Source organism: Furipterus horrens, unplaced genomic scaffold (assembly GCF_987537825.1).
Source record: "Furipterus horrens unplaced genomic scaffold, mFurHor1.1.pri manual_scaffold_1, whole genome shotgun sequence".
In the NCBI taxonomy this organism is placed as follows: Eukaryota; Metazoa; Chordata; class Mammalia; order Chiroptera; family Furipteridae; genus Furipterus; species Furipterus horrens.
Genome location: NW_028327171.1, coordinates 25,383,612 through 26,452,439, shown reverse-complemented (window position 1 = coordinate 26,452,439; position 1,068,828 = coordinate 25,383,612). Strand labels below are relative to the sequence as shown.

The 1,068,828-nt window shown below is 40.3% G+C and overlaps 4 protein-coding genes, 1 non-coding gene and 3 pseudogenes across 10 annotated transcripts; 3 read left to right on the top strand and 5 right to left on the bottom strand.

Annotated features, from left to right (window-relative positions):
- Positions 1-16,561: 16,561 nt before the first annotated feature.
- CUNH3orf80 (chromosome unknown C3orf80 homolog) lies at positions 16,562-19,235 on the bottom strand. The gene has a single exon (XM_090272948.1). The coding sequence runs from the start codon at positions 18,408-18,410 to the stop codon at positions 17,679-17,681; it is 732 nt and encodes a 243-aa protein (XP_090129074.1). The 5' UTR covers positions 18,411-19,235; the 3' UTR covers positions 16,562-17,678.
- Positions 19,236-124,584: 105,349 nt separating this feature from the next.
- Positions 124,585-163,261, top strand: LOC150020796 (NACHT, LRR and PYD domains-containing protein 1a-like). 3 transcript variants are annotated; one of them, XM_090273325.1, is made up of 18 exons: positions 124,585-124,739; positions 133,645-133,681; positions 134,096-134,127; positions 136,480-136,524; positions 139,529-139,570; positions 139,889-139,918; positions 142,974-143,018; positions 143,394-143,441; positions 143,608-143,654; positions 143,750-143,799; positions 144,064-144,281; positions 144,383-144,633; positions 146,752-146,886; positions 154,483-154,621; positions 157,034-157,087; positions 157,586-157,666; positions 160,089-160,352; positions 161,834-163,261. In XM_090273325.1, the coding sequence occupies exons 2-18, from the start codon at positions 133,647-133,649 to the stop codon at positions 161,842-161,844; spliced, it is 1,527 nt and encodes a 508-aa protein (XP_090129451.1). In that variant the 5' UTR covers positions 124,585-124,739; positions 133,645-133,646; the 3' UTR covers positions 161,845-163,261. The 3 variants fall into 3 exon arrangements, with proteins under 3 accessions (XP_090129451.1, XP_090129467.1, XP_090129459.1); XM_090273341.1 differs by lacking the exon at positions 133,645-133,681; XM_090273333.1 differs by lacking the exon at positions 139,889-139,918.
- A 4,292-nt stretch (positions 163,262-167,553) lies between these two features.
- On the bottom strand, positions 167,554-174,108 carry IL12A (interleukin 12A). Its single transcript, XM_090272822.1, has 7 exons — positions 174,008-174,108; positions 173,149-173,312; positions 170,297-170,410; positions 169,936-169,976; positions 169,816-169,858; positions 169,581-169,724; positions 167,554-167,865 (listed from the first exon to the last, which is right to left on the bottom strand). Exons 1-7 carry the CDS (start codon positions 174,021-174,023, stop codon positions 167,710-167,712), a joined length of 678 nt encoding a protein of 225 aa, XP_090128948.1. The 5' UTR covers positions 174,024-174,108; the 3' UTR covers positions 167,554-167,709.
- A 70,929-nt stretch (positions 174,109-245,037) lies between these two features.
- LOC150020794 (glyceraldehyde-3-phosphate dehydrogenase pseudogene) lies at positions 245,038-246,115 on the top strand (annotated as a pseudogene).
- A 13,714-nt stretch (positions 246,116-259,829) lies between these two features.
- On the bottom strand, positions 259,830-930,236 carry SCHIP1 (schwannomin interacting protein 1). Of its 4 annotated transcripts, XM_090273287.1 has the most exons (11): positions 930,164-930,236; positions 785,039-785,103; positions 779,269-779,349; positions 767,504-767,639; positions 375,712-376,413; positions 286,374-286,492; positions 268,598-268,715; positions 267,475-267,672; positions 266,456-266,579; positions 263,533-263,626; positions 259,830-260,464 (listed from the first exon to the last, which is right to left on the bottom strand). In XM_090273287.1, exons 1-11 carry the CDS (start codon positions 930,170-930,172, stop codon positions 260,413-260,415), a joined length of 1,698 nt encoding a protein of 565 aa, XP_090129413.1. In that variant the 5' UTR covers positions 930,173-930,236; the 3' UTR covers positions 259,830-260,412. The 4 variants fall into 4 exon arrangements, with proteins under 4 accessions (XP_090129413.1, XP_090129438.1, XP_090129430.1 ...); XM_090273312.1 differs by lacking the exons at positions 767,504-767,639; positions 779,269-779,349; positions 785,039-785,103; positions 930,164-930,236 and having other exon boundaries at positions 286,370-286,492; positions 375,712-376,060; XM_090273304.1 differs by lacking the exons at positions 375,712-376,413; positions 767,504-767,639; positions 779,269-779,349; positions 785,039-785,103; positions 930,164-930,236 and adding an exon at positions 310,930-311,182.
- On the bottom strand, positions 355,383-355,513 carry LOC150020793 (small nucleolar RNA SNORA24). Its single transcript, XR_016513719.1, has one exon. It is a non-coding gene; the product is annotated as a small nucleolar RNA SNORA24 (small nucleolar RNA).
- LOC150020792 (large ribosomal subunit protein uL23 pseudogene) lies at positions 550,919-551,415 on the top strand (annotated as a pseudogene).
- On the bottom strand, positions 874,548-876,190 carry LOC150020791 (tubulin beta chain pseudogene; annotated as a pseudogene).
- Positions 930,237-1,068,828: the final 138,592 nt, after the last annotated feature.

The following is a 1,068,828-nucleotide window of genomic DNA, read 5'->3' as shown; positions in this document are numbered from 1 at the left end:
AACACAAGTACTTCTTAGAAAGTCTTCCTTGAAGTCATTTTTAGAAATGGTGTATTATAGAGTGGGAATATGCAAATGTATTTTAATTAATATATCTAGGTTTCTTTTATGAAGTGTTTCTGTCTTTTCAACATATTCCTTTTCTTTTCTGGAATGTTGGGATATCCTGTTCTTCATCCAAATGCTGGGTACAGGGGTATATTCAGTTTGTGAAATATGATCGAACAGTTTACTTATAAGTTGTACTTACAAGTTTATATATGTTTTCTACATTATATTTCAATAAAAAGTTTAAAAAAATGGTTAAAAGGGTAAATTAAAAATTTTCATTTTAAATTATACTTGACATACAATATTATATCAATGTCAGGTATAGAGCATAAGGATTCAACATTTATACACCTTACAAAGTGATCACCATATAAGTCTAGTAAACATCTGTCACCGTACAGTTATTATGATGTTATTGATTCTTTTCTCTATAACATACATTATATCCTGAAGGGTAAATTTTATATTTATTTTATTACAGTTTAAGACAAAAATATACCATGAAATATGTCCGTATTCTAACAGCAGTTCTCTGATACCAGCTAGGTGTTCTACAATTCAATTCAATTCTGACATTAACTTCCTGGAGTCAGTGTCAGGCCTCACAAGGTCAAGGATGAGATCCCCAATGAGATTGCCTTTATTTTAGTTCCCAGCTGCAAGTGGAGAGCCCAGGATACCCATACTTCTGTATGATGTGCCTGCAAATTTCGGGGCTCCCATCACTGTCCCTTGAGTGATCATTCACTAGAATAACTCACTGAAACACTCTCCTTTCCTTTGCAGTTTTATTATAAAGATTACAACTCAGAAACAGCCAAATGCAAGAGCTGCATAGAGCAAGGTCTAGGAGTAAGGAGAGGGCTGAGGGGGCAAGTGGGGAGACACAGAGCTCCCCTGCCCTCTCCTCATGGGGACCCGACACTCCAGGCACAGCCTTCTTCAGCACATCAATGTGCTCAACGACCAGGAGGCTCCCCCAGGCCTTGCTGTCCTGAGTTTTTACCAGGCTTTCCTTATGTAGGCATAATTGGTTAGGTCATTGGCCATGTGATTGAACTCAATCTCCAGACCCTCTCTCTCTTCTCCCAAAGGTCAGGTGGCTGAAAATGTTAACCCTCTACCCAGGTGTTTTTTTCTGATGACCAGCCCTTATCCTGAAGCTCTCTAATCGCTCCCCACCCCAAACACACACACACATTCTCCAACCATCCCCACCCCCATTGGCATAACAAGGATATCCTAACACTCGGGAAATTCAAAGGGCTTTTGGAAGCTCTGTGCCAGCCCTGCCTACCCCCCAACCAGATATAATTTTTATTATATTACAGTCTCTGATCATAGGATCTTTGACAGCAAAAGAAATGTACCTCACTGAGCATAACATACAGCAATATTTGGAGGAGTCAATCTGGAGTAAGGATAGGTAATTATTAAACTCAGTTTCCCAGTACATTGGACTTATCAGTATCGGTAACCTTTCCAACAATGCCAGTGTTATTGCATTTCACATTATTGTAGATATCACCTGAAAAATAAGAGTCAAAGATACTGGCACATTACTAGACTCACATCCAGTCTCTAATAACTAGGCCAACCCGTCATCATATCGTTTGCCCAGAATGTTTCTCAGGGCGAGGGCACTTCGGTTGGCAGCCTTCCATTTGATCTTGTGAGGTTCCGAAAGCAGAGTGGTCTTAGCAATATATGGCTTCACACTTGCAAGCATATGGTATAATTGAGCTAAGACACATTATCACCTTTTGTTCTGCACTTCTTACCAAGTATTAATATTGGAATTCTCTCATTCATAACCCACTTTTTCATTCCTTTACCCTTGGCTATTATTCCTCCTCTCCATTTACACCCAGCCCTTTTCGCCTTTGCAGAGATATTGAATTTGGCCACTGAGCTGGTCTAGATTGCAGGCAGCAGTACAAGTCTAGCTAGTGCCCCACCCCCCAGCCCACTCCTATTCATATAGGGTAGGTTTACTCAGGTGCAGGGCTTGTGTGCTGTTTCTACCAATAAGCATTAGAACGGGATTTATTGTTAGCCCCAAGGTTGTCAGATGGAGCAAAAGTACAACGCACCCCATCAGGCCCTTAGGAATTATGACATAAAGGCTTTAAAACAATTAAAGTTTGTTGTTTAGGAATCATTTCTGCTTTCAGCAATGTAGTTACAGCCATGGTCCAGGGACCACTGCATCAGGTAGGGAAAAGAAGTTACGATATTGTGGGAAAGAAAAAATGTAGTCGTCATGCCAACATCCTCCAGAGAAGAACTGCATACTGACACCAGCATCCTCACCAGCCCTGCTCCCCAGACTCAGAATAGCAGAGGCATTTATCCAGTGGGATCGCTCTGAGCCCCCTCAAGCTGAGTGTGAGCACACTCATGAAGGCGTGCCTTTTATAGTTATATCTTCCCCATTTTAAACAATCAGTTTACTCTGAGGAGAATCTCTCTCTGCCCATCGTTGGACATGGTGGCCAGTAAAGTATGTTTCTTAGTCTGAAGAAATGTGATCTGGTGGTCCAGATCGAGGCAACATCTTCTGTTCCTTCTATAGTACTCAGAGCATTTGCATCTACCACTGAGTAAGCAAAGCCCGGTCCAGAGCCAGTGTCTGTTTCTGTACCCACATGGGAGCCCCCAGGGCTGCTGGCACAGGTCTGACTTGCCAGCTCTTGTGTGGGGCATCCCCTCAGGGCACCTTCCCCCCAGCCATCTGTAGTTTCTGTCTCTCTGGATGGCAGACAAAACTGCTCTTGTTGGCATTTGATGCCTCTCTCAGAGGATGCAAAAGGAGTATGTCCAGCTTCAGCCCACCTCTGCCTTGCTAAGGTAGCTGCTCGTTGATTCTCACAACTGTCCAGCACTGAAGTGATGTTCTTCTGGTGGGCATCGACACGGCCCACTTTCCTGCACCTTCCATGTTCCCACAGTGATTTCCATGGGGCCGTGCCCTGTAAGGGTGTTCTTCTCAAGGCGTCTGAGGACAACTCTTCACAAAGGGAGACAGCTCCACCCTCTACCTTCCGATGGAGGTAGTTTCCTGGTTCTGCCCTTCACCACTGGAGCTTTAGAAGTGCTTTCTATTGTCCTGTCTGATTTTTCCCTTCGGGAACAGCTTTGAGGCTAGTGGCCATGGTCCTGAGCTTTGTTCAGAGTCAAGATCCACCCTGGCATTCTCTTTAAGTCTCATGTTAGCAACTACAGATAATAATAGGCAAAGGATTGTATGTTTAGTGTATTTCTTATTATTTTGAATTACCTTATGTATTCAATGAACCAATGAGTCTACCGCCTTTTCTAAATTCCACTGGTAACTTTCACCTTCAGTAACTGAATGCAGCTGCTGTTTCATACCCTGAGGGACTAGGTAACCATAGAGAAACCAAAGGTTTCCTTCTCTTTCTGAAGCATGTTTCCACGAGCCAGTGCCATTCTAGTGAATCCTATGCTTCTTGACACCAAATACATTCTAACAACAAGTCTCTGGTACGAACTGGGTGTCCTGTATAATTCAATCCAGTTATGACACTAACTACCTAAGGTTAGCATCAGATCCCTCAAGTTAAAGGGCAAGGTACCCAACAACACTTAGTTCAGATGCTAGCTGCAAAGGGATCCTCAGGCTACCCACACTGTAGTCCAAACGTGGCTACAAATTTGGAAGTTCCCATGACACCACCTTCAGTTTTGATGATTCACTGGAACAGCTCATTGAACTCACTGAAATGCTATATTTAAAGTTACAGTTTTATTATAAAGGACACAACTCAAGAAGAGTCAAAATGGAAGAAATGCCTAGGGCAAGGTCTGGGGGTAGGGGGCATCCAGAGCCTCTGCGCCCTCTCCTTGTGGGATCTGGGCCTGTCATTCTCCCCAGCCTCAATGTCCCAAGTTATTTTTTCATTTTTTTAAAAATCAGGGTTTCATTACATAGGTGTGCTTAATGAAATCATTGGCCATGTGCTTAAATTCAGTCTTCAGCCCCAGGCCTTCTCCTGGGAGGCCAGGTGGCCAAAACATCTAATCCTCATAAGTTCTGACAATCAGTCCCCAACCCTGAAGCAACCTAGAGACTCCTGGAGTCACTTCATTAGCATAACAAAGACACTCCTGTCGCTCAGGAAATTCCTATGGTTTTGGAAGCTCTGTGCCAGAAACCAGGGACAAAGGCCAGACTTATTCTTTATTATATCACAATATCAGTTCCCTAGTCATACCCAATGTGGGATTTTTTTTTTTTTTTTAATGCTTTAAAAAATATCTATTAACCTGAATGGTGTAGCTCCGTGGATACAGCATCATCCCACAAACCTAAGGGTTGCTGGTTGGACTTCCAGTCGGGGCACATACCTGTATGTTGGGCCAGGTCCCCTGTTGGGCGTGTGCAAGAGGCAAGCTAAATGGATGTTTCTTTCCCACATTAATGTTTCTCTCTCTCTCTTTCTCCCTTCCCCCTCCTCTCTAAAAATAAATAAATCTTTAAAAACAAAACAAAAAAACTAATATAGAAGGTTCTCGGTTAAACATTGATAATTTTATACATTTTGGGGGTAATGTGCTATAATTTTGTGCTTTTACGTGTATGTGTAAATCTTTTGTGTATCTCATAAATATACCAAATAGGGAAGATTGTTTATGCTTGGGACCTGGTCCTGTTACAGATTACGAATATTTCTAGGACATGATGATCCTCCCCCCAAAACATTTCAGCACCGAGGGTATATTATGTAAGATGAATTATAAGTTGTTATAAAAAATAAGCAAGTTTCAAAGCAAACGTTTTGGAAAATGGTTTACTCTAGTAAACAATTATCACGAGTATCAACTGAAGAATACCTTTAGATATCTGTCATTTTGTACATACAGAAAATGTATGCCTTTCTGAAAATGGCATATGCTACATAAATACTATTTAGATAAATACCTCAAACTCATTTTCCTTGTAAATTCATATACTGAAAAAAGTCAGAATTTACAATGTACACAGCATAAAAAGGTAATATGCAGTAATATATGGATTTTTATTTGTAGTGCAGATTTTATCTGTAGATTTGGTGATCTGCAGCTAGGATTGTGGCAAAATCACTTGTCAGGATTTCTTTAGACACCATCTTCAGAAACCAAAGAGAAGGTGATGAAGCAATTCTTTTGGGAAGACCTGTCAATTATTTCCTCCTTACCCACAGCTCATATATCTTCAGTATCTCCTACTCAGTGATCAATGACTTTTGGATCAGAAAAACATGTGAGGTTTTCACTTTCCTACATCACCTGTGATGATGTCATTTTTCATTCTGCCTGCTTTACTCTAAAGCTACTCTGTCCCTACAACTTGCCTGGAGCTGCTGGACATCACGGCTTGGCCATGCACTGTGCAGTTTCTAACTGTAGTGATTTCTAAAGTGGGCCATTTCAAAACAATTTAGAGCAATTCAACTTTTCAGATGCTTCCAGTTGTTGTAGCTTATCGAAAACTGATTTCTAATACTCTTCTACTGTAAAGCAATAAACATTAAATATATTAAATAAATATATTAAATTTTTTAATTGGTGAAACACTTTATAAATCTAAGGTAGTAAGGCAAGTATGAAGTGGCTGTAAGCTTATCTCTATGTGGGGAATATTATCACCAAAATAGAGAGTTTAAAATGACTCACTCTGGAAGCAACAAAACCTCTACCTAAAGAACATATTCTTATTCTGAAGTCAACTAGGACTGTACCAGAAGGTTCATTCATTTAACTTGTGACAAATAATGTTTACTTCTACAAGAAAATAATAAACTAGAGTATGCAAGTCAAGACACTCCATAGGTCAAGCACTAAATGCCAGAATGTAATCTCATAGAGATTAATATTTAAAATGTGCTAGAGGATGAAATTCTTGAAATAACAACATAGAGAGAGGAGGAGCAAATTGGTGGCTGCCACTTGTTGAGTAGTGGGAGGGACAGGGTAGATGTGGCTGTGAGGTTATGTAGGTTGGTGTGAGGAAACTGGTGATAGGACAGTTCTGTATCTTGATTGTGGTGGTGGTTACATAAAGCTACACATGTGACAAAATCGCATAGAAACAAAAGCTGTAGGTACAAAACTGTGTTACGTATATTTACTGTGATTACATCTATATGCAGTAAAAATATTAGAGAATATTCTAGAATGATACCACACAGTAGTTAACTCTCAAGTTGGATGAGTGGGCAGGGATTGAGGGTCAGGTGTTAGAGGGGATTTTTGTTGTAATGTGTTCTTTGTAAAAAAGGAAGCTGTATCTGATTACCTGAATAATTGAAAATTTAAGCAAAGAAATAATGAGAAGGTTCTGCACATTTGTTGGAGCATTTCAGTGTGGTAGCATAAAAGACGGATTTTAAAACTGAATTTTCTTGTGTGTATGTACATGTGTGGGTGTGTTTATGTTGTAATATGGATTTATTACTGGTTCTTTTCACCTAATGTCACATTAAATCATAACCATGTTTCCATATTAAGAGATGCTTTATCGTATTTAAAAGGCTGCAGAATCCCTCTTTGTATGGGTGGAGCAGAATTTAATCAATGTTCAACTATTGGGTAATTTAGTTAGTTTCAATACTTCAGCATTATAGCAGTGCTTCAGTAGGTTTCCTTGTGATCAAATTTTTGCATAGGATCTGATTATTTCCATGGGATAGATTTCCTGTTGGGAATCTTAACTGCTGAATCAAGGCTGTGGACATTTAAGGATTTTGATAACTCTTAGAGGTCTATTTCTGGCACATTCTGGAACTTAGGGGCTCCTCAGTTCTCAATGCTGAAAACTTTTTCATGGCTTTAAAGTCAGCATTGAGCCCTCCTCTCTTTCCAATCCATTTGCAGTGACAATGCCAACTACCTTATAATCTTTACTGGGTCCCAAACTCTTAAGAGCTTTACCCTCTGCTGTACTTCTTGTAGCTTCCTTTTCAGAAGAAGAAATTGAGGCACAGAGAGATTAGGCAATTCAGCTGTAATCCCCCAGCCCTAATAAGCAGTCAGTCTGGCTCATGAGCCTTGACAACCTGGCCCCAGAATCTATGCTGCCCACTGCTTTTTGGGAGTGCTTAAAAAAAAAAGATATAATTGACATGTAACATGTATTGGTTTTAGGTGTACAACATATGATTTGATATATGTATGTATTATGAAATGATCACCACAATAAGTCCAGTTAACATCCATCACCACACATAGTTACAAAAATAATTGTTTTTCTTATGATGAGAACTTTTAAGATTGACTCATAGTAATTTTCAAATGTACACGTCTTCCATTTCTTTGGTTAAATTTATTCCTACATATTTTATTATTTTGATGCAATTATAAATGGGATTGTTCTCTTAATTTCTCTGATATTAGTGTACAGAAATGCAATTGATGGTTATATATTGATTTTATGTCCTGAGACTTGAGTGCATTTGTTTATTCTGTATTTTTAAGGAATCTTTAGGGTCAGTGTGTGTTTAAATATCACTTTTGTCAATTATAAAAGCAAAAATAAATGGCTTTTAAAAAGCCTGAGAGAAATAAAATTTTAGGAGAATAATTTGAAAGTTATGTAGTCACTCATTCCTCTAGAATATAACCTGTTTGGAATTGGACCAAAGCCATCAGAGAGTTAAGAGTTCCTATACTACATTATTTAGACCCCTTGAAAAATTGTAGTAAGCTACAATTGTATGCCTTTGGCCTATACTGAGGATCTCAGTTTTAGAGGCCCTATGGAACATAGTTAGAATAAAGATGGTTGAATGTGTTATGCTTTATAAGAAGTGTGTTCTTTATGAGACCTCCCAGGAGAAGCTTCTCCCAGATCTCAGTCCCAGAAAGCTTTGTGCTTCTCTCAAGTAGCTGGTCTGGTTTTTATTTACAAACACTGAATCTTTTAGCTAATCGTTTTCTTTCTTTGTATTTCCTGCTAAAAAGCTCAGAACTGAGGTATTGCCTTCTTTTCCAACGTTTCTTTCCCTCTCTGCCTTGGTTTCTTCACTGACTTTTTGGTGGTCTTTTTTGTGTGTCCTTTGGTAAAACACCTTAAATCTGTGACGGTGTAAGTTAAAGAATGGCTGGATGGCTGCGTGAATAGGTGCATAAATAAGTGAGTGGAGCAGATGGGATAATTCATTGGTGTGTTTGTAGTATTTTCTTTAGACCTTTCTAAGTTGCATTTTTTGGAGCCCTATAACATAAAGTAAATTATATTTCTATAAGTTTGTTTTTTAAAAATTTAGCGACAGTTATTGTCCCTTGGCTGTCTCTCCTTTGGGTTAAAAATCGGAACTGTATATAAAAGCCTTTATATCAGATTCACCCACCACCGTCGAGGTGGGTTTCAACGTCTAATTGGGCCAGTGCATCTGCCCTCGTTGCTCGACTTGCCCTCCTCTCCCTCCTTAGCTTCTAATCCCCTAGCAACCTCTGCTCCTACAGCCCTGCTGTCTGTTCCCCAGGACCCACCTCTAAGGCTGCTGCTTCACCCTTGGCCTCACCCACAGCTTCTCTATCGGTGATGTTTCAAGATCCGGTATCCCAGTCTCCTCCCCCTATGGCCTATCTTTCTACCTCTTCTTACCTTTATTCCACTATACTTGACCCTCAAAATATCCTCACTCTCAGCCATTTCCATTTTATTTAGTCTGCCACTCCGAGGCCTTCCTTGCCTGCCCAAAACCGAATTTTCTTTTTCCGACCAGGCGTCCCCCACAGTGTGTCACTTCTACCAAAACCATTCATTGAGACCAACTGACTTTCTTTTAAAGTTAATTTTTGTTTTTCCTGACAGCGTTTCTATCCTTAATTGAAATCATTAATGACTATGATTAACTGGAAACGTTTTTGGATCCCTGCAAGTCTATTTGAATTTCACACCAAGAATCCAGTGTCAATCACTATGCATTTACTGGCATTTGAAGTACATTTTTACATCCCAGGCATAGTGTTAAGTACTTTCTATATATTACCTTAATATTCATTGGAATGAATACTTCATTCGAGGTAGGTACTCTTCCCATTTTAGAAACGAGAAAAACAGGCTTAGAGAAGGTAAGCAACTTGCTTATGATGACATAACTAGTAAATCTATAGAGTCCAGAGATCTGCCCAGGCTGCTCAACTCTAAACCGTATGTCATACTGTATGAAGTCTTAACACACAATCATCCTCTACCATAAGAATACAAATAGAATGCTAACTTAGGAAGCTGTTTTTGTCCTTGCTTCAATATTGGCTGGCACTGGGTGTTTAGTTAGAATGTTAGACTCTATGGTTCTCATTTTTATGCTAAGTATACAAAACCATTCTGTTTCATCTTTTTAAATATTGGACAAGATTTACCAGCTATTTTAAAGAAATGTGTTTCTCATTTTAAAAATTAATAAAGTCAGACCACAGTGCTAAGCAAACCAGTCATCAGATCAGCTGATATTTTTGTTTAAGACACAAGGAAAAGGCAGAACCAGTATAAGACCCAGCAGCACATTGTGGACCCAGAAGATAACACAATCAGCAAGAAACTTGGGACAGCGCCCAGGGAGAATTGTGAATCAGCCAAGTTGACAATTATTCATGAAACTTCTGAGAACTTGTGTGGAAAAGACTGAACCCATAGAAGACCCTACAGGCACCAACAGACAAAACACTTAAAGAAAAGGGAAGTCAAGTAGACTTGACAGGTGTCAAGAAGCTCGTGGGAACCCCAAAACTGATGTGACTCAACAGAAAATTCTACAGGTATGATGAAACTTAAGAAAATTCCTCAGGTACATCTAGGAGAAGCTCTGAAAAACATTACAATTACTTGTGGTAATGCCAAATTCTGAAAACTTATTCACAGGAAACCTTTAATGAGGATTCAGATGTATCAGAGAAATTACAAGAGAAATGTAAAATATCTGTAAAAAAAAAAAAAAGATGTGAAAGATACTACTCGAGAAAACAAAGTAATAATAAAATACTAGAATACACACAGTATACACATTTTTCAATTAAAAAAATGTAGAAGGCCGTACAAAACTTTTTTTTTAATACCAAAAGAAAACCTGAAGTCAACAGTTATCAATACTTTATTGAAACCATCAAGAAAAAAGAAAAATGCAATCAAAGACTTATTGGAATCCACCTATGGCAGAATACAAAAAAAAAAAAAAAAAAAAAAGGACACAATGTATGGATTGGAAGAAATGTTTGATTCAATAAACAAAATTAAGGATGGACCAGGATATCTCAGTCAAGAAAATTTCTCTTGTAATCCTTGTGAATATGAATCCAAAGCAAATGCCTCTGAAATGAAGAATGTGGCCAAATAACATTTAAGAATCTAAATGTTTGCCTAAACAGATATTGTGCAAACAGAGATGAAGGTAGAGAAATATGAGCTGAATTTTCAAGAAAAGCTGACTCAGGGAATGTCCCTACATCCCAGAGACATACAGAACTGATCAAGAACTAGTCTCAGTTGCTTACATCAACAGAAAAGAATCACATAAAGAAAGATGAAACCTGGAGCTAGAACTGTGAAATAAAAGACAGAAACTATTACATCAGGGGAAGAAGTAAAACTGGTATAAATCTATAGGAATCTTATAGCTTGGCTGGTTCAACAGGGGTCCTGCTCGTGGAGAAAGGCGACAAACTAATGTAGAGTTAGCAAGGAGAAAGTTATACAACTGAAGAGGAAGTACTTTTAAGACCCAGGAAAATAATGAAAGCTAATTTTGATCTGCTAACATCTTTGGTCAATACAGAAGAGGAAATTCACACAAACCAATAAAAATAGTAGTAAACCCAGAAGTTTCTAATTCTCTGTCTGACAGGACAAATATAGGCAACAAAGAAGCAGAAGATAAAACTGTTGTCAGTTCCTCAGATAAAATCTTAAACAACACAGTGGGGATTCTTCAAGATTATCTAGAAGCAGGAATGTAAAGTTAGAGTTATCTTCTAGTCTTCTCAGTAAAATAGAGATACCACATGCAGAGGAAGCTGAAGAGGAACCCATTTAAAGATGTCCCAGAGGTTCCTAAGCCTCTCCTCATTTTTTTCATTTGTTTGTTTATTTGTGTTTTTTGCATTCTTGTTTCTTGTTTATGTTCTGGTGGGATGTTTATTTCTTCCTTTAGTTCCAAATCATTGATTTGAATCCCAGCTTCCTTCTCTTCACTGTCGGTTCCCTGTATATTTTACTTTATTTCACTTTGTGTAAACTTCATTTCTTACTTTATTTTTTTGTCATACTTTATAAGTTTTCTGAGCATCCTTATCACCAGTGTTTCAAATTCTGCATCTGATAGGTTGGCTATCTCTGTTTTGTTTAGTTTTTTTTCTGCGGTTTTGTCCTGTTCTTTCATTTGGGCCTATTTCTTTATCTCCGCAATTTGGCAGCCTCCCTGTGTTTTTCTGTGTATTAGGTAGAGCTGCTTTTATTCCCATTCTTGGTAGCGTGGCCTCTATAGAAAAGGCACCTGTAAATTGTGTGTGGCAGAGCCTCAGGTAATTGCCATGGCAGCAACACCTGCTTCACCACTTTTTGGGCTCTGTTTGTGGTGGAGGTGCTCAGAGAGGGGATAATGCCACTGCCTGGCTTCTGCAATTTACCCGTCACTCATCCCATTTTCAGTCACTTCACCCACTTCCTGTATGGGATTGGCACCCCTCCAGTTGCTGCCCTGGGGGTTGCATAAGTTCTAAGACCATGTGGGCCCTTTAAGCAGTGAACATCTGGCAGTTTCTTCTGCTGACTCAACTCCCGCTTATTTTTACAGCCAGAGGTAATGGGGGCTCATCTTTCCAGTGCTGGAATCCAGGGCTGTGCTGTCTGGCCTGGGGTTGGGATTGCTCACTCCTAGGATATCCTTCCCAATTTTTATCCACCACACATGAATGTAGGACCATCCATTCCACCACTGCTTGTTTGAGCCACACTGCCTCTCTGCCTATCTCTGTGACTCTGCCCCTCCGACCTGTCTGGATGAATGGGGTTTCTTTAAATCCTTGGTTGTTGGACTTCTCTAAAGCTCTATTTTCTGATTGTTCTGTTTTGTTTTTTTTTTTGCTTGTTTTTTGTTTTTAGATCTAGTTGTAATTCTTTCTGTGGTTGCATGAGGAGGTGAAGAGTGTCTCCCTATGCCTCCATCTTGAGCAAAAGTCCAGAACTACAAGTTACTTTTTGCTATGACTCATAGGGGTGCCAGAAGGAGAAGAGGAAGAGCAAGAAATTGAAAACTTATGTGAAAAAATAATGAAGGAAAACTCCCTTAATTTGGCAAAGGAAGTAGCCATTTAAATCCAGGAAGCACAGCGAGTCCCAAACAAGTTGGACCCAAAGAGGACCACACCAAGACACATCATAATTAAAATGCCAAAGGTTAAAGAGAGACTCTTAAAAGCAGCAAGAGAAAAGCAGAGAGTTACCTACAAAGGAGTTCCCATAAGACTATTAGCTGATTTCTCAAAATAAATTTTCCAGGCAAGAAGGAGCTGGCAAGAAGTATTCAAAGTGATGAAAAGCAAGGACCTACAAACTAGATTACTCTAAGCAGCAAAGCTATCATTTAGAATGGAAGGGCAGATAAAGTGCTTCCCAGACCAGTTTAAGCTAAAGGAGTTCATCGTCACCAAGCCCTTACTAAATGAAATGTTAAAGAGACTAAGAAAAAGAAGATCAAAACTATGAAGAGTAAAATGAGAACAAACTCACGCTATTAACAGCTGAATCTAAAAAACAAAAATGAAAACAAACTAAGCAAACAACCAGAACAGGAACAGAATCATAAGAATGGAGGTCATTTGGAGGGTTATCAGCTGGGAGTGGGAAGAAGGAGAATGGGGGAGTAGTTGCAGGGATTAAGAATCATAATTGGTTGGTACAAAATAGACAGGGGGATGTTAAGAATACTTTAGGAAAGGGAGAAGCCAAAGAACTTACATGCACGACCATGGACATGAACTAAGGGGTGGGGATTGCTGGAGGGAAGGGGATACCAGGTCGAGGGGGGCAAAGGGGGAAAAATTGGGACAACTGTAACAGCATAATAAAATATGCTTTAAAAAAGAGAGTAACTTGGAGTTCTAAGAGACGTGTTTTGAAGGAGTTGAAGAAGAAAAAAGTGATAATATTTAGTTTGGTGGCAAGCATAAATATCCTCTACTGTATAGTTTTGCCATGAAATTAAAAGTGAATTCTATAAGTAAATGAAATAAAAAATTTGGTTCTATAGCTATGTAAAGTATACTCAAGGTATTGGTTTTATTTGAGATTTGATTATTTTATGAGCAAAATAAAAAATAAGGATTAAGACATCCTTTCCAGTCCTATGAAAGAAAGGGTGTCCTTTTTTTTTTTTTTTTTTTTTTTATTAGCTGATAGCCGATCCATTTTTTGGTTGATAAAATACCTTCCCTTGGCCTACTAGTTATTAGCCTTTTGCTGATGGATGAAAGGAGAATGAAAAAGTAAATTGTGAACTAGTGAGGTCAGATATCTCGTTGTTGGCAGCCGTCCGTCTCGAGAGACGATGGTGTAGCTTCTTAAGAGTCTATCTGCACCGCCGAGAATGGCTGTGCAGTCCAACTCGGGAGTGACACGGTATCTGTCTCCTCCCGTGTTGAATCGACATCTTGCGATGACGCTGGAGTGTCCTCTCCAGTGAAGCTGAAGCTACAGAGCCTGGGCAGGGTGATATGGAGGGTCTGCTGTTGCCCATGCAGCAGACCCCCCCTCTCTTCGCAGCTGAAGGGTCCAAGGGAAAGACGGAGTCAATACAGCTTGGCTTCAGGTGCGCCGCAGGAGTTGCCGGTGTTGACTACAACGTCGAACCGCCTTAGGGACTCCGGCTCCGGATTTTCTGTCGGGGTTTACTCCCTTAGCCTTTCCCCTGAAGAGGTATGCCGCAAGGCAGCGGAGGTTTTTTGGAGTCAGAGTTTTCCTTCTCTGATGTGCCCTGACTGGAAGATCGAACCAGCGACACTTAGCTCGCAGGCCGACGCTCAATCCACTGAGCCAAACCAGCCAGGGCCGAGGTCAGATATAAACTTGCCAAATACACTATTATTGATTGGTTGTCTGCAACTTACACTTTTGGAGAGATGGTTAGTTCTGGGTTGCTCAACATAAAACAACTCATTGCTGTTTCTCTCAGTCTGGAAATCCAAATAAATTATGATTCATGAGATTTTTACAGAAGCCATTGAAGAATATTGTATAAATCTGAATACCATACTCACGTTTATATCAGTTTCAGCTCTGAATTGTTTCCTTTATTAATTCCACTTGAGAGAAACTGTATACATTTAGGACAACATTAAGGTACTTAGCATATTGCTTTTTAAACTGTTGAGGCCATTTCCTTAATATTCCCTTTGGTCTTTACAATTGAATCTTGTTTTCCTTACATAGTATAGTACATCTCATACCCTTAGGCATAATTGCCAATGAATGCTATTTTCAATGTTTGAAGCAGCAGCAATTAATGGCTTCTTAAAGCTATCATCCTATCTCAAGAAGACATTTTCCCCTTGGTTATGATATTGAATGCCAATAACAAATTGCCTTTAAGCAACTGGTATATGTATATATATATATAAAATCATATATAATTGATATGTAATATCAGTCACGTTTTCTCACATTCCAGATGGATTCTTACCACATCCAGGACCATTATTTCCCTTCTCATGAGAAGTCAGTGAAAATAAAATGTGCTTGAAATGTTTTAGTCTGTGAATTACTTTGGTAATTGAAAACCAAGAGCAAAGGCTTAGTTAGTACTGAAGAACCTGCTATTCTCAGGTGGGTTTGGTTAAGATCTGTACATATGTAGAGGCAGCTTTGCAAAAATGATTAGTCATAGGTTATCTATCTATCCTCCACAGTATAATGTGTGTGTATGTATGAGAATAACTATTTTTTGCATTTCTGTTTTCTACTAGTTCTATGTAAGAAGTAACTTCCAGGTGAAATTTGTAAAACTGAACGAAATATGGCCCTGAGGGCTTTAAAAATGTTTCTATCCAGGTATTCTGGTACTGAGAACACATACATTCTGTATGTATTAACATCATGTTATACGTGTCTATTATATGAGACATGTCAGTAATATACTACTAAAAATAGTTTTTGAGATTCTCTTCCTACAAAATTATGCCTGAACAAATTGTGCCTGGTAAATCAATGAACTGCAAGCAAAAACCAAAATAGAATCATATTCATTTTTATTCAACTGAGAGTTGTGAATAGAATTTGTGTCATATATAGGTGGCAAAATGTAAAACTTGTAATTTTAAAACTCATGTGTCATATTATAGACATTCTGAATTTTTTTAGGGAAAGAAGTGTGTCAGTTCATATAGGGAAACATATTTGATCCATATTACAAGTGAATTTTTACAAGATTTTGTTGTAAAGTTCAAGATGTTAGTAGCAACAACATATTGGATACACTTTATATACTGGTACTTGAATACTTATGTTGATGTTTCAGCTATGGGTGAGTTTTAAAGTGTCTAAAATATAGTGTACTCTCAAAGGATAAATCATTTAAAAGAATGTGACAACTTTCCAATTTGAATGGTGGGTAATATTGAGGCACATGTAACCAAAATTTACAGTGTTTGAGAAATAAATATATGCGATTATTTAATATAATATTTCATTAAATCATGTATCATTCTCAACTGATATAATCTCAAGTTCTGATACTTTAATCAATTCACAGCTTAAAATTACTTTTAAATGACAAACACATTTCATATTTTAATACAATACCATATAGTCACACATTTGGTACAATTTGCACAGAAAGATTTTAATGGTTTTCTGTTTTAATACACTTCAATTGATATTAAGGACAGGGTCATTAGCTTTTAGAAGTTTAGAGTAAACCATCCTTTTTTATTACAATTGAGGCATTTTAAGATTTGTTAGAGCTATCAGACTTTTATAACAAGCTTTAACAAATTTAAAGCAATCAAATCATTTTCTTCTAAAACAAGTCAGATATTTTAAGATTTCTCAGGATTGTCAGACTTTTTCAATCCTAAGAACAACATTTCCAGATACATGTGTGAGGTCCATGTACAATATGTCATCTTTCTTAATGTTAACATCCTTCCTCAAGCAGAGAAACCTCTTTTGTTTTCCTTCTTTTCCTCTCATGATAATCATAAACTGTAATTATTATATAGTATACCAGTTATATACTGTATATAGACAATATGCATATGTACATTAACATAATGCATTTCAATATGTTTATATTACCATTTTCTTAAAGGACATTTCATAGAATGGCAGAACTGATAACAATGACACATTTTTTCCTTAGGACAGGTTGACTGAATCCTTCTGTAGTACATTACTGCACAATTGTGGCTTTAAATAAAGGTTACAAGCCTCAAGTTCTTATGTTTTGTATGTGGAATGTACTCCAAATGAAAAATGGAGGAAAAGTGCATGGCATCATGCTTCATGGCATGGCATCATGCTTCATGGCATGGCATATACGTAGTGATCATTTTTACATATAACTATGTGGTAAATGATACAGTTAAGATGTAGACTACATAATGTAGAGTTATAAAAAGTTATATATTATGTCACAGTACTAAAAATAAAATTTATTCTTCTCAAATAGTGAAAATAAGATATCCTTCGTGTTTTTGTCACGTATTCTCTTCGGATCTCGCCTCTTCCCCCTCCCCCATTGCAAATGAAATAATGTCCAACATTTTATTAAACAATAATGACAGTGTGGGCAATTTCCAGGCCGTTAAGGCATACAAAGGGTGATAAGACAACTATCTTGTCATTAATTGCCAAAATACCCTCTTGATACGTTCAATACATGGTAAAAAATATAAAAATAAAAGAAATATAAATATGTCCTCGGTTATTGAAAAATCAAAAGTCCGACTGTACCTTATTACGAATATGGTCTTGGATATACGTAATTCCTGTTTCTTGAATAGGTACAGCAACTAACAGGATATGACCGGTATCCCCCACCAAATTGTGAGCCATCAGCTGTAAATTTGCGTGGCCAGGAAGACATGGAAGGGTTTGGGGGGTTCTTCTCAAGGGAGGCATGTGGTCAAACCTACGTGCTGCTTTCCCAGACCCAAGCGCGTAAGCATCCAGTCGCGGCTCCCCGCCCCCTCCCATCCAGGCGACCGAGACCTGGAGAGAGGGAGCGGGGTGGAACTGCTCCCCTTCCCCACATCGCTAATGAATGTTGTCCTTCTCGCGACGCACGAAAGGGCTCACGCGTGCTCTTTGATTCAGGAAGCAGGCACTTACGAGTGAACACAATCTGAGGACGATGACCGTCCTTCAAAGTTGCGCTCTGGGCTCGTTCGCTGCTGTCGCCCCGCCGCGCGTGCCTAACGTTTCCTCGAACCGAATGAAACGTGGGGAAACTTAAGATCGCGGGGGAGAGCGTGACCCCAACTTAGTCGCCGGGCGATTGGGCGACCAGGCTGAGGTGGCAGGCAAGGTCTCAGGCAGCTGTTGGCGGCCATGGCCATCCCAGACGTTGCGTCCCCCCCGCAGCCCCCAGCCCAGTTCTGTCCGCGTGGTCCACGAGCGGTCCCGGCGCTCAGATGAGCGGGAAGCGGCCCTCGCCGCCGTCGGGCTCCCCGGTGCCGCCGCCTCGAGGGAGGCCCAGCACGGACACGGGCAGCAGGACCTCCCCGGGGCTGGGCTGCTGCAGCCGCATGGACTCCTCGTAGGTTGGCAGGTACTTGACCTCCTCGTAGCTGGGCAGCTGCAGGAAGGCCGGCGAGACTAACCGCAGCTCGTGCTCCGAGGCGCAGGAGGGGACCGAGAACCCGCCGCCTCGCCGGCCCCGGCCATCACTGCCACTGTCCAGCAGCGAGTCCTGAGAGCCAGCGGCCGCCTCGTCCCGCAGCAGCGCGGGCGAGTCGTCGTCATCGTCGGGCGGCCCCGCGGCTCCCGGCGTCCCGGCGTCCCCAGGCGGCCCCTGCCGCGCTTCCCCGCGCGGGTACCTGCGGGGGCTGGGGCAGATGATGCGCTGCAGGAAGTAGCCGATGGCGAAGAGGACGAGCAGGATGAGCAGCCCGGAGAGCTTGCGCACGAACCAGCCCACGTTGTCGAGGAAGGCATGCAGCGGCAGCTTGCAGCAGCGCACCGCGGTGGCGTTGGCCGCGTCGCAGCAGCGCTCCCGCTCGCCGCAGGCCAACTCCGCGCAGCCCCCGCCGCCCCGCGAGGGCGCCACTAGCGCCAGCGCCAGCAGCAGCAACAGGGGCAGCAGTGGTGGCGGGGCCGACGCCACCGACAGGCCCTCGGCCGTGACCCCAGCTCCCCACATGGCCGGCGCAGATAGTCGCTAAAGTCGGGGGCGGGGGATCGGGGGATCCGTCTGTCAGCGTAGCCGTCGGCCCCTCCCTGGGCTCTCCACTCTGGTCCCGCGCGCCGCCTCCCGCGCCTCCGCTACCTGCGGCCGGAGCCGTCCTCACTTGGCCACGCTTGAGCGGAAGGAGGAGCCGGAGGCGCGCGGAGGCTGCGGGAGGCGGCAGCTCCTCGCAGCCGGAGCAGCTTCCAGGGCTTCTGATCTTAACCCTGAGCGCCCGGCCGCCCCGGCCAGGCGCTGGCCGTCTGGAGCCGCCCAAAATGGCAGAGGCCGCCTGCGCGGGGCTGTCGCCGGCATGGTGGCCCCGGCCGGCTGCGCTCTTCCAACCCTCCCTTGTCACCCTCCGAGCCTGGAACGGTTAAGGCTCCGTGCCGAGCCCCGGAGCACCCAGATCTTGATTAATTCAGCCGTCGTGCTGTTCCCCTCCAGACGGGCGGGGGCTCTTGTTCGCGTAGGTGTCTCAGTTTTAAGTGATTGGATTTCCCCAAGAATGTTATTTAAATCGACTTGAGACTGGGATTCGCTTACCCATCCTTTTTGTTATCTTTCTTATTAAAAATGGATGATGGCCATTAATGACTAGCGCAGCCCCACAGCCTTCCCAGGGCTTGGGGGGAGCGCGGTGGGGAGGGTACCTCTGTATGGTTCTGCTTTCAGTCAAGTCCAAGGGGCTGGGAAGTCGGCACCCCCAGGAGACGTCCTGAACTGATAAGAGAATTCCCCGGAGAGGCTCGGGTCACAGGCACCGCAGAAGTATCCTCAGAGCTGTAGGGTAGCCCTCTGCCAAGGTGACCCGAGTTGACCAAGGAGAGGAGAGTGGACGCGTATTTCCCCAGTGGCTCACCCGACAACTCCGCCCCACCCCACCCATCCCCGAAGCACAGAGCAGGGATTTGGGCTAGGGGTAGAAGGAGGCCTCTTTTCCCGTGTAAAGAACAAATCTGTGAAATGTCAAAGGGGAGTTGTAAATGGTTGGCAACGTTCCTGACCATTGGTCTGCGTCTGAGGGGTCTTTTTCAAGGTTATTCTTATTTGCAAAGTTTGCCTTTAAAGGGAGTCTGTCCTCCCACTGAGCACGTGGGGCTGAGTACCTTTCCTTGAAGTCTCCACTCTCTGGGGAAGCCCCTTAGTGCCCAAGGGAGGAATGATAGTTACCCCCACCCTGACCCACAGGCGCATCTGCTGGGTGGTGGCCTTAAGTGGCCCCTTAGAGCCACACCATAGAGAAGCCAGGAGCTTACTTACACTGTTACTAAAGCGGACTGAGAATCTTTTTAGGGTTAGAATCTATTCATTCCCCTGTTCCCCTTAAACACTAGGACCCCTATAAAGAAACCAATCTGGAATTCCAGTCACTGAGAGAAAAAAGTAAAAAAGCAAAGGAAAAATATAGGTACAAGATTCAACTGTAGGTCAGATAAAAGTAAAGATTTCTCTTAGAGTTAGTCACACTGTATCTCTCTAATAGTCTTAAGGTCCAAGGTTAGGGGTGGTGGTTTGATTTAGACAGGCCATTGCCTCGCCTAGATGAAAACATTTAAAATATCTCTGCTGCTGGGAACCTTACTTTGCTTCACATCCCAGAACAATCTGTCTTCTTCATGGGGAAGCTCCTAAGTGTCTCAGACAAGATATTGTACTTGCACAGGTGCTTCTTTTCAAACTCCCCAAAGCCACAACATTTCTGTGCCATGGCCTATTTCTCTGTAGGGAGGCTTGAAAATTATTGTGCAATGCCTGATTAACAAGGGGTTTCTAATTGTAGTAAGGTTACAGGATGCAAGTGATTCATTTTAAAACAGCGAAAATTGTGTTATTTTTTCATTCACTCATTCTTTTGCCAAATTTACAGTGAACATTTTCTATTTAAGGAATTCTGCTAGATGCTTATCGTTATAGGGAAAGGTGACTTATCTGTCCCCAAAGTGGAATAAACGCAGGTTTGCACTTCCGGCTGCTACTAAATGGAGTCAAGGAGAGATTCCACAGAGAGAAACAAACAGCACTTTTCTGTCTGATCCTGACTTGTCCTTACTTTCCCAAAGGGGAAATAAAATTAATGAGTTTCAAACAACCTCAAGGATGAAGACGGTTCATAGCCTGAGACGGGCTTTAAGTAGAAAGTTGAAAAAAATATGAAGACCTCTTGGGCTTTTATTACGTGATCCTTTAAGATCTCTGCTAGTAGTACAATGGCAAAATAAAGGGGGAGTTGTGGGCTTGATGATACATAGGGAAAAGTGCCCTACTTACTGTTATTTTCAAATTACTAAACAGCATTTAAATTGTTTGATTTCTGTCTGCCTTTAAGGATTAGAATTTGTAGAATGTTAGAACATAGAATAACTTAGATCTTATATAAAATAAAACTTTGGCAGAGTTATATGAAAACAGGGAAAAAGGATGCAGTCTTAAAAATAAGTATGGAATGGATTTTTATTTGATTTTTTTCTTTCCAAATTGATAGCCCCAAAGCATCATCCGTTAAAGGCCTGATGCAGAAACTGGCGCCTCTTTATTTCTTCTCTGATTGCTCAGTCCCACTTAATTCATTTTTATTTGCAATGGAACTTATTGTGTACAATCTGTTGAAGGAAGGAAAAGAAACCTGATAGCTTGAAAAGCTCCAGAAAAGACATGGTCTTCATTACTCAGCATTCTTATTCTTTATATTTAACACACAAATGGGGTACACTTAGCTCCCAGAAAGTCATAAATTTAAGCTATTTAATGAGGAAGATGGAATTTTAATGATATGTTGCATAGAATAATTGAAAGATAAGGAAGATCACAATGTAACTTTTTTTTTTAATTGGCACCAAATAGCACTTAAATACGTATGTGCAAGAGAAAAAACAGATGGAAGGGACACGGGGACTGACTTTTATCAAAAAAACATGATGTCTTGGAGTATAGCTCAGTAAAAACTAGAAACATTAACTGCTTTATCTTGCTGCAGAGCTTGAATAATATTTTTTGAAAATTTTATCTTCCTCACGTCTTTACACTCATATGAATGAAGGCCCAATTAGCCACACTTCTCAACTTTTTAGAACAGAAGAAAATAAACAGAAAGTGACAAAACTGGCTGCTGTTTAGCCTGGGCTTCTGGGAGCTCTCTGATTGCTTGGCAAAGACTGTGTGGCCCTGTCATGCAACTTTTGGTTCTGTCACATGGTACCTGGTCCAGAGGGAATTTCTTTCTGAAGTCTCCCCCCCACCCCCCTACTATAAGTAAGCGCGTGCCTTCAAACCTGGGAAGCAGTAGCTCTGGCCTTTTCTTCAGAATGTCTAAACATGGGCCGTTGAGACCTCGTAACCAAACCCCTGAGTCCGTAAGAATCCCCTATTCGGGGTGTGCAGCATATTCCCCTACTAGTAACTTGGTGTAAAAATGGATTTATTAACCTCCTCATTTTATGGTTTCCTTTCATTTGCAGTATGTCCTCCCTGAGCAACAGTAAATTAAGGGTTTTATTGCAAATAGCATGTATTTGCATAACTGTGCCCACCTAGAAATGAGTTGTGATCTGAAATCATTTGAAAGTTTTAAAAGTTCTTTTCAGATTGTGTTTCTTTCCTCACTCATCTGATAAATATTTAACAAGGGCACACTATGAGCATTCTGCTCTCTTCTGGGGATACTATGAAATCAAAACGTTCCCCGTCCTCAGGGGGCTTATTGGAGGTGGGGAGAGAGAAAAACGGACACTAGTCAGTCATATTAATGAATCACTAATTCCAAACAATGCTTATATGGGAGAAGTTCAGAGTCCTCTGAGTTTTAACATTAAATATGATTTGGACAGGGACGAGATAGGGGTGTCAGCTGGAAAGACCTCCCGAAGAAAGTGCTGTGTACGAAAGGACAAGGTGAAGGGGAAGGTTCCAGGCAGAGGACACTTCATGGAGACAAGTCCCTGAGGTGGGAAGACCCTTCACGTGTCATCTCTTATGTTTGGGGCAAAAGCTATGTAATTTCTGCCTCAACAGTTGAGACTCTTTCCTAGCTTAGGTTTGGGTAGCGTCAAGCCACCCCTGCTGTTGCTCAATTTTAAACCAAACCGGGTTCTCTACAGGGGTCTGTCGCAGATTGTACATTATAGTTACCGCTGCAGTTCTGCTGAATTTCCCCTTGGAGACTAGGAATGTTTCAGAAGGTTTCCTGTTCTTTCCCCCTCCACACTCCTGACTTGGAGTGGGGTTCGGATTTCCTTTTAACGTTGTGCGTTGGCAGCTTGCTGACCAAAGGCTTCTTTAAGCCAAATGCTCGAACTAGAGGAAAGTCAAGTGAGATGGTTTGTGTCTTTTGTTCATATTAGGCACAAAAGGAAATTGAACTCTTTCTCCCGTGCTTGAAGTTAGAAACAAAAGGTTGAGAACTTTCAGTCTCCTATGAAAATAATATTTACATTTGTATTTGGACTTTCACAGCACTTATACATTCGTTGCTTTGTTTTCTCCTTACTACGTTCCTGTGAGATGAATTGAAGTTATTATTATTCCTTTCTCCAGTTGAAAAGTGGTTAAAACCCCCAAATCATGGAGCAAATTGGTGGCAGTGCTGAAACACGAGTCCAGCTGAGGATTGTGGATTCGAGTCCAGCTATGAAGGGTGAGCACGCACCTCACTTGCTCTCTGAGGGGGGCTGCGCCCAAGGGACCCCGCCAAGGGCGGAGCTTGTCTTCCCTCTGACAACTTCTGATGCATTAAGAGGCTCATTATAAGTAAAATGCCTGAAAGTCAAGCTGGACTCTGTTCTAGACCACGAATATGAGATTTTTCTGAGGAAATAAAGCTTACATTACTGTCACTTTGTGGCCACGGCCACTTTCAGTAACCCATTAATAATGGTTTATGTAATAACGTGACAGGCTAACTATTTTTGCATGCATTTCTGCAAACAAAAAATAAATCTTCCTTCTTTGTTACATTCCATTCTTTATGCATGAACTAAGCCATCTAATCTAATGTTCACCAATCACTAATGGTATAGGCTTGGGAAAATAAGGATATAGTGGGTTCTGAAACACAAAATGAATGTACAGTATTATTTATCAGTGACGTAACCTCCTATATTTGTGTTGTTTGTAACAATTTATCAGTTAATTTCTTATGGCAAACTTTCTCATTTTTTCTGCAGATATGAAAACGAAACAATATGTATTATGAGGCATATTTAGTGAGGCCAACAGGATCTGAAATCAGGATTCCAGTTATATCAGTTGAGTGAATTGTTTTCCTCACTCGTGCTTTTTAAATGGTCAGATTGTTGAAGTTAGAATGTATTTGTCACTAGGCTGATTGTACCAGCCAAATGCTCACATTGGCAGGAAAATCATATAGCTTGAAATCATTAAGGTGAAACATTTTTATGCTCTGTTATTTACTCTTGGAACTAATAATGTGCTCTTTTCCTCTCTTTCATTGCAAGGAAAAACTGATTGCTAATACCTTCTTCTGGATAGTTTCTGTGAACCTGGATGGAGTGTGAGCTGCCTGTTCTTGCTCAGCGTCTTGTGCACGACTTTATAGTTACAGGACAGCCGTGACTCGAATCCAGCCATTAGTCCCTGGGCAGGGCTGTGGTCCATTTACCCAGTATCCTACTTTTAACATTAAATGACATGGAATAACTGTCTTCCAAGACACTTGCCTTAAAACATTGTGAATATAGCCCAAAGGCCCCAAATTTCCCTTAACAATTTTCAATGTAGATTTATCCAAAGATGAATTTTAAAAGGGCCTTTTGGGTATAATCTTAATCTCCCTTTTCATCTTTACTTTCCACTCCTTTCTTTCCTGCACCCTGTGCTTCAATAAAGGACTACCTGATACTGCTACCAACCCCCCTGCTTTAGAGACACTGTGCCTTTCCTCCCCATCTTTATAGGTCAAAACCAAATAAGACACAGATCCAATGTCACCTTCTTTCCAAAACCTTATATTCTGCATCCCCAAGTCCACCTTCCCCAGAGAGAAGCCATCCCTTTCTCTCTTCTCGGAATGCCCTTAACACCATCTCCCACTGGTGGCAATTCTCATTTGCTCTCATATTTCAGGTAGTTATGTATGTCTTAATCTTAGGGTTTCTAGAAGTCAGCTCAGGGCAGTAGGCTTTGTTTCTGTGCTTCTGTAGGGCAGTGGTTCTCCATTGTTCTGTGTCCTGGCACCCTTCTGACTACTTTGGGAAGCTCACCTGAAGGGCTACCCACATTACATCCCCAGCCATTGCTGTGTCGTTTGAATGCAACTCTTCCCCGCCTGCCTGTGCTCTATTAGAAATTCATGAGGTAAAGTTCTCCAGTGTTCCTGTCAGCGGGCCATCTTTCTGTAGTCGTGTTTCGCTGTTGGTCACTCTACTTACCTCCTGCAGCGAGGTTTATGCTGCTGCACGTGAGTCACAGGACCCACTCCATGTATTGTTCCTTGGGACAGGCCTCACCATACACGTGAGGGGCTCAGCCGGGACACTGCTCAGAGTAGGGAGCGCACCACGGAGAGCTTACAGGTCTCCGGGATGCCATGGCCACACCGTGCAGGAACCTCTGCCTTGGCAAGTGTACAGAAGTGCCGTATGCATTTTTATGGAATTAACTCATCTAAGTTTATAAACCTGTTTGTATTTTCAACACGTACTGTTCTCGAGTAAAAATTCCATGGCTTTGCTACCTCAGAATGAGGCATTTTATCTATGTATTTTTTTTTCAAGCCTAAAGAGGACTTCCCCCTTGTTATAGAAACCAAGAATTTAGGGAACAATCCTTTATTTAGCCCGTGCCTTGCTTCCTGAGGCCCTGACGGTCTAGGTGCTGTAAGACAGAATTTTTACATTTATACTGTTAGTACCTAGGTCAGCCAGTCTTGAGTGTTTTTGCTTTTATTTTTTAATTTTTAAAATCCACACTTGAGGGTATGTTTATTAATTTTAGAGAGACAAAGAAGGGAGAGAGAAAGAGAGGGAGAAATATTAATTGGTTGCCTCTCATACATGCTCCAACCAGGGATCATAACCACAACCCAGGTACATGCCCTCACGGGGGCTTGAACCCACAACCTTTCAGTGTACAGGACAATGCTCCAACCAACTGAACCACCCTGCCAGGGTACGTTTTTAGCTTTCAGATCCATTCTTCAACCTTAACAGCTCTGCCCTGTATCGGGGAGGGCTGATCCCTAGAGGGTGCATCTCCCTGTTCTCAGCAGTGGGAGATTGGAGGTCTGCTGTGGGTAACCCCAGCCGCCAGGCTCCCATGAGAACACTTCCCCCCTTCCCACTTGCTAGTCTCCAGGCTCCTTCCCCACTCCTGGGGGTTCTTAGCTCTTCCTGTGTACTATTTCTTGTATTTAACTTAATCCTCTTTGTTTTAAATACTCAGAACGGGTTTTCTGGTTGGACCTTGACTGATACATTGCCCCTGAACCACCTGCTCCAGCTCTAGGGATACAAAGATAACAAATTATCTGATTCCTTGAATTCTATAGATGGAAGGGAGTAGTGTTCCCCTCTCTGTTGCCTAAGACTAGTCTCATTTCTCCCACCCATCCACATGGGAAAGTTGACTTCCATCGCTAGCGACAGTAAAGAGTGTTAGTACTGTCCTATGAACATGGAAACAATCTGGGTCTGTATGTCTTCATCTATAAAATAAAACCTATAATAATACCTACCTCACAGAATTGTTGTAAGCAGTAAATGAATGAACACATATACAGAGCTGAGAACACTGCTTGGCATAGAGTGAGTTCTAGATAAGTGTTAGCTATTATTATTTAACCAACAAGAGTGCATTATCTTTTCTTATTAGTTTGATTCTGAAAATGGTGAAGTACAAAGCTAATTTGTCTTAGGGTTATCATGACATTATTAGATTTGTAACGTGTCTTCCTGAATCAGCCAAAGACAAATGAAGCCCATTAACTTTGCAGAATTTAATATTTGGCCCTGAGCTTTATCATTGGCAATGCTATAAAAATAAGCCACATAAATTTGTTACTGCATTTGGAAAGTGGTCATAAGCATTATGTTTCCTATGAAATTCTCCCTTTTGAATGAATTCTATTAGAATTCAGTTTAAAAAAAAAAAAACTTGTTTGCCTTATGAACCATTAAAACTTTCTTATTTTTCATCATGATAACTATGTAAATGACCATGAATCCCTCTTTGTTTTGGTAGCTGGGGAGCTCAGAACTAAATTTAAAGTTAATTTTAAAGTTAATTATAATATGTGTGCCTGTCCCTCCAATAACCCCCATTTTTGTTTCTTCTTTGATATGGGCTTGGTTTTCTAATTTAATTTATTTTTGTTTAATCTTCTATTCATATTTTGTCATTTGTATTCATAAGTTATAGCACTTCGTGGAATAAGATGTGACATACATAAATAATACTAAATTTGTAATAGTATCAATTAAGAGCGTGTTGTGAGTTTTTCCATCATTATGTTACTCTGAGTCACCAAATATTTTTAGAAATTAATCTCAAGGTAAAAAAATCACAGTGTCGGGTAGCTATATTTCTCAGCATGAACTGTCTTGGGAAGTTGAAGTGGTTTGGTCACATGGCTCAGTCATTTTTATTTCAGAATCAATTATAATAACCTTTACCAAAGTCTTATAGAGCATGAAGTCTGTGGGACGTTATTGTTATTTGGAAAAAGGTTTTGTGGTCAAATGTTTGGGAAATGCCCCGTTACAGAAAATTTCCATTGCCATTTTTTTTTTCCCCTTAACTGAAATTCCAGTTCATATTTTGGGAAACTAGGGTTCTCCAATATAGGTAAATTTTTCACAGACTGGGTTTTGCCTACATAATAGAAGCAAGTGCCTTTTTTTTTTTTTTTAGAAGTCCACAAGAAAATCTGGAAGGGCTGTTCACCATCAATTAAAAGCATTTCTTAGAATCAGAAATCTTGAAGATTTCTTAATTTTAAAAAATTCATCTTTTATAATAAAAGTGTATTCTTTGAAAGTAAATGCATATTTTTAGTGCTGGGCCCTCACTGTTTTTGCTTAAAGTCTATTAGTCTGAACAGAAATGTAAAGTCAATGACTATGTCACTAATGTGACATGTAAGCTGTTCCATATCATGGAGGCACAGTTGAGTCTTAGACACAGTCAGATTAAAAATGGATCTAAGAATAGAGTTAAAGGGATCAAGCTGTGAATATAAAAAAAATTGTTTTTTAAATGACATGCTTAGGAAACAAAAGTAATTACTTTTGAGTGCTTTTCCATATATAAACCTCAAACATGAGGCATAATTTTATTAAGATTGACAAGCCTAATCTATAATTAAAGCAGTTCGGAAAGACATTTAACAGTGATTTACTTTTTCTTAAAGCTGAACAAAATGGATACTGCTAAGTGGAACCATCTAAAAATACAGCATTCTGGCTGCCTGATTTTGTTTGGTTCCAGGGAGTACAGTGTGCCAGCCACAGAATTCTAGATTCCATTGTTTATGTGGACATTTATTCCCAGCAAGTTGACATCCCTCTTTCATCACAGTTTTCCTATAATAACCAGAATCATAACAGCTAGCATTTGTTTTATGCTTAACATTTTCAAAATGCTTGCACATATATTATCTTGTTTGTTATAACAGCAAGGTGGGTCAGGTAAGTATCAGGAAGGGCAGTTATGCTGTGGTAGTTAGGAATTCAAGCCATGGAGTCGGATAGACTGGGGTTTAAATCTGGCTCTACCACAAGGTCTGTAACCTTGGGCAGGTCACTGAAGGGCTCCAGGCCTGTTTTCTCCTCTGTAATATGGGAGTAATAGTAAAATATAATTTGTAAGGTTATCTAAGAATTGACTAAAATAACCCATGCTTAATGAATAGTAAGTGGTCAATAAATACATTTTAAAAATGTAGAAGAAAGTGAGACTCAAGAAGAGTAAATTGTTCAAGGTTGCAGAAAAAGTAAGAGCTAGCATTTGAACTTTGATTTTTTTTTTTTTTTTTACAAGCAGAAGTTTATTTAGAAAGTCACAGAACTTTGATTTTAGATTTCCAGTAGTGAAACCGTAAGAGTCCTGGGTTCAGGGGTCGCTTCCTGACTGGTAGTGCCCCGGCCAACCCAGCTAAACAAGGCTCCAGCATGTGACCTACCATCAAAAGTCCATGAGCTTTAGAATTAGGCAGATATGAGTTCAAATCCAAGTGTTGCCACTTACTAGCTCTGCAGAACTGGGATAATGATACCTCTCTTCAGAATCATTGTGAGAATTCAATGAGATGCTGTATGTAAACTGGCCCATATGTGATAAATCCTCAGTAGATGTTGGTCGCTGTTGAGAAGCCACGTGATTGGAGGGCCTCAGTATCAATTTGGAAGGAACAGGGTTTGGAACGGCCCCAGTTCTCACCCAGTGGAGTGGAGACTTAGACTCATATTTTATTTTCCCTACCCAAAGAGAAAGAAAAAGATAGAATGTCTTTCTCGTCTCCATTATTTTTTAACAACCTTGTTTATAAACTTTATCTGCATAATCCAAATAAAATATTAAAGCTCCTTAATAGGCCCTTAGAAGTAACATTTTGGCAGGCTCTTCTGAGCATGTTTACTGCATCTCGGGTTTGCAGTTACAGTAAGTCAATATATAATTTTAGATATTATTTGGAGTTTACACTTAAATATTAAATGCTCAAAAGGACATCAGAGAATGGAATGCTGTAGTCTCCCCCCCTTATCTGCGGGGTACGTGTTCCAAGACCCCTGGTTAGATGCCTGAAACCACAGACGGTACTGAACCTGATATAGACTATGATTTTGCCTGTACATACATACCTCTGATAAAGTTTAATTTGTAAATTAGGTACAGTAAGAGATTAACAACAATAACTAACAATAAAGATAGAAACAATTTTAACAATATACTGTAATAAAAAGTATATGAATGTGGTCTCTCTTTCTCTCTTAGCAAACTAGCATGGATTTCTTTTTTCTTCTTTACAATGTCACAGAAAGGAGATTATCTCAGCAACCTCAGTGTACAATTTTTTTTCTTTCCTTATTAAATTGAGAACTTTTACCTTTTTACTTAAAGGAAGCACTTTACAGCTCCTTGTTGGCATGTCTGAATTGCCAGCACCACTGCTCCTGCACTTTGGGGTCATCTTTAAGTGAAATAAGGGTTCCTTGAACACAGCTCTGCATTGCTGCACAGTTGACCTGAAAACTGAGATGGCTTCTCAGTGAGGAACAGGAGGGTGGCGCATCCAGCATGACTGCGCTCAACAAAGGGAGGATTCATGGCCTGGGCCAAGCCATGCAGCAGTGCAGCCTTCAGAGGGGGTGCTAACAGTGATGCCAAATAAGCCTCTGAGAGGCTAGGAGGTGCTGGGAAGTCTGAGGACCTCCTCAATCCCACCTCTGCCACCACTAACTCTGAGACCCTCTTGGTTTCCATTTCTGTGAAAGGAGAGTGCTGGGTTTGGTCTGTGGCTCTTTACTTCTTTGGAGCCATGGTCCCCTTGGGAATCTCTGGATGTTAGGACTCCTCGCCTCAGAAGCCTGCACATGCACGTAGGCACCCCCTGGCCCACAGGCAGCCCTGGAATTATAGATGGTCTCTCCAAGTCATTCTATCCCTGGCGTCTTTGAATGTTCTGATGCTTCTGTGTGGAAAGGAAAAGTGCAGTATTTCAGTTCTGGAGAGATCATTAAGAAATTTTGCCATCCTTCATGACTCCGTGGCTGCTTAAGTTGAATGCTGTAAAGAGCACCTTTAATTTAATTTAATTAATCTAGCTAATTAAATAACCCTGATTTGGTAAGTGGTTAGTCTCAGGGTAGAATAATTAGCAACTCATTCTCAGTCTGTAGATGGAAAAAAAGTCAGAGAGTTCATGCTTTATTTATTAAGAAAAATAAAAGTTTTACATTTATTTGAGCATTCATTTTTAAAATTTTTGACAGTGTTAGACAGGAAGCAGCCAGTCAGAACTCAGGAGCTTTTGGGTAGTAATTATCCTTCATCTGTTAATTTCCAAGCAGGAAAAATATTAAAATGAGTTTCTGCACAGCTGTTGATTAGGCATAATGGCAAAGTAATCATCATAAAGTTAATAATCAGAGCAGAGCTAACATTTGGAAAGTTATTGTTTAGTAACTAGAAGGCTCTGAACACCAAAAACAACATGCAACTACCTAGAAGATCATGCCCCCACCTCATGTGTTTTTTTCTGCAATTCAACATCAATTAAACAGAGAAAACTAAATGCAGTTAATTACATCTATTTTGAGGTCAACTTTCAACAGCTCAAAACTCCATGACAAGCAAACCACAATATTGAAAGCTTTTCTGAAAAATCAATAAATAAATAGCCTTTATACTAGGAAAAGCTGCAGCACATTTAACAACACATCGATAAATCCTAAACAAGCCTTGCACTTTGATTAGGTCAAACCCCCTGTTGCCTGCCCTTGCTGCCCCCTAATACGCATTTTCATTCCATTGGGGCAAGTGTGCCTGTGACCTGGAGATCCTGCAATTGGACAGCTATTATAGACCTCTGCTGAGTAGGTTTTCGTAATTGTGCAGCTCCCCTTGGAACGCAGAGATTAATGAGTGCACAAATGGGACAGCACATAATTTCAGATCTTGGTGATGATAACAAAGAGCTATTTAAGATGCTTGATAACAGACTCACTTTTTTTTTACATTTTGTCATCCAGAAGTCTAAAGTCAGTAGTGTTAATGGAAAGTTGGGCTAATGTAGAGATACTCCAGACATAGGAAGAGCAAATGGGGTTCTTGGCAAGCATCTTTTATTGCAATCCTGATTGAAGACCCTTGGACAAGGTTGGTTAGGATTCTAACCACAACCTTTGGCAAATCATTGGAAGGGTGAAAAGAGATGAATGCGGGCTGGGGAGGGGCAGTGAGATGCCCTGGGGTAGGAACCATTGTGACCCAAGGGCATACATGTTTGAGGTCTCAACTTCCTTTATTGTTTTCTTTTTCCTTTTGCCTTCTCTTACTTTCTTTTTGTCTTTTTATATCAGCGGTTCTCAACCTGTGGGTCGCGACCCCTTTGGGGGTCGAACGACCCTTTCACAGGGTCGCCTAAGACCATTGGGAAACACATATATAATTACGTATTGTTTTTGTGATTAATCACTATGTTTTAATTATGTTCAATTTGTATCAATGAAAATACATCCTGCATATCAGATATTTACATTACCATTCATAACAGTAGCAAAATTACAGTTATGAAGTAGCAATGAAAATAATTTTATGGTTGGGGGTCACCACCACATGAGGAACTGTATTAAAGGGTCGCGGCACTAGGAAGGTTGAGAACCATTGTTTTATACATTGAAATTCCTTAGAACTCTCCCCTCCACCTTGGGTAAAAGAACTGGATTTCCTACCATATGAGTGAGCATATATACCAGGATGCCAGGTCACCCTAGGCAAAATTTCTCAACAAAACCTCCTTCTTTTTATTTTTTACTTTAAAAATAAATGTGCAATTTAAAAAGCCACTGAGCCTCATACTCTGGCCAACCACTGCTTTGAGACCATCCAGATGGTCTGACATGTGATTTTGTATTTTAATAGAAGAAGGCTGAATATGGATTGCAAAATTCTCTGTCCCCTTTCCCATCATAAAAACATGAAAACTCATTAATCTTAATTTCTCACTAAATAGTAGTCTTTTCATGTGGGTAAAATGCCAGAATGTTAAAGTCAGTGCTTTGCAAAGTATTTACCTCAAGACTCTACTTCTCTGAAACTCCAAATTACCAGTGCAAAGAGTGCTGGTCCCTTTGGCAGGAGAAGATGCATGGTCAAATATTTGAAACTTGTGTTGAGAATTAGGTATTATCTAGATTTTTCTCCTAGGATCATTTTGAGGAAAGAGTAAGATGTAGAAGCATAAAAGAAGATGAAAAGCTGATGATAATTATGGTGGGCACTGAATTAGCATGGGATGGGCATGGGGCTCTCTCACACAATATTGGTCAGTATTTTTCCTCAGTTCTTCATATAAGTTGTGAGCCTCTTAGTTTTCTCTTTGAGTTACAATTGAAACCAAGGATCATGGTTCCCCAGGACCAGATGGTGCTCATTCCCTCACCCCTGAAACTTGGTTCTAAGAAGGTGGTGCACAATTCCTATTAAGCAGGAGATGGCTCTGCTTTCCTACCTGGTGTGAGATTCCCAGCAGAGTGCCAGGATGTATTCCTGGAGAATTTTATGGGGTCTAAACAAGGGAAAAGGTTCACTCCCCATTCTCCATAGTTTATTCCCAACCTCCTACGCTCCTACCCCCATATTTTAGGACATTTCTCTTAATATCATTGTGTTGAATGGATGGAAGTTGACTAAGATAAAGTTGTAATAATTTGGGGATGTTAAGATGATTATTTCTGCTACAAGTCTTTTTGTTTTTAAGATTTTATTTATTTACTTTTAGAGAGAGGGGAGGGAGGGAGAAAGAGAGGAAGAGAAACATCAGTGTGGGAGAGATACATTGATTGGCTGCCTCTTGCACACCTGCAATGAGGGACTTGGTCCTCGACCCAGGCGTGTGACCTGATTGGGAATCAAACCAGTGACCTTTTGGTTTGCAGGTCGGCTCTCAATCCACTGAAAGACACCAGCCAGGACTCTACTACAAGTCTTATAGAGACCCTGGAGGCCTTGCCAAAGGATGTCCAGAGACCTCAGAACTATTTACTAAATTTTTGCTTCTCTCAGTCATCATACTTCAGGATCTGGATGGGTTCTTTTGACTTCACCGAATTTTCAAAATTTCACCTGCCATAGCCCAGTTTAAACTCTCTGCCCCTTCTTGCCTGCTGTCACCAGGAAACGGGTAGGAGGGGCAAAAATGCAGGAAGTTACTTTGATCTAGTATGAAAAAATTACTCCATGCCATTCACTGTGTGAGTTGGTATTAGCAATTAATCCAGTTTGATAGATTTATTGTATCTTATAACCTAGGCCAAGGAGTCCAAGGCCAATCATTATACCAGTCATCAAAAGCCTGCCAGCAGGCTGAGCTCCAGATGGTTCTGTCAAAGTGTAGGCCCTTTAAGGAGCCTCCTGCAGGCAATAAATCATTTCTTCTCCTGGTTTAAGAATAAAAGTTGTGTAGGGGTAATGGCCACTTTTAAACTAAGGACATTGTCTCTCACTCTGGGTCTCTGCTATGACACTGAAGAGACCTTGAGATGGTGAAAAACTTTTAAAATACCTTTCATGTTATATATCATGTGAGAATGGTGTTGGGCTGTGTATGAGAGGAAATGTGACCAGCAGTAGCTAATATTGGTAAGGAGATTATTTGTTTTATGCATCGAAGAGTTCTGGGGTAGGCAGCAGGAAGTAAAAAAAGAAAGCAAAAGGCAAGAGGCTGGAGGGCATGCTAGCCACATCAGTGACCTTGGAAAAGATTTCCTGGGATCTCCCACCTACATCTCAATGGTCAGAACTTGGGCCCATGGGCCTTTTAGCTATAAGGGAGTCTGCAGAGGATTTTAGTGTTCTAGCCTTTTTGTGAGAATGAAAGAGAAAACTGGGCTGTGAATGACTTTTGGGTAGTTAACAGTGTCTGCCACACTCCGGTGTAACTTTCTTCCTGAAGCCAGAGCTCTCAGCCTAGACGCACATTAGTATCCCTGGGGAGCTTTTAAAATTAAAACCAGAATACCCTCAGATCAATTAAATTAGAATCCCTAGGTTGGTCCCAACAGTGTTAAAGTTCCTCAGGTGATTCCAGTGGACAGCCAAGGTCTGGAACTACTGCCGCATTTCCCGTTACTAGTCCAAGGGCTTCCCCAACTGTGAATTTTGACCTGATGCTCATTGGAAACAACTAATAGGGTGTAAAGTGTTAGAGGTGGGCAGGACTTTAAAAATCGAGATTTGCTCAAGGTCAAATCTGTCAGCAGTGAAGTCTGGGGTGGGATTGCTAGATCCCCCCATCCCCCACCGAGGCAACTAGAAACAGCCCTCACTCAGGTTTCCCATTAGTACATTCAATCAAATGCAGGTGAAATAGGTGGCTGTTTGGGAGACTTTAACCTTGATCCAATTGTCACTGAAGGTTGAGGAGAGCAGGTACCGTAGGCCGCAGCTGTCTCTCCTCTGCTCCAGTGATGACGCTCAGCCTGAAATCCTGTTTGAGATGAGAGTGTAATTTCAATGTTCGTTTAATCCAGAGCCACTTCTCAGTTAAGAGGATGCTAGGGACTTGAATTACTAAGGCTCTCTCTCTTCAAGGTTCCCTTACTAATCTGCTTCCGGGACTGTTCACTGGGTGTGCAACTGCCAAACAGCCCAACGGTGAATGCCCCTCATTCATCTGGGGGTTCTGATTTCTGAAGCCAGAGCTGGTCTTTCTGAGCCCCTGGTGGTGTTGATTAACATGGGGTTTTCCTGACTGTTCTCACTGGAGACAGCTTCAAAAATCATCCATGCAAGCTGGAGTGACTGGCCCAGGTCACCCAATCTGTCAGTCTCAGCACTGAAACATTAACATCAGTCTTGAGGTCAAATTGATTGGATGTTGTTTATAGCAGAAACATAACAAACACGACCAAAGATACATTGGTGCCTAATTAGTACCTTCCAACTACTCAGCCCAAATCTTTAAATAATTCAGGACCCCAAACGAGCCCATCTTGCAGGAATAACTCAGCTTGCGGAGGGAAAAGCAAACGCGGATTTCTAGATGCATTTCCTGAATTGGCTGCTCATGCTGCTCAGGGGCATTGGAAGCCCCTGCCAGCACCAAGCCCAGGCCTAGCCCGCGTACATTCACTCGAGACGTCTGTTGATCTGAACTGATCCCTGCAAACCCCCCACTTTGCTACCCATTATTTAGGACACCTCTGCAGGACCACCTTAGTACTAGCTATTACATTTACAGCACAGCAACAAGAAATCAACTATCTTTGGGATTTATGTGAAAAGACTTGTAGTAGCTAGAAGGCATACCTAGACTGATGAGTGTTTTACGGTAATGCGCTCTCAAGTTCAATTTCTTAAGTTCTCTAGGTGACGCAAAATGATTGATTCTGAAAATGAATGCTGAAGAAATAAATTGATTCCTCTGAAGCAAGTGGACCATTAATTCTTGACCTGAAAATCTCTAAAATGTTTTAAAAGGAGATGACTTAGCAGGAACTGCATTTTATGGAATTAACTCTTTTCTTCTTTTGTTAATATATTATCTTACTGGGGCTTAGCCATAGGCTTCTTAGTTTCTAGACAAATAGAACGGAGATGGCTGTAGGCCACAGTTTTTCTTAATGCCTTACTTTAAACACACATGTAGTTAACGGTTGAAGGCGTAGTGAGCAGGAAAAATTAAATCCGTGGAAAAGCTCAAAGCCGCCTTCTAGGTCACCTTCGAAATGGCTGGGTGTTTTGGCTACAGTTCTGATTTGATCTCATTACAGAGGCTGATTCTACTCACCACGGCACAAGCCCCTCGCTTGGAAGGTATATCCAGGCAGACCGAAAGGGTCGGCTTTACTCTGTGGAAACTTCGCCCAGCTGCCACGGTGGAGGCTCTGATGTACGTCTTAAACTTTATTCATTTATTTGTTCATTCATTTATACATTTATTTAGCCAATGTTTAGTGGCTGTCTGCTACATGCTAACAGGCCTTCCTTAATATCTGTCAGGCTCTGGGTTAGATAGTAATTGGAGGCCCACATACCATATATCTAAATTTTAAGTTATAAATCAAATTAACAAATTGTTCAGTAATATACTTTCATAACCACCTGGGAGACCAGGTTCAAATGCACCATTCTAGGTAGGGTTCCTTGGAATCTGCATTAAAACTTGGTGGCATGGAGATACCCCCGCCAGCCCCAGGCCTCTAGCCCTCAACTGGAAACCCCCCTTTTCCCTACCATCCTGCTCCATCTGCTGAGGTTCTGAGGAGCCTCAGCTGCATATTCTGCCCCTTGGCCACCCCTGAGGCCTCAGGAAGATGAGACCCATGCAGGCCCTGGAAGTGGGTTAGGGCTGTGTGGCCAGGGAATTCCTGGCTCTGAGTACCCACAGCGTTGTCCAGAGAGACCATGGGTTCTGGGTGGGCACATCCCTTTGGCCCTGTGAGGTCATTACCCCATGGAGAGGGCACAGCTGCAGGGCCCAAGGCAGCCCCTCTGGGCATTAGTTCAGTGCCCAGTGCGAGGGTCTTAGCTGCCCGGGTCTGAGGGTGCCGCTGTGTGCCAAGTGCAGGGAGCCCACAGTGAACACGATTCCCGTGGCCCCTGCCTGAATAAGGGACACAAAGATAAAAAATAAAGATGACTGAGATAAGGGATGTGAAGGCATTGAGCCAAGTGTTGAGATACAGAGTGACTGGAGAATGCTTCTTTAGAGTAACTAGGAAAGGCCTCTTGAAGGCAGTGACACTGCCTGAGACCCAAAGATACAAAAGGGCTTTCCAAGCCGAGGGATCAGAGGGAGTGCAAGAGTCCAGTGGCAGGAAAGGGCCGATCTGTCTGAGCCGCAGGAAGGCGGCCAGGGGTGGCAGCAGCAGGAAGTGGGCAGCGTTTGTAGGTCAGCAGGGGCCATGCCATGCAGGGCCCGGAGGAAAGGGAGACAGCCTGAGACTTGGGAAAATGGCTTGAAGTGCAGGTTCTCCGCCTACCAACTGGCTGTCCCTGAGCAAAGCAGGACCCCTGCTCTCTGTGACATCACCTGTAAACTCAAGGTGCTTCCTAACTATCCTATCTCCCTCAGAGCGCCACAGGAGGTCCGGAGGGGATGCTGCTGCTCCAGGTGCTGGCGTGAAGCCACCCAGCAGTGATGAACAGCAACAAGTTCCATTGCACTCTCCCAGGCAGCGGCTGCTAGCAAGTGTTTAATCGTCACAGCGAGTGTCCTGTTCCAGCTTAAATGGGGGATTGTTATTCAGGCAGATTCAATGCCACCCCCTGCCCCACCTCCACTCCCAGGTGGGCTTTGAAGTCCATCCCACAGCCCTGTGTGCCCTGGGAGAGAGGGGGAGAGAGGAGGAGAGATGGAGGAATAAAGGGAATTGGCAAGAGGTGAGAGGTTAGGGGATGGTGCAAGGAGGCTGGGTCTCTGTTCGCAGATGCTCTGAGACAAGAATTTGGAGTGTGGAGGGAGAACTTGGACTTGGGGGACAGAGGGCAGAGAGAAAAGGCTGGCATGGGAGCAGGGTGAAGGGAACAGGGGGCAAAGGCCTGGAGCTAGGTGAGGGCCATGTGGGGTAGGTTAAGGATTATTAATTTAAGATGAACGAGGTGAAGCCAGAGTGCAGAGATGTGTTAACAGCAAAGCCCAAAAAGACAAAGCAGGTTTGAGGAGACTTGGAAGTCTCCATTGCTTTTTACCTCAACTCCTCCTCCCTGCAAGTGTCTGAAATTCCACAACTTTTTAATTTAAATTTTATTTTTCAATTGCAGTTGGCATTCAATATTGTGTTATGTTACTTTCAGGTGTTAAGCATAGTGATTACACAATCCTATACTTTACAAAGTGGTCCCCTGATATTTCCAGTAGTCACGTTGTTACAGAAGGGGGGTATCCAAAAGCCCCCAGCCTTTGCGGCTGGGGGATGGGGAGAAGGAAGCAGCTTTCAGGATGCCTTCACATGCCTGAGGCTGGGGGCTAGTGTCTTTGTTATGCAAATGGATTTAATACATCCAAGGCCCGGGAAGATGGGAGGGATCTTGGACCAGGGGATGGTATGGAAAAAGCACACAGAGCCTGCGTGAGGTTCTGTGAATGGTCAGAACTGGGGACCATGCCAACTGCATCACAGGACGCAGTCAGGGATTTAAAAATAAGCGGCAGGCATTTTAACGGGACTGACCATGCGGTTTTGAAAAGGAAGGTTCTCCATACGGTTTTGGTGAAGGGGTTCTCCATGCAGATTAGAAAGGAGAGTACACCATGCGGCTTGGAAAAGAGAGGTATCCCATGCTGCTTTGAATAGGAGAGAACATCTTGTGGCTTGAAGAAGGGGGAATACCTTTGCGGTTTTGGAAAGGAAAGGCTGGGAATCTACGCGGTTCTGGATTAAAAGCTGGTGGACACCATAACAAGACAAGGTCTCCCCAGTCAGAATTGAATGATTGGCAGCTACCGGTAAAACTGAACTGTGTCTAGGAAGTAGGGAAACAGTTTCTCTAACTTTTCTAAAACTAGCCTGGTTTGGTAGGGGGAGGCAGAAATATGTGTTTGTGGGTGTTTTAAGAACATAAGACTTAACGGCAGAAATCCGCAAATAATCTAAATCTATATAACTGTTAAATAAACAGTTCTTTTTCTTTTCACTAAACTCTGGTATTGAGAGTTATAATTCTGGCGGTGGGCTATTGGGCCCCTAACTAAACAGCCCGTGGGTGCTAGGTTTCAATTGGAGCAGCCCAGGGGTTCTGTAATAACCTGGCCCCATACATGGTTATGACAATATTATTGACTCTATTGCCTATGCTGTACTTCACATCCCCATGACTATTCTGTAACTATCAATTTGTACTTCTTAATTTTTTCACCTTTTTCACTCAGTCTTCCAACTCCCCTCCCTTTTGACAACCATCAGTCTGTTTTCTGTGTCTGAGTCTGTTTCTGTTTTCTGTTCATTAATTTTGTTCTTTAGATTCCACATATAAGTGAAATCATACGGTATTTGTTTTCTTCTATCTGAGTTACGAAATTCCATCATTAATCTCAATTGCTTTACCCTTCTCGTGAGTCCCTGTTGATATGCAGGAAATACTCCAGTCCTCCTAGGAGCGGGGGAGGGCTGCCAATATTGGAGGGATTGTGACTATGACTGGGGATTTGAGAATAGGCCCCATGGTGCTTGGAGAAGGCAGGTTGGCACTGGGTGAGAAAATGTAGGCTGGAGGGAAGCTGGAACAGAGAGGGAGGGGTAGGGCTCTGCTCCTATAGTATTCCCCCAGCGGCCCTTGATCGACAGCCACACTAATTGTGAATTACATTGCTGATACATTATCCATATGACTGAATTGATAATGTTTTGGCAGCAAAGTGTTTTATGACTAAAGACTCCCAAGATGAAGGCAACCAATTAGGAACCATGACAGAAAATCCTGGGGAAGCATACTTTATTGCTCTCTTTGTGGGCACAGCTGCGAGCTGTGTGTGGGTCACATGTCTGTCCTTGGCCACAGCTCTCAGCCCTGGCTGAGCCTCCTCCCAGCCCGCATCTCACTCCAGCTCTGACCTGCCCCTCCCTGTGGGTCTTTCATTGGAGTTCCTCTCCCTTCCTGCCCCCCCAAAGCCTTGTGCTCTCCTCTAAAACCTTTGCCAGACTGAAGAGGCTTTATTTACAATAAACCCTTTTTAACCCCAAATGTACACATTCCTGTGTTAGTGTCTGAAAACTAACTGTGGCACTAAAGTATCATTCATTCATTCACTCATTTATTCTAACAAATAGCATTCATTAAATGCCCGCTATGTCTACTAAAGCCAAGCATACACCTACCCCATAACCCATCAATTCCACTTCTGGGTATTTACTCAAGAGAGTTGAGTGTATATGTTTCCAAAAAACACATTATGTGAATATATATAGCAGCTTTATTCATAATTGCCAAAAATTGGAAGCAAACTCAAATGGCAACCAAGGTGAACAGATACACATATTGTAGTATATTCATACAATGGACTACCACTCAGGAATTAAAAGGAAGAAACTACTGATACATGCAACAACATGGATGAATCTCAGAGACATTATGTTGAGCAAAATAAATCAGATATTAAAGACCACATACAGTTAGATTCCATGTATAAACTTCTTATACATAGAAACAAGTGAAACAAATCTGCAGTGTTCAAAGTCAGAATGCGGGTAACCCCTGAGGGAAAAAGTTATTGACTGGCCAGGCGCTTTTAAAAATCTCGACTGGTTACATGGGTATATACATATGTCAAAATTCATCAAGCTGTACACTTAATGCTTTACTATAGATAAATTATACCTCTGTTTTTAAAAAGTGTCTGCTAGCAGGGCACTGTGCAGCTGCGCTGGACCTAGCTTTTCCAGGCTAACATTGCTGAGAAGACTCAGTGGCCTGAAAGGGGGTCTGGTGCTTCCTCTTTTGGAGGGTCCCTAAGGGACAGTCCTTGGGTGGCGGCACTAATTCAGAGGACTCAAGGGAAAAGTGGTTGAGGCAAAAAGAAGATGTGCCTGGTGGTCCTTGTTGAGGGGCCTGCAAGGAAAAGCAATCCAGTGTGAAATGGAGGGGGACCTGGGAGGACCTTGAGGCAGGGAAGAACCTCAGCTATCAGTGGCCAGTGACCCAGGGGCTGGGAGGATCTGTGTAGCCAGGGACAGGCAAGGAGGCCGTGCTCCAGGGAGCTGAGATGGTGGAGGTCTTACCAGGAGCAAACAGAGCAATAAGCAACTTTTAAAAAATTGTTGAAGGTATGTATATAGACATGATTTCATTGAAGCCTCATAACTGTGACAAGGCATATGTTAGCCCCACTTTACAAACAGGAACCTGAAAACTGAGAGACGCCATGTGATGTGCTGAAGGTCACCCTGCTGATAAGTGCAGCATTCAACCCAGGGCTGTGAGACCCAGGACCTGCACCCAACGTCAGCTAAGTGTGTAACCACTGTGATTACTGCTTATTCAACATGTGGGGGTGCATACATGAAATGGCTTCATTTTTCCAATATCTGTCCCCATCTGTGCTCCGCTGCTGGGTTGAAGCTTCCCTTCACATAATATATGACACAGTTATTAAAACTCAGTCCCGTTCATTTTAAAACTCCAACCTCATATTTGATTCAAACCTCTTTTGATTTCCTTAGTTCAGGCTAAACATACGGGGTGGGGCAGGTGGAGTGGTCTGCTCTCTTAGACACCCACCTCCTCTTCCTGTGCTTTTGCAGAGAAAGGAAAGCTGTCTCCTTAAACAAAAGCCTACACTGAGGTTTGGCCCAGTTGCATTGTCAGCAGCCCCTCGTAGTACCTGTGAGACAAAGCTGTCCCCATGCTCTTCAACTGTGCAGGCCTCTTTGCTCCAGGTTGAGCCAACTGGTAACTCCGCAGTCTCAATCTCCTCCTCCTTCCCTGGCCTCCAAAGCTGGGCCTGAGGACTTGGATCAGGTTCCCTCCCCCCCATCTACCATGCTGCCTCCCTGCAGCGCACCAGCCTAGTCTGCAAGCCCTTGGCAGTTCAAAAGCCCAGTGGCCAAGCGAAGAGCCAAACAGGGAACAAGGTGTCAGGCTCTCTTTCTAGAATAAGACCCACACTTGTTGAGCCAGCCTTTTGGGGACCTCCTTTTTAACTTCGTGTTACCTAGGAGTCCCTAAGGAACTGTAACAAAAGAGCACCCACTCCCTTTCTCTTCTAGGGTGGGGAGGAAAAATGGCTTACCCTCATGAATTAGTCTGTTTGGCAACTGCAGGTCAGGACCTGTGTTCTGTCATTTACTTCTTGGGATTTAGGGAGCAATTGTCAGCATTAGTACCCCAAACTTAATGGCCTAAAACAACAATTATTTTATTATGCTCAGAGATTCTGTAGGCCAAGAATGTAAAACAGGTGCAACGAGGAAAGATTTCCTCTGTTCCTCGTGTCTGGGGCCTGAGCTGGAAAGACTGCCAGGCTGGGGGTGATGTGACGCTCCCAGAGCTGGGAGCACCTGCAGACGCTATCTATGTCCCTCCTCTTTATTGGCTTGCATGTCCCCGCAGCGTGGCAGCCTCAGAGACGCTACACTTCTTCCATGGCAGATTTCAGCTTCAAATGGGTGTCGCTGGCCTTTCCAAGTCACTAGCCTTTGCAGATGTCAGGAAAGAATAATTTGAGATAGGAGCTAATGTCGTGGCCATTTTTGGAAAAACACAACCTGCCGATGAGGCCCATGGCCCCTCTCCAGCCTCCGGCATCTCAGATTCCAACAGGGCAGGTGAAAGAACTCTGCACCTCTCGACAAAGGCACATTCACTAAAAGCACTGAGGATGCAATCACTATACCATGGAACCATTACTTTATTCAGTGTTTGACTAATTTGAGGTGTTTGAGAGTGTTGGGAATTAAGAATTGTTAAGCCTGATTTTCCAGGGAGGACTTACCTGTTGCACTGCCTCTAAGCTCTACCTCAAGGATAAAGCCATCCTAGGGCCCAGAGCAAATTTCTATTTTTGTGACCCCCCTATTCAAAAGGGGAAAGAGCCCTCAGGACATTATTTTGAGTGTCTCCAGTGGGATGGCAAATGTCTGAGTCTCCTGGTCCTCTTGTGTGTTGATCAGGACGGGGCATCTATGAGAGTCCATGGACCCAGGGCTAGAACGTAGAGCATCTCCCTGTGAATCATGGAGTCGCCAAAACTAGAAGGTGAAATTGAGCCAGAGAAGAGATGAATCAAAGCAACGCGAGGGTTCTAGAGAAGAAAAGAGAACTATGCAACAAGGTTGTGGTTGAGGCTTCTGGGAGAAAATGGAATGGGTTTGGGAAGAAATGGAGGAAGTGTCTAGGTCTGTGCTCCCCAACCTGGTAGCCACTAGCCAGGTGTGGCTATTTAAATTTATATTAGTTGTAATAAAATTTAAAAATTCAGTCCCTCAGTTACACTTGTCACCTTGCAAGTGCTAAGCTATAGGGGACCACTTTGTGTGGAATTGGGAACTGTAGTGCCGCTGTGAGGTAGGCCTTGCAAAAGGCCTGTAAGTCTCAACCAGAAAACCAGGAAAGCTGGAGGCAGGCATGATCTGATAATTGCACCAGGGGTCTCTGTGGGTAATCAGGCTTAAAGAATGTATATTATGCTTTGAAGCTTGCTCTGCTCTCACCTGGTGATCCTTTGGCTCCAGAGAATCCAGTGGACCTTGACCTAAAGCAATCACTGTGCTCCTTTCATTGTTATCCGTAATCCCTAGAAGTTAATAGTAACTGAAGCATTTGGAGTTAATTGGTGATTTATGTATCCTGACTGTATACTCCTATACATATCCTTCTCAATAAAAGACATGAGGAAAGGGAGTTCAGGGCTTTTTTCCTCCAGAGAGAACTGCCACCTCTCTTCCTCCCAGACAGAAATCAGTGTCCAGGCTAACTCCTTTCTCCTCATCTGTGATCCCGAAACCTCTGCAGGACAGAGAGTTTCCACAGAGCTGGGGCATGCCTCCACACCAAATGGCCACTCGTGGCTAATGACTACTGTATTGGGGGTGGGGCACAGATTTTAGAACATTTACATCATCACAAAAAGTTCTACTGGACAGAACTAACTCTAGGACAACTGCCTACAACAGACAACCTGTTTCATGAATCAGTCTTATCATGATGCATGGGAGGGGGAAGATGGCAGGCCAAATGCAAAGGGCCAAGAGTGGATGTGATTTTCGAAAATAACCCAGAGTCATTTTGAATCAGGTCACACAGTAGATCTGGTGAACCCATGCCCAACATGTTCTTGTTGAATTAATGAGTAAGTGAGCTGGGAAGTACTGTTTGGTGGGGACAGAGGATGGGGAAGAAGAAGGCATCTACAAAATAGAAGAGCTACATTTCCTCCTGTAGGCAGCTAATTAACTAAATGAAAGAAATTCTAAAAGTTGAGTAGTGACAGCAACATTGTAAGGAATAAGTATAAAGCTGCTCAAGGTAATTGCTTTGAAAGGGGCCACTTTCAACCAGCTCATTGTGTGACCATGATTAGGAGCCCCATATCTACTTGGGGTCTCAGTTCCCACGGCAGTAAAATGAAGACTCAGGACTAAAGGCTGTATTCATTTTGGCCTTAAAGCTGGGGATGTCTGTTATTTCCAGATGAACACATTTGTAATACATCCCAGATCACACATCTGCCTTTCTAGGGGCAAATATAAACTGAATTTGCTACACATTCAGTACTCCTTTTTCTCATTCAACTTCCTACCATTGGGCAGGGGGTGTTCCCCTTCCCTTCTATGGGATTTAATTTATGATAGTCCCATTGCTGAAGCCCCAGAGACCTACTCCTTCATTCACAATACTCTGTGAATATTAAAAGCCTGGGTGGTGGAAGAAATGCTGGTCAGAATGTCAGAAGGTACAAGTTCCAGTCTCAGCACCTCCTTTCACTGTGTACTCAGGCAAGTCACTGGGCCACTCCAGACCTCAACTGCATGTTTGAGAAATGAAAGACTGAATTAGGAAATCTCCAAGTTCTTTATTAGTCTAACTCTTAAGGATACAAACATGTTTTTGTTTGTTTGTTTCAAACTGATGCCTGGTATCTGGCATATTTTGGCATCAATAAACTCTGATAAATACACATTGATGTAATCCACTCCTGTGGTGAAATCTAGCCCTTTCTTCAGGCTGAGGCAATGGTTTTTTAACAAGGAAAAACCAGAGATTCTTGAGGTGAGACAGTCTTGGATCAGACACAGGGCTCCATTCTCAGAACTGCTATCCCAACACACCTGTTTGCTCTGTTCTGCCCTGTGCCTGCCTGACACTTGACATTTAAGCTATCCTACAATCTGATTTGGGACCCTCCCTGGGTTTTGGATTTCTGCATACTGGATTTATCCTGTTCGCATCCCCTCAAATTCTTCTCCATTTCTTTTCCCATCTGATAACCCCTCCCCTTTCCTTGGAGTTCAACATTTCCCAATCGGAAGTCTGCAGGGTGAGCCTTCTCTTAGGGCAGGCCCCAGTCACAATGGTAAACAATGATATTGCCCATATATAGAGTCCAAGATGTGTGTAAGCGCTTCCTCATCTTCCCCTTCCATTCAGTGTTAGGAGCTTCAGTCCCCTCCTTGTTAATGAGCAAGTACTAGGGTGCTGGTAATGTCATCTTCCCTACCCAGGTTCTCAGAGGTGGCCAGCCACATGCAATCTGATCTGTGAAATAACTGCCTTGGAAACATGCAGCAGCCAAAAGAAAGTCCTTTCTAATTGTGCTGTGTGTGGACCTTGAACTTCAAATTTCATTAGATACATAAATGACCTCAGCAATATGATAGCGTTTCTTTTCTTTTAAACCTATTAATTTTTTTTAATTAATTAATTAATTTTTTAACAAGGTTACTTTACTTTATTTATCTGTTTTTAGAGAGAGGGGAAAGGAGAAAGAGAGGGAGAGAAACATCAATGTGCGGTTGCCTCTCCCGCGCCCCCAACTGGGGACCTGGCGTGCAACCCAGTCATGTGCCCTGACTGGGAATCGAACCAGTGACACTTGGTTCATAGGCCGATGCTCAATCCACTGAGCCACAGCAGCCAGGGCATGATAGCATTTCTATAGTAACCTCCTCATACTCATGGAGGTCAAACTCTCACACACCTTGGTTCCACCTCCAAGGCATGTGGTAGACTGCTTATCTCCTCACTTTTAAACACCTACCAGCTCTCCGTACCATGTTTCAATTTGCCCCTTTGCTACTAGACAAGAAGAAGGACTGAGTGTAGAAAATCATAGAACAGCTATAATGCATAACTCAGTTTACTCTTAACAAAATTCATTTAGGAGATCATAATCTTACATGGCAGACAAGGAGTCGCAGACTTGGAGTGAGAGATTTCCCATCTTTCTGGGGAGTGTATGGGAGACCTTGTCTCAGAACTGCATCCGTAGTCCCTGGTCGAGTTCCATAGGCCTTGGCTCCTACTTACCTTCCCTGGCTTTCAGACCTTTGTTACCCCACTTCACTTTAAACAACAGATGAACTATCTGGATTTCTGATGTCCTGGGTTACCTGGCCTTTAATAACAGCATCCTCTTTTATGCTTGTGTACTTTGATCTCTTCCGCTGCCTTGCGGCATACCTCTTCAGGGGAAAGGCTAAGGGAGTAAACCCCGACAGAAAATCCGGAGCCGGAGTCCCTAAGGCGGTTTGACGTTGTAGTCAACACCGGCAACTCCTGCGGCGCACCTGAACCCAAGCTGTATCGACTCCGTCTTTCCCTTGGACCCTTCAGCTGCGAAGAGAGGGGGTGTCTGCTGCATGGGCAACAGCAGACCCTCCATATTACCCTGCCCAGGCTCTGTAGCTTCAGCGTCATCACAAGATGTCGATTCAACACGGGAGGAGACAGATACCATGTCATTCCCGAGTCGGACTGCACAGCCATTCTCGGCGGTGCAGATAGACTCTTAAGAAGCTACACCATCGTCTCTCGAGACGGACGGCTGCCGACGACGACGACTTTGATCTCTGTTCTCTTGCATGGTGTGGCTCTGGTAATCTTTATTTTCATACTATTGCCTATTTTTTTCAGTACCAACAAGTAGCCTTGCTCACTATAGCCCATTACCCAGGATAAAAGCCATATACAATTATATATTACTATAAACATATATACATATATGTAAACATTCAATAACAGGCTAGTAAATATTCATCTCAGAGGTCGGTTAACATTGCAGAATGCAATGTAAAGTCTCCCATTAACTCAAACACAAGGTAATTAACTTTCCTTTACCTTAGATTAGCTAAATCAGTCTTGAAGAATAGAAAACAAAACCAGAAGTCCACTCACATTTTAATGGACCCACTTCAGCTGTCCTTTTACTCCCTTCCCAGGCATTCTCAGAACATCTGTATGGAAGAGGTGTGGTTATTAGAATAACTCCTGTGGAGTCCTCAAATGGAGGACTCCACTAAATATATTCCATTGAAACTTTAAAAAATTTTAGAATGCAGTTGCACAGTTGTCCCTGGAGGTTCAGCTCTAAACAGGCATGTATTCAAAAGCAAGGGGAGTTTCCTTCTGGCTTGGAAACTTTCCATCTCTGGCTCTGAAACCATTTTAGAAGCAAGATGACTCTGCAAGTTGGAACCAAATAAAAAGGGATGTGAAACATTCTGCTGTGAGCAAGCAGTTCCCTTTCAGCTATGAAGAAAGGCAATTTCAGCACGCAACGCAGAACTGTGATGCTTCCCCTTCCACAGAAGGTTATTCTGCTAACAAGTTAGATAATGTCCAAAAGCAAAGTAAATTACTTAACTTCATTAAATCCTGAAAAGTACTGCAACAAAATCACATAGTGCTGTGGATATTGTCAGAGCATAGTCTCGAGTATACTATTTAATGTCTTTATTAACATATGTGTAATAATAATGATGATGATAGTTTGAACCTAAGAATATTTTTTGTCATACAATAAATGGTTAGTGTTTAAAATAATAAGCACATCTCTGCTGCAAAAACTTGTGAAAAATCCACTTTGATCGAGAGCAACACATCTAATGATAGCCTGAGTTGTTTCTTCTAATACATGGTGCATATTAAAAATCGTATATCTTGAACCACTGAAATGTATAAAATCAATTATTACATATGTAAGCCTGGAAAGATCCAGATCAATGACCCGATGTAATAATAACAGTAAAAAAGCACTTATTTTGCAATGAACAGGTTTTCCAAACCAGAGTTTTAAACAGTCACATTTCTCAGTCAGCAGTAATGCTATTGCCATGGATTTTCCACAGAACATTTCACTTTGCGGTTATTTATAGCTTAGCTCAGCCTCTTTCTATTATTTATATTTAAATATAGAAAGAAATTTGTTCCCATTTCTCTTTCTTTGGATTTTTGTCTCCAACACCCACACAAACCCATGAGTCATAAATGAGACTGTGAAGATGAATGGCCCCATCACATAAGAATACTCTTTGGCTATGCAGGTGAATTTAGATATTATAATTGTCAAGATAAATTCAAACTGCAAATGAAACAATGTTTACATCAATTCCATTCAGAGAAAAACATATTATGAGATTGAAACATTGCCTTTATGTTCTACTATAACAAAATAAATTTTATAAGCAAACACACCCTTTTTTGATCTCTCACATACACACTGTAAAATATGTATAACTCATAGTGAGAACTCAGCTTCTAATCTGAGCTCTCTGCTTCCTGATTAGGTGATTTAACTATGACCATCTGTGAAACAGACATAATGTCTGTCTTGCCTCCCTCACGGGGTTATTAAGAGGGTTGAATGCGATAAAATATGTAGAAGCGTTCTGTGAACTATAATGTGCCACCATGATCTTAAAATGTTCATTAGTGTTTCTTGAACTAAATTAATTGTGTAAGCAGAACAACTAGGCAGAGGAATGAATTGACAGGCAGATTATGAATGTCTGCTGCTACAAACATATTTAATGGTAACTTAGTCCCCAAGGATCTGATAATGAATTTAGTCCTGCAGTACAAAAAGACATAATTGATCACAGTAAGTCAAACTCAATCCAACCCAAATGACCTAATGATGAGTATGTAAAAAATGTGCAGTACAGACAGATCTATTGCTTTTGCAACTGAACTCAGTTTACTTGTGTCCAAGGGTGAGCTGCCCCTCCAAAACTGCACCTCAACGATTCTGCATCTTACAAAACCTTACAAATGTTATTCCATCAAATCTTTATAATAGTATCTCTATTTTAGAGATGGAGAAATTGAAGTCTTTAGATACATTTTTAAATGAAACTATGTATTAAAATTTGATCAAAGTTCCTTTTAACATGACACTAGTATTATATCTGGACAAAAACTGTTAAGAGTATTTGAATTGCATTTTTAAAAACTTATTAACTGAGGTATGGTTTACCAAATGTAGGGGTAAAATGGTAAATCATAAAAACGATATTCAGTGGATGATAATATGCATGATAAACATTTCAACAGTTTTAAAATATACTAAGGTCTGTCCAGAAAAAGTCCAGCCATTCTTGGTATAATCAGAACAGTCTGAGAGACATTGATGTAACCTGGGAGCCAAGGAGAGTGGACTGGAACGTGCATGTGTGAACAATGACGACTTCACTATACTCGTCAGTGGGGTTGGTAGACACCATTGAGTGAGCCTGCGTACTGTGTAGCCATCACATTCAAAATGACTGAACAAGTTGAGCAATGAATCTACATCAGAGTTTGTGTTAAGCTTGAACATTCCTCTGCAGAAACTATCTGGATGATTCAGAAGGCCTCAGCTATGGGCAACTGGTAATTGGCAGCTTTTTCACCACAATGTGCTCTTTCATGCATCACATCTCGTGCAGAGTTTTTTGTGAAACACCAAATCCCCCAGGTGACTCAGCCCCCTTACAGCCCACATTTGGTGCCCTGTGACTTCTGGTTTTTCCGAAAACAAAAATGATCTTCTAAAGGGAAGAGATTTCAGACCATTGATGAGATTCAGGAAAATATGACGGGACAGCTGATGGTGATTGGGAGAACTGTGTGACATCCCAAGGTGCCTACTTTGAAGGGGACTGAGGATTCATTGTCCTATGTACAATGATTCATGTATCTTCTTCAATAAATGTCTCAATTTTTCATAGTATATGGCTGAATACTTTCTGGACAGACTTTGTATGTACTAAAGTTTTAGCATTCATATCACAGCAAACCTCCAAGTGCCCAATTACTCCCTTCCCTATGAGAACATACTCTAACAAGTCTAGTATATCTACACTTAGATACTTTAGCCTATACAGCATTTGTGTATATAGTCTTTTAAAAGCAAAATACAAAGGTAACATAATAAGCACATTGTTTCACATGTTTTTTACTTAACAATGTATCTTGGAAGTATTTCCACATCAATTCCTGTAAATTTTGTTCCATGTTTATAATAGATGCATAGTAATTTATTCCATGTTTGGATGTATAATAATTTATTTAACCAGTTCCCTATTTATGAACAATATGGTGCTGTTACCAACAAGGCTGAAATCCTTGTATGTACTCATCTACATAGTATTTTTAAAGGAAAGCATAAATTGGTATTTTCAGATTTCATGAAATACAAAGATTATAAGTACAATAGAAAACAGGATTATCAATAATTTTTTAAGACTTGATAAAACCTCTGAATTGCCTTTTGGTCAAATGAGAAAAACAGGATTGAATGTCATAGTTTAAGTAAATTTGACTTTATGCTGATTAATATTTGGATATCACATCTGACCACCAAAAGTAAATTATTCTGCAGCCAACTTCAAGTGAAACTTCATTGTTTAGACAACAGCAAACTTCCCATAAAAAGTAAACAAACCAAAGTCACCTTCAGTAAGCAGAGGGGAAGTATGTAAGAAGATGATAGCTTTGCTAACTGAAAGAAAAATTGGGGATTTTGCTATATACACTTGCTTTGGGGGATCTTATGTCTCAGGACATAGTGTAATTTTATAAAAATGAAGCTATGCATGTCATTTTCTCGGAAACGTGATGTTAAGTTTAACAACCCGAGACTTGCAGGCGACTCTGGCTTTTTTTTTTAAAGCAACTTTATTGAAATTAATTTACATACTATATAAATCACCTATTTTATGTGTACATTTTAATGACGTTACGTAAATTCAGCGAGTTGTGCGGCCGTCACCACAATACAGTTTTAGACAATTTCCATCATCACTCAGTGAGGTCTCTGGTGTCTGATTCGTGTGCATTCGCGTCCTGCCTCAGCCCCAGGCAGCCACAAATCTGCCTACTGTCTCTAGAGATTTATCTATTCTAGACATTTAATATAAATGAAATCATACCCAGTGTGATCTTTTGTGACTAGTTTCTTTCACTTAATGTTTTGAAGTTCATTCATGTTGTAGCAGTATCAGTATTCCGGTTCCTTTTGCTGACCTTAAAAAACAAAGGAGTCAGTTATTTTACCAGCAAAATGGGCTTATTCGCGACTTGTAGACAAATTGCAATTCGGGACAAGCAAACTCTGGCAAATCATAGGTGAGTCCGAAGAACAGAGGGGCTTGATTTTATAGGGGAGAAAGAGGAAGTAGGGAGGGGCTATGTCAAAGAGCAGTAATGGCTTCTCATTGGCTGGGCTAGAAACACGAGACCAAACCTGAAGGCATCCAGCTAAAGACGTGCAGGTGAGGTGATTCTCTGGGCAAGGAGGAATTCTGCCGTCCTCTTGCTGTGGTAGGTCTCTTCTGTTTGGGGGTCTGGGTGGTGGTAATTCATGAAAGCTCCCCCTTCAGAGCTTCCCGACTCCATTTTAAATGAGGTTTCCTTTATTATTTTTTTAACACTTTTTATTGCTCAGTAGTCTTCCGTCGTATAAAGGTACATTCACATTTGGTTGATCCACGGTTCTTGCACTATTAAAGGAATAATAATAGATTTTGCCTGTGGAGGAATTCAGTCCCCATTCATGAAGACAGTATATCTCAGTACCTCCGTTGTCAGGCTGTCCCCTTTGCTGGTGGAAAGAAAGTGTTAAGAAAACCTAGATTCACTAGATTCAAGATAATTTTATTCTTGTTTTCAAACCCCCTGTCCATTAATTAATTAAGCCTAATTAAGAATGTTGGAAATGGAGAGACCTTCCTCTATAAGGGGCTCACCAAGGACTGAGACAAAAAAAATTTTTTTTCTAATTTTTTAAACCTAAAGTTTTTAATCTATAATAAGGCATAAAAATTATTGGAACAATATTGTCTTAAACTATGATACCCAGCTATTTTAGAAACCACTTAAATCATCTTTTTCTCTACTTTATCAATCGATTTATTCCCTCCCCTTCTTTGGCTGAATAGAATAATGAATGGGGCTCAGTGTGGGAGCTAAAGGAAGAAGAGTGGTCAGCTAGAAAGGGAACAGCTGTGAAGGCAGTGCTTGTATATAAAATGAGAATTAAAGTAAGGTGTGGCCTGGTCTCAAGTTCAATTTCATCTCCATTTTGAGGTCTGGCATTGAAGCTGGAGTTGAGAAAAGGTGGGCTTTATTGTTGGTTCTTCATTCAATCATAATGATTTGCACAATAATTTTGCATTTTACTTTTTGTCTTTGTGAAACCAACATTAGCCATGCCAGAGGCCATGGCAGCAGCTTCTTGGCTTCCAGGGAGAAGGACGTAGCCCTCCACGTGAGACTGGCGGGGTAGGGAGTGCTTTCCCTTGTCCCCATTCTCCTTACTGCATGCCAGGTCCCCTTTGGTGGAGGCAAGGCTGACACACAAACAGAACTGAAAGGGGACCATTCTATGTGCCCGCAGGACCGAGACCCTCCAGACCACTGTCACCACACCCAAATTTACTCTGAACCACTCTCTGAGATTCGGGGAAAGCCAGGCTGTTTCCCTTCATCTGTGGCTTCATTTGTGGCAAGGTTTCCTCGTGTTTTTCCACATTGTTCACCTGCAGTCGGTCTTTTCTTTGATGGATGCGTTGTTCGTCTAGCGTTTCAGGAAGAGATATATTTGCCTAAAAATGAGTTGTATCCATTGTTATTCTGGTTAATTCTAGGATGACCCTGGGCACAAGACATCCTGGGTTCTAGATCTGCGGTCTCAGTAGTGGCCTCCTTTTCTCCAAAACCTGCTTCCCAGGATTTTTGCAAGGGGCAGACATACAATATGGTATAAAATGATGTGAAAGACTGAAATTTGTGGATCTCTGTAAAAATCTCAGCTATTCTGGTGACGATCTTATCTCTGCTGCTTTTATGGCTCTGTAGGTTTTGAGGCCTGATAGGAATGGAGTTCTCGAAAGATGAATTGCACTTAACATCCCTCGTTTTTTTCACTGCCAAACCAGGGTGATTTCATAATGATCCTAATTCCTTTCGTTAGCTTAATGGCCAAATTTCCTATCATGGATAGAGACTCAGGGGATGGATGTTTTTTATGGATTTTTCCCTTTGGCCATATTTCCAGGTTGTAATGCCTCTTACACTTTTGTTGGAGTTCTCTCAAGGAAGATTTCTAATGTCCTTGCTTGCCAATGTCCTGCTGGCAGGAGGATGTTTTGAGAGGCAGCCAGTCATAAAAGTCTGCTGCCAGGAAGCCAGGCAGCAGTTAACAGGAGTGGGGACTGGAGCCCCACTCCCACTACCTCCTTCCTGCTCTAGTTCTGCCCCTGCTGCCTACTTAAACAATGCATTGTTTGCATCTGATACCGAAAGCAAATAGATGCCTGTAAATGATTCGAACAGTCCAGAAATGTGTAATTTAGGCAGTCAAAATCATCTGTTATTTTACTTCTTTGTCAAAACTCCTGTGATAGGTCTATTGATTATTTCTCTAGATTTTTTTCTATTCATATACTACCATTTAACAAAATTTTTTATTTATTTATTTTTAGAGAGAGGAGAAGGGAGGGAGAAAGAGAGGGAGAGAAGCATCAATGTGTGGTTCCCTCTTACACACCCCTAACAGAGGACTTGGCCTGCAACCCAGGCATGTGCCCTGACTGGGAATCAAACCAGCGACTCTTTGGTTCACATGCCAGTGCTCAATCCACTGAGCCACACCAGCCAGCGCTATACTAACATTTGCATCAAAATAGATACACAGTTCTGCATCTTGGTTTTTCACTTAGGTTACATCGGAGAATTTTCCTTATTTTTAAATCTATCTCATTCTTGTTAAAAATTGCACAGTATTGAATGGATGTACTATGCTTTAATTAGACTCCTACAAAAGGATTTTTTTTGTAATATTTCTTAAAATTATTTTAAAAATCCTCATCCAACAATATATTTATTGATTTGAGAGAGAGAGAGACAGAGAGAGACAGAGAGAGACATCAATGTGAGAGAGAAGCATCCATTGGTTGCCTCCTGTAGTATGTGCCCCTACCAGGGACCAAACCTGCAACCTAGGTATGTGCCCTGACTGGGGATCTAAACTGCAACCTTTCTGTTACAGGATGACGTTCCAACCAACTGAACCACCCAGTCAGGGCTCTAATATTTCAATGTGATAACAAGTACTACAAAAATATTTTGCAAGGGCTTAGGTTGGATAAATTCCTAGACATTGCTGCCTACTCTTGAATAGCGGTGAATTTTAAGCTGTAAAATAAAACAAAGTAAGTTACATTTTATTTTTAGAGTAATAACTGACGAGTGAAAGAAATTTGGTCATACTAAAGTATGTCAATAAAATGTATGGGTCATTGTTCACACCTCTTGCTGGCTCCCATGGTTGTGGAGAACATAATTCCTAACTCCACTGGTTTACTTCCTAGATTCCTTGTTAGTGAGAGAGACGGATCTGAGATAATAGATGGATCTAGTCCTGGACCTGTGTGGTTCCATTTACTATTAGGAAGTCAGTGCGGCACAGTGGATGAAAGTCAGACTCTGGGGTCAGCCTGCCCCATCTCACAGCCTAGCTCCACTGCTCGCCTATTTTAGTACTCTTAGTACTCTCATTGGTGAAAGCGAAGGCAACTATAATGCCTCCTTTATAGGATGAGGTGGGGATTCAGTGCATTATACCTATTAGGTACATCATAAGTATTCAATACATGGAAACTTATCAATATTATTAGTACAAAAAATAGGTAACTATTTATTGAGCACATATTCCATTCCATACATGGAGTCAGCATAACACAGATACAGTCTACTTTAATTCTCACAGAACTCTACAAGCTAGGTATTGCCATCCCGACTTCACAGATGAGAAAATTGAGACTTTGAAAATAAATAATCTGCTAAGTTCTCTCCACCAGTCAATGGAAAAGCCATCGCTATTTGGTAGATGAGAGCATTCCCTGCATCTAGTGTGGTCAGTAAATCCAGCGCTTCCCTGTGGAAACAGCAAGAAGAGGGTTCCACACTAAATTCTCCAGGGCCAGCCAACAATCTGGTCAGAGATAAGAACAGAAACAATAGTCTTCCTCCAGTATTTGTTGATTAAAAGTGCTACCAACCAACTTTAGCTCCAAACATTTATAAGAAAACCCCTTTTTGTGTATGATGTTGGCAGAGTGAAAATAAACGTTTTATTGAGCAGTGGTGCAAATTTATCGCTCCCTGTTTTTGTTCGCGTTGTTTCCTCGGGCTGGAGTGATATCCTTTCTCTCGCTCAGAGTCCCTCACTCGCTTTTTGGTCTCTGATGGTCCAGCAGAGGCCACCTGCTCTGGGAAGCCTCCCCATTGAGAATGTGCTGCTTCTTCCTCAAAGTTCTTGCACTTTCGTGAAGCAGTTGTTCCTATGGCATTGTTAGTGCACTGGTGGTGCTCCTCTCATCTGCCTCCCGTCTTTGGGTCTGCTCACCTTGAGGAAAGAGTTCACTACTCACCATTTTTTTTTTTTTTATTTAGCACATTTTTAGTAAGCCTCTACTGAATGCTAAGTTATTTGTGCACTAGATCCTACCTCCTCCTGGTTGAAGACTTTGCTTATGCAATTGTCTTTTTTCTCTCCTGCCCCACTTATCTCCCGCTCTGTGCAGAAGCACTGCCATCAGCACCGAAACCTGATGTCATATCTCATGTTAAAAAAAGAGTTTCCTTTGCATCAAGGTTGCATGATGCCATAGCTCCATTTCTCTGCTCTGCTTTGTCAAAATGTCCCTCAGAAGAGACGTCTGTACTAATGTCACACTTCCTCATCTCCCACTCCTCCTTCAACCCACTCCCATCCCACTTAGTCGTAAATCCTCATCACCCTCTGAAATCATTCTGATCAAGATCACCAATGACTTCATCTTGGTCAGTTCTTCATCCTCATCTTCCTCGACCCCTCAGCCACACTGGACACAGTTGACCACTGTCTCCTTCTTGAAAGACTTCTCTGAATCTTAATAAGTCTCTCTGTTTTCTTACAGGACGTTTTTATTTTTATAAAAGTTATACATGTCAGGTCTTTTCATCATAATTCCTTGCCCTCCTACAGTTTATATCTATTCATTTCGGTCCTAGAACACAACATCTAGATGGTATTCTCTTTGGTCCTAGAGCACTATGTCTGGTATGAAGAAGGACTTATAAATTTATATGAAGTTATTTCATATATATATACAACTATATAAAGGTCTTTAAAAAAAACACAGATGGATTAGCCAGTACTTTTAAAAAATTGTTTAATCTAGGGTATAGGAGCACATGGAGTGGAGGAAAAAGAGATGGAAATAAGATTTGACTGAGTATACCTCTTTCTATAGATTCAATTTTTGAACTTCCTAAATGTTTTACATATTCAGAAAGAAACTTAAGGGTATAATAAACAAACCCTAAGATTAAATGTAAAAAAACAGCAACAAATGAATCCAACTGTTTATCAAATTGATAACTTGGGAAAGAAAATATAAATTCAAAAAACTTGAGCATAGCACTGTGACTGCATATCTTAGCGAGTTATATTCTAAGAACAAAAAGAATGGCAAAGGCATTTTGGAGTAGGTTTGTTTGTGATCAGTAGTGGTATTGATAATGTAATTCTGAAACAGTTTTGTGTGTATTATGGGATAGATCAAGTTAATGAACATACTAATGTTTTTGTGAACCAGAGTCTTCACTATGGATAGACAGGGGTACGAGTACAAACATGAAACTGGGGAAGGCTGGGGTGAACCCTGTGCTGTTGGAATTGAACTGGAGGTATTGAATAAATCTGTGTATATGTGTGTGTGTTTGTGTTTCCCTCTATACACTGAAAAGGCCACATACCTATAGAAATCAGCATATCTAGAGCCAAGATCTTGGTTTCTAAATACCATTCCCCACTAAATAGAAACAGAGTTCTTTGGGAAAATGGCTGACTCCATGTCAGGGGCAGAGAAAATATGAAGTAAGCCTGGAAAATTCTGTTGTGTCAGAAAGTGAGAACATGCTTAAAGACTAATAGGGTCATGTTTGCTGCTGATTGTCTCCTCTGGACAAGCCCCTAAGCAGAGAGATGGATGGACAGGGCCTAAGATGGTACATGCGGAGGAGCAGCCGACCCCACGGGGTCTTTGGGGGTGTCAGGCTGACACATGCTTGAGGTCTTTGGTTGTGAAGTTCCCAAACATTGTGGCTTTTGTCCCAATCCCAGCCTCTGCCAGGGATTATGGAAAATCTCTCTGCTCTGAGTCAACCATGCAAGATGACCAAGAATGAGAATATATTGGCTTAAGTTTCCAGAATATTATTCATCTTTTGGGTCCTTTCCCCTTCAGCTGTGAGTGTGTTGAAGTATAGGCACACACAGTCCAAAAAGGGTGAGCTGGGGTTCAGCCCCATGAGGATGGAATGACTTATTGCCTCAACTTGCAAAAGGCAGATACTTACATGGATATTAATTGTGAAAAAGCATTGTCTGAAGTCTCTGGAGAGATAGATGTCTAAAAGAATGAACATATACATTACCTGAGATTGTTCTTAATGGAGCAAGGTATTCATTTGGTCCAGTGGAGTTCTTAAAGTCAAAATGAAATTACGGCCAGACCACATTGACTGGCCTCTTTCCAAATCACACTTCAGGTAGGGATCCTGCTGTTCCGGAAGATGCCAAATTAGCTAAGGTCACATGCTTCAGTAGAAAGCAGGAAAAGGATGTGGTAGTGGCGTACAAGAACCTCATCTTATGAGGTTCGGGTTTAAATCCTTGATAGGAAAGGAAAAATATTTATTGTTCCTGCAGCTGTAACTGATTTTAAAAAGAAATAAATGGAAAGGGAATGGTTTGTCTGTTTATAGCTTGTGTAATGGACATCTGTTTTTATCCACCCACTCAGCTCCCACTCCCTCTTCTGGTAGCGTCGCCTTCATCTCTTCTTGGGACTCTCCTCCACCGGATGCCTCTTCAGAGAGACAGCTAAACAAAGTGCCCTGTTCTCCCAGCCAAGGGTGGGGATGAGGGGCAACGGCTCAGGCAGACTCTCCTTCATCCTTGCTGTAAAAAGTACAGCTAGGCAAGGAGTGGAGAGCGCTGGGTTGGAGTATGACTTAAAGTAGGGAGGTCAAAAATGACCTCACTAGGATTTAAGATTTACCTGAGATTTTCTCCCCCCAAAAAACTTCTCCATCTACCCACAGTCTTCCCTGTCAGGTGACGGCATCTCCGTCCTTTCAGTTGTACAGGCAAAAATCTCAACCAAACAAAAAGGAACAGCAATATAAAATGGTCTCTCTCATTCACTCACACCTCACATCCAATGAGTCGCCGTATCCTGTTTACCTTTGAAACATCCAGAATCAGACCGCATCTGCACAGCTGCAGACTGACCCATGCCGCGCGCACCTCTTCCCTGGATGAGTACAACAGCCTCCTAGATGGTCTCCTACCTCCCGTCATTGCCCCTGTAGTCTATTCTCAGCACCACAGCCCAAGCAACCTCTGCAGACGTAAGTCAGTTGATATTCCTCCTTCCTCAAAACCTTCTAATGGCTGCCTAGTTCACTCAGAGAAAAGGCCTATACCATGGCCTAGAAAACCCTAAATGACCTAGTTACCCATTTCCGTGGGCCCGTCTGTGATCGTATTCGCTTTTGCTCATTCTGCTCAGCTGCCTGGCCTTTTGTTATTCTTTAATGTCGTTGTGCATGCTCATGCCTTGCACCTTTGCATGTGATATTCTCTCTCCAGATATTATATGACTCACACACAGAACTCCTTGAAGTCTTGTGTGTTTTCTTGACTCATTCAGTCACGTGGCACAGGCAGAGAGGCAGGGTTGAGTTGAGATGGATCATGGAATTTAAACTGGGTAGAGAGAAAGGAGGGAAAGATGGGGTAGGAAGACAGTTAAAAGGTAATAGGAGAGCTGGATTATCAGTCCAGGTGAGGTGCCAGTAAAAGAGAGACAGAAAAATGGGGACAGGGCCAAGACTGATCAGGGAGGAGGGTTTGTGGTTGTTGGTAATGGCATGACTGGACTATGGCTCTGGATATGAGCAGCCAAGGCGGGTGGAGGACAGGATCCCTGGATGGGATGGAAGGAACGGAGAAGCCAGGGCTTTGGGCTGGTCCTCTGAGGGGATGTTGCAATGCGCAATCGCCGGGAATTAAGGCAGGAGAAGGGTTGGAGGGAGTGACGGTGGGCCAGGAGCTATGATCTTCAGTGTCCCAGAGCTGATCGATGATTACAACAAGGGGAGGTATGGGGGTCCCACCTGGTGACCTGAGATTTGAAGATGCAGACAATGAGGAAGGAGAGAGAGAAGAGAAACTGCTCCCCAAGTCCAGGGCAATGAGGTCTATGATGGAGGAGTGGCTGTCGCTAGAAAGGGCTGCTGGGCACAGTGTCCTTCTAGAGAGGAGGCCAGGGATAGAGGGGGTTTGGCTGATGACTGTGAGTTTCCCTAGGACCCGGGAAAAGCTTCAGGAGTTTGGGAATGGTGGGTCAGGGCCGTGTAGCTGTGTGAAATTTCAGAGTGGAGAAAAGGGAGGTGACCTGGAGTCTCGGGTTCTTTGGGGGAGGAACAGCATAAACAGGGATAAAAGTCATAATGACATGAGTAATGGTGGTAAAACCTAAATTCCTTCCACGAGCTGAAACTTGAGGAAAAGAATTTTTAAAATTCTGCAGCTGGAATGACTCAGCAAATCAACTAGTAGCCTGCTATTATAACAAATATAACTTTTTTAAAGTTGTTTTTTAAAAATATATAAAAGTAATACATGCTCGTGGTAAAAACAATAATTCAAGTAACTTAGAAGAGCATGAATAAAAAGTAAGACTCCACCACTCCCTCCCAGCCCTACCTCCTGCGGTAACTGCTATTAACAGCTTCTTGGGCATTCTTTCAGCTGTTTCTATTCGTGAACAAGCATATACAGTATGTAGTTTTAAAAAATTAATGGGAGCATTATTGCTCTATCGCTTGGTTTTACCCCTTAGCAGCATACTTGATATCCTTTCTTATATATACATAAGTTACCCCATTCTGCTCCATATTATATTATTATACGCAGTCTATTGAACTAAGTCCTCTACTGTTGGCCACCTAGGAGATTTCTGGGTTTTTCTGCCTAAAAACATTGCTTCCATGAACATCCCTGAGCATAAATTGTTTTACTTCCAGTTTTATTTGCAAGTACAGAACAGATATAATATTTAAATATGAGCACACTATTAGGATTAAATACATGTTGGTGTTTTACCATAGTTGCTTTAAATCTTTAAGTTTATGAGGAACCACCACCTTGCTCTTCAAAGCAGTGATACTAATTTATACTTCCACCTGCAATTACATATAAGCATTCCCATCACTGCTGCCCCTCCCTACAGTCTTTGATGACACATGGTATTGTCAGACTTTTGTTTTGCCATCTGTTGGGTATTGCATTGCTTTATTTTTATTTTCATGAGTTTTAAAACTTCAGATGTTTCTTGGCCTTTTGGTTTCCTTCTATATCAATAAATAACCTGCTGTTCAAATCTGTCCTGGTTCTTTTTGGCTCTCTGCTCTTCCAAAAGGATGTAGGATTAATTTGCCAAAGTTTCCAAAATCCTTTGTTGGGCTAATGAGCTATAGCTTTTTGCATTCTTTTTTTAGTGATTGCTCTAGATATTATAGAGCCTTCACTTCGCTCAGCTTTCCCAGATTTCATACTGTATCACTTCGTGTAGAATGTAAAAAAAATTGCAGTCATAGAGGTCTATTTGCTTCCCTTCATGCCTTTGTTCTAGTTGATATATGTATATATATCTATACTTATAAACCCTTATTATTATAGTAAACCTTGTAATTTTTGCTTTAAGTATTATTGTGTATTTTAAAGGAATTGAAGAGCTAAGAGAAAAGATGCTTTTCTATTTACCCACATATTTACTATTTCCAATGCTCTTTATTTTTTCCTGGAAATCATAGTTCCCATGTGGTACCATTTTCCTTTGGTCCAAAGAAATTCCTTTAGCGTTTCTTAGAGTGGTATAGCTGGTGACAAATTACCTTTTTTTTTTTCATTTTGTTTTAAACCTGAAACTATATTTTGACTTCATTGTGAAGAATATTTTTCTTGCATATAGAATTACAGATTTTGTGTTGTTTGCTTTCAGTACTCTCAGGTTCCATTGCCTCCTCTCCCTCATAATTGATGATTCTGTAGTCCGTGTTAGTCCATGCTGAAGGCCTGTTGCCTAGGCTACAGATGGAGGACTTTGTTTCTTATTTTGGGGGGAGGAAGGGTGGATGGAGGTGGAAGAGGGTATAGGGGGGCTAAATGGTAATGGAAAAAATAAAAATAAAATAAAATAAGTCATTAGAAACTGGAATGATTGTTCTCCTGTAATAAGCTACTTCTCTTTTGCTGCTTTTGTCTTTGGTTTCCAACAGCATCACTATAATGTGCTGAGGTAGAGTTTCTTTATATTTATCTTGTGTGAGGTTGACTGAAATTATTTAAGCTGTTAATTTATGTTTTCAACCAAATTTGAAAAACTTTTATTCATTATATTTTCAAATACTTTTTTCTGTCCCATTCGCTTCCTTTTTTCCTCAGGCTCCAAAGGCATGTTTGTTTGGCTTTTTCATATTGTCGCACAGGTCCCTAAGATTCTGTTAATTTTTGCAACTTTTTTCTGTTCTTTGCTTTGGATAATTTCTACCAAATTGTATCCAAGTTTTTGACTTTTCATTGATATCATTCCCCCTGCTATGAGTTTTTAATTTTAATATAAACTTTTATTTCTGCAAGACAGTTTTTTATATTAGACATTGTTGTTTGAGCTTCTAGAATTTCCACTGGTTCTTTTTTAAGTTTCTATTACTCTATTGGGATTTCTTATTTTTCCCTTCATTTGGAACATGCATTCCTTTATTTTGTCAAGTATAATTAACATAGCTTCTTTAAAATTCTTGTCTGCTATTCAACCCGTGGATAACACCAGCATTGGTCTCCATTGATTGTCTTTTCTCTTGACTCTGGATTGCATTTTTCTCACTCTTCGTATGTCAAAAAATCTTTTTTTTTAAAGACTTTATTTATTTATTTTTAGATAGAGGGGAGAGATGGAGAAAGAAAGGAAAGGAAACATCAATGTGTGAAAGAAACATCAACTGATTGCTTCTCACATGCCCCCAGACTGGGGTCCTGGCCCACAACTCAGGCATATGCCCTGACCAGGAATCGAACCAGTGACCTTTTGGTTCATATGCTGATACTCAGTCCACTGAGCTACACCAGCCAGGGCTGTCAAGTAGTCTTGGATTACATCTTGTACACTGTGATATGTTATATAGATTTTAATTTTTGTTATATCCTTCCAAGACTTTGATGTCTTTGGTTTTGGCGGTAATTAACTTGATTGGGCTCCAGCTGCAAACTCTGTTGGTTGGCAGTGTGAATCTCAGTTCAATACTCTGCTTTATGTGGGCTGTTAGAGTCTGCCCTATGTGTACATATAATTGGGTATAAGGTTTACTTAGAATTTGGGGCTTCACCCTCTAAGATTCTCTCCTTTCTAGGTCTCCCACTCATTTTCCAGTGTCTGTAATTGCTCTAAACTCTCCCTTGGTTCATCAACCCACAAAGACTGTGTTTTTATTCTATCAGAGTTTTAGACCCTGTGAAGCATTCACTTAAGCATGACTCAGGCTAAAAGCCGCAAAAACAGAGATTTTTTGTTATTTTCTTCTTCCAAGTTTTGACTTCCCTTCAGAATATATCAGCTTGTGTTCACTGTTCAGTGCCTTCAAATCAGTGTGTGTGTGTGTGTGTGTGTGTGTGTGTGTGTGGTGTTATTTTTTCCCAAGTTTATAATCGTCCAGAAAAAGCTTTGTTGCTTCCTTGGTCACACTGGAGGCAGAAACCCTCATTTTTCTTTAATTTGGTATTTTTCAATTAGAATATGGTGGAACATCTTATTTATTTATATTTGTATTATTTTCTAAATGAACTATTTGTGTCCTTTGTACATTTTCCCACTTTTTTCTTTTTATTTATAACAGCTCTTGTTAAGAATATTACCTCTTTCTGTCATACTTGTCACAAATATTTTTTCCAGATTATTTTCTTTGTTTATTTTTTTGCCCACAAGGAGGTCTAAATCTTGTGTGCAGTCAAACTGATCTGTCTTTCATGGCTTTGGGTTTTTGGGGTCATGCTTAGAAATCTCTTCTCTATCAAAGAAATATACATATCCTAGTATTTTTATAGCTATGTTTACATATTGTAAAACTCAACTATTTGATCTATTTATAATTTATCTTAGTGTAAGGATTTAGAAGGTGAATCAGCTTGTTTTTCTAACTATGTAATTAATTGTATCAATGTGATTTAGATATTTCATATTTTCTCACTGATTTTCTAATGCTAACTATATCACATTAATTTCTCATATTTTAACATCTTTTTTATATGCTCTGCTCTGTCTATTCCTGGGGTAGTATAAAAAGTAACTTAGCATTACAATACGTTACATGCTCTCAATACGACCAGACTCTTCATAACTTGGCTTTTTTATTTCTGAATATTTAAATCATCCCTTGATTTGCTGGATTTCATCATCAAATAGTTTTTTCTATAAGATCTCATGGGTAAATTTGTCTTGGGTTCTTTCATATTTGAGAATGTCTGTTTTTACCTCTTCTATGTGAATAACATATGCATTCTGTTTAAAATTCCTAGATCACATTTTCACTCACAATTCTGTAAACATCCTTTTATGTCGTCTGAGATTGCGCATTTCAGGACAGTGTGGAGAAGTCTGAGCCAGCTTGATTTATCCTCTTTTTGAATGACTTGGTTTTTCTGCCTAGATACATGTAGATTTCTTATTTTCCTTTAATTCAGATAATTTCTTGGTTATGTCTCTATTGCCTTCCTTCAAATTATTAATGTTCTCTTTAAATATTTTTCTGTGTTTTCAGCAGTGTTTATTCTACTCCTTTTTCCTTTAATATATCTTTCATTTTTGTAATGTTTATGTCTTTTTCTTTTATATTCCTAAGCTCTACAATCCCACTTTCCAATGAATTTTGTCATCATTTCAGATCTTATTTGAGTTTTATATTTTCCAGAGTTTAAAAAAATATATTTTATTTATCTATTTTTAGAGAGAGGGAAAAGGAGGGAGAAAGAGGGAAGAAAACAGCGATACGTGAGAGACATATCACTCGGTTGCTTCTCGCATGCCCCCAGCCTGGGACCAGGCCCACAAACCAGGGAATCAAACGGGCGACCTTTCGGTTTGTGAGACGACCTTCAACCCCCTGAGCCACACCAGCCAGAACTATTTCCCAGAGTTTTTATGTTCTCTAATTTATTTAAGAGCTTGGGGAAGTATTTGTCTGACATTTTGTTTGTTTCCTGAAGTGATTCTTCTGCTGTGAACCCTGAATGTGTATTTTGATATTATATTTCTTCCCCAGCCCCCACCAGGCTCAAGTCATATCTATTTGTTTGACATCAAATCCCAAGTTTCACTGAAGCAGGATTTAATAGACTGGGGGAGAGCACAGACTGGAGCCAAATAGACTGGGATGAAATCCCAACTCCACCACGTATCAGTCTGTGACCTTGGCCAACTAACCTAGTATATTATCTATGCTGGGGACTGTTGTAAGGATTAAAGAGCTTTATACATAGTACTCAGTAAATCTTGGAGAACAACAACTCTGGTTATTACTTCAGTAGGGGAGCAATAATCCTTATCTTGTTTCCTTTTGCTGTTAGCTAAGGAATATATAGGTTGAATGATACTATAATGATTTTTCTTTTTGGTTCATCCTAGAAAGTTAAAAAATAGGTGATTTGTGAGAGCGGTTATTATCTACCAATAAAGAACTATCCCCATCTGCTGGCCACACTCAGGAATTAAAAATAAAAGGCTGTCCAAATGTGGTCGTTGAAGAAACGTTCATTTTGTAGCTCCTGTGGTTTGTAGCAGGGAGCACCCCACTTTTCTCTCTCTTACACACTCACATACACTCTCAAACAAACTGGCATTCATCCTACAGTGCTGGCTAGTTGTTCACACACTTACTCAGGCAAACATTTCCTTTCAGTTTTGAATTTATATTTGTCTTCGATGCAGTCTAGACACGTTTTCCTCTTGCTGGCTTGGTTATGTCATAGACTTGGCCTTTTGAGTCTTGTATTTTTGTCTCAAGAAGGGGGGTGCACCTAATGTTTTTCTTTTTTCCTTTTTAAGACTCACTGAACTCACCTACATTGCGAATAGGCATGGTATGTAACTAACGCATACTGTATTCCATCAGTGTTAAAGAGGAAAGAAAATATCTCTTTGTTGGTTATTCTGGTTTTTAATTGGTCAAATATGTAAGAGTAGCTAATAAATGAGTGGTTGGGGAGAGCCCTAGTTAACTTCTGCCTGGAACTAAGACTGAACCCCAAAGGCCAAGTCAGGTCTTGAACCTTCTGGGATCAGTGTATTTAATGAGAGCTTTCTTTGGGGTCCAGGAAACCAGCATCCAGACTCTGCTCTTTGGGGAGCTCCCGGGGCTGTGGGCTGCAGGGGGCTGGGTTAGTGCGGTGGCTCAGGTCAGCCCAACAGGAGGAGCAAACAGCGGCAACAGCGGCTGATGCTCGGAAAGACCCGCGATCCCGCCTTTGCTCTTCTGCAGAATCCGTGTCAGCCTCTCTGCCCACCTCGGCCTTCTTGTTACCAAGTCAACAGTGGACCAATTCTGAGTTGGCTGAGAGGGCGCTACCCTCCTCTGCCTTCCAAGAAAATGCCATCTCCCGCCCTCACATTCACTTCGGCTTCACAGTGTGCCTGCTCCCAAGGGACTGCTTTCTGGGAAACTCTCTCATGTCCTCATTCCAAGGGATAAGCCCTTACTGGTCCACTTTCACTCCCCACCTCTATAGCCACAGTGCTCTCAGGCTAGCTGCCACCCCTCTCACCATCCGCCTCTCCTTCTCCCTAGTCCCTCTGCTGTTCCCTCGCCAGCTTGCTGCATGGCCTCCCTCTCTGCTCCACCTTCTCTGCTCCCCCTGATGGTTTTCATATTCACTCCTCTCCTTCCACAGGCTCCTTTCCCATGCTTCTGTAATGCCTTTAGGCTGCTTTTCTCCCATTTGACACACCTTAACTTTTTGTTACTTCTTTTTGTTCTATGTCCCCGCAACACTTCGCTCATGTTTCTGATATGGCTGACATTACGCATGCTGTTGTGTACGTGTCTGGGTCCTGCCAGCACAGACCGAGCATCACAGGTAGCAGGGACTGTCCTCCTCTCTGCATTCCCAGCTCCAAGCACAGCCCCTGGCATACAGTAGGCGCCCAGTTTGTTGAATGAATATTTGTTATTTCAAACCTTCATTTGTTGATCAAATTTGCTCTGATATTTCTTTTCCCCAATTTAATCTGTCTAAATTTTTTTTTTTTTAACTTTTCATTTGGAAGTACTCTCAGGCTTTCAAAAAAATTTTGTAAAAATAGTACCAAAAATTTCCATACACTCTTCAGAGTCTCCAAATGTTAACACCTTACATAACCACAATACAATGATCAAAACCAGGAAATGGACATTGATATAATTAATGTACAGATCTTATTCAGATTTTGTCAATTGTCCCATTAATGTCCCTTTTCTGAACCAGGATCCAAATTCAGGATCTCACATGATACTATGTTGCCATATCTTCTTAGTCTCCTTTACTCTGGGACAGCTACTCCATCTTTTCTTTTTTTTTTTTTTTGTACCTTCACATTTTTGAAAGGCACAGGCCAGCTATTTTGTAGGATGTTCTCCAAATTACGTTTGTGTGTAACATTTTGTTATGCTTATATTTAGGTTTTACTTTTCTGTGTGTGTGTGTGCCAAGAATGCCCTTCTCAGTGCATCATATCAGAGGGTACATGGTATCTACGACATGTGCCATTACTGACGGTGTTAACACTGATCACTCGGCTAAGGTAGCTCTGGCAGGTTTCTCCACTCCAAGGGTGTTGTTTTTCCTTTGTAATTAATATGCATCTCATATATGTAAATATGCTGGTTCTTATCATTCCTCTGTCCGCTGATTTGAGTATCCTTTAATGACTCTGGACTGCTATGGTTATTATTGTGGTGTTTTCCAAATGGTGGTTTTCCTGTTTCCCAGGGTTTAAATGGGGCTGGGGAAAGGGTTTGCCCGTGGTGAATCATCTAGGGCCCAAACCCAGGAATGAGTCTGCTGCATTCTTAGTGAGGCCTGAGCATCTCATGAACACCCTCAGTCACAGCTCTGTCTAAACTGTTTAAGTCTACGGACTGCTCTTTCCCTTTTTCTCCCTCTGCCCCCTAAATCTCCTATTTCTGGATACAAATAGGCTCTCCTGATGGGGGGTGGTGTTCCTGATGAGACACCAGGAAGGTCTATCACAAGTAAATTGATCACAACTTAATAATTAATTCATGCCCCTAAAGTACATACTGGGGAGATTAATGGTCCAAGCCGAAAGGTCCTTGGCTCACAGTTTTAGAACCACTGTCTTAAGATCAAAGTAGCATATAATACACCAAGACCTACTGTCTCTGGGGGAAACGCTTTCTAACCCTGAGCTGTGTCATGAAATTGATGACCTTGGGCCTCTTTTCTAAAGCATTCAGTTGGAGTTACTGAGCTTGGGGGAGGGGTTGGAGGTTGAGTGAAATTAAGAAATGCTAAAACTATGGATCCTTCACAGAACTTCTGTTAGGTTCCACTGGTCCCTGAAATATAGTGTTTTTTATTGAGAAAAGAAAATCTTTCTTTTGCCACATTTGCAATAATTAATTTTCAGTGTGAACAGATTTAAGTCAGTTATTCCAGGGTAGCACAAATCTGCATGCTTTTAGGGGACTGAAATGCAGGCCACCGGGATTCTTAGCTACATGGGGACTTCTTGGGATAAACGGGTAAATGGGCTTTGGGATTTACAGTCAGGATTGAGATAAAGAAAAAGAAATAATAGTTTTCTCTCTCTTTCTCTCTCTCCCTTCCTTTCTCTTTCTCTAAAATCAATCAATAAAAAAATTTTTAAAAGTGATGGTTGCCTTGGGCCCTGGGGTCATTAGACTAAGGGAAGTTAGAATGATATTGAAACAAGAGGCAATCAAAGCTAGGCCCTGTTTCCAGACTTTGTTTCAGTGTTAGAGAAGCAGCACCCTAACTAAACACTGCCTGTCCCCTGAAGCTGGGGAGTTACAAAGGCAAATAAACAAAACTTGCTGAAAGACATGCAACATTTGGGGGACCAGTCATTCCCCTGGCTTTCTCCTGTGTGGGGGTGCTGCTGGCAGCTGCTGTTGAGGGTGTGTGTCACTGGAACCCATGGGTGATGGGACAGGGGCTGGTGGTTGCCGTTGGGTGACAGTTTCAGAAGGAGGAAGAGCTAGAGTTCCAGGAACAGATGGGGAAAGGACTGGAAATCAGTCTCTGCTGGGATTATTTTTTTCTTTCAAATGTATTTTATTGATTATGCTATTATAGTTGTCCCAATTTTTCCCCTTTGCTCCCCCTCACCTGGTACCCCTCCAGCAATCCCCCTCCTTATTCATGTCCATAGGTTATACATACAGTTTCTTTGTCTACTCCATTACCTATACTGTTCTTAACTTCCTTCTCTCTATTTTGTACCAACCAATTTGTGCTTCTAAATCCCTGCACTTTTCCTCTCACTTTCTGCCTTTCCCCTCCCAATGGATAACCCTCCAAATGATCTTCATATCTATGATCCTGGTCCTGTTCTGCTTTTTTGCTTAATTTCTTATTTGGAATCAGTTATTGATAGTTGTGAATTTATTGCCATTTTAATGTTCATAGTTTCAATCTTCTTTTTCTTATATAATTCCCTTTAGCATTTCTTCTCCTTCTTCTCCTTCTTCTCATTCTTCTTGTTCTTGTTCTTGTTCTTGTTCTTCTTCTTCTTCTTCTTCTTCTTTCTGCTTCCTTCTCTTCTTCTCCTTCTCCTTCTTTCTTGTTTCTTCTTCTTCCTTCCCCTATGATTCAGATGTTGGTGCATTTAAAGATATCCTGGAGGTTTTTAAGCCTATCCTCATTTTTTTCTGAATTCTTTTTTCTTTCTGCTGTTATGATTGAATACTTTTTCCTTCCTTGTGTTCTAAATCATTGATTTGATTCTTGGCTTCATCCCCTCCACCGTTGAGTCCCTGTAGATTTTTCTTTATTTCACTTAATGCAATCTTTATCTCTGCTTGGGACTTTTTTATGCCATTGAAGTGCCTGAAGTTTCTGGAGCATCCTGATAACCAGAATTTTGAACTGTGCATTTGATAGGTTGCTTTTCTCCCTTTTATTTAATTATTTTTCTGGAGTTTCATTCTATTCTTTCATTTGGGCCATATTTCTTTGTCTCCTCATTTTGGCAGCCTCCCTGTGTTTGTTTCTGTGTATTAGGTAGAGCTGCTTTAACTCCCTACCTTAGCAATGTGGTGTATTGTAGAAAAGCACACCTGTTAAATTGTGTGGGGACAGAGCTTTAGGTAATTGCCAAAGTGGGGCAACCTGTGTTACCCCTCTGTTGCTCTGTGTAGGGGAGGGCTTGCAGAGGGGACAATTCCACTGCCTGGGCTCTGGAGTTTTCCCTGGGAGGAAGCTATCTCTTGGCGCTTACACTTCACTTTCTCTCTGTATGTACTAGTGCCCTTCCAGCTGTTGCCCTGGTTCTGAATCCCAGAGGGGGTGGGTCTGCATGAGTCCTAAGTCCATTGTGGGCCCTTTAAGAGGGGTCTCTTGAGAATCCCACATTTTCTTCCACTGCCCCAAACCTCACTTGTTTTTACAGCCAGAAGTTATGAGGACTTATCTTCCTGAGCTGGGTGACCTGGACTGTGGCTGGGATCCCTCACTCCCAAGGTATCCTCCTGTTTTTATCTACCACATGTGGATGCGGGATTGCCCATTCCTGACCCTGTGCCTCTCCATGTCTCCACCCCTCCTACTTGTCTGGATGAATACGGCTTCTTTATACCCTTGGTTGTTGGATTTCCACAAAGCTGGGTTTTCTCATAATTCTGGATGATAGTTGTCTAGTTGCATTTTTTTGCTATAGTTGTGTGTGGAGGCGAGGTGTGTTTACCTACACCTCCATCTTGATTGGAAGTCCATAATTTTATATTTGTGTATAAATTGGACCAGTACAATATTGTTGTTACCTAAGCAAAGCAGCTGCTCCCAGTGGTGACTGGCCAGGCAAAGTATCCACTCTGCTGGGATTAGAACCCAGTCTGTGATTTTCCTCCACAGCTGGTGTAGCCCAGGGAAACAAAGGATACAGTCATGAATAAATTAAAAGCAAGAACTATTTTTCCTGTTTGGGGGAAATCTTTATGTTGAAGTGGCAGTCCCAAGAGAATTTTTCAGAACCCTCAAAGAATGAACTGGCTAAATGCACTCTGCACAAAAGCTATTTGTTATGAGAAGTGTATTCTAAATAGAGGCCAACTTCAGAGCCATAGGAGCTGGGTAACTCATACATTCTTCTGGTCAGCAGTTGAAGATGCCCTTTCTCAGGGTAACTATGTCCACAGAGAGGGTACTGTCTAGGAATGAAAGCTTCCCCCCATCCCCCAGTAAGGCCTCTGGGGCAAAGGTCTCATTTCACAACTCTGAGCTTCAAGTTTACAGGGTCCCTTGAGGCTTGGCTTCAGCCAGCTGTGTTCTCTGAAAGAATGACAACAAGGGACAGTTGAACATAACATATCATGACTGGGCACAGTGAACTTGCAATAACCAGGGCACAGATGGGGGATTCTCGACTGGGCACATGTCATGGTGGAGGACAAAGAAAGTCCTGTTCTTGTCCATCACTAACCACTGTAGACCCAGAGGCATAGTGGCACACAAAGGGTGTGTTCTGGAGCATTTATTGGTGGGGATTCTCACAGTGCTGCAGGGAATGTTTGACTTAGGACCTGTGTGAGTTCTATCAGCTGATCTGTCTGCAGACCTGGCCTCACTCTGGAACTGCTTGATTTGGAAAAACACTTGCAGAGGCCTGAGAGACCTGAGCTGGAGGGAGGGGTAGTGACTGAGTCCCTGTCAGGACTGCCTTTATTTGTCATGTCAGTATTATCATTTCCTGTGTAGGAACCCTTAGTTACACAATCCAAAAATATCCATCCTCTTCTGGGATATCCTGGGAACATATCAAGAAGAGAAGATGAGGCAAAATGCCTTTCACTCTGTTCTTTAATGAATATGTATCAAATACTTATAAGTGGTGGCTCTGGGTCTCAGAAGTGATAGCAGTGAATAAGGCAGATGAGATCCCTACCCTTGGTGATTTTTTAATAAGGCACATCCTAGGTATTAACTTATAAGAGAAATAAGACAGGTTAACGTAATAGAAAGTGTTTGGGGTTGGGGAGGGCTGCCTTAGCTAGGGGAAGCCCTGATCAAAACAACAGGATGGAGTCCATCATGTGAAGACCTGCGGGAAGAGAATTCCAGGCAACGGGACCATCTCATGCAAAGGCCCTGTGGTAAAATTGTGTTTGAAGAACAGGCAGAAAACGAGAGGGCAGAGCTCAGAGAGCAGATGTGGGGTGGTCTGAGACAATGAAACAAGGTGAGATGAGAGAGGCAGAAAGAGGCCGGGTCTTGGAGGGCCTTGCAGGCCATGGCAGGGAGTTTGAATTTTAGTCTTCTGATGCCATCTGGCCAGTCTTTAAAAATCGCCTTCCCTAGAGGCCTCGGTTTCATGCAAAGTCCAAGAGAAGCAGCAGGGTAAGCGAGGCTCTGCACCCTCAGCCCACGTCCTCACGTCAAGCCAATATGCCTCCCCTTCTTCACCAGTTTTACACATTCACATTCTGTGTAAGATGCAGCTTCTTGGAGGCTTCAAACTTGTGACGGATGAAAGATGGCCAGGCATTTTTTCACTTCCCCATCAAGAGATGGAGTAATTTATTTACCCTCCTCTTAAATCTGGGCTGGTCCTGTGATTGCTTTGACCAAAGAATCAGCAGAAGTGATGCTATACCAGCCTGTAAGTAGACTGGCTGCTTCCACTTCCCCCTTGGCAACAGGACTCTTGGAGCCTCAGCTGCCATCCAAGAAGTCCTCCTGCTCTGCTGAAGAGAACATTTGCAGAGAGCCAAGGAACCAGCAGCAAGGAGACCTGAGGCCCCAGCGGATGCCCCAGGTTGGGCTGCTCCAGCCAGCCCGCAGCCCTCAGAGCAATGAACGTATGCAGACAACTGATGCAAATGCTGCTTCCTCGAAGGTCCCCCAAGCTTTGTCTGTGGGCCCTCCTTTGAGTTGTCACAGTCCAGAGAAGCTGGTTAACCCACCGAGTAGTACCATTCCCCTGCCACCACCGAGGCCCTTGCACACCACAGGGCCAGCCCAGACGGCCAGAGAGGACGACAGCTTCATGCTTAACACTCTAGCAAAGCTCTTGGCATTTAGGCGATGGCCTCTTGGTTTCTGAGCCTTTTTCAGATCCATGCTGGCCCACGAGCCACCGCGCCTGCCTCGGGACTCCTGCCCAGGCAGTTCTGTTGGCTCAGCTCTCTCTGACCTTCCCTGTCTGCAGTGCTTGCCTCCCTAATGTGCTCAGCACTTTTAGCTGTTCTGTGATAGTCTCAAAGGACTTGGAGATGAGAGCTTTGCTGAAAATGTGCGTGTTCTGCAGAAAAGGGCCACGGAACACTTAGAGAGGAAAAGGACAAAGAGATCAAAGTGGTTTTGGAACAGAAGAGAGAAGGAGGGACTATAAAATTTGAATGAAGTGCCTGGAAAAAAGAATCAGGAGAAGGGAGGTAGCTTTGTTCAGTAGTTAGATCTAAGAGAAGAAAAATGACAAGAAGAAAGATAGGTGCTCTTTAAATTATGGATTGCTTAACAACTGAAAATATTAGTGTCATTCTGGTCAAAGCATCAAAACCTACTACAGTGTTGATCTCAAGCAACGGGTGTGACTGTAGCAGTTTGTCAGTGTCTCGATGGCTGCTTTGTCCTCCCATGTTTCTGCTCTGGGTCTCCTCCTCAGTGAAGCCTTCCAGGATCACACCATCTAAAATAGTACTCCTCTCTGGCTCTGATCTACATTTTTCCTCAGCCCACTTACCACTACATGCAATTTTATTGGGTCATTTATTTACTATCATTCTCTCCTCATTAGGTAGTAACTCCATAAGGCAGGGCCTTTGCCTCTCACTTTGCACCCCCACCTCTCCAGGCACAGAGGAGCACCCAACCAGTAAATGTTGGGAGAATGAATTCAACCAATGAAGGTCTATGAAGTCCCTAATATGTGTGAAACAATACCAGGAACAAAAGATGAGTCAGATATGAATTTTGTCCTTGGGAAACTGTCTAATAACAATCAGTGCCAGTTTTAGAAGACTTACTATGTGCTGAGTAACTTATGCATATTGTGTTATTTCATCTTTGACAGCTAGGGGTGACATTAATGTAGACATTTTTAGCAGCAGGTATGGTAGGCACTGCCCTGGCACTATGAACTGGCACTCAGAGATATTAAATAACGCCTCCAAGGTCTGAGAACCAGGGAACGGGCAGAGGCAAAACTGGAATGAAGGTGTGGCTAACTCTGTGCACATTGTTCCAATACCACTGCAGGAGTACCTATTGCCCCACTTGTAATATGTACTGAGCACCTCTTTTTTGCACAGAAATAAAGTGATCTCCACCATCAGAGAACTATAGATCTCGTAGGGGGAGCTCAGGACTCGGGGTCCAGAGAGTCCCTGGCAGAGCCAGCCAGCCTCTTCTCCCTCCACTGTTTCTGCTCTAACAGGTGGTTAGGTCCAAAGTCCCTACAAACAGAAACAGGGAGAAGAGTACGGAGCGGGGAAGGCAGGGGAGAGCTGGGCAAACAGGCAGCTCGGAGGACATTTACAGAAGCTGAGGGAATACAACGAGAAAGCCTGGGTCCTTGGACAGATTGTTGCTCTCCATAGGGCCATCTCCCTTGTCACTCCCTCTAAGTGACCTCCATCCTGAGAAAGTCTGGCCCTTGGGGTGGTAGCAGGCTGAGTTCTCTAGTAGAGGATTTCACTGGCCCAGCAGCACATTTTGAATTTTCATTTCAGGCGACGGCTTATACAAACAATCTAGCCACAGTCAAAGGACAATTGGGAGCTGATCTCCTCACTACCTACAGTGCTGGGCCTGGGGAAGCGGCAGCTAGGTCATCCCAAATGTGCACGGGCCCTGTTTCCCAGTTAGCGGAAGAGATGTGCCACTTCTGGTCTTAACTCTGCTTGTGGTCTTAGAGTCACATTTCCCAAGTTCACAGTTACAGGGTCTCCCTAATGCACTCTGCCCTTCTTGCTGACTCTGGAATAATTGCTGTTGATAATAGTATCTGTCACACTTTTCCAGCATGAATGGTGTTGAACTTAAACTTGCATGGGCTTGGCTGTGGCACAATTTTATCTTGAAATTGCTTTGGAGAAAGTAATGATGATAATGAAGTCTGTGCTTCTGTCCCCTCAGTGATGTGACTCAAAAGTATTCAGTAGCTTCCTAACACATAACCTATAGATCCTAAGTACCTTCTGGGTAAGGAGATATTTCTGTATTTATCGTGCTAGGTAGATTGTTTTTCCCCCATGTCACAGAGGAGAATGAGACTCAAGAAGGTCAATTAACTTGCCTCATGGTTACTGAGCAGTGGAGCTGGGATTCTAACCCAGGGAACTCTGATTCCAAAGCTCATGCCTGAGTGTCCTGAGCTTTGAATGACAAGCTGCCTCTATTTAATTCATTGTGAGAGACACTTCACAAAATGAGAATACTCTGTTATTAACCTCAAGGAGAGTAGGGGCCAGACGAGAGCATTAGGCAAACTAAGGTGAAATAGTTAAAAAGGATAGTTTTAAAAAGCACCAGTGTGTTTTTAATGCAACAGATTTAAAATACTGCAGGCACCAGGATGGGGAGATATGGAGGCAGAGCAGCAAAGAGCACCAGGCTTCCCAAAGCTGAGAGTTGGGGGAGGCCACGGAAAATGGATAAGGTATGGGGCAAGAGGAGGAAGGAAGGCGCTCTACTCAAGAAGAAGAGATCCCTCCACGGCCTGGTGGGGGATCCAGCCTGGGGCATTCAGGGGGCAGAGAGGAACCACTCTGGCAAAAGCTGCGTGGAGCTGAATGGGGCGGAGGCCATGGGAGGCCTGGCTGCAGAGTCTGGACTTGACACTGGGCAGGGCAGAGCCATGGGGATGAAAAGGAAGGAATCGGTTGTTTGAGGAAGGTGTTGGACATGTCAAGTTTTCTTTCAAAATGGAATTCACCTGCAGGTAGTTAAAGGGCCAGTGATTTGACTCAGGAAAGATGAAGATCTAGAACAGCGGTTCTCAACCTGTGGGTCGCAACCCCTTTGGGGGTCAAACGACCCTTTCACAGGGGTCGCCTGAGACCATTGGAAAACACATATATAATTACATATTGTTTTTGTGATTAATCACTATGCTTTAATTATGTTCAATTTGTAACAATGAAAATACATCCTGCATATCAGATATTTACATTACAATACGTAACAGTAGCAAAATTACAGTTATGAAGTAGCAACGAAAAGAATTTTATGGTTGGGGGTCACCACAACATGAGGAACTGTATTAAAGGGTCACGGCATTAGGAAGGTTGAGAACCACTGGTCTAGAAGGTCGATTCGGAAGATTTCCTGTGGTTGCAGTTTGTTCTGCCTCCTGAGTAGTAGGCCGCCCCTTCAATAACTTTCCCTCTCCTGACTTTGAATGAGAAATGTATTCATGCACAGTTTAGGTTCTGTGGACAGCTGTTCCCTGGCCCTTTATCCCAAGTCACTTCCTCTCTCTGGCCTCATTTACTTTATCTGCAAAATAACGGTGTTGGACCAGGCAGTCTCTGGTAGTCAGCCACAGCGACCACGAGCTCTTAATTTCAGCGAACCCTGTCCTACTTTTCATGAAGCCATTCTGCTCCTTTTTTTCTTGTAGGATATCTTGGGATATGTGGTCAGGTTTCCTTTTTGGGGTCTATGGTTAGGAGGGAACATAAGCCTCCTGACCTACTTTTCATGGGGCCTGACCGCCTGTTTTTATATTTTGGCCACAGCCTCATGTCTAAGGGAATGCAGTTCTCTTCATAAATGTTCACAAATCACCTCTTTGAATACACACTGAAGTCACTGATGGACGAAATGACAGAATATCTGGGAGGTGGGTAAGGTATAGAGGAAACCAGATGGGCTACGACCTGATTATTGTTGAAGCTGTATGTGGGTTTCATTAAACTATCTGACAACTTTGGCACATGTTTAAATTTTTTCCATCCTAAAAAGTTAAAAAGAAATACACACAGGCACTGCTGAGGACCAGCAAAGCAGTTTCCCCAAGCAACTTGGAGACCCGGGAAAACAGTAACGCTGATACAACGAAATCATGTACTGTACGTGGGAGAGTCTCTCTGAGGACACTGGCCTTGGATGACTTGTTGACAAGAGCATCTCCCTTTGTTGTGAGCTGTTATTTTCCTGCCTGCTTGAAGACTCCGCCTCTACTTTTCCTTTCCCTTCCATTTGTTTGTAATTTTCTCCCATGGGCAGAGAGAGCTACTCTTTCAAGAACCATAAAGCGGATGACCGAACCCTCCAGAGCAGTGGTTTTCTTTTCTTTTCCTTTTTCTTTTTCTTTTCTACCCACAAAACTTAAAGTAAGAAATGCTCTTTTTATCATAAAATAATAGCCTTTACTCAGTAGGCTACATTCTGAATATTTTCTGTTCTGTTCTATTCTAGATTATTCTATTCCAATATTTTAAAAGGCTGTTGTGACCCACTGAAACGATTTCAGGGTTGCAACTCACAGTTTTAAAAAATGAAAAGATACACTGGGCAGGAAACTTAACATTTAAAACATCTGGTGTAGGGTTGAAGTCACAGGCAGCTGGATCTCATTTGTGTCTTAGAGTGAAAAAGGCCTCCGCACTTTCTTTAAGTGGGTGGAAGGTCAGATCTACGAGGCCAGCCAAGGATAGACTAAGGTATTACATTTCAGCAGATGTGTTAATCCCATCAACAGGGAATAATTGTGACTTTCAGGTTTAAGATAGGACTTCGGGGGAACTGGGCTCAGTCACAGGCCATCTCATAGTTTTATGATGGTAAAGAAGAGAGTGGCCCCGTTATCCACACCCAACTGTGGCTGCTGCTCAGAGGAGGCACCAGACAATGGCATAAGGCTTTCATGTCCTTTGGAACCAGATAGACCCGAATCGGAACCAGAAAGATCCATAAACTTCTAACTGTGTGACTTTAGACAGATCACTTAACCTCTCTGAATCTCACTTTATCTCATCAGAATGGAGATAATGATACTGTATTAAATGAGATTAAATATGAGTGTAGCATGTAGCCAAAATCTGACAGGAGGGCAGACCCTCAACAAATTTTGTTAATCTCTTCTTCTCCTAGCACAGAGGCTGCTCAGCCTAGTGCTCTGTGTGACAGATCTGCCATCCCTGCTTTACCTGGGGGGTTGCTGGAGGCGAAGGAAAGGCAGAACACTGGAACAGAAATAAGTATGAATTGCCAGCTAACCAAGAGAGAAGTCACATTTTCGGGCTAAGTGATCTAGGAAGCATCATTCACCAGCTTTAGGTCTCCAGTTTCTCAATCATGAAGTAAGATAGGGGAAATGCCATGTTTTTCCAAAACTCTTGGCTCATGTTTCTTAAAGACATTGAGCTTCCTGGGCACCAACTCAGATCCACTGAATTGCAATCTTCCCAATCCAGTGTCCAGTAGTTCACCAAGTCCTTTCGAGTCTGTTTCCTAACTACCTCTCCAAGCCTGTGCACCGTTTCCTCCTTGCTGCCTTACTTCTGTACCTGTTGCTGGACTCCTGGTTTCCAGTCTTGCTTATTCTCCATTCAGTCTCCGCTCTGTAGCCAGAGAGATGACATTACAATGCAAAAGTAATACAGAGACTGCTGGGCCTGACTTTCAGTGATTTTTCTATGCCCTTGGAACAAAGCCCAAATCCCTGCTGTGTCTGTCTGCCAGGCTCATCTTGACCTGCTCAGTGCCAACCTCAGCCCCTTCTTTTTAGATCCCCTACCCCAGGTCCTGGCCTGACCAGTTAGGGACAGCAAAGATGTCTTTCCTCCTACTGATGCTGGCCAATGCCCAGCATGTGGCCTGGTGCAAACCAGACACTGAACGAAAGAGCAGTTACTGAGCGCCAACTCAATCTTTTCCATAAAGTTATGGCAAGTGACCTATTTTCTGGACAAAATAACTTTCATGTCCCTGACAAAGAGTCTTTTAAAGCCCCTATTGTATTTTCTGCTGGTTGATTAGGGAATAAATTGATTGAAATTTTTTGGATTTTGGAGAACAAATCTAGTCTAGTTTTTCCCATAGTCCCCCAAATACTCTAAATGAATGCTACTCACTGCTCATGATTTCTAAAGCCTGGTCTTGCACAGACATAACGGCTGAAGACTTCACTCAGCCGGAAGAATGTCGTGCATTATGGTTTTCACTTCTATGTAACCCGATTAAGTATTTGTTTAAGTGCTCTGTGCTCTGATTAGAGGTGTCTGCATATGAAGTGCTCCTTGAACAAAAGTTATGAGTAGTCAAATCTAATTTAATTGGCTAATGTTCCATAATTAAGGCAAAACCACTTTACTTAAATAATTAGCTTGAAGTGGTTACAGTAGCAGAGTTAATAGATTTGCTTTTATTTCATTTGTGCTGCGGGTGTGAGCTAACAACAGAATGCTGGTGACATGCTGTTCTACAGAAGCTGGGGTTCAGCCATTTGGGGGTCTAGGCCGGGCTAGTGCTGCCCGCGGCCGTCTGAAGAAGGTGCAAAGAGCAGTAACCACTGGGTTGAATATTCTCCAATGGTTTTTTCAAATGACTGAACAAGCACTCAAAACAGAGCATTCTGGAGAGAATATGGGCCGTCTACTCAGGCATAGTGGTGCACACTGGAAGAGATCTCATTCACAGGTTTTTCTAGAATAGCAATTCCTAAATTACTACTGATTTAGGATGCTAGGTTGGCAGTTACAGTTCTGACCAGCCAATCCAGGATTTAGTGTAGGCCCAGAAACAGTTCGTTATTATTCTGTTCCCTAAGTAGGTAACAGAAAACCCAATTTATAGTGGCTTAAACAAAAATTTCCCCCATATAATGTAATATCCAGAAATAGGGGGTTATTTGTTTGCATTGGTTCAGCAGACCAAAGGTGTCATCTTTCTCGTCCGTTGCCTTCATATGTTGGTTCCCTCCTTGGACTCATCACCCCATAGTCACAGCTGCAGATCCAGCCAAGCTTCAAGCATTCCAGGTGACAAAAAGAGAGAGGAGGCAGGTAAGTTACTATGCTCCGCTTTATGAAGAGAACACAAGACTTTCCCACAGCCCTCTACCCAGCAGATGTCTGCTCATTAACTAGAACTAAGTCACACTCCCCTGCCTCCCCCAGCTGTGAGGAGGCTGGGACAGTGGGGAACAGGCCTCTCTTATTTGCCCTAGACTCAATCCTATCGCAACAAGTCCTTTTCTCCCTCCTTTTAGAAAAAAAATATTTTGTAATACTCCTTTACCCTGAAAGCCAATGAATAGATCATAAAACCATTCTATAATATATCCATCATGTCAAAAGAATGCCATAACTGTAACATCACAATAAGAAATCAGAGGAGAGTAATTGATTTAAAAATGTTAAGCATTACAATGCATAATTGCCTCAATATGACTTCGCTAGCGGACATAATGTCACAGGCAGAGATTGCACCTATTTACAAGGAATAGTTGAGAAGAAAGAAAGATCAGAAGACATGCCATACAAGAAGTACAGGGATATGAATGAGCAGAGGTTCAAGTGCACACTAGACTAAAAACCATTGTAAGTATAACTAGTAACAAACCAGACGTGTTTCCATATGATGAAAGAAAGAGGGAGAAAACCTTACTTATCCAGCCAAATTAGACTATTGAGGTGGAGGCAATGATGACAATGATATTCTTTCAAGTAGGCTGAGCCTTATTGCTAAATACAGTGTTAAAGCGAATTCTTTCTGTTATGGCAGAGAACTGGGGGCACACCACAAAAAGCCCATCTTCTATCTTGAACACTTAACACAGTCAAGACAGACACCAGCCTTAAGGACCTAAAAACAGCAATAATAACAACAACACAACCCTTGGAGGCCTTGTGCCTCAATGAACAGTGGAATAAATGTTCCAGTAACAAAAAAAAAAAAAAAATCATAATAAAAATAAAGTTGAAAAACATAGGCAACCTCCAAATAAATAAATGCCACTATTCTCACAACATAGATTTCTTATCATTATGATAAAAAAAAATTTTAAAATCTGGGAAGACATGAAAAAGCATAAAATTATTTTGAAAACAACTTTTATAATGAATTTAATTCATTCCTGTGTTTCATGCTTCTCTCCTTATTTAATAATACTTGATTTAAAGTCTGCTACCAGACTCAAATCCCCTCAGTTACATAATGACATGTGACAGCCACAGGGCTGGGGTGTGGCGCTGTCAATTCAAACACAAGAGTGGCGTCCAGGAGTGATGTAATTTTCTGTAATAGCAAACAGCTCTTGGTTGAGTGTCAAAACATAGCACAAACATAACACAGGATCGCACCACCTCTAAATTTATGCAACAGCAGCACTTCTGGAAAAGTTTAGTGTTTGTTAAAGCTATGAAACAAATACTTTGTGTTTACATATAAAGTGGAGTTCAAGTGTCAGGTGCAGGCAGTACCAACCGTTTTTGTGTCAACATGAATTTCCAGTGGGCATAGGGAGGATATGCAGGGCGGGCCTTTGTGCCACAAAATTCTCCCCCAGAATTGCAGGGTGTCCAGCACCCCTCCCCATGCTCTGGTACCCCTCAGTTGTGACATTTACTATTGCCCCACCTCCCTCCCCCACAAGTTTACAAAGCACCCTCTGGTGTGGTTAACAATCTTGCCAGAGAACTGGTAGCTTAGGTGAATAATGGACCAACTTGGGTTGCACATAATATTCTGGGGAACGAAATCAAGGAGGATGGAACACAGGCACTAGGCAGGCCAATAATGTCATGTTTGCCACAGGGAGTGAGTGGAAGGGAGCTCAAGCAAGCCCCCTCTGAAACGCCTTATTGTGGAGGAGGATGAGTTGGAGGGATGAGCGCCCAGGAGGAGGTTGAAAGGGGTGAAACCTCAATCCCACCCTGGTCAGAGCCCCGCCGTGGCACTCGTTCCAAGCTGCCAGCAGAAGCAGGTGGCCTCTCCAACTATGAAGCAGGTTTCCAATGAAGGCGGTGATGGCCGAGGAAGAAAAAGATGCCCCTTGCAACTTGGGTTACACGACAGACTCAGAAAAGGAACTTCTGAATGGGACAGGACTGCCGAAAATCTGCCTTCAGCCATCAGGCCCCACCTATGTCCCACTTGAAACCAAACCTCTAATCTGGAAAAGCAGAAATACAGAAAATTGAAAATTGTTTTCCTCACTTGGCCTGTGGGATTTGAATAGGGATCTACATGGCCGCTGCAAGGATCTATCTCATCTCCCAATACTGGACACATAGAGAAACCACTGGACAGACTAAAAGATCTTTTTAAAGACAAAAAAGGACCTAACCAGAGAAATCAGAGCAAAAATATTCCCTTTGAAAGTATTACTTCAAGCCATTAGGTCTTAAGCCATCTCTAATTTGTATCCTCAGAGTCAAAGCCACATTGCCCCCAAGACACAGGAGCAGGAAGGTAAGAACAGGTGAGCGTAGTGGGCAGGAGGGGGGTTGACAGATAGGACACAATTGCCACATTTGGAAATGCCATGGAAGCTGGTGGACATGGCTGGTACTAAATTAAAGTAAAAGGACAGATAAGACAAAAATGACACAGAGAAAAGCCATGGTGCACAAATCCATTTATTCAAACTTATGAAATAGAGATTCCAGAACGAGAAAACAGCAGGTGCAGTGATTCGATCTGAGTGGAACGTCCCTGTTCTTTCTTCCTGATACTTTTTGCTTTGTTTTCTTCTTCTAATTTTCATGGTATGGACTACCTATAAACTTAGAAAACCATAACCTACAAAAAGCACACTATTCAGATAAGAAAATCTGTTTAGAGGCCCTATTTTTTTCTTCTCCATCTGTTGGAAAAGAAAATCATATAGAACTAGTGGGACTCCCAGGCTGAAGGCCAGAAATGATCAAGTATAGCTATAGTTTTCAACTAAAGGTGAGCCTTGGCTCCAGGAGAAGTGTTTACCTGTTTGCTCCCAGCTTCCTGTCACATCTGGGGAAGGCAGAGCCGGTTTTGCTGCCCGTGGCCCTTCTTCTGAGCAGACTTTGACTCAGTCCATGCATTTCATTGATTGGGGCTCTCAGATGGGTCCCAGTCTTGTAATGCTTAATTCTAGAACCCTCTTGATTAACCACAGCCAGAGCCAGGAGTCTGGGGCTGTGAACTTAGGTAATTGAAGAGGAAATACTGGAGGTCTGATGCTTGGATGAGCTGTAACTTTTATGCAGTGAAAGCTCCAGATCTTCCATCCCAGGGAAGTCTTGGCTTCGTGGGTGGTCATCAGGTATTTTGATGGCAAGATGGCGGCTCAATGCAACTCTCACAACTGGAAAAACAGCTTGAATCACTTGCCCTGTCAATGGTGTGTAAGTCAAAGGAAGAGTCTTGTACTGCATGGCTTTCCAGTAGTTCACAGTTTCATTTCAGTAGAGTTAATGGGACATTTCATTTTCTCACAGCTCTCAGTGAAAACAGCATTACGCACATAAGTGTACCTCTCAAATGAGCATTTGCTCAATGGAAGATGGCCTCTTAGAGAAAGTGGAGGCATTGATATTTTCAAATGAATAACATGGATTGATGTTTTCATACTTGGCTATAAACTGAATAAAACATGTGGCTAACAATCATTTAGAATTTCAGTCTTTTTCTTCAGCATAAGCCTTAGGCATATCTTAACAGGGTTGAAGATACCAGCATGTTGCAAATTCTGGAAAAAGTCTTTATTGTGTCCTCAGGCTTCATGATAATTCAACTGGATGTAGAATTCTGCCCATCAACTGATAAGTGGATAGCCAAAATGTGGTATATCCATGAAATGGAATATTATTTGTCAATGAAAAGAAATAAAGTAGTGATATATGCTATAGTATTGGTTGAACCTTGAAAACACGCTAAATGAAAGAAGCCATTCACAAAGGACCACATATTGTATGTTCCCATTTATTTTAAGTGTCTAAAATACGCAAATCTGTAAAGACAGAAAGTACTTACTAGTGGCTTAGGGCTGAGGGTGTGGAGAGGAAACTGGCAGTGAGGCCAAGCGGCCCTGAGCCTTTAAGATGCAAAGTCACCTTACGGACAGAGTGGCTCCTGGGTAGCGCAGCTGCTGCTAACTTGACCAAATGTACTAATTATCTAAAGGAAAAGGCATCATTTAGAGGGGGTTGGTCAGCCATGGAAATTAGCAAAAAGAAAGTCACTGAAGCAAACATTACTGGTGCCTACTCAAACATCATTCAGGAAAAGAAGTGCCCAGCCAGCACGTAGGACGGGAATAGGTATTGTAGAAACGGTTCCGTGGGCCATGCAAACCTACTCTGATCCAGCTTTTGACTCATATAACTCTGCCTCTTGCTGTGATGCCATGCTGCCAGATATTTCCTCCCCCAACTGAGTTGGCATCCCTTGTCGCTGGGGACAAATGGGCTTCTCAGGTTGGCAGATATGTCTGGCCCACTTTCTCACTGGAAATTAATATATGAGCATGTGGCTTTGTACACTAGTTTCTTGTGACTGTGAGCCAGTCTTCAGTCAAATCTGGGACCTTATGAAGACTGAGTGTCTGACCCACGAAGGCCAAGGGCATGACCCTGGACCACTGTAAATGGCTGAGAAAAACAGCACCCTAACAGCTGAGTAAGAGACAAACCCACTTCCTCAAAACACCTAACTCTAACAACAAATGCTAGTTGGTTGGTTCATTTCCCTAGAACAGTGATTTTAAACCAGTATGCTGCAAGAATTTCTAGAACATGCAATACCTGACTATTTAGTCAGGGACACTGATCTCTTTTCTCTTAGATTGTCAAAAAAAAAAAAAAAAAAAAAGATAACAGCCAACACAATAGCCATCCAGTGTGAATGAATAAAAATTATACCTATATATTTTTTGTCAGATTGGCAAAACATATATAGTTCTGGTGTACTGCAGAATTTTAGTAATTAGTTTATGTGTGCCATGAGATGAAAAATGTTGAAAATCGCTTCCCTAGAAGGAGGACTTAGAGAAAAATCATTTTTCACCTTTGCCTGCCGGAGGCCTAAGGATCTCTGAATTTCATTGTTATTGATATTGCTGTCGTTTGGTAAAAGCACCTGAGCAAGGCTATTACCTTTCACAAGGGAAACCTGGGAAGGAAGCTAATTTGAACAAATATATATTTTCAGATATATTTAGATACAATCATATTTCAGTGAGAATGTCTTTAACTCAGTATTTGATCTTATTTTTAGAAGCTGACCTTCCTGAATTAATTTTAAAGCTCCAACTCCTGGAACTTCATCGAGAGGCCATCTGTAGACATAGGCTATCCTCAGAAGTCCATTTCGCTGGCATTTGGCTCATTGGCACTGGGATAAGGGAAAGTTGTTTTCTTTCTAAATGGGTTTTTTAAATGGTGCTCTATCTAAATTTTATTACTTATTTGACCTTGTATGTTTTATGAAAGTTCATTTAAACCGTGAAACCTATTTATGTGAAAAATAAATACCTATTCTAGTCAACGGATTCTGCCATAGGTCACCTTGAACAACACATTGGCCCTTTGAGGATAGGGCTCTGTGCATGAGCAGGAAGGTACAGTCTTGTGGCTGGAGTCTAATGATAAATAATGAGTTCCTTACATTAAGGTCTCTTCTTTTTTTAAAAAATATGCTTTATTGTTTAGGCTATTACAGTTGTCCCAATTTCTTTTCCCTTTGTTCCCCTCCACCCAGTGACCCCCCTCCCTACAGTTGCCCCCCCCTTAGTCCACGCCCTGTGATTGGTTGTTCATATAGTTCTTCTCAATATCTTCCTGTCTACTCCACTCCCTCCTACTCTGATTCTTAATTCCTGTACCATCTCCCTCCCTTCCTCCCTTCTCCCTCCCCACTGACCTCCCCCCAAAATGTTCCCCATACCTATAATTCTTTTCCCACTCTCGTTGCCTACTTAGTCTGCCTTTGTTTCAATTCCCTAGCTTCTTTTGTTGGTTGTTGTGATACAGTTTTCATTTTAATGTTCATAGTTTTGATCCTCTTTCTCCTAAACAAGTCCCTTTAACATTTCATATAACAGTGGTTTGGATCTAATGATCTCCTTCAGTTTTACTTTGTCCTGGAAGCACTTTATCTGCCCTTCTATTTTAAATGACAGCTTTGCTGGACAAAGTAATCATGGTTGTAGGTTCTTGCTTTTCATTACTTTGAATATTTCTTGCCAGCCCTTCTTGTCTGCAGAGTTTCTTTTGAGAAATCAGCTGATAGTCTTATTGGGACCCCTTTGTATGTAATTCTCTTCTTCTCTGTTGCTGCTTTTAAGATTCTCTCTTTATCCTTAATTTTTGACATTTTGATTATAATGTGTCTTGGTGTGGTTCTCACTGGGTCCAGGTTTTTTGGAACTCTCTGTGCTTCCTGGACCTGTAAGTCTATTTCCTCCCCCAAGTTAGGGAAGTTCTGCTTCATTATTTTTTCACCTAATTTTTCAATTTCTAGTTCTTCTTCACCTTCTTACAACCCTATGATTCGGATGTTGGCCTGCTTATAGCTGTCCCATAGGTTTCTGAGCCTCTCCTCATTTTCCTCACTTTTCATTTTCTCTTTCTGCACTGGTTGACTGTTTGTTCCTTCCCCATGTTCTGATTTGTTTATTTGATCCCTGGTTTTCTCTCTCTCACCACTTGTTTCTTTGAAATAACTGTAGGCTGAGAAAAGGGAATCAAAGTTGCAAAGACACGACCTGAGTTCTGCACGTCCCCTCACAGCATCCTTACTTGCTTCCAAGTACTTGTTTCGTGCAGCTGAATAGGGTGGTCCTGGTTGCAGGTTATATCTTTGTTTGCTGGACTTCCATGCACTTTGATTTTCTGGAACTTATGGTTGTTTCTAGTTTTGAGGTAATTGTATTCCTTCTTAGTTGTGGAGGGAGACGCTGCATGTCTGTCTATGCCTCCATCTTGGCCAGAAGTCCTCCTAGTGAATATTTTAATTGAATTATTATATTCTTCAATTCCTGAAGTTCTGTTTTTTAAGATATTTTCATTTTGTTCATGCATCATTTTCCTGATTTTCCTTAGTTGTCTGTTTTCTCTCGAAGTTCATTGAACTTATTTAAGATGGTCGTTTTTATTTTTGTCTCATAATTATTAGGTCTTCATTTCTTTAAGGTTGTTTCTGTGCCGGCTTAGGGGAGGGGCTCTCATGGGTGAAATAATTTTTTTAACCATTTTAATGTAGCTGGTTTTGGCTTTGCACTTTCCTGGGATATTATGACTTTTTAACTGGTTTCTGGAGTTCTCTTAAAGTGTTTTTAGACAGTATATTGTTAAGTTCACGTCTCTGTGGAAGAACAAAGTGTGGGGCTTCCTATTTTTCTAAAGGATTGGGCTGGCCTGGCAGAGGGTCCCTGGTTTATTCTTTGGGTGTTCTAGAGGGAACAGGCTATGAGGCAGAAGCCTGTCATTCTTCCAAAGTTGTGTAGTTTTTGTATTTTATGCTGTTTTAGTTTGTAACTAGCCCTATAGAAATAAGGTGATTAAAACAGGGGGAAATGATAGCAGGGCCCAGGTGTTAGAGTTTAGCCTTAATTGATAGGCTTAAGTAATTGAAGCTGTGACTGGATAGACTTTCTTTATCACCAAACCTTTGCTTCTGGAATTTTGCCTAGAGGGTGGCGGCAGGCAGCAGGACCCCAAATTGCTTTTCGGTAGCATAACTACTATTGAATCAAGATTAAAGCATTTCCATCTCCCTAAAAATTATCCTGTGTCTTGTTGTATCATCCTTTCCTCTAGCCCCATAGCCCAAGGCAACCAGTGATCTACTTTCTGTCTCTATAATTTTGCATTTTCTAGAACTTCATGTAGACTTTTATGCTTTGCTTCTTTCACTTAGCATAATGCTTTTTGAGATTCATTTGTGTTGTTTTGTGTATCAGTATTTTGATCTTTTTTATTGCTGTGGATGTCTGTGACGCGATATTCTAGCGTCCGCATCGTTTAGAGCTGCGACTCAGAACATGGCGCGTTCCTAGAAGCCGCTTTCGGCATCAGTGGGCGGCGGCGCGTGGACTTGCAAGCGTGGGGCGCGGGACCAACCGATGCCACTTCGTGTTGGACAGTGGAAGCTGGAGAGCCGGGCTATTCGGACTGAGCCAATTGGTTTCCATGGATCTCAATAGTGCCAGCACTGTTGTTCTTCAAGTCTTAACTCAGGCCACCAGTCAGGATACTGCTGTGTTAAAGCCAGCTGAGGAGCAGTTGAAACAGTGGGAAACACAGCCAGGTTTTTATTCAGTGTTGCTGGTAAGTTGCTTAAAAATAGTTATTATTTTTAATAAAATGAGACACTATTCTATTGTTTTAAAAACCTACTTGTGTTGGTGGTTTACTTAGTGAAACTGATCCAAATGTTTGGCTGCCATTGCACTGCCATTTACTAATTTGAGGCATGGCACTTGGAGGACATTTAAGAGATGTTTATTGTTGGGTGAGTATACCCAAGCAGGGTATTGGTAGTATCTGCTTAGAAGGTTACACTGCCAGTTTTCTATTTTAGCCTGTAAATGCTGCCCTCAAGACTGTAAAGGAGGAAAGAGGAAGGACATCTCTAAAATCAGAGAAGGAAAACTCTGACCCCAAAAAACCTCCGCTGCCTTGCGGCATACCTCTTCAGGGGAAAGGCTAAGGGAGTAAACCCCGACAGAAAATCCGGAGCCGGAGTCCCTAAGGCGGTTTGACATTGTAGTCAACACCGGCAACTCCTGCGGCGCACCTGAAGCCAAGCTGTATTGACTTTGTCTTTCCCTTGGACCCTTCAGCTGCGAAGAGAGGGGGGGTCTGCTGCATGGGCAACAGCAGACCCTCCATATCACCCTGCCCAGGCTCTGTAGCTTCAGTTTCACTTGAGAGGACACTCCAGCGTCATCGCAAGATGTCGACTCAACACGGGAGGAGACAGATACCGGTTATAAGCTCATCCGATTGGCGAAGGAAACGAGCGCCAGGGGTCTCCTCTGGCGGTGGGAGAGGTCATCGCACCTCACTGGACAGCTACCGTCTCGCCATGGCTCGCCTGCCCCACTGGGTGCGTGGGGATCAGAGAGGCGCCTCTCGAAAAGTGGGCCACAAAACACCCGCACCAGTTAATTCCAAGCAAACAACAAGAAAGAAGCCTCCGGCTCTTCGCCTCGCTAGCTGGAACATCAGGACCATGTGCCCCGGACTTACTGCAGACCTTCCGTGGATCAAGGGTGCCAGGAAAACCGCTGTCATCGATAGGGAACTGGCACGACTAAACATCGACATTGCGGCTCTACAGGAGACCCGGTTGGCCGACAACGGAACTATCAGAGAAACCAACTACACCTTCTACTGGCAAGGGAAGTCTCCGGACCAACCAAGACAGCACGGTGTTGGGTTCGCTGTGAAGAACACGCTTGTTAACTCCATAGAGCCACCCACAGGAGGCACAGAGAGATTACTTACCCTCCGATTGTCAACAACTTTCGGCCCAGTCAGCATTCTTAGCGCGTATGCCCCAACCCTCTGCGCCACCACCGAAGAGAAAGAACAGTTCTACCATGCACTGGACGAAGTGTTATCCAAGATTCCCAGAAGTAACGCTCTCTATCTCCTTGGAGACTTCAACGCAAGAGTAGGAGCCGACCACATGGCCTGGCCCACCTGCCTTGGAAACTTTGGGAGAGGAAAGATCAATGAGAATGGTCAGCGACTGCTTGAGCTTTTGTGTCACCACGGCCTGTGCGTGACAAACACATTCTTCAAGTGCAAAGAGATCCACCAGGTGTCATGGAGGCACCCCCGCTCCTGCCATTGGCACCAGCTTGACCTCGTCATCACCAGAAGAACGGATATTGGCAGCACCCTCCTCACCCGCAGCTACCACAGTGCAGACTGCGACACGGACCATGCCCTCGTGGTAAGCAAGGTGCGCATAATGCCGAAGAGGTTGCACCACTCCAAGATGAAGGGTCGCCCACGCATCAACACCAGTTGTGCCAGCAACCCAGTTAAGACCCAGCAATTCATCAACAAGATGGAAGATGCACTCGGCGAGGGAGTGGCGGCAGATGACATTATCGAATCCAATTGGCCACGTCTCCGCGACGCCATATACAACTCCGCCATTATTGCTTACGGGAAGAAAGAGCGGAAGAACGCTGACTGGTACGAGGCTCACTGGGAAGAAATGGAACCCGTGATCGAGGCTAAGAGGAAGGCCCTACTGGCTTACAAGGTCACGCCCACTCCCAGTACACTTCAAGCTCTACGGGCTGCCAGGAACAAAGTCCAGAAGACCGCCCGCCACTGTGCCAACACCTATTGGCTAAACCTGTGCAGAAGCATTCAGGAAGCCGCCGATATAGGCAACGCACGAGGAATGTATGAGGGTATCAAGAAGGCAACAGGCCCAATCCCCTCCAAGATCGCCCCCCTTAAGTCCAAGACAGGTGAGGTCATCACTGACCAGGAACAGCAAATGCGGCGGTGGACCGAGCACTACCTCGAGCTGTACGCAACGAAGAACACCGTAACAGACACTGCTCTTAACGCCATCCCAGACCTACCAGTCATGGAGGAGCTAGACACCCCACCTACTGCGGCAGAGCTCAGCAAAGCCATCGACCGCCTCGCTTGCGGGAAAGCACCAGGAAGCGACGGAATCCCTCCAGAAATCCTAAAGAGCGGGAAACCAGTCCTGCTACAGCTGCTCCACCATCTACTCTGTCTCTGCTGGAAGGAGGGTTACATCCCCCAGGATATGAGAGACGCCAACATTATCACCATGTACAAGAACAAAGGAGACCGCAGCGACTGCAACAACTACCGGGGCATCTCTCTCCTCAGCGTCGTCGGCAAAGTATTCGCCCGGGTCGCTCTTGCCCGCCTGCAGACCCTTGCTTCCCGCGTCTACCCAGAGTCCCAGTGTGGCTTCAGAGCTGGCCGCTCAACAGTGGACATGATCTTCTCCCTACGCCAGCTGCAGGAGAAGTGTCACGAGCAGCATAAACCACTCTACCTCGCCTTTATTGACCTCACGAAGGCATTTGATCTGGTCAGTCGAAGCGGACTCTTCAGCTTGCTACGGAAGATTGGCTGTCCACCACATCTGCTTGCTGTGGTCATGTCCTTTCACGACAACATGCACAGCACGGTGTCCTACAACGGCGCAACCTCTGAGGCCTTCCCAGTCAGCAGCGGAGTAAAGCAGGGCTGCATCCTCGCGCCTACGCTGTTCAGAATCTTCTTCTCCATGCTCCTCCAATACGCCTTTAAGGACTGCAGCGAGGGTGTCTTCATTCACACCAGATCCGATGGCAAGCTCTACAACCTGGCCCGTCTACGAGCCAAGACCAAAGTCAAAGAGGTGCTCATCCGTGAGATGCTCTTCACCGACGACGCAGCTTTGACATCACACTCCGAAGAGGGACTCCAGCAGCTAGTCACTTGCCTTTCCCACGCATGCAAGGAGTTCGGACTAGCCATCAGCCTGACGAAGACGAATGTTATGGCTCAAGGCACGGGGACTCCCCCATGCATCACCATCGACGGATACACCCTGGAGGTTGTCAACGACTTCACTTACCTCGGGTCCACCATCTCGAGCTCTCTGTCAGTCGACTTGGAGGTCAACCGGAGAATCACCAGGGCAGCCACAGTTATGGCCAGACTGAACCGGCGAGCGTGGAACAATTCCAGCCTCACTGAGAAAACCAGACTGCGCATCTACCAAGCCTGCGTACTCAGCACTCTCCTCTATGGCAGCGAGACGTGGACCACCTACGCAAGGCACGAAAGGAAACTCAACAGCTTCCACATGAGGTGCCTGCGACGCGTCCTGCATGTCGCCTGGCAGGATAAGGTCCCCAACACCGAGGTGCTGAAGTGAGCCAATATGAGCAGTTTGCATGCAGTTCTTAGCGAGAGATGCCTCAGGTGGTTCGGCCATGTCAAAAGAATGGATGCAGGCCATATCCCCAAAGACCTCCTCTACGGCGAGCTAGCAGAAGGCAAGAGGATGACAGGGCGCCCAAAACTGCGGTTCAAAGACATCTGCAAAAAGGACATGACACAATGCTCCATCAATCTCAACACATGGGAAGTTCAAGCAGACGACCGCCTAGCCTGGAGGCTCGCGGTCAGGCAAGGTACGTCACGCGCGGAGGCTGCGCGCAACGAGGAGGCGGTCCAGAAAAGATCGAGGCGGAAGCAGCGTCAGCAGCAGCAACAACAGCCATCTGCCTTCACCTGTAACAAGTGCGGCAGGGATTGTCACTCCCGAATCGGACTGCACAGCCATTCTCGGCGGTGCAGATAGACTCTCAAGAAGCTACACCATCGTCTCTCGAGACGGACGGCTGCCGACGACGACGACCACTTGTTTCATATGTGCTTTTGTTTGTTTCAGCAGGACTAGCCTTCATTCCTTCACCGTCTTGTTTAAGATCTGCTGTCAGGTTTGTAAGCATTCTTATAACCAAAGCTCTGAACTGAACCTCAGAAAGATTTCTTATCTGCTGCTTCATTAGATTAGATATTTGCTGTCTGGTCAGCTGCGTCACCGGGATCTCTATCATGCCATCCTGACAGTTTTGTGTTTACCTTTGCTTCCTGGGCAGGGCTGTCACACCTCCTACGCTATAGGGGGTGGAACCCCATGCACTCATCACAACTGGGCGACCTGTCTCACCACGCTGTGGCATTTTCTGCGGGGGTGGGAGTCCAAGATGGATTCCTGCTGTTTACTCTCCGCTGAGAGACCGGGAGCCTCCTCTGCCATCCCCACCCCCTCTGGGCCTCACAGTCCAAGGCAATGGAGGTCTGCCTTCCCTGGCTTTGGAATTGCAAGCTGATGGGTCTGGTCTGCAACTGAGGGTGGTCCCCAGGTGCCTCTTGCCTCCCCTTAAATAAGGGTGTCTGTGCTTACCGCTGTCCTGCCTCCGTTGCTGCTGCTGCTGCTGCAGACAGCACAGCTTGAACTCTCCTTCCCGGCTTCGCCCCTCCTACCTGTCTGGACGAGCACCACTTCTTTATAACTTCATACGTTGGACTTCCATTTATTTTCTGGAACTTCTGGTTATTTCTGGTTTTGCGGTAGTTGTATTTCTTCTTAGTTGTGGAGGGAGATGGAGCGTGTCAGTCTAGGCCTCCATCTTGGCCAGAAGTTTCCTGTGTTTGTTTGCTTCCGTGTCCCAGGTAGAGTTGTCACTCCTCCTACATTGTAAGGGGCGGAGCCTTAGGTATTCGTCAGTAACGGGTGACGTGTTTCACCACGTTGTGGTGCTGTATGCGGGGGAGGGATCTGAGAAGGAACAATGCCACTTGCCCAGCACTCGCCCCTTTTCCAGGCACTTCTCCCACTTCTGCACCAGACTGGCGCCCCTCTAGCTGCTGTCCTGGCCATTGTTCCCAGAGTGGGTGGGTCTGCGGACGTTATAGGTCCTGGGGGCCCTTTAAACAAGGGAACTCTGCTGAGAGACTGGCAGTTTCTGCCTCCGTCCCAACCCCCACTGGTTTGCACAGTCAAAAACAATGAGGCTTGACCTTCCCCGATGCTGGGACAGTGAGCTGCGCAGTCTGGTGAGGAGCTGGGAACACTCCACAGGTGTCCCTCCTGACTTTCCAAAACATCTGACTGCGCTTTCCGCTGGCCTGCCACTGCTGCCGCCACCACACCTTGTCCTCTCCACCCCAGCTCTGCCCCTCCCACCTGTCTGGATAAGTATTTCTTCTTTATATCTTTGTTTGCTGGACTTCCATGCACTTTGATATTCTGGAACTTCTGGTTGTTTCTACTTTTGAGGTAGTTGTATTCCTTCTTCGTTGTGGAGGGAGATGCAGCTTGTCTGTCTATGCCTCCATCTTGGTGGGAAGTCTCCATTAAGTTCTCTTTTAATTTAAGAAAGGAGAATCACATTTGGTAACACAGTCATACCGGGGTATCTGTGTTTTCAGGCCCAGACAAAACTGGAAAGAACAGTGAAGATTAAAAGCAAGTTGAGAATTTTTTGTACCATATACTGTGTTCTAGGAAGAAAAAAAAGTATCAGGTTGAGGTAAATTAACCTAATTCTGTTAGGTAGACCATGCTAGCTGGTAGACTTCCTTCCATTTGTTGACAAATCGAATATAAACCCCATTAAAGGGCATTGGATTCATTTTTCATTTGAATGAAAGGAGCTCAATTTCCTACCAGAACTGTCCTGCTGAGAACCTAACACACCACTCAGCGTGCTTAAAAATCGCAATGGAAAACCCAGGGTTGTCAAATTTCATGTGACAGATGTGTATGCTCACATACACATGCACACTCATACAATGAGTTGAATTTTAAAATATTTTCATTATGAAATAAAGTAGTTGTTAGGCCTTTGTAATTATCTTATTGTGAATTACAAACCCTCTGAACAAGAAAGTCTAATTTCAGAGTTTCCTTTTTCCCTCCTAGCAAGTAGCTTAGGACATGCTAAGAAAATAAACAGGCTGAGTGATGATTCTTAACTTTTAAGCATCTGCAGATATTTGGCAAAAAAAAAAAAAAAAAGAGAGAGAGAGAGAGAGAATTACAAAACATATGGTAACATAAAAGCTTGGATAGTTAGGATTTTCATTAGGAGTATATTTTAACAGGTAAAATCCTAGTATAAACATTAGTAAATTTGAATTTTAATCTGAAATCAAACCCTTATGAATTATACTATCACTTGCCACCCTATGTTATTTAATCTTTCATTTTTATGTAAGATTTATGTTATAGCAAAAGTAAACATAGAAATGGTTCCTCCATTCTCCCATGAAAGTTAAATGTATGTCTTTTCTTTAAAAAAAATCTTTCACAAAATGTCTAAGTGGGACACACAATTATCTAAGGCTCTTTCCCATGTAAAGTCCTCCCGGGTGCCCCCCTCCTCCAATCAAACAAATTAAAGGAGTTTCTACTCTACACTGCTTGCTGGGACCTCCTGTGGTCCCAGGCCTGTTCTTTATTTTGCTTCTGGGTAAGTTGTCCAAATCAGTATACTTGGGGTGAAGAATCTCTGGGTGTTGTATACAACAACTTGGTAGAGTCACAGAATTTGATTAGGTAGGATAATTCATCAATCTGAACTGTCTTACCCATTGTCCTAGCCCTAATCTATGGGGAAGCAGACCTTCTAACCTGTTGGTCATCTGTCCTGCTACGCCACCTGCACTGTGAGTCCGGAACTCCATTAGAACCATTTCTGTCTCTTTTGCCAAAGGTCAAGGAAAAGTTGACCTCTAGTATGATGCTCTAAAAGCCAGACCCTGGTGTCTACAAGCTTGCTCCACGCCTGACCTCCTGAGGAAAGTTTATTTTGCCATTTTCACTTCCGTTCAATGTGGGTATTCACTTTCATTCCCATAGGGCCATTGGGAAATGCTCTGTCTGCAGACCCCACATTCTCTGTGGATGAGGTCATGGAAGGCTGCAGGGTGGGGCCCATCACTTCATGCTTGCTGTTCCCACTGAGCCCCGGGCACAGACTCCCCTAGGAGTAAACAGTTCTGTTCTTCCATCTACAAAACACTTGCCCCCATGTTTGTGGGGCTGCTTCTGCAGCCCTGAAACTGCCAGGGCACACCAGCGACTCATCTGGGGGCACTCAGTCATGACAGCTCCTCGACCAGTTGTTGCCTCAGTGAGCAGGCAAATTTGTTTTACAGAAAGCTTAGCAGCATTTATGCTTCAGTTCCTTTAGATGTACATGTAACTACTCATCAGAGAAGGAAAACTCTGACTCCAAAAAACCTCCACTGCCTTGCGGCATACCTCTTCAGGGGAAAGGCTAAGGGAGTAAACCCCGACAGAAAATCCGGAGCCGGAGTCCCTAAGGCGGTTTGACGTTGTAGTCAACACCGGCAACTCCTGCGGCGCACCTGAAGCCAAGCTGTATTGATTCTGTCTTTCCCTTGGACCCTTCAGCTGCGAAGAGAGGGGGGGTCTGCTGCATGGGCAACAGCAGACCCTCCATATCACCCTGCCCAGGCTCTGTAGCTTCAGCTTCACTGGAGAGGACACTCCAGCGTCATCGCAAGATGTCGATTCAACACGGGAGGAGACAGATACCGTGTCACTCCCGAGTCGGACTGCACAACCATTCTCGGCGGTGCAGATAGACTCTTAAGAAGCTACACCATCGTCTCTCAAGACGGACGGCTGCCGACATGTAACTACTGAGGCACCAGAGATAGAATAGATACCACATCTCAACTGGCAAGTTTCCAAAGGATTTATCAGAAGAGTGCATACAGACTCTTGGGCTCTTCACACACATCAAGGGCATGTAAAGGATTGAAGGGAACAGAGACAACAGGGAGGTGGGAAAGTGAATTTCCAGAAAAGTGTTGCTGGTTCACTGAAAGTCTGATCCCAGCCAAGGGGCAAGGATCATTCCCTCCTTAAACCCAATGCAAAGGGCCTTGGGAAAGCTAGATAAAGTCTCACAGTTGGATCACAGTGGTCTGGGGTCAACTCTGGCCTGACAAGTGAACCTCAGCATTGAGGGCTGGGCTGGCCAACAAACAGCTTTGGTGGTGAGCAAAGGAACGGGGTGTGTGCTGCAACCAGATGCCACTCGCAGACTCTCAAGCTACAAACAGGTGTTTCCTGTATACCAAATGTAGGTCACAACATGGGTTCATCTTTGGTCCTACCCCGGTGTTCCACCAAAGGGCAAACAGAGCTGGCTGAATTCCTAGGGGCCAGTAGCCTAGGTCAGGTACCAGAGGAAGAGCTGAATTCACCCATGGCAACATAGTTCCAAGTTGGATAATCTAGGTTTTCTTTTGAGGGAAGGGGGAGCAGAGCTCTTCAAAGCACCCACAGGAGGAACCTATGACTTCAAATACCTGCCAGACTCAGGAAGCCTGGAACCAGCAGATGTCAGAACCAGTCAATTCAGAACATTCCTGTGACCTTTGGATCCTGGAGAGATCAGAAACCATGGCAGGCAGAACAGAGGAAGCAGAAGCCAGCAAGACAGAAACAAGAGAGAAGATAAAGCACACCCTCTTCCCAAACTGAGGCTTCCTGTCTGTAGCTGACCCTGGGCAACCACATATTCAAGAAGGACAGTTCAACTTCAAGTCATAATTGGAGTTTTGCATTTTATCTTGGCCTAGACATATTAAATAATGAATCTGAGACTGGGTTTGTGACTTAAGATGGACATATATGTCATAGGACCTGCCTGACTTTTTATATTGGGTTGACCAAAAAGTCCATTTAGTTTTTGCTGTAAAATAAAAGACACTTTTCATTTTCACCAACAACTTTATTGATTTGGATATTTTGAGTATGCTGGCTATCTCCCACGTGTTATAACATTGATTGCTCTCAATTAATGTCTTGATTTGATCGCTATCAACTTCAACTGGTCTACCCGACCACAGAGCATCGTTTAGTGAGAAATCTCCAACACGAAACTTTGCAAACCACTTTTGACACGTTTGATCAGTCACAGCTCCTTCTCCATGCACTGCACAAAATCTTTTTTCTTTTTCTTTTCCTTTTTTTTTTGCATTTTAGTTGCGTTTTTACCTTTCTTAAAATAACAAAGCATAATATGCTGAAAATGTTGCATATTTTCTTCCTTCTTCAGTATTAAAATGGCTACACGAAAACTCACCAATTTTGATAATTTTTTAAAAAATGCATGTTGGTATGACAGCTGTCACAATACAATCTAACAAAATTGTTTCAAATGAACTTAAAGATAACTAAGTGCTACTAGAGCTATCTTATGGAAAAAAACGGAATTTTTTTGGCCAACCCATATAAGGACACAGTATAACTAAGGTCACCAGGTAAATCTGTAGAGACACAAGTAAGCAAAGTAATGTTGCTGTATGAAAGCATTCCAGAAGTCCCGTTCCTTCAATGTGCCATAACTAACTGTTAGGGTTTGCTTCATATAGTCAGCATCCATTTAGTGAGTTATACCTAGAACAAAGGTGAAGTAACTGGTATCGCTGGCCCTGAGGAACTCACTCTTGTCAGAGAAGTGGACATCATCTCTTCAGTGCAATATAAAAATCTGAGTTACTTACAACTCTATTTGCTAAAGTTAGATAATAAAGATAGTCCATAATGGCAAATCAAACAGGAAACCTACTAAGCCTCCCTCTTGCTAAAGTTCTAGTCTGCAGCATGCTAACTCAGGAAGGGCCCACGAGGGACACACTCGGCTCATAACCTCCTAGGGCTGTGAAGCACTCTGGGCGACCCACCCTATGCGCTGTGTTCTGCTCTCTCAGTGGGAAGACACAGCCTCCAAGGTGAAGGGCAGGGATGCTGGTCACCGCCCACATTTGCTCATGGAATGCCAGGTCTTGAAAGCTGAGCAGCAGCAATACCTGGACATTGAGAGAGCCACACTTACTGCCTGGAGGGAGGTAGAAATTTATAAGGAAAAGGTTAATGCAGAGCCTCATTCCATAACAAAGAGGAAAGTAAAGAAGATCTAGGTGCAGATAAGAAGGCTGAGCAGAGGCAAGGTGTGTCAGGCCATGTCTTCAGAGACTGGCTGAGCTGGAGAGCTGAGCTGCCAGGTGTCAGATAAGGATTCAGTCAAGTCTAGTTACTTAGTTGCTTACTGCAATAGTATAAGCAATGGCATAAACCAGAGGAAAAGCACTGACTCCCCTGCGTTCCCTCCCTGACCCATGCAGCCCTGGAAGTCTATGGAACCCCAGGACGATCAGTTCAGGGTAAAGTGGATCAGTGTCAATGTGGAGGGTTAGAGGGTGCCCCCCAAAAGGCTGTGGCTGTTTTATGGAGCTGGGAGCAGGGAGTAAAAGTAGGGAAGAGATAGGAGTGGAAAAGTACTGAGTATTGAGTCAGAGTGGAGAAAAGTATCTTGAAGCTTCTCTGATAAGGAGACCTCCAAATGGAGGGACCTGGACAAGGAATGTAGACAGGCATAAGAACACAGCTGGCCAGAGAGGGCAGTTGCCCCCAGGAGGCCTGGCAGGTAAAGCAACTATAGAATTGCCTGTGACTGGGCCTGAAAAATCACACATAGGACATGGCTTGGGGCTGGAGTGTCAAGGCAATGCAGAACAATGTCTCTTAAACAGATGTTCATGGCAAAAAGGCTGTGGTGTCTGCAGAGGAGACACACACACACTCCTGAAGTGTGAGATCTTTAAACCTGAAATGCTTTCTTCCTGGGTGTCACTGCGATCAGCAGTCCACTCTTTGATCAGGCTTTTGTAGGAAGGTGTGGGCTGTCCCTTTGTGGGGACTCTGGCAGCCAGAAAGCATCTATGGAAGCATGTGTCCGCCTTCCTTTCACTAGTTCCTCTCTGAATTCATGGGGCCGAAATGCCAGCCATCTGGTGCTCCAGACTTCATGCCACCAGGTCTGGGTTACAGGGAGAATGCTGAAACCAAAGGGGTACCTTCACTGTAGTAAGGAAAGGTGGGGGTTGTTTTAACTGAACAGTTGTCTAATCCATGATTTCCATGGCAGGGAGTGGGGTGATTAAGAACATCAGCTCTGGAGTTAAAATGTCTGGTTTACAATTTAGTAGTGACGACCACTTATCAGCAATGTCTCTTGGGTTCACTACATAAATTCTCTGAACCTTATTGTCTCATCTGTATAATAGGCATCCCAACAGTATCTCCCCCATGTAGTTACGATAGTGAATTAAATGAGATAATGCATGTGAAATGCTGAGCCATAATGTAACCAACACCCTGGCTGGTTTAGCTCAGTGGATTGAGCGTCGGCCTGCGAGCTAAGTGTCGCTGGTTCGATCTTCCAGTCAGGGTACATCAGAGAAGGAAAACTCTGACTCCAAAAAACCTCCGCTGCCTTGCGGCATACCTCTTCAGGGAAAGGCTAAGGGAGTAAACCCCGACAGAAAATCCGGAGCCAGAGTCCCTAAGGCGGTTCGACGTTGTAGTCAACACCGGCAACTCCTGCGGCGCACCTGAACCCAAGCTGTATTGACTCCGTCTTTCCCTTGGATCCTTCAGCTGCGAAGAGAGGGGGGGTCTGCTGCATGGGCAACAGCTGGCCCTCCATATCACCCTGCCCAGGCTCTGTAGCTTCAGCGTCATCGCAAGATGTCGATTCAACACGGGAGGAGACAGATACCATGTCACTCCCGAGTCGGACTGCACAGCCATTCTCGGCCGTGCAGATAGACTCTTAAGAAGCTACACCATCGTCTCTCGAGACGGACGGCTGCCGACAAATGTAACCAAACCCAGGTCAAGGTGCTGCAATGAAAGGCAAACTCATGAGACAGGTGCTGGTGAAAAAGAAAGAGGGTTACGTTTTCAGTTGCCAGCCACCTGAGAAGGCAGGGGACTTTCGTCCCAAAGCCCATCTCCCCTCTCAGTAGAGGCAGAAATTTTTATAAGGAGAGAGAGGGAAAGCAGAACAAAGAGATCAAGGGAGAGGATTTAAAAGTTCTTTATGTGCAGGCCAGCACAGTCTACTCTGATAAGGCCACACTTCATTTATTCTCATTAATAGTAGCAAAAGCCTAAATTATTTAGGATTTCCTCAGAAGACACCTTCCTAGAAGAAAAATATTTTTTGCTTTTTGCAATAGTAATTGCTATTCTTCAAATTGGTCCATAATATTTTAAAGTCAACTTTATCTAAGTATAATTTGCATATAATAAAGTGTGTTTAAAGTTCAGTGAGTTTGACAAATCATACTCCTTGGAAACTACTACCACAATCATGATAAAAGAATATTTCCTCACCTCCAAAAGGTTTTCTATGCCCCTTAGCAGCCTATCTTCTCTCCATTCCTGTGTCCAGCAACCACTGTTTCACTGTCACTATAGATTAGTTTACATCAATTAGAATTTTATATAAATAGAATTATACACCATATACTCTTTTATGTCTGGCTTCTTTTTCTCAGCACAGTGATTGTGAGATTCGTCTTTGTTACATATATCAGTAGCTCACCCCTTTTTAGCTGACCCCTTGTATGGATATACCACATCTTGTTTATTCAGTCATCTGCTGATGGACATTTGGATTGGTTACAATTTGTGGCTATTATGAATGAACGTGCTAAGAACATTTGTGTAAGTCTTTGTGGACTTTTGCTTTTATTTCTCTTGATAAATATCTACAAGTTTAACAACTGGGTCCTATCAGAAGAGTAAGTTTCTTAAGAAGTTGCTAAACTTTTCCAAAGTAACTGTAGCATTTTTCATCTCCATTAGCAATGTGTCAGAGTTCCAGTTGCACTACATTTTTGTCAACACTTGCCATTGTCATTCGTTTTAATTTTAGCCATTCAAGTAGGTGTATAGTTGTATCTTGTTATAGTTGTTACTTTCATGTCCTGATTACTAATGATGTTGAACATTTTTTTTTCCCTTTTGGTCTTTAGTATATCTTCTTTTTTGAAGTATTTCCTTGCCCAATATTTAAAATAAAAAAATTATGCTTCAAAAAGTATTGTCCAAATATCAGTGACCACACAAAACAACAACTGAGAAATCCCTTCTACAAATCACAAATACAACTTGCCTGTTTATGCCACTTTTATCGACTCAACTTTACAGTGTCGCTAACATGGCTTCACCACTTCAAGTTCCATATATTTCACTGGTTACTCCTGATGACCCTTTCTTTATGCCTACAATGAATTAGCCTACCTTTTAATGAAATAATATTCTATTCAAATTTCACAGATGGGTTGCATACCTATTCTCTTCAAACTGAAAATTTGCACAAATGGAGGCTTTACAATTCATATTTCAGTGAGTATGTTTAAAGTAATGAGATTTCATAACCAGATTTTATTTTATTTTTGTCTTTAGGGAAGATGGTAATAGATGATCAGATGTTGAGAAAGGCAGGAAATGATTAGAGAAACATTTCCTCCATTTGAAATGGTAATTTTATGCTGAGAAGACCTCCTGTTAGATCTTGGCACTGCTTTTGCTAGAAGCTTGGGTGCAATTACTCATCACCATACTCTGGAGAAAAGTAAGCAGCCAAGGGATTGAGGGTAGCCAAGAAATGAGACACCCACAATCAAACAGGCTGCCCAACAGTGAACAAAAGCCAGGCTGGGTCCCTGATGAGTCCAGGATAGAGGGAGGAAAAATGAGGGAAACATTACCAGCAAGATGAAAGACAATGGAGGGCTTATGAAGAAGAATTATTATAAAGAAAAGTATCAGCTATGCAAGAAGTGGGAACTTGACAAATGTGGCTGAAGTCAGGTGACATTGCTCTGCTAATGATGATGTATAGCCAACCAAGTGTTGGCAAGATTATGCATTCTAAATAGTTACAGATCAACATTACAGAGGGGAAAGGAGTATTTATCACAAGTTCGTGTGAATAGATACAGGGCTGAGAAAATGAAGCATAAGAAAATGTGAGGAGAATATTATAAAGGAAGAAAAGAACTTTCCAAACCTGTTTGGCTCTGGACTAACCTTCAAAGGGTGTAGTGGGGATGACTCTGGAATCCAATGGTCCAGGAGTTACATGGCTTCGCCTTGTACCACCGGTGAGTGGGGACTATTATAATTGCCCTGGGCTGTCTCTGGTGACTTAGCAGAGCTGGTGGACCTGTAGTGTTTTGGCCAGCCCAGCATTCAGAATTTCCTTCAATTAAACATACCTCCTCCAAAACATACAGTCTTTGGGACTGTTATTCACGTCTCTTCACCTCTACCCCTACAGGTTAGCATGTGGGAGATCCTGCTTCTAGATCAGTTAGACTTCTTTCTAGTCCAGTTAGACTTCTAGTCACTCTCACTGAACACTTGCTATTTGCCAGGGCTTCACATGTATTCACTCATTTAATCCTCAGCACAACTCCACACGGCAGAAGATTTTACAGATGAATAAACTGAGGGAAAGAGAGTTAAATGACTTGCTTGAGCTCACATGGCCGGGAAGAGGCAAAGCCATATCTGAACTTGGGCAGTTGGGTTCTTGCTGGCTACAAGGAAGACAGGGAGAGAGCTTATTTCAGCTTTTCCAGCATCTAAAGTAAAGGCAGCAAGAAAAGAAGGGGTTAAGAGATGTTGAATGAGTCATCTACAGTGTCTGCCAAAGCTGCTCCGTTCTCTGTTATTAACTGTTTCCTCCTGCCTGTTGTGGCTTTGAGCAAGATTCAAACAGTTCTCCCATGTCAGACTCATTGTTTCACAAACCTACATCTTTCAGAAGCCTTGCAATTTCCTTTTGTAATTGATTTCATTGTAATCTACATAGTCATGGATGCCATCTGGAGATGGCAGATACATTTACAGTTTCTGACAGCCGATGAGATGCTGACTACAAGTCTGATTGACAGCTGATACAGATACTGGTGCGCTTAGGGAGGCGTGTTTGAAAAAGGGATGATTTAAATGGGCAATTCAAGAGGTATTTTTATATTATAAGATACTTGCTTTCCTGTAAAACCTGGTATCCCAGGTTCTTCTATAAAGACATATTTATAGACCAGAAATGCTGAAATGAATATGTAAATAGAAGCAAACTGATTTTTTTCACAAGGGTTAAGGAAATCAGTTGGACCTCTACCAGACTGGATGACATTTGGGTGTCCATGAGAACATTTTACATTACTATCTATTAGTTATAACTGAAAAGATTGTAAAAGAGCTCAAAGGCAATGGGAGGTTAGAATTAGATAACTTGAGGCCTGACCCCTGGACAATGCCTAGTTGTCCATTGAAACACAATTCCTTTCCTGCAAACCCCAGGGCACCCCTTTTCCTGGATACTGAGCAAGTCCTGGCCACCATTTACATTGGTGTAGTCTTAATGCCAATGTTTCTGGGATTAACACGAGTCCAACATTTTTTTCCTTGTTTCTTTCAGGGCCATTTGGTCCTTATGTAAACAGGGCTCTGGGAGGTCTGCCAGGGCCTGCCAGAGATCCAGCGTGGGACACAGAGGTCAGGCCTTCTCGGGGCCCTTGCTATAATGACAGATGCTTCATTTGTATTGCTGTGCTGGGCAGGGGCAGGGGTGGTTGAAGGAAGCTTGAGGATTGGTGGGGGAAGCTGCAGGAAATCAGGGCAGGATCAATTGTGAAATGCCTTCTGCACCATGCTAAGGATTTTAGTCTTGAATCCAAAGGCAACGGAGAACAACTGTAGTCTTTTGAATAGGTCAGTAAAGTGATTGGGGCTGGATTTTAATTAGATAATGAAGGTGACATGAAAGACACACCCCAATAAAGAAACTGAAGATGTTTTAAGAGGTGAGAGGGGTGAAGTAAAATGGAGAGATTCTTGGCTTGCAGAATTATCTTGAGAAAGACTTTTAGAGACTTTTCTGCCCATCACAAAGACACAGCTTTTATTCTTCTCTTCAAAATAGGTCCAGATTTGTCCTCCTCTTCCTTCCTGCCTTCTTAGAGGCTTCCCTTTCTCCAAAACCCTTCACTAGGGGAACATTCAGCTACCAATATCTGTGCAATGCTGTGACTTGGGCATGTCTGAAATGCTTAAAAGGGTTCATGCTTTGTGCAAGGACCCTATACAGTTTTCAGGAACCAGGGTGTTAAAGTCATACACACACACACACACACACACACACACACAACACAACCCACACACACAAAAATAAGACCTGAACAAGTAAGGAAATTGATTTTATTCAGTCTATTGCAATAGGAAGAGCCTCCCAGATGTCAAGATCAGTGTCTCTACAGGATGGTTTCAGCCTAGACTTTTATGGGTAGAAGTAGGCAAGAACCAGGTGGGGTGATCTTACAGCTAGGATTGCTTCTGTCATCAAGGATAGTCCTAATAAGTCAGTTGAACAAGAAATATTTATCTCTGAATTGAATTAATTTGGTTTTTGTGTGGGAGGGGTCAATTCAGCTAATTATTTTTGAGACAAAGAATAAGATTAAGAAATGCAAATTGATAATTACAGAATAGTCATGGGGATGTAAAGTATAGCATATGAAATAGAGTAAAAAATATTATAACTATGTATGGTGTTGATGGGTACTAGTTTTATTGGGGTGAATGCTTTATAAGTTACAAAAATGTCTAATCACTGTGTTATACACCTGAAACTAATATAACATTATACTTCAACTCTAACTGAAAAAAATATTAAAAAGAACAAGAATTGGGAAGATCTGTGCTTGGCCTTTTCATAGGTAAGCAAGAGGGTGTCTGCAAGTCTTATCAAAGTCCTATGGGGAAGGATTGTTTTTATAAAAGCCCTTTCTAGTAACTCTATAGGGTGGAGGATTTCAGAACACAAAAGGTTGGGAAGTTTAATCCTCCCTGTTTTCCAGACTCACAGGGCTCACGTTACGTTCAATACTGTCAACGATTATGAGTTTGCAGATAAATATGGAGCTCCAACGCCAGTGTAAAGAAAGGATACAGCATGGCCAGAAAGAAGTTGGAATGCAGATATCCTGACTCAAGTGTTGTAACTCACTCCTTTCCACAGGTTAAGAAATCAAAAGCCTGTCTGTGCCAGGCAGGTCTCATTAACACATGGATAGTGGTAGGCACCAGAGTAACCTGAGAGCATGTGCCCACTGCAGGGGTGTGGGGGATGCTCCCTGGCTCCCTATGTGGGAATGTGGGCCCAATGTTGAAGGGCCTTATTTTCTTCATTTCAACAAGACGATAATGATAATTTGCTTGTTTAGACATCTACAGATAAGTTTATTTATACAAAGTCTCTAAAAATCTGATGGCAAATCAGATGTTTAAGTGAAATCTAATTTAAAAATCAAAACTAAAATAAATTTTAGAAAAACACATCAGAAAATGACAGGCCACCAGTTTATAACCTCCCATGAAGAGGTCACCCAGTTATAAATTCACCTGATCTTACTTACCTCTTTGAAACCCCACAAGGGAACAGCAGCAATGATTGTGTTTTAGCGGGGAGAAACAGCGTTGAAGAGGGGTTGACCGAAAGCCAAGGGTAACCTAGCTGGTGAGTTGCCTAGGTTGAGTAGAAGCCACTCTCCATGACTATGCCTGCTCTTGCTGGGTACTACACAGCCTCCCTTGTAGTCTGGTCCCAAGTCTCTTCTATTAATACAAAAATGGGAGTGGGTAAATGTTATACGAGTAGTCATCCTTTTCTCTTTCCACTCTAAAATTCTGGGCAGCTTCTCTAATCCTATTTACAATTCCACAGAGGAATTTAGCAGGTTTGTAAGTTATATCCTAGCTCACTCATTTTAGAAAATGAATTTTTATATTTGCTCTCAAGCTGGTCATCTGTTTTTCTCAGAAGCTGCTATCTCCCAAGGTGCAGAATCTAAAATGACAATCAAGATCTTAAGGGAGATGAAAATGAAGAATAGACTAAAAAGGAACAATTGTTCTATTGGTCAGTTGGCCAAGAAGCAAGACAACAATCAATTATAAATAATTATGGCTTTTAACTCATTGAGTTAACTTTTATAATCAAGATAAAAGTCAAGTTAAAGATGACTACAGATAGGATAAATTTTAATTTCCGGAAAGATCCCTTCAGCCATCACACAGGTAACATATAGCTTCCCAGCTGGTTATCTCATTTATCTGGCTCTTAAAAATACCAGTTTCAATTAGAGATCCTCAGAAAGCCTCAGAAAAGATGACCTTCTAAAAAGCACATTTATTTCATCAAGTAGGAGCTTCTTGTGTTCTCTTGTATTCTTATCCTCTCTAGGTAGCCATTGAAACTTTTCTAGTTATCTGATGTGACAAGATAATGATACTAACTCATTAAATGGTTTCCATTTTCCCTTTTGCCTTGCTTTACTAAGGGAATTTTATTTTTCCATAGTGTGTGACTAAAAGACTAGAAGTTTGAGAATCTGGGAAGATAGCCAAGACATGTCAACCTCTGAAAAACAAAAACCACGGAAATAAAAAGGATGGCATTAACTGACTTCTGAGGAAATAACACATTTAAGTGATGATGGGTAAGTGGGAAGCATTAGACCGGAGCAACATTTCTCCAAATGAATTGCAAATAGAACCTACTAGAAAGAAAGAGTTTCATGGCCAGATAATATTTGCAGATACTGGATTAAAATAATGTTAAAACACATTCTTTATTAACTGACTTCCCAGAACTTTAATATATTAATGTGCACTGTGCACTTCTAAGAGAAGATAGAGCATGCAATATGTTCCAAATGATTTTTACCACAAAATCATTTTTTATAGAGAAACCTTGGCAAAATCCATACTAGAGTATATTCTTGTACTAGAGTATCTGCTTGTATATATTTCTATAAATGTATTTATACAGATAAGTTTATACAAAAATGTATTTACACAAATTAATGGAGACATGTCTCAGTATGTGTTACAATTACAGTTTAGGAGAGTTGAAAAAGAGAATTGGATAGTGGGAAGAATTTGTCCTAGGCTCTCTAGGCATTTTTTTTAGCATTGGGTTATTTTGCTCAGGCTGCCATACATAACAAAGTCCCACAGACAGGCTGGCTTAAACAACAGACATTTATTTTTCTCATGGTTCTGTAAGCTAGAAGTCCAAGATCAAGGTATCTGCAGGGTTGGTTTCTTCTGAGGCCTCTCTCTTTGACTTACAATGACCTCCTCTCTGTTTCACATAGTCTTCCCTCTGTGCTTGTTTGTGTCTTAATCTCTTATAAAGACACCAGTCATGCTGGAACAGAACCCATTGTAATGACTTCATTTTACCTTAATTACCTCTTTAAAGACCTCCCATTCCAATACAGTCACATTTTGAGATACTGAGGGTTAGGACTTCAACACATAAATTTTCAGAGGATACAGTTCCTCTCATAACAGTGGACTAAGAACATAAATAACCAGGAGCTGGCTTCACATTCCATTGAGACCATAATATTCTTTGTACTCTATCCCAGTCTTTCTTGATCAGGCTTCTGAGTCTGAGATGCTTGCCCAAGAGGATGTTCCAACTGAGGAGACCCAGCCTTACAGCCATACACAGTCTCTCTGACCATTAGATTTCCCAAGAAAGATTTGGGAGCTAATTTCTTGAAAATTTGGCTAAAATGATTCAGTTTCCCTGGTCCTGCTCATACTTAACTGGATGGATAAAATGGGGGTTTTACCCTAACAAAGCTGGGGTCCAGATATTGTCCCTGTGGTATCTCTACCCGGGGAGCCAAGGGAAAATAATGACATCTGATTAAGGGTCAGCTACATCGCAGGGAAGATGTACAATAACAGTTCACATGTCCTGAACTGTGTTTGGCATTTTACATCAGAATAATCTTATGTATTGTTTATAACATCTCTTTGAGATAAAGGTACTGTTATTACCTCCAGGTTACAGATGAGGAAACAGAACTCTAAAGAAGGTACTTAGATTACAGTCATACAATTAAGAAATAATTTGAAGCTTCTTATGCTCTTAGCTACAATCCCACATACGGTTTATATGATCTCACCTGACTTTGTTGGGGTCAATTGTTCTTCCTTTACCCTCTGAGGTTCTTTAAGTACAGCCTGTGATTTACACTGATAAGAGATTATCAGGGGAAAAGGCAGACAGATTTTATTAATGTACTTACATGCATGAGGGCTTCACTGAAAAGAAGCAAAAACCTAAAGAAGTGGTTAGATTTGGAGGCTTATATATCATTTTAACAAAGGGTAATAAATTGAGGAGAAGTGATTCAAGGACAAGAGGGTTGGGGCTCCTCTGGATGGTAAATTGGAGGAAGCTGACTAGGAAATGTGGGGTGGATAAGGGCTGTTTAGTAAGATTTGTTAGGCTGACTCCAACTGCAGGTGCCCCCTCCCAGTGATTAAACCAGTTCTCTTCCTGGTATGGGAGGGGCGAAACCTTTACAAATGGAAATTTATGTCACTTTAATGAAGGGAAATTTATGCCCTGCTTTTAGGCAGAAAGGGAAAAGACAGAGAGAGCGCTTTCTGTATCTGCTGCTTCTAAATTGCCCCTAGCTTAAAATAATCAAAATAATCCTTATGCCAAAGTGGCATATATACGGAATGACATATTTCAATCCCTTTCAGTTCCTACAGCACTTAGAGATGAAGCAAATGAAGGCAAGAGTTGTCCAGGATTACAAGGTTATTAAAAACTAGATTAGAAGCTGATCTCTATGACTTCAAAACCAATAGTATATGTACCATATAAATAGAATCTGTTAAAATAAACTTAATTTCAGAACAGTTTTAGGTTTACAGAAAAACCACAAAAATAGAGAGTTAGATACCCTGCACCCAGGTATCCCTATTATGAATGTCTTACATTAGCATGGTGTATGTGTTACAAATAATGAATTACTATTCATACATTATTATTAAAGTCTGTATTTTATTCAGTTTCCTTAGTGTTTATCTAATGTCTTTATTCTGTTCCAGGATTCCATCCAGGATGCCATATTACCTTTAGTTGTCATGTCTCCTTTGGCTCCTCTTGGCTGTGACAGTTCCCCAGACTTTCCTTGTTCTTCACGGCCTTGACAGTTTTGAGGAGAGCAGATCAGTTAGTTTGTAGAATGTCGCTCAATTGGGATTTGTCTGATTTTTTTTTTTTTTTTTTTTTGTCATGATTAGAATGAGTTGTGTGTTTCGGAGGGAAAACACCCACAGAAGGGAAGTGCCAATTTCATCACAGCATATCAGAAGTACATACCATCAACATGACTTATCACTGCTGATGCTTGTCAGGTTTCTCCACTGCAAATAAACAGGAGTTTTCTCTCCGCCTTCTTCTCCTGCATCTTATTTCATTCTCACATTTCTACATAGCACGGGTCTCCAAGCCAGTGTTTTTACAATAACTCCATTATTTCGAAGTGCTATGTAGTGACTGCTTGTCATTCTGCTATTTAGGTGAGGGATCCGCTCTTGCTTTTGTCCTTTGTGGGTGAATTTTGGGGCTTGTGTGCACACGTATGCCTGTGTGTAAAAGGCAGTTGGAGGCTATTGGCGGTTTGTTAATTTTAGCTAAGGATTCTGCTGACCAAAAACATTGCGTCTGAGAGAGCTCCAGACCGGCAGCAACAGAGGATCCTTAGCAAGTAACCAGGCCCGGGTTTTGAGGGGAGACAGGAAGTTCAGAAAAAACAACCCGAATCTCAGTCTTCTTGGGGATAAAATAATAAGATGAAGGAGTTGGATTCCTTGAGTCATGAGGTCCCTCCTCACTCTGAACCCAGGGATCTGGGGTCTTTGGGTAGGAAAATAAGGCAGGCTCCCCCCCCCCCCCATCAACATTATTTCTTTAGTAGTTCATTACAAGCTAAAGCATTGAAAAGATTCCTGATTGCTAGTCCCTGGAGGCTTTTCTTTGGCTGGAGCCTCTGACTTAATGAAGATATAAACATTTCTTGTGGAAACAGATCCCAGCTCGCTGCTTCGCCCACGCTTGCTCCAGGAAGACTCTGCCCCGCTTCTTCCGTGCTTCCTACATCCGTCTTGCTTTTTTAGCATCCAGCTGCAGTGAGACAGACTTGAACAGCTCATTGGTCATCCTCCAGGAGCATCTTTTTAAATCCAGGTGGGAATGTACCCACACATAACCCCCTTTTTGGCCAAAGCTGTCCCTATTTCTGCATCTATTTTAGGGTCAACGTCAGAGTCCGAAAATTTTCATTCTTGCTTTGGGAACTCGAGAAAAATCACGGTTTATTTTTGTGTGTGTGTCTTTGGTCCTTTGCCACAAAAAAACACTTTGTGAAATTCTTGCCTGCTGATACTTCTCGTTTTTCAAAGTTTCTTTAATTAGATCCCATATGTTAACTCAATCACAGTAAATATTTACTTTAGCCTGTTGCAATATTTCTTTTTTGACAAAGCACCCTAACTCTGTCCTGTGTAACAAGTAACTTTTGCAGGTTAGTGGCTTCCCCATTTGTAATAGGCACTGAATATGCTAATTATTGCCTCTGGGTGGGAAAGGAAAATATCATTATGCTTCAGTTTGTCTTGCACTCATTTCCCGTCCTTGGAAATGGAGAGTTAAGGTCATTCTTCCATCCGTTTTTCCTTGTTTTTCTGTGGCCCCAGTTAAGAAAAAAATTTTGATTTTGTGTGTTGTCAATTCCTCTGGGTTCACTTACATCAGTTGTTGGCTGGGTTGATGTTTAAAACATTTTCAGAGGATTAAATAATTTATTTGAAAGCTAGTGGAGAAAGACACTTTAAAAAATTAAACCAAGTGAGTGTATTTCAAGGAAAAGATGTTACTGGGAACCCAGATATATGGCTTAAAGAAGAGGGAGATAGCTTCATTTCAAAAACAAAAGTAAATGCCATTTAAGTGTTACCTTCGTATGTATTGTTTCCTGAATCTTGTTTGAGTTTGTCAATATGGATGTAAATATGTCTCAGTGAATGAAAAATATTTAAAAAATATTAGCATAAAGAAGTTCTCCTAAGTTTTGATACTATCTTGTGGCATGTTTATAGCTTATTAGGATTGTGAACAGCTTCAGTTGCTCTTTAAATAATTAAAAATCATTCATACCCAACTTGCACAGGTTCTCTGAGATTTTGAAAAACTACCATGGACTTTTCCTAATTTATTTTTATTCTAGACTTATCATATCTTATTCTACCCCAATAGTGTTTAGAACTGATTCCACTATTTTTAACAAAGTTTTCCAATTTCTAGAAACTTTCATTTAGGGGCGTATCATCAAAGTTTTTTCAAAAACATTCTTGTTGATTTGTCAGAAAAAGACTGAGGTCCTGAATGAATGATCTGTCCCAGCGCACTCAGAAGAGGATCCAGAAATAAAAACGAGGAGTTTTGGGGGGGCTTTTAGTGAGCAAGTGGCCTCCACAGAGCATCCTTCAGGCTTTCAGTAGGCACCGCTGGGGCTGGGAAACCAGAGCACTGGCTCTGCTTCTCATTTTAATGTCCTAGCCTCTGCATACATTATTTATTTGAAAAGAGTCCCAAAGACCAAAGCTGTTGCAAGGCAACTGAGTTTACTGTATTTCATAACTTGAGAGTCTGGGGAAGGGTAAAAGATGTGTGCGAGGTGGGAGAGTTGGTCTGTGGTGTCCTTTCCTCTCTGTGCCGCCCACAGGACTCACAGTGGCCTCCAGCAGGCCTTTTCCTCCCTCTGACCGACTGTGGCCAAATCTGTCCCGCCTCCCCAGACTCCATGGTGTCAGCAATTGATAGGGAGGTGCTTAATTTGTCCTGGTAGAACCCACCCGGGGAGCCTTTAAAAAATGCAGATTCGTGATGCCATCCTGGATGTTCTGAATTAAACCTTACTGGTGTGGGACCAGGCAACCTATATATTCTCAGGTGATTCTGATGTATGGTTTGGTTTGAGGACCAGTGTCCCAAGGGATATTGCATTTGGATGTCAAAGGGACAGAGCTGTTCTGGGAGGAGCAGAGAGGGGAGGTATTTGTGGGACATGTAGCAAGAACAAATTTCAGTGTGTAAAAGATTGCCAGTCATATGTATATATGATTGTAAATTAAACTGTTTTATAATAATATATCTGTGAGGAAGAAGCCTGCCATTTTGAAGCCCGCCATTCCAAACAAAAGCCCGCCATGAGGCAGCTCCCTGCCTCCCGCGCCCCCCCCCCCCCACCGCCCCAGCTGCCCTAAACGCAGGCGGCTATCAGGAGGTTGCAACTGGGCCAATTGCCAACCTGCTGGCTGTATAAAGGGGCAACTTAGGCTAGCCTGTGCTGTTTCTGCATTCCGAGCCTCGGAATTTCTTAAAACTCACTGCACCCTACCCTGGCGGCTGGCGGCTGACTCTAAGATCCCAGCCCACCCTGTCACATCCTCAATAAGCCATCTTGTTCAACATTTGGCTGCTGACCCCCTGAAATCTAACAATATTCACATACTAAAAAAATGTCAAAACATATTTAGATATAAAATGAAAAGTTAACTGCTGCACCCTGCTTTGGGAATGTATCTATTCTGTCCTGTACAGAAGTTCTCATTCCTTATTACAAACTTCAGAGATCTGACAAATACAGTAGTCCCTCTCTATATTGCGGTTCACTTATCGTGGCCTCACTGTATCGTGGGATTTTAAAAAATATTATATTTAATTATTTATCGTGGATTTTTCGCTATACTGTGGGGTTTTGCAATACTGTATATGTATGTTGTTAAAGTTACATAGATTTAAGAGTGTAGAATATGTTTAAGAACATAAGTAGTGTTTATAAAAGTGTGGAAAGTTTGATAAGGGAGTGGGAAAGGTTAATAAGGGACTGGGAATGGTTTGTAAGTGTGTGGGAAGGGTTTATAAAGCCTTAATATATATATAAATACTAAATAAATGTAAGGTTTTCATTTCATCCGCTTTGCGGATTTTCACCTGTTGTAGGGGGGTGGTCTAGAACGCAGTACCTGCTATAAATGAGGGAATACTGTACAGGTGTTTGGTTCCTTCCCCAGAGCTACTGAGCCACAATGCCTAGGAATCTGAACAGCTGTATTTTACAAATTCTATAGGTTATTCCATGTACAGCTAGATTTGAGATAAAATGGTTTATCTGTTCCTTTTATTTGTTACTTGTTTATAAAGTTATAAGGTGCTTGGGTTTTGCTGAGAGTCCTTATTTTTATTCCAAGATCCCTCAGAAATGCTGCGCTCTTATTTTGGTCTCTAGGGGAAATCCACAAAATTTGGGCAAGAACCTTCTTTCTCCACAACTGTTTTTGTACAACGTCAGATCTTCTTGGCTCTAGAGGAAACATCATGCAGGAAACATTTGTGAAATGTGGTTGTGAAATCATGGTAATAGTAGCAACATTAACATAAATTAGAAGAAAAGAAAAGAAAAATCCATAAGCCCTCCACCCACTGCAATAAATCAAACTACTTTCGTTTTTGCCCGTGACTTGTTCTGTCTGCCGAAGCATGGCTACACAAACAGCGGAAAAATTGAGGCAGCTCTCCAATGCACGTTTGCATCTCTCTGAGATTAGACCCAAATAACGAAAGAGTTGGGCTTTCCAGATGTTCAAGCAATTGCCCCAAATTATTTGGCTTTCAACTTCCTAAAGAAATAATAATACTTTTCAAGTCTCCTCTACCAGAAGCTAAATGTGACAATGTTTTATTCTCAACCCAGCTACTTAAAATTCCCAAAGAATGTATTTTAAAGTTCTTTCAAAGTATGCTTTCCAAAAGTTTCAAATCTATCTTTTTTTTTTCCTTTCTTTTGTCAGAAGCTGATGAGCTTCTAAACAATGATAACACATTGGAGGCTTTGTATAGCTCTGCGTTTGGATTTTTTTTTAGGCACTTACTTTCGAATATATACATTTCTTCAATTTACCTACATATGGGTCCTAAAAGATGAAAGTGACAATACTTATTTTAAAACCCAGAATTTAGTTATTTTTTTATTATTTGAAAGACTTAGTGTCCCTCATAGTTGAGTCTGTGCAGTGCAGTCGTGTTTCATTATCCTTAAACATGTGGCTGAGCAACTTCCTAAAACCCACAGAGCTTCTGAGTAATGTAAGCCTGGGTGATGCCCTTAGGTTCTTTTGGGCACCATCAATATTTCATTGTTTACCATTTGCTTTATGGTTCGAAAGCTTTCTGTCCTCCTCCCAACCCAATGCAACTCTGTAGTTTAAGTAGCAGCTTCAGGGAAAAGGGGGGCAAGGTTGATTGGGGTCTTCTGAAATCCAGGCCTGCAGGCACAGGCATCTGAACCTAGTTTGAAATGAACCTTTCAGACTCGTAGGCCCATGAAAGAGTACTTTGGGAGTTGGAGTTAAACTTTGATGAAAGAAATCTTGTCTGATTCATGTGGAACTTCAATGTTTCTGACCTAAAGCTGTGACCCTTAGAAAATCAAATATGTTTTAGAATTTATAAGAATGTTCTTGACACAGAACCTAAAAGCAATAAATAAGTTTAACTGGATACTGGTTTTATAAATTTATGGGGTACATTTGTTTGGCTACTTGCCCAACAGAAAGTGGGATTTTTATTCTGAAGTTGCCTTGGACATTCTATTAAAATGTCTTTATCAGTGACTTGGATGACTGTTGTCACTGATGTGGATGACTTAAGGCACATTTCATGCTAGTAATAAGAAAACTATTGTCCTCCTCTGAATACTGCTCCTCATTAAAAGCACATGCAGCTTGTCCCATGATGCATGAATGAACTGGTTGGTACCCATGTCCCCTAAGGCCCTTTTCCGTTTTGTGGGTCAGTGTTATTGAATCCACCACGCACGCTGTTGTGATGGTGTACCAATGGCCTAGGTGCAATCAGGATACATTTTGTTGTATCCCCCATTCTACGGTGAGATGAGTGGTAGTCACACCTACACATAGTTGAGTCTGAGTACACCATCAGGCCTCGCATAGCCTCTTCATCTCAGGGTGGGGCCATTCTCCAGAGGCACTCTACCGCATAATACTATTTTATTCCCGTCAGAAACTCTTTGCCTTTACCTATTCTGTTTAATAGCCCTACATCCACACAAACAAGGGGAATGTGTAATTGTGTACACTGTGACATACTGGGCATGCCTCTGTTGTATTTTGGCGATTATAACTGGAGACTTTTATAAGCATTTGATCATTAAAGTTTATTGCTACATGGTAATCAGTTGGCCAGAAGCTGTACACTACATGGTCTGAGAGCACAGTAGAAAGTATTTTCCATAAATTTCTAACTTAATGATATCCTTTATAGTAGATGTAATCCGAAAAATAAGAGACAAAAGATACTGGAACATTCCACACTGTCATTAACAATTGGTTTAGTTCATTATTATGTCATATGATTAAAATGTCTCCCAGAGCACTGCCACTAAAGTTTGCAGATTTCCACTTGACCTTGTCAGATTCCAAAAGCAGAAGTGGTTTTGGCAAACATATAAGTTTACCCCTTCAGGCTTCTTATATAAGAGACAATATCTTTCTGTTGCTCTGAGCCTCTCTAGAGGCATGTAATTGGATTTCTTCTCTTGCATAATTCATTTATTCATTCCTTTACCCTCAGGGACTATTTCTCCTCTCCATTTGTCATTGATTTTTACCCAAACTTTTCTACCTTTTGAAGGAATGGTAGGTTCAGTCACTGTGCTGGGCTAGGTTGCTGGTAGTAATGTCAGCCTACAAGTGCCTCTCAGTCCCCTTCCTGTGTAGTAGGGCTACACAGGTACAGAACTAGTGGGCTATCTTGACTGCTAGGCAGGACAGCCACATTCACTTGATTTTGCCAGATGAAGTAAAGGCACATGCAACCCGTTAGGTCCTTAGGAATTCTGACATGAAGATTTAAAGCTATAGTTAGAATTTCTTGCTTAGGGATCATCCCTGCTTTATCCTCCTTCCAGGACCCAGAGTTGCAGCCCTGATCCCAGAGCCACTGCATCAGTTAGGAAAAAGAAAGCTGAGATGACAAGGGAAATAATTGTATAGTAACACTAGCATTCCCCCGACTCCTTCTCCCACAACCCCCACCCTTCAGAAAAGCAGAGGAATCTATTGAGTGGGGCCCTCCTTGGGCCTCTCTGTGTTCAGTGTGAGCACACACTCATGATATGTGCAGGTCTTCATGCCTTTATCTCCCCCAGTTTTAGGTGGTAAATGTTTCAATTGCCCCTGCCAAGTATCTATCAAACCACTGCTCTGAGGTTGATAAGTGACATGATATGTCCATTTGATGTGATGTCCTCTTGTCCACTCTTAGACACTATGGACTATAAAGCATGTTTCTTACTCTGAATAAATGTAACTCAGTGGTCCAAATTAGTTACAGAATCTTCTTCTGAAGTCCTTTCACAGTGTTTTGAGCATTTGCATTACCAGTGATCATGCAAAGCCCTGTCCAAAGTAAGTGTCCGTTTCTGTCAGGACCCATTTATAGCCTCCTAGTGCTACTGGCAGCAGCCCCATATAAGCTACATGCCAACCCTGCATGGGGGTCTTCTCCCTGGCAATCTGCCCCACACCCATCTGCTGTCTCTATCTTTTTTTTGCCAGCATTTTGTGCCTCTGAAGGTACAAGAGGAACATGTCCACGATTAGCCCATTTCTGCATGGCTGCAGCTCCCCCAGATCTACTCGTTTCATGGACCAGTTGAACACCTTAAGTGAGTGCTCCCAGCTATGCCTTACTGGTTTCAATCACATTCCGGTCTAGGACAGATGTTCTTCGGATGCACATTGACATATCCTACTTAATGCACCCCTTAAGTTCACATAGTGATTCCCATAGGGCCATTCATAATAAGAAAATGGCCCTTAATAACCCATTTTCCATTGACTTTCTGCCTGACCATATGGCAAAGCTATTGACCACTGTCCAAGAGTCAGAATACACCTGACTTCGGGGCTCTGATTATTGTTCAATTCCTCCATCACTGCAAGGAAAACAGATACAATTCAGCCCACTGAGCCGATTTGTTCTCACCTTCTTCAGTTAGAGCTTTCCCATTGATTGGTCACAGTGAGCAGCCTTCCAAACAGGATGCTGCCTGTCCATGTCAGAACGGACTGACCGTTTGTCATTCCAGAGCAGTTCATAAGACACCACCCATGTGTCAGTCAGATCTGGCAGGTCCTAAGATGGAGGTGAGAGGAAATGAAGCTATCTGCTCATGATTATGATCAAAACCTTGTATTCCTCCAGTAGCATGTTCTTAAATAAACCATTTTCATTTTATTACAAAGCTCTTCTGGGCACTGGCTTCCTTATTGGAGTGTTTCTCCAACATCACCCAAGATATTATGCATATATCAGTTTTCAGATTATTTTTTGTCCTTCAGTCACAGAGGCAGTTTCAATTAATGTTACCTGTGGGAGCAGGGTCAGCCCTTTTTGAGTCTCCTCCCTTCCTACCAGTCTTGATATGGCTTCTTATGTAAATTCTTGATTATAAGACTTCTCTTGAGCTAGTCTTCAGTTGGTTATTCGGAAAGATTGTTCTATAATTTAGTTGTAATTCCAGTTTGGTCTCAGGAGGAGGTGAGTGTCGCTTCCACCTACCCTGCTGCCATCTTGGGTTTCCAATATTGAAATTAAAAAGTTCTTGTACAACAAAGGAAATCATCAACAAAACAAACAAATAAAAAACAACTTACTAAATGGAAGAAGATATTTTGATAAAGAATAATATCCATTTTGTATAAAGAACCCATACACCAAAAAAACAACAATAAATAATCCAATTAAAAATAGGCAGAAGACCTGAAGAGACATTTTTCCAAAGAGAACATAGAGGTGGCCAATAGACATGAAAAGATGCTCAACATCACTAATCAATAGAGAAATGTAAATTAAATCCACAATGAGAAATCAGCTTACACCTCTCAAAATAGCTATCATCACACAGCAATATTTTTGCCGATATACCTCCTAGGGCAAGGGAAATGAAGGAAAGAATAAACAAATAGGACTACATCAAACTAAAAAGCTTCTGCATGACTAAAGAAAATATCAGCAAGATGAAAGGGGAACCAACTTGGGAAAACATACTTGCCAATGATACCTTAGACAAGGGTTTGAGCTCCAAAATATATAAGAACTCATATGACTCAACACCAGAAGGGATCTGAAAGGGACATTTCAAGGACATGTTAACCGAGATGCACAAAAACAATGGACAGGGTTTGCTTATGGCAAATAGAAGACTTTTAGTAAAGGAGTCAAATGCTTGGGGCATGATTTCCCACGACCTGCCCAGTTAGGAACTGATGATCAGATCACCATACAAAGTTATTTTACATAGACACCCTCTCCCCATCCCCCCTGTTTCCTTATCTGTAAATTGGGAAGGATAACAGTAATTGCCTCATAAGGCAGGTGGAGGACCAAGCAATAGTGAAAGAGCTTAGCACTCTTGCCAATTGCATTGTAAAAAGCAGTAAAAATTATTATTTTTATGTTTATAATTAATCAAATGTATAATGTTGATAATACTGTTGATAGTACCAAAGAGGATTTAAAATAATATCTTCAAAATGCTTAGAATAGTCCTTTGGCTGTTATGACCAAGACATAATACTAAAAATAGAAAAGGATCCTTTTACCCACAAAGGCAAATAAATGAATATAAATAAATATATTTCAATTTAGATGGATGGTGATAATATTTATCATCAGATATTTGCAGAGCAGAGACTTTATAAAGTAAAAAGAGTGTAATAATCCTTTTTCCACTGCTTTAGCTGAGAACTTACTTCCTTGTGCAGGCTTTGCCAAAGACATTTGACAATTAAGACCTCACCCAATTAAAAACCCTGTTGAAAAGTCTTTCACTTGATGTAACATCAATAACAAAAAGAAAACTAGAGTTAGTGGAATTCATAACAGATGATAAAAAGAACCATAGGGCGTGACCTACTGTTAAAACGAGAAACAGAGAAAACTATTATGTCTTTCTGAAGAAAAAAAATAGAAAAGACTTATTATTTCAGAAATCCAAAGTAAACATTGACTTTGGAGAACAGCAGACCTGAATTCTGGGTCTTATCACTGTCCTGGTCCTACCTGCCTTTTAACCTCCTGTAACTGGATAGGACCTTGTAGAACACATAAAGTATGAAGATAAATAACAAATAATTGAAATGGTTGTCATTTTAGTTCTTCAAAATAGTTCAAAAGAAACATTTAAGATTTGCTTGGTTACTTTCTGCAGAAGTCTCTGAACAAGGAAATAATTTTAGTTTGATCAGTTCCTTCTACCTGGATTTCTGTGGCACTCCTCATTAATATGTACCTCACCACTGATGATGTTAATTATTAACTTTTCCTGGTAATAGGTTTACCATACCACAAGGAGAGAAGGGGGATTGCAGATTCTGGGATGACAGAATTGCTTTCTAGAACAAGGGCATTCAATTTTTCTTTTGTTTATAGTACTTGTCAGGGCAATTCAGTTAGAGGCGTATTTCAGGAGTGTTACTAGAGTAATAAGGACTGCCTTTTATTGGAATAACACATTACAGTTTTCAATTTACTTGCACATGAATGAGCTCATTTGACTGTGGTGACAGGGTTACAGTATGAGGAGCTTGAAAATGTGTGGTCTCAGCACTCTCAGGCAAGTCACTTTGTGCGTCTCTTTGCCAGACTGTTAGAGGGAGATAACACTATTTTCTCTATCACACAGAGCTGTCCTGTGATAAATGAAAACATATGTATGCAAGGAAATGCTTTGCAAACAGTAAAGCTCTGTGTAAATAGAAACCACCATTTAAAACAACATTAAAGATGAAGAAACAGAGGCTGTGAGATGTTCATGAACTTGTTAGAGGTAAGAATGGGCAGCAAATGGCAGAGCTGGACTCCGGCAGTCTTCCAGAAAGAAGTAGGAAGGGAGTGGAAGTCTGTCATTTTTTTTAATACATATATATTTTTTAAAGCTGGAGACAGAGATGTAGGGAGGGGAGAAAGGCAGGTTTGCTGAGTGCCCGCTCTGTATGGGCACCCCTGCCCTGGAGGAGCTCATGCAATGTGGAGAGAATGAATCCAGCAGAGACGTGACAGCAGTGTGGGCAGCGCCCCAATCAATTCATAAAGCAGGCTGCGGGCCATACAGAGGAGAGAACAACCAATCTGTAACGGGAGTGCATGAATGAAATCTGCAGAGAAGAGGTGAAGAGGTGGGAGAGGTCTGTCCTTCTCCGACCACCCAGCAGCTGAGCCCAGCTCTTGCCTGTTTTGAACACTCCCTTACCCCTTTGGAGGCACCTCCCTCCTCTCATTGCTTAAACTTATTAAACTGGAAATGCTAATTCCTTTCCTGGCCTCCCCTAAACTGGGGTGGGGAATGGGGGGCTATGACATGAGCCCCAGCAACCTCTGGCGTCTACCTCATGCCCTGGATTGGAAGCAAGAGAAATGGAGGGGCTGGGCCCACGTGGCTCTAGTGGCAAAGTCCGCTGCCCAAAGCTGCAGGCTGAGGTCCTTACTGAGGCCCTGTATGCAGTGATCCCGCTCTTGTCCCACACACCATCGTCCCAGACCTGGCTTTCTGGCCCTCCTGGAGAATCTGTGAACCACCAGTTATCTTTCAAACCAGTGCTTCCCAAATTATAAGGTACAAATGCCCAGGAGGTTGTTAAAATGTAGATTGGGACCAAGTAGGTCCAGGTGTGCCTGTGAGTTTGCATTTCTAACAAGCTCCCAGGTGATCCTAATGCTGTTGATCCATGATTACAATGGAGGTGTAAGGGCTGTAGGAGACTGGAATGATAACTTCCTGGCTAAATTTACTTTCCTGGAATCCATTTCTCGTACACTCCCTGTCTCTTGTAGTAAATGAAGCAGAGATAAATTCAAGCTAAGTAAGACAGAAGCAGAGTAGTCCTCCAGACACAGTAACATTTGTCAACAACAAAAGCCTAAATACTAGCATCTAAGTCACCTTGGGTAGCCATAACAAAATACATCACCTGGGTGGTCTAATCAACAATTATTCCTCACAGTTCTGCAGGGTGGGAGATCCAGGGGCTTGCTGGCAGATGCCATTCTTGGTGAAGACCCTCTTCCTTACTCGCAGACGGCTGCTGTCTTCTCATTATTTCCTCATGTGATGGGGAGGGAGTTCTGGTATCTTGCTCTTTTCTTATAAGGACACTAGTCACTTTTTGGGGGCCCCAACCTGACCTCCTGTAAAATCTAATCACCTCCCAAAGGCCCCACCTCTAATCCCGTCACAGCAGGGGTTAGAGTGTCAACATAAGAATTTTGGAGGGACAGTATTCAGTCCATTACAACTACAGAAAGATTTTTCTAGATAAATGATTTCATGTCAATGCTGGGAGTCTGTCAGTTCTGAGCAAAGGTCTCGGCTGTCAGTGGTGGTGTGCTTTGCTGTAATAAATGTATACCATGGTGAGCTCTACTGACAGCAGACCGGGGGCCACATGGTCCTTTCTCAGCAGAAGCTGGAGGACCACACGTTTCATCAGTTAGAGAAGCAGATGCAGAGTAAGCCCTAGCATGCCTTGACAAGTACTGTAAACAAAAAATTTGAATGCCCTTGTTCTAGAAAACAAACACTGCAAGTTCCAAGGTAGCTCAGAACCAGACAGTACAGTATATCAAAAGGTCTTTAGGAAGAAAACGAAGAGTTGCTTGAGTACATAATTAAGTATTTCCACTGACTAATATCAGCATCCAAAGAACTTCTTAATGTTGACTTCTTGAAAATTAGTGCATATATCATAAAGACTTTTAAAATCCTCACCCAAAGACATGTTTATTGATTTTAGAGAGAGGAAGGGAAGAGAGAGAGAGAGAGAGAGAAAAAAAGAGAGGGAGAGAGAGAAACATTGATCAGTTCCCTCCTGCATGGGTCCCCACCAGGGATTGAACCTGCAACCTAGGTATGTGCCCTGACCAGGGATCAAACACACAAGCTTTTTGGTGTATAGATGATGTTCCAACCAACTGAGCTACCTGGCCAGGGATATATCACATCATTTTTGAGGCAAACACACACAGAAACAATGTTTTCTATAATATAGAAAAACTCACAGAAAATGATCTGGAAGGGACATGCCCAACTGAGATGAGTCATCAGGGAAAGGATTAAACCACCACCACAGCACACAAATCCAGGCAACGGCTCCACCAACAGGTATTCCTAAGAACACGTGTGGACCACTCAGGTACCATGTACAAGCTCCGTCCACATCCCTTTAAACAGCTGCCCCTTGTCTCACCTTGGCCTGGTGTGTACACTGCAGTGGTATGTTCCAACCTTGGAAAGTTGAACCTGGGGAAAGGCCTATGCAGGCTCTGGAGATGGGCTCAGGACCAATTGGACAGAGAAGTTGGGGTCCCTCATTCCTGAGTTTGATCTAAAAGTGGGGTGCTGGGGGACACAGGCTCTGGAAGGGCACATACCTTGGGCCTCACTGACTCCTCCCCTTGTGGGAGGTGTGGCTGGTGAAGGGCCCTGGTGGAGCTCTCTGAAGCCCCGGCCTAGGTCTGGGGGAGCCCTGTGCTCAGGTCCTGATGAGCTAAGAAATCTCAAGGGTCATTTTGACCACACTATACGTAGAACCCCAGTCAGTGAATGAGCCTCATTCTTCCTGCTTTGTATTTGTGTTGGATATTTAAAAGTATGAGCTACACAGACAGCATCAGGACTCCCTCTTCAATGGGAGATGCCCAGGACTGGCACAGAGAACGACGGATGAAACCAGATCCACCTCTTTCATCGCCTCGTCTTGTTTCACTGTAAGAGCAGGCAGAATTGGAGACCCTGTGCAAATTGCTTTCTCTTCCTCTTTTGCACAGTATGGTAGAATTTACACAAGAGTACAAATGATGTGATTCCATTGCACTAACTACAGCATCTTGTTTCCTGTTTGTATATTTATTTATTGTTGCATAACAAATCATCCTCAAATTTAGCAGCTTAAAACAACAGACATTTATTATTTCATAGTTTGTGTGTGCCAGGAATCTGGAAGTGGCTTAGTTGGGTGTTTGCCCCTCAAGGTCTTCTATGAGATTGCAGCCAAGCTGTGCACCAAGGCTGAAGTCTACCAAGACTCACCTGGGCCTGAAGGATCCAATTCCAAGTTCACTTATATGGTTGTTTGGAGGTTTTAGTTCTTATAGGCTGTTAGACCAAGAGTCTCGGTTCTTTGTGGGTCTTAGTTGCTTGTCATACCAGGCAGGCCTCCTAGAAGCCAAAGGCGAACTCAGGAAGGAGAGAACGGTCAAGTGAGTCAGTGGCATATGGAAAAGGGTACCTCAGTCTAACAGCTGTAAGCTCACTGGAGAATGGGGAGTAGGTGAACCATGCCCCAAAATTGGTTGAGAAGCAAATGGGAGGGAGGGAAAGGGAGACAGGGCCAGTAGATCCCAAACCAGGGTCTGCAACAGGTGCTTGCATTGGGCTACCTGGGGAGCTTATAAGAAATATACGGTTCCTTAGAGTTAATAACACTGTATTGTATATTTGAAAGTTGCTAACAGATTTTGTTTGTTTTAAGGTTATTTATTTATTTTTAGAGAGAGGGGAATGGAGAGAGAAAGAGAGGGAGAGAAACATCACGGTGTGGTTGCCTCTCATGTGCCCCCAACTGGGGACCTGGCCACAACCCAGGCATGTGCCCTGACTGCAAATTAAACCGTGACCCTCTAGTTCACAGGCTGGTACTCAATCCACTGAGCCATACCAGTAGAGATCTTAAAAAGTTCTCATTACAAGGAAAGAAAAATTGTAACTGTGGTGATGGATGTTAACTAGACTCATTGTGGTGATCATTTCACAATATATATACGGAGTCATTATATTGTACAAGAGAAACTATGTTATATGTCAATTATATCTCTAATTTTAAAATACTAGTTTCTAGGACACACCATTTTTTTGGGGGGGGGCAAGGACGCTGAAGTTGAGAAAAGTTAAATTAGTTACTCAAATTTCCATAACTAGGAAAGGGCAGAGCTGGGGTTGGAACTCAGGCTCACCTGGAAGCCAAAGTTCCCTTGAGTGAGGGATATGGCTAGCCTGGCTCCCCACAAACCCATGCAGACATGGCTCTCCAGAGAGAGCAGGGTGGCCCTCCACAGACAAGCAATCATGCCGAAAAATTGGGTGAAAAACAGTGCACAGTGGGAGTCACGAAGAATCTAAGCAGAGGTTCAGGCACTTTTCTGCACATTGATGTCACCTGCAGATTATATTGGTCTAACATTCCAGGAATCCCAATTAAAAATAAAAATAAAAAAGAATTCCCTGGGTGATTTAATTTGCAGCAAAGTTTGAGAACCATTGGTTTAATCCATCCATCCTTACAGTTTAGGATGTGGGTGGGGGTCACACAACTCTAATCCAATGAAGGCTACGTTCTAGACATTCGTATTTAGATACAAAATGTGGCATAGAATTTCAAGGGGTTTACAGATCCTAAGAAGCGAAGCTGGGAACCTCTTTGCGCGGGGGGAGGGGGGGCACTTCGTGACCCTCAGTAAAAATCCCCAGACACAGGCGTATCCAACTCCAATCACTGTGACGTGAGCTCTCTGTCCCCTCCAGAATGGCACGAGCTTTCTTTCTCCTTCACTAGAAGCCTCGGCATTAGTGTCACCAAGCCGAGTTCCCACCGGGCGAGGGTTCGGACCAGCAGCTGCGGCAGTGTGCCCGTGCACGCGCGGTCCGCCGGCGAGCTTGCGTTTCCGTTACGGGAGCCGGGGCCGCCTCAGGCTGCGGCTGCAGATGCGCGCCCAGCCCCTCCCGCCCAGTCCCCTCCCCCGGCAGCTCTCGCTAGCCTCTCGCTTGCCCTCCTCCCTCCCACCCCCGGCAGCGTCGGCCGCCTAGGTTGCGCAGGGCAGCCCTCGGCACGCGAGCCCCTCCTGCAGCCTTGCCGAGCGAGCCGAGTGCCGAACCCCGGGCGTGCGTGGTGCTCCCTCCCGGCGGCCGAGCGACCATGAGCCGCGGTGCAGTGGCCCCAGAGAGCAGGTGAGCGCAGCCGCAGGGCTGGGGGGCGCCGGGAGGTGGTCGGAAAGAAAAGGCAGAGCGGGGTGGGGGTGGGGGATGCGGCTGGGCCTAATATCGCCGCGTGCCGAATAAGCTTTGCCTCTCTGTAGCACCCCGTCCCCGGGTTCTGCCCCTGCCCTTGGCCGTGCGGGGCCAGGGGCCCCACTGCCGCTCCGGCATCCCCGCTCCGGGCGCTCAAACAAAGAGCCCTTCGACGGCGGCACCTGCCCCGCGTGGGGTCAGAGCATGGGGAGGTGATGCGTCCCCTGCCCGGCTACGACCCCATATCCGCGGCCCAGGGGTCAGCGGTCGCACCTGGGTAGGGTAGGCGGCTCCGGGGTCGCGCGCAGGTGCCCGCGCGGGAGGCGGCGGCGCGCAGCTCAGGAGGCCCGGCAGTCCCGGCCCGGAGGCGGGGCCTACAGGCGGCGCTGCAGCCCCTGCAGCCGCGGCTTTCCCCACGCCTGCTACCCGGCCGCGCGGCGAAGGCCGCAGGTGAGCGCAATTTGTTCGCCTCCTGGGGCGGGCGGGAGCGAGGTGAGTGGGGTGGGGTGGGGTGGGGCGGGCCGAGGTGGGGTGAGGTGAGGTGAAGTGGGGCGGGACGGGGCGGGGCTAGTGGGGGAGGGTCGCAGTACAGGGTCTCCTTTGCTCTCCTTGGTGGACTCAAGCCCTTCCCGCCTTTGCGGGTGACTCCCTTCCCGGAGGCGCAGCTTCCGTCGTCTTCATCTTCCCGCAGCTATTGGGATTCAGATCTCCGTAGTCCTTGCGCCCTCTTTATCTGGAGAAGGACGTGGGACCCCAGGTGCTCGTTTTTTTTTTTTTTTTTTTTGAACACCGTTGGCACTTTGGTCACCGACTTTTAAATAGTTTGAGCAGAGGGTCGGATTAGTTCCTTTAACGCCCCCCTTTGCCCGTTCGTCGGGTACCACCCCCCCGTCAGCCCCTCACCCCCCAAGTGGCACTAAACTTTTTGCTCGAAGGATTTCTGCTATTACTGTAAAAGTGCCTCTGTCATCAGTGCCCCACAGATCTTTAAAAGCAGCTTTTTACATGGGAATGTTTATTAAGAACTATTTTGGAGAAGCTCTAACAGTGTTGTGGGCTGTCCCGTCTTCCGGAGTTACCCACTGTCATCCGCAAAAGCAGGCTTTTATTTTACCATTGGAAGTAGTGTTTCAGCCAAAGACACGTGACAGTGATGGGTGGTTTGTGAAAGATAATACCCTTTCAGTAATCCTCCCCTTGCAGCAATTGCTTGCAGGAAGTCGGCCCAAAGCAGTGCAGAAACGCTCAGCAAAGATTCAGTCTGCAGAGAATTTACTTTTGGGAGTCACAAGCTGCAAAACAAAGTTTCTATAGGAACAGCTAGAGGAAGAAGAGACTGCCAAAGTTAACAGTGTCCACACTTGAGTTTTTCGTAGATCATTAAACATTTGGCCCAGCTTCTCTCAGGGTGAAAGAAGTTTTATTTATTTATTTTTCTTGTCCTTTCTTTAAAACTGTTGCAATCAGGAGGACAGCCTATAAGTTGTCTTTTTTTTTTTTTTTTTTCCTTCTTGATGTTAGCTTGAATAAAACCACACGGGAACATGAACTGAGTTTACTTTGTATACCAAACACACTTCTGAGAGGTGTCACTCAACAGCAAGGCTTGTGAACTATTGTTAGAGAACTTCTCTAAAGTTTTTCCTTATAAAATGATAGAGAGAGGAAGTGTAAATTGAAATACAGTATGTGAAATTAGCACAGCTATTTACACAAACAGAGCTAACCAAACGCTCCAGGGAATTACCAGCTCTTCCTATTATTGCTCTTAAGAGGCGGACCCTTCCCACCCGTTTGCATCAAAACTTGTTAGTTCACCCTCTCATCTTTTGGCCTTTTCAGGGAGATTGTTGCTAATGTGCCATAACTGTAAAGCACTCTCCAGATGTTTGCTACTGTTGCTTGTTTGTTTTTTTTAAGATTTTATTTATTTTTAGAAGGAGAGGGAAGGAGGGAGAAAGAGGGAGAGAAACATCAGTGTGAGAGAGATACATTGATTGATTGCCTCTTGGATGCCCCCAAGTGGGGACCTGGCCTGCAACCCAGGCATGTGCCCTAATGGGAAATTGAATCCATGACCCTTTAGTTCTCAGGCCGGCACTTAGTCCACTGAGCCATACCAGCCAGGGCTGTTGCTTATAATTTTTGGTAGTTGTACAATATACCACCCTAATTAGCCATTCCCACATTTTTTTGGCAGTTAAGCTGTTATTACAGATTTCTTAAGTATTGAGGACTAGAGACTCTACCTTATATCTAACTTCCTACCATATCCGGTCATGTATTTGTACAATGAACTTCTTTTCAATGCAAACTATATGCCAAACAATGTGTTGCATGCTGGGGATGTGTAGTCCTTGGCTGCATGCGCACACCCACACACGTGTGCATGCACACATACGAAGCACAGCAGTGCAATAAAACTAAAACTTAATTCAGTTGTATATCAAATGTTGGCTCAAGGAGGAGAGTAGAGAAGGGATCCCTTCTACTGGGCTGGATAGGAATTCTGCATCCCCCGAACCCTGCCCAGGCAGCCCCTGCCCAGGTGAGAGTGCTCCTTGCCCACCCTGGGCACTTAGGAATTTTTCCTCTTCCTGCTTCCTCCTCCTCTTCCTCTCCTCCTTTTCCTCTCACTGCTGGTAATGTTCCTGCTGCCTCCCTCTTCCCTGGCAGCCTAGTTTCAGCCCTTTTCCTTCCTGGCCCCACTTGCTTTTGGAGTATGTTATGCAGAGATCTCATGGACAGTTACAGGAAGGAAGAAGGGACTAAGCCTACAACTACCCCTCCTAATTCCTGCTGACCCACTGCTGCCCTTAGGCCACATTCCCAATGCAATCAGCCTTTCACCTTGCCCAGCAACTGTCCAGGGGCATTCTCCTTTCAGAACCATGGTCCATAAAGCTAAAGCCCTAAATCCTTTTCCATTCCCAAGATGCTGAAAACCCTTCGTGTGTGTGTGTGTGTGTGTGTGTGTGTACACAATCATACAGAAAACATGAACATCTTAAGTTTACAACCCAGGCTGAAAAATAGAACATGGTGCCCTAGAAGCTCCCCTCATACTCCTTTTACTGTCACAACCTTCACGCCTAAAATAACCAGATACTAGTTTTGCTTGCTTGCTTGTGAGCTTTATCAATATAGAATCACACAGTGTATACCCCTTTGCATCTGGCTTCTTTTGTACAACATTGTGTGTGTGGGAGTGATACACCTGGTTGTGTGTAGCAGTTCTTCTGTGCTCATGGCCTACAGTATTCCATTATATGACTATCACGTTTTATTCATTCTATTCTCGATGAGCATGGTAGTTTCCAGCTTTTTGCCTTTCACAAATAATGATACAATGAGTCCTTTAGCCTTTTCATACCCAAAGAGCTACCAGTTTTACCTTGTTTGACTTAAAAAGGGAGGAAGAGGAGTAGTTGGAGGAGCCAGCCCGGAGAGCCAGCCCTGTGGATTTCCCATTTTTGCCAGAGCTAAGTACCTTCAGAAGCATCAAAAGCCATGCTTATAAATAGAACCAGAGGTGTGGAAACAAGGAACAGACTGACAGTGACCAGAGGGGAGTGGGGAGGGGGAGAAGGGCTGAAAGAAGGGGAAGGATATAGTCAAGGAACATGTATAAATGACCCATAGACAGGGACAACATGGTGGGGATTGAGTGTGGGAGTGGGGGTGGGCGGAGCAGGGGAGAGCAAAGTGAGGATTGGGACAGTGTAATAGAACAACAATTTAAATAAAAAGCTCTGCTGTTGTTCACAGAACCAGCTGTAGAAGAAAAAAGCCATAGAATGGCTTCTATCATGGGTGAGTTGATGGGAAGTGATGATCTTTGAGGTACTTAGGAAAAAACTGGGTGATGATGGGAAACCAGCCTGGCTTGGGAAGTGTCCCCTAAGGGGATCGTTGGCTGGGAGCTCAGGGCTCCTACATCTCTCCAACCTGCCCCTCCTGCCCCCAACCATCCCCTTGTGGGGTCCCTGATCCACCCCAGGGCCTGGTCCCAGAGGTTCAGCAATGAGGAAGCCCTTCTGTCCTGGCCAGAATAGAGGTGGCCTTGTTGTTGGCTTTCAGAGCTTGATTCTGAATGAGGGCTGTGTCCCTGACGTATACTTTCAAGTTACCTAGCCTCCTGAGAGGAATTTCTCATCTAGTCTATAACTTCTTGAGCAGGTAGGCTGGCATATGGGGCCTGGGAGAGTGAGGTTTTCTTCAGGGAAATGCTTGGGCCTTTGAGACTCACCCAGGCACTGTCTGAACCTGCAGGGGGTCGCACAGGGTCAGGCAGTCCCCGGGTGTCTCCATGCATGGTGTGGGAGATAGCAGGTTCTGGGACCCTGTGCTACTGACTTCCTCCTCTGCTCTCAAGTTGCAGTTGCTCCTGGAGAGGACCCAGCAGACTGGAGGGTTGAGGGTTGACACCAGTTTGGTCACACAGGAAGGGTTTTTCCACTTCCCTGTTCCCCCTCATTTCCTGCTTCTCTCCCCCTGAGCACTCTTGCTTTCCTCCTGTTCCTGAATCTTGTTTTTTCTAAAATTTTTTTTAAAGATTTTATTTTTAGAGAGATGGGAAGGGAGAGAGAGAGGGGGAGAGAAACAGTGGTGTGTGGTTGCCTCTCATGTGCCCTCAACTAGGGACTTGGCCTGCAACCCAGGCATGTGCCCTGACTAGGAATCGAACTGGCAACCCTTTGGTTCACAGGCCTGCTCTGAATCCACTGAGCCACACCAGCCAGGGCCTGTTCCTGGATCTTGCTTAGCGTCTTCCTGACTCAGACAGGATCCCACTCCTGTCTCCCCACCCCCACCCCCAGCAAGTCTTCCTCTGTACTATTCCTGCTTGTCCTCTGTGGCTCAGCTTAAATGTCACTTCCTCTCCCTAATTCCTCAGTCTTAACCTAGTTTTCTTGTCCTCTCTCAAAGCACTTTCTGTTTCAGATACAGGAAGAATATTCCCCATCAGGCTGATGTTTTTCTCTGTCGTTTTCTTGAAGGCACACACCAAGTTGCTTTGTTCACTGGTTCCTTGCACACAAGCCATACATGCTTGTTAAATGAATGAACTGATAACTTAAACCAAGAGGCTGAGATAAGTTGTAAGATTGTCTCTGCTTATAACTTGTGATGTGATCTTGGGTATTTATTCACTTGACCTCTCCTAGAGTCCCATCTCCCCCTCTGTAAAATTAACTACATCCTGGTAGGTTTCAGCTTTTTCTAACAGGATCCTGTTTCGGGTATGGTTGCACTCTAAGAATGCAAGATGGCCTTAGCATCATAGTTTAATTGGCATTGTAGTTAGTTATGTGCCTGTGTTCGTTTCTTTTCTGGGGCATATGGTTTAATTATGCTTGATAACTATGTTAGTTACAGTAATGTAACTATAGTTGAGAATTACCTTCACAGGGAGCAGGAGCCTTAGGAGGAGAGACTGCTAAGTATTTTGCTCATTTAAAACGTTCTGGCAGAAGCTTGGGCATAGCAATCAGATAGACCAGCATTTGTGGATACATTCCCCAAGGTTTTGGGGTCTTATTTCCCCCTCTGTAAAATGGGGATAGTACTGGTTTACTAGGGAGGTTATTGTGATGAGCTAATTGATACAAGCCAAGTCCTTGGCCTAGTTTCAGGCACATAGTAAACGTTAAATAAATACTGGCTATGATCATATTATGGTTTTGTTTTTTCTTTAAGCATTGTTATAAATCTTTAACTGGGCAATCGTTACTTATTGAGCCAGATTTGAGTGAACTCATTCTGACGCCTAATACCAACCTGTCTAGGCTGCACAAAGCTAAGTGGGGGTGCTGAGATGGGAGAAAAAGGTCCCCCAGAGATCAGAATTTCTGAAGTCTAGCTCCAGCTCCCTGCTTCCCCAGCTCGTGTGGGTTTGGCCAACGGATTTAACAGCTCTGAGATTCGGTGTCCTCATCTGCACGTGGGGTGGGGTGCTGGCCCTGCATTCCTGGCAGTTGCTGGGAGGAGCTGGTGCACCCTGTGGGTTTGGAAGCGCTAACACACTGTGTCCATGTGAGGTTCTGGTTTTGCTCTAGTTTTCATTTCGCTGCAGCCATGACTTGATTCCAACCATGATTTTTTTGTTTTGCTCATTTGCACCTATTTTAATATAATCCACATTTTTTGAACAAACATGCAGTAAATACCCTCATTTAATATAACCCCCCCCCGCCCCCCTTGAAGTCTTAAGCTCGTTCTTTAAATCCTATGGTGGTAGCTCAGAGACTTTACTATGCCAGGGTTCAGGGTTCCCACTTCTACTAAAGGAACGGTACAGTAAGGTGGGGTCTGGAAGCTGACAGGCATGAAGTTATACCTAGTAATAGTGATTGGGTCCTGATCAAAATTAAGGCGTTTTAAGTGCTGTTAAGTAAGTGTCTGTGTGCCTTCCCTACTGATCTCTAGTCCCTCAATTACACTGTGAGCATTTGGAATGGGTGCTATCTTCCCAGGGTTGCTGTGGTTTTTCCCTGTAACAATCCTCATAACAAAAGCAGAAAGGCAGAGAGCGTGGGGAACCAGCATCCATGGAGTCGCAAAGGCCCTGTGGGTCCTGCAGGGTCTGCGTCCTCCACCTGACTGTGCAGGCGGGCAGGGAGGCCACCTTGCAGGTAGGCTCCTCTTCATGGGGTCTGAGCCCATCCCCCTAAACCGTCAGGTGTTTTGAGCTGAGAGCTGGCCGTCTCCCTCGCAGCCTCACCAATATTGTTTTGTACACCACTTACTGTCGTCTACTTCATGGAGAAAGTACAGGTTTTATACAGAGGTTTCTGGGTTTTAGCAGAAGGTCTAATATCTAAGCAGATGTATACATGTCTGGAAATAGAGATAAGCAGCTGTAGAAAGGGGATTAATGCAACTGCCAGTTGAGAGAAAAATGCTCTTTTGTCATTGAGGACACAAATGAGTTTTAAGCAGACATATTTTGTAAAATAAGAATGGCTGACTCTCAATCCATGTTCTCATAATTATTCTAAAATTGAAAGGCCTGTAACTGCATTATGAAAGGTATGAGGCCAGATGTAATGGTTGGTTTGTTCTTTTATGCATTTCACTGGGAACCAATTTCAGCCTTTTTCTTAGTTTTGAAGCATTTCCCAATTTCAGGTTCACTGACCCCCTCTGGCTTTTTGAATAGGAGTTTAGGATTAAAAAACAAGGGTTTAAGTCTGAAAATGAGAATATATATATTTCCTAAAATCATGAAACTTGGGAAATACCGTATACTGGGGAAGTTTACCAGTATAATATTTTGAGTCAAGGAGGCTTGCAAAATCTGGGGGTTTCCTACCAACGTAGGTGAAGAAAGGAAAGAGTGAGCACTTTGTCTGCGACTTCTGATGTCTTCTTCATTTACTTTTACTAAACTGAGGAAGAAATTGGGATTCGGGGGTGAAGTGGTGGGGAATGAGGGAAGTGGTATCAGGCAAGCATGTGGACTTTGAAGTCATAATGGCTTAGAGTCAAGTTCATCCTTCTTCAGTTTATTAGCTGTATGACCTTGAGGAACTTAATTAACCTCTCTGAGCTTCAGTCTCTGCATTTGTAATAGCCTTGATAGGCTTACTGAGATGATTAAAATGAGAAAATAGAGATTTTCAACACCCATTAAGTGCAGATAATACCATTGTTGTTTTCTTCCTGCCTTTTCATTTATTCATCAAAGATTCTGATTCAGTAGGCCCAGAAAAACTATTTTTAGTGGGCATCCGATAATCGAGTTCTAATGGTCCTCAGACCACATCTTGTGAGAGAAATGTTGTTCTTAAAGGATGCATTGAGGTTTGGGCATCAACGGGGGAGGGCAGGGCTGTCACTTATGTGCACACACAACTCCAGAGGGTACCCCAACATCATAGTACATGTCCATGGAGCACCCAGTGTTGGGGTGCAGGACCTGTAAGGCTCCAGGCAGTGACCCTGGGAGGCTTTGCATAGAGTAGAGTGTGTGTGTGTCTGTGTGTGTGAGTGTGATATACAGGGTGTGTTTGGGACACGAAAGATCTTTCCCTCTGAGGGAGCAGGTTGGGAGGGACAAGGGAGGTCCTTGCATGCTGGGCCAAGGCACTGAGGCTTTAGCCAGGAAGCAGTGAGAAGCCACCGAAGGGTATAAGTACAGCTGTGATTATACCGTGCCAATGGTCACATGAAGGATGAGCCGAGAGAGAATGCGGGCAGGTACGATAATTAGGAGGAAATTATACTCAGCCAAGCAGGTGAGAGCCAGTGGGAGGGGAGAGGGAAAAGGAGAGAGAGAGCTTGAACTGAGGCAGGAACAGTGTGTTGAGGAGGGGACGGATATGAGAGGTGTGCAGGAAGAGGCTCAGGGACCCCCAGGTCCCAGGCACCTGGAACTTGGAGAAGAGGCCTAAGAAGGAGGTAGAGATCGGGGATCTGAAGCCTTGGCGCGAAGGTGAACACTGGGGCAGCGAGGAGCAATATGAGGAGGCTGCACGGTGTGATTCTGGGTCACGTCAGGCCCCCAGGAGGCTGGAGCCCATGGATGTAGGAGAAGGACCAGGCCTTGTGATGGGAGGCGGGAGCAGATGGGTGGAAGCCGTGGAGGAGCCTGCGTGAGAGAAGGAGGTCACAAGCGCATTGGGTCTGCTGGGCAGGAGTCATCGGTGGCTCTAGCTAGAGGAGTTTCGGTCACATGGGAGAGCAGAAGCCAGATGCTTGGAGTCTAGGAGAGAAGGGAGCGAGTTCTTCTCTGAGACTAAAGGGCAGGGAAGGTCCAGGCAGTGAGTGGTGAGGGTGGACGGTGGGCCAGGGGAGGGACCTCTCAGTTAAACGGGAGCTCTCTGACCCCTTCATTTCTCAGGCATGCTGATGCTGAGGGGAGAGGCCGGAGAAGCAGAGTAAGTAGCCCGGGAGAGGAGGGGGACCCCGGAGAGGCTCTCCGTGGAAGCCAGGTAGAGGGGCTGGAGGCCGGGGCAGGATGGGCAATTAGGATTGTGTTACAAGAGACAGGACCAAGGAAGGCCGATGGCTGGGCGCGGACCTGGGATTGTGATTGTGTGCTGGTGGCTCCTGGGGCTGTACCAGGACACGGAGTTCAAGGGCACGCTTGGTGAGCTTCCTGTGTCTGTGCGGTTTGGAGTCAGGCCGCGGAGACTGAGAGGGGCAGGAAGAGAACTGAGGGGTGGAGAGGATTTCTTTCGTCCACAGCATTTATGGAGAAACAGAATACAATGATTACTTTGAAGGTTTTCCTAATTATCATGTATAAAATGAGTATCAGTTTCTAAAACTGTTTTTCTTTTCTTGTCTAGTGATGATCACATTACCTCTTCAGGAGAAAAAGGTATGGTACTCTTAAGTCAGTGTTATTGAAAAACTATGAAACATTTGCAGTTTTAGAAAATGATTTCTTCATTCATTTAACCTATTGGTTGCAATTGCTTTGTTACATTCATGCATTCACTAACTTGTGGAATGTGTTAAAATAATCATTAGGTTAGGACGATGGGATATGACATTTTTTTAGAATTTTACGGTTATTTTTCAACAGATATTTTAAAAGGTGAAATTAAAGAATTTGGGCCTTTGTAACTTTTCACAACTTGATAATAGAATGTAAATGCTCTTATATGTCATTTCTTTTAAACGCTGGGTCTAATGTTGTTCTTAACTTTATTTTAAATTAATAATTAAGTTCAGTGAAGAGTTATTATCAACCAAATTCTATAAACTCATGCATAAAAACTAGCTGTTATCTTTAATACTTGAATGTGATCATCAGTTTCATATACTTCATGAAAGTGGCAACACAGTTCTCTCCCTGAATCTGGGTCACATAAAAAATCTCTTATTAAAGGAATAAACTGGGTCTGCATCTGGGTTTGGTGTGGGACCGCTGAGGGTCGAGTTCTCATTTTGAGTGGAGCTGCTTGTTTGGAAAGTCTATAAACCGTGCATAGGGCTGTATTTCTTGTTTTGGCCCATTCTCTATCCCATACTGCATGGCTGAGAGCCATTCTGGAGGGTGTTTCTGAGGTCACTTTAGGCAGCAATCTGTGTCACTTAACTGCAGACTAACTTGGAAACCTTAGCCCATTGTTGGGCCATCTTTTGCAGGTTCTGTTTCCCTCTCGTGGTTAATTTTTTCAGTGTAGAATAATAAGCTGCCTAATAAAAATATCCTGATTAAAATCTAATAAAGGATTCTGTAATGTTTGGCTGGCACGGGCAGGGTGTGGGGATGCCGCACGTCTCTCACGACAGTGGGTGGACCTGGTGGGCCTTGCTGCTGCACGGAGCTGACCTGAACCTCCGGCCGCAGTAAACGCATCCCTTGCTTTGCTTTTGCCCCTCTGTCTGTCTGCCTGAGATGCCTCTCCCTGCCCTCACATTTCACCTCCAGGACTTGCTGCAGCTCAGCCAGATTCATGAGCTTGTGCTGAAGCCCTCATCTTCAGTGACTGGTCTCAGCTTCTCTCTTGGACCAGCAAAATACTGGCCTAAATTCGTCTTGTATTGTGATTTCTTGTACTAATTTGTCTAGTGCACAGCTACTCCTTGCCCTCACAACTGCATTAACCCATATCTAGGTTTTCTCCTAATTTCTGCAGTGTGCCCTCACACAGTGGACACTAAGTCAGTGTTTATAAAATCGAGGGGACAGTAGTCTCTGCCCAAGCCCAGAGCAATGGGTCAACCAGTAATGCAGCCCCTGTCATCCACCAGCCCACTGTGGGTGGATGTTCCGGGTATGAGGGGAATGGGAGACGGCTAGGTCATGTTCTTTGGGGCAGTCTCATTGAGCGTGGCCTAAACAGAGACACAGGGCATGACAGCTAAGGAGCAGTCCTTCCCTGCACAGGAATGTTACTGCTTTATTTAACATTGGGGGTAAATTCTGCACCCGCTTCGTCTCCTTCATCTGTAATAGCTTCATTCCCATGCCTGCTTCCTCTGGCCTAGACTCTCTTCACTTCATATCTGGGTCTCTGCAGGGGCATTGTAATGTGAGGCTCTCTGGAGTCTAATCCGTCCTGAACACCAGTGCCTTCCAGTACCCACCAACATCTTGGGGACCACCGAGGCCCAATCCAGTTTGAAGCTCTTAGGTCCTCTATGTCTTCATGTCATTCCCTGTTGGAGAACCATCAGGGATGCCAGTTCTTCCTGATTGCATTTGAGGCCTTCCCTGGTCTGGTCTCAACATATCCTGCTGACTTCAGCGTCTTAGCTTCACCCTGTTTGTGTTTGCCTGGTATCGTCTGCCTTTCAGTTACAAAATCTTAAAACCAGGTGTTTTTTTTCTTTTTGGTGTCAAGTTACTTAATTGCCAGGGATGTTTTTAGGGTGCTGCTGAGCTGATCAAAGAAGCAGTATAGCTACTTTGGCACAAAATTCAGACTTTACCAAGGAACCAACCAAATGTAAATATAAATCTCAAGTTTGTTGGCTTTCTGGTCTTCCTCTATTGGAAAAGGCCTAAGGTTTCTTGGTCTAACCCCCCCCCCCCCAGACTAGGGTACATTTGCATTAGTTTGACATGTGGGCTGCTGTGATTCTAAAGAAGTGATTTAATTTATAGCAGAGAGTGCTTCTGTTATTGTTGGTTCGGTGGCTTTTACTAAAAAAGAACATAATGTTTTATTTTATGCTTGTTTTTACACTCTTAAACATTTCTTTCTTTCTGAACATTTAGATTGCCCTAGCTCCAATCTAGATACTTCAAAGGACTCTAAATCAGGTAAGGGATATGATTAATATTGGTAAGTGCCAAGTGAAATTTTTGTAAAATAACCCATGATAAATTAAAATTTATTTTTTTCTGATTTACTTCAAGCAATCTGAGTGAGAAGTAGGGACTTCTGTCTTTCTACCTGAAAGAGTTTACTAAATTTTAGTGTTTTATGATTACCTATTCTCGTGAAATTAATTACTTTAAAGTTTGGTGATAAAGCTGTACATAGTGAAACTAAAAATTTATCTGATGAGGCAATTAGATTATTTTTAGGCTGGCCATGCTAATCTAGTACAGGGTCCTCTGTGAGCACAGCCAGGTCGTGGACACTTGGCCGGGGTAGTCTGGGAAGCTTCCCAGAGGAGGTGACAAATTGGGCTAACAGGGCAGAAGTGGAGAAGGGTTGTCTTATTTCAGGAGACTCGGCAGGTCCAAAGGCCCTGATGTGGGAAAGTGTACAGAGCTGCTTCCAGAGTCTGAAGAAGGTCAGGCGACTGGAATCAAAGAACCAAGGTTCTGCCTCCAGAGCTCTCCCTTGCACAAATATGGGAAGGGTTTAGTACCTTGGAGTAACGGGGTTGGCCAGTGCCAGTCATAGAAATTTAGGAATGAGTGTGACCTATTAGTGAAAATAGCTAAAAAAGCACCCATTGTGTGCCAGGCCCTTTGGCTGGTCACTCTTTACAGATAGGTTATTTAGTTCTCAACTTAATGCTGTGAGGCAGAAAAATGGTCCTGGGGGGCTTCAGGGAGCAGAGATAGAGCTAGGAGTCCTAGGACCAGAACCAGTGGTTGGGTGAACTGAAAGAGTGGCCCCAGAGTCCCACGCCCCTCCGCCCAAGGACAGGCCATTTCCCAGACTTGGGGTAGAAGGTGGCCTCACCAGGGCCTTTGGTTTGGGCAGAATTACAGTCCTACGGTGTCATCACTCTTAAAGGGAACTGACAGAATAAAGAGGGTAAGGTCTGCTTGTTGCTTTAAAACTGGGGCAAGCGTTTGTTCATTTACATATGTGCTTACTCCTTGAGCAGCTGTGTGGGGAGTCAAAGTGGGAAGAGGGCCTCCGTCCTCCAGGGCTCGCAGACCAGCCGGCGAATGAGCAGCCACTGTTTGGCGGTGGGAGAAACGCCACAGGCTGGATCACAGACGCGTGGCTAATTTGGTGGGGTGGAGGGAGATTCTGCGCAGACATGACATTTGGGCTGGGTCTCCGTGGGTACCTAGGAGCTCTGCAGGTGAGGTCTGGGGAAAAGACTTCCTCTCTAAAGGTGTGGAGGAAGGAGTAGCAATCATCCCGGGTACGAGTTGGGGAACAGGGGTATGATTAAGATAGGTTGATTCTAATCCAGTGGTCCTCAACACTGGCTACATTGGAATCATCGGGGGCAGGGCGGGGGGGGGGGGTGCTTAAAAAAATCCTGCTGTGTAGGCCTTGGCCCAGACCAGCTAAATCAGAACCTCTGAGGAAGGCCAGAGTCCCAGCATGGGTGTGTTTAGAGAGCTCCCCAGGTGATTCCATCCTGCAGCCAGGGTTGAGAACCACAGCCCCGGGCTGCCAGCCCTGGAGGACAGGCCATGTCTTGTCACCTTGCTTTCCCACCACCGCTGCAACACAGTGCCTGCCTCCCACTCTCTCAGGCATCTGCTCAAACAGGAACGTCCTCCTCCTCGTCTCCCCTCACATCTGCCTAAGTAATAATAAGAATGCTTGTTTCAGTGTGACCACATGGTTAAGAATTGGAAGCTTGGGCCAGACTGCCTGAGTGGAAATCCTCGCTCTAGACTTCTGGAGGGGTGGGGGTAGTGGTGATTGTCGCGGTGTTGCAGCTTACCTCATTGGACAGTTCCGAGAACTGATGTGACAATATATGCAAAGCACTGTCACAAATATATGTAAAATATATAGATCTATATGTAAAATAAGTAAATACATGTAAATGATTAAATCTATGTACAGTGCCTGGCACGTAGTGAACACTGCAAACAAGCTTCAATTAGCTGCACTTATTCTTGTTCTCATGACTCAAATCTTTTCCTTCCTCCCTGTACCTGTTGCCGGTCCTTGGCCTGGTTGTCCATAGTTCTGTGTAGCACGGGAAGATTGGAGAAGAATGCTGATAGCTTTCCATGTGTTCACTCGTGGACTCCTGGTCCTGAGTGGAGGGTAGGCGGCAGAGCGGTTGAGGAGGGGGTGTGGAGGGGATGAGCTTGGCTGGGCGGGCAGAGTGCACCTGGGCACACTTCTGGGGTCGACTGGGAGAGGCCCAGGGTGGCCCTGGAGGTGGAGGCCACCAGATTTGGGTGCAGTGAGGGCGCTCAATGGGAAGGAGGCTGGAGTGGGGTGTGGGGCCAGGGCTGTTCGTAGTTGGGGGAGGGAGGTGGAGAGGAGCCTGGAAGCACGTGGAGGGCACTCAGCGGGGACGAGGGCCTGGGCAGGCTCCACTGGGGGGGCCATAAGGGCAGTGGGGAGGCCGTGTGAGCCTGGGGGTGAGCAGGCCTTTGGGGACAGCAGGCTAAGGATCCCGAACCAGCTGTCTGATTGCAGTGGGTGGAGGTGCTGGTCGGGGGTGAGGAAGTGAAGGGAGCACTCTTGGGAACCCCTCTTTTCAGTAGTAGCTGAACAAAGCAGACTCAGCTTGTCCTGTGCTTCAGAGAAATAGCATCTGTACTCCAGGATTCTGCACTGTTCTGTCATTGAATGTGCGCCTAGGAACCGTGTGCAAGTGCAGGGGCAGGATCGGGGCAAGTTGGGGCCAGGTGGGACTTGGGTGACACCCATATAAAATGTTTGCAGTGAGAGTGTGAGCCGAGGACATATTTAAATGGTTCACGTTAATTTTACCCATTTCTAAAGAAGAAAAGCCCCCTTTTATGTGCACCAGACTAGTTTCGGACTGAAGAATTGACTGAAAGAAGAAATCAGTTGAGTTTGGGTATTTTTTGTAACATGTATAATTTAGATAGTTCCTACTTTTAATTCCTTGCGTCCTTCTGGCATGTTGTTATCTAGGAGAGGACAGCAATTCCGAGAGCAGCTCTCAGAGCGACTCTGGTAAGTAGTATATGTATCTGTTTCTTCAGTTCAAGCAAAACATACCTTGATTTTTATTTTAGAGTAATGCACACATCACTTATTATTTGAGGACATATTAATTTCTAGCACGGTTTTGTAAAGTACTGATAAAAGTACTTACATGGGAATTAATTTTAGTTGGCAAGCAAAGTGGCAAAACAGGATGAGCTCAAGAAGAAAGACAGGAAATGGTTGCTATTGGTGAAAAGCAAACATTTTACCTATTCTCCCATTAGCCTGTGTTTTCTCTTAGTTGTCATGAATCTGACTTAGGCCCCTCCTCTTTTTCTTTTGTAGATAATGAGGAGCCAGAAACAGAAAAAACATGTGAGTGTGTCCTTCCTCTGAATTTTATCTTTTGTTGTTGAAAGGAAGAAAGAGAAGGTTAGCCTTTGGGCTTTTTAAGTTGCGAGTTGCTTGTTCATGGTCTTTTTCTGTGCAGAACCGAGTTAAACATGAGGCAGCTTCTAAGTGTTTTGAAAATTTGAACTCACTACACTTGGAGTGCAAGAGCTCTGTTCTCTGCACTGATGCCAAATCTCTGCGTGTGAGGTTCTGCTCTTAACAGTTTCCCAAAGGAGAGGAGGGTGAGAGACCAAATCCGATACGCAGTGCGGCCCCAAGCAGGGCTGCTTCCTTCCGTGGTGGTCACTGCTCGCAGATTCTCGCAGAGTAAACAGCCGGCTGCTGAAAATGTACCATTTGCGGTTTAAAGTTCCTGGCTTGCTATTCTGGCTATTTGTGAGCAACTTGAGTATGAAACCACTTTTAAGGACATAGATTCTAAATATAAAATATGGTTCGTGTCTACAGTTTTGTAAGTAGCTAAGCTTATATTTTAACTGATTTGATTATACTGCAGGATTTTGTCCCAGTTTTTAGACCATGATCTGCCCATGAGCACAAATACTATACAAGGCAGTTGGAGGGCTTCTTTGTAACACTTAGAATAAATGAAGTCTCTTCACTTATAAGTCCTTCTGTGTTTAATCTAATTCTCTCTGCAGTTTCCCAGTGAGAATCTCTGAAGGCTTAGTAAGCTCCTTGCAGTCATGTTATGTATTGATAAGACCCTGTAATTATCTCTCTACATGACTAGATGTCACATTTCTGATACCCAAAAGGAAAATATGTGAACCAGCCCTCCTACTCCCAATCCTCTTTATACATTAATGGATTATTTCATCCTCAAAATGTGGTCAAGACTCCAGCCTCCATTAATAGGATTAGGGTAGAAATTAAAGTAGAAAGTTGCATATTGGGATCACGTCTTTGCTGTCTCTGGCTACTAACTGGGTAAATGGCCCTGGGGACCCAGAGTCCAGAGGTAGAACTTTTACGGTCCAGAAGTCAGGTCTGGGCCATGGCAGGCAACCCCAGTAGAAGGCATTTGGAGTCAGCAAAGCTCAAGATAGGCTCAGAATTTGGTGGCAGGCTGGAGTCAGTGCGGTCAGACAGGGCATGTGTGGGGCAGGGTGCAGCTGGCCCCGGCCCTTGACTGGGTGAGACACCTGCATGTCCTTTGGCCGTGAAAGTGCTCCGACATCTCCTTTGGGTAGAGGATGCTTGTCCTTACAGCCCCAGGTTCATGCAAAGGGTCCTGCCTTCCCCCAGGGTTACTCTTTTTGTGAAAAGGCCGGTTATTCTCCAGCTGGTCAGATGGAGGAGGAGGCGGGCCATTCCTGGCATGCTTGCTCCTGTGTGGGCCGGCTGGCATGGTGGCCCACCCATCTTCCTCGTGGTTGGCTGTGGCCCTGCTCACAGGTCTGAGCTCTGAGATTGTCCTGAGTCAGACAGATTGAAGAGAAGCTGTGGTTTATAGGTTGGGGAGAATTACATCAACTTCTGTGCTTTGGCTGGGACAATCTAGTCAAAGACTGCGTTTGCTTGCTGCCTAGGTTTCTCTAACCTCTTTTCCTGTCTCTGCTCCCAAGACAAACAGCGAGACAGAAAAACATGGGCTGTGGATGAAATACAATGTCTCATAGATGTCATGCCATTAAATAATTTAGAATTTAATGATCTTTTAAAGGACAGTGGCTGAGGAACTCTGATTGGCGGGTTGTGTGGTTCAGAACATGGGTCAGTGTTTCAGAACCTTTTCATCTGGAGTATTCTGAGTCCAGGATCTGAATACGTGTAGTCTCCTTTTGCCTTTCATTTTAATGCTGTGTTCTGAAGTTGGTTCTCTCCTGCAACCTTGGTCCCTGGACACTGACTGCTCTGCTCGTCCAGGAGATCAGGCAGCTTGTGTGACAGGGCTGGAGCTCTACCCTGGAGGAGTGACTCCACCTTCTCGGCACTGGTGACTGATGGCATAGGACCTTACACATGTGCTGAGGAGTGCCTGTGTTACCCTGGGGTGACCTTCCCAAAGGTTTTCCAGACCTTTTAAATATAAAACCCAGCACTTGAACCCAGGTGACATGGTTGTTGTCTGCTTTAGAATTCTTTAATTTTTCAATGATTCCTACCCCTCACCATAGCAAATAATAGTTAATAACAGGTAATACACACACACACCAAGGGCTTGCTGAGTGCCAGGCACAGAGAGACGTAGTAACAGAACTGGGCAGCCCAAGGTGATGCAGCTAGCGGCCGGTGTAGATGACAGGAAAATTCCGTGTTGTCCCCTTTCATAGTGCACTTCTTGGATTATCTAATTCTGGTCATCCAGAAAAGAGTCATTGAGCATTACCGGGTCCTGGAGCTACAGTCCTCAGGAAGCTTACATTCCAGCCAGGAGAGAGCCAGGAAGCAGAAATGCTAAACTACAGAGTGCCCGTTGTGTGTGTGTGTGGTGGGCGGGTTGCTGAAGGGAAGTGAAGGGGGAAGAGTGAGTGTGTCAGCAGGCCCTGTTTCAGGGGGGCCGGCAGGAAAGCCTCTCAGATACGGCTTCAGCAGAGACCTCAGGATGTGAGGGAGTGAGCAACATGAGTATTTGAGGGAGGAGACAGAAAGCACGAAGGGCCTGAGTCGGGGGTGTGCTTTGGTGTGGAGTAATGGCCGGGAGTGATCGGAGGGCCGTCAGTGCGGGGAGCTGGGGACCCTGTCAGGCCTGGAGCCCCATGGGAGGAGCCTGCACGCTGAGTCAGAGAGTCTTACAAACTAGACCTCAATTCAGATTCCAGTTTATGCCTAAAATCAGATATCACTCCCTTTCTCACGTCCAAGCTAATCTCTCTCTGACTCTGTCATGGCCTGGAGGGCTGGTGCCAACCAAGCCTTATCTTGGGGACAGTGACTCCAGCTTAGTTCCTGACTCTGGATCAGCCTTCAGCAGGGCTGTGGCGCTCCAGTCGAGAAGCTGGCCTGGGTGAGGAGTAACTAATGAGAGATTGTTCACGGGTGCCTGTGCCCTAAGCCCTTCTTATCTCTGCAGATGGGGAACCGGGAGAGTCTTCGGCTGAGGGCGCCTCCACTCAAGGTAAGAGCGTGGCAGTATGTGTGGCCTCCTGTTCAGTCTGGTTCACCCCTCTCCTCATGCTGCGCTGTTAGAGGAGGATGTGAGGGTCAGGTTGAAGAATGATGAGAGCAGTGGCTACTGCATTAAAACATCAGATAAAGAATTATGGGTGTGTTGCAACTTGAGTCACATTCAAACTTACTTTCATGCATTAGACCTACAGCAGGATTCACAAATATGATAATGTGTCAAGGGCCATTGAATTGACTCACGGAGATGTTTAAATATAAGGGTAAAGTTCCTGTTTGTAGTGAAGCTGAAGGTGTGTGTTAGAGTAGCAGGTGATTTATTCTGTGATTGACTTGTGCCAACACACGTATTATGATATCTTTATAGCTGAAGAATGGGAGGATAAAGAATTGCCCACAGATCACTGTAATTCAGGTATGAACTTAGATTTTCCAAAACATTCTTTTAAATACCATTATTGCTGAAGGGCATATGCCTTTGGATTTTATAATCTAAGTATATCATCTGTATTTACTTTAAAATTTTTATTTGAAAATGCTAAGCACATTGATACAAGTAAAACTTTGTCTCTATTATTTAGAATTTATTAAAATCGAACCTCACTGTGAACACTGTAATGCTGAAAATGTGAGTATCTTTTAATTATAAAATATTCTCAAATTTGCTTTATTTAAGAACACATTTATTTATATATTACTTATATATATATACTTTTTCACCAGAAACGCAATGAACAAGTGACTCCCAGACTTCTTTCCAGGAGACAGTTTTTGTAAGTAGTTGTGAATACAGTAGGCTTAGTATCATCAGTAACTTAATTTTCTGCATAAATATAAACCCAATAACAACAAAACAGCATAGCTAATTTTACACGTTATATAATTACTTGGATTGGTTTCTTTGAAAATGATGCTTCTTCAAAATGCTATAGAGTTTCCTGAATGCTTTTGAATGAAACTGAAAACAAATGATTTTAAGAAGTCCTCTCCTAATCAAACATTAGGACTAAACAGGTGTTCTTATCTGTCCGATGCAGACTGAAGTTGGACTCGGAGGGAATTTACGAGTGCACAGAAACTGGTCTGATATTCGAGGTTAACAAAAAAGTTGACATCAAGTATTGCGTTTTGTCCTGGAGCAAATATGCAGACCTGATTGTTAAGCCTTGGGTTGTTGGGGGACCCTTGTTTGATGTTAAATGTGACCCAACCTGTCTTACCTCCATTGAGTTTCCGCATTTCCTCTGCTTGGGTCGTAAGTACTTGTCCGCTAATATTTTAATGGCTGTGTGCATGTGTGGATGTGTGCAACCCCGGGAACCCCTGGAACACTAATTTACCTTCCTGTTTTAACAGACCACGATGCCAGTATGACATTCAAAGTCTTACACATCCAGAGTTCTGGGGCCTCGTTAGAATGTACTGTGGATCATTCTGCAAGCCACGTCAAATGGCACGTGAGCTCTCTGTCTCCTGTGGGACCTGTTATTCAAAGTGAAGGAACGTTATACCACCACGGGGCTGTGATTCTGTACAAAGTTGTGGACCATAATCCATCCTTGTCTTTTCGCGTGTACGTGGTAACCAATAACAACTCCTTTGTCCAGGTAAAGCCAATAAAAATGAATAATGAATGTTGATTGCTTTGTGTTCAGACATTATACCACACTTAGGTGTGGGCCTTGTCTCTGGTAGTACCCCAGCCTCGGGTCTGATTGGGTACTTACCTACAGGGTTTGTAATGTCAATGCTAGGTGTGCCCTGAGTCCTCAGGTCCATGGAGTACAGTTGTCTCTGCATGTAAATAGCATCAAGAAGACCACAGATGGGGAAGCAGCTCTCCAGAGGTGGGGTTGGCCCAGGCAAGCAGGTCTGTCCTCAGAGGGGACTGCCTGATGGACAGCCGCGGCCAGCTGTTTTCTGTAGCATTGCTACTCAAAACGTGGGCTGGGAACTGGGGAACCAAGACCTTTGGCATCAACTGGCAGCTTGTTGAAATTTTAGCACATTCTCAGCCCTGCCCAAGACCTACGGAATCAGAGCCTGCAACTAGCAGGATTCCCAGGGCATTTGTGCATATTTTAGAGTGTGAGAAGCACCTGTTCCGGAATATACTGGGGAGACGTTTGAGTTCTTTGGGTCCAGTATAGGGCAACTTGAGATTTCTCCTTGGCCTAAAGGTCTCCTCAGATAAGATGGGCCTCCTAGGTTAACTCATTCCTTTCAGAGCAGTATTTTGGATAAAAATAAACCTATGGTTCATGGGGTCAACATTCTGGGTTCTATAACAGCAGAGATTCTTGAATCACCTATTGTCCTTGAGGGACGAGGAGGGTGTTTGGATATTCACAGTGGTTACTTTTCCTGAATGTAGACTAAGGCTGTGATATTTAGCCTGCCTTCTGAATTCCTGTATAGATTAGAAGAGAGGTGATTGAATTTCCTCTCATACTTTTCACCATTGTCGGTTTACTTGTAATGGCTTAGAGTTGGCTGGAGAACAAATAAACAAAGTGGACAGATAAAACATGACTCAAAATTGATTACACTTTCAGATTTTAGATTAGGGTTTGATGTAAGTTAAAAATATAAGCATTAGAAATACAAAAACCCAAAAATAAGCATTAGATTTATAATAAGGTGTGCTAAATGATGAGTTCTAGTTTGAGTTACAGAATTGACATCCAACTATCTACTCTCACTGTTTTAGGCTGTAGTATTTCCTCTTTAAAAATAAGTTGTTATAATTATCAATATATATGAAAGTTTAAACACTTTAGTAAGTAATAGGCTTTTAGTTTCTTCCTAAGAAGATAAAATCTGTTTCCTGTAATATCACTAAAGATAACATGTTCAGTTGGTAAGCTAGGCTTCAAAATGGTATAAAAACAAGCCCATCTAAAGTATAATTAGCGTAGCTTTGGAATAAGTACTACTATTTCATAACTTCATACTTTTAAAAGTAAATGCAGTTAATTCATTGCAAGGGCATCATCCATGCTTCCTGGGAAGCTGGGTGAGGAGCTTTGTTTCAGCAAATGTGGATGAGGATGCGGCCAGAACAATAGGGAGCACAGCCCATTTAAAGCAGGACGTCCTTCCAGGCGGATGTTTTATGCTTACATTCTTCTTGGGCTGATTTTCTTTTTCCCTATGTAGGAAAAAATTTTCTTGAACTTTGCCCTCAGGAAATGTACATTTTATTGTCAGCTGTCCAGCTGCTTTATGAAGAGAACCTGGGCCAAAGGTTGCTGTAGCCTCTTTGGGCCATTTGAACAATACCTACAAAATCCATGTCCCCTCTATGGCCAGGTCAGAGGGATAGTTGTGGAAATAAGGATGGAAACAAAGTGTTGGGTAGAAACCAACTGAGTAAACTGGAACTGAGCACAGAAAATTGTTGCTTTCTATTCCCATGGTGGGCACGTGATTAGTACAAATGCTAACTTAATTTTCTCAAATCCCTTGGAAGCAAATCGTTGGTGCCCTGCAGGCTACGTGTGTTGCTTTTAGCTGAAAGATGCTTGGAGACCTAGGAGCCTGTAGTGCATATCCAGGCGCCTTGGCCGCTGGCATTTCTTTCAAGAGCGCAGAGGAAATTCCTTTGTGCCGACACTTTGTAGGAGGAAATGCAGGCTGTGCAGCCTGGCACTGCATGACCTGGTCTCTGTCTCGTACAATTGCTGCTGATGCATTTCAAAACCAAAACCTATTTCCATCTCTAGGATATTTTCACATCCATAAAGCAGTCACCTAAGAAATTCATGAAAATCGACAAGCCTCCTGTTTGCCAGAAGCCATTGCAGAGTGGGAAGAAATACAGGCTGATCAGTGAACCAGAAGCCGATATCACCCCAGAGGTATATACTTTAAAAACTAACTTGGAGTAGCAGCAAGGATGTAGACTCGTATTTTTTTAGCTGTTGTATTTTGAAGGTTTCAAAAAAATCCATTTTGTTCTCGTTTTTGATTTCTTATTCGTAAGAAAACAGTTGTTTTGCAAATCTTGTAGCTTATTCCAAAGATGCTGTTGAATTTAAGGATTAGTCTGCAACCATTGCAAAGATGACTAGCCCATCACTTTCCCTTTTAAAAGAACCCTCAAGTTTAATTTTAAGTTACAGAGCATTAAAGGTTAATGGATAGGAATTGCTAAAAGGGATTTTGGGCATTTCTTACTGGAAGATATTTGGAAAATAGTTATGGGAACATATTGCCATTTAGCTTTAAACTTCACTGTACACACCATGGCATTTTTAAGTGATTTCAGTTTCTCATAAATGACTTGTTATTTTTAAAACTTATTTTCATTATATGCTCTGAATGTGTACCGTAGCTTATCTAGCCTAGACATCTGTGTAGAAATTCCTTTTATATACCTCTTTCTGTTTGTTTTATAGTATATGAAAACTTGAAAACATGTTTTGATTCTATTATACTGAAATATGAAGCAAGAGAGAGCTAATTGCAATGGTCTGTGTTGCATTATTTTATTGTATTATCAGGGGCCTAGCGCCCTTTGAAGCAACCAGGTTGATTAGTTTTCCACAACTTTTGAATGCAGACTGTCTTGTTCTGTTTCAAAGGATCTCTTTGCACCCAATGTCATTTGAGTTTCACAATAGTGCAGTTGTGGCGACTAATGTGTAAAGCAGGGAGGTGATTAGGTCACACACCTGGCAGCAGGAGAGCCTGCCCCTGATCCCCATCTGCCCTTGGCTCCTAATGCCACAGTGTTATCACTGAGAGATTGATTCTCAGCCCTTCCAAGCTGATCAAGCCCTAGCAGGTCATGAAGACAATCACAAGAAGCAAACTGCAGCCTTGTGGAGGAGGTGGAATTCAATTGGAAGGGTTTGCTTAGGATAGTGATTCCTGGCCTTGGCTGCATAGTGGAATTCCCTGAGAGACTTTATAAAGAAGTCTGTGGCCTGGGTCTCACAGAGATACTGACTTAATTGCTTTGGGAATGGCCCGGGCTTGTTAAAGCTCCAAAGGTGACTTTAATGTGCCGTCAAGGTTAAGAACCACTAAGAGAGGGAATAATACATAGTGAATGTGTGAGTCTGCCCAGAAAGAGACCGAGATGGCCCCAAGATTTTTGTTACAAAGATGGTGGTGGCTGGAGGACTTTAGTCTAGTTCTGTCACTCATTGTGTGCACTCTCTTAACCAAATTTCAGACATTTAAAATGGGGATAATCTCCCGGGATTGCTGAAAGGAGCACGTAAGCGATTTTAGGACACTCGGAAGTTTGTACAACTCTGTAAATCTAAGGTGTTCTTACTAGTTTTATACCATTAATGATTTGTTTAATGGACATTTATCCAAAGTGCCTATTAGCCAGTAGGCCTGAGATAAGAGCTAAGAATTAAAAAACCAGTAAGTCATGAGCTTTTCCCTCCAAAGATGCCAGTGTAAAGGGAGAAATACTGCATCCCTATAAAATATAATTTTCCCTAATGTGGTATTGCCACTGAGATAGGTACAAAGTGCAGTGGGTTTTCAGCAAGGTTGTTCCCTGTGTGGTGACATTTGTTCTGGGTTTGAAGGGGGAAGGAATCACTGGAAGAAATGCGCTCTGCTGGAAGAGGGAACAGCAGTGCTAAGTGAGGTGACAGGAATGTGCAGCCAGGCTGAGGCACTGGGATGGTTCCAGGGAAGCAGGAACGCAGAGGGCTTGGGGCAGAGTGGGGCCAAGGGAGGGCGTTATCTTGGCTTTATAGGCCCTGGTTACCCTTTGAAGGTTATGAAGATAATGCTAGTGATTTGGAATGGAAAGGGAGAGGGACCAGTTAAGACCATTGGTTTATGATGGCAATGCCCAAGGAGGTTTAGTGATAACACCGGGAAACTTTGGGGATACTCACCGTAAAGTGAATATCACAATAAGGCGAGTCACAAGTTTTTTGGTTTGTCAGTGCACATAAAAGTTATATTTATACTAGACTGTAGTCAATATTAAGTGTGTGATAGCCTTGTATCTAAAAAAAACAATGTAATACTTAATTAAAAATACTTTCATGCTAAAAAATGTTAACGATTAGTGAGTCAAAACCTTTTTGCTGGTGGGGAGTCTTGCCTCAATGTCATGGCTGCTGAATGGTCAGGGTGGTGGCTGCCAAAGGTCCGAGTGCCTGTGGCAATTAAATAAAACAACAGTGAAGTTCGCCTTGTAGATTGATTCTTCCTTTCATGAAGGATTTCTCTGTAACATGCAATGCTGTTCGATAGCATTTTACCCACAGTAAAACTTATTTTCAAAATTGGAGTCAATCCTCTCAAACCCTGTTGCTGCTTTATCAACTAAGTTTATGTAATAATTCTAAATCCTTCATCGTCATTTCAACAATCTTCATTCACAGCGTCTTCACTAGGAACAGATTCTATCTCAAGAAACCACTTTCTTTGCTCATCCTCATTTGTTAAAGTTTTACCATGAGATTGCCACAATTCAGTTATATTTTTAGGCTCCACTTTCAATTCTAGTTCTCTTGCTATTTCTACCCTAGCTTCAGTTACTTCCTCCACTGAAGTCTTGAACTCCTCATAGTCCTCAAAAAGGGTTGGAACCAACTTCCTCCAAACTCCTGGTAATCTTGATATTTTGGACCTCTTTCCATGAATCATGAATGCTCTTAATGGCATCTAGAATGGTGAATTCTCTCCAGAAGGTTTTTTATTTACTTTGCCCATATCCATCAGATGAATCACTGTCTATGGTAGCTATGACATTGTGAAATGTATTTCTTAAATAAGAAGACTTGAAAGTCAAAATTACTCCTTGGTCCATGGGGCTGCAGAATGGGTGTCATGTTAGCAGGCATGGATGGAAGCAACGTTAATCTCATGGTACATCTCCATCAAAGCTCTTGAGTGACCAGGTACATTGTTAATGAGCAATAATATTTTTAAAGGAATCCCCTTCCCCTTTTTTTGTGAGTAGTAGGCTTCAGCAGTGGGCTTAAAATTTTCAGTAAACCACATTGTAAATGGGTGTGCTGTCTTCCAGGCCTTAATGTTCCATTTTTAAAGCAAAGCAGATTTAGCATAATTCTTAAAGACCCTAGGATTTTTGGAATGGTAAATAAATATTGGCTTTGACTTAATGTCATGAGCTGCATTTGCCTCTAACAAGAAGGAGAGTCAGGCTGTCATTGGAATCTTTGAAGCCAGGCATAGACTTCTCTCTAGCCATGGAAGTCCTAGATGACATTTTCTTCCAACATAAAGCTGTTTTGTCTACATGAAAACCTGTTGTTTAGTTTAGCCATATTTATTAATTACACTGGGGAACACAATTTTCATTGAGTTAGAACTGACGCTTGTTTTTGACTAACTTTTGGCATCTCAGTCCAAAAATGACCCCAGTTTTTCACTATCACGTCAACTTTTTAAGGTACAGGATACCCTGCCTTTGTCCCAAAAATCATAGAAAATGTACATACAAAGGAAAATAAAGAAAAAGTTACCAGCTTATACTATATACTATGTATTTAGAGTTATTTTATTCATATAAAGGCTATATATAGTTACTGTAAGTCAAATTGTGTACAAGTAGTAAAGTTCTGCTACCAAACATACATATTAAGGTATTTTGTATTTTATCTTTTCAAACAACAGGCTAGCAAATGCCAAAATGAGATACTTGAAAACAGTCTCCTTCAGTTGGCAAAGCTTTAACAAATTGCTTCATGAGACCCAGTTTTATGTGCAGAGGTGGGAGTATAATGTTCTTTCTGTCAACGAGTGGCTCATGTAGAATGTTTGGATCACCAGGTTTGAGGTCAGATCTTGGAGGCCAATTGGATTCCACCCAATGCTCCTCATGAGCACTGCTGTCCCACATATACAGAAAACAGGGATACTTGATGTACCCGCGTTGCTGACCAAGAAGGAAGCAGCCCATTTTAAGGTCAACACAGATGATCCAATTGTGCTTGTGATATTGCAACAGATCAGTGACTCTTTATGTTTTCATATTCTTCATGAAAACAAGCTGAATGGCCAATTAGGACTGCACCAAATAAATTGCCATTGTGGAGGAAGACACACTTCAAGCTCTGCTTTGAGCTATTGATGAACAGTCGCCATTCAGTTGCGTTATTGATTGGAATTCCCAATTCCTCCATTAAACCGTGTATGTTATGGCAATACAGAAAGCCACTGTCACTTCAAAAGTACTGCAGAAATGCACTTTCTCTTGATCAAAAGTAGGATACCTCCGCTCCTTTTTCAAGCAAGTTTTTCTCGTGCAGTCTTGATGCTAGGAGTTCTGAAGCCTTTTTGGATAGTCCCAAATCTCGTGCCAAATCATTCAACTCATGCTGATCAAATCCCTTATGAACTGAGTCATCTTCGGTTTCAAAATCTTCATCATTACTGTCACTTAGTTCTTCACCATACTCCTGTTTTTCGAAAGAGGACATTGGCACTGGGATTTCAGCTGAATGAGGCTCTGGGTGTATAGCTGATGATAGACTAGGATACTTTATTTTACATTTATTTTCTTGTTATAGCCTGACGTTTTCACTATACAAAAGTAACAGTCACTTCAATGATCTCTGGGCTCTCGCCAAACCATAGGTATACCAAATGGCAATTTATCACGTGTTCCCTTCGTCCACATCTGTAAACTCTCCACACACTGTTTGCACACCTTGTGAGGGGCCTAAGACTTATCTTGATCACTAAGTTTTACTTTTAAAATATGCAAAATAGGCTTGCCTGACAAATGCACTGATGTTTGTCCTTTGGGAATGGTGAAACTGCCACAGATATAACAAAACGAATCAGGGTTGTTTGGGCACTTACGACGAGAAATAGCAGAGGCAGACATGATCTGAAGGAAAGGAAATAAGTACATATGTAAAAAAAAAAAAAAATCTGCTAACTCCTTGTGTACGGACAAGAGCTCGGACTACACTTTGGAATATGATTCACTATACAGAGTGGCACACAACCACTCACCACACTATCTCGTGTATCTGAACAACCTAGACAAGTATGAACCTGTCGCTGGTCTCCAAGGTCGTCTCCTCCCACCTCCCCACTCAAGGGAGGTTTGCTCTCAACCATTAGGAGAGCATTAGTGCTTCCCTCGATCCAGGCTCAATCCAGCCTAGAACAGTTGCATTAAGATAGCTGTGCAGGAAAAACTTGACGTGATAGAAGAAAACTAATTGCAGTTTTGACATTAGCATGCCTATTTAAATCTAAAACAGCTGAAAAATCGAACTCAACAGGAATTATGGTAAAAATTGTTCCCCTCTGTTATCTTATCTAGATCCGGATCACTTGCTGCAGCTTCTACATCGGCACTTGCTGCTTCACCTTGAACTTTTCTGTTATGGAGACAACCTCTTTCCTTAAATTTCATGAACCAACCACTGCTAGCTTCAAACGTTTCTTCCGCAGGTTCCTTACCTTCCTCAGCCTTCATAGAATAGAAGAAAGTTAGGGCCTTGCTCTGGATTAGGCTTTGGCTTAAGGAAATATTGTGGCTGGTTTTTGATCTTTTATCCAGACCACTTTCTCCATATCAGCAACAAGACTGTTTCACTTTCTTATCATTTGTGTGTTCACTGGAGTAGCATTTTAAATTTCCATCAGGAACTTTTCCTGTGCATTCACAACTTGGCTAACTGGCACAAGAAGCCTAGTTTTTGGCCTGTCCCAGTTTTTGACATGACTTTCTCGCTAAGTGTAATGTTTTCAGCTTTTGATGTAAAGTAAGAGATCTGTGTCCGAACCTTCCTTTCACTTGAACACTAAGTAGCCATTGAGCCATTGTCAGGTTGTTATTTTAAATTTTTTCCCCATTTTTAAAAAGATTTTATTTATTTATTTTTAGAGAAGGGGGAAGGGAGGGAGAAAGAGAGAGAGCAAGCCCCCAGGTGGGGACCTGGCCTGCAACCCAGGCATGTGTCCTGACAGGGAATCAAACTGGCGACCTTACTGTTCACAGGCCAGTGCTCAGTCCACTGAGCCACGCCAGCCAGCATCATTGTCAGGTTTGTAATTGGCCTATTTTTAGTATGGCTGCATCTCAGAGAATGAGGAGGCCCGAGGAGAGGGGGAAATATAAGAGAGTGGCTAGTCGGTGGAGCAGTCAAAACATGCATTGTTTATCGACTAAGTTTGGGATGCCTCAGAACAATTACAATAGTAAAACATCAAAGATCACTGATTGCAGATCACTACACCAAATATAATAATGAAAAAGTCTGAAATACTGTGAGAATTTCCAAAATGTGACACAGAGACATGAAGTGAGCAAATGCTTTTGGAAAAATGGCGCCAGTAGAGTTGCCATAACCTCCAACTTGTAAAGAGCATAACATCTTCAAAGTGCCATGAAACAAGGTCACGTGTACTGTGTGAAAAACGCTTTTCTCCCTCCAGACTTGCCAGGCAACCTGGAAAGGAACAGAAGGGGTGAAGGCAGGAAGCAGCCTGTGTAGGAGTAAGAGGTCACACATTGGAGTCAGCAGGTGTGGATTCACATTGAGTTCTACCACTTCCTAGATGAGAAGTTGGGCACGTTAATTTGCTTCTGAGATTCTTTATCCATAAAAGAGGAAAAGAGGATTTGGTCGGGGAAGGTGGTGTTCAGTGAGGGAGTGTAGATAAAGCACTCAGCATACGAGTGGATCAAAAAACTGTGGTGCGTTTACACAGTGGAGTAGTCCTACGCAGCAGAGAGAAGGAACTCCTACCTTTTACGACAGCATGAATGGAACTTGAGAGTTTGTGCTAAGGGACATGAGCCAGTCAGTGAAAGACGAATACCACATGTTCTCATCTGTAAGAGGAATTTAATGAACAAAATAAACTAACGAACAAAACAGAACAACAGCATGGAAACATTGATCAGACTGAAAGTGACCAGAGGGGCAGGGGAGGGGGATAATGGTGGGAAGAAGGGGAAGGGACTAGATAAAGAACATGTATGAATGACCCACATACATGGGGAGCGGGGTTGGGGGGGCATTGGGCAGAAGAGGGGAAAGGGGGAAAATTGGGGCAACTGTAAGAGAATAACAGTAAAAAATAATAAGAAGAAACACTGAGCATATTCTGTAAATGTTGGGTCTATTCCAGATTGTAGAATGATCTAAGCAAAAGATGATGAGGAAGTTTAAAAGCACTTACAAAAGGGCAGCTGATGGGTGAGCACACATTCTAGTTTGAGACCATGAAACATGAAATCAGGAAAGAGCTGAGAAGCTAAGCTTTAGCAAAATAAAGCAGAAAAGGAGGTTGGAGTAAGGGTGGCTAGAAGCAAGAGAATAAGAGGATGTGTGATTCAGGAGTGGGATTTCCAAGGTCAAGATCTCAGCATTCGAGCAAGCATTAACCCATTTAGTTGTCATCATTTGTTATTTGACATTTTATGTTGTCAATTAATGAACACAACTTTCCTATTTTAAAAAAATTACTTTTTTTTTTTAAAGGAAATTGAATTTATGGATGGGTCACTTTTAAAATTGAAAAGTTATATTGAAGTTTATTTGGAGCAACCAGCGGAGTTTAAATTACTGTTGGTCGAAGTGGACTCCGATGAGATTGTATGGAAAGCGAAACTGAGAGAATGTAAGTGTTTTGAATCTTTAAAGAAAAAATTTGTTTTTAAATCCTCACCCGTGGACATTTTTTCATTGCTTTTAGAGAGAGGAAGGGAGAGAGATGAAACATCGATGCGAGAGAGAAGCATCGATTAGTTGCCTCCTGTTCGCGCCCGGACCGGGAATCGTAAACGCCCGGACTGGGGAACGAACCCGCAATCTAGGTATGTGCCCTGACTGGGAATCGAACTCACAACCCTTTGGTTACGGGTTGATGCTCCAACCAACTGAGCCACATCAGCCAGGGCTGTAAGTGTTTTGTATTTTAAATTAGACCAGTTTGTGGGGTGGTGGGGTTGGGAAAGAAAATAGAGTAATTGTTTGACCCATCATAATAACATTTAAAAATCCGATGAAGAGAAAGGCCCTAGCTCGTGGCACAGAAGTGCAGGCTCTCAGGCACCCGTGTGCAGGCCCCTGGAGGTCAGTGGGTGGCTCAGCCAGTGTGCGGAGGCTTCAAACAGTGGGGGGGCTTGGCCGGTAGCGCTGTTTTATTTTTTTACCACTCCAAGGTTTGGATCTCAGGTATTTTAATGTGAGTTAGGGGTATTGTGACAAAGTGTCTTCCGCGACCTGAATCTAAATCTGCATTTGACTGATTACGGGTCTCATTTGCTGACTTTGCCTCTTTGGTCTTCAACTGATCACTTCCGATCTGTGCGATTCCAGCTCTGCTATGGGACTGCGTGCCCCCTGTTTAATATTCTGGTGCTGGGAAGCCTTCTGACAACCCCTGTCTTTAGCATCCTCTCCTGCTCTGGGAGGACTGGGAGAGGGTTGCAGTCCATAGGGACCCCTTCTGGAGAGGTGATTGTCAGGGGACACCCGATAGCTGTCCCCAGCCCCTTCTCAGGCAGATAAGAGCTTGACCTCTAATTCTGCTTGAAGAGAATTTTTGGAACAACAGATATGTGAGTAGTAATCACATTTTGGAGCCCAAAAGTAGAAGGCAGGAGCAGTGGGGCTGGGAGTGAGGTCATCTGGTCCCTAGTTCCAGTTCTAGCATTAACCAGCTCCGTGTGGGATTGTGGGCCAGACTCTCACCCACTTGTGGCAAATGGCGCTGAGGCCCCACTTGACAGTGCCACATGCTTGTAATAGAAATTACCTTTGCATCAATTGAAGTTTGGATTATGATACACCTTCACTGTTTCCCAGGATCCCGCATTGACTACAGTACACCATTCTGAAAAGCAGCGTGCAGCTGCACACAAGTAATGACATCAGGATCTGTGAGGTGTTCCATAAAACTCTTTATCATCTGAACATCACTGGAACCCTTTTTCAGCTTATTTCTTCTGTACCCATTGGGTTATATGTGGAGTTTCCTATCGGGTTTTTATACTCCAGAAATGAAACCTGATCTCGTTGTTTTTGGAATTCTCAGGCCTAAGCTTAAGTATGAGCCTTTTCTAGTAGGTGTGATTGATTCTTATTCTCAACACTGTACCCATAAGTTCGCCCTCTCATTTAAGCTAAAATTACTTCCCTGTCAAGAGTCTAGTTAGGACTCTGTGTTAGGATTGTATTGTTTTTCTCAGTTCAAGTATTAATGAATGAGTCTGAAAGATGTTACTTTTCCATCACCACAAATGATGTAGTAATAGAGGCATTTAAACTGGTAGCAACCTGGATAACAGATGTTCTTCTGGACTAACAATATGTTTCCTAGTGGTTTTAAAGACCACTTTATAAGACCTCTCATTATGTTTGACTTTTAGAAAACTTCTTTAATAATACTGAATGGTCACATGTTTCTGGTCTCTATTATTATTGTTCTGGCCTACACCAATGGTTATTGAAAGCAGTCATCTCTATTAAGGCATCTTCACTAAAGTGACCTATGGAAGGCCTGCATGAAACGTAGGTCCCTCACAGAGCAGGGGTTAAGTTTCTCACAAGGAAGGTGGTGGTGAATCAGTGCAGTGCCGAGAAGGAGCCCCAAGTACGGAGTTCTCCAAAGTACAGAGTGAAAACATGATATTGTTTTGGTGCAATACATGTAACTAAATTTAAATTAAATGTTTATTTTTATGGCTTCCTTTTCCATATGGCAAGTGTTCTGTTGACAGTAGTTATAGATTTAAAGAAATACTGAGCACATGACATTTCACATGGTAGAAATGATGACAGTGGTATGCAGATGGCTTGAGTTTGGGAAACACTTGCCCTACAAGACCTGTCGGAAGGAGTATTCATTATTTATCTCAAAATTTCCAGCCCAGTGCATTTGTATACATGCCAAGTTGAGCCTCAAACTCATGTGTGAACTTCAGAGAGATTGCCACAGCTCAGGAGCTTGACACACTTTCACAGATCGTTTTCCTTAATTCTAATTTCATACCACTTTTTCTAAGTGATGTTTCTTGTTCTTTAACAGGTGACTGGGTTCAAGATGACAAGAGTCAGAACATTTCAAAAAGCAGCACAAGAAGTAAGTGATAGTAGCTAGCTTTTAAATGAGTTTTACCCACATTTCTATCCCTTTCATCCTCTAGGATTTTTATTTTGCTGTGCAAAGGTGGTGACATTAAGGATCTGTTAAGTGCTCTGTAAAGTTTTTTAAAAATAGATTTTATTTACTTATTTTTAGAGAAGTGGGGAAGAAAAGAGAGTGAGAGAAACATCAATGTGTGGTTGCTTCTTGTGTGCCCCCAGCTGGGGACCTGGTCTGCTACCCAGTCATGTGCTCTGACTGGGAATTGAACCAGTGATCCTCTGGTGCTCAGGTTGGCACTCAGTCCACTGAGCTACACCAGCCAGGGTAGTGTAACTCTTAATTGTTTGAACAACCTTAAAACCCATTTTCATTGGTTTCTAACTGAATGATGATATTTAAAAAACATTCAGATTGATATTTAAAAAACATTATTCAAAAATAATAGACATAACGGGAAGCCAATTTGTTGATTTTTTTTTTTTTTTTTTTAAGGTAACAGGCGACGTAAAATGAATAGCACCCTACCTGAAGAGGGGGCCTATGATAAAAGGATGAAGCAGGTTGACACTTCAGGTTTGTAACAATGTCATCAGTGGCTATACATTATTTCCCTGGTCTCTTCTGTTGACGTTCATCCAACACATGCTCTTGGACCCATCTTTCTAGAGCCACGACCCAGTTGTGCGTGGTCTGGATCAGGGTGCTCCTTAGCCTGCCCCAGGCTGCTTCTCCAGCTTGATTCCCTACTCCTCCCCTTTACTCAGCAGAACTGCAAGGGGAGGGGGTCCCTTACAATCCTGAAAGGTAGGGTCATAGCCTGTCCATCTTTACATTTCCCATAGCACTGAGCATGGAGCCTTTATGCAGAAGTCAGTGAGCGTTGTTTGAATGAATGGAATTGTGAATGTCCGTGTGTGCGTTCCTTGGCTTCACAGATCTCAGCTACTTCGGGTGGAGCACCTCCAGCTCAATTATTCAAGGCAGGTCTCAACTTCATTTCTTTTCAATTAAATGGCAGAGACCAAGGCTCAATAATTGTGAAAATATAAAACAGAGACTTAAAACATTTAACAATACTTTGCGGAGCCAGAAGATGGAATTTGTAGCTCAAAATCCAAGTCCAGCGAGAATTCACAAATCCGAGTTTAAAAACCCAGACTCTCATAATATGACACAAGGTCTCAAGCATTTTGAGATGTCGTGTAACTCTTCAAATTAATCCTTCCATCAAAATGCCTTTTCTTTTACTATTATTGTAAGAGGGTACGAATCTCTAAAAGCAGACGAATACTCTGTAAAGATATTCTCCGTTTTGTAGGGCCAAAGGATATGAGTATGACATATGTGTGATTTTATTGCAGATCACTATACAATAAACACCAAAAATAAGTGAGGCTCTGAAATTATTTTTAAAACCTAACTAAATCGTGATATAATTTTTTTAGTACTATAGAGATATAGTTGACAGACAAAATTGTATATCCTTCAGGTGTACAAACATGATGATTTGGTATACGTATACATTGTGATATATTTACCAATCAAGTTAATTAACACATCCGTATCACTTAAGGTCTTACTCTCATAGCAAAATTTAAGTATAAAATACGATACAGTATTATTAGCTATAGTCACCAGGCTGTACATCAGACCCTCAGAAATTATTCATCTTATACCTGAGTGGGACATAGTTTTGTATTAAATTGATTTTCAGAACAAGTTTTTCTTTCATGCAATTATTTTGCTATTTAAAATTAGCTCCTGTACCAAGTAGCTAGAAATAGAATTAAAATGATCAAATATATCTAGAAAGATAAAGGATTTCCACCCTTTTTGGAGGTGACAATGTTGGATCTAAATAAACAAATTTAATTAGATTTTTTGTTTTTTCAGGTATTTCTGCATCATTCTTTGAGGAATCCAGTCACTAGCCTGATAGTTTCAGACTTTGTGTATCACTGTGTTGCTTTTTAAAATATGGTCAGCTCTCAACCTTAACGGAATCACTTTGAGATCCTTTAAAATTTAGGTTGAGAGTCTGATACAATGAGTTCTGGGGCGGTCTTGATAATTTCCACTTAAATAGGTTTCCTGTGCAGTAGTTTTCATTTGTTTTGAGATCTAGGAGCAATATGCCGTGTGTCGGGGAACCACTAGAGGGCGCAGGCCATCTTTAAAAAACCCATTCTTCCGTCTAGGGCGTTGGAGAGGAAACTGAAGTGGGAAAGGGTCCAAGTACAAATGTTAAATTCACATTAATAAACTGTTGTCTTTAGAGCAGAGGTGTTGCAGTCCTGGAGGAGGGGCAGGAAGTATTCCTCTTGGCTTTTGCCTTTTCCAGTATTTGTAATGCCCTGATGATCTTTTCTGGAAATGCTATAGCCCGTGAGCTTGGCTGCATCGTAACACAAAGTGATTGTCGAAAATCCAATTTAATGATAGGGCTGATATTTTTATGAGGCCAGTGGTTTGCACTGGCAAATATATGCCCTTCCAAGATTGTGACACTGTTTCTTGGAGATCAGCAGATATCGCAGATAGCATCCCGTGACTTCTCTGTGGCATGTGCAGTTCCCCTGATGCCGGGAGATGGCATAGTGGAGACTGCAGTTCAGGTCTCTTGCTAACATTTAGATAGAGACACAGAGGTAGACAAGGGCAAAGCTGGATATTTTTCTTTTTGAGCCACATAAATTATTTTTGGTGTCTGAATTTTTGAAATTCCAGCCTAATTTGTGCTGCTTTGTAGAAGTCTGATCCGTAATTATTATGAACATTATACCCCAGTTTAATGTTACTAATGAAAGAGTTCCCTTTAGTCCTTAAGATATTTTGGAAGGCAGGGAATTGTTTTTTTTCTTTGGCATTTAAATGTATTTTAAAAACAGTTGAAGGTACAAATATAGTGTCCTTTTTAATAGAATACATTCATTGTAAGTAGTTATAAATAATTGACATGTTGATAGGTTTTACCAGATTTCTCATCTGCTTTTAGGTGAAGGAAACACCCCTTTAACAGACGCTCAGTTGATCACCCTTGCTGGGAAGCTGGGGAAGGAGTGGATAAAAATTGCCATTGCCAACCTGGACTTGGATATTAGTGATATTGATGCCATCCGGGAGAAGAAAGAAGATGACACCATTAATAAGTTTAGGATGCTGAAGAGGTGGCAAGAAAAGGAGCAGAGCAATGCCACAGTCCAGAATTTATATAACTGCTTGAAGAATGTCTCAGCGGAAGTCCAAAATGTGCTGGAAGGTGAGCAGAAAAGTATCTCAAGCCATTTACTTGGAATCAAGCCCTGTCTTTGTGAATACCAAATTTCTGCTGTAGAATGTGTTTCTTGCTTATTTATAAGCTTGGGCTCACAGCAGCAAGCTCGTGGGCTGCCATGACCGAAGTAACGATGATTTGTGCATGGAGTCAGAGGAAGGGCTCAAATCCCAGCTCACATGCTAACTTTGTGACTAAGCAAATTCTTAGCCTGACTGGGAGCTTCTCTGTTCCCAACTGTCAGATAGATGCAAAAACTTCTATGTCCTGGTCTGTTGTGAGGACGAAAAGAAGTAATGCATATAAAGCTTCAAGCAGGTAGTACGGCTCAGTAAGGAGCAGTATGAATGTCATTTACCGTACTTGAGACATAACTGGTAGCATTGAGCCTGCTGGGCCTTCCCTGGTGCTGAATCAGTGCTTGGGGAGTCCACTGGGTGGCACCAGTGAGCCTCAAGCGCAGAGAGGGGAAGGGAAAAAGCAGAGAGGAGAGGCTAAAGCTAAAGGGAGTTGTTTCTTGTCTCCGAAACCGCAGGATTCCTTCCTTTGTTTATAAGTGCTTCTTTTTTGTGTGTGTGGTTTTGATTTTTTTATATCCCAGGTCAAACTAATTCCAAACTTTTATTATTATACATTGTTACCATATTTAAAAAAGGCAGTGCTACTTCACAGAACCCTCAATAAGTTAGAGAGAGATTTTTATTTGGAATGCTATTTAACTCTTTATTCAAAAAAGGATATAAAGGTGTGTAAACACCCTAAGAGTTTACATGACAGTAAAAGCATCAGTGATCTCTCAGGATGCTTTCAGAGGTGATGCGCAAGAGTTCCCACTCCCCTGGGAGACTTTGGATGCAGAAGCCTCAAGCACATAGCATGGCTAGTTTCAATATCAGGTTTTTCATTGTTATGCATGGACAGGTTGAAATTATGTAAATCACTGAGGCCCACATGTGGAAATCTGCTTATTTGCATGTAGGTGCTTCTGCCTATTGACAGTGGCTACAAGTGTGCCCTGATAACCAAGCGTCAGTGTCGTCTTGTTTGTCTTTACCTGCTCCTGACCTCCTGACACCTGACTTGCTGATACATTAGAAATACAAAAGGGTTTGTGACATTCTTTGTCAGTAAAGGGACTTAAAAAATTTATTACTCCAAGCCCCTCATAAATAGGAAAAAAATATTATGTGAGTTAAAAACAATCAATCAACCCCCCCACACACACACAATTTACCAATATTTTATGTCCTCCTGTAGCCAAAATACCTGGTTAATTGGAAGAATTTTATATTTTTATCAGAATGTTCTTGTTATCATAGCCTCTCAAGTTCAGGAAAAATCAGCAACTTCCAGGAGTTTCTTTTTTTTTTCAGGAGTTCCTTTTTAAAATAGACAAGTGATTTTATTTCAAAGCTTCTCCCCCATCTCCCAACAATGAATCTCTGAATTTACTTCTGTTTTGTCAGGTTTCTTATAGGCAATATAAAATTTGGAAGGTGAACTGAAAAAGGAAACCTCAGGAAGTTTTTATCTGCAAAATGCCATTTTAGCTGGTCATTGGGTATAGACTTGGAGACCTTGAACTTCACAGTCTCTGGAAGCAGCTTCTCCACAGCCAGCCGCTGAAGTTCACACTATCGAGGGCAAAGAGAATGTCAACTTTTGGAAAACTTGAGGAAGAAAACACTTCTGTAATATCAAGGTTTTCCCTTTTTTGGCACCTCCTCACATAATCCCACCTGCTCCCCCACCCAAACAGGTGTAATTACACAGGTGCTTAAAACAACTCAGCTCAGGCAGGTGAGAAATGTGGTGATTTCTTTTTGGAGTCTGTGCACTATGAAATTCGTATCAAGTATTTGAAACATTTTTAGCAATTAAATGATGGTGTACTTAAATTTGCACTACTACTTTAGTTTAGCTTTTATTGTATTGACATGGATAACGAAGAAACATTCCCATTCTTTTGCAGTAGATTCCACTCAGACACATGTACCTCTGGGTATGGTATATCTTTTTACGTGGGATGTAATTTCCGTATCCCATGGCTAACCCGTCTGGCTAGTGGTCTGTTATGCCGCTAAGCCAACAACGTTACCTGGACCTAGCGTGATTAGAAAGGAATGTCACTTGCTCCCATCACTGTGCTTATAAGCACGTTCAGGGCTGATCTCCTCACCTTACTGGGCACGTTCAGCTAGATTGCTGGTCAGAGTTGCTGCAGTTTTCATCAACCTTCCGAAATCACTGGGCCAAACACCACTACAATTCTTGACTTCCCCCTGGATCGTTTACTTTCTGGGAGGAAAAAAAAAACCCACTCAGAAATAACCTTAGCAGGACCAAGGGAAAACTGTCATCTCTTCTTGAAGAAGATGTGCCCAAGGGAATAATGGGTCACATTGGCTCTTTTTTTCTTTTTTTTTATATGTATAAATATTGTCACTCTCCCAGAATCATGCATGTGGTGATTAACATTTTGGATATGTTTTGTTAACTTATTTGAAGACACTATAAATTACCATTAGTCTTCTGTCTACATTAGTTGGAGAGTAAAATAAATCTCAATGAATTAATCAGAGAAACACACTTTTACTATTATTTTGCCTATGGAAAGCAAATTCACCTTATAGGGAATTTTTAATTGTCCGGGATCCTGTGGAATTCAAATCAGTGTCACTTTAATGAGTGTTTTTTTTTTTAATTGTACTATATTTTAGGAAACCTATGGAATTTTAACTTTCAGAAGTTTAAACTACTTTAAAGGACTTGAATTTTTAAATGCTTATTATTTTTTATAAGTTGTTTTTCAAAGAAAAGCATTATTGCAGAGGTGCTTTGTATATATGCTGGTTTCCTAACAGGTTTCAACCTTTTTCATACTGTGGACAAAAGGAAGAAAAATAAATCTGCATCTGTACAGTGCAAATGTGGCTTCTTTGTATTCTTATTTACTTACAAATTATTTCTTACAGCATCGTAATCCTCCATTGCCATTTGTTAGCTGGTTTTGTGCCCAGCATTCCAGTTCTTGAATGAGTACAATCCTGGGAAAACCAGTTCACCCGGAGTCTGCACAGGTTCAGGAGAACCCTTAGCCCATCTCCCGCCAGGAACGCTTTAGTTTTCTCTCCAACCCTGGTGATGGGAAGGCGTGTTTTTATTTTAAACCAGGTGAATTCATATTAGTTCCTTAGCTATGCAGCTTCCTAATGGGATTGTTTTTGCACATTTGGAACTCATTTTGTTATTTTATTGTATTGCTTTAGGGCAGAAGTTTCCTCCCCTGCCTTATCATGTGGAAGCACAGTTCCACTCCATTTTCTAAAGAGGCTACTGTATTTGCTGATTTTAACTGTCTTCTCAGGAGGGTGGTAGTTTCAACAGCTGCCTGAGGTCCTTGTGGGGGTGAAGTAGCATGCTGCTGGCTGAAGGGAACGATCCCAGCTGGGTAACCTGGGAGTTACTGCTGGGACTGTCTTTTCCAGCAGGACTTTAGTGTTGCTGATAATGGCTCTAGAGGCCGTGGGGTTGAATTTGGAGCCAGAGTTATGAAGTTCTTCCTGCTTCTCCACTGGGACCCCCAGCTCTGCCCTGGGACTCTCCCATGGATTGCCATCAAATGTGTCCCAGTCATGATGTAGTTTCCCAGTCAGACAGCCTGGAGTGCATCTGCCATCTCTCTTATGTGGGGGCCCATCCTTGCTGTTTGGTATAACCCCTGGCATGAATTTTATTTATGGAAAGGGGTACTGTTTCTGCATTGAAAGTAGGGTTTTATTTTCAAGCCAGTTTGAAAATGTAAAAGATGGTTTTGTTCCTTATAAAAACCTAATTGTGGGGAAGAGCTTGGACAAGTTCAGTGAGTGTTTCACTTTTCCTTAGCTGTAGAAGGCATTTGGGAAAGGGAGTCTCAACTGGAACCTGCATTGGCCAGGCTTTCAGAAGTGGTGCTGCTCTGGTCGGGGGTATTCTGGGGGCTACTGAGGGTTTCCTGAGGGTCCCTGCCAGTCCCCGCACCCACTCCTGTCAGGGACCGTGGGGAGACTGGTCGATGAGATGATTGCTAGGGTTTCTCAGACTATGGTCCACATGTTTGTTCCTAAGACATCTGCAACGAGAAGTAATCACTTTCCTGTTCAGCAGTGTGGTACGTTTGCATGTCGCTTCTGAAGGATGAGAATCACATAATCTCAAACTGTGGATGTGCAAATCCCCACATAAGTATCTATACTATGTGTGCATTTTACAATTTTTGACATTTTTGAGGTCAGGAATAATTTGATTTTTAAAGATATAAAGGCTTCATTTATTCCTAAATTAGAAAAAGAAATGAAAAGCAAGTGGGCACCCGTGAAGATTTGCCTTTCCCTCTCTCCCCCCCATTTTTGAGAGCCAGGATCTGAAAACACAAACACAAGTAAATGATGTTCCCTACACTTGACGTTCTCACTGCGTAGTGAGGGGGAGAGAAGATACATAGAAACTGTGATGACGTTTGTACAATGATGATGCTAGTGTCCCATGACTTAACTGTGATCTTAATAAGAGGCAAAAGGATGCAGCGGTTGCTTGCCCAGGCTGGAACCCTCTGGGTGTGCAGACAGCTGCTTTGTCACCGTGTCCCAGGGCTGCGGGTGGGTGTTTGGGGGGCAATCTGAGTACCTTCTGATAACGGGCACAGACCCCATCTCCAGGGCTCCATATTTATGACTTAAGTCACCTCCTGAAGTCGGTCACCATCTCCAAACACCACGGCTCTGGTGTCAGGGCTTCCATAAAGCCATTTTCCAGGGGACACAGATGTTCCGTCCATAGCAACACTGCAGTGAACTTTGCCTTAAACTAGGAAACTGACCAAATGCTTGGTCCTCAAACAAGGACAGCAACCAAATGGCCTCCTCTGCAGAGCTGGCCCACAGCAAGCTGGTGGTCTTCCCTTGGTGTCCCTGTGCTTTCCTTGCTCCCCAGGGTGTCTGAGGCCTTCGCGCATCTCTGGCGCTGCCCAATACTTGCCTTTGGATATCTGTCTTGATTGCTCAGTGGGACAGCTGTCAGCTGGTTCTCATGTTAATTTTCTGATTAAGTCAATCTCCTGTGTGAGAAACACTCCATTTACTTTGAAAAATAATTTACTCATCAAATGAATTCCTAATAGGCTAGGAGTGGAGAATATTTTTAGGGGACCTAGGTCCTACTAAGTTACTCTGCTCCCCACCCTTTGTCCTGTGAAGGCAGGGACTCTTCCTTTTTGCCCTGGTATCTTGTAGCAAATGGCCTATCAACGCCCACAATATGCTGAGTACCAAGGGGCGGGGCGGCGTCCTTGTCACGCAGATGTTTAAGCAAACTGGACGATTTAAAACAGTGGATGTTGAGCACTGACTAGAGGCCAGCACTGTACTGTGTCATTTAGTCCTCACAATAGTACTGGGAAATAGGGGCTACAGATGTTTGAATTTCACAGATAATAGTAGCAAAGAGATTTTAACCACTTTGGTCCAAAGACTAGTATGTCCTATTTTTCAGAAATTGTTCACGTGGACTGTGCACGCATTATGTGCCGGATCAGCACTCGTGCTTGGGGTGAGTTGTTCCATTTAACCCTCGTGCTGATCTTGGAGGCAGAGTCTAGTATGAGCTAACAAATTGGAAATGAGAAATCAACATGGTCAAGTTATACAACTTAAATATCACAGTCCCAGGCGTAGAGCAAAAAGTAGAAAATGACCATGTAATGAAGGGTGGAATCGGTCATGGTTTTGAAGCAGATGTCTTGGTAGTTTTTAGAAACGAAAGTAAATCCTGTCTGTGTGCCTCTATGTAAACCCAGTCCATGGGATGGACAATCTGCTTGCCTCTCCTTGTTCTGGGCACAGGCAGGAGACAAGTCGCTGTTGCATTGAGGAGTGGCAGCAACTCGACAGTCCCAGCCCCATCCAGCCGTCGAGCTCTGCTTCCCACCATCTAAGCTGCTGAGACCCCAAACCCGACGCTTGCAGGCAAGAAACTCCTGTCTGTGCATTGACTGTGGGTCATCCCGGCTTATGAGGGATCCCCGAGGAAGAGGAGACACGTGATGGGGTCTGGCTTCCAATGATTTCCATCAAGTGGGGTGAGAATCCGAAAACGGGTGAGTTTGCCACACAGCTGAGGACCTGGCATTGGGATCTGGTGGGGAGGGTTCACATGAGGACAGTGGGGGCACTCTAGTTTCTTTCTTAGGGGCCTTTTAAATTAAGGAGGACTATGATTACCACAGTACCAAAATTAGGTGTTGTTCCGTCAGGTGAATCTTTTAAGATTCACATGGTTTGGAGGATTTAAAAGATGAAATTTAATATTTGGGTCACTGAGAGCACATCTCTCAAGCCAACGCAAGGCCATTACCCAGGTGGTTCAGGCAGAAGTTCTAAAGCAAATGGAGACCTTCTCATTGTAATTTAGAAACAACTTCCCCTGAGGGCCCAAAGGGGCATGAAAATTAGAATAATTTAACTAAAAGGCCTCTTAATGATGTTTTTCCCAGTTGGAGTGTATTATTATATATTTGTCTAATGCACAGTATCTTACAGGACTTTGGGTAACAGGGAAAAACATTTTTATGTATCTTAGATTCAGATGTTGAACAAAAATAAAGTAACTCAGTTGAGGACCTCAGCACTAAAACATACCTAGTCTAACGAGGCTCCCTTTAAGTATGAGATTAAAGTAATTAGGAAATGGGTAAGAATATTACAGCAGTCTTTTCAAGGTAGTTTGTGGAGATTTCAGCAGTTTTCAGTTTTCCCACATGTGTGTTTTAACACTTAAATTATTCCAATCGAGAAACAGGAGAATCACTTTAATTCAATCATTTTATTTTTAGAACAATGTAAGCTATTTCTCAAATCCACTTGAAAATAAATATTTTAATAAATATAACAAATAAATATAAATTCACATGCCTTCATGAACACAAAATTATATAAATAAATATTTAAAAATAAGTTATATTTGAGTGTTTCAACAAACACTTTGATATAGAAATAGCTTATAAATTCTCGCTCTTCTATTACAAAGAAAACACATTCAGTAAGAAAATTTCCCTCCTTAGCAATTTGCTCATGAAAACTTTGAAACAACTCATCCATAGTACATGTGAAATATATGCGATAAAGGGAATCATTTATATATAATAGTCCCATGTTCAACTTTTGGGTGGTGATTAATGTAAACAACATGAAAATTACTAGCTTAAGTAGAATGAGGTCAAGCCACCACCTCCCCCACATCCTAAAAATATTTCTTTGGTTCTGATTTTTATGCAAATGACTTGAAGTTTGGGAGAGACCTCAGCTTTTTAGGAAGAGCTCAGATAGCTCATCACCCTGTCAATAGTCACTGCACGGATTCTGAAAGCGTGAAGAAGGACGCAGAGCTCCCGCTTCGTCTTAAAAATATCCAGTTGTTCAAGCAGGGGGCTGGGGGACACAGTCTCACTGTTGAAATTCAGGTCCTAGGAGAACAAATAATGAGCATGACATATATGGGATTCTGAAAGTTAAAACAGCCCCTAAAAATGGGGTAAGCCAACATATGTCTCCAAGCCTGCTGCCCACTCCCTCATTACATCTCCTGAACCCAACCCAGTCTCCTCCCAGCCAGATGGCTAGGCAGAACCCCAGAGAAGGAATTCTCATTATCCCAGCACATGTATCTTCAGTGAGCTCTGAAGAGGTCCTTAAAGCTGTGTAGGAAATCATCAGAAGAAGCAGCATTTTGCAAAGGAACAATTCTGTTAACATGACATCTGCTGCAACACCTAATTAATTCTTAAGTGTTACATTAGGAAGCTTAGTCCTTTTTAGAACAGGGAGGTGATGGATTGCTATTGATCAAAACTCTCTATCAGTAACAGACCTGTTTATTACAGAAACTCGATGGTGTCAGATAAATAAATCTGGCAATGACCCTCCCAATTTTAGCCCCTTGATTTGGTAACTCAGGGCAAGATCTTACATTTGCACAATGATCGATAATTCCACTATTCCTCTCAAAAAGCCTGAAGAAAGGTAGAATGAATAAATCCCTCCCATTTTACAGAGGAGCCAATGGCTTGGGCATAGTTGTCTGATTACTGGTAGAATTGATTCCAGTGCCTAAATAACCCGACTCTTTGTCCTGAAAATGAAGTTATTATCAACAATTGTGTATGTGGTAATATTCTTGGATACTTGCATGATGTTTCAGTGCCTTTCAAATAAGTATTTTGGCAAAAGAAAGAGAAAGAAAAAGAAAGATTCCTTTTTTTAGATGATTTCTGACACCATATTTTTATCCCATGCCCTGGCCACCAAAGCACTCACCCTGCTCATTCTTTTATGACTATTTCTGTGTTTTTTATTGATTGACATCGTGTGCTTGTGATGAGTTCTTGCCACTAAGGAACATTGTGGGTATCCCCAGGTGACATGTCATTCTTTTATTCACATTTTGGTGCAGAGTGGGTCATACCCAGGCACTAGTCCTGCTTGTTTGCAAGTGTGCATGCTGACCCCTCACATGCACATCCTGGAGCCTTCAGAAGTGGACAAGACGGGCCCTGGCTGGTGTGCTCAGTGGACTGAGCACCGGCCTGTGAATCAAAGGGTTGCCAGTTCGATACCCCATCAGGGCACATGCCTGGGTTGTGGGCCAGCTCCCCAGTTGGGGGTGCGTGAGAGGCAACCAAACACTGATATTTCTCTCCCTCTTTTTCTCCTTCCCTTCCCCTCTTTCTAAAAATAAATTTAAAAATCTTAAAAAAAAAAAAAAGTGAGCAAGATGTGTAGCGGAATCCATTTGATGGGGGTGGGGGGTAACTTATATCCTGGCTCTGCCACTTACAAGCTGTATGACCTTGGACAAGTGGCTAACTCTCTAAGATTCGGTTTTGCCCTTGATAGAGACCCCACAGGGTTGCTGTGGAGACAAGGTAAGAAAATGTATGGAAATGTTTGCAGAGAGCCAGATGCATACTACTCGCTCAACAAATGGGTGGCTACTTTTCTTAATGTGACCTGCTCATGTTTGCTCTTTCTCTAGAGGCCACACTCAAGACTATAGCTCTTCAGGAGGGACCTTAGGCCTCTCCCAATCTGGGAAGGGCTGACTGTATATGTCTTTATCAGGGACCCTGGCTGGCTGTCTCGGCGTGAAGAAGGTGCTCTCACCAACAGGTGAAGGCCTTACCTGCATCAGCTCATCAATAGCTGCCAGCATGTTTTGATCCACCATGATCTGCCTCTCAGGATCCATCAAAAGCTTGGCATTTATGGCCTTGAACTCCACTTGGTACATCTTCAGGTCCTCATAGATACTACTAAGGCACAGGGTCTGGGCGATATGACAAAATGGGGGAAGAGACCATTAAGATGTTCTAGAGACGTTTTCCTGCCCCCCCCCCCATTTGACTTTCGTGTCTTACCGTCATAAAAGAGGCCTTTCTGGAGGCCAAGCAAGTCCCATTCTAGAAGAGAAAAATAATCAGACATCAATGATATAAAATTAATAAAATGGGCTGAAACTTTTAATTTTATGACTTAAAGTTATGAAAGGGATCTCTCTGGAAACCAGGCAACTCTCATTCTAGAGGAAAAAATTACACATGAAAGATATTCTTAATATAAGATTTTCTGACATTTCTTCCCAAACATCTGTTTTTTATTGTGGTTAAAAAACGTAACAAAATTTACCATCTTAACTATTTTTCAGTGTGCGATTCAGTGCTATATATTGTGAAAAACCATATCAGTTTTTACAAATTTTTTCAAATCTAATTTTGAAGTGGAAGCTATCAGAGTTTCATGATGGTAGAGACCGGAAACATGCACATTTTTGTAAGAAGATGAAGTTTGATACACAGCTTTCACTTGAATTATGTGCTTTGGGAGGAATATCATCCATACCGTGGTTAATTCTTGTGGTAAGCAGGCCTCTACTGTGCTGGTTTTATCTTCTGTGATATCTTCATGATCAATGTCTTCAGAAGTGCAGGAGTAAAATTCTAGAGTTTGTACGGCCTATAAAAAAACATAAGGAGAAACCTAGTTTATAATATTATTAAGGTACCTGGCTCCCTACACCCTGGGGTGCCAGCAAAGCCAGAGCTGGCTGCCCTTGACCTCTATTCCTTTGACCTGTAGGAAATTCAGGCTCTTCAGAAGACAAAAGGAAACAGGTCCTTTACCTGATCTCTCCCTCCATCCTCTCTCTCCCTTTGCTTTTAGGACACGTTTCCCTGGATGACAAGTATTTCCATTGTGTAAACACTATAAATCATTTCAACAGGCCGTGCTAATCAGCATCTACACCACGCTGTGACACTTGCTTCTGGTGAAAATGTGTTTTTCTTTTGCCAAAGTGCCTGTGTTTTATGAATATCTTTTTCAATTATAACTTCTAAAGGGGAACTGTTAAGGTCACAACTTGATGGATATAACAAACATGCAACCCTAAAGACAAATTGAGATTGGATTTGTATCACACACACAGATATCATACAAGCACTTTGGAAAACACCTTATGAAATTTATCGTAAGAGGTTGGTGATTTTGGATTGAAGATCGAGATCATTTTCCCACTCAACAAGCCTGATGTGTGTCAGGCACTGTGCTCGGTGCTAAGGAGCCCAACAGAGAGGAGGACTATGTTATGCCCCCCAGGATTCCAAGTTCATCTGAGAAGACTGGCAAGTGACCAAATGACAGCAGGTGAGAAGAGCTGAGAAGGGTACGACGGTTCTGAGGAGGGGGTGCAAAGGGAAGGGAAGGCTTCACCGGAGATGGGACATCTGCAATAGGAGGATTAGAATGTTGACCAGCAGAGGAGAGGGAATTTCAGGCAGAGGCTCCTGCACGAGCCACGAATCAAAGCTTGAGAGTGCAGAACACGTTTGGGAACAGAGAGTAAAATCCCCATCCGTGGTCGGCAGAAAAATGCCCCCGACACACACCACCAAATAGATCCATCTCCCCATAACTGGAACTGGAGAATATGTTATGTTACATGGCAAAGGGGAATTAAGGATTCAGGTGAAATTAAGGTTAATCAGCTGACCTTAAAATACAGAGGCTATCTTGGATATCTGGGTGGGCCCAATGTAATCACCAAGTCTTTATAAGTGCAAGAGGAGAGGGAGGCAGAAGAGTCAAGGTCAGAGTGATACAGCATGAGAAAGACTCAACCGGCCATTGCTGGCTTTGAAGATGGAAAGGGACACATACCAAGGGATGTGGGCAGCTTCTAGAACTGGAAGAGGCAAGAAAACAGAATCTCCCCTAGTCTCCGGAAAGGGATACAGCTCTGCTGGCACCTTGATTTAACCCAGTGAGACCTATTTTAGATTTCTGACCTCCAGGGCTCTAAGATAATAAATGCGTGTTGTTTAAAGCCAGCTACTTTTTTGGTAACTTATTACAGCAGCAACAGAAAATGAATACAATGTTCCTGGAGGTGTTCAAGCAAACCTGGGCAGCCACTAGACTGAGCAGGTTATAAAAATTTAGGTTTGGAAATGTGGGTCCACTAGTTACAGTCCTTCAGATCTTTGCAAGAGAAGTTGGAAATTTGGGTTCTCTTAAGAAAGGTCCACTTTTGCAATGGCATCAAACGAAAAAATCAAAATAAAATATAAAAGACATGGGCCAACCTCTACAAATCTGTGTGCTGGATATGGTCTGTGAATGGTATGCATTGTCTCCTGTTTCTGCAGTAGCCAGCTATTTGTTTTGGCAAATTTGACACAGGAATGATCTAAAAAAACAACAGATTGAGTTCTGCAATCCCTTGACCTTAAGTGCTACATCTGGGAGCAAGAGTCAGCTTTTTCTTAGAAAGCATCTATTTAAATTGGAGCTCCTAAATTTTATCCATATTGAACCTTTCTTCAGGAATCAAAGCACTGATCTCTGCAGTTTTCCTTTGGTGAGCTGCCTTTTTAATTAAGATGGTTTGAACTGTAAGGAGCAATTGGCAGCACATTATGAACGATAAGGGAGATAAGGGGAAAAAGGATTTCTTTCAGAAGGCCTCGTGGCATGGAGTTTATTTTAAGGTACTCATAAAACAACAAGCTAAAAAATATTCAAGAAAGATTTACTAGAGATCAGAAAGGGAAAAGGACATTTTTTAAAACATCCATCTTTAGCCATGGCAGCAAAAGCTATAGCTACTGGGGAACTTTTAAAAGGAAAAAAAAAATTTTTTTTTGCATTAAAATATGAAACCTAAAAAATGAATGAAGCTATAAATAAAATTAGATAACTCTCTCCCTAGAAAATGAAGACTGGACGGGCACCATCACAGGCCCTCTGAAATGTGTTGTTCTGTCAATGGACTGAGTCACCAGGCTGGAAGCTGGTGGGCAGCGGGAGGGGGGAGTTTAATTCATCTTTGTCGCCCCTGGAGCACAGAGGCTGCGCCTAATAATGGCTTCCTGGATTGATAAATGCGCCAGAGAAACAGAGTGGGCCCGACACAGTCCCATCTCTGCTAGCAGGCTACGGGGAACAATGTAAATACCCCCTTTCCTCTGTGTAGACACAGCCCAAAGAAATGCCATTATAATTTATTATCACTCGTGCTCTCTCTGGAGACAATTTCATTGAGACTCTTTAGTTAATAGTTGGGCCATTTGTAAAGTGCCCTCTTTTTGTCCTGACAGCTCCTGATAAACTTCCACAATTTCCCTGCAGTCCCTTCAGGTGACCAGGGGTTCAGAGACGCTGCCAAATGGCACCAAAAACATTGAAAAGCTCACCTTGTGAAGAGTGTTGCTGACGGCCCTCAGCAGGTTCCGGGCGTGGCTGAGGCACTGCAACATTGCTGGGCCTGCCGTGGCTGTGGCCGTGGCAGTGGCAGTGGGGAGGTTCCTGGCCAGACTGAGGTGGTGCAGGAGGACCAGGGTGGCCAGGAGCAGGAGGCCTGGGAGGGGATGGAGGGGCTGGCTGAGGCTGTCCCCCTGATTTGGCCTGCCTCTGCCTTACATCTACTCTGGCTATCGCGACTCATCTACCTCCTCTGGGGGTCATCCTCTCTGTACCCTTTTAGTATCTTCATCCAACACCGGAGCCATGAATTGACTCCTTGGAAGGCAGGGCTCTATGCTGGGGTTAGAAACAGCTCGCTGCTAGGAACCCTCATGAGCTCAGACAAGGGTGTTGGACTCAAAGCGCAGCCAGGAAAAGTCGCCCTTTCACCTGTGGGAAACTGAGACCAGGTGGTGAAGTGATTGTCCCAGACTCACCACCCAGCGTTTTGGAAAGAGGTGGGTGACAAAGCCTCATTTTGAAGTCGGCTGGGATCTGGCCTTAACTTAGCAGTAGCTGCGGGATCCTGGGCCAAGAGGCACCCCGTGGGGCCTCGGTTTCCCACCTGTGAAGTGGGCATACTACTACTACTAAGCTCAAGGGAATGTTTCAAGATCAAAAGAGGCAATGTTCTTTTTAGAGCACGCAAAGCGAGCAATTAAATCTCCCGCCCCCGCCCTTCTTTCTCCTCCACTAGAAAATGCTGATTGTTTTCAGCCTCCCCTGCGCTGTACCAAGCCTCTGCCTCCGCTTCCCGGGCTGCCGCCGCTCCCCACCCGAGCCCCCGGCCGGGGCCGCCCGGCTACTCACTGCGCGGCGGACGCATGCTGAGCGGACTGCGCGGACACGGAGCTTGCGGCTGGACGCGGACCGCTGGATGCAGCAGGTGCGGGCGGTGGTTGGGAAGCCGAGTCAGGGGTCACATTTTTATAATCGCCCGGAGGCGCGGCAGGACTTTCCCCAGACTCGTCTCTTGCTTTCTTTCTCTATGTCTCTCTCTACATCAGCTTCTCGGTGACACGTGGAGTTCGCCCCGCCGGGCTTGGTGCGCTTTCGGCTTAATTCCCCCGGTGCCATTCGGGACGGCCCCGCCGCCTCCTGCCTGGCCCAAAGCGAAAGCGAGATTCGCTCAGAATCGCCGCACAGGGCCCCTGGGCACGCCCGACCCCCTGCCGGCCCCCTCAGTCCCTGACCTCAGTCGTGCCCTGCTCCCAACCCCCACTACCCAGCCCTCACCCCGCCTCCCTATAGCACCCCATCCCGACAGAGCGCTGAGTAGTGCCACCCAATTCCGTCTAGCATATCCAGGACGTGCACTCATCGGTGACCTCCCTAGTTCTGGATGGGGGTGGGCAATTTATTCATCCGGTAATTCGGTAGTTCATTCCTCCATCGGTCCGTCCGTCCGTCCATCCGGATGGTCTCCAATGTGCCAAGCGACATTGTGCCAATTGCGGGACACCCAACGGTGAACAGGTCCTTTTGGGGCACTCTCACACCAAATCTGACACAATGTGTTTTGCTCAAGGGAGCTATCTTAAACATGAAAGGGGATGAAACCAGACTGACTATATAGTAACTGCTGTTTTTGGAGAATCTAGTTCCTTAGTCCAGGAGAGAATCGTGGCAATTTAGTGGGATGGGTGCACAGGGGCCTGGGAGGAGAAGCCCAGAGAGAGGGTGCCTCAGCAGGAGCAGTGGAGATGAAGAAGCAACAAAGGCTTCCAGGAGCAGGGGCCGTGGACCTGAGTGTGGAAGGATGAGCAGGCATGAGACTGCTTCCAGTGGGTTGGGATGCAGGCTCTGGGGGGCGGGGGGGGGGGGCAGGGATGAGAAGCACAGTCAGTGAGGGTGGAGGAAAGTGGCTCTCTAGGGGTCCTGCTGTCGGGGTGTGAGATTGGGTAGGATAATGGGGGTGCTGTGAGGGTAGATGCCATGCTAAGGAGTGTACATTCTGCTGAGGGTAGTGGGGAGCCTTCTAGAGTTTCAGGCAGGAGATAAGGTTTGATTTGCATGATGTAAAGATTCTTCAGCAGCAATATGTGAAATGGACCCCAAGGGTCAGGAGTAGAGTGGAAGGAGCAGTTGGAGGGCGTGGCCGAGGCCCCATTTGGAATGGAGAACCAAGGGCGGCGGGAGGCATTCTCAGGACAGCGAGGCGCCAAGGCTTGGTAACTCCTCAGGTGTGAGAGCCAGACAGACACGAGAATAGTTGAACAGAGGTTGTTCCCATTCCTACACAGGGGTTACTGTCAGAGGGCAGTGAGTTTGGAGGAGACAGTGAGAAGTTCCAGTTTGGATGTGCTGGGTTTGAGGTTCCTGTGGGACTTTTCAGCTCATTCATTTCTACCACAACTATTAGTCACCCTGGGTGTCTCTGAAAGGGAGGGGTGTGTTTGGTCACCCACACAAAGCTTTGGAAGGGTCCTACTGCACTAAGGCCCCAGGACTTCACTATGGAGCTGTCAGCGTCCACCTTTACACAGATTCACCAGTCTTGGAAAGGGATGAGCCTTTGGAACACAGGAGAGGCGAGTGGGACCCCATGACGTGGGGCTAGATGAGATCACTGTAAGCCCTGAGGTGCCACCATAAACCCTTGGCTGGACCAACCTCTACTGAAGGTGTGGTGATGAAGCCAGTTAGGAGGAAGCTGTATTAGGCCCTGGTTTGATTCAAGCTCTCTCAGGTGCTGGCATCAGCCCCCCTAGACAGATCATTTGCTCAAAGATGATGAGGCACCCACCGTAGGGACTTTTAGAGAGCAACAGTTGACCCCTAAGGCTCCTTCCAATGCTACTGTCTCTGAATTCCCCCACGGGAATAGAGACCACTGGGTTGTCAGGAATAATTGCATCGAGCAGATTGTGTGAAGCAAACGACAGGTGCAGAGCGGTGTCATTGCCATAGGGGTTTAGGATGGAGTTGAATGTACTTAAAGCCAGAATGAAGTCAAGTTTATCACAATTGAGCTTTTTTCCCCCTTGAAGGTGGTCTCCTATGGAAAAGTAATTTCTGTGGCATAAACAAGCACAGGCCTCTGCTCAGAATGTATTCTTAGCCACCAGATGCAGTTTCTAACCGCTACTTTTGTGGAACAGTTCTCTGATGTGCTGCACATACTGTAGCCAAGATAAAATGAGACACTTCCTCTGGGATAACATTACTTTCCTACAAGAGGTATTGAACCATGATCACTGCTACATAGTGTCTGGCATTGTGCTGGAAGTCTTGGCCAATGCTGTGAGGAAAGAAAAAGAAATGAGAGGTTTACCAATTGGAAAGGAAAAAGCAAAATTGTCATTATTTACCACTGATGTATAGAAAAGCAGCAGAAACCATAGCGCAAATAGTAGAACTAATAAGAGAATTCAGCAACTTCGGCGGATACAAATATCAACTTATAAAAATTAACCAAGTTCTCTACACCTGCAGCAAACCAATTAGAAAATATAATAAAAATCATATACCAGATAATAAATAAATAAATAATAAAAATCAGATACTATTCACAGTAGCAGCTAAACTATATAAAGCAAATGCCTGTACATAGGCCATACAGTGGTTGAGTATGGACTGTAAACTATTTGAATCCAGGTTCTGTTACTTGTGTTGTTACTCTGTGTTCTTGGACAAGTTTCCTCACCTGGAAAACAATGATAATGAAAGAATCCTTATTTTGGGTTGTTGTGTTTATTACACAGGTTAGTATAAGTATAGAATAGTCTTTAGAGAAAAATGTAGAAGTCTAATCAAAGACAGAGAGTGATTTAATTGAAATGGAAATATATCCCATACCCTTGGGTGAGAAATGCTAATACATAAATAGCTCAATATATAGTCTCCTTTATGTATTCAATGTGCTCACAATACAAATTACAAATAATTTTTTCTGAGGAACTTAATAATAAACCTACTCTAAAAAATATAAGAATAAAACCTTATGAATACCTAAGCTAAACTTGTAAAGGAATCATAAAGATGGGTAAGTACCACTTCCAGATATAAAGACATAGTTCAAAGCAATAGTAAAAAAGATAGTTTTTGACAAAAGAACAGCCAAATGAATTACTGAAATGAAACAGAGACACCAGAACAGACTTGTATATATGGGTATTTAGTAAGAGATACAGATGGCATCCAGCTTAGTGAAGGAAGCATGGATATTTAGTGGAAGGTGCTCACTGTGTGGTGAAAAACAAACTGGACTCCAGCCTAAAACAAAATACAGAGGTGAAGCTGTTGGGAAGTGGAGTAAAGACTAAATGTGAAAAGTAAAATTATTACAGTGATAGAAGAAAATATAGGAGACTATTTTGTCACTGAAGAATGGGAAGGATTTTTTAAAAAAAACATCAAAGCCCCAAGCCATAAGGCAAAATACTGATAAATTTGATAACATAAAAATTAATAATTTATGTAGTATTATTTCCTGTTAACCAAGGACAAAGTTAACAGACAGCTGACAGATTAGAAGAAAATATTTTGCAATATCTAAAACCAATAGGGAAGTATACAAGGAAGTACTGTAAGTCAGAAAGAAAAAGACAGAAATCCCAGTAAAAGTGGGCGAATCTTATAAACAGAAGATTTATAGAGAGGAAACCCCAAAGGCTAACTAGCATCACGAGATGCTCAGATATATTATAATCAGAAAAATGCAAATGAAAACAAGAATGAGATATCATTTTCTAACTATAAGACTGGCAAAATGAATACATGGATACTGACAAGTGTTGGCAGAAATGTAGAATTCCAGCCCTGGCTGGTGTGGCCCTGTGGACTGAGTGCTGACCTGCAAACCAAAAGTTTGCCGGTTTGATTCCCAGTCAGGGCACATGCCTGGGTTGTGGGCCAGGTCCCCACTTGGGGATGTGTGAGAGGCAACCACATTGATGTTTCTCTCCCTCACTTTCTCCCTCCCTTCTCCTCTCTCTAAAAATAAAAATAAGAAGAAATATAGAATTCCAGGATCCTTTATCTAATGCAAATAGACATGTTGAGAGGCATTCGTTGGGAGGCATTCCAGCATGGCTTGGTCAGATTAAGCATATGCACACCTGATGGCCCAGTGTTCTACCTTGGGTGTATATCCCAAAGAGATTCTTATACGGACCCCTAAGGACACATGTGTGAGGATGTTCATTAAGTCCTTGTTTGTAGTGGTGGGGAGTTGGAGGCCATGTAGTTGCCCACCACTTGGGAGTGAGTAGGTAAAATGTATGATTTTCTGTTAACCATGGACAAAGCTAACCAACAGCTAACAGATTAGGGAAGACATTTTGTAATGTCTAAAACCATTTCATGCAGTATTCTGCAGCAGTTATAAGTAATGGACTGGATGTATTATACATGCAGCAACATGCATAGATCTTAAAAACGTAATACTGGGTACAGTATAAAGGTAAAAACAGAATAAGATCTGTAAACAATGCTAGAGGCAGATAAAAAGTAAACCCCTTGGAATCAGATTTGGTTTAGAATTTCAAAAGCTTGGATTTCAGAAAGGGAAGAGGCACCATCTCAGGAGTGAACACAATATTTCTGCAGCAAAATATAGGAGTGGCTACACTAAGTGGATAAAAAATGCAAATGACCTCCTGTTCCTTGCATTAGATTTTGCTGCTGAGTTTAAGAAAAAACTTTTGGTGTCCAGAGTTTTGTATATTTCCGAATTATGACTGATTGTGAACCTCTACTAACTTAAATAAAAGACATATTCGTGATGATACACATCACAAAGGACACTTAAAAACAAAGAGCCATATGTTAAATACATTAGGATAGACCCCACTGAGGTGTGAGGGGGATGAGAATGAGAAATGGGGATAAATAAAACACATAAATACCTTCATACAGACATGTAAGTGAAGGGAAAACTATTCATCTGAAGTCCTTATTCTGCCCAAAATGGAGATAAGTAAAGACATCCTTTGTAAGCAGTTAACTTGAGACAGTTGTTTGCAAACTTCAAGTGTAGTTTGGTACATTCAGATACTTTTTCTATTAGTTATTTCTTTCCCATTCACTTTGAGCAATGGGCCAATCTGGTATCTCACATAATAGTTTCATTGCTGGGAATCAAGTGTCATTTAAAGAATTTGGCCCTGGCTGGTGTGGCTTAGTGGATTGAATGCTGACTTGAGAACTGAAGGGTTGCTGGTTCAATTCCCAGTCAGGACACATGCCTGGGTTGTGGGCAGGTCCCTAGTTGATGTCATGCAAGAGGGAACCAATCAATGTATTTCTTGCACATTGATGTTTCTCTCCCTCTCTTTCTATCTCCCTTCTCCCCTCTCTAAAAAGTAAATAAATAAAATCTTGAAGAAAAAAAAAAAGAATTTGGCATGACATATTAAAGCCCTATATCAGGGGTTCTTGACTGGCAGTGATCTTGCTCCCCAATGTATGGACACAATTTTGGTGGCCATAATGGGGGAGTTGCTACTAGCATCTAGTGGGTAGAAGAATGATGTAGATGTTGCTCAATGTCATCCAGTACACAGGATAGTCCTGCCCCTCCCCTTCAACTGTCAATAGTGCCAGATTGAAAAACACTGGCTGATAGGAGGCCAAAAGGTAGCCCAAGACTCCTGCCTTCATTGTTATTCTTGATTGTGTAGACAGTTCATAGCCATAGGCCCTAAACAGAAGACTTTGGGCTGTGTCTTTAGTGCCATAATTTAGAGTGGCAGCCCATCTTTGGAAGAAGTGAGATCCCAAAGAGGCTTATGAAACTGTAATGTGAATCTGTAGGTAGGTACTATAAAAGTAGAGTCCTTTATAACATAGCAAGGACTCTACTGTCAGTTTGTCTGCAGTTCTATTCCATAGGTGTCACTGAATTTGAACACAAATCAGTTGGCACTTTCATGCCATCTGACAGTCGGGTCCAGTACAGCTCTAGTCCTGAAAGGCGGCCTGTCGGGGTAAGAAGCAGAACTTTATGTCCGTTGTTGCAGATCAGCCCCAAGCATGGCATGCTGATGAAGCTGATGGAGCAATTTCTTCTTTGGTGGTGAAATGTTTCAGCAGCAAGGAAAAAAATAGAGAGCTGAGCCAGAAAGACGGTGGTAGAGTAACTTTTGATCTATGGTCAAAGTTCTAGCCCTTTCTGCTACTTGGTAGGTGTATGAACTTGGACAAACCACTGCCTTTCCTAATGTTCATATCTGCAAAATGGAGGTGTCAGTCCCTGGTTGTCTAGCCTTGTATTGTGAATCAGATAATATAATGAACAGGAAAGAATTTTGTGAAGTGGTAGCACATCATCGCTCTGAGATATCACTGTACAATGAGAGGTGTAGTTCTTATTTTTGGATTAAGACACATGTACCAGCTTCTTCCACAACTGCCTCTTTGAAATGTTTAGTGGCAGTTTCCCAACGAGGGGAAGGCAAGTCCTAAATAGTCACAACACGGCTTCTATAGGCAACATCCATATGTTATCAGTACTACCTTGAAGAACCTCAAAAATATCAACACGTGGCTTCAAGAAAAAATTCCAGAAAAGGTGCCATTATTGCTTACTGATGTTCCAGTCAGGTAAAACATTTATTAGTATTGTTGTAAACTTTTCTACATCTTGAGACAGTATAACAAATTCTCTGAAAGTGATACAGCTCCTTCGCATTCAGCCTCATGAATGATAAGATCACCTGATGCTTAGGCATCATAAAGAGAAGTGATAAATTTGGCTATATAAAAATCAAACATTTCTGCAAAGAAGGGTACCACAGATAACATTTAAAGACACATGATAGCCTAGAAAAAGCACTTGCAACAGCATATGACAGATCAAGGGTTAATGTCCTTAGTATGAGAGTATGAATACCACCAAGCAAAAGGCCAACAATCCAATGCAAAAATGGGCAAAGGATATGAATAAACAGTTCAAAGAAAGGGAAACACAACTTACTTATAAACGTATAAAAAATATTCAGCTGCACTCAAAATTAAAGAAATGCAAATTAAAACCACTAGATATGATTTCTAACTTACAATATTCAAAATTAAAAAGTTTGATGATTTATAGATTGTGTGAGGGTGTGGAAGCAGGTTGCCATATTCTGTTGGAAGGAATGTAATCTAGTGCCGTCTCTTTGGAGGGTTAGCTGGCAATAGCTGTCAAAATAAAAAATGCACATAAACTTTTTCTCAGCAATTCCACTTCTGGGAATTTGTCCTATTAATTATTTGCACGTATACATAAAGGTCGCTTTTCATTAAAAGTATTATTTTAATGTCAAAAGACTTGAAACACTCTAAATGTCCATTAATAAGGGATTGTCTAAATAAAAGTTATTGACCGTTTTAATGAATTACTGTATACCTATGAAAAACAGATTTATATGTATGATAGGAATAATTTTCATTATGGGGAAAATATACTTCCATTTGTGCAAGGAAAAGTATACACATATATATACACATAGATATGGGTATAGTATAAATAAAGATCTACACCCGTAAGAGCATAGAAAGTTAATGACTATTATTTCTGGAGAATGAAATCAGATCTTTGAAGAACACCTAATGGCAGGTGACAATGAACTGCTAAAACAACTGCAGGGCCCATTCTGACAGTTTTTGAAAAAGAATTTCCTTAAATTGCAGCATTCTTGCTAGATTTATAGTACAGACATTGAACCTGTGAGCTGAGGCAGGGCTTTTTGCGTCTGACTCACTCCATCCATCCAGTTCATCCATCCATCTTCTCACTTTATTTTGAAGCATATTCTACATATATGCTGTGCACATTTAGAACCTCCCCTATAATTACTGTGTGCACTAACATTATTATTTCACTGGCTGGAACCTTTCTTGCCTGTGGCCTGGTAGAGTGAAGGGATCATGGTCTTTCCTGTCCTAGGTTAAAATCCAGCTCTCGTCAGTTTCTAACTGTGCAGTCTTGGGCAATTTCCTTAACTTTTCTGAACTCCTGGAAAGCAGAGAGAAAGACACCTACCTGGTGGGGTTGTTGGGACCATTTATTGAGAGAACGTATACACAGTGAGACAAGAGTCCTGTTTTACAGCAGCATTGCCCTTAGCAGGTTGCTGGTTTCCTTTTGTGACATTGACTTCTCAACAGTGACTGATGAGGTTTCAAATAATCCCTCAAAGGTCCATCACATGTCCTATTCTTCAGTGAGTAGAAGGGTCAGGGTTAGTATTACGAGGCTTATGAGCCCTAATGTGGAAGGAAACAATATTCCTAGTCAAGATCATTCTTTTTAGTTTCTTAAGAAACAATGAAAATTTCTCAATAGATGAGACCTGGCACTAGCTTTTTAGAGTCCCCAAATAGCCAATTTTTATTGTTTTATATAGTCATTATTCATTTATGGTTAGTTTACAGTGTTTTCCATTTCTCCACATTTATGTGTTCTTCTAGCAGAGATCATGTTCCTTCTGCCTGAAGAACCCCATTTAGTCTTTCTTTTTCAAGCACTAGTTTGCTGGCAGCAAATTCTTTCACCTTTTGTTTGTCTTAAATGTCTTTAATATACTTTTGCTTAGAGTTATTTTCTTTCAGCACTTTAAAGATATCATTTCAAAGTCTTTTGACTTCTATTGTTTCATATTAGAAGTTGCTGTCTTTTTAAAAATTTTTATTGTTGCTCCTTTAAAGGTAATTTGTTTGGGAAGACAGCCTGTTCTAGCATTTTCTAGCAATGTTCTAGCATTTTCTTTTTCTTCCGCCCCCCCCCCCCAACTCTGGAAATTTGGTTATGACATTTCTAGGTGTGTTTTTCTTTGTATTTATTGTTTGAAGTAAAAGCACTTCTTAAATCCATAACTTGATCCCTTTAAATTGATTTTGGAAAATTCTCAGTCTCTTCAAATATTGTTCCTATTGCTCCCAATTCAATCTACCTCTGGAACATTCTGCAACTCTTAATTACACATATGTTAGACCTTTTCTCAATGTCCTACATGTTTTTTACGCTATTTTCTGTGTTTTCCATTTTTCTTTTTAGTCGGGGTGTGGGGAGAGCTTCCATCTGGATAGTTTCTGGTGACCAATCTTCTAGTACATTACTGCTTTTGTCACTCGTGTTTAAAACTCTTGTTAAATTCATTTATTGAATTTTTAATTTCAGTTATTGTATTTTGCAGTTTTAGAATTTCTACTTAAAAATTCTCCATTTGTCATCTAATTTCTTAAACATGTTAGTCACAGTTATTTTACATCCTGTGTCTCATAAGTTCAGTATCTGGATCATCTGTGTGTCTGTTTCTATTGCATATTTTTTCTGTTGTCCCTGTCTCTTTGTATGCCTGGTAAGTTTTGACCAAATGCCAGATATTGCACTTGAGAAACTCTAGAGCCTCTCAATGATGTTATCTCTGGCAGGCAGTCAGATTAAAAGCAGAACACCTTAAGCCAGTCAAGGAATATGTTGATTTGAGGTTGGGTTTCAATCCTTATGAAGGTTGGTCTATATTTGCTTACCCTTATTTCTAGAATATAGCCCCATGAGTTCCACTCGAAAGCAGGAGGCATTTATGAAGGCCACTGTGCTCTGGTAGCTTTGAATGTTCATGTTTATTTACCTAGCACTATGGTACTGTCATTCATCTTGTTTAATGTTGCAGTCTCTTAATGGCCACATTTTGTTCTGCTTTTCTAACTCTTAGCCTGTTCTGCTTACTATTTGTCAAGTATGTAGTGGTACAAAGCAGCTCATTCTATTTCCATCACTTCTCTGCACTTTCTTTCACTCCAAGATCTTGGCATCTCAAGTCTTGGTTGCTTTGGTGGCCCTGAATGTCAATATTTGTTGCTCCACTGAGTCTGCCAAAACCTGTACTCACCTTCTCTGCTTTTTAACAGCCACTTTCTGCTCAGGTTCTCAGTCTTATATTCATTATGCTTATGAAATGACTCAATGGGGAGTATGGACAGTTAGACTTATCTCAGCGAGTTTTCCTTTTTTCAGCGATCTTGAACCTTCAATTTCTGGCTGCCTTGGTAGCTCTTCATTGTTTTCAGATATATAAATACATATAAATTTGAATTTTATTTGGCTCTTCTAGTTGTTCTCACAGGATGATTTTCCTTCTCCAAACTAGCCTATCATGGCTGGAAATAGAAACCAAATACCCATTTTAAAGCAGAGTCTGCACAGAGTTCTTAAGTTGAAACTCAGCTTCAGAGTGATTATGACAGCGGATGGTGTTCTCCCTTTTTAAGATACTGTACTCTCCTTGGTACTAGAAGAGCTATGATGGACATAGTATAATCATAATAACCTATAAGGTAGATATTACGATTACCATCCTTATTTTTACAGATGAGGAAACTGGGGAACAGGGCATCTAAGGCAGCCACTGAAAATCATATAGCTAGTGAGTAACAGTGCTGGGATTTGAATCCATGTGGTCTGACTCTTAAGGCCACTTGTAACAAAAGGGTAGACCTTCACACAAGTTCTTATTATTGAGAAAGTAATATTATAAGCAATCAGATATACAAAGAGGCCTTTACATCATCATTATCCTTCAGAAACTCATAGACCCCTTCTTCTCCATTTGTACCTCTACAGGCCCTGTCTGCATAGAGCTGGGCACATGCTGATTCACAAGACAAACATTTTGATTTCTGGACTAGAGCTGATGTCTGAAGTGATATTTTGTTGTCTGCCCCTGCTGCATTTCTTGTGTTCCTGAAGGATCTCAGCAATACACGTAGCACTTGTAAAGATGAAATTTAGGGTGCAGAGTATGATTATGAGGGCAATGAAGCCCTTTGGGGCAAAATCTAGCTCGTGCTTTGCTTGTGAAGCTGCAATCTTTACTGTAGCAGGAAGGAAGGGGTTTCTTTTTCTTACCAGGTTCTGGGCAACTCGAAGTTAGAATTTTTCCCTAATCCATCTCACAGGAGGAATTACCCATGTTTTCTGGCGAAAACAGTTGGACAGGAAGATGTCTAAAAACAACTGTTTGTTATCACACACCTCTGTTTACTAGGTGACTCACTACATGGGAAATTTACAGGTCTGATCACACTGATCTCAGAGTAAGTGGAAGGAAAATAGCACAGGAAAACACTGGGCATGTTTGTACTTCAGAAAGGGAAGAGTTCAACCAGTTTTCTGTTCCTAAATGCTACCTTTGGCGTCAGACCAAAGCCTTTCATTTAGTAGGTTTCCAGAAAAGAAACTCTAGGTGAAAGCAGCAGCAACAATTTCATTTCCTCTGTTGTTTTTACAGTGTGAAATGCCCTAGTGTTTCTCTCTTATGTAATGATGCAAATTTACCCTATGTCCAAGAACTCCAAAGAACTTTAGAATGCATTTTGTATATTTATCTCACTGGCAGAAATATCCTTTCAGACAATAGACGCAGAACAGTTTTAAGTGGTTTCTCTCTAGAAGGTGAATACTGATGTTCCCATACTTAATAAACATCTAGCTTTATAAAAAGATTAAGCAAATGTATTGTCATAAAGCAATCGAAAATGGTCTCTTTTGGATTTAAATAGAACGAAACTGATTTCATGGAACAGTTTGAGGGCACCCCTCTGCTGAAGAGCTTTCTACAAGAGATTTTGTTTATCTTGGGATCATGTCAACCAAATATTCTGGGGACAATCAAACCAAAAACTCACAGGTTCTACACAAAGTTCCAGCAGAACTTCCAAATTCATTGGAATGGCTTTTCCTTAGTTACGTTACTTAGGAACATAAAAATCATTTATTTATTTTGAGAAGCTATGGCCCAAATGTACTAGGTGCCTATAAGACCTATTTGTGATAATGAAGTACAAAGCTATTTATGTTCATTTCCTCCCTTTCTGGAAAAAGAATATTTTCCAAATTGGAGCCATTGCCTCTTAAATAGATGTTTCCCTTGAAATACTAAAGAACAATATGTCATTGTTTAAAACAATGTATAAAGGGCAGAAAAACACCTTTCAGAAGATCTTCTTTGCCTCCAGGTGGTAACCAAATAGGCTACTATTTTTAGAATACTGAGGCTTTGGGTGTGGATACAATAATTGAGTGAATTCAGTTATTTAATAGTTTTATTAAACAGGGAAACTTAGTACTTTTCTGGACTGTGTGTAGGGGATTTTGCACCCATATAACTCTGGCAAGCACAGGCCTGGGGAGGAGTGGTCTTGCCGGTTACTGGTAGCAGTTGCTAACATTCACTGACTACATGTGATGTGCCAGTGACTGTACTAGGCAATTTTATATTATCATTTCATTTAGTCCTCATAGCAACCCTATGAGCTAGATTCCATTAGTATCCCCATTTTACAGATGAGGAAACTGCATTTTAGTGAGTTTAAATAACTTTCCTAAAGTAGTAGAGCTGACATTTGAACCCAGCATGTCTTTGCTACTTTTAAAATATAATGGGGAGGGGGGCTGGTTCAGGGTAGTAGTGTTACTAGGGAGAGACCCAAGTCAGGGGCCCTCTTTCCCCTGAGCTTGTTCCTCGGTTCTTGTCTCATTTGTAAGAGACAAATTCAAGTGAGAGACAAACACATATAGTGGAAATGAGATAGCAAGTTTATTTATGAAACACATATAAGCACAAATCTGTCAACAGGCACCCAGCTAATCTAAATGCCCCACATATAAAGGAAATAAAGCTGTTAGGGAGTTTATTAGTAAGTTTGTTCTATACACTTGATCCAAGGCTACAAGTGGGCACTCAGCTAATCTGAGTGCACCTCCTTTTGGGGTTCAGGGGTTAATACCTGAGTCAGCTTTTGGGTTCCCCCTCCTTCTCCCACTTCTAAACCTTGGGAATGATGTACAGCTACAAAGGCTTTCTTTCTCAGTTGGTAAAGGCTATTTGTCTTAGTGAAATTGCTACAGAGGCTCCCTTTCCCAGCACAGTCTCAGGGACTCCTTTCCTGCTCTATCCGCGCTTGTGATGATCGGAACACCTGGCAATCTTATTGGACCAGACTCAGGACTGCCGAGTCAGCAGGTGAGACAGGTCTCCCTCCTCCTCCTTGCCTTAGTTTACTACCTGTCCTACCTACCAGTGTCAACAGTGGCTATCTCTGGATAATGGATTATGGGCAATTTTTATGTTCTACTTTAGGCTTTTCAGTATTTAAAATTTTTTCTGTAATGAGTATGAATTAGTTTTACAACCAAAAGGAAATATTATTAATTTTGTTTAAACTAAGGAGTAGGACATTAACCAATATTACAATTTCCATTGTCAACAAATCACCTTTTTTCCTGGGGTTAATTTTTTTAAATTTATTTTTCTCTTACTTAGTCTTATTGTTTTCTGTGCTACTTCTAAAATTTCACTGTAGAGGAAATTGTCATCTTAGGCAGATATCCTGTGGCAGAATGAAGCACTGTTTTTCCTCAGTCCTGCTCTCTAAACGCGGTCTGTAGGTGCTCTCATTTGGCACATTTAAATCCCCTGGACCCTCCCAGCAGATGGTAAGAAGACCGGGAAAGGCCCAGCTCAGGGGATTATACTCACAGAGCCTTGCAATTGGAGAACACAGTCAGAATGTAACCTCTGAAACTGACACTGAACGAATGAACAGGAGAGAGAACCTTCTAAGTAAAGGTACCCTGAGACAAAATTTGTGAATGCATTCTTTTGTTTACCCAGCAGATGTTTATAGAACACTTTCTATGGTAAAGACTGTGTTAGGTGGCTTGGGGAAAGTTTATGTATCAGCCATGATGAGCCCACGTTGCTGCCTGAGTTTTTATTAAGATACCAGTGGGTTTCCAACTAGGGGAGCAGAGAACCACAAGAGAAGCTTCCTTCCTTCCTTCCTTCCTTCCTTCCTTCCTTCCTTCCTTCGTTCCTTCCTTCCTTCCTTCCTTCCTCCTTTTTCTCTCTTTCTCTTTCTTTCTTTCGTTAATAAAGATTTTATTTATTTATTTTTAGAGAGACGGAAAGGAGGGAGAAAGAGAAGGAGAAACATTGATCTGTTGCCTTCCACATGCGCCCCAACTAGGTACCGAACCCACAGCCCAGGTGTGTGCCCCAACTGGAAATTGAACCGGTGACCTTTCACTTTGCAGGGTGACACCCAACCAACTGAGCCACACCAGTCAGGGCAGGAGAAACTTTCAAATCTGACTGCAGTTAGGGGATATAATAAACTCTCATAGTAACACCTGCAAGGAAATCTTAAGTCACCTCCCAGGTAGTCTCGCTTGTGTTACATCCTTGCCAGACCCCAGGTATAAGTGGGAAAGGGTGGGGAGGAGTACAGACATTCATTCGTTAGGCAGTATCTAATCAATAGAAGACTGAGATGTGGGGATTAAACAAATAAAAGCAGACCTGGTCCCATCTTTACCCTTTCTTTTGAATATTCTCAGACTAGAATCTCAGATTTCTTTGGTCAACATCATAGTGAATCCAAACACCTCTACAGATTGCCATGAAGCCCCTCATGGACATGCCTGCCTCTAATGTACATCCTCTGGTCTGACCTGGCTACCTCTCCACCTGCATTTCCCAGGACTTCCTCTTGTTTGAGTTTCCAGAGACACTGCTCTCTGGTCACAAAGAATCCCAGGCATAATCCTATGTCATAATATTTTGCATGTACTGTTCTTCTCTCTATACCACTATTCCCCTAGGTCATTCACGTGTCTTATCACACATCTCTTCCTCTTAGTCCCTTCTCCATCGCCTTGTGGAAAATACACTACTCCTTCCCCCTCCCCTGTGACTCTCTAGCCCCTACTTAGTTTTATTTTGCTTTCCTAGCACTTAACACTACTTCACAATGTATTATATGTTTAGTTGTTTATTATCTGTTGTCCTGCACTGGAACGTACACTCGCTAAGGTCAAGGACTTTGTTCATTTTATTCACTATTCCCAGCATATAGAACAGTATTTGGTACATAGTAGATGCTTGAGAAATAGTTATTGAGTAAATAAACGAATAGATGTACTTTTTTGGAGGATAGTTTGGAATATGTATGAAAACATAAAGTGATACATAACTTCGGTATCAAAATGTAAAATGATACATGACTTTGACCTAGCCAATTCAGATTTTTAAATTTGTACTAAAAAGATAATTATGCAGGGGAGAAATGATATGCTTAATAAAATTAAACATAGGATTATTTATGGTAATACACACAGAGAGAATCTAATACTATTAATGGAATGTTGTGATATGGGCAGACTAATTGATATTATGATATGTAGGTCAATACTTACCAATGAGAAAAAATGTTTAGAATATATTAGGGAGTGAAGAAAACTGATGCTGGAATAGCATATATGGAGTGACTGCATTTTACTAGGATTCTATTATACTTGGTATATATTTGTTCATACAAGGATGTGTGGAAAGGTATTCACCAAAAATAATAACAGTAATATTGGTGGATGGGAGGGGGCTCTGGGGATAATTTTTACTGTTTCTGTATGCTATTGTATATTTTTTAAAAATAAATAAACTTACTTTTCTGAAAAAAATTTAAACTAAACTAATAGAGCTATTTCATAAAGTAAAACTATTTTCTACTTTTGAATTTATTCTAACCCACCCTATGTTAATGCAGCCCATAGCTAACTGAGTTACTTCCTGCAATGCCAGCGAAAGGTATTGTGGGCTTACCTCCCAGCTCCTCCTCCATTGCCCTGCCTGCCATAATTTAGATGCTTATCTGGTCATGCTGACAAGAGAGCAGTTGCCTCCTCACTGGTCTTGCTGCCCCCTCCTGACCCTCCCCTTCTATGGCACGAAGCACAATGGCTGCCTGTGACCCACAAGAGAGGCCAAGCTCTTAACTGCCATCTCGGACCTCTCAGCCCCAGCTTCTTCTAACCTCATCCCCAACCACTCCCTTTCCTTCTGCCGTTTCCTCTGCCCACTGCCTTTGACTGTACCTTACATATTCATGCCCATCTTTCTGTTTCTCTGGAATTTCTTCCTGCCAGCCCCTTCTCTGAAGTTGCATCTCACCTTTGACTTTTTCAGTTAAATTCTAGAGTACTAAATTCTAGAACAGCTACAGTTCTTAACAATATGTACTAAACCTTTGCTTCTTAGAACACTGGGTTCTTTTAATTTATGTATTGTGTTGTATGACTGGTAAACTCTTTGAGGGCAGGAAATGTTTCTTATGCTCCTTGCATTATCCACAGAATTTACTTATCTAACAAATATTTGTTGAGCATCTGCTATGCACCAGACCCTGGGCAAGGTGCTTGAATAGAGCAATGCAAACACTAGCTTCTAGTCTAGGAAGCCACTGGGAAGGGCCTTACTCATTTGAGATCCAAACTGTCCATCTACTGGTAAAATTTTCCCTGTCCCTTTAGCAAACAAATTATTTGTAAGAAAGAGGGGCCAGTAACTAAGACTTGATTCTCTCTATTTGCAATATGGACTAGCAAGTCTTCGAAAGGAAATTATCTCTTCTTTTGGGCCTTTAAGCACTTCAAACTCTAGGCTCTATAGAAGGAGGCCTCCTGTAATTTCTTGATTAACAAAACCCATTGAACCAGGCAAACTTCCTGCTGAAGAGAGAGGATAGTTGCGTTCAGGTCAGCCCTATCATATTGAGTGCATAGTTCATGTCTGGGAACGCATACTCCACGCTGTAAGACAAATACAGCAGTGTGGGCTAGCTGAATACCCTGTCCAAAAAGGGAAGCCTCAGGGAATGCAAAAGTATCAAGGAGATCATGAGAGAGAAGAGCTCAGAAAGTAAACCCCATCGAGTTGTTTTTGAATCCTTGTGCTCAGCTTTGACCTGCCTATGTGTAGATCTGACCCTAAACAGATGACCAGGCTATGAGAACCATGCGCTGGGACGGAGGGCCATGCTGGTTCCACACTGGTTGCTGGATGACACACACAGGGCACAGACCCAAATAGCCCTGCAAAGACTTTGAAAACTAAACTGTCATTAGAACTGCAACCCACAGAACACTGGTTGGAACTTATGGCCTGAATCCAACCGGGTCAATTGCCTGCTAAAACAAAAATATCAAAATTCTCCCTAGGATTTAAACAAGACCCCAAGTCTCATTATGTAACATTCAGATTGTCAAAGTGCCACCCAAGATTACTCCTCATACAAAGAACCAGGAAAGTATCAACTCACATGAGAAAAGATATGGTGCAGATACTAATATTGAGATGACACAGATATTAGACTTATAACTTTTAAGTAGCTATTATAGAAATGCTCCAAGAAGTAAAGGCAAGCACACTTGAAATGAATGGAAAATAGAAGGTCTTAGCAAAGAAATGAAGATATAAAAAGAACGAAATGGAAACTTTAGAACTGAAAGATACAATAGCCAAATAAAAAGCTCTCTAGATGGGCTGAATAGCCAGACCAAAGATAAAAGAAGAGTCATTACAATGAAAGGCAGATCAATGGACATTACCCAGTCTGAACAGCAGAGAGAAAAAGATTTGGTGGGTGTAGGAACTGTAGAGCCCCCTCTTTCCTGTGGGAGAATGCCAAATAGTCTCACATTCGTGTTATCAGAGTCCCAGAAAGACAGCAGAAGGGACAAATGTCAGAAAAAAGTATTTGAAAGAATAATGACTGAAAGTTCCCCAAATTTTGATAACAAGCAACAGAGATACAGGATAAAACTAAAGAAAGGCAAACAAAATGTCATAGAATACAACCAAGGACTGAAAAGGTTTTGAATATATGAATGCCCAATACTGACTCTTACTTACTGTGTGATCTTGGGGAATTTTGCTTTTCCTTCTGAGTCTCCGTTTCTTCATCTGTAAAATGGGTAGAATAGGATCTACCTAAAATAAGGCTGTCATGAGGATTGAACACAAGAATCTAAACAAAGCACTTAGCACAATTCCCGACTCACAAGAAGTGCTAAATAAATAATAGTTTTTTTAAAAGGAGAGGGAGAGTGGTCAGCAAAGATGACAAGGATGATGAGAACTGGAAAGAGACCACAGGGTTTTGCAAGAAAGAGATAATTATCTGAGATGATTTAGGGCAGAGCAGGAGCTAGACTATTTTAGATTGAGGAGTAAATGAGGGCAGAGGAAGGAAAGGAAGTCATTGTAAACATTTTTTCACAAAGTTTGCTGATGAAAAGAAGGCGAGAGAGAAAATACTTGGTTGAGATGTAAAGTTCCTGGAATATTCCCTTCTTTTTTAAGATGGAGAATTGGACCCTATTTTTTAAGCTTAGGGCAAGAAGCCCAGGCGAGAAAGATCGTTTCAGGAGAGAAATGGGAGGGCTGAGAGCACATGGCCTTGGAAAAGACAGGAAGTAATTGGAGCTAACTCACTGTTTTTCTTTGTTTTTTTTTTTTTTTTTTTTTTTTTTTTAGGTTCTTGTTGATGCAGTGGCTTAAAGCAAAAATAAGAAGTCTGTTATAACAGAGGGTGCATGATTATCACGATTTGCAGATGTGTTTCCTGTTCTAAACCAGTGATTCTCAACTCTTCCACATTATGGCACATGAAGAAAATGATAGTATTTGTAAGATATATTGGTGTAGAACATAGGGGATTTGGAGGCAATTCTCTGTGGCTTGGTGACAAATTTAGTATATCTTTATATTACATGATAATACAAATAAAATGTAGGCTATTAGGGAAATTATTAAATGTTGAGTTTATCTAAAACTTCCATGTAAAATAGTCTCAAATTATTTACTTAGAAATTTAAGCTTACTTCTGTGGACATAACTTTAATAGAAGATCATATGCCTGAAAGGACTATAAACATTTCTTGGTGTTGACTTTTTAATGATCATCTCTTGCTAGTCAACATGAATGAGAAACTTTGTTCATGCAGGTTAATGATTTAAAATATTTACTAGTTGCCAAGAGAATCTAACAGCTCTTCCATTCTTTCCTAGACAAATGTGGTATTGAAATGTGTAGTGATGATGCAAACAGATATTTCTCAACAATGGAACTTCTTCATATCATGTACTTCAAAGTAGTGGTGAAGCTCAAATGTGAAGGGAAGGCAGGTGTTATCAGAGCAGTCACCTTGTAAGGAGTTTGAGTGACACTAAAGGAATCCATCAGCCCCAGAAAAGTGGCGGCATCCGCTGTGCGTCAGGACCAAGATTCCAAGTTGCCACCTGGTGAAGTGCCTGTGCTGAGCCCCTATGGAAGGGCACCGTGGACTCTGATCTGGGCACACTGGGCACGTGGAACCCACACTCCTCAGGCAGCTGCATGGACCCACGCCCACAAGGCAGAAATGTGCTCTGTAGCTGACGCTGGGGGAGCATCCTGGCCGGCGGGTGCCTCCTTGACTGGATTTAATGCATTGCCACCCATCAGCAGGGTGAGCCAAATGAGGCCAGCTGTGCTCATTGCTAATAGTGACCACACAGAGTCAGAGCTACTCTGCTTAGGGCACTCCCTCTCCCTCAAGCCTCCAAGGAGCTTCATGATTGTAGGTGACCAGCTACGAGTACCTGCAGCAGAACGTCCTCAACTGCTGGGGCAGTTGGTATCTGCCGGGGCAGTTGGTATCAGCCAGAGCACATGGAGTCTCTTCTTCTGCACACCAGCAGGCCACATGAAGCACACCAGCTGAGAAGCTCGGGTCTAGGAAGCCCAAGGGAGAAAGTATTGACATTAATAAAATAGTGAAAAGAATGACATTATATGAAAGATACACACACATATAAAGATAAATATCTGAAAAATTACTGTACTAACTATAACCAATAAGTAACATAATGGAAAAACATATTGCATTCTCAATAGTGACAAAGAGATGAAATACCTAGAATAACTTAACAAGAAATATGAAAGATTTATATGAATAAATGACAAGATTTTACTACAAGATGTAAAAGAAGGCTTCAATAAAACAAACCATACTATGTTCGTGGATGGGAGAACTGAATATTATAAAGATGTCAACTCCTACCAAATTAATTTAAAGCTGTAATATAACTCCAATCAAAATCCCAGGGTTTGTTTTTGAAATACGACAAAATCATTCTAAAGTGCATCTAGAGGACAACAGGCCATGGTAACTAATACATTTTGAGAAAAAAAGGGGGGTGGGCAGTGGAGGAGGATTGGTGGAGAAGAACTAGCTTTCCCAGAAAGTAAAGGACACCAGAAAAGAACAATAATGTTACCAATTTGTTTCTATTGCTAGGACAGTTCAGTGAAACAGAGACAGGCCAGAAATAGCCCATTGAATATATATGTGATGATAAATAAGGCATCACGAAACAGAACGGAAGTGAAGAAAAGTAGGGGCTGGGAGTGGCATTGGAGAAAGGAATGGAGAGATGCTGTTTTTCCTGCGTGTGTGTCTCTGTACAGGATCTTCAACTAGACGCACACTTGTCACTTCTCTCCCAAGCCCTCTCTTTCTCCCTCTGCCCTCTGCTCTGAGGGAGTTTCTGTTGCTGCCCTTCTGGGACTTGCTGGGAACCTGGCAAGGCCTGGGTTTGGGTGGCTGAGGCAGTTAAATTCAGGGGTGACTATTTTGGCTGTTTATCTAAAATCACATGTTCTAATCTAATTCTGAGCTTTTCTCAGAAATAAAGACACACTTGGCCCATATTGTGTTTTTATCTTTTAATGGTTTCTAACTTATGAAGGGGAAAGGCTGTTATTTGTTGGTGCAGCTGAAACTCCAAAACTCAAACAACAACTGGCTAGTTGGGGGAAATTTTTATATCGTAACACATGCCGATATATGGAGACTAACTTTTATAAATGTCATACTTTTAAAAACAAAGACTAGAAGACAATATCAAATTTCTCATTCAGGGAACACCCTCTAGAGTTAAAGATAAATGCAAAGATCCCAAAGGCAAAGATACATCACTCTAATAAGATTTAAAACCAGTGTGTATGTATAAAAAAGCAAAAATGAGTGAAAAGGCAATTATCAAACTGGAAAGAGTACACATAATTCTTACACTAAATTTATCAAGTACACAGACAAAATGGTCAAGGACATGGATACCTCAACAGGTGAACGGGGAAAAACATTAATAGGTGATTCACAAAAAGGAAAGTACAAAGAGCTAGTGAATTTTTGAAAAAATGTCATACACATGAGTGATCAAATAGATGCAGTTAAAATAAAACACCATTGTTAGTCTATCCAGTTTGGAAAAAACTGATAAAGCAAGAATACCTAGTTCTAGTGAAAATAAAAATTAATGATCACTGTGACTGGTAAGAACTAAGTCAGTACAACATTTCTGAAAAGAAATTTGGCAAAATTTATTATGAGTCTTGAAATGCTTTTACTCTTTGAGCTCAGTAAATCTAAGAATCTACCATAAGGAACTTCCAGAAATGCAAAAGAAAGATTTATGCTCCCAGGTTCTTATGATAATAAAACAAGTGGAAAAATATGTGTACATCCAATATTAGTAAAGTTTAAGTACATTATTTTACTTGTATAATGAAATATTATGCCATCATTAAAATTAAACAAGAAAGAACTTTTTAAAAAATTTTGTTTGTTTGTTTGTTTGTTTTTAGAGAGAGGTGAAAGGAGAAAGAGAGGGAAAGAAACATCACTGTGTGGTTGCCTCTCACTTGCGCCCCCAACTGGGGACCTGATGTGCAACCTACTTATGTGCCCTGGCTGGGAATCGAATCAGCAACACTTGGCTCGCAGGCTGACGCTCAATCCACTGAGCCACAGCAGCCAGGAGAAAGAACTTTTAAAAATCACCTAAGAACATTTAAAAAACCAACCAAACAAAAAAAACCATAAAAAAAAAAAAAGAAAAAACGCTCTTTGTTAAAGTGATTTAAGGCAGCTTGTGAGTGGATTTAAAATTCAGCAAGATTGCCTGAGTTAGAAGTAGTTGAGGGAAAGGAGCCAGTGAGAGTAGGGACAAAATAAGAGCTGGAAAGAACCTATTACAGAAATGAAAACTGTTGCTCAAGTCTGAACCCTGGCTGTGTGTAAGCTACAAATCTGACTCCATACAGATTCAAAAGGAAAGGTGTTTTATAACAGCACAGCATGGAACTTGCTAGGGAGACAACATGAGATAAATACAAAGATTGTGTTAGGCATGATTAAAGGCACAAATGAGGTTCGGCAATATGATTTTCTAGAGGATCCACTTGGCAGATATCTGTGCTTTTTTCCAGCAATACTCAGCTGCCTGAAAATAGAAGCCACAGCATCAGAGGCTGAGAAAATGAGTGTGGGGCAAATTCAAATTTAGAAATCGACACAATGAAGGTGAGAAAAAGTCAGGGTGATAGAGGCATGCTGAGTGATTCTTCGAGCATTCGTTTATTCATTCAACAGAAAGTTATTGAATATAACTAAGATCTCTAAATTTGGGGATGGGTTGGGGACGGAACATAATTGATAATAACTACAATAGATTTGTGCAATTAGGTACAAAAGAAACAATCAAGTAGGGTATAGGCTTGAGAGTGTGGACTGTGTATGAGTGTGTGTGTGTGTGTGTGTGAGTGTGTGTGATGCCGGTCAGTAAAGACTTAAAGGAGGTAAGGGAGTGAGTCACAAAGGCATCTTGGGGAAGAAGGGCAAGGGATGAGGGCTTCTGAATCACTGGGACCTAGAATGGGCAGGGAGAAAGGAAAGGTGAGTTGAGGACTTGTCTTAGGTGGAGAAACTGGAGAGGGTCTAGAGGCACTTCACAAGAGAAAGCAAGATACCTCTTTTCCCTTTAGACACTCTATTATCTGGTTGGGAAGTTATCAGAAAGCCATACAGCCTGAGGATAGAAATGATACACTAAGGATAGCTGAATGGAAAGACAGAACCTGGGTCTTTGGTGATTTAGCACTGAATTAACCAGTCCCGGAATCTACTACAGTTACTCGGTGTGAAAGGACCACAGTGATGAGGCTGTGAGTGTCTACGCTTTCCACATTCAAGTACTTTGCACTGCTATCCCTACAAGGTGTGCATCTTCTAGATAAGATTTTCTGTAAAACTCTGGAAGCAAAGAAAAAGTCAATGTTAAGGATAAGACACATCATTATTAAGCACTGACAATATGCCATGTCCTTTAGGCTGCCTGGAAATTGATAGCCCTTACAGACTATAAATTTTACTGCCTGTGGCCTTAAATCTTTGCATATACAGAATGATTGAAAGAAAAAAGACTTCACTTAAAATAGCCCCTAATATTTGTATAGAAGTTTATACTTTTAAAGAATAACTTCACACATAACAACTTACTATTCTACAGAAACACATTATTATATGCTAACTAGTTTGGAAATGCTAAACTAAAGAAATAAGTAAAGTCACGTAAATTTCTACAAGGGCTTTCAAATAGATAGAATTACCAAAAAATTTGTCTTTTACTTCACCAGATAAATAAATAAATATGAAGATAGGTGGAATTTCTTTTAAAAAATCATGAAATTCACCTTTATTTTTAAAATATTTTATTTATCCATTTTCAGAGAGAGGGGGAGGGAGAGAAACATCGATGTGTGAGAGAAACATCAATTGGTTGCCTCTTGCACGCCTCCAACTGGGGACCTGACCCGCAAACCAGGCATGTGCCCAGACCAGGATCGAACCAGTGACCTTTTGGTTTGTAGGCTGGCGCTCAATCCATTGAGCCACACCAGCCAGGGTGAAATTCACCTTTAAAATAAGCATATTATAATCACAAATATTGGAATTAATCTTACCAATATGGTTGCTGGTATTGATGGATATTCAAGGAAACTGGCCCAATCTCTGCTTATCTCATATAGCCAAAAAGAAATTCTCCTATAATCTAATATACCATAATGACAACAGCTTATAATTATTAAGTTCTTTGGATGTGTTAAGCACCATATTCAGCATTTTATGTGCTTTTTTTCACTTAATTTTTGTAATTACCTTAGAAAGTGGGTATTATTATTGCCCTCATTTGGCCTGGGAAAAATATAGTTCATGGAGTAGGATTTGAACCCAGATATGCTTGGTTCCAGAGTGAGTGCTTAACTATTATGCTATAGCTCCTTTATTAAATGTGAAGAAACCTGGTATCAAATACAAGAATGATACCTCAACCATTTTTGAATAGATTTTTATATTACATTTTCAGTGTGGGTATGTCAAGGTACGCCAAGTGTTCTCTGACTGCAGATACACATACCCAGTATTCATCTCAGCTTCCAATTTCTCTTTATGCTCAGATGTACGTGACCCCAGGCCAGATGTCCCATGTAAGTACTGCTTTCACATTCATTTGGGATTTTAGTATTCTGTCCACTTACTCACCGTATGGAGAGGTCTGGTTTTGATTGCATGCTCCCGTAGACCAAGGAATGTGTCTGTCTCACCCAGTTATTACAGAGTTCTGCCATGGTCCTGAGTTTGCCAATCATTCATGCAGACTGCAAGTAAGAAAAATGAATGAGCGGAGGGGCTCAGTCAGGACAGGAGGCAGTGACCAGACCCCACTCAGGCATGGAGGTTGGGAGCCGTGTAAACCAAGTGCACGGGGAGCACAGGCGCTCTCAGCACCAAACAGAGAATTCCAGGGTCTGAATTCTTGGATGTGGCCACCATTGTCCTGCCACACTCCAAACATATATTTCTTTTGCTTGCCAAGAAATTGGTACAAAATGGCTTGTGAACAATGTCCCAGCATGCTCCTGACAAACCCCGAAATGGAATTGGAAAGCATTAAATGGTACTGGATTGTCAATAAATAATATATAAAAACATCAACATAAAAAGCTTTTTATGTCCGTCTCAATTATTTAATCTCTGCCAGTTCAGATGTGTGTCTCCCCTGCCCTGGTATTAATAAACACTGACATCTGAAGTGAAGCGAGCTGTTTCCATATCCTTTGGAAATGGAAATAGAGGTGTCAAGGGAGCTCAGAGAAGAGCAATGGGGAAATGCTGCTGTTCATCATAATGGCCGCTAATTAAAAATGCACCAGGGCCATGAATTTGTGCAGCAGGTCTGGGTGATAGGAGTGTTTGTCAGATTAGGCCTTTCCGTTGATGGTGCCAACAGTCCAGCTGTGGAGGCTTTCTCTGTAGCTGTGTTTTGAGGCCTGATGTTTTCCCAGATTTCCTTTTTATGGCAGTTTCAGGACTATGGAAGTTCCATACTGGAAGGGATCTGAGAAACCTTGGAGTTCCATGCCTTTTGTTCTACACAGGAGAAAATATAACCCAAAGAGAAGAGGCAGCTTGCTAAGTTCAAAGTGATGGTTAGGTCAGGGTCCAGAACAGAACTCAGGCCTTCGGAGCTCCAAGCAATGCTCTTTCCTCTGCTCTGCAAAGCCTCCCCTCATGAAATACCTTGTTGTCTATTAACTCATTGACGAGGGACATCCTCACATGGTGCAGACAAGCACACGATTTAGTTGAGGGGACATGCTCATCCTGTGAAAGACAGGCCCAGTCTTTCTCTGGGACACCCACACTGCTGGGGGCAGACGTGCATAATCATGTTCTGTTATTCTAGAGGGTGGGACCTGGGGTGATTTTAATTTTCTTTTTGTCTCTTTTAAAAAAAAAAATCAATAGTATGTACACTGTTTCTCCTCCAGTGAGTCTGTATTGTTTTGGTGCTTTAGACACAATCTTTCTTAAAGAATTTTAGAATCCAAGATATGACCATGGAATGGGATCAGAGAAAGAGCTTTGTAACTGGGGATGAGGGTGGTATCGATAATTTAAGGCTGGGCTGTCAGCTGATTTGGCCATGTAGGTGCTGAAGTCACTCCTGATGATGGTGTAAGATGAGTCAGAGAGAAAGCTGGGAGTCAGGGGCCAATATCTTTTTGTGCAACACTGTGGAGAATTTTCCTGACCCACATTTCAGCTCCCTAGTTCTTCAGCTATGTCTAAACTCATCTGCTGAGTTTTTGTTATTTCATGTTCCTTTGATAGAGTTCTATTTGGTTGTTTTTCAAATATGTTATGTTGCTTCTTATGGTTTTCTGTTCCCTGTAGATATTTTCGAGCTTCCATTCATAATTTTAAATATCATAAACATAATTATTTTCTAGTCTTTGATAATTTCAATATCTGAAGTTGTGCATGTGAGTTTTCATTTATTTTATTGCTTACTGCTCTGGAGTTGTTAGCTGTGATTGTGTACGTGCCATTATATTTGAGAAAAAATTTATAATAATAATTCAAGGCCTGTGATAAAGTTTCAGGGTTTTTTTTTTCCCCTACTGCTTGGGTTCCAGGGCAACTGATAGTCTAGGATCACCTTGTCAAATTTAGGGGTTGAGGTTCCCAGGGCAAGCCAGCTCAGCCTCACTTGGGCTTACTATGGAGCATGTCTATGCTTACTGGGAGCAGTAACCCTCTTGTTCCCTTGTGCAGGTCTTGGGGTTGGTAAGTGTTCCCTTCACCCACAAGGCCATTAGGACCAAAGTTTAAACTTTTCAGAATGGACAAATGCTTTCAGTAGCTTTCCTGCTTATTTAACTCATTGGGTTATTTTGTCTAAGTTTTACCGTTCCTGGCTGCCATCTTAGCTCTTTGATGCTTTTAAGAAGACTTAAAACTAAATTCAGCTCTTTTCAGTTGTTTCCAGCAGAATGTTCTTCCAAATAACTCATGACATTAACCAAAAATAGGGGGGTTGGAAGTTTCTTTACATGGAGGAAGAATTCCAGAGAAAATGGTAACAAGTTTTCTTAGAAAGAATGTTAAGGGAGATGGAGAAAGAAGCTCTAAAGAATATAGAATTAAGACTATGTGAGATACCAGAAACCCAGAGAGGCTCACCTTTTGTTCTATGATTTAGGGATAAAAGGAATGATGAGATTGAATGGCCTCTATTTTCCAGAGAGTAAGGAAAAATACCCCAGTGATATCAGTCCAAGAACTGTTCAGACTTGCATACTAGGATGACAGGCACCAGCTTTTCAGGGAATACCATTGTTCTGGTGATCCTGGAGATTTCTCTTCTTAGAAGTTTGGGAAGGGAAATCTTTAGTTCTGAGAATGTTCACCTCTTAAAAACATTACTAGTGGTGCTTAGCAGCTTGGAAGCCTCAGTATCCTCACCTATTATTTGGGGTTCCTGTCTGTGGTAGAATTCCTACCACATGATACATTTCAAAAGACTAAGGATTCCTTTTATCATTGTACATGGTTACAGAAGTAGTTGCAGCTCTGTTTTATGCACATCATTTGTGGCCATTTCATTTAAGCATTTCATACAGCATGAACTCTCATGCCATGATGTGTGGAATGCTGAAACTCAGACCAGAAGACAATCCCAATCAGATCTTTTCCTGTGGGACAATAGGCCATGCTTCTTAATGTTGTATGACAGTTACAGGTATGTTCACAAATGTCTAGGGAAAAATATCCTCCAGGGAACACATTAAATATTGACAGGGGATTTTTAATTCTTTATTCAGACTTTTCTTTGTTTTCTAAAATGTATACAATAAGCATATATTATTTGTATAATCAAAAGATAACAGATCATTTTGGAGCAGAAACAAGGTGTTGTCTATGCCACAGCTGAATCAGAAAAATCCACAAATCCTCTGTCATAGGGGATGAAATTAACACCACAATTCAAGTCGTCGTCGGCAGCCGTCCGTCTCGAGAGACGATGGCGTAGCTTCTTGAGAGTCTATCTGCACCGCCAAGAATGGCTGTGCAGTCCGACTCGGGAGTGACAATCCCTGCCACACTTGTTACAGGTGAAGGCAGATGGCCGTTGTTGCTGCTGTTGACGCTGCTTCCGCCTCGATCTTTTCTGGACCACCTCCTCGTTGCGCGCAGCCTCTGCACGTGACATACCTTGCCTGACCGCGAGCCTCCAGGCTAGGCGGTCGTCTGCTTGAACTTCCCATGTGTTGAGATTGATGGAGCATTGTGTCATGTCCTTTTTGCAGATGTCTTTGAACCGCAGTTTTGGGCGCCCTGTCATCCTCTTGCCTTCTGCTAGCTCGCCGTAGAGGAGGTCTTTGGGAATACGGCCTGCATCCATTCTTTTGACATGGCCGAGCCACCTGAGGCGTCTCTCACTAAGAACTGCATGCAAACTGCTCATGTTGGCTCGCTTCAGCACCTCGGTGTTGGGGACTTTATCCTGCCAGGCGACATGCAGGACGTGTCGCAGGCACCTCATGTGGAAGCTGTTGAGTTTCCTTTCGTGCCTTGCGTAGGTGGTCCACGTCTCGCTGCCATAGAGGAGAGTGCTGAGTACGCAGGCTTGGTAGATGCGCAGTCTGGTTTTCTCAGTGAGGCTGGAATTGTTCCACGCTCGCCGGTTCAGTCTGGCCATAACTGTGGCTGCCCTGGCGATTCTCCGGTTGACCTCCAAGGCGACTGACAGAGAGCTCGAGATGGTGGACCCGAGGTAAGTGAAGTCGTTGACAACCTCCAGGGTGTACCCGTCGATGGTGATGCATGGGGGAGTCCCCGTGCCTTGAGCCATAACATTCGTCTTCGTCAGGCTGATGGCTAGTCCGAACTCCTTGCATGCGTGGGAAAGGCAAGTGACTAGCTGCTAGAGTCCCTCTTCGGAGTGTGATGTCAAAGCTGCGTCGTCGGCGAAGAGCATCTCACGGATGAGCACCTCTTTGACTTTGGTCTTGGCTCGTAGACGGGCCAGGTTGTAGAGCTTGCCATCGGATCTGGTGTGAATGAAGACACCCTCGCTGCAGTCCTTAAAGGCGTATTGGAGGAGCATGGAGAAGAAGATTCCGAACAGCGTAGGCGTGAGGACGCAGCCCTGCTTTACTCCGCTGCTGACTGGGAAGGCCTCAGAGGTTGCGCCGTTGTAGGACACCGTGCTGTGCATGTTGTCGTGAAAGGACATGACCACAGCAAGCAGATGTGGTGGACAGCCAATCTTCCGTAGCAAGCTGAAGAGACCGCTTCGACTGACCAGATCAAACGCCTTCGTAAGGTCGATAAAGGCGAGGTAGAGTGGTTTATGCTGCTCGTGACACTTCTCCTGCAGCTGGCGTAGGGAGAAGATCATGTCCACTGTTGATCGGCCAGCTCTGAAGCCACACTGGGACTCTGGGTAGACGCGGGAAGCAAGGGTCTGCAGGCGGGCAAGAGCGACCCGGGCGAATACTTTGCCGACGACGCTGAGGAGAGAGATGCCCCGGTAGTTGTTGCAGTCGCTGCGGTCTCCTTTGTTCTTGTACATGGTGATAATGTTGGCGTCTCTCATATTCTGGGGGATGTAACCCTCCTTCCAGCAGCGACAGAGTAGATGGTGGAGCGGCTGTAGCAGGACTGGTTTCCCGCTCTTTAGGATTTCTGGAGGGATTCCGTCGCTTCCTGGTGCTTTCCCGCAAGCGAGGCGGTCGATGGCTTTGCTGAGCTCTGCCGCAGTAGGTGGGGTGTCTAGCTCCTCCATGACTGGTAGGTCTGGGATGGCGTTAAGAGCAGTGTCTGTTACGGTGTTCTTCGTTGCGTACAGCTCGAGGTAGTGCTCGGTCCACCGCCGCATTTGCTGTTCCTGGTCAGTGATGACCTCACCTGTCTTGGACTTAAGGGGGGCGATCTTGGAGGGGATTGGGCCTGTTGCCTTCTTGATACCCTCATACATTCCTCGTGCGTTGCCTATATCGGCGGCTTCCTGAATGCTTCTGCACAGGTTTAGCCAATAGGTGTTGGCACAGTGGCGGGCGGTCTTCTGGACTTTGTTCCTGGCAGCCCGTAGAGCTTGAAGTGTACTGGGAGTGGGCGTGACCTTGTAAGCCAGTAGGGCCTTCCTCTTAGCCTCGATCACGGGTTCCATTTCTTCCCAGTGAGCCTCGTACCAGTCAGCGTTCTTCCGCTCTTTCTTCCCGTAAGCAATAATGGCGGAGTTGTATATGGCGTCGCGGAGACGTGGCCAATTGGATTCGATAATGTCATCTGCCGCCACTCCCTCGCCGAGTGCATCTTCCATCTTGTTGATGAATTGCTGGGTCTTAACTGGGTTGCTGGCACAACTGGTGTTGATGCGTGGGCGACCCTTCATCTTGGAGTGGTGCAACCTCTTCGGCGTTATGCGCACCTTGCTTACCACGAGGGCATGGTCCGTGTCGCAGTCTGCACTGTGGTAGCTGCGGGTGAGGAGGGTGCTGCCAATATCCGTTCTTCTGGTGATGACGAGGTCAAGCTGGTGCCAGTGGCGGGAGCGGGGGTGCCTCCATGACACCTGGTGGATCTCTTTGCACTTGAAAAATGTGTTTGTCACGCACAGGCCGTGGTGACACGAAAGCTCAAGCAGTCGCTGACCATTCTCATTGATCTTTCCTCTCCCAAAGTTTCCAAGGCAGGTGGGCCAGGCCATGTGGTCGGCTCCTAATCTTGCGTTGAAGTCTCCAAGGAGATAGAGAGCGTTACTACTGGGGATCTTGGATAACGCTTCGTCCAGTGCATGGTAGAACTGTTCTTTCTCTTCGATGGTGGCGCAGAGGGTTGGGGCGTACGCGCTAAACCACAATTCAAGTAGAACGTACTATTTATGGGGATAGATCTCTTCATTTCTCTGGTATGGGAAATAAGGTTGAAGGCTAGCAGCCCACAGAGAAGTGTGGCTGTTGTCTTGACTACAGGGAGTCTACTAGGAGTCACCCACTCTTTTGAAGCTATCCAGGGATCATTTTTGGGACCCTAATTCCCTCTGGAAGAGTTTCCAGACAAGAACCATGACCTTGTCTCAATCAGTATTGAAGAGAGAGATACAGAGACAGAGACAGACAGACAAACAGAGAGGGAGAGAGAGAGAGAGAATTTAACTAGCTTCTTGACTCAGTCTTGCTTTATAGCTGCACCTGATGGAAACATCTGTTTTCCAGGTAAAGGTTAAATATTTTAACTGCTCATGGGTTTAACTCTATTACCACTTTGGGTTTAGCTTCTGTAGATTAAAATTTCAAAGTCTCATTTGTAAAGTTAGAGGGTCCCATGACACTTTCCTCCAGCAATTCAGTGAACAACAGTTATGTCAGGAGTTTTGTTATGGGAAGACTTTTCTAGAATTTTGCCTTGACTTGACTTACCCCGTTGACTCTGAAAAAGTCACCTCTCCTGGTCTCTCCTTCTGACATCTGCTCTAAGAGCTCCATGCTCGATCTCTCCACGCATGTCATTACTTCCACTGTAATAGGTCCTATCAAGTGCGCGGTTGGTTATGTGGTCAGCAACAAGCCTGTTCCTGGTGGCCACCATGGGCTCAAGGGCAGGGGCACCTGCCTTTGATTTCTGTTTGCATAGCCTAGAAAGAAGGAGCTGGTGTGCAAAGAGAAGACCTGCTTCGGATTCAGTTCTGAAATTAGCCAGAGAAAATATTTTGTTTTTGCATTTTTATTCTGTTCTAACTGCAAACCATACACTGCCCATCATCACTGCATCATAGTAAGGTTCCTTGTTGGGTACTGTGAATCAACATAACTCAACAAGACTAATTTTTAAAAAAAGAAAATAATTAATGTTACTCTTTAAAATCCTTCCCAGAATTGTCATATAGTTGGTTCTTGTACTTTCAAGGGTCACCCAAAGGACTGTACATTTATCTTCAAGATCTTGAAGAAGTTGCTCCAATCATTTTGGGAAGAACTCTTTCTGCACTGTCTTTTAAGACACATGAGATACATCAGTCTCTACTCCACAGTCATTTGTTGGTTGAATCTCTGTGGACTTACGACAAAAGCAGGTTGCTTAGCTTGCTCATCCATGTAATTCACCAGACTTGAGTTCTTGGCATTCCATTTTGGTTGCATCTAATGTAACAAGTTAAAACTTTTTAGAATGGTACAAAGCTCTTTATAATCTAACCTCAGCCCATTGCTCTCCTATATCTCTCGCTACCTCCCAACTTGAACCATCTCCTGCATCCAGCTGCTGATACCCCATGTTCCAATTTCAAAAACTTGACTCTTCTCTAAATGCACCATGTTCTTTTGTGCCTTTGCTCCTCTGTCCACAATAACTTCCCATGAATTATTGGTCTCCTTGTTTTCCAAGGTATAAATCAAGTATCACCAGATCCCAGTTGTTACTCTCTCTAACCCCTTTCATCTCCCTGAAAGTATTTCTGCTTTAGTCTTTGTGCTCTAGGGGCATGACTTGTTCTAAACTAGTCTGGCTTCCCCACTAGAGTGTTTGCCCCTTTACGACAGGCTCCAGGGTTGTGTTGATATTCTCAGGGCTTAATGCTGAATTAGGCACAGGGTAGAGAAGAATGATCACAACATTAAGTCTCCTTCAAAGGATCAGACATGTTTTTAACCATCTGCTACAGACTCGGAAGGCATTAAGTAAGTGTGTATTACATGCGTATTACTTCAGGTGCTGGGTTTACTGTGGGGACTCAGGTGAAAAGGACCTAGTCTTTTACACCCAAAGAAGTACAGGCTAGAGGAGGAGAGACAGAGGAAGTAAGCAATCACTGCCAGGTGACAGTGGATATGTTGTGAAAGAGCTGAGGAGAAGGGTCGGTGTGACCATGGCACCTTGTGATGTGACTTCATTGATCACTCACGTGATTGGCACATACTGGCACTGCTGTTAAAACAGCAGTCTAACTACATGGGGCTTTTATTTTGGCCTCAGATAATGATCCCTCACTGTTTATCCTCCATTGCCTGATATTCCATCCCAAGATACCCTTTAGAGAAGAGCCTTATATGCTCCTGAGAGTTCTATTAAAATATGCATGTGTGTTGTTAAGATGAACTAACAGTACCTCAGCTCCTCCTGAGACCTCACCTCTAGGCCATCCTGACTCCTCCACTCCCCTCACCTCACACCTCAGATCACAGTCCTGGGGACTCTTCTTCCTTGTGTCTCTCACATCTGGTCCTTCTTTGGACTCTCCCTGCCACCGTTTAGTTCAGGGAACAGCCTCTGGCACCATCTCCTCATCTTTAGTCTCTCTTCACTATGTTTCATTCCATTGCCTGGTTAACCTACTGAAAACAGTATTTCCCTGTTCAAAAATCTTCAAAGGTCTGCCCATATTTTGAACTTAATATTTAGGGATCTTTGTGAGCAGATTCCAGCTGACTTTTCTAATTTACTGTGGCAGTTAATTAGTGAGGAGATAGATCAGGCAGCTGCAAGAAGACCCCAATTATGGTAACATAAACAAGATGGATGTTTATCTCTTTCTCATGCAAAAATCTAAGTAGAAGGTCCAGGCCAGATTAAGTTGCTTGATAGTGATAGGAACTGTAGGTAGGCTGCCTTCAAGATGACTCCCAACAATTTCTGCCTCCTCTCGTTCATACCATTGTGTAGTTCTCTCCCACCTGTATCAAAGTAAACAGGGAAAAGTATTTTTATTTACATTGTATATATACGAAACTGATACTCAAAGAAGTTATGTGACGTGATTGGTATAGTAGGCAAAAGGGACAAGAATCCGGTGTCCTGATGCCAGATCCAAGACTTTGTTCACCTTCTTATGATGCTGTTCCTTGGAAGGAGAGGAAATTGAATGAATGAAATTAAACATTTACATTCACTCAAATGGTTGTTCACAGGGTTAAGCAGCTCCCTCACACCTAGAGGTAATAATGCACAAATACATATTTACCCTTCGAAATTCTTTTAGTTAAATACATTAATAAATGATGAGTAACATCAAAAGGGATGTGGACTCCCCTCTTTCCTCCTCTGTCTTGTTAATTAATCAACCCACTCTCTTTTCTGTTGGCTCAGAGACAGAAATATTTGCATAATATCTGGGTTGCCATGGTTGATAACATGCTTTGTTAGTTAACTCTTAAAGGAGGAGTCATGTAAAAGCCTGTAAATGATCACATGAATTATGCATAAGGGACTCAACTCAAGTCATGCATATAAGATGGGCATTAAGAACACAAACTTGACTCTATTATTCTTTCACAAAGACCCCTACACAGGGCTAGCTAGCCTAGTCTGTAGCCCTCTTGTAGAATTAAATGGAATTTGATTTACTTGGTTTGAACACATTTACAAAATGGAGACCACTAATCAAGAAAATCAAGTTTTATAAACACAGTTGGCATCTGACAAATAATAATGATATGTCTTTTCAAGTTTCTGTATATCTTGTAGAACATTATATAATCTGTGCACACAGTGACTGATGAAATATAACCTTCCTTTGTCCACCCAGTCAAGAAGAACCTGTATTAGACTGATAAGTTATTTGCTGAAGAGCTCAAGAAATACCAGAAGAGATCCAAATCCCATCTCCTGTTCTCCAAATTTGTTGTCTATGATACTTTGAGGACAAAACTGAGTCTTGATGGGATAATCCTACACAGGAGGGACAGACCATTTCTAATTTAGGAAGATGGAGATGCAGGGAGACTCTGGTCTTCACCACCACAGCTGAGCTCCCTTTCAGCTTCAGCTGTTCAAGACCTTGTCCGGCTGGTTCAAACCCATCTTCTCACCAAAGTTCCAGGCTATTAAAGATTCAAGGACACCTCAAAGGGGAAGTAGGGTCTGTCATTTTGTTGAAGACTCTCAACTTTCCCATGACTTGAAAAAGAGCACTCCTTCAATGCCTGATAGAATCTTATTTGGGAGAATTTATTGTTGTTTTAAGCACATGTAACTGAAAGAACAGCTTGCTGATGCTGTCCCATTGTGATCATGGGGAAATCAAGATTTGGGTCAGCTGGCATGCATGCCCACTCCAAGCCATTGCCATCACTTGCCAGGCTACTGCGGTGGTCCCTGACGTGGCCCCCCTGTCTCCCCACTCACTCTGTTCAGCCCGTTTTCCATACAGCAGCTGGGATCACCAATAGCTTCTCATCACGCTTAGAACAAACTCCAAGCCCCTTACCTCTGCCCATGAGGCTTTCCATGACATGGCCCTCCTGAGCTTTCTTAACTAATGTACCACCCTCCTCCTTGCTCATCACTTTTCAGCCCTTGTTTTATTTTGGTTTCTTGAATGCATTAAGCTTGTTTCTACATTAGGTCCTTCAGAGTTTTTCCTTTTCCCTGGAGCAATCCCACCACCCTGTCTTCACCTTTCCAGCTCCTTCTTATCTTTTCCATTTCTTATTTTTTAAAATTATATTTTATTGATTATGCTATTACAGTTGTTCTGTTTTTTTTCCCCCTTTCCCACCTCCACCCAGCACCCCCCACTCTCCTTCAGGCAATTCCCACACCATTGTTCATGTCCATGGGTCATGCATATAAGTTCTTTGAGTACTCCATATACTATCCTGTACTTTACATCCCCATGGCTATTCTGTAACTACCTATTCGTACTTGTTATTCCCCTCACCTCTTCACCGATTCCCCTACATTCCCCTCCCATCTGGCAATGATCAAAACGCTCTCTGTACCAATGATTCTTACTCTGTTCTTATTTGCTTAGTTTGTTTTTTAGATTCAATTGTTGATAGACATGTATTTTTATGCCATTTTATTGTTCATTGTTTTGATTTTCATTTTCTTAAATAAGTCCCTTTAACATTTCATATAATCATAGTTTGGGGATTATAAACACCTTTAGTTTTTTCTTGTCTGGAAAGCTCTTGATATGTTCTTTGATTCTAAATGATAGCTTTGCTGGGTAGAGCAATCTTTGTTGTAGGTCTCTGCTTCACATGACTTTGAATATTTCTTGCCAATCCCTTCTAGCCTGCAATGTTCCTTTTGAGAAATCAGCTGACAGTCTTATGGAAACTCCCCTGTAGGTAACTAACTTCTTTTCTCTTGCTGCTTTTAAGATTCTCTCTTTATCTTTAACCTTTCGTATTTTAATTATGATCTGTCTTGGTGTGGGCCTCTTTGCATCCATCTTGTTTGGGACTCTCTGTGCTTTCTGGACTTGCATGTTTATTTCCCTCACAAAATTAGGAACGTTTTCTTTTACTATTTTTTAAAATAGATTTCTAATTTCTTGTTCTTTCTCTTCTTCTTCTGGCACCCCTTTGATGTGAATGTTAGACCTCTTGAAGTTGTCCTAGAGGTTGCTTATACCACCCCCCTTTTTTTGGATTCTTTTTTTCTGCCTGTTCTGATTGGATGTTTTTTGTGTCCTTATGTTACAAATTATTGATTTGATTCTTGGCTTCATACACTCTACTGTTTTTTCCCTATAAAAAGTTCTTTATTTTAGTTAGTATATTCTTTATTTCAGACTAGTTCTTTCTTATGTTGTTGAGGTCCTCACTAAGTTCTTTGAGCATCCTTGTAACCAGTGTTTTGAACTCTGTATCTGATAGGTTGCTTATCTCTGTTTTGTTTAGCTCTTTTTCTGGAGTTTTCATCTGTTCTTTCATTTGGGCCATGTTTCTTTGCCTCCTCATTTTGGCAGCTTCCCTGTGTTTGTTTCTATGTATTAGGTACAGCTTCTTTGACTCCGTGTCTTGGTAGTGTGGCCTAATGTAACAGATGTCCTTTAGGGTCCAGTGGTACACCCTTCCCTATCATGCACACTGGGTACTCGAACTGCACCATTTGCCTGGGCTGAGTACACCCTCCTATTGTAGTTCAGCCTTGGTTGCTGTTTGCAGGTCAATGGGAGGAATTTACCTAAGCCAGTCAGCTGCAAGAACTGTCTGTAACCACTGACCACTAACCTCTTCTCTCTGTGGAGGATTAGCTGTGCAAGGGCAGGGTGGTGGTGCTCTAACATGGTCTGTGTCTGTCCATTGGGTGTGCTGGCCCTGGGGTTTCCCAGGTGGTGCAGGCCAAGGTCAGCCCCTCCCTGTGTTTTGCCTAGGGTGTCTGCCTGAGTTATAAAGCAATCTGAGATGGCTGCTACTTGTGCTGGGCTTGGAAATTCCCAGGAGAAACCAAGTGGTGAATCTAAGCTGGCTGCTGCTAGTGCCGGCCTGGGACTCACTGAAGCCAGCTGTTGCTTGTTTGATATGATTTAGGAAGTTGTGAAGCTCGAGCCAAGGCCAGCCATTCATATGGAAAAGCAACTTGGGTGGGTCCGTAAGTTGGGTAGGTCAGAGACTCTGGGGATCTCCAAGGCAGGTCAAACAGAATTAGCCAAGTTGTTAAGAGTCTCAGATATGGCACCAACTTACCAGCTCTGTGGAGGGAAGGTTTAGCAAAGGGACAATGGCCTCTGCTTGCCTCAATGTGAGACACTTCAGTTTCTCCCTGTATAACACTGGTGCTTTTCAAGCTGCTACCCCAGTGCTGGAGCTCAGAGGGAGTGAGTATGAATAGGTGAGTCCATATGTGGGTTCTTTAAGGGAAACTACTTGGGGCTCCAGCAGTTTCTTCCACCAACGCAATCTCTACTGGTTTTTGAAGCCAGAAGTTGTGGGGATTTATCTTCCTGGCACCGAACCCTGGACTGGAGGGCCTGGTGTGGGGCTGGGACTCCTTGCTCCTGAGATACCCCTCCTGAATTTTTATCCACCACACATGGGTGAGGGACCAGCCCATTCAGCATCGGAGCCCCTCCTATTGTTATATAAACAGGGGAGTCCAAAAATCCCCAGAGTTTGCGGCTGGGGGATGGGGAGAAGGAAGCATCTTTTCAGAATGCCTCCACATGCCTGAGGCTGGTGGCTAGTGTCTTTCTTATGCAAAATGGCTTTAATACATCCAAAGCCTCAGGTAGATGGGAGGAGTCTTGAACCAGGGGACGGTATGGAAAAAGCACACAGAGCCTACGTAAGGTTCTGTGAATGGTCAGAACTGTTTGCAACACCCACTGCATCAGAGGACGCAGTCAGGGATATATAAGCAGCTGTGGACATTTTAGCTCTCTTGCTCTCTCGCTCTCTCGCCCCCTCCATGCGGCTTGGTGAAGGGGCCTTCTCCATGCGGAATAAAGAAGCTAAGTTCTCCATGTGGCTTGGAGAAGGGGTCTCCAGGCTGCTTTAAGAGGCTCTCGCCATGCAGTTTCGAGGAGAGGAGATCCATGAGGTTTGCAGGAAGAAGGCAGTTTGCAAGGAGGCTGAGAATCCAGGCGGTCCTGCATTGAGAGCTGGAGGGCACCACAGCACAGAAAGGACCTCCCCAATCAGAATTGAGTGATTGGCAGCTGCTGGTAAAGCTGAACTGTGTTTGGAAAGTAGGGAAACGGTTTCTCTAACTTTTCTAAAACTAGCCTGGTTTGGTAGGGGGGAGGCAAGGATATGTGTTTATGGGTGTTTTAAAGACACAATGCTCCATCAATCTCAACACATGGGAAGTTCAAGCAGACGACCGCCTAGCCTGGAGGCTCGCGGTCAGGCAAGGTACGTCACGCGCGGAGGCTGCGCGCAACGAGGAGGCGGTCCAGAAAAGATCGAGGCGGAAGCAGCGTCAGCAGCAGCAACAACAGCCATCTGCCTTCACCTGTACCAAGTGCGGCAGGGATTGTCACTCCCGAATCGGACTGCACAGCCATTCTCGGCGGTGCAGATAGACTCTCAAGAAGCTACGCCATCGTCTCTCGAGACGGACGGCTGCCGACGACGAAAGAACATAAGACTTAACAACAGAAATCCGCAAATAACTAAATCTATATAACTGTTAAATAAACAATTCATTTTTTTTTTCACTAAGCTCTGGTATTGAGAGTTATAATTTTGGCGGCAGGCAATCGGGCCCCTAACTAAAGAGCCCGTGGGTTTGTTTTCAATTGGAGGAGCCCAGGGCTTCTGTAACACTATCAGTCTGGGTGGATGTGGTTTCTTTAATTCCGTAGTTGTCAGACTTCCATCCAACTTGATTTCTGACAGTTCTGAGTGATGGTTGTTCTATATTTTAGTAGTAATTTTGATGTGGTTGTGTGAAGAGGCAAGCTATGTCTGCCTATGCCGCCATCTTGACCAGAAGTTCCATTTCTTATTAAATGTCACTTCTCTCAGAGATCCTTCTCTGACCACCCAATCTGAATTGGTAGTACTAGCACATGACTTGGTTTTATTTTCATCTGATTCTCGTCGTCGGCAGCCGTCCGTCTCGAGAGACGATGGTGTAGCTTCTTAAAAGTCTATCTGCACCGCCGAGAATGGCTGTGCAGTCCGACTCGGGAGTGACACGGTATCTGTCTCCTCCCGTGTTGAATCGACATCTTGCGATGACGCTGGAGTGTCCTCTCCAGTGAAGCTGAAGCTATAGAGCCTGGGCAGGGTGATATGGAGGGTCTGCTGTTGCCCATGCAGCAGACCCCCCCTCTCTTCGCAGCTGAAGGGTCCAAGGGAAAGGCGGAGTCAATACAGCTTGGCTTCAGGTGCGCCGCAGGAGTTGCCGGTGTTGACTACAACGTCAAACCGCCTTAGGGACTCCGGCTCCGGATTTTCTGTCGGGGTTTACTCCCTTAGCCTTTCCCCTGAAGAGGTATGCCGCAAGGCAGCGGAGGTTTTTTGGAATCAGAGATTTCCTTCTCTGATGTGCCCTGACTGGAAGATCGAACCAGCGACACTTAGCTCGCAGGCCGACGCTCAATCCACTGAGCCAAACCAGCCAGGGACATTTCATCTGATTACTTACTGATATTTCCTTATTTATTTTGATCTGTTTTATTGTTTGGCTTTCCCCTTCAAACTGTAAGCTCCAAAGGCATGAAACTTTGGTGTCTAATTCTCTATTGTGTCTCCAGGGCTGGAACACTTAGCTGGCACTAGGACACACTCAGTGTTTGTTAAATGAACAAATCAATGGATAAATGCTTTTATTTTAATTTTGATCAGCCATATCAGAAAAATATGTTGGTTCACTTCCATTTGAATTGATTCAGTCATTTCATAAAAACAAATCTTTCCCAGTTAATGTCAATTCATAGTTTAATTTAAAAAAATCAGTATGAAACCAGCTCATGCTGGTTAGTGTGCTATTCCTCACATAGTACAATTCAAATCCCTGACTCATCTGAGTTACAATTGCTGGTCATGAGATTGTCTTACTTTACCTCTTTACCTTCCTCTGGGCTCCAAGGACTCACACAAGTCCCATGGCCTCTGTAAGTTTCTTTGATCTCCCAACCCACAAAATTGTTCTCTTTCTTGGTTCTTCTTTTTTTTTTTCATTGCACTTAGTGTTTTAGTTGCTCATCAGGACATGGGTAGAGGTGGCTATTAGATAATCGCTTCTTTTGGGGGTGAATTTTCAGGTAGGCTGTTAACTCTTTGAAGGCAGGGTGAGAGTTGGTGTCCCTTTATTTCTCTTGGGCTCCTGTCTTAGATATTTTAGAACAGCATTTGTCCTATGGGTATTGTGTTGACCTGTAGACCCAACTCCAGTGACTTTTTCTCTAGGGCCCCAGCACAGTCTGGCCCTAATTTTGGCCAGAGTTAGTGGCAGTGGGCAGAGCACCATTCAAAGTGGGGCTCTTTCCAGGATGCCCGAAATGTGTAGGCACTTCCTCGTTTCCTTTCAGTTGAGATCATTCAGTGAAGTCATTCTTAATCAGAAATAAGTTGTAAAAAGGCAAAAACTAGATCCCTTTATCTCCCATAATAGCTTTCCACAAAAGAGGGAGCTCCTTCCAGCTGAGATAAAGACTCATTGTAGCTGATGCTACTGGGCAACCCATGATAATTCCTCCCTCCCATGGCCAGGAATCATTAGCGTCTCTTTACCAGATAAATGATAATGCATTAACAACAGACTCTGGACACCTTCTTCCCCTGTAAAGACATTTGAATCTTGGAGAAATAGTGTCCTTAGTATAAAAATACGGTAAAAATCTTACTTTTCCTAAGAGCAGACAAAGCTTTCCCTTTCCAAAGAGAAACCTGTTTCTATTAGGTGATTCTTTTGATAAGACTCTTGGAATGAGGGTGAGCATCTGAGCTATAGTCTTGGGTCCTGGGACTGCCTTATAAGGAAGGTGGATTTGGATGATTGAAAAGTGCAAGGAAATTCCTCCTCCCAAATCTCTTTCACTGGTAAGGAGATTAAGTCATTTTTTTTTCTTGAAAGTCTTTCTGCCTTTCAGAACTTTTATTAAAACATAACTCCCCAACACAGGTAAACTCTAAGCCATTCCTCAGGTGGTAGGTTACAGTCTAGACCCTTTGTACAACTCCATGGAGTCCTATAATAATATCATAATCTTATAGTATAGAATTTACTAAGTTGCTTTTTTTTTCATAGTTGTGACCCCACTAGGTGGATAGGAATGCTAGAGGGCAAACAATGTATCTTATCCATTTTTTCTCTACCGGGGCCTAGTATGGTGCCTGGCACGTGAAAGGCCCTTGAAAAATATTTCTGAATAAATGACCAATATTGCTAGATGCTTCCAAGTCTGGATGCCAGCTGAGCAGTAGACCACAGGTGCTGGCACAAGAATGGTTGTGGGGAGAGTGTCTCTGTTAAGAAAGGAAAGAGGATCCCTAGACTTCTGAATCTGTCACCCTTGGTCACACGAAACACAAGTGGTGACAAGGAGTGATGTTTCAGTGGGCAGAAAGTGAAAGTTCTCAGACGATGCCATGGATATGTTTCTAAACACTTTCTTTCTCCGTTCTCTGTGATGGTGACAACTCAGCGAAACCATTTCATCTGCTCACTAATCGGTAACATTCTCTCCTGGCTGAAGCATTTGGAGTGTAAATTCTGGAGATAACCCTGGGAACTGCCCCTTCAGGAAACCCAGGGAATTAATGCAGCCTGCAGGGTTGGCTGTGCCTATGACAGTGGCAGTTTGATTTTCTCTGGTCACATGGCCCCCTGAAAGGAGAAAGCAGTGGCTCCTGACTGACCGCCTGTTGGGGACTGTGAAGTGTGGCAGCTGTGGGATGGTCCCCACAGTGCATGTGGGCCCCAACCCCGGGCAGCCCCCCAGACTTTCCAGATAACGGAGCAGGACTGCAGGGGGTAGGACTGGGAGACTTGGCCAGCATGCACTACGCCCTAAAGCAGAGGACAGTCAGCTCAGCAGGATGTGTTTTGAAAGTTTTTGGCATGCTGTCAAGATGTGTAGTATTTGTCACGAAGTGCTGTGTGGGTTTCTCTGGCAGCTTTCTTTCTAGGAGCTGTTGCTGCTTCCGTCTGGGTTTGGAAACACCAGCAACGACTAATCCTCATTAAGCACCTACTTTCTGCTAAGTGTAGTTCTCAGCGATTATACACATGTGACTTCACCTAATCCTCACAACAACCAATGAGGCCAGTGCGATTATCACCCCCATTTTACAGGTAGGAACTTTGGAAAGAGGGGCACGGTTGAAGGGCTGCAGCTTAGCTGTCCTCTTCCCATCTCAGAGTGATGTTTTATAAAAAAGGTCTCAGGTTTTGAGTTTCCCATCCCAGACGGTCTCCATCTTGCTGGCTCTGTCTCCTCCCTCCTCATGGTCCTCTCACCTTGACCTCTCATTTCCATTGTATGTCTGGCCGTTGATTCTGACCTCCGTCTGTCTAAGTGTCTTGGCCAGCCCTGCCTCACCCCAGCACCCAGCTGGTCTCTACCTGGGGTCACATTCATGGTTCCACAGCTGCTAGGGGTCAGCAGTAGAGCTTACGGTTGGCAGAAACAGCACATCCTCTTATGAAAGCAGATACTGAGCATGAGGCAGGTCTCCATGTGTAGGTTTAAGAAGCACATTAATGTTCTATTTTCATCATCAGGAGCTCTCTCCATTTTCTGAGCCTGCAGAGTAAAATCAAATCCGTAGCTAGTGATTTCTTTGAACATCCGTGTTTAGTAGCCCTCCAAACATCACTCAGACTTCAGCTTCTCTAACATGACCTCTCTTGAATCCCCACCGAGATAGCCACTCCTCGTACCGATTCTGCACCGTTTCTCTTTTACCTTCTGCACCTTGTATTATGTAACCACCACTTCAGCTGATGCTTCTGGTATTCTTGGTCTTGCAGTCAATCCACACCTAACCTCACCACCACACATTCAACAATTCCTGTCATCTGCGGTTGAATTATTTGCTTTTGCTTACTGTCCTTGGTGTGTGTTCCTTAAGTAGATTGTAGATCTGGGGAGTCATCTATAACTTCTCTACTCCCAGGATCTAGTCCGAGGCTGGGCAGAAAACAAATAGCTCAGAAACAGTTTGCTATTAATGAGGAACCATGATGGCCCCTCAGTGCATGGGCATGAAGTATTCTGGGGCTGGATGTAGGTCCTCCTTAAAATCGTGGCCACCTCCAGTGCGATCTGCCCCTCTTCTATACAATTTATGAATCTGGACTAACTGTCTACATTTTTTAGAATTTCTATTTTAGGTTTTTATAGATTTTTTTAAAGAGCAGTTTTAGATTCACAGCAGAATAGAGTAGAAAGTACAGAGAGCTCCTGTATACCCCCTGTACCCACACACATGCCCCGTGTGCCCCACTGTCAGCATCCTGCACCAGAATGGTACATCTGTTACAGTCAATGAACCTACATCAACACATCATTATCACCCCAACTCCATAGTTTACATTAGGGCTCACTCTTGGTGTTGTTACATTCTTTTAGACAAATTCATAATAATACAATAACATGTCCATTATTACAGTATCATACAGAATATTGTCATGGCCCTAAAAATCCTATGCTCTATCTCTTCATCCCTCCCTTGCCCCTAACCCTTAGCACCACTGATCTTTTTATGGTCTCCCTAATTTTGGCTTCCCCAGAATGTCTAGAGTTGGTAGCCTTTTCAGATGCAATCTCATACTTTACATTTTTCAGTCACTTCTTTTGTCAGACCCTTTTCAAATCTAGAGTTTGGGTCCCTGGCTATCTTGGGTGATCACAGAGTGAGCATAGCCTGTAGGGTGTCCACATAGAGAGAAGGACAAGGGAATACTACAAGTGCAATTCTAGGGATCCCCGAGGGCCAGAAATTCCCCTCCCACTCTATCTAATGTTGCAACTGCCCTTTATGTTAAGATGTTGAAGTTTCCTGTTAAAATATAAATATAGTGTGTGGACGGGATGATACACATTTATTAAACATTAACATGCTGACTCAGATTAGATGAGCACAATAACTAAAGGATAATATGTATCTAGGGGAATAACATATACTAGAAGCCCCAAATGTAAGGCTTCTGGGAACTAAGGAACAGAATGAGGGGTTCCCTGGGTTGTATGTACTTACTCAGTCTGGACTCCTGAAAAAGTGGAGAAAATGTAGAAAAATGTGCTGTTGTGGAAAGTATATACAGAATGAAGGTATTAGTTATTTATTTCTGTGTATAAAATTATCCCCCAAATTTAGTGGTTTGAAACAATAAATATTTGTTAATCTCACAGTTTCTGTGTCAGAAATTTAAGACTGACCTAGCTTTGTAGTTCTGGTTCAGAGTCTCTCATGAGGTTGTGGTCAAGATGTTAGCTGAGACTGTAGCCATCTCAACCCCTGACTGGGGTTAGATGCCCTTCCAGGTGACTCACTCACAAGGCTGTTGGCAGGAGCCCTGTTCTTTGCTGGGTGTTGCAAGGGGCTGTAGTTCTCTCCGTGAGGCTGCTTGAGGGCCCTCCCAACATGGCTGCTGGCTTCCCCCAGAGTGAATGAATGATCCAAGGGAGAGCAGGGAGAAGTCCACATTTCCTTTTATGACCTGGTCACCCCATGGTCACTTCTACCATTTTCTATTTGTTAGAAGTGAGTCACTAAGTCCGGTCCATGCTGAAGGGAAGGCTCTATTTTTTTTTTTTAATGAAAAGAATTTGTGGGCATATTTTAAAACCACGATACCTATGCTGTATATACTTACACAGTCCGGACTCCTGGAAAGTAGAAGGAGAAGGAAGTGTGGTGTAGCAAAAAGAATAATCTGTTTGGCATCCAAGATCTGGCTTGAATGCTAGCTCTTCTACTCACCAACAGTGGCTCCTAGAAAATCTAAAGTGCGCAGAACCTTAGTTTCCATGATCAGAATTATATGGACAGTATGCCTTACCTACAAGCTGCACAGAGGGCAAAGGTGATGTGTGTGAAAATCTATTTGTATATCACAGGTGCTATGTAGACTCATGCTTTTCTATTGATGCTAATATTATATTTTTTATGTGTGTTCAAGGGAAACATCCATAGCAACATTTGTCCTCACACAGGCATTCCTGTTGTTATTTTAATGTTCATAATTTTTATCTTCTTTTTCTTAAGTAAGTCCCTTTGACAATTCATATAATAATGGCTTGGTGATGATGAACTCCTTTAGCTTTGCCTTGTCTGGGGAGCACTTTATCTGCCCTTCCACTCTAAATGATAGCTTTGCTGGATAGAGTACTCTTGGTTGTAAGTCCTTGCTTTTCATCACATTGAATTCTTCTTGCCAGTCCCTTCTTGCCTGCAAAGTTTCTTTTGAGAAATAAGCTGATAGTCTCATAGGCACCCTTTTATAGGTAACTCTCTGGTTTCCTCTTGCTGCTTTTAAGATTCTCTCTTTATCTTGAACCTTTGGCATTTTAATAATGATGTGTCTTGGTGTGGTAGTCTTTGGGTATGGCTTGTTTGGGACTCTCTGTGCTTCCTTGGACTTGTATGTCTATTTCCTTCACCAAATTTGGGAAGTTTTCCTTCATTATTTTTTCACAAAGGCTTTCAATTTCTTGCTCTTCCTCTTCTCCTTCTGGCATCCCATATGATTTGGATGTTGATACATTTAAAGTTGTCCCAGAGGTTCCTAAACCTCTCCTCATTTTTTTCAATTCTTGCTTCCTCATTTTGTACTGGTTGATTGTTTATTTCTGCCTTATGTTCCAAATCATTGATTTGAATCCTGGTTTCCTTCCCTTCACCATCGGTTTTGTGTGGATTTCCCTTTGTTTTATTAACATAGCCTTCACTTCTTCCCTTATGCGTTTGCCATACTTAAGCATATCTGTCAAACCTGTGAGCATTATTATCAATAGTGTTTTGAACTCCTCATCTGTTAGGTTGGTTATCTCCTCATCGCTTTGTTCTCCCACTGGAACCTTGATCTGTTCCCTCTTTTGGGCCATACCTCTCTGTCTCCTCATCTTGACAGATTCCTGTGTGTGTTTGCCTCTGTGTCTTAGGTAGAGCTGTCACACCTATTACGTTGTAAAGGGTGGAGCCTTAGGTATTTGTCAGTACAGGGCAACCCCTTTTACCACATTGTGGCACTGTGTGTAGGGAGTGGTCTGAGAGGGAACAGTGCCACTTGCTCAGCATCTGCTCCTTTTCCAGGCACTTCTCCCACTTCTGTATGGGACTGGCATCTCTCAAGCTGCTGCCTTGGCCGTCGTTCCCAGAGTGAGTGAGTCTGCAGATGTTCTAGGACCGTAGGGGCCCTTTAAACAAGCAGACTCTGCTGAGAGACTGACAGTTTCTTCTTCTGCCCCAACTCCCACTGGTTTGCACAGTAAGAAGCAATGAGGCTTTATTTTCTCTGGCGCTGGGACCATGTGATGTGTGGTCTGGTCTGGGGCTGGGAATGCTCCCCAAGTGTGCCTCCCAACTCTTAAAAATGAGTGACTATGCTTTTCGCTGGCCTGCTGCTGCCACTGCTGTCGCCACCACACTGCATCCTCTCCGCCCTGGCTCTGCCCCTCCTACCTCTCTGGATGAGTATTTCTTCTTTATATCTTTGTTTGTTGGACTTCCATGCAGCTCCATTTTCTGGAACTTCTGGTTGTCTCTAGTTTTGAAGTACTTGTATTCCTTCTTAGTTGTGGAGGGAGATGCAGCGTGTCTGTCCAGGCCTCCATCTTGGCCAGAAGTCCTAAAGAATTCTTTATGAATGAGTCATCCAGCACTGAAAAATGCATACCTTAGAGGCCTATAATGAGAAGTTCAAATGATGTGTTTGTTTGAGGGGCTCTGCAACCTTCACCTCTATCTACCAAAATGGTTACCATGTTGGGAAAGATCTCTGAAATGTAAAAGAGAGTAGACATTCAAATTTTAGAGAACAATCAGTGAAGTGCATTTCAGCAGTGTAGCTATCTGAGCAGGCACCATCTGAAATTTGAAAGAGTCTCTAGATATACACATAAGAGGGAAGAAAATACACCTTGCAAACTGGAAATGGGCTCCTGCCAAGTCCATTGTAACCTTTAGTTCTCAACCAGGAGAGAACGTCCAGCTGATCCTGTGTGGCTTTCAGTGCTGTGGCACCTGAACATGACACTGTCTTTCTAGGTCCTTGGTCTACGCAGCACTTCCACACATTTAGAGCATGATGGGCCATAGTGAATTGAGCACAGAATATCCTCAGGGCCAACCTCCCCTTGTGACACAGGCAAGGGATTCCTGTTGTCTCAGGAAATTAACTCAAAGCTCTTATAGTAAAATCAGTTTAAATATTCTAGAAAACATGTCATCATAGAGGATAAATTAAAAACAAAATAAAAACAAAAGTTTTGGGAAAGAAGAATAAATGAGGAATTAGCATGGCACCAAATTGGAAATCACTTATTTCCTGCTCAGTTCTCTTTCTTTTCTGTGGTGCAGATTGTTCTGATATCAGATCTTCTCTTCTTTTACACTCCAGAACTACAGGAATATGCCTCTAGTTTTTAGATGGCCACAAGGTCACCCAACATCTCTTGCAGTTAGATGCACAATGTGACTAAGTTCTGGACGTGGTGCGTTCAACAGAAATAGTGTCTACACCTTCCAGGAAGTGGTGCATGCCTTTCTCTTCTTTTCTTCTTCCTAATGACTGGAATACAGATGTGATGACTAGATTTGGAGCAGCCTTCTTGGGCCAGGAGATGATGTTGGAAATAGAAACCACACACAGTTGAGCCATAGGATAAAGGGGGTTTGGCTTAACACCATTAAGAATGATGCCAGCTCTGGCCCATCCATCAACTCCATTCATGCAACTGAAGGGTGGTCCAGCTGGCATCTTCATCGTACCATGTTGCTTCTTGGTGTTGTAGCCCCAGGAGCAGTGTCACCTGGAGGTTAAGAACGCTAGCTTTCAAAGTCAGGTGATTCGGGATTGAAATCCTGGCTTCACTGCTCACTAGCTGTATAACTAACCTTGGGTAACTTGTTTAACCTCCCTGCTAGATCATGTACTGCTGTGCAACAATTTTTTCCCCATTTTGCATATTCATACATTTCAAGGTCAGAAATGTAGACAGGGCACAGCAGTTTTACCTCTGCTCCCTGATGCTTGGGACCTTAGCTGGACAGGTAACTCAACAGCTGGAGGCTGAAAGCATTTGAAGGCTCATTCACTCACAGATCTGGCTGTTGATGCCAGCTATCAGCTGGGACCTCAAGCCAGACCTCAACTGTGACTGCCAACCAGAGCACCTACACATGTCCCCTGCATGAGGGCTTCTTCTACATGGTGTTTGTACAGAATTCCAACAGTGAATGTCCTGAGAGAGAACCAAGTGGAAAATGGATCGCCTTTGATAACCTAGCCCCAGAAGTTACACATTCTGTTCATTGAGACAGCCACACAGTCCCACCCAGGATCTAGCAGAGGGAGATAAAACCTCCCCTAGTCTTGACTGGAAAGTGTCAAAGTTTTTGAAGAGCATGCATAACTGTAAATATAATTGTAGCCAATTTTGGAAAAGAGAGACTGCCCTTGTTGCTAAAGCTTCCGGTTCTTCATCTGCAAATGAAGACGACCATATCCACCTCATAAGGCAGGGTGACATCAGGAATGTTTAACTACCTGAGTACGGCATGGGCACTGACCTAGTACAATAGTCCCTTGTAGTAACGCTTTAGTCCTGGATCATGGGACACTTGTGGGGGTCCCCAGAGGAGAGGACAGGGTACATGGGGTAGGGTACTATCACACTCAGTGGTCTCAGGGCAGTGAACAGACCACCAAGAAAGAAGCAGTTAAGTCATTTAACTTTTTTTTTTTTAAAACAATTCAGCATATTGGCTGAAAGTCAGCTCTGCTCATATAATTTTAAGGTTGAAATAAAACACTGCATATAAAGCACTTGGCACATGGTAAATACAGAATAAGCCACAGTTATTGGTATAGTTCTTTTCTGCACTTTTTCATTCTAACCTGCAGCATAGAAATGAAAATCTGAAAAACATAAGACCCCCTAATGTGATCTTTTTTTAACACGGGGACACACGTCTCTGCTTCCCCAAGAGCTGATAGACCATGAGAACATCTAAGGTCTTTAACAAAACAAGTGGATGACCTTTCAAATGGGTACATTATTCTTAAGAAATAAGGAATCTGTTTTTTCCCCCTCTTATTGGAAACCATGAGTCAATGACCGTATTGCTCTTTAAAAGTCTCTTCAGCAATTGTACAAAACTTGAAAATTTCCTAGATGTTGTGGTACACATTGCCAGTGAATTGGTCTGAAAAAGGAATAGAAACAGGAGTACTAGCCAGCTGTAATTTCAGAAGGGATTTCTGTGGCTTCAAAGAGAAGTGTGTTTTGCACTGTGGAGCTCTATACACTAAAATTAGAAGGGGCTGAAAGGCACAGAGTCTAGATCTATAGTTCCTCATGGAATAGGAACCTTCTTTAATAATGAAATTGTGTTCACAGGCCCTGACTCACTGGCACATTTCCTGGACATGAATGAGCCCCCCATGGCCTGGGCTGGCAGATATCTGAATTCTTTGGAAAAAGGCTGATTGATGTTGAAGAATTTTGCACAATGCTGGGTAGCCCTATTTTCTGCCAGACGACATAATCTGGGAAAGGTCAAAGGAAGCATTGGCTAGTAATGGTGACAGGAATGAACCCTAATGTTAGCTTTGAGCAGCTGCCCAACAATCTGGGCCAGGACACCCCTCAGGACTCTCCTTTCCTCTCTCTCTGAGTGGCTCTATTGTTCTCAGAGATGCCTTTTAGAGTGTTTCTGCTGTAGGTGCAGGCTTCACACTCTGGTTGTGCCAACAGGTTTGAGCAGGAGCTGCTGTGACTGGTCTCTCCACCGTGCGGACGGACCCAAGGCTAGCTGTGTGATGCTTTTGCTGTCTGGGGGTTCACTCTGTGTGCACTGAGGTAGGACACAGTCACTCCCCTAAGTTACATCACCTGGATTAGGTGTGGTCTGGCACTAAATTCCCTGAGGGCAAAGTTAGGGGACAGCTGAGAGGTGTTGTGTGGATGGAGCTCAGAAATGTCTCTCCTCACCAGCCTTCCCATGGTTTCCAGTATGGCACCCCACCTGCTTCTTTGGCCTCTGGGTGAGTTCCTGGCCCCCCTGGGTTCTCTCTGAGAGGCTGGACCAGCCATTGTCCCTCCTGTGTTGAGCAGTCTCCTTTCCAGACACAGAATCCTTTTTCCTTTTGCAGGTGTTTTCACCTTCTCAGGCACATGACTGGCCTCCTGGTCACTCTCATCAGGGGCCAGACAGGAAACATGTCTCCTAGATCCTTCACTGTAATTTGGAGACCTTCACTTGCCCCTGATAATCAGTGGAAGGTGAATTTTAATTGGGTTCAAAACCAGACATTTACTATGCAAGCAAATCTCATTAACCCCTTCGTTAATGAGAGCCCTAATACAGCTAAATGTGGTACTTCACCCAAATGATCTTAACTGATAACAAATTCACTTTGTTTTTTAATTTGCCAAAATTTATTAAGTGCCTACTGCATATGAGGCACTGAGTTGTGGGGACACAGTGATAGTAAGGTGTAAGGTGCTTATAAATTGTTGAGAGAGAAATGAAGAGACTGTGACAGGCAGAGGTGGGAGCCGCATGGAAGCCTCACTCAGTGTGGGCTTCCCAAGATTCTGCTTCCCAAACGTGCACCCAACCCAGAACATGGTCAGAAATTCAAGATAGGTTGGAGCCTTCTTAGGTAGTTAGGAAACAGAGTTCAGGAAATGGTCCCTCATGTGGTTTTTGCTTCTATGGATGGAGAATAGGGAGGAAATTTTGGAGATGCAATAAGCAAACCCAGAATGTTCTGGAACTTCTCCAGTGAGCTCAACAAGATTAGTAGGAAGCAAAACTTTGGAAGCATCTCCATTTAGCCCAGTATTTGTAGAAATTCAATTGTTTGTATTTTGAAGAAAATTTTTACTTCAAGTATCAAGGCCAGTGTTTCTCAAGTGTTTTTAGGCTATGATTTTTACATTATGTTCCAGTAAACACATGTATTTAAAAATGATTTCCAAACTGAAAAGTGTTTCACAAAACTACTGATCACACTATGTTGAATGCACTTTATTTCATCTCAATAGATAAAATATCTCTTATTCCCTTTCTCTCTTTTTCTCTCTTGCTGGTTACTACCCACTAAATTGATGTAACAGTTAACTAATGCGTTTAAAAAACATAGCTCTAGAACACTGAACACAAAACCCTGAATGCCAGTCATTCTTTGTCAGCAACTGAGTGACTCATAGTCAGATGTAATCTTCAGCCCTGTCCATCATGACTACAATAAAGGCAATCAGAGCCCAGTGGGATCGCTGGGTAAGTCAGAATTGCTCACCTAGAGCACCGTTCTGCTCTACCAGTTGGGTGCATTTATTTTTCTGCCTATGATTGGTGATGCCTTCAAATTGGCCATAGCTGCATCATATAATTTCTTTATTGTATGGTATGCACAGCTTTTCTGACAAATTAAAACTAAACACTTGGAAATTACTTCAAATTGTATCTGGAGCCATTTTATTTATTTTGTTTTTTAATTTTTTAATTTTTCAGTTATAATTCACATTCAATATTATATTAGTTTCAGGTGTACAGCATCTGCATAACTTAGTGGTCACCCTGGTAAGTGTAGTATCCACCTAACACCATACATAGTTATGAGTATTACAATATTATTAACTCTGTTCCCTATGTTGTACGTTATATTCCCCATGATTATTTTTGTAACTGGCAATTTGTACTTCTTAATTCCTTTATCATTTCACCCATCACCCGTGGAGCCATTTTCGAAAATCCAACTTAAGAATCACTTCATTTTCATAAGAATACTCAGCTCATGTTTAACATGTTTTTATTTCTTGGACTTGAGCCTCAGTTGTTGTCAGAAAAACCCATTCTGTGTGGTGTAGGGGTCGGGTTTATGATGGGAAGTCTGAGTCTCAGTTTGCTCCTCTATTAAATGGGGATAATACTAGTCCTGCTTTCATGGGAGTGTTGTGAGGATTAAATGATAGTGTGACTGTAATGAACTTGGCAGAGTGCCTGGCATATGGCGCAGTGGTGGTGGAGGGTTGCTGGTGTTACCATCCTGCACTGCTCCAGACTCGCTGCCTCCCCTGCCTCGCGCAGGTCAGCAGTCCCTGCTCATGGCTCTGGGAGACGGTTCTGCTGACTGTACTTATTGACATACTAAGACTTCCTTGTTTAGATCCCACTCAGTTCCTCCCTCGGTGACCTCCTTCACTTATTGAAAGACAGGAGAGAACTTTACAATAACAAGGAAGTGAAACTCCACTGCTTTCAGGAGGACATATAATCAAGGGTGCCACATTCGAACTTCCCATATCTTTATATCAAATACATATCTTTCTTAGAATTTTTGTGGAGATGTTCTCCATACAGGACCCCTAAGTGAGAGATACTGAGAGAAGAACCTAAATCTGCCTGAATTGGGGTTAAAATGTGACAATAATAATCTGTGGCTAGGGGAGGGGGAGAATGGGGAGAGACAGGATCCCATGAATTGCTGAAATCTTTAAAATATTCATTATAAAACATGTATTGTGTACCTCCTGTACACAGACTCAGACCTCCAGGAACTTACCACTTAATGGAGGGTTATAATATATTTATATGTTAACTTTAAAAATAACCCAAGAGAGCTCACGGGCCATTGGATAATGGCACCCTATGTCTTTTACTTGACACAATGTATTATGAATTCTAGACATTTTCCAGACAGAACCTGTGGAGACTGAAACTGGGGTAAACTCTAGATAAATACATATTTGTTGAATGAATAAAGAAGTGATTGGCCCTGACCAGTGTGACTCGCTTGAGCATCATCCTGCAAAGCAAAAGGTCACTGGTTAGATTCTCAGTAAGGGCACATGCCGGGGTTGCTGTTAGGGCGTATGTGAAAGGCAACCGACTGATGGTTCTCTTGCACATTGATGTTTGTCTCCCTCTTTGTTCTCCCTCCCTTCCCTTCTCTCTAAAAATAAATAAATAAAATCTCTTAAAAAATAAAGGAGTGATCAAAGAACATGTGCACAGGTAAAGAAGAGTGCGTACACTCATGGGGAACAGACAGTCCAGAGAGAGAGTTTTCATCATTTACAGTAAATTTGGTACACAGGGAAACACTGAAAAAGCTAGTCTTGACCTAAGATGCATTGTGTCTTCCCGAGGACTATGTTGGTTTCCACGCACACTGCCTGGGGGAGAGAACAAGTTAGATACTTTGGTGGACCCAACAACAGAGACATGAAAGGAACTGCAAAGTATAGGGTGCCCATGCTTGACACCAATACAGAACTCATGATTTCCTAGATCTCTATCTGTTTATCCACATCTTATATCTATATCATATATATATATATCTTATGTGTAAATACTTTTTTATAGGAGCAATACATGAAGCAATATCAAAGCTCCTTATCTTGCCCCATTCTTTCCAAGGTGGGTCATTTCCAGAGTTGAGAGATCAGCCAGACTTACAGGTAGAAAGTGGCTGTCCCAGGAAAGGATTCGTATCAACATGGCCAGGCTTGTAAGAATGAGTACACATCGCTTTCTTCTATTGCTATCATTTTATTCTACTTTCTCTCCTCAGAGTGTGGTTGCGGGGTGGGGAGCAGAGTTCTAGGACCACAAGGAGCAGAAAAGGACAGGTTGAGTCTCTCTCACATCGTGCTGCGGTTGGGGTAGGTCTTTCCTGCCTTTAAGGACTAGGCAGGCATGATCTTCAGGTGCTTCTTAGTGCTCTTTACGATCTTCTGACCATATTTACGATGGTGACTAGCTGGAATCTCCTCCCCATGGGTAATAATGCACCTTGTATTTTTATAGCTCCTCTCAAAGCACTAGCGTGCAAATTCTCTCATTTGAAACTGATAATAGCCCTTCTTCTGTGCTTTATGTTTACAGAGGGGACAAATGCAGCCCATATCATCAGATGGTAAAGGCCTCTGAGCTAAACCAGCCTGTTTGATTTGGTGAGGAATTCACTGATTCTCTCTGTAGAGGAAGACAAATATTCCTACACATATAGAAGTGGGCTGCTTTTTTTGTCATAAAGAAAACAGGTTTCATTTTTCCCTAGTGCCATAGAAACTAAAATGCTTAAGCATGTTTTTACATGTATCCCCATAGCAGAGAAAAATAAAGTCAATTCAAGAAGCAAATATGTCTACATATAAATATAGTTTATGGGACAAAGATGGCTATATAACTCATATTTTATAGGAATATCACAATTTATAGTGTTTACAAATTATAGAGCTGATCATATATAAATATATAAAGCTGAATTTATTTCTTTGTATGGCTAGTTCTTCAATAAAGATAATTTATTAAGTCTGCCACTAAACATGACACACAAGTTAAAAAATTCTTTGTCATCAGACTTAATGTCCTAATTTTTGTTTTAGAAAATGGAGTCATCACAATTAAAGGGAAAAAATCAGCTGTCAAATCAGTGTGTCCTAAGGTAAACAGGCCAAAACTGACTTCATAGGAGACTGTTTTGGTATAAAGCAGGGATATATCTCCAGAACATGGTGGAACTCAGGCAACTGGGACATTACTTGTCAGAGAAGAACTCGAAGACAAGTGTGATGCTGCGCCACCAAGGAACCAGCCCTGAGCTCCTTACCCTGCCTATCATTGCCAAGAGGATGGCTTCCAGAGTTGAGAAGGTAGCAGGACTTACAGGTGTACTGAGACGCAGCCCACGGCTATGAAGACAAAACGATGTGAGGATAAGGAGGTATGTGAAGCATTTCATAGGGCGATTCACCCATGACAAGTGAAGCACAGCTATGATAAGTTCTAATGGGGCGTTTGTGACTTTATGGTAGCAGTCCAGCCATACTGCTTGTGATCTTCTCCTAGATCTTCCTCAGGGAGCGGAATGGTGGTGTTGGAGCTGATAGGCAATGCTGGGCAGGATTTGCCCATAGGCTGTAAAATATGAAACTGAAGATGAGACAGTGAATGAACTAGGGTGAAACAAAAAACAAAACCCAAGATCCAGGACAATTGAGTCATCCGTCCAGAGGCTCTGTGGAGACTCCAGCTCTGGGGCAACAGAATGGCATTTTATGAAACCAGACTAGAGCGAGAGGACTTGAATCCAAATGTGATGTGAGAGAAGCCCAGAGAATTCTTGAAAGCTTTGAAGTGCATTTATTATCATTTTTTAGAAGGCATGAGTGACCTTGGCTCTGAGTAGCAAGAGGACTTTTAAGGACAGAAGTGATAGTTAAGATAATATGTTTACTCATAAAATTTTAATATATTTTTAATGGTTTTATATTTGTTAAACAGTGGTCAATAGTTTGATAGCTACAGAAAAAGAGCCATGAAATGAGTTGAGAATAGGTGGTCTTGAAACACACACAAACTTCAAGGTTCTCTAAGTAGCTTTGGGAGCAGAGGATGGTAGTTGGGGGAAGGGAGGGTGCAAAATGGGTTGGAGGACTGAGCAGCTAGGTAAGTGCATTATCTTATCTCTTTTTTCCTGTGGATTTAAAAAGGTGTTGCTCACCATCTTTCACATAACTTTTTGTACATCTGATGACCATCTTCTCCCCCAAAGACCTGCCAGCTTCCCCAGGCTTTTCTTCTTCAATCTGTTTCTCCAGAACAAAACACTTAACTCAATTTCTGTAGCCTTCCCACATAATGATCAATTTCCCAGCCCATTTATCATTTTCATTGACTACCAGAATAGTCCCTTGGCATATAAACTTACTTTAGAAGCTCGACTTCATCTGAGCTGGTCCATGCTAGTCCTTGAGAGTCTCACTTGCATCAAGTCTCCTCTCTTGAGCCCAGAGCCTTTAACACAAGGAACCTGGTCTCAAAAGACCTCTGACTCTGTTGCTGTTTTGGGGACCTCACAGTTGCTTTCAGGCCATCATTTGTCATGTATTTGAGTGGACCACTAAGCTGGGTACTTGAGTTGTGGCATTAGAGATGGGGCAATATGCTTCCGTGGGCAATAAACATCTGTAAAATAACTGCTAGTTGCTTTCATGAGAAGTGTTCATCATTCAAGACATGGTTAATTAGATTTGTCAAGTTTTCATCAGTCTTCCCCAAAAGGCCTTTCAAAGGGAAAGACACGCGGGAACTTTTGAGCATAAGGCTCTCATTTCTTCCTGAGGGCCTCTGAGTATGGAGCCGAGCACAGGCAGAAGCAGAGTTCTATGGCAATGAATTGTTGCTTTCTGTCTGGTTGGGAGACCTGCGTCATGAACCCCTCATTCCTAAACAGCAAGAGGAAATTCCATTCACTCTCGCTCCACCTAGAGACCCACAGTTCACATCTGTGGGATTTTTAGTTTCCCTCTTTGTGAGGTGACTAGCTTTCTTCCAACCAACTCTGTATTGATACCTCTTCTTTATTTTGGTTTCCAAAATGAGTGCCAAGTCCAGCGTTTACAAAGGCTGTGCCGGGCTTCCTGCCGCACTGTCCCCACCTGGGATGAGCTCATCGGTCTCCTCTTCTCTCACTTCTCTCAAGGTTATGCTAAGTCCTGCGGGGTTTTTAAACCATTAACTTGAGTAATGAGACTCTTATCAGGGTGGTTTATTTGTGAAAATAACCTTGTTTCTGGTGAAAAGGCTCAATGTACTGGTGTTGCTGTTCATACCTGCCCCAAGACCAAGAGAACATGAAAGTTCCTGTTTACCCTCTTATGGGAATGCCCACACTCTCCTCAGGCTTCTTCCTCAAAGGCCAGGCTTTGGTTCCCTCTGCTGTTTGCTAGCGCAAGGGGACCAGGCAGCCCCTGACCCTGTGGGACTGGTTTGAGTGAAGAGCCTCCACCTGCTGATTGGAAGCTGGAAGGTTTCAGTGTTTCCAAGAATGTGACTGATTGAGCCCTGTTGAATCCCCCGTTAGAACTGAGGGAAGGAAAAGACTCTTTTTTAAATGTATAGGGATTCAATTTTCTTTTTGTTGGCAGGGTTTAGCTGAGCCAGGATCCCATAACTTGTCAATCATGGCCTAAGTCAATCAAAATTTCCAACCTGCACTCAAATCAGAGCTCTGTCCCTCCTGCCCATATAAGCTAAGGTCTTCCTGAGAGGTGACATGAGCGGAAGACTCAGGTCTTACAGACTTGAATTATGGCCTGTGGTATGGGGAGGGGTGAGCCAGATACTCTCTCGCTTACATAAAACCCAGTCATGGTCTCTATTGTCTTCAGAAATCCAACTGCTACCTTAGTGTACAAGCCCTTGGTAATCTCTCCAGCCTTTCTCCACATTCCATTGCTAAGGCGGATGTGCCTCACACACCCTAGGCTCGGGTGGAAGTCACTCTGTCCAGCAGAGGCTTTGTGACCACAGTGGAACAAACTTTTACCCAGGACATTTCATTGTGTCTAGGGGAAGGAAGGTGACTGCTCTCTCTAGTGGAGAACAGCAATTAGACCTTCTTCCCTCATGCCTTTTATTGAGGAGGATACACATGAGAGATACAAGGTCAAGATTCATGAATCATCAATAGTTCGGAGGCGTTAGGGTTACAGTTGACAGCAACAGATTACATGTACCAGTACAGAGGGTACAGTGACCAGTCTGCGTCAGGGTCTATCAAACATCTTGACGCCACACTGGCATTAGGTGCAAGGTTTCATACATTCCTATCTAGAGACTGTTTATATTATACTACAAATAAAGAAAGCAAAACAAGTTCTAAAGCATGATAAGTATTTTTTAAATCCAATTCCCATGGGAACCCTCTAAGTGGCTTTCAGTTATGTCTCCCATGCAGCCTTATGTTGAGGCTTAAAGACAGGCACAACCAGAATGCTGGCGGCAGTCATGCTCAGGCCGGGGCTACAATTCCCTAAACCACAAGGAGCGGTTCCCTACACATTGCCACCCTACCCCTCATGCTTTTCATAATTTTCAGTCTTTGAAAGACAAGAATTTCTTCTTAGAATGGTCCCTCTCTCTACCTTGGATACTTTCCCACTCAGTTGCCCTTCCTTCTTTTAATTTCTGCTTGGTTAAACCCCACTAATCCTTCAGACCTCAGATTAGGTATCTTTCTCCAGGAAGGCTTTCTTGATCACCCAGACAAGGCTAGGTTTCCTGTCCCTGTGATTGTTAGTCCTTGCCCTGACTCCCTGTGTCCCCACTGGACTATAACTTCCTTATGAACAGGGATTATATTTGTCTTATTCACTACTTGATCTTGGGCACTGAGCACAATGCCTGGCACACAGGAGATGCTCAATAAATATGGGACAAATGATGGCCTATAAGCACCTGACAGGTCCCAAAAGCAGCAGCAGAGACAGGGTTTTTATACTCTAGGTTCCTTGTATGGCAGGAGTGTGACACAGCTTAACCTTGGAAACATCTGTGCAGAGGTGACCAGAGTCTGTTCTCCGGCATCAGGAAGAAGCTGCAGAAATGTACTGATGGGGAGAAGAGAGTGTTCCTGCAGCAAAGACTTAAGGCTACCAGGCTTAGGGCCTCTGTCCAGATTCCACAGGCCTGCCTTGCCCAGGGCTAGCTGGAGTGCTTTGCCTGGGAGTCCCCTGGAGGGGGCTTTTGACACTATATTTCATGAGCCCCCGAATCCCATCAGCAGATCTGCCTCAACCCATCTGTTGAGGTTCCTCTTACTCAAATGTCAGCCTAATCAGAGATTGATGATTTTTTCCCTAAAAATTAGGTAAAGGGCAAAGAAGCTGTAGGATGTGTGAGAGAAGAGTGGAGAGGGCTTAGCTGGATGGATGGGGGACTATTTTCTGGGTCCTTACTGTGTCTCAGGCTTTTCTGGGTGACTTGGGAGATATTGAGAAACCACTCCCTCAGGCAGACTGAAAGCCAGAAAAAGCAGGGGAGAATAGCTCCTCTCCTATTTGGTCCCTGGGTTGTCACTGACAGTGTCTCTGCTCTTTGGCTGGAAGATGGCTGGGGTGGGAGCATCCTGGCAGAGGAACTCAAGGCCTGCAGCTCCCAGTGGCACCCTGCACTTGACTCGTTAAGATGGACTGAGGGTATGAATGCCAAAGCCAGAATTTCTGTGTTTGAATCCCAGCTCCACAGTTTATGCCTGGCTATGTGATTTTAAGCAAGTTCCTTGCCTCCATTTTTTGCTTTGAACCTCTCACATGTTTTTTATCCTCATCGGAAGACATGCTTATTGATTTTAGAGAGAGAGGAAGGGAGGGAGAGAAAGAGGGAGAGAAACATGGACATGAAAGAGAAACATTCATCAGTTGCCTCTCTCATGCACCCTGACCAGGGAACAAACCCCCAACCCAGGTATGTGCCCTGACCAGTAATCGAACCAGTGACCTTTTGGTTTATGGGATGACATTCCAGCCAACTGAGCCACAGAGGCCAGAGCCTCTATCACATTTTAAAAGTTCTTAGAATACTGCCTGGCACCTAGCAAATACTGAGACAGCATTTTCGTTTGTAAAATGGGAGGATTGGACCCAGTGAACTCTGAGAACCCTTTCAATATGAAGTTCATGGCCTGCCTGGATTCAAATCCTGACCTCACCATTGACCAGCTGAAAGTTCTTAAGGTAAGGGATTGACCTCACCAGGGTCAACTCTGTACCCCCAAAGGATCTGACATAGTGCCTGCCAGGGTAGCAGGCACCCGGGAAATTTTGAAGGTGTGCACAAATTGCTTAGTGAGGATCCTCTGCGGAGGCGTGAAGACTTAAGAAGCAAAGAATGCTGCTTTCTTTCTGCTGCTAAAAGCTGGATCTTAGCCTGTAGGAACAGGGAGTGGCCTCCTCTCTTTTAACAGATGGATTTGTGGTCTTGAGGATAACCGAAGCCATGAAGGAAAGGGGACAACTGGGTTGGGGTGACCCAGAGCAGAGGAATATGTGAGGGAACACAGCAGACACTATGCCCTTGCCTCCTGAGCAAGCAGTCTGGCTCCCTGCTGACTTGAAACTTCGCCGCCCTGCAGAATGGAAAAACCGGCGGACTCCGAACCGGGAGCCCCGAGTTCGAATCCAGTCCTTCTTGCTCTATTGTGCGCCGTGGAGCAAAGCACATATTATGCCAGACAACCAATTTTTTAAAGTAGAGAATGAATTTTAAAGCACTTCTCCCAATATGGAGAGACTAAATAACTAGAAGCATCATTAAATACAGTGCTTTCTTTTCCTTCTCAGGAGGCCAGATTATATGACTTTTTCACGGAAAGTTTTAGTTTTCAAAGTACTGAACATATCTTCCCATACGCAGAGCCACCCTACAAGGCAGGAACAGTCCTTATGCCCATTTGGGAGGTTTGGTTCGGAGCGACTGCCGAGATCTCCTAACTAGCTGAACCTGGATTTGCAGAGCGCAACTCTCGGCCTATTTCCCGCTCTGCCTCCCAGTGTGCTGCGCAAATCTCCAGACGAACATGAGATCTTCCTATGCGTGGATGGTTGAATAAGGAAGAAACCTGGAAAACATATATGTAGTGTGCATGGGATAATGGCTGAAATTCTCAAGCTGGTGTCACCAATAGCAGGAACGAGACAGAGCCAAAGGACCCACGAGCTGGCTGGCCAGGTAGGAACACTGCCCGGTACCTAATGCGTGGGGAGGAGGCGCTTAGGAAGGCACGCGGATAACCTAGTTACTGAGACAAGGCAGGTGCCCAGCTCACAGTAGGGAAATTGTTCTAAAGAAGGGAAGCACTGGTTATTTGACCTTGATATTTAATGTATTAACACAAAAAATACCATGGAGAGCAGGCTGACAGCTTGGGAGGGAGGTGGTTTTGGAGGTGTTGAGTGAGGGGTGGAGGGACCAAACAAAAAAGAAAAAAAAGAGAAATAACTCATGGATATGGACGACAATGTGGTGACTGAGGGATGGAGTGTGTAGCGTGGAGGTGGGAGGGGGTATAGTGGAGATAAATGATAATGGAAAAATACAATAAAATAATAAAACATTAAAAAAAGAAAAAACACCAGATTACTATATCACAAATTTGTTTTTAGCGTATACTTCCTAATTGCATCTCAATATAGTTTCTTTTGTAATGCTATATATTTTATTTTGTGAATTTAAAAACCTAGAAGAGATCCATAGCTTTGATCCAGACTATCAAATGGCACAAAATAGATTAAAAATCCTTAAGTTAGAGGCAGATGTATGAGAAGCTAATGCAGTTTAAACTCGAGGTCCTTCACTTTAACCATGCCCTTCCACAATTCTGTTCTGAAATTTGTACTTATCATTTTATATTATTTTTTCTTAAAAGACTTCAGTATTTGTATACCATTGCACATTCCATAAGATAAAACTTAGACCGACCAAGACTTTTAGCTTGGTACTGGGCACATAGTAGGCTTTCAATAATTAATTTTTGGTTGAATGGTTCTGGGAAGTGTAAATGATCCTCAATGTGTATCTGGAAATTCTGCCGATCACCACTTGACCTTTCTCACTTGCTGAGGCGGGGACGGGGTGTTGGCTGTTGAGGTCAGGAAGGAAGGGCTGGCTTTGCAGAAGTGAGCTTGGAGGGCAGCGGGTTGAGGAAAAGAGTGCTAGGGGTGCACTGGAAGAAAATAAGTGCATTTGGTTCTTATTTGGAGCCTCAGCAATGCCTGATATATGTCTCTGGAGAGTATCCTCTCAGCTTATGGAGAAAATTTGAGGACTTGGTTTGGGGATTCTAAGCCTAGCATGAAAAGTAAACAAAGTCTTTTAGGCCTCTTCACAAGATCTTCATCAGGCAACATTCATGCACATTTTTTCATTGTAAATTTCCTGTGTATCTACTATGTGCCAAGCATTGTCGCAGGTACTTTGGGAGTATACTTATCCAGGGGCAGTCCTTGACCTTGAGGAACTCCTGGCTGCTGGGTGGTATAGTCAGGATTTGAACCCTGGCAGTTTGACTCCATGTTCTGTGTTCTAAATTAATAACATGATGTAGTCTCAGTTAGAAAACATACCCAACTCAGCCTGGAGCAATCAAGGAAGCCTTCTAAGAAGAGGTATAACTTCGGAGCTGAGTTGAGTTCAGCAAGTGAATGAAGAAGAAAGGATGTTTTCTTTCCCAGAACAAGAAATGTTCAAAGGCTAAAAGGTGTGAGGAGAGAAAAACATATTCAAGGAACTACACATTATATGACATTCATAATGATGTGTATAGGAAGAGGACAGATATGAGGCTGAAGAATAGAGTTGAGCCCAAACCATAATGCTCTTCAAACTCCATGCTAAATTGTATTTTGTCTCAATGGTACTGAAAAGTGATTGACATGTTTCAGGCAGGGCAGTAGCATGATCATCACTGTGACATAGGACATTGTGTTCAGGGGCTTCTTATAGGACAATGTTTCCCAAGCCCACACATTTATTTACTAATGCAACATTTTTGAACCCACACTTTCTCCAGCCTTCCCCACTGAAGGAAATGGTACCCACAAATGTCTCTGTCTCACATCAAATACCTAGGGATCATCTTAATTCCTCCCTTTCCTACACCTCCTATACCCCTCATTAGCATATTTTCTCTCTCCTGTGCCCCTAAGATGTATCCTGGTTCCATCCACTGTTCTCTGTGTCCATCGTCTCTGGCCTGGATGATTGTGTCTGTTTCCTAATCAGTTTCTCCTGCTTCCCTGCAATCCAATCTCCATATAGCAGCTGGAGTGATCTTTCAAAAAATCAGATCATGTCACCCCCACCCCTCACTTAAATCCCCTTAAAAACAGCTCCCATTGCCCTTGGAATGGAACCCAAACTCCTTATGATGGCCATTAGAGTCCTGGCTGCCTTTCCAGCTATCACAGACTCTGTGTGCTCATCCCCTTGTTAGCAGGCCTGGCCAACGGGCCCTCTCTGACAGTTTCTAGGACTTGTCAAGTTCCTTCTGACTTGATTCTTTGGACTTGCTGCTTACCGTTCCTAAAACACCCTTCTCTGTGAAGTTCCTGTGACCTGCTCCTCCTCCACTTCCAAGCTTAAATAAATACCATTTTCAAGGAGGCCACCTTAACATCTCCTGAAGTTATTCTTTTCACAACACATGGTGCCTTTCTTTCATAGCTTATTAACAAATATACACACACACACACACATATATATGTATATCATCTTTATACTCTAATTTTAGCTTATCATGCTCAGTTATTGGATGTCTGTCCTGTCCTGGGAGAAAATAAGCTTCCGGAGGGCAGGGGCCCTGGGCCTTCCCTGCAGTGCCCCAGCTTTGCACAGAGGCCTACAGATAATTCACTAAGAATTTGAATGAGTGGTTGAATAAATAAATGAGTGCAATTTACTTCTCTAGAGCAGGACTTTTTCTTAAGTTGTCTCTCTCATTTTAATAAGGGAAAGGATGCTGGAAAACAAAAACAAAAAAACCCAAACAGATTATTTCCTTTAGTCTGGTCATTCTTTCTTGCTGAACTTCACTCACTGGTTATGAAGAGGAATTTCTGACCGTTTTTCCTTCCTGATGCTCACTGTGAGTGCTGACTGGTTGAGGTGGCAGCTTTCCATCAAGTCATAGAGGTGTTGCTTGCTCCTGCCAGTCAGAAAACAGCACTGTGTCATAGCAGGGAAGCAGAAATGAATTCAGATCACCCCCCCACACACACACATCCCAGGGCAGAAGGGACTGGAGAGAGGTCTCAGGCTCACGACTTTGTTGTATAAATGAGGAAACTGAAGCCTCGTGCAGAGATCAAGGGAACCAAATCTAGTTCTGCTTTTCCTAACTCTCTGTCATCCCAACCCTGATCCCACGAAGAGCCTGATTCTGAGTTGATAGGTGACATCATCATGGACCTGTGAGCCCTTCCTCACCAAGGTCTGTTTTGATGGGGTCACCAAGGGCTTTGTTGTCAACAGCCTGCTTGTCCTTCTCGAGCACTTAGGAATGTGCCCAATGACCCCGGCTGTCCCCCGCTGCTCTAATTGTGGTTATGTTTCCCATGAATTTAGTGAGACTTTAGGGGAAGCTTATTTTTATTCTCAACCTAAATCATGCCCTAAGGGTTAATGAGCTTCCTAACTTTATGACTTCATATGTAGTAGTAAAACTTTACTTTTCTTCATTTATCATTTATTTGCTTCTTGCAAGGTCTAAGGTGGGGACCACAACAGGCAACTTGCGAGTCTCAGGTGGCTCGGGTGTCTCTCGGCTCTGCAGGTATGTGAGCTTTGTTGAATTCCCACTAATTTGAATTAATTGCCAACATTAAAACTGGGCAGCTTTTACCTAATTACCTGAGGTTGTGGCTTCCCTTGGAAAATAGAAATATCCACAATCCTTCATGGGAACAGTTGGCTGGACCTGGGTAGAGGTTGCTACATTTATTTTTTATTTTTTCCAGATTTTTAAATTTATTTTTTAAATTTAAATTATATTTTACTGTTTGTGCTATTACAGTGGTTCCATTTTCCCCCCTTTGCCTCCCGCCATCCATCCGCTCCCCACTCCCTCAGGCAATCTCCACACTGTTTCCGTGTCCATAGGTCATGCATATATATTCTTTTTAGACTGGGGAACACTGTCCTGATTAACACAGCCACCACCATTTTCAGTTCTCTTACTCCAACAGAACAACTGTGACATCTAAAGCAAAGTCAGTCCAGAGAGATTTGGAGGAGGGACGTAGGGGAAACTCAAGATCAGGGGTAACTATTTTAAGTCAGAACAGGGGCAACTAAAAGTTCAGAGAACCTAACATGTTTATTGCAATTGCGAATAGAAACTTTTGTTCATTGTCTTTCATTTAGTTTCTTCTGGTAGGTACTATGGGACTATGCATTAGTTTCCAATGGCGGCTATAACAAATTCTAAAAACTTGATGGCTTAAGGCCCTGGATGGGTAGCTCAGTTGGTAGGAACATCATCTGATACACCAAGGTCATGGGTTTGATTCCTGGTCAAGGCACATGCAGGAATCAACCAATGAATGCAAAAATAAGTGAAACAATAAATCAATGTTTCTCTCTCCCCCTTTCTCTCTCTCTTAAAATCAGTAAGTTAAAAAAACAAAACAAAAACTTGATGGTTTAAAACAACAGAAATTTATTCTCTCACTTTTCCCGAGGCCAAAGTGCAAAATCAGTACCACTCAGCCTAAATCAAGGTATACTCATTCTGGAGGTTCTAGAGCAGTGGTTCTCAGCCTTCCTAATGCCACGACCCTTTAATACAGTGCCTGATGTTGTGGTGACCCCCAACCATAAAATTATTTTCATTGCTACTTCATAACTGTAATTTTGCTACTGTTATGAATCGTAATGTAAATATCTGATATGTAGGATGTATGTTCATTGTTACAAATTGAACATAATTAAAGCACAGTGATTAATCACAAAAACAATATGTAATTATATATGTGTTTTCCAATGGTCTTAGGCGACCCCTCTGAAAGGGTCATTCAACCCCCAAAGGGGTCGCGACCCACAGGTTGAGAACCACTGTTCTAGAGGAAAATACCTTCCTTGCCTCTTCCAGCTTCTGGTGGTTGCCTGTGTTCCTTGGTCTGTGGCCACATCATTCCAATTTTCAAGGTCAGCCTTTAAATCTCTCTGTTCTGTCTTCATGTTGCCTTCTCGTGTGTGTGTGTGTGTGTGTGTGTGTGTGTATGTGTGTATGTGTGTGTGTGCGCGCGTGCATAATCTCCCTCTTATAATACATATGATTTCACTTAGAAGGTCTACCCGGATAATTCAGAATGATCTCCTCATCTCAAGATCCTCACATTAATCTGAAGAGTCAACTTCTCTATATAGATAGTTGAATCATAAACAAATAATAATTTGTGTCTACTTACTGAACAAAAGAACTTTTCCTTTTCATTCTCTTTCCCTCTTCCTCTGCACCTCCTTCTTTGCATCCTTCTTTTCTTTTTCTTGTTTTAAAAAATTTTTTGGTCTGTATTTATTATTTTTAAATAATTTGAGTAATTTTAAAACATTTTTTATGACAGCTTTATTAAGACATAATTCACATACCATACAGTTTCCCTGTTTAAATTGTAAAATTCAATGACTTTTAGTATATCTACAGGGTTATGCAACCATCACCACGATCAATTTTAGAACATTTTTATAGCTCCCTAAGAAACTGCATACCCCTTAGGCATCAATCCACCACCCTTCCCTCTCTCTTAACCCTAAGCAACTAATCTGCTTTAGGGCTCTATAAATTTTCTTATTCTGGAATTTTTATACAAATGAAATCATATATATTTATCCTCACCTGAGGAGATGTTTTTCATTGCTTTTTTTTTTTTTTTTTAGAGAAAGAGGAAGGGAGAAACATTGATGTGAAAGAGAAATGCTGATTGGTTGCCTCCCATATGTGTCCAGACCCAGGATCGTATGCACTGCGACCAGGGATCAAAACTGTAAACTTTTGGTTATGGGGTTACCAACTGAGCCCCACTGGCCAGAGCTTTTATATTTTTTAGATACAAGTGTCTTATCAGATATGTGATTTGCAAATTTTCTCTCCCATTCTGTGGGTTGTATTTCCGCTATCTTGATGGTGTTCTTTTTTCTGTGATAGTTGTATTGAATAAGAATAATCTGTTGAATGTTTGTTAAAATCTGCCTATGAAACCATATGGTATCATTTGTGAAAAGAAATAGGAAAACACTTTTCCCCTGCAACTTATTCAAGTTTTTAAATCGTATCGTATCGGCAGCCGTCCGTCTCGAAAGACGATGGTGTAGCTTCTTAAGAGTCTATCTGCACCGCCGAGAATGGTTGTGCAGTCCGACTCGGGAGTGACAGGGTATCTGTCTCCTCCCGTGTTGAATCGACATCTTGCGATGACGCTGGAGTGTCCTCTCCAGTGAAGCTGAAGCTACAGAGCCTCGAGAGACGATGGTGTAGCTTCTTAAGAGTCTATCTGCACCGCCGAGAATGGCTGTGCAGTCCGACTCGGGAGTGACACGGTATCTGTCTCCTCCCGTGTTGAATCGACATCTTGCGATGACGCTGGAGTGTCCTCTCCAGTGAAGCTGAAGCTACAGAGCCTGGGCAGGGTGATATGGAGGGTCTGCTGTTGCCCATGCAGCAGACGCCCCCTCTCTTCGCAGCTGAAGGGTCCAAGGGAAAGACGGAGTCAATACAGCTTGGCTTCAGGTGCGCCGCAGGAGTTGCCGGTGTTGACTACAACGTCAAACCGCCTTAGGGACTCCGGCTCCGGATTTTCTGTCGGGGTTTACTCCCTTAGCCTTTCACCTGAAGAGGTATGCCGCAAGGCAGCGGAGGTTTTTTGGAGTCAGAGTTTTCCTTCTCTGACGTGCCCTGACTAGAAGATCGAACCAGCAACACTTAGCTCGCAGGCTGACGCTCAATCCACTGATTTAAATAATTGTTGGTTAATTAAAGTCTTCTATTTCTCTTTAAATTTACTCTTTAATTTATATTATTCAAATTTATAATGTTCTCTTATAGTTTAAAATTTTTCTAGTGCATTTGTAATTATGTCTTCCTCTTTACTCCCAATGCTGTGCCTAATTTATGGCTTCTCTCTTTTTTCTTGGTCAGTATTTATTTATTGGTCATGATTCATTTGTCTTTTCAAAGAACTGGCTTTTAGTTGTATTGATGATTATTAATTTCTGCTTTTGTATTTACTTATTTTTTCCTGATTTCTTTGAGTTTGCTTTGAGTCAAAGGCTTCCTGAATTAGCTAATTTTTCTTAAAAAGTTCTAATAACTTTGTAGTGTATACTAATATCAAAGTATAATGCTGCAACCTGAAATTTTAAGGATAAATACCCATAAAAGCAAAAAAGGCCTCCTTATATATGTAATAAATACCTATGTAATTATTACCCAAATTTGAAAAATCAGATTATTTTTAATTTTTCTTATTTACTAAAGATTTATTTACTAATAAATACATTTAGACTACAAGTTTTCATATAAATGCAACATTTGTTGTATCTTACAATTCTAGATTTGTAGAGCTTTGGTTATTTTGAATGATATCTTTAAAATTTCAAATGTATTTTTTCCTATCTCCTCATGTTGATTTCTAATTTTATTGCTCTGTGACAGGAGCATGTTAAACCCATTCTTTTAGAAATTGGTATTTCTTTTATTGATTTGGAAAGAAGCTCATGACATATTGTTGAGAGATAACATAATGTTCAAAATTATTGCATTGGGAAGAAAAGGCATGTGCATGCCTGCAGGGAGAAAAGATGAAGAAGATACAAGTTGAAACATTTCTCTGCCAAATAATTATCCCCAAAGTGAAAGGCAATTACGGAAGTTTTTTTAAAAAATTCATTTTGCTTCTTGAATTTCCAGTAATTTCTTCAATGACCATATAGTCTCTTAAAAAATAAAAATTAGTTTACAAATTTAAAAAATTATCTTTCCATTTAAAAAATAATCAATATGTATTCAAAAAACTTAAAATATAGAAAGGTATGGTATAGAAATTTTTTACTTGACTCCTAAACCTAGAGCCTACAATTACTAATTTAAATTGGTAGAGGGAACTAAGAAATCATGTAATTCAGTATTTCTCAAAACCAGGCCACAGCCTCCCACTGAGTCCTGAAATCAATTTGGTGGGTCACACCCAGTATTATTTTATTCATTAAAATTGAAAAATTGAATAGGATATATGAAAACAGAGAGTATGAGAGAACATTGTACATAGAAAAGCTATGTATCTTATTAGTAAACTGTTTTGCAAAATGATTTATGTTTGCACATGTGTGTCTGTGTGTAGTGTATGTGCCTGTACATGTGTGTGGTCTGTATATGCACAAATGTGCTTTTTGTGTGTCCATTTTGGTATGTGTTGTGTGCTTATGCATGTGTGTGTGTGTTTTGTGGTTTAAATGTATTTCTTACTCTTGATTCTGGACTAAAGCATTTTAAATTCATTGTCCTGGTTCAGAATACCTGACTTTATGGGTAAGAAAATGGAAACTCAGACCGGCAAAGTGACTTGCACAAGATGAGTTGCAGACCTAGAATTCCTACTCAGGTGTCTGGACTTAGAAGCTTTATCCTATTTCATGGATGCTTCTGTTGCTGGAGTCACTGAAGGACGTTAAGGGCTGGAAAGGTGGGTATTGGATTTTTGTTTTTGAAAAACCATGAGAAACACTGTGGGGGATGCACTAAAGTGGGAGTTGGGACTCTAGTCAGAGGTTTTTACATCAGCCCTTGTGAAAATTGATGGCTCCAAGAAGGCATTGGCCCTAGGCCTGCCGAGGAGCAGAATGGTGTGACATTTATTTGAAGGCAGAAATGTCAGGACCTGGTGATGGCTAAATTTGAAATGGTACCGTAGAAGGAGTTAAGAATATGTCCCAAGCTACGGACAGGTGCCTGGAGATAGAATAGGGCTGTCTGCTGAACAAGATAAAATGTGTGGAGCGGTTTCAGGGACAGAGATAACAAGAATAGATTTGAGATGTCTTTGGGACTTTGTAGTATACAGAGACTTCCAGAAGGGGGTGAGAAGTCCAGCTCAAGGATAGAGCTGAGTCTCCAGGAGTCATCTGTAGAGGTTCAAGGACAGCTGTGAAATGAATTCTCCTTCTGGGTTCCTTTGTCCTCGCCCTGGAGCGTGGTTTCCAGGGTTTCTTATTCGAAGGCCATCAGCAGAAACTCCTCACAGCACATCACCTCAACCAAATGCCACAGAAATGCAAAGTGAAACCGCTGGGGGTTGACTCAGAAACCAAACCAACAGATTCTCCTCTCAGAGGCTCTTTATTTACTCATTTGGTTTCCATTTGTGCCAGTGTAATTAGACAGCGCTTTCTTTCTTTTACTTGGAACCTCTTTATTTGGCCATCAGGGACTTCCCTCTGGTAGGGGCAGCAGACACTCCAAGGACTTACCCCAGAGATCTCAGAACAGAAGCAGCTGCATTTCCACTTGAACTGTTATTTTTCTGCCTAAGGAATCTTCCTGGCCAATAATCCTGCTAACCATTTATGGGAAATTTGGCCTCTGGGCACCACAGATATTAAATTCACAGTGAAACTGTGGAAGACTCCCATTAAGTAAAAATTTCTTTCATACTCTCCAAGATGAAAACACAAAACCACATTTGGGGCTGTAAGCGTAGACACTCCAAATAACCCAACTGACCGACTGTTGCCTTTATGATATGTGGGTCCTGTGAATTCCAAGGGAATTCGTGGAATAGAGGGAGAAAGAAGCATTTTCTTATTTCACTTTTTATATAGATATGTAAAGCTTTGTTGGGAGGTTACGGAGGTTTGGGTCAGGGACATTTCTTAGTGGCAGCTATCAAACTGGGGCTGTATTAAAGGACACCGGAGGCAGAATTTGCCTGGATTGAAGGCATCTAAAAGTTTTCCACTGGCCACAAATACAGGATAGGTCACGGACTAGATTCATGATGTTGATAAGTCATGTCCCCTTCCCAGGCTTCATTTCTTTTTCTTTAAGAAAAGGAGAAATGGGACCAGGTGCTCCCTAAGTTTCTTTCTGGATCTAAAAATGCTATGGTTTTGTGATTGACTTTATAGTAGTCCTCATTTTCAAAAACCAATTGTACTGAACACTTTAGAAAGACAAATACAATTTTCTTTGACTTCCAACATCACTCAGGTAATTGGGCAAATATGTATGGACACCCTGTTATGTGCCTGGCATTCTGCTTGGTGCAGGGAAGACTGCAGACAGGGTCATAGTACCGTCCTTACACCTACAGGAGAGACAAGAAAGCCATATTCCAGAGTCAGCAATGGCCTGAGCTTTCTATGTCTGACTCTGTCATGTCCCAGTGTGTTCAATATAAAATAAAGTCTAATTCTGGTAATTTATGGTCTCTCTTGTCCACTAGTGTGAGAGGCAGGAATTTAGTTGCTTTCCCTTGTTGTTGTGTCTCTAGTACTTAGAAAAATGCCCAAGAGACTGTTGGTGATTGATGTTCAAGGTGTAACGATGGGACACAAATCTGAAGGACTTATTTAGAAGTGGTGGAATCAGTTCTCTGCTCCTCCAGTTCAACGGACTGCTGCGTTTTCCTGTGCAGTGCCAGCCTCAACCCTGAGACACGATGGTGAAGGTCGGAGTGAACAGATTTGGCCGTATTGGGCGCCTGGTCACCAGGGCTGCTTTTTACTCTGGCAAAGTGGATATTGTCGCCATCAATGACCCCTTCATTGACCTCAACTACATGGTCTACATGTTCCAGTATGATTCTACTCATGGCAAGTTCAAAGGCACAGTCAAGGCTGAGAACGGGAAGCTTGTTGTCAATGGAAAGTCCATCACCATCTTCCAGGAGCGAGATCCCACCAACATCAAATGGGGTGATGCTGGTGCTGAATATGTTGTGGAGTCCACTGGGGTCTTCACTACCATGGAGAAGGCTGGGGCTCACTTGAAGGGTAGAGCCAAGAGGGTCATCATCTCTGCCCCTTCTGCTGATGCCCCCATCTTTGTGATGGATGTGAACCAAGACAAGTATGACAACTCCATGAAGATTGTCAGCAATGCCTCCTGCACCACCAACTGCTTGGCCCCCCTGGCCAAGGTCATCCATGACAACTTTGGTATCGTGGAAGAGCTTATGACCACAGTCCATGCCATCACTGCCACCCAGAAGACCGTGGATGGCCCCTCTGGGAAGCTGTGGCGTGATGGCCAAGGGGCTGCCCAGAACATCATCCTTGCTTCTACTGGCACTGCCAAGGCTGTGGGCAAGGTCATCCCTGAGGTGAATGGGAAGCTCACTGGTATGGCTTTCCGTGTCTCCACCCCCAATGTGTCGGTTGTGGATCTGACCTGTCGCCTGGAGAAAGCTGCCAAATATGATGACATCAAGAAGGTAGTGAAGCAGGCATCAGAGGGCCTCCTCAAGGGTATCCTGGGCTATACTGAGGACCAGGTTGTCTCCTGCGACTTTAACAGTGACACCCACTCCTCCACCTTTGATGCTGGGGCTGGCATTGCCCTCAATGACCACTTTGTCAAGCTCATTTCCTGGTATGACAATGAATTTGGCTACAGCAACAGGGTGGTGGACCTTATGGTCCACATGGCCACCAAGGAGTAAGAGCCCCCAGGACCACCAGCCCCAGCGACAGGAAGAGAGACCCTCAGCTGCTGGGGAATCCTTGCCTCAAACTGATCCCCCAACATACTGAGAATCTCCTGACCTCTAGTTGCCATCCGAGACCCCCTAAAGAGGGGAGGGGCTTAGGGAGCCCTACCTTGTCATGCACCATCAATAAAGTTCACTGTACCGCCCCCCCCAAAATAAATAAATAAAGAATAAAAGTGGTGGAATCATTAGCTAATACAATTGTCTTCAAACTGGACTAACTTATCCCAAAAGAATCTACAAAGACTTTCCAAGGGGGTAGGTAGGCAGGGATAGCTTTAGGAGAATCAATTTCCAGATCCTCAACTTCAGTGCGAACCATTTCATGAAGCTGATCTACCTGAGAGCCACTAAGAAAGTTGTCCTGCTGGCTTCTTTCCCATACTCCCTTTTACACTCTTCTCTTACTTAGCAATGAATGGCTTTTCTCGCCAATCTCCCAGGTGGTAAAAAGCAGCTAAGAAGAAATGCATGACAGTATAGAGATGATGAAGGGCTCTAATGACTGGCTCATCAATGTTTGTAAGTCAAGTGGTTTCCAATTCCTTGCTGTTAACAAAATTTAAGTAGAATCTAATGGAGCTATCATGTGATAAATCACTAAAAATAATTTTTGATAGTAGATCGTAATTTGAATTTTTACATATCATTCAAAGGGAACTCAAGGAATTAATTAACATTGTTGTAATAAGACTCCTTCTGTTTCTGTCTACTTATTTATGAACAAGTTTCCTCAAGGTTTCCATCTATACAAATAATGGGAATAGAAAATGATGGTGAATTCTGTCTCATTCTGTCAATAAGTAATATTCATTGACAGGTGTATTATTGAATTCAAAAAGGAAACAATGCTCTCAATAAAACATGCATTTCCAATACAATTTACTTTTTATTTTATAATTGTTCATCAACATTTATGATATATTTATGTTATTTTAATCAATTTATTAATAGTATTTGTAACAGGAACTCAGTATAGAAGAACTTTATTACTTAGAACCTTATGGTCACAGGAAACTTGTAAAAATTTAAATTCATATTCATACGCTTTTTTTGTGGAAAAATGTTTGGTAGGGTGATCAATAAGGCATTTCTAAAGATGAAATAAAATTTCTTAAGGACTAAATTCTGAGGGGGAAGTGGAATGGAAATATAAGTTCAAGAATAAATGAATGATATAAAGTTTCCAAGAGTAAAAAAAGAGCTTGCTCATTTATTTTTTAAAAACTAGATGTGATAGTTAAATTGCTTTGATATTTAAATTGCATTGGCTACCAGGAAAAGATATGTTCAATTGGATATAGCAGATATGTTTTTAAATCTTTTTATTTAGAAAGTCTGGAAATGGTATTTTTTTGCAGTTCTTTAAAAATATAATCGACAAATTTTGATGTCAACTTAGAAATGTATGAGGAGTTTGTAGTTTTAACATTCTTCTGGGGATTCTGCAGGCACTGGGCTAATGATACAAGTGTGGCATTCTAATCCTGGCTGCAAGGTTGCTATCGAGCCTTGGGAAATGCCCTTCTTGATCCCTCTGTGCCCATTTCTCCTTCTGCAAAATAAAAAGCACGCCTGCCTTCTTTATCTTATTCTCAGGAAAATTCTGAGATCATACAAAATAATGAAACAATATGAAAGGTCTAGATTATTTGCTGGGGGTAAGTTGGACACCTCTGGGAAGTTTCAATAACTTTTTGAGGCTAACAGGATACTGGTTAGTTCCTCAGAAAGTATACATGAAAGGTATTTTTATTACTATCTCTACTTGACTATGGCCTCCCATTTCCCCCAGTTTTGATTCAGTCTTAGTTTCTGCATCTCTGCGTCACAGGGTTAGCAAAAGGGACCTAACTGTACTTCAGGTCTCTGTCCAAGGTTCTACTCTGATGGTCAGTGAGAGGAACCACAGAAATGTCTGTGAGAGCCCATTTGTCTGAACCCAGAGAATATTGACTGAACTTCTGAGTATTGTCACTGTTAACACCTGTTCAGGTAACTAAGGATGGTCAGGCCACACTGCATGTGTCCTTTCAGCTTGGTAGGTCATCTGACATATCTTGTATTCAATTCCTTTCCTCTTTATGATGCTTATAATTTTGTAAACAATTAATGGAATGATAGACCTGAGCCTCTCATCCCAATTCATAAAGCACATTAAGTTGTGATGTTGGGCAGGTTGAATGTGCCTCAGAATTGGCTTTCGCTTCACAGGCCTTATGGGTATATTGAATCTCAAGTGAGGACTTTTAAGACACCTGCAATTTTGAAAAGACATGGAGCTTTACGTTGTTGCATAGGTCTAGGAACTTGTGGGGAAATCAGGTGGTGAAGAACTGTATATAAAAAGAGAAATTAGGAGTAAGATTTCTCTATGAGATGGTACTGAACATTCACTCATTTAACATATATTTACTTAGCTCCCATTGAGTGCCATTTACTGAGCTAGGCATGAAGAAACACAGGTAAATGCTCTTCCCTATCCTCAAGGAGCTATACTCTGGTTGCAGAGGGATGAAAACAACGACAATGCTATAAAATTACCCAAATGAGGGTGCTGTAAGAGCAGAAGAGGAAAAAAGAGCAAATTCTATCTCAGGAAGCAAAGAAAGAATTTCTGGAAGAGATGGCATTTGAGCTCTAAGCTTGGGGAGGGTATTTCAGGAATATAATAAAGCCATGTACAAAGGCCTGGGGGCTGGGGAGAACTTGGGATCAGTAACGGGCTCAAATGTCACCTGCTCAAAGTCTGAGAGGGGAATGGCAAGAGGCCAGATAGGAAGACACAAAACAGCTTATAACATGTCTTAAATATCATTCAGAGAGTTTATATTTAAGCCTGTGGGTGATAGGATATTAGAACATTGAGCAGGGACATGTCAAGATCATATGTTTGTTAGAAACATTATAAGATCAGTTAGCTCTGTGGAGGGTGGATTGAGTGATAGGGCCAGGGCCACAAGGTTAGAGACACAAGTAGTAAGAGTACAGTGAGGACTCTTTCAATCTCACAGAAATCAGCTTAAGCTGGCATAAGCCAGATGGGACATAATTGGCTGTTGGAACAAACTGTGAGGGGGAGGCTCTGACTTCCGACTAAATCCGAGAATGTGTAGGATGTCACCAAGGGCTTTTCTCCTTTGCCCTGGCCCTCTCTCAGCTCTGCTGCCATTGTTAGCTTCTGATGCAAACTTTCTCTCCACATAGTAGATGAGATGGCTGCCAGGCTCTTATTGTCTCGAGTTAGCAATTCCAGTATTCATATACTAATTCAGGGAAGCTTCTGATTGGCTCTTCTGGGTCACATGCACATTAATTAACCAATTATTGATGGAGGGTAGGGGAATAGGTATTTCATTCTGGGTGACTGCCTGGGTCACTCCTGTGAAAGAAAGGGCAGGCACCAAGTCTGATAGTCGTAGCAGAACCACACTGAGAAAGAGATCCCCAAAGAAACCGGAAGAGTGGAACATCCACTGGGGATATAAAGACTGTAGATACTGCTGACCACAAGAGCAGAATCTGATTACATACGAGAGTGGAACTATGGAAAAGAAGACAGAAAAAAAGAGGGTAGGAGGTATAACTGACATCAGGACTTGGCTTTTATTCACTTGATCTTCTAAAACAAAATAGATTTCTGTCTTTGGCCAGTAACAAGATGCAGCTGCTAGAAGAAGATTCCAGGTGTCGGTAGCAAGAGAGGGCTAAGTAAATCTATAAAGATAACTATATAAATAGAAATAGATAAATAAATACAGAGATATTTATTTGCTTATGCTACTTTTCTTGGTTCTCCAAAAGAATTTGAAGCAACTTAAAGGGATAATACAGTAACCGAGGAATCACGTTACTCCAAGGTCTTATCCAGTCTGTCATATGTGGGCTGCAAATTTAGTTCTCTGCCTCTTGGGAGCCAGTGCAGAGGCAACATTATGAGTCAAAAAATATACAAGAGAAACTTGACTATTATTGGTATACCTGAAAGAAATCTCTCCCCATGCACACATAAGGTTGTCATTGTATAATGCTGTAGTGACATTATGCTGTCTGTAAATATAATGCATTTTGTGGGGCTCTTTCTTAGAGTGACTTTCAGTAGTGGCTGATGTCATATAGCTAAAACATTAGTCAGTAGAAGTAATGAACTTTGCAACAAATGCAGAATATTTTGAAATCTGAAAAAAGTCTTGCAGAGGCCAGGTCAGCCCGGCAGTTAGTTAGGTGAGTAGTTAGCATTTACTTAGCTGTGAATCCCTTTAGCCAGGGCATGTGCCACTTATTTTCTTACACCCAACTTATTTCTGTTACTTATATTACAAGTCTGGACCCTAAACGCATCTGCATACGTGACCTCTGGAAGAGGTGCACATTACCAGTGGTCCAACTTCTTTGCCCCACTCATCCCAACTGGCCTCTCAGCCTACTGCGGTGTCTTCGTTTCTCCATCCCAGCTGCCTCTGACATCAGCTTTATCAAATGCCTCTTCCATTCTCCTCCAGTCTTCTCTGGGCAAGTCCTCACATACTCTCCTCTCCTGCCTTGGGCTCTGGGGCCTGGAAGATAAAGCTACCTCCTTCCTAAAGACCCAGCACTCCTACTTGCAGTGTGGTGAGACTGGTCCATGTTTTCTCCTTTTTATTAAATTTATTGGGGTGACACTGGTTAACAAAATTATACAGGTTTCAGGTGCACAATTCTATAACATACCATATGTACACTGTATTGTGTGTTCACCACCCCAAATCGAGTCTCCATCTGTCACCATTTACCTCCCCATATCCTGCTCCACTTCCTCCCTCCGCCTCCCTGCAATCATCACATTGGTGTCTGTGTCCATGAGCTTTTCTTTTTTGCTCAATCCCTCTACCCACTCCCTCCAGCCCCCACCCCTGACAGTTGTCAGCTTGTCTATGAGTCTGTCATTATTTTGCTTGTTAGTTTATTTTGTTTATTAGATTCCACATATGAGTGAAATCATATGGTATTTGTCTTCCTCTGACTGGCTTATTTCACTGAGCATAATGCTCTCTAGATCCATTCTTGCTGTCGAGAAGGGTAAGATTTTTTTTTTCTTCTTCTTCTTCTTCTTTTTTTAAACAGCAGAATAGTATTCCATAGTGTGAATGTACTACAGATTTTTATCCACTCATCTACTGATGGGTACTTGGGCTACTTCCAAATCTTGGTGAGGCAAATAATGTTGCAGTGAACTCAGGAGTGCATGTATTCTTTTGAATTAGTGTTTTGGGTTTCTTTGGCTAAATTCCTAGAAGTGGAATTGCTGGGTCATAAGGTAGTTCCACTTTTAGTTTTTGAGATACTGCTTTCCACGGTGGCTGCATCAATCTGCATTCCCACCAACAGTACAAAAAGGGTCCCCCTTTCTCCACATCCTCACCAGCACTTGTTGATTTATTGATGATGGCCATTCTGACTGGTGTGAGATGGTATATCGTTGAGGTTTTAATTTACATTTCTGTGATGATTAGTGACATTGAGCATCTTTTCTATGGGCCATCTGCATGTCCTCTTTGCAGAAATGTCTATTCAGGTTTTTTGCCCATTTCTTAATTGGATTGTTTGTTTTTTGGTGTTAAGTTTTATAAGTTCTTTGTAAATTGTGGATATTAATCCCTTCTCAGACGTAATGGCGTTTTTGGATGGTTTGAATGATGGGCCTGAAAACTGAAACCAGGAATTCCCGATGAGGACACCTTCATCTTGAGCTGGGAAGCCTGGGCTGCCCTTGAGTTCTTAGTCTCAAAAAATGTGAAGTAGCCCCAAGACGTGGCTTTCACTTTCTGGTGTGATGTGGCAGCCGGTTAACTGGTGGCAGAAGAAGATCCATGCATGCCCCCGAAACGAGAGTCATTTTGATGTGCACTTCTTGCTTCCTTTATTCAAAATTTCTTTTTAAATTATAGTTTACATTCAATATTATTTTGTATTAGTTTCAGGTGTATAGCATAGTCTTGCTTCCTTTAAAATTCCAAATTCTAAGGGGGAGTGAGTGTATTTGGCCCCAGCTAATAAGTACAGAAGCTCCTAAGATAAGCAATTAGGGCAACTACATACTGTTTTAAAAGAGCAGTTAACTGTCTCAGATAAAAACTAACTCTGGGATACTTTTATAGTCCAAAATTCTTGACAATGAGTGTAATTTAGGAAGTGATACGCATGTGTGTACTTTTAAAAAGAGGAAATGGCATTTAGACTTTTTATTTTAGTGGGCTGGGGAGGGCATTCTTACTACTATATTGGCACACCAGCTATGCAAATCAGGGGATAGGGCTGATGTAAAAAAATAATGAGAGAGAGAGAATAAGCCTTGAAATACAATTTTGATATCAAAGCCATGATGATTTATCTAAGACTCTTGTAGGGAGCAAATGTACAATGCATTTCAAGTGTGGTCCAAAAAGGGCATAATTCTAAACTCTTACGTTTTTTTTTTTTACTCTTGGGTTTGCCCCTTGCATCTAAACCCCATTAATTTATATTTCCTGACTTTTGTTTGAGTGTTTGGGGAGAGGGAGCTCCAGAGCAGCTTGAGAAGTAGAGGAAACTCAAAAGAGGTTTCTTTCTTTCTTTTTTTTAGGTTGTACAATGTGACTAATATGTTAGGTTACTCGATGCTGCCCTGGACCTTTGCTGGAGGAGTTTCATAAATACTGTATAAGCACTGCATTACTCTTCTAAAACAGAGAAGGAAAACTCTGACTCCAAAAAACCTCCGCTGCCTTGCGGCATACCTCTTCAGGGGAAAGGCTAAGGGAGTAAACCCCGACAGAAAATCCGGAGCCGGAGTCCCTAAGGCGGTTTGACGTTGTAGTCATCACCGGCAACTCCTGCGGTGCACCTGAAGCCAAGCTGTATTGACTCCGTCTTTCCCTTGGACCCTTCAGCTGCGAAGAGAGGGGGGGTCTGCTGCATGGGCAACAGCAGACCCTCCATATCACCCTGCCCAGGCTCTGTAGCTTCAGCTTCACTGGAGAGGACACTCCAGCGTCATCGCAAGATGTCGATTCAACACGGGAGGAGACAGATACCGTGTCACTCCCGAGTTGGACTGCACAGCCATTCTCGGCGGTGCAGATAGACTCTTAAGAAGCTACACCATTGTCTCTCGAGACGGACAGCTGCCGACGACGACAATGTGACTTTGTGTGTGTGTGTGTGTGTGTGCGTGTTCTTTCCTTTCTTAAAAAAGTTATCATTGTTCAATTACAGTTGTCCCAATTCTTCCCCTGTTGCTACCTGCCCCCACTCCCACAGCCAGTCCCCACCCTGTTTTCCATGTCCACGTGTCCTTCATATTTGTTTCTTGACTAGACCCTTCCCCTTCTTTCCCCCATTACCTCCCTCCCCGCCTCCCATCTGGTTTCTGAGTGTTTACATACTGCCTACAAAATTCATAAAAACCTCAGTTATTCAGTCCCTTCATTGCTCCCCTCTAGGCCTCAGGCCTCCTGGGGGTAGGCCTGTCTCTGAGCTCCACGGGGTCCCACTGTGGTGACTGAAGAATGTTCTCACAGAAAAGCACAGGTCCCAATGAGGCATATGCCCTCACTACCTCCAGGCAGTTCTCTAGCTCCAACTGTCACCTGGGCAACCAACACGTGCAAGGTGACTGCCTTGGAGCATCAGGTGCTGTCCTGGTTCTCTGGGGCCACTTAGTGAAGGGCACTTCCTTCCATTCCCCTCAGTTCTCACACTCTCCTCAGCTCTTGGCCTCAGGTTCAGGAAGTGAGAGCAGCTGTCTCCATACAGACCTGGTGCCCCCACTTGCAGTGTGTGAGGCTGCTCTGGGAACTCCAAAAAGGCTCATATTCTGTTTCACTCCCACTCTTGATTTAGCCAGAACTGCAGAGAGATGGATTTATTAGTCCCATACAAAACATCCCCACACCTAATTCTTCTTCCCGGGGCCTTTATGACTTCCCTGAAAAAAAGTTTGCTCAACAGAGTTGCCTGGTGCTTGACTCTCAGTCTGATTTGCTTCGGAGACAATGACTCAAAACCACCAGCCTCTGAAGCGACAGAGACAAAAGTCCTTCACATCACTGGAAAGAGGAAAGGGATGTTTTGTGATGAATTAGTCAAGTCTTGTCTTCCCTTTGCTTGTAAGAGGACACACTTGGCACCTTTAACCCTCACTTCTAAATTGCTCCTAAGGTGAAGTGTGGGATCCTGCATCATTTCTAATCCGTGAGGATGCTCTGTGAGTTAAAAAGCCCCCTCACTAGGTGAGATGGCACGTCATTACTGACTGTCATTGCTACTGAGAACTAATGCACATCTGGGAGGAAGTAACTTTATGATCCAGAAAATTAAAGAACTCATTCCCAGCTTTGTCTGTGCTTTGCCAGAGCCAGGATCCATGCCACTGTTTTCTGCAAAGTCAAAAAGCAAATAAGGTATTGATTGAATACCATAAAAGAAAAGAGACCCTGGTAGTAAATAATCATCGAGAAAATTTTGATGCCTTGTCTGGAGGGTGAAAATAAAATAGTTTTTCCCGTAAGTATCTCTTTTCCACCCTGGGCTCTTGTATGTTGGTGCAAGGAAGTTCACGCAGTAGTTTTAGAACAAGGGCAGTGTTACAGCCACAGGCAGAGAATTGTTGTAGGACAGAACTGTATGAAGGCACACACACTACAGGAAATAATTTCTTATAAGCAATTAATTCAGTCTGGTAAATCGTTTCCACTAAACGAAAGACCTTTTGCATTCTCCCTCAGAAATTAGGAGGGTACTTTCATTTTGCATAGCCAGACCATTAATTCATAGTATTTAATATAATATTAATTTGTACTGACAATGGACTATAAGCCCCAATTAAAATATCCTGAAAAACTAATTACCCATCAACCTATCTCATAATGAATGTGTCATATCTTATTCAGAAAAAAAATAAATGAACATCAGTACAAAAGGTCATTGTTTTTTCTAAGCATCAGAATTCAGCTGGGGTGGTAATAAGCAAAGTGTGGTCTTGAGGATTGTAGAAAGCCAAGGATCTTCCAGATGGACACCAAAAAAGGTCTCCAGCAGTCATATGATAAATATTTGTTTCTAGCATCATAATAAAGTCTATATTCTTGCTTCTGGTGTGATTTGTTTGTTTGTGACAAATCTCATTCGGACCCAATGACTAGAGGGAAAGAGGATAACGGGAGGAAAGCAGGATTTAAACTAAACTGAAGAGGTCCATAAACTGAAAAAGGTTAAGTCACTGACCTAAAGATGTTTTTGAGGAAAGAGTTGGGATCTCTAGGGGCCGTGTTTCATGGTGGTTAAGAATACAGGGTTTGTCTTCAGAGACCTGGGTCTGTGTTCCAGCTTTTTTGTAAAGGACTGTGGCTTTCCTTGTTAAGGACTTGCCTCAGTTATGGTAATGCTGGCTGTTGTAACAAAAAGACTGGATGCAGTATAATGGCTCAAACATAATCATAGTTGATTTCTCACTCCCGTGACTGTCTGAGGTAAATCCTGTTGGATGGGAGATAGCCCTCCACATGCAGTGGACTCAAGGACCCAGGCTCCTTCCACACTGTGGCTCTGCCATCTCCTAAGTTCCCATGATTGACGTAAGAAGGAGGAGAAAGCGTGGAGAAGGCAAACCCCTTCTTTAAAGACTTGCCCGGAATTAAGACACACCACAGCCACTCACGTTCTATTGATGAAAACCAGTCATGGGTCACATCTATATGCAAGGGGGTGGTGGGAGAGAAAGGTAGTTCCTGTTTGGCCACTTCCCAGAGACAACTCTATACCTGTGAATATGGTGGGGATGCATGCATTTTGGCAGATGGCTATCTCATCTTCCATAGGCCTGTGTAATTAGAGACAACAGAGATTACATTCTGGGGAAGGAGAGTCTCTGCACTGTAGATCAAAACTTTGGAGAGAGGTTATCACAGAATAGAACAAGTAGATTAAGTGCAAGCATATTTATTGCATCACTGTGTTTAGTGGCAGAAATCTGGAAAGATCCTTAATGCCCATCATTAAAAGGAATAACTCAATATATAGTATGTTCCATGATATGGGGATGATTATGCAGCTGTTAAGAAAATTGAATTTGATCCATATGGACTCACCTGGAAGGTGTCCATGGACAAAGGAGGTTGCAAAACACTGTGTTTTATGTGATCTCGAACCTTTGTATAAACAAATTGAAAGACAAAAGCTATTTGTTGTATGTTTGTATACGCATGGAGAAGAGTGTATAACACATTCCAAGTTTTAATGTTGATATTTGGGAGTTATGGGGCTTGAGGATTGACATTATTTTTTCCTTGAGCATCTGTTTGGTAAATTAATGATTAATAAGCAAGATGAGAGGAGGCAATCCCTATGGGCCCTTCTGGGCAGCTGGGAGTCTCCACTCCCCTTCCTCCTCCATCCCCCTTTTCCCTTCCCCTTTTCCCCTTCCCTCTTTCCTCTTCCCTTGCTCCTGCAGACCCTCGAGTTGGACTGGGAGTTTCCCCCTGACCTCTAACCCCATCCCTTCCCTTCCCTCAATAAACCTGGGGTAAAAACCGAAATATATAAATAAATAAATGATGAAAAACCCCACAAGGATGTGTTAAATGTCAGAAACTGGTAAAATACAGAATGCCTCCTTCACCCAAATCCTGATCATTGACTTCTTTCAACAGTTATTTATTGAGGATCTACTGGGTGGCAGGTGCTTTCATGGACACTGTTTTACTTATTCTTTAGAATAATCCAAAGAGAGCTTATTTTCAGGTGATCAAATAAGATAAAATTGAGCAGCAGCAACTTCCTCAAGGTCAAATCACTAGGAAGATAGTGGAGACAGCTTTTGTGCCCAATTCCTTCTGGCTCCAGAACCCCAGCACTCTCACACCTTATCCTCTTAAAATCAGGAAGAGAGGCAGCCCTATTTTTTAGGTCAGGTAGTCTAGCCTTCTAAGCCTGGTTAAGGGTCCTAGTTTGTGTATGGAAGGGTGATCTAGTGCAGACGAGGAAATCCTGTTGGGAATAATCCCAGTCCTTGCTGAAACACGTAAGCAATAGGACCAGAGAGACCCAATTTGGAAAGAATCCCTTTGGAGGTGAGTCTCGTGGTGACATCTCTGCCAGGGGCAAAGAAGTGTGGAAGGGACATCAGACACTGAATGTAATCTCCTTTAAGGGTCTTGGGGTGTGGGAAGGTCTGCTCTACTTTTAGCTGGCTTTGACCCCGGAGGTGTTTCCAGAGGCCTTTGTGATGTAATCTCCCTTCCTTGTCAGGTTGGGGGCTCTCTAGTAACAACGATGGCCTTCAAACATCTGAAGGGTTCTGAAGCCATGGATTTCTTCAGAACACTTGTCTAGCCAAAGAGATTGCACTGCTTAAGACAAAGAGAAAACTCATTTTTCAATTTTTGTTGAAACTGACAATTCTGGCAAGGATTAAAAAAAATGAAGTCTTGGGCTGGGTTTTAGCATCAGGACGCCAGGTTGTGGATGTCAGGGAGGGAGGGTTTTAGCTCACACTGTTACTTGAGCACAGGCATTTTCTTTGTAGCACTCTTCCTAGATCGGCTCTCCCCAAAAGTCTAAATTAATCGTAACGCATTTTAATTAGGAAAATACTAGATACTAAACAAAGCTAACAAGGAAGAAAGTGTGAGGCAGTTGTTCTCAGCATTAGTATTACCTAGGGATCTTTAAAAAAATCACAACACCCAGGCCACACCCTGGACCAATGAAGTCAGTATCTGTGGGAGCGGATGAGGCTGAGCTGCCTCCAATGCCCGGCTCAGTTGGAAACTTCTCTGTCCAGCAGAGGTTTCAGGACCATGGCAGAACAAATTTATCCAGGACGCTGTATTTTGTCTGAGGGGAATGGGAGGTGGTTATTCCCTCTAATGGAGAAAACGCAAGATCTCCGTTCCCCATGCCTTTTATTGAAAAAGGTATGCATGGGAGATACAAGGTCAAAATTCATAAACCATCAATTAGCTTTTAGGCGCCTGGATTACAGTTGACAGTTACTGATTACAGATACCAATATAGAGGGCACAATCACCAGTCTGTCAGGGTCTATTAAACATCTTGATGCCACACTGGCATTAGGTGCAAGGTTTCATGTATTCCATGCTACAGATTGTTTATAGTTAACTAAGAGATAAGAAAAGCAGAGCAAGCTCTAAAGCATAATAAGCATTCTTTAAACCCAGTTCCCATGGGAACCCTCTGAGTGGCTTTTGGTCCTGTCTGCCGTACAGCCTTTTGGTTTTCCGCTGAGACTTAAAAGCCTTCCCGGAGGGGCCTGGCTCATGGCTTGGGCTACAATTCCTGAAACCACAAGGAGCGGTCCCCCACAGGTGGGACCCAGGCTCTGGGTTGGGGGTGGGGCAGCCCCGGTGGTTGCTAAATTGCCCAGGTGATTCCACTGTGCAGGTGAAGAGAATCACTGCTTACTGACCAATATTCTCACCCAGATGAAGCAGCAGAAGTCCAGGAGCTGGGCCTGCATTCTCGGCTGGGATCGGCCCAGATCGCTGACAGCTGGTACAGGGAGGGCTTCAGGCTCAATTAGAGATCTCTGGGCAGAGAGGCCTTGAGGTGCCACTTGTTAGCTCAATAGTGAGCAACCTGTCCAACTCACAGCATTGAAAATATATTTAAAGGCTGCTTTTTTTTCCAAATGAAAATAACTTGTCTGAGGCCCACAAAAACAGTGTTACAATTTAAGATTATAGAAGACTGTGTAAACTGGCAACACTTTATTACCATTACTTAAACTGTGTAGCTGGGTATTTTTAAGGAAAGAAAGTGTAGCCCTGGCTGGTGTGGCTCAGTGGATTGAGTGCCAGACTGCAAACCAAAGGGTCCCAGGTTTGATTCCCAGTCAGGGCACATGCCTGGGTTGTGGGCCACATCTCTCCCTTCCCCTTTCTAAAAATAACTAAAAATCTTAAAAAATAAAAGGAGAATATAGACAGTTGTCTTCTCTTTTCAGAGTACTATACCTCATGGACCTTAGCATGAAACCAGGTGGTCTGTGGGTGGTTCTGGGATATTGATTGCTCATCTCGGCCTTAGTTTATGCTTCCCTAACATCTGCAGGCACGTTAGCTAATTAAACTGATTTTATGAAGCTCTCTACTTACTGGGGAATAATACTTCTTTGAACTTGGCATTTTTCTTCATGAGACCAGTGGAAGTGGTTACAATTGGAAAAATGGCAACACCTGGCCTTGAGAAATACGTTAAGTGCAAGCAACAGGTGTTCATGTGGCAAATTTGATAAAAGGAGTTCTGATACAGTAATAGGCTCTAACAAGACCAGTAGCTAGAAAATGGTACAGGGCTAGACTTCCAGACTGGTAACTCTGAGCAGTAACAGAAGCGCCAGCTCAGGTGCTGCTGATGTTGTCTTCTTTGGATCACTCACGTACAGATGTACACACACTCTCTCACACATGCTCAGTCATATACACGGTCACTCACACAAACTCTCACACAGTTGTCCCCATCTTCTCGGCAAGTCACTGCATTGCTGGTCCTCTGGAGAGCACTTCGCTTTTTCTCTGATAAAATAACCCATCATCTACTTCTTTAGACTTGGCATGCTTCTTCATGAGACCAACAGAAGTGGTTAAAACAGAAAGAAATTCCTGGCGAGGAATGTAGTTGAGGAAGAGTGAAAAGGGAAGAAATATTGCCGGTGTAGGGCTTGCTCGTGAGCAAAAAGACATATCATATGAAACAAAATTTTAATTTTAATTTTACATATTTATACATAAAACTTTCAAGGAACCCTCTGAATCCAACAGAATATTAATAGCACATCTAAAAATGAACTTCAGGTAGTCAACATTCACAAAATGTTGAAAACTGATTAAAATATACATATTACGGGGAGCTACAACTTCACTACGAGGCAGGCATGTATGTTGTGACTTGTATAGCACCGTCATTTACAGTTCTTAAAACTACAGTGGAGGGTGGAAGGAGTCTGTGGGAAAATACTGCTCCAACTTAAAATGTCTAAACAAATAAAAATAAAATTAAAACTACCCTCTTTAATCAACCATGAGTTGTGATGGTGTAAGTACTGTACATTTTTGTAACAATATTTTATTAAAATGCCTGATATTTAGTGGCACAGTAAAAAAATTAAAATAAATTAAGAAGCAAAGGCCAATCACTGGACATTAAGCTTCAGACATTATCAATGACTAACACTGATATTTGCTTGTTTCTGCGCCACCTTTAGCAACAACATTTTTACAACCACAAAAGCATAATGAAGTCTAGCTTGTCCTCTGGTTGGATGGCTTCTTTTCACTTAGTGGGCATTTTCTCTGCCATGTGCTTCTGCTGACTTTCGGCATGTCTGTAAAAGTAATACAATTATTTAGTGCTGAGAAGAATGACCCAAGCTACTTTCCCACCAACAGCTAAAACATCCTCCAAACAGAGGTTCAGGGTTACTCAAGTGAAATCAGGAGAACCAAGGAACAGTTCTTAATTTTAATGGATTTGCCCTCTTCAATTTTTATATTCTATGCATGATTCCTTTTATTTAATAAGCCACTGGATTAACCTGAGCCTGGCTCAAGTGCTATGTTTAAAAATGAGGAGAGAAGTCTCTGCGACCATTTATTCCACGAATGTTCACTATGCATCAGGCGCTGGCGGCTCCTGATGCAGGGGGTTTGGGGGTGAGCAGACAATGAGGCCTTTGTTCTCACGGGGCATAGATGCCAATGGAGAGAGACCAGAAAGGAGCAAAGAGCAAACAAGGAGCCCGCAGATATGAAATAAGTGCTAAGCCAAGAGTCAAAACGAGGCAGTGTGACATTCACGGCTACTTTTCACTGAAAACATGCACATGTACACAGGCACATCTAAGTGTATTAGCAAGGCTCCAGAAAGAAGTCAGAGGTCAGTAATCTTATGCCATTCTTATAGGAGTTGATGTTCTCCTAGCAAATGGCAGGTTTTGGTGGATTTAAGGAATTTCCAAGTTTGCGTACATCCCCCCCCACCCCCCACCCCCCCAAACAGTCCTAAGGGCATGATCATGGCAGTGCGGGCAGGAGCAGGATGAGGTGAGTCTTCTTATTCATCCAGCTCTGTTCTGGCCTCTGAGCCCAAAGGCTGGCTGACCCAGCACCTGGCCAGCGGAGGCGGCGGGAGGAATGGCCAAGCTGCTTACGTCATTTGAATGGGCACTAACTACACATTTTCTCTGAGAATGGTAGGGTCTGAAGGCTGTAGAGACAAATGTTTTGAAGAAGGATATTAGGAAATTATAAATTTGGCAAGAGAAAACCCTCTACGTATGTGGTTTCCAGATGTATCCAAAGGATCAGGGGCTGCCCTGATTTGGGTAGTCTATGACGTCAAGTTTAACTCATTGGTTTTATGCAGAATGTCTCATATCTATAGTACAGAGAAGACAAACCGCAAATACCTTCTGAAATAAGGAAGTGACAATAGAGTCCTTGCCACATTCAACAGCCCACAAATAATTGGTGATATTCATTTAAAAATAAAGGAACTTAAAAAGAAAAACAAAAACTGTTCCTAAAACAAAAAAAGAAGTGCTCTTTTGCAGACCACCTCATGGCCCTGTTGATGTGTCAATACTTTATAAAGGGTCCCAGGGGTTCCACTGTACAGCCTAATCTGAGAACCACTGATCTGAACTGCCCTCTGGATGGTGGGAGTGGGGCAGGTGAGAAGCAGGGTTGAACGGGACTTCAGCAGCCCTACAGCCATGCTCTCAGCCCACTCAGATCTGGCTGGGAAGCTCGGTAGGGACATTTAAGTATCCTCAGTTTCCCTCAGGAGCCAAGTTATGTTTCTGCAGCCAGGAACAGACACAGAAACTTCTCCCTGCCTACACCAGTGGGGTTCTGCCCGCCTTGCTTCCCATGATCACACCATCTGAAAGGTATACGCAAAACATATACTACAGTCCTAGTAACAACATAATCCTTGGAGAGGAGGGAGGAGCCTCTCCATGTCCTCCTTGCAATGAGCAAGGCCAATGCTGCTTTGAGAGTCAGATTAAAAGTCTCTGCTCCTATGGGCACATCATAGATTTATCAAAGAGTTCACATATTTTTCAAAGATGCAGGTCCTGGGCGTATATTTCACTACAGCTTTCTCACAATCTTAAGGCCTGTATGCAAATTTCTTACACTGACAAAAAGTGATGCATCTTATAGTTGTTGGTGCTGTGCCAGGATATATCTGTAGATGGCAATGATATTATGTGAGTGTTATTTGAGATGCAGGCAAATACGCTAAGAAGGTAGAGGAAGGCCGTCTGGTTTTTTGATTTTGTCATTGCCTTTTTGTTAGGCGTGAGGCAGTCTAATATTCAAAGCATACAAAACAGTGCTGCTCACAGGTCCTTAAAAAAAAAAAAAAAAAAGCCTAAACATGGCTGCATTGCATTTATTTGGGTACCAAAACAATTTTTATAACATTACATTTAGAAAAATATTTCACCCAGTGTTACACACTGAGAAGGGGTCCTGAGAGTATTTTTACCACACATGTTTTCATGCTTCTCTTGGATGGTTCTGTATCATGTGGTTAATTCCTTATGTTATTCTGACAAGCAATGTTCTTTCTTTCCTTGGGGAGCCTTTTACTCTCTGAATACCATTCCTGGGATTAACAGTAACTGTTGCCTCCTGGTTTAAAAAGGCTTCAAATAACCTGTCTCAGAAAAGGTGCCAAAGTAAATATGAGATAGTAGGAATGCTGACAGTATTTTGTGTACTTTCTATAGTTAGGGTGACAGGCTTTTCTATGAGGAACACTAACAAATGCAAGGTCTTGACTAGCATTAGCCTAACTTCCTTATCTCCTAGGGAAGGAAGTGTTCTCTCTCTCTTTGCAGAGAGGCACTTGGAGCCAGGCCCAGCTAGATACTCCGGTCCTGGAGTTTTGCCCTGGGGAGAGCAATCTGGCAGCACTGGTCCTGTGGAAAGATGCCAGTGTCCCTGCCTTCTGGGCACAGTGCATGTGATCAAGAGTCAGGTCACATACTAGCCAGTGCCATTTTGTGGCTTCCACGACAGGGTTGCTCATACCCTGGAAACCTGCCAGCGTGGAAGGGCTTAGAGTTGACTCCCTGGGGCTGGTCCTCCAGGATCAAGTCCTTGGGGGCCAGAACTGCTGACCTGACCTGGGTGCGCCCGCACGTTCTTAGGCCCCGACAGCCATCACCAGGGAGGGATGGTTGTGAGAAGGAACATGTCTCGCAAGGAGCACTTTGGGCCACTTCTCCTCCATCCGAACAGCTGACACCAGCAGGGATTAGGTGAGCAACTCAAGAACGTAAGGGAGGCAGCTCTCTAGCGCTCACTCTGACCCTGATTCTGAAACTTTAGACCATCCTGGGCTTCTTTCTCTTTTTGGAAAGGGTGAAACCTCACAAACCTGGTCAAGTCTTCAATGTCCACCAGCATAGCATCTTGTTCTGTGTGCAGCTCATCTCGGATGAGAAGCAGCTGGACCAACTCTTCATTCAAGCCTGGAGCAAAGGAAGAGAGAATTTAAAAATAGGTAAGATTGCATCCAAGTCAGAAGGAGTGACTCTGTATGGGTACACGTGTCACAGATATCTACACACATGTTTTTTGTTAAAATTTAGAATTCCTATATTAGCTTCTCATAACCTCAGGGAAGCCATCAATTTGAAAACCTGACTAGTTTGCATAATTACAGGAGGGCTGGAAGAAAAGGAGTAAAGTACAAAGTATTTCCAAATACATTCACATTAAAGTGGGAAAAGAAATCGCTAATTACCTGGGAAACAGCTTGTTAGGAAACCAGGGTTTTGTTTTGAAAAAATGTGAGCAAGAAACTCTGGGGTTTATTAAGTTTTCCACCGTTCCTGCCACATGGAGGTTACATCAGCTGCCAGCTGAGGGGAGGGTGCCTCGGGGGTGCTCCAAGGCTTCTCGCGGCCTTGGGAAGGGGCAGCCCTACGTGCAGGCTGTTCTAGGGTAAAGTATTAGCTCAAGAGAGATGGGTAAGACCTGAAGAAATAACCCTCAAATCCCTGGACAACAGGTGCCAAGGCAAATATTCCTTAGAACTTCTATGGGAATGAAATAGATGGAAACATTTCTAATTCTCCTGAATCCATGCATTGGGTCAATATGGCTTCTGCCTTTGAAAAATACGAACAAGCAAGAGGCTCTCTCTTGCATTTCCCCTTCAGTTCAGCTAAGAATTAAAGCTTCTAAGTCTGGCTCTGGCCAGTGTAGCTCAGGTGGTTGGAGCACTGTCTCGTGGAACGAAAGGTCATAGGTTTGATCCCTGGCTGGGGCAACCAATCGACATTTCACCTCTCTCTCTTTCTCTCTCTCTCTCTCAAAGCAATGAAAAAAAATCCTTGGGTGAGGATTAAAAAAAAGAAAAAAAAGCTTCTAAGTCTGGATACATGGACATATGGGAGAGAACATTCATTTTAGCAAGAGATCTGGGCCCAGAAACCAAAGAAAGGAAGTGGGTATTCAGCCAGGCCCCCTTTGTAAATGTTCTTAGAGATCCGTACTTCAAATGACGCATTTGTCTGCCTTTAGTTCATACTAGTTTCCAATTTTAAAGAGAGGGGAAAAAAAAAATCACAAAAAATCACAAATAAAGAGGTCTAAAACTTCATCTACCCCTGAAAAGGACAAGATGACAATTTTATTATTTAAAAATCTAAGGAAGATGCTTTAGTGGTAAAACATTACTAGAAAAAATAAAATTCCTAGGAATTTATTCTCGACTCAAATAAAAATGTAGTAGAATATTAAAAATTCCAGCGAATCTATGGTTTCTTAATTAAAATAGTAAACTCATTTTCTTGATTTTAAAACGATACTGAGTGTATTAACTTGACACTGAATATGTCCAATTCTATTTTTTTCTGATGTGTTCTTGGGGTAGCTTTCTATACTAGTACTCAGTAGAGTGCCTATAGAGTGCATAGGAATTGTTTCTCCCCTTATGAAGTTTTAAACCTTTTATTATAGAAAATTTCAAACTGATACAAAAGCTAAGAGCATACTTTAAGACTGTCCCATGTGCTCAACTAGCCAATCTTGACTCATGTTATCCACCCTGCTCCTACAGGATTATTTTAAAACAAATCCCAGATATCATATTATTTCATCTGTCAGTGCTTCAGTACATATATATATATATATATATTTTTTTTTTTTTAATTTTATTTTTTGGTTATTCAATTACAGTTGTCCCATTTTCCCCCCATTGCTCCCCCCTCCCAGCCCACCCCTTCTCCCACAATCATATCCCTCCCCGTTGTCCATGTCCATGGGTCATTCATATACGTTCCTGGACTAGACCCTTCCCTTACTTATCCCCCTTCTCTCCCTCCCCCCTCCCCCCTACTGACTACTATTCTAGTCTTTGCCTATTTAGTTCGTTTGTTTGTGTTGCTCTTTAGTTTCCTGTATTGGGTGATATCATATGGTATTTTGCTTTCTTTGCCTGGCTTATTTCACTAAGCATAATTCTCTTAGTATATATTTCTAAAGATAGGGCTCTGTTAAAAAATTAACATAATCATAATATTGTTATTGTATCTGAATAAAAAAATAAATATTTAATAAAACATTTAGTCAGTGTTCAGATTTCCCCACTTGGCTCTTAAAACATGCTTTTTATAGTTGGTTTGTCTGAATGCATTTGGTTGATACATCTCTTAGGTGGCTTTCTCTGTAAGTCCAAATGATTTTAAGAAACCATATATTCAGAGGGCTCGTGAGTCCATCTGGCCTAACCACACTGCCCAAGTGAGCATGTCCTCTTTTTCATCGGGCAAAGCAATGGACCCTTCTGTAGTTCAATCAGCTACTCCTTTGCACTGCAGATGTTCTGGGGAAAACAGGTCCATAGTTTGTCAGCCTATAGTTTTCACATGTTGGTCATATATACTCTCACCACCTGGAGTACCACAAAATAAGTCGAATTTGATTTGATGACCTAAAATGAATGAAGGCACCAGTAAAGATGAGGGTATAATTATATAACAAATGACCTGTGACTATTAAATTGTATTCTAGAAACAGGTGGTGCAGGCCAAATAGATACCAAGCACTTGTTAGGAGCTGGTGATTTAAAATAAATAAGAAGGACCTAACCTTGAGCAATTCTTGAAGTTTCTGAATATTTCAAAGTAATGAAAGAGACAGGGAGAGGGAGAGAGGGTTTGATTCTCTTCCTTTCCTTGCAAGCACACAGGAGGAACCCAATGAAACGTACAAAGCAACTGAATCAAGGAAGGGGTGCCATCCCATTGTATTTTACGTTTATCATCCCACTTTAAAGCACATTTTACACTTACTTTCTATCTGCGAATGGAGATCATTGACTATCACTTGTAGCTGCCCAACAGTCATGCCTCTCAGGTCAGTGGGCTTTAGACTTCTTTTCATCAAGCATTCGCTTATATGAGGCATGTGTGGCAGCTGGAGATACAAGGGGAAGAAATGGAGATGTGAGCAGAGCAGCAAATATCCTGAACCCCAGACCCAGTTTCCTCCTAAAAGAACCCCCCGCTCACCCACTTTGATTCAAGTTCTGGGCTGAAAAGCTTTCCCAGTCTCACTTTCCCACTGTGAGGCCCCCTACACACCACATTGTCTAAAACATGATCAGCATCAAAATGCCAAAGCTTTCAGACTGATTCTTTACACAGGTGGTAACCACCTTGAGTCAATTATTAGATTCACAAATGAATGATCAGGGAACTCAAATAATATTAATGACATGGGTAAAATTAATAACATCAGCTATTTATTAATTTATGCCATGCTACAAGCACTGTTATGTGCTCTGAATGCTCTGCTCACTGAATTCTCACAATCATGATGACACAGGTGTTATTGTGATTCCCATTTCACAGATGAGAAAACTGAGACTTATGTAACCTGCACAGAGCCCCAGGGCAGGTTGGTGGCAGAGCTAGGGCTCTTATCTGCTCTGCCATACTGTCTTCACTCAGAAGTGGGAACAAGAGCTAGAGCAGTAGTGAGTTTGCCACAACCAACAGGTTCTTAAGCTGAGGTAGCTTTAAAGGAATGTAAGTATCAACATTCCCATGACAGCTAATATTGTCCCTCAGCAACACAGTATTTATGAATCAAGAGCAAAGTTTACTTCTGTGAAACCTGTTGCTTGTGTATCTTTCAGTGATACAGTAGAAAGGAAAAAGAAACAAACTTAAATATTTCTCAATGGCAGTACTTTTTACAAACTGCCTTGGAGAAACCCAAGTTTGCATAATTCTGGTCAAGGGCTGGGATAGTGTCAACCATTGGCAGCCACCAAACACTGGCTTGCGTTTCAGCCTTTGCTGCTTACGAGATCAGCGACGGGAGACTTTTTCCTGTTCTGTTTTTCCACTTCTACTTGCATTTTGGCCATGGGTTTGGCCATGGCGAGGGCCATTTTGGCTTCGGCTTGCAATTTCTTTTGCCTTGTGAGGAAATCCATATCGTCTAGGGATTCAGATTCCTCTTCAGTAGTGTCTCTATCAGAATAGGAAGAACTCTGTTTGCTCTGCGAAAAGAAAGAGCAGCGCTGAGCTCTGCATGCCAGGTACTCGCTTGGGAGAGGGGCAGGAGCATCCCTGAGCCCTCCCGAGACTCCCCGCCATCAGCTCAGCTCGCCACTTGATTTGATGTGTCCTAATCTCAAAAGGTAGTTTATTTCCCTAGTGTCGATAACAGATTATGATTTTAGCATAAAGAGTAGCATAATAAATAAATAATAGGAAGAATTAGATTTATGCCAGACTTGAATCAGTTTCTTTAATTCTTGGTCTCAAGAGGCTGGACACAGCAAACTATTTAAACTCAGAGGTAAGGCAGTGTGTAGCTCTCCGGAGTGGACAGGATCTCAGGTATCCAATGACCAACATGGTTTCCTTGGTAAGAAAACATGATTGGTTGGTGAGAAAAGTGATGCACAGACGTCACAGAGTGGCAAGAGCTCCAGCAATGAGCACTCGTGGCCAGGAAGCCATCTTTTATAATGTGAGTGCAAGGAGTGAGTAAGGAAGACTACACACACTTGCCAGTTTCTCTGAGCGACGCCTGTGCAGGAGCTTTCCCACCCTGCCCTGCCCTTCCCCATCTTTTTAGAATGTGTCCTGCTGCTACTCTGGGCTCATATTTCTAAACCCAGTGGGGAAGGATTGGTATTTAGCATCTTTTCCCTTAGAATTTTTTAGGGAACATGTGATTTCTCTTACGGTTTAATAGGAAACTAGTTACTAACTTTCACAGAGCTTATGCAACCTTGCTGCCTCCCAGTTTTGATTTTTCAATCCTTGCCGGATGTCAGGGCATGCCACATTGAGAAATGCAAAGTGACATTTCTCCATTTAAATCTCTGTGATGCTTGTTCCCGACTAACAATGGAAAAGAAGCTGAATGACCAGGGACGTACACACACCCAGCCCCAGGGGCAGCGCGGGACTCACCATGGGCGACAAGGGAGTGTCCAAGCTGGTTTCCGTCTTGCTGTCATCCGCATCGCTGTCCTTGTCACTGCCGCTGTCGTTGACAAAGCAGATCTGCAGGTTCATCCCACTCTGCAGCCTGGGCAGAAGTAAACAGGACACTAAGTCCACTCAGCATTTGTTACCTGGCTGCACCCAATGGGACTGCCTGGTTTTGCCAATAAAAAGCAGTTTTATGTGTTCTTCATGTGCAGAAGGGAGTGACCAACATTACTCTTAACTCGTAAGTAGTAACATACAAGAGGATAATAATAATGACCTGATAACTTTACAACTTGGTAAGTGATAAAATAATAAATTTTACCACTATTGTATTAGTTTTTCCACTCATTTCATGTGAAATAAAAAATATTTAACCCTTTGAGTGCCATGCATAATTGCTAAAATCACGTGAGAAATTCCAGGCTATTTTGCTGAGAAATGCAGAGTTTATGAAAAATGTCTGTAAAAATATTATTATTCATAATAATTTGCTGAAAACTTCATGACATGTAGTAAATACACTCTTCTTTTGTAAGCAGTGTTCTTTGATGCAGTTTAGCAAAAAATTTATTGCATTAAAATGATAATTATTTTAGAAAAAATAAAATTCTTTCCTTCAATATGGGTTTTGAAGTATAATATTTGGCATAATATAAAACCTATGATTATAATTTGAAAAAGCACATATCAACATGGATAACAAGAAGTATGCCAAATATTGCATAAATTTTTGAAAGAAAAAAAACAATGTATGAAATAAAGAACACAAATGGCATTCACACTAGAGACATATATCAATAGATATCAACAGTGACAGTTTATAAACAAAATGCTAACGCTATACCGTGAAGCAATGAAAATGTCCATTAGCAAAAGCTTCCTTATCATGCACACTGCATAGTTTCGACGATTATTGCAAAGATAAATGAAATTAAAAGGACTGTTTAACATGTAAGTAAAAATTATAACAGAATTAATATGTCAGTATTTGAACAAGAGTAAAAATTTGAAATTTGGATCAACATGAGAAAAAGTTATATCAATATATAACCCGAGGTACAAAAAAAGAGAACAAAACATAAAATATGAATTATTCCATTGTTATTTACATATATAGCCATTGTAAAAAGTGTTGCTGGGAGCGACACTGGCACTTTTGGGAAAATTTGTCAGCATTGCTCACAGTGACGTTGGCACTAAAAGGGTTAAGGCCACATATTATAGTGCCCAGCACAATATGAACACATAGTTGGTACCCTCCAAAATGTATTCAGTCATTGAGTTTATATCTCCGTCGGTGAAGATGAATGGGGTCCTCAGCCAAATAGAGCTGCGTGGTGTCATTAGTGTTCTGTCCCATGGGGACAATCCCAAGAGCTCTCAGAGCCAGCCTCCCAGGGCCACAGCTCTCTGAAGACTCCCCCCCCCCCCAATAGACAGAATAGGGTCATCTGAAGGCAAATTTTTATTTAAGGCAGTTGCCAAAAGCCAACCAAGGGAATTCCTTTATGTCATTAAGAAAAAACCACACCATAGGTTCACCCTAGAGAAACTTAAGGATACCCCAAACCCAGTGAGAAAGGCACAGCCTACGGAGGCAGCGATGCTGCAGGCTGCCTGCCTGTGTTCTCGGAGCTTGGAGGCGGAGCTTTCTCGGGAGCTTCTGTCTGAGGCAAATCCTGAAGCTCCAGGAGGGAAGCTGCGGGAATGTGGTCACCAAGGGTCACCCAGCTGTGCATCTGCTATATACTAGGCCAGACAAGGAGTCCAATTCCTTGTCCTAACCTTCTTCTGAAATTGAACACATTTTCCTGCTGTTTGGTGATGCGGAGTTCTTAAAGAAGTAATTTTCTTAGCATCCCCAGTGTGTAAGAGTAGAGAAAGAAAAGGCAAAAGCAGGCTCCTAACCAGCAAGGACCCTAAGGCTTGTCTAAACCTGGTTTAGGACAGTGGATACCAAACGGCTCAGCATTATCACAGCCACAGGGAGAAAGGCAAAGAACTACTCGTCTGGCAGTTGACACCTGAATTTGATTTTTTAAAAAATTCCAATGGGTAGGGATGCTTTGTACAAATCGCTCAAATGACTGATATAAAGTGCTTCTTAGAAAATGATACATAACCTAGAAAAGGAAATCTAATGATTTAACACAGGCACCACACTGTTACGTGTATGTACCGCCACCTATTGTTCGCTTCTGTAATGACTGGAAGTCCCACCTTATTTCCCCAGGAAGGAAATGCAGCCTTTCCCTCAGTAGACCCAGTTCGGTTCCCTTCCTGCCCTCACGGGTGGCAAAGAGAGCTGGGCCTAAGGCTGGCGCAGAAGCCAACAGGTGCTTTCTGATCAGCTCGGGGTGCCTGGGTTGATTCGGACTTGGGTTCTGAATCCTCACGTGTATTCCTAAACATGTTACTCTAGGGCTCTCGGTTTCCTCATCTGTCAAATGGGGTGAAAAATTCAGTGTTTTATAGGAAGAATGGGAAGGGTTATTAGCAGAGAGCTGGGTAGAAGGCAGGTGTTTTGTACATGTTAATCACCCCCCACCCCCTTTCTCTACTTTCTGAAAGCCTAGACAAAGAAACACAGAATTTTTAAAGCCATGTGACTTTGTAAAGGGACCTCTACCATCATTTACTGGAGTACCTCGCCTGGTCACAGCGGTTCCCAGATATGCACTCAGCTCTTACAGTGTGCGTGAGCTGTCTTTAACTCTGCTAGACAGTTTTACCTCTACGAAGCTGAAATTTGTCTCCTTCTTACTTCCTCTCACTGGATATTTTTCCCTGGAGAAAGCTAATACATTTAGGTTACCCTTTGATCACATACAAATTAGGCTTTAAAATTTATTATCTATAGTTGGTTAAAAGAAAACACCCCAATATCAACCTATTATAATAATAATAAAACTCAAGACTTATGGATTGGAAGATAATGGAAAATAAATTTGCAAATTAAAAAGACATTTTAAAGACGTATTTTAAAATAAAAGTCATTTTAAATTAAATATAATTAGAATCTAAGATTACATAGCATTTTCTATTTATTGAATAGCTCAAGTTTTGAAAAGAAGCATCTGGCCACTGGATACACAGATTATAAAAATATAAAATAACCTATGATATCATTACAAAATAAGATTTAAAATGTCCAAAGATAGATATTCTGAAGAAATTTTGATGGTAAATTCTATTGTTCAGTCTGCAAACTGAACTTTGTGTTAGGATCAACTCGGACCCAAATCAACCACCACATGTAGCATTTCTAATTCAGGAAAGGCAAAGAAAGAAAGTGGGGGAGGGGAAGGATTTAATAGCCAGAATGAAATGAAAAAACACCTCAGGTAGAAATTGAGAAAATCGCCTTAGTACCACATTATCACCGTGGGAAACTGAACAGAGCTTCTTACAGGATGAGACGTATAATTCCTCATAGCGGTAATCACCAAGAACGCTGCTCCCAGAAAAGAAACTTCTGTAACACAACAGCTGATGGTTCAGAGGGGATTTCTGTAGACATCTTAAAACGGATTCAAATTTCAAAAAGGATTTGTTTGCCTTTAGCCCTTAAGTAGGTTTTAAGATGAAGGTGGCTTTGGGTAAGCTCATCCACAGCTCCTAGGCAGGGATCTGACTGTGGGCTGAGCAGCCTCTGCCCCCCGCCCCACCCCCCCTCGCCTGTGCTGCTGGAGGCCTCTGTGTGCACGGTCAAGCTCGATAACCCCCACTCTGGCCCCCTCCAGCCTGGGGAGGCACAGCTGAACCGAGGCTCACACCTGGAACCTGGAGTCCTGGTCTCTGTCCCTCACACCAGAGGGCACCCAGTCTCACTTACAACCAGGCCGCACAGGATTGCAGAACCCAAGCTGCTAGGGGTCTAATTTGTCTGGATCTCTCAAGCACAGTCTGAGGTCAAAACAAAACACAACCTTCATCATGTTAATGAGGAATATAATTTAAGATATCCTAGTCAAGGTTACCTGGGGTTTCCAGGGACATTAGAAGAGCATTGCCCGCAAAAGGCTGCATGAGTGCTGTGCGCCTGTGGATTTTTGTTCTGAAAGGCCTGCATCCTGGTTCTGCCAGACTCCCCTCCTTATGTACCACGAGGCAATGGAAAACCACACTGCAGACCAAAGCTACTGACAGGAAGGCCAGGGGGTCTGGAAACAGGGAGTTCTGGATGGAGAATGTTCAGAAAGATGAAGAGATAAAGACTAAGTGTGTCTCCTGGACATCTCAGTGTGAGCAGAAGTGGCCGAGAGTGGCCAGGCAGTTAGTGGAGAGGCTGTTCAGTGCCCACGTCTGCTGGGCATTTACAGTGAGGAAGACTGTTACTTAGAAAATGTTGTGCTGGCTTCCAACTACCTTACCAGAGATATTACTAAAATACTCACTAAACTGAGAGGATGGTAGAAATAAAAAGTCCTTAACTACTAAGAGGATATCTCAAAAATTTAGCCAAGTGGTAACAGGAATTGGTATAAAGATAATACTGTTTTCAAAACACAAGGACAAGGCCAGTTTATTTCCTGAGACAGACAATGCAAGGATCCTCAAGTCTGCTGTGACTTCTAGTGGGGCAGTAGCCATTGTGATCGGGCCTAAGTCCTTGGCCTTGGGTGGTGACTGGGACTGGGCTAGTCTGTAGCCAGTTCTGAGCCCCAGAATTATTTGGTGTTTTCTGATGTGAGAAATAGGAATCTCCTAGTACCAGCTCGGACCACCAGCAACTTCCATAAATATTTAAAATTCTTTGTTTTTTTTCCCTTGCACTACCCTTAGTTAATTTTACTTGAAATGGTGCACTGAATTTGGGTTTAAAAGTATGTGCACTTACATTCTCTGCTTGGGCTGAACAACCAACCACCTGTGGCTTATAGGCAAGGTAATCGTTACTTAGAGAAGTCCAATGACTTGCCCCAGAACTGTGACAGCCTCATTATAAAAATGGTTCCAATCCTCACCCCCCCATTCCCCAGTATCTGCAATAAGACTTAGTTGCTTCTTCCATCAGGAGGTAAAGTCTACTTCCCTACTTCTGGGCTGGTGTCCTGACTTGTCCTGGTCAACAGAATGCAGAGGAAGTGCCTTCATTCCACTTCCAAGCCTCCCTCTCAGGGAACCCTTCCTGCCACAAGTCCAGGCTAGCCGCTGGCAGATGAGTGACTCTGCAGCACAGAGCTCAATCAGCAGCTGTCCCAACTGAAGCTGGGCACACATGACAGAGCTCAGCCAAGAGCGGTAGAAGCAACTCATCAGCCTGGAGCTGACCACAGATGCATGAGTAAGCCCATGAGAGTCCAGCCCTGATTAGCAGAACTGCTCAGCTGACCTACACCGGCTCCTAAGCCAATATTAGTGCTTATTGTTGTATGCCACTGGTGTGGGTGGTTTATCACTGCATTATCATTGTGGCAGCGGAGAACTGGGACAAGGTCACAAAGCAAGAGACTACAGGTGGGACCTCTGGTTTTGGAATCCTGTGGCCTTTTCCCCACTTAACCTTAGGTTTGGATTTATTAGATCATGCCCGTGATGGCAATATAATTTTAAAGGGCAGATACCTCCTGGAGTTGCTTATAATTTCAATTCAATTGTACAGTTTCCTTAAGAAACAGAATGAGAGGGAACTTCCCATATGCCTATGGATTTCAAACATGCCTTGCTCATGATTTGATCACAACCAGAGTGACTAAGAGCCACATGCCCTGCTGTGCCATTCGTTACTCAGTATCTCCAACTAGTTTGTGGACGAGCTGTTAAAATACATTATTTCCATTTATTTTAATGGATCTTTGATGCCTTATTCAAAAACTTTACACATAATGAATAATCACCCATAATTTTTATATCCTACTTTTTCCTGTTCTGTGAGAATTTCAAAGGAGAAGGAACATAAAATGTGGGCTGTAATTATCCAAGGGTAGCTGTAAACACATTTCATTTTCCCAAGGGTTTGTCGTGAAGAAAGAACATGAGAACAGCTGAGCTCTGGATAAGTTCTAGATGTAGCACAGGTGTGATGGTATCTCTTTGGGATGTGCTGAGGTAGGTTGGTAAGTTACAAACTACTGTTCCCATCCCCCAAACCTTGCATCTCCCTCTTCTTTTCCCTACTGACTGTTCCATATTGTCATTTATCATGAAAGTTAGAGAAATACCTATTACTATTGTTTTAAAAAAGGAAAAGGCAACGTTTTAGCTTCCTAATATTTGTTACTGTGAAAACACACTGCTATTTCTTATTTTACTTTAGTGGGATTGTATTGGTTCTCTTTGTTACAGGCTGTGTGATGCCGGGGATGATGATTTGACTTTTTAAAAAGGAGGGCTGAGAATATTGCTAGAACAATATGTATCATCACACACACACACACACAGGACCTATAAATTATTTTCATAACTGTATTAGAGAGAAAAGGGATGTTTAACTGCGCATCCATCCATTCATTTGATGACCAGGCAACAGCATCTCTGCAAACTCCATGTCACCAACAGGCTACAGCAGAGCAGCTGCTGGTCCCCTTTGTCCAGGGCACACACTTGCTAGTTTGCTGCAGTTCTTTCATGGGCTACTTGACTCGTTTATGTTTTTTGCTGGCCCCTGAAGACATTTTATAGTTCACGACCCCTATATTAAGTGGATGCATAGTAGTAGTTGAACCAAGAAGAATACCAGAAACCAGGTCTTCCTAACATGTACCAATGCTTGGATCATTAAATCACAATGCGCACACACACACACACACACACACCCTATTTTTTATATGAGAAAAGACTTATGCTTTAGTACCCCAGACACTGATCAAGAAAGTGTTAACCAAGAAAAGTGAAAGAGTAGGGAAATGCAAAAAAAGGAGGGCCTGGCTATTAGGGGTGGCGAACAGTGTAGGAGAAGGATGGGAAGCCAACCCTCCAGCAGTTCTGTGCCCAGAGACATTAAGGGTAGTTTCAAACTATGAGCTAAAGAGAGGAGTGGGGGAAAGGGGGCGTTATGTCTCTTTGCGGCCTGTTCTGGCCGCCCACCACTGACAGGACTCGGGCTTCCTCAGAAGAAGCCGAGAGGCAGCTATAAAGGTGCTAAAGCGCGAATGGCCCTCTCTGCGTTTCCTCCTCTTAATCCTGCACATACTCTCTTTTTCTGCTCCCTTTCCTAAGGTTAGTTCTAGATTCCTCTGTCTGCACACATTATCACAATGACTGGTAGGCTTCCAACCTCACAGAACCTTCTCTACCTAAGGGACTAACAGGAAAGGGAACTAGCAGCCAGCAGCTTTTCTTTGGCCAAGCCCCTGCGTCCTAACCCGAGTCTCTAGAGAGCTATAAATATATACTTGCATTCCTCAGACAGCTGCTGGATGTAATTCCACCTCTGTGTCCCATTCCTTCATTAATGACCACTTACATGTAATTAGATTTGGAATTACAGGATGGATCTTAATGTTGGAAAAATGCATTTTCCCCACAACTATTTTTCAGCATTCACTGAAGACCAGAATAAGGCTTCTTCTCCTAGGCACCAAATGTGGTTTACTCTCATCTTAATTGAAGCCTAATGATTTCTAAGTGATCTGCACCCTGAAATGAAAAAGAATTACCATTTTTTGAGCATCCATGACATGCTAGGCACTTTATAGTTACCTCTAATCTTTAGATATACATGAAGTAAGTATTCTGACCTCCATTCCACATGTGAGAAAATTAATTCTCAGAGGTTAAATTATACACGGTCACAAAACTGGTATTCTACTCTAGAACTCGGGTCTTTCTTGAGAGGCCAAGGGCAGTTTAAGAAGGATAGAATAAATTCATGAATGGAAGGAAAAAAAAGAAGACGAAAAAGAAAATAAAACTAAAACTAAACAGAAAACTGGAAACAATTCCAATGTCTGACAAGAAGAGATTGATTAACTATGTTTTGGTGAAATATATCATGGGCCATTATGCAGCTAGTAAAAATAGATATGATAGTAGAAAGTTATAAATATGGGCATATGTTCATGATATATTAAAAAGACAGCTGATAAAACAGTAGGTCTTGTATGATTTCAACTCTAACAAAAATGTGGAGATTCATGCACCAAATAGGAAATATACCTAAGTATTTTTTGGTGTAAGTAATTGAATTGACTTTGAATTGTTTTTTCTTTTGAGTGCTTCTGAGTTGCCACGTGTGGGCATTTAGCAGGAATTAAAAAAAGGACAAAGGAGAGAAAACGGGCGAGTTGATCAACGCTTATGTGTTGGAGAAAAGGTGAGTGGAGTGAAATGTTTGACAGCTGCAAGAGGATGGCCATGTGTGTGACTCAGACGGTGTCTATGCAGCGACCGTGACTCACATATGAGTCAGGCTGGGCTTTGTTTTTGGCTGGGTGCTGGGGTGATGGGAGACCGTCTCAGAGGACAGCGAGAAACATAATTTCTCATAAGTGACCATTTCTGTGGATGGGCTCTTCGATGCAAGCACTGACATCCTTCTAGCCCAGTCTCCATCCCAGACTCCTCCTGGGACCTACAGTAGATATCAGACTCTAAAATAATTGATATACACTTTACTGTCTGTATTTTTAAAGCCAGCTGGCCTATTTACTCCGCGCAGCCCAGACAGAGTTTAGACTTGCATCTGCCTGACCTGCTGCTAAATTTCAGTGGCTGGAGCTGAAGAAGTGCTCACTCCCTTCCAGACCTGTGATCCTGTTCATGTGGCTGGGGTCCAGTCACGGCCGTCGGAGAGCCAGTGCCTGGATTCTGTGAAAAGGGCAGTCTTTGAACCCGGTGAACACTGAATCACTGTTTTCACCACTATTTATGCTCATGTTTTAAAAAATGCTGGGGTTCTCATTTAGGCTGGGTTGCACAGTAAGCTTTCTCTCAAAGGCCTTCTCTTTCAAGATTTCATTAGTGGTCCTTTGATTTCCATACAGTCACTGAAAAGACTGAAGCAGACCTACTGATTCTAGGAAGCTTGGTTATGTACACTCTGCCACCTGTAAAATCAGGATGTGGCTCCCAACCTCAGTCACCCAGGCAGTTGGTGGCAGTTCTGTTCCACTGAACTGTCATCCCATCAACCAACAGACCAGTTAACAGCCACTGAGGGAAGAGGCTGGCCCTGGGAGTTGCCATGTCTTCTGATAAGAACAACAAAGCTCCAGCACCCAAACCTGCAGAACGGGGACAGTGGCTCAGAAGCTGATACACCGCCTCCTGGTGTCACACAGGGTGACAGTGTGAGGAAAAGCAAAGACCGACGACGGAGGGAAAGTGGTTCGTCCGGCAGAGAACTGGACTCCGAATGCGAAAGGGGGTTCGCACCACCTCAACCAACAAATTTCCCTTTTTTAATATGCACAAAAGACACATGTGATAAAAGTGTATATCCACATAACTCTAAAAGGACTCTTTCAGGAACTAAAATAAAAATTCTGAGTGACAGGAGACATGTGTCACCACTTAAATGGCAGGGGTTTTTCAAAATATCTTCCATGGGTTTTTAATGCATGTGATAATCTGAGTGAGCCTCATCCAGGGACACAGAACATTTTATACACTTGAACTGGGACTGTGTTCAACCTCCAGGTGACAGCTCACCCGACGTCAGCGAGGATGTTTTCTAGCAGCAGCGAATGCTTCTGTAAACTCTCAAAGGAGCCCGGACTTTGTATGCACTGCATGTGTTCAGATTCCCGTGGGGGAGCACCATGCAAGGGAGTGCACACTACAGTAATAAAGTCATGACAGATTGTCAAAGATGATGCACCAATGAAAAATCATTCCTAGAAGCTCTTTTAATTAAACATTCGGCTGTCCACTGGAGCCAATCTTAAATATAAAATGCAGCCCTGTGGCCTTTTTCTTCCTGCCTCCCACCCTTTCGCAATAGCTCTGACAATGAATTCTCACTGGTGATTAAAAAAAAAAAATCAGAAGACAGGGTACAGCTGGTTACGCCTCTAGCAAGATGTCAAATTTTGCTTGTGCAAAATTAATTGCACCTAATTAAACTGGGGTCATCGGCATTATTGTAAGGCGAGGCTATTTATTAGACAAAGAAAATTTCTCAAATACCAATTTGCTTTTCTTTCAGGTTTGTGGAAGAGAAGAATTGCTTACATAATTAAATTTGTTTTGCCATTTTAAGCTTATTCTCTTCAGAAGATCCACTTCAAATCTTGCTTCGCTTATAAAGTTGTGTAACATTTTAGAATACTAGAGGTAATCCTTGGAGGAAGACATTAAAAAAATGATAGGTTTTCTGTAGGTTACCCAATGACTTTTCAAATAATATTAAAAAAAGAATTTTTAAACTTCCATTTGCATTGATGCATATCTTGGAATTACTAATATACAAAAAAGGTTTCTAAGCAAATTATTAGTATACATGTCTGAGATTAATATGAAATTTAAAACATATGTTGAATGTTATAAATAGGTTGCTATAGTATGTATGCACCTATTACTGCAAGAAAGATGCCACAGACAGCAAATTTCATTGTGATAGAACAGGACAACCTCTTTCCTCACCCATGCTGGGTTTATATGACCATTTTGCTTGCTTCCTCTAGAAGTTATGCAAAAATTATTATTAGAGACAGAAGGATGATTCACTTTCCTGGCAAAATGATGCTGGTTCGAACTTTGATTCTGTGGCAGATTATATATGCAGATTCTTGGTTCCTCACAGTCAAAGGTCCTGCAAATCTAATTTCTTTAAAGGCTCTCTAGATCAATGTTATCTGTCCAGTTGATACACCTCCCTAGGCTATGGAGCACCCCTGTCCCCCAACCCAGATGCAAAAGGAGGTGGTGGGTACCTATTATCGGTCTTGGTTCAGCCATTCACCAATAAACCTATAAGAACAAGAAATCTAGGCATTTTGATTTGGGGATGTTGAAATGGTTGAGATGAGTAAACAGTAATCATTATTCAAACGAGCTGCTCAAAAGCTCTCTGGGGAATTTCTGTTTTCCATAATATTTGCAATTTTTGGTGAGAAGAGTATGACCTAATCTAGGTTCCACCATCCCATTGCATACTTTATGAGAAGGACTGTATTAAATTGTACTTATATTTATTTGCATGTAAATAAAATCCATCTTGGGCTAAGGCAAAAAGAGAGCTGAGAGTCAGGTAATGTTGCAGTTATGCTGAGAAAAGGAGAATGAAGATGGCAGAGAGAGTTTTCTGCACAATGTCGGATCAGGGTGTAACGTTTGAAAAATGAAAGATTTCCTAGATGTCCATCACTAAAGACCACTCTGCCTTGTGTTCTCATAACAGCCAAGCCAGGTTCCGTTCCTTTTTTGAGACTAAGCTATATAAACTCAGAATCCAAAATATCATGCTGACTTAAGATCAATTTGGTCAATAAAAATATTTTATAGAAAATTATTATACTCATAATAAAATACTTATTTTTTCAAGAACATGATTATGCCTAATATTTCTTAGAAACCTTATTTCAAAAATAGGTAATTTATTTTTAATCATTTCCTTTTAAGCTTTTAAAAGCTTTCTGTCGAAATATTTTTAAGTAGAAAAAAATGACAAAGGTCATACAGTCTCAATTTGAAAAGCTGATTATGTATGGATTAGCAAATTTTGGAGAAAAAAATAGGCACTTCTTATATATGCCACATTTCTGTATAAGTCAAATTTAATTAGTTATGAAGCAATATCAAAAATTCTTTTGCTACAGTATTAGGCATGAAATATCTTTATGGGATTATTGTAAGCCTAGCTTACATTTAACAACTTGTCACTCTTTTAAAAAGTGCTTTAGGAGATATCACCAATTAGAAAAATTCAGTGGGGACAACTGAGAAGGACTTATACTCACAGGAGCAGCTTCCCAGAAGGCCCTCATGCTACTTCATAATTTCTCAAATAATATGCATGAAATTCATTTTTACAGGTACATGTACATCCTTTAAAACACATGAACTGAACTCTATCATTTTGCCAAACAGAGACTGCATTTACTTGGGTCTCCTTAAAAGTAAGCTCAGCACCTCCAAATTCATTGCTTGGCCAATTAATTTTAAGTCCTCAGCCTCACTTAAAACTGAGTTCTGAGCTTCCAGAGTAGTACATGTAAGATTCACCTAGTTAGGATTATTTAACTAATTCTACACATGTGCTCTGGTACATGTTTGAGCACTGTGGGGACCTCAAAGATCCAATATCCCTCAAGTCCTTTGGTAAGAGGTGAAGTAGTTCTAGCTCAATGAAGAGTTTCTGGGATTGTAATACATGAGAACAAACTAATTCTGATAGGGATGGGGAATATGGGTTATACAAAGGCAACTCAACATTTTCTGGGGCCTTTCTCCTACATTATTACCAATGAGGGGAACGACAGTCTTTGCAGACTTGAAATTTACAGCAATAAAGAGATATTTCTTAGAAACATTAAGTGTCATTATTAATCATCATCTTAAGAAGAATCCAAAAAGTCATCATGTTCTCCCAGAGGATGATCTCATCCCAGCATGTGGAGATAAAAACATCTGAGAGAACAGGATATAAATAATCTTCCTTATGGCAAGTCAACAAGTATCACTTGTTCTAAGCTACTGTGAAGTACGTACATGTGTTTAGATATTTGTGACTCCAAAGGGGGCAGATGACTCAGTGATTTTCAAGCTGTGCTCTGCCAGAAGAGTTTCAGGTGGGCTCTGGAGGCTGGTAGGGGAAGGGTGGGGAGGGGCACTGGTGGGAAATGATGGGGGAGGCATTTTCTGGGCAGGGTTATCCCCATCCCTCTCCTGTCCTCCTGAACCAGAGAAGCACTGCTTTGTTTCGTATACAGGGTTTCTGCACAGGATTTGATTTCAGAAGACATTTCTTTTATTATTTCACTTATATGTGGAATCTAAAGAACAAAAGAACAAACAAAATAGAAAGAGACTCACAGATACAGAGAACAGACTGATGGTTGACAGAAGGAACTGGGTGAAAAAGGTGAAGGGATTAAGAAGTACAAACTGGTAGGTACAGAATAGTCACAGGCATGTAAAGTACAGCCTACGAAATACAGTCAATAATATCGCAGTAACTATGTATGGTGCCAGGTGGGTACTGGAAATATCAGGGAGACCACTCTGTAAATTACATGACTGACTAACCACTATGCTGTACACTTGTAACTAATACAGAATAACACTGAATGTAAATTGCAGTTGAAAAAAATAATAAAAACCTTCATGAGACTTCTATTGAAACATGGTATCCTGAACACAGCTATTTATCTAATCTCTTCTGAAATCCTATTAAAATAATATTAAAGGAAGGAAAAAGGTATAAACCTATACAAAGAAAACGAAAGAGAGGACAACAGCACAAAAGAGAGTTTAAAAAATTCGGAAGATAAAATGTAGATGATGGACGACAAGTAGTTTCCCTGATCACCTACGGCCCTCTGGTTGGCAGCATGAGGAAGGCCATTACCTTCAGACATTGAAGGGCCTTACTGACACAAGAGAATCAAGGGAAGTTCTACATGCTGAACCTTCAACCATTCCCTTGCTAGAGTCTTAGAACACTGGTAACCAGGCCTAAAACTCCTTTAGGATGAAGTTGTAGAGTTCTTCTCTGTGGCAACTTATGGCTCAAGAGAAAAGAGCTTTAGGTAGTTTTAACTGGACACAGCTTAATGAAATGGTTGTGTTTCTATCTGACCATTCTAAAGGGAAGTTCACCATTCATTAATGCAACAAATATTTAGTGACTGATTAACAAATACAGAAAAAAATGTAATTAAGTTAAATACCTATTCATGATAAAAATTATTTGTCAATTATAAATAGAAGGGAATATCACTAATCTCACAAAGAGAAACATTAAAGAAAACATAAATTTAACATCATTCTCAATGGGGAAACATTAGAAGCATTCTATTTAATGTGAGAAATAAGCTAAGGATTCCAATTAGTACCATTTTCAATCCTCACTGTATTAGTGCACCTATCCAGTGCAATAAAATGACCAGAAGAAAGAGAACTGTGAAGAAAGAAATAAAGCTGCTATTTTTTGTAGATGATATTGTTTAAAAATCTCAGAGAATGTACAGGCAACTTTATTGGAACTCCTATGAGAGCAGAGAAGTAACAGGAGTGATAATAACAAAGAAACTGGGTATAAGACTACTATTCAAAGTTAGCTGCATTTCTGCTCACTGGATGCAAACAAGAAAGCATTATCAAAGGGAATTTAAGATAAAACCAGAACATCAAATATCTAGAAATAAATATAAAAAAAGATATACATTATCTCTAGGTGGAAATCGCAAAACCTTAAGAAATATTTAATAAAGTGTAAATAAAGGAGAGATGGGCCATATTCATGGATCAAAAGATTAATACTGTGAAAATGTAATTCTCCTCTAAATTAATCTATAGCTTCAGTGCAAGTCCAGTCAAAAACCTAAGAGAATATTTTGCTGAACTTGATGATTTAAAATTTATATAAAAGAATAAAAACATATAGGAGGAAAAATGTAAAATAAAAAAAAGAACAGTTAGTGTGCTTCTGAAGAAAAAAAAGAGTAAGAACAGGGACTTGCCTGTTCAAATATCAGGATTTATTTTGAACTTTGTATAGACTGTTTGGTATTGATGCAGTAAGAGAAACACTAATCAATGAAATAGAATGTATTCCCATTAATGTCTGTTATATACAGAAGTGGTCAAATCAGTGAGTAAAAAGGGATTGTTTAATAAATATGATGAAAAAAATAATGTATATGGAAAAAGATAATGTTAAGATTTCTCCTCATACCATATCAAGAAACCAACTCCTGACTTATTACAGACTTTAAAAAAAAATAAAATTAACACTTTTAACTTGTAGGACACCTAGGTTAATGCCTTTTGGACCCTGGGGTAGAATATGATATTTTTTATGTATGACACAGAAGAGCACTGACTCTAAAAGAAAAGTCTGATAAAAATTTACTGTATTAAAATTAAGAACTTGTCATAAAAAACACATCGAAGAAGTGAAAAGACAAGCTACAACTGGGAGAAGATACTTACAAGACACACAGTGTATTAAAGGTTAGTATCATGACTACACAACTTTGATAAATCAATTTTAAAAAAAGCACAGAGACTCCAATAACCCAAATAGATATTTCACAGAAGAGGAAACAAGGATGACTAATAAACACAACGAAATACTGCACTATACCAGTTAATTAACAAAAGTTTAAAAGAAATTGGCAATATTTAGTGGTAGAAATGATCCACAGGATCTCTGAAACATTGCTCGTAGCACGAAACTTGTTGCAACCATTTTGGAAAACAGGTTGCCATTATTTTCTAAATATGAGCATTCATTTTTCTTCCCACTAATTCCACTCTTAGGTCTATATCAGAGAGAAACTTGCACAAAGACAGCAAAAGACATGTACATGCACATTTATAAGCAGCAATATTTACAAGAGCAAAGCCTTTGGAAAAACTCAAGGCATATCATCAGCAGAGTGGCAGAAGAAACTGAGATTCACATGGTGAAATATTACATAGCATTCAAAATCATAGACCAGCAAAAAGAAAAAATGGGGCAATTTAAAATTCAGGACAAAAACCTTATTTTCTCAAATAATCATAGTTTCTGACATGATTCAGTATGAATAATATATGTCATAAATAATGGAAACATCAAATAGTTATTTGCCCCCAAACTGTGAAGTAACTATGAAGAGAACAGGGTTTGGAATACATATAGATGTCTGTGAGATGATTATAAAAGAAAATTAAATTCCAATTTCTATAGTAGGTGGTCAAAAGATGGTAATTTAAAAGTAAATGCTAAGAAGATAAGCATTTTACTTAGAGATATGTAGGTAAATACCAGAAGAAACAGACAAGGAGTAAAAGTTTCTGGAGACGGGGACAAGAATAGGGATGGTACAGGAGACTGTTAAGTTGTATTTCATGTTACATATTATATACCTTGCAGTTATTATTCTCTTTCACTTTCACAGTCATACGTATGTATGTACCTGTGTGTATGTACTGTATTTATATCTATCTATCTAGCTAACTTTGACTTAAAAACAAAAATCTCCCATTTGGACCAGATATGACATTGCTGAGCAGAGAAATGGAATTTCTAGAAGAAAATTTTTTGTGCTTTGGGGAACATTAGAGAGCAGTAGCAGAAATCTGTAAGGCTATATGACTCAATCCCCTCCTTTTATGAAAACAAGGAAACTGAGGCATGATAAAACTATGTAAACTGTTCAAGTCTCAAAATCAGAAGCTCACTAGGACTAATCCTCAGGTCTCCAGGTGCCCAGGCCAAAACTCTTCCTGCCACATCCCACTGGGAGCACAAACAGGTGCTTCTGCAGCAAAGGGAAGGGCTGACCTTCCAGCTCTGGAATAACAATAAAAAGAGCGAGGGAACTGAGGAAGTGATGCCTAACTGCCTGGCCAAACGGCAGCGCCTGTCTTGACGAGCTAACTTACCTGCAGCGACCCTAAATATCCATATATGTGGGCGTGCGTGTACTTTCTGATTTTCGCTAATTTAGATGAATCTAAGCATCAGACTGAAGTACAGTACAAGGCTTACTGAAAGCCAGCTCGATATAAATAGATATTCAAGTGTCTAATTCCAGGCCTCGCATGAAGGCGAGAGTGGCGATCTGTTGGTTGAACGAATCCATAAGTGCTATCTTGTGTCTCCCACACCTGGCCTTACATGGTAAATATACCCGGTATTGACAGAGGGAGTATTTACTCATAGAGAGCCCAAAGGAAGATGCAGCCATTCACACCAGAAACAGACATTTGGGGAGGCATCAAGAGAATGCTGATGGGTCTTCAGCTACCACCATCCTTATTAAAACAAAGTTCTATGTGTTATAATCGCTTGGAATACCCATATTCATAACAGTTAATTTTTCAGATTGTCTATACTCTCACTAAGGAAAGTGTGACCTATGGACTGGACCCCAGACATCAGCTGGGAGCCTGTTTGAAATACAGAATCTTGAGCCCCCACCTATACGTAATGACTCAGCATGTTAACACAATGCCCAGGTGTTTCACAAGCATAATAAAGTTTGAGAAACTCTGGTCGACAGTCTTATTTTCTAGGTAAAATGATAATTTTAATATATATTAATTGGAATTGGAAGCTCTGCAAATAGCCAATGATATACTGAACAATAAAAAAAATGATATCTTGAAATAAATTAAGATAAAATAAAAACCACCTGGAGGACAGGTTAAGCTCTGTAATAAACAGCAAATAATCAAAGTGGGAACTGTATTGCTCAGTTGCCAGTATTCATTGCAATCAAATGTATGAGCGGGGGCGGGGGGCGACGCTGGGTGCTTTGGGAGTGCTTAATGGGAAATCTGGTGGTCTGCCACGCTTCTCTAGCATCAGCCAGCTTGCTTTGGAGTGTGCCTTGATTCCCTCATCACAGTGAAAAATAAGTACAGTGTGTAGAAAAACATGAAATATAGAAATCTGACCTCAAGTGGCTGGGCAACTGGGCAAAAAACCAACACCACCACCAACAACAACAAAAAACCATACCCCACATTAAGACCCCAAAACCAAACCCAACAGATGGAGAGAGTTCTGTCCAGAATCCAAACAAAGGTGATAGTCTTATGAAAAAAAAAAAAAAACAACTCAAGGATTTGAAAGATATCTTTTATTAAACATGTAGTCAGATGACAAAATCCATTAGGTACACATATCAGAAAATCAATTCAAAAGAACACTCACCGAGAGGAAAGGCTTGGCTTCCCACTTTTGCTACAGCTGGTATAAATTCCTGGGCCATCATCAAAGAAGCTCCCGAGTGCCAACTTCTGTCGGATAGATTCTCTCTCATTTTTCTGTGCCTAAAATTTCAGGAAAATAAAAAAGGCCGATAAGCGGGTAGAAAACATCACAACCACAGGCGTCCAACTGTTAAGTTTCTTAGTACTGTAACATTAGCCGAAAAATAAATACATGGGCCACAGTAAAGAGTATCTGAATTATTAAGAGCTGGAATTAAACCAGTCTCTTCTGGTTCCACCTCTGCAAGCAAAGGCAGCTCTTCAGACTCCTTTATGATCGTGAGTCTGGGAAATCATCTTTGTGGTGCTAAACGATCTTCACCAGGATAGAATGAGATTTCTTTGAGCTGTACTCTTTCTTCTCACATGCTAGATATGACAGAGTAAAGCTGCGGAGGGCAAGCATTTTGTCCTAAATCAAAGTGCTTTTACCCCAAATGGGGCCTTTCCCTGGATGCTGTCTTCTCTCTTTCTTACATTGTCCCTTCAGTCCACTTTCTCTATGGCAAGGACATTAATTCATTCAATCCACAGGCACTGAACCTCGATGAGACGGCAGGTGTCACACTATGACGCCGGAACAGAGCCCTGGACAGAGAGACATAGCCTTGCTGCCACCAGGCTCTCAGTCTTGATGGGGACCATTGTTTCTGTTCAAGAGTTATACCGGTGTCACCAGGTTTAGAATATGAGAAGCCCCAACATATTGTCTGGGATAGCTGGGGGATTCTAATTGAACCCATCTGTTTCATAGTTTGAAGGGAAGTCAAGTTGGTGTGCACAGGAAAGGATCTGGTAAACGACACTACTGAGATAATTTGGGTATGTTTACAACACTTGGCTTCCCATAAAAGTCCCATAAAAATTCACCATGCTGAACTTTTAAACCTTTTAAACAACAGGAGAGAAGATTATGAATAATTTCCTTAGTTAAAAATAAAACAACTACGAAAACAAACATCATGAGTTCAAAATCCTGGGGCGAGGAGATTTTGGTTTTCTGTTTTGTGGGAAGACGAAGGCTGTGAGAAGCATGGCTTTATGCTCTCAGCAGGGGGCCGAAGACTATGCTGAGCCGATGAGGTTACAGAACCCGACTCCCGTGACTGGGTGTGGCTCCAGAAGGCACGATGGCCCCTGGATCCTTCCAGTAGGAAGTTCTGGAGCCACATCTGCCGCCACCAGAACCCAGAAGTTACAGCGAAGGGTCTGAACCATCACCCGAGCTTCACTGTGTCAGAGCAACGGAACGCACCTGTCGGAAGGGTGGGCTGAACAAGGGCTTCCCTTCATCCCCAAGCGAAGTGCAGTAACTATAGGTTACAGCTGCTCTAACGTCATAGTTACTGGTCACGTGTGGCTCTTTGCATTCATATTAAAAAATAATTAAAATAAATTGTTATTTCCTCAGCCGCACCAGCTGCCTCTGAAGAGCTGCACAGGCACAGGCGGACAGCAGACTCAGCATGTGACACAGGAGGACCACAGAGCCGTGCGTTCCCAACTGCCAGCTTCGACAGGTTGCACCAGAATTTCCAGTACAGACTCTAAAGTACACATTCCCATTGCTGCTCAGCCTCTGGCTAAGATCATGTGTAAAATACACACCTCGAGGTTCTAGGGCAAGATATTTAATTTCAATAGGTTTGAGAACTTCTAATTCAAGGAAAGCTCATCCCTATTCTCCTTTTCTGTAACATTTTTTAATCATTGGACACTATATGCATTTTTTCAACTTTCATACTAAGATATCTATCCATCCATCCATCCCTTCATTTTGGGATATACTAATGGAACTGTGTCATTCTAAAAGATACGTGTATGTGTGTGACATTGTCATTTATAAGAATATGTTTGGTCATTCAGACTACCAAGATATTATTTTTCACATGTATGTGGTCTTTGTCCACAGTTCTTGACTTGGAGCTCCTAAAACTCTTGCAATTTCCTAAGTGGTGAGAAGGATACAGGTTGCCTATTATGTGAACGAGCACCTTAGGATGGGGGCTGGTTGCCAGGAGAACCGACTATGTGACCACAGGGTTGGAACTTTCAGTCTCACCCCCCAGCCCTGGGGGTAGGGTTTGGAGAGCTTCCAGGCTGATGATCACATGGAGGTACAGGGCAAGTGGGGCCCCCCCGGAGAGGGCGCTGAAGTTCTGGGCCCCTTCCCACATACCTTGCCCTTTGTCTCCCTTCATCTGGCTATTGCTGAGTCATATCCTTTTCCAGTAAACCAGTGTTCTAGTAAGTAGCATGTTTCTCTGTGTCTTGTGAGCCATTTTAGCAAATTAATTAAACCCAAGAAGGGGGTTGTGGGAACATTTGATTTATAGCCAGTTGGTCAACAACCTGGACTTGCAATTGGCATCCTGAGTTGGAGGGGTCATTGGAACCTTCAGTCTATAGCTGGCTGCTGAGAAGCACAGGTAAGGGACTGAACCCTTAACCTGTGGAATCTGATGCCATCTCTGGGCACACAGCGTCAGAATTGAGTTAAATTCTTGTACACCCTGCTGGTGTCCAGAATTGTCTGTTGGGGTGCCTCTGTGTGTGTGGGATTCTCCCATGTTGGAATCGGGTCTGGGAACCCTCATTTAGTGTAGAATGTAGTCACAAAGTTAAAGACCACTTTTACAGTTACAGACGTGATGCTGGTTTCATATTGTTTACTGGGCCCCGAGAAAACCATGAGGTTGTAAAGGGAAGCAAGAATGCCTTTAATGTCATTAAGCACTTGTAACTGCACTTTTGGGAGTCTTATTGTTACAGAAACAGGGGTGTTCCAAAAAACCCCAGAGTTTGCAGCTGGGGGATGGGGAGAAGGAAGCAGCTTTTCAGAATGCCTCCACATGCCTGAGGCCGGTGGCTAGTGTCTTTTTTATGCAAAATGGCTTTAATGCATCCAAAGCCTCAGGTAGATGGGAGGAGTCTTGAACCAGGGGATGGTATGGAGAAAGCACACAGAACCTGCCTAAGGTTCTGTGAATGGTCAGAACTGGTTACCGCACCCACTACATCAGAGGATGTAGTCAGGGATTTAAAAATAAGCGGCAGACATTTTAGGCAGACTGACTGTGCGGATTCAACTAAGGTTAAGGCGGACTGTGCGGATTACAAAAGGACTAACTATACAGTTTACAAGGAGGCTGAGAATCCACGAGGTTCTGGATTAAAAGCTGGTGGACCCCATAACACAGACGAGGTCTCCCCAATCAGGATTGAATGATTGGCAGCTACTGGTAAAGCTGAACTGTGTTTGGAAAGTAGGGAAAGGGTTTCTCTGACTTTTCTAAAACTAGCCTGGTTTGGTGGGGGGGAGGCAAGGATATGTGTTTATGGGTGTTTTAAAGAACATAAGACTTAACAACAGAAATCCGCAAATAATCTAAATCTATATAACTGTTAAATAAACTATTCTTTTTCTTTTCACTAAACTTTGGTATTGAGAGTTATAATTTTGGTGGCGGGCAATCGGGCCCCTAACTAAAGAGCCCGCGGGTTTGTTTTCAACTGGAGCAGCCCAGGGGTTCTGTAACATTATTGAAAGAAACCCACTCTTCCAAATAAGGCAAGGCTGGTACTTGTGATGGTTCTGCCAAAACAGAACCATGTCACTTGACATCCTTATTTAAAATAAATTCATTTTAAAATCCCAAAAATCTGCCACACAGATTGAATGTAGTTAGGGAACCTATTTCTCAATCCATATAACAGACAAAGAGAGTCTCACTCAGTGTCCTCTAGTCAGAAAATTGTTGAATGGAGCTGAATACCCAAATAGAAAACCAGTAGATAACAACAGGAGTGTTAATGACTCACGTTCAACAACACGCTGGTGTCTAACCTTCGCCTGGGGTCTGGAAGAGGTCTTATTTAAAGAAAACACCTATCCCAGGTGTGAATGTGTGATCATACCCTTGACTTCTTGTCTGTCTCTTGATTTACTTGGTACAATAGAACTCTAGATATGGAGAAGACCTTAAAAATAATTCTATACATTAATTACAAGTCTTTATGCCTAACTACTTCATTAACAGTTTAAAGAGGACTATTACATAATACACAACCTTTCCCCTTCTCTCTCTCTCCGGATCCCTTTGAACAAATCAAGAAAAGTGTAAAGAATATAAATGTCACCCACAACCCCACAACTTAGTCAGAGATCACTGCTAACATTTTGGTATATTTCTTTCTAGTTATGAATCCTGTGAATTTTTTCTTATTATAAAATTGAGATCATGTTGTTTATTATATTTTGAGAATTTACCTCATATCAGTTAGAATTCTTTAAAAAACAACCTTTAAGGGATGTCTATCATTCTATCCTATGTTAGCCATTTAGGCGGCATCCAATTAAAAACAACATAAGTTAGCATTTTTACATACATCCCTGCCCACGTGTCTGATTACTTCCTCAGGATAAGTTCCTGGCCGTGGAATTACCAGATGAGCTGGGTGTGAACATCTGTTGAGCTCCTGACACATTCTGTCACGTTGCTCTAGAGAAAGCTGTTCCAAATTCACATGCCCACCAGCGATGGAAAGGGCACTGCTTTCCCTACATCCTAACGCTGAACATTTTCACTTAAAAAACTGTTGTTTTAAATTTGATAGGCAAAAAGCAGTCTTCTCTTTATTTTAATTTGATTACTAGTGAGATTAAATATTTTTTAGTTACTGTACCTGCTTTTATCTGAATTTACCTGCTCCTAGCTTTGCTTGTTTTTCTATAAGGTCTGAGAGTTTCAAAAATTGTATATCAAGGGTATTAGCCCTTTTGAGGTTTAAATCAAACTATTATGTAGTTTAAGTCTATTGCTTGCTTCCTCAGTCCCGTCTTCAATGGCTTTGTGCTTGCTTGTGCTTGGAAAGCCCTTCCCAGTCCAGAGGTAAAGGATCTCACGTGACATTGGGGGATTAAATGAGAGGATTTATGTGAATTCCTTAACAGCAGTACCGGGCCCACTCTAATGTATCATACATCTACCATAAATGGTAACTATTAGGGTTCACCCTCCAACAATTCCTGCTTTGCAGGCGAGGAAATGGAGCATGAGAGGAGGCTACCCTACTGATACAGAAGAGCTAGGATTCAGGCCCATCTTTCTGCTGCTAGATCTTTCTGCTCTTTCACACTGATGAGTAAGGTCCAGGCTAATAATGCCGGACACCGTGTGGGACATATAATGTGAGACTTGAAGAGTTAGGGACCTACGTCTTTCCTGAGATGGATGCGATGCTTCCTCAGGACAGGAGACTGCCCTGTCCTGCAAAGCCTACGCCAGGGCCCAATCATAGCCACAGGTATTCACAGTGCAAATACCTTCTTGTCAGGGCCAGTCTCCTGGATGCCGCTGCTCTGTCTTCCTTTTGGAACAAATGTGATTCCCAGCGTTTCGAGCAGTTCTGATTCAATTGGCCTGTAAGTAGTTTTTCTTCTTAAAATTCACTGGGTGAAACCTCATTTCCTTTTGGTTGCCTGTATGTGTAAAGTAAGTGTGTGTGTGTGTGTGTGTGTGTGTGTGTCTGTCTGTTTTCAAAGTTCTTTTTTCTGATTTGGAAGGAAGTTCTGGGGTGGGGCTGAGAGAGTGCATTTGGAACCTGCAGGGCAATTATGTCCTTCAACCCCCAGAGCCCAAAGATGTCCCAGGGTGAGGAACAGTGACATGTACAGGAAAAGGGAGAGGCTGACTCAAAACTACACTGTTTGGTTGTGTTTATGACAAGTGGAGCCCCGTCCACTCCTAAAACAGCCTTGGGAAATACCCTCATAAAACAAAACATTTAAAATCGATATTGTCAGCAAAAGGGCCACTGAGGAAGAGTGTTTCATCACTACGCGACAGAAAAGCTATTCAAGACCAAGATGAGAGCACAAATCGCTTAGAAACTCACCACTGTCCAGCCAGCAGTTTTCTTCTGCACCTGTTGCTGAACTCCCTACCGCCACCCCCTGTGCCCAGGCAGATACATGCTTACAACGGCTTTCAAGGGCGCCTTGTGAACCACTGTGTCAGAACACAGACTGGGGGAGCACTTTCAGACCCGAACACAGGCGCTTGGCCTTTCCCATGCCATCTTTCTTCTGCTGCAATTCCCCAAACTTGACATGAACAGAGAGAAGTGTTAGGTAAAGAAATAAAGAAGCAAAAGGTTCTGTTTGGGTGGATATCATCCGTCTCCCAATCTAGTATGTCCCTAAGTCCTTTCCATACTTTTTTCAGGACGTGGTGTGTACCCATCCCTTACACAGTGATACGGTTCCCATGTCCCCTCCTCCTGTCCAGTTCACCTTGCTAGCAGCACTGTGGTGACTCTGGTCTGAGGCAGGGCCACCTAGTCTTCCACATGCTAATCAGCACATAAATTTATAGGTAGAATATTGAGTGTCTTCTGCATTCTCTAATTTAACTAACAAACTGTAATTCTGTGGGGACAGCTGCGGGGTCACTAGGGTTCTTAGGAACGTACTTCAGGAAATAACATCCTAGACCTAAACCAAAAGCCAGCTGGTGCGCAGGACACTGCCAACAGCTGCTTCCTTCCAGCTCCTGCATGGATGATGAAACCCATGCAGCCAGGAAGGGCCTGTCTGACCAAAAGAAGGGGGTCCTTAAACTCCCCAGCAGAGGAAGCTGTGAGAGGAAGCTTGGCCTAGAGAATCAGAGGACCCACGTGATGCACAGGGCACAGAAGTGCAGTGGACTACAGGCAGACATGAGCTTTGGAGCAACGTGGCTCTGGGCCTGCATGGGATTCATTGTGGGGAAGGGGAACAGGAGGAAGGAAACCGTTTCCTCCCAAATGTCCTCTTTTTCATCTCTTCCCTGGGTTAGTCTCCCCCTCCTCCCCAGCTCCATTTGCTTCTTACTTTCTTATCGGAGGGACTTGCTTTATAATGCTCACTGTCTCAGGTCCCAATTGACCACCAATCCTGGGAGACACCACTCCTAGCACTCCCCTTTCTGCCCTGCTAAACTGGTGCCTGGGCAGCGCTCCTCACACTGAATGACCAGGGGCAACACTTTGCACCAGTGCGGAACAGTGTGCCATTGAGGAAAATCTTCCTCAGGACTGGGGCTGCGTTATTCCAGGAGCTGATGAATGCCTTGGTCTCCCAAGGCCCATAAAGGAGCTCAGGGAGCCAGGAGGTTGCTGCGACACAGGTGTGCCACGTGGAGAACTGCACAGGTGGGCGCGCACACTATGCGGCTCTCTCTCTGTCACACATTTTTGATTATTCACTGGAGGGCTTGTACAAACATAAACTAGTTTTCTGATTTGGAAGGTCTGGGGGGCTGAGAGAGTGCATTTCAAACAAGGGCCCAGATGTTGCTGGTTCAGACACTTGGAGAACCATGGCTTTGACTAACTGAACAGATCAGGTAGCTGGAGGAAACAGAGTTGGTTCTTTAACTGAGCACGAATCTGTTCCATGTGGAATCGCCAGACTTTGCATCCAGGTGGATTTCATTTGCAGCCGTCTGGCCTCTGCCAAGGCTTTTGCCAGGATGCCTGTTTTGAAGCAATTAATGATCCCCAGGCTTCAGCACGATCTATTGCCTAGTGATACCTGGCACCATCGCCATTAGCAGCATCCACCGGGGGATGCAGCTGGGATTCCAAGCTCCCTGTGGAAAAGTACTCTTCCTCAGGAAAATGGTAGTCACTCTTACTTCTCTGCAGAGCTTGTAAGAAAGGCAGCTCTCCTCTCACATTTAAGAGGCAGCATTCCAGTGCGGAGGAGTCCTTTTAAACATTAGGAACCAGAAGTACAGAACTTATTTGATCATTAGGCAAATTTTCTTCATTTTTAAAAAAACAAAAACTCAAAAGGAATACCCAAATATACTAATGATACTTTCTAATTATTTTCTCAGTGAAACAACCATGGGTTTGTCACTAGATCAAAATATAAAAACAGCATTTTGTAAGAAAATACATCATATGCTTTTGAATGGCACATATACAATTATTTGCACTGTGCAGATTATTTCAAGTTCTTGTATCTTATTTTTATCTCCTGGGAAGATTTTTTAAAGATTTATTTTATTTTTATTTTTATTTATTTTTTTAGAGAGAGGGAACGAGAGGGAGAAAGAGAGGGAGAAAAACATCGACGTATGAGAGATACATCAAGATACATCAATTGGTTGACTCTCACACACTCCCAACTGGGGACTTGGCCCGTAACCCAGGCATGTGCCCTGATTGGGTATCAAACCCAAGACCTTTAGGTTCACAGGCCAGTGCTCAATCCACTAAGCCACACCAGCCAGGGCCCCTGGGGAGATTTTGATTACTAGTGGACACATAAGTTAAATAACCTAGAATCTTCCTATTTTATCACTGAGTGGATATTAAGTCTGGACACCTTTCCAGTTTGCATTTCTGATATTTTCCATTTCAGACACACTAAACAGTCCAGAAAGGTTTTCTGAAAGGCTGTTGAAACCTTTTAACTTTGAATCCTTGAACCACTGTGCCTAATCAAGTCCTCTGGGCTAAACGCTGGGCCGGACTGCTGGGCACTATTGACACCCGTGTTTGGCTTGCCCAGCATCAGTGCTCATGGGAGATGTGGCCTGGGACACCTAAAGTCCAGGACAAGCCCCCAAGAGAAAAGACTCTAGGACACGTTTTACTCGAGAACTTGCCAACATCAGAAGTGTTGGGATGCGAGTCCAGAGAATGGAGATGTTTGCTTATAATTATTAGTTACCCCTGAGGATGGTTTGCCTATTGCCTGCATTGCCTGTCCTCACGCTACAGGGACGACATAAACAGAGGCAAGCAGATAGAAGTGCTGTTGTTCAGAGTCCCTAAGATTTGAATACTCTAATTGTTAAGGACCAGAGCAAAAGGTATTTAACAAACATCTAATCTGGGGTTGAATTTTCAATAGCTACTTGCTGGCTGAATGGGAACTTGGTGAAGGTCGACGAGTCCAAGGCGAAACCCACAAAGATGACGACTATAGTGGAGGTGCTGCAACATTCAATCTGAAAGGCACACCGATGAAAACTACAGTTTTCCTTCCTTATGAGCGGCATGTCCCAAACATGAACTGCTGGGAGCATCTTGGGCTCTTTCTGGTTCTCAAATGACTGCCTAGGGAGACTTGTGTCTCACATAGCGCACTGTTCTCTGGGAGCTCTATTTTTAACAGGTGCCACTGTAGAGGTCTGTAAAACCATCACAGTCACTCAGTGTCACTGTCAGAACACAACAGTCTAAAATACCTACTGCACGGTTATGAAACAGCCAAACCTCAATCAGCTGCCAGAGCTGGTGTCCCCAATTTCCCACATCAGGGTGGACATAGGATCTGGGAGAGCTGGACACAGCCATGTGACCAGAAAGGAGAACGGGAGGCCAGAGCAGGGAAATTGGGGTCAGGAAGACACAAGTTCACAACCTGACTCTGATACTTCCTAGTGCAACTTACAGAAGCTCTTTTAGCCCCAGTTTCCTTTTCTGAAAAAGGGGATGATACTACCTATCTTTTAGGATGTATTAAGGATTAAATGAAATGTTATAGAGAAAATAGTTGGCATGGTACCTGGCCCAGAGAGAAACGTGTTAAATGGTGGCTGTTAATATTAAAGGGAGGGCTGAGGTAAGCTGGTGAGAAGAGTGGAGAAGGGACTAAAGAGGGCCAGAAATATCCAGAATGGGCAAATCCATCAAGACAGAAAACAGATTAATGATTGTATGGGGAGGGGGAACTGGGAGTAATTGCAGATAGATACACTGTTTCTTTGGGGGTGATAAAAATATTCTGGAATTAGATAGTGGTGGTTTGCACAACCTTATAGATATGCTAAAACCCAAAAATACTTGAAATGGTGAGCTTTATGGTATGTGAATTTTATCTCATGTATTACGGTATATAAATGATATCTCAATTGAAAAAGCACACACATTTTTTGCATGGGTGTGGTTTATTTTCTTTTATTGGGATGTAATTTACATACCATCTATTTAGAAAACCTAGTTGCCTGGAATGACTCATTCGTTGACCATGGTGGTGAACTGAGGTGCACCGACAGGGTGATAAGATGGGAAGGACCCTCAAGGAGGAGCCGAGGCTTCCTATTTCTATCATCTCAGACTAACCTGACCAATTCCTCCCTTGAAAGAAAAGGAGACCCTGGCCCAGAAAGCAGAAGAGATTGTCTCCAGGCGGCTGAAAGGGGCTAGGCTCCAGGGTTCGGTAACTTAACAGAGTCTTCCAGCGCATTCAGCCCTTGCAAGCAGGAAGACGTGAGGGTTAATGGAGGTCGACGGCTGCTTTTCCTCGGTAATTGAGGGGGGGGGTTGGGCTCTTGTCTGGAATGGCAGCTGGCATTCTGTGTTCCTGTTTATTGCAGTTTATCTCAAGCAGTCATTCCCGTTCACCTTTTAAAAAAAACATGAGGCGCAGCTGTGGCTTCACTTTAAATATTGTTCCTTCCAGCCTTTTAATTTTTTTTTTCACAAGCCCCTCCCTAATCTTTCACTGTAATTGGATGCATGGCACTGGAGACAGCACCTCGGAGGACAAGCGGCCGGCCTTCCCGTCCTCGCCCCCACACTGCCGGGCCGCAGCTCCTTTCTCTGCGAGGAGCAGCCTGGGAGCGCAGGGCAAGACCCGCTCCCCTGGGTTTGCTCCGCTCTGGGAGCCAGCCTTTTGCCAAATTCTACGTTGAATGTTCTTGATTTCCTTTCTCTCTCCACCAGTGAAATCCGGATCTTCCCAGGCTCTGAGAAGACACAGGCTGCATGTTTTCTGGCAGCATCATCCACATCAGCTTATTTGTCTGTGTCCCGCCACCCCCACTGCCCCCATTCAGACTGTAAGCTCCTTGAGGGAAAGCCCAGTCTCCGATCCGTGACTCTGACTCTGCACACAATGCCAGGGATATGGGGGGCTCTTAGTGAGTGATGGTTGGAGGGATCAGGACGTTGACTTGCTCAGTGCTGGGTCCTGAAGACAGTCAGGTGTGTGGGTCTTCACCAGAGGGTCAGACGTTGCTCAGAGCAAGGCAAGGCAATAATGAACTGAACACACACACTTTGGCTTCTGCTCAGGTTCAGGCTTTCCTTCCTGAATACTAAGATCGGTGTTGTGTTGAGTCCAGTTTTACTACTACTGAATTAACCAGAGGTCCTTAATGAGACATCTTTCTTACCATCAGGGCCTTCCCCAGGGAAAAGGAACAGATGCATATTCTTTTCTTTCCTCTGCCTGGGTGGAATCTAATTTTAGTTATTGGAAAGTGACCTTTCCCCCCAAGGCCATTTGCCTGACTTTATAACAACCTTGTAAAATAATCCCTATACACATGTGGTATTTATTAGTACAACTGGGATCGGAAATGCTGTCGTATCTGGGCAGGGGTACCATATACCAATTTTCCAATTGCTTTTGACAATTGACCTCATAGTCACAGGAGGTGAAATAATAAATTATTAAAACTCTTTGTATTTTAAACACTTATTTTAAAAAATTTCTGCGTATGTTTTATGCACACATAATATCTTTTTACAGTGATATGTACACGAAACTTATGAATAAAATATATGTATGTTAGAGGCATGGGCTCAAAGATGTTATACTGATGGGTACAAGGTCAAAAAAGCCTGCAGGGCACTGCTTTGTGGCATTTCATTTTATTTTCTACTTAGTCAACCCAACAGCAAAATCAAAACATTCAAGGAAAAAACTTAGAAGAAGATTCCAATTAGGAAATGTGATTTTTATCCTAGGTAATTTTTTTCCTGTCCTTTGTATTTTAAAGAAAGAATACGTAGCCCTGTCTCACTAGACGTTCTTAATGAAATTATGATGAGTATTTTTTTTTTTAGCATAATGAAGCATTCGTAGTAAACACAATATGCATAAATTTGAAAGCATTTGCCTGAGAAAGGGAGTTAAAAAGCTGAAATGACAAGAGAACCACTCTCATGTTTAGGGTCTAGGGCCATATAAACGGACTTCTGGCCTCCTAGTCATCTCAAGTCTCATCTAGTAGTTTTTGTACTGACCAATCAGACACTACGTCTCCTGAAATCACATTCCACAGCCCTGGTGAGATAATGGGTTACACAATGCAACTCTGTACTGTGGCTGTTGATGTTTTAAAGCCACTTGAGGCTTTCAAGTTCATGGCTTTAGTCAGTGCCCTATCGGGTTGCTGCATATCATCGCTCACTCCTTCCAGGCATCTGGGCTCTCTCAGGTTCTGAGTAGCCTGAAACTACAGTGGTCACTACTTCATTGTTATTGCCTGAGAAGTGGTATGTCTTTCATTTTTCCTGAGTGCAAACTGACCTGCACTTTTCTGTCTGAGAAATGGTGTGACCCGTCTTTTGGCACTGAACATGGCAGCGAGAACTATGGGCTTGTTCTTCTGAGTTGGGTAAATGACTGTGACTCTGATTGCACACCGACTTCCGGCAGGAGGGGACAGCTGAGAGGTGTCCGGGTTTCAGGGCTCTGTGCACTTATCACCTCGGGCACTCATTCCCTCTCTGGGGAATCACAAGGGATGAAACACACACAGGGCAACGTGGCAGGTCATTTAAATCTCTTTTACATGTTTAAGCTTCCGTTTCTGGAGAAAGAACATAAATTATTGTGGACTGTTCTGAGAAATAAAGTATAAACTTAAAACAGCCCTTACACGCACACACAATTATGCACGTAAGATACAAACTGCCATATTTTATGTTATTATATGTAAGAATCTATCATGACAGAAACTTCTTTCTGTATCTCACTCTGCGAGAAAATAGTGTGACATGTTTGATCAAATTAAAAATTTACCAGCATGTTTTAGTTTTGGGGGTCTGTAGTAACTAGTATTTGCCTCTGAAGCAAAAGAGGTTTTACTTTCCAGGTCCACAATATTTGGAAGGGCTCTTATTTTTCATCCTGTGCTATGTTGTGACCCACATTTGACTTATGGAAAATAATAAGGGGGAAGGACATAGTATGTGTTTAGCCTTCTGTGGACAAACATATACTTGTCATTTAATTTCATGACCTCACCCATGTAACTGAAGCTATTTTTACATGGTCCTCTTATTACCAGACAATTACCATATAAAACATTCCAAAAATATATTTACTGACTCTCAAAAGAAAAGGCAAGCAAAGAATTAGTAGATACTGTATCAATGTTTTAAAACTCCACACTTCTCTTAGTAAAACTTGGTATTTTCCATGGTTAAAAGTCAAAATTAGAAAGACAGGTTAAACACTCTAGTAATTTTTAATTGCAGGTGAACTGTTAACACATCAATCATTTAAAAAATTCTTCCTTTACACAGAAAGCCTGCTTAGCAGCTAAACATATAATAGAATTTTTCAACTTAAGAATAACAACATGTGTATTCCAGTTACTGCTAAAATATACTAATGAATACAAGCTGGGGAAAGCAGAAAGAGCTCTCCCAGCTTAATGTATTCAATTCTGTGCATTTCAGCTTTCCTGAATATATTATGGCAATGGCCACTGAGTGTGGAATTTGGCCACTTCTCAAGGGTGCTCTTTCTCCCAGTTAGAAAAATGGTCCAATTGTTCACAAACAAAAGAACTCTCCCCCCTTACCTTTTTATAATTCCCCTCCATATCCAATGGGGATTCTTGACTGATGATGTCATCCATTCCATCACTGTCCAAATTCATCCTTTAACTCTTTAGAATTTCACTTGAGAGAGAACCTCACATGAATTCTGATAGGCTGATGTGCCAATGGCTCAGTACCCTGATCACTGCTCATGCTGACGTGGACAGCCAGCTAAGAGTCTGGGCCCGGCTGTGCATGTCCTTGTCCTGCTCTGTCTCAGAGACACCGCCCTGCCTGGGCTCCCTGGTCTGTCCTGGGCTCTGGCACCAGGGCAGCTGCCGTTTTCCGAGGCTCACTGTGCACTGACACTCGGTTTGGTGAAAGCCCAGCCTCTCCACCATCTGCTGTCGCCTTCCCCTGAATGACCCTCCCTGGATTCCTCTCCACAGCACCTTCCTGTCCCCAGTCAAGGAAAAGCTGATCCAATTCGCCAGCTCCCCAGGTCAGGGCTGACTGAGGATAGGAGCTCTGTGAGGAAACCAGCAACCTTATTCTGAACTTGGGGTAGAGTGGATGGGATAAAAATAGATGCAAAAACCCAGTCTCACAGACCTCACCAGTGACTTAAAAGCCGGGTATCCCATGACAAAATAAAAACAGTATAATTTAAAGGCTAACCTGTAAGACAGATGTTTGCTTTTTTCTTTTTCCCATAACCTATCATGTCTTAGAATCAGATGTAAATGTCTGATCTTGTGGTAGAGGCCCAGCACAAGTTGAAATTTATTTTCAGCACAGAGAAGGACCCCTCCACCCAAGGATCAGTGCTTTGTTCTATTAATATAGTCAGGAAAAAAGATCCATCAAGTTTTCTTTAAAATTCAGCTAGTGGCGGGCTTTGCCACAAAAGACTATGTTCCTTTCTGTTACTCTCTTTACCCTTTTCCCAGAGCTTTTGGTTTCATTTACTGGCTTTACATACGGGAAGGCAAAGACACACAGCTGGAGGATGTTTGGGTGCAAGAAGCAGACAAACAACTCACAAACACACACTCATCATTACTGAATGACTGCCGCCATAAACTAAAAAATACACGCACTGTTGATTAAAAAAAAAAAAAGTTACTGTTTGCAGGAGAAGTGGGCCGGAGAACTCGGAGGGCCAGACTCTGTTTGACAACACCATCTCACACTCTGGGAAACGCTCAGACAGAAACAGCAATGAACCAGTTAATACGTTTTCCAGTAGGAATTCTTGACCAAGTTCAATGCTGTTAAGGACACACTAATAAGGCAAAAGTGCCATTCAAGGTAGCCTTTTGGCATCCGAACCTCTGCTGACATGCTAAAATTCTGTTGTCTACGTTTTTCCACAGTTTTTTTTAAAAGTCAGTTGGTTCAAGACTTGTGGCATGTGTCCCAACACAGTTGAGTGTAGCCCTACTTCTGTAAAGCAAATACTTTTCTTTGTGTCCTCTGACCCAAATCCAAATTCTCCCTGAATTCCACCCCCTGGCCCCTGCACCACCTCAGTTCCCAAGGGGAATGACTTGTACATTTGCCAGGCAGTATAATGACAAGTTGTATCTCATGAGCCACACCTGCATTTGGGCAGGGCTTCTCCTTAGCAGAGATATCCCTTGTCTTACTCTCTTTCAGACCCCAGAACCTTCATGCTAAACAAGGCGCCCACTATCTGCATGCAAGGGACCCCAAACACCTTCCTGGGCTGTGAGGCAATGATGGGTGCCACTCCCAATGAGGGTGTTTGTTCCCAACACCAGAGAATTAACAAGGCCAAGGCTCTCGGGTTAAAATGAAGTATTTCTACTGTAAAGGACTCTATTTATATTACTATTAAATCCTGCCAAAGGTGGTTACTTAAAATAAAGGAAGCATATATCTTATGCGCCAGGCACTTTACACATGGATCTTACATGTGTCTTTGATCCTCACAGAAACCTTTGGAGCAGATACCATTATCAATTGCATTTTATAGCTGAGTGAGAGCTCAGTGAGGTGAAGTAACTTGCCCACAGCGTGGCTGCTTGCAAACAGTCAGGCCAGAATTTGAACCTGGGCCAAGTTCAGGCTGGAATGTGAACCTGGACCCTGCTTCTGTGGCCCACACTCTATGGATACACAAGTGTGCCAGACCATCTCCCACTGGCTGCCTTGGTAAGAAAGAGTTGTGCACACTAAAATAATCAGGCACAGTTTTTAAAAATTAACACTTAATAGAGAATTCCAGTCACACTCATCTAATAATATCCCATAGAGAATTTAAATCACACATCTGGAACACCCAGCATGCATCACCACTGTCCCCTGCCAATTAGACCTCAGGAAATGACATGAGAGCTCCTTTGCCGATGATCACACCCTAACACGCTGCATAGTGAATCCTCTTCTGTAGTTTACCACGGTATTTTCAGTGCCTCTGTGGCTTCTTTCCTACAGCTGTATGGTTTCAAGGCTTTCTCTAAGGGGGCAAGAGTTTGTGTTTTTCATCTTGTTTTTCCTACAGCATCCAGACAATGCCTTACACACGTTAAGGGGATGGTGAAGAGCTGCTGAATAAATATATGACCACAGGAGAAATCAACGTGTTGCTTAAAATGTTTCCTCTAAATGCTGTCCATGGTAGGAAATCTTAAGAGCTCAGATTACTGCTTTTTAACCAAAATTTTCAGAGTTAAAAATGGGTCTGCTCTGGTTGAAAGAGAGGGAGGAACCATGAATTTTAGTCAATCAAGAGCTAACATAAATGAAATTATAAAAATTTAGAGATTACAAGCCTTAGTAAGATACATAACACAGGCCCTGGATGCTGTGGCCCAGTGGATTGAGCGTCGGCCTGCGAGCCAAGTGTCGCTGGTTCTATTCCCAGTCAGGGCACATGACTAGGTTGCACGTCAGGTCCCCAGTTGGGGGCGCAAGTGAGAGGCAACCACACAGTGATGTTTCTCTCTCTCTCTTTCTCTTTTCCCCTCTCTCTAAAAATAAATAAATAAACAAACAAACAAAATAATAATTAAAAAAGATACATAACACTATAAGCCTAATTACAAACGTTTTACTTTACTTTTAATATTTAAATTGACTGAACTCTCATTATTAACTATGTAAATAAACACACATATTTAAATTAATATATAGTGATAATATATTGATTGTATACATGCATATACATATACATATACATGCACCTCAGAATCCAAGACATTTCCCAGCCAAACAACAGCAACCAGGATTAGTACTGAGGAAGCGCTGAACATCATTCTAGCTCCTCTACCTGTTACGCCTTTTCTTGTCATAAGTGATTCTCTAATAAGCACTATATAGAGACAAGTGATAGAACACCCCCTCCTGAAACATGGATGCAAGAGCTTGCAGGGTGGTCATCAGTGGTGATGAATTTTCTCTGCAGCTCCCTAAAGAAGTGTTCAGCACACAGACAGGCTCATCGCCAAGACTCTTTCCATAAGGAGCTATACCTCTGCTATCTGGACGGCTTGTACCAGCTTAAAATACCCGATAATTCCCTATCATGTGGATTGATCTTTGACGTATAGTCTTGAGTTTTGCTACTCAAAGTGCACCCTGTGACAGGAGCATACACATTGTCTGGGAGTTTACTGGAAATGAAGACTCCGAGGTCCCACTCCAGACCTGCTGAATCAGAAAACGCATTTTTTAAAGAGCTCTAGGATTTTAAAATGCACCTTAAATTTTAGAAGCACAGCTGCTGACCTTGGAAAAAATTCATTATAAGCCATTATCCTTCTACTTTAGATCTTATTCCTGGGTTTGGTAGCAAGATCCTCACTTCAGATGTTTGGGATCAACACTGTAATTAATTTCACTTCCAAGAGGTCCAATGAATACATGACAGGAAAAACAAAACAGCGCACTGGACATGAGCTGAACTTAAGGCGTGGTGGTTCCCGCAGGAGCTACGCACACAAGAGGATTACAGCCATTCACGGCCTCTCTACAAAGTGTTTTCTCTGGTTCCTTCTCCACGGCCACCCTCTTCAAAATGAACTGTGCTGGCTTAACATGGGCCCAGAAACTAACGCTATCCCTAAGGAAATATACACATAGCCACTGACAATCTCTGAGGTTGAAATGGCCTCTTCTCACCCCACCCCCGCCCCACCCTGAAATTCAAGGATCAGAACTGCAAGCTTCAGTTTCCAGTCAAGCCATGACCTGAATTGCAAGGTGCATTGATCATGTGAGCTAACGCTTTTAAATGATCATTATCGAGCATTGGTGGAAATTATTGACTCTGAGAACACTGACCACATTACGGGAAATCACTTATGCATTGTCAAAAGGTTTTCCAGTTCACGGATGGGAACTCTAGTTCATCCTGGCTAACCCTTCAGCATCCCGCTGCCTTCGCTGCAGCCGTAACATTCAAATTCCACGTGCTATACAAATGGATACTTGAGTTATAATCTTTTTCCAAATTATTTCTTTTTCTTCTGTGCAAAGTTCATTTAAATGCTTTGCTTTTCATTTAAGGCACTCTGATGGTTAGATACACCATGAAAATACGCAGGCAATAACTAAATGAACTTTTCAGTGTATGTCAGAAAGTCAAAATAATGGCCTTGGGAGTGTGGGGTAAAAGTGTTGGGAGGAGACAGAATGCCAAACATTCACCCATACCAAAAATATTGAGGACCACAGACAAATCTTTCCGTCCAGCTGAAAGCCTGAATACAAGAAATTCAACAGTGGCAGAACTTCCGAATGGGACCAGTATTAATATCCCCATTACACTTCTCCATGTTCTTAGCATTCTTTCCCCATTACTGACTCTCTTATACTAATTGTCATTAGGCCTTTTTCATAGTTGTTTTCTTTTGAATTGAAGCAGTTTTGTCAAAGTTCTTTCTATTTCAGGAAGGGTGGTAATTTCTGATGCTTCCAGATAGTGCATAGAGGAATACTAAGTACCCCGAGATTTCAAATTTCCCCTTGGCATAGAGGATATAAATAAATAATAGGATAAGGTTGTATTAATATTGAGCTTCTTTCTTCACGTGAAATCGTGAAGACTGTGTGTGTGTGCGTGTGTGTGTGTGTGTGTGTGTGTGAATGCAGGATCCCTATTCTCCAAAGATCACAAATACACTGATAGGTACTAGAGATGTTTCTATTTCCTGTCCTCTCCCCATCACCATTCTCCTTTCAAGAGAAAAATACTAGATGTTTGGCTTAAAATGGGTGTTGCCTATTTATTTCTTAAAATCGCTTGGTGTCCGAAGCACTAAGTGCTACTTTCAATTCAAATATTTGTGCTTCTACTCAATTTCTATTTCAAACTAGGTCTGTAATGTAGCTCTATTGAGTTTTTTTTTTTATGCTTGTTTGTTTTCATTTGGGCACTTATCATTGTTCTCCCTTTGTATTAAAAGATATAAATTAGATTTTCAGATATCTTTCTTGGCTAAAAACAAGTGCAGAATTATATATCCAGAATTAGGTTCTTAATTTTTAAGGTGATAGATATGTTACTGTCCCCTCAGAAAAACACACTGTATCTTCACAAGGCAAAACACAACTATAACCAGGCAAAACAATAAAAATTATTCTTTAACAATATTAACTATGGGAAAAAATGTTTCCAACAAAAAAAATTTATAGATTGTCAGAAAATTGTTTCAATGAACTTAAATTTAAAAGCCTGTGACAAATAGTGCACTAAAACTCTTTGAAATTCCCTTTTCCATTAAGTCAGTATATTTTTCCCTGCTGTGGATGAAACCAGGCTTAAACTGGGTGGAATCTTAAATGAATTCAAATTTGATACCTTGTTTTCTCATTCACAGGAAGAAGAGGTTGGGAAAGGAACCCTCAGTTGGCCTGGTGTCAATAGGGATAGAATATATTTCCTTTCCTTTGTTAACCATTAAATAACCCACTAGAATCTGGACAAGAAGGCTGTTTACTACTTTCTACTTAAATTGATCTATTCCCTATCATTTCAGATCAATATAGGCCATCTTTTATTTCACGTGCTAGGTATGACACTTTCATTAGACTGAAACATTTTGCCTGAGAAAAAGCTGGCGTTTCTGGAAGCAGTCAAGTTATCCTCCACATGGTAAAAATATTTATTATAACTTTGCAAAATTTAATAGATTAAGAATGGCAGCTTGGATACAAGTGCTTGCCTCAACCTACCACAGGTATTTTGAAAAAGCGCTTGGGGATAAACCATGAGGTTCACCTTGGCAAAATTCATGGGTAAAGGATTAGTAGGTACGGAGTCATATTTTTAATCATTGCCTCTGGGAAGGCTGGAATGTCTGGGGCTGTCTGTCTTATTCATTCTATTCTTGCACTAAGCCCCTCCACCCCCATTTTGGCAGATAGGATGGTGTAAATGCTGGCAACTGGCCAAGTGGCTCACAAGCTAGGTACCCAGACTGCTGGGGTCAGATCCACCAATTCCTGTTGCAATGCACAGATCTGAGTATTACGATGGCAAATCCTGATCCTGGGAACTCAGAACATCATCAATTGCAGAAAATGCAATTCAGCCCAACAAATGTTTACTGACCACATAGTCCGTGTGTAGGAGATAAAAAGAAGGCTCTTGTCTTCAAGAAGCCTGTTGTCTAATGAGGGAGACAGATGTATATGTCCCTAACTACAAGTGAGTTCTAACAGAGGGAAAACCAAACAGCGCTGGGGAGAGCTTCTGACTGGGGACCACAGGGGAATGTTTCCTGATGAAGGTGATATTTGAACCTTGAAAGCTGCATCAGCCTGAAACAGGTGGAAGCTGGTGGAGTATGAGGACACATTCCAGGCTGAGGCACCAAAACGAAGAAAAAAAAGTGACGGTAACATGGGGCAGGAGTGTAGGATCCAGAGGGAGGGGTGTTTCTGCCCAGGGGTCAGGTCATGGGTACACCTTAAAGGCCAGGCAAAGGGGGTGGGATGTACCCTATGGAAATTGGGGACACATTTTAGATTTCCTACCGTGTTTCCTCAAGACCAGGTGTGTGTTTGAAGAAGAGTCTCTTAAAGCTCCCGAGGGAGAAAAGAGATGAGAGTCATTCACATATCGTTTTACTGTTTTTTCTTTCAAGTTTCCATTCCCACAGTAGCATAGAATGTGAGGGTGTGATCTATATCTGAGGTGGCCGTTAAGAGAATTGAAGCGATGGAATGAAAGGGATGAAAGCCTGTCATTGTTTTTGTACACATACGAATCCCCCAAAAACCAACTGCTGGGAAAGAGGAGAAAATATTTGGGAGCTTTGAAGCAAAATGGACCCTCTGACCTAAACTTGTGCTGTCAAGTTAACAATATCTTAAAACTTCCTATCAGAGGATAAGAATTTGGCCTCTCAAAGGCTGCCAGGCCTGAAGCTGTGGGCAAGATTCTTTCCTGAAGTGGTTGGCTTCCTCCCAAGTCTGGAAAATGGAGGTCGATAGCTCCAGCTTTTAACACGGCTACAACTGAAAACGACAATACATGCCTCAGTAACCTCTTCACTAATGTAAATCCTGAGAGAGAAAAGTACATGAAGATGATGACAATGTGAGACCCTTTAAAAACAAAACCACCCCAAAAAATTCTGCCCGAGACTCTCTCTGCTCACTCCTCCTTGGATTAAACTGTTCTTAGCACAGTGTGTGCAAGACACCTGCAACAGAGGTTCTCAGGCTCTCGGTCCTAGTGAAGCTCTTTTTCAAAACAATCATCTATTTGGAAAAGCAATTGCGTGGTGCTCCCAGGCTGCCTGAAAATCTTCACCCTGCTGGGCACCAGAAGGAGGAAGGAGCTCTTAATTCACGGTAACTGACTTGTTTTTGCAGAAAGGTGGCCTCCAGCAGGGGACCTGCCAACTTCTCATGCCAGGATGTTAACTAGGAAAAATCCCATTTCACAGACAAGAAAAGTAACAAGAAGACATAAGGGGATAATTTGGCCCACAGTGAAAACTTGCAGGTTAATGGTGGGTGTGTAGGGGGAGGGAGTCCAACTGTGAAAGTCATCCCAGTGGCTATCAAAACCTAAGAAACCATGATGCTTTAGTATTTTATTCATAGTAGGCACATCCATCCATATTACTTGATGTTTTTTTCCTAAGCACTGGGAAAGCTGATGGATACAAATATGAAAATCCTTGCCCTCCCAGAACTTATGTGGAGCGAGGGAGCCAGAAAATGCACAAATCACTATGTACTCTGACAGGCGGTAATGAATGCCAACTATAGAAATAAATTACGGAAGTGTAAGATAAATACTGGGCCAGAACTGGGGAGCTGGAAGTTGACATAGCAAGTCTAGAGAAGACCTCCCCAAGAAGGTAACATTTCAGTAAAGCCCTGAAGGTGGGAATAAGCTATGGGGGATACTGACAGGATGCCCAGGTGCGTGTGAGTTTCTTTTCTTAATTTCTTCTTTTATTGTTGTTCTGTTACAGTTGTCTCAATTTTTCCCCCGTTGCTCTCAACTGCTCCGCTCCACCCTCCAACATGTGAATTTCTGATAAGCAGTGAACAATTTTTTAGTATAAGCATGTCTCAAACACTGTAGATTATCTGCTAAATCTGGCAACCCTAGGTGGGGAAGCATATGCCAGGTAGAAGGGACAGGGCAGCTGGTGGGAAGGGGGGATGTGGCAGAGGACTCCAAGAGGAAAAAGGGCCAGGGAAGACCCAGACTTTTATTCTGAGGAGAATTTTGAGAGGGGTCGCATGCTCTGACTTAGGTTTTAAAAGATCGTTCAAGGGCAGGAGCAGCAAGACCAATCAGGAAGCTATTATTGCTGTAATGATGATGGCGGTGATAATTACATAATGATAACATACATCTAGACAGATGCACCAAAATGAGCCTGTAATTTTGGGGGGAATGGCCCCTGAAGCCCCATTCATGGACTCTCCATTAAGAAATGTTGGTATACATTAATGGGAGGAGAGAAATCTGTCCTGCAAATAAATTCAATCTACTCACTAACAATGCTAATACGCCCTCATTCAAAAAGAGGAAGTTTCTGAAAAACATTAGACTGTTGATATGATATCATGACTATGATGACATCAAGCCAAGGACTCAGAGAAACCGCCCTTTCGGAATCCAGTCTCATTGGGTGTCAGCTGGGTTCGAAACAAAGGTGTCTAAGTGGGATTGAGACTTTGTTTCCAGGTTAATGTTTTTGTTTTTCCTGAGCTATGGATAAAGAGAGAGATTTTAAAAAGAATATACAGATATAGGTAGTCCTACTACAAAATCCATAGAGATGCAGATTCTATTGACCATGATTATGTGCCTGATACACTTAATTTTATTGTGAAAATAAGCCACAAACACTTCAAAACTTTGAAACACACAATGACAGTGTTACATGCTGTAGTTTATATAAATTCAATTTGTCTTCCTTTGGAAAAGGTGGTAGGCTAACAAAATCCTGCCTCTACAGATGAAATTGCTGACATTTGACCAATTTTTGACCTATAAAAACAGTGATTTCATGTTCAACCTAATGAAAAAATATAGGAAATAATCTCACAGTTGCTTGATTTTCCAAAATTAAATTACATAGTTTCTCTGAAAAGAGAGAAGAAAAATTATCTTAATTATGATAGTCATTTAATCATTTGGAGCCATGCCAGGAGTAGGTTTGGCTCTGCAGAGATGCTGACATTCTTTACTCTCAAGCTCTGTATTGTGTGTGAGTGAGGATGTAGTTGTTTTCTCTGCATCTTGACCCCCTTTCTCTTGGGAAGAATTTCTGTGAGGCACAAATCTCGAAATTTAGGATCTACAGACCTAAATGTACTATAAAATGAAATACTATAAAACAAGTGTACAATTACAAAATTGCAATTATTAAGCAGAGAAAAGAGTTTATAAGTACATTATACAGGCACACTCTACTTACCTTAGAAACCAGTACCTTAAGTCTGGCGAAATGGACTATTCTGCCTGCATACATTCACCACTGTGAAATCTGACCTTAGAAGAAACACCTGCTTGTCTCAGGTAACCTACCTCACACAAGGAAGAGGCATTGTTAAGTCAGAGAATTGGTCTCTCAGAGCTTCTGAACTCGGTCAGTTGAGCGATACCCCAATGTTAACTACCCAGGACTTGGACTAGCCATGCCTGCTGCTGCAAGCAGCAATTTCCCTGAGAACATTCTGGCTCTCTGTTTACAATGAAGATACTTTCACTGTTGCCTCCACAGTTGAAATTGCAGGAAGGAGTTATTAAGACTCTAGAACTGGTCTTTTGAAATCGTCTCAGTGTTTAATTCAAAACTCCAGGCAGCAAATTAGCATATAGATGAATATGTATTACAGAACATTTTCTATTTGGAGTTTTTAATGCATGCTGGTTGGTACCTTAATTCTTATTTACTAACCACTTAAAGCAATATATTAGTAAAAATAAGTTTGGTAAGACATGAAAGTGCAACTTTAAACACCAAGTGGACGCTGGCTGGTTTTTGAAAATTTCTAAGATCATCAATTACTTCCTATTTACATAATTTCCTTAAAGACACGCCTAAAAGCTGGACGTGAAGCAACTTGCATGCAATAAGCAATTATCATATTCCTCGATGTGACATTCTGACCAGATTTTCCTCCTCTGAAGCCCCTTAATTTCAATTACAGTTCAAAAGAGTTCTCTTATTTGCACAGACATACAGAATATTCAAAGCTCTGATCACCTCAGAGGATTTCACATACGCGTTCAAGGCCAAGGAAGCAGGGTTTTCTACCCCATCAGTCCCCAGAAACCCTCATTACAATTCAGATACTGTATGCGATGCAGGCCGGGAGTGGAAGATGGCAAAATCCCTTGAAAATCCGGAAAGAGGCAACCTGCTGCTTTGGGAGAGGAAGGCCTTTCCTCCCAGAGGATGCCGGCCTCCCAATCAGGCTTTAAATCTTACCTGATACGAACAGTTGTCCTGATGTACCATCTCAGTGCATCCTAGGTCGCAGACCCCAAAGCAGGACTGCTCAGCGAGGAGGCTGCGGAGGGGAAGCGCGGCGCATCCGCGGGCGGAGAGAACGCCCTGGGAAGGCAGGGGCTCCCCGCAGATTAAAATGGATGCTGTTCCGCAGATCAACCTGCGCAGTGGCACTGCCTGTGCCGGGAAGCGCGCAGCGAGCCGAGCCGCTCTCCTCGGAAACCAGCAGTGAGGCTCACAAACATGGAGCTAGGACCGGGCTGGGGGAGGGGGGCGCGCTCATCACTGGCACAATCAGCCAATTATATTATAGGCACAAAGAAAAGGATCAGTCTGGGGCTGGTGTGACCTTCTGGTGCTTTATGAAGCCAGTTAACTGATGTGGAAACATTCTAGTCCTCATTAAAGGGAAAAAGGCCAGGGAGTGAGAGGGAGACAGACAGGCACAAATCAGTGTTGCAGGGGAACACTTCTGACCCCCATCATCATCCTTCCTGCCCGCAGATGCTGCTTGGATGGTGCTTATAAAAAAGAAGCCTTAAGGATCAGTTCAGAACTTTTAACGTGCGAAAGGGAAAATGACCCATTCTGGATACTGGCACGCAAAGGATGTCTTCTATGCTGAGTTTCTTAAGTGTTTGTCAACTTTATAACTAAAAGAAGGGTCTTCATGTTTTAAAATATATATATTTTGTCATTCTTTTGATTTCCCAGTGATTTTTGGTTCCTACCTGCTTTTTAAATCAAACAAAAATAAGGTGAAATAATTATTCCTATATTGTTTTGGGGGGACAAATCTTATTAAAGTCAGTATTTCATGAAAATAAAACTAAACTGTAATTTTTTAAAAAGTAAGGCTTTGTGTGTGTCTATCTATCTCTTTAATCTATATACCAATGCTGTGACTCGAATAGACACCCCCAACATAACACATATGATCTTAGAAACCAACCATTGTACTTAATGGACAGAATTTTGGTCTTGCAGATAGTAATCAAAGGAAATACAAGTTGGCCCATACATGTTCCTGGGGATAAAAGGATGCAATTTCTGAGCGGCTCAGGGCCTTGCTAGGGTTTTAGGATTTATAAAAAGGAACAACCAATGATGGAAAATTAGGAAAATAAACACAATAAAATAAAATTTCCTTATCTATTTTCCTCAGTTGCCACAATTTGTTTTGTTGTTTCTTAATAAACTGGCCTTGAGCACTTGATGGTACTCTATAAAAACATGACTGAATTTAAACCATCAATTTTTTAAAAAGTTCAATAGGGATATTATTTTTAAGCTATGTTAATATATCTATCAACTTATCTTCTCAAAAACTCTTATTAATAACCACACAATCTTCATTATGCTATTGAAAAAGCAAAACAAATACTTTTTGCCTGAGGAATGAAATCAACATGTTTGATAAGTTTTCGTATCAAGTACTATCTTAATGAGTGGTGAGAGTTTGTGTTAGGAATATTTGGTGATATATTTTTAATTGTATAACAATGTCTCTGTTGCTTGGAAAGAGAAAAACCTACTTTCATAAATATTCTTAATTGTTGCTATTTGAGATTCACACAGGAGGAAAGTTGGCTGCCTCAGCACAGAAGCCCAACCTAGGCCGGGAGTCTTCTTCAACACAGGATGAAGAGAAGAGGATAGAGACTTTCCAAGGAAAGGAAACGATACGCACCACATACATCCCCATCCCAACCTTCACCCTCCAGTGTTGAGTAATCCACATGGGACGGAGAGGGACAGAGACGTCTGTGTGGAGTGCCTTGTCACACAACCACTTGGATGAAGGTTCTGGAATCCTAAGTATGTGCAAGGAAAAGTGGGCCCACGTAAAAGCTTCTTTTGCAAGGTAGGAAATAAGATGAAATGGAAATCTTATGCCTAATGTAAAAGGCATAATCCCAACTTTCCAAGACAGAACAGCTCTAACTTCAAAGGCTGTTCAAGCTTTACTCAAGTTACTACTCTGACAATCTATGACCTTAAGACTCAGCAACATGCTTTCAAAAGCGGCACAAGGCCACTTCCTGGACTCTGTTCTCTTCTGAAAACTGAAGGCTCTGGGATATATTACATAAGCTCCTGAAGACATTTATCATGTGCTGTTAAAACAACAACAAAAAAAGCCTAAACATGATCCCACTCTTCACAGTTGCTGTTCCATAAATAGTGGAAGTGACTCAGAGGTGGCTCTGGGGAGAACAGATTTCTGACAATTGTATCCCAAATCCTGTCACAAAAATCTTCTCAAGTGGTATAAACAAGATTAAAAAAAAAAAGAAAAGCAAGCTTGCCTCTATGTCATTTATCAGAAAGGACTTTGTGTTAAGATTTAAACTATGATTTGCTAGTACAGAAAACTTTAGACAGAAACCAGCTGTTCCAAGAATATCGAAGCTAGAATAATTTGTCAAACTACAGTAATGTTTGTTATTTTTGAACTAAATAATATTGATGAACTGTTTAAGTGTAGGCTCCAGCACAGGGAGTCTTTTTTCTGCCCAAGCCCTCACAACTTCCCTTCCCATAAAAAGTATTGGCTCTCAGATTTAGGTGGGACCTCTAGAGATACACTGTTATTGTCCAAATATGGAAACCAAGGCCTAAAAGAGTGGTTCAAGAACATCAGTCCCCCTCCAACAATAAAAAGGCATCCAAGTAAGGGGGAAAAAAAAGCCCAGATTTTCTGATTCATACCTTGTGTGTTCATATGAAACAATGCTGAATAAGGGCCCAGTAGGATTTGAGAAATGAAGCCCCTTTGATTGAGTCAATGTAGATCAGCCTTGAAAAAAAAAAATCTATCATTAGGTAAAAGAGAGGTTGCAGCGCAGTTCTGCCTAAATCTGAACCCAAGGGATGTTTTAAAAAAGAAAAATAAAAACATTTCCTGATTAAGCTATTGTTCCCATTACCAAGCAAACCATTGTGTAATTAAATCCAGAAAAGTATTTTTTTTCAATCGTGGCAATTAATTGCAATAGAATGAGGGGTTTTTTTTGGACAGTAAAGATTGTGATAAAAAGCCACATCCACAGGTCATTTGAGCCTATACAGTTTCAGAAGTGAAATACTGGGGTCATGGTGTCACCTGGAGGGGCAGAGGGAACTTTCTGGCACAATCTGGATGACCTGATAAGGGCTTGGCTTACACAAGTACACAACTGTCAAAAACACATTGAAGAGTATATTTAAGATTTGTGCTTTTCATTGTATATAAAGTTTATCTAAAAAGAATAAAAAAGTTATGGTTAACAAATTTTGAACTCTAGTTAATGATATGCAAGCTAAAGTATTTAGGTGGAGGCTTACTGATGTCTGTAACTTACTTTGAAACTAATCAATTAGATGAACTGATGGATGGGTAGAGGGGTGGGTTGATGGAAAAGCTGTGACAAAGCAAGTTAAGTAAAACATTAGTTCTTCAGTCTGAATGGTGCAGGAACGGGCATTCACCTAAAAACTTTTCCCTTGAAAATATTCTTAATAAAATGTTGGGGAAAAATTAAGTTTAGGGGTAGGGAAGATGGACAAGGAAGTCATTGTCTTCAGGAATACCTTTTAAATTTTCCTTTGGAATTGTGGAAAAGTAGGAAGAAATTTTATTTAGCTTTAAGTTTGCTTCTTTACAGGGATGTGGAAGAAACGGAATTACAGGGGATATTAATCCAGTTCACATCAGGGAGAACTAGGTCCTTGAATGACCCACCCATTGAAGAACACAATTGGCATCACTTGTGACAACAAAGCTCAGAAAATGGCTTTGCGGTTTACAAAGTATTTTCCCCAACACCCCCCTTGATTCTTACAACCCCGTAGTTGAAACAAATTTCTATTATGTGCCACGTGAAGAAGTGTTTCTGCCCTCAAGGAGTTCGGCAAGAGAAATAAGGCAATACACAGAAATAACTGTATATAACGATGAGTGAATGAATTCAGCGCCTCCAAAGAGATTCGGGCAGGAGTAGAAGGGGAATAGCATGACGCTTCCAGAACGGACCAGGTTAGGACCAAGGCCCGCTCCCAACCAGAAGGCAGAGTCAGAATTTGGTGCCACAAAGCTTACACATAAAGTCCCAAGAACTACTAACCATGGCGCGCAACCTTCTTGCGAGTTGGCCCACGTCCTTTCAGATGGGTACTTTCGCTGCTTTCACAGTGGCTCCCCTGTGTTCTGGCCTCTTTTTCTCCACCTGATAAAACTCGCTTTCGTTCTCAGTCTGACTTGTTTTTGAAAGTTTTCCTGCACCAGTCAAGAGCCTGGAGGTTGCCTGATGCTGGAAAGGTCCAGACTGCGCTGGGGCAGGGCCAGCCCTTGGCCCAGAGCGGGTCCAGTAACACTAAGACCAGTTCTGATTCATGTGGAGGTGGGGGTTTTCCTCCACCACCAAGCAATTTGTGGACACTGGTTGGGTCTCCTACAATTCAACTCAGTTCTGACACTATCTACCTAGAGACAATGTCAGATTGCAGACTCCACAGCTAAGGGCTCAAGCCACAAGACTGGCCTCCCTCCCCATTTCAGATGCCAATTGCAATCCAGGTGGTCACCTGCGCTTCTATAACTCAGCAAAAGCCAGAGGTAGGAGATACACAGGGCAAGGTATGGGGAAAGGACAAGGAGTTCCTATGCTTTCTCTCCCAGCGTGCCACCTTTCTCAAATCTCCACATGTTCACCAACCCAAAAGCTCTCTGAATCCCGTCCTTTTTGGGAGAATTTTTTTTTTTTTGGAGACTTTTTATGGAGAGTTCATTTCATAGGCATGATTGATTAAATCACTGGTCACTGGAAATAGATGCAACCTCCAGGCCCTCCCCAATCCCCAGAGGTCTGGGGGATGGGAATGAAAGCTCCCACCCTCTGAGCGTGTGGTTAGTTTCCCTGGCAACCAGCCCCAAACTGAGGTGCCTTCCAAAAGCCTTCTCATTAACTTAACAAAAGACACTGTCACTTAGGAAATTCCAAGAGTTTTAGGAGCTTTGCACCAGAAATGGGGATGAAGACCAAATCAGAATATCACACCAAGTACATCAGATCATTCTGTCAATGATGTTTGGTATCAAAAAATTCTCACAACTTCTTCCTATGTACTCTGAGCCCCCAAAATGGGAAGTGAGAGCAGGATAAAAGACAAGTTGAAATATTTTATCCTTATAATTATAAATAAGAAACCTACCTGAGGGTCTTACAAATTGTAAATTCGTTTACTCAGAGTTTGGACTATTCTAACCCTGGTTATACTTGTGTTTATTAATTCAGATATTAAAAAAAATAGTTTCCTGAGCAAATTCTTATTGTGAATCAAGGGTTGTCATGCTTTTCTTTTTCTTTAAATATTAGAATCTGCTTTTAAAATAAAAACCGATGTGCAAAAATGTTTTAATCAAGATAAAAGTATTATTAGTTCAAATTTATATTATTTACTTATTATCTCCTTCAATGAAGACATGAGGCTGTTTTGTTAAACACAACCATTTGAAAACAGAACTTAAGTCAGTTACAGCCTTATTCCAACTGTATTTTTACATTTATTTCTTTATTTTGTTTGTGCCACATCAAGAGAATCCTGTTTCACACAAATAAATAGTTGGGAAAGGTAAGACTCCTTTTGAATAGTGTATGCTACAATCTCTGGATAGTCTACACTAAATATACTCAGAAGCTGGAAAACAAAGTAATAAGACATTTATTTTAAAATTGATTTATTAAAATCATATCAATTGCTTACATTTCTTATTGTAAGCAAGATAAGACAGAATACCCCAACCTACAATATAGGTCATCAGTCTAGAACCAGACTTTCTCATTTGATAGGTTGGGCATTTACTGGTCATTGCACGATGTACCTAAATTATTAGGCTTGATGAGAGAATTTGCCAAACAGATGCTCCCAACCCTACCTGGCATGGCATGGAGCTGGGTCTCTTGGACAACTCAGATAACTTTTCCTGCTTGGACATTCATATGTACGGATTTTCAGCAAGACCAGTACAGAATTCCTGGTCCATGACACATTGACAAGCTCAATTCTGAGGACTGTAAAAAATTTCTCAACCTGGCAGGACAGATTAATATGCTGATATCAAAAGGGGGGTGGTGGAGAAAAATACTTTGCATAGATATGAGGGAATAAATCACTATAAATTGGATTGAAACGGTATACTCTTGTTACCACAGCTTTATAGGACAATGTTTCTCCAAAAGCTCACAGTCTCATAGACCATCTCAATTATATCTATATTCTGAATTATTTTCACATTTCAGAATTCTTTAATTTCCAATGTGATTTTTGGGGGCGGGCCTGGGGCCAAGATGTTTAGCAGCTCACACAATAGGTGCAAATAAGCCTCTAAAAATACCTCCTGCAACCCTGGGTTTCAGCAGACACAGTCTGAAACCTGATGCATCAGCCAGTGTATAGCGGGCAGCCTCCCTCTCCCTCTAGAATAATGAGATGGTTTATATTTCAACAGAATCTGCCAAAGTGCTTGTTTATTGGACACCATCATAGTAATTTCTGGCCAATGCTGACTGAAATTCGCACACTGTACAAAAACAGTCACTGACTCGCAGATAAATTTGGGTGAGGTGTACATGGTTTCATCCCCAATTTATGTCAGTGTTTAAGGACCATTTCTTTTAGTCTCTGTTTAGTCTCTGACTTTGGAGTCAGGGAAAGCAGTGGCAGAAAAAATAAGGGAAGTGTAATCTGCCAGGGCTAACACAAGACTTTGCAAATAAAAATAAGTTCATATGTCAAGAGAGGCCAAGCCAGAACTAGCACAAAGTGTGTGTGTGTGTGTGTGTGTGTGTGTGTGTGTGTGTGTGAGCAGACCTGCCCCCCTGCCCCACCCCGCTTCATGCCTCCAGGTTTTGTAGTAGCTCAGAGAGCCTTACCTACCAATATAAGTGCATTCAGCTAAAAGCGATATTTGGAATCCCTGAGGACAAAAAAATATTACGTTCGTTTCTTTAAGGTGGTGATGGTTTATTTAAAATCAGATTCATAGAGTATTAGGAAAGGGGACTGACCCTTATCTTGAAGAAAGGTGACCTCTAGTGGACAACTGTGTTTTTCAACCAGTTTAAACTATGAATAGGATTAGGAAGCAAAAATATTGTTAGGAATAAGCTCCATTGTTTGACATTTCAATGATATTTTAAAAATGGCTGACTCGTAAATGACCATTTCCATGTGCTCCCCGCCCCCTTTTTCCAGGCTGTTTGTTTTTTAAAAAATTTAAATCAAGTTTATTTTGTATAAGGTTTCCAAATAAGCAACAACCAAAATGAAACAAAACCAAAAAATAGTTATTACATATTAGCATTGAGTGAGTCAGCAAAAAACTATTAGATTTCAACTTAAGGTCTTCCCTAGATAAATGTGATAAATGTAAAGGCACTGATATTTTCTTTTTTTTTTTTTACATTGACTGTGGAAACTAAACACACTATATCACTAGTTTATTATAAAATTTTATTTTATTATAAAGGAGCTACTATTCTCAAAAGATTTACTTCACAGAATAAAGCAAAATAATGATGAAAAGAAAGGAAACAATTTATGTAGTATATTTCTTTTGAAAACTATCTATCTGCTCATCAACTGATATATTTTCCTAGTTCATCACTGAACTCAGGACAAAAGTATAATAATTTATGATTAAACTCAACACGATCTCTAAGAAACTCTTAAAATTCTTTAGTGGTCCTCAAATCTTTTTTCTACCCTCAATATACGAGAAGTGACGAAATGCTAACAGGTATATTTTCTAACCAGCTTTTCTAGGGTCAGCTCAGCAGCAATCTGGAATGGTTTTATAATTATTCTCATTCTCAGCCCTCAAAAGAGGTGTTCAAATGATTTTAGTTGTAGGAGAGCATACACTGGTCTAAAAAATGCTTATAATAAAAATGCCAGAATGTCATTTAGTAATTCCATTAACTTCGTTAATCTTAAAGCTTTTGAGTTAAGACAACTTCTCATCTTTAAAAAAATAAATTCTTTCAGAATATAAGCCCTGGTTCGGAAATTCTATTACTCCATACAGGTGAACACGTTCTCAAGAGTGGAGGGTTAAAATCAGTCATGGATTATTCATAAGCAGTAAAATTAATCTGCAGATTAATATCAACTCTACTAAAACTCTGTCACAAACCAGTTTTTGTTTCTGAAGGGAAAAGACAGCCTCTCTGAGACACCTAAACTGAGCCAACAAAATGTTCATTTATTCGAAGTGCTTGGGTGTTTCATTATTTACTAAGGAAGCCAAGACAGACATCAGCATCCTTTCGAGGCCCAGTGCCTTGCACAATACCTAGCTGCTCCACGCCAGCACCTCTCCTCTCGCGTCACCTGAGATGATGCTAAGGGACAGTAGAGTTGGCGTGTTTTCATTCTTGACGTTCAAAATAAAAGAAAAAAACAGAAAAATAAACACGATCCATTTTGCCCAAGCGCCAATGCTTCCTCTCGGCCTCTCCCTGCTGCTGACTTTCAGCTTAACGAAGAGGCGCGCACCGGCTTTGCGGACTGCAGTGGAAACTTACACCAATAGTTTAAGCTACTTGTGTTGTGTTTTGAGGTTTTTAAAATCAAATTTCCAAAGGACAGAAGTGATTTTTTTCAGTAGAGCTGTCACTACAGCCTAGGCAATCAAACCTTAGATGCTAATTTTGGATGGCATAAATTTATCAAACATCATTTTAAAAGATGTTCAGCTTCATTCACTCACCCAGCTGCCCCTGATTCAAGAGTTTCGATACTTGCATGCTTCTTGATTTATTTCCCAAATTGTTGTAAAAACTTAAGCATTTGCAACCTTAGTTATTCATATGTCTACGAAAAACATAAATCAGATTATGTCACATCTTGGCTGAAAACTCCTTGCTAGTTTCCACAACACCCTAAATCCCTCCAGGCCTGATCTGCCCTCCAGGCGCTTTTTGAACCTCTTCCAATCTTGCTCATTTAGTCCTGAGCACATGGGCTTCCTTTCAGATTCCTAGAAAGACCAAGATTATTCCACCCCAGGGCCTTCATGAGTTGTTTCTCAATTTGAACATCCCTCCCTTTTCACCCCAGTAAATTCTCTTGCTTACAGGTGGAGGCCTTTCCTTAGCCCCGGTCTAAATAATGTCCTGCCTCAATTTCACTTAGTACACAGTTTTTTTTCTTCATTTAGCACAGTGCTGGGTATATAGTAGATGTTCAATAAATATTTGAATGAATGAGTGAAATTCATTAAGTTTTCTAACATCAGTCTTGGGATCCAGGGCAGGAGTGCCGACAACCAGCTGCCATTAGTTTAAGTCCCCACTGAGGGAAAGTTGGGCAACTTCTTCATCTCAGGATAGCGGAGAATCTTCACCTGGACAACTCAGTGGCTGACTGCAGGCTTCTGAGCCAAGCAGTGAGGCCTTTGGCTACACTTCCTTCCTCATTGTGAACCACTGTGGCTTTGGCAGGCTCAAAGGGGCCCCTCTCCTTGCAGATTGCCAGCTGGCCCTACAGGCAAAATAATCATTCACAGAGCCCCATGGAAGCTTAACACTTCCTAAACTAGACCACTGCCCCTGACTGCAAACAAAATTAGCTGAAAAGGAAAAACAAAAAACAATATATTGTTTACTTCCTCTTCTCAATGTGCTACCTTGTGTGATGGATTGTTGGTTCCTGGGGATAGCCTGGGAAAACAGCAAATAATTTGATATTGTCAATTTGTGCACCCCCCCCCAAAAAGAGGATATTAATAACTATAAAATGCCAGAATTCTTATATTTAAGGAACAACAAAGTGTTCCAACTTGTTTCCAGATCAAATAAATAGGATGCAAAATTCCCAGTAGGAAGGTGAACTGGGCTTGGGAGACATGCTTTTAAATTTGCCTGTCTACCATGGAGGTTTAGGTTAGAGGAAAACACACACACACACACACACACACACACACACACACACACACACACAAGGAAAAACTTAGCATGTTTGTTTTCTTAGGGAAAAATAAGCAAACAAAAATGACAACTAAAAACAAGCACTGAGCTACAATTTAGGCTGTGGCTTTTCAAAATGTAGTCTGTCTGAAGAAGAAATGCTGGATGTGGCTTGAGTCTCTACTTCAAATGCTCTCTCTGTAGAAACTAGTTACTGTTCCATACAATGGCATCTTCACTGACTGTGATTTCTACAGTAAGAGAATTACTGAAGTTTCAGTTCTCCAGGTCCTCACTTGCCCTGTTTCGGTGATTCATTAATCCTGAATCCGGGTCAAGAGCACAGGGTAGAGGTCTGGCACTGCTGAATCCAGGAAGCTCACAAGGCACTGTAATCTGGGTTCGATGGCTAAATCTGTGCAGGGGTTTTGCTCTTCCTAGATGATGAGTGGAATGAGGCAGGTGTGCCCCCAATCCCTGGATAAATGATTCTGTCCTGAATGCATTCCTGCCCTGTCGTGCCCGGGTGATCTCCTTTTCCACCCCGCACCTACTGCTCTTGGATGTACACACTATAGGGAATGGATGACTCCCGTAGAAACAGCAAAAGAGTTCCTACAAGCGGGTAGGAAATGCTCTCAAGGAAGGACTCAGTGCTTTGTTTGGCATGAATGATAGTCATGTTTCACTTACAATTAGAATAACTCTCAGATTTTCAACGTAGTCACACATGAGGGTGACGGCGAGAAATGGAGAATTCTGAAAGTGATGCTCATTCTTCAGGTTGAAAAAATGTGATTAAAAATTGGGAGTTCATAAAGTTTTAGATGCACTCAATTGCTTTCTTATTTACAAGTGACATGATTAAGGTGTTTTCATTATTTTCAAACTCCTTGTCTTCACTGGAATGTTGACTTGTCGATGGGGTGATACATCAAATGGCCTGATGCCTCCACGGTCATGTTTTACCTGTTATTTGCTTTTATAAGGGTTGCAATAAACACAGGGCCAGCGACATACTGTGGGGGCACTGTGCAAAATGAAAATGGGAACTCATCGTTAAAAAATTATTAAGAATTTCAGCATGGCGACAATAGAGCATAAAGTCAAGAGCTGGGTGCCCCTGAAGGCCAGGGCTACAGAGTGAAGGAGGTCCTGGGTGGCAGATCAGGGAGAAGGGAGACAGACCCACAGTCATTCCGTTTGAGAATTATGTGAGATCTCGGTTTGGGAAGAAAAAAATCTTTGATTTCTGGCATGTGGATACCGATGAAAAGATGTAACTTTCCTCAGTATGAGAGGAAATGAAATTTAAGAGGTTACTGAGGAGGAGAGGAGGAAAGGGGCCTTTCCCACACACCTATGATAGGCAAGCTGCTGGGTTCTGAGCTGACCCTGACATTGTCACTTTTCTTTCTTTCTCCTGCAGAGGATCAAGTCCATGCTATAGATGAAGAAGCTGAGGTCTATGATGAGTTGAAGTTTAGCTGCTTCAAGTTTAGAAAGAGCAGGTTGAGGACTGCAGATACTACAGGACACCTGGGGGTACCCTGTAATTCTGGATGAGATTTCTTTCCTGACCCACATCCTCCTAAGACCATGCATCCCTCACTGCTATTGGCCCAAAGGCCCCAGAGAGCTGCATACTCTAGGCAAGAACTCATCCCCTGCCTCCAGCACTAGCAGCCTTGCTTCTGCTTTCCATTTGGGAAACCATCCAGTATCACCTCATGGTCTTTTCTACTCCTAATTGCTCCCTCAACTTCCAGGCCAACCCGCATCCACCTGTGTGCCTTCCTATATGGCTCTAACATCCCCTCTCAGGCCCCAGAGCCTCCTCCACCGCCTTTCCAGTGGGCCCCCTTCTCGGAACATTTTCTCACCATCTTGCTCCAACACGAACCTGAAGGCCCTATCTTCCCTACAGCTCTTTCAAGGGCCTGTTGGATGGGTAGTTGTCTTCCTTGTTCCTCTCTTAATTCCAGACAAGTGTTGCTCCTCCCTAACTCCCAGCTCTGACTGTCCTTCCATCAGATTTCTGATACCACCCTTAGTTAGCCTTCCCAGTTGCAATCACCCATTCCTCCTCACGTTACTCTGCCTCATGCTTTGAAGAGTCACTTGCTGATGCGGGGGTTCTGTTAATAATTTCTGGGAATTTCGACATCAACTAGAATGATCCCTCCAATATCTCGACTCCCTTCTTCCATTCTATCTCCGTTGTACCCATGCCCAAGGTCATATCCTGACCTTGCCATCACCAACAACTTCACTGCTTCCAAAATTTCATCTTTGAGTCTCCTATTCTCCAACAATCTCACCTTATCATTCCAGCTAACTCTCTCCAGTATTCTAATTCCACTAATTTTTCTACTGCACTAGCCCCTACATCCCATATACTGCCCACCTTTCTACTTCACTCCCTTTCTCTCTCTATGCACCTTAGGTTCCATGGCTCATTGTTCTAATCAGCAACTCTCTCACTTCATGCTTGCTTGGTTAAATAACAAATGTGGATAAATTCAGCCCTTTGCTACTCTCTGCAGGCTGATAAATGTGGCTGGAGGAAAACACACAACCCTACTAACTGATCTCACTTTAAATTCATGACGACTAAGCCCAAGAGTGTCGTTGGCACTGCCTCGTCTCCTCTGTATCCCCCAATCCATTCACTCCCCCTCTCCTAGACAACCACGGCACATCCTGAAAGAGCTGTGTAGACTCTGTGTCTATAATTTCTCTCTGCCCTTTGTCCTCTTTTGAACACCCTCCAGTCAGGCTTTGTCTCTCACGTGCCACTGAAATGGCTACACTTTCCTCACTCCCAAGATCAATTACTCATTCTTCTTCATATTAGATCTATGAGCATACTCAACACAGGTAGCTTCTGAGACAAAATTCTCTCCTGGCTCTTTTTCTGCTTTATAGGCCTGTCCTCCACTGATCCCTCCCCATTGCTCCCACTTTTTCCTACTGGAGCTGAGCTGTCCAATATGATAGCTATTGCTACCCGTGGCTATTTAAGTTAAATAAAATTAAAAGTTCACTTCCTTAGTTGCACTAGTCAAGTTTTAGGTGCTCAGTAGCTACATGTGTCTAGTGGCTATCATACTGGACAGAGTGGGTACAGAACACCCCATCACCTCAGGAAGTTCTGGGACAGCACAGCACTCGAACATGCAAGGCCCAGTCCTCGGGCTTCTTCTCTATTTGAACTCACTTTCTTAGAAATGTCATCCAGTCTCTTGACTGGTGACTCCAAACTTCTACCTCTAGCCTGGACCATTCCCTGAATGCCAGATTCCTTTATCTGACTGCTTATTCACCATTTCCCCTTGCATGTTTCATAGGTATCCTAAATCCGTCATGCCTAAAATGAACTCCTATCTTTCTCAACCCTTGACTCCTACAAACTCTTCTATCCAGTCTTCCCCATTTCAGTAAATGATAGCTCCATGATTCTAGTTAACCAGGCCTAAATTCTGAGGGTCCCTATTGACTCTTCCCTTCCTGTCACCCCACAACCCACCAGCAAATCCTTTTTGGCTAAAGCTACAAATATATTTAGCACATGCCTACTTCTCAGCACTTCTACTGCTACCATACTGCTCTGAATCACCATCAACTCTCACCTAGAGTATTGCGAAGGTTTTCCACCCAGAATTCCTGCTTCTGGTTTTCCAACTTCCCCTACCTTGGCCTACCCTCAACAAAATAGCAGAGTCATTATTCTAAAAGGTAATCTGATTACATCACTTCTCAGGTCTGCTCAGAATCCTCTTGCAGCCTTCACCTCACTCAGAGTAAGAGCCAAAGCCTGACCAAGAGCCCACAGGAACCTGTACATCTGCTTCCTGGCACCCGCATGACCTGTTCTTCCTCACTCAGGTCCTGCCCTAAAACTCTTATCATCAGTCCTTGATCAAGCTAGGTACTCTCTTACCTCAGGACTTTGTACACTTGCTTCTTCTGCTTGAAATGCTCTTGCCCCAGATAGCCCATGCCTTGCTCCTATACTTTCTTCAGATCTCTTCTCAAATGTTATGTTGCCTTAGCAATGAGGCCTTCCCTGACCACCCCGTTTAAAGTTGTAACCCCTCCTCAATGCTTTTGCCTGCCCTCACTCCCTTCCCCTACCTATGCTTTATTTTCTTCCATAGCGCTTACCACGTTTAAAATACTATAAATGAAATATAACAAGATTAAAATCATACCAAGCATTTCCTCTGACCCCAATGGTATGAAACTAGAAATTGGTTATAAGAAAAAAAGCTGAAAAACACAAAAACAAATGGAGGCTAAATGACATTACTAAACAATGAATAGGTTAACAGTGTGATCAAGGAAGAAATCACAAGACATTTGAGACAAATACAAATGAAAATACAATAACCCCAAATCTATGGGTCATAGCAAAAGCAGTCCTAAGAAGGAAATTCATAGCAATGCTGGCCAACTCAAGAAAAAAGAAAAATCTCAAACAAAAAAAATCTAATCTTACACCTAAAGGAACTAGAAAAAGAATAACAAAGCCTGCTCCGGTCTGGTAGAGAGTGTCATCCCGATGCAACAAGGTTGTGGGTTCAATCCTGGCCAGGGCACATATAAGAGTCAACCAATGAACCAATGAACGCATACATTAAGTGGAACAACAAACTGATGTTTCTCCCCCAACGCTGCTCTCTAAAAATCAATAAAAAGCCAAAAACAAAAAAACCAATAACAAAGCCCAAAGTGAGTAGATGAAAGAAAATAATAAAATCAGAGTGAAAATAAACAAAACACAGTCTAAAACAATAATACAAAAGATCGATAAAACCAAGAGCTGGTTCTTTGAAAAGATAAACAAGATTGATAAACCTTTAACCAGACTCATCAAGAAAATGAAGAAAGATTACCTAAATAAATAAAAGCAGAAATGAGAGAGAAGTGACAACTGACACCACAGAAATACAAAGAATTATAAGAAAATACTATAAACAATTATATGCCAACAAATTGGACAATCTGGAAAAAATGGATAAATTCCTAGAAACATACAATTTTCTAAGAGAGAATTAAGAAAATAGAAAATCTGAACAGATTGATTACAACCAATGAAATAGAAGCAGTAATAAAAAAAACTCCCCCAAACTGGATGACTTCACAAGTGAATTTTATCAAACATTGAAAAGAAGAATTAACACCTATCCTTCTCAAACTATTCCAAAAAATTCAAGAGGAGGGAAGGCTCCCAAGCTCATTTTACAAGGCCTGCATTATCCTAATTTCAAACCAGGTAAAGACAGTACAAAGTAAGAAAATCATAGGCCAATATCCTTGATGAACATGGATGCAAAAATGCTGAACAAAATATTAGCAAACTGAATGCAGCAATACGGTTAAAAGATAATACAACATGACCAAATGGGATTTATTCCTGGGATGCAAGCTTGGTTCAATATCTGCAAATCAATTAACATGATACACCACATAAACAAAATGAAGGATACAAATCATTTGATGGTCCTGGCCTGTGTGGCTCAGTTGGTTGGAGCAACATCCTGTAACTGAAAAATTGTGGGTTCCATTTCCTGGTCAGGGTACATATCTAGGTTGTAGGATCGATCGCTGGTTGGGGTGTGTACGGTCCCAGTCCGGACACATATAAAAGTCAACCAATTGATGTGTCTCTCTCTCCCTTCCTCTCTCTCTAAAAGCAATGAAAAATGACCTTGAGTGAGGATATTAAAAAAACCAAAATCTGATCATATCAATAGATACAGAAAAACCGTTTGACAAAATATATGATAGCATCCATTTATTAAAAAGAAAACTCTCAGCAAAGAGGGAATTGAGGGAACATACCTCAATATAATAAAGGCCATATGTGACACATCCACAGCTAACATCACACTCAACAGGGAAGAACTAAAAGCATTTCCCTTAAGATCAGGAACAAGACAAGGATGTCTGCTTTCACCACTCTTATTCAACATAGTATTGGAAGTCCTAGCCATAGAAAGGAAAACAAGAAGAAATAAAAGGCAACTAAATTGAAAAGAAAGAAGTAAAACTATCATTATTTGCAGATGACATGATACTTTATAGAAAGAACCCTAAGATTCCACCAAAAACTACTAGAACTAATAAATAAATTCAGAAAAGTAGCACAGTACAAAATATTCAGAAATAGATTGCATTTTTTATACACCAGTAATGAACTATTAGAGAGAGAAATGAAGAAAATGATCCCATTTACAACTGCATCAAAAAATAAAATGCCTAGAAATAAATTTAACCAAGCAGGTAAAAGAGCTGTACTCAGAAAATTATAAGACATTAAAGAAAGAAATCAAAGAAGATACAAATAAATGGAAACATCTACTGTGTTGATGGATAGGAAGAATTAATATTGTTAAAATGTCCATACTACCCAAAACAACCTAATGATTCAAAGCAATTCCTATCAATATAGAACAGCATTTTACACAGAACTAGAACAAATAATCCCAACATTTATATGGAACACAAAAGACCCTGAACAGCCACAGTAGTTTTGAGTAAGAAGAACAAAGTTGAAGGTTTCACACTATCTGATATCAAACTACACTACAAGCTTATAGTAATGAGAACAGCATGGTATTGGCATAAAAATAGACACACAGATCAATGGAATAGAATAGAAAGCCCATAAAAAACCCCACACCTCTAAGGTCAGTTAATATATAACAAAAAAGGCAAGAACATGCAATGGGTAAAGACAGTCTATTCAATAAATGGTATTGGGGAAACTGGACAGATACTTGCAAAAAAAATAAAACTAGACCACCTTCTTATACCATGTACAAGAATAAACTCAGAATAGATTAATGACTTAAATGTAAGACTCAAAATCTTAAAACTCCTGAAAGATAATATAGGCAGTAAAATCTCTGACATTTCTCTTACCAATATTTTTTACGATATATCTCTTCGAGCAAGGGAAACAGAAAAAATAAACAAACGGGACTACATCAAACTAAAGTGTTTTTGCACAGCAAAGAAAACCACCCCCCCCCCAAAAAAAATGAAAAGACAACCTGCTGAATGGGAGAACATATTTGCGGATACATTTGATAAGAGGTTATTATCCAATTTTTAAATTTGTTAGGGTGACGTTGGCTAATAAGATTATATAGGTATCAAGTGTACACTTCTATGATACGTGATCTGTATATTGCATTGTGTGCCTGCCACCGAAAGTCATATCATCTTCTGTCGCCATATATTTGGGCCGCTTTACCCTCCACTGCTCCCCCACATCCCTAACATACAAATTTTATAAAGAACTTACACAACTCAACACCCTAAAAACAAATAATCTAAATTAAAAATGGGCAGAGGACCTGAATAGATACTTCTCCAAAGAGGACATATAGATGGCCAACAGACATATGGAAAGTTGCTCAACCTTACTGATCATCAAAGAAAAGCAAATTAAAACCACAGTGAGATATTAAATTACACTTGTTAGAAAGGCTAGCAATAAGTGAACAAACAACAAGTGCTGGCTAGGATGTAGAGAAAAGGGAACCCTAGTGCACTGTTGGTGGGAATGCAGACTGGGGCAGCCACTATGGTAAACAGAATGGAGATTCCTCAAAGAATTGAAAATGGAAGTGTCTTATGACACAGCAATTCCACTTCTGGATATATATCAAAAGAAACCCAAAACACGAATTGGAAAGGATGTATACATCCATCCCTATGTTCACTGCAGTGTTATTTACAATAGTCAAGATATGGAAGCAGCCCAAGTGCCCATCAATGAATGAGTGGATAAAAAAGCTGTGGTACATATATATACAGTGGAATATTACTTGGCCATAAAAAATAATGGCATCTTACCATTTGCAACAGCATGGATGAACTTAGGGGGTATTATGCTAAGTGAAAAAGTCAGACAGAGAAAGACAAATGCCATATGCTTTCACTTATATGTGGAATCTAATGAAAAAATAAAAACAGACTAATAGATACAGAAAACAGAGTGATGGTTACCAGAGGAGAGGGAGTTTGGGCAGCTGGGTGAAAAAGGTGAAGGGATTAAGAAGTACAAATTGGTAGTTACATAATAGTCACAGGATATAAAAGTATAGCATAGTGGCCCTGGATGGTGTGGCTCAGTGGATTGAGTGCTGGCCTGTGAACCAGAGGGTTACTGGTTTGATTCCTGGTCAGGGCACATACCTGGGTTGTGGGCCAGGTCCCCAGTTGGGGGTGCATGAGAGGGAACCACACATTGATGTTTCTCTCCTTCTCTTTCTCCCTCCCTTCCCCTCTCTCTCTCTAAATACATAAATAAATAAAAATCATTTAAAAAGTAAGAATATTTAATAAATAAATAAATAAATAAAACTTTAAAAAAGTATAGCATAGGGGATATAGTCAATAATATTATAATAACTATGTATGGTGCTGAGTGGGTACTAGAAATATTGGGGGGATCACTTTGTTAAGTATAGGATTGTCTAACCCTAATGCTGCAGCCACAGTGGGTTAGTCTGACTGAACCTCATGAGAGACCCTGAGCCAGACCACTCACCTAAGCAGCTCCCAGATTCCTGACCATCAGAAACTGAGATAATAAATGATTATTGTTTTAAGCTGTTAAATTACTTAGTAAGATGTTATAAAGTAATTGGTAACTAAGATAGATGGTAAGGGCCACGCAGTTAAACTTACTCATTTTAAATAAAACATGCAATTTTATTAATGAAAAAAAGTCCTAAGTTGCAAGAAAGAAAAAGGGCCTACTATGTTTCCACAGATCAGGGCAGAGTCTCTTCATGGCCACACCTATCCCTCACTCTGCCCCTGGGCAGGTTCCCTGGCTTCTCTGAGCCTCAGTGCCCCCTCATGGCATGGTTTCGGGGCAGCATGAGATCATGAGAGCCAAGCTCTAGGCTGTGCTCCTGGCACTGAGAAGGCTCAAGGCAGTGGCAGTGACTCCCCTATATCAGGCTGCTCTACAGGGAGCTACAAAAGCCCCGCGGTGCAACACTGCCCCTGGCTGGGAAGAGGCTATCAGCTTAGGTGATTGGGAAGTAAGAAGCAAGCTCACGACATGATGTTTAGGAGGTTTGTACGTGATCAGACGTGCTATGCTATTTGAACATTTTTTCCACTTCTGTTTTTGAATCTCAGACTGCTATCATCCCCCCTTGACTGTATTCCTAGCTACTGTTTATAGCTTTTCAACTGCCTTTTATTTCTAGAACTTAGCATTAAACACAGCGCTTTGACTGGGGATTTCAAGGTACGAGCACTGAAGGTACTGCCCTAGTATATGACGAGTGAAATTCCCACACAACTGCAGCTCACTCTTTTATGCACACTCCTGTCCTGCTTGACTGCAATAGATGTGGACTTTGCAAACACTTCTGCTGTTCACCACTGAGTGGGCCGTCTGACTTGAGGGTGTATGTCTAGGCTTTTCAACTACAGTTACTGAAGATCTCACCACTGGATGATTTTAAATTCGGGTTCTTAGATGGTAGCACAGTGTGGATGTTGTGTATAAAAAGGAAAATCAAAACAAGGAGGGCATTAGAGAGAGTCTGGAAGACTGTATTTCTGAGGACATTCAAAACCTGGCTGAAGTCCTGCACACAGTAAATACAAAGTGACAAAAGGCCAGTGAGGAATTTAACTGGAAGGCGACAGGTTACACCCAATCCCTCCTCTGTTGTCATAGAAAAGCTTTAAGTTGAAAAGATGTTATTAATCCAGTTGCTACTTTCCCATAGGGTCACATGGATTAACTTAAATCTGATCTAATCAGTAGTAAGAAGGTGTTCTTTTTATAGTAATCCATGAGGAAAACAAGCCAAATTGTAGGCATTTTGAAAAGTCAGGCACAGAGGCACAGATATGGGCAAACACCCAGAATGGCCACACAAAAGTGGGAAAATTACTTTACACCCAGCTAAGCACTTCTTAGAGTGATTTGCTTTCCCTAGAAACTAGATGTAATTCAGCATCCTTGTCGCTTTATATGACACTTCAGGTTTTGAGAGCCTGCTTGGTGCTGAGCTCACTGAAGACGCCCGTTGCTTGCTTTCCCTTCCAGACCTCACCTGCCAGGCATGGCAATCATTCTTAACCTGCAAAGAAAATTCTTTACCTGAGCATGAGCTATATTCCTGATGTCCCTGGGTTGCTGTCAGCCTAGTTTTATTCATCACAGATATTTAATTCCTTTACTTGGTCCACACATATCCATTGAATGCTTAAGATAAAGCAGGTGTATTAACAAGTGCAAGGAACAGGAATGAAATAAGACACATCCCCACTCTCAAGGTGCAGACAGGCATGTAAGCAGACAAATTAGACTACACATTACAGATTTTTACTATTAATACATAACACAATTATATTACTGGTTAGAGCACCTGACCATGTCTAGCGGAAAGAGGGGTCAGGAAAGATTTCCTGGAGCAGGTGATGGCTGAGCTGTTTCAGTGACAAGGAGGTATAACTGGACAGGTAAAGGACAGGAGTGGGCAAAGTGGAGAAAACATTTCAGGCAAAGGGTCCAGAAAAATCAAAGGCATGGAAACTAGAAACAGTGTGAATTAGGCATTTCAGCAGATTGGTTTTGCTAGAACACAGGGAATAGCAAGAAATGAGATCAGTGTTAAGTGGGACCCAGATGCCAAATTTAGGAGTTTAGGCTTTATCCCGAGGAAGTTATTAACGGGTTTGAAAAGGAGACCCACCTGAACGGGTAGATAGGCCAGCTGGGGGAAAGACTTAAAGGGTGCAGGATTGGAGACAGGAAGACCAGCTGAGGAAAGCTGTAGCGGTTCGGGTGAGAGTTCAAAGTACTTGTAGAATTGGGGTGGTAGCTATGATGGGGAGAGGAACGATCTGAGATGCAGTTGAAAGGTAAAATTAGCAAGACTTGGTGGCTGATGGGTTATAGGAAATGAAGACCAGGGAGGAGTGATGTATATCTTGGTGGAGCCCACTGCTATGATCTGAGATAAAGGTACTGGCATAGACTTAAGTTAGAGAAGATGGTGATTAGTTAGTTTTGAACATGCACTTGAGATGGTTTTGTAATTTATATAATTCACTTATTTGTTCTTCCTCTGTCTTCCAAAAATAAAAGAATATATAAGTTAAATTAAACTGTGGTTTAAAATAAAGGTAGCAAATGCTGTGTTAATGGACACCATTACTAATCTATGAGCACACCCTTGCTCACACAGCCCGGACACAGCTTCAGCATCGTTCTTAACACACTGCTCTGTCCCCACAAGGCAGCCACCTGATGTTTCCGCACAATGTGGTGGGCACCACCAGTCGAATGGCAAGTGCATGCATGTTTCCCCTTCATCTAAAGGCTTGAGAGAGTTTCATTCTTTATAAGACACATCATTATTTGAAGGTATCCTTGAAGTGAATTACACCTCACCAAATTTAAGTAAGCAAGCTCGCAGTGATCTTGAGTACCAGAGTCATTGGGAAGTCTTTAACACATTTCTGAGAGAGTCTCACCTTAGTTTAAGGTCAGGGCATAGCAGACCATAGTGATCAATAGAATCCAGTTTATCATCTATTAACTGCCTACTATGTGATAGGGCAGGGTTTCTCAATACAACTTCAGCAGGATAAGCCTATTAGATGCTCCCAGGAAGGTGTGGGGAGTGAGGAAATGTCTTCCTAGTGAGTTAAGATGATTTGATTACATCCCCCTCTCTGAGATCAAAGGCACAGCGGTGTATTAAAGACCATGAATCCTACAGTGTAGACATCCATTTAACTGAGTTCAGCCCAGTATTATCCAGTTATTTTGGCCATGGAATTCTCCTGTCACATGACACTAATGAAATGCCCCTGCAATTAGGAATATTTTAGTCTTCAAAACATACCCCCTTTTTAGATGAGGAACAGAAGCTCTAAAATCACACAGGTAGAAAGCTGGTGAGGGTGATCTTAAATTCGGATCTTCCCTTTCCAGCTTCAGGGCCCATTTCACAGGATCACTGATGGATGGGTCAGTAAGTGTTAAAGGTCAAGGCTAACATGTCTGGGTTATGCATTCTCTTTACCAACGAATGTCAGGGTCAGTGCCAATATTCTCACTGTGCACCAGCTACAGCATGTGGGCCAGCCAAGGCTGTCTGCGATGTTCTTTCAAGGCTGATACCTCATCCTGTCTTTCAAAGTCCTCTGCCATCAGCCCCCTTTTTCAAGGCATTTAAAACAACTGTATTTTGTTTATTCTCTGCCACACCCCTGGGAGAAATTCTGCTCTCTAGGCCTTTGCTCATGCTGTTTCTGCTGCTTGGAAACCTTAGAGATCATTTGGTGCAGGTTGGTCCCCCAGGAAACCAACGGAAAGGTGAAGTCACGAGCAGGAAACTTACTGAGAAGTGCTCTGGGGCTCAACACCTTTGAGGGGACGAAGGATATAATTGGGGGGCAGAGGGAGAAGCTGAATTCTGATGCTGCTGCAGCAAAGGCCTCACTGATCATGGAGGAAAGGTTTTCAGCTGGCTGGCCCTTCAGAGTTAACCCACGCTGGGAGAAAAGGGCCAGGTGAGACATTGGATATAGGCTGCCCCCAAGAAGGGGGCATGACTTTGGGCTACTCCCAGAGGGATCTCAGGTGAGAAATGTCAGCTGTCACCATTCCCAGCAGCTGGGGGGAATGAGTGGGGGAATCACTTCTGATGAGGGGCGGGGTGATACCATGGACCTGGGCTGCCTGATGGTGAGTGTCCTTCCTCTACGCTGTTTAGGTCAAACGTCCCACTCAGGTACTCAGGTCCATATACTGGTCTGCATTCTGCAGATGCCAACAGAACTTAGGATCTGTGCTGTGGGCACTATTACACTAACTTTACTTTGAGCATGTATCATGGGTTTTATCTCCCTACATAGATTGCAAAGCGCCCCAAAAGTTTTATATTTCTCTTGTATCCTTAACAGGGTGTAAGAAAGGGATCAATAATATATGTAGTGAAAAAAAGCAAGGGACTTGAAGCCTGAAACCCTAACTCTAAATCCCAGAATTACCACATATAAATGGGTAAAATTAATCACATCACTTAATTTCTGTAAATCTTAATTTTATTATCTATAATGTGGGGATAATAAAAACCCTTATTTTTACCCAAGCTCCAGAGTTGCTGTGAGAACAGTAAGCTGATAAACTAAAAATGCTTTGTAAATTAATAAACTGAAACCAATGTTTTCCAATGTTGAGTACTAGACATCCACTAAAGGGGAAAAATATTGGGCCAATAAATATAAAACTAGGTATAAATTCTTTATGCTAATAATACTTATAAAACACAAACAGAATTACAAATACATATAAACAAAAATAATATACAATTTCAATGAACAAAGACTGAGTTATTGTGATAGATGATGTTAATTTATTGGCTTTTGTGTATATGGTACTTAACTGTAAGGGAAAGTTTCATCGTCGTCGGCAGCCGTCCGTCTCGAGAGACGATGGTGTAGCTTCTTAAGAGTCTATCTGCACCGCCGAGAATGGCTGTGCAGTCCGACTCGGGAGTGACACGGTATCTGTCTCCTCCCGTGTTGAATCGACATCTTGCGATGACGCTGGAGTGTCCTCTCCAGTGAAGCTGAAGCTACAGAGCCTGGGCAGGGTGATATGGAGGGTCTGCTGTTGCCCATGCAGCAGACCCAAGGGAAAGTTTCATTTGGGTTGGATATGCCTATAATCCATGTGCCATGCAATAATAGTGTTTTCTTAACATTTGTCTCCATTTTCTCCATGGTAATTTATACAATGCACCATGACATCACTTGAACTTCACATAAAAATAGCACTTATGTATCTTAAATCCACTTTTATTCCTTTAATTTTCTATTTTATGTGTCAATTAGAACATATATCAGGATTTTAATTTAGCAGAAGAAAGTCCATAAAACAGTGACCTTAAAAATTAAGGAACAAAAGAAGTATATGACTTATACACTAAAAACTGTAAAAGATTGCTGAGAGAAATTAAATAAGACCTAAATAAATGGAGAGATATTCTATATTTATGGATTAGAACATTCAATGTTATTAAGATAAGCAATTCTCCTCAAACTGATCTACAGATTCAACACAATTCCTATCAAAAATCCATTGGTTGAAATTGACAAACTGATCCTAAATTTTATGTGGAACTGCAAAATACCCAGAAAAGCTAAAACAATCTGGAAAAAGAACAAAGTTGGAGAACTTACACTTCCTAATTTCAATGCATACTATAAAGATATGTTAATCAAGAGAGTGTGGTACTGGCATACAGATAGACATAGAGGTAAATGGAACAGAATTGATAATTCAGAAATAAACCCTTACGTTTATAATCCATTGATTTTTGACAAAGGTGCTAACATAATTCAATGGGAAAAGGATAGTCATTCCAACAAATAGTGCTGGGACAACTGGATATTTGCATTAAAAATATAAAATTTATATATTTAACTAGTATCATATACAAAAATGGACTCAAAATTGATCATAAACTAATGTATTGGGTTAAAACTATAAAAAATTCTAGAAGAAAATATAGAAGACCTTTTGTCATCTTGGGTCAGACAGTTATTGAATATAACATTAAAAGTATGATTCATAAAAGAAAGAAATTGAAAAAACAGACTTCATAAAAAAATCAAACCTTCTGTGCTTTAAAAATTACCAATAAATGAGACTTTTGGCCAAGATGGAGGCCTAGATGGACATGCTGCGTCTCCCTCCACAACTGAGAGGGAATACAACTACTTCAAAACTAGAGACAACCAGAAGTTCCAGAAAATCGAGCCACATGGAAGCCCAACAAACAAAGATATAAAGAAGAAATACTCATCCAGACAGGTAGAAAGGGTGGAAAGGATGCGGTGTGGTGGTGGCAGCTGTGGCAGCAGTGGCGGCAGTGGCAGGCAGCAGAAAGAGCAGTCAAATATTTTAAAAAGTTGAGAGGGACACCTGGGGAGCGCTCCTAGCACCCAATCAGACCGCAGAGCTCATGGTCTCAGCACCAGGGAAAATCAAGCCACATTGCTTCTGACTGTGCAAACCAGTGGGGTTGGGGCAGAGGAAGAAACTGCCGATCTCTCAGCAGAGTCCGCTTGTTTAAAGGGCCCTCACGGTCCTAGAACATCTACAGACTCACCCACTCTGGGAACAACAGCCGGGGCAACAGCTAGAGAGGCGCCAGGCCCATACAGAAGTGGGAGAAATGCCTGGAAAAGGAGCAAGTGCTGAGTAAGCAGCATTGTTCCCTCTCAGACCCTTCCCCCACATACAGCACCACAATGTGGTGAAATGGGTCGCCCTGTACTGACAAATACCTAAGGCTCCGCCCCTTACAACGTAACAGGAACAACAGCTCTACCTAAGACACAGAGGCAGACACAGGAGCCTGTCAAGATGAGGAGACAGAGAAGTACGGCCCAAAAGGGGGAACAGATCAAGGTTCCAGTGGGGAGAACTAAGTGATAAGGAGATAGCCAACCTAAAAGACAAGGAGACAGTCAATCTAAAAGATACAGAGTTCAAAACACTGGTGATAAAGATGGTCACAGACTTGACAGATATGCTTAAGTATGGCAAATGCATAAAGGAAGAAGTGAAGGCTATGCTAAATGAAACGAAGGAAATTCCAACAAAACCAACGGTGAAGAGAAGGAAACCAGGGTTCAAATCAATGATTTTGAACATAAGGAACAGTCAACCAATACAAAATGAGGAAACAAGAATTGAAAAAAATGAAGAGAGGCTTGAGAACCTTTGGGACAACTTTAAAAGTGCCAACATCTGTATCATAGCGGTGCCAGAAGGCAAAGAGGAAGAGCAATGAATGGAAAGTTTATGTGAAAAAATAATGAAGAAAAACTTCCCAAATTTGGCGAAGGAAATAAACACACAAGTCCAGGAAACACAGAGAGTCCCAAACAAGCTAGACCCAAAGAGGACCACTCCAAGACACATCATAATTAAAATGCCAAAGGCTCAAGATAAAGAGAGAATCTTAAAAGCAGCAAGAGAAAAGCAGAGTTACCTACAAAGGGGTGCCTATAAGACTCTCAGCTGATTTCTCAAAAGAAACTCTGCAGGCAAGAAGGGCTGGCAAGAAGTATTCAATGTGATGAAAAGCAAGGACCTACAACCAAGACTACTCTATCCAGCAAAGCTATCATTTAGAATGGAAGGGCAGATAAAGTACTTCCCAGACAAGATAAAGCCAAAGGAGTTCATCATCACCAAGCCATTATTATATGAAACGTCAAAGGGATTTACTTAAGAAAAAGAAGATCAACACTATGAACATTAAAATGACAACAAACTCACAACTATAAACAACTAAATCTAAAACGTAAAAACAAAAACAAACTAAGCAAACAACCAGAACAGGGACAGAATCATAGGTATGGGGATCATTTGGAGGTTTATCAGCTGGGAGGGGGAAGGGGGAGAAATGGGAAAATGGTGCAGGGATTAAGAAGCATAATAGGTTGGTACAAAATAGACAGGGGGAAGTTGAGAATAATATAGGAAAGGGTGAAGCCAAAGAACTTATATGCATGACCCATGGACATGAACTAAGGGAGGTGGGATTGCTGGAGGGAAGAGGGGTCCTAGGAAGAGGGGAGCAAAGGGAAAATAAATTGGGACTACTGTAACAACATAATCAATAAAATATACTTAAAAATTATCAATAATAAAATGGAAAGAAAAAACACAGCCTGGAAGAGAATATGTGTAAATATTATTTCTGATAATGGATTTATGTCCAGAATTTGTATAATGAGCTCTTACAAGTAAAATAAGAAGACAAACCAATTTTAAAATGGGATAATAAGGCCATCGAAAGATGTTCAGCATCATTAATCACTAAGGAAATGCAAATTAAAAGAACAATGAGATACCATTATTTATACTAGAATGGGTATAATCAAAAAGACAAAATAATTATTGGTGAAAATATGGAAAAACTGTTAACCTCACACATTGATGATGGGAAAGAAGGTGCAACCACTGAAAAACAGCTTGGCAGTTTCTTAGAAAAAAAAAACAACCAAACCTAAATTTACCATATGATCTTGCAACTCCACTCCAAAATACCCACAAGAAATGAAAACACATGTGTTATGAAGATGTATATGTGTTCATAGCAGAATTACTTATAATATCAAAAGAATGGAAATAATTCACATGTCCATCCCCTGGTGAATGGATAAACAAAATGAGAGATTCCCATAAAATGGAATAGTATTCAGAAATAAGGAGTGAACTATGGATACATGCTACTACCTGAGTGAAGCTCAAAAACAATAAGCCAAGTGAAGAACCCAGATGCAAAGCATTACCTATTGTATGATCCCACTTACGTGACATTCCCAGAAGAGCGAAACTTATAGGGGCAGAAAGTAGGTCAGTAGCTGCCTAGGTTGGGAGTGGGCCTGGGAATGGATGGTCAATGGGCAAGATCTTTTGAGGGTGATGAAAATTTCCTAAATTTGCATTGCAGTGATGTTTGTACAACTCTGAAAATTTACTAAAAATCATTGAACTGTACACTTAAAACGGGTGAGTTTTATGGTAGATAAATTATATCTCAATAAAGCTATTTTAAAAATATTTTATTTATTTTTCCAGAGAGGGGAAGGGAGGGGGAAAGAGAGGGGAAACATTGATGGATTGCCTCGTGTCCGTGCCCTGACCAGGGACCAAACCTGCAACCCAGGCATGTGTCCTGACTTGGAATTAAACTGACAATGTTTTGGTTTGCAGGATGATGTCCAACTGAGCCACACTGGTCGGGGCTAAAGCTATTTAAAAATTAGGGAACTTATTGTTCCCATATAATGAGCTGTTTATATAGATAGCCAAATCCAAGGCTTAGGATGTTCTTTATACTCATTAGAGACCCAGACTCTTTCTTTCTTCATTCATCCTGAGCATGTGTTCTTGCCTTCCTAGCTTTAACTAGACCTCCTTCCAGGCTAGAAAAGGAAGCACAGAGAGTACAAAAGGCATCAGCCTGCTAAGTTAACCTTTACAAATCTTTTTGTGAAGCCCCACCTAATAACTCTCTCATAAACCATTGGCTACAACATTGTCACATGACGGTTAACTTCAAGGGAGTCTGGGAAGTGTATGAATACTACTACCTGCAGTCAAATAAGCGCCCTGTTAATGAGGAAGAAAGGAAGAATGGGTATTGAGTAGAGCAGCTAGCAATCTCTGCGGTGGAGAAATACTTCTTGGTGTCACTGTAAATACAGATAGAACCAACATTGCTTAGATATCAGAGCAGTACTCAGTTATAAAGTGATAACCCAGATGATTTAGAGTATGCTTATTATTAATTGTTTCTTACTAAAATGAAAACTAAAACGATCAAATTCTCAATGAAACAAGGGTTCCAGAGAAACTGTCTGTTACTCTGATAAGAAATACTAAACTGAACAAATGTTCACTGCTGTTCGTATTTTTATTTCTAATACAAAACCTTGAGAGCTGAGCCATTTCATATAGTAGAAAGGGTCCTTCAGGTTGGAAATGCCTGGATTCAAAACTTGGTCACCCCCTTTAGTAACTATGCTTTAAACAAAATTCTTATCTAAGGCTCAATTTCCTCATCTGTACTAGGAGAAAAATACTACGCCAGGGACCTGCTTCAAAGGGTTATCCGGGGAGGACTTAAGACAGCAAGTGTAAAGCACTAACCCATACATTAGCTTCCCTCCTTCATCAATCACACTGTAGAGGGGCCCGCGGAGCCTCAGATACCCAACAAAGGAGGAGAAGTCCTATTGTTTTTTTGCCAAAATGAAGCAGCTGTCTCAGAGTTCTCAGGCCGTGGTTTCCCCCATTGCCCAGGCTGAGACCTTTTCTCAAGAGAGCTCCTAATTAGATATCATCTATTCAATGCACACACAATTTACAACGTGGGGTGGGAGTGGGAGGGAGGGAGCAAACAAAAGAATACACACTGAAAGGAAAAGTTCACCTGTGGAGAACAAAACTCTAAGAATACCTTTACTTTTTGTACCCAGGGTTGTAACCTTTCTAATAGATAATTCTTCTTTTACAGAATCAGGGAGGGCACTTAGAAACACATACCAACCAAATATATGTACTTGGCACGTTTGAAAAATGTGGGGCGGTGTCAAGAGCATGCGAAAGCAGGCGCGCAGGTGGGCCTGCTGGCCCGAACCCCAGGCCATCCATTACTTGCCCATTATTCATAAATCAGTTCGATGAAGCCACCGTGGGGCCTCTCTCCCAGCACTTGCTCCCTGAAGCACGAATACAGCTTAAAATAGGAGGCTCTTCAAACTGGCTGATTGGGATTGGTTTGCAACATTAGTAGCTTTTCAAGTCTGGGTTAAACCGACTGGATACAATCTGTATTTCTACAAAAACACGATGGATCTCAGAGGATAAGAATGAATCCAAAGCAGAATTGTGAAATTTGCCAACTGAAAGTTATGATAAATATTTAGCACCTACCTTCATTCTCTACAAAAAACCAAAACTGTATTAGTGATGATGGTAAACAGCATTTTACAATAAACAGGCAACTTACAGAAAATAAACATTTCCTTTACTGAACAGACAAAAGTAGGCTGGTCAAACTGATACAATACTTGAGGATACAATGATACAGTTGGTTTTTTTCTGGTCACTTTGTTATCAGTGAATTAACTTTTCACATCCCATGACCCCTCTGGCCAATATATTATGACACCTCTCTGCCCATTTTTCTTCTCCCTGTGAGAAGCGGAAGAGGAAGACTGTGTGGGACAACGTTCCCGGAGGAGGACTCACAGGCTGCTTGTCCCGAGAGGCTCTGGATGGAAGCGGCTCTCTTTCTTTGGCGCACAGCAGCTCAGCCTGCCAAACCGAACAGCTGTGGGGACTTCTACAGCTGTGGCTGTCACCTTTTCCCAGAACTCTTCCCCAGACAGACTGAGAAATCCTATCTGTCCTTCGATGCCCTCCACAAGCGAACGGCAGCTCACTTCTACTTATGGGTCTGTGCGTAATATCTCATCCTGCGACCTGCCACATTGACAACTGAAAAATTAGAAGTCAATTAAAAGCAAAAGAACACAAAAATCTTATTCTCTATTTTCTTGAGGGTCATTCTATATTATAATTATCGTGTTCCTCTCCAACCCAAAGCATGGAACACAGGAAGTGTCCTGTTACCCCAAATGCACAGACCAAAGAAAAGCCCCATTGAGCATAGGTTTGCCCAGAGCTCAAAGCAGAGCTTATAAGTACCAGGGCTGGTTGAGTGGGTTATAATAAAATACTCTGCCCAATGAGTGCCTTCTCTGCTGTCCCACCATGTGGTTGGGGGCTATTCCACATCACAAAACATATATTTTGGGTTGTTGAAATAATTTCATATTTATATGCACATATTCCAAACACAACAGTTGTGTTTTTCTTTTTTTACTTTGAGTACAGTTAGGCTGGTATATTTGATATTTATAAGTGAAAGCAGTGGCTAGGAAGGAGGGATGACTCGGCTCTTCATTTACTCATGCAAGTATTCACTAAGCATCCGGGTTCTCGGGTGTGAAGGGTTGGGGCTTTGCACACAGGCCACACCCTCAGAGAGCACACCCTCTGTCCATGGAGAAAGACACACTTTGGATGACTACTTACAGGCATGACAAAGGTTACAGAGGATGCTCTGAGGCTGACCTGCAAGGTCAGGGAAAGCCTGTGTACTGGGTCTCAAAAGGTCTTTGAAGGGTTTCTAAAATTAAACTTGTGTATTCACTAAAGCACTTCTAGAGGTTTTATTTTGTTCACACTCTCACTGTGTGTGAAGGGTTGGCACAGATCTTGTGATTTTCATTTCAAAAGTTAACCCAAATCTCTGGATTCTCCATTCAATGCTGTACTCCTAACACTAGGGGTCAGCAGCTTTCCAAAAGTCATGAGTCCATCTAAGAGCCCCAGTTCTGGGGTGCTGCTAGGAGCTGGTTGGGGCTGACACTCTCAATAGGGAGAGACTAACAGAAACTGTGGGTGCATCCCCCCCCAATATTCTTTCAGTAAGATCTCAACTTTTCTTCGGGTACCCTCAGCTGCTCTTGCAAACTCCAGTTGCCTGGGAGAGGTTGAACTGAGAATGGGATTTGTGGCTCAGCCTAAGTTAATTTGCATTCTCCCACCTCCTTGCTCCACGTATTGGTTCAGGGATAAACACATGATCTCAGCTGGACCAATAGAAATTGAGAAGAAATTTGCTGAGAATGACTGGGAAAGTAGTTTACTTGCTTTTCTCAGGGAGCTCTTTTAAATAACAATCAATATCTCTCCTCCTCTCTCCCTCTCTTTCCTTACCCCCTTCCCCATGAGGATGAAAAAACCCAAAGCCCTAGAGATAAAGACTGTCACCTGGCAACCACCAGGTATGGAGGGATAGCTGCAAAAAACAAAACAAAACAAAACAAAACACCCAGCAGAGTGGTGAAGAACAGCAAACTGGGGAGAGCAGGGCTTCAGCTCTTGGCCCCAGACCTCCTTCCCCTGCTCAGCCCTCAGCAGTCTGCATCCTCACAGCTCTGAAACCACTGCATTTTCCTGTGGTTCACTGTGTGGTTTCACCTCCAGTCCAGTACGGAGCCAGGGGAGGGTCAAGGGAGCCTTCACACAACTTCAGGGACCAGGAGAAGTTGACTCCACCTCTCTCCTTTGTTTCGGCGATTCCACAAAAAGCAACACTGAAGGGAATCCTTGTACCTTCACATATTTTTTACAGAGGAGAGGCTACGGTGATAGAGGGTATGAATTTTAGAGTCCCTCAGACCCAAGTTCAACTCTCAGCAACGGCCTTTACTAGTTACATGATTTTTGTCTCTGAGCTTCTCTGTAACATGAGAATGAATGACGGCTATCTATCTTTCACAGCTGCTCTGACGTTTGTGCGAAAACATAGGTAATGAGTTTGGCATTCAAACACGAGCTGTTAGGAGTATTTCAGTATTCCATGGGAGAAAAGAGCACCAAGACAGAAAAGCAGCCAGCCCCCAAAAAGCTCTTCCCAGGGTGTCCTTCTGCTTCCTCCCCATCACAACAAGGTTCCCTGGGCGTAAGTGTGCCGATGAGAGCGGATCCCAAGAACTTCGAAATCCATGTCCCTCGCACAGAGTCTTTATCTACGTCAGGTTGCTCAGGCCTTCCAAGGGAAGTGGCATGCTTCCCAAACTCATTCCTTAATGATGGGATTTCTCAGGGACGTCCTTTGTGCAGTGAGGCAGTGTGCAAAGGAACTACTGAAAAAAAAGGGTTATTACCATCTTTGCTTTAAAAAAAAAATACATGGGATCCTAAATATTTCTATTATTCATTCTCAAAGGCAGGTACTCAGAGTAAAAGTTGACATATCTGCACATGTGTCCCAGGATTCCCGTCCAAGGCAAAGGATACATAAAGTCTTCTAGAGTGGAGGCTGGGCAGGAGGCATCTTTCTCTGCCACATGCTTCTCTCTTTTACATTCTTCCCATGGCAGACTTTACCAGCCCCCCAATATCTGTTCTTTCCTTCTTCTTTATTGGCAGAATACCCTTCCACCCCCAGGCCCCAGAATAAGACCACATTTCCCGGCTCCCTCACAACCAGATGTGTGTGGTCACACCCGTGTGACTACCTTCTGGCTAGCTGGATATAAGCAAAATGGATATAAGCAAAGACGTCCCTGGGATGCATGTGTGCATCCTCCTTCCTACTGGCTGGATTACAATGTGATAGCAGGTGTTTAGGCAGCCAGCCTGGACCATAACGCAGAAAGCCATGTAGCAAGGATGATGGGACAGCACAACAGGAAAAACAAATTTTCAGCCATCTTAAAACTGCCTTATACTCCGGACCTCCACACTTCTTTTACATGCGTGACAATTAAAATTCTATCTCATTTGAGGCATCGGTATTTTGGTGGTGGTTTTGTTACTCACAGCTAAACCTAATCCAAACTGCTACTTTCCTATATCCATCATTCATGTTTTCTCCATTCATCTGTGATATCAGAACTATACTGTCGTTAATGCAACAGGCTGCTTAGGAAGGAGGTAGGGATCCATCAGTCATTCCCACCATAATCCTCAAGTCCCATTCGCATTCTATAGAATGAATTCTATCCATGGTATAACATCAGACATGGAGACCATTTCTTTAAAAACCAAGAACAAAACCTTATCTATTTAAGATGACTGCTTTCTTTTACTTTAGCTGGCAATTATATAAAAACGAAGACTATTTTCTTAGTGATACAGACTTTCAAATGCTTACTACCAGTTGAAAATAAAATATTTGTTCCTTGCAAGCATCAATTAGATACAGTGTATTGAGAGGCTATACTCTGTAAGAAGGTCAGCGGCCTTGGCTTCAAAACAATGAGCACATTTTGACATGGCCACTTACTTGCAATGTGACCTTGGTAAGTGATTTAACCCCTACTAGTTTCAGTTTCTTCATCTATGAAATGAAACCTCATATAGTACTTGCAGAAAAATCAAATGTGCAATGCACCTAGTATGGAAATAGGTGCTCTAATAACAAAGGGTTGCTTTTGTTTGTTTCTTTGCTTTTTATTATTATAAATGAAAGACTATTGAATTTATGTCTGTAGAACTATGTCTTAATAAGTTTAATGTACTAGTTTTATAATCATAGTGGACATCAGTTACTTAAAACTCAGTTTCTTCAACTGTCAGTCAAGCTTATAACAACACCAGTGATATTATTAATCATACAATAAGCAATTATTGACATGTTGCATGATTATCAAGTGTAGTCATTGCACTAAGTCTTTCATTTTCTTCCTCTCTTCTTTCTTCTCTCTCTCTCTCTCTCTCCTTTCCTTCTCTCTCTTCTTTTCGAGAGAAGGAAAGGGAGGGAGAAAGAAGGAAGAGAAATATTGAAACGAGAGAGAAACATTAAGTGGTTGCCTCTCTTGTATGTGCCCCGACCTGGGACCAAACCTCCACCAGCTACCTTTCACTTTGCTGGACAACTGAGCCACATTTCATTAAAAACTGTTTCTTCTTTCTCCCTTCTAGAGATGTTTTTAAGGATATAAATGAAAATGAGAAAGTGACTATAAGGATACGGTGTATAAGAGAAACTTACAAAACTGTAAGGTACAGACAAATATAGTAGCTATTATTGATCAAATAGAATACTTTTTTAGAAGAAAATATGCTGATTTTTAGAAAGCAAAAGATTTCAATCATAAATGAAGGTTTCTTCCTAAAACTTGCACTTAACTTAAACAGTAATCTAAAGCTATATAATGCCAAAATACAAGTACCTGTTTACCTACTTATGTAAATGCTTATCATAATATGATGACAAATATCCATGTAGAATATGTTTTCTTTTTCTCCCCCTTCCTTCCTTCTTTCTTTCCTTCCTTCCTTTAAATAGTCCTCATCATTTGATGCAGGAAAAAGTATCCGATAATTTCTAAGAAAAATATATAGGTACTGTGTGTAATACACATGTGAGACATTTGCATGTACTTTCTTTTATTTTTATAAAATAAATGTTTGTATTCCATAACATGTGTTTGTAAGTTGACTGGAATTCAGAAATTCCTCCCCTTAGAGAAACAATATTTACAATAGCATCTTACTTACAATAACCGCTACCACCCCCAACTGAAAAATTTTCCTTAGATAAAATCCTTGTGTATATGAAGTTACTTTTGTATATAACTTTTCTATAAATGCAAGAACATTTTGGCCTCCTATTGGACAGAAGGAGGGCTGAGGGACTCAGTGGGGAGTGGAAAGGGAGGAAAAGTAGATGCCAGAAGCAGGTTTTGCAGGACAGCCTTGAAAAAGATAAAGGAAGAATCCAGCCTACAAAAGATTACAAATGACACATTAAAAAAAAAAAAAAAAAGGAACTTAGTTGCCAAAACTAAAAAAATGGGAATTTCCACAAAAAAATCCCACGACCTGCATTTTGGCAAAGCCACAGTCAGCTGGCTACTCACAGTGCCATCTCGGTCTCCTTAGTTGAGGTTCCCACTCTTTCTCCCCTGGCAGCGGCTTCCCTATTTACAGATCTGCTGGCCTGTATTTAAGGCATATAGATTTGCACATGTGGTTTAAGGTGTCTGAGTCTGCACACAAACCTCTGACCCGTGTAGAAATAAAGGACCACACAACCGCAGTTCATGGGCCCAGAGAAACAAAAGGAAGCCCTGGATGGTCCAGTTCTCTTCCTGCCACTGACCCACAGGTGAGAACCATTGCCATACAGCCCACAGCAGCAGTCACTGTGGAGGTCACTGTCCCCAGAACAGGTGGTCTCTGCCAGCTTCACCTTCTAGCACCAGAGACTACCTGTGTAGCATTATTCTTAGGATAAAATCCAAAGTTTTTCCCGAGGCCCCAACCAATTCCTTCTGACCTCGCCAGTCACACTGAACTCCTCGGCCCCCACTCTGTCCTGCACACCCCCTCCTTCCAATCTCCCATCTCCTAACTCAGGGGTCCCCAACCATTTTGTCATGAGGGGCTGTTTTTTCCACAGATAGGGGTGGGATGGGGTTTGGAGGGTTGGGAGGGAGGGTCAGGAGATGGAGCTGAGGTTGAAGGTAGGATGATCAGGGAAGATTTGCCTGCTATCCCCGCCCCTCCCTGTCCTTCCCTGTCCTTCCCCGTTCACCTACTGCTGTGGAGGGCAGAGACAGGAGGTGGAGCTCAGTTGAGCTTCCCTCATGGCCTGGTTCCTAACAGGCCACAGACCTGTACTGGTCCACGGCCCGGGGGTTAGGGACCCCTGTCCTAACTCATCCATCAGGTCTCAGCTTGGGTCTTCCCTGTGTTCTCACCACTGCCCTTTATTTCTCATTGTGTTTACCGTGGACCTGTTACACTGTGTCTGCTGGCCCGTAAAAAACTGGCAGGCCTGTCTGCCTGGTCACCTTGATCACCTGTGTCCCTGGCCCTTGACAGGAGGAGGGGCTGGCACAAAGGAGGCAATGAGGACTCCTTCACTGGATAAACTTGTTCCATTTTGTGCCAGGTTCAGCAGCATCTTTGTCATCTTCCATTTCATGATCTCATACGTGAGAAAGCTGAGGTTCAGAGAGGTTAAGTAATTCACTTCGGGTTAGGGTTCAACTTCGAGTCAGCGCATCCCAGAGGCTGCTTCCTTCCCACGTTGGCATTGGGGTGGGGGGGTGCTCAGCCTTCCTTTCCCACAAGAGCAGCCCCGACGGCATACCTGTGTCGAGTGCCCTTGACCGGTGTTTGCATCTTGTTTGTGTCTCTTACTTCAGGAGGAAAGAATGCCCAAGGAGATGGAATTCTTGGTGGTTACTCAAGACTGCTCACACAGTGTGGATAAAGCCTCTTGAACACCAGAGGAAAGGAATGTAGGTCAAATCAATTGCCAGGGCCAGTGTCTCCCTCTATTATCCAACTTTTCTCATTGCATGTGTGAGGCCACAAGTGGAAGATAACTAAGTGGAAAATTCCAGGAGCTTTGTAACTATCACTAAAAACAAAAGCTCAAGAAGTAAGAGGAAGCCTTTTCAAATTGCTTTCTGTTTGAGCTCACAATCATTCTAACTTGAAAGTTCAGATTCATTAGTTTGTTAAGAGTCAACCAGGTATGGAAAACTGCAAGAGGTCTCTGGAAAAATAACCCTTGTTTGGCTGTTATAGAGTGGAGTAAAGGATGATGATGATGATAAATAAAAACAACATTAATTATGAGTCAGGTATACACATCACCATTTAATCCTCTAACAACCCTTTAAAGTAGGTACTATTAACACCCCCATTTTACAGATGTAGAAGTTGAAGCACAGAGAGGTCCAGTATTTTGTTCAAGGTCACCTAGCTGAAGAAACAGGAAGTAATAGAACCCAGCCAAGTTGGCTCCAAAACCTGCTCTTACCCACTATGCGATACAAGTTCCTAGTTTGTGTAATACCAATATAAATAATACTTTCTAATAGTTAGATATACGGGTTTTTAAGAAAAATGTAGTACAGAATTAGTCTAGCAACATTTCAGTACTAATTTGTATCTTACAAATGGATTGTCTACAATAAGAAACTTTGTAACATTGATATAATGCCTTTTCTTTTCTTTTTTATTTTTTACACTTTTAAGGTAAAAATGAAAGGGGGGAATAGTGAAAATCCATCATGGAAGAATTTGAAGGCAAGCCTTAGGAAATAAGTGATGTAGGACTTCCACATTTTAACCTAAGAGAAATTTAAGGACATCTAATGAAATCAAGTTTTGCAATGACCTGCTGAATACCTTATCAACTTATCAATACCATCCTGCAGGAAAGAGTGCTACAATTGCTTCCTATCAATTCTGAGGACTAAAAAAAATAGCCCTTCATGTCTTGAGGGGTCTGAGGTTGAACAAGTAGATACAGATCTCCTGAGCAGCAGAAGGCCAAGCACCAAACACAACAGGAAAACCCGGTTAGTCACAGAAAAATGGGTGATTCAGTAGTTGGTCATTTAAGTCCTTGTTCTAACTATATGACATCATTTTGAAGAAAAACAGTGTGGTGCTTGTCCCGAGTTTCATTCATTTTCCTTCCTGACATACAGAGGGCATGGTTTTAGTAGTTATCCCCCGTTCACAATGTTATGGTCCTGATACGCTCTCAGAGTGATAATTACTTCACTTCTCCATGGTCAGTGTAAGGTTTCTTTGTCACCAAAGCACTCTTTAGTACGATGACTCTCACCTTTGCATCACCACTTATGTCCCAAATCAAAACTGCAAATCTCCTTTTGCCATTATTGTCATTACCTAGCAAGTGTCACAGAAGAGGGAGGACCGTAGCTATGCAGATGGCTTTCTCCCTGTTACCTTCAGATGTTGTCACCAAATCCCGCTGTTAACTTCTCTGTGTTTCTCTCGGAACCTGGGAAGGATGGGCGCACAACCACTCCACCTGGCAGGTCTCTGTTGCAAGAAGTAGTACATCAAAGCCTTGCTGGATTCCCACAGTCACTGTGGCCAGCCGTACAACCCAGACTCCTCTCTGGCTCCCCCACTCACTCACCCCTGCCCCAGCCCATCTCACAGAAGGTTCTGATAATTCAACAGGCTTTATATGGCTTGTGTCTCTGCCTTTCTCTGTGCCACTGACTGACACGCTCAGCGCAGGAGAGTGTTCGCGTAGGACCATGATCTCCTTGCTGGAATGCGCTCTGATCGCCACTGGATGCCACCCGGTGCACGTTCTCTTTCTTCCATTTTTACACTGTTCAGAGGGATCCCTTTGAAAATCTTCCAAGTCCCAACACCTCAGATGACACACAAGATGCTCTGTAATCTACCATTTCCCTAAGCCCTCCTCTGCGATTCCCCAAACTTTAGTCTTCATATATTCATATGCTTTGCTTCATTTAAAATGCAGATCACCAGGTCTAACCTCAGTGATTTTGATTCATGATGTCTAGGGAGCGCTCCAGAATTTGCAAATCCAATGCTTCTAATATATATCTAATGGCGCACAACCCTGGAGAAACACTGTTCCACAGCCTTCCTCTTACAGGTGGCTTGGCTTCCCTGCATACATCCTCTCCATGGCCTGTGGTCCCCAACGCAGCCTCTTTTCATGGCTCTATGACTTTACGTGTGCTGTTCCCTCTGCCCGGAATGTCTTCTTCCATATCCTCCCCAGTTTGCCAGGAGGATTAATTATTTTTCAAGACCCAGCTCAAGATTCTCTTCATCTGACCTACTCAAATAAAGTGAATCCTTCCTTTGGACAACTATTGTGCTTAAGTGTATACTTTTACCATCTCTGTTACCCAATACCAAGACAGTTTTCATGTTAGGAATCTCTGGGAATCAAAGATATGGTTTCCAATCCCCTCTGCCTTCTTGTTAGCTGTTTTAGCCCACCTGGGCTACTATAGCAAGCTACCATAGAATGGGTGATTTAAACAGCAGACATTTATTTCTCACAATCTGGAGGTTGGGAAGGCCAAGGTCAAGGTGCCAGCAAATTTGGTGCTTAGTGAGAGCCTTCTTCCAGCTTAGAAATGGCCACTTTCTCCTATATTCTCATGTGGTGAAGAGAGGAGTGTGGCCTCTCTTCCTCTTCTTATAGGGGCACCACTCCCATCATTAGGGCTCCACTATCATGACCTCACTCCAAATTACCTCCCAAAGGCCCCACTTCCTAATAGCATCAAATGAGGATTAGGGCTTCAATGTCAGCATTTTGGGGGGACACAAACATTCAGGCTACAATATCTTGGACAAGTTACTTAATATCTCTGAGTCTCATCTATAAATGGAGCCAACAGAAGTACTTAATCCATTCAGCTCTTGATACTATCTTAAGAAGTACAATTATTAGTAAGGGAACTGAAGTGAAGACAGTAAATAAATTTTCAAAGATCACTTACCTAGCAAGCTAAATTGCTGGGATTGGCTCCCAAGTAGTCTGGCTCATGCTCATATTCTTAACTACCGAAAACTGGTCTTCCTACTAGGAAATCGGCTGGCTAAAGAAGCAACAGAAGTGTATTGAGTTAGCAAGTGTCTAAGTTTGGTTCCGTCCTGCTCAAAGGTCACAGCGGACTGTTTGGCTGAAGAACTGGGTGTGGGCAGGACGAGCTAGTGGACTTACTCCCCTGCCTTTGTCCTAACTCTATAGAATTAGTCACAACTCCTTTAACGAAGCCCTTGACCTCTGTCACATCTAGGTCTTCCCATTCTACTATACTTCTTCAAGACTGAACTCAATATCACTTCTTCTGTGACAGCTGTAGTGTCCTTCCTGAAACAATCAAATCAGAATCTCTGTCGGTGGGTTCCAGGCACAGGAATTCTGAAGGGGTACCATCCACCTTCTGCCCATCCTTCCAATAAGCAGCTAGACTTGGAAACCATTGCTGGGAGCTTCTGCCTCCCTTGGGCAGTTTTCTGCATCTTGTGATTATCTTTTTGGTGAGACCTACTGTTCTACTAGAATTCTGATTGTTGGCCTCTCATAGGAAATTTTTATGCCATGAGGACCTCTTTGGCACTCTGGTGAAGCCTATGAGCTCCTTTTCAGAACAGTGTTTTTATATGCACATAGTAAAAACATAAAATTACAAGGAAATCAGCAATACTAAAATATAAATATATTGACCACCAGGATTGAGTTTTTTGACCCTAACCTAGAGGTCAGGAATCCAGAATTTTTTTTTTTTCCCTAATCCTCACCCGAGGACATTTTTTCACTGCTTTTTAGAGAGAGAGAGGAAGGCAGAAAGGATAGGAGATGGAGAAACACCGATGTGAGAGAGGTACATTGATTGGTTTTCTCCTGTACAAGGCCACATTGGGGATTGTACATGCCCAGACTGGGGATCAAACCTACAACCTAGGTAAGTGCCCTGAACAGGAATTGAACCCATAAACTTTCAGTCACTAGATGACACTCCAACCAACTGAGCCACACCAGCCAGGACAGGAATCCAATACTCTTGCATCTAGTGGCCAAACACACACTTTGTGCTCACTAAATGCTTGCTGGAAGAACAAATTCAAGAATAAGCCACACCCTGTTGAGAATCACTGTTTTATAGTAGAAAAGTACACTACACAATGAGATTCTAAAGTTATGCAAACAATTTCTGAAACAAGTTCCTAAGGCAAAGGAAAATTTAAAAATTGATAGCCTTAAAAGAAATCAATAAAATCAAATCCTGAACATGTAATCACTTCCGGCCTTTCCTAATGTTCTTCTCTTGCTTGTCAGAAACAGTAGAAAAGAGAAACTGTGGCTATAACTCAAAGGTTTCTGTACTCAAATGAGAAAAATGGAGCATTTGAATATTTTTCCTTCTGTGGTAGGCAGACTAATGGCCTCTCCCAAATTTCTCCTTGTCTGAATCCCCAGAACCTATAATTATGTTTCTTTACATTTCAAAAGGGACTTTGTAGATGTAATTAAATGAAGGATTTGGGGATGAGATTATCCTAGATTATCCAGGTGGGCCCAATGTAATCACAAGGACTTTTAAAAGAGGGAGGCAGGTAGAGTCAGAGAGGGAGATGTGATGGCAGGAGCAGAGACAGGAATGTGGCGGCACAACTCCAGGTGTGCGAGTCGCCTCTAGAAGATGGAAAAGGCAAGGAAACTGCTTCTCCTCGAAAGCCTCCAGAAGGAATCAGCCCTGCCAGCATTTGATTCTAACCCTGGAAGACCATTTCAGACTCCTGGCCCCCAGAACTGTAAGATAATAAATATGTGTTGTTTTAAGCCACTAAATTTTGGGTAATTTGTTATAGCAGCAGTAGGAAACTCATACATCTGTCCCTATCCAATAAGCAACAAAGTGAACAACAGACACAATATGCAAGAAAAAACCAAGCATGCAGGTTGGCTTTAACCTTTATGCCAATGTTTTCAACCCCAGTTACATGTTAGGGCCATGGGGAAGATGATAGATGATAGATAGATAGATAGATAGATAGATAGATAGATAGATACAGAGACACCAAACACACACACACACACACACTCTAACACATACACACTAGGATTTCAACTGAATCAGAATCTTAGGGTGGGAGAGTGATTCCTTGGATCTGAATATGTTAAGGGCTCTCAAGGGTTACGGAACACAGGGAGGGCTAAGAACCCTGTGCCTTACCAACAAAAGTAGAATAAGGTAAAGATATAGTTGGTCCATAGCCCTTTTGTCCCAAAAGAAATATATTCTATTTATAAATATTCTCATTAAATCTTAAAAGACTATTATGAATCAAGGATACAGCAAACATAAAATGAAAATAAACAAAGAGAATCAAATTGTTTGCCTCTAGTTATGGACAAATCTGTGACACAGTTAAAAATAGAATCCAAGTTCTTTCCAAAACTTCAATTCAGTACTCTAGTCACTAGAACAGACTACCTCTCCCCACATAATCCCATATCAAATCTCCATTTTGAATAACAAACAGTCACCCTGAAAGTATGAAAACCAAAGGCCTGCAAAATATTGAAAGCACTGGAGTTATTTATTTTTAATGTCCTTATAAAAACTTTATAAGTGACAAGCCGGCCACCTCAAATCTTATTTGGAGGTAGGAAAGAGAGTTGTATAAATCTTAAACTAATACTTAAAAAAATAAAATTCTTTCCAGGCCAATGACAACTAAAATGCTGGTTAATTGTACAAATGAAACACAAATATCTAAGCAATGAAATCTTTACTATTAAATTTAATAATGTCTAACATTGAAGAAAGAAATTGAAGAAGACACAATTAAATGGAAGCATATACTATCCTCCTGGACAGGAAGAATTAACATCATTAAAATGTTCACACTAGCCAAAACAATCTATAGATTCCACAAAATTCCTATCAAAATACCAATGGAATATACACAGAACTAAAACAAATAATTGAAAAATTTATATGGAACTACAAAAGATCTCAAACAGCCAGAGTAACTTTGAGAAAGAAGAATAAGTTGAAGGTATCACACTACCTGACATCAAACTATACTACCAGGTTATAGTAATAAAAACAGCATGGTACTGGCATAAAAACAGGAACAGAGATCAATGGAACAGAATTAGAAAGCCCAGAATTAAACCCAGGTCTCTATGGTTAATTAATATTTGACAAAGGGGACAGAAGCATAAAATGGGGTAAAAATATCCTCTTCAACAAGTGGTGTTGGGAAAATTAGACAGATCAATGCAAAAAACATGAACAAGACCACCTTCTTACATCATCTACAAGAATAAATTCGAAATGGATTAAAAATTTAAATGTAATACTTGAAACCATAAAACTCCTAGAAGAAAACACAGGCAGTAAAATCTCTGATGTTTATCTTAGCAACATTTTTCTGATATATCTCCTTGGCCAAGAAAATACAATGGTAAACAAATGGAACTACATCAAACTAAAATGTTTTTATATCACAAAGGAAAAAGATAACCTACTGAATGGGAGAAGACATACGCCAATGATACATCTGATAAGGGGTTAATATCAGAAGTCTATAAAGAACTCACACAACTCAACACCAAAAAACCCCCCAAACAACCCAATTAAAAAGTGGGCAGAGGACTTGAATACACACTTCTCCAAAAAGGACATACAGATGGCCAATATACATATGAAAAGAGACTCAACATAACAATTCATCAGAGAAATGCAAATTAAAACCACAATGAGTTATCACCTCACACCTGTCAGAGTGGCTATCATCAATAAATCAACAGACAAGTGCTGGCAAGAATGTGGAGAAAAGGAACCCTTGTGCACTGTTGGTGGGAATACAGATTGGTGCAGCCACTGTGGAAAACAGTATGGAGGTTCCTCAAAAATTTAAAATGAAACTGCCTTATGACCAGCAATTCTACTTCAGGTGATTGATCTGAAAACAAACAAACAAAAAACCCAAACGATAATACATGCACCTCTATGTTTAATGCAGAATTACTTACAATAGCTAAAGTATGGAATGAACTCAAGTGCCCATCAATGGATGAGTGGATAAAAAGCTGTAGTACATACATAAACTATTACTCAGTCATAAGAGAGAATGAAATCTTACCATTTATGACAGCATAGATGAACCTAGTGGGTATTATGCTCAGTGAAGTAAGCCAGTCAGAGCAAGACAAATACCATATGATTTCATTTTTACAGGGAATATAATGAACAGATAAACCAAGAAACAAAAAAGAAACAGACTCATATATACAGAGAACAGACTGAAAGGTGCCAGTAGGAAGTGGGTTAGGGAGGGGGCTGGATGAAAAAGGTGAAGGGATAAGAAGTACAGACTAGTAGTTACAGAATAGTCACAGGGATGTAAAATAAGGCACAGGGAACAGAGTCAACAATATTGTCATAACTATGCATAGTGCTGGATGCCTACTGAAAATACTAGGGGAAACACTTTGTAAAGTAGGTGATTGTCGAGCCACTATGCTACACATCTGAAAACTAATACAAAATAGTGTTGCATGCAAACTATAATTGAAAAATAAAAATTTAAAAGTAGTGTGAGGACATAGATTATTACCAATCACACAGAGATAAAAAATCAATATGGAACTTGCAGAAAAATCTAAACCCACTAAAAGTTTTTCTTTTGAAATGAAAATTTGTACTTGTATTGATGGGATCCATTAATGTCTCCAAATTGTAAATTTGTTGAAAAAATAAAGAAAACATCTTAAAAAATTAATAATGTTTGAATAGTCTACTACAATTATAAATGATTATCAAAATAATAATAGCATGTTATCATTCATTTGTGGAGCACTTCCTATGTCCTAGACATGAAGACAAGTACTTTACCACATATAAGCCTTTAACAACCCTCTGGCACTAGTGTTTATTCTCATATCACAGATGAAGAAATTGAGCTCAAGGGGGTAAGAAGCTTTTTTATTTTTTTATTTTTTTTTTATTTTTATTTTTTGGAAATGTTACTTGTACAAGTCAGAATCTGATACCAATGAGATGGTGACAGCTTTGCCAATAAACAAGAATATGCTCTTCCATGGCTAGGAAGGGAGACTGCCACAGCCGACAGGTCCCAAAGACACATGGAAAAGAAGCTTTAATTGTGGAGGTGCGACGCAAAGCCAAGTCTGTCCTAGGCCAACACCATCCATTTGACGGGGCTGTTGATTTGAGCTGAATATGATACAAGGAAGGCATTATCATTACCAACACCATCACCCTTAGAAATGAACAAACAAAGGAATTGTTACAAAAAGTGATGCCCATGGAATTCTAATCTTTAGGGGAAAATGAGTCATTTTTTTTCTAGACACAAGATAGATACACACAGAGAAGAATGGTATTATAAGGATATACTTTCACACCCAAATGGGGACATGACTTCAAATAAAATCTCAAAAGTGAAATGAGAGTGTGCCACAGCATTCTGTTCTCTGGGAAACTTAAATGTGATATTAAAAAAAAAAGAAAAAGAACCCTGAGATTTTTGTTTCCTTCACTTATAATAATATAAAAGCATTTCCTAATAACTGGCAAACAGTCTGTAGGATAACCTAAAAAGATGAATAGATTCCCTCCCTTGTTCCTTACAAATAAGAGATCCCTTTATCACTAAGTCTGTTATAGAATAAATGTATGAAACTGATAGTAAAGGGAAGCAAAAAAATCCACAGGCCTCTGCTCTATGATGCTGAGGCTGAGACTCTGCAAACCCTATTTCCCAGGCTCCTTTGCCACCTGGCTCCCTGTTGGGTCCTGCCTGTGGGTGGCCCCAGTGGGAGCCTGTGCCATCCATGGCAGGATAGGAGGGATGTGCTTCACAAGGTCCAGAGCTTCCAGGGTATTCATTCCTACAGCAGCTGCAGACAGCATCAGTCCTGGGGCCACCCTTTTGTGATCTGTGACTGCCAGACGTCCCCAAGCACAGCCACGTTCCCCATCTCCCTACCCAGTACTAGCCATGTGAGGTAACAGCATCTCTTCTTCTCCTTTGCTGCCCCAGTCCTAGGTGTGGTGGCTCCTAGTTTCTGTGTTACCTGGGTGTCCCATTTTTTGCTCTTTCAGCCTTCCTTCACTCGCATAACAAATTCCCTGTATTGAATCTGCTCCCTGCAATTTGTAGAATGGTTTCTGTTTGTTGACTGAACCTTGGACTGATAGAATAAAACTGGAAGGTTAAATGCAAGAATACGCCTGCCTTGTGCCATGTCGCCTAGACCAGTTGTCTGGCTGTGGGTCTACTTACCTGCACTGAGGTCCACTTACAGCAACCCAAGGCCATTCTGGGGCCACCACTCCTCATGTGCTAAAGCCTATTTATTCCATTGTCTTTCACAAAAGTTCAAGGCAGGTAAGGTGTGGGTGGTTATGCAGGCTCAGCCCACTTTTCATGTTGGGAAAGACAGTTGTAGGATTCTAAAAAAAGATTACTAAAATAATATAAACATAACTTTTTTGCAATGCCATTTGGTTCAAAGGTCTTTATTAAGAAAGGAATCTCATGCTTAATGTAAAATCTAAAAATAGCATGATAGAAGCAGAATGCCCAAGCTCAGGGGAAAATGGCTTCTAAGTGGATGTGAGACATTCTGAAAATAAGAAATATATAAATGTTTTTTTCAAAGGCAAGTCCCCTTAATGTGCAAAGAAAGATAGAAATAGCCTTTTAAGGGGAGATTGTAACTTTATTCAAATTACAACCAAGAGAGGAAACCCAAGGTATAAAGGGCACACATTAACGAATTCTAATGCAGCCCAAGTTCCTCTTTGATAAAAACAGTATATGTTACATCTAATGAAAAGTTACTATAAAAAGTAAAATTTTAATGATTCATTAAAAGTAATTCCAACCTCTGTGGACTTTAAGCCCCACTGCTGAGTAGAGTTTGCAGTGCAGAGAAGCATTCTTTCACTGCAGTAAAAACTGAAGCTTCCCAATTAAAAGCATCCATTCCCCAAACAATGGCCCAGTCTCACTCCACATGCAAAGTCCAGGGACAGAGGGCCTTGGTCAGCAGACCCTGAGAACATGACCATCCTTGTGCTGGCATGGGTGCAGCAAACAGTCAATCACCCCTTTCTCCAGCTCTGGTTTCTCAGCTCCTTATACTTATTGCTCAGTGTTCCACAGAGCTGATACTGTTTTTCTGCTAATGGTGGTTGTTTAGTTCTTATTATGAATCCATAAATTAGCACTGATGTTTTATACATCAGCTTGGTAATCTTGATTTATTTGGAACCACCCTGAGAAACAAAATCACTTTTCTTATGATCACAAAACCTATTTGAGCCAGGAGGCTAAGGTAGGCAGACCCCGGACTGCCTAGACCTGTGGTTCTCAAAGTGGGGTTCCTGGATAAACAGCAGCAGCAGCATCACCTGGGACTTGTTAGACCTGCAAATTCTTGGGCCCAACCCTAGACCTTCCGAATCAGAGGAGTGGAGGCCAGCATTCTGTTTTAATGAGCATGCCGGTGGGGGGGGCGGTGTTGGATGCCTGCTCAGGTGGGAGAGCCACTAAATTGAAATGACAGAGTTGTTTGCCTGGGTGGGTGGGTGGACTGATGGCCACGTTTATGGCAACTTGGCTATGCTGTGCCCAGCCGTTTGGTCAAATGCCAGTCTAGATGCTGCTTTGAAGGTATGTTTTAGATGCAGTTAACATTTAAACCCACAGACTTTGGATAAAGCAGATTGCCTGCCACAATGTGAGTGGGCCTCCCGCAATCAGCTGAGAAAGCCTTCAGAGAAAAGATGGCGGTTCTCTGAAGAGGAAGGAACTCAGCCTCCAGATGGCCTTTGGACTCAGGACGGCAACATCAATGCTCTTCAAGATTTCTAGCCTGCCAGCCGCCCTCTAGATTTCAGACCAGCCCATCTCAACAAGAGCCAATTCTTAAAATAAATCCCCCTTTCTCTCTTTTGATAGACACACACAAACACACACACATACACACAAACCCTACTGTTTTGTTTCTGTGGAGAAGCCTGACTAATACCAGGTTCATAGGTCTAAAGTACGTGTCTACATTAGGACTAAAATTCTATTTGTTTTTTTCAAATACTATATTTTTAGTGCATGGCACATAATGGGCTCTCTCTGTACTTTTGATGAACGTATAAAACTCACTGCGAAAGGGAAGTAGATAATTTGGCCCAGAGAGGAGGGTCTTGGAAAACAGTCAACCCTGAGGACACCTCCACTAAATTCCTGTGAACAATAAACCTCACCTCAGGAATCTTCTAGAGTATACAGATAAGCCAACAGGAAATCACGTCCAGGAATTGTGTTTACTCTTTCTGAGTTAAATTTCTTACAAGTGAAAGAAGAGTCAGCTCTCAGTAGGCTATTCTTAAGGTTTTGTTCTGTCCACAGGACCCGCTATTTAAATACCGTGAGCGCAGAAACTGCTCCTTGTCATTTCTGTTAGGCCGGTACCTACAGCATGCTTTTAGAAAAGATTCTCATGAGTACACGGTTTTCCTGGAAAGCATGAAATTGAAAACTTAGTCTCAAACATCATCTGTTTTAGTGTCTGCCCCCAAACATTAGAGAATGTGCTCTGTTGAGTGATGGGAACAGAACTCAAGGACAAGGACACGCCCTTCCCTTCCACAGTGGACCCTTAGTGGGGGCAGCTGAGGAAGAACAAGGGCAGGGCTTAGTCTCCAGCCTGGAGGGACTGTCCTGGACACAGGTCAAAAGTCACCTTGATTAGACAATTTGAAACCTCTGGGATGGTAATTTTATCTACCACAGGGAGAAAAAGTAAACATTCCTCAGCTAACCTTCTCCATGCCCCCTACCAAAGTCCAAGTCAGGTCTCATCAAAACCATGCCAGATTTTCAGTGCTGGCTGACTGATTCAGGCTGGGCGGAGGGAGCTGGCCCAAAGCCATGGGCTGGCAAAGGTGGGCAGAAAGGGGGACTTAAGGCACCCATATTCCTCGTCAACACAGTAGTCATTTCTTAGGTGGAATTTCTGAAAGCCCATTAAAGCACAAAGGTGTTCTGGCGGAGGAGTACAACACCAAGAGTTAGGTTGTTGAATTTGTTCTCCATTCACCTGCCTCCCAATTTTCTTTTTTTGAGGCAAGGGATTCGTGATTTCACTATAAATCCAGTTGGCTCACTAAATGCTTAGCAAGGGACAGAATCTGGGGCAGGCCTGGTCAAGCTGATGGCCACTTATCTTTCGGCATCTGAACACACAGGCCTGAGCCCAGTGTGTGAAGGTGTGGGATACACAGGTGCTGGAGAGGCAGAGGAAGGTGCCTCAGCAACTGGTGGTGTTTACAAAACAATCCAAACCCCAAACAAACCAAACAAATAGGGCTAGAGGCTCAAGTACAATCAACCCAGACGGGAGCTACTTGGGAACAAATTCTGGGTATTTGACACAGAGTCTAAAGGTCTTAGAACAAAAACAATTAGATCTATAACGAACCTCACCTTATTGTTATTGTGGAAAAAAAATGGAACGAAACCTATTTCCTCTCAGAAACTAAGCAAAACGTCTCATTTTTCCCCCACCAAGGGAGAAAAACAACTAATTATGTATTTTAAATTGTCAGACGCTTTAAAACAACAACAAAAAGAAACATACACATACAACAGAACTATATAAGATGCCGTGAAACTTTCCAAGCAAATGCGTACCGCAGAAATGAACCTGATGATTTCCTACAATCACTGTGAGAAAACAAGTGGGTCCCATGACAGACAGCCCTTTTGTATCTCACGCAGTGGGGCCCTTGGATGTTTTGTTAAAACTTCTAACATCCTCTTTATTATTCAGCTTAATTAGGAAACTTTTTTTTTTTTCTGTTGACAGAGTTGGGTTGTCTTTTAAGAAATTTCTTGTTTCAAATAACAGTCTTCTATTGTAGCCCTCAAATTGGACACCTCATGTACAACCCACGACTTGCCCACTCCCCAACTTTTCAACAAAACGCCATGGCCCTTGGGGATGGCTGTGTATTTACATTCCGCCTCACACCTCAGCATTTACCAGGGAGAGGCCGCTGGCTGTCAACTCCTGGCTCTTTGTCAATATTTAATCACCGTGTAGTTACGTAGGGAGCAGGAAACATTCCATCTCCCAATAACATGGCTTTAATATAAAAAGAGCTTTCATTACATTTATGGAAGCATGGTTACGCTTCTGAGAAAAGCTATCCAATTGAGAAGCGACACAACTGTTGGGATAGAGCATTTTAAATGTATTGCCCTTGGTAGGTATATAAAATGAATAATACATAACCGTAATTTTTTTAAGTATTACAAACCTTTGGGTTCACCCTAAAGCCTTTTCCTTTTTTAAATGGAGAAGGGTGTTTAGAGAAAAACCGTGCAATACTTGTCTATTTTATAACATCCAGTCCTAGTTCAGTCTCTAGGTTAACAGAGCAAAGTAGCCATACTAAGGAGAAAATTCAGATTTTTCTTTTTAATCTTAAAAAAATTTTTTTCCCACAGTTTTGTTTTTGATAAGAGATTTAGAAATAATTTCCTCTGACCCAGCACAATGGTATGTGGCCATCTACTTTTCCGTTTCTTCTATAGGGTCATTAAAAGAACAGACTCCATCAGTCAAAAGAAAACAGCAATGAAAACTGATGGGAGATACCCACCTGACAGGGAGTCTTTAGGCTCCAACCTGACAAGAATATTTTGTGTTTCTTGATAGCAAATGGTTCTTCTAATGAGCTGATCCCCTGAGCTGGAGACAGTAAAGGAGATCTGCAATGCTTCACAGGAAAGGCTCTGGCGTTAAGTAGAGTCAAGAAAAAAGGAAGACCGCAGGGAACGTGAGTGCTGGCAAGCACAGCGGAGTAATGAGTACTGAAAACGCCTTAGCTCAAAGGCACACGGTTCTTCCCTCTCATTCCTCGTTCTAATCAACAACCAGGTGAACAGGTGCGGACTTGTTCCTCTGGATGACGTGTGGCAGGAAACATTTTTCGTTTCAAAGTTGCAAACCAGATTTGACATTCAACAGCTTTTCATTGTGGGTGGGTAGAGGAGAGAATAAACCTTTACCTCAGCCCAGTCACAGTCATGGGTCCTGCAATGACAGAGCAATTACCCTTTGGCTCCTAACCAAGACTCCTGGTCCACACTTGGGTAGATGGGGAAAGGGAGGCGTTTCTCTAAACTCCTCGGTCTTGCCTGCTACGTGTTGGGGTTTCCCAAAGGATGTCCCAGGATAGGGTGCATTAGAATGCCTGACTTTCTGTCCGCATTTCAACATCTCTGCCCCATCCTGGGTTAGTGAGCCTAAGGCTTCAGGTAAAGCACAAACAGCAATTCAGGGAAAAGGCTGGGGCCTCTGTTTTAACATATTCCCAGCCCAGAGCGCCCAGCAGACTCGGTCAGAAAACCTCGTGAGTCTCCAACTCCGTTAAACCAAAATACTCAAGAAGTTCCTGGAGCCTGGGAAACCTGGAGCCTGGGAAATTTAACATTACTTCACTACTGAATTCAAATAATTTCTTCCCACAGCACCCCAATTCTTGGGGTACAAGGAAATGGCATTTCAAGCAGTATGCCTATCATTAAATTCCTTGCAGCAATAAAAAATATTTTTAAATCACCTACAGGAAAATTACAAGGTTATTTTTATTTTGGAGCAATGGTCAAAGTTCCATAAGTGAACCCCGGCTCAGTTGGTTGGGCATTGTCCCACAAAGGGGAAGGTCGCTGGTTTGATTCCTGGTCAAGGCACATACATGCCTGGGTTGCAGGTTTGGTCCCTGTCAGGGCTTGTATGAGAGGCAGCCGAGTGATGTTTCTCTCTCACAGCAATGTTTCTCTTCCTCTCTTCCTCCCTCCCTCACCTTTTCTCTAAAAATAAATAAATAAAACCTTTAAAAAAAAGTTCCATTAAGTGCCTGGCAGTCAGGGCACATGACTAGGTTGCACGTCAGGTCCCCAGTTGGGGGCACAAGTGAGAGGCAACCACACAGTGATGTTTCTCTCCCTCTCTTTCTCCTTTCCCCTCTCTCTAAAAATAAATAAATAAACAAACTAACAAATAAATAAATTAAAAAAAAAAAAAAAAAGAAAGAAAGAAAGAAAAGACTCAGGTGCCTGGAGTGTGTTTGCCAGGAAAGAGAGTGATTTTGGTCAGGTTCTACCTGGCTCAATTTCCACAAGCCTTTCCAAACTCCCTCCTGCCCCAAGGCCCTTCTGCCTGGGCAGCTCTTGCCAATCCACCTCGAACCTGGCTGCCTCCTCTTCAGGCTCCACTCCGCGGAGCCTCCTAGACCCCTCCTTCATAGCCCTTACTTTGGATACTGAATAACTGGGCAAGTTGTTTAATGTTCATCACCATAACCCACTTGGGCAGAGAGCACAGCTCTCGCACCTCCCCATGTCTAGTGCCGCCTGGCTACTGAGGAAATGACTACTCAGAAGTACATGAATGGGGGCGGAGGCGGACCACAGAAGGTAGTGTGTTCAACTGCAGCTTGAGCTCCCTCTGCTTTATTTATCCCACTCAACCTGTCCCTCTCCTGGCCCTTCAGGTGACAGTCTCTTTTACTAGACATACTGCCATGAATGAAGCTACTGGTGAATGTGGTCCCAGGACTTCTGGGGGAAGGCCGTCCACGTGTGTTGCCCACCAGACAGCGAGGGCTCCTGAGGCATGCCCTATCCGCCCTGGGCTGCTTGTAACGTCCAAGACCCACAGTTCCATTCTACATACAGTTGACCATTGAACAACGTAAAGATTAGGGGCACCAACCCTCAGGTGTGTAACTTTTGATTCCCCAAAACTTAGCTACTAATATCCTATTGCTGACAGAAGCATTACTGCTAACAAACTGTCAATTAACACACATTTTGCATGATATATATATATATATATATATATACACACACACACACACATATATATATATACTATATTCTTATAATAAGTAAGCTAAAGAAAAGAAAATGATATTAAGAAAATAATGAAGAAAAATACATTTATAGTGTACTGTATTAGTATTGTATGTTTATGCCATCTGTTAACAAGATGAAAAAAAAATCTGTGTATTTGTTCAAAATGGTGTTGTTCAAGGGTCAACCGTATAACACAGCTTACGAGGAGCAGCTAGCTCAGAGATGGGTGTCAGGAGAGCAGGATTATATGGTTTTATCTCTCTGAGCCTTCACTCAACTGGAGGGTCGTTATGATCCCTTCAAGCAGGACAAGTTGGCTTGTTTCTTTTTCTTTTTCCCTTTTTTTGCAGTTTCTCAATAAATGTTTATTGAATAAATGAATAAATGTATGTAGAAATGAGAAATACGTACCTTTGATAAAGCCAATGGAAATAAACATCACTGATAAAAGTTAGTACCACATTTTATTTCTTTAAATTAAAAACAATTTTGTTTGAAGGGTGAGTTTCTGACTGAGCTGTAACAGATCAGATGGGTTTGACTATTAGAAGTAAGTACAGAGCTGGTGATGGGGACCTTCAAAGAAGAGAGAAGAGACATAAAGCCATATAGTTATGTTCAAGTGAATTTCTAATTAATTTTAAAGTTTCCATTTATCAAAAATTCTCAATAGAACACATGGGGTATAAGTGGATATTACATAGTAAGAGATTACAGATATTCAGATGTGACCATAGCTACTAGCAAAGATAAGCAGTTACTGTGTGATGAGTCAGATGCTTATTTCCATATATTTCTAACAGAAAGTAAAAAGCCCTATTTCTGTATTCTCACCATAAGCTTCAAATATTATAGCCTAGAAAGCACAGTTTTCAATCTGATTATATGGGTTTTGTTGGAAGAAGCATTTAGTGATAGTAGCATCATAATTCACAATACATTAATTGCACATGTAATTAGTGAAAGAATTCTGGGAAATATTAACAAGCCTTAATAGGAAATCACTGACCCTGTCAGCCAAATCAGGCCACGCAGCACCAGAGGATGAGTAACTGGGACATGCTCTCTGTGAGAAGTCACTGAGTCACAGGGACAGCCTTCTGCTGCTGACAAAACTGTGTCCGGCGTCCACCAGTAGTTTCGTTTTTCAAATTCAGATCACTCAGTCAGCAAATAGTCGCCTTTCCTTTTCCACTCCTGCAAGAGTCTCAAACCTCTTGTCTCAGAACTTCTAATCTGTGAAATCTCCCAAACGTGTTCCTTAGGATTGAGTGTCCCTCAGGCCACTTAAAGCTCTCTGGAGTCAACTGTAACTCACTCCCTTCTGTCACAACTTTCAGACCACACACTCGGGGCCTTTGCCATCCTACCAGAAACCTCACCTGAAAGAAGCAGACTCCTAAGCCAAAAAGCTGCTTTCTAGACAAAAACAACCTGAAGGGGGGTAACAACTTGTGGCTGTCCATGCAAGCAGACCGTGGGCAGGCATGTAGTTTATTCCTATACCCAGGGGGCTCACAGCACAGCCACCCCCCCACTCCCCCCCACCTTCCTGGTTAGAAGAGCTGTACCCTGCACAGGCATATATGCCATGTTCCTCTCTGCCTGCCCCTCTCTTCTGCCCTCCGCCCCCCCCCCCCGCCCCTTTTTAAATCCTCAGCTGAGGACATTTTTTCATTGTTTCTTAGAGAGAGTAAGGGGGAGAGAGAAACATCAGAGAGAAGCATGGGTTGGTTGTCTCCCACATGCACTGGGACAAGGTATCATATGTGCCTGGACCAGGGATCAAACCCACAACCTAGGTCTGTGCCCTGACCTGGAATCGATCCTTCAACCTTTCAGTTAGGGAATGACGCTCAGACCAAGCCACACAGGCAGAGGCTCTTCTGCCCCTTCTTCATAGATGCCTTCCCCACAGAGGAGGGACCAAGGGAAGGCAATCTGACTGGAAGAGGAGCTAGGAGACTCCTCTTCAAAATGCATTCACAGAGCAAACTCAGTAGTGGAAATTTTGCCTACATTTTATGTTTGCTTGGATGACTTTGTGAGGATGTGTTAAAGAAAATGGAGAACCCTCCCCGTCCCTGGTGTGCTGCCCAAGCCACGGTCTGTGAGGATACATTACTTATTACCTATAGCTTTAATACAACCTTTTTCATTTTAAAAGCTAATATAAATCCAAATAAAGCGTGTAGTTTAGGTAATAGTATTGTGCCAATATTCATTTCTTAGTTTTGACAAATGCACCACAGTTAGAAAAGATGTTAAGGCTAGGGGAAACTGGGGAAGGATATTCAGAAACTGTACTGTCTTTGTAACTTTTTGGTAAATTTAAAGTTACTGTAAAATAAAAAGGTTTTTCTTTTTTTTTTTTTAAGGGACGTGAACAATGTTTCCAAACTTGTTTTATTTGTTTGAAATCTATGCTGACTTTGTACTTAGAGCCAGTAATTCTTAAGAGGAAAAAAAATATAACTCTCCAACCTCTATACTTCCAACAGGACCCATTTAATGTTAATGTAGTAACAGCTGCAATTACATAAAATCTCAATGCGGTTCAGCAATATTGAAGTTTCATTAGATGCCATATAACAACAAGAAATTTTATCAAAACTCACCCCCTACCACCACTCCTTGGAATTAAATGATCCCAGATGACTTTCTAGCATATAAAAGAACTGAGGCCACTTATCATGCAGTGTGCACACGTGTGTGTGATAACCTGTTTTCAAAAAGATCTTACCTTTTCATTATTCATAAATAACGAAAAATAAATTATGATACATTTCCCTGAGTCCCAATAACAAATCAATTTCTGAACTGCTTTGAAGATCAAAGAGATAAGTAAATTCTAAAAAAAAAAGAGGTGTAAATAAGAAGGAAGTAAAACAGAGTAAGCTGTGTAAGGTTGCTCTTAATTTTTCCTCTGGATGTTATTGTTTTAAATTATTTTAAGCACTTGAAAGGAGGCTTGGTGGTGGGGGGGACCTACTCTGGTGTCAATAAAGAAGAACACTTGTTCATGTTTTCTTCCCTAAGATCTCACATTTCTAGAATCTCATCAGACCTCTCAGCAAGCCACCCCCACTCTGTCCCACCTCACCTCCACTTCAAGTAAGTAAATTTTGGGTCTCAGTTTTCTCACTGGTAAAATGAGGAGCATGGGTGGCGTGTGGGATGAGGAACTGATAGCCCAGAGGCCATACTTTGAACCACAGATCTGTTTGGTAGCCCCCAAATTATGTGTTTATTTAACATTACTTGCCCAATTTTCATATTGGAGGTATTTCTCATAAAATCCTGGCCTGGTTCCTGGGCTTCTCCTGACATGTCAGAAAGCTGCGGTTATATTCCGGCAGTAGGACAGGTCAGCCAGTGTGAAGGACAGCTGCCCATCACCCCGGGACCTGTCCTCCAGGTCACCACAGTCTCACTCTCACCAGGCCCCCTGCTCTCATCGGTCACCTATGTGGCCTTGGCCAACATCTGGCTTTGCCACCCTTCCAGCTCTAATATTCTGATTCCCAGGGCCATTGTTTACTAGTAAAAGAGAGTTTTAATTGTTTCCAGTGCCCTGGGGTCGCCCTCATGTGTTAGCGCAAGCCCAGCAGGGTACATTTACTTTGCTCAGCATTTCTGTATGAAACGCAAGAATGATGAATCTAATACCGAAACCACCACACCACAGGAGAGTAGGCATTCAAAAAGTTTCCAAACTACTGCTGCCTGAAGTTGTTCTTCTAGACTAAGACCTTACTTTAAGGGCTATTTGGGTCAGACTATGGAGCCAATGTTGGCTGGATAACTACTCTAACAGATCACTGGCTACATAATTTAAGTATTTAAAAATAAAATCCCAGTGGTCTTCTCTCTTATGCCTTACAGAACCAATTTTAGAGTGGGAACAAAAAGGATAAAACGCTTAAGATGCAGTCGCTTATAATAAAATGTCAGATTGGGTCAAAATGGAGCAAAAATTATGTGAGATTACACAAAGAAAAAAATTGTAATTTTCATAAGTGGCATAATTTTTTAGCTCCTGGTGCCATGAGGAGAAAAAGAAAAGGTTAAATTGGTTTTGAAAGTATTTGAAAACATGTTCTTTTTATAGAAGTGGAGATTAGCCTTTCAGAAGACATGTGCCAGGTTCCCAGAGGGCCAGGCCCTTCTTATTTTGGAAATAAATTTGATAACACTCTTTCTTTGGATGGGGAAATGGGGATACAAGCTATTATGCTGCTGGACTTAACATTAAAAATGCCCCAACATTTCATAACATGGCAGCTTTTCTGGTTTTGTTTTCATTTTTTATGCTCTAACCTCAAGTCTAAATTTATAATGCTGCTTAAGACCTTAGGAATGATGAGGAAATTACCTCATTCCCTTTAAACTTCTTTAGACAGCAAAGTTCTTTCCCTATATGGCAAACCAAGAAAGAAGGAAGCAGAATCAAGTTACATTGGTTTAGTAGCTGCCACAACTTACCAGTTGTTTTGTTCTGGGCGTGCCTACAACCTGTTTGTGAGCAAGTGGACCCTGGCCACAGCTTGCTGGCCAGGGGCAGTGCCTGTCCTCACCTCTCTATCCCTAAGCCGTCCATGAGGAGGCCTGGCAAGGAGTCCTGGCCCCCAGAGGTGCGTAGTACTAGATGAGTCACTTTTGTATGGACTTTAAATTGGTTCTCTAGACACACAGGTAAACCTGCATAGGACTGGAAGGGGAAATAGGCAGGCGGAGGGCCACAGCTGCGGGGGTGGGGGAGAAATCCTAGAGAGCAACAGGTGCGCGCTCCTCAGGGGAAAACAACAGATCTAATCGGCTAGTGTGCGTGCCGATTGAGGTGCCTACAGAGAGACAGACAACCCTCTGCCATGAGCCCTGCTGTGCGGCTGTGGAGATGATGCTTTGTTCTCTGCACTCCCTCAAGCATCTTGAAAACAAGCCCCATTTATGGGGCAAATGGAGCATCACCTGGAAAAGCCCAACCCATATACTTTGTTGTTAGAAACTTTTCGTAATACTTTGTAAAAAAAAATAATAATAAAATAAAATAAAATAAATAAATAAATAAACCCAACTCCATGAATAACTAGGACATTTATGTCTACAAGGAAGAGTTTCCAAGGATCAATCATCTCTATTAGGACATGGGCAATAAAACCCTCTGGAACTGATGAATTTGTAGAAATCCTCTGCTGACTAATGCATCGTCTCTTGTAATCCATAAAAATTGAAGCTCTTCTTTTTTTGGTAGACTGTGTTAATAGTCCAAAGAAGAAAGATTCACAATCACTTTCATGAACCATAAATACTAAGGAAAGACTAAGAAATGGGAGGGGGAAAAAGAAGAACATGATATTGCTGATGATGGATATACCCAAAAAAGGTCATTCAACTACAAATAAAATATCTGGGTGGAGATATAAGGATATCCATAAAATGCACAGATTCAAGTGACAGTTATTAGGAAATCAGATACACAAACCAGACTGAAGAAAACTGATAACTCTTTTAGCTTCTAATAAGCTTTGCTTTAATACAACCTCACATCAGTTAGAAGTAACTAAAAAATATTTCATGAGTTCTTTTGAAAAATCATCAACCGGGGCTGAACAAATGCTGATCGAGTTCATTCCTATCACCTGGGCATTTCCTAACCTAAACCACCACCTTTTGAGTTTTGCACACTTTGTGGAGAAAATACCACGAAAGTAGGAATAAAAGGGACTAACCTAAAATTACACAAGAAATTGAAAAATAGGTCCGCTGGAAAGAATAAAATTAGGTTGAGTAGATGCGTGAATGAAAACAGAGAAAGACAAGGGATAAGATTGGTGATAGAAAATGCTTGACATAATTATTTAAAAAATATATAAGTAAAATAACAAAATTATTCACCAAAGTAGCCAAAAACGCAACAAAGGAAACAAATCAAGAGCATGAGGAAAAATGAGGGCTCTTAGAGATTTGATGAGACTTGGTAAGTGAAGGAGAATGATAATTATAGCTATTCTGGACCTGACAAGAAACATCAGTGATGGCTTAGTTCTACAAATTCAACTGGGAAACTCAGAAACATCAGGTGGGGAACATAAAAACCCAACCATCACCCTTTCCCGATGCCCATTTTTCTGTTCCTTGTTCTCACCCATATCCTAATGAAGCCACATGTCCTAAGGGAGACTGTTTCTTTCGTGGGCTGTTTCTGAACTCCACAAATACCTTTCTAGTCTTTCTAGTCTTCTGGGTTTTGTTATTTCCCCCTTTTGGGAGCTCATAATAAAATATTCACTAACAACTCTGTCTAGCTGGAACAAAATCTGTTTCCACTTGAGACCTTTTCTCCTCTCTCTCCGGATCCAGCACCTCCTCAGGGCCCTGGCAGTCAATGGATGGACTTCACAAATGGAAGTGATGTGCAGGAAGGTACTGGAAGCCTTGCTGCTGTCTCCTCTGCCTCCTAGAATGCAGGTAAATCTCTGCAAAATTCTCAAGTGCCAGTCACTCCCTGGCACTGTCCCCAGGAGAGGACTGTGTGCTGCCCAGTGCTGGAAAGGAGGGTGGACAACCAGGGAAAGTTGTTTACAGATGAGAAAGGAGTAATAACAGAAAAAAAAAATCTGTCACCCCAGGGACAACACTGTTCTGTGGGTAGAAACACACAAAGGGATGAGATCAAATCCGAATGGAAGAAAGCCGTTTTACAGTCATCTGACAACGAGGGTTTAAAAAAAAGAAAATGTGAAGAGATACATTGAAAACTTTTCTACCAAGTGGTAAAAATTAGCATCCACTTCTACTTTTGAAGGTCTTAAATAATAAGACTAGACCGGCCCTCCAAATGAAGTTTTAAACACATTTGTTTTCAAAAAATGTGGCATTAGCTGAAGAGGTGCAGAGTTTATCGAAAGTGGGGACAGTGAATCAGGTGACGTGAGGTGGGGTCAGGCCTAGGCTGAGGAAGTTGGGTGAAGAAGCTTCATCTCCGCAGACCTGTTTCCTCCTTTGAAAATGGTTGTGAGGGATGTCTGAGATGACCTCTCTGATCCTTTCTATCTTTAAAATCCTATTACTTTTCTAATAAAAAATGCTCGATTTCATAATTGGCACTTGAATTTCTACAGAAGTTGTGTGCAAAATAACCTCCCAGTCACTGACAATACAAAGCATCATCTGTCCTAATGGCTCAAGGAGCATAAAGCAGCTAAAGAAAGGCATTTGCAAAGCCCTTTTTGTTAAAATACATAGGACTGAATTTCAGATGCAAGAAAACAAAACCATTCATGTCTTCAGGGGCAAAGGTCCAGGAGCGAAAACAAATTTCTATTTTAAAATGCAAATGTAATCTTACAGAGCTTACACAAGCTTTTAAGAAAGGACCTGGAATTACTATTATTAGCACTAATAAGAAATTTCAGAGTGTAGCAGTTTGGAGTAAATTTTAAAATTAAAGGGTAAAAAAACAAAAACAAAACTAAACTAAACTAAGGGGTATTACTAAATACATCAATTAACCAGCTAACAAGCATTCATCAAATGTCTATTCCTCAGGAAATGCCTGAGCCTTTATTATGTACGTATTGATGGAGAGGAGGGTAGGGGAGACACACACCCACAAAAAAGATAACCTAGAATTTAAGACAATGTCACTGAAAGAGACTGGAACCAGGGCCAGAAATGGAGAGGTTTCGTCTCAGTTTTGTCAGGCATGAGGCGTTAGGCAAATCCCTGCACCTCGCTGGACCTTGGTTTTCTCATCTCTAAAATGGGAATAGTAACTGCCTTGTCCAGTTTTAGGTGTGATGAAGAGCAAATGTGATAATGAACATGAAAACACTCAGAACTAGAAAGCCTTTTAAAACCTAAGTTTGAAGAAGTGGTGCCAAGTGCAATAGAAGTTCAGAAGTGAGAAGGTCAGGCACAGCTTCCCCCAGAGAGGTGGGGCTCTGAATCAGAGCAGGCCTTGGACAGCCACATGCCAGGTAGCATGGTGGGCAGGGGAGCAGCGCCTGGACCTGTGACAGCCCAGGGCCCATGCTGGGCTTCCCGGAGAGCGAAAAAGGAGCACCAGGCAAAGGACCTGGAGTTGAAAATGCAGGCAGAAGCAGAAGGTGAATATCAGTGGTGAGATGTTCAAAGGGCTCAACATATGTGTCATGAGAATATCTGCACCCATTTTTCAGATAGGCACCCTGAAAATGTTTCCTTAGGAGGCAAGGACCATTGTGTGCAAACCAATAGGTAGGCAAAGATTTCATGTACTCCAACTACAACATTTCCAAAGGCCGTTCCACAATAGGCTGAATCACCTGATGGTCGCTTAAATACACACACACACAAGAGCTCCAGAACTTGTGGTTTACCTGCAACCTATATATTTTTAAACCAAATCATATTTCTTTGAAGACTCAAGTACATGCAAATGGATAAAGTAGCCTTCAAAGCTCTTAAACAAAAATCAACATACATCAGAAAGGCAGGCAAAGTGGCACTAAACTTTTCAAGGAAAAAGGTCAAAGCACAGAATACATTTAGCCCTGGTAATTTCTGGCTATGGTAAACAAACAAAATGATCCTACCAGCATCACGTTGAGCTCTCTAACCAACAGGGCTAAGTGATAACTGCACACCACGCAGAATGTTTCCATTGCTGTGGCCCAGGCTGCCGAATCCCATCCCTTATTAAACTTATAAACTTTACTATATTTTGTAAGAGTAATAAAGGCCTCTTAACTGAGTCTATAAAAATGGGAATTCATATAACTTAAACGTAGTGGAAGTAACCAAGGAAACAAACTACTCAGCCATTCAAGCTTCTTTAGCAGTGCCACTGACGGAGAAAGAGGAACTGGGCTGTAATTTTTACAGAATAATACACTGAAAATAACGTGTGATTGGTACCATTCTAGGAAGAAATGTAGGTAATTTAACGTTTTCTACTAGTTAATAGTACAAACAAACAAACAAACAAAAAGGCAAATTATTTTCAAGTACCCGGAAATAACTTCAGGAGAATTTGCTTTCAATTAACATGTTAATTAAAATTTTTCTTATCTTCTCATTAAACAAGAGAAAATGCACCTGTCACAGGTACTAAAAAATAATGAAACTGGAATTAAAACATGTAGGGTCTACAATGAGGACGCTTCTCTAAATGAAAACCGCGTCTTTTCCTTTTGGAACAATGGGTGTTAGGACTCTGGTTGACTGTAAGAGGTGGTCCAAGTGCTTTCCCGTTGTTTTAAGAGAAGGGGCAGAGTCACCTGAAGACAGGTGTCCTGCAAGGGCCACAGACACAGATGGAATACAGCAACCAGTGGGAAAGAAAGCCAAGGTCATAGTGACTGCATTAAGAATCATGATGCTGACAATGTAAAATGGTGCAACTTCTCTGGAAAACAGGCAAATTCTTAAAGAGTTAAATGCACACCTACCATATGACCCAGTCACTCCATTCCCAGGTATTAGCCAAGAGAAACAAAAGAGTGTGTCTCTACAAAGACTTTTTTGTGAATGTTCATAGCACTTTTATTTGTAATAGAAAGAAGCTAGAAACAACCCAAATGTCCAACATGGGAATAGGGTTTATGCATAAAATGGGACACTACCTGTCTTTCAGTTGCTGTAACCTAGTGCCTGTGACAGGCAAGATTCCTACGCTCCAGTTAGATTCTAGAGAGACTAAAAATGAAAGATAACTAAACAAGGTAATGTCAGGTAGTGATAAGCACTTGGAAATGCACCCGGAGTGCATGGTAGGAGCTGGAGTGCCTTACTTTAGGGGGTGTGGTCAGGAATAGCGGCTCTAAGAAGGTGAGAACTGAATAGAGTCTGGAATGATGAAACGGAACCAGCCACTGGATTCCAAAAGAGAATGGGCGAGAGCCCTGAGGTGAGAACAAGCGCATGTGGCTCTCTTCGCAGGTGAAAGAAAAGCTTCCCCCTTTTTCTCATGTATACTCCTCCCTGTAGTATGTAGTAATTCCATTTATACACTTTTTAAATAGTAGCAAAAATATCATCTGATTTGAACAACCCCATTCAAGACAGGCTTTCTCTTCTACATAGCTCCTTTGTTGTTCCTAAGTTTCTGTCCTCATGGTTATAAACTCTCCCACTTATTCCAGACAGAAGTAAACAGGATTTAAATCTGGGTTTTCCGAACTGTTGATAGCGATCCATAGTGAGAAATAAAACTCACATTGTGACCCAATGTATACATAAAAATGAAACAGAAGTTTTAAAAAGCCAAGCTGATCATGACTGCCTGAAATGCTCTATGGTAGTTCCATTTTATTCCTTTTTTCTTAAACGCTAAGGTGATTTCAAAGGTAACTTATACTTTGAAAAGCACTATTCTGAATTAACATTGCTCAGTAATTTTGTTCAAAGACAAAACAAAACATGGAAAATTTCAATATTAAATAACCTCAAAGGCTACCTCCCTGCCCCCTTTTTCCTGTACGCAAACTTGCTTTAAAGCAATGTAACCCAAATTCCTCTGGGACCTGTGGTGTGGAGGAAATGCCCAGAAGGGACGTTTTCAGGAGGGCTGGGGGTTGGGTGCGGGAAAGAGAGGAACCCAAATATGCAAATTGTTCACTAGGTGAGAACATACATTTGGCTAAGATTGCCCAAGAAGGAAAGATTCATAAAGTCTTCACAAAAACAAGAGAAGTTGTATGTGTGTGTGTGTGTGTGTGTTGGCAGAGGGGAAGCTGTCAGAAAACCATTACGTTTTAAGAGCCCAAAGGGGTCTGTCTGTATTCCTGTTTCCCCTCACCCCAATTCTAGTGCCACGTGAACAGATGTGTAACTGCAGCACGGAGAACCATACCTCAAATTTAGCACACACACAATGGATGCTTAATAACATTTTGTTTAATAACTTTTGAATAACGGAGCTCATTGTCACCATCAAATCCTAACTTCGTGTGTATACCCAGTTATCACATTTCCCTGGAATATATAAATGTCACACAATAGTAAACAAAACTTACTTATCTTCAGGTCATTGTTTATGTCCAGGGAGCTTAATGAGGTATTTTTCTCCAACACTAAGCAGGAAAAGGATGTTTTCTATTGCAAGGTACAAGAGATATATTGGCTGTAATAGAAAGATTCCATGTCTGCTCGTGGCCATGGTAAAGCTGGGATTAAAACGAGTGTGTTAATTTAATAGGTAGCTTCTCGAGGGACACTCACCCTTGGGCTCTGTCAGCTAAGGGCTCTCTCTGATGGAAACCATGCCAATTTCTCTTTGAAACGCAGTTACCGTCCTCACCCTTGAAGTCAGAAGTGCACGCACCCAATTTGCAGTTGCCCCAGAGCCCTGGAGCCGAAAAATTACACCTGCAAGGAAGCATTTTCCCACACTGCCACACACAGAAAGCAGCTCATTTAAACTGTGCCCTTCGGCCCCATTTAGGGACATCATAAATGATTTCAAATTACAACTGTTGCTTTATCTCAAAACAGTGATACAGAGGGGAGCTACAGTCATGCTTTCTTTTAACTCATTTATCTGCTCTCCTCTAAGGAGCACAAAAGCTGTTGAGACAAGTCCGAACCTGTCAGAGCTTCTTATAGACGCAGCCCTCCTCCTCTCCCTCCCTCTTCCCCACTCCAGCACCCCTCCCAGTCTGGATTTCCTGCACGGATGGAGGCAGTGACCTCCGGTGAGGAAGTGTTAGAGCTCCTTAACAAAACAAGGAGGAATCATCGGGGAGGGAGTGAGTCTGGCGACGGAGGTTAGAACGCTCCCTTCATCCCAGCAAATCAATGCACCCCCTTCCCCCTTCCTCCAGGTCAACAATAGGCCGGGTTTCAGAATGGAAGCAAGTCTTAGAGGAGGGCGGCCACCCATTCAAACATAGGAGCATCCGCTTAAACGCGAAATGGCACAAACCCTGCTGCCAGACCAGAGGTGTGGGCAGGCGAGTGTGTGCGTGTGCTCATGGGCAGCTTGTATTCTGGGCGAGACATCAGTGGCAACGAGGAAGACCCACCACGGGTGACAAAGCCACAACTATTATGATCTGAAATACCCGCAGGCACTGGCTGCGGTGCCAAAATCTCCCCGGATTTATTTTCAGGCAAGTGACTCAGAGCCTCCTCTCCCTGAGTAATTCCATTAAAATGAGTCGCCGGTTCCACTAACCCGACTTTCCGCTGCTCTCCCGCGGCCCCTCCCTCCACCCCGCCCACCCAACAAATCCAGACAGCTCGCAGACGGAGCTACCGAACCCTAAGGGAGCAGAAGGCAGTCTCCCCGCACGGCCCCCGAGCCTCGGGGATGGATGAATGGGGCCGTAGGCGGGCTGGAGCGCCAGGAGGGCGCTTGCGGTCTGTGCGCGCGTGTGTGCGTGTGGGCACGCGCCCCGGCCAACTTACAGAGGTGGAGTTGGTCCTCCCATGGCCTTGGTTCCGCACCTCCTGCTCCCGGAACTGCAGTCCAGCCAGATGCTTCTCCAGCGCCTCCCAGTCCATTGGGGGCATCGGGGGCTCCGCTGGCACGCACGTCCCGGGGTCCGTGGGCTGCAGGCAGAGGCCCCCCGCCGCCGGGCCCCTGCCGCTGCGCCGGCCCCCCGCTGGCTGGGGCTTCTGGACCGCCCGGCGGGGGCCCCGAGAACCGCTCGGCCAGCCGGCCACCACCACGTTGCCATTGTGCCTGAGGTCCTGGGGGTCGTGCGGGTGGAGGTTGCCGTTGGGCACCGGGGGCGGCATGGCGGTGCTGGCCCCCCTACTGCCGCCGCCGCCGCCGCCGCGGGTCCTGGCGCTCACGTCCCCCGGCTCCTGTGTGGGACAGCGGTCATCCCGGTACCCTGACTCGTCGCGCTCGTCCTCCTCTTCCTCCTCCTCCCCGTCCTCCTCCGGTGCCCACTCATCAATCACCTTCTTCTGGTAAACCGGGAAGGGCTCCTCATAGTCCTCCAGGGCAGACACCAAGTCCAGGCTGCCCCCCGGCGATGACGAAGATTTGTACTCGGAGCAAGGGGTCACTTTGGTGGAGTTGGACTGCGAACTGGCGCGGCTGCTGCTGCTGCTGCTGCTGCCGGCGTCACTGCCTAGATCCATCCCATCCTCTCGGTAATCCTGGGGGGAGGAGGCAGAGAGAGTGAGCCGCCGGGCCGAGCTTGCTCCGGCTGCCCGCCGCCCGCCGCTGAGGCCACGGCCCAGCGCCCTGCGCCCGTCTGGCCGGAGGTGCGCCCCACCGGAGGCCTGGGGGCGGGAGCCGGCTCCAGCCTGAGGCATCCCTGTCCCACCCCGCCTCCTGCCACAACCAGACTTCCTCCGGGGAACTAACTCAAATCAGCAAAGGGGGTGACCAGCCACCAGCGCGCACGCTTTCCTTAAGAGGGGCCGCGGGGCGCGCGTGGACTTTGTTTTAACCATTTTGCACCAGGCGCGCCCCTGCACCCGCCCCAAGGGTTCTCCGAGAACCCGACACTTTCCCAGAGAATTGTAATTCCCTGGGGGCGGGGACTGAGAAGAGGGTGGGCGGGTACTAAACTCACACTTAGGTCAAAGCTCTGAGACCACCACCCACCCGGCCCGCCCCACCCTTGCGTGCGGTGGGGAGCCCGGCTCCACTCGCCAGCTGAGCTTTACTTTCTAAGGAGCCGCCAGCAGCGTGGAGGTCTGATTCCCGCCTCCGCGCCTCCCCGGCTGGCCCTTCCTCCACTCGCCGGAAGGCTCGGGGTAGGTGGGCGCTCTGGGCTCCCGCCGAACACGGCGGCCCCCACCGCCCCCAAAGGTGTGCCCCGCCGGGGCGCGGCAGCAGTTGCTGCAGGCGCCGCCGCTGCCCTGGGGGAGGAAGGACGCGCCCTCCCAGCGCCAAGCCGGTCCCGCCTCGGAGCATGCCCAGAGGATGCCGGGCGCAGTCCGCTCTCCCGGTTTTCACAGCAGCAGCCTGGGGCGGGAGGTCAGACGGGGATGGGGTTGGAGAGGCCGGGAAAAGGCCCGAAGGAAAGGGGAATGGGGTTTAGGGGAGCAGACCGGGTCAATTAACAGGGGCGGCGCCCTGGAGAGGGGGGTGAATTTCATCCCCCAGGCACGCTCGTATTTCCTGGGCGCGCCCAAGCCCTCTCTGCGGGGCTGGTTACCACGCCTAAGCCTCCCGACACCCCAAAGGGCGGGCTGGACGCCTCCTAACCCACGCGAAAGTCCCCGAGTGACCTCGTGAAGGACCTCCCTCCCCCACACGCGAACATACACAAGCCCATGTGGGAGCCTGAGTGACGTGTGCGCGGTTGTCATGCACCATCCTTTCCCTTCCACCTTCCTCCTCGCCGCTTCCTCTCCTCCACCACTCAGCTCCAGTTGCCTAGCGGCCTTGCCTTTCAAGTTCTGACTGCGGGTGGAACCTGTTGCTTTAGTTCGGTTCCTTTCCTCAGGGCTGCACTGGGAGGGTGACAACCTCAAGAGAGGTGTGTGTATGGGGAATGGAGGAGTAAGTTGCGATGGGACTGATGCCTGGCATGGTGGTGGAGAATCTGGGCGAGCCTCCAAAGCCCCCCTTGGCCACCTCTAATCAAGAAGACATAAAGGAGGGGAAGAAGAACATATCAAGTGACAAGCTCTGGCGCCTAAGCGGCTTTGCTTCTTTCAAGTGTTTAGGAAACTGAGTCAAAGAACCGTATGCAGGAGTTTTCGATTGGATTGAGGGATGGGGGATCCTTGTACCATGTATACATATATCAAGTCACTATGGCATACTTTAAATATTTATAATTTTATGGGCAGGGAGAGAGAGAGAAAAGAGAAACAGCATTTAATTTTACAATAGACTGAGGAAAACCAGATTCCTTGAACTTCCAGATTTGGACCTGTTACTAATTATTCCCAGTGAATTCTAGCCCGGACCAGGCGACTGCCCTGGCTTGGCACAGTCCAGATGCCAGATGGAGGCCCAGGGGAATGCTTAGGATTCTTCAATTGGGAGTGGCTGCCACCCTGACATTCCTTCTAGGTCCTAATAGTGACTTAGTCAGAGACCCTTTGTTTAAGTGATTTCAGTGAAGTGAGACTCTTTCCTCTCTGAGGTAAGCCTGAGCCGGGAAGATAAACTAATCTGACTTTTCTGGAAACAGCAATCTTATGAATAACAGGAAAAGGGGCCTTCTGTTCTGGAGCTCTTTACAGGACTGATGATAACTTAGAATGTCCTTTACGGTAAGATCTATAAAGAGCCTGTCTTGTGCTCCAAATATGGTTTGGTTTTGAGGTTGCTGCAGAGTCCTGGGTCAGCTGGCTGCCCCCTTGTGGGATGGAGGTGGCCCTATGAGAGTACAGAGATAGGGGTAGTGTGCTGGGAACCGGAGAGCTGCTTTTCAAGTCACTATATGACTTGGCATGGCTTAGGACAGAAAAAGTTCCCTGCTTTGTGGCAGGGCACAGGTAGACAGTTAAGTATTGATCAGCTGGAGTGGTAAGAGGGACTTGTGGTCTCAGTGCAATTTTCAAACCTTGGAACCCCCTCAACCATCCACCAAAACTCCCTCCTGGGCTTCAGCTCATTTTCCTGCTGCTCAGATGGTGTGTGTTCAGGGAATGCAAAATGAGGCCTTAGAAAAACATTTGGCAAGGTAAATGCACTGCCAAAAATGCATGGCATTTCAAAGCCAAATAGAAACATCTTTGAATTATCTGTCCTTCCAAATTATTTTTTGACCAGATATTCTGGATCAGATGGGAAACTACAAGGTTTCCTTTTTTCTTCTCTCTTTATGCAAGATGCCTGACTAGCCCAGTGTCCATTCTGTTTCCATCACCTGCCAAGAACCGTCCCACTTTGGAACAGGAAGCCCTGCCAACTCCTAGGCCGGCAACTGTCTACAGAGATGTCCAGCAGGATGAAGAGATGATCTGCAAAATGATTGAAAGTTCTTTTCTTCCTGTTTCATAAAGTCTCCTCAAGTTAGAGGCTCAGAGCTTACAGACTTAGATTTGTTCCTTGCAACCTTTGCAAATTAAACGTCAGAGATGGGAGTAAAGTAGAAGTCATCCCAGACCAGCACCTTCCTCCATCAATCACCAAGCCCTGTCCATCTGTGTCCTGAAATGACTGAACAGTCTCCAAACTATCTCTGAGCATTCTCCTCAAGCAGTCAGAGTGGACTTTCTCAAATGCAAATCTGAGCAAGTCTCTCCCAGGCTTCATTAAAGCCCTCCAGGACTCCTCATTGCCCTTAAAAGAACTGCTTCCTGCCCAACCTCTCCCAACTTCTTTTGGCAAATTTTTACTTGTCCTTTTAAGTCTCAGGTTAAATGTCACCACCTCTTGAAAGACTTCCCTGATTCTCTACCCTTGCTCAGTGCAGTCAGGTGACCTTCCCAAGTTTCCATGACATTCACTGCACCTATCACACTTGCTGCATGGAAGTTGCTGTTTAGTTGCTTATCTTTTCTACTACTCAAGAAATCCACTTTATATGAAGACCCAGGCCACACATACCTATAAAACCATATGTAACTGAAAAAAAGTTTTATAAAACTTTTGTTTTGTACAGTCCTATCCTACTTCATTTAAAACAAAATCTAGTCACACCTTATTACACTGACTTCATAACCCTTAAGTGGGTTAGGGCTCCTAGTATGAGAAAGTACAATAAATTCCATGAAGGGCGGGGCCATGTCTGCCTTGTTCATGGTGACTGGAATGGAATAGGAGCTTCATCAATATCTGTTGCTAAAATTGGTAATTATAATCACATTCAATTCATTTAACCCTCAAAAACTCTATGAAGAAACTCTCATCCCAATTTATAGTGTAGATGCAGAAGACAGTGAGGTTAAGCAACTCGCCGAATGTCAACAAGCTGAAAAGCTAGGTGGCAGAGCCAGGATTTGAACCTGGGTAGTTTGGCTTCATTATCTTTGCTCTTAGTCACTCAGCTAAAATTCAATATCCCTTGGTCCAGATGCATATGGATGAATTTACCAGGAAAAAATGTCAGACGGGTCTCCTTGCAGCAACTGCTAGCTCCTTCCCAGTCTCCTGCCCTGCAGAGGCTCCTTGGGCCGCAGTTAACACTCTGCAGAGAAGAAGGCAGCTGGCAAGAGCAGCTGTTCCCTTCTGCTCACATGTGCTCGACCTCCTCAACTGTCGACAAGTTCAGCAATATTCAGCAAGTTGAGAGATTTTGTTGTGTAAAGGCAGAGTACAGACACTTCAGAAAATGAAATTTCACATTGTTATGAACTACGTGCCTTATGTTTCTCCCCAGACAAATCCTTTAAGAAGATACCCACCATGAGATTGGGTTCTTAATGTTTGTCATGGATAGGAAACGGCAGTAATATACAAAAGGTAGGTAGGAATGAGAGCGTGTTCCTCAGAGGTCAGTGCTATTTATAGGATTTTAATCTGTAAAGACAATACTTGAGAAAAGATATGATTGAAATAGTTAAATCATAAGGAGTGTAGATAGGTTGGCAATGGATTTATCTGCAAAATTCCCACACAAATGCTGAACTTATGAGCCCTAATGCTGAACCTTCTCTAAGTTGTGGCATTTGAGTAATAAGGAAATGGCTGGCAATGGGGTTTGTATTCCACCTTTATTACACGAATTACATGCAAGTCACCTGAAAGTAACTATGTGGGACTGTTTAACAGCACAGTGGGCAAAGTGTCCTGGGTGTAGAACATCAGGGCTTAGTTTCTAGCCCTGTCTCTAACCAGCTTTGGGACCTCAGTTTCCTCCTGAAGGAGGCTGGACTGCATGATCATGGTGTTAAGCAAATAGTGAGAATGAATTGAATGAGTGAATAAGTGAAGGAACTAAAGGCTTCTTCCAGTTTAAAGACCCCTGGGATTTCACCTCTGAATTGTTTCATCGCCTTCCTTATTAAGAGATACCAAGTTGATTCCTCTGCTAATTCAAAACCAAGGTTTCTCTCCACTAGTCAGGTTGAATGCACAGTATTTCTCCTTTATTAATGTAGAGCCAATGAGTTAATCTTAACTTAGTCTGTATGTGTAAATGCTTTGTAAATGAAATAAAGGAAAAAATTATTTTAGGTGTATATAGGATCCGTCTCTAGAACTATAATGGAAAAAAAATAAAACTTTAAAAAACATTAACATCTTAAATCTTTTGATTCTCTAGCAAACCATGATATTGCATTTATTTCCTCTGTTTTCCTCAATAAAAATGAAGTGGCAAAATCTAGGTAACCTCAGCCCATAATAAATAGCTCTGATGGCCTATTTTTTAAACCTGAAACCAGGACACTTGTCAAGACAAATATTACGGTACTTACAGAAACCAGGTGAATGTATGTTTGAAATGAAGTTTATCTTGAACATTCTGTAGGCACTGGGCAGGCAACATGAGCTGCAGCCAAGGGTCAGTGTCTTTATCAGAGAAAAGTCACCGAGAGGGTGTCAGTAAGGACCTCAGCATATGGCCACACAGAATGTGCCATGCCCAGTGCCAGGAGGATGCGAACTGCACCACAGGTCCCTGCCAGGAGGGCCCACCTGGCACCGTTCTCAGAGACGTAACTGAAGGAAGAGGACGTCCCCTGGAGATGTGCAGGGCACAGTCTGTGTAACAGTCCACAGAGACTCTAGTGGTAATTCCACTGGTGGGAAATGTGCTCCTGTTGACAAAACTGGAAGAGGAAGGCTGCTGTTCTTTTCTAATAAAGCTACACCTCAGACTGGATGGTGTGACAGAAATTGAGCATATCTAGACTCTCCCAGTCTTTCTTTTCCCAGAAGTTTCCCGTCATCATATTCCACTTTCCTTAAGTTCCTAGTAATTCTTGAAAATGCAAGTCTGTAAGCAACTCTAAATGTATTCTTCTTGCTTCATTGAAGGATATAAATTACATAAAAGGACATTAAAGAGAAGCTGGGCCAGTTGGTAGACACAGGGCATGAGTTCCAGGAGGCATGACAAGTGACGAGTCCATGTGCACATAGCCCCAATAAAAGATGGGCTGCCTCAGAAACTGTGTGCCTTGTACTTGGATGTATTAGGCTTGGGAAAGAGGACCATCTCACAAGACACTCTAGGAAGTGAAAACGCTCTTCTGGTCACTTGTTGACATAACTTTGGAAGCACTATAATGTCAGAAAATAGCTCTGGCATTGTTGGTGCGATGCAAGAAGAAGGAATACATCTGGCAGTGATGAAGGAGGCAGCATGGGGGAATAGGAGTGAGCTTGCAAGGCTTTACCTCTGCCCAGTCCTCTGTTTATGGGCAAGACAGTCCCTGCAGCAAGTTGGGCCGGCCACTGGCCTCATCCTGAAAGGAGAGTTGTCTGAAATAGTCAGATGCCTCTCAGGGTCAATTAGGCGAGGTAAATGAGTGAAGCAGGCAGCATCAGAGATAGGGAGTTCCAGGGAGAGTCACTGAGTCACTGACCAGCAGAGCGCAAAGGCATCCATATTAAAATTCAGAACAGAAAGCAGATTTATCCTTGATGTATCCATGGATCACCATTGGGACCCCTGCTCTCAGCTCTAGATCCCTAGAATTCTAAGTGTGCATGAAAATGAGTTTGAGAGACCACACATCTTGGCTTACACAGGAGGGTCCTGATTTACACCCATTGTCCTGACATAATTTTTCATGGCACCCTCCTTCACTCTCCAAAGTGTCCCAGTTTACATGATGAATTATATTACCACCCAAAGTAAGGGGCAATTATCAATGACTAAACATAAATTTTGGGGAGCAGTATTTTCCAAATCTGTCCACAGCTTCAGATGAAGTTAAGTAGGTTTGGTCTTGTTGTTTTATAGGTAGACAGATAATTAATCTAAATAAACTTCCAAAAGTTCCTGACAAAAATGGTTCAATAGAAGTCATGTGTCATGAATTTAAAAACCACAGAAACTATATGAGAGCCTATCAATTTGTGAACAATGTTCATCTTCACTAGTAATAAAAAAAATGCAATATCAATAATAATGAGGTTACATTTTGCCTGTAAAAATGCTTAAAAGTTATTTAAAACTATAACACTCAGGGTCAGGATGGGTATGATCAAAGGAACACTTATATGCTGTTGGTGGGTATAAATTGGTTGATACAAACTTTATGGAATACTATGTGAGAACATGTTTTAAATGTCTTTACAACTTTTATACCCCATGACCTGTTACTAATTCAACACATTTATTGAGCCCCTATGACATGTCAGGCACTGGGAAATATTGTGGCTAAAAAAACAAATACTATTTGCCCCAAATGAAACTTATTCTAAGGAAGAAGCAGACACTTCAGGATGGGGCAGAAGTAAGTTTACAGTTGTTCATACGGAAAATAATACAATAATTAATAAATAATACTAGCATGAACTCTGTTTCATGTACTCATAATGGTAAATCTACTTTTGTTCCACCCTGCATATAACAATTTAGCTGACAATTTATAGTGAGTACCCAACAGTGGGCTCATAGGACGATGAAAGCATGTGGGTAGTGTGTGCTGGGGGAGGGGTAGGGAAAAGGGTTGATCAGCTGAAGCGAGAGGGATGGGTGTAACAGGCAGAGGGAACATCTTGAAGAAAGGTTTTGAGGCTGAGTAGCTGAAAGGGAACCATGATGGTGGAGCCAAGAGAGTAAGGGCAAAAGTGGCAAGAAGAGGGGTTGCCAGTAAGATGTTTCTCTTAACAGCCACTTACGAATTGTAAAAGCAGATGGACATTTTTAGCAACCTTCTCCATGGTGGAGACTCACAAAGGGAACAGAAAAAGCAGGACAGGAATGGAAACAGACCAATTAGGAAGCAAATATAGCAAGTGGTCCAGGAAAGCGATGAATGTGGCTTAGGAGGGGTTGGGGAGACGGAGAGAAATAGATACATTCAAGATATAGTTAAGTGGTAGAGTCAACAGGCCCTGGTGACTGAATAGATGGGGTGATGAGGGAGAGAGGGACATCACTGATGGTTTCCTGGTGTGGATCATAAGTGGAAAGGTGATGCCTCTTTTCTGAAATGGGCAATAAGGAGGAGCAGGATTTGGGAGGGGAGCAGAAGGAGGGAAGATATAGAATCCTTTTTGGACATTTTCTGCTTGAGATGGTATAAGACATACAAGTGGAGATGACAAGGAAGTACCTGGAGGTGTAGGTCTGGAGCTTAGAAGAGAGAGATGGGGCTGGAAATGTAAATATGGTCATCAGAGCATATAGATGGCATTTGAAATCTTGGGAATAACAGACTCATTTGGAGACAAATAGAGTAAGAAGAACAGGCCGAGTTTCTAGCCCTGAGGAATTTCATTATTTACAGGTCTTGGAGAAGAAGAATGAGTTTGTAAAAAAGACAAGGAACAGACAATATTTAAGTCTTTTTAAAAAGTCTAGCCTAAGGACACAGAAATTAAGATCTAGATTTATGCATAAAGATGCTCACTGTGGCATTTACAATAGTGAAAAATTAGTTTCAACCTAAACATCAAAAAATAGAAAGATGTTTAAATAAATTGTGACATATTCATTCTGTGAAATAAGTGCAGTCAAATGAGATGTTTTTGAAAATTATAACATTACATGAATAAAAGAGCGTATACTATTATACATACAACGTGATCCACATCTTAAAAATCAAATGGATATGCATAGAAAAAGATGTAGCCAAATGTTAACAGTGCTTAATTATAAATGGTAAGATTGCAGGTGATTTTTTTACCTTTGTATCTCCTTGTGTTTTTCAATTTCTTTACAATAATCACAAAACAGGTGATAATATTTTTATGAAATAGGGAATAAATTATGCATATTTATTTTACTTAAAATGAATGATTCTTAATATGCTGAAGAATTCTATCAAAAATAATTTTTCAGATGAATTAAAATTTATTCATATAAATTCTGTGATGTAGCTTTTCATAAAACAAATAATTTTATGGTTCCATAAATCACTTACTAATTTTAACTTTTTGAATATCAGATTTTCTTTCAAAATATAGATTGAGCCAGCACATTTAAAAAATATTTTGGGGTTATAATGGACTGAAGCAGAGATTGGCAAGCTTTTTTGGTAAAGGGCCAAATCATAAATATTTTTCAACTTTGTGGGTCATATAGTCTATTACACATTCTTTTTTTTTTAAAAATTTTTAAGCCACTGTTTAAAAATGGAAAAACTCAACTCTCAAGCCATCCAAAAGCAGGTTGCCTTTTGGAGTTGGCCCACAGGCCAGTCTGCTGACCTCTGAACTGAAGGATGAATGCATAAGAACAATGCATTACTACTGCTTCATTAAAACACAGCGTAATATTGGGAATGTATCTAGGTGAATCTTCCGTTATTAGAGTACTAAAAGCAATCTGCTCTATTTTCAACAGGAAGCAGAATAAATGGAAAAGTTCAAAACAGAAAACTTTAAAAAGTTGGATATTTCCAATGGAAAATTGATCCTATGCAAATATGTCAACAAGGTGATATTTTCCTATATTAATCTTAGATTTTTGGTATTATGAAGGAAGTGTTGTTATATACAAGAACCTATTCACTTGTTCCTACCAGGAACCTGGGAGCCATCCTTGTGCCTCACCTCCTGCTTTTCCCCTCCACACCCTCACCCCACCCCCGCTCCATCACCAAATGTACTTGGTGCTGGTAGTGCTCCAAGCAGATTCCTGCTCCTGGTGGCTACACCCACCCCTAGCTGCTGTGAGTATTGGCTAAAATCTCACAGCTATCCTCTATGGTGCAATTTATCCCTACGCCTTCATCAGGCCAAGTACAAACCAACTGATTGATATCCTATAGGCATTTCCCTTTCTTATCCTAATTCTCTCATTTCCTTATCTGTTTATCCTTCAATAAAACCACACGCACTCAAATCCCTGTCTTGGACTCTGCTTCTAGAGACCTCACCTATGACACCAAGTCCCAGGGATTCTACTTCTAAAATATATTTGGCTTTCTGACCACTATGTCTGCTTGGAGAAAGGATGGTGAACCAGGTTACACTTATAATTTTATTCTAATCTATTAATACATTTCAAATTTTAGTGTATGATACCAATAACTTTTGTGAATACCAGTAAATAGTTCTTATAAACTATGCAACAATATTCTGATAAACAAAAACATCCATAAGGATAAAAAAGGACTTGCAAGAGGTTTAGCTTTCAGTTGGCATTAAAATATAGAATTATTGCTAGTATTACTAGTACTCATGAGTGGAAACAGCTGCATCTCCAATATTATCAATTTTACTAATTGTTGCTGGTTATATTTTAAAAATTATACCAATAACTAATAGTCTATAAATAATCTACTATAAGAGCTTTCCATTTTATTATACTGTAACAGGTTCATTGATACTTAATATGATGTGAATATTTGCTTACTCTGATGTGTTCAGTTTATCCTCCCAATTACACCTACATTAAAACCTTCAAAATGAAGTTTGCAAAAATAGGCTCTGTGCAAGCAGTGGAGCCTATATGACTTGTGACCTCCCGTTCTGGCTAATGATTCACAATAACCTTCAAGCATAAGCCCTGAGTAAATCAAAGGGTTCTGATGGCTCTCGGGAAAATGTTGTACACAGAGCCTAGGAGTCCATAACTGGACCTAGCACAGGCGGGAGCTGAGCCCGTGATGCGTGCAAACCCACTGCAATGGCCAGGGAGATGTGTGCCATAGCACAGCGTTTCCCAAATGGAAACTCAGTCGTTTTTCCTAGCTTCATCTAAAATCATTCTCTCTTCACCTTTCCTATTCTGGAAGTAGGAAATGAGACACTTCTGTACTTTTTCAGTGAACTACGTTTTGCTTCAGGTTATTCATAATTATTTTCAAATGGTAAAGTCTATTATGAAAAACCTAGCAGACCATTCTTTGGGTTGATACTGACACCAGTGTTGAGTAAATAAATTCCCCAGCAACAGAGACTACAATGTCCTTTTTCGCTCCTTCTTAGAGAATGGATTAAAAAACAAAACAAAACAGAAAATTCCGAGTATGCTTTTATTTAAATAGAGGCAAGTCCAGATTATTCCAATTACCTATAAAGAGTCTACTTCCTAGGAATTTATTTTCATTCTCATGAAATGACTTCAGTGAAGTAGAGCCACATTCTCCAACCTGAGCATAGGTGTAATTGCCCAAACTCTGCTCCTTTGCTCAGTGGAGGAGATGGCTCTGCCTCAGGTGGATCTGGGCACAGTGCTGGTGGGCAGTGGGCATGGCCTGAGCCTGTAGATGGGGCCAAGGGCAGCAAGGCCAAGTCACTGCCATTTGGCCACCCCCAGGGTTTTGTTATACTTTTATTTTTATTTTTAAAACTATTTTATTTATTTTTAAAGAGAGGGAAAATGAGGGAGAGAGAGAGGAAAAAAATTGATGTGCAAGACAAACATCAATTGGTTGCCTCTCACATACCCCCAATTGGGGACCTGGCATGCAACCCAGGCATGTGCCCTGACTGGGAATTGAACCAGTGGCCTTTTGGTTCGCAGGCTGGCGCTCAAGCCATGGAGCCATATCAGCCAGGGCAATTAGGACATACTTTTAAAAATAATAGTAACACCTCTGAAATGGGGACGTGTTTTTGAATAAATGGCATCTTGCAATTATAATTGGCAACATCTCTGTTATTCTTAGTAGCACAAAAAATAATTATGTGTTTTATATATCAATGGTATATTAGATTTGATAAAATATAGTAAATTCTATAAATATAATGTATTAAAAATTTTAAATACAAAGTAAAAATGCTGCACAAAAAATAGAATAAATTATATAAGCCTATAAAAGGTATGGCTGAAAATAAATTTCTTATTGATAAGAATGGAACTTTTTAATCAAAATACCTAAATATCCTAATTGATAGTTTTAGACAAAGATGAGGATCCACGTCAGAGAGACAAATCTGTCAGTTTTTGTATAACTCACACTAAAATCTAAACTCACATGAGGATGTGGTTGGACAACTCAAAAGGTATTTAACTATTTTAACTGTTATATTTAGTGTATATATACATTTAAAGCAACTTCCAGAAGTGGCATTTCAACATATCACTGAATATAATAGAGGTGCCTGTGGACTTCATTGTGGGGGTCCTTCTCTATTGGTGTGATTCCTGGCTGTCAGTCTCTAATGGACATGGCTGAGGGCTTGGAACATTTACGATTATGCCTGAGCACTCTGACCCTGATTTACGAGATCCAGGCAAGGTTGGTTACCATGGCACTTCCTATATTTGTCTCATCCTGGGAAATATTCTCTGTGAAATCACAGTCTTTATGTGCTCATTCCCCTCCCCTCTGAATATACATGAATGTAAATACAAGGCTGTCAAAAGACATTTCTTTGAGTATCACCTAAAAATTATTGTGTGCCACACTCTGGGAAACACTCATCTGGATAAAACACCAAATAGGATGGACTCAGCAGTGACAGGGGCAATTGGGTTACAGCTAGAGTGAGAGGGGTCAGGTGGGTTGAGGGGGGTAGAGAGGAGGCAGCTGGAGAGGCTGCCCAGGATAAAGGGCACTGACTCAAGCTCTGGAGAAGGCCCTTGGGTAGGGAGGTGCTGTTTTAAGGAGTTAACATCATTCATTTATCCATTCCTCTGTTGATTCGGTTACTCATTCATTCAAATACCTACTATATGCCAGGTGTTGGGTTGGGTTCTGGGAAGAAAGAACTGGAAGAGGTCAAAGAGCTTATCGTCGAGAAAGGAAAGAGAGAATATCATTGGTTGCAGCTGGGCTTCAAACTATTAGGATGGGTATAGTCTAAGTGTGCAATGAAGAAAAGTATAGGAGGAGACATTGAACTCAATGTGGACAGCTCAGGGAAGCCTTCCAAGGGAGTGATGCTTGGATTGAGTCTTGGGGTTATAAACAAAAGTTGCTGAAGACCCCGAGGAGCAGAATGACAGGTCATTCCAGTCTCAGTAAAGGGTATGATCAAGTGTTTGGAGTTGTGAGAAGGCATGGTTTGGGGCCTGCAAATGAAGAAGGTGGTATAGCTGGAGAAGAGAAGGAATGTCTGAGTGTGGTAGGGAAAGAGGCTGGAAATGGTAGGAAAGCAAGAACCGGATGTGAAGGACACTGAATTTGAAAACTGATGGAGAGACCTGAAGGATTTTAAGCCAGAAATGGCTGGATTACACATATGTTTTATGTGTTGACTGATATTGAGAAAAAGTAAATTCTGTATCAAAACACAACCTGAAGGTCTTGGCCACAGTGCTGGACAAGTAATAGAGATCTGCATCATTTTAGAAATGGTTTAAAGTCTAATCAAGGTATAGAGGGCTGCTGAAGGGGAGTGATGGTGCAGGCAGTAGGCACTGCAGGTACGAGGCACTGGACCAACCACACATCAGCACAGTAAAATTTCCAGGTGAGAAAAAGAGTTTGGTAAGAAGTGAAGAAGAGGAGCAAGTGCTAAGCTTTGCAGCAAATGCAAAGGAATGGCTGAACCACTAATAAATGACAATGACAAGGATAACTGGAGGATGATAAAGGAATCGCCTTTCTCTAAGTCCTAAGATAATTCATAGGATCAATGTTATATCTATGTTTTTTTTTTTTTTTGGTTAAAAAAATAACTTTATATTATAGAAACACTTCAAACATTTACATGATTGAATATTACACTGAACCTCTGAACCCCCCATGTATCCAATATGAAACTCGGGCAAGGATCAACCCAGTGTAATCTTATTTCACCTATGACCCTCCTACTCCCCCTCCCCCACTAGATTATTTCGAAGTAAATCCTAGACATCATGTCATTTTAAGACAATGGTCTTTATTCTCAACCCAAACCTGTGTCAGAATCATAGAATATAAAGAACCTTGTACTGTGGCTACTTAGAAAAACACTGACAATTAACAAATATAGAAGCAAAGTCTACCATCTAATAACAAGAAACTAAAAATAAGACAATATGAACATGATTATCAGTTATTTGGAGAAAGGGCAATGTAGAATAATTTATAAATAATGCTAACTTATTAAACAGGATTACTAGTAAAATCCTCTGGCATGAATTAAACTAATGAGGTTAAATATATGCTCAGGAAACAAGAGAATTTAATTTAAAAATGTGTAAACTAAAGCATCAAATAAATAAACTCTGAAATAACTATTAGACCAGAAAGAAAAACCTGAAAGCAGGAAGAGACCTGAGCTGATGGTGGGATGGAGAAGCAAATAGAGTGTAAATTATAATATAGTCCAGACCATTTAAAAGAGATCCCAATTAATTCCTTCATTCAGTAATTACTTACTGAGCACCTGCCCTGTGCAGGGAGCTGTTCTTGCCTTTGGATTGTCTCGTGCCTTTAGTAAACCCCCTTTGCTGTTTACAGAAGAGGCAGCAAAGACCTGCGGGCAAGTCGCTGCGTCTACCTGATTCTGCCTGAACTTCACCCAGATTCTTTATTAAACACCTGGCTCCTTGAGAAATGGAGGCAACTGGAAGGGGTTCAAAGAAGTGGAACAGAAAATAATTAGAGGAAGAGATTGATTTTAACAGAAAGATCAAAGGAACCAAATACAGGGAACTTGGTTAAGTGAGGGCTCAGGGAAAAAATGAGCTCTTTGAGGCATGTAAGGAGTGAGGCAAATAAGAAATATTGAGCTGGTGCGCAGAACATAATGGAGAGCCCAGGAAAGGCGAGGACAGGGCGGGGTGCTCACCTGGCACAGCTCTGCACAGCCGCCTACTGAACACGTTCTGATGTTAAACAGGCCTCTTTTCAGCAGCTACCTTGCTTTAGAACACCAGCTTCTGGAGAGGAAGCATTATTTTTAACTTTCAACTTGGGAAGAGAAAGTGTGCTAAATCAGTCCTGCCCAGTCCTGCCCTGACAAGCAGGGTGGGGTGGGGAATGGGGGCTGAAAATTATTTTCTCTCAAATGTAATTCATAGATTAAGTTCTAATGCTCCTTGCTCCCACAAAATTTTTTCCCAGTCAGCAATAATTTTACCAGTGAAGGCAGAGAGATAAAGGTGGTAGGGGGGAGACAGACAAACAGAGACACACAGAGAGACACCTACACTGGTCCTGTGGTTCATGGTTTAACTTTTCACTTAAGGTCTTATTGATGTGGTTTTGGCAGCTTTTTTAGTTCTTGATCAGTTTCTTTCAGAACTTGAGTCTTTATTATTATTATTTTTTTTGGAGGAAGTAAAATTCATCTTTTAATTTAAAAATATATCACACATACAAAGCAAGGTATAAAAGCATATGCATAGCTTAAAGAGTAATAAAAAAGTGAATACCAGCATTTCCAACCTCTCCATTTTAAGTCAGATTATCCAGGTACCTTGAAATCCTTCTGGGTGTTCCACCCTGATCACATTTCACTCTCTGTCTCTCTCTTCCAATCCCCAACATTATCCTAAAATTTAGCTGAACCCCTCGCCTTCCCTTATAGTTCTACTATAAGGTGTTGCCGAAAGCTACTCCATGACAGTGCTGCCTTGGTACCCATTTTGTTTGGCCAAGAGGCCTGCAGCAGGGCTTACGCTGCCACTGTCCCCATCATGCAAGCTCATGTCCTAGACAACAACCTGCCCAAGCAAATGGAGCCTCCTGATAGGACTTCCCCACCAGCCCTTGTGATAAACAGTCTCCCCACCTCCCACAGCCTTCCCATTTGGTGCCCCTTAGATTAGACCCCGTGAAGCTCACCAGACCCAGCTCTTTTTGGTTTGAATAAGGTTTCTTATTGTCATTAAACTTATAGTTGTGTGATGCGTTCATGGTGGTCTCTTTGCCGGTCCCCAGGACAGTATTAATAAAGGACAAAGGAGCATGTTGCTTTTCACAGCGGACCAAAAAGTACAAATAATGGAGTTCACGACACCGGCTACTCAAGTTGCAAACGGGGCTTAGACACATGGATGGGAGAACCATACATAGTATGTCACCGGGAGGAAGCTGGAGATGTGTATGACCGTCTGCCCTTCAGACAAGATTTTGGAAGACATGCTCACATGGTATCCCTCAGGGAGACCACTGGCGATCACACACTTTGGGGGGCAGTGTTTCTTGGCCCCAGCCCTGCAGTAGTGCCCGTGGCAGCATCCTCCCAGCAGAGGGCCTGGTGCAAGGAAGAGGCACAATCAGCTGTGTTGGCCTTTACCTTTTCACCCCTTTCCTGAAACTGAAATCACTGGTGCATTGTCCTCCCTGATGAGGCTAAAAGCTCATCAAACATTTGGCCGCAGCCCAAAGGTTATGATGCTGTGTGCTGTCTCAGTCCCCTCAGATCCAGACTCTGGGAACTGAACCAGGATGGGATTTGTCCTATTCCAGGCCACCTCTGCTGTTAGTCCCCGCACCCTCTCTTTTTCCCAGCATCACACCAGGAAGGCTTTGCCATTTTTGGTAACTTGGCTAGACAGGCTAAGGGGTTCATCCCACATGGCCTCCCTCCCTAGGCTCTTTAGCAGTGCTAATTATGAGGCCATGGTGGTTATGAATTTTAAATAAGTGAAAGGATCAAGGCTTAAGAAGACAATATGTGGTCAGGGTTAAACTTTCTGATTTGGGTCCCCCCCACCCCCTGACCCTGGGAACAGCTTAAGGAGACATGAGGTCATGGAGTAAGGGATCTGGAAATTTCCACTCAGCAATTTTATACTAGCTCTTTACAAATATAAGACATTCCATAAAGACTAGGTAAAACTAGTATTTCTAGAGTCTATGAAACTGGTGTGTCTCAGTGGAGACAGTGTAGTAGAAACTGTGATATCTGAAAATTATTGCTGTAATATCTAAAATTCCTCCCCCACACCCCACCTCTCTCTTTTTCTAAGGAGTCCAGGATGTAATGGTTAGAATGCATGGCTTTTAGCAAAAGCTGGCTCTTAATCTTTGAATTGCTTAGTCTTATTCTTCTCTATTTTTATATCTTCCCCAAAAATTCATTCAACAACAAACATTTACTGGACATCTATTAAGTGTCAGGTAGTACGCTAAGCACTGGAGAGTCCAAGAAAAAGCTGGCATTGGTACCTCCTTTCAGGGAAGCTTAAGAGCTAGTAGAGGGAGAGAGATCTGCAAAGGAAGAAACTCTGTAGTGATCTAGGGCACCGATGGAAGCATTTTCCAGAGCCAATGGGAATGGCACGAAGATGGTTATTAATTCAGAGCAAGAGAGAGATATAGGAGTTGGTTGAGGTGGGTGGTTTGGTTTATGAGAGGCTTTGGGGGGCAGTGAAGATCTTGAGCTGCATTGGGAATTATAGCCTCAAAGCATATCAGAGTCTGAAAGAACTTTTGATCAACTCTACTTCTGAAGCCCAAGAAAGTGACCTTGTCCAAATTTGCATGGCTAGTTGGTAGCTGGGACAGGATTTCTAAATGCTCTTTCTTTCTCATACATGGTTCTGGTTTCCCCTTTTTGCATCAGGCAGTGAAGTGGCCTGCCTCTTGCAGGACCACACCTGTGCCCAGAAATGAAGGCAGAGCTTCCTCTTCTTTGGTTTTTATAGATAGTAAGACTATTTCCTTTTTTAATTCTTGGGAGTTTGGTTTATGTAGATTGGGTGATGGATTTAGAAAATTTGATTTTCGGGGATGGTTCTATCCACTTTCTGTTCCTCTTCATCAGTTTCATCCAGAAATTGGAAGGCAGGATGTGGGTTGGTGAGTACCTGGCTCTATCAGCTCTAGTTGGAAGCTATGGTGAGGTGTTTGGCCTCACCTGCATCCATCCTGTCCCCAGTGTTCCTTTGGTGTCTGACCCCCTCTGCTCTCAAGATATGAGGGTAAGGTGGGCAGACCCACTTCCTGAATTCCACACTCAGTGGAAAGCACTCGCCAGTGTGGGGATGGACTGAAGCCAGCTGCCTCCTCTCTCTTCTTCTTCTGCCCATGGCCCCTTCTTCAACTCAGTCAGGGGGCCAGGATGCTCCTCCCCCCCACATATGTGAGAAGTGGCTTCTTCTGCAGGTGAATTCTGAGGGCAGTCTGGGGACCACTTGCCATGGGGGAGCAGTGAGAAGTAATGATTATAAAGAGAGAAAAGGCAGCAGTGGGGGGCATTTTCCGACATCTGGGGAACTGAATCGCCTTTGAGGGGGAGGAGCTGCTGCACCTGAAAACTATTTGCGAGGCTTTAATGCTCAAGTAAAATGAGTCCTGAAATGCCTGCAATCTCTTCAAGAGATTTTGATGTTCACTTAATGTTCCTCTCTCCACAGAATAAATGTAGACTTGGTCCCTGTTATTCATGTGACTAGGCACTGGTTTTGTAAAATGATCTATGTAGACTAATTCCTATTGACCCTTCAGAGAGAGAAATCACATATTATTATTCAGGAAGCACATGTAATTTTATCTCTTTTACAAGCCCAAATCAAATAGATTACCTTCCTGAGCTATGAACAACTTGAAATGCACACAGATCTGCAAGGTTAAAGAATAAGGATAAGGACTTGCATTTGAAGGAGGAAATTCTTCTGTAATTTGCTGCTGAAAAGATGCTCTTAAGTGAATACAGAGGCAACCAGTGGATTCTGAAACTGAAAAGTCTCTTGAGGAAAAAAAAGGTAACATAGGGGTGTCACGGGAAACAACACTTTATATTGATCTAGCAGTCTTCTTCTTGAAGGTAGAAATACTCCTCAAAACCTTCACCATTACCCCCCGGCCCAGGCCACTGTCATCTTCACTCTGTACTCCTGAAAGAGCTGCCTGCTGAATTTCCCTGTTTTTACCTTTGTCCCTTTACAATCCACTCTCCACTCAGCAGCCAAAGTAATCTCTTAAAGCCTACAACTGTCCAACAGCTTTCCACTCCTAGGATAAAGTTCAAGCTCCTTCCCCTGGCTTTAGAGGCTCTTAGGAGTTCCTCAAGAGACAATATCTGCAAGGTAGTATGAGTAGCACAAGTCTTGAGTGCATCCATCCAAAGTAGTGCCAGGTGCTCAGCATCCCTGGTCCCTGCCCACGAAAAGCCAATGGTGTTCTGTCCTTGACACCAGTATTTTGCAACCACATCACCATCTGGGCAGGGGTAGGGGGCTGCATCACCCCCACTTGAACACTCCTACTAGTCTACATGATCTGGCCCCTGCCTACCTCCAACCTCAGGAGCTTTGCACAGGCTGTTTTCTCTGCCTGGACTACTGCAATCCTAGATTATCCCTGTTCAGCTATTTTTGCACATTCAAGTCTTAGTTAAATATCACCTCCTCAAAGGTCTTCCCTGACTACACCATCTAAAATAGCAATACAGACTTCTGGCCAAGATGGAGGTGTAGGCAGACACACTGTGTATCCCTCCACAACTAAGAAGGAGTACAACTACCTCAAAACTGAAGACAACCAGAAGTTCCAGAAAACTGAGCTGCATAGAAGTCCAACAAACAGATATAAAGAAGAAATACTCATCCATACAGGTAGGAGGATCAGAGCTAGGGCAGAGAGGATGCACTGTGGCAGTGGCAGAGGGTGCTGTGGTTGGCCAGCAGAAAGCTCAGTCACACATTTAAAAAAGTAGGGAGGGACACCTGGGGAGTGCTCCCAGCACTGGACCAGACCACACAGCTCACAGTTCCAGCACTGGGGGAAATAAAGCCTCATTGCTTCTGACTGTGAAAACCAGTGTGAGTTGGGGTGCAGGAAGAAACTACTGGTTTCTCAGTAGCATCTCTTTGTTTAGAGGGCCCCCATGGTACCAAAACATCTGCAGACCCACCCCCTTTGGGAACCATGGCCAGGGCAACAGCTAGAGAGGTATAAGTCCTATACAGGAAGTGGGTAAAGTGCCTGGGAAAGGGGCAAGTGCTGAGCAAGCAGCATTATTCCCTCTCAGACCCCTTCCCCACATACAGCATCACAACATGGTGAAATGGGTCACCCCATACTGATGAATACCTAAGACTCCACCTCTTACAACATACCAGGTGTGACAGCTCTACCTAAGACACAGAGGCAAACAAACACAGGAGCCTGTCAAGATGAGGAGACAGAGAAGTATGGCCCAAAAGAGGGAATGAATCAAGGTTCCAGTGACAGAACTAAGCAAGGAGGAGAAAGCCAACCTAATAGATGTAGAGTTCAAAACACTGGTGATAAAGATGCTCACAGACTTGACAGATATGCTTGAGTACAGAAAATGCATAAGGGAAGAAGTGAAGGCTAAGCTAAGTGAAATGAAGGAAAGTCACATGAAACCAATGGTGAAGGAAAGGAAACTGGGGTTCAAATCAATGATTTGGAACATAAAAAAAGAAATAAACAGTCAACCAATACAGGATGAAGAAAGAAGAATTGAAAAAAATGAGAAGTTGAGGAACCCCTGGGACAACTTTAAATGTGCCAACATCTGAATTATAGGGGTGCCAGAAGGAGAAGAGGAAGAGCAAGAAATTGAAAGCCTATGTGAAAAAATAATGAAGGAAAATTTCCCAAATTTGGTGAAGGAAATAGACATACAAATCCAGGAAGCACAGAGATTCCCAAACAAGCTAGACCCAAAGAGGAACAGACTAAGACGCATCATAAATAAAATGCCGAAGGTTCAAGATAAAGAGAGAATATTAAAAACAGCAAGAAAATAGAAGAGAGTTACCTACAAGGGGTTCCTATAGGACTATCAGCTGATTTCTCAAAAGAAACTTTGCAGGCGAGAAGGGACTGGCAAGAAGTATTCAAAGTGATGAAAAGCAAGGACCTACAACCAAGATTACCCTATCCAGCAAAATTATCATTTAGAATGGAAGGGCAGATAAAGTGCTTCCCAGACAAGGTAAAGCTAAAGGAGTTCATCATTATCAAGCCATTAGAGTTGTTCCTCGCTATATCGCAGTTCACTTATCACAGCCTCACTGTATCGCGGGATTTAAAAAAATATTACATTTAATTATTTATCGCGGATTATTTGCTCTATCGCGGGATTTTTGGTACTGTATACATATGTTGTTAAAGTTACATAGATTTAAGAGTGTAGAATAAATGTAAGGTTCCTACTTCGCGGGGTGGTCTGGAACATAATACCCATGATAAGTGAGGGAATACTGTATTATATGAAATGTTAAAGGGACTTATTTAAGAAAAAGAAGAAGATCAAAACTATGAACATTAAAATGACAACAAACTCATAACTATCAACAACAGAACCTAAAAAATTAAAAACAAAACTAACTAAGCAAACAACCTGAACAGGAATAGAATCATAGGTGTGGGGATCACTTTCAGAGTTATCAGCTGGGAGAGGAAAGGGAGAGAAAGGGGGAAATGGTGCAGAGATTAAGAAGCATAATTGGTTGGTACAAAATAGACAGGGGGAAGTTAAGAATAATATAGGAAAGGGTAAAGCCAAAGAACTTATAGGCACGACCCATGAACATGAACTAAAGGGGGTGGGATGGCTGGAGGGAAGGGGGGTAGTGGGCAGAGGAGAGCAAAGGGAAAAGAAATTGGGACAACTGTAACAGTATAATCAATAAAATATACTTAAAAATATAAATAAATAAAAATTCTCAAAAATAAATAAAATAGCAATGCACACACTCACACACACATACACACAGTCTCTAGTACATTCATCTTTATACACAATTTTCTTCTTTATTTGTTCACTTATGTATTGTCTGTCCTTCCTCCCTAGAATGTAAGTTCCATGACAGCAGTCTGTTTTGTTTGTTAGTATATCCCCAGTGCCTGGGGACATATTTGTAAAATATCTGTTGATTAAATAATAGATGTCATTAAGTATATCTCCTTTAATCACATACAGAGTAAATGTTAGGACGCAGCAGAAAAGTGTTATCAAACTAATTTTTCAGATAAAGTATGAAGACCCTAAAAGTAACAAATCCCACACTGACTATTAATGATGGAGGGAGAAAGAAAACTGGAAATGTCATTTTACCTCCTTATTAAGTCACAGTGGATTATTTCAGTATGAGGTGATCCACTAGAGGGATCACACTGAAAGACATATAACATACATAGTCTATAATTAATATAATTCCCTTGTCTGCTCAATTTTAAGGATAAATGTCCTTGTTAGTTACTACTATTTATATATCAGTTGCATTTTATTTTATTACTTTACAGGTTATGATACTTTCTCAAATATAGGCTCAAAAATGTAAGTTCACCCTTCAGAGAAGGGGGAGAGGTTAAATACATTCTATTGTTCTCTGTGGAGCAGATCTGAATACCCATCTCTCACCTGATTCTAGTAGCTAACAAAACTTGATCCACGAACGGCACAGTGTGGAGACAGCAAACACATGGTACCCACGCTGCCATGCTTCACTCCCACACTTTCAGCGGGTGCAGCTTGACATTTCCAGAACTCCCTCATGCTGAGCACCCATTCCACCTGGGTCTCCTCCACCCAGAGCTCCAGGCAGCTGCTACCGATAAATCAGAGCTGATGTATAAGTTAAACATCTATTTGCCAGCCCTGGAATAGTGGAAAGAGCAAATCTTTCCATATAAGTCTGAGTTTGAACACCGTATCTGCCCCTTGTCACTTATGAGATCTTAGTTACTCCCCGCCCCCCCTTTTTTTTGTTTCATGATGCCAAACTGGCAGTGTTGTTGGGAAAAATATGAATAATGTATGTAAAGTGTTCAGCGCAATGCTTGTTACAATGAAATCAGTGAACATGGAACACACACCTGCGGTGAGGAGAAGGCTCCATTTCACCCCCAAGAATGGAGGAGGTGAGTGAGACCAAGTGTTGGATTAGAGGAGGGTTCCCAAAGTGGGGTCCCCAGACCACATGTGAACTTGTTACAAATTGCAAATATCCAGGCCCCAACCCAGACCTACACATTAGAAACTCTGGGGATGGGTCCCAGCACTGTATTAACAAACCTTCCAGATAATTCCGAGGCAAGCTCTCTCTAGCTTGGGAATTATTGTAACAGAGAGTGGGTAGGGGGACGGAGAAGAGAAGTGATGAAGTCAGGGGAGAAGAAGTCTGCTCACTTGGTGATTAATCAGAGAGGAGACAAGGAGTGCTGCCCTTCACAGAGGCAGTGGCCATATCAGCAACCCCCACCCCAGGGGCCACTTCCCACAGATGGGATAGCAATTTGTCACAACATAAAGGACAGACCCAGAGCATATTAAGAGAAAATGGGCTTGCATTACAAGGCTAGGTGCAGTCCCAGTGCAGGAAGATAATAGACTGAACTTGAAAGGCCCTTTCCCTGAGCAGAGGTAGGTGGCCACTGGTTTTGGTTGTTTCAAGTGCCATTTTGACTGAAGGCAAAAGATGGTCTAGACACCTCCTCAAACTTCCTCGGCTTGGTGATTTCACACATGAATCACATCGGACAAGCTCAAGGTGAATAGTGGGGGACGGGGAGGAAAGTGAGTCAAAGATGTGTCAAGAGGATAAGGAGAGCATTTTGATGGTTGCCAGATGGGAGAGGATGTGAGGAATGGGTGAACTCTTTCTGCCAGTGAACAGGACACAGAAGTACTTCCTGTGGGGCCAACAGTTACAAAATATTTTGAAAGAACATAATCATTCCAAAGCCCCATGTGACCCAGCAGATTTTAAGCCTGTTTCCCAAGTTAACCTCTGCAGCGAGATCTCTTTCTCTTTGGTTCCACCTAATAAGAAACTTAAATTTTCATTAAAAATTGAATTTATGCATTCTTAGATGCATAGCTATACTTGAAAATTGTCCTAAAGGGTGTAGACAAGATCTAGGTTAGTTTTTTCTTATTAAAGTACAGGATCCAATACAATTATGGAGCACCTCCACTGCCAGCCTCCTGCCTGCCCACACCAGTGCAGCTATGACTATCATTTCCACAGGGCAGACCACATAACCGAGTCTCAAGCCCAGGAGGGAACTAGCCCAGAGTCTCACAGCCACAATAAGTGGCCAAGTGTCGATTCTCTTTTTAAAAAAATATTTTATTGAATTTATTGGGGTGATACTGGTTAATCAAATTATATAGGTCCAAGTGTAGAATTCTACAATACACCATCTGTAGGTGGTATTGTGTGTTCACCTCTCAAATTCAAGCCAGATGTGGATTCTAAATACCAGTCTCTTGACAGGCAGTGCTAATCCATGACTAGAAGATTGGCTATCAGGCTGACCTGCCCTTACTTTAGTTAAAAATGACAGCTCTCAATCCCCAGCTGAGGTATGTGCTGTGATTTGCACTCCTGATGAAATGTTTCTGCTTCTGAAATTGATCACCGACTTCCTAAGCTGGTGGAGAGAATGTGTTCAGTTTAAAAGTGTGTCATGCACAGCCCCGTTGCAAGTATGGCAAACCTGCTCTTAAAATGACCTGAAGTGAACAATAAAAACTAATCATGTGCTTAAACACAGCTGTGTTAGGAGCTTTTACAGAAAAGTAGACATTGCTTATTATTGAGACACTTGCAAGAGGTGCCTGGGCCTTTCAAAATGCTTTTAAACTTACTTTTGGATAGACCATCTTTACTGAGATTCTAAGATGGTTTACTGTTGTTCTTCAAGCATACAGAATATTTTTATACCAAAGGAAAACAACCAACTATTCTTCATGTCTTGGAACACAAAGTAAGTGGAAGTGGGTTTGGTTTAAGGAGAACTTCCAAACAACGAGCTTGGTTAATAATTAGAAGTGGGTTTCCCAGGGAGTTGGGCATTCTTTTCCTTCCTTCCTTCCTTCCTTCCTTCCTTCCTTCCTTCCTTCCTTCCGTTCTTCTTTCCTTCCTCTCTCCTTCCCTCCCTCTGTCTCTCTCTCTCTTTCTAGTAGATTTTAGATTTATTTAGAGCTGTTTGCACATTTTTATAGAATATTTAGTTTACAAGCCAGCTCTCCCTTGGTGAGACCCTGGCTTAAACATATTTGCATTACTTATAAAACAAGAGAACATTAAACATGGAAGCTTTCAATTTGTGGCACTAAACCATGATCTACACAGGGCATCCTTTAGAAGCTACAATTAAGGACCCACCTCGCTTTTTATGGGCCTCCTTTTTTGAAGGAGGGTAAGAAGAGGGGGTGAATTGTGGAACTAAAGTTGTGCTAGTAGAGCTAGTTTCATTTTCAAAACTCATTTCTCCTGCAAGGAATGATATAGTTTCCTACGTCATAGAAAAAGAAAGAAATGTAAAATAACATTTATGGAGACTCTACTGGGCTCTAGGTTCCTTTAATTCTAGTGATGTTGTTAACTACCTACTTTCTTTACAGATAAGGAAACTGAGGTTCAGACTGGCTGCGTAACTTGCCTAAGGGTATGAAATAAATGAAGGGACTGGAAATTTAATCCAGATCTTCTCGATTCCATGTCCAATTGAAAAGACACCCCCCCCGCACCCCCCAAAAAGAGAACAGTCCCTCCCAAGAATGCACAATTTTCACAGTGAGGAAACAGAAGCACAGGTAAAATAAAGAGCTCCCATGAAGTTGTACAAATGCAACTGAGGGTCACTGTGTGAAACGTTCAGGCAGCCACATCTTCTTCCCTTTTAAATGCCTTAATTTAGCTTATAAGTAATGTTAAAAGTAACATAACACAGTATGTTACTTTTTGAGATTTTCCAGCTTTGGGGATGAGATTTTGTTTTTCTTGGCAGCATTCATATCTGAAGGCAGTATATTTGATACTGCTTTCTGGATTTAGCCTGATAGAAAATGAAGCGAAGTTATACCCACACATTCTCCTTTCTTCCAGACTGTGAACACGTAAGTTAACTTTTTTGCTCAGGACACGCGCATTTCTGAATGGGTAAGGCCCAAGTGGAGTCCTTTGTGATTTTTGGATTTAAGAACAGATCCCTCTATTCAGCAAGCACTTTGCCCACCCGTCAGAAGTGAGAAGAGAGGGGCTCTTGCACGAACAAGTCCCTGTTGATAAAACAAAACCCCTTTTCATGAACACTCTGTCTTTAGAAAACAAGTGGATAGAGCACTTGCTAGTTAATAATAAAAGGAATTCTTCAGTGACTACTCAGATGAATGAATATTTTAAAGGCATGGAGTATGTAAGGAATTTTAATCCCGCCTCTGTGGTCACTCCCCCACAGGACAACTGTAGAGAAACCACTGGCCTCTGAATGATGAATGGCCCAGATTCAACCAGGAGGAAGACAACCCCAAGCCCTGTAATTTGGCATCTCTCTTTTAAAATTCCTGAAACTTCTTTTCTGACTGTAGCTGATGAATGGGTTCAGTTAAAGGGCTTTGGATGCATTGTAAAATGACCATCAAGTGTTTCTCCTCCTAGCTATGCCCACCTCTTTTTATTCTAGCAATAAAATTCCAACCCTTACTGTATTCATCTCAGCCTTTCATAGACATACCATTCTGTGAGCACGTCTTTCACTGTTAAGAAGTTCTATTAGTTAATTTCAAATTAATATCTTCAGAGGCTTCAGGCCATGGGAGAAAAGAAATCAGGGAACTGAATTCATAAATGACAGAGCAATAATCAGCTTACATGAGATTTCTTCCAGCCCTTTCTTGTGGGTGACACAAAATCAGCCGAGCTTAGAGAGCTCTCTTCTCTGCAGGTGGTACTGTGGGGATAGCAGACATGCATTTCTACAATCTTATTCGTTTATTTAGTCTCCTTTTGCAATGCTCCACAAATGCACCTCCGCCCCCACCCCAAGCTCTGTGCAAACCCTACCCGCACACCAGCCAGGCTGCAGGAAGGGTTAAGGCTGCAGCCTTCCCTGCTAGTAGACGCTGCAAACGTTCTGTTTGCACATACTTTCTCAGCTGCAGTCAGCCCTGTAGCTCCTGCAAAGCCTTCAGCACTTGTAGAAACATTATTCCCTCCCAACTACACTTTAAACTTGTATTTGATCAAGTCCTATGGCTCAAGAGTCTAAACTAACCCCTGCAGGGTCTTCCCTAGAATCTGTTCCTCTTCCCCGGCTGAATTTGTCTCCCCTGACCTGGGATGCCTCAGGGCCTTCTGTAACCTTGATACCTTCTCCCCACTGGAAGTTAGAGCACCTTCACTGACTGCACGACTGGACTGCAAATCTCCCTAGGAACCTTGTTTTTTCCTCCAACTCAAACTTCTCCAGACAACAACATCTCTACTGACCCTGACCTTCTCTGTCCCTCTGTAACAGCATTTCCAACCCACCACGAGATGAGAGGGATCATTGAGGGCAAATTGGGGAGAGGTTTGGGGACTCACCTGCACAGCTGCAAGGATCAGACACAGGATGGGGCTGCCTGCAAACTTCCCAGGGACCTTCTGCAGCCAAGTCTCTTGGCCTTAAAGCGACAGGGCGCTTTTCACCATATAAGGAAGACAGTTTCACTTGTCTGCTTTGAAACCTGTTTTGGGCAATATCTCTTGATATTGCTGAAGCATCAGCCTTCTGGGGGCATCTGGAGGCTGTCATTTCCAGAGGATCTGTACATAGTAGGCAGTTTAATAACAGCTGGATGAGGCACAAGAAAGGTGTTTTGCAGGCTGTATTCAAAGGCCAGAAAACCCTTCATATGGGGCTTGTCCTCTTCTAGAAAGGGTTTAGAGAAACTGGGAGGTCTTCCTCAATTACCTGAAAGGACTTCTGCTGCTATTTCAGGTCTGGCTTCCAGAAAACCAGTGATAGTGCTTATCTCATAGAGGAAAGGCCGTTTGACCCCCCGGTTCAGGTCCTTTAATACAAATTCGCAGCTGGCAGAGGCCCCTCCTGCACGGTGAGCAGACACACTTTTCCACCAAGGCCATACCCGCTCCTGAACGCCCCCTTTGGGCTCCCCAGGACTGAGGCCCACAACTGAAGTTGGAGGACAGCTTTTAACTTCGGAGAGGCAGGGGTGAGAGCATGTTTTCGTTAAGAGCAAACATTTTCTGCTAATGAGCTAATGACATTCAAATGCAAGCCTGGATTGTTGGTTTGGGGTGGGTTAAAAACAATTATAAGAAAAAAGTAGAGTTTAATTTAGTTATCACTTGGGCAGTCACACAATTTTTCTTTTTTCACTGCCAACTGGATATTGTTTCTTTATTGCTTAGCTAACTATGCCTAATACTTGCTTTCTGAACCATAGATTTGGGTTTTTTTTTTTGAAAACAACAACAAAAGAGTGTAAGAAAAACCAACCAGACAACATAAACCAAACAGCAGGTTTACAGTAGTCCCTCTTTATATCACGGTTCACTTATCGTGGCCTCACTATATCGCAGAATTTTGCAGTACTGTGTATGTATGTTGTTAAAGTTACGTAGGTTTAAGAGTGTAGAATATGTTTAAGAACATAAATAGTGTTTATAAAAGTGTGGAAAAGGTTAATAAGGGACTGGGAACGGTTTATACGTGTATGGGAAGGATTTATAAAGCCTTAAAGTATATATAAATACTAAAATAAATGTAAGGTTTCTACTTTGCAGATTTTCACTTATCGCGGGGGGTGAGGTCTAGAACAGAATACCCACAATAAGTGAGGGAATACTGTACTACAGTGATTATCGATGCTTTTGTGGTTACAAATCCTTGGCACATTATGGTGCGAGGCATCAGTAAAGGTATATCGTTTTACCTGTTATTTTTATGTTTGTTTTTAAGGTCAAATTTATCCTATGACAGGTCATAGTTTTCTTTCTTTCTTTTTTTTTTTTCACTCATTTACAGTTATTTTATAGATTCATAAACTTAAAAAAAACCAGATGGGTGCCAATTGTTAAAAGTGTATAAAGTAGAAAGGGAAAGTTCCCCCCGGAGGCACCCGGAGGCAGCTGTTAGGGGTTAGTGTGAGGCCACAGGGACACATCTATCCCATCACTTCCCCCTCATGCAAAATTCCCCAGAAGCCAGTGCACACAAGCTGTGAAACAGAAAACAGAATCCTGATGCAAGTGGCTGCAGGAGAGCCCTGCACCCCGATGAGGAGTCTGCTACAGGCCAGGCTGGAGCCAGGAGGACATCGGTGGCCCAGCTCGCTAGTATTCACCGCCATCAGAAACCTCTGACTCCCTCAGGAGGGAGGAGATGGGGCGAAGCAGGCATGGCTGGGAGGAAGTGAATACAACAATGTCTTAGGCATCTCCTACTTATATTTTGATGTTTCCTTCCATACACTTCTATGCTTACACAAAAACTACATATATTGTTCTACAATTTAATTTTCACTTAAAACATCAGAATGAATATCTTTTCATGTGATATAAAGATTTATTGCATTCCTTTTAACTGTTTAGCTGAACTAAAATTTCTTAACCATCTTCCTGCCGATGGATATTTGTTTCCAATTTTTTGTTATTATATTTATTCATGTTCTGAACAGTAGGTACTATGGAAGAAGACTATTTTAGTTGCCCCCTATGCGCCATGCCTCCTTCTCCCTGTACACGCCTACTTGTGCACGTGGGTGAGAACTTCTCTAGGACAGAGGTAGAGCTGACCAGCTGCATAGATGGGAATGCTTGTTTACATTTTAATAGGTACTGTTAAATTGGATGAGCACTCTTTTTAGGTCTATACTTTTTATTCCTTTTGTTTGTTTGCTTAAAAACAACTATGTTTTCTCTTGAAAAGCTAAGACATACATGTAATAAAAACACCAAGTGGCATAAAAGGGATATATGGTAAAAAGGTAAGCCTTTTTTTACTTTATTTCTTATTCCTCATCTCCAGTGGCAAGGTTTCTTGGGTGCTCTTCGAAGTGTGTGTGTGTGCAGGTATGTATGTGTATTTACACAAATGACATCATACTGTATCTATATATGTTTGTGTATATCTATACGTCTATGTGTTATATCTGTATACACACACATATGTGTAGACATCTCATTTGTGTATGGGTATACATATATGTGTATATTTCCACACCTCGGTCTTTTTAGTTAACGATATGTCTTAAAAATTTTTCCACATCCAGACCTGCAAATATCTCCCTTTAAAAAAAGAAAAAGCATGGTATAATGGTATCCTCTGGGAATACATCTTGATTTAACCAATCTCCTATTGACTACATTCAGATTGTTTCCAGGCTATTGCAACTATAATAAATGTGTAATGAATATCTTTATTTTCCACATGTGATCTCAACAATAAGCAAACAAATCTTATTGGCATGTTTATTGGCATTACAGTCAATCAATAATTTAATTTTGAGAAAGTTGGTATCTTTATAATACTTAAGTTTTAATATAAACATAGGGAATGCCATTTTATTCTTTCAATATTCAGTCATATACAGCCTGCATGTTTACTGTTTTTAATTGTAGGATATTTTACTATTCTGAGTACTCTTCTAAATGGGAATTTTTTCATTATTTTTTTGTAACTTGTTCTTATATAGAAAAGTTATTGTTTATTGCATTTTATAGCCAGTTTTCCTACTGGATTATCTTGTCATTTCCAATAGTTCCCATGTGGTTCTCTTTTAGTTGTATAACTATACCATATATAACTAGTTATCATCTTGGCTCATCTTTTAAAATTGTTTACACATTTTTCTTTCATCTAATTGGGTAGTATTTCAACAATATTAGTTAAATATGTTAACAATATTATCTTTTCCACACTTTAATAAAAAACATTTTTGTATTTCACCATTAATCAAAATACTACCTTAGAAAAATTAGAATAAATGGATAATTCCTTACCAGTGTAAAAATAACTTATGTATGAAATTTCAATTGTACTGAGAGTTTATGTGGAACAAGTTCATTTTTAATGACTAAACTCAGTAGCTCCAACACCTCCTGGCTTGACTGCCAGGGACAACTCTCCCCCTAACTGTCCCTCTGCTATTTCTCCAGTTCCCTGGTGCTCAGAGACTGGCAGCCTCCAGCACCTCCAAGGCACGCGGGACCTGTCTTGTTCTCTCACTCTGTGTCCCAAGAACTTCTACCTCTGGGAGTCTGGACAGTGCTGACCACCCACCCAAAAAGAGAGGAAGACAGCTCTGACATATGCGGAAGGCCCCCTTCCAGAGTCCTTCTCTGCCCAGGATTGATAACTTCTAGAGAGATCCATTCTGTTCTGGGAAGTGCTCATGGACCCACCCACAGGCATGTGGTTTGTCCCTAAGGCACCAGCAAGACAATCACAGTATAATGTGACTTTGCACCCCTGGGAGCTAACACCCAGTAGCGGTCTCCTTACTCTTCATTACAGATTGTCTTCCCTTTAAAGACTGACATTTTTCATCTGGTGAGGCCATGGGTATGACCTGGGCGGAGAGGGCAGAGTCAAGAACTAGCTGCCACTGTTTGAGGAAGGACTGACCCGTGTATGACACAGGATACAGGGGACGTGGTGAACAAAGGTTCATTAATTTGCTGACTCTTCATTTCATGTAACGTTATGGACATAGACCCACAGTCCCTGTGGGCACTCCACAGCTCGCCCTGTGTCCCAACCCCACACTAGCCCAGAAACCGAAGCCCGGTCTAATTCTTTCCTATAGGAAAGTAGGTTCTTTCTGGAAAATAAGATCCTTCAATTCTTCAACCCTCTTATTGCTTTCTGTGAGCTCTTTTTTACTGAATAAATAAATGAATATTATTGATACTTGGGGGCTTATTTTCTGTCCCTTTGAGTTCATGCTCCTTCTGAGGGCGGGAATTTACTCATTCTTTGGCAAAATTTGTTGAAAGTCTATAACACACTGGGGATTCAGCAGAGGACAAAAGGGGCCAATTCTCAACATTTGCAGAGCTTACAACTCTGTGGAAGAGACACTAATAAAGAAATGTAGGAGAAACTGTCGGGTAGCAGGAAATTATGTGATGAAGATAAAGTAGGAAATGTGAAGGGGTGACTAGGCACTGGCCAGAAAAGTACTTTCTAAATTTTTGACTTTTAAGCTAATGACATCTTTCTTCTTAGTTCCTGAAGCATATCACCTTGCAAATGGTTCGTGCTCAGTAAGTATTACAGCCTTGTTATAACAGTTTAGTGATTGTTTGAAAACCTGGCAAAGTTTCTTTTTAATAGCTTTGAACTTCCTTGGTTCCAGAGAGTAAGATCTGTGTTTCAATCTCCAAGTCAGATGACATTCAATGGCCTTTTCACATAAGCTTGCTCTCCTATATATCTAGCATATTGCCAGTTGTCACTGACACCAGTTACGAGAAGAGCAAATGCAGAAATAAAGTGATCTCCAATTCCGGTCAAGAAACATCTGCTACACCATTAGCAATATCCTCAGATGATCTTCTCCTCCAGCCATTTTGGAAACTCCCCAGCTGTGCCTGTGTAAAGGTTTGCACCCGGGAAATGGCACCTCGGCTTTTATGAGGAGGGCTATTACGCTGGAGCTGGCAGAGGACGGGCTGTGAGCAGCTCTATTTTATGGTACAGTAAGGTTAGCCATTTACTGTTCCCATAAGCTATTTCACTTGCAATAAAGGTCAATGGGCCTTTTTAGGAAGGAGAGCTAGACCCCTGCCTAAAACTGCCATCTCCAGCAATCAAAAAAGACAGGCTGCTTAAATTATTCCGGGGAAGTGGTAGGATGTTTATTTAGCTGGGAGAGTGGTTCAATATGAACAGCTGACGAGCGAGGCAATAAGCATTCACCCACTTCAAGGCAAAAGATTTAAATCCTAAGGTAGCTTGACTGCAAAGCTAAGCAGGGCATGGCCGACCCAGGGTGGACAGGTGTGGCTCTGTGTCTGGACCTCTCTGTTCTTGGGCTCCCTGGGATGTGGGTGTCATAAGCGATTGGGGTTTGCAGCCCATGGCAGCTGCAAATCCAGTTCAGTGCGAGCAGTTTCACTAACTGCTGATTTTTCTTTCTTGTTAGTCTTTTAAATAATGAAATCAAAGTGGGTGGGTGTTTTCCTGAAGATAGTGTAGGACACTGAGCTACAACTTTTTGTTTTTTAGAGAAGATTTTATTTATCTTAGAGAGAGGGAAAGGGAGGGAGAAAGATGGGGAGAGAAACATCAATGTGTGATTACCTCTTGCACACCCCCAACTAGGGACCTGGCCCACACCCCAGGCACGTGCCCTGACTGGGAATCCAACCAGCAACCCCTCGATTTGAAGGCCAGTGCTCAATTCACTGAGCCACACCACCCAGGGCCTGGCCTACAATGTTTTTATTCATTATCTCCTAAAGGAATTTTGAAAAACTATGCACTTTCCTTCAGTTTCATGTTGTAATGTAAAAATATTTTGTAAAAAGCTGGAATAGTAGTAAAGGATATAATTTATAATCTGTTGTAAATATTGGCTTTTTAAAGTGATTAAACAACTCGTTCTAATACGTATATCCAATGGAACAGACTATAGCAATTTGATATTTGCCATCATCAGTAGGTAAGAATTACAAATGTTTATCTTTTCATTTTCCCCTTGAATTTTTAAAACATGATGAGAGAGAGACAAACATGGATTTGTTGTTCTACTTATTTATGCAATTCATTGGTTGATTGATTCATTGGTTCTGACCAGTGATCGAATCCACAATGCTGTTGTATCAGAACAACGCTCTAGCCACCTGAGCTCCCCTGCCAGGGCTCCCCTTGAATTCTTATTTCCAGTTCTTTACAGAATTTTATCCTAATAATTTTTTTATGGACTTAAAGGTACTTGATTATCTACCTTATTATACTTTTCTATAAAGTGTAATTAATTTTTTTTCTAACCCGTAGCTGTAAGACTAACTTAAAAAAACAATCCAGCTGTATTGAGTTGTCATAGGGAGTACCTGCAGCAGAGATGAAGTTGTCTTCACTACACCCTTTTCTCTTCCTGGAGGTACAGGAAGTTTGTATTTCTCAATTTCCCATTGGGAATGTGAGCAGAAATGATGTATTGTTTTCTGCTGTAGGCAATTAAGACTGGGTGAGTTCTAATCTATTCCTCCACACTACCACCCCCTCCCCCCACCGCCCTCTCCCTGTCTCTCCCTCCCCTTTCCCTTGTCTTCCCACTTGGAAGCTTGGAATTCTGAGACGGCAGAGTTTCTGGACAGAAGCAGAGGTGTCTAGATCCCCCTTGGAACATTCCCTAAGGAGAGCATCCTCATCTGCACCAGACTGTGCTATGAATGGACAATAAAGTTCTGCTGTGTTCAGCCATTGAAGTTTCAGGCTGTTACTATAAGGTAGCTCACACTGTCCTGATTAATATAGGGCATAACTGATCAAACAACATGGATATATTACAACTTTTGATCTATCATTATTAAGAAAGAGGTTTCTTAATTCTTAAAAATGCATATCTTAATAAAATCACTGAAAAATCTTGTTCATGTTGATGGGAATGAAGGCAATTATAGTAATGTCACTCAATTCCCATTGAGTTATATGCACCCTCCCAATGCAAATGACAACAGCAAGCTTTTCTAAAGTGGGAGGAACACTATTAGAAAAGGGAGGTAGAAAAGGACTTCCCAGGCAGTCAGTTTTAGGAATAAGTTACATGATTTGAAGATCTGGAAATTAATTCCCTTAAAAATATCTATGTGTATATACTCCTTGGAAAGTCTCCCCCACATTAAAGACACATCTAGGAAAGAAAAATAGGAATCAAGAGATGGAGTGTCTGCTGGCCTGATGCTCTTTTGGCTGCAGACCTTTGCCCAAAACCTTGGCTCATCTTTTCTTGCTCTTCCTTCTAACTCCCACTAGCTCACAATAAAACAGATCCTGATCAGGATTAAAGTCTATGACATATAGAGTTATTTTAAGTCCATAAGGAAAATATGATTACTTCAACAGAAAAAATGGGCAAATGATATGAATAGGAAATTCATCAAAGAAGAAATAGAAATGCCCAACATTCACAGAAAATGTTAAAGCTCACTCGGAAATCATACCTGTGCAACTTAAAACAATGAGATACCAGTTTGGAAATCCTATTGGAAAAGTAAATTAACACTGATTTAGTGGTGGTTGGAAAGAGAATAACCTGTTTTAACATTTCTAGAGAGCAATCTGGCAATATGCATTTAAAAAATCTTTTAAAAAACCTCTAAAGTTGAGCTAGCAATCCCACTTCTAAGAATTATTCCACGGAATAATCATAAATATATTAAAATTATGATATTCAGCCTCAAATTTTACCACAATTTTTCAGTTTAGGTACTTTTGGTTGCAAGTGTTAGATTGCAAGGCATCTTTCCTTTGAAATGCCTCTTTGCACTGCTTGGTTTCTTAGCTTACCTTCTAAACTGATCTAGACTGATTGTTTGCTGAATGACAAGAGATTAACAGGCTTCATCCAATCAGCTCTTGTTTGTGTGGGAAGAGAAGTGTCATAGGATGCATAGGGTTACTTCTTTCAGGGGCTATAAATGGGGTTAGGGTTAGGTGCTCCATGATCCATAAGAGACAGAAAATGAAGTAAATGTTTCACTTGTTGAAGGGTAAAGAACAGAAATAATTTAAAATCCCAATCAAAGATATAAAGTAAACACTGACACATGCAGTGAGATAATCATTAAAAAATGTTCTTGTTGAAGACTATTTTAAATGATGTGAAAATATATTTGTGATATGTTCCTATTTCTAGAGAACAAAAACACATGTTGCAAAATAAAATAAACAGTATATGCCATTTACAAAAATACTTACATTTATAAAGAAAGAAAAAAGTGCTGTGGATTGAGTTCCTGTTACAGGGACGGGATGTTTGTGTGTGTTCCGTGCCCCCAAATTCTTATGTTGAAGCCCTAACCCTTGATGTGATGGTTTCTAGAGGCGGGGCCTTTGGAAGATAACTGGGTTTAGATGAGGCCCTGAAGGGTGAAGCTCCTGTGATGGTATTAGTACCCTAATAACAAGAGGGGGAAATCAGAGCCCACCATATGAGGACACAGCAAGAAAGGAGGTATTTGCAAACCACACACTGAATCTACTGGAACCTTGATCTTGGACTTCCCAGCCTCCAGAGCTGTGAGAAGACATTTTTGTTGTTTAAGCCCCCTAGTCTATGGTATTTTGCTATAGTAGTGCAAACTGATTAAGGCAGAAAAAATATATATCAAAGCTTTACTGGTAGAAATATTTGGATAGTGGAATTACTGATTATATCTAATTTCTTATCTTTATGAAAAATTTTTCTAAATTAATTAGTAAACACTTATAAACATTTTAATAAAAAAAAGCAATACTAGGTTTCAGGGATAGTTCTCCAATCTCTAAGAGGACTGAAAAGAAACAAATTAGAACCTAAATTCTGGATGAACTAAGGTCAAAGTCTCAGACAAGAGGCTGCAAAATGTTTACCCAGTTCCCAGAGCACTGGACTGATACAGCCTTTGGCCATGAGCAGCAGCAAGTTCTAATTGCTGGAATGAGGAGAGGAACTCTTTCTGCTCCCTACATTCCTCCAGAATATGAATGTGAACTCTAAGTGTTCAATTACATTTTACTATTTCTATAGGAAGACATGCTTCTCACTTTAGGGAGAAGAGAACTGGACTTGGAAAGAGAAGACCCAAATCTAGTCTGATGGTTCACAAGTTGAGTTATCTTAATGAAGCTATTAATATTAAACTCCTTGGAGCCTCTTTAGAGATAATAATAGGTAACTTATTTTCCTTATGTGGTTGTTTTGACATTTAAATGAGAACGTGTGAAAGTGTTTTGAAAATGATATTCTTACAAACATGCATGTGTGTATGTGTGTATATACACAAACTGCTCTCCATATATAAACACATATGGACACACTATATATGCGTGTGTGCATATCTATCTATATAACAAATATCTCAAATGTATACATAAGACAATTGTGGTAATAAAACTTAGAAGTCTAAATTCCTAATGTGATGTTGGCTAAATGTAAATAATACTGCAGCTCACTGTGGATTTGATTAGATACCCTGAGCAGGAAAGGTCTTGTTCATCCAAGTACTTTGAAAAGTGCTGACTCTTTTTCATAGGATAAGAAAGAGAAGGTTAGAGAATATTTACTTTCTGGTGAAAATAGGAGGACAGTAAGCAAGGAACCGTGTTAAAAGACAAGCTAGGGGAACAAAGGTCTTATTTAAATTTAAATATTTGCCCACAGTGTTTTAGACTACAATAAATTATAGCTTCTCTCTTTTAATGTTTACTGAAAAGAAGACACTCTCTATGATATTTGAATATTCGTCGTCGTCGGCGGCGTCAGCCATCTGTCTCGAGAGACGATGGTGTAGCTTCTTAAGAGTCTATCTGCACCGCTGAGAATGGCTGTGCAGTCCGACTCGGGAGTGACACGGTATCTGTCTCCTCCCGTGTTGAATCGACGCTGGAGTGTCCTCTCCAGTGAAGCTGAAGCTACAGAGCCTGGGCAGGGTGATATGGAGGGTCTGCTGTTGCCCATGCAGCAGACCCCCCCTCTCTTCACAGCTGAAGGGTCCAAGGGAAAGACGGAGTCGATACAGCTTGGCTTCAGGTGCGCCGCAGGAGTTGCCGGTGTTGACTACAACGTCAAACCGCCTTAGGGACTCCGGCTCCGGATTTTCTGTCGGGGTTTACTCCCTTAGCCTTTCCCCTGAAGAGGCAAGGCAGCGGAGGTTTTTTGGAGTCAAGAGTTTTCCTTCTCTGATGTGCCCTGACTGGAAGATCGAACCGGCGACACTTAGCTCGCAGGCCGACGCTCAATCCACTGAGCCAAACCAGCCAGGGGGGATATTTGAATATTAACAATAAATATGACCATTAACCACAAAATTTGAGTACCACAAAGCTTGTAAAACATGTCTGATACAGGAAATTGTATTTGTTCACTTGACTATAAAGTATGTTATAGGAAATTATATTTGTTCCCAGGCTGGATATAAACTTTCTGCGTTGGAGAGTTAGCCTCCTCTTCAGTCAATAGACTCACTAGCCCAATTAAAACCCCATGACATATATCAGATAGGTTCTCAAGTGAGTCCAAACATGTCAAACACTTTGGCTCTAGCTTTTCCTTGGTTGGCCAGCCGAAACAAAGGTGCTTCCAGAAGATTCAACTTCAAACACAGTGAAGTCTGATTTATTTCCACAATGTTATTTGAGGTTACATCTGAGGAGTGTCAGTGGGAAGTGAGAGGAGAAAAACAAGCTTTTACTGTATGAACATGTGTGGTTAGAATATTATTTTATCAGGCACTTACTACTTTTGTAAGAACTAGTACGATTTTTAGTGCTTTAAATATAGCACAGCGCTATATAAGCTGTTATCATATACAGGCTGGGGGAGGGTCAGAGCTTCACCTTCTCTCCTTCCCGTGCTAAGGTGGACCAGAAACTCTCCTCCCGTTACTTGTCCTGAAGCTGAATCTGTTCACAAATGTATTTCATTGTCTCTCACCATTATTGGCCTTCCATTAGTTTTTAAAATTGATTTAATTATCAGGATTAAATAGCTCAGGTGATTTTTGCATGAAAATTCAATTTAGTGACTAAAATAAATGATTACTTTGCATACATTTCACACGCACCCCCCCACCCCCCCAAGCCTGGGCAGCTAAAAATGACTTTTCTAAGCCAGGCACTCAGAAGTGACTTAACTTTTGCTTTGATCAATCAGATACACTCAGATGATATTTCCAAGACAGGGGTTCCACTGTCCTTGTGGCAGGCACCACGAAGGACTCTTTGGACCATCTTTGTGGGGGTCAACAGGAGAAGTCACAGTGTCTTTTGGACCTAACAGGTGAGGTGTGGCTCTGGAGCCACTGGTAACAGAATCAGCAGCCCCCTCATCTCTAGAGGGCTCCTAGAATGAACAATTCAGAGGAAATTTCTGATTTCCCTACTTCCTCACGGAGGCAGAGCTGACAGCTTCCTTGGGGGAGGGTTCTTCATTGTTCTTCCAGCCTCTCAGTCCTGGAGGCCTAAACACATTGTAAGCCCTTAATTCCCTGTTTGAAGCCCTTTGCCCTTCAGGCTTAAAATAGAGTGGTTTTTGTTTTCTGTAACAAAACTGTAATACACAGGAATAATGAGATCTGGTAATATCAGGCCTGATTTTGGTTACGGTAACAATGAGCTGGTAATGAGCAATAGATAGGCACAGATCCTACCACTCCTTAGAGGCCATTTGTCCAAAGCCATTGTCATTGTATTTGTAGTGTGTGTTTGTTTTTAACAGACATTTCACTTTTCTTAGTTATTTTACCTTCCTGCACCCTGTAGGGATTTGAGCTTGCCACTCCCACTAATACTTAACCTAAACCTTGGTTGAAAACATGTTTTGATTTCTTAAAGGATGCAGGTCTTCCAATTTGTATATACTCTCAAATGCCCCCAAATCAAAACCAGAAAGCTGTAAACCCAAACTGCATTATTTAGGTCCCTGATAGGACTATTCTTACTGAACTATGAAACTAGCTGTTTTATTAACTCTAAGGATGTTGTTGAGTAATTGTAATGTTACATCTATGAGGACACAGCAAGGAGATTTCTTTCTAGTCAAGCTTTATCTTATAGTCATGTAACAGGTCACGTTTTCCTTTTTGCATTGGCTATTAGCAAGGCAGGGCCAGAGACCACCTGAGTGGTTGACTTCTGGTAGGGGACATTAGTATACCTGTGTGTGTACAAACCCTACTTCTGTCTGGGTCCAGGTTTTCTCTTTACCCACGTTTTTCATATATTAAAAAATCTTATTGTACTATGTTTAAAATCCATTTGCAATCCTGCTTGTGCTGTGATGGAGAATGAATAAATATTTAAATAAATTGTCTTCACTTCCCCTGCTCATTCCTTTCATTACGTCTCACAGACAGATACCTGTTCCTCAGTTCTCTCTGATTTCGTGTGCTTGGGCATGTGTTTCTGCAAATGTCTTAACAGATCAAGGGTATTCATGGGCGTGCTTGGGATTTTGTAATGTAACAATAATGAACTTTTAGCAAAAGCTGAGTAAGAATGCCAGAAGCTACAGATTTCTTGTAAACCAAACAGAAGACTCAGTCTTTTGAGGAAGCAAGTAATTATACTTTTTTTTTTTATGATAGAAGGCCAGAAAATATCCAGCATCTGACCTTAAGTTAACCTGTCTTTTCTTTTTTTAATTAAACATTTTATTTTGAGATAATTAAAATTTACATGCTCTTGTAGGAATGAATAATATTGTGTATGTACCTTGTACTTTTTATCCAGTCCCTCCCAGTGGTAATGTCCTGTGGTCATACACTACCACATCTAAAATGCTGACATCGACATAGTCACCTCCAGAATGTTTCTAGCACCACAAGAATATCTCCAGTGGCTCTTTTACGGCCTCACTCCTTTCCTTTTGAGCCCCCTACCTCCTTAACCCCTGGCAACAACTAATCTGTTTTTCATTTCTATACTTTGTTTCATTTCAAGAATAGCTCATTTCTTCTGATGGCATAAATGTTAATCACAGGAGACTATACTACATTTACCATCATCCTCCTCTGAATTCGATTCATTATCTTCCCTTCTCTCACCTGCTCTGTGCCTGGGGAGGCCAGCCTTTGAGGAATACATCCTCAGGCTCCCTGGTTCTCTGTCTTCCAACTGGATCAGCCGTTGGATGTGGTGGCAGAAGATGGAGTAGGAGAAGAGAGATGTGACAGTAACCCCTAGTGCATACCCCTCAGGACTCAAGGTTGGTAGGGAGAATAACCCCTGCTACCATCAGAGGAAGGAGTGTCCTGCATGACAGAGACATTGGCCAGTTGAGTTGCCTGCCTTTAAGGGGGGAAGCAATCTTGGACGATGAATTGATCACTAGTGAGCTTGATGGACTGAAGATTAGGGAGGGTGAAGAATCTGATACTAATTGAGATTGAACTCCTTGAGCTAACACAATTCTTTGATCCAACAAAAACCTTCTTCTGAATGTGTGCTCCTTATGTTCATTAAACAGGCTTCAGATCTGAACTTTAGATAAATCCTGACCAGATATATTAGATCCTAAACTAAGGTTATGCTAACTTAATCTCACCTCTGCTTTATATAGTTTGAAGACAACCTCAGCTTCCATTTAAAATGTGTATAATGAGAACACAACAAGGATGCCAGCCTGTTAAACCAAGCACGCCGTTGTCCAGAGACAGCCAACCAACCTGGAGTCTGCACGATCCTTCCCCATGTGGGAAGGCCACCCTCCCCTCCACACCCCCACTATTATTAGGGATTTCTGGACCCAAGGGTAGGTAGGACGACGACCATGTTCAGCTTGAAGCAGCTAGAGGAGCTTGAGACCTTCGCCCATTGTCCTCTACAAGATTACAAAGGGTCTTAATACCTGAGAGGGAGGGATAGTTATTTTTTACGAACCATGGGTATGGACTTGGGGAGGATTGCTGGGGAGGGAGATGCTGGGTGGAGGGGAGTAAAGGGGAGAAAATTGGAACTATTGTAACAATATAATCAATAAAATACATTAAAAAAATAAAATAAAATGTGTATAATGAAGGCAATTATTTGATCACTATCCAGTGTTTCCCAAGTTCCTGTGCTGGGTCTCTCTTCTATGCCACTCTGTTCCCCTTGCTCCCTGGAAGCCAAGGATTCTCATTCATCCTATTTAAGGGAATGTTAGGAGGTTTCTGGGTTTTTAACATGGAGCAATATAGGTGAAATTCATTAAAGTCTTGTGGTAAAAGCGCATGTTCTTAGGCGGGACAAACCACAGGTGGCAGGACTTCACCTGTTAACAGAAGGAATAGGAAGTAGCTTCTGTGCTCTTCCAAGTGGTGATGTGTGATCTCAGCTTGCCCCAATCCCAGCCAAGGACTAAACTCCAATAGTGCTGGGCAGCCTTCTGATCTGACTAGCTGTTCCACCTCTACACCTACTGGTCCCCTCTGGGAGGGGTGGGTGCTGGAGGCTTGGCTCTTCATTGAATCCCTTCCTCTTTCTATGTCATGGTCTCTGGACTCTCTCAAGATGCCCCTTTGGCTCTCACAAGCCTGCTTCAGAGTCTCAAAATTGAACATGTACCATTCTTTTTTATTCTCAATCTAATTATGCTACTCTCTTTGAGATGATGTGGTCACATTAAAGAACATTGGAAAAAGAAAAGCACAAGATTAATTTTTAAAGATAGTATCTTGTTACAATTGTCCTACTGCTACACCCTATCTGTATTTATGCCATTGATTCTTTTGAACAGAGGCCTTTTGGTATTGAAGAAAAAGATTATTTTCTATAAAGAAAACTTTAATTTCCAATTTCTAATACAAAGATAGCCTTTCATTAAAGAAAGTACCTTCATTTAAGAAATATTTATTAAGTTAATAGGTGTCAGGAAGTTTGCTTTTCTGCTTCCCTTATTTAAAGAGAAGGTACCTAGGAATCACAGGAATTAACATACTCATTGGCAATAAACAAGGCAGTCTCTGTGCTAATGAGCTAATATTCTAGTGGGATTTTAGTATTGATGTATTCATTCATTCATTCATTCATTCAGTTACTCATTTGACACATTTTCTGAGCCCCAGCTTAATCTTTGGCACTAAACATAAAAGAGACTTGGCACCTTTTTAAAGTAATGAACAGATAGACAGCAAAAACAATAATTGCTTTAAAATATACTTAAGGTTATTTGACACAGACAGAAAAGACCTGTGAGGGGAACCATGAAGGACTTCCCAGAGGAGGTGAGGTTTGGGCACTGCTTGTGAGGATGAATGGGAATTTATGAAATGAGGAAGCAGGAGATGAATACTCTAGAACATGCAAAACACAGAGGCAAGAGCAGCAAGAGTATGTTTGGAGATGGTCAAATTGCACGAATTTAGGCCAAGTAGAAAGGATTTTGTTTAGATGCAGTTCAACACACAAGACAGAACTAAAGTTCTCTGAATTCCCATGTCCCTTGATTTCTAAAAATAAAAACTTGACTTTGTAAGTGGGTGCCAATCAAGCATTTGGTGCTATAGGTGAACTGCCTTATGCCGAGAGACACTGGGGCCTCGGTAATGTTTCAGGTTGCTGGAAAGCAGAGAAGTGTCAGGGGTTGGCTCCAGTAGCCAGACTGTTTGGGAATCCAGTTTTTCTAAAATACTGTTGTAGGTCTTGCTCTGGAAACTAGTTCAATCCTGCAGTTGCTTGTGATATAATTTACCCATATTCAGAGATATAATTTACACATACTTGGTGAAATCCATCTCAGGCTATTGGCAAATATCGCTGTCAAGGTTTAACTCAACTTTTCCTCTACTAAGAGAAAAATGATTTTGGAAAGGAGAACACTTACGAAAGAAAAATTTGAAAAACAATGTCCTTCAATACAAATGGTTAAAGAAATAGAATTTTTATTCATTCAACCTGTAAGCACCCTAGAACTCCATATTGAAGCTCAAGTTCTTGAATCATTCGATTCTTTGCGGCTGACCCTCCTTCCCCGCTCCAGTCCAAGCAGAAAGGTACTATGCTGGACTCCAATCATTGGCTGAATTAAGGTCAGAGTTATGAATTCAGCTCAAGGTCCCAAACAATAGCCTCCTTTACACCTCAGTACGCAGAGAATGGCAAACAGACACAGAATAAATGCATATACTTTGTCAATTATATTGACAATTGTTTAAGGAAGAATTGCCATTTCTATAAATGGAAATGCAAGAAAAAAGGTATCATTGACTGTTTTTAACCTGCAAGTGTACTTGTTTTAAAAGGTCATCACAATCTCTGTCTATGCTTTGGTTTTGGAAAAAAAATCCTTTTATTAACTGGAAAAAATATTTTTAAAGTTTTGAAATGTATAAACCATGTATAATGAAGTTTGTGTAGTTGAACCTTGGAAAATTAAGTGCTGGGATGCAATTGAACTTTCAGTGTCAAATGCTGTACTCATTTTCTGAACATTTCAATCAGAAACTAATGTCAGCTTCTAAATTCATCTGCTAGGAGAAATCTGGGGAATTTATTTTCAGAGCACATTTTTTCCTTTCCAGAATTCAGCCTAGCTTTTTGCTTCTGGTGGCTGACTTTTTCAAATAGAGAACTCTGTACCATGCATTTGAAGTTAGGGTATAACTGTACGGGCAATTACTTTACAGATGTTTTCTGCTTAACAGCAATTTTTTTTTACCCATGTACAACACTTATAGGTAATTTGCTGAAAAGATCTAAAAAGCATTATCAACATGTTGTCATTGTGAACAAACACCAGTTCAAGAATTGCTCTTTTACAGAGTAATCTGGCCTAACTCACTGTAGATATTTTTATGTATTTAGTACCATTCCATTTTAACCAAAGCAAACTTAAGATCATTCCTTGCTGCCCTAGGGACTCCTACAGCCTTACTGATGATGCTGTATGGGTTTTTGTACTTATTTAAATGATTTTACTTAGAATCTTGTCTTTTAAGTACAAAGAAGTATCAAGACACAGCTTGTAAGTACCGTGCAGGTGATCACTGGTTATTCAGAAAACCACCTCGTTGGTGCTTCTTTGGTACAGGACAAGGGTCACAAGTTCTGTTCATGCAGCAGTCAGCAGATAACCCAAATATGTGAGGCAGGCCCGGTGCAGACCAAGGTCACTTGAGGAGTGCATGTCCCTTTTAAAGACAGCAGGGTTTCTTCATTCTGGTTGACTGCAACCATAGGGGAAAGTGAGTCCAAAATGCTGTAATTTCTGTATTTGCTGACTCTTCTAGAGAATCTCCAAATTTATATTTCTATCTGAAATCTTTGGATTAAAAATAAAAATTCCATGTGGGCCCAATGTCTGCAGGCTACCTGTTTCAACCTCTGATACAAACCTGTATTAATTCATTGCTTTGCTTGTCTAATAAACAGACTAGGATTCTCTTCCCCATGGACTATGTCTTACCAATTTTCATTTCCCCAAAGCCTAGTACTGTGCCTGGCATGTTGTACAGGCACAAATGTTAGTTATTAATCTGAACTAAGCTCTGAATAAATGAGGGCCCGAGAAGGGTGTTTTTGTTTGTTTTAGAACTGAACAAACCTATTAAATCAGGACACTTTGGGAAGTTAAACATTCACAATTATTCCAACCATGTCCATCCAAGGTGGAGCGTTCCTTTTAACCATCTGTAGAATTGGAAGCTCACTTCTTTTTTTGCATTTTATGAGAAGATGAGGTTTGCCTTTATGTACTTTCATGGAAAAAGAGATGCACAGAGGCTGTTCAATAATTTATATAACACAATGAAAGGAACAGGCATTGAGTTGTTCCTTATTAACTTCTTGGGATATTAGAAATATTATGACTGAATTAAACATTACTGTGATTTAGTCAGAATTTACTCACAAAGGGAGAACTGAGGAAAGCTTTCTCTTTGTCTTTGGGACATGTACTGAAACAAAGAACTCAGGGGATTTCTGCTTTATCCTGAGCTCCTCTAGTGCCTCTGACACCTGAGATGATGAACCAGTGATTCAGAAAGACTGACCATGACAATAAAAGTCTATCTAAAATAAAAAATGGACAACCCCATAATTTCCTCCTTAGATAGCCAGAGAAAGTCTGATATATATTCTAGCTCAGTGATTTTCAATCAGTGTGGTGCAAGAATTTTTAAAACATGCAATACCCGATTATCTAGTCAGTGACACTGACCTCTTTTCTCTTAGATTATCAAATAAAAAAAATGACAACAGCCAACACAACAATAGCCGTCCAGAGTGAATGAGTCAAAATTATTCCTACCTTTTTTTTTTTAATCAGATTGGCAAAAAATATATTTTTGGTGTGTTACAGAATTTTTTTTTTTTTAAATTTTTTTATTTTGGTTTTTCAATTACAGTTGTCCTCTTTTCCCCCAATTTCTCTCCCCCACCTAACCCACCCCCTCTCCCACAATCATATCCCTCCCCGTTGTCCATGTCCATGAGTCTTTCATACAGGCTCTTTAATTAATCCCTTCCCTTACTTATCCCCCTTCTCTCCCTCTCCCCTCCCCCCTATTGACTGCTATTCTGCTCTTTGTTCTATTTAGTTCCTTTGTTTGTGTTGTTCTTTAGTTTCCTGTATTAGGTGATATCATATGGTATTTTTCTTTCTTTGCCTGGCTTATTTCACTAAGCATAATTCTCTCTAGTTCCATCCATGTTGTTGCAAATGGCAGGAGTTCCTTCTTTCTTTCTGCTACATAGTATTCCATTGTGTAAATGTACCACAGTTTTTTGATCCACTCATCTACAGATGGGCACTTAGGTTGTTTCCAGCGTGTTACAGAATTTTAGTAATTAGTTTATGTGCTCCATAAGATGAAAAAGGTTGAAAATTGCTGTTACAGGAAAATTTATCAACTGTTTATTCTGCCTCGTCTAGTGTTTAACATTACTATATTTAATTCTCATAGTATTTAAATGAGACAGAAATGGCAGTCATCCTGAAACCAAGTCTCAAACAGGTTAATTTGCTCAAGATTGAATAGCAGGAAGTAACTTTATATTAATATCTGCGTTATTTGATTACCATACGACAGCCTATAACCTGCTTATTTTCCCCCTCCCTTTTAATTTCCTTTTCTGTCTCAATACCACATTTTTTTCAGTGGATGCATAGTATGTCCAGCATTACAAACAACAGAGCAACGGATACCCACATATACACACCTGAACTCCTGTCCAATTATTCACTCACAATGCCTAGAAGTTGTATTATTGTATCAATTACTTTAAACAATTATATATTAAGTATTTTAAAATTCTATAGTCCAACTGCCTTTATTCCACACCATTGATTTATTGGAGAAATTGGGTCATTTGAGGTTGGAGAAACTAGATCACTTGTCCTATGAAATATTTTATATTCAGGATTTGGCTGATATTATTTCTCATGATATTATTTAACTTGTTTCTCTATCCCCTGTATTTACCAAAAACTGGTCATTAACAGAGAATTTTTATTAGATTCAGATTCTTGTTTTTAAGCAAGAAGACTGTTCAAGAGCTATTGTGTCTTTCTGATGAAAGCAATCCACTTAATTTTGCTGCTTCACCTTTGGTTAAGATAGAAAACTTTCCAAACAGTAGGCATGGTTACCTCTGACATCTTCACCACATGAAACAAGATAGCCTGGCCTTATAGAACAGTAGCAGCCACGACACAGGTCCTATCTTCCAGTTTAAGTATCAGGCCCATGGGATCTCTGCCAATACATTTTTTCCCTCCTCTCCTTTCTTTGACCAAATTGGGAAGCCTCCGTCATGTGCCTCTCATGAGCCACTGAGAGAAGCTTCAACACAAATGACTTGAACCTGTTTCCCGGGATCCATTTCCATTTCCAGCTATGTTCACTCCATTTCCTTATGATGGAGAATTGCCACATAATCCTGTTGTCCCTGGCCTTAGTGATGAAGACCTGGAGGTAATTCTGCTAAGATTCTACAGGCTACCAGATCACTGTTTATTTTCCCACATCCGTCCTTGCCTCTCCCCTTGAATGTGATACTTCATGCAGCCCAAGAACCACGATTTGAGTAGCCCTCGAGCACTATTTTGGTTCTCTCTTTCTTGTTCATTTCTCAACTCTGCGTTTTTGTGGATGAATATCCACAGTACTTATGGAGTGTTGGCTCCACTCAACTCTTCTCCCTGAATGCTACCTGCTTCCACCATGTTCACTCCAATCCTCAGAGTGGGACCCAGCCAGAAACCCAGATATACACAGTGGTTAAGAGCATAGGCTCTGGAGGCAGGCAGACCTGGGGTTGAAATCAAGGTATCTAGCTGTAAAGTCATCAACATATACAAGTGTAAGTTTCATCTGCTATAAAATGGAGATATTAATAATTACTTCATATGGTTATTGTGAATATTAAATAAAACAGAGCAAATGCCTAGGCCAATGCCTGGCCCATGGCAAATGCCCAAAGAATGGAAGCATTATTTCTGGTGTTATCGTAGTCCCACACTCAGGCTTGGTCTGTAGACCTTCAGCTTCCACTGGTATGAAGGCACAGTTAGTACTGTATCAAAGACTGACATTTAATAGTGAATAGATATAATAAAATAGTGAAGCAAACTGAAATTTAATAAAGCCTACATAGTTTAAAGTAATAAAATGTTCCTGAGGGTAGAATAATAAAATTATAGACCTGGAAGGAGCCTTAGGAGTTACCAAACCCAATCTCTCACTTTATAGATGAGACAGCGTACGCCCAGACAGGTTGACCGATCTTCTCTAAGCTCTTCCACCCACCAAGCCGCCACACTGCACTGTGAGCCTGTGTCGGCCTTTGGCCAGGATGTTTTCCCCACAATGCACTCACCTGATAATGAATCACTTGAGATTTATCTTTTGGTCTTGGACGAATAACTGGGATTATGATGCAAAAACTGGAGGGAAAAATCTGAGCTGTATCTTCTAACTTTTCTAATGAAATGAAAAAATCGAGATAAAAAAAAAAGATGTGTTTAAAAAGTAATGGGACATATTCTTTGATTAGTTGCTGGCATTCCCATTGCTGGCAGACACTGTTATGTTTAAGAGAATCTATTCCTACATTGAAATGGTATGTTCAATAAAAGAACAAAAAAGATTCAAGTAGTTCCCTTTGAAAATAATTACAAAATTACCATGATAATATACAGCAGGAGTTTTGTTGTATCCCCACATTTAAGTTCCGCGAGGGGGGAGTGAGTGAAAAATGGAAAGCAAGCCACCATGACAGGGCATTGCTAAGGCAGGCTTCTGTGGTGCCAAATGTACGCTTTAAAGGTTGCTCGTTTTTCATTTCTCTTTAACCATCCCTTTAATCTCTTTCTCTCTTGCTAATTATTATGCATAGACAAATATGATTATCAAATTTTAATTGCACCATCACAGACACTATACAAACGATGATAATAAAACAGCACTTGCAATCTGCTTTGGTAATTTTTGGACTGTAACTGTGCCTTAATTTGTACAAATGAAATGCATTTCATTTGTCTTCAAAGTAGTTATTATTCCACCCAACTTTTTTTTTTTTTTTTTAGATTATCCATTCCAATACTGCTTTTCTTAAAATTTGGTTGATGTGTGTATCAATACCATACCACTTTTAATATTTTATATTTAGGCAGGTTTTCAAATTAGACTTGCTTGTATTTCACTTTGTTCATTCATTTGTTCATTCATTCCTTCATTTGCTCACTAAAAATATCAAAGCACCTCCTTTGTTCTGGGCACAGTATTAGACCCTGGAGATACAGAGGTAAATAATGTATGCCCTTTGACTTACTAGATCTCCATCCCCTTGGTGTTAATTATAGTCTATATGCTAATGACTTTAAAGACTCTGTTTGCAGACCTGTCTCCATCTTCTCTGCTGATCCCTAGGTTCGTGCATCTTCGATACCTACTGGACAACTCTATTTGTTTGTTTTGAAGACACCTCAAAATCAGCATGTCCTAATTGGAGCTTATCATCTTGCTCTTAATGTGTCTCTCTGTCGAAACATTCCCAATCATAGGGATGGCACCCATAATCATCTAAATCCAGAAATCTGAGATTATTCTTGACTCCTCCCTCATGTCTTTTTCTAATAAATTAACAGATCTTGTCAGTTCTACCTTCTAAGCAGCTTTAAAATTTGTCCACCTTTCCTCGTGCCTGCTGGTACTATCTGGTCTAGCGCATGCTCATCTCTCACTTGGGTCGGAAACAGTGGACTAGTTAGTGTCCTGGTTAGTGTTCCTGCATGTAGCCTCTCTCTGTCCCCAACCACTCCACTCACATGGGCGGCCACAGTGATCCTTCTCAAAGGCCATTCTCATTTTCTTCTTGTAATCTTTCTAGTGCCTTCCCATAGTTTGGGGGATAAAATTCTAAGTTCCTTAAACAAGGCTTCCACAGCCCTTCACTAGCCAGAGCCTCTATTACTCCCCTGCTCCCCACTTTGGTGTCTTGCCAGCCCCTCTGCCTGCCTCTGATTGTAATGAACTTCTTTCAGGCCCCATGCTTGTGTTCTCTCGTTTCTAGACCTTCCATAGGCTGCTGTCTCTTCTTGGAAGTGCCTCAGTTTCAACTGAAGGATGGTCCTTAGGTTGGCCTCTTTTGACCTCCTGAATGATGTTAAGAGCCCTAGAACCTGAAGAACCTTCTACTGTGTATAAATAGTGAATAAATATTGGTTGAATAAATGAATGATACTTATGAAATAAACATTATTGATGATAAAGACTTACAAAATAAATGTTCTGTATGATAAATGCTCTAATACAGATATGCACGGATGCTGTGGAACCCAAATAAAGAACATCTAAATTGGACTTGGGGTTCAAGGAACATATATGCTCTTAGCAGAGTGCACAACCCTCTGGTAAATTGAGTCTGAAGCACCAATAAATCAATGAGTTCATCTGACTCTTCATGGTGAAGGGTGGCAAAATATGCTCACCCATAATGTGGCTTTTTGCTGTAAGAACTGGTGAAATGATTACTTTGAGCTAATTATTCTGAGACACAAGAAAAGCGTTGAAAACAGAGTATAAGAGAAATTTATATTTATGAGGGAAATCTCCATTTGTAAGCCCCCTCCCCCATTCTTTCTCCCAGAAAGAGAAGGATGCCTTTAAATTGACAAAACTTTTATCAATGGAAATTTAAGGGAACTTGAATCTGCATAACAAACCCTACTTTTCATTGTCATCTTCCCATGGCTGACCCACCCCACACATATTTATTCTTATTGTATTTTATTTCCTTAAAATGGTATTTTGGCCTGAATTTGAGTTATTCATTTTCCCTCGACATTTCCCAAGTATACATGTGGTATACATATTAATAAACTTGTTTGTTTTTCTCTTGTTAATCTATCTTTTGTTACAGGGTCCCCATCCAGAGACATTAGAAGGATGGAGAAAATGTTATTTTTTGCTTTCCTATGATGGGAAGAGAGGTGTTCCAGGAGAGGAAGCAGTGAGCTCATGGGAAATAACAGGTGTAAATCAGCAGGAGTAGTTACTTCTGTATGGTGGGTTAAAGAGTGCATGGGTGGATGGCAGGGTATTGGAAAAGACAACTACAGATGTAGGCAGGACCTGATCATAAACCACGTGTTATAAACCAAGGAGTTGGAGTGTTATTCTGAAAGCTATAGGGACTCAGGCCAGGAAGTGACATACATTTTAGAAAAAATACCATGGCTGCATTCAGAGAGATGAACTTGATAGGTGGAAGTGGAGACACAAGTGTGCTCTGTGGTGATGGGTGGTGATAGATTTGACTAATCAGTGGGGGTGGAGGGTGGGACAATAACTTAAGTCTACACTGATAAGAACCTAAATAAGCGTGGCAGTAAAGATAAACCCATAGGGCTTGGTGATGAAGGGGACAAGGAAGGGTTAGGGAGTGGGAGGGTTTGGGATCACTCCTAGGATGAATGTCTGGATGGTGGTTTCTTCACTGAGAGTTCAGGCTGGTTTGGTAGAAAGATAAAGTTAATGGGTTGGCCCTGACTGGTGTGGCTCGGTGGGTTGGGTGTTGTTCCCCAAACCAAAAGGTCACCGATATGATTCCTTGTTGGCACACATGCCTTGGTTGTGGGTCAGGTCCCTGGTTGGGGGCATGTGGGAGGTAACTGATTGATGTTTCTGTCCCTCTCTTTCTCCCTCCCTTTTCCTCTCTCTATAAATAAATAAAGAAAATCTTAAAAAGAAGGGAATGGGTTGTATGAAACATGGAGACATTTACCAACTGAAGCAATGAGACAAATAGTAGCTAGATCCTCATACCAATACCATAAAGCTTACTTAACCAGAATGAAGCCAAGGTCGCTCAGGTCTGAGTCCCGGAATAATTTCTGAAATCCATCAAGCTCTGAACTTTTCAGAGACAAAGCCACATGGTGTCTTGGATCTCCTTGTCTCCTGAACACTTCAAAACCCTCAGTGGAAAGAGGAATGAAGGCAGAAAATAAATGAAACTAGGTGTGGGGTGGAGCAGCTGGGTTGTTCTAGGAGTAAGAAGCTAGGAGGCAAATACCATATACACTCACAGGTGTGCGTGTGTACCTATACTCACCTACTTGTACTTGCCATGGGCCTGAATTTACTAGCACAGGCTAAATAAGGTACAATGTGAGGATTCAAGGGAGACAAAGCTATAGTTGCTGTGGAAACCATAGCACTGATCTTCATGACACTCATACTCTGAGCTCTAACGTTCTGTAAATGACTTAATAATGGGTGGATTGATTCACTTTTTTTTTGGAAACAATTTCTAAAACTTATTTACTGAAATATTTAAAAATGGGAAGGGTCTATAGCTTTGTTTTGTAAATTTCAGCTCTAGGTGAATTTTGCTGCCTACCCCAATCTCTGAAAACTGGATTGGAGGATTTTTGTTGTTGTTTGCTTTAAGTGCAGATATACAGACTAGATGCTGATTTCATAGGACGGAGGTGGGCTCTATCTATAGTCACAATCAAGAATACACAAACAAAATCATGGGGATCTCTGTATTGCTAATGCTCTTCCCAGTTGGTCTTTGGGGATATTTCCACGGTAGCTGAAAGTGGAACTGTACTCTCTAGTCTAAAACATGAATAGCCAGCATGCCGAAAACAACAGTCCAGTTACCTGTGGATCGGGATCCTGTTAGTCCTTTCGTATAACTTTATCTACTTGGGCCACACTGAAGACTGCTGGCAGGACGATCACCTTGGAATTGCTTTCCAAATGTAAAGTTGGCAGATATCAACTACTCTCTTTCTCTTTTTTTATATTGATTATTGTCTTTCTAAATTCTAGACATCTTACTTGACTTTTGGAAAATTGTTTTGATCACTCTTTTCAGATATTTTCAAGTCCTAAGAATGACTTTAAATAACATAAGCATTTTCTTTCAATAATCTGAGTGTGAGAATTCTACCATCTGAAGTTCCTGAGTGTCTGACCCTGCTGTCCCTCCTGCTGCTTCTTGCTCATGGTGCCTTGTTTCTTTGCAGGTGGGTGACCTTTGATTCTGTGCTGCTCATGCCACTTCAGAAAGCATACGTGAGAACTCTCAAAGGCCTAATAAGATGAAGTTACCTTCCTCTGGAGAAGATTTGCATTCGCTTCTTTTGGGGGGCTTGGGAACATTATCAGCCTGGCACCACTCTAAACTAGGTTTTTGGCAGTATGCAAATTTGGGGCTGCATATTTGGGCCTCAAATATTCCTATGGTTACAGCCTTGCGGGCTGGGTTTCCTTTTTCTTTTCCTCCTACTCTCCTCTGTCCCTGGCAAAGCTGGTCTTTCTGTGGCTGTCTGAGGGGATGAGAGGGGAAAGGTTGACCTCTGCTGTAGCCCTCTGTGTTCCACACTAATGTGGGGCTGTCCTATTATATTCCCCACATTTGGGGGGCCTTGGGACCTGATTTCCATCCCTCTCACCCCAGGAATCCATTGAAGCCACAGCTCAGTTTCAGAGTCCAAATAGACAAATGGTCTTGGAACAAAAGCAGCTTCTAGTGCTTGGCCTACTTTTCTGTGTTCTCATTTATTCTAGGCTTTGGCCTGTTAATGCCTTACTATGTTTTGGCTTATTAATGCTCTTAATAAAGATGCAAACATATTTTATTCAGTATTTTTAGTGATTTTCAGTGGGAGGATTGGCTTCAATAAATTCGCTCAGCATTGCTGAACATCAGAAGTCATACCTGAGTTATGTTAAGTGTGAAATTCATGCTCACTATATCTTAGTGAGGTAAGAAAAATAAGTGTTCTGAACTTCAGAATATATAAAGAGAACTGATAGAGTAATATTTCCTGTTTTTAATGTTCCTGACAGCTTTTGCAAGGAGAGCAAATTAGTTAAGTAAGTTTGGGAATTTAAACAAGCTCTCTTCATAAGAATAGCAGAGCTATTTAAGAAGAAAGTGTGAGAAAAGTTGAACGATATCATATTGAATAAAGAATTAAAGAACTGTAAATAATTGTCATTTATCCCCCTCCTCCAAATTTAGGGTTTTTGATTCTAAACAGAATCTGCAACATAGGTTGGAAACTGATAAAGAAACTATTATTCATAATTAATTTTTAAGTCACGAGGAAAGTAAAAACCCTTTAGTCATTTTTAGAATAGATTTACCATGCCATCCCTTCTGTGAGAGCCTAGCACGGCTCCTTTGTGTCACCTCATTATGTTCAGACCTGTCCCTTGATGGATAAAGCTCTTGCTCTGCCCTCCCAAAGCCTCCCCAACCCAACTGTCCGCTTGGGCCAGCATACACTGCCATGAAAGAGCTTTCTCATGAATTTTGTGTCATGCTTCCTATAATGGATTTAATTATTTTACTAATTAACAATGAGTCCGTTTCCATTCTGCAGAAGGATGCAAACTAATGAGACCAAGTTCCCACTGTGGAACTTCTAATGTCTTTGGGAAGGGCATGCACCTAAAAGCGTCAGCTCCAGGAGGGGCAGGTGCTTTTGTCTGTTTTGCTTCATACCATGTTTCCAGGGCCAAGCGCAGGTCCTGCCACATAGTGGTGGCTCAGTACACATTTGTTGGATGAAAGAAATAACTGAGATGGGAATAATTTAACAAGTTGGGAAGGAAGCTGACACCACTTGTGTACTTGAGGAAGGCAGGTTGAGTAGGACCTGCTGCAACTTGAGGAAGGTTTTTAAAGATTGATGGATGGACCAGAGATTGTTGACAAGGAAGCCTTGACCTGGGCCAGAGGGGAAGGGGTTTCATACACAAGAAATAAAATATTTGCAGACAGGCGAGAAATATAGTACATTTAATCTAGGACAGTATTTTTCAAAAAATTTATTCTATGCACCAGAGTCTTATCTTCAAATGAACTTCATGAAGAAGCACAACTGGAGCTCTGATTGCAATGCAGATGGAGAGTCCTCACGCTGGTTGGTCACCCTGTCTGCCTCAGTGGCAGCCCTGTGGCCTCTCCAGACCCTCCAGGGCTCTGCTGAGCACAGCTGGAAGGCAGTGTATACTATCCCAAGTGGATAGTTGGGTGGGGAGCCGTTGGGGAAAGGGCAGTGAGAAGGCATTGGGAGGGCTTTTTCCATCAAGGGACAGCTCTGGACATAATGACAGGATGCAAAGGAGCCGTGCTAGACTCTCACAGAAGGCATGGCATGGTAAGTCTAGAACCTTGACAGGGAGCATGACAGAAATGATTAAAGGAAAACACAGGGCAGGAGACCATCTAAGAGACAGTTACAGTAAGCCAGGCATGAGCTCTGAGGGTCTGAATGCTAATGTTCAAGTAAATTATCTAGGCAGCTTATTTAAAATGCAGATTTCTAAACCCCACTTCCAGAAATTCTGATCAATAGGTTTGAGGTGGGGCTCAGGAATATAAATTTTAACAAGCATCCTTGATAATTCTGATGTAAGATCAAATATACAGAAATACAGTATAACCGAATATTTCTCACTTCTATTTTCCTCCTCTTGGTTGTTTTTATAGTTTAAAGTACTACAGAAATACAGAAATGAGGAGGAAGGAACTACTTACATCACCACCATCTTAAACTGAAGGCATCATGGAATATACAAATGGAACATTGATTTGAAGGTCGGTTGTGAAATTTGAGCCCAAAGGAGATTTTATGGGGAGTGTGTTGGTAGAAATGACCCCAGCTGCCAAAGGACCCAGTACAAGTAAGGTCACATTCAGAGGCCAGATTTTGCCAGGTCTGCTCAGGTCACCAGATGATCAGCCCATTCCAGTCATTTTTCTATGGTAATGTCCTCAGGGGATGTCTAGAAGTCCATAGCTTCCCTCTAGATTTTCAGAGATTCAGCACACACTTCAATCACCTTCTCTGTTGAATTTAGCCTCCATGAATTCATCTGAACTCTTCTTGATTTATTATTTTTTGTAGTTCATTGACATCACTGTAACCCACATGTAAATGGGCATGAAATAATTCAGCAGCTGGACTCTGATGAGATGTACCAGCCATTTTCTCATGTTTCTTAGCTGGAGCTGAGGTCATTTCATGCTTGACTGGCTTTTCTGGCAGCGATTATTGAACCTTAGCAGGTGTTTTCTTCAGACACTTGGCATTTATTTTACACAGGAAAGGAAAAGGGAAGGAGAGAAAATGAGTATCTATGGAGTGCTTACTATGTGCTAGGCCTTTTAAATATATTCTCATTTAGAAGAAGAATTATTTTAATTTTAAAGATGAGGAAACTGAGGCTCAGAAAGGCTAAAGTAACTGAGGTTGAGAGAATTGAAATGAGTTGTTAAGGTCCCTCACAGCAAGACAACCAAGAAAATTAAATAGAAAAAAAAATAGTTTTGATCATTCGTGGCCATTGAGAATGTTTCTGGCTAATGTGTATGCTCTGCTGGGAGGTTTGGGTTTGTGCAGAAGCTTCTCGGATAATCCAGAAACTGGACTCCATGTGCCACTCAGATGAGCCTGTCTCAGGATACCCCGTCTTCTGCTTGTCTTCCCAGACACTTGTGCAGACTGTCGGGGCTGGATTCAGCCTTGGCCTTCCAGAAACTATCTAGTCCAGACTGTTGCTTTATAGATGGAATGAACAGAAGGCAAAGGGGGTGATGCTTTTCCTAAAATCATACAGAAAGACAATATGGCTGAGAACGGAAATCAGACCTCTTACCCCGATCCCCTGCCCTGTTACCTACTTTGAGGCAAAACTCAAGACAACATGGGTTTCCATTTGCATCCTTGTACATCTAGTTATGAAATCAATGGGAGCATAGAGGCGCTCCTGACAAAAAAAAAAAAAAAAAGGTCCCTGGACCTGCAGCACTCTGGTTAGAGAGTTATTAGAGCGATGCTTCTCCACCAGGTTCTAGTGAACCTGAATGCTCCCTCAGATGTTCACAGTGTGCTCCAGGAGGAGTTCCGAGATGATCAGCATTTGGGAAAAGTGATGTAAAGTTAAGCAACCTTCTCTGAAAGACCTCTTGGGGCCTTCAGTCTATTAGTGCAGTGCTCAGAGATGTGCATTTCAAATATTGAGCTTCCCAAATACATTTGCGGATGGGCTCCCTTCTCACAGCCTTGTCTCCCCACTCCCACCCCAGGACAGAACACCTGTTCATAGACGGCAAGTTCTGTGAAACACTGGACAACACCAACTCGTGACAAGGCAACTAACTACATTGGAAGATTTTTTTCAAAGCCCAACTGATGACAGGTCCAGGGAGAAGAGACAAGTCAAGTAGCCCAGAAAGAAGGGAAGCGCTCCCTGACCACGTAAACTTGGGTACATCAGGGACTTGAAAGAATAGTCTTCAGGCACAAAAATACGATAATTGTAAAAATGCTAAGGGAATGTGGGTAATGCTTCTAGAGTATTATTAAGTGGAAAAAAATCCCTAAAAATATAAAATTTTATCTATGCTATGATTGCAAGTATATGAAAAATTACATGTGCATGTGAGCTGGAACTGGAGGGAAATATGAAATAATAAAATCAAATCTTTATGAGGGCCAAAGACTCACCAAAGTCTTTTAAAAATTCTATTACTTGGGGTAATGCTTTACAATAAAGAGCAAAATAAAGAAATGTCACTTGAGAATTTAATTTCCCCTTCTTTATCATTTAAAAAGATTTTTTCCCCTCCTCCTTCTCTGCAAACCCAGACTTTCTACAGGATAGTATTAAGGTCAGAAAAATGCTGCTATGCTTGCTTCCTCCACCATAAAAAAAAAAAAAAGAAAGAAAAAAATAAATCCCGAAAGCAGTTTCTGATTAAATTGTATTAACTTTACTCGCTGTAGAGGGGATTGATACCCTTGTGCCTGGACCATGCATGGCGCATGATTAAAATATTCCACAGATCAGGAGACACTTACAGATCAGTGGCCAATTTTTGATGTACTTTTGCTGTTTTTTTTTTTTTTCAGAAAAATTGGATGAGTGCATTACAGGGCCGAAATTCTAAAAGTTAATATTTGGAACATATGTAGTGATGTACTGGTTTTAGGATCTTTTGTCATAATGGTACAAAATAAAGATAAAGTTTAAAAATGCATATTTTAAACTGAGCATTCTGAAGAGAACCAGGAATACTATTCTTCACAAGTCACACTATTCATGTTGCTCTGCGGAAGTCCCTGGAGAATATTAATAAGTTGTGATAAATGACTCCATGGGGTGAGGCAAAGCATACGCTAAGAATTTTAACATATTTATCTAAAGCCATTGCCTGCCTACTATGTGCCAGGCATGGGGGAACAGTGTGAAAAACCCCTGTCTTCATGGAGTTTATTCTAACATGAAGACATAGAAAAGGCAGGAAAATAAGTGTAGAGTGTGTTCCATAGAGGTAAATGCTATGGAGAAGGATAAAGCACAGAAGAGAGACAGGCAATGTGGGAGGGAAGATCTCAGGAGGGGAAGGTGGCACTTGAGTAAATGTCTGAAGGAGGGTGGCTCGTGAATCTCTGGGGTGGAGTGCTCCAGGAAGAAGGACCAGCAAGTGCAAAGGCCCTGGGGTAAGCATGTGCTTGGTGTGCTGGAGAAAGAGAGTGAGCTGGTGAGGGCTGTGGTGAGTGCAGTGCTACTCTCCAGGGTAAGGAAGGACAGACAGTTGGAGACAGACAGCAGTGCATTAGGAAAACTCACACTTCCACAAATGGGTGGGCAAGATGAACTTCCCCTGAGCCCTATATTCCTGGAACAGTAATAGTTAAAAAACACCCCTGTCCTTTCATATTCTGAAAAGGGCTTACTGCAAAGAACCACCCTCCCTATATAACTTGGATCAGGCACATGGATGACCCCTTGTGCACCTATGACAGAGACAGACACAGACCCCTTCCTTTCTTTGTCTCATAGCTCAGCTGTCTCCTCAAAACAAGCTAGACATAGAGGTAAACATTCCTTGTTCCTGACTGCTTGAGACTTCCCCAATGACAGAAGCACCCCAGCTGGAAAAATCACTTCTGTGTAACTTGTCCACTCCTCCCTATACAAGTCCAAGACAAAACCATGCTGCCAAGATGCTCAGATTTTTAGATCTGGGGCGCTCTCCAGATCACATCTGAGAGAGTAAACTTAATTTCTTTCCTTGTTCCACGTTTGTCTTTGACAAGGCATTAGATATACTACAAACCCATCTGAGGGATTTTTCTTCCCCCCTCATAACAGGTTTGCCAACAAGCCTTCTCTAAATTTAAAAGTAACTCTCTTGGGTTGAAATCACCTTCATGCAGACTCGAAGAGCAGAGACAGTCATGATTCAAATTTAATTACTAAATTCTAAAGTTATACTCTGTGAGAATTAAATTGGGAGTTAGAGGAAATTGTTCATCAATAGAATCCTTTGGGCAATGTTTACTATTGAGAATGTAAGCATCTCCTCTGCTTTGCCAGCCAATGTCATTGATTTAATAAATAACAAATTAAGTTTAATTAGTTTATTTTCTTTTAGTGTGACATTTATTATATGGGATATTGTACTATATTGGTCTTCATTATAAATAGAAAAGCTATAAAACTAAAAATATATTTTATCAATGTCAATACATTTTTGCTGATAAAAATTCTTGCCAATGAAAAAGTAAAAATTCTTTTTTATGTATATATATATATATATGTATTTTTTATTGTATTTTTTTCTGTTACACTTCCTTTCCACCCCACAATCACCACTCTGTTGTCCATGTCCATGAGTTCTTTCTTTTTGCCTGATCCTACCATCCCCTAACCCCCCTCCCTCATAGCTGTCAACCTGCTCTCTATCTATGAGCCTGTCTCTGTTTTATTTAATTCATTATGTTCATTAGATTTGACACATATAAGTGAAATAATATGGTATTTGCCTTGCTCTGACTGGCTTACTTCACTTAGCATAATGTTCTCCAGGTCCATCCATGCTGTCGCAAAGGGTAAAATTGTCTTTTTTTTTAAATGGTTGAGTAGTATTCCATTGCATAAATGTTTCATAGTTGTTTTATCCACTCATCTACTGGTGGACCCTTGGGCAGCTTCCACATATTGGCAATTTTAAATAATGCTGCAATAAACATAGGGGTGCTTACGTTCTTTTGTGTTAGTGTTTCGGGTTTCTTTGGCTATATTGCCAAATTCTTACTTATCTTGTTCTAAAGTATTTCCACAATAGCTGGAAACTGAAATTACTCACTTTGTTCAACTAGGGTTTTTGAACTAGTCAATTGTACTTGAAATGATAAGAAAGATGCTATCAATCATTCATACCATAGTATAAATTAGAGTCTGCAGGCTTTTCTTTCACTTGGACAAAATCATCTTCACTGAGGAAATGGGACTTTGTAACAAGGTTGTGGGTGAAAAGGAGAATAGGACAATTTATGGGAATGCGGGCTTGGGTGAAAATGCTATTGTATAGTGGAAATGTTGGGTAACTAGAGACAGCACAAAAGGTATGTGTTCAAAAAAGATGATGAAATAGACACAGAAGATAGATTTATTTGCTAATGTTCCTGCTCTAATTCCTAGAGCTTTCACAGGTTTATGAAGTAATTAGTAATAGAAACATATTTGATAAAAGGCCTTCTTACAAAGATATTTGCTTATGAGCAAATACAGATGCACCCCTTGAGAATTCTCTGTGTTTGGTGTAACTGATGGCCTGAGGTGTGATCAGGAAGCAGATCAGCAGGTCATGCAGACCCAGGCGATGCTATAAAGACAGGATCCCACCAGGATTGGGATGTGCCTTGCCACTCCCACTCTTGAACACTGGTGGGCCCCAGGATATCAGTACAGATGGAAGGCCCACATACCATATGTCAAAATCTGTAGAAGTTGTCAGTGAGGCTGGTAAACTGCTAGATAAATATATTCTATCTTACTTTCTTATCAAATATACCTTCATAAGTGCCTGGGAGATTAGGTTCAAATTTAGGAATGGGCTGTGCAGGAGAGCTGTCTCCCTGGTCCTCAGACTGCAGCTCAACCCACCTCTCTTCCCACCCCCGCACTATAGGCCTTGTGCGTATGTCCATACCCCCACTCCTTATTACCTGTTCAGATTCTGTTCACATCCATGCCAACAGCTCCCCACCCCCATACCAGTCACTCCTGGGGCCTCCGAGCATGCACGGCGGTAGCACAGTCTGCCTTCAGGACAGAGGACATGGAGTAGAAACCTGTGTAGGTAAGGGATGTAGGCTTGGGATCATTTGAGCAGGCAGTTCCAGGGCCTGGGTACACTGATCATCTCCTGGATGAGGCAGGAGGCTTGGGTTTCAGGTGGACACAAGACCCCTTTTTCCCTTGGACTTCTTGCTCTGGAAGGTAGGGGCGGTGGCTGGGAGTGTGGCTAGAGGATGGCCAGAGAGGGGCCCTCTAAAGCATGTGCCCTTCTTGGCAGGTCTGAGGCAGTGCTATTGGTAGATATAATCTTACTGTAGTCATGCCTCTATTTGTATGTAATGTGTTTACTTTATACATGTAGTAATTGTCAATAAATGAATTTCATTCCATAGTGTGGATTTAGTTCTTCTCTAGGAATTGTTATTACGAACTCTTTAAAACCTTGAGTTGAAAGTCTCCCTTTGGGTTATAGGGAGGAGGCTGGATGGCTAAATGATTGTGGAGCTTGGAGCACAGCCCAGGTAAAAGCCCTCTTACAGAGCGCTGCTCAGCCCTGGTCTGCTCCATCTGGGGGTCACACTTTTCCGTGAGCATCCCCCCGTCCCACCCCTAACCACCTCTCGACACCCACATTTTGAGGGTCTGCCCACAGCTAGAGATACTGACAAGATACTGTTTTACCCAGGAAACTCCCTGTACTAAAGGAATGTCTGTTTGAAGACTTGAGGTTTCAAAGCATGATTTGTATTGCTTGTTTTAAGGGATCTGAAAAATATTTGTCATGGATTCAAGCCAACTATATAATATTCTATGTAATGAAAAAAAAAAAAAAAAAAGAAAAAAGAAAAAAGCTCTTCACCATGGGAGCTTCCTAAAGCTTTCATTCTGACAACAAAATAGACATTCCTGAAGTACTCAATGAGTTTAATTTGCTAAATAGTAATTAGCTATGATTTAAATAGGAGATTATTTGAAGAACTGAACAGAATAACACTGTTTTTCTTCAACTTAATCTGAGTAATTGACTACTCTCGAACTTTGATGTAGCTAGAAGCCACTACCATCTGTTTCCTTAGGAAAATTATTTTTGAGAGGAATAACCATAAAGGGTAAACCCTTTCTAGAGCAGCAATTTTCAACTGGTGTGCCACAAGAATTTTTAAAATATTCAATAACTGACTATTTTGTCAGGGGCACTGACCTCTTTTCCCTTAGATTGTCACATAAAAACATGACAACAGCCAACACAATATAATAGCCATCTGGTGTAAATGCATCAAAATTATACCTATTTTAAAAATAAGAATGGCAAAAAATACATTTTTAGCTGTGCTGCCAAATTTTTGTAATTAGCTGATGCATCCCATGAGATGAAAAAAGTCAAAAATAGTTGTGCTAGAGCCTGGTAGCCCCTCCGTATCCACAGCAGCACTTTGATTCCATGTATAAATATTAACACACACTTCTGAGCCGAGACCTGCCTCCCAGTTTTCTGCCATGGGCAAGAGTGGCAGGCATCACTTCTCTTGGAATGGGTTTTAATTTCCAAGTAGGAGGGATTTCTGCTTTCTCTCAGGGGTGCTGGGGAGGGTTTTTGTGAAAGTAGAACTAGCACTAACTAGTCAGGGAAGCTGCTCCAGGCCGTCAGTGTTCCTGAACTGCCCTCCCCCAGGGCGACCCAAACACACAGTCCTGTCGAAACCCAGAGTGTGAGTGTGGACCAAGTTCATCTGGGCCCAAGGCAAGTTTACTGACCTTTTGGTGTGACGGTGCCCAGTGATTTCATAGTGGGGCACATTGTGTCCCTCTACTCAGGGTAACTATTTTTGGAGTGTGAGAAACAAAGACCAAGCCTGACATATCCTCAAGCCTGTGCGGATGGGTGGCGTCACCCTTCGCTACATTCAGATATGAGTGTGTCAGGGAATCATCAGACTGTATCTGTAGCTGTGCTTTTCCGTAACTTACAGGGACTGGTTAATTTAATAAATGCCATTCTCCTCCTCACCATTATCATCAGCCATAACAAACACGGGATCTTGCAGAGCATAGAGAAGCTGTGCCCATAATCTTTCAGTCTTGGGCAGGACAGATACAGACATGTCAAGCTAACAATTTAGGATGTCTGCTTCTGCACATCTACAGACATACAGATCAGCTGCGTCTCTCTCATTTTCTCCATCCTGACTTCTGCCCTGTTGCTCCCTGAAGCCAGGCCCACTAAAGCACAAATCCGCTAAAGCACAAACCCATGGCTGTGTCTGGAGCTCTTTTCTGAGTGGAATACCTTGTGCTCTGCAGACCCCGCCCCCTTTGGGGGGCTCTTCATGGTCTCTCCTTCATCCCTTCCCCTACCTTGTGGGTGATCATTGTGAAGAATACCTGAGTGTGCCCTGGAAGGTTCAGCTACCCTTGAGTGATATCCTAATTGGAACCTGTCCAGCCTTTGGGATTCTTTTTCCAGATTCTTATTTATTGATTGATGGCTTTGCTTAAATATATCATTCTTCCCTTCTCATCCTGCTGTCAATTCAAATCTATTTTTCAAAGATAGCTTTTTCCAAACTTTCTGGAGGTTTGAATCCTAACCCCATATTTAAGGACAGTGGACCAAGGTCCTGCTATGCATGGTTAGGTCTCCTACAAAGACACTGGTATGAGTCTGGTCTTGACTTTCAAAAGACAGCCTGGATTCCCCATTGTTGGGTATGACAGGAATATGCATAGGGAATAAGGCCCTTGGGCACTCTATGTGGGCCCGCTGCCCTCCTATGGGTACCTCTATGACTGGGCCAGACCTCCCCAGACCCTATCCAACCAGCGTGTGGCTTAGCCCAGTGCACTCCTCCCTGGCTTTTCCAGCCCTAGTTTATTAGGGGTCTATAGCTCTGTCTTGTGCCTAATTCATGACTTAAAGAGATCCCGTTCTGCATGAATTTTTAGGTTACATTTTGTATATATAGGAAGGGGATAGCAAGGAACTGATGATGAGATGAAAATCTGTGGGAACACGGAGCACACTCAGGACGGGGGGCAGGCTTTGCAGAGGAGTTAGGTTTGGAACACACTGAAGGACAAAGGAAGTGTTTTGACCAAAATATGTAAAGCGGATATTTGGGTAAGTTTGGATCAACTCCTTGGAAAAGACACAGCCATTACTTTCATGGTCCCAGGCACCATGGCGGGAGGAACTTCAGGAGGTGTGAGCAGCTGGCTGTGAATATTCTGACTGCAGGGACATGTTGTTCCTTGTTATGTCCCTTCACTCAGCACAACGCCCCAGCCGTGCTTGGCATTGAGTATTTCTGCACTGAATAAATGCTAAATGAGGCTTTGCATGGTGTCTTATGTATTAACCCATTTCCTGGTAGAAAACAGCCTATTAGATGGTGAGTAATTTTCTCCCTTGGTTCTCCTTTCTCATAAAGGGCAAGCTGGCTTGTGCACCTCTGAAGATATACCTTCTTCTCTTCAGAGTTTCTAGAAAGGTTACTGAGGTCCCTTTGCCTCCCAGAGGAAAACCTCATCCACGTGGCCTGAACAGCTATCCTCACAAGAACTTTCTTAAGTTCTTCCCTGTAGGAACTCACTAGTCGCCAGATGTCACTATAAAGTGATCCAGAATGAGGTGAATAATGGCCAAATCAGTCTCGATGATACATTTTGTCAATAAATACATAGCAATGATGATATCTGCATTCTCAGGTCTATAGCAGTTATAAAGAAGTCATAGGTAAGACTGGTCATTGGGAGGGTGTGGAATGTAGTGCATTTGGTTCTGAAGTCCTGGGCCAGGAGCCAGGGTGGTGGTGGCCCATGCAGACTGCTTATGCAGGGCTCCACTCATGCAGGACTAGCTCACACAAGACTCAGTTCATGCACGACTAGCTGACACAGGACCCAGCTCACGCAGGGCTCAGCTCACGCAGGACCCCGCTCACACAGGGCTCAGCTGTCAGTGGCTTGCAGAGACTTGCAGCTCATTAATGCCAAAACACACACTCTCCAACAGATGGCTTTCTCTGTGAAGGTATTACTTCAACTAAGGCAGAGAGACAGAGCATCCACGATAACTGAGTAAATGACAGAGCAGAGAAATTGTTTCAAGGTCCACATCGCCGGTCAGCTTGTATTCTGTATGTTTGAGAAGGGGTGAAAACAGTGAGCAAAGAGGAGCTGTTGTAGACCCCTCTAAACAGCTCAAAGGAGAAACCCAAGGGGAAAAGCAGATTATTGTTACTTTTTTCTTCTCCTGGTTACAAAAAAGCCTAAATGGTTTCAAGTGTCTCTGTCCCCCCAGGTGTTAATGGAGGATTAACTCCACAAGCTATGTAAGTAACAATAGCATTCACCACTTCTATTACCGCCTTGTCAGTGCCAGGGCTGACTGTACTTTTTTCATTGATATTTATCACTATTATTTGTAACAACTTTGCAAGAAATGTTATTTCTTTTCCTTTCTAAAGACGAGGAAGCTGAAGCCTAGTGAGGTATCTAGCCCACCAAAGTCTCTCACAGAGCAGAGTTTCTCAGTCCTGGGACGTGGCATTTGGGACCAGATAATTTTTGCTGTGAGCTGTGGGGCTGTCCTGTGCACTGGGGGTTGTTTAGAAGCACTCACAACTTCTCTGAAACTCCTCTCTGGGTTGTGACAATCAAAAATGTCTCTAGACGTTGCTAAGAGTCCCCTGGGGGGTAAAAGTGCTCCCAGTTATGACGCTGTTCACAGAGTAAGTGGCTAACCTGAAATTTGAATCCTTAGCTAGAAACTCCTTCCTTAGCTAGAAACAAAATGAACATGTAAACATCAGCACTTGAGGGCAGAGATGGCCTGGCAGGGCTGCAGAGCAATTTGATGCACTCTGGTTGTTATAGCAATTAATATCATTTCAAAATCAAGGAGCATATAATAATAATTGCTAACATTTATTGAGTGCTTACTATGTTCCAAGATGTATGCCAAACACTTGCTATATATTTGTCCATTTAATCATCCCACAACTTTGTAGGGAATGTTTCACCTGCAGACTCAGCCAATAATCAAATAGATCCAGGAAAGGAATTTTGCCATTGCAGCAGCATGAGAGCATTTTGAAATGGCTAGTAATTTTTCAAAGTTCAACTCTGGAGTTCTTGTGAGATATTAGATTTTAATGACATCTGTGGTTCCAATGATCCTCAACTATGGAAAGTACCTGGTCAAACTTGAGCTGTCAGAAAAGGATTGTTCTGAACAATTTTCCTGGCATCAGCCAATTAATTGATAGGCTCACAGATCCTTTTTGGTACCTGGTATGGAACTAACTGCATGTCCCCCCTCCCAGGGGTGTGATGGAGCCTGCTCGGAAAACAGAATCAGTTCAAAACGGGCTTCTTGCATTTTTCAGACTCATGGTTCCTTAACATGGTCTCTTCTAAAAAGCCACCAGTTTTGAAAGTATTTTCTAAATCAAAGTTCTAGTCTCAGTAAAAAAGATAATGTGATTGTGAAGTCGTTAGTTTGAATTAAACCAATAACTTAATGGTAATCATTTCAGAAGAAGACAATCAAGTCCAATGCCAGCAGAAGAAAGCTTAGGCATCAGCACCATGCTCCACGTGAATGAAGGCTGCCTCAGAAGTTGGTCTAATAATAACCTGATAACGCACCAAGCTATACTGTGGTTCACAGAGAGGAGAATTCTGACATAAAGATCAATGACTGATGCTGAACATCTTTATGGCATGTACTCTGGAGGCTTGGTTTATGGAATAAAATGATTTGAACATGGGATAGGGAGAAAGAAGAGCCAGTGAGTGGAGCAGGGGTGCTAACTCTAAAGCAGAAGATGCTAGACTGGTAAGAAAGAAAAAGGGGAACATAAAGAGGAATCAAGGAGGAGGTGAAACCCAAACTCTGAGCTGGGGCTCAGAGTCGGGGAGAGAGTACCCAGATTCATGCCTAGAGGTCTCCTGTGGCTTTTACCCTTCCAAGACTCTCACCACCCTTCTGCAAGACAGAATGAGTTAACTGGGCATACATAGACTTAATAGGCTGTGCAGAAATGTGGCAGTGGGGATGAGCTTGGGGAAAGCTTATAGTGCCAGTGAGGGAGGGTATCCAGGGGTGGCCCAGCCAGGGGTGGACAATGCACATGGCATCAGCAAAGTTGCACAGGGCCTGACCTCAGGAGGGCCCATGTTTGGATTCATGCTCTGCTGGCACTATGTTGAAATTTGGAACAGCTTTTGACCAAGAGTCTCCATATTTTCATTTTAAACTTGGATCTGCAAATTATATACCTTGTCCTGGGCAGCAGTCATCTGCCGTCCCAATACACTTTGGTGATGTGCCATCGCTACGTCACTTGGGGAGGGGTCTCAGGAGTCACACCAGGGTTATACACAAGACATTGTGCTGCCAGTTCCTGGAGGAAAATGGTGAAGTATCCTATTTCTTTAATTCTAAGGTAACATCAAATGTGATGTTCCACTGGCTTCTTTTTTTCTGAGAAAAATAAATGTATCAACTGTGCATATAAAGGATATAACCCATACTGATCTAAGAAACACTAAATTGTAAAACAAACACCACAAAAAGGGCATTGTGGAACAGCAGGTAGATAGCTCTGGGCTATTGAAATCCAGCTAAACATCAGCATGTTCTGTGAAGTGCAATGAAGATGCTCTTTTACGTATGATTAGTTGGAAGATGAAAACAATGGACACTCAGGCTCTGCGATCTAAGTTTGATGATGTTGAAAATTAATGAGGAGAAACCTTGTCCTGGCTTTGTTTATTCTGCCTAGCATAAGCAGACCTATAATTTTCATACCTTGAATATTCTCATCCAGCAGAAGAGCAGGCGGATACATCTATATAATTAAATTTTGCCCACAAGTGGGGCATAAAGTCCCTTTTGCAGAAACAAACCTTCCCTATATCAGACAATTTTCTGAGAGTTTTTGTTGACATCCTCGCTCAAGGTGAGTGCTTCTTTAGCTGCTCAGAGTCTGTGGCTTGATAAACCTCTCTTCCCTAGAGAGACCCTAACCAAGGAGCGAGCCACCCACAACAGATGCTGCCTCATGCAGGACTTGAAAAGATTCACCCACTACTTAACCCTGGGGCTGGAGGACAACACAGTGAGTTACCTCTGAAAAGGGCCTCAGCATTTGTTCTTCACCTTAGTCACCAAGAATGCACTAAAACGTAAGCTGGGCGTCTGATGTAGTGTCATACTTGTATTTACCTGCCTGAGAAAGCTTTGCTAAATCCCTGCTATGCGCACGGGGCAGAGCACGGTGAGGTGGTGGGGAGAATCTGAAGACAAATGAAAGGAAGCCTCGGACCTGGGGTGGGGTGAGAGGCTCCATCTAGTAGATCAGAAAAAGGTGTGTGTGTAAACTCTGTGCCCATGAGGCCAGTTGCCTAGTCCCTGTTTCCTGTGATCTTGTGACCTGCTCATTTCACATCACGAAACAGAATGTTGTCACTTCCCATCCACGCTGCCCACCTGAGAGGCCTTCCCAGTGGATAGACGCTGGGAAGACGTCCTCTTTACAAACGATGTGAGCAGAATGCTGACTCATAAACACTGAACAGTGGTGGCCATGGTAATGATCCACTTCCCATTTTGTTGCAGTCACAATGAGCCTAGCTTCCTTCGGGTCAGTCTAAGAAGAAACTGACTGTAACTATGACGACAGCAACAACAGTATCACCACTACTACCTCTACGACTTTTCAGGATCTCCATGTGGCTGGCACCCTCCTTCAATTTACATACATTATTTCTTACCTTGACAAGAACCCAAGCGATATTTATTATCCTGGCTTTCCCAAAGAAGAAATGAAATGTCAGAAAGTTAAGTCTCTTGCCACAGGGGGTGGAGCTGGAGTTCAGGCACAGCTTGGGCTCATGATGTCCCTACAACACTTCCTGCAGAGAGACCTGCGGTCTCGGCAGCCCCCCTCCCAGTGGGAGCATCAGGATGGAAACTCAGGTCCTCTGGGAGCACTAAGGACAGGGCAGAGGGAGAATGGGGACTGCATGGCTGGAATGGAAGTTGCCAGTGCTGGGGAGAACCCACTGCCTAATAAACACTTTTTTCCCTTAGCTTAGCATTCACATTCTGGAACTGCCAGAGCCCTCGCTTGCTTGTAAAAAAGCATCGTAACATTTTTATTGGAAAAGTCTAATGGTGCAGAGGGAGAAAGAGCAAGGAAGTAGTTCTCAGCTGCAGAAAGAGGAAAGGGAGAAGGAGTCAAAGAGAAATCATTTCCAGAAAATTCATTTAGTAGCCAGAACTATTGTAAATAGCTGCTCAGCTCCTTCAGGCTGCTGGGCTGTGGGGCTCTGGGTGTCTGGGGAGGTGTCCTCAGAGAAGGCCAGGGCCCCAGATCTGACCAGAGATGTGAACTTGACATCTCTGTTATCAAGGCCCCTGTGCAATCCCAGAGGAGAAAGGACAGGTTTAAGGACGATAGTGGGACATGCTATCCATCTACTCCTCCAAGTCCATCGAGCTATCAAGTCAGGTTGTTCAAAGGCTGATACTTGAAGCAGCTAATTTCAGTTTGGTTAAGACAAATCACATTTGGTTAATATTACTTTTTGGGATGTGTACTGTGCATCCAGCATGAAGGACTCAAAGAAGGTCCAGTCTAGTGTAGCCTTGTTGAACTATCCCCTACAGCCCAACCGCTGAGGCCACACTGCAGTGTGAAGCCCTTTGCTGTTACTAAGTATCTATTCTGATGAATCGTCTCTCCCACTAACTTGGACCCAAGGCCCCCCAAAAGGCCCTTTTCCATCTTTTCCTTAAAGCAGTGTTTTTGAAACTGTGAAATAAAACAACATTGGAAAAGTAGAATAAAAATGATAATATCAGAGTGCAGTGAACATTAAGAGTAAGAACTGTTTTGTGAAACTTTTGTTTAATTATCTGTGTATGTATGTGCTGGAATGTGAGATAAATTTCATTTCTCACTGTGGGTCATGGTCCAAAAAGTTGGAAAAATTCAGGGGGCCCTCCAGCCTCTCCTTTTCCATCCCACTTCTTCTCCTAGTCAGACCATCACAGACCCTTTATTTTGGAGGGCACTGTGGCTTTGTGCCTACCTCTGAGATGCAATATTTCACACACTCTTTCCTTCCAGAATCAACTGACTCATGATTAGAATTTTGATTCGCCTCATAGCTGTTGCCTTTCAATGTCTCCCACTGGTTGCAGAGAGTGATGTCTTAAAGAAAAGCAAAGGCTTTCCTGAAGGGGTGGAACCTGGGCCTTATGAAGAGTCAAGGGCACAAAGGCTGGCCCTCTCTCAGGATTTCTCCAGAAGGCTCCTCACCCTGGCTTTCCTGACCCATCTTCTTGCTCTTAGCCACAAGCTACAGCTGCCCTCCTGAGCTTCAGTAATGAGAACTGATGTTTTTATTAAGGGCTTACTGTGAACCACTCCGCTGCCTTGCGGCATACCTCTTCAGGGGCAAGGCTAAGGGAGTAAACCCCGACAGAAAATCCGGAGCCGGAGTCCCTAAGGCGGTTTGACGTTGTAGTCAACACCGGCAACTCCTGCGGCGCACCTGAAGCCAAGCTGTATTGACTCCGTCTTTCCCTTGGACCCTTCAGCTGCTAAGAGAGGGGGGGTCTGCTGCATGGGCAACAGCAGACCCTCCATATCACCCTGCCCAGGCTCTGTAGCTTCAGCTTCACTGGAGAGGACACTCCAGCGTCATCGCAAGATGTTGATTCAACACGGGAGGAGACAGATACCGTGTCACTCCCGAGTCGGACTGCACAGCCATTCTCGGCGGTGCAGATAGACTCTTAAGAAGCTACACCATCGTCTCTCGAGACGGACGGCTGCCGACTCGACTGTGAACCAGACACTGGACTAAGTACACAATTGCCGTTACTCTACATACTAACACAACCAGATCATAGGTGGGTAACAGTCTAGCCCATTTTACAGACAAGGGAATGAGCCATGCCAAATGGCTGGCTCAAGTTCAGCTGGGATTGAACCTGGCCAGTTGGCTTCTGTACCTGCAAGCTTGACCACTGCATTATGCAGGTTTTTTTGCATGTAGCTCTCCAAGTTCTGCCCAGTCTCATTGCTACCTGGGCAGGGTAGGAAAGTGCATTAGCTTCATCATGATACGTTTCTATATGGACTGAGATTCAGGAAAAGGGTTTTTCTTCTAAAGTTTTGGTATATTTTTATTCATCAACTAAAAATGATATAATTAGGGACTTCCGGCCAAGATGGAGGGGTAAATACAGGTGCTGCTTCTCCTCACAACTAAGAAGGAATTCACAACCACTTCAAAACTAAAAAAACCCCAAAACCCAGAAAATCCAAAAAATCAAAACTACAGGGAAGTTCAGCAAGAAATGAAGATGAAATAATCAACCAGAAAGGTAGGCGGGGCGGAGCCAGGATGGAGAGAAAGAAGAGAGGAGCCGGGGCTGCGGGGGGCGGTGCTTCTGGGCAGCAGGGCTAGAGGAGGCGCAGTCCATTGGGAGAGCAGTGGGCGGGTGGGCTAGCAGCAGCCCTGACAAAAAACACAGTCATGCTGATTAAACCCGAGAAATGACTCAAAGCCCCAAACTAGACCACACAGCTTGTAGTTCCAGAGCCTGGGAAAACATAGCCACATTACTTCAGATTGTGAAAGCAAGTGGGGGCAGGGGCACAGGAAGAAGCTGCCACTCTCTAAAAGGAGGCAGTTTGCTTAGTAGAGAAAGGGAAAGAAGTGCCTGGAAAAGCGGTGGCAACCGGCACTTTTCCCTCCCAAACCCTTCCCCTACATATAGCGCCAAAATGTGGTGAACTGGTCACCAGCAATAACAAATACCTAAGGCTCTGCCCCCTATAACGTAAGAGGTGTGACAGTCCTTGCCCAATCACAGAGGCAAACACAGAAAGAGGAGGAGACAGAGAAGTACGTCCCAGAATCGGGGGCAGATCAAGGTCCCAGTGGCACAACGAAGCAATGAGCAGATAGCACGGCTAACGGATAAGGAGATGGGTAACAGAAGCACAGTTTAAGGCATTGGTGATTAGGATGCTCACAGCTCTGACAACAAAGATTGAACAGGACGGGGAAAGAATGAAGGCTATCCTGGCTGAAATGAAGGAAAATCCATACGAAACAAGTGGTGAAGGAAAGGAAACCAGGGTTCGAATCAACAAAATGGAACATAATGAAGAAACAAACAGTCAACCGGTACAGAAGGAGGAAATGAGAATTTTTAAAAATGAGGAGAGGCTTAGAAACCTCTGGGACAGCTATAAACGTGCCAACATCCGAATCATAGGGTTGCCAGAAGGTGAAGAGGAAGAGCGAGAAATTGAAAAATTATGTGAAAAAGTAACGAAGGAAAACTTCCCTAATTTGGGGAAAGAAATGGACATACGGGTCCAGGAAGCACAGAGAGTCTCAAACAAACTAGACCAAGGGAGAATCACACCAAGACACATCATAATCAAAATGCCAAAGGTTAAGGATAAAGAGAGAATCTTAAAAGCAGCAAGAGAGAAGAGGAGAATTACTTACAAAGGGGTACCTATAAGACTGTCAGCTGATTTCTCAAAAGAAACTTTGCAGGCATGAAGGAACTGGCAGGAAATAGTCAAAGTGATGAAAAGCAAGGTCCTACAACCAAGATTACTCTATCCAGCAAAGAGATAATTCAGAATGGAAGGACAGATAAAGTGCTTCCCAGACAAAGTAAAGCTGAAGGAGTTTATCATCACCAAGCCATTATTAGATGAAATGTTAAAGGGACTTATTTAAGAAAAAGGGTATCACAACTATGAACATTAAAATGAAAACAGTATCACAACTATCAACAACAGAAGCTAGGGAATGGAACAAAGGTACACTAAGCAGACAGCTAGAGTGGGAACAGAATCATAGGTATGGGGAGCATGTGGGGGGAGGGAAGCTGTGAGGGGGAAGAGGGAGAGGGAGGGAAATGGTGCAGGAATTAAGAAGCACAGTAGGAGGGTGGGGAATGGAACGGGGGATGTTGAGAAGAGCTTTATACACAACCCATGGATATGACTAAGGGTGGGGACTGCTGTAGGGAGGGGGGTTGCTGGGTGGAGGGGAGCAAAGGGAAAAGAAATTGGGACAACTGTAACAGCATAATCAATAAAACATACAGAAAATGATGTAATTATATTTTCCTCTTTTGCCTTGGCTCCCAGGAGGCTCACAATGAACTTTAAATGTTTATTGTGTGTTCATTCAATGGTGGGCATCATTTCCTTCTATTTTTCACTGCTTTAATCTTTCACTTTATTTATGTGAACATATATACATGTTTAAGCATAAACCACCTCAAAATTATAACAAGAAGGGAAATAAACAGATAAGCATTCTGTTCTCCGGAAAGTTGCCTAATGATCTTGAGCATCTGAATTACTTAAAAGAAGGCTTGATAGTATCACTACAAAAAATTGTGTACAGCAGAGTTCTTCTACTCCTGTTCTGCCTTGGAAACAATGGATGTGCAGTGTTATGCTTTACTATGTGCTTTGGCAAAACCTCAGGGAGAGCTGGCAGGGCTGCCACACACGGCTGTGCAGATCATGCACTGCAAACTCCGGGCCATGCCATTCACATCGCAGTCTATGGGGTTGCTCAGTGTGCCACGTGCACAACTGTGTGCAGCAGCTCCAGGGGTTTAACTGGGCTCATAACGCTCTCTGTTTTTCATCCACTCACCAGTGACTGGGACCGGAGTGGTTTGAAGGGGGGGTGGCTGCGGGCCAGGGAGGTGTTCCATCACTCCCGTTCCTTTTCCCAGGCAAAGCTATTCCTCCTCGCTCTGGACTGAAGTCCCAGGGAATGAAATGTGGGTGATGAGGCGCGCTCCCTGCCTGCGTCTGTGCAGGAGCATGGAGGGTGGGAGACAGGGGGAAGCGGAGAATGGGCCAGGAAGGTGCTAAACTGAGCAGGCAATCAATCATCCCAGAACCTCTCTCGAGTTTCTTCTGGCTTCATTTTGGGCGCTAATTGGAAATGCCTGCTCCTTCAGAGTCTGTTTCCTTACTATGAGGGAAAGAGGGTTCCAGGTGAGTCTGGGGATGCTGAAAAGGAATGTGGTAGCTTTCAAACTACTGGCATTCTCCACTGCTTCCTCCTCCAGAGCCTCAGTTCAGGGTGCTTGCATATATGGCCTGTCAGCTGCAAGGATGCCTCCTGGGCCTCCTACTCTGGAGACCACCAAGCAGGGGATGGAGGATATTGTATAAGCATGTTGACTATATGATCTGCTTTATACTCATTATTTATTTTTCATTTTATCAGCTTTATTGAGATATAACTGACAAAATTGTAAGATATTTAAACTGTATATCATGGTTATTTGATATAGGTATGCATTACCTTATTTATTTGGTGAGAACATTTAAGTTCTCTCTTACATATTTCAGTTATATAATAGTGTCATGAACTACAGTCACCATGTTATACATTAGATTCTCAGACCTTATTCATCTTATAACTGAAAGTTTTTACCATTTACAAACCTCTCCCCTTTTCCCAACCCCCCAAGCCTCTGGCAGCCATTTTTTCACTTTCTGTTTTTATGAGTTAATCTGCAATATTTGTCTTTCTTTGTCTGGCTTATTTCACTTAACATAATACCCTCATGATCCATCCATGCTGTCTCAAGTGGTAGGATTTCCTTCTTTCACATGGCTGAATAATATATTCCATTGTGCATACATATATATATATATATATATATATATATATATATATATATATATATTTAGCCATTCATCTGTTGATGGACATTCAAGTTTTTTCCATATCTTTGCTATTGTGAATAACACTGCAATGAACATGGGAGTGCAGATATCTCCATGATACCCTATTTTCATTTTATTTGGATATATACCCAGAAGTGGGAATGCTGCATCAGGTGGTAGCTCTGTTTTAATGTTTGGAGGAAACTCCATACTGTTTCCCACAGTGGTTGCACCAATTTACATTCCCACCAACAGTGCACAAAGGTCCCCTTTTCTCCACATCCTCACCAACACTTTTTTCCTCTTTTAAAATACATATTTGTATGCATACACACACACACACATACAGACACATACACACACATGTGCCAATACAAAGCGGGCGCACCTGCTCCTCTGGGAGCTGCTTCTGGGAAATGCGGGAGGGAAGGGACTAAGTTCTGACTTGATTACATAGCACCGGTCTCAACCCTCTTGCTGGGATCACACTTAATTGCTAAGAAAAGTTTTGTTGTCACCGAAAATGACACAAAGGTAAAAAGACCCACTTAAGGAAAGTTATTTTTAAATTGGCTCTGGTTCAGAGTCCTGTGGTAGCCCACACCATGTCCTAAGTTGGGCTCCAGTACATAACCCTGGGAAGTTTACTTAGTGTCTCTAAACCTCAGTTTCTTTATCTGGGAAACAGGGATGGTAATCATATCTGCATTACAGGATTGTGATATTTATTTAAAGAGATGATGTATATAAAACACTGACATAAAGCACAGGGTAAGCCTGAGTGACAGGGAGAGAAATGTCCCCCTTGGTAACATTGCGATCAGCTGACCTCACGGGAACTAAGGGATGTTCAAGGGTAATTCTGACTGTGTTTCAACTCACTTACTGTCTTTAGATCCTGCACTGCCTCTCCCAAGATATGATCCCCTTGTAAATGCTCAATAAATGGTAGTTATTATTATTAAAGTTTGCTCAGTTAATAAGTGTTCAAGGATTTATCACGCATGGAGGAGCTATTTAAAATTTAAGAAATAGCTGCCAGTTAGACCAAAGGGACTATAGCAACATTATTTAATTCATAAGGTGAAGTACAAATGTTTTATTTTTCTTCAGAGATGCTTGAGTTCCTCCCTCACATGCCACTTCCCCCTCCCCCCATTCCCCCTCCCCCCTCCCAGATAATTGCTTTATGGATTGAATTTTAAAAATCTAGTTACTTTGGACCCAGTTCTCTGTTTAGTTAATGGTTTAGTCTGCACTAAATGGAAGCTACCTCATGCTATCTATGCAGATAGGGTTTTTTTGTTCCAAAGTCTCACAGAAACATGGTTGCCAAGGGCATGGGCAAGTTGGTATTGGCCATTAGAAAATGGATGATGTTAATTACAGATCAATGTTACCAAGGCTTAAACTAAAAGAGAGTTGTTATCAATGAGTTTTCCCTGAGAGTACTATTTTCTCTATTATTAGCATGTTACAGATTACAAAATCTTAGTTTAAACCACTGATTCTCAACCCTGGCCCCAAGTTAGAATTACCTGGAGAGATTTCAGAAGATACCAAAGCCAGAGCCTGACTCTCAGATTTAATTGGCTTGGGGTGGGGATCAGACATCTGTATTTGAAGCTTCTCAGATGATTCCACTGTGCAGGCTAAACCCTTCAGCATGATCCTCACTCCTGGTTCTCAAACCATTGGCGTCAAAGCACTAGGATCACCTGCTAGAATCAGCCACAGAACTTGTTAAAACACAGACTGCTGATTCCCACCCCCAGGGTTTTTGATTCAGTATATGTGAGATGGGGCAGAGAATGTGCATTTTTAAAAAGTCCTCAGGTGATGCTGGTAATGCTGGTTCCAGGCCACACTTTGAGGATCACTTGCATAACTGAAGTGGTTCACACAGTCGCGGAGGCTGAGAAGTCCCACAATTTGCTCTCTGCACACTGGAGACCCAGGAAAGCTGGTGGTGTGATTCAGGATGGGGCTGAGGGAGAGGGGGAGGTGGAGAGGCTGCTGATGGTCTGAAGGCTCTAGAACCAGGGGTTCTGTTTCCAAATGCAGGAGAAGATAAACATAAACATCCCAGCTCAAAAAGAGAAGTAGTCTATCCTTCCTCTGCCTTTTGTTCTACTTGGGCCCTCAACAGACTGGATGAGGCTTATTGACGAGGCCAATCTTTTTATTTGTCTATTGAATAAAATGCTAATCTCTTCTGGAAATACCCTCTCATACACACATAGAAATGTTCGCCAGCAATCTCTCACCCCTTAGCCAGTGAAGATGGGACATGAAACTAACCATCACAAGCTTAATTTTTCCCTGTTGCCATGTTCACGCTCTCTTCTGCCCATCCAGAACCCCTTAAGTTCCTCTAATAAATGCACTGCGCTCCCTCTACCCTACAGGTCTCGGAACATGCCTCTCCCTTTGCCTGCAACACCCTCCCATGCCACAAGACACACTTCCTTGAGAAGAGGTTGCAATTCAGTTTTCACTAATTGGCATTAGGTTTCCTCCAGCAAACATTAATTAGGGAACTTATACTAAACTTGTTAATGTTAATATATACACTTTCACAACATATAGTTTTTCATTAAGTATGGTTTCATTTCCTATGTTGAAGTGAATGTAAAAGTAAACTATGACTGTATTTTCTTTTTTTTCACACTTGGGATGTTTTTAATACATTTTACATGAAATCATTATAAGCTTTTTAAAATCATAATCTGTAAGGAAAAACTAAGGAAATTGAACTGCCATATTATTAGTAATGGAATCACATAATGCCATTGGGTGAGTCTATATCAGGGTAAGTGACTATAAAATAGATTCTAGGTCTGTCCTTTCACCCTCACCAGCCACTGGTTTCTCTGGTGATGATTTTGCCTCTGGGGAAAGGGCACAGTGCTGAGGGGGAAGAGATGAGTGGATGCCCTTTTCTCCTGCAGTTTCCTGTGCAAGTTTTTCATCGCCAGTTAGTGCCTTATGACTCTTCTTGGCTTCCCTTAAATTGCTTCAGAAGGTCCAAATAAAAAGAGAGAAGGAAATAAACCCCAAATGATGGACTAGGAGATACTGCCCAAGTTAAACTTTATTTTTTCACGCTGAGTTAGTAATTTTTAAAGTAAAGAAGTTTCTTATAAGATCTGTTAAATTGAGGTCTAAGGCAATTATTTTTGAAATGAAAAATTCTTATCTCTTTCGCTCTCCTCTCTCTCTGCCTCTTTCTTTCATCTATCTGTTGCAATGAAACTGGCTTTCATGTTTCCATCACAGAGTTTGTGTATTTAGAGAGAAAGCATCTGAAGTGGAGAATTAATATTTGAAGACTGTCCAAGCAATCAGAAGAGCTATAACACATAGTTAATGTGTCATCATTGTTCTAAGTGATATATGTGTACTTGTGTATCATACATACACATATATTACCGTATTTGAGCTTCACACAAATGTGACATAAGTACTATTATGGTCCACATTTTGCATATGAGGAGAATGAGGTACACAGGCATTAACCAACATTCTCAAGGTCAAGCAGCTGATAAACAGCAGAGCTGAGATATGAGCTCCCACAGCCCATTGCTAGAGTCTAGGTGCTATACTGACATTCTAAACTGCTTCTGTGGTTAACTTAATCTGTTTAACCAAGCGGTCATTTAGTGAAAAGAAAAATACATAGTGCAATGACTTAGACAATAGATGTTTAACTTTTCATTGAACTGTGTTGCTTTTATCTAGATCTAGCATCAGCTCGACTACTCCTTCCTACCTTTAGCTAAAACAACACTGGAGCAGTGTTGTGGGGGAAGTGTGTCTGGGGTAGAAAGGTAATAATAGCCTTTTGATGAGACCTTTCCTGGGATCTACCGGAAGGTGGAGACTGAAACTGGGATGCTTTTTTTTTTTTTTTTTTCATTGTAATGGAAGACCCTACCTGACTTCTAAGAATTCGAGGTCTCTAGAGACTTGTGCAGCTCAGGCTGCAATCCAGAGGGCGGACCTGACATTAGTATACATTCAGCATATGAATCGGTGGGTAGATGTGAGTGTACATTAATATCCTTGAGGTCGCCCACTTCCATTTAACTCAGTCCCATCTGAGGTCGCCTTTTGAAGGTGGGGAGAAGGGGAGCCGCTTGACTCATCCTTGGCACATGTATGTGATCTAGTGTTGGTAGGACAGGTGGGGAGGGGCTTGGGGGAAGTTTTGAGGTGAGCTCTGATGGGAAGTAGAAGCTACATGGCCGTGAGGACAGCTGAGTGAGAGAAGTCCCCACAGCACGTGACTGTGGCCTCTGCTTTTCATACAGTTGAGGAAAACACCTCCTGCATCCAGATCCTTCTGAAGGATCCATTGTGCATCTAACTCTTGCATCATCCTCAAGTTCCAATTTAGGATCTTCTGCCAAAATTCCCCTGTGACAACCCTCATCCCCTCCTTCTCTGAACACCACTGAGGTTCTGCCCTCATGAGAGATTCTCTCTGCAAGTCTAGATTCTCTGCTCTCAGCCCTGGATGCTCTGATTCTATAGGCCTGGGATGGTTCCCGCACTTTAAAATCCTCCCCAAACAAGGGGCAATTATCTTTAAAGGTAGTGGTGTGCTAATAAACTGGTTTGCCATAAATATTAAGTACATAGCCCAGATTTTCATGGTATAAATACTCCCGCTATGCCTGATTTCAAGTTATAAGCAATTTAACAACTGGTTCACAAGATTCCTGCATATTTAACAACTGGCTTTTGTGAGCTAGTTCTGACTAGTTTTAGCCCATTGATATTAGGCAATTTAGAAATATGTCAAAAAAAATTTAAAGTCATATTTCCTTTGACTCAGAACTTCTAAGATATCATCCTACTGATATATGTATTTACATATATAGGCAAAGATATATTATAAAGATATTTGTGCTAATAAAATACTGGAAATACCTAGATGTCCATCAACAGGGGTTGGGTAAATATATTATGAAACTTCCAATCAATGAAATTATGAAGCCATTAAAAAGGTGTACTCCTAGGTATAGCCATAGAACCTCATAACTATTTACAAGATACTGTAAGTAAGAGATAAAAAAACACTGTGGGTGTTGCTTTTGTTTAAAGAAGTGGGGAGACCTATACACATATTTACCTCTTCGTGTGTGGGAATTTTTCAGAGGGATGTAAAGCAATTATTAGCAGTTTTGACCTAGAAGGTAGAAATCTAGGATTTTGACTATATATCCCTTTGAATGGTTTGTTTTTAAAAAATGTAGCTATTACTGTTTTTCCCCAATACAAAGCAGTCAGAATGTCCTCCTGCTTTAATTAATTTATTTTTTACATCAGAAGACAAATAAACAAGAGCTTTTCAGATGATTCTGATGTGTACTGGGGTTTAGAGCCCCACAGGGCTGCCTGGTCATGGTATTTGCATGGTGCCTCACTCAAGTTTGCTTAGGTTGTCTCCATATCTAGATGCCAAAGTCCTCAGCAAGCCCACTGAGCCACTGGATGCTGTGACTTTGGGAAATGAATTAACTTCCTTGGGCATCCTTTTCCTTACTCATAAAAAAAAAAAAAAAAGAAAGAAAGAAAAGAAAAGAAAAGAAAAAGAGTAGGGGAGCCTGTACCAGGATCTAGGGATCATTAACTCAAAGTCTTTGTGTCTAAGCTATTAATGGGTGACCTGAGAAACCGTAGACCTGTCGCCTCACCCCCACCACCGTATACCTCCCCTACACACATACCTAAGAGAAATATTGAAATTCAAATTAAACTGAACTAAATACTATGCTGACCAACAAGAACACTTCACTTTCAGGTCACCTTGAATTAGGCAATGTTTAATGCCTTTCTAGACTAATAATACTTGTCATATGTATTATTGTGCTGCAAGCTATTAATAACTAAAGTATATATGATATACACGATGATAGTAAGATAATAATAACAGCAAAAATAAAACAGAAGCTCTGAGCTCAAGCCTTAGTCTTCCTAATTGAGTGTAATATACATGTATACAGACACACACACATTTTATATATATATATATAAAATAGGAACCATAATGTTTTATTTCCAGAATTTTTGCAATATGACACAAAGGCTCACACAAGGTATGGCACATAGTATGTGCTTAAAAATCTGCACATATTATTTTATTTTGGATGCGGTTTATTTTTAAACAATGTATACAGTGTTTAATAAAATATATCCTTATAATTTACACAGAGCTGGGCATGAGTTTGAAAAAGTACTTATTTATGCCAGTTCCTAATATGTGGAGAGATATTGTACTTACATAAAAAGTGCCTCTAAAACACGTCAATAGGATTATAGAAGTTGTGTGGTGTAAATAAGAAAATAAAATAGAAAATTCAGCTTTCTTGTAGGTTAGTCCTTACAGAAAGGAACTGCATCCTGACTCTAGAAGTCTGAAATCTCAGGCGGGTTGTCCCCTCTTTGTATACCTAGAGCCCCCTCCTCCTGTCCTTTCATAGCTCAGCAAATGGGTTCCTTGCATCTTTCACACACTGGGCGGAGAGCTCAGCGAAGTGAGAGTTTTATTTCATACTCACAGAACCTCGCACAGTGCCTGACATTAGTATGCCCGCAGTGTGTGAATGGGTGGTAGATGGATGGGTGGATGGGTTGCCCTTTCTCCAGCTGCAGACTGCTGCCTGATCATGTGGACTGACTTCTCTCCTCTTCTCTTTGTTTGAGTTCTTTTGGGCCACCTTTTAAAAGACAACCTGCAGCAGGTAATTTATGGATTGACTCAGGTACCTATTGATCTATCTTCTTTCCTGAACCTCTGAAAGAAAACTTTAAATTCATGGTCTTCCTGAGGTTTGGTCTTGCCCTAATCACTTAAATCCTGATTCTCTATTAATTTGAGCTTTGAGCATACTCAGCAGTTTTCTTTTTAAAATATGCTTTTCCTGCACTGTTATAATATATTCATTACATGTGTGTGCACACTGTATATATGTATGTATATTTGTGTGCATATATGGAATATACATTCTAGGGATCTAATAGAAATTTAATCTTACATATACATATTCAGTTATGACCGGGCACAGCTGAAATAGACTTTGCTCTCCTTCAGCCCACTATAGCTGTGTTTTCAAAGGTAGTTTAAGGAAAAAAAGACAATGGAGAAAAAGTGTTAAAGCAAAAAACTATCTGTGTCGGCTTTTATTCCTGACCTACTCACAGTCATCATCCGCACTGTGAGCTTCCTTTCTGGACATTTCCTATCCGATTCCCATCATCGCTTGCGTGATAGAGATAAGGAGCGTGCGCTAAGCCAACTGCCTCAGCGCTGTTTCCTGCTTTCTTCTCTTTTCAGTGACCATTCCTTCAGGATTTGGAGATTCCAGTTCAAAAACTGACTTTAATTCACTGGGCATCAAACATCTAGTCTTAACTCTCCCCTGCAGCTGCAAGAGTCAGAGGGAACTAAATGTGGTGTCAAAAGATTTCAATATAATCCCCACAAAATGATTAGATGGTGTCCCGTGTTACTTGAACTTGCGTTAACCCTCCAAATGCAAGGAGATCACTGGTTGACACAATATATAACTCTGTCTTTCCAGAGGCCCCTGTCCCCCATTTTTCATGCTTCAACCTTTGCAAGAAGGAAAAAAACCTAGTGTCTTATTTAAATTATTCATGCCACTTTCTGTTCTGCCAATTCCAGCACACATTTGAAATCATTAATATGTCATGACTTTCCTTCATCGAGCCTTCTCAGATTTTTTAAAATTGTGAAGCACCACAAAAAGGCATTAAGATTCATTAACAAGCGTATTATATTATTATTTTTAATTCGCTGTTTTCAGTCTTTTTAATATAATTTTAGAAGTACTAAATGCTCAATAGGTAGGCGCTGAAATTGCACCTATTCAGGGGGGCTGTTGTGAACAATCCTATTCAGCAGCACATGACGGCACTTTGAAATGAAGCTGCATAGTGTGACAGAGCTTGGGGAAGTGCCACGTGGGTAACTATCTCATGCACTTGCTACCGTCTTATAACCATCAAAAAAAGGATGCACCATTTGGATATGCTGAGGGCAGTCTCGTCCAATGATCTTTTCACTCACTCACCAGCAATCTTGCTTCTCTGATGAGCTTTGGACAAGCTCATTCTGTGCCAGACCTTGCATTGGCACACAACAGAGAGCAGGGCCGGCATGGGCTCTGTGCTCATTGACTTCCTGACTGTAATCAATTGGATCATCACAAAGTTAGGGCTCCTACCCCGAGCCCAGAGGCATGAGATGGCAGGAAATGCCAGCTAGGAATGACAAGGTATTGAATATTTAGCTCATGCCACTAAAATGGAATTATTTAGTGCAATGAAGATGATTATTAGAAAAAAAAGTTTATAAGGGAAAGATTAGAAATTCGGTGCTGGTCTTGCTTGATATGCCAAGTAAACATCCAAGTGGAGCTACTGAGTAAGCAGTTGGGTATGTGAACCTGGGTCTGGGGGGATATCTGGGAGGCTAAAGATGCCTGTTTGAAAGTATGTGGAAGGGTTTAAAGCCGTGACACTGGGTTACATCTCCCAGGGAGTGACTGTGGACAGCTAAGAACAGGGGCTCGAGGACTTGACTGGGGGCAGTCCAACTTATAAGGACTGAGGAGATGAGAAGAAGCCTGGAGGGTGATTAGAAGTAGGGGGCCCTGGAAGCAAGTGAAGACAGGATATCGTTCCTCCCTTCAGTCTATCCCAGGCAGTCTCAGACTTTAATATACTTGAGAATAGCTAAACGGAACATATAAAACTGGGTGCACCGTACTTGATTTGCAACTTACAGAATTTTCAACTTACAGAATTTTCAACAGTCTGCTGTTTTTCACCTTTCTCACTGCCTTGAGAATCTTTCCTTGCTCCTCAGCCCCTGACTGGGAAATTAATCTATGCTATGGTTACCTGGATACCACAGTCATAGAAGGGGGGGCTGTGAAAATCCCAGATATGATGCTTTCTTTGAATCAGAAAGCATGTCAGTACTACGTGCTGCAGAGTTTTATGAAACAGTTCACACACCTCCCTTTACAAGGTCAGGGCTCCCGTTCTCTTCCTCTCAGCATCAGCAGGCAATTGGCTCCTCTTTCTAGGCGAGTAACTGAGAGGAAGTGGGCCAGGCACCACTTTTGGAATATTTGCAAGACTTTGATGGTTTTAACTCATAAGCTGCTGGTTCTGCCAGGGCAATGCTAGAAGCAAAACAGCCTTGAATGGGACCCTGGAAGCTTCATAGCTATAGGTCACGGTGAAGGGCTTCACGTGAACAATGACAACCTGATTCCACGTGTCTGTCCTGGGTTCAGCTCTGTCTCCTGGAGAACAGGCCCATCACCATAGTAACAGTATCCACATAACGCACCTCCCAGTGGCCTGCAAATCCCTTCATTCGCTTCTCCCCCATTGACGGCACTTATTAATCTAAAACCAGACCTCACAATTAGCCTGTCTTCAGGAGGCTAATATCTCTTTAATCCTCACTGTTGCGTGTATGACTAGAAGGTTCAGGACCCTCAGCACTGTTTCCTGAAGAGTTAAATGACATCCAGGCAGCAGGAAACTTCTGCCAATAAAATAAAAATCTAAATCAGTTGCCTTTTATTATCACTTAAATTATTCTCTCCACTTGACATGGATTTATTGGTCAGAGTAGTCTCTGTGACAGATTTGGTTGTAGTCCCATGGAGCGTGACTAACGGCCTTAACTACAAGCCTATAAACGGAGCGTGATGTACACGCACATTATTGCCATCTAATAATATTTGTGGACTAATTACATAAAGTAAATGAACACCACAGCGACCTCCATACACAAGTCCAGGGAGAGCCATAACTGAGCTCTGGCAGCTGCCCTGGACTTTCAAGTGGAGGTCACGGATCTGTGTCTTGCACCGTCAATGAGCACCATCTCTGAGGATGGTCACTTGCATCTCTTTTCTTGTAATTCTTCATCTCTTCCATAGTTTATTTTAGACAAAATAATCGATGTGAGGTTTCTGGCCCTTTAACATGTGTAGGCTTATCATAGCACATGTGGAATACAAGGGAAACCTATGACATTTCTAGTTGTTTATTTGGTATATTTTGGAGATTGGGTGGGTACCCAAGGACGACCTCTCTCCACTCACACACTCTGAGCACAGTGGGCCAGGCCATGTGAATTGAAGGTCCTAGGCGCGACCGGAGGAAGGAAGCGAACACATTGCCACAGGGCCGTGCAGAGGGGAGGCAGCCTCGGAATCCGGAAGCAGAAGTGCGGGCTTGGAATCCTGTCCCGACACACAAGCTGTGTGACTGGGCTGCTGACAAACTTCCCCAAGCTTTAACCTCCACATCCACAAAACAGAAGCAATACCTTACAGTTGAGACTCGAATGAGCTAATGAAAACAGTCTTATATTAGATGTTTCCTATTTGATTTCCATAAAACCTAGGAAGTGTAATGATTGTTCTCACCTTAGAGATAAAGAGGCTGGGAATTGAAATTACTTGCTCATGGTTACATGGAAAATAAGTGTTTGAGTCAGGATTCAAACCCAGAGACCATCCTCTTAACTACTATACTGCATTGCCCAGGACAGCGACTGTAAGTGACCGGCAGCACAGCCTTCCTGTTTTAGGAAAGAAGTCAGCTAGTGGGCAGCAGCACTGACGTGACAGAAAGGGTGAAGCGGGGATGACTGGGCCCACCATCTCTGGTCAGCACTGCTCACTGTCACTTATTAGCCACAAATCAATGTGTCACTTTGAATGCGTGCAGATTGTCTTTGCATGCTTTATGAGGAAGTTTGTTACTTAAAATAAAGTCATGGAGCATGTTGGAAAGGAGCTTCATTTTTAAAAAGGTAGTAATTGAAATGTAAGTGTCTTGTAACTCCATCCATATCCACACCCAACTCTCCTGGGCCCTGCTTCCTCCTCTTAACTCCCCAGAAACTCACATGCACTCAGCTACTCCTCCCGCCTGCACCCAACACCCCCCAACTTCCCACCCCATTCATACAGACCCCTACCTCAGATCACTGGCACTCAGAAACATATAGGCCTGTGCACTCTGAGAGGAAGGAAGTGGAGGCATGACTGATCAGCCCTGCTGGAGTTTGTAGACAGTGAATTGCAGACCACAGACTATTAGAACCAAAAGACTTCAGAGAGAGTCTGGACCAACCTCCTCATTTTATAGATGTGGAAACTGAGGTCCTAGGTGACCCGGAAAGTTCAGTAGGTCTGCACAGTCAAATGATATGAGAAGTGAGTGCTGGATCTGAGAGAGAGAAATGAATGGACCAGCAGGAGGGTGGGTGAGTGGGGCTGCAATGGGAAGAAAGCAGGGTACCAGGTCATAAAAGGTGGTTCATTAATGTTAAAATTCCCTACCTCAGAGGTATCTTGGCATCTGGAGAGGGAGGGATTCTTCTGACAGCTTTATGTAATTTGCATGTGACTATGGCCCTAAGTATTTGTGTTAGCAACATAAAGAACCAAATTCTATAAAATAAGCAAGTTTAAAGCAGGAAGTAGTGACTGACACCAAGTGTTACAAACAATTTTCTAAGAATATATGATGGTATAGTTTAGACTTCTTTAGCAAAATCTGAGATTAGGCTCTTACATTGATTGCTTTTCTAGAGGAAAGAGTTGATGATCATTAGAAACTAACCCTAAGCAGTTAATTTTAGAGATCACCTCACACTGTTTTTATGGTGACTTCTACAGTGTCTCATCATTTTACGTGTCTTCCTCATTCTTGGCCTTCAGGTTGCAGTTCATATGTCATTTCCTGTGGAAGGTCTCCTGGCAGTTGTCACTGCCCACCACTCCACTCACCCCAACCCTGTGGCCACTTGCCTTCATGTCCCCCTTAGTGTGTCTTTCATGACACTTAGCATAGGCTGCAACAGCCTTATTTACTTATCTGAGTCCTTGTCTCTTCCCCATTAGGATATAAGCTCCACTGGACTAGGAACCTCCCTAACGGACCACCTGGCAGAGCAGACCTCAGTGAAAACACAGTGCAGGCTTACTACTGGTTTATGGAAAGCCAGTTTTCAAAACCTGAAAATTAGTAGTGACTTCGTTGGTTTGATTTCCTTTTAAGTTTGTGTACCTCTCTACAGGGCTTTCACTACATTAAATGTTTAAAGACCATCAATAATTGCCTAAGTAAAAAAAAAAAAATGCCAATACATTCTTCCTCTGAAAATGCTCAATATCTTGAAGATCTTAAGAGATGCTAATAAAGATAGTAGTCTGAGTAATGAATAAACTGCTTCTATTACATAAATATGAGCCAACTATCAAGAAAATAAAAGAACATTTTTACCTAGTCTCAAAGTGAAATTGTAATGTATACTTTCGCCATACTTATGGTAATATTTCGAGTAGTTTCACAGTAACAAGCTTTAGGCTTTCAAACGTATTTTATAATAGAGTTTTAGTAAAATAAAAGTTTGCTTACTAAAAAATAATAGAAAATCATAAGAAAAAAATGATTCTAATGCTTTTATAATTATACAATTTGCCTTTTATTTTGCAACTGCTCTTTACAGAGGTACTCATGGAAACCATTAAACCTTTAGTGCACTTATGGAAGCAAAAATGCATTTTAATGAGGTTGAGGCAATAACCAAACAACTATATTGTTAGTGATAATGGTGTAGAACTGAAGGTTGCTGCACTCTTACAAATGGAAAAAATGATGGCTGTGCCCGTTGTTATGAAAGACTTCTAGGAGTTTGGCTGTCTGTGTTGTTCATTTATAGGAGATGCAAATGCTTGGTGACATTTCTAGATCTGTTACACTGGACTAAAAAATTATTTCTATTGTTTCTTTAAAAGAGTTTTAGTCTCCTGAATTACACAAGCCACACATATTGTTACAACTGCTCAAATAAAAGTGAATATCCATATAAAACTTACAGTCTTTGCTTCCCTCTCTAATTCTACTCTTTTCATACAACCCATGCTAAATTTTGGGGTTATAAATTGCATTTATTCTCCTTTGCCTATATAAGTGTAAACATTAACTATAATAAAAAATTATAGCAAATAACACTCTTGTAGTGCTTAGGATATGTCGGGTATTTTTTAAAGGACCAGACATATATCCTGCTAAACCCTCTGAGAGGTGTTAGCTAGTGTTAGCTCCATTTTATAGATTAGGAGACTGAGGCACAGAAAGGTCAAATAATTTGCCAAAGGTCACACTTCTAATACATGGCAGACGTAACATTAAAACAAAGATACTCTTAATTACTAAGTTGTACTGTTTCTCACAGTTAGCTTTTCTGGTTGGTTTGTGTCAAGGGGATTGTACCATATGTTTCTTCTAACATTTTTGCATACCTAGCAACATATCACCTGTGTCTTTCCATTGCAATGATGATAGACCTAAGATTCTCTTGTGGGTGGTGGCATGCCTTCCGTCATGTGGACGGATCACACTTTCTTAAGTACTCTCCTGTGATAAACGTGCAGATTGTTTCCATTCTCTAGCCATTACAAACAATAAACAAAAAACAGACTTGTACATAAATCTCTATGCACTGGCACTTTTATTTCCCTTGGAATTGGGCTTTGGGGGGGGTGGTCAAAGACTATGCACATTTTAAATCCTAATAAATACTAGCCATTTGTCTTCCCCAAAGGTTGTGCAAATTTATAGCTATACCAAGAGTGAATCAGGGTACTTGCTCCTAAAACCACTGTAAGACTTTCCTCATTACCTAATACTTTGAATAAAAGTAATTTTGTGAATATTCATCTTTCATAGCAGATCTTTTATAAGCTTTTGACATTATGTCCTAGTCCTCTGAAAACATTGGTGGGCTAGTCATAAACTGATTATCTAAACACAAATAAAACAGTTAATTGTTGGAATTATAAATGGCAATTTGGAATTTCCTCTTTTTTTTTTCTGATTTCAAATGTGCAGTTTTTGTTTTTTCCCTTCCAGCCATGTTCATTTCTTACTCTTCATTCTCTTGTATCTCTATCATGTTCCAGGGAGGACCAAGAGGGGACAGACCACCATCTTTCCTGGTATACCAGATGATCTCTCTAAGTCCCTTCCAGCTCAATGATTCTTTGAAAATATGAATTAAAAAAATTCTAGTTACAAACTCCAGGATGCTGGCTTATGATTTTATAGGGATTGTGTGTAGTTTTAAATATGTATATATATAAGTATATATATCTCCATGCTACTAAAATAAGTGGAGTACACCCATGCCTTGGGAAAATAAAATTTCTGAAAATATGGCAGCCACCACAACTATCTGGAGGTTGTATATTCATAGGACTCTTGGATCCTCTCCAGTTTGTCTTGTTTTGACTCAAAGGATACTCTAAATATAAATATTTTTATCAGACCTAGAACAACATTGATGAATTTTCATTGAGGAAACTGTTCCTAAATGAACTTCATGAAAGCCAACGTAAATCCCTGAATCAATTTTCCGAATGATGTAGTTACAGCATATCTATTTTGTTTAACTTTAATTTTTATTGAACTGACATTGCTTGCATTGGATTCAATTCTTTCCCATTCAGATTGAACAGATCTGATTCATCGGTTAGCTTCCTGGCTGTATAAAAGTGTACTGACCCTATCTTCTGTCATTTTTTGATGGCCATTATTTCTGTGAAGTTCATTTTTTCCCTCTATTTTTGCTGGTCTAAATTTCTAAATTTTGTGGAGAAGATTTGGTTCTTTTATCATTTTTATTCAATATTAACTTTACAATGTAGTTTTAGCCATTGTCAGTTTTGTGTTGATTTTTCAACCATCAACCTTAATCATTTAATATGAATTTGAAAAAAAAAGACTGGTTTGCATTTAGCTCCTAGCTAATTCATGATAAAATTGTGAACATTTTCATAAGAGAGAGAGAGAGAGAGAGAGAGAGAGAGGGAGAGAGAGAGAGAGAGAGAGGGAGAGAGAGAGAAAGAGAGAGAGAGAGAGAGACAGTGATAGAGAACAAAGACAGAGAGATAGACATTAGAAGAAACCACCACCTTCCTGAGAAATACTAGTTGAATGGTTGAACGCAAGGAGGGGCCAAAACCTCTGCAGGTATAAAGGAGAGGGAGGCAAATGCCCTTGGGGTCAAATGGCAGACTCAAACCCTCCTGTTTTATTGTTGCTGAAGTGAAGGCAGATCTCTAAATTTCTAATTTCTCTCCAGGAATCCCCTCTCCAGGGTTCTTTACCAGGATAGCCTTCCATCTCCAAGAAGTCAGGAAGGAGGAGGGGGCATGTTAATTAGGATTAGCTTCAGGTCTAGTGACAGAAAATGCAGAGCAACTGGATAGAACGTTTTTTCTCTCTCCTTCCTACATGAAATCCAGGGGAAGGCAGTGAAGGGACTATGACATGGAACCCTGAGCGCTGCAGCTGTGGGAGGCATGCTGCCTGAAAGGGGGCCCGCCACAGCGGGAAACAGCCTGCCAAGCCTGAGAGGGACTGCGGGAGACACATTCTGACCGAGCTCTTCTCACTCCCTAGGTGACTGCTGCTCTCCTTGGCGCTGCTGGTGGGATTTTGGTGTGACTAAGCCAGACAGCAAGGGGACCTGGCAGAGTTGTGCATGGGTTCAGCTTCTAGGACACAGAGAAGGGCAGGGGATGGATTTAGGCGTGCGCATGTGTAAATAGAGACTACCCAGGAAGGAAGACAGAGGCTGACGAATCAACAAGAAGAGACAATGCTTAATGAGTAATCACAAAAAAAGTATCAGTTTCCATAATAATATTATTAGCTGCCTCTGATCGAGCAGTTATAATGTGCCTAGCCCTGTGCTGAACACGTTCCATTAACTGTACATTGTAAAGTTAATGTGGAGTAAAAAGGACAGAAGAACCAAATCTTCTTCATGAAACTTAGAAATTTAGACCAGCAAAAGTAGAGGACAAAAATGAACTTTACAGAAATAACGGCCATCAAAAAATGACAGAAGATAGGGTCGGTACAATTTTATATAGTCAGTCCTCATGACCATCTTGTGAGGGAGGTATAACTGTTCTTATTTTAGGAGATGGGAGGCCAAGGTGGAGAGATCGAGAGAACTTACTGGAGTTTATACAGCGCGTGGCAGTGACAGGTGGTAGACAAGTCAGTCTGGCCCCGCAGCCATCCTCTCAATCATGATGCAATTTCCTGTCTGGAGGGCAGTATGGCTTCAGGCTGGACATGTGCTGCTGCCTCCTTCTAACTTCGTGTCAAGGATGAGACCAACAACACTCTTCCCTCCCATTTTTTCAAAGAAGGGAAGTTGGGGGCTGGGAGTGGAAAGCTGTGTGCTGGGATCCTGTAACAATTTCGGTTTTCTACCTTCCATTTCTGTTCAGTTCAGGAAGCTCCAATAGCTTCCTTCCTCAGCCCTGGCTTAGACTTGCTGAAAAGCCAGAGCCACGGGTGGGTCCTTCTCCTGGGTCTGGTGGGATTTAGGGGAAGAAGCGGTTTGCCTCTTACCTGCCTTGCAAGCTTACTTCAGGGCAGAGATTGTGGGATAAATCAGTTTCCTGTGACCCTGTAGGAAAGGTAGCCTAGTTGTCAGGGGAGCTTCTTGAAGACAGGGAGTATATTTAAAATTGTAAAATATTTCCTGCTTCCCAAAGAAACTAAATTGGAAGAAACGCTGATTTAGTTCAGATGGCTTTCCACTTTTATTTCTGTCAGCAACTACAGGCAACTGAGCTTCTAGACAGGACATAGGAAAAGGAACAGTGCTGAACAATTGTATTATCTCAGACCAGTCCAGTGGGTAAAAGTAGTAAAAAGCATTGGAACATTAGCTGTAATGGCTTCCCAGGGTAAAGTGTAATGGCTATGAAGACACACAATTAGCAAAGTCATTTGTTCTGATAGACCCTGCTGGCCAGCACTTCATACAGGCACAGAGCTGTCATGGAGTCGTTTTTCCATATGAAGTTTGCTGTTATCACTGGAAATTCTCACCAGCACACGTCCCTCTACCCACAAAGAATCAGGATGCACCTTCCTTCCCCTCAAAGACCAGTCTCTCTCCTATTCAATGACAAAGTCCCTAAAAGAGCAGTGGGTGCTTTGGGTCTCCATCTCATTTCCCATTTAACTCTCAACTGTCTGGCAGGTTGACCTCTGCTCCTCCAGCCTCCCTACCATCTCCACTCAACTCATTTCACTCATGACCCTTGCTTGACCTTGAAAGCATTTGGCATTGTCCACCGCTCCCTTATTTCTGGATTCCTCTTTTCTCTTGGCTTTCTCTGACAGCATCCTCTTCTGATTTTTCTCCACACCTTCTCCCTTTCACTAATGTCTCTTTTCTCTGTCTGCCTCTTAAATGCTAATTTACTTTCCAAGTTCTTCCCTTGGCTGTTGTCCCTCCTACCGTAACAACCTCTATATATGCAGTCTCAGTTATCTTATCTTCTAGTCTTTACCCGGCACATGAATAGCTTCCACTCTCCAGCCCAGATGTCTCTCCTGTGTTCCTGGCCATGTAGATACCCAGCTGCCTTACTGGATGGAGCAGACAATGACAATGCTCTGCCCAGACAACCTGGGGTCCCTTTTAATATTTCTGTGTTGTCACAGCTCCCCACGGTGCTCTCCATTCCTGAGCATGTGGCTCTTTTTCAAAGGCCTGTCCTCCGATTACCAGAGCAGGTATGCCGATGTGCAGGGACAGTTGGAACTTCCTGGGAGTTTATGTGATGCTTGTGGATGGAGACACAGAAGGAAGGAGGATTGGGTAGAATAAACCCCACACTGCTGTGCACCACTGAGAAAGTCTCAGCTAGTCCAATGGGCTGGGCCAGTGCAAAGATTATTTGTAGAGGAGTCCCAGAAATGGCAAGTCATAATCATTATACTTCTGTGCTCAGTCATTGGCTGGTGGCTGCCTGGGAGGCACATGGTCTCAGCTGCAACGCTGAGCTAAAAGCAATCCTTGTGGAAGGTTCTCTCTTGAAGAGAGGTCTGAGCCGCTCACTGGATTCCATGGCTGCTGCAGGTGAGGAAGCAGTGAGCTGTATCTTACCTATGAAAATCCAGGCTAAAGCCTGTGTTCTGTGGAATCTCTGCCAGAGAGATCACATCCTTATTTGGCTCACTCCCCTTCCTTGTCCTATTTTCCCCACTCCCTTACTACTCCCCCACCGCCAACCCTCAGCATCACTTCCTTTATAAATCACTTCCACATGATTCTTGACTCATGGTCTATTTGGGAGAACCCAGCCTAAGACATGAACACATCCGCTTAAATATTCTGCAGAATCTCTAAATACACCTTATCAAAACTGACACATTGTCTCCTCACTTAGACTTTCCTTTCTCCATAGCAAGTGGCACCTCTACCCACCAGTAACCCAAGCCTACAATCTGGGTACCACTTTTTGATTCATATCCTTCTTCTTCACAGCCAATATACAAATCCTATTTCTTTTCACTCATTAATATTTCTCAGATCCATAATCTCCTTTCCAGTTCTGCTGACATGGATACTATATCACCATCTATTTTCTGGATTATGGCAGCACTTCGCTCACTGGACACCTCCCCCAAATCCATCCTCCACACTGCAGACAGAACGAGCTACCTAAACATGTACGGGGTGTCTGGTGGAGGCAGAATCTCTAAATTGTTGGAAGAGTATGATGGCCATTCTGGAGGTTGCAAGCAGTCTTTCCATTCTCCAGTGTCAAATGGAATTTATGTTGAGTATAGCCTATCCCTTTGTTCTGGAAAGAACTATTTGAGTTGTTTCTTTTGGTGATGTAGATAGAAGATAAGAGTCAACTGCCATTTTTGTAGAAGTCGATGTGATGGGCACTTTTTGACTCACCAATGTCCCAGAGCTTAGGTGCTATTAGTAAGTATAATAGGCAGCATTCCTTGTTTTAGGTAAGTCTAATCAGAGGGCCAAGCTGGGGTGGGGGAATATTACGTGGAAGTAAGGATCTTTCTCAAGTTCATGCTTGAGTTGTGGCTTCTCTAACTCTAGCCTTTGTGGATTGTCTTATTCTCTTAGCAATTTCTAAATACGAAAGCAACTACCTCAGCCTCCCCCCACCATTAGAAAAGTATTTAGATAAAAGAGAAAATAAGAGCAAGGCAATATTCAGTTAAGGTGGACATTTTCTACCTCAAAATTGTAGGTGCTGATAACCTAGTTATGCTTTGGGGACCAGTCTGTCAGAAAGGTATCAAGAGTCAGTTCACAAGTCTCATTATGGTCTTTCTTCTCAACTACGGTGTGAGCTCCTTGGGGGTGGGATCTGTTTCAGTTTTTATTCCCCTGAGTTTCTAGAATATTTTTTGTCTGATTGATAATTTGACTCTTTGTACCCAGTGTGGCAGAATGCTTATATTTCCACGGCAAAATAAGAACCAAACTTGAAACAGTAAGAAAAACAGAAATAACCCTGTGATTTTGTAAGCTTTTAATTTGAATTCAGTGGGCATTATTTGATTTTCAAAATTGTGGCCTACCTTGTTTAGTTTTGGAGCAAAAAGTACCCTTACAGACCTGTTTATTGATCAATGAGAGATGAGTGTTTTAGCTAATCTTGTTTTAATCCTTCTGTGGTCATCAGTGCAATAGAAAAATGTCTCATAAAATCTCCAAATGGTTAGAGAAAAGATCAAGAAAGAACTTGGTTGATGTATTTATTCATATTAGAACTATAAACAGTAGAGAAAATAATTACTTAATGTAGAAATTTAGTCTACAATGTGTGTCTAGGTATTTACACAGTTCCTGATCAGTGATGACCTACTTTTGACATGTTTGGTAGGCTGTACTGATGGGCCAAAACATGTGAAATAAAATTCAATGGTGACACATAAAAAATACACTCAAAAGCCAGAGAGATGTAACTTAACTTAAAAAGATAATTTAAAGATAAATGAACAATTCAATTGTGCTGCTGAGAAAACAAATTCTATCTTAGGGTGCATTACTGGAAGTATATTGCCTGAGAACATGTGTGGACTGGTTGTAGTTTCTGTGGGCACATCAAACCATACCTGAAATACTGTGTTTAATTCCAGGTATGGCTTTTTAAGATGGACATTGGCAACCTAGAAATGTCCCTGTGTTGAATGAGAAAAGTGAAGAGTGTCATCAAATTCTCCATAACTGTTATCAGTAAAAGAGGACTATGGTGAGGCACATTCTTTGCCCTGTTCTCCCACCTCTGCCTCTAGATAAAGAAAGTAGGGATGTAAGATAGGTCCCATAGAGTCACACTGTACAAGTTACCACATACTGGATGAGAAGAGAAAGATTCTAGGCCTACATGAAATAGTATATAAAGGGCTATTTGTATGGATTACAATACATTAAACAAGTCGAAGGAAGAAAGCATCAATTAGAAAGGGGGGGGCATGGAAAAAATAAGTCATAGAGAAAATGATCAGTGGTCCTTAGACAAGCCCAGTCCAGACAGAAGGGGTTTAAAGTTACAGAGTTTTTCAGATAGTCAAGGACATTTCTATTATGATTTAAGAATGCAACCAGCCCTTGTGGCCTGATGCCATTAAACGTTCAAATCATCTGTTTCCTTGTGTCCTGATTCTGTGTTCACCAAGCCACCTTCTGATTACAAATTGTCTTCCCATATAAGCTTGCAGACAGGGAAGGAATGTGTTGGTGTGCCATCTGAGTAATCTAGGGTGTGTGACATAATAGTTGTCATTGCAAGTGAGTCTATTGGCACTCTGTGTCCCATGGGCTTGGCTAATGTGAATCTGACCCATAGAGGGCCAGAGCCATGTTTGATGTGCTTATAGAATCTGGTTTTATAAACTGTAAACCTGAGCCACAGACTGGATTGCAGCAAATTTGCCATAGTAATAACAAAATCTACGTCATTGAGAGTTCTTGGGAAACAAGAAATTCTGTTGAGAATCAGAACAATAACCTTCATATGAACACCGGTAGTAGGTTTGGTATTTGGTTCTTAGATATTGCTTCATTAAATCTTCTCTCCTTGAAGGGGCTGAACTGGATTCACCTTTGTGTCATTTATCCATACCACATCCAGCACATAGAAGTTTCACCAACCAACCTATAGTCCATCCCTGACCATCCTAGACCTACCTACCACTCTTCTTCAAGTTCAGTGCTTACTCACCTTTACATCCTTCCACCCCACAGAAGCAAGCAGGGCTAGCCCCTTCCTCAGCACTTTCCTCACCCCACCCACACAGTTGTCCTACTGAGTGCTACAGACGTCTTACCAGGCTCCTCGTACTCTACACTACAGAGCTCACACTGCCCCATTTCTGTTCCTGAGCCCTTGCACTCATCGTCTCTCCCATCTGCTAAGTATTCTTGGCTTGCTGACTTCCATAAGATGGCCCATGATATCCTCTCTTCCATTGGCTCCAAAGTCTGTCCCTGTCTTCGACCCAAAATTATATCCTCAGATATTCCCTTTTTTAAAAAAAATTATTTATTTTTATTTCTAGGGACACCTTAGAGCTTCTGAATCTTGCTTGTCTGGGATAGCTGATTGGGCAATGACCTCTATAGAGCCCTGTAAATGATGATTCTTCATCTAATGTTTTGTTCATTGACTAAGTAAATTAGCTGTGTCATTTGGATAATCTATAAATATTTTGGAGAAAATTAAACAGAGATGAGAAGGCTTAGGAACATGTTGTTGAGGTTTTCCTGCAGTGACTATTATGCTGTGTGAATAAGGAATTAAGCTTGTTATGCACTGAAACTGAGGGAGGAGTAGAGAGGTTTCATGGAGGCAGAGGTGGGTGTAACTCTTGGGGCAGGAGGTTCAGACTAGATCACCTCAGTACCAGTATTGTGATGATCATTATTAATAATAATAGTGCCACATGGACATTAAAGTTTGTTTAGCACCTAACAGTATATGAAGGGCTATTTATATGTCTTATCTCATTTAATCTCCTTAATACATCCTGAGGTAATTTTTATTGTGCTTTCCATTTTACATGCAGGAAAACACAATCACCAAAAAGATAAAAATCCTGGGTCACAGAGTCAGTAAATGGCAGAGATGGGATTCAAACCCAGGTCCCCTAGCTCTAACACTCCTCCCCTACGTTTCCTCTCAGCTGCACTGCCTACACAATAAAGGTAGCCAAATCAACTCTGTTTCGATACCCAGCTCAAGTCGAGATCTAAGTGTTAAAAATCATTTAATGTAAACATGTAACAAAATCATTTCCTTCCTCTGCTTTAATGTGGACTACCTTTGTGCCACAATAAAATGTCCATAGAAAAATTAGCACCAATATTTTCTTTTCTTAGAGACTGCCATTTGTTTCTCTTCCTTGGCATGCTATCTGCTGTGGAGGCTGGGCCTTTGAGCATTTCCAGGCATGCTGCAAATTGCACACGTACCATCCATTCGGGTGAATTACCCTCACTTAGAAGCCAAGGCAAATGTCAGACACTGGTCCCATCATGTATGCTCGCAATTTTTCTGAATTTCCTTTAAAACACTATTTGGCTGTCATTTCTGTGATAGGTTATGGGATATGGCTGCCATTTTCAAATGAATATTTGAAAATAAAAAGCCTTATTTGAATCTAGGCACAGAAAACCATTTAAACTTATCTCCATGAAATTGATGTTAAAATTTAAGAGCATAACTGTACTAATTCTTGAACAAATGAGAAAATAGACAGAAAAGCCTTTTGCAGAGCATAGCTCCATGCAAATATGGGAGGATGATATAATTATTAAAATTCTCACAGAGGTATATCTTCAAAATCTAGCTAAGCTGCCACCAAAATCATTAATGATGAATAATTAATCCCCCAAAAGAATGTAAATACAAATCAATAATAACTGTTTCTAAATAAGAGAACTTAAAATTTCTGTCAAAATTCCAGGTTGAAGGGATGCTATAGATACAGGATATAAACCCAAACAGGAAATTTTATTTCATAATTTGATACAGATTCATCAACACTTATTGAATGACTACTATGTGCCAGGTACCATTTAGACATTTTTTACATCTGTTCTCTCAATCAGTTCTGCCAGTAAATCTGTGAGGTAGGTATTATTTCCCCTATTTTATGTATAAGAAAGCTGGAACTCACATTTTAGGCATCTTTTTCAAGGTCACATAACTAGTAAGTGAAAAACACCAAATCTGATTCTAAATCAAATGTCTATCCACTATGACAGGCCACTTTTCAAACAGATTATGCAGATTTAACCATTGCCTATCTCATGTTGGCTAGAACTACTTCAGAACAGATTAATCTGATGTGCATTTCGGTTCTGAGGGAGCTATCAGCTGGAGAGGCTGATCTTTTCAGAGCATTTACCAGTCTCCACTGGCTGGAGGAATGTGGGTCTTTCTAGCCATTCAACGGTGATAAAACCAACAGCCAGGTGGGCTGTGGGGCACAGGGGTCCTCTCTGCATTCAGATTGCAAGGCTGTACCTTCTCTTAGTCTAATATTTTTGAAGGACCTGCTTTCTTGTATTAAGGCTAAAAATTAGAATTCAGGCCCAGGTTTCCTAGAAATTAAGGCAGAGAGTTGTAGAAAAGTCAGTTGACTGTTCCTGCTTTTCCTTCATGGACACATACTGTCACACAGAATCTTATCTGGTCATATATGGATAGAAAACTAATGTTCCCTGCTTCTCTCTCAGGAATTAGATAAGGTTTATCCCCAAAGATGGAGGCCAGAGGATTACCCAAATCACCAAATGGAGAAGATTAGACTTGACCTCCCAGGCACAGAGACTTGCATTGTGCAATTGACCCTGAGAAAGGATTTGCGGATCTATCACACACAGTTGCTGGTAGAATCAGGATTAGAGGACCTCAATTTCTCATTTGTACCTCAGAGCTCAGATAACTTCAGACCCTGGGAATCGAGGTTCCATATGCTGGAAATAGACAGGGCTGCACAAGCAGACATCTTGTTGCCATTGTTCTACTGTTGTCAAACTATTTTGTCTTTGATCTCTAAAATATAAGAAGCATCATTTACTTCTATGAAGTTAAATAAAATTAAAGTATCAATGAAAAATGTTAAACATTAATCCCAGAGAAGATACTATGTGAGGGACTAATTGGGAAAAAAAGAGATACAAATCATAAACTTTAAGGATTTAAAAGAGTAGCAAAATATTTGCCATTTAATGGGTACCTGCTATGTTCTGGGCTCTTTATTCAGAGCTTATAAACTTTCCATCTTCACAACAAAGCTAAGAGGTTAATAGTGGCCTATTTTGTGGAATAGGAAACTGAGACTCAAAAGTTAAGCAAGTCAATTGTTCAAGGTCACACAGCCAGTTAATAATGGGACAGAGACTAGAATTCTGGTTTAAAGTCCTCCCAAGGTTCTGTTCAGCACACCACATGGCCTTCTATCCTAGATGGAATGATTAACGTCTATGAGAAAGGTCTATAATGAAATAAAATCAGTTTTTAAAATCCATAGATTCATATGGTTCTCTTTAATATGTAAATTGTTTATACATGAATTATAAAGATGCTGTCAATCCTCTTTGGATTTACTGCCAGAAGGCTAGGACACATTGCTTTAAATAGTCTCAGGGATGGCAAATCTTTGTTCCTTGATCTTTGGAAACAAACAAACAAACAAACAAAAAACTCAGCTTTTACATGGATCTTATTTTGGGAAACACTCTAAAATTATTAATTGTTCAATTCAGTAAATGAATTGCCTGATGAAGCTGGGTAATAGAATTAAAAAGGAAAGAAAATAAAGTGTGATCATTAAATAACAATAATGCAATTATATTTCCTGGAGAGTTTATTTCTGAAGCAGCATCGCTATCTTATTGTTTTGCCTCATATGCATGCAAAACAAGAATTTTGCAATAAGATGGAGAGCATGTTCAAGATTCAGTGAACAGCAGAGAAACATGAGCAATGAGGACGAGACTTCAGAGGGCTAGGGTGGATCAGGGGTCTTACTGAAAACGACTTGATCGGATATGACTTGCTTGGTAAACTTGACCCTCAGTTACCTCTTTTATTCACTGAAAAAGGAGAAACTGACTACCTGGCACAAAAAATATTAAAACTTAGGGTTTAAAATATCAAATATTTTAAGATATTGAATAAGGAGTTATTAAGACTTACAAAAGATTATAATGAGATAGATTAAGATATACATGTCTGGGTCATTCAGAACAGTCCTTTAAATCAATGATCTCAAAGTAGGGCTTGACTTACTCAAGGCAATCCATTAGAGTTCAGGAAGAAAATTGCAACTTCCCTTTCTATCTGTTAACTTTAAAAAATCTCTTCCCTTTAAAATTTCTATTTTTATATATATTTTATTATTTATAAACCTATTAGTTCAATATAATATGAATACTACAGCCACACACAATATATAACAAAAATATAATATATTTATATATTAATTGATGAAGTGATATGTGACCAAAAAATTTTGAGGACCATAGCACCAGACCTAGTCAGGAAAGACTAAATGGGACAGGCTCAATATATACAGTATAATGCTAGAAAGTGGCAGATGCAGCACCCGCTATAGATGATTGTTTTTTTCCATAATAGAGCCAGAGTTTGTCTGGAGAAAGCTTTGCAGTGCTTTGGTTGCTTACCACCTTAGGGGTCTTTCACATTCTTTCTACACTTGGATTTAGGCTGATGTCGTTGAATGACTCACCCTTACTGGGTGAAAGCCTATCAAAGAAAGTCCTATGACCTAAGTGAGATAGACAAGGTGGGCTACAGTTAATAAGACCCTTGATCGCCATGGCGGAGATCCATGCTGAAGAAGTGGTTCATTGACGGGTGCTGGGAAAGTCATTAGGATGCCATGTTTGGGATGCCAAACATGAAATAAAGGCAGTGTAGAATGACTGTTAGAGCTAAAAGACCTTAGAGGTCATCTTGTTTACCCTCTCATTGTACAGTAAAGAAACTGAGGTCCACAGAGTTAAGAGTCAGAACATTGCATAATGTTATGTTATATAAGACTGTCTCATTTATGCAGGAAGCAAGGACAATCCAATGATTCCTGGGCCAGCTCAACTCTTAGGTGGGCTCAGAAGGGAGACCCTTACTGAGCTACCTGAACAAGGTTGGGGAACTTTTAATATGACACTTCTCAGGCACTGTGGATTGTCTATTCCTTACACTAAGTCTTGAGTTCCAGGATTACAGAGTATCTTCTTTATTTATTTCTACACTTTCGGTGCCTAGCAATAGTCTATAACACAAAAGCTCCTGAAATATGTATTAAAGAAACCCAAATTATTTTTAGAATTTTATTGAAGAACAACTAAAAATATCCTAAAGCCTAATGTAGGCTAGTTATATAATTTACTATCAACTTCAAATCACCCGTAGTTCTTGCATTAAATAAACCCATCCAGTTGCTTTGAAAGGAAAATCCTGTATTTGGTTCATTATCAAAAGTGTGATATCAGTAAGTTAACTCTGCTCAGAACTTCAGGTGGAGCTGAGAGAATTTTAGGTAATTATTTTTTGAGAACAGAAGTAGCTAAAACTGCAACTAAAAAGCATTGGAGAAGCAAGATGATACTCTGGCCTTTGTCTCTTCTGTGAAAATTGTTTATTTTCATCCTTTTTTATCATCTTACATTAATACCTATAGCTCAAAAGGAATTATTACTTTAATATACTAGAATTCCCTTTTTGTCTTAAGCAGCCATGCAATGCATGCTTTAAAAATGTAGTCCCTTGATAAATTTATTTCATGCTAATTTCTCTCTGGATGAAAAAATAAATATTTAAACCTCTGATTCCATGTTTCTGATCCTGTTGGGTTGGCACATTATAGAGGCCTATCACTGCTATATTTAAATCAAGGGAGGAAAACAGCTTTCAATGTTATGACCTAGATAAAGATCATATTTATTTACATATTCCCTATCCTTACAGCTTGCTAACTTCTTAGGTTCTGAGAACTGATCTAAAAAAAAACTAAAAAAAAAAAAAAAAAGAAAAAAAAAAAAACCCACCTAATTTCCATCTTACTATTTACAGATTTCTCACCCTTTCTATTTTTCAATAAGCTTTGGCAGGGAAAAACAGGCTTGCCAGTGTGATCTCATGGTTTGTTTTTCTCTCATATTAATTTAAACTTGAACTATTTTAGAATTAAAACTGTCAATGTAGTATTCTTTTTTTTCAAAAGATTTTTAGCATGAAGTCTTTTCCACTGCACTCCGCAACCACCTACAAAACTAACACACTAACAAAGAATATAGTTTCATTTTTTCCCAAACATCCATTATGCCAATGATAACTTTCTTCAAGAAAAAGAAGTTTGATCTCTATATGTTTAGTTCCAAGTCCCATCATCCTCCCAAAGGACTAGATTTGTGATTATAAAAAGTCTCTTCCTCCCTAGGTTTTGGTGTGTTTAATTTCAATAGGAAACACTTTTTAAGTCAAGAGTAAGGAAGCCAGATCTAAATAGGAGAAGAAATAATTTGTCATTCATTTATTCATTAATCTACTCATCTAGAGGAAGTTCTCTATCATACACAGAGAAGAATCTGATCCCCAATCTCCTCTCAAGGATCTGATAAGATAGCAGGGAAGGAGAGACATGTATAAGAGTACAAGGTCTGTTCTGAAGAAGCCCAGCCATTGTTAATACAATGAGAATGGTTTGCATAACATCCATGTAGCCTGGCAGCCAAGAAGAGTGGACTGGAATGCACATGCTGAACAATGAGGACTTTACTGTACTAGTCAGTGGGGGCAGTAGACAAAGTACAGTGAGCATGTGTACTGTGTGGCCATTGCATTAAAAATGACTGAGCGAGTACAGCAACAAATCTACATCAAATTTTACATTAAGCTTGAACATGCCTCCACGGAAACTATGGACAACTGGTGACTGGCAGCTTCATCACAATTTGCTCGTTCATGAATCACGTCTCATGCAGAGTTTGTTGGCAAAACATCAAATCACCCAGGTGACTCAGTCTCCCCGACAGCCCAGATTTGGCACCCTGTGACCTCTGGCTTTTTCCAAAACTAAAATCACCTTTGAAAGGGAAGAAATTTCAGACCATTGATGAGATCCAGGAAAATACAACAGGGCAGCTGATGGCGATTGGGAGGACTGTGTGAGGTGCCAAGGTGCCTACTTTGAAGGGGACTGGGGCATTATTTTCCTATGTACAATGTTGCTTGTGTCTTGTGTTTTCTTCATTAAATGTCGCTATTTTTCATAGTACATGGCTGGATACCTTCTGGAAAGACCTCAGATCATAGATGGGAAGTGAATCATGCAGGGGCGAGATATCAGTATGAACAGATACAGTCCTATCAAACATTTAAATACTCCTATATATATTAGTTGAAGCTGCTTCCCAGGTCTCCCATGCAACTGTCTTGTCCCTCAGCTCTGGGACATAGACACCCTTCCTGTGACCTCTCCTACAGACCAGAAGCTGTAGGCTGAAAGCTTGCGCTACCCTGGAGCTCCAGCTCTACTCCTGCCCTGACTGGCCATTGCCTGGGCAGTTTTAGCTGTGACATATCTGGCTTCTCACCCTTGGATAAATGATCCAAAGAGAACAGATTTGCTGGAAAACACAGTCTCTGACTGTATCTCAACTACCTGCAAAGATTTAAAACACAAAGAGGAAATAATTGAGACTCCATTTTGGAGCCCTGGTTTGGGGAATGTCTTTAGAAGATTCTGGCTCTTTTCATGATACAGAAGCCAAGGTTGTAGGCTGGGCTTACTAAAACATGTCTGCTTTTATAGATCAGGTGGAGCCTCTCCACACAGGCATGGGAGTTTAGTTTCTTTCTTTGCTGCCCATAATGTTCAGCTTGTGTTGTCAAATTTGCATTTGAAGCTACTATTAAACCACAGCATCAATATAATGATGACAGTTGTTGCAAAATATAAGAAATCAAAAGAAAAGAAAAAAAAGGCCAGCCTCTCAAGAGAAGAATGGCTCCAAATGTGGTAATTATGCCGAGCTGTGAGGAGCCTCATTCACATATAATGTATACTCTGAGCCAGGAAGGAAGTGCGGTGCAAACAAATCTGAGCAGGATGCACAATTCCTTCCACCAAACCCTGTGCAGGGGCCGCTCTTGCCGTCTAGACAAGAGTGACTCAGAAAAATAAGCCATTTGTAGTGGTGTCAGGTGCTCAGGGAAATTTGTCAAAATCAGTGAGGAAGTTGTAACAAAAGGAAGATGAATTTGGTTTGTTTGTCTTTGTTCAAACTGACTAAACAGAGAGGTGGGACTCTGTTTCTATCTGTTCAGCATTTCCTGTTTGTTTATTCTGGCTGGAAAGAAACTTCTGATTCATACAGGTGTTAATGAAATCTGATATACCTGCTAAAAATTTTTTTTTAACCAAAGTAATACATTTCCATAGTTTCTCTTCTCCCTCTTTCTCATTTTTACTGTACCAAACAGTATGAAGAGTAACCGATCCTCTTTCCAGTCCTCATTTCCACCTTCCAGAGGCAAGGCATTTCATCTCTTTTCATTGCCTTTTTCTTTGGGAATATACAGTTGCTCCACATTTCTCAGCAGCATGTTAATAATGCTACTGAGAAATGTGGAGTGACAGTGTGCTTGGCCAATTTGAAACATTATTTCTTTACTTTCTGTTATTAAGCAATCTAACCTACCCCCACCCCCAAATCCTTGAAAAACAAATCCCCAAACTTTCCCATACACTATAAGATTTGGTTAAATCAACAGTCAGTGTTTACATTTTTTTGTGACTAAATATTACTTACGACTGAGCTAAGAGGTAGTCTAAGATTACAGATTTATTATTATTTTTTAGGAGTTGAGTTGCTTCCCTCACCCCACTTATGTGTAGGTCCATGTATGGATCACAATTCTCTAATCCTCTCTCTTTATTGGAAATTTTTCTCCCATAACCCTCATTCTTGCTGTTCCAACCTTGACTGTTTTTCTGTAAGCCTGTTTATATGCTAATGTCCAGGACTCCTCCACATCTTCCTTTTGATTTGGATCCCCTCTTTCTTAAGCTTCATGTTCCCGTCTTTTTTGGTTTACTCCTGTGTATCATGAAAAATGAATTTGCAATACACCTGCTAATCAGGAATGCATGGGAAGCAATGTCTTTGGCCCTTGAATATGGAAACTCTTGCCCTCACATGAGTTTCGGTATGCCTGGTTTGAAATTTCCTATTAAAATTACATCCTTTGGGATTCTGAAGGCGTCACTCCATTCTCTTCTAGCTCCCAGAGTTGCTGTTGAGAAGTCTGATGCCCTTTTTATTTTTGATCCCTTTGTATCTGATCTAATTTTCCTTTCTGAAAACCACTAGGATTTTCTTTTCACTTCTAGTGTGCTGGGATTTCATGGTACTGTGCCTTATTGACAGGGACAGGGGCTGTTTCTCTCTCTCTCTCTCTCTCTCTCTCTCTCTCTCTCTCTCTGTCTTCTATTTATTGTGCTGGTTGGGCATCAGTGGAATCTTTCAGTCTGAAGGCTTGTGGCCATTCAGGTTTGGGACGTGTTTATGTGGTAGATCTTTGATACATTTCCTTCCTCTGTTTTGGGGATCTACTACTAGTTAGATGTTGGGCATCCTGAACTGGTCTTCTAATTTTTAAAAAATCCTTGTCTCCTATTAAAATTTTATTTATTTTTTGTTGTTCTTATTCTCTTTCCTGGGAGATTTCCTCAATTTTACCTTCCAACTCTTCTAATTAATGCTTTTGTTTTTGGTTTTAGATTTTTAGCATCTTTCTTGCTCTCTGACCCTTTTCCATAGCAATTGTAGCAGATATACACTAAAATGACCCAATGAGTCACCCCCTAATGTAATCTCCTACCCTTGAATTGGAACAAATCCTATGATTTGCTTCTGGCTAATTGATTAGGGCAAAGCCAATGAGATAGTCACTCCTTAGCTTAGGCTATGTCCTAGGTCAAGAGTAGAGTAAGCATTCTCCCACTGGCCTCCAAGAAGGAAGCTGTCGTCTGTGAGAGCCCGAGAGAGCGCCACCTGACCGAGACCTGCGGTCAGCCTCCATGATCTGCCAGCCAGCAAGGCAACAGGGACACACAGCCTCTTACAACCACAAGAAACAGAACCGAGCCAACAACTACATGAGCTTGGAAGGGAGCCCCAAGCCTCAGAAAGAAACAAAGCTCAGCTGACACATTCACTGCAGCCTGCTGAGGCCCCAGCAGAAAACCCAGTTAAGCCATGCCTGGAGTTCTTAACCTACAGAAACTGTGAAAAAATAAATACATGTTTCAAGCTGCTAAATTTGTGGTGATTTGTTATGCTGTAATAGGTAACTAATACAGGAAACTACTAGTCTATCCTATATTTGCAACAGTATCTTTTATCTTTCTGAATATTTTCTCTTTGCTTTCCTAGTTGTTTCCCCTATTTTGTTAAAAATGTATTTTTATTGCTTTCATGTTGGGTGTTTCCCACAAATCATTGATAAAAATTGGAGCTATAAAACGACTTGAAAGTCTTGTGGGACTTATTGACCTTAAGTGATAGATATATCATCTTTTTTTGTTTGTTAAGGAACACCATTTATAGCATCTATAGGTCTTTATCTCTGGGACCAATTAATTTTCCAGAGATACTAATTTCCTTCCTGGTTGCTGTGTTCTGGGGCAGGAAAGGGGAAGAAGTTGGTTTGAGGATCCTACCATTAATATGCTGTTTTAAACTTAACCTATTTCTGAGCTTTACACTGGGCTCCAAAAACAAACAAATAATTTAAAAAACAAACAAAGAAACAACTCACCCTGATTTCTAGTTTTTGCTGACTTCTAAGTGTGAATACCCTCCCTTGGCTGATTTCAAGTTACCAACATGATATGCATGTATGAGCAGTTAAGAAAACCGTACAGCTGGCTCTTTCGAGCCCTTATATACTCTCTTGAGTTCATGACTGGGTCCCCGAGCCCACAGTTCCCATTTCAGTTCCTCTGGAGAATAAACTTCTACATCCATTATATGTGTATGCGTTGCTACAGCAGAGAGTTGGCTACTGCAAAGGGGAAAAGTACATGGAAAGTGAGAGTTCAATTCTGAAATCACAGGACCTCAGAGGCTGAAAACAGAAAATGAAATTCCTGGGGGTGGCCTTGAGTGTTTCACATTGGTGCTTGTTCTCTGGGATGCTATTGGATGGCTGAACTAAATCCAGATTTCATCTTTTGGACATAATCCCCCCCAAAATGGTGCCTTTAATCCTCAGCACCGTGTTTAGAAGTTGCACACACAAGACACTTGCCAGTTAAGGGGCTTTCACATGAGGGGTGCACATCTCCCATCTTCCTGAAATGTGGTGGTGAGTGTGATCAGCGTAAGTGACAGGCTGCTGGGGACTCATCACGTCCCCTCCTCCCTTGCAGTTCAGTGGGTCCTCAGTTAAACCAGATCTGGGCAAAACCCTGAGCAAACAAGCAATGCCTCAGGCCCTTGCCTGATAGATAATCCAATTCCAAGGTAGGGCCCAGATCCAGAACATTTGATCCAAGTTTGAGAGGCATGGCTACAATACGGCTTGTGCTTCTGTCCCACAGAAGGAAGAAAAGCAGTGGCCAGGGGCACGTTTATCAAGACAACAAAACTAGCTTCTCTCCTTTCTCTGGCTTTAACCTAATCTTTTTGAACTGATCAAGGGGGCAAAGTCAACAGGGAGAAGCCTTGCTGTGAGGGGCTGGCAGTGCTCTGAGGGAGAGGGCGTCCTGGAAAGGAACCAGCTGGTGTTCCCATCCCTTTTCCTCTCTCCTGGAAGGTTCCTAATCTCTGGAGAGTCTGCTTGCCTGGCTGGCTGGGCAGCTGCTTCCCAAGGAAGGGCCTCTGTGAAGCTGGAGGCTACACAATTCTTGCCCTGCGTGGAGCTGCAGCACAGAGCTAAAGGTCTGCAGAATGGTCAGGGTAATTGAGACCAGGTTCTGTCCCCTCCAAGTGAGGTTTCCCAGGGCAAGATGATACATAGCCCTGTTTTATGAGCCCTCCTATCAAGGTTGTTGCCAGGCCTAGTAAAATCCAGATGGTATCCTCTTTATTCCCAAGATATTTATAGATAGCTAAAGCTTAGATTTCTTTAATCTTACCATACTGGTTTGTCTTTCTTTTTTTTTAAAGCAAAATTCAAAGTTTAAAAAAATTACAGAATGCTTATGCATTAAGGAAAATTAAAGAATGCAAATAAATGGGGGGGGGGGAGGAAACGGAGAGAGAGAAAACGAGTCAGAGGGACTTGAAGCCCATTATTAAGATTTTGAAATATTTTTTCAGTCACCTTTTTTTTTTTTTTTTTTACTGCTTAATATTTTTAAAAAGGGTTGTTTTTTAAACTCAGTAAAATATGCATAAAATAAAGTTTACTATTTTAGCTATTTCAAGTGTAAGCATTCAGTGGCATTAAATACATTCACAATCTTGTGTTACCACCAGCACTGTCTGTTCCCAGAATTTTTTTAATCATCCCAAACAGAAACTCTGTAATCATTAAACAATAACTCTCTACACCCCACTCTCTCCAGCCCCTGGTAACCTCTATTCTTTCTCTAAGAATGTGTCTGTTCTGAATAGCTCATGTAAGTGGAGTCATAAAATATTTGTCCTTTTGTGTCTGACTTATATCAGAATATTTTTAAAGTTTATTCATATTGTAGCATGTATCAGAACTTCACTCCTTTTTATGGCTGAATAATATTCCACTGTTTGTGCTTACCACATTTTGTTTACCCATTCATCTGCTGATGGATACTCGAACTGTTTCCACTTTTTGGCTATTGTAAATAATGATGCTATGAACGTTGGTCTACCAGCATCTGAGGTCCTGGTTTCAAGCCTTTAAGGTCCATCCCTAGGGGTGGAATTTTATTCAAGTTGTGCTTCAGATGAGTGTTGCTCTGTTACAAGGTACCCTTAATAGTAGGAGTAGAAGTCCTGGTTCACACAGATACTGACCACCTGCTAAGGCAGCTTTTTCTCCATCATAGGCTCTACCTGGCCAGACCATCTTACTAGGTGATGAATGCTCAGACAGGTAGCATAGCATACCTTAGAGGAAATTCTGTGCCAGGTGGACCTAGGGGCAAACCCTGGCTTAACCACTAATCACTAGCTCATGGGCAATTATCTCATGTCTTTGAGCCTTGATTTGTTCATCTGTAAAGTAGGAATTGCAATATTGTTCCTTACAAGAAAAAAATAATATAGTTTTCTTTCCCAGCTGTGGTGCAGAGCTTCTAAAAGCTTTGAAATTTCCCAAGCAATAAGAGCAATAAAAGTGAAAGGAGCACATGTCTTTTGTTATTCATAACAAGCCCTTTCTGAACACACCAGAGTTTATGTTAATGAGGTGACTTTTGGAAAGCCCTGAAGGACAGGGGCTGGTTGCAAGGGGAGCAACCAAGTGATTAGAGGGTTGGATCTTTCAGCCCCGTCCCCTAGTGACCCGGCTGGAGATTGAGTTCAATCACCAATGGCCAGCTATTTAATCAACCATGCCTAAACAAAGTCTCCATAGACACCCCCAAAGGACAGGCTTTGGAGAGCTTCTGTGTGGGTGACCACGTGGAGGTGCTGGGAGTGTTGCGCTCAAAGAGGACACAGAAGCTCCGTGTCCCTTTCCACATACCTTGCCCTGCGTATCTCTTCCTTCTGGCTGTTCCTGAGTTATATGCTTTATAATAAACCGGTAACCTAGTAAGTAAACTGCTGTTCCTGAGTTCTGTGTCCTGTCTAGTAAATTAATTGAATTCAAGGCGAGGACCATGGGAACCCCCCAATTTGTAGGAAGAGGATGCACAGGTGACAACCTGGACTTGAGGCTGATGTCTGAAGTGGGAGGTGGGGCAGTCTTGCAGGATCTGATGCTAACTCCATGCAATGGTATCAGAATGAATTAAACTGTAGGACACCCAGCTAGAACTGCAAAATTACTCGATGTGCAGAAAACCCACACAACTGGTGTCGGAAGTAGTGCAACAGAGTAGCGTGAGAGTGAAGGAGAGACACACAGGAGCACGTTTTTCTTCTACAAGGGTGTCTGCCTTGTAAGGTTGCTGAGAGCATGAGGTGCTGTGCCTAAACTCATGCTTGACATGCAGTGAGTGCCAAGGACATGTTGCTGTCTTGCCCTTCCTCTGCCTAAGGCCGTACCTGTGGATTAAATATATTTGCTTCACCATGTCATTTGGGGAAAACAATGAAGTAAATCTTTTAGGAGAACTTAGGAGAGTCCTCACTTCCATAGTGGCTCTGAGAAGCCTATGGCCTGCAATTTCACTAATAATTACAAAAATCCCACTGCCAAATGACAGCTGACTGCCAACACTGTCTTTCCCGGGACACCTGCCATCCTTAAGGTATGTACAAAAGGGAAGACAGAAATGCCATCTAGGAGACTGGTTCTCTCAGGGACCGACGCAGGAGAGGACCATGTGGCCGCCACAGAACACCAGCATGGAAGACACCCCTCACAATGGGATGGTCTCATTGGTTTGGCCTGACTGTGAAAAAGAAAATGACTGTCTACACCCCCAGGCAAACTGTTTTGCTTGCTGAGCTTTGTTTGGTGGTCTGTCCCCTCTTGGGTTTTCACCTGTTGGGTTTTTTATTATATAGTATAATGGGTCATCCATGCCCAGGTGAGCTCTGATGGACCAAGGATGGGAGCTGGTAATGTCATGTGTGGTGAGGCCCTCCAAGGAACACAGGCAGGAGCAACTGATTCCACGTAGCATCTAGGGCAGTGGCCACAAGGGGGCATGTGCCCTGGGGCTAGGTGGGCTCAACATGCCTTATTCACAGCATAAATAAGTTTTTTCCTTTGATTTTTTTTTTTTTTTTTGAGCAAAAGACGATGGGCTAGGCTCCAGAGTCCTTCATCCCTAGTTTTAGAAGCTGGGACAAGTTTGGTGTAAAGTAACTATTATCAGTACTCACGTCAAACTGTCCTGGGGGTAACTACTATTAACCCAGGAGTTAACAGTAGCTCTCACAGTCTCACTCCCCTGTTCCATCAAAGACAACCCTCTCTTTGCTGCTGTTCTCTTCTGTCTCCCACACCTGGAGAGAAGCACAGTGGGTCCACATGCTCAAATCTGAGGCTGAAGGAGGGGAGTATAGTAGGAAAGGAAGCTGTGAAGCTTGTGAGTGTGGAGGTGGAGTTTCTTCTGGGGCAGGTGGGTGGAAGAAGTTGAGCGCTAAGGAGAACAGCTTTGATGCAGCTGTAGGGTTGGAGTTGTGATGTGCTGATAAATCAACTCTCTGGAAACCAAAAGGAGCCCTGATTGGTAGCGTTTGCTGCGTTCCATGGTGTACATACTCTCAGCATGGCTGATTGCTAGCTACGAATGTGAAGTCAACTGGCTAGAAAAATTCAGCACACCACTAGTGGGGTGGGGGTGGGGGAATCAAGATAAGAAAAAGATTACATATTTCAGTCTTGAATATTTGAGAAACAGAATTGGAGAATCCTGTTACCTTGGGCTCTTGAATACGATGTTTGAAATATGATGCTATTCTGACTGGTGACTCGCAGAAGCAAAGAGGGAAATAAACCTAGATTTGTTGAGTACTCATGTGTTAGGTATTTCATGTCCTTTATGTCATTCACACCTCACAACAGCACTAGGAGGCAAGTATAACTGGTCTCATTCTACAGATGAGGAGATCCAAGTTTAGAGATTTGAAGTAACTTTCCTAAGGTCATACTGCTAGGAAGTGGGAGCTTTGGACCTGAACCTGGTCTTTCTTGGCTCCACGCCCATGTTTTGCTGACCACATCACCCTGAACCAACCCCTGTTCCCCTGTGACCCACTGCAAAGGTTCAGCATCCAGGGGTGGGGGGTGTCCTGTCATTTTCAGTTTCTGTTTTACTGTTTCCCCTCAAAGAAAAACTTTCTCTATCAAAACCCCTGTTTTCATACTCTTGCTTTCTCTGCTTCTTCTCCTCTTACTGTCCATAGTTCAGTAGGTTATAACGTCATCCCAATACCCCAAGGTTGCGGGTTCGATCCTTGGTCAGGGCACATACAAGACTCAACCAATGAATGTATAAGTAAGGGGAAAAACAAGTCATGTTGAACTCTATTTCTCTCTCTTCCCTTTCCTCTCTAAAATCAATAAATAAAAAAACAACAACAAAAAACAAAGTTCAATATACTGTGATGGTTCAAGTATTGAATATAAGGCTAACTTGCATCCTGGTCTGAGGGTTTTAGAGGTACAAACCTTGCACCTGGCAGAGATGCAAGTTCAGGCTCAAGCTCTTCAGGCAGGTTTGCCAATGACCCAAATCCTGAACAAGCCCCTCAAGTGCTGTGGCCCATAAGCTTTTTGTCTGAAGGCTCTCCCAGCCCTTCCTTAAGGCCCCAAACCTCCAGGTGGTGTGTCTTCTTACTGGTTTAGCTCAAAGTTGCTTCCTTGGCCCAAATCGAGCTATTACTTGTGGCTGCCTTTTTGACCTCAGGGTAAGTAGGTGCCTGTCTCCCACTGCCAATCTCTGTGGCCTTAGGCATCACCTTTTAAGTCTAGGGTGCCTGCTTCATGAATTTTGCATGAAACACACTTCCCTGCATCCAGCAATTGCTCTGTCTTCTGCCAGCTTCTTGTTTTCTGTGTGGTTTCTCTCTTAATTATCCTGAAGGAGTTGTCCACCTTAGATACAGACCGCCTTCATGCTCTGAGGACCTAGACCTTATTCTATAGGGTCCCCAGTTCACAGTTTATACAACACATCCCTATGTTAAAAAAAAAAAAATCACTGGCTTATCTAGGGAAAGCCTTGTGGGCTTTGATGTTGTAAGAAGTTAAAAAGTACCTGGATGAGTATTCAGAAAAGCAGAGAGATTAGGCCTATTAGAGTATGGCTTTGGAGCCACAGGCTACTTAATTTTCATTCCATTAAACAGCTGATTAATCTTCAAACCTCACATTCTTAATCTGCAATATGGGGGTATTAATGGAATGTATCTTAGAGGATTGCTTTAAGGATCGAATGTGATAATGCATGTCTAATGCTTGTTTCTGAGGATGTAGCACCATACATAATATTTCACAAGGTGCCTTTGACATCTCAGATGTTCAATAACCATTTGTGCTTGGATTGCTTAGTTACACATTAACTTGGAAACATCAAATTCATGCCTCATAGGAGCATACTGATCTTCCCACAACCAAGAGGTTCAGACTCAGATAGGGGAAGGCAGTGAGGGTAGCGGAAGACTACCTATGGGTCTAGCATCCCAAAGTTGTCCTGTTCGTTTAGGGGAGAAATCATGGGGTGTGGGTGGAATAGATTCTTTTAAAATCAAAACAGAGCTCAGACATGTCCTCAATAGGGGTTTAGGATACATTATATTCCCTCTGCAGGGTTCTTTTACCTACAACCTTCCAAATTTTACAACATTGAAAAAGCCAGAAGCTAACAGCACCCTACAGTGTGCACCTGAACGTTTGCATTTACCCTTAAAGATGATGCAGGAAGCAGGTGCCATGTAAAGTGGAAAGCTATTCTTTTTCCATTGCTCTTTTGTTACTCAAATGACATCATAATGGCATTAAATAAACAAACAAAAGAGGTATGTACTTTTCAAGTTTCCCACTCCTATGAGTGAAGATTTTGCCCCCATTTTTTTTCCTTATTTCCTTTCAGGTCTTGTCCATATGTACTTATTATTTTTATACAAGTGTATTCATAGTATAGGGTCTGCTGCATGGGCAACAGCAGACCCTCCATATCACCCTGCCCAGGCTCTGTAGCTTCAGCTTCACTGGAGAGGACACTCCAGCGTCATCGTAAGATGGCGATTCAACACGGGAGGAGACAGATACCGTGTCACTCCCAAGTCGGACTGCACAACCATTCTCGGCGGTGCAGATAGACTCTTAAGAAGCTACACCATCGTCTCTCGAGACGGACGGCTGCCGACGACGACGATTCATAGTATAAAAACAACTTTGCAATTTCGCTTTTTAAAAAACTATTACATCATGAACATTTCCAAGTCTGCTATAGCTGTGAATATTGTACTTGTACTGCTTCAACATTATTCAATTGAAATACTCTATTACAGTTCAATCCATGTTTTATAATACAGGGCATTTGGGCTGCTTCTAATCTTAAAATGACAGTATCAGGATCATCTTTGAATATTTATGTATTTGTATATGTAATATTTTGTGCATATATATGTACTTATATATACATATTTACACATATTTTCTTCATCTGCATTATTTCATCATGAAAAATTTTATATTTGGGAATACTGACTGAATCAAAGGTGGGAGTACCTGTATAGAAATCAATATTTTAGAGCATTCACTCATGAGGATTAATGAAATTACAAAGGTTTTCAAGACCTTGGCATAAAGAGAATTCCAGCTATACCATAAGCCTAATATACTACTCTGTGAAATAAAGTTATGTCCAGCTTCCAGAAAGATCATCAGGAATAAACAGCGTATTCTTTCAGATCAAGCACTTTTCTTTTCCTTTTTTGGCCTACAGAAGCTATTGTTTGTATAATTATGTTGGTTTGAAGTTGGCAGAGCCCTTTAACCCGGGATGGGATGACTTCAGGCTGGCAGATGTGTTGACAGCCCAGGCTTGGCCACATGCCTCTGGTGGCCACATTAGCATCTGGCCGGCATGCCCTGCCCATGTGTTCTGTGGCCCTGCCTGCCTAGGCCGCACAGTGTCAGCCACCAGGCCCATGCCTGAAGCAGAGGGGGCGTCTGGCAAGGCTGACAGAAAACAGAGCTGCTGTGGGGTCATTGTCCAAATCTCTGAAACTGCGCACCTTTCCACTTCTCTGATAAAACGGGATGCTGTTGTGACGAAGGGGAGGGTCTGAGGCTGTGCTGGGGACCTTGCTGTGGGAGACAGGTGTCCTCAGTAAAATATACATGCACACCCTTCTGCTTCAGCGGCCTCTTTCAAAAGAAGCAAATAGAGCTATTACCTTATTAGAAAATGAAAGGCTTAGCAACCTCGCTGGGGTACACAGTGGTTTCACTCCAAGCTGATGTTACTCAAGGCTTCAGAGATGCCGGTAAATAACATGAAATAAATAAAGAGTTGGAGATATCTGAGTTACACTGAAATGTGGAGTTGCTAGTACTAAGAACTCTCAGTCCCTGTGAATCACTTTTTCTTCCCTTTGGGAGTCCTGAGTCCTTTCAGCCAAGTACTCAGAAAAGGAAGCTGCTTGCATTTCTCAAATCCTCTCGCATTTGGGTATTTATAGTGCACTTGGGGTTGACACAGTTGTTGCTTCTTTGGAGAATGTATAACCCTTGCTGACTCCTGTCTTCTTGTTTCCTTTCTATCTGCTGTGAAAACTTCCTGCTGTGAACCTGAAGGTTTTTAGGTGACAATGTGACACACCTGCCAGGGCCAGGGTGATACCACATCAACTAGCATTCACCACCACTTGCTATGACTGTGGTTTTCTTCTGAACACAGTAACAGAGAACTCAGGGCAGATGTCAGAAGAGTGTTGAGCATTTGCTCACTTCAAAGAGCGTATTCAAATGCGATATCCTTTATGTGCCTAACGTATTTGTGCAAAGAGCAGGAAATACAAGCTTAGAGGTATAATTGGATTGCCAGGTTAATTCCATGCCTAGGCAGTTTAAGAGATGCCATGATAAGAAGAATAAAAAAAAAAACAAAAACCCAAAACCCACAACCCTGATGCTACAGTTAAGGAAAGGAAAGGCTCTGCTAATGCTCCACCTTGGTTCTGTCACTTTCCTGACATGCCAGCAGCTACCTACCCCCAGCAAGCCACCCACAGCCCCACATACTCATCATCACATAGAATGTGCCGGGTGTAGGGACAGAGTCCATAGCACCATCTCTGCCTCCAGTGGTTCCCTCCACCCCCACAACACCCTGTAAAGTGTATTATTTCCAAGAACTACGGGGTCAGTGAACTTGGAAGAGCTCAGGCATGAAAGGAGAGTTAGGACATGGTTGTCATGTTACTTTCATTGCACATCATTCCAGATGCTGCAGAACTCTGACAAATGCAATTCTCCAATTCCCTCCCCAGTTGGAACCGGGCCTTCTGCATTGCCATAGTTTCCAGATGGATTAAATCTTCAGAAGAACATGCTATGTCACAGAAGTAAGCATGACCTGTCATTGTAGTTCTAAATATCATTTTTCTCCTTCTCTCTGCTATTCAATTCCTATTTTGGACTCAAACAAAAGCTCTCATAAATTTATAACATTCAGTAGTATCAGAGATACATTTGAATAATGTAAAATGAATAGGGCACAATCACAAATTTTGTCTAAGGAGGCTTTCACATGAAGGGTTAAGCTTCATTAAATTGATCTCCTACATCCCATAAGGCAGGGACCCAGCAGTGCCAAGGATGAGGACTCTGGGACAGTGATGAATAATGGTCCACCTCACATTGATTTTGTGACCCTATAGTATGTGACCTTAGAATATATGGGTCCTGGATGCTGTCAGCATGCCCATCTATAAAATGGGACAAACATATCTTCCATTTACCGAGGTACAGTGTTGTTACAAAGATAAATTTGATCTGATTATTGCTTTTGCTACTTGGCAAAGAATTGCTTATATACCAGGGACTTGATGTTTTCGTGTTCTCCCTTAAGACTGTATTTTGAAGATGATCAGGCGAACACTGAACAGCAGCAACTTCTAATAAATATATACTGTTACACTGAGCACAGCCATTTGTTTGCTTTTCTTGGGCCAAATAAAACTAGAAAGCAGAGCATAAGAGTTCACTCATGCTGCAAACTTTTGGACTGCAGCCTAGATTAAAAACAACAACAATGACAACAAACAGAAAGGGCGCAGTTTCCCCAGCCACAGAAGTTTGTTTTATGGGCGCCAATAAATTCTTGGCAAATAAAAAGTACAAAGCCATCTGCAGGCTTTGTTTGGCAGAGGCCAAAGAAGGCTACCCAGTTATGGGGGGCAGAGGACAGTGCTCCTTGAAGGATGGGCACCCAAATTTGAAAGAAAGAGGGGAACGCCTGCGAAGCCCACTGATGCGGGCGGCTCTGTGGGGCTGCTGCCTCAGACCGTTAATCCCTCGGTTTTCATAAGCGAGGGTGGCGGACCCACGGCAGTGTTTCAAATGGCACCCGGAGGTGACGGCTGCCAGCATGCGCGGTGTCAGCCCAAAGCACAGGGTTCACGGGAAGTCACGGCTGGTGACACCGAGGATTTCTCTTTATTTCCAGGCTTTACGAGAGAGGTTTATAACCCAGGCTATTGAAACGCTCCAGTCAGTTGCTCTTCACGGGCAGTTTTTTTTTTTCATTAAAAAACAGAGAAGAAATACCTTCACATTAAAAAGAAGAGAAAGAAGAAAGGAAAACAAAAATGAAAGAAGCCTAGATGACTTTTTCATTTAAAGATAAATGCTGATGGAAACTTTACTTTCTGTATTTTCTTTCTTCTTTTTTAATTGAAAGGCTTGCCATGGTTGACCTGGTATAAATTTACAGTTCAGCCTACCGGCCCTGAAGTAAATCTGCATACATATTTTATTGGAAGTCACCTTTAAAATTGCTGAAATGGCGCTGTTTACCCTGCTAAGGAATGCTGCAAAGGGAGACAGAACAGGCGTACCAAGGAGAGATGATGTGATTTATTTGGTAAATCAGAGCAATGCATGGACCCCATAGTGTAGTTTCTGGGATGCTGTCTACAGGCCAGGCCACCCCTAGCAGCCTCCTGGGCTCCCAACCCAAAAAGGACTCCTGAAACAAGTGTCAGAGGTCAGAGAGTTCATGGGCAGCACTTGCAGGGTCAGACTTCTCCAAATCTATATGAATAACAGAGTTTCTGCTCCATTTTACTATTAGGGGTTGAATGCATCGTTTTATAGTGAAACTTAACAGAACCTGAACTTGTTTTAATTTTAAGCTTCTGCCTCACTTTTTAATTTAAATACAGTGGTTTAAATGACACAATTGCCTTTCTGAATTTAGTCATTTTCAAAGACTTGTCAGAACTGTAAAGGGCTGAGCTGGGAGGAGTTAGGGATGAAGGAGACATAGTTGCGTAGGCTGGTATTATTCCCAAACCCCCCCTCCCTAGATCCTCCCCAAATGGAAATAGATGAAATAACACTGGCTAGATTTAAAGAGATAAGGCAGCTGTGACCTATAAATGAAATGAAGGAAAGGAAAGGACATTCACCTAAAATTCTTAAGGGACACTGACCTTCAGACAGTGATTAAATTGTAATCAAACGGGAAGGGGAAACTTTAAGACGAGAAAATAAAACTGCATGTAGAAAAGGACATTATATTTGACTTGAGAAATCATGGTCTTCAGATTTACAGTTGCAAAGGAGTTGCCTTCCATTAAATAGAGAACTTAGGCTTAAAGTTCTCAGTCAGTTGCTATAGAAAAGGGTTTTAAATTTCTGTATATAATTATCCTCCCCCTACCCCCATCTCGACAATCCCACACTATTCTGGGAGGCTACACTGCATAGGCTTTGGAGCTGTACTAATTGTATTCATATTCTGGGTCTGACATTTCCTAGCTGTGTGACCTTAGGCAAGTTATAAGACCTCTCTGAGCGCCAGTTTCCTCATTTGTAAAATGGGTGTAATATTGGCACCTACCCCATGGGGTTTTAGTAAAGATTATACACATAAGTTTAGAATAGTGAGTGCCTCAGTAAATGTTAGCTGACATTATTGTTGTTATTATTTTTTATTTGTTATTTAAAAGCCAACATTATTAAAATATGCAAAGTGGTTTCTGAACTTTTTTTAAAAATAAATAATTCTGTACAAAATCCAAGATTGTTTGTGCAGTTTTATATAATCAAGTACATCATATACACACACACAAATGAGTTAAAAGTGGCCACATTTGCTTGTCAACTCCATCCTGATGACTGACACTCCATCCAGGCTGGGAACAGCAGGGTTGACTAGTTGTGGGTCTTGGTTACTCTGGCTGGGCAGTTTGTTCTAAGGCAGCAGATCTGAATGTGTGCCCTTCCTACTTTACTAAGAGTTGTCAAGTTCAACCTGTGAGTCATGTTAATCACCTTAACAGAAAATGGGAATTAATGAAACTGCTTTCAAATAGGAATATCTTTTAAAAATGTTTACTGTTTTAAGCAAAGTTGGAAATACATGCCAAAACAAGAGGAAAAAAAGTTATACACAAAAAAGAATTAATAAACCTATTGATTATTTAATTGACCCAATTTTACACTGATGGTCTGATTAGTAATTTTGCTTGTAAATAGCCTGAATGTTGTTTATTATCTTATGATTGCTCTGAATGAAGAGGCTAGTTCAGTGATTTTTTTAACTGGTATGCTGCAAGAATTTCTAAAATAAGCAATATCTGACTATTTAGTCAGGGGCACTGACCTCTTTTCCCTTAGATTGTCAAATAAAAAAATGACAACAGCCAACATAGCAATAGCTGTCTGTTGTGAATAAATCAAACTCATACCTATGTTTTGGTCAGATTAGCAAAAGATAAAATGTTTATTTAGGTGTGTCACAAAATTTTAGTAATTAGTTTATGTGTGCCATGAGATGAAAAAAAGTTGAAATCACTGGTCTTGTTCACTATTAAGTGTAACTTAAATATTGTCTATGGTCAGCAGTATAAAATACAAAAATATCAGTGTCTATTATACTCTATCTTGCAAGATTTCAGAAATGAATAAAAAAATAAAGTTTTTTTCTCAATTTATAGAGTAAATCTTTTCTTTTTCTTTTTTTGTTATTCATCAAAGTAACAAAGTATTTCATGGCTTTAGCAATGACATTTATATGATGAATTGTCTAAGTCTTCATATTACGTGTCCAAAAAGGAATTTTGTTTGGGTTTGTTTCTGACTTACTTTTATAATCTTTTTATTTATACTCACTTGGAATTTAGTTTAACAAATTAAAAGAATTTCATACTTAACTGGCTAATCATAGAATTATAGAAGTTTAGAGATAAGGGAAAAATAATTTATTTCAATGTCTTCATGTAAGAGAGGTAAAAACTCATGTCCAGATAAGAAATTTTCTTGGCTAAGGAAATTGTAGACTTTTAGATATCTGATTTGTGGAGGAATTTTAGTGGCTCCTATTTTGATATAATTAATTGGCCCCAATGATATTTTTAATGTAAACATTTTAGTCAGGATTATAGCAACATTGAAAAACTTGGTTCCAAAAAGTTTTTTTTTTTTTTTTTCTGTAGTGAAAACCATTAGGACAGTTTAATCCCCTGATTAATTTTCTATAGAGAGCCTTTAATGGTTTTTCATATATTTTCATTTTATTTTACTAAAATTATTTTTACTAGGATCGATTCTTTTCATTTAAATTTTATGCCAAGCATTAATGTTTGTCATTGATAAGTTATTTTTTAAAGGATTCTAGCTTTGGCCATAATGAGTTTTTTCTCTGATGGCCATTATTTCTACAAAGTGCAATTTTTATGGGTCAGTTTTTTCACTACTAAATTTTCTCAGGAATATTTTATTTTCTAACTACTTTTTAGTTACTACATTTTATGGAGTACAATTTCAGTATTTGTAAATTTTTGGTTCCAATAGTAGCATTACTCATTTCTACAGGAATGATTCATAATAAATTTTATAAATGGTTCATAATTTGTGTTTATTTCTTAGTTAATCCATGAGAAAAACAGTAAGGACTTTTATGGAGGAGAGGGGGGAGAGAGGGAGAGACAGAGAGAGAGAGAGAGAGAGAGAGAGAGAGAGAGAGAGAGAGAGAGAGAGAGAGAAAGAGAGCTTTCTACCAAGTAGCCCATGGCAAGTCACTGATGTTTTTTCCCTATAAATCAGTTTCTGGGAAGAGAAACTCCAACCCTATAAGCACAGTACAATCTTTGTTATTATATGAAAAGTGCTTTTAGTTCCAATGGAGTCGTCGTCGTCGTCGGCAGCCGTCCATCTCGAGAGACGATGGTGTAGCTTCTTAAGAGTCTATCTGCACCGCCGAGAATGGCTGTGCAGTCCGACTCGGGAGTGACACGGTATCTGTCTCCTCCCGTGTTAAATCGACATCTTGCAATGACGCTGGAGTGTCCTCTCCAGTGAAGCTGAAGCTACAGATCCTGGGCAGGGTGATATGGAGGGTCTGCTGTTGCCCATGCAGCAGACCCCCCCTCTCTTCACAGCTGAAGGGTCCAAGGGAAAGACGGAGTCAATACAGCTTGGCTTCAGGTGCGCCGCAGGAGTTGCCGGTGTTGACTACAACGTCAAACCGCCTTAGGGACTCCGGCTCCGGATTTTCTGTCGGGGTTTACTCCCTTAGCCTTTCCCCTGAAGAGGTATGCCGCAAGGCAGCGGAGGTTTTTTGGAGTCAGAGTTTTCCTTCTCTGATGTGCCCTGACTGGAAGATCGAACCAGCGACACTTAGCTCGCAGGCCGACGCTCAATCCACTGAGCCAAACCAGCCAGTTCCAATGGAGTCGTCGTCGTCGGCAGCCGTCCGTCTCGAGAGACGATGGTGTAGCTTCTTAAGAGTCTATCTGCACCGCCGAGAATGGCTGTGCAGTCCGACTCGGGAGTGACATGGTATCTGTCTCCTCCCGTGTTGAATCGACATCTTGTGATGACGCTGAAGCTACAGAGCCTGGGCAGGGTAATATGGAGGGTCTGCTGTTGCCCATGCAGCAGACCCCCCCTCTCTTCGCAGCTGAAGGGTCCAAGGGAAAGACGGAGTCGATACAGCTTGGGTTCAGGTGCGCCGCAGGAGTTGCTGGTGTTGACTACAACGTCAAACCGCCTTAGGGACTCCGGCTCCGGATTTTCTGTCAGGGTTTACTCCCTTAGCCTTTCCCCTGAAGAGGTATGCCGCAAGGCAGTGGAGGTTTTTTGGAGTCAGAGTTTTCCTTCTCTGATGTACCTTGACTGGAAGATCGAACCAGCGACACTTAGCTCGCAGGCCGACGCTCAATCCACTGAGCTAAACCAGCCAGGGCAAATGGAGTATTTCTCTAATATTATAGGTGCTTTCATTTCTTTGGGAATAATAGTATTTGTTTGCAAAATGACTTGGGTTGTTTGGAAGAGAGCAAATGTATGAGGGCAGAGACCATAAGAAATATAAGATTCTATTTTTTTTCTTTCTGATATTATAATATATTGTTCCTTAACTACAGAATGAAAGATCAGACCGTGGAGATGTGACTTACTTTGAGTTCCAAGGCTACACCAGCCAAGAGAGCTTGGGCAAGTCAACTAACCACTTGAGCTTCTTCTTCGGAAGTGGAGATAATAATTCTTATCTTGCCTACTTACTAGAGTTTTTAAGAGGGTAAAGAGTCATAAGAAATATTGAATTGTTTTGAAACCTCTGAAGTGTTAGATACATCACACATGGAATTTAATGTGCAAGAACACAAATACACCTGCCATGAAGTGTTAAGCTGTTTCCCACTCTTCCTCTGGGTGTTTTCTTGTGCTCTTTTGCTGAACAATGACCAGACTTTTATATATCAATGTTACTGCATTATTTAGAATGCCAATTTTAATTAAACTGCTTTCTGGGCAATAAAGGAACAGCAAAACAAATTTTGAAATGCCATTCCAGACCCAAGCACTGGTCTAAGCAAAGGATGGAATGCCGGGCTAATGATGGCCTGGGGTAAAATAAGCCATCCTTCAGCTTTCCAAAGAGCCTGACAGTAAATGTGGTTTCAAGCTCCATGTGGTATGTGTTAGATGTGGAAAAGAAGATAGGGACACCCTAATGGGAAGAAAGGGAGGTGATAAGCTTTGGAGACACCTATTTCAAGTGTTTCTGAACAGTAAAAAAACAGACTCATAGAGAGAGCTAGAAAACTAAACTCAATGAGCTTTGAAAAGAACAAGAAAAAAACAACCTGAATCCAATTAGAAAAAACAAACAAACAAACAAAACTGGCTACAAAATCTTGGATTCATTCTTTGATAATGAACAAGTAAATGGATAATTGTTGTGTTCTGAGGCTCTAAGTCAGTCATCAACACCAATCAGTTCTGTCTCTGAAACCTATTTCATATCATCCAGTGCTCTCTGTTTACTACTGCGCTCCACCATCTGGGTCTGGGCAAATCCACTCCACACCCCGCCATGTCATCTCTTACCAATGGCGCAGAGGGGAGTGCACCAGATTTGGAAAGAGACAAACTTGGATGTGAATTCCAACTTTATTTTTTTTACCTGCTGTGAGACTCTACGCATGCTTAAACTTGTCTAAGTTTGGGATTCCTCATCTGTACAATGGAAATAATAATGGTATCTCTGAAAGTTACTGTGAGGATTAGATGAGACGGTTTGGGAAGTGCCCAGTACAGTACCTGGCACAGAGCAGCCTCTGGCAATATGGGTCCCTCCATCCCCTATTTCTCTGTCTCCAGTCTCTCTGTACTTTGATTCTCCCTTTACATACACAGTCCTGATCAGGTTATTCCTCTTCCTGCTTTCTGCCTTTTCCACCATTTATTGGATAAATTTTAACTTCTAGAATGTGGCTGTATTACTTAGGGTACAGGCTGAAGGGAACCAAAGTTTTTCCACCCTAAAGATGCTTTTGGGATATAAATTTTAAGCTATTTATTAAAAAAACAAAGCTCATAAAAAAACCTTCTGTTAGTGTAGGTGGCTAGATATTAATAAAGGAAAGGAGCAAAAGGAATCACACACACGTTAAGAAGCTTAATAAACTGAGAAGCTCAATTCAATATTAAGGCTGCTTCGTTAGGAAGCTACCGCTTCACATACTCCTCAGGGACTTATAGGTCCATTCCCCACAGATTAGTCAGGGTACGGACAGGGCAGCAAAGGTGAAACTTCTCAGCTGGGCACATGGCCTGTAGAAGTCAAAATGGTGCAGGAGGAGGTGCTTCCACTTTGAGGAATGTGCAGTAGGAGCAGAGATGATGACCATAAAGGGGAGTGGCTTGCCTGGGAAAAGGATTGGATTGGATAACGGACAGAGAACCCTGGAAGAGCTAGGAAATGTATTGTTTAAGGGGAGGATCCAGCACCTACTAACAAAGGCTTGGGAAATTGATTGCTTAGTTTGAAGACGTACCTGGTCCTTCCCTACCTCAAGATAGTACAATCCCAGTTTAACAAAAAGGCTCTCTGTCTCTCTGTCTCTCTGTCTCTGTCTCTCTGGCAACACATGCTCCACCTGTTTGCTTCGGCATTTCTTCTCCATAGCAAGCATATGGGTGTGGCGGACTCCAAGCGCAGGCCCAGGTACAGCCAGCTGGAGTTCAGCGGGGAACACACACTAAGCTGGAAGGTGACAAAGACTGGACTGGACTGAGCCAACGGTACAGAATTTTTAGACGTTGGCCTTTTTACTGGGCTTGATGAAGATAGGGCTGGATTTTTTCCGCAATGGGACAGACAGAGCTAAGCACCAGAGCTGAACCTAGACAGACTGTGTTTGCTCCAGCTTCAATAAACCTTACCATTAGGCAATAACTTCCCATGCACGGGTCCCTAGAATACTTTCCTTGGACTCGGTGAAAGGGCACCATTTCTACTGGTAACACTTTGATCACCCCCTATGTCCCCATTTTCCTGCTCAAGATAATTCAGACAGAGCAACCTGCTTTGAGAAGGAAACCATGGCTTTATAATGACCTTAAGAATCTTCACCCTACAAGGAAGATGCCAGTCCTGTTAGTGAGATACCCCGTGTCCCACTGTTTCTGAGTTGCCTGACAAGAATTTTCCTGCTACATATCTTCAGCTCTCCCTCAACTACCTGTAAATTACCCTTTCTCACTTCTGAAGTTTAAGGCCCCAGTCCCCTCCTTCTCCTTTTTCCAAAATGTCATACATACCCAATGTTGCCTCACTGTCTTTGGAATTTTCAAGCCTATGTGGAGTCTCCACGGGCATATATTAAAACTTTGTTTTTTCTTCCCTTAATTTGTCTCTGTTAATTTTCTTATTAGCCCAACCTAAAGGAACTTAGAAGGTGAGAGGAAATGTATTAATATTTTTTAACCCCCCCAAGGGTAAGCTACTATAACGAAAACATTAAAGAGCGCAATGGCTTAAGTAGGACAGATGTGCCTTTCCCACATAATGTTCAGAGGTGAGTCATCTAGGGCTAAGTAGGGCAACTGCCATCTTTAGGTTTTAAATGGCTGCTACTGCTGTTTGCATTTGCTAGCCAGTGGAAAGGGGACCGGGTCAGGGGAATTCCTACCCAGATTTTGTGGTGGAACATTCTGGAAGTGGCACTTACCCCTTCTTACAATTTCATTGTTTAAAACTAAGTTGCATGGCCACATCAAGCTGTCTGAAAGGCCAACAGATGTGTAGTGTTTAGCTGGTTTGCCACACGCTCAGCTAAAACATGGGAGTTCTCTTACTAAAGAAGTGGATAATTATGAAGAGTTAACAGCTTTTGCCACAATGACACAAAGGGCTATCCTTTTATCTACCATTGCAACTGTATCTTCAGTTTCCTCTCCTATATACCTCATGGTCTGTTAACACTGGAGTACTTACTATAATCCAAACCTGCTTGCATACGTCAACCTTGGCATGTGTGTGCTCTTCTTCTGCCCACCTGGTGGTTCCTACTCGCTGTGGAAGGACCACTTGAAAGGGCCTTTGCTTTTTAGAACTTTTTCTGATGCCCTTGCTCCATTGGAAAATTTAATCACTACATTTATCTTCCCTTGGGTTTTATATATAACTTCATTACAGAACTTTAATTATTTATGGCTCTGGCTTCTCTCTAGGCTGGAAGCTCCTCAAGAGCAGGGGTTTATTTTATTCCTATTTCGAATCCCTAAAACTTACTATTTGCCTGGCTCATATTTAGTCTAGGTATGATGAATGGTTAAAGTTTAAATAGAAGTAGAACAGTCAAGCCAGTGTTTCCATATGAACTGCTACAGAGTTTAAGATAGATGAACATTGAATTTTCCCATCATTGCTGGTAAACCAATAGAACAAGTACATGAGAGAAGAGAAAGGAAATTGGAGTCATTCATGGGTTTATTTAGAATGCTAGCTATTTTTTTGTTCACAGAGCCTTACACAATCAATACTTAATCTGTTCATTCATTGATGAAGAAGTTGAGGTCTAGAAAAGCAAAAAACTTATTCATGCTCATCCAAGTCTTCAAGTACAGCTAGCCTCTTACTGAGGTCTCCATACTTCCTTTGTAGAACTATTGTCATATACTATTGTTCTAAAAAGAATTTTATATGGGATTGCAAATAGCAAAATAACAGGATGATAGTGAGGTTAGGTAGGGTTATTTTAAAGCATTCTGAAATTCTTGAGAAAGTTAGTAAGATTCTAAACCTCAATCATGATCAGGCAGACTACTACTTGAAAAGGAGAGTAAAGGGATTGAACAACATGTAGCTTATACCGTATAGCAAGACAGTAGCTTAATCCAAATGTTACAGTAGTTGTAATATTTGTAAAACGTGAAATATCTGTCACTTTTTATTTTTACTTATGACTTTTCATTTATATATTTTGAGGGCTAATTACTGGCAAATATAAATTTTAAGTCATATGATTAAAAAATGCAGAATATCAGCACTGGAAGCAGCATAAGACTTTTCAATCCATGAATTTAGGTTTTACTTCAGTTCCATCGAGGTACCCATTTGATTCACTTGGGTCTTGTTGACTAAAAGCAGATCCATATTTGTGGTTTCCTGGAATTTAGAGTTTAACTCAGAAGTCCTCTGTGATCACTCTGTCTTGCTGCAATTTAAATAGCATTGGCTTGAGCCCCTATCTGACTTTCTGAAGACAGTCCAACAGCTTCGTCAAGAGTCCTGTGAATTCCTGAGGGGTCATATTCTCTTGGTCCCTCATAGCTCCTGGTGTCTGCTGCTCTGGATTCTCAACTGTGTTAGTATCTCACCTCCCCCAGCTGCCATCTTTCCTGCTTCATGCTAAGCCACAAGTGGCACTCAGCTCTTTTTGGTTTTCCCTTAGGCTTTCCTTACAAGATGTTTGTATGCATATCAGACTTTACTGAAGTTTGACTCTATGAAGGAAGCGTTACATTATGGAATATAGAATCACTTAGGTATCATTCATCCCTGTTCCTCAGAGCCCTCTGTCCTTTCTGTCACTGGTGGCTACTATTATCCACAGGCTCCTGCTTCCTGACATGTTGCTGACACTCTCTTTCACTTGGGTTTCTTATATTTTCTGGAAAGTTGGTTTCTTCCGCATTCTTATGCAGAGCAATTGAGCACCTACTCTTTGTGGCCCTGGCCTCCCTTGGGATACCCAGAACCTCAGTAATGTGTTTAGAGAAAGAAAGAGCTTCCGGCTTTTATCATCAAGAACAACAGAGAGAGGCTTTGAGAGTTGAATGTCTCTTTTATCCCTTCCTCCTAAGTCTCTGTCATGGTTTTGGAACTCAACCTTCTACTGATAAGAATTGTGCTACCTACCTTCTTAAAAATAGCTAAAATAAGATTAATTTCAGTTTAAAAAAAAAAGTTTCTCCAGATTACTACATATGATTTAAGAGCACATCAAGAAAATGACGTATACAAACAATTATTGGAACTGAATGACTAATAGTTATAAATCCAAAACATATTCAGGACAAGCAAGTGTTAGCAAAGTTTATGGTATCTAGAACTTAATTCATAACACAACACTGAAATCTTTAACGGGCAAGTGGCACTAGAAAGAAAAGAGTGGTATAAGAAAGGTAAGCACATGAAAACACCCTTGTGCCTGCTCTTTTACTGTTTAGCCCATAGTTTCATGTTTCTAACAATTGAAGGAGCTTAAAAGTAGAATGTTCACCTATTATGATTCGCGAATGATTTGTTTTCTGTTGGCTATTCTCCATCTCTCCCATTCCCCCTACCATCAGATCTATTCTCCATTATGCTTTCTGTGTTAGGCCTAGGAGGCTAACCCCTGGCAATCATATCACCGGGGCTCCCCTGCCTCCTGGCTTCCAGGTGGGTCTGGCCAATGGAAGGCCCAGCAAGGGTCTGGAGGACAGCAAGAGAAAGAGGTCATGACAAGCTCTTGAAACTCCTTCCCCACATTAGATGGCATTTTCTGGAGTGGCTGTTACTATATGGCTACAATGCCAGCTTGGTCCCTCCTCTATGGTTCCAGCTCTCCCGTGGCTCACAGGCCTGCGGGTGACAACAACTTCCTGTTGGTGTTTGTCATGGGTATCCCATCTTCCCTTGTTTTCTCAACTCTGCCTGCACCTCTTGAAGTAGTATCTTCATCAAAGTCTAAAATCATCTTACATGAGCTCTTTGTCCTGTTAAAGCAGTCAGTAGATATTCCAAATAAATATACATGGTAGTAGAAGTATTTTTTAATGGAACAGAATCATAGATTCTGTGGATTGGTTGGAGCTAAACATAACAAAGTTTTCACTGATCTAGTGTGAAATTTAAAAAAGAAGGGCAATATAGATTTTCAAAACGTTGAACTTGTTCAACTTTGAGTACTATATATTTTTCATTATACGCCTCCTTCCTACTTTCCCTGGTTAAAATGATGCTTCTGGTGTAACATCAATATATGTTCTTAAATGTACTTATTTGGGAAAGTATTGTAGAAAGTTACCAGTGAGTGCCTTGAATTCATTTGAAATATAATAGTCTGTAAAATCCAGAAGTTAAGGGGCCACTAGACTTTTTGCCAATTATGGTATTTATGAGTCAAGTCCCCCAGAAATACATTTACAGAGATTGCTGATTCTGCAGTATTTCATGAATGGAACTACCTAGGAAAGCTCATCGAAGAACTCAATGCCCCAGCGATCATTGTTTCAATGTCGCCCTGGCATGGGAAGTGGCTGCTTCCATAGCAGGTCAGTGTTTCCTCCTAAAAGGCTGGGACTGAGATGAGGGACTCCCAGGGAAGGGCCCTGTAGGGCAGGGCTTGTAGCTGAGTTTCCCACAAACCTGGGGGAGAGGAAAGGGCAGATCACCCTTACTTTTCCGGGGGAGTGAGTCTCCCGTGCCTTAGGAAGTATGCTGCTCTGGGATACCCCTTCACCAGAAGATAATTTCTTTGTATGATCAGAATTGACAAGAATGGTTGCTCTCAATTAAGTGATTCTTACTAATTATTAAAATAGCCTTAACTTTAATTCCTCAATTTGATTAACTCTATTTCCTTAAACTCTAAATAGCTGGTTTTATTTTTCTCCCCATATGATTGCATTATTGGGTCCTCTGTCATTTCAAGTCCTGACTGCTAAGCTTTTATACTTATCCTCAAATATAGACTTCGATTTTCAGAACAAATTAAGGGGAGTCTGCCACTGCCTTTAATTTTCTGGTGACCTTGACCAAGTCCTTTAACCCTCCTCAGATGCTCTGTTTTCTCATCTTTGGGGACGATGAGGTTGGTCAAAAAGATTTTTAAATGTTTTCTCAGTTCTAAAGTTTATGATCTAAGCCTCAATTACCTCCCAGCACTGAGTTCATTCAGGAGTTCAACACCAGTTCAAACTCATAAATTAATTATGAGGATTTTAATTCATTTTTGTCCAGCATTTTAAAGCCTGTGCATGTGTCACTCTGAAATTTAATTTGGTGGACTAGTAACATATCTAATTGAAATCCTTGTCAAAAGGGTGGCGCTTCCTGAAGGCCTATGTTCATTGTTTCCCTGCCTGCCCTCTTCTATTTCGTCACCCTTTTAAATCTTGTTTCTGACTGTGGAACTAAAAGTTTTGCTTGAAATCTCTAAGTATGGACTCTACCAGCCTGGGCCTCCCCACTTGTCATTTGGATCAGTCCTATTTGATGCATGTTGTGTTCACCCTGTGTCCTTTGATTGTTTTTCTCTGGGAGAAGAAAAAAAGTTAAATTAAATCAGTGGGTCTGTCAACAGATGTCATTGGAAATTTCTTCAAGTAATAGCTTGTTCTTATTTGACAAGCTGATCATTTTCACAGTATGATGTTACTGTTCATCATCTATAGGAAATTAACTTCCTTGGGTTGTGTCGATACCATGTTCCAATAACCTCATGGAACATTTTAGTTTAAAAACTTTGACAATCTGGGTCCGGATCCATGTTGTGCCAAATGCTCTGGATTGTCAATAATGTGTAGGGAAAATGGGCTGACAAAGTCTGAAATTTCTCCCTTCAAGTTATGTTTAGGTGCTGAAACAACTTTATGTGTAGCTCTAACTCTCATGCCTGCTTTTATCCACTAGAGGAAGATCACACTGAATCTTGCTTGCTGCTTTACTTGAACAACTTGCCCTCTGGGCTGTGAGTGAGCTTCCTGGGCAGGACACTGTCATCTGCCTTCACTTGTTTATGTGTTCCCAGTCCCCAGCCCCCAGTACACTGCTTGGCACAGAGGAGGCACTCAGCGATGCTGGTTAAGTGAGGCAACTCACTGTTAGCACCTGCATCCAGCCGTTCTTGGTATGAGCGGGTAGCAGGGAGAGGGAGGTATGAGCCTAGCTCATCTAAATGACTTTCTCAGGTCCCCAGACTATTTCTACTCAGAGGAAGATGCTACAATCACCACCAAGGAATGTGCCTATAAATCTCAGGCAGCCTAGTACTTAGTTAAGAATGTGGGGATAGGAAAAGGTGAAGGCAGAGAAAAGAGAGTAGAGAGATGTTAATTTAGTATTGCATTTTGCTCAGATGGATCAGGAAAATTGCCAAATTACCAGTCATCATAAAATTACATTTCAGGTTAAGTTTTCTCTTTCAGCCCCATGCTTGTTGAAGATATACCAGTAGCCTCCCCTACCATCTGGTTTTTGGGTGGGCTTGGCTGATAGAGAGCACCAGCACAAGGTTGGAGGGTGGGAGGGGAGAGATGGGGTGTTTATTCCCCTGGCTCCCATGCTGGGTTACTTCCGACTGGCCACATATCTCTGCACCAGGCCAAATCTCCTGTCTCTCTGGGGCCTGGGGACTATTCTGAATGCTTGCCCTGCAGGACTGGGATGAATAGCATAACTTTCTTTCTTTTGCTAGCCCCAGGACGCTGCACCTTTTAGTTTTTCTAAACCCTGCTGTACATATTTGTGAATAATGTCCTTATTCAGCTTTCCGCTAGTTTAGGTGTGCCATCTTCCTACCAGAAAATAGAATTGTGACAATTAAATGAGAGTATATTTGTAAGATACATCACAGAATGCCTAGTGTATATTTACCATTTCCTTTCCTAACTCACCTTCCTTTGACTCTTTCACCCTGTTAAATCATGTCTCTGATCAGGGAGCTGAAGGCTTTAGTTTCACATCAGTTTCAGGTACTATTGGAGCAAGTTTTGGGATCCTTTCCAAACTGAAGATCCTTAAACAATGCCCTGAAGCTACTCATGTTAGGCTGTCAGCTTAGTCTATAGTTGGCTTTGTCATTAATAAAGGAACAGCACTCGCTGAATAATGAAAGAACACCTCTAGACAGTTATTATAGACCCCCTAAATCCCTCAGCTTGAGAGCCATGGACATCTGTTCCTCCATTTTGGGACAGCTGGAGGAGCAGGGGGTCAGGTGGCTGGAGAATTGCTCTTTCTCTGCCTGCAGAGCCACATTGGGTAAGCCAAGCAGGACCTGCTCTCCACGGGCCAGCACTGATAGAGCATTTATAGATGCTCTTGCATGCCATTCTCACCACCAGCAGACGATGCCCCAGCCAGTGACTAACTGCATCTCATTGGCTTCATTGCTGACTGAGTGACTGTAGTACTTTCCCTTGAATTTATGACAGATGCTGGCCAACGAGCCTTTTAGAAATTGGAATATTTTTTGCATTTTTAGAGAATTAGCCTCTGAGGCTCCTTAGTTGGAGACCTGACAACCCCCCATTTTTCTTCTTTACAGGTCCAATAATACAACAGCCAATGAAGTGAACCATCAGGCTGCGTGTCTTATCAGGAACTGTATCTGTCACTGAGGGATTGAACAGAATGTGCAATCTGTATATTTGGGGTAACCATATTTCAGAAATGAATGCACTCAGCCATCTGAGTTTATATCCATAAATAAAATGAGGGTCAAATATAGAAACAATTGGCTTCTCTCTATGCAGAAGACATTGGGAATGAATTTTCTAGAGATGTGCACCATAGCTTTCTGTACTCCAGTGGTGCTCGGGCTCATGGTTTATGGATTTCATTGTCGTTCATTTGTGATGGACACAGAACTCTGGGTGACTGATGGCTGATTTCTTGGAAGCCAGGCTCTTAAAAACATTATGTGCGTGTAAAAGTCACTTTGGCTATAATTTCAAGTGTCATATTCTACCTGGAATGGACCAAGTCCAATATTTTCATTACTAACTTCCTTCAATTAACTTTGCTTTATCTTAGCAGGCAAGCATGTCTTATTGTCACTCATTGTCAGAAGGCAATTAACCCAGTGACATAACATGAGAAAAAAAATGTTCAAAGACAAAGCAAAGATGCCTGGGAAAAATTTGTTGGTGATTTTCTCTTCTTAATTTTTTTTTTCGCAGCCATGAAAGCCGGCACCCAGATTTTGTCTGGCCATTTTCCTTTACAAAGTCGCCATTTCTTCAGTCCTGTAAACACAGGAAGCCAATGAATTAGTCTAACCCCTCTTTTGACAAAGAGATGGAAGCATGTCAGGGTTCTTTTCTGCACACAGGGAGCAGCTAGGGGTCAGTAGAGGATGTTCCTTGAACACCTCCAGAGTGAATTTGTGAGTAATCTTGGGGTTTTCTATTCTGCGCAGGAGGGAGATGGGGCTGGTGTGAGAGATGGTCATAGAGGTGATTAGGAGAGAATCAAATCTGCCAAGTCAACCCAGGAGCTCTGGATGCATCCCTCTGGCATTTCTTTCTATTACTTCAAAGAGAAATCTGGACATCTTGGATAAAAAGGAACAGGTGTCCAGATATCTCCCATAATACAACCCCCTGCTTTGTCCATTCTGACTCTTGCTGAGAAAGGCATGGCACTGACAAACATGGTCCCCTCCTTCCTTTTCAGATCTCTGTATCCAGACAGGGAGGCAGGAGAAAGAGTGAGTGTCCACCTGTCCAAGACAGCCCTTGCTTATCTTTGCTTTGCACTTGGTGACCTGATCTGCTGAGGGAGGCCCCTTGGGGACTTCTCATTGATCTGCTATCTCTCCCTGAAAGAAGTATCACAGATGAGGCCTTGGAGGCCCAGAGAGGTTGAGCTGCTTTCCCAGGCTCACACAGCTGGTTGGTGATGGAGGGGTCTTTCTCCAGATTCCCCACTTTTGTCCAGGGTCTTGGATATTGTGGACAGGTGTGGCGGACCCTTAGGGAGTTGTGGTCTAAATCAGATTAGTCCTGGGGCATGCTGCGCTGGGGGAGGTACCTCATAAATTGGGTACCCTGCTTGTCTAGGAAGGTTGCTTCCTTGTGGAGGCTTCCTTAAGGTGTCATCCTCTCTGGCGTACTCTCAGCCTTCAGCACCAAACAAAGTTGACTAAGTGCCTCTCTGTGAGTCCACTTAGACATCCACCTGGCATATTCAATTTGTTTGTCTTTCTCAACTGATTAATATTAATGGCTAATTTTTATTGAACATTTACTATGAGCCGGGAACTCTTTTAAGTGATCTAAAACACTGTTTCCTTTAATTTTAACAACAACAACAATCCTATATGGAGATTTCTATTATCCTCATTCTAGAGGTGAAGAAACTGGGTAAGAATCTTGCTCCAGGGCGCAGAGCTAGAAAGTGACTGAGCTTAAACTTTCAGCATAATAAATATTCAATAACTGTTAGTTTGTTTCCTCCATCTTTGTCTTTAGACAAGTTCAGGCAAGGTCATGGAAGAGCAGGGGGCCAGAAGACAGTATTTCTGCTCTTTTAGTGACCACTTCACCAGCCTCTTATTATTTCTTTCCTGTTCGTCCAGTCCAGAATATATTGACCATCATACAGGGACAACTGCCCATGACTTGTATTGTGAGGGAGGGTTGTACGAAGTGTTGAATAAACAAAGTGGAGGGAGCCACACACTGCCTGGGGAGCAAGAGAGATTTCACAGAGAAAAAAACTTTGGACTTGGGTCCTGAAGGATGTGCAGGAGTCCTCCAAGTGCAGGACGGCATACGGCACGCACAGAAAGGAGCAGCAAGTGTGAAGACATGGTGGGAAAGAGCCTGATGTGGTCACAGAAAAGAGAGGCTTGGTGTTGCTGTTGGGAGGGGATGCATAGTAGGGATTTGAGGACATGGAGAAGAAGAAAGGGAAAAATTCAGTCATGAAAGGGCCTTAAACTGTGATAGAAGGTTAGAAAGGCTTATCCAAACTATATTGTATAATAAAGGGTGGAATTAATTATCTGAGAAGTTTTAAAAAACCCTATAGCTTGAGTGCATTTAGATCTATTGGGTTGGCCAAAAAGTCTGTTTAGTTTTTTTTCTTAAAATAAGAGCCACAGTTTTCATTTTAACCAATAACTTTATCGATTTGCATATTTGGAGTATGTTGCCTATCTCCCACATGGTATAACATTGATTGTTCTCAATTAGTGTCTCAATTTGGTCTATCCCAACCACGGAGCATCATCCAGCAAGAAATATCCAGCATGAAACTTCACAAACCGCTTTTGACATGTTCAATTAGTCACAGCACCTTCTCCATACACTACACAAATCATTTTTTGCATTTCAGTTGCATTTTTACCTTTCTTGAAATAATAAAGCATAATATGCTGAAAATGTTGCCTATTTTCTTCCATCTTCAATATTAAAATGGCTACACAAAAATTCACCAATCTTGATAAGGTTTTTAAAATGCACACTGATATGACAGCTGTCACAATACAATCTAACATAATTGTTTGGAATGAAGTTAGAGACAACTAAATGCTACTAGAGCCATCTTATAGAAAAAAAAAATAAACAAAAACGAACTTTTGGGCCAACTCAATAGCGTGAAACAATTGAAACCAAAATATTTTCATGTTGATAAATGCATTCTATACCCTGAGGACCCCAGTTGTCTTTTTCTATTATACTCTGGGGTTTATGTTATAGTGCATTAGGGTAGGGTTAAAGATTTTACTTCTCTTCAATAGATCATAGTCAAGTACCTTTTTCTCTATTATCTTCTCTGACATATCTATCTTCCAAGGCATGGTGTGCTTTTGTTGTTCTGGGAAATGACCAAATTGATGCTACCCAACAGTGAAATCTCTTTATATAAAGTTGGCTACATTAAAATGAGACAAGCTAAAAATGTTCTCTGAGTTCTCTTTCAAATGGAATCTGGTTAGCTTCCTGTATTCTAAAATGCCCATGAAGAGAGGAAACTCGTCAAAAGGTGGAAACTTATACCGTTACCATAAGCCAGGATTAATTAGACAACCAGAACTAACCACAAGGCCCAGAGAACTTGCTTGGGGGCTCACTCATAACTTGCTCAACTGAAAGTTGATGGAAGCCCCTTCAACTCTCTTGCATCTGAGATCTTCTGTTTTAGGTATGAGAGGTGTATACCAATTTTTATACCAATAATGGAAGTCTTTCTACACCTGACTTCCCAAATTTCCTGAATTAGAATCCCCATGGTTAGCAAGAGCACAGGGCAGAGGATAGGGGGTGAAGTAAAAATTGTGGCAAACACATTTTGGGAGATACATTCCTGGCAGTATAGCACATTGGAGGTTATAGATTTTCATGGGTTGAATCTCCTCAGCAAGTCAAAGAAACAGGAAATGGGGTCTTCTCACCTCAGTAATGGTCCTATTTCAGTCCAGCAGAATCCATACACCATGAACATTTTGTTCTAGTAGGTAAGGAGACCACAGCTAGGCATTTCTATCTGCTTTTGTCTTTAGTGGGAGAAAGGCATTTGACTAGCCTGCAAACAGACAGTAAGCTGGGTAAAGGGTAATCCACATGCAACTTCTACTGGTGAATACACAGTCAGGCCCTAGGAATCAGAAGGAACTTTTAGAATACCACTTGGGCCCTTTGGTAGGGTTCAAAAAGGTATAGCCTCTAAGAAACAAGAGCAGAAGCCATAGGAGATGTAAAAAGAAAACAGGATGAGACGAAGAGGTATATGAGTAAGGTAAGTCAAGATTACAAGGATGCTAAGCATGCAGCGGCAGAACAAAATCCATGCTGGAGGCAGTAAAATCAGAACTGAAGTTATAAAATCAAGTCCTGGGCAAATTTGGGAAGCTTTCCCAGGATGCAGAGGAAAGGAAAAAGATAAAAATGATGAGCGAGACAATGACAAATGTTGAGGACAATAAATGGAGCTCCCACCTAAAATTTATGATTTTTTGAGAGGGAAACCAGGAGAATTAGAACTAAAGGAATAATCAAAGTCATTATTAGAGGAAACGGCGGTAAGCAATTATTCACCCTGAGGAAGCGCCCTGGGACAGGGAGATATAATATGGTAAAACAAGATGGAGTGAACCCAGGTGAGGACCCTGCTTTAGATGAATGGCGGGTTCTCGTGGTCTGGCTCCTTACATGCACTGAGCTGGGGGCAATGAGGTTTGAGGGTGTGTTGGGGTTTGACTTCTCAACGTGGCAGGGCTATGCCAGATGCTGAGATGCATCAGAGGAAGGGAACCTTTGCTGTGAACTTTTTCTTGGACTGGAGTCTGGTCATGTAACTGCTCACCTTCTACCTTTACCCTGGGCCAACAACTCTTCCCTAGCAAAGTTTGCGTTTCTTTCTTCTAGGATTGCTGGGTTTAGCAAATAAAAATACAAGATGCTTAAACTTGAATTTCAGAGAAGCAAATTGGAATATATTTACACTAAAAATTATTTACCAGGGATTCAAATCTGAAATCTTGTATTTTATCTTGGCAACAATACCTCTCTACCTGCCCTAACTTTTCCCTAACAGTTGTCTTCTCTTCGCTTTGCTCTGAGACTCCAGATAAATATTTGAAGGTTTGTGTTTACCTGTTGATACTTTGGCTAGGACCTACCTGAAAAATTCTAGCACGGAACAAAGGAGAATATCACTCAGTCAATATTTACCAGATAACAGCTTTTCACAGTGTTCTCCTTTTATATGAGGTCCTATGCAGGCTCCTACATTACTTCTAATTCTGTTATTAACATTTTGCCAAAGCCATCATCAAAATACATACTTTTGGTTAATAAAATAATTATTACATTTGTATAAAGTTTATCTAAGAAAACTGACTTTTAAAAAAATCACATATATTTGCATCTCAAGTTGTTTGAAAAGAAAGTCTCCAAAATCTTTATAGCAATCTCCTCAGTGAAAAAAATTTTTGAGTGATATTTAGTTTCTTATTTATGTTTTTCTAGATTTTTTTGAAGTGTTAACATGCGAATGTAACATTTTATAATAAAAATATGCTTTCACTTAGAAAAAGTCAATTATATTTTAAGATGACATATGCTTCAAAAATCTTTCTAGTAGTTTCTAAACTTGGTTTGTGTGTGAGAATTGCCAGAGGAGCTCTTAAAAAATGCAAATGGCTTCCTGGGTTTCACTTCTGACCTAATGAATCAGAATCTCCAGGGGTGGGCCTAGGAATCTGAATTTTGGAAAAGCTTCCCAAGTGGTTCTGCTGGGGCTGAGTAGCATTTGCCCTTGGACTAGCATTCAGGAGCCAGTGACTTAGAAACAGCACGTGCAGGTTTAGATTGCCCAGGTGTGGAGAGACTCTCCCTCGTCTGCTTATACGCAGGCCATAACTCCAATGAAGATAAATAACCACTTTTCTGCAGTTAGCTGCTGCGTAGTAAATTTTCGAAATGCCAGTACCTTTAGTTGTGCCACTCTGCTTACTTTGAGAAGAATTACTGAAGTCTTTTTAAAAAGATAGTTGGAACCTATGATGGAAGGGCTCCAAGCCTCATCATCCCAGCTAAGGGCAGCAGTCTTGGTCTGCAGAAAGACCCTGGACCAGGCTCAGGCCCAGCGTGGAAATGGGATCAGTGCTTGTTCCAAGCCACCCAGGAGCAGAGGCAGGAGATGAGACCATCCTGGGTGGGAAGAAAGCTGAGCCTTACAGCACCCTCAGGGGCTCTGCTGAGATGCCATCCATTTGTAAGAAATTAGGTTTAAATGCTAACAAATATCTCCTTAAAACAGCGCTTATACACTGAGACAGGCAGGAAGAACAGAGAGTTAAAGGACTCCCTAAGACAGTAAGGCAGGGCATGCAATTTGCATTCCTTCTGCTTTCTTTCAATTCTAGGCATACTTTTTAAAATTTTTTTAAATTTATTTTTATCATTGGGTTCTGATTACAAATGGAAATTAGGGTCCAGTCTTGAGGCTAATCTTTCTGAGCTCACGTGAGAGGGCACATCGCAGCAACCTTTTGCTTTCTGTGCTGTTGCAGCTTTTTATCTTCTGGGGAAGGAAGCAACATGGTTGGGAAAATAGACATTTCTTTGGAGAAAAAGTACCTGGAAACAAATGTCCTTATCATTCAGTTTCCCTTATCTGATCACCTACACATTTTTTCAATTACAAAACCTCAGGCTTATTTGACAGATTAAAGTTGGAGGAAAACCAAAGCTGATTAATTTATTTCTGGAGTTTCAAGGAACTTGTTATCATAGAGCTGAATGGAGCAGCCAGCCTGAAACTTACATTCTTGTCCATTGGCCCATCTATCCGTCTGTCTGTCCACCATCCATCCATCCATCCATCCATCCATCCAATAACATTATATGAAGCACTGGGTAAGTAAAGATGATGAATAATTAGTAGTGTAATAAGTGGTACCCCTTTTGAAGTTTTTTTTAGCCGAGTAGGGAGATAGAACTATAAAAAATTATAATAAAACATTTTAAGTGCTAATACATACATATAAAATTAACATCAGAACGTTGTTGATGTATTGTAGTAGAGCTATAAGAGCTATGCTATCGAGCCAGACTGTAGGTTCAAATCCTATCTCTTCCATACATGTCCTGTGTAAACTTGGGCAAAATATTAAACTTTCTGTGCCCCGGTTTCTTATCTATAAAGGGAGAGTAAGTGAGATATCTATCTTATAAATTTCTAAGGTGAATTAATGAGTTAATATATATTTACTTCAAAAGCTCAGAAATCATAACCTAAAATGCAAGCATATAATAAAACAAGGAGTCTGAACAAGCATTTCCAACTTCTGCCTGAAGATGTAACCTTTTCTATATCTCTGAGCGTGAGCCTCCCCAAATAGCACACGTGTAACAGCACAAGGACAGTGGTAAGTACCTGGGTTATAAAAAAGAATTCCTCTGTGAAAGATCACCAGATTGCCTCTGGAACAGGGGTTTTTCTCCTTTTCAGGGTAATGGATTCTTCTGAGTATTCATTCATTGATTTAATAATTACTTAGTGTGTCCTTACTATGTGCTCAACATTCTAGGCACTCAGGGAACAAAGCAAAGGTTGCTGCCCTCGTGGAGCTTACATGCTGGGGTGAGGGGAACAGACAATAGCAAGAAGCGTAGCACACAAGTGAATAATTTAATACGTAAGGAGTGATACAGGCTTTAGAAAAACAAAAAGAGCTGGAGCAAGGGAGTTAGGGGTACTGGTGGGGGTGGGAAGGGACAACGTATAATTAAAAATAGTGACTGGAGGAGCCCTCATTGAGTTGGTAAAGTCTGAGCTTCGACAAGAAGAAGTGAAGGGAGTTCGTGGCACAGACATGTGAGGGAGGAATGAATGAAGCACTAAAAACCTTTCCACCGGGTACAGAACTGGCTCAACTTATTACCTTCTAAAACAACATACGGCTCTTTTCATATCTTAAGAGGGGAAAAGCAAAGACCTGGAGTGCCATAGAGTGTCCTCATCAGGATGGTACTCAAAAGTAAAGGAAAAGGAGGCAACAAATTCCCTAGACTTGTAAATAGTAAAAGATGTTTGTGGTGGTTTTAAAAGAGAAGTTGAAGTAGCACTTGGAAAACCAAAATGACCTGGCAAGTATTTGGTGTGGAGAGATAATAAGGAGAATAGTAAGTGAAAAACAGGAAAATGTAAAAGCTCGAATCAGATAATTTAATCATTGCAAGATGAGGTCTGAATTACGAGCAACCTACTTTGTATTTACTTGTTTTTGCAAATTAGATTGGAGTTTGATCTGTAGGCTGGACACGGGCAATTATGCATTGCTGGGACACCTTAGAGAAGAGGTACTTGGTGAGAGAATAAAGAGGCAATTGACATGCTGAGAATGCAAATAATGATGCAGACATGCTCCAGTGGGCTAGAGAGGACAACAGGGGAATGATTAAAAAACATGCAGAAAACTAAAGCAATCACTTCCTCATGACAGACACTTACTGTTCCTACCACAGAGAAGCTTAAGCAGCCAAAAGCATTCATTGACTCAGAGATACTGATTTCCGAGGATGATTGATTAAGGAACACCAGGCCTTCGGGAAATTACAAAACAGTGGTTCATATTTTGGAGCAATTACCAAGTCATTTTCAGACATATGTTTCTCTTCATTTTCCTCCACTTTGTTGTTCTTTGGGTTCAGAGATAGTTCCCCATTTCCAGCTGAAGTCAATGTGGCAATGTACTATCCATTTCAGCTAAGTTATGTCTCTAATAAGCGTCCATAATGCTTAGCTGGTATTGTTCTCATCAGAAGAGACAGTGAGCACTGCTTTTAAAATATAAGTTTGATTTGTATGACTGTAGCTTACTCAATAAATATTTAAATTTACTGGAAAATATCATTAATCATCTATTGTGAAGGTATCAGTTACATTACTTTGTGGATTTGAAATAATCACCTACAGGCAGTCAGTTTGGTGACTGGGAAAAGTTGCTTGACTTGGGGCTATGGCACATGGGTTAGAGTCTTTGCTGGGTTTCATTGCTGTGTGACCTTGGGGAAGTCACTGAACGCTCCCTGGAAAATCTGTACAATGATTTCAGTTAAGGGGTTGTTGGGATGTAAATGTTGACCGGTGTCAATGTGTTTTTAAATGCTAAAGTGCTGCACTAATTTTTTTTATATTAGTATTCTACATATGTGAGGATCAAAATTTATACATTGCAGAAATGTTGTGTCCACACAACTTTTAAGTAAACTGACTGTTTACATATAAATGAAATATTTCATTAAAAGTAAAAACTGAGTTAACCAGTTGGATGTTGTGCTTCCTGATTAAAAATAAATATAGGTCGCTGTATGAGAGAAGAACAATTATCAACTATATTAATTAAAACTAATTTGTATTTATTGAGCTGTCCTGAATTAAAATTAGTTCCCATGAGTTAAGAATGGCTGTGAATTTTGAGAGTATGTTTTTTTTTTCTTTCTTTTTTTTCTTAAAGCATGACAGCTATATGTATATTTTACAATGTAGCCCTCACCATCTCAAGCTTATTTGTTAACTCAGGTGTTACTTAAACTACCATATGATTAATTTTTGAAGTACAACTACACATAAAACTTTTATTTCTGAATTCACAAATTGTTCTTATTTGGTCATACTGCAAAATTACCTTGACAACCCAGTCTAGTTGAAGCTATCTAGCTAGTTGCCTTAATTTTGGCTTTGCATCTGGATTTTGTCTTCACAAATCACACTCAAAATTAAACATATAAGGCTAGGTGTAATGTAACTATGACTCAATTCAGTTCTAATTTACACACTAAGATAATGAATTCTCCAATTTGTGAAGATTTTGTATGTATAGGGAGAAAATGCCTTAATTCTTCAGTAATGTTTTCCATATAAACACAATTTCATAAAAGAAAAGAATAAATGAGCCCTATATGAATAAGTTGGTTATACCACAATTAATATTTTAAATGTTTAACCTTTCATTTTGAGGTAATTGTAGATTCACATTCATTGATATACCTCTGCCAATACCACCATGTCTTGATTACAGTAACTAGATACTAGGTCTTGAAATTGTGTAGAGTGTTGCCTCCCACTTCAGTTTTTTTTTTAAGAATTGTTTTAGAGATTTCAGTTTGTTTTGTTTTCCATGTAAATTTTAGAACAACATCCCAAGAGGCAGGAGTGGGAGTCCCAGTTCCTGCCATTGTGTCCTCTGTGATCATGGGGTGGGGGTGGGCTAGCGGCAGCTATGGGCTCAGTGGGGACAGAAGGCCACAGCCTTACTCAGCCCCCTCTGACATGCTGGGCTCCTCTTACAGCCCCCAGAGGATGGAGTGGGTCGGCATGGGGCCATAGCTTCTCAGTAGTGCAGTGATGGAGTAGGTTGGTAATCATCTAAAAGTGTTCTTCTGGCTTATGAGCTTGCCCCTTGCTGTTCCTTTGGCTAGAGAGAGCAGGCCTTTATTGTCCGGGACATAGGAGGCAAAAAAGAAAACCCAGGGAACTCAGCACTGTGTTGCTTCATGGGTCTTGAAGTCCCAGATATTCTGCCTGCCTTTCTCTGCCTTTCAGTGTCTTATATTTACTTGATGTAGAATGTCCAGGATTTTTAGTTGCACTTATAGGGAAGAATAAAGATAAGAATATTGACTCCATATTCCCCAAAGTAGAAGTCTTCCCCCAATAATTTTTAATATTTATTAACAAGGAAGTGTATTTTTTAACATGAATTATAGAATAGAGGTAGTAAGGAAGGGGGTGGCCTACTCCAAGGCAGGCTTTTCAGGGCAGTTGGTTGAACTTCTAAGAAGAAACAGGTTTACTGAATGACCTGACACCCTGGGATGTCGTGTGAATGCTAAGTTGGTTCATATTTCTGAGAAGTACCATGGAAAGTGCCTGGGAAGAAGTTCTGGCTCTGACTCTCTTTCTGCCACTAATTTTGACTGTGGAGAGGAAAACCACCTCTAAGGTGGGGTTCAGACTAACCCTGAGCCATTGATGAGGCCACTGGAGATCACTGGGCCCTGGCAACTTTGATCTCAATTCCTTAACAAGGTAACCGAATTCTGCTGCTCTCAGAAGAGCGGCAGAGGGTACCATCCGCTGAGGCTCTGTCTTGATCAAATTGAATTTCCATGAAAGTGAGCATCTTTTCTCTAGCCTTATTTTATTTTATTTTGGTTGAAAAGGTTTGATAACTTTTGTGGGACATTCTGTATTTCATTCAATAAATATTTTATGAGACATCTCAATAGCCTTGTAAAGAGATAGTAGTTACTCTATTGTGGGGTGTTTGAAGCAGCTCCAGCTCTTTGGGTCAGGCCTAGACATCAAAGCCCAGCACAGGCACTGTCCCCATTAGCTCCTTCCTCTACTTGGGACAAATTGCTGTCTAGTTTCCAGGACAAGATAAAAGGAGAGGCTATATGTTTCTGCAGGTTCTGGAAATGCCTGGCATTATCAATGCTTAATTAATAACCATGAAAAAAACAGGGCTTTGGATTTTCAGGCTGTTCCCCACAGATTCCTCAGACTGGAATTCTGGTAGAGTCCTCAGAATAAAGCTGCTATTTAATAGATGGGTGGATGAATACACAGATAGGATGATCATGTGGATCTATGTATAATGTATGAAGATGGAAATTTGCTGCAAGAGTGGTATATTTAGAACCTTAAATGTTTTGAAATGTATAGTAAGTTAACTATGTGCCTTCAGTATCCTAAAAATCAGCCAGTTTCTGTTATTTTGACAAGCTAGTTTATGGTTGTATTTCTCAAATCTAAGCACAAGTTATTTTGTATTATAGACAGAAAGTATGTGAGGGAAAATACTGCAATAATTTCCATTTCTCCTTTTTTCCTCTTGCCCTCATTTCCTGTGCCCTTCACTCCTTCCATTGATTGAACCTCCAAGGTTAATGTTTAAAAAGTGAAAAATATAAACAAAAAAAGGAAACTCAATGCTATCAACCTCAGTATTTAACAATGTGCCTCTTAAACAAAACAGGAGTTATGGAATTGTTTGGAATCAATGCTAAGGTATCCTGATTCATTCTATTCTTAAAGACCCAGATTATACTCTCCTTCCAAGGAATTTTCCCTGATCATTTTCAGCTGAAAGGACCTTACCACAATACAGTTACGTATTCCTTTTCTCTAAAATCCTCATTAGTACCACCACAAGGTGATATTTATCATTTCCTATTTAGAATGCCTACCACCGGTGTTCATGTCTTATTTCCCTGCTAGATTGTGAGCTTCTAGGGTCCAGATACATTCAAGTCCTCCCATAATACCTTTCATTAGCAGCACCCCCTCCAATATTTGTTGACGACATTTATGAATAATTTATAAGGCAAATCACCCCCCAAAGATAATCTAAGTCTTTCAGTCATATTATGCTATAACTGAATTGGAACTCATCTATCCAGACTTCATCTTTAATGTTTATTAATTCTTTATATTCATTACTCCTCATGTGCCAATTAGTAGTGGGAATTAACCGAGGGCCCTGAATATATCTTGAATTAAAAAGAGGATACAGGAATCTGGAATTTTGTCGATATTTACAACTACAACACCTATTTGTATGACACTGAATCTATGTTGAAATCAGAAGTATTCCACTTAAAAATAAATTCAGGTGTTTTAACCTAAAGTTTAGCATTAGCATACTAAAATACAACGTATTTATTGAATATTCCTGACTCCATTTGTATAGAGATGAAGGCACACGACTGGCTATTGTTTAATATGAAACTAATTATTATGTATATGAGTGCTGTCCAGTGAAAATATGATAGACAAAATAATGTGCCTCTCCCTCAAGATGTCCATGTCCTATTCCCTGGAACCCATGAATATGTTATCTTATGTGGCAAAAGGGATTCTGCAGATGTGATTAAGTTAAGTATCTTGAGACAGAAGATTATCCTGGATTATCTAGGAAGGCCCAATGTGATCACGAGGGTACTTACAAGAAGGCAGAGGGAGAATCATAATGAGAGAAGATGTGAAGACAGAAGCAGAAATGTGTAAGCAAGGGTGAGAGAGAGAGAGAGAGAGAGAGAGAGAGAGAGAGAGAGAGAGAGAGCGAGAGAGAGAGAGAGAGAGAGAGAGAGAGAGAGAGAGAGAGAGAGAGAGAGAGAGAGAGAACACAAGGGCTGGAAAAGGCAAGGAAACAAAGTTTCCCTTAGATCTCTGCTCACACCTTGATTTTAGGACTTCTGACCTCCAGATCTGTACGATGGCAACTTTTTTTGTTTTGTTTTGCTTTAAGACTCTAAGTTTGGTGATAATTTGTTACAGCATCAATAGGAAATTAATACAGAAACAATGTGAGCCACAAACATGAGCTACATATGGAGTTCTATAATTTTTAGTAGTCACATTAAATAAAATTTTAAAAAGGTGGGATTGATTTTAATCATGTTAACCCAATACAGTATTCCCTCACTTACCGTGGGTATTATGTTCTAGACCCCCTGCAATAGGTGAATCCATGAAGTAGAAGCCTTACATTTATTTTAGTATTTATATATATTTTAAGGCTTTATAAACCCTTCCACACACTTATAAACCATTCCCAGTCTCTTATTGACCTTTCCCACTCCCTTATTAACCTTTTCCACACTTTTATAAACACTATTTGTGTTCTTAAACATATTCTACACTCTTAAGCCTATGTAACTTTAACAACATATGTACATAGTACTGTGAAAAATTTGTAATAAGTAATTAAATATAATATTTAAAAAAATCCCGCGATACAGTGAGGCCACGATATAGAGATGGACTACTGTAATAGTTAGCTTATGGTAAAAAATAATCTCTGAGGCAATCGCTAAATGAGCTCACAAAAAATATATTCTCTGAAAAATTAAGTTCATTCTAAAAGAACAAATGGAAGTACAGAAAGGACTAATGAACAGAGTAATTGGAAAACATGTGGTTAAATATAAGCAAATCCTGATTGTATAAAACAGTAACAAAATGATATTAATGACTAATTTGTGGTGGAGGAAAAATGGTGGCAAAAATACTGAAAAATAAATAATGTGAAAGGGAGGAGAATGATCCAAGTTGATTATTGTTAGGAGGAATGTAGAATTATCGACCCATTTAGACTTTAAAAGTGAACCTTCCAACAAAGGAGAGGAAAGGAGGCAAAATAGAATAAAAATAATTCAGTCTAAATAGGGAGGGTAGAAAGGGCAGAAATCACAGAAAATTTCAGGGAAACTAGCACAAAATAATACGGTGGAATACAAATGTAATGAAAACTACAATGACTCTACATAGCCTAACCTTCCTAGCAAAAAGACAGGTTGTCAGAGTAGATTACAAGAAATCTACCTGTAATCTACTTTTAAGGAACATATCTAAAACACAGGGACATGGGAATGTTAAAAAAGATGTTAAAGAATACATTTGGTTAATTCTAACCACAAATGTGCTAAATTAATATTAGATAAAAAAGTTTTTAAGGCAAAATGCATTATCAGACCTAAAAAATTACAACATAATGAGAAAAGGCTCACTTCACTAGAAAGTTATAATATTTCTATCCTGTATATGCCTAATAACAATATTCAAATATAAGATTTACATACTTACATGGAGAAAGTGACAACTCCACAATTGGTGAAAGAGTTCTGAATATATTTGTCTCCGTGATTGATAGAGGAGGTAGACAAAAATTTTGCAAGGATATAGAAAATAACCTAGTTAGCAGCCTTGATCTGAGGGTTACATACACACACAGAACACAGACTTGAACTCCTCAATTAAAAACCATTTTCCCTCTTAAACAACAGAGAATAGTAAAAAGAAACTGATTACAAAATATTAACAAATTAATTCTAGCAATCCATTAGGAGGGCATCGTGATAATTTAAAAATTTACCAATAAAATTTACCTTATCAAATTTAGAAAGTAAAACCATATGGTCATCTCAATAAAAGCAGAAGAAACATTTGATAAAATTTAGTATTCAGGATTAAAATTCTCATTGAACTAAAACTAGAAAGGAATTTCATAAGCTATCAATAAAAAGCCTCCATAGTAAGTACATAATGGTGAAATGTTAAACTCATTCCTTTTAATATTAGTAATGAAACAAAAATACTGCCATCTCTGTTTAAAGATTGTACTTTGGGCCTGGTCACTGGATTAGAATGGGATTTAAAAGTAAAATGTATATGAGTCACAAAGGAAGAAATAAAATTGTTCTTATTCTCAGGTGATATGAGTTTCTACATAGAAAACTCAAGAGCATATATAGTAAAATTATTAGAATTAATAAGAGACTTCAGCAGGCTTACTGGATATTAGATCAATTTAACAAATTGCATTCCTTATTCACCAGGGACAAATAGTGACAAAATACAAAAATATGAAAAGAAGCACCATTTACAATCAGCAGCAAAAATGGCCCCAATAATAAAAGATGTGTTGAAGTAGATGATGAAAATTACAAATCTTGAACAAATAAAATTTAAAGTACCTAAACAAACAAAAAATATGACACATTTATACATAGACTCAATATCATAAAGACATTAATACCCCTAAATTCAATGCAATTTCAGTAAAAATCCCAAGAGGTTTTTCTATAGGTACTGATAAAATAACTTAAAAAATTTTGTGGGCAAGCAAAGGGTCAAGAATAGCCAAGACAAATTTGAAAAACAAGGTGGGAGAAATGGTCCACTTGCCCAATATATCTCAAGGTTTATTGCCCAATATATCTCAAGGTACATGCCACAAGATTTATTATAAAGCTGAAGCAACTAAGATAATGTAGTGCTGTTGTAGAGAAAGAAAATCTGACCAATGGAGAGATTTTAAAAAATCCAGAAAGGTACTGACACGTATATGGAAACAATAAATTCAATTTTATTTTTAAAAAGATTTTATTTATTTATTTATTTATAGAGAGAGGGGGAGGAAGGGAAAAAGAGAGAGAGAGAAACACTGATGTGTGATTGGTTGCTTCTCACGTGTCCCCAACTGGGGACCTGACCCGTGACCCAGGCACGTGCCCTGACTGGGAATAGGACTGGCAACATTTCAGTTCACAGGCTGGTGCTCAATCCACTGAGTCACCCCAGCCAGCGTGGAACAATAAATTTTAAAGCTGCTGTTTCTCTAAAGAGGAAAGTGGGACTGGGACTTGGTTAGTCAAGTGGCAAAGGGAAAAAAAAATGTCTATATCACAGCATTTCAGGGAGACACAATTCTTAAATGTAAAAGCTGAAATTTTAGCTTGTTAGAAGAAACTATCAAGGTAGCAAATACCTTGTGTAAGGAAAGGATTTCTTAAAGAAGAAAAAAACCATAAACTATAAAGGAAAAGATTGACAAATCTGAATATATTAAAATTTAAAATTTCTGTGCATAAGTAAATATCAAAGTAGAGAAGCCACAGATATGGAGAATACAGTAGCAGCATATTAAGTGACAAGAATTAATACTCAGAATATATAAAGGGGTCCATGTCAATAGGGAAACAAACAAATAACATATTAGAAAATTAAAATATGAACAAAATTTACAAAAGGAGAAATCTTGAATAAATAATAAGCAGATGAAAAGATCTTCAAACTCACTAGTAGGTAAGAAAATATGCACTGAAACTATAATAGATAGCATTTCATATCTAGCATATGGCCAAAGATTTAAAAGACTGAAAATACTAAGAATTGGGAAAATGTAGAACAATAGGAACTCAAATAGAAGCTCATGAAAATGTAAAATTGTAAACTTAGGAGCAACTTAGCAATATCTAGCAAAATTACAGTTGCTCATATCTTATGACCCAGCAATACAACTCCTGGGTTATATACACTGAAGAAACTGGCGCACATATATTCATAGAGGTGTGGCATTCAGACCACTTTTATGATGCTATTTTCTACAATTCTTCCTCCCATTCATTGTGCTTGAGTTGTTCTGGCCTCTTTATTCTTAGAACATGCCAGCACATTCCTATCTCAGGGCCTTTGCACATGCTTTTTCTTCTGCCTGGATCACTCTTCCCAAGGTATCTCCATGACCCTTTCTTCATTTCCTTCCAGTTTTTATTGGAATGTCATCTCATTAAGGTATTCCTAGCTCCTCCATTCTCCATCATCTCCCCCAACTTATTTTTTTCACTTGAGCATGTATCATTAACATATATGCATACTTTGTTTCATTGCATTTCTCTTTAGTGTGCTTCACAGTCTTTTAGAAACTGAAGTTTTGTGACAATGCTGTGTCAAACAAGTTTATTGGTGCTATCTTTTAACAGTATTTTCTCAATCTGTGTCTCTATGCCATATTTTCATAATTCTCACAATATTTCAAATATCATTATTATATTTGTTATAATGATCTGTAATCAGTGATTTTTGGTGTTACCATTGTAATTGTTTTGTGGCACAACAAACTACACCCATAGAAGACAATAAAGTTAACTGATAAATGTTGTATGTCCTGATTGCTCCAACAACTTGCTGTTTCCACATCTCTCTCCCTGTCATTGGGCCTTCCTACACCCTGAGATACAATCATATTGAAATCAGGCCAATTAATAACCTTACAATGGCCTCTTAGTGTTCAAGTTAAAGGAAGAATAGCACATCTCTCACTTTAAATCAAAAGCTAGAATTGATTAAGCTTAGTGAGAAAGGCATGTTGAAAGCTGAGGTAGACAGAAAACTAGGCCTCTTGTGCCAAAGAGTTAGCAAAGTTGTGAATGCAGAGGAAAAGCTCTTGACAGAAATGCTACTCCAGTGAACACATGAATCATAAGAGAGAGAAACAGCCTTAATGCTGACATGGAGAAAGTTTTAGTGGTCTGGATAGAAGATAAAACCAGACAAACACTCCCTTAATCCAAAGCCTAATCCAGAGCAAGGCCCAAATATGCTTTAATTTCATGAAGACTGGGAGAGGTGAAGAAGGTACAGAAGAAAAGTCTGAAGCCAGCAGAGGTTTAAGAAAAGAAGGCATCTCTATAACATAAAAATGCAAAGTGTAGCAGCAAGTGCTGATGTACAGCAAGTTATCCAGCTAAGATCTAGATAAGATAATTAATGAAGGTGGCTACATTAAACAACAGATTTTCACTGTAGACAAAACAGCCTTATATTGGAAGATGCCATCTAAGGCTTTCATGGCTAGAGATGAGAAGTCAGTGCCTGGTTTCAAATCTTCCAAGGACAGGCTGACTCTCTTGTTAGAGGCTAATGCAGCTGGTGAGTTTAAGTTGAAGCCAATTCTCATGTACCATTTCAAAAACCCCAGGGCCCTTAAGAATTATGCTAAAGCTACCCTGCCTGTGCTCTATAAATGGAAATACAAAGCCTGGAAGACAGCACATCTTTTTACAACATGATCTACTGAATATTTTAAGCCCACTGTTGAGACCTATTGCTCAGAAAGAAGTTTCCTTTAAAAATATCACTGCTCATTGACTAGGTACCTGGACACTCAAGAGCCCTGATGGAGATGCACAATGTGATTAATGTTTTCATGCCTGCTAATGAAACATCTATTGTACTGTCCATGGACCAAGGAGTAATTTCTACTTTCAAGTTATTATTTAATAAACACACTTTGTAAGGCTATAGCTGCCATAGATAGTGAAAGTCTTCTGGAATGAGTTCATCATTCTGATGCCATTAAGAGCATTCATGATTCATGAGAACATCCAAAATTTAACAGGCAGGCATCTGGATCACTTTGATGTGATTCAAGACTTCAGTGTAGGAAGTAACTGCTGATGTTATGGAAATAGCAAGAGAACTAGTATTAGAAGCAGAGCCTAAAGATGTGATTGAATTCTGCAATCTTATGACACAACTTTAACAAATGAGGAGTTGTTTCTTATGATGAGCAAAAGAATCTACTCTTAGTGAAGATGCTGTGAAGATTGTGGAAATTACAACAAAGGATTTAGAATATTACAGAAACTTAGTTGATAAAGCAATGACAGGGTTTGACTCAAAATTTTTTTATTATTGACACTACTACAGATGTCTACCATCTTGCCCCACTCTGCCCATCTCCACCCCTCTCCTGTCCCCTCTTCCTTCAGCCTTCACCATACTATTGTCTGTGCCCATGGGCCATGCATGCATGTTCTTTGGTCAATCCCCTCACCGTCTTTTATCCAGTTCTCCCTTTCTGAGATCTGTTAGTCTCTTTCATGTATCTATGCTTCTGGTTATATTTTGTTCATCGGTTTATTTCGTTCATTAGATTCCACATATACAAGGTCTGCCCAGTAAGTATCCATTCATGTAGTACGAAAAATAGACATTTATTGAAGAAGATACAAGATACAAGAAACATTGTACACAGGACAATGATGCCTCAGTCCCCTTCAAAGTAGGTAAATTGGGACCTCACACAGTTCTTCCAGTGTCTCTTCCACTGTTCAAAACACTCTGCAAAAACCTTTGTTGGGATTGCCATCAGCTGCCCCCATGTATTTTTCCTGAATCTCATCAACAGTCTGAAACCTCCTCCCTTTCAAAGGCGACTTTAGTTTTGAGAAAAGTCAGAAGTCACAGGGTGCCAAATCTGGTTCATTGGTAGTGGTTTGAATCAAGTCATTAGCAACTATAGTATGATGTTCCTTCTGCTCTGGTAGCAGAAGCCGCGGAACAAGTTTAAAACATTTTTTTAAAAAAAGATTTTATTTACTTTTTTAGAGTTAGGGGAAGGCAAAGAGAAAGAGAGGGAGAGAAACATCAATGTGTGAGAGATACATGGCTACCTCTCACACGCCACCAACTGAGGACCTGGCCCACAACCTAGGCATGTGCCCTGACTGGGAATCGAACCAACAACTTTTCAGTTCTCAGGCTGGCACTCAATCCACTGAGCCACACCAGCCAGGGTGTGGAACAAGTTTTGCCATGACAGATTTCATGCCAAGATCCTGCATCAAGATCTTGGACATAGTAGTTTTTGGAATCCCCAGATCAGTCTCTAGTTCTCACACTGTCAGTCACCGACTTTTGTTGATTGCAGCCCGTACACGTTCAACTTGCCCAGTTTTTGTGCTTGTTGCAGGCCTTCCAAAACACGGATCACTTTCAACAGATCCTTGACCATCTTTGAAGCATTTGTGCCACACTTTTATTTGTGCTGAACTCATCTGAATAGTTTCCATGGAGGAATGTTCAAACTTAATTCAATATTTGATACAGATTCATTGCCCTATTCATTCAGTCATTTTGAATGTGTATGGCCACACAGTATACATGCTCACTCAGTGGCAACTACTGCTCCCACTGACTAGTACAGTGAAGTCGTCATTGTTCATGCATGTGCATTCCAGTCCCCTCTCCTTGGCTGCCCGGTTACATTGATGCCATGCAAACTGTTCTTGTTATATTAACAATGGCTGGATTTTTTCTGGACAGACCTCATAAATGCTATCATATTGTATTTGTCTTAACTCCATTTTTAAAAGAAGTTAGAATGTGGGTAAAATGCCATTAAATAGCATTGCATACTACAGAGAAATCATTTCTGAAAGAAAAATTCAACTGATGCAGAAAACTTCACTGTTGTCTGATGTTAAGAAATTGCCACAGCCACCCCAACTTTCAGGAACCACCACCCTGATTAGTCAGTAGCCATCAACATCAAGGCAAGACCCTTCACCAGTAAAAAGATTATGACTCATTGAAAGCTCAGATGATGGTTAGCTTCTTTAAAAAATAAAGTTTTTTTAAAATTAAGGTATGCAAATTATTTTAGACATAATTATATCATACACTTAATAGACCACAGTAGAGTGTAAACAAATTTATATACAACAGGAAACCAAAAAGTTAAATCACTTGCTTTTTTGTAGTGGTCTGTAACTAAATAAACATTCAACATCTCCAAGGTATATATGCCAGCACATTGTATATATTTGCTTATTTATTGAATATAAATTCATAAAGGCAGGGTTTAGGTTTATTTTTTATCACTGCAGTTTTCCTACTACCTAGAACAATAACTGGTCAATAGTTGCTCAATAAATATTGGTTATATGACTACATGTGCACAGAAATTTTTATTATAACATTGTTGGTAATCCTTTCAACACTTGGTGAAATAGCGTAGGATAAGTAACATTCCCATCTGTGCAACAAGAGAAAAGCTTGCCCAAAGTCACAGGACAAGTATTCAGGACAGTCTCAAGTATATAAGGCTGCTCGATCTCTAACTTAAATAAATTTCACATTCCAATATATTCTAGTAAGAAAAATATTGGAATAACAACTCAGTTTATTCCCTTAAATATTATGAAATCTCTAAAAATGTATTACTTTGGAGAAAATTTTTCTATTTATTTTATAAATAAGAATTACCTCAAGCAAAATGGAATGCAAAAGTCTCGCAGTCATGCTTGCCTAGGTGTATATATGGGAAGTGGTTTTCCTACTGTGAATTTTACTGGTGAGAATTTTAACAGTAAGATGCTCATTGTAAGAAGCATGTGAAGAATGTTGGAAATATAAATGTTGTACATTACATGCACTTACTGTAACCATATAATATGGTATCATTTCATCAAACAAGACTTTCTATTTCACTTTATCTAAAGCCTAAAATGAAGGAAAGAAAAGATACATTTTAAGGAGACTACAATTTAGCCTTTCCTTATAAAACACAGAGGACTGTAAAGTCCATAAAAACATCTAATGGCTTTTAGTGTCAACAGAACTTATAAGCCCATGTAAAGATGAAGAAGCCCTCTTAATGTAAAGACATTTAACTAATACAGTCTACCTGTATCCATAACTGTGGGGAAGAAAAGAAGAGCGGAGAGAAAGACAGAATCAATGTGTTGCTCCTGTTACAGGGAATAGAAAAATGGGCTGCTAGAAAGGAAGGGGACACACCAATGTCCCGGGCAGAAGTTCCCAGTCAGGTGTTAATATCATATAATAAGCATCTAAAGCTGTGTTCTTCACAACAGGTGAAAAGTGGGGTGGATGAGCTGAGAAATTCTAAAAACTTAAATAGTGTAAAGTTCTTGCTCTCAAGGGTTTATTTATGATTATGAGTACAGCACATAGACAAAAATGACATGCCTTTTCACTAGTTGGGGTTAATGAAATGAAGAAAGCTATGCTAGCCCTTAGGACGCAGGAGTTCTATACCCTGGAGAAACTCTCACACATGCATGCATAGAGACATAAGGGGGTGGCTACCTGCCCAGGGCTGAGCACTGGGAGTTGGATTACATGATGACATGGCCGTCCACCAGGCCGGGAATCAACATTGACTGCCTATTCATGATCTACCAGTGGGGAACTCCAGCTTGAAAGAATTTAAAAGATCACATAGCATATTTGGAAAATTATTTGTAATTATGTATTAAAACTAAACATGTGCATATATATTCAACTCCTAGATATACCTAAAATGTTCTTATGTTCTACAAAAGACATGTATGAGAGTGTTCTTGTCTGCACTATTCATAATAGTCCCAAACTGAAGAATTAAAAAATGTCCATCAAAAGGCAAATGCATAGGAAAGTATTGCTATATGAAGCAACACAGATTAATCTTATTAGTATAATGATGGGTGAAGGAAGCCAGACATAAAAAGTATATGTACAGGTGAAGAGAATCCAAGGTGGTTCCTACTGGTGGAGGTGGGAGGGAGTAACTGGAATGGAACACACGGAGAGCGTCCGAGTTGCTGACGGTGCTCTATTTCTGGATCTGGATTTCACTTTGTGAAGATTCATCTAGCTGTATACTTGGCATTCATGAACTTGTCCTTTTGTGCATTATATTTTAATAAAAATTTTATATTAAAAAGCAATATATGAGCAAATATATATGAGTACAGAATACAGAAGTTTGGCAAAGTGAATTTTGGGATGGGTTCATGAAGACTGGTCAAAGAAGGTAAATTTGAGACTCAGATGAGAAATGTAGATGCCTTAAAGGAGAGAGAAGTGTGTTATATGTTAAGGAGAGGGGAGACGGGGTAGGCAGAGGATATAAACTTCTTTGTTGAAGAAGAAATCTAATAATGATACATAAAGAAAAGTGTATATGATGAGATAGAGTGAGGAGGAGATTTAGATTTTGATATGCAATAAGGAACTACTGTTTTTCCTTTCACAATTTTTAATTAAAAAATTATTACACAGGTAACGTATGCTACCTATATTTATATATAAATATAAGTATGATAAAAGTATTTTTATATAGGTAAATATAGGTATAATTATAAATATAAATATACAGGTAGTACATGCTGCCTTCTTGTTGACAATTTAAAAAATAGAGAAGTATAAAGACAAAAAAATCACTCCATCCTCCTCATGTGACATTGTGGCAACATTCACATTTCTATATTGAAAGTTGTGGAGATATAATTGGAAGATTAAACATATAGGAGTTTAATATTAAATAAATTTCAGCAATAAACTCAGGTGGGTCAGAAGGCCGTTAAGCTTTGCATGCTCCCCAACTCCAACTTGTTGCCAAGAAACTGACATTATCTTAGCAATAGCATTTGTATGATGCAGTGCATTTTTTCCTTTTCTCTCTCAACAAATTGAGTTTTAATCTTTCTACTAGAACAAACATGTCCAAGATCTTGACGTCAGTTACAAACCACATCCCTCCCAAATAAAGGTATCCATAGGAAAGGTGAAGAATATTTGTCTTTTCCTATACATTTGATCAAATCTAGAATTTAGGATTTTAGAGATGTGGCTTGGGGAGCAAAGAATTTTGACCATGGTCTAGCTACCAAACCAAAGGATGGGTTGAGGCCACCAAATAAGATAGGATGAAAGACCTCCTAGGAAAAAAGGTAAAAACCAAGTTCATTAATTATTCTCTCTCTTAGTATAATTTCCATATATTCTTTCATGTTGTCGGAAGAATAAAGACAGACACTCAGGTCTGTCTTTGTTTTTCCAGATAGCATAGCTCCAAAGAATCTGGGGAGATGGTACAAATTTACCCCATCCTCAACCATTTCTGTACACAGCTATGAATAATCAAGAACAGTAGCTCTCAAGTTCTTTGAAGTTGGCTCCTTGGGGAAGACAGGCACTCATCTACCCTGAAGATGGGACAACTTCTATACCACAACTTGGCCATACCCTATACTTTTTTAAATGCAGTGAGCATTTTAGGAATACCTTTCTAGTAAGGATGGTGATTATTTCTTCTTTAGATAGAAAATTCTTTAATGAAAGGGAAATATAACCTAAGTTGATGAAAACAGAGAGGAAGTAAAGAATCCAAAGGCATGGTAGCTGTTTGTCCATGAACTGAAAATAGGAACTTAGAGTTACTTCCAAGGTCCTAAACTAGCAAGTGCAAAGCCTACTTAAGGAGCATTCAGAGACTAGAGGTAACATTTCGAACCTCATTTCAGGAAATGCAGGGAAAGCACTTGTGTACCCTTGTATGCTTAGTTCGAGAGTATCTGATGCTCATGTGGTGTGTTAGAAAAAAATTCCTTGTGTTTCTCACAACTATAAAGCTCTAGTTTACTCTGAGGAAACAATTACTGGGAAAGGTAAAACCACCGTGGGAGAGAGGAAAGGAGCTCCTATTCTCATATCAACTCCTATTAAGAATAATGGCAGAGTTGTGTTGTTCCAGAGAGACTAATTAGTCCCTTTGTTTAACTGAACAGTTGCTAGGATCCCCTGGGTGGTTCAGAAAAGTATGTTTCAGATCACCATCTACTTAAGTCCATTAAAATTGATGTATTCTTCATTTCATACAAACTCATGCGTCAAGTCCTAAATTTACAAATAAAATATGGATTGTCTGTATCATGAAAGAATTCTTTACCCAAAGATAAACTTCAGGATTTCTTTAAAGAGCAAATTACCCTGGTGTGCTCTACAAAATGACTTCATGTGCAGTAATTTGATCTACATACAATTTTTCAAGCAGCACATCTTAGGGGTTGAGAGTAGAATGCCTATATATTCATGATTGCCATTGATGTGACTAAATGTCCCAGCACAAAATGTATGGGTGTCAGATGAATTACTGTAGTAGCAAGTTCCTGACCACCATATGGTGTTTAAGAAATACACCAGCCTCAGAGAAAGCTGTGCATCATGATTGCTGATCTAGGGCAGAAAAACCCACTAGGGAAGGAGCAAGAGAAACTCTGCATTAGTCTTATTAATGAGGTATTCTCCTGGTTAGCTTCTGTACTGACTGACTAAGTATGGCTGTTCTGAGGCACTCCATCACTGAAATTCCTGCAACCATCTGGACTTAAAGTGAAAATCATGAACATAATGGCTAGGGTCATACAATTAGACTCATATGGGAATAATGCACAAGAGTGAAATTATAAAGAATAGTGCTATACAAATATCAGCAATTATTATTATTCCACTCTCCCAGTGTGGGTCATCATAAAACACTTGATTCTGATATGCAAAATGAATAAACATTGGGTTTACTTCTGCCTCCAAAAGATGGCACTACAAATAAGTCTCCGACAAAAAATTTCCCAAGGTATCAAACTCCAACTTACAAAAAGGAAATAAAAGTGGGAAGCATATAGGTTCATTAACCAACAAGCTGATGAAATGTGTAAGATTTACAGTCACAAGAGCTGTCCTGCATGACTGGAGCCCTACTTCCATCTGTTCTGGAACACTCAGCGAGCAATGAGCCCAGTGAACTGTCTTGCAAGTGCTTCAGGCCCTGCAGTATTTTGAGCACAGCTTATCAGCAGGAAAAATCATTAAGCAGCAGGAAAGAGGAACAAAAAGCATAGTAAGTGAAAGGGGGCAACTGGAGAGCTGTGGAGAGAATGGGATGGGTGGGAATTTACATGAAGAGGCAGCACATTCAATGATGGAAATAAAACATGCAGTGATGTGAGGGAAAGGAAACATGGGGTTGAGGTGTGTGTGAAAGGACTTCATAAAAAGAAACTAGAATGAATAGTGATTCACTAGGGAAAAGGGAAGAATGATATTAGCTACAAGAAAACAAAACCAACAAAAACAGAGAAAAAACTATGCAATGGATGTAATGATTCCACAGTAAGGAAACTTTCCATTTAATTTTCAAAACAATGGGCCAGAAAGCTGCCACAGTAATGAAAATTTCCATTTAATTTTCAAAACAATGGGCCATTTCACATGTTAGGAATGGAATTCACCCTCATGAGCCATTAAGATACCACCACTGGCACAAAGCAACAGCAACTTCCTACCCAGCTTGGAAGACGAAACACACTTTTCATGGTTCCTCCACCCATGAGTGGTCAATCAATTGGCAAGATGTAGTTCTTGGATTTATAGTTTTTCTAGGGTACCATAATATTACACAGGGGAACAATTATTAACACAATTCCTGTTGAGTTCAATTTTTCAGCTGTTTTACTCTTAAATAGGCATACTGATTTCAAAAATGCAGTTAGTTTTCTTCTATCACATCAAGTTTTTCTGTACAGCTTATCTTAATGCAACCATTCTATGTTGGATCGAGCCTGGATCGAGGGAAGCACTAGTGCTCTCCTATTGGCTGAGAGCAAACCTCCCTCGAGCGGGGAGGGATGGGGGGACGACCTTGTAGACCAGCAACAGGTTCATACTTGTCTAGGCTATTTAGTTACACATGAGACAGTGTGGTGAGAGGTTGTGTGCCGCTCTATATACTGAATCATATTCCGAAGTGTAGTCTGAGTTCTTGTCTGTATACAAGGAGTTGGCAGAATTTATTTTTTTATTTACATATGTACGTATTTCCTTTCCTTCAGATCATGTCTGCCTCTGCTATATCTCATCATAAGTGCCTAAACAACCCTGATTCGCTTTGTTATACCTGTGGCAGTTTCACCATTCCCAGTCAAAGGACAAACATCAATGCATTTGTCAGGCAAGCCTATTTTGCATATTTCAAAGTAAAACTTGGTGATCAAGATAAGTCTTGGGTCCCTCACAAGGTGTGCAAGCAGCGTGTCGAGTTTACAGATGTGGACAAAGGGAACACGTGATAAATTGCCATTTGGTATACCTATGGTTTGGTGAGGGCCCAGAGATCATTCAAGTGACTGTTACTTTTGTATAGTGAAAATGTCAGGCTATAACAAGAAAAATAAATGTAAAATTGAGTGTCCTAGTCTGTCATCAGCTATATGCCCAGTGCCTCATTCAGCTGAAATCCCAGTGCCAGTTTTCACTGAACTACCCTCTTTTGAAAAACAGGAGTATGGTGAAGAACTAAGTGACAGCAACAATGAAGATTTTGAAATTGAAGATGACTCAGTTCATAAGGGATTTGATCAGCATGAGTTGAATGATTTGGCATGAGATTTGGGACTATCCAAAAAGGCTTCAGGACTCCTAGCATCAAGACTTGCTTGAAAAAGGAGTGAAGGTATCCTACTTTCGATCAAGAGAAAGTGCATTTCTGCAGTCCTTCCAAAGTGATGGTGGCTTTGTGTATTGCCATAACATACATGGTTTAATGGAGGAATTGGGAATTCCAATCTATAATGCAAATGAATGGCAATTATTCATCGATAGCTCAAAGTGTAGCTTGAAGTGTGTCCTCCTCCACAATGGCAATTTATTTGGTGCAGTCTCAATTGGCCATTCAGTTTGTTTTCATGAAGAATGTGAAGACATAAAGAGAGTCACTGATCTGTAGCAATATCACAAGCACAGTTGGATCATCTGTGTGGACCTTAAAATGGTCTGCTTCCTTCTTGGTCAGCAACGTGGATACATCATGTAACCCTGTTTTCTGTATATGTGGGACAGCAGAGCTCATGAGAAGCACTGGGTGGAGTCCAATTGGCTTCCAAGATCTGACCTCAAACCTGGTGATCCAAACATTCTACATGAGCCACTTGTTGACAGAAAGAACATTAGATTCCCACCTCTTCACATAAAAGTGGGTCTCATGAAGCAATTTGTTGAAGCTTTGCCAACTGAAGGAAACTGTTTCAAGTATCTCATTTTGGCATTTCCTAGCCTGTTGTTTGAAAAGATGAAATACCTTAATATGTATGTTTGGTAGTAGAACTTTACTACTTGTACACAATTTGACTTACAGTAACAATATATTGCCTTTATAAGAATAAAATAACTAAATAAACAGTATATTCAGGTAATTTTTTCTTTATTTTCCTTTGTATGTACATTCTGTATGATTTTGGGGACAAAGGGAGGATATCCTGTACCTTAAAATGTTAACATGATAGAGAAAAACTGGGGTCATTTTTGGATTGAGATGCCAAAAGTTAGTCAAAAACAAGTGTCAGATAAAACTCAGCTAAAATTGTGTTCCCCAGTGTTATTAATAAGTGAACATTACTAATAACTAAGCCAAAAAGAGCTCATTGGTAATAACAAATTCTGGTTTCTTTTGTTCTATATTCTGATACCCATAATCACATGGGGACCTATTCAGAAACCGAAGAACTACTTACTTAATCCTCCATTATGAGAGATAAATGAAATCACTGATTTATCAAGCAGAGACAATGTGCACTTTGTTTCTTACCCAGACTATTAGATGTGAATGAACAGGAGTTGAAGATGATTTATGCTATAGAATGATCCTCCTTTTGCTCATTTATCTACAATAATCAGTCATTTACAAATGTAAAATTTTTCTTGTGTTGAAGCCAAATGTCCCTCAAATTTGGCCGCATAGGTTCATCACCAGAACCATTATTTGCATGACTCTTTGGCAAGCATGAAAAATATTCTGATCTAAGAAACAAGATCCAAAGAATTGACAACTCTAGGTTAGATTGGAGGTGGGGACTGATGAAGAAGGACATGAGGGAACTCTCTGGAATGATGATAATGCTGGAGAGAATGTAATATAATATAAAATACTGTATCTTAATAGGGGTTGAGGTTACACAGATGTACACATTTGTGAAAACTCAGCAGATTAAAAAGAAATCCAGTGGTATACACTTGAGATCTGTTTATTTATCATACATAAATTTTACATTAAAATCCATAAACAAATATTAAATTTTAGCTAATAATAGACATGCTGAAGTATTTACAGGGCAATGTTTCAATGCCTGCATTCTGAAATGCATAAAAAGCTGGGTTTATTGATGACTAGAAGGATGCATAGATGGATAGATATGTGCCAAAGCAAGCACAGGCTTATTTATGCAGATGGTGAGTATATGGGTGGTCACTCTAAGATTTTCTTTTTGTATTTTTGAAAAATTTCATAATAAATGTTGGGATAAAAAAGAAAAAATTCCTCTCTCCTTGAAAATGACTCTGTACAGAAGACAAATCTGTATGCTAACGGAAAAGAACTTTGCGCTGAGAGCTAGGCCTTGAATGCAAATGAGAGCCCCAAACAGGAGCTCTCCATTGAGCAGGGTTAGGTCTCCACCTCTTGGGAAGTTACTTTCAGTTCCGAGAGAGCAATTCCTTTTTAAAAAATGTACCAAGCACATGTTATCCCAATCCATCTTGCCCACATCCCATTCTTTTGTCCGTTGGGGCCATTCTTTTCTTCATTACTTTTGGGAATGGCATTCAGCTAAAAAGGCAGCATGAGAAGTATTGCTACTATATTTATGAAATGTGTGGGTGCTGAATTTATAGATGAAACAGAGTTGTCAAGGACAGAATGGGCAGTTTCTCTTCTTAGTGGCCTTGTAATAGAGCAGGGGAGGTGGGTTAGAAAATAAGATAGAAAGACCTAATAATCAAGTTGCTAATAGAAAATGTTTTCTCCTACAGGCTGTGCTGGCACTGTTGCATTTGTGAAGTTAGGAAGCTTGAAAGTGAGCTCTAAGGGGCTACTGATAAGATCCCTGTGTGAGAACAGGGGCCCACTTCCAAATGTTAGCTCCTGAGCTCCTTCTCTTTCTCACATCCTCAGTCGGTAAATCCCCTCTAGTACCTTTCCTCAGACTTTAAGGATTCACTCTCCTTTTTTCCCCTCTCTTATCCTCAAAATTCTTTACCCCCAAGCTGCCAAGTCAGATGTAGTCTCTCTCCCCAAATTCTCTTTCCTATTTTTCCTACAAATGAGAAGAAGCAGGACTTCCTTCTGAGGGGTTTGCTCTTACTTATTACCAGAAAAACAGATTAATAAGTAATAGACATGGAGAAGCTCCAAAGGTTTGAGAATTCCACAGCTTCTCAAGGTTAAAGCTATTAGTGTATATTTTCTGCTTTTCTTTCTAGCTGCTTTTAAGGAACCATGGAGAATTGCCTTCAACTTTTATTCCTGAAATTGTTCCTCAGACCTCTCTGTTGCTTTTCGTTGCTTTTCCAGATCTGATGTCTGGTTTCACAGGCTCTTCCCTGCGCGATGAAGGTGCAGAGCAAGTCTATAAGGCATATTCCATTTAGGCTCACGCTGTTCTCAAATAGGTGGCTACATGCTGGGAACCCTGGGCAGTGACTCCCTTCTCAACAGCCTTCGTGTCTGACCTAGGAACTGCCCCCTTAAACCTTCACTCGGAAAACTTGTGTGCACAGAAGATGTGGATTGGATAGTTCATAGATCGTGCAGCAAAGACTCAAGCCAATTCAAAACCTGCATTTTTTCCACTGAGCTGTTGTTACTGAATTAAAGAGTTTGTTTGCCTGCACACATCAAAGTCTAAGCAAATGCAAACAGGAGTTTGCAGCCCAAAAGTAAAGGTTTATTAAGAAAACAGCACCAAACGCGGAGTCACAGCTGAAGGTCGCTGGGCCTTCACCTCGATTTTATTTCCTGAAAATAACAGTTGCCAGATAAATAAATATGTCCAAATAAATAGAACCTCAGAAACAAACATATGCAGAGAGTTACCTTGTTTTTACTAGAGTGACTTTAATCTGGTTTTGGGAAAGGGTAGTTTATATCTCTTCCACAGGGAAAAGACTATGTACTGTGATTTCTTTTTTTTTTTTTAACCCCCTTAACTTTTCAGAGCATATTACTGAAGTTCAAAACACGGGGAATATTTTTAAAGATCCAACCATTGTTTTAACTGCAGGTAAATTTAGATTCTTAAATGCCTACTATCCCAGTGTTATAAGCAAAGAACTTATGTTTTCTCAATGAACCAGTGACCATTCTATTGTCACTTAGTCCTTCTAAGGATTAAACAAGGCCTACAAATAGAATCATTCCTTGGAGGAATGAGAAGACTGCGTGAATCAATATCTGACACTTTCTAGAGTCATTATTTTTTGAAGTATATTTTATTGATGTTGTTACAGTAGTCTGAATATTTTTTATGAGTAATTCTTATTTACAAAAAATTTATTCTCTTAAAAAGTCATGAAATGTTCACAAAACATGATTTAATTTTTATACCCTTATAAGGATGATTATATAAGTAAGAGTTAAAAACATTTTTAAAGAAAGTTCTTTGCCATAACACATGTCCTAGATCTTGGTTTTGGAAACACAGTCACCATAGAGATAGAAACATGTGGCCCAGATTAAAACATATTCTTGATTTCCTAATTTGAATTACAAGAATTATGTTCATTTCATATCATAATGACGATGATGAATTTTAGGTCAATTCATATTCCTTTAAGAGATAATGAAAGTCTTATTTAAAACACTAGACCTGACTCTCACTCCAGCACACACACACACACACACACACACACACACACACACACGACTTGTTCATCCAGAAAGAGCAGTTACATTGGTTATAAATTACCCAGTAGAATTTATGCCAAATGGTATCCAGTTTTGCAGTGTGCCCCATTCCCACATATTGTGACTATTGGAAAGCCACTCAGTAGTTTTAAGAAGTAGATGCTTTCAGCTCTGAACCTGTTTAACAAAAGCCAAAAGTAAAAAGAAAAAAAGAAAAAAAGTGTACCAGGTGTCAAACAGCAGTAAGCCTAATGACCGCAAAGATCATTAAAGAATGGGCAAACAAAATTAATGCTCAGTGGGAACTTTAGGCTCCCCAAGTACATGTCCTCAGCTCCATTAACCTCCTCCTACAGCCAGGGCCAGAGTTACTCTCAATGCTGGATACTCCTTGCATCTTTGGTGGACAGAGTGGGCAATGAATGCTACCCGTGGATCTAGAGTCCTAGGCAGAAAAATAGTGATACAGTACTATTCTGAATCCATTTCTCTGAGCTTTTGACTTAAAAGGAAACAGAGGCCAGAAAGGACCAATTATGCAGAGGTTAAATGTCTATATTTTCAATTACTGTTTGTATGCATATGTGTATATATGTGCATGTGTAATGCTGGTAAGTACAGTTTACTCTTAGTATTTTTTTCCCTTAACAGTTATTTATCCACATTAATTTGGGTCCCTTCCCTCCTCTCTCCCACTCTTAGGATTGCAACTGCCTTTTGATTCAATAAAGGCACTGGAAGGGGGGTGCATATAGAAGGAAGTGGGCCTAGTATCTGTGAGGGCAACTTGGGAAGTCAGTGGAGCTGCCCCAGTTATGAAGGTGTTGGAGGAACTAGACGAGCAGGCAGGAGAAGCGAGGCAGTCGGGGGACAAGCAGCTGCAGTCGCCACTACCATCCTAGGGCTGGAGAGACAAAGGAAAGAAGAGACGCATCAGCCGGGAGTAAGGGTCACCCGGATGAAGCTAGAACCATAGCGGGTCTGCCGAGGGGAAGCTGGAACCACGGAGCCGAAGCAGCTGCAGCTAGGGTCGCCGTCACAGCACGGTGGGAGGAGGAGACAGACCCTGGCTTCCCACTTTCTTCTGCATCCTATCTCCTTTCTGTATCTTCTGTTGGCTAAAGCTACCTGGCATAGGAGCCTGTTTAGCATGATCTCCCAGGGCCAGCATTCCTGCAATACGGGGCAAAGCAGGAAGGTGGAAAACATATTTGAGGACAAAAAAGGCAAAGAAGGGCTCAAAAACTCACCCGAGGCCCTTTCTCTTTCCACTCCCCTCACTTGAAGCCCATGGTTATGAAGTCTCTCCCACGCCCAGGTATGTTAGGGAGAGAGGCACAACATTAAAATGCTGTGGCCCACTCTCTTCTCTGGTTTTATGACATCAGTGTTCATCAGCACAGCACAGTTAGGATGCAGTAGATACTATGAATTCTAAGAAAGCAAAGAACTTTAAAACTATAACTACTGCTATCAATACATACGTTTAAAAGCAAGAGGAGAGTTTAAAGAAAACATCAAAAAGTTAAATATTTTATTAATCATAATAAAGTTCTATTTATCAAAATTTCTATTTTTCTTTTCCTAGGAAGAGTAACTTAGCAAAGCCCATACATTGAAAATATCAATAAAGGTCACATACTGAACATCTAGACAATCTGGTCTTGCCAAGAAGAAACACAAGAGTTATCTTATGACTGAGTCAGTGCTCAACCTCTGTGTGGGAGATTGAAATCAGAAAGGTAATCCTTTTCTCTCATCCTTCATAAAATAAGAGTCAATTTCCACATCTTTTTTTTTTTTTTTTTTTTTTACTTCTCCATTTGAATGAGTACTTACTTTGTTTTATTTGTTCACGCTAACCTAGTTGTGTTTTCAAAATTTGGAAAAACACATATCCAAATAATTCTACATGTCTAAAAATATTTGTAATTAGAAATGTTGGTTTATGTTAAAGAAAAATTATTTTTCTTGCTCACACATAATAGGTATTGTCAGCCACGTACTCTTTCAGTTTTCTAATTTGTAATGTGATACGATGGCACTTTTTGACAGTAACTAAAATGATCTATGGCCATAAAGATATAGTTTCATGGTTATAATAAAGATTTATGATTCTGGTTATGAAAGATATTTTACTCCTCAGCAACATTACAGGCATGGCTGAAAGCCCAACAAAATCGAAATAACTGTAGAGAATGAGCAAGCTTGTCAGGTAATAAAGGAAGTTCTTCAAATCAATGGTAAGGTTACATAAGGGGCTGAGGTTTGATTACAGGTATAACTGTAATGCTATTTTATAATTTCATCTCAAATATTTCGAGACATGCATCTGCTTATATTCAGGCAGGTAATTTTCCTTTAAAAAATAACTGAAAAGCAAGAAGAAGGGATTAAGCTCTTTTAAAAACACTAATCAAATAATCCTATGCCCTACCGTTCGTTTTCAGGAACATGTTGACTATGTGTAAAGATTGCTTCTAGAAATTGCCTCTATTCAGCCCTAGCTATTTTGCAGAATGGTCTTTTAAAAACTGAATGGATTCCAATTAAACATGGAAGTAATGCCACATTTAGATTCAGGCTTGGAAATTCAAACTATTCCCTTTTGTTGATTCATTCATTACCACGGAGTGATGATTAAGAAACTCAAGGTCAGCTGAGTTATTCTAAGAGCATTGTCCAAAAATGAAGGATCCTAATTGAAATGTAATGTGGTAGTCTAAAGGAATGTCTGTACATATGAAATTACTATACCAGAAGCAAGTGTAAATTAGGTAATTTCATGTTTCTCTTTTTGTAAGTATCTCAAAATGCCTAGCCAATAGCTAATTTTGTAAATAATTTAATGCCATATTATAATAGTATCGACTGGGGATAACTTACTTCCAGTATGAATTCTGGCATCCCTAATGTGGTTTCATGTAACAGCATAATGCTCATCAACTTGACCTCATGATTACTTAGCCAATTTTATTCAATTCTGTTAAATTTTTCTTTTAATGAAAATAATTAGAAAACTACAATCAACATTTAAATAGCAGCATAATGATAAAATCTCAGTGGTAAAAGTTAACAAATGCCATATTTAAAAAATACATGAGCTTTAAATGCTTCCATTGAACAACCTATAGGTTTTAAAATCAAATCATTCTATAGTTCATTATTATTTTAAAAATTAGCAGAAGGACAATTTTTATAGATATTGATTCTACTGGAATAAGTCTGTTTTCCTTCATAACAACAGTCTCCCAATCTTAATTTTTTTTCCATGGTAAGATAAAGCTAGTGATACAAGGCAGGAAAAGAACCTAAAACCAAAATGCTACAACAGGCTATTAGAGATGATTTAATTGAAATAATAGTTCACATAAGATTTAGTGTGGCACCATATTTCACTGTAAAATTTGGCATACTCTTTTAAAGATAAACCTTGGCAAGGCAGGATTCTGTAAGGGGATTATTTTCCCTGTTTCATTTACTCTGGACACCTGATTTCGGGTGCTGATGGAATCACAGTAGTCCTTAAACGTTTTTGGGTTATGGACTCTTTCAAGAAACAGATAAGGCTTTCCACCTTCTCCCCAGAAAAATGCTTAGTCACACATCCACACAAACTTTGGTGTAAAATTACCCATACCAATGGAAGGGGTTTTATAGACTTCATGTTAACAATCCCTGATATAATAAATAAATTAAAGTGGTTATTTAACTTGAGAAATTTGTGGATATATAAAAAGACCTCATTGAGAATAAAATAATAATTTATAGAATAAAAAAACATAAAGTTAACTCCCAACACTTAATTATTTATGATAAATATTATATGATGGGGTGATATTAAATACTAATGATGTACTGCTCTGGTTCAGATTTCTTTCCTTTAAAATACTAAGTTTTGGCTTAACTTTTGATGTGGGCCACATGCCAGTCTTGTCACATTGGATGTCTGTCAGGGTGCCATTTTCTTGTGTCATAGTTGTTCTTGTAATAGTTCACTAAATCTGCCTCTACAACTGTGATTACTTTCAATTCACTCTAAGTACAGAGTTGGGCTTAATTGATTTTGCTAAAATTTTGCTGCCTAATGCTTCTCTGTTTCCTGTGTTTTGTTTTGTTTTGTTTTGTTTTTCTCATTGAATGATGGCTGTCCATTTAGTAGGGATCTGCCTCTCCACTTTGGCCTCCAATGTCACCCACCACACGCCTCAATGGACAGGTCTTTTGGTAGCGGGTCCCAAGCTGAATCTGACTCACACACTGCAGGGAAGATGTATTCCACTACATGTTCGTTATTGTAATAGCTATTTCACTGCTAAAGCCATATGGAACTTTCCGTTTAAAACACTTAGAAAATCTAAAGGATTTAGAACACTTCCTTCCCTGCACACTACTAAATCCATGATTCCTAGAGGACTTCTTGTCACATATTAATGACCAAACCATTATTTGCTAAAGTTACAAACAAATAAAGTAATAGCCATTGCTTTAACTTTTTACTGGTTGTATTTGAAAAAACTGGGTCAAAATTTAGAGAAAGATTAACATTTGGCTCTTTAAAACAAATCAAAATATGATATTTAGTATGTGGTTCAGTTAAGCTTGATAAAATCTTAAAGTTTAGAAAACACTTCTTCATTAAAATATATTGAAGACTTCTGACTATGGTAGACTAATTTTCATTAGTTGAACCCTATCACTGTGATAAAGTAGAAAGCTGAAAGAAAAATAAAGATTGAAAAATTACTTGAAAAGAAGAACCTGAAGGGCTGAGATCGCAGAGAGAAGGAAGACCTAGAGCGTTGAGTCTGACATTTGGCAAAGTATGTGGCAATTTTAATATGACAGCTGAGAGGCTGGGAAGGTAAGCAGAATTTGGCAGTCTCATGAGACTGAGGGGCACAAAAATACTGGAGTTCAGGGTTCACCAGCCATGAGGAGCTTCACTAAACACTCCAGACATTCAGTCGCACTCCTGAAGGGCTATATTTCATGATTAAGGGTAACATAGAAATTGACCAATCCTCACAAAGGCTGGAGCTCAACTTGAAATGGCTTAATACTTGACTAAAAGGTAAGTGACTCCTCTTCACACACCTGCCAGAAGATTTAAATCCTCTTTGAAGGACAATGCTATCATCCAGAACTTTACATTATCATTAAAATTTTTTATATACAACACACTCCAATCAATCAGAAATGATCAAGCATTTGAAAAAAAAATTGAAAATTAAAAAGAGAAAGGAAAAACAGATGATAGAAAAGTATATCCAGAGGATTTGCTTATCTCTCAGATGTCAGAAAAGACTAAGAAATTAAATGACAAGATGGGGAATTTTAGCAGAGAACCAGAAAATGTTTAAAAAGATCAAATACAAAGTCTAATACTGAAAGCTGTAAAAATAAAATTATAAATTCATAAATGGGTTTAACAACAAATAAGAAAAATCTTAATTGCTAGAGAAATATGTCATATTACTTCAAAGGAACAACAATACCAACCACAACAAAGTTTTCAATGAAAACAAGAGAAGCCAGATCACTGGAATATTTTCAAAAACTGAAAGAAAAAGTGGCCTATCTAGAATTCTATACAAACAAAAATAGCCTGCTAAAATGAAGGCAAAATATATTTTTTCAAATAAAAGTATGATAAAACAAATAAAAACTCAAACTAGATGAATCTGTTACAAGCAAATCTGTACTAACAGAAACATTAATGGGATTTGTTTAGGCAGAAGAAAAATGATCCTAATGGAAGTATGTAAGTATAGTGTAATTGATCATTTTAACAGAATAATTGAGAAAGTCATAGGATTATTTCAATAGATAGAGGAAAAACATTTGTTAAATTCAACATCCACTCATGATAAAAAAAAAAAAAAAAAAAAACCTTAGAAAACCAGGAGCAAAAGATACTTCTTTAATCTAACAGGGGGTACCTACACAACATTCATGGAGCGTCACATATAATGGCAAAATATAAATCTCATCCTCTTCCTCTCCTACACATGGCCACCATCACCACTGTTATTCACAATTTTACTGGACGTAGGATTAAGAAAAAAGAGAGAAATTGTATAAGATTTGGAAAGAAAGGAATAACACTGTTGTTTTTCATAGATGATATGGTTGTATATGTAGAAAATACAAATGACTCAGATTAACCACTAGAATTAAAAAGTGATTTTTATCAAGGTTGCCAGGTATGTCTATATATAAACAACAAACATAAGAAGAAACAAACAAAAATATCTTTTACAGTAGCATCAGAAAAATAAAATACCTATGAATAAATCTTATAAAAATACAACATAGTTTTGAGAGAAATTAAAAAGACCTAAGGAAATGGAGGGATGTACTCACTTCATTGATTGGAAGTGTCATCATTGTAAAGATATTAATCACTCCCAACTGATACATAGATATGAAGTAATTCCAGTATCCCGACATCCACACCCGGATGGTCATTTATGACACGGGAGGCACCACTACACAGCAGTATGCAGAAGACAATCTTTTCAGTACCTAGTATTGGGCCAACTGAATATCCATAAGGGAAAAAAAATGTTCCTTGATCATCCACAAATACCAACTCCAGGTAGATTACAGGTTTAAATGTAAAAGTATAATAAAGGTGCTAGAATGTGACATAGGAGAATATCATTAGGATCTTGGAGAGACAAATAATTCTTTCAAAGGACACAAAAGACACTATATATAAAAGAAACACTGACTACATTAAAATTAAGAACTTTTCATCAAAGACACAAGAAGTGTAAAGAATCTATGTAATGGGAGAATGCGTTGCGATACATATAGCTAATATCCATATAGTGTATATAATGAATCCCCATATGTCAGTAAGAAAAAGGAAATTTAATTTAAAACATTGCCAAGTAATAAATTGACAGGAGACATAAAATGATGCTCAACTACACTATCAGGGAAAATAAATAAATGAGATATATATACTATAAACCTACCAACATGGCTAAAACTTAAGCAAAGTGACCATATCATGATGCTGAGTAACAGGAATTCATATGCTGATGGTGAAACTGTAAGTTGGTACAACCCACATTGGAAAACTATTTGGCATTATCTACTAAAGTTGAACACACATATCCTATCACTCAACAAATCTACTCCTAGGTATATGTCCAATGTGTGTAAGCATGCTCTTGAAGCATTATTCATAATATGCTAACTCTGGTAATTACTCAAATACCCTTAAATGTTAGAATATGTAAATTGTAGTACATCCATTCAATGGAAACTACACAGCGGTGAAAAATTTTTTAAAAAAATTACATGGAGGAATCTCATTTACATAATGAGTGAAAGTGTTCAGACACACACACACACAAATATAATCCAGGGTGATAGTCATGTAGTGCCCCCAAACAAAATTAGTATATCGTGGTGGAAGTCAGATTAGTGGTTAACTTGAGGGATGAGGGTGGGGTAATAATAATTGAGAGTGATTCTGTAAGGTTTCTTACAGAGGGCTGGTAGTGTTCCATTTCTAGATCTAATCGGTGCTTGTATGGTTGTGTTTATTTTATTCATATTGTTTTATATATAAAAACATATGGAAACCATAAATCACAAGTGAACAACTTGATATATATAAAATAAATCACAAGTGAACAACTTGAGATATATATATCTATATGTGTATATATTGCTATGAACTCATTTTTGTTTAATATAATTATTTTAGAATCCTAGTTCCTAGTGCTCAAAAAGTAATAATCCTTTAAATAAGTTCAAACCAACAGAATTTGGAAATAATCCTAAATACCTGGGTCAGTTGCTTTTATTAATTTTGTTGCAGAAACCACTACGCCTGTAATCTGTACTATTTATGTTAATTTCTTTATTTTCATCTCAGTACTGAAAGACCCAACCGATCACTCAGTGGGAAATGGAACTTCATTTCCTCAATTACAGGAATCATAGTTCAATGGCATAGCTCTCAAATGGCAGGTTCAGAAATTCTTTTGTGGGAGTATAACTTATCTTAAGAATTCCATCATGCCTCATGCTGAATGGACTTGTGGGTGGCAGGATTCCTGTTATCACCAGCTAAGTTCATGGATTCCTTTCAACAGAGGACCGGTATTACTTGGAGCAAACTAAATAGCACTTTGAAAAGTTAGATAAAGGAAGTTCAGATATTGCCCAACAGAGGATTTCTGCATTTCATTGCTGAGTTTAGAGCAATTCACTAACACATTAACAGAACATTGATGCACTTTGTTTCCACTTAGAAAATAGGAGGGCCCTGACTGGTGTAGCTCAGTGGGTTGGGTGTCTCGCAAAGTGAGAGGTCATGAGTTCGATTCCTGGTCAGGGCACATGCCTCGGTTGTGGGCATGGTACAAGAGCGCATGGGCAAGTGATTGATGTTTCTCTCCCTCTCTTTCTCCCTCCCTTCTCCTCTTTCTAAAAATAAGTAAATAAATTTTTTTAAAAAAGAGAGAAAGTAGGAGGAAAGGATAATTAAAAGAGAAGAAACCCCAAATATCCACCCCTGTACCAAAGAGGCCGGCTGCCTTCATGTTGTAATGTCGAAAAGCTCTGAACTTCATCCATAAATTATAGCTGGGACTGGAAATTAAAGCTTTGGCCTGGAAAATATGTGCTCTACATATTTCAGAGCAAAATTTTTACAGCTTCTTCTAATTTTATTATTTCTGATTTTTTTTTTCCTCCCTGAATAAACCCTGAGTTTATCAGTTTGGGTAAAAGACAATGTTTTCCCTCAAAGAAGTCAAGCTGCATGGAACATTTTAACATTTGAAGAGGTCTGATTCTGCTTTACTTCGAAGACATTTGTGACCCAAAATTAATTAAAATTGACTGCAAAGCAAGAATGCCGAGTTGTCTCAATTAGTTTGGTTCAATTATGAAAAAGCCCAAGTTTCATTTGTACCTATACTCCCTCCCAGTTCCCCTCTTCACCTCCCCACTACCACCAGTTTTCTAGGTTGCTTTTTGATCTGGAGAGATATCCATAAATCTATCAGCCACAGGGGAAATATGTGATCTTTTCATAGGATTTGCTACAGAGGATCTATGAAAGCCCATTTAAGTAACTTCTCTCTGGGAGGTAATCAGACAAGGAAAGAGAAGAACTAGTTATAACTCCTCCACTTTTAATGCATTCCAAAATCCAACCGCACATCCTCCATAAAAAGCTACTTAAAAAAACAAAACAAAACAAAAAAAACAAAACCCAAGAAACAATTTCAGAACGTTTATGCCCCTGTAGCCATCTGCTCCAACTTCCCTTGTATCGTTTTAGTTTATGATCTCCTAACACATATTACCCGTTTCTGAATGGGCTTGCTGATATTCTTTGCTGTCAGTTTCATCCAGCTCCCGAGTCCTCTGTGTTTGTGATTCACAAGGGCAACCAATGTGCCCATCATTTCGAACTGCATCAGCAGTTCAATCCTTGGGTTTAACCTTCTGTTGAGTGTCTTTATTACTGAGCTCCTGAAGAATATGGCTGAGGAGTGGGTATGCTGGTTCCTCTGCAGCCTGTTACACTAATGAGTTTCCAGGCAGCATTTTATCAAAGCAATGTGTCAGAGCCTTTCTGTTATTGCTTCTTGTTTTGATGGGTTAGTGTTCGTTATTAAAGGAGAACACACATTTTTCCCTCTCCTTGACAGGCAAGTTGAGGGCTCACAGTAATAGGTGCCAGGAAAGGAACATCTGGTGTACATTTAACGATGCATTGTTGCATTGTTAACTTAAAGCTGTTACATGCCTTGATAAACACATAATGGGCCTCAAGAAATTAAGACAAAATTAAAATGTAAATGTTTACCCAGACCATAGTTCCCTTTTCTTTCCTTTGAGTCACCTATACCTGCACCTTATATGTAAGTAGAAGAAAAGGGCCATGAAAAAATACTTTTTAAACAGCATCTAATGGCTCATGTTGCCAGAAACTAAAAGAAACTCCCATTCCCTTTTTGAGACAGGAGATACAGCTGAGGCCAAAAGGGTGCCATGGTTGTCTTGCTAAAAAATTACCTAAGTGCTCTCTGTGTTTTCTGAGAATAAGCTAGGCCATTTAGAAAATCTGCTTCCCCTTGGGACAAAGGACCCATATCGGGTTAAGTATACTATAAATACGTTCAAAATATTTTTGTCATATCACCAGTTTTTGGCTCCAACTTTTGCTCATTATGCAGGTGATGGTTAAAATGCATTGGCCTTCTTTTAGCTACTTCTCTGGAAAAGTGCGCCATATAACAGCTGTTCCCTACAGCGAGCACTCACAGGAGGGAGGACAGGAGGTACATTTTTAGGCCATCACCAATGACTGGGCTTTTTAAATTTTTTTTTTTTTTTTTTAACATCATGCCTGTACACTGTACAAAAGGTGGGCCTCTTCCCTTCTGTGAAGAAAAATGGGATGGAATCTCACCAACGCACAGGAGTGGTCAGAGACAGGGAAGAGCGAGGGAAGGCGGAAGCGATGTTTGGACAGAGGGAGGGAGGGAGGTGTAGAGAAGGACAGGAAGGAAAGGAAAAGCAAGGACAAAAGGAATCTTTCAAAAACTACAAGTTATAGCAGTTGAGGTATTTCAGATATAGAGAAATACTTTGACAGGGTGGGTTTTTTTTCCCTCCCATGTTTTAATGCCCTGCTTAAAGTTATTATTATTTTTTAATGTAATAAAATTATGAAAAAGCTCAGTAGCTGGAGGTATGTTTGCCCGGGAAAGTTTAGAAAGGATTTTAAAGGCTTTTTGTTTGGTTGGTTTAGCTTTGTTTGTTACTAAATAACCACAGTCTGAAATAAAACACTGAAACCAGTTTGCAGATGTAGACACAGCTGGGGTCACTTGCAGGACTATGGGAAGCTTTTCTTAGGAACAAGGATGGTTTTTCTAGTTTGAGCTTAGAGAACCGATTCAGCCAAATGACAAAAAGTGGCTAAGGTAGCTTAATGAGTTCTTTATTCTACTTCCATCAATTCGAAAAGATGCTCATGCATCTTCTGGCCACTCCCTATATATTAAAAACAAACAGACAAACAAATAAACAAAACTGATGTTCAAGCCATTCACATTCAGGTAGTGAAGCAAAGACCATTTTATATTCCTGGGCTCCCTTTGCCATTATTTCATTGAAAAGAACCAACTGTTCCACTTACATTTAAAGCTTTCCTTGTGAACATAATCCTGAATTTTCTCCTGTAAAAGTTTCTGAAAATGGGACGCTGACCACTTCCTCTAGATGTAATTTTAAGCATGTGCCAGGATTTCGAAAACTTCACTGAAATGAACTCAGGATAGCCTCCTGGAGGGGGCAAAGCAGAAGAGGGGCTACCTTTGGTAACTGAGTGTGAAAGCAGTTTTCAGGAGTTAAAACATTCTTACATGTGCTCCTAGGAGAGCCTGATCCTTAATTACCTTATTTCAGGTAGCAGGAAGGGAAATCCCTGTGGGTGGAAAGACTCCTTCTGCATTCCTAAGATGACGGGAAGGGAAAATGGCCAAAGCATTGACAGTTCTTGGGGAAAAATTCATTATTCTGTGCTCTTTTGAAAAATAGCTTTTTTAATAACACAGACACCATTAAAATTCAAGAAGTGTAAAAGTTAGAGGTGACATTAAAAAGGGCAGTGAATATTTTCCACGAAGATGGCGCCCAAAGCGAAGAAGGAAGCTCCTGCCCCTCCCAAAGCCGAAGCCAAGGCAAAGGCTTTGAAGGCAAAGAAAGCAGTGCTAAAAGGCGTCCACAGCCACAAAAAAAAAGAAGATCCGCACGTCACCTACCTTCCGGAGGCCTAAGACACTGCGGCTCCGAAGGCAGCCTAAATATCCTCGCAAGATTGCTCTGAGGAGAAACAAGCTTGACCACGATACTATCATCAAGTTCCCTCTGACTACTGAGTCAGCCATGAAGAAGATAGAAGACAACAATACACTTGTGTTCATTGTGGATGTCAAGGCCAACAAGCACCAGATCAAACAGGCTGTGAAGAAGCTCTATGACATTGATGTGGCCAAGGTCAACACCCTGATTAGGCCTGATGGAGAGAAGAAGGCATATGTTCGACTGGCTCCAGACTATGATGCTTTGGATGTTGCCAACAAAATTGGGATCATCTAAACTGAGTCCAGCTGGCTAATTCTAAATATAAAAATTTTATTCTATAAAAAAGAAAGAAAAAAAAAAAGGGCAGTGAATAGACTGCTATTAGGAATTCCTTCTTTGACATGGTATTTGATTTCTTTAAAAAATTTTTTTTACTGTATTTTTTAATTACCATTCATCCGTCCTTTAGCCTCTCCACCCCCACCCACTCCCACGCCCCTAAATCACCATTCTGTTGTCTGTGTCCATGAGTTCTTACTCTCTCTCTCTTTTTTTTCTTTTTCTTTTTTCTTGATCCCTCCACTCCCTCCATCCCTCCACCCCTGGAGCTGTCTATATTCCAGAAATCCTGATGGGGAAAGGAGAGCAGAGAAAGGAAGAAAAAAAGGTTTGTATGTGTACATACATTTATGTATTTATTTCAATTAGGCTTTTGAACTGAAAGGGGCACAGTAGAGGTCTACATGTCTTTCTTAATTTTAAAGGAACACTCATCTCTTTAGAATAACCTGAAATGGCAGTGTCCCCTGGAAAGGAATCATCTCTTCAGAGCTTCTACAGATTTGTAGCAAACTTTTGTTTTGTTTTGTTTCCTCTCTGGTATAGTGTATATACTGTAATAGTAGTGAGTGTTTTTTTTCCTTTCATTATCTAGTTCACATGGTAATAATTAAGTAAAATGGGAAAAGCCAGAATGAAAAGTGAAATTCTGTTGTGTCATTACTAAGTCATTCTTACATGGTTATAATACAGACATTCCATCGATACCTAAGAACTGTATATCTTAGCTTCAAGAATCTGCCCTCATTGAGAAGATTTATGATGGAGGAAGGGCCAGAAAAATGTGCACCAAACATGCACGCCACATTTTTCACAAACATTTGTTAGCTCATTACCCCTCCCATCTCCCTCCTTCCTCAGCTCCATCTCAAGTCCATTCCAAGTTACTAAACCCTGGTGTACTCAATTAGTTATGAAGTATGTATTATTTTCTTATACATTTGTTTTCCATTTTTATTTGTTAACTTTATTTCTGTTCTAATATTATTTTGCTTTGCGCATATTGTTTGCATTTTAAATTCCATTTGAGACAAGGAATGTTATAATTAAAAAATAATTACCCTAAGTTAATTGCTGATCTTTGAAAAATGATTAGTGTTATTGAGAACCAAAAGAAGGTAGAAAGTTTCCTTTAGAGTGTAAGTAGGCTCATATAAATTTTAACTCTCCATGGGCACTGCATTTTCTTATATACCATCTTTATGGATCAATATTGCATTATAGGACAGCGAGTTTTATCTTGAAGCTTAAACTCAAGGCTATTCTTAGTACCAGGTATTCATTGGGTTATCTACTGTTTGAAGGGAGTGTACATACATTTGTACAGTCATCCATGGAAGAGGGGGAAGGAGTGTTACTAAATACACCAGGTTGATGATAGATGGATGATTTGTCCATAATGTTAACTTGTTTAATAATGCATCTTCTTATAGAAGCATAGGTAGCATATATACAAAGGATTATTAAAATAAGGACAAATACTATACTATGAAGCATCAAATATCTGTTCATTGAAACCCATTCTAAGTTAAGTTATGGGAACCAGCAAAAATAAAAATAATGTTGACTTTTCACTTAATAATCTGATAATGAATAAAATTGTAGACATTTATACATAATGGTTGCTTCCAATATTATGTCCAAAACCATACTTAAAAACAGCAGCATTGCCTGGTAGATACAGATATATATACAAAGCCCATACTTTCTAAAACTTAAATACCTACGGTTCCTTTTATCTTTTTATGGATGTGCTTTCATTATGTCAGGGTTGAAGCTATGAAATACTTTTTTTAGCTTCTTGGTTAATGCAAAGAATTATCGTTCGTTGGCAGCCGTCCGTCTCGAGAGACGATGGTGTAGCTTCCCAAGAGTCTATCTGCACCGCCGAGAATGGCTGTGCAGTCCGACTCGGGAGTGACATGGTATCTGTCTCCTCCCGTGTTGAATCGACATCTTGTGATGACGCTGAAGCTACAGAGCCTGGGCAGGGTAATATGGAGGGTCTGCTGTTGCCCATGCAGCAGACCCCCCCTCTCTTCGCAGCTGAAGGGTCCAAGGGAAAGACGGAGTCAATACAGCTTGGCTTCAGGTGCGCCGCAGGAGTTGCCGGTGTTGACTACAACGTCAAACCGCCTTAGGGACTCCGGCTCCGGATTTTCTGTCGGGGTTTACTCCCTTAGCCTTTCCCCTGAAGAGGTATGCCGCAAGGCAGCGGAGGTTTTTTGGAGTCAGAGTTTTCCTTCTCTGATGTACCCTGACTGGAAGATCGAACCAGCGACACTTAGCTCGCAGGCCGACGCTCAATCCACTGAGCTAAACCAGCCAGGGCGGATGCAAAGAATTATGAACAGTAAATTATTGCTACTGTCACACAAGAGGAGGAGTTAGGTGTTTAGTAACAAAAAATGTTCCTCAAAAAGTTCTCAAGTCCTAGTTCTAGACAAAGAATTTGAAAGAGGGAGCAAAAATATCTTTTTATTTACCAGTTATTATTTTATAAACAAGTTGTAAGTAAGGAGAATAACAACAGATAAAAGTCAATTCTTTAAATCACAGTGGGGGAAAATAATAAAACTTTTAGTCCAATATTACTTTTTCATCAACCAACTGCTACTGCAGTTGTTTCAGATTACAGTACTTGTTATACTTGAGTATTTATGGCTGTATCCTAAAATTTCCCTCCTTTTTCTCAACAATCTTGGCTATGTTTGGATTATCTTGTTTAAAATGGTGCCTTCTTATAGTACCTGGTTTCCCCTTTTTAAGTCGAAGGGCTTTTTAGGCTAATCATTATAATTACATGTAAGTGATGTGCTCTGCTTTTGTGGTTTCCATCAGAATGAGAACATCTAATTCCTCACTTCGGCAGTGTGGCTAATGTCCCTTGATCCACGACAGTGTAGAGATCAGGTCACACAAAAAGAATGATGTTTAATAATTTGTGTCAAGAGTTAAATGAATTTGTGCCTGTTGGCTTCTGTATTATGCATCAATTTAATTTAATCTTCTGTGAATTGCCTTTAATACAATACGTATATTCATTGTATTGTTTATAACTGTACTTAGAGTGGGTTGTTTAAAACTTAAACAGTTAATTTCTTCTAAGCTCCTTGAAAAAGCCATTCTATTTTTATAAAAATACTTCTTGCAGACTTAAATTTAGCCATAAAAGTTAATCTTGTGCTAAGATGCCATTCAGAGTTTTATATTGAGGCCATCCTTCCCCTGTCTTCCATAGAAGCCATATTTATGGTTTGGTAGCTGAACCCATGTGACAGAAATAGATACTGAAAGGGCCTCAGCAGCATTGTTCAGACCAGGGAAGGTGAAGGTCAGATGACCAGGCTGTCGAGTTAGGCAAGGGCCAGTGGGCACACATGATGAGGTACCCATTAATCTAGGAATAGCAAGAATTTGTGATCAGAAAGAAAATCTGTAAGGATGAGATTAAGCCATAGGAGAAAAGACTGGAGGGACACAAACATTATCAGCTATGACTAGAACAGGCTCCATAACCTGTGATGTCTAAGCAGTGATGGGTTAGGAAACCAGAGCAAGTCAAAATGGCAAGGAATTGGCAAGTGTCCGCAAAGACAGGTGTTTGGCACTAAGAAGGCCTGGTGACAGGTCTCCAACTTGAAGAGCATTGAGGCGAGCTCATTCAAAAGTGTAGTGGAAATTCTAACTGGGTGAGACTCTTTCAGAATTGGGTGAATTCCAGTCAGCACCCAGCTTCAGGATCAGAGGTTTGGTCTGATTTTCTTTGCCCTGCCCTCCCCTGACGGTATTTTACAGCTCCCTAATATCTTGCATAATCTTACAGTCCATCTCTTTTTTTTCTTGCACAGGAGCATGGTGTTCTGGTAAGTGTTTAACAACTGACTCTCTGGGTTAAAACACAAAACAAAACACCAAAACCCTGACTGTAATATTTGCCTTCTTCAGTGGTATAAATACTCTCACCATGGCCATTTCAGAATACCAACATGGCACTATTGGACTTGAAGTTGGGAAAATATGTGCAGTGACATGCTATTATATAATATTTCACACATATATATATACACATACACACACACACACTAGGCATAAATAATTTTGAGAGCATAGATGATAGTAAAACGTAGTCAATCAATGAGGAAGAGATGAGTTTATGTATTTACTACTTTTGTTTTTAACATAACTTACTTATTTGTAAATTTATATAATTTATTTTTAAAATAATGGCTATGCTTAACAACAGGCTTACAGAACTCCCGAAAATTTAGCCATTGGCTCTCAGGAAAGAGCGAGTAGGAACTGGCGCCAGCTCCCCTTCAACGGCCCTGCTGTTTATCTGCCTGCCCTTCCCCCTTTGTGCCCTAGGTGGCGCCTTTGGGAGGCACAGCGTCCACTGCAGATCCTCCTTCCCCTTCTGAGCTCACATTCTCTTTTGTGATTGTGGTGCAGGTAGGTGGTCCGAGCTGGGATTTCTCAGTTTTTCCTCTATTTGCTGCAGGGGATCCAGGGGATCTTGGTGTTTCCCTTATGGATTGATGCCAGAAGTTGGAAAGGGCCTGGATAGCACCAAGAAGTGTGAGGCTCTGATCCGGAAGAGAGGTTTCAAAGGCTGATTTGTATTAAGAGCTCCGATCGTTATAAAACAAATAACGAGCTGAAAGGCAAGGAGCTTCCTGCTGTCATTACTCCTGATAACTGCCCCACTGCTTATTAGGAAATCATGTAGATCGTTATGGTGACCAGGGGTGAGTTAACTGGGAGGAAAATGGAATAGATGGGGAGAGGGAATCACTCTAAATAAAACACCAGAGAAAGCTTACTAGTTCGAGCCGGGCCCTAGAACAGTGCCGATCAGTTGAATCTTCTGGGATAATGGAAGTGTTCTACATCTGTTGTTCAACATGATAGTCAATGTGGAATTTGAGCATTTGAAATAGGACTGTTGAGGTAGTACAACTAGAATTTTATACAATTTGAAATCATTTGTTATTAAATTTAAATATTCACATGGCTAGATGCCACCATATTTGACAGTGCAGCTGAAGACCAGGGGTTAGCAAACCACGGCCCACAGGCCAAGTCCAGCCTGTCACCAGTTTTTGTATGACTCCTGAGCTAAGAATGGTTTTTACATTTTTAAGTGGTTGAAGAAAAATAAATAATAAAACATACAATGGATATGAGGGAAAGACTGTATGTGACTTGCAAAACCTAAAATGTTTACTCTGTGGCCCTTTATAGAAAATGTTTGCTGACCTTTCTTCTCTAGACATTGCAATTAGCTACTTTTATAATGACAGTAAATGTGATGAGGTTAGTAAATATTCCTAAGATTCTTCAATCCAGAGTGGTCTGAGTGGTCTATTTCTTTACCATATTACCCTGAGGTCTCAAAGGGAGCCACAGGTATTTTAGGTGAGTACTAATACTAATAACGCAAGGCAGGAACCAAGCAGGAGGAAGCCAAGTGCAAGACTGGAGCCTATTGACTGAGACCAGAGATCCAGATTAGAGCAGAAGCAGGAGCAAGAGGGACCTGAGGACAAGCAAGTCCTCATGACTACCTGCTCAGGTTCAGTTTGGGCCAGAATTGCAGCAAGGCTGAGCCCCCAGGTAGGGATTAAGCTGACCCAGCTTCCATGGTTCTCAGTGGTCTGAGAGGTGTATCTAAAAGAAATGGACCCTCCTCCACAGAGAAGTGGGGAAATTACCAAGAATTAATTGGCTGTCATATTGTATGCTATGCTCCATCGTGGGTGTTTACAAATAGTATATTATTCAATTTGGTTTTTATCTATCATAACATAGTTGTCATGGTCTTTCTCACATACGGTGCCTGCTTTAGCTCTGAATCATGGTGCTCAGTGAATGTTAAATTAAATATTATACTCATTTTATAGTGGAGTAAACTGGGAACTAAAGAATGGAGAGCAGTTGTATTTCATTCTGTCTGTATCTGAGAGGATGTATTGTTACGTTTCTTGTTGTGAAAGAAAAAAATCAAAAGAAATGTGGAATGTATGTTAGATTTGGGGGATGAATAAATAAAGAAGCATTCTTAGATATATAAAGACTTCAATGTCAGGGTGTGGATTATGTTTTCTTCATATCCCAGATTATCCAACTGAATTTTAGAAAAGCAATTTTCTTAGATCCTTCTTGTGACAGAGACTGACAACTTATTCCCACACTTTTTCCCTTTCCTCGATGTCACACAAGCTAGGCGATGGGTGCCATTCTCCATCGCACAAGTTAGGTGTGGCTGTGTGTCTGGGCTTTGGTCAATGCAATGTGGCAGAAAGTCACATACACCACTCTCAGGCTGGGCACACAGTCCCTGCCCACCCCCATCCTCCACTTTCTCTCTTCCTCCTTCTGCTGTTTGGATGGTGACACCCAGGACAACCCGGGGAAGACCACATTGAAGATGGCAGAACCTCCATGGGCCTGAGTCTCCAAATGATGCATAGAACATAGCCCATTCCCTGCCATTGTTGGGATTTTGAAGCAAGAAATTAATTATATTGAGTCAAATTTCAGATTTTATTGTATCTGTCATAGCAGTCAATACATTTTAACAAATCCACCCTTCTACTCTCGCTTCCACCCACTTTGCTTCAATATCAACACTACAAACACATTACTTAGTTCACCTATTGGCATGACTCAATGTGGCTCTTATAATTTGGGAGAAAGTTCAGAAGTTGGAGCAGATCATTTTGCCTTGGAAAGGAAGTGACCCTTAACTGAATCCTAAAATAATCCAGAGGCCTCTGGAAAAGACAAACTATCAAAAAGATAGCACTTTTTAATCATATAAGCATAATGGACATTATTTTGAAAAGAATAATATTTTAGATGTTGTCCAGTTTCCTTTTACCAAATGGGTCTTGAAATTGGCTGTGGTTTCCAAAGAATGAAGATGACCAAACCAATTGCAATTATAGAGAGGACCAGGGCTGGCTTCTGGGCATGAAGTTAAATTTGGATTTCCCAAATCTAGGTTTAGCACTACTGATAATTTCAGGATTTTGTTACAAATTGTTTCGATCTATTTTCTCTGGCCAATTCTGCTCCCACCCCCAGCTTCACTGATGTATAATTGACACATAAAATTGTAACATTAAAGTGTACTTTGTGGTGGTTTGATATACTGGCAATTCTTGACTTACATAAGATCCTAAACACTAAAAGTTGCCCCCTTTCTTTTCTGCTTAGCTAGAAGACCCCAGGATTAGGAGCGCATTTTAATTGGCCTGGACTATGGCCACTGAAAACCACAAGATTAAAGCTGCAGTGTTAACAGCCCATCACTGATCGAAAGGGTTACTGCTTCCTTGGAACTAGGACCACACACTGCTTCAGTATTCAGGGCAGAGAACGAGTGTGAGCCAACTGATCAATAAAAAGGTCCTGGAGTCAGGCCAGCTAAGGTGTGAATTATTCCTCTGCCATATATTACTTGTGAACCTTGGGCAGGTTACGAAGTCCATGCCCAAATTTGAAAAAGGTCTACCTTGTTGGTTGCTGTGAAAACAAAATGATGTATTAAAGCACCTAACACAGTACCCAATCTTTGATAATCCAATATTTAATGATTTAAGTATTAATTAAATATTTAGACAACTGCTCAACGTTTATTTAAATATTAATCATCTTTAATTATTAAAAAGAAAGATACTAAGATATGGTGAACATGGAATGACGTATCTGAATTCTACAAAATTAATTTTATTTATAATGGTAGTTTTTCTCATTAAAGTTCAAGGGGTGCAACCTTCTAGGAACACTGACAACCCTACAAGGCTTGGGATGGTCTGTCCCTGCCTCCCTCTGCATGTCCCCTTCACCTCTAAGGCTCCAGGGCCCCAGCCTTCCTCTGTTTCCTTCAGTGGACTGTGTTCTCTCTCACCAGGGAGATTTTATACCTGCTGTCCCCTGTGTCCTTCAATCCCCAGCCCTGGCCCAATTTCCTCTCACTCTTCAGTCTCAACTCAAACTCCCTCTGGTCCTCCGGCTCCAGTCAGCCTCCTGGGCTGTGTGCTGTCACCGAACCCTGCTGTGTCTCTTCGCATCGCTTCCCTCGGTGTGTGGTTTACACGTACATTCATTGGTGCCATTATCTGGGTATGCCTCTCTTGCTCACCAGACTTTGAATCCGTAAGAGGGTCATGAAAGTTATTCTTGATTGGCTACTAAACTAACCAGTAATCTGTGACTTTTTAAAAAAACACTTGGCATTGCTTTTTCCAAATGACTGAATAATTGTTGGTCATGAAATAATTAAACATACATTTTCTGATGTGGAGTTTGTTTTGAGACTTAGAACTCACTCACTATGCAACCCTTCTTCATCTTTGAAATGTAAACATGGAGTACCTACTGAGCAGATCACGTTATCCAATAGTTTTAGTGATATGAGAGTCCAGTGACCAGTTCAGACCACAGGAGGCATTTCTGTAGGCACAACAGACTGAATTAACTCCCCTAGCTGAAATTTGGTCACGGCATTGGAACAACACATCTCACCCTAAGAAAGCTGAGAGAATTATTTTTCTAGTGCAACCACTGACTTGATTTTTAGATACTTTCCTTTATGAAACCCTATTACATTTACTTTGCTTCTGTATTTCTTCCTATGATTGAACAAAGGAAAATTAAGGGCAGCAATAAAAACAAAATTTCAGATATTAAATATGTTTATAATATAGAGAAAATCATGACAAAGCTCAGATAATTCACTGTTTTGCGTTTGCAATGTGCACATGAGTGAGCCAAATGATGTTTAGTTTTTTCTTGGTTCTTCCTCAATAATGGGTCAGATAAATCATTGTCTGGTTGCCTATTAAGTTCTTGAGATTGCATTGGGAATGACTGGCAGTAAAAGCCAAACTCAAGCTCACTTGTGTGCAAACAATAAACATTGTTTACCATTTTTATATTTATGCCGATGATTACAAAATAGTCAACAGCTAAAAGATACTTAGGAATAGGCAGCATCTTGCCTAGAGAAAAAAATTCTTGACAAAATATTTCCTCCTTTTCCATTTAATTATGCTACTCCACAGCAAGGCGAGATGTGCTACAGTCCCCAAAGCCATTTATAGCTTTGCTATCAAGTACTGAACAATAAGCTAGAGAATACAAACATGCTGAATATTAAGGAAAAATAATATCTTTATTTGGTCCAAATATTACATTTTTAAGTGCATATTACAGAATCTCTAGACTGACCCAGTTTACTGCATAGATTTTTCCTGTGCCTAATTTCCTCCTCCTCCATTTAAATAATACTGGTGATTACTAACATTTACATCACTTATGAGGGCTTTGCTCATTCATTCTCTCATTTGATTTAGTATTGTGCCTTAAAAAAAGATAAGGGAAATGATTTCTAAGATATGTAAAATAACTTGTCTGATGTTTACAACTTAAATGCATATCTCATTACTCCAAACCTAAATTTGTACTTTTAGGCAAAGATAATAAATGTTTGGCAAGTTGAAGCTTCAGGGTATGTCTTGATCAGTTTTCCAAATTTATGTATTTATGCGCTGATTGATTAATTGGTGAAATCTTTTCATTTACCCATTTGGTCCATCAGTATTTTGTGAGTGTGGTATCTTGTATTCTATAGTGTATATGATCTTTTGTATGCAAGCAGATTTACTAAGCTCCATGAAGAAAACAAAGAAGAGAAGAGATAGTGTTAACCCAAAACAGAACTTTGACAATTGCAAAGCAATCTCTATGCAGGTGTGTGCCAGTGGGGTTGAAAAGAGAAGGCTTATTGTAAAAGATGAGACTTAAAGTTGTGCCCTGAAAGAAATGATGGACTTACGTTGTCAGGGAGAAAGCAGAAGGGCATCCCAGGTGGTGGAGGCTGCATGAAGCATCTCCAGGAAACGTTTTAATGGCTGTAGTGAGTAATTAATGCAGTTACTCCCCAGTATGTCTGCACACTTTGCATTTTAAATGATAATTTGTCATTATAAGCAGTGTCTGATTCTCATGAGTGTTAGTTAAAAATTATTTCATAAAGGTTTTATTAATTAAAAATTATCTAGCCTTTGTTATAATACAATATTGGAATCTTTTAGGGTCTCTCACGGTACATCCAAGTACTGTGTACCACAAACTAGTCAATAGGTTCGATTTTGGTGAGGTTCCAGATAAGGGCAGTGAACTGTCAAAAGAAGATTTTACTTCTGGTGATTTTTAGAGGCAGAAATGTGGCTGTTTTCTGTTACCTGTAATTCTCTAGGGGAAAATTTATGGCAAATATTTTTGCACCTTGTTTTTAAGGTGGTGTTATCTTTGGAATTCTTGGTAAATTACTAATTTATTCTGTCTAATAACTGGTTAACAAATGTTCACATTTATTGATTAAAATGTTGTTGCTTCATTTCTAAAAAAAGAAAGAAATGTGGCTGTTATTATCCTGTTAAAAATCACTGCACCCTGGGTGACACAGAAGGGTACCCCATGACCCTTTGCATGTTGGTTTCAACTTCCTGGTGTCTCTTGAGCAGAATCTAGTAATATTTTGGGCAGGGCAGCACCCACATGGAATAGGGACAGAGGCAGTGGGTTCCCCTGTCGGGGTACACACGTGAAGGAGGAGTGTGAGGTTATGTCCTCTCTGCTGCTGCAGGTATTTGAGAAAGCAGGAAATGGGTTTCTGTTAACCCTTCATTAAGTCATTGCTTCCATGGTGGCAGCCTGAATGGGGAGAGGAGGTGAATATCCCCAGGAAGCAATAAGGCTGGAAGTAGAAGAAATTGTGGGCCTAGGGAAAAGGTGGGCCATGTGCAGGGGTCTGGGGAAAGGGGAAGAGCTCCAACAAGGGGGGGGGGGGCTGGGGAGAAGGCTGATGGAGTCAGGCCCAAGCAGGTGGTCAAGCCAGCACAGGTTCTTTCACAGCTCTCTGTCTCAGGCCTGGCTGCCAGTCCGAGTGTTGGGGGACAGAGAGTTGAGAGGGAAGCAAAGGTGCTGCAACGCAGATGACTTAGGAGTGGCCGTCAGCCTGGAAGACCAGGAGGGCAGGTGACAGCCAGCAAAGGTAGGTGTTTTTTTCAATCACTGAGCTATAGCACATCTTTATTTCCAGCCTAGTTTTTAATTTACCTCATGGGCCTCCACCCTGGAGAGTGATTTGGTCTTCCTTCAACTTACTATTCATTCACTTTTTGTTCATAATTTATTTAGTCGAGGAGAAGAGGAAATTATTTTCTATTAATAAAAGTACTATGTATGTAATGAAAGGTTGCTGTGTCCTGAAGTAACTGCCATTCTCACTCATCTGGCTTTCCCTTTACGTCCATGGTTTTTCCATCATACACATCTGGGTAGCGAGCGTCTGGCATCCACCGTGATGCTGGCTGAAATGTACATGGATGTGGTTGCTGAGTCATTACTGGTAAACACTGCTATTCTGTTTCTGAATTTAAATGGACTCTGACAGCTGACAGGAGAGGCAGTCAGGTACAGTCAAGCTACTGATCTACTTGACTGTACACAAAATAGAAATTGTTGTGTACACAGAGCAAATTATTTAACAGAGGTTGGAGTGTTCTGGTCAAGACTTTTATTTTGGTTTCTACATTCCCTTTGAGGATCTTTTATTCTTCCCTAAGAGCAGGACCAAATTGCATCTTGGGGGTTAAGGTGTCCTGTGTGGAAATGGGTCACATTGATTCCTGTGGCGGTCCATCTCATTCCCACTGCAGGCCGGTGCTCTGAGCAGCTGCCCAGCTCCCCTGTCTTTGATTCATCTCAGGGTATGGAGCAGTCTGAAGCTGGTGTGGTCCCTGAAATCAACTTTGGGGAGGAGATTTCAACAGAAATACATTGGGTTGTGTGTGTATATTTGCATATGTGCATGCTGGAGGGCGGGGTACAGGAAGGGGCACATTTAAGTCAGGAGTGGGTAAGAAAAGGAAGGCGGCAGAGAAAGAGCAGAGTAAGAGTCAAGTCCCTGCTGTCAGCAACTCTCCTATCTCTGCTGTCACTAAAGAGGAGATCAGCACCTGGCCCTTCTTCTTTCTAGGAGGGGCATAGGATCACTCCCGGCATCTTGAAGTCCTCTCGCACTCCTCCGTGCCTCTCCTTGAAGACTACTGGTGGTAAGATTGCTGATCTGATCTGGATTTCTATATCCTCAGCAAGGCTATTTTACCACTGCGCATCCGCCTAAGAATGCAAATGAGTATATTTAAAATCAAGTTCCCAACAATTTTATGTTTTGTTCTAAGCTCAAAATAAAGCTACCCAGGTGTTCATTTCTAAATAGGACTGTATGAATTTAAACAAACTTTTGCATTATTCATTGCAACAAAGGACTCAAAGTTCCTTCTCTAGATATAACTAATTTTAACACTTTTAAAAGTGATGAACTATTGAAGGTAATTAGCACATCACTAAACGTTTTCTTTAACAGGTGTATCAAATTTGATGGGAAACCATTTTGTTGGAGAACAATTATTTCGAAACCCACTCAAAGTTATCTGTCACTGCTTTCTGGCCACGATGACTTTATATTATCATAAATTGTTTATAATTCAAGCCTTTGGCAAACAATTTAAATGAGATTTGCAACACAACAGTTCTGATCTCATGGTTGAAATATTAAAATTTCATGCATGAAAGATTTATCCTTTTAATAAGATCGATCACACTGGACATCACTCATCCTTCCCAATTAAAACCCACTTAATTCGTAAACAATTTATTAAAAAACCTGCCTACTCCCAATGCACATTAGTGTAATAGACTTTTTTGCCCCATTTAAGATGGGTGACAACTGGCCATACCTAAACTCAAGCTCTTTTGTTGTCAAAAATTCTTTACTGATAGATGGTTGACACTTAAAGTAAAAAGAAAAAAAACTTCTAACAGCTTTACATAATAGTTATTTCAAGGAGCATGCAGTAATGAACAGTTTAATTCAGTGAGAGTTTCCAGTGGTAAATTCATAAATGCTTACAGCTAAGAGAGTTTGTTTGGTCATTCATTTCTTTATTAACCTCAGATTGGGGCAGAGGCCTCTGGTGGCGGTGGGGGGAATCCCTTTAATAGGCCCTCCTAGTTCTGCACATGTAAAGCAAGTGATACTCTTCACGGGAAGAGAGTAACTGGATATTTGTTTGGCTGACAGAGGCCCTGCTCTCCCATCCTCCTTGGTTATGAAAACCAAATATTGATGAGAGGGAGAAAGGGGAAGTTTGCATGGGGTCCAAGGGATCTCCCTGGAGGAGAGGGATTAAGATTTTGATTCCTTCTGTTTTGAGGTTCACTGTTTCTCTTTCAAGAAAATGGGCCCGATAGAGATCAATTGTCAAGAGAAGATCCAGAAAACGGTGAAAGGAAATTTATACCAAGGACAAGAGCATCTGACAAAAGGGTTGGTTCTAGGTGCATTTTCTAGGCAAATCTGGAAGCCTAGCCCTGGGAAAATGTGCCTCTCTGTGTGTCTGTGTGTGTGGTGGGTGGGAGTGGCGGTGTGTATTAATGGAGGAGCTATAATATTGGGATCTAGGAGGATGACATAGGTGAGGAAGGCAGAGTTCAAAACTGGTAAAGAGACCCCCTTTTCCTTCCTCTTCTACCCAGAAAAACTACAGGCAGGGAATGTGTCAGGTAGCCCGGGACACCAGTCTACACTGCGTGGCAGTGCACAGAACAAAGACAGTGGGGAAAGAGAACAGGGCAGTTTCGAATACCCAGGCGGTGACTGGACACTGGGCCGGCTAAGTCAGACTCCACATGACACATCTGACAAAACTGGCAAGATGTCAACGGGTCCAATACCAGTTGAAAAACTGTTCTCTCCTAAAACGAAATAAGACACTTCCCTTCCATACAATTTATGTCTGCTGCGGATGTTGGAATCACAGACCTGTATCTAAATACTATCCTACAACCTACTGGTTGACAGTCCCCCACTCAGAAGTTGAAGTCAGCTGAAACAGAAACTGAATGAAGCACACACTGGTGTGCTCCCTAGGAACAAAGGATTTATTTCATTCACTCAACTTTAAATCCTTTAAAATATCTCTCAAGAAGTTGTCTCATTTGAAAAAATACATAAGTCAAAGAGAGAAAAGTGGGAAATATTTTGCCAACATGAAGTCCAGAAATAAAAAAAATTTAAATATATTTTGAGCATACCCATGCAAGTGAAATTTATGTTCAGTGAGTTTGATGACTAACACTATCTAGTTATAAGTGGTGGAAAAACTGTGATGTGAGGCTATTCTAAATATGTTAAAATATGGTGGTATATCAAGGAAGAAAATAAATACCTCATATTGAATTTGAACAAAAAGCTTTGCAATTTTTATTGCTAGAAAATACCTTTTTTCTCATATGCTCATTAAATGAATGTTGAACAAATATGTGAAAAATAACCATTTGAAGGAACACTGACTATTAGCCCACCCAGGAGGCCCACATGTCCTGGTGCACCCTGGGTCTGTCCATGAGGAAATCTGGACTCTTGGTGAGTGATGCTGCCCTCAGCTTCTAGCACTACTTCATTTTAGAGGCGGCACCGTGTTTATTTTAAACCAAAGAAAACTGCAAATGGCATATATAATAACCATGACTCCGTCCTCTCCAGCACCTTTCTTTGTTACCCTACATCTAAGCCTCCTGGGCACACTAAGAATTTTGGCTGGCTGCTGTCTTCTTTCCCAAGCGCCTTCCCACACACCTAACATTCCTGATTCAACATAACTCCGTTAGACACACCTTAGCTATCATCATTAGACTATTATTGTGTCTTTCTGCATCTCAAGGGCAAGCGTTAGGCCTAAGCTGGTGTCACACAGAGGGCTCCCTAATTCTTTGGGGGATGGAGTATTTGATCCATTCCTCACCATGTGCCAGGTACTGTTTTAGTCACTAGAATACAGCAGTGAAAAAAAAAAAAAAAGAGAGAGAGAGAGAGTGAGACAAAATCCTCATTCTCATAAAGCTTATCTTCTAGGGATGGAGACAGACAATAAGCAAATAAACAAGGAAAAAAAACACAGTGTATAAGACAGTGAAGAAAAATCAGCTAGGGAAATTACACACGGGGAACTGGATGTGCATGTGTGCGCTATCATTTTAAGGCAAGGGAAGGGGTCAGGGAAGGTTTCACTAACAAAGCGACATTAGAACAGTCACATGAAGGAGGTGGCGACTGAGCCCCAAGGACCCAGGGGAAGAACTTCCAGGCAGAATGAAGCACAAGTGCAGAGGTCCATCTGTGCCCGTGTGGCAGTGGGGAGAGCAGTCAGCTTGAACTAGGTGAGAGGTGAGGGCAGCTGGGGATGGGATAGGATGCACGGTGGGGCTGAAAGGTGGAGTCAGAGTCTAGAAATAGTCTGAACGGGGGTTTTATAATGAATAAGATGTGGGATGTGAGAGGGAGACACGCTCTGCGATGAGAGGCTAACTCCCTCGCCCGCCGTGCCTGCCCAGTCTCTGTACTACCCCTGATGGCCCACACCAGCCCCATCGGATTGCCTGAGATGCAGTCCCTCTCTTGGGCTTAGCCTTCTCTTATTTATACAATCCCATGAGTTCCGTATTTCAGAGGCTTACTCCAGACTCTCACCACCTCCGGTAAAGGACAGCTTCGATAACAACGGGGTGATGCTTAAGGAAGGCAGCAACTCATAGGGCCCCTGGAGAAGTATGCTGAAGGTCTCTGAGTCCACTGAGTTAGACTTGGATGTTTAAGAAGAAACTGACTGTAGACAGAGAAATCTGAGCAAGATATGGGGACCTGGGTTCAAGGCTTCCCTGACCTGACAAGACTGCATCAAAACTTGGTGTAGGCTCCTAAAAAGGATTATATGGAGCTCTCAGATATACCACAGAGGAAGAGGAGGCATTTTATTTTTTAGTGAAGTCAACACTATGAAACCAATTTGTTCTAAGAATGTGGAGGAATATCTGCCGAGGTCATGGATGGGTCACGTATGCACTGCCCAGGTTTATACCAGGCCACGCCCACCTTGTGCAGCCGCTGAACATTTCTATGGGGTGTACAGTGAACTGGATCTCAGTGGATGCTTGACAAACATGGAGTTAATTGATGAGGGAGTATATGCAGGTGCATACTAAGAATCAGTGCCTTTTAAGGAACAGCAGTTGCATAAGAAGAAGATGCTGATGTTCCTGCATTGGGAAATGCTGAACTGGAAATAATCCCTCAGGGACAGAGTACCCATGTTGGCCCGACTAATTGGGGGATTCAGAAATTGAGCATAAAGAGGCAATTCTTTCTTTCTTGCGCAAGTAGGTTGCAAGAACAATTAGAGCATCTATCACGTTGTATTTGTTTACAGTTCTGACTCTTGAATGAACATGCAACTTGAGGGAAGGAGTGGTGTCTTACTTGGCAGGTCCCGCTGGCTAGAGGGGTGTTGGCGTATGGAGCACTGACAGAGTGCTGTGGGATGGATAGACGGATGGGTAGGTGGGTGGATGGAGGGATGGATGGAAAAGTAAATCAATGAATGTGCCTAAGAGTAAATAAATGATCACATTGTTGTGAAATGGTTCTAAAATTGGATGCTGACTCACAAACAAGCACATATATATTTATACATGTATAATCATATATTGATTCACTTTCCCTCTTTTTAATCATACTAATATTTTGAAAGATAAAAAACAAGTTTGACTTTGATTCTTATTTTAAAAACCTAAGCTTCATGAACTAAATTTCAAGGAAAAAGAGTTGGAAGAGGAACCTACCAATAAAAAGCAACATAAAAGATGACGCAACAACTACAATGTAAGGACCTTATTTGAAATCTGAGTTTTAAAAATAACCTATAAAAATTATGACATTTGTGAGGCAACTAAAAGTTCGAACGCTAAGAGGCTATTTGAGAATATTGAGGATATATTTATTTTTTCAGGTGTGATAATGGTAAAGTTTAACAACAACAACAACAAAGAATTGTTATCTTTTATAGATACATACTGAAACATTTATGGATGAAATGCTATGGTGTCTGGGATTTGTTTCAAATTCATACAGAAGGACAAGGAAGTTAGGGGATATGGCAGAATTGGCTGTTTAATGTCTTCGAGGCTGGTGATGGGCCCTCTATTTTGTATATGTTTGAAATTCTCCTTGATAAATAATTAAGAAATAAAAACACGAAGGTGATATTAAGATCCGGAAAAATGGTATAGCAGACTCTATGATGTTTTACGTTAATCACATTAGGCACACTTCTAAATTCTTTATTTATCTAATCTATTTTTACTCTATACGCATATTCACAAGGCAACAGATGCCTTGGTGGAGAAGGCATTTATTTTTACCTTAAAAGTCATTGAAATAAAACAAACCTTTAAAACATTCTCTTTCTTACTTGTCATGTAAACCACTTTATATAGGACATCTTAAGATCCATGCCTGGTGTTTTAAAAGAACTCTATGTTACTTGCAAACCTTAGCATAAATCCTCTTGATATGTTTAACTAAGATTTACTAAAATAAAACCTCAGGCCCATTTCTTGACAAAGGTGTGTGCTTATATTACTATCATTTGTTCAGCTTTCTCCTGAGGGTTTTGCCATCTTTACTCTGTAGGTTTGTATTTATGTTGCAATTGAAAAGACTTCAGATAAATTGGGGGGACTTCCGGCCAAGATGGAGGCTTAGACGGACACGCTAGGTCTCCCTCTACAACCAGATAGGAATACAACTACTTCAAAACAAAGGATAACTAGAAATTCCAGAAAATAAAGCTACACGGAAGCCCAACACATGAAGTTATAAACCAGCGGTGCCATTTGGGCAGGTAAGAGTTAAAGAAGGCAAAGCTGTCTGCGGAGCGGCGGCGGGGGCGGGGCGGCGAAAAAGCCCGGAGGCTTGGCGCGACTCCAATCAAGCCCCTGCCGGTGCGCGACTCCGGGCGCTGGGGAGAGCAGTCGCAGCATCGCCTTGAACAGTGAGGCCCAGGGGGGCGGGAGGACGGATCCCGGTCTCCTAGCGGAATAACTGTGTGAATCCATTTTGGACCCCCGCCCCCAAAGAAAGAAAGCACCACAGGGCTGCGAAATAGGTCGCAGACAGGCGCCGGGCGCTGACTTGTGACGCCAAAGGGCGCCGGTCGCTGGGTCATTACGAGTACACAGGCACCGCCCCCGACAGCCAGCCCAGGAAAACAAAACGCATCTGTCAAAATGAGGCAGACAACTATAGAGATCCCGGTGGTGCAGCTCACCAGACAGCAGATAGAGAACCTGACAGATGAACAGATAAGAAACCTGTCAGAGGCTCAGTTCTGGGCCATTGTTATCAGGTGGATTACAGAATTCACAAAAGAGCAGGAAAAAGATATGAAAGAAGCGAAAAACTTTCATAACGAAAGGAACAAAACCACGTACGAGACAGATGGTGAGGAATCCAGAGTTCATTTCAACAAACTGGAATATGGAGAAGGAACAAGCAGTCAACCAATGCAGCGAGAGGAAATAGGAAGCAACAATGAGACGATCAGAAACCTCTGGGACAGCTATAAAAGGCCCAACATAAGAATCATTGGTTTGCCAGAGAATGAGGAAGATGAACTAGAACTTGAAAAATTGAGTGAAAACATAATAAAGGAGAACTTCCCAGACTTGGGGAAGGGAATAGACCTGCAGGTCCAGGAAGCAAGGAGAGTTCCCAAGAGACTGGACCCAGGGAGAACCACCCCAAGACACATTATAATCAAAATGTCAAAAATTAAAGATAAAGAGAGAATCTTAAAAGCAGCAAGAGAGAAGAAAAGAATTATGTACAAAGGGGTCCCAATTAGACTATCAGCTGACTTCTCAAGGGAAACCCTACAAGCAAGAAGGAACTGGCAAGAAATATTCAAAGTAATGAAAATCCAAAACCTACAACCACGAATACTCTATCCAGCGAAATTGTCATTCAGAATAGAAGGACAGAGAAAGTGTTTCCAGGACAAAATAAAACTGAAAGAGTTCATTAGATCCAAACCACTGTTATATGAGAAGTTAAAGGGACTGGTTTAAATAACAGAAGCTAGGGAGATGAAACAAAGGCAAACGAAACAGGCAACGAGAGTGGAAAAGGAACTGTGGGTAAGGGAAGCATAGTGGGGGGAGGTCAACAGGGAGGGGGAGTGGGGAGAGGGAGGGAGATGATATAGGAATTGGGGATCATGGTAGGAGGGAATGGAATAGACAGAGAGAGGTTGGGAGGAACTGTATGCACAACTAATGGACATAATCTAAAAGGGGGGGACAACTGGAGGGAGGGGGCCACCGGGTGGAGGGGAGCAGAGGGAAGGGAAATTGGCACAAATGTAATATTTTAATCAATAAAACACATTAAATCTGAAAAAAAAAAAAAAAAAAAAAAAAAAAGAAAAGACTTCAGAATATCTATTTTACAGGCTTTAATTCCCACATGGTCTTGAATAACTAACTGCCTACAGAATCCTGACACCATGCATAGATATATGTCTAATTATACTTTTAAACTTAATAAAATTAATATAATTTTGTCCTTAGATCTTGGACTAGATATTTTAAAATTTTAATTGGCTATTATTTTTCCAAGTATGCTTATTGCAGTTTGAGTTTGAATTAAATTGGAAAGTATGAGTGAACAAAATTCTTATGTTTCTTGTTTGAAGTCTATTGTTGCATATGTTTCCAATAATAGATTAGTAATTATAGTTGTAGCTATGAATATTTTCTATATAAATTGTGTTTATATTTATGTAAACATACGATGGTAAAATCTATAATGTAGAACTGGATAGGCTACACCAATTCAGAAGCCAGCCCTATGTTGTTGATATATTTCAGAATTCATGGATTGATCTTCAGTATATCTAAGTCTGTGCTAAAATTCTGTTCCAGCAGAATTTTATTATTATTCCAGTAAAGGAGCAGTACATGGAGTGGGGTTTCAAATTCAAATGTTGACAGGGGCCAGGCAGGTGCCTTAAATGAGTGAAGTCAGGTAGGTGGAATATGTATGTGGTCAGCTGGAGGTATATGCCCTGTCTGAAGGGGGCAGCACTTCCTGGCTCCAGTTGGGCTGGAGCCCCCTTGTGGGCTACTATTTCCAAATGTTTCCTGTCTCCTTTTTTTCTTTTTCTTTTTTGTAGAGAGCCACAAATCTAGACTTTTTAGGTTAAATTTTCTGGTTTTAAAAGGTGGGCCAGAAAAGCCATGCCTGCTGTTTGCATGGAGCGAACATGGATCTAGAATAAACAGCACCAGAAGAACTTTCCCTCTGATTGTATTCTAGAATTCCCACAATTTGTTTAACTTCTCAAATGTGAGTATGTTTCTTCTCACAGGATAGTTTGTATGCTGACTGTACGTGCCCAAGAAAAAGGCATGGGGCCACTTTGTGGATTTAGCCTAGTAGTATTGATAGAAAATGACTAGGAAGGTGGAGAAATAGATATTTCCCTCACGTAAGAGTGGGAGGGTAAATTGGAACAACTTTCATGGAGAGCAATTTGACAATATGTTAAAATATTATTAATATACACTTTTTTTACTCAACAATTATATTTCTATACTCTCAGGAGAAAAACACAGATGTTAAATGACATAAGATGAAAATCACATTAATTCATATAAGGTTGCTAATTTCACATTATTTATGGTAGTAAATACTGACAAAACAAAATGTCTAACAATATCAAATTGGTTAAATAAATTATGTAACAATTTCTATAATTAGATAAACATATATAAACGCACACATATATAATTCTTATTTATTCTATTACAGTTGTCCCAGTTTACCCCCTTTACCGTCCTCCACTCAGCCCACCCCGGGGTCCCATATTCTATCCGCACACCATGTCCATGTCCTTGGGTCATTCATAGATGTTCTGTAACTAATCCCTTCCCCTTCTTTCCAACATTCCTCCTTTCCCCCCTTTCTCCTGGCAGCATTTAGTTTTAAATGAAAGAAAATGAGTTGTATGCTAATGGCATGTTTCAAAACATATGAAAATTCTAGGTCTAACTCATTAGGATGGAGAGTTATTTGAAAACTGTCAATGGTACTTGACACAAGAAAGTGCTAGTAAACCAAGAGATAGTAAGTCTAATGGAAGGTACACTAGAGGACAAAAATGGTCATCAGCAGAACATCGGGTTTCAGGTTAATCTATTCTAATGTAGGCTAGATAGGGGATACGTGGAAGACAGGGCTTGACTGATTTGGGCCTGTCCAAAGCTCATGGACATGTCTGTGGCTGTAATGCTAGACCACATCACACAAGTAAGATCTTGTTTCTGAGCAGTCACATCTATATTGCCCAATGCTTCACCCTGTCGAGTCCCATAACAGCAAACTGCTTGCAACTCCATGGATACCTTAGACTCTCGCTTGTCTCTGTACCTCAGTTGTGATGGCCTATGGGCCTGGGAAACCCCTGTTGTACTTTCTGTCCCCTAACTACTACTCATGCTTTCAGGCTCCATTCAGGCTGGGTTAGGTTTTCTCCTGCGCGTACCACTCTCTTCATACTCCCACCTTCTTTTGTAGTTATCTGTTCATGTGTCTGTTGTTGTACTGCCTTCCCCACTGAACTGGGAGTGTTTTTGAAGAGGGAGATGAGTCACCCTCATATTTGTATCTGGAAATAGCACAGTATCTGATGCCCAACATAAGCAAGTAGCTCCATACTTTTCCCGTCATAAGCTATGTGAAACTACACCACCCGGTGTTGTGCTACACCCCTAATGCACAGCTGTACATGGTGGCCACAGACCCCAGTGGTTTTTTAACTTCATTAATTAAATTGGAAGGTATGTGTGAACAAAATTCATATGTTTTTCTTTTTTATATGACTGATAATGCCTTGAAGTCCTGCTCCCTGCCCTTATAGAGAGTAACTCCTAAAACTTAATGCCCCAAATATTGTTTTTGAAATCTCAAAGCTCATAGCTTTTCATTCTTAATGACCGTGTGTTTTTAACATATAAATCCAAAGTTTTTCAAACCTGGGTCACAAAGATCTTTATAATTTTACTTAAAAAAAAAAGAAAGAAAAAAGAAGAGCTATAAACAGAAATATGCTGTTGTTTCCCAATAAAAACCATTAAAATATTTTTTTAGTATTTATGTATGAAAAGCGAGTCTTTTGTGATTTTTTTTCTAAATAACTTAGAGATGAGTGTAACAATTCAGAAAATAAAAATGAATCACTATTGGAGTCTCTTCAACTTTTTTTTTTTGTTGGGATCTTTTGTACATTTGGGAAAAATTAGCATTTTAAAAAGTCAAGTACTGGTATATATAATAATGAAGTTATGTATGTTTTATTTTTATTAGATCCTCAAAATAATCTTATTATTGTCATTTTACAAATGAGAAAAGTGGAGTTAAGTAAAATTATAATGACTTGTCCAAGTCATGCTTTTAATTGGATACATCTGATCATAAATCTTCTCTTTACACCATACCTGAACAGTTTCTTTAATTATTTCTCATCTTTTCATATTTAGAAGGGGCTAACATGGCTTTTTCAATAGACTTTGAATCCACATTTTCTTCATTTTTTTTTTTTTTTACCTCATCTTAGGTTGGAGTTTTAATCACAAGCCTTTAAACCTGGCCTACTTCTGCTAAATCAGTTATGTTTTATTTTATTAAATATTGCTTTTTGAGTTCTAAGGCATAGGTGAACAATATTATTATTATAGAATTCAATTTATTAAATGGAAGTCACCTATTAAGTAAATTGAAAAGAAATATTTCCCCAAGTTAAACAAACAGAAAGCTTTCATACTCTTGACTTAGATATGTAGATTTCTACCAGAGATTTTCTTGGGTCTCTTGGAAAATCTAATCTGAAATCGACCTTGATACCATTTAATGAGGATGGATTTTTATCATTGCTAATGCATTTTTGTTTGATTTTCTTATGGATATGGAAGACATCGTGGTACTAGAAATTGTTGGAGAAATATAGAAAGATGCTTAAAGTCCAAAGCAGAAAATTCTGATAGGCTCCGATCCCTGTCCACCAACATTTCTATCTGCTTTGAGATTCTGAAAGGTTATATCCCTCTAGGTTGTTTAGCTATCTGGTATTTTATATTTAACAACTGGAGAGAGTTTCTTTCATGGTTACAAAAATCTGATAACCCACACTTTCAGAAATCCACAGCAGTTACATGCCAGCTTTCCAAAATTAATAGAGCGTCTCAGAATGATTTTTTTTTTTGCCATGGATATAAGTCTACACATTTGTCATTGTTGCAATTTCCTCAAAGTGATGTTAAAGAAAACCATTTTTAGCAACCCCAAACATTTTTCATTATGATATATTTCAGGTCTACATAAAATCACAGAGAATAATAAAAAGAAAGCCTATGTTTCCACTACCCCACCTGAGTAATCTAACATGAAAATAACCATTGAGTCCTTTCAGTACCTTCTCCAGGTCCCATTCCTTCTCCAGAAGCAACTATTATCTGAATTTGGTGTATTTCAGTTCCATGAATATGGAGCATATGGACATATCTAAAACAATAAACTTGCCATTTGATATTACAGTATTTTATGTGTTCTTAAATAATGTAAAAATGGTCTCAAAATTTGTATAGCCTTCTGCAACTTGCTCCTTGTTTTTGCTCAAAAAATGTTTTGAAAATGATCCAATTATTGCATGTAGCTCTAGTTCCTTCATTTTTGAAGTTGTATAGAATTATATTGTATGACGATACCACACTTTGTCCATTTCCATAGTGATATACATTTAGATTAATTCATCTTTTTTTTTGTAATACTAACAATGCCCCAGCGAACATTTGCTCAAAGATGTGTAGTTCCAAATGGGAAAGTATACTGACTGATAGCTGCACTTAAGCCCTTCTTCAATACCTTCTACCAGTTATGTTAGTTTTCTATTTTGTTTTTTAAAAATTGGTTACCTTCACTGAATATGTACTTCCACTGAATGTCAGTTGTTTTGGGAAACTGTTTGGAAGGTTTTGGTGTGAGATACACACACACACACACACACACACACACACACACACGTACAAATGGGTTAAAAAACTATTGAAACTGTTTAGAAAATTTTAAAGCAGGTTAGATAATAAAATTAGAAGTTTTAGAAGTATTAGATGAGGCATTTGATAGGTTCACACATCAAATCAGCAATAACATTCTTGTAACAATGAAAACATATTTAAATTTCCATTCTTAAAATGTTCTCTCTGTAGTAAATCTATAAGATCCAAATACCACCCTTTTTGAAGATCTGTACTTAATTATTTTTTTTATTTTAAAGTATCTGCAGGGGAGCAGGATCCTGAGAACTATTTTTCCTCACAGAAGAGGCCAGAGATTTCAAAACACTTATCTTTTTTGAAAGAAAAAAATGCCAACTCAGCTTTAAATTTGCCAACCACTTTTACCATACTTTTATGGTACAAAAAGACTTCATGATCATTGCTCATCTCAGTATCAAATATAATAAAATTCTTCTTTTGCTGATAATACAATCTATAAAACCACTTAATCGGGCATATCTAGACTAAAATTCCCCACAATATGCTAGAACCATGAAAGAGTGAGAACGCCCCACAATCTTTGTTTGGGGAACAGCCTCTTCTTACCCTCAGCACACCTTCATCCTACACACCTAAGTGAGGCCGTCAGCATCGGTTTGTATATTGCATATTAACAAAGCTTAGTATAAAAAATAAACAGAAGTGGAGTTTTCTGTACTAACTCTGCCCCTAAACTGGTTACCTTGTGCAACCCCAGTAGTGCCGCATGTCATTCTGAGCACCACTGTCTCACGTGATGAGCAGAGTTTGGGTAGACTAAAGGGAGAGTCAGGCCTTTGTGAGCAGAGGCTTAGGCTGGAATGAGCGGCGCGGTGGGAGAGGTGAGGGAGAGGCAACAAAAACGGGGAGTCTGCGCAGTGGGGAGGAATGTGCATGGTGAGATGCAGATGGCAAGGAAGACTGGGGCCAGACTGTGCTGGAACGAGGGATTACATCAGAAGTAAAAGGAGAACATCTTGGAACAAACGAGGAACATGATCAAAACTCCATTTTAAAGGAACTCAGCTGTCAGTAGAGTAAAACGTAAGTTGGGGGAGGGTGGAGACAGAAAAACATGTTTAGAGCGCAATTTCATGAGAGAATGAATGTTGAGTTAGTGGGCATGGAATGATGGGCAGAAGGAGGATTTGAGAGACTTTGTGGAGGTAGGTCTGATAGGCTGCATGTCTGATTCTCCCAGGCTGGTGAAGCAAGGGGAGGAGCTGAAGCGCACTGAAAGGTCAAGCTCCGGACGCAGTGTCAGAAGGATGCTGAGCGAAGAAGGTGGAGAATGAATTCACTGCAGACATATGGCCTATGGCTGGACATCTGCATGGAGATATCCAGGAGAAAAGGCACTGGGAGTCTGCCCTGACCAGATGAAGATTTGGGAGCCCATCACTGGGAGGCAATAAATGAAGCTGTCAAAGTGTGTCCTGAAATCTCCCAGGAAGAGTTCAGAGAACTGGAGAAGGGGCTGTGGGCAGAGCCTTGGGAGCTGCTGATGTTTGAGATTCTGGAAGAGGGAGGGGCACCATAATCAGGATCCAGGAATGGCCTGAGAGGCATATGATGTGGCCATGCCTGACTCTACTATCTAAGATTTCACCCCAACTTTTTATATCCTCCCCTTGCCTGCTTTGTGTTTTTACTTGCCATTTATCACCAAATACCACGTTTTCCTCATTTATCTTAATTATTTTCTTTTGCTTTGCATGTAGCAGCCTTGAGCTTTGTAAGAACAGGAGTTTTTATCTGTTTTGTTCACTACCCTAAGTCCTATGTTGAGAAAAATGCGTGGCACAGACTAGGTGTTCAATAAATGTTTTCCAAATGAATGGAAAAAATGAGCTAGTGAAGTGTACTGTAACACAGATACCAAGAGGTTTTATGAGAGGAGAAATGTTCACTAGTGTTCACTTCTATTATTTAAAGTTTTTCAAATGGTCTTTTCAACATAAACTTCAAAACTATACTATGATAAACAAGTATCTCCATTAAAGACAAACAAGTGATCAAAGCAACCCCTGTGTATTGATCACAAAATATATGGCAGGCAGTTTATATAATTTATTTATTTCATAATCCCTGTATGCATTATCTCTATTTTACAGATGAGAAAATCAAGAAGTCAAGTACCATATTTTTCGCTCCATAAGACACACTTATTTTTCCCCTAAAAGTGGGGGGAAATGTCTGTGCGTCTTATGGAGCAAATATTGCATCATAGGCTGTGATGTGTATTACCTGACCTGTCAGTGAAGAATGAAACCATTGTACAGTCATTCAAAAAATGTGGCATTAGCAATGCCTTAGATGGAACTGAAGTTAGTATCATATATGAAGATAGCAAAGAAAGTGATATCAGTGATTGTGAGCAAATGAGCTTCATAAATTCTGACACTAGTGATGATGAGTTCTTGGGGTTCCCAGAAAACTTGGAGAGCACTTGAACCTTAAAGTCTCTCCTCATTTGTTAATGACAGTGATGATGGTTCTTAATACCACTGTTGACTGCTGTTCACTTTACATGGTTGAAATACTATTCTGTTATATTTTATTAAATATTTTAGTACACTATTTGGTTCAGAATATTTTTTTCTTGTTTTCCTCCTCTAAACCTAGGTGCGTCGTATGATCAGGTGCATCTTATAGTGTGAAAAATATGGTAATTTGGCTATTGTAAACTATTAAGTGGCTAAGCTGGACTTCAAAATTGGACCTGTGATTTCCACAGGACTGTGCTGACCTTGAGACCAAGAAATAGAACCCATGATTCCCTCCTTCATGGATTTACTCAGGAAGACCAGTGAGTGGAGAAGAGAAACAGATGGGGCATGGTGGGTGTTGGTGACCCTGACCTAACTTGTGTGCTGAATGCAATGAAAAATTATTAAATGGTTTTGAGCAGAGGAGTTCCATGATCTGCCATAGTTGCTTAAGAAAACACTTTGACCGCTGTGTTGACAATAAATTAGAGAAGGAGAGACAGGAGTTTGGAGACTATGAAAATAATCCAGGCAAGAGATGAGAGGGGATTAAAACAGGGTCACAGTGTAGGAGGTGCTGAGATATGGTCAAATTCTTGATATGTTTTGAAGGTAGACAATAAGATTTCCTGGAACATTGGATATAAAGATACATAGGTATGTTGTGAGGGAAAGTAAAGAGTCAAGGAGGATGAGCTACAACATTTTTGGCCTGAGCAGTGAGACGGACAGAGTTGCCATAACCAATTGTGGAAGATCAGTGAAGAAGCAGTTTTAGGGTAGGGGTGAAAGGATCTGGTTGGACAAGGTGAGACTGAGGCACCATTTTCATATCCTAATGAAGATACTGAGTGAGCAGTTGGATGCTTGACCCTGCAGATCATGGGGAGGGACAGCATCTTAGCTGTATTTGAAGCCATTAAGCAGGTTGAAATTCCAGTTGTATTTAGAAGCAATGAATAAATAGTCCTTGATAAAAATGGTATATAATGAAAAATATTCTATCCTTATCCTATTTATAATAGAAGACCGGCAACTGCAGAAACTCTGAGAAATCAATGAGGAAAGTGAGCCACAGCTTTCTTGCACTTCTCCCTCAGAAATGAAGTATTAGCTATTTCATTCATTCAAAATGGTAGAACTGCCAAGCATGGCCGTGCTGACTCTGCCCAGAGAAGGACAATCTCAATTTGCTAATAAACCGTGTACACACTGAAGTCTTATTAATAATTCATTATAAATTACTTTATGAACAGATATGTAATTCCTTTCAGGAGTTTATGTAAACTAGCTGAATACATCATAGTGACTAATTCCAAAGGCCTAATAGCTATTAATATGCATCAACAAACGAACAGTTTCAGTGTATCATATATATATATATATAGCCTTTCTTTTTGTTAAACAAAAATGGAAAGGTGTTTCTGAACACATTTATAGTTTCCCATGATAGTGCTGATTTTCTGATACCTTATGTTCTGGGCCTGCCTTTTAGGGAAGCCAGTTTGCCTGTGAAAGGTGGTGCCTGAGCTTAAAAAAGGGAATGTTTCCCAGATGCCCATAAGTTACTTTCACTTTGAAACCATTATGGTGTCTTTCTGCCTAATGCCAGGTTCATTTCACATCTTGCATCTGAATATATGGAGCTCACCTAATTTGTTTTAATGGGATGCTGTTATCAAATAGACACAAAATTTTACATCCAAAGAGACCAATCCTTAATCATGCTCTGAGTGGGGATCGGGAACACTGCAAACCTAGTGACAAGAACTGTTAGGATTATGGCCTTGAAACGTGAGATGGGGGAGGGCAGTCAGGCTCCCCCTACCTTGTGGGTGCATTTCTGTAGTTGCTTGAGCAGGCGGGCGGTACACGGTCTCACCCCACTGACCATCAGCATCTGCTATGGAAACATGCTCTCTGCTCTGCTCTGTCTGGAGAGCACTCTTTAGAGAAATTTGGAGACCCTGTCTCCCTTGAATCAAGCCATTTCAGATGGTCTCCATGGCACCGCTTCTTTCCCTGACACTGAGTGGCAGCTGGGCTGGTGGAAACCGTGGTGAGGGTGGAACAGCTGGTTCCAGTCCTGGCTCCGTCTTTCAGCTAGTTGGCTGGGGAAAGTCACTTAATCTAAGTCTCCCTTTGTCCTCCAACTAGAATAATGCCCCTAAGAAGATAAAATGAAATAAGAAATGTGAAAATCCTTCTTGTGTGAAATGTTTTTTTAAGAAATCTGTGATTCAAACAGAAAAATATCAGCATTGAACTTATTGAGTTTTAAAAAATAATGAAATATTTCAGGCATACAAAAAGGTATTAAGAATGCTATAGCAAACATCTATGTGCAACTTATCACCCAGCTTGAAAATAATACTGTCTGTGCACTCCCCTCAGATCAAATCCCCCTCTTCTTCCCTGCATAAGAGTAACTACAATTGAGAATTTGCAGTTTATCCATTAAACATACTTTAAAAAAGGTAATTACATATATAAATGCCTCTAAATAATATGTATTTTTGCATATTTTAAATTTAAATAGATTATATTTTTGTGTGATTCTACAGTTTTTTGAGAATTATCTACTTTGATCCATTTAAGACTAAACACAATTTATACATCCCATTTTTTTCTGTTACAAACAACACCTGACTGTCATGCACATGCCTCTCTGTGGGCACAAGTGGGAGGGGCTCTCGGTCAGTTCTGTAGTGGCTTCGGTGCCCCGGACTGGGCTGTGGGATAGCACGTTTGAAAGTTTGCTTTCTATTGCCAAAGTGGTGGTAATACCACTTCGTTACCACCTGAAGCAACGTTTAGATGTCCCCACATTTTCATTAACATTTGGTCTTGTCAGAATTTTGAATTGTTGCCAGTCTAATGGGCATGAAATGCTATCTCACTGTCGTTTTAATTTGCATTTCCCTGCTTAGTGAGGTTAATATCTTTTCCTGTTTGCTACCCCTTCACACTTCCTCTTCCAGTCATTTCTCCTCTCTGTTACCAGCCTCCCTCCTCTTTGCTCTCTTCCATCTTGTTCTGTCTCTGGTCATTTTTCTATATATTTTGTGGTTGATGTTGATTTGTTTGGAAGAATCATATTGCAATTTCCATTGGATCGCACTGAATTTACAGATCGATTTAGGGAGATAGGCTGTGAAAGCAGCTGACACACAGTGTCTAAAACACCTTTCCATATTTACCATAACTTGTAGTTCTCAAAGATAAAGAAGCCTGGGTTCTCTGTGCAACCCAAAGCTGGCATTGAGCCTGTTACAAAGTGAAAGGGGTTCTTTCACCTGGCGCTTTGGTGTAAAACCCAACAACTAGTGTTGAGGAAAACAGGTCTTTATTTACAGTATTCCAACCTGGGGAGGGCAGTGAGCACTCCTACTCAGAGTTCTGTTCTCCCACAGGACCCAGCACTTTCCTTGTTCCCCAAAAGGCTAGAAGCCAAAAACATGCGCAAAAGTTCCCCATCCCTTATCTGTCAGCTGTCTCCTTCAGGATCTGGGGTATGATGTCATCAGCCTTCGTATAACAGTCCAAGAAAACATGTGTCATGTTGCACTGGGTCACGCATGGTTCTCTCTGCCCCTTCAAAGCCACATGGATCTCTTCTTCTACCTCCTTGCAAACCGCGTGGATCACTCTACTCTCTCCCCAAATGGCTGCCGCCTTATTTTTAAATCCCTGACCATGGCCTGTGATGCAGTGGGCAGGTAAACTGGTTCTGACCATTCACAGAATCTTGTGCAGGCCCTGTATGGTCATGGGTCAGGTCCCCAATGGGGGGTGTGCAGAGGCAACCACACACTGATGTTTCTCTCCCTCTCTTTCTCCCTTCCCCACTCTCTAAAAATAAATAAATAAAATATTTAAAAATAAAAATAACTAAATAAATTAGTAGAAGATGAGCAACCAGTCTGAGTGTTTACTTTGCGCCAGCCTGTGCGCTGAGGTTATATAAGGAACTAGATGACCTGGGCCTGGCTTATCCTGCCATTCGTGCCCCTCCACATCCCCACTGGGCCCTCGGCACCCCAGACTACAGGAACCTCTTTCCTGTGAGCAAGTGCACCACATTGTCTTCTGAACTCCTGATTTTTGGAGATACTCTTCCCTCTGTGTGGCTCAGTCTTTCTTCCCTCTTCACCCCTCGAACCTCTAATTGCTTTTAGTCTTACTTCCTTGAGAAGACTTCCTTGTCCCTTTAACCATAGGTTAGATGCTGTGCTTGGGACATACTTATCAATAAATATCACATGCTAAGCTTCCTCACATGGCATGGAAATTTTCTATGTCACTAATGGAGTGTCATCTCAGGGAGGACACAGGGATTATTATATATTGTTCATGGAAGTCTCTCTAGCGCTGATGGATTACCAGTATTTGCCACCTCATTGGTACTAAATGAAAAATATTGTCCAGTGTATGAATAATGAATCTGTACTAGAATCAAGTGCCTGTGGAAGGCAGTTTTGGGGACACAACAATTGAACAAGCCGTCAGGGAGGGACCTGTAAGTATAAATTATAATACAAATGTACATCATAAAATGTAAAATTTACATTACAAAATAAGAGCATTATTGGATGAAAGAGAAGCATATAAAGTGCTAGTGTGTTAAGCTGGCTTAGCAGACTTATAAAACCAGTTTTCTACTGAATGTACATAGTTCTATTGTAATTCCTGGTGTTTTAAGTTATTTTAAATGTAAATATGCTTTAAAATTTCATTGATTATTTTCAGCAACCACCACAATCTGTTAAAATTACAGAAATTTCCAATTCCATGGCAGGTAGGAATTGGTTCTGGCTTCAGATGTGAGATATACTATCCGAGAAGAATTTTGGCAAAACAATTTCTGGTTAGCCTTCTTACATTATTTCTTTATGACAGTTCTTACCTTTACTATAGAACTTCCTGTTTTTTAAACGATGGTTTAAAAACAATGAAAGTGGCAATTTCATCTTTTCTTTGCTTGACTCTGGACCTCTGTTATTTTCCCTCCAGATTATTTCTATGCTGCTCTGATCTGTCTCCTCCATCCACTGTCCTCCATTACCCCAAAGTTGAGTCACAAAACACAAATCAGAGCAGTTGTACCTTTTCTTAACAGCCTGTAATGAATGGCTAGTGGCTGATGGGTCAAGTCTCAACTTCTGACTTGGCACAGAAGGCCCTTCACTCTTTACATCAACTTGTCTTTCCCTGCCCATATCCCACTTCATATCAGATATTTTTGCTTTTACAATTCTCTCCCTATCTAGACTGTGAGTTCTTCAAAAATGGGGACCCTGTGTTATTTCCCTTTTTATCTATGGTGTCTGGCACCTAGTGATTACTCAGTAAATGTTAGGTGAATTACTTTTATGTGACTTGGGGGAGACTTCTCCAAATTCTGGATGATTGCTGGTGACATAAAACTGAGAATGTCATATTTCTTAATTGAATGTTGAAAAGGTATAAATGGTGTTATTTGGTCAAAAGGAAGTCCATGAAGTAAAATTCTTGATTATTGTTTTTACTTGAGAGTCACGCTATTAGCAGCCACTCATGGTAGTAAACACTCCAACTACCATATGGAAGGGCCTTGCTGAGGCTGAACCAGAAGGACTGAATCCAGGAAACCAGGGAGATCAGCTCGTGGCTTCCACAGGCAGGTTCCTGATGTGACAATAGTGGTCCCTGAAATTTTATGATAATGCCAGAGGAATATGTACATGCACTGGAAAAACAGCATCTGTAAATGCCAAAGCAAAATGTCCTTGTATGGTTTGAAATTTACATAATCATATCACCAAGTCTTTGCTGTCATTCACCATGCAGAGCAAGGCTGATGAAGGGAAACAAAAACTATTCCTTAGGTGCAAACTGGGGAGAGGCCACTGTTTCATACTGCCTCATCTCTCCTGAACTTGGCCAAGGAGGAGGAAACAAGCAAATCAAAACGCTATCAGCTGTCAGTAAAGACATGTCACCATGCCTCCTAATGAAGGGATGTACCTACAAATAGCACTAAACCTAGGAGAGCCACCTGTCTGTAAGGGATACTATTCACTTACTCCTGAATCTTGATTCATGTCAGGGAGGAACCCTACCTCCAACAGTTCTCCACGTTACCATGGAGCAATGGAACGGTCCCTTCCTCAGGATGGAAAAGTGTGGGGGACACTTCTAGTGTCTCCCCAGCAGAGAGGGCATAACATCTGATGGGTGACTTTAGAGAAGGAACGGACCATGCTCCACTTAGTTCCTTTTAGAGTGTTTCCTTTTCTTTTTTTTTTCCTTTTCTTTTTTATGTGAAATGAGTCATATGGAAAAGAACAAGAACCATGCAATTTTACTCATATGTGGGATATAAAACAGAAAACAATAAATGAACAAAAACGTGTCTTTTCTGACAGTCGGCTTAACTGTTTGTGTTTCCTGCCTCTCTGTGTATAAGCCTGCAGGGGCTGGTCTGCCTGTGGTGGTCCAAGCACACTGTTCCTGGGCAAGTCCATCTAATCAGAGGTAAAAGTTAGAAAAGACATCCTGGCCACACATGTACAGTGCATGCACCTACCCAGACCTTGTCAATAATAGAGCTAACTTGAATACTATACGTCTACCTTCCTATAACCCAACTGGCTGGAAATTTGGGAGGAGAGTAAGAGATGCCATTTATGGTCCTCCACCCCACTCCCTTTCCCAGCATGATAGTCACCCATTAGGCCCATCCATATGTAAACAATACGGCAGATGCCATCTAGAAGTCATTTCTCCACCTCTCCTGCTTCCCACATGCAACTACAGACAAGCCTAAATTTTATATCTAATCCATCCTCAGAAGTAACCAGTATCCCTGGGTTGGTATCTCTTCATCCCATGCAAATTTAAGACAGGGTTAGTGGTCAGCTTGAGGATTTTTCTCCTCCTTTTCAGTTATATGTTAACACCGTTGTTGAATCTGTTTTCTCAAATTCACATTGACTGGCTTTCTACAAACTGAAAAATTTCCTATCAAATTTGTTAGTGGAAATAATTAGTGGAAGGCTCAGTGACCTGGCTTATGGGTAACGATGGATTGCTAATGTTTGAAAAATACTAGTTATCATGAGACCTGAGTCAAAACTGGCTGTGTGACTATGAATGAATGAGTCAGACTCTCATTCAGTTTCTTCATCTGTAAAACGGGCAGCCCTCTGTTGATCACACCAGCTTACAGAGTTCGTGTGAGATCCAAATGATCATATATATGAAATGCTTTAAAAAACCATTAAGTGCTACACTGAGTTGACTAGTTACTTAAATGAACTAACAGAGTAACCAGGAAAAACAGAAAGCAGGTAGTACACCAAATATATTTGAGTTTTAACTTAAGCGTGGATGCTTAATAATTTCCTAATGATTTCAAAAATATCACAATCTGATGGGGCTTTGAAAAGAAAAGTTATTGTGCATGCAGAAGGGAGCCTGCCATGCCCTAAGTAATGGAATGAAAGGCAGCAAACATTGCTAAATATTTTAGAGTAGATAGTGTTTTCAAAGCTGGAGAACAGATGTGCCTGATTTATGCACTGTGATTATCTGTCACTCAGACACTGAAACATCTATGTCAAAAACTTCCAGATTGTGCCCTGGCCAGGTGGCTCAGTTGGTTGGAGCATTGTCCCATATGCCAAAAGGTTGTGGGTTTGATCCCCAGTTAGGGCACATACCTAGGATGTGGGTTTGACCCCTGGTCCCAGGTGCATGTGGGAAGCAACCGATATTTCTCTCTCACATGATGTTTCTCTCTCTCAAAAAACAAAAAAACAAACAAAAAACCCTCCCAAATTGTTTTGAAGAAAAGCTATTTCATATATGGTGTGAGTAATTTGGGACAGGAGAGAGGAACTTATGAGTTCAAACCATTCAGAAAATGCAGACAGAACTCAGATACATTTTCAGATACCTAGAAATTAAATGGTTAATCACAAAGATATTAATAGGGTGGCAAGGAGATTAGGGCTTGGGTTAGATAAGCCACATGTTCCTGATGAACCACACAAGCTGTCCAGGGCTACAGGACTCAAATGTAACTTTATCTTGAAAGAGTAGATAATGAAGACTCCAATCTCAATAGTAAGAAACTGTACAGGTAAATTGCAATGTTGATTATTTGGTAAACATGCAATATACTATGTCCCTGAAGAAGCCTGTAAAATAAGATGGCACCTTGCAAGTGATGCATTAAGGATCAAAGAAATATGGCATATATTTGCACCATAATTTATTTAGTCATACTCCTGTTGTATTTAGTAATTTGCAATTATTGCTATTACAAATAGGACTTGCAATGAGCATGTTGGTACCTAAATACTTTTCTGTACTGATTATTTCTTTAGGCAAAATGTGACTTAGACTTGAGGAAAGGGGATTTTGAAGATATGTAGTTAGGAACACAACATTGTCCCTTTTACCCAATGTTGAAGGGTGAACATTCTTGAATTTCTACATAAAGAATCCATCGCACCACTGACTCATTCCACCCAGCCTTGTGGGTTATTGCCTAAGGAAGGAGAAATCAGAAAACAGTCTATTTTCTTTTCCTCTGACATTTATCTGGGAAAAATGATTAGATTATTTTAGTTAATCTTCATAATCTTTTCTTTCTTTTGCATCCTGAAGCAATCTTCTCTTGTAGTGCAAGAAATTATTGGTTATTCTTCTTTTGCACCTTTTTAAATATTCATGCATTGAACTGCTGCTGCCCTTTGAACAAGACAATTATTCCATAAAAAATAAAAATGAGTTTACTGCCCCTATGATTCTGAAGTAATTATATAAACAAAATTTTAGAATGCAAGTGAGAATAACAGAACAGAAAGAGCTGTTGGCAGAGTTAATTGGCTGATCTTCTTATGTAGATCTAATTTAGGATGTCAATTGAATTTTTGAAAATCATTGCTTATTTCCTTTGAGAATTATTTATTGCTCTGTATAATTTGAATATATAATACATAGTTTGTTCACTTTTGTGTTATAGCTTGATTTGAGAAAAACTATTTCTATTGGGGACAGATAAAATATTTTGAATCCGTTTTCTACGCGTCCAGAATTTGTTTAGAGAAAATAAACAGATGCAAAATGAGTACATAATGAATTGTCAGATTTATCATGGTTTCATTATTTCCTGACATTGGAAAGTCAACAGTGGTGCAGTGGGAACAATACTTCTGGGATGTGAGCTTTGTTCTGGGTTTTGCCACTTGATAGTTGAGACCTTGGCAAACTCAACTAAAGTCTTCAGTTCTCAATTAACATGTAAAACAATGTAAACTGATAATAGTGTTTCCTCCCTCCCTCCTTCCCTTCCTCTCTCTCTCTCCTCTCTCTCCCTCTTTCATTCCCTCCCTCTCCCTCATTCCCTTCCTTCCCATCTTCTTGGTCTTCCTCTTCCTCTTCCTCTTCCACATATTCTTTTAGGAGACAGTACACAGGCTTTGAATTGAGACATTCATTGTTTGGCATCTTAATTCTGCTATGTGACGACACTGGCAGTTTATGTAACCCCTCTGGGCCTCATTCCCTCCATTGTTGTTATTTTTTTCTTTTTTAAAATTTCTTTTTTTTATTGCTGTTCTATTAATAGTTGTTCAAATTTTTCCCTGTTGCTCCACTGCCCTGCTCCCCGACTCCCACTGTCAATCCCCACCCTGTTGTCCATGTCCATGGGTCATTTACACTAATTCCTTGACTACACCTTTCCTGTTTTTTCTCCCCATCTTCCCCTTCCCCCTCCTGCCTGGTCACTTACTCCCTCCATTGTATTAATACATACTTGCAAAGTGATTTTGAAGATTAAGTGAGAGAGTCAATGTGAGCTCATAGGACATAGATCAGAGGGCACAGATTAGACCTGTAATATACCTCACGTGCTAACTGCTACTTCATAATGTGACTGTGTAAAAGAACACTTATAAAAACCCTTTCTCCACATAGAGAGCAATATACAATAAAATGAAGGCGTTAAGCCCTGGTGCCTCTCCTACATCTGACTCTCTAGAGGTACAGTGCCTGGGGCTTTGCCCTGACATTGCTCTCTTTCTGCCTGCCAGGACCTGCAAAATGTCTACTGCCAAATTACTACTAATTTTAATAAGTTTATAAACTGATAAGTTAAATGGGACTCCTTATTACTGAATGACTCCCCTGAAATTAAAATTCAAGCCAGGATCTTAACTGGTTAAGTTGAGAAGGAACTTAAAAATCAGAGTCTAAACTTCGTAGTGTAGAGCCACACCCACTTACTGAATCAGCTCTCCTTGCCTTCTGGGCATCTCTCCACATAGCTGGTCATTTTGCAGTTTATTTTAGAAATAAAAACCTAAAGAATAAGTACTCTCACTCCACTCCACAACATCCAAACTTTCCTCTTTTGGAGACTGTAGCATAAACCTTAGACAAAATTAATTCCCTCTCTATCTATGTGGACTTCCTTCTATATCCACAACTTTGATGAACCTTAGCAGAACATTAATTCAATCTTGGGTTCATTATTCCCCCAGTGTTTATATTTTTTTATGTATGTACTTGTACATTTATCTTAGCACTGATAAATTATAAGCACATAACAAATGTCATTTGGGTTTAGTGATTGAATGAAGTTGAACAAAGTATGTAAGTATGTGTGCATGTATGCATGTGTGTGTGTGCAATGCAATGAATTAGCACAGGATGTTGGCTCTTTATATCAGACTTATATTAAAAATCTTCAATAAATATTTCTGGTTCAGAGGTCTACTTTTACAGGAATACAAGTGTATAATGACAGAGGAAGTAGACATGCGCAGAAGGAAAGGGTAGGGCAAATATTTTACTATTCATCAAGATGTGAGTACCAACACCTCATTCTTAGACAAAATTTAAAAAGAACATACTCTAAAAGTAATGCATGAATAAAATAAAAGATTGAAAGGACTTTTATGTCATTCCATCAAAATATAAAATTAACCAGAGTTACAGCTTGCATTTTATCGCTGCATACAGAGGAGCAAGAGCAATTAAAACATTACATTAGCTCAACACTTAGGAATTTGGGCAAGAAGCATGTACTTACAAAAGGGCCCCAGAGAAACATGGAGGCTCAGAATTATCTTTTTATTCAACGTGTACTACATTATCTTGGGAACTCCAGAATCAGTGGCAAAGCTCTCACAGCTAGGCTAATCACTATAGTAAAACCTACTTTATTTAAAAACAAACCCAAAGCAGATGCCAAAACTGGACCTGGTGACAAACATTTATCCTCTTCATGCTGCTTTTAATGTTCCTGTGGCATCGCACAATTGTTTCCTGCTCTGCACTTTGATGGAATCAAGGGGCAACCTGATTCTTGCCAAATGTACGCTATAGGATGCCTATTTTCTATGGGACTGCTACAGCCCTCTTGCTGTGCCTTTTCTCCTCAGACACGTAGTTTCCTCACAGCTGCCAGTGCTTGCCCCTAGAGAGCCACTGGCCTTGTCAACTCTGTTCTCCTCAGACCCTCCATCCTTCATTCCCACATCCCATTCTCTCCCTTAACTTGAGCCAACATTCACTGACACCTGCTCTGTGCTTGGCTGCCTGCATCATCCCAGGTCCTTGGATGAAGCAAGAAAGCCCAATTCCTGCTCCCAGGAAAGTTTCAGCTTAGTAAAAATTTCTGGAGATAATTTGATAAATTTATTTAAGATCAAGTGTTACAGGAGATAAAGTCTAATCAATAAGTCACTTGTTATATATGACATCCATGATTTAATAGAGACCTTAAAAGACTAAGTAGGAGGCTAGGACAGGCCTGGGTGTTTGAGAAGCTGTGGTCTGAGCATGGTTGAGTTGAGGGGTGTGGGGGAGGACAAATAACTCAGGGCCTTAGATGCCATAGGAAAAGGGTATGGATTTTATTCCAAATGCCCAAAGGAGGCACTGCTCCAGTTGCCATGAATGACAGGTGCAAGCAGGAAAGTTGCATTTCCTAAGTTGCACCTTGGTGCCAGAGCTCACGCCGGGGCCTGGCCTGCCTGTGCCTCACATCGTCTTTTCATATGGAAGGCTGGTTTAAGTTAGGTGCATTAGGGACTTTGAGTCCTTATTTCCTTAAGGTTTGCAGGCAGAGGGGGCAAACTCAGTCCTAGACAAACTTAAAAAGGTGTAATATTTGTTTCAGGAAACCTTCCCGCTCCTGTCCGGTGATTCTTCTGATCCATTAACTCTCCTCCCCTGCCCTGCCTCTCATGTGCACTGGTATCCTCCTCCTACCTCTGTCTAAAATCTTCCATCCTAAACATGTAGTCTCATGTTCCAAAGCTATTGATTCATACTCCCCACACATTAGTGTTGTTCCTTTGGTGCTTCTTTGAATGTCAGTAAAACAAATTAAGCCAGTCATAGGAACTTTCAAAGTGATGACTTATTTTTAATCCAAATTAATCTCAAAATAGAATTCTGGATATTGAAGCTCATTTGTGTGGCATGGAGTTTGGGGAGGATTAAAAAAAAAGGAAAGAAAAAGGAAAAGACTAAGTAATATAAAAACTTAAACCCCTGGGGTCATGGCCAGCAGAACTCAGTAGTCCCTCTCTATATCATGGTTCATTTATCGTGGCCTCACTGTATCGCGGGATTTTAAAAAATATTATATTTAATTATAAATCACAGATTTTTTGATATATCGTGGGATTTTGCAGTACTGTATACGTATGTTGTTAAAGTTACGTGGTTTAAGAGTGTAGAATAAATGTAAGGTTCCTACTTCACGGGGGTTCTAGGATGTAATACCCACAATAAGTGAGGGAATACTGTACACTTTGTATTTTCCCTTGTGTTGAGAGCCACTTTCATGTTGAGAAGGGGACTCCACCTCCATTTGAGATTCCCCTCTAGCAAACAAGAGTAGACACTTTCCTTAGGTGGACTTATATCACCCAGACCTATTAAGGATGTTTACATTTGTTTTCTGTATTTATGGTGTCAGTCTTGGTTTCATGTAGTTGATTTACCTTTGCTTCTCTGATAGAGAATTCATAGCCATACGTATGGACTGTGTGAAGTTAGGCCACAATTATTTGAATAGGGTTTATATTTCAGTCAAGTGCTCCTCTCTTCACATTGAAGAAAGCAGCTCCAACCATGAAATGCAGGGCTACTGCTCATTGCACTGCCTGCTGGGCTCTGCCCAGCATAGAGCCTCACAACAGGGCAGGTCTAGGCTTGTATGGGGAATGTCCACAAATTATTCTGGGGAGACAGACCTCCAGCCATGGACTATGGGGTCAGAGCTACTAGGACAAGTGTGTCAGCTGAACATTGGAGGCCACTGCAAAACTTAGGAAAACAAAAAATGATTAAACCAAGCCTAACCGATCACCATAGATATAATTGCTTTTCTCAATCGCGGACTCACATTTCTACTTATGGTAAGTAAAGCAAGGAAAGCAAAGAGTGCCTTATGCCACAGGTAAGAATACTGTACTGTACACTTAAGAATTTAAGAGGGTAGATCTCATGTTATCTGTTCTTAGCACTCACACACACACACACACACACACACACACACACAATGATAATAAAATTTAAAAGGATGATAGAATCATAGAATTTTTAGAATTTTCAGTGCGAAGTCATCTTTGGAAGCAACCCAAACAGACCTCTGCTTTACTAGATGTGCCACCAGCTCATTCTCACTGGGATACCCTTCAGGAGTCCAAACCACTGTGGCAGACAGTGTTAGCTGCCAAACAATTTCTACTCTCCCCTTCTTCCTTGCTACTAGAATCCCATCTTCATTTGGGGCAACAATATATCCAACTAAACATTCCCTCCAGACTCCCTTGCAGCTAGGGATAGTTAGATAACCTATCTCTGGCCTCTGAGACACAAGTAGAAGTTGCTGTCCCACTACCCCCTTCTTTCTTCCTGAAATGTGTTTGCACAGGAGCCATGAAGACAAAAGATACACACTGAGGAAGAAACAGCAGGTAGACAGAAGGGGTCTATGCCTCTAATGGTGCTTTTGAGTGGCTGAACCAGCTCTGGATTGCCTTTCCTGAGTCTTCTCCTGTGTGAGATGAATAATTCCTTATGTGTTTAGTCTGAATTTCTCATACTGCAGAAAGCAGATCATTGATGGGGTCATTTTCTTAAGGCAATGCCTTCTTTGTGTTTCTGAGATTTCAAAAGTAATGAGAACTGCGAGTTCCAAAGTTCATGGTCCATACACCTGTCATTCCTGGGAAGTAGTAACTATTAAAAGTTTTTGCAGGCTACAATGGGGATTTGGAGGAAAGATATTTCTGGTCCATCTTCCAGAGAGAAGTAAGAGTAATGATGAGGCTGGAAACTCCTATCCACATAGTGTTACAGAGATTACAGAATGTTTTGTAAAACTGCATATGCCATTTATCAAATCCCTATTAGGCACTGGGAAATTTATAGAAATTAATTCTAAATCCACATGACAATGGAGGTGTTATGGTGCCTATTTTACAAATAAGGGGATAGAAAGAGAGTAACGTGCTCAACATCATGGAGCTAATGAGTGGAAGAGCTGGGATTCAAACACAGCATTGGATGCCAACACTCATGCTCTCCCAGCAAAGGAGCCCATAACTATGTTACTTTATTTTCTCCTCATAACAAGTCCATAAGATATTATGTCTCCAATTTTACCTAAGAGAAAGTAAGTGCCCTGAGAAGTTTACTTACAAAGCCCCAAATCACTTTAGGTTCCAAAAGCACCACTCTTTCTACTCCACCAAAATGGAGCTCCTCAGAGATTTCTGCTATGTTTTTCCCCCACTAATATTTATTAAGTGCTTACTGGGTTCCTGGTACTCAGTGTATTCTTATTTTACAGATGTGGAAACTGACCCTCAGAGACGAAGTAGTCATTCAGTCACCCAGAGGAGTAAGCGTGTGACTGGGGATATGCGCCCTGGTGATGGCTCCTCAGACATTCTCATCCTCTTCATGTCTCTTAGGCACTATCATGCCATTCTGAGAAAATGGGGAGAAAGCCTGGTTACCCAGAAAGTGTGAGGGAATAGGGGAGAAAGGATTTGCTGAAATCTCCTTGGAACCAAAAGTCAAATTTAAGAGCTCTGTTCCTGTTTGGCTGAGAAGAAAAGCTGGGATTTGTTCCTTAATGTCATATATCTATATGCTAAAAACAGAGCTGTGAAGTTACTGTCTGTGACCAGGATATAAAATGTCCACTTACTCTTTAAAAACCAAAAGGGAGAGGAGAACCCAACAAAATGATAAACTAAACGTTATCATTGTTAATAAACCAACTTGGAAATTAATGGGCTGTGGGAATCAAAAGAGCCATTTTGCTTTGGCTCAGGCAGAAAACACTGATGGAATTCTGTGCCAATGCATTGTAGAGCTTTGTAATTGTTCCCCTGAATGCTCAATAGTTTTAATTTGTACATAATGCATGATTTTAATCAGCCTAGGCAACTGTTTTTGCAGTATTTTTTTCACGGAACCTGCAACATGAGCAATATTTAAGTAGATCCTCTCATCTGATTTTCAAAGAAGATAAATGCCTGTATTTAAGAAAACAAGAATTGTTTGTGTGGGCATATCAACAGAACATAGATGAGGTCCCTTCAGACCATATGATGACATACCTACTCAATTCTGATTCTGAGTTAGAAAAAGTTCTTGCATCAATTGGCCACTTCCATTTATGTTGCTGAGATTTTTGTCAGCATTTAGGAGACCCTGACTACCGGGAGAAATTTAACTCTGGTCTTTATTGTCTAACTACACTGATTGCCCCTTTAACTGAATTTTCATTTTTCAGCCAGTTTTAATGTCACATTGATATAGGCAAAGGATAAAAATTAGAATACTTTTAACAAAATTATAATAAATATTTCACTTGTATTAAATGTGAAATACTTATTAAAGAAATGTGATAATTAGTAAGTTGAATGACCTGGTTTACCAGGTAACATATAATATGCATGAATCATAACTTTCGCTAATCAGAATAAAACATAAACCCCTATGATTATGTCTGCTAACATTTAATGCCATTCATTAGTGATTGGCTGATTCCTTACCCCCCAACTCCCACTTTTATTTTTTAAGTATATTTTATTGATTATGCTGTTATAGTTGTCTCAATTTTTTCCCCTTTGCTCCCCTCCATCCAGTACCCTCCTTCCTCCAGCAACCCCACCCATTAGTTCATGTCCATGGGTCCTGCATGTTGGTTCTTTGGCTTCTCCCTTTCCTATACTATTCTTAATACCCCCCTGTCTATTTTATACCTACCAATTATGATTCTTAATCCTTGCACCATTTTCCCCTTTCTCCCTCTCCCCACTCCCAGCTGATAACCCGCCAAATGATCCCCATACCTATGATTCTGTTCCTATTCTGGTTGTTTGCTTAGTTTGTTTTTGTTTTTATTTTTTAGATTCAGTTGTTGATAGTTGTGTTTGTTGTCATTTTAATGTTCATAGTTTTGACCTTCTTTTTCTTAAATAAGCCCCTTTAACATTTCATATAATAATGGCTTGGTGATGATGAACCCCTTTAGCTTTACCTTGTCTGGGAAGCACTTCATCTGTCCTTCCATTCTAAATGATAGCGTTGCTGGACAAGGTAACCAATATGGTTATAGGTCCTTGCTTTTCATCACTTTGAATACTTCTTGCCAATCCCTTCTCACCTGCAAAGTTTCTTTTGAGAAACCAGCTGATAATCTTATAGGAACCCCTTTGTAGGTAACTCTCTGCTTGTTTCTTGCTGCTTTTAAGATTCTTTCTTTATCTTGAACCTTTGGTATTCTAATTATGATGTGTCTTGGTCTGTTCCTCTTTGGGTCTAGCTTGTTTGGAACTCTGTGTGCTTCCTGGACTTGTATGTCTATTTCCTTCACCAAATTTTGGACGTTTTCCTTCATTATTTTTTTCACATAAGCTTTCAATTTCTTGCTCTTTGTCTTCTCCTTCTGGCACCTCTATGATTCAGATGTTGGTACATTTAAAGTTGTCCCAGAGGTTCCTCAGCTTCTCCTCTCTTTTTTTTCCCTTCAATTCTTGTTTCTTCACTCTGTACTGGTTGACTGTTTATTTCTTCCTTATGTTCCAAATCATTGATTTGAACCCTGGTTTCCTTCCCTTCACCATTGGTTTCATGTGAAGTTCCTTCATTTTGCTTAGTATAGCCTTCATTTCTTCCCTTATGTGTTTGCCACAGTCAAGCGTGTCTGTCAAGTCTGTGAGCATCATTATCACCAGCGTTTTGAACTCTTCATGTGTTAGGTTGGCTATCTCCTCATTGCTTAGTTCTCCCACTGGAGCCTTGATCTGCTCCCTCTTTTGGGCCATACTTCTCTGTCTCCTTAACTTGACAGGCTTCTGTGTTTGACTCTGTGTCTTAGGTAGAGCTGTCGCATCTGTTATGTTGCAAGGGGGGAGCCTTAGGTATTCGTAGTATGGGGTGACCTGTTTCACTACTTTGTAGTGCTGTCTGGATGAGTATTGTTTCTTTATATCTTTGTTTGTTGGATTTTATGCAGTTCAATTTTCTAGTAGTCCTAGTTGTTTTTAGTTTTGAGGTAGATGTAATCCTTTTTTTGGTTGTGGAAGGAGGCGAAGTGTGTCTACCTATGCCTCCATCTTTGCTGGATGTCCCAAACCCTACTTTTAAATGCAGAGCAAGTGATGCCTCTTTGGAATGCCCTAGTTCACGTATGTTCTGTAAGTACAATAGAAGTTTTACTCTTTTAATTTTATTTTGTGGGCTTATGGGAGACATTATATACCAGCTGAAAATACTGTTGTTTTTAAAAAAATTCAATACAGCACACAACAAAGTGACTCCACATCTGGATTTTTGACTCTGTCTCCCACATCATGATGGGGTTTTGCTGTACTCAATAATAATAATAATGGTTACTATTAATTGAGCAGCTACAATGTGACAAAACATTGAAATATAAAACACATGACATGTAAACATATATGTATGTACACACATAGAACATAGAAACATATATGTTTGAATACATATATTTACTAGGCTTTATTTACATCTATATATTCATATGCAGTCATGTGTACACAGTACATCAAGACTGTTATTGATACAGAAGGCAAGTATATAATTTGAAAAACATTACGAACTTTGTCACAATTTCACTTCCAATTAATTCCAAATACCAATGTGTTTATTTATAAGAAGTAGAATATAAGAAATAAAAAAAAGTAACTTATATTTTATAAGCTTTCTGGAACCTTTCAACTGTTCTTATTTCTCCCACTGCTTTTTGCAAATTAAACTGAATTATATCTAGATCCAGTTAAGCAAATAAAATCATTATGTAAAGCAATTCTTTGTTTTTCAGTTAGAAATTACATAAACAGCATCTTTGATAGGGAAGGGGAAATAAAAACAATTTGAGTGCCCATAAAAGTGATTCCTAAATTTGAATTAGTTTAGAAAAAAGATTTCCCCCAAACAGCTGCTTGGTTAATGGCTAGTGAAAAACTATGGGAGCTATGTCAGTGATCCCCAAATTACAACTAAACTAAGTGCCTGGGAGGCTGCTTTGAAGACAGATACTACAATATCTTGGCTAAGTTTTATGGAAAGTTACAAATGGTGTAAGAGTCCTGACCTGTTCCTCCTTAAATCAACACAAAGCAGACCCAACCACCGAGGCCCCTTTTCCCTTTCTCTCCTCTCTGTTCACCCACTGCTCCTGATCTCACTGCCTGGCCATTTATTCATCTGTCTTTCAATAAAACACATTACTCACAGTTGGGCACTGCCATAAATGTGCCTGTAAGTCCTCTTCCACTGTCATTTATTCCTGCCCTGAAGCGGAGGTTGGAGGGTGGCAGAGGCCATTTGGTTTCCATGTTGACCCATACATGAATCACCCTGTCATCTTAAATTCTCTGACCTTTCAGAGGTAGGGGATGGGACAGGCATTAGCCTGCGCATGTCTCTCTCCTCAATCCTTAGCAGCAAAAGCATGCATATACTAGAAAAAAAAAATTGCAAATGTAAACTATTTCTATTATTGTCTAAGCAATACCTATCTATGTAAACTAGTTAATAAGAATAATTTTCACAGTGCCTTATAATTAGCTGTAAGCCAGGGACTCAATGGGATGATTAAATCATGAGCAGCATTCAGCGGAGTCTCTCTCGATTCTTATTGCATCTTGCAGAATCATTCAAGGCTTCAGTAGCTCATTGTTAGAAGATTCTCACTCAGGGAAACCTCAGAATTTAATTCTAAACTCCTTATAGTTTGGAACAAATTTTCTCTCTTTTAAAAAAAGTATTCATGTCTTCATCTTGAAGCAAGGGCTTAGGAAGTAAATACAGGTTGGTGCATTCTTTAAGTGGACAAGGCAGAGAGGATGGCTTCGTGAAGAAGCACTAGTACCATTAGGAGGGGTAATAGTGGCATCAGTGTTGAACTCTCCTGTCTTCAACATTCCTTTCTCAAAGAATGTTTCTGTAGTATTATCAAGATGAAATGTAATTTATGTGAAGACTCATGTACAATGCCTGACACCAGCAGGAACGCAGTAAGTATTAAGTTTCCAAATCTGTTACGGATCCCTCCACCTCCCATCTGAGCATGCACCTATGTGTACACACACATACACAAAACTCGACAAAAACTTAGCTGCTCTCATTAAAGGGCTGCTGGCTGCCATTATGCTCTTTTACAAATCATCTTCCCCAGCCTCCATCTTATTTTGTCTCACTTGGTCCGATTTTCTCAGATTCCCTGGAGGGATTAATGGGGAGGACACCTTGTGCTTTCTTTAATAGACTATTAGGTTAAAAGGGAGAAAAAGGCATTATCTTTTTCTGTGATACAAAATAAACAAGTAATGTTAAGTGTAGTAATTACTGTTTTCTCAAATCACAGCATGCAGCCAAGTGCTTATAAAAGGCAGAGGCATGAATTACACGGTGCTTTCTTCCCAGCTTGACTTGCTACAGAATCAAAATAAGAGAGGCTACCCAGCCCCACCAAAGTGGCAGCTACTCACTCCCACCTCCCAGAGTGCACTTGTAGAAGAACAAGCTGATAATAGCATTGCCAGACATAGCAAATAAAGACACAGAACTCTCAGTTGAATGTCAGATTAATAACAAATATATATATATCGTCGTCGTTGTCATCGGCAGCCGTCCGTCTCGAGAGACGATGGCGTAGCTTCTTGAGAGTCTATCTGCACCGACGAGAATGGCTGTGCAGTCCGACTCGGGAGTGACAATCCCTGCCGCACTTGTTACAGGTGAAGGTAGATGGCTGTTGTTGCTGCTGTTGACGCTGCTTCCGCCTCGATCTTTTCTGGACCGCCTCCTCGTTGCGCGCAGCCTCTGCGCGTGACGTACCTTGCCTGACCGCGAGCCTCCAGGCTAGGCGGTCGTCTGCTTGAACTTCCCATGTGTTGAGATTGATGGAGCATTGTGTCATGTCCTTTTTGCAGATGTCTTTAAACCGCAGTTTTGGGCGCCCTGTCATCCTCTGACCTTCTGCTAACTCGCCGTAGAGGAGGTCTTTGGGAATACGGCCTGCATCCATTCTTCTGACATGGCCGAGCCACCTGAGGCGTCTCTCACTAAGAACTGCATGCAAACTGCTCATGTTGGCTCGCTTCAGCACCTCGGTGTTGGGGACCTTATCCTGCCAGGCGACATGCAGGACGCGTCGCAGGCACCTCATGTGGAAGCTGTTGAGTTTCCTTTCGTGCCTTGCGTAGGTGGTCCACGTCTCGCTGCCATAGAGGAGAGTGCTGAGTACGCAGGCTTGGTAGATGTGCAGTCTGGTTTTCTCAGTGAGGCTGGAATTGTTCCACACTGGAATTGCGTCCTTGCGCCTACGCTGTTCGGAATCTTCTTCTCCATGCTCCTCCAATATGCCTTTAAGGACTGCAGCGAGGGTATCTTCATTCACACCAGATCCCATGGCAAGCTCTACAACCTGGCCCGTCTACGAGCCAAGACCAAAGTCAAAGAGGTGCTCCTCCGTGAGATGCTCTTCGCCGACGACGCAGCCTTGACATCACACTCTGAAGAGGGACTCCAGCAGCTAGTCACTTGCCTTTCCCACGCATGCAAGGAGTTCGGACTAGCCATCAGTCTGACGAAGACGAACGTTATGGCTCAAGGCACGGGGACTCCCCCATGCATCACCATCGACGGATACACCCTGGAGGTTGTCAACGACTTCACTTACCTCGGGTCCACCATCTCGAGCTCTCTGTCAGTTGACTTGGAGGTCAACCGGAGAATCGCCAGGGCAGCCACAGTTATGGCCAAACTGAACCGGCGAGCGTGGAACAATTCCAGCCTCACTGAGAAAACCGATATATATATATATATATATTTCTTTATAATATACATATAAGTATGTACCAAGTATTGTATGGGGTGTACTTATACTGAAAAGAATTTATTCTTTATCCAAAATTCAAATTTAACTGTGTATCTTGTATATTATCTGTTAAACTTAGTTACTGAATATGCAAAAACTAGATTACTAGGTTCACACTGTTTTAGTGATCTTTTAAGAGCTCTGGCCTATATAGCCTAAAAACAATTTTTATAAGGAAATAATTTGTATGGAAGTGGCTCTCACACTTAGGGTGCAGGATTTAATAAAACAGATTTTGCTAGGCCTCCGTCTTCAGAATTTCTGATACTGCAGCTCTGGGGTGGAACCTGAGAATTCAGATATCTAATAACATCCAGGTTATGCTGGTGCTGCTGGACATTGTAGATGATAAGGTGAACTTCGTTTCCCCAGGTCATCATGAGCCAATCTTACAGAATAAAAGAGGTTGGACCACAGGACCCAATCTGTCAGGTGTAGTTTGAATCTGAATCAGCTGCTTGGGATGATTTTTATCTCCTAACACACATAATTGCTGAGTCTTATCCTTCCTAGCTTTTCCTCTGACCAAAAATACCTGCCTTTTTTGTAGGCATTTGTTTTAATGGCCAGAAAATGGCAAGTTATTTCAAGCAGTCGTCAATGAATAGAGAAACTAACTTTTAAATGAAGTTGCTCATTTTTATTTGTCATTTTTGGTTTTATAGATCCTGTCACTACTGAATCAGGATGGCTGGAGTCTAGTCTTCCTTCTCACACTTAGTCCTGCAGCCAGTTGATTAACTTCCCGGAGCTTTGGTTTTCTAATCTGTGAAACGTGAGCTGACATTCAGGGAGATCCTCTTTCAAGTTATGGCTCATATGTCTAGATATTTAGTGTAAAGTGCAATCAAACCAAATATAAACTAGCTAACCAGTTACTTACTATTATGAAAAAATAATGGCAATTATTTAAAATCTAGGCAACTTGTCAACCATATACAGATTCAATCAGACCATAGGGAGGAGAAAAGGGACATTCTTCTTGGAATATTGTGACATTTATGACATAAATGCTACCACAGAGTCTATTCTGCATCCAGAACAGAGAATTCTGCTGTCTTAACCTTCTTGTTGTTGCACTACAACTATGTCCACGGCACCTGAAAAATTCAGCATTTAGATTTTCTGAAGTATATTTTAGCAAACATTTGGGATTTTTTCTGAGTTAAAAAAATAATACATGAGAAAATTTGAAAAATTCAGAAAAATATAAAAGGAAACATACAGGGTAGGCAAAAGTAGGTTTACAGTTGTGAGTACGTGAAACACAGAGTTTATTCTTGTATTATTATCTATTAATTATTGTATTATTTCCCAAATGAACAAGTGTAAACCTATTTCTTCCCCACCTTGTACTCATCATTAGTAATCTCACTCTCTAGAGTTAATCACTGCTGAAACTTTAACATTAAATTCTAGACTTTGTTTTCTACTTTTTCTGATGTTAGCATAGTTTAATATATACAATTGGCAATCTGTTTTTCTTGCTTAATATAATATTAATATGTGTGGGTTTCCCTGTGCTTAACAAACTTTCATAAATATAATTTTACAAATTGCTGGATAATAATCCATTTTATATATTTACCATAATTTATGACAATTACTTTATGTTGGGACTTTAAGAACGATCCATTTTTTCATGAAAAGGTCTAATTTTTGTTTTGTTTGGTTTTGTTCTTGGTGGTGTGATCTACATCATAGTGCATATTGATAGCTTAAATGCAAATTTAAACTAATGAGTCTGCCCTTGTAAAACCTCGCTGTACCCAGCTATTTAGAACCTCCCGTGTCAACCAATGGCATATACCTCCCAACTACAAATGAAGAGTCCTCTAAAAGGGAATCTTCGGTTGAGGAATTTAAGGTCTTACAGAAAAAAAGAGGCCTGGGGTATGGAGATTAAAGACATTATAAATATTAAAGACAATAAACTCAAGTCCCCATGACTTCAAGATTGTATTAATAGCATGCTACACATCGTAAATTAATGCTAATGAGCATCGCACAATCAATTTTGATTTTCCAGCCCTTGACTGCCTTGAAGCCTCTTGGATTCTCACTTAAGTCTCATTAAAATGCCTGTAAAGTCATTTTGAATTGTTATAGCTGTGCTGTCCTCTGAGAGACACAGTTGTTCTCCTCTGACGAGCCCTTCGACCCAAGATGATTTTGAGTTTTTCCAACTCCGACCTGTTGACTTCCAGAGGTTTCTTATATCCTCTTAGGTCCCAAGTAGCAGCTTCAAGGCACAGTCCCCAGGTCTCTGCTTATACAGCTCAGCATCTTCCTACAGATGCAGAGTATGGATCTTACCCGGGTTTACTCGCCCAAAGCTTCCTATATTTCCTCCAAGACTGCACCATAAAAGTTTCAACTTCTGCCGTAACTGTTATCATACTTTCTATTTCTAGTCCCAGCACTCAAATTCTTCTTTTTTTCCTAATTACCTCTTCCTGAAGTATCTCCCAGATAATGGAACAGCATTTTAGAAGTTGCCAAAAGAGATACAGAATTGAGACCACGTATATAAAAAAATTTAAGGACAAGAAATTCAAAGAGGGGGATGTTCTATATTTGGCAACACGAAGCATTTAAGAGATAATAAAATCAGTAAGTAAGTAAGCTCCTTTCATGGCTTAGTTGTGTTTATTGAGATTTAGTTTAAATACTATAAAATTCACTCTTTTAAAGTATACAATTCAGAAGTGTTTAGTATAGTTGTAGAGTTGTGCAATCATCACCAATAATTCCAAAATATTTTCTTCACTACCCCCCAAACCCTGTACCCATCAAAAGTCATTTCTTGTTTCTCCCTTTTCCCATCACCTGACAGCCACTAACCTACTTGCTATCTCTATGGTTTGCCTATCTGGACATTTCATATAAATGGAATCATACAATATGTGTTTTTTTGTGTCTGTTTTTTTTTCACAACGTTTTCAAGGTTTGTCTATGTTTTAGCACACATCAGTGCTTCATTCCTGTTTTATTACCGAGTACTATTTCATTGTCTGATATCTTACATTTTATCAATTTATCAGTTGATGGAATTTGGATTGTTTCTACATTTTATCCATCAATAATGCTGCCATGAACATTACTGTACACAATGTTGTATGGATGTATGTTTTCTATTCTGTTGGGTATACACTTAGTAGTGAAATTTCTGGGTCATGTGATAGCCCTGTTTAACTTGTTGAGGAACTGCCAAACTGTTTTCCAAAGATCATTTTACATTCCCACTAGTATGGGGGTTCCAATATTTCTGCATCCTCATGAACACTTATTGCCCATCTTTTTTATTATAGCTATCCTAGTGGTATGGAATGGTATCTCATTGTCATTAAGGTTTATTTTTAAAGTAATGGGCAAAAGACATCCCAGGATGGGGACGGGACACATTCAATTTGGTTATCTGCACTGCAGCTCCCTGACAGGTGCCCCTCAGGAGCAGTATTTGGCCGGAGGTAGGTTTTTTTTATCCATTAGGTAGGGCATGAATTCTCCAGGTCTTCATGTGCATTAGAGCCACCCCCCCACCCCCCTGACTTATCTAACATTAGGCTGCATTCATCCTTTCATATTACCTGCCTGGCCGCTGTGGGCAAGAATGTGGGACCCTGCCTATATTTTCAGTTTCTATACCTGGACATCTTTATTATATTACTGTTATAACATGAAAACTGTATATAGTTTAGACAGATTTTGAAATAATATGTTTGGGATATTAAACTTTCTGAAATGCAAAACTTAAGTTAAACAATATTGTTCATTCATAGGATAATGTATTAAATCAGGGCCTTAAAATTTCTTCACCAAATGTAGTATGATGGCACATTGTTTTAGGGGAGCATGAAAGCCTACTGACCAAAGACCACCAGGAAAACACTTTCCTTTCAGAAATCTTCATGTTTTCTAATTCTAAGAATGGTTAGAAAAAATGCAAAACTAAAATTACATTTATAAAAACAAATCAACAAGGCATTATAGGTTCTTTATGAATTGGGCATTTTGATTTTGTATCTGTAATGCCAGGATTCTAGGACATCAAAGAGATAGCGGAGACTAACGATTACCTACAAGTGCTTCAAAGAAATCAATACATTTAATAAGAGATAAGAAATAGCTTGTTTTCAGAATGAATCAGTGTACATCAGAAACCAGACACTTTTTATTTAGAAACAATTTTAAACTATATTTTGGAATAAGAGGCTATTGGTACTGGAGCTCAAAAGACAATTGGGGTGGATGAGAAGAAGGTAATTACATTATTCGCAATAAAAATAATCTTTTCAAATTATGTTATATAAATTACTTAGCACTTGAATATTTAGCTATATCAGTTTCTTCTTGATTTCAGAAAGTCTTTAAGTCTTTCTTTGAAATTCAATATGTGGATAAGTGCAAAGTAAAATATCTGAAGACTCAGATGCTTTAGTCATTTAATGTTCTTGAACTTTTAGATTTTTGATGTTTTGGTGGTTTTTCTTTGTTTGTTTTTTCTTGGTCTGAATGTTTAGAATCTTCTAGTGAGTACTAAAGGCCTCTGTTCCCCAAATTCAATAAAAACAGGTTTTCAGGATCAGACGCACCGCAAAAATTGCACAGGGTGTAGTGAAAATTTACTTTTAAGAATTAATAGGATTTCCCAAAGGTATATATTTTCCTGTTAAACCTGATCTGCATGATCAACAAATATAGCTCCAAGTAATTCTTTATGATTTCTTTTATTCACATTTTCCCAAGCTTATTCTTACATATCCTTCAGGGCATGTTTTACCACAGGAATTGCTGGCTTTTTTGTCAAAAAAAAAAAAAAAAAAAGAAGAAGAAGCATACTCTATATTTAGATGACAAAGAAAAAGAGTCAATGGTCTTTCTTTTTCTAGTGTTATTTTAAAATATACAGGCAATTTTTATAATTCTAATTTTCCCCTAATTGTAGCCTAAAGCATTGTAGCAAATTGTCTCATCTTTTCCAATAACTGGTAACAAATTACACAATTTCAGTCAATATTGTTTTGATGGGCTTTAATGCATACCTTAGCCTAAAGCTATATGTACAACTGGTATAACTGTTCCAAATGTACCTGGGGCAATATGCTTTTTTATTGAGTTCATTGAGAAAACAGAATCATGTCTAGGAGCCTTTCTATTTTGCTATATGATACAAAATAGTAATCAGGCACTGGGACTAATAATTTAAGATTCTTGCTACCTACTGGGTTAATGTAGGTGAATCAGAGAGGACCAAACATTGGACTCAGCTGCATCTCAACCCACTGTTTGATCCCATAGGATATACCTAGTTCTGCCACCTCAGAGGGAGAACCAATCAAAATGCAGGATAGTCTTTCCTGTTGCCCTACCCCCCATATACTCATGCAGTGCACACACTAGCTTCCTAGCTGGTCAGGTCAGGACAGGTGGATCCTCTGCGTTGTAGCCTGTAGGCAATTTCCTTTGGCACAGACTGGTGGTTATGATTCTTTCATTTTCCTTCACACTTTCATCCCTTCCCCTGAAGCTCTTAAATGCTTCCCATGCAAACATTTTAAAAATGTGTGTTTAATTAAGAATATTATGGAAATATTGCAAATAAAAGTCAATGGTACAACTACAGCTTGACACAACTACATCCACTTCAGTGTTTCAGGAAATACAGCACAATGAGGCAATATAGGATAATAGTGAAGAGACTGCCTATGTTCAAATACTGGCAATTGCACTTAATAGCTATTTTACTTTGGGCAAGTTACTTAACCTCTCTGTAGCACAAATTCCTAATTGGCAAAATGAAGTTATTAAGTTGTAAGGATTCAATGAGCTAATACACATAAAGACTTTAGAACACTGACTGGCACAGTTAGAGCTGTATAAGCATTTGCTGTTATCCTTATGCAGTGTTTTCTGTCTTTTTTCACTACTACATGACTATTTAAAAACACAATTGAGTAGATAATATGCATGCAATGTTGTATTATGTTTGTTTCATTTAAGATTATGACAATTGCTTCCCATGCTGTTTTATAGTTTGCATAATTAAAATTTTAATGACTGCGTACTATTCTTTCTAGTACGAGTTAACATTCAAATTGATTTCATTTTCACATTGTTATAAATAATGCTGCAATAAATAGCTTTATGTAAAATTGTTTTCCTTTATTTGAAATATTAATAAGGTAAAAAGTGACAAGAAGAGGGAACACTTTTGTATTTCAGAAGTGTCTTTCTGAATGACATGTACAAATTTCTACTGTCAGCAGCAAGGAAAGAGCTGACCCAGTATCACTGTACACATAACAGGATAGCATGCTATTATCAAAATCATGTGCATTTTTATTTTTACCATATTAAAATACTTTCATAAGTTTGATTTGATAGTTATATTTACTTTTTGTGGGTGATCTGGTTAAGTATTTTGACCAATTATCTATTGCAGAGTTTTAATTTTTCTTATTAATTTTACTGTACTATAGAAAAGCAAACATATCACTATTTTGGCTGTATTTGGTGGCAATAACTTCTATTTACTCATTGTTTTTATTTTTTAAATTTTAAAAAATAAAACTTTATGTTATTTATAGACAGTGGATCTATTTTTGTCATTTATTTATAATATTTTTAATTTTTTTAGAGTTTTGGAATATGATTTTATTTTTTAAGATTTGATACTGATTATGTAAAAGTCTGTATGAAACTTATTCTATTTAGAATACAAGTTAGTATTCTCAAACAATTTACTGAAGACTTTCTGGTTCCATTATTTTGGTGAGACCTCTTCTTACCATATATTTAATTAACATGTACAACGAGGCTGACTTTGCACTCATATCTTCTCTACTAGTGACCTGTTTATCCTTCTGTAAACAAGTCACTGCTTTAATTCTTTTGCTTTCAAATACATTCTAATATCTCATGGAACTAGAGGCAAACAACTTCGTTACAGGAAGGACTTCTAATGGTTCACATTTTTTTAAGGATGTGTATGTGTGTGTTTGTTGTTTATTTAGATATAATTCACATTCCTGTTCTAGGTATTTAGTACTATAAATTTGGATAAACTTATATAGTAATATAATCCACACCAACCCCAAACGTTTTTTGTGCCCTTTTATAGCCAATTTCCTCCCTCCATCTTTAGTTCCAGGCAACCACTGATTTAAACTCTTTCCCTATAAAGTTTTAGGGGAGATCCAAGATGGCTGCAAAGCAGCTGGAAGATCCATCTACTTGCTCCCAGACCCAGATCAGTCTTGTAGCTAAACCACAAAGCAATCAACTCAAAAACCCAGTGGAGAGTGAGTGAGAGCATGTGAGAGTGAGTGTGTATGTGGACGAGAGTGCAGGGAGTGTGCGTGAGTGGGCAAGCGTCTGCCTGCCTGCAGCGGACACGGGAGCGGTCCGTCAGGGCTCTCCAAGTGGAGCAATTGCCACCACTGCTACCCAACTCGGCACTCTGGATGCACAGATTTGGGGTGGCTACGGAGTGGCTCAGGAGCCATGAGCTCTGGGGGTGGAGAGAGATGGCTCCAGAAACAGCACAGTGGGAGCAGGCCTGCCTACAGCTGAAAACCTCTGGAGGGAGCGTGGGTAGCACCCCACCACTGCCCCGTGCTATATAGTATCACTGTAGAACTCTACCCCATGGCATCTGGGAGAGAACAAGAGAGAAACTTTATCTAAAACTGTCAGAGGCTCTGATAGGCAATGGCCAGCCCTGACCAAGACAGACTGTGATTTTGGGGCAGAGGGAGCACATGGAGAACAGGTTCCTCCAGGACTCAGTGCCGCTGCATGGGGTCCACACAGAAACTTTTAAAAGAGGAATTAAGGCAGGACTCAGGCTCAGAAGGGACCCAGTGTACACATGCATGCATGCATGCACATACACAGTAACTCTGCTAACAAAGAAATCAACGGGATAGAGTCACACTGAAGGGACTGTGGGTCTCAACCCAGCACAGCTGGCAAGCAGGGGACTGTTCAGAGAGGAGAATTTGGACCAGAGCCTTTCACGAAAGAACAGCAGGCTGGGGACTGGATGGCCAGGAGCTGAATGCCTGAGATTTGCTGCAGCCAGGCAGGTCCCCTCACAGACAGGCAAGTCCACCCACACCTGTGGGATTACAGGCTCTGCAGATCAGTGAGGACAGGCACAAGAGCCCCATGCAGGATGCAGTTCCACAGGGGAAAGAAGAAAAAGCTCTGAAAGGGCCCTTTATGAGACACTATGTGCTACACTGTTCCTTGGGCCCTGATCCACTAAACCCAGCGGAGCAGAGAGATTAGAGACAGGTGTAACAAGGTGGGGTTCAGGGCCCCATCCAGCCTCAGCATCTAGACAGAGGTGCTGTCCATGACAAGCAGGAAAGAGCTGTCCCTTTTACACAGATTGCTGCCACCCCCCCTGGAAACAGATAGTTAATTTACCAGAAACCACATATTATTGGAAAGAATCTTGGACAGACCAAGACAAGTGGTTAGGGGATGAGGAAACACTCCCACTATCCTCTCTGAAGGCTCAATAGTGCCCTCCATGGGTGACCCAGGGTTCCCACCCTTCTGATCCCACCAGAGGCCCTCATTGGAGGCAGGTGGAGAAGGTACTGGCAGTCCTCTCAGGTTATTAAATGAACTACTCCTGTGTATGGAAAGCTGGCAGGGCAGAACAGTGGGGTCCAGCCAAATCTGAAGGAGACAGCCATAGGCTGTGGATCACTTGTAGTCTTGAACAGGCTGCCTAGGGCCAGACTAGGACACCATCTGACATTACCAGGGATGGGTCCAGAAGGAGAAAACAGTGGTAACAACTGGATTCTACTGAGATGAATTTTACTGTGGTCTTCTTCATCATTTGCATTATTTTTCTCTCCTGTATAGCTTTTTAACATTTATTTTCCTTCAAGTTAATGCCTATTATGTCACTAGTTTTTATATTTTAGTTTATTTCAGTTTATTTCAAATCTCGTGTTTTGCTCCTCCCTTCTCTTATTCCATTTTACTTTCTTCCTTCCTATTTTTATTTTTGTTTTAAGTTTTATTTTTTCTCGTTACTACTTGTTTCTATTCCATACTCTTACTATTTCTCCCCACTCCAGCCTCTCAAAGCCATTTTTCTTGTCATCAGTCATTTCACATTCTTTTTCCTATACTTAATATACTCTAATTCTCTCTCCACCTAGATCAATTTTTGTTTTTTGGTTGTGGATATGGTGGTTGTTGTTGCATTTTTTCGATTTTATTTCTAGATGTTCACTATTTTTGTATTTAAAATCTCAAATTTTACTGTTGCCCTCTCCTGCTCCATTTTGCTTTCCTCCTGCTTCTTTTTTCATTTTAAATTTTAATTTTTCCCTGTCTTAGCCTGGTTTTAATTTCTCACTCTTTGTATTCCTTCTCCCTCTACGCTCTCAAAATCACTTTTCTTTCTTATATACATCTCTTAAGCTTTCCTTTATTTTTTCCTTCTTATTTTCATCCCACCTATATTAATGTTTGCTCTTTTTTTTATTTTTTATTTTTGTTGATATTGCTGTGGTGGATTTTTTATCCAATTTAGTTCCTATTTTTTTCACTACATTAAAAAATTTCAAACTTAATACTATATGGTTCTCTTACGCCATTCTGCCTACTTCTCTCCTTTTTAAACTTATGATGTAATTTTTATTTTCTTTCTCTCTTGCCGTGTTTCCATTCCCTACTCTTATTCTTTCTCCTCCCTCTACCCTCTCAATATCATTTTTCTTTCATTTAGTCATCTCATATTAATTTTTACTTTCTTATGTCTTAATATCTTCACACCTTTATTAATATTTGTTCATTTGCTGTTGATAATGTGATTGGAGGTAGGGGATTGGATTTGTTTCTTGAGTTGTTTGGTTTTGTTCTGGCAGCACCTGTACAGCAGCAAACAAGATGTGGCAGGGGGTTTGACTCTCAGTCAGCCAGCTGGAAGGAAGAGCCTACCAAAGAATGACCAAACAACATCCAAAACCCAAGTACAACAAGAGATCCCACATAAATAGCACAAAGGGCATCCCAAGAGCATGAAGCTCAGGAGATCAAGGAGACTGCACCATTGAGTCCCACAGGTCTTTTACCACAGAAGATTCACACCATGAAGACAGGGAGTCAAAGCAGATCAGTCTAATACAAGGAACAAACAAGAAGAGTCACATAAAATGGGGAGACAAAGAAACAACCCCCAATCAAAAGGAAAGGAGAAATTCCCAGAAATAGTGCTAAATGAAATTGAGGCAAGAAAAATATCAGACACTGAGTTCAAAATAACGGTTACAAGGGTGCTCAAGGAACTCAATGAGAGCTACAAGGAACTCCATGGAAACTACAAGGAATTTACTCCAAACTACATTGCATGAAAATAACATAGATACTATCAATAAGAGGGAGGAGGAAATGAAGGCTACCATATTTGAAATAAAGAATACATTAGAAGGAATTAAAAGCAGGCTAGATGAAGCAGAGGACTGAATTAGTGAACTGGATGACAAGGTAGAAAAAACTCCCAGACAGAGCAACAAAATGAAAAAAGCCTCAAAAAGAATGATGTGAGTTTAAGGGAGCTGCAGGACAACATGAAATGTAATAATATTCATATCATAGGCATACCAGAATAATAATAAGAAGAGGACCAAGGGATCAAAAACCTGTTTGAAAAAGTAATGACAGAACCTTCCCCAACTTGATGAGGTCACACAAGTCCAGGAGGGTGCAAATTAAGATGAACCCAAAGAGGCCCACTCCAAGACACACCATAATGAAAAAGGCAAAATTAAAAGACAAAGCAAAAATCTTAAAGGCAGCAAGGGAGAAACAGCTACTAACATACAAGGGAGTTCCAATAAGGTTTTCTGCTGACTTCTCAACAGAAACACTGTAAACCAGAAGGGAATGGCATGAAATATTCCAAATAATGAAAAGTAAAGTCCTTCAAACAAGACTACTCTACACAGCAAGGTTCTCATTTAAAATTGAAGGTGAAATAAGGAGTTTCCCAGATTGAAAAAAAAGAAAGGCCAAAAGAATACATCTCTACCAAACCAGCATTGTAAGAAATGCTAAAGGGACAGCTTTAAGAAGATGAGAAAGAAATAGAGAGAGAGGAATGCAGGTACAAAGGGAAAAAATGGTTATTAATAATAACCTTAAACATAAATGGATTAAATTCTTGAATCAAATGACATAGGATAGCTTAATGGATAAGAAAACATGACCTGCATATATGCTGTCTACAAGAGACCCACCTCAGAACAAAAGATCTACCCAACCTAAAAAAGATAGAAAAATCTCAAAAAAACAACCTACAATCTACAAGAACTAGAGGAACAACAACAAACAAAGCAGAGTGAGTAGAAAGAAGAAAATAATCAATATCAGAGCAGAATTCAATGACATAGAGACTAAAAGATCAATTCAAAGGATCGATAAATCCAGGAACTGTTTTTTTTGTTTGTTTGTTTGTTTTTGTTTTTGAAAGGATAGACAAAATTGACAAGCCTTTAACAAGACTCATCAAGAAATAAAGAGGGGACCCAAATAAATAAAATCAGAAATGAAAGAGAAGTTAAAACTGATAACACAGAAATACTAAGGATTATAAGAAATTACTACAAACAACTATATGTCAAGAAATTAAACAAGTTGGGTGAAATGGAGAAATTTCTAGAAATATATAATCTTCCAAAACTGAATCAAGAAGAAGCAGAGTGGCTGAATTGACTGATAACAACTAGTGAAATTGAAGCAGTATTCAAAAAACTCCCATATGGCCCTGGATCAGACAGCTTCACAGTCAAATTTTCCCAAACATTTAAGGAAGAACTAACTCCTATCCTTCTCTAACTATTCAAAAAAAAAAAAAAAAAAAAAAAAAACCAAGAAGAGGGAAAACTCCCAAACTCATTTTATAAAGCTGGTATTTTCCTAATTTCAAAACCAGGTAAAGACATAGCAAAGAGAGAAAACTACAGGCCAATATAGCTAATGAACACAGATGCTAAAATTCTCAACAAAATATTGGCAATCTGGGTCCAGTGCTACATTAAAAAGGTCATACACCATGACCAAATGGAATTCACCTCAGGGATCAAGGATGATATAATATTTGCAAATTAATAAATGTAATACACCACATAAACAAAATGAGAGACAAAAATCACATGACCATATCAATAGATGAAAAAGCATTTATAAAGTACAGCACCCATTTATGATAAAACACTAAGCAAATTGGGAATAGAGGGAGCTCACCACAATATAATAAAGGCCATAAATGAGAAACCTGCAGCCAACATCATACTCAACAGGGAAAGATTAAAAGCTTTCCCCTTAAGATCAGGAACAAGACAAGGGTGTCCACTTTCACCACTTTTATTCAACATAGAATTGGAAGTTCTATCCACAGCAATCAGATAAGAAAAAGAAATAAAAGGTATTCAAACTGGAAAGGAGGAAGTAAGACTGTCATTATTTGAAGATGACATGATAGTGTACATAGAAAACCCTATAAACTCTACCATAAAACTACTTGACCTGATAAGTGAATTTGGAAAAACGGTGGGATACAATGTCAATATTCAGAAATTGAAGACATTTTTGTACATCAACAATGAAATATCAGAACCATGATCTAGGAAAAAATTCCATTTACTATAGCAACAATAAAAATAAAATACCTAGGAATAAACTTAACCAAGGAGGTCAAACACCTTTTCTTGGAAAACTGCAGAACCCTGAAGAAAGAAATTAAAGAAGATATAAATATGTGGAAGCATATATTATGTACATGGATTGGAAGAATTAACACCATTAAAATTTCCATACTACCCAAAGCAAGCTATAGATTCAAGGCAATCCCTATTAAAATACCAATGTCATATTTCACAGATATAGAACAAATATTTTAAAAACTTACATGGAACCAAAAACAACACTGAGTAGCCTCAGCAATCTTGAGAAAGAAGAACAAAGTAGGAGTGATCACAGTACCTGATATCAAACTATACTACAAGGCTACTGTAATCAAAACAGTGTGGTACTGGCCTAAGAACAGAACATAGGTCAATAGAACAGAATAGAGAGCCCAGAAATAAACCCAGGTCTCTGTGGTCAATTAATAATTGACAAAGGGAGTAGGAGTATAAAATGAAGTTAAAAAACCTCTTCAAAAAATGGTGTTGGGAGATCTGGACAGGTACATGTAAAAAAAAATGAAACCAGACCACCAATTTACATTACACACCAGAATAAACTCAAGATGGATAAAAAACTTAAATATAAGTTGTGACACCATAAAAGTCCTAGAGGAAAAAGCATAGGCAGTAAAATTTCAGATATCCCACGCAGCAATATTTTTGCCAATACATCTCCTAGGGCAAGGGAAATAAAGGAAAATATAAACAAATGGGACTGCATCAGATTAAAAAGCTTCTGTACTGCTAAAGAAAACATCATCAAAATGAAAAGGGATTCTACTCTTTGGGAAAACATATTTGCCAATGGTACTTTGGATGAAAGTTTGATCTCCAAAATATAAAGAACTCATATGACTCAACACCAGGAAGACAAACAATCTAATTAAAAAATGGGTAAAAGACCTGAACAGACACTTTTCCAAGGAGGACATATAGAGGGCCCATAGACACATAAAAGTATGCTCAACATCACGAGCCATCAGAGTGGTGCAAATTAAAACCACAATGAAATACCACCTCACACCTGTCAGAATGGCCATCACGAACAACTCAACAAACAACAAGCGCTGGTTAGGATGTGGCAAAAAGTAACCCTAGTAAACTGTTGGAAATGCAGACTGGTGCAGCCATTGTGGAAAATGGTATGGAATTTTCTCATAAAACCTAAAAATGGAACTGCCTTTTGACCCATCAATTCCACTGCTGGGGTTATACCCGAAGAATCCTGAAAAATCAGTTCAAAAGAACGTATGCACCCCTATGTTCATAGCAGCATTATTTACAATAGCCATATACTGGAAACAGCCTAAGTGCTAATCAGTAAATGAGTGGATCAAAAAACTATGGTATATTAACACAATGGAATACTACACAGCAGAAACAAAGAAGGAACTCCTACTTTTTGGGCAACATTATGGATGAAACCGGAGAATATCAAGCTAAGTGAAATAAGCCAGTTGGTGAAAGGTAGATACCATATGATCTCATCTATAAGAGGAACCTAATGAATAAAACAAACAAATGAGCAAAATAGATCCAGAGGCATGGAAACAAGGAACAGATTAACAATGGCCAGAGGGAAGGAGGGAATGGGCGGGCATAAGGGTGGAAAGAAGGGGAAGGGACTAGTCAAGAAACATGTATGAATGACTCATGGACGTGGACAACAGGGTGAGGATTGACCGTGGGAGCAGGGGGTGGGCAAGGCAGTAGAGCAATCGGGGGGAGGCTGCTCTCTACTCTAACAGGGATAACTCTAACAGGACAATAAAATATTCAATAAAAAAGTAAAAAAACAGAAGTGCATTTTATTGTATGCATATTATACCTCAATAAACCTGACTTAAAAAAACAAAAAACCTTTCTCTATAGTGTTACCCTTTCCAGAAAGTCATATAAATGAAATCACATATTATGCAAGGAAGATTTGCTGAGGGTTATGGCTGAGTAGATGACTGCCATTTTACTGGCAGTTGTAATGCCTATTACCTCTAGTTTTATCTACCAACTAATAAAACCCTGTTCCTCTTTCAACCTCCAGTTCAAATCCTACCTCTTCCTTCAAGGGTTGACTGATCATGCAACTGAGCTATAAGGGCTCTCTTCTCTGAAATCAAGGCAAAAATAACCAGTTTAATTCTAAATCCAGTAATGTAAACCTTGAATTGCCCCCATAAGAGTGTTTTCAGCTGTCACTTAAGCAATACATCATTAAATAGTTACCACTTCTGGAGGGTTCTCCTTTTGCCAGGCACCTTTTTAGTACTTTACAGACATTCAACTCTTACTATGATCCTATGAGGTCAATTTTATTATCCCATTTCTATAGACTAGTAAACTAAGGCTCAGAAAATCTTATTGGAGGTTATTGTGGCAGAGCTGGGATTCAGACTCATTAATATTTCAATCTTATGTTCCTAATGACTACAAAACATTTAATTTACATGTATCTCCTGGTCTCCCTAGATTGTAATCTTCTTGAATATATATCCTTATATTGTTCTTAGTCCATAACCAAGTGACATTCAAATGTTTTTTTACTTATGATGTAGATATTTTTGGAAGAAAAATATTTTTCTAAATAATTATTTAATAAATAATCTCTCAAAAGTTGACTAATTCCATACATGATATGGATATGCATTAGGGAAAGTGATTAGCTTAATTATTAATTAGTGTCATATTTAAACTTTTGTTAAAGTTAATTGTTTATTTTATGTACATCAATAATGTCTGCTCATTGGTATATTTAAGTAGCTGGAAATTTTCATAATGAATTTCACTCACCTTCTTTTACACAATGAGGATTCAGGCTTAGCCAATATTTATGCCAAAATCTACCATCAGATCTTGCTTAAACCAATAGCAATTATCCTTTGTGGCATTAAGAATAAAAGAAAGATGCCTTAGAATTAGTTTCATGGTTTTTTGTTCTGCTGTGGCATTAGATTAAGTTTGATCATTAACTGTAACAGAAAATCTTATTTCAGCATACAGAAATATTTTTAGCAACTCAAAGGAAATACTGACCTTGGCTTTGCCTTAGCCAGTATTTATTCTTTCCCAGGTAAATACATTTCAGTATTTACCTGAGCAGCAGTCAAGATCCATTTATGAATTCTAGAATATCTTATTTAATCTATACCACATGGTCACACATTATCTAGGGTATAACGTAACAACTCAATACAAATTGTTAAAATGCTTTCTATCTCAAACAGGGTAACTATGGGTAAATGAATAGTCTCTCTCTCCCTCTCTGTCTTTCTCTTTCTTTCTCTCTCTCTCTCTCTCTCTCTCTCTCTCTCTCTCTCTCTCACACACACACACACACACACACACACACACACATTCAAACACATCAAGCCAGAAGCCGGAAGTGTAGAGAAAGGGCATAAAATGTACATTTAAAGCATCTGTTTCTCTATTATACACATCCTTTTGTTCAGATTTCAGTTTGAGCTTTAACTAAAGAAACATGAATGTTTGCAGAGCATCAGTAAAATACTTAGCTTCTTGACAGTGAGCAAAACTTTACACTTAGAAGAACCACCATCTTGACATCTCTCTCCTTGTTTCAGGGGAAGAAGGCAGGACCCCTGGACTGAGTTCTCTAGGGGCTGCAGGGGTGGAAGGTGGCTCTCTTTATGCAGGGGAAGAGGCTGTAGAATCTTTCTTTAGGCAGTGTTTTCTGGCATAAGGAAGAGATTCAGGCTCTTGTATCACCCATATGAAACTGTATTTACAGCGAATTTTCTGCAATTCCTATACCAGTTTGTCTTATGTATATTCTAGTTTTAAACAAATGCTTAAGGGCAAAAGGCAACACCATGAGGAAGTTTAGCTGTGCCCTGTTCCCACATACAAGCATGCAGCAAAGCAAACAGATGAGTTTGGATAAATGAAAATCAATACACTAGAAAAGGCCTCTTTCATGCAATTGATTCAAGCTCAGTGGGTAATAGCTCAGCAGAATGTGAAATGGTGTTAACGTGGCCCTGACATAAATTCCATTTACAGGAAATACAGTAAGTGGATAAAAGCATGAAGGGATTTAATGAACCATAATGAACTCTTTACCATAGACCTTTATAAATACTGTTAATATAGTCTCTATCACCATACCATTTGAACTTTCAAGGAGGCAAAGTAACCCTTCATGGTATGTATATTATTTTTCAAAATCTAAGAAGTCAGGGTAACAAAATGTTACTATTTCTGTAGAGTTAAGAAACACTGAGTATTAGAGCTGGAAGAATCTTATTTATAGACGAAGAAATGCAAGTCATCAGAAGCATCATTTATTGCTCAGGGTCGCACAGCAACTTGGTGGCCAAGAACTCACCAGAACTCAGTCAATTCAAGACACGATGTGCTTGGAGATGTAGAATGACAAATGTGCAGCCACTGCCAATGCCTGGGAGGCGGTAAGTGGGAAACAAGGCCACAAAAGAGTCCAACCAGCTGGTTCCTAAATCAGATTCTTTTGCAACAGTTAAAATGTTTTGAAATTCTGATACAGGAAAAGGCAAAGGCCCATGTTTTGGATCCAGTAAGTGCATTTTCGACCTTTGACCCCAGGGATCCGTGCCTCTGAGTTAGAAAAGCTGGCCTGGAGCTTTCTGCTGCTCCCAAATGCGATATACCCCTCAGACTCCATGAACTTCCCAAAATGGGTCAAATTGCAAAATGTCCATGAAATTCAGATGATCACCACACAGTGCCTTTTCCCTAGGGAATAATGTCCTACAACTTACTTTTCAACATGATAGAGGAACACGACTGATTTGTTTTCTCTAGTCCAAACTAGTGTTATGTGAAAGACCCAATTAGTCTCAAACAATCTTTCCAATCTTACCTCCACCCACTATGCCTCATAAACCTTGCTTATAACTCCCCAAACACAGTGACCATTCCAGTTTGTACAGGACTGAGGGGGTCCTGAGATGTGGGATTTCCTGTACCTCTTTGCCTGGGACTAACGGGGTTCCTGAGATGTGGGACTTTTTGGTGCTGAAAATTGAAAGTCTTGAGCAAATGGGGACATGCTAATCACCCTGCCACATACAACAGGCCCTTTTGTGCCTTCTGTACCATCACATCTGTAGTGTCTTTTGTCTGGACTGCTCCTTGAGTCCTCTACCCTTTGAACACCTATTCATTCTCCAAGACCCACTCCGAAACCTCGGATTACTTTTGTTCAGCTTTCCAAGGTGAACTTACTTGATCTCTTCCTTGAATCTTTGCTGGTTATCTCTATAGCCACACCACATCAACATACCAACTTCATTTTTTGTGGTTTTAATGGAATTGACGACACACACTCTCGGGTGCTGGCTGGTGTTAAGTCAATCCATGAATCCCATTCCCCAAGCACTAAAACTGTTCAGACAAAGGCATAGGACAGAATGAGAATCCTAAAACTTGTACAGAGCCACTAGAAGCTTTATCTTGTTGCACTTGGATGATACAGTGAGAAGCTGTAAAGTCTGAAACTGACTTTTGTAACCCCAACAGTGGTGCCAAGAATTGATGGGGAGCAACCAAGGAGCAGAGATGGTACCTTGTGTCAATTTGCTAGGATTGCTGCAACAAAGTATCACAGAGTGGGTGATCTAAGCAACAGAAATGTACTTTATCATAATATGGGGGCTAGAAGTCTGAGATCAAGATCTTGGTAGGATTGGTTTCCTCTGAAGCCTCTCTCCTTGGCTTGTAGATGGCTGTCTTCACCCTGTGTCTTCCCATGGTCTTCTCTCAATATATGTCTGTCTCCTCTTCTAAGAACACCAGTGAGATTGTATTATGACTCACACGTATGACCTCATTTTAACTCAATTGCCCCTTTAAAGACCCTGTCTCCAAATACAGTCACATTTTAGGTATTGGGGATTAGGTCTTCAACATATGAATTAGGAGGCACAACTAAGCCCATAACATACCCGTATTGTAGAAGGCAGAGCAGAAAGATAAAAAGAAACCAGGACATTTGTCATACTTAGTGTTGCTGGGTCCAGTCTCACCTCAGATCTCTGTTTTAGTTACATAAGCAAGTAAATCAGCTTTACTGTTTGGGCCATCTTAGTTTTACTTTGAAATATTCCTATTTGTTATAGCGTCATCATATTTTTTTGTCATATAGCGCTTTTCACATAATACTACAATAACTTATTCAGATGTTAAACAATAGCACTGGGTTGTGTGAAGACTTCTTCAGGTAAGGACTATGCTATCCACATCTGTGTATCTCCAGCCCCTGGACAAATTCTACACATAGTAGGTACTACAAGTTTCTTGCTAAGTAAATAAACACGGATTAGCATTTTGAGCAAGAAGCCTAAAAGAGCAAGAATAAAAAGTGCTCCTTTCAATTTTAATTTTACTAACTTTTTTGATTAGTATTTTCTGGGCCATAACCTTAAAATGGCTACAATTAAATCACTGAGCTTTGATTCCCCTATTTTAAAGTCACCACTGACACCTGGAAACAAAGTCCCTGCTTTTCCAGGGACTTTTAACATGGCGGCATGCATGACTGAGTGATGTGCTTACAAAAATAGTAAATGTGTCTTTAATATATTTTGCTTAATAAAAAAGGAGGAGAAACCTTCAATTATCCTCTTTAAATTGTCAAATATATGTGTAACTTTAGATGCCAATGTTTAAAACAATGGTGAATAATATACAAAAAGAGGAAAAAGGTAAACAGATATAGAAGCAACATGAAGACATATGTTAAAGTGCATTTTTTAAAAAGCATTTTTTTAAAATTATTTTTTTTCTTCATCAGAGCATGGTCTCAGGGAAGTGCCTGCACTTTTCAGGGAAAATGTATTCCCACCCTCCTGAATTTTATTTCATTCCAAAGTTAAAAAAAAAAAAAATGTTTTAGTTTTCTATCTCTTAACTTTCTAGCTCATATGGATTACAGATCAATTCCCAAATGACATTTCACCATAATTTATTGTGTTAAAATGTTGTGAACTGTTCTTCAGTGTACAAGTTCTCTGAGCAATTACCTTCATGTGCTTTGCCACTCAAGGTAAGTTTGGCTTCAACCCACAAAACTCTTTTACTGCCTATTACAAGGAGCTATTACAACCATCCCAAACCATTAACTTTTTTTTTTTTTGTAAAAGTCAGTTCATCTGTTATGAGGCTGAACTACGGTTATAACTTTTGACAATCACTCATGTTGAGGACAGTTACTCCTTTATTCTTTGTTTTCAATAGCCAGAGGAGAAAAAGAGCCCAGAGGCCACCTTTGTGACCTGAATACCTCTGACACCTGCATGCCACACGAGGCTGTCCTCCTGGGTTGCAGCCCTTTTTGGTTTTGGGAGGATATAACTAAACATATCCTCATGGGGGTGCACTTGGGAGACAGAGGGAGGACTGGGAGGAAGGTGGATCTTTTCCATGAGAGGAATATATGTGGGGCGGGCTTAGCCATCTGCTCCCGAGAAAGGACAACCATGGGAAAGGACAGGAAGGGGGTGTCACTGGATGAGAGCCATGAAGTCACGAAGATGAACACATTAACATGAAAATAACTCATGAGAACTTCATATTATTTTTTTCTTTAAATTTCTTCTGGATTATATCTTCAGAACTCTGCATCACTTTGCAAATATATATATGATAAGGTGCTTTAAATTCCCTACATAGAAGACATCTTCAGAAGTTTTATTAATTGTTAAGCCAATTTTGAGGTTTAATATACTTTTGCTGGCATATATATCTTTTTTTGACATTTTGTCTTTTTTATAGTGATATAATTCTGTTAAATCAACACCTGACACATGATATTTTAAATCAAATGTCAATAAAACCTAGCATGCTCTTTACATTTTCTTCTCTGCCCTTCATCAAAGGATCCTCCATCAAGACCTTCCTTTGCTTATCCAATCAACTCATACTTGCTTACTAGATTAATTTCCCCAAAGCACAGTACAAATTTTGCAACTTCCCTAACCCCCAAATGACACATATATGTAAAACATGGAAACAACACATACATTATAGAAAACAACAATTACTAAAAATGTGAAAGACAGATAATTCACCAATTTCTACATCATGCTATCACTTCATACATTTAACATGCATCATTAGCACAACTCACAAATACTTTCTAATTTGTTTATAATGATCTTTAATTTTATAAGCTGTTATTCTTAATAAGCTTTTACTTTTAAAAGCTGCATTTCCCAATGAGGAAGTTGAGCAAATTATAGACATGGTTGTTAGTACCCATGTCCAGAATTTCTCATCATCTCTTATTCTAAAAGTATCATGCATAACTGATAACTTTCTACTTATATATACATTACAGACAAAGGAAATAGTGGCATCTACAAGCTTATTTATTTTTTTTGCATAAATTCTTATTTTGAAAATATCCCACATAATAATTACATTAAGGGCTTTATTTTGCCATTTTAATGATATAAATCCAGGTTGATAAATACATACTATGAAGAGAAAATGTTATTTTGTTTTTAACAACCCTTCCTGATATTGTTGTGTGCTTCTATAATACCTTTCATTAAAAATTACAATCTTTAAAGTCTTCTATTTATTTTTATGTGTATACACACTTACTCAAAATCACTACACGTGGCTTTCTCACTCTTTGATGCTTCTAAGGCCCAAGTCAAGATGGCCAATAGGTTTTGGGTAGAAAAATGCTCATCATATTATTATTTTTTAATTCAAATGTCTTATATATATTTTTTGTATATTTTATTGATTATGCTGTTACAGTTGTCCCAATTTCTTTTCCCTTTGCTCCCCTCCACCCAGCAACGCCCCTCTCTACAGCAGTCCCCCACCCTTAGTCCATGTCCATGGGTTGTGCATAAAGCTCTTCTCAACATTCCCCTGTCTATTCCCCACCCTCCTACTGTGCTTCTTAATTCCTGCACCATTTCCCTCCCTCTCCCTCTTCCCCCTTCCAGCCTCCCTCCCCCCACATGCTCCCCATACCTATGATTCTGTTCCCACTCTAGCTATCTGCTTAGTGTACCTTTGTTCCATTCCCTAGCTTCGACTGTTGATAGCTGTGATACTGTTTTCATTTTAATGTTCATAGTTGTGATACCCTTTTTTAAAAATAAGTCCCTTTAACATTTCATCTAATAATGGCTTGGTGATGATAATCTCCTTCAGCTTTACTTTGTCTGGGAAGCACTTTATTTGCTCTTCCATTCTGAATGATCTCTTTGCTGGATAGAGTAAATTTGGTTGTAGGGCCTTGCTTTTCATCACTTTGACTATTTCCTGCCAGTCGCTCCTCGCCTGCAAAGTTTCTTTTGAGAAATCAGCTGACACTCTTATAGGTACTCCTTTGTAAGTAATTCTCCTCTTCTCTCTTGCTGCTTTTAAGATTCTCTCTTTATCCTTAACCTTTGGCATTTTGATTATGATGTATCTTGGTGTGATTCTCCCTTGGTCTAGTTTGTTTGGTACTCTCTGTGCTTCCTGGACCCATATGTCCATTTCCTTCCCCAAATTAGGGAAGTTTTCCTTCATTATTTTTTCACATAATTTTTCAATTTCTTGCTCTCCCTCTTCACTTTATGGCAACCCTATGATTCAGATGTTGGCACGTTTATAGCTGTCCCAGACGTTTCTAAGCCTCTCCTCATTTTTAAAAATTCTCATTTCCTCCTTCTGTACTGGTTGACTGTTTGTTTCTTCATTTTGTTCCAATTTGTTGATTCGAACCCTGGTTTCCTTTCCTTCACCACTTGTTTCATATGGATTTTCCTTCATTTCAGCCAGGATAGCCTTCATTCTTTCCCCGTCCTGTTCAATCTTTGTTGTCAGAGCTGTGAGCATCCTAATCACCAATGCCTTAAACTGTGCTTCTGTTACCCATCTCCTCATCCATTAGGCATGTTATCTGCTCATTGCTTCGTTGTGCCACTGGGACCTTGATCTGCCCCCGATTCTGGGTCGTACTTCTCTGTCTCCTTCTCTTTCTGTGTTTGCCTCTGTGATTGGGCAAGGGCTGTCACACCTCTTACATTATAGGGGGCAGAGCCTTAGGTATTTGTTATTGCTGGTGACCAGTTCACCACATTTTGGCGCTATATGTAGGGGAAGGGTTTGGGAGGGAAAAGTGCCGGTTGCCACCGCTTTTCCAGGCACTTCTTCCCCTCTCTGTACTAAGCAAGCTGCCTCCTTTCTGAGACTGGCAGCTTCTTCCTGTGCCCCTGCCCCCACTTGCTTTCACAATCTGAAGTAATGTGGCTCTGTTTTCCCAGGCTCTGGAACTACAAGCTGTGTGGTCTAGTTTGGGGCTTTGAGTCATTTCTCGGGTTTAATCAGCATGACTGTGTTTTTTGTCAGGGCTGCTGCTAGCCCACCCGCCCACTGCTCTCCCAATGGACTGCGCCTCCTCTAGCCCTGCTGCCCAAAAGCACCGCCCCCCGCAGCCCCGGCTCCTCTCTTCTTTCTCTCCATCCTGGCTCCGCCCCGCCTACCTTTCTGGTTGATTATTTCATCTTCATTTCTTGCTGAACTTCCCTGTAGTTTTGATTTTTTGGATTTTCTGTTTTGTTTTGTTTTGTTTTAGTTTTGAAGTGGTTGTAAATTTCTTCTTAGTTGTGAGGAGAAGCAGCGCATGTATTTACGCCTCCATCTTGGCCGGACCCATCAAATTCTTAATGAATTATTTTATGAAGTGGAAGACTGTTTATACCGTTTAACTCTAATCTCATTTTGAATACCTGCTAATAAATTCCCTAACATTTCATGTGCTTTCCTGTCCTCTCTGCCCCCACCCCCCAGGGATTTAGACAGATTATACATGCATAGGCATTATAATAGTCAGGTAAGTATTATATGTGAAAAATACAACATGTGAAAGTGTTTTGTTTTTCCACTTTCTTTTGCATTAGGACCTTCCCAGTGTAAAATCTTGGATAGGGAAATTATGTATGCTCTTCAACTGGAAGATTATGTTAGTAACTGTATGCAGAATGGGTCTGAACTGAAAAAAGGGGGACTAAAAAGAGTGAGAAACAAGAGTGAGAAAACCACTAAAATAATCCAGGATGAGAGAATTATAATTTAACAATAACAATAAAGCTAACTTCTGTTGGGTATTTACTATGTGCTAGGGCTTCTAAAATTGACATAATAAATCAACTAACTTAATATTTTCAACCACCCCGTAAGGTAATTCCATTTTACAGATGAGGAAACTGAGGCAAAGGAAGGCTAAGTAACTTTCCCATGGGCACAGAGATGGCAAGGGTCAGAGTCAAATTTGAACCCAGAGAATCAGGCACCAGAGTCTGCCCTAAATATACATGGGCTTATTTTTCTATATTAGAGCCTTTGTACCAATTGATGTAAAAATGCATCACTTTAAATGTAAGCAAAGATCACAATCTTCATGGGATGAAAGAGCAGGGTTCAGACTTCTTATAAGAATAATTTTCTAAAAAGGAGAATTCTCTGGGGTTTAAGGCATTTAGCTGGTTATGAGTTTTGCTCATCTTTCAAAAGTATGAAAGCTCCTAGTAACCATACAAATGGAAAGATCAATTTATCTGATTTTCCATAAAATGAAGTCCATTATTCTCTTACCATTCTCTCAACATAGAGAAAAGGTGCAGAAATACTTTTGTTCTTTATGTTAAGCAAGTTATGTAAGTCCCATAATATTCATCTAAGTTAAACCATAAGGCAACATTATTCAGATCCTGCCACTAGCCAATGTAACAAGCTCTAGTGAAGGGAGGGTGAGGGACCAGCGGGGAATGTGATCAGTCATCCTAAACTGAGCCTGAAACCATCTGATCAGAGTGAAAAATTCCATTAAGTTACTTTATTAGGTCAAGGCTATATGTGAGTGGTCATTTCAGACACAGATTCTGCTCAGCTGGTTAAATAGATGCCCCTCGGTGCAGGTAAAACCTGGGCATACAGACAGCCAGAAACACTCAGTAATGATTGTACTCTGCCTTCATCAAGGTCATCCTCTGCAGCCCCAGACATCTGCACTACCTCTACCCACCTCACTACTTATGAGCCTGGGAAGTCTCGTGCACAGACCTGCATTGGGGGTTTGCCAAATCTGCTTAGTGTTTTTCTTGCCAACTCTGGCCTTCTGGACTCTCAACCCTTCTGGACGCCCAACACTTCTGGACTCCCTTTCTTTGCTTGAAGCATTTGAGGTGTGATAGTAAAATAGACTCTGAATGTGAAATAATACATTTGGTCATTATCGTTATCATTACTCTTGTGTCACCTTGACAAATCATGTGACCTTGCTGGATTTAGTTTTGACATCTAAGAAATGGGTATGTCCAATTCACAGGGCATTCATAAAGCATCTTTTAGTCCCTCTTAAAATAGCTGGATTTGTTTCTACCTATTTTGTGACTCTTGCTGGACTTGTATACTTTTCTAAGATGTGCCTACAGTAATGCCCTAAGTGTTTTGTAAACTGTAAAGGTCAGTCCCATGCAATATTGTTATTGCTTTGTCTGTCTCCCTGTTTAGCCAAAGTCCTCCAGGGAGAAGGGTCTTCTGGTGGCTCAGTCTTGGTCAGATATTCACTTACATGCAGATATTTTACATCTGTTGCAGCCAGCATCCAACTACAGTTTGAGTCCTTAGACCAACACCCTGGCTCTAGGTGAAAGATGCACCCCAGCTTGCTAATTGCACTCCTCTAGAAATCACAGAGTAAAGGTATCAGAAACTACTAATTCTTCTCTAGCTAACTGAAAAAATAATCCATGGAAAAACTCAGATTCACTTTCTTTTCTTTTTTCCCCTTAAAATAAATGGCAAGCACTTGGCTCACCTGCTGGGCCCCCACACTTAATAAAATATCTTGCTCTAGGCTCTCAAAGGAATAATTTAAAATATGTCTGATTAATCAGAAATTTTCTAACAACATAAATTATTCTAAGAGAATTCTCTACATAGTTCTTGACTTCACAGTTTAAATATATGATACGAGTTCCAGGCCCATTGTTGTAACTCTGCCTTCACCTTGCTGTCTGACATCAGACAAGCCATTGTCTTCTCAGGGCCCCAGTTTTTTCATGTGCAAAATGAAAAGGTTGATTTTTGAAGCTCTTGCTGACTTAATCTCTGATTCTTCATCCAAGATTTTGAACACAGGAAAACCATGACTTCCTGGGCCCAAAGTGGGTCCAATCTTATAGGCATATGCAAATAATAATAAGCTAAAAGCTAAGTCTATAAAAATACGACTCTTGTCTACTACTGGGAATACCATTTCTGTTATCTTTAGCTATGACAGCCCTGCTTTCTGCTCAACCCAGAATGGAATATATACAAACAGCGTTATATGGGGCTCAGATTGAGTCTTGCCACTACCATCACAGTCTTTCCCGAGTTCTGCTTCCTGAGCCCTGGTAATCCAGTTGGACTAGGCTTCCATCTTGAATCACCCTCCCTGGAGTTTGGATTCAGGACTGGTACAGAGAGTGTTGAACATGTTGCTTCTTAGGAATCACTGCTGTTGTAGGTGAAAGGTGGGTTGTCACCAGCCTTTACTCCTATCCCAGGTTATAACGTGGATGGGAACCCCCTAGCTCAGTCATGCTCAATCCTAGCTGAATATTAGAATCACATGGGTAGTTTTGAAAAATCCTAGTACTCAAGCTACACTTCAGACTCTTTACATCAGAATCTTTGGAGGTAGGACACAGGTATTGTTATTTTTTCAAGTTGCTCATGTGATTCCAATGTATAGCCAATGTTGCAAATCCCTGCCTTCTATGAACAAGCCCTGCAGAAAGAAAGAAGTTTGAAAGCTTAAGCAACAGAGTTATAGGCCCATGACAAAGAGGCCCTCAGTTGTCAGGATCTGATGAAATTGAGGTCTGACTGAGCTTAGTGTCACAGCAATGGAATAGCAGTAGCTTGATTTTGTAGTAGGATTCCAAGGAGGCACATGGGCTATCTCAGCACTCAGTGGGCCTAGAATCACAGGCAAGCAAGCTTGAAAGATAAGCAGGGGTTTGAAGGCCTGAAGGTCAGAACAGTTGATAAACTATATTCAGAGAGCCCAGATTAGGAACACACTAGGAGCCTCTGTATGAGCACAACAATGAATATTTATGGAATGACTGGCATTTGCAATTAGTTTTCACAGCCTTTTATCTTATTTGATTATTATAGACAACCTCTAATATAGGCAGAGTAGTCATAATGACAAGTCCCACTTTGTAGGTGACAAAAATAAGGTCTAATGACTTCTTTTGAGGTCAAACAGCTAAGAAACACCACTAAGACAGACTGATGTCAAAACAAAAGTGCTCTGCCTCAGTAAGGGAGGGTTCTTCTTTAGGACAGAAACTAACTTCCAATGGTAATGGTGTTGACACAGACACTCACTGATATTTAGGCAGAACTTTATGATAAGTTACAGAGCACTGTCATAGGGCTTATCTCACTGGAAACTCACAACCCTGTGATATAGGCCTGCCATTGTGCAAATGACAAAACTGAGGCTCAGAGATGAGACATCACTTGTCCAGGGTCACACAGCTAAATGGAAAGCAGAGCCCTAACTCCAGACTCAGGCGAACGCTTCCTCCTTGGTTCCAAACTGTCTCCTTGTATGACTCTCCGCAAGTAGAATGGTTGGGATTCCCTAATTGTAATGAGCAGCAAAGGATGAAGGGAAAGCAGCCACTTCCTGGTAGGTCCTCCACTGATAAGTTGTAATTTTTATCTCTAATTTGACTCAGAAGCCAGCTCCATGTGGCAAGGTTTGCAAAGTTAAATAAAGAAAAGTTTGGTTTCCTAAGAACCCTACATCAAATTCTAGCAAATTAACTCTGTCATCTAATATTTTACTGACTTTCTTTTTGCAGTTTTGCATTCTCTCTTGCATTGGCTGTGGAGGAAATCTGTTGTAAGATTTCAAGATTTTATTTTATCTTTTTTTGCCTTCATTGTCATGGCTAAATAAAGTTAGGGCATTTATATAAAATAATTGCATACAACACAGACCACTTGGCCCAAGTGATTCACTTTCTTAAGCACTTCTTTGTATAATGACCTTCACATTGGGAAAGCTGGGATTCCCCTTTTTGGAAAGGGGAAAAAGTGAATTTATTTGGGGTTCAAAATCCAGCCCTCTTTTCAGTATTCACCCTGATCCTCTCTGCTCAAGTCTCCTCTGATCTCTAGCCTTTGACAGACTCCATGCAAACCCTCTCCTCAGCTCTCACAGCACTCTGCTTATACTTCCTTATAACATGAGTCTCTGTGCATTTTGTTCTCCCTTCTAGATTATAAACTCCTAAAGGGCAGGCAGTCATTTTTCTCTTTGCATCTTCCATCCACAGCACTAGACAGATTACTTGGTCAATAAACATGTTGTTGACTAAGTGCTTGAATACTTGTGAATGGATTCAGATGTCAGCTAAAAATTCTTGGATGCATATTTTAAATGAAAATTGATTTAATCTTTTTAGATGAATATAACAGAATTGATAAAATCAAATTTACTCTGAAGGTCAGTTAAAGCACAGTTCATACCTTTTTAATTGACTGTCTGTTTAGTTAAACCTAAAATGACAAGGCAAATGTCATTCACATTCACAGTGGAAATGTGTGCTTTTAAAGAGGATGTGGGTGAGTGGCTGTGATTCTCATGTGGTTTATCCATCTGCTCTCCATGTTATTTTGACCACCGTGGCTTTGTCTAATACTCTCTTGCTCATTAATATAATCAGACAAGTGTCATCAGGGTTAAGAGGGGTATGTAAGAACTAACTTACAAACAAACGACCACCCATGTGTATTAAAACATTTGTCTTCCACATACGACTGCCTGCAGCAGAATGTCTGGGAATCCCTAATTGGAACTAACAGCAAAGGATGAAGAGAAAGCAGCTACCTCCTGGTATGTCCTACACTGATGCGATCAGTTGTTTCTAACTGTATGCTTATATCAAGCTCTCAGCTTATTACAATGAAGTAATAGAAATAGTTCAAAATCTTATAGACATTATAAGAGTACTAATTGTACAAAGTTAGGGGTTTTGTACACTTTCAAATGTAATGATTTTGTTCCAGTAAAGGCTCTAAAATTTTGATATAGGATGGGCTTTAGGAGAGGCCACTGGATTGAAGGGGAGAAAGGCACTTGGCTTAAAGCTACATTTGCACAGCAAGCACCCTGCTTCTTCTTGAATTACATGTCTTCTTGAGGAGGCTTTGGGGACAGAGGCTGAAAGAGATTATGAGAGGGCATTTCACTACCATAGAAACGCAAAGCTCATGCTTTGTGACATTTGTGTTATCAAAACATGGCCCTTGTCCTGAGTCTGACTTGACTTCCAAAAGCCCTACTTACCATGAGTAACATTAAAAATACTAGTTATCAGTGGTACATTTAGAAGCATGCAACTAAACTTCTATCAACATAAGTGATTCGGAAGGCAACCTGTAGTTAGAGGCACTTTTCTGAAGCTTAGATGCAGGCAATAGAATTCACTGATGAACTTCTGCTCACAGAATGATTTAATTGTGAATTTATGGTATGAATCCCTTACTGTGTTTTTACTGTCATTCAAAACACAGTCATGCAGAACATTACTAAATGTGAGACAATATTTTAGCATAGAAAGGGTGAAAACACTTTTAAATTAAGTAGACTGGTTCACTAAACTTGGAACCTTGAAATCTGTTCAATGAAAATGAGTCTGATCTTGTCAATTAGAAAGCTGTAAGAGCTTACTTGAAGAGACTGATTCCTTCTGGTCAGTAGAGGTACATACTTCTCTGAATCTCTCCTCCTTCCTTCCATATTCCCTTCTCTTCTCTTCCTTCCCTTTCTTTCTCTTCCCTTTTCATTCTTCCTTTTTCATCCTTTCATTCTCCTCTTATGCTTATCCTTCAAACTGACTTCACCATCTCCACTCCGCAGACTACAATTTATTTCCCAGGCTGTGAAATTGAAGTTCAATCTGTTTCTGAAAGATCTGAGTATTCCATTTCTAGTTTGAAATTAACAGTCTAAATTGAATTGGAAAAATCATTTGCATCAGCGGCACTTTGAAAGGTACCCAGAGATTTCAGGCTCTACATAATAAATAAAATATTTGTGTTTAAGCTTCATTTAGTATCCATGTGTTTTTCTTTTATTTTGTGATATGGAAAAATGACATACATGGTACCTTTTATCATGCAAATAATGAAAACATCCCATGAATTATTATGATATATAACTGAAAAGAATTCCTACTCCTGTTATTAGGGTATTTTTCTTCATTATTGCTAATGTCTTTGGGCCTTTTGGAATCCTGAGCCTCATTTGTAACAGAGCACAATTAAATCACTATTGACTTCCTTTTCCATATCTCTAATAAAAAGAGGGGAAGGTAAGGAAATACATTGGTCCTTGCAGAGGAAACCTCTCCTCTTCTGCATGAATCACCATGTTTCTTTCTTGAGTTTATTGTCTTAGAAATAAATGGCTTTGATTCAGCTCACAGGCTTGTATTATCTAAGATCTACACATGATTTTACAAATGAAGTTAAGAGATTAAGTATTGATTTAAGTGTAAACCATCCCTTCTAGCATTTGGGCAAGGCAGGGCATCAGGTTAGCTACAGGTAAGGCCACCATTACACAAATGGTCACAGCAGGGCATGATTATGGAAGGGCATCTGAAATCTGCAAGTGAGTGCAGTCTCAGCCTCACAACTGAAGACACTTGGAGGAATGGACATGTTTTGATTTCTCTTTCCCATTCCCATCACTCTTTCAGAACTTGTGTTGAATAATATTTTTAGATAAGTATAAACAGGGAAATTGATGGGCTATTCAGGGAGTCAGAAACTCAGATTGAATTCCTGGCTCTATTTCTGACCAGGCATGAGTAACTTCCCCTCTCTGAATCTTGGTTTCCTCAGCTCTCGGTGAGGGTAATCACACTTCCTAGACCCCCTCATGATGTTACTGTGAGGACCACATGAGCTCATAAGTGTGTAAGAATTTGTTAGGATGGCAGAGGCTGAAAAGGAGAAATTTTCATTGTCTGTTGCATAGGACGACACACTCAACCTGAAAAATAGTTACGTTCCTTTGTTTTATGTCTGTTCTTCATCTTTCTTAACACCAGACATGGTTCTCTACAAAAAATAGCTTTCCAGGTTTCCTGGGCACCTTTTAAAATAGCATAGTCTATGATAAATCTTAAAAGTATACAACTTAGTCAGCACACAGCAGCCTCACCAGACATGTATGCCCTTTCTACCCACCCACCTCTGTGTTCCCTTGTGATTGAAGCTTAAGAGGAATAGATAGAAAAACAATGTTGAAAGGCTTTTAGTTTGCCAGAGCCATGCACACTCATGAACTCATTTGATCCTCACAATAACATCATCAGGCAGTCAAGGAAGAGATGATTGATTACCTTCATTGGGAGCTGAGGAAACTAAATTTAGAGGTTAAGTTGCTCATGTCAGTCATCAGTGAAGCAAGGAATTGTTTTCCAATTACCTAAATAATACTATTTTACTGTTTACCCCTGCCTGGATCCCTATACTCCTTGATCCACAGGGTACTAGGAAACCTGATTCCTTTAAAGGAAGGGTAACCTTACAGTCCCAAAGCCCTAGGAGTGTAGAACTAACATATATTTGAAAATAAATGCAAAATAAAGTTTAAAAATGAGCAGTTGTGGTTTAGAGGAAGGGGTTATCAAGAAACTGTAAATTTATTTAATAGGTATAGTCTACTCACTCATAAGTTAATGTATTTTTGCAAATATGTTTGATGCAAACTTGTTGTAATGGTCATATTGAGGTTGGGGACAGGGCTGGAGAAAAATCAACATAGATCTAATGCTCATGACTTAATTAAACTGAGAAGAATTCTGAGGGCTCATCTAAGCTTTCCAAGAAACAGTGATTTGTTAGATGGGTAATGTCTGCCAATCATGCGGCATGACAAAGGGTAGCCCATTGGTCTGTACACATGTTTTGTTTGGAGAGTCCACTGTTTCAATATTTTTGAATTTGAAGATCTTTATACTCATCAGATCTCTCAGTCTCCACCACCTCATTTCTTATCCTTTAGAACCCTAGATTCTTACTGGCTCCTGAAGGCATTTTGGTTTATGGTATTGTCTACAGGCCAGATTACTTGGTCTGGCATTAAAATCCTTCTGCAGTCTCAATCCTGCTACTTTTACAGCCTTAGTTTCCATTAATCTCTAATGTAGCCCTCTTCTCTACCTTGACTTCCTCACTGTCTCATTTGTTTACATTAGCAGCAAGGCTCCTGTTCCTCCCTAAATGACAATACCTCAGCCATTATTCAAGGCCAAGTTAAGACCCGTGTCCTCCATGGAAGTTTCTAAGCCATTTCAACCCAGAAGTGATCATTTTCACTTCTAAACAAGTACAATAATCATTATCACACATTTCATCTTTGTTCTTAATCTATGCTGTCTGGTAGCATTACTTAACTGGAATATTTTATGTCTATTTAATAAGTAATATTATTTATGTAATATTTAATATATAGATATGTATATATAGTTTGTCTTTACATATAGACTATAAGATAGTTAAAGAAATTTTACACTTCTCTGTGTCGCCTTCACACCTAACTTTTATAGTATATGCTCAAAAATCATTGTAGAATAAATAATTAAATAAACAAAGGAGTATGTGAGATAACATGCTGTTCTCAAAAGAGAAAAAATTAAACTATCACACAGTATATTGATTCTCATAAATTTCAGTTTCATTTGATACCAATCAAGAATATATTTATATACATATATGTCCCATTTTCCGTAAGAACTACATCCAACATCAACAGATAAAAACTGTAGTGTGTTAGGAACTTCCATTAAATAGAAGATCATAGCTTACTGAAGGGATATTCTCGTTTCACCCAGAATTCCTAGATTTGTCTTACCTGGCTTTTAAGATCTGTTCCTGAGTGTACCTAGTGATAAAATATCTATAACTTCTCATTTACCAAGGGCCAAGAATTACATAAATTGTATCATTTGATCCTTGCAATTACTCTGCAAGACAGGTCTCATTATCTCCATTTTATGGATGAGCCGACTAAGACCAAGATAAGTAACTTACCAAGGTCACAGAGTATTAAGTGTCTTTAAGTGGCCATTGTGTACAGTAGGAATCTAGTACAAAATTGTCAAATGAGTACTGACAAACATTGACATGAGTTAAATTCTTTAATCAGGGGGAGATTTGTCTTGAGTCCCAGGGTACCCAAATCAGTTTTCTTCTTTGCCACATGCATAAATAGTAAGGCAAAGAGCCCCAACATCGATTTGTATGAACAGAAATCCCTTCACTCATGGAAACTAAGGAGAACCCATATGACTGCTTATGTTCTTAAACAACAGAGCAGAGGCCAGACATCATTCTCTTCTGAAAAACCTTGAAATGGTTCTCCACCACCTTAAGATGATGAACAATCTTTTGAAAAAATTTTATTGGCACACTTGTAAATATTAAAACTGGGAAAGGGGCAGGTGCCAAGATGAAAGTATTGCTTGGGTTATATCCAGTCATCAAACTACTTACTTGGTTGCTTTTTGCATTTGAGGCGGTGTTTGAGATCTCCCCAGTGTCCTGCCTGTGCTTATTTATATACACGCAAGGCAACAGGCTCTCCTGTTGCAGTAAACCCTGTCTTGTCATCTTATTCTGTCTCTTTTTACTTGTTCCTTGCAAGTCATACACTGTCCTGCACTATGGCACATGACCCACTAGGCTTACCTGAACGCAATGTGTGTGTGTGTATGCTGCAGCAAAAATAAATTTTCAGTTTTAATTAGAAACTAGTAGCATACCTCCAAGGATTGCTAGTGCCCCATGTGTAGGTACACCAGGTGCAAGGATTAGGTTCTTGACCCTGGTATTTAAGAGTCTTCACAATTGGGCCCGATAGAACTTCCTATTCCTCCAACTGCTCACTTTCTCTCCCCAAGGTCAGGTTAGATTGATTCAAACTTTGTCCCTCACTTTCTGTCCCCTGGGTCTGTGATGAGTCTGTTTCCTCTGCACAGAATCTCCACCTTCCTCACACTTAAATGTAAAAGCCAAGTGCTGTCTTTTCCAAGAAGTCATTCTTGGGTCTTTCTCCTCTTACCCACAGACCATTTCTCCTACCTCTCATTCTGCATGTGACTTGTTAGATTTCTAATCACTTTGTCTCCTGTATTAGACTTACTTGTAAACATATCCCAAGTCCTCTATTAAATTGAAAGTGCCTTAAAATAAGATCCATGGCTGAATATCCACTCTGATTGCCTCACCTGAAGAAATTAATCTGCCTTATTTAACATAATAGAAAGTTCTTTAAACACACACATTGCCATGTTTTGTTGTTAGGCACAGCAGTTCATTTTTCCCAGTTCATTTTGTATCATCTGCTGTCTGTGCCCTGCCTATAGGCTCTGGGCCCACCCTGGAAGCTGCCTGCAGGTGCTTCGCATGCATGCAAATAGCTTCATTCTCTGAGTGCAGGGGCATGGGTGGTCTGAGTTGGCACGGGGGACAGGCCCAAAAGGACTGGAGATTTAGCACCCTGAGAGTGACCTTCAACAAGTGAGGAGTTGGTGGATGAATGGCCCCATTCCCTCTCCCCATGGTGGGACAACAATTCTGAAGTGTGTCCACGCAGTCTCCTGAGGGTCCTGGGTGGGACTGAGCTCCCCGTGTTCACAGCTGTACTGTACACCAATGGCTTCCTTTACTGTCCTTCCAATCCTCTTCTTCTCCCTCCACCACCCCCTCATAGTGCTTACTAAATAAGTTACTACTTTTTGCCAAATGTTTGTCTCAGAATCTGCAGCTGGGGGACCCAAACTAAGACAATTTCTAACCTCTTCCTAAAGTCTTCAGGTAGTGAGAGGTGAGATTAGAATATGGAACATGGTGAACCTGATTGGCTGGTACAGAAACTTACCTCAGGTCCTCCAGCACAGCCCACTAGGTTGGACTTGTCCAGAGGACACTGGCAACACAGCAGGCCTGGAAGAGCAAGTTCACTGGACACACCAGACTCAGATGGGGCTGGGGTCAGAGTGATTTCACCTTGAAATTACCGTTCTTTTCAGCATTGGGAAAAGTAATTGGCTGCACTGAATAACTCAAAAAATACACCTATTACTGTTTGGATAATAAAATAAAACTAGTTATCATATATTTAGGAGTTCTCAAACATGCTTGCTTATAATGCTAAGTATGACGGAATCAGAATCTAGCTCAAAATCTAATACCTGATCAGCACGATTAATGTTCCCCACAGTAATGGCATTTTCACCATTACAGAAAGACCAATTTACTTTTCCAGCTTCCTCGTTTTCCTACCCTAGCCTGTCAGAGAAAATCGCAGTCTCACACATGAAATATTTTCAAACTGAAGGTGGCAGGTTTATGGAAAATTACTCTGAATGTATTTGGACTCAGACCAGCTCTCTCAGCTCTATATTATTCATGATAAGCATGACTTAGAAGCCTTAGCTTTGTCAGATTTTCCTATTAATTGTAAATGTAACAGCTAAGTCTCCCTGGGGTGTGTGTTATTTTCTCATTTATAAAATCATAAACCTTGGGATAATCCCTCATTAGATCAATAATATTCTCATCCAATGAACGTAACACTGCCCAAATGAGGGATATAATACGTAACTGTGACCGTGAAGCACTGTTCCTATTACCTTGTGAATTCGTATTCTCACCTTTCTACCTCCACTCGCTCTGAAGGCTTACAGTTCTCACCCGGACCAAAGAAGTAGCTTCTTAATCAGATCATTGGCCCTCCCCCAAACTTTTCAAAAATACCCTCCATGTTGTCATGGGGCACCCAGCTCATAGATCTGACCATGTGATTAGCCTGTTCTGAAACCACTGAGAGTTTCTATAGAGAAATTAAAACAAAAGACAAAAAAAACCCAACCTACCCCACATCTACTTGTCTCTCCCAGCAGAGTCCCTCTTGTTTCTTTTTGGGCACTTCCTTGTAGTGTGAAAACCTGAAAGGGCCTCTGGATGTCCCTCCCACAGCCTTTGCCTCTGAGGCCCCGGGAGGACCGGGGACTTGGGTTTTATCCTTCCAGACACTGGATCTTCAGCATGTGACGCAGTACAGAAACATGACTGAAGCTCTCGTATTCTGACCAGACTCTTCTTGCTGAGAGGCTACAGCTGAGGTTTCTCTTTCCTGTCCCTCTGGAGCTGCTGTTCTCCAAGCAACCCTATCAGTCTCTAAGGATGGTTCTCCAGCCTCCCTGTAAACTTTGTAAGTCTCCAGTGTACTTCCTGTGAGTACTTCAGCTTAAAGCAGAGTCTGTTTCTGTAGCTTATAAGCAAGGACCCCTGGTGATACAGCTCACCATTGCCTTCAGGATAAAACTCATAATCTCAGCTCTTGCCCGTTCTCCTGTTTTCACTCTGTACTTTGGCCACACCAGCCTAATCACCACTCCCTGGACACAGCACAGAGCCACACAGCTGTTCATGCTATTTCTTAGCAGGCCATCCTTCGAAATCCCTGCCTACAGTTCAAGGCCAAGAACAAAGCCTTCCTCCGTGGGTTTTCCCTGATCTCTGCTTCTGCTCCTTTCTCTCCACTCAGACTCCAGTTCTTCCCTAGCCCAGAGCCCTGTAGTTTATTGTTCCACATAGCACTCATGGCTCTTTATCAGATTTATGTATCAGTGTGTATGAAGTTCCTGAAGGCAGAGTCTGTAACTTAGTAGTTTTAATCTTCGTCACTAAGTGTAAGTCCTGCCAGGTCTAGGCATGTCACGTGGTGGTCTAGCATGCTGACGTGGAGTGTCACGTACCTGGGCTCAAACACCAGCTCTGCCCCTGACTTGAGATTTCCAAGCTGACTCACCTATAGAATGGGGATAAGAGTGCTGACTTTAGAGGATAGTTGTGAAGGTAAAATATAGTCTGGGGACAGCAGTCATCACCACATCTTCAATAAAGATGTATTGAAAGAATAACTGAATAGGCTCAAGCTTTCTCTAGCATCCTGATAAGAACAATCCACAAATGAAACATTTAAGGGTAACGAGAAGCACATATTGCAGGGAATTATAAATATGCACGTGTGTGTGCACATGTGCACTGCTGTTTCAAGGCCTCCTTCAGTCAGAGGATAGCAAAACAAACTAATAGGAAAGACTGGTTTTCTGTGACCACTCCACCTGACCTCAAATGTGACAAGAAATCTGGAAGTACCTACCCTACCACCATGCTGATCATGGTTCTCTGGATCCAGCCACACAAAGATAACTCTCTTGTCTCTTGAGAAAATAGTCTGGATAGCTCCACAGTGTGCTACCCAGTCAGAGGCCTATGCCCAGGGAAACAAAGATATATTACTTTCTCCATCAAAGTTACCTTTAGTTATTAGTAAAGAAGCTATTCAGTGAGGATGCTAATCTGCTTGGAACATCTCTGGTGAGTCAACCAAATGAGCAATGAGGACTACAGAAAAGGCTGGGTTGGTTTTCATGGGTTTCTTTTATATAATAAAATTTCGGATTTAATTACATGTTGTAGATGTAAACAGTATGGCCATAGCCTTTCTGTTTTGGGACAACATGGTGCATGAACAATAGCATATTAGGAGTGAAAAAATATGCTTGGTGATGAATTAAGGAGGAGAAATTCTTAAGGTATTTGGCGAAAGAAAGACAGACTGAATTCCACTTCTAATTTTACCAGAAAGGGTAGGGGAAATTGCACAGTAAAATTATATCTTCCTTTGTTGCCCTCCTTTCTTCAGACTCTTAAGATATACATCTTGGAGTTCTCAGAAACACTTTTTCCACTGGGCAGAAGACAAGGGGGTGCAGACATATCGTTGAACAAAAATTTTGAGGGGTCTCTCAGAAATGACTGCAAGAGAGGGACTGGAGCCCAGCTCCTTCTGTCCGATTCTGAGTCCTCCATAGGCCACAATGTGGAGGGAGAATCCCTCTGACGGGAGGGCCTGGTGACTGGCCCCAGGAGGGCCCCTGCTGCACAGGGGAGTGAGTGATCCTGTAGGGCCTTGGGCAAGTCAGGCCAAGGCTGGGTCTCAAGCCTCATAGAAAACGAGGAGCTTTGGGATGTGATTTGAGTATCTGAGTTTGTCAATAGACTCTGATAGCCCTAAAGTTCTGAATAGCCCCTCCAGGTGTGGGCAGGGAGGGGCTCTGACTTCATCTCAGCCCCTCTACCCTATCTCATCAAGACAACTCTGTGTATATAGGTTTTGTATATAGGCTTCCATGTAACACTGTGTGAAACCAAGAACTGCAGTTAAATATTTAGGAAAATTTTTGTCTAGACCATTGTGAATGAGAACACAAATAGTGCTTACCATGTGCCAGGCTCTTTCTAAGCACTTTACATACATCAAATCTTTTGACTTCACAACAACTCATATGAAGTACTATTATTATCCTCATTTTATAGCTGGGAAACTGAACTATTAAGATACTTACCCAAGTTCACAAAGCTTGTAAGTGGCAGAGGTGGGATTTGAACCAAGGCAGTCTGGCTCTATGATTGGTGTTTTTAATGCTTATGCTATATTATATACTTCTCACTACTATCTTTCTTTCTCAGAGATTCATGATTCCAATATCAGAAACTTGGTCTCATAGAACTAACCTTGATATCCAGAATATTGTCTCATAAAACCTTGATATCCAAACTATTCTCTACTAGAGGGCTTTCTTTGAGCAAGAATTCAGGCTAATTGCCCTTTAGCTAAGGGTGGGCAAGAGAATGACTTCAGATTCCCCCAGCAGGATATAGACTTCTGAAAGACAAATGAGGATTAATTTTCCTTCTTCACTCTTTCCTTCCTTCCTTCCACATTTGCTGACAATCTGCCATAGTCCAAGAACCAAGCTAAACAGTGGAGCTAGAGAATTGAAGTCACAGTTCCTTACATTAAGGACTTCAGAGTCTAGAGAATCTAGAGAGAAAATCTATAATTCATAGAACAAGTCCCGAGGCAGCCATAGGCCAGAGTGACATGTTAATAAAGAAGAAGACAGGGAAGAATCCTAGAGAAGGTTACTTTATATATTTGAAGATAATCACATGAGGATTTAGCCAGATAGACAAAGCAGGAAAGGTGGACTCTAGTTGAATAAATGTAGAACATACCTAAAGGCATGCAGAGGGGAGATAACACAGCATCCTTAAGGCCCTTCAGATAATTGGTATGACTGGCAACTATCAGGTATTTGAGGTATCAATGAAGGTGGCTCAAGAGAAGAGAAAGGACCTGGTAAAGGAAAATCTCATATAGAAAAGAGCTTGAATTTTGTTCATAAGACAAGAGGGGAGAGTCTCATAAATTACAATATGAACTTAGCAAAGGGCTGTAGGAGCAGAAAGGATGGACGGTATTTCCATTACCACTCAATCAGCAGTAATTGGGTATCTATAATACAATGCTAAGAACTGATAGGTGTTGGTCATGCTCATCATGGCTTATTTTACATGATAGCTCTGTAGAATTTCCTGGAAGACAGATAAAGCACCCTAGGAATGGATAGCCCCACGAAGGACAGACTTCTGGCACACATCATATGCACTGACTGACCAGGAGGCAAATTGACATTCAGGCCAGAAAACCTCATTCCATTGTACCTGGCACACAGGCCCTCACTTCTCACATAATGAATGTGCCATTTGCCCTCTTGGTATTTTATTCCCTTTGCAAGTACCTATATTCCAAGTTTAAAGCCCCAAAATAACTGAAGTGCTCACTCGCTTTTCCAAAATTAATTATTTCAGCCATTAATATTTGGAAGAAGAAAGTTGAGCACAGCCAAGAAAAGGTGCAAAGTTCCTCTAGTCCCACTGAAAAGGAAAAGGAAGGGAACTATTATTGATCACTTACTATAAAAGCAGATTCTCTGCTAGATTCTTTCTAGGAATTATTTCCCTTATTCTTCAAGGTAAACTGGTGAAGCAGGTATCCTTCTCATTGTATAGATGAGAAAACTGCAGTACAAAGAAATAAATATCACTCAATGAGTAGGTGCTGAAGGGACCCAAGCTCATGTCTGCTTGACTGCAAAGCCTATGCTACTACTCTACATGCACAGCTCATTTTAAAAGACTGGAATGGGTTTAAAGAAATTATGAACGACAGTGTGCATGGATGTGTGGAAAATTCCAGCACTGCCAGTGCTGATTAAATCATGTATAAAATTGCAGTGCTACTTTGGTGACCACACCTGTAGAGCGTTTTTAGCAGCTTTTGGTTCACTATCATTTTCCCCTGAAGCTTTTAGGCTGGGCTGTCAGATCCCATCAGTTAAGACACACACTTAGGAGGATCTTATCATGCAAACAGGACTGATCTGCTCTTCCCTTCCGCCTGGCTGTATCTCCTGCTGGGTGATATGATTCAATAAGCTTGGCTCTTAAGAGAAATTGAGTTATATTTTGGGAAACTATTACACCTACACCTCTCCTCAAGTATCTCCAAGGATTTGAGCCAGGTACAAGAGAAACTCACACCTGTTTTAGTGTGAGGAGCAGCACACATTTGGTCTGGGGAGATGACATCGTGCAAAGTTTGGCGCTTCCACGAGCATAACTGAACATAAACACAGCCTTCTTATTAGCATGTTTCAAATATTGAGCAAGATCAAGACTACATTTACATTCATAATGTCTGAAATAATGTACTTTCTATTATGAAGGAACCTTGAAATGGTGAGGTGTCTAAGGCAAAGTTCTTCACCTGCCCTTTAGACTAGCATTTAGTCATCTCGAAGGTGCTGGAAGTGGAAGGGGACACGAAAACAACAGCTCATAGGCCAGCACCTACAGCCAGAAAACTGACACCTCCAAGGACACCAATCTTGGGGTCCCTGGCGGTTAGCACCTGTCACTGTAGGTGTAAGGGGAAGTATGTGGGGCTTGTTTTGAGTGTTCTGTCCCTTTGATACTATTGTTTTGGTAGCAGAGTTGTGTAAAGAGGCAATAATATCTATTTGCCTGTCAATGTTCACTGAGTTATTTCCACATCTTGGCTACTGTGAATAAGCTGCTATAAGCGTGGGAGTGCAGATATCGCTCCAAGATCTTGATTTCAATTCTTTTAGGAGTATACTCAGAAATGGGGTTGCTGGATCATAGGATCATTTTATTTTTGAGTTTTTGAAGAATGTTTATACTGTTTTCTATAGTGACTGAACCAATTTGCATTCTCACCAACAGTGTACAAGGGTTCCTTTTTTCTCCACAGCCTTGCCCACACTTATCTTCTGTTTCTTAAATAATAGCCATCCTAATACGTATGAGGTGATATCTTGGAGTTTTGATTTGCATTTCCTGTTGAGTATCTTTTCATATACCTGTTGGCATGTGTATGTCTAATTTAGAGAAATGTGTGTTCAAATCCTTGGCCCAGGTTTGATGATGATGAGTTTTAAGAGTTCCATTGTCAGATGAGTAAATAAGAAAATGTAGTATATACATACAATGAAATATTACTCAGCCTTAAAAAAAAGTAAATATTGCCACTTGTGACAACATGAATGAGCCTGAAGTACATGGATAGTGAAAGGACAAATCCTTCATGACTCTGTTCACAAGAGGTTTGTAAAATAGTCAAACTCATGGAAACAGAGAGTAGATTGGCAGTTGCCACAGGCTGGGGTGGGGAAATGGGGTGTTGTTATGAAATGGAAAGAAAGCTTTTGTTATGCTGGATAAATAAATTCTAGAGAGCTGATGTACAACATAGTGCCTATTGTTAATAATACACTGTTGTACACTTCAAATTCATTAAGAGGATAGGTCTCACATTAAGTGTTCTTATGATGGGGAAAAAGAAAATTAGAAAGTTCTGAAAGGTGTTGGATTTGCATATTCTCTTGACTATGGTGACAGCATCATGGGTGTCAGATCCTACACATTAAATACATGCAGTTCTTTGCATGTCAATTACATCTCAATAAAGCTGTTTTTTTTTTTTTTTTTTTTTTTTTTAAAGAGGGTGTATGGACAATGGCTACGATGCAGTGTGAGAAGTGCTGGAACAGCAGCACTACAGCTACTACTGGTATGTGGGGAGTGGAGTAACTGAGGCTGAAATGGGAGCACAGTGAGAAATGCTCCTCATAGACCTTGCTCTAATTTTAAGTTTTAGTGTTTAGTTCAAATAGCAAATATTTATGCAACACCTACTCATGAAAATAGCTTTATAGTGCTGATAGTGCCCCAGTCACTGTTTTCTTTTGTGTGTCTTACATGTATTTATTTAGTTCTTCTTCACAACAACTCAGTGAAGTAGATACTGCTATTGACCCCATTTTTTAGCTGGGGAAACTGAGACAGAGAAATAGGAAGTGAACTTACACAGGCAGGAAGTGGCAGAGCCAGAAATGCATCCCGGCAGTCTAGCTCCAGAGACCAGGCATTAGGTGGTATATGGAAGATGTGCCCACTGTTTTCTAGGTATTCCCACTTATTTGAGAAGAATGGAAATAAGTGATTTAATTACTGCCTTGATTCCCACATTTGATCTGGACACATATTTTGCTGGATTTCAATTCTAACTAAGAACATAGCTCTAGCCATGCTTTTCCCCAAGCAGTCACTCCTTTCTTGCAGAACATACAAACAACCGAAACCATGACTACAATGGTTTTCACCTTCATTTTACAAGTGGTCAATAAAGGACCAAGCCTAGGGTTGGGCTGAGAGAGTCTTCTCTGTCTGTGAATACGGGTTTAAGAACACTTTCCACTAAAGACATTTTTTCCTAACAAAATTCAAGAAATGTGAAGTCTAATTACTTAGCCGTGCCAGATATGCTTTTTCAGCTTCTGCTAGACTTGGCTCAACACAAACTGTGCTTACCCTTGCATATACAATGAGCCTCATTAATTCCTCTTCCTTCCAAGCTCACTGAAGGAAAATGGAAACAGAACTGGGGGAAAATCCTTCTCTTTTTTAAATGTCTGTATTAGAAGCATCCCCTCAAATCGAGCTCTTTCTGCCCATACAGGGCTGTCCTGCCCTGGCCTGCTAAGTGAGGTCAGAACTTACAGACACTCGGTGACTCAGTGTTGTTTCGTCTGTGCAGAGATCTGCAAGGAAATGAAGTAACAAATGGAGCCATGAATGCATCTACCCCTCCACTGTCGTCTATTCCATTATCTGTGAAAGCACTGTACTGTCTTAGATACCACAGCAGATACAATTCAGTGATAATATGCTCAGAATTACACAGACCTTCTCAGGCATGTATAGCAGAATAACATGGCATAGTGTGTATACACTTCATTATTTTGCACCTAATGAATCTCAGATCATCTAAGTATATCATTCATCACTAATATGCGATTCCCCAAATTTCTGAACTATTTTTGATACTCTTCTCTTCAAAGTTAGGGTACAATTCCTTTCCCTTGTATGTGGGCTCTACTTAGGGACTCACTTCTAATCGGCAGAATGTGGTAAATGAGAATGGTGTGACTTTCAAGTCTAGGTCATTAAAAAATCTGTGACTTCTTGCTTGTTCTGTGTGTGTGTGTGCGTGTGCGTGTGTGTGTGTGTGTGTGTGTGTGTGTGTGTGTGTGTGTCTTTCTCCATCCTCCATCACCTGCTTGGGGGAGCCAGATGCCATGCCCTCTGAACAGGTCCACACAAAGTTCCTCAGCCTCCTGCCAAGAAGCAGCCCTGACATACCAGGTGTGGGACCAGGCAAGCCTTCAGTCCCAGCCAACGTATTGACTCCTACTTCATGGAAGCCCTGAGTTAGAGCCATTCAGTCAGCTACTCCTAGGTTCCTGATCCACAGAAACTGTGTAAGATAGGAAATGTTTATTATTTAAAGCTACTGCCTTTCAGGAGTCAATGGCCTACGAAGAAATGACATGAGACTGATGGCAGACTTCTTCATCAGCAGTTAGGAATTCCCAAAGATAATAAAATATATTGAAATGCTGAAAAAGTCATTGCTTTAACGTACTCTTTCCTAATGTTAAGTCCTCCACCTACTTTGGAATGCAATCTTCTCTGCCTCCTGCTGGTTTGTGTTGATCCATTACTACCATTTGTATTTCAATACCTCTTTCTCTTATGACTTCTTGCCTACAAACATAAAGATTTATTTTGTCCCAAAACAACCAAACAGCTACCAATGCATGAAACTCTTCATTGCTCTGGCTTCCCATTCATTTTCCTCCTGTTGTCCCACATTCCTCCTCCTCCTCCTGCCCCTCAGCTACCTCTCCTCCCTCACAGCCCACACCTTCTTCCAGGGTTTCCTGTCCCACACTAAACACTGAAACCACTCTCCCAAGCATCATCGAAGACCCTAATTGTCAAACCTAATGGCCTCGCAGACTTCATCCTCCAAGACCTCCAGGGGCAGCGGAAATGGCACAACAGCCCCTTGCTCCAGGGCCGTCTGCCCCTGCACACACACCGCACTCCCGTTAGGCCTCATCTGCCCATTTCACTACCCACCCACTCAGACCTCCTTTAGTGCTGCCTCAAACCACTTTTAAAATTCCTGGCCCTAAGGTCATTGTCCCTCCTTGGGGCTTGGGCTTCAACTCCCACTTATCATTCCAGCTCTGAGTTCCCTCTTCATTTCCAGAATTATTGGGGACATTTCTGTATATTATAGGGGGACAGGGGTGAAGATCTTTTTGAGTAATACACTCTATTGAGAAGACTATTCCCTTGGCCTATCTGATAACTTTAGCCGGATGCCTACTTGATTTATCCCCACCGCTGCAGAGATACTCCCCCAGGGCAGTGATGTCTCTTCTCCTTCCCTAGCTTCTGATCCAGGGCTTTCACCCCAGCACTGCTTAGATGGGTAGGAAAAAATAAATTAAATATTAAGCATCTTAATTTCTTTTTTGAACAAACTTATCAAGCCTAATAACCATTTACTTCCCCTCCTTATTTTGTTCTCTTTAATGCCCTGAGGAGCCTCCAGTGTTCTCAATATGCACAAAATCCTGGAAAATGAGAGCAAGCCCGCACGCATAGAACCAGAGCAGAATGTAGCCTCAGGAAGAATCCTTTTTGTCTGGCATAATCACCAGTTCTGATTACTTTCCTGGCTCCTGGTTTTACTAATGTAGGTTGTATCTAAAATTAATGTAGATGTCTCCATTTTTGTACATCACAAATAAGAAGTAGCAGAAAATTTTCGCAAGCCTATGCTTTTTCCCTTTAGAAGATAATAACTTAAATCAAAATTGATTAGGAGTTAATATCTGGGTATAGACAACTAGAACTTACATATATATTTTTTTAAGACAGAAAAATTCAATAAAGTGCTCATTTCTAATCACAAACATATGAAGGAATGGAGAACACTTTTTTCCCTCTAAATTTACAAATCTAAGTGTCATTTCACCCATGCTCTCTTTTCTAACCAATTTAAAAATATTTTTCTTTGAGAGAAAAAAAAGTAAACACCTCAATAGTCTTTCTTGGTCCTGTGTTTGAAAACATTTAGCGATATTTTCCTTCTCAGGGTCATACACAGCTTTCCCAAGGAGCTATCGCATCATTGATATTCATGAACCACAACTGTGACAGTTTAGCGAACAATCCCGACGATAAATCCATCTTTCCTGTCATATGTGGCAAAACATCTTCAGAGGCTTTATTTATGCAATTTGGATCTCCAGGTTTAAAGCATGTGGTAATTTTATTTCACAAAGGCCCCAGGCAGCGAAGTATTTATTTTACACTCCTGGACCTCATCAAGGGAATGGCACAACCTGTTCTAGTGTTTATCTTTTTGCAAATGAGCAGCATAATATGGAGATGTCACCTGCTTCTTGGTGGGGAGGAAGGGTGGGAGAGCAGGAGGAGGGAGGTGGAGGATTAATTAGTTAATATCTATGGAGTACTTTGCAGATGGAGAGTGATATGCAAGTGTGAATTTTAATTATGGTTCCCTGCCCTCCTTGGCAGATACAAATAGGATAATTTCTTGGAATGAGAAGAAATGGTCTAACATATCACTTAGATGCTTTTATTTTGGAGAGTACAATTCTCTGTGGGTTTTCGTGGTGGTGGGAATATTTATACCTCATCCAACCTTTCTGTGGGAAAGATAGCAAAGGTGTTGAGAGCACGTAACTGTATTTTTCCTGGTGCCAGGAGTGGAGGGGCCAATGGAAGCCGTTTTGTAGTCCTCTTATGAAATATTCCAGAGTTTATGGCTATCATTGGATCCTATTGCCATCACAGTTTCTTTTCTCCTTAATGCATATCTACGTTCTCCATTTCAGAGAGCAAACACTTCACTTTCAGAAAAGCCTTAGAACCTGAAATTCCACTCTTAGGTATATAACTAACAGAAATGCTCACGTATTCCCACCATAAGTCATGGCAGCATTATTTGCAATAAGCTTATTATAATGGAAACTTTTAAAATTCCCATCAAGAGTTGAAATGATAAATAAATTGTGGCAATACACAGTGGACTACTATGCGGCAATGAGAACAAATGATCTTTAAATCCAAAGAAAATATATATATTGCCAACATAGAAAAAAAATATCAAAAGCAGCCAAGAGGAAAGAATACATACTGTACGATCTTCTTTATATAAAGAACAAAAAAGCAGGGACTACTTAAGCTAGTGATTAGCCTTGGGGGATGGGTAGTGATTGGCAGTGACCACAAGGGGTGCTTCTGACAAGGTTCTATTTCTGGATCTGGGTGTTGTCAGATTACTGGGAGACCCATGTTAGGAGACACCCACTCTCACTTCTTGCCTTACTCACAAGAGAAGAATTCAGGCGACAGACAATATGAATAGTGGACATGAGGTAGCAAGTTTATTTATGAAATACATTTGAGCATGAAGCTGCAAGCAGGCACCCAGCTAATCTGAGTGCTCCAGCTATGGGGGTCTTAAGGGTTTTATGCTTGTAGCCAGCTTCTAGGTTTCCCCTCTTCCTCCCTTTTCCAGACCTTGAGATGAATACACAGTTTCAAAGGCTTCCTTTCCCAGCTAGTGGAAATGATACTAACGGAACTTCGAGGGCTCCCCTCCTCCTGCACTATCATGGTTTTTGTTTCGATTTTGGAAACACCTGGCAATTTTATCTGACCAGGCTCAGGACTACTGAGTTAATGGGTTAGACATGTCTCCCCCCACCTCCCTGCCTTGGTTTACTGTCTATCCTGCCTAACAGTTACACAGGTGTGTTCAGGTTGTTAAAAACTCATTGAGCTGTAAGCTTTTCAAATAACAAATTTTGATTAGAGATTTAAAAAGAATAATAGTAATTAGTCCACTAGTATTAGGTTAGTTGGATTTCAAGGTGCCAGTGCCCTTTATCTGTGGCCTATAACTTGTTTAGCACAGCAAAGCATTTGCTAGATCTATCTGCTGAAAATAGTATAAACTGGGAGACTTTTTGTGAAATTAAAGGAATTTTCTGTGACACTTAAGTTAGAGGTTAAGTAGGTAATATGCTCCTATTCTTTCCATTCCCCAGCTAGTAATCCAACGATAAAATAGAATGAGGTACCCTCAGACCGCTGCTCTGCTTGTCCACATGTGTTAGGTTAAGAGCCATACCAGATAAAGTCTACAGAATTTTTATTTTTTTTTTACAGAGGAGATGCTGAAAAATGAGCCCAGAATTTAAATTCAGCAACTGAATAACAAACTATAAGGTAACTCTCACCTACATAAATGGCATTCACTCTCAGAAGACAACTAAAATTGGGAAATTACCTTTATTTAACTTACTTTTCATCACAAGCCTCTCTCTGAATGCTGCTGATGAAGTTGCAACATGATTTACTAATGCCCTTGAAGAGCTTGAGAGAAACATGTAGTGGGCTTAATGTGAATTTAATTAATCATAGTGGGTGGTGGTGGGTTAGGAATTCCTTGTAAAAGCTGAAATCCTCTAAATCAACTGGTGTACCAAATTTGATTATTGTACCAGTACAGTCATTCCTCTAATACCAAAACCAGCAGATGCTTGAGTGCTTATATAAAATAGCATAGTATTTGCATATTACCTACATGCATCCTGCTGTATACTTTAAATCATCTCTAGATTCCTTATAATACCTAATATGATGTAAATACTATGTAAATAGTTGTTATACTATACTGTTTACGGAACGATGACAAGAAAAAAAAGTCATATCTCAGTACTGAAAGGACCATTGTAGGTCTAACTACAGTCAGCAACAGCATGTTTTTTTCCAGATATTTCTGATATGTACTTGGTTGCCTCCGCAATTGCAAAACCTATGGATACAGAGGGCCAACTATATATACAATATCAATCCAAAACTCCAGTGGTTAAGAGCAATAGGAAGAGTCAATTTTTGTAAATGAGATTTATAAGAATATACTTATGTCCTTTTCTGTTGGCTTTTATAAATCAAAACTCCATCCTGGATGTTTACGAAGTAAAAAGAACTTCCCTGGTACCATTAGACACACTGCTATGGTTGTCACATCTATTAAAAACTTTTTTTAACTCTAATGGTTCTCCCTTTTGTAGTATAAAGCCATAGATTCCAAAAATTAAAACAAACAAACAAAAACAGTCAAGCCACAGAACCAGATCTGGAACTGACCCCTGGAGTGAGTGACAGTCCCCCCACACCCCCCACACCGTGCCCCAGTCTTCCTGTTGCTGAGCTCACTCATCCCAGGAACGGCTCTTCAAATACTTGAAATTTCCACACTTCAGGCACTGTTGTGGACTCCCGCAACACAGTAATAAATAGAGAAGACTAAAACCCCTGCCTTTTGGAATCATAGATTCTAGCCAGATAAGGCTGCACAATGAAAAATAAAGTTAGTAAACATGTTAGAAGGTACCAAATTCTAAAGAAACAGAAAAAGATGTCTAGAGTATAGGATCATAGTAGGAATTGGGAAAGGAGGTTGCAGTTTCCCGTAGATTGGCCCAGACCTCAGGTCTCACTGAAAACATGAGATTTATCCTTGATGGACATTATTGAGGAACCTTAATAAGGTGAGACTTCCAGATGAATGGGCTCTTTTCCTGAGCACCAGGCAGGCCTGTCTTAAGAAATGGACTGGGTCTACTACATAAACAAAGCTACACATATCTGTAATGTTATACATCATATGGTCGGGATAATACAGGCTTGTATGATCTTCAAAGCAGGTGTTACCAATTGCCCACCAGAAATGTCTTACACTTATTGTAACCAAACAAACTGACTTGCTTCCCGGGGTGGTCAAATCAAACCAATTATGTTTAAAAGACATCTGCCAAAAATAATGATCTCCATTTCTGAGTGGTTCATATTTATGCCCTTGTTTCCAGTAAGAGTCAGAGAGCAGGACAAATTGTCTTTTGAGACTTCTACTTGTGAACAATCAGACCAAATCATCCACGAAGAAATTTCTCTCTTATTCTCATTGACCTAAATGGCAATCATTCAAGAGCATTCACACCATTGATTTATGAATTAAAAATATGGAAGGACATACAGTGCGAATTTAAAGGTAACAACCTAGGCTGCACCAAACTCTTTCACCTTACTTATTTACCACACTACTAACTCCTTCCTTTTACCTGATGCTTCAACATAAAGACACAACTTACGTTTTTTCATACCTTTGGCAATTTTCCCATTGCTGCATTGTTTCAGCCACTTCCCATGCCAGGGAGAATGCTTCTACTTCTTTCCTGAGTCCTATTCTCATTTTGAAGCTTCATGATGTTTTTCTTTTTTGTGAGGCTGTCTAAATCCTCACCCTCCCAACTATCTTTCTTTTCTTTGCCTTCTGAAGCTTTTTATATAGTGTCTACACCATTTCTTGGCATCAGCCACAGACTGCCTTGTACAGTTAATTATGTTTTATGTCTGTGTCCTATTCCCCTAGTGATATTGTAAGACCCTCAAGGACTTTGCATTTCTGGGCCTTAGTCCAGATTCCTTCATCTGCTAGGTGTTTAATAAATGCTTGATATAACTGATGGTAAAAATGGCACTAGTGGAAATAACCAGGCTCCAGACAATAAGTAGGAATCCTAGTCCTTCTTCAAATGGTCCTTAAATGGTCTCTGAAATGAGACATTGAGAGATTCTGGTTGATCATTCATGTCACCACGTTCCCCCATGCACAGGCAAGACAATTATGCTATGACAGCAGTCTGGCTGACAACACTTACAAAACCTCATTGACGTTAAGTCACAAACCATCTCCAGAGATGTAAAAATGTAAAGAATATGCTTCCTAAATTAGATAAAATACTGTAGAAGAAAAGATTGAGGGAAAGTAACAACCATTCATTTATGGTCATGAAAATCATGCAAATAAAAGCACCAAGTGCCACTATTGAGTGCCTACTATGTGCTGGGCCCTATGCTAAGTGCTTCACACACAGTGCCTCTCACACCAATCCTGCCAAGTAGGATTTGTATTTCTACCTATAAGAGAGGGAAAAAGTACAAGAGATGAACTGACTACCCCAAGGTCACTCAGTCAATAAGAGACATGTGGAGCTTTTCAGTTCAGGTTCATGGTGCTCTCTCCTTTTTAGTTTGCTTCCTCCTTTCTGCATGTGAGCTGCCTCGGTGGCTGCTTCATGCTTTTGTTTTTTTCCAGGCAGCAATTGATATGAGAAGTGGACTAGATGTCACAGAATGATAAATGAATGCATCACCATCACCTCGATAAGATTTTGCTGGTTAGGAAACTGAGGCCCACGGGTTTATAGAACATGCCCAAATTCACAGAGTATATAAATGGTGAAACCCTGATTCAAACCAAATCTGGGTGAGCTTCAAAGCCTTCCTTCTTTCCATTACCCAACACCAAGTAAACGAGAACTCTCCTATGAAGAAAGATTCAATGTTGCCGGCCACTGAGTTCTACCATCAACTTCCTCTGAGCCTTCATGCTATCGCCATTTTAGAATTGACCCAAGGGCTCCTGTCCTCTATGGGAATTTGCCAGCCAGATGTGCTAAGCAAATGAAGTCTGACCTTGAGGATATTATTTCTTAATTTAAAAGTAAAAATTAAAAATAGAAAGAAAGCTCTACACAAATAATAATGACAAAACCTCAGTATTTTATATACCATATTTTTTGCACCATAAGACGCACTTTCTATCCCTTCAAAAGTGGGGGAAAATGTCTGTGCATCTTTTGAAGCAAATATTGCGTCGTAGACCATGATGTGTTTTACCTGACCTGTCAGTGAGGGATGAAACCGTTGTACAGTCACTCAAAAAGTGTGGCATTAGTAATGCCTTAGATGGAAGTGAAGATAGTATCATATATGAAGATAGCAAAGAAAGTGATATCAGTGATTGTGAGCAACTGAGCTTCATAAATTCTGACACTAGTGATGATGAGTTCTTAGGGTTCCCAGAAAACTCGGAGAGCACTTGAACCTTAAAGTCTCTCCTCATTTGTTAATGACAGTGATGATGGTTCTTAATACCACTGTTGACTGCTGTTCACTTTACATGGTTGAAATATTATTCTGTTATATTTTATTAAATTTTTATATATCATTTGGTTCAGAACATTTTTTTTTTCTTGTTTTCCTCCTCAAAACCTAGGTGTGTCTTATGGTCAGGTGCATCATATAGTGTGAAAAATATGGAATTTGAAGGTATATTATAAACTAAAGTTAATACAACTTAGAAGTTAATAAATATCAAATTCTGATAACATTCTTTCCAAAAGATGCACTACTTTAGAAGAGGCTGAAGCCTTTCTCATTATTAAAGTAAAATCAAGACCTGGCACAGACACTTTAGAACAAGATTTTGTGACAATAGAACAGCAAAATTTAAAATGCATTTTTCCTTTTACCTTACAAGGCTACCTTCAGGAATGTATCCCTTGGATCAATGTGCCAAGTATGCAAAGACATCTGTCTGTATATATTCTATGCAGTTTGGCTAACAAAAAAAACCTAGAAACAACATAGATGCCTATTGGTAGAAGATGAATTAAATATTTTAATTAAGGTACTTACATACAATGGAATGTTTTGCAGTAGTTAAAGGAGGTAGGTTTTTATGTGCAAATATGGAAAGGACAACGAGACATATGAATCAGTTACCTACTGTCAGAATAACACTGCTTAACAATTAACTACCAGTCTCAGTGGCCACATAACACGTGCTCATTCCCAAGCAGCTGGGGTCAGATGGAAGCATGGGGGAGGTAGCTAGAAGTCTTTGCTGAGCTCAGCCAAGTTCCCTTGTATGAGCAATGGTCTGAACCACACATGAACAGGTCATCCTGTCTGATGCAACCTTAGGTTGTTATTGGTACTCTGTGTTGTTACATAATTTAATGCCCTGCACAGGAGCCCAGGAATCCACACCACATGCCTGTGTTAGATGCCCATAATTTGTATAATCAATGGTTATTCTTTTCATTGGATTCTTCTACAATAAAAATACTGACTCAGAACAGAAGCAGACTCATAGATACAGAGAACATTTTGACAGTTGTCACATGAGAGGGGGGTTGGGAGAATGGGTGAAAAAGGTGAAGGGATTAAGAAGTACAAATTTGTTACTACAGAATAGTCATGAGGATGTAAAGTACAGCATAAGGGATGTAGCCAATATTGTTCTGATAACTATGTATGGTGTGAGACTTATTGGGATGATCACTTAGTAAGTAATATAATGTATAATTACTAGGATGTATACCTGAAACTAATGTAAAATTGTATGTCTGCCATAACTGAAAAAGAAAGAATAATTCAAATTAAAAAAAATACTAACTCAAGATTTTAAATGTGAAAATTAATCTAAATGTAAAATTTATTCAGGCATGTTGATGAGTTATTGACTGTTTGAGGACACCTGAAATGCAAAAATGTCCAATTAAATAAACAAATACTATTTACAGATTTTCCTCTAGTGAGAGTAAAGCACAACTCAAGAAATTACGAGCAACAAAATGAAAGTTTGCTGATTCGTTCATTGAATAAGTACTTAAAAGCCTGTTCTGCACCAGACACTACTGTAGGTTCTAGAAATATCACAGTAGGAATAAAAAGATGCCTGCCTCATAGGGCTGACATTTTTGTGGATAATAACAGACAGTAAACAAAACACTAAATGCATAGCTAAAATAATTTCAGATAGTAATAAATGCTGTGAATGAAATTAGTTAATATAATTGGATGGACAGTGATTGCAAGAGGTGAGGCCATGAGCTGAGAAGAGATGGTCAGAGGAAGCCCCCTCTGTGGAGAGATCACATTTGCTCTGAGTCCAGAGAAAGCATGTGAAAATTTTTCAGAGGAACAGTGATGCAAAGGTTCTGCGGTTGGGAGTTTGGGAGGATCTTAAGATGGCCCAAGAATAGTAAGTGAAGGAGCACTGGTATGAAATATGGTAAGACAGACAAAAGGGGCAAGACATGAAATCTGGGAATTCATCAGACTGTGTTGGCCACTGGAAAAGTTTTAGCCATATATAACCATATCAGCAGCTTTCACTCATGAAAATATACCTGTAAAGCAGAGCGATACAAAACGAAACGAAAGTAGGCCTTTGGCACATGCACTAAAAATATCACTGTTCTTTATTTTTAATAACTTTAATACTGAAGTACCTGTTTTCTTAAATTAATAATAAAAATAATTATGTGTATTTACTATGTGTTAGGTACTGTATTAGAAGTTTTATATATTTTAACTTCAGTGTTCAATTTGTACAGTTTCATTTAATTCTCCAAAATATCCTGAAATGTATTATCTTGTTTTACAGACAATGAAACAGAAACTCGGTTGGAATAACTCACCAGAAGTACATTGCTGTTAAGTGTTCAAATTCGTATTCAAGTTTGGTCTCTGAATCTGCAGACTCTGCCCATGAGTCTTCACCATGCTGTTAACAAATCAACTGTTTCTGCATTTATTTGGCCTAATTCCTCGTCTGATCTCAAAACCAATCAACCCTCGATCATTTGATTTAGCCAAGTTATGCAGACACAGGCTATGACTATTTAAGAATAGCTAGCAATATTTGAGCATCTCTGTGTCCTGGGCACTGTGATATGTGTTTACATATATCTTCACAACTGGGTAGGCTGATAAAAACAGAACTGAGACCGAAACCATAACACACAGAAGGCTGGTAGAAATTTGTGGCCTGAACCCAACTGGATCAGTTATCTGCTAAGGTGAAAATATCAACATTCTCCATAAGATTTAAATTAGACTCAGAGCCTCAAAACATAGTGTTCAAAATATCCAGAACATAACCCAGAATTACTCAGCACACAAAGGGACAGGAAAATCACAACTCATCCAGAAAGAGACAATCAGATGCCAATGACTGCATAACATAGATGTCAGAATTATCTGACAAAGACTTTAAAGAATTCTCTGATCAGGAGCACTTCTATCTGTTATTTTAATATAATAATACTATAAGGCTAAAAGTTAAAATCTGAATATATAATTGAATTTGTAGTCTTTAAACGTGATTAAACATGTTGAGGTAGGCAAGAAAAGGGAGTACCTGGAAAGAGAATGGCTCTAGTCCCAAACAGCATCTCAGCTCTATGTCATAGCTACTTAATCATGAACAGTTTACTTTGTTTTTCTCATCCCTAGTTTCTTCATCTTAAAATAAAAAAATAGTGCTCCCTGGATAGACTTCTCGTGGGACTTAGAGGTTATATATTTAAGTCACTGCACAGTGCTGACATGTAGAATGGGAGCATTGATGTTCCTCTTCTCTCTCCCCTCCCTATGTTATCTTGTCAATGGCTACTAGTCCTGACCCTGAAATGGTGAAATTTCGTTCTTATTCTGGAAAAGGGCAGTCATCTTTGGAGTCTATTTCTCCGTGTCTGACCCAAGAACAGTAAAAAGGAAAATAAAATTTCTCCTTGAACCACGGTGCCCAGCCACTGCATGTTTCTCTGGGGCACTGGTTTCCATGAGGCCTGAAAGAGCACGTCAGCCTTTCCTGAGGAGGCAGCGGAAACATCTGCTACATGTAGGCTGGGTGCCTAACCTCACTTCCTGATTAGCTCCTCAGTTGACTGATGTGTTTAACCTTTTGATTTGTATTCAGTATATGAAAAAATGTCAAATGTGTTGCCTTAAGATGGATATGGATTTTTTCATATTAAGAATGAAAAAGCTGGATCAAGAAAGGCATTGCCCTTCACACCAAGTCGAAAATGACAACAGGATCATAGGAACTTGGCTGGAAGAGGCCTGGGGGAGGAACCCAGGTCAGTGCCCTCATTCTGCACTGGAGGGAACTGAGGCTAGAGAGGGGTATCATTTTCATGGCTTGGAAAAAGATTGTTTATATAAATACCTTTTTTAAATTGCCATTTTCCATAAAAGCATGCTCAAGAATGAGGTCAGAGATATATCATGTTCACCACTACATCCCAGTTCCTAGAAGACATCCTAGAACATTTAATGGGTTCCCAGTAAGTATTTGTTGAATGAAAATAGGAATGTTTAGCTCCCAGGGATAAGTGCTAAATGCTTTGTGATGGTTTTGAAAAAAATATCCACATGGAAGAATTTTAAAAGTACCTTTTTCAGTTCATAAAAACAATTAATTCCCATAAAGATCACTATCTGAAAGAAATCTGCAAAACTATGGAGGATGTCTCAGCTTTGTTTTGTTCCCCCCAGCTCCCCTCTGCTTCTACTCCTCTACCTCCTCTGGTCCTCCTCTGACATCCCAGTGCAGCCTGGACCCTGGATATACATCCAGATGCTGCAGCTTTGCTGCCCCCTATTTAATCGACCTGCCCTCATGCTGGGGCAGGGGTGTTGGGAGCAGGCTTCGTAACTAGTCTTTCATCACTAATATAAAGTTTCTTGCCTCTGTGAAATTTCACAGTGCAACCTTGCTCCACATAGACCCAAAGCACCATTTTAGACCCTTGCAATTGATTGGTCCCTTTCAAACCAGGAAAACAGATGTTCTCCAGGTGCACTAGAGGTCTGCTAACACATCACCGTATATCATGATGGTTACCCTGCAGGCATTTGTGCCATACCGTTTTAAGCTTGCACTTATAACTACAGTCACAATCTAGTGTTTGAATTCTTACTATATATATGTCATGTCATGATGTGGATTGGAAAGAAATTTAATAAGTTAATCATATGTCCTACTTCCCTGGGACAGTCCTGGTGAGTACCAGCAAAGAAGAGTTCCTCCTTTTACTGTTAAAAGTTTCTCAGTTTGAGAGATAACCCTTAGGTTAAGAGATGCAGTTTGATCTCTGATCAGAACCAGGTTGATAGGACATTAAACTTGGGGTATAGTGATGGAACTGGTTAGGAGTTAAGAACTTTGGGTTGAAAAGCTGGATTTACCACTCACTAGCCAAGGGGTCTTAAGAGGAGTTTCTTATTCTTTCTAGGCATCAGTTCCTCCACTGTAAATAGGGGATTGATAACACTAACTGCCTTACTGGTTTGTTTCAAGGTTTAAACATGGTAATACATGCAAAGCAGTTAGCACAATCCCTGGTACATAATAAACACTTGATAATTGATAGCTGATATTGATAGTTACATTAAAAGATAAGTGGTCTCATTTCATGCCTTTATTGTGCTCTATGACTACCTTGCATTTTTCTTATAATAAAAGGTATCTACAGTCTTGGTCTTCATGCTTCATGAATGGTGTCTGGTTCAAGAGCTTGAGCTTTACGAACTAACTTTTGGGTCTGATGAACCTAGACCTTAATTCCAATGGCTATTACAAGGTTACAGGACAGTGATTCTCAATGCCAAGCCAGGAGGGACCAATATGGCCTGAGAATGGGTTCAAACATGCAAATGCTTCATTTTATCATTATAGATAAGTGACATGTGATTTCATAGACTTGAATTTAATAAAGACTCAAGTGTTTCTTATTAGCAATTTATAAGGGCTATTGTTTATTTTGTTTTGGATCATTCAGTTAATCCTTCAGTATATATTGGTGCATAAAATTAATTTTGGGCCTGTTATTGTTCCAATCAGTATTCTTAATAGGTGTGTGCAGTTCAAGTAGGAGTCATCAGACTTTTACTGGTACAGTAGCTGTATACTTAATGCTCCCCAACTGTTGCTTCTACAGAAATATTTTTTGGTTACCACTATGTTCTGTTTGCCCATTAAAGGAATGGACAGGGCAGGTGGGCCATGGGATAGTCACTCCTTGTGACTGAACTTTTGTCCATTTGAGAGTCACTGCCCCAAAATCTGTGACACCTCAGTTAGGTACAATATTATCCACATGTGCGGGGACTGTCACATTCATAAATATTTGGATATTTGGAGATGTTTCTCTATGTAACTCACAATGTGTGCACACAGAAGGATGACAAGAACAGAAGTTATGGAGTCATACAGCCCTGGATGTGAGCACAAGTTTTTGTACTTTTTAATTGTTTTTATTTGCATAAGTTATTTAACCTTTTGGAATATGTTTTCTTTCAGATAAGAATAAAATAGTATTCATTTTTAGATATTATCATTTAGGGGTTGTGTGAGGATTACATGAAATTAAACATGGATCATGCATATAACAAGAGGGTAAAAAATTATAGCTACTTTTATTAGTGTTACCTAAAATTATTTAATTCAACAAATGGATGTCATTCAACATTGTTTACATTGAATTGCATTGCACTTATTCTAGATCACTCAAAAGGTAGGGCTTGTATTTTCAATTCTGCACAACCTCTCACCACCAAACACAGAGCTTGGCATCTACCAGAATTCTGGATATTTACTGAAGTGAGTGGAATTACAGTCTGCTCACTTATTTATTGGTGTGACATTATTAAATAAGAAGATACAAGAATGAATATCTAACACTTCAAGCCTTCAGGCTGCCTACTGTTCGTGGGGAAACAGACAAAGAGCATGTGACATGCTGGGGGACAAGGGCTGTGATCACTAGCACTTATTGAGCCCCTACTTCGTGTCAGGTACAAGGTTAGGAGGTTTGCATGTATAATCACTTCTGATCCTCATAATTGCTCTATTAGACAAGTACTACTACTAATAATAAATGAGGCTTCCTAGCTTTGGAGAAGTTACATAACTGGCCCAGAGTCACAGCCCTAACAGGATGGGGAAGACCTGGAAGTCCAGAGTCTGCTCTCACCCATGCCCAAGAGATGGGTATTACTTCCTATGTCTTAAACACAGGAACCCTAAATCAAATAGAAATTAAGAGTGGAGCAAAGATGTAATATTGTAATTTATGATAAGAAATATATATTTTGTCTTCTTCCCAGTTCCTGGCACACAGCTCCTAAAACCCTTAGTTAGAATTTCCTAAAGTGATAAAGAGTGATGGCAGCATCTTTTGTTATCTTTGGCCTTTTGTCTCTGAAGTAGTTCCAGAAAGGTCAAAGGGGTGTCTATTGTTATTCATGACTAGCCCCTTTCAACCACACCTGGATTTATGTTAATGAGGTGATTTTTGGAAACACCCTAGATAACTAGATGAAGGCTGGTTGCCAGGGGAACCGACCTAGTGATTAGGGGTGGGAACTTTCAGTCACTCCTTACACTCTCACTGCATCAGCTTCCAGGATGAGGAGAAGGGCTACAGGTCGAATTAATCACCAAAGGCCAATGATTTACCCATCATCCAGCGTAATGAAGCCTCTATAAAAATTCCTGATGTACAGGCTTGGGTGGGGGGGTGCTTCCAGGTTGGTGAACACGTGTTGGTGCTAGGAGGCTGGCATGCCTGGAGAGGGCATGGAAGTTCTGAGTCCCTTCCCATATACCTTGCCCTGTCCATTTGGCTGCTCCTGACTTACCCATATATCCTTTTACTACAAACCAGTAGTCTAGTAGGTAAACTTTTTTTCTAGTTCTGTGAGCTATTCTAGCAAATTATTGAACCTGTGGAGGGGGTCAGGAAGACCTTGAACTTATAGCCATTTGGTCAGATGCACAGGTGACAACTTGGGACTTATGATTGAAGTCTGAATTGGTGGTGGTGGTGGGGGCAATCTTATAATACCGAGTCTTTAATCCATGGGGTCAACACTAACTACAGGTAGTTTTAATGTCAAAATCAAGTCAAACTGTAGGACACCCAGTTGGTATCAACTGAGAAATGGAGAACTGCTTAGTGTGGGAAAAACCCCCAACTTATTTGGTGACTAGAAATGTGAGTGTGGTAGTAGTAGAGAGTAAAGAATGAGAGGGTTTCTTTTTTCTTTCAAGAGGTACAACGAGGAGTGAAGGATCAAGTGGCCTCCCTTCAATTGTTAACTGTTCTCAAACCCCATGTTAGGTTCATGCCAAGTTATCCGGAGGCAGGAGGACCCTGAGGATTTCTGCTGGGCAGAGGGCCCCACAATCAGACTCATTCACTTCTAAAGGGCATCATACTGAAATAGAAAGAGAAGGAGCTTTGGAGCCAGAGACTCATATTGAATGCCAAACAGTTACTAGCTGTGAACGCAGAGTCCAGTAACTTCGCTCTTTTGAGCCAAAATTTTTTACTTTGTCAAAAGGAGATAGCAATACTATTTTATAGGTTGATGGGAAGATTAAGATAATACACATAATACACATAAAGGATCTGGCAAGTAATCGACACTGAATTTATTTTAGATACTATTTAATGAATAGTCTGACTATTCAAAGCACTGCTGTTTTCTGATAGGAACTGAACTAAACATTTCTTAACCAATTGCCTCTCAACCAGTTATCACAGGCATAGTACTCTCCCCTATCAAATGTACTTCCTTCTTCTCTGTACCTATGCAAACCTTTTCCTCCCTTGGAGGCTCCTCCTATTCCTCTCATCTCCACTTCTTCTGACCCATATTGACCTCCTTCTTTCCTTGACTCCCACAGGAGTGGGAATGAGGGCTCCCATACAGAGATGCTGATGATTCAGCAAGTTAACAGACAGGGCACTGAAGTGCTATGCAAATATTTACTCAGTCAATAAATATTTATTCCATGTCCACTGTGTGCCAAGCACTATCTGGGCACTTGGAATACATCAGTGAACAGAGAAAGATCCTTCCCTGTATGGACCCACCATTCCTGCAGAAGGAGAGAAACAATAAACAATAGATATAATGAAGAAATATAGGATACAGTATGATACAAAATGATAAGAAATATGGAGTAAAAAGTAAGTAGGACAAGGAAAGAAAGATCAGTAATATGTGTGTAGGAGGGGAGATTGAGATCACAATTTTAAGTAGCTTGGTCTTGGTAAGGCTACATGGAGAAAGAGAAAATCGAGCCAAGTCTTGAAGGAGTTAGCTATGTTGATATGGGGGGAAGACATTTTAGGTGGGGAGAATGGTCACCATAAAGGTCTTCAGGCTGGAGTGGAATGGGGGGTGGGGTAGGCACTGGGATATGAGGTTAGAGCGGGAACAGATTCTCTGAGTTGAGCTGTAGCCTGAACATATTGGCCACTCTTGTTTGAATAATCCTCTGTGTCTCTAAGTTCCAGATAATACATCTATGGGACATTTTCACATGGGTGTCCTAAGATCAACATGAACAAGAACTCAACATATTCCCCTCCAAACATGCTCCTTCTCCAGACTTCTCCATTCCTATCAATGGTACTCAGTCAGCCAAATATGAAATCTGGGGGTCATCTTTGAGTCTCCTGACCCCTTAACCCAAATTCAATCAATTCTCAAGGCCTAACTCCTACCCCCAAGTTCCTCTTAAATCCTTTCACTTCTCTGCTGCTGCCTCCTAATTGTTCTCCTTGCATCCAATCTTGCATTCATATGTCAAATAACTAACTAACTAATTAACTAACTAACTAACTGGAGCCACTTTAAAATGCAGCCAAAGCTGCCACACCAGACGAACTGCCTGGCAAGTCTTATGCCTCAAAGCTTTGGAAAGTTAAACCAGGGCAAGACAGCCTTTGGACTGGGCCTGAGCAACATTCTGTCTTAAAGAACTGTTTGCAAAGATAACCAGAAAGCAGTGATAGTGCCTACTGGACTGAAAAATAAATTTTAAGTTGTTTAGAATTAGCATCACTGTTACGTTATCTGAACGAATAGAAATGCTTTCCTTCTATTGTTGTAATTGTTCCCCTTCCCTTTCTCATCAATACCCATTGCCTTTGTCTCCTAATCAGAACAACATTTGGGCTTCTGCCTGAATCAGTGTGTCCCGAATAGTTATTCTTTGGTCTCAAATAAATGCTTGTTGCCTTCTCACTTTGAAAGGCCTTTTTATTTTTAGGCTAACATATGCTATCACTCTCCTGCCGTAGTTACTTTTCCAAAGTTATTTTTCTTTTTTTTCTTTTTTTATTTTTTAAATGTGTTTTATTGATTATAATGTTACATTTGTCCCAATTTCCCTTCCCTCTGCTCCCCTCCACCCGGTGGCCCCCCTCCCTCCAGTTGCCCCCCCCTTTTAGACCATGTCCATTAGTTGTGTATATAGTTCTCAACCTCTCTCTGTCTATTCCATTCCCTCCTACCATGATCCCCAATTCCTATATCATCTCCCTCCCTCTCCCCATTCCCCCTCCCTGTTGACTTCCCCCCAATATGTTCCCTATACCTATAGTTCTTTTTCCACTCTCGTTGCCTGTTTAGTTTGCCTTTGTTTCAATTCCCTAGTTTCTGTTGTTGTTTCTTGTGATGCAGTTTTCATTTTAGATTTCATAGTTTTGATCCTCCTTTTTCTAAACCAGTCCCTTTAACATCTCATATAACAGTGGTTTGGATCTAATGAACTCTTTCAGTTTTGTTTTGTCCTGGAAACACTTTCTCTGCCCTTCTATTCTGAATGACAATTTCGCTGGATAGAGTATTCGTGGTTGTAGGGACTGGCAAGAAATATTCAAAGTAATGAAAACCAAAGTTATTTTTCTAAAGAGCCTATCACATGCTTCATTCTCCAACTTAAAACTCCTCTGTGACCACCCATGACTTAATAGAATGTTTCTCATGATTACCGAAGCCTTTGCGAACTTGTTATAACCACAGAACTCCTTGAGAGAAGAGTTCTGACAAGGGCTTTTCTTAAATTTCAGTCATGTTTACCTTTATTAGAACAGTACTTCAGATGCTGGCCTATGTTGCCACTGATCCTCCTTTGTTGAAGACTCAGAAATAACACTGCCTGTTATGAACTGAAATAGCTAAAAGCTCGTGACAGGCAGCCAAGGAGATGTGTAATGGCTCAGAGGTGGTTCCAAAGGTATGGGCGTAAAGAAAAAAACAAAAGGTCTTTTGGTACCTATTTCTTCTGCCTCCAGGTGAGGAAAACCCAAAAGGCCTGGTTAGGTTACCAGAGTCTTAGTTTACCCTTTACCAGTATTGTAGAAACACCTGAAAGGCAAGCTGGCACAACTAAAGGGCCCCTGGATTTATAGCTGGCAGGCTGGATTTGCCATCTGGCTGATATGCCATTAACTTGCTGTGCAGCTGTGGGTAAGCCACTTCAAAACTCTAGGCCTCAGTTGTTCCCTCTGTAAAATGCAAAAGTTGGCATTAATGGCTCTTAAGGTACAGCCATGTGATTCTGGGGTAAGTAGAAAAAGGACAAAGGGAGAGAAAAACACCATTTACCTTTGTTCTCCCATTGATGGACTGGAGTAACGGATAATGCTTTCTGTGTACTCATTTGTTCAATAAATATTTGTCATATATATGCTATGAGCAATATCTAGGCTAGAACTTTGACCTGAGAACTGGACTCAAACAAACTACATTAAGTTGCAGAAATGGCTTTTATACTGATCCTCACTGCACAACTTAATTGCTTTCAGACAAATGCCCCACTGAGCCTAGATATCTGTTTTCCTTAGAGAATGTATCATATTTTTAAACTCTAAATGTATTCCATATTATGTATAAAAACCCTGCAATAAAAAAGAGGCCCCAAACTACCACCTTGAAATCTACCATTTGTATGAAATAATTTTAATTCATGAATTCATCAGAATTGCTATCAAAATGATTGAAAGCAGCAAAAAAAATTGTAGGAGAACTGGACCTTTAAGAACTGATTTTTTGTTGGCAGAGGAAACATGTCCACTATAATGGGACAATTTAAATGCATAACTGTTAAAACAAACTCTTTAAACTATTCCCTGCATGTCCCAACATTCATCATGTTGACTAGCAAGACATCAATTTTTTATAAAATACTGTATAACTGAAAAGGAGAAATTCAAAGGAGAGAAAAAAATTGAATTTGCTGTTTCAACTGAGGCTCTGATGATTCTGACATTTTATGAGGTGATTAACCGATTGTATGAAAGGAAGAAGCAAGTGGTACTTCACAGTCTACAGATTGAGTTCTCTCTTGTTTTACTTTTTTCTTTCCTTAAACATCTTGATTTTTTCCCCTCCCGGAGGCACTGCATACATGGGAAGAAGAATGAGCAGGCTGCATGACAAAGTCTGTATTATTTGTGTCTTCACTTCCACCTCGACAAATACCAGTGCTGGCAGCCCACATGTTGCAAAATGGATTAGAACAGGGCATGACTCTGTTTTGTTGAAATTTAGTACCCATCATGCATTTACCCTGTCAAGGGGAAAAAAGGTTAAGGATTCCCCCTACCGAAATCTTTCAAGGATCATTCCTAATATTTTAATTATCATGGGAGCTGGTTGTTTTTGTTTCTTTTGTTTTTTAATTAAATGGGGATTCCACTGCCTCAATTTTTTGATGTCCACCATTCCTCCTCCTTCAGCATAAATTTCTTGTGAAGTCTGTGTTGGGATAGACAGAACCTCCCGGAAATATTCTCTGGTCCACCTCATTTTCATGTACAACAGATAAGCCTCATCCTTGTCTCAACAAAGAATTCAACAGTATCACCAAATAAAATCTTCACCTTGTCCAGGGCACAGTAAAATTTATTTTGATTTTAATAAGAACAGATGGCTAAAGCCATAGAAAATATCATGTAATAAAGAACTTCTTGTCTCATAAAAAGCAACTACTTTAATATGCTAATGTATAATTTTGAAGAAAGGTATAATCCTGATTCTCATGCAAATACAAAATGACCGCATGTCAAAGATTGTTTTCAACTCATAAGTTAATAAGGGAATCAGTAGCGTGTTAAGACCAGCTCAAAGGAGAACTGAGAGAATAAATATTATATTATGTTGAAATGAATGTGCTAACAAATGCAAAACTAGTTAATATTCCAGGGGGCAATTAAATATACTGTTTGAGGTTATTTTTTTCTGTAGGGTAGAAATTGATTGTATTTCTATGGATAAGACTCATTTATGTTAATATCCATTTTCTACAACTTAACTTAAACTCTTTCAGAGTTTTACAATAGCCTAGTCAATAGAAATATAATGGTGCATCCACCTTATGGACTCAGATAATCCATGGTCCACTAGACAACATCTGCGCTCTAGTGAAAGAGCATTTAGTAATCTCTTTTGCCCATTTCCAACTCTTGAACAATTTTCCCAAACAATTAAAGTTTGTCAGAGTAATGCATGATAACATTTAGACTGTTTCAACTTCTTTTTTGTTAGAAACAATACTTCACTGATTATCCTTATGCATATATTTTAATACATATTTGCTGCTTTTTGTGCAGGAAACTTTCCTGTAAGTAGGATTCATAGGTTCAAAGGCACAACCATTTTAAAGAGTGACCAAAGAGCCAACTGCTCTCCAAAAATGCTGAGCCAATTTTATTCCTAATAAAATGTATAGAATGTGATCACATTCTCAAACCTTGCTAGCAGTTAATACAATATTATAAATCTTTGAAAACATTTTCCATTTGATAGAGAAATATTTTTGTTTTAAAATGCCTTTCCTTAATGAGTAGTAATTTTGGGGAAAATGTATGTCATGCAATTGTTAGGAGGATTAAATAAATAAAGTTTTCAAAATAGTCCCTGCTATTTCATAAAACACTCAGTATATGTAGACTTTGTTCATTTTCTTTGGAAAATATTGTTTTGGTAATTTTGATTAATTTAAGGTGTTCTGTTTATATTGGATATATTAAACCTTTGTCAAATATATATACTGAGATATTTGACAAACATCATGAGACACAAACACATATTCACTTAAGTCAAATATCTCAGTGTTTCCCTTCTTAGGTATTTCCCAACAAAAACTTATAAAATATTTTTATAATTTTTAATACATTTTTATGTATTTAGATTTTTAGTCCATCTGTAATTTATTTCACATGTAGCATGAAGAAAGAATGTAAATTTGTCTTTTTTAGGTGAATAAACTAATTGTCTCAAGATAATTTATCGAATAGTTTGTGTTTCACACAAATTTGAAATACTACCTTTATTACTCATATCTTGTTAAATGAGTCTACTTTTGAAATCTGTATTGGATATCACTGATCTATTATTTATTTCTTGAAACTATTCAACATTGTTTTAATTACTGCAGCTTTATAGGAGTGATATTTGGAGATGTAAGTCCCCCTCACTATTCTTCTTTTTCACATTTTGCTCAGTTCTGCTTTTACATTGAATCTTCTCAATGAATTATGAAATCACCTTGTCAAGTTCTGCTAAAGGCCTGTAGGGACTCTGCGTGAGTTTACATTGAATTTATAAATATATTTGGGGAAAATTGAAAAATTTAAGTTATTGAGTCTTTTATCCAGAAACTAAACCACTACTTCATTTATTTGGGCATTATTTTAGGTCTTTTTGTAAAGTTTTATAATCCTGTTATTTAGGTGTTACACGTTTATTAAATTTACTCCTTGGCATTTTTAGTTTTTGACCTATTGGGAGTGAAATCTTTTACCATTACATTTTCTAATTGTTATTGCTGGCATATAGTGAAGCAATTGATTTTTTTAAATGTTTACCTTATCGTTGGTTTTCTAATGCTACAAGTTTTTCAGTTCATTCTCAAATATTCCAGGAAAAGAATCATATCACTTACAAATAATGATAGTTAGGTATCCTTCTTTCCAATATCTATACAACATTTCTTTTTCTTTCTTATTCCATGGCTAGGGGGCTCAAACATCCCTAAACAGTAGAAGTGATGCCTGACATTCTTAGCATGTTATTTACTTCAGTGTCAGGGGAAATAATTCAAATATTTTGCCATTAATGCAATTATTTCTCGTATGTTTCTGATAGTTCTTTTTTTTTCAGAAATGGATCTATTAGGGGAAAAGATGGCAACTATTATGATAAATTACTTTCCTGTCCACTCCCTTTAATATCTTTACCTATTCACTGCTTACTCTAATGTTGGTGCATTGCATGGACCAGCAAACTATAGCTCAGCCCATGGGCCAATCCCAGCTTGTGACCAGTTCTGTAAATATAGTTTTATGATATCACATGCCCATTTATTTACATATCATGTTTGATTTTTACCGCAGCGGCAGAGTTGGATAGTCACAACCAAGATCATATGGACTGGTAAGCCAAAAATGTTTACCTTATGGCCTTTGCAGAAAAAGTTTGCCAACCTTTGATATAGCAAATCATTTGGCAGTACCCTTAAAAAAATCTGAGTTTGTTGGTCAAGAATGCTTATATCCTTCATTAAATAAGGCAAAATCAGATTTCTCATTTTTGGTAAATGTTTTTTGATCAGATAGATAATGCTAAACATATCTATTTAACTATCTTTTTATTATGTAGGGTTGTATTGTACAACTAATTTGTCTTGGGGGAAGCAGTCCTGCTCAAAATGTATTATTTAAGGGATTTGTTCTGACAAAGGTAGATGATGACTGACTCTTAGATTCAAAAATCTTTTGTGCCAGTCACTTCGTCAACCCTCCATGATATAGGACTCTGGAATCTTAAATAGAGTGATTCTCTGCCTCGTATATTCAAACTGCTTTTGTACTTTGGTATTTTGCCTTAGTTTTTTACTGTTCAGGGAACAGATATGTGTACGTACATACAAAGAAATAAAACAAACTCTTTAATTTTCAAAACAAAGCTACATGCATCTAGAATTATAGGGGTGTTCTACCAATTTGAAACATCCTTTCTTTATCATTAAATATGGCTTGGAGACTTTAATTTGAATGGTCTGAAATAATTTCTTATCAAAATTCTAGGAAAATAGCCGGGTGGCTCAAATGGTTGGAGCATCGTCCCATATACCAAAGGGATGCAGAGGTTCGAATCCTCATCAGAGCACTTATGGTATTTCTCTCTAATGTTGATGTTTCTCTCTCTCCTTCTGCCCCTTCCTCTCTCTCTAAAATCAATAAAAATATTTTCAAAAAGATTATAGGTAAACACTTAACATTTTAGAGTCTGAAGGATTTGCTAATTATTAATTATTCTGGATTCTCTCCTTGATTACTTTTTGGAACAGATACCAGGATTCTTTATATCTGGGTTATCTGCCTCCTCAATAAAACAGACTTCACAAAACTACAAGTTTTCCCAACACCTTGGCATAAATTTCAAAGATTGATATAAGAGATGTCCATAAATAAAGCATAGAGCTTTCTTTTGGTATAAGAATTTTTTTTTTTTTTTTGTATAATAAACAGTATGATCTTTTCTTAGGCAAAGAGAGCTGTTAAAACATCTTCATTTTTTTTTTGCCTTCAGTGCCAAATAGCTTAGACCTAAGATGTGATGTGAGATTATTAGTTATGTTCACATATATATAGTTCTTCTCTATTTCTATACACAGAAGACAATGCCCCAGTCCTTTGAGGTCACCTGTTATTATAGCATAAGACAATGTGTTCTAACTGATACCTAGATGCTATGTTAAAGTGTTTGAAATTCAGGTTGCTTTTAACTTGTTTTAACCATTTGAGTGCCAACATCGCTGTGAGGGATGCTGACAAATTTTCCCAAAAGTGCCAGCGTTGCTCCCAGAGACTCTTTAAAAATATATATATATTTATTTATTTGTTTATTTATTTTATTTTTAGAGAGAGGGGAATGGAGAAAGAGAGGGAGAAAAACATCACTGTATGGTTGCCTCTCACTTGTGCCCCCAACTGGGGACTTGACATGCAACCTAGTCATGTGCTCTGATTGGGAATCAAACCAGTGACACTTAGATCGCAGGCCAACGCTCAATCCACTGAGCCACAGCAGCCAGGGCCAGACACTCTTTTTTTGATGGTTATAAATGTAAATAACAATGGAATAATTAATATTTTATGTTTTGTTCTCTTTTTTTGTACCTCAGGTTATATATTGATATAATTTTTTCTCATGTTGATCCAAATTTCGAATTATGCATGGCACTCAAAGGGTTAAAATTATATTCCTATACCTATCCTCTGTTGTTAATTTTCATGATTTTAAACGTTCAATTACTTACACTTTACTTAATTTTTTCTTAATCATAGTCCTCCAGCCTCTGTAATTTCTTGGTTCTTTTTTTTCCTTTGATTTCATTTATTTTTAAATTAATGAATCAGGATCTTTGACACTAACTTTCTCCTCTTTGTTTGTTTTTTAAATCTTTTTACAAAGCAGGTAGAGTATAAGCAAACTGGACACAAACTCCTAAATACTGGATCAGTTTGGTCAAACGATGGCTCAACTTGATAAAACAAAAAAGGTAAAAACAAACCCAATGGTAGGTGTTACATACAAAGTCCATAATAGGGCTTGTTGCTGCGGCCACTGGTTTTTATCTTTTATAACTACAGATGGTAACTCTTTTATCGCTGTTTTTGTTGATGGCCTCTTAGTATAGAGCTGTGACTAACTTTATTGTTGAATTTCTTTGACATTTAAAAAAATATTTTATTTTGTTTATTTATATTTAGAGAGAGGGGAAGAGAGGGAGAAAGAGAGGAAGAGAAACATCAATGCATGGTTGCCTCACGCTCATCCCCAACCAGGGACCTGGCCCGCAACCCAGGCATGTGCCCTGACTGGGAATTGAACTGGCAGCCCTTTCGTTCACAGGCCAGCACTCAATCCACTGAGCCAGGGTGAATTTCTTTATCTTTTGTATGCCCCTACAACTGACTATTTCTTTGCTAAGGAGTATATATAACATCTGTTGATATTGGCATTGGTCATTTCATGCTACTGCTCCTTTGAAGAGCTGCTACTACCAGAGGCAAGGAAAAAGAGAATCAGGGCAAACAGGAGAGCCACTGCTCCTCTTGAAAGTCCTTTAACTTTCAGGGAGCTGGAAGCCCTCCAGGTGTAGAGCCGGGCCAAGCTTCCATATAGAAAGAGTCAAAGGTCTATTGCATTCCTTGAATAGCCTCTTGTGTCAGAGGCCAGGCAATGATTCTAATGATTCTAGAGTCACTTAGTCCAAAATAGTCAAATGCCAGTTTTTATCTATTATGAAATTTTCCACTTTCATAAACGTTTGCTACATTTATAAAATATCTGCCAACTGTTGAAATATAAGATAGAAGCATTATTTTTCTTTCTTGATGCTGGCACCCCACCTGTATTTATTCAACACTGCAGACATTGATCAAACACCTTCTATGTGCCAGGTGCTTTTCTAGACTGTTGAGATAGGCCAGTGAGTAAATTGAGGGCTGCTGCTCTCACGTGTCCTCCATTTTATCAGGCAGTCAGACGATGGGCCCAATAAGTAAGTTGGTAAGTGCTAGATAAAAATAAGTAGTAGGACAGGAGCCTCATCGGAGCAAAAACTTGAAAGAGGTGAGGTCATTGGCCACGCAGAGATTTGGGGAAGTCTTTCAGGCAGATGGAGCGAGCAAATGAAGGCCAGAAGTTAGAAAATGTTTAAGCACTCAAAGAACAGTAGGAACGGAAGTGGGGGAGTAAGAAGTATGATGGGAAGAGAGACCAGAGAGGCAGTGACAAGAAAAAGATCCTGTGGGGTGGGTAGTCTTTTGCCTTGAGAGAGATGGAAAGCTAATGAAAGGTGGTGAGCAGAGGACTTGCTGACTGAAGTTTTAAAAAGATCATTCTGGCTGTTGTGTTGAGAACGGACCAGGCGGACAGGAGTGAAGCAAGGAGACCAGTTAGGCGGTTATTACAGAAATCCAGGTGAGCAAGGATGGTGGCTCTGACCATGGTATTACTGCAGAGGGGCTAAGTCTTCATGTTCTCTGTATATCTTAAGAGGAGCCATCAGGGTTTCCAGATGGATTAGGTATGGCATGTAAGACAAAGGTGGCAAGGATGAACCCAAGTTTTTTGGCCTAAACTAAATATGGTTAAAAAAAAAAGTCAGGAAGAAAGCAAACCTATAGTAAATAAGGTTCAATTCAGATTTTTTTTCTTGCTTTAATCTTTACTGTAATTTTTTCCATTACCATTTAGTCCCCTTATGCCCTGCTCGCCCCAGCAAGCACCACGCGTTGTCTGTGTCCATGAGTCCTTTTTCCTTTTTGCTCAATCCCTCCACTCCCTAACTCTGCCCCCATCAGCTGTCATCTGCTCTCTGTAAGTCTTTCTCTGTTCTGTTTGTTAGTTCAGTTTGTTCATTAGATTCCATGTTTGAGTGAAAACATATGGCATTTGTCTTTCTTTGACTGGCTTATTTCATTTAGCATAATGTTCTCCAGGTCCATTTATATTTTATCAGATATATCTCCCCAGGCAAGAGAAACAAAAGAAAAAATAAACAAATGGGATGAAATCAAACTCAAAAGCTTTTGCACAGCAAAGGAAATCATCAACAAAATAAAAAGACAGCCCATAGAATGGGAGAACATATTTTCCAACACATCTGATAAGATGTATCCAAAATTTATAAAGTACTTACAGAATCTCAACACCAAAAGAACAAGACAAAACCCAAACAAACCAATTAAAAAATGTGCAAAGGACCTGAATAGACACTTCTCCAAAGAGGACATACAGATGGCTAATAGACATATGAAAAGATGCTCAATGTCACTAATCATCAGAGAAATGCAAATTAAAACCACACTGAGATATTATCTCATAGTGGCCAGAATGGCCACCATCAATAAATCCACAAACAACAAGTGCTGGTGAGGATGTGGAGAAAGGGGAACCCTTTTGCACTGTTGGTGGGATTGCAGACGGATGCAGCCACTGTGGAAAGCAGTACGGAGTTACCTCAAAAAATTAAAGATGGAATTTTCTTTTGACCCAGCGATTCCACTACTGGGAATATATCCGAAGGAACATAAAGCACTAATTTGAAAGAATAAGCATCTCTATGTTCATTACAGTGTTATTTACAACTGCCAAGATATGGAAGCAGTTGATTCAAATTTTCTAAAAGAAAAATCTTTATATTTACTAAAAAGTTGGTCTTGTGAAACACAAGTCAGGGATATCTGCATTAGGGTACAAACAGGAATTAGGGCTCTTTAAGTTCAAAGGTCAGCTCTCATCACTCAGAATCTGTCATGTCCACCTAGTGCCAACTAAATTTCTTTGAAATTCTGTTTGTATTTTTTAATCCACCCCTTGTATAATTGTGAAAATAAACTGCCCTAAATGATTCACCTCGCTGAAGAGTAGTCATAAACAACCCGCAGTAAATTAAGCATCCCCTTGTAATGTGGTTCATGAGGCAGTTAAAATTTGCCCACGTGAAAGTGACCCTTGTTTGGCACTTTCACAGCGTTAGCAGAGACTGAAAGAGCAACAGCAAAAAGAGCTCTGTTATGAATGGTTGGGCACTGCAGTTCCACATGCATCGCATCTTTTCCTAGAGTGCGGTCCACTTTCTGAGGAAGAAATGCAGCAGGATATAGTGACAACTGCTTGGGTTCTGGAGACGGACCAGACTGAATTTGAATCCTAGCTTTGATACTTAATAGCTAAGTGGCACTGAAAAAGTGGCTAAACCTCTCTGAGCCTCACTCACTTTCTTTATCTGTAACCTTGGGACAATAATTTCCATCTTGCTAGGATGTTGTGAGGATTTGAAACAATGTATATAAGATAAGCAAATAGCAACGTAATCATAATATATAAAATATAAGTATTAATGACTACCATTATATATTGTTTATATAAAGTTACGATCTTCCAGTCAGGGTACATCAGAGAAGGAAAACTCTGACACCAAAAAACCTCCGCTGCCTTGCGGCATACCTCTTCAGGGGAAAGGCTAAGGGAGTAAACCCCGACAGAAAATCCGGAGCCGGAGTCCCTAAGGCGGTTTGATGTTGTAGTCAACACCGGCAACTCCTGTGGCGCACCTGAACCCAAGCTGTATCGACTCCGTCTTTCCCTTGGACCCTTCAGCTGCGAAGAGAGGGGGGGTCTGCTGCATGGGCAACAGCAGACCCTCCGTATTACCCTGCCCAGGCTCTGTAGCTTCAGCTTCACGGGAGAGGACACTCCAGCGTCATCGCAAGATGTCGATTCAACACGGGAGGAGACAGATACCGTGTCACTCCCGAGTCGGACTGCACAGCCATTCTCGGCGGTGCAGATAGACTCTTAAGAAGCTACACCATCGTCTCTCGAGATGAACGGCTGCCGACGACGACGATATAAAGTTACATATTGGTATTAACATACTAATATTAATAAGTTCTAAGTAGTCATATAATAATAATAGTGATAATGTGATAATAACACCTCAGGCAGATTCAAAACAGAATTAATCCTAATTATTTTATTAGAAGAAATAAAAACCTTTTATCTGACTTTGTCATGTCTAGGACTTTGGTGGCCTATATGTTGCTAGCTGCTTGGATGAGAAGGAGAAACACAAATTGGAAATGTGCCAGCCTTAAACACATCAACTACTGATGGTAAACAAGACAACCAACATCTGCTTCCCGACGTGATGACGAGAGCGTAAGAGCGGAAAGCGAGGGAGACTGTATTATCCCAGGCCAATGTGTAAATGGGATTTGTGCTGTCAGTCACCCTTTGGGATTTCAGGACTGTTAGAGAACAGTCACAGGGAAAGAAGTTCACAAATATTTCCTAAAACCCTCTGAAATGCAAGGAAACTTGACTCAGCATTTCAAACTAGATACACATGTTTTTAAATTTTCACCTTTCTGTTATATTTTCTCTTACATGAAATGGTTAGCCTGGGATTTGAGTTCAAATCATAAATTAAATCCATATCCTAGGCATCAAACGAGAGTTCTCAATGCAAAATTTCATTTGTGATTCCCTGCTAGAAAACAAAAATGCTATTTGGGGGATTCAAATAGGTCACAGCATTCTTGCTTTTTCATGCAGTTCTCTTGGAAGAGATAAGAAAAACTCAGACTGCTCTGCCACAGGCTGTCTATGAGTAGCAAATGAAGGATTCCAGATTTACTGAGCATCTTTTACTGAAGCCTAAATCCACAATACCTGCTATATGGTACAGCTCAGATAAGAACACAGATCTCTCCTGCTTTCCCTGAGAGTTTTGTCTCCACGTTTCATTTATCCTTCCCATCCCATTTTCCCCCCAGGAGGTCGGGTGGCTTTTCTTTTTGTCACCTCTTTGGGTTCAATACCACTGCTATGGTGGCCATATTCTGAGTTACAGGAGTAATGTTACCCCCAACAAAGGGCTGAGGAAAAAGCCTATGGAGGTTCTCAGCATGCACCATGGTTTGTGTCAACTAATAGGCACTATCAATGCACTATTTCAAAGCCAACTAGAATCTTCCAAATCATACGAAAGCCCTAAATATCTGTTGGGCGAATAAAACTGCTTAATTCCTTAATTACAAATTATATCACTCCATTTTACACATGGAGAGTTAAGAAGCCACCACAGGTTATAAAATCATTGGCTAATGAAAAGAACATCCTAAGGTTTTGATTTATTGTCCCTGCTATCAGAGATGACCACAGCCACCATTACAACTGTGTAAACAACCTCAACGAGGGTTTAATGTGCTTTTATCATGAGACTCCATTGTCTGCTAGCTTTGAGATGAAGCTTTGTGCTCCTGAGCATTGTGTAATTAAAATCCTTTCATTCAAAAGAGAAGAACAGACAGTTATCAACTAATTTATGAAAGAAACAGGAAGAATCTTATATTACTGGCAAGGATAGCTGTAAGAATTTTGATTTAGGTGTGGACATTATTAATTGCCACCGAGACTTTAGAGGCCGACTTCTCAGATACCAAGCCTTCCCAAGAGGCTGTGTCCAGGTGATAATTACAGACTCAGCTTCCAGAGCTGTGCTCAATTACCTACTTTCCTGCCTGGGAGAGCTCAGAGGCTTCCAGAACATGCTGTCTGTATCAGGAGTTCAGAGTTCAGGGTAAGTGTGGCAGGAAAACAAGGGAGCACTCAAAGGCCCCATGACAGGACCCAATCAGGACAGTCACACAACAGAAAGATGCAAGTTCACTACCTCTTCTTCCTTAGAGAGCATTTTCCTGGGGGATGTATCAACTCCCAAATATTTTGAAAGTTCCAAACAAGAAAAACCACCACCCCAGGAGTCAAGGGTTCCTGATAATCTGCAATATCATCCCATTAAAATCAAAATACCAGTGGGACAACTGTAATAGAAGAACAATAAATAAGTTTTTAAAAATCAGAATAGCATAGAATTTTATATGCCACACATATGATTGCTCTTTTGATTTTTCTCAATTATTTAAAAATGTAAAGAATATTTTGAGCATGCAAACTGTATAAAAACAGATACAGATTTGGTCTGGAGGGCATAATCTGCTGACCCCTGATCCAAATGACTGAAAAACAAAATGCAATTGATGTCAAAGTATACAAAGTTTGAGTATAATATAAAAATTTAAATTAAACATAAAAATTCAAAAATAAATAATTTCGCATGTCCTCCCAAAATTATTTCATTCTAAAATATATTCAAACTTGCCTACAAAAATAAAAAATGCAAAATACACATTTCAGTCAATGATTATCTCAAAAATTCTCAACTTGCATTTCAGCCACCATAATTCTTAGCTCTTTTTTAATGCCGGTGACAAGCACAGTCCATTTTCGGTTTTAATTTGAAATTGAAGGTCTTTATTTTAAGCCCCTTCTGTTCACTTTCCGATTCTAATTAACAATTTGTACACTTGAGAAATATAGCATGGCTTATTTTAAGATTAATTTTTTTTCAGAGTGTCCTACTTAATTTGTACTCAGCCTGAGAAGTTCGAGATAACAGCTTTTAATTACTGAAAAAAAGGTTTAAAAAATGCCCAGGCATGCTAAATATTTTATATATTCTTTGACATATGTTATTTAACCAATATGGATATCTCAATTTTGATGATCTGTTCCAGTAAAATTCAAATATGTATGATTTCTTTTTTTTTTTTTTTGCCATGAAGTTGTATCATGGGATATTCTGTGAGATGATGCCAATAGAAAAAAGGAAGATTAAGACAGATAGTTGTAAAATATCTCAATATGTACTGTTTCTTTCTCTTTAAAGAGTATATTTATTTATTTTTCAAGAGAGGGGAAGGGAGGGAGAGAGGGAGAGAAACATTGATGTGCAAGAGAAACATCAGTTGCCTCCTGCACGCCCCCCAATGGGGGACCTGGCCCACAACCCAGGTATGTGACCCAACTGGGAATTGAACCAGCAATTTTTCAGTTTGTGGGGCAATGCCTAACACACTGAGCCACCCCAGTCAGGGCTACACTGATTTTTTTTTATTGTAAAAATTCTGTGATGCAGAAAATTCCTTTATACTCAACCACTTTCTCCCCTTACTACTTCTGGCTTTATCCAAATGATAGAATGTTACACATCTCAGCTTGAATACCCTTTCCTCTCTGAAACCTACCTCTCTCGATAAGAGTTTCATGTTCTCACCTCCATGTAACCAATACTCTTTGTAGTTATTTATCTGATTAAAACTAACCAGCTGTTGGGCAAGATTTTAATCACATCTGCAGATTGTGATCCTCCTAATGGTTAGAACTCCAATTTTATTCACCTTTGGATCCTTTCAACCAGCATTATGTAAGGCAAGATACATGTGCTCAGGAAAAATATGAACAATTTATTTATTTATTCAACAGATATTTGTGAAGTGCAGGTTTTAGGTGCTGAAGATGCAACACTGAACAAAACAAACATAAATCCCTGTTCTTGTGGAGGGTTCATTCTATGAGACAGACAATAAACCAGACAAAACTGTCAAGTGTACAGCATGTTTGGTAATCAGAAAAGCATTGGAGAAAAATCAAGCAGAGAAGGGCACATAACTTGTGTCGAGACATGATTGGTTCATTGAGAATGTGACATTTAAACAAAGACAAGGAAGAGAGAAAGTGAACCATACAGATAACAGGGGAAGAACTAGGGAGTGTGCTTGGTATCCTGGAGGCCAGTGTGGCTGGGATGGAGTGAGCAAGTGAGGAAGAGTAAGGGTGATGGTCAGAAGAAAGGTGAGGAGCCAGACCTAGAGCCTTGAAGGCTATTGAAAAGCTGTGGTCTTTACTCCAATTGAAATCCATTGGAGGATTCTGAGAAGAGTGGTGACTTAGTATTCGATTTAGACTTTAGCACCATCACATTAATTAAAAGCATGTATATGTGGAGAAACTGATGCATAAAGAAAAAGCATTTTGCCTAAAGTCATACAGTTAATACCTGGAATATATGGGACCAGAACTCAGGCGCCCTAGCCTAAGTCTGATTCTTTTTCCAACATTACTCACCCAGAAGTGGTCCTTGGGAGTGTGAATATGGTTGAAAAGAATGATTTTGTTTACCTGTAAATTGCTCATTGATTATGTCTAAAACCAGTTGATTACTTGCAAGGAAAATAAAATGAAAGAAATTAATCCTGATATTTTAACTGGTTAACCCCACTCCACATGTGTTGAATATTTAAAATGTGCATATGTTCGTCACTGCCCAGACAATACATTTGGATGTGAGAACCACTTTTCATTGCCCTTGGGCTATTTATATACCAAATTTGTCTCTTCAGTTTTATTTATGTTCATGACAGGTTTCACTTGGGGGGCAGTTATCCATGAATTTGAAAGCTATGTCATTCCTTTCTTTTAAAAAATCTACATATATTTGCACATAAATAATATAAAAAATTTCGTTTTATTTTCTCCCCTCTACATGGGGATCCCTAGCTATAGATGATCAACCTGTTTAGTTATATATATATACACACACATAACATTGATCACTTATCTCCCTGAAATACCAGATCTCTATTCTTGAAATTAGAAAGAACAGCCACTTGTACAACTGACAAATGTTATACAACACAAGGCATTAACAATATTACAATATTGCTAACTTGCCATTATTGAATAAAATTCTTGAACAGCACTATATTACTTATCAATTCATTGGCAAAAGTATATTTCAGATGATGGTTAAATAAATTATTGAAATAAAAAAAGTGATGCCAGACTAAGGATTTTAACAGAGAAAGAGCTGCAAGTATTTAATAGGTTTTCACTGAAGACAATGGATAAAAAACCTGAAAAATGAATTTTAACTAATATCATTAAATTTTTTCAAAAATTCAACTTTATTGAGGTATAATTGACATAAAATAGTAAGATATTTAAGGTGTACACTATGGTGACCCCTGGCTGGTTTGGCTCAGTGGATTGAGCGTCGGCCTGCAAGCTAAGTGTCGCTGGTTCGATCTTACAGTCGGGGCACATCAGAGAAGGAAAACTCTGACTCCAAAAAACCTCCGCTGCCTTGCGGCATACCTCTTCAGGGGAAAGGCTAAGGGAGTAAACCCCGACAGAAAATCCGGAGCCGGAGTCCCTAAGGCGGTTCGACGTTGTAGTCAACACCGGCAACTCCTGCGGCACACCTGAAGCCAAGCTGTATTGACTCCGTCTTTCCCTTGGACCCTTCAGCTGCGAAGAGAGGGGGGGTCTGCTGGATGGGCAACAGCAGACCCTCCATATCACCCTGCCCAGGCTCTGTAGCTTCAGCTTCACTGGAGAGGACACTCCAGCGTCATCGCAAGATGTCGATTCAACACGGGAGGAGACAGATACCGTGTCACTCCCGAGTCGGACTGCACAGCCATTCTCGGCGGTGCAGATAGACTCTTAAGAAGCTACACCATCGTCTCTCGAGACGGACGGCTGCCGACAACGACACTATGGTGACTTAATGTATGTATACCTTTTAAAAAAGTTCTCCCTGTTTAGTTAATTAACACACCTATCACCTTACATATTTATATTTTTCTGTGTGTGAGAACATTTAAGTTTTACTCTCAGCAAATTTCAATGATACAAAAGAGCATTATCAACTCTCGTCAGCATGTTTTGCCTTAGATCCTCAAACCTAATTCATCTTTTGGCTGAAAGTGCATCCTGTTACCAGCCTCTCTCTATTTTCTCCACCCCTGGGCCTCTGGCAATCACTTTCTTACTCTCTATTTCTTTTCTATGGCTTATGAAAAAACTTTTAGATTCCACATATAAATAATACGATGCAATATTTGTCTTCCTCTGTGTGGCTTATTTCACTTAGCATAATGCCCTCAAGCAAATGGCAGGATTTCCTTCTTTCTCGTGGCTGAATAATTTCTGCTATTTACGTATGGTGGAATTACATATATTTTCCACTGTATATATATATAGAGAGGGATCAAGAAGCATGATGCCTCCAGCTTTGTTCTTCTGTCTCAGGATTTCTTTGACTATTAGGTCATACAGATTTTAGGGTTGCGTCTTTGTAAGGACTGTGAACAATGCCATTGGAGTTTTGACAGGGAAGGCATTGAATCCCTAGATTGCTTTAGAATACTTAAAATATCAGTTCTTCCAATGATTGCGCATGGAATGTCTTTTTATTTATTTGTGTCTTTTTCCTTTTCTTTTCACTAATGTCTTATCATTTTCCGTGTACACATCTTTCACCTTTTTGGTTAAATTTTTCCTGGGTATTTTATTATTTTGATGCAATTGATAAATGGAATTGTTTTTGATTTCTATTTTTGATAGTCCATTGCTTGTATACAGAAATTCAACAGATTTTTGAATCCTGCAACTTTATTGAATTTGTTTACTAGTTCTAACAGTTTTTTGGTGGAGTCTTTAATATTTTATATCATGTCACCTGCAAATAGAGATAGTCTCACTTCTTCCTTTCTGATCTGAATGCCTGTTATTTATTTTTCTTGACTATTGCTCTGGCTTGGATTTCCAGTACTATACTGAACAAAAGTGCCAAGACTGAACACCCTTATCTTGCTCCTGATCTTAGAGGAAAAGCTTTCAGCCTTTCACCACTGAGTATGATGTCAGTTTTGGGCTTGTCATATATGGCCTTTATTATGCTGAGATACATTCTCTCTGTACTCAGTTTGTTGAGAGTCTTTATCATGAATGAATGTTAAATTCTATCAGATATCTTTTCTGCATCTATTTATATGATTATATGATTTTTAAAATATATAATATATTATCTTATTGTTGTTCAATTACATTTGTTCCAAATTTGCCCCTGTTGCTCTCCCCTGCCCTGCTCATCACCCCACTCCCTGCCACAGTCAATCCCTACATGTTGTCCATGTCCATGGGTCCTTTATATACTTGTTCCTTGACTAGACCCTTCCTCTTCTTTCTCCCATTATCCCTCTCTCCTCTCCCCTCTGGTCACTGTGAGTTTGTCCCTTATTTCCATGTCTCTGGTTCCAGGGATGCAAGGACAGTTCACAATCTGCATTAACAAAATGAAGGGTAAAACCCACATAATAATGCTAGTTTGCATGTGATTTTTATCCTTTATTTTGTTAATGTGGTTTATTACACTGATTGATTTGCAGACGGTAAACTATTGTTGCATCCCTGGAACAAATCCCACTTGATCATGGTGTATGACCCTTTTAATGTATTGTTGAATTTGGTTTGATAGTATTTTATTAAGAATTTTTGCATCTATGTTCATCAGGAATATTGGCCTGTAATTTTCTTGCAGTGTCTTTGCTTAGTTTTGGTATCAGGTTAATGCTGGACTTATAAAATGGGTTTGGAAGTGTTCCTTCCTTTTCTTTCTTTCTTTTTTTAAGGGTTTAAGAAGTATTGGTATTAATTCTTCTTTAAATGTTTGGTAGAATTCACCAGTGTAGCCATCTGATTGTGGACTTTTGTTTGTTGGGAAGTTTTAGATAACTGATTCAATCTTCTTGCTAGTGATTGGTCTGTTCAGATTTTCTACTTTTTCAAGATTCAGTCTTAGGAAGTTGTATGTTTCTAGGAATTTACCCATTTCTTCTAGGTTGCCTAATTTGTTGATATATTATTTTTTACAGTAGATATTAAATTTGGGGGGGGGGAGGTGCCTATGTTTTCAGATAAAAATGCAAAATCCCAAAGAGAATCCCTCCAGTAGATAAGGGTCAGGGAATGACCTAAACCCAGACGTTGTTACTTCTCTTCCATTGCTTATCAAAAGCACTAGGCACTCAATTGAAACATTAGTAGGATGTAATCAGCTGCAGAATAGTAGTAGAACCAAGTAATTTATGTAAAACTTAGAGGCTACAAAGTGCAGTCACCTCAGCATCTCATTTGTTGTTGCATCGGTTTGGTTATACCTGATTCCTTACCTATCATTATCATGAGTTTGTGCCTAAACACACCTCTCAGGGCTTTACCACTTGTTGTCTTCCCAGACCTATCTCTTACATGCCACACCAGATTTAAAGTTAAACATTATCTGATAAAAGCTGAGATACATCCTCTCCCCACCCCCACCTCCCACCATGTCTGCGACAGTAGGGGTTGTCAAACATGGGGACTTCCTGGATCAGCAACATTTCAAAAGACAGGCAATTATTACCTTATGTTGTTGTTATTATTGCTGTTGTTAGGGACAAAGGATACTTCACGGGGTGGCCAATTTTTTATTTGATCAAGTAATGAAAGTTAAAAGTACCAATTTCTAGAATCACTGTTTTACTCTGTGGTTTTCCATGAGTCAGGAACTTGTTCAAAGTTAGCCAATGTGAGGCTGTTCAGGACCTACACCTTGGTCTTCTGACTCCTAAACCAGTGTTAAGAATTACAGTTTGGTTCTAAAAAATATTGTAGACTGGTAACAAAAATCACCATGATTAGATAACTGAAACAAGAGAATAAGTGTGGCGGCATTTGACTAGTGGGTGAGGGTTGTTTAGTCAAGGAAGAAGAGAGAGGCGATGTCCTTATGGTAGTCGAAAACCAGCTGGAAAAGGGCCATTTAGCAAGTTAATAATTGGGAGTCTGTGAAAAATTATAGAGGATGTGACAAACCTAAGATGGTGTCTGATAAAAATCATTGTATCGGGTACACTTAAGAAGTGGAGAGGTTCATCAAAGGAGTTGGAAGGACTCAAGATAGGAAAAGGGGGGAGACACTGAAGATGATGGTTAGAAACTCTCCTGCTAAGATCAGGAATTAGACAAGAATCAGAGAGTTGGAATAGAAATAAATAGAGATATCTGAAAAATACAGTGAAGGTAGTAATGTGTTATTTAAAAACAAGTTAGCACAGACATGCAAAGCACCAGTGAATGCTCAGTAATTCTGGGCTACTAAAGCATAGCTTTTTCAAAGCCATTAATTTTGCAGTTAATCATATGCTGTCTTGTGACATTCTTCATATTGTTGTTTGAATAGTTATTACTTCTTGCATTATTTAACTTTTTATCTGATTATGTCTTATCTCTTTAGGATTTTCTGGGGTAAGGACATTATGGGTGAAGCTAGCTGGTGGGAGCAAAATCTTAAAATTCTGTGTGAAAGAAAATTAAATTCTGGTTTGTGAACAAGTTTTTAAAAATTTTTATTTATTAATTTTTTTAGAGAGAGAAACATCACTTTGTTGTTCTACTTATTTATGCATTCCTTGGTTGATTGATTCTTGTATGTGCCCTGACATGGGATAGAACCCACCACCATGGCACACTGGGACAATGCTCTAACCAATTGAGCTGCCTGGCCAGGGCCTGTGAACAAAATTTGTCTGGAATACCCAAGATAGTCTGTATATCCCAACTCAATACAGTTTATGCAAGCAAAATGTCAAATATGTAGATATGTATCTAGTATTTGACTGGCAGTGAGGAGATATTAAATGAATTAAAACAAGTCACAAGTTACAAAATTAGTGTCAAAAGGTTTCATAGGAGATTAATATTTCTATCAGGGAGTACCACTGACCATCAGAAGAGTTTTCAAAGGAAGCTACAGAAACTTCCCTGGGAGATTTTAAAGAAATAGCTTGAGATCGTTTTGGCATGATAGTGAAGGGATTTCAAATGCCAGACTGTGGACCAGAGCTTATCTGCACTAAATTTTCACAGATATCCAGTGAAATGAGAAAAACAAAAAAGGCAGTGTAATAGATAAAGATACAGGATCATAGATGGCACAGTACAGGTACAGCTGCTAGATATTCTTTTCTGAGAATGACTTTTCCTTCTGTATTCCAAGATGTTTTCCTTTCTAGATTTTGGGAGAGTTAAAATATTTTTTAATGAAATCCTGCTGATAGTAGAAATTGGTATTTTTAAAATGTCACTCATTGTTAAATAAAAATTAACATTTTTATGACCTGAACTTTGCCCTATCAACAAAATGTTGCTGTCTCATGTGATCTGTAGGGGGGCAGTCCCTAGGTTAGTGGACATGGTGGGAGATGTGGGCAGGGAGACAAGACAGCTCAGCTTTTCCTAGATGATTCTTAGCTTTCAACCCAGTGGGGCCCGTGAGAGATGGGCCTGGAGAGTCAGCCAATGCGTAAGCCTAAAAGAGGCATGTCTAGACAAAATCATTAGCAATGATGATAGGCAATGGTCATTGAATGCCTACTCTTTGTCACTATGTGAGGTGGATATTATCATTCACTCATGTTTACAGATGACAGACCTGAGTGGTGGGGAGATGAAGTACCTTGTCCAAGGGCACAAACTGGCAAGTGCTGACGCTAGGATGTGAACAAAGGTTTGCATGAACTCAATGCCTGAGTTCTTACTCATTGTGCTCTTCTGGTCTTCATTAATGTTTAAGGCGTTGTTTAAAACCCTGAGTACAGAAAAGCCAAGAGGACCAATGTGGAGGAATAAGTTAAAAACCGAGAGTGGGGTTCCGTAGCCAAGAGTAGGGTTACAGCAGGTCACAATAATAATTCATATGTTTGACATGGGAGGTAGCTAATGCACAAGAGCTACTGCTTTTGGCCAAGCTGAGGTCACTAAAGGCGAGGAGGATGAGCTGTTCATGGAGTTGTTTGGATGGAAGCTGTACTGGAAAGAAAAGAAAGAGCTACAAAGTCAACTGAACCGCATCACTGGATTCTAATGGACGGCTCTAGATCAGAGCAACCAGCTAAACAATTTAAGGTAGAGCATCAAAGAAATTAAAGCAAAGAGACCTATGCTCAGAATTAGGGCTATCATGGAGTATATTGTTTATTAATTCAACAAATGTTTTAAGTGCTTGTCGTATGCCAGGGACATATGACATACCAGGTACAACAGTGAACAGGCAAACAATCTCCCTGCCCTCATAGACCTCACTTTCTAGCGTAAGGAACATGAAACATATATAATATGAGGAAGTGACCAAGACAAAGGGGTAGAAAGCAAGAGAGTGGGTGCTATTTTAGACACTTAGTAGTGATGTGCATCATACACCCCAGCACTCAACTCCTACTCTCAAAAAAGTTAGTACATCTCAACATACCACCCCCTAACAGAGAAAATCCTGGGATAACCTGTGACATACAGTTTCTGCCATAGAATATTCTAAAAGTAGAATATCTGTCTATAGAGTAATATCAATAGAGACAGACAAATATGATTATGCTTTATATCAGAAGACAGTCCTGTCAAGCCTGCCATCTCTCAAGTACTGGCCCAATCTTTTCCTCTTTTGGGTATAAAGATGGTAATGAATTCAGCTCCATACAGGCATCACTCCACAGTATCACTGTCAGGCTCAATTCTTGTCATGAAACTAAATAACAGATTTAAGAGTCAGTATGTGGAGGATGCCTTAACTCGAAGCCTGTGAGGTGCTTTGCTTCTCACTGAAACAGTTTTGAAAAGAAACATAACATTATCTACAAATCAGAAACGTCCAAGGAAATGAATGGATCCCCTCCCCGATCCTGTGCCTACATGTGCATTAACTATAAAAGTATATGATGACCATAAATTTGACAAGCACTATCTCAGTTCTGTCCCACCCTGGAAGGAAAGGGTGAAATAAGCCCCTGCATGAGGCAGGGGTTAATTAGTTATGATGAGAATTCATGGTAAACTTGGAGTTCGTGAGTCACTTCCTCATCCCTCTCCCCAGGTCTTTGCACTGGCTGCATCCCTCATTTCTGCTGCCCAAATTGCAGAGGTGACATTCAATTTATTTCCATTCCAAACCAAAAAGCACTTTAAAATCTCTGACAGTGGGACTGAGGAAATATTATCTTTTGGAAAGCTACTGGAAGGATATTATAAACATTTTCTGTTCTAGATTCATCCTAGAAATGTTCATGGGACACCTACTATGTGCTAGACACAAAGTCCCCAAGACATAAACTTCTCCTTTGCAGTGCAAGGAACAGAAATGAAGATTACTTTATCTGTGAGTCCTGCTTTTATTGCCATTGATAATTTATGATTTAATTCCTATGCCAGTAGTTCCAGGAAATCCATATCTTTAAGGCCACAGAGTCCTCTGTAACACATAAGAGGGCATTTTTATTGTGTGTCTACTCTGTCAACTTCTAAAAGCAACATTCTCACAGATTATGTTTGATTGGTTATACAGAAGACTGTATCAAACTCCAAATTCCTGTCCCCCAGCTTTGCTAATATGCAGTTTTTATCTCCAGATCAATGGATAGTAGTCACAGTGATGGCAGAAAAAGAGAAAAGGAAAAAAAGTCTTTCCTTCTGAAAGATCCGAAGTTCTGTATTAATCTATTATTGAAACCAGCAACATGCAAAATAGGTATGGGAGAAAAATAAAGAGGCAAAACTGGATATTTTAGAATTAGGTTGTTCAAAGAAATTCATCATTTTCATTGAATAAAAGCTGAAGAGTTTCTATCTATTTTCCTATTTTGATTCAGGCATGTTCTGACTTCCCTTTTTATTCTTCTCCAGGCACCTAGTAAAAATAGAACTTGTTATTAATATCAAAAAGTATATCTTTATGTTTCTGGCAGAATAGGGCTAAATAGTGTTACCAAACAAATGACCTTCAACAAGACAATATCAATTTGTGATCCCAAATACCACCTTGAAATGAGCTGATATTGCCTGACCAAATGTTAGTGTCTCTGGAGCAGAGCTGACAGGTAATTGTCCTGGTTTTAGATAAAATAGTTATTTGGGGGGCTATTGGGCTGGTGGGTGTTTTGCTGGGGTCTCCCAGAAACCCAGATAATGAAGCATGACAATTTTATCTACCAAAGCCTGCCAGATGGCTACTTGCACAGATGCGTGTCTGTCTGGTGGGGAGGAGCAATCACTGTTGTATTTATTCAATATTTCATTATTAAACTAACTGTGAGGGCCCATCGTCTTTGGGTTCATTACTATCACATTACTAGCTTTCAAACCAACATAGCAGCTGCTGTGTTCATCTCTCATCTCTGTCCATATTTCATCTGCTCTTTATGAAAGAGGAAATTTTGCTTACTGTCTAAATACAAGGTACTGGATTATTCTTTACTTTCTTATGTATCACATAAAAATAACTTATTTATTAAAAGAATTTACTCACTTACTAGGACAATTTTTAAAAATCTCTTTATGCTACTCCTTTCACTTTTTTAATGAACATAAGTCTATTGTGGCTACTTATTTTCCTTGTAAATTTTTCCTAGCCCAGATGTTGGTCATCACCCACTATACACACTCAAAGAAGAGCAACATAAATGTTTATTTTCAAAGGATTGTAATTGGGAATATTTGGAAGTAGGAAATTGAGATGAGGGGGAGGGAAATGGGGTGAGTGTTACAGAGGCTCTTTGGATTATGCTTCTGTTTATGCAGTTTTCTCCAGAAGGACCAAGTCACCCTGGCATAGAGAAAGTGGTCAACATCCTGGATGGTGAGGATGCTCAAGTACTGAGGAGAGTTCTGTAGAGGGCTCAGCCCTGAGGGCTCAGCAGTGCAGAGCGTGCCATCTGGAGAGAGACAACGGACAGGACGAAAGCAGAAGGTCATCGTCCCCCTGACTGAGGGGCCTGGCTTATTTCGCTAAGCATAATTCTCTCTAGTTCCATCCGTGTTATCGCAAATGGCAGGAGTTCCTCCTTTCTTGCTGCTGCATAGTACTCCATTGTGTAAATGTACCACAGTTTTTTGATCCACTCATCTACAGATGGGCACTTAGGCTGTTTCCAGCACTTGGCTATTGTAAATAGCACTGCTATGAACATAGGGATGCATAAGTTCTTTTGAATTTTTGAATACGTTATTATTTTTTTTAAAGTCACAACCCACATCCAAACTCTTAGAGAATGAGGATGAATCTACCCTAAAATAACTCCAACTTTTCTCACGTCCACTGTTAATACCATGGTCTTTACCACCATCATCGCTCTCCTGGATTACTACAATAGGTTCCCTGCACCCTCATTGCTCTTCACAATCTATTCTCAAAACACTTTCCAGAGAGATCCTCTTGAAATGTAAGTCAGGTCAAACAATGCTTCTCCTCAAACCCTGCAACGGTTCCCATCTCCCTCAGAGTGGAACTACACTCTTGATAATGGTCTGTGTGGCCCCATATGCTCTCATTTCCCACAATTACTTTTATGAACCATGTCTTACCCCCTTGCTGTCTCTGCTTCAGCCAGTCTGTCCTCCTTTCTCTTCCTTGAATACTCTGGACATGTTCCTACCTCAGGACCTTTGTACTCTCTGTGTCCTATGCCTGGAATGTTCATACCTAGGTAACTTCTTGAATAATCCGTTCACCTCTATCAAACGAATGTCACCTCTTCTAAAAATAAATCATTTAAATAGCAACTCTATGCTCTCTAGCACTCCTTTATTTCACTTTTTCTTTTTTTCATATCATTTTCACTTTCTAATATATCACATAATTTACTTATTTTTAAATATACTTATGGTTTATTACTTGCTTCCACTAGCTGGACTGTAAACTCTATTAGGAATTTTTGTTTTGTTTGCTCTTTTATTTCAAATGTCAAGAAACACACCTGGCACATAGTACATGGTCTAATATTGAATAAATAAAGGTGAAATATGCCAGATTTTGTCTGAGGAGAATAGAGAATTTCACAGCAGAAGTCTGGTACCAGGGAACAAGTAACTAATGAAGAACTTACTTTATGATCAAAGTAGACCAAGGCTGCTCGCCTCCAAATCATGAGCATTGTGGACTACATCCTGATTTAAAAATAATCGGTTAGTAAATGACTGTGGAATCAAGTTTGGCTCTGTCAGTGATGGAAAGCTACCGATGGACACCCTTGAGAAGAAAGGCTAAATGCAAAAAGCATTTATGAGAACATAATCCTGTCCACCTCATGTAACAAAGAATGAAGAGAAAGCACATAGTTCACCTAAACTAATCCTATTTCCAACTGAATCTGAGCTTCACTTTTCTTTGATGGTCTGTTCTAGATGCACTTTTATAGTAACTTGTCATAGCTCATAACCTTAACCAGCAAAAAACTGCATACTGAAAAATTCCATCTATATGACATTCTGAAAAAGGCAATACTACAGTAACAGAACAGATTCATGACCACCAGGGGTTGAGGATAAAGGAAGAACCTGAGCACAAAGAATATTAGAATTGCTCTGTTTTCTGTTTGTAGCGGTGACCACAAGACCTGTTTTTAAAATTCATAGTAGTAGACACTAGAAAAAGGGAATAGCACTGTATGTAAATTTAAAAAATGCCATTCCCCATTTAAAAGATACCGCTGATGCTCTGCTGAAATCTAAGCTGTGAGGCTACATGCTTGTAAATTTGAAAGAAAGTGGAAGTTTAATAGTCCCTGGGCTCCTTATGATGTCTGCACTGAGCATCCTCAGACAACCAGGGAGAGCTCCGCTGGGTCCAGATATTTACATTTGTCCAGTCATGCACTATTTGGCCATGAAAAGTTCTGGGCATGTGTTTACTCTAAGGTATCATTTATTAAACTCACCCTGGCCTGTCACCTCCACATCTGTGCTGTCAGCTACCAAGCAAGGGAGGTACACAGAAGTCACACCTATGCGTCTCTGTTTTCACAACAGGCCTATAGTTCACAGTAACTGTGTGAGACTGAACCCTTTTTCCCTTTCTAAGATTTACCTAGTCATGATTAGATGACTCATTCTTTTATAGGAGAACATATTTTCTTAGAGTAGCATGCAATCTTTTGGTTATTGGTTTAAAGAATAGGTTTCTTTCTGATTTTTACTATCTCTACTACATGAGCCCCTATCTTGCATTTTTGTTCTGCTCTAGTCTCTGGTTCATATGGTGTCTTATTCATTTTGAAATCAACTCCATTTTGGAGATTTTAAAGTTTTCATGTTAATTATTTTGATAATAACCTTATCTTTAAAATGTATTTTATAGTTTGCCATACACTTTTATATATGTAGCATCTTTTAATTTTCATAGTAATCAGTTAACTTGACAGGCTAGTATCATTTCCATTTTAAAAAATAAAGATACAGAGATTCAGAGTGGTTAGATAAGTTTCTCAAAGTCACATAACCCATCAGAGACAGAGCAAGGACTTGATTCTTAGTACATGTCAGGGATCAGTAATCCTCATTTCTCTTATGAAAAGTGAATTTTCATACCATTTTATGTGGCTCTGAAACTTATCAGCATATAATCATGTTCTTTTTCTTCTTGTCCTCTAAAAGATTGGTGGGTACTCAGTTATATAGACATTTGACTCAAAAATCATAGAAATTCCATGTGCACTTCAACTCACAATACTGTGCTTGCATTTTTATTTTCTCTTAGTATTTCTTAGTATCACTTACCTATTTTCTAGGCTGCCTTGTGGATTTTTCACAGATTGTGTAATTTTAGGCCTACACAGCATACCAACATGATATACCAAACAGTCTTAAGCACCTGTTTTTGGTGCGTGTCTTTGACACTCTGTGAAGTATTTGTTTGAGAAGCTTGAAAGCCAACAAAGTTTCGCCAATGACAGGGTGGCTCTTTTGCAGACTGTGTTAGGGCCTTGGGTCTCCCACTGGCCCCTTGGAAGCCCTGTTGTATTAGGATGGCAATTCCTGTCATAGGCCCATCTTCCAATACGTAGCGCCATGGCCCAGCACCTCAGGCCCGTGTCCCACACGCACGAGACAACTATTACTTGCCATTTACCAATTACATTGGTACAGTTTAGCCTTTGCAGAGGTTGTTCCCTATGCCTGGATTGCTGTTCTTTCCCACTGGTTCTGGGAATTTTCCAGACACATATCTACCTTTATGGAGTGGCTTGAGAGGCAGGACCTACTACACTACATGCTGAGTATTATAGAAGACAGTGGACATTAGCCTTTAGGGTAATGGAAATTAATTAAAGCCACAATGAGATATCACTACATGCTAATTAAAATGATTAAAAAATACCAAGTGTTGGTGAGGAGGTAGAGTAGTTGGCACTCTCAAATATAGCTGACGGGAAAGCTATAAAAACACTTCAAGAACTTGAAAAACATCTGGACATCTCTTATAAAGTTAAGATCACCCATTCCATGGGGGTCACAAAATTTACTTTAGGAAAATGAAAACACATGCTCACATAAATATTTGCATATGAATATTCATTAGTTTTATTCATAAAAGCCCAAAACTGGAAACAACCCAAATGTTCACCAACAAACAAATGGCTAAACAACATTGTATTAAAAACAAAAAATAAAAAAAGAAGGGCAGTGGAGCAGGCAGATATATCCAACAGAAATTTCCTGTCTGACTGTGCCCACCCCTCTTGCCTCCCTCTCCTTAGGCTCTGTCTGTCTCTGCCTCCATGCTAGCCACCACTGGCTCCTGGTTTTGTACTAACTCTGTCTTTTGGTTCCTACAAAGGTACTGACATTCCCCAGGTACCAAGTTTCATCCTTCAAATTTTGGTTCAAATACCAGCACTCCCACCCCAGCAGCAGAAGCTTTCCTCTCTACCTATCCCATCGGGGCAGAATCAGTTGTTTTTAACCTGACCCCCTATGACCGCTGGCACATCAGAACACATGGAACCCTCACATTATCCATCCACTCATTACATCTTGTCGCCCTTCTGCAGGGTGAGAATCTAAGAGTAGTGGCTGTGTTATATTCATCTGTGTTCTCATTACATATTCAGGATAGTACCTGATGAGTAGGTAATTCTTAATAAGTGTTTCTTGCTTCAGTAAATAAATAAATACCACTTATTCCTTCTTAAGAGCATTTTATGAATATTGATATTCTAGAGAGCAGGGAAAAAGACTCCAATGAATAAAAAATGTTGCCTGCAAAATAGGATAAATAAAACAATTTCTAAAAATCCCCTATGAGAATTCTTTATAAACTTTGATTAGATATTTGAGTTATCCTAGTCTATACAACAGTTTTCTCCCTACATGACATACCAACATGATATACCAAACAGTCTTAAGCACCTGTTTTGGGCACATATCTTTGACACTCTGTGAAGTATTTGCTTGGGAAGCTTGAAAGCCAACCAAGTTCTCACTGAAGCAGTTTTGCCAATAATAAGGTGGCTCTTTGCAGACCGTGTTAGGGTCTTGGGTCTCCCACTGGCCCCTTGGAGGCCCTGTTGCATAGGGATGACAATTCCTGACACAGACAGGTCTTCCAATAAGTAGCGCCATGGCACAGCACCTCTGTTCCAAAAAAGCAATTGTTCCTGTCCTCTCATTGATAAAACTCACCTAAGTCTGACTTGACTGGTTGTCCAGTTAGTGCAAGTGTGCACGCATGTGCAGATTTTATGCCAAATGCATTATCTGAAAAACATACATCCCCCTAGAATTTCAATGTTTATCAGTCATTTTGAAATACATAAGAAAAGAAAGCTTTATCCTTAGTCTTCTCTGTATTTTTACCTGTTGGCATCTCATATCTTAATAGGTTCTCTGGGATCTGTCTCCTGAACTTAGATTTTCCTAGCTTTATTTTAATAAAAAAAAAACCCACCATTGCTAGACAGTGAAACATTATGAATACAAGTGATATTCAATTATAGGAGAGCTATCTCTCCATCCTGAAACAAATCTCATTCTCTCTTTTAAAAAGCTCATTCCACAAATTTGTGTAAAGGTGTTTTATCTTAAATTTAATCTAACTCAATTCAAATAATGCAGTGAAATTATGGGAAAGGAACACATAAAACGAGGTTGGTTGTTCAGGTTTATTTTCCTTTAGATATTCAATCTGGCTTAAAAGAATTGAATTCATTTGCCATGTTCTCTTTGGGAAGCACTGTGAGGAGTATAATTTAGAACTTCTCTCTCTGTTGCATGGCCTATGCAAGACATAAAGGGGGCTCACAATGCATGCTCCTGCTATAATGAAGGCTCTGTTCTGTCTGTCTGCCTCCCTGTGAATTGCTCCTTCAGAAAGAAAACATAATGAGTCAAAATTCTTCTAGAGCCTAAACTACCCTTTGGTAGTAAATTAGGTGTATTTGGATGCTTAACTCTTTCAGATCCTAAGACACATTTTTCTTAAGTCAAGAAACTTGATTCTACTGTCAAAGTTGTTTAATAGCTCATGAGTTGTATGTAGTTAAGCTCAAGATCTCCACTAACTATACATATTTTTTTTTCCATATTAAAGTACCTAATTCAAACTCTGATAACAAAATCTGAATTTTTATCAGGTTGCTCTGTCTACCATTCTCAAGATAGAAGTCGTCGGCGGCGGCAGCCGTCCGTCTCGAGAGACGATGGTGTAGCTTCTCAAGAGTCTATCTGCACCGCCGAGAATGGCTGTGCAGTCCGACTCAGGAGTGACATCGTATCTGTCTCCTCCCGTGTTGAATCGACATCTTGCGATGACGCTGAAGCTACAGAGCCTGGGCAGGGTGATATGGAGGGTCTGCTGTTGCCCATGCAGCAGACCCCCCCTCTCTTCGCAGCTGAAGGGTCCAAGGGAAAGACGGAGTCAATACAGCTTGGCTTCAGGTGCGCCGCAGGAGTTGCCGGTGTTGACTACAACGTCAAACCGCCTTAGGGACTCCGGCTCCGGATTTTCTGTCAGGGTTTACTCCCTTAACCTTTCCCCTGAAGAGGTATGCCGCAAGGCAGCGGAGGTTTTTTGGAGTCAGAGTTTTCAAGATAGAAGTAGCAACAGAAATTTGCTAAATGGCAGACTACCTCCAAAACAAAACAAAAAAGTCCACCAAAGCCTGAACATTGACCTACCATTCTAAAGGAATTAACTATGGTTTCATTACAGAGAGAACACATTGACCTGGCCAAGGACGCATGATATCATGGGTATATTGATATTTTTCATTCTGTGTATAGCATAAGACTAAAAATAAAAAACTTAGCCCTAAGAGGAATTTTTTTGATGAACAGAACTGGCCTTTGCTACAGAATTTTAAGTTAAAGGACTCCTCTTAATTTCTAAAAAGAGTAGTACTCTAACTTCCTAGGGTTTATAATTTCCCTAAAGAAATTCTAATTTAAACTGTCCAAGTCAAATTTATTCTCACCATGAAAAATAGAGTAAGATGAGAAATGGCAGAGATTTGGCAGAGGGTGCGTAAGAATGTTGGTAGGTGGGTTAGAGGGTTACAGAGAGGAGAGGCCAGGAAGAATCAGGGTTATTAAGCACAGGGAATGAAGAAACTCTTTCTTGAAGAAACTGAATATCATTTTTAGTCCAGGATAGTGAGTACCAGAAATGCAATAGAGGCTTATCAAGTTTCTATTTCATGCATCTAAAGAAACTGATTTTCAGATTTCTGAATACACAGCTATCTGATCTTAAATAATGTCACCCTCCCATGCACTAATGACTAAGATAAATGTCCTCAGCCCCAGCTGTTTGGATCTAATCATTTCCTTGTTTTTATTCTAACATAGTAATGGCATTGGGGGTTCAATGCAAGAGAGATACTGCATTGGGATGAGTAACATTGATTTATACCCTCTGACAGAGTTCCAGGGAGTAAATTATTAGGCACTTTTCCATCATTTTAGAGAACTGCTTCAGTTTCTTTAAACTCTTCCCCAGTAAATGTGGAGGTGTATGTATTTGTGCATGTGTGTATGTATAAAAGAATCCAGTCCACACTGCCCAGCTTAGATTGTTAGAATTTCTGCTGGTGGCACAAGTCCAGAGAGCCACTGATATGACCCAAAGCCTCTTTTGTCCAAAAGCTGCGCAAAACTGTGATAGACCTAGCAAACTTGGCAAACGCTTTGTCAATAAACATAGCTAAAATTTTAATCCATCCTTGGGAGGCAATGCATTCAGCCTTGCCAATCCATTCACATCTAGCATATAAACAGAGCAGAAAAGGCAAGAAATTCTTTCAATAGAATCCACTTCTCTCTTTTTCAATATTGCTATGAAGAATCAGAAGAGTCTCATTTGCATTTTCCTACCTCAAACGGTTCTAGTATTAGATGTGGAACAAATGTTAGAAGTTTGTTTCTTATAAATAGTTACTGTATTTAGCATGCATAAAAAATTTGAAAACGTCAACCCTACTAATTCTCTTAGGATAGTTTTCCCTTTATCCCCACCAGATTTGAAAGAGTAATCTTGTCATCTAGAGACCTTTTTCAATTTAATTTTAAATCACCATTAAGCCATTTTTATCCATACTCTGTCCTTAGTAGAATCACTTTATATTCTTCAAAATTCTAGTAACAAGAATGTTACAGAAGTCTGGTTTATAAAATATAAAGCATGAAATGAAGCTTTCTTCTATCTGAAATAGCCATTGAGAAACTCTAGATACATTTTTCTGAAAGAGAATATGCATGCTTCATTTCATAATATTCAAGGGAAAATTCTTATGAATTAATGCAGTGATAAATATTACAGATATAGCCTCTAGATATATAGTAACATGATGTTTCTAATTAAGATGCAGCAAGATTTTCAAGCACAAAATTATTTTATATTAACAGTCAGAATTAGAACAAGTTGTGTTAAAGATTACACTAGCTGTAGCACCAACCCATTTCCATTGTATATTTTCAGTAAAAGCTGACTAAACTTATTTTTTAGAAAGTTATGAAATTATGGAGTGAATTTTGTTGAAATAACAGATTTGTTTTTAGTGTTGTAAGTCAGTGAGTAACACAATTTTTCACCCAATTTTGTTGTTGTTTAGAAGTTCATGGGAAATGAAAATAAATAAAAATTTACAGTAACTCTAATGCTAACAGTTTTTATAAAATCCAGTTAACTAGGAAGTGAAATAATTTTTTTACTTTCAGATCCATTGTTAAATTAGTAAAAGTTATCCTAAATTAAATCAATGAAGTAGCCAACAATATTATCGAATGCCTACTTTGTGTACAGCAAGATGGTAGGAATTGATGTTGTATTTCTTCTGAACAAAAACTTACTTCAGATTCTCCATGAAGGTTTTAGTTTACCAGATAGAAGACACATAAATACATTTGGGCTGGAAACTCTATTCTTATTACTACAAAGGCTGCTTGATGAATAAAAAGTTAATACAATATGTCAGTACTTAGGCTCTCTCTTTTAAAAATGTATTTTTTATTATTACACATACAGGAAGAATGAAGCAAGCAATAATAATATCCGAGACCTAAACAGTGATACTATTTTTAGTCCTGCTTCATTATCCTCTTTGTGTGTGTGTGAAGATGAAGATAAAAGTATATTATATAGACTTATGCAAAGTCTTGCCCTTAGCCTTTATTGAATGAGTTAGAATCTGCTCAAGTATTCTCGCTTCTACCTTATTTTTCCCTTTGAATCATTAAGAATGAAGTAATTATAAATTACAAGTAGAAAAACAAAACTGCTCCTAATGAAAACTTGAAAAGTTTAGACTCTACCTGTCACATGATAATTCCTGTTCTATTAGCAGAGAATAAGCCAGGGTGTGTTTAAACTTCCTTGTACTTAAACAGTCTCGCATACTAAAATGTATGGGGATAACTAGCTGAATTTGTACTTGGGTTCTGAAAACTGGACTAGCAGTATTGCCTTGGAATGCCCAGTCCAAATTTAAGGGTAATTTTCAGATAAAAAGGAGTGAACAGATTCTCCCCTTAAGCCCACCTCTTTTACCCTGCTCAAATTTGCTATTTCTCAAATACACCATCTACTATCTCCATAATTTTTATCATAGCTGTGCACCACCTGAATGTTTCTTTAAATTGACCCCTCTACAACACTTAAAATACCCAAGTTACCTTCATCCTAAGCAATATCTCTAAAATCATGGTTTTGATGTGCTCATTTTTTTCAACATATGTTAAAATAGGAACAAAACTATTAGAAATACTCATCTCTTAACAAATTTAGAGGGAGAGGGAGCCGATTAGTGGAGGCCAGGGCTTAGGGAGGGAAAGAAGGAGGAGGTAGCTACGGCTATAAAGGGTTATAGGAAGGAGCCTCATGATAGAACTGGTATGTCTACTGATTATTGTGGTTGCAGAAACTACACTTGGTAAAATTGCATAGACCAAACACACACACACACACACACACACACACACACACACAGCATTTGTAAAATTAGTGAAATCAGAATAAAGTCAGTAGAGAGTATTATTGTCAGTTTCCTGGTTGTGATATTGTACTATAGTTATACATGATGTCACCATGGGGGATACCGGATGAAGGGTATACAGGAACTCTCTGTATGATTTCTACAATGATTTCTTACAACTCATGTAAATTTATCACAATTGCATATAAATCTATTATATCAAAATTAAAATTAAAAAAAAATACAGGGCACTCAGTTAAATTTGAGTTTAAGATAAGGAATATATGGAATGGGTAGTTTTAAAATATAAGTATGTTTAATGAAATATCTGGGACCTTTTTATGCTAAGGAGATGTTTTTTGTTTTTCTAAGATTCAAGTTTGTCTCGGAATCCTATACCTTATCTGGCAACTCTACATCTAACCTAAGACCTAAACTGGGAGAAGAATCTAGCTGTCTAGGCATATGGCAGAAGAGCATTATACAGAGATGGAATTGAATCTATCTGTGTAGACATATGGTAGAAGAGCATTATATGCAGATGGAACCACATATGTAAAGAACATGAGACAAGAGAGCACTTGGTATATTTATGGAACTAAATGTAGCTTTGTGAACAAGGTGGGGAATAGGATGAGATGAGGCACTGTAAGATTCTGGGGCTCCTGTGGTATGCCCCTAAACAGATTAGGGTTGTGATCATTGTCATGTCTATTACCACTCCAAAGTCCCTTATGATCCTGTGCAACAAAGGAGCCCCCAGACCTAGATGAGGCAAGGCTGGGTCAATGACTGGGAAAATATCTTTTATTATTCCTTGTCTTTTTCAATAGTGAGAATAAAAAACAAATAAATATATCAGTGAATTAAAAAATTCTAATCTCAGTAGCTCCATAACCTACCCAGTGTATATTGGTAGTGGTCTACATCCCCCATGCTATTGGAGGCAAAAGATGAGTTCTTACCTCACTCTACCCTAGAAAAGTTTTGTAGTCTGTGGTCCTTCCCTTTGTATCTGAGGCTTCAGTTTCCTCCTTTTGTATAGTAAAGGGTTTGACCAAATCTAAGGTTCCTTCCAGATCCTGTTGTCAATCATTTCTCTACATATCTTGCTGTGCACTCAATTTACCATAAATGGGCCAAACAAGGAGATATTAGAACAGAATTGATGCAAGAAATTACCTTTCAGTTTTATCTCCTACTCACTAATTTATATCACAAAATGCATCAATTTCTACAGCAGTAGCATTAAAAATGATTTAAGTCCTTCAGTTACTCTGTGGTAATTATGCTATCGAGAACACAGAATGTTAACCATTTTCCCCTAACCTTTTGAAAACACAAAACATCAGCATTTACATGTTGGAGTATAACAAAAATAAGTTGTGTATGTGTCAGGGAAAGAATGGAGTTGGATTCCGAAATCTGGCCTTGACTCCTGGCCCTGTCATGTGCCAGCCAGGAGAATTTGGGTTAAGTCCTTTCACCTCTCCAAAGACTGGATTCCTCTTCTATAAAATGGGCACATTCACACTTGCACAGCTGACTCAGTGGGAAACCGCAGTGTTGCCTGGGAAATTGTACACAAATGGAAGGCACTGTCATCACAAATATGTCTATCCTCAGCTCTACAGAGCTGTAGGTTCAGGAAGGTCTCAGGAACTGTTCAGGCCAAAACCGACAATTCAGTTCCTCCAGTGGTTTTCGGAGAATCTTTGTCAGATCTCTGAAGAGCTGGACATGATGCTTTTCTTACCTAAAACTAATTTTGAAATACTGTACAGATGTAGTTTTTAAATGTTTATGTTGTTATATTAGGTATTTTCTCTTAATCTATATTAAGAGTACAATTTATGGGTTTTGTTTTTTAAGAAATGAAAATAGCCTTGAAAATATTCAACAGTTTTTTTTCCCCCAGCAAACTTCAGATAAAAACATCAGGCAGTTTTACTATTATAGTTTGACAATAAATACTAAAAATATCAAGTTCATTGTAAGAAAAACATCAATTTTCCACAATTCCTTTTTTATCATTACCATTTTTAAAATTAAAAGTTAGAAAAGAATCAAAACAGACTACCAAGTTGAATGGCCCCAATTTTGCTAAATTGAGGATAATTACAACACATTTATGCCCTTTTTACTGTACAATCTCTGATTTTTACACATAAAAAAATTTCCACCCAAAGCTTCATAAATTCATTTATAGAAAAATGAATTGCAGCATATACTGTCTGAGACATTGTGCCATGACAGATGAATATGGGTTATGAGGCAAAAAAAAAAAAAAAAAGCTGGGTTTTAATCTCAACTTCCCCACTTTCTTGTTTCTCTGAGTTTTAGTTTCCTAACTTTGCAGAGTTATTGTGAGATTAAAATGGAAGGAGATTAAATGCAGCGATCTCTGTAAAGCATCAAGAGGCCCAGCACAAGTGCTTACTAAGTGGTAGCTACCAAGCTGTTGTGTGGAGTAATTGAGAGTCTGGACTTTGGAATCCAGCAGGGCTTTATTTGGGTGCAATACTTACTATGTGAACGCTTTTAGACAAGTCGGTTTAGCCTTCAGAACTTCCACTTGCTGTGTTGTAAAATGGGATAATAGTATTGCAGAGTATGAAAGATTAAGGAACATCGTATAGACAGCCCATAGCTTGTAAGCTTTACCTACAGTGTGACCACACTGCAATTCCTCCATCCTACTGTTGATGGGCATTTGGGATGTTTATATTTTGAGGTTATTATAAAAATTGCTGCTATGAACATTCTCATATATGTTCACATGTCTTTTGCTGCATACATGTATGTATTTCTGTTAAGTATACACCTAGGAGTAGAATTGCTGGGTCACTGGGTATGTATAGCATAGTGATAGGCACATAGTAGGTGATCATTAAATGATAGTAATATAATTTGATACTGGTGGCAAAAATACTTGACAAAAACTGAAAATAATTAGTGGAGAAAGAGGATGCCAATGTCATAAGTATGTGCATGTAACATGACAGTCCTGAAGTTTACACGATGATCAGGGAATATAAAATACCAAACAATTAAGTATATATTGTAGAGCTCCAGACCACCAGACCCATATAAGTGTCCTTTCTGGAGGACATGAGAGCTTTAGACTATGGTGGGCTCCTTACAAACAGTGACCAGTATTACAGCCAGGTGTATGATAGCCAAGAAAATTTAAGTTATTCATGTTTTTCAATACATCAGCTGGGGTGTCAAAATCATTCTCTAGGAAATTAATCCTCTCTTGGTGTCTATGTATATAATGTAGAAAGCATACCTACAAAAGAAATACTCGGGCAAACTGGCTGGTAATGCTCTATGTATAGATTCTATTGTTTTGCTGATTTAGATTACAAAACAAAAGCAGTTTAGTAAAAATAGAGCTGCATGTAGACACCCTTACCCAGCATTCTTTCTTGTTTGTTTATTTACTTACTTAACCTATCTATTTATTTGACAATCTGAAAACCTCCTTACTTTGACAAGGGCTGAGCACTACTCCATGGGATCATTTACACTCTGACAGGAGTGGCACCGGGTCTCACAGAGCCAAAGAGGAAAGGTGGCCACCATATTTGGTTGGGTGAAGCTTGACAAGTCAAGGTGGCAACACCCTGGTTATTTCTGAAAGAATTAGTTATTTAGAGGGGAATAACGGGTGAAAGAAGGGAAAGGGTCTAGTCAAGGGACAAATAGAAAGGACCCATGGACATGGACAACAGGGTGGGGACTGGCTGTGGGAGCAGGTGGTGGCCGGGGCAGGGGAGAACAATGGGGGAAAAATTGGGACAATTATAATTGAACAAAAATAAAATTTAAAAAGTATACAAAATTGTTAGAAACAGAAGGGATCTCGCCTGTCATTGTCAAGCCTAACACTGTTTCAATGTATGAGAATGAGGTTCAGAGATGTAAATCACCAACCCAAAGCCTCCAGCAGATAATGAGCTGGGACTAGAGCCCATGTGCCCTGACTACCAGGCTGTTTATTTCTCTGATAAAGCACATAGAATAACTACATGAGATAGAAGTCATCAATAAAGTTTGGGCAGATGGGTAATAACAAAAATGATGATAAAATCGAGAAAAGTTTTAATAGTAATAACCTCACATTTTCCCAACTATTTCCCATGCCAGGCCCTGGAGTGAGCACTTGACATACATTATCTTTCTTAATTCACAGAACAATCCCACTGATTAGCATTACTGTTATGGCTGTTTTCAAGCTGAGTGAAAAGAATTAAAAGGATTTTAAGGAATTTGTCCAAGGTCACAGACACAAAAAGAGGCAGAGTCAAATTGATATCCAGTTCTGTCTGACTCCACTGAGGGACTCTTAGCCACTTCCTAAAGTATACTAATATTTGTAGTTAGATTCTTAAACCAAGTAGCATAAAAACACCCCTCCTACCTCTATCATCACTTACACTTGAAAATATGAACCTTTCCTGAACAACACGGGTAAAAAAAAAATAGATGCTATTTGTTATCACTGGTGAAAAATAAATGAGCTTCTGGAAATTTGGTTAGCACACCAATCGCCTCCAATCTTAGAAAATGTAGCCCTGAGGATGCATGTTATCTTTGCACTAAAAAAGATGACATTCATTTAAATAAAACGGAAGGTTCTTGCTCTATAATATCCTAATTCCACAACAGTCACCTATCATTAACTCGGCACGTAACTTTTTCATTCAGGCTGAATAATGTCTGGAAAAAGCAGTTCAACTACTTAAACATTCATACCTCTATTGGGCAGGAATTCATTTTTTTCAGCTGCTGAACACTTATTCCTTATGCACTGAAAAGGTAAGATATACGTGAAATCTGTATTGAGGAAGGAACTATTTCTCCAGGACAGTTCAAGATAGGGGGAAAGCACTATAGTAATTTCCTTGCAATTGCATAGTTCCTTTGCTTATTAAATTTTGAAGAGGTTATCAATTTGGAATATAACCTAAAGAGTTTATGTTTCATAACTTTACTTTATTGCTGAAATATTTATGCAAATATCAGTGTAGGAAGATGCTGCCAGATGGAAATGCAATAGTTGTGGAATTCTTCCTGGCATTTCTGACAGAATATATAATACCGAATCACTTTATGCTAATGTTTTGCAATGGAATACATATTTTATAGCTACTTTGAAATGCAAATTTAAAAGATTTGAACACTTTAGAAATCATGCCAATGCAAAGTAAACTAATAGAAAAAGTAGGAGTTAGATAGATAAATTGCAGCGGTGTCATATCAACTGTATTTTGGTAAAAGTAACGAGCCATGTCTTTATAGCCTTTGTGTAAATACACTTTAATATTTAGAAGTAAAATTGTGTTTTGGTAAGATTGTTAACTAACTTCAAGATACATGTGACATCTGTCAAATATCTGACTTCAGAGAGTTACACTCAAGGGTACTTAACTTTCTTACTCCCTTTTCTCTAATTCTCATCACTGATAGAATCTGTGACGTAGGCAATGTGGCATCTTTGCTGCACCCAAACCTGAATGGAAATTCTCAGGCATGTATCACAAATGAATTTGAGTTATAAGAGGATTAGGTTTTATTATTACTGAAGATCATCAAGTCTGAAATTTAAGTTTCTATAACTTGATCAATTTTATCTCACTATTTTTTAATAACTTGTAAGAATCAATTCAATATCCTACCCCTGTCATTTCTTAAAATTGTGGTTAGAAACTCAGTGTTTAAATACTAAAAACATTCTTTAAAGACACTAGAAAGCACAATCTTCTCACTGGGTACGTTGTACAATTCTTTCTTTTCAAATTGGGATATATTTTATACAAGGATTTTGAACAAAATAGCATCTTGTTTTGAAAGGCACAGTTGTTTCTGACAATGCCTTTAATTGTTATCCTCAGGGATAACAACCATGACTCAGGGATTAAATCTGAGCAAGGAAAAGGAAACCGAGGTTCTCATGAATGATTAAAATTATAAACCCAGAACTTGATTTAAAATAACTGTTTTAGTTAATTTAAGGTCCAAAATACCTGGAACATTGATTTTCTTTTGCTTCATTCCTTCTTAGTCTCAGCAAAGGTATTAAAAACAAAAACAAAAACAAAAAACATAAAACATCAATGCCACTAGACTTTTTTTTGCAGACAATAGACTACTCAAATCTAAGAACAATATTGCTGAATTCAGTACAATAAAGTATGTTATACTATTTGACCATCACAAAACGCTTTAATAGTCATTACTCCCCTCATTTCTTACAGTTATTACAGTAGGCAGGTTTTATTATTTGTTTTCACAGTTGGGGAAATAGACTCACAGAAGTTAATTGGCTCACCAAGTCACACATCCGGAGAATATTGCTGCTGGTTTCTGTGACAGTTAAACTCGGATAATTTAGGTTTGGCTTAACTACATGCTGTAATTGTGAGTTAGAATGCTTCAGTGTTACCTTCACTCTGCTCCCTTAGACCCATTCTCTACAGCAGCTACTACCCTCTGGTTTACCTTGTTTTATCTCACTATAGTCTATAGATGCAGAGCTACATTTACTGTAGGCTAGTATACAGCATACTACATGCGGTATGATCGTATAGAACTATATACACTTACTACGGTCTGTAGACGTGAAATGTGTGAGGTGTAGTATTTGTGAAGGGCATAGCTTGTGAGGAAATCCAATCTGGTCATGAAGCCAATAAGGTGCTTCACTGGAAGCCCTGACCACCACTGTGAGAGGACCCCTGTCTAGCAGTATTTCTTGGCTCTCAGGCCTGGCATTCAAAGTGATCGTGCATTTGCAAACCTGAATCTGATGTTACAGGGGTGGTTTTATTTATTAACAAAAGCACTAGCACATGCATTCAAGTTTCCCACAAAAACTTATTCGTGCCATTGACTATCTTTTAGATACATCAACTAATGCTGATGACCATACCACACACATGCCTATTTACCTCACTTAGAAGGGGTGCTGTGGGTGGTTATTGTTCATAATAAAATTACTATTCTCTACAACGCACAAACCCAAGCTAATCAAAAATAAATCATGTGGCTCCCAACACATTTGAGGTAAATTAGGAATCACCATCTGGCAGAGAGCTTCTCTCCTTAAAATTGCTCTCTCCTTTTTTAATTAAAATGTGTTTTAATTAAAAATAGACATGTCAAGAAGCACTGTATATCAATTACATGACTGACAATATGCTTTGATATTTTTTTCTAAGACATATGAACCACAAATGGAATGTCATGGTTTCTCTCAAGAGAAACAGTAAAATATAGAGCACAGAGAGGGAGAGGGTTGCTACTGGAAGCCAGTTCAGCTTTATCAAAATCCCACTAAATCTTCTCATGACTGTTTTATTGATTTAAAAGAAACATTGAAAGGGTATTGAATGCTCATTTTTTGATACAACTAATGGAGTTTTTCAATCATTTCACACTATCAGTGGTCTTGGCCAGTCTCCTCTTAGAGCTGTTGTAGTGTTTCAAGACCTATTATTTACATCACTGTGATTCTCTTTCTTTAAAACCTTTTCCCAGTACTTAGTTTTGTCTTCTAATTTCTTTTTATTATTTTTCTTTACTTCTTTATGTGACTTGAATTTAATGTTTTTCTTAAGGAAACTTTTATAATTTTAGAATAATTTTATATTTACAGAAAAATCATGAAGTAACAGAGTTTCCATATATCCCATACCCAATTTCCCCTACTATTAATGTCCTACATTCATATGTTCAATTCATAGACCACCATGAATTAAGACTTACTGTATTCCAAACTTTATACACTACATAAAATATTTTTAACTGTGGAGGAGGGGCAACAGTGAAAAGTATGAAGTTTTGAGCTGTTTTTACACTGTTTGAATAGCTACACAATCAGGAAACTAGGGTTGTTCAGCTTTTAGGAAACTTGATTTAGTGAAAACATTACTTATTATAGACAGCATTTTAACTGTTTGATTACCTCTGAAATGTTTGTGGATTTAAAACATTCATTTAAATCAGTTTTTAGTTCTTTGATCATTATGACTACTTAGTGAACTTATAAGAAACTAATATTAAATACAGACAAATGTAATTCTCTTTTCTGTTCAAATAATTATGTCTTGAATTGATAGAGACAGAAGAACATAGCCATTTGCACCATGGACTATCTAGTCATTTGACAATAAAAGAAGCATTCTGAAAAAATAAACAGTGTAGCCAGTTTTTATATACAACTAATTCTACTAATTTGCTCTCAGTTATCAAATGGCAAAGTCAGCAACCTTATCAAAAGTGACTGTCCTTTTTTCTTAAATTTGAGTAACAAAAAGCAATTTTATAATCTTTTATATATGGTTGGATGTAATGCTAAGGTGAATGACATATAATGAAAACTTAGGTTTTAAAAAAAGGAAAATTGAATAGATAATTTATTATAAGTGATATACTAAAAAAGGCACATCAGAGAAGGAAAACTCTGACTCCAAAAAACCTCCGCTGCCTTGCGGCATACCTCTTCAGGGAAAAGGCTAAGGGAGTAAACCCCGACAGAAAATCCGGAGCCGGAGTCCCTAAGGCGGTTTGACGTTGTAGTCAACACCGGCAACTCCTGCGGCGCACCTGAAGCCAAGCTGTATTGACTCCGTCTTTCCCTTGGACCCTTCAGCTGCGAAGAGAGGGGGGGTCTGCTGCATGGGCAACAGCAGACCCTCCATATCACCCTGCCCAGGCTCTGTAGCTTCAGCTTCACTGGAGAGGACACTCCAGCATCATCGCAAGATGTCGATTTAACACGGGAGGAAACAGATACCGTGTCACTCCCGAGTCGGACTGCACAGCCATTCTCGGCGGTGCAAATAGACTCTTAAGAAGCTACACCATCGTCTCTCGAGACGGACGGCTGCCGACGACTAAAAAAGTAAACATATTTCTTATACTATATGTTGAATAGTGTTTACTTTGAAGTAGACAAAAAGGATAATCCTTTTTGTCCTGGAACAATTCTGAATTCTACATGTATTACATTTGGGTTGGAAATTGAAATTTAGATTTGTCTAAATCAGGGATATTGAAAAATTATATTTCTTTGAGAGGAAAATTATAAAATAAATAAGTGGGAGCTTCTAAAAATTATAAAATAAATAAGTGGTAGCTTTTAAGGTGTATTTTTCAGAAGAGTTCTAGGTTGTTCCATATGTCTTCAATTGCCAGCTAGAGAGAGGTTGACAAGCTTTGACCCCATTCTGATCCAGCCTGCAGAAAGATGATTGAAGTCAAGTTCAGAGGACCTACAGTTGAAGCAAAGCTGGGCAAGTCAACCTAAGTTCCATGATCAAGAAATAATAAAAGATCACCTGTATTATTCTGGCTGATATATCAGTCATGTACTCTCAAAATAATATTTAAAACTACATATTCCCTTACATTTTTAAAATTGACATCTTAAATTTTTCATTATAACTTTAAATACTTCTATAGAATATTATTTTTGACATATTGTATGTACTAATCTTTTAAAATCAAGTTGAAACATCACTTTTAATTGGAATTAATGCAATTAATTACTGAATTATTTGATATCAACAATCATCAGTTTTAATATATATTTAAATAGAACTTCTGGTTTGGATATAGAAAATCACATCAGACCATTGTCGTGACCATGGCAAGCAAAATTTTTCAAGTAAATACGTAATGAAATGAACTACAAAGAAAGCCAGACAGACTATTAAGATGTCTGAATAAAGTAAATTCCACAAAAATGCATGCTCTATATGAGAAAGAAGAGATGATGGCTTCCCCCATAGAGAGGAGTAAGAAGAAGCCAGCTAAACACTGAGCAAATATTGGGCAGCAGCTGTATGTGGGATATGTCATGGATTATGACCCTAGTGTCTCCATTCACTCTATAAAGATGCACCTACCTACTAACTTTGGCCCACAGGTCTTTACTGAGTATGGAGGATGATATGCTTAAAGTTAGAGGTCAGAGAAAGAAAGCTGAGAAAGATCTCTCTCAAGTGCAAACCTCTTTCAAAAGGTGGAGAGTGTTGGGGGACACAGGTGGAGGAGAGCTGAGAAGAATCAGTTAGAAGTGCTCCAAACTTTCAGCTACTCAAGATTAATAGCTGGGCAGAAGAGCTAAGAGAAACTCGTTCAGGGCTTTCCTGGGCATCACAGAGCACAGGGCAGCAGCACTCCAAAAGTTGGAAAGGGGCAATCAGGCTGAAAGGCATCTCCCCAGGTGCAGCAGAAAGCAGCATCAGGACTAGACAGCGAAGAAAACTCCCCAGTGACTCAAAACCATGCCACCTGGGCTGTAGCTATGATCACTCATAGTTCTAAAACTTGGAAATTGCCCTCCAAAGTGCAGGAGGGTTTCTGGAATCACAATGCTCTGATACCAGGTCCTGTCAGAAGGAGAGTTGGAATAATGACTCCTCGATATGGGAAGCCAGGGTGGTGAGCGTGATCAAACTACAGGTGCAAAAAAGACCCAAGTCCGTTCAAACAGAGTTCAGATAGCCTGAATTCCCAGTTTAGAAGCCCGATAGAAAAGGGGAATTCCCCTTTTGAGAGATAAATATTTTCTTTAGTCTCTATCAATATCTTACTCAAAATGTTCCTCCTAACAAAAATTATCATGTATAATACAAAGCAAGAAACAGTGATTCATGGTCAAGAGAAAAAAACAACAAAAGTATATTCCAAGATAGCCCAGAGGTTGGAATTTTTAGAGACAGAGGTGAAAATAATTAATAAAATGCTAAAAGGTCTAGAGCAAAAGGTGGGCAAAGACATTTTAATTTACCTATAGAATTTCGTCTGATTTTAAAGTAAATTTCATACTTGAAAATATTTTTATTGCTACTCAACCTTATTTCTCTGCATAAAATGTGAATACATTTTTAAATTTCATTTCCTGTGTCAAGGCTTTATGTATTTAAATTTTATTCTAGTTTTAATTATTACTATAATTATCAGCAATTGATACGTTATTAAAACAACAAAAATACATTAAAAATTTTGATTGATATTTTTTTATTTTTTTGGTTTTTCAATTACAGTTGTCCCCTTTTCCCCCAATTTCTCTCCCCCACACAACCCACCGCCTCTCCCGCAATCATATCCCTCCCTGTTGTCCATGTCCATGAGTCATTTATACGGGTTCTTTGACTAAACCCTTCCCTTACTTATCCCCCTTCTCTCCCTCCCCCTCCCCCCTATTGACCGCTATTCTGCTCTTTGTTCTATTTAGTTCCTTTGTTTGTGTTGTTCTTTAGTTTCCTGTATTAGGTGATATCATATGGTATTTTTCTTTCTTTGCCTGGCTTATTTCACTAAGCATAATTCTCTCTAGTTCCATCTATGTTGTTGCAAATGACAGGAGTTCCTTCTTTCTTTCTGCTGCATAGTATTCCATTGTGTAAATGTACCACAGTTTTTTGATCCACTCATCTACAGATGGTCACTTAGGTTGTTTCCAGCACTTAGCTATTGTAAACAGTGCTGCAATGAACATAGGGGTGCATAAGTTCTTTTGAATTGGTGTTTCAAGATTCTTCGGGTATAATCCTAGTAGTGGAGTTGCTGGTTCAAAAGGCAGTTCCATTTTTAATCTTTTGAGGTAATTCCATAGTGTTCTCCATAGTGGCTGCACCAGTCTGCATTCCCACCAACAGTGCAGTAGGGTTCCCGTTTCTCCACATCCTTGCCAGCACTTGTTGTTTGTTGATTTGTTGATGATGGCCATTCTGACTGGTATAAAATGGTATCTCATTGTGGTTTTTATTTGTATCTCCCTGATGGCTAATGATGTTGAGCATTTTTTCATGTGTCTATGGACCTTCCGTATGTCCTCTTCAGAGAAGTGTTTGTTCAGGTCCTTTGCCCATTTTTTAATTGGGTTGTTTGTTTTCTTGATGTTGAGTCGTATCAGCTCTTTATATATTTTGGAAATCAGTCCCCTGTCTGTGATGTCATTGGCAAATATGTTTTCCCATATGGTTGGTTTCCTTTTCATCTTGCTGATGTTTTCTTTTGCTGAGCAGAAACTCTTTAGTTTGATGTAATCCCATTTATTTATTTTTTCCTTTATTTCTCTTGCTTTAGGAGATGTATCCGTGAAGAAATTGTTACGTGAGATATCTGATATTTTCTTGCCTATGTTTTCCTCTAGGACTTTTATAGTGTCATGGCTTACATTTAAGTCTTTGATCCATCTTGAATTTATTCTCGTGTGTGGTGTAAGTTGGTGGTCTAGTTTCATTTTTTTGCAGGTCCCTATCCAGTTCTCCCAGCACCATTTGTTAAAGAGGCTCTTCTCACTCCATTTTATGTTCCTTCATCCTTTATCAAATATTAGTTGACCATAGAGGCCTGGGTTTATTTCTGGACTCTCTATTCTGTTCCACTGATCTATATGTCTGTTCTTATGCCAGTACCAGACTGTTTTGATTACAGTGGCTTTGTAGTATTGTTTGATATCTGGTGTTGTGATTCCTCCTGCTGTGTTCTTCTGCCTCAAGATTGCTTTTGCTATTCGGGGTCTTTTTTGGTTCCATATGAATTTATGGAGTATTTGTTCTAGGTCTGTGAAATATGTCATTGGTATTTTAAGAGGAATTGCATTGAATCTGTAAATTGCTTTGGGTAGTATGGCCATTTTGATGATGTTGATTCTTCCCATCCAAGAACATGGTATTTGCTTCCATTTATTTGTATCTTCCTTAATTTCTTTCTTCAATGTTATGTAATTTTCAGAGTACAGGTCTTTTATCTCTTTGGTTAAGTTTACTCCTAGGTACTTTATTTTTCTTGTTGCTATAGTAAATGGTATTTTCTTTTTTGTCTCTGTCTCTGCTATTTTATTGTTGGTGTACAGAAATGCCTTAGATTTCTGTGTATTTATTTTGTACCCTGCTATTTTGCCAAATTCACTTATTATATCGAGTAGTCTTTTAGTGGAGTTTATAGGATTTTCTAGGTATACTATCATGTCATCTGCATATAATGAAAGTTTTACTTCCTCTTTCCCAATTTGGATGCTTTTATTTCTTTTTCTTGTCTGACTGCTGTGGCTAGGACTTCCAACACTATGTTGAAAAGGAGTGGAGAGAGTGGACAACCTTGTCTAGTTCCTGAATTCAGGGGGAATGCTTTCAGTTTTTGTCCATTGAGTATGATGTTGGCCTCAGGCTTCTCATATATAGTCTTAATTATGTTAAGGTATGCTCCCTCTATTCCCATTTTGCTGAGTGTTTTCATCATAAATGGGTGTTGTACTTTATCAAATGCTTTTTCTGCATCTATTGATATGATCATGTGATTTTTGTCTTTCATTTTGTTTAGGGGATGTATTATATTTATTGATTTGCAAATATTAAACCATCCTTGCATCCCTGGAATGAAGCCCACTTGATCATGATGTATGATCTTTTTGATGTATTGCTGGATCCTGTTTGCCAATATTTTATTGAGGATTTTAGCATCTATGTTCATCAGTGATATTGGCCTGTAGTTTTCTTTGTTGTGTCTTGACCTGGTTTGGGGATTACGATAATACTGGCTTCATAGAAAGAGTTTGGGATTTTCCCCTCTTCTTGGATTTTTTGGAACAGTTTGAGGAGGATAGGAGTTAGTTCTTCCCTGAATGTTTTGTAGAATTTGCCTGTGAAGCCATGCAGTCCAGGGCTTTTGTGTGCAGGGAGATTTTGGATTACTGTTTCAATTTCCTTCTTTGTTATTGGTCTGTTGAGACTTTCTACTTCTTCTTGATTCAGTTTTGGAAGGTTGTATGTTTCTAGAAATTTGTCCATTTGTTCTAGATTGTCAAATTTCTTGTCATACAGTTGTCTGTAGTAATTTCTAACTATCATTTGTATTTCTGAGTTATCAGTCGTGATTTCTCCTCTTTCATTTCTGATTTTGTTTATTTGGGTCTTCTCTCCTTTTTTCTTGATTAGACTGGCTAGAGGCTTGTCGATTTTGTTTATTTTTTTGAAGAACCAGCTCCTAGTTTTGTTGATCTTTTGGATTGTTTGTTTAGCCTCTATGTCATTTAGTTCTGCTCTGATCTTGATGATTTCATTCCTTCTTCTTGACCTAGGCTTTGTTTGTTGTTGTTGTTTTAGTTCTTGTAGCTTTATGGTTAGGTTTTTTATTTGATATTCTTCTATCCTTTTCAGATATGTCTGTATTGCTATGAACTTCCCTCTCAGGACTGCTTTTGCTGTGTCCCACAGGTTTTGAGCTGTTGTGTGCTCATTATCATTAGTTTCTAGAAATTTCTTGATTTCTTCTTTGATGTCATTGTTAACCCATTCATTATTTAATAGCATGTTATTTAATCTCCATGAGTTTGGGTGTCTTTGATATTTTTCTCTGAGGTTGATTTCTAGTTTCAAGGCATTGTGATCTGAAAAGATGCTTGATATGATTTCAATTTTCTTGAATTTGTAGAGGCTTGTTTTGTGACCTATCATGTGGTCTATCTTTGAAAATGTCCCATGTGCATTTGAAAAGAATGTATATTTTGCTTCTTTGGGGTGGAAAGTTCTATATATATCAGTTAGATCCATGTGGTTTAGTGTGTTGTTCAATGCCTGTATATCCTTGGTGTTTCTTTGCTTGGATGATCTGTCTATTGTTGATAATGGAGTGTTGAAGTCCCCTGTGAGTGTGTTGTTGTTGATATCCTTTTTGTGGTCTTCTAGTATTTGCTTTATGTATTTGGGTGCTCCTATGTTGGGTGCATATATGTTTATCAAAGTCGTATCTTCTTGATGGATTGTTCCTTTAAGTATTATGAAATGTCCTTCTTTGTCTCTTTTTATTGCCCTTGCTTTGAAATCCGTTTTGTCTGATATGAGGACTGCTACCCCAGCTTTTTTTTCCGGTCCGTTTGCTTGGAATATTTTTTTATATCCCTTTACTTTCAGTCTGTGTAAATCTTTTGTTTTCAGGTGTGTTTCTTGTAGACAGCAAATATGTGGGTTCTGTTTTCTTATCCACTCCGTTACTCTATGTCTTTTAATTGGAGCATTTAATCCATTTACATTTAAGGTTATTACTGACATGTATTTATTCATTGCCCTTTGTACCTCTGTTCCTCTCCTCTCTTGTTCTTTTCTTCTGTTTTCTTAGAACACTCCCTTTAGCATCTCTTGCAATGCTGGTTTGGTGGAGATGTATTCTTTCAGTCTTCCTTTGTCTGAGAAACTCCTTATTTCACCTTCTATTTTGAATGAGAGCCTTGCTGGGTAGAGTATTCTTGGTTGTAGGCCTTTGTTTTTCATTGCTTGTAATAGTTTTGACCATTTCCTTCTGGCTTGTAATGTTTCTGTTGAGAAATCAGTTGATAGCCTTATCGGAGCTCCCTTGTATGTTATTTGCTGTTTTTCTCTTGCTGCTTTTAGGATTCTCTCTTTGTCTTGAAATGTTGCCATTTTAATTATGATGTGCCTTGGAGTGGGTTTTTTTGGGTTCCTCTTCATTGGAACTCTCTGTGCTTCCTGAATTTGTATAACTTTTTCTCTCATCAGGTTCGGAAAATTTTCTGTCACTATTTCTCCTATCAGTTTTTCAATTCCATGGTCCTTTTCTTCTCCCTCTCTAATTCCTATGATCCTGATATTATTTCTTATCATGCTATCCTGTAATTCCCTTACATCTTGTTCATATTTTTTCAATCTTTTTTCATTTTGCTGTATTGTCTGGGAGTTTTTCTCTACATTATCTTCTAACTCACTAATCTGATCCTCTGCTGATTGACATTTATTAAGGTAAAATTATTTTTATTGGAATTGCATCACTTAATGAGATGAATCAATCTATTTTCTATTAGTTCTTATATCTTTGAATGAGTATTAGCTCAGCAGAAGGAGAGTGTTTTGCATCAGTTCTATTCTTACCTATTTTTAAATATGTAAGCCTGAGAAAGCTTATTTATATAAGTAGGTGAGAATGGATAAGAATTTTTAGTTCTAGCAATGGTGCTCAGGTCTTTAAACTCCTTCTACATTATATTCTTAAAATCACAGTCTGTCATTAAATAATAATCTGTCAGTTGACAATTGGATTAGGTCATTCTTCAATTTCATTGAAATCGAAGAATTGGAAACTACCTGACTTGCAAAATGATTTATTACCTAGTCATGTGAATCAGTCCCCTTTTCAAAATCAGTGTCAATATTTTATATCCTGGAGGTTTTTACACCCTGGACAATGCAGCGTATTAAATTTGGGGTGGATGAAAAATATGCTTCCTTTTTTACTTTAAGTGGAAGAAGGGCAGTTATAAAAGAAAAAGTGGGAAAGGAAAAATAATCTAAATTATGTTCTCAGGCAGATCAGTTCTAGAGAAAAATTGAATAGGAAGTTGAAATTCTGATAGTTTTTTTTTTTTTTTTTTTTTTTTTTCTGTTAAAACCCATCCATGCCCTTACACTCCTTGGAAATCTTTGTGGAGCCCAGTTTGAATACCATGGGCTTAAAACATTCATTAAATAAGTTCAAATATGAATGTATGCCTCTCTATCAAACTCTTGCCCAAGGGGACTTTGTTCTTATCGCAAATAAATGAAACTGCTTCCTGAAATGCAGTTTCGTGTTTGAAGATGTTTAGTAGAAACCCAGAAAACCTCTCTGAATGGAGAAAAACCTCATGTTCTGCCTATACTTCATGTTGAAACTTCTTGAAAAAAAGTGGCTCTGAAGAAGGAGGTGATGCTTGTGATCTTGGATAAGATTTCATTCAAGCCTGTTGGTAGAAACTAACACCAGTACTTGCTGATGTGGAAAATAAGGAGGTTTTTTTTTTTTTTTTTTTTACTAAAATATATATTTAAAAAAAAGTGTAATCAAGCACCACAGTGTTGCCATCTGAGTAAAGAACAAGACTTTTGTTTTCTAATCACATTTTGCTTGGCAAAGACAGTTTTCATCATTTTTAATGTCAGAAGTCTTTGTATAATAATTTCTAAATGGGGCTCATAATATAATAATTTCTGACTGTACTAAGAATGTATAGAAGAAATGAAAACCTCTAGTGAGCTTCCTTTGATGGTTTTATCTGACTACCTGTGAATGGCCATGGAACCTGCCAATACCTCCACAATATGCTACAAAATCTTAGACATGTTCTCAATACTGAGGATAATTTTGTCTTCTGATTGAGGCCTTACACTTCAGATATAACCTATAAATGCAGCATTTTCCAGAGCACATGCGTTCAAAGTTCTGTGATTAGTGCAACTTCTTTTGCTTGGAATTGCAATATGCACTATGTAGATTCTTCAAGCACAGCATTCCATATATGACGAAATTCAAATGCAGGTAATCTGCCAGCATGCTAAAAATGAGTCTTCTTTTCCTTAAATATAGCAATAGCACTTAATATTTGTCAGGCTGTTCAGATATAAGACATTCCTTCAGCATGGCTAGATTCATATTGGGTGTCACCTGGTCAAAACCACCACATCTCCTGCCTGGATTACTGCAATAGCCTCTAAACTGCTCATCCTGCTTCCACTCTTGGCTCCAAGGCTATATTGTAAATGGAAATGTTCAATCACTTCACTTCTCTTCTCAAAACCTTCCAATGGTTTCCCAACTCTAGTGAAAGCCAAAATCATTACAGTGGCTTAAAAGGTTCTATACGATATCACCCACCGTTACCTCTGATCTCATTTCGTACTGACTTCTTGCTAACACTCTCCTGCAGCCACCTGGGTCTTTGCTGCTCTTTGATCACGCCTTGTATGCTTCTGCCTCAGGGCCTATGCCCTTGTTGCCCCAGTCTGTAACAGGATTACGGAGGTATCTGCAGAGTTCACTGGCACCTCGCTTAAGTTTTCACTAAAACACACCTTCTCACTGAAGCTTCTCCTCTCCTCTCTGTTTAAGATTCCGAACTCTTCACCTGCTTTAATTTTTTAGCACTTTGCATTTTAAAATTACCTATTTAAATTATTTATTTTCTATTGCCTGACCCACTCTAAAAATTTTAGCATTGTAAGGGCAAGCGTTCGGGTCCGTTTGTTTACTGCTATACCCTTAACACCTAAAAAAGTTCCTGGCACAAAGAGGGAGCTCAACAAATATTTGCTGAAAGCAGGCTGCTAGAGAGAAAACAATGTGGCTTCATCACAGATGGTAATGAAGATAAGACCAAAGGATATGTAAAGCTTTATGGGTGTTCTTTGACATTTTCCAACTTAACCACTTAAGTTAGGCCCAATGTAAGTGAAAATGGATCTCCATAACAGCAGGGTATGTTTAATTACTAACAATGAGAAGCATTCTAGTAGTCATAGGATGAAGATAATGATTTTACAATGCATGACGGTATTTAGAAGTATTTTGTGCTACCATATACTTTTGGGATTTAAATGAGGCGAAGATTTTAAATTAGAGAATGTGTCCCAAGATTTCTTGAGAGACAATTTGGGCTGCCACTAAAGGTCTCTGATGGCACAGAGAATAGAAACCTGATTATTAGAAGACAGAGAAGCTATTAGAAAGGCAAAAATAAAAAATAAAAAAAAAAAACACTGACCATACCAAGCATTGACAAGGATATGGAGGAACTGAACCTCTCATACAGTGCTGGAGGAATGCAAAATGGTATAGCCACTCTGGAAAAATGGTTTGGCACGTTCTCATAACCCTGAACATGCAGCATTTGGCTTGGCATTCCCACCCTTAGTTATTTACCCAAGAGAAATAAAAATGTTCGTTAACAACAACAAAAAACTGTACATGAATGTTTGCAGAAGCCATAGTAGTAAAAACTGGAAATAACCCAAATATCCTTCAATGGGAGGATGTATAAGCAAATGGAGGCACATCCATAAAATGGAATATTACTCAGCAATATAAGGGGCCAAACTATCGCCACATAGAACAATATAAATGGCTCTCAAAACCTTTATACTAAACTTAAAATGCCAGTCTTACATGGTTACATATTTAATAATTCCACTTATATAACATTCCAGAGAAGGAACAGGGATAGAGAACTGATCAGTGGTTACTAGGGATTAGGTATCATGGGAAAGTACAAGGAGGCAGCATGAGGGAATCTTGGGGAGAGACGGGACTGTTCTGTATCTTCATCGTGGTGGTGGTTTCCTGAATCTATGCATATGTCAAAACTTGTAAAAGTGTATACAAAAAAGAAAAAAATACTACATCCAATTTTTAAAACTCTCAGCTATAAAAAAATAAAAAGTAAAAGGACAGGGTTTGCCAGTACTGGTCCTGGGGCAAAGTACTGGGGGTGTCATATCAAACCCAATATCTAGTTGTCTCTTTTAGATCAATGATCTTTAGAGATCTTCTCTTGCCCCTCCCCTGTGCCATACACAAAGTCAACTAAGTGAGACAGTCTCTTGACCACAACTTCTTCATATACTCTCAGATGACTTGGAAGGCCTATTTAGTATGAGCAGATATTATCAAGCAATATTTCCACATGATAATGTAAATTCTTAAATGACCTAATTTCCTGTGGCTTTTTACAAGTTTAGGGGTATGTAATATTGTTTTCATGACAGAAAATGATCTTCGGAAATATATTTGAGTGAGCTATTGAGTGCATGCTTCAAAGCTGTAGGTATAATTTGAATGCATGCTTTTTCTTCCTGTCAATTATCCTTTTTTGGTTCAATTGGAATGCTATCATTCATTCTGGGAATTCAGAATTAAGCATTTGGGCCACTGGTCCAGCCTATCAGGACTAAAGACCCATTAATCACCTCCTAAATTGCAATGTATACTTGTGAAACCCCATGAACATTAGTTCTTTCTGTCTCCAATTTAAAATGAAATATTTTCTTAAAGACAGAGTTGACAGAAAAGGGATCCTACTGCATTTTGGTGATATCAGACTAATACAAAAATTCAGCCTAAAGGTTTAATTCCAGCAAACACCTTTAAAGCAGGTGCTGTAAGGAGGCCCATATACATGAAAATAGTATTTGATATTTCAATTTTTCTTGCGTGTTTGCTATATTCTTTGAAGGTAGAATTGTGAGCACTTAATAAATCATGAATTTAATTTCAGTCTGATAGGAAAAGTCAGAATGTGTGTGTGTGTGTGTGTGTGTGGTATAATTGTTAATAGCTGGACATAAACTAATACCAGCATCAGAGGAGAACAAAATCTCATTCAGCAACTGTCCTTTCTTATAATAATATTAATGATAATAAATGATAAACAAACATTTATTCATTGTTTACTATATTCCATATACCATGGTGTCTCACATTAACTTTCTCATTTATTGCCTCCCCTACATTTTAAATTCAATACGTTTGAATTTTCCAAGCCTTAGATCAGGGATCCAATTGACTGAAAACTTATATATTTTTGTAACTCTGGATTTATAAATAATTTAATAACTTTTGTAAATAAATTTCTATTTTAAATTCCCTACTCCTTTGAGGGTAATCTAATTTTATTTTGGGAAATTATTTCCTTATGATTTCCAAGGTCCATGCTTTATTTCCAAAGTAACCTTCTTTCAGTCCATCTTTTCTTTTTTGTTATTTATTTCTAAATTCATTGACCACTATATTTCCAACATACACTGAAACTGACATTGACTGTCAAGCACCGACTGTGGTGCATAAGCAGCTCTTGTAGGAGACTGGAATATATAAATAGTGCAGCAAAAACACAGAACACATCCACTTAACTGCCTTGTAATTGATGAATAATCAATGATGTATGAAAATGTACTGCCTATATTTCCAAATCTCCTCACCCTGCCCACCCTCAGGCCCTCACAGATATCCTCAGGACTGTCAAACTGACTGATGTGTATTTAAATTTCACAACCTCAGAGGCATCACAATCTAACCATGGATGTTCATTTCCATGGTTTAACCCCCACACATAGAAGTTCCACTGCAGAGTCGCAGGCTACTCTCAGCAAGCTCTACCTAAAACCTTGCAGGTCTCATATTCCTGGTGGCTCATTATATCCCTTCTGGAAGATGCTACCTGTGAACACATTCATTCCTAGAAAATTTTTTAAATTCAATCTATTTTCTTTTCTTTAAATTCATAAAAAGTAAAATAGAGAAAATGTTTAGTGCTTTACAATAGTAAAAATTTAATGTGATTTAATGGAAAGAATATGGACTTTGGAGATAGATTTGAGTTCAAATCCTGGTTTGATCATTTATTAGTTCTGTAATCTTGTGCAAGGTATTTTGCCTACCTGACCTCTACATTTTTATCTGTAAAGATAATAGTGAAATCGTATAGGGCTGCTTTAAGGATTTAAGAAGAGTGTGTATGAACTACTTGAACTCCAACCATTGTCTTAGGCTTGCTATTACAAGGGAAAATCCCATCCCAGCCATGCTCAGTGGGCATTGGGGCATATGGATCTGTGCAAATTAATTAATTCAACAACTATTGAGCACCTACTATGAGTAGGTACTGTGCTAGATACTAGAGATTGAGACTAATAAAGAGCCTCTGCCTTCAGGGCACTTAGGGCTGAGTTGAAGAGATGGACAAATAAAGAGTACATAATACCAGAGTGTTAAGTGATAGAGCAAACACAGGCGCAGCCAGCAGCCAGGTCAGGAGCCAGGATAACGCACCTCAGGAGAGGATGCCTCATGGATGAGCCAGCCTGGGCAGGGCCTGTGCAAAGACCTGAGCTGCAGCAGTTCAGCGTATTCAGGGTGCACAGTGAGATGGGGTGGGAATGGTGACATTATGAAGGGCCTCACCTGCAAGACCAGGGAGTTTATTTACACTTTACCCTGCAGCCATTAATAATTTAAGGAGAGAGAGGACATAATCAGATCTGTATTTTGCAACTCTCATCTCTGGAGGGAGAAAGGCTGGTAGACAGCTGTGACCAGAAGCAAACCACGCAGGAAGCTAACATGGAAAAGTGTGGGAAAATAATAAAGGACTAAAGTATTGTTGCACCAGAGTCAAGAGAAAAGAGTGGACAGAGAAGGATCTATGGAGAAGGTAAAATTAATGAGAGTTGATCCCTGAGAGGAAGTGAGGGATGGGGTAGGGGATGGGTGGTCTATGACCAGATCAAGGAGGAAAGTCAATTGTAGCACATTCCTTAGGGTGTGGAGGGAAAACAAGTTAGGACATGCAGAGTGTAAATTAACCTGAGTGACATTTCTGTGGAAACAGCAGTTCCAGGCAATGCTTTGCACTGCCACAGCCCCTTGTGCATGCACGTGTGACTTTCCACCTGAGAGCTTCCTCTCCAAACCAATGTGAGGAGGTGCTCATCTCTGAAGCAGCCTCAGGCAATGACAGAGGGGACTGAAAGAGAAAAACCCTAGCTCCCTTGACTCTCTGGGGAAAAATAAATCTAAGGTGTCTTCTATCTATCCTGTCTCCCAGAGCCCCCACCAGGACTCAATCCCAGTTGCATGTAGTGGCATCCTGCTTCATGACAAACTATTGGTTCCTGTATCACTTCCTCACTCCCCTGCCGGAGCCTCCTGGAATATTCTTCCAAATTAACTACTTGCATTCAAATCATTGTCTCAGGTCTGCTATTCTAAGGGGAAGTCCCATCCAAGCCATGGCCAATGGGCATTGGGGCATATGGACCTGTGCAGTAACAAAGATGTCTGGGAGGACATAATGAATTTAGAAACCATCAGCATACCAAAGGCAGTTGAAGCCAGAAGAGGACACAAACTCACCTTGAGGAAGGGAGAGGAGGGCAGATATTTGGAGCATAGAGTAAAAAAGAAAGAACTCATGCACAGTGTGTGCAACTGGACAGACTTAAGCATCAGATCCTTTTCAAATAGCGATCTTTGACAGAGAAGTTCTCAAACAAAATTGTCTGGAAATAGTAGACTAATTATCTTATAGTTATATAACCAATTTAATTTATAGTTCTTCTGCTGTACCTTGAAAATTGAGTATTTACTGGTCCTTTATGAGCTGTAACATTTTATGGCCTGTCAGGGCATTGATTGATACAGTGCTATGAAAAAAATCATATAAGATTACCTTAAAATACCTATCAGTATATGTCATTTTGACAGTGGAATTGCAATACTATAAATCTACAAAGATTACAAATTTTAAGTGGAATGTTCTAAGTTGAATATTTATTAAAATACCTCCCTGCACCAAAAAAAGAAACAGAAACAAACTACTAAGTTGACTTGAAAATTTAGCTCTGGAATTTCAGAACTACAATAGTCCTTGTGTGTTTATGGAGCTTGAGAGTTATCTGCCATTCTCACTGCAGTTCGCATGACAAATGATTTCCAGACTAGTCTGCAATCTTATGGAGTTCCATCTCCCCAATTACATTCACAAACAAAACATAGAAATAAAAAGGCACTTCTGATCTATGCATACTTTGATAATGGCCTACTCCAAAAATCAGGGGAAAAATATATAAAAATGCAATTGTTTTTCAACAATCTTAAAGAAAAAGATGCTGTGGCTGGTTTTATCCTTCCATACCCCACAACAGTACTGCTCCAGGTCATACTCACAGTGTCTTCACCTCCCCATGTCCCTTTTGACCTCCACCCACCTCCATGGGCCAGGTGTTTTGAAAGATTTTATGCACTAACTGGTGCATACTGACAATTAATTTTCCAATGTTTTATTAATCAGACATAAATAAATCAACTCAGAGCTTTCAGTCAATAGCACATGACCAATGTCATCATCCCTGATTTGATAGAACACTAGCCAAAGGTGTTTTTTATAATATGTATATGTATTAATGGTGATTGTGCCCTCACTCTTATTTTCACTGGCAGTGGGAGTTGAGGGTTTTCAACTAGGAAACACTGCTATAGATTTACAACCAGAACTAGAGTTTTAATGCACTATCTGAATGCAATTTTCAACTGTTAAGAGGAAACAGCAAATGTTGGAAAGGAAAAAGGGAAGTGAGATGATGGCCAGAGAACAGAAGGAAAAGAAGTAGAGTTTGGTGTAAAATCATAGTGCAGAAGGTTTTCATATAAATCCACCTAACTCCACAGCCAGTGCTCCATACCCCAAATCTGTAAGCCTCACGCAGAACCACCATGCCCTTCCTTCACACTTCTTCCCCACCCTGCAGCCCCCAGGATGAGCTCTGGGACAGGCAGAGGGTTGGTAGCTGTTTTTCTGTAGGCTTCACCTTGTTTCCATCTCATGATTGCACTGGGGACCACCTTTATTTTCTATCTCTATAACATTAGCTTCTCCTTGGTTCAATCAGTTCTCTGTTTTTAAGCATATCCATTCCCTTGGTGAAAAATAGTCCCCAATAAACACCTGCTGACACACACCTTATGCCAATATTCCTTTGTACTTCAGAATCTCCTTGGGCAGGAAGAGGTTTTATGTGTGTATATGTATGATGTACCATAGTGTGTCCTTGTTCTATCCACTCCCACTCAACATCACTAAGGTACATTAGTTAATTCATTAATTAAGACATTGAGTCTCTGAAGGCACAGACGGGCTTCACTCATTCTGTTTCCTTTGCCACAATGAGACCAAAAGAAAAGAATCTAATATTTATTGGGCATTTACTATGTACCAGGAACTGTACTGGTTGCTGTACCTACATCACATTATTTCATCCTCCTGTCATCCTTATGAGGTGGAGATAAGTCTCCTTTTACACACAAGAAAACTGAGACTCAGAATTAAATTGTTCAGTTGAACAAAGACAGAGTGAAATGTTCATCATTCAAAACATCAGCACTTTGACAACAAACTCCAGGCTTTTTCCATTCCAAGGCACATAAATCTGTTCATAGAATTCACTCAGCTGTGTAGAAACTTTCACTATTGCCTCATTTCCCGAAAGACAAACCCCTGACTCCTTGGTGTGGTGGCCAAATCCTCCCAGTTTTGGCCCCCTCACCTCCCTGAGCTCAGTACTCCAGGCCACATTAAACCAGGGTCATTTTCCTGAACACTCCACAGTGCTTCGCTTTTTCTTGATTTGCTCTTCTACTCCTGCTCATAACGGTCTCCTCCACCTTGTCCACCCAGGGAAAACCTGTCTTTATGACTCAGGCCATGTCTCCATTCTCTGTGAAAACTTTTCTGAACAGCTGCCCTTCCTTCATCCTCTTATATTTCCATTAACCCATTTCTTTTAAGTCTCCTCGTGGTAGTCCAATCCCCACAACAGTATGTGAACACATACTGTATACACAGTATAAATCACAGCTTCATAATTAACTTATTTCTTTTTTCTTTTTCTTTTTTTAATCCTCACCTCAGGACAGTTTTTTTTTTCCATTACTTTCAGAGAGAGAGAGAGAGAGGGAGGGGAGAATAAGAGTTGGGGATGGGGAGACAGACAGACAGACAACAATCATCGATGTGAGAGAGAAACATGGATTGGCTGCCTTCTCAAACACTCAACCTGGGAATAACTTATTTCTTAGCATGTTCATCTGCTTCAAAGATTATGAATTTCTCATGGGCAGGGGTCATGTCTTGGTCATTCATGTACCTCATATTACACCTCTAGGGTGCCACTGCCCAAGAGAACTTTCTGCATTGGATGACAGGTTTCTCCATGCTGTACAATACAGTAACCACCAGCCACGTGTTTTGTGGTTTGAGAATTTGAGATGTGGTTAGAGCAACTGAGAAATGTAATTTTTTAATTTTGTTTCATTTTAAGTATTTTAAATGCAAATAGACACAAGAGACTAATGGCTATCATATTTCATATTGCAGTTTAGAGTTTGTAAAGGATCTAAAACATAGCAGGTATCAGTAAGTATTTGTTGAATATTATGGCCATTTAGTTCGGATCACTTAAAGTTTCTACCTATCCAAGCCCAAGAGCCTTTACTATAGTTTTAATTCTGCTCACCCACTTCATTACTGGGGACTTTCCAGATGATCCTTCATCTTCCCCATACAATTTCCAGGCAGGCATGGCTGAAGGAGCACCCTCTCTTTCTTGGAACTTTTCTGACCACTAATTTGCTTCCTTTGCTATTTTTTTTTTCTGCCTCTCACTTCTACAGAGGCTGTAAAATAGGATTGTATTTCCACCAGAGTCTCATTCCACAAGTAACCATAAAACATAGAAGCAGAGTTATTAAAGCCTCAAGGGAAAATGTATGGACAAAATATAAGCCTGATTCATTATGAACAGCTATTATTAACAGTGGGCTTGTGAGAATATGACAGAAAAACTCATTTGCATCTGCAGCACAATTACCCCGCATATATCCACCATGGCTCCCGACCCCCTTCCTCCCCACAGTTTTACCAGAATGCTTTAATTGAAGAAATCCTGCCAATTTAGAAAGTTTTGTATCTGTTGCTCGTGTCCATGGGGGCTTGACTTGAAATATTTGCTAATAATTTCAGGATTGCCTAGATTTCCAGGTGGCTAGAAGGCCCTTAGATACTAAAGGGGAGGACCTGAGCCAACAATTATTGGGCACTTACAATATTCCAGGCACTGTGATAAAAATCCTTCCCCTGGAACTTCTGAATAGGTATAAATTTTTTTATTTTTTAACCAATGAGGAAGAGGAGGATGAGAAAGGTTACTATTTCTCTAAAATCATGAGTGGCTGAGCTGGGAATACAGCTTCAGTTGCCTGACTCCAAAGCACATGTCCTTGGAAAAAAACCTAAGTGTCCATTGATGGATGAATGGACAAAAAGTGTGTTTATTCTTTCTTTCTTTCTTTTTTCTTTCTTTCTTTCCTTCCTTCCTTCCTTCCTTCCTTCCTTCCTTCCTTCCTTCCTTCCTTCCCTTCCTTCCTTCCTTCCTTCCTTCTCTTCCTTCCTTCCTTCCTTCCTTCCTTCCTTCCTTCCTTCCTTCCTTCCTTCCTTCCTTCCTTCCTTCTTTCTTTCTTTCTTTCTTTCTTTCTTTCTTTCTTTCTTTCTTTCTTTCTTTCTTTCTTTCTTTCTTTCCAATATACAAAACAGAATATTTTTCAGACACAAAAAAATTCTACCATTTGCCACAATAGGGATGAACCTTGAAGGCATTATACTATGTAAGATAAGTTAGAAAGAAAAAGGCCCCGAATACTATATAATCCCTCTTACATATGAAATTGAAAAAAAAGTCAAACTCATGGAAACAGATAGTAGATTGGTGGTTGTTGGGAGCTAGGGGTGGGGGAAATGGGGAATGTTGGTCAAAGGGTACAAACTTTCAGTTATGAGGTAAATAAGGTCTGGTTATAATAGTTAACAAGACTGTATTATGTACTTGAAATTTGCTAAAACAGATCTCTTGTCCTGTCCCGATTCTAGGTTGAATTTTCAAGGTTATAATTCTAAATTCCAAAGACTCACTTTTTCAGCAATACCTTCCCTAGCATGGGAGCACTTAAAAACACGCTAATACCAGGGACATAAATAGACAATTTACAGAGAAGGAAAAACATGATTTAATTCATGAAACAAACAAACAAACCCTCAACCTTAGGTACAAATTAAACTATACAAAGATTCTATTTTTACTTATCAGATTGGCAAAGATGAAGTTTGGTAACACACCCTGTTATTTCCCTAGAAGGGTGTGAAGACTACAAATTAACCAAAATTTGTAGAAGTAACCTAACAAAATTTATATAAATGAAATGTCATATATCTTTGAAATTCCACTTTTAAGAACTTTTTAAAAGATATATTTGTATGTGTATTAAGAGACTGAATATACAAATGAACACTGGTTGATCCATATATAAAATTAGAACTCTGACCCACATCCTATAGCAACCTGTTCAGGAAAACAATCCCTTATCTGTAATAAACAGCCCAGTAAGCCAGACTGTTATACATCAGACTTGCAGGATGCCAGACAGCTATCTCCAATAATATCCCAGAAAACTAAACAATAACTCTGTAACAATGAGCTCAAAATGTTCAGGACTTGATTAATAACTGATAGCTCCCCTCATTTTTGTCTCTACTTCCAATTTAGGACCCATCAGTAAAAGCCAAATATGCCCCCTAACCAATCACATCTGACGCCTGACTCCAGCTCATCTGTGCCAACAGTCTCTCCAATCAGGGCATACCTGAAGCCTTCCTTTTTTTTTTCACTATGAAGTTTTCCCACTCCTCTACCTGCCTTTGAGTCTCCGCAAAAATCAAGCAAGTAGCTGACTCTCTTGCTATTTAGCAAGCCCTCAAATAAGAGTTCTTTGCTTTTCTCATTTGGTTGATCTTTGTTCATTTCCATAGTGTGCAAAGATGTAGGCAAAAGAATATGTGTTCTAACACTGTTTTAAGTAGCAATAGACTGAAAACACTCAAATGTCCACTAATAGGAGACTGGTCCATCCATAGATGGAATACTGTGCAACTATTAACAAGAGAGAGGTAGGTATTTGTGTGTGTACTTGGAGAAACCACCATGGCACATCACTGAGAAAAAAATTTTTTTAAAAGAAAAAATAAGATAAACAATGTGTATCATATGTACATATGTACATATAATCATATGTACTTAAATATATCTAAATATATTTACAATAAACTGCTAAGAGGAAGTGAATTGAAGGACTGAGAAATAAAGATGAAGTGCAAAATTATTATGCATCTATACCTTTTTATTTTTTTTGAATTTTGTATTATGTTTATGAATTATTTATTCAAATAAATAAATAGATCAATTTTTAAAATCTAACTTTTGCAACACCTGGAGTAATAAGAGAGTGGCCATTTTCCTATAAAGACACTTGAAGTGATATATAATTTCCAGCCTTAAAAATATGGCAATATATTACAAAAAATTTTAATGCTAATCTTTTGAGAGGACCCAAGCTAATCATATACAAAAAGGCTTCCCAGTCCTTTACCCTTGGGAATGTTGCCCTTTCAATAAAGTAGTTACAACTGGAGCAGTTATGGGCCAAATGACCTCTGGTGATTGCTGAGGTGCCAGGAATCACTGACAGAGAAGTTCCTGGTATTCCTAAAATTTACATTTGTAACAGAGTTCCACAGATCATATCTATGTGCTAACAACCATGCTATTATAAAATACAATTTTAAAAAAGGAATTTTAATAATCACTCTCCTAGCTTTTTTTTCCCACCTCAGGAAAGAGCAGAGCCCAAAGTATTTCTCAAGTCATCACAGTTATTGGGACAGATTCCTGCTCTGACTCAGCAACTTAAGCAAGCATCGCTGATAATTGCTCTGCTTAGCGAAGAGGGCAGACCCCGCTTAGGACTGAATTATCTCCAGGGTCTCCAGAAGAATGAGCTCAGCTGGGGCCCAGCCTGCCTGAACTTCTGCTGAATGTTTTTTTCACCTGTACATAGGCTTAGTCTCACTCCCTAGTCAACTGTGGCTCTCAGTGACATTCAGCACTCTGGGTGGGAGGTAGGGTTGGGAATTGCTCTCTTGGACTTTGAAAATGGAGCTGGGTTATAAGACAGAGGCAGTAAAATTGACTTGGTGTCCCACGGCGTCCAGAAGTTGTAAGAAGTCAGAGGCAGAGTGCCCGTGTTAAGGTGTTAGTGGCTGCTCCTACCCAATAATCTCTATTTTATGATATTTTTACTACAAGCATTAAGGACAGCCCCCATACCAGAATATAAGCTCTGAAGCTTTTTTGTTTATTTTGTTGCCTGATATTTTGGAAGCACCTAAATAGCGTCTGCCACAAAGTGGGTGCTCAAATTAGAGAGTCCAGAAGCCCTGGTGCCTCTCACAGTCAGGGTTAAGAAATTGGACTTAAGTTCCATTAGTTAATCACTCAAATCTAGTCCTCTAATTCTGCCCCAAATGCTCCACAACTCTGGTGTCTTCTGCCCAGGCAAAGTGATAGGAACAGCTAGCTAAGATGTAGCCCAGAATACTGCTTTCTGCACAGATAAGTGGATTTAAGCAAAAGATGGTGATGTATTCTCTGACTAAAATGCTAGCTAGAAAAAGTAGCTCACTAAAGAATAAATTTCCCTGGTATCAAAAATAATTAGTACTTATAATGTCAAAACCACAGTCAAAAGGATAATTAAAAGAAATTCCAAAATCTTTATTATTCAATAACAATGTTTAGGATGCATGCCATTGTCTAGAAGCCTTAAAGATATCCTTTTAATTTTATCTGACTCGATGATAGTTTTCTTCCCCAAATAGTTTTTAAAAAGAAAATTAAAAGCCAATAAATGGGGGGAGGTAGAGAAGGGGGATAAGTAAGGGAAGGGTCTAGTCAAGGAACGTGTATAAATGACTCATGGACACGGACAACAGGGAGGGATATGATTGCGGGAGAGGGGGTGGGCTGGGTGGGGGGGAGCAATGGAAGAAAAATGGGACAACTGTAATTGAAAAACAATTTTTTAAAAAGCCAATAAATGAATAGCTTTTAAAAGTAAAAATACACTTTTTCTACTTCAATTTTTGCCTGAAAGAAATTGGTGTTCTTTATTTTTTTTTATTTGAGTGCGGTATTTATGTTACAGAATCTGCTTCATAAAAGAAGTAAAACATATCTTTGTGTTCAACCATCTCTGGAAAATCATTAGTCTTTATTTCTCAGATTCCTAGTTATTTATCCAAATGAAATAATCTTATGGTCACTGCAGAAAGATGGAGGGTCTTGTCACTAAAGATACAATGCATGCATGAGGAAGAGGGGTGTATCTTATAATTAAAATAACCATTGAGTTTGAGTGCTCACTTTGTGTCAAATACTTTAAATTTATTATCTCTAAATCTTTAAAACCCTTACCCAGTGTATACCACAGCTTTTTTTTCTCAGACGGCAGAGAGGGATTAAATGAATTTCCAAAGGCCACCTGGTTCATAAATAAGGAAGTCTGTACTGGAAGCACATCCATGATACTTTATGGTATATAATCATTCCATGCTGCCCTTACACATTTTTGAAAATTATAGAAATTAATAAAGTATCCTATAAACAAAAATGCACTTCACAAATAGGAATGACCATGATTCAACAAATCAAGATTACACTATTTCTAAAGAAAAATCAGGTCTCTCTATCAAATGTCTGAAATAAATGACTCTTGAGTATAAAATGCCAAGAGGCTCTGGACCTGTATTTTAGATTGATGGTCAGAGGTAAACCACCAGAACCAGGTTGCCAAGCAAGCCCATGGCTCAATATCTGCACCACGGGGGATGCTATTAGAATATCAATAGACTAAATCTGTGATGTGTTCAAACACTTAACTGGCCAACATTAAGTTTTGCCTGACAGATTCAAATGAAGAGTAAACCATGATTATAAAAGAGGAGGAAATGCTTTGATCATTAATTACACTTGAAAACTAGAAACCAACACATGGGTGAATTTAAAAAAAAAAGAGAGTGCAAAAGATTTCAAAGCAAATGGAAAATGAAGCATTCACATCAGAGGAGATAAGTGCTTATACAAAAGAGTTGAGGTTTTGGAAGCCAAGGAAATAATGAGTGATAGATACAGATCGGAGGACACTAAGGAGACATGACAGCAAAATGCAACATAGGCTCCTGGACCAGATGCTGGTACAGAAAAGGGTCATTTAAAAAATAATAATAATGCGAACCAAATAGTCTCTGGGCTGGTCAATGGCAGTACACCAAATTAATTTCTTAGTTTTGAAAATTGCACCATGGTTACGTTAGACATTAACAATAGAAAATATGGGGTGAAAGGTATCCAGAAACTCTCTATACTATGATGGAAACTCTTCTGTAAGTCTAAAATTGTTTTGAAAAAAAAAAGAAGTTTAACTGTTCATTTCTCTTCTTCTATATTTAAATCAAGATTTAAAATTTTCAATAAATACTATCAGACTTGCACACATATTCCCAGTTCTCTACAGCGGTGGTGTTAGTGGCAACAAAATGAAGTGATATCATTACAGTTTCTAGGCACTAAACATAAAACAAGCAAATAGAAATTACCCAAGTTGGTGAAGATAAAGAAAGATATAAGCCATTAAAAATAATTTGAAAGTCAGGAAACCAAATAACTTTGCTTTTATACTATTTCCTCCTTTCTGTATATCTTGGTTCAGAAGTAATTTTCTCAACTATTTCAGAACTCATAAATCTTCTTCCATGATCCTTATAATCACCGATAAAGAAGCTCTTTCTCTTGTTAAATCCATTATATCCTTTAAATAATGAGGACTGTCCAGTCTCACTAAGTAGCTGCATAGTTGCTGATCTGAGCTACAAGAGAGCAAACAGATATAATGTGTTCTCCATATGATACAGATACTTTAGCAATTTCTCAAGGGAAGTAACAACAAAAGGAAAGGAGATGAAATTTGTGATCAAAGCTAAAGAATAATGTAAGGTTCTGCAAAAACAAAGGTAAGAAAAAATGCTCTCTGGCTGAAAATTGATTATCTGTTTTCCTATCAGAAAATGTATACCATAGTGTTTACCCCTGTCCCACCATGGTTTACTGGAAGTATGGAAAAGGAGTGTGAGGAATCGATAATTTGCCTTTCTAAGTCATAAGTCAGCAGATCACAAGGAGCCACATCTGAGGCTGATGAAGAGGACTGGGCACTTCCAGAGATTCTAGAGTTTGAGCTCCATGCAGGAACTATATGGGATTTCCTTATTCTATGCATAGGAGGAAGAGTGAAATGAATACTTGGTAACCAGAATGGTGGAGAGTGAGAGAGATTGCTATGTGTTCACTTAACTCCATTTCCTCCTTCTCCTGGTGGACATACTGGGCCATATTCCCCAGCTTCTCTTGAAGTTAGTAGGTGTCATGTGATGGAGTTTCAACCAAGGAATGTGGGAGAAAGTAGTGCATATTACTTTCAGAATTGGTTCATGATAGAAGTTCCATGAGGTTGTCCGTACCCTCTTTCTTCTCCCATCTTTTGGCTGGATGTTCACACATAAGGCTACTTTGCTAGTCCCACATTCAAGAGAAAGGAGCCTCTGCCTGCCTAGGTTCCTGAGCCATGGCTCGTCAATCACCATTTTCTCACCAATCTGCACTAACTGTGATGTGAGTCAGAAGTAAACATTTGTTGTATTATGCCACTGAAATTTTGGACTTTTGTTTTATTACAGCAGTTACCCTACCCTGACTAACTCTCAGCCTGCCAAGTAGTGATATACATTGTGTCTTGACAGAACAAATTTAGGCAGACATTCTCAAATGGTTTTTTACTACCTCTTCTTTCTTAGTCTTTCTTTTTTCCTTTTGTTTTATGTTTCCTGGGCTATGGTTTCGTTGTATTGAGATTTTTGGAAAGTGGGGTGACCATGTGTTCCAGCTTTCCTGGGATAGTGCTAGATTATGCCTTTTGCACAAGAATGATGATTAATATTAATTTTTTTACTCTCAAATGTTTGGATGATAAATTATATGGTCACTCTAATGATAAGCCACCTTATCTCCTTCTTGAGAGGAGATGAGACATAAATAAAAGTCAAGAAAATAGATTATTAAGAAAATTATACTTCATAAGTATTTGCAGTTGCATTTTCTCCTATTGTTTTTTAGAAAGACAAAAACATGATACTTTCTCTCTGGTGTATTATACAATATCATTTATTTACAAGTTTATTAATCACAATGATTAGAAAAAGATTAAATGGGAAGCCTGTAGAATATAATGCTGAAGTTCTTTCAATGATTTAAAGCAAACTGTTTTGCTGTGTGTTATATAGCATTATAATTTATTAAGTGATGAATCTGATTATAAAATACTAATCATTATTAAAGTATGGCTATAATAGTTTTGGGTCAAGAGATTCAATGTACAAACTTAGGACTCCCCAAAGAAATAGAACTAGAAAGGAGATCTGGATCACATGTCATACCTAAGTAGCTAGGAATTTAAGTTTACATTAAAAGTTATGCATAAAAATTAATTCCATGTGAATTTTTTTCCATTAAAAATAATTTCAAACTGACAAAAAATATTCTTCATTGGCAAACTGGGGGTAATTCTTGATTTTCTGGATCATTAACTGCAAATAGACATTTCTTCCCACTCCTTAGAGTCAGTTTTAAGAAATAACCTTAGACCACTTTTCCATAACAGGTTTAAAAAAGAAACAACAAAATGGAAGCTCAGATAGCCATGATTAAGTTATAAAATATAAATTACCCTTAATATAGCTTCTTTTAGAACAATTACAGTGAAGAAACTTCCAGTTCAGGAAAGGAGAGTGTGATATGGAAGGGACTATGAGTAGTCAAATAGAAGACTTACCTTTACTATACCTTCCACTATAATCCAAACCCTTGCCATTTTGAAGATGGATCACACTCTATTTCAATTCTGGCATGCAAATCTTATCAATTTTATTCAGGTTGCCACTTGAACCTACATTACTGAAATTTCCCCTCACCTTAGCTCTAATTTATTGTAAAAAAGTGTCATTAACCTTTCATGACAATTAATCACAAAAGATGCCAAAATTTTGTCTTATAGCCTGTACATGCAATCCTATTTGAAAAGTGCTCTACCCATTGAGTTTCTGTCTAAAATAGCTGATTTAGGCCTTTGATATAGTAGAGTTGGTACCCCATTCATTGTGTTATCATTTTATACAGTCTGTCCATAAAAACCCCAAGAGAAGAATGCACTGTCTGTCCATGAAAAATAACCTACTGTCTGTGGCTTATGGAAACAACGATAGAATTTTAAATACCTCAGAAAAGCCAGGCACAGCCATTTACATGATTTTTGTCAGCTTTCCTCTGGCTGAATGGCAACATTCAAACGTAATGAACAGAGGAACACAATTAAATATGCACCCTAATGAGGAATGGAGAACTGAGATTTTTTTGTCGTTTTTTTCAAATTAAAAGCTCCAAAAATTTAAAATAATGAAGTTACATGACTGCTGGAAAGAAGTAAAGGATGCATTATTAGACACAGCAGTAAATGTCAAATATAATATGTCGCTGTCGGCAGCCGTCCGTCTCGAGAGACGATGGTGTAGCTTCTTAAGAGTCTATCTGCACTGCCGAGAATGGCTGTGCAGTCCAACTCGGGAGTGACACGGTATCTGTCTCCTCCCGTGTTGAATCGACATCTTGTGATGACGCTGGAGTGTCCTCTCCAGTGAAGCTGAAGCTACAGAGCCTGGGCAGGGTGATATGGAGGGTCTGCTGTTGCCCATGCAGCAGACCCCCCCTCTCTTCGCAGCTGAAGGATCCAAGGGAAAGACGGAGTCAATACAGCTTGGCTTCAGGTGCGCCGCAGGAGTTGCCGGTGTTGACTACAACGTCAAACCGCCTTAGGGACTCCGGCTCCGGATTTTCTGTCGGGGTTTACTCCCTTAGCCTTTCCCCTGAAGAGGTATGCCGCAAGGCAGCGGAGGTTTTTTGGAGTCAGAGTTTTCCTTCTCTGATGTGCCCTGACTGGAAGATCGAACCAGCGACACTTAGCTCGCAGGCCGACGCTCAATCCACTGAGCCAAACCAGCCAGGAGTAAACAACTGCCTTGGTTACTGCTAAAGTCCTGTGTCCCAGTGTTTTTATTGTGACTGTTTCTCACAACCTTGAACCTTAAACACAACTCTATCCCTTTCTATTACATCTACCTTCTTGTCTCTCTCACACACACACTAAATTGTTTCTTAAGAGCAAAGGTAGAGACAATAACACTAGAAACTAACAGATATGCAAATTCACCTAAGAGACATACTGCAGCAATATTCTTCAGTTTGACTACGGCTCTTTTATTTCTTGTTCCCATGTATCTCCTGCTGTTAACTGTTCATCTCCCATCAATTTTATTCTCATCAGTAGTTGCCCTGGTCAGACAGAAGGACTGGCTTGGTTTAATTAAATGCCCCCATCAATAAGAGGAAGCTAAGCAGACTTGGGTGTGCTAGAGGAAGCTAAGCAGACTTGGGCATGCCTAGAGCACCACTCTCACATCTGAGCAGGTGGTGACCAGCCTTGGGCTTATGCTGAAGTAGATTTGATTTCTGCTTGAGTTGAAGATTCAAAAGAATATTATCTCTAAATATCTCTCTGAGTCTTGAGGCCCTAAAGAATGAAAATTACTTATACCAGATAATTATTATTGATTTTAGCTACACAGAACTCTGTCATAATGACTTAGATATATTATGCACCCAACAACTTTGCTCTGAGTAAAATTTTGCTTCAAATATTGCACTGTGAATCCAGCAAGATGTTCACCTAAAGGAGATTTATTAAAACTAAGGTTTAGGCGTTGAAATATTACTAGCTGTTTATAGGTTGAGGGAAAATGCAGGCACCTTTAATTAATCTTCACCAATTTCAGTCTGATAGGAGGAAGATGAACAAGGAGGAAGAGGAAAAACAGTAGTGTTGGGATCTGATAAGCCAGGAGGTTACAGATACCTTTCATATGTGAGCAGGAATCCAAAGAACCAGGGAACACCATCATCATGATCACATGAGCCTGATTCTGTGTGTATCCCTGCAGGATGAAAATGAGCCTAATTCCACATCTGTGTGGTGGCAATTGAGTGAACTATAAATGTTGGCAGAGTCTGAACAGTTTATGAGTAGCAGGAAGTGCAGAAGCACGGGTCCTGCTCATGAAGTCCCTAAGAGGACTCATGATGTGCTAATTGAGTGAACTGACTTGTTTGGATGAAGAGTCTAAATTAGAGGCAACCCTAATTCATAGGCTATTTTAAAAGTGATTTGGTTTTACCATTAGTTCTTATTTATTGCATGCAATTCATGTAATTAAAAAAAAAAAATTAGTCCACGATCATCCCACCCAAAAGTATCGATTACTTTCCCGTGTCCATATTCCCTGCCGACCCTTATCCATATGCATATGCAATAGATCAGTGTGCCAGGTACTGTCCTGGGAACTGCCCACAGAGCTCATTTAATCTCTAAAATGATTCTAAGATTGCTGATCCCCACAATGACTTCAATCCCCATTGCATAGGGGAGACTGAGAATTAGAAAAGTTAAGTAACTTGTTTCACATTGTGTAGGAAGTTAAAAGATCCTCGAATTGAGTTCTGGTGGATATAAATCAAAAGCCTATACTTAGCGACCCTGTAACAGGGTACCTGTATCGTGTGATCAATTCATGGATGGACTTCTGTAGCCTGCTTTATTTTTCCAACTTGCTAAATAAACTCGTTCTTATCTTTTTTATTGGCTGCACAACATTCATTTGGAGAAATGTATTGTAATTGAACTGGCTCACTACTCCTCAATATTTATGTATGTCTCATTTCTGTCTGTGTAGCTAGTACTACAATGAACATTTTCTTGCCTAATGTTTTTCTCTCTCTCCCTTTGAATTAGTTCTTAAGGATAAATTCCCAGCAGTGATATTATTTTGTCAAGGGATACATATATATATATTATATATATAGTATATATATAATATATATATATACTATATATATAATATATTATATTTAATTATTCTAAATACATTTACAAAATCTTACAGAGATTTTAGAGAACTTTTAATGAAGGGGTAAAAATATATTACATATATTACATTCTTTCAACATTCCTTATAAGTTACATGCTGAATACTGAGCTAAACGTTAGGTATACATAAACACCAGAAGGTTAGACTCTTATTTTCCTGGTACTTCAATCTAAGATAAAAAATTACATATAAATATACTTTTTTTAAATTAGTTATATGATGACAATAGTCAAACCAGATCCTTCTAAATTATGAGAAATAAAGACTAAAGTAATAAGATATTTGTGTATTTTTTTCACAAAGGAAGATAGCAATTTTAGGTACCCAGTACAATCTCAGACGCCACAATTATATGTCCTTGGACAATTTACTTAATCTTTCAGTTTCCACTCATGTGGAATGGACATAATGTGTTACAGGAATAACTGAGATGATGCCTCTGAGCGCTCAGAACGGTGCACAGCAGTTAGAGATTAGTCAGTCACTGTTTGCTCAGTCAGTGGTGTGCTGGAGCCAGCAGACCTCCCCTAGGAACCAATATGCCAGCATGGCAACAGCAGCGGGTGCCCCGGAACAGCACTGTTTAAAATCAACACTCTTCCAAGTTGGCATTTGCAAATCATCTTTTTTCTTTTCATCTTTTAAAATATGAGAGCAAACATATCTGAAGAAAATGAAAACTGCTTGTAAAGGTATGCAGCAGAAGAAAAGTCATGAGAAAATGCTAACTGCCCAGAGGGATTTATACTTTGCCTTTTAGCACCACTGGAACTTCCACCCTCAGATATGTTAGAGGTGTTTTTCCTAAGAGTTCCCAGAATTTGGAATTCATGGACCTCCTAAAAAAAGTCACTGCAAAAAATACAAAGTATATAGAGGCTACATGGAATAATGGTTCAGATCATGATCTCTGAGCCAGACTGACTAAGTTCAAACCATGGTCGGTCGGTCGGTCGGCAGCCGCCCATCTCGAGAGACGATGGTGTAGCTTCTTAAGAGTCTATCTGCACCGCCGAAAATGGCTGTGCAGTCCGACTCGGGAGTGACACGGTATCTGTCTCCTCCCGTGTTGAATCGACATCTTGCGATGACGCTGGAGTGTCCTCTCCAGTGAAGCTGAAGCTACAGAGCCTGGGCAGGGTGATATGGAGGGTCTGCTGTTGCCCATGCAGCAGACCCCCCCTCTCTTCGCAGCTGAAGGGTCCAAGGGAAAGACGAGTCAATACAGCTTGGCTTCAGGTGCGCCGCAGGAGTTGCGGGTGTTGACTACAACGTCAAACCGCCTTAGGGACTCCGGCTCCGGATTTTCTGTCGGGGTTTACTCCCTTAGCCTTTCCCCTGAAGAGGTATGCCTCAAGGCAGCGGAGGTTTTTTGGAGTCAGAGTTTTCCTTCTCTGATGTGCCCTGACTGGAAGATCGAACCAGCGATGACTTAGCCACTTAGTAGTGATGTACCTTCATAAGTCACTTAGTTTTGTGTTTTGAATTTCCCCATCTGTGAAATAAGGATGAATATTAGCACCTACTTCCAAAGGTTGATGTGAGGCTTAGGTGAGTTAATTTATATAAAGTGTTTAGTATATAGCAAGTGTATATATGTATACTATTATTAACTTTAAGATGGAATGTGACAGGTGTCATAAGACAGGTTAAGAAGACACACAGTGGACATTTAAGAAAGAACATGTTTCAGGAGAGCATGACAAGCTTTAAGGAAGAGGTGAGTTGGGTATTCAGTAGTATGATAGCGACAATGAGAGAAGTATAAGCAAAATACAGAAGTGACCTAGCAAAGGGAGAGATGAGTCATTTGAGAGAGATGAAGGCACTATGGCTGGGGGGCGGGGGGGCGTTTGGGGGTATCATTTGACAAGATGGCTCCCCACTGGCTCTCTCAGAGTAAATTAACAGCAAACATGTTTAGGTATTGGATAACAGAGTCTCAAGATACAAGTATAGGCTTTAACTAAATGTTTCAATTACTTTTGTTGTTATATAGAGTATAGTCAAAGATTAAGAAAGTACATTAGTCATGTCCTAGAGGCTTGCCTGTTAACACATTGCATACGGGTGGCGAGAATTCTCGTCATTTCTAAAAGGCATTTAAATACCCCGGTACGCAACGTGCTAAGCAAGTTCCAGGAGAAATGATTAAGTATGCTTTGCTTATAATAGAAAAATATAGCTAGTTCAGCACAAAACAATGATAGCTTAAATAATAACAATGGTCATGAGATGTTTATTTTCTGCTTTTTGCTTTAAAGATAACTAACATCACTAATGTATAATTATGAACTATTTTGGAGAATCTTGGTTCCTCAACCTGGTTAGATCACGTGACCACAGTGAAGAAGACACTAGACAAGATAATGTCAGGAACACAGTCAGACTAAGGAAAGTACTGAAGCTTGTACAAAAACTAACCAATTAGCTTTGCCTGTGACCTCTACCCCTTAACCCTCAAGCTTTGCCTTTATAAACCCTTGATTAAAAATCAGCAAGGAGTTTGGATTTGAGCATTAGTTTCCATTCTCCTGGCTTGGTGCCCTGCCCATAAACTGCTATAATTTCTGCACTATAAAACTCAGCGGTCAGTGTTTGCTCTGCTGAGCATTGAGTGGGTGGACCTCATTGTTTGGTAACCTAAGTGTGACTTTGTAAGGCCTAAAGGTGACAATAGGCCATTATATCAGTACACAAACTCTGAACTTCAATGTAACTCCATGTGTTTAGAAAATGTTAAAAGTTCAGTTTTGGACAAATGATCATTGTACTGAGTTAAGGGTTGGCTGAACCAGTTCAAGAAAAGAGCAGAGGAGGAAGCTGAAGAGGGCAACAGGGGGCCAGGAAAGGCCAGGAAGTCTACCGTCACCATGCAAGGAACCAGGCTTCATTATGTAAGCCAGCATTCCTCAAAGTGTGTGTGATCTCCTCAGTCTTTCCCAAGGAATCTATTACGGTGTTGGTTAAAAATGCAGATTTCTTATGAGGGAAGAAGGATATTGGTCTGAGAGGGTGGTAGAAAAAGAAGAAAAGAAATTGCTTCAGGGAAGGAGAAGACAGAAGTCATCTTTTGAGGTTCCTCCTCCTAACTTCCACTTCCTTAAGATCTTCCTTCACCGTAAGGTAACAAGTGATAAGGTAGCTAGACTGGGCAATTTACAGCTCTCCCTCAGTTTGCTATTATTACCTGAACCCATGAATGTATGTTTAAATCTTCTTTGAGGTCCAATGTAGGGGAGCTCATTCCTGCAAATGGTAGGCAAGTCCACATCAGGGAAGGAATCGTCTGGACATTTGTAGGCATCAGAAACACATTGTGGTAGATCAGTGCAGACAATTAGGGATCATTGTGAGGAGCCCTCACTCCACAGTGAGAGTGACTTACTCAGCTGAAAAGGGATTACATGGTACAGGTCATACCAGGTTGTATGAAAAATAACGCAATGGCAAGAGGAACCTGAACAAAGATGTCAAGGATAAAAGCTACAGAGCCAGGAAAATGAGCTAACATTTCTAAAAACTAAAACATTTCTAAAGCTAACATTTTTCTTAAGCTCTGGTAATAAATCTAAAGAACCAATCTTACTGATGTAGTAAATGCCTATGTGAGGCCATCACCATGATTTGGTGGCGTCTCTTCAAAGTCTACTCTTTTGCCTTCATTTGTGGTTGTATTCAAAGAGCCATCTGTATCCTTTTTGTAATTTAATAGACAGAGGGTAGATCTGTTGTAAATTTCATTACTCAAAGCAGCACCAATACAGGTTCCCTATTTTGGTTAATGTGGGTGAAAGGAAAAAACAGTCCAGGTTGAAGCTCAGACTATCAGAGACAAAGGAGATCCAAATGAATGAAACATACAGGGTGTATCTTCCTGTGCAAATTAATTGGAGGGTTTTGAGAGAGCAAAGTCCACACATACACACACATGCACACAGGCAGCCAAATAATCTTGTTTGTAAAATCAATGAAGAATTTACTAAAACATGTGTTTTAAAATAAAATAATGATTTAATGTTCTCTCTCTGAGAAAGTTTAAAAGTTTCTGTTAGAATTTGTTTCAGAAGAAGGTAGATCCTAGAACTTTCAACAAAAATGTTGTAAGGACACTCATGCACTGAATGTATTTTAATATAAGAGAGAGAAGTAATTTAGATTTCACCAATGCTTGGTATGTTCCAGATACTGTCCAGAAGTCGTATCACACGTATTACCTCATTTAATCCTACAATAATCTCATAAAGGCAATAAAAATCATTCCATATAGTAGTTTGCATTCCAAAGACTCTAAAAAATATTTCTGATATGCAGTGCCTGAAAACAGCATGAAGATAACAATAACCATAACAAGAGGTGTGTCTGCAAACCATTTTTATATTTCATCATAATTCTTTCCTCACAGAAATTTTATGACAAAGAAGGACAAGAAATATTATCTCTGCTTTTCTTAATAAAAGTAATAAATAAAGCTCAGGAAGTTAATTGATTAGATCAATGAAACACAGTTCAATGTGAATCCCAAATATTGAAATTCCCAGGCCTACATTCTTCTTCCCAAAGTCTCTTTTTAACAGAAACTGATGTTGAAGGAACCATCAACCACTCAGGCTATATCCTGGGCCACATCCCAGCCTGTTGTCACCCTCATTCCTGATTTATTGTGATTTATAAAATATATATATTCATTCAGATGATCAAAATATATTTCTCCTATATATTTGGTCTTTGTCCACAATTGCTGATTCACAGACACTGTACAAATACTTGGAATTACCTAAGTTTCCAGGGTGATAAAGTTGTCTTTGCCTTTGTTAATGAGATGACTTTCGGAAGGCACCTAAGAGTAGGGACTGATTGCCAATGGACCCAACCATGTGATTAGAGGATTAGAACTTTCAGTTCCACTGCCCTACGTCTGCCCCCATCAGAGGCAGATTTAACGGCCGGTGCACCAGGTGTGTGCCCTGGGCCCTAACTTCTGAAGGGCTCCGCAAAACCCCAACTTTACACTTTTTTCTAACAACACCACGTTTGGTTTCATTACTACGCTGCATAAAATATGGTTAACATGTATTTTAATTTTCCATGTCTCTCTCTTTTTTTTAAGGGGCCTAATATTTTCTTCTGCACTCGCGGCCTCAACCGACCTTAGTCCACCTTTGGCCCCATTCACCCACCCACAACCCTTGACCTTGAGGAGGGGAGAGGGACTGGGGGTTGAATCAATCGCCAGTGGCCAATGATTTAACCAGTCATGACTATGTAAAAAAGCCTCCATAAAAACCCAGAGGGACAGGGTTCAGAGAGCTTCTGCGCTGGTGAACACATAGAGGTGCTGGAAAAGTGGCGCACATTTTCTTTCTTTCTTTTTATTTTAACATTTTAAAGTCATCATTGTTTAGGAAGTGAGTGCAGCATGATGGGGGAACCAGGTCTCTGGCATCTCAGAGGCCAGATTCTGGTTCCAGCCTTTATTGCCTGTGAGGGGCTGAGCAAGCGACTTAACCTCCCTTAAAAATGATAATGGTGATGCCCATCTGAAAGCACAATGCACTATCCCTGCCCCCTCTCCCTCCTGTCTCAGAAAAGACGTTATGCATGATTGGAAATTGAGGTTTGGGGCAATGAGACATAACTGTGCAACCAGGTACAAAAAGCAAACAGATTATCCCCGACATTTCTACATTTGTCACATTTAAACCTCATTTTACTTAGTGTTTTCCCCTCATCACTGACATGTAAGGAACAATATTAATTATACATTAAGAAAGACTAAACAATAGTCAATACAGTTCAAAAATTTTATGGGATATCTTTATGTATAAATATCTTGAAAGAAACACAAAGGTCTAAACCAACCACATCTGCCATCTAGCAAGAAAAACATAGGTCTGTCTAGTTCTAACGCATGGCAGTGGCAATATGGCAGCAGATGTCTGTAAGTCAATGCCACAGGGCAGGGGTTGGGGGTGGGGGTGGGGTTAAAGTGCTGTTTCTCAAAGGTTGAGAGATGAGAAGTGGGCCTTGCCTGATAAGAGGGTCCCTGCTGGAGGCAGAAGCAAATATGGGAGGAGCCAAAGGAAGGATGTGAAGAGAGCAGGAAAGTAGAGGATGCTGAGATATTTTAAAACGCACAAATATTCATAGTTGTTATGAAATTGAACAAGAAGAACAATTTTGGGACAGTTATAAACTTCCTTATTGGACGATTCTTTTATGTTGGTTGTGACTTCTACCTTGAATTATTCAGGGTCATAAAAATATGCTATAGGATACATGTCACTTCTGTTTCCAAAATCCTGAAATCAGGTTAGCTGGCAAAAAGACAGGTAGGATATGGGGGAGAAAACTACCTTTCTCCTGGGAATCATCTGATTCTGATCCATTTGAAGAAGCTTAGAAAGCATATTCCTAATTCTCATGGACCAGCAGGACACAGGCATGAAATACCTATGGAGACTGGGCAGCTACAGTTGCTAAATAAAGGTTTATTGCCATCCTAAATTTTCTATTATAATTTAAGTCTCTAAAATCCATTTCAGGCTTCTCTGAGTAAAGACAAAACCATGGTTTCTCTCATTCTCTTTTTTCTCTGAAGAGTGCAACCTTGAAGACTTTAAAATGTTTTGAAGATGGAAATCTCAATAGCAGATGAATAACTGTAAACAGATTTTGGCAGGATTTGAATAATTTTTCAACTTTCTGCAGCATATGCAGACAATAGCCAAATAAAATTATAAATCATGGCATGCCACTTGAGAGTTTTGTTGAAAGAAAAATGTCATCTCAAATCTCAGCCAAAAGGTAGGCTATAAATAAATACCTATACATTCTCAAGTTACAATTTCCAAAGTTGTTTCACCACACAAAGAGGAATATTTTGAAGTATCTCGTTAGCAGTTCCAGCTTGTGAGAGCTCATTGAAAATCCCAAATCAAATTGATGATATCAGTATTTGTCACTGACTGTTGATGCAGAGATGGAACCAACTAGGCATGCTGCTGGCAGGAAGGTAAACATAATCCACATTCATCATCTGCTGCTAAAACAAATGTTTGAAGGTTTTAGAAGCATGCTATTGTACTTGCCCTACATAAAACATGGAGCCATTAGAGTTGCACTTCCCAAAGATCCTAATGAACAACTAATCCAGCCTCCTCATTGTACAAATGTGGAAACTGCATCCTATGGTAGTTTTTTAACTTGTCCACATTGTCTAGCACCAGGTCATCCATTCCAGATGGATGATCACACACTCCAAAGACACGGCACCTGCAGCATACTGTGTTTGGAGTTAGGATGGACCCAAGATCATCTTGACATGTAGCTTCTGACCCTGATTTCTATGCTGTTATCCATCCCTACTCTTTGTGCCCCTGATTCTTGGAAGTCCCCTGTGTCACCTTAACTTCCTTAGAAAGAAAATAATTACCTGAAAAAAATTCTCTTTCCCTCTCATCTTCCTCCTTTAGAAAGAAAGAGAGCAAAAGAAAAAGAAAATTATTTTTTATCCAATAACTATTGAGTCGAGTTGTCTGAATAACATCTTGAGAAAGCAGGCCTTCAAGAAAGCTCAGCAGCTAATTTTCTATCCAGGACAACAAACAGAGGAAAGAAAATATGGAGGGAGAAAAGACACATGTCTCCTATTTGTCTGAGGTTCCTTTGCATTAACCACCTGCTCTTTGGCTCATTTATAATTCTTCCAGACAGTCTGCTACTTGACATTGTAAACAATGACCTATCAGAATCGCTGTGTAGTTTCAGACCAAAAATTGAATACATGAAGGCCAGAGCAAGGAGCAAAATTGTGATTTGAATAACACCATTTCACTTCCATAGCACCTTCTTTCCTCTGTCTAAACTGGCATGCATCAAGGTGAGTAAAAGGAGCAGAGTTGGTTGCCCAGATCAATTCACAAAGGCCTCACAACACTCATACATGGTCTGACCAGCCTTTTTTAGAAGAGATGTTTTTCCTTCTGATTTGGTACTGAGTTCCACATGGGGAGCATGGCTGGGCAATGGATCCAAGGCCATTCTTTCTATTGAAGAGGTCACAGGAAATGGTCAAACAAGTTAGGTACTTCAAAGGTAATGGTAGAATTTGTTGTAGATTATTTGGGAAGTAAAGCCATTTAACACAGGTTATGTCTAAAAAATGTGAAACCAACCAAAAAGGAAACATTATTTCAATTATTGGCTTTCATATTTCACTGCAGGAAGATTGTTTAACAGTTACTATTTTCAACCCATACAGAGGGATGCTGATTAAAGACTTCATCATTTATTGTTGAGGTAAACATCAGATGAGATGGTCATTGAGAAGATACCCCTTTATTGGCAATCAATTCTGGAAAGGATAAAATGATAAAGCTACCTAAAGAATGAGAAAATTTTCACAACCTAAACAATGTTGGAACTTTTAAAATAGAGACCCCGAAAACATTCCACAACTCCCTAAAATAAAGCCACATTGAAATGTGAGGTCAGTACCCAGAAATCCCTTTACATTTTATAACAATATACAAACAAGCAAATAAATTTAAAATAATGCAAAACTGAAAATATGTATATATAATCTTGTAGCATAACAGTAATATAGCAGAAGATTGTTTTAAATATTCTAATGAGTACTTACGCATTGATGAAGCATGTCAATCCTCATGATGTTTCTATGAGGTATGAACTGCATCAGATGGTGAGTTCTACCTTCTGGGTTCTCAAATTCTCCTAGCTTTCGGTAAAGTAACTCTTCTCTCTCTTGATAGTTAGTTGATGCCCTTTAAAAGGTGTTATATTCCTAATGTCTTTATACTGAATGACAGGCAAGCGCAAAGGAGGAATATCTGTTTATCTCAGTTGTCTATCCAGTGAGCCAAAATGTTTTGTTTAATTCCCCAGGCATACATTCAATGTTCTACTTATTTTTAGTAAAAGTATGAAACATACAAAAATAGAGAATATTGCAATAAACCTCTATGTATCATCCCCAGACTTAACAAATATTAAGATTTTCCTACACATTGTTTTTCTTTTTCATTCTCCCCTCCCCCTTCTCTGAGTTATTTTAAGGTGAATCCCAGATATCAGATCATTTCACTTCTTAAAATTTTAATATGCATCTCTAAAATAACATGGAGATTTTCTTAAATAATTATGGCCTAATCATAATGTCCTCCTTACACAGAAGAAAAGTAATAATAACACTTTTCTATAATCTAAGACAAGACCTATACATACTTAAATTTTCTTTGTTATCTAAGTTGGTTTGTTTTAATCAAAACTTAACCAAGGCTCATATATTACACTTAGTTGTTATATCCTTTGGGTCTCATTTAATCTAGAGTAGATCTCTCTTTTGTCTATTTTTAATAATATTTTTTCATTTCATTAATTTTTTAAAGAATCTGGGTCATTTACCTCACATATTCACAACTTTGCTGTTAGTTTTCTTATGAGGTCATTTAACTAGTTCCTTCTTTTGACATAGTCGCTGTAAATAGAAGTTAGCCAATATGCTTGATTAGATTTGGATTTTACTACTTTCACAGGGATATGTCATAGCTGGTGCTGTGTAATTTGAGCTAAATTACATCAATAAAACACAATCTTACTGATGCAGGGACTGATCAATCAGTGGGTTCAAGTGACGACAACCAGATGCCTCCCTGCTATAATTTCCCATCAGCTTTTCATCTTGTGGCTTTATTCATTAATAATCATATCCTGAATCTATTATTTCTGCTTTTTTTCCAGCTCATACTGGAAAAAAAATAGAATATATGCTTAATTCATTCATACTAATTTTCTGTTTTTAAAGTAATGAGTTGTTGCTCTAATTATTCCAATGGTGTCCAATTATTTCTTTTTCTCATTTTAGTCTTATTATGAATGCACAGGTTTTTATATATTTAGTCCATATACAATAATTGCATTCATTATCTTTTTCATGCCTTAATTGTCTCATCTTTGGCCAGTGGGAGTTTCTCTGTCCTTTGATAACTTTATGGGTCATTGGAATCTTCCCTTTCAGTTTTGGATATTTTCTGCCCACAATATGAAATCAGTCATTCCTCTGATAACCCTGATTCCTATCAGAGTAGAATGGTATATGAAGACCACAATCTGAGTAGTATGTATGCTTACTTCTGTTAGGTTATCATTGCTTCTAAGTCTTACACTGGATAGCACTAAAAAAACATGTTTTTAGAAATATATATTTTATAAAGAAAAATAAAATTTTAAGTTTATATTGCCATTTCCAATTTACATAATAATGTAGGATTTTACTTAATTTGTTTGGGTTTTTACTAAATTTATTTTCTCACATATGGAAGTCATGATTCCTTTCAAAGGTAAAATAATTATTTACTTACATTGTGTAAATAATGAAAATTTTAGAAACAATAAAATAGTTCTAATATAATACCTACATTGCTAATGAGTAAAGTTTAAAATTTCTTTGCCTTTTCCCCTCTCCTTTTCAGAAGAAGGAGGGGCTTTTTCTCCAGGTCTTCACTGTGAGAACATGGCAGGGCTAGCAGGTATCACTCATGAAAGTGTGGGAGCCTCACTGCAGTTTCAACTCTGAAAGTTGTCTGCATGGGACCTCCGGAAACTCATCAATGACACTTAGCTTTTCCAGGCCAGCACTGACTTCAAGGCGGAGGTTTCTGTTCCAACTGATCCTGGTGATTCCCATGAGTCTCTACATGGCATGGTGCCCCCACTCCTTTTGGGAACTGGTTGTTTCTGTGCCTGAGTCTCTGCTCTGGCTAAAGTACTCCAAGAAATTGCTTCAAGCTGCACGTGATCAGTGCTTTCTATAAATAGCACCTGTACAACAGCATGCAAGATGTGGTGGACAGAGTGACCTTCAGTCAGCCAGCCAGCCAGAGGGAAGGACCAACAAAAGAATGACCCAATAACATCCAAAATGCAACAACAACCAGAGAGCCCATATAAATGGCATACAGGGTATCCTAAGAGCATCTAACTCAGGAGATCAAGGAGACTGCACAAGACCGCACCACTGAGTCCCACAGGTCTCCTACCACAGAAGGTCTCACCATGAAGAGAGGGAGTCAAAGCAGATCAATCTAGTATGCAGAAACAAACTAGAAGAGTCACCTAAAGTGGGGAGACAAAGAAACAACTCACAATCTAAAGGAAAGGAGGAATCCCAAGAAAGAGTGCTAAATGAAATTGAAGCAAGGGAACTATCACACATTGAGTCCAAAATAATGGTTATAAGGATACTCCAGGAACTCAGTGAGAACTACAAGGAACTCCATGGAAACTATAAGGAACTTACTACAAACTACACCAGCATGAAAAAGGACATAGGAAACATCAATAAGAGCCAGGAGGAAATGAAGAATATGATATCTGAAATGAAAAATACATTAGAAGGAATTAAAAGCAGGCCAGATGAAGCAGAGGATTGAATCAACAAGCTGGAGGACAAGGTAGAAAAAAATCCCAGACAGAGAAACAAAATGAAAAAAGACTCAAAAGAACAAAAAGAGTTTAAGGGAGCTGCAGGACAACTTGAAATGTAATAATATTCATATTATAGAAATACCAGAAGGAGAAGAAGAGGAACAAGGGATAGAAAACCTGTTTGAAAAAATAATGACAGAAGACTTCCCTAACTTGATGAAGGAAAAAGTCATGCAAGTCCAGGAAGCACAGAAGGTCCCAATCAAGAGGCCCACTCCAAGACACATCATAATTAAAATGGCAAAATTTAAGGACAAAGAATCTTAAAGGCAGCAGGGGAGAAAGAGTTAGTAACATACAAGGGAGCTCCAATAAAGCTATTGGCTAATTTCTCCACAGAAACACTACAAGCTGAAAGAAAATGGCAAGGAGTATCCTAAGTTATGAAAAGCAAAGGTCTGCAATGAAGACTACTCTATCCAGAAAGGCTCTCATTTAAAATGGAAGGCAAAATAAGGAATTTTCCATATTAAAAAAAGGGGGGGGGGGCTAAAAGAATGCATTTCCACCAAGCCAACAATGCAACAGATGCTAAAGGGACTGCTTTAAGAAGATGAAGAAAAAAGAAGAGAGAGAGGGACACAAGTACAAAGGGGAAAAATAGCAATGAATAAATCTCTATCAATAATAACCTTAAATGTAAATGGATTAAATGCTTTAATCAAAAGGCATAGGATAGCTGAATGACTAAGAACACATAACCCTCATTTATGCTGTCAACAAAAAACCTACCTCAGAACAAAGGATCTACACAGACTGAAAGTGAATGGATGGAAAAAAAAACTATTCCAAGCAAACAGACATTTAAAAAAGCAGCTGGGGTAGCAATACTTATATCAGACAAAACAGATTTCAAAACAAATTTCATACAAAGAGACAAAGAAGGACATTACATAATACTTAAGGGAATAGTCCATCAAGAAGATATAACACTTATAAACATATATACACACAACATAGAAGCACCTAAATATATAAGGAAATCTTGGAGATCATCAAGAATGATATCAACAATACACTTGTAATTGGGGATTTTAACACCTCACTGTCAACAATGGCAAGAACTTCCGAGAATCAACAACGATATTGTGGCATTGAACAACACTCTAGGTCAAATGGACTTAATTAACATATACAGAACCTTTCACCCCAAAGCAGCAAAATACACATTATTTTGAAGTGCACATGGAATATTTTCATCGACCACAAAGTAGGACACAAAAAAGCCTCAACAACTCAAGAAAATTGAAATCATATCAAGCATTCTCTCAGATCACAAAGGCTTGTAACTAGAAACCAATCTCAAGTAAAAATTTCAAAAACACACAAATACATGAAGACTGAAAAACATGCTATTAAACAATGAATGGGTTAACATTCATTGAAGAAATCAAGGAAGAAATCAAAAAGTTTCTGGAAACAAATGAAAATGAATACACAACAGCCCAAAACCTATGGGACACAGTGAAGGCAGTTTTTAGAGGGAAGTTTATAACAATACAGACCTACCTAAAAAAGACAGAAAAATCTCAGATAAACAACCTAACCCTACATCTACAAGAACTAGGGGAACAATAACAAACAAATCCCAGAACAAGCAAAAGGAAGGAAATATCAAGATCGTGGCATAATTAAACGACATAGAGACTAAAAGAACAATTCAAAGGATCAATAAATCCAGGAGCTGTTTCTCTGAAAAATAAGCAAAATTGAGAAGACTTTAACCAGACTCATCAAGAAAAAAGAAAGTGGACCCAAATAAATACAATAAGAAATGAAAGAGAAAAAGTTATAAATGATACCACAGAAATACAAAGGATTATAAGAAATTACAATGAACAACTAACTATATGCCAAGAAATTGGACAACCTGTGCAAAATGGAAAAATCTCTAGAAACATACAAGCTTCCAAAACTGAATCAAGAAGAAGCAGAAAGCTTGAATAGACAGATAACAAGTAGTGAAATAGAAGCAGTAATCAAAAACACCCAGCATACCAAAGCCCTGGACCAGACAGCTTCATAGACAAATTTTACCAAACATTTAAAAAAGAATTAACTCCTATGCTTTTCAAACTACGGATTCCAAAAATCCAAGAAGAGGGAAGATTCCCAAACTCTTTTTATGAAGCCAGTATTATACTAATTCCAAAACCAGGTAAAGACACAACAAAGAAAGAAAACTATAGACCAATATCCCTGATGATCATAGGTGCTAAAATTCCCAACAAAATATTGGCAATCCTGATCTAGCAATATATTTAAAAGATCATAGACCATGATGAAATGGGATTCATCCCAGGGATACAAGGATGGTACAATATTCTCAAACCAATAAACATAGTATACCACACACACAAAAAAAGAGAGACAAAAAATCACATGATCATATCAATAGATACTGAAAAAGCATTTGATAAAATCCAGCACCCATTTATGACTAAAAAGAAAAAAACTCAGCCAAGTGGGAATAGAGGGAGCATACTTCAACATAATAAAAGCCTTATATGAGAAACCTACAGCCAACATCATACTCAACAGGTAAAGACTAAAAGCTTTCCCCTTAAGATCAGGAATAAGACAAGGGCACACACTTTCACCACTTTTATTCAACATAATATTGGGAGTTCTAGCCACAGTTATCAGATAAGAAAAAGAAATAAAAGGCATCAAATTGGAAAGGAGGAAGTCGTCGTCGGCAGCCGTCCGTCTCGAGAGACGATGGTGTAGCTTCTTAAGAGTCTATCTGCACCGCCGAGAATGGCTGTGCAGTCCGACTCGGGAGTGACATGGTATCTGTCTCCTCCCGTGTTGAATCGACATCTTGCGATGACGCTGGAGTGTCCTCTCCAGTGAAGCTGAAGCTACAGAGCCTGGGCAGGGTGATATGGAGGGTCTGCTGTTGCCCATGCAGCAGACCCAGAAAGGAGGAAGTAAAACTGCGTTTATTTGCAGATGACATGACATAGAAAACCCTATAGGCTCCACCAAAAACCTACTCGACCTAATTAGTGAATTTGGCAGAATAGCGAATGCTAAGTCAATATGCAGAAATCAAAGGCATTTTTGTACACCAACAATGAAATATGAGAAACAGAAACAGAAAAGTCCCATTTACTATAGGAACAAGAAAAATAAGGTACCTAGGAATAAACTTAACCAGGGAGGTAAAATACCTGTATTCTGAGAACCACAGAACACTGTGGAAAGAAATTGAGGAAGATACAAATAAATGGAAGCATATACCATGTTCATGTATTGGAAGAATAAACATCATTAAAATGTCCATACTACCCAAAGCAATTTATAGATCCAATGCAATCCCTATTAAAATACCAATGACATATTTCACAGAACTAGAACAAATACTTCAAAAATTTAAATGGAACCAAAATCAACCCTGAATAGCCTCAGCAATCTTGAGAAAGAACGAAGTAGGAGGGATTGAATATCTGATATCAAACTACAAAGTAGGAGGGATCAAATACCTGATATCAAACTATACTACAAGGCTACAGTAATCAAAACAGAGTGGTACTGGCATAAGAACAGACACATAGATCACTGACACAGAATAGAGTCCAGAAATAAACCCATGTCTCTATGGTCAATTAATATTTTACAAAATGAGCAGGAGTGTAAAATGGAGTAAAAATAAATGGTGTTGGGAGAGCTGGACAAGTTCACGCAAAAAAAGTGAAACTAGACCACCAACTTACACCATATACCAGAATAAACTCAAGATGGATAAAACACTTAAATATAAGTTGTGACACCATAAATGTCCTAGAGGAAAACATAGGCAGTAAAATTTCAGATATCCGTGGCATCAATATTTTTGCTGATATATCTCCTAGGGCAAGGGAGATAAGAAAAAAAATAAACACATGGGACTACATCAAAATAAAGGTCTTCTGCATGGCTAAAGAAAACATCATTAAAATAAAAAGGCATCCAACCATATGGGAAAACAGTTTTTCCAGTGATACCTTGGACAAGGATTTGATCTTCAAAATATATAAAGAACCCATGCAACTCAACACCAGGAAGACAAACAATCCAATTAAAATATGGGTAAAGGATCTGAACAGACACTTCTCCAAGAAGGACATACAGAGAGAGGATCCATAGATATATGAAAGGGTGTTCAACATCACTAGCCACCAGAGAGATACAAATTAAAACCACAATCAAATACCAAATCACACCTGTCATAATGGCGATCATTAACAAATCAACAAACAAGTGCTGGCGAGGATGTGGAAAAAGGTGGGAATGCAGACTGGTGTAGCCACTGTGGAAAACAGTATGGAATTTCCTCAAAAAGCTAAAAAAGGAACTGCCTTTTACCCAGTGGTTCCACCGCTGGAATTATAACCTATGAATCCTGAAACACCAATTCAAAAAAACCTATGCACCTTTATGCTCATAGTAGTGTTATTTACAATAGTCATGTACTGGAAACAGCCTAAGTGCCCATTAGTAATGGAGTGGATCAAAAAATTGTGGTACATTTACACAGTGGAATACTATGCAGTAGAAAGAAAGAAGGAACTCCTACCTTGGTGACTACAAGGACAGAACTGGAGAATATCATGCTAAGTGAAATATGCCAGTTGGTGAAAGACAAATACCACATGATCTCACCTATAAGAGGAACCTAATGAACAAAACAAACTGAGGAGCACAATAGAACCAGAGGCATGGAAACAAGCAGCAGATTGACAGTGACCAGAGGGGAGTGTAGAGGGAGATAATGGTGGAAAGAAGGAGAAGGGACTAGTCAAAGAACACGTATGAATGATCCATGGACATGGACATGGACAACAGTGTGGGGACTGACTGTTGAGGGGGTGGACTGGACGGTGGAGGGCAAAGGGGGAAAAATTGGGACAATTGTAATAGAACAACAATAACATATTTAAATAAAAGAAGAAAAATATTTCTTTGCAGTTCTTTATTTCCTCAGATATATATTTTTTAAAGATAGTCAAAATACTATGTCCTGAACTCACACAAAATAACAAACTAAGCCCTGGCTGGTGTGGCTCAGTGGATAGAGCTCTGGTCTGCGAACCAGAGGGTCTCCGGTTTGATTCCCAGTCAGGACACATGCCTGGGTTGAGGGTCAGGTCCCCGGCTGGGGGCACACGGGACACAACCACACAGTGATATTTCTCTCTCTCTTTTCTCCCTCCGTTCCCCTCTCTCTAAAAATAAATAAATAAAATCTTTTAAAAAAATAATGAAATAAAAGTTAAAATGGTCCCTATTCTCCTAGGAGCTTACTGTAGGGGGGGTAGGGGGCAAACAGGTAAAATAAATTAATTAAATAATAACAAATAGTGAAAAACCAAATGAAGGAAAAAGGAAGGATATAGTATGAGAGAATAATGGCATTTGAAGAGGACTTCTATAAGGACTTGCCATTTAAGCTAATATTCAAATGATGAAGGGGAGCCAGGCAGGTGAGGTGGATGAAGAAGAATACTTTAGACAAATGGATAGACTATGTGAAGGCCATAAGGCAAAAACAAACAAACAGAAAAAAAGCTTTGTGTTTGTGGAAATGACAGAAGGTTGGTGTTACTGAAGCAATAGAAATAAACAAAGACCAGGTCATGTAGGACTTTATAGATCATGGTAAAGACTTTGAATTTCACTTAAGGTAAAATTGGACGCTACGGAAGGAAGGGGATTGCATGATGCAATTTAAGTTTTAGGAAGTTTGTACTGGCTGATTTGTGGGGATTGGGTGAGTGCAGGGAGTGAACTCAGTGTAGGAGGCTGTGGTGGTGATTTGGTGAGAGATGATGGCCAGGATGTTGGTAATGATGATGAAAAATAATGTATATAAGAGACTGTTTTGAAGGTAGACTCAACAAGACGTGGTGAATGAGAAGTGGATGGGAAAGATGGAGTGGAGGTAAGGAAAGGAATCAAACCTTGATCAGAACGTCACTAACTACAGATGGATTTTATTTTACAAGCAAAGATTAAAAACTTAAAATAAAATAGGAACAAAAAACAACTTAGAAAAAAACTACCCATTAAAACCAAACAGCAACCATATTGTAATACAAGAATGTCTAATTTCCATAATAAAACTCATCACATCAATTAATAAGGCAGCCTAGTTTTTTGGGTTGGATATTCTAGTCTATATAAGGGTATTGGAAAGGAGGAGACACACTTACTATTGTTTGTTGATGAGAAAATCCATGCTTAGAAATTTCAAAAGAATCAACTAAAAAACCCTTAAATACTAATAGAGATTTCCATAAGGTAAAGAAATACAAATCAACATACAAAAACCATTGCTTCCTATATTCTAGTGATAACCATTTAGAGGAAGAAAAAGGAAGTAACTAATTTGTAGTAGGAATAATCTTAGTAAGAGGAGTAGAAAATGTACATAATGAAAATCCAAATCTTTCCTGATATATATATATATATATATATATATATATATATATATATATAAATGACTTAATTATTTGATTAATTTATTAAACAATACCTATCTGAATATGCTATATTACTAGATAGGAAAATAAAGTTGTAAAGATATCAATTCTTATTATAACAGTTTATGCATTTGGTACAATTCTAATTAAAGTCACCAAAGATTTCTTTTGAAATTTAACTACACACTTTTAAAGTTTATCTGGAATAAGTATGATTAACCAAGAACATGAAAAGAAATAAATTAGAGACTTTTTGTACCAGATATTAAAATCTATAATAAGAATGCAGTATTTGAGGCAGTCTGATACAGGTACTAGAATTGACAGATATAACAGAAAAGTAGTTCTGAAAGAGATTCTAATAAGATAGATTTTGAACATGTGATAAAGATCATGTCACAAACCAGTGGAGAACAAAGGATTCATTGGTAAACGGTGCTCTGGTTAACTACTTGAAATAAGACTATTGCTTCTATTGGGACAATATTTTTCATAAATATGAAGGCAAAAGATTAATATGTATAATTTTAAGGATCTTTACAAATAATTGAGAAAAACAATGAAACCTCAATAAAACATAGCTAGACAATTCACAAAATAAATTAAAATGGCCACAAAACATGAGAAAATGTTAAATCACAGTAAAAATTTTAATTTAAAGCATATGCTACTTTCAATCTATCAAATTAATGGTATTGGTAGAACAGGTCTAGATATATATTGATATGTATGAAGATCCTTAAAATTTTTTTATAAAAAGTCTTATGCTACTTATGGTAATCTCTTTCAAGGAAATAGAAATGTAAAAATATATAGACACCCCCACTGTTGATCCTGTAGATATCAGTAGTGGCATCATGGTTCAGTTAATTACAGCTCATATATCTATCAGACTTTGAGAAATTTCAATTGCATATAAATTAAAACATAAAGTTTAAAAAGCAAAGTTAAAAATATTGGAAATATTTCTTTAGGGATATATACATATATATAAAATGTGCAAAATCCTAAGGAAATTCATCAAAATATTAACAATGGTGGTCTCTATTAGATTAAGGGCAAGAAATATTTTTAAAACTTTGTCTATATTTTCTAAAAGAAGCATAGACACATATTATTAGAAATAAAGAAGTAGTATTATAAAATGAGGCAGAATTTTATAACATAATTAGAAATATCTCTCAAAATATGTTGATTTTTTTAAAAAGGTAACCTGCCATTATTTGGTAGATTTCATTTATGTAGAAGACTCATTTCCTAACAGTTTTAGAGAAACTAGTGGTTACTGTACTTTGATTTAAAGTGTAAGTAGCTCCTTTCTTCCACTGACAAAGCTCAGATTTGTTAAGTCTTTATAAAGATGCAAAATGTCTTTACTGAGAGTAAGCTTGTTCCAAGTCATACTTTTTAGCTCTTTACACTGAACAACTCCTGTTAGCACCTTTTACTAAAATATATAAATGGCATATTACTATTTTTCAAATATACATATATATTTATTTAGGCACATATGTGGAAGTCTATGTTTTTCAAAATGATTCTGATCCAAATAAAGGGAACCATTTAGAACCAGTTATGATCACAAAGCTTACACTTCACAAGAATAAATGTTTCCTGGATCCCAACAAGTTTTCCTGCCTTTCTCTTTCTTCCAAAAATCATTATAATGAAGTTCTAAAAGTAGATACTTCTTCCTGCTTCTAATTAGCCCATTCTTTGTTTCGTTGGCAAATGTGACATTTGCATAACCTTTCGAAGAGGACTGTGATGTGGGTGATTCTGAAAAGTCTAAAAATGGTTTTGTGGCCTTCAGTAGGGTCCATCTAACCTCTCAGACAGAAGCTGCCCAGCCATAATGGCCACCTGTCATACAGAAAGCTTCCTCCACACATGCTCACACAGATCACTCCTCCCCCACCCCCTTTCTGCTGGCGCTAGTTAGAGGTGCTATTCCAAGTATGAAATGTGGGTATCGGCAGCCAGTTACAGACTGTGCGTTGCTTCTTTGTGTTTGTTGGTGGGACACTGGGAAGCGGGTCTGGCACAGTTCATCCCTCACAAATGCTCAGAGCCATCCCTGGGGATAGGTATGTCATGAGCCCAGAAAAATGCAACTTTTAGCTGCTTGGTACTGAGAAATTTCAGGCAAATTTCCAAAAGCCTTCAATCCTAATGTTGAATTGACAAAGTGCCAAAAACCTCTCTGGCATTAAATTTCCACTCTTTATTTTTCTTCCTTCAGCTCAACAGTTGTTAAAACAATAATGTGATAATGCCACCCTGTGTTCCAAATATCTCGAAGCACCATCTTGTTAAGCCTCTCAGTGTCCCTTTGGGACTAACGAGAATTGAGCTGACTTATGCATTTTACAGATGAGAAAAATGTATTGAGATGGGTCAAATTTTGGGGTCATGGCCATGTTGACCTTATCACATAAGGTCTCAGGTCCGAATTTTATTCTTAAAACTATGCCAAGTGTTATAGAAAATGATCTGGAAAACTCAGCTAGCATCAGAAACAGCCAGAGCAAGTGTCACACAGGATGCTGGGGCAGGGAAGGGGGTGAGGTAATAAAACTGGTGAATATGATCAAAACACACCCCAGGAGGAACAAGAAGACATAGTCTAGGCATAGCAGAAAAGCACAGCCTAAGACTGGTCAAGTGGAATCAGTGAGAACTGGCATGTTGGCATGGGCCATTGGTAGAGCTAATGTGGCATAAGGGCCATCTTACAGCAGCAGGCACGGTGGATCTGTTCTTTCTTTCTTTTCTTTTCTATTTGAAGTACATCTAAGCCCCTGTCCCTTAATTACAGATTCCACTGTTATGGGAGTTAATCCAAAGAACAGGACTCTACCCTCTATTACAGAAGTAACTTCCCTTCCCTGAATCCTAGCAACCTGGCTTTGAACACCTGATCTAAACAAGTCAATGGGAGAGCCCTGGCTCAGGGCTCTGAATCTGGAAGGAAGTGTCTTAGAGAAGCAAAGCACATTCTAGTACTCCTTATGACACTCGCATCCAATGTCTCATGAGGTCAGCAACACTCCAACAATGTTGTCTCTTAGGTACACCATTGCCTGGGGTTCTGGCCAACCAATTTCCCTTTGAGCCTGATGCTCCAGCCTTCCTGTGAATTCAATTAGATACCTGATATCTTTTTAATAAATTTATTTCTCACTGGAATTAACTAAAGTCAGGTTCTGTAGTTTGCAACCTGGAAGACGGAAATGGGCAATGGCTGTAGAAAAGTTAACATTGAGCAGACCTCGCATTGCCTGTCTACTTTGCAGCAGCAAGAACTGTAGGTTTAGAGGAAGAATTCCTCCCAGGTAGAACAGGAGCCCAGATATGGCAGAAAGTACTAAGTGACCTAAAATCTATGTTTTGTGTATTTTTATGTATCCTGTAGGACTATATTTCCCAGTCCCTTGCACTTAGGTGTGGCATGTGATTGAGTTCAATAAAAAAAATATGAATTGAGTGACAGCATCCCTTTCAGACCTGGCCCAGTAAAACCTTCCATATATTTTGCTCCATATCTTTTTCCCTTTCTGGTTTGCTTTAGGTTTTGACTCTAGGGTGGCTTTGGAAGCCACATGTTGAAGATAGCAGAGCTCACATCATCCTGGGTTCTCTAAATGGCTGTATGAAGGAGGGTCACCTCACTGACCTGCTTGCTGGTCCAATATTGATACTTTGTCGGCAGCCGTCCGTCTCGAGAGACGATGGTGTAGCTTCTTAAGAGTCTATCTGCACCGCCGAAAATGGCTGTGCAGTCCGACTCGGGAGTGACACGGTATCTGTCTCCTCCCGTGTTGAATCGACATCTTGCGATGATGCTGGAGTGTCCTCTCCAGTGAAGCTGAAGCTACAGAGCCTGGGCTCAAGAAATAAACTCCTATTGTGTTTGAGCTGTTATACTTTTGGGGGATCTATTTATTACAGCATAGCCTAAATACATTATGTATAGTAAAAATCTAGTTAATCAAGGGAAGATTTGAGTTCAGAGCAAGGCCAGAAGCAGGGTTGACTTGATGTTGAGTCCTTGAATTGATGGTCTACAATTTTAGGATTTCTTCTGATTAGGAAAAGGACAGATAACAGTTGGGATATAATTTTTAAGAGTAGATCATGCACTTACAGCTACACCAGTGAAAATGATGCAGGCAAAAAAAGCTCATTAGAGATTTGAAAATAATACATAGAATTGTAGAATTTATTAGAGATCAATAAATTCTGATTTTTTGTTTCTGTTTTATGCATTGAATTATCTCAATGCTAGAAATAATGAAGAAATAAATTATAACTTTCATTCTATTTCCCCCCTTGAATCTAGTTTTCCTTTCTCATATAGATCCAAGTGATGCATCTTACTCTCCCTCCTGGGTTTCCCACCTGCAACCAGTCTCCCCCTTTTTTACTCCTTCTCAGATAGGTAGTTTCTCAGAGGGCTTATTCAGACTTGGGTAACCATATCAGTTCTTTGAATCACACAATGATTTAAGCATGTACCTAATAAATGTTTGCTGAATAAAGAAATTATTCCTGTTTTCCCCTTTTAAAGAAAAAACATTGCACTAATGTCTCCTCCCAAGTTCAAGTTTAAAGAGATCTTTGAGATCATCTAGTCCAACCAGCACACACACACACACACACACACACACACACCCTTCTACAACATAGAATCCCCTTCTACAGTATCTCTGACATGACCCATCCAGCCTGTGCCTGCATATTTCCGGTAATGAGAAGCTCATTGCTTTATGGGAAAGCCTATACCACTGAATGACAGCTTCAAAGTTTAAAAACTTGTTCTTATTTAAATAAATAGATTCTTCCATAAAATTTCACTGACTGCTCAGTATCGGGGTTCCTTGGTGATCCCATATTCCATTAGAAATTCCCTTGCCCAGGAGTCAGAAAAAATCTGGTTTTTAGATTTATCTTTCCAACTGACCAGCTAGCTAACCTTAGACAAGTTGTTTCTACCCTCCTGAATGAAAGTTCCTCAACTATTAAATGAGAAATAGGAAAAGGATTGTATTTAAAGTAATTGACAAAAATAGTACTTATAATAGAAACCTATTACACACCACTAGAGACTCACCTCCAGGCTAGCTCTGATTCATTAGGTAACACAATTTTGGTATGACTATTTAGCCAAAAATGTATTATTATTTTTCCATCCATAGTTCTTTATCTTCTACACACACACACACAACATTCAGAGTCATAAAATCCATATATAATACTGTATTTATATTCCTAGTAATTGCAACAAAAGTTAAATAAATATAGGTAAATTTGTATGGGTTGCTTTAAGGCATTGAAGTTTGATAGTCTCTTCTAACTATCTTTAAGTAATTAGGCTAAGTCTATCTTTGACCACTTCTTAAAATATAAAGATACTTACTAAATCATGGATAATCAAAGGAAATGCTTTCTATCTGTGCCAACACCATGATCGGCCCAGTACAGATCTGCCCATTAGTTCCAATGCATCCAAAATGAGACCACAGGTAGAAAGATGTGTCTTTCATATACTGGTGCACAGGGGTCAGAGATCAAGCACCAAAATAGCATCCTGGAGAAGCATGTTACTGCAATCACTGCATAATGTTAAATTCAAAATGAGTTTTCTATCAAGATGGGTCTTATTAATGGAGTTGGGTTGTGTAATGTGGTGTGTTGAGTGCAGAGGTGTGGATGAGATGGTGTCAAGGATCCAAGTTAAGATGAGAATTAGAAGCACAGGATAAATTAGGCAAAATGGAAGTGGCCTGACTTCTTCCCAAGGACTGACTGACTGGGGGTGTGCTTCTATTTTACATGCTCCAGCTTGAGTTTACTTAGCAGAGGGAGCCAGATTCATTTAGAACTGGCATTTGAAAGACTAGTTAAATTGGGAAAAGCATTATATCCAGACTTATTTGTCTCTGGAAGATATTTCTGATCTTTCAACTATCTGGAGATCTTCCTTGGAAAGTCCCTAAGTTCTTTTCAGTTCTCTGAAAAGATTACTCCACAGTTTCGAATAATACTTAATATAAATCTCAAATCAGTTAGGTCGTATTCACTTAGAACCAACATGTCCTATAAAGTAGGAATGTTCCTTGTGAGGACAATCGGGAGAGGAAACAAACAATAAAATATAATAACTGAGGACAAAAATCACTTGATGGAAATCTCCGCAGAAGCACCCACCCAGGATGATTCTCTAAGTAGCTGGAGAACCGCCCTCAGGCACCTGATGTCATTTGAGTCCTACCCATATGCTAGAAGCACAATAAAACAAGCTTAGAATCCATGTGGAACCAATCAGGGTCCTGCTTCACTGAAATAATCCCAAGAATCCCCATTTCCCTCCAAAAAGCTATCCTTTGGGACCTTTCTGCCACACATCCCACTTCCAGGCTCTCTCCTGCTGGCACTGGTCTTGTTGGAACTGCAGCTGGAAGAGCTGCTTCAGGTTGGAAGCTGTGATGGGGCCGATGCAACAGAAATGAGTCTGTGAGCACCCGAGAGGTAAAAACCGGCTCTCAAACAAATGTACCTCTCTCAGTGCCAAGAAAGGTTGAAGTCAACAGTAAGAATCAACACCCGTCAATCAGTTCCCTCTATGTTCAGCCACCCTATTTAGGATGCTTTTCATTAACTAAATATGTCCTTAAATCCCTTGTAGCCAAAGGTTATAAAACCTTTTCAAGGGTAATGTGAACCACAAAAAAGGAGATCCATGAGCATATTTTTATATTGGCAAGAAAAGCAAAATGTCACTCAACTAAAATTAAGATTGTTCACACACATCTGCTACCACCAGAATGTTATAGAAAAAAGAAAGAAAGAAAAAGAAATGTGAATATCTCACAGTCTAAATAGTTCTGGACATTTTTTCCATTGTTCAGATGACTTATGCTATTTCAACAATGATAAAAGGCTATCAAAGAGGAAGCCAAAACATGTTTGTGGTCTGTCATACAGCAACAATTTTTGATTAAATAACACAGACAACCATATCTCATTACAAAATGTTATGTTAGATCACTGCTGTTATAAATACATCACTAAAATGTGTATAGAAAAAGCAAGAAATATAAAATGTTACACTTCTGGCAATATCATAAATGAATCACATCTTTGAGAGGTGGTGACAGAGACAAAGATTGCTAGAGAATAAATTTTTGAATAGGGCGCATTTGCCCCCATTCAGAACATAAGGCAGATGCATCTTATGATAGAAGCTTCAAATCCTCTGAATTAGAATGTTACAGTCTAATCAACCATAATGATTTGCCCAAAGTCCACCAGCAGCAGGGAATGGATACTGTTTATCATAAAAGAACAATCAAAGTTTTAAAATCACAGTGTGTGGAAGGCATTAGTTATTCATATGTGAAAATCAAAGCATAATGATAATTTTGAGGAAATTAAAAAAAAAGAATTGTAATGATAAATCTACATTGCACTTTTACCAAAAAACTGAGTCACTTTAAATATTAACATCAATTAAAGAAATCACCATTGGATCTATTAAGCAAAGCTGACAAAAATGTATAACAAGAACTTAGTACAAAATTAAGTCACTTCCTCTAAAATTTTACACTCCAGACACTGTCAAAATTTACCCAAAAATCAAATGCTAAATTACTGAAGAGTTGAGAAACAAAACAGCAAATTCACTTGGAAATCATGTCTAATAGAAATAATTAATTATAATTTTTATATAAAGAAAGAATTAGTTATAATTCTTTATATAAAGAGTTAGGGGTTTAGCTAAGTAAATTGCATTTTACTACTTGTTTTTACATATGAGAACTATTGAAGGAAATAAATTCAATATTGAAATAATATAAAAAGACAGTTTTATTAGACTTTAAAGTAAGTGGTTCAGCATAAACAAGTATTCCAAACTTACAACTGGCCTGAGAAAAGAAAATAATTTGTTAAATTTCTTTTTATAACACTATATTCTTACACAAATTTGAATAATTAATCAAAATATCTACTGGGGCATATTAATAGCAATACAAAGTATCTTCCTTCATTGTCTGTGTGATACCACAGAGTTACACTTTTGATAGTTTTAAAGAGAATGTTAAAAGGTTTTTAAACAGACCATTTTTAAATTTCTGGCTTGAACAATTAAAATGGACTATTTTGAAACTAAGTAAATATTTCCAATGATGCTTAAAAGTACTTCTGAAATGGCCCATGTCTAATCATTTTATAAAAGGATCTATCCTTTCCTCTTACTACCAGCTGTTGTTTACATACTGTATGTTAGGAAATGTAAATTTTCATAGCCATCAAATACCCTTTACGTGTCCTAACATTTAAATACCTAGACATTTGCTTCTTTGGTAACTGCAAGTCTGATCAGCAATTAAAAAGTCTAAAACTGTCCTTCCAGATGGGAACAAATCATAAACTAGTTTCAAAAAGAGAGCTTTGCATTTACAAAGGACAACAACCTCAATATTTCAAGTTATTTAACGTGTATATTAAAATGCTATTTCCAAAGCAACTGTTTTGTCCAACTGCAAGGCAATCACTTCATGGTGAATTAAAAACAAAAACTCAGATTCTCAAAATTCCAAGCACCAAACATTCACATACCAACATATGCAATGAGGAAGTAATTTTTCAGTTTAATATATTAATATTTTCTAATAGTATATTTTAAATGGTAAATCCTGAATTTAAAATGTAATGAGGGTCATCACTGTATATAGCTTAAATTTACCCTGGCTTGGTTAGACTTTGGAATTCCCTCTCTCCATATGTAAAAACGTGGTACACTTAAAGTGGAGGACAGGTGTCTGTAAAACTTACACTGTCAGACTGCTTGCCACAGTCCCAGTCCCACGTCTTCGCATGCTGTCCGGACCTCTCCATGGTGCTGAAGAGTTACTCTTGCCCATTTGAGAGGAAAAAGATTGTTTATTCAAACTGCCTTTGAAAGAAATCCATAAAGGGCTGCCGGTGTTAGCAAGTAAAGTTATCTGAGGAATTTCTGTAACACATACTACAAAAAAGATGCTTTGACCTTCAGTTATTAACCACGATACTCAGGCAGCTCAAGAAAGATTCTGGAGCAGAAATCTTCAAGTATTGACAAAAGAGAGAGAGAGAGCTCTTTGGGAGTTGAAGTTTGCTGATTTTTGTCAGTGTTCTTCAAATTGAAAATACACACACAGAATACAAGGCTACTCAGAGAAGAGAGGATTCCAGAAAAGTTCTTGATCTTAATGCAGAAAACAAGCTCCCATTAGTCCAAAGCAGCCAATTCACTTCATCCTATCATTCCACCCATTTTTTGATAAAAAACATAATAAAATGAAATAAAGCTCAGAATTCCACAAGCTGCCGCACACACTATGTAAACAGATATGCCTCACTTTAGCCCAGCTTCTGTGTGCTGAAGACTATCACAGCGGAAATCAGGCTCTTGTGGCTTCCACAGATTATCTCTTTCTGAGGCTGAAACATAAAAAGAGCCACATGACACCCAATGATGTCATCTCTAAAGCAGGTCACAGTTGCTGCTGTATGTAGATGAAGTCCTTCTAGTGAGTGTTTGGCATAATGATTTTCTTGAAAATCCACTTGTATTAAACAGCATGGTCTCCTATCAATATACTTAACCCTATCAATACAGTGCCATGAAGAGAAAATCAATTTATTGCTCATGTATGAAGCAGAGTCTCTGTTGAACTTAAGATCAGCTTCTGGTGCTGCTTTAGGAAATGAAGAACTGTAATTAACTCATGGTGAATGCAGGGTAGGAGGGGTTTTCCCTCACGGAGCTGTTAGGGGAACTAGAGGAACTGTAGAGATACAAAAGCTGCTTCTAAAACATCTGTCAGGATTTTTAGAAAGTTAATTAAAAACTTACTCTTTTAAAAATCAATCCATAAAGATTGCAAAATAAAAAGGAAGGCAACTGTCTCCAACTCCCAGCAACACTGTATTTGATGAAATTTTAAAATGTTTTTTTAGACAAAGCAAAATTGTACTATCTCAAAAAAATTGACTATGTTTTCAAATGTTGATAGGACACTTTTCTTCAACTTATTATTTTTAGGTGTTTTATAGATCTGAATAAAGTAACAATTAAAATTTTAATTATACTATAACTGATCTGTACATGTAAGGTAATAGCATACATAGATATTATTTCAAAGGCTGTGTACTAATGAGAAATGCCCACTTCCATTCTATGGAATGTACTTCTTTGATCTTTCTCCACTGTGCACCATACAGTATAATTTAGGATTTTCACTCATAGCTGACATTTCTGTCAGTAAATAGTTAAATCATCTAATTCCTTTTCATGCCAATTTAATAATCCTGATAGTCAAAGTGAAGAATAACTTTAATATAATCAGTATTTATTGCATATATCCTTTTTTAATAAAAATCAAAATGGATCAAACACAGAAACCTTCCTTGAAAAGCAGAGTACTCTGTCATGTTTTTGATGAATCGTAAATCTGAGAAAGAAAACAGAATTTCTACACAAACAGTGCCACCGGGCAAATTCTATTACTACAATAGTGATTGTTTAGGTATTAGATCAGGAAAACTTTGCTTCAGCACTTCCTAAAGGTATGTGTATGCAATGTTAAACATTGAAATGAAAACTGGAGAAAATTTCGATCACCTGGATGCTCTGGTCATGTAATTTTCCTAAATAAAATTGATTTTTTTTTTCAATTTCTATAACTCAGTGTTTTCTATACATTAACAATAAGAAGGTTCCCTAATATATTTTTAAAAATACAGAATCCAAGGCTCCTTCCCAGGTAATTCTGGTGCAATAGATCTGCTGTGGTTCTGGAATCAACATTTTTTTTAAGTTCCAAAAGTAATTCCTGTTTGGAAACCACTGCAATAATTAATATACTGCAAAGTATACAATCATATAAAAATCAAAATAAGTAAAACATATTTCTGATATTTGTCATGACAATAGATCATTTGTTGCAACACAAAGCACCCAGGGTGGGGGCTCCTATCTCCCCATCTCCTCAGGTTTCTGTGAGGAAACACTTTCCTAAACACTGCCTGTCTCTGATTTCCAACCTTTAATTCTCTCCATAAAGGCAGAAGGAGTTAACTGAAGGGAGGATTAGGCAAAGGAACTCAACAGCACAGGATCGTCCTCCCTCCATTTTTCTACAGAATCCACCTCCCTGCCCAAGATCTGTGAACAAGGCTGACAGTTTTCAAGTGTGTCTTGTGATTGGTAGGTTTCCCTATATCCAAAGTTCAGCAGTAGTAAGCCAAGTGGTTCCATGAATCAGAGTTATTCCCTCAAATCCACCTTCGGGAAAAAAAAAAAAAAAGCTGCAATTTTGATATCCTTTTGCCTAAATCTCTTGCCTTTCAAAGTAAATTCCAAAATCAAGAAGCTAAAAGGAATTATTTATTGATGCCCTAAAACCCCATCTTCTAACACTGTTATACTGTTAACTAGACTGATCTTTGTTTACCTACTAGACAGTTGATGTAACAAGTTTTAAATGTGATGTAACTTAATAAAATTTGCATAATACAGCTCTATGATACAGGCCTATAAAAAAGAAATGTTATATGTAAAAATTTCATTGAAAGTTTTTAAAATGCATTGTTCCACTCATATTTATTATTGAGTCACTTAGAAAAAAACTAACTCTTGGAATTTTGTTCAGCAACTATTAACTCTAGAATAGTGTTTCCCAAAGTATTCCATGGATCAATAGTTCAGTAAGATGTGACTCTTATTGGGTTTCATGGTCAAAGAAGTTTGAAAACATAAAACAATAATAGCATTCCTGCAGATTGAAAATGTGTATTGGCCTAGAAGGCTGTAAGAAGTCCTGAAGTAAATAAATTGGTTAATTTCCCCCTCCCCCAATTACCATTTATTGATATCCTGTGAGACTACTACTGTTCCAGCTACTACATTCTAGGAAATTTTGCTCTAGAAGCTGTTTCAGCAAATTTTTGTTAATACCTAAACCTACTCAATTAATCAGTGAAATATTATCGAGTATTTCCTATAAGTTATCAGTGCATTTGTCATGAGAATTTCCAACCGTGGCTGAGGAATTACGCACATTCTGCAAGGGTAGAGGCTGTGTGCATTTGGATGCTCATTGCACCTCCAAAGCTTAGCAACTGCCCAGCACACAGTGGGTACTCATATATTTCTTGAATGTGTGAACAAATAATAAAGACCCAATTCAGGGATGTGAATAACTACCCCACCCCCAGACATGTCTTATTTTTTTTAAAGAAAGGCCAGAAGATCCTTATGCCAATGGACTTTCCAGTGTCACCATATCCAGGTTCCCCCCAGTTACTGAAGCATCTTTCACACTCATCTAATGAGTGTAATGTTGATTTGTAATAATGAAAGTGGGATCTGTAACAAAGGTGCAGTCTGGATCTGAACTACGGGTTCATCTAAGCTGTTGAATAAAGGAAGGGCTCCCGTGAGGACAAAGGCTGGGATTAGACTTGAGGTAAATTGCAAAGAGAACAAGTTCCTTCTCAACTCTCTTTATCATAACCAGGCACTTAAGGCTTAGGTTTTCTCATCTATATTCACAGGTCGATAACTTTGAGACTGCTAAGGAGAATTTATTATATTACTATAGGTGAATAAGTCAGTTATCTAACAGCAAATTGTCAATTGTGTACAGCATTCTGAACCCAGAAAATATTCAATGTTAGCAGTCCCTAACTGAAAGAACATGCTCATTTTTAAACCTGTCAAGAAAAATGTCCTTCAACCATTAAGTTAAAGGGATGATTTAGGAAAAGGAATGTATACTATCAACCATATTCAAAGGCATAAAAAGAAGAGTGTTTGTGATATAAAGATGGTATTTTTATACAAACACATATTCATTCAAACTGTTATATATGATTAGATGTTAGGTAGTGTAATTTCTAAAACTTTTGAAAAGAAAACATTTGTTCTATAAGATCCAGGTTTGAAGAAAAACTATCTACTTCTGTATAAATACCAAGAAGTCTTCTCTTTTTACATATGATTCCGTATTATATTCTCTGAACCAAAATTTAAGACAAACAGATTAACAAAGAATTAGTGGCTGTTTGGATGTCTGAGAGTTGGGTGCTGAAACATTCAAACTCATGGGACATAAATTTACAACAACAGCAGGGCACAATACTGTAACTTGCCTCTGACCTGGAAAACCGAGGTTATTGAATTATTAAGCAGCACAAGGCTTACACTCTCTATAACTTTATAGTTCTAAAGATTGCATTGGAAAAGGTCCCAGGAATACTTTATAGGGCCTGAGTCCTCCCCACGCCTCCCCAAACAAGTACAGCTTTGTAATACTTTCTCCCTTTAGTCACTAGATTTTTCCCGATGTATTTAAATCCTGGAGGTTATAAATCTCAAGAGAGGAAATAAAACTGGAAGGTGAAGAGGCAGTTTGAATACAGGTGCACGCGCCACATTTGGGGCTGGGGCAGCGCTGGCTTCTGGTGCTACTCATGGCGTTGGGAAGGTGTGGTGCGTAACCTGGACTCCCTTTGCTAACTATCCTGCTACTCTTGCTAAAAGTCAGGACCACTCAAGCAGCACCACAGACACAGGGGCTCCCTGTCCTCTCTCCAGGACAGCCAAGGTCATGGGGTCTTCTGCTGGCCCGGACCACTGCCCTTGAACCTGCTCAGGACTGTGATTCTTGACCAGGAGTAAAGGAAGACCTAGTGGCTGGGGTTGTGCAGCTACTGGAATGGTACTTTCTGCACTGACTTGCCTGAGAGGTGAGGCCAAGTTACCTTATTCTCCCCAACATGCTGGAGATCCTCCCATTTTCTTTTCCTCGGGTCCGAAGGGAGGAGCCTGACCTAGGCTTACTTTTACTATGCATGTGGGGGTGGCCTCTCAGAAGAGGCCCACTCACTTAAAGGCAAAATGACTTCTACCTGGTTTTGCTTTTGGATCTTGAAAATTAGTCTTTAAAAGGAGCAACACTAAAATAAATGCTTCATTTGTAACTGTTGTAATGTACCGCTCCAATCTCAAAATACACATGTATCTTCTGAATATACATTATATGAATAAACATATATTCTAGGACACGATTAGATTTCCATGGATTCATTAGGGGAATCAGAAACAAGCACTGTGCCCCCCTCCACCCCCGCCATGGGAATCAAGTTAAAAATTCCACCTCTGCTCTTCACAGCTTTTCCTCAGCATTCTGAGTACAGGGAGCATTTTCAAGAGCAGATTCAGATGGTCTAACATTTATGGAGCTGCTTCAGGGTCACAGGCTCTGTGCTGTGTTTCGCATGTGTGGTGCCATTTAATCTTCACGGTGGTAACAGTGAACCTCTGGGGTGGGTGTTATTTCCAGGCTATAGATGGAGAGTGACCTCCCAGGTGTTATGTCTTAGATTCACAAAAATCGTGGCTGAGCTGCTACTTTGTCAGGCTGTCTAGGGCCTTATTCTATGAGCCACGCTGCTCCCTGCAGGCCAGACCATAAGATTCAGGAATCAATGGGAGAGAGCAGGCATGGCCCGGAAGGAAGGCCTAGGTAGATGGAACCCATCCAAGCCACATGGGACTGAGAAGGTCTTCAAACCATTCGAAGATTTCTCTGGATTTATCTAAGGGAGTAGGCTAATGATCTGTGAGAAGGTTATTGATCTAGATTAGAACATAACATTCTATAGTTTCTTTCTATGATATCCTAAGAGGCCAATTACAGATTTCTCAGAGCCGGAAACTAAAAGAATAAGTATTTGGTCATATGAAATCTATAACTGAAAGTACACAAAGCATTTTCCACAGTTGTCTGTGCAACACTAATATTTTTATGGTTAAAAAAATAGTTACTCTTTTTTCCTCACTTTGATACTCACAAGCTACATTTTCCAGAAACAGTTGCTATTCACAATTGCTATTTCTAAAACAAATTTTTCTCTTACTACATGATACATAATGGTATAAGGGTACTTAATATGCAAATTGCTAACATAATTTAATATTATCTTCCCTCCTGTCGCTCTTTAAATTGGTGTTGAGCAGCTGAGGTTTGAGGTTTTAATCAAAGAGCATTGAATTAGGCAATTTATAAAATCAAGTGAGGGTTCTTTGTAAAATTATTTAATTTGCTGTTTATACTTGTTAAACTGTAAAGTAATCTTAGAAATTCATTAACTGATTGTCTCTTCCACTGCTTGACCATGTCTTTTTTTCAAGTGGCACAGTAGGGTAGAATAGTGCAGCTTATAGGCTACAGCCTAATGTGTAGCCAAAGCAAGTTAGTTACATCTTTAAGTCTCGTTTTCATAAATGGAGATGATCATTGTACCTGCTTCATACGGTCATTGTGACAATTCAATGAAAACATCCACAGCAAACATTATTAGCAAAGTACCTGGTAGTTCTTATCAAGAAGATGAACTTGAGACCTCATACTGAAACAGTACTGTTGATATATATTGTAAAGCAGAGTATTCTAAAAACTATTTTAACCATTATGCATAGCCAAAACAATCAGAGCAGAAGCATGGAAAAGTATCATTTTCCGCTCAGCACAGGAAGGCACCCAGATCAGGCTGCTGGCTTCCTGTGTGGCACATGCTTGGGGCAGACAACTAGGATGGGCAGTAATTGAAGTTATTATAGGTGTACGAGTGGGAAGAGCAGCTAGTAAGGCTCCAGGATTAAGCAAGGGGAGATTGGCCTCTAGGTGAGGCTGTGTTAGTAGAGGAACGGCAGGACCTGAGACGAGAGGACAACTGATCAGATTCAGGAAGGCAAACAATGGTCTAGGCACCAACAATAATAGGTCAAGCCCAGCGAAAGAGGGCTGAGATTCAGTAAGCTGGAGGGGATCAAGAGAGAGTCGGCGGCAAGAGAATCCCCCAGAGAGACACCTCAATGAGAGCATTTGACTTGGATTAAAGGCTTTTTATGCTGAGTTCCAAATGGAATCGCTGGTTATTAGAGGAAGCACATCTCTTTACTACAGGTTTAGTCAAGGTGGGAGTGACAATAAATTCAAGCCTTTAACTCACAGGCAGAGTGATTTCTAATATTGTTTTCATCATTCAAATAGTCTTCAAAGTCTTTTAACTTTTACCTTATATTGAGATTCACCGGGAAAGTATCCAAAACACTCAATTTTTACTTGCAAATCACGAGTTAAATACAAACTTTATCAAACTCAACCGTTTTCCAATGTGGTTCACAGGCGCCCTCTGGTGATACAGTAAAGCCAGCTAAGACAGTTCATTTCCCCTAAAAATTGTCTTAAGTATTCAATTTCTGCTGTCAGCTAAAAATAGATCTTCTGCCACTGGTATTTGCACAACTATAAACTCAACTTACTGCTCTCTAAAATCCACAACTAGATAAAACCATTTATTAAAGAATATACAATGCAACCCTCTGAAAACATTTCAAAGTAACCCTTGATTGTCCCCAGTGTGAATGCATTATTTTGGCTGTTGGAAGGCCTTTTTATGAATGAACAAACAGGATTACAAAGTAGTCGGGGAGGCATGTATTTTTAAAAAATAATGTCCTTGTATAGTTAGGTCATTTCTCTTCCTGACTTCTTTCGGTACTCTAGTGACTATCATAAATGATCACAACGGCTAAATCTACAAAACTCTGCATTACAATTGCCTGATCATGTATTTCCTACAACATTTAAAAAAAAATAAAGACTTTTAGCAGAGTCTTTCATTCCTAACTCTGTACCCAAGGTTTTTAAACTGGTGGACCCTGGAACAAGTGTGGTCAGCAGACACAGTCTAGTTGTTTTAAATTTTCTTGCTGGTTGATAACATTTAAGAACCTGGGTTTCTGGCATCTCCTGAAGAAAGAAAGTGACCTTTGACAGCATCGGTCGTGCAGCCCACACGGCAGCACGCGCCCAGGAGCTCTGCAGGGCTGCTGTTACAGGTCCCGCGGTTGGTCGGTCACAGCTTGGCCCAGATCAGTCGCATGGCTTACCTACCTACCTGGCCCCTGTAGGCATTCCAGTGACAATCCCAGGGTTTGTAATCCTTTTCAATACTTTCTGTAAAAGTTCTCTGTATAATCTTTATAACCAAGGTAATCTTCTGTTCTATTAGCACCACAAAATGCTACCAGAAGCACAGACTAAAAGGAACATGCTGTTATAAAGAAAAGGAAAAAGATACCCTCAGTAATAGAGGAATGCAAACACATAAATGAGTAGTTTAGGCTGATGTCAAATACATCAATTCCCTCAGACTCGATAAAGTTCACTTTGTGTTTATAAATCATGTCTTTGCTTGGAGATAACAAACCCTCATCATGGGTTCACATACAAGCAAATAAGCAGTGTAGATCCTCCGATCACAAACTACTGGCTACATCCCAATATTGCTCTCTTGCAGCCAAAGACCCAGTGATCGGGTGATTGGCCAGCCAGTCTGTGAAAGAGAAAGTGGCACTCACCGGTGTGCTGCTGTCTGAGAAGGTGTTCATGCTGACAGAGCTGCTCAGCTTGTCTGAGGACACGGAGGGCGGGGACGGGCACCTCTTCTCCAGGGGGTCCTGCCGCTGCAGGTACTCGCGCCAGGCTCGCTGAATGCTAAAAAAAGAAACCCACACAGGCACAGTCACCCCGTCACAGCCCAAATTCAGAAAAGCACAAGGAGTCGGGAGGAACTGGCTTTGGAGGCAGGGAAACGGTAACACGCAGAATGTGCCACAGGCAATCAGAAGACCTGGACTGTCTCTCTATTTTACTGGTTTGACTTTCATAGACTTGACTAAGCGAAATCAGTCTACAAGTGTCAACTTAGTCGGAAAAAGTCATCAGTCACAGGGAAACTACTTTGCACATGTAAATGTACTTTGATTTATGGAACACAAAATCTTTCCATTTCTCATCCTCTATTTCAAATGAGAATAATAAATAGGCTGACATGTCACTTACTCATTCACTCAATAGAGCATTGCTGACGACTGTGTGCCAGGGTCAGCCCTGGGTTCTGAACAGATGGCAATGAAGTTCTAGGGGGTGACATTTGCACAGACTCAAGGTGAAGGGCATCCTGTCATATCATACAGTGTAGTCTGCATGGCCAAATGCAGTGGCCCTGCTCTGGGACAATACAGGCAAGAACCATGTGGTCATGGGTTTTACATACTATGAAAGGAAACAGATAATGTTCAATAAATAAACAAAGAAATGGAAAAGAAAAAGTATCTGAGAGTGTTTTGTACTACTCAGAAAATAAAAGTAATACGTGATTAGGCGGCTGCTTGAGATTTCACTAAGGAAACTTTATTTGCTATGATTAGTATCCAAAAAAGATGTCATCTTCTGCTTCGGATAATAGAAACCTCTTCCTTGTGAAAGCTAGGTGATTTTTTTTTCCCACTTGGACTGGTTTGTAATCTTTGAGATTAACATCTAGGTTTTTACAGGTGATCAGTGAACACAATCTATCCTCTCCTGGGAGTGATCTGAACATGAAGACCAATTGTCAGGATTCAGCCTTTTAAAATAGTTGTACATCAGAGAAGGAAAACTCTGACTCCAAAAAACCTCCGCTGCCTTGCGGCATACCTCTTCAGGGGAAAGGCTAAGGGAGTAAACCCCGACAGAAAATCCGGAGCCGGAGTCCCTAAGGCGGTTTGACGTTGTGGTCAACACCGGCAACTCCTGCGGCGCACCTGAACCCAAGCTGTATCGACTCCGTCTTTCCCTTGGACCCTTCAGCTGCGAAGAGAGGGGGGGTCTGCTGCATGGGCAACAGCAGACCCTCCATATTACCCTGCCCAGGCTCTGTAGCTTCAGCGTCATCGCAAGATGTCGATTCAACACGGGAGGAGACAGATACCGTGTCACTCCCGAGTCGGACTGCACAGCCATTCTCGGCGGTGCAGATAGACTCTTAAGAAGCTACACCATCGTCTCTCGAGACGGACGGCTGCCGACGACGACGACTAAGTCTTTCAATGCCTCCGCTGGATTCCTGAAAGCATTGGATCTGCTGTAATTCTTCCACATACAACTAAAGTCCTTAAAGCTGTTTTTGTATAAACAAATGGATTTATTTTCATTTGGCTAGAATGGTTCAAGGACCATCAATTTTCAACAGTCAGGGGATATAAAGGACATAACAAGTGCTACCACATTATTGAATTTGCTTGTGTTTCCCAATTTCTGCAGGCTCTGCTAATTACAATGCTCAAGGAAAAGTCTAGAAGCTGCAGTGAAATAATACTTTGGAATCAGAGGCCAATTTCTCTGAAACTATGAAACTTAAGCTTCAGTAACCCTTTACTTAGAGGACAGAAGCTTCTGTCAGATTCTACAAGGTGCTCTTCATGTTTTGTATAAAATTGCAAAAGTAGATATGTTTTAGGGTTTTTTAAAGGGCCTCCAAATTACATAGACATTTCAGTTTCCATTAAAGCAGAATCTGACTCTGGTTAGGGTTATATGTGGTCACTGTTTGATTTATGCAATGCTTGCTTAAAATGCATCCTTATTTGTTTTTCAGTTAGAAGATTTTAAACACAAGCTCTAAGAAGGTCCTGTAAGATTACACGCCTGACTCTTGTTGCTTTTTCCGGAACCCATTTCATAAGGAGTATTGAACTTGGAGAAGCTGTTAGTGATATCCACACTCTCCGAACGCTTGAAGCGCTGAGTGTCATCCAGGGCCCTGTTGACAAGTTCTGCTACTTGAGGGCAACTAAACTCTGTAAAACTGCCCATCAAGGGCTTAAAAATCTATGTTATTTTTAAAGTAATTTTTATTTTATTATTATTATTTTTTTATTTAATTTATTGGGGTGACATTGGTTAATTAAAATTATATAGGTTTCTGGTGTACAATTCTACATCTATATTTGTATTGTTCACCACCCCAGGTCCAAGTCTCCTTCCATCACCATTTATACCCCCTTTACCTTCTTCTACCTCCCCCACCTCCCCTTCCCTCTGGCAGCCACCATACTGTTGTCTGTGTTTGTAAGTCTTTCTTTTTTCTCTTTGCTTAATCCCTACACCCTTCTCACCCAGGCCCCACCCCCCACCCCACCCCTGGCAGTTGTCAGTTATCTGTATCCATGATCAAAGTGATTTTTAAAATCTCTTTCTCGATCTCTCTCTCTCTCTTCCCTCCCTCCCTCTCTCCCTATCCTTGATTATTCAGAAAATATAGAAAGAAAATGTAGTGGCCACTTGAGATATTACATTTTAGCTTGTTGAACAGCAGAGGGCGGTGTCATACCTTTAAAGAACCAAACAATGTTGGTCAAAACAGGTGAGGTCCGCAAAGGTGGATCTGCACATAGGCGTCCTTTCTCCTGCGAGCTTTATGGAATTTGGAAGGTGATATATCAGTTTTCTGTAAGGCAGAGATTAAGAATTCCTTTCTTCCAAGTGGATGGACATTTTCTTCTTTTTACTTTACAAGAGAATGTGACAATATTAAAGACAGGAAGAAGATCCCAGATGTCCTCTGAGGCCAGGCTGAGGGCAGACTGGGCAGCACTGCTTCCTGTGAGGAGGAAGCCCGTAACAGCAGAGTTGGTCGTTCTCAGACCTTTCACCTTTTCAAGAACTCAGAAATCTGGATTCTCCCATGGAAGTTATTAGTTCCTAAATGTTACCAAATAATTTCTAAAATTTCAAATACATTGTTACCCAAGTGGGCTGAATTTGAGGATGGGAAAAAGAGGACACTATCAGAAAGGCCACAAGTCTGACTGTCTCAGGAGACAGTAGCTAATCACAGATAGCTCTTCCTGTGTGTCTTCTTCCACTCCATCCTTACCCAGGCGGGCTGTGAAGGCGCTGTTACATCAGAGTGGTAGGTTTGTCTGCCCAAGATTAATTTCTCCTTCTTTTTGTTCCAGCACCCATTTTCCTTGGGGACCCGCCAAACCTCAATCCATGAGCTTTGAGTGGAACAGATTTTAACCCTCCACTGTAGAGAGTTAGAGCTGACAAACCAGAGGGCAATGACATGGCTCAAGTCAGGCCAATGCAAGACTACTGAGAAAAAAAAAAAAGCCCCCCTTTTGGATCATACGTCGCAGGGGCTCTGTCTCTCCCATCTGGGCAGTGCACGCCCTTTCTTCAGCTAGGCAGGAAGGAAACCTCACCTTCTGGGGAGGTGCCTTTGCCCTGTCCACTAAAACTTGAGGCGGTGGTGGGGGTGGAGGCCGGTGAAGGGCTCAGGGATGGCGTCACAGAGAGGGGCGCAGCACCCAACATGTCACAGCCTCTTTGCCTAGCGGGTCGGCCAAGGATAGAGGGGTCTGGAGGCAAGGCACAAGCTCTTGAGGTTCCTGGAAGCCGCCTTCCGCTTCTATGGCCATCCCACCCTGAACGCACATTGTCTTGTCTGATCTCGGAAGTATCGCGCCTGTGTTGCAGACTCTGACCACTGGTGCCTGCAGCATTGTGGATACGACAAACCAAATCACAGGTACTGCACTGATCCGGTGGAGAAAAGGGACAGAACAACCACTCTCAGTCAGTGTGAGAGAGAGAGTGCACAGACCCTTGCCTGAACAGGCTTTTGTTCCCTTCTGGGCGGATCACATCAAACAAAGTTCCAAATCTCTTTGCTAGGGTTGTTTTAGATGGTTGTTGTTTACAGAAAACGAAGAAAAGAATGTTGCTCATGAAGCAATAGGGTGGGAGATCTGGCCACATCCTGTTCTTAAAACAGTTCAGAATAGACCTTGAGAAGTTACTTTAAAGTCATACATTAAACATCTGCTGTTTTTCAGCTCAGGGTGAGAGAGTTTCAGCAAAGGCAAGCTTTTAAGCAGTATAGATACAATGCAGGCCTAATTCCCATGGGAAAGCCGATCTGCGGGCCTAGCTCCTGTATGCTCCCTGGCATCTGTCAGTTTTCCAAAGCAGGGCTGAGCTACATTCGCCATTGCCACGCAGACCAGCTCCCTACATTCCAGCATCCAGCACTCAGGAATGTCCTGATCCTTGACCTTGGAAATGCTGAACCTGAAAAATCTCAGACTTGGAAAGAACCTTGAATGACACAAGGCCAAATGCTGTCAATTCAACCTTCCAGTTTCTGATTATGTTCTGCTTGAACACTCATGGCCAGCAGATCACTGGTTCTAGAGGCAACTCAGTCCAACAAAAGTTAAGTAGATATATTGGGCTGTTCTCTCTTGCGGTGATTCTGAATTCTTATACCCTGTATCTTCTCTCCATCAGTCCCAGCTCTGCCCTTTGAAAATGTACAAAATAAATGCACATATTTTTTTTCTCTGGAAAAAAAAAAGCCCCCTTTTCACCTGGAGATTTTCAGCGGGAGGGATGCAGGCCTAGAGCTGTCCATGGGCCACTTTGCCACAATGTTGGGAAAGCCCCTTGAGAATGAAGCAACAATGTGAAAAGCAGAGCTTATAGAAGAAAAAAGACAGAGAAGTATGATCCCCTTGTTTGACCTGCTGGATCTAGCTGAGCTTGAAGCACAGTAGGCCCTGGGTGCTTCTGTTAGGTGTTCCAATATAGTCCCTTTTTTATAATTGTTCATCTGAGTTGAGTTTCTATTGGTTGCAACCAAGAGTCCTGGCCAAGTGTCAGGGAAGAAGATGGGAACTAACTGACAGACCCAACACCTGGACCAGATCCCCTATCTCCCCACTGTACTGTCCTCGCTCCTCAGCCAGGCAGAAGCAGAGCTGGGAGCGAGATGGCGGGCATGGTTGTCACACACATGGTTGGGCATATTGATATCTGGTGGATAAGCATAACCCCTACTTGTTTAAGTAACCCTGGCTGGTTTGGCTCAGTGGATTGAGCGTCGGCCTGCGAGCTAAGTGTCGCTGGTTCGATCTTCCAGTCAGGGCACATCAGAGAAGGAAAACTCTGACTCCAAAAAACCTCCGCTGCCTTGCGGCATACCTCTTCAGGGGAAAGGCTAAGGGAGTAAACCCCGACAGAAAATCCGGAGCCGGAGTCCCTAAGGCGGTTTGACGTTGTAGTCAACACCGGCAACTCCTGCGGCGCACCTGAAGCCAAGCTGTATTGACTCCGTCTTTCCCTTGGATCCTTCAGCTGCGAAGAGAGGGGGGGTCTGCTGCATGGGCAACAGCAGATCCTCCATATCACCCTGCCCAGGCTCTGTAGCTTCAGCTTCACTGGAGAGGACACTCCAGCGTCATCGCAAGATGTCGATTCAACACGGGAGGAGACATATACCGTGTCACTCCCGAGTTGGACTGCACAGCCATTCTCGGCGGTGCAGATAGACTCTTAAGAAGCTACACCATCGTCTCTCGAGATGGACGGCTGCCGACGACTTGTTTAAGCCTCTGTTAGTTAAATTTTCTATAGGCAACTAAAAGTTACCCTAACAGACATATCATGTTTTCATTATCTGGTGTCTATCCCAGCTCTGCATCCTGATACAAACCTGCCCAAAGGCCAGAAAAGGGCCACCACGTACCATTGGCAGGTTTCCCATGCAATTCCTGTGTCTCTGGTCTGCCTCCTCTCTGCTCCAGTTTCTGATCAGTTTGTAATTCCTGACTTCAGTTTCTTACTTTGATTATTGCTACTTACTCAGCATCATGGACTTATGCTCTTCTGGATCTTTCTGCAGGTTTCTTCACCAACATTTATGATCACATTGACTGCCAAAGCCCCCCAAATCCCTCACAGATGGGAACTTAGGCTAGTTGAATCTAGGCTCTACAGCACCCTTTTCTTTATGAAGCCTGAGAACGCACTTCAGGAACAGGGTGCAGGAACACAGAGGTTACTGAGTCTATGAAAGAGAATAGTTGCTCTGGGAGATACTAACCACTCAAAGAACCTCCATTCCTGGAGAGTATCCCAACAGGCCCCTAACCCTCAGACCAATGCTTTAAAATTAAAAAATGAGTCTCTTGCACCTGAAATCTGGGTGCTTTTCAAAGGGCTGCTGCTGTGCTGGGCCAGGAGGTGGGTGAGTGTGACCATGAGCCCTTTAAGAGCTGTCCCTGGTTTGCCGAAGCCCTGTGGGTCTCCTGGGGCATGAGCCCAGTCAGTCTTCAAAGCCAGGTGTTTTGAGGTTCATATTTCTGGTCTTAAAAGTTGGGTGCCCAACGTGGGGTATGAACCTTTTGCTCTTCAGGGAAAAGCTCCGGGTTTTGAGTTTCCTCCCAATTGTGAATCATTATACTGGGATGGGGCTTATGGCCTTCCCTACCTGCTTCTACAATGGGAAGAGCTTTCTCCACCAGTTTTTAGGGTTTTGTTTTTTATAGGAAATAGTTCCTTGTGCAGTTGTACATTCTGTTATGTCCACTGGTGGAGGTGGGGTCATGATTTTGCCCCCTGAAACTACGTGTGTTTAGAGTGATGGAGGTTCTCGTTTAGTTTCATGTCTCATTAGCTGTGGCCTTGGGCAAAACACAAAACTTATTGGACTACATTTTGCTTATCCACAAAACAGGAATAACAATAACTTTTTTGTAATTCTTGCAAGAAGTCAAGGATAAGGTATCTAAGTCACTTAGCTCCCAAACTGACAAATAGAGTTCCTGGATAAATCATTATAATTACTTAAGAATATCAAACACTTTCAAATATTTTTAAGTAACACATGCAAATCATATACATTGATAGGATATGCTGGATTCCTGAGGACCTTTACTGGCATTAGTTTATTAGCACAAAGTGACGTTAAAATATGTTTGGACAAGGTACAATTGCATGGAAAAGATGCACTAGGCTATATGCTTTTCTTGGCTTCTCTCACTGAAGGGTCACTACCATCCTTTAAGATGTCATTAGCAGTTCCGTTTTACAGAGGAGGCCCAGAGAGGTAAGTAGTGCTCCCCGGGTCACACCATGGGCAAGGAGCAGAGTGGGGATTTGAACTTAGGTTGCTCTAACTCCAAAGTCTGTGCTTTCAACCTGTCTTTTTAAAAATTAAACTTCTGACGAAAGTTTACAGGCTTACTCTTAAACAAACTGTTGAGAATTATCTTTGAAATTGGGGGGAGAATTGTCTTCTTTCTCATGTATGTTTATGTGTCTCCTTTTGAGAATCTAAATGTTTCATCACTACATCAAACATATTAATTTAAAAAATGAGAGGAATTGAATGATTTAATGAGCAGACTTTTATTTATTTATTTTATTGTTTATGCTGTTACAGTTGTCCCAATTTTCCCCCTTTGTCCCCCTCCCTCCAAGCCTCCCCTTTCCCACAGTCAATCTTTACACTGTCGTCCATGTCCATGGGTCATGCATATATGTTCTTTGTCTAGTCCCTTCAACTTCTTTCAACCAGTCCCCCCTTCCCCATCCCCTCTTAAGCTGTCAGTCTGTTCTTTGTTTCTGTGCCTCTGGTTCTATTTTGCTCATTAGTTTCTTTTGTTCCTTAGATTCCAGTTATAAGTGAGATCATAAATGGTATTTGTCTTTCGTCACCTGGCTTATTTCACTTAGCATAATAGTCTCCAGTTCCATCCATGCTGTCACGAAAGGTAAGAATTCCTTCCTTTTTACTGCTGCGTAGTATTCCACTGTGCAAATGTTCCACAGTAATGAGCAGACTTTTAAAAGGTGCTTTGGATTCAATAGAACTCTATGTTGTTCCATCACAAAAATAAATATAATGTTAAAACATAAAGAAAGGGATCACACAGTCAAAGAGCAATTTTTAAATGATGGTTTGTACTCAGAAAGTGCATTGGAGATCTTATTACAACATGCAACATTGTGCAACATGACCTGACATGAAGGGCAGAGGTCTGACCGGACCCAGTGAGTCTGTTTCCTTCCTTGCAGCCAGGCCTCTGTACGGAACCCTGCACCCCTCTGATGTGTGTGTCATTCCCAGACCCTTGTTCAGAGCAAATTCATCTTTAGTCTTAGAGTTGCGCTGAGAGCCTCCATCACGGCATTTTCAGTACTACTCTTGCTTTAACTAAAGCTTCTGATTAGAGAGGCTTGCCTTTGCTTGATCTTCAGAAAACCTGCCTTTTACCTCCCCCAAATGACTTTTTATTAATAGCTGTGCAATTTTGATTGCTTCTGCCCTTTTGATGTAGTACTTTGATCCTCCAAGTATAAAACTCAAAATTGCCTCTCAACATTCATGAACCAGGCAATGCACCCGTCCTGATATTTCATCTAAATTCCAGCACCCCCAAAACATGTTCTGTCCCCATAGTCCTCTGCTTCCCTCCAACAGTATTTTGACCTGCCACGTACAGGTTTAGTCTTTCTTAATCAAATTATTTGCTTTTTCTGTTGTCCTGAGTGTGAGGAAGCAACTGAGAGCCTTTCCTGGTCCATCCAAACCCCACTCGGGGCTCCCACGAGAACAGGCATACAGTAAAGGCAGCTGATATCCGAAAACAAGTCTCGTCTTGCTTTATTGCTTTATTTTATTTTATTTTATTTTATTTTAGAGAGAGAAATGGATGGAGAAAAAGACGGAGAGAAACATCAATGTGTGAGGGAAACACCGATCACTTGTCTCCTGCACTCCCCAACCAGGCACCTGGCCCACAACTTAGGCACATGCCTTGACAAGGAATCAAATTGGTGACTTTTCAGTTCACAGGCTGGTGCTCAATCAATTGAGCCCCACCAGCCAGAGCATCTTGCTTTATCTTTTATGTTCAAAAACTGACTTGCCAAGGTACATCCCATTTCAGGTCTTGCAGGGGCTTGACTGTTCCGAAAATGTTCATTAGAACCTACTACTTGCTCCTCCTCCTCAGGGATGGGAGAGGAGAGTTTCCAGAAAAGCAGATTTTGTGGTGTGGTAACCTCACTTCTCTCTACCCCCCGGGGGGAGATGAATGTTCAGCTGGTTCCCACCAAACAACAGAAAGCAGAAGACCCCGAGAAAAGCCCGTGAAGTCTGAGAGTGGCGCAGGAACCTGGGACAAGGCCCCGTCTTTCATACCCAGTGCTCTGCAGGTCTAATGCATGTCTCTTGGGAAGTGGGAATAGGTAGGGGTATGCTAAAATTCTCCCTGTGGAAGATGCCAAGGTCGTCCTGGGGGAGACAGCCCCAGCAGAGCAAGGGCTACAGCCTATACCATTGGTGGGGTGCTCGGCGGAGACCCAGTGGCCCTTTCCACCAGCAACACAGTAGCCCCTTAGGGTTATTTTAAAGGAAACAACTGTCTGGAAGCTTTTGAGTGTTCACCATCAATGAGAAAATTGGGTCAGCCATGGTGATTAGCATAGAAATACTGTAGAAATAAAGTGTTGTTTTGCCTATTACATTTTATTTTTTATTTTTTTTTTATTTTTTATTTCTCCCACTCGGCTCAACATTCATATCATTCCCCTCAAATGGAGAGGAAAGTAAATGAGGGGTGCGAGAGAGGAGGTGGGGGGGCAGGTACTGGGAGAGTGGGAAAAGGTGAGCAGGCCACGCAGGTCTGATGTGTGTGTAGGGGAGATTTTAACCTGTCATAACAGTGAAGAATTTCATAACCAGATTAGACAAGAGTCACTGAACTGCAATAAATTCTCCGATGGGACTCGAATTCCATTATTGGGCAGATTAAATTTTCTCCCCCTCACCCCCCGCCAGTGAGTGGAAATGGGGTCCAGAGTTATTAGGAGAGATAAAACCATTCAGTTTGCATCTCACTGAGCTGAGACCCCTCCATGAAACCAGCTACACATAAAACCGCAGACTTTCTGAGCTGGCTAGAATCTCAGGCTCAGGGATTTTTCCTTTGTCTGTCCCTCCTCCTGGCACCTGCCCCTCTGCCTCTACATATTAGAGATGATGAAAACTAAGAAACGACAGGGAGGTTTCCTAACTTCATTTCAGAATTCAAATTAAACACTCTAATTTTGACACAGCCAACTTTCCTTTCCAGCACTTTTTCATTTAAGAGGCATTATTATAAGATAAAAATTCCTCAGGATAAAGCAACCTATGGGGTGGAAACAGACATCTTGTGTAGTGAGGCTGACACACTGCTTACATAGAACAATCTGGTAGCCTGACTCATTGTTCATTTAGTAAGTGTAACACAGAGCTTCCTGGGAGGACCCCACTCGTTCAGAAGCCATGTTTGAACTTCACCTTGAGAGGTGGCCCTATGTGCTCATTCAGAGGCAAATTTTTTACTGATAACCAAGATTAATGTAAATTTATAGTGGTGTGAATGAATATTTATTTTTATCCAGCGGGATATTATACATCTGCATTATTTCCTTCTCAATTCCTAAATCCAGTAATGGCTTATTGTTCTCAAAGTTGTACAGCTCAAGGCTTCGTTCTTCAGAGTGGCGGCTTCTTATCTAAAGATTCCTCTGGGCTTTTTGCAAATGATTGGTGATTCTGGCCAAGCTCAGGAATACTTAATTTTCTAGTTACATGCTTCTCAGAGTGTTAAGCTGAGTGTGTGTATGTGTGTGTATTTTATGCACCCTCAGTGGTAATTCTTAAATGTAACCCTGAAGGAAAACCAGAATGGGAAAGGATCACAGAGAGCAGGTGTGACTAGTTTAAAATTTCTTCTACAGTGATTATGATAGGCCCCTCCTCTATTTAATGGGTTTAAAAGGTCATTACTTAAAAATTGTTCTATAACATGCTTGTCTCACTTTGTATCTTATGAGTTTTATTTTTGTTACTATTGAGGAGTTTTTAGCATAATTTTAATGCAATAGTCATATATAGTGGGGAAAGGGGACTCATATTTGGCCTTAGTAAGAGAGAATAAAAAAAAAAGGATAGAAAATGAGAAAGACAAAACATACTTTTCCAAAATATTTAGATGAGAGCTGGAGTGGGAAGTAGGAAGAAGGAAGAGAGTTGAAAGTGCGTGTGTGTGTGTGTGTGTGTGTGAGAGAGAGAGAGAGAGAGAGAGAGAGAGAGAAAGAAATGGCCTGAGTAGAAATAACCACACTGTTTCATGATGGAATTAACCAAGTCACTAAGATGAAAGACAGTGGAAAATGCTAGTGGAAGCTGTAGAGCAGTATAGTATTAAGCCTGAAAGGGGAAGACCTAGACATGAAGTGATGACAATTAAATAATTCCCTATACTATCCAGTAGATGGTGCTGTGTGCCCAAAGCAGCTTCGATACTGCCCAGACCAGAGAGGAAATAATGTCTAATACACAAATGTGAAGTAAATAAATGTGCGATCCTTATACCACAAAACTCCAGAGTAGCTTCAGAAGTTAATGAAACAACAACTTTAAAACTAGTGCTTTAATATAAACTTCAAGATAACTTACATTTTCACCTTTGATTCCAAGGGTTGTAGATTGAGGTGATATTTTTCAATATTATTCTCCACATCCATGGCCAACTGGTGACTGCAAACAGAAATAATGTCTCAATATAGCTTAATCCAGAAAGTTAATATTTATAGCAGTAATATTGTCAATTTATATTTATTTTAAAGAGGATATATATATATACAATTTTTTATTTTAATTCATTAACAGAGTCCTAAAAGTTCCTACTGATGGGTGATGGACAAATAACCGTACAATAGAAATAAAACATTGTCTTGTCTTTTATATTTTCTGTTCTTTTTATTTCTGCAACTCAGTTCAACTTTCATATCTCAGGCATGAAAATAATTTCTCTTACGTGAAAAGGAAAGCAGAATACTGAACCATTTCAAGGGAGACAAAAACATAAGGGGAATGTTATGGATCCTATGGCAATATTCAACTAGGAATCTCATTCATCCCCAGCAATGCTTCTGCCATTGAATCCTTACTCCTTTTACCTTGTGAGCCTTTCTAAAACTCACACCCACTACAAACAAAGATGAATCTCTGACCTGGAGAAAGGCAGAAGACTATAGATGCATACACAGTGCTCCTAATGAGCTTGTAAGACTATCACTGGATGCTACAATGGTCAAGAAAGGCTTCATGGAGAAGGTGGAACTTGAGCTGGATTCTAAAGAATGGACAGGAATTAGGTCAACTGAGATGTGAAAAGTTATACATAAAAGGAGGATATTAAAATAAAGGAACTGAAGTGAAAACTTCAGGCTATTCTTAGATCATAAAGAGAGCTAATTGATAGAAGTGGATAGGCAGAAAAGTAATACAGTATGCCCTCACTTACCATGGGTATTACGTTCTAGACCCCCCCGCCCCCACGATAGGTGAAAATCCGCGAAATAGGAACCTTACATTTATTTTAGTATTTACATATGTTTTAAGGCTTTATAAACCCTTCCCACACACTTATAAACCATTTCCAGTTCCTTATTAACCTTTCCTACTCCCTTATTAACCTTTTCCACACTTTTATAAACACTACTTATGTTCTTAAACATATTCTACACTCTTAAACCTACGTAATTTTAACAACATATGTATACAGTACTGCAAAATCCAGTGATATAGCAAAAAATCCACGATAAATAATGAAATATATTTTTTAACATCCCACAATACAGTGAAGCTGCGATAAGTGAACCGCGATATAGAGAGGGACTACTGTAGTCATTGACCACATAATGTGTACAAAACACTGTCATAGACATTTTACCTGTATTATCTTATTTAATTCTCACAGTAGTCTCTATCAAGTATTAGTTTCACCAATGTATAGATGAGAAATCTAAAGTTCGGAGAGATTATGTTAAACTCAGAAGAAACCACATTAAAACTCAAGTCTCACTATACCACAAAGTACTATTTGGAGGATGTTAACGTCAGACTTATTAAGCTTAATTCTACTGACTGTGGATTTCATAAATAAAGTATTTGACAGCCCAACCCAATACACGTGCAGGTGGTAAGGATGGGTGTGCATGTGTTTGTATTTAAAACTGAAACAAAAGTTTCAAGAAACAGTGTTTCCCTAACTACCTATATACTGTTTTCTGACATTTTTTATTATATATATTTCAGATTTTTTAAAAGGCAGTGGTTACCTAGCAAATTGACTTAAAAAAACCATTAATGGATTGTGATTTGCGGTGTGAAAATCAGTTCTACTGGGAAACATAAAGCATTTGGAGCAGAACAATATGATGCATGGGGTATTTAAGGATGGTTTGCAGTGGGAGTGAGCAATGAGAATGACAGAAAATATTTAGGAGGGTATTCAAATTGGCTGAGTAATGAGAAGCATGATTATGGTCATAGTAAAGAAAAGATAAGAAAACGCCTTGTGCTGGAGGCATTATCAGGATAATGTGCTATCTCCGTCACTCTAGAAAGGAATAATAACCAAGTGGAGGGGAAAACATGATAAATTCATACGTGGCCGCTAGGTGGTGCCATCAGCCCAAGATAGCTTTGTAATTACCCAGCTAGGAAGTGAAGCGGCAAGAAAAAAAACTCCTGTGTGCTCTGTGCTATATTAATTCATCCATATTCACTCACTTACAGATATTGAATATATCCTATGTGCCAGCAATGATGTAAAGCATAAAGGATACAACAGTGAAAGCACTGGACATAGTCCCTGTCATTATGGTTTTACAGTCTAGGTGAAGAGAAATATTAAGGAATTATAAATGTGATGGATGATATTAAAGGGACCTAATCAAGGGTTGGTGGGCATGTAGTCACATTTTTATAATTCTATGTTCTTGTAGGGACAGCATCCTTATAACAAGGACAATGTAAGGTTTTATAAATTAAACCCCTAATTAACAAATTATCAAATTGAGCAATAGAGATATAGGTGAGGTGCTGTGGGACCTGTAGATACTGTATGCAGAAACCAGAGACAAAACTCAAGGTTGCATAAAGAGAACTTTTAAAATAATATTAACAAATTAACAATTTGGGGTTACAATTTACACCTCAATAAACTATAAACTATGAATAGCTATTGCCTGTGGATAATGCGGTGATTATATGGCAGGATAATATGCAACTTGCTATCACATGTTTCAAACCGAAGACCCAGCCTGATCCAATATTTAAAGAAAAAAAAAAGCTGTCAGTATAAGATCTAGCATAAATTAATAAATGATTATTAAATACACGAGAGTCATAAGCAGTCTCCTAATGAATGGCTTTACTAATTGCTCTTCTCCATTTATTGACTTCAGTGAGTGTGTGTGTGTGTGTGTGTATGGGTACACACAAGTGCACTCAGCGGGCCCGATACATGGCCTCAAGTAGAACGGAGGTGCAGCGGCCCCTCCCTTCACATTGCCTACCACAAAACCCCGCTGAGCATTCAGAATAAATGCAATGTTCCCAGGGGGAATAACCAATCATGTGCTATGGCACCGCTATCACTGAATTTACGGTCATTTCAAGTGGCTGAGATGATTTACATCAACACCTACATCAGCTATGGCTATAATGAAAGCTTAATCTGCTCACTCAAAGGAGACCAAATTTTCAGTCAAATTTGACAGCTTTCTAGGACACAGCCCTGCCCTAGAACAGACCAGAACCATCTCCAGAAGTCCAGGCAAATGGGCACAGTTGTTAGGGGAGGCAGCCACTATCTGTTTTCTCTCTGCCCTGGACAACCGTGAAAGGGAAACTTACCCCATAGGCCTGCATGCTTTGAAGGAAACTTTAATTCCCAGTCCCAGAATTCCTCAATCATGGCTGGGAAAAAGAAGCATGCAAAGTAAACTGGCCCTTTCCAGAAGCTTTTAGCTTTCACAGACCTCTAGATAATGAGAAGGAAAGAACCAGGGAGGAGGCAGAAGTCCACGTATATACCATTAATTTCACATATCTTCCTGGGAGCAGAGAGACAGGAAAGATACATGCTGGTGTTAGTGAAAGGTTTAATATAGAGTTGTGGTCAATTAGCAGGACAAAAACTTTTGGAGTTCACTCCTTACATTAAAATCAATAATGAAAAACCAGCACAGCCAGATTTAATAGATAAATGAGCTGAACATCACAGAGAAAGTATGTCCTCAGAGAATTAAGCTGCACGAGATTATTGAATGACCAGAAGGAATCTACAATGCATCTAAACCACTGGTTCTCAACCCCAGCTCCTTATTAGAATCACAGGAAGGAAGCTTTTAAGAAATACTTATCCTAGGACCTCACCCCCAGAGATTCAGATGCAATTTGTCTGGGGTAGGGCTTATGCCAGGCCATTTTTATTAAACTCCCTGGGTGATTCTAAGTGCAGCCAGGGTGAAGACCTACTGATTTCAGGTCATTATAACACTGATCTCTGCAGAGGAAAAAAATTATTTCTAGTTCAGCAAAAAAGTCTTCAGCTGTTATTGTTTACACATAGCTAATGGTGGTGGTGGTGGTGTGAGGGGGCAGAAAGGTTGAACTGTTTTATTCTTATTTACACATATAAATGAGAACAGATATAACAAGGACAAATTAAATCCACAGATAACCCAGAAGCTTGGTTTGATCAAAGGATTGAAGATACCCTTTAAGTGGTGACATAGGAAATTATTAGAATCATGAAGATGGAAGGAACCTGAGAAGCTCTCCAGTGCACACACCCACCCAGGGGGAAAGGGAAGGAGCTGACATTGAAGGCGTTCCTGTCATGGGTGTTTCAGTTAAGGCTCCCAACAAGATTGTCAAGCCAGGGGTTACTATCCTCATGTTCGAAGATGGGGACAGTGGGGTTCAGTGTGGTGAAACAATTGTTTCCAGACCCACAGAGCCAGGAAAAAGCAGAAAGAGGAATCAGGTCCAAGGCTTTCCGTTTTCAGAAATGTTTCAGTAGCATCTCAGATGAATGGTCATTTACACACCTCCTGGGTGCTTCCAGCATCTATCAGCTCACTCTTTAACAAAGAAGTCCGTTCTGTTGGGCAGGCTGAATTTTTACAAAAGTTATTCTTTTTTCGCAGTCACAAACCTGTTTCCCCACAAATCCTGCTCATTGATCCTTATTCTGCTTTCTAGGGCAAGAAGAGCAATTTAGCTCTTCTTTTAAAGGAAAGATTCCCTCAAATGCTTAAGGATCACTATTATGTCTTAGAGATTTCTTTTCTCCAAGCTATGCATCCTCAGCTCTTTGGAGTATATGAACATGATTTCAGAATTCACAATCTTAATTGACCTCCTCTGGTTCCCTTGGGGATGTCAATGTATCTTTAAAATGCGGTGCGCAGAGCCAAGCGTGATACCCATCTGGGCTTGACATTTGGCCTTTGTGAGTGGTTGACAGCAGGGGCCCTGGGGCATTCAGGATTGTGTTAGGTTCTCATCCTTCCTTGCCACTCTCTCTTAGCCGAGCTTACTGACCCAAGTGCTGAAAGCTGCCTGAGCCTCTTTCCTTGCCTGTAAAATGAAAACAATAATGCCTATATCAGAAGGCTATGGCCAGAGTTCCATAAGGAAATGTCTGTAAGCCTTCACTCATACAGAACACATTGGAAATACTCAATAAATGACAGTTAATTTTTTCTTCCTTTATCTTGGCAGTGCATGACTACTAATTAGTTTAATATTATGGGAATATTTTCGGAAGCCATATAAAATCATGGCCTTACATTAACATCATATAAAACCTCTAAGCATTTACCCACAATTGAATTCAGCATATCTCTCTCAGATGTTCTAATTGTATAATTTTTAATAACCTAAGTGGAAGATTCTACTTTTATCTCTGTTCAGTTTACTCTCTTTCTTCCCTTTTTTTAGCTCAGTTTTGTTCCATTCTGCAGTATTCTTTTGAATGTTCATTCTATTTGTTTTGGTGTAACCTTTGTGCTTTTTTGCAAATTTATGATTGTCTTCTATACACACCCCTGATTAAAAGGCAAAGACAGAGTAGGGTTAAGTTTCCAGCTTCAAACACCAGGCATTATATGACTCTGTTAATCAGTATAGCTTGTGTATCAGAGCTCGACTAATCATAAATCTCTCTAAATATATCTCAAATGAGACACATATCTGGGTCCTAATCACAATGATAACATAAGAATGTCAATATTACTTAAATTCATTTTTGCCTTGCCAGGTAGTCTCTTTCTTTCTTTCTTTCTTTCTTTCTTTCTTTCTTTCTTACTTTCATGCAAGCTTTTCAACCTTGCAAAAAAATTAATTTCCTTTAATATTTTGTACTTACTTTTCAAGTAAATATTTTCCATCATTAACTTGTTCTAAAGGATTCTGCAATCTTTTCATTTCTTCCTGTGGGGGAAAAAAAGAAGTGTATTACAAATCAGCCTATGCACTTATGGGCAATAATATTTGAGGACAATTACTAGCAAAATTGAGATAACACATGATTAAATGTTCTGGGCTTTGTCATGGGTACACACTTAAACATACAGAACAATTTAATCTTTGATCAAATTGGAATATGATACTGCCAGTCAAACTGTGTGACTTTTTTAGAGTGGGGATATGTTTATATAGATCCATCTACTCATGTTTACTCTGCTGTCTGTATTATGTTTGCTGGTTGCTGGGTGAAGGGCCCTAATGAATATGAGCTGGGTCTGGCCATTCAGTAACCATCCTCTCTTGCTTTTGGTAACTCACAGTAATCTCTTCCCTTAGCCCCAGGGCTCACACACACACACACACATACAAACACAGCCCACATCCCTTTCTGAATTTCAGGCATCCATAGTCTCTGTAATCCCACTCCCCTGGCCACCGTGACTGGTTCAGGGGTGTGACGAAAGTTGGCCCAGGTTCCTGGTGCGATTGCCTATCCCACAGAACCCTGGTCCTGGGAAGACCACTGTACTTTGAGATCACAGTACTCATCACCACAAACTGTTGAGGTGCCAAGAGGGAGCCCCAATTAGGACTAAATTACTCATGTACCCCTGAAATCCCATCAAAGCTAGTCTCAACATGGTTCTAACAGCAGACATGGAAGTCTTCTAGGCCATCCCTCGTTACTCATACTGCACTGTACATCCCAGAATTTGAGCCAATCACTCATCTGGCCCCAAGCCCTCAAGCCTTTCCACTGAGCTCTTTGTGGGGCACAATCTGTCATCGGAGAAATTCTCTATTTCCTCAGTTTCTCTGGATATTCTCCTAACTATTTCGCTCTGACTGAATGCTGCCTTAATGTTCTGAGGACAGCTAACTTTTGGTTAGAGCAAGATCAAAGGACTCTCTAGAAAAGAGTTTTAGGATACAGAGGATTATGCTGATGACAAACTTGGCAGAGTCTCTGATCATGCTTTTTCCCTGTAGTCCTCTTAGAAGGTGGCAATTTCTTCCCTATGTGCCACAGTCTGGAGCAGGGATGGGACCTTTCTTTCTTGTTATTACTGCTCCCAGATCATCCTCATTCCTATAAAATCTTAGCCCCTCTGGAAACATGCCCACAGCCTCGCCAGGCTTGTGTCCTCTTCTCTTCCCTATCTACTCTTACTCAGCAGGAGATCTTCGTCAGTCCATAACTTTAAATATCTGCACCTGACCTGTCCTTAAACTCCACCCTTATACATCCACTTGCCTACTTCACAGCTCCATGTTCATGTCTGACAGACATTTCAAGTTCAAAACCAAAGTCTTGATTTCCTTGCCTGTACCCTTTCCCCAAAACCTCTTTCTTCACCACTTCTGCCTCATTTTAATAAATGGTATCACTACGAACCCAGACACACAAAACTGAAATGCAGGAGTCAGCCTTTATTCCCTTCTTCCTCTCACAATTCAGTCAATTAATCAGCTAATCTTGTTGGGCCCAACAAAGAAATATATCCAGAACTTGACCACGACTTCCCAGTCTGGTCTAAGTCAACTGTGGTCGACTCATGTCTCCCTGCTTCTGACGCTAGCCCACTTCAGTCACTTCCTTCATGGCCAGCCTGTTCTTTCAGTTCTTGGGCTTTCTTCACTAAGCATGTGAAATGCATGTATCATAAGTGTAGAGTGCAGTGAGTTTTGACAAATGAATACATTGGTAGAACCAGCACCCAAAACAAAATATAAAACATTTCTCTCACTCCTTTGTGCCCCTGTACAGCCAGTCCCCCTCTCCTAAAGGTACCCTGGTTCTGATGTCTATCATGGTAGATAGATTTTCCCTTGTTCTAGGATTTCATATAAAATTATCTGTTCCTTTGTATCTGGCTTAATTTATTCAACATTGTATTTTGGCATTAGTTCCTTAACCAATGTTATTGTTTAAACTTCACTTTAGTATTTGGAGAAGGATTTTCTGTCTCCTCCCTATGAATTTGGAAACATAGAATTTTGACATGTGAGAAATCCTGGAACTGCAATAGAAGTATTTGCTGGTGTGAGAAATGGTAACTGGAGGAAAAAGATAACAGAGCAAAGAGGATGGAGGCTGAGGAAAACCGCCAAGGAGACAGAGCCCTAGTGATGCTGTAACCTCGGGGTCAGACTGGAGCTTGAACCCAGGATAGTGATGGATTTTTCAGTTTTCTGAGCCAATAGATTCTCTCATTTGCTTAAGGCATTTTGGTTGAAATCTCTCTCTCTCTCTCTCTCTCTCTCTCTCTCTCTCTCTCTCTCTCTCTCTCTCTCTCTCTCTCTCTCTCCCTCCCCACCTCTCTCTCCAGCTGCAAGAATCCTAACTCAGAAGTGACAGTGTAAGCCGTAAGCCATAACCTAGGACTGTTAAATACAAAATCCTAACCTGATGAGCCATAGAACTATACAAGTTGAGAACTGGACAGCTGTTACTGTTGTTTATATTTTATTTTATTTTGGCAGTGTCTTAAAATTTTTCTAATTCAGAATCCTAATGGATAAAGCAGGTTATGGTCTTCAGTTTCCTTTTATTAAAGGCTGCTGCTTTTATATCCAACACTGTGTACCAAAGCTCAGATGAAGGATATTTCTGCATTTTCTGACATTTTGCTACAGGTTCTCTTATATAAAAGAATAAGATTTTAGGATTTAGTGCTAGTGGACAGTTTCTCATTTTGATATAGTAGTGCACTTCTTTTCATCAACAATAACAACTTGTAAGTCTTATAGAGGTTGTTTATTTTGCATTGGCTGCCAGAGGCATAAGCTAAATTAAATATTCAATTGCCAGAACTATTTTTTCCAGGCAGTTAGTACAATTATCCCCCTCCCGCTTCACTACATGATTTGTGAACTTCTTTATTTTAACTCTCCTACATTTGTGCTTTTCACAGTAAGTAGAGGCAGGTACTATATAGGCAGAATAAATATGATCAATGGGTAGGAAGATAGAGATGGCAGATAGACGGACAGATGATAGATAATAGATAGATAGAAATAGAGCATTCTTTTTAATAGGAATACATAGCATTCTATTTTCAAGGTAAAACTTTTCAGCACTATAGCTGCTGGATCCTCATTCTAAGAATAAGTCTCCATATCTACTCTATTTCTTCCAACCCTCCATTCCTCTCACCTAATCCTTCATCATATCCCATCCTTGCTCCAGTGACATAAGCAATAAATCCAAGTCATATAAAAGGTCATGCTTGAAGTCACTTTCCGGAAAGGAAATAGGTTGGATAAGAAGTCTTATTTATTCTTGAAAACCTAGAGAATTTTTAGGTCATAATTGTTTTCTTTTTATACCCCTCCATTATGATTAGGAAAGAAACTGAGTTGTTAGTAGTCCCAGCACTTTCATCTCTAATGTGGCATGCTTTCTTCCTTCCTTTTGCTGTGGGGATTTGGGGAGGCAGGGAGGAAAGGGCTTTTGCACTCTGCCTGCCACTCTCTTTTCTTTGATTGTTTCAGAGCAGGGAGCGTGCCTGGGTGGGGAGGGCTTTGAAGCGGTACTTTATTCAATCTGACTATCCACTTTCTAGGAAATCATATTAAACATAAGGTCAATGACTAACAAGAGCTTTCTGAACAGCTGCTCTGCTGAAAATTTGGAGGATTGATTTCATCATTTGGTTATTTAAGCTAACTATACAAAAACACTTCAATTCAATTGGCCAAGCCATGTCCTCATTTTCTAGGAGATGGATAAGGAAGTTGGCTTGCTCAACCGATCTTCTTTCAGAGTTTCACTCTTTGAGAAAGTCTTGTTTTAATTTACCTTTAAAATAGATACAAATTGATCTTTCCGTCATTGGTTTCTCCCACTTGTCCTCTTTGTGTTTGATTTTATATCTCGCAGTGCCATTTCCCTACCGGGAACCAACATAGCTCCCAGTGCTTTCAGATGGATTCCACTGGCTCCACCAAGGTCTGGTGCACCCGGGCCCAGGGTGTCTCTCCCAGCTTCACTGCCATGCCCTGCCCCGTACTCTCCCTCCCCAAGTCTGGTCATATGAAACTTCCCATAGACCCACAACTCACATGATCTTCTACTGGGCATTTGAGGACAGGGTATCCCCAACACCTCTGCTGGCCCTCTCCCATTCTTCCTTCAGGAAGCCCTCAACTTGTCCCTCCACCATACAGCAAGGAGGGCTGGGTACCCCAATCTGCTTCCTCAGCAACCTGTGGTGATCCCTATTTCAACATTATCTCTTCACCCAAATATCACCACCCCCACTGAGCTCCTTGAAGTTAGGGGTGATGACTTACTTACCTTAAGGTGCCTCTTCCCCAGGTGAGGCATTTAGGAGGTACTTAATAAATATCTGTTGAATAAATGAGGAATGCATTGGCCTGACTGAGATGAAAAGAAACCTTAATAGCTTAATGGCCCCCCAAATCCCAAGAAGTTGTGAGTCCTCTGTTGATTCTTTTCTGTCCCTCTATGTGTACTTTTTAAAGTCACTCTGTAACTTTCTTTTTTATTTAACATTGTATTTTCTCAGCCTTACGGAGGTATACTTGACAATTAAAGTTGTATATATTTAAGGTGTACATTTGATATATGCATACATTGTGAAATCATCACAATCAAGCTAATTAACATATGCAGCATCTCACATAATTATCATTTTCTTTTTCTGTGTGTGTGTGTGTGTGTGTGTGTGTGTGTGGTGAGAACACTTAAGAGGGAATATGCTACAGTATTGCTAACTGTAGTACATTGTTGTACATTTAATCTCCAGAATTATTCATCTTGCATAACTGAAACTTTATACCCGACCATCATCTCCCCACTTACAATGTTTACTTTTATCCATTCTCCTTTGTGCTCTGGAAGACTCATAATTTTGGACTTTATCAACCAGGCCCCTTTGCTCTGTGGCTTTGGATAGAGTTTGAGAAGTGGGAGGCCCTGGCATGGCATCGGAGGATAGCAGAAGAGAAAAACTATCAATTCAAGGGTTTAAACCCAAGTTTCTGGCTCAGTATGACTCACCAGATGAGGGACAGTTTCTACTGCGCTCTTTCGTACTTCTACCTTTTTTTGACATTTTGGTGAAGCCCCTCCGCAAACTACAAGTTGAACTATTCAAAAATGACCGAGACGTATAGCATTCCATATTCCGTAATCCTGTTTCTCCAAATGGAATCAGTGTTCTATGTGGCTGCGAAATGCAGGCTGTGCTGTTGGGAGGACAACTGATTGACTCCTTGCCAAAGCCGTGCTTCCCACTGTTCTGAAGTGACTTGTGAGCGAACTGCTAGACTGCACGGTGGATGCTGGGTTTTATTCTTTTGTGTCCGGCTTCCTCCTCCACCTTAATCCTGCAGATGTTTCGCCTGTCACTGACAGAAGACTATAGCTAGACAATTAGACAAACTCACCTGTTGGGCCACTTAGTCAGTCCCTTAATCTGTCCAATAAAAATACACTGTTCTTTTTTCTTTCTTTCTCTGCCACTTCTACTGTCTTAATAAGCAGGGTATGTTCTTTGGACAAGTTTAAAATCAGAAGTCCACACAAATTTGCTTTTGCTCTAAAGTGTACTTCTGCCTAAATGTCAGCCTTTTAACTTTTCTTACTTATGCCCTGGCTGTTTTATTCTCAGCATGCTCCAGAGCATGTAAGGTAACTTAAAATGTGAAAACAATCTGCAGTTTACCTCATTGTGCAGCTGTGGTGACAAACCCTGTGCCCCTTACATATGTCTTTCTTTTTTTTTCATGCTGGGAATAATTTCATATTAACCTGAGGGTAACTATGAAACAAAAGTTAAAAGCCAAACTTACTTTTGACACTTTTGACTCTTCCATCATTCAATTAAATATCACCAGGCTTCCTCACTCCCTGCCCCTCCCCATTACTCTTTTTTATAATGGAAGTGTAATAAGGACACTAAAAAGGGGGTTACTAATGTTTGCATAATTTGGAAAAGTAGAAGACATAAAATCTATACTAATTTTAGCTCTGCATCATTGAACATGAAATATTGATTATTGCTCTTTGCAACAGAGTTTATGAAGCTAGCTAGGCGGCTATGTCCACATAAAGTGATTCTGATGCTTTGCCCTCGAACCTCAGTGGCTATAAATGATGCTCCTTGGTGACAGCTGGAGGCTGGCACTCTAATCCACAGCCTTAAGAGATACATTTCCCAGATTAGACCAGGAATGACCCAGCTGCACAGCCTAACTTCAGAAAATTAAATTGGAGGGAGTCCAAACCTCTGTTGAAATAACTGTGTAAATTACAATGCTTTCCACAGGCCTTGTTATAATGTAAATGTGCTTTACAATTTACTGCCATTTCCCTTCTTCCCCTGCTGTGAATATGAGCATTAATAGTCATCTCATATATTTAAAGGCAAAAAGGCATCAAAAATGAAAGTATAAGATTCATGTTTTCTTTCTTTGGAAAGCAGAAACTAAATTCTTTTCTTTTGCCTTTTTTTTGTTGCAAAAAACAGCATACATTTTGTTTATGTATTATGCATTAATGATTTTTATGGTTGACAGACCTGTAAATTTCAAACAGAGAAGTTACCTTGCAGCTGAACATGAATTTATCTAGGAGGGAAAAAGTGGCTAATAGAACATCAACAGCTCATTTAAAGAATTCATTCAGGTAAGTTATGAGCACATGAGGCATATATAAGGCAGTAGACCTAAAAAGAGATTTATGTATTTCTAACACTTTAAGGACATTTTGCATGTTTGATGAGATGCAGAGGGGCTGTGATTTTATGGTGACAATCATTGAACAAGGTAATCCTTCACCTCACTATGTGAATTCTTAGTGGTGTTATTGTTATCTGCCTCATACATAGTGAAAATTACAAACTTATAACCATAAGACATGATAATGACAATCACTGTGATAGCTCATTCTTTATTCCTGTTTGACCAACCAGGCTCTGTTCATAGACATTAGGTCATAAAAGCCTTTGGCTATCAACTGTGAAAATGCCAAACACCTGAACTCTTTTTAACAGATCTCAAATAGAAACATATTAAGTAAAAACCCAGTATGACTGTTGAAGTCATTGGTCACCTTGGATCTGAGATAATTTCAGTCCTGGATATTCTCCTGGAGTACATGAGTGGAATGGTACACATCTAGAAGGATATACCTACAACAACGAGATCACCCAAGCCCGCCCCTTGTCCTAATCTGAATTAGCATCTGCAAACTCCATGCAGCTGTGCTAGATGGACAGCCCCAGTGGACCCAGGACTGTCAGGCAGGATAAACCAGCCTCGTGATATGTTGAAAAATACCCTTTAGGCTTAAATGCTCCTTCTCTCCTTTCCCTAAAATTATGCATGCTCTCAAGATCTGCTAGTTTTAGACCACAAACATTCTAAAATTACTGTAGAATGAAGATCCAGCTCGTTACAACAAGCCTAACCACTTTCATTAAATCTAGGATATGAGAAATTAAAACACTATTAGTAATAATTTTTAAGTGGCCGCTCTACTCAAAGTTAATGCAGCTTAACAGCAAGACAACTATTAAAACTCATCTGAGGCCCTGGCTGCTGTGGCTCAGTGGATTGAGTGTCGGCCTGCGAGCCAAGTTTCGCTGGTTCGATTCCCAGTCAGGACACATTACTAGGTGCACGTCAGGTCCCCAGTTAGGGGCGCGAGTGAGAGGCAACAACACAGCGATGTTTCTCTTCATCCCTTTCTCCTTTCCCCTCTCTCCAAAAATAGATAAACAAATAAATAAATTATTTAAAAAACAAAAACAAAAAAACAACAACAACAAACTCAACCGAGACTGAAATACTAGGTATAACCACTAGGGTGTAGATATTTTTGTATCTTAAATATTTCTGCACTCTGAAAAAAAAATCTTAGAGACCATGCTTCAAACTAAGAACTAAAACTGCAAATATGCACATAAGCCAACAAATAAACACCCCTCAGAACGCAAACGGTATAGCAAAGGTGGATAAGTAGGTCCGTACACTAACTCCAGGCTTCCTGTGCCAAAGGATAAAAACAAAGTGCAGGCAATCAGAACAACATGTCCCTCCCAAATTGTTTAAACCTGATTCTGGAATGCGCTTCACTGTAGCATAGCAAATTCTATCCAGATTAGATTTTTTCCTTTGTTAAATTGAAAAAATGGGTTCGCATTTCTTATATACTCACCAAGTAATACTGTGGGGAAGCAACCAAAAAGCATGCTGGGAAGAACTCTCCGAACATGCTCTGTAGCACTTCAGACCTCTCTGTCTCTTCCTTTCCACTCCCTCCACTGCCTCCTGTGCTCAGCACCTCATTCCCTCTCACCAGGATTATTGCATTGGGTTGCCTAATTGCATCTCTTAAGTACATTTCAATAATTTAACTCTCCTACTCATAAACCCTACTGCCAGCCTAAATAAAAAGAATCATCAAGACTAAAAATACTCTTAATCCCCTAAACCCAGTAGTGCTCCTTCTGTTCCTCCTGAAATCCTTTCAAGTTCATCTCAAATGTGATTTTATATATTTTAATATTTCCTTCCGTAGCTAATTGCATGTCATTTCTTTGAACTACTGCTATTACTACTAACATTTATTAGATTTTACTAGGCTACAGGCACTTTGCATAAATTATCTTTTTAAAATTATGACTGCAGCCCCATAAAAATAGCAAAAGATGCAATTATTATTCCGATTACCTGGGTAAGAAAACAGACTCAGAGAAATGAAGGCACTTGACCAAGGTCTCATAGGAGAAATAGGAAGCCAACCTCAGCAGTCTGATTCCAGAATCAGAACTTGATCACCTCCACTTTTCCCGTGAATGACATGGAACGTGCACCAGTGCGCGCAGAGGTGGTATCTCACCAATGGTGTGTGTAAAGAAGAAATCACAGTGTTCTATAAACACTCAGGTTTCTTATCTGAACCAGGTGTGTCACCTACCCACTCTGTGGTCTTAGACAACTGACCCCTGCCTCTAGGTCTCAGTTTCTTCATTTGTAAAATGATGATGGCAATGCCTATTACACAGTGTTATGTGAGGATAAACTAAAATAGCATGTTTAAGAGTGTTTTCTGTGCTCTCAAGTGCTGGCCATCCATAAGGAGATTCCTATCTCACTGAGGACAGCAATTACATTTCATGTGTTGTCACTCCCGTGGTACCCAGCTCTTCTCTATTCTAAACTGTGTTATCTTGGGCTAAGTAACTCCTCTGAGCTTCAATTTTGTCTTTTATAAAATGATTATACCAAATTCCAAGGATTGCCATAAGTCTTGATGATTAAAAATTTATGTAAATTATTGAGTCTTACACCAGGACCATAGTAGATGCTCAATAATGTTATTTGTTTTTATCATTATTAACTTTTATTATTATACCTCTCAAGCCTCTCCAAAACATGGGTGTGCATCCAGACACCTTCTCCTGGCTCACTCTAAACTCATCTCCCGTTAGTCACCTAGTTCTATCGATTCTATTTCCTAATTGTCTTCACAGCATACTCTCTCTGATTCCATTATCCATAGCTGAGGACTTATCTCCAGTTAGGATTGGCAACCTAATAGGCCAATCTTGTCTTTAGGCTTGAAGCTCTTCTTGCTTCCCCTCACCCAACATTTAAAGCCTAAGCTCCAGGCCTGGCAGGACCTCCTATGAGGTTCCGTGTGATTAGCGCTATCTGTTTTTCCAGAATCTTTTCCCTGATTGTCCCACCCCTTTTCCACTTAATCCTCTTGGAACATAATGTCATGGAAACCCCCAGTTAAGATCAGGAACTCGAAAACTTGGAATTAGTCTATGAGTTGAAATAAAACCATGTTAAAGAGACTCTTCTAAGTAAGAGACAGTGTGTATATTGTTATCAAACAGAACAGCATCACCTCAGCTGGAGTGTGGTCTCAGAAAACTTCATACACGAGAACATGCCTCCATACCTGGGTATTAAGTCCCCAAATACCCATCACACAACCCTTAACCTAAACCTTCCCATGTTACCAGTAAAGTCTTTATTTAGAGTCTTCTGTAGAAAACAATTATTAGACAAGCTTAATTTTATTGTTCTCTAACCTGCAGCAAATAAATGAATTCATATGGATATTGTTGGAAGATGTGAGGTGAGTTGATCACAGATTTGATGTGGGAGGACAAAACAGAAACTAAAAAGTAGATCTTGTTCTGTATTTTCACTGAATACATAAAGAAGATTCTTCCTGTCTGCAATGTTGCCTCCTCTTGAAACCTTTTTGGAAGTTACTCCCATTTGAAGTTAATTTTGTCTCTCTGAAATCTTGAAGTTGTATGTGTCTAAGCTGGGTACAAACTTCATGTTTTCTCTATAAGTTATATTGTATTTTCCTTACCATGGCCTAAGTGTTGAGGGGAAGTTTTTTTTTTTTTTTTTTTTTTTTTTCGTTAAGTCTAAGTCTCTTTCAAACTTGCAAACCCTACACTTGGACTTCATAAACTGGGGTGTGCCAGCAACAGGTCAGGGGTACATAGAGCCTGAGATTGGGGCATATCTTTCCAAGATGTCATTGTAACTCCTAGCAAAAGCACGATTTTACAAGGAGTCCAAGGTTTGCATTCATTTTAAAGCAAAAATAGGGGCTGCAAATAAAGTTCAGGTTTCTCTGTGGCTATTTCTTCTCACATTGCCAATGGTGTGTATGTTCACTATTTTCTGCCTTTGATATTTTTGGATGGCAAATTTGATAAGCAATATGCTAGTAAGGATGGAAAGTGAATATCGTGTATTTTTTAAATTAAGTTTTCTGGGTAGTGTGTAATAGCATGATTTCTATCAACTCTGGATAAAGTAAAAACATTTTATACTTGTTGGGGTATAAGATTCTTATTTTTGATGCTGTAGGACTTGGTTTATATTTCTCTCATGCCACTCACTGGTTGTGGAGGGCGAAGTGGAATTCCACGTATGTTTGATGCCTTCTGCCCATATGAGATTGTATGAAGTAGGCATTGTTGTACTTAGGGAAGGGCAAACTCACTTCTACACCTAATTGCCCACCAGACCTAGGGGATGCTGAGCTTCCTAGAAATGAATTATGATCTCATGGGTCCATCAAGTATGATAAATTTTAGCAGCCAGCATAATTCTAAGCACACAGCAATAACTTGGATGTTAAGAGTAATATTCAATTAATAGTCATTAAAAGAAGAAAAATACACTTAGGAGTTGAATGGAGGCCACAACACAGAGATCATGAAATTAAAAACAGGACTTGAGAAAGAATGTGAAAAAAAAAAACTGGTGTGGAACTCCTACCTTTTGTGCCAACATGCGTGGAATTAGAGAGTATTGTACTTAGTGACATCAGCCAGGCAGTGAAAGACAAATACCATATAATCTACCTAATACAGGAAACTAATGAACAAAACAAATGAGCGAAATAGAGCAAGAGGCATGTAAACCAGGAACAGATTGACAGTGACCAGAGGGGAGGAGAGGAAAAGGGAAGGGGGGATGGGAAAAGGGGAAGGGTCTAGTCCTGTGGTTCTCAACCTTCCTAATGCCGCGACCCTTTAATACAGTTCCTCATGTTGTGGTTACCCCCAACCATAACTAAAGCATAGTGAGTAATCACAAAAACAATATGTAATTATATATGTGTTTTCCGATGGTCTTAGGTGGCCCCTGTGAAAGGGTCGTTCGACCCCCAAAGGGTTTGCGACCCACAGGTTGAGAACCGCTGGTTTAGTCAAGGAACTAGTATAAATGAACCATGAACATGGACAACAGGGTGGGGACTGACTGTGGGAGAAGGGGAGGTGGGCAAGGTAGGAGAGAGCAATGGGGAAAAAATGGGACAACTGTAATAGAAAAACAATTATAAATAAATAAATAAAGATGCTGCAAGTCAACAAAATTTCCTTTTGTCATTTATTCATTCATTCTTCTGTTCATTATTTAACAAAAGTACAATCATACGTGCTAGGCATGAGGATACAATAGGGGAGTGTAGGAGACAAGCAGACACAGCTCCTGTTCTCCTGCAGCTTGAGAGGCCCAATATAATCAAAGGAGAAAAGATGTTTTCAGTAGTCAGGAAGTTGTTCAAGACTGTTTTGTTTTTGTTTTTTTCCAAAAACTGGTTTGGACCTTTTGACATTCAGGACAGAGTGCAGATCAGTCAAATAAACCTGGCTTTTGTGTGTATGACCATAGAGTTTGAAAGATGTTATTCTAGAGAGGGCCAAGAAAAGGAGGTGAGGGGATCCAGGTGCTCACGGTGGGGCACTTGATCCTACTGGCTGACCAGAATGGAGTGCCCGTGTGCAGAATGTGGAAGGGGTGATAGAAATATCTCCAAAGTTAAAATGCAAAATTCCAAGGTATAGATTAGGGGCTTACTCAATAAAAATGACATTAATTGAGGGAGGCAGAGAGAAGGCAGGCAGACAGACAAGAGTACGGAAGACAGAATGTTCAAATCTGCTTTCTCATATGATGAGCCATGGCACCATTACAAATAAAAATGCCTATTCACCGCCTGCATACTATAGTCTCTTAACAATTGAGTACTCCATGTGTCTAGTAACACCAGTGGCAGATTGTGCATTAGAATAAGTCTTTCTTCTAAAGACTTATCTATTCTAAACCAAGGGTTAATCTTCTCGACTAGAGAAACCATACGGAAGGGAAAATATTAAATTTTGTATAAACACAGCATTGTTTTTTAAAACCAACAAGAAATTGCGATTGAAATGACTATATTTTCTTCATATGTGAAATTCCCATTAGTGTAGTGTTGCATTTCATGATTTTAATAACTGCCCAAATTGTTTCATAACAAGTAGGCAAACAACCTTGATAAGAATTACTTTATTCTAAACCGAGGTATGTTGAAATTGACATTTTTCTTTCGGACAGCTATAGCAGAATGTTCAGAAAGAACGCTCAAATCCCAGAGAGGAAATTAAACCTCAGTGGAGCTCTCTGTTATTAAAACTACTATTACATCTTTTAGACATGTAATCTCTAAGTATTCAAGATATAATGGCACAACTGTTATCTAAAAACCAAGTGGAAATACACAGGGGAAAAATGAGTGGTGCTCTAAAGATGGATGAGGAGGAGGAAGGAAGAGAGAGAATAAGAAATTATCAGAACAGAACACGAAATGGCATCTTTACTGTTGAGGATTGCTAGCTGATGAATGGTACTAACTCCCCAACACAACTCACTGAAGCTCCCACCCCAGTCTGGTAACTAGACTACTCTTCTCTCTTCTTCATAGTCACATTAAATTAACTTACTGACTCTCACTTACCCCTCTGCTCAGTATGAAATTGTCACTCTTGATTTCTGTAAAATCTTCAAATTGAGGATTACATTCTGAATTCTCCAGTGACTGTTCTTAGACTTCTTACACATATGCTTTGTAACATTTATGTTCTCACCTATATTGAAAAGTTCTTCATAAAAATGTATTTCTTCTCTGATAAAATATTTACATCACACTTTGGGGGTAAATGCTTCTCCTTTTCCATATGGAAATCTGGCAGAATCCTCTCTGAGGAATACTTCCAGGAAGAATATTTGAGAGAAACCTGATGTACACTATAGGGTCCGTCCGGCCAGCATTTGTTTAAAGTCCACTCTGTATCTGGCCACTTTCTGCCATCAGCTGCTTTGAAATGCTAAGGTGAGGCAATAGCCTTCAAACCCACAACATGACTTTTAAAGGCCATTATGATATATTCTAGCATTTACCCATAACAAGATGAGGAAACCAATGTATTCTGGGGCATTCCTTTAAAGAAGAGAGTCCTGATATTTCATGCCCCCCCCCACAAAATAATAAAGATGCTCACTCTATGTAAGAGAGCCTAGAAAATATCATTATAAGTGGTTATAAGCTTTAATAGATCTTGGAATCCAATTAGCTACAATTCTGTGGTAGCTTAATAATTTATGATAATTGCAAATTCATTAGATTATAATTCACTACAGCCAAACCTATGGATTTTCTGATACCTTTAAAAACCTGCATTCTCAAGGTAAAGCATGACATTGTCTATGCTTATTGCTACCAAAATAGTCTAATTTAACAATCCAGAATGCATCCAATTACTTAAACCTGATTCATTTGGAGGTTTCCCCTGTTACTGCAAAGACATAAACCGAAGAGCCTTGTACCAGCTCATTAAGCATCTGATTTCAGCAGCTGTCTGGTATTAGCCGAAAGCAATCTACTGTGTGTGCTTAAATGGCCCCTGTTCACCTTTCCCTCTGCTCCATAAACAAAAGCAACTCAAGAGAAGGTACACATACAGGTACATGCATACCACACACACAACACTTTCACCAAAATGCACAGCTTGGTGAATTAGTATAATGTAAACTTCTATAACCATCCCCTAAGTCAAGAAACAGAACTTCATCAAACATGCCGGAGTCCCTTCACATGCTGCCTCCTGATTACAACTCCCTCCTCCAGGACCAAGCATTACAACTTATAGAGCAACCACTTCCTTACATTTTGCTGTAGTTTCCTCACCCAATTATACATCCTTAACCACTATTGTTTAGCTTTGTCCATTTTAAAAACTTTTTTGAAATACAGTAGTCCCTCTCTATATCACAGTTCACTTATCGCGGCCTCCCTGTATCGCGGGATTTTTAAAATATTATATTTAACTATTTATCGCAGATTTTTTTGCTATATTGCGGGATTTTGTGGTATTGTATATGTATGTTGTTAAAGTTACGTAGGTTTAAGAGTGTAGAATGTGTTTAAGAACATAAGTAGTGTTTATAAAAGTGTGGAAAATGTTAAGGGAGTGGGAAAGGTTAATAAGGGACTGGGAACGGTTAATAAGTGTGTGGGAAGGGTTTATAAAGCCTTAAAATATATATAAATACTAAAATAAATGTAAGGTTCCCACTTCGCAGATTTTCACCTATTGCGGGGTGGGGGGGTGTCTAGAGTGTAATACCCACGTTAAATGAGGGAATACTGTAATTGCAGATTCACAGAAAGTTGCAAAAAATGTACAGGGTGGCCCCACACACCTTCGATTTTTTCTTCCCCAGTCATCTTGCATGACTATTGTGCACTATGAGCACCATAAAATTGACATTGATATGACTTGCAGAATTTACTCAAATTTCATCAATTATATAGTCACTCATTTGTGTGTGTGCTTACAGTGCTATGCAATTTTTATCACATATGTATCTTCGAGTAAGCACCACCACAATTGAGATACAAAACTGTTATATCACCACAAGTTTCCTTATACTACCTCGTGCTGGCCTGAACCAACTTCTCGTTTCACAAATCTTCACTCTGGAAACTATTAATCTGTTTTTCATCTCTATGATTTCTTCTAAGAATGTTCCAGAATAGATCCATACATCATGTAACCTTTTGAGAGTAACTATGTTTATATATGTAACAAACTCCCGTGTGATCCATTCACATTGTTGTGTGTAATAGTATTATTCCTGTTTATTGTTGAGTAGTATTCCACAGTCTGGATATATCAGTTTGTTTAACTAGTCACTCCCTGAAGAACATTTAGATTTTTTCCCAGTTTCTGACTATTATGAATAAAGCTGCTATGAACATTTATTTATGTACAGATGTAATTTATAAATATAACATTTTATTTCTCTGGAATAAACGCCAAAGAATGCAATTTCTGGGTCACATGATTAGTGCATTTTTAATTTAAGAAGATAGTGTTTCCAGAGTGACTGTACCATGTTACATTCCCTCCAGCAATACAGGAGTTAGCTTATTTCTCTGCATCCTCGCCAGTATTTTGTGGTTTCCATTTTTAAAAAATTTGGTATGTACTTACATTTCTTTTAATTTATAGATTCTCCCTCTATCTCTTTTCCTTCAAATATATTTTTTTACAAAACCAAGGCATGTTAACTACAGAGTTTCCTAGTCTGGATTTTATTGACTTATATGATCATGGTGAAGTTCATGCATGCAGCTGGATCCAGAGGCTTGATCGTATTTTATTTTGATTCCCTTGGCGAGGTTTTAGGTGGCGGTGTGTTCTTTCATCAGGAGGCTCATCATGGTCTGCTGGTTTCTGTACGTTTGATGATAGTGACCACCGAAGCTCAGTGCCTACATCCATCAATTGAGAAGGAGGTTGCAAAATGGTTATGAACTAGTTATATACTTTTACTGTGTTTATTAGATGTAATAATTTCAAAGAAACTTTCCCTTATTTACTATGTGCTTACCTACTAGCTTACCTTCTATATTCATATAGAAGAAGAAGGATAAATCTTGATTATTTTCTTTTATCAACTTTCAAGATGAAATGGTTCTGTCATCTGCAAAGGTGGCCAGTTATTATTATTTTTTTAACATTACCAGGAATTAATGATTTAAACAAATGCGATGGCTTTTTCCTTATTATTAAAAACATAAGGCATTTCTAATTACTATTATTGTTTTCTTACTAAAATTTAAATTGTTTCACTTTAGGGCAGTAGGAGCTTCATCAAGTTGGCTGTTGAATCCTTTTTATACAAATACAATCCTTGTAGTCTCTGATAGATTCCTGACTATTTGCTCTGAAAAAATGATCCAGACTTACACATTTCCTGCCACAATCCAAGAAGCAGCCATTTCTTCAAAAAGCCCTGAATTTTGTTGTTATTGGAAATGGTATTTTAATATCATAATCTGGGCAGTAGGAATGCTCATTAACACTGCACTGGTCATTATTTCTAGGACTTTTCAGTAGAAAGAGCTGGGATATATAATAAAATACCTCATGGGCTCATACTGAGACTTCCAATTCAGTTTCAGGACTGGAGAGTTTTAACTTAGCCTCTTATAACAGATAATATGTCTGTATCTCTATCTTCTACACTAAAGTTCTGGCTTTCAAGGACATAGAAGGTAATGGAATTAGAATATTGTATTATTATATTATACACATAAGAACTTACACACATAACATTGCTAATGCTACCACCGCCCACTGTGATTACTAAAAAGTTATATTTTTTATATATGCTGTACTCATTTTTATCCCTCACTTAAATACTTTTATTACATGTACATTGTTGCATACGGCCATTATATACTATATTCTCCATTTTTGGCCCATATTTAATATTAATTTTTTAGGAAGTATATATTTAACACATATCACTAGACCATTGGCTTGTGTCTCTCTGGTCAGGTTGGTTGTCTGAAACTTATTTTCTAGTAAATTCCTCTGAGAAACATTAATTCTATATGAATTTTACTGAAAGAGTTCAGAACATGCCACCTCAAAACATGCTGCGTTGGTGTATTATTTTGAGCTTGAGGCACTTGAAAAACAGTTATGTAGGAAGAGGCTCTCTCTGAACTCCCCTTATCTGCCTGAAGACTAATCCTCCAAAAATGAACCCAATTGTCATAAATCCTCTCCCAGGAATTTCATCCATAAGAGAAGATTATTCTTATTACAAGGGAAGAGAAGACTAAAAGTCCAGACCACACCAGACTAACTTTGTCAGAAGCTATCATATCCACCATCCATTCTCCTACGGGCCCTTCATCTTTCTTAAAAATTATTTTCTCTTCTATAAGTTGCCTCATCACCCCATCCACCCTCCCCTTCAAAACTCTCAAATCTTACTGCCTTTTGGGTATCCACTTTTTCTTCTGCAATGCCTCTGTGCATGTAATATTAAAATTTAATAAATCTTTATTTATTATATTAACTTGCTCTTGTTAATCTGCCTGGTATCAATTTATTTGATAGCCCCAGCTATTAAATCTAGGATGGTAAAGGAAAGTACCCCCTACCTTTATACTAGGAAGTTTTGCTTTCAAATATATAAAATTCTCTGGCATACATTTTCTTAAGTATCTTCAATATGTTATTCCATTTTCTTGGGGGTCTAATGAAAAAATCTTATGATAGACTAACTTTTTCCCCTTATAAATCACAGGTTCTTCTTGCCTAGATATCCAATGGCTGTTTTTCATTTTCCTTTTGGTTAAAAAAGTTTACTAGAATACATCTTAGTAATTGTTATTCTGGGTTGATAGTCTCAGATACACAGGGTCCTCTTTCAATATGTAGTTTCAAATCATTTTTCTTTCAGAAAAGTTTCTCTGATGAATGATTACTTCATTATTTTATTCCCTTGCTTTGATTTTCTTTAAGGATTGAGTATGTGGGATCTTCCTCACATGTCTTCAGTATTTGTCACATTCTCTCAAATCTGTTTCTTTCTCTCTTCCTTCATTTTTTGATTTAAACATTTACTTCTTTTTCATTCCTTATTTCTCCTAAGGCACTATCTGTGTGCTTATTCACTCTTGTGTGTTTTTCAAGTTAGTGTTCAATTCTAAAGTATTTTATTCTCTAATTTTTCATTCTTTGGGGGGTTCTGTCATCTCCTTAACAGAAAGGCTTGCTCTAGGATAAACCCACCATATTGAAAGAGTAGATGAAGTTGTAACTTCTTTTAAAAATTAGTTTGGTCTGGCTTAAGGGACTAACACAGCAGGGTTTTTGCCACTTGGAAGAATCTGGACCATGTAGAAAGTTGACACTGTTCTGTATTCAAATCTCCATGAAATCTTTGTGATGTTGGGCAGGACATTGTGTACCCTGTATTTGCCTCTACTTAGAGAAAATTGTTGTAATTTATAATAACTTTATTCTCTGCAGGAAAACACTTGGGGACTATCACCTCAGGCTCTTTCCTTCAGAATTCTAGGACCCCAGCAGAGATTATTTTAAGAACAACTTTTCAGAGAAACATCACCTAACCCTTGAAGGACTCTTATTATGCATCTGTGATACTGGGGAAAGGATCCTGGCAATTACGGAGCTTCTGCTCCACATCAGGCACCTGCATTTATTATACAACTAAAGTTTCCCCCACAAGCCTATGAGACTATTTTAATCACCTCCACTTTAAAGAGGAAGAAACTAAAACTCTAAAGATCAAGTACTTGTCTAGGATCACACAGAAGAGTGGGCATTTCAATCAGGCCTGTTCTAACTCCAGGACCATAAATAATGTTACCTTCTGTTTGAAATTTGGGGGGGAAAAAGCAGTGTTCTTAGTTTTTTCCCCCCTGACTTCCTAATTTACTTACTCTCTGCTGTCTTATTCGCAGTTACCTTTCAAATGCTGGCAATCTGACTGTTATTCTCACCATAACAGATTTTTGCTTTGTATAATTAGGTTTTTTCAAATTCTGAAAGAACTTGAAGAGTAGCAGAATATGCCACCCAAAAATATGCCATGTTCGCATATTTATTATTTTGAGCTGAAGGCAGTTAAGATGAAGCAGATATTATACAAGAAAAAATTCTCTGTCCTTCCTTTATTTGCCTAAAAGCAAGACATAAAATCATAGAGACGCCTCCCCTCCCCTCTCTATCAGGAAGAACAGAAGTTAATATCCAGAGACAATTCTAGATCCCTAACAGTCCAGAGGCCACCAGAGGAATCTACTTAACACATCTTGCTAAAACTAGCCCTTATCTATACCATGGCATTGTTCCTCCACATACCAATATTTACCTTTCCACAATTTGTTGCCCTAGCAACTCAAACATGCTTTTACTTTATCTTGTCACTTCTCTAAAAATTTAGTGTTCTTTTCTTAAGATGTTATATAAGTCCAAGTTCTAACTGACCCTTTGAGTTACTTGTAACTGAGTATTCCCTTGTGTATATGTGATGCACACATTCATCAGCTTCTGTTGTTTTCTATTAATTTTTCTCTTGTCAGTCTAATATACAGGGCCCCAACCTGAGAACACAAGGTGAGGAGAGGGGAAATATTTTATTCCCTCCCTTACAAGCCAAACATGTAAATGATAACTAGTGTGATATAGTAGTGGAAGGATTAATTCAGTGGGCAGAAGACATTAAGCAAGTCTCCTACTATCAGATTTGTTTTCTAATATCTAAGATGAAAATAAGACATGCAGCCCCCAACTCTTAGTGCTCCAAAATCACAAAGTTAATGTTTGCTCATGTTCCACGAATGTGGAACCACTGTCTGGATGCTGTGTCTTTGCTGTGCTGATGTCAGGACACAGGACTATGAAGTGTTTCCATGACCAGAAAGAAGAGATTCTATTAGTTGTCTAGGGCTGCTATAACAAAATACCACATATTAAGTGGCTTAACCAACAAAAATTATTTTCTTACAGTTCTGAAGTCTGAAAGTTCAAGATCAAGGTGACAGCAGGACTGATTTCTCCTGAGACTTCTCCCCTTGGCTTGTAAACATCTGTTTTCTTGCTGTGACCTGACATGACCTTTTCTCTGTGTATGTACTTCCCTGGTGTCTCTTCCTTTTCTTAGAAGGGCACTGTCTGTTGTATTAGGACCCCACATTTATGACTTCATTTAACTTTAATTGTCTCTTTAAAGGTCCTACCTCCAAATACAGTCAAAATGGGGGTTACAGCTTCAACATATAAATTTTGGGGTAAGTGGGGCAAAATTTGGTTCAGAACAGAGACCATGGAGAATTGTGAATTGGCTTCAACCCTGTAACTTTACTCCCATTTTTAACCTGCTGCCAAGGCTGCCTTTTAAAAGTCTGACAACATGAGAGTGAAAAAGGAATTATCAGGGAGCACATGTTATAAAAATCTGCGATACAGAAAGAATGAAAACACACTCATTGTAGTCTCACCCTTTTGTCCATTAGGTTTTGTTCATGCCTCAACAGAGAAAAATTTCAAAAACATAAAGGGCAAAGAGAAATCTGTTAAACTTCTCTAGGGACACTAGTGAGTGCAGAGAAAAACATCCCATTTAACTAGGCTTTCTCCTCCATTCACCCAGGCCTCATCCAGTAGGATTGATAACAGGGGATATTGCAGACTTAAATGTGATGTGAAAGTTATGAAGATGTCTTTTTAGCCTAACCCAGATGTCATTTTTCAAATATAGAAACATATATATCCTAATGAGACCAGCCACTCCATATTATTAAGACAGAGATACAGATCAGTACAGTTAGAAGGAAAACATTAAAATCTCTAGAAAAGAAGGTGTCTTTAATATTTCATTGGAAAAAACACTGATTCTTTTGAAGACCTGGAATTGGCTCCCTTTTCAAATTACCTTTTTGAAGTTTATTCATTTATGACTACAAATTTTACCTTCACCTCCTCTGCTGAGTATCAAATAGTCATGTCTCTCTTGAGTGTCAAGAGGTTGTTCTCCCTTCTAATCACAGGTCATTGTTCAGAGGAGATCCTACGTTATTATCACATGTAGAAGGAGCCCAGTGATTCTGATGTCTACGGAATTGAGAAGTGGTAGTACCAAGCTTCTGGCTGAGGAAGACTGCCTTCCATCCTTCCTGCAACACCGTTCTTATTTAGAGCAATTTCCTTTTAAGTTCTTAGCCAAAAAAGAAATAATGAATCTTTGGTTTTACTTCTATAGTATCCTCAACCAGACACAATATGCGGGAGTATCTTTTGGCTAGACATATTTTAATTTGCAATTGTTAATGGCTGTAGTAGACAGAATAATGATTACCACTCCCAAAGATGTTCCTGGAAACTGTGAATATGCTTCCATACATGGTCATACATGGTAAAAGGGACATTGTGTAGGTAAATAAGTTAAGGATCTTGTGATGGGAAGATTATTTTAGATTATTCTTGTAGGTCTATTATAATCACAAAGGTCCTTATAAGAAGAAGGCAGTAGAATCACTATAAGAGAGATTTGATGGTGTTATGCTGCTATCTTTGAAAGATGGAAGAGGGGGCTAGGAGTCAAGGAATGCAGGCAGCCTGTAGAAGATGGAAACAGTCTTTTTTTTAGAGTCCCCATACCCTTGATTTTAATCCAGTGAAACCCAATTTAGAATTCTGATGATCAGGTTTATAAGATAACTTTGTGCTATTTTAAGCCACTAAGTTTACAATAACTTCTTAGAGTAGCAATAGAAAACTAATAGAAAGGTTCAACCCATATGAGGGGGGATGCAAAAAAACAAAATTATCTTCTGGAGGGTGAACCCTTTGTAGTATAGGCTTCCCCTACTAGGTGAGTGTTTTAGGAACCCATCTGTATCATCGTTCACCAGTTGGTGTTGTTGTGAGAGGCTGCGTTTAGCTTCAGTGAATTTTTTTGAAGACTCTTTCAACGCAGTTGCCCATTTCATGATGGGTGATTTACAAGCACACCTGCCCACAACATGCTGAGTGTTCAGCAGTTTTTGACCAAAAATGGCTTGACCCCTAGGCCTCACCCTCCCTATTCACCTAATCTCACCCAGAGCAACTTTTTCTTATTTGTTTCTCTGGATGTAAAAAGTCCACAAAGGGAAATGTTTTGCTGATGGGGAAGAGGTGAAACAAAAACTGGCAGAAGCACTAAAAGGCATCAAAATCAATGAGCTCAAACACTGGTTTGACAGTGACTGAAGTTTAAACATGTAAGAATAAATACACAATTTTACATAAATAAATTCTGTTTTGAGGGGACCCACCCCCTTGAATAACCTCCAAGTAGGGTTTGAAATAGAGAATTCTGCCTATTTTATACTTACTCCACTGACAATATAAATTATTATGAGACATATTCATTCTCAAATCCTTTTTCCAAGCCAGGTCACCTAGGGAGTTTCAAATGGTCCAGTAAGCCACATGTAGATTCTGCTTGCCCTCTCTTCTTCTGAAGTATTCGTATTTACAAAGACAAAGTAGTTCAATGAGCTTATGACATAGTATTGCATTTTTATGTTTCTGACTTGACCCCTGGTCTCATCCCAAACATGTTTTGACTTGCTTGTCATAATCTTGCATTTTTCTTGTGTGTTTGAACTTCTGATAATATGTTCACTCTCTCTCTCTCTCTCTCTCTCTGTGTGTGTCTGTCTCTGTCTATGTCTCTCTCTGTCTCTCTCTCAGACATACACACACACACCTTTTGAGAAAACGTGTTTACCACTCTCACAGTATTTCAGCATAATCACTTAGGGAACACCTAAGTGAGAGCTACATTCAGCATGACTAGTCCTGTGTGACTCTGTACCAACTCACATATACTGTTCATTTAGCACACTTAGTAAGCACTTAGACTCTGAAGCCAGACTGTTAGGGTCCAAATCCCAGCAACTCCCCTTGCTAGCTGTTTGGCCTTAAGTAGTCAAGTTAATTAACTATTTTTTTTGCCTCATATCATCATGTTTAAAATGGATATAATAACAATAACTACCACGCAGCACCATTCATGAGACTTATATAGATAGATTATATAGAGCACAGTACTTCAAATAGCAGCTGCCATCAATACTGCAGAAGTTGGAGAGAACACAGTCCCTGCCATCAAGGAGTTTTCCAGTGTGAGGTTCAGGTAAGAAAAGAGGCCAGTGCAACTCAGGGTGAATGCGTCAATGGACAGGCTCTGGGAGCACATAGAGAGATGCAGAACCTGGGTGGGTTATGGGAGGTACAGTTAAGTAAGGCTACTTAATGAAGGTAATCCCTCCCCTAAGACTTGGAGAGTAAAAGGAGTTGGCCAGGTAAATGGAGGAACTGAGGGGAGAAGCTATGACGTGGAGCAGGCACACAAGAGAAAAGGACAAGGATGTTCAGGGCAGTGGAAACTAAGTAGAAGGACGTTCCCTACAGGAGGAACCACATGTGTACAGAAAAGAGAGCATCTTGGGTCAGAAGCAACTTCCTCTTGATTTAGTGAAACCCTGCAAGTTGAATCTTATTTTCAGTATAATATGCAAATTCAAGATCATGGTTCCTAAAGAATACATACTGAGTCAGATTCCTGATTCTTACATGGAAGAAATTACACATATCACAAACTCTTAGGCCACCATGATTAAATTCAGCCAAGCGTGACAGATATGCTCAACAAACACAAAAGATATCTTTTTTTTTTCTGAAAGAAAAATGTCTTGAAGGACCAGCTTGAAATCTAGATGACAACTCAGTCATTCAATAATAAGAAAATCACAACGTAATGTTACTTATAAGTGAATTCTACAGAGAAAAAATTCTAAAGGTTTTTCAACCCTGGTTGGACATTAGAATTACTTAGAGAGCTTTTGAAAATTACCTATTTTCAGGCCTAATCTCAAATCAATTAATACAGAATATCTATGTACCCATCCAGTTCACTGAGATGATTTAAAACTTTCCTAAGTGATGGTAAGGTGCAACCAGGGATAAAATAAAGAGTTTTGAAATATTCCAAACATTTATTTTAAGTAATTTATTCTGATTTAGATTATTGTTTCAACCCAAATTTGTTGGACGAAAATAGGAAGGGCTCATTGAGCTTTTACATTGTAAAATGGGAGCTATCATTTCAATGATTAGATTGATTAGGGTGTTCGATTGTCTTTTTACTTCATGTATACTCATAATCAAGTTAATGAATTCTTTTTTTTTCACTTTATTTTGTTTTTAAAGATAACTTCTGGTGTTGGTTTGATAATACGACTGTGACATTTTATTGTATTGCCAAGCTGAACACACCATTAATGAGAAATGGACTGTGTGCATTTATGCACTCATTTATTTTGAAGGAAAAAATACATGCATGTCAGTCAAGAAACAAGTCACAGGCTGCAGAAAAATGTCCTGCTGAACAGAAAATTAGGCAATGGGCAGGAAACAAAGGGCACCATAATGGAAATCTTTCAAGCTTGAATTAGGTTACTGACTAATGAGGATCCTGCAGGGAACAGTGATAAAGGGGCTGAATGTTTATTAAAGAACTATTCATGCAAATTACCTGACTGATGATGTTGCTGGCAAGACCCCTAAGATCACCCTGATAAAGCAGGACCTACAGGGCAGTGGCCATTAAGCAATTTAGACACAGAAGCACCTGAAAGGAAAGTAATTAAGAATTTTTTTGCATGTATTCTAGGAGGAGAACCAGTGTTATTTATCAAAAGAAAGATAGCTTGGCAAATATACCTGAACTAGACCTACAACACTGTGATGCATCAGTGGTGCAGGCACATTATGGGATCAGAAGAAAGCCCATCAGATGCTTGGCGTTAGCGAGAAAGCACGCAGAGGACAGAAGCTTCTCAGTTCCTTTTCTGAGTCATGTACATATGATCTAAATATATAATTATATACTCTTCTTTGCTCTCAAAATTTCTCCTTCTTTAAGGGAGGGGAGAAAACCCTTCAGTTTTTATAAGGGACACTTAACATTCTTTTCATCTGCAATTGGTGAATTGTTTCCAAATAATGTTTTTATGTCTAGAAAGCAGATCTGCAATTTAAGGGATGATCTGGGATCAAAATAGAGAGCTGGGAATCAGCAAGTCATAACTGTAATGATGGGATTTCCCAGGGAGGGTGTCAAGTGAGAATTAAAAGGAACAAAGGTAGCTCTGAGGAATATAAACAATTAAGAGATAAGTTAAAAAAGGGAAGCTGTCATGGTAGATTGAAAAACTGCAGCCAGTGAATGGGAGGAGAAAATGGGGTCATAGAACCCAAATTAGGAGTTTCTAATAAGAGGCCAAAAATGACCAAGATTAGAATTGAAAACTATCTACTACAGTGGTCTCCAACCTTTTTGGCATCAGGGACTTGTTTCACGGAAAACAATTTTTCCATGGATTGGGGTGGGCGAGGATGGCTTTATAGCCTGCCACCAGAGGCAGCTTAATTGTCACTTGCCACTCACTGATAGGGTTTTGATAGGAGCCTGCAAGCAGTTGGTTTATTATGGTCTTTGTGCAGTCAAACCTCTCTGCTAATGATAATGTGTATTTGCAGCCGCTCCCCAGGGCTAGCATCACTGCTGCAGCTGCCACCTCAGATCATTAGGCAGCCTGGATTCCTCGCATGTGCAGTTCACAGTTCACAGTAGGGTCCGCGCTCCTGTGGGAATCTAATGCCACCAGCGGTCTGACAGGCGGCACTCAGGTGGTAATGTGAGCAATGGGGAGTGGCTGTAAATACAGGTGAAGCGTTGCTCACTTGCCCACCACTCATCTCCTGCTGTGCAGCCCAGTTCCTAACAGGCCACGAACTGCTACTAGGATAGAAGACCCCTAACATACTGGTCTTCACAAGTGGGAAGGAGGTTAGAGAGACAGCAAGGTTCACTCGTCTGGTCTATTCATGTATTGAGGGCAAATGCCAGACTTCTGTGGTTGAGGAGTAAATTCCTCTTTCCACAGTCCCCTGACACTAAATTTGACTTATTTCTCCCTAAGAAACTAAGACTCCCTAAGACATTTCTTGTTAAGAGGTTTCTAACTCTCTAAGAAATTCATTTGAAAGACTGAAATTTGGAGAGGTGAATTGTCAGCTTTCTTTCTTTCATACATTCAATAAATATTTACAGAGAGCCTGCTACTATGAAGAATCCTACCAGGCAATGGGATGTAAGAATCAGTAAGACCTAATCTTTAGTGGAAGGAGTTTAAACTGAGTGAGAAAATAAAATGAATAGTTCCATAGGACAACCCCTGTGCAGGGCCTCATGGGAAGATGCCCTATGACAGCCTGGACGTGGAGTCAGGAAGGGATCCCAAGAGGAACTGATGTAATGAACTGAGTTTTAAAAAATAATAGCAAACATTTATGTAGTGCTTATCAGGAGTCAGTTCCATTGATTAAGTACGAAACACTTAACTCATTTCACCTTCACAACAACCCTGTAGGGTAAGCATTTTCACAACCCACATTTTACAGATGAGAAGGAGGTACAAAGGTTGACTTGCCTAGGATCACACAGCTAGAAAGTGATAATGCTGGGATTTAAATCCAGGTACTGTGCCTCCAAAATCAGTGCCTAAAACCGCTATACCACACTGCCTTTTAAAAGTTAGCTCAGAATTCATGCAGTAGATGAGATGGGAATGCTTGTTCATAAATCTACGGAAGGGAAACATAAACCAAAGAAACATGGAGGAACATGCACAGTTATGCTGGGTTTCACTCACAACTACCCTGGGGAACAAATCTCTTGTGGCTTATGTCATCCAGATTATATCTTCTGTCTAGTTCAGACTATGCTTTTTATTTTAAATTCAGTTTACAGATCTACAGTCAGACACTCTTCTACTAAACTCGAGGTGCCTTTACCCATGCGATCCATCACAAGAACTTCTTTGTCCCTTTTTACACCTTCTCTTGTCTTCCTTTCCATCCTGTCTGATTTGACCTCAGCCATGACAATTTTCAGATTTCACTCTAAAACCTTTCTTCTGCCTAGACTGTGTGTCACTACAACAGAGTTGTCCTTCTAAACTATTCACCTGCACATCCAACCAAAAAGAGTTGCAATTTGTTGCCATTTAAATGGATTCATAATCTCCCTTCATTATTCAATGGTTATTCAATATTTATAAACTCAAAATTGGTAGTAAAGTTGTCAACTGCCATTCTTATTAATAGGTGATTCTTAATGTACATTTATTTAGAACTACAAATATTTTCAGTTATAAGCTTTGTTCTGTGTGGGCAGAATTGCCCCTCATCTAAAGGATGACCAATGGGGACACTTTGGAGAGTGGAAGGGAGCTCTACTAAGCCATGATGCCAGGCAGCAGTCTTAAGCTGGAAGTGTCCTTGGCAAACCAGGACCTATGATCATCCTAATTATCTACATAACCTCCACCTGTGATGTACAATTATTAATAAAACAATGTCCAAATTCACCAGGATAATTGTAAGTAATAGATTTAAATTTGGAGAAATGAACTTAAAACCCACCATTCCTCAAATTCTACATGTATCTTTCCTTATCCACACATATTTGACAAAAAATATTGAATCATTTTTTAATACCTCACCCAATACAATAAAATTTATTTTCAGAAATAACTATTTTCTAATCAGCAATGATACTTTCTTGATCTGTTCTTTAGTTTTTAAACAATTAATAATTTAAAAATAATGTTTCATTTTTAAAGATACTCAAATTTAGTAAATATTTCATGTATGAAATAAAATCTGTACTTACCAAACAAAAATGGAACCATGGGTAATCTACTCTCCATTTCACTGTATTAAAACTCAGTCACAGGTAAAAATTCAAAGTGGTTGCATAGAGCAACTGAATTAAAATAACTCAAGTTGTTTTTGTGTCTCTGAAATCCATGTGCTATCACTGTTTACTATGAATCTAGTACTTATACAAAGGAATATATAGTACCAGGTTTTGGGAACATGAACTGTGTTAAAAGTAACATCAGACAATTCCTAACATTATACACTAACTCTCAAAACAAGCACTTGCCATTGATGTTGTATGTCAGGGGTCAACTGAATAACTTGAATCAACTTCTACACAAAATAAAATGTTTAGTAAAAGTTGAGTAATAAAAATGTGCTCATTTGAAACTTACATATTCAATACTAAGACTCATCAGTATCCAGCAACTGTTTAAAACTTGTACCAGTGAAAGATTGATGGGGAGAAACATTTTAGCATTGACATTTCTAACTGTTGGGCTGTGGTTATAAAAAAGAGCAGACTAAGCTCTGGCCTCACTTTTCCTGAGTTTTGTCAGTTTATTTTGGTGTGTTTTGTGTCTGTCTTTACAGTTATGTCATGATGACTCATGACATAAAAACAAGACATTTCTTAAAAATGTGTGTAGGCCTTGTGCTGACAAACTAGAATATAAACTCCCCACAAGCAAGGCAGGTTTATCCCTCTCAACCTGAGTGGGAAGTCGCTCATCTCCACTTGTGTGATCTGTTTTATGGTGACCACTGAAGCCCACCCTGCCTGCCACTACCCAACAATTATGGTAAAAATCCAGGTTAGTCCTGAGCAGTTTCATCCAAGCCCATCTCTGGCAGATGCAGACAGTTGACCGGTTTCCTAAGGCTTCTGTAATGAATGACCATAAACTTGGTAACTCAACACAACAGAAATTAATTCTCTCTTAGTTCTGGAGACCAGATGGTCAAAATCTAAGTGTTGACAGGGTCACACCTCCTCCGAAGGCTCTAGGAGAGAATCCGTCCTTGCCTCTTTCAATTTCTGAGGGCACTAGGTGTTCTTTGGCTTGTGTCTGTATAACACGATCTCTTCCACTGTCTTCACATGGCCTATGTGTTTCTCCTGCTTACATTCATGTCCTATAAGGACCCCTGTCATTGGACCTAGGGCCTTCCCTAATCAAGGATGATGTCATCTCAAGAGATCCCCAGATCTTGAATTACATCTTTTTCTCAATTAGGCTGCATTCACACGTTTCCAGGGTTAGGACATGGACATACCTCTGCAACCCACCACAGAAAGTGACAGTATGGAGTTAATCTAAGAACCTCCCACAAATAAGAAGTTGGAGAAAAGAGAATTCCCTTTCGCAAAATGAAGGTTGTTAGGATTGGGTAAATTCCAGCCCACTGGCCAAGAATTCTGTTCTGGGGACAAGTTCCTTGGAAAGAAGCTGAAAACTTTCAGGAACCCAGATGACCAAGAAAAAGATGTGTAGGTTTATACCTGGCCTCCCCACAAAGGAGAGCAATGGGAGCCAAAAGTACCACAAAGAACACTGTGCACAGGACAATTTATGTAGCCTGAAGGCTCATGAGCTGTGGTAGTAGAGGGCTGACCTGGTCCCTCTTGTGATGGAAAGGAGAGGGTAGAACAGCTTGGAAACCACAGGCATCCAGGAGGACTAGCTGGGCGGATGAGGCTGGGAGCAAAGTCTGAGCATGGCACCATTGTTCTGGGGATGTCTTCTCCTTGAGGAATAGTCTGGGCGCTTTTCTCTCCTCTGCCATGAGCTCCCAGAAGCACTAACAAAGGACCCTTTCACAGTGAAAAGTCTCTGGACTTTATGGTCCATGAAGACTCAATGAGCTTATTTGTCCTCTCTTTTTAGTCGTTGCATTCCCACAGAAGCAAATGAACATTCATTATCTTGTCACAACTATACTACAAGGCAAATTTTAAAATAATGGTGCTCTGTACCACAGCACTAATTGCCTCCAAACTATGTGTATGCGCGCTTTCTTAGCATGTGTACAAATAAAGTCAGACGATCTGGCTGCATTCATTTTTCAGCTTGTTCAGTTGGGAATGCATACTATAAAAATTGGGACGATTTCCAAGTGCCCCAAACGTTCAACGTGAGCTTAGTTGTTACCCCTCCCAATACCAACCAGATGGAGCAAGAGTTCTAATAACTACCACACATTTCCCCAAAATGATAGATCTTTTCAAAAGCAACTTCTTAGTCTTGTTTGCTATATTCCCTAAATGCTGAACTTCCCTTCTTATCAGCTTTTGATGAATGACCAAAATCTTATTTAACACTTCTGTGAGTGAGAATAAAACTCCTTTGGGCCTGCTCACCCCCATGACACCAGAGCAGTGATCTTCTGAAACTCATCAACGCCAACAGTCAAGTTATTTTCAAAGTCATCTTTATTTTGTTTTTCAAAATAGCTCATTGGACATTCATTTTTCTCTTTGATCATTTTATGGTATCTTGAATTTCTCCAAAGTTCCTCATTGTGAAATGCTATAGCTCTTAACTTTCATCTTTTATTAATAAGAAAAAAAGCTGATGGAAAATAAAATCATAAAGCTTTTATCTATAATTTTTCATGACTATACATAGCTGAATATACATAGCTGAATATACAGAGAAGGAAAACTCTGACTCCAAAAAACCTCCGCTGCCTTGCGGCATACCTCTTCAGGGGAAAGGCTAAGGGAGTAAACCCTGACAGAAAATCCGGAGCCGGAGTCCCTAAGGCAGTTTGACGTTGTAGTCAACACCGGCAACTCCTGCGGTGCACCTGAAGCCAAGCTGTATTGACTCCGTCTTTCCCTTGGACCCTTCAGCTGCGAAGAGAGGGGGGGTCTGCTGCATGGGCAACAGCAGACCCTCCATATCACCCTGCCCAGGCTCTGTAGCTTCAGCTTCACTGGAGAGGACACTCCAGCGTCATCGCAAGATGTCGATTCAACACGGGAGGAGACAGATACCGTGTCACTCCCGAGTCAGACTGCACAGCCATTTTCGGCGGTGCAGATAGACTCTTAAGAAGCTACACCATCGTCTCTCAAGACGGACGGCTGCCGATACGATACATAGCTGAATGTTATAACCACTTGGGTTTTGAAGTAAAGTTCTGAACATGAAGAAAATCATAGACTATTAACTATGGAATTAAATGTTTAGGTCTATGGCATAAAAGGAGGAAGAAGTCATAAAAGAAACTCTGTGTGAAAATATGCCTTTTTCTAGTACAGCATGTGGGACACAGGCTGCTGCACTCTAGACTTTAGTAGAAGTCTATTATGATGTTGGCCATTGAATCATGCTATCTTGGGATCTTAGAGTAACAGCAAGGTAGAGAAACCAAATCATTAGGGTTCCAGAATTGAGAGGGGATTAGATAGCAAAACCAACAAATACAGTTTGTCTCAAGAAGTTCGCAAGTTATAAAACTATATGGGACTTTTGATAAGGTGTATAACATTTATGAATTTAAATGTACTTAAACTAGCTAAACTAGAAAATTCATTCAGCAAAGCTAGTTTCCTTTCTCCCTATATTTACAAGATTAATGGAGGGTCACATAAATGGTGTCATTGCAGTTCTTCAGTTGCTAGCAGCAGAAACTGACAGGCTAACTTCGAGGAAAAGGAAGAATGAACAAAAGGATAGGGGGTAGCTCTTGAAATTAATGAAAAGCTGAAGAACTAGGTCATGGGAAAGGACATGAACCAAAGCAGGATGTACATAGCAGAATCTAATGGTCTGCCCGTTCCACTGATCACGGGGATGAATGCATCCTAACCACTTTCAAACCTGGATTACTCAGCTAAGATCCTTTTTCCAGGTAGAATGCACCTGATTGACTGGCCGGGATCATACAACAAGCCCTTGGCAAGAACAGGATGGACATCTTGACTGACAATCCCAACAAGATTGTCAGCCTCAAATGAGGAAGACATTGTTCTGTGAAAGTAGGGAGTTGCTACCTAAAGAAAGATCAACTCCAATTAGGTACACAAAAACAAGGAGTCCCAGCACAGTATGCAATAGTGTTTGGTAAACTACACAGCACCACATAAATATCCATCACAATAATTATGACTCTATCAGTGGAGAAATTAGGGAAAAAAAAAGGAAAAGTAATAGATGGCTTAATTTAAAAATGGAAGGTACCCAAAATATAGAAAACAGTGGCTAGAAGAAAAGATGATGGGTTTTGAGCATGTTCCATCAAAGCAGAGGAAACTGAAACTGAAAACAGGGATAACTAAGTATCAAGGATCCAGAGAGTGGATAGGGGATGGAGTTTCAAGGGTGGAGGGATAGGCCTAGGCCAACACTCCCATCTCAGAGCAAGGAAGGAGGACATACAGAAAATAAAGCAATCAGAACATTTTGCAGCAAAGAGACATTAAGGCACTGCTCATCCCTTCGTTTTCTTAATGTTTCTAATAAATGAAAGGTAGTACCCAGGGTTGGGGAGGGGAGCTACAGAGAATGCTGAAAGAAAAAAGAAGAAAACCTAAAACAAGTTATAATTTGGAAGCAGAAATATTAAAGTTGCCAGAATTTGCACACGGAGAAGAAACATGCCATCCTAATTTTTGGATGCCACTCAGAGTAATCACATTTCACAGGAGGGAAACCCACCCACACTGCTGGCTGCCTTTGCTATATGAGACTGTGTAGTAAAGAATTTAACCTCCCTGAAAGGAAGTCTACCTTTGCCCTTGGCTCCTGCAATGTAATCTTTGTTTGGTTGTGGTCTCTGAGCTAGACAAATTATTAACAATATGAATAAGAGTAGGGCTGGCCACTCCAGAAAGACCACTGATGTGATTTAGGGTGGAGGCTCTGGGTCACACAGTATTACTAGACTGGGACACTAGGATTAACCACAAAGAAAATTAATCAATCACTCCAGTGAAATGGAGCCCCAATAAAAACCCCAAACACCACAGCTTAGATGAACTTTCCTGATTGGCAAATCTCTGCATGTATTGTCACATATTGGTGCCAGGACAGTAACACAGCCTGACTCCACAGGTAGAGAACAGAGGAAGCTCTGCGCTTCTTCCCTTGGCTGATCTTAATCTGTATGCTCTCCCTGCAATAAACCACAACCAGGGATTCCTATGAGTCCTTCTAGGAAATTATTGAAAGTGAGAGTGGTTTGGGGAACCCCTTAAACTTACAATTGGTGTCTGAAGTAAGGGCAGTATTGGGGACTGTTCCCTCTAACTTCACAGTTGGCCAGCTCCTCAGAGACACACTGCATGGTGCAGAAATATTCACTGCTTGCTGACCCAGAAACGAACATGTGAGACCAGAGGAGTTGGTCCAGAGTGGAAGCCAAGGAACACCCGCCACCTGGTGATTCTCAGTCTGAGATTTATAGCAGGACCTGTCTGGCCTGCCACCCTTCAGAGCATCAGTTTGCCACCCAGAGACACCAGAGGCAGCAGGTACAGTCAGTAATGTGCAGAATGTAGAGGCACATATTTATTCAGTTCCATTCAGAAACCTCCCTATCCTGTCAGATTAGCCTACCTCCAGCACATACCCACATTAGTCACGCAATAGGAATGCCCTCCTCTACACACACACACACACACACACACACACACACACACACACACCCTGCCTTCTCACATGTGAGAACCAAGCCCTGCTATGCATACAGAGAGACTCATCCTTCATTATAGCGGATTGAAGACGGCCACAAATTTTATGGCATTTCTCCTATGAAAAGATGGGACGCTCCTTCCCCTTAAATCTGGGCAGCTTCTGAAACTGCTTTAGCCAATAGAATATGGCAGAAGTGATGTTGTGTCATTTGCTGGCCTCGGTCTTCTAATTCCTGTCTCTTAGAGCACTAGCTCTGCTGGAAGCCAGCCGCCCATAAGAAGCTCAAGCTAGCCTGTTGGAGAGAAGACGGGCCAGCCTCAACTGTTCCAGCCATCTGTGCTCAGATGCCAAACATGAGAGTGAAGAAGCCCTCTTGAACATTCCAGCCTCAGCCAGTGTGACCTAGAGAAGCAAGGAGCAGCCAGAACTGAGAAGGTCCAGTTGAGCCATTCTCTCATCGACAGTCATCTGAGTCATCCCACCTGAGGTCACAGGCATGGAGGGACAGAGATGAGCCATCCATCCAACTACGACCTATGCAGATTTCTCCTATGAAGCTGTGAGATATAATTAAAAGGTCATTGTTTTATAACACTAAGTTTTAAGAAGTCTGTTATGCAACATTAGATAACTGTAACACTGTTAAAAAGGGGCCCCATCTTTCATACAAGGGTTTCTGCCTAAAGTCCTGACACCTCTGAGAGCCACAGAGACACAATTCTGTTATACACACAAGAATTAAATTCTCTTCCTTCTGGGAAACCTGTCCTCTCACTACATGGAAACCAAGCCCTTTCACACACAGGGACACAGACCTCTTATACCCACAGAAAACTGACCTTAACACACATGAAAGGACTGAATCCTCTTCTATCTGAGGAATGAGTTCTCACATACCTCAAATACCATTCTCTTATGTCAGCTTGGAGAGTGGTGCTCATTTCAATGGCCTGCCTTTCTATGCTCAGAGATGCTCCACCCCCCTGAAACAGGATTTAGCCTTTCTTTCTCTCTTGGTCTCTCTCTCTCTCTCTCTCTCTCTCTCTCTCTCTCTCTCTCTCTCTCTCTCTGAGCTATAACCTGCCTTTAACAGTGGCCTTGTAGAGTCTGTTGTATAAGTCATTTCTTTCATTTATTTATTTATTTATTTTTAAATTTTTTTGGTTTTTCAATTACGGTTGTCCCATTTTCCCCCCATTTCTCTCCCCCACCCATATAAGTCATTTCTGATGACAGTCATTTCAGACCTCTTAGGAAGGGAGGGTGCTGATGGAATAGACCGCTGGGCAAACAATAGTGGTATTTGAGGCCATGTTTTGATAAAAGGAACATACACTAAAGTAGAACACCCAAGACTCCAAATTTCCAGTCCTCATCACCACTGTGAACTTGACAAGTGGTCTTACCTCACAGAGTCAGTTTCCTTGTCACCAGTAGGCACAATCCAATCACTCCACAGACCACACCCTCCATTACTGGTGTTGATCTGCTCAAACCAGCACCCTGAGTACCTTCCATTAACAACCCTATACGATGACCAGTGAAAAGGGAGTAGAATCTCTTCAGCTATCTCAGGGATGCTGGGCGTTTATGTCTTAAATGAAGGAAAAAATGTCCTCATAAGCAATCAGAATTTATTGAATTCCTGAATAAGAATAAACAGCCAAAAGAAAAGGATCTAGTTAATGACACATTTCTGAGAATGCTAGATTCACTAACAGCTAGCTGTCAGGTACGGGTCAGAAAGCAGTTAGAAATGTAAGTCAATTAAACACCCATTGTACCTTATCAAAAAGAATCTGTGTTACTTGTCTGTGGGTTCAGCTGTGGTCATCAAGCTAAAAAGAAAGCTGACTGAGGCGGCTCCTTCTTTTTCCAAATGGCACACACAGCAATCTGCACGATCATGCTCTACTGCCCCTTAGCCCCAGAGCAAGCGTGGTGACTGAGCATTTACAAGTGGCTCAGCTCGCCCAGCACAGTCTCCCTGTGCTGCAGCTGTTGGGGTGCATGACTTGGGAGAGCCAATAGGATCAGTAGGAACCAGGAAGGAATGGCTACCATTTTATCCTTATGTGCTTTAAGAGAGAAACAGGTTGGACCTGGCAAGAAGAATTGTAAGGGGATCTTCAAGGGGCATCTGGAAATAGAGATAAATGGATAGAAACTCCCCCAGGGAGCAGAAACTGAGGAGCCTGCCATTAAATCATGTCTTTATATTTCAATTCGCTTCTGTTTTAATAAACCATCTGGCGTTTGGTTTTCATGTTTAGAAAATGATGTTAATGCATCAAATGCCTTTACCTTCCCTTCTAGCTCTCAGATTGGCAACTTTTCTTGTTTTGGAACATTCCAAAAGGAAAACCAGGGTTTATAGATAAGAATAAGCTTTAGCCCCTAGAAACTTAAGGAGTGTTTCAAGTTGCAAATGGATCTTAGCTGAGAGGCAACTGAAGCTAGATACATTCTCTTCTAGAAATATAAACATGAACCTAAACACAGACTTTTACATACATTTTTCAGGTAACCTGTAAGTCAATAGGATCTTGGAAGTGAAGTGAGTTGCCCAAAGTCATGCACTATTTAGAGGGGCCTGGGATAGAACCCACATCTCCCACCTTCCAGTATAGTGTATTTCACGCTCTCACATTCTATGCATTGGAAAAACAGACTTTCTAAGAGAAGTCAACCAAACGGTAGGCCCCATGAGAACAGGAATCATGGTGGTATTTCTTTCTAACCCAGACCATAATTGACTCATTCACTCACTAATGGAGAACAGCAAAGAAAATCAGGTAAAGAACCACTGTCAATGGTTTTGTTTTTAATAATGACATTTTATACTTCCAGTTCTCAGCAGACTTGGTTTTCTATTCAACTGGTTTCAAAACAAATATTTTTTCTCACACATGCACACACATACATCCATAAAAATCACCCAGGCATGCTTATATAAATGCACTGGCATTAAGCATATCATAGAATATTTTAATGATAACTGTTTTCTAAACCCCATTTTTCCCCAATCACATGTTTAATTGTTCACAAAATATCTTTATTTAGATTTTTAAATTATACAAATTTAGAACCACATATTTTAGGTTTTTATATGGCAATATAAAATCCAAATCTTCACTTTTCAAAATAATTGCAGAGTAGTCTCTTTTATATAGATTGTAGAAATACTAAATTAGGTCACAATTAATTTTAACGTGTATGTGTATTTGTGCACACATAATAAACACAGGTCCTCATTTAATTATTATATATATTCAGCCTATCACTCTCCAATTTCTATACTAGTGCCTTTTCTTCTTGCAAGAATACATGTTTCCTACCTTTCTCATTTTATACCCCAACCAGGTCAGTTTTACGGCCTCTTGTAATTCCTGATGAATGTCTGAGCTTTCATTTCATTTCCTTCTTCACCTTTCTGTTACGCTGATCTTTCTCTTCTCTCTCAGACTGTACAATTGTTACAACACTAAACCATAGCAGCACCCCATCAGAACACAGAACTCCCTATACTTCCTTCCTTAACCTCCTCCTTCACTGGCCCACAGCTCTCATTTCAAGCAGCCTACTTTCTCCCTTCATGTGTCCATGAGGCTTTTGAGAAGTTAGTAAAGATGTGATGGAGTCTTGAATATAGTCTTGATATGATGGGGAGGTCAAGGGCCAGATTCTTTTCCTCTTTGCCCCAGTAGAGCCAGAAGACAGGCACTTGGCTAGAATGCAACGCATTAGCTGTTGTCTTCCAGGACTTTGAACCTCGAGCAAGGGACACAAAGACAAAGGAATCAGATTTGTTTGAAAGTCACATCTTAACCTGGCTTCCTGCTGGAAAACTATGGCTATGGCTCCTGCTTCCCAGGTCTCCACTTTCCCATCAATCCTGAGACCCTTGCCACCACCAATCCTTAATCAGCTCCCTTTCACTTAAGTCAGCCCAAGAAGTTTCTGTGGTTGCAACCAAAGAACCTGACTGATTCATGGAGCAATCCAGAGAGCAGGCCAAACTAGACCACTCCACCTCTTTAATGCCACAGCCCCATCATATCCCTAGAAAATGGTTAACTAATATCCTCTCCTGGGTATTTCAGGGGGTCACTCTGTCACTGGGGAAAAAATCCCTGAACCAGGAAACAACATCTGTATACCATCCCTGGCTGTGCCAATAACCTGCTATGAGTCTCAGTGCTATTCATTCACCCCCTGAGTTACGAGTGCAGTGTCAGCTTACATTCACTGAGCACTAAATACGTGCCAGACATTATACTAAGAACTTCACATATACAGTGATTAACCCCTCACAACAATCTTAAAATACTATAGTCATTCCCCTTTTTCAGATGGAAAACCAAAGTATGCCGAGATTAAGCATCCTGCTCAAAGTCGCATTGGCTAGGAAGTAGCTTGAAATCAGATAATCTGAAGGCTACGTGCCATTAGCTACTACACTGTGCTTCCCTTTTGGGTCTTAGTGTCCTTTCCTCTCAACTGTACAGTCATCCTTCAATATCTGCAGGGGATTGGTTGCAGGGCCCCATCACAGATACCAAAATCTGCAGATAGTCCCTTATATAAAATTGCATAGTATCACATAACCTATGCATATCCTTCCATATACTTTAAATTATCTCTAGATTATTTATATACCTAATACAATGTAAATCTTATGCAAATAGTTGTTACCCCATATTGTTTAGGGAATAACTACAAAGTCTGTACATGTTCAGAACAATCGCAACCGTGGTAGGCCTAACTACATAGTATACAACAATGTAATATTTTTAAAAAATATCTTTAATCTGCAGTTTATTGAATCTGTGGATGTGGATCCAATAAATACGAAGGGCTGATTGTAACTTAACTACGTTGCAGATACTTAGTCTCTCTCTGGAAAAGATTTATGCTCTCATTGTAGACTATTATAACCCAGTGGGATGAGGCCAGGACTGCTCCACATGTGACCGTTTGAAGTATTAGCCTCTCTGAAGGACCTTGGTCTCTCCCTCCAGCTCCCAAGAATGTTTTGAATAATGCTTTCAGAACCTATTTGATCAAGAGAGAGAGAAGTTCCCTTCTTGTCACACCACTAATCTTTACCTTAACTGTTCCTATTGCTGCTGTAAAAAAATTGCCACAAACATAGTGGTTTAAAACAACACACATTTATTGTTTTACAGTTCTGGAGGTAAAAAGTGTAAAATGGGTCTCACTAGGCTAACATCAAAGTGTTGCAGAGCTGTGCTTCTTCTGGAGGCATTAGGGGAGAATCCATTCCCTTGCCTTTTCTAGTGTGTAGAGGCTGCTTGCATTCCTTGGTTCACGGCCCATCTCCCAAGATCAAAACCAACAGTGCAGTATACAGTATTCAGATCTATGTCTGACTCTGACTCTGCTTTGGTCATCACATCTTCTATGACTCTTTTATGGGCCCTTATTATATTTGAGACCTCCCTAAATAGTCCCTTGATCTCAAGGTCCTTAATTAAGCACATGAGCAAAGTCCTTCTTGCCATGATTTCCTTTTCCACATATCTCAGTCAAACCACTGATATTTTAACGGCAAGGCTAATAGTTTTTCATCTTTGCTTTAACATCATGTCAGTCTTACTTTTATGAAGAATGTGCCCAGAGAAGTGCTTGCACAGCCACATTTCTAAGGTTATAGAGAGAATTAAAAGCACATTTATTATACCTAGAGCATGCTTTGTATATACTAGATGCTCAATAATATTAGATCCCATTATTTTCTCCTATCTTTTGGCTTTAGAATCAGAGAATTTGCCTCTAAGGAAATGATAGTGCAGTCAAATATACATGCTTTTCTATTTGATTAAAATTTCACAGTCGATCTAGTTACCCTATAACCACTAGGAAATGTCTCCATTTCTACTACACAATTTTTTGTTTAATAGGATAAAGTTCATTTCAGAGATTGCTGGAGGGCATTTTTCATTAGGATTTTCAGGACCTACTTTCGAAATTCAAGGCCTTAGGGTATTTACAATTCAACCAGAGAGTGGGTGTACACAGAGAAGAAAACAACCTTCCCTAGAAGACTGGTTTCCAATGAGAGGCTGCAGAATACATTGGCCCATGGCCATGGTTTGTCTGTCAGTACTATGCTAGTGAAAAAAAATTGATTTGATTTCCAATATTTAAAAGCCAGGAGGTATGATACTAAATTTGAATTTCTGGCTTCTGGAAAGAAATGGGAAAAGTTGGCAGTACTAGCCAACAGTACCACAAAGTAATAATGTGCTTAGTTGAAAGTACCTACTTCCTTTACACAGGGCAGAAAACCTTCCAGTTGCCTCAGCTCCCTGCCCTGCTCAGCCCCATGTTTAGCTATGGTCACCTGCCACCTCTGTAGGCAACTGACTTTGTGCCTCTTGTTCTGGAGCCTGTGGCCAATAAGGTATCACTAGATTTTTTACTTGTATAGTTCTTCCTCCTTGAGAAAATCAGTTGGATCAAGTCATGTTATTTCTAAATTTTCTAATATTCTCATATTTGAGAATATAACTCTCACCTGTTGATTCAGGGTGGGCTCAGATGCCATAAGCAGCCTATGTTTCAGCTAGCTTTATCTGGATCAAGAGTAGATAGAAGTGGGAGGGAGGAGAGAACAGAAAACAGGGGCAATAGTTTACAAGAGAGTGAATGGTGGTTTGAACTAGGGCAATGGTTGTGGCAATGGAGAAATGCCAGATGTGGGAGATTTTGACGAGGCAGAATCCACAAGAGCTAACAGTTGATTGGAGTTTAATATTTGCCTACTTTTCACCAACTCCATGAATCTTATTGGACTTTGTATACCCGCACTCCTCACTTCAGTCAGGTTCTACTGCTCATCTCCTAATTTCTGCTTAACATTCTAACAGGTCACTTACATACAAGTGCCAAAGGAAATGGAGTCATTAAAGATGAATCCTAAATTTTAGGTGCCTTTAATGAAGACAAAAAAATGCCTAGGTGATATTTTGTCTTCTTTTTCAGAGGGGTGGGGCATGGGAGAAGGCTAAAGGTGGGAGAATTTAAAAGGTTTAGTTTGACACCTAAGGATCAAGCAATAAATGGAGATGTCCAGTAAGTAGTATAGTATATGGGCTGATCACACAGACTCTAGAACCACAATGCCTGGGTTTGGATCCTAACACTACTACTTCCTAGCTATGAGACATTGGGTAAATTATTTAACCTCTCAGCACCTTGATTTCCTCTGAAAAATAGGAATCAATAATTGTGCCTACCTCTTAAGGGTAGTTTGGGATGAGTCTGAGACCTTAGAAAGAGACATGCATCATCATGTGTATGGACAATGAACGTGCTCCCTTGGGAAGACACTGAAGAGGGAAGAAAGCCAAGTGCAGAGCCTGCTGACAGGCAGGGAGGCAGATGAAGTGCTACCATAGTTCTCAAATGTGAATGCATATTGTAATCACCTGGAGTGCTTCCAAAGCTATGGATGTCTGGTCTCACCTCCAGAGAGACAAATTGACTTGCTCTGTCATGTGGCCTGAGTGTTGGGAGTTTTCAAAGTTACCCAGGTGATTCTAACATAGAGTCAACTTTTTGAGAAGCACATCACTAAAGGAAGACATGAAAGATCTAGGATTTCTCATTTTAAAATGGGCTCTCCATCAAAATGTAAATCTAAATGTAAATTCCAACAAAATCTTTTCTTATAACATTACCATATGTCAAAGACTTGTTAGAAGATATTTAAAAAGTAATAGCTACCATTTACTAGCAATTAGAGTAAAATAAAGTACTGATTATGAGCATGGGCTCTGAAATCAGGCCTGGATTCAAATCATAGGTCTACCATTTATTTAGCTGTGTAAATTTGAGAAAGTTACTAATCTTTCTTTGCTTTAGGATTATATCACTTCTGTTACAGAACGGGGTATACAAAAATCTCCAGAGCCTGCAGGCTGGGGGATGGAGAGAAGGAAGCAGCTTTCAGGATGCCTTCACTTGCCTGGGGCTAGTGGCTCGTGTCTTTATTATGCAAATGGATTTCATGCTCCCAAGGCCTCAGGAAGATCGGAGGGGTCTTGGACGGTGAGATGGTATGGAAAGAGCACACAGAGCCTGCATGAGGTTCTGTGAATGGTCAGAACTGGTTACCACACCCACTACATCAGAGGACGCAGTCAGGGATTTAAAAAATAAGCGGCAAACATTTTAACCACACACACCATGCTGCTTTAAAAAGAAGGGTTCTCCATGCGGTTTGGAGAAGATGCTCTCCGTGCGAATTAGAAACGGGAAACACCATGCGGCTTGGGAAAGGAAGGAACATCATGCAGCTTTGAGAACACCTTGCAGCTTGGAGAAGGGGGAATACCTTTGCAGTTTTGGAAAGGAAAGGCTGGGAATTCGCGTGGCTCTGGATTAAAAGCTGGCAGGCACCACAACACAGGAAGACCTCCCCAATCAGAATTGAATGATTGGCAGTTACTAGTAAAGCTGAACTGTGTCTAGGAAGCAGGGAAACGGTATCTCTAACTTTTCTAAAACTAGCCTGCTTTGGTAGGGAAAGGCAGAAATATGTGTGTGTAGGTGTTTTAAGGAACATAAGACTTAACAGCAGAAATCCACAAATAATCTAAATCTATATAACTATTAAATAAACAATTCTTTTTCTTTTCACTAAACTCTGGTATTGAGAGTTATAATTCTGGCAGCAGGCAATCGGGCCCCTAACTAAACAGACTGTGGGTTCTGTTTCAATTGGAGCAGCCCAGGGGTTCTGTAACACTTCCATCATACAGAATTATTTATGTAAATGCATCAATATATGAAAAGAACTTAGTGCCTGGCACAGAGTGAAAATTTGATAAAGGTTTGCTATTATTATCCTTATTGTCATTATTGAGTGTTTATCCTCTGCCAGGCACTTTACTGTGCACTTTATAAGCAGCAAAGTGAATTACTGAGATAATACTTCATGTCTCATCTTTCTGCTACTGAGGACCCTTCCGGAAAAATAAAGATTAATTTTATCTTTTCCTCTAGAGAGATGATCTGATAAGCCTTTGAATTATGAGTCTGGTGCTCATGTGCACTGTGGCGGTGACAGATTTTGTGCCTCAGGCCCAACTTGGAGGCTTATAATGGTCTATAACAGGGATGGTGGATGCTGTAGTACATTCCCAGGATGCTCTTTCAGGACCAAGACACTCATTTTCCTAATTGCTGGTGATGGCTCATAGCTGGGAGTTGCCTTTGACCAAAAGGAACAGCTTTCACCAAGATCATGCACCCTCCCCAGGGCCATACACATCCAAGGACTGGTCAATGTAGAGATACAAAGATCTGGTTCTTTTCATCGATTTAAGACATCTCTGATGGGACATCAGCACTCCACAGTTCTCAGGGGGCAGCTGAAGCCTCTGTTCCAACTTTTTCACTGCTCCACCTCTCCCCCCTGCCCAGACATGCTGTCATGACTCCTTCAGGAGCATTGTTCCTGAAAGCATACCCAGGTAAATTTCCTGCACGAGGACCTCCATGTCAGAGTTAGTTTCCCAGGACATCTGAACTAAGATAGTTGGGGCAGGAGTAACCTAACCAAGAAGGCTCTACAATAGGGTTTTGGAGACAGGTCATCTAGCCAGCTGCAATGATAACTCTATCACCAAGAGTAGGGGAAGAATGGATAGTCTCTGGAAAACTTTAGCAGTGCAATTGTTAAAATTTTTACCAATGGCGAACTGGGAAGAGTTACCAGAGGAAGGGTATACACTGGAAGATGCATGATATCAGGTGTTTGAGTTTCTGGAAAAGCAATAGTTAATTAATAAGAATGATAGAATTGAATGGTTCTCCTTGAGTGTGATCAATTGGAGAAGGATAGTGAAAGACTGTGGATGACTGACTACTAATTTAAGAAGTAAAAATTCAGAGGGCCTCCTTGGCAGATTATAGAAAGTGCTCTCCTCTCTGGGGTTGTTGGGATAGGGGAGGAGGGAAGTCTAAATAATCTGAGGATCAGGCTGGGGACTTAATCATAAGTGTACTGGAGTTCCAGAGAAGGCTGAATTCACTACCGTAGCAAGTCTTCTATGAAAGATTAATGCCCTATTTGGGAAGGAATGGACCTTGAGACTTGGGATAGGGACATTTTATTTGACATACTTGAAAACCTTGAAATTTCTGATCCCATTGAACCATTTGGGTTTACATAGGAGGCCCACTCCTCCCTGTTGAAAGCTGCCACTCCATTGCTTGACAAAAATGTTACAGAAAACTTTGACTTGAAAGGCAATATGTGCTTCCTCCGGCTCTACTCCTATCACCCCTCTTGGCTCCAGGTGATAACTAGGGTCAAGCTATAATATAACCAGCTGATGACTGCAAGGTCTCCTAAGGAAAGAAAGTTATAACATCCTTGAGAAGATGCAGGACCTAGCAATATGTACCAGCAGGAGTCAGGAGAGGATACACAGGATTATGTCCTGAGGATGCTGGCTCAAGGAGCAGAGAACTATTGGATAAGGAAGAATTTATAGATATGGGAACATATAGGTATGTTACAGGACTTAAACCTCTACCAATGACATTGGGAGATAATGCCAACATGTTGGTAAGATGATTCTTGAAATCTTGTATGGCTCATACCTTTAAGACATGCCCTGATTGTCATGGCAGACGAATAGAAGGAAAGACTAAATGTCTGAGAAAAGTGGCATGCTAGAATGAATACACTATGTGAGGAAAACCTATCAATCAACTACATTCAGTGGGCACAGAGGGCTCAGAAGATACTTTGAGTGTCCAACATGATAAAGAATATGCTGCTGATAAGGATACCAGCATCACTGAGAAGCTCAATAGTGGAAGTCTTTTATAGTCTAGGGCTAATACTAGGAGTTGTTTTTATAGAACAGGGCTCCCAGCAATGGACCTGACAGGATCCCGAAATAAAAGAGGCCAGGTGGTAGCACTTAAAATATCAGAAACAAGGTGGGTACAATATAATAGTAAATGGAAATTCAGCTACCAGGGGCACTTGACCTACAGGGAGCTACAGAAATTGTTAACAGAACACAACATCCCCAGGGGCAAGGGAGACAGGCAGTCTGCTAGGACATTGCATGATTTATACAGTAAAAAAAAAATTAAGGATGGATTATTAGGAGGTCCAGGGTAATTCTTCAATTAAAATAGAAATAAAATGAAATAAATAATTCTTGCACAATTTTCACATCTGAGCAAGTTTTCTGACCTACAGCCCATTGACTGAAGGAGATAATGAGTTACCAAGAAAAAAAGATCCTGAAACACCATGGCAAGAGTACTCAATCTTTCCCTAAAAGGATCTATAACCATATATAGTATTCAGGTAATCATTCACTGAGGACTCTGGATACTAATATCCCTTGACAACCAAGTAGAATAATTCAGCCACTTAATGAAAGCCAGCCTCTGTCATTGGCCACATCAGTTTTGGCTCGATGGCTGTATGAACAAAGTAGCCAATGTGACAGGGCTGGAGAGTGCACATGGGCCCAACAGCATGGAGTTCCTATCATCAAGTCTTATTTATCTTTTGTTGCTGATAAATGTCTCATCTGTCTATAAAAAATACCAATGGCACCATCCCTTGAGAAGACCAAACATCTACTTAGTGGCAAGTTGATCACATTGAGCACCTTCTACTTAAAAGGGATAATGATTGATCTTGATTGGATTGGACATATATTCTGGGTATAAGCCTGCTTTCTCTACCCCTAAAGTCTCAGCTTATACTATTGTCCAAGGGCTTAAAGAATGTTTGGTTCACCAATATGGAATCACACATAACATCACATTGAACCAAGGAATCCATTTTAGAACAAAGAAGGTATAGCATTGAGCATATGAGAATACAATCTAGTGCTCCTATCACTTACTACACAAACCAGAAGCTGCTGGTCTCAGCTGATCTTTGAAAGGCTTACTGAGGTGTCAGCTTGAATATGAAACCCTTCAAAGACTGTCTGCCACTGATAGGTAGAATACATGGATCTGAAATCAATGGGTGGAAGCAGGAGTGGTCCAACTATTACTACTCTCAGTGACCTACTCAGGGAAATTGTTATTGCCATCTTCACAACTCTAGGCTCATCAGGTTTACAGGTCTTGGCTTGCACACAGAAAATATGTCCCTCTGACTAGATGTCTAGTAGGGTGTCACTTGGTACTCTCCTATCCAATTTTGAAGGTCAAATGTAGCTATCACAGGCCAAGAAAGACATGGTGACCAAGGAATTCAGACCCCTCAAGGATGAGGGTCTGGGTTGCTCCACAAAATAAGCCACTTTTACCTGCAAAAGTATAGACAATGATGAGGAGGGATGGGTAGTAGAAGTGAGAAATGATGAGTATCAGTGTGGCCCTGGGACCAGATGCAGTGCAGGAGCTAAGCTTCATCCTCTAACCTTCCTCTTGTAAGCTTCCCCTGGAAAGAAGCTAACCAGAATTCTTGAGGACCTGTTTCCAAATGGGGTGAGCTTAATATTTGAATACAGCGGGTCTGAGCAGGCAATGGGTGTTCACTGTAGATGCTATGGTACACTGCCCAGGACACCCATCCTCTCAGATGCCAGGAGTGTTGGCCACTGGCAGTACACAGCAGATGCCCTCTCAGGAGTTGATCTTGGCTGAATAAGGCTTCCTTGCTCTAAGTTATGTCCCTGGCTGGTTTGGCTCAGTGGATTGAGCGTCGGCCTGCGAGCTAAGTGTCGCTGGTTTGATCTTCCAGTCAGGGCACATCAGAGAAGGAAAACTCTGATTCCAAAAAACCTCCGCTGCCTTGCGGCATACCTCTTCAGGGGAAAGGCTAAGGGAGTAAACCCCGACAGAAAATCCGGAGCCGGAGTCCCTAAGGCTGTTTGACGTTGTAGTCAACACCGGCAACTCCTGCGGCGCACCTGAAACCAAGCTGTATTGACTCCGTCTTTCCCTTGGATCCTTCAGCTGCGAAGAGAGGGGGGGTCTGCTGCATGGGCAACAGCAGACCCTCCATATCACCCTGTCCAGGCTCTGTAGCTTCATCGCAAGATGTCGATTCAACACGGGAGGAGACAGATACCATGTCACTCCCGAGTCGGACTGCACAGCCATTCTCGGCGGTGCAGGTAGACTCTTAAGAAGCTACACCATCGTCTCTCGAGACAGACGGCTGCCGACGACGCTCTAAGTTATACTACCTCCTATAGGCAGTCCATCTCCATCGACTGGTAATGCAAGGATACAAAAACCAAGTCCTCTTACCTCAACACCAAACAACTCTAATGGGTCATTATAATTCCAGAGTTCCCAGCTGAGGCCTTTGTTACAATTGCTTTTCAGTTCAACTTCCCCCTCTGCCCAATCCTAACTTCTTGTACTCCCTCATACAGGTGATTCATGACAGCGTGCTCCCACCTCAGAGTTTGAGGGAGTGGATCAACAGCACCAGAAGAAAAGTTTTTGTACCTAATGGATGAAAGAGAAACTCACCCAATGAAAATTAGCTCTTGATATGAGTGGCAATGCCTGAATTCTAAAGGAGGTTTGTCTGCATCCAACAAATACAATTATTATTAATAAAAATAAAAAAGAGATGCCAGGGAGGGTATGCCTAAAGGAGCCCAAATTCTGATTTTCCCAAACAAGATCACTTACCCAGATACCTTGGACAGCAAACTCTCCCTAATACTTTCAGCATAAATTCATGTGTGAGCTTAAGTAAGATGGAAGAGTTTGTTCTCACCTCTTGCACTTACAGGACAGTGTCACTCCTCTGGGGAAATCATTTTCTGCTAAAATGTTGGAAAGAGTTTCAATGGTCCCACTGGTCTCCTGTGTGGAGAAATGTACCTGAGATACCAACATGAAAATCATCATCATGATAAAGTAGAGACCTCTACATAGTCCCTAATAGGGAGAACAAAAAACAGGCGTGTGTCCAACTGCCTCTGTTTCCTAAATAGAATTTTTAACCTTGGCCATGTTATTCTCAGAATGGCTTTATACTAACTTGTAACAGAGATAAAAATCTCCCTGTTAAAATAGCTATAATATCTGTCACCTCAGGAGGATGCTGTGAGGCATTGTAAAGTGCTTTGTAGCCCCTCAGATAAAAGCAGAGATAACACAGTAGTGTTATTATTTTTCAGCTTGGAGGGCTATTTGGCTAACCCTCTGCATGAACTCACTCTAATAAACCAACTCAAAAGCCTTATATAAGCTATAAATCCCATTGCTCACTTCATTTCAGCAATGACAGAGAAAACAAGATGACTACTTGCTCCCTGGGCTTCAGGAAATGTCAGACTCACAGCCTGGGAAGCAAGAGAAACTAAGCAATGAATTTCATATAGTGCGTAATGGGGATACCACTGCTACCCACCCATCATGTCTTTTTTCAAAATCTAGACCCTCAATCTAGAATCAAGATGCTCATAATCAGACCACAGCTGCCGCTACCTCCTCCTCCACCTCCTCCTCCTTCTCTTCTTCCTCCTAACTGAGACATGGGTAGCTAATTATATACCAAAATCCACACTCCCCTTCCTGAGCATAGAGTTGTTCTAGAAAGCAGATGCCAATGAGGTAGGGCTGTGGGGCCTGTTCTCACCAAATGATAGGTGCCGCTTCAAAGCCTGGGTAAAGATTAAATGGAGTCATGCTTTTCCCATCCTCCCCTGCTGACAAAATGCCAAGGGCTCTGGCATCCCAGGAGATGGTGAAATCCCTGAACAGGAATACCCCTGGGAATAGGAACATCCCTGAAGAACTTTTGTAGGAATGAAAAATAGACCTTTATCATGTTAAGCCCTTAAATTTGGAGGTTTATTTGGTATAATGTCTAGTGGTACCCCAACTGTACAAGGACACTTTCTGAGCCATTGCCATGTGTCACAAACTTTTCCAAGTGTGTATCCTTTCTATCTCTTTAATCCTGACATCAAGCCTACAAGTTAGCTATTATTGTTCCCATTTTAAAGATGAGAAGACGAGACAGAAAATTTAAGCAAAATGTCCATGGTCACATTGCTGGTAAACAATGCTGAGTTCAGTGGTGGATCCTTACCAGACCAAAGATTCTGCCATTGATTACCTGACTTCCTTTCTCCTCAGGCTAAGTCTCACCAGGTCATGCACCTCATGACTAACCTTACTGTTGGGAAGGACTTTTCTTTCCTTCTTCTTTTCCTGTCAATCTAAGAAGGCATTGCCAAACTTCCAGATGCTTCTAAAGCAGTCCTTCCAGATCAGGATTCACCCCTCCTCTTCTCAACCACACATTGTCCTCCACTTGCCCTCTCACCAGAGAAGAAAGCACTCCCAAATGGGCCTCCTGCAGAATGACTTGTGTGTAGGCACCGTGCTGAGACTTCCCACCTAGGTAGTCAGTGCTATCTCACCTAACTCAGTGCTTCACACATTATCTGGCACAAGTAGGTGCTCGGGAAATATTTATGGAACTGAACACATGCACATTAAATACAGAGAAGGAGACAAATGGTTGTTTTACTCAAAAATATGCCAAGAGACCTTCAAAACCCTTGTATCAAACCCAGAAGAGTATGACTTGGGAATGGAGAGGCTTTCTTCAGCTCACTGCAGCTGAGCAGGGTGCCAATCCTGACCTCAGTTGCCAGGTCTGGTCATACACAGTGTGGGAGCTGGGTACTTATGGTCACATTTCAGAAGTCTGGGACTGTAAGGAATTCTGTCCCAAATTGTATCTACCCTCCATGCCCTAGCCACAGCTGTCTGATGTCTGAAATTCTACAGTACAGGTTCTCTCTGTGGTAAAGATGGAATATTTTCATATATGCACATCCTGATACAAGTGGGTTTATTAGGCTCTTCCCAAAGAGTGGATTGTCAAAAGGAAACAGAGTATGAGAACCTCAGCATAGGGGTCTACAGCTTAAGGTGTGAGGGATCGCAATCAGTAATGAAGGGAAAGATGGGAAAAGAACAATGGAACACAGACCACCACGCTTGCCTGCTTCCTAGGTGTGCCCAAGGTGGGTCTAGTCTAAGTCCAAGATTGGTCCCTCACAGGATTAGGTGCCTAATCCTGTAGAAGGAAGAAGCCATCGACAGTCTCCCTGTGTTATTCCAACCTGAGTCTCCTTGAAAGAAGACTCAAAAAGTCCTACCCTTGGTCAAGACTAACCACCAACTGCCCTTGTGCAGCAAACCCACACAATTAGTTTCTAGAGCTTCATTCACTATCTCTGTCAGTTTCAGGAATTTCCTGTCACTGTCTCCCTCCAGTACCAGAGGATGAAGCATAAGCAACATAAAACAATGAAAGCCAGAATTTGCCAGAATAATCCTGGTCTTAGATGTCCCAGGGCTAAAGGTTATAGCTGACCCTTAACAACCTATGAGGGGCTAAACATGGATTGGCTAATTATAGATAGATAAACCAAATTAGAAAAAAAAAATCAAGCCTTCTCCCCATTCTAGAGGCTGTGGAGAATGTAAAATAAAATAAAAATCATCACATATCATCTGCTATATCCCCAGTCTCCCTTTCCAAATTTCCCTTGACAGAGTGAAGCACGTTACTTGTAGTAGTTGTTATTTCTTTGACTAGTATTTCCCCCCAAAACATTCCATCATAGTTGCTATCATCTGAATCCTAGTCTCCTTTATATCAATGTTCTACTCATCACATGTGAGTTTACATAAGACTGCCTCTATAATATGAATTCAGATGTGCCATGAAGTCCCCAATGGCTAAATTCCTTCTCCAATCTCATTACCACCACCTTCTCCAACTGCACCTGTAATTTCATGCTTACAGCGTCATCCCCTCTGGCTTAAATCAAATTCCAGTTCAAGATGTAAATCCCCCTAAACGAAAAATTCCTAAAACCTTTAAATGAACTGAAATTATAAAAGTCATTTTTTATTAATTCAATTATGCAACGAGTAATTTCTTCAGCTCCTACTACAACCTGAACACATTGATTTGATAAAAGTAATTCTTGGTTTTAAGTCACAAGGTGAAGGAGAGCCATACTAAGGAAAGTCAGAGAAATTGCCACAGCCAAGAAGAGCCTAAGAAGACATGATGACAGATTGCAATGTAGTATCCTGAATGCGACCCAGGGACAGACAACAGATATTAGGTAAAACTTTAAAATCTCAATAAAATATGAACCATACTAATAATGATGTATTATATTAGTTCATTAATTATAATAAGTGTACCATGTACTGTAAGGTGTTAATAACAGGAGAAACTGGGTGTGGAGTATTTGGGAATCCTCTGTGCTATCTTACAATTTTTTTCTATAAATCTAAAACTATTCTAAAAGATAAAGCCTATTTTAAAAAAGAAAAGAAAGGAAGGCTAAGACCACCAATGAGACTGGCAGAGGTATCCATAACCCCTCCCTTTTCTAATAGTACCCAAATTTCCTTTAAATCACCTCTCCCTTAACCTCAATGATCAGCTTGGGATTGATTCCATTCCAGTACCAGTGAAGGGCTCTGATTGGTTTAAGCCAATTGGTATATCCCACTCATCCCAACCACAGTGATTGGTTTAAAAATGAGCATGTAACCAATCAGAGCAGTGGGACTCTAGGAAGTGTTGGCTGAGGTCTTAGGAAAGAAAAGTTTTTCCTCTTCCTCTGGACCAGGGTGTGAGAATGTGAGGCTTCCAAGGCTGCAGCCATCTTTTACCATAAGAAAATGAATCATAGAGACGTTATGAGACAGCTCACATTCCAAAGGAAGCAAAGCTGAGAAATAGGTCCTGGTGCCACTGTTTGAGCTCCCCAGGCTATGACCGCTTCTGAGTGCAGCACTGCATTTGTGTTTTTATTACCTGAAACATGAAAAATCCTCATTCATCTTGGGGATGTTCACAATTCATAGTGTTGCCCATGGTGGCCACCTGACTGAGCAGGGAAAGGCACACACAGAGAGGAGCTCTACTCGCTGAAATCACTGGGCCTTGTGGTGAAGGCAAGCTCATTTAAAGGGGCACGCTTTTCACAATTTCATAGTACTCGTTTACAAGTTTAAAACAAAGCAACAAGAAGAGTAGGGTAGTGTTAGGAAATAGGCCCCTCTGTTTTCTTTCCAAAAGATCTGTCATAATCAAGTTATTTTCCAGTTCTACATAAGACTAAGTACAGGTCAAAAGATCAGGCTTTATTTGAGTTTAATATTGAGTCAGAAATGTTAATAAAAGGCTGGATCTCAAGAGCCATGAAGGCAGACACCATTTCTCTCTTGTTCTTCCCGAATTCCCAGGACTTAGCATACCAGGAAGTGTCTAATAAAAGCTCAACATATACGTGCTGAATAAAATAACTTGCTGCTAATTGCCTTCATTTAACAGTAAACTAAAGTTCTAGATTCAAAAAAATATTCTGTTATAATACTAGCACATCTGACCCAGTGTTTTCAAAACAGAAATGTTGAGGCAAGTCACAGGACTGGGCACCCAAAGCCAACATTTTAAAGGGGAACTCAACGCATTTCTCAGAACTCCTGGTCTGAGGAATGAGACTCTGTCACACTGAGGCTTGTTTTCACTCTTCAGAAAACTAGTCATGTGATTCAAGAAAGCCTTTCAAAGATGACCAATTTGACACTCCATTTTCTTTCACCAACAGCACATTCAAAAGTGCTGTGCTGGTTTAGACCTGCTAGTTCAGATTGATGAGTGAGAAATTTGCTGCTCTGTCATTAGCCACATCTTGACAGATGGGAAGCAACTTTTCAAAAATAGCAAGCGATTCAGGCTGGTGAAAAAGTAGGATAGAACAGTAACAGTCACCTTTTCTTCCATCTGAATTTGCTGAACCAAGAGAGTGAGCACATTTTCAGCTACTCAAAAGCAATGGCTGTTGCTGAGTATCTAGAGCATGTGGGGCTATTGACCTGCCCATGACTGTAGCTTCTATTTGCTGATTACAAATCCTGAATGACAGATAAATGTGGGTTTCTACCTGGTTTTCCACAATGTTTGGGTTTTTGTAAACTGTTTTGAAATGAACTGTCTTACTATTAAAGAAGCAACTCATAATCAAATACAACCAGATTGGTCATTGAATCACCATATTTGAAGAATTTGTTTTAATTATGATTTGGGATCCTAAAAGTTGGGAGTCACTCATCCAGCCATTATCTACCTAGTCAATCAATCTTTTCATTCCTTAATTCATTCAACACCCATAGTGTCTACCGTGTATAGCAGTGTTTACATGGTACTAGGGGATATAATTGTTTAGGCTGACCTAGATCCATTAGATCAATCCCATATCCCAGAAGTTCAGCCCTCATGAATCTAACATCGTCATCGGCAGCCGTCCGTCTCGAGAGACGATGGTGTAGCTTCTTAAGAGTCTATCTGCACGGCCGAGAATGGCTGTGCAGTCCGACTCGGGAGTGACATGGTATCTGTCTCCTCCCGTGTTGAATCGACATCTTGCGATGACGCTGAAGCTACAGAGCCTGGGCAGGGTGATATGGAGGGCCAGCTGTTGCCCATGCAGCAGACCCCCCCTCTCTTCGCAGCTGAAGGATCCAAGGGAAAGACGGAGTCAATACAGCTTGGGTTCAGGTGCGCCGCAGGAGTTGCCGGTGTTGACTACAACGTCAAACCGCCTTAGGGACTCCGGCTCCGGATTTTCTGTCGGGGTTTACTCCCTTAGCCTTTCCCCTAAAGAGGTATGCCGCAAGGCAGCGGAGGTTTTTTGGAGTCAGAGTTTTCCTTCTCTGATGTACCCTGACTGGAAGATCGAACCAGCGACACTTAGCTCGCAGGCCGACGCTCAATCCACTGAGCTAAACCAGCCAGGGCAAAATCTAACATCACTGTAGTGTTATTTCCATACTGACTATCCCCTTGCCCTGTCAACTCTTGATGGATAAAAATAACTAGTGATTTTTAAATATATTTATAAGTTTGGTGGTACTCTTCTCTTCAAAAAAGTGGAACATAAATCCCTTTCCCTTGAGAATGTACTGGACATAATGACTTGTTTCTAACAAAGAAAATATGATGTAAGTGAAATGCATGTCTTCTAAGAGTAGGTTTTAAAATGCTTGGGCCTCCTCATGCTTCTCTCTCAGAACACTTGCTCTGGGGGAAGCTAGCTACCTTGTTGTAAGGACGATCAAGCAGCTCTACAGAGATGCCCAGGTGGTGAGGAACAGAGGCCACCTGCTAAAAGTCAGTAAGGAACTGAGGCTCCTGAAGACCACCACATGAATGAGCCATCTTGGAACTGTATTCCCTGACCCAGTTGAATGACTACAGCCCCAACTAACATCTTGACCTCAACCTTGTCAGATGCTGAACCAAAACAATCGAGCTAAGACACTTTGGATATTCTGACCCTGAAACTATGTGATAATAAGTATCTGTTGTTTTAAGCAGCGAAGTTTTGGAATGTGTTATGCAGCAATAGATAAGTAATACTGTGACTGTCCAACAATCACAGGTTATATGAATATAATAAATTGACATTCAAGATCCTTTCCAAACTTATTCTAGAGTAGCTTCCTGTACACATACACTGGAAAGCTAAAAACTGTTTCTGAAACTTCCTCGCAGCTAGAGTTACAGATGTGATTTAGGTTCTACCAATCAAAATGCATTAGATATGGAAGGATCAGGTATGGAAAGGCTTGTTTCTTTTGCTTCCTAGCAAGCAAAGTTGTGGAGGGTTTTTGCTTGTTTGTTGTCTCTTTGTGTTTTGCAGCTCTAGCAGAGATCTCAATATCCAGTTACTAGTCTTCTGAGTACCAAGAGTCAGGACTCAGAGCATTATATTTCTTTTGTGAATTTTAATAGGCCTGAGGTGGCTCTGGAGCTGATATTAATAGGCACAGAAAGAGTTTTTAAGATATTGGAAGTTTACTGATCTTGGATGCTTCCTACTTGTGGCTATCGGGCCATGATTTTGAAACCAGCAGCTTAAGAGGAAACTTCAAAATGAGACTTCCTGTCACTTTCTGTAACTTCTTGTCACAGAAAAAGTAGCAGTTCCTTTGGTGGCATAATTCCATAGCAGGACTTTTGGAGATATTCTTGCAAATGCAACTCAGAGTCTGTTTTGCCAGTTCTATTGAATTCAGTAAACTTTTATTGCCTTCTGTAAGCTCCCTTCTTTTTATATAGCCTCTTAAACCAAAAGCCAACACAGTTAGTGATGAGGCATCATGACAGAGAGGAAAGTATGCTGGGCTAGGGACCAGAAGACTCAAACTCAAGAACTGATTCCACCCCTTTCTTGTTGGACAACTTGGAAAACTTATAACATCTTTCTACTCTTGTTTCCTTCTACAACTGAGATAATAATATGACCCTTAACTCCCGTACAGAGCTGTTCTGAGGATTAAAGTGTTCTACAGCTATTAAGTGTTATGCAAATGTAGGGGCCATTAATCCTTCCATCAGAGAAGAAAACAATGAAAAGGAGACAGCATACAACACAGGGGTGCAACATGAGAGACAGGTAAAGGAAAGTAGTATTGGTATGAAGCACATATGCCTATAACCTTAACCCACACAGAGAGTATTGCCATCTGAGATAATAAAGCTTATGTTGGTCTCTGAATATTCACTTGTGTCAGAACTACTGCTACATTCCCACCAGGAGTGATTTTTCTGGGCTGATTACAGGACCGCAATGACTTCAGTCATTAGAGTGAGTGGTTTCATTACTAGGTAACCAGTTGTTCACCCAAGATTAAGTGGTTGTCAGTCAAACTGAACCTTGTACAAACCATCAGCTCCAGAGATGTGTGATATATCCTAGCACACCCTTGCCCCATGAGGGTTTTTTTTCTATTACTGCTAATAGCAAGATATTCTTTAACTTCATATCGCCCACCTCCCAGTAAATTCACTATGAGGGTACCGTCATTCTGTATGTGAGAGGGTATAGAAATAAAGAAATGCTTCAAAAGCTCTTACTGCCTGGTGTCCTTTCTGAACAACTTCCTCGTATTTGCTTTAAAGCAACCAAGCATGCTTAGAAAAGAACTTGCTTCACTTCAGAGAACAGCAAACTATAGAAATGTTCATTAGATGCCTGCATATGTCTCTCTCTCTCTCAAAAAAAAAAAAAAATACATTGCTTCTTGAAGTTCACAGCTGTGCAAGTACAGTGCCTGACAAAGGGTTGGCATTCAATATGCATTTACAGAGTTGAATTAAATTAAAGCAATATTGTTTTCCAGGTCAAATCCTGGCACTGCTATAAACTGGTATTTTATCATTTTTATATTTCTCTAACCTTTGCCCCACTTTTGGTCCTAGCATTCAATAGTTACACTATACATTTTTTTTCCCTTATTAAAATCTATAGTAAAAGTCACTCTTTTTTGTGTGTTTGGCTCTATGAGTTTGACAAATGCTTAGAATTGTATAACCACCAATGTAATCAAGATAACTAAGAGTTCTGTCACTTCAAAAAATCATCTTATGCTTCTTCCATCATTGCATCCCCCACCTCTACAATCCCTGATCTGTGCAAACATGAGTTTTCATTCACTTCGGTAAACACCTAGGAGTGAAATTGCTGGGTCATGTGATAAACACATGCACATAACTTTATAAGAAGCTGCCACACTGTTTTCCAGAGTGGCTGTGCCGTTTTCCACTTCCAACAACAGAATCAGAGAGTTCCAGTTGCTCCACGTCCTTGCCAGCACTTGGCATTGTTAGCTGATTTTCGTCAGGCATTCTAACAGGCCTGCAGTGATGCAGTGAATTGTTATACGTGGAATGTTGAACAGGGGAAGGAAAGAAGACACACCCAGAATCTTATACAGGTAGGAATTTTGTGATAATTAAACCAATGATGACTATTCAGAAGGAATACCTTTGATATGGGTCTATTCACTCCCTTGGTTGGAGGAAGAAACGTATGTGTGTATTTTCTACCAGAAGCTCCCCTCCCCCATGCTTTTTGTTTGATGGTAAATGAATTCCTGTCACTAACAGGATTTTTGAGACCTACATTCCCTTTCCTGGATGTAACGAACAAATAGAGCATTAATGAACTACCCACTGGTGTTTCCAGGAAAGCTTCAAAGCTGAAACTGCTTTTTTATACTCTCCTGGTTACACAGTTGAATCTCATATATTTTATCAACACTTTGCACAGTATTGTGCACACTGTAAGAGATTAATATTCAATAGAAATAAAATTTGCCTTTCCTCTGGAACCTCTCTGGCCAATATGGTACATGCCTAGTCACATGGCTATTGAGCACTTAAAAATGTGGATAGGACCACAGTTTAAAATTTTAAACTGAAGCAATGTATAAAAAATATATATAAAATAACTCATTAATCTCTATATTTGGGTTAAATAAAATATATTACTAAAATTAATTTTATCTTTCATTTTTAATGTAGTTACAAGAACATTTTAAATTACATATGTAATTTTATATGTGGCTTGCATTACATTTCTCTTAGGCAACACTGATCTAGAATACAGGGTTATCTACAGAGAGTTAAATTTTAGTTATACCTCCAAGATCTATGGGGCATTTCAAAATCTAGTGTTAATAATTAAATAAGCATGCATAATTGTTAAGTGCAGTAAGATAAGTTATATTATTTACTGATTGTATTGGGTTTTTAAAAACCTCATTAATTCTGTGTCAGTATTCTTCTAAAATGGACATAACAAGTCTAATCATATTTGTACACCTGAAGCTAATATAATATTGTATGTCAATTAATTGTATTTTATTAAAAATAAAATGGAAGAGGGAAAAATGAAAAAACTGTAATAGAAAAACAATAAAAAAATAAATAAAATGGATATATCAATTTTACAGGAAAACTATTTCAAAAGTGTAATAGACAATAAAAAATTAAAACAGTAAAAATAAAACTAATTAAAAAATAAAAATTAAAGATAGCTTCAGCTCTTTAAAAAGCATACACAGAAATAAAAAAGCAATCCAAAAACTGGGAGAAAATATTTGCAAAATAGGTATCTTATTGAAGACTTTTATTCAGAATACATAAAGAATTCCTACAACTGAATATTAAGAAGTCAAGCAATTTGGTTAAAAAATGGGCAAAAAATTTGAACACAAACCAAAGATCTTACGCGGATGAAAACGAGCATATGAAAAGATGCTCGACATCATTAGTCATTAGAGAAATTTAAACTCTTACTTAAATGACTAAAATTAAAAAGACTGACAATTTCAGGTGTTGACGAAGATGCAGAACAACTGTAAATCTTATGCATTGATGGTGAGAATGGAAAGTGGTACAGCCACCTTGAAAATACAGTTTGGCTGTTCCTTATACAGTTAAACATATACTTACAATGCAACTCAGAAATTCTAATCCTGAGTATTTACCAAATGCACACAAAGACTTCCAAGAGAATAGTAGCTCTATTCATAATAGCCCCAAACTGGAACCAACCCAAATTTCCATCAAGTGCCGTCAACATGTAGACTACCTATATGGAATACAACTCAACAATAAAAAGGAACAAACTACTGATACATGAACAAACTGTACGAATCTCAAAAGTATTATGCTAAGCCAAATTCTAGAACAAGAAAACCTAATAATTGAAAGAAGACCACTGGTACCTAGGAGCCAAGGGTAGGAAAGAAGATTGATTGAAAAGAGACAAGAAAGAACTTTTTGGAATTGTGGTGGAGTGTATCCATTCGTTAAAACTCATTGAATTGTACATTAAGCTTAATAAAATTTATGGTATGTAAATCATACCTCAATAGAGCTGATTTAAAAAGTAAAATCAGCCTTGGCTGGTGTGACTCAGTGGGTTGGACATCTTCCCTCAAACCAAAAGGTTGACGGTTCAATTCCAGGTCAGGGCACTTGCCTGGGTTGCAGGCCAGATCCCCAGCTGGGGGTGTGCGAGAGGCAAACAACTAATGTTTCTCTCACACATCAATGTTTCTGTCCCTCTCTTTCTCCCTCCCTTCTTCTCTCTCTAAAAGTAAATAAAATCTTTAAAAAAATAAAAAGTAAAATCAATAATAACATTATCAATGACAATGCAAAGAAATAGAAATTCTCATAGATTGCTGGTAGAAAATCTCATATAAATAGCAACTTGGCACTATCTAGAAAAGTTGATGATAAGCCCAGTGCAGGATCCAGCTATTCTACTTTGAGTATATTTTCTTCAGAGATTCCAAAATATGTACATGTTGAGATGTGTACAAGAAAGTGTGTCCTATGTGCATCAACATAGGTCTCAAAAAACATGGCTAAGATTTAAAAAAACCTTAAAAATAGCACGTTCTATTTGTAAATTTTGAGAAATACCAAAAATATTAAATATTACTATAGATACACTTGTGTAATGTATGTGCACAAATCTGGATAACTATGGAAAAGTAATATAACCCATAACTCTAGGATAGAGGTCAACCTTTCTAGGCAGGAAAAGGAAATGGAGGATAAATAGAACATATATTTTAAGCATATACTAAATATAAATTTAAAGCATCTATAATGATTATTACTCTAAAAGAGAATATAAAATATGTATAATAGTTTTAGTATTGTTTCTGAAATGAAAATACGGGTGTTTGTACTAATCTCTGTGCTTCTATGTACACTGAAAATACTTCCTTTATTAAGTAAAGAATAATTTTTAAAGTTATCTATAAGCAAAAGAGACTTTATAATCAAGGAAAGAGAAATATTGGAATAATTACAAAATTATTTTGTTATTTAAAATCTTTAAAGAGATAAAGAGAGATAGCAACCATGAAATAAGAACAAGAGTTTATGAAACAAAGACAAAGGAATATAAAACTAGAACTGGAAGATTTTTAAAAAGCAATTAAATTGTATAAATGAAAAATATGGTCAATGAAATTTAAAAAATAGTAGATGAGAGTATATTAAAAAGGAAATGAAATAAAAGAATTCACGAATTAGAAGTTAGAACTGAGAAATTTTCAAATAATAAAAAAGAGAAATTTATAGGGATGAAAATGATAATTAAAAATAAAAATATATAAAGGAATTATTGACAAATTTCAAGAATGTATAATAGAACTTTCAGAAAGATACAATTGCTATGAAGTTTCAGAATTGCAGAAAAACATGAGTCATTAGATTGAGAAGAACAAATGATACACAAGCGGAATAAGTGAAATTAAGTTAGCATCTATACATGCTGTGACAAAGTTGCAGAATATCAAAGAAAGAGGGCTAAGGAAAGCAAAGAAAAATATCTGGAAGATATTTATTTATCTTTATTTACTTCTCTTATTTATCGCCAATAAGAGAAGTAAAAAATGGAGGATATCTATTAGTATGATGGGAAAATCTAGAATTCTTTTTCCTAATTAGTTAGAAAGGAGGGAATAACAATATTTCCAGGGGCATGAGAGAGCTTTTACCCACAGATCTCTGAAAGAAGGGATGTACTTCAGCAAGAAGAAAATTATCCTACATGATAAGAGTGGGATAATAAGAACAACAGTCGACACGATCCAAGATGGCGGAGGAGTAAGTGGAAGCTACACTAACCTCCTCCCAGGACCAGTCTGGATTTACAACTTAATTTTGGAGAAATCATCTGGAATAACCAGCGGAACACTAGCTGGAAAGAAGTCTTATAACCACGGAGAGACAGAAAAGGCCGCTACATCACAACGTGACCGGTAGGGAGTGCGGAGACGCGGAAGGGCTGGCTGGGCTCACACGGGTGGCTGCTGAAGGGACTGAGAAACAGCTCAGCAGCCGGGGATTCCCCCTGAGAAGGGCAGGGTCTAAACCCCCAGCTGGGCTTCCCAGCCTACAGCGACAGAGTGGAAAGTAAAATAGTATCAGCTGTGAAAAGCGAAAAGCCACAGGCTTTCTTGCTAGCCGGAGAGAAACAGCAGGAGAAAAAGAGCTCTTAAGTGGATCACATACGAAAATATTTTGGCCACCACTTACCCTGGGCTCAAGCAGAGGGAAGGCAGAGAGGACTGGAGACACTTGGGGAGAATTTGGCACGGTGGCTTTGAGGGGAGAACTGGAGGAGCAGCTGACTGGGTCCCAGTGCTGACTCATCCCCAGTACTGCGGGTAGACCATTCCCCTCCAAGTGGCGTCAGCCTGAGGGGAAGCAAAAGCCCTGCCTGCAGGAATTAAGCTGCCACACCCACAGTCCTTAAGCCTGACAGCTAATCACAGATTGAATAGATTAACAATCAAAGAAGACAGACAACAACAGTAGATCCCTGGAAGTCTCCAACAGGCTGCCTAGGGCCAGACTGGTACATGATCTGACGCCACCAGAGGCAGATCCAGGAAGTGCAGATCATTCCAAGAAGCACCAACAAACAATAGGAGTCAAAAAAATGGGGAGACAGAGAAACAACCTCCCATCAAAAGGAAAGGTAGAATCCCCACAAAGAGTGCTAAATGAAATAGAGGGGAGCGAACTATCAGATATGGAATTCAAAACATGGATTATGGAGAAGCTGAATGAGCTCAGCGGAAACTTCAAAGAACTCCAGAAAAACTACAAGGAACTCACAGAAAATTACGTGAGCATGAAAAAGGACATAGAAGCTATCAATAAGAGCCAGGAGGAAATGAAAAATACGATCTCTGAATTGAAGAACACAGTAGAAGGAATTAAAAGCAGGCTAGAGGAAGCAGAAGATCGGATCAGCGAGCTGGAGGACAACCTACACAAAAACTCCCAGACAATGCAACAAAATGAAAAAAGACTGAACAAGACTGAAGAGGTTCTAAGACAGCTGCAGGACAACATGAAACGTAATAATATCCGTATCATAGGAATTCCAGAAGGAGAAGAAGAAGAGCAAGGGATAGAAAATCTCTTTGAAAAACTAATGACAGAAAACTTCCCTAACATGACGAGAGAAAGAGTCACGCAAGTCCAGGAAGCACAGAGGGTCCCAATGAAGATGAACCCCAACAGGCCCACCTCAAGACACATCATAATTAAAATGGCAACATTCAAAGACAAAGAGAGGATCCTAAAAGCAGCAAGAGAAAAACAACTAATAACATACAAGGGTACTCCAATAAGGCTATCATCAGATTTCTCAGCAGAAACACTACAAGCCAGAAGGGAATGGCAAAAAGTATTCCAAGCAATGAAAAACAAAGGCCTACAACCTAGAATACTATACCCAGCAAAGCTCTCATTCAAAATGGAGGGTGAAATAAGGAGCTTCCAAGACAAAAGAAGGCTAAAAGAATACATCTCCACCAAACCAGCAATGCAAGAGATGCTAAAAGGTCTGCTCTAAGAAGATAAAGAAACAGAGAGAGACAGAGAAGAACACGAGTACAAAGGGGAAAAATGACAATGAATAAGTACTTATCGGTAATAACCTTAAATGTAAATGGATTAAACGCTCCAATTAAAAGACATAGGGTAGCTGAATGGATTAGAAAGAATGACCCACATATATGCTGTCTACAAGAGACCCACCTTAGAACAAAAGATCTACACAGACTGAAAGTAAAAGGATGGAAAAATGTATTCCAAGCAAATGGACATGAAAAAAAAGCCGGGGTAGCAATACTTATATCAGACAAAACAGATTTCACAGCAAAGTCCATAAAAAGAGACAAAGAAGGGCATTTCATAATACTTAAGGGAAAAATCCATCAAGAAGATATAACCCTTATAAATATATATGCACCAAACTTAGGAGCACCCAAATATGTAAGGAAACTTTTGAAAGACTCCAAGAAAGATATAGACAACAACACACTCATAGTAGGGGACTTTAACACCCCACTGTCAACAATGGACAGATCTTCGAAGCAAAGAAACACCAAAGATATGGAGGCACTGAACAACACCCTAGATCAAATGGACTTAGTCGATATATATAGAAGTTTTCACCCCAAAGAAGCAAAATATACATACTTCTCAAGTGCACATGGAACATTTTCAAAGATAGACCACATGGTAGGACACAAAACAAGCCTTAACAAATTCAAGAAAATTGAAATTATATCAAGCATCTTCTCAGATCACAATGGCTTAAAATTGGAAATCAACCTCAAGGAAAAAACTCAAAAACATTCAAACTCATGGAGAATGAATAACATGCTATTAAATAATGAATGGGTTAACAATGACATCAAGGAAGAAATCAAAAATTTTCTGGAAACTAATGATAATGAACACACAACAACCCAAAACCTATGGGATACAGCGAAAGCAGTCCTAAGAGGAAAGTTCATAGCAATACAGGCCTACCTAAAAAAGCTAGAGGAATATCTAATAAAAAATTTAACCCTACAGCTACAAGATCTAGAGGAAGAACAACAAGCAAAGCCCAGATCAAGTAGAAGGAAGGAAATCATCAAGATCAGAGCAGAATTAAATGACATAGAGTCTAAACTAACAATTCAAAAGATCAACAAAAGTAGGAGCTGGTTCTTTGAAAAAATAAACAAAATTGACAAGCCTTTAAGCAGGCTCATCAAGAAAAAAAGAGAGAGGACCCAAATAAATAAAATCAGAAATGAAAGAGGAGAAATCACAACTGATACCACAGAAATACAAAGGATTATAAGAAATTATTATGAACAACTGTATGGCAAGAAATTTGACAACCTAGAGGAAATGGACAGATTCCTGGAAACCTATAGTCTTCCCAAACTGAATCAAGAAGAAGCAGAAAGTCTGAATAGACCAATAACAGCTAGTGAAATTGAAGCAGTAATCAAAAAACTCCCAGCACACAAAAGCCCTGGACCGGATGGCTTCACAAGTGAATTCTACAAAACATTTAGGAAAGAACTAACTCCTATCCTTCTCAGACTATTCCAAAAGATACAAGAAGAGGGAAGACTGCCAAACTCATTCTATGAAGCCAGTATAACCCTAATTCCAAAACCAGGTCAAGACACAACAAAGAAAGAAAACTACAGGCCAATATCGCTGATGAACATAGATGCTAAAATCCTCAACAAAATATTGGCAAACCGGATCCAGCAACACATTAGAAAGATCATACACCACGATCAAGTAGGATTCATCCCAGGGATGCAAGGATGGTTTAACATTCGTAAATCAATAAACGTAATACACCACATAAACAAAATGAAAGACAAAAACCACATGATAATATCAATAGATGCAGAAAAAGCATTTGATAAAGTACAACACCCATTTATGATAAAAACTCTCAGCAAAATGGGAATAGAGGGAGCATACCTCAACATAATAAAGGCCATATATGAGAAACCTGAAGCCAACATCATACTCAATGGGCAAAAACTGAGAGCATTCCCCCTGAGATCAGGAACAAGACAAGGATGTCCGCTCTCCCCACTCCTATTCAACATAGTCTTGGAAGTTCTAGCCACCGCAATCAGACAAGAAAGAGAAATAAAAGGCATCCAAATTGGAAAAGAGGAAGTAAAACTGTCATTATTTGCAGATGACATGATAGTGTACATAGAAAACCCTATAGACTCCACAAAAAAACTACTCGACCTAATAAGTGAATTCGGCAAAATAGCAGGATACAAAGTCAATATTAAGAAATCAAAGGCATTTTTATACACCAACAATAAAAACTCAGAGATAGAAACTGAAAGAAAAATTCAATTTACCATAGCAACAAGAAAAATAAAATACCTAGGAATAAACTTAACCAAGGAGGTAAAAGACCTGTACTCAGAAAACTACATAACATTGAAGAAAGAAATTAAAGAAGATACAAATAAATGGAAGCATATACCATGCTCATGGATGGGAAGAATCAACATCATTAAAATGTCCATACTACCCAAAGCAATTTATAGATTCAATGCAATCCCTATTAAAATACCAGCAACATATTTCACAGACCTAGAACAAATACTTCAAAAATTTATATGGAACCAAAAAAGAGCCCGAATAGCCACAGCAATTTTGAGGAAGAACACAGTAGGAGGAATCACAATACCTGATATCAAACTATACTACAAGGCCACGGTAATCAAAACAGTCTGGTACTGGCATAAAAACAGACATATAGATCAATGGAACAGAATAGAGAGCCCAGAAATAAACCCAGGTTCATATGGTCAACTAATATTTGACAAAGAGGGAAAGAACATCAAATGGAGTGAAAAGAGCCTCTTCAACAAATGGTGTTGGGAGAACTGGACAGGGACATGCAAAAAAATGAAACTAGACCACCAACTTACACCATACACCAGAATAAACTCAAAATGGATCAAAGACTTAAATGTAAGCCGTGATACCATAAAAGTCCTAGAGGAAAAAATAGGCAGGAAAATTTCAGATATCCCACGTAGCAACATTTTCACTGATATATCTCCTAAGGCAAGGGAAATAAAGGAAAGAATAAACAAATGGGACTACATCAAACTAAAAAGTTTCTGCTCAGCTAAAGAAAACATCAGCAAGATGAAAAGGAAACCAACCATATGGGAAAATATATTCGCCAATGACATCTCAGACAAGGGATTGATCTCCAAAATATATAAAGAACTCATACGACTCAACACCAAGAAGACAGACAACCCAATTAAAAAATGGGCAAAGGACCTGAACAAACACTTCTCCAAAGAAGACATACAGAGGGCCCATAGACATATGAAAATATGCTCAACATCACTAGCCATCAGAGAGATGCAAATAAAAACCACAATGAGATACCACCTCACACCAGTCAGAATGGCCATAATCAACAAATCAACAAACAACTTGTGCTGGAGAGGATGCGGAGAAACGGGAACCCTGGTGCATTGTTGGTGGGAATGCAGACTGGTGCAGCCACTATGGAAAACAGTTTGGAATTTCCTCAAAAAACTAAAAATGGAACTGCCTTTTGAACCAGCAATTCCATTACTGGGATTATATCCGAAAAATCCTGAAACACCAATTCAAAAGAACCTATGCACTCCAATGTTCATAGCAGCACTATTTACAATAGCCAAGTGCTGGAAACAACCTAAATGCCCATCTGTAGATGAGTGGATCAAAAAACTGTGGTACATTTACACAATGGAGTTCTATGTAGCAGAAAGAAAGAAGGAACTTCTACCATTTGCAACAACATGGATGGAACTAGAGAGAATTATACTTAGCGAAATAAGCCAGGCAACGAAAGAAAAATACGTTATGCTGTCACCTATTACAGGAAACTAATGAACAACACAAACAAATGAGCAAAATTGAACCAGAGGGCATAAGCCTATGACCGCATTACCTGAGTGATTGTCTGTACGCATAAGCCTCACTTAATCCTCTCTGCAGCGCTGCCTCCGGAGACTCAACAGTTTGGCTGAACTAAATGGCTGAGTTGGTGAAGAATGGGGTGGTCTGTGGGCTTCACTTTAAAACTGAATTCTCTTTTCTATCCTAATGGCTTGGACAGAAAGGGCCCAGAGGTCTGAGAGGGGGGAAACATAAACTATTTCCCTCAGCCCAAACTAAATAAAATGGGCAAAAGGGTTTTGGACAGGAGAGATGTGCCTAGCACACCTTCCTCCAAAGAAGCCATTTTTTTTTTTTTTTTTTTCTCCTAATGTGGAACATTGAAAAATTAATCCCTGCCTTTTGCCACCTAGTAGTTATGGATTGAATGATGCTTTTTAACCCTTTTTGCCAAATCTGTTGCCCCCAGAACACAACAAGGATGCCAGCCTGCTAAACCAAGCACGCCGTTGTCCGGAGACAGCCAACTGACCTGGAGTCTGCATGATCCTTCCCCATGTGGGAAGGCCACCCTCCCCTCCACACCCCCACTCTTATTAGGGATTTCTGGACCCAAGGGTAGGTAGGACGACGACCATGTCCAGCTTGAAGCAGCTAGAGGAGCTTGAGACCTTCGCCCATTGTCCTTTACAAGATTACAAAGGGTCTTAATATCTGAGAGGGAGGGATAGTTATTTTTTACGAACCATGGGTATGGACTTGGGGGGGGATGCTGGGGGAGGGAGATACTGGGTGGAGGGGAGTAAAGGGGAAAAATTGGAACTACTGTAACAGCATAATCAATAAAATATACTTTAAAAAAAAAAAAAAGAACAACAGTCAACAAAGACAATGGTAAAATTCGTTTAAAAATCTAAATATGTTTTCATTACTACTACTACTACTATTACTAGTAATAATAACAATAATAATAATAGCATTAACAGAAAATATATCCTCCAAAAATACAGAAAACACTTTGGTTAAAGATATAAAAATCATCCTGATTTCCAAGGACATCTCATCTCTAAATAATGTGTTAATGTAAATAGCTTAGAAAAGAAACTAAAAAAAAAAATGGCTCTTACAATTCAAAATTAAAAACATTCACATTAAGGAATGCTTCAAGACAAAATGCAGAATATACACATTTTGGCCAATTTAAGTTCTGTGTGTCATATGAAGGGCTGCCTACAGTCTGGTCCTAAGGGTGGCATGGGTGTGTATGGCAAATAACATGGTCTTAATAAAGTCTGCAAAGCAAGATTGCCCCAAGCCATCTAAGTCTTAGATATATTTTAATTATAGTGAGTAATTTCCTGAAGTAATACTCCCAATTGTGGGATTTGATCATATATATATTTATTTATTTAACATAGTGACTGAGAAAAATATCTCTCACTCCTCTGGTGAGCCAGCACAGAACCAGAGTATAATTGGAGTTTATTACAAATCCTTTAGATGTTGCAGGCATAGTTACTGGAGATGAGTTTCATCTGAATGCCTTATCATTCATCATAAAAGGGAAACATCAGCATGCCCCTGCCTCTTTCTTTGGCCGCTCTCTGCCTAATAGAAAGCTTTAAGCTCTTTCTGTGTCACCTCGGAGGTAATTAACATCACTCAGAAAACACGTGAACAGGAGCTGTAGGAGAGCGAGCATGTGCTGTCACTTGGGAAAGCTGCAATTAGAATCTGCAGGCAAATGCGGAATTCTTAGAAATAAATGTCACTTCAAACTAAGATAAAACCACATTATCATGCAGAGAAGTGCTAATGAGTAATTGATCCCAAATATATATGCAATTTATAATGTATAAGTGCGGTTATAATTATAGTTATAAAATTGATAAACACGGTCATAGAAAATTTGGAAATGAAAGAAAGAAAAAAAATCTCAACATCTTGACATGACATTTATCGTTTTGGTTTATTCCCTTCTGTTATTTTCTTCCTATGTGTACTTTTTCATGGTTGTAATCATAGCATTTATAAATGTTTTTATGAGGATTTAAATCACACAATTTTCCATGTTGCCAACTTTCACAGCTATCATGTTTAACTACTCTTCCATTATGGGCATGCACCATGATTTATTAAACCAATCACCTACCCTTAGACATTTTAACTAGATTACTTTTGACCATTATAAAAATCAGTTCTGTGAACATCAAGCTTAGAGCTGTTTCCCATACCTAGTAGATTATCTTATGATGGATTCCCCAAAGTGGAATTACCAGAATCAACAAGCATGAAGGTGTTTATAATTTTTAATATGTACTGCTACAATATATTCCAAAAATGTTAAAATTTGCAGTGACACCAGTGTAAGTATTTCAATCAGTCTGCCAGTAAAGATCATGAGCAAATAAACTTTTTAAAGCAATGTCTCTCAATGGATGGTCCCTGGACCTGCAGTCTTAACATCACATGGGAACTAATTAATTGACCTGTGATTCTCAAATCTAAAGCATCAGCATCGCCTGGGGGCCTGTTAGATGTACAGATTCCCAGGACCTACCCCAGAATCTTTGGAGGGTGGGGTGCTGGAATGGGGTCATGGAATCTGTGTTTAGCAAGCCACCTACATAATGCTAATAGATGCTAAAGTTTGAGAACCACTTGTCTAATGGCCTCTTTGGATAAGGGTCGTGTCTAGTGTCTCTGGTGCACAAATGCCTATACAATGTACTTTTATATAAGTTCTGTATTATGTACACTACACATACAGCCTATAACATATATTATATATATTTATGGTTGGAATCATAGTATTTACACATTTTTTGTTTGGACTTAAGTCACACTTACGATGCCAACTTCCACAGCTATCAGTTTTAATGACTATTCCATAATGGGGATTTACTATAATATATTAAACCTATCACCTACACTTAGGTGTGTATATGTCTGTATATATGCATACATACACACACATCTGCATATGTAAACAAACTGAAAAGTACATAGATGCATAGATGTGGACAGGTAGATAGAGACACAGAGAGAGAGATTTGGCTAATTTCATGATGGGGGAGTATTGAATAGTACCTCATTACTGATTTTATCATATCTCTTGAATTACTAATGAGAATAATCACAGTTCATAATTTTTTACTTACCAATTTCCTAGAATAATGACTAAACACAGATCAAATTTGGATGTTGTGATTTATAGAAACTTAAAAGAATTGGCTGATTAGTAAATGACTAACTTGAAAAAAGAGACAAAACTTTTGTCTGAGCATAAGGAGAGATAAGAAGCATAAGGAGGGATCAGAAAAGTTATTTAAATACAATCATGCCTGTGAGAATGACTAAGGAAAACATTGCACCTTAAATAACCAAGAATGGAAAGCTAACATTAGATGATATTAAAATGGCAGATGACTTCATTTTCACTGCCTTTTTTTTTTTTTTTTTAAACCTGGGATTTGAGAGAAGGCTGATGTGGAACCCACAGCTGAGGCATTTTGGCCAGGCTGCCACCAGGCACAGGACCTCTGAAGAGTTGAGGTTCACTGCCTCCCTCAGCCATGGTGACCAGGACAGCTGTGGCATCTCTCCCCACCTAGGGCAACCTCTGACTCAGACCATCACAGCCACACTGAAAACAGGATAGGAAAGAGCGAGGACCAGGGAGAGTGAAAGAACAGCAGGATGAGAATCAGGAGAAATGCCTGGCTTTTCATCTTCTAAAGATCTTCTTGTTACTAAATTATTGTTCAATCCATTAAAGAGTATAAAAGAAGTGCTCACTAAGGGTTCAATGGCCACAGTTTCATTTTGGCAAACTGGCCAAAACTGAATGTTTGTATCCCTCCTAGTCATTAGAACTGTCCTAGTTAGACAAGTCCTCAAAAGTTATTTACATATGTGAGCATTCTAGCTCGAAGAAAAGAAGTATCATATTTTTTGAGTTCTTTTTCTTTCTTTCTTTTCTTTTTTTTCTCTTTCCTTCTTGCCTTACTTCCTTCTTTCCTTTTCTTCCTTCTTTCAGTTTTCCTTTCTTTCTAGATTACTTTATAATCTTGACTAATACTGAAAAACTTCATCTATGACACTAAACATACCTGAATGTTTCTTCCTCACTTGGGTTCCTTGACCCCTTGGTGGAAGTGCAGATGGACTGTAAGAAGTCTCTGAATGCTCTAACATTGTAAATACTGAGTTATATTTGCACAGGTGTGTTGTGCATCTGAGGAGGGAGAATTGCAGTGTATATCAGATGATCAAAGACATCTGGCCATCATGAAAAATTACTACCCACTCACTGAGATAAAGTAATCTTCTAGCATTGAGTCTTCAGAGTATATTGCAGAGCTCAGTTTTAGGAATGGGTGGAAAATAACCCACTCGTAAGTGTTGAACTGGAATGGTGAGTTGCTGAGGTGTGTGAATATATGTTGGATGGTCACAAACAGTTTCGTGTTTTCACACCTCATTCTCCATTGATCACTCAGGAAGGACATTTGAAGATGGCTAAACTCCTCAGGGCTACTCCCTCCCTCTCTCAGTCGGCAGCCGTCCGTCTCCAGAGACGATGGTGTAGCTTCTTAAGTGTCTATCTGCACCGCCGAGAATGGTTGTGCAGTCCGACTTGGGAGTGACACGGTATCTGTCTCCTCCCGTGTTGAATCGACATCTTACGATGACGCTGGAGTGTCCTCTCCAGTGAAGCTGAAGCTACAGAGCCTCGAGAGACGATGGTGTAGCTTCTTAAGAGTCTATCTGCACCGCCGAGAATGGCTGTGCAGTCCGACTCGGGAGTGACACGGTATCTGTCTCCTCCCGTGTTGAATCGACATCTTGCGATGATGCTGGAGTGTCCTCTCCAGTGAAGCTGAAGCTACAGAGCTTGGGCAGGGTGATATGGAGGGTCTGCTGTTGCCCATGCAGCAGACCCCCCCTCTCTTCGCAGCTGAAGGGTCCAAGGGAAAGACGGAGTCAATACAGCTTGGCTTCAGGTGCGCCGCAGGAGTTGCCGGTGTTGACTACAACGTCGAACCGCCTTAGGGACTCCGGCTCCGGATTTTCTGTCGGGGTTTACTCCCTTAGCCTTTCCCCTGAAGAGGTATGCCGCAAGGCAGCGGAGGTTTTTTGGAATCAGAGTTTTCCTTCTCTGATGTGCCCTGACTGGAAGATCGAACCAGCGACACTTAGCTCGCAGGCCGACGCTCAATCCACTGAGCCAAACCAGCCAGGGCTTCCCTCTCTCCGTACTACCACTGTATACCTCCAGAATCTGACCCCCAAACAACCCTCAAGTTCAAGAAGTACAACTGGGACCAAGTGATCTAAGCTGGAGTCATGGACCCTGAGGGGGGATGTGGCAACAAGCCAAACCTCCCGAAGCCCTTCTTTATCCCTTATGTTTATTCTGACAACTAGCTAGAGCTGTGGTATGATTAAAAACATGGGCTTTGGAAATCCTAAATGAAAGAGAAGTTACAACTGACACAACAGAAATATAATGAATCATAAAAGAACACTATGAACAATACTTTCCTGCCTGGTGTGGCTCAGTGGATGGAGCACTGGCCTGTGAACTGAAAGGACACTTGTTCAGTTCCCGATCAAGGCACATACCTGGGCTGCAGTCCAGGTCCCTGGTTGGGGATGTGCAAGAGACATGATTGATGTTTCTCTCACACACGATGCTTCTCTTTCTTTCTCCCTCCCTTCCCCTCTCTCTAAAAAAATAATAAATAAATAAATAAAATCTTTTTTAAAAAAGAACACTATGCACATGCCAATAAACTTGACAATCTAAAAAAAATGGATAAATTTCTAGAAGCATATATCCTTCTATTTAGGCTCTCCTCCAACATTTATCTCTAAATTATCTGTCTTTGACAAGTTATTTAGCCATCTGAGCCTTGGTTTCCTCAACTATAAGACATAACTATGAAAAGTATCTCCTTTACAGAGTCAAAACGAGGAATCAATGACATAACACATGAAAACAGATCAGCACAGTGACAGTGTTCTTGAGATATGTGACAGGAGCATGTGCTAAAATAAATGGCGGAGACTATACCATAATCACCACCATCATAATGCGGATCACTGCGAGAGCTTATTGAGTCTGGGAGGGAGAACTATTCCAACGCAACAGGAACATCAGCTTTCTGGATCCATTGGCTCTATTAAACTAAATTTGGGGGTGTTTTTGTTTGTTGGTTTGCTTTTAACATATTTTGTTTAAAGAGTAGTAACTAATGGGAATAAATGTTATAAGATATTCCATGAAGACATTTCAAACTATTTGTTAGACTAGTACCCATTTTCAGTGTTACAAATAAACTGTTTCATGCAACAATGAGAGGTAACAGGCAAAGCAGAGCTTCAAAACGCTGTCTCATCGCCTCAAAGGAGGACTGGTTGGTCTCAACAGCCGGTCACTGGGATCTACACCCTCTAGCTATGCAACTTCATCCTCCATTGTGAGGCCATGTACATTCTCAGAATGAAAACAATGAAAAATAAAAGGCGAGTTCTCTCCTTCTTCTCCAACAGTTTACTGCCAGTATCTACTAGTCTTCCTTTCCCTTCCTGCCCTCTCCAGCCACCCAGGAGATGCAAAACTTCTCTAAAAAGAATAGTAACCCAAAATAGTTTGAAACTCTGTGGAGTAAAATTTTATCTCTTGTCCTTTCTCTTCTTCTCCCTCTATCGTGGCTGGGAGCCGATCATCTTGCCCAGGGCCTTCACATCAGAGGTAACTGTAGATATCAACAAAATATATCTATTTTGTAAACACAAATGAGCAGCCTGTGATGTATGACCCATGAGAGTAGGGATTATGCCTGCCTCATCTCCTACGGTAATGCCAGGGCCTGTCAGTCACATGGCGGAAACTCAGTTAATATTGACTTTTAATCAATTCAAGAATTCTACCTGAAAATGCTACCTTCTGTCTTCATAAAAATTCATGGCACCTAAAATTCTCACCTTACTGGCTATTTTTTAAGTATGGCATTATATTCCAGGATTGAGAGTCAAATGTTATCTGCAAAGGATAACATTTTACGCTACAATGACCCAATGAGAACTTAATTCAATTTATTTTAGTGTATTAATTAAGGAAGCACTCAGCAGAGACCACTGAAAAAGAGACAGAAGACAGAGGAATTGTGAATTGAAACTTTGTGGCAAGAGCCCTAATCTGAAAGTCAGAAGTTCTGGATTTCAATTTCAACTCCACCAAGTAGGTGACCTGTTTACCTTACTGGAAAATGCAAATAAAGTAGTCTGCCTTGCCTTGTGGATATGGTTGCCATGGGAAGCAAGTAAGATAAGGAATATGAAAACTCATTTTCTAAAGAGCTATGGAAATAGAAGAATTCCTCACTAGCTGCATCTAGTGGATTCCCACGTGTAGATGGCTAGAGATGCCTGTGCTAGAGTTTAAGGCAGACAGAAAATCCGATGAGGACATGAAGAGACACAGCAGAGACACAGCAGAGGGAATAATAAAGACAAACTGCCACTCCCCAGTTTGACCAAAGGCAGCCTATATGTGCAAGACCACTATTCAGAAGAGGAAACACTGAGGTTGCCTCTTCTGGAATGTAATTATATGGTACAGTTAGCAATGTTTCCATGATCCCTAGCATTTCCACATGTATTAGACACATGGCCCTTAGCAATAGCATCTACCCTACTTGTAAGGGGTCACTGCCAATGAACTCTAGGAAGCCATGCCAAGGGGACACATCTTGGATACCAAAATAGTCCTCCATCTTTCCTTTAGGAAAAATTCTAAGCCTCTGTGGGTCTTAAAATCAATTATAGACTTGTTAACTGGGATCATTCGACTCTTCTTTTGCACAAAGTACTCCTATTGCCCTAAAAAAACCTCCTCCAGCCTTCAAACAGCAGCAGTTCTGATAAACATACATAAATGTACCCAATTATGTTACTAAACTTGGTGCTGCAAAGAGTGGTATTTTCAAATTCCTGAACTAATTCTCTCATAGTGAATCACTTGACTTATTTGCAGAACTGAGGGAGCTAGTGTAAAGTTTAGTTACAATCCAATGCCTACAAAGAGTCCACTTTTCCCAAGCACCCAGATTTGTGCTAACATAATTTTAACTCAAAGGACATCAAAAATGGATTACATGAATCCTTATGTGAATGGATGTCAGATTGGCAAAGACATAACTGAGAGTGGGGAAGGAATTCTAACTGTATTTGCTATGTGCCACGGTTACCTTGACCCAGGTCTAAAGGTGCATCTTTGAAGATTGTGACATTGCTGATGAAAGTTACAAGAGTGGGAAACAGAAGAAGGATGACGTAGTTTTTGTAAGTTGTATGAGTTTGCTTCAAGTTTAGAAGAAAGATTTGTTTGGATTTTTTTAAACACTGAAATGGTTGCTTAGCAACTGCTTCCTGCATTGAGTGATACTGTTTGCTGGAGAAAAACATCAATAAGATTATTTCTTTGCAAATCAGAAAAGTGAGAAAATGAGTCAGTGACTCAAATGAACATATGATACACTTGCATGATCCCAAAAACATGTATGCATTTCCTTCTTTAAAAAAAAATAGATGTTATATTTTACAAAATGTACATAACAAAACACTAGCGTAGGCTTCCCAAAAGGAGGCTTGTTTCAGTACAGTAGTCAGTATGTTTTATTACACTTTCTGTTGTATTCAGACAGAATATGCAGTGGCTTGTGTGATATAATCTGAGGGATAACCCAAAAAGTCCTGTCATTCCCCAGACCACCTACTGACATGCAGTATCTGAAGTTACCACCCTCAGGCAATCTCTGAGTTCAGAGAATTTATTCAAAAGGCCCTGTTCACCTGATTTGTCACCTGGGAGGGCAAATACTTTAGTACCTTATGATATGTGCTATCATCACATTATATATTGGGCTTGCAGACATAAAGTCTAAGAGATTTATTTGCCCCATAAGGCAACTGAGCAGGTCTGTTGCCCTTGTGGTGCTACTCCCTTCTGCCTCCTAACCAACCCTGGCACTTGCCCATGTGGTCTTGCATGGTGTGGCATGCTTTCTGTTTCTAGAGATCTGTGATGATAAACTTCATCCTTTAGGAAAGCCATTGCTGTGTCTTCATGTCTTACCACACTTAATTTTTTTAAATCTTACATACAAATTTTTAGAACACTAGCTGTGAGTCTAATAACTTCATGATTTCAACATAATGATAAATGTAAATAATGTTTCAGAATATTTGCGATGGCTATAATGTGATAGGATTTAAAACCGTGATTTCTTCAGGGACAAAATTACAGGTACTTGCAATTCTAATACACTCTTGCCTATATTCTTAACTGTAGAGAATGTTTAATTCCAGAAAGAGGCTAGTAAAAATAAAAATGCATTTCTTCTCATCTAAGTTCACAGATCCCTGAACTCTATGACCTGTGAATCTTCAAGTAAGAAGCCCTGTAAATAGATGTAACTTGTTGTATACTGCTCATGAAGCCAGTTGCTATCTGAAACTTAGGTCAGATTTGGGTTCTATGAGTTCCCAAAACTTCTCTTTGTTCCTACTGAGGAACAAAGGCTAATGACATCACTAAGAATGTTCACTACCCCAAACACACAAGGCTTCTTACAAGTAATTGTTTAGAATCAGAAGAACAACCAACGACATAATGACAGTGGTTATTTGTATGTGGAGCCGTGGTATCACGCAGATGATAGACAAAGTGAGAGGGAAATTGTTCCCTTTTACCTTTATAAACACCTATATCTATATCTATTTATCAAAATCTATTTCTATACCTATAGATATATATTTAAACTAAGTCCATATAAATGTGACACCTGTGGCTGTACCTCGTACTTACTAATAGGTAGAATGACTTCATTACTCACACTGTATAAAGAAATATGTTTGCTTACAAAGCAATATTGCCTTAGGCTTCTTCTGACCAGAAACATTACTAAATATCTGTTTTTACTGAAGAAGATAAAGACAATCACCAGAAATAAATGTATGCAGGACAGAGCACGAGATATAAACCTCACATTCATGAATTTTAAAAGGAGTCACTTACAAACACATTTATTTTGAGCAGACTCCCGCAACTTGTAAAACAATTCTGCTCAGTTGACCATGCAACAGTTGATTGTAATTACCTGTGAGGGGACTGTCCACAGTGCAAATGATGTGTGACAAATGCCAAATTCCGAGCCAGCTTCCCTGGACCACAACCCTTCTCTCCTCATTATCTTAACCTCATCTCCACCTCTTCTCTTCAACTGTCCAGCCTTTGTGTGCTTAGGGAATGCAAATTACGTTCAACATTAGGTTAAGCAAATCACAATTAAGAAGGTAACTGCCACTGAAAAGATCAGGCAGCACAATACAAAACCAAATATAACTGAATTTTGGATTATCTGCTGCTTTGAAACACTGAGTACTTGGTAAAAACAGTCAAGTGTGGGATGTAAAGACTTCAGGGAATGGAAATCAATCACTAGCTGGTCTTCTGGGTAGCCATGCTGGGATCTGAATCTTTGTATGTTACCAGTCCATGGATGGGCTCAAAAACCTTTCATGCTTTTTCATTGATTGTGACACTGATCTTCACACTTTTATTTCATACTAGACCCCATCACTGCCTTCTAAGCCCAGCCTACAACCCCCATCAATGCCCATTTCCTTCAGGAAATCTTGCTTCTTTACACCCCTAAGACACTCGCTTAAACTGGCCATTTTATTCATCTCTTTATAAACAAATGCAATCTTCCCAATAAAATTAGAAACTCCTCTGGAAGAGAATCCAGTTTTGTCTTAGATTTTTTTCATTGCCAAGATCTAACACACAGCCGAGCTTAAAAAAATAATTGATGAAAACATGTAGGGAATAAGATAAAAATCAGGAGGCTATTAGAATGCATAAAGAGTGCTAACTGTGTGTATGTATTCAGAAATGAGATGGCATGAGTTCAGTGTCTCTGGCATCCCTTCCAGGTATATGTTATGGCCACAGTTCAAATTTCAAATGAGGTTGGGCAATTTTAACACTAGCTAGAAAAGCCAAAATCCACTACCTCCCAGATGATCTACAATCACTTAGTGATGTTCGCTGAGTGCCAGTCTGATGCCCGTACTGCTGTTAGTTTGGTGAAATGAGTAATAAATATTACTGTAAAAGCCACAAGTTAATAACTATTTTATTTTCCCCAAAATACTGGCTGTTTTCTAAAATTTCAAATAATTTTATCTTTTAAGGCCTTATGATATTCATTTCTATAATAATCCTTCAAAGAGGAAAATTAAAAATGGCATATTAAAATTAGCCTGAGTGACAAAAAGTTTATCATCAGTAATTATATTTTCATTTGAAATTTGAAATAAAAACTATTTTGTTTAAAAATGTCCTGTATTCAAATTTTCTATAATACTATAAAAGACTACATGAAGACAGTGTTCATATTTTAAAAGTACCACAGGCAGCCTTCTGTAACGTTCTTGGGGTTATAAGGCGGGATCTAGATTAACTAAGTGTTTGGCAGGAAAAAATGACAGTCTGGTTGCTGTCCTTCATTGAAGACCAGCCAGAAACATCATTTAGCAAAAATCACCACAGAAAATGCACCCTTGTGCTCAATAAGGGAATTTCTGCTTCATTTCTTACCAAGATCTTAGTCTCACTGGCCCAGAAGAGGGAAATGTGGAAATTGGGAGGGGGTGTTGCTGCAGAGTTTGGAAGGGAGACAAATGTGAAGGAGAAAGTGAAAGGGAAGAGAAGGAGAAAGAGAAAAGAAGAGAGAGGGGAGAGAGATAAAGAAGGAAAAGATATGAGAAAATAAGAAAAGAAATCTGTGTATGTATTAGAGGACAGTGAATATTGAACATGGCCATTGGCTACAGTTTTGACACCAGGCAGCTGTGACTACAATGCTAAATGACACCCTGACTAGAGATGACCTGAATTCACAATAACTTCAGAGAGATTTTCAACCAAAGAGGCTTTGCTTGGAGCTATCGGAGATATCAGACCTGAAAGGGCATCTCTGAGGTTAGAAAGGCCTTGTTCGAAGAGATAGGTGAGCCAAGCCCTAGGACTACATGAGCAGAGGAGGCCCAGAAGAGCCAGTGGGGCGGGGGGGGGGGGGGGGATGGGGGAGGGCACACGAGGAGAAAGCTCCTCCCTGGACGTGCCTGATGCCTCAAACAGTATAGAAGTGCCCACACCTGACAAAAGGCAGGCTGGTTGATTCAGGGTTGGTTAATCAAAGTGACTCAAGTTGAAAAGCATTAAAAATGATTCATGAGTAATTTAAATATTTTATTGTGAATAAATACATATCAAGGTGCCTTTGTCTTTCATCGCTTGATGAGAAGTCAATGTCTTTCTCAGAGAACGAGTCCACTGACTGGACTCCCAGCAGGCTCCGTGCACCATGCCCACAAGGCCACGGCACCGATTCCCAGTTTAGCTTTCTTTAACGTGGAGCCAAAACCAATAAGGCAAAATTATGAAATCTTTCTAATCACTTTTATTGTCCCACAACCAACTTGATCATTTTTATGGGTTTTTTTTTCCCAGCTCCGGTTGGGGTTCTTAGTTGGCAAACAACAAAATTTATTATGGCTGGTTCGTAAAGAAAATGAATTTATTAATAAATATGTGGAAACCTACAGAAGGTGGGGAGGGAGGACATATAGAAGTAGGCTCAAACAGAACTTTCAGGAATTACATCATGGAACCAATCTCCTGAGGTAACTGCCACCACAGCCATTCCTGGAACCACAACGCAAAAGAGATGCCCCATTCCCAGCCCCACGTCTGTGAGTTACAGGGGCTCCTGATGCAGAGACGGAATTTAAAAGATCTTGTGTAGTCCTGAGGGTCAGATACCCACTATAAGTTTTATCCTAATTTTCATAAAAGCATTCTCCTTTCACACATACTTTTCACTGGTTAACTGATTAAACATTTAACTAAATTACATAATTATAAAAATAAATACAGTAAGAATACAATGAACATTGGTCACTGTTGTATTTCCAGTACCTAAAACAATACCTAGCACAAATGATCAACAAGTATTTGTTCAATAAAATAATGGACTGGAATAAATAGATACAAGAATCAGCACTCTTGACAAGCACCCAGTTCAACTGGCTGTAGCAGACATTCACATTTAGAGCAACCCTGAATCTTCACTATGCTCTTGGCATCCATCAGAATATTTTATAGGGGGAATAGAAAGATGGAGAGTTTCAGTTATTTGTGAGTTAATTAAGGAAAAGCTGGTAAAGAGATCGCCTATAGAAAACTTTTTCCATCTGCCATTAAGAAATACATAGTAGAATGTTTCATAAGGGATATCTGTAAAGGTGCATGGTCAATTTTTATTTTATTTCTCCTACAAGCGATATTGAATTCTACATAACTTTCATCACTTCATCAAGTCATTATCTGACCTACATAATAGTCTGAAAAAGCAAGAATCCTATTGAACATCTGATTAAACCATGTAGATCATTGCAAATCAGTGAGTTGCAATATATACACAGCTACAAACTGGTAGAGCCAAAACTAGATCCCAGACCTATGAATTCCTGGTTTGGTATTTCTTCTATCTTGCTATCTAGGTTACCCAGATTTAACTTGTCAATGAACCACCCTGAAGTCTTCATTCATTCATTCTTTGCTTCATTCACTTAACCAACTAGTATTTCCTAAGCACCTGGCTTGTGCCTGGACCTGGACCTGGCACTGGGGATACAGAACTAAAAAAGGAAATTCACATTCTCAATCTGGGAGCTGGAGGAAGGAAGACATGACAAACATACTCTTGAAAAAAAAGTATAAATTATAATTTAAAAAAATATTTTGAGATAGAAAACTTTTTTAACCATACTCTATACTTCCCTGACTCTTAAACATTATTTAACCTTTTCATAGTGACTTAAGGTTATTAATATGATTTACTATCCTAGGATTCCAAATAATTCCTGCAGGTGTGAGATATGAGATCATTTTGCCTTTGCACCAAGTGGCCCTGACAGCTTTCCAGAGGTGGGCGCCTGCAGCATACTGCCTGATCTCACTTCTTTGCAGTACATTCTTTTCTACTTAGGTAGGAGGAGAAAAATAAGACTTACTGAATATTTCATACACTGTTTGCAAGCAAATCATTAATTCATTTAATCTATTGTTGTATCTATCAGATTATGGTGCCATTATTTGTTTCTATTTCTATCTTCCTTACTAGAATGTAAATTGGGGGTGGAGGCAAAGATTATGCCTAATTTTTCCTTTTGAACCTTCCCACTAAGCTTAACACAACAACCTGGGTCTTAATAAGTATTTAACCATTGCTTGTGGTTAGTCCTTATGTAATACTGAAAAACAAGTATTATCCCTATGTTACAGGTGAAAAAATAGAGGTTCAGAGATGTGGAAATCATACATGTAGTGAACAGCTGAGCTAGTACTTAACCCCAAGTCTTTAGTCTACCTTTAATAACCTGTGGTCTCCCCTAGTCCAGACACATAGCATCTATATTACAAGGTCCTGAAGAGCTGCCTCTGACCTTTTTCACATCACAGCAGGGCCCTGAGAGAACTTGATTGTGGAGGTTGGGGTTTTCAGAGAAGGATGCTCATGTCTCAAGTAGTCAGAATTAGCAGCCTTCTTCAGCTCAGCATTTGCTTTCCAGCACAACAAAATCCCCCAGTAAAGCCAAGGTGATCTGATTTCATAGACAAGACTGAACGGTCTCCAGGAATAGTTCTTCACCCTCTTCTGCCAGCAGGACCATTTCCCTAACCAGATTGTGGGCCTGGAGGCAGGAATTATTGTTGTGCCCACCCCTCTAGGCACCAGAAGGCTTTGTACCCTTTAGAGTTCTCCAAAGTGAGACTGGATCACACTTAGTAATTATGCACCTGTGGCTGGGAAGGGTGGTGGGAACAACTTCAGGTCACAGAATTTGGAAGGAGTCTTAAAAATCATCTAGTCTGATTCCCTCTGTTTTTTCAGTTTTTGTTAAGTGACTTGACCAAGTTTTTTCAGGGCCATGGCCGCAGGAGAGGCTGCTCCAGAGAGGACAGACTGCAGAGAGGGAAGGCGAGTAGAGGAGCAGCCAGAACAGCAGGTGGAAGGCGGGACACAGAGACAGGCTGGAATCACAGTAGGAGACCGTGCTCCACGAGAACCTTGGTGTGTGGCTACAGCAATTCTGAAGACAGAGCCAAGCCAGTCAGACCAAACTAGAAGGCAGAGGCCAGTAGGCTGGATCCAAGATACCCTGGTAAGGGACCTTTCTCCAAAGCACAGGGCGGGCTGACATTCAGGGAGGGCATATATAGAGGATGGGTATGGGGTGCCTACACCACCAGGCTAAGCTTATTGTCCTCCAAAAATCCCCCATCCTCCCATTGCCTTGGATTTAAGCAAACTTCTTGGTAGAAGAGAGGTTGTACTACTTATGAAGAATAGGGCTCTGGGGGTGTCTGCCTCTCCCCATCCCCTTCCCATTGAGCTCCCCCACCACTTTACTACCTCCTAAGGAAAGGTATGACAGAGTGAACACATCAGAGAGTGGGCACTGGAACCAGCTTCAGTGTTCCTATAAAAGCACCAGGTAGTCATTAGGACAATGGATGGGACTGTCTCTGAACCATGAGAACTGAGTAAGAAGGAAGGAGGAGAAGGTTCCTTAATAGTAGGCAGAGTGTGCTTTTGAGAAGGCAACCAAAATCCAAACTCAGGGTGGATCTGCCTAGTAGTCACTGCACTGGCCACTATGACAATGTTCACCCAATAGTTACTAGGTGCTGAGCACTACACTAGGGTACACAGGGCACAGAGATGAAGAAGCAGTTTCTTACACTCAATGCAGCACTTTGCGTGTGGGTGGGGGCAGGGGCGGAGGAGGGACAGGGGCAATGCAACATACCAACATACATATATACTTAGGGTGCCCAGCACGTATCCCCCTGGCTCCCACTGCTCTAGCACACACCTGTGTGTCCTCCTGACTGCGTCTGCAATGCTCCATCGGTCTTATTTTCATGGCCTCACACAAGCCAGAAGTGACAGGGACTCCGTGGCTCCAGGAGCAGCCCTCAGCCCATGATGGACAGCAGCAACTAGAGAATATACCTGCTCTTCCCTGTGGGGCCTGCCTCTGCACTGGCTCCCAGCATTCCCCAGCAGGCTCCGGCCTCTGTTGTCCATAGGGAACTCTTTATTAAAAAAATCCTTTCATGGGTTTTCTTAACTTCCCTTCCTCACTTACTTACTTTCCTACCGGTAGTACTTCTTGGAATCACTTCCCTGCCAAAATATTTTGACTCAAAAACCCTGGCTCAGGTTTTGTTTCAGGGGAAACTCTGTAATACATGCAACCAACAACCAGTTCTGGAGAAGAGGAGATGGGCACTCACCTAACTTTAAAGAATCAGGAAGTAGGTCATAGCAGGGAGAACGGGGTGTCCGTGGGCAGGACATGCTGGCATTCTAGGCAAATGGGAGACACATAAGAAAAAGAGACAAAGAGGAGTCCCCTGGTGGATAAAGAACTTAAGGACATTGTAATGGCTGAGATATATCAATAAAAGGAGTGGAAGAGCCGGGAGATGACTGAGGGGCGCATCACCCTGCCCTGTGAGGCCTCCCGAAAGAGCCTTGTTTTTCTCCAGGAGGTTGCAAAGCCTCAAAGCTTGGTATCAGATGGGGCATAAGAACAATAGGACCAGCAGAGTAAATCCCTTCAATCCAATCTACTTGAGTAAAGATTGCAATGAGAATAAATGTTAACTCTAGTCTCCTGAACAATGCTTTCACCAGAAGACAGTGCTGAGATTTTCAAAAGCTGCGTTAGAAGCAAGAACACTTTCTCAGGAATATTACATTCCCATCACAGTATTCCATTTTCTCTTTTACCTGGAGAAGTCTAGCAATTAGCTACCAAACAGCCTCTTAATGCTTAATGTTTGACTAACACAACCCCACCCAGTAGCACCCAAGAGCAAGCTGGAATAGAAAAACATTTAAAAGGTTTATTTTTAAAACCCTAGCAAAAAAGATGCTGCCTGTGAATCTGTATGGAAGAAGCAGCTCACATCCAATATCTGAAAGAGCTACCACTGGTATGAATAATTCAAAAACAGCTCCAGACAAATGATCCTGGGATTATACGGAAATAGAGAAAACCTCCGGAGTCTGCCGCTCCTTTTATTAAAGCCGGGTTCACACTGAACACTGTTTCCTCTGCGGTTATTTCTACTACAAATGAGCAGTCAATAAGGCAGAATCTCTCCACAATCACGCCAACATGGGAACCAGAAGTCACTTTGATCTTCTATTTATTTTTACCTTGTAAATTATTAACTAATGTGGATAGGGTATAAATTAAAAGTAAGCAAATTAGTCTTCATTTGTTTATTTTAATTATTTAGTAGGCTCACAAGCTTCGTTATAAACCACGCAGGAGGATGAATCTTCCCCTAAATATTTGTGCTTGCTGCATATATCTGACACAATTAACCTCTAGAGGTGTCATCCACAAATTAAATAAAACAGGGCTTTGGTGGCCCAGATCATGTGGCTGACATCAGGCTCCATCCTGACTCGGTTAATTATGGCATTTACTGCCAAACTGCGTCAGAGCCATTTGAAGGAGCGAGTGCTGTGTATTTGAATTTCCCTGAAAGCTGAAATTTTACTTAACCTTTGGAGTGATCCATTTTAAATAAAAGTACTTGTAAGACAAAAACCTCTTTTCTAATCTCTTTTGGCTCTTACTGTGTTAATAAAGCCGTTAGGTACAGATGATTTTGCAATGTCAGGAAGAATGACTTTGATGGCAAGGGAATCTTGATGAAAAATTTCACTACAATTAGGAAAAGACAATGCCTAGAAGAGGGAAATAGGACTTCTCAGTTTCGATGTATTTCAGTTAATGGATCACTGTACGAGAAAGATGTCAGTGTGTGAGAGAGCTACTTGATAAAATGAGCCTGGCTATTCAGGCACATCTTACAGATTTTCTCAAGAACATCCCAAATGAAGATTTCACTTTGTATATAAAATAAACAAATTGAGAACTGACATCAGGAAATTGTATCAGGGATTTGCATTTATTACTCATGCCAATGAACAAGTTTGTTACTTAATACCTAATCTTTCAAAATATTCAACATGATGACATACTTGTGTGGGGAAATTGTGGCAAAGGGACAATAAAGATTGAAAATTATAAAGTGATCATAAGTTCTTATCAAATCCTCAGATTTGGCTGTGAGCTTCCTAACAGCCAACAACAAATAGGCAAACATTAGTTTTAAGATTCGTCATAAGATTCACAGAACCCATGGGGAACAAGAACAGTAAGTAAAGAATAAAGAAAATATAACAATAGAGCCAGGTAACCTAAGTTTCCTAGAGTCAGGTGCCATTCGATTTTAGTTCAACAAATGAACACACCAGAAGGTATAGAATGCTGTGCCTTGTCAGTAGCTGAACACCTGGCAGGCTTGGATAGCAGAGCTTACTGGGTCCCACCCCCAGAGATTCTGGTTCACTAGATTTGGAGTGGGGCCCAAGAATTTGCATTTTGAGCAAGTTCCCAGCTCCTGTTGATGCTGCTGGCTCAGAGCCATATCTTGAGGGCCACTGGTATAAACAGATTTCACAATTTTATAGTTCTCTCACTATGGTTAGCACCCTTAGAAACTTTACATCATACCCTTTTTAGTAAGTTTCAGAGAGAGATTCAGATGTCAAAATTATGTAGACATAGAATTTGCATATTGGTTATCTTGGAATAAACCAAGACAGTTTATAAAAAATTCAGTAACAGTAATTATTTTATAACTACTGTTAATCATTACGTTGCTTCTCGCTTCTTAAGCTCCCCCCCGCCCTCCCCAATGTAACTTTCACTAAAAAGAAAGAGCAGTTGCTGAATTTTGGACTGAGATTTGTCTGAGGTCACCAAGTCATTCTGCAGCATATTTCAGGTTCTAGGTCAAGGTCAGGCCTCTCAGAAGAGTATAAAGTTTTGAGAAAGAGGAGATACGTCTACAGAATTAATAACTGTTCTTTGAAGGTCTTGTATTTTCTGTCCTGATGTGAAAATATAACGTATTATTCTGACTCAACATATCACAAGGAAGGGGATGGACAAAGGTGTGACTGAAAAGTAAAGTGATGGGCATTAGCTGACAATATGCTTTACAACTTGCTGCAAATGATAGACCTTTTGCCTTAATAAATATTTTATTTTTTAAATTATATTTTATTGATTATGCTATTAGAGTTATCCTGATTTTCCCTTTTTGTGCCCCTCCACCCAGCACCCCCCACTCCCTCAGGCAATCTCCCCACCATTGTTCATGTCCATGGGTTCTTTGGCTACTCCATTTCCTATACTGTACTTTACATCCCCATGGCTATTCTGTAACTACCTATTTGTACTTCTTAGTCCCCTCACCTCTTCACCCATGTTCCACGCCCTCCTTCCATCTGGAAACCATCAAAATGCTCTCTGTATGCACAATTCTGTCTCTGTTCTTGGTTGCTTAGTTTATTTTTTAGCTTCAATTGTTGATAGATTTGTATTTTTTGCCATTTTATCATTCAGTGTTTTGATCTTTTTCTTAAATAAGTCCCTTTAACATTTTATATAATATTGGTTTGGTGATGATTAACTCCTATAGTTTTTTTCTTGCATTGGAAGCTTTTTATCTGCCCTTCCATTCTAAATGATAACTTTTCTGGGTGGAGCAATCATGGCTGTAGGTCCCAGCTTTTCATGACTTTGAGTACAGTAGTCCCTCTCTATATTGTGGTTCATTGATCACAGCCTCACTGTATCGCACGATTTTAAAAAATATTATACTTAATTATTTATCGTGGATTTTCCACTATATCATGGGATTTTGCGGTACTATATATTTGTTGTTAAAGTTATGTAGGTTTAAGAGTGTAGAATATGTTTAAGAACATAAGTAGTGTTTATAAAAATGTGGAAAAGGTTAATAAGGAACTGGGAATGGTTTATAAGTGTGTGGGAAGGGTTTATAAAGCCTTAAAATATAAATAAATACTAAAATAAATGTAAGGTTCCTACTTTGCGAAATTTCACCTATCACCAGGAGGTCTAGAATGTAATACCCATGATAAGTGAGAGAATACTATATTTCTTCCCAATCCCAATTAGCCTGAAAAGCTTCTTCTGAGAAATCAGTGACAGTATCATGGGAACTCCCATATAGGTCACTAATTTCTTTCTCATGATGCTCTGAAGATTCCCTATTTATCTTTAATCTTTGGCATTTTAATTATGATGTGTCTTAGAGTGGGCCTCTTTGCATCCATCTTGTTTGGGACTCTTTGTGCTTCTTGGACTTGTATTTCTCTTTCTTTCACCAAATTGGAGAAGTTTTCTTTCACCATTTTTTCAGATAGATTTCCTCATTTTTTCTGGATTGTTTATTCTTCTTGTTGTTCGATGGATTGTTTTTTTTTTTTGTTCCTTATGTTCTATAATATTGATTTGATTCTTAGTTTCATCCACTGAACTTTTGTTTCCCTGTAAATTGTTCTTTATTTCAATTAGTGTATCTTTCATTTCTGACTGGATCTTTTTTATGCTGCTGAGGTCTTCACTAAGTTCCCTGAGCATTCTTATAACCAATGTTTTGAACTCTGTATCTGAGAGATAGCTTATCTCCTTTTTGTTTAGTTCTTTTGCTGCAGTTTTGATCTGTTCTTTCATTTTGGTCATGTTTCTTTGTCTCCTTGTTTTGGCAGCCTCCCTTTGTTTGTTTCTATGTATTAGGTAGAGATGCTTTGATTCCATGTCTTGGTAGTGTGGCCTAATATAGTAGGTATCCTGTAGGGTCCAGTGGCACAGCCTCTCCTATCACCCAAGCTGAGTACTCGAGGTAGACTCTTTGTGGGGGCTGAGTATACCCTCCTCTTGTGGTTGAGCTTTGGTTTCTGTTGGTAGGTCAATGGGAAGAATTTACCCAGGCCAGTCAGTTGCAAGGACTGACTATAATGACTTACCGCCAACCTCCATCCTCTGTGGAGGATCAGCTGTGCTGGGTCAGGGTAGTGGTGCTCTGATGTGGATTGTAGCTATCCACTGGGTGTGCAGGCTCTGGGGCTTCCTGGGTGTTACAGGTCAAGGTCAGCATTCACCTTTTTCCTGGGGCCACCCTGCCTGAGCTATAAAGCAATATGAAATGGCTGCTACTTGTACTGGGCTTGGAGATTCCCAGGCAAAGCCAACTGTGGATCTAGGTTGGCTGCTGCTAGTGCTGGGCCCGGAGCTCACTGAGGCCAGTAGTCGCTTGTTTGATAAAATTTAGGAAGTTGTGAAGCATAAGCTAAGACCAGCCATTCATATGGAAAAGCAGCTTGGATGGGCCCATAATAGGGTGGGGCAGTTTCTGGGGATCTCCATGGCAGGTCAAACATTGTTAGCCAGGTGATGGAGTCTCAGATATGGCACCACTTGCCAGCTCTGTGGTTCTGTGGAGGGAGGGTTTAGAAAAGGGACAATGGCTTTTGCTCACCTTGATGATAGGCACTTCCGCTGCTCCCTGTATACCACTGGTGCCTTTCAAGCTGCTACCCTGGTGCTGGAGCTCAGAGGGAGTGAGTCTGAGTCCATGAGTCCATGTGTGGGTTCTTTAAGAGGAACTGCTTGGGGCTCCAGCAGTTTCTTCCACCAACTCAATCCCCACTGGTTTTTGCAGTCAGAAGTTGTGGGGATTTATCTTCATGGCATTGGAACCCTGTGACTTCTCACTCCCAAAATATCCCTCCCAAACATTTATCCACCACATGTGGGTGAGAGACCAGCCCATTCCACACTTGCACCCCTCCTACCAGTCCGGGTGGATGTGGTTTCTTTAATTCCATCATTGTCATACTTCCATTCAACTCAATTTCTGACAGTTCTGAGGGATGGTTGTTCTATATTTTAATTGTAATTTTCATGTGGTTGTGCAAAGAGGTGAGCCATGTCAGCCTATGCCACCATCTTGACCATGAATCCCTTAATTAGTATTTTAAACTCAGTTGAAGCTCCAGGAGCAAATAAATAAATCACGTTCCTTTCCACTAAACAAATGCTTCTATACATTTTTCCATCCTTAAATTAAAGGAGATCAAATGGAACCACATCTTGCGCAAAGAGGTGAGCCATGTCAGCCTATGCCACCATCTTGACCATGAATCCCTTAATTAGTATTTTAAACTCAGTTGAAGCTCCAGGAGCAAATAAATAAATCACGTTCCTTTCCACTAAACAAATGCTTCTATACATTTTTCCATCCTTAAATTAAAGGAGATCAAATGGAACCACATCTTGCTAGGACTAGTAAAAATTAGAATAAATTCTACATCAATATATTAAAAAGAAATTACACAAACTTGAAAAATGAATAAAATTTTCTCAGGGCTGAATCCTGGCACTGAATGAAGAGTATGTATTAGTTAATTTATAGATGCTAAAAAAGTCTGTGTGAAAAGAGGAACACAGACTTTGTCATTTATTTTATTTTAATAACTGACATTGTTTTTAATTATTTATGATAATTTTTCAAAGTATATTTTTAATAATAATGAAGTCTTAGGAAGCTGAGCCCACCTGACAGCCCTTGACTATTTAATTTTGGCTGAATAATATGATGTAATCAAAAAGTTCTTAGAGAGAATTATAAAACTTATGAGCTCTGAAGTTAGAATTAATATATTTCTCTTATGTCTGAGGCATTTATTTAGGAAAATACATTTTAAAACATCACATCCTATCCAATTCTACTATCATACTTTCATAAAATGTTTTGGCTTAGATGGTGGTTTGTCCTGACAGATGAGAAATCTCAAGTCTCCAGAAGTTAAATGACTTGTCCAAGGTTAAACACAGAGTAAGTGTCAGATCCAGGCTCAAAACATGACTGTACTATTGATTTTTTCCCTTCACTGTTGATGGTACCAATCCCATGTGTGGGCATGCCGGGTTAGGGGAAGGCTGCATGATGGAGTGAAGGAGCAGAACTCACCTTCTTTAATTACTTCATCCAGCTGTAATCTAAAGCCTCCAAATCTAAAGCCTTCAAATGTAAATATCCACATGTTTATTTCCAAAGCCTTCACAACCTCACTCCACCCAAACCAATGTCATCAATTTGCCATATCTTCTACCTATAGCTAATACCATGCTAATCTGAGCTCCTGCCTTCCAATTGCTAGTAATGTAAGTGAATAGTTAAGAGTGTTTCTACAAATACAAACATCATTAGTCTCCAAGGCCAATGTAATCAACCTTTCCAATCACTACTATATGAATTTCCATCACTTTCTTCCCTTCATCCTACCTCCTATTAAGATCCTACTTGCCCTAATTTTCTCCCAAATGTCTCCTTCACATAGCCTTGCTTGAGGTAGAAATAGCTACTCAATAGCTCTGATGATGATATTCTGCACTATGATGGTTGTGGGTCTAAATCTTCCACCCTATCCCTGGTTATAATCACTCTGAGAACTGACTCTACTTAACTGTGCATCACACATATTATCTTGCAGGTAGGTAATGCCCAATAAATATCTTTTAATTAATTAATTAATTAATTTATTTTTTTTTACAAGCAACAAATGTTTATTGGGTGCCTATTATGTGCCAGGCACTGTTCTAGAACACCCCTAAAAGAAAAAAATGGCAGAAGATGCAAATTCTGAGGGAGAGGAAAGGGGTAGTTGAAGGCTAAGGGAACTGAGAAGCCTGAGTGATGGGCATGGCCTTAAGCCTCCTCTTCTGCCTCCTCACTGAAATCCTCCTCCTCTTCTGCGGTGGCATCCTGGTACTGCTGATACTCGGAGACCAGGTCATTCATGTTGCTCTCAGCCTCAGGGAACTCCATCTCGTCCATGCCTTCACCCGTGTACCAGTGCAGGAAGGCCTTCCGGCGGAACATGGCTGTGAACTGCTCTGAGATGCGCTTGAACAGCTCCTGGATGGCTGTGCTGTTGCCAATGAAGGTGACTGCCATCTTCAGGCCACGAGGCGGGATGTCGCAGACAGCTGTCTTAACATTGTTGGGGATCCACTCCACAAAGTAGCTGCTATTCTTGTTTTGTACATTGAGCATCTGCTCGTCCACCTCCTTCATGGACATTCACCCACGGAAGACAGCAGCCACAGTGAGGTAACGGCCATGGCAGGGGTCACAGGCAGCCATCATGTTCTTGGCATCAAATACCTGCTGGGTGAGTTCAGGTACAGTGAGGGCCTGATACTGCTGGCTTCCACAGCTGGTTAGAGGGGCAAAGCCAGGCATGAAGAAGTGGAGGCGTGGGATGGGGACCATATTGACTGCCAGCTTGCGGAGATCAGCATTGAGCTGGCCAGGGAAGCGGAGGCAGGTGGTGACACCACTCATGGTGGCTGAGACAAGGTGGTTCAGGTCCCCATATGTTGGTGTGGTCAACTTGAGGGTACGGAAGCAGATATCGTAAAGGGCCTCGTTATCAATGCAGTAGGTCTCATCAGTATTCTCTACCAACTGATGGACAGAGAGGGTGGCATTGTAGGGCTCAACCACAGTGTCAGACACTTTGGGTGAAGGTACCACACTGAAGGTGTTCATGATGCGGTCTGGATACTCTTCACGGATCTTGCTGATGAGTAAGGTGCCCATTTCAGAGCCTGTACCCCCACCCAGTGAGTGGGTCAGCTGGAAGCCCTGCAGGCAGTCACAGCTTTCAGCCTCCTTCCGCACCACGTCCAGGACTGAGTCAACCAGCTCGGCCCCCTCTGTATAGTGGCCCTTGGCCCAGTTGTTGCCTGCCCCAGACTGACCAAAAACAAAGTTGTCTGGTCTAAAGATCTGGCCAAAAGGACCTGAGCGAACAGAGTCCATGGTACCAGGTTCTAGATCCACCAAGATAGCACGAGGTACATATTTTCCACCTGTGGCTTCATTGTCATACACGGAGATGCAATCCAGTTGCAGGTCGCTGTCCCCATGGTAGGTACCAGTGGGGTCGATGCCATGTTCATCACTGATCACCTCCCAGAACTTGGCACCGATCTGGTTGCCACACTGGCCCGCCTGGATGTGCACGATTTCCCTCATGGTACAAATTAAATTTTTTTGCTCGCCTCAAAAAAGTGGGGCAAGAAAATATGTAATTATCTTTTCTCTGCTGCTGCTCACGGACTGGTAGAATGCAACGTGCCCCGGAGGCTGGAGCAGCTAGGTCCGAACGCAGCGGCAGGAGGATTCTCTTCTTTTAATTTATTAATATTTCTAAATTTATTAATATATATAAAGCCTAGTATGAATGATAAGTATTTGTTGAATGAAAGAGTAAATTAAAAGTTGGAGAAATAAATAAACAAATGACAAACACATAAAAATGGATTGATTCATCCATTTTTCCCCAGATAAGCCTTTCTCCTATGATTTCAAAAAACATTTAATAAAACATAACCTTGAAAACTATTTCAAAAATCAAAATGTTTCCTGTCACAAAAATTTCTTTTATAATTCATATTCCCTTTTCCTATGCTTAGAGAAAAGAATCTTTGGAAACTTTTAAGGTTGCTTATGATACATTTTTGCTACCTATGTAACAAAAACACATCATTGCTTTTTCTCAAATGTGAACAGATTGTTTGTGATCACTCTGGATGAATTAATAGTAAATTGAAAAGAAGATATGACTCTACCCTGTGAGTACAGCTGGGCCATAAATGCCCCCCACACAGCCCTGCATGCCTTTTTCTTGGTCTGACCAGCTTCTCCACCATTCTCTTCAACACACTCTCTCCCTGTCTTCATTTTCTATCTATATTGGTATAAAATCACCATAGCAACAATCTGAAATACATCAATTCAGGTACTATTTTCTGGATGTTACAGCCTTGTTCAGAGGTCAAATTTCAAAGAAAGCAAAAGACTGAAGCTCCTGACAGATAAAGGAGGCAGAATTTTCTGCTAACCTGAATAACACCCATGAAAGGAACCAGAAGGTGATCTCATTGCTTCAAGCTCAGAGTGAGACAGCTGGAAAAAAAAAGAAAGGAGAATATGATCACTGAGAGACTTTTAACCACCTATGAGCATAGTGGCAGAAAAGGTGGAATCGACTTAAGCAAATTAAGAGGATGAACATTTTCCTTATTTGAAATGAGGCCATTCATTTCTTTATATCCATAGTCTTTAAGGATAAAAGAGATTTTCTTTAATGATAAGTCATTTTATGTCCTCATGTAGTAGTGAGATTGTCTTTTTCTACCCAAAGAAGATGTCAAGATCTTGCAAAGTTTTGCCCATTGTATACACTATGATTCTAGATACAGAAATATGTGTGTGTGTGTGTGTGTGTGTGTAGATAGAATACAGCAGAAAGATTGAAAAATAGGCCGGAAGTCAAAAGAGATGCAGGAATTACCTGTGGCTCAATAATTTACCTAGCAATGTGACCAAAACACAGAAACAGGTCATGCAGCATCTCTGGCCCTCAGTTTTTTATCAGTGAATTAAGACAAATAACCTTACAGCATTATTGTGAGGACCCATGACACAGTGTGCCCGGAGGATTTGTCCACCATAACACTGCTCCATCTGTGACAGTATCAGAGATCCTCATGATTCTTAAATCATGCCAAAGGTTTGCTAGCTATTCTACATTGCATACCCAAAGCTTCAAGTCTAGTATGATTGCACATAACTGAAAAAACTCTTCAGATGACTATTTTGCATAATGAAAGTAAGAGTGAAGGATCAAAGGCTTGGGTCCTAGTCTTAGATCTGCAAGTGGATGAATGTGTAAGCCTGTGTGGGGCATGTCACCTAGGAAAGCACCAATTTCCTCCCTAATGCCTATTACGCCTCCTGGATCCACTATTCCTATAGAACACAGTAAGAACAAACTCGTTATAATTTTGAAGTAAATACTGCTCCTATTTCTTCTAAAGATAATTATTTAGATGTGGATTCTCACAACCTTCTCTTTTTCCTCTGACCCGTAAAGACCACTGGGCACCCCTGGCCACCCCTTGCCCTGCTTCCCTAAGAAGAATGGTCACACATGTCCATGGAGTGCATGTGAGGAGGAGCAGATATAATGAGGTATCATGCAGGAAAGCTCAATGAAAAGAAGAGGAATTGAGTGATAAAGACAAATGTCAGCACAGATGAGGAAGAAGACTCTTCTGGAATAAGAGTCAGAAGCTATCAGAAGGTTTAGGCTACTAATGAATAGAAAGAACCCTAAGAATTTGTGTGGAGAAGCACTTTAAATGAAAGAACTAAAAATATTTCATTTAGGCCCTGATTTCTTAAGTGTGGCCCAGTTCTGGACCACATGAGTCACCGCTTTGTAGGCATTGCCTACCAAATGTGGTGAGTGACTGTTTACACCTCACTCCTGGCTATGCCACACTGAGATGGTGACATCACTGTTTGTCCCCAAAGTGTTAAGTTTCCTTTCCTAAGAGTCAATGTATGGGGATGACTATATACCAGTAAGTCTGATGGTTAAAACATACAGTAACATAATGAAAACAATTTGTTCAAATGTGATCAAATCTTATATTTTCATAGACATCATTTTGGGCACAAGGGTGACAAATACATGGCCACTTAAAATACTGAAACCTAATATATGTCAGTTACAGAAAGATATATATCAAAATGTATTGTATATACACATACTTATAGCCTGAAGCCTGAGAGGGTCCTATAATGCATATAATTCATATATGTAATATATGGATTATTTATCAGACCCTCTCAGGCTATATGTCTATAATTTTTAAAAATCTGTTGTAATGACCAGATTATTAAGACTGGAAGAAGACTCAATGAAATAGGTATAAGTTCATATAGATTTTTAGCCATCATTTGGCAATAAAATCGAAAAATTAAAGTGCTGTCCTCTCAGTGCATGGCTTCTAGGTGACAACCTGCTCCTCTAGCATTTACCATCATCAGTACCTAAACAATACAACCAGTTCCCTGATAGTCTTTTGGGCATAGGTGCCTCCTGTGAAGAACACAAGATCTCATGTTCTCCTGCAGGTGCCAACAACAAGCAGTTTTCACCTCTGAATGATTCTTGGGAAACTTCTGGAAATAGAAGTTCAGTTAACAGTCATAGATTGCTGACTTAAGACTATAAACCAAAAAGCAAAATTGATTCAAATATTTATCCTACATTTCAAGGAACTGTGACAACCAGCTGTTGAAATGGAGGAAAGGGAATAACAACATAGTTATACTATACAGAGGCATGACTAGTGAGGATTCTGCAAAATGCAAGGAAGTGATTAGTGCCTGCCTCCAGTTACTCAAACCAACTGAAGAACAGATCGACTAAAGGAGGACACTAAGTCTTTTTATCTCACCTAGCAACAACAAAGAAGTACAACAGGGGATGATTAAATTGTATGCACTTTAAGTAATCAAAGAGCAATGGGGTACATTCTAATATGTCAGCATAAACAATTTGTTCCATTAGAATAAACTCATAACTTAATATATAATTAAAACCTGAGTGTACAGGATATCTAAGTAATTCTACAAAGATCTATGATAGTACTTCCCATATAGTATGATGCTTAGCTGATTTGAAAGAAAAATATGGTTTAGTAATATGGTTAGTAACTAAAATATAGTTAGTAACTTATTTACCAAGAGAATTTATTCAAATACCTAAATTTTCAAGTTTAATCATCTAAAAAGATTTACTATTCTTTTATAATATTTAAGAGAATGTCTTTTACTTTATTGGCGAATCAGAAATTTCTCAAAGGAAACATGGCCTCTATTGCAAATACTGTAAACAACTTCATTGCCTTATTTATAATAATAATTACAGGTGGAAATCTCTTTGGTTGTCAAAATTCTAAAGAGTTATTAGCCCTCCAATGGTTTCCCATCAATTTTAGTATACAGATCAAAATGCTTAATATGGCCTACAAGGACCTGTGAGATCTCTCCCTGCCCCCTTCTCCAACATCATATAATGCTCCTCATATGAAGCTCTCAGCCTTCCTGGACTTCCAGGTATCCCAACCTGACATTGCTCATCCTTTCCTCTCTGTATGGGATCTTCTATCCCACATTCCATTTTGCCTGGTTTCTCCCTGAGACTATATATATACAATACTGTCTTAAATGCAGTTTTGTTACAGAAGCCTTCCTAGATGAGATCTGGTTCCTGTTGGGAGACAGTCCTTCCTGGGCCTCCTGTGTTCCCATCTGAATCAAGATTGCACAATACCAGCTACTCTTCCACCCAGGCCATTTCTCGGGATTGTTTATGCAGCTAGCAGTCTTGAAAGGTGAGGTTGTGTGTCCCTCTAGACCAAAAGCCGGCTTGCTTATTGCTTGTTATAAAAAGTGATGGACCTTTGACCTTGGGTTTCTCAGCTGCAGAACCAATCTATTGGGTGCACATCATCCATCTGTGTCTTACCACATCGCCTCCTGGGACTTGGGGTCAACACAGCCCTGTTGATGCTTGTGCTATTTAATGTGCCATGAGTAATACGCTGTTTTGCTTAGATCCGTTAAGTCTCAGGGTTTACTTTAGAAAACATGGATGATAGCAGTTTACTCTCCTTGCCATTCTCTATGGGGTTGGGTTACTCCTTGGCAGCCTCTATTATTCTTTTCCATGGCACCAGATGTCTCTTCCTCACATGTAGTAAAATAGTTATTTGATTGGAATCTACTTTCTTACATAGGCTCTAAGGTGAGGTCAGGGACTCTTTTATTTACCATTTTATCTTTAACCTTTGGTACAGAATCTGGCTCTTCATGGCTACTCGAATATGTGTTTACTGACTGAATGGATGGATTTGATGATGATGGTGGAAAACATTTATTGGGTGTCTGCATGACCACGTATTTCATGCCTATTATTTCATCACATCAAATCTATGAGTAGTGTTATGGGTTGAATTACATACTCCCTCCCCTAGGTATGTTGAAGTACTAACCTCTAGAACCTATGAATGAAACCTTATTTGGAATTAGGATCTTTGAAGATGTAATCAACTTCAAATGAAGTTATACTTAATTAGGATGGGCCTTAACCCAATATGACTTGTGCTTTTATAAAAAGAGGAGAAGAGACATAAAAACATGAAGGGAGAGCACCGTGTGATGACAAAGGCAAAGTTTGAAGGGCTACAGTGGCAAGCCAGGAAATGCCAAAGGTCCCCAGCAAACCACTGAAGCTAAGAAGAGGAAAGGAAGGACCCACCACTGCAGGTTTCAGAGGGAACAGGGCCCTGCTGACACCTGATTTTACACATCCAGCCTTCAGAACTGGGAAAGAATAAATTGCGTTTATTTTAAGCCACCAGTGTGTGGCAGTTTGTTATGGCAGACCTAGGAAACTGATCAGGTAGGTACAGTCATTCTTATTTTACAAGATAAAAAGCTGAGGAATGGGGCTATAAACCAGCACGCCTAATGTTTCACAGTTCATGTGTGCCTGGGTCAAGAGAGAAACGCAAGCACGTTCATCCCACAGCCTGCACTCAAAACCCCTGCATAGTCCCGCCCCTGTGTGGGGGGCTTTTTTTTCACATCCCATGCTTTGCTCTCAGGGGTCTCTATGGAAACTATCTACTGACTTAGCAATGTCGACATGTGACAAAATTTAAAATGGGTGATCATTTTATCTTACATATAGCACTATGAAAAAGACTGGAGGTTTGGAGCAAGCCCAGTGTGTAATACACAGACCTTTGCATGCAGCCTCTCTACCACAGTCTACCCACAACTGTTCATCCCTGGGCCTTCCTCTCCTACTCCTACTTCTGGGCAATGGAGGAGCCACTAGAATTGAAGTCAGAGGATGTTTGCTGTCCCTCTTTAAAAAATTTACAGTGACACTATTCTGTGTAATACTACAAATAGTACATACTTCTCATTATTCATTTGTCGAAATCCAAAGAATGTACAACACCAAGGATGAACTCTCATGTAAACTATAGCCTCTGGGTGATTGATAATGATGACTTAATGTAGGTTTATCAATTGTAACAAATATACTGCTCCAATAGGCTGTTGACAGTGGGGGATGCTATGTGTGTGCAGGAAGGGGCAGGGGAAATTGTACTTTCTATTCAGTTTTGCTGTGAACCAAAAACTGTTCTAAAAGATAAAGTCTATGCTATGGTATGGTATGATATGATATATGATAGTTTTCATTAGTAAAACAAGCATAATTACACATTCTATATCCAACGTTCACATAGTCTGAGACACAGACAGAGGAGAGAATGGAGTGAGACTGTAAGTTCTCACTGGCAGTTGTTTCAGGAGAAGGTGAGTGAATGAGGAGGACTTTTCTGTTGGGCTGTCCCACAGTGGGTGTATCTGCCCACTGATGGCTCCTAGGATCCTTAGCAAGCCCACAGAACATTTCTCCTGCTGGTCTTTGCTGCAATTACCCCAACAGTTGGCAACCTGTTATCCCTGGGCTGCTAGCAGGGCCAGCCAGCCAAGCGGAACTTTGGAAAGTAGACTTCAGCCTGAAGGGAGGCACAGAGACTTCATGAAAGGAAATAATTTAGCAGCCTGACAATAAAATCATGTATAAATAATACCAGAAACAAACAAACAAAAAAAACCAAAACAACTGTCCATGACAGGAGTTTCTGAGAAGTGGGGACAAATCCAAGTCACACAGTTTCACAGTAAAAGAGTTAATAATATGCCATCACATAAAATATGTTTTTCCAAGTAGAGCTGTTTTTATATACAGTCATATAAAAAAGAAAATAAACACAAAATAACTAATTCATTTATGTTTTAATTGTTACTTCAGGGCCAAAGTGTTGACAGAACTAACTTAGGGTTCATTTTTTTTTTTTATCAATATATCTGCTAAATAAAAACCCAATGTACATGCCCTGGCTGGATGACTCAGTTGGCTGAGCATCATCCCATACACCAAAATGTTGTGAGTTCCATCCCTCACCAGGACACATTTCTAGGTTGCGGGTTCAAACCCCGGGCAGGGTGGGAACCAGAAGCAACCAATTGATATAATTAATGTTTCTCTCTCTCCCTCTCTTTCCTTCTCTCTCCCTCCCTCTCTCTCTTTCTCTCTCTCTCTTCCCTCCTTCCTTCCCTCCCTCTCTCTCAAATCAAGGAACATGTTCTCCAGTGAGGATTAAAAAAAAAAAAAAAATGACATTCTTACTAAGCAGAGCCCAAGGAAGAAAAAATGTTCCTTGATTTTACATCCTTTTCTCACTAAGAAAAATTTATTTTATAAAGATATGAATATGAATGTATAGATTTACTTAAATGTTTGGCTTTCTAAGGAAATCAAACATTGTTTCAGAGCATCAGAGAAAAGATCATTGTTAATTCTAGGCTGAGTGACAAATAAGTCCTAGGTCCAGTTTGTAGGATCTCATCATTAGAAGCAAATAACTACTTTTCATATAAAAATCAATCAATATTTTATGAAGAAATCTCCAAATTACAGTGGTACCTTGGTACCCATAAACTTCAGAACTGGTCAAATCTGGTACTCATTACATTTTGATAAGAAAAAATATTTCAGCACTCAGCACTTGCTCGCCACTCCTCACACTTGCTAGAACTTGTATGAGTCATGACACCACCCCGCATAAGAAAATGCTTCATCAATTGTTGCTTGCTTACCACTCATTGGAACAAATTAATGATGTCTTATTAAAGAGCACTATTAAATAGTATGTTTGCAAATCAAAAATAGAATATCGGGTCAAGAGTATCAATCCCAAACATAAAAGGGAATAGTCTCATCAGAAAACATTGAAACACACCCACCAGGAAAGCTCAGATGCCATGTGTGAGGAAATACAGCATATCAATTAAGTAATGCACACATACAGCCTTGATATGGGGCTCCAATTTCTCTCACTCAAATATTGGTTAGGCCCCAAGCCAGGACCAGTGCCTAGATATCTAAGCCCTAATGTTTAACTCAATATAGGTAGGTCTAAGCACATAGAGTATTTAGAGCAAAAGTTTTATTTTGAAAGAAATATAGGAAAAGCACAAAATTTTTATCTAAATAAACAGAGGCTTGAATTCTGATTTTATTAGCTATGAACCTTTGGATAAGTCATGTAACTTTTCTAAATTTCAAGGTTTTTCACAAATAAAAAGAATAATAGTAGCACCAACTCCAAAGTGTTATTACGAGAATGAAGTTTCTTATGAGGAGGGTCAAATTCCTGGCAGACCTCTGGGAATATGCACAAGACTTTTCTCACCCAAGGATTATAATTACATTTACCTCCAAAAGCTGTGGTGAATATATTAAATGAAATGGCATTCATAAAATTAATCTCCAAATTTCAAAGATCTCTTAAAATATTGTGAATGTCGATATGGAGAAAGACAGAATGGAGATATACAAATACAAAGGGTTCTGTCGGAATGATAAGTATCCTGTGCTCATTTGTTTTGATTTTTAAATTTCATTAAAAATCTTTTAAGGTTAACAAAAACTTCATTTTTTAAGAGTGTCATTATATTTTTTATACTGAGAGCATTAGAGATAAAAATGACTTTTTAAAGTAGAATCATTTGTTATTGAGGTTAAAATCATGTCATTTATAAAACAGGCTCTAATAAGCTCAGAACTTAATCCAAATAGATCAGGTATATGGTCTTGGAACTTAATTAAAAGGAAACCCACTCACACGCCCCTTTCATATGTTGAAACCTAACCCCCAATGTTATAGTATTTGGAGGTGGGATCTTTGGGAGGTGATTAGATTATAAGAATGGGGCCCTCATAAATGGGATTAGTGCCCTTATAAAAGAAGTCTCTTTCCACCATGGGAGGATGCAGAGAGAAGATGGTCATCAATGAAGAAGCAGGTGCGGACTTATGGCCAAGATGGAGGCCTAGACTGACATACTCTGTCTCTCTCTGCAACTAAGAAGGAATACATCTACCACAAAACTAGAAATAACCTGTAGTTCCAGAAAATAAAGCTATATGGAAATCCAGCGTATGAAGTTATAAAAAAGTGGTGCTCGTCCAGATGGGTAGGAGGGGCGAAGCCAGGGCTGAGAGGTCAAGCTTTGCTGGTGGTGGCAGCACTGGTGACAGCAGTGGGACAGCGGTAAGCACAGGCACCCATATTTAAAAAGAGGTGAGAAATACCTGGGGAGCACCCCTGGCTGCAGACCAGACCCACCAGCTTGCAATCCCAATGCCAAGGAAGGCAGACCCTCATTGCCTCAGACTGTGAAAGCTGGAGGGGGTGGAGATGGAGGAGAAGGCTCCCAGTCTCTAAGCAGAGAGTGAATGGCATGAATCCATCTTGGATCCCCACCCCCACACAAAATGCCACAATGTGGTGAGAAGGGTCGCCCAGTTGTGGCGTTACATGGGGCTCCGCCCCTATAGCATAGGAGGTGTGACAGCCCTGCCCAGGAAGCAAAGGTAAATACAAAACTGTCAGGATGGCACAGATCATGATAGAGATCCCAATCACGCAGCTGACCAGAGAGCAAATACCTGATCTAATGGCTCAGCAGATAGGAAATCTTTCTGAGGCACAGTTCAGAGCTTTGGTAATATGAATGCTTACAGACCTGACAGCAAACCTTAAACAAGACGGGGAAGGAATGAAGGCTAGTCCTGCTGAAATGAACAAAAACACATATGAAACAAATGGTGAGAGAAGGAAAACTAGAGATCAAATCAATAAATTGGAACATAAAGAAGGAACAAAAAGTCAACCAGTGCAGAAAGAGGAAACGAAAGTGAGGAAAATGAGGAGAGGCTCAGAAACCTATGGGACAGCTATAAGCGGGCCAACATCCAAATCATAGGGTTGCCAGAAGGTGAGGAAGAAGAACTAGAAATTAAAAAAATTATGTGAAAAAATAATGAAGCGGAATTTCCCTAACTTGGGGAAGGAAACAGGCTTATAGTTCCAGGAAGCACAGAGAGTTCCAAAAAACTGGACCCAGGGAGAACCACACCAAGGCACATTATAGTCAAAATGTCAAAAATTAAAGATAAAGAGAGAATCTTAAAAGCAGCAAGAGAGAAGAAGAGAATTACATACAAAGGGGTCCCAATAAGACTATCAGCTGATTTCTCAAAAGAAACTCTGCAGGCAAGAAGGGACTGGCAAGAAATATTCAAAGTAATGAAAAGCAAAAACCTACAACCACAATTACTCTATCCAGGAAGCTGTCATTCAGAATAGGAGGGCAGAGAAAGTGCTTCCAGGACAAAGTAAAACTGAAGGAGTTCATCAGATCCAAACCACTGTTATATGAAATGTTAAAGGGACTCGTTTAGGAGAAAGAGGATCAAAACTATGAACATTGAAATGAAAACTGTATCACAACAACCAACAACAGAAGGTAGGGAATCGAAACAAAGGCAAATTAAGTAGGCAACAAGAGTGGGGAAAAAATTATAGGTGTAGGGAACATATTGGGGGAGGGTCAGCTGGGAGGGGAAGGAGGGAAAGGGAGGGAGATGGTACAGAAATTAAGAAGCATAGTAGGAGGAAGTGGAGAAGAACTATATGCACAACCAATGGGCATGGACTAAGGAATGGGGGGACAACTGGAGGGAGGGAAGTCACTGGGTGGAAGGGAACAAAGGGAAAAGAAATTGGGACAACTGTAACAGCATAATCATTTTCTTTTTAATGAAGCAGGTGCCCATCAGAAATCGAATCTGCCTGAACCAAGATCTTAGATTTCCCAGCCTCCATAACTGTAAGAAGTAAATGTTTGTTGTCTATAAGTCAGCAGTCATTGGTATTTTGTTACAGAAGCCTAAATGGACTAAAGAAGTAAGTTAAAAATAAAAATCACTAAAATGACAGATTTATTTCATGAATGTAATTTAAATGCTAAAGCAAAGATACTATCCCAAATTTTTTGTTTCGTGTTTTTTAAGGCATCATTGTCCTATGATGAATCTGATAAAAATCTGAAAATTCAGGTAACAGTTCAAAAGATAGATCTTTAGGTATTGTTCGTAGACTGCTACATGAAATATAAAGGTCAGATCACTGGCTGTGGAATATTCTTTAATTCTCTTTGTAACCTGCACTCATAAAAAAGTATAAAGGTCACATCAATATCTCTATGTACTATTTTCAACAATAAGTAAATATGAGTCATATGAAGGATTTTCTAATGCTTACTGAATGCCTTAATACCAGTGGCTGCTGGCATCAGCAGACACAGAAACATTCTGAGTATCTGTGCTTGTAATTCACACCATGCTGAAGACCCTGTGACTGCTTGATGGTACCACATCTCAAGTTAATTCATAGTCCTGCCCTGTCCTTCTTGGATTAAATGGTCTTGTGCCTCAGATGAAATACTCACATTTTTGCCTATAAAAGTAGCTAAGGGATCACACTTAAAGCTCAATCTACAAAAACTAGATGTGGTCATGGAAAAATGTCAAATTCAATTCATAGTGGAATTCTTCCCACAGACACATAGCAATTTCCTGCTCTGGTTGTCTGTTTAAGGAGGTTCCTCAACTTCTGTGGACTGTACTGCACTATCTATAAAATGGGAATAACCCTGTCTTTCCTCAAGAGACTTTAGTAAGATACCCAATTTCCTTACCAATCAAAAGATTTTATTCAGTGAAACACAGACCTTGAAACCAGGAGCCTGGATTCAGATTCTCACTCCTGTCACTTCCTGGTGCTATTATCTTGAGCAATTACTCAACTACTCTGTGCTTTAGTTTTCCCAACTGTAAATGAGGATAATAACAGTACCCACCTCCACAGGGTTGTACAGGAATTAAATAAGTTACTTTTTGAAAAGCACTTGGAACAGTATCAGAAACATATTAAGTTATACATAAATATTCATATATAAATCATTGGTCATTGTTTTTTTCCTCAAAGTTGCTGCTTGCTAAGTTTACCAAACATGGATTTGGACTGCCAAAAGGTTCCATGTAGCAGAAATTGCTAGCTAAATTTCCCCCTTTTCCTAACCACAAAGATCATGTTTCCCAGACTACTTTGGTGTTGCCTGTGAAAATGAGAATTGATGGATATTCCTCCAAGCTTAGCCTATACAACCTCCTTTGCCTGACCTGCCATAATCTCCCCATGGCTTTATGTAGATAAATATAGTGATGGAAAAAGCTGTGTGTTAAAGATGGCAGAGCCTCAAGATGGAAGGAGCCTGGGTCCCAGCATTATTGCATCTACAGAATAGATGCCCGACCAGGAATGTCTGCGTTATCCTGTTGTGTCAAGAAGAACTAAATTCTTACTGTGTTAACTTCCTGAGATTTTGTTTCAGCAGCTAGCAATGCTGTCTGAACCACACAGTCTAGGATTTCCTGCATAGGGCTGCATATTGAGATAAGTCACAACATCCTTCTTTGCCTAGCAGGGATCCAGAAAGGAAAGCAGAGTTATGGGGAGACCTGAGACAGAAACCAAGTAAACCATGCAAGAAATGTCAAAGCCAAAGGATAAGCACAAAACTGTAGGAGGACATGTGAGTTGAAAGATAGCTGCAGTTAGCAAAGCTGCCAAAGGTATATGAACATGCAGTGGGCCAACTGGCTTCAGATAACTCCTAGAAGACAGTTTTTTTTTTTTTTTTTTTTGCCAGAGCTCCTGTCCACATGAGAACAAGCCAACCATCTTAGAAGTGCAATTTTTCTAGGCCTTCACTTGTCGTATGTACCCAAACATCTTCCCAAGTGGGTTTGCCTCAGTAACTAAAATCCCTGTAATTCTTACAACCACGGAAATGCAATATGTGTTGGATAATAAATAAGGTATTTAAGGTCATTACCAACTCTGAGTTCCTGAGTTATGTTGCTTTATAAGAAGAGTTTTCCAATTGCACTTCAGGACCTGAGGGAATGGAAGGAGATGAGGGCAATTTTTGCTGGTGGGAGTGGGGCTTATCCTCTGTGTGGACTGCTGCTAAGAAAGGCAAGTTTAGGTGTGTCACTTTGGGGAGAAATGCTAATCATCTGGGTGCTAGAAAGCCTCTGCTGCAAGTCCCAAGAAAAACAGAAAAGGGCACTGAAAGGAGAAAGTATAAGTGTTTTGTAGAAATGTGGTTCTGGTCACTCCCAGAATTGTTCTATGACTCTCTGGATAAGCAGAACTGTTCTAAATTTCTAATCAAAAAAGCTGATTCAGTTAATGCAAATGAACAGATTCTTAGCCTTCTTGTGCATTGGACAGAATTTACGTTGGCTCCCCAGCTCCCCATGTTCATACTTACGCGTAATCATCTCCCTTTGAATGTGGAAAGGACTTATGACTTGCTTCTAATTTATAGAATGTGGCAAAGGTAATCAAATTTCATCCTCAATTGCATTATGATATACAAGACTGTCTTGCTACCAGACTTACTCTAGAGACACTCCCTGCTGACTTGATAAAGTAAGCAGATGTACTAGGAAAGCCTCCATGGCAAAAAACTGCAGGCAGCCTCTAGGAATATTGGGCAGCCTTTCCAAGCCAAGGGCAGCCTCCAGCTGACAGCTGGCAAGAAAGTGAGGCCCTCTGTCTTGTTCTACAACCACAACAAAGTGATTTCTGCCAACAACCTGAATGTGCTCAGAAGTACATTTTTCCCCAGTTGAGGCTCCAGAAGAGAACACAGCCTGGTCGACGCTTTGCAGCCTGAGAGACCCTAAGCAGAGGACTCATTTAAGTGTTGCCTTGAATATTGACTCACAAAAACCTTAGATAATACATGTGTTGTTCTAAGCTGCTAAATGCATGGCAATTTGTTACACGGCAATAGACAGCTGATACACTCTATTAACAGAAATAGTGATTACAATTCCTGTCCGAGGACACCATTCTAGCAAACTATAAAATGTTGCTCCTATGTCCCTTGTCATCCTCTGGACATATTTTAAGTTCCTCAAATTTCCCAGATATTTTGATACTCTTAGAGGCTTTGACCCACATCACATAAACAATATCAATTATACCCACATCACACATTAAATATAATTTTCTCCGCAGGAAAATAAAAGTGAAGAAACTTTTTTAATTTACAATTTTACCTTGAAAATTATTTGGCTCAAAAACTCACTTAATTTAAAATGTCAATGATTTCATGGCAATTATTATGCATGCTTGGGAACTTGTATAAGGAGAACATCTCACCTTAAAATGTTTTACAATATAGTGAAATTTTTATACATACTAGATTGAACACTTGAAGCTGACATGATGTTATTTTTAGGAGATGTTTAATTATATAGCTATTAATTTTATTTTTGAAAAGTTCTCTCAGCATTTTGGAGCCAATTGTTTCTTTTGCAGATTTTGGTCTGTTTTGTTTTCCCCTAAGAAACTAAGAACTGAGTCTTGTGCCAGTAATACCTGATGAAGAAAAGGCCGTTTTCTTGTATCTGTGTCTTCTTTTTTATTAGTTATAATTTTTCTCATAATCAAATGCCATGAACACACACACACACATACACACCAGGGTTTTTGTCTTAATTTTAAACCGAGGGTCATGTGGACCAACATTCTCAAGCTTTTATTTTTCTTTGCAAGAGAGTTTGTGAAAATGGAGACTTTCTTTATATCAAGGCTCTGAGGTTAATAGCAACATTAGATTATGTTTTTGAATTTAATATCCCTAAAAACTAGAAAATGACATCTTTCCAATGAGCAGGTTCCTCACTATGATGAGTCTCAGTTGCCTTTCTATAAGTAGGAATTGATGGTGGTGAGTAAGACTCCTTCCATCTCTGAAATCCCAGGAGTCTAAGCATTCAAAGGCAGGAAAGAGACTTGAATTAGACCCTGAAAATTAGCAATCATATTATTTGCCTCTGGTCATGCAACTTCATTATTCCTTCTCCTCCTGAAAATTATATAACAAAAATAATTTTTAATTACCAAAAGATATTTGTAGAATTAATTGTATTCACTCAGTCATTTAAGAGAAGAAGAAACATCTAACCAGAAAAGTTTTCAAATGGCAGCATCTTAATCCATGCTGGGGTAACCTGGGGTAAGGGGATAGTTAAAAAATTTTTTTCTCCAAATCATATTCCTAAATTACCTAAAGTTTGAAAGGACTATGTGTCCATCTGCCATGAGTGATATTGGGACTGTATAAAGAAGGGAAGCTGAAGTACAGGACCCCCAAGTAGCTTCCAGTTCTGATCCTGAATCTTAACAACAACAGCAAAATTTTCTCATCCTTAAAGCAGACTGTAAGAATTCTAGCTGAAGGTAGGCTAACTAGCACATGATCTTTAGCACTTGATACAAAAAAAACTATAGTTTACCATGCAGGGTGGGGATGAGGGTCTAGGGGATGGCTGGAAGGGCAGGCAGAGGATAACCCATGACAGCATAATGTGTATGGGGAATCAGGCTCACTCTATCTCTTGTGTGTTTAGTGTAAGGGTGCATTTGATGTAAGCCATGAGGAATAAGAGGCAGTTACCCTGCACAAAAATGAAACAAAACAATGTAGACAAATGAGAGCCTAAGAACCCTTGTTCATCATTATGTGCCAGGTCCAAGACTAAATAGTGCTCGCTTTTCTTTAAATGCAATTCCTTCCCACCTGCACCAGTTGGAATTTCAGCCGGAATAATAATCAGTGCAGCCAGTTCAAAGGAACAGACTTTAATGAAGGTACAGAGGAACAGATGGAATTAAGGGAACCAACAAGGAATCGCTAGGCACCCAGCTACTAGCAGCAGTAGGAAGTTGTCACCCCCTCCAGGAAAGGATAGTGTTCCTAGAGCCCAGAGAGAACTGGAATTGGGTGGTGGTTGAGTGCTGTCCAGAATGTTTAGTTCAAGGAGGGACACATTCCTTGCCAGAGACTAGCACTGAAGCTAGAGAGAACAAAGAAGTGCCCAGCCTCTCCTTCCTAACACTGTCTGATCTGCCAGGGCCTCCCACTGGACAACTCAACTGGTAGCCAACTGGCAAAGCAGCCTGGATGAAGCACAGGTAAGCATCAGACATCCAGGGTGCAGAGAAAATCAGAAAAGGGGTTGGGGCAGGGAATAAGGGGCACAGGCAGTAACCAGAGCACAACCTTAAGAGAGACCTGTGTATAAAATAGATTTCTGTTTGACATGTCAAGAAACTGAGGCTCAGAGCAAAGTTCTTGTTCCTGGACACACAACCAGCCCAAGGCGGCTGAGTGGCGATTTGAACCCGCGGACTGGCTCCAAGTGTGTGCTCATTCCTCTGTGCTATTCTCACAATACCTCAGACTTGCAGGTCCTTTGCTGTTTACCAGCTCTTCCACCTACTGTATTTCATCCGTTCCCCAAATAACCCTGAGGGGTAAGAAAGTTAGATTTTAGTTCTATTCAGCAGATGAAGCAGCTAAAGATCAAAGAAGCAATCAACACTTTTCTATTAAAAGGTGGCTTATAATTAATGGCTTTGATCAAACAGGAGAAAGAAATAGGCAATAGAGGGTAGGGGCTGCCTTGTACTTCAGTTAGCAAAATAGAAAAGATTAAGCATTGATTGATAATATTCAAAGTTTAAAATGAGAAAGAAACAACATTTATTATGATAATCTTTGTTACGCTTGCATATGTCTCTCATCACTGTCTAAATGTTATTTTTCCCTAAGAATTTATAAACAAAGGTAAGAATTAACATCTAGCTGAGTGCTGCTATTTGAATGGCATGACTTCTAAAAAAAGATTACACAGTAAAGCTGTAGACTCCATGATTTTAAGGTGTGAAGCAAAACTATTTCCTATTCTAAATCTTTGTTAACTAACAACATGAAAAGGATGACTAAATGAAAATAAAGAAGGTATACTTTTAATTTATTAAAAAATATCTTATCCAGGAGAAGTATGATTTTGCTTTAAAAAATACTACTTCTGTTACTTCTGTATAAAAGTAGATCAGACTAAATTATGTTCTAGTCCTGCCTTTGTGTGTTATCTGAAAACAGACCTCACTTAAACTAAAAGTAGGTATCTCACAGAGGTTCATCTAGCCTTGTTCACCATTATATCTGACCCTGGTACTTCCTGGCATATAGTACATGCTCTATAAATTTGTGTTAAATAAATATCCCAAGGAGACACTGTGTTTCAAATTCTCTGTGCCGGAAAAGGTACACAAAGTATATATACAAGGTCTGTCTAGAAGGTATCCAACCATGTAACATGAAAGCGATGTTTATTGAAACAAGAAACAAGAAACATTGTACACAGGACAATGACACCTCAGTCCCCTTCAAAGTAGGTACCCTGGGACCTCACACAGTTCTCCTAATCAACATCAGCTGCCTTGACATAGTTTCCTGAATCTCATTGGCAATCTGAAATCTCTTCCCTTTCAAAGTTGATGTGAGTTTTAGAAAAGCCACAAGTCACTGGGAGCCAAATCTGTGCTGTAGGGGGGCTGAGTCGCCTGGGTGATTTGATGTTTCACCAGAAAAACCTGCATGAGATGTGATGCACAAAGGGGCACATTTTTGTGATGAAGCTGCCACTCACCAGTTGCCCATACTGCAGCCTTCTGAATCATCTGAATAATTTCCACAGAGGAATGTTCAAGCTTAATACGAAATTTGATGCAGATTCATTTCTTTACTCATTCAGTCATTTTTGAATGTGACCAACACATAGTACATACACTTATTCAATGGCGTCTACCGCCCCCACTGACTAGTACAGTGAAGTTGTCATTGTTCACACATGCTCATTCCAGTCCACTCTCCTTGGCTGCCAGGTTACATCAATGTTGTGCCAATTAACCTCATTATATTAACAATGGTGGGACTTTTTCTGGATAGACTTCATATTTCATCCTCACCTCAACCCTATGAGGTAAACTTTATTATCACCCCCATTTTACAGATTAGGAAACTGAGCTTATTCAGCCGGCAGTTGTGTAGACAGGACACATTCCTGTCTAGCAATGTCTAATGCAATGTCACCTGTGCCCCTCTTGCCCTTTGGAGATCTAGATATGATGGGTTTAAATCCCTGTCGTTGAAAGTCCAAGCTCTTCATAAAACTTCTGCTGATCCCCAGGAACTTGCATTCTACCACCAGCTGTCTCTGCATGGCCTCAGTTTTAAAGGCAACAGTGACCAGCAGCAGCATGTCTTGAAGTGACATGAGGAAGATGCAGGAGGTGCTTCCAACACAATACTTGCCAGCAAACAACTGAAAAGTTCCTATTAAAGATTTCTGTTTACTGTATGATTACATAACATTCTTGAAAGGACAAAATTATAGATCTAGAGAACAGATTAATGGTTCCCAGAGGTTAGGGAAGGGCTGCAGGGGAGGTGACTGTGACCACCGAAGGGCAGCACTAGGAATGTTTATGCTGGCACTGTTCTGTGTCTTGACTGGGGCCGTGGTCACACAAGTTTATACATGTAATAATATTGCATAGAACTAAATAAACATGTGCATACATACATGCACATACATATACATGCATACAAATCAGTGTATATAAAACTGGTGAATCCAAATAAGTTCGGAGCAGGGATTGTAGCCATGTCAGTTTCATGGTTGCAATATTCAAGTATGGTTGTGCAAGATGTTACCGCTGGGGAAACTGAGTGAAGAGTATATGGGGTTATTATCTATAATATTTCTTAGAACTGCATGAGAATCCACAATTACCTCAACATTTAATGGGAATATTAATAATTATATCAGACTTTGCTGTAATTTTTCTCTCCTCTAGTTTCCAAACTATCAGCAGGGCTGGTACAGTGATTTTCTAATTAAAATTTTAAAATGTGTCATGTTTGGACATGTGACAGGTTGGCACATGCAGTTGTTTTTACCAATGGATAGGACGTTAGCAGGTGGAGATGGGATAATAGGGAGGGTGTTCCAGCTAAAGGAGCAGGAGGAGCAAAGGCACAGGCACAGGAAAGCAATGAGCATGTGTGTTCAGGAAACAGGGAGAAAACCATTTGGACAGAACGTGAATGAGTAAGTGTGAGGCAGGAAGAAAATAGTGAGTTGGGCTGTATCATAAAGAGGAAGACTATTCTGAAGGAGCTGTGGGAAGGGAAGTGTTCTGAGTGTTTTGGGAGGTGCAGGGGAGCAACATATTTGAACTGAAGCTTTGGGGAGACTGATCTGGCCACACAGGCAGACAAGAAGGGCTGGAACATTTGTGGACTGGAACATAAGAATAGCAAGGAGAGGCCTCTCCTGCCAGAGTCCAAGCAAGACATAACAGGGAGGGAGGTAGTCTAGAAACAACACTGTAAAGACTGTGGAATGTGGGGACGAAACTTGTACTTGAGAAGGGAAATTCCAACAGACATTACTAGAAAAATATTTTTTGAATTCTGCCTGTGTATTCCCAGATAACAAGAGAGGAAAAAAACACATTTCTTTCTTTTTATTATCAGATGGATAAGAAATATTTTTGTCTGCACTAGATGAGATGACATGCAGCCTGAAATTAATTCTTGATGTCTGGATTTCTATCCATTCCTCTGGCTCTTAGACATATCAGCAACCAATTCTAATCTCAGTTATTACTAATTTTCAGTTCCAGAAAGTACTTCAAATTTGCAGGCTCCAAAATTTCTCTTATAAATGTACTCTCTGATAATCTCAGCTTATTGTCCCATGAATTTTAACATGTAACTTTGCCTGATAATAAAACAGAGCTTTCTCACTAGACTATGGTTTATTCAGCCAAAATGAAATTTTAACAATTTCTGAATCACTTTGCAGGTTTATGAAGATAGTAACCAGAAAGCAATGATTTCCAATATTTCCCTCTACAGCCTTTCAAACACACTATAATAAAAGTGACCAAGGTCTCTTTTTTAAATAGACAGCAGTAATAACTTATGAGAGATCAATGATAACCATTTATCACATAAATATGCACTGTGGAGTTACAGAACTCCCAGATTAAATGAGAAGCATTTATTACACTTCTGCATTGCAGCGAAATCTTTGGTACACATTGTACAGAAAACTGAAAGGCAGCCCCCCAGTGGTTTTTAATTAAGTGCCATTTCCACTGAGTTAATAAGTATGCTATCAAAAATGTGACTTTCCTCTAAACTTTTGATAATAATAGTTCAAGCTATATTTTGTAATTACTGATAGTAGATTTGATAAAATTCTAATTGTCACCCTCTTCTTGATTAACACAACTAACTGTACTTTGCCTTCTGTGTCCAAGAACAATCAGTCTTTCCATTTTTAGAGCTTTAATAAACACAAATCATGTGAAATTGATGCTCACTCTGAGAATAATATACAACCAGGGAAGTCAGTCTTGAAATGTAAACAGATTGCTTTATGGCTAAAGAAATAAGCACTTCCAATATTTAAAACTAGTTTCCTGAGTTTTCTTTTGTACCAGGCACTGTACTAGAACCTTTATGAGCATTGACATACTGCTTACTGCAAATAACAATCAATACAAGATGTAGAGGCATACTGGGACAAAGAGAGGTTAGCTACCTGGTCCAATGCCCTACAGCTGGTTAGTGGAGCCAGAATCTCGAAGACTGTGACTTTCCCATTGCTCATCAGTTCCCTCTGTAGGGTAGAAACTGCTCTCTCACTGGATAAATGAGGAAGGCAGTAATTTGCTCCAAATGAACCATAGCTTGGATAATATCACATCCACTTGTCTATGCTGATGCTTTGCCAGCAATAGGCACTCAAAACATGCTTGTTAACTTCGTGGAATTCCTTGTTACCACATTAACAGAGGTATGTTAGCATCGTGCCCATTTGCCTCAACTCTGTGCCCTCTAATCTGTGCCATGCAGGGACCAAAAAACACAGCACCAGTGCCCAGTGTGGCTGGTAGCCAAGTGAATCTGGCCAGGACTTCCAGCTAGGGGTCGTCAACCACTGGCTGACTCACTTGTGTTAATCACCAGTATTTGGCTTGCCCTGGTTATTTGCCCTCCAAGCAAGACCAGCAGGGGCTGAAACAGATGCATCAGGGTAGTGGTAGGCTGCTTTCTGTTAACTCAGAATAACAGTTGAGGATCAAAGTCCTTTATCAACTAATTAAAACAAATGTCATCATGTCAGTCAAAAATTTCCTACGTAAGTTGAAAGTCTTAGTACCTCCCAGGGGTCATTAGGTGGGTTTATCTACTTGTATCTAACTCCCTAAGAGTAAGCATCACTTGAAAAACACCCAGCCTTTTCAATTCCATTTAATTCAATTCAATTCAATTCAGTTAAATTGATCATTTGTTCAGAAGCTACTCGGCTCTACCAGACACTGGAAATACAAAGATGAATTAAATATGACTCTCCCCTTTAAAGAGTTTGCAGTCTTGTGGGGACACTGTCATATTTATACCTGATAGGAGGGACTGAAACCAGTGCTTAATAATAATGTACTATAACCCCATAAAGAGGAAAGTGGGAAGGAGGTGAAGGAACTCTCTAACTTAGCCTTTATTATGTGCAAGGCACTGAGCTAGATGCTCTCACATTCACGGTTCTCTTTCATTTTTCACAACAACCCTAAGGACAAGACTTTCTACACCTGCTTTTTAGAGAAGAAAATTGAGCTTTTAAGATATTGAAAGGTTGGCCTGGCATTTCATGACCATGACCAGCAGAGCAGGCTGCCCACTCATCCTTTCTAAGGCCCATGCTCTTCCATTGCTGACTTCATAGCACCAGGGTTAATTTTTTTTCTAGGAGGGTCAGAATCCTTTCATGGACCACAGGGGCATGAGAGTTCATAGGAGGGATTTCAGTAGAAGGAAACTGAGGAAAGGCCAGTTCAGACATTAGCAATGAGCCCATCCCTTCTCTCAGCATAAGTTGTTGGGGAAGTTGCCATCCTTGCAGCCTCAGACTAGCCCAGGTCAAAGTGTAAGAAGTGTCCCCATTTCCCATTCACTGCCTGTAATCCTGCACCAACCTGGTTAGATAGAACATTGTTCCTACAGCACAACAGTGGCTCTGCTACCAGAGGTCCCCAGATGGGTGCACTGTGGTGTCAAGACTACCATGAATCAGTTCCAGATTTAGACTGACTGGGCCAAATTTGTACCCTGGAATTTGGAATTCTGTCATATTTTCCTGGGACAGCCTTAAGGAACACTTCACATAGTAGTACAGAGATTAAGAGCAAAGAATATGGTCAGATAACAGGGGACTGGATCTTGGCTATGTTCATTATTAGCTCTGTGACCTTGTCTTTTAAAAAAAAATAATAAACTTCAGTTTTTAGAACAGTTTGAGGCCTACCAAAAAGATACAATGATAGAACAAACAGAGTTCCCATATACTCCATACCCAGTTCCATCTATTTGCAACATCTTACATTACTAATGTGACTCAGGTAGGGGGGACGAGACCAGGTGGAGATCTGTGGGCCACACTTTGGTATTTATCCATAGTGGCCATTGTAGGCTTTCAAGCAAATATTCAATATCAGTTTCAAAGAGATTACTCTAGCCACAGAGTAGAGTTGGGATTGAGTGAGTCAGAGTGGGTATGGGGAGGCCAGCTACTGTAGTGATACATGTGGAAATGATGGTACCTTGCACCAGACAGGTGGCCATAAAGAAATGAGAAGAGGAAGGATTCCAGAGCATTACAGAGGGCTCTTGACCCCTAACCCCTGGCCAGCCTGTCCCTCTGTCCCCACTCCCATACCCGCACTGTATCATGAAGGACCTCAAGCAAGTCTGTGGACAGCCCAGCCCATTCATTCAAGTTCTGGAACATCCACCCTCACCATAGTCAAGAAAGGCAGCTGTCCCTTGGCAACCCCTACACAGATCCTAGAAACCAACTGGGCAACAACGTCCAGGGTCCTAGGCATCGGCGGTGAGGTCTATGAGAGTGTTATGTGTTCCAGGTGGGTGGTGTGACCTCTTCTCCCACTGGTCCTTGTTTTGTTTCAATTACATTCCTCATTAACACTACTATTTATTACCTTGATCATAACTTACTTATTATTTTGAAGGAGGAGAAATTTTAATGCCTCTACCTTTCCAAATTTGATGACTGACTGAGATAAACACTGCTTTTCTTTGAAAGTTCAAATAAAAGAAAGACTGCCACCATAATAAACATCATCACTATTCATTTCGGTGGTAATTACCCATTCAAGATTTAAACTCTAGTTAAAATGCATAAAGATGAACAGATTGAAAAATGTAGCTTATTCATTTCCAAAGTAGAAGTGCTATTCTTTAATCCAAAGACTTTAAGACAATCTGACAGCCTAAATTACTCCCTACCAGATGATATGGTTTTGATAGAATAAGACATTAATAAACAGTATGGATATTCCTTATTTATTTTTACTTTATTTGACATTTCTATTCTATCTATAATTCAAAATGCAGCTTATGATAAAAATATATATGCAACAGCAGATACTTAAAGTGAAGTTAAGAACAAGATATCAGAAGCTGTTTACAGGAAAAAAGGAAAAGTTGTATCAGGAATGTGAAATAAGACATTATTCATATGAGCACTAAATTGGCTCTGAGTTTCCTAGTAGCCAAGGCAAAGGAGAAAAAAAAAGAAACTGAGAGAAGAGAAACATCTCTCAAAGACTGCTAATAAGCATAGTCTTAGTTTTCTTTAAAAGAGACATAACTTTCCCTTGCCATCAAAGTCATACCAACACTGCCTCCAAGTAGCAATGTGAAGGGCTGCAAAAATTTCTTCATTATTAGTCCTGTATATAACCTGAATATGTTTGTGGAGAATAAACTAATGCCAAGCACATGCTTCCTGAAGAACTCAATTGTTTCAAGGATCAGTATTAGGGAAACCAGAACATGGACAGGTGGTATGTCCCTGATGTTCTCTGTCACATGTCAGTTGTCCCAGGAGCACTTGGTAACTAATACAAGACAAAACTTTAAATGCTTGTGCTCCTGTTTACCTAGAAAAAAGTGTTTCCAAAGATTTATATTATAGTTAACTAAGAAGAAATGCACATGTAAAGAACTTCAACCTCAAAGAAACTGTGGCTTAATTTATAGAGCCAGTTACAAGAGATGTTAGCAGCCAACTAGATCTTGCCCAAAAAAATTGGAAAAGCATAATTCATGCCTTGGTATACACTCAGTTTGGTTGCATAGCAGCCTCTTTAAACCAGGCTGGCCTTGTGCAGAAGCTGAGATTTTTGAATTATCAAATGGCTGCAAACAGTAATTTTTCTCTTCTTTCTAAGTAATAGAACCCCAATTTGTTCAGGTTGGCAATATGCCCAGTTTAAAATAATCACTTCCCAGACTCCCTTGCAACAATGGCTGGGCATGTTGCTCCTGAGACACAGTTATGGCCAAGGAGGTATGAGTGAAGTCTACCAGGAGGGGCCTGCAGGAGACTTGGTATATGGGACAGACTCAACTGTCATTTGCATTTTTTTGCTTTCCATCCTTCATCTTTTTTTAAAACAGGATGTCTGGGGAAAGACCAGCCATCTGAGGGAATGAATATAAACAGCAGAGATAAGAACACTTATCTGGAAGGAGCCTGGGTGCTTGCTGATTGCCTCAAGCAGTTCCCCCAGGTCTGGACTGCCTACTCCCGCACCTCTTGCATGAGAGAAAATCAAAGCTCTTTTTAGTTAGCCACTCTAGGTGGGGTTTTTTTACAACCAGCAGAACATACTCCCTAACTGAAAAACAGGCACATACCTGCTTCTCTATATGCCTCATTCAACAAACTAAAAGTAAAAGTGAGACTTCAGAAGGGAGAGTGGACAGAACAGAATCTCCCTTCACTGAGGCATTCATTCTGGTGGTAGAAACACTGCAGGCATTTACCAAACCCTGTTTTCACAGCTGAGTACATTTTGCGGCTTTCCCCAGATGTGGCTATGTGGCTGAGTTTGGGCCAGTGAAACAGTGAAGAACATGATGCATACCTCCCCTCTCCCAATTCACCATGCTCACGGTTTTTCCCATCCTCGAGCTGAATGTGAAGAAGGACAAGCTCTTGGAAAAGGACAGAGACACACAAAGGAAGAAATCCAGGTCCCTATCCCAGGGGACTGAGCCCTGTACATGCTGAAGCAGGACAGGGACACACACAAGAAGAAACAGATTATGTTAAGTCACCAAGATTTTGAGATTGCTGTTCTAACAGTCAGCCTCCTGTGCATATATCTCTAGGAATGGTCTCCAAAGTGGAGGGCAAGCACTGTTGGGGGGTATGCAAAATGACCCATTGGGGTACAGGGAGAAAATATTACCACTTCTGCTTCACTGCATGTTTCATTAATTTAACCAACTTTTGGCCACTTTTAAATGCACATAATATGTTGGTCAAGTGCAATATGTATAAAACAATTAAATATACTTATATTGAAAGTGAGCTAAAAAGGACTTGTTACTAATGGAATACACAATTCTAAAAGAAAAAAAAAATCATTGTTCTATAATGTTAAACCTACAAAACTTGTTCTTCAAATGAGAACTTCCATGTGAGGCCAATACAGAAAACAGGTGATGGCATTGCTAGTTTGGTTAATGAAGGAGGGAGCCTGAAACACCACCTCTCCCTGGCCCCCTCCCAAGAGATGAGGCAACACAGAGAAGGGAGGAAAAGGCTCAGTATTGATCTTTTGAATAAGGCTTTTATTAGAAAGAGGATCATATGGCTTCATTTGTCTTAAAGAAGAATTCATGCTCTACAGCAGCTACAGAGCAGAGCAACATTGACAACATTCTAAAGATTCTTAGAGTTGACTTATCTCTAGTTTTCTTTTTCTTGGTTCGAATTGGCCACTTGGTTTGATTTGGTCACTTATACACTGGCTCTTTTACCAGGGAGAAGGTGGGCTGGGAGGCCTGATCACTTAGTTTTGCTTGATTCTGCTGCCAGATTTCATCTTCAGAAACAAAGCAGGGGAAAAAAGAGAAATTGGAAAAGCTAAGAAAAGAAAGACACAGTTTTCCGGGGGCAGCGTGGGAAGCCAGGAGGAGCTTTAACTTGCACCTGCACACACAGGCCAAGGCTGAGGTTTCCTCACCGATGCCCCAGCCCATCTTTAGGTCTGTTGAGGGTGCAAAGGAGCTCAGAATTTAGCCCAAAGAAACTACTTAAAAACATGCAGAAACGAGAAGTCTTGCGTGAAATTAAACCTATGTTACTGATAAGTGTGAAATACAAGAGAATTATTCACACACCAAAGAACTCCAGAAAATACAGGGTATTTTTCCTGTGGAAAGACTACCTGGAAACCCAGTGCACGTAAGAAACATGGGCCTGTTTCAATCACTCTGCTGATAAAAATGAGGTCAGCAAATTAACAAATGTCGATTTTAAGTACACAAACCTCTGACTAATTTTTTTCTTCTTCTTCAGGATGGAGAGGAGAAGGAAATAATAACAAAATTACCCTTGGCAGCCAAGTACTGAGCTGAAAGGAATAATCAACTAGAACCGTTATTTGATTTTCTATTGTTTCTAGCAAGCTTATGCTGTCAAATATTTATATCTCTTCTTAAGCTATCACTGCCTCTTACTTTTTTCAGCGTATAAAAATGAATGTTTTTCGACTTTCCCCCCTATTATGGCACCATCCGTCTTACACACTACTTTAGGCTCCATCGAGTCTGTACAATTTATCTGGTCAGAGATCATTGAGTAAGCAGCAGTTAATTAGAGTGGTGAGTCTTCCATCTCTAAGTGCTTTCCCACCCAGTCCCTTCCCGGGCTGCCCCAGCTTCTGACAGGTACTGGTGATGTCATTACTATCTCAGCCCACTATATCGAGGTGCCAAGAATATCAGTCTGTATTGTGAGTGTTGTAAGGACAGAGCTATCTCTGAACTCAGTGTTGCTTATTAAGTGAATATAAAACACCTCAAAGGACAATAAAAAGCAATTCTTTAAATGGAATGTCTCTATAAGAATATTCATTTGCTTCTCTGTGACAGATGCTGTCACGTAGCACATATGTAACTTCTCTTTCTTTTCCTCCCCTGAATATGTTTGCTGTCCCGATGATAAATCTATAGTCTACAATGAGCAGAAGAAAAATAGCTGGGGCATTTCTCTATGCTGAGGCTATGAGACACATCTATCATCTTCTTGCTTCTGTTTTCCTTTAATTATCTCACTTCAGTCAGAAACTTGACTTCAAATCATAAGCCTAAGGAGAAACTAGATTTTAATTTACAGAAGTGCAGCTAAATATTTTTGTCTTAAGACTATATTTCATAATAAAGATGGGAGCCCCAGGGCTCTTTAAACCAAATGGCAACTATAAACATTTTTCTTCATGGCATGGTTTTCTGCTTCAAATCAAACCTGAGTATACCTACAGCCCATCAACCAAAAAGTTATTTTAAGATTACATTCCCCTTTTCCAGTCTGCCACCCAGCACACAATAGCCTGAATTAATCACACATCAGAGAGGAATTTTCTTAAATGGGTCATTTATTTGGAAACGTCTGACAGTTGATTCAGACCTCCAGTTGTGGCTGGTTGACCATGTCAGAGGTGAGCCTGCTCTACTCCATTAGGAAAGGGCTCCCTCTTTTTTTCTTATTTTCCCTCCAGCTCTGCAGGTCCCACCCCAGAGAGACAAAGGAAACTAATAAGCTGGGACTGTATTATGATTGCTCAAACAAGCTTCCCTGTTCATTGAGCACAAGATTTGTCCTGAGGCACCAACACTGTGTTGCCCATAGCTGAGTTGTTCCAGTTTCCCTGAGCAAGGTGGTGCAAGGCTGTGGATCAAGTCCCAGGTCTGTCACAGTGCTGGAGATATTTTACACCAACTAAGAGAACTGATGGTCCCAGGATCAGAGGGAGGGAGGGGACAGTTAACATTCCCCAGCCTTCTGTCCAGCAGCCTTTGTTGCAGATATTAAAGTCCTTTGAAAGGGGATATATTAGTTTTATATGCCCAAAGGTCTGGGTTAAGTGCTTTCCTTTTATATTTCTTTCCTTTCAAGGAAAAAAAAAAAATACAAGACTTTACAACTTCAAATAAGAAAGGTGAGTTCATGTTTCAGGAAAACTGATTGAATGAACTCAAACATGGCGGTGTTTTCAGTGATGTCTGAGAGGTTGAAAAAATTCAATTTTATGGGTCAGGTTGGTTGACGCAGTGGAAAAGTAAACAAATGGTAGAAATCTGCAGGATTTGTAGGCTCAACTTTTAGAGATAGAAGGAGCTAAAGAGATCGGTAAATCTAAACACTGAGTAGGTTAGATAAGGAACCTTACTCAACTTGCTCACAGTCTGATGAGCAGATGGCAGAATGAGGACAAGAACTCAGGGTTCTCCTCAAGCTATGAAGGACTTTTGGGCCACCTATCACATGCGGTATGCCACACAACAAGGATCACTGATGAACTCTTCTCCCCCCAAAACAGCATCATGAGTAGATCCCATGACAGCATTTTTCAAAATGGACTAATTATATGGTTTATTTTCAAAAATTAGAAGAAGAAGAAGAAGAAAAAAAACTCAAGACACAATATTGCATTACATTAAAAATTGTTATTTAAATTTGTATAAATGCAAAACCGAACCCGTTATGCCTACTGTTCTTTTAAGCAACTATCAAACTGAAACAATTTTCAAATTAGATGCAAATAAAACGACAAAACCAATAAAATCCAATTAATAGCATTATTTTAATGTGACAAATTTACGTGCTTTTGCTGAAACCAAATCACTTTGGGGAATGCGTGTGTGGTGCTGCCTGCTAAAGTACGGGATCTTTGGGCTGAGCAGACTCATTCTGCCACATGCAGGGAATGTCACCTGGCCAGCTTCTGTTCTTCTGCCTTAGCCCAAATTAGAGGACGGGGAGTCATTTGGCACCAGCACAAGCAGAAATGCAAGCCCAGTGTTCTGCTATAGAATGAATGGTCCAGAAGATGCTTAGATTAATTTTCAGACTATCATCAAAACAAAAGACCTAATTTTAAAGATTCTCATGGAACATGCATTATGCCTCAAGAATATAGCCCCAAACCGGTTTGAGAGGTACTGGTCCATTTATTATTTTAAGTTATTTTTTCATTGTTTTCCATATAAACTCATGTAATCAGAGTAGAAAGCTAGCTCAAACAGAAATATTTTCCACATAATATGATAAGATAAAACAGTTTTATTGGATAGTTTTATATCATTTCAAATTACAGCATCATTTTAATACAATACTTGAGCTCCATTCCCCACCATAAATGTACTCTATCCAATCTCTGTATTCATAAAGGCTTGTCCTAGAGCTTACTGGGAATATGAAAATCATAAATGTAAATCAAAACTGTGGCAGTTACTTGTAAGTCTCCAGTAAAGGCTAAAGCACAAGGTGGGAATAGCAGCTGACTGGAGGCCTGTAACAAGAGCAGTGAGACCCAGGACAAACATCTGAAATGCTGTCTTCCAAAACCATACCAATAAGGTTTGCTGCCAGCCTCTTCTATTACCATAAAGGATCTAGTCATTTTCTTTTATGTTCCACTGTATCCAATGTTACACTAAAATCCCTTTGAGCACAACTTCAGGTGGTATTTTTTTTTTTTTTAAGTATGGAATAAAATCTCAGCTTCATGCAGCAGGTGAAAAAAATAATGTTTACTGTTCAATACTCTCAATTTTCAGATTCACACTCCTTTTATACCAAATGCAGCACAGCCTGTGTCTGTTAGAAATTCAACTGAGGAATCATCCATGGAGTGCCCATTGTCTGCCAGGCACTGGTGCTGGGGATACAACATGCACACGGAAGAACAGTTTTTCATGATGGTCAAAATACAGACAAGGAGAGGGGATTGACTCAGTAAACCATCTTCATGGCAGAGCATCTAATTTAACAGCAGAATCAAGCACAAAGTAAGGAAGGAGCCCCGGAGAGGAGCAAATCATTGTATTTGGTATAGAGGTGAGAAAAGGTTTCTTGGCTAGGCTTTGTAAAAAAATGAAAAGGAGCCCAGTAGAAAGAAGAGCAAGTGGGAGAAGATGAAGAGGAAACACAGATGCAAAGGCACACAGGGGTAAACAGTATATAATCCATTGACAACAAGAATAATCATAAAAGTTGGTCTTCACTGAGTGGTTCTGTGTGCCAGGCACTGTCCTAAGCACATTAGGTGCATTGTTTCATTGAATCTGTACGACAGGTGTATCCTATTTTATCGGTGAGCAATTTGAACCTTAGAGAGATTCATTTGCTCAAGATTCTACAATAGTAAGTGGCAAAGGTCAGGTCAAACCAGGTATAAGGTATTTGCAGCCTACATTTTCCACCTCTCTGCTCTACTGTCCAGGAAGCTGTACAAAGTCTGATATTGCTAAAGCATGAAGCAGAAGGCAGAAAGGAAAAAAAAATGCATCTGATTGCTACAATACTACCTTTCTATCAACATTTATATGTATGACTATAAAATATAATAAAACCCTCTTATATGCTATTACAAAAGATAGGAGTGATGCTTCACACACAACCTGTGTTATTAATGTTTATATGTATTAGAGATCTTTGTTATACACATCTCTGATTTCATTCTCTGCAGGTGGGATTTTTGTTTGTTTACTTATTTTAAATACTGAAGTGGATATGATGAACATCTCCTGTGCATGTTTAGAAATCAACACACACACCTTCTTGCTAGAAAAGTAGAGCTTTTAAGTAGCATATACCACAAAATGACAAGAACTGGCATGCTTTTTGGTTAATACAATTAAAAATAGTCCATGGCACTATGTGCTATCTTAGCCTTTGAGAAATTTTATTTGCTGTTTTTAAATCTGGCTATTAAAATGCAGTTGTAGTCCCAGTTGAGACAATGTAAATATCATTAACATAAGGCTCCTTAGTAAACCAAGAGTTAACTATTGTGGGTTGTATGATCATTTCCTTATAAATGTCCTGTTCCCCTCAAGTGAGCCTGACAGAAAGGGTGGGTTTACATATGCAAATTACCATAGTTGGAGAAAGGCCTTGTGGAGGAGCTAATCCCTTCTACCCTACAAAAGGGAAAAATCATAACAAAAACAGCAGGCATGGAAAAAGCTTTCAACCTGCTCAGTAAGGGCCAGGTGAAAAATTCATTCCATCCTGGTTCCACTCAGCTACAGGCTCTATATGACTGAAGATGGGCAGAAATGTCTAAAACTTTCTGATTGAGCTCAGTGCTTGTCATTGGTAAATTAGGAGTGATTATAGCCAGTTTGCTGGGTTATTGGGAGGATTAAATTAGATAATGTGTTTTAATGTCCAGCAATGTCCAGGGATCCTGGAAGCACCCAATATGGGTTGATCCCATCCCCTTTCCCACACAAACTCCACTCCCTTCCTACTCTCTAGTGGAAACTGCCAAAGAACTGCATTTTTCATTACAGTACTTCCTTAGAAATCTGAAGACAAAAAATACATTTTTATAAAAGCAGTGAAACACAAGGAGGTTATAGCATAATTGTTTGGTGGTTTTGTGACTTAAAATAGTTGTTTCTGTGACCTGGTGATAGGTATGTGAGGGCATCAAGATGACAGGGATTGCTCTGACTCCTGTGGCTCAGTTGGTTGGGCTTTGTCCCACAAAGCAAAGGGTTGCCAGTTCAGTTCCCGGTCAGGGCACATGCCTGGGTTGCAGATTCAGCCCCAATAGGGGCGAGAGGCAACCCATTGATGTTTCTCTTCCTTTCTCTAAAAATAAATAAATAATATTTTTTTAAAAAGATGACAGGAGTTTACTGCTGAGCTCCATTTTGGTGCTTGAAATTCACCAATAAATTGCTGCAGCAGAGGTCCACAGTTGATACACTGATGTAAATCACTGACAGTATTCTTCTTTTTTTATAAAGACTCAGTGTATGCCACCACATAAAATATAAGGTATTTTTACAAACAAACCAAAAAACTCTTTTTTGTTTTCTTTCCTTATCACCTATTTATGTAGGGAAGAAGAAACTCCTCTTCAAACTCCCCCCAAATTAAATACTCGAGACCAAAGAATGACGTCTGCTTTTAAATAAGCAAACACTATTGTAAGTTTAAGCATTTAGCTCTTCTAGCCTTGTTGCCATCTTGAAAATTTATTTTATTGTAAAAAGGAGAAAATAATCAGGTTTGTAGGGAATGAGTGATTAACAAAGTGCATGCAAACCAAGTAATTAATTTTAACCAGATTTCAGTGTCCTTATTGCTGACAGAAAAGGGGAGCTGGGAAATTTAATCGCAATTTGTCAATATTTACAACCTCTAAATAAAACCACAATCACAATGGCAGCTTCATAAAGCCTGGCAGGTACTTATATTATGCAAGTTCTTGTTTCATTAACTTGAACTAGTGTTGTCTTCGCCAACCCAACACTGAAGTTCTTTTCAACTTTTTTAGCTAGCCTATCAAGTTTGGTAAGTAAGCGTGAGCTGGGAATGCAAGCTAGCTCTTAGGGCGTAGAAGCCTGCTACTGTATTCTTGTCTGTCACCACTGCCCAATGTGCGGAGAGGACCCAGTGGAAGAATGAATAAATGGAAACAATCCATTTTGGTGGTAAGAAAGCTCAGGCTTTGGGTAGTCAGGCCGCCCACTTCCTACATAACAGATCTGACACTGCTTACCCTTTCTGTGCCTCAGTTTCCTCATCCATAAAATGGAGTAATAACAAAACTTAGTTCATAGGCTGTTGTGAGAGCTAAATGAGTAAATAACTGTAAAGCACTTAGAACAATGCCTGGCACATGGTAAATGCTTAGTAAACTATCATTATTACTATCAAACTTATTGATTGACTTATCAGCTTATTAATATATCTATCAGACTCATTAGCACTCTCCTTCAACAAACTGGACAAAAGCTTCATTAGCTGGCAAATGGTTATTTTTCAGAAAATAAATTTAAAGACTTTAAGCACAGCAAGTAGTTAGGTAGGTTAGGTAAAGGAATGAGAGAGTTTTACTTAAGAAAGAAAAAGAAAAACTAGTACCCGCTACATGAATTACAACTCTTAGAAAAACTAGGGGGCATTAATTTGCAGTAAAACAGAATATTTGACTTCACAAAATGCCTTCCTTCTGGAAAGTGATTTTAAGTAATAGAATCCTCTGGTGCCTAAAGAGCAGAGCTTGATTTATAAAAATACAAACAACAAACCAAAAAGCGTGTCCATTAGCTTTTTGGCCACATTATGGGAAGTGGGTCTTGGGAAAGTCATTAATGAGCAGTTTTTGCCAAATCCAGTGAAGAGTGTCCTCATTTTATAAAACCTTCCACAGCCTACGGCACAGCTGACCACTTTTCTGGAACACTTTCTTCTCTCCCCCGCTCCCTTCCTACCTCACTGGCCACTCTTTTCGCCCTCTTCTTTTTCTTATCTAGCTGCCCTCACTTCCTGGAACCTAGAACCATCTATACACAGACAGCTCTCACATTTGTGTCTCAAGACCTACCCTTTCTTCCATGCCCTGGGTTGTATCCCTATTTGACAAGACCCCTGGATGTCTAGAGATACATCAAACCAAGCACGTCCGAGACAATTCTCATTTGCTGGCTTTCTGCTTAAAATCTGTTTTATCCTCAGTCTTTCTCACCTCAGAAAATGGTACCATCATTCCCTATTAGTCAGCTCAAAGTAGTCCCTTCATTTCTTACACCTCCCCCACCCCAATCTCCTCTCTCCCTCCAGACACACACTCAATCAATTTGCAAGTCTTATTTGTTCTACTTTGAAATATATTTTAGATCTGACCACTTTTCATTATTCCCACAGCTACCACCTTGAGTTACAGCAATAGTCTCCTGACTGGTCTCTTTCCTTACACTTCTTTCTCCCCCTTAATCTGCCAAAGTGATCTGTTTAAGACATAAGTCAGAGCAAGTGGTGAGGACAGAGACTTGACTTGGGGTGGTGAACACAATGCAGTGTACAGATGATGTGTTGTAGAACTGTGCACCTGAAACCTGTATAATTTTGTTAACCAGTGTCACTCTAATGAATTCAATAAAAAGGAAAATGACCTCCCAATCGCTTCTTGACACACTCACAATATCCTCATCATGGCCTAGAAGGTCTTATGTGATGCGTCGCCAAACTATTCTTCTGCTGTAGTTTGACATGTGGAAACCCTAACCCCCAAGGTGATAATATAAGGAAGTGAGGCCTTTGGGAAGTGATTAGGACATGAGGGCTCTGCCCTCATGAATGGGATTAGTACTCTTATAAAAGAGGCCTAAAAGTGCTCTCTCACCCCTTCTGTTATGTGAGAATACAATGAGAAATTGACAGTCTGCAACTTGGAAAAGTGTCCTCTCCAGAACCTGACCATGCTGGCAGTCTGATCTTGGACTTCACAGCCTTCAGAACAGTGATCAATACATTTCTGCTGTGTATAAGCCATCCAGTATGGTATTTTTTTCTAGCAGCCCAAATGGACTAAGACACCATCTACCTCATCCTCACTCCCCTACTTGTTCATCAAGCTGCAACCTCAGGGGCCTCCTACTTGTTCCTCAAACCACCAAGCTTGTTCTCCCCTCCTAACCTTCACACTTACTCTTCCTTCTGCCTGGAACATTCTTGTCCTGGATTTTTCTGTGACCAGCTCCTTCTCATTCGTGTCTATTCAAATGTCCTAACCAACTAATTTAAATTATCCACTACCACCACAATATCTTTCTCAAGCCCTTTAACAGCACCTGAACTATATGTTTATTCATTCACTGTGTCTCCCATGAGAATGTGACCTCCACTGCAATAGATTTTGCTTGTTACCTCCAATACACAGACAAAAAGACATGTGTTTGAATCCCATCCTCATGACTCATCTGCATAACTTTAACAATTTAATTAATCTTTCTGAGCTTTGGTTTCCAATAAAATGGGGGTATTATTACCAATTGGCTGCTTCATTAGGAGCAATAAGAGCTTCTTGATTCAGCAGTCATGTCTTGATTTCATTTATGCATTTGTTTATTCAATCAACAATAAAATTTTTATAGAGTATCTACCATGTTCTAGGCATTGGGCTAATTACTAAGAAGTTAACCATTCAGCAGTGAGCAAAGCAGACTTGTCCCAGGGCCTTGGGAGCTTTATGGCTAATCGAGCATTATAACAAAGTGCCTAGTTTCAATAGGGGAAGTACTTGAATACAATGAGCACAGAGCCTAAGCATACTCTGGAGGGGAAACTAGGATGGCTTCTTGAGTTTACATTTAAGAAGAAATGAAAAAGATGTATAATAATAGATATATAGGTGGTGACCATGGGGGCCAAAAAGGATATGCAAAGATTTTTGCTGCTTTAAAGGAAATGTAAAGAAGTCAATGTGACTAGAATTCAGGGTATAGAGAAATGGTGAAAGGCCACTGAAGTGAGCAGGACTCTAGGAGAATGGATAAGCATGGTGGTTTTATAAAAAACTATGCAGAACTAGAAAAAATGAACCAGCTTCTTGTATACGCACAGATACTTAAAATGTACTGAGGGAAATGTACAAAGGAATAAGAGCTATAACAAAACACATACAAGTTTAAATACACACAAAGACTGCATATGTTATAAGAATCACACACCTTCATACTCATATCAAACACATTTGAGTAGCTGTCTTAGGGAGGGAGAATAGTTGTAATTAGGGATTAAGAGGAAAGTAAATCCATGAAATAAAAAAAGGACCTTGCATGGACTGTTGATGAGAGTGCCAATGAACCAGAAGTGGATTTAGTCGAACTTGGGAACCCAAGTCAAAAGGGAAAGAAACAAAGGAGGGGTGGACAGGGAGAAGGCCAGTGACTAGATCACCAGGAGGCCAGGGAGAGAATACCTAAGGCACTCGAGGAATAGCAAATGGTCCTGTGTGGCTGGATATCTGCCTGAGGTCACGGGCTACGTTTGCTTTGCTCACTTCTGAACCATGGACTTCCCACCAGCCAGCCCTGCTGAAGCTTCTCTGCTAAGAAGTGCAAAGACCAAATGAAGGCTCTCTCTGCCTCACTAGCTTGGTCTTGAAATGAAACAAAGAAACCCATATAGGTGTGTGCAATTTTAATATATATTAACTAAATCACTGCAGGGTTTGCATTCAAAAATGGGAAACTAAAACTACCCAGCATTATTATGTCTTAAAAAAAGTATATCTCTTCCACATTTAAACCTTAGCAGTTGCAAGGAACTTAAGGCATCCCTGTGTGATATAAAGAGAAATGAGGAATGCATCTGTCCCAGCAAACCAACAATGTAGAAGTAAAACACGGCAGGTTAGTTAATGATTAAACATCAGCTCCAGGAAGATCCCTCACAAACTTCTATAAGAAATACCAGCATTATAGAATTTCAGATTTAGTTGAGAAAAGGAAAATATAAAACTTGTTGCATAAATATTTTTTTTCAAAATGGTGAGCTTTACTTTGGACTTATGCCCTAAATTGCCCTATAAAACATATTTGCTCTTTAGTCAGGGAGAATGTAGATCCTAAAACACCCTATATCAAGCCATAAGCTACTACAACTTCATTTTGTGTTTAATTTAGTTACCAAATACCTCAAGTGTGGAATATGGCACATTTCAGGACGTTTTATAAATGTCTACCAAACCTGTGCATACCTAAGAGTGGAAAGTGTAAGTCTTAACCTTCCAAAGAAGTAGTTCTTCAGGTTTTTAAGATTTAAATAGACACTGTATAGATTTTCTGTAAATATATAATAATGTACACATTTTGCAACTGTTAAGACATTTAATAATTGACATCCCCAGACCTCATGGTCCCCCTTACCCTGCCTGCAGCTGTCTGGGAGATAACAGGGTGTTTCAGGCTGAAAATCCCCTGCCTGCAGTTGCCTGGGAGATAACAGGGTGTTTCAGTCTGAAAATAAACTAAACCACGTTCTGCTTTGATCAGCCTGTTGCACCCACAGCTGCCTGATAGCGAAATGACCGACAAAGCTCACAAAAACACCCTTTATCTTCCCCCTGTAAAAGCAACCCCTTTCTCCCTTAGAAGGTCAGAGTCCTGACCACCCATGGCAGGGCTCCCTCCCCACTTACTGATTCTCCCAATAAACTTCTATTTTCCTGCTCACTGTGTCTTAATGGTCTTCTGAGCAACTCCGGTCTTACAATAATATTATACATTAAGTTCAATTTTAAAAAATTAAATTAAATTTTAAAATGAGCACTTTTATAGAAAAAATATTAAGCTGGTACTATTTCATAAGTAACTTTCAGGTGGAATCTTTGTGAACAAAAGTGGGTATTTTCTCAATGATCTGAACCACAGACACACCTGAAATAAACCACAAATAAAGGATAGCCTCAATCCTGGCATAAAAATGCATGAAAACCCTAGTACTAGAGGTAAAATACATAGATGTTTTGAAAGGCACTTTGATTTGATTTGAAACAAAAAAATTTAGAGGAAATCTTGTAGAAATGGCAAGTCATTTCAGGCACCTTTAACATAAATGAAGTTGGATCAGTAAAGGAATACAGGATGATCATATCAGGAACAGAGAACTAAATTTTACTACTATTGCTTTTGAGAGAGAGAGAGAGACAGAGATACAGAGAGAAAGATCCCCTCACTCCAAGCAAAAATGTCAGAAGTCACCAGAAATTTTCATTGCTCTTATGCAAAATCAGGAGACACAAGCACAGTATCTATACTAACGAAAAGGCTGAGTACCAGCTAATATTCACAATAGAATCAATTTGTTAATCATGGCTGTTTACCTGTCTTCTATCAAGGTTATTTTTTGTTTATTTTTTAAGATGATTTTAGTAACTTCAAAGCCATTAGTACCAATAAAAGGTGATGTATTAGAAATGTCCCAGTTTGAGGACCGGTTACCAGTTCAGTGCTTAGGAAATTCAGTTTAGCTGACATTTGCCTGTGTGGATACAGTTATCAGTACAGGGCATTTCAACTGGAAAATTGCTATCCTTCCTAAACAGAGGCTCAATAGAAGCCTGATTCATGAATTAATGATTGTTCTTTTCTACTATAGTATTAGTTGCTATTCATTTCTAAGCTTTTTAACATAGTTTCTCTCTGCAACTATTTTTCTCCAAATTTTTTAATAGATCTGTCTTTTATCACTCTTCTCCCTAGGTGCTTAGAAGAATAAATACTATTATCAAAGTGTACAGCAAAAGTGAACACATTTTAATAGGATTATGATAACAGAATCTTTATCCAGTGACTGTTCCAAAAAGAAAAGAAAAGGAGACTTCTGTTTTAAGATTAGAGTATAGACTTTGAAATGAAAAGAGGATTATCTTATTAGCTTGGCAACTGATGTACTGCACTCAAATTCATGTTTCTTATTTGTAAAAAGAACCATTTCAGGTACACATGCTCTTGACTGGCTACTAAGTATGAATGACCCTCGTCACAGTGAAAGAGCAAGAGGAAATGCACTCAAAGGTAGCCATTCTTCTGCACATCTCATGCCAGTGTGATTACTTTTTTCTGCATCTAAGGTAATCTACTAGCTAAAACTGTGCCACTGCTATGTAGAAATAGTAGACATATGAAACTGTATACAGAAACATACTCTCATGGAGACTTGGGTAGAAATATTTTCACTTGAACTATAAAATAACTTATGAGTTCAGCCTTTCATATACCTAAGAAATAACATGTTTATCTGAGCATGAGCTAGGAACAATGAGTACTGGCATTACAAAAATGTTGATCCCAGAAAGACTTGGAGCTGTATCTGGTGAAACCAGAAGACAAAGTGAGACTAGATCTGGAAAACATTAAATAAGTTTGAGTCCATGGTTCTCACGAGAGAGCATTAAAGAAAATAGCTAAAGACAACACTTGGGAGGTTACTACAAGGAGCTCTGTTGACAAAAACGGAGTCAAGAGAGGTCAGTAGCTGGGGAAGGCTGCCATCATAAAAAACAAAAAACAAAAACAAAAAAAACTCACTGGCATAATAGCTGATGCCCACTGATTAGCTCTTTCCTCCCCATGGAATAGCCTCATTCTCTATAGGATGATCAAACAACATTCATGGAGCACCTGCAGTATGCAAAGCTACATTCTGCTTGATTCCATCCTATTTTTCCTCTTGACAGATGGTCTCTATATGCCAAAAAGTGTACTTTTCTATCAAGCATTCAAGAATATGAACACTATATATTTTTTTTTACTATTTTAACTTTTACTATTTAAACTTATGAGTTTTCACCTGACGTCATGGTTTTTGAATAGTTTTAATAGTCAGTTCACCAAGTTCTAAGGTATGAGAACATGTTAGAGGCAGGATTGTGTAATTGATGGCATGAAATTAATAATAACTATGAAAAAGACAAAGTATGTAAAAATCAGTTTTCTTGCTTTGCCAAGCCTTAATCCTTCGGTTGCTGGATTTTGAAGGTGGAAATGGTAAAGCCAATCCTGGATAAGATGCCAAGAGAGTGGAGGTGAATGTTATCATGAAGCAGTGGCTACTAACAGGTGATGTGGAAGTATTTCAATATTTTAACCCTGGTCTTGCTGTGCATGTATATACTAGATAAATATGAACCTGGTTAGAATGAAAATGAATTTACATCCACCGACGTTGGATCATAAGTTATCATTCATGATTTGTCCTATCCCACATCAAATCCTATCTCCCAAAACACAATTCCATGAACTTAAAACCTGATAAGGATCAGATACCTCGTAGCTGCTTTAATCTCATCCTCCTATTCTAAAGGCTCACAAGAGACTCCCCTGTCACTCTGCACCTCAGTGAACCCATCCAGTGGTGGCACATTTAGCTGTCTTCATATTGTAGTCATGCAAAGAAAGATAACAAAGCAGAAGGGGATAGTGTGAGGTGTGATATATCTGTTCTTCTCACACTTCTCCAGGCCTATGCTTGATTCTAGAATCAAAGAAATCATCAGGGATGCATCTTTATCCACCATTTCCAAAAATAATTATGAACACCCCCTGATCAAAGAAATGGCAGATTCTTTTCAGAAAAACCCAGAGAATTACAAAAATAAGATCCTGAAGACCACAGATATACCTCTGAAGAATATTTTCACCCCGTCTTCTATAATAGCTAATCCCTTACATCTATTATCTAATTTCTATAATATAATCTATATCTAATGTCTAGTTCTTTTTTACCATTCAATAACACTTTGAGGCCAGAGATCATAAAGCATTTATTTGCCTTTGTCTCTAATGCCCAGTACAGAATTTCAGTCAACGGTGTGATTAAAGGAAACGCCACTGTAGAAATGGCTAAGGGCACAGGTTTTGGACATTGCCAAGAAGCAGCATGTAAAAGAGAAAAAGCCCCAAAGAACAGGAGGCCCAGACCCTGTTCCCATTACTCACCCACTAATTGCCTGTAGAACACAGCTCCCCTCCAGCCCTTACCTTCCCATCATGAAAAGAAGGAGTGTGGCCTCTGTCCTGCCAGCCTCACCAGATTTTGGTGAAGATCCATTTGGAAGGCAGTACTCAATTTTGGTAACTTTGGCTGCCATATAAAGATGAGGCATTTTATGAAAAATGGAGGAGACAAATCTTGATAAAAAATATGTAAAACCTTCGTGATATATCTCTTATTATAAAAGAATGTTAGCGAAATGCGTTGGAAGTAGTGACATAACAGCCCTTGGCTTTTCCTTTTTCAAAATGATTATTCTCTAGGAAAGCAATGAGTTACATTCATTTCCAAATAAAGAGTAGCTGGAAACAAGGAAAAGACTTACATGCTTCTTGTAAAATTGTTGCAAGAATCTAATAAAATGGTAAGGATCATGTAGGCTTATATGTTAACCTCTACCTGATGACCTGGATATGGGTAGTGGATTCTGAAGAACATGAGATTAATACAAATCCAGGCACTTGGCTTCATCATTGCTGAGAGGGTATAAAGATGAAAAGAAACCAGGAAGCTGATGAAATGAAAGACAAGAGTTCAAACTATCAAAGAAGGATTTTAAATTAACTATCATAACTTTGAGAAATAGGAGAAATCCAAATTAATAACCAATAAATTAAAGATCTAAATCATTTATCAGATTGTAAGTTCATAAAGTTTAGTTATTTGAAAGTACAATGTAGATATCATGACACTTCCTCCCTAAATACTTCAGCATGTATCTCCTAAGAATAGGGTATTCTTTTATATAACCACAATAAAATATCCCAGCTAAGAAAAATCACATGAATTGAATATTATCTTAAATTTCCCATTGTCTCTAAAATGTCTTCAACAGCTTTTGTACAAGGCGGTGGGAAGGTAAGAAGAATCCAGGATCCAGTCAATGTCCACATGTATTTGGAAGTTGTGTTTCTTTTCCATCTTTTTACAGCTAGAACAGTCCCACTGCCTTCTGTTTATCTGCTTTTCATTACATTGACTTTTAGAAAGACACCAGCCACTTGTCTTATAAAATAGATTCTGGACTTGTAGGATTATTTCCTTATGATTAGATTCTGATTTAACACTTTTGTGAAGAGTACTGGGTAAGTGAAATGGTATTCTTCTTGCACATGAAGAAACAGAGGCTGTCCCACTCAGCAAAGCTAAGTTGGATAAGATGGTGTCCTTGGGATCTCTCCACTATAGAGGCCCATTGCCCCCTTTATAATAATTTAAGTCATCTGAGGGGTGCTACATTAAGATTATGAGAATCTCCTGAATCCCCCAAATGATTTTAGCACCCACTAGAAAGACCTGGAACCCCTCTGTCTCAGGTTATCTTGCTAACAAGCAAGATAGTGGATTTTTAGTTTCTGGCTTACAAAAGTACCTTAACTGACATAGCACTTATAAGTGGATCGAGTCTCTAAATCTGCCTGACACACTGATTTTTAAGAGGGCGCCTACAGTTTAATTGGCTAAAGGTGTATTCATATGTGCAATGAATATTCTAGAAGAGAAACAGTCAGGCTTGCTGTATAACTGGTGAGAAGGTGCAGATAGCAAACACAGGCTCCAGAAGCAGGGAACCCAAGTTCAAATCCCACCTTTGTGGCTCATCAGCTGTGTGGCCTTAGGTAAGACACTTACTGACTGAACTTCTATTCCTTCATTGTAAAATGCCCATGGTAATACTTACCGCATAGGTTTATAGGGAGTATTAAATGCAATAATGTAATAATAAAGGGCCTGTCAAATAAGAACCCAAATAAATGTTAGTTTCTCTTCACCTAATTAATCCTTTGCCAAGATGAAACACTAACTCAGTTTATTAGACCATTAATTCAGACACTGTCTTTGCAGCAGGAATTACTCTGACAGCAGGCTGGTGTCATCAAGAGTAATTTCTGCTGAAAAGGTTCCAATCTTAATGTTCCTACTGTGAAGCCTTGCATGCTGCAGAAGGGATCATGGAGGGTTCCTTTCAACCCTTGAAAAAATTGATATGACAATACCACAATGGAAGGGTTTATACACCCTTGATTGTTTTAGTCTCATATCTTAAAAAGGACATGTGGGTGGAATTAATGGGCTTTAGTGGAAGTGTGCTTACAGTAATATTCCCTCCAAATTATTTACATTTTCTGTTACATTCTATCAAAAGCTAATTATATTATACTAATATTACCAACCTCCTGAATACAATTAACACACTATCTTATGGATATATTGTCTTTGGAGTATAAAAACAAAAGTAGAAGTTGGCATTAACAAGAAGTACTCTTTATTCTTGGCATTAAGGATTTTGTAAAGGTATTCACCTTTTACAATAAATGAATAGAAGTCATATTTACACTTAAATAGTCATTGATCTAGTTGTACTCTTGTAGTAAAAGGGTAAAATTTAACTGGAAGACAATTTGACATCAAAAGCCTTAAAAATTCATGTTTACTTTGACCCAGAAATTCCACTTCTAGAAATTTATTTTAAAGAAAAAAATAAAGGATTTCTACAATGATTTTTAAGAGGAATTTTTCTTGCAGAAAAAACAACAAACCCTAAGCATTCAACATTAGAAGATCAGTAAGATTATGAAATGTCCACCCAAAAGGACACCATGGAGCCACTGAAGACAAAGTTGTAGAAAAACATTTATTGATATGAGAAGATGTGCATGGCATATTGTTAGTGTGCTAAAGGTCTTAAATTGTATGTACAGTGTTTTACAGGTTTTATAAAAATAAATATATTTATTTATAAAATGTCTCAATAACTACATACCAAGATAAATATAAACAATGATTTTTTTCTAAGGACTTTATTTATTCTGTTTTGATTCTGTATATTTTCTGCAGTAACTATAAATTAATTGTGTAGTAAAGAAAAATAAGTTTTAAAAAACTCAAAAGAAGAACTAGTAAAATACTTTTAAGCTAAATAGCAACTAGATCACTTCATCATTCATTATGTGAATTATTAGCTCTGGCTTTTCAGATTTCTGATTTTTAAAATTGAAATTTAAGAGACTGAAGACAAACTCCCAGAGCAAGAAGATCTTAGAGTGGCTCTCTTAGAGGAGATTGCTGTCCTGTGTTAAAGCCTTGTATAACCAGCTCTTTTTTACTTACCTCATCTTACTGGTGACCATAAACTAGAAAACTGGTTTCAAGCTGGGGGCAGTTTCTTTTTTTTTTTTTCAGATTTAATGTGTTTTATTGATTAAAATATTACATTTGTGCCAATTTCCCTTCCCTCTGCTCCCCTCCACCCAGTGGCCCCCCCTCCCTCCAGTTGTCCCCCGCTTTTAGATTATGTCCATTAGTTGTGCATACAGTTCCTCCCAACCTCTCTCCGTCTATTCCATTCCCTCCTACCATGATCCCCAATTCCTATATCATCTCCCTCCCTCTCCCCACTCCCCCTCCCTGTTGACCTCCCCCCAATATGCTTCCCGTACCCACAGTTCCTTTTCCACTCTCGTTGCCTGTTTAGTTTGCCTTTGTTTCATCTCCCTAGCTTCTGTTTTTTAAACCAGTCCCTTTAACATCTCATATAACAGTGGTTTGGATCTAATGAACTCTTTCAGTTTTATTTTGTCCTGGAAACACTTTCTCTGTCCTTCTATTCTGAATGACAATTTCGCTGGATAGAGTATTCGTGGTTGTAGGTTTTGGATTTTCATTACTTTGAATATTTCTTGCCAGTCCCTTCTTGCCTGCAGGGTCTCCCTTGAGAAGTCAGCTGATAGTCTAATTGGGACCCCTTTGTACATGATTCTTTTCTTCTCTCTTGCTGCTTTTAAGATTCTCTCTTTATCTTTAATTTTTGACATTTTGATTATAATGTGTCTTGGAGTGGTTCTCCCTGGGTCCAGTCTCTTGGGAACTCTCCTTGCTTCCTGGACCTGCAAGTCTATTCCCTTCCCCAAGTCTGGGAAGTTCTCCTTTATTATATTTTCACTCAATTTTTCAAGTTCTAGTTCATCTTCCTCACTCTCTGGCAAACCAATGATTCTTATGTTGGGCCTTTTATAGCTGTCCCAGAGGTTTCTGATCCTCTCATTGTTGCTTCCCATTTCCTCTCTCTGCATTGGTTGACAGCTTGTTCCTTCTCCATATTCCAGTTTGTTGAAATGAACTCTGGATTTTTTTTCCTCACCATCTGTCTCGTATGTGGTTTTGTTCCTTTCGTTATGAATGTTTTTCGCTTCTTTCTTATCTTTTTCCTGCTCTTTTGTGAATTCTGTAAGCCACCTGATAACAATGGCCCAGAACTGAGCTTCTGACAGGTTTCTTATCTGTTCATCTGTCAGGTTCTCTATCTGTTGCCTGGTGAGCTGTGCCACCGGGATTTCTATAGTTGTCTGCCTCATTTTGACAGATGCGTTTTGTTTTCCTGGGCCGGCTGTAGGGGGCAGTGCCTGTGTACGCGTCACAATTCAGCGACCGGCGCCTGTCCTATTTCGCAGTCCTGTGGTGCTTTCTTTGGGGGCGGGGGTCCAAGATGGATTCACACAGTTATTCAGCTAGGAGACCGGGATCCGTCCTCCCGCCCCCCTGGGCCTCACTGTTCAAGGCGATGCGGCGGCCGCTCTCCCCAGCGCCAGAGTCGCGCACGCCAGGGGCTTGACTGCCGCCGGGATTTTTCGCCGCCCGCAGCTCTGGGTGCGACCGCAAACAGCGCTGCCCTCTTTAACTCTTACCTGCCCAAATGGCACCACTGGTTTATAACTTCATATGTTGGGCTTCCGTGTAGTTTTATTTTCTGGAATTTCTAGTTATCCTTTGTTTTGAAGTAGTTGTATTCCTCTCTAGTTGTAGAGGGAGACCTAGCGTGTCCGTCTAAGCCTCCATCTTGGCCGGAAGTCCCAAGCTGGGGGCAGTTTCTTTAGTCAGAGATACTCAAGCCTCTGCAATGAGGCTCAGTGACTCTTAGTTCTTAGTTCTTTGTCATTACAAGGAAGTTTCCTTCAAAAGGAAAGAGACTGACTGTTGCCCACTCTGGGATGCAGTTCCTGCTATCTCCCCCAAGTGGACAAAAGCTCTGGCTGCTATCCTAGCTGTGCATGCTCCACTGACCCGAAATCTGATTTTTTGGTAATATTATTAACTATTATTTTTATGGTTGGTGTGTATTGACACTGCTATATTCCATGCATCTGTCTAGCACTTTGCATACGTTATTTTATTTAAGTTCCCAACAGCAGCCTTGGAAGATGAATGCTATCTTTACCCCCATTTTATAGATGAAGGAACAATTTGCCCAAGATTACATAGCTAGTAAGGGGTAGAGTTGAACTAGAAATCCTTATCTATCTGGATTTTATTAGATGTCTCTTAATCATTTAAATTCAGTGGGTTTGTAATTCACATTGGGAAGAAAGTTCAATTGGCCATTCCTGGGTCTTCAGCAACAAGAGTAAAAGTCATTCTGAGAAAATACTAAACGAGCTTCACAACCACAGTAGTGATTGTGCTACACAGCTGCGCCCTTGGCTGCTGGTTGCAAGGACAGCCAAGACATAACCAAGGGTCCTTGTGTGTTCAGCTACACACTGACCAGCTTAAACTTATCACTTAACCTCTCCAAATCTCAGGTCCTTAGGTAGAAAACGAGCTCTATAATATTTGTCTTAAATACCTCATTTGTGAATACCAAAGGAGACAATGTATGTGCAAGCACTTTTTAAAGTACAAAGGGCAGGGAATCTTGATTAACCTTGCATGTAAATTACTTTGCCCTCAAAAGCGATGTAACTTTTATATTGCATTTTGCAAAAGAATAAGAGAGGGGTTTTAGAAATATGGAGAAACCGTATGTGAAAAGAGTCCCATGTGTAATGTTTCCCCCATGTTTAGCATTCAATTTATTAAGTCCCGAGGAAAAGTCATTTACTCAATGTTCCCTTCTCCAATCTAATGCTCTTTGATTTAATGATTCCTCTCTAAGTGCATGAACTTTTGAAAAACAGGAATTTTTGCCACAGGACCTTAAGACTCTCCTGTGACTTGATGTTAGGAAATCTCCTTAGTCATTTGGTTTTTGCTCCCTGGGAGCAAATAGGAACTTTGGCAATGAGTTCATACATTTTCTGTTTTAACTTAGGATGACACTTGGCTCAATAATTCAAAAATATTATATCAAGGTATAGGATTATACCTGCATAAAAGACTAATTTTTTTTAAACTAGTATCTAAATTGTAAAAGCAATCCATGCTCATGTTGAACAATTCAACGGTAACCATACAGTGAAAGGTAAAAGTACCCACTCAATGCATATTTCCACTTCCTATCCGTAAGCACTACTGATGATTTCTCATATATGTTTTGAGAATTTTCTATGATTTAACAAGCAAGTAGAGGTAAGCACATATCTGCTTACTTTTACTTTTTAACACAAACAACATCATTCATACTATAGTCATTGCTCTGAAAAATGCCTGTCTTCTCCTAAAAGTATGCTTGTACAGTTTTTCATGTCTACTTGTATAGCTCTAACAGTTTTTTAAATCTCTTCTGCAGTATTCCATTGCATTGACATATCATAAATTATTTAAGTATTTTTCTCTAGATGTATACTTAGTTATTCATAGATTGTCTGTACCACAAACAATGCTGCAACCAACTCTACCACACTTCTTTGCTCAATGTTATGAGTACAACTGTAGGAGAAGTAAAATCAGGAAATCAAGAGATGTGCATTTAAACTGTTAATAGATATTGCAAATTTCCATCTAAATGGGGTTGTACTAATTTACAGTTCCCCACAATTGGAATGTGAGAGCCTGAACTTCACCAGCAATGGGTACGGCCTGTACAAGAAACTGTCAGACTGAAGTACATAATATCAATGATTCAATGAACACTGATTAAAATAAGTAATTTTTAGGCCTTAAATATCAAGAAACTGGAAATACCTGCCTTTCGGTGTACTTTGAATTGCCAGGCTCCCCACTCTGCAGAGAAACAAGGCTTCAGGGAACCGAACCTCCCAAAGAGAGGCTTCACTCTTACAGAGTGCTTACTGTGTGGCAGGCACTGCCTCAGTGCTTTCCTTACGTTCAGTCATGGATTCCTCCTACCGATTCTGTGAGGAAGGTACTCTCATCATTTCCATTTTACAGACAAGAAAACTAAGGCACAGAGAAGCTAAGTACATTTCCCAAGGTCATTCAGCTGATAAATGACAGAGTTCAGATTTGATCCTAGAAGTTGGAGCCCAGAGTCAAGTACTTTTAACTACTTAGGCATCTGCCTCTGTGTTCCTATTGATGTGCTAAACACATTTGTTAAACACCTATTCTATGGCAGGAACAATACTTGTCCCATCTTCTTCTCACAGCAACACAAAGCATTATCCCCATTCTTCGGAGATATTAAAGTGGATTGTCAAAGCGACAAAAGGAGGATTTGTACCCAGGAACTCTAATTCCAAAATTTGTATTTATTCTACTCCACTGTTTCTTCGGAATGAGATATATGAGGAAGCTAAATGAGAGTCATCCTGTGACTAAATAGAGCTTCCTGGGGGTTGTATCATACCTAATTCTTCCTTTATCAGAGTTCTGTACATTAGAATGTTCATGTACTTTTAATAATATGCTTGTGTCATGTGCTCTCCCTCATAAAGTGTGAGCTCAAATTATCCAGTGTGGACCAAAATTGAAGGCAGAATTGAGTTCTCCCAATTCCAAATATCAACAAAGCCCATTTAAGAAAAGTGACATAGCGTCGGCCTGCGAACCAAGGGTCACTGGTTCAATTCCCAGTCAGGGCACATAACTAGATTGCACATCAGGTCCCCAGTTGGGGGCGCGCGAGTGAGAGGCAACCACACAATGATGTTTCTCTCCCTTTCTTTCTCTTTTCCCCTCTCTCTAAAAATAAACAAGCAAATAAATAAGTTATTTTTTAAAAAAACGAAAGAAAAGTGACATAGTTGGGTGAGGATGAGCAGGTCCCACACTCAAGGACATACATCACTAGATTATGATAGCCACATATTTTTAATCTCATTGAGTAAGTCGTTAGCTGCCCATCATAAAAACAAACAAACAAAAAACACCAGCTTTGGTGCTACTTCCTGAGTTTACAACTGTATTTGTTTACTGTATACAGAAAGAACGCAAGGTTGTAAGAGCAGCAAGAGAAAAGAAAGCTTCAGAGAAGAAGTTTCTGGGTGGGAAAGCCCACCCATCACTGCTTTGCTCATACCCACCATACCCAGCACAGCCTTGGATTCAGATCTATTCTGCTACTCACCTGCTGTGTGTACTTGAACAATTTACTGAACCTCTCTAGCCAGCTTTCCCATCTATAAGATGAGTAATAATCAGTAATACTTACCTCATTAGTCTGTCATGAGGAGTAAATATCACTGCCCTGAAGGTTGAGAGTGAAGCACAGAATCACAGAAGTCGACCTGGATGGATCCCCTCCCTTTCGTGTTACAGTGTCTTACTGACTTTTTTTTATTTTAATGCAATCAGGAAAACATAATCTCCTATATCTAAGTCTGGGACTGGGAAAAAAATTTCTACTCATTGTCTTATAATCGATTCATACTCTGGAGGTCAGAGTGTACAAATCCTACATTCCTGAGTCTGGCAGCCCTAGTTATGAATGGACATGAGAACTATGTTATTGTCACAGAACAACATGTTATCAGAGCTTATCTTTTGCTTATCCCAGCTTGTTAGGCATAAGTCTGTGTATGTTCACCTCTTAAAAGTTTACTTCTTTGTGCACTATGGATGCTCTGTAGTATTGCTGCATGTAATATTACTACAAGTGTTTTCCTGCACTATACAGTAAAACAAGTCAGCCTGGAAGAACATGCAAATTCTTCCATTATGTTGTTCATTTTTAAGGGCAATTAAGTGATTTGGCTTTGGGTGGTGGGCACACAATGCTATATACAGACTACATATCATAGGAATTTACACCTGAAACCTATATGACCATATGAACCCATGTTACCCCAATAAACTTAATTTAAAAAATAGGGGCAATTAAATATTTACTTTGAGCTCCTCACATTGCATTGCAAATCCATAAAATACTTACTATTCATTTCTGTATTTAAAGCTTATTTAACATTAAGTCTTTGCCATTATTTCCCTTTTACTGAAAACTGGGTTTTCAGTTACACATCACAACCTTATATTATGTGAATCTTTATTTGAAAATAAATGTAGTCTTTTTTTCTGTTTGTGTTAGATCAATTACCTCTGTCTTTTTATTAGTTGGGCAGTGAGAGGTAGCTGTCTAAAGCCTTCTCTCAGAGAAGATATCTGCATCTCATGATGTCAGTGTCTGCTCTTCTATCTACCTTGTGAACAAAGACTCAATGGGCAAAGCTAGTTGTGCTAGGCTCTGATGGCCAGAATCAGATCTATATAAAGCAAAGGTATCATTTTGAAAAACAAAGAATTATAATAATAATAATAATAATTCCTGAAACTTGCTGTTAGAAATTGTGTTGGATCCAAATACGGTATTTGTACAGTTGCATTTGAAAAAAGAAGCCTAAATTTTGTCAAAATGGTCGCTGTCTATAAACATAACTTTTGACTTCCATGCCTTATTCTTTGCTCTAGGGATTAAGGCAGTAAACTAAAAATCAGGCAGAACTTGAGGGGTTGAATAAGCAGTGCCTAAAATGAGAGAAAAATTAAAGATTTGTGTGTCATTCATTTGGGGAAATAAAGGAGATGGTTTATCTACAGACAGGTCTTGGACTCTCATTAGCTTCCCTTAACAAAAGCCCCTTCCGGTCCATTTCTAGTTTCCATAGGCCAGCCTCCTGCCACCCAATTCAAATTTTTAATTCTTCTTTGAGTACTCTCCCCCTTACCACCTTCCTTTAATCAAACTTGGAATCCTATTTACTTGTGCTTCATATTTCCTCATTCTTTATGCACCTAGTTCAAGGTTTCGTTTCCTCATGCCTGTAATAGCAAAATAGCGCTCTAACTGATCTTTCAGACTCCTGACTGCTGTTCTTTCAGTGTAGCCTCTACATCATGACCTCATTCACCTTCCCACAAGACCATTATGATCATGTCACTTCTCGGCTCCAAAACCTTCAAGAAAAGGTCATATCCACCTGGACTTGGAACTAGAAGTAGAGTGACAAGCTGAAGTGGCCTTGCCATGTACTGGTTAGAAGGCTGGGCTCCTGAGTTTGGGTTCAGAACTCAGCTCTACCATTTCTGACCTTGTGTAACCTTTGACAAGTTATATAACTTCTCAGTACTTAAGTTTCTTCATCTGTAAAATGAAGACTTAAGTAGTAGGGACTACTGCTTAATGAGATAATAAATTCTTTAAAGATTTTATTTATTTGTTTGTTTGTTTCTTTGTTTTTAGAGGGAAAGGGAGCAAGAAAGAGAGGGAGAGAAAGATTGATTGGTTGATTCTTGTGGGGGCAAGTGCCCTAACTGGGAATCGAACCAGAGACCTTTTACTTTGTGGTACAACACCCAACCAATTGAATCACATAGGTCAGGGTAAGAGAGATAATGCACTTCCAAGTATTTAGCACAGTGCCTGGCCCATAGCAAATGTTCAAGAAATATTCATTATTATTTTATAGACTTAGAAATGCCATGTACAGAGGTTATTGGGGTTAATAAAAGAGAAGAAATTTTCACTTTCTCAAAGAATTTTCTAAAGGGTATAATAAGACTAATGAGAATTAATTTTAAACATTTCAAACCCAACCTTGCAATTTTTTTCAATCTCGTTTCCTTTCTTATTACAAATATGACACTTCTACCCAATGTCATCACCCTGTTGTCTCCTGCTTTGACTTTCTTCTTCCTATATTTCTTTTCCATCTACCCAAAGTGCCTATCCCTCATCTCTTCATCAGTTCATGCTAATAATCTGCATCAAAAGTTGGTTGGGAACTCACCTTCTCCAGAGTTTCCTTGACCAGTCTTCCCTGCCCATCCTAACTGTGATCATTCCTCTCTACTGCTAAAGCCTGAGAACTGTATCATTTTGAAACTAAGTAGAACAAAAAATAATCCGATTCTCAAACCATGTTGAAGATGTCTGTGTCTTCATGAACAATTGTTAGTAATGGAAGAGCTGAAACAGACTCTCCCCTTTCTTTAGACAAGACTTCCCCTCTACCACCTACCCTTTCACCCAAGGCTAGGAGATGGCTTGGCAAAGCAAGACTCTATCAAAGCTTACTTAAAGAATGAATGTTTTCAGCTGCTGATGCATCCTCAGTCTACAAACTATATTTTTATATCCTCTTTCTATTATGTGAGCCTTAAAAAAGGAAATGCTTCATAAAACAATCTGCCATATAATGGGGAAACAATTATATGGGTTAAGTGTTTTATAATCATTTTAGGTACTGTAATTAATATAAATCTTTTTATAAAATAAAGGCCTGATCTGTAATACATCTAAAAGTCAGTGGGAAACCATAATTAGAGGCAGATGGCAAACATGACATTCTTTCCTCTCGCTACTTTGTACATACGATATTTCCTAGAAAATGGCACTGAATGTTTTCCTGTTACCACACAGTGTCTATGAAACAGACTTCAAACAAAATAACCAACTTCAAAAGTAAGATAAAAAGGGTTTATAAGGAGTTGAATCAAAGGAGTATTTTTACATAGCTTGATATTTGTATGCATATTAATATTTGTATGCAATATTAATGTATATTGCAATATATACTAAAAGAGTGCTACTAAAACTTTAGCCATCCTATATGTTTGATTTGAAATTCTCACCAAGATATTCATATTCAAAGCCAAGATTCCTACATCAGATATGTCAAAATCTTAGGTGTATTTAAATATTGTAAATGAATAGTTCCTAAAAAAATCTCTTATACACAGAACAATAAATGAGTATAACATTAATAGCCTACATAGGTTTTTAATGGCTCCTAATATAATATGCTCTTTCAAGGAACCCTTTGTACATACTGAAATGCATTTTAAGTAATTATGAATTAAATGTGGTTAATAAAATAAGCTTTAAAAGTTAGGAAATTTTTTTGCCTTGGCCAGTGCGGCTTGGTTGGTTGGAGCGTTGTCTCATAAAAAACAAAAAAATAGTGTGTTCAATGCCTGGTCAGGGCACATGCCCAGGTTGTGGGTTTGGTCCCCAGTTGGGGCATGTACAGGAGGCAACTGATTGATGTTTCTCTGTGACATCGATGCTTCTTTCCTTCTCTTTCTGCCTCCATTCTCCTCTCTCTAAATCAATAAGCATGTCCTCAGGTGAGGATAAAAAAAAAGTTGTGTAATTTTTTGAAATACACATAATCCTCTATAAATATGCAGCTCTACAAATAATAAAATATTGGTTTTCACACTGGTTTTCAAGAATCTATTTTATTGTTTATAATTCAATAAACTACTTTACCAAAGTTTACAACCATCTTCAATTCAAAACAAATGAAAATCAATTGTCTTATAATCAACATCATGATGCAAAAATAATGCATATTGAATATTAAATAATTAACCTATTTACTACTTCATTTTAAATATAGTGAGGAACTACAAGATGGCAGTAACTCTACCCTAATCTGTTCCACTTGACAAGTTTACATTTAAGCTGCTTCCATTTTCAAATATCAGTACCCATTGAGCATTTAGAAAACCCAGTTATGAAATCCTAGTTAATTTAATTTCTCAGAAAACTGCTAAACATACTTTTCCTTGTGAATTCTGATTTGCTACATTATTTTCTCATCTTCATAATAATTAAATTATTGATCTCTCAAAAAGCAAAAACATGATGCAAAGTGAAAGAATTGTTATAATGTGAAGACAAGAGAACAAATATCTATTATACAAGTGAGCAATATGCAAGTCAAGTTGTTTATCTGAAACATAGCACAAAATAAGTCTTTTAAATAAAGTAAGGTACTGCAAGCATCTTTATAGTAATGATTTGAAATAGCAATTAAATCTGAACCTGAAATCATTCATCTCTATAACTACAAGAGCAAGTCCCAAGGCTGTAAATCTCACTCAATGAGACAAGGATGCTGAATGTATTATTAATTGCTAAGTAATTTCTTAATTTTAGAATGTAGGACCCAACATTGGCAAATAAATAATGTGATTTATGAGCCCACACTCTCATGCTGCTTTACTGGAGTTCAATAAACACATGCACATCCTAAATGCACAGTGTGGATATGATTTCTACAAGCCAAGAAACAGAGCAGGACTTGGCGATAGCAAGTCTACCCCACCTACGTATTATTCAAGCACTAGTATTTAGAATACCTAAAATGCCTGCTGAATGCTGCAGCTCAGATCCTCATCCCCCTGGGGTTACTCCGAAGCAGAACCACATCCTTCCCCCTCAGTGATCACTGAGTTTTAAGAAGGCAGGTAACATGGGGTAGAAAATTCTCTTGTGCAGCAGCGAGATAACTCTTCTCTCCAAAATTCCAAAAACTGACACTCCCTCCCCATAGACACAGACACAATCACCTTAAAAAAAGAAAGAAAGAATGAAAGAAAAAGAAAGTAGGGTTTTTCAAATAGGTGCCTAAAATGTGCCACTTGCATGGGAATAAAAAATGTATTTTTCTTTTACTTGCTGCTGTGGAAGATGTTTACAGATCTGATTAGAAAACCTGGATGTACATAAAAAGTAGTGCTTTCAATGAGATTCCTTTAGTGATATCTGCCTGCACAGACATATGTGTATATAAATAGTACATATTTATCCAAACATGCCTACATTAACAGGGACACACACGCATGCACACCTAGACCACTAATTAAGCTTATACTGTTCTACAAGCCCCCTTTGACATTTCTTAGCAGGCACGTTATTCAGAAGACAGTTTAAAAAATAATAAGCAGCTGCATATAATGCATGCCAAAGTGACATGTTTAGAGGAGCAAATACATTACCAGACGCATTTTGAAGTTTCTGGAACACCTGCAGGTAAAAGGAGACTGTGAATGGGATGCTGGCACGCGGTATTCCTCAGACTCACGGAGCTCGGTGTGACCGTGGGGGAATGTGAGGCGAGTGTGAGGCTGGAAACCTTTGAGTTGAGCTCACTCTAGGCATCAGAAAGCCTCAAAGAGGGGGAAGAAAAAGGCAGCCCACAGACAGCTAGATGAGAAACTTCTGGCACCTCTCCAGCTCAGGAATGAATTCTCTGTAATTTGGAGACGTATAGTGATGGAAATGAAGAGAAACTTGGATTTACGGGTGAATTTGCTCAGCCATGCAGAAATGGGCAGGTAACAGTCTCTCAGCTCATTTTAAAACAGTCATTCAGGAACAAAACTGAATCAAAATTAACAGGCATTCTTTTTTGAAAAAATAAAAAGGCTACTCCAGCCAGCTTCCCAAGATGCCTTTACAAACTTCAAATGGATCATTCCATTAGCTATTTGTTGCACATTTTATTAATCCCAGTACAGAGGTAAACTAGAAAATCTAACTCCTTTTACATAGAAAACTGGATTTATTGCTTCTTTTTATAATGCACTTTGGTCATATAAATACATGGATTTACTTACAGGGTTCTCATTTCTTGTGTAAAACCACTACTGTTTTGTGCAGATAAAACGCTAAAAGGTTTGTTCGCAGCTTTTCAAGGAAGTGGAAAAAAATGTTTTAATACTTAGAAGCTGAGCTGAGTACAGATATTTAAATGTAGCAAAGACAGTGTAAAGGAAGAGCCCTGAGGCATTAAGTGGCACAAAAGAGATATGGTTATACACGAGCATTGGGCAGGCGGGTGGCTCAAGTCTATAAATATACACATAATTAAGGATAGGGAGAGAAAGACTTTGGCAAATTAAGTTCTTACAGACAATAGCTGTGATTTTGTTTAGGCTTACAAACAGGCTAATAATTTCTTGGGAGCACGTGGACTTCACCTTGTCTGAGGAACTCCTGTGCTCACAAATAGAGCAAGGTTAGAAGCACAGCGCACTGGCAATATATATTCAAATGTAATGAGGGAAAGGACAATATTACCATGAAGAATGTTGTCATATTGCATTGTGCCTGTGTAGCTTAACTACTCATCCAACCTTGCAAATGGCCATTTGCCTGGACTCAATAACAAACGTGCTATTGATGGAAGGGTGGAGGTGGGAGGCAGATTTTATTTGTTTTACCACACGCACAGCTTTGGGAGTCTCAGGATTCAGGATAAAATGCCTGGGTGGAGCATGGAAGTGATTTTTTTCAAGGCCATATTTTTCTGTAATAAATCCCACATGGAATTAATAATGACCAATTATGCTACTTACTATTTTAACTCTTGAAGTCAAGGGCAGAACAGTGTTTACATTTACTGAGAGAGGGTCGATGCAAAACTGCTGAAGATGGCCAGCTCACCGTTAAGCATGCTCAATAGACACGTATTGACTGAGCAGCCCCCAGGCCTCCTCACATTCTCATGCCCAGTTTTTTTTGTCTGGGAGATTTTTTTCTTAGCTCTCCACTGCCATCTGCTTCATCCATTCATTCAACAAATACTTAGTGCATTAGACACTCCACCTGATGCTGTGGGGAACACAAGGACACTTCAGATGAGATGCTCCCTCAAGGAGCTTGCCATTGTCAGAGTATCACAACGGGTCTCTGTAAGGGATAGGCAGATCAGAATTACAAATACCCATGCCTACTGCCACCTCTTCTTCCATTTGGGATTCACTTTTGGTGAGGTGAGGCAAGCAGAATTTGCCCATGTTTGGAGTCTCCCCAGGTGAGTGTAAATCCTTTCCTCCACCCCATAGGAGGAACTGCAGTTCAAGGGGAATGGTGTAAACCCTCTAATGTCTAAGAGGCTGGTTTCCCATCCACCCCTGCATGCCAGCTCAAGTTACACAGCCACTCAAGCTGAGCTACATGTCTCTGCTGTTCCCTCCACCACGTGGAAGGTCTGTATTTAATCTGTAAGATTATGAATGGATTTGGTAGCCAAAGCTGAAGGCAAAAGGTACCCTTTCGGTTCATTCATGTAACCTCTGTGGGCTCTGTTCCCTTATCTATAGAATGAGAGAACAGGGTAAGGTAGGCTGTGAGCCTGTGATTTCCCTGCCAAAATGTATGAGTGCCCTCTCTGAGGAGGCCAGCTCTACGTTACATTGGCACCTACCCAAGCATAACCACAAGGTCAAAACTCAGAAGTCCTGACTTCTACTACCTTACTGCTTAATGGTATTAGATCAGCAAATCAAATCTCATGAGGCAAACCTTCAGCCTGAGGAACTAGGAACCTAGCTAGCATCATAGGTTTCTCCTCCACTTTTCCATGGAGGAGGAAGAGGCCTGAAGAGTTCAGGGCATGAGAATAAATACATTATCTGCCAACACCCTCCATCCTTTGCTTCAGCAACTGCCTCAGCTCCAGGCCCAAAGGAACCTCTAGTGTGAGTGACAGATCCTAGAATCTTCAATCAGAGTGGTCACACAGCCAGAAGCCAGGCTGCCACCCAGGCGCCTCTGTGTGGTAGATACCTGCTGACTGGCACTTGGAGAAGTTGAATTCTTACAAGGACCCTAATCCCATTAGCGCCTCCATCCTCATGACCTCACCTAAACTTAATCATCTCCTGAAGGCCTAACCTCTCAATACCATCATATTGAGGGACAGAGCTTCAATATGTGAATTTTGAAGGGACATAAACATTTATGCCATAACAAATATAAATGAATTAACTAATTAGTTAATGATAATCTTTTTAGTTCTTTTTCTTACAACAGCCCAGACAATGTCAATAGCACAAATGGAAGAAAATCTATGACTGTTTCTGATAATTACCTTCAAACCCAAAGACTTGGGGCTAATGAGTTGGGCCTCATTAAGTGGCAGGTTACTCCCCAGGAGTTGCCCCCTGATACCCATCAGGCTAGCTGGCCCAGGCAGCCCTTTGATCTGTCCTCACCATTCCTTCCACCTCACTGGCAAAACGTTGTGTTTCCTGGCCTCACTGTTTTATATCCAAGCTGTCTGAAATGTAATACGGGTTTTTTTTTAAAGAGCACCTGGGATTTTAATTAAAGTTTAGGGATCCAGCCAAGGATATTTTCTAAAAGAGAAGCAATATCTGTTTTTGGAGACAGAACATTTCATAACAGAGTTTTCATATATTGTGATGAAGGATAAAAAATGACATGGGCTGAAACCTCAAAGGAACCAGACTGTGGGGTGGATGTGTGTGCATACGCACATATGTGTACACGTGTGTGCACATGTGTGCATGTTTAATGCTCAACCTACCTAATAAAGATAGAGTCAGGCAGATAAATGCAGTCAGTTACTTAAACCATTCCCCCTGGCTGGTTTGGCTCAGTGGATTGAGCGTCGGCCTGCGAGCTAAGTGTCGCTGGTTCGATCTTCCAGTCAGGGCACATCAGAGAAGGAAAACTCTGACTCCAAAAAACCTCCGCTGCCTTGCGGCATACCTCTTCAGGGGAAAGGCTAAGGGAGTAAACCCCGACAGAAAATCCGGAGCCGGAGTCCCTAAGGCGGTTTGACGTTGTAGTCAACACCGGCAACTCCTGCGGCGTACCTGAAGCCAAGCTGTATTGACTCCGTCTTTCCCTTGGACCCTTCAGCTGCGAAGAGAGGGGGGGGTCTGCTGCATGGGCAACAGCAGACCCTCCATATCACCCTGCCCAGGCTCTGTAGCTTCAGCTTCACTGGAGAGGACACTCCAGCGTCATCGCAAGATGTCGATTCAACACGGGAAGAGACAGATACCGTGTCACTCCCGAGTCGGACTGCACAGCCATTCTCGGCGGTGCAGATAGACTCTTAAGAAGCTACACCATTGTCTCTCAAGACGGACGGCTGCCGACGACTTAAACCATTCATGTATTTAAGGCAGAAAGTTGATAGAACAACTTAAGGGCCTGTCTCTTAAGGGCATGAGATTATCTTTTGTTCTCCCTGATGATTCCCTTTGATTTAAAAGGATTTGGCTACAAGACTTCCCGCAAAAAGCATTAGATAAGAATTCAACTTCTCCAAGTGCCAGTCAGCAGGTATCTACCACACACCTAAAAGAAAGGGATCATGTGGGATACTGTAATTCCATGCCACTCATACTCAGTGGTAAAGAAATTTAAAATAAGATGAGGCCTCAGTATCATAGCTGGAAGTTTGGCAAGATTATTTCACCGAGGAGTTTTGTTTTTTATAAATTCATGACCACTGTTTAGAAAATCCATTATAATCCCATTCATTAAGCCAGCCAGGGGCTATTGAAAGTGATTTCCAAAGCCACCCAACTTCTTCAATGAACCTGAAAAGCCTACATCCACACTGGTGTGGGCAGGGGTGCACTTCATCCATTTCAGGCCCATCTGGGGGTCCTTAGATACTGTGAAGTGGAGGCATTAGTGGAAGACTTGTTAGGAGCTAGTAGGACACCTAAGGCAGAAGGGCCAGAGATTTGGAAACTTCTGGTGTCTCTCTACTGCCAGTTGGTGTGGCACTTCCATAGAGACAGCAACCACAGATGGTTCCCTACTGAGACAGCTGAGGGGGAGGCCACCATGAGTCTGCATAAAGCCTTAACCAAGGTGCTGATTGAGCACCATTACTGGGCCTGCAGACGTGAAACAGGAAGCTGGAGTGTAGTATTAGCCCCATTTCCCTGACATTATGTATGTTATTTCTCTGGATCCAAAGAGCAAAAGATAAGAAGGTGATTTTATGAGAGGTACCATGCTAAAGAGACATCTCAACCCTAACCATTAAACTATCAATTAGGCTAAATTACCTACAATCTAGCTTTCTACATTGATTCCAGTGTGTGATGGTAGGTATAAAATCATGAGATATTATAACACACACATAATTCTATATTTACTGTTGTATATTTTGCTATAAGGCAAATATATTCTTTAAGTGACAATAGCAAGAGACAATACTTCAAAGCCCTGAGAGGCTAGCCAGTAAAAGGAAATAAGAACAATGTGCAAGCACCACCTACAGAAATCCAAGACATGGAAAGTAAGTATCTAGGAATCAATTACCAACTCAGAATCAAGAAGTGACATGTAAGATTCTAAAGTTTACAGAGCGTGGGGGCTTCCTCAACCAGCACAAGTGATCCTCATGCCAAAGAAATTGGTCCATGTGCATCTCTAAAGGGGACAAGCACTGGAACAGGAGTTAGAAGATCCAGGATCTCAGCTGCTGCTCCATATCGTAGCACCACAACCTTAGCCTCAGGTCTCCCATCAGTGTAGTGGGGATCATGTCTGCCCAGCCTACTTCCTAGTGTTAATGTACAGAAAACACCACGTATAGTAATTTGCATACCAATCAAAAAACAGTAAACAAATATATTGAGGTCTTACTGCTCTACCACAGCCCAAGGCATGAATGTATCACTAGTAATTCATTTCTGTTTTATCAATATGATGTCTTAGTGAAATGAGAAAGTAGCTATAAGAACCCTAATGGGGAGGAGTAAGCCATATGAAAGAGAGCCAAGGAAATCAAACATCCCTCCATGCTTAACAATCCAGCCCTGTCAGAGGTAGTGCACTTCAATTAAGTGTTAGGCTTCCAGAGAGCTTTGTAGACTGACTATCAAAGTTCTTGCTCAACTGAACTGAAGCATTACAAAGTGGCCACCACTAAGATTCACCAAGGAATTCCTCATATAAACAGTAGTCTCTATCAATTAACCTTTGTGAACATAAAAAATAAATGGTAAGGTTACGGAATTAACAAGGACACAAACACAGATGCCAGATGCAAGTATGATGTTACTGTAAATGCTATAATCACATGGTGGTTAATTTTAGTATAATAGGAATGGCTCTCATGATAAAAAATCTTGTCTAAACATGGAAGTGCATTAAAAATAGAGGCCGAATCTAATCTGTATTTCTCCCTATAGCACCCTGATTAATCCCACATCTGCACTGGAAATATAAATATTTATTGAGGATACCATATTGATGCCTCCTGAATGTTTGAAGAATCAGTAAATATATTGCATTCAGCTGTGTAACATTCAACTTACTTAATTGAAAATTTAAATAAAATTAATTAAATTTATAAGTTATAAAGACATCTTTTCCTTTAAGGGGGGGGGGATTTGTGGAGTATAGAACTGAATGACAAAACAACTTGAATCTAATACCAGCCCCAGGGCAATAATACAGTTGGAACCTGCTGCCTCTAACCCTTGACCTAGTCCCCTCTCTTCATATCCCACCCCCATCCAGCAATGCCCGTACACATGTATGTAGATAACCCAAAAGACAGACTTTGTATTCAGGCAAGTGTGTGTTCTAATCTCAACTATCCCGCCATGAACAAGTTATTTAACTAAAATCTATTTTTAGAGCAAATAAGAGGGGAAAAAGAAGATTGATGAGGAAGGGGAAATGTTATTGTACTTAGAGTAGCCAGGTAGAATGCACTGATATGGTCATATTTAGGCTGACCCAAGGATTAAGGGTACAAGCTATGTGAGTTTCTGAGAAAAGAATTTTCAAGCAAAGGAAACAGTAAGTGGAGAAGTCCTGAGAGTTCGGTGTGTTTGGGAAGAGCAAGGAGGCCAGTACGGCAAATTCTTTCATTTCAGAAGAGAGGAAATAGAGGGCTAGAGAAATAACTTTGGCAGACCCAAGTGCATCAGTTAATTGTAGCTGCTATAACAAAATGAACAAATACTCCAATGCAAGAAAGTATATGTCTTATTTATATAAATTACAATACCAGTGTTCCGGAGCAGCAGAGGACTCTCCTCCAAGCAGTGATTCAGGGACCCAGGATCCTTCCATATTGTATCTCTGCCATCTGCAACTCACAGCTTCCAGGTTCACTCCAGGTGTCAGTTTCCTGTGTCTGACAGGAAGAGATTATAGAGGATCACATATAGAAAGTTTGTAATAGGCAAAGCCTTAAAGTGTCATGCATCAAGTGTCACTTGGCCACCATCTATCACAAAGGAGACTGAGAAATGTAGTCCAGCAGGAAGATAAGGAAAAGGGAATTGGTGAGCAGCTAGCTAGTCTCTACCAGGTCAAGACACCTTCCTCCTAGCTCTGTACATTTTTCCTTTGCAATACACATGTGTGTGTATGAAAATAATGCTCCCTATAAAGTGGTCTCTATATTAGTGATAGTTGATGGTAATAATATGAGACAGGAAACAGAAGAATTCCTAGTTATCTGCTGCTGGCCAAAACACATTCTATTGGTCAAGTAGTTTAATCTTACTGAGATGGGAATAATGGAGAAAGAGAGATATGATAATGGAGTGAAGGGTCAAACAGAGATATGTTGTGATGAGGAAGGAAGATTCATAGACACAAAACCATATTATCATCCCACTTCATCTGCCTCCACTGCTTCACAAAATCTAGCTGCAAGTCAACAACCAACCAGTTGCTCTCTCTAAATTTTCTTACTCCAGCATCTCTGCAGATTATTGTGAGGACCATGTAGATATTACATATGCAAAAATAAAACTGAGGTATCACTATTGGTAAAAAATGCAATTATAAATAATGGAAAGAAAAATATCTATGTTAGGGAGGAAAGAAGTTAGAGCCATATAAGAAGTCTTTTTCATATCAAGAATCAGCCAATTAAAACTTTCAAAAGCAATATACAGTAAATCTAAGAAAAACATGATTACCCGAGAATAGTTCTGGATGTAAATAATCACTTGTGAACAACATCTGTAATTTACAAAATCTATTTCATCTTGAACTAACAAGGCAAAAAAAGAGAGGCCTTCTATAGTTTTAAATTTCATAAGATGGTACTAAAATGATTAATTAAAGTCAAGTGACCCTTTCCCCTACAGAAATAATAATATCAACATCAGGAATAAACATAAATCAAGATTTGGGATGAATGAAAGTGGTTCAAGTACTCCTTCAAAAGAAAATACTACTTAAATTATCAGGCTGGATTTTGTTTAAATTATAGTTATTAATGACCAGGAAACACTGTGTAAATTAAATCTACCACTAGTTTTAAATTGAGTAATGCATAAAACAACTAGAAAATCCCCCCAAAATAAAGACATGAAAGTCATGAAAAGATTAAAATAATATGTAGCAAAAATTAGGAAAGTGTCTACCAACTCAAAAAAAACAGCTGAGTTAATATATCATTTTAATAAATATTTTCTGAGCACTCACTATGAGTACCTTATGCAAAACACCTCTTAAAAATGATTCTGTTAATCCTAGATATCTGAAAATAGTTATAATTCCTCCATGTCTAGGCATAAGCTTTATAAGGGTACATGCATCTGGTACCAAGATTTTTTTTTTTACAAGGACAGGTTAATGACAATGTGGTGAATTGCTGTGGCTTTGGGAACATGCTTGATGGAGTTAATTAAGTGGTAATGAGTAATATATGAGCATGAGTTACACAAAACACAAAGAGAGTTCTCCTTTCTCAGAATTCATTATACTTATTTCCTATTCCACTTATTTGCCAATTAATCATTGATCCTGTGCTCCCTGTGACATTTCTTGTCTTGTCAATCTCTATTAAAACATTATTCTTCTGCTAGTTTAATTTCTTCACCTTGCTTTTCTAATACAGAGGACAGAAACCACATATAACATGTTTTCACTTCTTTGAATGCACTTTTGTACACAATAGGTGCCAAACTATAATATTTGTTGATATAATTAATGAATTCAGAATCTGGGAACCTTTCTAGATTAAGCCAGACCAGACTAAAAGTAAATTCAAAGTAGAATATAGTCTTCTCTCTATAGTTGAGGATATGAGGCCTTTATTGGAAGTGCAAGGTTTGATCTTTATCAGTAATTACAGGAAAAGCTTTGAGTAAAAGGAAAGGCAGGGATGATGTGGAGAGAACAGACCAATGGATTGAAAAGCACATCATAACCAGACTTCATAAATCCACCTACCGAAGAGTTGACTAATAGCTCTAAAACTTCACATCCAAATATCAAAGACATATAAAAGATTAAGAGTGAACGGTCAGTCAGAAAAGACTTTTAATGGTACCATTCTAATTGAAAAATCAGACTTCATAATGAATCAAACCTTTAAAATGCAAATATACTGTATACAGAAAATGTTAATTTATATAATGAGGTGTATTTGATTTTTAAATGAATTAATTGCTATCATGTTACAATCAATTAATATTTTGTTCAAGATATATTTTACTTTTTAAAGTATAAAAGTATGATGAAAAGACTACAGTAGGCAGAATAATGGCCCCTAAAAGATGTCCATGTCCTTAAAACTATAACTATGTTATACTAAATGACAAATGAGAATTAAGGTTACAGATAAAATTAGCTAATCAACTGACCATTAGAGAGAGCATCCTGGATTATCCAGGTGGATTCTTAAAAGTAGAAGTACAAAAAAGAATTAATATCAGAGTGATGCCCTCTGAGGAAGACTCACTAGCCATTAGCGGTTTTGGAGATGGAGGAGGGCCACAAGCCAAGGAGTGCAGGGGTCTCTAGAAGCTACAAAGAGCAAGGGAATGGATGCTCCTATGCAGCCTCAGAAAGAAACACAGCTCTGCTGATATCATTTTTCCTTTTTCCTGCTGACATCTTAATTTTAGCCAGTGTGACCGGTGTTAGACTTCTGACCTACAGAAATGTAAGTTAATAAATTTGTGTTTTGCTCGAACGCATTAAGCTTATGATAATTTTTATAGTAGCAATATAAAACTAATACAAAGACCAAACATATTAAAAGCCTTCACACTACTATTTGACATTAATCTCAAATTCACTAAAAAAATGTAAGAAAACAAAATATACACTTTTAAAAATTAGTTTACAGCATCAGTAAAACAAGTAAACCAAAAATAAGAACATGGAAGGTAACAATAACAACAAAACCCAAATAGGATATTTATTTCTAGAAATAAAAAAGACCAAAACTCAAAAGCATTTTGTGATCTTAAATTCATCCTTTTTGGGCTGCTCTGTAGCATTTTTCTTCCACAGTAATGTGCAAGGTGTAACACACCTTAAGAAAAATGTGATAAAGTGTGTCTCAGAGAAAATGGCAATGTGGCTTAGTCCCCTCCCCCCCTCAGTGTATTGCTTTGGTGTAGTGCTAAGCCCTGCTTTAGTTTTAATTTCAAAGAGCATAATATAATATTTGCTTCAAGTTCTCTGATGAGATGAGGTACTGTACCAGGAATAGCAAGCAGGTAGACTGTGACAAGGTCAAAATAAACTGTTCCCGGGGTAGTAGCAAAACTCTAGCTGTTTATCACCTCAGTGTAGGGAGGCAGCAGGGCAAGAGGGTATTGTACTTATCCTTATTGCTGATTTGTTGACACTGAGTTGAATTCAGTCTCTTAATTTCAAAAAACTCCAAAATTCAAATTCCACATATTCTATGTTTAAATACAAATAAGTATTCACAAATAAGCAAGCAGGTATGCAATGGGAATAGTAAATCCACTCAAAGAAGGCAGGAAAGCAATGATCAATCACTCCTTTACTAAAGGAATCATCCAAAACCAGTTACAAGAAAGTTCAGAAGGGCCATGCCCTAAGTTGACAGGTTAACTCTAAAAAACATACCATTTTTGCAGGGTTTTTTTTTGTTTTTGTTTTTGTTTTTTTAATTGTAGGGAAGAGACTGGGGGATCAGGAGACCCAGATTCCAGATTCCAGTGTTGACTTGGCCAATAAGTGATCTTGGTGAATCTAGGTTTTTCTTTTACTTTGAAAAGTAAGGACATTAAACTAAGTTAATGTGTCCCAAAGTTTTGGATCTATACAAGTAGAGGTAATACATGAATTGGAAAAAAGTATTAAATAATATTGACTCTCAAAGTAAGAAAGTTATTTCCTTTTCAATATTTTTTAAAACTTTTCTAAGAAGGTCAAGGAGAAAGTCTCAGTCTGGTGCTAGTAGAGTTTTGATACCTTCCCTGATACTAGCAAATTTCCTTTTTAACAAAAAGAGGGCAGGCCTTAATATCAGATCTTTCCAAAAGCAGTCTTTAGTTAGAACTAAAATATTGTTTTATTCAATATCTTTACTGTATTTAATTTTATACTTTCTCCCTGCTCCTTCTCCCCCTTCCCTCTAGCCATCACCACACTGTTGACTACAGTTACTTTTTATGACATATAAAACTGATTTTGTTTGTGATATAATGTAATTAAATAAAAACAGGAAGTTGATTTTAAAATAAATGTTAACTAAAATAAATAATATATAGGTGCTAATTGCACAGATATAAAAGAAACCTTGAAAAAGAGATACCCAACTGACTTGAAGTTTAAGAAACAGTAAAATAAATTATTTCTAGAATCCTAACATTCTATAAGCCAATAATTAAAATCCTTGCCACCAATATCAAGGCACTTTTTGAAACACTATTTTATTTAGTTGCTAAGGTAACTCTTAGAATTGTTTTATTATTGAATTAGTATATACATGCCTTATTTCCCCACAATAAATAATAAATTGCCTAAAGCCAAGAAGAGCAACATGTGTCTCATTAATTTATATTGAATGGATTCTTGCTTCTCGTATATAAGGATGTGTCTGGACCTAAAAAGAATCTTAGATTAAAAGCCTAAGTCAGCATAACTATATTGTTTTCCTGTTTATAGTGCATATACCCTTGGAAATGTTAATAAGATAAATCTCTTCAATCATTGTCTCAGCTCTCAAGTTCCTATAAAACCATGCACTTTCCTACTATTTGAAAGCTCAAGCCTGTAACTCAAAGTGATATTTTATTACTAGCATGCATTATCTTATCCTTGCCCAAAAGAGACAGTGGAAAAGGTGAATGTCCTATTTATAATCTGCCAGGCCAGGTCTTGTGGTACAAAATCAGGAGAAAGACAAAAGGAATAAGACTGCCAAAAGCCAGGCCAGACAAGAAAAGTCCTGGAAGTATAAGAACTACATCCTTGTGGGCCTTGCAGAATGATGGCTTCTTGCATGTGTTGGAGCAAGAAGAAGAAAAAGATCTCAGGCAAAGTAAATGATGAGGTTCAAAATAAAGGCATTATCCCCTGAAGAGAAATTAAGTAATTCATGAGCCAGGCTGCTTTGATCAGCTTACTTGTTGGTTGTGTGACACTGAACACATTGCTTAATCTCTTTTGCTTCAGTTTCTTCAGCTATAAAATGGGACTAGTAATAGGGATTATATTAACGATACTTTTAAGTAGCTACAGTCATCCCTTTGGTGTAGTACATGGCCTATGTTGTCTATCATTGTAGCACTACTACATTGCATTGTTTTTATCTATTTGTAGGTCTTGCCCTGCCACTGTGTGCTCTTAAAAGGCAGGAATTATGCTCTTATTTCTAGAACATTGACAATGCATAGCACATAGTTGAACCTTAGTAAATTTTTCTTGAAGAAATTCATTAAGAGACCAATACTACTACAATGATACTCATTAATATACAGCTCAACTCCTTGAAAGAGGATACACTAACGCATGTAGTCATTAAAACTGGAAGAAGAAAAAAAGACTTAACTCATCCCAATAAAGTTTGAGTGCTACCTTTATGAAATTGAAAGAAACCTAAATTAAATATACATACTATGCATCAAAAAAAAAAAAAAAAAAGGAAGAAAGAATAGGGGATTGCATAGAGCATTATCACTTTATGCCAAGAATTTTAAAACCCAATCTGGTCTTTCATACACACGCTGTAGAAGATAAATAATTCCTTCACCAGCCCTTTATATTTCTGTACATTATTAATTAACCTAATGAGAGGGACAGTCAAGCTGGCTAGTACAGTACAGAATTTGGATAAGGACTTGATGAGGGACATTGTTTTCCAACAGCTTCAAACTTTATAATGCCACCACCTGGGACTCAGAGCTTGTTTCCCAAAACATAATGAAACTTAGACTCACTATCAAATTAAAGTATTCTGAAAGAGCATGCTGGATTTTTTTTAAAGAAAATATAATATTTAACTTTATAATTCTAAAAAGAAGATAATTCTAAGGAGGAGATGATATAATAAACATGATATTTTTAAAGTATATTTTGTAAACCAAAGTTAGTTTATCTCCTTTATAACATATTTTCTCTCCTTGGGAGGGGTTGGGGATTATTTTAAATGATATTTTGAATGCCCATGGTTGGCTAACTTCGCTGGTTTACTTTTTTTCAAGCTGAACCCAGAAAAACAACAAAAACTCTCACTCACCTCAAGGGAGCTAATTAGTAGAGAACTTGCATGCTAAAAAAGTCATCTCCAAACACTACATGTACTTTAATTTAAAATGTAATTTACCTCTCATGTTTGAATTTACCAGACAATTCTAAAAATGAACCAGTCTGAGGCTGTTGAAAGCTGGTATGGTTTCATATTTTCTGAACTTGGCCTGTACTTTTCATTTGCAGAAATTTTAGCCACTTGTGAATGTGATGGCAATGGAAAATGGCTCTTTTCTTTTGCTTGCTACTAATTCGATTTAGAGAACAAGGATGAAAAGACTCCAAATCGTCAAACAGGTCTATTGTGATTTGGAACATGTAATGACTCTTTACAATGTTTCTGCCTTATCAATTAATCAGTCTCTATATTAAATAATACTAGGTAACAAAGGAATAATGAAGTTCATTAGCCTTGACATAGATTCTGTCATAGCCTTGTTGATAGTTATTTTTTAAGTCATTTTTAACTTTTCAATTATAGTTGACATACAATATTATATTAGTTTCAAGTGTACACCCTAGTGATTAGACATCATATAACTTACTAAGTGATCATCTCAATAAATCTCAAATATTACTGACTATATTCCCCATGCTGTACTTTACATCCTCATGACTATTCTGTTACTATCAATTTGTACTTCTTAATTCCTTTATGTTTTTCACTAATCTGCCCAATACTTTTCTTATCTGGCAACCATCAAAATGTTCTCTGTATCTAAAAGTCTGTTTCTGTTTTCTTTGTTCATTTAATTTTTTTTTTAGATTCAATTGTTGATATATACATATTTATTGCCATTTTATTGTTCATATTTTTTATTTTTCTCTTCTTCTTCTTAAAGACCCTTTAGCATTTCATGTAATACTAGGTTGGTGGTGATGAACTTCTTTAGCTTTTTATTGTCTGGGAAGCTCTTTATCTGTTCCTTGATTCTAAATGATAGCTTTGATGAGTAATCTTGGTTGTAAGTCCTTGCCTTTCATCATTGTGAATATTTCTTGCCAATCTCTTCTGGCCTGTGAAATTTCTGTTGAGAAATCAGCTGACAGTCTTATGGGAGCTCCCTTGTAGGTAACTAACTGCTTCTCTCTTGCTGCTTTTAAAATTCTCTTTGTCTTAACCTTTGTCATTTTAATTTTGATATGTCTTGGTGTGAGCTTCTTTGGGTTCATCTTGTTTGGGACTCTCTGCACTTTCTGAACTTGTATGTCTGTTTCCTTCACCAGGTTAGGGAAGTTTTCTGTCATTATTTTTACAAATAGGTTTCAATTTCTTGCTCTCCCTCCTTCTTCTGGCATCTCCATGATATGAATATTAGTATGCTTGAAATTGTCCCTGAGGCTACTTACACTATCCTAAATTTTTTGGATTCTTTTTTCTTTTTTCCAACCTGATTGGGTGTCTTTTGTTTTCTTATATTACAAATCATTGGTTTGATTCTCAGCTTCATCTACTGTACTATTGATTCCCTGTAAATTATTTTTCATTTCAGTTAGTTTATCCCTCATTACCGACTGGTTATTTTTTATGGCTTCCATGTCATTTTTTATGCTGTTAAAGTTCTTTCTAAGTTTATCTTCTTTTCTCCTAAGTTCACTGAGCATCCTTATAATCAGTATTTTGAGCTCTGCATCTAGTAGATTGCTTGTCTCCATTTTGTTTAGTTCTTTTTCTGGAGTTTTGTTCTGTTCTTTCATTTGGAACATGTTTCTTTGTCTCCTCATTTTGGCAGCCTCCCTATGTTTGTTTCTATATATTAGGTAGAGCTGCTACATCTCCCAGGTTTGGTAGAGTTGCCTAATATAGAATGGTGTCCTTTAGGGTCCAGTGGCACAGCTTCCCCATTCATCTGAGCTGGGTGACTCTGGTGCATCTCCCCTTCCCTTTACATTCTATGTACATCTGCCTTTTGTAATTGAGCCTTGATTGCTGTTGCCAGGTCAATGGGAGGGAATTTAATCGCAGGTCAATTGGCTGCAAAAACTGGCTGTGACCACCACCATTGTGGAAGATCAGCTGTGCAGGGACCTACATCATGGAGTAGGACTTATTTCAATGGGGCTCTGGTACCTGCTGAGTCCACCCCTTGAGTGTGTCACTTGTGGAGGCAGTTGAGTGGTGCTTCAATATGGTTTAAAATTGTTACCAGGTAGTGCATGCCAAGGTCAGCTACTGCCCATGTTCTGTGCCAAAGCAATCTGCAGATTGCTGCTACTTGTCCTGGGCTTGGAGGTGCCCAGGAGAGGCCAAGTTGTGAACCAAGGCAGTTGTCATTAATGCCAGGCCTGGGGCCTCTTAGTGATTAGTACAGGGCATGCCAAGGCCAGATCCTGCTTGTTTGGAAGATTTAGGAAAGTCCAAAGCAAGAGCCAAACCAGGCCATTCCTATGGGAAAGCCACTTGAAATAGCTTAGGTGGGCCCAAAAGTTGGTGGGGAAGATTCTTGGAATCACCAGGATAGGGTGAACAGTGATAGCCAGCTTAATGGAGATTTAGACATGACATCTTCCTGCTGGCTCTGAAGGGGGAAGGGCTCAGAAAAGAAACAATGGCCTCTACCACCACTTTTACCTTGGAGAATGCTCTTGCCCTTATGCCAGACAGTTCATTTCCTCCCCATTTGTCCCTTGTACTTTTTGAGCTGCTTCCCCAGTGCTGGACTCATAGTGAAGGAGTCAAAGTAAGTCTGTGCATAGGTCCTTTAACAGAAACTGCCTGGGACTCCAGAAGCACTCTGTCTCACTCATCCAAAATCCTTGATAGTTTTTACAGACAGAAGTAATGAAGACCTCTCTTTACAGCATTGAAACCCTGGGCTGTGGGGCCTGGTGTAGGACTGGGAGCATTTTCTCCAAGATATCCCTCCTCATTTTTATCCACCCCATGTGGGTGTAGGAGAAGCCCATTCCATAACTCTGCCCCTCCTATCAGTCATGATGTGCCTTCTTCTTTATATCCTTAGTTGTAGGACTCTTGTTAATCTAAATTTCAGGAGGTTCTGAATGATGCTTGTTCTGTAGTTTAGTTGTAATCTTGATATGGTTGTGGGAAGATGCAAGTAGCACATTTATCTACTTAACCATCTTGACTGGAATCCTTGCTGATAATCTTAATATTGAATTTTATTTGATCCTTAAAATGTGGGAGTATTGAGGTAGCAATCTTAATAAATAGCAAGTAATCTTGAGTCTATTAATATGAAGTACATGTAACTATAATACATATTATGTAATTTGCTAATTAGATTAACAATTGAGTTGGCTCCCCAGAAATTCTTAACTGGCTCATGTCCAAAATGCAGTGTTTCAGATGTGCAAATTTTGAGAGATATAAATAGCCCTTATGAGAAAAACATTTGATGATACTGGTTAATTCAGTTCAGGGCACCTAGGTGTCAATAAATAAAAGAGCACTACAATATTATTATGTATGGTGCCAGGTGGGTACTTAAAATATTGGGGGGGACTGCTTTGTAAAGTATATGATTGTCTAATCACTATGGTGTATCTGAAACTAATATGAAATAAATTGAATATAAATTGTAATTGAAAAATAAAGTATACAGCATGATGACTTGAAAGTAAATAAATTAATTAATAAATATTTGATTATTCCCAAAGTTCAGTGAATGGCTGTATTAGTTTGTACATATGAAAAAAATCTCAAAACATTTTTTTCAAAATATCTAGATATTTCTAAAAATCATTTCTATACAATAAATATGGTAGCATAAGTAATAATAAGCATAACCAAAAGGGAAATGCACTTTTATTTTTATAATTAACTTCACAACCAAGACTGATGTTTTTCCCTAGGATATTTGGCTCCCTTTGTTTTGTTTCTAATATCTGTTGCTTTCAATATATAACTCTTTCACCTAACGGGATGATTTCAATTGCACTTCAAATTATGACTTTCCCTCACCCAGGTTCTAAACCCTACAGCATTTCCTATTTCTGCATTTTTCAAAGGGAATGTTTGGGCTATGCCAAACCTCTCCCTCCATGTTCAAATCTCACAGTCTCATATATTTATTTGCTGGGAAGATAGCTGGAAATAATTAAGATCCTCAAAACCATTTTGCTGGGTACTCAGAGTTCTGTCACTCAAACTTTTAATTATAAACTGACATCTAATAAAGCAGGATGTCAGAGAGCAACAACACTAGCCTGGCAGTTTTACTGTGGACCTTGCTATATCAAAGCCTGCCTTGTTGATCATTTTTAATTAAATAAAAGGCAAGCCCTTCCAGAGCAAGAATTACAATATAAGTCAGCTTTGCAGTGGAGCAGCTGTGTAAACGGGTTCTAAAATTAGTCTAGTCATTTCCAAGCTGTGTTTTACAGCTTCATGTGTCTTCTGCAGCCCATGTCAGAATAATAAAATGAATTTTCTCAAGAACATCTCAGTCATTTTGGGTTCAGTCCATTTTAATGGTGTCAAAGCTAACTCAAACCTCCTAGTTTTAAGCAGTCTGGGCGTAGGGACATCAGATCAAAAGTGCCATTCGAGAAGAATGTTTGCTTTAATTTAGATGGTGTTGACAGAGCTATGGGTACTGTAATAAAACCACGCTGCTTCTTGCCCAGGGGATGTATAATCTAAACAAGACAAACAAGAATAAAATGAACAACTTGGGCTAACAAGCAGTAGCCGGTTTTGGATTTCAGACTTCCTGTCCTTTATGAGGACAGTAAGGAGGAACTTTTTCAATTCCTATTTCTAATATTTATTTTTGCAGGACAGCCAGTGGGGATAATCATAAAAATATACTCATGCAAGAGAGGTCTGCCATCATCCCTCCCCTCACCACCAGAAAGAGAAGGAGGAGGAGAAGAGGAGGAAGGGAAGGGGAAGAAGAAACAAAACTTGAAGTGGATTTTAACCCTTTCCCAACCCAAACTCCTGCACTGGCTGTCCTGGCAGATGAAGGGACAGTGGGGAGAGGACAGGCATGGGAGAACTGGAGCAAAGGAAAAGAGGAAGGAGATGAGAATGAAGTTGGCATTGCTCAGTAGGAGAGCATTAACAAGGATTTTACATCTCTAAGAGCACTCCTGCTATGAGAACTCTTAAGATCTACTCTCTTAGCGACTCTTAAATACACATTAGTGTAAGCTATAGTCATCATCTGTACATTACATCCTCAGAACTTATTTATATTATACCTGGAAGTTTGTATCTTTTGACCACCTTCCTTCAATTTCTCCTCCCCAACCCCCACCCCCACCTCTGGCAACCACCAATCTGTTTTCTGTTTCTATGAGTTCTGTGAGTTCTGGTTCTTGGTTTGTTTTATTTTAGATTCCACATATACATGAGATCATAAAGTATTTGCCCTTTTCTGTCTGACTCATTTCATTTAGCATAATGCCCTCAGTGTTCACCCATGTTGTCGTAAGTGGGAGGATTTCCTTCTAATTTATGGCTGAATGTATATATTCTGTCGTTGGACACTTAGGTTGTTTCCATGTCATAGCTATTGTAAATAAATAATGCTGCGACGAACATGGTGGCACAGATATCTCTTTCACATAGTGATATCCTTTCCTTTGGGTATATACCGAGAAGTGGAATTGCTGGATTATATGATAGTTCTATTTTTAATTTTTCAAGGGACTCCCATACTGTTTTCTATAGCGGCTGTAACCAATTTACATTTCCAACAACGGTGCAAAGAGTTCCCTTTTCATCACAATCTCAGCAACACTTGTTATCTCTTATCTTTTTGATGATAGCCATTCTAACAGGCACATAATATCTCACTGTGATTTTGATTTATATTCCCTTGATAATTAGTGATGTTAAGATTTTTTCCACGTGCCTGTTGGCCCCCTGGACATCTTCTTTAGAAGAATGTCTATTCTGCTTATTTTTTAATCATAGTGTTTAATTTTTGCTATTGAATTGAATGAGTTCTTTATATGTTTCAGATATTAACTCCCTACCAGATATATGACTTGCAAATATTTTCTTTCACTCTGTATGTTGCCTTTTTATTTTGTCAATAGTTTCTTTTGCTGTGAAACAGCTTTTTAGTTTTATGTAGTCCCACTTGTTTATTTTTTCCTTTGTTGTCTTTGCTTTTGGTGTCAAATCATAAAAGAATCAACTTGTTCTTAAATTAAATTTCCTCAATTCATACTTGGAAATTCATCCCTTTCTGTGGAACTTACTTTTAATCATTAAGAACAGCAAATATGCCTGTAGTATATTTTATACAAAATCACTGTATGAATTGCCCTGCCTGCTGTGGCTCAGTGGATTGAGCATCGGCCTATGAACCAAGTGTCGCTGGTTCAATTCTCAGTCAGGGCACATGACTAGGTTGCACACCAGGTCCCCAGTTGGGGGCACGTGAGAGGCAACCGCACATTGATGTTCCTCTCCCACTCTTTCTCCTTTCCCCTCTCTCTAAAAATAGATAAATAAAACAAAATAAAAATAAAATAAAAATAAAGTAACCTTGTTAAAAATTAAATTGATTAATTAATAAAAATTAATCTGTATGAATTAACTAATCCCATGTAATTGATCCAAAAGGTTAAACTAAAATTAGGGACTCATTTAGAGGTAGAATTGAACTCAAGATCCTAAGAATTTTTCCAAATCAAACATTGTCCAAATATAATATAGACAGGATTGGCTTCATAGATAGTGAGCTCACAAACACTGAAAACATTCAAGAAGTGATTGGTTGATCAACCACCTGGAGATGTGACACCTGGATTCTGCATTAGATAGTTAATCCAACTTGAAGACATCCAAGGTCATATCCAACACTAAGTATCTATGTTTCCATCACTCTTAGGCAGGATACCTTATATCAAACAATCTCCTTCCCCTTACATATACACTCAGCTCTCCTGACTGCTTCCTTTAGTATGATGGGTTTCATACTCTCTATCCTAAGAAATTCTTTGCCTATTCATTTACCCTTGTTCTGGTAGAAGAAAAACTTCACAAGTAGAGATTCAAAATTCACAATAAATACATTTAAAAATGCCAAGATTCTCCAAACTTATAAATAACATGGAAAAGTGGAAATGTTTAAGGTGTTCAGGAACTCTGTAATGTGGAGAAGTTTTAAATATTTAATGTGCCTGGCAAGGTTGTTTCAGGAAAGATTAATATTCAAATGCAGTTTGTTTGTATTAAGGTATTTAAATGCTATGCATTTAATATAAAATACATATTCTAACTCCTTTCCTGATGCAAAATCATATTGGGAATTATGTGATTATGTGTAATTTTTTCAATGCAAATCACATTTTAAATATTCATATACCATATTTGCATTCCTTCTTTTTTTAATCAGAATTTTCAAAAGAGGGAGGGGGAGCTGAGGAGGAGCAAAATCTAAAATATGTTCTATTGAGGACACCAAAGAAAAGGATATAATATACATGGTGGACAGACAAATTACTACAACCACAGACAAGACAACCAGAGAAATCTGCACAGATTTGAAATGTGAGATTCACACCAAGGGATGGCATAAGAACAGACATATAGATCAATGGAACAAAATAGAAAGCCCAGAAATAAACCCAGGTCTATACGGTCAACTAATATTCAACAAAGGAGGAAGAAACATAAAATGGAGTGAAAAGAGCCTCTTCAACAAATGGTGTTGGGAGAACTGGACAGGGACAGGCAAAAAAATGAAACTAGACCATCAACTTACACATACACCAGAATAAACTCAAGATGGATAAAAGACTTAAATGTAAGCCATGACACCATAAAAGTCCTAGAGGAAAACATAGGCAGGAAAATTTCAGATATCCCACATAGCAATATTTTCACCAGTATATCTCCTAGGGCAAGGAAAATAAAGGAAAAAATAAACAAATGGGACTACATTAAACTAAAGAGTTTCTGCTCAGCAAAAGAAAACATTAGCAAGATGAAAAGGGAACCAACCATATGGGAAAATATATTTGCCAATGATACCTCAGACAAGGGATTGATCTCCAAAATATATAAATAATTTATATGACTCAACACCAAGAAGACAGACAACGCAATTAAAAACTGGGCAAAGGACCTGAACAAACATTTCTCCAAAGAGGACATACAGAGGGTCCATAGGCAAATGAAAGAATGCACAACATCACTAGTCATCAGAGAGATGCAAATAAAAACCACAGTGAGATACCACTTAACACCAGTCACAATGGCTGTCATCAACAAATCAACAAACAACATGTGCTGTCGAGGATGTGAATAAATGGGAACCCTACTGCACTGTTGGTGGGAATGCAGACTGGTGCAGCCATTATGGAAAGCAGTATGGAATTTCCTCAAAAAAGTAGAAATGGAACTGCCTTTTGAACCAGCAATTCCATTGCTAGGATTATATCCAAAGAATCCTGAGACACCAATTCAAAAGAACCTAGGCACCCCTATGTTTACAGCAGCACTATTTACAATAGCCAAGTGCTGTAAACAATCTAAGTTTTTTGAGTGGATCAGAAAATTGTCGTACATTTACACAATGGAGTACTATGTAGCAGAAAGAAAGAAGGAACTTCTACCATTTGCAACAACATGGATTGAACTAGAGAGAATTATGCTCAGTGAAATAAGCCAGCAATGAAAGAAAAATACCATATGATATCACCTAATACAGGAGACTGATGAACAACACAAACAAATGAGCAAAATTGAACCAGAGGCATGTAAACAAGGAGTAGACTAACAGTGACAGGGCAGAGGGGGGAGGGAGAGCAGGCAGTGATAAGGGTAGGAGTCTAGTCAAAGAACATGTATAAATGACCCTTGGACATGGACAACAGGGTGGGGATTGACTGTGGGAGAAGGGGTGGGCAGGGTGCAGGGAAGCAATGGGGGAAAAAGTGGGACAACTGTAATAGAAAAACAAAAAAACAAAAAAATTTAGTAGGGGAAAAAAATGAAAGCAAAATAAATAAATGAGCCAGCAACCCCCTCCCCCCCCCCCAAAAAAAACCTCACATACAGGAAAGTGAACAAAAGAAAACGTAAAGTATGGAAATGCAATCTTAGTGAATATTAGAAGGACAAGGATTTTCCTTCACACTGTATATTTTTTCTCCCTGCCTGATCTCTCCAGAATTTGGCATTCTGAAGAAATAAGTAATGACATAAGTTTCTTTGCATAAAACTAATAAGACCAGTAGTTAATAGAGGTTTTTGTTAACCAAGACTTTGACTGGAATGTCATGTCTAAAGGAGGCATGCCTGGGCTCTGGTTGTTACCAAAAAGCCCTGAGGAACTGGAAGTGATTTTTGAAGGTAATAAAAGCCCATGAGAAAAAAGGCCTGGTACCTTGGTTGGTTGTGTGGTCCTCGGCAATCTTTCCAGAGAAGGAACAAAGGTTGCTTTCCTGAAAGATGGCTAGACGGAACCTTAAGGCACAATGGAAAACCTGAAGGACTTGGAAAAGACAGGTGATTACAGGCAAGGCTGAATGGCAGGTATGTGGCTCAGCTTCTGTGCCCTGAAGGGTAGACTGAAGGTCACCCTAAAGGTTCCTTGTGTAAGTTCCAGCAAAGCAGACTTAAAGATCATATGTGATCATTTGCTGTTCTTGTGTTTATGCAAACAAACAGGATAAGTTAAAACTGGACTTAATGCAGTCCCTTTAATGACAAGAAGAATAATCTTAAGGAGAAAAATCATGATTTAAGGAAAATCACAATGCTCAGTGGTAGACTATAAACTAGTACAGCTAACCATCTTTAAAGTTTCTTTTCATTTAAAGTTTGTTTTCATTTGAAAGTTAAACTAGGTCTATGACATCAAAGATGCTTAATTTATAGGCAAGAAGAATGTCAAATGCCTTGCAACTGGATGTCTTCCCAATAAGACAGTCTCACGGATTTGGAGACTGGTTTGTGGGTTATGTTGCATAGATTAACGTGTGTGTTCTGTTTTCATAGGGCATAAGCCAATGATCTCATTACCTGAGTGATTGTATGTATAGGCCTCACTTAATCCTGTCTGCATCGCTGCCTCCTGAGACTCAACTGTTTGGCTGAATTAAGAGGTTGGGTGGATGAAGGATGGGGTGGTCTGTGGGCTTCCTTTAAAACTGGTTTCTCTTTTCTATCCTAATGGCTTGGACAGAAAGAGTCCGGAGGTCTGAGAGTGGGGAAACCTAAAATATTCCCCTCAGCCCAAACTAAGTATAGTGGTCAAAAGGGCTTTGGACAGATGTGATGTGCTTTGCATACATTCCTCTTTTTTTATTTTTCCTAATGTGGGACATTGAAAAACTGACCCACACCTGCTGTCATCTAGTGGTTATGGATTTAATTTTTTTTAAATCAATGTTTATTACAGATTTATATATTATAGCCAAAACTTGGGAATGGCTTAAATATACAACAATGAAGAAATGGCTAGAAAAATAAAAATTTATTCCTCTCATTAGAATATCATGTTATAATTAGAAATTACAGTTATGTAGAGATTCTATGGAACTCATAACACTTAATAATGTATAAGACAATGTTTTTAAGGATGACTGATCACACAATCTTAGAACAACAAAAAGCACTCAGGAGTCTAATGTCAACATCTAGTTTCTTCTCCTTGCTAAGAAATAGGCAAGAAGCCTTAGGCCAGTAGTTCTAAAACTTCACTCTGAACAACTCGACACTGAGAGATTATAGAGAATACAGATCCTGATTGTTAGGTCTGATTCAGGAATGTACATTCTTTTTTTTTTTTTTTTAATACGTTATATTGATTATGCTGTTACAGTTTTCCCAATCTCTTTTAGGAATGGACATTCTTAAGCAGACATTCTTGGTCCTCATGGGCCAAGGAAAATGTTTTCCTCTGCTTCCTTCCGGGCTTTTCTTCTGCCAAGCTTTATGTGGGTTCTCTCGTACCCTTGTTCCAGAGGACTAATCTGTGATTGAGGGAATCCTTGCATTAGGGCTTGTACCTCATCTCCACCTGTGCTTTATGGGTGTCTCAGCTCAAAGTAAGGAGGCAGAATTTCATGTAGTTTTTCCCAAATTTTCTGTCAACTTTTATTAGTTTGATAAATTTAAAAATGCATTTTCAAATATAATTTAGAAAATAAATGCTTCTATAAAACTATGCCCTACCCTGAAACTACATTTAAATTAACTCCCTGGAGGAATGCTAGAAGAGAGAAACAAATAATAGAATGCTATGAGTTTGTTTTTGTGTAAGTGTGGGAGGGGTTGAAGATCTAACAGTAAGATCTTTGTTTAGTAACAGGAAAGGTCATATCTTTGCTTTCTGCATTTTATATATTTCAAACATAATACCATGTACTGGACAAACTACTTTCTTTGGGGAAGAGTAAGTGATTCTAACATCCTCCAGCAGCACGATGGAACACAACTAGGTACTCTGATAAAATATAATAAAATTATCGATTAACTTATATATATTTTATAAAGCATTTTGAGTTTTAGGAGATATTCTCAAGAACACCACCCCCTTACTAAAAAATAATAATAATAATGAGCTGAATTCTGAATGGTGCCAGTCAGCAAACACTGATGAAGAATCGGTCAGAGGATTTTCCTGGAGCCAATGCTGATATCTGGAATCTTGTCCTTGGCAAGGTGAAGGAGCTGAGCCTGATACTGCCACTTTAAGCAAGGACTCTTAAAAGGGCTAAAGCATTCTGAGGTTAGTGACACCTCCTAGATCTAAGCAGATAAAAACCCAAATCTTCTTTGCAGAAAAGCAACTAAAATTTAGACCCTCTGAATTTCTGCAGGATAATTTCAGGCATACATGAGCTCACAATTAAAACTCACCAAACACAGAAGAACACAAGCCTACATGCATAAGAGTCAACAGATTGAAAACAACAGACCTTCAAGAACTTCCAAAGTTGGCATTACCAGATACCGAATATAAAATAAATGTTAGTATAAAATGCTTTAAAATTTAGAATTTAAAATGAGCAAGAAATAAGAGATTCCCAAAAATGACCATGGAAATTTGAAAAATAAACAAGATTTTGAGCAACAAATCATATGCTTTTGAAGTTAAAAATATATGAGTCATATAGATAAGACAGGGCTGAAGAGAGACAATTATAATTAAGTTGAAATTACAGAATACTGTTTGGATATACAATGATCAAAAATATAAAACAGACATAATGGACAGATCAAGATTATGTAAGATATGTGTAATTGGTGTCCCAGAGAAAGAGAAAATAGAGAACATAGAAGAAATTTTTAAGGAAATAATGGTTGAGAAGTTCCCATAACTGATCAAAAACTTTGTATAAGTTATCTGTTGTTGCATAACAAAAATGATCTGAGAAGGAAGGTCTAAGTTGCAATAAGGAAATAAATGAAGAAAGTGGAAACATAAATATATATCCAAGCAGGCATGATAATAACAAAAATATATGCAGTCCAATTTTAACAGCCAAAAATAAAAGAATAGTATAATGGGCAATATTAGCATATGAATCAGATGAGTGGCCAGACTGTGAGTGTTCTTAGGTACTTCCTGTGTGCTTGTGAGCTTCTGTTATTTTTGGAGGAGGCTTGAAATACTAATGAACTTTAGATTTTGTTCATAATAAGACTTCAAGAAAAAGCACTAAATGAATAGAATATAGTATATATTCTAGCATGTGAAAGAGGGAAAATGGTAAAAAAAAAAAAAAAAACAAAGAGGAAGGAGAGGGGAAACATCAAAAAGTGGAAACTGTATGCATATAAACTCTAAAAGATGGTTGAAACAGTTTCAGATACTATGAGAAATAAAATAATGTAAATAAAATTAACTTGCCAGTTACAAACAGAAGTTGTCTGATTGTAAAAGAAAAAATAAACTACATTCAGTTTGAAAGATACATACTTAAAAGAGAAAGCTACAGAAACATTGAAATAAAACTATGGACTAGGATATTTCATATAAGTACTAAGCAAGAGAAAGCTGGGGTAGCTGTATTAATATAAGTTTTTTTTAAAAAGAGAGACTTTAACACAAAAGGTATTACACAGCAAAATGCCTTCTAGAAATATAGAGCCTCCCTCAAGGAAATTTTTCTGGAAGTAAAAACAAAAGCAAGGTGAGTAAGTCAGGCCCCAGGGTTCATGGAGATAAAAAGTTTCAAGAGTCCAGAGTGAGCAGAAACCAAGAAGTACTGAACAACAAAAATACTATATCTTAAAGGTTAAGAGCACTTCTTTTGAAGACATTCTAGGAAAAGTAGGGCTGGAGACAGAAAATAGATTTTGCTCCAAGAGACAGAGAAATAGCTGTACAGTAAGGCCATATATTAACTACTTTATGGTAACAATCTAAAAGGGAGCCTTTAAGCAATGAAGCTACGAAGACTACTTTGGATAATCATCATGCACCTCTGAAACCTCCTCAGAGCTCAAGAAAACCCATCTCACTTAAATATGAAAGGAATATACTCTCTCACTTCATATAGATTATCAGAAGGACATTAAAATGTACTGTAAAATATCCTAACAGACAAAAAAAAAAAAACCAGAAAAATATAGACTTGAAGCAGAAAAAAATCTATAATCTAATATTTCAAAGTGGACTAAAAGAAATAAAGAAAACATAGTTATAAAAAATATAGCACATATAACATAAATGAAGTTATTAAAAAATGGCTATACAAGAAAAGAATAAAATGTGAGAGTATCAGAAATCAGATAGAATTAGATAAAAAGTTTATCAGAAAGAACAAAAGAGAAAATACACCACCATAGAAACTCAGGGAGCTAAATATACAGTAAAAAGGGAAATATAAAAAGAACATATGTAAATAGAGAAGTGACGGAAAGACAAAACACAAAGAAAAGATAAGCCAAAATACTAAACATGCATATAATCTGAGTCCCTTAAAATAAAACTAAAGCAAATAGAACAGAAAACAATAATGATAATTCAAGAAAACATGCCTGGAAAAAAAAACAAAAACCTAAATTTTCATACAAAAAAGGGCTCACCAAGTACCCAAGAAAATTATCCCACAATAATTAACACCAATATATGTCCTGTTAAAATTACCAGACTTTAAAGATAAGGAAAAAAATTATTAGGGCATTCAAATCAAAAGATCAGGTCACATATGAGGGGCAGAAAATGAAACTGAAATCAGACTTCTCAAACAAGATTTTATGGTGAACACCATGGAACAATATTTTAAAGAAAATTCCAAGAAAAAAATGTATAAGTCAAAGATTTTGTATCTATATTTCCAGTATAAATGTGTCAACCAAACAATTATGAATATGCAAGAACTTGGGGATATTGATTCCATGAGACTTTCCTGAATAAGTCTGCTGGAAAATGAGCTTCAGACAAATAAAAAATTATTGGGAAAGCTTCAGTATAAAAATGGACTGAGCCTTCAATATATTTAACTGTAAAACTAAGGTTAAAAAATGAGAATGGGGCACGCAAATGGTATGAAAGTGTTATATGCTCCAACAATATAAAAATGATACAGCTAACGAAGGTAGGAGGAAAGGGAGAAGAATGGGTGGAAATTTCAGGGAATTTCAATAGCATTGATAATAGTTCTCCTTCTTAAATAGGGAGTTGGTTCATACATGCTCACTTTACTATTATGGTTTATAATGTACATAGATAATACATATTTCAAAACATTTTAAAATAATTTTCAAGAGTTATTTATCATCTCCTCACCCCCAGCTATCTGTAAATAAATACCACAATATCCAGCAAATTCTATAAAATGAAATAACCCTTACTAACATGATGGGCCTTCACAAATGGGTCACTCATGTAAATCTGGGGGCTTCTTTTTACCAATGTAAAAAGATTCCAAAAGAAAATCTGCACAGACTAAAAACAATGCCTTAGTGAGCTGTCACATCTTGGGGATAGATAGGAATGGGATGGCTCACAGGTGGGGGGGCAGGTAAATCAGATGAGAAAACTGAGTTCCTAAGAAAAATTAAAATTCTTTAATCTCTTGTAGAATAGGAGGATTCTTTTTTTAGAATTAAAATGGGCCTGATATTTGGAAAGCCAAGCCAATTGCTAAAGCATTTGATTTTAAACCATGTCTCAAACACTGTGGAAATGGAAGGGAGCCTGAAGCTATGGAAGTTCTCATTTGTGGGTTAAGACAAGTACCACTGCTCTCCAAATATGTCTTAGTAATTAGTGACTGGCATGGCTCCCCTCAAGTCTGCTGCTCACCATCTGCGATGCCTTTTGTTAGCCAATCTCTAACTCCTTATTAAGCCAGAGGACTATCAACTAAATGATATTATGAACCATTGATTTCTGAGTCAAGTACCAGTGCTACCAATGGGAGCCATATTTCTTGAATTTTGGCTTCTGTGAAGAAAAGGGCTAGAGAGGTACCTGAAAGAAAGTCTGTCTGCCTGGCGATGAACAACTACGAATGGGTCTTACTTTATACATTTGATTTCTGGAAAAATACATTTATAGATAATTCATAGGCCACGACAAAACTGCCTTCATGTGCGTATTTTCATTCCTCAGATGAGTAATAAACATTTAAATCTATCATGCTATGGCACCGCCTGCCTGCAACCAGTTCCATGTTGGCAGTCACCATCTTTGCACAGCAATTTGTGCAACTGTGTGAATACTTGAGTGCAGTTGTCCTTATTGGTTCATAAAATGAGTGGAAACTGTAAAAAGGAAAGTGCTGATACTAGTGATAGGAAGTATAATTATCATAAAGTTAATATAATTGGTGCAAACTTGGAAATCACTAGGTGTGCTGTAAACAGCAAGTCTTTAGGTTCGATTGGAAGCTCACTGGACAGAAGCCAATTGCCTGTGACTTCAACTGTGAAGACAAATAAGAAAATTAAAGAACAAGCATGAAATGCTGGCACTGTATAATCAAAGATAATGTCTACAAGGAAAACTGAAATTCCATATTTTATACATTTTTAGCTTTTTTATAAAACAGTAGCGGTGGTAGTGGTTGTAATTGTACCTACCATACTATATGCCAAGCTCTAGGTGAAGTACATTTATTTACCCCTCTGGCTAAGTCCTCTAAGTTTTCTTCTGTTCTGCCTGACCTCTAAATTCAGTAGCTCGGATGTCAGTCTTCTTTTCTTCTCTCTCTATACCCTCTCCCTACAAGATCTATTCTACTTATCAATGATTCCCAAATGTCTACCATCAGTTCCTACATCTTCATTGAGCTCCAAATCCTGTACCCAGTTGCCTACATGACATTTTCATTTAGATGTTTAATGTCCAAGATTTAATGTCACACATTTATGGCTAAAACAAAACTTGATTTCTGTACACTATACCTACAGTTCCCTGTATCCCCAAAATTTTGTCTTCATCTTAACTAACACCCACCCAATTGCTGCTCAAGTCAAAGTGCTAGTGTTATAGATTCCTCCTTTTCTATCTTCTCCCATACTCAATACATGAGCAATCCTGGGGACCTCACATCCAAAATATAGTCAAATTTACCCACTTCACTTCATCTCCACCACAATCTCTTTGATCCAAAACACCATCTACTCTTATCTTAGACTATTACAATGATCTTTTAACTGTGTCTCTCCTTCCACTCTTATTCTTCGCAAATCCATTCACCATACAATAGCCAGAGTGGTCTTTTAAAAACCCAAATAAAATCATCTCTGCTCCCTGCTTAAAACTCTTCAGGGATTTTCATTGCATTTACAGTAAGATCCAATCCCCTACCCTAGCCTACAAAGCCATACACAAGCTATCTCCATCTGCCACTCCATCACTCCCTCACAATTCACTGTGGTCCAGCTCCACTCCACGCTTTGTTCTTTCTAAACATGACATGCTCATTCACAACCCTTGCACTCACTGTGTCCTTCCACTTAGGAAGCTTTCCTCCATATTAGCACATAGCTGCCCCTTCTCTTATTCAGATCTTAGTATTCTAAGGAGACCCTCCCTGCCTACCCACATGAATCCAGATATTTTAACTCTATAGCTCATACTCTAAAACCCCTTCTTGTTCTGTATATATACATATATACAGAGAGAGAGAGAGAGAGAAAGAGAGAGAGAGAGAAAAAGAGAGAGAGGGGGGTCTAGGAAGTATCTAGCCATGGAATATGAAAAATAGAGACATTTATTGAAGAAGATACAAAATACAAGAAACATTGTACATAGGACAATGATGCCCCATCCCCTTCGAAGTAGGCACTTAGGGACCTCACACAGTTCTCCCAATCACCAACAGCTGCCCCCTTGTATTTGCCTGAACCTCACTGAGAGTCTAAAATCTCTTCCCTTTCCATAGGTGATTTTAGTTTTGGGAAAAGCCAGAAGTCACAGGGGACCAAATCTGGGCTGCAGTAGAACTGAACCACTTGAGTGATTTGATGTTTTGCCGAAGAACTCTACATGGACATGAGCAGGCATTTGTTGTGATGAAGCTGTCAATCACTAGTTGCCCATAGCTGAAGCCTTCTGAATCAGAGGAATGTTCAAGCTTAATACAAAATTTAATGCAGATTCGTTGCTCTACTCGATCGGTCATTTTGAATGCAAGGGCCATACTCGTATCGTATCGGCAGCCGTCCGTCTCGAGAGATGATGGTATAGCTTCTTAAGAGTCTATCTGCACCGCCGAGAATGGCTGTGCAGTCCGACTCGGGAGTGACACGGTATCTGTCTCCTCCCGTGTTGAATAGACATCTTGCGATGATGCTGGAGTGTCCTCTCCAGTGAAGCTGAAGCTACAGAGCCTGGGCAGGGTGATATGGAGGGTCTGCTGTTGCCCATGCAGCAGACCCCCCCTCTCTTCGCAGCTGAAGGGTCCAAGGGAAAGACGGAGTCAATACAGCTTGGCTTCAGGTGCGCCGCAGGAGTTGCCGGTGTTGACTACAACGTCAAACTGCCTTAGGGACTCCGGCTCCGGATTTTCTGTCGGGGTTTACTCCCTTAGCCTTTCCCCTGAAGAAGTATGCCACAAGGCAGCGGAGGTTTTTTTGGAGTCAGAGTTTTCCTTCTCTGATGTGCCCTGACTGGAAGATCGAACCAGCGACACTTAGCTCGCAGGCTGACGCTCAATCCACTGAGCCAAACCTATACACATGCTTACTCAACAGTGTCTCCCGCCCCCACTGATTAGTATAGGGAAGTTGTCATTGTTCATGCACGCACATTCCAGTCCACTCTCTTTGGCTGCCAGGTTACACAGATGTTGTGCATTGTTCTCATTATATTAACAATGGTTGAACTTTTTCCAGAGAGATGTTTGTATAGTATATATCAATACCTGAGATGTTCATGTTCACACAATCAAGGCAAGGACAGTTTGGGGGAACCTAAGTAGCTCCTTTGCTTTCCTTTTACATGCAGAGGTCCAGGCTGCTGGACACCTTTTTGAGATGTTTTTTTTTTTCCCCTCCAGATTACCTTTATTTTAATTTTAACAAGATTTCACCAAATGACCTTTATCATATTTCTCCTCTCTAAACAACTTCCTTTTAACATTTCTTGCAAGGAGGTCTAGTGGCAACTAAACACCTCAATTTTTGTTTGTCTGAGAAAATATTTTTCCTTCATTGTTGAAGGATAATTTTACAGAGAGAAGAATTCTAGGTTGGTGATTTTTTTCTCTTAATATTTAAAATATTTCACTGGCATTCTCTTCTTGCCTGCATGGTTTCTGAGAAACTAAATGTAATTCTAATTTTTTCTTTCCTCCATAGGTAAGGTATTTCTTTTTCTCTTGCTTCTTTCAGGATTTTTTTCTGTAGTTTGAAAATAATATACCTAGTTTTTTTGAGAATGTATCTTACTTGGTGTTCCACAAGCTTCCTGAATCTGTGGTTTGGTGTCCAACATTAATTTTGGGGATATTCTAAATCATTATTGTTTCAAATATTTCTTCTGTTCCCTTTTCTCTTTCTTCTCCTTTTGATGCTCTCATTATACATATGTTATGCTTTCTGTAGTTGTCCCACCATCCTGGGATATTCTGTTCTGAGTTTTTTGTTTGTTTTGTCTTGTTTCTTGTCTATTTATCTTTGTGTTCAGTTTAGGACGTTTCTATTGAAATATCCTCAAACTCAGAAATTTTTTCTTCTGCTGTATCCAGTCTACTACTAAGTCCATCAAAGGCATTCTTCATTACTCCCTGTATTCATCTGTCCATCTCTTCAATAATTAGGGTACCAGTTTTCCCTCTGACCTTATTTCTCTTATAGACCCTATCAGAATTGTTGATTTTTCCTCTCTGTTTAGCTTCTTAATTGTTAGGATGCAGTGGCAACTTCCAAGCTCCTTAGATGCATAACTGGAAATCACTGTATCTGTAAACTTATATAGCCACAATTAATGTGTAGTGGTAAAAATCAGAATAGCAGTTACTTTGTGGAGAGCCTTCTGGGTTCTGAAAATCTGGTATTGCTACATATGTGTAAATCATCAGTTTACATATAAGATTATTATCCTTTACCATAGGTAAATTATACCTAAATTAAAAAGTAAATTTAAAAAGTCTTAAAACAAATATTAGCCAATAAAGTTCATCATTATATAAAAAACTACTGTATGCAAATATTATATGCTAAACCTTAATCATGTGAAGAAGTCAAAATCTTGGGCTTAGCTTACAAAAATTAGCAAGCCCTTCCAAGATTAAACATAACTGTTAGAAAATGGCTAAAAGTAATTCAGAATCTCTAGATGTGAAGACTTAGGCTCCAAATAAGACTGTCAAACTAAAAACAAGGTGTGCTAATTTCATTTCATTTAAAAAAGTATATTTAATGTAGTGCTAAACAGCTTCCATTAAAAGTCAACCAGATGTGTTTCACCAATAGGTAGGTGTTCAGGAGCACTAATCATCCCTCCAACCTCTCCTAGCTATGAAAATCCTATAACCTAGAATTGAGGATTTGGTCATTTCCATAGCCTTCAATGCCATTGCCTGGCTCTGCATTAGCTATTTCTGCTGTCTAACAATGCTTTAATTCAATGCTGCTTCATACTATCATCATTTTAGAAGACATTTTAATCCAAAAAATAAAGATAGGGATTTAAGTCAAAATTCAATAGTGTGGTGCTTATCAGATCCCAGAGGTTAGCTGAGGTAATAATTGGATGAAAGGTTCTTCCCAGGCTTGTCCACACAAGCCCAAAGCCTGGACAAGTCCGTCCTAGCTCAGTCCTCCATCTGGCTGCTGACAGGCATCCTTGAGAGCCATTGTAATTTTACAATGCTTCCCCTGAAAAAGTGTTGGAGGGGAAGGGGAAACAGTGGTTCTTAAAATGGAAGAAATGAATGTAGATGACCACATCAACTGTCTCCATTTCTTTACTTATTTTCATCCTCAAGATACTCCAATCTGTTTTTTGCCTGTTGTACCTCTGAACTATACTCAGAAAAATCACCAATGACCTCCATGTCATTAATAGAATGAGGGCATTTCTAAGCTCATAAGGTTTGACTGCTCAGCAGTCCTTGACCTTTTGTTGATCCTTCCTAGTGCCCCCCTGGTTTCCACAGTCCCACATTCCCCTAGTGTGCCTCCCAAATCCTTCGTTTCCTTTGGTGGCTTTTCCTACTCTGCGTACTTTAGTTGTCAGTGCTCTTTGGGGGTCTAGCCTATTGTGCTTTTTATTCTTCTTAAACTCACCCTTGCCCTTAGTGACCTCACCGTGCTCCCATGTGTAAGTCTAGGAAAATCTACTTGTCACATAATGAAAGAACCCAGGTATTTTGATTTTTCTATAATCTGTAACAACAGGCCCTTTGTTTAAAAAAGGAAAAAAAGAAATGCAATAGCTCTCGGTTCCTCCCACCCCCTCCATTCCCACTCTTTCATTCCCCACCTACCCCGCAGCCCCCAGTCTCATCACTTTGACCTATTGAAGGGATAAGAACTGACCATTCCCTTCCTTTAGAAGTTGAACTATTATCTTAGAGATTAGGTATGTGAATTTCAGTACAGAATATGACTAGGAGGATGGGAGTTCAGATGAAAAGAAGAGGAAGAGGAGAAGAGAGAAGCAGATGAAGGGAGAAGTTTGGGCTGAGCAGGAAGGATTAAACATAATTAATAAGTACAAGATGGTGAATTTAAGAGAAAGACCTTTTTGCCTACTCAAAACCCATGGCTGAGCCACACCACACCACCTCAAATCTCTTCCAAGGAATTAGTCTGGTTCTATTACTAAAATGTACAGTACATGAAGTGATATCCAATAGACACCACTTTTATATACTAGAATATGTTCTAAATAAAAACTACTGAGTATTTCAAATAGCACCTTAATGGCACAAAAAATTAATTAACCTCCAAATGGTGAGCATTTTACTTCTTGTTCGGGAATAGGATTATGTCCACTGCCTTTAATATAAAGAAATGATACTTGTCCATCAGTAGTTTAGCAAGGTCATACAAACTAAATTCTTAGAGGAAGTGAGGAATAAGATTGGAATGGTCAATATTCAGTTTATACTTTTATTTAAAGGGCCAATGGCTATTTCAACACAGAATGATGAATGATTAATTTTTACTATTATCTTTTCTTAAGTTCTAATGTCCCACAGAAGAAACACAAGGTAAAGATTGGGAAGATTATTTAATGCAATGTCAATAACGTGATTGAGTAATAGCAGTCAAAGTCAGAATATCTTAACCTTCTAGAAAGAAGATTAGGAAAGAATAGTTTGAAAGGGTAGGGGACTACAGTTTGAAGCCCAGTACATGTCCTACCCGTACTCCTGAAGTACAGTGTGTAGAAGCCATGAAATAAAATAGATAACCCCCACATTAATCTTTTACATCCAAACCTGCTCCAATACTCTGCCCATCACATATTAACACTGCCCACGGTCACCATTACCAGGCCTGCATTAACCACTCACATCTCAGGAGCAGATGCTTCCCTGCAGTGTCCACAATTATCTTGCTTCCTCCTTCATTTAGTCTTCAGTGAGTATTCATAAAAGACAACAAGGCCTGGACCTAGCAGAGCTCACAATGACCAAAGCCTTCACAGGTGAGTATCTTCATAAAAACACAAATTTTGGTGCTGCTAGCAGACAATCAACAGCATAATTAAGTACATCCCTCACAAAATTGTTCACCACACTTAGGCAAAATCTGAGTTTCAGAAGAACAGCAACATTTCACTGTTATGTAAATAAGCCTAAGATGGCCTCTGTGTATTCATTGCAGTCTGGGACTCATTAGCTCAAAAGTCAGACTCAAATTTTAATACTCCCAATTATTTTTAAAAATAGCCTAAACAAGCAAGTTTTAGTCATTCAGAGCTCGTCTGCTTTGCATACACCACAAAATCTCAGCTAACAGTTACTACCTGGTGAAAAGATATGGCCTTGTAAACTCTAAGGCCCAAGCCACTACTGCCTTTCAGAGCTTCTGACCCATAGATTCCCCATCTGGCTGCTGAAGGACATCATGTGGACATACAAACCTCCTTTCTGATCCTCTTCTCCCCCTGAACTCACTTACCCCTTCCTCCCTTTCTGGATGGTGGCCCCCTCACCAAAAGGTGCTGTGTGGTCTCATGCTGTGAGGACATCCACTCTAATACAAACCTATCCAAGAACCATGCAATAAAGCTTGTGTGTCATTGCCTCTTGCAGTCATACCTTTTTCCCAGATCAGACCCTAAGTTCCTCAATCTTCTATACACTTTTATTTCATTTCGTGATTTAATTCACTTAAGTAGACAGCTGGTCACTGAGATCTTCCTATTTGTAATGCAACATGTCGGGCAAGGTGCAAGGTGCATTTCCTGTCTTCAAATTTCATACTCACTACTTGAGGGAGTTAAGAGACTCACCTACAAGAATAACAAATAGGCACATAGACTTTGAAAACCAACAGTCAAATTTCAGTTCCACTGTTCATTAACAAGATGAAGTTCCTTTACTTTGGCAAGGCCCTGGCTCCTTTTCTCAAATATGGTGGCAGCATTACCTTTTGCATAAGGCTGTTGGCAGGATGGAATGAGATAATATGTGCCTAGTGTTTGCTCCAATATTTCATACATTTTATAAATAATCTCTCTCTCCTTGAAGATAGTATCAAATAAATGCCAAATGTGTAGGACCCTCTTAGTATCATTTTTCTCCTTTCCAGAACTTATGATAAAAATTAAATTATGAATTCTATAACTGTTTTCTTTTTTTAGGGTCTGCTTTCCCCATCAGAAAATAAACTCCAGAATGCAAAAAGAACTAGCATCTGTATTGTTCTCTAGATACAGTAGATGCAAAACATTTAGGGAATAAATGAATGAGGGAATGAAGTAGTAAAGAAAACAGATGCTTTTGAATCTGAGAGGAGGGAACAATCATTGAAAAATGGCATGACTAGAGAGAGATTTTTGAAGGATCAAGACTTGACTGGGCTTTCCTAGTAATTACCTCCATGAAGGAGGGGAAGGAGAAGGTACGGGCAAAGGCATGCACACGGAAATAACCCACTGTGAGTTGCCAGATAGCAAACAGTCTGGCTGAGCAAATCCTCCCAATGGGAATGATTAACAATAAGGTTGGGAAGGAAGGTTAGGACAGGAGCTTAACGGCCATTTTTAAAGACCCCCTCTCACCAAAGAGACAAGTAGAATCCAGTCAAACTCAAGGATATCCCCAGGCCTGAAATCACACCTCCCAAACCCCAAACTCCCATCAATCCCCAAATTCACACTGCAAAATTAGAAAAACACAATTCTTATCCTCAGACCAACTCACAATACACTATATTACTTGCGTTAATTGATCACCCAGGGTGGAAATTAGTCCAAATTACTGGATGCCATAATGGAGTTTCCTGAACAGATACAGGCTTTACCTTCTGAGTTTTAAAACTTACTGTGACTAGTAGAGCCAATCCTCAAAACAAAGATGCAAATAACAAATACTTTCCCAAGTCTCTGGATTAATTACAAAGGTGTTTATTCTCCCAATCAGATGCCATCTGAAGTCATAAAAAGAGCAGTTTGCCTAAAATGTAAAATGCCTGAATGTCCTGAGACTTAACGATTTGGAATCCTGTTAAGTAGTAACCTAATCATCGATTCTCCCCCACCAAGGCCTTAAATAACCCCCTAAACTCTACAGGAGGCCCAGATACCCAGCACATCCTTTTCTAACAGGGAACTTACCCAGTTTTGTTTTGATGTTTAGGTAAACTGTCCTTCAAAAATGATGGGTGTTCTGAAAAGCAGCTACCAAATTTTAACAACACGTTTTTGAGGGAAAACTCTATGAGGGTAGAAAAAATTTCACTAGGAGGAAACATGTTTGTAAAGATTTACAAAGAAGGAGACTGAGGCCTAAGTTTTATGAGACACCCACTATGTGGAAACCAGAAGAGGTGCCTCATTTTTATGGGTGACATCCTCCTGGGGCTCTCTGTGTCACCTCTTCAGATTTGAGGTACAAGGAAAACTGACATGAACATGAACATGAACATGAAGCTAATTGCTGTGCCATGACTAACAGAAGTTCCTTGCCTCTGATACAGTTATCTTGTGTCTTCTGGAAGCATCCATGACCCTGTAAGCAAGCTAACTTATTAGCTTGCAAGTAGGATCAAATCTCCCATTCTCAAATGACAAGTAAATGGATAAGAGTTATAGGCCCGGTAACATCCATTCCCCTATTTTCCTCCCACCAAAACATTTTGTGTGTGAGTCTTCATGTAAATGTCCTAATCCTTTGTGACTCCAGACGTTTTTTGTTTTGTTTTTCCATTTTTTTAATATGTTTTATTGATTATACTGTTACAGTTGTCCCAATTTCCCTTCCCTCTGCTCCCCTCCACCTGGTGGCCCCCCTCCCTCCAGTTGTCCCCCTCTTTTAGTCCATGTCCATTGGTTGTGCATATAGTTCTTCTCAGCCTCTTCCTGTCTACTCCATTCCCTCCTGCTATACTTCTTAATTCCTGTACCATCTCCCTCCTTTACCCCCTTACCCCTCCCTGCTGACCTCCCCCCAATATGCTCCCCATACCTATAATTCTTTTTCTACTCTCGTTGCCTATTTAGTTTGCCTTTGTTTCAATTCCCTAGCTTCTGTTGTTGGTTCTTGTGTTACAGTTTTCATTTTAGTGTTCATAGTTTTGATCCTCCTTTTTCTAAACCAGTCCCTTTAACATCTCATATAATAGTGGTTTGGATCTAATGAACTCTTTCAGTTTTATTTTGTCCTGGAAGCACTTTCTCTGCCCTTCTATTCTGAATGACAATTTCACTGGATAGAGTATTCATGTTGTAGGTTTTGGATTTTCATTACTTTAAATATTTCTTGCCAGTCCCTTCTTGCCTGCAGGGTCTCCCTTGAGAAATTAGCTGATAGTCTAATTGGGCCCCCTTTGTACATGATTCTTTTCTTCTCTCTTGCTGCTTTTAAGATTCTTTCTTTATCTTTAACTTTTGACATTTTGATTATAATGTATCTTGGGGTGGTTCTCCCTGGGTCCAGTTTTTCTGAAACTCTCTGTGCTTCCTGGACCTGTAAGTCTATTTCCTTCCCCAAGTTTGGGAAGTTCTGCTTTATTATATTTTCACTTAATTTTTCAATTTCTGGTTCTTCTTCTTTGTCCTCTGGCAATCCTATAATTCTTATGTTCGATCTCTTATAGCTTGTCTCAGAGGTTTCTGATCCTCTTCTCATTTTCCTTGGTTCCTGTTTCCTCTCTCCGCACTGGTTGACTGTTCCTTCTCTATGTTCCAGTTTATTGATTTGAACTCTGGATTTTATTTCCTCACCATTTGTCTCATATGTGGTTTTGTTCTAACTAAAGGCTTCACTGAGGTAGCTCTTGCATATTACTTTCTCTCCTGAAGACCCTCTGGGGCTTCCATGTGCTCTTCCAGTTTATCTCAGACCAGTCACTTGGGGAGTGGGGGACCTGGGATGGTTGGCCACATTCTTCTCTTTGTAAACACTGTTTGCTTTATGTGGCACAAGATAAGGGTTCTGTATTAAGCAATAGACAAAGGATACATGTGTACACACATGCACACATACACACACACACAGAGCACATGTCACTAACTAATAATCAGAGGATCCCATTTTTGTGTTAAAAAAGACAAACATTAAAAAAAACATAAAAGATTACAGGCAAAATTTTAACAGTAGTTATCTCTAGATCTTTAGATTATGAATGACCTTTTTTTCTTATTTTTGTTAATCTGTACTATCTTTTTTCTAACATGAACATGAATTACATTGTATAATGTTTTATAATAAACTATAGTTTTTCACCTGGCAGGATAATACCACACTCGTAGCCTTCCCCAGACTGTGGATAACCCTGCCAGTAGTCTTACCTCATCCCTGCCTCTATTTCCTCCCTTTCTCTCTTTACTGGGGGGTGAGGAAAAAACAACCAGTGAACAACTAAGTACTAAAGTTATATATGGTTATTCAAATTAGTTTAGCCAACATAACCTTTACAGGGCTCTTATTATAATGTACACAAAGAGTTTTATCAATCCAAAATGCAAATGCAACATCCAATTTAAAATACCTTGTGTTTCAACTGAAGCCAAAGCAATGACAACCCTTGTAAATTCCCTAAGGTAAGACCAGAAATGCACTGAGTGATATATAATTGCTCTCTCCCAAGAAAAGAATAAGGAGCCACTTAAGAAATCTTACCATGTATGAAGACTAATGTGTCTATTAAAAGCAAAAATGTGAACTCCAGGTCCTCCCATCGGGGACTGATTTAAATGTGGTTTTGCTAAATTAACTATAGAAGATATCTAAAGGAGAAGGTTAACAATAAAGTCATGTAAAACAGCATATCTTTGGTAGAAATAAATTATATAGTACTACTGAAATACAGAGAAAGTGAGTAAATAGGTTAAATAATAGTTTTTTTAAAGGTTTTACTGTATTGTTTACAGAAACAATGCCTTTGGATCAAATTCACATCCTGTTAGTGAGAAATTGTTTTCAATATCCACTTTATTGTTAAGAATAAGCCATTTTAAGAAAGTCAAACATTCCTGAAAATTAACTGTATTTTATAAATTGAATGTTTTTCTAAACTAAAGATGATTTTAACCCTAGAAAATCAGTACTAAAGGCCAACCTAATATGAAGAGTAGTCAGTGTGTGACTTCGAATTCTACCAAACTCATTATAGATAAAAGTTTACAACATAAGCATCTTCTTTTGCCTAATCTATTCCCTCTTATTTTCCCAAATGTTTAGAACTTTTTATCATGCTTTTAGGGAGCAGTATGTGTTGATCATGTGGCCACTTCGGGTTAAATCCAAGCTCATTTGTGCCTGCTACATAAACATGAGAGTTTATAAAAGCATGAAGAAGTGTATTTATGGTATCTTAGAAGCCAGGAAGTCTTTCCCTTAGAAATCATTTTAAAGGTTCCACTGTCCCTACACCCAAGCACATGCTCCCCTTTTAAAAAACATAATTAAGCTAGAAAGATATTTAACAGTGTGAAAATGTTTTTTATTGAACAAGGAAAAACATTAATTCTCCTCTACACAGCAAAGCAAAAACATCTGTTAATCCATCTCCTCTTTTGGCTTTTACAACAAGAAAGCTCAGAGCTTCTGTAGATAACAACAAAAAAACACACACCCAAAGGCACAAAAGAATGAGAAAAGCAACCACCCAACAGGCAGCAGTAACAGCAGGCAGTGCTGTGCTTGAGGCAGCTAAGAGCCTTGAGTGTTTTGCAAGACATCAGGCTTAGTTAGAGCAGATGTTTCTTGTTCACCAGAGAGGCCTGGGTACCACGCCTGCCCGCCCAGTGAAGAAAGTATTACTGGATTGAAGAGTTAATACACTCTGTTCAAGTTTCTTGTTCTCGCTCTTTTCAGGGTTCTGGAAATTTTAAAATAAAGGCAAAAAGTAAGTGAAGGAGAAGATGGTCTATTCTGAACTGTCGTTTAAGAATACAACTTCTGCTCTGAGCCTTGTAGGGAAAATGGCAAAAATTCAACAAGCCAATATGCTCTTAGGAGCAAGGAGAAAAACAGTACCTGGTAATGCCTGGGACACTATAAAGAAGAGGTTTCTAATCGATATCAAAGAAGAGAGTCCATGTCATTTCAATAAGCCATAAACAATAAGTCATTTTTCACTCATTTAACCAACAAACACTTATGAAGGGCCTACAATGTGCTGGTGCTGTTTTAGGTGCTGAAGATACAAACTTAAGTAAAGCAAAGAAGGTCCTTGCCCTCATTATCACCAGGAATAAATAAAATCAAGTAGTATAAGTGCTAGAAAATGAAATAAGATAGAAGAGAGAAAGTCCAAGGGCAGCTGGGTAGGAATGAGTGGAAGGGAGGAGACTGGTGGCTATTTTAGACTTGGGGGTCAGGATGAACCTACACAAGCCAGCAAGAATTCCACCTAAAGCTTCCTACTGAATGTGATATAAGATATGCTGCCTGGAAAACACCCATTGCACTTACTGTGTACCAGACGCTGCTGGGCACTAGGAATGCAGGCAAACCAAAGACACAGAAACATGGTGTCTGCCTGCATGTGGCTTCCTGTCCATGAGAGAGGGAGGCACTAAGTATACGGCCACAGAAATAGAGGGTTACAGTTGGTGACCGTTGCAAAACGTGCAATGAAGGAAACTGGAATAGGTAAGCACTAAAGCCATCAGGAGTCATCCACACTCAGATGTTTTCTGGCTTCCTCAGGCAACCGAGAGCAGGTGAAAAGGGGGAGAACTGGGACCAAAAACAAACAAACAAACAAAAACCTGTGGAAGTGGGAAGGGCAGGAGTCTGGACAGGCTCCTAGCCTCAGGTTACTAAATGCCTGGAGAGGAGAGAAGACACCTCAGAGAGTGGGGAAGGTCATAGAAGGGGAAGGTGGAGCATGCACAGAAAACCAGAGGCTCCTGCGGCTCAAAGGCATCTTGGCGTAAGTTCATCAAAACCCACGCCTGTTCCTCAGGAGAGCCACCGAAGCCCATAGATGTTAAGTGGCTTGCTCAAGGCCACAGAACTAGGTAATGGGAATTCTATAAAGAGAATCCTAGTTTACTTGTCAATGAAGTGTTTAGTTTAAAACTTCTATTTTAACTCAGGGTGAGAGGGGTGGTGTATGCTTTTCCTCTATTTCCAGAATTTGATTATCAATAAGACAAGGGGACAAAAAGAAAAATTACAAGTCAGAATTTGCCACCTGACTCAGAAATACCACAGATATAAGAAGCATCTCTAAATTCTCCTTAAAATGAATCAAAATTGTATTTGAAAATAAAATCAGCCTCTAGACACGGTAGACATGAAATTCTCCTCTTAGGAAAGGGATTTGCCAGGGTTCATTAATTCTGAGCCAGGGTTGTTTTCGGCCCACCTTTCTTTGGGGTGCATTTTCATTTTTTGTGCTTGTACTTCTGTGGGCAGGGAACCCAGCTCTCAGAGACTCCTGGGTACAGGCATTTAGAACGCATCTGCTGCTGGGCCCACGTGCCAGTGCCTTCCCACAGCCGAAAAAATGAAGATAAACCACCGTTTATTTCTCAGTGCAAACCTTTTGGTTACTTAGAATGGTGATGCTCTAAATAGCTGGAACATTCTAAGTGGTGACTTATCTTCATTCCCCTGACATGGATGGAGTGAAGCAGTGTCAGCGCAGCCTGTTTGGGGGTGGGGTGGGGTGGGGTGAGGAGTGGGAGGAGGAGTTCCAGCTACAGGCAGGAGTCCTCAGGACAAGTGGAGACTGAAAGGAAGGATTAACACTGAACAGTTTGGAATCACTACTACACCCTTCCCCCAGTGATACAGGGGCACACTTCATCGATTTCTCTCCAATAACCCTTTTAAAGTATAGGTAAAGAGCCCTGACAGTCACTAATAAAGACTTGAGGGTTTGCTATTTCCTTCTGGAATTTCACATCAACAGTCAGTTGCCCAAGCTCAGCTTCACTGGCCACAGGGTACTATGCTTTTAGAAAAGAACGATAGCATCGAACTCTGCTAGAGAATTTTTTTTAAGTATATTTTATTGATTATGCTATTACAGTTGTCCTTATTTTTCCCCTTTTGCCCTCCTCTACCTGGTACCTCCCTTCCCTCCAGAAACCCCTACCTTAGTTCATATCCATAGGTCATACATGTAAGTTCTTTGGCCTCTCCATTTCCTATACTATTCTTAACATCCTCTTGCCTATTTTGTACCTACCAATTATGCTTCTTAATCCAAAGATCAGAACTATGAACATTAAAATGACAACAAACTAACAACTGTCAACAACTGAATCCAAAAAACAGAAACAAAAACAAACTAAGCAAAGAATGGAAACAGAATCATAGACATGACGATCATTTGGAGGGTTATCAGCTGGGAGGGGGAAAGGGAGGAAAGGTAGAGAATTCTTAAAGGAAAACAAACAAACAGAAAGTCCTCTAGTTCTTTTTGCCCTGTTTGCTGAAACCATATAGAATTTGAAGATGCACTATCAACGTGATGTGGTCTCACTCAGATGCAGGAAGGCACAGCTCCACAGGAGGGGACTCTCTAGATGTACCTGGGGAGGGGAAGCATAGCACCCTCTCTCCTCAGTGTCAGCCTCTCTCACCTAATGCTGTTCCCCATTTGCAAAAATCAGGAAGGGGGAACATTGGCATATATATCTTTTATTCCACTGAATTCCTGTCTTTCTCCCTTCTTCCCCTAATCTCCCAAGGTAGAAAGGGTCAAGCTTTTCTCTAATTTCCCTTGCTCTAAAAGCAGCGGTCCCCAACCTTTTTGGCACCAGGGAACAGTTTCATGGAAGTTTTTTCCATGGACCCATGGGTTGGGGATGGTTTGGAGATTATTCAAGCACATAACAGTTGAGCTCACCTCCTGCTGAGAGGCCAGATTCCTGACAGGCCTGGACTGGTACCAGTCTCAGTCCCAGTCCGGGGTCAGGCGATTGGGGACCCAGCTCTAAAGCCTCCTTCTACCATGAAAGATATGAAAGAAAGCCCTATGGTTTTGCTGTCATTGGCAGGTATATAATTTCTGTTGCTTCCTATGCTGAGTGAAGGAGGGAAATAGTGATATTTGCAAAACCCTCTATTTTTACACAATAGCCCTGCTTTAGAGGCCATCACTTTGCTGCATGATCCTACTTGTCAAAAACTGATTATTACCAGGCCATGGACTTCGCAGACTGGCTGGGGATGCTTGTGGGCTCAAAAAGAAAAAAGAGAGAAGTACAATAATTATTTTCTAAATATTACTCCCTTTACTTGTAGATGCTGCCAGATGATAGACATCTACATCTTTCTTTTGTAATTATGAATAATGCTGCAAGGATAGGCATACATTTTTGGTTACATGTATGAGTTTGTTGATGACAAAATCCTAGAAAAGGAATTTCTAACAACTTTATACTTGTGGATAAATATATTTTTGCAATAAATATATTTGCAAAACTTAAATGTCAAAAAGGAAGGGCAGCAGAGAAGGAGTGAAAAGTAAAACTTTTTGCAATTGTGCAGGAAAACAGGACACAGAAACATTACCAAAACAATTTATCCAGGAACCACTCACATTTCTCATGCCAAATGTGAAACTGTTGGAGAAAAACATATGAGGTACCTGCTTTTTCATTTCAACAGGTCAGATTTCTCATTCTGTTTCCCACTCAGTTCATAGTTCCAGGCTATTCTGGATCGTGTTTCATTTGCCCTTCAAATTTTCTTTCTTTAAGATGACTGAAAAAAAAATGTGAATGAGATACAATGGCTTTGGACTCTAGGTCAATGGTTTTCGTATCAACCAGGCCCATAGCAATGTTTCCAATAGAAAATAAATAACTTGACGACCACCAGGGTGACTTATTCTCCTCTAGTTGATTTCCTTCCCAATCTTATTTCTTCTTCTTTCCTTTTTGATAAATTAAAATGCCTTTTATAACAAACATTGAATTGCAATTTTTATTATATTATATTATATTATTATATGTTTTGCCTTATGTTTTAGGCTCAGGCTTCTCTTATTAACCTCTCCTCATGTTTACTCTCCCTAAATATTTTTTATTCACCTCCTATCCCCTTTTCTTCTAGTTTATCTAGGTCTGTTTACCGTGATTCATTCTGACAGCACAGTATACATGCATACCACTCTTTCTTCTTAGTCACAATTTATTAAATGCCTGAATCACAAACCATCCCCCTTACACTCTTCTAGTCTTTTCCCCATCACTACACCCATCTATAATTTTTTTAATGATCATTTTACCTACCATCATCATTTACCAGTTTGCATTTCTGCTATGTCCTAGTAAAATTTTCTACAGGATTACAGTTGGGGAAGGGAAGGAACAATAAAAGCAAAGAAATTCACCTTAGCTCCATTTAAGAAATTAAGCCAGAAAAATACTATAGTCAATCTTTTTTGTAAACATCTTTTGAGAGGGCTGCATTGCTCTAGTTCTTTAATCAAAAATAAAGACCTGCTCAAAATATTTTCAGAAATTGTGTGATGACTCAGTTAGTTAAGGAGGATGTCACTGCTGATGTATAGATAATACAATTATCTCAAGACAAGGACATAAACCCCTGAGCCAGATGGCCTTCCAATTAAATTTCTCAAGAAATTTGGAAACTTATTACAGGAACCACCATGCACTCCAAGATAGAGAATATACTTTTTTTTATTAAACCAGAGCATAGATATCACAGAAACATCTGAGTGATTGAGATTTACGTAAATCAAATCACCATAGACTAAGGCCTCTGCATCACCATTTCCTAAGATAATAATGTAAGCTCGCCTAAAAGGAGAGAAGAAGTATGATAAGTATGATTTTTATAAGGCATGGTCTACCATGTGTTTTTGAGTGCCCTAAATGCAAGCACATAGAATGTTGGGAGTGGTGCAGAGGGTCAGGACTTCCTGGGAGTACCAAGGAAGCAAGAAAAAACAAATAATGAAAACAAAGTTCCTTCTAAGAACCATTATCCACCATCGCGCCCAATATGGATTCCTATTCCAATCCCGTCCCTCAGTCTTATGAGGCTATGCATATGTGCATGCTTAGTTTTTACAGGAATTTGTCCTATCTGGCCTGGCCATCCTTGTGCTGAAGGTTAACACTGACAGAGGCAGAAGAGCCATATGTTGACCCCCATGATATTGGCAGCCAGAAAATGAGGCTAAAATGGTTAATCACTGCAGTGCTTAAATAATGCCACACTCACATTTGGCCTTGGAGCATCATTCACAGCAGCAGTAAGAGAATACACTCAACTCAGAAGAGCATGAAGAGCATGGATTTCAAGGTCAGAGCTCAGTACTTATACAGCTTGAGTGTGGTGAAGAATTTTGACTCACAATCTGCCTTTTTAGATTTTTTGCTGATTATTGAAATATTTTCCCTTCACTTAAGCCAGGACTGAGTCACCCCAGGACTAGCTGGCTTCCTTACCTGGCAGTAGCAGCAGTGCTGATACCAACTGACTCACAGGGTTCTGCAGAACCTGCAGTGATGGATCTCATCTCCACTAAGCTAGGTGACGCTGCCCTGGCTCCTCTTTCCCCTCCAGAAATGCAACTGGAGGCAGGCCATGCGATTTGTCTCAAACGATCAACATAATACCCACCTACACGGGAGCCCTCAAGATGAGAAGCTATTGAAAGCTACAACTGCATCTGTTTTTCCTCCACTGTTCAGCTAATATGAAGTCCCCAATATCTGTTTAAAAACTAATAAATGATCTAAATAGGCAAAAACATTTCAGGTGTTCACAGAAAAATTAAAGCAATCTGGTTCTTATGCCGGCTTCCCATCTGCATCTACCTAGTATGAAAACAAAACAGATAAATAAGCGTACTATTTTAATAAAATTGGCTATAATATTATTACTATGTATTAACAAATGTTAATTCATGTAAATTAAATGCATGCACACAAAACAATATTCTTTCTTACGAAAACATACAAACAAAAATTTACTTATTAAACAAGCTGAAATGATTATAAGGAAGAGGAAGAAGGAGTAGGGCATGGGATTACAGAAAATAGTCCAGTAAGTAATTCAGCAAATAAGTAAACTAATGATTAACACTTAAGTAACAATTAAATTAATCATTCAAGGGAATCATATGTGAATAAAGAATCCTTAAACTTGATAATCGAACAGAGAGTCTCGGGGAAGCAAGATTGATGGCCAATGTTGAGTGTTCCTGAAAAGGACCCCTGCACACTGCCCACCACCAAGCAGAGCCCATAGTAGGGAAAGGGGAGAAAATCACAGGTAAGTCAACACCCTCTCCAGGTGCTGACCCAGGAAGTGGCAAGCCTAATAGAAAAGCTCCCCTGCCTTGCAGGGATGCTGAACAGTCGCATAGCAATGTGTACAGAGACCCCCCACCATAGGTTCACAGGCTCTGAGGAAGGCCCAAGGAGCAGGAGACCTCTGCCTTTGGGACCAAGAGCCAAGAAGACTTGGCACCAAAGGCAAGCAGACCTGAGTAGCCTTGTTGTAAGAACAAGAAAGACACCATGGCAGATACCAGAAGAGGTTGATTACCAGAGGCCAGCTGGGAGCTCAGACATCGCACAAGATGCTGACAGAGAGAGATGATGCTTGGAAACCAAATGGGGTGATGCACTGTTCAGCAGATGCCAGCCTGCACAGATGAAATCATAGACCTAATACTTCCCTTATCTGCCCTAAACACCTTGACTGTGCATAGTCTCTAGGAATTTAGAAGCAGCCTTCATGAGAAGGATGGTGGTAGAAGAAAATTTTCAATTGACTAAGAGCAGAAGAATATCTGTATCCTGAATAGATTGAGTTTTTCCCATTAGGAAACATTAGACAACATGGTACCATGAACTAGAAATTAAATAATTCTCTTGGCCCACTGAGAATTAATTCCTTCTACAATAATAACTAAATTATTCCTGTGAAAGACACAGATCTAATTCATCATGTAAGCCACCATTGAAGGCTATCACAAATAAGTTTTTCAGGTCAGAGGTGGCTCCTGAAACCATTAAAGAAAAGCAAACACATGTACCAAGAGAGATGAAAGGAAAGATGGCAATGGATGCAAAGGGTATACAATCCGTGGTCAGCATGCCTGAGTCAGGTCCAAGCCCTTGCCCAGTGAACTGTGGTTAAGTCATTTAAACTCTCCTTGCCTTTATTCCCACACTTATAAAGTGGAAATGAGGGCAATAATGCCTATTTCACAAAGCTCCTATGAGGATAAATGAAATAATATATGCAAAAGTGCTTTGTAAACTATAAAAAACACATCATCATTTGTATCATCAGCTATGAATAATAAGCAGTCTTATAGATAGCATTTGTATAGATTCTGAACATCTAATGTATTCACAGAGAAGCACTTATGCACTAGAAACATCTGACTTATGTGCTCTATTTTAGTCTTCTTGGTAGAATAATGTTACCTAAAATCAATGATTAAATGGACAAGCAAAATGAATGTTCAATAACTACAATAAATTAAGGATAAGTTTAAAAATTTAAGTCTAACTTTAGAATCATGGAAATACAGATATTGTTTTCTGTATGAACAGCTCTTGCCAGCTTTTAGAATAGAGAAATGTTTACTCTTTCAAAATCTTCCTAGAATATTATATACAATTATTCAAAATTGTAGAAAATGTATGCTAATCTTCTTGCTGAAATTCTAAATATCATGTATGAATAATGCTTCACATTTGATCAAACTTTTAAAATACGGTGATGATAAAGTAAGCTGAGAATTACTTCTTTTTATTTATTCTGTGTTATCTAAGCATCATAAAGGCACAAAAATGACTTTGAAAATGAAAGTGCAGTGATTTTTAAGGAAGTAAATTTAATCAGAATTTGATGAAGGGGTGAATTGTTATACTTTTTGATAGACTAAAACTCATAACAATATCATTAATCATTAGGGAAATGCAAGTCAAAACCACAATAAGCTACTACTTTATACCCATTAGGATGGCCATTATTTAAAAAATAAAAATAACAAGTGTTGGTAAGGGTGTGAAGAAATTAGAATCTTTGTGCATTGTCAGTAGGAATGTAAAATGGTGCTGCCACTGTGAAAAATGGTATGATGGTTCCTAAAAAAACTAAATATAGAACTACCATATGATCCAGCAATTCCACTTCTTGGTATATACCCCAAAAATTGAAAGCAGGCACTAAAACAGATATCTGTACACCAATGTTCACAGCAACATTACTCACAATAGCCAAAAGGTGGAAACAACCAAGTGTCCATCAGCAGATGAATGGATAAACAAAATGTAGGTATATGCATATGATGGATATTCAGCCATAGAAAGGAAGTTCCGGCACATGCTACAACATAGATGAATCCAGAAGACATTATGCTAAGCAAAATAAGCCAGTCACAGAAAGACAAATATTGTGTGATTCTACTTAATATGAGGTGCCTAGGTATCTTAGTCAGTTGGGCTACTGTCACAGAACACAACAGATACTTCTCATAGTTCTGGAGGCTGAAAAGTCCAAGATTTGGTATCTGGTGAGATCCCACCTCCTGGTTCATGGAAAGCCATCTTTGCCCTGTGTCCTCATGGGGCTCCTTCTCTAGGGTCTCTTTTATAAGGACACCAATCCCATTAATAAGAGTGCCACCCTCATAATCTAATCATCTCTCAAATTTTCCACCTCCAAACGCCATCACAGGAAGGGTTAGGTTTCAATGTATGAATATGGCATGCAGGTTAGGAGGCAGGGGACACAAAGTCCAGTCTATAGCACTAGGTAGTCAAATTTATGGAGACAGAAAGTAGAAAGATGGTTGCCAGGGGCTGCGGGAAGGGGGAGACAGAAAGTTTTTGTTTAATGGGAATGGAGTTAGGGAAGATGAAAAAGATGATCTATTCTGGAAATAGAGGGTCTTGATGGTTAAACAAAACTGTGAATGTACTTAATGCCACTGAACTGTACACTTAAAAATGATTCAAATTATATTTTTATATTATGTATATTTTACCACAGTTTTGTTTTGTTTTTTAAAAAAGGATGTGCAAAGACATTTAAAAATCTCCTTCAGTAATTTTACACACTACCTCACAATCCTGTATACAGTTTAATTTTTTCTTACCTAACCTTTTTTTTAGAGTTGAAGCAAAGATAAAAGTCTGCATGGCCTTCTTAAGGGAATGTTTATGACCCACCTGTAGACTGAAGTGTTTCAGAGCTCAGAAGGACATCCCTGCATCGGAAAAACCTCCCTCCTGAAGGAAGACTTGCTTCACATTTACTTTACTCCCAGATATTTACCTTAAAAAACGGCAAATTAGGGGCTATGCACATAGCAAGTGCACATTAAATACTTAGAAAGAATCAGCCAGTTACAGAATTGTTCATCGTCTCTTAGACCCCTCCCCTAGCTCAGTGCTTGGCGCATAGATTGGGTCTCAATAAATAACTGTAAAATTAACTGCAGCACTTAATACATTCAGTGTTTAATAACAATGTGCTAAATGGATGTCCTTTAAAAGCTGACACCACCCACATCATTATTGCTACCAGGCCTTGAGATTGGGTTGTTCTCTGCTTTTATACAGAACTTATAGGAACCTGGTCATTGATGCCCAGGTAGCAAATGTTCCTCGTGAGGAAATTCCACAAAAAACCTTGAAGAAAAAAATAATAATAAAGATAAGAGCAAACATCACCTGGGCTATTTTAGTTACATGCTCAGTCCAACAGATGTTTTTATTAAACTAACCAACTGAAGAATAGCTTAATTCTTTGTGATGCTATGCTGATATCAGATGAACTCCTAAACCACAATATTTTCACTGGTCTATTGGTCACATAAGATTATGTCCTAATGGATAAATCAGGCTTCCCATTCTTTTAGACTAAAAGCTCAATTGTGTTAAACAACTAGAAAAGGAATTTTTTCCTCCTCTCTGAATTGATCAAATGCACTCCTTGCTTCAGCAGGGCTGGATCCTGTGGTGAAACATGCACATAGGAGTGCAGACCCAAGACATTATGTCAAGAGTTAGTCAGACTCAGAAACACTTCAGCATCACAATGCTAGAAAAGGGACAGATGAAAGAGTCAAGTCAGATCATAAAACTTGGATTAGAAACACCAGAGAATAGATTCTGAATGAAAACAATGCAGCAGAGTAAATTTAACCAGGCCCTAAACTGGCATCTTAGTCTCTCTTTTGCCCTTCTTCCTTCATCTCTCCACCTTGAGAGTATATAATTATTTATACAAGTTTATTACATGTATACTTTTGGGTGTTTTGTATATTCAAAACATTTATTAATTAGTTTCTCTACTTTCTTATGTGGATAAGTGCCTAGGCTTATATTTTTGTCAGTAATGAATTTCATTTTTTGCACAATTTTAATACTTTTTCTTTTTTTTTATAATAACTATAACCATTTAAAAGTTAGACTTTGCTTCACTTAAAACTTCATCCCAGTGCCAAATTTTTTTATAGAGAATGAGATAAATAATTAGGCTGCAAATCACAAACTACCAGCTCTTATCTTCAACCTGCACACAAAATTATCAAACAGAACTTGCTTGAAAGGAACTAACAATTCAGGTCATTTACATCTAAAAGACTGGAATAGTTAACATCTATTGGATCCTAACAATATGCCAGGCACACATCGATGGCCTCTACATGCTGTTCACTTATTTAATTCTTACCCAACACTAGGACACAGGTTCTTGTATTATCCCATTTTACAGATGAGACTAAGCCTTGTCTAAGGTCACCCAGGTCATTCAGTGGGGGAGTGGTGGTTGACCAGAGCGCATCTTCTTAATATTACACTTAAGAATATAAAGGATTCTATCATATCAAAACTCTGGAGTTTTTATTTCCAGTGAAATTTCCTCAATATCAAGGTGAACTTTATTTTATAATTTTAAGAACAACAACTAGTGCCTTTCATTATAAAAAGCCATTAAGAATCTTGTACCAAATATAAAATAATGAAATACATGATATACCATGCATGTGACAACAATATACCTCTCATTGACAAAAATGACAAATTTGGATATTAAAATAAAATAAAACTTTATAATAGAAATCCTGGAGAGCTTTAGACTATGTGGGCACTAATAAGAATCAATATTAATCCTATCATGCAAATTTTCTCATGATTTCTAAAACAGGTCAATAAAAGGGTATTAATCCTGAGAACTGGATTGTTTTCATTTCGTATACTGACTGATTCATAGGGAATGAGAACAAAGTAAATCCCATTCTCATCCTCTCTTGGCTGTTTATTACAACCTAAACACTTCAAGTTTCACTGTTAATGAGGAGACATCAATATAGCTTCTGCTGCAGACAGTTTTGAGTTTTGGCTTCCAGTAGCTATTTCTCTTTCTAGCAAGAATATTCTGGTTTGCCTTTAGGAAACACTTTCATCTCGTTTCATATGACTGAGGTGGGATTTACCCGATCTGCAGTATCCAGGGGTGGGTACATAGCCAAGGCCTGGCCGATTAGTATATTCCACTTGAATGTTCCCAGTAACTGGTTCAAGGATGGGACATGACTCAAGACAAGCTAGTCAGAACCAACAGACATCAGCCCTAGAACTTCTGTTAGAATCCCAGAGAAACATATAACCTCCTTCCACTGATTTTGCTAATGTAGAAGAATGCAAGCTGAGAAAATATTTGCTATCTCTTAAGGAGAATCTGGTTGAGAATAAAAACAACACAGAAGAAAGCAGGACTGAGGAAAGTATAAACATATTCCTGGCAGCAGCATTTGAGTACATAAATGCAGTCATATTTGAACGCAGATACCCCTGGACTCTTCAGGTATATGACACATAGATTCACATGCATGCAAAACATGTGTGCACTCATACTCACATTTTTTCTGCACAACCTAATTCAATTTGACTTTGTCTTGCAATAGAAGTTTTCCCTCTAAATTATATGAGTTAAAATCATTAAGATTATGGCATAAAAAATAAGAAATGGGGTTGTAGGGGAGAAAAAGTAGTATTTCCTTTGCCATCTTAGCTTCTCTGGCTAAGGCCCTGTAAATTAGACTGACAAAAGACAGATTACAAGAAAAAAGGAACAGAATTTTGTTAACAGCATGCATATATGTAGGGAGCACTCAGTGATGAGTAACTCCAAGGTGTGGTTAGTACTGGGGCTTATATAACATCTTAGCAAAGAGTAATTATTTAGAGAAGGGACAAGACAAAGGAAGAAGACTTTGAACCTCTAGGAATGGAAAATTATGAGAAGGTGAATATATGTGGAAACTGATGAAAGATAAGGGCTAGTTAGTGAGGTTTGTTTCGGTAGGCCTTTTTGGTGTCATCTTATCTCCAGTGATATGGTTGTTATCCCCTTCCTGGAGGAAAACGGGGGTGTGGAGGAGACACCTTTACAAGGGGAATTTGTGTTCTGCTTTCAGGCAGATGGGGAACAGTAGATAACTCATCTTGTGTCTTTTTCTCAATTGCCTTCACCACAAAATAACCTTATGCCAGAGTGGTATATTGTGGGTTGGCATCCGAACCCTTTCAAGGTAAACATGGGGGTTCTGGGTGAAGGACCCAGGTCCACACTCAGTTTGAAACCCAAGCAAATCACGTTGCCAACTATTTCTACCCTCTTTCCTCAGATGTTTATACAAATAAAATTTCTTTACAAAGAACGGCAATGGCAGCCTTGCAGGGGGAAAGTAATTACTCAAGGACAGGGCAGTATATCAGTAATGGTAGGGACAGGGGGAGCGCTGTATGACTTGGATGGGGGAGATGAGCTGTTCGGCGTATAAGACCATGATTTCAGAACACCTCAAATATTATCTGGCAGAACCAACTCCATTTTTGCTAGGCTGTCTCCTTGATTTAATGCCCCAGACAAATAAGCTCTTCTCCATCTTTCATGGATGGTTCTGTTATGGGAGGTTGGGTCTTCTCTAGACATAAATTTCTAAAGCAAGTAGATCCCACAGGTTCCCATGGGCTATAATACTTACAGACACCATGCGCTGTCCACTCTGCCTGCTTTTAGGGTTGCAAATAGTCAGTCATCCATGATAAACTGCTAGAGGAAGGATCCCTAAATGACTTTATTCCACCAAAAGCAGAACTTGTGGAATTGATGCAATGCTACTAACTTCATGTTTACAGTCTCTCTAGTACCTATGAGAAATGATAAGTAGCTGAGATGGATAGAAGAATCAAATTGTTACCTTTACAAAACATTCTTTTTTTTAAGTATATTTTATTGATTATGTTCTTATAATAGTATCAGTTTTTTCCCTTTTGCTCCCCTCTGCCCAGTACCCCCCTTCCCTCCAGCAATCCCACCCCCCTTAGTTCATGTCCATCGGTCATGCATATAAGTTCTTTGGCTTCACCCTTTCCTATATTATTCTTAACTTCCCCCTGTCTATTTTGTACCAACCGATAATGCTTCTTAGTCCCTGCACCATTTCTCCCCTCCGCCCGCCCAGCTGATAACCCTCCAAATGATCCCCATACATATGAATCTGTTCATATTCTGGTTTGCTTTGTTGGATTTTGTTTTTATTTTTTAGATTCAGTTGTTGATAGTTGTGAGTTTGTTGTCATTTTAGTGTTCATAGTTTTGATCTTCTTTTTCTTAAGTAAGTCCCTTTGACATTTCATATAATAACGGCTTGGTGATGATGAGCTCCTTTAGTTTCACCTTGTTTGGGAAGCACTTCATCTGCCCTTCCAGTCTAAATGATAGCCTTGCTGAATAGAGTAATCCTGGTTGCAGGTTGCCTTTCATCACACTGAATACTGCTTACCAGTCCCTTCCTGCCTGCAAAGTGTCCTCTGAGAAATCAGCTGATAGTCCTATAGGCACCCCCCTGAAGGCAACTCTCTGCCTCTCTCTTGCTGCTTCCAGGACTCTGTCTTTATCTTTCACCTTTGGCATCTCAGTCATGATGCATCCTGGTGTGGTCCCCTCTGGGTCCAGCTCACCCGGGACCCTCCATGCTTCCCGGACCTGTATGTCCATCTCCTTTGCAAAATTTGGGAAGTTTTCCTCAGTTTTTTCAATTCTTGCTTCCTTGTTCTGCACTTGTTGACTGTTTTTTTCTTCCTTATGTTCCAAATCATTTATTTGAACCCTGGTTTCCTTCCCTTCACCATTGGTTTTGCGTGGATTTTCCTTTGTTTCACTTAGCATAGCCTTCACTTCTCTTATGCGTTTGCCATATTCAAGCATATCTGTCATGCCTGTGAGGATCTTTATCACCAGTGTTTTGAATTCTGTGTCTGTTAGGTTGTCTATTTCCTCGTCGCTTAGTTCCCCATTGGAACCTTGATCCTTTTCCCCTTTTGGGCCATAATTCTCTGTATCCTCATTCTGACAGGCTCCTGTGTTTGTTTGCCTCCACGTCCCAGATAGAGCTGTCACTCCTGTTATGTTGTAAGGGGCGGAGCCTTAGGGAATTGTCAGTACAGGGCGACGTGTTTCAAAATGTTGTGGCGCTGTATGTGGGGGAGGGGGTCTGAAGGGGAACAATTTCACCAGCCCAGCACTCACTCCCTTTCCAGGCACCTCCCCCACTTCTGCACTGGACTGGTGCCTCTCTAGCTGCTGCCCTGGCTGTCGCTCCCAGAGTGGGTGGGTCTGCAGATGTTCCAGAACTGTGGGGGCCCTTCAAACAAGCAGACTCTGTTGAGACTGGCAGTCTCCACCTCCACCCCAACTCCCACTGGTCTGCACAGTCAGAAGCAATGAGGCTTGATTTTCTCCGGTGCTGGGAAAGTAAGCTGCGAGGTCCGGTGAGGAGCCGCGAAGGCTCCCCAGGTGTCCCTCTTGACCTTTTAAAACATGTGAATGCACTTTCTGCAGACCCGCCGCTGCCACTGCTGCCACCACCACACCACGTCCTCTCCACCCCAGCTCTGCACCTTCTACCTGTCCGATGAGCATTTCTTCTCTACATCTTTGTTTGTTGGACTTCCATGCAGTTTGATTTTCTGGGACTTCTGGTTGTTTCTAGTTTTGAGGTAGTTGTATTCCTTCTTAGCCATGGAGGGAGATGTAGCATGCCTGTCTATGCTTCCATCCTGGCCAGAAGTCTCAACACAAAAAATTCTTTTGTTTCAAAATTTAAAGGAGCAAATTCTTCCATGAACTCAGTAGAAACTATCTCCAGAGGGCCAAAAATTACTTCCTTTGGTCCACAGAAAATGGCAGTACTATATCAAAATGTTGAGTCAACCCCAGAATTCTAGACATAAAACAAAGCCCACAAAGTAGAGTTAAACACAGTTTCTTCCTTCCCCTTCTTCTTCACATAGAGTGTACTAAGGCCCCCATGACCTGCCTTCTATCTCCCTCCCAAACCAATGGTGAGAGGATTGTCTACATTTTCCATTTTTACCTCTTCCAATCTATTTCTTAGTTGACATTTCCTGACTTTGACTTGTTTTCTAGGTCATCGCTTTAATTTCCAAATCATTCACAATCTTTAGAATTCTTATTTAGAAAGTGGTTGGATACATTAATCACCTCTTTTGTGTCTTTACTCCATCTCTGCTTCACGCAGCCTTGAAACAGAGCTGGTGAACTTTATATTCATTATGCTTACCCCTGCCCTAAATGCCTTTAACCTATTACTAATACCTGAACATGTCTGACTAGGAGAAATTGAGAAATAATAGCCAGAGTCTTTATAGCATGATACAGATTTACAACATTTCTTGAAGTGTGGTCCTCCCTCCTGAATTAGAATCATATAAAAAAAATTGTAGGTTTTTTTTTTGTTTGTTTGTTTTAGGTTTTTTGTTTTTAAAAAGCAGATTCCTAGAACTCGCACCAGACATACTGAGGTCTGACGCTCTGGAAGTAAGGTATAGGAATCTGTAAATCCAACCAACAGAAAATGATTTCAATGTATTCTAAAGTCTGAGAATCAGGGTCCTGTGTGTTAAAAGAAATTAAAAACTAATAAAAGAATCCTCTAGTTGAAGAATTAAGCAATGCTCATGTGGCAATCAAAATAAAGTTATGCTGTGGTGAGAACTGGCCTTCATATCCTGGAGACTTGAAACAAAACCTTATGCTTTGCTCATATTATATGTCCAGCGTGCATTAACGGTGGTGCAGATAAAGGTGGAGAAGGGGCTCTGCTCTATATTTTCTCATGGTGCCCAGGCTCATGGAGGCTCCACCACCTGGAATGTTGCTGGTTGCAGCAGCAAGGGCAAGAAAATGCTAGAGGTCTCCCACAAGCAATGAAATATTCTGGTTGTGAAATGACACACATTACTTCTGTCCACTACTCGTTGGCTAATACTGGTCTCATGGTGCCACCAAACTGCAAAAATGGGTTGTGACATAGAAATTTCTCACATATCCAGAAAGTGAAAAGAACTAGATGTGGGTGAGTTAAGGATTCACGATACTTCCCACAGGGAAGCATCTTATTTTAAAAAGATAAAAAGTGAGAATCAGAGAAGTGAAGCTACTTTTGCAAATCTGAAGTCAATATTGGAAACACTCCTCTTCTCTTAAATTTTCTCCACCAGTTTCAAGGAAGCAGACACCCTTACAATCCTTCTTATTTCAGCAGAGTTTTGGTAAAGTGCCACTTATCACAAAGGACAGGGAGTACTGTAATTTAAACGTCATCAGTTTCTTGGTGAAGCAGGATGTCTTATGTATAAACAGAGAAAAGATACCAGTTTGTGACCTTTTCTCTGAATTATCATAGGAACATAATACATGAATGTGCCCTGCTCAATTGTACTGTATGAGGACTTCAATTAACTGTTACTAGAGAGGATTTCTGGTCAAGATGAAGGTGTAAGCAGACATGGCTCACCTTTTTACATAACCACATCAAAATTACAACTAAAATATAAGACAACCATCACTCAGAACCGTCAGAAATTGAGTTGAATGGAAGTCTGACAATGATGGAATTAAAGAAACCACATCCAACCAGACTGGGAGGAGGGACGCATATGCTGAATGGGTTGGTTCTTCACCCATGTGCGGTTTATAAATATTCAGGAGGAATATCTCCGGATTGAGGAGTGCCAGCCCCACACCAGGCCTCCCAGCCCAGCATTCCAGTGCCAGGAAGTCCCCACAACTGCAAAAGTCCTGGCTACAAAAACCAGAGGGGATTGAGTCGGTGGAAGAAACTACTAGGGCCCCAAGCAGTTCCTCTTACAGAACCCACACATGGACCAACTTACTCAGACTCACTCCCTCTGAGCTCCACACCAAGGTAGCAGCTTGAAAGGTACCAGTAGTATACATGGAGAAACTGAGGTATCAAGGTGAGAAGAGGCCTTGTCCCTTTTCTAAACCCTCCCTCTCCTGAGCTGGCAAGCTGATGCCATATTTGAGACTCCATCAACCTGGCTAACACTGACTTGCCTGGTAGATTCCTCAGAGACTCTGCCCCAGCCATCTTATGGGCCCACCCAAGCTGCTTTTCTGCATGGTCTTAGCTCATGCTTAACAACTTCCTAAATCCTATCAAACAAGCAACATCTGGCTTCAGTGAGCCCCAGGCCTGGCAATAGCAGCAACCAGCCTAGATTCACAACTTGGCTTATTCTGGAAATCTCCAAGCCCAGCATAAGTAGCAGACATCTAGATTGTTTTAAAGCTCAGGCAGGGTGTCCTGGACAAAACAGAGGTGGGGACTGACCATGGCCTGCACCACCCAGAACACCTCAGGGCCAGCACACCCAGTGAACAGGTGCAGACCACACTGGAGCACCACCACCCTGCTCTGTACAGTTGATCCTCCTCATGGGGTGGAGGTTGGTGGTCAGTGGTCACAGCCAGTACCTCCCGTTAACCTGCCAAAAGCAGTCAAGGCTCAATTACAGGAGGAAGATGTGCTCAGTCTACATGAAGGTTGCATCTCAAGTACCCAGCATGGGTGACAGGGGAGGCTGTGCACCTGGATCTTACAGGACACCTAATACATTAGGCCACACTACCAAGACACAGAGTCAAAGCAGCTCTACCTAATGCATAGAAACAAACACGGAGGCTGCCAGAAGAAGAAGACAAAGAAACATGGTCCAAATGAAAGAACAGATCATAGCTCCAGAAAAAGAGCTAAAGGAAATGGAGATAAGCAATCTATCAGATTCAGAGTCCAAAACACTGGTTATAAGGATGCTCTCAAGGATCTTAGTGAGGAGCTCAACAGCATTAAAAAAGATCTAGTCATAAAGGAAGGATACACTACTTAAAATAAAGAACAACTTATAGGGAAACAACTGTAGAGTGGATGAAGCCAAGATTCATATCAATGATTTGGAACATTAGGAAGCAGAAGACAATCAATCAGAATAACGAGAAGGAAAAACAATACAAAAAGAAAAAGAAAAATGAGGATAGTGTAAGCAGCCTCTGGGACAATTTAAAACATTCCGACATTCACATTACAGGGGTGCCAGAAGGAGAAGAGAAAGAGCAAGGAACTGGAAATTTCTTTGAAAAAAATAGTGAAAGAAAACTTTCCTAATTTGGTGGAGGAAATAGACATGCAAGTCTAAGAAGCACAGTGAGTCCCAAACAAGTTGGACCCAAAGAGGAACACACTAACATACATCATAATCAAAATGCCGAAGCTTAAAGATAAAGGGAGAATCTTAAAAGCAGCAAGAGAAGAGAGTTACTTACAAAGGAGTTCCCATAAGACTATCAGCTGATTTCTCAAAAGAAACTTTTCAGGCTAGAAGGGACTTGCAAGAAATATTCAAAGTTATGAAAAGCAGAGACCTACAGCCAAGATTGCTCTACCCAGCAAAGCTATCATTTAGAATCGAAGGGCAGATAAAGAGCTTCCCAGACAAGAAAAACTAAAAAATAAAAACGCTAAAAAAATATTCATTTTCCAGTGATTACCACAAGTAAAAGAGTTCTTAATTTATCTCATTATAGCTATTATCCTTTTCCTGTGAGTACAATGCATCCCTCTTTGTTAGAAGCAGTTTGCTGGTTCAGTCTGAGCTCATTTCTCACTCTGCAAGACTCCATGCTTCTCATTTTGTATCAAATGGCTTTTGATCAAAAAATCGACATTACACAACACTCCAGTAATGTCAGTGGTATCAAAATTATCAAGCATAATTTCATATAGGTAAACAATTTTATCTATAAACTCTAAAGCTGCTATCCTGGCAGTCACCTCTAAGTGTTAAGTTTTTAGCATTATTCCATTATGTTTGTCAGTGTGCTATTATTTCTTGCTCTCAATCCAAGTTCCCATGATTTGGATTCTAGTACATTTTCAAACTACAGTCAAGCCTTGCTATTATACTGTCCTTGAGAGCCCATGACAAGCAATAATGTTTTAGCTGTGGTGTTCTCAATATTTCCTCTAAGAATTTCCCTCCAATAAAGTCCTTCAGAGGAAAATCCTCATGGCTTCCCACAGGGCTCTGCAGCAAGGCTCCAGTAAACTTAAACTAAGTGGCATGCAACATGTGCTGCGCTTCCTATTACTTCTGAGACCATTTGCCTTATTTCCTTTCTACTATGATTTTCATTGTATTAGAGACTAGTACTTAAGTGAAAATGGAAATAAATAAATAAATAAATAAACTAAAGCATATATACTGATTTTTTTTTTTTTTGACCTGGGTCCTCAATCAAACTGCAGGTCTACTGTATGGCTTTTCAGTATGCCGTTTCACCCCTGTATTTCTCTCCTCTACCCCTATTCCATAAATCCAGGCTCCTTACTTTTCTCTTCCATTAAAAGGCTATTACCTATTCCGTGTATTTCTGTAAACTGAGGAGTCAGCAAAATTGCTCAACATAGTTTCATTCGCCTTCAATTAAATTTAGACATGAAATAAACCCTATTATGGCTTTGACCTGAAACCCACCATGGAACCTGGAAACAAATTTTTTGATTTCTGTTTGCTCTGATATCTATGTTGGCTCCAACTGAAAGAGCTAAATTTTTTTCCAAGGAAGCAATTTTTTTCACTGAGTTTTATTCTTAAAGCCCTTCAAAATTAATAGATTCATGAATGGGAGGGAGGAGTGGAGAGTGGTTAATGGTTTAAAATAACTAGAAAGAAAATTAGAATTATATATTCCTTCTACTGTCCACCTCTAATGTAGGGGAAAAGGCTTCAGAGCAAAATCACGGAATGTTAGAGCTGAGGGAGACCTTCAGAACCATCTGGACCAGTCTCATTTAGCAGATGAGAAAACTGAGGTTTGTAACGGACTGGCACTGAATAGTAATAAATAGCAAACAAAGAAAGCTAATATTGAGCATTTACTATTAGATGAACACTTTGCATACATTATCTCACTAAGCCTCAAAACAGCTAGTCCTATAGTGAACTCCATTTTAAAGATGGAAAAATTGAGCCATAAGGTGGTTAAATAACTCCCCCAAAACTATACGCCAATTAGTGGTAGAATCAGGATTCTGATTCTAGAGCCACAACCCTATTTATAATCCCTGACGCTGTCTGTCAGCTTCCTGACAGTCCCCAAAGTAAAAGGTGGTAACCCGCCCTCCTTTCTTCCTTAGAAATTAGCTGAAGTAGTGTGTTTCCAGCCTTTATCACAGGGGGTCTGTGAGGTCAAAACTATTTTCATAATAATACTAAGATGTCATTTGCCTTTTGCACTCACATTCTCTCAAGAGTGCACATTGAAGTTTTCCAGAGCCAACTTAATGTTTGAGATCACAACAGACTCAGTTCAGAAGTTGATCTAAGAGTCTGGTTGTCCTCTATTAAGCCAGAAATTAAAGGTATTTGAATCAAAAAGTAAAACAATGCCACTCTTCTAATTTTGTTAAAGTGTAATTATTTTTGTTAAAAATATGTAATTTATGTTCATAAGCAATGAGTTTATATGTTATTTTAAATAAATTCATAAATTTATAAACTTCCAACATGATAAATCTCAATAGATACAATACATAAACAAATGCCAGTGGGGTCCTCAGTGATTTTTTTAAGAGTATAAATGGGCCCTGAGGATTAAAAGTTTCAAAACCACTGTTTTAAAGGATTTGCTTCTACCCTTAACTCCACTAGGGCCTGGGATCTCTCTCCCTCCAGCACCAGCTTAGACCAACAAGCCAGGGCTTCAACAATTCTGGTGTCAACGGACAAGGAAAGAACAGGAGCACAGAGTAATACAAGTGGGTGAGAGAATGTCATGACTTTCATGACCTTCCCCATATATCCATCTGTGTGTGTGCGTGTGCGTGCGTGTGTGTGTGTGTGGGTGATGTTCTCACTTCTGGATCACCTCAGAACCTCCAGTTGTTAGGTGATAAAACCCTCAAGAACAAGGGATGAATGATTTGCTAATGTCCTTGTGTTTTCTCCTATATTGATAATTGATAGAGTAAATACTCCTCATAGAGGTACACTGACACAGAGTACCTAGCCTAATGTATCCCCTCTCTCATTCCTCACCCCTGTACCCCTACTACACATTTATGTATCACCTTCCTCAACTAAGATGTACTGCTGGTTTACATGACTTCTGATTTCCAGGGGAGGAAGTAAGGATTGTAGCTAAAGAGCACTTCCCTTCCCCTGTGAATTGAGCACTATATTATCAAGGGGAAGAACTGAGTTCCCTGATACAGACTAGAGTATATAAGAAGTACCTCTGGAGCTGCTTTCTACAACTCAAAAAGAAGAATTGGAGTTAGCCAACCAGTTCCTATATACATTAGATTTGAGCCTCTTACATCCTTATGCCTGTCCGAAGAGTTCCATTTACAAACATTGACAACATGGGGATAGTCACCAATTCTATAGTGCCTCCGTGATTTTTTCCCTAGTCCCTTTTACAATGCGCCCTTTCACTTTTCATCAAAATAATGGTATCTGCAGCAATTGTACAGGTATCTACACAAGGTGAATAGTGATAGTGGCAATATTAAGTGATTACTGTGTGCCAGGCCATGTGCTAGGTGCTTAACATGAATTACCTCATTTATTCAAATTAATCCTATAAGATAGCAATGACTATTATGAAAACTGAAGCTTAGAGAGTGAATCTACTCGTCCGAGTTCACCCAGCTGGCTAAGGATAGAGCCAGGAAGACTCTAACTCATTCATGAATAAGCACTCACAGAGAAGTTGATTCTAACACATATCATCAGAGGGGTACCAACGCAAAAGAGATCATTAAGATGGCATCTACCTTGAAAAGCACCTCTTTTGAACAATGACCATGATTTCTGAAAACTTCACCAAAAGCATCACTGATAAATCTTTGATTGCATTTTCTCTTTAGAGCATTTTTTTTGTGCTTCTGCCCATTTCTCACTAGCACTGCTTCATATTTCTTGATTAGAACAGCACCAGATACTATAATATTATTTTAAGCTCCACTCAATGCTCCCTCCTTGGCCTTAATTCAATGGAAGAATGATTTACTAGCACATGAAGCATGTGCTCCTGTATATCAATGCCACCCTCACCCGCTCCCAGAAAGATTTAGTAGACACTATATATTAGAATAGCAATTATCACACATGTGAGAACATTAAGCATTTTACATTTTCCAAATGATACATGAATAATTTGAGCCCTGTGTGTACATAGGCCTTATAAATCAAACATTTAATTTTCAAACACTTTTGAAAGCTATAAAGGCATTTCTTCTTAACTTTAAAACAGCCCATGAACTTTCCTCCTGTGCTTTGATTTATCCCTCCATGGACACACTACTAATTCTTGATTCACAAACAATTGTGCAAGCACCCAAATTTTTAATAAATTAGACTTATTTTAAGTCATACCATATAATAAGAAAGCACTAAATACTATTAAAGCACTTAAATTATTTATGAACACACACAAAAAAATGAATCTACTTCCTAGTCAAAAAGAAGAGGTGCTGGGAATGACTGCAAAAAATTCCATAATGAAGACTGGCAATCAGTTTTAGTTCATGAGTGTTGTTCCTCAGCTAAAATATAATTAAAGCAAAATGAAACAAACAAACCATAATCTTTAATAGAGCCAAATTCAAGAAACGGATGATTAAATTTGTAGTTTTTAATAACAAAAACAACATGTAGGTTAGAATTTTAAATTTTATCTGCTTATTCTGTTACTCAGCAGAGAAGCTCCCCATCGGTAACTGGGCTTGCAATTAGTGCTGATGCTACTGTGGTCATTAGTCCTTCTCCAAAGACACACATGTCTGGACATGAATCATTAACAAGAAAGACATAAGAAAGGCCAGTTTGGATGGCTTCTATCTTCTGACCAAGTACCACAGATTAATCAACACATTTGTTTGACCAAAAAGAAAGTAAAAGGTATCACAAAAATCTCCATTCCCTAAATACTGACTTCTGATTCAATACATTATTGTACCAAAACTCACATCCAGGTGAGCAAAGCAAAGTCAAGAATCAGGTAGGACTTATATGTTCAATCAACTCCATTAAATATATGAGAACCTAAGAGAAATTGAAAAGGCCAGGCTTTGGAAGTTCAACACAAGAAAGCAACATTATGGGAAAATTAAACTCTGACAAAGTGGAAGGTCTGAGTTTACAGGTGAAAAATAAATGAAAACCAGTCGCATAGTTTAACAAAATACTATCCACTTTACCATAAAATGCTGGAGCATAAACAATCACAAATGTTGTCTTGAAGGAAGGCTACTAAACACAAATGTAAAGAGGTTTCTTTTCCCTAAATCTTAAGTTCATATAAGAAAAATGTCACAAACATCAAAGTAAAAATCATCCCATATCCACCTCAGTAGTCCAAATTTCAATAACTTATTTAAATAAGTTCAATTTTCACAACTTAGGTGTGGTGTGTGCTCAAGCTGCTTTCAAAACTAACCTGAACACGTAAAACATGGGACTTCAGGAACCCAGCAGTTCCTCAGCCAGAATTGTCTCAACTTGAGTGAAAAAATACCTCAAGGAACCCAATGTTCTTTCAAATATTGGTTTAAAGGATTTCAGCTGATGCAGAATGTGACCTCCAAACTAACAACCCTGGGATAACAATCCTGTAACTGTGTTCCATCTACAATCAGCTCACAATTAATGACAGCTCAGGAAGAAAACTTCTCCATCCCTATAAGCAATCAATCTCTTTGCCCTGGACTCAGGAAGAACCTGGACTCCACATCTGCTATCATAGATTGCCAAATCCACTCAAAAATTTGATAAACATTTATTACACACTTACTATGAACCAGGCCTGGCTGGTTTGGCTCAGTGGATTGAGCGTCGGCCTGCGAGCTAAGTGTCGCTGGTTCGATCTTCCAGTCAGGGCACATCAGAGAAGGAAAACTCTGATTCCAAAAAACCTCCGCTGCCTTGCGGCATACCTCTTCAGGGGAAAGGCTAAGGGAGTAAACCCCGACAGAAAATCCGGAGCCGGAGTCCCTAAGGCGGTTTGACGTTGTAGTCAACACCGGCAACTCCTGCGGCGCACCTGAAGCCAAGCTGTATTGACTCCGTCTTTCCCTTGGATCCTTCAGCTGCGAAGAGAGGGGGGGGTCTGCTGCATGGGCAACAGCAGACCCTCCATATCACCCTGCCCAGGCTCTATAGCTTCAGCTTCACTGGAGAGGACACTCCAGCGACATCACAAGATGTCGATTCAACACGGGAGGAGACAGATACCGTGTCACTCCCGAGTCGGACTGCACAGCCATTCTCGGCGGTGCAGGTAGACTCTTAAGAAGCTACACCATCGTCTCTCGAGACGGACGGCTGCCGACGACGACTATGAACCAGGACAAGACACCATGTAAAATGTTATCTAAAATGCAAAGAACCATGAGATATGGGCTCTTGTCTCACAGAACTTAAAATATAAAATGAAGAAGCAAGAACAATATGATAAAATAGTAATTAGAAATGTAAATAACAGCTCAGGGCAGGTATAGGACATGCCACTAAGCAGTATACAATCACCCAATCAGGAGTATGGATGGTGTACCAGTGAGGGTACAGTCAGAAACACAGGGACCACTCTAGATATTTCAACAGAGAGAATTTAATATAATAGATTGGTGTTGGAGGGTGGTGAAAATAAAAAGTGAATGCCGATGTTACACAGAGGTAGCAACTGCAGGAAGCAGCTACTGTCCCTAGGGCTGAGGGGTTAAAAAGAAGCAGCTGGTCTATTAGATCCCAGACCTAGGAACTTGGAGGAGAGGACTCATGGAGCTGAGATCCAGACCTCTGGGAGGAGTAGTACTACCCATAGTGCTGGTAATAGGAGTTCAAAGGAGTGGCCCAGTGGAGCTAGGATACAGATTCCAGGGAGAGGGCACTGCCTGGAACTGGTGCCTCTGAGGGGCCACACAGTAGTTGAGCTGGGAAGCAGAGCTCAGGGCTGCTGCCAGGATGAACAACCACTGCTGAGGATCTGGCAGGAGAGGAAGCAAACAGGAAGAAGCAAGTGCATTTCTTCACGCTCTTCTTACCTTTCTGTCTCCCATGCAAAAGAGAAATCTAGTTTGCATAATGCCAGCCTACCACAAAGCAGGGTAGAGAAGGATGGGTTTGGAGCTGAAAGAAAATATCTTCATAATCAGCACAAATGGCTAGGGTAGTGATAATGGATAGATTACAGCAAGCTGAGTTAACTAGAAAAGACCTCATGGAGGAGGCTACCATATGCATCTGCAAGGATGATTTAGACAGGTGGAAAAGAAGGAGGACAGGCACCATAAGGGCAAATCAGAAAACACACCAGTAACTAAGTAAACCATTTGGATAAGACTAGTTTTCATGTAAGGTACAAATGGGTATTTGTATTTTCCCCTAAATTTCAACTATTAATTCATCTTTGCATGCCATATCAGCAAATCAAGAATAATTAATTGGTGCTTATTACAGGGTTCTTGGCCTCTACACAAAACAAGAGAAAAGAAGGTATAAGAAGATGTTTACAATCTCAATGGCATAAAAGATATGGAACAAGATGGCATATAACTAGCAGGTTGTATTTTTTTAAAAATGGTTGCACTCATATTTCTCACCCTTATGCTCTTATGCTTTATGACCTCAACACATCCTCATCAAAAAGTAGAATCTATCTCTCCGCTCCCTTGAATCTGGCTGGGCCTGGTGACTGCTTTGACCAGCCAATCACTGCACAAGTGATGCTGTGCCAGTTCCAAGGATAGCCCTTAACTGGCCTAACAGCTTCTGCTTCCTACTGCTTAGAAGGCACTCACCAACTAAGAATAACAATCACCACAAAACCGCTCTTCTGTGAAGTCCAAGCTGTGTTGGAGAGACCCAGAAAGAGGAGATGTCATATAGAGAAAAAGACAGGCTAAGAAGTACTGAGGTCAGACATGTGGGTGAAGCTGTACTGGAAGTAGATCTTACTCCAGCGATGAGAGGAACCACACAGTTGAACCCTTCCCAAATTCCTAAACCCACAAAATCATAGAATAAATAAAATAAATGTTTTAAGCCCCTAACTTTTGGGGTGGTTTTACAGCAACAGAAAATTGAACCATGACCAAGTGCTAAATGGTAGAAATGGTAATGACTTCTTACATCCACAAAATATAAGCACTAATTTATAATAGAAAAAAAAATAAAGACTCCTCTTTTCAAAAACAGTCTTTGTCCAAACTAAAGTATCATACCCAGGGCTGTTATAGTTGACAAATAATTATTCAGTTTAAATATGGAAATGATAGAACTCTACATTCAAAGTGATAAGAAAAATACATTTTTCTGGTGGAAAAGCCACTCACAGGCAATGGTGTAGTTTTCTTCCTTTTCCAATTTGATCATAATGTATAGGAAATAGCCAAGCAGCCTAGGAGAACCCAGTCGAATATTTAGTGAGCAGAACCAGGCTGGAAGGCCTGGCTTTTTTTTTTTCCCCCAGCAGTCTAAGTGAACAGACCATCTGCAACATCTGTAGCATCTGTACCTATCACAGAGAGAAATCATGCCTGAGGCATCCCCTTGGAAGGGCTTCAACATCAAGCTGGCCCGAAGTCCTAGATTAGGCAGCAAGCCCCAGAGGAGGCTGACTCCAAGAAAAGGTTCAGCAGGAACTGGAAAAATATCTTCTATCCATGTATCAGAGAATTACAGAGTTACATTGACTGAAATTGATATGATTAAGATTTAATAAATTACTTAATAATATCCAAGCGTTTCTTAAATCTGCTCTAAAGTGTACCTCATTAGTAGACCGCATGCATGTGATCAAGGCCACAGCTTTGGAGCCAAGTGGCCTATATTTAAATTCCAGATCTGCCACTTGCTAACTCAGGACTTTGGGCACATGGACCATCCTAAATTCCAAAGCTCTGCTGACCAGTGCAGTAGCCAGTAGCCACATGTGGCTATTGAGCACTAGAAAGGTGGTTACTCTAAGTGAAGATGCACCATAATTGTGAAATGCACATGGGGTTTCAAAGACTTAGTACAAAAAAAGGAAGATATCTTATTAATGTTTTATATTGATTACATGTAACAGAATATTTTAGATATATCGTATTAAATAAAATATACCATAAAATTAACTTCACCTGGTGCTTTTACTTTTTTTAATGCAACTGTTTTGTTGATGGTCCAGATATCTGAATTGTAAACAGACACCCTAGGTGATTATTTTTTAATGGACATTGTTTATTTATTAAAATTTTTTATTATAAAAATATTCAAGTAGCCCTGGCTGGTTTGGCTCAGTGGATTGAGCGTCGGCCTGCGAGCTAAGTGTCGCTGGTTCGATCTTCCAGTCAGGGCACATCAGAGAAGGAAAACTCTGACTCCAAAAAACCTCCGCTGCCTTGCGGCATACCTCTTCAGGGGAAAGGCTAAGGGAGTAAACCCCGACAGAAAATCCGGAGCCGGAGTCCCTAAGGCGGTTTGACGTTGTAGTCAACACCGGCAACTCCTGCGGCGCACCTGAAGCCAAGCTGTATTGACTCCGTCTTTCCCTTGGACCCTTCAGCTGCGAAGAGAGGGGTGTCTGCTGCATGGGCAACAGCAGACCCTCCATATCACCCTGCCCAGGCTCTGTAGCTTCAGCTTCACTGGAGAGGACACTCCAGCGTCATCGTAAGATGTCGATTCAACACGGGAGGAGACAGATACCGTGTCACTCCCGAGTTGGACTGCACAGCCATTCTCGGCGGTGCAGATAGACTCTTAAGAAGCTACACCATCGTCTCTCGAGACGGACGGCTGCCGACGACGACTATAAAATTTGAAATTCCATACATATTTCTGTTGGATATTGCTGATTTAGAAGGATAATAATAAACTCAGCTCCTAGAGTTATAAGGATTAAGTGAAATTATCCGAGTTAAGCACCTAGAACAATGCTTGCATGTAGAAAGTTCTTTCACATGTTCATTCATTTGTCTATTCAGTTATTCATTCATTCATGCAATAAACATTTATCAGGGGGGACACCTCCCCCCCAAAAAACAGAATTATCTTCTGGAGGGTGGGCCCTTTGTAGTACAGGATTTCCCCACTAGGTGAGTGTTCTAGGAACCCATCTGTATCAGAGTACTAGCTGGTGTTGTTGTGAGAGGCTACGTTCAGATTCAGTGAAATTTTTTCGAAGTCTCTTTCAATGCATTTCTCCATTTCATGATGGGTGATTTATGAGAGCACCTCCCCACACCGTGCTGAGTGTTCAGCAGTTTTTGACAAAAAAGCAACATGATCCCCATGCCCCACCTTCCCTATTCACCCAATCTTTCCTCAAGCAACATTTTTTTGTTTCACGGGATGAAAAAAGTCCTCAAAATAAACATTTTGCTGATGTGGAACAGGTGAAACGAATAATGGCAGAAGCACCAAAAGGCATCATAATTGATTAGTTCAAAAGCTATTTTGAGAAGCGGGAAAAAACATCTTGATAGGTGCATTGCATCAAATGCAGAGCACTTTGAAGATGACAGACATTTAAACATGTATATAAATAAATTCCAGGTTTGTTTGGGTCCCCCTCTCATATTGAGCAATTATTAAGTGCCAGGTACTTTTCTAGATATTCAGATTACAGTGTTGCAGACAGACAAAAAGAAAAAACCTCTATCTCAATGGTAGAGGTAACAATCTATTAAAATTCAATAATAATTCACATATGCTAACATTTATGTTCAGATAGGCTAATATAAGTAATTCTAATGCCTATTGTTCCCAGGTATCATTTAGTGGAAAATGGATGAGGCTATCCCTTGCTATTAACTTTATCTGTGAAGAGCCCAGCTGCTAGAAACATGAGGTCATAAGAAGGTATATTCACCGGGGGCAGCAGGAGGTCCAACTGCAGTAGACTCTTCAGCCCTGACCTTGCAAAGTCCAAACTAGAAATAGATTGCAATAGGAGTTCAGAGAAGAAGAGGTCAAAGGGGACAGTGCTGGGAAAAAGAAATCAAGGAAAAGATTGATGTAAACTCAGGTCCTGTAGGATCCCTAGAGCTAAAATGGCCCCAAGAGAAAAGCTGTATCTCAGGCATTCTAAGATTTATAACAGAACAGCATCCAGGATAGGCTCAGTATTTCCATGTTCTATCTCTGGGTCATATGCATATGTGTCTGGGAAATTGATTTTTCCTGTCAGATACCCGCTGGCACCTGGATGAAAGCTTGCAGCATTCCTCAGAAAACAAATACCCAAGCCTCACCAAGGTAAATCATGCCAGCACAGAGTCATCTGCCTTATTGACTTGGACCTCTCCAATTTGCTCCTTTAAGCTTTGTCTACAATGGTCTCCCCGGTTCCCTAAGGCCCTTTCCCTTTTGTTTTCCACACTGCAGCCATAGTAACAGAAATCTGGTCATGTTATCCACCTAATTACAATCTTTTAATCACTTCCTACTGCCCACAGAAAAAAGACAAAATCTTTCCTGAGGCTTGCAGGGCTTTGCCCACTTCACTGCAGCCTTTCTCGCTCTTTGTACTCCAGCCACCCCGATCTTTCACTTTCCCCACCTCACCTCGCTTCTTCCATCCACAGGACATTGGCTCGAGCTCTTCCCTCTGGCATCCCACTCCTCTATCCCAACCAAGGCATTCTTTTCATCTCTTAGCTCAGTTATTACTTCCCCAGAAAAGCAATCCCAAGGCACCATGTCCATTCCCCCGTGGCTTTAATCTCAGTGTAATTTACATTCATTGGCCAGATTATTTGAGCAATGACACTTTCCCCTCTACATTAATTGCAGGCCCTGAAGGAAGAAATGTTGTCCTTTTGGCTCATCATTTGGCTCAGTAGCATCTATCACAGGGCCTGGCACATGGTAGGTACATAGTAATTATTTGCTCATTTCATTTATTCATTTATTCTACAAACATCTTGTGTAAAGATTAAATAAGTGTGTGTATAGATATGGATGTAGATATAGATATATATATATAGATATAAAATTCACAGGCCATGGTACATAGTAAGTGCTATGCAAGTGATTGTTATTATTATTATACAACTAGCTGTGCTAGGCAGTGCTTTTCATCCGTAACTATGATTATGGACTTTGTTCTACCTAACTCTTGAAGTTTCTAAGTGTGACATTTCAGTTACAGGTCTTTAACGCCATCCTTGTACCATATGAAATAACAGCAAGTTACTGATGTGAAGGATAATAAAATGTAATTAGCATAATAAAGTGATTAATGAAACTTAATTTATCAACTTAATTAACTTAATAAAATAAAAAACATTTATTTATTTTTAGTTTAAACAAAACTATCAAGTGATGGGGCATTCTAGCCTTATTGATCCTTTTACTTAAAAAAATTTTTTTAAACAGCTTTATTGAGATATAATTCACAGAACCATAAGTATGGTTTCAGTGAGTTCTGTCAGTCACTCTAGGAAGTTATCAAATAGAGGGTGATTTTCAAACTCCCTTCAAATTCACAACTAATTCCAGAAGTGAGAGTGGTCTTGCATGAACTTTGCTCCCTCTAACTTCGCAGTTGGCTAAGTTATATATAGCAAATCAGGGCATGGTCAGAGCTATCAACTGATCTGAATTAGCTAGACCTGGCTTAATGTCCTGCCTTTCTCAGCACTGAATATCCCAGACTCTTTCTCCCTCCTCATTCCCTCTCTCTCAGTTCCACTTCCAACTCTACTGCCTCTTTCTCCTCCCCACTTATCAAAACCTACTCTGGACAAGACAAGGGGAATCTGTTTATACAAGTCTGTATGAATTTATACCAGCTTACAGAATATAAATGGGCCAATAAGACAGGCCAGGTGGTATAAGCAATGGTTACCCTAATTCCCAAGACTTTTGCTTTTTAATTGATAAGCAGTAAATAGTACCCAACTGCCTGGATTTGAATGCTGCTTTGACAGCTACTAGCTGTGGTATCTTGGGCAAATTAGGTAATGTCTCTAAGACTCAGTTTCCCTATTTTGAAATGGGGAACTTGTAATAGTATCTTCCCCCTAGGGTTGTTAGAATTTAGTAAACATTTAAATGCTTAAAATAGTGCCTAAAAAATAATAAGCACTTAATAAACAGTGACTATTGCAATTATTTTTAACCAGAATCCTATTTTAAGGCAGTTTCTCATATTATCATTCATGGAACTTCTAAATCAAAATCACTTGGGATCTACCTATTGATCAATTTTAGCATCACTAAAAATTGAATAATAGAACATTATGTGCCTCATCATATTGTACAATATATGCTACAATAAGAAGTAGATAACTACAATTATAAAAAAGTGATTGTGAAACTTTAAAAGAATTGAAACTGAATCTAATCAAGCCTCTATATCTAACTCACATTTATAAGGAACACAGAGATTAGAACAAATTATATAACACCAAGAATGGACTCAGCCAGATCCAGAATGTGGGACATTCTTACAGGCTTGACTTTCAGTAGTTTTAGCATCACCTGTTAGATATGTTAGACATGTTAGACATGTAGACTCTCAGGCCTATGTCAGGTCTACTGAGTCAGCATCTGAACTTAAGCATGATCCCCAGGTGATTCATATGCACATTAAACAGGAGGTTTGTTCCCTTCACAAATCAATGTCTTAAAAAAATGGGAACTCATATAGAATAAAGAGATTTATGACAAAGAGCATCCAACTACAATGTATGACCCTCACTTTTTTAGATAGATTTAAACAAACCAACCAGAGAAAGATATTTTTGAGATAAAGAAAATTTTAAAATGGACTGAGTATTAATTGACATTACACAATTATTTTGTTGGGAGTAACATGCCATCATGATATGTAGAAACAAAGATATTATTGGATATGCATACATAAATATTTACTCATGAAACAAACAGATGTCTGGATTCACTTGCCAGAGGTTAGTGGGGGTTGGGGGACTGGGTGAAAGGTGAAGGACTTGAAAAGCACAAATTGGTAGTTACAAAATAGTCGTGGGAATGTAAGTAAAGCATAGTCAATGATATTACAATAACTATGTATGGTGCCATTGAGGACTGGAAATATCAAGGGGAATACTGATATGACTGTCTAACCACTAAGCTGTATACCTCAAACCAATACAAAATAAAATTGAAAGGAAAAAATATATAGGGGAAAATTTTAATCAGGACATAGATGAAATGAAAAATATTGATAGTTGTTGGAACTGGGTAATGGATGCATGGAGGTTTATTACACAATTTTATTTTATTTTTGTGGCTACTTGAATATTTTTATAATAAAAAATTTTAATAAATAAACAATGTCCATTAAAAAATAATCACCTAGGGTGTCTGTTTACAATTCAGATATCTGGACCATCAACAAAACAAAAAGGCAACCAACCAAATGTGAGAAGATATTTGCAAACAACAGCTCCCACAAGGGGTTAATATCCAAAATACATAAAGAACTGATACAACTCAACAACAAAGAACAAACAATGCAATTAAAAAATGGGCAAATGACTTGGACAGGCAGTTCTCCCAAGAAGACATACAAATGGCCAACAAATATATGAAAAGATGTTCAACTTCACTATCTATTAGGAAAATGCAAATCAAAACTACAATGATATACCCGCCCACCCCTGTTAGAATTAATGTTATTAATAAGACAAGTAATAATAAGTGTTGGAGCGGTTGTGGAGAAAAAGGAAACTTCATTCACTGCTGGTGGGAATGTAAACTCGTACAGCTACTATGGAAAACAATATAGAGATTCCTCAAAAAAATGAAGACTAGAGTTACCATATAACCAAACAACCCCTCTTCTGGGTATTTAACCAAAATATCTGAAAACATTTATTTACAAAGATATGTGTACCCCCTATGTTCATTGCAACATTATTCACAGTGGCCAAGACATGGAGACCACCAAAGTGCCCTTGATACAGGATTGGATAAGAAGATGTGGCACATCTATACAATGGAATCTCCCCTGGCTGGTTTGGCTCAGTGGATTGAGCGTCGGCCTGCGAGCTAAGTGTCGCTGGTTCGATCTTCCAGTCAGGGCACATCAGAGAAGGAAAACTCTGACTCCAAAAAACCTCCGCTGCCTTGCGGCATACCTCTTCAGGGGAAAGGCTAAGGGAGTAAACCCCGACAGAAAATCCGGAGCCGGAATCCCTAAGGCGGTTTGATGTTGTAGTCAACACCGGCAACTCCTGCGGCGCACCTGAAGCCAAGCTGTATTGACTCCATCTTTCCCTTGGACCCTTCAGCTGCGAAGAGAGGGGGGGTCTGCTGCATGGGCAACAGCAGACCCTCCATATCACCCTGCCCAGGCTCTGTAGCTTCAGCTTCACTGGAGAGGACACTCCAGCGTCATCATAAGATGTCGATTCAACACGGGAGGAGACAGATACCGTGTCACTCCCGAGTCGGACTGCACAGCCATTCTCGGCGGTGCAGATAGACTCTTAAGAAGCTACACCATCGTCTCTCGAGATGGACGGCTGCCGACGACGACGACGATACAATGGAATACTACTCAGCCATAAGAAAAGATGAGGAGGACTTCCGGCCAAGATGGAGGCTTAGACGGACACGCTAAGTCTCCCTCTACAACTAGAGAGGAATACAACTACTTCAAAACAAAGGATAACTAGAAATTCCAGAAAATAAAACTACACGGAAGCCCAACATATAAAGTTATAAACCAGCGGTGCCATTCGGGCAGGTAAGAATTAAAGAGGGCAAAGCTGTTTGCGGAGCGGCGGGGCGGTGAAAAATTCCGGCGGCAGTCAAGCCCCTGGCAGTGCGCGACCCCAGCGCTGGGGAGAGCGGCCACCGCATCGCCTTGAACAGTGAGGCCCAGGGGGGCGGGAGGACGGATCCCGGTCTCCTAGCTGAATAACTGTGTGAATCCATTTTGGACCCCCGCCCCCAAAGAAAGAAAGCACCACAGGGCTGCGAAATAGGTCGCGGACAGGCGCCGGTCGCTGACCTGTGACGCCAAACGGCGCCAGTCGCTGGGTCATTACGAGTACACAGGCACTGCCCCCGACAGCCGGCCCAAGAAAACAAAACGCATCTGTCAAAATGTGGCAGACAACTATAGAAATCCCGGTGACACAGCTCACCAGGCAGCAGATAGAGAACCTGACAGATGAACAGATAAGAAACCTGTCAGAGGCTCAGTTCTGGGCCATTGTTATCAGGTGGCTTACAGAATTCACAAAAGAGCAGGAAAAAGATAAGAAAGAAGCAAAAAACTTTCATAACGAAAGGAACAAAACCGCATACGAGACAGATGGTGAGGAAAAAAAATCCAGAGTTCATTTCAACAAACTGGAATATGGAGAAGGAACAAGCAGTCAACCAATGCAGCGAGAGGAAATGGGAAGCAACAATGAGAGGATCAGAAACCTCTGGGACAGCTATAAAAGGCCCAACATAAGAATCATTGGTTTGCCAGAGAATGAGGAAGATGAACTAGAACTTGAAAAATTGAGTGAAAATATAATAAAGGAGAACTTCCCAGAATTGGGGAAGGGAATAGACTTGCAGGTCCAGGAAGCAAGGAGAGTTCCCAAGAGACTGGACCCAGGGAGAACCACTCCAAGACACATTATAATCAAAATGTCAAAAATTAAAGATAAAGAGAGAATCTTAAAAGCAGCAAGAGAGAAGAAAAGAATTATGTACAAAGGGGTCCCAATTAGACTATCAGCAGACTTCTCAAGGGAAACCCTACAGGCAAGAAGGGACTGGCAAGAAATATTCAAAGTAATGAAAATCCAAAACCTACAACCACAAATACTCTATCCAGCGAAATTGTCATTCAGAATAGAAGGACAGAGAAAGTGTTTCCAGGACAAAATAAAACTGAAAGAGTTCATTAGATCCAAACCACTGTTATATGAGATATTAAAGGGACTGGTTTAAAAAACAGAAGCTAAGGAGATGAAACAAAGGCAAACTAAACAGGCAACGAGAGTGGAAAAGGAACTGTGGGTACGGGAAGCATATTGGGGGGAGGTCAACAGGGAGGGGGAATGGGGAAAGGGAGGGAGATGATATAGGAATTGGGGATCAAGGTAGGAGGGAATGGAATAGACGGAGAGAGGTTGGGAGGAACTGTATGCACAACTAATGGACATAATCTAAAAGGGGGGGACAACTGGAGGGAGGGGGGCCACCGGGTGGAGGGAAGCAGAGGGAAGGGAAATTGGCACAAATGTAATATTTTAATCAATAAAACACATTAAATCTGAAAAAAAAAAAAAGAAAAGATGAAATACTGCCATGTGTAACAACATGGATGGATCTTGAGAATCATGCTAAGCAAAATAAATCAAGGGGAAGCCATCAAGAACCATATGATTTCACTCATATATGGGATATATCATAAAACTTAAAGCAACAAATGAACCAGTGAGACAAAACAAACAAAAGCTCAGAGACACAGACAACCGTGTGGTGGTTACCAGAGGGACAGGTGGGTGGGTGAGAGGTAGTAAAGGGTCAACGGGATCGAACATATGATGACAGAAGATGTGACTTTGAGTGGTAAACACATAATGCAATATACAGATGAGGTATTACAGAATTGTGCACTTGAAACCTATGTAATTTTATTAACTAATGCCACCCCAATAAATTTAACTTAAAAATTTTTTAAAGGAAATATAAATAGTCGATTAAAAAATCAGATTTCTGGGCTTCCCTACCCAGAATTATTGAATCCAAATCTCAAGTGTGAGCTCAGGCATGTGAGATTCTAAGATGGTAGGATTCTAAATGAAGGCAGTATCTGCAATGACACCCCATGGGCAATTTCCTACCCTGTTCAGGAATAAAACGGCGCAGTCTATGAACCTTGGCTTTTTAGGCCAACAAAACCATCATTAATTTACATGAATTACAAATCAGGTCTCTGCTACTCAGTCTGATGAATGTTTTCCTAAAGTAAAAAAGGACAGAAGAAAAGAAAGGAAGTGGATGGGGAAGAAAAGAAAAGGAAAAAAGAAACAGCAATACAGTGCCTCCTTGATTAGGCTTCACACTCACCACCGCCAATGATGGCCATTAACCTACCCCCCCATCTGTCCTCACCCTAACACTGACAGCACCAGGCCCCCAGGCACTAAGAGGAGCAATCAGCAGGAGAGGTAAAGGTGGGGAGAAGTTCTGATGGGAAAGTTTAGGAACAATGGGAGTGGTGGATTTCTGTCCTTAAAAATACAGAGTCCAGAGGCATCTCACATGTCAGCCATATTCAAATATTCGGGTAAATTTTCTAAATGCAATTTCAAGTAGGATTCTAAGTGAAATTCCAAATGCCCATTTGCAACTTTAATGTAATGCCTAATACCTTTAATTAGGATGTCCTTTTGGAAATCAAAGTCACAGATACTTGCCATTTTCGAGATACATACATAACAATACATTCAGGCCATGGCTAGCTGTGCCCATCAGCAGAAGAGATTTACAGAAGCTCCAGGACAGTTTCAAGATGAAAACTGTGTAAAGTGAGACCTGAAAGGATAAATAGCCCCCTCAGGTGATCTCCAAATAAGGTACAACTTGAATGTTTATATCTTTCCTGGTAAATTTTAACCTTTTTGGCTTTACTTCTAAATTGCTTACTTGAATCTTAAAACTGCTTTTGGATTGAAACTTCCTCTTTTGACCAACACAGCATGACAAGTGATAACTCCTTAATCCATTTTTAAATGATTTTTTTTATGCAACAGCAGGAGGAAAACAAAGGGGAAAATGGAGCTAACTCGTTGTTTTCCAGGAAAGTGGGTGGACGAGACGAGTGTGGCAGTAGTTCATCACTCTCGGAGCATCAGGCCTTGTCACCTGTTTTCATCAATCTAGTTTCATTCATCACCTGAGCCCAAGCCAAGAGGATAAGAAATGCCAATTAGACCTTGCTTTTCCCTCTAAGGCCTCTATGAATCTGAAGTTTCCATCTTGCTCAACAACTATAATTTATCTTCCTTTTTTTTTCAGCTCTCTGTTGATATACAAGTATTGATTAACTAAACAGGCTGAAAGGAATGAGGAGGCAGAGCCTTTCCTGTTAAAGTGTGGTTCATTTGCTGGATGACAGCTGCTCACTAGCTTCTCAGGGTGAACCCAAGTTGGCAGAACGACCCCATATTTATTGTGAGACTGAGGAATGCTATTAACATCTAGACTGATTTAGAGGAAGGGCAGGAAGAGTTGCCTCTGAGAGATTTAGGTAATAGTTTCCCATTGTTTGGAAGGTCAAGACCGAGTTGGTTAGCATATCTTACAGCTGGCTCCTCCAGAGCTGCCCTGACTCATTGCCCACCCTTCCCCTATCAAATACACTCCAGCCTACCCAAAACTGTTACCTGTGGGGCTCCATGCACTCCTTTGTCCCACCTGGAATTCTCACTGATACCCCACACATCTCCCAAGGCCCAGTTCCAGCATCATTTCATCAGGGAAGGTAGTGCACCCTTCTCTTTGTACTCATAGACTTTTTTGTATGCCTTTCCCAAAGCTCATGTAGCTTCTTACCATAATTGTCTGTTTATACATATGTGCAAACATAAATGTGCTAACCTTTTTTAATGTGGAAATAGGAATGTTCTGTTTTCTGTTTCTCTTTTGCTACAAAGAATGAAAGGAAATATATCCCCTCACTATCTGAGAAATTTGAAGATAGTATTTCTAACCTCCAGAAACTTTAGAAAATAATTGAGGTAGGTGAAAATTGGCCAATACAGTCTGTTATAAAGAGAATAAAAGAGAATTTATGTGGAAAAATACGGAGGGGAGGGTGAAACTAAATAGGACTAGGGGAAAGGGTAATAAGTGAAGGAATGGAGATGGAAAGAGATGGGGGCCCCTGAGGAATGAGAACCAATAGAAGCCATGTTGGAATGAGTCCCTGCCCAGGGACAGCTAAGCTTTCATTTTCAAGGAGAGGCTTTTATCTCCTGCACCTAAGGTCTATGTCATACGATCCCTCTTCTTCACCAGAGGACAACCCTCTCCCCTCCTCTCCTATCCTCACCCTTGACTGCCCTCTACACTCCACACCACCAGACATTACTTGGTTCTTATCCCATCAAACCTCTCCACACTCCAGGAAATCCATAAGGCCATAGGGGCAAGGATTCCAGAACACTCAGTGGTGGGAAAAGCCCAGACTTATCGTAGGGAGTGCAGACCATTCACAGCTGAAAAACTAGAGACTTATTAAGTAGGACCAAAGTTGGTGATGGCCTTGTACCTATGTCCGTCTCCCTGACTTGACAGAGAGCTCAAAGACCAGGTCATCATTGGTTCCCTAGGAAAATATATGGAATGTAAGCAAGTTCATAGTAAATGTTGAATGAATAGCTAAGAGAAAATCACTTGCTCTTCCCTTTAAAATATGCCCTTTGTAGTAGGTGGAAGTTTGGATAATTTTTCTGTTACCACTTCTTAAGACTAAACATTTACTTATTGAGCACCTACCATTTGCAAGATACTGTGGCATGTAGAGAGAAGGGGAAGGATACTCTAGGAATGAATAAATAGAAAAAGAACATCTAATGAGAGGCGACCCCAAACATAAAAGTAATAATTTCTATGGGTGCCAATGTTTGTAGTCAAAATGTTGAATGTTAACATAGTTCAGTTTCAGTCATAAATTTGTACATATCATAAGTTTGTAATGGACCCTAAAAAGTGAAGTTTTTAACAGATATGCCACTGAGTTTCTCTCATAGTATCCTAGAACATGTAATGTAGAAAAAGACGTTGACACCACCAACTCTGAGCTCAGAGACATTGAGGGAAGATGGCTCAACATCAGCATACCGTACATGATAAAATAGTCTGCTGCTGGCCATCTGTGTTGCAGTGCAGAATTCATGGTTAGATTTAAGTACCTGGAGGAAAATGATGAAGCCCTCTGCTGGTTTTCTTTAAAACACAGGATTTAACTTTGATATCTGACACTTTAAAACAACTAACATATCAAACTGGGATATTAGGAGTGATAAAATAAATTAAATATGCAGGTAATTAATGAACCTATGGCTGAAATATAAGACAAAGGCATACAGTTTAAAGTCCTGAGTTTAAACTCACAGTAAGACTACTCAGATCAAGTCAGGAGAACTGATCTCTTTCCTGCTTTTTTTCACTCTAATTCTTTCCCTTTTCTTCCCTCTACCAGACCCCCTTTCCTTTTTACTATTTTAACCTCATGTATCTTTTTTCCACTTACAAGTCTCTAGCTGTAAACTAAACTTATGATCCAAGAAGAAAATGCATCTACACATCCCTACACAGAAAAAAAATTGCTTTATTCTTTCCTTTCACTTTATCCCTTGATGTAGTAGTGGAAGCTTGTTAATATTATATACTTTCTGTGGCTACTTTGGTCCCATATCAGTCCACACAGAGGCAACGGCTCCTCTCCCTTGGTGGCTTCCTGCAGGATTTGGGGAAAGCTTCACTGTGTTACCATGAGCATACCTTTTGTGCTACCTGCTCTTCCGGACAAAGCCTCCTTAATGTAGTTGTAAAGGGGCCATGGGCTTAGATGGTACACACCTTGAAACAGGTTAAAGCTTAGCTTGTAGACACCAGAACCATCAGCCAACTGACACAAAGAAATCCATTTACTCAAATAAAAACCTCAGCTGATCTATGATATTGATGTGAGTCCACAAAATAGCTGGTTAAGTCAAACTCTTTCACTTTCCAACTGGTAATTTAGCAGAAGCAGTCATCACAATAATTGGTGAATTGGGTTTTTGAAAGACCTAAGAAACAGTAAGGCTGCAATGCAAAGCATGTAAGCAAAAAAATATTATTATTTGGGAACTAGAGTAAAGTAAAACTACAGTTTTCTCTGAAATGCCTGAAACTCTACCTCAGAATCAATCAATGGTCCTGATGTCAAAGTAAACACAAGTCATTGTACAAGAGATTTTGGAGTAGACTCCAGCACTGCTAAAATAATGGAAGCTTATAAAGGAGTCAAATCTGTTGCAGCGTTGAAATGCTAGTCTTAGAAAATCTCTTGGAATCCAAGGCCACCATGCAAACCCCAGCAGAGGTGTCATCCACTTACATCAGTTAAAGCCACATATTATATTGTAACTTATAATTCTCCTTTAACCAATGCTGGACAAAAAGAAAACAAACCCACACACACACTTATTTTGTGTTGTATTTCTTTTCTCTAAAAGAAGAATTGTAATTTCTGATTCTACATAAGGATTTTTTTGGACCATGTACTAGTATTAAATTTGCTCATCTCCTCCCCTAGAGATCTGGAATCAGTAAGTTCGAAGTAGGGTTCAAAAACCATTCTTTTTTTTACTTTTTATTTTGAAATAATTTTAGACTTACTGAAAAGTTATTAAAATAATACACCCAGCTTTATAAGTATTATAATCTTAGATGATCATAATACAATAATTGAAACCAGAAAATTAACATTTATACAATGCTTTTAATTAACTGCAGTGGGTTGAGTTGTAGCCCCCCAAAAATAGCTCCAAGTCTGAACTCCCAGCACCTGTGAATGTGGTATTATTTGGAAAAGTGGTCTTTCTAGCTATAATTAAGTGAATGATTTCAGGATAAGATCATCTTGGATTAACCAGGTGGACCCTAACTTCCATAACAAGTGTTCTATAAGAAGACACAAATAAATAGAAAAAGGGAAACACAATAGAGAAGTCAAGTATAGAAAGAGGCAGAGATATGAGTTTTGTTGCCACAAGCCAAGGGATACCAAGAGCCAACAGAAGATGGAAAAGGCAAAGAAGAATCCTTTCCTAGAGTCTTCTGGAAGGAACCAAAGCTGCCAACACCTTGATTTAGGACTTCTTACCTCCAGAACTGTGAGAGAATAAATTTATGTTGTTTGTAGCCACCCAGTTTATGGTAGCCCTAGGAAACTAATACACCCAGGTGACCAATAATAAATTAAATAAGTATTCTCTATCATTTCCAGCTACAACCACCTCTGCTTACTCTCAATAATTGCAAAACTATTTTTTTATTTGGTCTATGTCCTACAACTAAATTGTTTTTCCCTCTGTCCTAACCTTACTATTTTTCAAATGGCCTTTAAGAAATATGAAATTTCTAAATTCCAAGGAGGAGAGTTTCAAAGATACATAACTGATCCAGAAGTATTCTTAATAAGTAATTTATTAAGTACATGCACCATATTTTGTGATTATTAAGCTTTGACGTGGAAAATGAAGCTTAACTGCTACTGCCAAGGAACTAGGAAAAGCTTTTCACACAAAGAGTCACCCAGATGGATTTTCACATGTTAAATAATTTAAGAAAATTTAAATGTGCATGGCATTCTCCTCATCTTCCTACTGGATATTAAGTTAATGTAACATTTTTTTTTTACAATAACTTAACCTTTATATTGCCTAAAGTAGGTGAAGGGAGTAGATCTTAAGCTTGATATTTTTGAACTACATGTCTTGGCATAAATAAGCAACTTGAAATGTACTTGCTAAATGATACAAAACATGCAGATACTAGAATTGATGGGGATTAGCATCCACTTTTGACAATGTGTTTCAATGTCATTTGATACAGATTATCTATTAGAGCAAAAGAATGCAGTTAAACGATTCTCTTTAAGGTATCCTTTGAATCTACCACTTCACCCCCAACTAAAAGATGAGTTTTGTTCAAGTAAAATCTTTTAAATTTTGCTGTGCAATGTAAGAGTATGCATTTTATCCCTACCAAGTCGTCGGCAGCCGTCCGTCTCGAGAGACGATGGTGTAGCTTCTTAAGAGTCTATCTGCACCGCCGAGAATGGCTGTGCAGTCCGACTCGGGAGTGACACGGTATCTGTCTCCTCTCGTGTTGAATCGACATCTTGTGATGACGCTGGAGTGTCCTCTCCAGTGAAGCTGAAGCTACAGAGCCTGGGCAGGGTGATATGGAGGGTCTGCTGTTGCCCATGCAGCAGACACCCCTCTCTTCGCAGCTGAAGGGTCCAAGGGAAAGACGGAGTCAATACAGCTTGGCTTCAGGTGCGCCGCAGGAGTTGCCGGTGTTGACTACAACGTCAAACCGCCTTAGGGACTCCAGCTCCGGATTTTCTGTCGGGGTTTACTCCCTTAGCCTTTCCCCTGAAGAGGTATGCCGCAAGGCAGCGGAGGTTTTTTGGAGTCAGAGTTTTCCTTCTCTGATGTGCCCTGACTGGAAGATCGAACCAGCGACACTTAGCTCGCAGGCCGACGCTCAATCCACTGAGCCAAACCAGCCAGGGGCATCCCTACCAAGTACATGTGCACTAATCCATAGGCCTAGAAATTTAAATAAATCATTCTTTGTCAAAGTAAGTGTTCCAGTGGAAACCCAAAATGGTTCTTAGCTCCTTTTAAGGCTAAAGAATAACTACCATATTCCTCATATGAATGGAGCTCTTTGGTATTTGCTTAATGTTGCCAAATTTGGAAAGACTCTGGTGAAATCTCAACAAAGACCTAAAAAACTCACTGCCAGGCCTAAACACTTAAACAGCCTTCAATCTTCCCTTCCACTTTAAAAGACTTTTCAATATGATTGACCCTTAAAGATCTTCCAGACACTCTGGAGAGGTAGATAGAAATTTCCACTTAATTGCTCTATATATCCTGCAGTGTGAGAAATCTAACCAACATCTCTGTCATGTAAGACCAAGTAGATTTACTTTCATTATGAAGTGCAACTGATTTCTCCACACTTCTCTTGACACAGCTCAAAAAAATTAATGTGCAGCAGTTAATATATTCCTATCTATCTCAAGATCTGCATTATAGCTCCAAAGAAACATAGCACAACCAATGTCAAGTCTGTTTCTAAAAATCAAAACATAAGGATTACAAATGTAAATTTCATTTCCCTTCTCAATAAACATATTCTGCAGCTGCTTAGAAAATATAGAAAGTTAAATCTGAAAAACAACCCAGATATGCTTCTAAATATTAAAGAAAGGGTATGTTTCTATGTTCAAGTACAGGATGATTCAATATTGTCAAGATGTCAGCTCTAGCCAATTTCATCTATAGATTCAATGTATTTCAATAAAAATTCCAATAAGTTATTTTGTGGATATTGACAAACTGATTCTAAAATTTACATGGAGAGACAAAAGACTCAGAACGGCCAACACAATATTGAAAAAGAAGAGCAAAGTTGGAAGACTGGCTTTAACCGATTTCAAGATTTACTATAAATCTACAGTAATCAAGACAGTGTGGATTTGATGAAGAAACAGAAAACAGATCAATGAACAGAATACAGAGCCCAGAAATAGACCCACACATACAAATACAATCAAATGATCTTTGATAAATGGATAAAAGACAGTAATTTTAACAAATGATGCTGGAACAACTGGGCATCACAAACCTAGACAAAAACATCGGAGAAAACCTATATGAATGTAGGTATGGCAATGACTTTTTAGATATCACACCAAAGGCATTATCCATAAAATAAATAATTGTTAAGATAAACTTCATTAAAATTAAAAAACTTCTTCTCTGTGAAAAAATAAGGTCAAAAGAATGAGAGGACAAGCCACAGACTTGGGGAAAATATTTACAACATGCAGCTTTCAGTCAAGATGGTGGCATAGGTAAACACAGCTTGCCTCCCCGCACAGCCACATCAGAATTACAACTAAAATATAGAACAACCATCACTCAGAACTGTCAGGAATCAAGTGGCATGGAAGTCTGAAAACTATGAAATTAAAGAAACCACATCCATCCACACTGGTAGGAGCAGCAAGAACATGAAACAGGCTGGTTCACATTCACGTGTGGTGGATACAAATTCAGGAGGGGTGTCTCAGGAATGAAGAGTCCCAGCCCCACACCAGGCCCCCAATCCCAGGGTTCCAGTGCCAGAAAGATAAGTCCCCATAACTTCTGGCTACAAAAACTAGTCAGTATTGAGCTGGTGGAAAAACTGCTGGAGTCCAAAGCAGTTCCCCTTAAAGAACCCACACACAGACTTACTCAGACTCATTCCCCCTGAACTCCAGCACCAGGTTAGTGGTATGAAAGGGACCAGTGACATACAGGAAGACTGAAGTGTTTGGCACAAGGCGGGAGCAGAGGGGCAGTTTTCTCCCAGGCAGAGGCCAAGGTCCATTTTCTGAGCCTTCCACACACAGAGTCACAGAGTCACCTGTTAGGTGTCGTATCTGAGACTCCATCAACCTGGCTAACACTGTTTGCCCCACTCTAGAGATCCCCTGAGACTCCATCACACCCAACTTATGTGCCCACCCAAACTGTTAATTGTGACTTTTCCATGTGAATGACGGATCTTGGCTCATGCTTCACAACTTTCTAAATCCTATCAAACAAACAATAGCTGGCCAGCAGCCTTCAGGCCCCATACATCTTGCTAAGTGGCCCCAGGCTGGGGCACTAGCAGCAGCCAGTTTACATTCACAGATTGGCTTCACCTGGAAATCTCCAAGCCCAGCACAAGTAGAGCCATCTCAGATTGCTTTATAGCTCAGGCACTGTGGTCCCAGGCAAAAGATATGTCAGGGCTGACTTTGGCCTGCACCACCCAGAAAACGCTAGAGCCTGTGCACTCAGTGGACAGATACAGACCATGCTGAGCTCTACCACCCTGTCCCTGCACAGCTGATCCTCCATGGAGGGTAGGGACTGATGGTCAGTGGTCCAGCCAATCTTTGCAGCTGACTGACCTGGGTTAATCCCTCCCATTGACCTGCCAACAGCAATTAAGGCTCAACTACAAGAGGATGGTGTACTCAGCCCACATGAATGGTGCATCTCAAGTGCGCAGCTTGGTTGATAGGGGAGGCTGTGCCACGGGACCCTATGGGACACCTATTACATTAGGCCACACTACCAAGACAGGGAGTGATAGAAGCTCTGCCTAATACATAGAAACACACAGAGAAGCTGCCATAACAAGGAGACAAAGAAACATGGCCCAAATGAAGAACAGATCAAAACTACAGAAAAAGAGCTAAAGGAAATGGAAATAAGCAATCTATCAGATGCAGAGTCTAAAACACTGGTTATAAGGATGCTCAAGGAACTTAGCGAGGACCTCAACAGCATAAAAAAGATCCAGTCAGAAATGAAGGATACACTAATTGAAATAAAGAATAATTTATAGGGAAACAACAATAGAATGGATGAAGATGAGAAACAAATCAATGATCTGGAATATAAGGAAGCAAAATAAAGCCAATCAGAACAACTATAAGAAAAAAGAATCCAGTAAAACAAAGATAGTATAAGCAGCCTCTGGAACAACTTCAAGTGATCCAACATTTGCATCATGTCAGTGCCATGGAATAGCAGAGCAAGGAATTGGAAATCTATTTGAAAAAATAACAAAAAAACTTCCCTAATTTGGTGAAAGAAATACACATGCAAGTCCAGGAAGCACAGAGAGTCCCAAACAAGATGACTGCAAAGAAGCCCATGCCAAGATAGATCATAACTAATATGCCAAAGGTGAAGGATAAAGAATCTTTAAAGCAGAAAGAGGAAAGGAGTTTGTTACCTTCAGGGGATTTCCCATAAGACTGTCACTGATGTCTCAAAAGAATATTTGCAGGCAAGAAGGGATTAGCTAGAAATATTCAAAGTCATGAAAAACAGGGACCTACAGCCAAGATTGCTCTATCCCGTAAAGCTATCATTTTGAATCAAAGGGCATATAAAGAGCTTCCCAGACAAGAAAAAGCTAAAGGAGTTCATCATCACCAAATCATCATTATATGAAATGTTAAAGGGACTTATTTTTTTTTAAAAGATGAAAACTCTGAACAATAACATGGCAATAAATACATATCTATCAACAAATGAATCTAAAAAACAAACTAAGCAAACAAGAACAGAGACAGAATCATGGAAATGGAGAGCATTTTGATGGCTGCCAGATGGAGGGGTGTATAGAAGATGGGATGAAGAGGTGAGGGGATTAAGAAGTCCAAACTGGTAGTTACAGAACAGCTATGGGGCTCTAAAGTACCGTATAGGAAATGGAGTAGCCAAAGCACTTATACACATGACCCAAGCACATGAACAATGGTGCGGGGATTGTCTGATGGACTACGGATGCTGGGTGGAAGGGGTCAAAGAGGCAAAAATTGGGATAACTGTAATAGCATAATCAATAAACTATAATTAAAAATAAAATATATACAACAGATGTATCTAATAAAGGACTGTTATGTAAAATATACAAAAACTCAAATTCAGCAATAAGAAAACCATCTGATTTTTTTTTAAAATGGGCCAAAGACCTTAATGGATAATTCACCAAAGAATATATGCAGATGACAAGTACCCATATAAAAGATGTGCTACATCATATATCACCAGGGAAAAGCAACTTAGAATCAACAATGAGATACCACTACACACCTCTTATAAGGGCCAAAATCCAGAATACTGACAGCACCTAATGCTGGCAAGGATGTGGAACAACAAGAACTCACATTCATTACTGGTGGGGATGGAAAATGGTATAGCCCCTCTAAAAGACAGTTTGGCAGTTTCTTACAAAACTCAACAAAGTCTTACCATATAATTCAGCAATATCACTCCTTGGTATTTACCCAAAGAAGATGAAAATAAATGTCCCATAAAAGCCTGCACATGAAGGTTTATAGCAGCTTTATTCCAAACTGCCAAAACATGGAAGCAATCAAGATGTACTTCAGTAGATAAATGGATAAATATTCAACTGTGGTAACTGCAGACAATAATACATTATTTATCATTAAAACAAAAGAGCTATCAGATCATGAAAGAACATGTAGGAACCTTAAATGTATATTACTAAATGAAAAAAGTCCATACATACTGTAGGATTCCAACTACATGACATTCTGGAAAAGGCAAAACTCTGCAGACAGTTAAAGATCCATAGTTTCCAGGGGTTGGTGAAAGAGCAGGGAATGAATAGTCATAACAAAGAGGACTTTTATGGCAGTGAAAATATTCTCAGTGATAACGATGGGTATATGTTATTACACATTTGTCAAACCCATAGAATGTACAACAATAAGAGTGAAATGCGATGTAAACTATGGACTTAGGGTGATTATAATGTGTCAATGTAGTTTCATCAATTGCAACAAATGTATCGCTCTGGTGAGGAATGTTGATAACAGCAAAAGTTCTGTATGTGTGGGAAGAGATGGTATATGGGAAATCTCTACCTTTCTTAATCCCTCAATTTTCATGTGATGCTAAAACTACTCTTTAGAAAGTCTTAATTTTTTATTTAAAAAGAATATCCTGAGTTCATATTTCTAAATCTTCCCATCAAACTGCTTCTTTTCCTATGGTCTCCATTTCAGTAAATAGCTCCTCCATCCAATCTATTACTAAAGCCCAAAATCTAGAGTCCCCTATGATCCATTATCTCCTCCAATCCACAAATGCCCATTTTATCAACCAGTCTTAGAGATACTTCTTCCAAAATACAGTTTTTTTCTTTTTTTTAATCCTTTTTTTTTCATTGTTGTTCTATTACAGTTGTCCCATTTTTCCCTCGTTGCTCACTCCTGTCCCACCCACCTCCCCTTCTCCCAAAGTCAATCCCCCACCCTACTGTCCATGTCCATGGGTCATTTATACTAGTTCCTTGACTAGCCCCTTCCCCTTCTTTTCCCCATTCTTCCCCTCCCTCCTCCCCTCTGGTAACAGTCAGTCTGACCATTGTTTCCATGCCTCTGGTTCTGTTTTGTGTTAAAGGGTATTTCTTAGATGTCCAGCTAGTAGGGTAATCAGCTGAACTTGGGTCCCGGGAACTAGACCCTCGCGGTTGCATGCTCCGACCAAGCAGAACAAGGAACTTAACCTAACTGTTATTCCTTTAAACAGTGACCTATTCCTTTGAGCAATGACCTGGGGAATAGTGGGAAATTTTAGTCTATACAAGCTGTATTTCTGTCCAAGTTCCTGCACCTGAAATGCTTTATAAACCCCCCAATCCCTAAGGTCGGGGCTATCCACCTAAGTCCAGTTTGTGGACTGGTGGGTAGTCGCTGGCCAGCTAATAAAGGCTCTTTAAATTCTAATTTGATTGTCTCCGACCATTCGGTTCCCCCACTTACTCCACAACATTTTGCTCATTGGTTTGTTTTGTTCATTAGGTTCCTGTATTAGGTGAGATCAAATGGTATTTGATTTTGCCTCCTGGCTTATTTCACTAAGTGTAAAACACTACAGTTCTAGCCATGCTGCTGTGAAATGTAGGAGTTCTTTCTTTCTTTCTGCTGTGTAGTATTCCATTGTGTAAATGTACCACAGTTTTTTTTGATCCACACATTCACCGATGGGCACTTAGGCTGTTTCCAGCACTTGGTTATTGTAAACAGCATTGCTATGAACATAGGGGTGCCTAGGTTCTTTTGAATTGGAATTTCAAGGTTCTTCAGGTATAATCCCAGCTGTGGAATCACTGGATCAAAAGGCAATTCCATTTTTAGTTTTTTCAGGAAATTCCACACTGTTTTCCACAGTGGCTGCACCAGTCTGCATTCCCACCAACAGTGCACTAGGGTTCCCTTTTCTCCATATCCTTGCCAGCACTTGTTTGTTGATTTGTTGATGATGGTCATTCTGACTGGTGTGAGGTGGTATCTCATTGTAGTTTTAACTTGCACCTCTCTGATGGCTAGTGATGTTGAGCATTATTTCATATGCCTATGGGTCCTCTGTATGTCCTCCTTGGAGAAGTGTCTGTTCAGGTCCTTTGCACATTTATTAATTGGATTGTTGCTCTTCCTGGTGTTGAATCACATAAGTTCTTTATATATTTTGGAGCTGAAACCCCTGTCTGAAGTATCATTGGCAAATATGTTTTCCCATACAGTTGGTTCTCCTTTCATCTTCCTGATGTTTTCTTTCACTGAGCAGAAACTTTTTAGTTTGATGTATTCCCATTTGTTTATTCTTTCCTTTATTTCCCTTGCCCTGAGAGATGTACTGGCAAAAATATTGCTGCATGGGATATCTGAAATTTTACTGCCCCTATTTTCCTCTAGGACTTCCATGGTGTCAGGCTTATACTTAAATCTTTTATCCATCTTGAGTTTATTCTGGGATGTGGTGTAAGTTGATGCTCTAGTTTCTTTCTTTCTTTCTTTTCTTATTTTTTTTTTTTGCATGTCCCTGTCCAGTTTTCTAACACCATTTATTGAAGAGGCTATTTTTACTCCATTTTATGCTCCCACCCCCTTTGTCAAATATTAATTAACCATAGAGACATGTGTTTATTTCTGGGCTCTCTATTCTGTTCCATTGATCTATGTGTCTGTTCTTATGCCAGTACCAGACTGTTTTGATTACAGTAGCTTTGTAATATAGTTTGATATCAGGTATTGTGATTCCTCCTACTTTGTTCTTCTTTCTCAAGGTTGCTGAGGCTATTGGGCTCGTTTTTGGTTCCATATAAATTTTTATAAGTATTTGTTCTAGCTCTGTGAAATATGCCATTGGTATTTTAATAGGGATTGCAATTAATCTATAAATTGCTTTGGGTAGTATGGTCATTTTAATGATGCTAATTCTTCCAATCCATGAACATGGTATATGCTTCTACTTATTTGTATCTTCCTTAATTACTTTCTTCAGTGTTCTGTAGTTTTCCAAGTACAAGTCTTTTACATCTTTGGTTAAATTTATTCCTAAGAATTTTATTTTTATTGTTGCTACAGTAAATGGGATTTTTTTTTTCTAGTTTCTCTCTCTGATAATTCATTGTTGGTGTACAAAAATGCCTTCAATTTCTGAATATTGACTTTGTATCTCGCTATTTTTCCAGATCCACTTATTAGATTGAGTAGTTTTTTGGTGGAGCCTATAGGGTTTTGGTAGATCCTACACTATCATGTCATCTGCAAATAATGAGTTTTATTTCCTGCTTTCCAATTTGATACCTTTTATTTCTTTTTCTTGTCTAATTGCTGTGGCTAGAACTTCCAATACTATGTTGAATAGCAGTGGGGAGAATGGACATCCTTATCTTGTTCCTGATCTTAGGGGGATAGCTTTCAGTTTTTGCCCATTGAGTATGATGTTGGCTGCAGCTTTCTCATATACGGACTTTATTATGTTGAAGTATGCTCCCTCTATTCCCACTTTGCTGAGCATTTTTATCATAAATGGGTGCTGTACTTTATCAAGTGCTTATTCAGCATCTATTGATATGGTCAAGTGATTTTTTCTTTAATTTTGTTTATGTGATGTATTATGTTTATTGATTGGCAAATATTATACCATCCTTTTATCCCTGGGATGAATCTCACTTGATCATGGTGTATAATCTTTTTAATGTGTTGCCGAATCCAGTTTGCCAATATTTTGGGGGATTTTAGCATCTATGTTCATCAGTGATATTGGGCTATAGTTTTATTTCCTTGTTGTGTCTTGACCTGGTATTGGAATTAAAATAATACTAGCCTCATAGAAAGAATCTGTGAGCCTTCCCTCTTCTTTGTTTTTTTTTTTTTTTTTTTTTTTTTTTTTTTTTTTTTTTTTGAATAGTTTGAGAAGGATAGTAGTTAGTTCTTCCCTAAATGTCTGGTAAAATTCCCCTGTTAAGCCATCTGGTCTGGGGCTTTTGAGTGCCGGAAGTTTTTTGAATACTGCTTCAATTTCAGTAGTTGTTATCAGTTCATTCAAGTTTTCTGCTTCTTGATTCAGTTTTAGAAGATTATATGTTTCCAGAAATTAGTCCATTTCACCCAAGTTGTGAAATTTCTTGTCATACAGTGGTTCATAGTAATTTCTTACAATCCTTTGTATTTCTGTGGTATCGGTTATGATTTATCTTGTTTTGTTTCAAATTTTATTTATTTGGGTCCTCTCTTTTTTTCTTGATGAGTCTTGTTAAAGGCTTGTCATTTTGTTTATCTTTTCAAAGAACCAGCTCCTGGATTTATTGATCCTTTGAATTGTTCTTTTAGTCCCTATGTCATTTAATTCTGCTCTGATCTTGGTTATTTCCTTCCTTGTACTCTTTCTGGACTTTGTTGTTATTTCTCTAGTTCTTGTAGATGAAGGGTTAGGTTGTTTATTTGAGTTTTTCTATCCTTTTGAGGTAGGCCTGTATTTCTATGAACTTCCCTCTCAGGACTGCCTTCCCTGTATCTCATAGGTTTTAGGCTGTTGTGTGTTCATTTCATTTGTTTCCCGAAACTTTTTTATTTCTTCCTTGATCTCACTGTTAACCTCGTCGTCGTCGTCGGCAGCCGTCCGTCTCGAGAGACGATGGTGTAGCTTCTTAAGAGTCTATCTGCACCGCCGAGAATGGCTGTGCAGTCCGACTCGGGAGTGACACGGTATCTGTCTCCTCCCGTGTTAAATCGACATCTTGCGATGACGCTGGAGTGTCCTCTCCAGTGAAGCTGAAGCTACAGAGCCTGGGCAGGGTGATATGGAGGGTCTGCTGTTGCCCATGCAGCAGACCCCCCCTCTCTTCGCAGCTGAAGGGTCCAAGGGAAAGACGGAGTCAATACAGCTTGGCTTCAGGTGCGCCGCAGGAGTTGCCGGTGTTGACTACAACGTCAAACCGCCTTAGGGACTCCGGCTCCGGATTTTCTGTCGGGGTTTACTCCCTTAGCCTTTCCCCTGAAGAGGTATGCCGCAAGGCAGCGGAGGTTTTTTGGAGTCAGAGTTTTCCTTCTCTGATGTGCCCTGACTGGAAGATCGAACCAGCGACACTTAGCTCTCAGGCCGACGCTCAATCCACTGAGCCAAACCAGCCAGGGGAAACTGTTAACCTATTCACTATTTAATAGCATGTTATTCAGTCTTCATGAATTTGAATGAGTTTGGGGTTTTTCCTTGAGGTTGGTTTCTAGTTTCAAGCCACTGTGATCTGAGAAGATGCTTGATATAATTTAAATTTTCTTGAATTTGTTGAGGCTTGTTTTGTGTCCTACCATGTGGTCTATCTTTGAAAATGTTCCATGTGCATTTGAAAAGAATGTGTATTTTGCTTCTTTGCAGTGAAAAGTTCAGTATATATGAATTAAATTCATTTGATCTAGAGTGTTGTTCAATGCCACAATTTCCTTGTTGTTTCTTTGCTTGGAGGATCTGTCCATTGTTGACAATGGGGTGTTAAAATTCCCTACTATGAGAGTGTTGCTTTTGATATCCTTGAAGTCCTCCAAGATTTTCCTTATATATTTGGGTGCTCCTATGTTGGGTGCATAAATGTTTACAAGGGTTATATCTTCTTGATGGATTATTCCCTTAAGTATTATGAAATGTCCTTCTTTGTCTCTTGTTATGGCCTTTGTTGTGAAATTTATTTTGTCGGATATAAGTATTGCTACTCCTGCTTCTTTTTAATGTTTGTTTGCTTGAACTATTTTTTCCATCCCTTCACTTTCAGTATGTGTAGATTTTTCATTCTGAGGTGGGTCATGTTTTATTATCAATTCAGCTACCCTATGTCTTTTAATTGGTACATTTAATCCATTTACATTTAGGGTTATTATTGATAGGTACTTATTCATTGTCATTTTCCCCCTTTGTACTTCTGTTTCTCTCTGTCTCTCTCTGTTTCTTCATCTTCTTAAAGCAGATCCTTAAGCATCTCTTGCAATGCTGGTTTGGTGGAGATGTATTCTTTTAGCCTTCTTTTGTCTGGGAAACTCCTTATTTCACCTTCCATTTTGAATGAGAGCCTTGCTGGGTAGAGTATTCTTGGTTGTAGGCCTTTGTTTTTCATTGCTTGGAATATTTTTTGCCATTCCCTTCTGGCTTGTAGAGTTTCTGCTGAGAAATCTGATAATAGCCTTTTTGGAGCTCCCTTGTATGTTATTAGCTGTTTCTCTCTTGCTGCTTTTAGGATTTTGTCTTTCAATGTTGCCATTTTTATTATGATGTGTCTTAACGTGGGCCTGTTGGGGTTCATCTTCATTGGGACCCTCTGTGCTTCATGGACTTGCATGACTCTTTCTCTCATCAAATTGGGGACTTTCTTGTCATTACTTTTTCAAACAGGTTTTCAATACCTTTCTCCTCTTCTTCTCCCTTTGGTATTCCTATGATACAGATATTACTACATTTCATGTTGTTCTGCAGCGTTCTTAAAACCTCTTCATTCTTTTTCAGCCTTTTTTTCATTTTGTTGCACTGTCTGGGAATTTTTTTCTACATTGTCCTCCAGCTGGCTGATCTGATCCTCTGCTTCCTCTAGCCTGATTTTTATTCCTTCTACTGTGTTCTTAAATTCAGAAACTGTATTCGTCATTTCCTCCTGGCTCTTATTGATAGCTTCTGTGTCCTTTTTAATGCTGGTGTATTTCTCAGTAAGTTCTTTGTAGCCTCCCTGATGTCCTTTGTAGTTTTCTTTGGGTTTGCTGAGCTCATTGAGCTTCTTGATAATCATTATTTTGAATTCCATAACTAATAGTTTGCTTGTATCTGTTTCATTTAGCATTCTTTCTGGGGATTCCTCCTTTCCTTTTTATGAGTTTTTTTTTTTTCTTTGACTCCCTATTTTTGTGACTCTTATCATTTGTTTCTGCTTCTTAGATTGATCTTCTTTGACTTCCTGTCTTTGTGGTGTGACCTTCTGTGGTAGGAGACCTGTCAGATTCAGTGGTGCAGTCTCTTTGCTTTCCTGAACTTGATGCTCTTGGGATGCCCTTTATGACATTTATTTGGGCTTTCTGGCTGTACTTGGGTTTTGGTTGTTGTTATGTTGCTGTTTGGTGGATCCTTCCCTCCATCTAGCTGACTGAGAGTCACTCTGTCCACCATGTCTTGTATATTGTTGTAGAGGTGCACTTTCTTTACTTCCTGGATCTGCCCCTGATGCCATCAGATCTTGTCCCTGTCTTGGCCTAGGCAGCCAGTTCGAGACTACACTGCCTTTGTCTGTCTCCTGCAGTTGTTAATCTATGCAATCTGTAATCATGCATCACGTCCTGTGCAACTATTTGGTGGAACATCAGATCACCAAGGTGCCTCAGTCTCCCTACAACCCAGATTTGGTGCCCTGCGATTTCTGGTTTTTCCCAAAACTAAAATCGCCTTTGAAAGGGAAGGGATCTCAGACCATCAATGAGATTCAGGAAAACACGATGGGGTGAAGAACTGTGTGAGGTGCCAAGGTACCTACTTTGAAAGGGACTGAGGCATCATTGTCCTCTGTACAATGTTCCTTGTATCTTGTACCTTCTTCAATAAATGTCTCTATTTTTCATATTACTTGGTTGGATACTTTATGGACGGACCTTTTATATTTGTTCAGTATAAACAGACATTTCTTAATATATTAACAGCAAGAATCTCTACTTTTATATCAATAAGAAATATTACCTTTCTTCTTATAATCATCCAAAAGTAGTAAGTTGTATCCCCTAAAAATTGCTCTGTTATCTCCACTATCTTCTGAACCTAACCTCAGGGAAACCACTTTAACTTTTACATACTTAGCAGCAAACACAAACAGAGGGTATGATACGTGAAGAAAGAAAACATGAATTAGTCTGGGTCTATATTATGACAAGTTTCTGACTAAAATATGGAATGGGGAATCTAGAGTCTTTAAACTTTTATTTTAATTATCTATATCCAGATAATTTGTGTTAAAGAAAAAAATTAATAATAATATATTTGCATGCCATTTTATGGTTAAGCAAGTGTTAAAATATTAAACAAGTAATTTCACAAACCAAACAATTACATCTATAACTGCAATTCTATACATGCTAGTAATATAATTTAGAAGTATAGTGAAAAACCATAACCCTTCCTCATTCATTCAATATTCATTCAACATTCATTTATTGAATATTTCTTGCATGCCAGGGAAGAAGCTCTATGCTGAAGATAGAAGAATGAATAAAGACAAGGAACCCAGCCCGCTCGGTGGAATCCTCACAATACTATGGAGGGATCAGGCAGATTATATATATATATCATCCTCACTTTACAAATGAGGACACACAAAGGTTTAGTCACTTCCTAAAAAATCACATGTAAGAGGCCCAGACATTAGTGCCTGGTTAGTCTAATTCCAAACCAAGATTTACTACCCATTACTCAATGTAGTCTCATTGTGCTAAACATGTGAACTTCATTCTGCAGTTGAGATACTTGGGTCTATGAAGATATCCCCTCTAAGCAGCTCACAAGGTGCAAATTCTAATTCTGGTAGGCTTAAGGGGTGGGAGGGTTGTATGCAAGTGACTAAGTCCCCTGAAAGCTGCAAGTGGTTTTCATCAAAGCTGCTTCTTTGTAGCTGTTTTAGCTGATGCTAATGAAACTCCTTTCCGGCTAATAGGCCATCTGCTCCATTCCATTTCCTGGAGAGGGAGCACATACATTCTCGGGAAATCTAGTCTCTGCTAGCTCCAGGGAGACGATGGCTCTTCTAAAGCTGACAGTTTAAGCACAGCCTCTGGCTCCACATTTTTCTGCTTGTCTCTGAGAGAAGCACAGAGAGGTGCAGAGGAGTCGGTGAGAGGTCACTGCTTCATCTGGGAGATCACTCATGAGTACGGGGACTTCCCAACATTAGGGAACATGTGCAGCCCTGTCCCCCCAGGCACAGTGGGGTGGAAGGTAGTGAGGTGCCTGTTGCTGGAGACGGTAAATTACAGAGGTGGTGAGGGTGGCCTCAAAAGTCAGAAACCTTGGCTTCAGCAAAGAACTTGAACATATCCGATAACTGTTCTTTTAGTGTTTTCCAAAATTAGTTCCATTGAGATGTTATACAGAAAAGATAATGGTTACATCAATAAATGTCATAGGAGTAAAAGAAAGGGGGAGAGAAAAGGAGAGGGGACAAGAAGGGAGAGGAGAGAAAGATGCCTTAGTGGTTAAAAGTACTTGGGAAACACTGGGGTTAGCAGAACTTTTAAAACCTTTGAGTTGCTTTTATGCACTAGAATGCTTTTAAAGAAATGATAATATTCAGCATTTCCCTAATCTATTTAACCACTTTTTGCAGGACATCTATGGTAGTTGACATGCTAATGGATATGAATGGGAATACTTAGTCAACAATGTCTTAAGCAATATAGAACTTTAAATACCTCACATATCACACTGTGCAGAGGAAGGCTTTCCTTATCTGTTCCAAGGACTCAGAGAAGTTACAATGCTGGGTGTGAAGCCCAGCAACTCTGTTGGCTTTTCCCCACAGTGGCAGAAAACTGGAGCAGCATCAAGCATCACAGTCCTACGCTGCAACACCCCAAGAGCAGAAAAAAATTCCCCTCCCACTGTCTTCTCTCTCCTTTTACCTAGGAAGAAAATCTTCCCCAGAGACCGGTAGCTAATGTCCCTTGACGTCTCACTAGGTCACACAACCACCCCTAACTGCAAAGGAAGCTGAGAAATGGGTAGTTCTGGTTTTCTTCACCTCTGTAGTAGAACATGAGCAAGGAAAAAGAGATTTTAAAAAACTGTTGGACACTGGGCACACAACCAATGGCCACAGCATATGCACACAGGGAGACCATCATGTGAAGATGAGGGCAGAGAGCAGGGTGGTGCAGCAGCAGTGAAGGAATGCCCATGATTGCCAGCAAACCACCAGAAGCTAGATGAGCAATATGGAACAGATTCTTCCTTACATCCCTCAGAAAGAGCCAGCCCTGCCAGCACTTTGATCTTGGGCTTCTAACCTCCAGAATTGTAAGACAGTAGATTTCTGTTGTTCCAGCCACCCGCCTGTGGTGCCTTGTTGCAGCTGCCCCAGCAAACTCATGCACGTTCCACTGTGTTAAACCCGGGCACCACTCCTCTGGGTGACCAGGGAACCTCCTGTATCTCAGGGCTTACTAGCATATGAGAACATTGGAAGAGCTCTTGTTGACATGCTGTGAGAGGACCATGTCACTCATGTGGGCACCTCTCCTGCTACACGGCCAACAGTGATACTCTGGCTACTGCAGAAGAGAAGTCTCCACTTGATACTGATAAGCCAGCAACTCCCACAACTCAGCCATACAGGCAAAGCACGTGTGTACCCAGGTGGATATAGATCCAGAGCACTGACTCAGTCTCCACTGATGCACTGCCCAAGAGGAGCCTGGGAGAGGTCAGGAGACTTAAATCAACTCTGATCCACACATCACTCTGTGCTCAGACCCTTCAGCCCTTCCTCTCTCATTACACATCCTCTCCTTTCGCTCCTCCAAATCCTTCAAAGAGGCCCGGTATTCCAGTTGTCTTGGTGAACCTCCAGTTCCAAGGAAGTGATCTTGCCAGTGGAGTTTTTTTTTCATGAGCTAATACAGGATGGCCTGTGAAAGTGCTGACATACTGATTTGGGTTGACTCACTTTTGTTGGACACATCACTTACAATGGGTTGCAGCGGACCTGTGAGCCTGAGCTGCATGTGTGGGCCCCTTCTATGGTTCTCACCTGTGTGTGTTCTGACCGGGTACCATTTCCAGCCTACAGCACCCAAGAATGGTGGAAATGGTAGCAGGGGTCTTCTGTCCTGTGTTACCCCGGCTGCTGGCTAGAGGGCGGCCATCCCAACCCCCCACCCCCATTCTCATGGGCTCTGCACAACCTGCCAGGCAGTCCTTCAGGTATGGCTGTGTCCATCTCCAAGGATTTTCAAGACAATTACTCTGCAAGGCTAGCAGGCCTTTCTGATCTGCGTCCTCACTTGACCTCATTGACATAGCGACTTGGTGCTAAACTGTCCCAGAAGAGGAACAAACATTCCTTGCTCACTTGGGACCCTCTTCTCACTCTTCCCACAGGACGCAGCCTTATCCTCTCCACCAATGGTGGCTTCAGACAGCTTGCAATGGGCCCCAGCAATGTGAGCAATAACAGCATTGCTACCTTTTCCTCATTGTGGGAGACATGAAACAAGCCAGGAAGAGCACAAAGAGAACAAAGAGCTGGTGTCTAGGTGTAAACAGGAAGAGCTGGGGCCTGGGCACTAAGTGGGGCTTCACTGGCAGTGACTGGGCAACGGACCAAAACCTAAGTCAGTACCGCCTCTAAGCCACCTCGCATGGGCCCCATGGGTTTTGTAACACATTTTAAATTTACTTGTTTATATGGTCAGGAGCCCCACAAAATATATTTCCCCAGGTCTCTGCACACCCTAGGGTGGCCCTGCCATCTGCGGAACAGTTGTCAAAGTAGTGGACCTGATGTTTCTGTCTTGTTGGCATTGGAGCCCAGAAGGCCCAACCATTCCAAAACAAAGTTCACCCACTAAGAACCTTACTGTTCATTAAATGTTCGTCCAAAGCTAAAGCTTCGAAGTCTTACTGTCCTTGGCAGCTCTGAAGTGGGGAAAGTTTCCATTGCCACCTCATTACTTATATCTTGAGCCATCCTGCTACTCCGATTTTCCCCAAAATCCTGTGCTAAAACTAAATTTATGCTTCATTCTAGTCCACATCACAAGATTCTAAAATACTGAATCCATTTAAGGAGGAGCTAACCATACACACACACACACACACACACACACACTGGAGGCTGAAGCAGACCAAGTTATGTCATTTAAACGGTACTTTTATAGCAACTCATAAATGTTTTTTCATCATATAAAAATAACTCTCATTTTATACTGTCAAGATGTCTCTCTATTAGGTTATGGTTAATGGTTTAAGGAGTAATTTGCAATGAAACAAGTCAGTGCATTTTATAGCTATCAAAGCAAAGCACAAAGACACTATTTTCAGGAGGCCAATGTCATTATCCTGAGGTCTGCCTTCCTTGTGGAACTGATAGGTGCAAGAAAGTAATTAAGCATCTCTTTTTCTTTTTGGTATTGTTGCCAAGTTCTCAACTTCCTAGGTGTCAGACCTGAGCTGTTGGCCTTTATGGAAAAGGGACAGTTACAAGGAAGTGGGTACAATGGAGGGTGACTCCACTTAGTGCTTAATAATGAATCTCTTTGTCCTTTTGTGACTCTCAGAAGTGAAAATGTGCCTGCTTCAGGAAGAGTGGCCAATCTAATCTCATGTTTATTAATTAGCTCATTATATTTGTTGCAGGAAATAAGCTTGTTAAGGAAAAGATTTAAGTCTTTTTATAGCCCAGAGTTAACCTTTTCTGAAGTCAGTTCTTATGGAGATCAGGAAAACAGTATTTCCATCAGATCACCAGGATTATAAAGGTATTTTATAAACCCTGTTATGAAGGAAAACTCAAAGACTATGTACAGTACTCATCTCTTATTTCTAAACTGATGGTGACATTTGCATTGAATCTGAGATGATTCAAGACCAAGCTCAGAGATCATTTGCATAGCTGCACAAACCTCAGCAGAATTAGAACATTGCTTCCAGTACACACACCACATTGTTGTTTCTGTATTTTGTTTGCCTGGAGCCACTAGAAGAGCTCATATTACAACATTCAGAGATTCTTATACCTTTTCTTTGAGGACCAGTTTTCCCAGGAGTTCTTCCCCCTGCACAGAGTCAGACACATCTGACAACTTTGCAAAGAAATTAAAGAATTGGATTTGGGATCTCCCAAGCCATGTTCTCGGTGGTGCAATCCCTTGCACACTTGAAATACATATTCTCTGAAAGCCTACCTAAGTTTGGGGCAAAAGAGAACATGGGTAGGTGGAGTCAGAAAGTTCAATTTCAAACCCACTATTTATGAAGTAAAGTGGCTTGGGCAGTTGCATAAGCTCCCAGGGAAATGAGGATAAAAGGACCCACCTTAAAGGCAGTCATAGGGATTGAATGAAATATTTGCATGTGAAAGGTGTAGAACTTGGTATTTAATAAATAGAAAGTACCCTTAAGATGCAAACTCTTTTGTCTTTGTGACTGTTTCTCATCATAAAATGAGAGGAATAGAGTTGTCTCTTGTAGCCTTGAATTTGGCTGCCCTGAGATTTATAACTTCTGTGGAAGCAATAAACCACCAGCTCTAAGGTAGGCTGGGCTATAAGAATACCTGTTCCTCTACCCTCCCTCCTTTTTCCCTTCAGCTTTTGGCTCTTTACTCAGTAATACGGTAGAAAGCATTTTTATATGCCAAGTACTGGAAGATATAATTTAGTAAGTAAGAAAGATATAAGATTATGCTATCATTATAATAATAGCCACTTTTGTTTAGTGCTTACTATGTGCCAGGCAAAGCTTTATTTTTATTTTCTCATTTATGATGATGAGATAATGAGATAACAATAACTATGAGAAGGTTACTATTTTTATTTCAGATTTTACAGATAAGAAAACTGATGCTCAGAGAGACCAGGTATTTGGTGAAAATTTTATAAAAGGCAAAAAAGAAGGCTTCAAGCTTTTCAACTGTGAGTTATTTTGGTCTCCCAAGAAGTTCTTACAATATAACAACAAAAAAAGGCTAACTCTTTGATAATTAAGAAAAAGTAAATTAAAGCAAAACGAATCTTATTTTGTTACATATTAGAGAGCAAAACTTTTAAAGCAGGGTAATCCGAGCATTGGCAGGACTGTGGGGCATTGAAGGCCTATGAACTGTAGTTGGGGGTACAGACTGAAACAGCCACACAGGACGGCAGGCTGCTGCCACTTGCTCATATCAAGACTACATGTACGTGGGGTCCAGCAAGCCTGCTCCTGGGAATCTGTCCCAAGAAATCCTCCCACATATCCCTAAGGCAGAGTTTCTCAATCTTGGCACTACTTACATCTGAAACCAAATAATTCTTTGTTGTGGGGGTGTCCTATGCTTTGCAGGATGTTTAGCTACTCCCCTGGCTCCCCTGGCCTCTACCTACTAGATGCAAGTAGCATCCCTCCCCAGTTATGACAACCAAACATGTCTCCAGATGTTGCCCAATGTCCCAGGAGGTGCAAAATCATCCCCAGTTGAGAACCACTGTCATGAGGTGACATGCTTAAGGATGTTCACTGCAGCACCATTTGTGGAAAGAGGAACTCGAGCCACCCTGGTGTCTGTCATTAGAAAAATGAATAGGTAGAATGTGAGGGCTGCCCAGCATGGAAGAGTACGCAGCTGTCAGAATGCAATAAATTAAATGTACACCATGGCAACACGAATGGTGCTTTAAAATTCAGTCCCGAGGAAAAGGAAAGAAACAATGAGACATAGAACACAGTGTCGTCTATGCAATTTAAAAACACAGGTTCACAGAACAACAAGACACTTTGCAAGAATAAAAGGATGTACAAATGAACAAAAGGATGTACACTGGAGTGCTTGCTGCAGGGGTAGGGACAGGGCCCTGGGAGGTAGAGGAACAAAAAGAAATAAAGCAAGAGAGTGGCCTCCCTGGACTAATTATACAGGGATACAGGGTGTGAGGAGTAGGATAAACGCTGCTCCTGAAGACAAGACAAAACAAAAGAGCTACCATGTGCCTGGTACAGATCATAATGCTCCGGGCACTGAGATAGAAACCCAAGTGGGAAGGGCAGGGAAGAGGGAGAAACTTCAGCTGATCATTGGAGGATGCAAATAAGCCTGCGGGTGGGGAGGGGAGGCAGTGACATTTCAGAATGTTTATGGTGGGTTAGCACCCATTGATTCCATTTATCTCTCTTATTGAGGAAACCCTAAATTTCCTTATTGTACATTCTGAAATTCAGAGCGGGAAGTAACTTGTCTCTGACTCCAAAGGCCACTCTATTTGCATTACACAAGGGAGTTGTTCTCTTTGGATCAGAGACTTCTGGACTGGGCTTATTTTTACATGGAATCCAAAATGCCTCAGTCTGGCAGCAGCTTCACATCCCTATCCAACAGCCTCAGTGAGTGTGTTTCATGACCTTGAGAATCCCTGTCTCCTCTCTGTTCCCAGCAGCACTACACTGGTCTAAGCCACCAGGATTTCTTTGTAGGACAATAGCTTTTCATAGATATCCATCTTTAGCCTTGCTTATCCACTTAGATTTATTTACAACACTCATGTGATCACGTGATTACCCACTGCTCTCAAACTGAGTCTAAATGTCAAAATATGGCCTTCCAGGACTTCCATGATCTGGCCCAAAAATAATAGGATTTGGTTAGCTGAACTTTTATTAGCACCCAGCACTAAACATTCTATTATTCTTTGTCCAGGACACTTCACAAGTTTTTTTTTTAATGGCTAGGTGGTGGGCAGAGGGTGGAGAAAGGGGAAAAATTGGGACAACTGTAATAGCATGATCAATAAACTATATTTAAAAAATCACCATGACCAAGTAAACTATCCACAACTGAAAAAAAAATAAAAGAAATAAAAATGGCTAGTTGACTTCATTAGCTCTTAAGAATTATCCTGGTTTTATTTACTAATTAGAGGGGAACAAAGCCAGATTATTTAAAGTAAATAAAACAATAGGAAAAAAAAATACTGGAGTAGATTAATAGTAGCATTTGTGGCTTCTGAAGAAAGCATTAATTAGTCAATGAGTAAACAAACACTCCGTGTCTGTTATATCCTAGATACTGAAAGGGAGAGTAACTTAGTTCTTGTGTTCAGGGAGTTCACGGACCTGCAGGGAGACAAGTACTGTAATGCAGTGGGTTATGTTACAAATGGGAGAAGCACAGGTTATGATGGGAGGGAATGGAAAGAGCACAAGTCAAGAAAGTCTTCTCAAAGGAGTGAAAGTCTAAACTAAGGTCGGAAAGTTGAATGCTTGGTCAGGGTGTTATGTTTAAGGCACTGGGGGCTGGGAGGAGTCAGGGAAAGCCTTTAAGGCAGAGGGAATGGACAGTGCAAAGGCCCAGGATATGGGAGCAGGGCTTCCAGGAAAGTGAGGCACTTTAAACAAAACTAAGAAACCAGGCTACTTTTGATACTTCAGATTGTTGATCAGAAAACCACTGATGTTTGGTTTGGCCATGTGACTGGCTTTGGCCAATGAACTGTTAGTAAATGTGACATAACTATAGGCGTTAGGTATAGTTGTACATTTCTTGAGCACCAGTGAGGAAGCATGAGAACCTGCTGCCCTTCAACCTGTTCCATTGGACCAACACACATGGAATAGACCTGAACATAACCTACAATCAGGAGCTAAAATCAGCTGAGCCTAGCCTAGATTAGCCATGCCACATCTACCTGCAGACTCATGAGCATGAGAATAAATGCTTATTATCATAAATTTTCACTGAATTTTGGGGAGATTTGTTATACAGCCTCGCTGTATCAACTGCTGACTTCTTAGTTTCCTATGCTGCATAATAAATTACTAACTTAATGCTTAAAACGATGTACATTTATTATCTCAGTTTCTGTGGATCAGAAATCCAGGCATGGCTGATGGGATTCTCTGCTTAGTGTCTTACAAGATTGTTAGTCAAGATGTCACACAAGGCTGGGTTCTCATCACCAGCTTGACTGGGGAAGGTTCTATATCCAAGCTTCTTCAGCTTGTTCATGGAATTAATTTCCCTGTGGCTGTAGGATTCCTTGCAGCTAGTTTCTTCAAAGCTAGCAACAGAAAGAGAAACTCCAGAGAAGTCCACTAGCAAGATGTAATCTTACTACAAGTGTTTTAAAAAACATCACAAGTATTTTAATGTCATCACAAGAGGAGTGATATCCTATCACCTTTACATATTCTATAGGTCCCACCCATACTCCAGAAGAAGAGATTATAGAAACTCATGAACACCAAGAAGCAGGAATCAACAGCATCAACTTAAAGTCTGTCCATAACAGACCAATGTCAGTCATTATTATGCTCCTTCCTCCCAAGCCAACAATTCTACCACGAAGTAGTGCATAATGTAGGCTACTAAATGCCTTGTATCTGCCTACTTTTCTGTAAGTCACAGCTCACACTCACATTTCCATTGCTTGGGCCCAAAGGAAAGGAAGGTAGAGATAGGAGAAGACGTACCCATTTATGGAGTATCCATCAGAGATTGTATAAATGAGGATTGTCGTAGCTCAAAAGAACTTCAAAGATTATTCAATCTACATCACTGAGTTTATGGATGAGGAAATGAAGGCTAAGAAAGTTGATGTGCCATGGCCCAGACCAATCAAAGGCAGTTAGTGGCAGATATTCAGACACCTGATCAATGCTCTTTCTGCCCCCTCTTCTCCTCCTCAAGGGTCTCCCAGCAGTTCTCCAAGTTAGCTCAAGCCTAAGGATCACCAGGGACTCCTGTCAAAAATCTACATTTCTGGACCCTACCCCAGACTTGACAAATCAGAATCTCCAAGGTAGAAGAGCCCAAGAACCTATATGGCAACCAAGCTTCTCCAGGTGATTCTGGTTAAGCAAGTCTGAAAAACCCTGCTCTCATTTCATCCCATTACTTGATAACTTATTTACGGAACACCTCCTCTGTGCCAAGTTCTGGGCAAGATGCTGGGGATATTGTCATATTGAAGACAGTCAACAGTCCCTATCTCATGATGATGGCCACCTAGAAAAAAAAAGAGATGCTGACCAAGGAATTCAAAGTATGAAGAGTGTTGATTAAAGTAGAAAATACCAGGAGGAGTCAGAAAAGGCAGCTAGCATGATCTGCAGAACCTGAGGAAATTACATTAAGCTGAACTCTGCAAAAAGTGGATTAGAGTAGAGGACAAGGAAAGCAGGATAAGAATATTCCAGGAAGGACAGAGTGGTCCAAAGGACCTCAGCCAAGAGCACAAAGTTAAGACCCCAGCAGGGTGGTAAGTTGAAACAAGATGAGCCCAGACATGCCTCCCTAAAGGCCTTAGGGACAGTGCTAACCATCTCTAAAGAGTACCACTAGGTAAGGAAGTCTACACTGCAGTAAGTGGGAAGGCCCTGATGAGTGTGAGCCATGGCTTGTAAACCTCTCCAATGCACAGATTTACAGTCAGCAGCAACACCATGAAAGATATTGTTTTTATTTCAGATACTCTTGGTGCTCTATTTGACGTGGCCTTGGGGACTTTAGCAAAGAAAAGCATTTGCTAAGACATTTTGACTGAGAAGACACTGTCAAACACACAAAAAAGGGGGGTGAGGGAATAGCCACAAGAGTGGCCATAGCTTAACAAAGTGAATGGCAGAGGGAGAAGGCAATTTTGTGTGTTCAGGATAGGGGCAACAAAGACTTTAAGGGTTTCGTTATGTGATGCTCTGAGTTCACACCTCTGAACTCTGGACCTGCTCACACAGATGGTTTCCTGCCAGAGAGACACAAGTGGTCTCTCAAATGTGACAGAAGAAGCAATTACATTCCTGATCAAACTGGGCGAAGAAATTCTATGTCTGTCATTATTCAGACTTCGTAGTCCTCAAGAAGAGACTTTTTTTTCTTTTCCAAACTTAGTGGGGCTTTGTCCAAAAAAACACTGCACAGACGTTTTTGGATTTGATGAGCAAATCCAAACTATTAGCAGGGGTTATCTGAAATATGAAAAGGAGAGGAGAGCAGAAGGAAGGGGAAATTTTACTATTTATTTTACATACTTGGTTGTTGTTTAAATTTCATGAAAATACCATGTTTTATAATTTAAATTTTTTAATTTGAAAAAAAAAGTGCAAATATATTGAATAAAACCCAATCTAATCAATTTGTTCAAAAGTTCAAAATTACTCTGCTCTTACAAGATATGTGTAATTAACTTAAATCTCCATGTACCCCATCAGGATGAGCCCAGCTTCACATTTAAACGTAGCAGGAAGCGTAGTTCCAGATGCCGTGATGATCAGTGGAATTCTGGAAGTTGGACAGAAGCATGGCGGGCAGGGCCAAGGAGGGCAGAGCAGTCTTCCACTACCCTCGTTGCCCTGTCTCTCCAAGAGCCCCTTTGTCAGAACAGCCCCATCTCCTTACTCTCCTTTTACATCTCCGTCCTGCAGTGCCTCATTTCCTCAACCACTCTTTCTTTCAGAGCACTTAGTTGTTTCTCTTTCCCATGGGTAGCCGAAGGTGACACGCTACCCCACCATTGCTATTCTGCGCCCCCCACCATTACCATATCTGCACCACAAAGGCCAGGAGCCATAGGAACGAGCACACAGGCCTCCACAGAACGCAGGGCCAGGAGAGAATGACTGCCGTGAATCTGACGCTTCAGTGTGTTTGTCCGTATCACATGTGGTCCTGGGCCACTGGGGAATCCCAAGGCTTAAAAAAAAAAGATTTTAAACATAATTTAGAAAAAAAGGCTCTGCTTTCTGAAGCCATGCAATCTGAATAGAAAAGAGGCATGAATATAATCGTTTTAAGGCAACATGGTGTGTAGAAAATGTTACAAGAGAGAAAGAGTGATAAGAAATGAGAGGAATATTTTAGTAGTCTTCTGCATGTGGATGGATGCCTGGCACTACTGAGGACAGGTCTGGGGCTCCTGAGAGACCAGGGAGCTAAGTGTTGGGAGGGTCAACATCAGTTTCATCCCATAGACAATAAATGGATTTTTACCCCACCCTCTGACCTCTTGAGAGGGTGGATGTGCTAGGGAGAGGGAAACCCTATTTCCAGGGTTGCTGCATGTTGTGAAATGTTTTGCCATAGGCTGCAATGCTTAATTCTTGCTATAGCTGACTGCCATGGTTGATATGGGGTTAGGGTTAGGTAGGTTCTGTGGGTCATTTAGGAGGCATTTTGGTGTGGTTCTGGAACGTGTAACACTAGAAGGAGTAATCAAGCCCCTTGAGTGTTTGATGAAAGCTGTGGGCCTTCTGCCCAGAAAAATGAATACACAAGCCAACAACATTTTGCCTATAATTTTAGGAATAGTGAACCTCTGCATCCCATCTGTTGACCTCTCAGAAGTCCATGGGCTCCAGGACAAGACAGTTTTTAGATCAGACATATATCTGAATCCTGGCTCTCCCACCACCAGAGCGGGGACTTGGACAACTTTTCTGATTCTGGAAAGTCTCCTGTACAGATTCAAGATGGTTATAGACCATGAGTTGTTGTGAGGACAAATTAAAATGGAACTGATATGTAAAGCACTGACACATACATAGTAAGTAATCAACAAATGCAAGTTTCTATGTAATGTCTGTATTCTTGAATTCAGGAAGAGTATTCTTGAATTTCAAGTAACTGACTTAACAATTGCAAGTACAAATTGTAAAAATGAAAAAAGAAATTCAATTCCACTGGGACTAAGAAGTTTCAAACTCCACTTGAATAATGGTTAAAGTACAAAAAATCCAGTATGGGGGATGCATTTTATGTAAGGTATAAATTAATGAAGACTTGCATAAATCAAAACTTGCATAATTCACAACTAATTTTCCCACTGGAAAAAATATAAAGTATGAAGATGCTGGCACATAAATCGACAACCATTGTAGCATATTTTGCTTTAATGTAGGTTTTTATTTCCTCACCATTATCTACAATATTTCATAAAGTGCTTTCTCTCAAATTAACAGCACCATGTATCATACTATGTATTTGTCTCAATAGTGTTTTATCACATTTACCTTTTTATTTTTTTTAGGTACTGGTTTTCAGGCATATTTTTAGAACTAGCACCAGCACCAGTACCAACCATTAATGAATATATGTATGAGATTATTTTATGATTAGAAAAAAAGGACTCAACTATACTAATAGCAAATATTCTGATAAAGGCACAACAGTAACGAACATCACTTGCAGAAGTTCAGGTTCGGATTAGGCCTGGTGGGACTGACTGTCCACCTACAGAGCTGAAGTTGCACCACCATGAAGCAAAAGGGAAACACAGCCACCATTTCACTCAAGCTGCTGTTTTAGCTTTGAAACTACACAATTCTTGATATTTTTTATTTGAAATAAAAAATATTATTTCATTTGTACATAGGTAAAATTTTATTGCTATTTCATAGACATGCTTTCATATGTCCATGAAATGAAACTAGAGCAGAATCTGAAATAAGAACAAAGGAAATGTAACCTTACAGCCTATCTCACAGCTTTAATGAGTGAATCTATCAGCAGCAGACTGTATCTATTTTGCCTGCGGGCTCTGAGACCCCAGGCGTTTTCTGCATTGGCGTTTAAGAGTAAAAACCAACAGATGGCTACAGTTGCGTAGCAGAAGAAACAGTCTCTGACATTATTTCACAGGGGCTGTGGAGAACATTAGCGCTTAGAATTCTGAGAATCTAGAACTCATGCCCCTGGGCAGAGACCGCTGGACTACTGCCATAAGGGCGAGCTTCATGGTAGACAAGGCTTGGAGGAGGAAGGTGGTTGGTAGATAAAAGAAACATGCTTGAAGAGTTTCCCAGCGGTGTGTCTACAACTTCTGTCTGGCCAAGGCAAACTAAAACACTTACAATAGGGGTTGTGTCAATGTCAATTTCCTGATTGTGATATTATTCTACAGGTATGCAACACGTTAGTTACCATTGAGGGATACTAGGTGACAGGTATGAGAAGGGATACTTTGTATTATTTCTTACAACTGTATGTGAACCTACAATTATCTCAAAAAAAAAAAATTGGCATTAAAGTGAAGAAGCTAGTCAGTTATTTGGCCAAGGATTTAGCTACAAGGATGTATATCACTATGCTATTATTTAAAAAACAAAAACAAAAAACAGAAACCTTTCTTTTTTTTCTTTATTGTTTTTCTATTACAGTTGTCCCAATTTTCCACCATTGCTCTCCTCTGCCCCGCCCACCTCCCCCCCACTCCAACAGTCAATCCCCACCCTGTTGTCCAGGTCACTTATACCTGTTCTTTGACTAGACATTTCCCCTTCTCTCTCTCTCCCTTCCCCTCTGGTCCCTGTCAGACTGTTCCTTGTTTCCATGCCTCTGGTTCTATTTTGCTTGCTTGTTTGTTCGTTTTGTTCATTAGGTTCCTGTATCAGGTGATACCATATGGTATTTGTCTTTCATTGCCTGGCTTATTTCACTAAGCATAATTCTCTCTAGTTACATCCATGTTATCGCAAATGGTAGGAGTTCCTTCTTTCTCTCTGCTGCATAGTATTCCATTGTGTAAATGTACCACGGTTTTTTGATCCACTCATCTACAGATGGGCACTTAGGTTGTTTCCCGCACTTGGCTTTTGTAAATGATGCTGCCATGAACACAGAGGTGCATAGGTTCTTTTGAACTGATGTTTCAGGATTCTTAGAGCATAATTCCAGCAATGGAATCACTGGATCACAAGTCAGTTCTATTTTTGGTTTTTTGAGGAAATTCCATACTGTTCTCCACAGTGGCTGCACCAGGGTTCTAGGGTTTCCTTTTCTCCACATCCTCACCAGCACTTGTTGTTTGTTGATTTGTTGATGATGGCCATTCTGACTGGTGTGAGGTGGTATCTCATTGTGGTTTTAATTTGTATCTCTCTGATGGCTAGTGATGTTGAGCATCCTTTCATATGCCTATGGGCCCTCTGTATGTCCTCCTTGGAGAAGTGTTTGTTCAGGTCCTTTGCTCATTTTTTAATTGGATTGTTTGTTTTCCTGATGTTAAGTTGTATGAGTTCTTTATAAATTTTGGAGATCAAAGTCTTGTCTGAGGTATCATTGGCAAATATGTTCTCTCATACAGTTGGTTCTCATTTCATTTTTTATAATAAAAAAATTCCTTGTCATTAGAGATTTAGAAAAATATTGCACAAACTACCTAAATCTCTAATGACAAGGACTTTGCTCATTATAAAACCTGTGGTATGTATTAGTACACACAAAAATACTATGAAGCCATTAAAATGACTTTACAGGAAAGCACACACAATTTAAGAAAACATTCACAACATATTTTCACAGAATCAGACTACAAAATCGTATGACCTCAGTTTTGTAAATTATAAGAAAGGACTGAAAGGATAAAAATTTATAACGTTGGCAGTGGGTGATTAAGTTAGGGATGATTTTCCTTTTTTCGGACTTGTACTTGCTAGAATGTCTTCCACGAACACAATTCTCTCATGTAAAGATAGTTACTAAGCCCCTGCGGCATGTGAGGCACTGCAGGAAGCCATGGCAAGTGAGAGCCACGTGGGCCCCTACCTCCCCAGAGCTAAGACAGGTGCACACACCAAACTTCCCTGAAGCAACATCCTCACCTCTGAGAAGCCTTGTCCTGGATCCAGTTGGTTTCTTTCAGAAAGCTTGCAGTTCACACAGCCCAGTCTCTCAGTGACTGAACCATAATCCTTGATTTAGGCTCCAATCTCTGTACATCATTTCTGATACCACTAGTGGCCCTGCTCTTAGAATGTGAGAGAAATGGAGACTGGGCATTTGTCAAGTATTTGCCAGTCATGGGCTTTGCTTACAGAGCATCATGGAGCCCTACCTACCACAGCCAAAGAAAGGAGGGCTTTTCATGAGCATTTTACAAAGGAGTGAAACAGAAACACAGAGTAACTAAATGGTTTGCCCATGGACACAGAGGTGATACAAGAACCATCATTCAAACTCAGGCCTGACTCCAAAGTTCATGCTCTTTCTATACCTATAAGCTGTTCTCCCATTTACCTGTCAGAAGGTCTCCCAAGACAGCCATCTCTTTAGATTTCCATCTAAGCCTTCGCACTTGTGCTTGGCAACATTTATACCCTCTGGGATGCTGAACTCCAGACCTAAAGATTCAGACTCTCGGGAGAAGTACTGAGACTGGAGGTGGAACCCAGGCAAAGGGGGTATAAACTAATTGGCTTCCAGCACAGCTAGAGATATGGAAAGGGGGCATCAGAAGTGAGGTCAGGAAGCAGCCCTCTACCCTGGCTGCTCCCAAGGTTACATTCACCAAATGGCATCATGAACAGTCTGTGAATCCCTTCTCTACTCAGGAAAACAAATTCAAATACTTCTGTTTCCCTGACACTGCTCACCTAAAGGTTCCTTTTTACCTCTTAGGCTTCAAGTGCACTCTGCAAATCTCTCTGGGAAGAATTGCGCTGTCCACCCCTGATCTTTTGATCTCCTATACTTACTACCAGTCTTGATAAATAAAAACCTTCAGCAAAGCTCTGTGTAGACTTCCAGAAACCAGTAAATCGAGTAGTATTGAACCCACAAAAATCAATTCAGTGGATAAAAGTAAAATACAAAACAATATAGAGAGTTTAATCCTATTTGCAGTTAAAGATAAAATATTTTTTGCTAATGTATAAACATGTTTGTCTTTTTAAAACTTACTATGAAAAGTTTCAAACATCACAAAAATAGAATAATACACTTAACCCCTCCACGCCTACCTTGAATGGTGCTGAGAATGACTGATCAGTGGGTTCTGGTGTTGTCAGCCTGATACACCCATCAGGAAGTTCTACATTTGCCTTGAACTCAATGGTTTTACCACCCATTGATGAGCATGGCCTAGATCCATTTATTAATGGTTTTAGAATTCCTTCTGCATTTTAGCTGAAATTCTTCTATAAGAAATTTTTCCTCCTCAACAATGGTTGAGTTCAAGTACAGTGCATACAAGGAAGGCAAAATAAATGTTGGATTCATTTCTCTTTATTCATCATTTACTGCTACAGATTAATGAGCTGGTGCTCTAGCTACCTTCAATGGTGACCAGTTGGTTTTAGTTTTATTTTTAGTGTCACTATGAGCCCATGGGTTCAATTATAATTTATGTATTCATCCCATTGTAGTCTTACAATCATTCTTTCAATGAGATATATGTGCAAAAATATATAGAATAAATTAAAAAAAAACATACCAATGCCTCTCCCCAGTGGTGATCCTACAGAATCCTTAGTAAAAGTCCCATCACTAAGAGTTACATGAGTGGATCTGTTTCCTGCAATTTAGGAAGCTAAGGAGAACCACTTTCTTTAAAACGCAATGTCTATATATTTTTAACAACTTCCATCCTGTTTTCCACAGTGGATGCACCAATTTTCAATCGTAACAACAGTGCACGAGGGTTCCCTTTACTCCATTTCTTGGCCAAATCTTGTTCTTTGTTAATTTATAGATGATAGACATTCTGACAGGTGTGAAGTGATATCTCATTGTAGTTTTAATTTGCATTTCTCTGATGATTAGTGACATTGAGCATTTTTTCATACATCTACTGGCCACATGTATGTCCTCTTTGGAGAAGTGTCTATGCAGGTCCTCTGCCCATTTTGAATTGGACTGCTTATTTTCTTGATGTTGAGTTGTATAAGTTCTTTATACATTTTGGATATTAACCCCTTATAGGATGTATCATTGGTAAATATCTTCTCCCATTCAGGAGGGCTACCTTATGTACCCAACAATCCCACTTCTTAGTATATAGCCAAAGAAATCCAAAACACTAATTCGAAAAGAAGAGTGGAAGGACTGTCACAGGCATAGGAAGTGGCATGTGCAAACACACAAACGGGAAGGCGCCTGCCTTGCAGGATAGAAACAAGCCTGGCATGGCTGGGGCAGAGTTCAAGGACAGTGGAAGAGGGTACACTGCAGAGAAAAGCTGGGGCCAGATGATCAAGGGCCTTATAATCTATGCTAAGGAACTTGAACTTCTATGTTGAAGAGGAATCATGAGGGTTTTTAAGCAAAGGAGTGACTTGATAAACTTTGCATTTTAGGAAAAAGCACAATGGCATTCTTGGGAAGCACAATTATAGGAACAAGGCTGGACACACGGAGACCAGATAGGAGGATGCCATAATCACTCAGGTAGGTGGCTTAGAGACACTTCTGCTTCCTCCCACTGCAATATGACCGAAAACACTAGCCTTTCTGAAAACAGTATCCTGAGAGTCTGAAAGCTCTTCTTCTATTCATCCAGAAATATTCTTTTCAACACATGTTTATTGAGCATCTATTATCTTTGGTACCTGCAATATCCAATACAGTAGCTACTAGCTACATGTGACTATTGAACACTGGAAATGTAGCTAATCTAAACTGAAATGTGCTGTAAATATAAAATATACACCAGATACTAAAGACTTAGTACAAAAAAATATATATAAAATCTCACATTAATAATTTTTATATTGGTTACATGTTGAAATAGTCATACCTCAGTACTCTTGGCTTTAGAACTTGTCAAACCTGGTACTTGTTGCATATTGAGGAGGAAAAATGTTTTGGCACTCGGCGCTTGCTTGCCACTCGTCACACTTGCTAGAACTTGTACGAGTCATGATGCCATCCCGCAAGAGAAAAATGCTTCTTCATCAATTGTCACTTGCTCACCACTTGGAACAAATTAATGGCCAGTACTGAGGTGGCACTGTATTTTAAATATATTGGGTTAAATAAAATATATTATAAAAGTTAATATCACCTGTTTCTTTTTACTTTTTTTCAAATATGACGACTAGAAAATATCAAATTATATATGCGGCTCATAGTCATGGGTTGCATTATATTTCTGTTGGACCAGAGTCATTCTTGGTACTATTCTCAGCACCAAGAATATGGCAGAATGCAAAACCAAGTTCTTGCTTTCATGAGAGCTTACATTCCAATGGAATGCAATCACAAGTGAATACCCCCAAAATTAAAATAAGCATGTTGCTTACCATCTGTATAGTCAGTCCCTTTATCGGAAGAAGTGTCATACAGCATTGTTACCCATGCTTTCACTGTGATCACATTGGTACCAGGGAGTTGTACAGAGTCCCTGCTAACTCATGGATAATGTCTTTGCACCCAGTGGAGGCTAAAGGACATCACAGCCCCTGTACAAACAAAGGCCTTATAGTTGTTCCTCTAGACACATGTGTTAGGATTACTAATAACTGAGTCATGCCATGACACACAAAGTAGAGGCCACAATGTCCAAAGAACCTGTAGTGTCAATGCCACATACATGTAATAAGTTGTGGCTACTACAACAACAACAAAAAAAAATCACCCATCACATTAAATCAGTGTCGCTAATTGAAATATTACTAATATTATAATTTTGTTTCTATTTGGTTTTGCTAAATTGTTTCAGTTTTATACTAGTATAACAGCTAAAAGTATGGAGAAATTGTAATTAGTTTTCTGTTTGAACATATTTAAATAACCCTATAATAAGGCTAATTTCATTAAATAATGGAAATAAGCTATAATATTTTTTCCTGAAAGGAATCCTTATATTATCAAGTTTTAGAAATCCTGCCCTAGATCATGGTACCCATTCTATTCACTGCACCACCCCCTGCCCTCCATCCATTCCCTCCCCAAAACCCAGGGGCTTCTAGGTGGCCTACAATTTGCTACTTGTCAGCAGCTCCTGAACAGCCTCCGTGAACAACTGGCTCTTTCCTCTTCCTGGCCCAGAAAACAGCCATGATACTTCACGGGCCTCCCAATAAACCAAGAACACCCCCAGGAACAATACTCAAAACATTCAACAGCCGGTATGCCGTGGCACTGCCCAATCAGAATGGATGCTACCTGTAATTAACAAGTGAGTCCAGCCTTACCGCTAAATGTCAGCCTGCATGCCCCACCATCTCCCCACCCACCCCCAGCCCTGACTCCTCAGATGAGGAAGGGCTCCCCAGAGCTCCCGATTGTCTTGCCTACCACCAGACTCCTCAATTCTCTGCAGGGCTGCCCTATGCATGTTCATCTCTCTGTCACCCCCATTTATGATTCCTATGCTAGCATAATGAAAGGGGGAAGCATAAATCCTGCTAGACTGGGAGGCAGCAGAGCATAATGGTTAAAATGATAACTTCTAGAGCCAGCCAATCTGAGTTTGAATTTTAGCTCCCACAAGTAGCTGAAGTGGACATGACAATTTTCTTTACCTCCATTTCCTTTTCTGTAAACTAGGGATAATAATAAATTCTCAGTGGAGTTTATATTGCATATAAAGAAAGGACTTGAAACAATGCTGAGCACTCATTAATGGTTACTACCAAGATACCAAGAATCTTTCTATCTCCCATAATGGAAATAAGATGCAGACCTAAAAGACCCTAACCCTGCAGAAACTCCCGCCCTCCCTGAGATTAGCATCCCCAGCTGCCTTTGATTTGGGGAGACTCCATTTCCTGAGAGTTCTTCCATACAGGCTCCTCCCACGTACAGCCACTATGGGGTCCTTAGCAGATAAACAGACTTGGACGCTGCCACAGCAGGAGAAGCATTTGGCAGTGAAATGAGAGAATTGCTTTGGCACAAGTCAATATATCACCTGCAAATCCACACATATGCAGTCTTATTAATAAAACTCCAGAATTCCACAGCTCAATTTCAAAGCAGAGAGTACATGAGGTGTTTCTAGGAAGGAAGTTTTTCAGTCGCTTTGGAAACAATATACTTATATTCTTAGAATGGGAGAAGTAAAATATCACACTCAAGCACCCAAGTGGCCTTGGGCAATGCACAACAGATTTGCCTCCTAGTTAATCATGTCCAATGCAGTGCAGAGGTTCTTACACTTTGGTAGTTATCAAAATGACCCGGGAAACTTAATAAAAATATAAAAGGCCCAGGCCCTACTCCAATGAGCCCAGGCCTTTGTGTTTTTTTCATTAGCTCCTCAGTGTCTCCCTGTAGCCACCAGAATGTGAGAACCACTGGCTCTAAAGCAAAGATAGCTACAGAAGGGTCACCAGCCCACCCCCATGCTATCACCCAACACTTCAAGAATGCCTTAGCTGAATACTACTAATACACAATCTCATTCTTTTCAAACTTTAATTAATACAAGTAATAAAGACAAAAAATACTAATCATGTTTAAGTAATGCTGTCTACACATACCATGGCATTTTGAAAAGGTATTTGCATATGTTTATTTTAGACTTGGGGATTCTTATAGCTTTCACACTGTCTCACTATTATTGAAAGAATGCTTTAAAATTATGATGTGAAGACATTTAATTAACTTTTAATTGAAATGGCTCCAGGAAGAAAATTATAAATAGCTCATTTGTCTTCACTGTGTTTTCATAAGACAAAGAATCGATGAACAAGAAAGCACAGTGAAACTCAGAGCAGAGAATATAGTCCCAAAAAGCAGAAATGCAAGACTCTCCAGAATAATGGTCAAGTGCAGCCATTTTGAAAAAATGAGTCCAGAGTTCTAGGAATGAATTATTTAGGTCCTAGTAAGCATCTTTTAAATACCAGAAATGACCAATATAACACACTCTCAGATGCTACAACTGATTTGGGTTAGGAAGTTGCCAAAAATAGATCTTAATATTACAGGCCATTAGACAAAATCAAGAATATGATATAGGTACTTAGATACAAGAGAAACGACAAATTTCTGAAACTATTTTGTTGATAAAATTCAAAATATAACAATTATAACTAAGTGCACTTTTTTTTTTGCAATACAGGTATATTAATGAGAAGACTGAAATTCTTTTTTAGGAGGTAACATTTTGTTTAATTGGGGTTCAAAGTTGATCTTCCATATTATTTGTGGCAGAAATATCACCTAAAAGGAATCATCAAGACAAAGCATCCCCAGAATTACAGATTGATAGACCTGGAGGGCACTTAATAGAGCAATTGTTTCAGTTCTGACAGATAAAGTGAAGCCCAGATTCCTGAGAACACCTGCTCTGATCTCACAGCCACACAGCAAAGAGAACCCTAGTCCTACGATTTTCGGTTGCACTGTGCTTTTTAGAAGACATTTTTCTGCTGAAACAGCTGACTCAGGGGCATATTCATTGTCTGGAATATAGTAGGTAACTTATAGCATTAAAATATCACATCCAGAAGAGCCTTTTTTAAGAGGCCATATCCTGTTTAATGAAATGATGGAAGTGACTGCACACGACTTTGGCCACACTGCCCTGTTCATGCATATGACTGTCCCCGCTGGATTGTAAGCATCTTGAGGACAATGGGCATCTTATTCATCTTTCTGTCCTCAGCACTTGGCATATAGTGAAAGCTCAATAAATGTTTGTTTAATTAACCAACTATTAAGTAATTAATGTCTCATCTGTTGCAAAAATATTTTCCACTCCTTCATTTTAATGAAGTGTTGGTTAGATCATTGCTCTTTGCTTAAAATTATTCAATGGCCTACACTGTTCTTACCCCTGGCTGGTTTGGCTCAGTGGATTGAGCGTCAGCCTGCGAGCTAAGTGTCGCTGGTTTGATCTTCCAGTCAGGGCACATCAGAGAAGGAAAACTCTGACTCCAAAAACCTCCGCTGCCTTGCGGCATACCTCTTCAGGGGAAAGGCTAAGGGAGTAAACCCCGACAGAAAATCCGGAGCCGGAGTCCCTAAGGCGGTTTGACGCTGTAGTCAATACTGGCAACTCCTGCGGCGCACCTGAAGCCAAGCTGTATTGACTCCGTCTTTCCCTTGGACCCTTCAGCTGCGAAGAGAGGGGGGGTCTGCTGCATGGGCAACAGCAGACCCTCCATATCACCCTGCCCAGGCTCTGTAGCTTCAGCTTCACTGGAGAGGACACTCCAGCATCATCGCAAGATGTCGATTCAACACGAGAGGAGACAGATACCGTGTCACTCCCGAGTCGGACTGCACAGCCATTCTCGGCGGTGCAGATAGACTCTTAAGAAGCTACACCATCGTCTCTCGAGACGGACGGCTGCCGACGACGACGACACTGTTCTTAGAATAAAATCCACACCGCTTGTCCTGGCCTCCAAGACCCTTCTTGGTCTGGCCCCTGCCTTATCTCTCTGATCTTGTTTTCACTGTTTCCCATTCCAACCACATTGATTCTTTTTCCATTCACCAGTTGCCCCAAGTTTATTCCTGCTCTAGTGCTTTTGCAAAGTCTGCTCACTTCACTTAGAACTCTCCACTGCCCAATCTACCACTATCACTTACCATTGCCCATGTTTCCTCTTTTATTCATGTGTTCTCATTTATCCATATGTGAGCTCCAGGAGAGAAGAGGCCTTTGCTGCCTGGTTCACTACCACCATACCGAGCCCCTTAGTCAATGTCTGACACGTAGTAGACACTCAGAAGTGTTTGTTGAATAAGTGAATTAATTCCTCCAGGATTAATCAGCCTTCTTTTCACCTATACTCATTTAATACAACAAATATTTGTGGAACAAATGAATTAAGGCTGAATTTCTTCCTCTTGGTTCCAGGGTAGGATTCTGGCTTGAATGAAATGTAGTAATTGATCAGAAACATGGGTGCAAGGATGTGGTAGGAAAATCAGGAAGAACCAAAGACAAAACAGATGGCACTATTGTACATAATATAAAGCTGCTTAGCTTTCCAATTTGTTTTCATTTTAGTTTATGTCTTTTTAAACCAATGCCCCAAAAATTACAGACTCTGATTGGCTGGCACATAAATTTCTGACTTTAAAACCACTTTATTTCAAGCTTGATGAATAGGTTTTGTCACTAGGTAGAGTAATTAAGGTGTGGTATTGGCCTTCGCTAGGCTAGGCTGTCATTACTTTCCTTTCATTGTTTTGTTACCTGCCTGTCGGATTTGGCAGAGCTCATAGAAAGGCTTGGGCTGAGTTATGTACATTCTCTCCTGGCAGGAGCTTTGTCAGGAAAATATATCACACCCCTCTACCAAGCAGCCTCTGTTTTCCCAGACCCATGACAGGCATGCCCAGCACATGCCGCCAAGCTCCTCTCTGCATCTCCAGTGGCCACTCTGTCACTGGCAGAGTTTGCTGCCTAAGTGAAATGGATGGGCTATTCCCTATTTGAGATATTCATGCTTTAGCCTTACTCTCCACAACTGGTATTTTATTAATAATTCAATAGAAGTTTTAAGACAAATGCTTCAGAGTACTAGAACTATCATCTTGTAGAGAAGCAGAGAAAAGCAAAGGAGCTCAATGTACCTTTCAAAGCACAATTTGCATAGTGCAGCCAAGAAATAGAGAGAGTAAATCAAAGGGAATCACAAGTTGTTACAACCAGATTCTAACTGAAATACTCAACCATTTCTTTTTATGGATGATGAAGCTGAGTCCCAGAGAGATGAAGTTACTTTGTTATAATCCCACAGCTAACCAGTGGTAAAAGACTATGTATATACTTCTTGTTCATCTGAATGTTAAGAAGACCAGGGTTTCAAAACTTGTTTCCAACCAGGTAGAAGAGTCCTACCTAGGACTGTTTCCACTTCTCTGTTGGGTCCACAGATTCAAATAATTCCTTGGGTTCTAACCAATTGCATCATGGTTCAGGACAGGAATAACAGCAGAAAAATCTGTATTGACAGTCATGCTTCAGGTGTCAGTCTTGTCTTTGTACACTGAGTTTTACATCTAGTATCCCCCTCAAGGTATCTTAAGAGGAACATTTACCAACATGAGAGTATCTCAGCAGAAAGATGCCAGGTGAGTCATCCTGCTAGAAATTAGTCGAGGAGATATTGCCTACATCAGACTTTTGTGGATCCTGAGGTTCCTGTGTGGGGACCAGGTGAGAGGAAATTACCTGGCATTCATGTGAATGTCTGCCTCAGAGATGCAGCAAGAGACAGAGTACAACCTCCAATGATAACAGTCTCCACCCTTTCTCTTTCATTCTTTACTAGACTTTGGAGAGAACAGGAGTAGAGGGAAGAGAAGGATAGAGGATGAAAGAGCAAACCACATCCATTCCTTTCTCCACTGTAAGTTCCTGAGTTTATGTCCTTAACTGAAGAAGGGGAATAAGCTTGACAGTGAGTCAGCCAATAAACTCTGGTTTTATATTGGTCTGAACTTGTTCACATCCAAATATGAAATTGTTCTAATGCCTAAAAGTGACTATAAAGCAATGAATGCCACCTGAGATGTTGCCAAGAAATGTGAGAGATCCAGTAATGTTTCAGAAATTGCTACTGGGTTGCCCAAAAAGTCTGTTTAGTCTTTTCCATAAAATAAAAGATGTATTTTTTATTTTCACCAATAACTTTATTGAGTTGGCTATTTTGAGTATGTTGGCTATTTCCCACTATTGGCTTCTAGTGGGTAGAGCCAGGGGTGCTGCTAAACATCTTCCAATGCATAAGACAGTCCCACGGCAAAGAATTATTTGGCCAAAATGTCAATAGTATCAAGAAACTTCACAAACCACTTTGACACATTCAATCAGTCACAGCACCTTCTCCATACACTGCATAAATCTCTTGTTGTGTGTGTTTCAGTTGCATTTTTACATTTCTTGAAATAATAAAATATAATATGCAAAAATGTTGCATATTTTCTTCCATCTTAAATATTAAAATGGCTATACAAAAAATTCACCAATTTTGGTAAGATTTTTTTTAATGCAGGTTGATATGACAGCTGTTGCAATACCATCTAACAAAATTGTTTTGAATGAAGTTAAATACAACTAAGCACTACTAGAGCCATCTTACCAAATGAACTTTTTGGCCAACCCACTACCCACCACTTAAGCATGTTTGGATTTCAGGGAGTGTCAGTGTGGAAATGCTAAAAAAAGTAGTCGTAGAAAAAAAGTGAATCTCATGAAGAATGTACTCTGCTCTGTAAAGAGTTTGGACTGTACCCTATGGATATTCAAGAATACATAAAGCATCTTTCTTAAATAAATGACATCAGCTTTACCTACAAATCAACACATATCTATTATGGACCTGTGAGGTGCCAGGCCTATTCTAGGAACTGGGGATGTATCAGTGAAAAAACAAAAAACAAACAAACAAAAACAGACAAGCCCTGCCCTTAGGGAGTTTACATTCTAATTGGAGAGAGGTAACCAATAATAAACATAACAAGTAAGTGTTTAATATCCAGTATGTTAGAAACTGATATGTGTTATGGGAAAAAAATAGATCGGGGTACAATGGATCTGAAGTGCTAAAGCAGACAGAATTATGGGATCAGATTTCATCATTAAATTGGGGGTCCAGTGAGGCAACACTGAGAGGCAACATTTCACCAAATACTAGAAGGAAGCAAGAGAGTGGTTAAAAAACACAACTCAACCACGTAAATTTGAAGCTCTTAATTGGCTTTATTAAGCAATAATGAATTAGGCAGCATCTCATCTAGCACCTAGAAGGGCACTCAGAGGGCTGTACAAAATAGAAGGGTTTTATAGGAAGAAGGGTGAGGCAGGGGAGCTATTAACAAAAGGAAAGATTATTCTCAAGCCAGGACACCTTTTCTTTGGAGGAAGAGAATGGGATTGGTTTTTTATCATATTGACTGCTTTTTTCTTTCTGTGGGTGATGGAGGGGGCCCACAAAATAGATTACTTTAGTGTTGCTTGATCAGAAAATTTCAGACTAGTTAATAAAGATTATGTGTCTGAGAGAGGTTGAAACTATAATTAGATCAGGTATTAAATCTAAGTTTGGTATCACAGGCTTTTATCAAGCAATAGTGAGATGTAACTGCGCTTTCTACCAGTCTGCTGCTGTTGCCACTGCTGCCACCACCACAACATGTCCTCTCCACCCGGGCTCTGCCCCTCCTACCTGTCTGGATGAGTAGTTCTTCTTTATATTCTTGTTTGCTGGACTTCCATGTAGTTTGATTTTTCTGGAACTTCTGGTTGTTTCTAGTTTTGAGGTAGTTGTATTCTTTCTTAGTTGTGGAGGGAGACGCAGCATGTCTGTCTACGCCTCCATCTTGGGCAGAATTCCTAAATAATTCATTTTTTATGATCAACTTCACTCCATCTCAGTCACCACCTACAAAATAACAGCTTCTTAATTGCATTGTTTAATGTTACCCTACATCCCAGTAAAATCCAAATTCTTTTCTCTGCAATAAGAAAATCTTTATTCATTCTTGCTCATTTACCCCCACCATGGGGAATGGCCATATCCTAGAAAAGGAGATGCCTTTAGTTTTATGAAAATCTATATTAATAACTTCTATAATCCTAAACTGTTCTCCTCAAATAGATTTTCATACTTTCGCCAAGTTTATTTCTGAATGCTTTATCTTTTTGTTACTAATGTAAATATTTTTCTTCAATTACACCTTTTACATGATTATTTTGAGTAATATACAAGAGTATATTTTAGAGAAGGAAAACTCTGACTCCAAAAAACCTCCGCTGCCTTGCGGCATACCTCTTCAGGGGAAAGGCTAAGGGAGTAAACCCCGACAGAAAATCCGGAGCTGGAGTCCCTAAGGCGGTTTGACGTTGTAGTCAACACCGGCAACTCCTGCGGCGCACCTGAACCCAAGCTGTATTGACTCCGTCTTTCCCTTGGGCCCTTCAGCTGCGAAGAGAGGGGGGGTCTGCTGCATGGGCAACAGCAGACCCTCCATATCACCCTGCCCAGGCTCTGTAGCTTCAGCTTCACTGGAGAGGACACTCCAGCGTCATCACAAGATGTCGATTCAACACGGGAGGAGACAGATACCGCGTCACTCCCGAGTCGGACTGCACAACCATTCTCGGCGGTGCAGATAGACTCTTGAGAAGCTACACCATCGTCTCTCGAGACGGACGGCTGCCGCCGCCGCCGCCGAGTGAGGTCATTTCAGGCCTGTAGATTTCTGTAACAAAGCTAAATATGAGGAAATCTGAAGGAAGAGCATTCAAGGCAGAAGAGATTATCAGTTCAAAGGCCACAAGACAGGACCCTGCCCAGTGAATTTTTACAAAAGCATGGAGTTCAGTGTGGTTGGACCAGAAGGACAGGGGAAGAGTAAAAGGAGAGAGAGTCAGAAGGGGCCAGGTCAGGTAGGGATTCAAAGCCCTTGAAGGATTTTAACTTTTATTCTGAATGACCTAGGGTGACACTGAAGGATTTATAAATGCACAAGGGAGACAGAGGAGAATATTTTCATCAGAATTATTTTTTTAAAGGATCATTCTGGTCAGAGAAAAACAAATACCATATGATCTCACTTACATGTAGAATCTAATGAACAAAATACATTGGCGAACAAAATAGAAACAGAGACATGGATACATGGAACAGACTGAGAGTGGTCAGAGGGGATAGGGAGGTGGGACTGAATGAAAGAAGATGAAGGGATCAGCTAAAGAACATATATGCATAATCCGTAGACACAGACAACAGTGTGGTAAAGGCCAGAGGGAAGGGGGGCAGGGGCTTGGTGGAGGAGGGCAAAGCAGGGGGAGGGGATAATGAGGACATCTGTAATAGGGTCAAAAATAAAAATAAAGTTAAAAAAAGAAAAGGATCACTCTGGATGCTGGGTTGAGAAGAGACTGTGGTGTGGACAAGGTAGAAAGAGAGAGAGAATTAGTAAGTAATTGCAATTATTCAGGAGATTACATATTTTAAATACCACTCTGGAGACAATGGGGAGACAGGAGTGGAAGAGATTGCAACTGAAGAGATCAGGATCAGTTAGGAGTCTACTGCAATAGTCCAGTCATGAAATGGCTAAGACCTTCAGTAGTCCCATTGGTGATGAGAACAGCACCAGATGTTAGGACCAGTTGAGTTAGACGGGACCTTGGTTCTGCCACATCAGTACTTGAGTTCTGGCAAAGAAAGAATTCAGAGTCAAGAGTTTATAAGGTAAGGTTTATTTAGAAAGTCGCAGAGGTAGAAGAAGTGAGCTATAGAAGAAATGGGCTCAGGAAACAGGATATAGAGGCAAAAGAAGGGCCCTTGAAGCTTAGAAGAAAGCAAAATACACTTGAAAGGAAAATTCGAGTGAATGTGCTCTAGGGAGCAAGAGCACACTGGGTTCTTTGTCTTGAGGATTTTAAAGGTGGAGATTTTAGGGAGATGTCAGGGGAGGATCTCAACAGAATATTCATCAGCTTTCCAGGTGATTCCTTTCAGGGTCAGTCTCCACTGATTGGTCAGTGCCAGGGCAGTGGGTCATTAGTATACAGCTGGTCTTGATGTCAGCCATGGCATCACTTGCCTGGTTTTGCTGCTTTTCTGGGACTGGAGCTGAAACACACGTGAGGCCTAGATGTCATCCCGAGGGGTTAATGCTTAAGAGAGTGGTTGTACAGGGCCCACAGTGAAAGTCATATGAGACCACTCTTAGCCCCTTGTGCCTTCCCCAAGAGGGTCTACCACATGACTAGCAACATGCCAGGAGAGAAAGGTCAGGAGAGGGTCCAATCCCTATGACCAATGCTATGAAACGTCAGGGGATCTAAACCTCATGACCAGTGATATGTTAGGGGAGGAAAGATTACCCTGGAGGTGAGCTCCTTGTTTTCTCATTTTTGCCCAATGCTAGGCATCCAGGGCTTTCCACCCTGGTGATTTTCTGTACCTGACCTACTGTTCTTCCTCTGCTCATGTCTGTCTGCCTGCCACAGTCTGACTTGCATCTATAGTCATTTATACTAAAACACAATCTATTTTTCAGGAAAATATTAACAAATTGAAAGTATCAAAAATTAAGACCCAAGGACAGGAAATTAACAGATATCCCATCACAGGGTATGTCACAACTTTGCACACATTCAAAACAATTATGAGTATATTTCATGTGCAATTCTAACCCAGTGCCATGTATGTAAAAGATGTTCAAAAGTCTGCTTTTGGATTGTCTTATGCATTAAGTATTAATTGCTACAGAGACTGCCCTTGCATCAACAATTAGAAAACTGGGGGAAATATATAAAACAACTTTTCAGATGGAAATATATCAGGGCTGTGATCTTGAAAAGAAGAGAAACAATGAGAAAAAATGCTACATTTGCCCCAGACTATTGCCTGGAGACACTGTCAAGTTGCAGCTCAGAGAGCAGGAACTCAAACAGAACCTGACAATCTCATTTAGTTGAAGAGACAAAGATCAGAGCTTAAATCATCCATGGTGAATAGAATTTGTAGGTCAGAATATTGGAGAGTAGGGAACTAAGCAGAAAGAGAATTCTGTAGATCTTCAAAGGGGTCCCCTCAAGTCTGTGGCTAAGTACTGATTTGTACATGCCAAAGGTAAATCTCCATGAGGCCAAAGAAAGAACTACCCCAAAGCAATAGGCTGAAAATTTACAGGAAATCATGCAGTAATAGGAATAGTTCACATTCCCATCACTCAGAGTAGATAAACTTCATAATATACAGAGCACTAAGTAGAATCTTCAAGAGTCATGCCTTAGTACCATGGGGTAAATTAGGCCTGGAGTAGACTGCACTGGACCTGCCATAAGAAAACTGAAAAACAAGCTTCAAAGGGATTAAACTGATCTGCAAGTATAAAAACAAAGTCCAATATTTTTTAAAGGAATACAATATCTGGCATTAAACAATGTAAAATTCAGTGTCTAGAATCCAATCAAAGATTACTAGATGTGATATATAAACAATATGACTATGACAAAGGATTCTGTCAATTAATTGAAACAGAACCAGAAATGAGAGAGTCTATGAAATTTGCAGAAGACCATAAAAGCATCTCATTAATATGTTCAATGATGTAAAGAAAAAACAATAGCACAATTAGCAGGAAAACAAATGATATAAAAACACTCAAATGAAAAATTTAGGTAATAGAATATATGGTACAAAAATGTATTGGATATGATTAGCAGCCAATGAGACACTGAAAAAGAAAATGTTAGTGACATACCAGTGAAAACACCAGAAAAAATAACAGAAATTTTCCAAAATAAAGTGTATCTACACACATGCTCACACACAAAAGACTTTCAATTTGAGGAAAATATATTAATTTTCAGATTAAAGAGACTCAGAGACTACCTCTCACAGGATAAACTCAAGAAATCATGCCCAGACATCTCATAACCAAACTGCAGCCAAAGAAATATGACACATTACATATAAAAGACCTATGAGTTGAATGACTACAGATTTTTCACCAGAAACTATAAAAGTTAAAAGAGAATGAAACAACTTAAAGTACCTGCAAGTATAACAATTAATCCTAAATTCTACCAGAAATATTCTTCAGGAATAAAAGCCAAATAAAATAATTTTGAGACAAATGAAAACTAAGAGAATTTGTTGCCAGAATACTGCTAAAAAAAGAAGTGCTTAAGAAAGTTGTTCAGGATAAATAAAAATAATATCAAAAGAAAAGATGGAGCTTCAGGAATGGTAATTATCTGAATAAATGTAACAGAAAAAGCTAAAAGTTTGTTAATACAAAACCAGTACCTTAACAAATGTTAAAGGGCTTGCTTTAAGAAGAAGAAAAATATAGATGAAAATAGTTTAAAAATAAAATAACAATGAATGCGTATCTATCAATAATCACCTTAAATATAAATGGCTTAAATGCTCGACCCAAAAGACATATGGTAGCTTAATGGATAAGAAAACAAGACCCATATATATGCTATCTCCAAGAGACCTACCTCAGAGCAAAAGATACACACAGACTAAAATTAAAGAGATGGAAAAAGTTATTCCATGCAAATGGAAATGAAAATAAAGCTGCGGTAGCAATATTTACATCCACCAAAATAGACTTTAAAACCAAGGCTATAGTAAGAGACAAAGAAGGACACTACATAATAAAGGGAATAATTCAACAAGAGAATGTAACCCTAGTAAATATTTATGTACCAAACACTGGAGCACCTAAATATGTAAAGCAAATATTTTTTATTATGGTTATTATATTACAGTTGTCTCCATTTTTCCACCTTTGCCCTCCTCTGCCCAGCCAACAGCCTGCAGCCAACTGCCTGCTCCCACAGTCAATACCCACACCGCTGTTTATGCCCATGGGTCATTCATACATGTTCTTTGACTGATCCCTTCTTCTTTCCACCATTATCCCTCTTCTCCCCCCACCCTTGCTGGCAGCTGTCATTCTCTTCCATATTTCCATGTCTCTGGTTCATTTTTGCTTGTTAGTTTATTTTTTTTTATTAGATTCCACTTTTAAGTGAGATCTTATGGTACATGTCTTCCACTGACTAGTTTATTTCACTTTGTCTAATAGTTTCCAGTTCCAACAATGCTGTCGCAAAAGGTAGGAATTTCTTCTTTCTGCTGCATAGTATTCCATTGTGTAAATGTACCACAGTCTTTTAATCCACCCATCTACTGATGGACACTTAGGCTGTTTCCAGCACTTGGTTATTGTAAATAGTGCTGCTATGAACATAGGGGTGCACAGGTTCTTCTGAAATGGTGCTTTAGGATTCTTAGGATACAGTCCCAGCAGTTTAATGGCTAGGTCAAAGGCAGTCCCATTTTTAATTTTTTGAGGAAATTCCATACTGTTCTCCACAGTGGTTATACCAGTCTGCATTTCGACCTAGAGAGCACTAGGGTTCCCTTCTCTCCACATCCTTACCAGCACTTGTTATTTGTTGATTTATTAATGATAGCCATTTTGACTGATGTGAGGTGGTATCTCATTGTGATTTTAATTTGCATCTCTCTGATGGCTAGTGATGGTGAGCATCCTTTCATATGCCTATTGGCCTCTGAATGTCCTCCTTGGAGAAGTGTCTGTTCAAGTCCTTTGCCCATTTTTTAATTGGATTGTTTGTCTTCCTGGTCACATTCTTTTTCTCTTTCTTATAATATCTTTCTTCTTTTTCCTCATTTAGTAATGTTTGCTCATTTGTTGTCACTGATATTGTGGTTGCATTTCTTCAATTTTATTCCTAGATGTTCACTATTTTTAAATTTTAAATCTCATATTTTACTGTTCTCTTGTTCTACTCCATTTCACCTCCCTCCTTCCCTGTCTTATTTTCAATTTTAAATTTTATTCCATCTCTTTCTTAGTCTGGTTTATAATCCCTAAACTTATTTTTCTTCCACTACCCTCTCAAAATCATTTTTCTTTATTTTAGACATCTCATAACCTTTTCTTTTCTTTCTTTATTCTTTTTAATATTATTCTTATTCTCTTTCCACCTTTAATAACCTATGTTAATTTATTGTGGATTTTTGCTGCAGTGGTTGTTTTTCTTCAATTTGGCTCCAATTTTTTCACTTTTTTAAAATAATCAAACCTCATTATACTCTTCCCTTTTTCTATACCATTTTGCCCTACTTCCTCCCTTCTTTATTTACCTTGTAAATTTTATTTTCTCCCTTTCTTTGCCTTGTTTCTATTCCTTATTCTTATTATCTCTTCCCCCTAACCTCCAAAAATCATTTTTCATTCCGTTAGTCACTTCATATTATTTTCCCGTTCTTATAATATTCTTATTCTCTTTCTACCCTTATTAATCTTTGCCCATTTGTTGTTAATATTGCAGTTGTGGTAGTGGGGTGTTTTTGCTGGTGTGGGTTTTGTTTGTTGGGTTGTTTTGTTTTGTCTCATTCAGCCAGCCAGAGAGGAGAATCCACCAATGAACAAGCCAACAATGACCAAAACCCAATTACAACAAGGGAGCTCACATAAACTGCATAAAGGGCATCCCTAAAGCATTCAGCTCAGGAGATCAAGGAGACTGCACCACTGAGTTCCACAAATCTCCTACCATAGAAGACCACCCCACAAAGACAGGGGGTCAAAGAAGATCACTCAAATATACAGAAACAAACAAAAAGAGCCAACTAAAATGTGAAGCCAAAGAAACAAACCCAGTCGAAAAGGAAAGGAGGAATCCCCAGAAAGAGTGATAAATTAGATTGAGGCAAGCAATCTCTCAGACATAGAATTCAGAGTAATGGTTATAAGGTGCTCATAGAACTCAGTGAGAACTACAAGGAAATTTATGGAAGCAACAAGGAACTTTGTAGGAACTACATCAGCATGAAAAAGAACATAGACTATGAATAAGAACCAGGGGAAATGAAAAATAAAATATTTGAAATGGATAATACACTAGAAGGAATTAAAGCCAGGCTAGATGAAGCAGAGGATAGAACCAGTGAGTTGGAGGAAAAGGTGGAATAAAACACCCAGTAAGAGCAAAAACAAAACAAACAAACAAGACTCAAAAAGAAAGAAGATAGTTTAAGGGAGCTGAAAAGCAACATGAAACATAACAATAGTCACATTACAGGGATACCAGGAAGAGAAGAAAAGGAGCAAGGGATAGAAAACCTGTTTGAAAAAATAATTACAGAAAACTTCCCAAAGTTAGTAAGGGAAAATGTCATGCAAGTCCGGGGTCCCAATCAAGATGAACCCAAATAGGCTCACTCCAAGACACATTATAATTAAAATGGAAAAATGTAAAGACAGAGAATCTTAAAGGCAGCAAGGGAGAAACAGCTAATGACATACAAGGGAGTTCAAATAAAGCTATCAACTGATTTCTCAACAGAAACACTATAAGTCAGGAAGGAATGGTATGAAATATTCCAAGTAATAAGAAGCAAATACCTGCAACCAAGACTACTCTACCCAGCAAGACTCTCATATAAAATGAAAGGCAAATTAAGGAGTTTCCCAGACCAGAAAAAAAAAGAAGAAGAAGAAGCTGAAAGTGTACATCTCCACCAAACCAATATTGCAAGAGATGCTAAAGGTACTGCTTTAAGAAGATGAAGAAAAGAGAAAGAGAGAGAGGGGAACACACATACGAAGGGAAAAATTGCAATGAATAAATACCCATCAATAGTAACCTTAAATGAATACCCATCAATAGTAACCTTAAATGCTCCAATCAAAAGATATAGGGTAGCTGAATGGATAAGAAAACATGATCTGAATATATGCTTTCTATAAGACACCCACTTCAGAACAAAAGGTCTACACAGGCTGAAAGTGAAGAGATGGAAAAAACTATTCCAAGCAAATGATCTAAAAAAAAAAAAAAATCTGGGGTAGCAATACTTATATCAGACAAAAGAGACTTCAAAATAAAGGTCGTAACAAGAGACAAAGAAGGTCACTACATAATACTTAAGGGAGTAGTCCAACAAGAGGACATAAACCCTGTAAACATATATGCACCAACACAAGAGCACCTAAATATATAAAGAAAATCTTTGAGGACTTTAAGAAAGAGATCAACAGGGGATTTTAACATTGCACTGTCAACAATGGACAGATCGTCCAAACAAAAAAATCAACAAGGATATTGTGGCATTGAATGAAACTCTGTATCAAATGAATTTAATTGCTATTTACAGAGCATTTTTAATCTCCAAAACTATGAGAGAATAAATTTCTGCTGTTTTAAGCTACACAGTTTATGGTACAGTGGTATCTGAGCACTGGTGATTAATTCATTCCAGAACTCATGATGAGTGGTGAAACTGATGAGTACCAAGTAAGCGAGAGTGAAGAAGCATCGTCTCTTGTGGGGAGGCATCATGACTCATACAAATTCTAGCAAGTGCAACAAGTCCTGAGTAAGTGCTGAGAGCTGAAACACTTTTTTTCTCATTCAAATGCAATGAGCACAGCATTTGAGGAGTTCTGAAGCCAACAAGTACCGAGGTATGACTGCAATTTGCTACAGCAGCCCTAGGAAATTAATATAGCAGGTATGGAAGTCAGGAGTGCCAGAAGACCCATTTTAAAAATGAGCACACAGAAGGTTGAAAAGGGGAAGCATAGATATACAGATATAGAGATATATAGATATAGACATAGACATAGAGATATAGACAAACAGACAGACAGATATAGCTAGCTTGTTTGCTTGCTTGCATGCTTCTCTGGAACCAGGAAGAAAGCTGACACCTCAATCTCAACCACTTGGATTGGGTTTGGTGCTCTAAAGTGGATCCACTGATTTTAAAATACTGTCAAGCCCTAATTCAAGGCCAAGATATGAACAAATCTACTCTTTAGGAGCCAACACACACAACAAAATAGAAAGCAGATTTCTTAGAAAAGAGAAATAAACCAACTTTGGGCATTTTTTAGGACAAAGAACTTGGTGTGGTACACTTGTAAATTAAAGATGAAGTGTTTTGCTTAGAAAATGCCATTCTGCCATGAAGAGACAAATGTTTTTACATATTAAAAGTAACAGCTGTGTTATTTAACTCAACAGAGAAATACATGCAAAAACACCATCTCAGGTAACCCTAAGAAAGATGGCTATAAATGGTAAACTTGTGACAGCAAGAGTGTAATCAACTGGATAATTCAGTGAGTGTTCCTCTGCAGTCGGAGGGGGAGGGCGTGACTGTGTCACACAAGCACTCCCCCAGAAATGTTCTATCCTGGCACTGGTCATAAACACTAAAGGGATGAATCTGATTCTACCTCTTCAGCATCTGACATTTACTGTGCCTACTGAAAGGGGTAAGGGGAATGTTGCAGGTTGTGAAAGGGATGAGGCACCATATGTATTTTATTGTTCATTGTTTATTTTATGGCTGTGCTGTTCTACAAATTAGCAACCACCTTAATGTTCTCAAATAGCAAGGCAATCAAAGTTCATATGACCTTAAGTTTGAACGGCAATCACCAGATCATACAATTTGTATTATGAAGTCCAGGTTTATGATAAGTTTGGTAATTCAGTGCATTGTGTTAACAGTTTTTTCTTATTACCCCCCAAACAATCACTAAATCCAGGAAGGATGAACCTGAAGGACACAGCACAATATCATAGGTTTAAATACCTTTATTTGGAAATTATGATACCCTGAGGTCTGAGTTGTCTGCATTTGTTTTGAAACATGTGTGTTTCCAGCACATCCTCAGGGCACAGAGAAGTACAAAGAGAATTCTTATTACCCTACTACAAAAATCATTTCTTAAGGGCTGTTGGATATTTTGAAAGCATTTATGTTTTGCACATGCTAATAGTAAAGCATTCTGATTATTAATTCAAAGAGGTAATGTAAGAACCTCAACCATGCGACACAGTCGATTTGCTTATCATTATAGTTTAAAATCATGTCTTTTTTGTAAAAAACAAAACAAAAAGAACTACATCCAAGACTTGTCACTCATTCAAACTGTTCTTCCTGTCCATCATTCATCTGTAACCTCTTATTCTAAACATATGTAAGCTGTTTAAAGTGAACTCAATATGTGGAAATTGGTACTTTGTTTTACCAATGGGATCTTCATTTTAGAGAGAGATTCGCTAAGGAAAGAAAGTTATAAGAAGTTTCCATAATATGCTTAAAACAAAACTGGATTTACATACCACTTCTCAGAAATATCTCAGTAAAACGAGAGAGAAGTCCAACCGCCCACTCTTCCCACAGACACTGACGTGGCCAATCCCACACTTCACTCAGGACTTTCAAAGGCCCCCATCAGTGAGAACTGCCCTGACCACCCTGTATCAGATAATACCCCAGGCCCAGAATTTTTCAACAATTGCTTTACTCTGCTTTATGATTTTCTGAGTACATATCCTCTGCTGATATTTATTTTTTGTTGTTGGTAATTTTTTCCTCCCACAAGAATGTAAGCACCACGAGGGCAGTGCCTGCTGAGCTCCAGGTCCAAGAACAGTCTCCCTGGAAAACAGCAGGCAATCAATAAGTAAATACCATAAAGTAAATGAAATAAAGTCTTATAATCTGGGGTGAAAAGAAGTTGAACATTTTATTTGATGTACTAGATTAGGAAGGAGTTATTCACTTGGAGTATTAATAACAGTAGCAATATAGTGTCCTCCAGTCATTTTCCACTGAATAAAAAGCTTTAGGGAAGATCTTCTATGAGCTGGTCATCAACCTTCCCAATTTTAAATCAACAGGAAAAATCAACTTAGTACAGAATGTATTAAAAACTGAAACTGCTTAAGGGTGGCAATAGTTAAGAATTTGAGGTATGGAACAAACCGAACCTCTCCAAAAACAGAACAACAGCTCTGATTCAGGTGCAGCCCACTCTGCCTAAGGTATGAAGTTCTCTCATTTCCCTAGTGGGAGTTCTGACCTCTAGCTGTCAAACATGAGGTGATGAAGCACTTATCCTTATTATTATGCACTCTAAGGAAGTAACGGATGGATGGCTTCTTTATTTTCTGGAAGGTAGTACTTTGTTTATGAGTCACCTCTGAAATCTGTTTTCTTTCTTGGGTGGCCTTCCATTGTGCTCTATTGTAGTAACGCCTATTCTTCACCCTTGTCATGCTTGGAGTAAGGCAGCATTTCAAAAATGAACCTGTACTGTACTTGGCACCACAAATGATATGCACCCTATAATTTTTCAATATGTTCATATCTACTGTGTTAAGTGGTTTGTGTTATTCCTCAGAGAGTAGTTCCTGCCCTCAGACACTCCTCCTATCAGGAATTCTTTCTTGTTCACACTAGCCATCGGACAGATGGGATAAACAGACCCACACTGGCTACCTTCCACCAGAGAGGATTCTGATGTGACAAAATGGGCTCTCTGTCCCTTGACAGACTAACCCCACAGGACTGAGTTCTAATTTCTAAATGACTCCATGGGAAACATTGAAAAACCACACAGAATCCATAGGAAAAATATGTCACTTCTAAATGCATGAAACCACTGGAAGTTCATTACACGAGAGGTTTCCAGCGTGCCCTGCTGGATTCTGAATGAAATTCCAAGTGCCACATGTAGTACCAATCAGCTCTGGCTGTTATGCTACCAGCAGCTGAGTTCCCAAGTCTTTGACACTTGCATCAATGTGGTCTATTTCTCACTCACTCACATAACATGTTCAAGAGTCAACTTCAGCCTTTTGTCATCTAGTGGTTATGGATTGAATGATGTCTTTTAACCCTGTTGCCAAATCTGTTGCCTCCAGAATACAACAAGTATGCCAGCCTGTTAAATCAAGCACGGCATTGTCCAGGGACAGCCAGCCAACCTGGAGTCTGTATGATGCTTCCCCATGTGGGAAGGCCACCCTCCCCTCCACACCCCCACTCTTATTAGGGATTTCTGGACCCAAGGGTAGGTAGGACGATGACCATGTCCAGCTTGAAGCAGCTAGAGGAGCTCGAGACCTTCACCCATTGTCCTTTATAAGATTATAAAGGGTCTTAAGTTTGAGAGGGAGGGATTGTTAAAATAATTAATTAATTAATTAATTAATTATTAAAAAGAAGAAGAATATATGAAAGGGTGAGGCAGGAGAGCTTGTATGTATGACCCATGGGCACGGACTTGGGGGTGGGGAATTGTTGGGGGTGGGGGGGTGCTGGGCAGAGGGGAGCAAAGGGAAAAAAATTGGAACTATTGTAACAATATAATCAATAAAATATACTTAAAAAAACAAATAAAAGCAGAAAACACACATACACACACACACACAAAGAGTCAACTTCAGCTCTAGCATCTTCATTCCTAGCCCAGACAGCAGGCGTAGCCTCCCTCTAAGGCATGTAAGTCCTATGACAAAGATAAAAAAGAAATGGCTCTTAAAGTTTTATTCAGTAGTGACTGGAGGGCAATGTCACCTCTATTCACATTTCATTGGCCAAAGCAAATCCATGGCCAAGTTCAACATCAGTGGGTGAGACTCTAAAGCTTCAGCAGGAAGGGAGCGAAAAGGGAGGTATAGTGAATAGTTTTGAATAATAATTATATCTACCATCCCTGTAAACTAAAACCCTAAATGGTTTAGGACATGGTTGCTGGACCAGTATGGGAGTGTACACATATCCCTTTCAGAATCTGATACAAGGTACAGAACTTACCGCCAAAAAATGTTCACACAAAACTATCTCCAGAAATATGTATATATAAAAATACCTATGAAAATGTCTGCCAGATGGCAGCATAGGTAAACACAGCCTGCCTCCTCACACAACCACATCAAAATTACAGCTAAAATACAGAACAACCATCACTCAGAAATGTCAGGAATCGAGTTGAGTAAAAGTCTGACAACTAAAGAATTAAAGAAACCACATCCATCCAGACTGGTAGTGAGGTGCAGATGCAGAACAGGCTGGTCCCACACCCATGTGTGGTGCATAAAAATTCCAGAGGGATGTCTCAGGAGCGAGGAGTCCCAGCTCCACATCAGGGCCCCCAGCCCAGGGTTCCAGTGGCACGAAGATAAGTCCCCATAACTTCTGGCTACAAAAACCAGCAGGAGTGAGTCAGTAGAGGAAACTTCTGGAGTCCCAGGCAGTTCCTCTTAAAGAACCCATGTACGGATTTACTCAGATTCATTCTCTTTGAGCTCCAGCATTGGGGTAGTAACTTGAAAGGCCGAAGTGGTATATAGGGAGGAACTGAAGTGTCTGGCATAAAGGCAGGAGGTAGGGGACAGCTTTCCCTCATCAGAAAAGTGGGCAGCAGTCATGGTCCCTTTTTTGGGCCCTCCCCACACAGAGGCACAGAGCCGGCAGACAGATGTCATATCTGAGACTCCATCAACATGGTGAACACTGTTTGCCTAGCTATCCAGACCCTCTGAGGCTCCATTCCACCCAACTTAGATGGCCACACAAATGGTTAGCTGTGGCTTTTCCATATGAATGGCTGGTCTTGGCTCATGTTTCACAACTTCCTAAGTCCTTTCAAATAAGCAACAGCCAGCCTCAGTAAGCCCTCAGCCCCCATAACTCTTGCTAAGTGGCCCCAGGTCTAGCACTAGCAGCAGCCAGCTTAGATTCACAGCTTGGCTTTGCCTGGGAATCTCCAAGCCCAGCACAGGTAGAGCCATCTTAGATTGCTTTATAGCTCAGGTAGGGTGGTCCCAGGCAGAACACAGTTGTGAGCTGACCTTGGCCTGAACTACCCAAAAAAATCCCAGGGCATGTGCACCCAGTGGACAGCTACAGACCACATTGGAGCATCACCACCCTGCCCCTGCACAGCTAATCCTGCACAGAGGGCAGAGGTTGGTGGTCAGTGGTCAGAGCCAATTCTTGCAGCTGACTGGCCTGAGTAAATCCCTCCCATTGACCTGCCAATAGCAATCAGGGCTCAACTACAAGAGGAGGGTGTACTCAGCCCACATGAAGGGCATACCATGACTACCTAGCTTGGGTGATAGGAGAGGCTTTGCCGCTGGACCCTACAGGACACCTACTACATTAGGCCATACTACTAAGATAGGGAGTCACAGCAGCTCTACATAATACATAGAAACAAAGACAGGGAGGCTGCCAAATGAGGAGACAAAGAAACATGGCCCAAATGAAGGGACAGATGAAAACTCCAGAAAAAGAACTAAACAAAATGGAGATAAGCAACCTATCAGATGCAGATTTAAAAACATTGGTTATAAGGATGCTCAAGGAACTTAGTGATCACCTCAGCAGCATAAAAATGATCCAGTCAGAAATGAAGGATACACTAATTAAAACAAGGAATAATTTACAGGTTTACAACAGTTGAGTACATCCAAATCAATGATCTTGAACATAAGGAAGCAGAAGACAACCAATCAGAACAACAAGAAGAAAAAACAATCCAAAAAAGCCAAGGATTGAGTAAGCGGCCTCTGGGACAACTTTAGCAACCCAACATTTGCATAATAAGGGTGCCAGAAAGAGAACAGAAAGAGCAAGTAATTGGAAATCTGTTTGAAAAAATAATGAAAGAAAGCTTCTCTTATTTGGTGAAGAAAACAGACATGCAAGTCTAAGAAGCACAGAGAGTCCAAAACAAGATGCATGCAAAGAGGCCCACTCCAAGACATACCATAATTAAAATGCCAAAGGTTAAAGATAAAGAGAGAACCTTAAAAACAGCAAGAGAAAAGCAGTTAATTACCTACAGGGGAGTTCCCATAAGACTATCAGCCAGTTTCTCAAAAGAAACTTCACAGGCTAGAAGGGATTGGCAAGAAATATTCAAAATCATAAAAAGCAGGGACCTACAACCAAGATTTCTCTACCCAGCAAAGATATCATTCAGAATCAAAGGGCAGATAAAGAACTTCCTAGATAAAAAAAAAACTAAAGGAGTTCATCATTACCAAACCACTATTAACCATTTTTATATGGAATGTTAAGGAGACTCATTTAAGAAAAAGAAGAAGATCAAAACTATGAACAATAAAATGGCAATAAACACATATCTATCAACAACTGAATCTGAAAAACAAACTAAGCAAACAAGAAGAACAGGCAAAATCATGGATACAGAGAGCATTTTGACAGTTGCCAGATGATATGGGCCCTGGGGGAATGAGTGAAGCGGTGAGGAGTTTAAGAAGTCCAAATAGGTAGTTACAGAACAGCCATGAGGATGTGAAGTGCAGGTTAGGAAATGGAGTAGCCAGAGAACTTATACACATGACCTATGGATATGAATAATGGTTGGGGGATTGCCTGAGGGAGTGGGTTGTGCTGGGTGGAGGGGGGCAAAGGGGGAAAAATTGGGACAATTGTAATAGCATGATCAGTAAAATATAATTAAAAACATAAAATAAAAAATAAAAATATCTTCAAAAATTTGCATATAATTTTAAGGGTAAGAAACCCGAGTTCCATACATGAACTGCAAACCTAGAATAATAACTGGTGTCAGAGAGAAAATTTCTCCATAGATTACTAAAACAAACTACTATTTGTCAACACAAGATCAGCTTCCTCATTCCACCTGAA

Coding starts and splice junctions, on each gene's coding strand:
- LOC150020796 (XM_090273325.1), top strand. CDS start 133,647: ATGCTGATGCTGAGGGGAGAGGCCGGAGAAGCAGA. Junction 133,682..134,095: donor GGAGAGGCCGGAGAAGCAGA/GTAAGTAGCCCG, acceptor TTTCTTGTCTAG/TGATGATCACATTACCTCTT. Junction 143,442..143,607: donor CACAGATCACTGTAATTCAG/GTATGAACTTAG, acceptor TCTATTATTTAG/AATTTATTAAAATCGAACCT.
- CUNH3orf80 (XM_090272948.1), bottom strand. CDS start 18,410: ATGTGGGGAGCTGGGGTCACGGCCGAGGGCCTGTCGGTGGCGTCGGCC.
- SCHIP1 (XM_090273287.1), bottom strand. Junction 767,640..779,268: donor TTGGAATCAAAGGTGAAAAT/GTAAGTTATCTT, acceptor TTCTTTTTTTAG/CATTCAGCGAGCCTGGCGCG. Junction 263,627..266,455: donor TCTCCATTCGCAGATAGAAA/GTAAGTGTAAAA, acceptor CCTTTGCTCCAG/GCTTGAATGAAGAGTTGGTC.
- IL12A (XM_090272822.1), bottom strand. Junction 169,977..170,296: donor TACCACAAGAATTAACCACG/GTATGGATGATA, acceptor TTTTTCCTCTAG/AATGAGAGTTGCCTGGTTTC. Junction 169,725..169,815: donor GAAAGGCCTCTTTTATGACG/GTAAGACACGAA, acceptor CATATCGCCCAG/ACCCTGTGCCTTAGTAGTAT.